The sequence below is a fragment of the Sorex fumeus genome, unplaced genomic scaffold, assembly GCF_029834395.1.
Source record: "Sorex fumeus unplaced genomic scaffold, SorFum_2.1 ptg000072l, whole genome shotgun sequence".
Lineage (NCBI taxonomy): Eukaryota > Metazoa > Chordata > Mammalia > Eulipotyphla > Soricidae > Sorex > Sorex fumeus.
This window is the reverse complement of record NW_026606129.1, coordinates 67180645-68274422: the sequence shown is the minus strand read 5'-3', so window position 1 is coordinate 68274422 and position 1093778 is coordinate 67180645. Positions and strand designations below refer to the sequence as shown.

General features: G+C 43.3%; 1 protein-coding gene, 1 non-coding gene and 3 pseudogenes across 13 annotated transcripts; 3 read left to right on the top strand and 2 right to left on the bottom strand.

Moving 5' to 3' along the window:
• Positions 1–201055: 201055 nt before the first annotated feature.
• On the bottom strand, positions 201056–201359 carry LOC130037873 (elongin-B-like; annotated as a pseudogene).
• Positions 201360–275184: 73825 nt separating this feature from the next.
• MAGI1 (membrane associated guanylate kinase, WW and PDZ domain containing 1) lies at positions 275185–1057618 on the top strand. 12 transcript variants are annotated; one of them, XM_056129872.1, is made up of 24 exons: positions 275185–275485; positions 733577–733693; positions 896073–896192; positions 919399–919602; positions 932433–932634; positions 947775–947857; positions 951851–951886; positions 957262–957319; positions 961864–962048; positions 973657–973839; positions 974358–974978; positions 1008269–1008300; positions 1019434–1019650; positions 1023806–1023889; positions 1027308–1027399; positions 1029403–1029595; positions 1033187–1033480; positions 1036691–1036891; positions 1047380–1047473; positions 1047609–1047669; positions 1048594–1048737; positions 1050952–1051090; positions 1053119–1053207; positions 1055002–1055073. In XM_056129872.1, exons 1-24 carry the CDS (start codon positions 275185–275187, stop codon positions 1055056–1055058), a joined length of 3807 nt encoding a protein of 1268 aa, XP_055985847.1. In that variant the 3' UTR covers positions 1055059–1055073. The 12 variants fall into 12 exon arrangements, with proteins under 12 accessions (XP_055985847.1, XP_055985848.1, XP_055985842.1 ...); XM_056129873.1 differs by having other exon boundaries at positions 1036688–1036891; XM_056129867.1 differs by having other exon boundaries at positions 951848–951886.
• On the top strand, positions 417703–417856 carry LOC130037997 (uncharacterized; annotated as a pseudogene).
• Positions 494365–494469, top strand: LOC130037932 (U6 spliceosomal RNA). Its single transcript, XR_008794517.1, has one exon. It is a non-coding gene; the product is annotated as a U6 spliceosomal RNA (small nuclear RNA).
• Positions 1057619–1084489: 26871 nt separating the features above from the next.
• LOC130037735 (transcription initiation factor TFIID subunit 9-like) lies at positions 1084490–1085285 on the bottom strand (annotated as a pseudogene).
• Between the last annotated feature and the right edge of the window lie 8493 nt (positions 1085286–1093778).

The window sequence follows — 1093778 nt, the reverse complement described above, 5'->3', positions numbered from 1 at the left end:
AGATTTCCTCTCCTTTTCTAATTTCTTCAGTCAGGAGTTGAGTTGGCTTAAAAAATAGCATATAATAATCATAATCTACTATGAAGCATTAAAAATATGAATTAGAAATAATAAGAAACAAATGCAGGCGATTTTTCGTATTATTCTCATATGAAATAGTACCTGGTTTGAGGCAATCCAAAACTGGTTCCAATACCTACCATCTAACTTTATATAGTGTGTGTGTGTGTGTGTGTGTGTGTGCACGCGCGCGTGTGTACGGATGATTGACAGACATTCCTCCTTTAATACAACCAACTTGTAAAGTAAGCACAATTACCACCTTCCTGAGGATCCAGACGGTCCAAGATGTTCATTTCAACTTCAGAATTTCAGATAACGTAGCAGAACCAGGCCTGATACAAAATTCTGTATGCTTTTTTCAATCTATCTTACATACCACTGCTAGAATCTTTATTCTTTTCTAGATAAAGTGATATAAAAATGGCAGAATACCTTTAAGGTTTCGGATGCTAAGCAATCACTACTAGATTTGGACAAAACTGTGAGATTGATTTTCCTTCCTTGTGAGGATAATAATAGTAACTCATTCATTTGGCACTACTACAGACAAGTATGAAAGTGGCAAGTTCTTAGTTTCTAGCTTATAGAAACTATACTATTTTTTGTTTACTGTTTTTGTTTTTCTCTCATTAATATTCTGACTTTATCTTTTATTTTCCAGATTTCTTTGATTTAGATTTCCTCTCCTTTTCTAATTTCTTCAGTCAGGAGTTGAGTTGGCTTAAAAAATAACATATAATAATCATAATCTACTATGAAGCATTAAAAATATGAATTAGAAATAGTAAGAAACATAAATGCAGGCGTTTTTCATATTATTCTCATATGAAATAGTACCTGGTTTGAGGCAATCCAAAACTGGTTCTGATACCTACAAAAATCAAAGCAACAAAAATACTTTCTCTTCCAAAGTTCATAAGCATAATGAATGTCTAGTTAAGACTTAATAGAAGGAACCAGAGTGATAGTATAGTGCATTGGGCACTTGCCTTGCAATCATCTGATTCTGGTTCAATCCCCATCATCCCATTTGATGCCCTGAGCACCACCAGGAGTCGTCCCTGAGCTCAAGAGCCTGGAGTAAGCCCTGAGCACCCCCAAGGATGGCCCAAAACATAAAAAACAAACAGACATAAGAATAGATGCCAGAGACATGGGACGGGGTAAAAGTGCTTGTCTTGCATGAGGACACCCCTCTTAGATGCTGGCACCATATACAGTCCCTCAAGCAATAGGACTGATCCCCGGGCAAAGAACCAGGAATAAACTCTGAACACAGGCAGATTTGGCCTAAGTCTGCCTCCACCACCCACCCACCCGCCTGCCTGCCGCAAACAAACAGAGCAAGACTTAAGAATGTGTGTAGGGGTCAGGAGATAAATCACAAAATTGGAGCTCGCGTCTCACATGCATGGTTCCCAGGTTCAGACTCTGGTAATCTCCAACACTGCTAGGGAGTTGTTTCCCCACCACCACCACCCCTCACCCCCGCTGAAAAAAAAAATAACGAAATATCACAAATAGCCAATATCAGGAATGAAGATGAGGCTGCTGTTGTAGATTCTGAAAATATTAAAAATGAAATACTATGAACAACTTTATCCTAATTGGTTAGCCAGTTTAGATAAAAGTCTATTAAAGACACACAGACTATCAAATCTCCCTAATGAAGAAATTATTAACCTTAATAGCTCTATAGGGGAAATGAATTTGTATTTGAAGTTTTTGAACTCACCTATTGCTTCACTGGCAAAGTGTCAAAGGCTCACTGCAAAAAAACACCATTTCTATGCAGACTCTTGTGGAAAATATAAAAGAATGATAAATTTTCAGTGTCAGCTTATAATGCCAGCATTTTCTGAATTCCAAATGTAGAAAGGCATTCCCACAAAAGGAAAATGTAGACTATCTTAGTGGGAAAGGAAGAAATAAAACTGTCTCTATTTGTAGAATACACAATCATTTATGTGGAAATTCATAATCAACAGTCCCTCCAAAAAATTCAAATGTATTAGAATTAATTAGTGTTGCTATTTTGTGGCATAGTCACTACATATAAATACTAATTTTATTTCTCTATACTAACAAGGAACAGTTGAAAATTGAAATTAAAATTACCATTAAAGATTGGGAGTATAGTCAATGGCAAAACTAAATTTTGCGATCCCTGGCATTCCGTATGGTCCCCCCAGCACCGCCAGGAATAATTCCTGAGTGCAGAAACAGGAGTAACCCCTGAGCATCACTAGGTGTGACCCAAAAAGAGAAAAAAAGAGTGAATCTTGCATGCTTTATTCCTGGGTTCCATCCTCGGCACTGCCAATAGAGATATAATAAATGTACTTTATAAATAGTATTAAAATAAATTTCTATACAGGAGTAGGGTGTTTGCCTTGCATGCGGCTGATGCGACTGACCTGGGTTCAATTCCTCCGCCCCTCTTGGAGGGCCCGGCAAGCTACTGGGTGTATCTCTCCCACACAGCAAAGCCTGGCAAGCTACCCATGACATATTCGATATGCCAAACACAGTGACAACAAGTCTCACAATGGAGGTGCTACTGGGCCCGCTCGAGCAAATTGATGAACAATGGGAGGACAGTGACAGTGACAGGAACTATACTCTGAAGATGATAATGTCACTTCTGTGCTTTATGATTCCATGCTACTGTCCACATGAACCAGATCTGTTTTGCTTTTAGGTCATACCGGTGGTACTCAGAGATTACCCCTAGCACTGTGCTCAGGGATCACTCCTGGCATGCTCAGGGGACCATATGGGGTACCAGGAATAGAACCTGGAAGGGTCACATGCAGGCAACATACATTCCTCATTTACTACAACCAACCTGTCAATTATGTATCAAACATTGTGTTTGCCTCTTCTAAGAACTTAATTGCATCTTTGTTGTGAGTGGAAGGATGTGAAAGAAGAAGAAAATAAACAAGCACTCAGAGTATGGTGGGACAAATCCAATGGTGCTCAGGATTCACTTCTGAAAGTGGCTCAGTGGGCCTTATGTAGTGCAAAGGACTGAATCAGATATTGCTGCATGCAAGGCAAGCACCTTAACCCCTCTAATGTCTCTCTCGGCCCCAGGAGTATTTCTTCTTTGTTCCCTTCCTGACTCAACCCATTTCTGTAGAAGAGCCTGTCCTCTGCCTCTCTTCCCTCATCCGGACCTTTGGTAACGCACCTTCCACCCCTCCTACCACCATTTTAAGTCCTGGATGCCCCTTTTTGCTTTATTGATTTTCTAAACATTGATCACAGTTCTTTTCCAAATCACTTGCATGTCCTCTATATGCTCCATAATTATGACAAATGAGAAGACAGTGTAATTTTAGTAAACATGTACATCTTAGTTATCTATTGCTGCATAACACACTAACAACTCATGGCAGCTTACAACAACAAACATCTTGGAGTTTTTGTGGGTCTGAAATGTGGACATAGTTTATCTAGGTAGTGCTGCCTAGGTGTCTCTTGGAGACTAGTTCTGCTGTCAGCAGGGGATGGGTATCCTCAGAAGTCTTGGGGTGGATCCAATTCTGAGTTTATTTCTAGTGAGTCAGGGTTCCATTCCTCATAAAATATGAGACTGCAGCTCTAATTTCCTATGTGTTGACTAAGGCATCTCTTATTTCAATGTCTCACGTGGACCTTTCTATGTGGGAGCTTGCAAAATGGCCTCCAGCTTCCATGAGGGTGAGCAAGAATAAAGTAAGAGTGTTTTGTAGCTTAATATTTAAGGAGACTTGCCATCACTTTTGTCATCAGACAGGGCAAGCAGATCATAATAGTAGAGCAGGACTATGAGGTAACAGGAATCACTGGGGACAACCTTAGGAGAATATGAACTTAGAAATACCCCAGGGATAGACCAGAGAAAGGCATTTGCCTTGCATTCGGTCAACTCTACTCACTTATGATCCCTGAGCATAGAATCTGAGTAAGTCCTGAGCAACACCAGGTGTGGCCCCTAAACCAAAAGCAACAACTACAAAAACAAAAAGCCATGGAGAAATTTAATATGATGACTATTTATCCTTGGTAACATTAAAAAATGATTTTTCCTGGGACTGGAGAGATAGTACAGCAGGTAGGGCTCTTGCCTTGCATGCAGCCAACCAGGGCTCAATCTTCAGCACCACATATGACCAGAGACCCACAAGATGTGATCCCTGAGCACAGACACAGGAGTAAGCCCTGACCACTGCCAGATGTGGCCTGAAGAAAATAGTCTTTTCCTGTTTTCCTTTTGCTCTGCTGAGTATTTCTAATTTATTACTACCACAATGATTTTATGATCATTAAATCATTTGTTGTTGACCTAGCTTTATCTGACAAGCTTTCAACTAAAGCTAGGTCAACAGCAAATGATTTGTATTGCTTAATTTTTTAACCCTCTCTATGAGCAAATTTATATAAACCTGCCTAGACTTTACAAAGAATGAATCAGTTACTTACCATAATTGAGTTTTGTTCAATATTTGACCCAAGACAAAGTATTTCCTAGGCATCTATGATTATATATATATCTCACATTCTCTCTCTATGTATATATAAATATATATATACACACACACAAATTTTTCAGATAAGTAATGATGCTTAACTAAAATTTACATTTTCTAACAAAGATCAACACTATGTTGGGTGGAGAAATTATTCTAAAATCTTATGTTTTATGCACTGAGTCCCCATCAGTGTGGTATGCCTGTCACATTGAAATATAGCACTGAAGTGCCCTTGCTATGATTGCTTCCCCTGTTGAAGTGACAACTAATAATTACAGGTCACTCCGTGACATCTAACCCAGATGATGATGACAGAAAATGATTTTTCTCAGCCATTAACCATTGTTATCTTCAAGGACAAACCAAGCTATATATTTGGAATATATATTATAATGGTAAAATCTAAATGGGGCTTGTGATCTTCCTATCCATTAAATCACTCTTTTGACTAAGTCCCAGTAAGAATTTTATTTTCTTCAAGTTAATTTCATTAATTTGTGGTTATCACATGTAAGTATTCCTGGGATTAGCAAGTCCAAGAACACACCTATTGTGATATACACAAATTTTTGGTACATGGTGCTCAAGAGACCATTCTATACTGGGGATTGAACCCAGGACTCCCACATGCAAAGCCTGTACTCCAGTTCTTTATGCCATTTTCCCAACACTTAACAACAATCTTTATTTATAAACATCTCATCGTGGTTCCACAAAACATAGATCCTATATATGAAGTCAGCCTCTTGTCCAGTGTATTTATCCTTGATGCCCAACCCTTTACCTAATCCTTCAGAGACACCCTTTTTCTCTCCTTTATCCGCAGAACACCATGGTAAGACCTTCAAAATAATAACTGAATGACTGAACCAATTGTAAGTACCTTTCTTGAGCCAGAAAGAAAACCAAAAGGACTGGTGCTCATGCTTTCCTTAAGAGAGACCCAAACTCAGTCCCCAGCATCACCTGGTAAACTGGGTACTGTGCTATACTATCCGCTAAGCACTGGTAAATTCAAGACAAATAAATAAAAATCTTCTCATAGTACCATAGCCCAATCTGGACTTCTCTGTATGAGTAAAAGAAATTGCAACCATCTTGTGTTAATATACCCTATGTACAGCTCAATTTCCCTGTCTGCATTCTAACTTAATCCAAACTGTCACCTCATGATTTAGCTATTGTTACCAAACCTGGACTCCTGACTTCCAAAAGGAAACAATAAAAGCAAAAAGGAAGCCATTTCCATTTTGGAAGACAGTTTTGAAGCTTCTCATAAAGTTACACATATGATCTAGTGATCATGCCCTTTGGTATTTTATCAAATAAATAGATAATTGCTGTCCACACAAAAACCTGCACTTGGGACCATAGATATAGTACAGCAGTGAATGCACTTTCTTTGCACCCACTGATACCAATTCAATTCTTGAAACACTGCATATGGTCCCCTGAGCACCACAAGGAGTGATTCCTGAGAAAAAAGCCACGACTAAACTCTGAGTACTGCTGGGTGTAGTCTCATAACTAAAAAGCACAAAAACAAACAAACAAAAAACCCTCTGTGATTTATTTATCATTACCCAAACTTGGACACAACCAAGGTATTTTTCAAAAGATGAATGGTCAATAAACTAGGGCACATTCAAGACAATGAAATAATATTTTCTCCTGAAAAGAAATGGAGAAGTCTAAGTATGAAGTTCAGCTATAGAGTGCTTGCCTTGCATGTGTGAGGTGTGAGTTTGATCCCTGGCATTGCTAAAATAAAGAGGGACAAGAGGGAAAATGAAATTTATATAACTAAGTTAAAAGTCAATCTGAGAAAGGCTTCAAACAGTTTCAACTATATGACATTCTAAATAAGGTAGAGCTATAAGGATGGCAAAAAGATCAGTGGCTGCCACAAGGGAAAAAATAAGCAGGCAGGGCATAGACGATTTTAAGGAAATTTAACTATTTTGCATAATGCTATAATGATGGACACATGTTCTATATATCTGTCCAGACAAATAAAATTACCCCAGGAGCTATTTCCCTGGGATAAACCATGGATTTTGAATGATACTGATGTTTCATCATAGGTTTTTATCAATTGTATCAAATGTTCCACTCTAGTGGGGGGGTGGGGAGTGCAATGGAGATGAGGGTAAAAGTGGGGGATGTGGATAGTCAAGGAGTCTCTTGGGGACAGGGATGGGGGTCTTGGCAGTATATTATAGAAACTCTACTTTCTGTTGAGTTTTTCCATGAACCTAAAACTGCTCTACAAAATCTTAAAATAAAAAAATAAATATTTGGGGGGTATGGTGCCGCCAGCAGGTCAATCTGTACCTGTGAGGCGAGTGCATCAGCAGCCTGATGGCGCCTTCAGACTTCTAGATACGCCAAAATTCCTGCTGTGCCTTTGGCCATACCCCAAACACTTGGGGCCAAGTTTACCAAGAAAGTAAACGGCCAAAAGTTAGGTATGTGGGAGACACACCCACAAACCACCTCTGGATCAGCTATATAATTGAAGGCAAGGTCTCTCTGGATCCTGATCAAACTGCTTAATGGCCATGATCCCAGACACTCAGAAACAAATCTCGGAACCCAGCAGCTTTTGGCAGAAATGCGTCTGGTTCTCGCAATATGTTACAGGTACCGGACTACCCCAGGTGGGAGCAACTTTCGTGCCTTGGTCTGTTTTCCTTGGCTGCTCAGCGGCCACCATCCTCCAGAGAAAACTAGACAGTTAGGTTTGGGCCAGCAGTGATGAGACACATAGGCCCTCACAGGATGGGGGTGGAGCCGGCCCCTTCCTCCCCACCCCAATGAGATCCTGAATCACCACCCATGAATGGGCTCTCTGGTTCCTGATCAAACTGCTTAATGGCCATGATCCCAGAGACTCAGAAATAAATCTCTGAATCCAATGGCTTTTGGCAAAGATGCATCTGATCCCCACAGTAGGTTACCGGTGCAGGGTCACCCCAGGGGAGGAATAGGTTTCATTCCTTGACCTGTTCCCCATGGCAGCTCAGTGACCACCATTCTCCAGAGGCCATTGGACAATCAGGTTTGGCCCCCAGTGACGAGACACTTGGGGCCTCACAGTATGGGGGTGGAGCTGGCCCTTTCCTCCCCACCCCAACGAGACAATGAGTCGCCGCCCACGAATGGCCTCTCTGGCTCCTGATCAAGCTGCTTAACAGCCATGATCCCAGAGACTCAGGAACAAATCTCAGAACCCAGCAGGTTTTGGCAGAAACCCCTCTAGATTTAATTGTTAAAATTTCGGAATTCCAAAATTGCAAGGCCACTTCAGTGACGGTGTGACATCATATGTTATTCATAACCAGCAATAGAAAGCATGTCTATGGTTGCCTTTTCGGCAGATCTGAGTGTTGGGATAAAATCCCAACTAATAATTGTGGGCCTGGGATCAAAATATTGAATGAAATCAAAGTAGAGAGAGTAATGTGGAAATCATCTGGCACACAGGTAGGGGGAGGGTGTGGGATGGGAGGAATACTGGGGGTTTTGGTGGTGGAAAATGGGCACTGGTGAAGGGAGAGGTGTTTCATCATTGTATGACTTGAGACAAACCCAAAAGCTTTGTAACTGCTCTCACGGTAATTCAATAAATAAATTTATAAAAAAAGGGGGAAAAAAAGTAAAGTGGAATTTATGCCCAATTCAATCAGCCTGATTAATGGCTGAATAAATAGCAATACTCCTACGTTAAAAACAGAAAAAAATGTATTTGCACTACTCCTTGAGAGTTTCAATGATAAAATTCTTTAGTCAAAATCTGCCCTATTAGGAGGTAGGGAGTGAAGGAGAGGGAATGGAGGGAGGGAGAGGGGGAGAAGGAAAAGAGGGAAAGCAAGATAATTAAGAAAAGAAAGATAACTGTCTTTGAAATTTTTTCTGCAATCAAAATGTTCACCAGCAAATAAATGGATTTTTAAAACCAGGTATATTGAAAGCATAATAGAATAGCATAGATCGACGATCAACGGGAGGGCCTTTTTTTTTTTTAATAGAATAGTAGCACTGTAGCACTGTCCTCCCCTTGTTCATCGATTTGCTCGAGCAGGCACCAGTAACATCTCCATTGTAAGACTTGTTACTGTTTTTGGCATATTGAATACGACATGAGGAGCTTACCAAGCTCTGCTGTGCAGGCGGGATACTCTCAGTAGCTTGCTGGGTCTCGGAGAGGGATGGAGAATTCAAACCCGGGTCGGCCATGAGCAAGGCAAAAGCCCTACCTGCTGTGCTATGGCTCCAGACCAATAGAATAGTATTGTGTTTAAAAGCAATGAAAGGAGAGTCATAGCAGTAGAACATCAAGTAGGGAGCTTGCATTGCACACAGCTGACCAGGGATTGTTCCCCAGCACCCCATATGGTCCTCCAGCACCAACAGGGTGATCCCTGAGTGCCAAGCCAGGAGTAAACCCTGAATACAGCTGAGTGTGGCCTCGAAATCAAAAACTAGAAAATAATTTTTAAAGCAACAATGGGCCCCCCAAAATAAAAAAGGAGCAAAATGCTTACTTCTTGCAGTATGACTAAACCCTGAAGATACTAGGCAAAAATTAAATAAGCCTGTCACAAAAGGACAAATCCCACATGATAATGTTTATAATATGTTCACCTTGTCATAGAAGTAGGATGGTGTTACCAAAGGCTGGAGGAGGGAAAAGTGTTGGTTGAGTACAGAGTACAAGCAAAAGCTGAGATCATTCTGAGGATGGAGCTTAATGACAGTTGTACAACAATGTGAATCCTAGATGGTGAAGGTGCTTGTTTTAATGTTATGGCAATTTTACCACAATTAGCCAGACACTTTTTCTTGACAGGACGAAGAACACGTCCTATATATTTTACATTTAAAATAAGAAGAATTCTCAGATTGGGGCGATAGTACAAGTAGAACACTTGCTTTGTATGTGGTTGACCTGGACTCGATCCCTGACACCCACAGGGTCCCACAAGCAGCGCCAGGAATGATCTCTGAGCACAGAGCCAAGAATAAGCCCTGAGAACAACGTGGTGTTACATCAGAGTTGCAAGAGGGCATAAGGAAGGGAGACAGTAATAAGAGCTCTGACTGTCACTCAAGATTCCACAATAGTTCATTGATCTGGGAAACTTTATAGGAATAATGGGTTTTACTTTAGATTTCCATTTACCATACCCCCTCATCTATAGATACCTTCCTGCCATTTTATACCATCTTCATTGCAAAATTTCTCAAGAGTTCTGTGGCACTCTGGTCTTTTTACTTATGATCTACCTTCTATCAGGCAAACAGCAGACCTCCATTCAAAAGGGCATGCCCTCTATTCTTCTGGCTACCAGCATGTGTCCTAAATGAAGGGTAGGTTTTGATGCCAGAGGCAAAACAGTAACTGTCTTGATCTGTCCCCAGCTGATTCCACCTTGAGTTCAAAGACTCTTGAAAAAGGTGAGCAACCAGGTTCAAGAGAACCAGGAATGGGTGACCTCCCTCCATGTTCCCCTGTTTCTGGCAACTTGGCAGTCATGCCCACAAGCCACTTCTGGCTGGCACCAGATAATCTCACTAACCGCCATCATCCAGAGACTCATTGTCTTTCTCTCTTGGAATAGAGCATAAAACACCTTGCCATAACCATGCCACTAGACCCTGTGCCAGGCTGCTTCATTAGGGGCACTCCAGAGAGGGACAGGTGAGGCCCCTCCCCGCCCCAAGGAATCCAGCCCCCAGTTCCTCCAGAACTCAACTGCCACCAGAACTCAACTGCCACCATGCTCACCGCCGCTCTCCACACCTCCAGTCCAGCCTCACCCACAAGTAAACCTATTCCTGGACCACGCAGCTGCATCTCATACCTCACGCCACTCATACTCCAAGAGTAGCACACCACATTTGATGGGGTTTAAAGTAAAAGGCAACCAATCTTAGAGGAAAACATATCTGTACAGATATAAATACATACATATATATACTCACACACACAGTTAAATTTTAACAACATATTACTAATCTCTTATAGAAGGGCTTAATGGCCCCTGGGTGAAATACAACAATCTTTATACAGTCTCCTCTAAGGAAAGTTTTTTTGGATCATTTTCAGCAGTTTATTCATAACAAACAATAAAAATAAATTATTTTGGCTCTGCTTTGGGGCAGGCATTGAGCTTTGGGATGGAAACATCCAAAACATGGTGGTGGGAAGGTATAATGGAGGTGGAATTGGTGTTCAAATATTAAATGTAATCAAATATTGTGAGATCACTGTCACTGTCCTCCCATTGTTCATCGATTTGCTCGAGCGGGCCCAGTAACGTCTCCATTGGAGACTTTGTTGTTACTGTGTTTGGCACATCGAATACATAATGGGTAGCTTGCCCGGCTCTGCTGTGCGGGCGAGATACTCTCGGTAGCTTGCCGGGCTCTCTGAGAGGGGTGGAGGAATCGAACTCGGGTCAGCCATTTGGCTGCGTGCAAGGCAAACGCCCTGCCGCTGTGCTATCGCTCCAGCCCATTGTGAGATACTTTCTAAAAATAAAATTAAATTTAAAGAAAAGAAGAAAATGGTCAGCTGGTCCCTCTGTTTCATCACTCTTCTGATTCAGTGCTGATATTGTGAAATGGTCACATCCTCCAAATTATTTCAGAGACTGTGTACCACCAATAGGGTCATGTGTTCTACAAGTGCAGGTCAGCATCTTTATTCTTTTCCATTTGGAGGCCTTTTTAAAAAATGAATAGCTATTTTCTATTTTTACCTTGAGCCTGAGTGATCTGGTCCCTGGCTGCTGCTTCTACCCCATCACCCACCAGGTGATCTTTCTTTGTTATTGAAATTTGAGCAATGCTCCTCTTTTAGGTCCCTCACACAATCCCATCTTATCCACCCTGTGTGTTTCACAGCCTGGCACAAGCCCACTACCACACTCCTTCTTACATGAAGTTCTTCCTCAGAGTACTCACCTCTTCACATCAACCGAGTCCCCATTTTCCTTCTGTAGCAACTTTTCCCCCAATTATTATCGCCATTTGTATGCTCCTCTCTTTTACATCTGTCTCAACCACAGGCTATAAAATGAAGTCAGGAACAGTATCTAGCAAGCTAATCACTGGGTTTCAGTGTAAGACACACAGGATGGCACAATTGTTGAAATGAAGGAAAGAAGGAATGTGAAAAGGAAGGAGGGAGAGACTAGAAAAACCAAGGTGTCACCATTGCTTCTTTAATTCTTTAGTTCTGCAACAGATTTGTTTTGCATTTAAGAATGATCAATCTGGGGCTGGAGTGATAGCACAGCAGGTAGGGCGTTTGCCTTGCGTGCAGCCAACATGGCCAACCCAGGTTCGATTCTTCGATTCCCGGTATCCCATATGGTCCCCTGAGCACCTCCAGGAGTAATTCCTGAGTGCATGAGCCAGGAGTAACCCCTGAGCATCGCTGGGTGTGACCCAAAAAGCAAAAAAAAAAAAACAATGATCAATCAGTTTCTGAGAGTCCTGGAGACCAAGCCCAGAAGTCTGTAATGCTATTAAAATTTTCAGGGCATTCTTTTCCCCAGGAAACCATACCTCTCTTATTTTTGACAATTGGAAACAAAGGATTTCAACTTGTGTTATCTGTTCCTGGCCTGGGAATTTGCGGAATCCACAGAGCCATCACTACTTGAATACCCCTGATCCTTGCCTCTTTAAAATTCACCACTATTGACTGACGATGATTTACTTTCAAGAAATGAGCTTTTGGGGTCAGGGAGAGGGTTCAAAGGGCTAGAGTGCATGCTTTGCAGCTTTACATGTGAAAATGCTTGATTTGATTTCCTGGCATCATATGCTCTCCCAAACAGTACTAGGAGTGGCCCCCTTCCCTGAAAAAAGAAGGAAAAAAAAGAAAGAAAGAAAATGAGCTCCGACAGAACAGCAGGATTCTATCAGGGCAATGAGAAATCAATTGTATTGCCACTTGACTGGTAATAGACTATTTCACAAAAGCAGGTAATCACCTCTCCTTTTAAAAGTAATTTTGATGATCAGTGAGGCTATATGTTGCTTGTAGGAACATAATGTGAAGAAAAACCGAGAACTGAGATTTTCATCTTAGTAAATCTTGGGAAAGAACAATTAAAAGTAATGTTCAAAAACTTGACACTATTATTGACTAATATCACATAAATTAAAGTACTTGTTTAATTTGTTGTTCTATAGTGTTTTAATTATATTTTCCCAGCAATACAATTATGGGTCACTTTATGACATTTTAGTTAATAACAGACCACATTCACAATGGTGATCCCAATGAACTATACTATTAGGCAGTATTTCTTAACCAGCAGCCATCTGGCCCCCTTGTATTACCAGGGGGTGGGTTGCACAGGTGAAAAATCAGGTTAATAGGAGACAGAAGGACTATAGGGTTAAGGCACTTACCTAGCATGTGGTTGACCTGGGTTTGACCCCTGGCACCCTATGTGCTGTCTCCAAATCCCATCAAGAATGATCCCTGAGTGCAGAGTCAAGAGGAAGACTTTATGGACAGTAGATACAAGGGCCAGGAGGATTTCCCCATAACTGGAAACCTGCCTCATGAGCGGAGGGAAGAAGGCAGATGGAATAGAGAAGGGATCACTAAGAAAATGATGACTGGAGGAATCAGTCGAGATGAGAGATGTGTGCCAAAAGTAGATAATGGACCAAACATGATGACCTCTCAGTGTCTGTATTGCAAACCAAACCGTAATGCCTAAAAGTAGACAGAGAGTATGGGGAATATTGTCTGCCATGGAGGCAGGGGGAGGGTTGGGGAGGGGGGTATACTGGGGAGATTGGGGGTGGGGAATGTGCACTGGTGGAGGGATGGGTGTTTGATCATTGTGTGATTGTAACCCAAACATGAAAGCTTGTAACTACTCACGGTGATTCAATAAAATGTAAAATAAAAAAAATAGTAATCCTTGAGTAAAAGTAACTTTGCCGGGTTTGGCCTCAGAACCATAACACACACACACACACACACACACACACACACACACACACACACACACAGCGTGACCAGGGGCCATGGCATGAGACTAGAGGGCCAACCAGACATAAAAGGGCAATCACAATCGCCCTCTCCTCTCTGGAAGGAAAGATGGCAGCCGCATGGGAGCCTTGTGGACAGCAAGTATGAGCCGAGGGTGTGGGGGCGACTAAAACCCCATGGGAAGGGGGGCGTTCCGGTCCGTCCTTCACGCCCTACCGAGGTCACCAGTTGCCCCCCGCGAGCAGCTCTCCAGCACAGCCACGGCCTCAGAAGCACAAGGACTTAATGCAGAACCCGGCAGCTTGGAGCAGAAAAGTGAACGGACTATGCGTTAATTCAGGCCATCATGTCTGTCCGGAGGGGAAAGGGTGTTGCCCCATTCGCCCTCTCCTCTCTGGAAAGAAAGATGGCGGCCGCATGGGAGCCTTGTGGACAGCAGATATGAGCCGGGGGTGTGGGGGCGACTAGAACCTCATGGGAAGGGGGGCGTTTCGCTCCGCCCTTCGCGCCCTACTGAGGCCAACAGTTGTCCCCCACGAGTGGCTCTCAAGCACGGCCACAACTCCAGAACACAGAAACCAATTTCTTAACTATCTGACTTTCACTAGAAATACTTCCAGGGTCAATAGGTAAAATAGCAGAAATCCAAAACCAACATTTAATTCTTGAACCCAGCTGTAGAAAGAAATCACTTCACAGTGCTTTTTCAGCATGTCTGATTTGGGGGCGGGGGGTAAACTCTAAAGAATAGTGGTGAATCTTTTATTGAAACAATGAATCTGATCAAAGCAGATAGAGTGTTGACTAGAATTCATCTGCCTCACAGGGACTGGGAGGGGTGGGGGGTGGGGTTTTATTGGGGTTCTTCATGGTAAAGAATAAGTGTTGGTAAAGGGAAATGTGTTTGATATTTGCATGACTGAGACCTAAATCTGAAAGCTTTGTAACCTTTCCCACAGTGATTCAATAAATAAATAAATTTAAAAAAAAAAAGGGCAATCACAGGAAGGAAGTAAGGTTGGAAAGGCATGGTCAAAAGTGACTGAGAAACATTGCTCTAAGCCTGGACGTGTAATTGCCGATCTGGGTTTGTGTAATTACACTCTAACACTTGCACAGCAAAACGGCCTAACAACACATTTCCCAGGATGCTTCATTAAATAAGTAGTTACTTTCAGGATTTTATTGTTCAGGTAGAAATGCAGTGTGGTTACTTTTTGTTTCTATATAATGGGTTTTTTATTCATGGCAGAACTATATTTGCCATTTGATAACCTGTTTCAACAACTGGTAGCTAGTAATAGAGGATCTAGTATACCACCTTTCTTTTCTTACCTCTATTTCACCTACCTTATAAAATAGTCCTTTAAAAGTTTAGCTGAACAAGAAAATTGGGACATGAACTATGATCAGGAATTAGGGGGTCAGGCCCTGAGGGGTAATACAGAGGGTAGGGCACTTGTCTTGCGCGTGACCAACCCAAGCTGGATCCCTGGCACTTCATATGGTCCCTGAGCTCTGCCAGAAGTGATCCCTGAATGAAGAGCCAGGATTAGTCCTAGGACAGCTCTGTATGTGCTCCCTAAATAGACAAAAAAGATTCAGGGGTTCTTATAGGGATAGCAGGTAAGCAGTTTGCCTTGCACATGGCTGACCCAGGATCCAGCTCCAGCACCACAAATGGTCACACAAGCCCTACCAGAAGGGACCCCTAGCCACAGCAGGATGTAATCTCAAACAAAGAAGATTGAAAAGAGTAAAACAGAAGAGATAGTACAGTGTGTAAGACTTTTGCCTTGCACTTGGCTATACCAGGTTCAATCTCCAGCACTCCATATGGTCCCCCCGTTGCCAAAAAATAAAAACCAAGCAAAAATCTAAAAGCCTTCCCAAGTCTTTGCTTAGACTGTATTTTATAAAAACCCAAATTAAGATAGATGCTATCAAAGATAATGAGCCTAGTTGATTCTGTAACTTTAGTGCTGGCCCAGGGCTAAATATTTGCTAAAAGAACGAATGAATAGTTCTCCCACAGGTGCAATGGACTGTGCGTTCTCATACCTCAAACTGCCATGTGCCAGTGTGACAGAAAATTTAACTACCCCTGGTGAATGCAACAAAATAACAAAGTATGCTGTTTCCCAGATATTAGTGAGTGCTGCTTTATACAACACTGGCATGATTCTTACTGGATAAGGAGAAATATCAAAACTTCTGTATTTATGCCATATGGTATCTTCTTCTGCCCTCAAATTATTTTTAATTTTGGGACTCAAGAGATAGTACAGTTGGTACTATCTCTTGCATGTGCTTCCCTTGCATGTGGCAAATCTGGGCTCCATCCTCAGCATCCCATATGGTTACCTAAGTCCACCAAGAGTAAATACCACCAAGAGTATAGAGCCAGGAGTAACCCTCTGAGAACCACCAAGAGTGACCCCAAAACAATCAAACAAAAAATACTTTCAGTTTCTCAAAATCGTGCTTGCAAATACCCCCATTCTGTTCTTGGACACAAAGTCTAAAGATAATCTAGCTTTGGAAAGGTGATGCAAGCACCAGCTTTTTTAACAAGAGAAAGACAACAGATTTTGGGCACAGGAAAGTTTAAATCCATTCCTCTGTGCTTAAAAAAATCATTTCTGGGACCAGAGAGATAATGTAAGAGTAAGATGCTTGCAGACAACTGCAGCTGGATTCCCAGGATGAAGGCTGCCAGGAATGATCTCCGAGCAGAGTCAGAAGTAAAACCTGTACATACTTGGGCCAACTGGTTATGGCCCCAAAACTAAAGTAAAAAGAAGAAACTTCTCAATAGAATGTGATGCTCCAAGTTTGCTAACACCTGCAAAAGTAATTCTGTGGGGCCAGAGAAGTAGTACAGTGGGCATGGCTCTTGCCTTGCATGCAACCTGCCTGGGTTCAATTCCCAGCACCCCTTATCATCCTCTGAGCCCTGTCAGGAATGACCTCTGAGCATAGTCACTGTCACTGTCCTCCCGTTTTTCACTGATTTGCTTGAGTGGGCCAGTAACGTCTCCATTTTAAAACTTGTTGTTACTGTGTTTGGCATATTGAATATGTCACGGGTAGCTTGCCAGGCTTTGCCATGAGGACGAGATATTCTTGGTAGCTTGCCGGGCTCTCTGAGAGGGGTGGAGGAATCGAACCCAGCTCGGCCGGGCTGGCCGCGCATGAGATAAATGCCCTACCACTGTGCTATCACTCTAGTCTGAGCACAGAACCAGGAATAAACCCTGAGCATCTCAGAGTGTAGCCACAAAACCAAAATAAATGAAAGTAATTTCTAGTGCTGATTTTGTCGAGTAAACTATTGTTAGGTTTATGGTGAGAGAAAAGATGTGAGGATGAGGGTATGAGGTTAAAGGTTAGAACCAGATCCTTCCTGTTCTGACATTGAGTCCACCTTGACCTTAGACTTTGACTTTGACTTTCATCCTCAATTTTATTTTCATCGTCATACTGAAGTTGACCCTGATTCTGAATATGAACCTGAATTCAAACATCATTGTGACTGAAGGCCACACAGAGCTTTAAATGAAGGATGACTCTGGATTTAGTGTTTGCATGTGAATAAAGGTAAAATTACAGGTGGAGGACACAGTTGAGGAGAAGATGAAGATCAGTTGATGCTCATGGACAGGGTTAAATTCAAGGCAAATGATGGTCAGTAGTAGTGTAAGGGTGAGAGTACACTTCAAAAATAAGGTCAGTGCCAGACTGAATGTCTAGGTAAGAATCAGGGTCTGGATGTTCAGCAGGTAGGGCTTTTGCCTTGCACGCGGCTGACCTGGGTTCAATTCTAGCATCACATATGCTCTCCTGAGCACCGCCAGGAGTAATTACTGAGTGCAGAGCCGGGAGTAATCCCTGAGCACTGTCGGGTGTGACTCAAGAAGAAAAAAAAAAGAGAATCAGGGTCATGCTGAAGGACAGGGTGAAAGTTAGGGTTTGGGAAGTTTCAGGGAACAGGTGAGGATCAGGATGGTGTAAGAGTAGTGTGCAGGGCAAATCAGTGTCAGAGGAAGGTGATTGTTGGGTATAGGCCAGATTCAGGGTGAGGATCAAATTGGGAATAGGTAAAGATCTGGCTGAGGGCAAAATTCAGGGTGAACACAGGGTTTGTGGTAACAGTTACTCTCACACTCATATGAGGCTCAGGTGACTATTGGATTCACGGTAAATTTCAGGTTGACAGTCAGAGAAGGTAAAGAAGAGGGTGAGAGTGGATCCCCCTAAATTTAAGGTCTCTGGATAAAGATTAGGTACAGACTCAAGCTCAGGGTGAATGAAGCTCAGTATAACAGTTTTCAGGGACAGTTCTAATTGAGAAAAATACAAAGGTTCAAGGGAACTTCTGAGTCAAGTTCAGGGAAGGTCAGAAATCATATGAGAATAACTGGTGTCAAGAAGAATTTTGAGGGTAGTGTCTCTTAAGGAGTTTGTATGAGGATTGGGGACAAGGTAGCCGGTGTGAGACTGATTCCACATTTGGATCAGATCAACACTCAGGATTAGGGACAGTTTCATGTTACTATCAGAACAGGGAGAGGATTTGGGCAGGATCAGAGTCAGTGTCATGTGCTTAAGTGTCTGAATGAATGCCATGGCTTGTGGGACATTGCCAGGAACAATTGGAACGCAACTGGGTCGAGGATGGAGCCGGGAAACACTCCCAGGCCCACAGTGGTAGGTGGCCCCTCCCCATACCTCCCCTTTTCATTTCCCTGCAGCGGCCCCTCTCCTCTCCCTTCCCTTCTAGCCCCCAGCAGCCAGCCAGCCCCTCTCCTCTCCCTTCTCTTCTAGCCCCCAGCAGCCAGCCTTAGCATCCAGTCACCTCGATGGTGCCAGGGGATGATTGGGCAAACAGAACCCCCAACCTAGAAGGGATGACAAACTGCAACCTCCTAAAGTCTTTTTGCATGTGCTGAGTACTCCCACGAAAAGTTTTGTTTTCTGTTTCCCATGAAAAGTTTGTTCTCTGTTTCTCAGGGTATATAAACCTGATCCTGCTTGCAATAAATCAAGTCTTTTTCCTGCAGAGGCTCCTGGGGTGTGTGACTTTTCTTGAGGCTCCGTGTGGTCACTCTCTCTCAATGGCTGTCCTCTTTCCCCACTCTGATGCACAACGGGCGGAGAGCAGTGGACTCTCCCGGCTGGCTCCCTGGCCATTCCCAAAGAGACGATGGGCATGGTGAAGGTCATGTCAGGATCACAGAGAGGATGGAAAGAAGGTCAGGGCCAGATCAGGGTAGGTACATTCTGAGGTTCAGGATCAATTTTATAACTAGGGTCAAGGCTGATGTGAGGGAAGGACTAGGGTTGTGGGAAGGATCAAGTTGACTGTCGAGGTCAGTGTCAAGGTGAAGACAGGATCAAGGTGATAGTCCAGGTCTATTCCAAAAACCTCCTTCAGGTTTCAGTGTGAGGATGAGAATCAGAATCAAGGTCAGGGGCAGGGGACAGTTAGAGAATATTCAGATTCTGTTCTGTGGGAAGACTAGATCTGATTTGAAGTCAATATATTTGTACACCGCATTTAGAATCAGCATTAGAGTCATGTTGAGAATCACCGTGAAGGTCAATGTGTAGTAAAGGTGCCGATTAGAGAGAGGGCGAGGTGCAGAGTAATAGTTCAGAAAAAGTGTGGAAAAGAGGGTTGGTCACAATCAAGTCAGTAACGCTGTCATGTCAAGACTAGATGAGATTAAGTGTCTGGCAAAGCTATATTCAAATGTTAAGCTACATTTAATGTCACTTGGACTCTAGTGCCACAGAATTCCTCAAAATTCATTATGATGTTCTATTGAGGGTCTAAAATGATAGTACAGCGTCCCCAGTTTCATGCCCATTACTGCATATGGTTCCCCAAGCACCACCAGAGTGATGCCTGAGCACAGAGCCAGGAGGAAGCATTGAGCACCACCAGGTGTGGTCCCAAATCCCAAAACAAAACAATTTACAACCATCATTTTACATTGGCTCCATATTCCTTAAGTATCAGTGAGTTAAAAAATATTTAACTGACTTTGGGTGATGATATGTGTATATTTGTATTTGCGTCCTCAAAAAATTTAAGGAAAAGGGGCTGTAGCAATAGCACAGCAGGTAGGGCGTTTGCCTTGCACGCGGCCGACCGGGTTCTATTCCCAGAAACTCATATGGTCCCCTGAGCACCTCCAGGAGTAATTCCTAAGTGCAGAGCCAGGAACAACCCCTGTGCCTTGCTGGGTGTGACCCAAAAAACAAACAAACAAATAAATAAATAAATAAAATAAATTTAAGTAAAAAGTGCCTGAAAATTGACCTGGATGATTTTTCACTTTCTGTCCACTAGGTGTCACTTATGTCTACAAAAAAAAAAAAAGATGAGACCCATTACTGCAATTAAGCATAACAAATATGGAGATATTTTATTGTAATCATACTGGATACAAAAATGATATGAATTTTCTATTTGTTTTATTCTTTAATTTTTGCAGTCCACCTACACAAGACATTTTCCTGGGCATATGTTGGTTTCTTTAATACAGTGAGAAATTATATTTTAAAACTATAGTTAAATTTTTCAAAATTATGCCTAGTTATACATCTGTTATGTGCTCAATAATTGAACTAAACCTACTTTCTAAAAATACTCAGTCTAAGGAAAACTGTCATTACTTTATCTACCCCAAAATACTGTCTCCCCAAAAAAAGACCAAGTTCTATGATATGCTTTCAAGTACCCTGCTACTAAGTTCTGATGTGATTCCTTCTGATGGGAATTCTCCCTCAAAGCAATGAATATGAAAGAATGCAGGTGTTCAATAACAAGTATGTTGTTGGAGGGGGATGGGGCGGTGTCTTTAACTATGGGACTGATAAGTCAAAAGCACCCATGGGCACTGAAGAATTATTATAGTTCTTCATTTTCACCATTTTAAATCTTTTAAATATTAGGACATTAGAGGCTGGAGGCAATACAAGGGGTAGGGCACTTGCTTTGCACACAGCTGACTAAGTTCAATACCCAGCACCAGATATGGTCCGGGTCCTCTGAGCCCCTCCATTAGTGATTCCCAAGCACAGCCAGGAGTAAGCCCTGAACAGTACCAGGTATAGCCACAAAATCAAAAATAATTTTTTAAATAATAAAATAATTTAAAATATTTTAATTTAAAAAATAAATAGCTGTTTTAAATTAAAAAGCTAGATGGTTTTTAATAATCTGCCTTCTGTGTATCTTTCATATATTGAGGAAAGGAAAGAGTTGATTACTAGAATTAAACCAATATAAATATGAATTATACCAGGTATAAGTATTAACAGGCTATTCAGATCTACATCTAGTATAATTGAATTTTAATGCTACAGTCAGAAACGTTAAATTATTACTTTGTTTATGCGACTGTAAATCTACTTATGTCTACATTGACACAATTAAATACCTATGAATAACTTTTCTACTGCAAGTTGTTACATAATAACGTGCCAAAGGAATAAATTAGGATTTATATCCTTAATCGATAGCATAGCGAGCAGGGCATTTGCCTTGCATGCGGGTGACCAGGGTTCGGTTCCTCCACCCCTCTCGAGAGCCCAGCAAGCTACCGAGAGCATCCCACCCACACGGCAAAGCCTGGCAAATTCTTCCTGACATATTCCATATGCCAAACACAGTAACAACAAGTCTCACAATGGAGCTGTTACTGGTGCCCGCTTGAGCAAATCCATGAACAACCCGAGGACAGTGATGCAGTGACAGGGTGAAACGTAGAATTACCAAGTTATTTTGTGTGCCTATTCATAGAGGTTCCTTTAGTCATCGAATTCTTATTATTTTCTGTGGCTTTTGCTTGTCCTTCACCATTCTGTGAGACCCTCTTATTTGTGTCTGTATTTGGGGGTGGGGGTGGGGACAATCCCAACGCCTCCAGCTGCAAACCCTGTACAACCCTCGAGCTCCCTCCCTGCCAGTACCTGCTTATAGTAGTACTAATTTAGGGGTGGGGGGCTTGTTTGGGGCCACACCTGGCCAGGCTCAGGACTGACTGACTCCAGGCTCTGCGCCCAGGGATCACAACTGCCGGGGCGCATGGCACCCGCACTGCCAGCAGGTGGCGCTGCCGAGTGCGCGCCGGGGGAAACTGCCGGGACCTGCCCGCTGCCCGCTTTCCCCAGCACCCTGCAGTTTCTTGGAGCCACCGGGGAGGGGTGGCTAGGGGGATGCGAGTCGAAATCCGATCGCTAGCAGCGTCGCTAGTGTTCCTTTGGAGGAAAGGCGGGTGCAACTGTTGTCCAATAAACCGCGTCTTCGCCGGGCCGCCGCGCCAGGTGCTCAGAGGCTGCAGAAAGCACCGGGGTCCTCCCCGCGGCCTCTCGCGACCGCCCGCCAGCGCCGAGCCCCTCATACTAGGGCGAGGGCAGGGGGCTTTCCGCCGAGGGTCAGCTGCATCGTGCAGGGGCCGGGGCTTCCGTCTGCACTTTGCCAAGAGTGGCCGTGGCGCCAGCGCCAGCCCCCAGCACGCTCTCGGGGGCACGGGGGTCGCCTGGGAACGGAAGGAAGGGAGTCACCTGCAAAGGCTGCGGGATGTAGCCAACTTGCTCCAGGAAGGGAAGTGGGGCTGGGTGGGCAGAGGTCGGTGCAGTTCTCCCCCTCCGCCTGTGGGGGGATGGTAGAGAGGGTCGCGACCCCTGGTGGTCCATGTGGGCCCTTGCTGCTGGCCCCGGTTGAGTAAGGGGAGGCCAGTGCCCACCCGGCTGGATCTGATGTGGAGCTGAAGAGCTGCCGGCTTCCCAGAGCTTCCTTAGTTGTTTAGAACGCCACGCGTTTTGCTTTGAGGCTGAGGACAGAGAAATGTGCCTGCAAGGTTAGTGAAATCCGTGTCTGGTTAGTGAGTGTCAGGAGGGATTCTCCAGGCCCACCGGTATCTTCTCCCCCCAAGGATGGAAGCATTGATTTCCCTAGCAGGGGGAAACTGCAATAGCACAGGCTGAATGCACAAATGGAGGGAACATAGTTCTAGATCAGGACAAACAGTATCTCTGGGAAGTCCGTGGGGGCATTGGAACGACCCTCAGAAACCATGCTTCCTGGCTTTGGTCAACTCTGGTCAGGTTGGTTGTTTAGGGCCACACCGGACAGTGCTCAGGATTTACTCCTCGCTCCGTGCACCAAGATTATTCCTGAAGGGGCTCGGGTGACCCTGTGCAATGCCGGTATCAAACCCCGGTCAGCTGCTTGCAGGCAAGCACCCTGCCTGCTGTACTATCTCTCCAGGCCAGTCTCCTCAGCTTTTCCCTCTGGCAAGGAAGACTTCCTGGGAAACATCATTTGCATCTATAACTAAAATTAAGCCAACCATGCCGGTTTGATAGTACTAACAATTTGTCTTTTTGTTTGTTTTGGGGACATGCCCAGAGATGCGCAGGGCTTACTCCTGGCAAGTTTGGGAAGAAGGGGGCCTATGGGTGCTGGGGATTGAACCTGGATTGGCAGCATGCAAGGCAAACAACGCCCTACCCACTGTGCTATCTCTCCAGCCCCAGCAATTTATCTTTGCCTTATGGGTAATCTGAATTTTTTTTGTTAACTCCATTTTCAGGTGTTTTCAGTTAGCAATTTTAAGAAGTAATGAGATTCCTAGATTGGAAAAGAACTTGTTTCTGACAGTTAATTATAACCTTGTTGAATTTTCCCAAGACTTGGAGGTCTGTGTAATTCTGAGAGTATTTAGCTAGGTTAACATTGTTTGACAATGCACACCTGAAACATTCTAGGTCTTCGTCCTTTTATTTTTGTAATGAGCAATGGTTGAGGCCAAGGAGCTAACTCAAAGAGCTAAGCTCATGGTTTACATGCAGGAACGCTGCCCAGAGCCACCCCTGAATGCTGGATGCAGCCTAAACGCCTGGAGAGAAAGGAAAAGAAAGTTGGTCACAAAAGGAACTTCTGGTAGCCAGGGAGATCATACAGCGGGTGGGGCACTTGTCTTTCATGCCGCTGACCCAGGTTCAACCACTGGCACCACATATGGTCCCCAGAGCACTGCGGGAGTGATCTCTAAATGCACAGTCAGGAGTAAGCCCTGAGCCCCACTGCATGTGATTCCCCAAACAAAGCAAAATAAAAAACTGATCTAATAATCTGGGTATAAAACAGCAATTCTTTTTACATGGAAACCCAAATCCTAATTCTTTTTTTGTACTTTACCTAAGTAACAAATTGTAATAAAGAATATATTCCCTTTCTCTGTGCATCAAGAATACATAAAAGTAAATAATGTAAGATTTTGGCAAGGAGGGGATGTTGGGACTTGGGGGCCACACCTTTGGGTGCTCAGGTGCTGGGAGGGCTACTCCCAGTTCTGAGCCTGTCACTCCAAGTCGGGACCATGTGGGACCAGGGACATAATAGGGTCATTTCCATGCAAGGCAAGTGACTGAATCTCTGTACAATCTCTCTGGTCATAAGTTAATTATTTTAATTTTAGTTTTAAAATACAATTGTCAGTAATTATGTGAGATGGACAGCCCAATTTTAAAAAATAGATGATCACTTCTTATTTATATACTGTATCTCACGCTCACTCAAATGAGAGATAGAATCCGGAGTTCTGACCTCCGTCAACACTCAAGAATCAGGGACGCTGTCTCATTTGCCAAGGCATTGAAAATCAGATGGACTGGACACATAATGAGATTTAGAGACGATCGCTGGACTAGAGCCATTACAGACTGTATTCCACGGGACGTCAAAAGATCGCATGGACGCCCTACTACGAGATGGTCAGACTTCTTCATCAAGACCCTGAATGATCGGTTTGAGGCTCTTCATGTTCCTAGAATGAGCAGATGCCATTGGGCTACGCTAGCACACAACAGGGATGAATGGAGACATTACTGGCACCCACTCGAGCAAATCAATGAGTAATGGTGTATCAAGTGATCAAGTGATCTCTCTGCAATGCATGCACCCTATGTACTCAGCTATCTACCCTAAATAATATCTTTAATTTATCATTCTTTTTTTTCTCCTCTAGTTTTGATACCTCTAGAGAACAGAACATTAAAAATCACCATGGTAATTTTGTCACGAACATTTCTCATATTAATTAAAACATTTGAGAAGGTAGCAATGTAGCACTGTCCTCCTGTTTTTCAACAATTTGTTTGAGCGGGCACCAGTAATGTCTCTTGTGAGACTTGTTATTACTATTTTTGGCATATTGAATATTCCACGGGGAGCTTGCCAGGCTCTGCCATGTGGGTAGGATACTCTTGTTAGCTTGCCAGCCTCTCCGAGAAGGACAGAGGAATAGAACCCAGGTCAGACAGATGCATGCAAGGCAAACACCCTACCCACTATGCTATCGCTCCAGCCAATTTAAAAAATTTTGTTTTAAAAAAATTGAGAAGGTAAATACAAAAATATATCACTTACCATTCAAAAGATTTGTATGTTTTGTTAACCTGTGACGTTTAAGGATGGTCAATTAACTGATGTACAAAGAGCAGAGCCTGGCCAGTTGCCGTGGCATATTTGATGTGCCAAAAACAGTAACAAGTCTCACAGTGGAGATGTTACCGGTGCCCATTCAAGCAATTTGATGAACAACAGGATGACAGTGATAGTGACAGTGACCGAGAGTAGCACAAAACATTTGATGGGGTTTAACTAACATGTTAGTAATCTCTTGTACAAGGGCTTAATGGCCTAATGGCTCCAGGATGAAATACAACAATCTTCATATACTATCTTCTAAGGAAAGCTTATTGGACCATTTTAGGGGATTATTCACAATAAGCAATATAAAATTAATTCTTTCAGTTCTGCTTTGGGGATGACAGTTTGCAATTTGGGGTGGAAACATTCAAAATATGGTGATAGGAAGGTGCAGTGGTGGGGAGGTAAGTGAATATTACATGTAATGAATTATTGTGTACAACTTTAAAAATAAAATAAAAACTTAAAAGAATGGTCAATTAAAATTATGTTTTGTTGGGCCACCCCAAAGAGGGGTGGGTGAGAGCCTTATCTACCCCAAAGGACCCAGTCCTGGCAGTCAAAAACCTCCAGAAATCAACCACCGCCATGCTCACAGCAGCTTTCCACATGCTCGGGCTGAGCCTCACCCACGAGTGAACCTATTCCTAGACCATGCGGCCGAATTCGCAGCTGCTCGACGCTTCATAGGACACCCTACCCATACTCCAAGAGTACCGTACCACTTTTGATGGGATTCAAAGTAAGAGGCAACCAACCTTAGAAGGAAATATTATATTATTTCAGTTCTGTTTTGTCACAGGATTGGGGTACAAGATGGAAACATCCAAAATATGGTGATGGAAGGTGTATGGTGTGGGATTGGTGTTTGAATATTAAATGTAATCAAATATTGTGAACTACTTTATAAAATAAAAAATTGAAAAATTGTGTTTAGTAAGCAGTACATTTTTGCAATATTTTTTTCATTTTTTGTAAGAATATACCTTAGAAAATGTGTTTTTTGAGGGATAGGAGGAGGGGTTCAGGGTGGGAAACTTGTCGCAAGTGAGTCAGGTAGGCCAGTTAGGACAGAGAAGAGACCACTATGGCAAGGACACTTGGAAATGATCGGTATAGACAAGAACTGAGTGCTGAAAGGAGGTAAACATGATAACCTTTCAGTATACCTTTAATGTAAACCATAATGCCCAAGGGTTGGAGCGATAGCACAGCGGGTAGCTGTGTTGGTTGCACGCAGCCAACATGGCCGACCTGAGTTCGATTCCTCCGCCCCTCTCGGAGAGCCCGGCATGCTACCGAGAGTATCTCACCTGCACGGCAGAGCCTGGCAAACTACCTGTGACGTATTCAATATGCCAAACACAGTAACAACAAGTCTCACGAAGGAGACGTTACTGGGCCCGCTCAAGCAAATCGATGAACAAAGGGAGGACCGTGACTGTAATGCCCAAAAGGAAAGAGAGAGAAGAAGAGAAAGAGAAGAAAAGGATCTGCCATAAAGGCAGGCAAATGGTGGGGGATGGCAGGAGGGAAACTGGGGACACTGGTGGAGGGACTGGTGTAGGGACATTGTATGACTGAAACCCAATCATGAACTTTTTAACTGCTTATCTCATGGTAATTTATTTAAAAAATTTTTAACTTAAAAAAGAGAAAATGTGGTTTTTCTCTCCTTGTATTTGTCATGATACAAGCTGTACATTATAATGAAAATATTCAGATCTCCCTTTGAGTTAAATGACATGCATCCATGGTTGTGTTCATCTCAATCTGCTTTAAGAAGCGCTCAGGAGTGTCTTTGAGCTTGAGCTTCTTTGCACATTTTTTGTTGCTTTTTAAGTTCTGGTTCTATGTACTTACACTGAAACAAGATTTATTTGACTACACTGCCTCAGAAAGTTAGAATCAGGCTGGTGTGATACCTTAAAGGACTAGTGTGTGAACTGTACATGCTGGAGGCACAGATTTAATCCTCAACTCCACATGTTCTCCAAAGCACTATAAGGAGTGAGGTCACCCATCCCGCCCACCTCCCCTCTGCACTGCTGCCCACTCTTCAGCTTTAGGATGTGCCCCCCACAATCACGATCACGATCACGACCATCCTGTTGTTCGTCGATTGCCTCGAGCAGGCCCCAGTAACGTCTCCTTCATCCTAGCCCTGAGATTTTTTTTAAAAAGTGCCATATTCAAGGCTCTTTCTGGGTTAGGAGAATGAGACCCATCATTGTTACTGGTATTTGGAATATTGGGTACGCCACGGGGAGTTCGCCAGACTCTGCCGTGTGGGCAGGTTACATTCAGTAGCCTGCCAATTTGTCCAAAGAATGAGATAATAAGATGTCGCTTGGCCGTGCCTGGCTGTCCTCGACGGGGTCCCTTGGAGGGGAGCGGGTTGAGTTTCCCTTCCCTCCCCGACCAGGGCTCCGGCAGCCGAAGACCTCCAGAACCAGCCACCACCATGCTGAGACCACTCTCCACACGCATCAAGGTACCAGCAGAGGAACAAAGGCACACGGATCCTGGGGCTGAGATCTCCAAGCCTGATCGAATCAGGGCTGAGCATCCTCCACCCAGATCCTCCATATTCCAGTAGGCAGGGGTCACACCCACCAACTGGCCTCCTGGCACCGTGTAATCCCAGCAACGGCCAAGATCCAGAGGATGTGCCCCCCACCACCAAAAAAGGAAGGATCAAAGGAAAAAGGGGAGGGGAGGAAGGAAATCTCACATTTATTTCTACTGCATTTTCTTCCTGTTGGAATAAGAGAGATTCAAATCATATACCTGAAAAATGAGATCAGATTTACACAGTTGTTCTCCATAGTAATTTCTTCATGTTTTAAAACATAGATCATTAAAAATAATAATTGTGTGGATAGACTGGTAGTAAAGAAGAAATATGATGTTAGTCACTGAAGAAAATTCTTCTTTACTGTGAAAATTAGCTCATGCTTTATCTGAGGCAAATAAATAAAAATACATATATTCTTCTTAATTCTTTCTCAATTTGAGATAGGTGGTACAGACAAATCAAAGCAGCACATTGGAAATCTTCACTATTGACTCTTAAAAAGTTCAGAATGATATATATTTCTCAAAAGCACGTTATTATTAATGATATTCTAGACGAAGCTAGACTAAAGTATACAAGATTCAATGTTCAAATTCAATTTATAATGGTTTGATCCTCATCAGAGTAATTATGACTGCCAAAGTCACAGTGAAAAGGTTTGAGAAAGGGTCACAGACAGAAATAAAGTTGAAGGTTAAGATCTTGATGACAATGAACTTTGGGATCATGGTGAGAGTCAAAATAAGCATTAGGGTCTAGACCTTGAGTTTGAGTGTGAGTTAGCCATCAAGCTTCAGGTCAGGATCAGTGAAGGGTTTGTGTCAGGGTACAGGAGACAGAAAGTGTGTTTCAGGATTAGAGCACAGTAGGCATCCATTTCAGGATCATATTCACAGTGAGCTCACGGTGAGCTCACTTCAGTATGAGAGTCAGGGAAAGAGAGAATGCAATTGTGTTTGGCATATCAAATACATCACTGGTAGCTTGCCAGGATTTTCCGTGCTGGCAAGATACTCTTGGTAGCTTGCTGGGCTCTCTGAGAGGGACGGAGGAATCGAACCCGGGTCTGCTGGGAATTGAACCTGCATTGCCATGTGCGAGGCAAACGCCCTACCTGCTGTGCTATCACTCCAGCCCATTGCATTCAATATTCCAACACAAATCCTCCCTCCGTTGTACCTTCCCACCACTTTATTTCCAATTTTCTCAACCACCCCTCAAGCCTGCCCCTATAGCAGGCCCTCAGTTATTTATTTTATATTGCTTGTTATAAATAATTTGCCAAAAATGACCAAAAAATTTTCCTTAGAAGAAAGTTAGTGAAGATTGTTTTATCTTACCATGGAGCCATTAAGCCCTTGTAGAAGCGATTACTTACATGTTGTTACAGGTTAAGCCTGTGTGTTTATACTTTGTCAACTGAGATTCCTTGTCTTCTATTTTTACAACCCATCCAATGTGGTGTGTTACTCCTGGTTTATCGGTGATGTAGAGTTTGAGATGTCATAGTGCGTGCTTCAAGAGGTCCAAAAAATTGAATGGGGTGATATAGCTGGACTTGTATTTTTAATTAGATGGTGACTTTGGACGACTCAGCCTCGCATGAGGTCCAAAGCCTCACTACAACTTGGTCTCTTTTGAGATTTATTTATTAGTCTCTAGATCATGACCTTAAGTAAGTTAATGAGCTTACTTCCACCAGATGTAGTTCATGGGTGTCACTCCCGAAGGCTTCCAGAAGTACAGGGAGATGAGTGGAGGTAGCCCATCCCTGACTCCATGAAAGCCTAGAGATTTTAGTCACAAAATCTGCATACCTGAGTTTTTCAACAGATTAATTTCTGGATGAGGCTTGTTCGAACAGTGCAGCTGGGAAGAGTGCATGGCGGTGATGGTGGAGCATGGATGTTTTTGGCTGCCAGGGCTCTGGGGCTCTGTTTGGGCAAGTGCTGAGATCACCTAACCCCCTTCCCCCCACACACACATAATGTGCCGTGGACAAATCAGCCTGTTGCAGGTTCCATGATAACTTTTAAGTGGTGAGGAAGTCATTGTCAAGGAGATAACCAGGATCAGAGATAATTTTAGAATCATGATGAAGACAGGAGACAGAGGGAGGGGGAGCACAGAGCCAAGAAAAAGCCCTGAGCACCACTGGGTGTGCCTGTCCCCCCCTCCCCAAATATACGAGAAAACATGTAAACAAAATCATAAACACCAACACTATTGTAAACGTGTTACCCACACTACAATGTAAAATATTGGTAAATAAAAAAGGATCAAAGCACATTTGCTGTGGGAGGTCCAGGTTTGATCTTGGATACCATCATCTCCTGACTACAGCCAGGAGCAACCCTTGAGGAAATAGCTAGAAGTAGACCCTAAACACAACCAGGTGTGCCCTCACCCCCCAAAAAGGAAGATGAGATTCAGGTAAGGGGGATGGGTCAACTTCACCTTTAGTGTAAGAGTAAGACGTAGTCAATGTCAATGTGAGGGTCAGTGTGAGAGTATGAGTCTGCATGAGGCTGAGGGTCAGGAAAGGGTTAAAGACTCAGTCATGTTCCATGTTGAGTGAAAATGAGAGTCAACAGGGCCAAGACTTTGCTTTAACAGGAGACTCAAATTCAGGGCCAAAAATGTCAGGCTCAAGGATAGGGTGAAGATTTGAATCAAGTTCAGGGTAAAGGTAAGAGAAATGCTGAGGTCCTCCTTCAGACTCAGATCAATGTCAGACTGTACCACAGGGAAAGTGTGGGTATCCCTTTGGAGTGGTTAATGGCGCAGCAATAGGATAAAAATCCTATTCTCGAGAGAGTATTATTTATTTATACAGAAATCTGATGCCTGCCTCATGACCCCCCCCCCCCCCCACTTTCCCACCCTGAACCATCCCTCTGCTTCCGATCTGTGAAGCGGGCTGCCTGAGAACCCTGACTCTGAGAACTCTCTAAAACAGCAGGAGTAATATGCTGGTGTATGACTGCCACCTCACAGTCTCTTCCTGCCAGCCCTTTGGACTGATGTTCTGGAATCATGCCCCAAATCCTAAAGATAAAGCTTTAACTCTGCATTGGGATCAGGGAACGTCTGCTAGGGATTTTCTTGGTCTTGCGCCGATGTCTGTCCCCAGTCCTCTCCTTTGTGATGAAGCAAGTGTTGGCCAGGGAACATCCAGTCCCAACCATTAGCCCTTATGCCTGTAACCCCTTTCAATAACTTTGTTGCTTATTCTGTAAAATCAGAGGTATATGGTGAATTAAAATAAATAAATAAATAAAATAATAATAATAGGGCGCCCTCTAGTGGTGGTCCGGAACTCCAGGACCACTCCTAGTGGTTCATGAGTGCTGGGAGGGCAAGTGTTGGGCATGCATGTGGTGGCGAGTATTGAACATAAAACCTCGCACCTGCTAAGCATCTACTCTACCACTTGAGCTACCTCCCCAGCCCATATTATATATACACACACACACATATATATATATATTTTTTAACTCTATGGGAACCTTTTGGGCACTAACACCTTTCAACGTATCCATACTGTGACTCTCCTAAAGATGCCACAGAATGGTTCTCAGCTTTTAAAGTTCACATCCCCAATAACAAGATGGCAGGGTAATGATCTCACCTCACAATTCAGAACCTGTCTTCTGTTCCTCATCACTACACCTTCACAGCTTCAGGGGTCAAGGAGATACTGTAGAGGTTTAATTTCTGCCACTTGTACTAGGAGAATAAGAGACCTTTTTGGCCTTTTTCCAAAAATAAAAATTATGACCCGAAATTTGCCGTTTCCAGCAACACCCTATGCTTCACTCCCTCCAGCTGGGTTCCTCAGGCTGTCACACTCACGTTGCTCCTCCCGCCCTTAGAGGAATCTTGGTTCTTCATATCATTGAAACATATTGATTAACTGCCCCACCACTGATCCTGTTCCCTTCCGTTTTGTCCTGGTTGCCTGGCGTCAGTTTTCAGATAAGAAAAGAGAAAGCTGCTCAGACCTTATAAAATGTCCTTAGAGTGCTGGCTTCTTTGAGCTGGAACAACTGGCAGGTAGAGTCATGCCCCGAGAGCAGGATGGGGAGGGGGGGAGTGAAAGCGTGGGCACGCAGTACCTGAGTAAGTACACATGAACTCACACCTGATCCACTTGGAGCATCCACGGTTAATCTCAGCGAACAGGAAAAAAATAAGGAGGCGCCAAGAAAGAGGATGTGTCGGGACCATGCTAGACCATGCAATGTGTTCAGTGAAAAGAAAAGAAAGGGAGGGATGAGAGGTGGCGGCGAGGGAGGTGGGAGAAGAATTCTGAAAGAGCAAATTCCACTAGAAAGCACTGAACTGGAGTCAGGGGACCTTCATCTGGACCCTGACTTTTTGCTTGCTGGATTCATTCGATTTATTAGAAATCTGAGCTCGGGCAAGCTTCTTGGCCTCTCTGAATTGGGGTTTCCTCTCTCCTCAAGTGGGTGTCAGATTTCCTTTCCAACCAAGTTCATCTTACTGCTATTAAAACCAAGGGAAATAATGGTCATAGAAGAGCTCTGTAAACCGGAAGGACATAAACAAAAGAGGCTCTCAGCATCACCAGATCCAGCATTCAGCACAATGCTATTCACCAGCACCATGACATGCTCTGTGCACAGGAAAGCATTTCTCGACCCGCCAGTCTTACAGGTAGAAGAAACTCTTATTCCTCCTGTACAGATGAAGAAACATACGGAGAAACTGCAATTCACAGGAGGTCGCACACATATTAAATAGTATTCAGGGATTTGAACAAGGAATCTAATTTAACTGGACTGGAGTCCTTGTAATAAGCGTAAGAGACATCAGAAATCTGTTTCTGATGTCTCTACACAGGTACTCATGGACACACACCTGATGCACTCGGAGCACCCATGGGAAATGGTAGCGAAGAGGGAAAAAAGACAAGAGACATCAAGAAAGAGGATATGCCGATTCTTATTCCATGGGAACCAGGAATAACTTCTCTTATTCCTGTTCTGTTCACCCCTCTGCCACTTCTCAGAACTTGCTACACATCCAGAGTCATTTAGCACACTTGATGAAAATCTGCTTCCTGATAAAGAAAAAAAATTGTTTTCGTCACTTCAAGTAACCATAATCACTTAATCACTTAACTTCCTGTTAGTCGTCGATTTGCTCGAGCGGGTGCCAGTAACGTCTCCATTTGTCCCTGTCGCGTGCTAGTGTAGCCCAATGGCATCTGTTCGCTCTGCGAACATAAAGAGCCTCAAACCGATCGTTCATGATCTTCACGAAAAAGTCTGACCATCTGGTAGGTGGGTGGCCATGCGGTCTTTTGACATCCTGTGGAATCCAGTCAGTAACAACTCTAGTCCAGCGGTCGTCTTTAAATCTCATTACGTGACCAGCCCATCTGATTTTTGACACCTTGGCAAATGAGACAGCGTCCCTGAATCTTGATCATCGACGGATGTCGGAACTCTGGATTCTTTCTCTCATTTGAGTGAAACGTGATATTCCAAGCATAGCTCTTTCTATTCTTCTTTGGGAGACCTGAATAGCGTTCTCATCCTGTTTGCGTAGGGCCCAGGTCTCTGAGGCATATGTTAATGCAGGAAGAACAGTGGAATCAAAGAGATGTGCCCAGAGCCGGAGGTTCTTCGTCCTCTTAGCTATTTCTTCGACGTTCTTGAAGGCGTTCCAAGCCGCTCTCTTCCTCCTGCACAGTTCGGGTGCCAGGTCATTTGTCATGTTGACTTCTCGACCTAGGTACACATAGCTCTTGCATTCGGAGATGGTCGTTCCGTTGAGAGCGAATGGGGCATCAGGAACGAGGCTGTTTCTCATGAACATTGTCTTCGTAAGATTCAGTTGTAGTCCTACCTTTCCACACTCACGGTCAAAGTCGGCCAGCATTTGTGCCGCTTGGCTGATGTTTGGTGTTATTAAAATAATGTCGTCAGCAAAGCAGAGGTGGTGTAATTGCCGACCATCTATCTTCACTCCCATTCCTTCCCATTCCAGTCGTCACATGATGTTCTCGAGGGTGGCACTGAAGAGTTTCGGTGAAATGGTATCACCCTGCCGAACCCATCTCTTGACATCAATGATTACTTCTTTGTAGAATGGTGAGATCCTGGTAGTGAATCCGCAATATAGCTCACGGAGGATCCTGATGTATTGGGCTTGAATGCTCTGATTGGCTAGGGCTTCAATGACCGCTTCCATCTCAACAGAATCAAAGGCCTTCTTTAAATCAATGAACGTTAAACAGAGCGGCATCTTGAACTCCCGAGAAACCTCAATGAGTTTGGTTATCGTGTGGATATGGTCAATGGTGCTGAATCCTTTGCGGAACCCGGCTTGCTCGCATGGTTGTCCTTCATCTAGTGTTCTGCCAATCCTATTTAGGATGACTCGAGTGAACAACTTGTAGATGACAGACAATAGGCAGATAGGGCGATAGTTGCCAATGTCATGGATGTCTCCCTTCTTGAACAGTAGTACGGTCCTGCTGGTTTTCCACTGGGATGGCACCTTGCATTCAGACAGGTAGCGAGTGAAGAGTCGAGCCAGTGTATTGATGAGTACTGACGGCAGGTTCTTCAGGTGTTCAGGTCTGACCTTGTCTGGGCCGGGTGCTGTTTGTTTCTTTACCGACGAAATGGCTTGTCGGATTTCGGAAGGGAGAACGTTGGGAATGACATATCCATCCTGTGCAATTTGGTATGTTGGCAAGTGGACATGGCTATCGAAGAGATTTGAGTAAAAGTCATGAATAATCTTCTCCATTGCCGTTCTGGAGGATGTGGTGGATCCATCAGGACGTCGGAGGGCAGTCATCTTGGTCTTGTAGTTGGCGAAGGACAGGAGGGCGTAACGAATACTTTTCCCAGCTTCTGCCGCATCTACCAGTACTTCTGCTCTTCTCTCTTTGAGGTCTTCCTTGATCGCATCTCTGCACTGCTTTGTGAGCTCGGACATTAGCTTGCGGTTGCCTGAGGCACGTGCCAAACCACGCTGGCAAATTAGCTCAAGAGTTTTCGAATACAGGCATTCTTTTGTGGCTATCTCTCTCTTGGCGTTCCTCACACATTCATGGAGATGCTGAACCAGTCGATCATATTCCTCGTCGATGTTGTCAACAATGGCATCTTCCCATGTTGCCGCAATAGTGCCAAAGTGTTCCCAGTTGGTGGTCGTTCTGGGAGTTCTCTTTTTGAACTTTGCAGCCCTTTCTCCCCGCTCTGTGAAGTAGAATTTTGCATGAAGGAGACGGTGGTCCGATCCCGTTCGAAATTTTGGGACAACAGCGACATCAGTCAGGCAAAACCATCGATTGAATATGATGTGGTCTATTTCGTTGTGGAATCATCCACCGGGAGACTCCCATGTCCAACGTTTAGATTCTGCCTTCTGGAACTGTGAGTTACCATGAATGGTCTTGGTCGACATGATGAACTCAGACAGTCTCTCACCCTGTTCGTTCCATTCTAGGCCATGGGTCCCGATGTGAAGTTCTTCAGCTGACCTTCTCGGTCCTATCTTGGCATTAAAATCACCCACGATGATCTTGTAGAAGGTGTGGTCTTCTTTATAGAACTTCTTCAGCTCCATGTAGAACTTCTCGATTTCTCTTTCATCATAATGAGATGTTGGTGCGTAGACAATGAAGATAGAAACTGCAGGCAGTGAGGCACATCTATTCAAATGTAAACGTCCGATTCGGGTTGTTAGGCATTCGAATGAATCAATGCTCTTGGCCAAGTTTGTGTTGACAAGGACACCAACGCCTCCAACATCTCTTTTATCGCATGTTCCGAGGAACAATTCTTCTCCAGTGTCGAAAACGGCATGGTGAGATCCGTGTCTTCTTGTCTCGGTCAGACCAATGATGTCGTACTTGATCATTCGCGCTTGTACCATCAGGTCCTCGATGGATGTATCTGATGCTAGCGTACGTGCATTGAAAGTACAGATGATCATTTTTGTCTTCCTTCGTTGTGGCAGCCTAGTTCAGCCTTGAGATTTTGTCGGCCTCTCCTTTCTCATCCTTCTCAGTGCTGCCATGTCGGTGAAGCCTTTAGGGTCAGGTGAATGAGACCAGTTGTAGTTACTGGTTTTGGCATATCGAATACACAGTGGATAGCTTGCCAGGCTCTTCCGTGTGGGCAGAATACTCTCGGTAGCTTGCCAGTCTTTCCGAGAGGGATAGAGGCTTTTGGGGCGACCTCTAATCACCCTTGTAGGTGTTACCATATTTGAACCCTATCAAATATGGTACGACAATTCTGGAAGATGTGTATTTAGTGTCTTATGATGTGTCTTGTTTCTTGTGATGTGGCAAAGCGGCCGTGCGGGTCCGGAAAGCATCCTGGAGTGTGGCCACGGCTGGGTAGTGGAAGTAGTGTCGATAGTGGAAGTCTGCCAGTGGGGTATTTATCTGGGTAGGGTGGGTCTTCTGTGCGCAATCCGATCCCTGGGTAGTTGATGGAAGTAACCATAATAGAGTCACTTTATTTTTTGGGTGCTTTATTTTTTGTTTGCTTTCTCTAGGAGCCTTTTGGACCACACTTGGCTATTCTGGGGGGTCTATTCTCGGCTCATATGCTCAAGGATCAATCCTGGCAGTGCTTGGGGACCATATGCAGTACTGAGGCTAGAAACCTGGACAGCTGCATGCAAGCCAAGCCCTTACCTGCTGTACCAGGGCTGTGGCCCTGATTGGGTGCTTTAAACAGTATTGAGGGCTGAGAGTTAAAGATCGAGGTAGCTGCAGGGTTGGTTTCTGGTGAATGCTGGCTTACAGACGGCTACTTTCTTGCTGGGCCTCCATGTGACCCTTTCTTGTACACACACACACACACACACACACACACACACACACACACACACACAAAGAGAGAGAGAGAGAGGGAGAGAGAAAGAAATTTCTGATGTCTCTTCCTCTTATTACAAAGACTCCAATCCTGTTAAATTAGAGCCCCAACTTTATGACCTCATTTAATGTTAATTACCTCCCTTCAGGCCCCAACTCCAAATATAGTCTCTACGGGGGCTAGAGTTTCAACATATAGGTTGGGGCTGGGGAGGATGTTATACAGTATAATGGACAAATATATAATGGACATATGCCCCAACAAATAAAAACTGTGTCTATCCCCACCCCTCAGGGACTGAAAAAAAATCCCCTCTAGCTAAAAGCAGACACTGCAGCAAAATTTTTTGAGCTCTGAGACCTACCCAGATAACTGCTCTCCCATAATGCCAAGCGGCTCTGCTGGAAAGGAATGAAGAGGGTTTTGTGCAAAATATTTAAAACATTCCTGCTCCCTCCTCCTGCTCAAGCATTCTGAAGAAGGGAAAGAGCTGCCCCTTCTCCCCCTCTCGCAGGCATTCCTATTTATAGTTTCTGGTGCGAGCAGGTCTGGAGTTTTAAGATCACTTTGCAGCATGCTTCTTGTTTCTGGTTCCCATGGGGCGGTGGTGGGGAGGGGGGAAAACAAAGAGAAAGGCCTCTTTGCAGAGCCTCAAAAGAAAATAAGTTGTGATTTCATCCTGCAAGTTTTCTGCTTTGGTCTCCTGGAACCCTCCTGGTCTGTTCCTAAAATCTCAGGGAAAGCATTTCCTGTGGACTTCGTTCTCTGGTCCTACATCACCGAGCTGATGATGAGTCTCATCTCAAAGAGAGAAAGGCCAGCAAGGTTTGCTGCCTGGATGCCAGAAGCCACGAAAGAGTTTCTGCAATTCATCTCTCTGCTCTGAGCTGCACATGATAAATTACTGGCATCAATCTATCCAACAGTATCAGGCTTCAGGACTTGTGAGCCATATGCTCCTGTCATTGCTTCGTGCAAATAGATACTCTAAATATGCATCGATCTGGCACATTTCATGGATATTTATCAAAATTCTCTTGTCTCCTAACACATATATTAATAAAAATAATGCCAAGTAATGCCAGGTTGCAGCCATGCACAAACTCTAAACTGTAGGTTTAGTTTGTAAAGTTAACGAAGCCTATTTGTAATCATAAAAAGAAAAAAGTCCAGTCACCAGACATTCTTGTGGAAGACAGAATAAAGCTTGCATGGAAATGTGGTAGAACTTGATTTATCCCCAATAAAAACTCTGGGTGTTCAGCATCTGAGGAGAGGACAAACATTCTTTACACTGGAAACCTTGCATGTGTGACCATGAACTAAGTCACATATACTAATAGTGCTCATCTTACAGTTCCCAGGAAAAAATAATATAATTAAAATTTTTTTCTGTTGTAATACTTCTTTCCTGATAACTAGAGTCAGAAATAGAAGTTCTACGTTTTTAAATATCACAAAATGAATGGCCATATCTCAAGTTAACAAGTATTAGATTAGTAACAAAAAAAATATATCAGGGATCAAGAAGATAGTTAAAAGGGCTGGGATTTCCAGGAGCCCTACCCCTAGAACTGCATGGTACCCAGGCACCACTGGGAGAGACTTCTGAAGACTGAGTCAGGAGTAGCCCTTATGTTCTGCCAGTTGTGGCACCAAAAACAAAACCAAACAATAAAAGAAACCTGGAGGGATGTGGGACTTGACACACATATCTGTTGGATAGCATTAACTCATCCTTGCTCCTCCCTCCGGGAGTTTAGGCTTATTGAGTTACTCCCACAACAGTGCTCTGAAGGCACACCCAATTCCGTCAGGCAAAAATAATCCTATATCACTTTTCTCTTTCCTTTATGTCATTTTCATGATTTATTTAGCAATGTCCTTTTTGTATAGACAAAGGAAGACAGTTGATGCTATGTTTTTGTAACATGGGAGTTAATTGACTCTAAATAACATTTATTCCTGGGCATCCATCATATTTACTTAAGCCTCAGTTGCCCTTCCTAACACCCCCAAAAGGAGAGTCCCAGCGAGGGACAAGGATGAACCCAGGGCAAGCTGTAAGCTACCCTGGCATCGGAAAGGGACACGCTAAGTGCCATAAGAAGTATAGTAAGTTAAGAGTATGGTCATGGAACAAACTCTGTCATGACCGGAAAAGAAGTAACTGAATAAGGACCCTGCTGGGGTTAGGAAATTCTAACCTGGCCTGAGGACTGAGTTCTGGGATATATAGTGAGATATCACCAGGAAGAGTCCATTTTTTTTTCTTTGGGTCACACCCAGTGATGCTCATGGATTACTCCTGGTGGTGCCTGGGGGACCATATATGATGCTGGGAATTGAACGTGTATTGCCATGTGCAAGGCAAATGCCCTACCCACTGTGCTATCGCTCCAGCCCCAAAGAGTCCATTTTTAAGCTTACTATATCTCTTACTGTGTTCATACAAAATTACTAGAAATATTAGTAAGAGGTAAATTTACTATGATTGTTTAAATAGATATGGGCTGGAGCGATAGCACAGCGGTAGGGCATTTGCCTTGCAAGCGGCCAACATGACCGACCCAAGTTCGATTCCTCTGCCCCTCTCGGAGAGCCTGGCAAGCTACGGAGAGTATCTTGCCCACACGGCAGAGCCTGCAAGCTACCCATGATGTATTCGATATACCAAACACAGTAACAAGTCTCACGATGGAGACGTTACTGGGCCCGCTCGAGAAAATCGATGAACAACGGGAGGACCGTGACCATGACCGTTTAAATAGATTACTAGCTGAAGAAAAGAGAAAGCCATATGCCCTTAGATGGAATCCCGCCCCTTGAGTGGAAGTCCTAATAATCTAGAGTGCTGAACCCTCAGATGAGGTTTTGTCCTTGAACTTCCCCTGAAGGAGTGGCTTTACATCTCTTTGCTGTTATGACTATGTTCAACCCCACCTATGTGAACCCCCACCTTCATGATTCCTATAGATCTATGCTGTAAGGGGAGAGAGGGGACGATGATTGGGAAAAGAAGAGAAATTATTATATTGCAAGGGAAGGTCGAACTATGCTGGGGAAAAAGCAGGAGAAATTACTATGCTGTAAGTAGAGAGATCAAACTATGTTGGGGAGGAGAGAGAAATAAACTGACTACGAACCAGTCCGGGGCCCAGTTCCTTGCTTCTCTGTTCCCCCTCCCCACCGCCCCACCCCTGTTCCTTCATCCATTCTATTGCCTTGGGCTGGCTAGGGGAGTGTCTAGGCCACCGAACGCTCTTGTCTCACGCACCCACACTTTTTTGAAACTCACACATATCAATATATTGATTGGGATTAAGTTCATATAAATTTTCGAAGCTTTGAGTTCGCTGAATTTTATCAGGATTCAAGGGGCTGGAGATAGTACAGCCAGTAGGGTGCTTGCCTTGCACATGGCCAATGCACATGGGCAGGGAACGGGGGCTAGGCTCCACCAGAACCCCGTCTGTTGATGGTGAGGGTTTCACCATACCCGGCGGTGCTCACAGGAGCATCTGTGATGCTGGGGTTGGCTGCATGCAAGGCAAGTGACCTTCCTCCTATAGTACCTCTCCAACCACCAGCAGAACCTCTTTTGAAGTGCTCAAAATGAATAAAGTCGAGAGTTGAGAGTCTATAGCAGTGTTTTCCAGGTAGGCATTATTGACCCCTGTGGGTGTGCTGGAGCTGGTAGCTGACCCAGGGGCAAATGAGAGTGCTTTCTGCTTCTTTACTTCCAGAAGGTATGCGGGGGTGGAGGAGGATGAGTCTTTTTTTTTTTCCTTCTGTAGAAGGGTGGCAAGGCTAGATAAGTATCGGAACCTCAGTCAAGAAAAGGAGACTGGGCTGGAGCAATAGCACAGCGGGAGGGCGTTTGCCTTGCACGCAGCCGACCCGGCCGAGCCGAGTTCGATTCCTCCTCCCCTCTTGGAGAGCATGAAAAGCTTCAGAGAGTATCTTCCCCACACGGCAAAGACTGACAAGCTACCCGTGATGTATTCAGTATGCCAAACACAGTAATAACAAGTCTTATGATGGAGACGTTACTGGGCGCACTCGAGTAAGTCGATGAACAACAGGAGGACAGTGCTACAGTGCTACAGTGCAGTAAAAGGGTGGCAGGCCAAATAAGTATCGGAATCTCAGTCAAGAAAAGGAGACTGGGCTGGAGAGATAGTACAGCGGGTAAGGCGTTTGCCTTGCACACAGCCGGCGGGGGTTCAATCCCCAGCATTCCATATGGTCCCTGAGCACCGGCCAGGAGTGATTCCTGAGTGCAGAGCGAGCCAGGAGTAACCCCTGCGCACATCACCAGGTGTGACCCAAAAGGAAAAAAAAACGAAAAGAAAGAAAGAAGAAAAAAAGAAAAAGAAAAGGAAAGGAGAACTGGAATATTCACCTGCAAGCTTCTTTGTTGGTTGAAAATGGCCCCTGGTTTGGGTTGTGCCTCCAGTGCACCCAGGCAGCATTGGGAAAGGCTCAAACAGGGCTGTACAGGGCCAGAGAGGGGGGGGGGGGGGATTTGCCTTGTAAGCAGCTGAACTGGGTGCTATCCCCAAACCACATTCTTGATCTCGTCAGGAGGGATCCCTGAGTAAGCACTGAGCAGAGCTGGGTGTGGCCCCAAAACTAAAATAGAAACAAGTAATAAATAAGCAAATAAACAGCAGTGAAAGCAAATGAGTCAGAACTGTTTAGAAAATTCCAGGTGGATGATGACCCCACCTTATGTTTGCTTAAGATGCCCACAGTGCTTAGGGTAGCTGTGGCCTGAGTCGTTTCCATGCTCCACTCCTGGGTCACAAGATTCTTAGGGGTCAGAGGGCAGGAACCTGGTGGACCCATACTGACGCCTTCAGTGTTGTGTAGGACAGAAGGCAACAGCTGGGAGGTGGAGGGAGAAGAGGAGGTGTCAATAGTAGTTGGAAATGATTGCTCTGGACAAGAACTGAGTATTGAAAGCAGGTAAAGGGATATAGATGATAACCTTTCAGCATCTGTATCGCAAATCCTAATGCCTAAAATGAGAGAGAGAAAGAGAAAGAAAGAGAGAGGGAGAAGAAGGTGATGTATTAGAGGCAGGCCGGGTTAGGGGGTGGCTTGACGGGGTGGGAGGGAAACTGGGGACACTGTTGCTGGGAAATTACCCGGTGGAGGGATGGGTGTTGGAACACTGTATGGCTGAAACCCGATCATGAACAATTTTGTAATGCTCTAACTCATGGTGGTTCAATTAAAAAAAAAAGATTAAAAAACTGGAATAAGAAAAAAGAAGAGGAAGAGTCAGAGCACAAGAGGGTGAAACTAAGAAGTAGTGTGAGTTGTTGCTGAACAAATTTGTCCCTTCACAATTTTGCTGGGCCTTTGTAGATTGTGCAAAGGAATTCATAATTCTTGGATTAATTGTTTTGTTTCGTTTTGTTTTGGGGCGACACCCAGCAGTGCTCAGGGGTCACTCCTGGTGATGCTGGAATGACCATATGGGGTGCTAGAGATTGAGCCTGAGTTCCCTCCTGTGTGCAAAGCAAGCACCCTCCCTGCTGTGCTATTGCTCCCTCCCTGGACTGATTTAAATTTTTTGTGCAGAGGCTTCTTGTTATTTGTCATTATAACTAAGATTACTCAACCCCCACAGGCAATCTATTTTGTTCTGCCCAGCTCTCTCAGCTCTGCCCAAATGCTGCAGACTGGCATTCACCAGAGTCCCTGGGGTACCTGGCCTTCTCACTGTGCCTGCTAATTCTCCTTCCACTCAATCAAGGGGGCCTTTCTTTTGACTCCACCCGCCAGGCTTCCAGTGTCAAAGAGGATTACAGTAATTATCTGCAGGGCTCTGGCCTCAACCACGTTTTCCACCCCTAACTGCATTCTTACCTTAATTGCCTTGATAGCAAGAAAGAGACTTTATTCTTGGAATTACAAAATTATAGGGTTAGAAAGAGATCTAAAGAAGGTCATTTGTCATCGAGATAACAGGCTCAATTATCTGATACAAAAAGAGATAAGACACTTCTTCCTTTTCATGCTCTGAGGGTAGGGGGTAGGACTATCAGCATCTTCCCCTTATCCATTTGGGGTAGTAGGAAAAAGGGCTTGGTCACACCTGGCAGTGCTTGTACAACATACGAGATGCCAGGTATCGATCTTGGATTGGCTGAGTTCACGGAAAGGGATTTAATCCCTTTATTTTCTCTCCACCATTGTATCTTTTCTTCTTTTACTGCATGAAGGCAACTCGAGAAAATGTATTCATCAGATCTTGCAAAAAATAAAAGGGGGGTATTTCCTTATAAAAGGATAGATAGTACAGCAAGTAAGATGCGTGCTTTGCACATCTGACCCAGTTTGAAACCCTGGTACCCCATGTGTCCCCCTGAGTATGCCAGTAATCCTTGAGTTCAGAACCTGGAGTAAACTCTGAGAACAGCCAGGTGTTCCCCCCGCTCTGCCAAAAAAGGAAAAGAATGATATGGCTCTCTATCTATAATAATACCATTTATTTTATTGATTAAACAAAATCCAATTTAGACTTTGAAATGCTGAGTCAGATACACATCACACTCTAAATTCCAACTTTCTGGTTTGGGCTGGCACGTTTTTCTTCAATAGTCTGAAATTTCAGGTAATCTCTAACTGCAAAGAGGTTTCAAAAGAAGACTGATTTGATATTTTAAATTTAATCAATAAGGTTTGAATGTATTTTTGATTTACTAGGCTCCAAGGCATCCTCTGCATTTATATTAGAGCCACATATTACGGGAAACAAGGACTGTCGCTTGTAAAGAATGCCACCCACCTCAGACTCCCTGTGTCCCATTCCCCCAGCTGCAAAGGTGTTCATCATTCCTGCTTCTTGTGCTCCTATAACAGCTCAACACTTTTCTCCGCTTCAATGGAAGCTGCCAGAATATTTGCTCCTACTTTTTTCTTAAAGAACTCTGTACTATATAAAAGCAATTACTTGAAGAGAGGACTTACTTTTGTACTACAAAGTAAGCACATGAGAAAACAATCCCTTCACAACTCAAGAAGGTACCTCTTTTGAGGTTAAAAAAAATTATCCAAGGATGGTTTTACAAAGATTCTATTTATCTAAACCTCCCATTAAAGCAAAAAGGATCAAGGGTGCTATGATTTTCTAATTGTTAAAAAGAAAAATTGTAGATTATTATATATATTACTGTAATAATTGCCGTTTTGTTGAGTGTTTTCTATAGATGAGCTATGCCATGAGATTTCATGAACTCATCTCTTTAATCCTCAAAATAGCCAATAGCCTTCTGAGCCCATATTTACAACCTTGTTATAGACAGGAAAACTGTTTGGAACAGTTCAGTTACTTGTTCCAAGAGTAAAAGGGCTGGAGATAGGATTTGAACAAGGACTGTCACTGTCACTGTCCTCCTGTTGTTCATCGATTTGCTCGAGTGGGCCCAGTAACGTCTACGTTGTGACACTTGTTACTGTGTTTGGCATATTGAACACGTCACGGGAAGCCTGCCAGGCTTTGCCATGAGGGTGAGACACTCTCGGTAGCTTGCTGGGCTCTCCAAGAGAAGCGGAGGAATCAAACCTGGATTGGCCGGGTTGGCCACATGCAAGGCAAACGTCCTACCCACTGTGCTATGGGCTGGAGCGATAGCACAGAGGGTAGGGCGTTTGCCTTGAACCAGGACTATATGATTCAAATGCTAGACTGGAACACGGCTTTAATGCTTAGTCCTTCCACCACCACTTTTTTTAAAAATTTTTTATTAGTGAAACTCCATGTGATACAGTTGTTGACCTTACAAATTTTTGCGCTTGGGTTTCAGTTATACAATGATTGAGTACCCGTCCCTCCACCAGTGCCCATTCCTCACCTCTTATGCTCCCAGCATCCCTCCCACCCTTCCCACCCCCCCATCCCACCCCACCCCTGTGGCAGGGCATTCCCTTTTGTTCTCTCTCTCCTTTTGGGTGCTATGGTTCACATTTTGTTTTTAAGATAAACCGTCATGAAGTACTAGTCCCTTCTTGGATTAGCTCAAGTCTGAGGCTAAGTAGATCAGAATGCACTGTCTCTTTAAAAATTTAAGTGACATTCTCTGCTGAGCAATATTTGGTGACTTTTCACAATGCATTTTCATTAGCCTGACAACATCATCTCATTTTGGCCTTCATTTAGAAATAATGATGAATATTAATAAGTGCTCAGGGCATAGTGTCTTTTCTCATGAGAGCCTTGTCACATGAGTGAGTGGGCCTCTAGAAAGTTTGATTCAAAATGGAAATGTGGATTTAAGTGTTAAAGTGAGGAGTTGTGGCGGCTGTGGGATCGCCCAGCTTAAAAGCAATGTCCCAGCATGGTACTGGAACAAAGGCAGAACAGCAGACCAATGGAACAGAGTTGAATATACTGACATCTCCCCCCAAACATATGATCACCTAATCTTTGACAAAGGAGCAAGAAATGTGAAGTGGAGTAAGGAAAGCCTTTTAAACAAATGGTGCTGGCAAAACTGGACAGGTACATGCAAAAAAATGGGCTCAGATCTCTGCCCAACACCATGTACAAAAGTAAGATCAAAATGGATTAAGACCTCAACATCAGACCAGAATCCATAAGGTTCATTGACGACAAAGTCGGCAAAACCCTCCATGATATTGAAACTAATGGTGTCTTCAAAGATGTCACGCCACTGGCTAAGCAAGTGAAAACAGAGATAGACAAATGGGACTATATTAAACTAAGAAGCTTCTGCACCTCAAAAGAAACAGTGACCAAAATACAAAGACAGCCCACAGAATGGGAAAGGATATTCGCCAAATACACATCCGACAAGGGGCTGATATCAAGGATATACAAAGTACTGGTTGAACTCCACAAGAAGAAAACATCCAACCCTATCAGAAAATGGGGCGACAAAATTAACAGAAACTTCATCAAAGATGAAATTCAAATGGCTAAAAGGCACATGAGAAAATGCTCTACATCATTAATCGTCAGGGAGATGCAGATCAAAACAACAATGAAATATCATTTCACACCACAGAGACTGGCCCACATCCAAAAGAACAAAAGCAACCCGTGCTGGCGCGGATGTGGCGAGAAAGGGACCCTTCTTCACTGCTGATGGGAATGCTGACTGGTCCAGCGCTTTTGGAAAACAGTATAGACGATTCTCAAAAAACCAGAAATTGAGCTCCCATTTGACCCAGCAATTCCACTCCTGGGAATATACCCCGGAGAGGCAAAAAAGTATAATCGAAGCAACATCTGCAGTTGTCTGTTCATTGCAGCACTGTTTACAATAGCTAGAATCTGGAAAAAACCTGAGTGCCCAAGAACAGATAACTGGTTAAAGAAGCTTTGGTACATCTACACAGTGGAATACTATGTAGCTGTCAGAAAGGATGAAGTCATGAAATTTACATACAAGTGGTACTACATGGAAAGTATCATGCTAAGTGAAATGAGTCAGAAAGAGAGGGATAGACACAGAAAGATTGCATTCATCTGGGTAACATAAAGTAACAAAATAGGAGACTAACACCCAAGAATAGCTGAGATAAGTACCAGGTGGATTACTCCATGGCTTTGAGGACAGCCGCACACGCTAGGAGAAAAGGCAGTTCAGATAGAGAAGGGAGCACCAAATAAAGGGTGTTGGGAGGTTCCTCTCAGGATGGGAAATGCACGATGAGAGTAGACTATAGTCTGAACAAGATTGCCACTCAATATCTCTTTTGCAAACCACAGCACTCAAAAGGAGAGAGATAACAAAAGGGAATGCCCTGCCACAGAGGCAGGGTGAGATGAGGAGGATGGGGTGTGGGAGGGATACTGGAACCCGCGGCCCGCGGTGGTGGAAAATGGGCACTGGTGGAGGGATGGGTACTCGATCATTATATAACTGAAACCCAAGCACAAAAATTTATAAGTCTACAACTGTACCTCATGGTGTTTCACTAATAAAAATTTAAGGAAAAAAATAAAAGCAATGTCCCCAATTCCTGCTGATCTCTTTGGAGTTTGGGGAGAGCCTGAACTTTCTGAACATATATAAAATTTGTAAGCAGGAATCACTCCTGGTTGTACTCAAGCATCATTCCAGGAAGTGCTTGAGTGACCACAAACAGAGCCAGAAACAAACCAGGACAAAAGAGCACAGAGTAAGTGCCTTCACTCCTCTACTATCTCTCCAGTTCCTATTACTTAATATTTTAAGTGGGCACTTTGCAAGGAATGCCATTGATTGCTGGCAAACTCCAGAAGCAAAGAAAGAGATCTGAGCACACTCTCCGTTGCAAGATCAGTGGGAGCAGAGACTGGAGAGATAGGGTTAAGATACTTGCCTTGCATGCTGTTGACCCCAGTTCAATCCCTGACAAAGCCCAGAATGAGCACTGAGTCAGGAGTAAGTTCTGAGCACTGGTGAATGTGCCCCCAAACTCCATCCCTTCCCCCATAAAAACTAGAGCAAGCTCACACCCTTACCTCAAACATCTAGTCTCCAAAAGTAAGTTTGTGGTTTCAGACACAGGCCATGAACAACAGGTGAGGGAAGCAGCAGGAGGACACAGAGGGTGGTGGGGGTAGGGTGGGGTGGCTAACCAGTCTTCCTGGAGCTCATCCACCTAGAACTTTCCATTCCTGAGCCAATTCCTTTACATAATGCAATTTCCGTTTCTTAGTGAAACTGGATTGCATTTCCAGCACTGGTTGGGCAGGGTCTTCGCATTCACCTACAGAGCCTAGAGAGGAGGCGAGGGGAGTCCAGCTGCTGCTCTTAGGACAGACTGAAGGAGCTAGGAACAGGCAGGAATGACAGCTCCCCTGAAGAAGGAAAAGAGGCAGCGGCCTATTTATACATTTGCCCCGGGAGAACAGAGTTGCTTTCCCTGTATTTCTCTACTGTGTCCCCAGGGCCTGGCACTCAGTAACTGCTCTCTAAATATTTGATGAAAAATGAAACGAAGATCTCTGAGTCCTTCAATGCAATCAATAGAACATATTTCAGAAAAAAAAGAGCATTAAGTAAACCGAGCCGTGGCTGGGAGTAACTAGAGAGCCTGGTGAGAGTCTGCACCTGTCATCGGCGCCAGTGACAATGTCACAGCCCAAATCCAGACACGAGGCTCCCCCAGGCCACACATCACAGTCTGGGCCACATTGAAGAGAGAAATTTCAAAAAAATTTTTTTTCACTTTGTGTCACACCCAGCAGTGCTCAGGCATCACTCCTGGATTTCAACTCAGAGAACCTTTATGTAATGCTCAGGATCAACGGGGGATTGGTCAGCCATACATAGGGCAAGTGAAGTGCCTGAAGCCCTGCTACCAAGAGAGAAACATCTACAAGGACTGTGCAGTGCCAGCTTGGTTTACCCCTATTGTACTCTTGTAAGTTTACAAAGCAAAATATAATGCCTTCATGCCTGGAATGATGGTACAGCAATGGGGTGCGTGCCTTGCACAGGGTCCCCTGACACCCCGGACAGTCTCATGACCACCACTCAGGAGTTCCCTGAGTGACCCCAGAGCAGTTCTGGGTGTGACCCAAAATAACAACAACAACGTCTGCAGAGACTGAGCTATATTTGGGCTGGCTCTGCACCCACCATTCCAACATGAAGAACTTAATGAAACTTAATAGAATTTAATGAAATAAAAGTATCTATGAAATGCGTGTTCTGTGTGAGGTTCTTCCTTATTTTGGACTGGTGAATCACAATTTACCATAGTACGAATATTAATGTTTTAGGCACACAATGTTATAAACCATACACACCATGTTGGGGCCAATACCCGCCACTGTGCCCAAGTCCCTTCTCTCCTGCCCCTTCCCCCATCCCTACTTCCACCACCACTGCTGCCACTGTGCAGACTCAGTTCCAAAGACAGGCTCTCAGGGCTTGTTTTCATTGGCCACGATCTACTCCCTTATATTTATGAGTTCATCCAACATTTGTCTTTCTCCTTCTGACTTAGTTTGCTTAGCACAACACCCTCCAATCCCATCCAAGCTATAGTGAAATGCAGTGTTCTGTTTGTTTGGGGGACAAACTATGGAAAAACTATGGTCAGGGATCATCATCATCATCATCATCTTCTTCTTCTTCTTCTTCGGAATCATCATCATCATCATCATCTTCTTCTTCTTCTTCTTCTTCTTCTTCTTCTTCTTCTCCTCCTCCTCCTCCTCTTCCTCCTCCTTCTCTTCCTCCTCCTTCTCCTCCTCCTCCTCCTCTTCTTCTTCTTCTTCTTCTTCTTCTTCTCCTCCTCCTCCTCCTCCTCCTCCTCCTTCTCTAACTCCTCCTTCTCCTCCTCCTCCTCCTCCTCCTCTTCTTCTTCTTCTTCTTCTTCTTCTTCTTCTTCTTCTTCTTCTTCTTCTTCTTCTTCTTCTTCTTCTTCTTCTTCCTTTAAAATTTTTTAATTGACTATACCATTACAAAGCTCTTCATAATTGGGTCTCAGTCATACAATGATTCAGCACCCATCCTCCACCAATGTATGTTTTCCACCACCAATGTCCCCTGTTTCTCTAACACCATCCCCCAACACCCCACCCTTCACCCCCAGTCTCCCTCTATGGGAGGCACTTTCCTTCTTGCTCTATCTTCTTTTCTTTTTGTGCATTATGGTTTGTAACACAGGTGCTCAGAGGTCATGGTATTTGCACAGGGCATTTGGTATTTTTATCAGGATGGCAAATCTAGAGAAGCTTTTAAACTGGGTGACTGCTTTAGGGTGTGGATGTGACTGATGAGGCTTCCAGAAGCCCAAGGAGTGGGGGGAGGTAGCCTATCCAGACCCTGAGAAAGCCTGGAGATTTCAGTCACAAAACCCACTACCTGAATTTTCAGCAGATTATATCTTGGTGAGGTCCATTCTGAGATGGTGGAGTCAGGCTGGGGGTATGGTGGAGATTTTGGATTGTGGAAGCAAGTGGCTACCAGGGGCTCTGCTTGGGTGGGCACCAAGCCGACCAGACCACTTTGATTTACCCTATGGTACAAGATTAACTGCCACTTTTGATCTCTTTCAAGATTTATTTATGGGTCTATTAAATTAGGCCAATAAATGAGTTTGGTATAGCTGAGCCAGAGGTGGTTTGTGGGCATGACTCCCAAATACCTAACTTTCGGTTGTTTAAATTCTTGGTAAACTTGGCCCCAAGTTGGGGTTGAGCCATAGGCACAGAGGCAATTTTGGGGTATCAGGAAGCCTGAAGGCACCATCAGGCTGCTGATGCACTCGCCCCACCCCCCCAGCTACAGATTAACCTGCCAGTGGCACTATACCCCCAGGGCTTACTTTCTGGCTCTGCACCAGGGGTCACTCCTGGCAGATTGGAGGGACCATAAATGGTGCCATGGATGAAACCCTTGTCAGCTGCGTGCAAGGCAAGCACCTTACTCACTGTATTATCTCTGTCCCCTCATCTTTTCTTGTGGATAGAATTTCATTGTATCCACTCAACTATTGTTAGGCACTTGGATTGTTTCCAAGTCTTGGCTACTGTAAATGCAATGAACATTGGTATATCCTTTTGAATGAATGTTTTTGTGTTCTTGAGGCAGATGCCAAGGGCCATATGCAGTGCCAGGGATAGAATTCCAGCCAACCACTTGTAAGGCCTCCTGTATTATCTCTCTGACTCTTTTTTTGTCATTTTCGAGAAGTTCTCCTACTGTTTCTCAAAAAGGTTGAATCCGATGGCCTTCCTCCCAACAGTGAATGAAGGCTCATTTTTCCTGGCATCCCCACCAGCATTGTTAATTTCTGAACTTTCCCCCCCCCCCCTTTCACACACAGCAGAGCTCAGGGGTTGTGCTCTGTGCTCAGGGGCTACTTCTGGTGGTACTTAGGAGACCTTGTGTGATGCTGAGGATTCGAGCCAGAGTAACAGCCACATACAAGGCAAGTCCCTCTCTTTGGGAGGGGAGAGGGAAGGAAAAATCCATTTTCTGAATCATTCCCAGCTGTAAACATGTCACCCAGAGAGGTCCTCCCCACACCAGACCACACAGACCCCAATGAAATGATTGGGTATGAGAAGGGCTCATCCAGATGGGGAGTGAAACAGGCCAGTGGGCAGGCCAGGCAGCAGGCTGGGGTCTTGGTTGAAGCCCTGCAGGATGGGTCAGGGTACAGAGGGGTGCAAGGCGTGGGTTTTAAAGAAGCTACTTCCTGGGGCGTCTACCCCTCTGACTCCAGGCTCTGAGGAGGGTATCTCTATGGGATCCTCTTGGACCATTCCAGTTTCCAGTTCCTGGAGCCTCTTGTTCTGGTCAGGGCTTCAGGGGCAGGAGCATGTGAAACTGCCCCTGCTCCCCAGAATGGAGCTCAGGGTTCAAATGGTTCCCCAGGGTGCAGCCCAAGGTTCCTTCCCCAGAGCAGGTTTCGCGCCCCCCCCCCAGCCCCCCAGACTGTCCTGCTGTTCCTCAGGGCCCTGTTTCTAGACTTTTTGGATACAGACCATCTTTACCTGCGTGAAGTAACATCTCATCATTTTTCCTTGATTGGATTTTTCAGGTTTTTTTTTCTTTTCGGGTCACTCCCGGTGATGCTCAGAGATTACTCCTGGCTCATACACTCAGGAATCACTCCTGATGGTGCTTGGAGGACTATATTGATGCTGGGAATCGAACATGGGTCGGCCACGTGCAAGGCAAACGCCCTACCCGCTGTATTATTGCTCCAGCCCTGGGTTGTTCAGCTTTTAGGGCCACACTTGGAGGTGCAGAGGGGCAACCCTGGTTCTGTGTTTGGGAGTCACTCCCACTGATGCTCAAGGACCATGCAGTACTGGGAAGTAAGCTGAATCTCCCAAGTGCAAAGCATGTGTTCCACCCGTGGAACTATCTCTACAGCCCAGCGCATTGTCAATTTTATTTGCACGTTCCTGATAATTAGTGATGATGAACACTTTCTCACATGCCTGTTGGCCATCTGGATGTCTTCTTTGAAGAAGTATGTTAACTTCCCTTCCCATTTTTTGGATGAGGTTTTTGTTTGTTTTGCTGTTTTGCAAAGGCTTTCTCAAACACTCACTAAGATGTGTCTGTCTGTTTGTTTGTAGGCCATGCCCTCAGCCTCAGGGGCTTCTTCTGTCTCTGTGTGAAGGAGTCACTCCTTGTGGTGCTCACCCCTGAGTGCCATAGGCAGTGCTGGGGAACCGGGTGGAGATCACCACCAGCAATGCAACAGTCTTACCGCCTGTACTGTCTCTCCAACTCCTGCTATGGTGTCTTTTCATTTTAACGCTAATTCTTTTGCAGTACAGAACTTTTTAAAAATGTTTTTATTATTTTTTTAAAAATTTTGTTTATTTAATTTTATTTTTATAAAAGTAGTTCACAATAGTTCATTACAGATAATATTCAAACATGAATCCCACCACTGAGCAACTTCCCACCACAATAAGAGGTGTGTAAGGGTTGTTGTATTTCATTCTGGAGTCATTTAAGCCCGAATATAAGAGAACACCAGCAAGTATGTTAGAAACCAAACAAATGTGTGATACTTTTGATAAGTGAGGTAGAGTATAAGGGTCGTGTGGCTGCATTTGCAGCGGCGAGCTCCATGAAATTCTGCAGTGTTCTCTTCCGGGAGCTTTAGTTTATAGTCTCTGGGTCTTGGTCATTGATGAGATTACATGGCACAGAGTGGTGTGGGTGGGGGGAAGTTTGTGGGTGTGACTGCCAAGCTACTGGAAAACTGGGGAGCTGGGCGGAAGAGGTCCAGTCCCAATCCGAGTGGGCTTGGAGATCTCAGTCACAGAAAAACCTATGTACCGGGTTTTTCTGCCAGTCAGCTCTCGAGTGAGGTTCAACCCATCTTGGTTGAGGCTTGTCCCCTCTTGGGTGAGGTCTTCCGAGCATGTGGAGAGTGGCCAGTACAGAACTTTTCAATTTGATATATTTGTTTACTAAAATACATGAAAACTGAATGTTTTTACATATTCGTTCATATGTGATCAATAAAACTGTAGGAGTATACAGAAGCATTTGATTTGCAACTCTAGTTTATGATCTAGAAAGACAAAATGAGGTTGCCCACATATGTGCTTTGGTGCAGCAGAATTGGGTGGAGCTTCTGAAAAATCATCAGCATTACTGAAAAATCAGCTTCAACCTTTGAAGCTCATCCAAGTAGGAAGATGCAGAATACTATTACATTCTTCTCTGAAGAAAATGAATACCATTCCAGGGGGCTCATGAGTCTTTAGAACCTATCTATAAATTCCAAGTAAAGAACTCTTCTTGAGTTGTGACACTAAACATTTAAAAAAAAAGACCTTTGTATCTTTGATATCAACCCCTTGTCGGATATGTATTGGGCGAATATCCTTTCCCATTCTGTAGACTGTCTTTGTATTTTGGTCACTGTTTCTTTTGAGGTGCAGAACTGGTTGAACTCCACAAGAAGAAAATATCCAATCCCCAAAAATGGGGCGGCAAAATGAACAGAAACTTTCTCAAAGAAGAAATCCGAATGGCAAAAATGCACATGAGAAAATGCTCTACATCATTAATCATCAGGGAGATGCAGATCAAAACAACAATGAGATATCATCTCACATCACAGAGATTGGACCATATCCAAAAGAACAAAAGCAACCGGTGTTGGCGCAGATGTGGCTAGAAAGGGACCCTCCTCCACTGCTGGTGGGAATGCCGACAGATCCAGCCCTTTTGGAAAACAGTATGGACGATTCTCAAAAAATTAGAAATTGAGCTCCCATTTGACCCAGCAATACCACTCCTGGGAATATATCCCAGAGAGGCAAAAAAGTATAGATGAAGTGACATCTGCACTTGTTTGTTCATTGCAACACTGTTTACAATAGCCAGAATCTGGAAAAAAATTTGAGTGCCTGGGAACAGATGATTGGTTAAAGAAACTTTGGTACATCTACACAATGAAGTACTATGTAGCTTTCAGAAAAGATGAAGTCATGAAATTTACATACAAGTGGTACTACATGGAAAGTATCATTCTAAGAGAAATGAGTCAGAAAGAGAGGGACAGACATAGAAAAATTGCATTCATCTGAGGAACATAAAGTAACAAACTAGGAGACTAACACCCAAGAATAGCTTAGATAAGTAAGTACCAGGAGGTTCACTTCATGGCTTGGAGACCAGCCGCACACGCTAGGGGAAAGGGCAGGTCAGATAGAGAAGGGAGCACCAAATAAAGGGTGTTGGGAGGATCTTCCCAGGATGGGAGATGCATGCTGAAAGTAGACTATAGACCAAACATGATTTCCATTCAATACCTCTTTTGCGAACCACAGCACCCAAAAGGAGAGAGAGAACAAAGGGGAATGCCCTGCCACAGAGGCAGGGTGGGATGAGGGGGAAGGGATTGGGAGGGATACTGGGATCAGTCACAAACAAATCACAAATCATCCTGTTATTCGTCGATTGCCTCGAGCAGACCCCAGTAACGTCTCTTTCATCCTAGCCCTGAGATTATATTCAAGGCTCTTTAGGAGAATGAGACCCATCATTGTTACTGGTATTGGGCATATTGGGTACGCCACGGGGCGTTTGCCAGTCTCTGCAGTGTGGGCAGGCTACATTCGGTAGCCTGCCAGTTTGTCCAAAGTAGGAATGAGATAATAAGATGTCATAATAAGATGTCACGTGGCCGCGAATGCGGCCAGGGTTCCAGGAGCTGGTTTTTATAGTCTCTGGGTCTTGGCCGTTGATGGGATTACATGGCGCCAGGGGGCCAGTTTGTGGGTGTGACCCCCGCCTATTGGAGTTTGGAGGATCTGGGTGGAGGATGCCCGGCCCCAATCTGAGTTGGCTTGGAGATCTCGGCCCCGGAGCCCGCGTGACTTTGTCCCTCTGCCAGTACCTTCCTGTGTGCGGAGAGTGGTCTCAGCATGGTGGTGGCTGGTCCTGGAGGTCTTTGACTGCCGGAGTCCTGGTCGGGGCGGGGAGGAAAGCTCAACCCGCTCCCCTCCAAGGGGCTCTGGCGAGGGCAGCCAGGCACGGGGGCAGGAGACTGCACTGTTCTCTTCCAGGAGCTGGTTTTTATAGCTGTTTTTTTTTTACTGGGATCAGTGGTGGTGGAAAATGAGCACTGGTGGAGGGGTGGGTACTCGAACTTTGTATAATTGAAACTCAAGCACAAAAATTTGTAAGTCTGCAACTGTACCTCATGGTGTTTCACTAATAAAAGTTTTTTTTTAAAAAAAGACCTTTAAAAATTATTTGGTGCAGGAAGGCCACACCTGGTGTTTAGGGCTTACTCCTGACTCTCAGCACCAGTGGTGGAAATGAGGTGAGCTGAGTGCAAGGCAAGCACCTTACTTGTTCTCTCTCTCGGGCCCTTCATTTTCTTTTTTTCATTCTGCCCTTTTATTCCCTCTGTTTTGATGACCAAGGATCACATACATGCTGGGCTGTGATGCTCGCACATCCAGTGTTAGTGCTCACTGAGAGTCACACACCAGGTCATGTTGCTTTCACACCTGCCCATGGGATTACATTCTCATTGTGGTTGCACAGGGCTTCATCCCTTAGTTGTGGTGGTCACAGAAGGTGCTCATCAGAGAGTTCTCATCAGAGATAAGGTGCTCATCAGAGAGTTCGATTGTGTCACACACCCAACAGTAGTGAGACTGGAAATCGCTGGGGACACTGGAACCCCAAGGAGCAGAACTGCCAGGAATATGCAGCAACAACAACAGCCTCCCACTTGCAAGCAGGTTCTTTATCCTCCAAGCCCACTTGAATGGCTCTATGGTCGAGGTCCCCATCATGATATTTCAGGTCAATAGAAAGCATCATTGTCCATCTCTGCTATCTGTCCTCTGTGTTCAGTAGGCGTCCAATATCTTCATGTGAGTATGTCAAGTTGCAAAGAAGCCAGATCTCTTTCTTGAGCAAATGCTTGCATGCCCACCATGATTTTGGCATTGTTTCTAGAAATTTTTGGTACAGTTGTGAATGAGATAAAAAAAAATAAGAAAGACCATTGCTCTTATGGAAATGGAATCATAGGGACTTGTATGACAGGCACTTAAAATAGCATGTAAAATGTTTGCCACTCAATGCCTCTTTTGCAAACCACAACACCCAAAAGGAGAGGGAGAACAAAAGTGATTGCCCTGCCACAGAGGCAGGGTGGGATGGGGGGGATGGGGGGTGGGAGGGATAATGGGATCCGTGGTGGTGGGAAATGGGTCCTGGTGGAGGGCTGGGTATTTGATCATTGTATAATTGAAATCCAAGCACAAAATTTGTAAGTCTACAACTGTATCTCATGGTGTCTCACTAATAAAAATTTTTAAAAAATGAAACAGGAACGGTGACTGACAGTGAGTTGGGGGGGGTGACTATTTTAATGGGCGGGGGAAGCATCACTGAGGAGTCACTTGCACTGGTACTAAGGTGACAAATGAAGCCAAATGTGTGAAGAGCACAGAAAGCACGTTTCTCAGCAAAAATTAGTGAAGACCATATGAATGTGGTCTTTATTGGAGGCGAGGGGAGGTGCTGTACACTTGGCTTTGCTGGGGGATCACTTTAGATAGAACTCAAGGGGCCATATGCGGATCTGGGGATCAAATTCTAATCAGACACGTGCAAAGCAAACACCTCACCCTTACCCACTTCACTGTCTCTCCAGACCACAACAGTATTGTTTCTTGCTGAGGAAAAGACAGGGACAGCTCTGCTGGCACCTTGTAAATTAATATAATCTTATTCACTTAACTTCCCGTTAGTCGTCAATTTGCTCGAGCGGGCGCCAGTAACGTCTCCATTTGTCCCTGTCGCGTGCTAGTGTAGCCCAATAGCATCTGTTCGCTCTGGGAACATGAAGAGCCTCAAACCTATCGTTCATGATCTTCACGAAGAAATCTGACCATCTGGTAGGTGGGCGGCCACGCGGTCTTTTGACATCCCGTGGAATCCAGTCGGTAACAGCTCTAGTCCAGTGGTCGTCTTTAAATCTCATTACGTGACCAGCCCATCTGATTTTTGATACCTTGGCAAATGAGACAGCGTCCCTGATTCTCGATCGTCGACAGATGTCGGAACTCTGGATTCTTTCTCTCATTTGAGTGAAACGTGATATTCCAAGCATAGCTCTTTCTATTCTTCTTTGGGAGACCTGAATAGCATTCTCATCCTGTTTGCGTAGGGCCCAGGTCTCTGAGGCATATATTAATGCAGGAAGAACAGTGGAATCAAAGAGATGTGCCCGGAGCTGGAAGTTCTTCGTCCTCTTAGCTATTTCTTTGACGTTCTTGAAGGCATTCCAAGCCGCTCTCTTCCTCCTGCGCAGCTCGGGTGCCAGGTCATTTGTCATGTTGACTTCTTGACCTAGGTACACATAGCTGTTGCGTTCGGAGATGGTTGTTCCATTGAGAGCGAATGGGGCATCAGGAACGAGGCTGTTTCTCATAAACATTGTCTTCGTAAGATTCAGCTGTAGTCCTACCTTTCCACACTCACGGTCAAAGTCGGCCAGCATTTGTGCTGCTTGGCTGATGTTGGCAGTCTTCTGCCCCGGCGCCTGGCTGTTCCTCGCCGGAGCCCGTTGGAGGGGAGCGGGTTGAGCTTTCCTCCCCGCCCCGACCAGGGCTCCGGCAGCCGAAGACCTCCAGGACCAGCCACCACCATGCTGAGACCACTCTCCGCACACATGAAGGTACTGGCAGAGGGACACATCCACGCGGGTTCCGGGGCCGAGATCTCCCAGCCTACTCGGATTGGAGTCTAGCATCCTCCACCCAGATGCTCCAAATTCCAGTAGGCGGGGGTCACACCCACCACCTGGCCCCCTGGCGCCGCGTAATCCCATCAACGGCCAAGACTCAGAGACTATAAAATCCAGCTCCCGGACATCTTATCAGGACATCTTTTTATGACATCTTATTATCTCATTCCTACTTTGGACAAACTTACAGGCTATCGAATGTAGCCTGCCCACAGGGCAGAGTCTGGCAAACTCCCCGTGGCATACCAAATATGCCAAATACCAGTAACAATGATGGGTCTCATTCTCCTAAAGAGCCTTGAATATAATCTCAGGGTTAGGATGAAAGAGACGTTACTGGGGCCTGCTCGAGGCAATCAACAAATAACAGGATGATGAAATGAAATGAATAATGTTTGGTGTTATTAAAACAATGTCGTCAGCAAAGCAGAGGTGGTGTAATTGCCAACCATCTATCTTCACTCCCATTCCTTCCCATTCCAGTCGTCACATGATGTTCTCGAGGGTGGCACTGAAGAGTTTCGGGGAAATGGTATCACCCTGCCGAACCCCTCTCTTGACATCAACGATCACTTCTTTGTAGAATAGTGAGATCCTGGTAGTGAATCCTCAATACAGCTCACGGAGGATCTTGATCGACACTACCTCCACTACCCAGCCATCGCCACACTCCCGGACACTTTCTGGACCCGCGTGGCAGCTCCGGCCGAGACTCACACACGACTGAAGACCCACAGAACAAGATAAGCGGAACTCTCTGAGACCTTGGACTCCAGCTGGGCGGACCCAGAGACAGAGTTTCTCTGCTCGCTCCCACCAACCACAGGTGACAAAGAGATTCTAACCAGGAGCCCCACCCTACCCTGCCCTGTCTGCTTCCATCAACCACCCAGGGATTGGATTGCGCACAGAAGACCCACCCTACCCAGATAAATACCCCACTGGTAGACTTCCACTATCGACACTACCTCCACTACCCAGCCGTTGCCATACTCCAGGATGCTTTCCGGACCCGCGCGGTCGCTTTGCGGCTGCACAACACATCATAAGACACTAAATACCCATCTTCCGGAATTGTCGTACCATATTTGATAGGGTTCAAATATGGTAACACCTACAAGGGTGATTAGAGGTCGCCCCAAAAGCCTCTATCCCTCTCGGAAAGACTGGCAATACCGAGAGTATTCCGCCTGCACGGAAGAGCCTGGCAAGCTATCCGTTGTGTATTCGATTTGCCAAAAACAGTAACTAAAACTGGTCTCATTCACCTGACCCTGAAGGCTTCACCAACATGGCAGCACTGAGAAGGATGAGAAAGGAGAGGCCGACAAAATCTCAAGGCCGAACTAGGCTGCCACAATGAAGGAAGACAAAAATGATCATCTGTACTTTCAATGCACGTACGCTAGCATCAGATACATCCATCGAGGACCTGATGGTACAAGCGCGAATGATCAAGTACGACATCATTGGTCTGACCGAGACAAGAAGGCACGGATCTCACCATGCCGTTTTCGACACTGGAGAAGAATTGTTCCTCGGAACGTGCGATAAAAGAGGTGTCGGAGGCGTCGGTGTCCTTGTCAACACAAACTTGGCCAAGAGCATTGATTCATTCGAATGCCTAACAACCCAAATTGGACGTTTACATTTGAATAGATGTGGCTCACTGCCTGCAGTTTCTATCTTCGTTGTCTACGCACCAACATCTCATTATGGTAAAGGTAAAGGTAAAGGCCCTCCCGTTGATCGTCAATTTGCTCGAGCGGGCCCAGTAACGTCTCCATTGGAGACTTTGTTGTTATTCTGTCTGGCATATCGAATACTCTCGGTAGCTTACCAGGCTCTCCGAGAGGGGCGGAGGAATCGAACTCAGGTCGGCCATGTTGGCTGCGTGTAAAGCGAACGCCCTACCCGCTGTGCTATTGCTCCCACACGGCAGAGCCTGGCAAGCTCCCCGTGACATATTCGATATGCCAGACACAGTAACAACGAAGTCTCCAATGGAGACGTTACTAGGCCCGCTCGAGCAAATCTCATTATGATGAAAGAGAAATCGAGAAGTTCTACATGGAGCTGGAGAAGTTCTATAAAGAAGACCACACCTTCTACAAGATCATCGTGGGTGATTTTAATGCCAAGATAGGACCGAGAAGATCAGCTGAAGAACTTCACATCGGGACCCATGGCCTAGAATGGAACGAACAGGGTGAGAGACTGTCTGAGTTCATCATGTCGACCAAGACCATCCATGGTAACTCACAGTTCCAGAAGGCAGAATCTAAACGATGGACATGGGAGTCTCCCGGTGGACGATTCCACAACGAAATAGACCACATCATATTCAATCGACGGTTTTGCCTGACCCATGTCGCTGTTGTCCCAAAATTTCAAACGGGATCGGACCACCGTCTCCTTCGTGCAAAATTCTACTTCACAGAGCAGGGAGAAAGGGCTGCAAAGTTTAAAAAGAGAACTCCCAGAACGACCACCAACTGGGAGCTCTTTGGCACTATTGTGGCAACATGGGAAGATGCCATTGTTGACAACATTGATGAGGAATACAATCGACTGGTTCAGCACCTCCATGAATGTGCGAGGAATGCCAAGAGAGAGATAGCCACAAAGAAACGCCTGTCTTCGAAAACTCTTGAGTTTATTCGCCAGTGTGGTTTGGCGCATGCCTCAGGCAACCGCAAGCTATCGTCCAAGCTCGCAAAGCAGTGCAGAGATGCGATCAAGGAAGACCTCAAAGAGAGAAGAGCAGAAGTACTGGTAGATGCGGCAGAAGCTGGGAAAAGTATTCATTACGCCCACCTGTCCTTCGCCAACTACAAGACCAAGATGACTGCCCTCCGACGTCCTGATGGATCCATCACATCCTCCAGAACGGCAGTGGAGAAGATTATCCATGACTTCTACTCAAATCTCTTCGATAGCCATGTCCACTTGCCAACATACCAAATTGCACAGGATGGATATGTCGTTTCCAACGTTCTCCCTTCGGAAATCCGACATGCCATTTCGTCGGTAAAGAAACAAACAGCACCCGGCCCAGACAAGGTCAGATCTGAACACCTGAAGAACCTGCCGTCAGTACTCATCAATACACTGGCTCGGCTCTTCACTCGCTACCTGTCTGAATGCAAGGTTCCGTCCCAATGGAAAACCAGCAGGACCGTACTACTGTTCAAGAAGGGAGACATCCATGACATTGACAACTATCGCCTTATCTGCCTATTGTCTGTCATCTACAAGTTGTTCACTCGAGTCATCCTAAATAGGATTGGCAGAACACTAGATGAAGGACAACCATGCGAGCAAGCCGGGTTCCGCAAAGGATTCAGCAACACCGAACATATCCACACAATAACCAAACTCATTGAGGTTTCTTGGGAGTTCCAGATGCCGCTCTGTTTAACATTCATTGATTTAAAGAAGGTCTTTGATTCTGTTGAGACGGAAGCGGTCATTGAAGCCCTAGCCAATCAGGGCATTCAAGCCCAATACATCAATATAATCTAAGGCTAACAATATACCATGTTGTTTTTGAATATCAAATCTGAATAGACATGAATAAATACATAGTAAGTTCTTCATAGGTTTTTTTTTGGAATACACTCTGCATCACACTAAAACATTAGGATGTCAAAGTCCTTATTAAAATTGAAGGAGCGTCATTTTTTCAGTCATTAGATGCTCTATCAGAGAGACCTGTGGGTTGCACATCTATGCTTAGGGAATTGCTGAGCTAGATGACTTCTAATGTGCTCAAAATCAACTCCATAGTTGGAAGCTCAGACTCACCAAACTTCTCTTTGATTTTGGACCACACCTGACTGTTCCTGGCAGTGCTCAGAAGACCATTTGCAGTGATGGGGATCAAACCCAGGTTGACTGCATGCAAGGCAAGTGCCCTACTTGCTGTAGTATCTCTATGGCCCTCAACTCTACCAAACTTTTAGATCACACTTCAATTCCCTCTTTCTTGAATTATGAAATCTTCAAACTCTTTGAATTATGTTCAAAACTTGTCCCTCTTTTTGGAAAAAAAGCAAAGTTTCATGATTTAGCAGGAAAATATCAAGTTTGGGAGAAAATTTAGATCAATTACAGCTTTGACTGTAAGTTAAGTTTCAAAAAATGACTTCTGAAAAAGTGCTTTTATTTATTTGAAATACATACATATATGTGTGTACATATAAATATAAGAATATATAAAAGGTAAAGGTAAAGGCCCTCCCGTTGATCGTCGATTTGCTCGAGCGGGCCCAGTAACGTCTCCATTGGAGACTTTGTTGTTACTGTGTCTGGCATATCCAATACTCTTGGTAGCTTGCCGGGCTCTCCGAGAGGGGCGGAGGAATCGAACTCGGGTCGGCCATGTTGGCCGCTTGTAAGGCGAACGCCCTACCCGCTGTGCTATCGCTCCAGCCCTACGGCCATACCACCCTGAACGCGCCCGATAAGAATATATATATACATATATATATATATATGATGCTTGGGATCACTCCTGTCAATGCTCAGAGTCTATTCCTGGTTCTGCACTCATGGGTAACTACTAGCAGTGCTCAGGAGACCATATGAGATGCCAGGGACAGAACCAAGACCGACTATACACAAGGAAACCACCTTGACTCCTGTACTATATATCTTGACTCCTATACTCCTATACTATATAGGACTCCTTGACTCCTATACTCCTATACTCCTATATTATTCCAGTCCTATTTTTGTTTTATTATTAAAATGAAAATTTTTCATTTGTTGCCTCTCAAATGCATTACTTTTTAAGGGAACAGAGAGATAATCAGGGGCAAGATGTTTGCCTTGCAATGTGGCTAACCCTCATTCTATTCCTGATTCCAGATATGATCCCCTGAGCCCTGCTAGGATTCGGGCGTCTATCCTGAACTCAGAGACACTAATAACCCATAAGAGCCCAGGTGTGGATCTGCCTCAGGCGCCATCTCAGAGCACCAACAGCCTTGATCCAGAGACTCCCAAAAGAATCTCAAAATGGATTATCTCCTTACAGAGATGCCTCTGGACCCCAACCGTTTACAATTTTAAAATTCCAGAACATGCAACCACAAAAGTGGCTATGCAACCTCTCATGATATTCATATTAAGCAATAGAAAATAAAATCTCCAATCTCCCCCTGGCAGGCAGACTTGAATGATGGTGTGAAAATTTGAAATAATGGTGGTGGGAACGTGTAATGGTGGTGGGATTGGTGTTGAAATATTGGATATAATCAATGTGAACAACCTTATGAAAATAAAATTTAAAAAGAAGAGCCCAGGTGTAACGCCCCCTTCCCCCCCAACTCCTCATATAATGCCTTCTAAAGAGCACAGGGGCAGTAGTGGGGGGCAGAGATTAATTTGGGAAAGCTGATTAAATGTTTGTGAAAGATTTTGTCCTGCACCAGAATTCCAAAAATGTCACTACAATGGATTCATCCTATAAAACCTATAAAACCATGAGCAGTGGACAATGAAACCTTCCATCATCCCAGTGGCAGCTGTTTCACAGCAATTCAAGAAAATTATCAAGGGAGCAGTATTCTTGTTAGATAGTAGTGCAAAAAACTTGAGGTACACTTAACTTGAATGCATCTATAATCCACATTGAAGGAACACAGAAAATTCTCCTATTATTATTGAGTTCATTGAGAAGTTTAATAAATAAAGTGCATTGGCATATTAACAGAGAAAGGAGAATTGAAGGTTTTCTCTATCACCAGTGGTTTGAGACGCTTGGAATAGTATTTATTATGCACTTAGAGACATGTGGAGATACTGAAGGATTAGCTCCCAGAGAATATTAATGCAGTTTTTATATTTTGTGCCTGACAATGTCTTTCAAATATTCTACTTAGTTCTTATAATAATTCTTACAGTTGGTCGTATAGTTAGCTTGCTAGCATTCTTTTATAATGTGGATAAAATAAACACATCTTAAATGTGCTTAAGTATAAAAGGGAATTTATTACCTTATAAGAAATGGGCTACATTCACACTTGGTTCAATTCAGAAGACAAACTTCACTCTCTCTGCCTCTCTACACTTCTTTCATTACAGTCTTTCATTCCATTTTTCTTTCCTCTCTGTATCTTGGCATCTTTTCCCTTTTTAAAAAATATGTTAGTGTCATCTTTTATTGTAGATGGCTTTCTACAAGAAGCTAAAAGTTTGAATATATCCTTTTGGGTTAATGTTTTTGTGTTTGGGGGAATGTGCAAAATATAATTCCGGAGAGAGAGGGGGAGAGAGAGAGAGAGAGAGAGAGAGAGAGAGAGAGAGAGAGAGAGAGAGAGAGAGAGAGAGAGAGGAAATCAGTTTCCATCAGCCCTGGAAATTGCCATTCTAGATGATGCAGGAATAATCCAACCTTTTGGACATGCACCACACTTCTGACCTTTTTTCTGTGAACAATGGAACTATTTATTGTTACTTTCCAAGCTTGGGTCTGTGACATTCCAGTGGTCAGACAGCAGGTCAGCAAGTTGTGACTGATAGGTCAACCAAAGTCATGGGAAGTTAGGCTGTTTTTAGTTTTTCAGTTTCGGGGCATAGTTGGCAGTGTTAGGGGGTGATTCCTAACTCTATAGTTAGGATTGACCCCAGGTGGTGCTTAGGGGATCATATATTGTCCCAGGGATTCAAATCAGGGTAGTGGTTGATGCAACATCCATCAAAGCAAGTTCCTTACCTCCCAAACTATCACTCTGGTTCAAGCTTGAAGGTATCATTTCAGTAATGAAAAAGAGAATGCTAACAAAAGGCATATATTGGCAGTGCCAATATTGCCAATCCCATTTTGCATACAAATAAATTTGAATGGTGAAGCTATTTCAACTTTACTATTAGGGCTGAAGAGATAGTATAAGGGAGGGGCTGCTTGCCTTGCATGTAGATAAATTTGGTTTGATCACCAGAACCATCTATAGTCCCCTAAGCTTGGCCTGGGATCACTCCTGAATACAGAACCAGCACCTCCAGGTGTGGTTCAACTTCCCCTCTAAAGTAAAGAAAGAAACAAATAAACTCCATACACAAAATGACCTCATACTTGTTTCACAAAAGATGAAGCACCCCCTTTTATATGTTAGATAAGGTTTATTTTAATTTAATTAATTTTTGTAGCTCAATGCTAGAGCAATTGGCTCATGTACATGAGGCCCTAGGTTTTATCCTTGTCATACAGAGAGAAAGGACAGAAATATAGGAAAGTAAGAAGGAAGGAAGGAAGGAAGGAAGGAAGGAAGGAAGGAAGGGAGGGAGAGAGGGAAGGAAAGAAAGGAAAGGTGGATTAAAACCATAAAGATGACCACATGAAAACAATACTCATCATCACTTATTATCAGGAAATGAAAATCAAAATTACAATACAGTATTATCTCACACTTGTGAACATAAGCTAACCTATCTATATCAATACAGTCAAAGCCAACAAGAGCTGATGGTGGTATTAAGAGAAAGGGACTCTTCCCCATTGGTGGGAATGTCATGTATGTGTATGCATGTTTCATCATGTATGCATATAGAGATAAAATATAGTACTACTATATGATCCAGTAATCCCACTTGTAGATGTCTGTCTGAAGAGCACAGAAAATAGTAATTAAAAGTATATAAAGTACTTCTATGTTCACTAAAGATTTATTTATAAGTAAATATAAATATACCCAGGATCTGGAAACAGCACAAGTGCCCCCCAGCAGAGAGTGAGGAGAAGAAAGATGTGGAGCATACACATGTATTTACACCATGGAATCTATCCACTCATTAGAAAAGGTGAAATCTGACCTTTTGTTGCAATAGGATGGAGAAGATCATGTTAATAAGGTAATTAAAATAAGTCAGAAGAACCGTGAAAAATCCCAGAAGATCTATCTCATGCCCTATATAAAGAAATGAACAAGGGAAGAGAAAATGTCCAAGCATAACAATCCCTTAGACTCTGGCCACAGACGTTGTGAAGAGGGGAGGCAGAAGGGAACTGGAGGGTCCTACGGAGGGATGGTGATAGGGATGGGGGCGAGGGCAATTGGCTGCAAGAGCTTTGATGCTGAGTGCGATGTGGTAACCTCATACCTCTAACAAATATAAACACGCATACACTCTTGTCAGCCAATGACACCTCAGTAGCATTGTAGCACTGTCCTCCCATTGTTCATAGATTTGCTCAAGCGGACACCAGTAACGCTTTTATTGTGAGACTTGTTGTTACTGTTTTTGGCATATTGGATATGCCACAGGGAGCTTACTAGGTTCTGCCATGAGGGTGGGATACTCTTGATAGCTTGCTGGGCTCTCTGAGAGGAATCGAACCTGGGTCGGCTGCATGCAAGGCAAACGCCCTACCCATTGTGCTATCCCTCCAGCCCTCAGTAAAAAAGAAATTTAAAATGTCTGTTAGATTATCTCAGAGAGTCTGTCTAATTCAGGGCGACAAGTACTGTGCATATATAAAAAGAGGAAGGAGACTTGGAATAAAGAGAGTTGCTTGAGATCTTGTCATCCTCACTCCACAGGCTGCAAAATTCTTGAAGAAAGACTATGTGACTTCTCCTCTTTATCCCCTGCAGGGCTTGGCAAATGATAGCAAGCAGCCGTAAATGTGTGCTGAATAAGGAGGAATAAATTAGCACCTTTGCTTGTCCTATTTTTCCTGGTAAATTGTTGTGAGTTCAGTATATTGCCTTCAACACTTGCCCATCTGATAGACAAGACTGACCTTCTGCATCGACAGAAACTGAAGGTGTTTGACAGAGGGGTTGAAAGCAGCACAAATAACACAGAATCCTAATTTTACAGATTAGAGCTGAATTTTACATAACATATAACTGAAAGTTTATATTATACATATATACACATATACATATATACATATATATGAAAATATTTATCAACATCAACGTTTATCTCATCAATGGCCAAGACTCAGAAACTATAAAACCCTGCTCCCAGAAGCACGTGGCCACATTTGCGGCCGTGTGATGTCTTACCATCCAATTCTCACTCTGAAGAACCTGGCAGGCTACCAAAAGTATCCTGCCCACATGGCAGAGTCTGGCAAACTCCCCGTGGCATAGTCAGTATGCCAAAAAACAGTAACAATGATGGGTCTCATTCTCCTGACCCTGAAAGAGCCTCAAATGTGGCACTTCTTAAAATCTCAGCGCTAGGACAAAGGAGACGTTACTGGGGCCTGCTTGAGGCAATTGATGAACAACAGGATGACAGTGATACAGTGATATCAACATCAAAACTTTCTGTAGGGGCCAGCGCTGAGGGGACTGAGGGGATGCAGGGTGCTGTCCTTGGTCCTGATAATCACGCCTCTTCACCTCGACCTTTGTGTTCCTTGTACAACCTCTCCAAGTGCTTTTGGGTCCTCAGTTTGATGTCTTTCAGGATGGAAGCGGGCAGGTAGATCATTTACCACCATAGAGAAAACCGATCTGGGACATACATCAGTCATTCTATCTATTTCAGATAGTTACCTGATTTTTCTGAAAACAATTTAGCCTTTCCTTCATGGAATTTACTTACGTCATCCGAAAAAGTGAATCTGTTTGCTCCAAGTGAGCAAATGAGCAAGATTCTCCACATTCTTGAGTCCCAGTCTCTTGGATTTCCCTCTACCTTGCCACACTGTCTTACTAATATCAGAGTATTCTCTTCCATGTGTCTTTTTTGTTTGTATGCTTTGTTTGGTTGGTTTTGTGGCAGTTGGCAGTGCACAGGGTTTATTCCTAGCTCTGTACTCAGGTTTCTCTTCTGTAAGTGCTCAGGGGACCATGAATGGTGCTGAAGATCAAAACAAGGTGTTTGTCATTGCTGTTGTCCTTTAAGGCTTTGGACCTTACCTAGTGGTGCTCAGAGCTTATCTCTGGCTCTGTGCTCAGAGATCACTACTGGCAGAGATCGAGGGACTATATGAGTGCAGGAAGTTGAACTTACAGTGGTGGCATGCAGATCAAGTTCCTACCCTCTATACTATATCTCTGGTTCCCAAGCTAGGACTGTTTTTTGGGGGGAGGGACTCAGTGCTCAGTGCTTTCTGCTGACCTTGTGTCAGTAATCAGTCCTGCCGGGAATTGGGGAACCATATCGTATGCCAGGGATCAAACCGGGTTGGCATACAAGGAAAGTGTCCTACCTGCTGTACTATTTCCCCAGGCCCAAACCATGACGCCATCCAAGGTGAGCACCTTCACCTCTGTATACACTCCATCCCACCTTTCCATGTGCCTTAAGACTTAAAGCATGGCCACTTTTCTTAGATACCTCTAGATTTATTATCTATGAATAATAAATTCCCCAAAATCAAATGAATTGAAAACAATAAATATGTATTATCTTACAGTCCCTGCAGGTCAGCAATTCAGAAACTGCTCAGTAGAGAAATTCTGACACAGGGTCTCTGGAGGTTTCAGTCCAGCTAGTGGGCAGAACTTTCGTTCACTGGAGACTGGTCTCTGGCTGATGGGGCTGCTTCCCCTGTGGCTTATTCTCCAGTTGACAAGTACTGGCTGGGGCCAGAGAGTCTCATTCTCTCTTGCGGGTCTCTCAACAGTGGGCCTGTGTATTCTTACATGTAACAGCTGCAGTAATTGTGGCAATAACTTCTTCCTTCAAATAATCATTTTTTGTGGGAAAAATACAGAAACCACATAAACTTTTACAGTGCAAATGAATTAAATCCATTGCTTTACAACAAATACACCAGAATACAATCAAGTAGACCTTTATGCAAGGCTGTGTGTTTTCTGGTCTGACCTCAGAAATATATTGTCATTCGCAATTATTCAAACCAACCAACGATCAGCTTAACTAAAGATATCAATGACCTATACAAAACTAGAAAACACTACTTCAAGAAACAAAAGACGACACGGAGAAATGGAAACATATACCATACTCATGGATCAAGAGGATTAACATTGTCAATGCTACAAAATATTATACAGATTCAATGCAGTCCCTATAAGAATACCCATGACATTTTTTGAAGAAATAGATCAAACACTCCTGAAATTTATATGGAACAATAAACCTCCATTAATAGCTAAAGCAATCCTTGAAGATGGGAGGCATCACTTTCCCCAATTTCAGATTGCACTACAAAGCTGTAGTAATTAAAACAGCATGGTACTGGAATAAAGACAGACTCACAAATCAGTGGAACAGAGTTTACTATCCTGACACCAACCTTCAAATCACCTACTCTTTGATAAAGGACCAAGAAACAGAAAGTGGAGCAAGGAAAGGCTCTTCAATAAGTGGTGTAGGATAACAATTGATTTGTCCTTTTTTTGTTGTTGTTATATTTATTTATTGAATCACTGTGGGAAAAGTTACAAAGCTTTAAGGTTTAAGTCTTGGTCATACAATGATCAAACACCCTTCCCTTCACCAGTACTTATTTTTCACCACCAAGAACCCCAACGTACCCCTCCTCCCACTCCTCCTGATGCCTGTGAGGCAGATGATTTCTACTTAACTCTCTCTCTACTTTTATTGCATTCATTATTTCGACAAAAGATGCACCATTATTGTTTAGAATTTCCCCCCAACAATCAGAACTGCTGAAAAGGCATTGTGAAATAGTTTGTTTTCTATAGATGGTTATGAGAACCATATGATGTTGCGCAGCCGCAATAGCGGTTGTGCGATTTTGGATTTCTGATATTTTACTAATTAAGTCTGGATGCATTTCTGCCAAGAGCCAGATAATTACTAGATTGGTTTCTGTGCATCTGGTGCTATGGCCGTGCTGGAGAGCCGCTCGTGGGGGGCAACTCGTGACCTCGGTAGAGTGTGAAGGACTGATGTCGGTGGACCCCACGGGTGGCTCACGCAAGTCGGGAGGAGAGAAAGATGGTCACTCACTCTCACTCCTCCTCTGACACCCAAAAGCCCCTGGGTAGGCTAGGACCGGTAAAGTCTGTGGTGAGCACCTGCTTGGCACGGGCCTAAGCCCCGCCAGCCCCACAAAGTGGCCATCAAGCCACACCTGAAATCCGCTTGATCTTCTCAGCACGGGAGTTAATCCCCGCCACCCGATTGCTTGGGGAGCCACGGACTCAAGTTGGGGCGAGAATTCGCTCTTTGCAGGAAAGGAGAGACCAGTCCCAAGCCTTACCTGGGGTTTCTAGGGTTCTTGTCTCGCTCGCAGAAAAGAATTTCAGGAGTAGACGAGCAGTAAAATAACAGGTTTTATTAGGAGGCTTTTGGAGAGGGAGAGAAAGGGATAAGCAGATAAGCGGGGGAATGGAGAGTAAGAGAGAGTAACGTGTCCAGAGGGAATGCGGGCTTCTCCGAGGGTGGAGAGAGCCCCAAGTGGGCTCTCGAGCTGGCTCTTATAGATCCTTCTGACTCAGAATGTTCTGGAATCTCCTTGGGGCTGGGTCGCTGGAGTTAACCGGATTGAAAGGGGGTTTTCGAAAAGGAGGAATTTCATGGGGAGGAGGCCCATATCTTCAGGGTCTGGGGATGGTCTTATCAAGTCTTTGTTCTCTGTGCCCACAGGGTGGGTTGGTCCTAGAATGCTTCTTCCATGAAATTTCGTTTCATTGCAAAGAGCCTTTCCCTATCTACCTGCCTACACCAGGACTAGAAAATTGATTTGTCCTTTCTCCCTTGCCATAGGAGTTTAGGTTTATCAGGTTGCATCCATCCAGTGCTCCCAAGTCACTCCTATTCCTTTGTTTATATGTAACCATTTCTTTGTGCTCCCTTCCCCAACCAGTTAATCAGCTTTTCCCCTAATCAGAATCTGTTAATTTGCAAGGTCAGATCCTTCTAAGACATTGAACTTATATTGTAAGTTTGCCTTTCTCCTCTCCTTATGTCTTGAGTAGTTTACTTTAATGCAATGTCCTTTCTGTATAGATACAGGAAGACAGTTAATATTATGCTTTGTAGCTTAGGATTTAATTGACTTTGAATATTATTCATTCCAGGGCATCTGCTTTCTCAACTGAGCCTCAGTTGCCCTCACTTCCTAGCACCCCAAAGGCAGGGTCCCAACAAGGGACTGGATGGAACCAGGGCAAGCAGGTAAGCCATATGCTACCCTGCATCCAGATGGGCCAGGCAAAAGTGCCACGATTCTTAACTATAAGTTAGTACAAGTTAGGAGTTTGATCATAGACAAATGCTGTCACGATTCAAAAGTAACAATAAGACTAGGACCCTGCTAGGGAGAGGAAAGACTACCTGGCCTGAGCACTGTAGTCTGAGATCGAGATGGCTGTAGGAGAGCAATTCTATAAGCTTAAAGTATTTCTTACTGTGTCCATACAAAATGATTAATATTATGTATGCTTATATGTTTGTTGGACAAGGAGAGGAGAAACACACCCAGGGGATTCCATTCTAGGGTGGGTTGATCTGCTAAATGAGAATCTGTCCTAGAAGTGGCTTTCCTTTCCCTTGTGTCCTGACTAGTTTTGATGAGGCTGAACATTTTTCAGTTTTCCTTTTCTCACAGAAACCTGGCTGGTCTTTGACATGTAGATCTTTGGTGCTAGCCAGGCCAGATCTTTGGGATATAGATTCCAAGCTCTAGCAGACTAGTCTTTGGGATGCAAATGCGAGTGCTTGTAGCTTGTGAAGGTGCTTGTGAAAGGTTTCAGATTTGGTTTTGTATCTTCTTTCCGGAGGCCAAAATTACTGGCCTGCAGATGTAAATAAACAATGTATGTTTTGCTGCCTCAAATTTCTTTCTGTAACTCCTTTTGATGACATCACTGCATTGCACCCTTTAGAGGTACCATGATCTATATAAGAAGATTTAGGGGCTCTCTACGGGGGCGGGGGGGGGGGGGAGGGAAGGAGGAGGGATGATGGTCTGAGAGAATGAGGAGGGACAGGTCTGAGAGAACCTGGGCCCTCCATGACATAAATTTCTGGGATAAAATGAGACTGTAAGAGTGGGCTGGGGGAGGCTGAGGAGAGACAGGAGTGAATGGAGAGAGGACTGCAATAAACTACAACCAAGACCAACCAGCCTGACCCTTGTTTCCTTCCTTTGCCTGCCCATCACCATTGACCTCCCTGAAGTGGGGGAAAGGGCCTGAACACGGGAGGCAGGAAAGATAGACTGCTGCCGTCCTTTTGTGATTACACAAAGTGGTACTGGGGAAACTGGGCAGCTACCTGCAAAAAAATGAATTCAGACCTATTTCTAACACCAGGCACAACAGTCAGATCAAAGTGGATTAAAGACCTCAACATGAAATCTGAATCCATAAGGTACATGGAGAAAAATGTGGGTAGAACCCTCGACACTGACGTCAAACCAACCAACTTGCTAGGACAAGAATACTAAAAGGCACGGAAAACTGGACCAATCTTGGAGGCCACCACCGCCTCTTCTATGTGTTTTTGTTTGTTTTGGAGTCACACTCCACAGCACTCAGGGGCTACTCCAGATTCAGTGCTCAGAGTAAAGCTGGCAGTGCTTAGGGACCCAGGAAGTGCTGATCATCAGATCTGAATCTCCTGCAAGGAAAACATGTGCGCCAGCCTGCTGAGCATCTCTCTAGTCTCTCTTTTGTGCATTTTATGGCACTTGTTCCCCATATTATAATGGTTTTTGATTTGCATATTCATCAGTGTTGCACAGTTGCATACCTCACCTCCAGAGTTGTCAGAGCCAGCATAACCTACTCTCTCTGTTAACTGACCTTGATGTTTTTCAGCTACTAGAAATATTTTTGGGGGGAATCAATAGACTACTGCTTATAACCTATTTTTGTATCCACACGTGGCTAAGAATAGTTCTTACACTTTTTAAATTTGCAAAAATCAAAAGAATATGCAACAAACAGAACTCACAGAGCAAAAGATTCCTAAGATATTTTCTGTACAGTCCTTTGCAGGAAAAGTTAGCAACTCCAGTCTAAGTCATTGACAAATAATAGTGCCATTCCCACCTTTTCCTGAAACAGAAGTAGAAAATAGGCAGGTGTCTCACTTCTAGCACAAAGAATATAAGAAAAAACCTATGAAACTTTAGGGGGACTTAATTTTACTAAATTAGAGATTTACTAACTTAAACTAGTTAGTAAAGAAAGGTTTTTTCCTCCTAAGAGAGAAAACTATCACATCAGAGGAGATTCCGTACGTCTCTTATTTATCCTGTCCTGCAGGTGAGAATAGTGCTATGGCAGCTGTTTTGCAACCAAGAGGGGAAAGCCAAAATTTTTTCTGGGGAAACAGACCCAAATATTTGACATTGTTGAGTTGCTCAATTCATCAGTTCTAAAATAATCTACTTTCTGATTCTTGTTTCAAGAGGAAATTCTTAGTTCTTTTCGGAGAATGTTACTTGCACTGAAAAATGTTCTAAGCCAAGAGGAATGGTGCAGAGACCTGCCTAGCTCATGGTCATGAATTCACATCCCTGGTGTCCCACATGCCCTGAATGCGATGTTGGCTGTTCTACTACTTCTTCCTGGCAGCCTTGCCATCTGTGACCCTTGCTGCCACAAAACCAAGGCAAACAAGCCCACAAAACATTCTAAGTGAAATATAGCCCCCCTTTATATGGTGACTATTCAGAGGTCAGAATTATGCTCTTTAGGGGTCAGAGTGATAGTATGACAGATAGGCATTGGCCTTGCACAGCCTATCTGAGTGCGATTCCTAGGTCATTATGTTCCCCCAAGCATTGCCAGGATTGATTCCTGAGTACAGAGTCAGGAGTAAGTCCTAAGTACCGCCAGTGTGGCCCAAAAACAAAACCAAAGCTCTTCATGGGGGTTTATTGTTCCATATGAGTTTCCGGAGTACTTGATCAATTTCTTTGAAGAATGTCATGGATATCCTGATAGGGATTGCATTGAATCTGTATAATGCTTTGGAGAGTATTGCCATTTTGACAATGTTAATTCTCCCAAACCATGAGCAGGGAATGTGTTTCCATTTCCTCCTGTCCTCTTTTATTTCTTGAAGTAACATTTTGTAGTTTTTTTTTTCTTCTTTTTGGGGTCACACCTGGAAATGCACAGGAGTTACTCCTGGCGGTTCTCAGGGGACCATATGGGACGTTGGGAATCGAACCCCAGGTCAGCTGCATGCAAGGTAAACGCCCTACCTGCTGTGCTATCTCTCTAGCCTTTGTAGTTTTCTTTATACAGGTCCTTTACCGCCTTAGTTAAGCTGATTCTGAGGCACATGATTTTCTGAGGCATGACTGTAAATAGGATTTTTTTATATCACCTTATTCTCTCTCATTATTTGCAGATAGGAAAGCAATGGATTTTTGGGTATTGATTTTATAGCCTGCAACTTTTCTATACAAGACTATTGTTTCTAGGAGCTTCTTGATAGAGACTTTACTAAGTATAGTATCACGTCATCTGAAAATAATGAGAGCTTGATTTTTTCCTTTCCTATCTGGATGCCCTTAATATCTTTTTTTTCTCAACATCTATGGCAAGTATTTCCAGTATTACCTTGAAGAGAAGTGGTGAGAGTGGGCATCCTTGTCTTGTCCCTGAGCTTAGAAGGAAAGTTTTTAGTTTTTCCCCATTGAGAATAATACTTGCCAAGGGCTTGTGATAGATGGCTTTGACTATACTGAGGAAAGTTCCTTCAATTCCCATTTTGCTGAGATTTTTTCATCATAAAAGGGTGGTTGATCTTATCAAATGCTTTCTCTGCATCTATTGATACTATGATATGGTTTTTTAACCTTTATTTTAATAATATTATGGATTATATTGATTAATTTGCTAATGTTAAACCATCCTTGCATCCCCGGGATGAATCCCACTTGGTCATGGTGTATGATCTTTGTGAGGGACAGGCCCAAAATGGACCACCACCAGAATTAATTTAGCTTAGCTTAATAGGAACCTACATTGCAAAATAACTTGTTTTTCAAGGAACAGGTCTAGATAAGCTTTTTCAGATCCGCTTTACAGGAGCCTGCACTGCAAAATAACTGGTTTTTCTGCCCCTGAGCAAGGAATTCAGATACAGGTACTCGAAGGGTGGGGGTCAGACCAGATAACTGGATGTCTCTCACAAGACCCATGTTGCAAGACCCAGGACTGCCCTAAAAACGTTCCTAAGCACTGATGAAAATGATGATCTTTAAACTATAGGCTAAGCAGTGATGTACCCTTAATTGGATTGGTTAGGAAAGTATCTGTTATTACAAATCTATTGGCTATGAAATGCGCAGGCTCTGCTGTAATGGTCAGTGAAGGCCTAATTAAGATCTCCTTTGAAGAAGTTCGGGGTCTTTACCCAACCTGCCAGACGTGCATGTCGGTGTAGGCGGTTGGACCCTGGCTAGCCAGTCTTACAATAAACCCTGCTTGCTGTTTGCAGTCTCTTGAGTCTCTTTGTTGTTAAAGGGAGATTTCGATCCGTGCCCTAACAATCTTTTTGATGAGTCGTTGGATTCTATTTACTAATATTTTGTTGAGTATATTTGCATCCGTGTTTCTCAGGGATATCGGCCTATAATTTTCTTTTTTTTTTTTTGTGGTATCTCTGCGTAAAATTTGCCTGTAAATGGATGAACATGGAGAGTATCATACTGAGTGAAATGAGTCAGAAGTAAAGGGACAGATGTAGAATGACTACATACATTTGTGGTATATAAATGTACATATATATATATATATATATATAGTAGCAGAATAATATCCATGGCCAGGGAAAACAGGGGTTAGGAGGACTGGTCAATGATTGGAACTAACCACAAGTGTGTCGGGGGCTGAGGGTAGGTAGGATAAAGAAGAGACCAGTATGACAATAATAGCTGGGAATGATCACATTGGACAAGATCTGAGAGTTAAAAGTAGGTAAGGGATATTCTTGATAATCTTTCGGTATCAATATTGCAAACTGCAATGCCCAAAGAAGAGAAAGAGATAGATAAGAGATATAGATAGGGAGAGAGAAAGAGAGAGAGAGAGAGAGAGAGAGAGAGAGAGAGAGAGAGAGAGAGAGAGAGAGAGAGAAAGCGCCTGCCATAAAGGCAGGCAGGGCTTGGGGTGTGGGAGTGATCAGAGGGAACCTGGGACACTGGTGCTGGGAAATGCACACTGGTGGAGGGATGGGTGCTGGAATACCGTATGACTGAAATCCAATCATGAACAGTTTTGTAATGATCTATTTCACAGTGATTCCATTAAAAAGTTAAAAAAACAAAAAAGTGCTCTTTCCCAATGGAAATCTGGATTTCTACAGTAAAGCCTGACACAGAACAGAGTCTTAAATAATCACTTTCTAAATGACCATCTCTCCCCTCAGCACAATTCCCATTTGAGACCCACTTCTCCAGGGGAACGTGGTTTGTGCAGGTGGGGACCAAGCAGCACACTCAGCCTCCCCAGCTCCATCTGACTAATCCTCTCCCTCCAAGTTGCGCCCAAACAAAAGTGTCCTCAGATATTTTCAAACGTCTCATCTCGTGGGGAACACTTACAACTCCTGGTTGGGAACGTTGGTCTGAATGAATGGCTTGTTGACAATGAACTTCTAGCATCTATTATTGAAATGCGAAATTTTAACCAGGGACTTGGTCAGACTGGTGGTGGTAGCAAGATGTTGCAGGCAGTGACCACTTTAAGAGAGAAAGAGCTGCGGGGCGCCCCAGATGGCAGCTAAAAACCTCCACAACCCAATCAATGCCATGCTCAAGGCGGTTCCCCACATACTCGGGTGGAACTTCCCACATGAGCGAACATATTTTTGGACCGAGAGGCGAAACACATCATAAGACACTCTCTACCCATTTTACATAATTACCACAGCACATTTGATGGGGTTCAGACAGTAGGCAACAAATCATAGAGGGAAATATATATATGTATATGCATATAAACATATTTTCAGATATCTATACCAAAGCTCACATCACCCAAATTTTAACAACATGTTAGTGATATCCTCCGGAATGACTAAATGGTTCCTGCCAAAATAGAACAATCTCACACTGTTTCCTATATGAGCACTTTTTTGTAAGCATGTTCAACAGTTCTTCATAACAGACAATACAAAATATATTCTTTGGTTTGTCTTTTGGGACAGGGATGGGGACTTGGGATGGAAACATCCCGAATTTCGTGGTGGGAAGGTGCAAAGGCGGTGGGATTGGTGTTTGAACATGAAATGTAATCAAATATTGTGAACTAATTTATAAAATAAAAAAAATTTAAAAAGAGAGAGAGAAAGCTGGGGCCCTGAAGATAGGAGGAGAGGTGGGAGGTGGTTCTGGAGGGACTTCAGCTCTGTCCCAGGCTCGCGTGGCTGATTGATAACCAGTGTCCCTCTCTCTTTGGGTCCTTTTGGGCATGCGCAATGAGAAAGGTTTCTTGCTCCGTATCTTATACAAAACAGTCCTGGGGATCCCAAAGAACCAGACAAGGAAGGTGAAAGGAAAGAATCGTGATCTGGCTGAGTGGTACCCAGAGGGTTCACCGCGGCTTTTTAAGAGAAAAGGACAGAGGCAGGAGGGTGGGGAAAAAGGTGAAGACATTAGCACCACATAAAAGTGGCCCAGGAATCACAGCCCAATAATGAGGAAACTGCATCCAAATCTCAGAGTGGTTGCCTGCAATGTGCCTCTCTCTTTTGGAAATACAACAGAAAAGTTTCCATCAAACTGTTTTCTTTCAGTGACTGGCCCCTGACAGATTGTGCCATATGGCATGTGGTTTGTCTCTCAAGTCACTGGGGTTTTCTCACTCAGCTTCTCCAAATGGTGGCTGTAATGATGGCAGTAAATGCCTCTCAAATGGCAGCTTTCCCCCCCTTTTAAGAACCCACATTTTAACAAGGATGTTGAGGAGACCTCAAATATGGGCTGCAGGGCTTCTTGGAAGACAGGCTCGAGAAAACAGATTGACACTCAGAAAAGAGGCAGATTTGCTCTAAAGAGCCTGGAGAAAGAGGAGGGTAGGGGAAGACCAGGGCTACATCCAGGCTCTTCATTTGCTTCCTTCTAGGGGACTCTTCCATCCCTGTCTCACTGCGTCTTGAGGTGGCTTGCCAGGAGTGAATAGCTATAGGAGAATTGGAGAGCGCTTTTAACTGCTCCTAGGTATCCTGGGAAGATTGCTCTCCTTGGGGCCCCTCACTGGCTGGGGAGCAGCTTTCTTACTGCTCACGCACAGGTCCTGCTATGTTTTCATCAGTGCCTTTAGTTACTGGATTAATGTAAATCTGATCCAGAGTCTGTTTCCTAAAATTCTTCCATATTTCCTAAAATTCTTCCACTTAACTTGGATGACAAAACCCTCTGCGATGCAGCTCTGCTCCTGCTCTAGCCTCAGAACTTCTCCCTCTCTTTTGTTGTTTTTCTTTTTCATTTTGTCTTTGAGAGCAGTGCTGGCACTGCTCAAGACTTACTCCTGCCGGGGCTGGAGTGATAGCACAGCGGGTAGGGCGTTTGCCTTGCACGCTGCTGACCCAGGTTCGATTCCCAGCATTCCATATGGTCCCCTGAGCACCGCCAGGAGGAATTCCTGAGTTCAGAGCCAGGAGTAACCCTTGTGCACCGCCAGGTATGACCCAAAAGCAAAAAAAAAAAAAAAGATTTAATCCTTCCTTTACTCTTTCCTCTTCTCTCAGGGATCACTTCTGGAGGTTCTCTGGGGACAATATTGGGTGATGGCCAGTGAACCTAGGTCTGTCATTTTCAAGGCACGTGTCCTACCCACTGTAGTATCTCTCTTCCATCAACCCCCTTTACACACACACACACACACACACACACACTCATTTTTGTCACATCTAGGCTCTAAGTACTTGCATTTTACAGCATGTGCTACTCTCTGTTGCTTCCAGGCCTGCTCACAGGGTAACTTGGTACAGAATGTTCTTCCAGTTAATTGGATTCAATTCCACTTTTTCTTCAAGCAATGCAAAAGTTAATTCCCAGTCTGGGCACATGGCTTAATGGTATAGCATATGCCTTGCATGCCTGAAGCCTAAGTTCTATCCCTAGCACTACTCACGCATTCTCTCTCTCTCTCTCTCTCTCTCTCTCTCTCTCTCTCTCTCTCTCTCTCTCTCTCTCTCCCCCTCCCTACATGTGGGTAAAAAATGTCCTTTCTTCAATTCATCTGATGAAGTTCTCATTTCCAAAATCTCAGAATATGATATTTGGAGATAAAATATTTGACATAATAATTTAGATAAAATGAGTGGATGGATCCTCAACACCCAAAAGGAGAGAGAGAACAAAAGGGAAAGCCCTGCCACAGAGGCAGGGTGGGATGGGGGGGATGGGGAGTGGGGGGATACTGGGATCCATGATGGTGGGAAATGGGCACTGGTGGAGGGATGGGTATTTGATCATTATATAATTGAAACCCAAGCACAAAAATTTTTAAGTCTACAATGGTACCTCATGGTGTCTCACTAATAAAAATTTAAAAATTAAAAAAAAAACGAGTGGATGGATCCTAATTCAGTATCCTGTTATCCTTAGAAAAAAATAGTAGCAGCCAGAGAGATTTACAGAGGGTAGGGAGCTTATTTTGCACGTGACCAACCTGGTTTCAATCCCCATAGCCCCATGTGGTACCCTGAGCCCTGCCAGAAGTGATCCCTGAGTGCAGAGCAAGGAGTCAGCCCTGAGCACCACCAGGTTTGGCCCCAAAACAGACAATGAAAAGGAATGAAAGATAAAGAGAGACATAAACTGGGCAAGAGCCATGTCTCTAAGGCACGGATCCATACCTCAGATGCAATCAGCCCTCACTCTTGAACTTCCAGCCTCTAGCACTGTGACAAAGCGAGTTTCTGTCATTTGCAGCACCCAGCCTGTGGCAGTGTGTTACAGCAGCTCTACAGGTGTCTACATCACAGGGAGCCTCACATCAGCCCCCCGCCCCCCAAAGCAGCCACATCAGCCATCCCACACGATCCTTTTCAAAATACTACCCTAGGGAAATGGCTCCCTTTGTCTTTTTATCATTAGCATGTGTGGTGGTGATGGAAAAGGGTGGAGAAGTTTATGGGATGTCTAGAGGGCTGGAGGACTGAAGTGTTTTGTTTGAGGATAATGAATGCTGTGAGGACAGGAGGAATGGATACAGATGGATATGGACCCTCCCGCAAAGGGTCACTTATTCAGGTAATTTGGGGAAATGAAAAACTCACTGAAGAAACACTTGAGTTTGCAGCAACGTTTTCCTAGTTCACCTGAATTCACCAACTTCCTATAAAAGTAGTCACACATTGCTAAACCTATGAGGTCATCAATTTTGTTCCCCAAATTTGGTATTAAAATCATTAGTAACTAGAGAAAAATTCCCAGTGGTTTTTCTGTTCTTTATTTTGGTTTTGAGTCTCAAGATTTCACCTTTCTCATAGGAGTGATCTGTTATGGTGAAGTGAAAAGAGAAAACAAATGTTCATTGTGTTTAGGAAGCAACAGCCAGGAGATTGTCAAGTAAGTATCCTTTGCTGTGGCTCAAATGCTTTCCTAAAGATTCCATAGGAAAGCAGTTGGTCTTTATTTTACAGGTAACCATCAGTCATGGTGCAAACTGGCAGTTTAATGGAATAAATCCAAGATTGGAGAAGTTATTTTAAAAAAATAGAAGTCTAAGGCTGAACCAACAGTATAGTGGGTAAGGTAATGCCTTGATGCGGTCAACATGTTCAATCCCAGTCAGCTCATAAGGCCCTGTGAACCCTACAAGAGTGATCCCTGAGTACAGAGTCAGGAGTAAGCCCTGAGCACAGCTAGATGCCCCTTCCTCCAAAATGTATAAAAATTGGAATTATAGGGCCAGAGAGATAATTCAGTTGGGCTGAGTTCATGCTTTGCATACAGGAGATTCAATCCCTGGCATAACATGGAATCCCAAGCACCTTGAGGAGCAACCACTGAGGACAGAGACAGACATGGCCCCTGAGCACCACCGCATGTGGTCCCCAAACAAAAGACCAACCAAAAAAAAGGAATTTTAATTTATGCTTTTAGTAATTAAAAACATCCAGGAATGCCCAGACTAGGTCCTTTCCACCCACTGCCACCCCACATTCCACGCCCCAAACCACACTGTTTATTTTGCTGCTTGAAACCTTAGTGGTATTCTTAGTAGTATACCCTATAATTATGGGGTTTCATGTAAACCTTTACTACGCTGATTTTGACCACCTGCTATTAAGAAAGAAAAGATCAGCTTTCTGTGATATTTGGATAGCAAACAATGAAAAGTTCTTCCAGCTAGAGGGAGTCATGGGTGGGGGGGAGAAAATTATGAGCTCACAAATATATTCAACTTGGTTGGCTAAGTGTTTCCTTTAATTACTATTAATTTTCATAAAAGTTTTATTAACCTCACATGTCAGTTCAAGATTGTCACAGGATCACTGGGCCTGTAGGATAGTTCATCTTGCAGTATCAGAGAAGACAGTGCAAGTATATTGGGAAAAAATGCTTACAAATTAGTGTTATTCCACAATTAGGTCTGATTTGTAAACTTGTTTGGCTTGAGGAGGACTTAATTTTATTTTAACTGAACTGATCAGTCGTTCTGACAGTGATTTGTCTCCAAGCTACCTCCTGATGCAGTATTTTCACCCACTGACCTTTGGGGAGTAAAGACATGAGAGACAAAATTGATGTTTTGGTGCTGAGTATAGAAACCAGATTCTCACATATGCAAGGCAAGTGATTTACCACTGAGCCATATATCCAGTCAAGAGACAGAAATGATTTGACTAATTAAGACCAAAAATAAATATATCACCTTATAAGTTTCACTGTTATTTTCACAATTACAGTGCAAAATTTGTGTAGGATGGAAAGAATTATGTCAAGACACATTGTTCACATGGGGGAAAAAGCTATCAGGGCTGGAGCGCATGCTGTATGCGGGAACCCAGGGCTCAATCCCTAGCACCTGATGGGGCTTGATTCCTGGCGGTGCATTGCCTTCCAGCTGTGGCCCCAAACAAAAAACAAACCAAAAAATCTTCCAAGGTTTACTACCCTTCCCTCAAAAAAAGACTCACTGTTTGCCATTAATTAGACCAGCAAGTCTATTTCCTCACCAATTAAAATGGGGCTTTGTGTCATCCTCCTCATCTTACCTTTCAGAAGTTCCTCAACCGTCTTATTGGAGCCTCTTACAGTTGGGGCCCAAGTGAGAACATTTTAAAAGTGGGTTTTGTTTTTGTTTTGTTTGTGAGGACCAGAATCCAGCCCAGAGACTCACAAATGCAAGGCAAATGCTTTACTAAGCCCCTCCCCACCCCCATTCCCCCAGTCTAGAAGAACTTCTGGTTTTGGTTTGGGGGCCATACTCAGCAGGGCTCAGTAGCTGTTCCTGATTTGGTGACCCCTGGCTTTGCTCTGGAGTGCCAGGAGTTCAAACAGGGTTTGGCAGGGTGTAAGGTAAGCACCTTAACACCTGTACTATCTCTCTGGCCCAAGAAAGACTTCTTTACTTTATGTTTTGGTTTTGGGGTCACATCCAGCAGAGTCTCCTGCCCCCATACCAGGCTGTCTTCACTGGGGTCCCCTTGGAGAGGGGCAGGTTGAGTTTCCTTCCCTGCTCCAAGCAGAAAACCTCCAGAAGCCAGTCACAGCTATGCTTAAGGCCACTCTCCACACACTCGGACGAGCCTCACCCATGAAGGAACTGGCAGAGGAACCCAGGTATGCGGGGCCCATGGCTGAGATCTCCAAGCCTGCTTGAATCGGGACTGGGCCTTCACCCAAATCCCCAGTTTTCCGGTAGCTTGGCAGGCATATCCACACATTGCCCCAGGTGCTACATAATCTCATCAACGGCCAAGATCCAGAAACTATAAAACAAGCTCCCAGAAGAGAGAAGCACCTGTAAAAGTGATTAAAGGCCACCCCCAAAGCCACTGTCCCTCTGAGAGAGCCTGACAAGCTACCGAGAGTACCCAGCCCTCACAGCAGAGCCTGGCAAACTACCAATGACATATTCGATATGTCAAAAACAGTAATAATAACGAGCCTCGTTCCCCTGACCCTGAAAGAGCCCCCAGTAAGCCATTGGATTCCGCTAGCACACGACAGTAATGGAGTCATTACTGGCACCCACTTGAGCAAATCAGTGATAAAAGGGATGACAAATGACAAGTGACAAGTGATCCAGCAGTGCTCAGTGCTTATTCCTGGTAGTACTCAAGGAACCACACAGGGTGCCAGGGATTGAACACAGTTTGGCAACATGCAAGGTAAGTGCTTTATCCACTGTGCTCTCTCTCCCGTCCCCCAATAAAAGCTCTTAAAATTTAAAGCACAGTGCAAGTTGAGATGCTACAGGTTTCCTTGGTTACCACAGGGTGTCACTGACTTACAAACAATGATATATAATGAAGCCTCTTTGATAAATGCTTAGAATTAGAATCTTCTGGGGTTGGATTGGGAGTACAGTAGTTAGGGTAGTTTGCCTTGCATGCAGCCAACCCAGGTTCAGCCCCAGGCATTGCAGATGGTTTCCCAAGCAACCCCATGGAGTGATCCCTGAGCATAGAACCACGTGTAAACCCTGCCCTTCCAGCCGCGGCCCCAAACAAAAAACAAACCAAAAAATCTTCCAAGGTTTACCAATCCTGGTTAATAAAATTGAAATGAAACACCAATTACCACAGGAGGGAAATGAGATTAATATGGTGGTGCTTTACCTGAATATTAATTATGAATTCAGAGAGAACATTATGAAGCTCTGGCCAGGCATGCTTTATGGATTCATCAATAAAGAGCTCTTGCTAATGAACTGGCGTAAAGCACCCTCCAAAGAATCAGTCCTGGATTTCCTGCCAGAGACCATAAACTCAAAATAATTTACACAGGATACAAATCTATTTTCTTTCTGTCTGTGAAACAGTAATGAGAACCACCAGGCTGAGGAAAAAAGAGGATTTGAAAGGTCATGGATATTTCTTTCTTCTTTTTTTTTCATTAGGGTCAAAGTGGCTTGTACTTGTCAAGCTAGTATTTCTAGAATTCCGTAGGAGACAAAAAATAGATTAAAAAAATAAATTAAAATAGTCTTTGAGGTGGGGCTGATGTGCTCGGCCCCAAGTCTTGCTAAGTCACTCAGCAGTACAGCCAGCTCTGCTCTCCAGTGACCAACTCACCCCCACCCATCCTTACCCCCCCCACGTTATGGAGGTACTTGCGACCAGGTCTCGTGTGTGAAACGTCTGCCTCCCTGCTCGTAGTGGCCTCCCAGACCTGCCTCCTCTCCATCTCCTGCATGAGTTCATGGGCGTCTGAACCTCTACTCTGCTCGTAACCCTCAGCCCTCTCCACATGTTCTCACCAGGAGAAAGTTCCAGCTGTTAAATAGGGCCCCAGAGGTCCCAAACATCAAAGTAGGATGCGGCAGACACAGTTTAACAGACCTGTCAGGAACTTCTTGTTGCCTTAGTCGGGAGCATGGTTCTTAACTGGGCTAGGGAGGCCCAGCCAGCAACCCGGGCCTCTGTAGTGCTGGGAGCCTCCAAGGCTGCACCCAGAAGTGATCAGACCCTATATAGTGGCAGCGATCACAAGACAAGCCTAACTCCTGTACTACCTAGCCCCACTTCCTGACATCTTACTGTCTCTTTTCTCTAAAAGTCAATTCATCAAATGCATTTGGATGACAAAAATCTATTGTACTCTGCTCTCCCTGTCTCTTCATATATAAAATGATAAAGAAATCCTACCTTTTTTCAACCAATGAGATAAGTCACTGTATGGAATTGTAGAGATGGTACAGAGATGGTCGGCATGTGGGAAGTCAAATTCAATCAATCCCAGCACTACCTGCTCCCTGAGCATCCCTGATGTAACCCTGGAAACCTCCCAGCACGGCAGGGTGACTCCAGCACTGCAGATAGTTGCCTCATATGTAATTTTTACTCAAGGCCCCCTTGGAATGGCTAATTCCTAGAACTGCAGCAAATTGCCTGGCTAAGACTAGCAGGAGGTAAGGGAGAACCACAGTAACATGGGTAGGGCACTTTCATGTGCCTGATCCAGATTCAATTTCTGGCTTCCTATATGGTTCCCAAAGCCCCACCTGTTACTCTTACTAAAGGCTTACTCTTTTTTTATTTTAAATTTTATTGAATTACCGTGTGATAGCTACAAGCTTTCATGTTTGGGTTACAATCACACAATGATCAAACACCCATCCCTCCACCAGTGCACGTTCCCCACCACCAATCTCCCCAGTATACCACCCTTCCCCACCCTCCCCCTGCCTCCATGGCAGACAATATTCCCCATACTCTCTCTCTACTTTGGGGCACTATGGTTTGCAATACAGACACTTAGAGGTCATCATGTTTGGTCCATTATTTACTTTCAGCACACATCTCCCATCCCGACTGATTCCTCCAGCCATCATTTTCTTAGTGATCCCTTCTCTATTGCATCTGCCTTCTTCCCTCTGGTCATGAGGCAAGCTTCCAGCTATCGGGCAATCCTCCTGACCCTTGTATCTACTGCCCTTGGGTGTCAGTCTCATGTTGTGTTATTCTATACTCCACAAATGAATGCACTTGTGACTTATTTTTATGGAAAATGGGTGAGTACTATCAAAAATACCTCATGTTCTTGATCTGTTTGATCTTAAATTATTTTTTGTTTTGTTCGTGGGACACACCTGGCGGTATTCAAGACTTACTCTCAGCTCTGTTCTCTGGAATCACCCCTGGGAGAGCTTGAGGCAACCATATAGGATGCTGGGGTTGGAACCCAGGTCTGCCTTATGCAATTCAAGATTTTATCATTATACTATCTCTCTGGCCCCAGGTTTTGAATTAACTTTTGGCTGTTGTGTATTCAGGAAACTTTACTGTTTTGCCAAACTTTTCACACACACGCCCTAGCACCTTCAGTTTCATGATGCCATATGGTACTGAAATCCTCAATTTAAGAAGTGATGTTAATGGTTTTCAATCTCTACACTGTGGACACTTGAGCCAGATAATAAGTGTTCTAGGAGGGGTTGTCCTAGGCATTATAAGATACCAGGCTCCCTCCCACTAGCTATCAGTAGCAATTCCCTCTGGTCATGACACTCCTAATTGGCTTCAAACTTAGACAAATGTCCCTCAGAGGCAAAATCTCTCTGTAGAAAAGCACCTCCTCTTGGTGGGAAATGTAGACTAGTGAAGGGAAGGGTGCTGGGACAATAAATCACTGAAACCCAAATCTAATCATGAACAACTTTGTAACTGTGAAGAAAGAAAGAAAGAAAGAAAGAAAGAAAGAAAGAAAGAAAGAAAGAGAGAAAGGAAGAAAGAAAGAGAGAGAGAAAGAAAGATGGTGATCTTAAAGCAGAAAACAAAAACAAAAGTCATCAGTTATTTTCCATTATGAGGTGTTGCTTTTATTTCACTAAGACTAGCATATTACATTCAGAAAAACCACACATTTACTATTAAAAAAAAGAAAAGAAAACTCCTTCTTTACATAAATGTTTGCCAACAATTTTTCCACAATCTCAAAGCACCCAGACTTCTTTGTAAAATATGATGACTGGACCTTGGCCCCTCATTGTCTGCTTAAGGGTGGAGTGGAAGCACCTGTATTTAAATTTTTTTTCCTCAGATAATTTTAATGCACCCGAGTTGAGAACTGCTATTCTGTGTAGGTGTTGAAGGCAAGGGTCCATGAATATTTATGACTTCACACAAGTGTAAATCCTCATGATTGCTGTACTCCCCTCTTAGTTGATTCCCAGATTGTGACCCACAGTCAGAGAGGGCTGGAAAATACTAGGTAAAATTTCTACTTTGAGAGAAAAAAGACAGAGACCATTTCCATTTAATTTTTGATAGTTGATTGTTATAATTGTTCGTTCTCAATGTGAGTTATTGTTAGTGTCTGATAAACTTATAAATTAAACTTTATCATACGTGTGTCTAGAAAAACCAGTATGTGTAGGGTTTGGTACTATTAGAGGTTCCAGACATCCTTGAAGGTCATGAGTAGTGCATCTGCTGTGAGTGAGGAGACTACAGAATGTGACCTGCAGAGAAGACATTATGAACCACCTCTTCTGAGTTTCCCAATTTTACAATGGACAACTTATGTCAAATGTACTATAATTTCCTCCACATCACCTCATACACAACCTATGTCAAATTAAAACTATTAATAGAATTATTTTTAGTGACAAGGGTGGAACCGTCCACTGGGAGACTCCCATGTCCAACGTATAGATTCGGCTTTTTGGAACTGTGAGTTACCATGGATGGTCTTGGTCGACATAATGAACTCAGATAGCCTCTCACCCTGTTCATTCCATTCTAGGCCATGGGTCCCGATGTAGAGTTCTTCGGCTGTTCTTCTAGGTCCTATCTTGGCAATAAAATCACTGACAATCACTGACAATGATTTGTAGAAGATGTGGTCTTCTTCATAGAACTTCTCCAGTTCCATATAGAACTTCTCAATTTCTTCTTCATCATAATTGGATGTTGGTGTGTAGACAATGAAGATAGAAACTGCTGGCAGTGAGCCACATCTATTCAAATGTAAACGTCCGATTCGGGTTGTTAGGCATTCGAATGAATCAATGCTTATGGCCAAGTTCGTGTTGACAAGGACACCGACACCTCCGACGCCTCTTTTATCGCCTGTTCCGAGGAACAATTCTTCTGCAGTGTTGAAAACGGTGTGATGTGATTGATGTCTTCTTGTCTCGGTCAGACCAATGATGTCATACTTGATCTTTCGCACTTGCACCATCAGGTCCTTGATGGATGCATTCAATGCCATTGTACATGTATTGAAAGTACAGACATTTTTGTCCTTCGTTTTGGCAGCCTAGTTTGGCCTTGAGATTTTCTCAGCCTCTCCTTCCTCATCCTTCTTAACACCGCTGTATTGGTGGCTCTCTCAGGGTCAGGGGACTGATACCCATTGTATTTACTGGTTTTAGCATATTGAAGACCCACAGAACAAGATAAGCAGAACTCTCTGAGACCTTAGACTCCAGGCTCGGCAGACCCAGGGACAGAGTTTCTCTGCTTGCTCCCACCAACCACAGGTGACAAAGTGATTCTAATCAGGAGCCCCACCCTACCCTGCCCTGTCTGCTTCCATCAACCACCCAGGGATCGAATTGCGCACAGGAGACCCACCCTGCCCAGATAAATACCCCACTGGTAGACTTCCACTCTCGACACTATCTCCACTACCCAGCTGTCGCCACACTCCAGGACACTTTCCGGACCCGCGACACATCATAAGCCACTAAATACCCATCTTCCGGAATTGTCGCACCATATTTGATAGGGTTCAAATATGGTAACACCTACAAGGGTGATTAGAGGTCGCCCCAAAAGCCTCTATCCCTCTCGGAAAGACTGGCAAGCTACCGAGAGTATTCCGCCGGCCCGGAAGAGCCTGGCAAGCTATCCATTGTGTATTCGATATGCCAAAACCAGTAACTACAACTGGTCTCATTCACCTGACCCTGAAGGTTTCACTGACATGGCAGCACTGAGAAGGATGAGAAAGGAGAGGCTGACAAAATCTCAAGGCCGACCTAGGCTGCCACAACGAAGGAAGACAAAAACGATCGTCTGTACTTTCAATGCACGTACGCTAGCATCAGATACATTCATCGAGGACCTGATGGTACAAGCGCGAATGATCAAGTACAACATCATTGATCTGACCGAGACAAGAAGGCACGAATCTCACCATGCTGTTTTCGACACTGGAGAAGAATTGTTCCACGGAACATGCAATAAAAGAGGTGTCGGAGGCGTCGGTGTCCTTGTCAACACAAACTTGGCCAAGAGCATTGATTCATTCGAATGCCTAACAACCCAAATCGGACATTTACATTTGAATAGATGTGGCATGGCTCACTGCCTGCAGTTTCTATCTTCGTTGTCTACGCACCAACATCCAATTATGATGAAGGAGAAATTGAGAAGTTCTACATGGAGCTGGATAAGTTCTATAAAGAAGACCACACCTTCTACAAGATCATTGTGGGTGATTTTAATGCCAAGATAGGACCGAGAAGATCAGCTGAAGAACTTCACATCGGGACCCATGGCCTAGAATGGAACGAACAGGGTGAGAGACTGTCTGAGTTCATCATGTAGACCAAGACCATCCATGGTAACTCACAGTTCCAGAAGGCAGAATCTAAACGATGGACATGGGAGTCTCCCGGTGGACGATTACACAACGAAATAGACCACATCATATTCAATCGACGGTTTTGCCTGACCGATGTCGCTGTTGTCCAAAAATTTTGAACGGGATCAGACAACCGTCTCCTTCGTGCAAAATTCTACTTCACAGAGCGGGGAGAAAGGGCTGCAAAGTTCAAAAAGAGAACTCCCAGAACGACCACCAACTGGGAACTCTTTGGCACTATTGCAGCAACATGGGAAGATGCCATTGTTGACAACATTGATGAGGAATACGATCAACTGGTTCAGCACCTCCATGAATGTGCAAGGAACGCCAAGAGAGAGATAGCCACAAAAAATCACCTATCTTCGAAAACTCTTGAGCTAATTCGCCAGCGTGGTTTGGCGCATGCCTCAGGCAACCGCAAGCTAACATCCGAGCTCGCAAAGCAGTGCAGAGATGCGATCAATGAAGACCTCAAAGAGAGAAGAGCAGAAGTACTGGTAGATGCGGCAGAAGCCAGGAAAAGTATTCGTAATGCCCGCCTGTCCTTCGCCAACTACAAGACCAAGATGACTGGCCTCCGACGTCCTGATGGATCCATCACATCCTCCAGAACGGCAATGGAGAAGATTATCCATGACTTCTACTCAAATCTCTTCGATAGCCATGTCCACTTGCCAACATACCAAATTCCACAGGATGGATATGTCGTTCCCAACGTTCTCCCTTCCGATATCCGACACGCCATTTCATCGGTAAAGAAACAAACAGCACCCGGCCCAGACAAGGTCAGACCTGAACACCTGAAGAACCTGCCGTCAGTACTCATCAATACACTGGCTCGGCTCTTCACTCGCTACCTGTCTGAATGCAAGGTTCCGTCCCAATGGAAAACCAGCAGGACCGTACTACTGTTCAAGAAGGGAGACATCCATGACATTGACAACTATCGCCCTATCTGCCTATTGTCTGTCATCTACAAGTTGTTCACTCGAGTCATCCTAAATAGGATTGGCAGAACACTAGATGAAGTACAACCATGCGAGCAAGCCAGGTTCCGCAAAGGATTCAGCACCATCGACCATATCCACATAATAACCAAGCTCATTGAGGTTTCTCAGGAGTTCAAGATGCCGCTCTGTTTAACGTTCATTGATTTAAAGAAGGTCTTTGATTCTGTTGAGACGGAAGCGGTCATTGAAGCCCTAGACAATCAGGGCATTCAAGCCCAATACATCAGGATCCTCCGGAGCTGTATTGCGGATTCACTACCAGGATCTCACCATTCTACAAAGAAGTGATCGTTGATGTCAAGAGAGGGGTGCGGCAGGGTGATACCATTTCACCGAAACTCTTCAGTGCCACCCTCAAGAACATCATGCGACGACTGGAATGGGAAGGAATGGGAGTGAAGATAGATGGTAGGCAACTACACCACCTTCGCTTTGCTGATGACATTGTTTTAATAACACCAAACATCAGCCAAGCGGCACAAATGCTGGCCGACTTTGACCGTGAGTGTGGAAAGGTAGGACTACAGCTGAATCTTACGAAGACAATGTTCATGAGAAACAGCCTCGTTCCTGATGCTCCATTCACTCTCAATGGAACGACCATCTCCGAATGCAACAGCTATGTGTACCTAGGTCGAGAAGTCAACATGACAAATGACCTGGCACCTGAGCTGCGCAGGAGAAAGAGAGCGGCTTGGAACGCCTTCAAGAACGTCGAAGAAATAGCTAAGAGGACCAAGAACCTCCAGCTCCGGGCACATCTCTTTGATTCCACTGTTCTTCCTGCATTAACATATGCCTCAGAGACCTGGGCCCTACGCAAACAAGATGAGAACGCTATTCAGGTCTCCCAAAGAAGAATAGAAAGAGCTATGCTTGGAATATCCCGTTTCACTCAAATGAGAGAAAGAATCCGGAGTTCTGACATCCGTCGTTGATCAAGAATCAGGGACGCTGTCTCGTTTGCCAAGGTGTCAAAAATCAGATGGGCTGGTCACGTAATGAGATTTAAAGATGACCGCTGGACTAGAGCTGTTACTGACTGGATTCCACGGGATGTCAAAAGACCGCGTGGCCGCCCACCTACCAGATGGTCAGACTTCTTCGTCAAGATCATGAATGATCGGTTTGAGGCTCTTCATGTTCCCAGAGCGAACAGATGCCATTGGGCTACACTAGCACGCGACAGGGACAAATGGAGACGTTACTGGCGCCCGCTCGAGCAAATCGACGACTAACGGGAAGTTAAGTGATTAAGTGATTAAGTGGCATATTGATTATGCCACGGATAGCTTGCCAGGCTCTGCCGCGCGGGCAGCATTCTCTCAGTAGCTTGCCAGGCTCTCCAAGAGGGAGAGAAGTTTTTAGGGTGGCCTCTAATCGCCCTTACAGGTGTTCCCATCGTTCAAACCATATTTGAACCCCGTCAAATATGGTGTGGTAATATTGGAAGATGGGTATTAAGTGTTTATGATGTGTTGTGCGGCCAAAAAGCAGCTGCGCAGTCCAGAAAGCACCTGGAGTGTGACGGTGGCTAGGTAGTAGAGGTAGTGGAGGTCTGCTGATGAGGTAGATATCTGGTACCAGTAGGGTGGGGCTTCTGGGTGTAATCCCTGGGTCGCTGGATATTGGTGGAAGCAAGCAGGGCACGGTAGGGTGGTGCTTCTGGGTTTAATCCCTGGGTCGCCAGAGATTGGTGGGAACAGGCAGGGGATCTCTGTTCCCAGGTGCTGTTGTGCCTGGAGTCCAAGGTCTCAGAGTTCCGCTTACCTGGTTCTCTGGGGCTTCACTTGGCAACCAGCACCTCCATGATTGTGCAAGGAACGCCGAGAGAGATACCCACAAAAAGACACCTGTCTTCAAAAACTCTTGAGCTCCTTCACCAACCACAAGAGAACGTTTGAGCTAACAAAGTAGTGCAGAGAAGCGTTAAAGGAAGACCTCAAAGAGAGAAGAGCAGCAATGCTGGAAGATGCGGCAGTAGCTGGGAAAAGCATTCACAGCGCCCACCTGTTCTTCGCCAACTACAAGACCAAGATGACTGCCCTCCGATGTGCTAATGGATCTATCACATCTTCCAGAAGGGCAATGGAGAAGATTATCCATGACTTCTACTCGGATCTCTTCAATAGCCATGTCCACCTGCCCACATACCAAATTCCACAGGATGGATATGTCGTTACCAATGTTCTCTCTTCCGAAATCCGACACGCCATTTCATTGGTAAAGAAGCTAACAGCACCCAGCCCAGACAAGGTCAGACCCAAACACCTGAAGAATCTGCTGTCAGTACTCATCAGTACAGTGGCTTGGCTCTTCACACGCTACCTATCTGAATGCAAGGTTCAGTCCCAATGGAAAACCAGCAGGACTGTTCTACTGTACAAAAAGGGAGACAACCACAATATTTACAACTATCATCCAATCTGCCTGTTGTCTGTCGTCTACAAGCTGTTCACTTGAGTCATCCTGAATAGGATTTGCAGAACACTAGATGAAGGACAATCATGCGAGCAAGCCGGGTTCCTCAAAGAATTCAGCATGATCGACCGTATCCACATGTTAACCAAGCTCATTGAGGTTTCTTGGGAGTTCAAGATACTGCTCTGTCTAATGTTCATTGATTTAAAGAAGGCCTTTGATTTTATTTAGACTGAAGCGGTCATTGAAGCCCTAGCCAAACAGGGTATTCAAACTCAATACATCAGGATCCTCTGTGAGCTGTATTATGGAATCACTACCAGGATCTCATCATTCTACAAGGAAGTGATCATCCATGTCGAGAGGAGTTAGGCAGGGTGATACCATTTCACCAAAACTTTTCAGTGCCACCCTCAAGAATGTCATGAGATGACTGGAATGGGAAGGAATGGGAGTGAAGATAGATGGTTGGCAACTATGCCACCTTTGCTTCGCTGATGACATTGTTCTAATAACACCAAACATTAGCCAAGTGGCACAAATGCTGGCTGACTTTGATCGTGAGTGTGGAAAGGTCAGACTACAGCTGAATCTCATGAAGACAACGTTTATGAGAAACAAACTTGTTCCTGACATTCCATTCACTCTCAGTGCAACGAACATCTCTGAATGCAACATTTATGGTACCTAGGTCGAGAAGTCAACATGATGAATGACTTGGCACCTGAGTTGTGCAGAAGAGAGCAGCTGGGAACACCTTCAAAAGCGTGGAAGAAATAGCTAACAGGACAAAGAACCTCTGGCTCCAGGCACATCTCTTCGATTCCACTGTTCTCCTGCATTAACATACGTCTCAGAGACCTGAGTCCTATGAAAACAGAATGAGAACATTATTCTGGTCTCCCAATGAGGAATCAAAAGAGCTATGCTTGGAGCATCACGCTTCACTCAAGTGAGAGAAAGAATCTGGAGTTCCAACCTCCATTGACAATCAAGAATCAGGGACACTGTCTCATTTGCCAATGCATTAAAAATCAGATGGTCTGGACACGTAATGAGATTTAGAGATGACTGCTGGACTAGAGCCATTACTGACTAGATTCCACAGGACATCAAAAGATCATGTGGCCGCCCACCTAGGAGATGGTCAGACTTCTTCGTCAAGACCCTAAACGATTGGTTTGAGGCTCTTCGTGTTCCTGGAGCGAGCAGGCACCATTGAGCTACACTAGCACGTGACAAGGACAAATGGAGAGGTTACTGGAGCCCGCTTGAGCAAATTGATGAATAACGGATGTCAAGTGATCAAGTGACAAGGGTAAGTGATAACCTTTTATGGGGGGGTCACACCAAAGATAAGAGATATGAAAAGCTGAGGTCATTTTGGCACCTTTTAGGAAGTCAATTGAAGGAAGAGGAGAACACCCAGAGAGAGGCATACCAGAAAATCACAAAGAAGCATCTGCCGCATTGATCCAATTATGCCTGAAATTCACTCTGATGCTTTTTTCATCAGTCACGTAATATATTTATCAAATATTTCTTTATTTTAGAAGTGAGCTGGTTTAAAGGCTGGAGAGAGAGAACAGAGGGGAGGGCACTTGCCTTGCATGCAGCAGACCTAGGGTTGATCTCTGACTCTCCATAAATTCTCCTCGCCCCACCAGAACTGAGCCCTGAGCACAGCTTTGTATAACTGGAGAGATAATACAGAGATTAAGGCACTTGCCTTCGATGCAGATGATCTTAGTTCAAATCTAGCACACAAAACATCCCCTAAGTACTGCCAGGGCTCACTTCTGTGCATTGAGCCAGGAATAGTACCCAAGCAGCAGTGGGTATGACATCCCACCTTCACCTCACCCCCTGTGCAAAAATAAAAATCCAATTTGAGCGAAGTTGACAGGTATTTATAACTAAAGCATCCTAACTCTACCACTATAGGACAACATCCTCTTACAATGAGATTACACTGCCTACAGTCTTGCTTGGCAAGGTGTGGTTCTCGGGTTGCACATTATCTCAGCACTGGGTAGAAGTACAGAAACTCAGGCTCTTCTTCAGATCTACTGAATTGGATGCTGGTTGGCTGCAAATTCTCGGAGTGACTCAGATGAACACTGGAGTATTAGAAGCCTTAAATTACTGCTCTCAGGGACTAGACTAGATTATAGAAAAGATTAGCAAATAGACATGGGTACTTGGATTCTTTAACTTGGTTTGATGCCCTGTTTTATACTAAGGAATGCCTCAACTTCTTCAATGAGTTCACTCTTTTACTCATTCAACTAATAAGTGTCTAAGATTACAATGATACATTTAACTGGAGCAACAAAACATTTAAAAGTGAGAAGAGAACTCTATGTGGAGGTGCACTAGCTGCTCTTCAGTGACACATTGTCAGTTCTGAAGGAAAACCTTGCAAGAGTTTGGTGGGGGATTTATGCCCTGTGCCACCACACACACTGAGCATGGTCGTGGCATCTCTGCTGTCTGTGAAACCAGCAATGCCAGCCATTTCTGGCTGCACCCTACCCAACTGTGTGTGTAAGCGCCACAACAGAGGGGTGTGATCCACAACAAGCCCATCAGGCACAAGTACCGCAGCCAAAAAGTGTTGTGAGGGTGAAACTGATGCCATGACAAGCTGCAGCCAACATTAAGTCTCAACTAGGCCTCAGTTTCTGTTCCCCTGGGGCAGGACTTGCAGTTTCTGGTAAACTTCCAATTGACCAATTTGCCAAGATAAGGAATTGGGCAGTTGGGCCTGGTCTGTAATGAGGGGTCACTGTTCCCTCCTTAGAAACTGTTGCTAACTATTGCCTAATTGCTGATCACCACTGGAATAGTGCTGATGCTAAAAATAGACCAGTATATAAATTGCCTCTTAACCATGAGCCCTATATAAACTGCGTGTGATTTGGAGTCGGGGGTCCTCATCAAGACTCCACTTCATTGGCTGAGACTTGGACCCTAGCTTGAGCTAGCGCTGGCTTGGGCTAGTAATAAAATTCCTTTGCTTTTGCATTATCGTGTGTGGACTCAGTCTCTCTGAAATTGGGGATCTGAAACTTGGACACAACAGTGTGACCCACTAGTCAGCACCCCAGGTACCATAGCCAGGAAATGCTACCCCTGGTAAGCACCGCTGGAACGCCCAGAGAGCACCACAAGTAAGAGTACAGCCCACCCAGTAGGTGTGCAAGGGTCCACAACTAAAAGGAGTGCAGGCTTGGGGAGCAACTCGGCTGAGTCTCTGGACACGGCAACCTGAGGCAACACCCTGGGCGAGGACCAAAGTGAAATGTGTGAGCCAGCCCCAGAGCCAGGAGTGTATGACTCCTGGTCACCCCAAGGGCAATGAAGAAAAGGGTGGTGGTAAAGAAAAGAAGACAAGGAAGGAAAGGAAGAATAGAAACACAGTATTTGAGAAAGCAGATATGAGTTGATCACACAACCAACGTTAAGGTGCCAACTCTGGCAGTGCTTTCCTAGAGATACACACAGGGCTCTCAAGGGTGACAGCGAGGGCGGTGAAGAGGGGAGTTTTCCAGGAAGAAGAAAGGGACTCTGGGTAAGGCCTTCCACACAGAAAGAAGCAGGGAAAATCCAATCAGTGGCCAGAGGATAGGAAGGGCTGCTGCAGAACAGAGCTGGGAATTCTGAGTGAGCCTGGAGAGGGGCTCTAGGGGATCCAGATCAGTCTACCAAGCATCTTCAAAACGCTTGTAGTGAGTTCCCTCCACCCCCTTTACTGTAGCACTGTCCTCCCGTTGTTCCTCAATTTGCTCGAGTGGGCACCAGTAACATCTCCATTATGAGACTTGTTGTTACTATTTTTGGCACATCGAATATGCCACGGGGAGCTTGCCAGGCTCAGCCATGTGGGCGGGATACTCTCCGTAGCTTGCTGGGCTCTCCAAGAGGGGCAGAGGAATCAATCCTGTATCTGCCTCATGTAAGGCGAGTGCCCTACACACCCTACGTGCTGTGCTATTGCCCCAGCCCCACCCCCTTTACATCATGAGAAAACTAAAGTTCAATGCTCCATTTTATTTTACTTTAAATGTTAATGCATTGTGGAAAGAACACTTACCACAAGAAGTACCCTGGTAAGAATTTTGTCAGTTTTGCTTTGACGCCACACCCGCTATGCTCAGGGCTTACTCTTGACTTCATATTCAGGGATCACTCCTGGTGGGGCTCAAGTGACCAGATGTGGTGCTGGAGGTCAAGCCGAGGTCAAGTGCCTTATCCACTATTCTACCGCTCGAGCCCTTCATAGGTTCTTAAGTGTTTAATACATTATTGTTGGCTTTAGGTTTATAATATTGTATGGCACTGTGCAATATTCTAGAGCTTATTATCTCCCTTCTCTGACACTTTCTGACCCTTGATTAATTTTCTCAATCCCCACCCCGCACTCAGATCCTGGCGACGGCCTTTCCAACAAAGCTATGGATCTGGCTCAAGGGAGTGGAATCGTGTAGTAATTAACTTTCTGTGACTGGCTTACTTGGCTTCTCGCAATGTCCTGAAGGTTTATTGAATCGTTCCGTCACATTCTTTCCTATTCCACAAAATTCTTTTTTACTGTTTCCTTTGCCATGCAGCAAGCAAGTCACAGGATTCTCTCTGTCCTTTGTCACTATTGCAATACCCTGGGGTCACACACTTGGTTGCAGTGCTCACACATAAGCTGTGGTATGTCACAGAACATGCCACGATTTTTTTTTAATTGAATCACTGTGAATTAGCTAGGTACAAAGCCATTCATGATTGACTTCAGGTGTGCGATGTTCCCGCACGATCCCTTTATCAGGACGCTTCCCTCCACCCTGTCCCAGGTTTCTCTCCTGCCCTCTAGTCTTCCTCTGTGGCAGACATTTTTTCCCTTTATTTTTTCCTTTCAGGCACTGTGGTTTACAATACTGCTATGTATATCACTTTACCTTTTTTCAGCACCCAGCCCTCTTCCAGAATGATCACTTCCCTCTTTTTTTTTTATTGAATCACTGTGAGAAGTTACAAAGCTTTTAGATTGAAGTCTCAGTTATATAATGATTAAACACCAATCCCTTCACCAGTGCATACGTTCCACCACCAAGAACCCCCGTATACACCCCATTCCACTCCTCCCCCTGCCTGTGTGGCAGATGATTTTCTCTTTACTCTCTCTTTACTTTGATTACATTCAACTTTTTGACAGAAGATCCATCATTATTATTTGGAATTTTCGCCCAACAGTCAGACCTGCCGAAAAGGCATCATTAGATAATTTGTTTTCTATTGCTGGGCTGGAGCCATAGCACAGCGTGTAGGGCGTTTGCCTTGCATGCGGCCGATCTGGGTTCGATTTCTTTGCCTCTCTCGGAGAGCCCGGCAAGCTACCGAGAGTATCTCACCCACACGGCAAAGTCTGGCAAGCTATCCATGATGTATTTGATATGCTAAACACAGTAACAAGAAATCTCACAATGGAGACGTTACTGGGCCCACTCGAGCATATCGATAAACAATGGGAGGACAGTGCCACTGTGCATTGTTGATGATGAAGAACAGTTGATGTTGCATGGCCACAATTTTGGATTTCTGGTATTTTAGTAATTAGGTCCAGAGGGATTTCTGCCAGAAGCCACTGGGTTCCAAGGTTGGTTTGTGTTCCTCTGGGATTATGGCTGTTCAGGAGCGGAGGAGCAATTTGTGGGCGGCAACTTGGGGTCTCATCTGGGCGGGAAGAGGCCACTTCCCTTTATAATTTTACTAATATCATTTTTTTCTCTTTGGGTTTATGTTTTGGGGGGGGGAGAAGAAGTGGGGAGAGATGGGCCATGCCTGGAGTCGCTCAGTCATTATTCTTGGGTCTATGCTGTTTCATCATGATTTTTTTTTAAATTTCTATCCCTCCTCTCCACAACATGGTCAAAGCCAATTAGATTTATCCCTTGCTTAACATTTTGAATAAATTTTCTTTTTTCCTCCCACATAGGGCTAGGGATGTTCAGTGGAGAAAGAGGAAGGGAGGGAAAAAGAAAGGAAATAAATAAAAAAGAAAAAAAGAAAAGAAAAATCTTACAGAAAGAAAGAGAAAAAGGAAGAAAGAAAAAATAAATACAAGCAAAAGAAAAATCTTACTCCTGGATACAACTTAGGGGTCACGGTCCTCCCGTTGTTCATCGATTTGCTCGAGCGGGCCCAGTAACGTCTCCACCATGAGACTTGTTGTTACTGTGTTTGGCATATCAAGTACATCACGGGTAGCTTGCCAGGCTCTGCCGTGCAGGTGAGATCCTCTCGGTAGCTTTCCGGGCTCTCCGAGAGGGGCGGAGGAATCGAACTCGGGTTGGCCAGGTTGGCTGCGTGCAAGGCAAACGCCGTTTTCAGAATATATTTTGGGGGTAGAAACTTTGGAGCCACGATCTGTGGTGCTCAGCTGTTCTTCAGACTCAGTGTTTACGAGTCACTCCTGGGGGTGCTCTGGGGATCACACAGTGCTGGGAACTGAATCTGGGCCTCCTGAGTTCTGTCTTGGGGCAAACACACCCTTTCATATAGCGATAGCACAGCGGGTAGGGCGTTCGCCTTACAAGCGGCCAACATGGCCGACCCGAGTTCGATTCCTCCGCCCCTCTCGGAGAGCCTGGCAAGCTACCGAGAGTATTCGATATGCCAGACACAGTAACAACAAAGTCTCCAATGGAGACGTTACTGGGCCCGCTCGAGCAAATCGACGATCAACGGGAGGGCCTTTACTTTACTTTACTTTATAAATACACATACAAAGATTTTTAAAAACACAAGGGGTCGCTGGAGGGGGGTTGGTGAGACTCCTTCCCGCCCCGGTCCCGGCACCTGAAAACCTCCAGAACCTAGCCGCTGCCATGCCACGGCTGCTCTCCACACGCTGGGGCTGAGCCTCACCTATGAGTGAATCTATTCCTGCACCACACGGCCACGAATGCTTCAAGCCACACACCCTACCCATACTCCAATATTACCGGACCACGTTTGACAGGGTTCAAAGTAGGAGGCAACAAATCTGAGAGGGAAATATACATTTGTATATATGGATATGCACACAAGGCGCAACCTTTATCAACATGTTAGTGATCTTTCATGGAAGGACTTAATGGCCCCTGGGTGAAATACAGCAACCTCCAAACTCTTTCCCCTAAGGATACTTTTATGTAGCATTTTTAGCGTTCTTTCATAACAAGCAACACAAACATATTACTTTGTTCTGCTTTGAGGCAGGAATTGGGGTTCGGGATGGAAACATCCGAAATATGGTAGTAAGAAGGTGTTATGGTGGTAGGCTTGGTGTTTGAATATTCAATGTAATGAAATATTGTGAACTACTTTATAAAATTTTTTAAAAAATTTTAAAAATTAAAAAAACAAAAACACAAGGGGTCAGAGAGGCAGTAAAGCAGGTAATGCACTTGCTTTGCATGCAGCTTACCCAAGTTTGATCTCCAGCATCTCATATGGTCCATTGTGCACTACCAGGAGTGATTCCTGCGTGTAGAGCCAGAATTATCACCATATCCACACAATAACCTAGCTCACTGAGGCTTCACGGGAGTTCAAGATGCCGCTCTGTCTAACATTCATTGATTTAAAGAAGGCCTTTGATTCTGTTGAGACTGAAGCCTTCATCGAAGCCCCAGCCAAACAGGGTGCTCAAACTCAATACATCAGGATCCTCCGTGAGGTGTACTGTGGATTCACTACCAGGATCTCACCACTCTACAGGGAGGTGATCATTGACATCAAGAGAGAGGTCGGGCAGGGTAACACCCTTTCACCAAAACTTTTCAGTGCCACCCTCGAGAATGTCATGTGACAACTGGAATGGGAAGAAATGGGAGTGAAGATAGACAGTTGGCAACTACACTACCTTTGCTTTGCTGATGACATTGTTTTAATAACACCAAACATCAGCCAAGCGGCACAAATGCTGGCCGACTTCAACAGTGAGTGTGGAAAGGTCGGACTATGGCTGAATCTCACGAAGACAAGGTTTATGAGAAACTGTCTCGTTCCTGATGTTCCATTCATTTGCTCTCAACAGGATGAACATCTCCAAATGCAACAGTTATGTGTACCTAGGTCGAGAAGTCAACATGACAAATGACCTGGCACCTGAGTTGCACAAGGAGGAAGAGAGCAGCTTGGACCGCCTTCAAGAGCTTCGAAAAAGTACCTAACAGGACAAAGAATCTCTGGCTCCAGGCACATCTCTTGATTCCATTGTTCTTCCTGCATTAACATAAGCCTCAGAGACCAGTGCCCTGGGAAAACAGGATGAGAACGCTGTTCAGGTCTCTCAAAGAGGAATCGAAAGAGCTATGCTTGGAGTATCACACTTCACTCAAATGAGAGAAAGAATCCAGAGTTCCCTCCGTAGAAGAATCAGGGACACTGTCTCATTTGCCAAGGCATTGAAAATCAGATGGGCTGGATACGTAATTAGATGAGGAGACAATCGCTGGACTAGAGCCATTACCAACTGGATTCCACGGGATGCCAAAAGATCGCATGGGGGGCTGGAGCAATAGCACAGCGGGTAGGGCATTTGATTGCACGCGGCTGACCCGGGTTCGATTCCCAGCATCCCATATGGTTCCCTGAGCACCACCAAGAGTAATTCCTGAGTGCAAAGCCAGGAGTAGTAACCCCTGAGCATCGCCAGGTGTAACCCCAAAAAGCAAAAAAAAAAAAAAAAGATCGCATGGCCACCCACCTATGAAATGGTCAGAATTTTTTGTCAAGACCCTGAATGATCGGTACGAGACTGTTCATGTTCCTAGAATGAGCAAATTCCATTGGCTACACTGGTGTGCGACAGGGATGAATGGAGAGGTTACTGGCGCCCACTTGAGCTAAAATCGATGAGTAACAGGATTAATCCCTAAGCATCACTAGGTATGGCCCCCAAAACCAATGATCATAATAACAACAATGATAATAAAATTACAAGTGGAATAATTGTCATTTTTAAGTTTTAAGTGAAAGTTCTCAATATTAAAAAAAAAGTACAAATAATTCACCTTGACTATTTAAATAAGAAATAGGAAGTGAAAGCTTTCAGACTGATCTTCAAACATACAAAATATACTCTTTGTTTGGGGCTAGAGAGATGACGCAGAGGCTAGGGTGCTGCCTTGAACATGACACCACACACAGTCCCCTGAACACTGCTGAGTATAATCTGAAGCCCCTAAAAATAAATAAAAACCAAAAGAGTAAAATGAACCATTATTTGTAAAATATTTGAGAATGATGAATTAGTTTATTCAGAACCTATTACAAGATAAGTAGTTTCCAAATTTATTGGAGTGGGGGAAGTCCTACACCTGGCTGCACTCAGGAATTACTCCCGGCTCTGTGCTCAGTTATCACTCCTAGAAGGCTCAGGGGACCATTTGTGGTGGTGAGGATTGACCCCGGTTGGGCACGTATGCAAGGCAAATCAATGCCTTACCTACTGTACTTCGTCTCTGGTCCCATAATTCTTTCTTATAAAACCAGTGATTTAGAGTTGTGCATATAAGTAGGTTACATGCATGGCACATATGCCAGACCCAAGCAACATATGTCCCTCTGCCTCCAGCTCCATTAAGGTACTGCACATACTAAAAATGTTTTATTAAAACATCTTTATTATTTTAACGTAAAGGTAAAGGTAAAGGCCCTCCCGTTGATCGTCGATTTGCTCGAGCGGGCCCAGTAACGTCTCCATTGGAGACTTTGTTGTTACTGTGTCTGGCATATCGAATACGACACGGGGAGCTTGCCAGGTTCTGCCGTGGGGGCGAGATACTCTCGGTAGCTTGCCGGGCTCTCCGAGAGGGGCGGAGGAATCGAACTCAGGTCGGCCATGTTGGCCGCTTGTAAGGCGAACGCCCTACCCGCTATGCTATCGCTCCAGCCCATTTTAACGTAATACAATTTATATATTTTATATAATAAAATATTATTTATTCAAGATTTAAATATCTTTGAACATTCATGGAGGTGCTGAACCAGTCGATCGTATTCCTCGTCAATGTTGTCAACAATGGCATCTTCCCATGTTGCCGCAATAGTACCAAAGAGTTCCCAGTTGGTGGTCGTTCTGGGAGTTCTCTTTTTGAACTTTGCAGCCCTTTCTCCCCGCTCTGTGAAGTAGAATTTTGCACGAAGGAGACGGTGGTCCGATCCTGTTCGAAATTTTGGGACAACAGCGACGTCAGTCAGGCAAAACCGTCGATTGAATATGATGTGGTCTATTTCGTTGTGGAATCGTCCACCGGGAGACTCCCATGTCCATCGTTTAGATTCTGCCTTCTGGAACTGTGAGTTACCATGAATGGTCTTGGTCGACATGATGAACTCAGACAGTCTCTCACCCTGTTCGTTCCATTCTAGGCCATGGGTTCCGATGTGAAGTTCTTCAGCTGATCTTCTCGGTCTTATCTTGGCATTAAAATCACCCACAATGATCTTGTAGAAGGTGTGGTCTTCTTTATAGAACTTCTCTAGCTCCATGTAGAACTTCTCGATTTCTCTTTCATCATAATGAGATGTTGGTGCGTAGACAACGAAGATAGAAACTGCAGGCAGTGAGCCACATCTATTCAAATGTAAACGTCCGATTCGGGTTGTTAGGCATTCAAATGAATCAATGCTCTTGGCCAAGTTTGTGTTGACAAGGACACCGACGCCTCCAACACCTCTTTTATCGCATGTTCCGAGGAACAATTCTTCTCCAGTGTCGAAAACGGCATGGTGAGATCCGTGTCTTCTTGTCTCGGTCAGACCAATGATGTCGTACTTGATCATTCGCGCTTGTACCATCAGGTCCTCGATGGATGCATCTGATGCTAGCGTACGTGCATTGAAAGTACAGACGATCATTTTTGTCTTCCTTCGTTGTGGCAGCCTAGGTCGGCCTTGAGATTTTGTCGGCCTCTCCTTTCTCATCCTTCTCAGTGCTGCCATGTCGGTGAAGCCTTCAGGGTCAGGTGAATGAGACCAGTTGTAGTTACTGGTTTTGGCATATCGAATACACAGCGGATAGCTTGCCAGGCTCTTCCGTGCGGGCGGAATACTCTCGGTAGCTTGCCAGTCTTTCCGAGAGGTATAGAGGCTTTTGGGGTGACCTCTAATCACCCTTGTAGGTGTTACCATATTTGAACCCTATCAAATATGGTACGACAATTCCAGAAGACGGGTATTTAGTGTCTTATGATGTGTCGCGCGGGTCCGGAAAGCGTCCTGGAGTGTGGCGACGGCTGGGTAGTGGAAGTAGTGTCAGACCTGAACACCTGAAGAACCTGCCGTCAGTACTCATCAATACACTGGCTCGGCTCTTCACTCGCTACCTGTCTGAATGCAAGGTTCCGTCCCAATGGAAAACCAGCAGGACCGTACTACTGTTCAAGAAGGGAGACATCCATGACATTGGCAACTATCGCCCGATCTGCCTATTGTCTGTCATCTACAAGTTGTTCACTCGAGTCATCCTGAATAGGATTGGCAGAACAGTAGATGAAGGACAACCATGTGAGCAAGCAGGGTTCCGCAAAGGATTCAGCACCATCGACCATATCCACACGATAACCAAACTCATTGAGGTTTCTCGGGAGTTCAAGATGCCGCTCTGCTTAACGTTCATTGATTTAAAGAAGGCCTTTGATTCTGTTGAGACGGAAGCGGTCATTGAAGCCCTAGCCAATCAGGGCATTCAAGCCCAATACATCAGGATCCTCCGTGAGCTGTATTGCGGATTCACTACCAGGATCTCACCATTCTACAAAGAAGTGATCGTTGATGTCAAGAGAGGGGTGCGGCAGGGTGATACCATTTCACCAAAACTCTTCAGTGCCACCCTCGAGAACATCATGCGACGACTGGAATGGGAAGGAATGGGAGTGAAGATAGATGGTCGGCAACTACACCACCTTCGCTTTGCTGATGACATTGTTTTAATAACACCAAACATCAGCCAAGCGGCACAAATGCTGGCCGACTTTGACCGTGAGTGTGGAAAGGTAGGACTACAGCTGAATTTTACGAAGACAATGTTTATGAGAAACAGCCTTGTTCCTGACGCCCCATTCGCTCTCAATGGAACGACCATCTCCGAATGCAACAGCTATGTGTACCTAGGTCGAGAGGTCAACATGACAAATGACCTGGCACCCGAGCTGCGCAGGAGGAAGAGAGCGGCTTGGAACGCCTTCAAGAACGTCGAAGAAATAGCTAAGAGGACGAAGAACCTCCGGCTCCGGGCACATCTCTTTGATTCCACTGTTCTTCCTGCATTAACATATGCCTCAGAGACCTGGGCCCTACGCAAACAAGATGAGAACGCCATTCAGGTCTCCCAAAGAAGAATAGAAAGAGCTATGCTTGGAATATCACGTTTCACTCAAATGAGAGAAAGAATCCGGAGTTCTGACATCCGTCGACGATCAAGGATCAGGGACGCTGTCTCATTTGCCAAGGTGTCGAAAATCAGATGGGCTGGTCACGTAATGAGATTTAAAGACGACCGTTGGACTAGAGCTGTTACTGATTGGATTCCACGGGATGTCAAGAGACCGCGTGGCCGCCCACCTACCAGATGGTCAGACTTCTTCGTCAAGGTCATGAACGATCGGTTTGAGGCCCTCCATGTTCCCGGAGCGAAGAGATGCCATTGGGCTACACTAGCACGCGACAGGGACAAATGGAGACGTTACTGGCGCCCGCTCGAGCAAATCGACGACTAACGGGAAGTTAAGTGATTTTAAGTGATTTTTAAATATCTTTAATTACATAAATTAGCACTTAAAATACTTTCAGTTTTACTCAGACTATTACTGTATCACTGTCGTCCCATTGTTCATCAATTTGCTCGAGCAGGCGCCAGTAAAGTCTCCTTTCATCCCAGCCCTGAGATTTTAGTAGCCTCGCATGACTCTTTCCGGGTCAGGGGAATGAGACCCACTATTGTTACTGTTTTTGGTATATCGAATATGACACGGGTAGCTTGCCAGGCTCTGCCGTGCTTAACTCAGACTAGGCAAAATAAATACGGGAAATATATTTTTTATTCCACTTGTGTTCAGCAAATTTCATCTATCAATGTGGAAAAGAAAGAAACTTGAAATGACAGCATATTTTTGAATTTCTGTTTTCATATTGAGGTGTCATACCTAGTTCTAAATAAGACTGTAACATTTTCCCTAGGTACTTCACTTTGAAAAGAATAAAATGAGTGCTAAATGATGATGAGTATTTTAGAAAATACACAAACACACACGCACACGCACACGTTAGAAACTGCACAATTAGAATGGAACGCTGACTCAGCAATTCTTATTTAAAAACAAGACAAAGGATCTGGGGCTCTGTAGCTCTCTTGCGTTTTAACTGAAGCAAAATCTCCACCCATCAACAATGCGATAAATTCACTGAATCCGAAAGTCATTTCAAAACCTGATGTTAGGGGGTATGGTGCCACCAGCAGGTCACTCTGTACCTGTGAGGCAAGTGCATCAGCTGCTTGATGGCGCCTTCAGACCTCCAGATACCCCAAAATTGCTGCTGTGCCTTTGGCCAGACCCCAACAACTTGGAGCCAAGTTTACCAAGAAAGTAAATGACCAAAAGTTAGGTATGTGGGAGACACACCCACAAACCACCTCCGGCTCAGCTATATACTTGGAGGCATGGCCTCTCTGGTTCCTGATTGAACTGCTTAATGGCCATGATCCCAGAGACTCAGAAACAAATCTTGAAACCCAACAGCTTTTGGCAGAAATGCTTCTGGTCTCTGCAGTAGGTTACTGACTCTGGGCCACCCCAGGTGGGAATTGGTTTTGTGCCTTGGCCTGTTCCCTCTGGCTACCCAGTGGCTGCCATCCTCCACTGGATAGTCAGGTTTGGGCCCACAGTGACGAGACACGCAGAACCTCATGGGATGGGGGTGGAGTGGTCCTTTCCTCTCCGTCCCAATGAGACCCTGAGTCGTTGCCCACAAATGGCCTCTCTGGGCCTGATCAAGCTGCTTAACAGACATGATCCCAGAGACTCAGAAACAAATCTTGAAACCCAGCGGCTTTTGGCAGAAATGCGTCCGGTCCCTGCAGTAGGTTACAGGCTCTGGGCCACCCCAGGTGGGAATAGGTTTTGTGCCTTGGCTTGTTCCCCCTGGCTGCCCAGTGGCTGCCATCCTCCAGAGGTCACTGGACAGTCAGGTTTGGGCCCACAGTGACGAGACACGTGGGGCCTCACAGGATGGGGGTGGAGCCGTTCTTTTCCTCCCTGCCCCAATGAGACCCTGAGTCGCTGCCCACAAATGGCCTCTCTGGGTCCTGATCAAGCTGCTTAACAGCCATGATCCCAGAGACTCAGAAACAAATTTTGAAACCCAGCAGCTTTTGGCAAAAATGCATCCGGACCCCGCAGTAGGTCATTGTCGCCAGGCCACCCCTGGGGGAAAAGGGTGCTGTCCCTCCGTCTGTTCCCCCTAGGTGGCTCAGTTGCCACCATCCTCCAGAGGACATTGGACAGTCAGGTTGGTGCCCTCAGTGATGTGACAGATGGGGCCTCATGGGTTGGGGGTGGATACGGCCCTTTTCTCCCCATCCCAACTAGACTCCAAGTTGCCAACCACGGACAGCCTCTCTGGCTCCTGATCTAGCTGCTTAACGGCCATGATCCCAGAGACTCGGGAACAAAGCTCAGAACCCAGCAGGTTTTGGCAGAAATCCCTCCAGATTTAATTGTTAAAATTTTGGAATTCCAAAATCGCACGGCCACTACTGCAGCCGTGCAACATCGTATGTTATTCATAACCAGCAACAGAAAACAAATTGTCTACTATTGTCTTTTTGGCAGATCTGAGTGTTGGGGTAAAATCCCAAATAATAATGGTGGGTCTGGTGTCAAAATATTGAATATAATCAAAGTAGAGAGAGAGAGAGAGTAATGTGGAAACCATCTGACCCACAGGGAGGGGGAGGGTGTGGGATGGGGGTAGACTGGGGTTTTTGGTGGTGGAGAATGGGCACTGGTGAAGGTGTTTCATTGTATGACCGTGACTTAAACCCGAAAGCTTTGTAACTTCTCTCACGGTGATTCAATAAATAAAATTATAAAAAATGAAAAAAAAAGTAAGCTGAAGTTCATGCCCAATTTAATTAGCCTAATCAGTGGCTGAATAAATAGCAGTACTCCTACATAAAAAAAAAAAAAAGGATGCGGTCTGTAATAGACACTACATACATGTGCACCCCTCCCCCCAACACACACTCCAGATTCATGTGTTAAAATCCCAGGCTTTAACATGACAGTATTAGAAAGTAGGTCATTTAGCAATTAGCTCAAGGGGGTGGGCAGCCTCTTGAACTAATTACTAGTGGAATTAGAAGAGTCCCCACAGATTTTTCGGTGTTTTATTTGCTTGTTTTTGTTGTTATTGTTTGGGTCACACCCAGCAGAGCTAAGTGCTTACTCCATGTTCTGTGCTCAAGGATTATTCTTGACCAGGCTCAGGGAATCATATCAGGTGCTGGGGGTTGAACCCAAGTTCACCTGCAAGGCAAATTCTCTAGCCGCTGTACTATCACTTCAGTCATTCTGCCCTTGAAGATACAATGAGATGCTGGCAGCCTTTAACCTAGATGAGGGAGAGACTGCACCAGAATTCAAGCATCCAGATCTTGCAGAACTGTCAGAAGTAAGTGTTTGTTGTTTAAGTCACCCACTGTCTATGGTGGCTTGTTATTGCAGCCCCCACTGATGAAGACAGAGCCCTATAAAAAGAATATGACCACGTGGACCAGTCCAAGTTATTCCAAGTGATCTGAGATAACAGTCTATCCACCAAAACAAGCTGTGAAACATTTATTTGTGTAAACAGTATGGCACATTCCGACACCCACTCAATCATTCCTGAGATCTGGTATCTTCACTTCCTCCTTTCGTTGGATGCTCATTGCTCCTTCCTCATAGTTTCTAAAACTATGTAGGAAGACATAACAAATATAGATTTCTTATTCCCTTTGCTAACAGACTGTCTCCAACCCTAATAGTTGTTTTCTATGACCCTGAGTTTCTGGAAACTCCTTAGAGATTCTTTCTGGATTACAGCATTTCTCTGACTTAACCACCACTGCCCTCCTGACTTGGCTGTAAATAAAATCCCGCTCCTTGGGTTGGTCCTTCCCCATTTGTGAAGAGAACAGCTAGGTCAGCCAGATTTCTATACCAGCCTGTAAATCTTGTCTGGAGTTGTATTTTCCACTCTTTTTTTCAGCTCTTAGAACTTTATGAACAATCAAGTTTTTGAATGCGAGGATAAGGAGAATGAGATTTATGGATGTGTGCTCTGTTTCTTTATGTAAGTGCAACAACATCTCCTTTTAGTATTACAATCTGCAACCAGTAAGAAATTTCAGGGAAATTGTGACAACAACAGAGTAATCACAAGTAAGTAAATGACCCCGAGAAGAAGTTAAAAGAAAAAAATTCTACTCTGGGGTCTTCTCAAAGTGGAAGAGAGCACCCTCCACACCCCACCCCTACAGTCAGGAGCCCCAGCAACCACACCCACATCCCACAGCTACCACATGTAAACAACAGTCCAACTTCACAGCTTCACAACTAATCTCAGAAGAGATACAAGTCAAGTCAAGCTTGACACTCATCTGCCTGATTCTACAGAACCTGGAGTTTCTGAAGCACATTGCAGTGTATCCTTCGGATACCTCCAAATTCCACAACAGCAATAGCCCAGTAAAAGCATATCAAATTAGATGGGAAAGTAGCTTAGAAGCCAACTAATCTCCATAAACATAAACAATAACACAGAAGTTTCAATGAGAGCAACAACAGCTTAGTAAACACTCCGACAATGACTTTAATCACCCCATTGTGAGATATAACAAATTTCACAAATTTTCTTTTTTGATAATTCCACTAGCACTTTAATGTAACAAGCAATATAAAATAAGCTATTTTTTTTTGCCTGCTAAGGGAGCAACCATGGGGGATGGGTGGGAAACTGGAGTCAACGCTAGAGGAAAGTTCACACTGGTGGTATGTTGGTGCTGGAATGTTGAATGCCCAAAACAATTGTATTATGAACAGTTTTGTAAATGACTATGTTTAAATAAAGTTTTAAAAAAACTTCTAAGTTAGTTACAGGGCTTTCAACGATCTAGGACATGTTAGTTCAACTTTGACATTCACTTCACTTTGGCAGCATGCTATTTTGAAGGAATGCCACTCATTGAATCCAGTGGACTCGAGAGATGAATTACAATAGGAGTATTCTGTCACTTGAAAAACTGGAAAATAAAATGTTGGCAAATGTTGAATGACAGCACAAAAAGGTGCTAGTAAGGGGGTTAAAATTTTTTTTGTTTTTTAGTTTCGAAGAACACTTGTAGCTGAGCAATAGTACAGCTAGTAAAGTGTTTTCCTTGCACATGGCTGACCCTGGTTCAATCTCTGGCACCATATATGGTTCCCCCAAACCTTAGCAGGAGTGATCCCTGAGCACAGAACCAGTAGTAAGCCCTGAAGTGTGGCCCAAGCCCCTTCCACTTCCCCATGATTAAAGTCATTGGCTAGTTCACAGTGTTAATAAATTTAACTTGAGGCAACTGTTTGCATCTCCTCTCTTGAGAAGTGTACTTTCATACTGAGGGCACATCTCCCCATTCTGGGAAAATGGTCTATACCTCATTTCAAGGGATCTGGACTTTGCCTTTTCCACTTTGGAGAAGGCTTTGTTCTCTTCCCACCCACCTCCAGATGTTATTTTATTTAAGCACAGTCATTTACAAAGTTATGAATGACTGGGCTCTGGGCATACAATTTTCTATCACCGATCACCACCTGTGTCAACTTCCCTCCACCAGCCTTCCCAGGTTCCTTGCCCTACTCCTCCCCATAGCCTGCCATCTCCTCAGGAACTTTCTAAAGTTTAATTATTCAAGTTCTGGCCTCATGATTCAGTGTTGCTGACTCTGTGGTTGGGCATTTTAGCTTTATCTTTCCTTAACACCACCAATGTATATTGAGCCCTCTGTTACTTCTCATATGTCTCTCCTCTCACCCCCCACTAGCTTCTTTCTTCTCTGTCCTAAACTTTGGACCAAAGGTGGTCTGGGCAACCTCCCATTTTATACCACTGCCTTTCCTCATCCAGTTGCTCTAAATACCACATATAAGTGATACCATTTTCTGTTTATCCTTCTTCTAGCTTACTTCATTTAACGTTATATTTTCCAGCACTTTAACTTTACCTCTCTCCTTCCCTTCCATTATTTCCCAAATAAACTTGTACTTTAAACATGTTTGCCACTCAATGCCTCTTTTGCAGACCACAACACCCAAAAGGAGAGAGAGAACACAGGGGATTGCCCTGCCACGGAGGCAGGGGGGGATGGGGGGATGGGGGTGGGAGGGATATTATCCATGGTGGTGGAAAATGGGCACTGGTGGAGGGATGGGTATCTGATCATTGTATAATCAAACCCAAGCACAAAAAATTGTAAATCTACAACTGTACCTCATGGTGTTTCACTAATAAAAAAAAAATTTAAAAAAAAAACAACTTGGAACTAGAACCTTGGGGCAAAAAGGAGATTGACGTTCTAGTGAATCCTTTCTAAATTGCATTGGCCTCAGGAGTAGACATCTCATTTACATATTAGATACCATTATACCATTACCACAATCTTCTCTAAATATGTAGACTTTCTCTTTTTGTTGTTGTGTTAATTTTTGTTTTTGTTTGGGGGTCACACCCAGCAATGCTCAGGGGTTACTCCTGGCTCTGCTGCATCCGGAATTACACCTGGTGGTGCTCAGGGAACAATATCGGATGCTGGGGATTGAACCTGGATCAGCTATGTACAAGGCAAGTCCCCTACCCACTGGTCTATCGCTTTGGTTCCTGCAGACTTCCTTTGGTGGGCTACTTCTCTCTTCCAGCCTGGTTGTTTGGGTGGTGCTAACTTCAACCTCCCTCGTTCTCCACTCCCCTAGCCCACACTCTCACGGCTCACAGTCCTACAGCATGCCCAGGCTCTTGAGTTCAAGCAGTCAGATTGGAAGGAGACAAAAACTCAGCAACTGAATTCATAAGTGATTTTATTCAAAAGGATTAAAAGGTGGGGAGGGGGAGTGGGGCAAGGAGGCTCTCACAATATGGAAGTGGTCTGTCTCCTAAGACTCAAAGAAAGCAGGTGCCCGTTTTTAAATATATCTTTTTGACTGAAGGGAGTTAGTGAACAATTTTCTTGGGGGTTAAAGCAGGCAGGACGGTAAAATGGGGGCAGGATGTTTAGATGACTACCTTTTGTTTCTAATGACATTCCCTCTTCACATACCCATAATTTCTTTCTTATCTGACCCTACCTAATTCCCTTTTCCCTGCATCAACAGCACTGTCATGCATTTGAAGAGCCCCCTCCCTGAGACATGCAGAACACACATTCCCAAAGCATCACCAAGGTATGTGGACTATTGTAAAATACCATAAAATACCATCACAACATGAAATATCAAGGTTCTCTGATAAGAAAATTTTATCACTCTCTTGAAAACTACCTAGGGGAGTAAAATATCCAGGCCTGGCCCAGAATTAATACTTTAATAAAAAGTAACATACCCGAGAAACTTATCTATAAGTTAAGACAAGGTGGTCATACTAGAACATCTGGTTCTTTATCCTATCAGTCACTCTCTCCTGTTGATGTAGGGAAGTAGGCAGGGAAGGGCCCCATGACAATGGAATTTCTAGGATGTAATAGAACCAGTAGTGCCAAGGCTGAAAGCACAGGAATTAAGGCCTGCTCAGACCCTCACCTGGCGTCAATAAAAGACCCAGAGAAGGCTGGACCCTCCTCTGAAAGAAGCCAGGAAAAAAAGTCCAGGAAAGGAATTTCAAAGAGGCCATCTATCAGTCCCAACTCAATCCCCTTGGCAACCACCCTAGCAACAGACTCTTAGCTAGAAAGCCCCACATGGGCACCTTGGGAAAAACCCTAGAAGAGACACCTTGAACAAATAAAGGGCAAGCATATGCTGCCCAAGCCCATGTGCTTGCTGGTGCCCTCCAGGCTGAGCATATGTTTCACCCACATCTCCCTTCTTGAAATGTGTACTCTCATGCTTCCATATCTAATGCTGGTGTCTGTGTAGGGGCTCTCTCTGCCTTTGGAGAAACGCACGTTCTCCTTTGAATGCGTTACTCTGTCATATTTTCTCTCCCTCCTTCCTCTTCCTAAAACCCTCCAAATAAAACCTGTTTTTTCTTCACTGCTAGCCCACTCCTGAAATTCTTTTCTGCAAGGCAAGATAAGAATCCAACCGGGTAAGGCCTAGGACTGGCTTCTCCTTTCCTGCAAAGAGCAATTCTTCGCTCCAACTTGAGTCGGGAAATAGGGTGGCAGGGATCAACTGGATATCAGGTGTTGCTTGATGGACACCTGGTAGGGCTGGAGGTGCTTTGGCCTCTGTCACACAGGGGCTCATCGCAGACTTTATCAGTCCTAGTCTTCCCCATCTGTCCTGGGGTGGCAGAAGCAGATCAGAAGAAAGTGACCTTCTCTCTCCTCTGTGCCTCACATAAGCCACCCAGGGAGCCCACCACTTACTGTGAGTGCCCTTCCTCACTCCTGGAAGCCCTCGGGCCCAAACTTCATTTTAGTTCACTGTATCTACCCCCTTTCCATTTTTCCTTATGCTTTTTGGAGTCCACATCTAGACAGATATAGATTTAAATTCTGTAATTTGTCTGGTGTTGATTTGATTGCTTGACCTGTTCATGAAGAACCAAAGGGGAAGGTACACATACCGCAGAGGCAGGGAAGATCAGTGAACACCAGCGCTGACAATTCAATATCATAAAACCAACAGGAAGGGGCCAGAGCAATAGTACAGTGGGTGGGATGTTTGCTTTGCACATGGCTGACCTGGGTTCGATCCTCGGCATCCCATATGGCTGCCCCAGCACCACTAGGAGTAATTCCTGAGTGCAGAGCCAGGAATAACTCCCAAGCATTGTTGGGTGTGACCCCAAAAAGCAAAAACAAAACAAAACAAAAACAATAACATGAAGACTGCAGAGCTGACAACCAACCTAATGTGAGCATCTAGAACAAACTAGATGGTTCTGCATGTCTCAATTAACAACCAACCAAGTTCTTCATGTCTCAATTAACATTAACCAAGAAGATACTAAAACACCTTCCTGTATGTACTTAGATTAAGTACTACTTTTTTTCTTGGTGGGGCTCAGGGATTGAACCCAGGGCCTCAATATGCAAGACAAGGGCTAGACCACTAAGCAATACCCTCAGCCCTATGGATATTTCTTTTTTCTTTTATCATTTGCAACTCAGGATCAGCAGTAAATAAAATTAGTTTAAGCTTGTAACCATAAGTCCTCAAGTTGAATTAGCATTTGTCTTCTCATCATTCAACAATCCCCTGATCTTCCCATTTGTCTGCATTACTGCCTACAGTAATTTCTACAATGATTTTCTTGGCCCACGGCTTTGGCACTTGGTGTAGAAGAAGTAACTCAAGTAGAGTAAATGAATGACAGTGTGAGTACATTAATGCTTCTGACCTAATGATGTCGTCTTTTAAATAAGTTATGCATGTGTAGAGCTGCTGCGGATCATCTTCACTGCGTATTTAAGTTCTGTAATGAAATGGCTGGGCCCTCATTGTTTATTTATGTGATGCATCCAGCCATTCTAAACCCTAATTCAATCTTCGGTCCCCGTTTTATAGGTGAGGAGCTCTAATGACTGGGAAAAAAAGAAAAAGAAAGAAAGAAAGCTTCCTGCCTCAGATGCTGCTATTAAAAGAAAATTGTTCCCAAAGAAATTCTTATCTCTTGATGAGCGAAGCTAAATCACTAGACATTATGGAAAGGGAAATTACAAATGAATCTTGCTTTCTCTTGATTGGAGGCCTTGTTTCATCACAACTGTCAGGTAGAGCATACACCTGTTTTGAAAAGCTTTTTACAGCTTTGAATTAAGCACAAATGGGGAAATAAGAGACTGCAAGATTGGAGGAGCTCGGGGAGCGGGCTTTGCAAGGCGAAGGCGGGTTTTTAATCCTTCCTTTCCATTCGCAACGGGCACCAGCCAGCGGGAGGGGCGGGGCTAAACCAAGAGCAAGCCACACCGAATACCGTTGGAGACCGACCACCAGGGAGATCGCCGGTCACCGGGCAGGGATGATGACCGACCTCCCGAACAGGAAAGCGGAGCCCTTTAGAAGTCCCTTCCCTTGGCGCGCTGGGGAAAGGGAACTGGATCACCGAGCGAGCGCGTGGAGGTGGAGGGGGCGCAGATTCTAGCGTGCTCCGACCGTGCAAGCACACTCGCTCCGTCCCTGCGTTAAGCTCCGGTCTGGCAGAGGCTGCGCAAAGGGGGCTGGATCCCCCCGCCGCGCTTCACGGGTGCCCTCAGTTCCCGGGACTCCTTCGTGCTCTGCGCTCCCCTGCAGCGCGCGGAGTTGTGGCTGCGCCCCGGAAACCAGCAGGGGGAGCCCAAGATTAACGGGTGGGCCCCGAGCCGCGCCAGGACCCCCAGCTGCCAGACGGTGGAGTTCCCAGGCAACTCTGGGAAGCCGAAGCACTTTCTCCTTCCTTCCTTCCTTCCTTCCTTCCTTCCTTCCTTCCTTCCTTCCTTCCTTCCTTCCTTCCTTCCTTCCTTCCTTCCTTCCTTCCTTCCTTCCTTCCTTCCTTCCTTCCTTCCTTCCTTCCTTCCTTCCTTCCTTCCTTCCATCTTTTCACCACCCTCTCCTTCCCCTCTCTGCACGCCCCTACCACGCATTCCTACTCCTGCCCAAAGGGTCTGGCTGCTAACGCTTTACCCAGGAGCTCAAGGGGGCCCATCCTGTTGGCAGATCCCCTGATGGATGAGACATTCAGGTCCTACACACTTGAACTAATGCTGAAGGAAATTTGAAGAATTTGGAATGCCTAGTACAGAAAGATTTAGGAGCTAATAATGTTAAGTGCGATTAAGGATTAAGAGGTAGAGGTTAACAACTTTTTTTTTAATCAGAAAAAAAATTGCCAAATTGAGGGTGAATGTCTCCAATGTGTGAGGTTTGCCGGGTGATAGAATCTGAAGGATGATATTTCCTGCCTCCTTAGGTATGCTATGCTACTAGGGTGTATGTTGTAGGCGGTCGATGTACATTGCACATATTGAACACACAGTTTGGTCCCCATAGGGACACGTAAAAGATTGAAAATGCTTATATATATTGTCTTAGATCATGCTCAGTCCTCTGTAATGTCACAGCACTCAGTGCTGTGTGGGAATGTTCCTGAAACTTACTAATTAGCCCTAAGGAAGGAAAGAAGAGATTCACCTCTGTGCGAGGAACTGAATGAGCTGGGGACCCTAGAGACAGTACAGCATCCTGGGTGCTTGTGAGCAGCCATCACAGTTGAGTCCTTGGTGCCACAGATGGTGTCCTGAGCACCGCTAGGAATGACCACTGAGTGCAGAGGCAGGAGAAAGGTCCGAGCACAGCGGGTGTGAGCCCTCCCCAGTACAACTAGATAAACTCTGTGACCCCCCCTTAGAAACTTACAACCCTTACTGTCATTTCCTTTTCGTGTTACAGTAGCTTTATAAATAGTGGTATCCTCAGTTTGCCTGAACGCTTCGCTTCCTCCAAATAGTGAGTTGAGGTTACTTAACTATCAGAGCTGGGTCAGAGAGACAGTATAGCCAGTAGGGTGCCTGCCCCGCACATAGCCATCCAGGTTCAATCCTAGCACCCCGTAGAGTCCCCTGAGCTTGCCAGGTGTGATGCCTGAGTGCAGAATCAATACTAAGCCTTGAGAACCACCAGGGATGGCCCCTAAACAAAAAATGTAGATGGGAAATAGAAAAAGCCACTTACAGGGTGCTAAGTGAAATAGTCCTGACTTTTCCATTCCCAAGATTTTCCTTTTTCCTAAATTTGAGTCATGATAAGAGCCATCATTTTTGCTATCTTCTAGGTCCTCCCTATTACCCCAAATGATTAACTAATGCCCTTCTTTATCTGAACTGGTAGTGAACTGGAATTTCTTTTCTCTCTTTTCCTTTTTTATTTTTTGGGTCCCAGACATTAAGTGCAGAGCCTCACATATACAAGGCAAGTACTCTACTCCCCTGCCCTAGAATTTATTTTATTTTTTTTGTTTTGCAGAAAAAGAAATTTATTAAAAGAATACTGCCTCAGACACACAAAAGAATCTTGGAACCGAGCAGCCTGCTGCAGAGATGCCTCTGGACTTCACCAGGCCAGTTTCACTGGGGCGCCTCAGATGGGAGCAGGCATCATTCTCCACCTGCTGCCTAGGAGTCCCCCAGAACCCAACAAGAAGCCCAGGTACGCGGGATCAGTGATGGCAAACACCCGGCCTCAAGGGATAGGGATGACCAGTCCTTCTCATCTCCCCATCCCTATGGGACCCTGGAGGTCAAGCCCACGAACTGACTCCACCTGCTATTTAAACTCCTTAACAGCCATGATCCAGAGACACACAAACGAATCTTGGAACTGAGCAACTCACTGCAGAGATTTCTCCAGATCCTAAGTATCTAAAATTTTAGAATTCCTGGACATCTTATGCTATTCATAATAAGCAATACAAAATAAATTATCTAGCACCTGCCTTTTCAGCAGATTTGAGTGGTGGAGGGAAAATTCAAAATAATGGTAGTGGGAAGGTGTGATGTTGGTGGGACTGCTGTTGAAATATTCATGCAATACATTACTGTGAGCAACTTTATGAAAATTTAAAAAAAAAAGGATTAATGCCTCAAAGAATTTCCAATAGACTAGAGAATTCGCCTTGAAAACAGGAACTCAGGGTGAGTGGCACAATTGAGATCCTGCCAGACGTTTAGCTGGCACAGGGTGCTGGCCTGACACCACCACCTTAGGGACCCCTGTCCCATTCCCTGAGTAGAATTTATTCTAAAGGAAACTTTATGCAACTTGTTTAGACTCAGAACAGGAATATTTTTCATCAGTAAAAAAATAATCATTCAAAAGGCATACCAGAGTACATTCTTTGCAGGTTAAGCCAACGTTTCAATTCCAGGCACCACCTCACATTGTCCATGTATAACCCAGCTGCTCTGTCCCACCACCAAGTGTGCACAATTCCTGGTCATCACAGAAACAAGAAAGAGAAGGAGCGAGATGCATTAAAAAATAAATAGGTGCAGTGAAATTTATTATATACTAATGCTGTGAAGGCACTAAAGATCTCATTATATTAAAAAAGAAGAAAGTAGCAAGTATGCGAGAGCTGTTGAAGACACATTCCCACCTCAGCAAGGCTTTCTTATACACATAATCAGAAGTTCTGAATAAATATTGGAAGGGAGTAATCTTGCATGCAACTTAATGCATATCTTAAGTGACACCAAAGGTTTTGAGAAATAAGGTATTATTTGATACAAAGCCAAGAGAAACATCCAAGTCACAGCAGAAAGAAGCAACCTATAGTTAGAAAAACAAGGCTTAGGTCAAAACCTATATAAATCAAAATTCGCTAGCATGAATCTCAAGATTATGGGAGTATCTATTTTTTTGTATAACGTGTAATTACTTTGGGAATATCAGCATTAACTAAACCATGAAACTAGAGCAATTTTTATTGTAGAATGAAAATATCAGAGAATCTGGGGATGGCTCCAGGCCAAAAAGCAGATGCTTTAACATGAGGCCCCTCCAGATACCGTACAGGCACAGAGCATGGGAACCAGCAGCTCTGCTATTTGAACCTCAGCACTGCCAGGACGTGTGGAGTCTCCAGTGTGTGGTACCCGGGGTGGGCAAACACCACTTCTAAAAAGTGTGCATGGATCAAAATTAAAGTGTACAACCCTAGGGACCAAGGAGTTGGCTCAAAGTGCTGATTGCACGTGGGCCAACGGTCAGTAACCGGCACTATATATGGTCCCCAGAGCACTTCCAGGAGAGATTCCTGAGCACACAGCCAGAAGTAAGCCTAAAATACTGCTGAAAGATAGAGAGGGAGTGCCATGACAGGCTCAGTGAGGAACTTGGCCTGACTAGGCCTAAGGTTTCGTTCCCTAAACTTGCGTTGCAGTTTCCCGAAATAAAGTGGTAAGGTCAGCAGGACAATTAATCAAACATGATGCCAAATAGAAGATCTAATCTAATCAGACCATGTAATCTGAAAAATTCCCACCATGCCCACCAGGTAACCTCAGGCTCCACCCATGTAACTTCAGCCCCCACCCAATCAGAAGTTACAAAGTTAGAAGTTAGAAGTTACAAAGTGGGGACTTCCCACTAGACGTTGCCAGTGGAAAGTCCCCGCTATGGGACTGCTAAGTACCAATGGAAGATAAAAACCCTGCACTTTCATAGCTTGGGGCTACTAGCACCAATAACACCAGTGTGTTTGTGAGCCAGACGGGTGTCCTGGCTTAGGCTAGTCCTAGCTTGAGCTAGTCAAAAAGATCGTCTTGTGCCTGCATTGGAGTTAGCTCCTTGGTGGTCTTTTGGAAAACTGAGGCATGAGCTAACACTGCCAAGTGTGGCCCGCAAACAACAACAACAAAATTAAAATCTCCCAAAATGTATTACTCCTATATGTATATATTTTTCCCTTTCCAGTCTCTTTATTTCATTTTTTATAATTTTATTTATTGAATCACTGTTTAAGTCTCGGTCATACAATGAAACAATTCTACCTTCACCATTGCCCATTCTTCACCCCCAAAAACCCCAGTATACACCTCATCCCACACCCTCCCCCTAACTGTGGGGCAGATGATTTCCACATTACTCTCTCTCTACTTTGATTACATTCAATATTTTGACACCAGACCCACCATTATTATTTGGGATTTAATCCAACACTCAGATCTGCTGAAAAGGCAACAGTAGACAACTTGTTTTCTATTGCTGGTTATGAATAACATATGATGCCGCGTGGCTGCAGCAGTGGCCTCACGATTTTGAAATTATGAAATTTTAACAATTAAATCTGGATGGATTTCTGCCAAAACCTGCTGGGTTCCGAGATTTGTTCCTGAGTCTCTTGGATCATGGCCATTAAGCAGCTTGTTTAGGAGCTAGAAAGACCATTCGTGGGTGGTGACTCAGGGTCTCATTGAGATGGGGAGGAAAGGGACGGCTCCACCCCCATCCCTGAGGTCCTGTGTGTCTCATCACTGTTGGCCTAAATCTGATTGTCCAGTGGCCTCTGGTGGATGGTGGCCACCAAGCTGCCAAGGGGGAGTAGGCAGAGGGACAGAACCCTTTCCCTCCTGGAGTGGCCCAGCAACAGTAACCTACTGTGGGGTCTGGGCGCATTTCTGCAAAAAGCCGCTGGGTTTCAAGATTTGCTTCTGAGTCTCTGAGATCATGGCCGTTAAGCAACTTAATCAGGAACCAGAGAGGCTGTTCATGGGCGATGACTCAGGGTCTTGTAGGAACAGGGAGGAAAGGGCCAACTCCACCCCCATCCTGTGAGGCCCCACCTGTCTTGTCACTGGGGGCCCAAACCTGACTGTCCAGTGGCCTCTGGAGGATGGCGGCCACAGGGCCGCCAGGGGGAACAGGCCAAGGCACAAAACCAATTTCCACCTGGGGTGGCCCAGAGCCTGTAACCTACTGCAGAGACTGGATGCATTTCTGCCAAGAGCCATTGGGTTTCAAGATTTGTTTCTGAGTCTATGGGATCATAGCCGTTAAGCAGTTCGATCAGGAACAAGAGAGGCCAGGCCTCCAATTATATAGCTGAACCGAAGGTGGTTTGTGGGTGTGTCTCCCACATATCAAACTTTTTTGGCCGTTTACTTTCTTAGTAAACTTGGCCCCAAGTTTTTTGGGTCTGGCCAAAGGCACAGCAGCAATTTTGGTGTATCTGGATGTCTGAAGGTGCCATCAGGCTGCTGATGCACTCGCCTCACAGTTACAGATTTACCTGCTGGCAGCACCATACCCCCCTATATGGATATTTTTTAAAAAGCTAGAAAACAGTTTATTCATCTTATTATCAAGGACTGGAAGCTCAACTGAGGCACCACACACTCCCTTAAGAGCCAATGGGAGCAATACCCAATCAATGAGCCAGAGCCGGGAGTGCCAGGTGTCACCCAAATCCAAAGAGAGGCAAAGAAAGAGAAAGAGAATCAAAGGAATGTGAGTTGAATCAGAGGCTAGCGCCCTGCAGCTGGTAGGGCGCTAGCCTTGCATACAGCTGACCAAAGGTTAATCTCTGACACCACATATAGTCCCACAAAACCTGCCTGGGTGATCCCCGAGCACAGAGCCTGCACTTTGCACCAATGATTGTACCCCCCCCAAACAATAATGAAATGTCATCAGTCATTTACAGTAAAAGTTAAGGAGTATTGGCATAGAGCCTGGGGAAATGGTTCTATGGTAGGGCACAGGCCTTGCTTTGCATAGTTAAACCTTGAGTTGAATAAGATTGGGACCAGAGCAACAGTACAGCTGGTAGGGGGTTTGCCTTGCACATGGCTGACCTGGGTTTAATTCCCAGCATCCCATGTGGTCTCCCAAGCACCACCAGTAGTAATTTCTGAGTGCAGAGTCAGAAGTATCCCCTGAGCATCTCCTGATGTGAGCCAATTAGAAAAAAAAATAATTAAAAAAAAGAAAAAAGTTAAACAAGAGAAAAAAGTGCAACATAAATCAAGAGCTATGCATAAACATATTTTTTTTAAAAATAAGTCATAGAAAGAGTAGTCTTTCTCTGTTTCTAATATTTATAAACAATTGTACAATTTTAAAAAATTCCTTCTAATGTTATTCACAGTTGTTGGGAACAAACAGTACTTCAGCCTTGTAAATTCAAGGAGCCAAAGGGAGGAGGGAAGAGCTAAGACTTCTCTTGATTGGAATATTGAAGTAAGAGGACAAACGGACGACAGCCAGACTACTTCCACAAGGAAAGGGGAAAATCAATTTGCCAACAATAGAACATTATTTCTTTTATGACATTAGGTAAGAAACTATTAGAAGGGTTGGAGAGACTGTACAGCAGGTATTTGCCTTGCATGTGGCCAACCCAAGTCCAATCCCAAGGACCACATATGGTCCCCTGAGCACCACATATAGTTCCCTGAGCACCACCGGAGTGATCCCTGAGTATAGAGTCAGAAGTAAGCCTTGAGCACTGTTGAGTGTGACCCCAAACAAAACAGAATTGTTGAAATATGATATTTTTCTAATCATATTAACGGTTCTTTTCAATATAGAAAGTTGTAGTAAATCAAACATCAAGTAAACCTTGTTCTCAACAGACTTGTAAAGTAGTTTGATCAAAGATAAACATTTATTTGGAGAGATAGTCCAGAGGATAAGATGCCTGCCTTACATGCAGCTGATCCTGATGTAGTCCTGGTATTGCATTTGGTCTCCTGAACACAGAGCTAGGAATAGCCCCTGAGTACCACCCCCCCCCTCCGCACACACACACGTGGCTCAACACCCCATCCCTAGAGAAAAGGTAAAGATACATATTCCTGTACGATTGCATGAACCTCAAAGATTTCAGAATTCTTATGAGTTCGGGGATGAGAGTGGGCTATACACAGTGGTGCTCAGGGCTCACTCCTGACAGTTGCTTGGGGACTGAACTGGAGTCAGCCATATGCAAAGTGCATACGTTGCCCTCATACTGCCCTCATACCCTCTCTCTGACTCCAAGAGACTTCAGGGTTCCACTGAAAATGAGAGTCCATCATTTGTTTTTTGGAGGGAGAGAGGAGGGGATCAGGGAGGGATATCATTCCTTTTATTTATTCCAGAGTCTTCCATTTTTCTTTACATCTATGTCAAAAGTTGTTCTGCAGAAGTTAACACCATTTTTAAAATGTCACGGTCATGGTCCTCCCATTGTTCATCGATTTGCTCGAGCGGGCCCAGTAATGTCTCCATCGTGAGACTTATTGTTACTGTGTTTGGCACATCGAATATGTCACGGGTAGCTTGCCAGCCTCTGCCGGGCGGGCAAGATAATCTCGGTAGCTTGCCTGGCCCTCCGAGAGGGGCGGAGGAATCGAACTCGGGTCGGCCATGTTGGCCGCTTGTAAGGCAAACGCCCTACCGCTGTGCTATCACTCAAAATGTAGGGGTAAAAAAAATAAATTTTTAAAATGTAGGAACTGAAATAATTAGGGTGTTTACCTTGCACAAGGCTGACCTGGATTCTATTCCTGGCACCCCATATGGTCCCTCAAGTCCCACCAGGAGTGATCCCTGAGTGCAGAGCCAGGAGTAAACCCTGGCTAACTGCCATACTGCCTAGTGTGGTCCGAAAACGAAAACAATAACAAGAACAAACCCAGTGCCATCTTCCTAACAACGCAGCAAAACCATTACTATTTTTTAACAAGGTTTTTTTCTGAGGTACCAAAATTTACAATATCACTAATGGCAGGGTTTCATGTGTAAACCCTTCCAACACCACACCCTCTCCAGAAGAGGATCTGCTTCCCTCCACCATGTCCCAGCGCCCAGCCACTTCCTATTCCCCCAAATATCCCTCCCACCCCTGCAGTGATGTGCTTCCTATTGAAGACCAGTTCTTGGTTTCTGTTGCCTTGGGGTGTCTGTTGCTTCCTTACTATGTTCCTTTATAGGCTACATATGAGGGAGAACATTCTGTGTGTCCCTTTCCTAATGCTACTCAGCATACTTCCCAGATCCATCCATGTAGCAGTGAATTTTCTTATAGCCTAGTAGTATCCCATTGCTCTTGGACATTTGGGCTGTTTCAGAATTTATCCATTTTGAGTAGTGCTGCAATGAACATCGGAGTGCAAGTGTCTCTTCTGATTAGACATTTGCACTAAGTGGGTGCTAGCTTTTGCAAATTCTTAAACACTCTTTTTTTATGTAGTAGTACTGCTATTTGTTCAGACTGATTAGCTGATTGAATTGGGCGTGAACTCCATTTACTTTTTTTTTCAAAATTTTGTTTATATTTTTTTATTTATTTATTGGATCACTGTGGGAAAAGTTACTAAGCTTTCAGGTTTAAGTCTCAGTCATACAATGATCAAACACCTCTCCTTTCACCAGTACTCATTTTTCACCACCAAAAACCCCAATATACCCCCCTCCTAACCCTCCCAATGCCTGTGAGGCAGATAATTTCCACTTAACTCTTCTTTGCATTGATTGCATTCATTATTTCAACAAAAGATGCACCATTATTGTTTAGAATTCCCCCCCCCCCCCACAACAATCAGAATTGCTGAAAAGGCATTGTGAAATACTTTGTTTCTATAGCTGGTTATGAGAATCATATAATCTCTTGTGGCCCACAATAGCGGCCTCGTGATTTTGGATTTCTGTAAAGGGCCAGATAATTACGAGATTGGTTTCTGTGCGTCTGGTGTTATGGTCGTGCCAGAGAGCCGCTCGTGGAGGGCAACTCGTGACCTCGGTAGGGCGTGAAGGATGAGTCGGTACCACCCCCCTTCCCATGAGTCTGCAGTTGCCCCGTCACCGCCAGCTCATACCTGGCTTTCCTATAATCTCTGAGGCAGCAGCCACCTTGCTGCTGGGCAGGAAAAAGACGGAAGGGAGCAACACCCTTTCTCTCCCAGGCAGGCATGGCGCCATAGTTTAACACATGGACCATTCACATTTTTGCTGCAATCTGCGGGGTTCTGGATTAAGTCCTTTTGCCTCTGGAGCCATCGGGTGAGGCCCCGTGTGTCTCGTCACTGCAGGCCCAAATCTGACTGTCCAGTGGTCTCTGGAGGATGATGGTCACCGAGCTGCCAAGGGGAACAGGCAGAGGCATGAAACCTATTCCCATCTGGAGTGGTCCAGCCCTAGTAACCTACTGCAGGAACAGGACGCAATTCTGTGAAAAGCCTTTGGGTTCTGAAATTTGTTTTTGAATCTCTGGGATCATGGCCGTTAAGCAGTTTGATCAGGAACAAGAGAGGCCATGCCTCCAATTATATAGCTGAGCCAGAGGTGGTTTGTGGGTGTGTCTCCCACATACCTAACTTTTGGCCGTTTACTTTCTTGGTAAACTTTGCCCCAAGGTTTTGGGGTCTGGCCAAAGGCACAGCAGCAATTTTGGGGTATCTGCAAGTCTGACAGTGCCATCAGGCTGCTGATGCGCTCACCTCACAGGTACAGATTTACCTGCTGGCAGCACCATACCCCCTAAATACTTTCAATAACAAAGATTGTAATTTTACACAGTACAAAAGTTAAACTCAAGGTGCACTCTTAGTAACTAAAAGTAGTTTGTGACTGGAAGTTAATTTCTTAATTTCACTGAGAATCAAATTCAGCAAATCAAATTAGCACTGAAAGTCTCTTAAGGTCTCAACACTGCCCCCTAAATTGGTTAGTTTTGGGGGCAGTTTTAGCGACAGACCAACAGTTCATTAATTCTCTTAGCTATTTAAGCCACCCACACCCTCAAATAAATTTAGCGAGCAAAGGACTACAAATGACATTTCCTTCTATTCACAAGAACTTCAAACTTTTATGTTCAGCAATTAATGGCAGGATTTAACCTGGAGTGACATTACAATATAGGGCAGTTGTTATTTACAACAGCCATGTAATAAAGTGTCAAAGGTTATCACAACAGGATATCTGTGTTACTGGACAGAGATAACGGGACAAAGTCAAGCTAGTTACTATTGTTTTGTTTTTCCATTTGGAGGGAAGGCTGTTAAAATAGACTTCTCAGTATCTGAAGATGTCTCATTAAAATGATAATTTTAATGCTCCGGGTCTTCTTTCTTCCAATGATGGATAGGACAACCAAACATTAGAAAACAACAATTCTGATTGAATACCAGCAACATATTATATTTTATTTTTCAAGACTGTAGTATCTTTATTCATTCTATTTTATAGAAGGAGGGTAATAGGTTCAACCCCTGGCATTCCATATGGTCCCCCAACTACTGCCCAGAGTGATTCCTGAGTGCAGAGTGAGGAGTAAGCCCCAAGCATCACCCGTTTAGCTCAAAAACAAAATAAAACAAAATAAAAAAAATTTGAGTGGAAAAATATATAGGAAAGCATCTTTAAAGTTCAAGTCCAAAAGAAGACTATTAGCCCTAGTCTTGGGATAGCACAGTGAAAGGGTTTGACTACTTTAATGGTTGTCCATAGTCAGTCCAGAATAAAGTAGAAGGTTCAATTTATTTTCCTAATAGAATTCAGGCACATCAGGGTTTTAGTATGCCTGGTAGAAGGAATTGTTTTACACGATGATGGGAAGAATGACAGAGAGAGAGAGAGAGAGAGAGAGAGAGAGACAGAGAGACAGAGAGACAGAGAGACAGAGAGAGACAGAGAGAGACAGAGACAGAGAAAGAGATAAGAGTACCTGACACAGAAGCAGGCCCAGTGGGGGTGGGGAGGGAAACTGGGGACATTGATGATGGGAAATGTACAGTCACAGGATGGGTATTGGGACATTATCTGACTGAAACCCAATCATGAACAACTTTGTAACTGTGTATCATTCAATTTTTAAAAATTAATATTAAAAAGAACTAAAATAATAAATATGTATTTGAAAAAGCAAAAAAAAACAACTTTTTCAAAGGCAGGTAAGGCAGGAGATTCATGAGATCCAAAAATAAAATAAAATTTAATGCAATATGTAAATAAAAAGAAACAAAAAGCTGCACCCTTATCCAATCTCCCTCCCTTTGTTATCAGTGAGACCCAGACATAGAGAGGAGAGACGGTCAGCTCAGCACCTGCGGGTGATACACCTTCTGACATCATCAATGCTGACGATCCATGGCCAAGAAGAGGGAGCCTGGGCATAAGACATAAACTTAGTCTCTGCCACCCCAGAGGTTCAAGTAAGATGGCAAAATCTCCGGAACAGGGTAAATGAGTCCACATACCTGAAAGTTTGGGTCTCAGCTGAACAGGGTGGAGGCTCCAGCCTAACCCCCATGCTCCTTTCTCCACACTCTGGATGGAGCTGGTCCTGGGGAGCATCTTCCAGAGCAGCCAGCAGCAGACAATACGGAGACAGGGGTGTGGCGGGGGCGGGTAACTGGAGGCAAAAGGATTTGGGGGTCTCCGGGACAGTGGGAGGGGCTGCCTCTGCAGTTGTGGACCAGTGCCTGAGAACAGGGAACCTCCCGCATGAATGGGTGGCGAGGGACCTCTACCTTCATTGTGTGAGCTAGGTCCCAGGAGCGTCAGACTGCAGTCTCTCCAGAGCAACACAGAGTCAGAAACAGGAATCATGCTACTTTCAGGATGCGGCTGGACAGGCACTCCCTCCCCCGCTCCCTCCCACCCCCCCCTCACCGCCCAACTATGAACCAGCAACCCCCACCCCGCTAAGTCTAAGTTTTCAGATGCCAGACTGTCTTGAGAGTTATGGAGAGGAATCCAGAGCATATTGCATTTAGAGGCAGTAGGTTGACCCAGACTGCTAACTACATCATTGAGTTTGATCCCAATCAATCCTTGACCTGGTGGGGAGAAGGAATAAGAAGCCCTATGAAGGCCTTCCAGAGAATCAGGACCAGGAGGATGCAGGCAGGTAGTCTTCCTTTGCCAGGGCCTTCACTCAAGAGGAGTCAAGTAGCAGAGGCCCTTGAACCACAGAGTTGCAAAAGAAGTTAGTGGGCAAAGAGACACACAGTCCGAGACAGAAGACAGGCAAACAGGCTGCCAGGCGGGCCTGTTGGCTTGCAAGAAAACAGCAGAATTTCATTGACTGCTTATGCTACCGGGGAATCAGTGCCAGGCCAGAGGTTGAGGGCAAAGTCTGAGTTGCCAGCTAGCACTGCTGAGTCTTCTAGAGGCCGAGGGTGGCTAGAATCCAGTGGATTCAGAAGGCCAGTGCATCCAGCACTCTGGCCATCAGTGCGAGAGTTCGAGTGGCTGCTCCCCTCAGCATCAAAGGTGATGGTTGGGGGTTGACTCAGAGGAAATCTCCAGCCTCATGTTGGCCACCAAATTTGCTTGCAGGAAAAAGTTCAGTTCTGATTCAGTCACCAGAAACAAAGTAAGTGGCAGCACTAGGGCCCAAGAAAGGCTGGTTCATTTCTACCAGCCAGGGGGAACAGACACAAATGGGAGAAACCAGGACCGTGTAAAGGCAGCAAGGTGGGCTTCTCAAATTGATACTTTTTAAAAAATAATTGTTTATTTCATCAAAGGACTGTGATTTACAAACTTATGCTGGCTGAGATTTAGGCATCTAATATTTCAACACCAACCCCACCACCAGTGTCAACTTCCCTCCATCAGTGTTCCTGTGTTCCATCCCCACCCCCACCCCACCCCTCACCCAAATTTCAGTGGTGGCAGCTTAGATCTCATGTTTTCAGTGTTGTTGAGCCTGTTTTATTTGCATATATGGCTATAGCATTCAACCACATCAACAGTAGAACTGAAGCCCTGGCCTCTGTTTACCCATTACTTCCCTTCCTCTTATTTCTTCATCCTCCACCCACCCCCCCGCCACCACCATCTACTCACTTGATTTCCTTCCTTCTCTGTTCTTCTCCTCTGGAAACTATAGGGTGAAGGGTGATCTCAGCATTCCTCTTTTACTACAAACATTTCCTCATCCTGTTCTTCTATATGTCACAGATGACTGAGACTAGTGTTGGTTTGTCTTTCTTCTTCTGGCTCACATAACATGATCTTTTCCAGTTCCATCCAGGTTGCAGCAAATTGCATGATTATGATTTCATCTTTGCTTGCAGCTGCATAGTATTCCATAGTGTATATATCATATATACCACGTCTTCATAATCCACTCATCTTTCGTTGAAACCTAGCTTGATTCCATGTCTTAACTATTGTAATAAGTACAACAGTGAATAATGGTGTGCATACAACCTTTAGAGTGAATGTTTTGAAATCCTGGGGGTAGATGCCCCAAAGTGAAATTGCTGGGTCAGATGACAGTTCAATTCTAAGTTTTCTGAGATCCCTCCATACTGTTTCCCATAGGAGTTGAACCAGAGAGCATTCCCACCAGCAGTGGATGAAGTTCCTTCAAAGGGGTACTTCTGCAGCAGCTTACAACCTAGTGTTTATGAGGGGATCCTTGTGATGAAGTGCGGTCTCTAAGGGAAGTTTGTTCTCATAGGGTAAACTGGAGATAGCACAAACCATTAGGATTTTATGGGCTGGGAAGATAATGCCAGGATTAAGGTGCTTGCCTTCTATGCGGATGTCCTGATTTAATCCAGAACACCGCATGAGTGACCCTGAGAACAGAATCAGGAGTAGACTCTGCGTACCCCCAGTTGTGCCCACCTACTCAAAAGAAGAAACTGTTACAATTTTTTAAAGTCTTAAGTTAGTTTCCCATCTTGTGGGGGAAGGAAAGAGAGTCAGAGTTTGAAAACCTTGTGCCAGGTCTCCCACCTAGTTAAGGAAGCTCAGAAAGGTGGAGTGGGAGTTTAAGGCGGGGAGCTGAAGTTGCATTGTGCACCAGAAAAGGGCCTTTGGCTCTGGCTCTCAAGGAATGACACCCTTGTCATTCATTTTATATTTTAATATAAAAAATGTATATTAAAATATAAAAAAATTAAAATATAAAAGTTTAATATAAAATTTGTATCTCAATATAAAAATATATTAGCATTTGCAGGCCAAAGAGATAATTCAAAGGGCTGGAGCAGTTTGTAAAGCACCAGTTTCAGCCCCCAACAGATATGGTCTCCAGGGAGTGATTCTCGCCAGGAGTAGCCCCCAGCACTTTAAAGCATGGCTCCAAGGCAAAAAACACTGTGCTTGTTAATAACAAGAATAAAAATGTAGTAAAATAATATCGTTCATTTTGAGAAAATAGAAAACCAATGACACACAGCCAAGAATAATTTAGTCTTATCAATACTAATCAACTTTTATTTTGAGTTAATGTTAGTTTACAATAGTGGATCTTTTAGCAGTATGATTTCACATTTTTTCAAAAGTAAGTTACCACATCATGCCATCACCAAAGTACCATTATTCCTCCACCACAGTCCACTAGGACCCCTCTACCATTTGATCCCCTAATCTATGAAAAGTGTCTTTTCATTAATGAGTTACTCATCTTTTTCTAACAAAACAACTCAATCTTATTTCTCCTTGGACCACGTTTAATGCTCTTTATCTAAATCTGTTATCCTATATTGAAATGCTTTGATTCCCAATTGAATTCCCTTTGCCTTTTGAATTGTTTTCTGACTATTTAGGGTGACAGATATAAAACAGACTTTACATATTTATGATAAAAATAATTAACAAATACAGGAAAATGCAAAATAAAAAATAATATTAAACATTTCCTTCATACAGTGACTAAATTACTGAAATTTCCTCTATACAGTGACTAAAAGTTAGATATATTATTTTCTAGTTTTTTTTATGCAGCTTAGCTTAAAAAATTATGATAGTCACCCAGTAATTACCTCATTCCATATATACCTTATTTTCTTTTAACATGTTAAGCAATATACCTCCCCAAGATGTTCATTATAGGTCTCCCAAAAATGTGTCTTTTTGGATTATTTTGAACTTGAACTCATTTAAGTCCCTGCAGACTCAGTTGAAAATTTTATCACCCCCTAGCTACCCAGAAGAAAAAAATTTGGGATATTTAACATAATTAAGATATTTTTCCAGAAATAATTATTCTCACAGAGAAAACTATATGACAGGACATATATTTCACGAGAGAGCACTTGACTCATGAGTCACCCTCCTCTTGCCACATGAATTTCCTGAAGTCTGTCTCCTCTCTCATTCCCTAATCTAGAATATATATCTTCATTCCCTTCACTGGGATCTAAATCCACCTCTATGTAAATTCATCAGGCTTATGCAATTAAATTTAGTTTTACTCAGAGGCAGGCAGGGGGTGGTGGAGGGATGGGAGTTGGAACACTGTATGACTGAAACCCAATCATGAACAGCTTTGTAAGGATTCTCACAGTAATTCAATTTTAAAAAGTAGAAAATAATAAATAAGTAAATTAGTTTCTCTCTTACTTTGATATCAATATTCAAAATTTAAAATTATCAGCAATTTCTTCAGGGAAGTCACTGTTGTCCTTACCTTGTTCTCTCAGAAGTTTAAGATAAGTACAGAAGAGTCTTACTCAGAAACCTTTGGTTTAGGTTTGCAGATAAGACCCACTATACCTTTGAGAACTGAATCAGAAGAAAGCCAATTGGCCACTATGGTGACCAGCAGTTTCCAACCCTCCCTTCCCAAACATGTGCTTCCTTGTTCTTTTTCCACAAAAACATTTGCTAGTGACTGTGCTGGCAAGACAGTTTCTCTAAGGACATGAGTTCACTATTTTCCAACCTGACAAGGGGTTGCTAGTAAAGTCCTTCCTTCCTCCTTCTCTCCTCCCTTCCTTCCTTCGTCCCTCCCTCCTTCCCTCCCTACTTAGGACTTGCCTCCTGCCACTCCATGAGCCAGGTTCCCTGAGCCCTGCAGGAAATGATCCCTGAGCTCAGAGCCAGGACTGAGCCCTAAGTACTGCTGTGTGTGAGCCAAACCAAAACAAGCAAATAAAAAAATCGATCTGAAAAATTAAAATCGGGGTAAATGTATCCAAAGTGGAAAATAGAGAGAATAGCCACAACAAATTTAGACTAAATGTGAATTCGTCTACATAGAAGTCTAACAAAACCACTATGGGTAGAGAGCTTTGTCAACTAAATGAAATGGAAGCACGCAGATAGATAAGATAGATATTTTTGTCAGTGAAGGAAAAGACATGAACATGATGAGACCCACCTTTTAGGCCTCACACATGCAAGGCAAACGCTCTGCTCCTCAGCCATAACCCCAGTTCTTGGATGTGACCCTTTTGAGAAGGGCTGGATCATCCATGCGATCTTGTGATAGGTAGGGGAAGAGGTTCATCTTTTTGTTGGTGTTTCTGTTTGGGAGCCACATTTCTTGGTGCTCAGGAGCTAGTCACAACTCTTTATTCAGGGACTGCGACCTGCAGTGCTCAGCAGACCATAAGGTGCTGGAAATAGAACCCGGACCTCCTACCTGCAAAGCATGCCCTCAGCCTACTGAACTATCCCTCCGGCCCTCATCTTTAAATAAAAAGAGAAAAATAAAACACCATAACATTACCACCTTCAAAGGAAACGCGAATTTAAATGCTTTAGACCTTTCTGTATGAAGCAGAAAAAGTCACTGGTAAATGTAACATAATGTAGTCCGATAGCCTCAATGCTTAGTGATATTTTCTCACTATCCTCCTTGTTCCCACTCTTAAAAGGCAAAAAGATTTGCCTGCCCCTGCTGACTCAAGCCAAGTCATTTCAGACAATTTGTACAAAAGCGTTTTTGTCTGTAGCACCTAATAGATAAAGATAACTAATTATAGCATGTGGCTACTGGGGGGAAGGGATTGACAGCAAGAGACTGTCTGATTATCATCAAGAAACAGCAGATTATCAGATTTTCAAGAAAGAATATATCCAGAAATATTAGAATTCTCTAATGTGACCAGTGTGTGTGTGTGTGGGGGGGGGATCATATTCTATTTAAAAACTAACTTAACAATACTTCTACACTTGAGAGTCTTTCTATGGTTATGTGTGAATTAAAACAAGGTTCAAGTCTTGCGTATTTCACCGATAATCTCTTGAAAACAAAACACTAACCACTCAAAATGCATCTTTTTTTGTTTGTTTGTTCGAGATTTTTTTGGTTGGTGGTGTTGTTGTTTGTTTTGGTTTTGTTTGGGGGCCACACCAGGCTATGCTCAGGGATTACTGCACTCAGGAATCACTCTTGGCGATGTTTTGGGCACTATATGAAATGCTGGGGATCAAATCTGAGTTGACCACATTCAAGGCAAGCACCTTACTTGCATTGATGTCTCTCGCCCCATCAAAATGCATCTTCTTTAAAATGCCTACATTCTCTGAATCCTACAACTGCATTCGTACAATTGCAATCTTACAGTTGCATTTCTTGAGGTGCAATTGAAAGGTGATCCAAAAAAGACTGCTCTGAGGAGAGATTTGCACAGAAAATCTTATGGGTTGGACAGAAATTCTTCAGAATTATTTTCTCTTTTATAAATTTCCCACACCTGGATTATCATCTTGAATTTTTTTTCTGTCGTTAAATTTTGCCAGGCTTTAAAAAAAACTCAAAAGCTGCCTCCCATCCCTTTATTCCATTGAACAGTTAGTAGCATTGTCAACTTTTGTTGCATGCAAGAGGGGAAAAAAAGAGAGAACAAAAAGGAGGAAAATTAGAAGAATAAAAGCTCACCCAGGGCTTTGAGAGAACGTTTAGGAAAAAGTAGGCGATAGATGATCTATCCCACAACTTGAAAACTAAATTTTTGGATCAGAGAGACAGTGTAGTGGGTATGGCACTTGCCTTGCACATGGCTGACTTGGGTTTGATCTCTGGAACCCCATGTGATCCCCTGAGTCCACCAGGAATGACCCCTGAGCTCAGGGTCAGGATTAACCCCTGAACACAAGTGTGACTCAAAAAAATAAAAGAGAAGTGGAGGGAAGGGAAGGGGAGGGGTGAAAAGGGAGGGAAGTGGAGGGACAGGAAGGGGAGGAAGGGAGGGAAGAGAAGGGGGAAAAAAGGAATTCTGAAGAACTTGGAAAACATGTTTATATTACTTTCTTGTCCCAGATTAAATGATAACCATCAGAGGATCCTAAAATTGCAATTAGTCTCCCAAAGTTGCATCTGTTTGATTGTTCAGTATCCAATGCTGCTACTTTAAATTAAAGAGTGACTTTCAGACTTCTAGATAAGTATATAGAATCAGTTATTTCCACTGGTTTCCCTGTTGTACCACTTTGGTCAGAACTCACAGCTCTAAGGTACTTTTTGACAGTGGGAACGGGTGGATGAATGGGCAGGCACTTGCCTTGGTTTCCTATTTGCCTGCCCTACAGTGACAGCTCCGAGAGGCAGGATTCTCACTATCTCATGGCAGGTATGGCAAGTTGCTTACTCAAGGATGCATTTCGTTATACCCTTCTCAATTTTGTTGACAGAAGCAAAGAACCCACCAAAGAATGAACGGGGTCATGTAGGGTGACATTGCTTTGTCCTTCTTTCACAAGAAGCTTAGGTTTATCTGGTTACACACATCACAGTGCTCCTGAGGCACTTCCATTGTGTTTATCTATAAACAGTCTTCCCTATGCTCTCCTTCCCACCCAGTTAATCAGCTTTCCCCTTAATCAGACTGTTAATTTGTAAGGTCAGTTTCCCAGAAATCTATGATTTTATATGTATGAGTGAAATATTGCCTTTCTCCTCTCCTTATGCCTAAAGAACTGTGTACTTTAAAGCAATATCCTTTTGTATAGATACAGGAAGACTGTTAACATTATGCTTTGTAACTTAGTATTTGATTGGCTTTGAATATTATTCACTCCCCGGCATCTGCTTTCTCGACTTAAGCTTCAGTTACCCTTAGTTCCTAATACCCCCAAAGCAGGGTCCCGACGAGGGACTGAATGGACCCAGGGCAGGCGGTGAGCTACCCTGGCAGCGAAATGGGCCAGGTCAAAGTGCCACGATTCTTAACTATAAGTTAAGAGTTTGATCATAGACAAATGCTGTCATGATCCAAAGGTAACGACGAGACTAGGATCCTGCTAGGGGTGGTGGGAAAGACTATCTGGCCTGAGCACTGTAGTCCGAGATCGAGATGGCCCTAGGAGAGCAATTCTATAAGTTTAAGATATTTCTTACTGTATCCATACAAAATGATTTATATCATATATGCTTATATGCTTGTCAGACAAGGAGAGGAGAGACACACCCATGGGATCCCGCTCTAGGGTGGGTCATCCTGCTGAGAAAGGATCTGTCCTAGGAGCGGCCTTCCCTGAGGCTAAGATTTCTATCCCTATTGATTTCTACTCCTATTGATTGTGACCGCACCTATGTGTAATAGTTCCCCCAACCCCTCATGCTTTGGGATTTAATGAGACTATAGGAGTGGGCTGGAGGTTGAGAAGGGTTCAGAAGGGATTCAGAAGAAAGAAGCAGAGGAAGAGAAGGAGGATGAAGGGGGATGGAGGAGAATGAAGTGGCATGGGAGAGGAAGAAGGAGAGGGGGGAGCAGAGACAGAGATGAAGAGAGGATCAGAATAAACTGCTACCAACCAGCCTGGCCCTCATTCCTTCCTCCACCTGACCATCACCATTGACCTCCCCGGGGTGGGAGAAGGGTGAGATTACCGAACGTGGGTGGCGGGAGAGATAGAGCTGTGTGCCGTGCCCCCTCTTGTGTGAGTTTACACAGGGTCAGGGGGATGGAGCAATAGCACAGCGGGTAGGGCATTTGCCTTGCAACCAGCCGACCCGGGTTCTATTCCCAGCATCCCATTTGGTCCCCTGAGCACCGCCAGGAGTAATTCCTGAATGCAGAACCAGGAGCAACCCCTGTGCATCGCCAGGTGTGACCCAACAAGCAACAACAAAAAAAAAAAGAGTGGGGTTACGTTACAGGAATTGTTGAGTAGCTGGGTCCAGCAAAGCATGATCCCAGAAATTAATTGCCTTGAACATGATTGCTCCTTTTGGGCATTTCCCCCTTTTTGAAGGAATGCAGACATCCTAGAGTTGAAGAAGCAAGCTTGGATCACTAAAAGGTAGAGCAGACAGGGGTCCCTGACGGCCTGTGGAAACCTCCGTAAGAGCAGTGGATTACCTATGTCTAGATTTCTAATTACATGAGAGAAATAAAGTTCTCCCAGGGCCATGTAGTTCGCTGGGAGGAAGGTGAAGGGGCAGACCTTCAAGATGCACCAGTTGCGGAAGACAGTGGGCCTGGGGGTGGCTTCCTGGAGCGCAACTGGGATGAGGCGCGGGTAGATGTGCTCAGGGTGCCCAGGCTGGCCTGGTGCTGGTGCAAGGCGTCAACGTCTTTCTGCAGCGACCGTTGCATGAACTGTCAGTCTGAGCGCCCGAGGAGACCAGGCAGCACCCAGTGAAGCAGGAGAGCTCCAGGGCCCAGTAACTGACCACCTTGTCCGTGCATGACCGCAGTACCAAGGACCCAGCTTTCTGGATGGCAAGTAAGGGAACAGTGACAGCCACCGAGGGGTCCTTGGACCTGGGTGGGGTGGGGGGGCTACTATCCTAGGATAGCCTGGACGAGGCGTGGTGACGCTGGATCTTGGTCCTCTGTACGTTTCTGCCTCGCCTGGAGAAACTGCGGAGCCTCCAGTTTTGGCACAGGTATGAACTCTTGCACAGCTCAGGGCATAAAGATGCTATTTATGGAAGAGGAGATTTTTCTTGGTACATATGCACTCAGGTTACACACACACACACACCCCACTTACATTTTTGATGTAAAATATTTATACTGATCAGAGGTTCCTAGGATAAGTAAAAATCTATGGGGAGGAAGTACCTTATTTGATATATTTTAAAATATTTAATATTAAAAAATGAATGAATCATTATACTTGAACTGCTATGTTTGAGGACAATATTGATGCACATTTGATAAATTATAAAGGAATTTATTTTGGGGGGCTTTTGTGGAAAGTCAATAAAAAAAGAGACCAATATGACTCTATGATAGAAAACACTTCATAAATATATACCTAGTTCATATTTCTAAAATTACTGTCTTCAGCCAAATCTAAAATAATATTCATGTTTTAAAAATCCATTTTGTGTGGCCATTCTGTCTTGGATTGCATTTTGACACAGTTAATGTTTTAAAAAATATGGAACTCTGGTAGAATAATGAATATATATACCTGCATGTTTTTGCTTTTTTTGAGGGGTCATAACTGGCATTGTACAGGGGTTACTCCTGGCTCTGCACTCTGGAATTACCCCTTGCAGTGCTCAGGGGACCATCTGAGATGGTGGGAATCAAACCCGGGTCGTTCTTGTGCAAGGAAAACGTCCTACCCACTGTGCTATTGTTCCAGCCCTATACCTACATTTTAGACATTAAGCTAATTAAAATCTAGTATGGTCACAGCTTTTTAATTACTTTTCCTCATTGTTGCAGTCAATGAAGCTAGGTTTATTATCAAATATAATTTCTCACTTATAATATCCCTTCATGAAACTTGAAAAGAGTTTCCAACACTGAAATCCCAGAGACATATTTTTCTATATAGCTTTGCTTGGAGCAGAATGAATAAGCAAGTACTACTTATTTGTTATCTGAAAAGACCAACACTGCAAATAAGACTAAATAAGACATGTTTTTTTCTAAATACAATTGAATGCTTAAACATTCTTTCCCTATATTTCAGGGTGTTTGTTTTCCTTTGTTGATAACAATGAACTTCTTAGGAGTCAATACCTTGAATGATTTTGAGAACTAGAGGGTCTAAAATTTTGTGTTAGTTTTGTCATATACTGACTATTCTTTTGTTTGTTTCCTTGGAGTCACATTAGATGATAAGGACTTTGTGGTGCTGGGAGTTAAACTGTGGCCTCTTGCATGCGAAAAAAATTTTTTTGGTTCCTGTGTTATCTCTCCAGCATATACAGTTGCTCCTCAACAGTGACAAGTCTCATAACTATGAAGCTTGATTTCTTCAATTGTACTAAAGGATTTAATTAATCTTCTCTGCTTTTTTTTCTTTCACAAAAACATACGAGACAATAAAACAACATTACACACTGAAAATCTGAGGCAGATGAAAGTAAATAAATTGATGAATCAAAAAATGGTACAGTAGAACCCATAATGAAACAAAGGTAGATCGATTGCTTCTTATTTTGTGATTTAATACTCACTTTTATATAGCTTCTGTGGTTTATAATGCTAATAATAATGGTTTCTCATGCACATAATTTCAACAAGATGAGGTGCAGATAATCTCTGACTACAGCAGAAGATGAAAAAAACCTCAACATAAACCAACAGATGACAAGAGAAAAGTCAGGATGATGCGAAGTGGAACAACATAAGAATCATTGGTGTACTAGAGGGGCAGGAAGAAACCCCTGATAAAGAAGCAAACATCAAAACTATAATTGCTTCCAAGTTCCTAGAGCTGAATAGTGCATACACCCAAATCCAGGAGGCCCTGGTCAGGGTATCAGCTAAAAGCAATCCAAATAAAAATACACCAATACATATCCTAATCCATATCAAAGTCTAAGGTTGGAAAACAATTCTCCAAGCAAACAACCCCCTCAAAAAAGCCAGAGTGGCCATATTAGTATCAGACCACATAGACTTCAGGCTGCAGAAGGTTGTAAGAGACACTGTAGGTCGTTTCTAATGATCAAGGGATCTGTACATCAGGAAAAACTCACACTCCTAAATGTACATACATCTAGAAGGATCCAGCAAATACGTAAAACAACTGCTTATAGACTTAAAGAGAAACATTGATAACAATACAATAACAGTTGCAGATCTTAACAACACTTTTTCACCTCTCAATAAATCAACTAGACTCAACTCTGCAAGGAAATACTTTATCTGAGGGAAGAAATGGAAGACAGAGGGTTAGTAGATTTATATAGGACATTTCATGCCCCCAAAGCTTAATACATTTTGTCTCCAGTGTACATGGAACATTCTCCAAGATAGACCACATGCTGTGCCACAAAACACACCTCCATAAAATGATGGAAGGATGGGTTCTCGATCATTGTATAACTGAAACCCAAGCACAAAATTTTGTAAGTCTACAACTGTACCTCATGGTGTTTCACTAATAAAAATTTTTTAAAAAATTAAGAGGATAGAAATTATATCAACCATCTCTTCAGACCATGATGCATTGAAAATAGAAGTGAATCACACACAGAAACGGAAAATCAAGTCAAACACCTGGAAATTAAACAGTTCACTACTGACCAATCAGTGTAAGTGTAGAGAGGAAATCAAGAGATTCCTGAAAATAAATTAGAATGAGGACATGAGCTACCAGAACTTGTGGGACATAGCAAAAGTAGTTTTAAGAGGAAAGTTTATTGCTCTGCAAGCATTCATCAGGAAGGAAAAAAGGGCCCACACAAATAACAACCTTACAGCTTTTGATCTTGGAAAATGACCAGCAAGAGGAGCTCAAACCAGGCAGAAGGAAGGAAATAATAAAACTTAAAACAGAAATCAATGAGTTGAAATCACAAAATACAGTCCAAATGATCAACATAATCAAGAGCTGGTTCTTTTGAGAAAATAAACAAGATTGATAAAACACTAGTCAGACTTACAAAGAAACATAGAGAAAAACCTAATAAACTATCAGAGATGCAAAGTGGGACAGCACAACAGAAACTGCAAAAATCCATAGAATCTTTAGAGATTAGTTTGAAAATCTTTAAGACATGGAACAAGAGAACCTTGAAGAAATGAATAAATTCCTGGATTCGTATAACCTCTCAAAGCTGAACCAAGAAGTTTTGGAATACCTAAACAGACCGATCGTGATCAAGGAAATTGAAATGATAATTAAAAATTTTCCCGAAAACAAAAGTCCAGGCCCAGATGGAGTCACTAGTGAATTCTTTCAAACCTTTAAAGAGGATCTACTGCCAATCCTTTTCAAGCTTTTCCAGAAAATTTAAGAAATAGATACAGTTTCAAACAGTTTCTGTGAGCAGATATCACCCTAATAACAAAAGCCAAGAGCCAGAGAGACCACAAAAAAATAAAATTACAGACTGATATCCCTGATGAACACGGATACAAAGATCCTCAACAAAATGCTATCAAATAGAATCCAATGACTCATCAAAAAGATCATACACCATCACCAAGCAGGGAATCAACTCAGGGATGTCAGGATGCTTTAACATTTGCAGGTGAATCAAGATAATCCATCATATCAATTTTAAAAATCCATATGATCATATCAATAGATTCAGAGAAAGTATTTGACAAGGTTCAGCACCTGTTCATGATAAGAACTGTCAACAAAATGGCAGTTGAAGGAACTTCTATATAGTCAAATATACTATATGTACTCAATAGAGCCAAAGCCATCTACCAAAAGCCCACAGCAAGCATTATATTTTTGTTGTTATTGTTGTTATATTTATTTATTGAATCACTATGAGAGAAGTTACAAAGCTTTCAGTTTAAGTCTTGGTCATACAATGATCAAACACCTTTCCCTTCACCAGTACTTATTTTTCACCACCAAGAACCCCAATATACCCACCTCTCACCCCTCCCAATGCCTGTGAGGTTGATGATTTCCACTTTAATTACATTCATTATTTTGACAAAAGATTCACCATTATTGTTGAGAGTTTCTGCCCAACAATCAGAACTGCTGAACAGGCATTGTGAAATAATTTGTTTTCTATAGCTGGGTATAAGAACCAAATGATTTTGGATTTTTAATATTTTACCAATTAAGTCTGGAGGGATTTCTGCCAAGAGCCAGATAATTACAAGATTGGTTTCTGTGCCTCTGGAGCCATGGCCGTGCCAGAGAGCCGCTCGTGGGGGGCAACTCGTGACCTCAGTAGGGTATGAAGGATGAGTCATACCATCCCTCTTCCCATGTGGCTGCAGTTGCCCTGTCACTGCCGGCTCACACTTGGCTTTCAGCTCTGAGGCGGCGGACACCTTACTGCTGGGGGGTGTGGGGGAGGTGGAAGGGAGACACCGTTTCCCTCCCGGGGAGGCATGGCATAGTCCATTCACTTTTCTGCCACAAGCTGCCGGGCTCTGGATCAAGTCCTCTTGCCTCTGGAGCCATGACCATGCCATAGAGCTGCTCATAAAGGGCAATTCATGACCTTAGTAGGGCGTGAAGGATGAACCGGTACCATTCCCCTTCCCATGCAGCTGCAGTTGCCCCGTCTCCACCGGCTCATACCTGGCTTTCCAATAAGCTCTGAGGCCGCAGCCACCTTGCTGCCGGGGGGTGGGAGGGAGGAGGAAGGGAGAGACACCCTCTCCCTCCTGGGGAGGCATGAGCAAGCACTATTCTTAAGTGAGAGAAACCACAGACTTTCCCTCTAAGACCAGGCACAAGACAAGGCTGCCCACTCTTGTAAATACTATTCAATATAGTACTTACTGGAAGCACTTGCCACAGCATTTAGGCAAGAGAAAATATATTGAGGGCATCCAGGTAGGAAAGGAAGTAGTCAAGCTCTCACTATTTGCAGATGACATGATACTCTACTTAGAAAACCCTAAAGTCTCTACAAAAAGCTCCTAGAAACAATAGGTATGTATAATAGAGTGGCAGGTTACAAAATAAATACCCAAAAGTTCATGTTTTTTCTATATGCAAATAATGAAAGAGAAGAAAGTGTTAATAAAAAAATCCTGTTCACAATTGTACTGTAATAAATCAAGTACCTTAGAATCAGCTTAACTAAGGAGGTAAACGACCTATACAAAGAAAACTACAAAACACTACTTCAAGAAATAGAGAAAATAAGGAAATGGAAACACACCCCATGTTCATGGATTGGGAAAATGAACATTGTCAAAAAGGCAATATTCTCCAAAGCTTTATACAGATTCAATGTGGTTCTTATAGAATACCCATGATATTTTTGAAAGAAATAGACGAAATACTCCTGAAATTCATATGGAAGAGTAAGTCTCCACAAATACCTAAAGCAATCTTTGGGAAAAAGAAGATGGGAGACATCACCTTCTTCAACTTCAAACTGTACTATGCCTTGCACTCGGCCAACCCAAGTTCGATTCCTCCGTCCCTCTCAGAGAGCCTGCCAAGCTACCGAGACTATACTGCCCACACGGCAGAGCCTGGCAAGCTTCCTGTGGCATATTTGATATGCCAAAAACGGTAACAAAAGTCTCACAATGGAGACGTTACTGGTGCTCACTTGAACAAATCGATGAACAATGGGAGGACAGTGCTACAGTGCTATTTTGATAAAGTTGTTCACAATAATTCATTGCATTTAATATTCAAACACCAATCCCACCATCTTCCCAGAAAGCGGTAGTAATTAAAACAGCATGGTATTAGAATAGAGGCAGATTCACAGACCAGTGAAATAGAGTTGAATATCTTAGCACAGACCCTCAAATACATGATCACCTAATCTTTGATAAGGGAGCAAAATAAAATAAAATGGAGCCCAAAAAAAGTCTCTTTAACAAATGGTGCTGGGAAAACTAGACAGCTACATGTGAAAAAAAATGTTACATGGAGTTAGAATGACCTCTATCTAACTATATGTACAAAAAAAAAACAGATCAAAATGAATTAAAGACCTCAACATCAGACCTGAATCCATAAGATACATGGAAGAAAACGTAGGCAATGTACTCATGATATTGAAGCTAATGGTATCTTCAAAGATGAGACACCATTGACCAAGCAAGTGGAAGCAAAGATAAACAAATGGAACTACATTAAGCTAAGAAGCTTCCACACCTCATAAGAAACAATGACCAAGATACAAGAGAGCCTGTGGAATGGGAAAAACTATTCATCTAATACCCATCTGACAAAGGGTTAATATCAAAGATATACAAGGCACTGGCAGGACTTTACGAGAAAAAAATCATCCAACCCTAGAAAAAAATGGGAAGAAAAAAATGAACAAAGTTTCTCAAAGAAGATATTTGAATGGCGGAAAGAAAAAAAATGCTCTTCATCACTAATCATCAGGGAGATGCAAATCAAAACAGCAATGAGATGTCATCTCATGCCACAGAGACTGGCACACGTCCAAAAGAAGAAAAGCAATGGTGTATATCCCTTTAACTACTTTCAACACTCAGTGCTTGTCCAGAGTGATCATTTTCAACTAATGTTGTCATAATGGACTCTCCTCTAACTTAACTTATCTCCACCCCACACATTCTTGTGGTAATTTCAACAATTGACTAGTTCTCCTGGCCCATTTTCCCTAGACTTGGATATTGGTTTCATACTATTTTTTTATATCCCACAAATGAACGCATTTATTCTCTATCTGTCTCTCTCCTTCTAACTCATTTCATTCAGCATGTTACTCTTCATTTCCATCCATTTACAGGAAAATTTCATGACCTCATTTCTCCTAACAGCTATGTAATATTCCCTTGCATAGATGTACCATGGTTTCTTTTCCATTCATCTGTTCTTGGGCACTCAGGTTCTTTCCAAATTCTGGCTATTGAGAACAGTGCTGCAACGAACATAGAAGTGCAGATGGTGTTTCTGCAGTGTGTTTTTGTATCCCCCCCATAGTATTCCCAGAAGTGGTATCTCTGGATCAAATGGGAGTTCAATCTAGTTTTTTGAGGAATATCATATTGTTTTCTAAAATGGTTGAACCAGTCGGCATTCCCACCAGCAATGAATGAAGGTCCCTTTCTTCCCGCATCCATGCCAGCACTGATTGCTCTTTTGTATGTGTGTCAGTCTCTGTGGCACGAGAGAGAGAAAGAGGAAGAGAGGGAAGAGGAGTGCCTACCATAGAGGCAAGGATGGGAGATGGTTTGGGGTGGGAGGAAAACTGGGGACATTGGTGTTGGGAAGTTACAGAGTTGGAGGGTTGGGTGTTGGAACAGTGTATGACTGAAATCCAATCATGATAAGTTTTGTGATACTTTATCTCACTGTGATTCAATAAAATTTTTAAAAAATAGTATTAAAAATTAAAAAATGATTTTTTTAAAAAAGAAACTGATAGAATTTATTGAAGCACTATAACTGGGAAGGGAAAAAGAAGACTCTAAGATATCTGTCTTGGGTAATTAGAAGAATAGCTCTGCTATTAGTACAAATAAGGAAGAGGGAATCATTTTATAAACTATGTAAAACTACACCATAGTGATGTTTAATTTGATATTCAAATGGAGCTAGCTTGAGGAAAGTAGTTGATTAGCAAATTGAGATATGGACAAGAATAGCATTAAAACCCTGAGAATATATATTAGTACTTGTAATACTCCCAGGTACAGATTGGGTACAAAGCCATTTAGCCATACAATAACTGCTATCAAGCTTAGTCGTGACGTGACTGTCACTGGCTCAGAAAGTGGATTTCTTTTCAGACTAAAATCAAGCCTTCTCTTTTACCTACAAAATATTGTTATGCCGTATGTATTTATACACCATTGAACTAAAGGTGAACAAAGTCTTTAGATACATGCAGTGTTGCCATGTTTAGGGAGAAGGCAATTAGGGGGACTGTTTCTGTCCTCCCTCCCTCCCTGTTCTCTCCCTCCCTCCTTCCCTTCCTCTCTCCCTTCCTTGCATCCTCCTTCCTTACTCCCTCACCCCTTTTCCTTCTTTCTCTCTTTTCATACAACATGGACACATTGTTTATTTTTAATTGTAAAACATAATATACACACACATATACCTATCTATCTATCTACCTATCTAAAGCACTTCTCTTAGAAGCAGACTGGTGGGTGGGAGGAAAATGAGAGTAAAGGGCCATTGGTGGAGGTAAGTGGTTGCTGGTGAAGGAATCATTGTTGAAATGTTGGATGCCTGAAACCCAATTATGAATCACTTTCTAACCTCACAGTGACTAAATAAAAGATAAAATGTAAGCTAAAAAAGTGGTAAACTTCAGGGAGATGGTATGGGGATTAGGGTTTATAACTTGTGAGCACCTGACACTTATGACCCCCTCCACCCCCCACCACAGTATCACTGGAGGTAGTCCTGGAGACCTCTGAGTACTTCTGAGATGGCTGTGGTGGCCCCAAGTACAGCAAGGCCCAAGTAACTTTATAGTCTCAGGTCTTATTACTGACTTAACTGCTGTTATGCTTTGCTGAATATCAATGGAAATGGTCCCCCGAGACCCCCTGAAAAACACTTGGGAGCTCTACCTCCCCAAAAGAAGTGTCAAAAATAATAACAACTTTGTTATTGTTTTGTTTGTTGAGCATAGTTGGCTTCTTTCCCATCCAATTTGGTGAACTTCTACTGAAATTTTAGTGTGAAGAAATTAGGAGGTTGCCCTGTCCAGAGACTTCAGGATGTATGGCTTGGGCTAATGATGTGACATAGAGGCGGATAGGAGTTGGGCATGGCTTTTGGGGCTTCTGGAATTTCTAGGGGTAGTGGGTGGCTACTCGCCTCAACTCTGAAAAAGCCCGGGCTAGAACCCTAGGGATCTAGCCAGGAGACTGGGGTACCTGAAATTTTTCTGTTTGAGGATTTTGCAGAGAGTATTCTTTGATTTTCTTTTTTCCTTTTTAAAATTTTTTTTATTTTAATGAATCATCGTGAGATACATATATAGACTTACAGACTTTCATGATTGCGATTCAGTCAAAAAATGTTCAATTACCCACCCCTCCACCAGTGCCCATTTCCCACCCACAATGTTCCCAGTATCCCTCCCCCCACCCCCATCCCTTCCCACCTCCTGATTCTGGTGCAGGCACAATCCCTCTTACTCTCTCTGTCCTTTGGGGTGTTATGGTTTGCACTACAGGTAACCAGCAGCCATCATGTTTGGTCCATAGTCTACTTTCAACTTGCATCTACTACCCTGAGCTACCCCTCCAACCATCATTTATTAAGTGCTCCTGTCTCCGTCCCAGCTCCCTTTTCCGTCAGTGCATGAGATCAGCTATCAAGCCATGGGGCAGTACTCCTGATCCTTATTTAAACTGTCCTTAAGTGTCAGTCTCCTATTATGTTACTTTATATTCCACAAATGAGTGCAATTCTTTTATGTCTGTCCCTCTCTTTCTGACTCATTTCACTAAACATGATACTCTCCATATTGATCCACTTGTTATGAAAAATTCATGACTTCATTTTTTTTAAAAAAATGTATTTTTTCATAGTATTTTCAATACTTCATAGTATTCCATTGTGTATATATACCAAAGTTTCTTTAACTAGTCATCTGTTCTTGGGCACTCGGGGATTTTCCAGATTCAAGCTATTGTAAATAGTGCTGCAATAAACAAACAAGTGCATATGTCATTTCTACTGTACTTATTTGCATCTCTGAGATATATTCCCAGAAGTGGTATTGCTGGGTCAAATGGGAACTCGATTTCTAGTTTTTTGAGAAAAGCTGGAGCGATAGCACAGCGGTAGGGTGTTTGCCTTGCACACAGCCAACATGGTCGACCCGAGTTCGATTCCTCTGCCCCTCTCGGAGAGCCCGGCAAGCTACCGAGAGTATCTCGCCCGCACGGCAGAGCCTGGCAAGCTCCCCGTGACGTATTCGATATGCCAAACACAGTAACAACAAAGTCTCCAATGGAGACGTTACTGGGCCCGCTCGAGCAAATCGATGAACAACGGGAGGACCTTTACTGGGCCCGCTCGAGAAAAGCCCATATTGTTTTCCAAAAAGTCTGGACCAGTTGGCATTCCCACCAACAGTGAAGGAGGGTACCTTTCTCGCCACATCTGCACCAACACCAGTTGCTTTTGTTCTTTTGGATGTGCACCAGTGTCTGTGGTGTGAGATGCTATCTCATAGTTGTTTTGATCTGCATCTTCCTGATGATTAGTAATGAAGAGCATTCTTTCATGTGTCTTTTGGCCATTCGGATTTCTTGAGAAAGTTTCTATTCATCTCACCTGATGAGATTGGATGTGTTCTTCTTGTAGAGTTCAACCAGTGCCTTGTATGTCCTTGATATTAACTCCTTATCAGAGGGGTACTGGGTGAATATCCTTTCCCATTCTGTATACATTCTTTGTGTTCTGGTCACTGTTTCTTTTGAGGTAAACTTCTTAGTTTAAGATAGTCCCATTTGTTCATCTGTTTCCACTTGTTTGGTCAATGGCATTTCCTCCTGAAGATACCCCTGGCTTCAATGTCATAGAGGGTTTTGCCGACCTTTTCTTCAATGTACCTTATAGATTCTGGTCTGATGCTGAGGTCTTTAATCCATTTTGATCTGACTTTTGTGCATGGTGTTAGGTAGAGATCTGAGCCCTTTATTTTGCATGTAGTTGTCCAGTTTTGCTTGCACTTTGAAAGAGACTTTCCTTGCTCCACTTCGCATCTCTTGCTCCCTTAACAAAGATTATATGCTTGTATATTTGAGGGTATGTGTAAGGACGTTCAATCCTATTCCACTGGTCTGCAGGTCTGTATTTGTTCCAATACCATGCTGTCTTAATTCTTACTGTCTTAATTATACCATGCCTTCTTAATTATTACCACATTGTAGTACAGTTTGCTGTACTATGGGGGAAGATGATGCCCCCCCCCCCGTCTTCTTTTTTCCCAAGAATTGCTTTAGCTATTTTGTGGATGCTTGTTGTTCCATATGAATTTCCAGAGTGTTTGATCAATTTATTTGAAGAATGTCATGGGTACCCTTATAGGGATCCATTGAATCTGTATAATGCTTTGGGGAGAATTGTCATTTTGACAATGTTAATTTTCCCAACCCACGAACAGGGGATGTGTTTCCATTTCCTCATGTCCTCTTTTATTTCTTGAAGTAGCGTTTTGTGATTTTCAGAGAGCATTCTTAAAGAGGTGGATTTGAGCCCTCAGTGTGGCTGCAGTGGTGAAGTGTGGGTGCAGTTGTAGGGCTCGGCAGGGCCGATTCTTGGCCCATCTGCCTCCAGAGGGCACCTGAGAGCTTTCAGCTACAGAGTTTGGTATTTCCATTAAGTTTAGCTGCTTGGCTATTGTCTCCTCAGAGACTTAGTCAGGAATCAGTAGAGCAGGGCCAGTGGGTTAGATTTGGGGAACACTGTCGAGTGCACAGAGCGGGACAGAGATGGGTAAAGTGAAGGAAATAGAAGTTTATTGGAGAGCAGTCCTGGGCAGACTCTACGAACCTTTGGTGAGGCTGGAGTAGAGCTGCACCCTGGGAGGGACTAAGGGTGGGGATGGGGGGGGGGGGGGTTAAGTCGGCTTTGGCAGGAAAGGGGGAGAAGGGAACAAGGACCAGTGAAACCAGTGTGCTTGGTCTGGCATATTATCTGTAGGTGATGGATGTGAGGAAGCAGGGAATGCAGCCTGGTGACTTCCTGTCGTCAGGTGGAACCTAAGTCCTGTCTTCCTCACTGGGTACAGGGTAATCTCTGATTCTGGGAATGTTGCTGTCTCATCAGCTAGTTAGTTGCCATTCTGTTCTAAGCAAACCTCACAGTTATCTAATCAATTTAAACTCTAGAATTCTATCAACAGTTATGACTTTTGTCTACATTAAAACAAAAAAAAAATAGCAACTCGTCCAGGTAGAGTCCTACCAAAAACCTTTCATAAAGCTGAATTTTGTGATACATTATGAAAGGTTCTCCATCCATTTCACCTGTTGACTGTAAGAAATAACCATTTGCCTTTATCTGTACAGAGTTCATGAAACCTGGTGGTAGTTTTATATTTCTAATTTTATTTCATGACTGAGTTCAGTAAACTTGATAAAAATTGATATATTTGTTTCCCATATTTACTTCCCCCCTCCCCCCCATTTAGGTAGCATTACTCCTCTCATTTAATAGCAGTGAATTAAATGATCAAGTACTCACCCTGGTAGATCCCTCCCAAAGCCAGATTAGATTTGAATTTAACTCCAGTACTGGCAAGCTCTATGATCTTGAACTCGTTGTATAATCTCTTTATCTCGGTTTTTCCAGTTATGAGTAGTACTAAGTACTTTGTACCAACGATTAGGGTCTCTATAGTTGTAATTATATTATGCATCCTAAAACCCTGACTGGTTAAAGAAACTTTGGTATATCTACACAATAGAGTACTATGTAGCTGTTAGGAAAGATGAAGTCATGAAATTTACATACAAGTGGTACTACATGGAAAGTATCATGCTAAGAGAAATGAGTCAGAAAGAGAGGGACAGACATAGAAAGATTGCATTCATCTGGGGAACATAAAGTAACAAAATAGGAGACTAACACCCAAGAATAACCGAGATAAGTACCAGGAGGATTACTCCATGGCTTGGAGGCCAGCTACACATGCTAGGGGTAAAGGGAGCTCAGATAGAGAAGGGAGAACCAAATAAAGGGTGTTGGGAGGATCCTCCCGGGATGGGAGATGCATGCTGAAACTAGACTATAGACCAAACATGCTTGCCACCCAATGCCTCTTTTGCAAACCACAGCACTCAAAAAGAGAGAGAGAAAAAAAAGGGAATGCCCTGCCACAGAGGCAGGGTGGGATGGGGAATGGGGAGTGGGAGGGATGCTGGGACCCGTGGTGGTGGAGGATGGGCACTGGTGGAGGGATGGGTACTTGATCATTGTATAACTGAAACCCAAGCACAAAAATTTGTAAGTCTACAACTGTATCTCATGGTATTTCACTAATAAAAATTTTAAAAAAAGAAAAAAAGGAAGTACGTGTCTCGAGAGGGGAGATGTAGGTGACGCAGGTGCTCAAGCACCACATGTGCTCGGCTACATGGGCACAATCAGCTCATGGGCTCAGCTAGCATATATGTGAGCCCTTGCTTTGTTCAAGGTGGCTTTTGTAGGGTTTCTCCAATTTCCCCCATGTGGGGCTTCTCCCTAGGTAAAAGTCCCTTGCAAAAGGACTTTGGAGGGGTGGGCTTCAGAGTGGTGATGGCCTTCTTTGAAATTACTTTCCCGTTCTTCTGATTCTGCAGGAGTGTCTCTGGCTCTGTTGCCCTAGATAGGTGAGGGTCTTATCAGGTCTTAGGTCCTGTTTTTTCCTGGTTTCTGCAAGATCTGCTTTTGCCATTGCCTTGGGGAAGGGGCCTACATTACTTGGAGTTCAGTTATTTCAGATTTTGACTATGAGCAACCTGAAGCTCCATGACTTGTAGCGCATCACCACAAGGCTGCTATGTGGGAGAGCCGGTAGTAGGCATCTGTTGTTTTTGCCCGCCTGGCATCTATTCTCTATTCTTCAGAAAAACTCTTTGGGTTTGTTTCGGAGCACTGAACCCCATCCATTAGTTACTGTTTGGGTGTGAATATCAGTCAAGGAACTCAGCTCTCCCTCCAAAGCATCTGGATTTGTGACCCACGTTGAGTCAGTCAGATTCAGCCAGGAATTTCAATCAAATAGGGATGTGACTTGAAAATGAGCGGAGAAATATAACCCTGCCATACTATTGTGGAAATACTGCTCATCATTCCCATGATTTCAAACAAGAATCATCAAACTTTTTCTGCACAAGATAAGCCAGTACATGTTTTAGGATTTGCAAGCCATCATTTGGTTTCTGTCTCTAGGATAAAACCTAGAGGGTTTTTTTTTCTTCAGGTTATCCATAATCTCACTATATTTACTTTTTTTTCTATTTTTCATAGTCAGAGGTAGTTTATATTGCTTATCATTGCAAAGAACTCTATCTACATAATCTTTTGGTTAATGAGTGACTCAGTTGACTGTCCTAACATCCACATACCAATGGACTTTGACTTTCTTTTTATGCCTGTCTCCTACTAGAATTTTCAATAACAATTGTAGCAGTTAACTAGAACAATTCAGCTTGCTCATAAGGACACAAAAAGCACTAGACCCATTGATGCAAGTACAGAGATAGTAAAAAAAAAAGAGAGAGAAGTTAGTGCCTTCTCAGATGCTTAGGATAAAATTGAAAATAGGATGTTTATTTGCTAGTGGCTCCATTTTATGAATTAGCCTCTTAATAGGAAAATAAGACTTAATGACCTTGTTTTAGTCGGTATCCCAGAGGAATTTTTTTAATAATCTGGAAATTTAAAACTTTTTTATTAAATTTTTTTTGAAAACCTTAATGTGGGTTTTACTTGTGCTATAATTTATTCCTAGGTATCCTGTGCTTCCCTTGCTGGAAGATACTGAGACCAAACCTGGCATGCTGTGAGCCTGAAGTGATGTGAGGCTTTCAGTCTATATTCTTCCAGAGTGACCAGACTGCACATGTGCCTGCACTTCCCTTCTTTGTGTTTCCTACTGTTCTAAAGTAAAAGTAAATATATGGTAGGGCATCTCAGTTACACCAAGCAGATTAAATAATCAAGTCGTTTTTAAAGTCTGGCACTAGAAGGACTACATAATGAGCCTGGTCCTTCTTCCTTAAGACTTTGTCTTCCTAAGAGGAGAACATTACCACCTTCTAAGACATTTTGAATAGTGAAAAATAGGAAACACACCATGCTCGCTTTAGTTAAAGTCCGTTGTAAAAATAATTGATCCAGAGAGAGGTTATTGATATTGGTTTTTTGCTAACAATATAGATCTCTTTTATCAAGGTCTATTAAAATTTTATCTCACCTAGTATGTGTGAGATACTTTGCTACGTTTGGCAGATGTTTTATTTGATTGTTGTAGCAATGTTGTAGAAGAGAAAATATTTTCTTCATTTTTGGAGGAGAAACCTAGGATGGATTTATTCATAATTAAAAATGAGTGACAGAATAGAAGTTCAAACTAATCTCCAACTGGTCCTAAAGTCTCTGCCCTTTATGTCCTTTCAAATTAAAGATTCTGTCTTTTATGCGGACGTATTTGATATGCCAAACACGGTAACAACAAAGTCTCCAATGGAGACGTTACTGGGCCCGCTTGAGCAAATCGAGGAACAACGGGAGGGCCTTTACCTTTACCTTTACCTTTATGCTGACTTTAAGAATACTAGACATTTTCCTTTTGGGTAAGGGTTACTCCAAAGCATGAGGGCCCCAGGGCAACAACTAGTAATTCTCAGACAATGGAATTGAACGATTGAAGGATTGAATGATTGAATGCTGGGGGACCATCAGCACCACTGTGGAGATGCTCAGGGGCCTTGAGAGCTGCTCCTGGGACTAGGCTGTCCTGGAAATCTAACCCATTGACCTTCTGGGCAACTAATCTCGCCAGTACAGCAGAGCCTGGCAAGCTCCCCGTGACGTATTCGATATGCCAGACACAGTAACAACAAAGTCTCCAATGGAGACGTTACTGGGCCCGCTCGAGCAAATCGATGATCAACGGAAGGGCCTTTACTTTACTTTACTTTACACTTCTTTAAGAACTGTAAAGTGTTTATAATTTATATAAATATTTCCGTTCCTCTACATCCTTACCATATTCTGTCTTTTTGATGATAGTAATTGGGTGGGTTTAAAAAATCTCTGTGAAATAAATTTGTTTTTTAACTACGGATTAGTGTTGAGCATCTTTTTCATGTGTGTAATGGCAGTTGATATGCCGGCTTTAGCAAAATTTCTATTCAAACCCTTCACATATTTTTGGGCCATACCTGGTGGAACTTGGGAGCTATTCACAGCACTGTACTTAGGGTCACTGTAGATAGTGCTCAGGGGACCATATGATGTTGAGGACCAAACAGGTTTGGACACACGCATGAAAAGTGTCTTAACCTCTCTGATATTCTCCGGCCCCATTTTTAAAAATTTATGTTGTAGTATTAGAAATTCTGGTAGTGTGGTAGTGTGGTGGAACTCAGTATTTATTTCCTTGGGGTGGGGGGAGTCACTTCTCACAGTGCTTGAGTGACCATGGAAGGCCCCTGTATACAATACATCTCCTCCAGCCATTTGAGCTATCTTCATAGTCCACATATTTTTATTTTAAAATGACAATTGGTATAATTATTTTTCTTTAACAAAAGTAAGGTTTCACATTATACTTCACCAATAATTAGAACTATCATTTATATGCACCCCCCAAAATGTTAAGAATTCTGGGGCTGTAGCAATAGTACACGGCCAACCCTTGCACACGGCCAACCCTGGTTCGATTCCCAGCATCCCATATGGTCCCCTGAGCACTGCCAGGAGCAATTCCTGAGCTCAGGAGTAACCCCTGACCATCACCGGGTGTGACCCAAACAGAAAAGAGAAGTGTTAAGAATTCTGTCCTGGGGCTTGAGCAATAGCACAGCGGGTAGGGTGTTTGCCTTGCACGCAGACGACGTGGGTTTGATTCCAAGCATCCCATATGGTTCCCCGAGCACTGCCAGGAGCAATTCCTGAGTACATGAGCCAGGAGTAACCCCAGTGCATCGCTGGATGTGACACAAAAAAGAAAAAAGAAAAAAAAAGAATTCTTTCCATATTTAAACCTCAAGTGTGTCATCACGTGACCCTTTAGGACAGCATGCAGGTTTTGATGTGTTAATTTTTCCCAGAGATTAGAAAATTTTTGGTACTTTTAGAAATATTTTATTATTATTCTAATCATACATAAATTGATAAAAGTGTTATGGGTGGCATCCTCCACCCAGATCCTCCAAATTCCAGTAGGCGGGGGTCACACCTACCAACTGGCCCCCTGGCGCCATGTAATCCCATCAGCAGCCAAGACTCAGAGACTATAAAAACCAGCTCCCGACATCTTATCAGGACATCTTTTTATGACATCTTATTATCTCATTCCTACTTTGGACAAACTTGCAGGCTATTGAATGTAGCCTGCCCACAGGGCAGAGTCTGGCAAACTCCCCGTGGCGTACCAAATATGCCAAATACCAGTAACAATGATGGGTCTCATTCTCCTAAAGAGCCTTGAATATAATCTCAGGGCTAGGATGAAGCAGACGTTACTGGGGCCTGCTCGAGGCAATCGATGACTTTGTTATGGGTGGCGAGGAGGAGGGTGATGGGGAGGTGGAGGATAGAATAGAATTAGACTAGTATAATTTTTGACGTGGTGGGTCCACGTGACCGATTCATAAAGGGGAGAAAGGAAAGATAGGACCTCAGTCCCCAGCCTGAGTTTTTTTCTGTTACCACAGAACCCATTTCTATAACTACATGGCCAGTTGTTTCATGGACTGTGGCCTCCTCCTCCAGTGAGGACTGGGGTGATTTCCCACTCACCTCCATGCTCTTGAAGATGTGTTCAATCTGCTCTTCAGGTACTTCTTGGAGGATACACAAGCTTTGCAGCTGGGGGAAGATCGAATGGGGTGTGTTGGTTGGGTGTCCTTGGGAAGGGCAGTCCCTTCCTGGCCCCTAACAGCATACATGGGCTTTCAAGGAGGTGTTGAGTGGAGGTGGCCCAGAATGTCCCATGGGAAAGTTGGGGGTTGAGAGAAATTGGAAGGAGGGAAACCAAGAGTTAAGGAGGATTTCTCCCAGGAGACCCTGAGGGCAGCAGTCAGGCTCACCGAGGATGTGGTAAACACAGTGAAAGGCTGATTCAGAACATCAGTGCCTTCTTCTGTAATTTGTAGCACTGCCACATTCTCCTTCACCTCCTCCTCCTCCTCCTCCTCCTCCTCCTCCTCCTCCTCCTCCTCCTCCTCCTCCCTTTTTCTCCTTTTTCTCCTCATTGTCCTCCTTCTCCTCCTGCTTTTCTTCCACCTCTTGCTCCTGCTCAGCTTCTTTTACTGTGGGCGGATCCCCAGGGTCACAGACAGCCAAAGACAGTGGAGCCCCCTAGGGCAGATCTGGCTTGCTTCTGCCTCCCTGTGTAGCCTTCCCCTCACCCCGCCCCCACCTCACCCAAAGCTAGCTTTTCCCTCCTGGGGTCCCTGTCACTTACTATTTGCATAAATAGTGACAACTTTGAGCTGAGCCCGCAGATGCAGTTTGTCCTCTTTGGTGTTTTTCAGAATTTTCTAAAGGGGAGGGAAGAAGGTGGTGAGGGAGTGAGAAAGGAAGCCTGCTTCAGGTCTTCCTGCTCAACTGTACAGGGCCCCTCTCACTTGAAGTCCTTTCACTTCACTGTCATGTTTCTTTTAATGTTGTTCTAACTGCTCCAGGAGCCAGTGCTCCTTTTGCATGGCTAACTCTTGGAATGCAGCCAGTTGTTGATGAAGATTAGCTGCGCACTCCTGCAGCTCTTGAATATAGGAGTCTTGCTGAATGAACAGAGTCCAGAGCTCTCGGTTGCTCTTCCTCACCTGCGGTCATGAAGCTGGGATTAAGGACCAGCAGCGGGGGCAGCAAGTACAGGTGACTGTCACGCACAGACTCCCAGGCCCAAGGAAACAGCTTTGGGACAGTCTGTTCCCCGCACAGGTCCTGATGGTCTTACTCTCAGGACCTAAGAGATGCCACCTCCCCTCCCACACACACCACCACCACCACCACCACCACTCAGGCCGGCTTGAAGCTCCTAAATCTTGCTGGTGTGTGGTGAAGTTTAGGCTTCAACCTAGGGCTCAATCCCTGCTTTGTGTTCCTACTCCCTCCCCCTATCCCCCTCCACCCCCCATGGTTTGGACTCCTTCTTGCTACATACTTCAGCCTTGATTGTGATTTCCAGGCCAGGCCCTAATTGACATAGAGACCTTCACATCACACTTCCCTCTTTCCCTCCTGGGAACTGCCTTGGTTCTCTCTTGCCCTGGCCCCCAGCAACACCTCCCCTTTTCAGGCAGGAGCTGAACCCCAGCTGGAGAAGGGCTTACCTTTTCGGTTATTTCTGCAAATGTTTTCTCTAGAAGTTCCACTTTTTCTACTGCCGGGTCTTTGAAGTGTTCTCCACTCTGGAAGACCCAAGTGTGTCGGTCAGTCAGCGCCACCCCAGCCCCTTACCTGAAGGCCTCCTGCCCACCTCTACCCCCATCATCCAAGTAGGGCTCTGTGCCATCTTTCCTGTTCCCTGCTTCCTGATGGACAGGGAAGAAGGAAACAAAAATTCAGAACATCCCAGAATTCAGATCTGGCAGAGGGCATGGCACTTGCCTTGCCACTTTTCCCATGGAACAGTATTCTCCATTGCAGCAGTAAAGGTCACCCTTCACCCCAGTCCTTAATCTAAAGGGAGCAAAGAGAGCAGAGCGGACAAGGGCCAGGGAAAAGAGGGAGTCAAACCGAGACCAGGTGTCCAGGGGTGGCAGGTCCCCTTGCAATGTTGCAGGAGAGAACAAAGGGGCCATTCCAAAGAGGCCCATGATCAGCCCGCCATGTCCTTGCCTGCAGGGTGACCCTGCCCCATTGTGAGTCTAGGAATGTTGCAGGTGAGAACAAAGGGGCCATTCCAAAGATGGCCATTGGCCAATACCACACGTCCCTCCCTGCCTACAGGATTACCCTGTCCCATTGCAAGGCTTTTTTTCACCGTGAATCCCTTTAATCAGACCTAGGAGGATGGGGTAGATTCCAGTAGGGTTCCATCCATCCACCTAACCTCTCCATTGTAAGATCTACAACCAGACTTCTGATGAAGGGGCTCGCTTAAACAAAAGGCGCTACAGCTAAATGAGCATGGCTTGTGGCAGAGAAGAAACACAGGGACCCATGTTTCCAAAGGCTGCCCAGTATGCTGACACCTGAGGGATGCTCCTTCCCCCCGTGTCCTAACTATATCTCAAAGGCCAAACTTGCCCATTCAAGTGAAACAGGGCTGAGGCAGTGTGCCCCATGTCAGGCCTAGCAGAGCCCGAGCATGTGGGGAATCAAAACCAGAGTTTTTGTGGGTGCCCCCCTCCTTCCACTTTCCTAAACATCCCCGCAGAACCCCTTGAGCACCTATCTACTTGGGATGTCCTTCAGGGCAGGACTCACCCCAGTCGGGAGTTGGCAGGGCCTGGAGGTGGCAGTATTCTGGCCACTGTCTCCGCAGTTGTTGTTTTTTTCTTTCTCCTTTTGCCAGGAACCAAACTGTGCTCTGCTTCATACTTGTTGAGCTGCAGAAAAGCAAAGCAACACCTGCTTGAGCCTGCTTGTTCCCATCCCACTGACAAAAGTTCTCTTGTACTCGTCTCCATGGGAGGAACTCATGGGCAGGAGGATGGTGTTTGTCCTGAGGAGGGGAGCCCTAGGGGTTACTGGACCAGAGTCCCCAGGAGATCTAGGAGGGCATCAGCTGCTGGGTGAGACTGGCTGAAGACTTGGGTGGGTCTAGAAAGGGCCCAGTGGTTCAACAGCCAAGTGGCCACACATTGACCACTGATGGGTAACCACAGGGCCTTGGGCTAGACCCGGGAACCAGGTCCCAGCTCTTTTTTCTTACCATTTCTCTAGCTTTAGCCAAGTGTAATTTCACCTCTTTATTCGCATGGGTATCCATTGGGAATAGGGTTTGGGGTCTCATCTCGTTACTTAGGTTGTCCATGAGGATTTCTCTTCAAGGGATGGTGGTGCTGAGACAGGGTGCCACAAGAGGCTGAGGTCCTGCCTTTATAGAGGGGGCTCATGGGTGTGGCCCAGGTTCTGCAACCCCATTGGCCAGTGAGAATTCCATGTCCTACAGCCCCGTACAGAGAACAGGGACATCACAATGGAGGCAGCAGCCACTCCTGCTCATGCAGCAGTTGAGCCTGAGGGAAGCTCCCCACCCCCACCCCAGGAGCCCCAGCACTCCCCTTTCCCCAACATGGCTCTGAATGGCAAGACAAAGAGTGGGAATGGACTGTCCTCAGAGAGAAAGTGCATGATTCTATGCCCTGACCCTTCCCGCCTTGACATAGCTCAGTCCACTACTTTCTTAATCCCAGAAATCATGTCAGAGATTCCTAACTGCCCTCTCAATATGTGTTTCTAACATTTTCATTCTATCCTCTGCTGAAGAGTGAAACCATTATAAAGAACACTTACTGATAGGAACTTTGCAGGCTTCTGAATCTGAAATATCAGCCCCTCCGTGGGCAGCCAAGAGTTGTTCTCATTGCATGATGGTTTTCAAGAGAAGAATCACGTGGGTATTCAAACTGTTAGGGTCTGTGATCTAAGGAACAAGTGTGTCACAAATGTGAAAGTTCAATAGAGCTTTATTTTGTGCTAAGCATAGAGTTGAGATACTGATCGATCAATCAACCAGGATCTTCTCCCCAGAGAGAGAACGAGACCCTACATCTCCAAGCCCCTTTTATATCCCGAACATGAACTGTCCACCAACCTATTCCCTGTTTGCGAGGCCTCAGGGAAATTAGGTAATTTGTGACTTGGAATTGGCTGCCTTTTCTGGGTCTGTTAATTCAGTGATTTCCTTCTCTCTCCTATTGGTCCCCCAATTGCTAAAGTTGGTAGTCATTCCAGCTAGGTGGGCTTAGGTGGGGGTGGGCCCTACCACAAACATGGGGCCAGCATAGCTCCAAGGATGTGAGTACAAGCTTTGCCTACTGAAGGCCTGGATTTGATCCCTAGACCACCTGGTACCCTAAGCATCCCAGAAGCAACCCCTGAGCACCCTGCCTGGAGAAGCAACTGAGCACTGTTGGGTGTGAACATTAATCAAACACATCCCAGAAAAGAGGACTGTTTCAGCCCTATGATCCAGCAAGAAGTAGGAAATCGGTGACCGTATATTGTGTGCTTGTGGGTAGGCTTAAGAACTGTTGTAGCCACTCCGCAGCTATCCAGCTACATGGGATCCTAAGAGAAATCCAACATCCCCTGGGAGCCCTGGCCTCCACCCCCACAGCTAGGGAACAGTAACATCACACGGAGGCTGCACCCACTCTACCTGGGCTGGAGGGAAGCTCCCCCACCTCCACCCCATGCTCCCCAGCACTCCCCTTTCCCAGCATGGGGGCTCTGAATGCCTGTGAAAGAGTGGACAAGGTGTGTCCTGGAGAGAAAGCGCATTCTATGCCCTGACCCTTCCCCCGTGCCCTAGTTCAGTACTGGACTGTAGCTGGTGCTGGAAGTGGTTTCTCTGCTCAGACATGTTGTTGGGGACATGGGGAGGCAGGTGAAGGCTTGATTCTATGTAAACTTTGCCCTGCTTGTTCGCTAGTTTGTAATTAACTGAAGTGAAAGAACCTACAAATGATGGTATTTTTTGCTACTTATGAACCCCACAAGAGGACTTGGTTCATCAAAATTCATGTGAAATTTCTTGATTATTAAATTCTTAAATGTTGTTTTCACCACGTGGCAGGACTGTGCCTACGGATTCTGGATTTTGGCCACGCAGAAGTCTTAGTATATTTTGACTTTTTATTAGTGAAACTATAGAGACTATAAAACCCAGCTCCCGAAAGAGAACAGCGCAGAGTCTCCTGCCTCCAGGCCTGGCTGTCCTCACAGGGGCCCCTTGGAGGAGGGTGGGTTGAGTTTCCCTCCCCACCCAGAGCAGAACCCCGGCAGCTGAAGACTACCGGTTCCAGCCACAGCCATGCTTAAGACCACTCTCCACACGTTCGGATGAGCCTCACACATGAAGGAACCGGTAGAGGAACCCAGGTGTCGGGATTTGGGGCTGAGATCTCCAAGCCTGCTTGGATTGGGACTGGGCCTCCTCCATCCAGATCCCCCATCTTCCAGTATGAAGGCATTACACCCACCAACTGCCCCTGGCGCTGTGCAATCCCATCAACAGCCAAGACCCAGAGACTATAAAATCCAGCTCCTGGAAGTGAATAAGCAAAATCTTATTCTTTATTTCTTACTCTGGAGAACCTGGCAGGCTACCAAAAATATCCTGCCCACAGGGCAGAGTCTGGCAAACTCCCCGTGATGTATTCAATATGCCAAAAACCACTAACAATGATGGGTCTCATTCTCCTGGCCCTGAAAGAGCCTCAAATGTGGCACTTTTAAAATCTCATGGCTAGGACGAAGGAGACGTTAGTGGTGCCTGCTCGAGGAAATTGATGACCAACAGGATGACAGTGATACAGTGATTAGTGAAACGTATTAAAATAATAATAATAACTATGTTGGTGACTGAAACAATATGAGACAAATTATTATTATTAAACAAACAGCAAATTTGGTTTTTTTTGTTCTTTGTTTTATCCAGAGTTAATTTTTTTTATTGGGACATTTAATTTTCCCAATACTGATGTTTTAATTATATGTAAAATATATGTAAATATAATGTAATTCTTGATGGATTTGAGATCTACTGTTGTCAATTTTTAAAAATTTTGTTCTGACTTTCTTTTTTTGTTAAATGAGTTATATCGGATCATGGTGAGATGCAGTTACAAACTTGCATGATTACATTTCAGTCATAAAATGCTTGAGCTCCTGTCCCTCCATCAGTGCACATTTTCCACCACCATTGTTCCCAGTGTCCCTCCATCCGCCTCCACCCCATCCTACTTCCTGCCTCAGGGGCAGGTACGATCCTTCTTACTCTCTCTCTAATTTTGGGCATTATGATTTGCAATACAGTTACTAAGTGGACATCATGTTTGGTCCTTAGTCTACTTTCTGCACACATCTCCACCCTGGTGATCCCTCCAATCATCATTTACTTAGTTTTTCTGCGAGGGAGAAACTGATGCCAAGACAACCTGCAGTTAACATTAAGTCTCAACTAGGCCTCAGTTTCTGTTTCCCTGGAGCAGGAATTGCAGTTGCTGGTAGACTCCCAGTTAAGTAATGCACCGAGATAAGGAATTGGGCAGTTGGGTCTGGCCAGTCATGAGGGGTCACTGTACCCTCCTTAGAAACCATTGTAAAAGGGCCAATGCTAAAAATAACTTAGTATATAGACTGTTCTTAACTCTGAATACTATTTAAACTGCTTGTGATTTGGAGTTGAGATCCTTGTCAAGACACCGGGGCGTTGGATGAGACTTGGATCCTAGCTCGAGCTAGCGCTGGCTCAGGCTAGTAATGAAGTTCCTTTGCTTCTGTTTTATAGTCTGTGGAACAGGGAACCATACCCAATTCTCTCCGAAATTGGGTATCTGAAACTCAGGCATAACAGTTCCTTCTCCATCCCAACTGCCTTTTCCCCAGCACATGGGGCCAGCTTCCAAACCATGGAGTGATCCTCCTGGCCCTTATCTCGACTTTCCTTAGGTGTTAGTCTCATATCATGCTACTTTATGTTCCACAAATGAGTGCAGTCATTTTATGTCTGTCCCTCTCTTTCTAACTCATTTACCTTAGCACGACTCTCCATGTCCATCCACTTATACGCAAGTTTTATGATTTCATCTCTTCTAACAGCTGCATACGATTCCATTCTGTAGATGTACCAGAGTTTCTTCAACCAGTCATCTGTTCTTGGGCACTCTGTTTTTTTTCCAGATTCTGGCTATTGTAATTGTGTGACTTTAGGAAGAAGGATTGTTCTAGGCAGGGTCAACGGCAAGTACGTGGATCTTAGCAGACTCTTTCAGGATTTTGCCCAGATACCTCACTCAAGCTTTACCATTTGAGTGCCAGTTCAGTGTCAAATTATGAGCAGCCACATCCCTTTCACCTGAGGCACCCTCTGGGTTCCATCCTCTGGAACCTGTCCTGCCCACACTTCGCGGGCTTCAGAAGATGAGAGGGAACTGGAGTGCTAACACCCCTGGTTTGTGCCTCTGGGGAGGCCGGTGCAAGCAGCCAGTTCTGCCCTGGTTCCCAACCTTGGCCTTCAGACCTGATACCTGCCGCTGGTCGGGGGCTCATGGTGGAAGCTGTATCAGCAAGCTTCCCTGCTCTATCTCCCTTCCCAGCATCCCCTGAGATTTTTGTCCTGTACCGAAGAAATGAGTCACAGTCAAATCCTCTTCTCAGATGGTTTGAGAAGGGGACCTTGTGGGGCCTGGAGGTAGAACCTGGGCAGGCGCTCCAGTCCTTTGAGCCGTCGTCTCCTAGGCCCCTAATGTAATTTTATGCATAAGGCAACTTATTTGTCCAGGACTAAAAATATTGCCTGCCCATGGAGCTGCTCTCAAGATCAAATTAGATGACATAGTGTTATAAATTGCTAGCACAGTGCTTAGACCAATAAATAACAGATTTAACTTGATCATCCTAAGTTCAGTGTTGTATCAAGTTGTATCAAGAAACTATTATTATCCAACACATTATTATTGACTACCTCCAAAGATAATTGAAAGAGCTGACACTTAGCCCCTGAATGCCAGCTTAGTGTGCGAGGGCAGGTCTCACATATGTGAGGGGCTCTGGGATCAATCCCCCATACTGGGGAAATTGCCACTTAAACTTTTTGGCATGAGTCTCAATTACAGAATTGCATGGTACATGAATTGTCACTTTTTTGAACTTTATTTCCTCAATTTTAAGGAAATGTTTCTACTTTCAGTTGCATGACTTGACGTGTGGTGGGAAATGCTTCTGCACATGATCTGAGAGCCAACATTTGTGTTAAAAACAGAATTTCAGAAGGAAAAGCAAATACCATCCCGATGCACAAAAGCTCATTTACCTAAATATGTTCGTTTTCTCCCTCTTTCTTCTCCTGATCTGGGCTCCCAACTCAGGATGCATTATCTTAAACAATCCCAGCTGCATTTTGAGACTATCTCTGAAAAAGGGTCTGCCAGACTCTGTAGGACTCCCCCACCCACAATCACGAGTACACTGAAAAATGAAGAGAACTCCCCCCTCTCCCCACTTTCCACATCCCCCACCCCTCATCTTTGTCTCAGAAGAGATTTGGCCCAAGGTGATACTTCAATAAAAACAAACTGGTTTTCTGCCTTACCTTCATGTGTTATTCTCTCCCACGGATTTCCAGAAATTCTGCTCCAGAAGGGCTATATGAGATGTTCTGACTCACAACTATGAACAAAACTTCTTACACCTCCACCTTTGGACAAAATACTACCTAGAAGAACTTGGACGCACCTTCACATCACCTGGAACACTTTAGGAAAGCAACAATAAAATTCCCATCCAGACCAATAGACAGAATTGGAGGGTAGGACTCTAAGAGGTTATGATTTTACCTCCAGTGAAAAGTGAAAATAAGGAGCACCATTGGTCAGTTACCTTCATGGACCTGTCTGCCTTGCCATGAATACAGCATTGTTACCAAGAGTCAAATAGTGGATCCAACACGACATGCCTTGCATACAGCTAACCAAGGTTTGATTCCTCACACTGACACAGTCCCTTGAACACGACTGAGAGTGAGCCCTGAACACAGAGGGTTTCTAGTGCAGCTCCTGAAAAGTCTTTTTTGTCGTTGTTGTTCTTTGCCATGCCCTGTGGTACTCCTGGGCTACTCTCTCTGTGATGCTTAAGGTCGCTCTACAGTGCTCAGTGGACCATGACTAAGTCCAGGGCTCCTGCGTGCAAAACAGGGATTCTAGCCTTTTTAGTCCTTTTCCTGGCCCTTCCTGTGTGTATGTATACTTCTGGGGATCAAACCTAGGGCTTCATTATAGGAATTTTGGGCTCTAGCACTGAGCCACATTCCCCATTTTTCTGAAAAATCTTTTTCAAGTCTCCTTTGGTGCTGCTTGTGAACATTCCCTGACCAAGGCCCCATTTAGTAGCACAGATATCAGAGATATCAGACAGGGCTCTTGACACCACTGAATTGTGTGCTTGGATGGAAACTTCTAGAAAAGCAGATGCCATGGGGCCAAGTTAATCTTGCAACTGATTGGTCACATCAGTGCTTAGTGTTCATGCACAGGGACGGGTGTTGATGGGAAGCATGTGGTGATGAGGATGGTGAGAGGAGTCTGCCTCGGAACTCACCCCCAAAAGCTGTCATCCCCTCAGTTATTAAGTAACTATTTGACCTTAGGGGCTAGGAATGGGCCACCTCTGGTTGTGCTCAGGGGTTATTCCTGGCTCTGTGCTCATGAATTACTTTTTTTTTTTTTTTGCTTTTTGGGTCACACCCGGCGATGCACAGGGGTACTCTTGGTTCTGCTCTCAGGAATCACCCCTGGCAGTGCTGCTCAGGGGACCCTATGGGATGCTGGGAATCGAACCTGGGTGGACTGCTGCAAGGCAAACGCCCTACCCACTGTGCTATTGCTCCAGCCTCTCACGAATTACTCTTGACGGTGATCAGGGAACTATATGCAGTGTCAGGAATCAAACCTTGGTTAGTTGCACTCAAGGTAAGCACATTAACCTCTATTCTATGCCCGACCCACAACTTAACTATTGTTAACAATGGTGCATTGCATGGCTTAGAAATCCATGAAGGTAAACTGGAAAAAAACAAACAAACATGTAAACATCTCAAAAAGTTCTCACCTAAAGAAGAATATTTGTAACTATATACTGATGGATGGTAATTGACTAGTGGTGCTCTCATCTTGAAACATTATATGTACATACAGCACTGTAGCACTGTCCTCCCATTGTTCATTGATTTGCTCAAGCGGACACCAGTAAAGTCTCCATTGTGAGACTTGTTATATATGTATATATAAATTGCATAACAATATTTGGTATGTATTAATTATTACCATCAACCAAATAACAGCTCTTTGCACCAGAGTTATTACCAAACAATTAAAAAAGAAATAAGAAAATAAAAGACAGTGTAAGATGTTAAACAAGTCATTTGTTGGATTGGATTGAAGTAGACACATTTAACAGGAAGGCCAGAGCAGTTGAGAGGATAGTTCATTTGGGAGAGAGGTAACCTTTATACCGTATATATAGGCATGTGAGTTTAAGGACTGGGTGAGTTCAGGGAGAAAGGAGGTGTGGAGAGTAGAATTTAGTAAAAAGTCCAAAATATAATTTCCCAAAGTTTTAGCTGCTTTCTCTGTACCATAATATTTCATTCACTGTTGAACTCCTGTATAGAGCCATGGAATCCTTCTCATTTAACTGCCAATAAAAGATATAAACATATTTTCAGGCATAGGTGGCAGAAAATGTACACTGGTGAAGAGATAGGTGTTGGAACATTCTATGATTGAAATCCAATCATGAACAACTTTGTAACTGTGTGTCACTCAGAGATTGAATATAAAAAATTTCAAACATCTTGGAGAAAATAGTATGACTAATTTCCATATTGTAGCATCGCAAATATTTTTACAATTTTAAAAAAGTTTTTTCAGGATTAGGTCCACAGAGATAGTACAAGGGGTTAAGGCACTTGCCTCAGAAATAACCAACCCAGGTTCAATTTCAGGCACCACAAATGGTCCCCAAAGCCCCACCAGGAGTGATCCTTGAGCAAAGAGCCAGAAGTAAGACTAAAGAATTGTTAGATGTCGCCCAAGTACCAAAAATAAACAAAAACATTTTCAGAAACATTATTTCAACGATCTTCATTGATCATAGAATCAGTACTCTCAGAACTAGGTTTTATTATTCCCATTTTACAGTTAACGGCATGAGGTTTGCTCTGGCAGGTAAAGGAGCTAAGGTCACACAAAACTAGAAGTCACCCCAAACACCTGACCTCATGCCAAGTGCTTTTGCACTTACTAAGTCTCACAATCTCTTCCAGAAATGCATTCAGTGGAAAATGAGTCAAAAGTCACGTTCTTGTTCTCACGGGCCTCATGTTCCAAATGAGAAACATACAAAACAGGCTAACTTGTGAGTGTGACTTTGATCTCAAATAGTATAATGGATTTTGATACCACAAACTATGGCAAAAGGTTCACAACTATTGTCAGGATGAAGTGGAGATCTTTTTCTGCAGGGGATTGGAACATCTCTCAGAGGCAGCAATCCTGAGTTGAGAACATGCTGACCAAGAGAACAAGTAAAGGAAAAGTTCCTGGCCATCGTGAAAGAACTCGAATATCTGAGGATCTACCAGGAGCTGGTGTGTTTGGACTAGAGGGAGAGAGAGAGAGAGTGAAAAGGAGGGGCAGAGAGAGAAGCAGAAGCCTTTGTCCCCAACTGTCTTTTATTTAAACCTCACCATGCTCCTTTTCGTACAATTCATTCAATTGCCCCTTAGATCTTCTTTGAGTGTCAAGAAAAAGCAATGTCAAGTCCAGAGATGCTGGTTCTGAACCTCATGTTTCAGCCATTTTTGTGTTTGAGGAGCACTCTTGGTGGTGCTCGGTGGGTCATGTGGTACCAAGGATCAAACTGAGGCTCCTGCACGTGAATATGTGCCCCAGAACTTTGCACCATCTCCTGGACTCTGGAATCTAATATCTTCTAGGAGTAGGCTTGCCGGAGAAACACTAAGAGAGTCTGGAAATGTATCACACTAACACTCTCTCCTTTTGATCTGCAAGCTGACATTGGAGATAAGACATTGTTTGCAGCTGAGAATTGCTGAGTCAAGACAACATGGTGCTCTCTTTGACAGAACACGCGCTCCCTCCACAATAAATCCATCTTAAGGTGGAGAGGACGGGGCTATTGCAATGATATATGCTCCAAAATATGAAGGGAGCAACCTACTATTGTTAGTTCCACAGCGGCAGAATTTATGGACGAGGTCCTTGGTTTGTTAGAAATCAACCAATAGACTTTATAACTGCAAAATCACTTGAGGTCAAGTGTAAGTAAATTGATTAATAGCACCTGCCAACAGGATTGTTGCCCTAACAAATTCTCTTATCAGGAGGCAGGAGTTGTGGCTTGGTTTTTCCAGTAGGGTGAAAGCTGGAATTTGAACGCTCGAAGCAGTAGTCTTCTGGAGCCATGGCAACAAAGCCTTGGTGGACAAGGAGCATCTCCAGGACTCAGGTGAGACACGTTTCACATTCCCGCACACTGTGTATACAGCTTTCTAACAAGATACTAATTTTAATTACATCAGATATTCGATGTGCGAGCCAAGAAAATAAAAAAGATTTTTTTAAAATGTTTTTCGTTTGGAGGTGGCACATAGCAGTGCTCAGGGCTTACTCCTGGCTCTGGGCTCAGGGACCACTTTTGAAGGGACTGGGAGGCCCTCTGGGTTTCCAGGAATCAAATCCCTGTTGGCCTCATGGAGGGCACGCACTCTACCTGCTGGACTCTCTCTCCAGACCTCAAATGGTATCTATTTTTGGCTTGTTTTTTGGTGGGAGAAGAGGGAAACACACTTAGTAGCGCTCAGGGCTTACTCCTGGCTCTGGCTTGGGAGCAAGGCAGCACCCTTCCTGCTGTACTATCACTCTGGCCCTCCCAAATTCAAATTTCTTGTCTAGTTTCAACATTTTTCTTTGTTTTGGGGCCACAATCAGCAATACTCGGGGGTTACTTCTGGCTTTACACTCAGGGATTACTCCTGGCAGGCTAGGAACATCATAGTTTTAACATGTTAATTGAAGATTTACTGGAAATACTGGGAACTGCGATAACACAAAGGGTAGGGCGTTTGCCTTGCATACAGTGGACCCAGGTTCGACTCCCAGCATTCCATATGGTCCCCCGAGCACCTCCAGGAGTAATTCCTGAGTGCATGAGCCAGGAGTAACCCCTCTGCGTCACCGGGTGTGACCCAAAAAGGAAAAAAAAGATTTACTAGAAATCGTAGTTGACTATACAACAAAGTGATGACGGTGAGGAAGAGGAGGAGGAGGACAACAATGACAAATGACAACAATGAGGAACACGATGGTTTCTGCCATTTATTGAGAGCTTTGTGCCAGGATCTTTGTAGGTTTTTAGCTCTTTTGCTGCTCACGTTCTTGTGAGGTAGATCCTACAGTTATGACCAATAGTGTGCCAATACTAACTGCTGCTAAAATCAGTGTTAGATAAAAAAGAAAACTAAGTGTCAGAAACATGCCCTAAGGTCAGAGTACCATAGTCATTGAGATAGAGGAACATGGACAATTTTATTTTGCTGATTCTAGAGGAAAGAAGATAAACCGTGAAGAATCCTTTGAAAGAAGTTTCAAAACACGGAATTTGAAAGATGTTTCAAAACACGGAACCTGTTTCTCATTGAGGGGGAGTAGCAGACTTTTGTTTATTTTGCCTTGGCTGTATTTCTAAATTACAGACTTACAGTGAACAAACGTGTCAGGTTCAGAGACAATTTAAGTGTAAAAGGATTAGGTTGACTAGCAGTCCATGTTCTATGCCCTTTGAGTGGCTGTTTTGCACTTTGCATATTTTCCAAGGAAAATGAAGGAGCTTAAACTTCTGACCAAAACAAAGGGAATCACACCCAAATTACTCTTTTTGGATAGAAGGCAGAAAGGAAAGGGGTTGGTGGGGGGGAGCAGTTAGGAAAGGAGAAGTGGGGAAGGACCCCTATGGCATTATCTTATTTGAGGTCAATGGGGGAACGGGATGAGAGGAAATCCAAGAGCTTTGTGAGATATCTGACTAAAACATCCCAACCTGAAGAGGTCCTTGTTTGAAATTAAGGAGACTGCTTTCTTCCTATCAATATCTGAACAATTGCTTTTGTTTTGTTTTGTTTTGCTTTTGCTTTTTGGATCACACGTGGCGATGCACAGGGTTTACTCCTGGCTCTGCACTCAGGAATTACTCCTAGTGGTGCTCAGGAAATCATATGGGATGTTTTACTGATGACATCATTCTAATAACACCAAACATCAGCCAAGCGCACAAATGCTAACCGACTTCGACAATGAGTGTGGAAAGGTCGGATTACAACTGAATCTCACAAAGACAATGTTCATGAGAAACAGTCTTGTTCCTGATGCTCCATTCACTCTCAATGGAACGACCATCTCCGAATGCAACAGTTATATATACCAAGGTCGAGAAGTCAACATGACGAATGACCTGGCACCTGAGTTGCGCAGGAGGAAGAGAGCGGTTTGGAATGCTTCAAGAGCATTGAAGAAATAATTAAGAGGACAAAGAACCTCCAGCTCCGATCACATCTCTTCGATTCCACTGTTCTTCCTGCATTAACATATGCCTCAGAGACCTGGGCCCTACGAAAACAGGATGAGAACGCTATTCGGGTCTCCCAAAGAGGAATTGAAAGAGCTATGCTTGGAGTATCACGCTTCACTCAAATGAGAGATAGAATCCAGAGTTCCGATCTCCGTCAACGCTCAAGAATCAGGGACGCTGTCTCATTTGCCAAGGCATCAAAAATCAGATGGGCCGGACACATAATGAGGTTTAGAGATGACCGCTGGACTAGAGCAGTCTGGATTACTGACTGGATTCCATGGGACGTCAAAAGATCTCAAAAGATCGCCCACCTGTGAGATGGTCAGACTTCTTTGTCAAAACCTTGAATGATCAGCTTGAGGCTCTTTATGTTCCTAGAACGAGCAGATGCCATTGGGCTATGCTAGCACGCAACAGGGGTGAATGGAGACGTTACTGGCGCCCGCTTGAGCAAATCGGTGAGTAACGGGGTATCAAGTGATCAAGTGATATATATATATATATATATAGAGAGAGAGAGAGAGAGAGAGATACATTTCTTGCTTTTATTACATATCCTTATATAAAGATAGGTGTTGGGAATCAAGCCTTTATATTACATATAAAGGATATGTAATAAAAGCAGGAAATGCATCAATTTCATAAAAAAAGATAATTTATTTTATTTCCTACTCAAATGATAATTTCCTATTCAAATGATAATCCTACTCAATGATAAGGGCTGGAGCGATAGCACAGCGGTAGGGCATTTGCCTTGCACGCAGCCAACATGGCCGACCCGAGTTCGATTCCTTCGCCCCTCTCGGAGAGCCCGGCAAGCTACCGAGAGTATCTCGCCCGCACGGCAGAGCCTGGCAAGCACCCGGTGACGTATTCGATATGCCAAACACAGTAACAACAAAGTCTCCAATGGAGACATTACTGGGCCCGCTCGAGCAAATCGATGATCAACGGGAGGGCCTTTACTTTACTTACTTTACTTACTCAAATGATATTCAGTTAGTCTTGAAACAAAGCACGTACACTTTCTCTGATTCTTGTAAGCTCCCCCTCCACTCCTGAAATGTGCATTATGAGTGACTGGGGGACAGTCAGTGTGCGGGGGGTGGGCTGGGGGGGTCCTGCCTCCTGAGCCGTTGCCAAGGCCAAGGATTACTCAGCAACAGGGAGAGAGGGCAGTTCCCTCCCAAAGAGGATAAGCCTTGACCAGTGGAGAGTTTCATTTCATTTCATCATCCTGTTATTCGTCAATTGCCTCGAGCAGGCCCCAGTAATGTCTCTTTCATCCTACCCCTAAGATTATATTCAAGGATCTTTAGGAGAATGAGACCCATCATTGTTACTGGTATTTGGCATATTTGGTAGGCCACGGGGAGTTTGCCAGACTCTGCCCTGTGGGCAGGCTACATTCAATAGCCTGCAAGTTTGTCCAAAGTAGGAGAGTGGGAGGAACAAATCCTTTGCTCTTCCTCTTCCCCGAATACTTCCGGTTCACCTCATTGACACCCTTGTAGGAGCAGCATAGGCAAAGACACAGCTCAGGCATGGTCCCCGTGTGCTTTTATGGCTGACCTGTCGTGTATGGCACCATGGATTAAGAAGGGAAAAAATCCACACCTCCCTTCCATCCAGTAATGCAACTTCTAGGAATTTACTTTAGGAGATTGCTAAACAGGCAGAATGATTTATAGAAGAATATTTATGGCAGGATCACTAATACTAAGGTAGTGATACAAACTCACAAGTAACACATAGCAGTTTTTAGTAAAATGCTTTTGCAAAAAATGCCATAAGCCATACAGAAGAATACTGAGTAGTCACTCAAAATCATAGTTAATATTTGTGGGGGTTTTTTGGTTTATTTGGTTTTGGTTTTGGTTTTGAACCACACTCAGGGCTTACTCCTGGCTCTGCACTCAGGGATAACTCCAGTGGGGTTCCAGAGACCAGAGGGGTGCTGAGGATCGAATCAGGGTCAACCATGTATAAGGCAAGCACCCTACCCACTGTACTACCACTCTGGTCCCCAAAGAGATCCACTGACATTAAGAAGTTCATAGAAGATGTCAGCTTTTTATTGGCCGGAGAAGTGACTCAGTGGTGGGGCATATACTTTGTGTGAAGCTTTAGGTTTGGTCTCAAGCATAACAAATAAATGGCTACATAAAAAATATACAACTTAAAATTAATTTAAAAGTGTGACACTAAGTATTATAAGATGGGATCTATATTACAGAACAATGGTTCTTAAAATGTTGTCCTTGGGAAAGGACTGTCAGTATCATTTTGAAAAAGGCAAACAAATACCCTACCCCAGATCTGCTCAATCAAACTGCTGCTATGAATTTAAAACCTGGTTTAATAAGCTTTCCAGGTGAATCTCATGCTCTAATGAGCACTTTTGATCATGAAAAAATGAGGAGGCTGCTGTATATATTTATGACATATGTGTGAGAGCACTGTCTCCTGGAGTAGGAGAGACAGTATAGAGGTTAAGGCACTTGCTTTGCACACGGTCAGCTCTGTTTAATTCCTAACATAGCTTCTGATCCCCTGAGCACAGAGCCAGGAGTAAGCCCGGAACACTGCTCTATGGCACCAAGAAGGGCTAAGCAAACAAATAAACAAAGAGTGCTGTTTGCCGTGTGTTATTCCACAGAGGCCAATGCCAGGGTGTTAGTTTCAGTGTCCCATAGTAGAAAACCCAGCAGAAATGAGTAACTACTAAAAAAGATGATGGGGCTCATTTCAAGTTCACAGGAGGCAACTGTAACGTTCTTCCAGTGACCAAAACTGTAAACAAACATTTTGGACATTTTGAGCAATAAAAGAAGAAGAATGAATTATAGCAAAGAACTATCTCCATGAGGACAGGCAGATATTAATAATCAGCTGTTCACAATTAAAATTTAAAAATGTAATGGAGGAACTGGAGAGCTAGTATAGCCAGTAAAGTGTTTGCCTTGCACTCCTTTGACCTGGGTTTGATCTTCAGCATCCCGTATGGTCCTTGGAGTACAGCCAGGGGTGTTTCTTGAGTGCAGAGTCAGGAATAACCCTTGAGAATCACTAAGTGTGGCTCAAAAACAAAACAAAACAATATTTTAATGGAGAAGGGACAGACTTTCCTTTCAGTAGAATTCCAATTCATAAAAGTAGAAGATCCAATGAACTAGAAAGCCACCATTTGGCAAGCAGTAATATAAATGCTAGAGTAAGAGGATACAAGTATGATGTGTAACACGCTACTTGCAGGCTCTCAAAATAGCTCTAAAAACATAAAAACTAATCAGAAGGGGGGGAAATAATAACTTCAGGATTGTAAAATCTGCTAGGTACCACCTTCGTTATGGCACCAAGTATAAAAGGACAAATAAAGAAACATTGACATGTGCCTCTTGCTAGATGGATCCAAGAAAGGCACACCATCAGTTCTGTGACTTTCTTGCCAAAAATGCATAATCAGAATTTAATCGTGAGGACACATAGTACAAATCTAAGCTGAGGAACTTTACACATAAGAATAAACATGCACTAGACTCTTTTACAATGTCATCCAAGACAGGAAGACAGAGAAACTGTTCCAGACTGGAGTACACTAAAGAGACATGACAACAGGATAGAATGTGTGAACCTGGCACTGATCCTGGACCAGAAAAAGGATTTCAGTGGAATAATTGAGATAGAGCTGGAGCGATAGCACAGCGGGTAGGGCGTTTGCCTTGCAAGCAGCCAATATGGCCGACCCAAATTCGATTCCTCCACCCCTCTTGGAGAGCCTGGCAAGCTCCGAAGAGTATCTCACCCGCACGGCAAAGCCTGGCAAGCTAACCATGATGTATTTGATATGCTAAACACAGTAACAACAAAGTCCCATGATGGAGACGTTACTGGGCTCGCTCGAGAAAATCGATGAACAACAGGAGGACAGTGACAGTGACAATTGAGATAAAGTCTGTAGAGCAGTTCATAGTATTGTATTAGTGTTCATTTCCAGGTTTTGATCATTGTCCTAAGATTGGGAAACATTTAAGCTTGGGAAAGGTAGGTAAAAAGGGAGATAGGTATTCTTCGTATTATGTGATTTTTTGGTACAGTTAAAATTATTTTAAGATGAAAACTTCCAAAAGAAATATAATATTGGTTAGTTTGGGGGTGGGACTAACTGGGAAGAATGTGAGGAAATATGCAGCACCAGAATTATTCCTCATCTTAATCTGGGTTGGGACTGTATGAGTTCATGAATCTTTAAATTTCCCTAAGCAGTATGTTTAAGATGGGAACATTTTTTTATGCTCTTCCTCCAACTTTTTAAAAGGTTTTTTCTTTTTTTTTTTGCTTTTTGCTTTTCGGGTCATACCCGGCGATGCACAGGGGTTACTCCTGGCTCAGGCACTCAGGAATTACTCCTGGAGGTGCTCAGGGGGACTATTTGGGCTGCTGTGAATCCAACCGGGTCACATGCAAGGCAAACAATCTGCCCGCTGAGCTATCGCTCCAGGCCCTTTTAAAAGTTTTTTAAAAGTCAACTTTGGGGTTATAAAGGGGTTGAGGCACTTACCCTGGATATGGCAGTTGTTGGTTCAATTTCTGGCACCACATGTGGTCCTCAAAGCACTGTCAAGTGTGATCCTGAGTACAGAGCCAGGTGTAAGTTCTGGGCGTTGAAGGGTATAAACCACCCCCCTCCCTCTAATACATACATACATAACTTTGCCCAAGTAAAACTGATAGCCAGTGTGATTTGTATTGGGCTAGGCTCCAGATAAAAGTCTGGAAATTTACTGCTTACTATCATAATGCTGTCACTTAATAAAAGCTCCCAGGAGCAACATCATCAGATGTGAAATCCATAGCCAAGTTCAGCATATACTAGGATTTTTTTTAAAATTAGAAATTTCATGGCTTTTTTCCATGACAGAATAGTGAAGACAATTTTGTGTGCTTGATTTTGTAGTCACACCAGCAGTGCTCCAGGGCTACTCTTAGTTCAGGGGGAGATCTCTGGCCTACGCTCAGTGGATCATGAATTGCCTGGGGTGGAACCCAGACAGACCTCATGCATGCAAAGCATACAGTGGCCAGTTAAGAGGAGAAAAGCAAGTGAAAAAGAAGTCTGAAGACCTTAGCTACCAGGTAGAAGCTGTGAAAGCAGCCTTTCAATGCCAGATGTGTCTGATTTATACATCCACGATGTTTCCTGCTATTCATCACTGCCACAAACAGGAAGATTCTGACTTGCATTTGATTTTTAAATGAATTCCAAATGGTTTTATATTTATAGTTGCTAAAGTCTGTATTATGGACAGGTTTTTTTAGCTGTACCCTACTTTTTAAAAAATGCCTAATCAAGCGCAAAGAAGAGCATTTAGTCTTTATAAATAAATGTGACTTCTAATGTTCGGGAAAAATTTAATTCCTACTTAATTTTAGAGATTTTGGTGGTGGTAAGGTGAGGTAACTGTACACCAAGATCATAAATGTCACCACTGTTATAAACACATCTTAATTATGATAAATTTCCAAGTATATAATGAAATAAAAATCTTATACTTGGCGGGGAATGGGGGCGACTTTTCATGTGTAGGTTTTTATTAGCTTGATTTATTTTTCTTCTTTCACTAACATCTAAGCTCCACTTCATTAACTTCCCCTTGAATTTAAGTTGAGTGCCTATCACTAATTATAATAAAAGAACAGAACCAGTTGAGACAGACTCACTGCCAGGGACAATGAACGACTATGTAATTCCTTGATAAAGCGCTTCTTTATTCTTTCTTTCTCCCTTCCTTCCTTCCTTCCTTCCTTCCTTCCTTCCTTCCTTCCTTCTTTCTTTCTTTCTTTCTTTCTTTCTTTCTTTCTCTCTTTCTTGTCTTTTTTGGACCACACTTGGAGATACTCAGGGGTTACTCTTGCTCTTGGCTCTGCACTCAGGAATTACTCCTGGCGGTCATCAGGGGACTATCTGGGAAGCCAGTTATTGAACCCTGGTTGGCTGCATGAAAAGCAAATGCCGTTACTACTTATACATCTGCTTTTTCAGCTTCCAAATTTTGTTGCTACTGACTCCTCTCCTGTTCTTCCTGTCCTTGTATTTTATGCTTTTAAAAAAGCGCTTTCATTGTAGCTCTGTTGACTTATAAAGAGAAGGCCGAAAAAAGTTGTATATTTCAACACCCCACCTCTGTCCAAATCTTCTAACATAATTTCTCACTATTTATTTTGAAGTTTCTCCTCAAAAACGTGTATACTGGAAATTATTAACACTGCATCTCCAGAGTCTTTACAAGAAACCCTGGTAGTATCCAGTACATAATTTGAAGTGTAGAATCGAAAATTTATTCCCATTTAAAATAGCTACCATGGGGCTGGAGAAATAGCACAGTTGGTAGGGTGTTTGCCTTGCACGCAGCCGACCTGGGTTCGATTCCCAGAATCCCATATGGTCCCCTGAGCACCGCCAGGAGTAACTCCTGAGTGCAGAGCCAGGAGTAACCCCTGTGCATAGCCAGGTGTGACCCAAAAAGCAAAAAAATAAAATAAAATAGCTAACATTTTAACTTTAGAATACATGTGTAGTGATAGCACAGCAGGTAGGGCGTTTGCCTTCATGCAGTGAATCCGGCAGACCCGGGTTCGATCCTCTGCCCCTCTCGGAGAGCACGGTAAGCTACCAAGAGTATTTTGCTTGCACAGTAAAGCCTGGCAAGCTACCCATGACCTATCCGATATGCCAATCACAGTAACAATAAGTCTCACAATGGAGATGTTACTGGACCTGCTCGAGCAAATCGATGAACAATGGGAGGACAGTGCTACAGTGCTACATTTATTTACTTATTTATTTATTTTTGCTTTTTGGATCACACCCGGCGAAGCACAGGGGTTATTCCTGGCTCTGCACTCAGGAATTACTCCTGGCGGTGCTCAGGAGATTATATGGGATGCTGGGAATGGAACCTGGGTCAGCCGCATGCAAGGCAAACATCTTACCCGCTATACTGTCACTTCAGCCCCTACCCGCTGTACTAATGATCCAGCTCCAGTTTTTCTTTTTCCATCTCCTTGCAAAACATATTAGAGAGTGGTCTACTGAACCTCAAATATCTCTTACTCCAATGAGTCCAGGTTTTCTGAAATCTCTCAATCTACCCACTTAGTTTAGCAGTCTCCTTTGTGGGCAATACAATCTGGTTTTAAAATAATAGTCCTTGGAAATAATACAGAGATACAGCAGAGAAAACAGGCTGCTTGCTTTGCGTGTGGCCAACTGGATTTGATCCTCATCACTCTATATGCCCCCAGCCCTAACAGTAGCGATGCCTGAGGACTGCCAGGCATACACCCAAAACCAAAAATAAAATAAAATAAAATAAAACCTGATTCACCTGGGTCAAGTCTGGGCTTTATTGTTTTCCTTAACATGACCTTGGGGAAAATATTTCACTTTCCTTAAACATTTATTAAACAGTTTTCTTCTGTTTAAGATAGCTGCCACCACCTTATTGTCTTTGGGTTATAGGCAAGATAAACAAGGCAAAGCATGTAGAACACTTATGCCAAAAGCATCTACTGGGGCTGGAGCAACAGTACAGTGGTAAGGCAATTGCTTTGCATATGGCAGACAAGGGTTTGATCTCTGGCAACCCTTATGGTCCCAGAGCATCACCAGGGATTACTCCTGAGTGCAGAGCCAGAGCCAGGAGTAATCCCTGATTATCACCAGATGTGTGTGTCTCCCCCACCCCAAATAAAAGCATATACTTGTAGGACCCAAAAAAGAGATACTGGAGTAAGATGCTTTCTTTGCATGCAGTTAATCCCGGTTCTATTCCTAGCACTGCATAAAGTCACCCACAAGCCCCATGGTGCGCTTGTCAAACCTGCCCCTGAGCCCCAACAAAACAAGCATATGCTTTTGTATGTAGCTGTACTTTGAATAAGCATGCACATAATTATTACTATTGTTTGACACCAATTCACGCATTGAATTGACCTGAGGCATTCTGAGGGATACAAAGATTAATCTTTTCAATATGTCAAAGTGAAATAATTTTAGGCTGAAATTCATTCCAAAGATATCCTGTGATGGAATGGACCTCACCAAAGAGCAGACCGGCAGGAAAACCCAGATATGCGGGAACCCGTGACTGAGATCTCCACGTCTGCTTGGATTGGGACTGGGCCTCCTCCCCCCAGTTCCCTAGTTGTCCAGAAGCTTGGCAGTCACACCCACTGCCCCTGGCGCCATGTAATCTCATCAAAAGCCATGACCCAGGGACTATAAACTAAAGCTCCCAGAAGAGAACAACACAGAATTTCCTGAACATTAAATTCTACCCATAACAAGCAATACCCAAAAAAGTGTCTAGAATTGTCTTTTCAGCAGATTTGAATGGTAGTAGGACTGGTGTCAAAATATTGAATGTAACCAAAGTAGAGACAGAATATGGGGAAATCGTCTGCCACACATGAAGGGGAAGGGTTGGGATGAGGGTGTGTGTAAGGAGATTTTGGTGGTGGAAAATGTGCACTGGTGAAGAGATGAGTGTTTGATGATTGTATGACTGAAGCTCAAACATGAAAGCTTTGTAACTGTATCTCACAGTGAATCAAAAAAGGGGGAGGGTAATGAAATGATAAAATAAAATTAACATTCTGAATTTTAAAAAAAATGTAATGTGGAGTTCATGCCCAATACAATCAGCTTAATCAATGGCTGAATAAATACCAGTACTTCTACATTATTAAAAAAAATAAAAGACATCCAATGTACATCTGTAATTGGATATGAAACAGTCTTTACATCCAGTTTTAGGAAAGCGGCAGCGGTAAGACAAATTCCCAGGGCTGGAGAGATTAACCGTGGTAGGCACCATATGTGGTGCCAGGGATCAAACCCCGGTTAGCCATGTACAGGGCCCCCACCATGCTTTCTCTCCCACCTAGACACAGGTCTGGAGCATAAGCCCCTGGATGCACTAGCTTTCTGGCTATTGTCATTGTGTGCATGTCACTCAGAACCAAGTGTATCAGTAGCTAACACAGTTATTCATTTATTCCCTCCTGAGGACATTTTGCTTAACACTTCATCAAATGTACAAGTCTGCAAGAAATTCAGAATTTAATTTATCATAGTAGAGAACATGACAGACTATAAACTAATAATAATTAATGCCGTGCACATTTATTTAGTATTTTGTGAAGTTTCAGTCTTACTCATTTATGATATCCCAGTAGTTTTATGGATTATTTAACTCAAGCCTCATTTAAAAGACAAACAGGATCCCAGTAGTCCAACAGTTTTTCTTTTTTTATTTGGCAGTTAGTTCCGGGGTTAGGTCATGCCTGATGGTGCCCAGCTCCTGTTCCGCCTATTGAACCAGGGTCACTGTTTGCAAGGCAAGTGTCTTGATTCCTGTCTTATCTCTCTCACCTTCAAGCAGACTCTCTTATTTGGGAATGCTGGGACACACCCAGCTATGCTTAGGGTTTATTCCTGGCTCTGCAGTCAGGGATCACTATTGCTGAGACATGGAGACCCTATGGGTTCTGGGATCAAACCCAGATCAGCAAGAGGCAAGGCAAGTCCCCTCTCTGCTGTACTATTGATCAGGTCTCTCAAGCATATTCTTCAGTGCCTGAGTGCTGAGAAATAGTACAGGGGTTACAGGCTGCCAACCCCAGTTGCATCCCCATAACTACATGCGTCTCCGAACAACAAGTGAAACCTTTAAAGCCCCCTGAGCACCGCAAGATAGCCAGGATTTCAGTTCAGAAATGAATGAGCCGGAGGCCCAAACTCTAGCCTTTTCCTCTGTACTGACACTAGGGTCAGCAGAACAGTAAAGTGTGATAGAGGCATACCCAGGGATTAAGAAAGCATCCCAAAGTTACTTAGAGATAAAAGGAGGCAGGAAGGGACCAGAGAGATAGTATACAGGTAAGGCATTTTTCTTAAATATGGTGGATCGGGTTCAATTCCTAACACTCCATATGGTTCTCCCCTCAATAACCTCACGCACACACACAGAGCTAGGATTAATCCCTGAGCACTGCTATGTGTGGTCCAAGAACCAAATAACAAATAAGTAAACAAACAATAGGAGCTTAGGGCAAGAAGAATGTGTGGCAGGAAATGGTGTAAGACCTATTTCTATAGTCCTCTCTCTCAGTGTTCAATTCTAATTTTCTGACTGGAGACAATCACATTTAAAAACGAAAGCTTATTCTTTTCTTAAGTGTGGGGCAGGGAAGAGGAAGCATACCAGCTGTGTTCAGGGCTTACCCCTAGCTCTACACTTAGGGATCATTGCTGGTGGGCTCGGGGGACCATATGGGATGCTGGGGATCAAACCTAGCTTGGCCACATGCAAGACAAGCCCCCTCCACTGCTGTACTGATACTCCACCCCTTTGAAAATGTTTTCTTATATGCAGTGCTCAGAAATCAAGATCCCTACCTTGGCAAGGAAGCACTATACTTTGCTCTTGTGGGAAATTTAGATCTGAGGTCAAGTTCTCCACACTATCTGTTTTTCTGACCACACCTGGCTCAGGACTCATACCTAGTGATTCAATGCCCGGATTTTAATCATTGTTGCCTTTCAAGTGTAAATGAGCAAGTGCATTAACTCCCCTCCCTCTTTTCCTCCCTCCTCCCTCTCTTCCTCCTCTCTCTCTTTCCCTCCCTCCCTCCCTCCCTCCCTCCTCTGTTCTCTCTCTCTCTCTCTCTCTCTCTCTCTCTCTCTCTCTCTCTCTCTCTCCTCTGTGTCTGGTGTTTGTTTTAATAAAGTTTTATTGGCACAAAGCCATAATCATTCATGCATATGTTGTCCACAGCTGTTTTCCATTAATAGTGGCAGGAGAGATAGTTGTGACAGAGACCCTAAAAGCCAAGATAACTCCCCTCTGCTTGAAGATTGGCTACAATCCAAAAACCTTTCTGGTTCTACAATATCATCAGCTAACACCTCCAACCTAACACCAAAATTTTGTTTCCGGGATTCTTTCACACTCTGACCGTACACATCTAGAGAACATACTGGACCTCTATATCCTAATAAAAACTTTCATTAAATGCTCAGCAAAACCAAACCCCATGCAGACTCCCTTTCTGTGTGAGAACAGTTTCATTCCACAGCCTGTCTGTACACCTCCCGAATCTTGTTAGCACACATCCCGGACACACCTTGTGCCCTGCTTAAAATCATGGCCTTAGTTTAATGAAGTTTAAGTCCCCTACAGCTGGAGATGCACCTCAAAGGACTGCATGCAAGGTTGAGTACTGAAGGAAGGTCTGGGTTCAATCCCAAGCAACTACTGAGCCCTTGAGAACCTCTGGGTACATCCTATTCCAAGAAAAAGCAACTCAGTTGCCCTGGGTTCACATTTTATGAAATTAAAATAAACTAAATTGAGATAAAACTCACTCTCAGGAAGATTGGTTTTTGGTATTTGTAGGTGTGTGGGCCTCAGAGATAGTACAGTGGATAAGGCCTGGGTTTGATCCCTGGCATCCTATATGGTCCCCCAAAGCAGGGTTAGGAGTAAGCCTTGAGCACAGCCAGATGTAGCCCCAAAGTAAAATGTGTGTGTGTGTGTGTGTGTGTGTGTGTGTGTGTGTGTGTGTGTGTGTGTGTAGGGAACTTAGGGCCTCACACATGCAAAGTAAGCACCTTTCCACCGAACTGTACCGCAGCCTGGGAAGCCAGGATTTAACCATTTTGTAAAAGTACTTCTGTCACACCTTAAAGACTTTTCAAGTGCCATACATGAACTGCAGTCTCTTGTTTTCTCAGGACCAGCTCTTTACCATCCACAGTGTAGGTGAATTGAACCTGAGAGGAGAGGTGGGCAGGGAACCCATGCTGCCCCAGAACCAAGCCTCCAAGTATTGACAAAGCTGTTTGAGGATGAATTATATGAGGGCCTTTGCACATCATCGATAACACAGATTTCCCCCTGAAGTTTCCTCAAGAGAGCAGGAGCAGAAAGAGTTGTGATATTTACATTTTTTTTCCTGAGAAGCCTGCCTTGGTGTAATTTGGTTCCTGTGCTAGGTGTTTACTGGTGATATTTTGAGGCCTCTCTTAGTGTGTTCTTTGTCCTGCATAATTTTAGCTGCTTGCCATTCCTGTTTCCTCATGGCTTGAGTCACCTCGTGGCAAGGGTTTCTCGTGGTAAGGGTGCCCAGGCTGGGGACCCCTGCCTGGCAGGATTGTGCTTGCCTTGTTTCTGATCCCAGCGGGCTTTTCACACACCACCCAGCGAGATCTCAGTTAATCCCTCTTGTCAGCTGTGTAATTAGAAAATAAAAACCAGTTTGAATTTTTAAACTCTGAACTCTGCCTAAGAAAAATCCCAATACTGGAGTGTTTCAGAGGAAAGGCCTTAGTAGTATGACGAACTTGAATCTGAACATTATTTTGGTCTTTGAATGTGTAGCCTGCAGGCAGTGACTTAGCTGTTTCCAACCTCAGTTTTTTCATTGTATGAAGTACACGTGTTTTTGCTTTTGTTTTGTGTGTGTGCAAGAGAGAAAGAGAGGTGGGGAAGGGGTGGGCTCCTGGAGCAAGTCCAGACCCTCATACTCAAGGCAAATGCACAGCTGCTCGCTATATCCCAAACAGATTTTTCATTTTAAACATGGGGTTGGTAGGCCAAGGAGAGAGCTTAATGAGCCCCCGATCTCCCTGAGTACTACTAACCTAGTGTTCCCCTGCACTGTCAGTTACGACCCTGGCAATATTCTCCCTGGAGTGAGTCTCTGAGCATTGTGCTCACGAGCACTGTGGTATATGACCCCTATTTTAAAGCAACGGATTGATTGATTGAGGACTGGAGAAACTGACTCCTTCAGAAGGACATGTCAATTCTCAGTACCAACACAGTTGTTAGGACTGAGCTAACACAGTTGTTGACAACTAACACAGTGTGTTGCACTAACACACATTTTAATCCAATCGGCCCCCAGAAGGCCCACCATGGAGAATGCATTTTAAGTGCTTAAGCTTTGGGATGGATTTACCCATAACAGAACTCACAGAAGCCTCACCGGAAAAAAAGGGAAATTGGGCATTGGAGAAATAGTGCAGAGGTTGAAGCACTTGTCCTGCACATAGCCAACCCTGGTTTGATACCCAGCACCACCTGTGTTCCCCAAGCACCACCAGGAATGATCCCTGAGTGCAAAGTGAGGGCTAAGTACTGAGCATCGCTGGGTCTGGCCCAAACCCTTCCCAAAAGGGGAGGCATGAATTACGTAAGGAAATAAAACTTTAGAGAGGACTCTGCCAGCACAGACAGCCAAGAACTCTCACTGCTGGCTGGGGTGGCCACTTTGCTTGACCCTGAAGAGCAAGTTCTTAAATAATATAAAAAGTTTAGATGTGCATAAACTATTCATGATTTTTCTGGCACTAACCAATCCAAAATATTGTGTGATATCACTGTGTAGAGACAGTACTTGCAGACCCAGCGATGGGTGAGGAGATGAGTTTCGTGCAGCTAAATCAAACAAACACCTAATTTTCCATTTTTTCTTTAAGAAGGCAGGAGACCCAACAAGAGATCACTTGAACCTAAAGGGCAGATGAATCATTACTTTGAGAACAGAGAGGGAGAAATGGGATGGGGATTTCGTCTCAGGTCTCTTTATTTTAAATTTGTTCACTTCTGATTAAAAGGTTCAGAGCAATAAAGAAATTAAATAAAGTTGCCTGAAGATACTAACGTAAGTATGTGTGAGTCTGTGTGTGTGTGTCTGTTTGTCTGTCTGTCTGTCTTTGGGTATGTCTGTGTGTGTCTGTGTGCTTGTCTGTGGTCTCAGTTTTTAAGTATATCTTGGTGTCTGTGTGTCTCTCTGTATGTGTGTCTATATGTGTGTGTGTGTGTGTGTATCTGTGTGCAGATGTGTGTGTAGTCTGTCTGTCTTAGTGTGTGTGTGTGTGTGTGTGTGTGTGTGTGTGTGTGTGTGTGTGTAACTCCTCCTGGAAGACACTTTAGCTTCTGTAAAGCAATGAGCGCGTCCTCTCCGGACCCTTTCTCTGGGCTGCCTGGCTAGCAGTAGGGACACCCATTTCTTTTCCTCTTCTGTGGAGAGAGCAAAATGCCATCGGCTGCAGTTACCTGCCCAAAGTGGGAAAGGATTAGACTGCAAATGCAGATCTGTAAAATCGTTTTGAAATGCTTTTCAAATGGTTGCTACAACAACAACAACAACAAAAAAGGTTAATTATAAAAGGTGTACAACTCAACATGCTTTTCTGTTTGGATTGGTTGGGTTGGGTTGCACTGGGTGAAAAAGGCTCTCATAGATGCTCAGGCTCCCTGAGGCCCCCCTTTCAATTCTTGGTCAACAGGGCGAGTCTAGGGTTCAATACAGGACCAAAGGCTGTGTTGCTCAGCCCCTGCGGCATTGCAACATGCCTTCAAAGGCGCTTTGCATTGTGCTTGAAATCCCTTACGTTGTTGGCGAAGGTGCCCAGGGACTAGCCTAACTCCAAGGAGAAGCAGAGATAGCCTGTGGAAAGAGATAGGGTGGGGTCTGAGGGGTGCCAGGGAGAAAGCTGCCTTCTGGTTAATTAAAGGCCAGTTGTCAGTTTAAATTCAGAGAGTCAGGGGAGAAGGAAGAGCACCAGCAGCGAGGAGCTGGGCTGCTCTGCCTGGATCTCTGTTTCTTAAGAATAGAGGAGTTTCTTTGGTACATCTATACAATGGAGTACTATGTAGCTGTTAGAAAAGATGAAGTCATGAAATTTACATACAAGTGGTACAACATGGAAAGTATCATGCTAAGCGAAATGAGTCAGAAATAGAGGGACAGACATAGAAAGATTGCATTCATCTGGGGGATATAAAATAACAAAATATGAGATTAATACCCAAGAATAGCTGAGATCAACACCAGGAGGATTACTCCATAGCTTAGAGGCCAGCCGGGCATTCTAGGGGAAAGGCAACTCAGATAGAGAAGGGAGCACCAAATAAAGGGTGTTTGGAGGATCCTCCCAGGAGGGGAGATGCATGTCGAAAGTAGACTATGGACTGAACATGTTTGCCACTCAATGCCTCTTTTGCAGACCACAATACCCGAAAGGAGAGAGAGAACAAAAGGGAATGCCCTGCCACAGAGGCAGGGTGGGATGGGGGGGATGGGGGTGGGAGGGATATTATCCATGGTGGTGGAAAATGGGCACTGGTGGAGGGATGGGTTTTTGATCATTGTATAATCGAAACCCAAGCACAAAAAATTGTAAATCTACAACTGTACCTCATGGTGTTTCACTAAAAAAAAAAAAAAAAAAAAAAAAAAAAAAAAAAGAATAGAGGAGTTTCTTTGGTTCATTTCTTCTTATTTTCCAAATCATCAGACATCTTGAGGCCAGATAGGACAGGAGATAAGGTACTTGCCTTGCAGTTAGGACATATAAAAACATATATGTGTATGTATACATATATATATATATATATATTTGTGCGTAGCACTGTGGCACTGTCCTCCCATAGTTGCATCTATTTACTTGAGCGGGCTCAGTAACTTCTGCATCATGAGACTTGTTGTTACTGTGTTTGGCATATCGAATACTCTCGGTAGCTTGCCGGGCTCTCCAAGAGGGGTGGAGGAATCGAACTCGGGTCGGCCATGTTGGCTGCGTGCAAGGCAAATGCCCTACTGCTGCATATAGATAGATAGATAGATAGATAGATAGATAGATAGATAGATAGTTTGTGGGTGTGACTGCTTAGCTACTGGAAAATGGGGGATCTGGGTGGAGCAGGCCCAGTCCTGATCCAAGTAGGTTTGGAGATCTCATCCCCAGGTTCCCCCATAATCAGCCGCATAATCCAATCAATGGCCAAGATCCAAAGACTATAAAACAAAGCTCTCGGAAGAGAGCAATGCAGAGTCTTCTGCCCCTGGGCCTGGCTGTCATCACCAGGGCCCCTTAGAGGAGGGCAGGTTGAGTTTCCCTCCCAAGTCCGAGAAGAGCCCCGGCAGCTGAAGATCTCTGGTATCCAGCCACAGCCATGCTCAAGGCCACTCTTCACATGCTTGGATGAGCCTCATGCAAGCCCAGGGCTGAGATCTCCAAGCCTGATCTGATCAGGACTGGACCTCCTGCACCCAGATTCCCCATTTTCCAGTAGCTAGGCAGTCACACCCACAAAGTGACCCTGATGCCATGTAATCCCATCAACAGCCAAGTTCCAGAGACTATAAAACAGCTCATGGAAGTGCACGGCCACATTTGCGGACACTCAACTTCTTATACTCTAGTTCTTCCTCTCGGAAAACCCAGCAAGCTACCGAGAATATCCTGCCCACATGGCAGAGCCTGGCAAGCTCCCCGTGGCGTATTCGATATGCCAAAAACAGTAACAATAATGGGGCTCATTCCCCTGGCCCTGAAAGAGCCTCCAATGAGGTACAATTGGGAAGGACGAGTAAAGAGAGCCTGCTAAAATCTCAGGGCTAGGACGAATGGAGACGTTACTGGCACCTGCTCGAGCAAATTGGTGAACAAGGGGATGCAGTGATACAGTGATATGTACACAATCCCCTGAGCTCAGAAGTAAGTCCTGAGAAGAGCTAGGTGTGGTTCTGAAATCAGAACCAAAATAAGCCAAAGCAACAAAAACAAAACAAAACAAAAACCCCAAATCATCAATTGTCTATTCTAGGTTGATACTCATCTCTTGGCAAACTCAACATGGGTTAAAAAAATATCAAAAGGGGTCTGGAGAGATAGTGTGTGGATATGGCGATTGCCTTGCATGCGGCTGACCACGGTTCAATCCCTGGCACACATATAGTCCCTGAGACCCTCCAGGAGTGACTCCTGAGTGTAAAGTCAGGTGCAAATCCTTTGTACTGCCAGACTGGCCCCCAAAATTTAAAAAAAAACACAAAACAACAACAAAACAACAAACAAAATGGAGCAGTAAAACCCAACTTGCTCCCTAACAGTAAAGATTATAGAGTTATATGTAAGAGGACTGCCTCAGAGCCTTAGAACAAATGTTCATGAATAAGAGTAAAGTGTTCTTCTAGAAATTGTGAAAAGAAAAAATAATAAAGGCAAGTCAAAATAATAGCAAGAGTTATTAGAAGATGAGAGACAGAAAAACAAATTTAAAGGCTATTACAAATATGAAAAGATATTTGACCTCACTTATAATAAGAAACATGCAAGTTAATATTATGCAAGGATATATATGTATTAAAAATTCTCAAGTTGGTAAAAATCCAATTTTTGCAAATTGTTGATGAAAAATAAGAGTTGTGATGTAGCTCAGCAATAGAGCACTTGCCTAGCATGTGGGTGACCTGGGGTTCAATTTCCAGCATAGGAAAGAAGGAAGGAAAGATGGAAGGAAGGAAGGAAGGAAGGAAGGAAGGAAGGAAGGAAGGGAGGAAGGAAGGGAGGAAAATGGGAGAGAGATAGAGAGATAGCACTGGAGAGATATAGGCACTCTCGAATATTGAAGGCAAGACTGGAGAGAGAGAGACAGACAGACAGACAGACAGACAGAGAACAAGAGAGAGAAGAGAGAGACAGAGACAAGAGAGAGAGAGCCAGACAGAGTAAGAGAGGAGAGAGAGAGAGAGAGAGAGAGAGAGAGAGAGAGAGAGAGAGATATCAGTGTGCTGGAGAGTAACCCTGGCACTGCATGATGCCCTGCACATTCTGAGAACCAACCCCTAAGTACTGAGTGAGTGCTGGCCCCTGAGTATTGTTGGGTGGAGCCCCCAAAAAAAATAAAACTACAAAAAATTAATTTTGGCAAGTATATAAAATGGTACAAGCTTTGGGGCAGCTCTTTGGCAATAACTATCCAAAATAGTTGATGTCAAGAGAGGGGTGCGGCAGGGTGATACCATTTCACCAAAACTCTTCAGTGCCACCCTCGAGAACATCATGCGACGACTGGAATGGGAAGGAATGGGAGTGAAGATAGATGGTCGGCAACTACACCACCTCCGCTTTGCTGATGACATTGTTTTAATAACACCAAACATCAGCCAAGCGGCACAAATGCTGGCCGACTTTGACCGTGAGTGTGGAAAGGTAGGACTACAGCTGAATCTTACGAAGACAATGTTTATGAGAAATAGCCTTGTTCCTGACGCCCCATTCGCTCTCAATGGAACGACCATCTCCGAATGCAACAGCTATGTGTACCTAGGTCGAGAGGTCAACATGACAAATGACCTGGCACCCGAGCTGCGCAGGAGGAAGAGAGCGGCTTGGAACGCCTTCAAGAACGTCGAAGCAATAGCTAAGAGGACGAAGAACCTCCGGCTCCGGGCACATCTCTTTGATTCCACTGTTCTTCCTGCATTAACATATGCCTCAGAGACCTGGGCCCTACGCAAACAAGATGAGAACGCCATTCAGGTCTCCCAAAGAAGAATAGAAAGAGCTATGCTTGGAATATCACGTTTCACTCAAATGAGAGAACGAATCCGGAGTTCTGACATCCGTCGACGATCAAGGATCAGGGACGCTGTCTCATTTGCCAAGGTGTCGAAAATCAGATGGGCTGGTCACGTAATGAGATTTAAAGACGACCGTTGGACTAGAGCTGTTACTGATTGGATTCCACGGGATGTCAAGAGACCGCGTGGCCGCCCACCTACCAGATGGTCAGACTTCTTTGTCAAGGTCATGAATGATCGGTTTGAGGCCCTCCATGTTCCCGGAGCGAAGAGATGCCATTGGGCTACACTAGCACGCGACAGGGACAAATGGAGACGTTACTGGCGCCCGCTCGAGCAAATCGACGACTAACGGGAAGTTAAGTGACTTAAGTGATTAAGTGATCCAAAATTATAAATGCATTTCCTTTTTCACTTAGCAATTTCCCTCCTGAGAATTTATTATTTTTTATACAGCTCTATTTAAATGAGCATTAAAGTACAGATAAACCTGTTATTGATTGCAGTTGTGTGGAAGCAGGAGCAAAAAACTGGAATACTGTAATGTCCATTGGTATGGGCGGGAGCGAGTAAGCCCTAGTACTTCTACCCAAGATTACAGCTATGAAAAAGAGAATGGAGTTCCATGTCCTAAGGAATTGTCACAGGAAAACTATTAAGTGAAAAGACAGGATGTAAAACAATCTACAAGACATTTCAACTTCTATGTAGAAGGAAGGAGTAAGAATGCATTTATACCGGGACAGAAAGTTAGTGCAGAGGTTAAGGAATTGCCTTGGCATAGTTTACCCAGTTGGATCCCCAGCACAGCATAGAAGTTCCAGAGGATGACCAGAGTAAGCCCTGACTTTGCTCTCCCACGTTATGACCCAACCCTGCTCCACTCAAAAAGAAAACACATTTGCATTTGCTTTACTATGCACAAAATCGTGCACAAAACCTCACTTCATGGGGTTTGGGTCAACAATGTGTCTCATGTACAATGGTGGTCCCTTTCAATGAGCCTATTTAGCCTAGTGTGGACTAGATTAAACCATCTGGGATTGTATAATTACACTCTGATGTTCATACAAGGATGAAATCCCAGAAGAATGCATGTCTTAGAACTTGTTCCCATCATCAAGTGCTGCATGACCATAAATACCAGAAGACTGGGAGAGGGTAGATAGTTTCAAGGCCCAGAACACACGCTTTGTCTATGTTGAAACTTGGAGGCCCAAGTTTCTTTGCACGACACTTCAAAATACCCTGAGCACTGTAGGGAACAATCCTCCAATGCTGAACTGCAAGTTTTTCTAGAACAAAAACAAAAAACAAGGCAGACTATGCAAGAATTCAGTCAGTAATTGCATATAGGAAGCTGCAGGCTGGGAAAATGAATACATGGGTTTAGGAATCAAATAGGACTTCTCGGGGCCAGAGAAGTAGTGCAGGGGGTAAGATGCTTATTTTGCAGGTGGCCTCCGCACGCCACAGAATACAGCCCTGAAGCCACCAAAATTAAAAAAATATATAAAATAAGACTCTTAAAAAAATTCTGCACATATGTTAGGGATGGGGGTATGTGAGGAGGTGGTCCATCCTCAACCAAATTCAGGAGTTATTTCTAGCTTTCTGCTCAGGATTGATACCTGGTGGTGCGTGGGGGAACCATATGACCCTGGGATTTAAAACAGGTTCAGAGGGGTGCAAGACCTTATGTCCTTTAATATCTCTCCAGTCCTGCCTTTATTTTTATTTCTGAACCAAAGGAAGCATAGGAAAATATTACCAACTCAAATAATAAAATAGTAAACCTCAAACGATAAAAAAAAAACAAACAGAAAACATTAGCATCTTCTAAAGTAAATGTGGACTTCCACAAATCAGAACCATATTTAAATTGTTCTTTGGAATATATTTATGAGCCACTGCTCATAATTATGGGACTCCAGGGATCAAACACGGGTCAGTCCCAGGTCAGCTTCATGACAGGCAAGAATCTTACCTACTGGACTGTCACTCCAGCTCCCTCTCCTGGGTAAATCTTCAAGCTACACCATATCTTCTGCAGCAGTATGTGACTTGGCTGGCAAGGCATGCATCTTACTCTCAGACAGGGAGCTAAATGCGTACCTTCTACATACCAATAAATACAAGAATGAGTTTGCTATTTTGAGTGCCAAAAATAGGAGCAGCAGTGGAGTCTATCAAAAATGATCACAGAACCACAGAGTAACTTCAAAGCAAGAAAATTTTTATGCTTAAAATGGGAAGTCGAGGGGTTGGGACCATAGTACTGTGAATAGGGCTCTTGCCTTACACACATCCAACCTGGGTTTGGTCCCCAACACCACATAAGCTGGTCGCCGAAGCACCATCAGGAGTGATCCCTGAGTGAAGCCAGGAGTAAGCCCTGAGCACTGCTGGGTGTGACCACACACCTCTCTCCCCTAACCGCCCCCCCCAAAAGAAAAAAAGACCACACAAAACAAACAAACAGGAAAAAAATGAAAAGTAGAAAGTAAACCGCCGAGACTCAATGACATTGAAAGGGAAAAAGAAAAACTTTTAACGTATTCCTTCTTCGAACTCTATGAAATAATTTAATCCAGCTTCCTTTTCAGGGATTTCTTTTTGATACAGAAACTCCCATACGATGGCTCAATGAGGCTGTAAGTGAGGCACTTCTCTACCCTGGTCGGGATAAACCTCACTCAGTCTAAGAACATGGCTTCTCGGCAGAATTTCCACTTTTTCCCATCACCAGTTCTGCAAGAAGAATAGGGGAAGATCACCCCAGACAGACCACTGCTAAAATGACTTTTGTACCAAGAAGTCAATAAAAAAATGTGTTCATCTATGCCTTTGCTTTCTGGGTCCACAATAATTTACACAGAAACGCCACCTCCTACTGCAGGAGGTCTGATTTATAGATTGGGCATCTGTTTCAAATAAAGGGGCTAGAGTGAAACAACGATCTATGTGCTAACAAAACAGTGAACTCATTTCATAAGTCACTTTCAACTTATCCAATACCTCACATGGAATTTCTTTTAAATCCAGGTCCATTTCTCTTTTCTTCAGAGCTTGTCCTTAGATGCTGCTCTTAAGAACAGAAAAACACATATATAGATCAAGCTGTTAAAAGACTCCAAAATAGCACGAGTAAACCCAGTCTAGTTTTCTTTTCTTTGATCCTAAATAATTTTGAAAAGCCTTTTATAATAGATTCAGAGGAAAATGTTGGGTGCCTGGCGGTGCAGGGGTCGGGGAGGCAGGGTGTTGGGGTTACACCCTAGTGTTAGGGTTTGCTTCTACTTCTGTGCTCAAGGGTCACTCCAGGCAGAGCTTGGCAAACCGTATTCGTGGCTCAGGGGATTGGACCAGTGCAAGGCAAGTGCCTCACCCTTGTACTCTTTCTCCAGCTCAGAAAGGGATGATTTAAATGGTGGATGTTCTTAGAAAACCTCAGACTCAGACATTTGAAAACAAACGGATTTTGTTCTACTGCTCTCTTTTCCCTTGTCGATAGTAGACATTACTAATTGAAGAGCGGGGGAGGACGTTACTGATCGGCTCTTTTGCGTTGAGCATGCTTGAGATTTCTATTGTACTCTCAGCCCACAGTCCTAAACAACTTCTATTAAGGAGCAGCAATTAACATGCAGGCTAAACTAGTCGAATCCAATCACTCTTTGTTTTTATACCGGGCGCCCCAGCAGTGTTTGGGGACCATTTTCAGCGATGCTCTGCTTGGTGTTGGGGGATTTGGACCCCCAATAGTGGCATACTTTCTACACCACCTTTTTCTGATGTTTTGGGGTCACAGCTAGTTCTGTTCTCAGAGAATGGTGCTGGGGATTGAACCAGGGTCTACTGCATGCAAGGCAAGTGCCTAACTCCTATACTGTTTCTCTTGCCCATCTGATTCTCATTTTAAATATGAAAATTTTCTTGTTGTGAAGTCATTCTGTGGTTCTGAGATCATTTTTGAAAGAATCCACTGGTGATCATTCTTTCAGTACTTGAAATCCGTAAACTCATTCTCAGATTCATTGGATGAGTAGAAATTATGCATTTAATTTCCCAGCTGAGAGTGAGATGCATGCCTGCCGAACCAGGTCACAGTCTAACAGAAGTAATGGCCTGGCTTTGAAATTTACCAAGTGCAGGGGCTGAAGTGATAGTACAAGCAGGTAGGGTATTTGCCTTGCATGCGGCTGACCTGGGTTCAATCCCCAGCATCCGATATGGTCCCCCCGGGCACTGCCAGGAGTGATTCCTGAGTGCAAAGCCAGGAGAAACCTCTGTGCATCGCTGGGTTTGATCCAAAAAGCAAAAAAAAAAAATTTTTTTTAAATTAAATAAAATTTACCAAGTAGAGGCTGGAGTGATAGCCCAGAAGGTACAGTGTTTACCATACAAGGCTGACCTGGGTTTGATCCCGACTGTACATATGGTCCCCAAGCACCTCCAGGAGTAATTCCGGAGTGCAGAGCCTGGAGTAACCCCTGAAGTTCACCAGGTGTGAAGCCCTCAAAAAAATTTACCTAGCAGGGGTTGAATCAATAGTACAGTGGGAGGACGCTTGGCTTGTCTACGGCCAACCTGGGTTCCAAACTCAGAACTCCATATGGTCCCCAAGCATTGCCAGGACTGATCCCTGACTGCAGAGCCAGCAATAAGTCTTGAGTACTGCCACGTATAACCAACCAACAAACAACAAACAAAAAATTAAGCAAAAGAAAATTTACTGAGTAGCGGGCCATAAATATATTACAAACACTGTCCTCCCGTTGTTCATTGATTTGCTCGAGCGGGTCCAGTAATGTCTCCATTTTGAGACTTGTTGTTACTGTGTTTGGCATATTGAATACATCACGGGTAGCTTGTCAGGCTTTACCGTGCGGGCGAGATACTCTCGGTAGCTTGCCAGACTCTCCAAGAGAGGCGGAGGAATCGAACCCGGCTCAGCCAGGCTGGCTTCGTGCAAGGCAAACATCCTACCACTGTTCTATTGCTCCAGTCAGCAAATATATTACAAAGAACAGAATTCAAATATGAATTCTACTTAATTTTTAGAAATCCCTGTTTGCTTGGAAATGCTAATATCTTCTTCATTTTGATTTTGTTATTTGAGTTGGTAATATGTTTGTATGGTTCAAAATAATGATGAAATCAGGACTGGAGAGATAATATAGGAAGTAAGGTATTTGCCTTTCATGTGGTCAACCCTGAAACCAAGCTCCAGGAAGAGAACAAGGCAGAATCTCCTGTCCCTGCTCCTGGCTGTCCTCACCGGGGACCCTTGGAGGAGGGCGGGCGGGTTGAGTTTCCCTCTCTGCCCCAAGCAGAACCCCGACAGTTGAAGACCTCTGGGACCCAGCCAAAGCCATGATGAGACCACTCCCCACACTCTTGAACAAGGAACCAGCAAAGGAACCCAGGTGTGCGGGACCTGGGGCTGAGATCTCCAAGCCTGCTCAGTTCAGGGCGGGGCCTCCTCCACCCAGCTCCCCCACCTTCCAGTAGCTAGACAGTTACACCCACCAACTGCCATGTAACCCCATCAACGTCCAGAATCCAGACTCTAAAACCAAGCTCCCAGAAGCGCATTCACGGCTGCGTGACATCTTATTCTCTAGTTCTCACTCTCAGAGAACCCAGCAGGCTACTGAGAGTATCATACCTGCCTATATGCCTTACTGGGAACACCTGTAAAGGTGATTAGAGGCTTCCCCAAAAGCTTTCAATCCTCTCAGAGAGCCCGGCAAGCTACCAAGAGTATCCTGCCTGCACAGCAGAGCCTGACAAGCTAACCATGGCGTGCTCAATGTCAAAAACAGTAATAATGAATGATCCTCATTCCCCTGACCCTGAAGGAGCCCCCAACATGTCATCAGGCTACACTAGCACGTTACAGGGACAAATGGAGATGTTACTGGACCCGCTCGAGTGAATCGATGAACAACGGGGTGATAGTGATAGTGATAGTAATAGTGATAGTGATAGTGATTGATAGTGATAGTAATAGTGATAGTGATAGTGGTCAACCCTGATTTGAATTTTAGATACTTTCCATGGTCCCATGAGCACTACCAGGGGATCTTTCCTGAGTACAGAAGCAGGAGTAATCTTTGAACAGTTTCAGTGTGGCCCCCAAGCAAAACAAAATGAAAACAAGATGGGAGAGGTCTACAGGAAGAAAGGGTGTAGCCTAGCATCAGATGGACTCCAGTTCAGTCCCTGGCACTGCATATGGTCCCCTGAGCATCAGCATGAGTCACTCCTGAGTATAGAGGCAGGAAGAACTCCCAAGGATCTGAGGTGTGTCCTGACATCCCCCACCCTGCATCAATTAATAAATTAAATAACTGACTACAGGTGGGGAAAGAGACTGCCATGGCCACATAATGAGTTAATGATGCCCCTGGACCATTCCTATGTATTTGGAGCTCCAGAACTTTCCTTTATTTATTCCAACATGTAACTAACATTCAAAAGTTCAAGTATAAGTTTGTTCCATACATATGTGTTGTTGTTGATTTTACAAAGTTATCCTGCTTTTATCCAAAAGAAATCATTACACACTGAAATGATCCCAATTAACGATGTCTTTCAAATAAGGACTTTACTTATCATGGCAGTACAAATGATTCCAAAGCTCCTGGAAGCCTGCTGCTCTAAAAAAGCATTTTTTTTTTAGCAATCATCTTCTTTTCCCATCAAATTTGCTTCCTTCTTAAAGAAGACGGCATAATTGTTATTAAACAGGAAATTACTTTTCATTTGTGCTAACACAAAGGACTGCACAATGAGCTTGGATGCACGGACAATACCCTCTGTCACATCTGCACAATGAAATGGTAAAACTGCTGTTGCTGTTTAATCAATTCATTATAGTGCTTATTAAATTCCAACTGGGTTTTATATTTTTCATTCGCCTCTACTGCAATTTCTTAAAATTATAGAATGTCAGAACCAGATGGGACCTTAGAGTTTATCTGATTAAACAATTAGAGGGAGCGGAGGAGAGTCCTTGTGGGAAGCCAAGAGCCCTCTCATAGACCCTGGCCGCGGTTCCCATGCTAAGAACTGCTTGGGACAGACATTGGTGACAGTCTCCCAGGACTTCCTGATCTCAGTGAATGCCTGATCTATAGCAAGCAACATCAGGCTGACAGTTAGCTTATCTGGCCTTATCTATAGTAACCTCCAGGATACATCTACTCCCTAAGACCCTTTGATATACAAATGTAAAGCTCAGGATACACCTACTGCCATAAGGTCCTTTGATATATAAATGTAAAGCTCAGGATGCACCTTCTGCCACAAGACCCTTTGATGTACGAATGTCTACTTTGAATGTTAGGTAAAGCTCTTGTGGCTGACCTTACCATATATGGTTATACTGCTTCTGCTCCTGACTGAGCTGCCGGACCCTGTATAAACAGCCTGTAGCCCCCAATAAAGTGCTGTCCCTTTTTCTCTCTATTTCTAAACTATACTCTGTCTCTTGTGTTCATTCGGTCGGTCCTTCCCTGCACCTACGGATCCTAGGGCCACCTCCGCGGGTCGGAGAGTGGTTTGCGGGCCCTCCGCAAGTCCTAGAAATGACTTGTCCAGGGTAGCAATTAACAACAATTTGTTGACCAGAGAGGTGGATCTTGGAACATGGGGCTAGGAAGATACTACAGCAGGTAGGGCACTTGCCTTGCATGGAGCCAACCTGGGTTTGATTCCTGGCGCCACTTATGGTCACCAGACCCCATCAGGAATGACCCCTGAGCACAGAGTCAGGAGTAAGCCCTGAGTGAAGCTGGGCGTGGTCCCAAGAGAAATAGATATGTTTATCACTATCTATAAAGTTACCAGGACAGAAGGGCCTGCACAATTCTTGGCTCATAGTTCGCTCTAGGTGGTTCCTGAGCCTTTAAGTCTTTAGGTCTTCCCATGCAACTTGCCTTCTGGGCCCTCCAAATGCCAGAACAATCAAGTCATGCCCTTTTCAGAAGGTTTAATTGTGCTGGAGTAGGCGACACTTTGCTGTTTTTCAAATCCATGACAAACCAACACTACAGAATGTCTGAAGATTTGAAATCCCTCGAGATCTACATTTGTAGCCTGAAGTATGTTTCCAGAATACCGAATGGTTTTGTATTGGTAATAAACTGGGGCTAGACCTACTTGCATAGTAATGAGTATATAGCATGGAGTATTTCTCCTAAGTCTGGTACTTATCTCTAGGTATTTTAGCCTCTATTCGTCTCTTGGTATTTCTTAAAGCATTATTCTGAAATTTCTACAAATTAATGATAAAATTAATATTAGAACTTTAGTACTGTAGCACTGTCCTGTCCTGCTGTTGTTCATTGATTTGCTCAAGCGGGCACCAGTAATGTCTCCATTGTGAGACATCTTGTTACTGTTTCTGGCATATCAATTACACCATGGGGAGCTTGCCAGGCTCAACCGTGCGAGTGGGATACTCTCGGTAGCTTGCCAGGCTCTCCGAAAGGGATGGAGGAATCAAACCTGGATTGGCCACGTGCAAGGCAAACACCCTACCCGCTGTTCTATCACTCCAGCCATTAGAATTTTAGTGTCCTCTAAATTTTTTTCTCATTAAAATATATAACATGTTATAATATTGTATGACTGAAATCTAATCATGAAAGCTTTGTAACTGCATATCTCATGGTGATTCAATTTATATATAATGCTATATATGTTATATGTGATATAAAATATATTATATATCAATATATAATGTAAGTTATTATATATAATATGCTACATAATAACAAAATTTAACATTATATATATTTATGAATTATAGAATGTCAGAACCAGATGGGACCTTCTAGTTTATCTGATTAAACAATTAGAGGGAGCAGGAGGAGAATTAACATAATATAATTCATATAATGTTCATTCTAGGAGCCCAGAGCAATAGTACAGTGGCAAGGGTAGGGTTATCTTGTATGTGGCAGACCTGGGTTTGATCCTGGCATCCCATATGGTGCCCCCAACCCCCACCAAGAGTGGCCCCTGAGCACAGATCCATGAGAAAGCCCTGAGTACTGCTGGTTTGGCCCAAAACAAACAAAAATGTTAACCTTTGGTGTATATTGCATATATATCCATACACACATTATTATGGAAATGATTCCATGATAGATCCAGTTGAAATAAAAGTTGATACAGATTATATACAGCACATATGCATTTTTGTAATTTAGAAGAGTCTAAGTCATAATGTCAACAAAATGATGACTCAAATTTCGAAGAGCTTGTACTTCCAAAATGTCGAGTAGAGGGTGGAGTCACACCTCGTGGTCTTCAGAGTATCTGGTTTAAACAAAGATTCATCTGGCTCTACACTCCAGGGTCACTCCTGTAAGATTCAGGGAACCAGATGGATTGTTGGGATCAAACCTGGGTTAGCTGTGTGAAAGACTTATCCACTGTACTATCTCTCCAGTCTCCAGAACTTTTGCTTTTTTAATATAGTTTAACATGTTTCTGGTTTTTTACACTCTGTTATGATATATTTATAATAAAATCGGATTATTTAAAAAAAACAAATAATAATACACTGGAATTAAATCTCAGTGCTTTTATCCTTGTAGGTGTCTTTTGCAATATGCTAAGTTAGCTTTCTTGGAAATAAATGAGCCACAGATAAAATTTTATATCTTCCAGTAATAACATTAATTTAGCTCAATAAATTGAAAAAGTGATTATTTTAACACGCAATCAACATAATGCCACTAAGATAGCTCTATTCCGTTTTGTTGAAGGTTTTGAATGTCTCCATATCTTTCATGTGACACATATAATCAATTTAGATTAATGAAGATTAAAGTGCTAAGCGACTACATATAACTAGTGACAGCTGCAGAGGGCTTGCTCTTTTAACACAAGCAGACAGAAAGGTCGTTCTTTATTTAGAATATATGTGTATTTATAGAATGTATGTATATTACAAATATATATTGCATGCAGCCAACCCAGGTTCGATTCCCAGCATCCCATATGGTCCCCCAAGCACCACTAGGAATAGTTTCTAAGTGCAAAGCCAGGAGTAACCCGTGAGCATTGTTGGGTGTGACCCAAAAAGAAAAAAAGTTAATTAGGTTATTTTTGGAGATAAGTGGGTTTAATTTACAGGATTTTAAATATTTTTGGTTGTCTGATTCTGTTACAATGTGTCAGATAAAATGAGTGTTATATTGGTAATTTTAAAAAAGACAGTTGTTAGGAGATAAAGTATAAGAGTTAAGGCACTTGCCTTCGATTCTGCTGACTCTGGTTAGATTCTTGGCATCACGTATGGTCCCCTCAGCACTGCTAAGATTGAATCCTGAGCACAGAGCCAGGAATAGTCCCCAAGCACAACCAAATATGCCGTCAATCCCACAAATAAAATGAAATACAAGGAAATTATTGCTGCCACCCTCACAGCCGACCTTCATAGGCTTGTCCAAGAGCCCCACACATGAGAATGAATCCACTGAAAGACCCAGGTTTGCGGGACTAGTGACTGGAAACTCCAGGCTTCAAGGAGCAGGGGATGGGTGATTTCCTACCCCCATCTCCCCTCCCTTTCGGTTCCCTGGCAGTCACGCCCAAGAACTGCCTCTAGGTGCCATTTAAGCACATTAATGGCCATGATTCAGAGATTCACAAATGAATCTCGTACGAATCATGCCACAAAGATGCCTCTGGACTGCAAATATTTAAAAAATTTCAGAATTCAAGGAGCACGTGGCCGCTTTTGTAGCCACACAACATCTCATATTATTCATAACAAGCAATACAAAATAAATTATTTAGCATCTGCCTATGGGGCAAGCTTGGGTGGTGGTGGGAAGATTCAAAATAAAGGTGGTGGAAAGGTGTAATGGTGGTGATATTGGTGTTGAAATGTTGAATGTAAACAATTATTGTGAACAACTTTCACTATATCACTGTCATCCTGTTGTTCGTCGATTTTCTCGAGCAGGCGCCAGTAGCATCTCTATTCCTTCCAGCCCTGAGACTTTAACGAACTCTCCTTACTTGTCTTTCCCAACGATTGGAGGCTCTTTCAGGGTCAGGGGAATGAAACCTGTTATTGTTACTGTTTTTTGCATATGGAATACGCCACGAGGAGCTTGCCAGGCTCTGCCCGTGCGGGCAGGATACTCTTGGTAGCTTGCCAGGCTCTCTGAGAGAGTATATATATATATATATATATCTTTTTTTTCTATGATTTGTTGCCTGCCTTCTGAACCCCATCAAATATGGTGTGATAATTATGGAAAATGGGTAAGAAGTGTCATGATGTGTCACGCAGCTGCAAAGCAGCCACAAGATCTGGAAAGCAGCCTAGAAAGTGGCCTGAAGCATGCTGGCAGTTGGGTAGTGGAGCTCGGCTGCTGGGGCTGGGTCCCTTGGGGCAGAGGTGGGGGCTCTCACCTACCCCATCTAGAGAGCCCCAAGTGAAAACAGCCTGGCACTGAGCCTAGTGGCACGGTTATGGGGGTCTCATTTTATGCTCCCTTCTGGTAGAAGCAGCCATGAGTTCTGGAGGGTGGCCGATGAGCAGATCATCTGGTGCTGACAGGGAGTGTCTTATGGGTGTGACCCCTGGTCCTTGGAGATTGGTGAGGCAGGCAGAGAATCTCTGTTCCCAGGTCCCGTTGAGCCCAGAGTCCAGGCTCACAAGGTTCCACATTACCTGGGTTCCATGGGACTTTATTCATGTGTGAGGCTCAGCTGGAGCATCCTGAAAGTGGCCTGGAGCATGGTGGCGGTTGGATAGTGAAGGTCAACTGCTGGGGCTGGGTCCCTTGGGGCGGGTAAGGTTCTCACCTGGCCCACTCGGGGGCACTTAGAGTTAAAACAGCCTGGCGCTGATATATATATATATATATATAGTGCAGTGAAACTTAATCACATATAGAGATATAAGCTGTAGTGTCAAAAATGTATATACTATTTTCATTTCATTTTCATTTCATCATCCTGTTATTCGTCGATTGCCTCGAGCAGGCCCCAGTAACGTCTCTTTCATCCTAGCCCTGAGATTATATTCAAGGCTATTTAGGAGAATGAGACCCATCATTGTTACTGGTATTTGGCACATTTGGTACGCCACGGGGAGTTTGCCAGACTCTGCCCTGTGGGCAGGCTACATCCGATAGCCTGCAAATTTGTCCAAAATAGGAATGAGACAATAAGATGTCATTAAAAAAATTTGATAAATTTTTGGGCTAAAAATGAGTATTGGTAAAGGGAAATGTGTTTGGTATCTACATGACTGAGAACTAAACCCGAAAGCTCTGTAACTTTTCCCACAGTGATTCAATAAATAAATAAATTATTAAAAAAAAAATTTGATAAGATGTCGCGCGGCCGCTGATGGGATTACACGGCGCCAGGGGGCCAGGTGGTGGGTGTGACCCCTGCCTACTGGAATTTGGAGGATCTGGGTGGAAGATGCTCGACTCCAATTCGAGTAGGCTTGGAGGTCTATTTTAAGTCAATGATAAATAAATAAAATTTATTTATTTATCATTTTATTTTAAAAAGCCATCAAGAGACGTAGAATGTGATTCAAAGGAGAGAATATCTGTCTTGAATATGTGAAGTCCTAAGTTCACACATAGGCTCTCATCCCCGTGATAACTTTATGAAAATAAAATTTAAAAATATTTAAAGTGAAAGGCAATTGGGAATTTTGCATTTTGGAGGTTTGTTTTAGTGTTTTTGTTTTGGTTCCACACCTGACTTAAGGTTTACCCCTGGTTCTAATCTTAGAGATCTCCTGGTGAGCTACAAGAGATCCCTATGCCGGGGGTGGAACCAGGATCAACTGCATGGAGAACAAATACTCTTGTACAATTTCTCTGGCCGCATTTTGTTTACTCAAAAAAAAAAAAAGTCTGCGGGTCAGAGTGATAAAACAGGGGGGAAGGTGCTTGCCTTACATGTGGCCAACCTGGATTCAATCCCTGGCATCACATATGTTCCCCTGAACACTACCAGGAGTTGATCTTTGACAGAGGCAGGAATGAGCCCTGAGCACAGCCAGGTGTGCCCCCCAAATGAGCAAAAATGTTTAAAATGTGGGACCAGAGAGAAGGCACAGAAGGTAGGGGGTTGCCATGCATGTGGCTGACCAGGTTTTGATCTCTGGTACCCACTATGTCCTCTGAGCCCACCAGGATCGATTCCTGAGTACAGTGCCAGGAGTAACCCCTGAGCAATGCTGGATGTGGTCCCAAACAAACCAAAAATGCATAAAATCTACCACAAAAATGGATGTCTCTCCTTAAATAAACATGCCTCTGACGAACCCTTATCATTACTTTCATTTTCAGTGGTTGACAGGGAAGGGTCAAAGTCAAACCTTTCAGTAGCTGCAATTTATGCTGATCCCTGGAAGGCATAATGGGGCAGTAATAAAAGGCCACACATATCAGCTCACTTACTGCCCCTCCAGAGGCTGATTGATATTATCAGGGTTCCCTAAATAATCAAATGACATGTATCAAATATCTGAGTCATCTTAGATTTTTGTTTTGTTTTGTTTGGGAACTGTATCCAGGGGTTCTCGGGGCTTATTTCTGAGGCTCTGCACTCACTCAGGATGGAGTTTGGGGGACCATGGGGGTGTTCGAGTTTGAACCTGGGTCAGCTGTGAGAAAGGCAAAGCACCTTACCCACTGTACTATCTCTCCATCCCCCTAACTTTTTAAACTTTGCATTCAGCAGCTATTTCTAGAACAAAGAACACTAGTTGTGCTTTGTAGTGGGATCCTCAGACCATGCGAAATCACTTACTTCAAGCCTTGTCTAGAAAAAGACTGCGCTTCTTTTGCATGTGGGGATTAGATGGGAAACTCCGGTTACTGAGCAGCAAAGAAAGGCCCATATTTTTGCTTTTGTTATCTTTTATTTTATGGCTGAGGTATGTTGTTCCACTGTTCCTAATTGTCCTTATTTCTAAATGGACTAATAAATCACCAACTTCAGTAGCTTGATGCCAGACCTAAGAAAGTATAGTCAAAAGGAGTAGTAAGAGGGAGTTTTGCAAATTCATCCTTCTGGTAAATCAAAACTTCTGTCTAGGGCCAGGGAGTTGGCTCAAAGCGCAGAGCACATACTTTTCATATGGGACTCAGGGGTTCAATCTATATTACCATTTGGTCCTCTGATTACCACCAGTACCACCTCTGAGTAGCAATCAGTCAGGAGAAGCTTCTAAATATCTCCTGATGTGGGCCCCCAAATAAACCAAACTTAACTGTTGAAATATAGGTCCAAATATTTTAGGCCTAACATTGGTCTGTCCTTTCCCCCTTGCCACAAGGAGCTTAGGTTTATTAGATTACACCTATCACAGTGCTCCCGAGTCACTCCCATTCCTTTATTTATCTGTAACCATTTCTCTATGCTCTCTTCCCCAACCAGTTAATCAGCTTTTCCTCCTAATCAGACTCTGTTTATTTGTAAGGTCATATCCTTCTAGGACACTAAACTTGTATTGTAAGTTAATATTGCCTTTCTCTTTTGAATAGCCTTATGTCTTTTGAATAGTTTGCTTTAAAGCAATGTCCTTTTTGTATAGATACAGGAAGACAGTTAATATTATGCTTTTATAACTTAAAATTTCATTGGCTTTGAATATTATACATTCCCAGGCATCTGTTTTCTCAACGTAAGCCTCAGCTGCCCTTAGTTCCTAGCACCCCAGAAGCAGGGTCCCGATGAGGGACTGAATGGACCCAGGGCAAGCTGTGAGCTACCCTGGCATTGAAATGGGCCAGGCCAAAGCGCCTTGATTCTTAATATAAGAGCTTGATCATGGACAAATGCTGTCATGATCCAAAAATTATGATGAGATTAGGACCCTGCTAGGGATAAGAAAGGCTAATATGACCTGAGCACTGTAGTCTGAGATCAAGATGACCCCAGGAAAGCAATTCTATAAGCTTAATGTATCTCTTACTGTGCCCATACAAAATGATTAATATTATGAATGCTTATATGTTTGTTGAACAAGGAGAGGAGAAACACACCCATGGGATTTCGCTCTTGGGTGGGTCATCCTGCTTAGAGGGTATCTGTCCTAGAAGTACCCCCTGAGGGAAAGAACTCTACCCCTACTTATTTGTGACCACACCTATGTGTAAGCCCCAATCCCTCATGGCTTTGAGATTTACTAGACTGTAAGAGTGGGCTGGGGAATCCAGATCCAGATTTCAGAGCCAGAAGGAGAATGAAGGGGGATCGAGGAGGAGAATGAAGTAGAATGGGGGAGGAAGAAGCAGACGGGGAAGCAGAGGAGAGACAGGAATGAATGGAGAGAGGATTGGAATAAACTGCAACTAAGACCAACCAGCCTTGCCTTCGTTTCCTTCCTTCTCCTGCCCATCGCCATCGACCTCCCCGGAGTGGGAGAAACAGCCTGAGACTACTGAACGCTGGCGGTGGGAAGAGATAGACCGCTGCTGTCTTTTTGTGTTTACACATCTGGCATCCCTGGGTGGGCTGGAGAATGACTCAATGTTCAGGGCCTCAAAAGCTTCATCTGCCCAGAACGCAAGCCCCACTGTGTCTAGGGCCTGCAACTGCACTGTCTGACTGTTGAAGCCACATTCGCCCAGCGTCTTGCCGTTATCCAGGAGCTGGTCGTCCTTGTACAGCCATTGCTCGTCGGGCAGCCACTTGAGGATGACCTCAACGATGCGCTTCACCTCGAAAATGGTGCTCGACTCCTTGGCGTCCATGAAAATGGTGGTTTTGTGGCTCCGGATCATGAGGAACATGTCCTGGGGGCAGCGAGCCCGCGTGAGCGTGTGTCATCTCTAAACCCTAAACCCAAAACTCTTCAGATGTTGGACTACATCTCATCACTGGCCACTTAGCTTCTCTAAACTTCCTGTTCCTTCCCTATAAAATACAGCAAATAATATTATCTATGTTAGCCATCATTTGTGGATTCAACAGAAATTTAATTCCCATTATAGGCCAGAGTCTGTGCTAGAGAATTAGCAAGTATTTATTAAGCACAGCGGGTAGGGCGTTCGCCTTACACGCGGCCAACATGGCCGACCCGAGTTTGATTCCTCCGCCCCTCTCGGAGAGCCTGGCAAGCTACCGAGAGTATTCGATATGCCAGACACAGTAACAACAAAGTCTCCAATGGAGACGTTACTGGGCCCGCTCGAGCAAATCGATAAACAACGGGAGGGCCTTTATTAAGCATCAATTGTGTATCATCTGTGAATATTGTCAACACTTAGTTATTTGCATATCAACTGTACACCTTATGAAAAATATCTGAAAATGTGAACTCTGAGTGGAGTTTTGTACTTCCCCAGTGAAGTTCATACACACCCATGTGCTAAATCTTGGGCCCATTGTCTGTCAGGGTGTCAATCAAACTCTTCAAGCCTAGACTCTCAATGACTGCAGTCGGAGAACACAAACTAACTTCATCATCAGTCTAAGTGCTTCATAACTAAAAAGGCAAATAAGTCTTGTTTCAAAGTCACAGAAGTTTTGATTCATTCTTACTTTGATGGTCTGCCTGAGATTTATTGCCCTTTCTATTAGCTCACAAACATCAGGAGCCAGAGGAATAGCACAGTGGGGTAGGATGTTACCTTTGCCCATGATCAACTCATGTTTGATCCCTGGCATGACGTATAGTCCCCCTAGCTTGCCAGGAGTGATCCCTAAAAGCAGAGTCAGGAGTAAGCCCCGAGAGCTCCTTATAGTTAAGAATTGTGACTCTATGACTCTAAAACAAAAATAAATAAAACAACAAAAAAGAAATACACATTAGGGAATTAAATCGCTAGACATCACTGAGAGTAGGCACGGAGAGTCTCACTCTCTGCTATTGACACCGCATCCCCCATTTCCTGCCTTCATATAACCTCCTACTTCCAGGACTCTGAAACTATCGAAGAAAAAACATTTCCACAACGCTTTTTTATTCCCTTGTCTTTGAAAGTGAGGTCTTCATGTGTCTTCAAGCTTTATCGTGTGGTTTAGGAACACAAACGCCCCACACCCATGAGGCTGGTGCACATTATGAAGAACAAAAACAACCCATGTTGGCATGAGTGAGGGGAATAGGAATCTTTGTCCACTGCTGGTGGGACTGTCAACTGGGTTCAACCTTTTTGGAAAACAATATAGACACTCCTCAAAAAACCTGAGAGTTGAGCTTCATATATCCCAACATTTCCCTTTAAAGCCATCTACCCCAAGGGCCCCAACTGCATTCTGAAAAGACAGTTGCACCCCTGTGTTCATTGCAGTGTTGTTCACAGTAGCCAATATCTGGAAACAACAGAAGTGTTCAGGAGTAGATGACTAAATAAGGAAACTATAGTACATATACACAATGGAATACTATTTGGCAATAAGAGCCAAAATCATGCTAACTGAAGTTAGTCAGAAGGAGACAGACAGATACAAAACGATCTATCTCGTGTGAAATATGGAGAATCATAGTAAGGACAAAATAGATGGGAAAACGCAACAGGACTACAAAACTGAGTTTACGCAGGGAGACCTGAGAGTGAGGGGGATCTTGGGGGACCCTGAGACAAAAATGGGGGAAGCATTTACTTCAGTGGAGGATCTGGGACAAGAACTCTGTAAAATCCCACCACTATTGTAAATAATAGTGACTTTTTTTTTTAATTTTAAAGGAACACTTACTGAATTTAAAGCAAGAACACATACTGAAAGAAAAGTAAGAGTGTCACAGATTCCTGAAAGTGGTACTTAATAGAGACTTTATCTCTAGCGTCAGAACACGTGTGTATTCAAATCAGGCTGCTCCATTTGGGGTTGCTAAATAAAAACCAGAATATAGTAGATCTGCGTAAGTATTTGTTAGGTTAAGGAAAAGTTACCTTTTATTTTTGGTACTTAGTAGAGATTAGGAGAGACCTTGCTTTCTGACCAAGTTTCAGTCATAAACATTTATTGTTCCATTTTCTTTCCCAAAGCCTAAAAAATATCAAATCTTCCTTTTATTTCCACTGTTTGGCTATAAACTCTGTAAAGCCAGCAGCATTTAGCTCAAGGAGTTGCTTTAATCACTCAGCAGAAATTTTATGTCTGAAACACTTCTGATATGAGTCTACTCAAGTTGCAGCCTGGGTTATAAGCAAGCAATGGACTTGATTGCAGATGACCCGCTCTGAGTAATCAGCGGAAGCCAGCCATGAGCACAGTAATTCGGAAAGGGCAGAGAAAGCGGATCCAGGGCAGGAAATCACGGGCAGTTAATGAGAATCAGATGCAATGGAACCCAGACCACAGTGCTCGTCCTGATCTCTGGGCACAGGGAATTCCATCCACGAACAGAGCAGATTTGATTTTATACAGCACTTTCATCCCCCTAAAGAATCCCAGAAGGATTTCAAAAGATTTTCTGCATCCTGGTAGTTAAGTGATGTTGAAGACAAACAGGGGCAGTGTGTTGTTACTCAGTCTCAGAATATGCCAAAGGGAAGGTGTGAGCCAAGCAGGCATGCCAGGAGAAACTGACCAGGTAGAAAATACAGATTATTTTTCTGTTTCAGATGAAGATTTGCTCACAAAAGAAATCCAAGCATCATGATATCACAGTGGCAGGGTTAGGGGTTTGGCTCAGCAGATTGCCTTGCTTGTGTGAGGCCCTGGGCTCAATCCCAGAAAACACACACACACACACACACACACACACACACACACACACACACACCACAAGATGTGCTGCAGTACCTTGGAATCCCTATCTTGTAAATATATGGTCAAAAGTTCAAATGCCCAGTGTTGCCACATGTGCTGACTACAGTCCTGTTAGCTGTGCTGTTTGAGTTTTGGAACTCTGTTACCTGAACTCCCTAGTACTATAAGCAATATCCAACCACATCATCCACTAGATATGAGTGAGTCCCGCAAAGGGGGTTCAACCCTTGGCAAGCACAAATTGAAAAGGTGTGTGAACACCATGACCCAGAAGCGTGACTCTTGGTGAGCATGTGTGTGAGCACCGCAATTAAAGGAGTATAAATCTTGGAGGGCCCTATGATCTGTGAGTACCACAATCTGATGTATGACTGCTGGTGAGCACCACAGCTAACAAATGTTCAAGCATCATGGTTACACCCCAGTCATTGTGATCACATCAATATAATGAAGGTCAGGGGGAAAAGAGAGAGAATTTGAAAAAATATTGCGGGGTGGTAGTGTTGTTTTCTTTTGTTTTGGGTTGCTAGCTGTGCTCAGCACTTTCTCTGGGGTTTGCACTCAAGGATCACTCCTGGAGGTGACAAACAAAAACTGTCCTCCTGTTGTTCATCGATTTGCTCGAGCAGGCCCAGTAACGTCTCCATTTTTTGAGACTTGTTGTTACTGTGTTTGGCATATTGAATACATCACGGGTAGCTTGCCAGGCTTTGTCGGGAGGGCAAGATATTCTCGGTAGCTTGCCAGGCTCTCTGAGAGGGGCGAAGGAATCGAACCCAGCTCGGCCGGACTGGCTGCGCACAAGGCAAACGCCCGAATGCAAGGAAAATGCCTTACCATCGGTGCTATCCTCTAACTCAAAAGAGGGAGTGTGGGGCGGAGAGATAGTACAGCAGATAGGGAGCTTGCCTTGCACATCGCCAACCTGGGTTTGATCCCCAGCATCCCATATGGTCCCCCCTAGTATAGCCAGTAGTGGTTCCTGAGCACAGAGCCAGGAATAATCCCTGAGCAACGCCGGTTGTGGCTACAAAACAAAACAAAGACTTTCCAACAGATACCTGAGGTTAGTGTAACATGGATAACTATATATAAACAGATATATTTTTATATGCAAGTAAAACAAAACTTCACAAAATTTTACTTACCCTTAATTGGGACTGAGGAAATAGTACAGGGGATAGGTGCTTGCCTTGAATACAGCACACCTAGGTTCAAACCCTGTCCCTCAGATGGTCCCCCATGCCGCACCTGGAGTGATCCCTGAGCAGAGAGCCAGAGAGCTAGGGGTAACCCCTGAGTACCACTGGGTGTGGCCCCAAAGCAAACAAAAAATACCCTATATGTAATATATTCTGATTTTATCTATTCTACTTCACTACTTTAAAACACTGATCAAGTACCCAATAGGTCATTTTTTTTCCCTTTATTTTATTTTATTTTTTTTAAAGTTGTAGATTTACAATTTTTGTGCTTTGGTTTCAATTATACAATGATCAGATACCCATCCCTCCACCAGTGCCCATTTTCCACCACCATGGATAATATCCCTCCCACCCCCATCCCCCCATTCCCCCTGTCTGTGTGGCAGGGCAATCCCCTGTGTTCTCTCTCTCCTTTTGGGTGTTGTGGTCTGCAAAAGAGGCATTGAGTGGCAAACATGTTCAGTCCATAGTCTACTTTCGACATGCATCTCCCCTCTTGGGAGGATCCTCCAAACATCCTTTATTTGGTGCTCCCTTCTCTATCTGAACTGCCCTTTCCTCTAGGATACCCGGCTGGCCTCTAAGTTATGGAGTAATCCTCCTGGTGCTGATCTCAGCTATTCTTGGGTATTAATCTCATACTTTGTTACTTTATATCCCCCAGATGAATGCAATCTTTCTATGTCTATCCCTCTCTTTCTGACTCATTTCGCTTAGCATGATACTTTCCATATTGTACCACTTGTATGTAAAGTTCATGACTTCATCTTTTCTAACAGCTACATAGTACTCCATTGTGTAGATGTACCAAAGTTTCTTTAACCAGTCGTCTGTTCTTGGGCATTCAGGTTTCTTCCAGTTTCTGGCTATTGTAAAGAGTGCTGCAATGAACAAACAAGTGCAGATGTCACTTCGACTATACATTTTTGTCTCTCTGGGATATATTCCCAGGAGTGGTATTGCTGGGTCAAATGGGATCTCAATTTCTAATTTTTTGAGAATCGTCCATACTGTTTTCCAGAAGGGCTGAACCAGTGGACATTCCCACCAACAGTGAAGGAGTGTCCCTTTCTCGCCACATCCACGCCAGCATCGGTTGCTTTTGTTCTTTTGAATGTGGGCCAGTCTCTGAAGTGTGAGATGGTATCTCATTGTGGTTTTGATCTGCATCTCCCTGATGATTAATGATGTAGAGCATTTTCTCATGTGCTTTTTTGCCATTCGGATTTCTTCTTTGAGAAAGTTTTTGTTCATTTCATTGCCCCATTTTTGGATGGGGTTGGATGTTTTCTTCTTGTGGAGTTTAACCAGTATTTTGTATATCCTGGATATCAACCCCTTGTCAGATGTGTATTCGGTGAATATCCTTTCCCATTCTGTAGACTGTCTTTGTATTTTGGTCACTGTTTCTTTGGAGGTGCAGAAGCTTCTTAGTTTAAGATAGTCCCATTTATCTATCTCTGTTTTCACTTGCTCGGCCAGTGGCGTGGCATCTTTGAAGATACCATTAGCTTCAATGTCATGGAGGGTTTTGCCAACTTTATCTTCAATGTACCTTATGGTTTCTGGTCTGATGTTGAGGTCTTTAATCCATTTTGATCTTACTTTTGTACATGGTGTTAGGCAGAGTTCTGAGCCTATTTTTTTGCATGTAGCCGTCCAGTGATGCCAACACAATTTATTAAAGAGGCTTTCCTTACTCCACTTCACATTACTTGCACCTTTATCAAAGATTAGATGAGCATATGATTGAGGAGAGATGTCAGTGTATTCAACCCTGTTCCATTGGTCTGCAGTTCTGCCTTTGTTCCAGTACCATGCTGTTTTAATTATTACTGCTTTGTAGTACAGTTTGAAGTTCGGGAGGTTGATTCCTCCCATTTTCTTTTTCCCAAGAATTGCTTTAGCTATTCGTGGGGGCTTTTTGTTCCATATAAATTTCAAGAGTGTTTGCTCCACTTCTTTGAAGAATGTCATGGGTATCCTTATAGGGATTGCATTGAATTTATACAATGCTTTCGGTAGTATTGCCATTTTGACAATGTTAAGTCTCCCGACCCATGAGCAGGGGATATCTTTCCATTTCCTCATGTCCTCTTTTATTTCCTGAAGTAGCGTTTTGTAGTTTTCTTTGTACAGGTCCTTTACTTCCTTAGTTAAGCTGATTCCTAGGTACTTGATTTTCTGGGGCACAATTGTGAATGGGATTGTTTTTTTCATGTTGCTTTCTTCTCTCTCACTGTTTGCGTATAGGAAAGCCATGGACTTTTGGGTATTGATTTTATAACCTGCAACTTTACTATACGAGTCTATTGTTTCTAGGAGTTTTTTGGTGGAAGTTATTGGGTTCTCTAAGTAGAGTATCATATCATCTGCGAATAGTGAGAGCTTGATTTCTTCCTTTCCTACCTGAATGCCCTTAATATCTTTTTCCTGCCTAATCGCTATTGCAAGTATTTCCAGTACTATATTGAACAGCAGTGGAGAGAGTGGGCATCCCTGTCTCGTCCCTGATCTTAGAGGGAAGGCTCTCAGTTTTTCCCCATTGAGGATGATGCTTGCTGTAGGCTTGTGGTAGATGGCTTTAATTATGTTGAGGAAGGTCCCCTCTATACCCATTTTGGCTAGGGTTTTCATCATAAAGGGGTGCTGGATCTTGTCAAATGCTTTCTCTGCATCTATTGATATGATCATATGCTTTTTATCTTTTCTTTTGTTGATATGGTGGATTATGTTGATAGATTTTCGAATGTTAAACCATCCTTGCATCCCTGGGATGAATCCTACTTGGTCATGGTGTATGATCTTTTTGATGAGTAGTTGGATTCTATTTGCTAGTAGTTTGTTGAGGATCTTTGCATCTGTGTTCATCAGGGATATCGGCCTGTAATTCTCTTTCTTTGTGGTATCTCTGTCTGCTTTTGGTATCAGTGTGATATTTGCTTCGTAGAAACTGTTCGGAAGTGTTTTTGATATTTCAATTTCGTGGAAAAGCTTAAAGAGCATTGGGAGTAAGTCCTCTTTAAAGATTTGGAAGAATTCACTAGTGAATCCATCCGGGCCAGGGCTTTTGTGCTTGGGGAGACTTTTTATTACCATTTCAATTTCCTTGATGGTGATAGATCTGTTCAGGAATTCCAGGTCTTCTTGGTTCAGCCTTGGGAGTCTGTAGGAGTCTAGGAATTTATCCATTTCCTCGAGGTTTTGATGTTCCGTGGCATAAAGCTTCTCAAAGTACTCCCTGAGGATCCTCTGAATTTCTGTGGTTTCTGTTGTAATGACCCCCTTTTCATTTCTGATTCGGTTTATTAGGGTTTTCTCTCTCCCTTTCTTTGTGAGTTTTGCTAGAGGCTTATCGATCTTGTTAATTTTCTCGAAGAACCAGCTTTTGGTTTCATTGATCTTTCGGATTGTTTTTTGGGTTTCCATCTCGTTAATCTCTGCTCTGAGTTTTATTATTTCCTTTCTCCTGTTCGGGTTGTGCTCCTTTTTTTGGTCCTTCTCCAAGCTCTTAAGCTGTGAGCTTAGGTTACTTATGTGTGTTCGCTCCTCCTTCCTGAGGAATGCTTGTAGAGCTATAAACTTTCCTCTTAACACAGCCTTTGCTGTGTCCCATAAGTTTTGGTAACTCGTGTTCTCATTTTCATTCGTTTCTAGGAATCTTTTGATTTCCTCTTTGATTTCCTGTCTAATCCACTCGTTGTTCAATAGTGCACTGTTTAATTTCCAGGTGTTTTATTTAGTTTTCTGTTTTTGGGTGTGATTTACTTCTAATTTCAGCGCATTATGGTCTGAAAAGATTGTTGATACAATCTCTACCTTCTTAATTTTATGGAGGCATGTTTTGTGGCTCAGCATGTGGTCTATCTTGGAGAATGTTCCATGTACGCTTGAGAAGAATGTGTATTCAGCTTTTTGTGGATGAAGTGTCCTGTATATATCTACTAAGTCCCTTTCTTCCATTGTTTCCCTCAAATGAAGTATGTCCTTGCTAAGCTTGAGTCTGGTTGATCTATCAAGAGGTGACAAAGCAGTGTTGAAGTCTCCCACTAGTATTGTGTTGCTATTGATGTCTTTTTCCAAATCTATGAGTAGTTGTTTTAAGTACTTTGCTGGTCTCTCATTAGGTGCATATACATTTATTATTGTAAGTTCTTCCAGTTGTACAGATCCTCTGATCAATAAGAAATGGCCTTCACTGTCTCTTATGACCTTCCTCACTCTGAAATCGATGTGGTCTGATATAAGGATGGCTACCCCAGCTTTTTTATGGGAGCTGTTTGCCTGTAGGATTGTTTTCCAGCCTTTGACTCTGAGTCTGTGTTTGCTTTGACTATTGAGATGCGTTTCTTGCAGGCAGCAGAATGTTGGGTTCAATTTTCTAATCCATCCTGCCACTCGATGTCTTTTAATTGGTGCGTTTAGCCCATTGACATTGAGAGAGATTATTGTTATGGGATTTTGTCCCATTGTTCTGTTAAAATTTGGTGTATTTGAGGGGCCTTTCTTGCCTTAAAGTAGCCCATTTAGTTGTTCTTGTAACCATGGTTTTGAGTCTATGAAGTTCCTGAGCTGTTGTTTGTCTGTGAAACTGTGTGTTGTTCCTTCTATTATGAATGAGAGTCTTGCTGGGAAAAGTATTTTGGGGGAGGCATTTATTTCATTGAGTTTTTTTACTATGTCCCACCACTGTTTTCGGGCCCTGAGGGTTTCATCAGAAAAATCAGCTGTGAATTTTAAGGATGCTCCTTTGTAAGAGATTTCTTTCTTCGATCTTGCTGCTTTCAGAATTTTGTCTCTGTCTAAGGTTTTGGTCATTTTGATCAGAATGTGTCTTGGGGTATTTTTATTCGGATTTCTTCTAGCTGGTACCCTTCGGGCCTCCTGAATGTGGTCACAAGTTTTCTTCAGCTCTGGAAATGTTGTAGCAATGATTTCTTTGACAGTTTCTTCTTCATCGAGGTTTTCTTCCTGTCCCTCTGGGACTCCAATAATTCTTATGTTACCCCTCTTGGCTTCATCACGATCTTCTCTTGCCATCTGTTCCCGAATTGTGAGTCTCTTTTCCATTTTCTGCTCTTTTCTGGAGAGTCTCTGAACTTCATCTTCGAGCTCACTGATTCTGTTCTCAGCCGCTCTTACTCTGCTGCTGAGGCCTTCCACTGAGCTTTTCAATTCGCCTACAAGATTTTTCAGGTCTGACATTTCTGATTGCATTTTCCTCATTTCTGCCTTCAGATCCTCTTGTCTTCTATTGGCATTGCTTTCCATTGTTTCTTTTAATTCCCTAAGCATCCTAAGTAGCTCCCTTCTGAATTCCTTGTCAGAGAGGTTGTCTAACACTACAGTACTGTTGGTGTCATCTGGGCTAGACTCTTCAATATGAAAGTTTGGTGGGCTTTTGCGTTGCTTTACCATTGTGAGAGGTGTGGTTTAGTCCTTCACGTTCACTGTTACTATTCTGCTTGATATGCAGTGTGAGTTAAAATAGGCTTATGAGTTATTGGCTACTGTGTTTCTAGTGGTTGAGCTAAAATAGAGAAGTATCCATCTAAGAAGTTAGCTTATGATTCCTATGGCATATGTAGTGGGAAAATATTTCGCGGCCGCATTAGCGGCCGCAGCTCCGGAAAGAGTCCCTGGCACTGGGCGAGGAGTTGGGAATGCCTCCTGTTTGGAATTGGAGCCGTTCAGCTTTGTTGCCCAGAGCTGGGCCTCTGTGCCCGTCCCACGCAGATCAGGGGTTGAAAACCGGCTGTCTAGGGGCTGTTTCTAGCTGCGCGTGCCCAGAGAGGGACCCAGGCCCTTGGGGGCGGGCTGTACCTGTTGGAATTCCCAATAGGTCATTTTGATGACTTATTTATATGTAGGATATGAAGTGTTGCAATTCATTCACTGAAAGAGAAAGATTCTGATACCAGGCATTTCAATTCTACTAGAGCGTATGGCCCTGGGATATTACCTTTTAGGGCACAAGTCTTCAGGTATTCTTTCATTTTTAACTTCCAGAGATTTTTATGGATGACACTTGTCACTTGCTAACAGCTAAAGCAAAACTAGGCTGGAACAATCCTCATCATGTGCTGAGACTATTTTCAACTTCCTATTTTGATTCAGAGCTGGGGTTAATGGGAGGGAGAATGTTCATTTTCTTCCAGTACTAAATGTAGCTGTGAATGAATCCTGAACTAGTCAGAGCTTTGGGGATTGCTTGCCCCCCCCCATGCACCCGAACTTACTGGTCCAATGATGGTCTAGTCCTGGGGTCAATGGTGGCAACACTGCTGACTCCAGGTAGACTGGGTAATGCCATCTTAACCCATCTGGTCTCCATCTCTGAATTCTGCTTTCCTGTTTCCTGGCTTCATTCTTAGCGGTTCCAGGGAGAAGCCCTCCTTCCCCCCCAGGCAGTGTAATGGGCCAAATAACCAAACTCCTGGACTTGAGAATGACCCGATGTTGCAGAGAAGAATGAAGGACCATTCTAAAAGGAATAAGTATTTTAATTTTTGTTTGTTTGGAGGTCATGCATGGTCGTTCTCAGGAATCATTCCTGGTGGGGCATGAGGGGACCGTATGAGGAGCCCGGGATGGAACCCAGTTCGGCCAAGCACCCTCCCTACTGTACTATCTCTCCAGGCTCTGGAGCAAGTATTTAAGTACAAAATTTGAAAACTAACCACTATGGATTTCTATCCTGCCCTAAAGCCAAGCTATGTCTCTTAGAAAATATTTTATTGAAGGGCTCTTTGGTGACACACCCACAATGCTGGTGTCACTCCATGTCCAGTGCTGGGAGGGAGGTAGCTCCAGGCAGTGCTCACGTGGTGCCAGGAATCTACCCAGTGTCTGTGGCATGTAAGGAATGTCTTCACCTTTGAGTTATGTATCCATTCCCTTTTCCTCCCATGCCTTCAAGTGCCCAGTGGGCGCTGACTTTCTATCACTATTCCGAGAGACTATTTTTCATAGAGCAAAATCCTGAAATTACTTCTAAAAGTTAGACGCTGTGGCAAGGGATTCTTTCTGCTTTCAGATGGGAAAGTTAATGTGCCATGAACTTCTGGTCATAAGCCTAAGAAGTAAAAACCCTCTTTAGGCCTTTTGGAAATCATCTCTCCAACAATATGCTTATCTGTTGTATCTTAATGTCTAATGGTCTCCCTAATTGTGCTGCTGAGGCTTTTGCAAACAATGTTTCCACCAGCGGGTCACCTTGGATTAACCAATATAATATTGTGTGCAAAACTGATTGGTTGACCTGCTGCAGTTACTAATACATATGCTGAAGAGGACATAGGGCAAAACATGCATGCGCACACACACACACACACACACACACACTAACACAATTTTGATTCAATTCTGACAAAAATGTAGGAAGCATATGAGAAAGATGACTTAAGCAGGATTATTTTTCTGTGTTTTGGTGATCACATTTGTCTTCTGGGAAACAAGGCCAGCAAAGCTGTGGCTTTCAGACTCTGCAAATATTATTGCTATCTGCTTGAGGTGATTAACTTGCTGAAACAGAAAATAAGGAAAAACAGGTAACTGAGGAGTAACGTGACTTTTCCGTTTGGTTTATGTCTTTCTCATACTATTACCAGTGCCAGAATTTGGGGTTTTCTTTGTTTTGCTTAATTTTTGTTTTCAGTTTGTGTGTGCACGTGTGTGAGTGAGTGTGTGTGTATGTGTGTGTGTTTGTGTGTGTGTGCGCTTCGTGATTTCCTACAGAATGGTTTTGTTCAAATTGGGAAAAGGCAACCTTGCTGCAATGCAGATGCATTTATCACCTTTAAGAAATTGACAGTTTTCCTTTGGTAACACTATTTTGCCTTGACAAAATACACTGTTTTTGACTTTATGAGTATCACATATTGAACAATAAAACTAGTGCTTTTCCCACTACCTAGAATATTTCCCCTTCACTTTCCCTGGAATTTTTTCTTTTTTTTAAATTATTAGGCTTTTTTGCTTAAATATCAGACCATGTTCATATAAATTAAACATGAGCTAAGGTAAAGTTATCAGACAACCAATCAATTCAAATTCTGGGTATTTGTACAGAAATGAAGACCAAAGTTCAATGAATGGTCATAACAATATTAATATATAAATATATTTTGTTGTTTAAATATATAATTTTTAATGAAAATATTCAAATATTTGTCAACTGAATACTGGGTAAGAACAATGTGAGATAGTTATAAAGTGGAATACTATTCAGTCACAAAATGGGGGAAAGCAGTGTTTGTTGCTACAATGAGCAACTAGAAAATGTTATGCTAAATAAAAGAATTCAACATAAAATATTATCTACTGTGTGATTTCATTATACATAAAATGTCCAGACCTCTTATATTCTACCCACCAATGTCCCTGCAGTACACACGTGTGTTTGGTTTTAACATACTTGCTTGTATTCTCTTGTATATGTGCTTAAAAGGACCCGTAATGAAATATTTTTATTAACTTTTTTATTTTATAAGTCAGTTCACAATATTTGATTACATTTCATATTCAAACACCAACCCCACCACCATTACGCCTTCCGACCACCAAATTCGAGATGCTTCCATACAAACCCCAATGCCTGTCCCAAAACACAACTGAAAGAATATATTTTGTATTGTCTGTTGTGAAGAACTGCTGAACATGCTTACAAAAAAGGGTTCATATAGGAAACAGTGTGAAGATTGTTCTGTTTTGGCAGGAGCCATTAAGACATTCTATAGGATATCACTGACATGTTGTTAAAGTTTGAGTGATGTGAGCTTTGGTATAGACATCTGAAAATATGTATATATGCATATATATATATATATATATATATATATATATATTTCCCTCTATGCTTTGTTGTGTCCTGTCTGAACCCCATCAAATATGGTGTGGCAATTATGGATAATGGGTAGGGAGTGTCTTATGATGTGTCACATGGCCACTTTTGGGGCCACGCAATCCAGGAACATGTTCACTCATGCATGAGGCTCGGCCCTAACAAGTGGGGTGCGGCCTGGAGTGTGGTGGCAGTTGGGTTGTGGAGATCGGCTGCCGGGGCTGGGCCCCTTGGGCTCCCTCTGGGGTGTCCTGAGTGAAAACAGCCTGGCATGGAGTCTGGAAGCATGGCTATGGGGGCCTCACTTTATGCTCCTTTCCGGGAGAAGCAGCCATGTGATCTGCAGGGTGGCAAGATTATCTGGTTGCCGGCAGGAGCCTATAACTGGAGGTGGAAATAAAATTAATGGTAAAAAAGGTCTGCAGGATCTCACAGGATGATGAGACTGTTCTAAAGTTAGACTTCAGAGGGCTGGAGAGATCGTGGAAAGGTTAAGGTGCTTGCCTAGCATGCAGCTATGACTGCTGCAACCCTGTTTCAAATCTTGGCACTGCATTTGGTTCTTTGAACTCTGCCAAGAGTGATCCCTGAGCTTAGAGCCAAGCGTGGCCCCTGAACATCCTAATCTACTATCATTCTTCCCACAAAATCTGCTTTTTCTGGCCACTGAGCATCCTGGGGGTAGCCGCCAAACCACAAAAAAAGCAAAAGCAAAGCTGGACTTAAGTGACAGTAATACAGCTCAGTAGATTTAAGAAAAAGTGTTGGCTTGCATTCTCCCAAACTTATCCTTCCCTGCCCTTTGATATTGTAGATGTCGTGCTGTCTGGGAATCACATATTTAAGGTGCTGGGAATCACGGCAGCAATTTCATTTGAACTGGGAACTTCATTTGAACAGGTGGGGCACTGCCACCAATTAAGCCCTAAAAACAGGTGCTATGCCACTGAACCACCCCGCAACCAAAGCAGCCCACACAAAACAATTTTTTCCTGCTTTTATTTGGGACCACACCCTGCAGTGCCCGGGGGGCTGCCCCCAGCTCAGTGAACTTGGATTGAGGTCATGAGGCTTGAAGCCTACAGGTCATACATTCCAAGCTTTGAACTATCCTCCCAATCCTCCATACACGCTGCCCCAAACACATTAAAGAGTTGTAAGCTCAAGCCTTTCTCAGGCCTAAGATTTACTGACTTGTTATATTTCCTCATCAGACTTCAAAGTACATGAATTTGGCCTGAGATGTACGTTATGAAATCTAATCTCAGCTGTGTCACTTACTAGCCCAATCTTCAGTAAATTACTTTCCTTCTTTAAATGCGTTTTAAGAAAGGGGAAGCACCATGATGTATAATTGTGTTGCTGTCAATGCTTTGGGCATTTAATTTTCTTGTACCCCAGCTATTAGCAGTAGTGGTCATTTCTCAACACGCACCCACCCCCAAATTTGCATACTCAGCTCTATCGCCAGACTCTCAAGTTTTATTTTCATTGGTCATTGTCTATTCCCTTGCCATGTGTCTTGACATTCCATTGAGTGAGGTAATTTAGTATTTGTCTCTCACTTCACTCAGCCTAACTCCAGTTCCATTCAAGGAAAGGAAAGATTTCTTCTTTTCTGATAGCTGAATAATATTCCATTGTGTATATATACAACATTTTCTTTATCTACTCATCTTTTGTGGGGTATTGGGTTGTTTTCCATAGAGGCTGAACCAAATATCAGTCCCAACAGCAGTGAATAAGGGTTCCTTTTTCACTGTATCCCAGCAAGCATTGATTGTTTTCAGTCTTTTTGAGACAGGTTGGAATGAGGTGACATTACTTTGTCAGTTTTTAATTTACATTTTCCTGATAATCGGTGATGATAAACACTTTTCCATACACCTGCTGGCCTTCTGAATGTCTTCACTGGGCATCCTCTCCCAGTATTTTTGGTGGCATTGTTTTTCTATTGTGGATTTTTTGTTTTGTTTTATTTTTTGACTACACCTGATGGTGCTTAGTACTTACTCCTGGTGTTGTGCTCAAGAATCAACCCTGGCAGTGTTTAGGGTCCCATGAATGAAATACAGGTGCAAGGCAAGTGCCCACCCTATTGTACTATTTCTTCAACCCTTGTGTTGATTTCCTTAGAGCTTTACATATCTTAGTAAAAGGATATTAGTCCTTTGTCAGATGGATGATGTGAATATTTCTACTGTTCTTTAGTGTTTTTTTTTAAATTAGCTGTCATTTCTTTCACAAAGCAGAAATTCTTTCATCTGGTGAAGTCCCATTTGTTTACTTTTGCTTCTGTTTCTCTAGTGGTATGGAGTCATCAAATTGAAGATGTCTGTCATTCAATATTATAGAGAGTTCTACCAACGTTTTCTTCAATGAATTTTATAGATTCAGGTATAATATTGAGGTCTTTAATCTATTTTAAATTAGTTTTTGGGCTGGGAATGATCACTGTGGACAAGATCTAAGGGTTAGAAGTAGATAAAGGATATTCTTGATAACCTTTCAGCCAAAGAGGCAGGCAAGAGATAGGGGATGGAGGGTGATGGGAGGGAATCTGAGGATACTGGTGCTGGGAAATGCACACTGGTGGAGGGATGGGTGTTGGAAAACTGTAAGACTGAAATTAAATTATGAATGGCTTTGTAATGCTCTAAAAAACCATTAAAAACAAAAATAATAAATTAGTCTTTGAGTATGGTGTGAAACAGAGCTTCAAGTTCATTTTTGGGGTGTTTTTTTTTTTGCACATGGTTATCCATTTTTCTGAGTTCCATTTTTTGAAGAGACTTTTATTCCTCCTCTCCAAACATCTAGCAACTTTGAAATAGATTAACTATATATACATTTAAGGGTTTATCTCTGAGTGCTCAATTTTATTCCATTAGTTTGAAGTTTGCTTTTATTCTAATACCACTCTGTTTTAATTACTATAATTTTAAATATACTTTGAAGTCAGAGAAAGAAATGACAACCATTTTCTTTTTTCTTTTTTCTCATGATAACTTTAGATATTTTGTAACTTTTATTACTCCATACAAATTTTAGCTGTATGTATATGTATCAGACATATCTCCAAAGAGTAATGAAAACATTGAATGCAATTGTATTGAATCTGTATAGTGCTTTGGGTAGACTGGTATAACTAATTTGACAAGTTCCTCTAATCCTTGAACAACAATATTTTTTCATTTCTTTTTTGTTTTGTTTTTGGACGACATATGGTGATTTCTCAACTTTAAGTATATGACCTTTATTATGTGGCCTTTGCTATACTTACTGCATTCATTCTATGCACATTCTGATCATAGTTAGTTAAGATTCATATTCATTTTAGATTCATAAATAAATATTGAATCTTGTCAAATGCTTTATATACACCTATTGATATGATCATACAGTTTTTATCTTTTATGTATATGTTATATCACATTGATTTATTTGCATATGTTGAATCAAACCTGTATCCCTGCAGTAAATTCCACTTGATCATGGTATATAATCCTCCCTCCATCCTTCCTTCCTTCTCTCCTCTCTTTCTTTCTTGCACCTGGCTCTGCACTCACAGATAACTCCTAGCAGTGCTCAGGGGACCATATGTGGTACTGGAGGTCGAACCTGGGTTTGGCTACATGCAAACAAGTGCCTTACCCCCGTACTATCTCTTGGATCCAGCAATTTTCCTTTTTAGTGTTAACTGTTCTTTTGGTATCAGAGTACTGTTAACATTATGGAAACTTTTAGATAGATAACTTCTTTAACTTTCTTAGAGAGTCTGAGAGAAATAGTAAGTCCTCCTCAAAGATCTGGAAGAACTCATTAGTGAACTGGTCTGTATCTGGGCTTTTGCTGGGGTCGGAGGGCGGGGAGACTTTTGATTACTGTTTTGATTTCTGTGCTAGTAAGTAATTAGTCCATTCAGATGTTCTACATTCTTTTAATTTGTCTTTAAATGCTTAAAACTGAATATCTTAGAGGGGAAGGAGTTGTATGAACGGATAAGGTTCTTGGGACATTGGTGGAGGGAAGTGGGCATTATGGTGGTAGGCGTGGTATTGGAATGATGTATACACAACATTATCATTAACAGTACTGTATATAATGGTACCTAAATACAAATGGTGAAAAAAGATTGAATACCTTTAAGATTTCAGGGGATAAGTGTATTTATACTAAATTATTTGTCATATAGGACGGGGAGATGGATGAAGACCTGGGCACATTCTTTGCATATGGGACACCTGTATTCCATCCCCTGCACTGCATGGTCCTCCGAGCACTCCTGGGAGTGTACACTGATCTGGTGAAGCACAAAAACAAAACAAAAAAAGGAAAAGACCAATAAAGCTAAATAAATACTTTTGGTATAGTCTCTAAATGTGGTCTTTGAGTTCTTTATACTGAAGTAGATGATGCATCCTGGTCTACTTTTCTATCTGTACCACAGCAAAAATATTACACAGATCTCTAGGCGATCATGTGGAGTAAGAATTCTAGAACAGGCTGTTCACATTCAAGTCTACTCTTAACTGCGTGGCCAGAATAAATTTGTTTACCCATATTGGTCCATAATTAGAAAACAGGATTTATGGTGAGTGATCAAAGTTCTTGTCAAGATGAAACGTGATGGCACAATACATATTGATGTGCAGATGGTGCTTAGAATAGTCTTAAGAAGTCAGTTGGTACTGTGTTAGTGATGATCTGTAATACGCCATCCATAGATAGATACAAAATAGCATATCTCACTTTGAACTTGTCAGGCTTGCTTGAGTCCAGTGGAGACCAGCATCACAACCAACTGGGATTGGTGGTACGCTCCGCCACTATTACTGGTGTGACAGTTGAACAGCCTGGGTATCTGCTTCTGTCACCAGAAGCTTCAATGGCTCCCCAGAGTAGGCTTTTTAAAGAAAATTGAGATAGATTGTCTTCTAATAACTCTATAAACTCTTATACTATCATTGATTCTGCAAGTGTATTTATTAATTTTTCCTCTTATTTATGTGATATAAAAGTTGAATACCAGTAGCCTAGATCTTGTGGGTTAAACACAGAACTAAATTCAACTCCTGTGCTCAAGAGGTGTTTGATCAGAATGATGTTTCCAAACTTCACTGGGCAGCAGAGTGATCTGGAGAAATACACAGGATGTGGCTCAGAGAAGGAAGATTTTAGCAAAATCTTGGAACCCTGTTACTTTCCATCAATTCCTTTAAGTTACTTGTTGTTGTGTGAATGTTCGTTCAGTCGGAGATGCTGAGACAAGGAATGCGAAAGAAATTTATGTCATGGAGGGCCCAGGTTCTCTCAGACCTGTGACAAAGGTAAAGAGCCCAGAAATCTCCTTTTACTGATCATGGTACCTCTAAAGGGCACAATACATTGACATCATCAAAAGGAGTTACGGGAAGAACACTGAGGCAACAAAACACATTGTTTCCTTGAGTCAGTAGGCCAGTATTTATTTATTTTTTTGCTTTTTGGGTTACACCCGGCGATGCACAGGGGTTACTCCTGGCTCTGCACTCAGGAGTTACTCCTGGCAGTGCTCAGGGGACCATATAGGATGCTGGGAATCGAACCCGGGTTGGCCACGAGCAAGGCAAACGCCCTACCCGCTGTGCTATCTCTCCAGCCCCGCCAGTATTTCTTTTTACAGTTTTATTTATTTAATTTATTTCGAATACCCACCCCTCCACCAGTGCCCACTTCCCACCACCACGGATCCCAGTATCCCTCCCACCCACCATCCCCTCCATCCCACCCTGCCTCTGTGGCAGGGCATTCCCCTCTGTTCTCTCTCTCCTTTTGGGTGTTGTGGTTTACAAAAGAGTTAAGTCTGATTTTCAGGGAGAAACGTTGGATGATTTACTTTACATTGATCATTTTTCATATAAGGAGATGTCCAGTCACGCAGTTTGGAAAAAATGTCCTGGTACCCGCTTGCAGGCTCATGGTCACCGGGGTTTCATCTGGAGAAGGCGGGATGCAGCACCTACCCCATCTGGGACCTCCCGGTGATATCGGCTCTGTTTGGGACCTGGAGCATTCTCCGGGAATCCTGGTGACCATGAGCCTGCAAGCGGGTACCAGGACATTTTTTCCAAACTGCAATGGGGCCGCCCCAGCTTCCAGGCAACCTCTGATTCCAGAAGTCACGCCCACAATTTGCCCCCCAGTGCCATCTTACAGCACATAGCAACAAAGAAGAAAACCGGCTGGAGGGCCTCACAGTAGGCCAGTAATTTTGGCCTCTGGAAAGAAAATACAAGACCAAAACTGAAACTGAAACCTTTCTTGGGCTATTTGGATTTGCATCTCAAAGACTAGTCTGGCTAGAGCCTGGAATCTACATCCCAAAGATCAGGCTTGGTGAGCACCTGAGATCTGCATGTCAAAGACCAGCCAGGCTTCAGTGAGAAAAGGAAAACTGCCCTTAGGATATAGCACTGTAGCACTGTCCTCCCTTTGTTCATCAATTTGCTCAAGGTGGGGGGTGGGGGGGGTTCCAGACTTGGAGCCTAGACTTATTGTTACTGTGTTTGGTATATTGAATTCGGCATGGGTAGCTTGCTAGGCTTTGCCATGCAGGAGAGATACTCTCAGTAGCTCTCTGAGAGGGGTGGAGGAATTGAACTCCGGTAGGCCGGGTTGGCCGTGTGCAAGCCAAATGCCCTACCCACTGTGCTTTCTCTCCAGCCTGGGTCCAAGAATCAGATGGAAAATTTAAATCACTAAGACAGTACGATATACTGAAATTATTTACTGAAGGCAGTTTGAAGGGGAAAAATGATAAGCCTCATCTAAACTACTCAGGACACACAAGAAATCTTGCCCATTTTCATGGGTCCCTACCTTCCTGCCCGTTGTGCGGTGCAGACTACATGGGCTCACCCTGACAGCTCAGTCCAGCCCCAACAACTTGTAAGGTAGCTTTTAAAATGTTTTAAATTATTTTAAAAATGCATAAACACTTCTTTAGAAAATATTGCTATGTTCAAGCATCTGGAATATGCCATCCACTTTTCTCCACAAAATCTCAATATAAGTGTTTTAGAGAGTAAATCTCCCAAACTCCTATTAGGAGGTTTTTGTTTTTAGTAACGTTGGTGCTATATTCAACGTATAATGTTTCATTTGTTCACTTATTTCAAACAGTACGGTGGTACATTTATAACACAGAGATACACTAGAGTTTCTGAATGAGAATCTCTAGGCCTTACAGCCGAGGCTTCTGTATTTTTCACAATCTTCCTACTGTGAGGAACGAGGCCCTGAACCAGATGAACACTGACCAACTTGTCTTTCCTAGATTAAGAATGTGAGGAACAGGTATAAATAGCCTTTTCAGATCCTCTTTACAGGAACCCACATTGCAATATAACTTGTTTTTCTGCCCCTGAGCAAAGAACTTGGATGCAGGTGCCCCGAGTTGCTAGTCACGAGAAGTGTGGGGGTCAGACCAGATAACCAGATGTCTCGCACAAGACCCATGTCACAAGACCCAGGACTTCCCTAAAAACCAGGACATTCCTAAGCACTGACGCAAATGCTGATCTTTAAACTATAGGCTAAGGAGTGATGTGCTTTTAAATAGATTGATTAGAAAAGTGTGTGTTGCTACAAATCTATTGGCTATGAAATGTGCGGGCTCTGCTATAACCGCCGTGAAGGCCTACATAAGATCTCCTTTGGAGAAGCTTGGGGTCTTGCCCAACCTGCTGGACCTGCGAGTCCACATAGGCAGCTCAATCCTGGCTAGCCAGTCTTACAATAAACCCTGCTTACTGTTTGCAGTTTCATGAGTCTTATTGTTATTCGTTAAAGGGAGATTTTGATCCGTGTCCTAACACCTACAGGGTGACTTATTGCCTTATTTTCAGGAGCCACTGCTCTAGGTTGATACACCAGAGAGAGAAAAAAAACAAGGCGGTACCTGCCTGAGTGAGCCAGGAAGGAGGAAAAACAGTCAACAAAGATGATCTGGTTTTAATCCCTTTGAACCAATGACTGTTCCTTACCATCAAAAAGGACTGCAGGCCAAAAGGATTCTGCTACTCTGGTTAAGGGTTTTAGGAGGGGAGATTATTCTAGATTATTTGGGTGAAGGAAATGTCATCTCAAGTACTCTCAGAAGAGGCATGGAGAAGATTTAACTGCACATTTAACTGCAGAAGAGGAAGATGATCACATGACCAAAGGATGGGGGAAAGAATATGTGAAGCAATGCAAGGGAGAAACCATAAACCAAGCAACACAGTAGCTTCCAGATACCAGGCGTGACAAGAAGTGAATTCCACATAAGAGCCTCCAGAAAAATTCAGCCCACTGTCTGCTTGATCATAATTGTTAACGTTTTTTTAATTTTTGTTTGTTTATTTGTTTGTATCAGTTTCTGTGGTTTGGAGTGTGACCATACCTTGTGTTGCTTGGGATCTACTGCCAAGTCTGTGCTCAAGGAATCAAGTGGTGCTGGGAAATTGAACCTGGGCCTCCTTCACAGCTAGGCACAAAGAGAAAAATTATAGACAAACCCAATCGTTGATCTCCTGATCATGTTGAATTATCTCTCCAGCTCTTGATGTGTGTGTGTGTGTGTGTGTGTGTGTGTGTGTGTGTGTGTGTGTCAGAAGAGTTGGGCCACACCTGGCAGTGTTAAGGGGTTAATCCTGGCTTTGTGCTCAGGCGTCACTCCTAGTGGCACTCATCTGAGGTATCCAGGGTCCGCTGCATGCAAGGAAAGTACCTTAACCCCTTTTCTATTTCTCCAGCCCTGACTCTTGATTTTAGACCTTTAAGACTCATTTCAGATTTCTCTGGAACCCTAAGACAAGAAATCTCTATTGTTATAATATTCAGAAAAAAACAAAAAGATTTTGGAACAGAATGAATAGAGAAATATGTAGGAGTGAAGCCATTAAGTTGATCATATAGGGGCTGGAGACACAGAACAGTGCTTAAGGGAATCTGCCTTGCATGTAGATAACCTCAATTTAATCATCTGTTACCATCCATTCCTCAAGTGTCATCTGGTGCAGCTGGACCCATTACCAGAATGGCCTGGGTAAACCCTGCCACCAGCAGGACCAAGCAGCACTACATCTTCAGACCCTTGGCACGTTGAACAAGAACCACTCGGAGGGGTCCCCAGGCCTTATAAGCACACTAAGGAAGCCCCCACACAAAAAAATTAACAGGATTAATACAAGCTTGAGAAAGCAGAAAGAGTGAAAGGGGTAGCTCAAAGGGTGAATGCATGCTTCATTGCAGAAGATTTAATTTGATGCCTGACACTACATGAACCCTTGACATCATTGGGACTGGCTCCCCAAAACAAGCCAGGAATCATCCCTGAAAACCACCAGGTGTGGGCTTTACCCACAAAAAAAAATTTTCAGGGGAGATAAAAAAAGAATATGTCTACATTTCTACTCATGGACAGGCACTATTAACACCAATGAAAGGAGAAGGTAAGGAACTGCATGAGTGATGAGGCCTGGTGCTCGTGGATGCTCAGGTGAAGACTGCCAGCAGGAGTTGGATAGGCAGGCTTCAAGTCTCATTTTCAACATTTGCAAAAAAAGCCAGAATGCTCTATTCCTTGTCTGGTGGTGGTGAGACCAAAGGAGGCCATCTGTGCTGAAGCTCTTCAGATGGAAAAGGAGATGTTTCTATGATCTGGCTTGGTTTCCCAGGAAAGGCACACTGGCAGAATGCAAAATCCTAACTGGAGCAGTCGTGAAATTGATAGCTAACACCAGCTAAAGTTTAAGTGGCTGCGGATGCAGAGCCTGGTGAAAATTGTCTCTGTTGACTGCAGAGGAGGGCACCAGCCAGGCAGTGGTCAGTACTTTCCAGTGGAGTAAATGGTCATTAGCTGGCACAGAGGCTCACCGAGTCTTTCTGCTGCCCTCTTTCTATAGAGTTTGGGAAACAAATAAAGAGCTTCACAAGATTCCATAGGGAATCTTTATTTGTTTACTTATTTCTTCATTAGCACTTTATTTCTCCTCCCTTTTTCTCTTTTTATTTTTTATCCCTTAACCAGTGTACATTTCCCACCACCAATGTCACCAGTTTCCCTCTCACCCCTTCTCCTCGCTGGCCTCTGTAGCAGGTACTTTTCTTCTCTCTCTCTCTCTCTCTCTCTCTCTCTCTCTCTCTCTCTCTCTCTCTCTCTCTCTCTGTCTCATTCTTCTTGTCTTTTTTTAATAATGTAGAAGTGCTGCTATTTGTTCAGCCATTGACTGAGTTGATTGAATTGGGTATGAACCCCACTGTCTCCTTCCTTCTGTTCAGATATTACAAATCTTGGTTCAGCCTTGGGAGGTTATAGAAATCCAGGAATTTATTCATTTCTTTGAGGTTCTCTTGTTTTGTGGCATAAAGATTCTCAAGGTAATCTCTGATAGTCCTTTGAATTCCTGTGCTTTCTGCTGTGATGTACCCTCTTTCATTTTTGATTCAATTTATTATGGTTCTCTCTCTCTCTCTCTCTCTCTCTCTCTCTCTGAGCCTTGCTAGTGGTTTATCAATCTTCTTTATTTTTTCAAAGAACCAACTCTTGGTTTCATTGATCATTTGGGATTCCAGCTCATTAATGTCTACTCTAAGTTTTATTATTTCCTTCCTTCTGCCTGGCTTGGCCTCCTTTTGTTGGTCATTTTCTAAGATTGTAAGCTGTGAAGTCAAGTTATTTATGTGGCCCTTTCTTCTATCCTGATGTATGCTTGCAAAGCTATAAACTTTCCTTTTAATACTGCTTTTGCTGTATCCCACAAGTTCTGGTAACTTGCATCCTTACTCTCAATTGTTTCCAAGAATCTTTTGATTTCCTCACTAACCCACTGGTTGTTCAGCAATTAGCTGTTCAATTTCCAGGTATTTGATTTGATTCTCTGTTTCAGTGACAAGGCAATGTTGCAGTCCCAAACTACCATTTTATTGCTACCAATGTCCTCCTTGAAGTCTATTAGCAGTTGTTTTAAATATTTTGCTGGCTCCTCATTGGGTGTATATACATTTAGGAGTATAATTTCTTTCTGATATACAAATATATATATATTCCTTGATTAAAAAATAAGTAATTACCTTCACTGTCTCTTGTAACATTTTTCTGCCTAAAATCTATGTTATCGAATACTATTATGACCAACCCAGCTATTTTTGAGAGAGCTGTGTGCTTAGAGAATTTTTTTCCAGCCTTTTGCTTTTTGAGTCTGTGTTTGCTCTGACTATTCAAGTGTGTTTCCCATGACCGCCAGTTAATTTCCCCCACCATATTCTAGTCAGGAAAAGAAGAGAACACCACCCACCAAGCTATCCTAGATCCCTTCCAGGCAGTGGGGGCGGGGGGGGGGGAATGCTGATAGTGTGTTAGAAAGAACTATCTGCCAGGTGCCATAGGAACCATGGGGAAACAGCACAAAAATCCACCATGAAGAGTGGATGATGATAGAAACCCTGAAGACTCAACAAGGAATACCCACATACGTAATATCTCTGATAAAGAATTTAGAGATTAGGGGCTGGAGCAATAGAACAATGGGTAGGCATTCGCCTTGCATGCGGCTGACCTGGGTTCCATTCCCGGCATCCCAAATGGTACCCCGAGCACCACCAGGAGTAATTCCTGAGTTCAAGAACAGGAGTAACCCCTGAGCATCGCCGGGTGTGACCATAAAGGGAAAAAAAAGAATTCAGAGATTAAATAGTGAGGACATTTCATGAGCGCAAACAAACAGTGGAATGGACATCCAATAAAATGCGGGAGGATATGAAACAGTGGAACAGACAGCTAATGAGAACAGACAGTCAATAAAATGCATTAGGAAATGAGAACAGAAATAAGAAAATTACAAACAGAAATGGCATTAATTAAAAATTCAGTAGATGAAATGTAAAACTCAGTAGGTGCCCATAACAGTAGAGTTACAAAATCTTAAGACAGAATCAGTAAACTTGAGGATGAGATGCAGAAAACCTCCAAAGGTTTACCCTCAAAATAACTCAAGGCCAGAACAGAGAACTGGGGGATGAATTAAAGAGAAACAACTTAAGAATCATCAGAGTCCCAGAGGGACAGGGAGGCAACCCAATGAGATAGTAACAGCTAAAGACGTCATTGCTAAAAAAAATACCAGAACTGGCAAACACAGGCATCCTTATACAAAAAGCCTGAAGGGTACCAGCTAAAAGAGATACTAATAAAAAGAGTCCAAGACACATTCTGATCATAATGATGAATACCATAGATACAATACTGAAAGCAGCAAGATCAAAGAAAGAAATTACATACAAAGATTTACAGCAGACCTATCATGAAACCCTCGAGGTCTGAAGACAATGGTAGGGTAAAGTTAAAAAATGCTTAACAAAATGGAGGCTTCACAGTACCCAAAAGAAGAGAGAGAGAACAGGGAGGAATGCCCTGCCACAGCAGCAGGGTGGGACGGGGGGGGGGGGGAGGATGGGGGGTGGGAGGGATGCTAGGACCCATGGTGGGGGAGGATGGGCACTGGTGGAGGGATGGGTACTTGATCATTGTATAACTGAAACCCAAGCACAAAAATTTATAAGTCTATAAGTGTACTTCATGGTGTTTCACTAATAAAAGAAATGATAAAAAAAAAACCAAAAAAAAAAAAATGGAGGCTTCACCAGATTTGAAAGAATGATACACAAGTTCATGGATAAACAACAGCTCAAACTCAAAAACAAATCTTGAAAGAAATACTTCAGGGGACTGCTGTAAGGTAAGACAAACCCTACAAACACAATAGTCCTCTAAAGACAGATGGCACAACCCCATAACAATAATCTCTCTCAATGTCAATGGTCTATACACATCAATTAAAAGACACAGGCCGGAAAATTGATTTAAAAATTGAATCCAACATTCTGCTCTAGAGGGAATATTTAAACTACTTGGAAAAACACTCCTTCCAATCACCTTCAAACTCTTAAAAAGCACTATTCATGGTCCAATCCATCCGTGACTTGCAAACGAGTTCTAATTCTTTATTAAACAAGTGCTCAGGGTAGACCAGGGAATACCTTTATTTTCTGGCTTTATTTCCTGGGTATAGTGAACTGTTTACTTAGGCTGGGTCATCATTCTGACAGTCTACTAATTCTGGCTGTCTTGGAACAGTCCAAATGATGATCACCTATTCTTGACATCATAAGGGAACCACAGGACTGCAAACCACCTGCCTCATCATCATTTTCTATCTCAAATCCACCATCTCCATTCACAGTTCTCTTTTTTTCCACTCATAATTCTAGTCCTAGGGGTGAGGGATAAAGCTCAAGTGGTAGAGTACTGCGTAGCATGTATAAAACCCTGAGTTCACTTCTTGGTATCTCATGGCCTCCAAGTGTGGACCCTATTAAGAAAAAAATTTAGGGGAGAAGGGTAATGAGAAGGTTACTGGAAATGACAAAGGGCCTGAGATGGATGATCCTAGATACTTCATTGGTGATGAATTTGTGATAGCTGTGCATCGAAACTATAAATAGAAACACTATTACAAACATGTGATCTAAACTATGATAGCTTAATTTAAAAAGATCAAATTTTAAGAAAGGAAAATGGAAAATTATCTAGTTCTAACTTCCATCATTGTTCTTTTCTTCTCTTGGCTTTTTTTAATTAAAAAAAAAATAGAATCAAAGTGACTGCCAGTTTAAGAGTTTGCAAGGTTTTGTTTGTTTGTTTTTTTATTTTTTTTATTGAACAACAAGACAGAGCATTACAAAGTTGTTCAATATGAGTTTCAGTCATACAATGTTTCAACACCCATCCCTCCATCAGTATAATTTCCCTCCCACCCCCTCAAACAATTCCCTAACCCCCCCGACCTGCCTCTATGACAGGCACCTCTCTTCTCTCCTTCTTTCATTTTTCTTTCTCTCTCTCTCACTTTAGGCATCAAGATTTGCAATGCAAATGCTAAAAAGTTAACATGTATATCCCTTTACCTACTTTCAACACTCAGTGCATGTCCAGAGTCATTTCCAGCTAATGTCATAATAGAGCCTCCTCTATCTTAACTACCCTCCACCCACCACACCCTTGTGGCAATTTTCAACCATTTACCAGTCTCCCTGGCCTGTTTTTCCTGGCCTTGGATGCTAGTTTTATATTATATATCCCACAAATGAGTGTAGTCATTCTATAGCACCTACAGAAGTGATTACTGAGCAGTGTTAATAGCCCCTGAGGGTCAGAGCAATGGTACAGTGGACAAGGCACTGGCCTTGCACACAGTGGACCTGGGTTCAATCCCCAACACCTCAAATGGTCTTCTAGCACCATCAAAAGTAATTCCTAAGTGCAGAGCCTGTAGTCAGCCCTGAGCATTGCTGGATCTAGCACAAAGGCAGAAAAGAAAAAAGAAAAAAAGAGAGTAACCCAGAATATTGCCAATGTCACAACACTCCCCCTGCCCCTCCCTACATTTCCCCAGGAAGAAAATTTCATATATGAATCAATAACATTATTGATATATCATTGACCTAATATTGATATGACATTCATCCTTCCAAGAAGTTAATACTACTTTTATTACTCCCAATATACTTCCCCACAACTTATTCTGGGATGGTCCCCAGTAAAAACAAAAAGACTGCAAACAATAATACTCAACTGTAAGTGGCTTCTTAAGTATTCAGAAGGGTACTGGATCAGAACATGAAGGGACAAATGATGCTAATAGGAATAAAAGCGATGAAACGTCAGTATACAATGATCCCCTCATATCTCCATTGTAATGGACTCTAAACACACTTGGGTGCTTTCTGTCAGGGAGCTTTTGTTTCTCTGGAGCAGTTTTAATTGCAACAAAGATACGCTGAGTTGGGTACTTTAAAAACACCAACTCTCCAAGCTGGAGAGAATGCAGTGGGCAGGGTGCTTGCCTGGCATGCAGTCAATCCAGGTTCAGTCCTCTGCATCCCATACGCCCGGCCCTGCTAAGAGTGATTCTCTGGACACAGAACTGGGAGTAAGCCTGACTTCAGCCTCAGAACTGAAAGCATAGACTCTCAGAGCAGTAATGTAGCTGGCGAAGTCAAGCTTCTCATGCATGAAGAGGCCCTGGGTTCAATCTCCCACCAGATGGAAACAAAGATAGAAAAATCTCTCCCAAGTGTATTTTGCAGGCAAAGCTCATTCAGCCAATGCAAGGGAAGCTTTCTCTAAAGAAAAGAACATTTTCATTTTAAATGAAATGCTGTTTTATTACTTTTCAAGAATTCTGGGCTGGAGCTGAAACTTTTAACAGGCTCTCAGGACTGAAGAGATTAGGATGACTACAGCCCACACCCAGCTTGCACTGAAAAGAAAATTCTCCTCAAAATAAGTGAATAGAAAGCTAAGTTCTGGTTTTCCCACAAATACTCATTATTTTATTGAAACAACATATAGTTAATTCTTTTTTGTAAAAAATGTTGATGAGGGGCTGGAGCGATAGTACAGCGGGTAGGGCATTTGCCTTGCACACTACGGACCTGGGTTTGATTTTCAGCATCCCATATGGTCCTCTGGGCACCACCAGGAGTAATTCCTAAGTGTATGAGGCAGGAAGAACCCCTGTGCATCGCTGGGTTTGACCCAAAAAGGAAAAAAATGTTGATGAGACTTGGGAAGAGTAGGGGAAATGCTCCCTAGTCAGAGTGCATGCTTAGACTTTGCAGAAACTGTGAAGTTTGGAGCCCAGTGTCCCCCACCCCCCAGCACTGCATTGCAGCCTGGCAGTGCTCCTGGGACCCTGGTGGTACCAGTGTGAGCAGATACAGGGCTTGCGCAGCTACCCTGGGGCCCAGCACTGAACCTCTGACCAGAAACATGAAATATCCCAGGCCTGAGTGACCCCAGGTCCGAACCCAGCTTGGATGGGAGTCTCCCGCAGCCCCCAGTTGAAAAATGGTTTTTGTTGGTGCTTGAACACATGTAATCTGTCTACTCAGGCTTCAGGACCATGGTATAGATCCAACTCCACCTGGTCAGATGCAGGGATTGAGCTGAGTTTAATTTAAAAACCTGGATTCAAATCCCAACTAACCTACTTTACTGTGTGGCATTAGGCTAGTTCTTTCCCCTGAGGAGTAATGTCTCTGTCTGTGTTTGGAATGTGGTCATGTCCGGGTTAGAACAAGTAAACAGAAACACAGTCACCAGAATTGGTAACTAATGATAGCTATCCGCAATGAACCCATATCGTGTGTGGAAATACTGCAGAAGGCAACCACGACTGATTTCCTTAAGTAGACTGAGTGGATGCCCTTACAACTGTTGGGTTTGGTTTTGTGTTGCATGTTCAACTGAGAGCGTTCCCAGAGCTCGGCACATTTCACTTTGGCAGACGTGAAATGAAGGAGTTTTCAGTATCCTAAAAGGAGAGGGACTGAGCAGAGAGAAGGAAATTATGTATGAAATTATGTGTGACTTCTGTTCCATGGAGTGGGTCCTAAACACTTGGGGAGTGAATGAAAGGAGAGCGTCAAGACTTCAGGGGAAATCCACCTTTCCACGAAGATCATCAATGCCTGCTCAGTTACCTCCCATCTTGTCATTACATTCTACTGAGGTGATGGAATGATGGGATGAGTTGATGCTGGGGCCATAGAGACAGCATGGCAGGAAAGGTGCTTGCCTCGCATGTGGCTAACTCAGGGTCAACCCCGGGCATTATACATTGTCCCCCTGATTATCACCAGGAGTGATCCCTGAGCACAGAGCCAGGAGAAAGGCTGAGAACTGTTGTCCCCAAACAAAAACCAAATGAAAAAAAAAGTGCAAATGAGAGGCAAAGGTTGAGTACAGCTGAGGACCTGGTCTCCAACAGGGTGGTAGCAATGGGATGCTGATCACGTAGTAGGTAATGAGAATGAGGGAATAACAAGTCTTTTGTGTCACCTTCATTCACATAGAACTTAAGTACTTGGAATGGGGAGAATAAGGTAATTTTGGTGATGTTTCTTGGGCACTATATCTGAACTTGAGCACATTTATATGAGATGAATTCTCCCTCCACTCCCACTTTTTTTCATTTTGGTTTTTGGCCACACCTAACAGTGCTCAGGGCTTAATGCTGGTTCTGAACTCAGGGATCACTTTTGATAGGGGTTGGGGGACCATATATGATGCTGTGGATTGAACCCATGTTGGCTGTATGCAATGCAAGTGTTTTTCCCCCATGGTACTATGCTCCAGCCCCATGAAAAAAATTTTTTGCTTGTTTATTTGTTTTTTTTTTTTCCCTTTATTTTATTTTATTTTTTTTAAAGTTGTAGATTTACAATTTTTTGTGCTTTGGTTTCAATTATACAATGATCAGATACCCATCCCTCCACCAGTGCCCATTTTCCACCACCATGGATAATATCCCTCCCACCCCCATCCCCCCATCCCCCCGTCTCTGTGGCAGGGCAATCCCCTGTGTTCTCTCTCTCCTTTTGGGTGTTGTGGTCTGCAAAAGAGGCATTGAGTGGCAAACATGTTCAGTCCATAGTCTACTTTCGACATGCATCTCCCCTCCTGGGAGGATCCTCCAAACATCCTTTATTTGGTGCTCCCTTCTCTATCTGAATAGCCCTTTCCTCTAGGATACCCGGCTGGCCTCTAAGTTATGGAGTAATCCTCCTGCTGCTGATCTCAGCTATTCTTGGGTATTAATCTCATAATTTGTTACTTTATATCCCCCAGATGAATGCAATCTTTCTATGTCTATCCCTCTCTTTCTGACTCATTTCGCTTAGCATGATACTTTCCATATTGTACCACTTGTATGTAAATTTCATGACTTCATCTTTTCTAAGAGCTACATAGTACTCCATTGTGTAGATGTACCAAAGTTTCTTTAACCAGTCATCTGTTCTTGGGCATTCAGGTTTCTTCCAGTTTCTGGCTATTGTAAAGAGTGCTGCAATGAACAAACAAGTGCAGATGTCACTTCGACTATACATTTTTGCCTCTCTGGGATATATTCCCAGGAGTGGTATTGCTGGGTCAAATGGGAGCTCAATTTCTAATGTTTATTTGTTTTTTTTGAATTGAGAGTTTGTACTTTATAATGCTTTTAATGATGATTTCATGAGACTAATTCTTATAAGCTTCACTGATAATACTAAATTGATGTTATATAATATAATTCTCATCTCATCTTTCTTGCAGTAACCTTTGAAAGTTATTAATTTCAACATCATAAGAGCAATAAAATTTGTGTTCCTCAAATGTTTCTCTTTCTTCTTTTTTTTTTTATTTTGGGTTCAACTGATGCTCAGGGATTACTATTGGCTCTGTGCTCAAGGATTACTTCTACAGGTCTCAAGAGACCCTATGGGATACAGGGGAGAGAACTCAGGTCTGTCTTCTGCAAGGCCAGCACCCTACACAATGTACTATCTCTCTGGCTCCTCGAACATTTTTCTCTATATTATTTTATTTTTGGTTTGGGGGCATACCCGGCAGTGCTCAGGCTTGACTCCTGGCCTGCACTAAGGGATCACTCCTTGGCAGGACTCATAGAATCATATGGCATACTGGGATCAAACCGTGTGAAAGACAAGTGAACTACCTGCTGTACTATCATCTGACTCTGTAATTTTTAAAAGTGCCTCTGTTGTGGCCGAGGATGAAATTCAGCAACAGAATACTTGTTTTGCAGATCTAGGTTTATCCCCAGAACCATACACACACACACACACACACACACACACACACACACACACACTGGACTCATGTTCTTCAAAACCATGATTGTTGGGCAGGAGAGACAGTAAAGAAAGTAGGGCACTTGGCTTGCATGCTGTGCTTCACTGCCATCTTCACTGCTAACTTGGTTCGATCCCCAGCACTGCCTATGGCTCCCTGAGTACTGGCGGGGATTACTCCTGAGCTCAGAGCCAGGAATAGCCCCTGAGCTCCTCTGAGCATGACCCAGATACAAAACAAACAAAGAAAATAGCTAGTATCAGGAAGACAAAGGAAGGCTAAAGAATTGATCATTAAAGGAGACATAAAGTGGGGGGCCAAGAAGTGACAAAAGGACAATAGTTTTGGGTGGTGGTAGGGATGTGTAATTTTCTATACCCAGAACATAAACAAAACCCTATTGTTTTAATTTTGCTTTTTGATCACACATGGCAGTGCTCAGAGGTTCCGCCTGGGTCTGTCCTCAGAGGGGCCAGGATATGTAGTGCCAGGGATCAAGGCAAAACACCTTGTACCCACTGTACTAGCTCTCCTACTGCTAGCACTATTTTTTAAAATATATAATGTGTAGCTTTGGTCTGAATCCTGTAATAGAGAAGGGGGCAATGCAATACAGATCCTTATTGGATCAATTGACAAATTGAAATGTGGGTAAAAGATTAAATACAAGTATTGATCATTGTTTAATTACCTGAAACATGCAATTGCAGTGCAGTTATGTAGATGTCTTTGTTCTGAGAAAATACAAACTAAATAGCTTAAGAATAAGATGGCATGATGAATGCAACTTAATTGCAAATGGTTGGGGAAGTAAGAATGTATGACAAAGTTAATAGTGCAAAGGAAGTAATTAGTGAATCCAGAAGAACAGTATGTGAAGCTCTTTGTTTTATCCTTCTGCTCTTTTCCCTTTGACGCCTGGTAATTCTTTCTTTTGTTATTGTTGTTGGACTTGCTTGGGAGCCACACCTGGCAATGCTCAGGGGATACTCCTGGTTCTGCACTGAAGAATCAGTCTTGGCAGTGCTCAGTGGTCCATTTGGGATGGCGGGATTAAACCCCGGGGTTACGCAAAGCAAGCCCCTTACCCACTGGACTATCTCTCTGCCCCTGACACTTTGTAATTCTTTGCAAGTAAACCTTAAGACTAGGGGTGGAGAGATAGTGCAAAGGTCAAGGCGTTGCAAGTGGCCCTCCCTCGCTTTTATTCCCAGAACTGCATAGGGTACCCGAACATGGAGCCAGGAGAGATCCCTGAGCATCTCTGGATGTGACCCAAAACATTCCCCCCTGCAGAAAAAAAATTAAAAATAAAAGATTTTGTAAATCTCCAAGTAAGATTGCTGGGACCGGAAAGATAATACAAGAGGGAAGGCACTTGCCTTGTTGCTCTTTCTGCCTCCACTCTGTTTTGAGTCCTAATCATTGCCTAAGGTTCCCTGAGCACCGCCGGGGTCGCTCCTGAACACAGAGCTAGGAATAAATAGCCCCTGAGTACCTCCAGGCTCGGCCTCCCGAAACCAAAAACAAATTCATAAATAAATCAGTAAAAGTATGACTGCTAATATCACAAATTCGGGAATGAAAATTCTATTCACGTATTCTTGCAGCTGGCTATCATTAAGAATGATGTCCTGTTTTGACCAGATACTGAAAGTGTGATCTGCCATGGTGAATTCCTATGGACTGGAGCAGTAAAATGAAACAGTCTCTTCGACTTGGATTTTATTATCATTCCCCTGAGAATGTCTGCTTGGTGAAATATTCTTTACTTTGGCTCCAGGTTACCTGCAGTTACAGAGTGTGTTTTGAAGTCAATTCGTTGTTTGGGCCATCTAAATATTGAAAGTATCATTAAAATATGAAGCAGAACTGAACATATTTTTGTCTTGAAAAATTTTCAGCTCATTCCCATTTCTATTTATCACTGGGGAATTTTTCCTCGAAGTATGAAATCCCTAATGAGTTTTGTCTCTTGGTAGCTCAAACATAACTTTGCTCTGATTTCAGGTTTTTCTTGAACACCGTGATTTATGTGCTAACTTACACACATCTCAGGAGGTGAGGGATTCACAGAGCAGCCATGCCTTGGTACTCTGGGAGAAATTCATTTTTTGTGGTCTTGGTTGTAAATGGGAGAAATAATTCTGACCTCAGTGGGGATGATGTAAGAGCTATGATCATTTGCACAATGCTGCAAGGTCTTGAGATGAGAAGAGTGGTTTCAGCGTACCAGTGTATCATTTGTATTATGGGCACTCCTACATTAATTTTTTTAAAATTTTATTTTATTAAAGTACCATGAATTACAAAGTTATTCGCAGCTGGGTTTTGACATACAGTGTTCCATCATCAATCCCACCACCAGTGTCAACTTCCTTCCACCAGTGTTTGTAGATTCCCTCTCCTGCCCCCAGCTCCAGCCTGTCATCTTGACAGGGCACATTTTATATTCAGTTACTAAAATCTGGGTCTCATGATTTCAGTGTAGTTGACTCTGCAGTTAGGACACTTAGGTCTACCATTCCTTAACACCAAAAATGTACCTAAATCCCTTCGACCTCCGCCCCCAGTGTTTCTTGTTTGTCTCTTCTCCTCCCCTTCCTTTTCATTTCCTTCTCCTCCCAATACTCTGGGACCAAGCGTGATCTAGGCATTCCCCCTTTAAAGTATTGCATTTCCTCGTCCAATTACATTTCTTTTAAGATATGTAGAGCACAATAATTTTAAACTAATTGCTTCTTTAGAAGTGTTTGAAAATGGTTGCCTCACTTCACCAATTTAACATTCTAAGTTACTTGCTTTTGGTCACAGGTTCTCATGAATTGAATGAGGACTGAAGAAAGTATTCGGTTGCTTCTTCCTTTTCACTGACTTGCGAAACAGACTATCATTCATTATCTTAATTCTTCCACATTGCGAGTTTAAATTATGTATTTCACATATTTAATTTTGTTGTTTTAATGTCTCTTGCCTTAATATATTTTATGCAATGTACACATAGTCAGATAAATTCAATTTCACCAGACTGCTTGGGCTGCTGTAACAAAGTGCTATAGACTGAGTGGCTTATAAGTCACAGATTTCTTTTACTGTTCTGGAGGTAAAAGAAATATAATCTGGGACTAGGTGCCGGCACGGTCAGGTTCTGGTGATGATCCACTTCTAGGACTTTGAATCTTTTCTTTTGCTTTTTGGGCCACACTCAGGAGTATTCAGGGTTTGCTTTAAGCTCTGTGCCCTGGGCTCACTCCTGGAAGTGCTTAGGGGGCCATCTGAGGTGCCAGGGATTGAACTGAGATCGGTTGTATGAATTCAAGCTTCTTAGCACAGTGCTGTCTGTCCAGCTCCACCCAGTCTTTTTTTTTTTTAAAAAAAAGAAATTTAATTTGTTTCTAGTGACATTTTTATTTATTTATTTATTTATTTATTGAATCACTGTGGGAAAAGTTACAAAGCTTTCAGGTTTAGGTCTCGGTCATGCAAATGTCAAACACATTTTCCTTTACCAATACTTATTTTTCACCACGAAGAACCCCAATAAACCCCCACCCCCCCAACCCTCCCAATGTCTGTGAGGCAGATGAATTCTAGTTAACACTCTATCTACTTTGACTAGATTCATTGTTTCGACAAAAGATGCACCATTATTATTTAGAGTTTACACCCCCAAACCAGACATGCTGAAAAGGCATTGTGAAGTGATTTGCTTTCTACAGCTGGGTTCAAGAATTAAATGATGTTGCGTGGCCTTAGATTTCTGCTACTTTACTTATTAACCCTGGAAGTATTTCTGCTGAGAGTCAGATAATTAAGAGATTGGTTTCTGTGCTCTGGAGCCATGGCCGTTTTAGTCACCCCACGACGGCCAGCTCAGACCTGGCTTTCCACAAAGCTCCCAAGCGGCTGCCATCTTTCTTTCCAGAGGGAAGAAGGCAGAAGGGACCAACACCCTTTCCCCTCCGGGCAGACATGGTGGCATGGATTAACGCATAGTCCGTTCACTTTTCTGCTGCAAGCTGCTGGGCTCTGCATCAAGTCCTTGTGCTTCTGGAGCCATGGCCGTGCCGGAGCAGTCTTTTTTTTTTTTTTTAAGTTTCCTCACATGCAATAGCACAGCGGTAGGGCGTTTGCCTTGCACGCAGCCAACATGGCCAACCCGAGTTCGATTCCTCCACCCCTCTCGGAGAGCCCAGCAAGCTACCGAGAGTATCTCGCCCGCACGGCAGAGCCTGGCAAGCTCCCCGTGACGTATTCGATATGCCAGACACAGTAACAACAAAGTCTCCAATGGAGACGTTACTGGGCCCGCTTGAGCAAATCGATGATCAATGGGAGGGCCTTTACTTTATTTACTTTACATGGTGGAAGTAGGCACAGTTGCTCTCTGGCCTCTTTCTACTAAGGGCATAAGTCCAGTTCATAAAGGATCCATCCTCTTGACTAATGGCCTCTGAGTTCCATCCACTAATTCTCAGGATTTTATTGTAGGGGCAAGGGGGAGAACAAAAATATTCAATCCATAATATCCACCCCTGATCTTTATTAAACATCTGCCATGGTTAAGCACAAAGAGAAAATTGGTGGACAGATAGACCCACCTGGTGATCTCCAGAAGTTCAGAGTTCATAGGGCCAGAGTAACAGGATATACCTTGCATGCAGCTGACCCAGGTTCCATCCCCAGCACCATGGTGGTCCCCCAAGCCCATCAGAGTTATTCCTGAGCTCAAAGCTAGGAGTAAACCACTGAACATATTTCATTGTGGGCCGGTGGGGTTATGCCCAAGAGTCTTAAGGGGGCTATCCTGGTTTTTGAGCCTCCACTGGGTGTGGTCAAAAAGACAAAAGGAAAAAAAATTCAGAATCCAAGGAGAAAAACACAGACACAAAGACACACACACACACACACACACTTATATAAAATATATTCCCATTTTATTTTATTTGTGATTCTGTGGATTAAACCCAGGGCCGTTTACAACCAAGGCAAGACAAATGATCTACCTTTGAGCTACATCCCCAGCTGAACATATTTCATTGTGGGCCGGTGGGGTTATGCCCAAGAGTCTTGAGGGGGCTATCCTGGTTTTTGTGCTTAGGAATGACCCCTAGTGGTCCTTAGGGCCCATACATGCTGCCAGAAATTAGAACCAGAGCCAGCTGCATGTAAGATAGGTAAGTACCTTACCATCTATACTATCTCTCAATGGCCATATACCATTTTAAAGTTTAAGAAAATAAATCAGTAGAAAATAAAAAATAGAATTGAGGTGATAAGGATGGAGTCTGAAATAAATTCACTTCCAATAAATTTTTCAGGTTTTGTTTGTAGCAAGTGTAGTCCCAGATTCCTTCAACTAAGATATTTCAACTAAATTCTAATTTTTAAGAAAGAGTGCATGTAGGCCACAGAAAGAGTTCAGTCTTGTTTTGTTAGTGGTGCTTCTTATTTTTTCAGTGTTAATATTTTTGAGGATTCTACAGAATGCAACATTGCAGCTGTAGAAAAAAAAACCTACAAATAATGAAACAAAATTGGTTATTATATACGTGACAATATGAATTAAGAGGAAATTAAACATTCTTAAATGAAAATATGAAAAACAAGCAACATTAGAGTAATGAACTCTGGAACAAAATATTTATAAGACTGATTGCAATTCCTGAGAGAACAGCTGATTATCAAGTATTGAATGTTTTCTATCTCTGTAGTGTAAAGTCTCAGTAAATGACACTATTACTCTGGTTTGCTTTTTTCAGCTGATATTGTGGTAAGTACTCACTCAGATTAGCTCAAGTAATGTGGAGATATTATTAAAAGGACAGGCAGGAAATTAAGACCTTAAGGAACTTGAGTTCTATGATAGAATAGTATCATAGGGACCCAGAAAATGAACACCCAGGCCCATTATGGTAACCCATAATGCTTCACAGACACTTGAATGGATATAAGATCTCTTTGAGCAATAGTTCCCAGAGTGTGATCTATGATCACCTACATCACATCAACTAGGGATTTGGAAGAAATGCAGAACCTTGGCCCACTCCCCACTGTCTCAATCCACTAAATCAGAAACTCTGGCAGTGCAAACAGCACCCATGTCTGTTTGTCCGTCTGTTTGTTTGTTTTTTTTATTAGGGCCACACCTGGTGGTGCTCAGAGATCACTCCTAGTGGGTTTTGGGGTGCCATATGTGGCATTTGGGATCAAACCCAAGTCAACAGCAGGCAGCAAGCACCCTACATGCTGTACTATCTTTCTGATCCCAGCATACATATTTTAATGGTCTCTCTGGATGGCCAAGGATTACAATGCAGGTTCATTATAAGATTTGAGCATCATTAGACATTTACACTTGAATAGATGTGGCTCACTGCTGGCAGTTTTTAACTTCATTGTCTACACACCAACATCCAATTATGATGAAGGAGAAATTGAGAAGTTCTACATGGAGCTGGAGAAGTTCTGTAAAGAAGACCACACCTTCTACAAGATCATTGTCGGTGATTTTAATGCCAAGACAGGACCGAGAAGATCAGCTGAAGAACTCCACATCGGGACCCATGGCCTAGAATGGAACAAACAGAGTGAGAGACTGTCTGAGTTCATCATGTTGACCAAGACCATCCATGGTAACTCACAGTTCCAGAAGGCTGAATCTAAACGTTGGACATGGGAGTCTCCTGGGAGAAGGTTCCACAATGAAATAGACCACATCATAGTCAATCGATAGTTTTGCCTGACCAATGTCACTGTTGTCCCAAAATTCCAAATGGGATCGGACCACCGTCTCCTTCATGCAAAATTCTACTTCACAGAGCGGGGAGAAAGAGCTGCAAAGTTTCAGAAGAGTACTCCCAGAACGACCACCAACTGGGAGCTCTTTGGCACTATTGCTGCAACATGGGAAGATGCCATTGTTGACAACATTGACGAGGAATATGATCGATAGGTTCAGCACCTCCATGATTGTGAGAGGAACGCCGAGAGAGATAGCCACAAAAAAATGCCTGTCTTTGAAAACTCTAGAGCTTATTCACCAACGTGGTTTGGTGCATGCCTCAGGCAACCACAAGCAAACGTCTGAGCTGGCAAAGCAGTGCAGAGATGTGATCAAGGAAGACCTCAAAGAGAGAAGAGCAGAAGTACTGGTAGATGCAGCAGAAGCCAGAAAAAGCATTCGTAACGCTCGCCTGTCCTTTGCCAACTACAAGACCAAGTGACTGTCCTCTGATGTCCTGATGGATCTATCACATCTTCCAGAAGGGCAGTGGAGAAGATTATTCATGACTTCTACTCAGATCCCTTCGATAGCCAGGTCCACCTGTCCACATACCAAATTCCACAGGATGGATATGTCGTTCCCAATGTTCTCCCTTCCGAAATTCAACACGCCATTTCGTCAGTAAAGAAATGAACAGCACCCAGCCCAGACAAGGTCAGACCTGAACACCTGAAGAACCTGCCGTCAGTACTCATCAATACACTGGCTCGGCTCTTCACATGCTACCTGTCTGAATGCAAGGTTCTGTCCCAATGGAAAACCAGTAGGACTGTACTACTGTATGAGAAAGGAGACATCCACGACATTGGCAACTATCGCCCAATCTGCCTATTATCTTGTCATCTACAAGCTGTTCACTCGAGTCATCCTGAATAGGATTGGCAGAACACTAGATGAAGGACAACCATGCGAGCAAGCTGGGTTCCACAAAGGATTCAGCACCATAGACCATATCCACACGAAAACCAAGCTCATTGAGGTTTCTTGGGAGTTCAAGATGCCGCTCTGTCTAACGTTCATGAAGCCCTAGTCAATCAGGGCATTCAAACTCAATACATCAGGATCCTCCGTGAGCTGTATTGCGGATTCACTACCAGGATCTCACCATTCTACAAAGAAGTGATCATCTATATCAAGAGAGGGGTTCAGCAGGGTGATACCATTTCACCGAAACTCTTCAGTGCCACCCTCGAGAACATCATGTGACGACTGGAATGGGAAGGAATGGGAGTGAAGATAGATGGTTGGCAACTACACCACTTCCGCTTTGCTGATGACATTGTTCTAATAACACCAAACATAAGCCAAGTGGCACAAATGCTGCCGACTTCAACCATGAGCGTGCAAAGGTTGGACTACAGCTGAATCTTATGGAGACAATGTTTATGAGAAACAGCCTCATTCCTGATGCTCCATTCACTCTCAACAGAACGACCATCTCTGAATGCAACAGTTATGTGTACCTAGCTCGAGAAGTCTACATGATGAATGACCTGGCACCTGAGTTGTGCAGGAGGAAGAGAGCTGCTTGGAATGCATTCAAGAGCGTCAAAGAAATAGCTAAGAGGACGAAGAATCTCCGGCTCCAGGCACATCTCTTTGATTCCACTGTTTTTCCTGCATTAACATATGCCTCAGAGACCTGGGCCCTATGCAAACAGAATGAGAACGCTATTCCGGTCTCCCAAAGAGGATTCGAAAGAGCTATGCTTGCTGTATCACGCTTCACTCAAATGAGAGAAAGAATTCGAAGTTCTGACCTCTGTCGACGATCAAGAATTGGAGATGCTGTCTCATTTGCCAAGGCATCGAAAATCAGATGGGCTGGACATGTAATGAGATTTGGAGGCGACTGCTGGACTAGAGCCATTACTGACTGGATTCCACGGGATGTCAAAAGACCGCATGGCCACCCACCTACCAGATGGTCAGACTTCTTCATCAAGATCCTGAACGATCGGTTTGAGGCTCTTCGTGTTCCTAGAACGAACAGACGCCAAACGGCTACACTAGCACGCAACAGGGACAAATGGAGTCGTTACTGGCACCCGCTCGAGCAAATAGATGATTAACGGGAATTCAAGTGATCAAGTGATAATATCTTAGCATCATTAGACTTAACAATGCTCCCTAACAAACTCATACTTGGGTAAGCAGGTATTGGAACATCTTGATGACAAGATGGTTTATGTGACCCAGCCACTACTCACCTTTGGCTTTAGTTCCTTTAGTCATCATTGATCCTCTATTTGAACTACTCTACAGAGAATTAGAGTGGTACAATATAGTTACTGTGATCCCAGTGGATTCCGGCTTGCTTTCTGGATACATCCTTGGGAAAAACCATGTGTTAAATTAACATACAGAACCCCATATGTGTTTGGTATTTTATTTAACAGCCTCAAGGGGTGTGTTTCTGCCGCAGGTTTTAGCCATTAGTAATTCAGGTGTTCCTTTTCATCATGAAAGTAGCCCACGTCTGTGGCCTGCTGCCTGGGCCACGTGGGTACTAAGCCTGCCTCTCTCAGGCTGGTGTCCTCTGCTCCTTACCCCTTTAGCTTCAACTTTGTTCCCCAGTAATGCACATGTGAGGACTGTTGTATCCTGCTCTCCTGTGTGCAGGTGAAGACCAAAGAGGAAGCTCCCTATTTCATGCCCTCTTTCATGCCTTACTTGTTTCCACCCTGAGCTATTCCTGTTGTCTGATTGGTTCCCTCCAGGTGACATTTTAAATGACAGCTGGCTTACCATCCAGATAAAAATACCAAATTCCCTGAACAAACACCATGACCTCTTAGCACCTGTATTGCAAACCACAAAACTAAAAAGAGAAAGAGAGCACAAGAAAGAAAGTGCCTCCCATAGAGGGAGGCTGGGGGTGGGGGGTTGGGGGTTGAGAGATGGTGATGGGGAAACAGGGCACATTGATGATGGGAAATGTACACTTGTGGAGGGATGGGTGTTGGATCATTGTATGACTGAAACCCAATTATAAACAGCTTTGTAATGAATTGGATATCTCACAGATGTTCAATTAAAAAAATTTTTTAAGTAATGTCCAGGGGCTGGAGCTATAGCACAGTGGTAGGGCATTTGCCTTGCACATGGCTCACCCAGATTCTGTTCCCAGCATCCCATATGGTCCCCTGAGCACCGCCATGAGTAATTCCTGAGTGCATGAGCCAGGAGTAACCCCTGGGCAACACTGGTTGTGACTCAAAAAGCAAAAAAAAAAAAAAAAAGTAATGTGCAGTTCATGCCCAATTCAATCAGCTTAATCAATGGCTAAATAAATTGCAGTACTCCTACATTAAAAAAAATAAATGACAGCTGAGGGTCTAAGAGATAGTATAGTGGCACTTGCTTATGTGTCACTGACCCTGGTTCAATCCCCAGGACGGAATATGTTGCCTGGATTATGGCCAGGAATGATCTGAATCAGGAGTAAACCACTCTGTGGCTAAAAACAAAACAGAACAGAACAGCAAAATAATGAAAGATAATTAGAATAACTAGATTGCCTGATGGCCCTTCTCTCTCTCCTTCACTTCCTCGTTAATGTTATTATTTTCGTTGGGGCAACATCTGCAGTTAGGCCAGATCAGAAACTACTAGGCAACACTTAAAGTATATATATTTTAGGTCCCTTGTCTACTCCTGCTTCAATTAGACGTGGCTAGTGAGTTAGGGCAATAGGGAGCTTGCTGGGCTATGATGTCTAGTGAACTACTTGGAACTATTCCTGGAAGTAAAGGATTTTGTAAAGGCTCTCACTAGCAAGGGTTGTTGGTCTGTTGCTTTTTTCATCTGGAAATATCAATGCTTTCCACTCCAGAGGATAGTGCAGTGATTTAGAGCATCCTGCGTGGTCATGAATTCAAATCCCGTGTCCCGGGTGTATCTGGGCAGCTCTGTTGTTTGAATCTGATAACCCTACTCTGGGAAATCCTGGAACACGCATACACACACACACAGAGACACATTCGAATAATCTCACATAGAAATGATTACTGCTGGGGTCAGAGAGATGGCGCAGGACAGAGCACTTGTTTAGCATGCAATCAACCCTGGTTCAATCCCTGTCACTGTACATAGTCCCCAAGCCTAGCCATGAATGATCCCTATGCAGAGAGGCAGGCATAAGCCCTAAGAAAGTGTGCCCACCTGGGATGCCAGGGATCGAACCCAGGTAGGCCGCATGCAAAGCAAATGCTCTACTTGCTTTACTTTCTCTCCAGCCCAATTCTGTCTTGGTTTAAACTACAGAGGGAAACTGCCATATGAATTCATGTTCCTGAAAGTGGGGATTGTGAAAAATCTTAAAAATTTCTTTAAAAATAAATTTATTTATGTTTTATTATCAGTAGATCTTTAGTCTATATACCTGTTTTATGCACCCAGGATCATAGGGTCATGTAATTATTTCTCTGACAAAAAGAGGTCACAAGCATAAAAAAGTTTAAGCCCTGATTTTAAAGCTTGGACTTTATTTTTGTTTGGGGGCCATACCTGGCAGTGCTTAGGTGCTATTCCTAGTTCTCTGCTCACGGCTAGCTCCTGGTGGTTCTCTGGAGATCATGCAGTGCCAAGGATCAAACCCGGGCTTCCCACATGAAAATACATGCAACCCATAAAGCTATGTCTCTAGATAGAGCATGGACTTCTTTAACTAGAGCTTTAGAACCCAAACCCTGTATGGTCACATAGAGAATAGAAATCTTTAAGGAAAAGTCTGTGTGTGTGTGTGTGTGTGTGTGTGTGTGTGTGTGTGTGTGTGTGTCAGGAGGGAGGGAGCAGGTGTTTTCAGGTTTGTTTTTGCAGTGCCAAGAGACCAAACCCAGGGCCTCTCACATGCAATGCAAATGTGCTTCCAGTGAACAACATTTCCTATCCTTGTTAGTCAACTTTTATAATCTAAGATTTATTACCCTCACTCAAAAGCTGTGGATGACTTTTGTTAGCAATTATAAACTACTTTGTATATGTTTTCACTCAGTCTAATGATGATGATAATATATATATATTCCTTTTCTCTTTGTACATGAATTAAATATTGCTAATCTTCCTAGTGATCATTGCATAAAAGCAAAGTGAAAGGGGGAAATTATAATCATATTTTAAGTTGGGAGAGGAAGTTGGTCAGACCTGGGACTCTCGGGTGCTACTCCTGACTCAGTGCTCAGGGAACACTTTACAGTGCTAGATCTCAAACCTGTGTCTGCTGCATGCAAGGCAAGTGCCTTACCTGCTGTAGTTTACTCGGGCCCCAATAAAAAAATTATAACTGGGGACACTGCTGTGGGAAATGGACACTGGAGGAGGGATGGGTGTTGGAATATTGTATGACTGAAATCCAATTATGAACGGCTTTGTAATGCTCTAAAAGTAATAAATAAAAGTAAAATAAATTGTAAAAACTTGAGGGCTAAAGCTATAGTACAGTAGTCAAAGCATTTGCCTTGCACAAGGATCACCAGGATTAGATCCCAAGGGTCTTTTATGGTCTTCTGAGGATCACTCGGAGTGATTCCTGAGTGCAGAGCCTGAGAACAGCCAGGTGTGGCCCCCAAACAAAACAAATTTATAGCTTAAAGTATTTGTTTAAGTGGGACAATGGAGCAGGGAAGCGGACACTCTGGGGAGGGTATATTGCTGGAACCTATTATGCACAAAACCCTGCCATTAACAGTTTTGTAAACTATGGTGCCCCAAGTAAAATGAATATTCAAGTGTCAGGAGACAGTACAGCAATTAGAGCACATGCCTAGCCTGTATTTGATCCCAGTTCGATTCTCAGCACCACATGGTCCCCACTCCGTGGCGTGGCCCCGTGGTAACCTGTCGTTGGCATTGCAGGACCCAAGTTGCATGCCTGCTCACATCCTTGCTTTGAATCCATGGATACATTGACTGAAATCAGCAGTGGGGCCCCTGGAATTCCTAAACGTCAATTGGGAGTCAATCCCCAAGTAATTTCTGTATTCTCTCTCCCTATCCCCTTTGTTATCAATTCTGTTGCAATGATGAGGGATTAGACACATGCCCAAGTTGGGACTCTTACATCAGACTATAGTGGCCGTGGAGATCAGTGAGACCTGCACTTCTTTAGCTGCGGTGCTGCATACTGACCCACCAAGAATTTTTTTTATTTTATAAAGTAGTTCACAATTTTTGATTACATTTAATATTCAAACACCAACCCCACAACCATTACACATTCCCACCACCATAGTTCAGGTGTTTCCATCCCAAACCCCAATCCCTGCCCCAAAGCAGAACCGAAGTAATATAATATTTCCCTCTAAGGTTGGTTGCCTCCTACTTCGAATCCCATCAAGTGTGGTGCAGTGCTCTTGGAGTTTGGGTAGAGTGTGTCCTATGAAGTGCCACGCAGCTGCAAATGCATTCAAGAAAAGGTTCAAGAAAAGGTTCACTCAAGGCTCAGCCAGAGCATGTGGGGGAGTGGCCGTGAGCATGGTGGTGGTTGGGTTCTGGAATTTTTCTTTTGCTGGGGCTGGGTCTCTTGGGGCAGGGAGGGCCCTCACCCGCCCTCCTCTGGGTTGCCAAAAGTGAAATAGCCTGGAACGGGGTCCAGTGACATGGTTATGGTGAGCGTCATGTTATGCTTCCTTCTAGGAGAGAAGGACATGCGATCTGGATGGTGGCTGATGACGAGATTATCTGGTGACAGCCAGGGCTGGCTAATGTGGCCCTCCAAGACTTGCAATCTTAGCTGAGCCACACCAATTTGCTATAGCTGTTTGCTGGGGCTCCAGTGCTTTACCTGGAGAAAGGATGACCCAGGGGCAGGAAGATACAAAGGCATTCCATTAGGTAAAATGAAGTCGTGAAATTTGCTTATAAGTGGATGGACATGGAGAGTATCATGCCGAGTCAGAAGGAGAGACTGCCCCCATTTGTGAGATATAAAAACAGAGAATAGTATGAGACCAATATTCAGGGTCAGGAAAAACGGGGGCCAGGAGGACTGCTCTGTGGTTGGAAGCTTGACACAAGTGTGTGTGTGTGTGTGTGTGTGTGTGTGTGTGTGGTGGGGGGTGGGGGCGCAAAGGGCAGTTAGGATAGAGACTGGACCATTATGGCAATAGTAGTTGGACATGATCACTCTGGACAAGAACTGAGCGTTGAAAGTAGGTAAAGGGTTATACATGATAACATTTCAGTATGTGTATTACAAATCATAATGCCCAAAAGGAAAGAGAAAGAGGAGAGAGAGAGAGAGAGAGAGAGAGAGAGACAGAGACAGAGACAGAAACAGAGAGACAGGGAGACAGAGAGACAGAGAGGGAGTCTGACATAGGCGGGCAGGGGGAAAAGTTAGGGAAGATGTAAACTGGGGACATTGGTGGTGGGAAATGTACACTGGTGAAGGGATAGGTGTTGAAAATTGTATGATTGACACCCAATTATGAACAGACTTGTAACTGTGCGTCTCACTGTGATTCAATTAAAAAAATTGAAATAAAGATAAAAGCAAATAAATTCTACTCCTAAACAGTAAAAACAAACAAAGACATTTGAGCAGCAAGCAAGTCCAACAGACCTTGGGGGACAAAGGCCAGCCAGCTCCTACCCACACCAGCCACACTTAACTGATGACGGCAGAGTCACCAGCCTGTGCTTTGCCTTGTGAGGCCTGTGAGGGGAGGGGTGGGAGGCATGATGTAACCCTTGAGGGTGGGACCAGTGGACCCAGGGTGTGGGGGCTGCTGACTTCTGGGACTCCTGGGGGGGATGCTTATGTATGGCGGCAAATAATGGCGACAAGCTAGCGGGGCTGTGATCAGCAGTCCCGAATCTCCACACAGGAGGAAAGGCTCCTTGTTTCTTGCTCTCTGCACCAGCCAGCCAGAGGTGCATCTGTGTACCTGAGGTAAGAAGGAAATTCCAGATGTTAAGTGTTAGGGCCACTGGCTTTCCTTTTAAAGGTTCAGGGGCACCTGGGCAATACCCCTATGATAGGTTTTATAGCCTAAGCTACTGGTTTCCAAGAACTCTCTCTCTCTCTCTGTCTCTCTCTTTATCTCTGTCGCTCTCTCTGCCTCTTTCTTTATCTCTGTCTCTTTTTCTCTCTCTCTGTCTGTCTCTGTCTCTCTCTGTCTCTCTGTCTCTGTCTCTGTCTCTGTCTCTCTCTCTCTGTCTCTCTCTCTCTCTCTCTGTCTCTGTTTCTCTCTGTCTCTGTCTGTCTCTATCTCTGTCTCTCTCTTGGAGCGGGAGCCAGGAGCCTCTGCAGAAGCCGGTGAACAGGGCTGCGCCGGTTTGGGGGCAGGCGGGGTGGGGTGGGTGCTGAACGCTGGCCCCGTGGGCTGCAGGCTGGTTTCCCTCGAGGTCGCCCTGCAGGAAGAGACCACTTCAGTTGGAGCACCAGGAGCCCCCTGCTGCAGGCCAGCTTCCGCAGCACTGGGCCCTGGTCCCAGCTTCTGTCCCGTCTGCCCCAAATGCAGACAGAGGACACCAAGACGCAGGAAGACCTGCCCTGGGCCCTGGGCTCTCGACGGCGAACGTGCATCTGCTGGTCCCGCAGCGCCCCAGGGGGACGCAGGCCTGCGCAGGGGGCACGCTGAGCCGGGTCTCCAGCAGCTGCCCCCAGGACTCTTCCCACTCGGATGTTCCTTTTGGGAACTGAGACCCAGACACGGAGCTACACACCCACAGGGGTTTAGCGGACCTGGGTGTGACTCATCCCCGCCAGTCTCGGGCTGCAGAGACGGGGCTCGGCCTCACAGCTCCTCCTACTCCCGCAGCCTGTCCCGGGAGCACTGTGGCCGGGAGGCAGAGCCGCGAGGTGTCGAGCACTGCCTTCCCGAGCCCTCCTCCCATTCCCACCCTCCACCCCTCCCGCAGCCCTGGGCTGAGCTTGCAGAGGAAGCGCCCGCAGAGATTTTCTCCTTCCCCAGGACTTTCCAAACAGACCCTTGGTCTGCGCTGCGCAGAGTGTGAAGGCCCAAGAAGGGTGACTCCAGGGCTGCGCTTGTGGAGGAGTTTTCTACCCCGTTTGAGTGGGGGGAGGGCAGACAGGGGGAGCACCAGCTGATGCCCAGAGGCCCTTCCTAGCTCTGCGGCTCAGGAGTGACCCGCTGCAGTGCTTGGGGGACCGTATGTGGGGCCGGCCATCCGACTCGGGTCAGCAGCCTGCAAGACAAGCGCCTTATTTCTGGTGCTGTCGCCCTGGCCTTCTCTCCCACCCCCTACCCTTTCCAGAGTTTTTCTGGAAGACTTCTGACTGCCCACCCATCGGAGAGGTTGTACAGAGGCAAGCCACGAGCCTGTGGGGTTGCTCGCCTGTGAGCTGGCGAGCTCACAGAGTGCTCCCTGGAGGTCGCCCTTTCTAGCTGGTGCACCTCATTTTAGTGGCTACTTGGAGGGAGTCGCCTCCCCGTTTGTTTGTGGGGGCCCACATAGGCCGGGCTGTGGGGTTTCTGTTGGAAATCACTTTCCTGTGTCAGGCATCACAAACTCTGAGCTGCCAGGCTCAAAAGAGAAGGTGCCAGAAATGTTTGGAGCATGTGGGACACTGGGAATTTGAACTCGTAACTCTGTGCTTGAAAGGAAGTTGCTCCAAGCCCCTGAGCTACTTTAGCTCAGGCTTTAAAAACATTTTTTTTAATTGGGAATGGAAAGATAACATAGAGGGTAAGGCACTTCTCTTGCACACGACCTACCTAGGTTCAATTCCTAGCACCAAATATTGTCCCCTGAGCCCTGTTAGGAGTGATCCCTGAGTACAGAACCAGGATTAAGCCCTGAACACCCCAAGGTGTGGCCTCCTAAAAGCAAACAAATATTTTTTTAAAATTTTTATATGCAGCTTGGGGACTGGAGAGATAATATAGCAGATAAGTTGCTTTGCACATGGCCAACCTGGGTTTGATTCCTGGCACCCCTTCTGGTCCTCTAAGCCCCACCAATAATGATCTCTGAGAGCAGAGTCAGGAGTAAGCCATTAGAACTATCAGGTGTGACTCAAAAACTAAAAATAATTTTAAAAATAAATTAGATAAATTAAATATGTGTGACTCTAAGTTTCTGGAGAAACTCAGACCTGTGACCAGGTCATTGACGTTGTTTTTAAAGAAGAAACAGAGGCTAAAGCAATAGCACAGTGGATAGGGCATTTGCCTTGCATGCAGCCGACCCGGGTTCAATTCTGAGCATCACACATGGTCTCCTAGCATCACCAGGGGTAATTCCTGAGTGCAGATCCAGGAGTAACCCCTGTGCATCACCAGGTGTGACCCAAAAGGTGAAAGAAAGAAAGAAAGAAAGAAAGAAAGAAAGAAAGAAAGAAAGAGAAGTTCACTATAAAGAAAGAGAGTATTGTGGTGAAATTCAGTCTAAATTGCTGTTACTAAAACTAGGCTGGTTCCAACCTGTTATCAGTAAGAATAGACATACCATCCAAAAATTTCCAGGAAACATTTTATTAGGAAAAAGTCTCTTATGACATGCCTCAGTGATAGAGTATGTAAGCATGTATGTGAGCGCCTGAGTTCTATTTCTGGAAATAAAGAAGAGAAAGGAGGAAAGGAGGAAAGGAAAAAAGAAAGGAGGAAGGAAGGAAGGAAGGAAGGAAGGAAGGGGGGAGGAAGGGAGGAAGGAAGGATGAAGGGAGGGATGGAGTGAGGAAAGGAAAGAAGGAAGGAAGAGAAAGACCTACCTTTTCCAGATGGAATAAAGTAGGGACTACTATGACATTGATAGTTGGAAATGATCACTCTGGATAAGAACTGCATGCTGAAAGTAGGTAAAGGAATAAGTATGATAACCTCTCAGTATCTCTACTGCAAACCACCATGCCCAAAAGGCGAGAGAGAGAGAGAGAAGAAGAAGAAGAAGAAGAAGGAGAAGTAAAAGGAGAGGCAACAGGAGAAGGAGAAGCAGTAGCAGCAGGAGGAAGAGAAGGAGGAGAGAAGAAGAAGAAGAAGAAGAAGAAGAAGAAGAAGAAGAAGAAGAAGAAGAAGAAGAAGAAGAAGAAGAAGAAGAAGAAGAAGAAGAAGAAGGAAGAGTGAGGAGAAGAAATCTCTGCTATAGAGGGGGATGCAGGAGGGGAAATGGGAACATTAATGGTTAGAAATGCACTGGTGGAGGGATGGGTGTTGGGACATTGCATGACAAATCCAATCATAAACACCTTTGTAACTGTGTATCTCACAGTGATTATATATATGTACATATAGGTATATATAAAAGACCTACCTCTCCATCCTTCTCTCTCAACAGCTAAACAATAACCACAAATATCAAGACATCAGCCTCTTCCTGTATTTGCATATGGCATCCATCCAAGTGATTTGTAGGACAGATCCTATCATCATTTCAGAAAAAAAAACCCAAAAATCAAAAACGTTATATATATATATATATATATGTGTGTGTGTATACATATATATTTCCTCTTTAATCATTAGCAGCCAAAATGCTAAGATATTTACAGAAGCAGAAGAACCTCATATTGAGGAAGGTCCAGATCCTGGACCACATTATCTACTGCAGTGTCTATTTCATCTGCAGGTGAAGAAAGGTTGAGAACACCGCCCTCCATGTACAATTAATTCCTCTGTCCCACGACTCAGTCTGCTAAGCAAGAAAAGGGCAATTCTAGAACTGTCCTCTAAGTCCTACTCCTGTTCCTCTGGTTCTCCTGGGAGAGGGGGAGTGCTGTAAAATCACTGCTGGAGTTGGCTTCCAGCTGGTTATTCTTTATGTCAATCTCTGTGGGGCATTTTCAGTCTCCTGTCTTTGGTAAGAAACTGAAGGACTGAACAAGCCGCGGCTAAGTCGGCATATGAAGAGGAGCAGAGAGGGTCAGACAGGTGTCCAGGAGTAATGGGTCTCACAAAGTTCCCATATTTGTTCATAGTATTTATCTAATCTTACCAACAACTGGAAGGAAGTTTGACTGACATTTGACCTATGGTATTTATGACATAAAAATGACTAAGGGTCACAGAGAGTACAGATACAGGAATAAGGTGCTTGCCTTGCCTGTGACTGAGCTGCTGACTCTGGTTTGATCTCGACAACACCTATGGTCCTCTGAGCCCTGCCAGAAGTGACCCCTGAGCACAGAGCCAGGAGGAAGCCCTGAGGACCCCTGGGGGTGACACAAAACCAAAGCCAACAAAACATAGCCAAAAAGAGGAAAAAAGACCACAATAGCAGAAGCCTTTTTCCTTCATTCTCTTTATTCGCTATTTCAAAATCTCTTCAGTACATTTTTTACTTTATTTTTTTATTTTATTTTTAAAGTAAAGGCCCTCCCGTTGATCATCGATTTGCTCGAGCGGGCCCAGTAACGTCTCCATTGGAGACTTTGTTGTTACTGTGTCTGGCATATCGAATACGTCACGGGGAGCTTGCCAGGCTCTGCCGTGCGGGCGAGATACTCTCGGCAGCTTGCCAGGTCCTCCGAGAGGGGCGGAGGAATCGAACTCGGGTCGGCCATGTTGGCTGCGTGCAAGGCAAACGCCCTACCCGCTGTGCTATCGCTCCAGCCCAAGCTACCGAGAGTGATGTATTCGATATGCCAAAAATTATTATAATCTTCATAATCATAGGACGGGAGCGATAGCACAGCAGTAGGGCGTTTGCCTTGCACGCAGCCAGCATGGCTGACCCGAGTTCGATTCCTCCGCCCCTCTCGGAGAGCCTGGCAAGCTACCTAGAGTATTCGATATGCCAGACACAGTAACAACAAAGTCTCCAATGGAGACGTTACTGGGCCCGCTCGAGCAAATCGACGATCAACGGGAGGGCCTTTACCTTTACCTTTATTTTTAAAAAGTTGTTCACAATAATTTAAATCATTCAATATTTCAACACCAATCCTACCACCATTAAAAACAAGTAACCGAAAAAAAAAAGGCACCATGTTTCATATTTTTCCACCCTGACCCCCAAAGTCTGCCCCCAAAGCAGGACCAAAGTAATTTATTTTGTATTGCTTGTTATGGATCACTGTCATTGTCACTGTCCTCCCGTTGTTCATCGATTTGCTCGAGCAGGCCCAGTGACATTGTGAGACCTGTTACTGTGTTTGGCGTATCAAATACATCACAGGTAGCTTGCCAGGCTTTGTCATGCAGGCGAGATACTCTCGGTAGCTTCCCGGGCTCTACGAGAGGGGTGTAGGTATCGAACTTGGGTCGGCCATATTGGCCGCCTTCAAGGAAAACGCCTTACCTGCTGTACTATCCCTCTAGCCCTTTGTTATGCATAATCTGCTAAAAATAATCCCAAAAAATTTTCCCCAGAGGAAAGTGTGTGAAGATTGTTGTATCTCACCCTGAAGCCATCAAGCCCTTGTATAAAAGATTACTAACATGTTATTAAAGATTGAACCCTGGATGCTAATATACATATATATATATATATATATTATATGTCAAGATTCATTGCCTTCTAATTTATACAGCTGGAGTTAATTATATAACTGAATAATGACTTCTGGGTCCGAGGCATCTCTGTGGCATGTTGCTCTTTTTCTCTTCCAAGATTTGTTTGCGAGTCTCTGGATCATGCCCATTAATGAGCTTATATGGCCCCAGAGCCAGAGTCAGCTGAAGAACACGCTCCCGAAGAACAGGGAGATGGGGGAAAGTTGCTCATTCCCAATTTCGTGCGAGTTTGGAGATTTCTCTTATCTGTCTCTTCTAACTAGTATTTTTTTTTCTAGTAGCAACTATACTAAGTGCCAACTATGTGTCAAAGTTTGCTTAACATTAGGAAGTAGTGATAAAACCTTTCATTTAAAAAAATATTGAGTACCTAGTACTAGCACACATCAGCTTCTATGGGAAAAGTAGTCAAATAAATGGATGTAGGTGCCATTCACACACACACACACACACACACACACACACACATATATACATATATATATGTTTTGGGGCTACACCTGGTTGTGCTCAAGGATTACTCTTGGCTGAGCTTGGGTAGTATATATGTTACAAGAGACTAAACTAGGATTGGTTGCAAGCAAGGCACGTGCCTTACCCCTTGTACTATCTGTTTTCACCCCCCTCAAGTTATATTATATACCCCAGTACATCCTATGTTATTTTAGTATATCACACAATGATTTCTTTTAAATTTATGTTAATATTCACAAGGCACTAATTTGTAAAGTATGTAATTCAGAGACATTCAGCACATTTTAATGTCTAACCATAACTACTACTTGAACTATTCCTTCCTTCCTTCCTTCCTTCTTTCCTTCCTTCCTTCCTTCCTTCCTCCCTTCCTCCCTTGCTTCCTCCCTTCCTTTTTCCTTCTTTCCTCCTTTCCTCCTTTCCTCCTTTCTTTCTCTCCCTCCCTCCCTCCCTTCCTTCCTTCCTTCCTTCCTTCCTTCCTTCCTTCCTTCCTTCCTTCCTTCGTCTCTTTCTTTTTTTCTTTCATCACATTTAGTAGTGCTCAGGGCTAACTCCTGATTCTGGCTCAAGATCACCCTGGGTAGGGGTCAGGGGATCATATGTGGTGCTGGGGATCAAACCCAGGTCTGGCACATGCAAAGCAAATGCTCTACCTCCTGTATTATCTCTCTGGCCTTCAAGTTGAACATTTTCTTCATCCCAAAGGATATCCAACACTGTTTTCATTTTGCTTGCTTTTTTTAATTCTTTTTGTTTGTTTTTTGGGGGGCCACAGTGAGTGATACTCGGTTGCTAGTCCTGGCTCTGTGCTCAGAGATCACTCCTGACAATGCTTTTTGGGAAATGAACCCTGGTCAGCTACAAGAAACACATTTGCCTTAACCACTGTAATAACTTTGGGGTCCCCAATACTGTTAAGTAGCACTTCCCTCTCCTCCTTCCTGCTCTGGTTTCCTAAGAACCATTAATTTACTTCCAGTGTTTGTGGATTGGCCTATTCTGGACATCTGACATAAATGGAACTCTGCAATATGCATTCTTCTGTATGTGGCTTCTTCCACTAAACACCTTGTTTTCAGAGTTCTTCCACATGTAACATATGTTACATGTTCCACATGCAACACATGTAATATAATGTTATATTCCACATGTAACATTGTTCTGATTCTTCTCCCTTCCCTATTGATGCTGTTGTTGTGTTGTCATGTTGTCACATGCGCACCTGATTGTGGGCTCAAACATGCAGTTGCGGGGCTCACAGTGGGCCGCACATCCTGTGGTACTTGCATAGTCCTTTGGGGTGCATGCCAAGGGCTGTACTCCTTTAGTTGTGGTGCTCACACACGTGTCTCTGGAAATCACATTGCTGCCTCTACACAGCTTTGCGTTGCAGTGCTCCCCAGGGATCAAATCCTTGATTGTGGTCCTTACACACACTTGGCTGCAGTGTGGCCAGAAATAACTTGCAGCCCGGGGGGCCACAGACAGCAGAGCTGCCAAGCTCAAACGGCAAAGTGGGTAGGACTGTGCTCTGCACACATGGGAACATGGGGTACTGCGGACTGGCCTTAGGCTCCCACATGGATGTTCTGAGTTAATTCTCCTGGCTTTTCCCCATTTTCAGCTGTTTACTTCTATGGAATAGCACACTACTGATTCACACTAAGGATGTTTCCACTCCGGACTATCATGAATATCACTGCTATAAACATTCACGTACAGGTATCCACATGTATGCTTGGTTTCAATGCTGTGGGGGTATATATCTTTAGAAGTAGAATTGGAGGGTCATATAAACAATACTGTGTCTAACTTGTTGAGGAGCTATCAAACTAGCTATCACACATCTGCATCATTTTATGTTTTAACCAGCAAGGAATAAGGATACCAATGTTTTCACATCTGCACCAATATTTTTACTTAAAAAAAAAATCATACCAGGGCGCCCAGGCCCCATGCGTCCCCTCCGACCCTGGGCCGGCCAACCTCCCCGAGCACCTTCCTGTTCGTCCCCAACGCCATGGCTTGTTTTCTCCCTCTCCCAGGTACCCATATGGGGCGTGGCCTCGCAGAAGTGGGCGTGGCCTGTTTGGGGGTCTGCGGCCACTCAAGAGGCTGAAGTTATTTTACCCATACCCAGCTATCTGGTGTCACATATCAGTCTCCATAACACCACCACAGCATGAAGAAACAGCGCCAATCCCCACCACGAGGAGAGAGGACGATGAAGAGTCCAGACGCTTCAACAGGCATTACTTACAACTGTGAGCTCTCCAATAAAGAATTCAGAGATAAACTATTGAAGATGTTTGATGAACTCAAAGAAACGGTGGGACAGATATCTAGTAAATTAAAAGAGGACATGGAAGAAACAATCGATCAGAGAATCAAGAAATTGGAGGAAGAAATGAGAGCAAAAATGGAAAAGCTACACACAGAAGTGTCACAAACACAGGATTCAGTCGTGGAAATAAAAGACTCAGTGTGTGCTCCCAACAGTAGAATGGCTACACCCCAAGACAGAATCAGTGAGCTGAAAGATGAGCTGCAGGAAGCCTACAGGCAGCAACAAATAATGGGAAGAGACCTCAAAATAGCTCTAGAGTGAATCAGAGTCCTAGGGGATGATTTCAAGAGGAACAACGTTAGAATCATGGGAGTACCAGAAAGTCAGGGAAGCAATCCCAGTGTTAAAAAAGCCACAGTTAAAGAAATCATTGCTGAAAAGTTCCCAGAGCTGGAGAACGGGGGCATCCAGATTCAAGGAACCCAAAGGGTGCCAGCTAAAAGACACCCTAATAAAAAACACTCCAAAACATATCATAGTTAGAATGATGGATGCCATGGACAGAGACACAATACTGCAAGCAGCAAGGTCAAAGAAGGAAATCACATACAAAGGAGCAACCCTTAGATTTACAGCAGACCTATGAGAGGAAACCCTCCAAGCCTAAAGGCAATGGTGGGATATAGTGAAAAAATTCAATGAAATGAACACTTCACCAAGAATACTTTATCCGGTTAAACTCTCACTCAAACCCAAAGGAATGGTACACTGTTGTTTTGTGGATAAACAACAGCTCAGGAACTTCATAGACTCAAAACCAAATCTAAAAGAAGGGCTAGAGGGGCTACTGAAGACAAGACAAACCCCTAAAAGCACAACAAACCCTTACAAAAAGATGACACAAAACCCCATGACAATAATCTCTCTCAACGTCAATGGTCTAAATTCACCAATTAAGAGACACAGAGTGGCAAAATGGATTCAGGGACAGAACCCAACATTCTGCTACCTACAAGAAACACATCTGAACAGTCAGAACAAACACAGACTCAAAATCAAAGGATGGAAAACAATCCTGCAAGCAAACAATCCCCTCAAAAATGCTGGGGTGGCCTTACTAGTATTGGACATCATAGATTTCAGGTTGAAAAGATTAGAAGGGACAGTGAAGGCCATTCTTTATTAATCAAGGGATATATACAGCAGGAAGAAATCATACTCCTAAGTGTATACACAGCCAATGAGGGACCAGCCAAATACCTACAACATCTGCTAACAGACCTTAAGAAGGACATTGCAAGCAACACAATAGTACTTGGAAACTTGAACACCGCCTTATCACCTCTGGATAAATCAAGAAGATTAAAACTCAACAAGTAAATAATGGCTCTGAAGGAAGAAATGAAAGAGAGAGGGCTAATAGATCTATACATGACTCCATATCCCTCCAAAAAAAAGACTAAGTGAAATGAGCCAGAAAGAGAGGGACAGACATAAAAAGACTGCATTCATCTGGGGAATATAAAGTAACAGAATGGGAGATGAACATCCAAGAATAGTTGAAATAAGTACTAGGAGGTCTGCTCCACGGCTTGGAAGCCGGCAGCACATGCTGGGGGGAAAGGCAGCTCAGATAGAGAAGGGAACACCAAGTAAAGGATGTTTGGAGGATTCGCTTGGGATGCGAGATGTGTGCTGAAAGTAGATGATAGACCGAACACGATGGACACTCAATACCTCTATTTCTAACTACAACACCCTAAAGGAAAGAGCGAACAAAAGGGAATGCCCTGCCATGAAGGCAGGGCTGGTTGGGGGTGGGGGGCGGGAATGTGATGGGGGTGGGGGAGGGCTACTGGGATCATTGGTGGTGGAGAATGGGCACTGGTGGAAGGATGGATACTCGATCATTTTATAACTGAAACCCAAGCACAAAAGTTTGTAAGTCTACAACTGCACCTCATGGTGTTTCACTAATAAAAAAGAAAAAGAAAAAAATATTATACCAGGTTGGAGGGATACTATAGGGGTTAAGGTGCTTGTCTGGGGTGTGACGCACCCTTGTTTGATCCCTAGCAGTATCTGAACTCCCTGAAAATATTCCAAACACCACTAGAAGGTATTTAAGATTATTTGCCATTTGGAAAATGCAGTCAAAATCTTAGTGAGAAGCTAAAGAGATAGTACAATAGGTAGGGCTCTTGCCTTGCAAGCACTTGAACCAGGTTCAATCTCTGACACTACATGTGGTACCCCTAGCCCCACAAGGAGTGATTCCTGAGCACAGAACCAGGAGTAATCTCTGACCTCCGTGAATTGTGTCCACCCCCTCTTGGCACCTCACACAAATCCACAGTGAGCTGCCTTTGCGCTGTCTACTGACTTTTGGAGACTAATAAATACAGTGCTTAAAAAAGGTCTAAATTAAATTTTTGTTTGTTTGGGGGCCACAGAGTAATGCTCAGGGGTCACTTCTAGCTCTGCTCTCAGGAATTATTCCTGGCAGTGTTCGGGGGACCATATGGGATACCAGGGATCAAATCCGGGCCGGTCACATGCAGGGAAGCACCGTACACACTGTATTATCTCTCCAGTCCCATGAAAAAGAAAATGCATGAATCAAAAACATTTTAAGGGTTTTCCTGTCTTTGACTCTGCTGTCTTGGGCATAGAAACTGCACAAAATAATAATTTGGGGGGTGGGGGTGGCCAGGGAGCCCAAAGTAACATGCTACTCTACCTACCCATTAGAATGGGCATAATTTTGAGGGATGGAGTTTGGATCACACTAGTGGTTCTTGGAGGCTACTCCCAGTTCTGGCCCAGGAGTCACTCTTGGTGCAGTTCAAGGGACCATATGTGGTGCCGTTTCTATTATAATCAAACCCAGGTCAGGAACATGAAGGCAAGTGCCTTAATCCCTGTGGTATATATCTGGCCCACTTCTTTCTTATTTTTTTAAGCACAGAGCACAATCACGATCACAACCATCCTGTTGTTCGTCGATTGCCTCGAGCAGGCCCCAGTAACGTCTCCTTCGTCCTAGCCCTGATATTGGGTGTCAGGATGGCCGAGTGGTCTAAGGCGCCAGACTCAAGCACAGAGCAATCACCTATTAAATCTTTGTTCTGTGATTGGTCAGGATTGATGGAAACCATCATTCTAATTTTTCTTTTCATTGATTAATGAATTCATTCTTCAAATATCCATTGGGCATATGCTGCATGTCAAGATGTGGGGAAGAATCTACAAAGCTGAATGAATAGTAACCAGAATCATAGACCTGAAAGTCAAGAAACTTAGGGTCAAACCCTAATCATGATTTCCTCATGCAAATGACATAGGCTTATCAAGACTCTGTCTCCTCGTTGGATGAATACTCTGAGCTTCACAGATAAAACAAATGCATCATCTGAAGGAGTGGATTGAAGTACAGGAGATGCTTGCAGGCAGCCTTTTGGTTGAAATCCCCAGCACCACATATAGTCTCCCAAGCACCACCAGGAGTCTCTACTGAACACTGCCAGGTATGCCTCCTTTACCACCCCCTTCCCCCAAAGAGAAAGGATTTCTCAAAGTATCCAGCACATGAGCATGCACTCAAAGAATCTTAGCTACCATTTCTATTATGATCATGACATTTAGTAAGATCAAGACAAAATACTTTAACAATTTAATGAAATAATACAAGCAAATATTTAAAGCAGGATATGTCATATTATGAAGATATCTTATTATAATGTCCTCTCTGTTTTTTAAGAAAAATGATTGATGTATTATGGTTTATAATACTGTTGAAGTTTTTTCATGGCTGCAGAGCTAATACAACAATCTTTCTACCAATATTTCAAGATTCATCCATGTGTTGATTTGTCTCTCAACCATTTAAAAATGCAAACAGGGGGCCAGAGAGATAAATCAAAGGCTGAGAGCTATCCTTGAGCACCAAGCTAGGAGAGGAGAGTTCCCCCTCCCCCCGCTCCGATGGGTATGATCCAAAATAAATAAATTAAAATAAAATTTTAATAGGTGTAATTTTTTTATTTTTTATCTTCATGGCAGAATACTTCACCTGCATATTTCTACCTGCTTCTACCTGCTAAACATACTTCTACCTGCTAGGCCTTATCCCCAGACCAAAAACATACCCTTTCAGCTTCGTTTAAGCTTAACCAGTGAAAGGTTAAGGAAGGAATTTGGCTGTGGGCGATACCTCTGTCACATTGCATAATATGCAGCCAGGATAAGAATAATTTCACACACTTTTATTTTAATTATATGTATATGTATGATGAATAGTAAGAGAAATTGCATTTTTCTTCTGAGCAGCAATATACGCAGTTTGAAAGCACTGACTTAGAAAAGCATCTTGGATTGATGATAAAGATCAGTGGGCCTGATGCAGTAACAAGACACGCAGGGCCTCATGGGATGGGGGTGGAGCCAGCCCTTTTCTCCCCATTCAAACGAGACCCCAAGTCGCCACCCACAAATGGCCTCTCTGGCCCCTGATCAAGCTGCTTATGGTCATGATCCCAGAGACTCAGAAACAAATCTCAAAACCCAGCAGCTTTTGGCAAAAATGCGTCCAGACCCCACAGTGGGTTACTGTCTTTGGGCCACCCCAGGGGGGAATGAGTGCTGTCCCTCCACTTGCTCCCCCTAGGCAGCTCGGTGGCTACCATCTTCCAGAGGACATTGGACAGTCTGGTTTGGGCCCTCAGTGACAAGACACATGGGGCCTCATGGGATGGGGGTGGATACAACCCTTTCCTCCCCACTCCAAGGAGACACTGAGTCGCAGCCCACGAACGGCCTCTCTGGCTCCTTATCAAGCTGACATTATCCAGGTTTAACAGTCCCAGAGAGGCCGTTCGTGGGCTGCGACAGCAGGTTTTGGCAGAAATCCCTTCAGATTTAAGTGTTAAAATTTCAGAATTTCAAAATTGTGCGGCCATTACTGAGGCTGTGCAACATCATATATTATTCATGACCAGCAATAGAAAAGAAATTGTCTACTGTTGCCTTTCCGGCAGATCTGAGTATTGGGGTAAAATCCCAAATAATAATGGTGGGTCTGGTATCAAAATATTGAATGTAATCAAAGTAGAGAGAGAACAATGTGGAAATAATCTGCCCCACAGGGAGGGGGAGGGTGTGGAATGGGGGTATACGGGGGTTTTGGTGGTGGAGAATGGGCACTGGTGAAGGTATAGGTGTTTCATTATATGACCGAGACTTAAATCCGAAAACTGTGTAACTGCTCTCATGGTGATTCAATAAATAAAATTATAAAAATGAAAAAAAAAGTAAGGTGGAGTTCATGCCCAATTCAATCAGCCTAATCAGTGTTTGAATAAGTAGCAGTACTCCTACGTTAAAAAAAAAAAAAAGATTAGTGGGCCTAAGTGTGTGCTTTGCAAGTGGGAGGCCTCAGTTTGACCTCTGGAACCACATGCTTCCTCAGGCACCCTTGGGAGCAAATCCAAGCACTAAGCCCAGAATAGTTCCCGAGCACTAGCTGTGGTTCAAATCTCCACCGCCCTCTCCTCCACCCCACGCCCTCCCCGCAACCAAGCCTTCCCAAAGCATCACAGCTCCCTGGAAAACAGTGTCAGGAAATATCAGGGTGCTTTAGAAAGTGAATACCACAGTTGTAATAGTTTGGGGCTTTAGTGATGTCAAAAATAAAAATCAAACCAGAGAGACAGTTCGGGGGTGAAGGATTGGTCTTGCATCCTGCAGATCCTGGTTTGATCCCCAGCATCAGACAATGTTCCCCAAACACTGGCAGAGGTCACTCTTGAGCACAAAGCCAGAAATAGCTCCTGAGAACCACTGGGCGTGGGTGAGTTTGTGTGTGTGTGTCCCCCAAAAATAAAAAGCAAAACCAGAAAGTCATCCCAAGATATGCTGAATACAATTAACAACTAAAGGCAAAGTTGGTTCTTGTCTTAGCAGGACGACTCAAGATTTAAGTGAATAAAGAAAATAAATAAGAATTGCTGTCTAGTTTTTGCTTCCATCACTCAGCAGTGAGTAGCACTTAAGATTCTAGAGGAAAGGTCACAAGAGCAAGGTCAAACATCTCAAAAATGCAGATGCTGTGAGTTTGGAAACAGAAACATTCTCAAGGTCATGCCAGTTTGAGAGTTCTCTAAAGCAGGGGGCTAACTTAATAATTAAAACAGTGACACCCTCCAACACTTACCAGCTCTCTCTCTTGCAAGTAAAATTTCTGGGGTACTCAAACTCAGGCATGCTGAAGTGTGTTCAGGAAACAAGGACTTCAATCTGGGCACTGAGTCCCTGGGGAATATTGCTTGTAACTACTCTGGGTTTGGCTAAGTCTCCCCTATCTGGGCACTGGTCCATAAAAATGAGTTTAAAATTCTAGGAATGTGCCAGATCTGGAAAGTGAATAATACATTTTTAAAGGGTCCTCATTCATCTGTCTACAAGATTTTATGGATAGCAATTTCCCAAAGAAGACACGCTTCAGGAAGGGAGGTTGTTCAGATCCAGGATTGCTTTATTACTCTCCATTTCCCCCAACCTAGTGTTTTCTGGATCAGCTCTGTAGCCAAACAGAGCTTTGTTTCATGGAATTGGAGACTTACATTGTGGGCAAGGTTTACCACCTGAAAACTCTATGAATGACTCCATAAAGCACAACTTTGAGTAATGTAATGTAATGTAATGTAATGTGACTGTAAAACTGTAAAACTGGACTTTGTCTTTCACTTTTCAAAATAAAGTCTTGCAGGGCCAGAGCAACAGTATAGTGGGTTGGGCTTTTGCTTTGCGTGCAGCCCACCCAGGTTTGATCCCTGGCATCCTACATGACCTCCCCAAGGGTCACTAAGAGTGAATCCTGAGTGTAGAGCTAGGAGTAACCCCTGAGCATTGTCAGGTGTGACCCCCCCCCCAAAAACCCTGGAAAAAATAATTAATTCTCCTGACGAAGGTACATTTAATATTTTTGTTTATCTGTTTTGGGGCTCACTCCCAGCTCTGTGTTCAGGGATTATTACTGGTGGACTCAGGGGACCATATACAGTGCTGGGACTCAAACCACAGTTGGTTGTGTGCAAGGCAAGTGCTCTTCCTGCTGTACTATCACTCTGGCTTCTGATACCTTTAATTTTAAAAACTATGTCTTTTATTTCTGTGCCATAATTATTATAAAAATTAACAAAATAAATATTTAATCAACATTTGTTTAACAAATGAATGAAAACAATCTATTATAATCTTCTGTCACGTGCTATATTGAAATATTTCATTTTTTTTCTCTTTACCTGCCTGAAACTTAAAACACATTTCAGAACCTATGAAATCAATGTATGTCATTTAATAAACCATCTGTATTACAAAGTACTAAACAAGTGTAACACTGGAGTTTTATTTTTCTTTTTGGGTCACACCCGGAGATGCACAGGGGTTACTCCTGGCTCTTCACTCAGGAATTACTCCTGGCGGTGCTTGGGGGACCATATGGGATACTGGGAATCGAACCCGGGTCACCTGCATGCAAAGCAAACGCCCTACCCGCTGTGCTATCACTCCAGGCCCCAACACTGGAGTTTTTAACTTGTTTAGGGGGAATGTTGTATGAAGTTCCAAATGATTGTACTCAGAGCTTATTCCTGGCTCTTCTCAGGGATCACTCCTGACAGTGCCTGGGATGGAAGTAGGGTTGGCCACTTACACCCCATAGACAATTTCTCTGGCCCCAAGACTTGATTATCTTCTTTGCTAAGAGGCCATATTGTATTATGGCCAGCTTTAGAGTATCTCTAAAATATTCAATGAAATGTGGATTGACCACTGCAGCTTTGGTTGACGTATAACCTACATATATTTGGGTTCTTAGGAGTGTAGTTAAGGCCATAAAAAAAGGCATCTGTAGAGAAATCCACCTTAATGATGTTTCCTGGAGTTTCCCAAGACTATACATACTCTGCCAGGCTTCATCAGGCAGCTATGATTTTCTAAAATTTTCCTTTTGGCCACACCTGGCAATGCTCAGGGCTCATTCCTGGCTCTGCACTCAGAAATCACTCCTGGCCGTGCTTGGAGGAACAGATGCCAGGGATAGAACCTACGTCAATTGCATGCAAGGCAAGTGCCCTGCCCACTGTACTATCTCTTTGGCTCCTGATTCGTGTTTATTGTTTGTATTTATTATTAAGGTCGCCAAAAAAATAGGCAAACTTATTCCCTCCCCTGCTCTCCCAGTCTCCACCCCAATAAAATCTGAAAGTTTTCATGCAGACTGTAATTTCTCTGATTTCCCCTACCCCCATCTATTCATGAAAATCTATTTTCTTCTGGGACTATTAAACCTGGATAATATCAACTTTTTTTTTTGTTATATCTCCAGGCTGTCTGGAGAGGTGAACCTGTAGATGAGGGCAACAGAAGAAAGCAAAACCAGGAGATAGTAAAAGAGAAAACTGAGGCCATCACTTGAACCTCTTCTTCCAGCCATGCTGAAAATTCGTTTCACCTCTGATCCTGCCAGGTATATGCAGTAATACACTTTTCTTTTTTTGCTTAAGCTCAGGTGGTGTTTTGTTTCTAGCAACAGAAATGTTCCAGTACAAATATTTTTTTTAGTCTTATCCAAAGTCTTAAATGATCATTGCTTAATGATCAAATAGTAAATCTTATTAAACTATTGTAAAGCGAAAATTAGGTTTGTGTTACTGGTGGTGTACTGGTGATATATTGGTGGTATACTGGTGAGTGAAAAAAAAAAAGAATAATAAAAGGGATCTCCTTCCTACCCCATTAATTCACTTTACTCCCAAATGGAAAGTGGGAGAATTCAAGCATGTAGAACCTGTGTGTCTGTGTGTGTATATGTGTTCTTATTGGCTGAAGTCCAGGGGTTGATACATCAAATTATACTACTTGGTTATATGTTTTTAATAGGATCTTGAATTACTATGTTTAGGGTTTCCTTTTTATCTATCCTTAGATTGTTCTGCACAAATTCTATTACTAGGGTAATTTTGAAAACACGGGCAAAATTGATATTAATGTGTATTTTCCTCCTTTCTCATTTAGTTCCATTTTGATGTAGCCAATTATTAACAATATATCACTTGATCACTTCATATCCTGTGACTCATCAATTTGCTTGAGCAGGCACCGGTAATGTCTCCATTTGTTCCTGTTGAGTGCAAGTGTAGCCCAATGGCATCTGCTCTCTACAGGAACACAAAGAGCCTCAAACCAATTGTTCAGGTCTTGACGAAGAAGTCTGACCATCTTGTAGGTGGGCGGTCACGCGATCTTTTGACGTCCCATGGAATCCAGTTGGTAATGGCTCTAGTTCAGCGGTCATCTTCAAATCACATTACGTCTCCAGCCCATCTGATTTTAGATGCCTTGGCAAACGAGACAGCGTCCCTGATTCTCGATCGTTGACAGAGATAGGAACTCCGGATTCCTTCTTTCACTTGAGTAAAACGTGATACTCCAAAGATAGCTCTCTTGATTCCTCTTTGAATGATCTGAATAACATTCTCATCTGTTTTTATAGGGCCCAGGTCTCTGAGGCATGTTAGTGCAGGGAGGATGGTGGAGTCAAAGAGATGTGCCCGGAGCTGTAGGTTCTTCATCCTCTTAGCTATTTCTTTGACGCTTTTGAAGGTGTTCCACATTGCTCTCTTCCCCCTCGCAGCACAGGTGCCAAGTTGTTCGTCATGTTGAGTTCTTGACCTAGGTACACATAAGTGCTGCATTCAGAGACGTTCGTTCCGTTGAGAGCAAATGGTACATCAGGAACGAGACCGATTCTCATAAACATTGTCTTCGTGAGATTCAGCTGCAGTCCGATCTTTCCACACTCATGGTCGAAGTTGGTCAGCATTTGTGCTGCTTGGCTAATTTTGGGTGTTATTAGAATGATGTGATCAGTGAAGTGGAAGTGGTGTAGTTGCCGACCATCTACCTTCACTCCCATTCCTTCCCATTCTAGTCATCGCATGACGTTCTCAAGAGTGGCACTGAAGAATTTCGATGAAATGGTATTGCCCTGCCAAACCCCTCTCGATATCAATGATCATTTCCTTGTAGAATGGTGAATTGGTGGTGAATCCATAATGCAGCTCATGGAGGATCTTGATGTACTGATTTTGAATGCCCTGTTTGGCTAGGGCTTCAATGACCACTTCAGCCTCAATAGAATCAAAGGCCTTCTTTAGATCGATGAATGTTAGACAGAGCTCCCGAGAAACCTCAGTGAGCTTGGTCACCATGTGGATATGGTCGATCATGTTGAATCCTTTTTGGAACCTGGCTTGCCCAAATGATTTTCCTTCATCTAGTGTTCTGCCAATACTATTCAGGATGACTCGCGTGAACGGCTTGTAGACGACGGACAACAGGCAGATCGGGTGATAGTTGCCAATGTCATGAATGTCTCCTTTCTTGTACAGTAGAATGGTCCTGCTGGTTTTCCAATGGGATGGAATCTTGCATTCAGAAGGTAGCGTGTGAAGAGCCAAGCCAGTGTATTGATGAGTACTGACGGCAGATTCTTCAGATGTTCGGGTCTGACCTTGTCTGGGCCGGGTGCTGTTTGCTTCTTTACCAACGAAAAGCGTGTCAGAATTTGGAAGGTAGAACGTTTAGGAACCACATATCCATCCTGTGGAATTTGGTATGTGGGCAGTTGGACATGGCTATGGACGAGATCCAAGTAGAAGTCTGTACTTTCTGTACTTTCAACGCATGTACACTGGCATCATAAGCATCCATCGAGGAACTGATGGTGCAAGCGCAGAAGATCAAGTACGACATCATTGTTTCACCAAGATGAGAAGGAATCAAACACATAGTGCCACTTTTGACACTGGAGAAGAACTGTTCCTCAGAACATGTGACAAAAGAAGCATTGGTGGTGTTGGTGACAACTTGGTATCCTCATCCACACACACTTGGCCATGAGCATTGATTCATTCGAATGCCTAAAATCTTGAATCAGACACTTACACTTGAATAGATGTGGCTCACTGCTGGCAATTTCTATCTTCATCGTCTACATACCAACATCTAACTACGATGAAGAAGAAATTAAGAAATTCTACATGGAGCTGGAGAAGTTCTATAAAGAAGACCACACCTTCTACAAGATCAATGTCAGTGATTTTAATGCCAAGATACAACTGAGAAGATAGCTCAAAGAACTCCACTTTGGGACCCATGGCCTAGAATGGAACGAACAGGGTGAGAGTCTGTCTGAGTTCATCATGTGGACAAAACCATCCTTGGTAACTCACAGTGCCAGAAGGCTGAATCTAAACGTTGGACATGGGAGTCTTCTGGTGGACAGTTTTACAACGAAATAGACCACATCATATTCAATTGACGGTTTTGCCTGACCGATGTCGCTGTTGTTCCAAAATTCCAAACAGGATCAGACTACCGTCTCCTTCGTGCAAGATTCTATTTCATGGAGCGGGGAGAAAAGGCTGCAAAGTTTAAGAAGACAACTCCCAGGACGACCACCAATTGGGAGCTCTTTTGCACAATTGCGGCAACATGGGAAGATGCTGTTGTTGACCACATCAACGAAGAATACAATTGAGTAGTTCAGCACCTCCATGATTGTGCGAGGAATGCCGAGAGAAAACCACAAAAATATGCCTGTCTTTGGAAACTCTCAAGCTCATTTGCCAACGTGGCTTGGCACGAGCCTTGCCTCAGGTAACCACAAGCTAATGTCCAAGCTTGCAAAACAGTTCAGAGAAGCAATAAAGGAAGACCTCAAAGAGAGAAGAGCAGCAGTGCTGGCCGTTGTGGCAGAAGCCATGAAAAATATTCGCAAAGCCCACCTGTCCTTTGCCAACTACAAGACCAAGATGACTGCACTCCAACATCCTGATGGATCTATCGCATCTTCCAGAAGGGCAATGGAGATTATCCATTGATTAACAATATATATAATTTAGAAAAAAGATATCAGAGAGCAAACAAGTTTAATATTACATTTCTATCTTATTTACACACTTGACTTGTTCAAATAACTTTATTTTTGTAGTTGGTGGAAAATGTAATAAAAGAGATACAAATGTCTGTTATCAAGAAAATTCAGATTTCCTATTCTCAAGGAAATTAGCAATATTATCAGGTTTGCTCTCCAGTGCAATTATGCAGGATAATATGCTAATACGGGTTACTTAGTGCTTTAGACAACTGAATCATTTGAGAACTTTTAGAGTAGTTTCTCATAACAAATTCTAATGTAGCTCTTGATTCTTCAAACCCAACAGCAAATTTCAAATCTTCCAGTTACCAATTATTCATTTCCATCACGAAAGCAAACCAGAACCTGGGTAAGAATTAAGCCCTCTTTCCATAGTTCCTTCTATGGGGTATTAATAATTCAGATGTGACAACTTGAAAGTTTAGAGGAATGAACATTTTATTTGTTCTTGCCTTGCTGAAAGTCCTAAAGAAGGAATATTAGGGGCAGAGAGAAGCATATATCTGCTTCTCTGTAAGAAAAAGTACAAGTTATCTGGTGAATCATGTAAGTGCCGCCAGTAGCTGATGAGGTTGAGGTAATGGCTTTGACCTCTCTTGGTGGTTTTCAGTCTCAAACCACTGCTTGGAGTAGGCACCTGGCTAAATTCAAAGCGTTTATATTGACATCTCCACTGTATTGTGCCTCTTGACTGAATACTTCAGAAACTGAAGCTAATCAGTTTAGTCCTGAGATGTAGCTCAGTGGTAGAATGCTTGTTTGGATGGGGGTTTGCTCCCCAGCTTTTGAAAAATAGATAAATTAAAAGAAGGAAAGAAAGAAAGAAAGGAGGAAGGAAGGACGGAAGGAAGGAGAACCAAAAAATATAGCCTATTTTTTTGAGTAAGCAATTTATTCTTAGAAGAATGTGGTAAAACGCCATCTTATATTGAACTGTAAATTTCTTCAATCACACTGTTTTGTTTCGTTTTTAGTGGGTTACACCCAGCGATTCACAGGGGTTAGTCCTATAGGGGACCATATAAGATGCTGGGAATCGAACCCAGGTGGGCTGCATGCAAGGCAAACGCCCTACCCGCTGTGCTATCTCTCCAGCCCCGGTGAATTTAAGTATTTTGACAAATAGAAAAGACATATATTATATTGCTGTGTTTCCTCCCTTTCCTTTGTGGAACTGTCTATATAAAAACAAGATTTAGTTTGTGCAAAGCAGTGTTAGAGTTTGCTTTTCAATAACTCTACTGTGTTTATTAAAAGTTCATTGTTAAATGCTTATGCAACTACTGTATAAGGACATTTGGCATGTCACCTCTACCACAGTTGAGAGCTCCAAACAGTTCAGGAATGTTCGCAAATTAGTCCTCTTTACTTTTCAGTTAATTATTTGATTTTCAGAGTTCACAGATAGGAAGCAGGAGATTGGATGTTTGAGTGGAACATTGTATTGCTTCAGATTAAAGAGAAGATACAGAGAGGAGCGGTGTTTTAAAAAAAAAGATTATGCATGTACCGTGTGACAATCAAGCACATACATGAAACAGAAAAAAAAAGAGAGGGAATGGGAGAAAGAGAGGAAGGAGGAAAGAAAGGAAGGAAGGAAGGAAGGAAGGAAGGAAGGAAGGAAGGAAGGAAGGAAGAGAGGGAGGGAGGGAGGGAGGGAGGGAGGGAGGGAGGGAAGGAGGGAGGGAGGGAGGGAGGGAGGAAGGAAGGAAGGAAATGAAGAAAATACTGTTCCCCAAAGATGCTAAATGGTAGATGGCCACATCCTACACTTTAGAGCACTGATTCTAAACTGGGATTTATTGGTTGTCTCATGTCTCTGGGTTCATATCCTAACCTCATCATTTCAAAGCTCATGGACAAATCTCTTTACTTTTCTAGCTTCATTTCCCTCAGTCATAAAAGCTAGGTCATTTATTTCACTTCAAGGTAATACCTACCTCCTAAGAGTGTTGTGATGATTAAATAAAACAAGGCATATAAATATTCTGGCACACATACCATGGCACCTTCAAGTTAGATATTTCAGGGCCAGAGTGATAGTACAGCAGGTGGGTGATTGCCTTGCTCATGGCTGACCTGGGTTTGATCCCTAGCATCCCACATTCCTAACCCTGGAGTCCCACTAATAGTGATTCCTGAATACAGAGCCTGGAATAAGCTCCAAGCACCACTGGGTGTGGTCCAAAAACCAACCCAGCACCCTCACCCCCCCAAAAAAACCCCAAAGCAATACAAAGTTAAGTATTTCAGGGCTTAGATGATGGCTCACAGGTCAGAAGCACATGTTTTGCATGTAGGGTCCCAAGGTTTAATCTTTGGCACTACATGGTCTCCTGATCACTCAAAACCCAAAACAAAGCAAACCAAAGTTAGGCACCTCGTTGCATTATTTTCACCATCAGAATATATTACCAAACTGATAGCATAAGCAATACAAGTTTAGAACACTAGAATCCCATCCTGCTCGACACCAATACAGCCTGATTCCAAGCGAAATAATCACAAACTCTTTGAAGTAACCAGTCTCCAAATCCCTTGGTTCTAGCCACCAAGTTAATGAATTTTGTCAGTGCATATTTGTAATCATTGCACAAATGTGTTCACTGCACACCACATATAAAGGATGAGTTGAGGTCCTGGGGATTCAAAGTTTGAATGAGATAGATGTTTCAGTTTCACCCTAAAGTTGCTTCTCATCTGGGATTCAGGAACTGGACCAGGTGGTTCAACAGAATAGTCAGAAAGTGCTGGTGTGGTGGTGAGGAAGAGAGTTTGGAAACATCCCTTACAGTTCCTGGAAATTTTTTTTAAGTATTAATTTTTTAAAAAAAAATTTTTATTAGTGAGACATCATGAGGTACAGTTGTAGACTTACAAATTTTTGTGCTTGGGTTTCAATTATACAATGATCAAATACCCATCCCTCCACCAGTGCCCATTTCCCACCACCAGGGATCCCAGTATTCCTCCCACCTCCATCTTCCCCATCCCACCCTACCTCTGTGGCAGGGCATTCCCTTTTGTTCTTTCTCTCTTATTGGGTGTTGTGGTTTGCAAAAGAGGCAATGGGTGACAATCATGTTTGGTCTATAGTCTACTTTCAGCATGCTTCTCCCATCCTGGGAGGATCCTCCCAACACCCTTTATTTGAAATTCCCTTCTCTATCTGAGCTGCCTTTTCCCCTGGCGTGTGTAGCTGGCCTCCAAGCCATGGAGTAAACCTCCTGGTACTTATCTTGGCTATTCTTGGGTGTTAGTCTCCTATTTTGTTACTTTATGTTCCCCAGATGAATGCAATCTTTCTATGTCTATCCCTTTCTTTCTGAGTCATTTCGCTTAACATGATCCTTACCATGTAGTACCACTTGTATGTAAATTTCATGACTTCGTCTAGTTTCTGGAAATTGGAGGTTTCAATTGCTTTGGACCCTGAAGTTTTTTTTTTTTTTTTATGTGCCTGGATAATGTGTTTCTTTATACCTATGTACCTTCAGGGACCTCCTTCCTTTCTTTCCTTTTTTGATTTTTGGACCACATCTGGCAATACTAAGGCTTACTACTGGCGAGCTCAGGGGTTTATCTGGGGTGCCAGGGATTGAACCTGGCTTGGCTGCATGCAGGGCAAGCACTTTACTGACTGTACTATCTCTCCAGCAGAGGGACCCCTTCTTTTCAAAATGTGAAGTGTGCTGAATTTCAAACCCTTTCCCTTTCTTAGCTCCAGGGATAGCTGGCATCCTGGAGAAGGAACAAGCAGGAATTGTGAAATGGTTCTCTCACCCATCCATGAACTCACTCAAGCAGTTGGGAGTGAGAGTGGAATAGAAGGAAAGGAACCATAGATTCTAGGTAGGTGGGCCCCAAATCAGAATGGTACAGTATGGAGCAGGAAGTGAGTCAACACAAAAAATCAAGTTTATTAGTTATTAGTAGGGGGCGAGTTGTACCTCTATTCTTCTGTGAAAACATGCATTTTGGGCAGGAGGATTCATTCAATAAAAACTTGAGTGTTACAGGCTACTATCTTTCTGGGAACTGGAAATATACTCCTAAATAAATCATCCTTCCAGAGTCCTTCGCTGGCCTGCAATGTAGCTTAGTGGTAGGGTACTGAGGATTGATGCCCCCCACCCCCCAAACACACACAAAGGAACAAAGTTCCATACCTTCCTGAATCTTATATTTAACGGGGCCATAGATTTATTCTTCAAAGGGACTGTGGTGCAAAACAGTTGCTCAAGAAACATGTTAGTTAAGCTGCCAAATAATAAAAACATAAAAGCAAAACAGAAAGAAAAGATACTGATCAAACCTGTGGTCCTGTAAGTTGTGTACAAGAACTTTAGGGCACCTTAAAAATCCAGATGAGAGGATAGGGAAATGGCACGGATGGCTTGGGTGCATGTGGGAACCCCAGGTTTGATCCCTGTAACTCTTACCCCGGAACACCACAGGAAGTGACTCCCTTTACCTCCATCACACACCCCAGCACCACAGGGTGTGGCCCCCAAACAAAGTGCAGATGAGTGTGGAGGTGCCTCTGTGGCAGTGTGCAAGGGAGTCCAGGTTCCAGCACCCCAAGAGTCCATCCCTGGAATTGTGTCTGCGTGCATTCATGTTAAAGCTGGAAATGTATATTATGAAGATCCCATCTCTCTCTCTCTCTCAACGGTGAGAAACAGTTAAAAGCTTTCATGTCTGAGTTTCAGTCATACAATGATCAACACCCACCCCTCCACCAGTGCACATTCTCCACCACCAATGTCCCCAGTGTTAACCCCCCACTTTCCAACCCTCCCCTTGCCCCTCACTTTCCAACCTTCCACCACGGACAATTTCTCCCATACTCTCTCTCTACTTTTGGATACCACTCTTGAAGCAAACTAACTGCTTCTGAGAAAAGTCCCAGGCCATGGAAGTTTCCTTCATCAGAAGAGCCATGAAAAATTGGTCATTTCCTTCTGACAAATAGCACAGGGATTCTCAGTTCTGCATCTCCCAGGAGAGAAGCATCCACATTCTCCCCTTCTTTTAACAACTCAGAAATACGTCAATGAAAGCCAAACATATTTGAAGCTCTTAGGAAGGAGGGGTGAATAAAAAAACATCATCTAAATGATGGTGGGGCAGGGGGGATTTGAACCAAGGGTCTCCAGGCATGCAAGGCACCTGCTCTATCCTTAACCATCCCCCCCCCCCCACTTCCCACCACATTTTTTTTTTAATCACAGTCGCTTCTCTAGTCGCTTCTCTTTTCAACAACAACCCCGGGCACTTTACACATGTTTCCCCATTAACAACCGGAGAAACTTCGGAAGTGTCATCAAACCCTTTGAACAGTGGGAGAAACGTCACGGGGTTTGCTCGGAGCCACGTGGAGGAAACTCGCCCCCAAAGCCCGGCTCCCAACTCCGACCACCCTATGACTAGGGGCTGCTCTCCAGCACCTTCCACCGATCTTCGTGAGCACTTGGGCTCTCAACCAGAAACGAGCCGTCAAGCTACAGATCACCGAGGAAAGAACTTCTTGGGCGACTCCGGGCCAGCGTGACGCGGGGAGGCTGCGGAGCGGGCAGATTCGGGGCTGCCTCGTTAGGTCCGCAGCCGCCTCGCGCGTCCCGCAACTTCCCGGGCCGAGGCGGCGGCGACCCCCGGGCGGCGGATTCCGAGCCCTGCGGCTGCGCTCACGCCCCTCGGGCGACCCTGCGCGGGTGCGGGTCCCGGTCTCGGGCGACCCTCACCTGCTGGCCCGAGGGCGGTCCGAGGCTTCCCGGCTCCGCCCTGGGCTCGGGCGCGGGGCACCCGGCTGCCCCCCAACTCGGCTGCAAGGGCGTTTAAAAAGAAGCCGATTCCTCCGGGTCCCAGCCCTGGAGCCCTCGGGAGCCGCCCGGAGCCTCCCCCGCGCCCCCAAAGTCGGCTCCCAAGTTGAAGGGGCGGGTGCGCGCGTGTGTGCCAGCGAGCGTGTGCGCGTGCGGGCGCGCGCGATGCCCGTTCGGGGGCGGGGTGGGCGCGCGGCAGGGAGCGTCCAGCGACCTTCCTTCCCCCCAGGGTCCCTGCCCCGGCTGACCCCGCCGCAGGCCGAGCCCCCGCGGGGAGCCGGCGCGCGTCTGCGGGCCGCCGAGGGGGACGCAGCGGGAGGCGGGGGACCAGACGGCCGCGCTGACCGACAGGCTGGCCAGCCACTGGCCGAGGCGGCTCGAGGCTTGCGCGTGGGCGCGTGCGTGAGTGCGTGCGCCGGGCAGAGTGAGCCCCCAGCCCCACCTGTTTGAAGTGTCTGTTTTTAAAATAACCGAAGCCGTTCCTATTTCAAAACTTGCCAGCCACTTCAGTGTGTTACAGCGCGTGCGCGTCCCCCTCCCGGCAAAGGGATTTATTCCCCGGGCGGACAATGAAAGACAGGGAGGGGTCAGGGGGCTCCGAGGGGGCGAAGCGGCCCCTCGCCGGTCGGTTCTAGGACCCAGCGGGAAGCGCGCTGGAATCTCGCCCTCCGGGAGGGGGTGGGGCGGGCCGGCCGGCGGGGCCGCGGGGCGCATGCGCGCGCGTCCGCTCGGCCGGCCGCTGGCCTCCGCGGCGCGGAGTCGGATGAACTGTAACAAAACAAGCGGATTCTTTGTATCGGCTTAAAGGGGCCGCGGGCTCTCCCCTCGCTCCTGCCCCCGCCGCCGAGCGCGCCCGGCGGCCGCGTCTCCCGGGCTCCCAGCCACCGGCTGGAGGGGTCTCCTCGCCCTCTGAGGCCGGGGACCGACGGCAGGCGGAGGAGGGGGCGCCGCGTCCCTGCGAGGCCGGAGAGGAGGGGGAAATCAGCGGCGCCGGCGGCGCAGAGTGGACTCTGGTCCCGGAGGGCACGGTCGGGCGCCGCGACGTGGACGAGAGCGCCGGGATGCAAGCGAGGCTCGCCGGCGCCCGTGCGGGGCTCGCGGGGACGCCCGGAAAGTTTCTTCTGTGATGGCTTGAGCGCGCGAGGGCGTGCGGGGGAGCGAGGCTGCCAAGTTCCTTCCTCCGCGGCATTGCTGGGGTGGCGGCGGCGCGGGGGGCGGGAGCTGTCTCCCCCCTGAACCCGTGGATGCTTGGGGTTCTTTTTTGCCTGGGGGGCACCTGCCTGACCTCCGGCCGTTCTTTCTTCTGCGGGGAGGGGGAGGAGGGGTGCGGCTCGTCATGTCGAAAGTGATCCAGAGGAAGAACCACTGGACTAGCAAGGTTCGCGAGTGCACGGTGCAGAGGGGACCCCTGGGCGAGCTGGGGGTGACCGTGCTGGGGGGCGCGGAGAACGGGGAGTTTCCGTACGTCGGAGCGGTGGCGGCGGGGCTTCCCGGAGGCAGCGGGGGCCCGAAGCTGGGCGAAGGAGAGCTGCTGCTGGAGGTGCAGGGCGTTCGGGTGTCGGGCTTGCCTCGCTACGACGTGCTGGGGGTCATCGACAGCTGCAAGGAGGCCGTCACCTTCAAGGCCGTCAGACAAGGTAAGACGGGACGCGGCCCGGGAGGCGCCCCAGGAAGGGGCAGCGGCGGCAGGGCCCCCCTCCCCTCCGTTTCCCGCCCGTTTTCCCGCTTTCCTTGGCTCTGCGCCGCTCGGAGGGGAAGTTGAGGCCGAGCGCCCGCGGTGGTGCAGTACGCAAAGTTGTTGTGCGGCGGGGAGGCGTTTGCCCACCTGCCTGGGGCCGAGGGGGCGGCGTGTGCCAGCCGGGAGACGTTTTCCAGGCCCGATGTGCCAACCTGTTATCTCAGCCGCCAGGAGCCGCGCACGCAGCTTTGCCCAGATCTGGGGGAGAGTTGGGGAACTGAGGCAGGGGGCCAGGTGAACGCTCGCTCTCTCCTGGCGCCCTGGGGGGACGCCGGCAGCTGCTGCCTTCTTTAGCCAACTTGCTTTGTTTCTGGATCTGGAGAGTGGGCTTGGGCGAGGAGCGTCGTTGGCCTTCCTCCAGGCGAACACCGGCGTCAGCCCGCACCCCTCCAGGTGGGCCGGGGGATGAGCGCGTGGCCGTGCCCTAGCCTGTCTCCTGGGGCTCCTGGGTTCTCTGCACAGCTGGATGACGCACGGCTCCCCGGACGCCGGGGCAGGGAGATGGGTCATTTCTAGCGCGAAGGTATCCCAAGTTTACCCAAACCCCCCAAACCCCGCCCCCCGCCCCGCCCCGCAGTCACTGGTAATGAGACTGTTGTATTTGCACTGTCTCCTTCCAAGTCATAATTTGACTTGTAATAAACCCCAGCGAACAGATAAGGAAATTGAAACAGACAGTAAGTTACTTGCCCAAGGTCACGCAGATAATCAGAAGTGAGAGTTTGAGTCTTGCCTCCAGAGACTGGGAGGAGAGAGAGGTGTTGGGAAATGACCCTAGGGACCAGGCCCGCTGGGGAGAAGAAAGTGGAAGCAGATTCTTCCCGCTCATGCCTATAGGGGGAGGGGGGGGGGAGGCGAGGACCTCTTCCTAAAAGAGCTGTATCTCAGCGGGTGAGGGAGGTGGGGGTTCCTTTACATCTCAGTTTGGTGCTGCAAGAGACTGGCCCGTGATGGTCCAAAGAGGCGGGATTTTCTGAAAGGGGTCCCTTGCAGGAGTAAAGCCACGAGGCCAATTGCAGCGCCACCCCCACCCCCAAGCATTAAAGGAGGTGGCAAAGTTGAGCGTGGTGAAAAGTTACCATATGTGCGGGCTGGCCAGGAAGGGTGAGCAGCAGCTGGAGGAATGTGTCGAAGGAAAGGAGGACTGCGCAAGTTGAGTTGGTCCTCTCTTAGAACATGCCTATTCCAGATGAGGAGGAGGAAGGAGGGGTGGGCGGGTGGGGTGGTTGTTGGAAGTCCCTTTTGGATGCTTTAGGAGCAGAGGGGTTGACAGTTAGGAATGTTGCTTCCACTCATGACCCTGTCCTCCACTTAGACTCCTCTTCCAAGAAGCCCTCCAGCATCTTTCTTCCCTGGAAGAGCAAATCCTTCCTCCTTCGGGCTCCACTAAATGTGTACTTTGTTCCCTTCCCCCCACCCTTGCTCCGAACAGTGAATTATCACCCCTCTACTCTGATAAGACAGTAAACTCTTTAAGGCAGGCAGCCCCTCCTCTCACTTCTTCATTGCACATGTGCCCAGGCATTGCTTCAGGTCCAGCAGTTTGCGTCACCTGAGAATGTGACCACGGCTGTAAACTTGCTTTTTCTATTCGTTTTGGGGCCACACCCAATGGTTCTTGGGTGTTACTCCTGGCATAGTGCTCAGGGTTTGGTCCCCAGCAGTGCCTGAGGGGCGGGTGGGGTGGGGGGGCATCAGTTCTGGAATCAGTCCAGCCCTTCCACAAGCAAAACGTGCCCTCCCCCCCTTGAACCCTCTCTCTTGCTCCTAAACTGGCTTTCTTGCGGATATTACATATGCCGATAGGTGGAAAATAGACAGAACAGGACCTGGCACACAGTAGGTGTTCAGCAAAGATGGGCTGTTAATATTGAATTAACTAGAATTGGAGCAGTGATTTAATTCTAAGCTTGCTGAGCTTTTAGTGTTAACAGCGTGGTTTATAAATTTAATTCCAGAGCCGTAGTAGAGCAGGTAGGAAGGGACCTTGGCTTGCATGTGGCCGGCCCAGGTTCAGTGGCCCCATGTGCTCTCTCCAGCACTGCCAGGACTGACTCCTGAGCACAGAGTCAGGATTTGTAAGCCCTGATCACAGGGGCACCCCCCTCTCCCACACCTCCAAAAGAGAAAAATAGTAAAACTTTGAATGCAATTTCATCTGTTATTAGATCAGATAGAGATGTAGGGAGACGTTAAGACATTTGATTGGGGTTGGGGTGGGGGGTGGAAAGATAGTATAGCAGTTTGGGCACTTGCCTTTCATACAGCTGACCCAAGCCTGATCCCTTGCACCCCATATGGTCCCCCAAATCCCACCATAAGTGATTTCTGAGTAAGCCCTGAGAACTACTGGGGGTGGCCCTAGAAAAGAAGACAGAAAGTGAAAAAGCCAGTTGATGGGAGCAGTCTCAGTCCTGGCCTGGCAACTCTGGAGAAAAAACTGGCGGAAAGACGGGTTGAAACGCTTGCTCACCTCTGGCTCTGTAGGCATCTAATGAGTCCTCTATGTTTGGGGCCTGTCTTCGCTGTGCAGGACACTGCAAGTGGCAGAAGCACCTCCTCCAGCAGCTCTCAGAGGATGGAGTCGTTTTCCAGGATGTAGTTTCCGACTCTTAGAACTTAGGGTGGACTGGTCAAGTGAAATGGGTCTGCAGTGAGACCCTCTGGGATGGAAGGAAACTGGTATTTCTCCACCCAGAAATGCTCTGGATGCTGCACAGGTGACTGTGCAGGTGGACGTAAGCAAATCTGCCTGTTTTATGAGATCCAGTAAAGACATGAATGGGGACACTCAAATGTGCTGGAACTCCCCCTCCAGTCCCCCGGAAGCTAGCTGCTCTTCTGTGAACCCACTTAGCTTTTCTAGTCTCTTGATTCCAGTGAAGATGCCCCTCGAAAGCATTCCCCCAGTCTTCTGTAGATATTGTGTGGGGAATGTAATTTCAGTTGTCTGACAGATGTGTTCTGACAGTGTATTCATTATCTGTATTTCAGTCATGTCAGGTAGACTTATACTTGGAGAAGGAAAATGTGACTTTTGTCTTGTCTGCTCCCTGGCTGGCCACTCCCAGGGACTCAGGTCACTCTGTGTGCCATCTGTATGGAAATGTCACGGTCTTCTTGTGGGAGAAAATCCTGCTGTTTCTATTTCATGGCAGTTCTCTGGAAAGATGCATAGACCAAAATAGTCTGTAGCAAATGGTATTATACGGAGCAGGAATGAATTATGAAGAAATCAAGTCACACGGATTTACCAGGTTGGAGTTAGTTCATTTGAGACGAAGGCTATCACAAACTGCCCAATAAAATTATTGTATGCACTACATAAAATGTTATTTAATACATAACAAAGCATGTTGATATAACTTACCAGTATACATTTACCTATAGTAAAATAATCTTGTGAATTTTGACAAATATATACACTCATGTGCATTTTAATCCAGATCAGATCAGAGATCTGGGTACAGTGGATAAGGGGCTTGCCTTGCACACAGCCCACCCAGGTTCAACCCCTGGCCCCACATGGGGTCCTCCAGAGCCCTGTCAGGGAATCTCTGAGTACAGAATTAAGAGTAAGTGCGAAAAAAATCTCTTTTATTCATTCCTGAATCTGTTCTTTTTTTTAAAAAAACATTTTTTAAAGATTATTTTTATAAAGTTGTTCACAATAATTTATTATATTCATTATTCTAACACCAGTCCCACGTCCATTACACCTTCTCACCACCATTATTTCAAAATTTTCCACTGCCACCCAAGCCTGCCTCAAAGACAGATCCTAAATAATTTACTTTGTATTGCTTGCTATAATAATCTGCTAAAAAACGATCCAAAAAGTTTGCTTAGAGGAAAGTGTGTGAAGATTATATCCACCTTGGAATTTGATTGAGATTGGTTGCCTTCTCTGTTACACTCCACCCAATGTGGTATGCTGCTCCTGGTACATTAGTGGCGTAGAGTATGAGATGTTGCTCCAGGAATTCTAAAATTTTAAATAGGGTGATAAAGCTGGAGTTAAATTTTTAACTGGGTGATGACTTTGGGGTCTGGAGACAACTCTGTAGTTTGTTGCTCTCTTCTGAGATTTATTTATGATTCTCTGAATCCTGGCCATTAATGAGCTTGTATGATGCCAGAGGCAGTTCGTGGGCATAACTGCCAGGCTCCCAGGAGAACAGGGAGGTGAGGGAAAGTCACCCATTCCTGAATCCGTGCAAGCCCGGAGATTTCGGTCACAAAACCTGCATACCTGAGTTTTTCAGCAGATTCATTCTCATGCATGAGGGGCCCATCCTGAGTCTTGTGGAGATCGGCCATGAGCAGGTGGTGATTGAGTTCTGGAGGTTTTCAGCTGCTGGGGCTCTGTTGGGGTGGGTGCAAAATTTAAAAAAAGTCTTAACCCAGATCAAAATATAGAACATTTCTGTCACCCTGGAGATTTCCTATCATGATACTTTACAGTCAATTCCCCTCCCTTCCCTAGAGGTTGATTTGTTTCTTACAATGGATTAGTTTTATATCTATTCTTAAACTTCATGTAAATAAAGTAATGCAGGATGTGCTCTTTTTTTTTTCACTCCACAATATGTTTTGGAGATTTCATGTCATTATGTATATGATTGTCTTTTTTATTGTTGAGTAGTATTCCATTGTATGTATCTATCAGTTTTGTCTTTTTGGTCTTGTTTGACTCATTTTTAGCACAGCAGGTAGGGTGTTTGTCTTGCTTGCAGCCAACATAGCTGGAGCTTCATTCCTCCACCCCTCTCAGAGAGCCCGGCAAGCTATCAAGAGTATCTCGCCCGCACTGCAAAGCCTGGCAAGCTACCCGTGACGTATTCGATATGCCAAACACAGTAACAAGTGTTACAATGGAGATGTTACTGGGTCTGCTCAAGCAAATCCATGAGCAATGAGAGGACAGTGACAGTGACAGCTGTGAAAAATGTTCCAGTAGTTCCATATTCTTGCCAGTCTTTAATCTTTTTTTTGTGTGTGTGGGTATAGGGGGAAGGTGAGAGGATCACACCTGGCAATGCTCAGAGATTACTCCTGGTTCTGCACTCAGGAGTTATTCTGACAGTTCATGGGAGACCGTATGGGTTACTGGCATTGAACTGGGTCAGTTGTGTGCAAAGCATGCACCCTACTCCCTGTACGATCTCTCCAGCCCCATCAATCTTTAATCTCGTGTATATTTTATAATCTAGCTCTTTTCACATTTGTGGGAAAAGGAAAAAGGGAATGAAGGAAACAGTGGTTTGGGGCATCATCCTATTTTTTATTGAGCATCTGCCGTAGAATGATCCATTTGCTAAGCTGGTGCTTTATGGTCATTTTGTGCTACAGTGCACAGGACTGGTCTCTTAGAAACTTTGGTGGCTTTTTTAAAGGCCATATGAGTGGGTCAAGTAGAGTTCAGTACAGCTATGTTGGAGTCCGAAACTCATGCTCCTAACTCTTGAATCATTGAGTCATAAAGTGGGGGTCCTCGGCCCAGTGGCAGCTTCATATGGGAACTGGTTAGATATGCAAATTCCAGGGGCTTATCCTGTGGCCTGCTCATGCCCAAAGTAGGTGGGGATGGGCATGTACTGGGGAGAGAGTGGAGCTGTGGGGGTGTTTCAATAATCCCTCAGGTGATCGCTGTGCTTGTTCAAGTTTTGAACCACTGCCCTAGGCTATACAGTGACATGGAGACTGTGACATCCAGTGACAGATTGCATTTGGTTACAAAACAAGCTCCTGGGACTAGTGTGATCATCTCCTGCAGTCTCCAGCAAGTCACTCCTTTGGGTCTAAGTTTCTTTATGCCTGAAATAAGTAAATGAGGGTATACATTCGGGTATTGTACTGTGGTAAGAAGATGTTTTTTTTTTTTTTCTGGAGTTCTATGAATAACCCAGACTCCAAAGGGTTTTAAATGGAGCGATTGTAGTTTCCCAAATGGGTATATTATAGGTCATGCTGGCACATTTTTGTAGGTGAGTTCTGTGGTTTTGCAAATTACCTAGGAACCTAACCGGTTCCTCCACTTTTTTTTTTTTTAAGACAGAATGAAACAATAAATAAGAATTTAAAAGCCACAGCATCCTCACCAGATCTTTCCTTTTACTCTTATGAGCGAATTAGTTCCACAACCAGTGCCATATAGTTATCTGACCTTTTTTTTTGGGGGGGGGGGGGTGTTAGGTAGGTTTTTATTTCCACCAATCAGAATAGATTACTGCTATTTTGTTACAAAATGATACTGTTGTTATTCTAAAACAGAGGACCTTATCTTTGTTCCCTTTCTGTGAATTCCTGCTTTAGGATTCCCCTGGCTGGCTACAACTGGGGCCTCTCTGGATTGCCTGCAGAGGACCCATCCTTCATGCAATGGTGGCTGCTAAAATATTTAACAACCAGCTCTGGTAGAAGGGAAATCCCAGTTTGTAGCGTGACTGCAGTTGGGAAGAGATGCCTATCATTGGTTCGCCCCACCAAGTATGAGCTTGTCCCAGCAACCTGGAATCATATGCTCTCTCTTCATTTGTGTTGCCCGTCATCATGATCACCTCCTCCCAAATCCACGAAATCTTCTGCTTTACTGTTTCTGTCCCCTGACATGTGAAAACCAGGATAATTTTCTTTGCTCTTTTTTTTTGCTTTTGCTTTTTGGGTCACACCTGGCGATGTACAGGGTTACTTCTGGCTCTGCACTCAGGAATTACTCCTGGCAGTGCTTGGAGGAGCATTTGGGATGCTGGGGATCAAACCTGGGTCATCGGCGTGCAAGACAAATGCCAAATGTGCTGTGCTCAGTACATGTTCCGGAGGTTGAAAGAGTTTTCTGTTGTCGTGCAGTTGTGTTCACCTTGTCACCCTCTCTTTCCCCTTTCATCTTCTCTCTTTTCGGACCTTGTTATGTTCATTTTTCTCATTACAGATCTTCCAGGTAGTTGATTGTAAGAATTTATGCCCAGATAGAAAGAAATGATTGGCAAGGATTAATGAATCCTACTTAAGTTTTCCTACCTGTTGACTCTCAAGGAGTTTAAGAGGTGACATTTCACTTGTTCAAAGACTAATGAATTATACTCGGGTTTCCTACCTGGAGTTTCACTGTCACTGTCACCCCATTGTTCATCAATTTGCTCGAGTGGACCCAGTAACATCTCCATCATGAGACTTCCTGTTACTGTGTTTGGCATATGGAAGACATCACGGGTAGCTTGCCAGGCTTTGCCGGGTGGGCAAGATACTCTCGGTACCTTGCCGGGCTCTCTGATAAGGGTGGACGAATCGAACTCGGGTCGGCCATGTTGGTTGTGTGCAAGGCAAACGCCCTACCGCTGTGCTATTGCTCCAGCCCAACCTGGAGTTTAAGAGTTGAAATTTCATTTGTCCAAAGGCAGGGTTGACGAGGGGCTTTCTGTTTGCTATTGATGTGGGACCTGCTCTGTGTCAGCATCTGCAAGAATGGCACTTTACCTCTGTTTTCTTGTAGCAATGAACCTGTGTACAATTTTTCCAGCTAACAGCGAATCAGATCTTGGTGACAAGAAACAGTCTGACTTATGTCTTCTCTTGCCCTTAAATTGTGATTTGTGTTTATGTCTTTTTTTTTTTAACTTAAACTTTGTCAACATTCAATCTGCTTTTGTTCTTAGTGCCTGAAGACCACTTGCTAAAAGATATTTTTAGGTTGCACTACGGAACATTCCACAACTTTTACAAAAAGTAATGCAAGGACAGGCACCCCAAGTTGTCCATTGTTTGCAGTGGCCACACTTTGCCACTGGCTGTTTAATTTAAAAATAGATGACTTGACCTTATGATGCACTGGCATACAGTCAGCTCACTGCATTCGTTGGTATTCATTACCCAACTAGTTTCAGATGGCAGAATTGATGATATCCACCGAGGGGAATTAGTGGTTTATAAGAGAAAACATTCTGACATCTTCTTACCACAGGGGTTTACATGAAGGATGTTGCTTTATAAACGATGGTTATTTAATACAAAACACCAGTTTCTGATGGTAGTGGCCCCTTTCTTGAGTTTGTATATATGGGTAACAGAATATACTGATTTTGTATACACTGAGAATAAAGGCTGTCAAATTCGTTAAGGACTGACATTCAACTCCTAAAGAAAGTAGGTTATTGCCTTCCTGCCTGTCTTTAGGCAGGTCCTCTGTGAGATCTGTAACCTTGAGGAATCCCCACAAACACTGGAGCTTTGCTGTACTGTTCCCCTATGGCTGTCTGCATTGATGGAGTGTTTCTTTGTGGCTTTGTTGTGTTGTTGCTATAGCTGAATCCCCAGATGTCAGGGACATAACTATCATATTAGCTTTTGTTTTATATTGTGGCATCCTGTGGCGGGTCCATGGTGTTTGGGATGACAACTTTCTTGAAGAAGTGCAGCCAAATTAGAAAATGTAATTGGAACATTGTCTTTATGATTGAATAATAACCTTTTAGAGCCAAGTAATTAAATAATGGAGTGGTCCATTCTCTGTGATCATTTCTATAGTCCCTACTTTGTAGTGAAGGTCAAAGTCTCTCAGTAACACTCCCCCTCCCCCGCACCGATCTGGCCCATGACCATCCTCCTCTCTCTCTGACTGGTGCCTGCTTATTCTCTGGGTAGATATCTACAGGTCTTGAGCCCTCAAGAGCTTCATGTCTTTCTCAGTCACATTTTCTCTGAACACATTACTAAATACTTTGCACTGCTACTTGTCATTCCCTCTTTCCTTTTTCTTTAAGAAAAAAGTTAATTTTTCTTTATAGTCATGGCAGCGCCTGGCAAGTTCCCCGTGGCGTATTTGATATGCCAAAAACAGTAACAAGTCTCACAATGGAGACGTTACTGGTGCACGCTTGAGCAAATTGATGAGCAATGGGAAGACAGTGCTACAGTGCAGTGACAGCACATAGATAATATCCTGGGTAAGTTAGAGCCCAGGAGTCTGAAACCCAGGGGGAGAGAGCTGTTGTTCGTCGTGTTCTGTCTCCCTAGTACCAGTACCAGTGCCTTGTGCATAATTGCTCACGTATTTGCTGAACTTCAACTGTTAGATCTGGAATGAGAACAAATATGCCCCGAGCTCTGTTCTCTCTGAATGTTACCATCCTGGAAAGTCTCTGTGAAAATTTAGACAATTTGTGATGGATCACATACTTGAGAGGGGTTTAACATTGTTAGTCAATGGTTGGCTGTCTATGAGTTGATTGCTTTAGGAATATTCTTGAAGACAGTGAATTTTGCTGGACTGTGGTCAGTGGGTGTGAATATAGTAGTTTAGGGCAACTCTGTGCTGATTGAGCGTTGGAATTTTGCAGTCTCTCTCTTACCTTCAAGAAGACTGTGAGATGTTCTAATGGGCATTCTCATTGGTGTGTCCAGACTTTCTGTTGCCATATCCATTGTCATGAGAGTGAGTAATATCAGAATTACTTTCCCTCCGCTAAGGTGACAACGCCTCCATTATTGGCATTATTGGCGATGGAGGCACCATGTGTACCTTTAATGAGATGTGGTTATGTTTACCACAATAAGCCTAATCTTTTAGCCCATTATGAGACAAGACTTAAGCTCTCTTTATGGGCAGGGGTATGATAGTGCAATTAAAAGGCAATTATGTCCTGATTATAAACCATGTTTCAAAATTATTGCTGTATGTAGTGTTAACAGGACTGCAGTGTTGCTTCTAAAATAATCCACAAATAACAATTTGTTGATGTGCTGTAGCTTCTCAGGTTGGGACTCAGGCCAGTGTGGATCAGAGTCTAGGCTTTCCAGCTGAGTAGTGGGAGCCTCAGGATGAGATCTTTAGCTTTTTGTCCTGGTACTTCTGAAAATGTGGATAATAATGATACCTCTGAAGACGGGCTTATAAAAATGACAGTGACTTCCTGGGGTTGAAGGAGGAATGGAATGAGGTTTAAGTAAGCCCTCCTGACAGTGCCTGCCATATTGAGGGTGCTCAATAAATGCTAGTTTCTGTTATTGTCTGACTGTTTCCCATGTGAAAGCACTTGGAAAGAAGAAAGAATTGTCTTGAGAGATGAAGACTGTGGTATAGAGTTCCCTGAAGAGCTTTTCAAGTCTAGAAAAATCCATCATTTTTTCTACATGAGTCAGATGCCAATTTTATGAAAGGTTGAGACTGGTTTAGTTCAGACAAGTAAGAAATCTCTCTCCAGACTTTGCTATGTGTTGGTGGAGATGTGAGGCATCTGACTACCTCCCACATTGTCACTGGTGACAAATTGGTTCTAATGATTGTCATCAGGTGCCAGGTTGTGATAAAGTATAGGAGAATGAATCTCTCCTCATTTCCTAGGGTCTGTGGGAAGGCCAATTCCAGCAAGAATGATCCTTGAGAACTTGGCACTGAGTTCCTCTGATCTTTCTGACACCATTTCTGAGTTCTCAGAAATACTGGAGAGACAGTGACACTTAATGCATAAGGATTTGGAATCAGGTCTGTTGGCATCAAGTCCAAGTTCTGCCACTGATCTCAGCTGAGTGCCCGGGGCACGTTAATCTCCTAGAACCCCAGTTTTCCAAGTTAAGTGTGATGGCAATATCTTCTGCATAGGGTGGTTGCGAAGATTAAATAAGAAAATGTATGTAAATTATTTCATATTCTCTTGACTTATAAATAGAAGTTACCAAAATGCCTCTATCATAGCAACTATGGTACCTTTCACTTGCGCCAAGGAAACCTACGCGTGAAGTTCGCTAAGCCACTGGGTCTGAAGCTAGGCTGATGTCATCCTTTGGCCATTTGGTAATCTCAGATGATGTTCAGTTGTCACGAGCAGGAGGAAAGAGTACTTCTTGGCATTTAGGGAGGAGAAGCCAAGGATGATGCTAAACATACTAAAATGCATGGACAGCCACCTAGCAGAGAATTAAGAGACCCGGATATCTGGAAGGATGAAATTGAGAAAACCCTGCTCTAAGTGATAGCGTCACGGTGGCCACTGAGAATCTGAATTCAGGGTGGTTCACTAATAATTATAATTTATTTGTTTATCTTCTGATATGTCATGGTGAACTAGATTCAACTTTTGCCTAGGAATGGGATCTCATTCTCACTGTAGTCAAGAGGAATTTGGCTGGAGAGGTTAAGTAATTTATCCTGACCCCTAGGCAATGAACATAGATCAGGTTCAAGTTCAGATCTACCTGGTTCCAAAATTCTTAGGTTCCTCCACTGAGAATGTGCTGCTGTCATAGCTGGGAGTCTCCAGTATCCTTTTATTGTGGCATCAATTCGGGTATCATTGCTTCCCAATACAGCCCAATATGGAGGATGACCCCATTGAAGATAGTCCTAGAAATGAAAGATGGGTCCAGTAACTACCACAGAACTTGCTGCTGCATAATTTCAAGTAGTTTTGCTTATTGGCTGCTTTCTGCTTTCCCCGATCTCGCCCAACAACGTAGGTAATTCTTTCCTCCTCTGTTCTCATCTTTTAATTTTAGTTAATTTTTTTTTGTTTTACTTGTCTTGTCTTACTCCTGGCTCTGTGCTCAGGGTTGACTCCTGGCAGGCTCAGGGGACCAAATGGGGTGCTGGGGGTCAAACCTGGGCTGGCCTCATGCCAGGCACACTCCTTTCCCCCTGCACTGTAGCTCCAGCTCCCTCATCTTTTTTAGACACATGCAAATCAATTTTAAGATCACAATACTGTTTTTTATAATTGTCGATTTGCATGTCTGCCTCCCAGACTCGATTATGTGTTTCATCAGGCAGTATTCCTGTTTTCTGTCTCTTTGCAATTCCTGCCCTCAGTGGATACTAAAGAATATCTATTGAATTGAATTGTTTCGAGGGTAGGGAATAGGCATGACTCCTAAGGAAAAAAAATATTTTTGCCTAAGCTCTTGTTGACTAGAATATCTGTGGATTATTTTAAAGGCATATTAAATATACTTAGCCATATGTCTGACTTTTCCGTGGTGATTTAAGATGGTTGTCTGCCAGTTGTTGTAGCATTTTGAACTGTAGAGAAAATATTGAATTAATTGTGTTGAAGGTCTTAGAGGGCCTTTATTCTGACCAGATGTGTGCAGTGATTGAACCTATTACATATGTAATATGGCCATGGAAGGTGTCACTTTGGCTTGATTTAAGTAGTCAGTATTGTGCCACCTTGATTCTTGGCCAAGTGTTAGAATTTCCATCTGATAGGGAGAGCGTGTTCATTTCCTCCTGTAACCATCAGCCTGTTGAAGTCTGTGGGACTTGGGTTAGGATTCAAAACTCAAGATCAAGTTGTCAGAAAAGAACTTTCCTTGGTGTTGGAGTGAGTGTGCGCGCGCGCGCGTGTGTGTGTGTGTGTGTGTGTGTGTGCGTGCAAGCAGTACAAATCTTAGACATCTAGATTTTGGTTTCTAATCTTAAAAACTGCAGTCGTGTTTTGACCTTGCATGACTGTGACACTCAGAGTGTATCTGTGCTCCCACGGCTTGTTTTTATTTTTTTCAGAGAAATTTAAATTTGCTTCGCTGATTTAAATGTTGTGCAGTATAGAGAGATATCTATATGAAAGAAAAATGTGTCCAGAGGGTGTGCATGTGAGAGCCAGAGAGAGGAGAGAGAGGAGAGAGAGAGAGAGAGACAGACAGACAGATAGACAGACAGAGCGCATTTTGGCATGGTGCTTGCCTTGTATGTGGCAAATGTAGGTGTGATTTATGACACCCAGATAGTCCCCTGAACCCAGCAACGAGTGATACCTGAGCTAAGAGCCAGGAGTAAGGCCTGAGCACCGCCAGGTGTGCCCCCCAAACCAAACCAAAACAAAAAGACATCACCATTGCCCATAATTCCATCCCAGAGGTACATATATATTAATACTCCAAGTTGGAGGGAGTCAGTTACACAGCCACTGGTGCTCAGGGCATGGTGCAGTGCAGGGATACAACCTGGGACTCTGGCATGGGCAAGCATACATTCTCGCCTTGTGAGTCTTCTCCGAGACCCTAACACACCATGGCTTAATGAGACTTTTAAATCTACATGAAGAGATATAAATACACACACTATTATTTTCTCCCTTCCCTTTCCTTCCTGTTGGCCTGATTACTGGAGGTGGATTGCACACTCCGGGGCCCATGTGTGCTGGGGCTCCCCTCCATGCCTGTGAAGCTCACACATCAAACACGGGCCTCACCAGGATCCCTGTCATGTTCCTGTGCATTCTAGTTGTCATCCTTGCTGAGTGTGACTGAAGGGCTCACACACACCCTTGCTGGGGACCACACTCCTGGCCCTGGTCCTGGCCCACCTTTTAATCGTGGTTCTCCTAGGGTAGTACCCTTCAGCCTCTGTTGTAGTGCCTGGTGTCCCGGGGCAGGGGTTCAGTGCATGTGGATAGCCTCGGGGATCAAACGTGAGTCCTCCTGTCTGTGAGGAGGCGCTTTATGCTGCTGAGACACCCTTTTTGTTTGTTTCCAGTTCCTTGGCTCTGGAGCCTCCTCTGGGCTCTGCTCTGGGGCTGCTCAGGGCACCACGCAGTGCTGGGGTTGATCCCAGGCCTCCCAAACCAAAGCATGTGCTCAATCCTTTGAGCTATTTCTCCACCCTTTCTCCAATAAAAGAAGCATTTCTTGAATTGAGTTGGGCCCACTGTTCCATGCCAGGGGTCCTGAAGGTGGTACTGTTTGGGTTCTCTGGTACTGGGCCACCTCAGTGGTGCTCAAGGAACTTCAGGACATACCTTGCGGGTTCCTGGACTTTCTGGTGCCTGGGGTTGTCCGCAGCATGCAAAGCATACACCCGAACCCCAAAACTCTCCCCAGAGGGGCCCCTCTCCTCCCCCACCTCTCTCTTTCCTTCTTTCCTTCTTTCTTTCTTTCTTTCTTTCTTTCCTTCCTTCCTTCCTTCCTTCCTTCCTTCCTTCCTTCCTTCCTTCCTTCTCCTTCCTTCCTTCTCCTTCCTTCCTTCTTTCCTTCCTTCCTTCTCCTTCCTTCCTTCCTTCCTTCCTTCCTTCCTTCCTTCCTTCCTTCCTTCCTTTTTTTTAAGATTTCTTTGGGAGATTTTCTGGTGAAAATTGGATCATACAGTCCATGTCATGGGCTTTTTTCTACCCTGCTTGTAGCTCTACTGTAGCATTCAGTGGCTTGCGTTTCTTTTATGGCTGTCCTATATTAAGCCATGCTTTGAGGAGAAAACATTTAGGTTGTTTTCAGTTGTTTCTTATTTTACACAGTATTGATATATATCCTTGTATGTATATTACAGCAAACTTCTTCAGGTATTTTCTTTGAATAAGTGTCTCGAAATAGAACTCCTCACTCTCATGCATTTTACCTTTTCAAAGCTTTTAATACGGGCCTGGGGAATAGCTCAGTGTGTGGAGTGCAGGGTTTGCAGAGGCCTTAGTTTGGTTCCCAGCACCACTGAGCACAGAGCCATGAGTAGCCTGGGACCACCATCAGGTGTGGCTCCTATATGAAACACATCAGCAAAGAATCCTTTCTACCTCACATGTTGTTCAGAGAGGAGAACGTGTGGTGCCAGCGATCAAATCCTGGCCTCCTGTCTGCAGAGCATGCACACTAACCCATTGAGCTATTAACCTGCCCCGGTAGATATTTTCAAGGACATTAGGGAGTGCTGGGAGTTGGGTAAACTGGAATAACATGTATTGTTCAAAGGAAGCAGTTGCTGTTGAACTCTAACGTGTTGCTGTCATGTGGGAGTATGGGCCTGGCATGGCAGATTTCTCCAGTTTTCAAGAGAATTTAGAAGCTTAGACTCCCAAAACAAATGAGGTTTGCAGATTGAAAAAACAGTGGTTCAAAGTTCTTTGAAAGGCAGGGAGAAACCAAATCGCACATCTGGGAGCCATCCTTGGCCGTGAAGCAACAGGCTTGCAACCTCCGCCTTTGGTGTTTGTCTCTTTCTTTTGATGCCCCTTACAGGCCACCTCCTCCATAGAAGAAATCTCATTTCTTAACTTTGGCTGGGAATCTCAAGCCCCACCTGGTGTCCGTTTCTCAATGAGGATCCACATGTATGTCTCGAAGTGAGCTTCTCCAGTGGCCCAGTTAGTCTTTCTAGTCCCCATGAGGCCCCGTTGGAGACAGTTTCCCCCATTCTAATTGTGAGGGCCCAGGATGAAGGTATATTTTGACGACCTGATCAGCTGATCAGCTGAGCATAGTTCTTAGAATTTTGTCTCAGAGCCCTGGGTTTGTGGGGTCTTGGGACTGTGACCAGAATGTCATTTGTTTATTTGTTTTGGGACCACACTCGATGGTGCTCCAGGCTTACTCCTGGCTCTGTGCTCAGGGATCAGTTCTGCTGGGCACGGGGAACTATATATGGTGCTGGTGCTGTGTATTGAATTGCGTTGGCTGCATGCAAGGCAGGCATCTTCACCCCTGTATTATCTCTCCAGCACCAGGAAGGCATTTCATATTGAGTACTGGAAACAACATGGTCTCTGCTCTGACGTTATTTCACTGTGAAATGTGTGGCCTTATGAATAAAAGAATGAAGGATTTTTAAAAAGTGTATATATATCTTTTTTTTAAAATTCTTATTAGTGAAACACCATGAGGTACAGTTGTAGACTTACAAATTTTTGTGCTTGGGTTTCAATTATACAATGATTAAATACCCATCCCTCCACCAGTGCCCATTTTCCACCACCACGGGTCCCAGTATCTCTTCCACCCCCCATATCTTAAGGATGTCTTAACTGTAGCAGGAAGTCTTCAATAGCACAACTTATTTGGGTCTTTGGCACTCAGGGATCATTCCTGGTGTACTCAGGGGACTGTACCGGGGATCAAATCAGGGCCAGTTTTGCACAAGGCGAGCACCCTATGCCCTGTACTATCAGGAACCTTGCTTCTTCACCAAGGTGGATGCTGTTGGAATCTCTACAACAGGTAGACTTCTGTTCTTTGTATCAGAGGTATTGGGTTGAATTTTGTTTCTTTGAAAACCAGTGCAGCCTTTCTTGCTTTTTTGCCTGTTGTGAATTGGTCTGTGTATTCCAATTCATGCTGGGCTCCATGTTCACTATAAGAGGATTGTGAAGAGACTCAAGAAATTCAGCTTAGATACCAAGTCAAATGCTACTTTTCTATCAAAGAGCTCAGCATGGAATGAAAGGCCTCTAAAATGACAAGTATAGAGTTGGCAGCAAAAGCCCAATGTGACGTTTAAATTTATCTAGGCTTGGCATTGGGCTGTGTTTCTATTCTCTTCTTCCCTGATTCGCGCACCACACCCCTCCCACCCCATCCCACTCCCTTATCAGAATAAGAACATTCTGATGGGCTGTCTAGGAATTCGAATTTTGGGTAGAATATTTCATATGTAATTCCACTCCAGGGATATGAGACAAAAGTCAGGAGAGTTTTCAAAAGTCAGGAGAGTATTCAAGTTCAGACTACTGCATTCTCTGTGCTCTGAATCTACCACCATCGTTATGAGAAACATGATGAGAATTTCCATCATTTGGGGGGCACTCAGAATTCCATCTACACCCTTTATTCCAACTTGTAATTGACCTGAAACTTGGCCCCTGTCCACTCCTTTGAAATGCTTGAGGATGGGTTAGAGAGCTAGAGAAAGGGTGAAGTTGCATGTAGCTGAGCCTGGTTCAAATTCTGAGCATGACTTATAGTTCACTGATCACTGACTAGGATCATGCCTGAGCACAGAGCCAGGAATAGCCCCTGAACTCTGCTGGGTGTCACCTCAGAAAACGAACAAACAAAGTGTTTAAGGATAGGTGTGGCAGGAAAAAGTGAATATTCCCCGGTGCTTTAACTAATTAATTAATTAATTAATTAATTCTGCTTTTTGGCTCACACCTGGTGATGCACAGGGGTCTCTCCTGGCTCTGTACTCAGGACTTACCCCTGGCGGTGCTCTGAGGGTCATATGGAATGCTGGGAATCGCACCTGGGTCGGCTGTGTGCAAGGCAAACACCCTACCCGCTGTGCTATTGCTCCAGCCCTCCCTGGTGCTTTTTAGATCAGAAGATTCGGGATAACATTGTTGAGTTTTGGTCTTTGTGAGAGAGTCAGGCTATAGTGACTCTCAGGTAAGCCCCTCCATGGTATATTTAAAAACACTTTAGAAAGCAGACCATATTTATTGATGTGGTATGCATAAATCATTATTTATGGGAGAAAAGTCTGAGTTAGGAAGCCCAGCAGAGGATACCGTTTTCATGGCTTTTGCCTCTATTTGGTTTCTCTGTAAGTCTGGGGGGGAAATGGTGCCGTAAGGAAGAAGGACCCCGGCTTTCTTAAAGCAATGTGACGCTGTGTCTGAGCCATTTTAGCTAAAAATACAGCTCTAGCTGGTCTTTGTGAAATAATTATTTCAAAGAAAGACGATTGTGAGAAGAAGGCATTAATAGAAACGTGATAGTTGGTTGGAATCATTTGCGGTTGAAGAGCTTCCCATGGGGTTTAGTAACACAGGGCGAGTCACCTTGATGCCAGCATTCCTGGGGGTGTGGGGGGGGGGGAAGCAGTATTTTGAAAAGACTGGTGGGAAATCTTCAGCCCGTGCACCTGTTACCCAGAGCTTATATTCACCTGATCGCTGCGAACAGCTTGCAGGCAGATCTGCTTGGAGAAAATGATCAGCTTTGGAAGCAGTGGCCTCCAAATTGGATTTGGTGAGAGGAAAGTGTGGCTGAATTACCTGGGACTGTTCTTAAGCTCTGGGTATGGGGGTGCGGCAGTGACTTTATTAGTGGTATTAGTGATTCTGATTCATGTTTTTCTGCCCAGCAGAGTCCTGAGAATGATCATAAGAATGATCCACAGTATGAGCACAGATTTGGAATCATCCAGAGCATTTATTAACCACAGGGATCTCTAAGCCTGGACCTGTCAAATCAGGCTTCTGGGATATAGGCCCCCTATGTCCATAGTGCTTAAAAAAATTTTTTTTTCCCTGGGAGCTAGAGAGATAGTACAGTGGGCAAGGTGCTTGCTTTGCATGTGGCTGACCCTGGTTCGATCCCAAGCTCCCCATCTGATCCGCTGAGTGCAGAGGCTGAAGTAATTGCTAAACACAGTTGGGTGTGGAATAAGCAAGCAAATAAAAACTCCTTGTTTTGTGAGGATTTGAGAGTTAGGTGTGCCAAGCTCCAAGACATTGGTCTCTCTGATTCGCATTACTTAATACATGATGGTAATAGACACCCCCCCCACACACACACACATACATACACCCCTCTGCACTGGAGTGAACAGGATTAGGAGAGGAGGTAAGCACAGGAAAGGCAGTTGTGACCTGGTAGTTCTAGGTGGCAGATATAAAACACGTTCATGTGTGTAGGTGGGAGGTGTTTGCTTTCCTTGGGATCTTAGGGATTTTAGGGGCACTGTTTTTTTTTTTTTTAATTTTTTTTTTATTAGTGAAACACCATGAGGTACAGTTGTAGATTTACAATTTTTTGTGCTTGGGTTTGATTATACAATGATCAGATACCCATCCCTCCACCAGAGGGGCACTGTTTTCTTAAGAATACACTTGCCTCTTTAAAATAGGAAAGAGTGGCCGGAGTCATAGTATGGCCGGAGTCATAGTACAGCAGGTAGGGTGTTTGTCTTCCATGCAGCTGACCTGGGTTCGATCCCCAGCACCCCATATGGTCTCCTGAACACCACCAGGAGTAATTCCTCAGTGCAGAGCCAGGAGTAACCCCGAATTATTACAGGGTGTGACCCAAAAATAAAATAAAATAAAATAAAATAGGAGAGAAATGTACATGCACGAGGACATGAGAAAGAGAACCTTACACATCATGCCATAGGTCGTTTTTGTCTACAATCTCTAAATCTGTCTTTGAGGTTCAAGTGAATCAGTGCCCATTTACAGAGGAGGTGAGGCTGGTCTTCATTTGGGCCATGTGACTGTTCCATGTGGGAAAACAAAGTTTCCTAAGGGATGTATGAATGGGGAAAAGCCATAGATGGGATAATCAGCCAACGCTCGCCTTTTGTATCTACACCCAGAATGAAGGTACATGTAGAATGTCACTTCAGAGTGGGGAACTTCTGGCCCATGGATTCTAGGAGGCCTGCTAAATCAAGTGATCTACTCATGACAGACACATGCTTCTCATCATTGCCATTCATCAGCCTGTATTGTAAGGCCTAAGAATGATGTTATAAACATCCAAATGGCCTTTGGCAGGAAAAAAGGCTTCCCCACTCCTCATCTAACTGGACAGATGCTATGGAGAATTCAACTGTGACTGAGTATAGTTGAGGAAGGCAGGACCCTTTGGATATGAGTCCAGGCACTGATGAGTTAAGGAATAGTGACAGCTCTATTGACCCGTATGGATTTTGGGGAGACAGAAACATTCAGTTTATAAAACAGACATTGCCTTCTTGTCTCACGGTCACTGGAACTGGATATTATTTTATCCATTTTACAGATAAAACAGTCTTAGTAGCTCTTGAGTTGAAAGAGTTTATCCAGCGATTCTACTCGGGTTCTATCCAGAGCCTGAGCTTTTTAACCAGTGTTCATGCCAAGTGGTTTTCAACCTTACGGCATTTGCTTCTGCTTGTACTTGACCAGGGACATTTGGCAATGTCTGAAGGCAGTTTTGGTTTTTTGAATTTTGGGAGGGGTTACTGTCATACTATGGGTAGGGATGCTGCTAAATAATTCAATAATGCATAAGACAGTCCCTCACAACAAAGAGTTGTTGCCTCAAATCTCCAAATATCAGTAGTTCCAAGAGTTCGAAAACCTGTTGTAGATTCCAGTGTTACCGTCTCATAAAACTGTCCCCACTGCATCACTCCCTGCTTCACTGTGTTCTCAGTACTCACCATCACCTGTAGCTAACCTGCCTGTATAGCCTCTGGAATGTGATTTCCCTGAGAACAAGATCCTGCTTCATATTTTCTGCAGGGCCTGTGGTTAATGGTCCTGGTGGGGAACAGCATCCATTTGTGAAGTGAGTGAATGAATGAACCACCATAATGGCTGCCTCCTTATGGTGGGCAGACGCTTTCAGAGACTGGAAATGCTCCACCAGATTATGGGAACAGACCAGAATTTTGAACGGGACTGGGAGCTGCGGAGATACGTGATAGATTCCCAAAGGGCAGAATGGGTGACAAGTTTTCAGTCTGTTGGTAATGCTTGACAAGCAATGATTTGAAAGAGGAGGATGGATGGGAGATAAATAATCAAGGCCAGCCCGTGTGGGAGGTGAGAGGCTGAGCGTGGATACTGAGGAAGACCTGGAGCAATGAAAACTCGGGAGGAGTAAATGTTTCTAGTCCCCGCAGTGACCAGCAAAGGCTACAGCAAGGCACAGTGATCCACGGGAAAGAAGATAGCTTAATTTTGACCGTCGGCCACCTGCTTTCACTTCCATCTCCACAGTCTTATTAACAGTGGCGTCAAAGTGGCCACTTAGCTACTCAGCACCTCCACTTCTTCTTCTTCTGTATTAAGCAACGATAGTAATAGTGAATAGCTGGAGGCAGCACAGACCAGCGCTTCACACTTTATTTTTTTATTTTTTTGCTTTTGGGGCCACACCCGGCTATGCACAGGGGTTACTTCTGGTTCGTGCATTCAGGAATTACTCCTGGCGTGCTCGGAGGACCACATGGGATGCTGGAGATCAAACCCGGGGCAGCCACGTGCATTGCAAACACCCTACCCTCTATGCTATCGCTCCAGCCCTGGCACTTCACACTTTAAATTGCATAGCAACCTTATCTGTCTCTTCTAGAATCTCACCTGGCAGTGCTTCGTGGGGGGTTGGGTGGCGGGGGCGGGGGAGGCTGTACTGTGCTGGGAGTTGAACCTGAAGCTCCTTCAGTGCTACTGCCCTTTTAGCCGTCACTGACTGTTCGGTGCCTTTAAATCCTGGCTCTGAATGCAGTGCTTGGACGATATCCTTCTATAGGGACCAGTTGCCCATAACCAGGCTTTCCGTCACTGGAGGAAAAGAATCAGCTTTTACTGATTATTTCACTGAACTTTCCTGAAGCTAAGAGTTGCAAATGTGAAAATGCAGTGTGTGTGTGTGTGTGTGTGTGTGTGTGTGTGTGTGTGTGTATTTGGGGTTGGGTAAAGTAGTTTGATTCTAGGCTTGTAAAGTGAAACAATATGAAATGTGTACACGCATATGCCACAACAAAGCATCTGAACCTTTTTATCTTTGTCTCCCTCTCCTGTGTGCACATTCAACAGCAAAACAGGAGAGGAGGAAAACACTGGAACCTAGACGGTAAAGTAGCTGTGATGCTCCCTGTTTTGTTGCTGTAAAGACTTTCTCCTTATGGGGCCGGAGCGATAGCACAGTGGATAGGGCTTTTGCCTTGCACACGGCTGACCTGGGTTCAATCCCCAGCATCCTATACAGTCCCTAGAGGATTGCCAGGAGTAATTCCTGAGTGCAGAGCCAGCAGTAACCTCTAGACATCACTGACTGTGACCCAAAAAGCCAAAAACAACTAAAAAAAAAGATTTTTTTTCCCTTCCTCACTCGTTAAAGACGGGAAGCCTTCGAAGTCTTCCCACTGCACCTTGTCATACCATCATCCTGTGGAGTCTCAAGGGTTGGAGTGGAAACTGAGGAAGAAAAACTCACCTGCAGCAGAGGTGGAGTATGTGCTTCTCAGGTCAGGCTTTGCTCTGAGGACCCCGCATGGCACGATGAACATGAATCCCCAGGAGAGCTACGAGGCATATGGAGCATCGTGCCAGGTGGGAAGTCAGAACGTGGAGGTTGGAAAACTTGCTACTTTCTTAAGTTTTCCTACTGATCGTGTGACTCTGCTTGGAAACTCCAGGCTCTCACCTGGATGCTCGTGGTATTTGGTGGCATCCCTTTGGATGGCACCGAATCATTCGTCTACTCAGGCTCTGAAACCTGATGGAGTGTACTCTGAGGGAGGCTGGCTGCTGAGTCATTCCTTCCTTGCTCATGGGATCCCAGAGTCCTTGTGGCCCCCAGGAGGAAGAAGCCGCCTGGCTCAGTGCAGCCCAGAGCTGCTTTTGGTTCCTCTGCAGCGGTGGCCTGTGGAGGTCCAGACCCACTGTCTGTGTCTTCCAACACAGGCAAGCACAGCTTCCTCCCCAGACATGGGTCTGGGTGAGGTAACTGGCCCCAAAGTGCTTCCTACTCAACCTGTCAGTTTTTAATGAAAAAAAATAGGCATCACATATGCTTATTATTCCTAGAGTTATTAAGAATGTGCAGCCCAGTAACATTAAGTATATCATATTGTGTTTCAACCATCTGCAGATGATTCTGTGGTCATATTCTGTATGACTCTGTATTCATTGAACATTAATTCCCCATTCCCCTCTCCCTCTGTATTTGGACACTACCATTATTCTACTTTCTCTCTGTTTACATCAAACTGTTCAGGATCCTCAAGTGAATTCATGTAGTTGATGTCATTTTGTGGTTAGCTTATTTCACGTAGTGTGATGTCCTTATTGTTGGCTGCGTTCAAATGGCCTTCTTTGAAGGGCTGAATAATATTCCATTTTGTGGCTAGGACCATTTGTTAATCCATGCATCAGTTCAGGAACATTTGGACTTCCACCTTTTTCAGTTTGCATTTGGTCGTCCTACATCCTTCAGAGACGGTTGCAGTTAGATTTGTTTGCTATCTTGACCTCTTTCTTTTCTTTTTCCCTTTTTTCCCTTTGATGTTCCCATATCAGTCCTGAGCATCTCTTACGTAGTTACTGTATGTAGCTTCAGGATGAGAAATATGTCTGGGTAGAGCTTTGCCAGAATGTGTCGTTGTCATCTCTTGGCACTTGCAGCAGCTTGCAAAGCTCATCTTGTCTTAGGGGTTTCCATCTCTCATCAGCTTCTATCTAACATTGCTCCTTTTTGGCTTGGAGTCGGTATAGATATCCAGAACAGTCATGTATCAGCTAATGACCCTTTTGGTCAATGGTTGACCATCTGTGTAATGGTGTTCCAGTAAGCTATACCAAAGAACTTAGGTGCGTTATAGATGCTCCCAGTAGGTTTCATTGCCAGTCTGCACACTAGTGATGATCTACTGTGTTAAAGATTAGAAACCACTGGACTGTACCTTCTTGGCTTGTGTAATGACCCTCCGTGACATTTACACAATGATGACATCACCTAACAACACATTTCTCAGAGTGTACCCCTGTTGCTAAGCCACCCAAGACTATAGTGGCACATTTGCGTTTCACCTCATTTGGGCTCAACTCTGGTCCTTCCACTTCCTTGTTTTATGACCTTGAGAGACACATTTTACTCTTCATAATGTAAGCTCACACACCTTTATAGTGTTGCTGCAGTGATGGCAGAAAATGCTGCCGTGAGTGCACAGCAGCGAAGACAGAACAGAGGCAACATTGAATAGATGATAGTTATTATTATATTAAATTTGTCTGTATGCTTCCTCTGAGTGTGATTTCTTCTGTTTCTTTGGTTGGTGGCGGTGCTGAATTGACTGTGTAATTGACTCAAAACAGTTCTGTTTAACACTCTGAGTTTTTATCTTCTCTCCTGGCACCGCCACCTCCTCTTAGACTTTATGGAGCTCCATTTGTTGGATGGAATTGCATGGAGCATATTTGATAGAAACACATTCTAAGTATACTGTCTTTATGTCTTCATGTTATTTCTCTCGGATGTCTTCCTTGAAGTCTGAATTTAGTCACCACTGTGGAGGAAGCTACACATGATTATAGAGTAATTAAATGATTCCAGACCCTTGAGAATTGTACAAAGATAGAAAGCATTTTTCCAAAAAGAACTTTCTACTGTCCTCATTGCCTGGTTTGGCCAGTTTCCCTTTCTGCTGCTTGTCCCAGCTATCAATAGGATCAAAATGGGGCCACCATGGGACTCTGTTGTCGGGCCAGAGAGTCCTGACAGGGTGTTTATGGGCAAGCCTCATCTTTCAGTTGCTCCCCAAACTGTCATAGTGCCAATGACATGTACCATCATGGGGACGCTCCCTGCAGGAGGATGGTAGGACGAAGTGCTTGGGCCTGAAGGCCACCGTGGGTCAGGTTCAGCATCTCTTGCCCTGGGCACTGCAACCTGGTTCTTCCCTGGAGCATGGTTTCGTTTGTTCCGGCCCTCTGTGCTCATGTTGTTTGCCACCTTCATAGAGTTAGTTTTACTGGAGGAGAGATCTGGTGGTAAGGGAGAGCAGGGATTACTCTAGAGCGGGTTGTTTTTCCTTTTGACAGTAGTCATAGGTTTTTATCCAGTGAAGGAATTTGCATGCTGCAGCCTGGGCCATGTTGAAGAACACTCATCCTGCAGTGAGCAAGGGGCACAGACTTGAGTCTTGTGGCTTTCCATCCAATTCCCCTCCCCTCTGCTGTCACGTGAGACTTAGAACTTCAGCAAGTCCCTGTTCTCTCATCTCCGAAGGACCTCTCTCAGAATCATTTTTGAGGATTTGAAGAGCTGGTGCTTGAGACCGGCCACCAGGTTACCTACCTAGTATATGGTCAGCAATCAGGACATAGTAATCGCCATGATTATTGCTACTATTGTCAAGTGAGCTGCAGGAATTCCAAACGCCATTCAGCAAATGTATGAGAACAAACACGCTGCATGAGTCCTATGTGCAAATTAATCCCCAAATTCCACAGGGCTTGCAATGCAATGAAACCTGCCCTCAAGGGTCATTTCTAGTATTAAACAGTAATAGATTAAATTCTTGGTATGTCTTTACTTCCTTTTGTATGTTATTTGTGGGGGAGAGTAAAATCCCCTGCTCTGTCCTCAGGGGTCACTCCTTGGTACTCGGGGGGCTGTGTGGTGCCAGGGGTCAGACCTGGGCCTTTCTCCTGCAGAGTGCACTCAGCCTCTTGCATCCTCTCCTGATGTACTTCCCATTCTATGTTAAGTGCTTTCTGTACATTTCTTCATATACTTTTAAAAATAAATCTGTTGCATTCATTTGTGAAATGTAAAGTAACAGAATGGGAGACTAACACCCAAGAATAGTAGAGATAAGTACAAGGAGGTTTGCTCCACAGCTTGGAAGCCGGCCTCAAATGCTGGGGGAAAAGGCAGCTCAGACAGAGAAGGGACCACCGAGTAAAGGGCGCTAGGAGGGCCTGCTTGGGATGAGAGATGTGTGCTGAAAGTAGATTATGGACTGAACGTGATGGCCATTCATACTTGCATTGCAAACCACAACACCCTAAAGGAGAGAGAGAGTAAAAGGGAATGTGCCTGACACAGAAGTGGGGTGGGGGGATTGGGGAGGCATGGGAGGGATACTGGGTACATTGGTGGTAGAAAACAGGCACTGGTGGAGGGATGGGTACTTGATAATTGTATGACTGAAACGAAGCGTGAAAGTTTGTAAGTCTGTAACTATACCTCACGGTGATTCATTAAAAAATAAAAAATTTAAAATAAAATCTTGGATGATGTACTATTTTAAATCCTCATTTTATAGACAAAAAAAAATCAGACTTGCAGCTTGCGGCAGGTTGGGTCTGTGGGACTTCCGTGCCGGGCATGCCCATGGTCCCTGAGCCTCCATGATGAGGGACTTCCACTCAGGTTGGGGGGCCAGGGTACAATGAAGAGGGTGGGGGCTTAAACAGTTGTGAGCATTTGCTGGGGAAAGATGACATGAAGATCTTGTCCTTCAGGCTCAGGACAGGATTTTGGAGGAGGTTGTATTTTCCATGAGTAGGATGTGTGAGGATGGGGTGGAGTGTTGTTTAGAGTAGAGAGAAAAACCAGGAACAAAGGTTTAGAGGCCAGCAGGAAAGTGCCAAGCCCACTTGCTTTCCAGCCTGTCTGAATTTGAGGAAACATTTGAGGAAATAATGGAATGAGAGTGTATGCTCCTGTTATCAGTTTGGCAGAAATTCAAGTGCACATTAACTATTGCTCTTGATCTGACTCGATAATGCCTTTTGGGAGCACATTTGGGATGAATTCATCAAAAGTGGTAAGACTTTGAAAGAATCCTTCACTTTGAAATACTCCAACCCATGAAAGATGTAGGTATAGTATGTTGTTCATAACATTATTCGTAGTAATAAAAACTTAAAGTTGACTTTCATGGTTTGAGTGATTGAAAAATGATGGTACTATTTCACCCATTCTCTAGTCAGTTAAAAATAAAAGATCTCTGTGCCCTAGCACATGCATATGTCATGGCATATTAAATTGAAAAAGCACGAAGCAGAACAAGTCACATAAACTATTTATAACTGACCTGTGTGGGATGTTCATATGTCTGTTAAAAAATAAGTTCAGCCAAAAAAAAAAGTTCAGCCTAGGGTGGGAGAGATAATGCAGTGAGTAGCAGCTTACCCAGATTCGATTTCTAGCCCCCCAGATGATCCCCTGACCACCATCAGCAATGATCCCTGAGCACAGAGCCAGGAGTAAGTCCTGAGCATGACAAGGTATATCCCAAAGCCAATAAAATAAGTTTGTCCAAAAAAAGTGGGAATGATAATTGTTGCCCTGACTGCCTCAAGTAGAGTGGCTGTATGTCCTCATTTTCTGTGTTAAATACTGGTATACACCTGTGATGCTGGTGTGATTCTGAAGTGCCCCTTTCACTCCAGTGTCCAGGGTTTGGATGGTGAGTTCTAAGCTTACTCTACCTTCCTCTGAAAGTTGGAATCTGGGTAAGAGTAATGGGGAACTGGCTTCTATATGACTTGTGTAGTTGATCATGGGTGTCATTTTTTTTCTTTTGCTTTTCTTTTTTTCTTTTTTGGGTCACACCCAGCAGTGCTCAGGAATTACTCCAGCTCCTGTACTCAGGAATTCCTTCTGGCGGTGCTCGGGGGACCGTCTGGGATGCTGGGAATTGAACCTGGGTCAGACACATGCAAGGCAAATGCCCTACCCACTGTACTATTGCTTCTGCCCCGTGGGTATCATTTTTTAATAGAGTGAGCTGAGGATTATGGTCCTAATAAATTATGTAGTGGTTCATTACTGAGCAGATATGTACTGCCATTATGAAGGAAGAAGTTACCTGTTTTCTTTTGGGGGAGATATTTGAGCATCTACTTTGTTCTATTTAAATAAGTCCTCTTTATATTCTTATTTTTTTAATTTTTTATTTATTGAATCACCATGAGAACAGTCAGAAAGCCTTTCTGTTTAAGTCTCAGTCGGTCATACAATGATCAAACACCCATCCCTTCACCAGTGCACATTTCCCACCACCAAGAGTTCTAGTATACCCCTCTCCTACCCCTCCCCCTGCCCGTGTGGCAGATTTCCACTTTACTCTCTCTCTCTCTGCATTGATCACGTTCAATATTACGACAAAAGACCCACCATTATTATTTGGAATTTTCCCCAACAATCAGACCTGCCAAAAAGACATCATTAGATAATTTGTTTTCTATTGCTGATTATGAAGAGCATATGATGTCGCGTGGCCGCTACTGTGGCCACACGATTTTGGATTTCTGGTATTCTAGTAATAAATCTGGAGGGATTACTGCCAAAAGCTGCTGGGTTCTGAGATTGGTTTGTGTGCCTCTGGGATCATGGTCGTTCAGGAGCCGGAGGAGGCATTCATGAGTGGCAATTAGGGGCCTTGTCAGTCGGGGAAGCAGGGCCATTTCCAACCCCCATCCCATGAGGCCCTGCGTGCCTCGTCACTGCAGTCTCATACCTGGCTGTCTATTAGGCTCTGGAAGATGGTGACCACTATGCCACCGCCGCCAGGGGGAAAAGGTGGAAGGAAGAACACCCTTCCCCTCCCAGGATGGCATGGCACCGTAGTTTAATGCACAGTTCAGATGCATTTCTGCCAAAAGCTGGTGGGATCCGAGATTGGTTTGTGTGCCTCTGGGATCATGGCTGTTCAGGAGCCGGGGGAGGTGTTTGTGGGTGGCAACTCAGGGCTTCGTCAGGCTAGGAGAAGGGCTGGTTCAACCCCCCATCCCATAAGGTCCTGTGTGCCTTGTCACTGCAGTCTCACACCTGACTGTTCATTAGGCTCTGAAAGATGGCGGCCACCGTGCCACTTGGGGGAAAAGGTGGAGGGAAGAACACCCTTCCCTTCCTCGGGTGGCATGGCAATGTAGTTTAATGCACAGTCCAGATGCTTTTCTATTGGGCATTATATTTTGCTCGAATTTTCCCACCACCATTCAAGCCTGCCTTCCAGGGACAGATGCTAGATCATTTACTTTCCATTGCTCACTTTGCATATTAGGAAAGGCTTATGCGGCCATGCGGTTCGGAAGAATGGTCCTGGTGCCCACGTACTGGAGCCATGCTTGTAGAAGCTCATGGTCGCCGCACTTGCATCTGGGGAAGGCGGGGAAACAGCACCTGCCCCATCTGGGACCTCCTGCCGATATAGGCTTGGTACAGGGCCCAGAGAATTCTCCAGGTGTTGTGGTGCCCACTGGCCAGTTTTCTTCACTCTCTTTATATTCTTTAAAAGGAAAAATTACATGGCATTTGTCATTACCATGCTTTTTCAAAGACTGATGGGGAGGTTTCTTTTCTTTTTTTTTTTTCATTTTCTTTTTTCATTTGACTCCTAGGTCATTTAATTGAAATTCTTCTTTGGAAAAACAACACACACCTTTTAAAAAAATGTGAAAAACATGGCCTTCTCCACCCCCAGGTTCCTCAAACATAAATTTAGACACAATAGAAGTCAAAATTATTAAATGAGCTCCACGTAAACTACTGACCTAGAGTGGGCTTCATGTTGGCTGGGTTCCTCTTTTCTTTGCTTCCCAGTCAAATCTAGAGGAAATGGGGATGGGTGGGAAATAGCCGTGGTGAGAAAAATAGCAGTGATTCAGATTTCCCAGATATCATAGGGCACCTTGATGTAGCATGCACGTGACTCGGGGATTTTGTCATCTTATTTCTTCTTCACCTAAACTCTTGAAATATTATTAGTCCCATTGCATACTGATGCATGACTGAAAAGTATACTTATACCCCAGAAACTTTGGGTTCATTTTGGACTCCTTTCATTGGGAGTTTCAGTGCCCGTTTTACTCCAAGGAGTCTCATGGCCTCATGATCATGGAGGGTTGACGATGCTTGGCTGCTGCAGACTATGGTGGGTGTTGTAAGATGTTTCTTCACATCCCCAGTCTCTACCCATTAGATGCCAGTTACACTTCCTGATCATCCTCAGTTTTAAGTCAGAAAATGACTATAGCGTCCGGAGTAATAGCCAGGCTGGCAGGGCACTTACTTTGCAGTTGGCTAACCTGGACCAGTGCCCAGCATCTCATACAGTGCCCCTAGCCCGCCAGAGTGATCCAGAAGCTCAGAGCCAGGAGTCAGCTCTGAGCACTGCCAGCTGTGGTCCAAAAACAAGCAACACACAGAACAAAAGGAAAGGAAAAATGTCTACAGACATTCCTGAAATTTCTCTGGGGTGAGGGAAAAATGGTCCTTGTCGAGAATGACTCATCTCTACTACTCAAGTACATTCTACAGTCCTGACAATGAAAGTGTTAATGACAGATAAGGAGAGAGAGACTGGTACACATTAGAGTTTGTAGGTTTTTTCCAGATCTGGTTTTCTTTTTTTGCATACCTTCACTTAGGAAGAACTCATAGTTATACTAGTTAAAATTGGTCAAAACATTTGAAAAGATTGAAAACATTGAACTAAGAGAACATTTTTTTGTTTCTTAACTTTATTTATACTGTTTCCTCTGTCCTGGGTTTTCAGCCCATCCTGGGATGTACTATAGCTATGAAAGCCCATATTTGCCATTTCTATGAGGTCATTCAGAAATAGTCCAACTTTTATTTATTTATTTATTTTTATATGTAGGAGTACTGCTATTTATTCAGCCACTGATTAGCTGATTGAATTGGGCATGAACTCCACCTTACTTTTTTTTCATTTTTTATAATCTTATTTATTGAATCACCATGAGAGCAGTTACAAAGCTTTTGGGTCTAAGTCTCAGTCATACAATGAAACACCCGTACCTTCACCAGTGACCATTTTCCACCACCAAAAATCCCAGTATACCCCCATCCCACACCCTCCCCCTACCTGTGGGGCAGGTAGAAATAGACCAACTTTTAAAAATGCTATTCAGAGCATTTGTTGAAATTCAGCAGTGATATTTTAGCCTTTGTGCCATGCATTGCTCCTTGAAGATTGTACATGTCTGTTGCTTAGCCAGTTAATGGTTCATTTCTGAGAAATTCCCTCTAAGGGAATTAAGTCTCACCATCTGCTTTTATCTCACATTCATAACCACCTCCGCTTCTTGTAATTAGCTAGTTATTCTTGAGCCTCAATATCATTATTTTGTGTTTCAAGGCAAAGCTGATGGTAGGGAACTTTCAATACTATATTTCTCGCATGCTAATATTTATTTTTTCATAAATAAGACTTTGAATGCTTACTAAATATAGTTTATTTTATTCAAGTTGAGTGGATTATGGTATAACTTCCTTTCTCTGATCAAAAGTAATTTCTCAGAGGGTTTGGAGAATTTTTTATGGCACATACCTTGCACATGACTATCCCCAGTTCCATCCGCAGTACCGCATATGGTCTCCCAGCACTGTCAGGAGTGACCCAAGCACAAAGCTAGGAGTAAGACCTGAGCATCCGTAGGTGTGGCTCCAGGAAAAAAAAACAAAAACAAAAACAAAAACAAAGTAATTTCTTTTTCTTTTGCTTTTTGTTTTTTGAGCCCCACCCAGTAGTGCTCAGGGATCATTTCCGGCAGGTCTCATGGGATCATATGGGGTGCCAGGAATTAAACCCAGGCCAGCTACATGCAAGATAAGTGCCCTAGCAACTATATTATCACTCTGGCTTCTTCTATATTGTTATTTGTCTAAGAAGTTTTACTTAGGTGTTTGTGGGGGGAAAAGGCTATATGCATTTTAAAGCTGGGTGTTTCAGGGTAGCTGACTATACAGATTATTCCAGTAACTGTATTATTTGAGTTTAAAGGGTATGGGGGTGAGATGGGGTTTGGCTGTAAGTAGTGGGGCGCAGGGGCTACCTCCACCTCTGCCTGAGGCAACCAGCTCAGAGTGACCACATGCCAGGCAAGCATCTCAACTCCTGTCCTTTATCTCTGGCCCTAAAGGGTATGCTATTAAGTGGCTTCTTTGCTGTTCTTTCTAATTAAGACAAAATCATATTTGGTGGAGGAAATTTTGTGCATGGACGGAGAGTTAGATGTGAGGAAAAATGGATGGTGAGCATCTGCCAGTTACCTTATTAGCCCTTTGCAAAAGGTAACACAGACTTTAATTTTACTCAATTTTGCAAAAGTGACAAAATAGAGGGCTGGAGCGATAGCACAACAGGTAGGGCGTTTGCCTTGCATGCGGCTGACACGGGCCGACTCTGGTTTGATTCCTCTGCCCCTCTTCAAGAGCTGGGCAAGCTACTGAGAGTACCGCGCCCGCACGCCAGAGCCTGGCAAACTACCCGTGATGTATTCGATATGCCAAAAGCAGTAACAAGAAGTCTCACAACAGAGACATTACTGGTGCCCACTTGAGCAAATCGATGAACAGTGGGAGGACAGTTCTACAGTGGCAGACAAAATAGAACGGCACAGTGAACTGGTCATAGTTTACTCTCTTTAAAGCTTTCTTGTGAAGTATATGATTGGGCTCACTGGAAAGCCAGCGCAGAGATTCCCATAAAGGATTGTTTAAGGAATGCTCCAGGGATCAGAACTAGTGGTTTTCAACCTTTTTTGTTGTTGTTGTTCTCCTGCATGCCTGTACCCATCCTTAGTCATGCGGTTGAAAACTCCCGCCATAGGTGGCAAGGCCGAAAGCAAAGGTAGGCTGAAAGTCAGTGGCATTGAGGTCCCCAGCTGACAAAGGAAATCCTGAAGTTGAAATGAGTCTGCAGCACAGTCAGGAATGGAGGTAAGAAATTGGTCAAATGCCCAGGGAATTCAAGCTGCTCTGAAAACAGGATGTGACCCTGGAGAAGGTGGAGGTCTGTAGTGTGATCCCCAAGTAGGGGACATTCTTTAGGGAGGCCCGGCACAGTGTGTGTGTGTGTGTGTGTGTGTGTGTGTGTGTGGTAACTGCCACTTTCTTTGGTGACTTGCCCAAGAACACATATCTGGAAAGTGGATATCTTTGGATTTGAACTCACCTTTGGTTCATTCTCAAACCTCAGCTTTTGCTGCAGTTTTAGTTGTCCCAGAAAAGACCCCCCGACCCCCAAGTCCTTCCCCTCTTCCTTTCAGCTTTAGGTGTCTGTGGGGACACCCTGGAGGTTTGCTGAATTGGCTTTCTCCAGCATACTTTTGGTCAGGAAAGGTAAAATCATTGGTCTAAGTGAGTCATCTGGAATGAAAGCCTGAACTTTTAGCTCTCCATTATGTTCCCCAGTCAGGGGTGACTTTGAGCAAATAGGTCTCTCTAATCCCTCAGGGAAGTGCTTGAGTTGACTGGCCCTTTGCTATTTAAATATCACAGGTAACACTTGACTTTGTCCTTCCAGTCCTATCTTTTAGCTTCCTGCTGGCAGGCTTTCTACCCACCCAGTGCTATGGCTGCAAAGTATTTCCTCCTTGATTGTATCACTGCCTGGAAATCCTGAGGACAAAGTTCCTTTGTAAATACCAAGTTGGTGGTGGCAGTGGTTTGGTTTGCAAGAAACTTTGAAGAAAATTGGGGACTGGAGCTGTAGTACACAGCTGGTGGGCACTTGCCTTGCACAGAGCTGACCTGGGTTTGATCCCTGGCATTCCGTATGTCCCTTGAGCACTGCCAAAAGTAAGTTGAGTGCAGAACCAGGAGTAACCCTTGAGCAACATGGGGGATGCCCCCGCCCCAAAGTCCTTGGAAGAATAGAAGCAGGTTTCTTTATGATTGAGATAAGCAGGGATGATGAAATGAATTGATTCAGATACCTCCAAGGGGCTGGAGCGATAGCACAGCGGTAGGGCGTTTGCCTTGCACGCAGCCAACATGGCCGACCCGAGTTCGATTCCTCCGCCCCTCTCGGAGAGCCCAGCAAGCTACCGAGAATATTCGATATGCCAGACACAGTAACAACAAAGTCTCCAATGGAGACGTTACTGGGCCCGCTCGAGCAAATTGACGATCAACGGGAGGGCCTTTTCTTACTTTACTTACCTCCAAGGGGAAGTTCTGAAGAGAAAGTTACCTTTTACCAAAGCTCAGACCTTTGGCAATTTTAGGTAGCTGGTCTACTAAAGACCCTGGAGCTAGATAAGTCTGTCCCTCCTCCCCTCCCTCCTTTCCTTCCTTTCCCCCCTTCTTTGGTTTTCTGGATGGTGTCTTGGCTGAACCCAGGGCCTCATACATATAACCCCTACTTTACTGCTGAGCTGTACCCACAGCAGCCCACAGAGTCTCTCATATTTCTTTTCTTTTCTTTTTGGATTTGGGGATTACTCCTGGCTTTGTATTCAGGGCTCACTCATGGTAGTGCTTGGGGGGCCATCTGGGGTGCTGGGGATTGAACCTGAGTCAGCTGTGTGCAAGGCAGATGCCTCACCGGCTGTACTATCTCCCCATCCTGAGGCCTCTCGTCTTTAAAATTGCGTAAATGGGGACTCCCTTGGTAGGATTCCTGTTTACAGCTATAACATTTAAGGGGCAACTGCCTTGATTCAGATTTTTTCCTCAGTGAGCCTTGGAGTCCCTTAGGCCTTATTGGTGTATCAGTGAGTAACTTCCTACCTGAGTTCATGGGTCATAGAACTCATCGGGTAAGTGGACAGAGCTCTTTGCAAATCATTTCCTGCCCTGTGCCTTGAGGAAGCATGAAGCTTACTTGAGGGTCTGGACTCAGTACTCACTTATTCTCTTTGGGCTTTGTTGTCAGTTGGCATTACTAGTAGAATCCAATTTATACCAATACCCTGTATCTATTTTTGGTTTGTTAGTTTTTGGGCTATAACCATTGATGCCCAGGAGTTTGGATCCGGGATCCTGGGAACCAGAAGGGATGCTGGGGATTGAACCTGGGTTGGCCACGTGCAAAGCAAATGCCCTATCCACTGTACTGTCTCTTTGGCCCTGTTATTGTGTATTTTAATATAGTAACAAATATGGGATGAGGGATTAACATTATGCCTAAATAATTGTATCTTACTAATGATTTTTTTTTTTAATAAAGATGTGCAGGGCTACGGCTCAGGGATAGAGCACCTGCCTATGTGTGTGTGTGAGGACTTGGATTTGGTTTTCTGGTTTTCTTCTATTAAATCCTCCTTCAGAGCTAATGTGCTCAGGAGGGCAGGCTGAGAACCTCAGTATAAAGATAACATACCATTCCTTGGACGCCTGCTGTATGTTTCGTGTCATACCTGGGGCTTTGTGTGCTCTTGTCACGTTGACATTGTTATACCCCTGGATTTGATGAAGGACTGGAGAAGTGACCTTGTCCAGGTAGTCAGTTGGCAGGAAACCTGAGCTGAGTTCAGATGCCCCTTATCACTAAGAGTCTGAGTCCCGTACAACGTTCTGTCCATCTTGAGGTGTATCCCTTTCCCCCGTCCACTCTGGCTGTACTTTTTTTTTTTAAGGTAGAAAAAGGGCGTGTTTTGAAAGGACACGGTTGAAAATGGGAGCGAGACAACACAGAATGATCCCTCTCACGTGTGAATATAAAGAAACACAATGGTGGAATGATGAATGTCCAAAGGCAGTGGAAATAAAGAACATGAGAACTTTATTTCTTATGGAAGAGTGCCACTTGGAAGTAGGGTGGGGGACTAGGACAGGAGAGGGATACTACAACAGTGGAGGAGGGGCGCGTTCAACCGGGAGGAGGAGAGGAAGCTGAAAGGGAGTAGTAAGGTGTGTTGCAGGAAACCCTATGAGTACCAGAAGTTTTCTTAAAAAACTCTTGTAGAGGCAAAGGGGGGTAGGGGTCGAGGTGAGGGGGGTTGGTGGAGGGAATTGGACACTGGTGAACAAATTCGGGTTGAAACATCATATATCTAAACACCCAATCATGAATAACTTTGTAATTCCTGGTGACTAAATAAAATTTTTAAAAGTTGAAAAAAAAAAAAGAGTCGATTTGTCTTGTGTGTTTGGTGTAAACAAGAATGTGGCCCAGACTCACGAGGAAGGGAGGGTAACATTGTAAAATTAAGACTGTCTTTGGTTTAGTTCTGGCTTTGTTAGTAAAATCCGTGGGATCTATCCACTTCTCTTCACCTGGTATAACCTCGTTAAGACCCATCAGGGACTGTCTTCTGTTCTTTCAATCAAATCCTTCATGGATCTGTGAGAATCTGGTAGGCTGGGGCCTCCCTTTTGTCAATTTTATTTTGCACATGCTGCTACCATGTAGTTCCATTAAATTACACTATTCCTCATACCATGGGGGCCTTTGCACATGCCTTTCCTGTCTGCGCACACTTCCCTTCCCTCCACACCTACTTCCAGCCTAATCATCCTGGATGTCAGTTCTCTCAACAGTTTCTTCCCTGACAGCATCTGATCTTGATTTTGGCTGTCATGATACTAGGTGTCCCTTTGCAGCGTTTGTCACGCAGTTGCACTCGCACGTGGCTTTGTGCTTATAGGAGTCACATTGGTCTTAACTCTTGCTAAGTCTTAGCTGGGTGTGTGTGTCCCAGCAATGTGACTCCTCTTCCCCCTCACTGTGAATGCAGTGCCTGTTAGAACTGTGCCCTGCCTGCAGCCGATGTGCATGATTTGGAGACTAACCAAAGGAAGAGAGAAAGAAGCAACCCCCCAGACTCTCCAGATGACGTTCTCAAGGGGCCTAGCTTGAAGCGCATGTGACTGACCTGAGGAGGGGACTCAGACACACTAGGTTGAGGTCAGGCTTACAAGTCCAATGTGGAACTGATGCTACTCCTGGGACCACATTGTCACTAGTTAAGTGCTCATGGAGCTAGGTAAAACCCAAACGAGAGATAAGGCTGCTGAGCTTATTGCTAATCTGTGATTAGCTCTCTATCCTTTCTTGTCTGCAGTCTATTTTCTCTTTTGCAACAAGCTCCATCACATTATGTCCCAGCACCCTTGATACGTTTATCTGAAACAGCCGGGCTGCTGCACACTTGACTGAAGACACTGCTGACGGTGCAGGGCAGAATCTTTTGTCTGTGTGGAGAGATGCCACGTGCGTTCAGTGGGGGCTCTGCGTCCGCTCTTCTTCGTCCAGGTGAAGTGTGTGAGTGACAGGTGGTATGTAGTAGCTCAGAGCTACCTTAGGCACGAGCTGAGTTTTGAATGCGTGGCCCAACTTCTCTGCTTCTCCTTTTGCTCTTTCTCTTGTTTAAAAATTGGATTCTTGCCTGTTAATTGGTAATGTAGCAAAGAGACAGTGAAACATTGGCAAGATGGGAATTTCACTGTGACCCAAGGCTTCAAAGAGATCTCTGGATGGAACCGACAAAGTGTAACCAGATGAGTTTGGATCCAGCCCTGCCAGCTGCAGGGACCAGGCCTTTGCATTGTGCCCCTTAGTAGAACTTGGAATAGTTTACATGAATTATATTCTTGTTTTTTGAGAAAAAAACAAAACAAAACAAAAACAAAAAACAGTGGAAAATTAATGTTCCCATTCCTATTTGTGTGTCTAGAGTTTTTTTATTTTTTTGGGTGAAAAGCTAAGTGCCTTAACTTTTGTACTGTCTCTCCAGCCCCAGGTGTGTGTGTGTGTGTGTGTGTGTGTGTGTGTGTGTGTGTGTGTTTGGGGAGGTGGCAGGCACACCTGGTGATGTTCAAAGATTATTGAACTTGTGGCTCTCTGCTCAGGAATTACTCCTGGTGGGAGTAATTACTCCAGGGGACTATATTGGATTCCAAGGACCAAACGCAGGTCAGTCACATGCAAATCCTACCCACTGTACTACTTTCTGGCCCTGGTTTTTTAAAATTAATTAATTTTTTTTATGTTGACACTTTTTTGATGTTGTGGGGAGGGGATACACCCTGTGGTGCCTAGGGCTTACTCCTGGCAGTGTTAGGATGTGGAGGGGAACACATGTGTGGTGCCAGGAATTGAACCAGGGTTGACCTCGTGCAAGGTAAAGCCTTATCTTCTCCACTGTGTCTGATCCCTGATTTTTGTTTCTTAATATATATAAAAAAAAGATGAGGCTTTAGTATGCCGTTCAGGTTTGAGAAAGGGAAAAATATGCTGAAAATCAAGGATCAACATGCAGAGCCTCTCTGCTGGAATGCCCCCTTTTTTTCTGCAGCTGTCCTGGAGAGCAGGCCTACTATGAGCTTTATTATTGAATGCTGTGGTTTCCCTTGCAACACATTCAAAGATCTGTAGATCACATCAGTTCTGAATTAAACCTAACCCATGCCTTTGCATATGTGGCTGCTTTATGACTAGTGATGTCTGTATTCCGTTAAAAGTTTTTTTTAAAGATCCATTTAACATGGAGAATTCATAGTTTCATAGATTTCATCTCAGTATCCTCTAAACTTTGGAATTATAACTCAGCAGATGTTTAAATGCTCTCACGGTTAAATCAAACATCCATGTGACCCAGAGGAACCAAGAAGTAAGAAAAGAGTGAAAAAGGTAAGAAAAGAGTGAAAAGTAACAGAATGGGAGACTTACACCCAAGAATAGTAGAGATGAGTACCAGGAGGTTTGCTCCATGACCTAGCCTCACATGCTGGAGGAAAAGGCAGCTCAGATAGAGAAGGGAACACCAAATAAAGGATCCAAATAAAGGATGCTTGGAGGGCCTGCTTATGATGGGAGAAGCGTGCTGAAAGTAGACTATAGGCTGAATGATGGCCACTCAGTACCTTTATTGCAAACCACAACACCCAAAAGGAGAGAGAGAGAGAGAGAGAGAGAGAGAGAGAGAGAGAGAGAGAGAGAGAGAGAGAGAGAAAAAGAAAATACCCTCCTACAGAGGCGGGATGGGTTGGGGAGAATGGGATGGGGGTGGTGAGAGGGAAACTAGGATCATTGGCGGTGGAGAATGGGCACTGGTGGAGGGATGGGAACCTGGAACATTGTATGACTGTAACCTAAGCATGAAAGTTTGCCAATCTGTAACTGTACCTCATGGTGATTTATTAAAAAGTAAAATTAAATTGAAAAAAGAAAAGAGTGAAAGGTACATGATATGTATCCAGGACCTGTCTCCTGGTCACCAGAATCATGTTGATAATTATGGATCCCAGGCAATGTGGTGAGTTTCTGTGACCCAAATCCCATTCTTTGAGCTGTGAGCTGTTGCCTTAAAGTGTTCGCTTTCACTTTGCAGTTATTCAGGCTGTCTGGGGCCCAGAGTTTTGGTACTTCTGCTAGATCATCCAGTATAGTGGGTGCCATCTTCCAAAGGTGGTGGCAAAAATTGTGCATTATGCCACAGTCTCATGGTGTGAAATTGACTCTCCCTCCATAGAATGGAAAGGGGGCATCGTTTCCTGACCCAGGCACACCCTTTTGACTGGCTTGATGAGCAGAACATGACAGAAGTGACACTGTATGACTTTCTGAGGTGAGATCCTACCAGTGTCATCTCTTGCTCTTCCAAGTTTCTTACTCTTGGAAGCCAGTCACCATGCTGTGCAGAAGTCCAGCCCAGCCCATGCAGAGACCACATAAAGATGCCGTGTGTAGGTGCTCCTCTTGTCACTGTCAGCTTCAGTTATTCCAGCCCCCGGCTGTCAAGTTATCACCTCTAGCCACAATCCCAGACACTAGTTGAACCCTCTCCACTGTGCTGCGTTGGAATTCCTGATCCTGGGACCTAGGAGTAGAGTAATTTGGGCCAGAGAGATAGTGAGGGGTCAGGGTTAAGGCATTTTCCTTTCACGGGGCCCATCATGGTTTACTTCCCAGCACTGCTTACCATGTCCTAATTCCACCAGGAGTACAAGTAGGTACTAAGCAAAGAATACCGGAGGTAGGCCCCGAGTTCTGCCAGGTGTGCCACTTCTTTCCTCAAAAAGAGGAAGTTTTAGGAATTGGAGTGATAACTCAATGGATTGAGTGCATGTTTTGCATGTAGAAGGCGGTTCCATTCCTGGCACTCCATGGTTCCCTAAGCACCTCTGAGCACAAAGCTCCAAATGACCTGGCACAGGGGGACCTCCACTGAGTGTGGTCCAAATGCCAAAAGTAAATGGTTGCACCAAGCCACAAAGTTTTGGGAAGTTTTTTCTTTTCTTTCTTTTTTTTATAAAAAAAAAACAAAATTTTAAAAAATTGAGTCACTGTGAGATAGAATGAGACCAGTTGTAGTTACTGGTTGTAGTTAGAGCTGTTACCGACTGGATTCCACGGGATGTCAAAAGACCGCGTGGCCGCCCACCTTCCAGATGGTCAGACTTCTTCGTCAAGATCATGAACGATCGGTTTGAGGCCCTTCATGTTCCCGGAGCGAACAGATGCCACTGGGCTACACTAGCATGTGACAGGGACAAATGGAGACGTTACTGGCGCCCGCTCGAGCAAATCGACGACTAACGGGAAGTTAAGTGATTAAGTGAGATAGAACATTACAAAACTGTTCATAATTGGGTTTCAGTCGTACAATGTTACCTCTACCAGTGTAATTTCTTAGCACTAATGTCCCCAGGCTCCCTTTCTCTTCAACTGCCCGCCCCCAGACTGCCTCTATGGCAGGCATCTCTCTCTCTTCTCTCTCTTTTTCTCTGTCTCTTTCTTCCTCTCTCTCCCATTTTGGGCATTATGTTTTGCAATACAGATACTGAAGAGTTGTCATGTGTATCCCTTTACTTACTTTCAACTCTCAGTTCTTGTCCATAGTGTTCATTTCTAACTATTGTTGTCATACTGGACTATCCTCTATCTTAAGTACCCTCCAGCCCACACACACTTGTGGTAATTTCCAACCATGGACCAGTCCTAGTGGCCCCTTTATTTAGTAATATAAAGGGAAGGAGAGAAAGTGAAAAAGAGAGAAACTCAGACTATGTACATAAAGTATCAGTCTATGAATTGTTTTTTTGGGCTGGAGCGATAGCACAGCGGGTAGGGCGTTTGCCTTACAAGCGGCCATGCCAGCATGGCCAACCCAAGTTTGATTCCTCCGCCCCTCTCGGAGAGCCCGGCAAGCTACCGAGAGTATTTGGTATGCCAGACCCAGTAACAACAAAGTCTCCAATGGAGACGTTACTGGGCCCGCTCGAGCAAATCGACGATCAACGGGAGGGCCTTTACCTTTACCTTTATCTCTTAGGTGTAAAGTAATTTAATATTATCAGCTAAAAAAGAAGACAAAGGGTGGAAGAACTGTACAGCAGTTAGGGTATTTGCCTTGCAATGGCCAATTTTTGTTCAATCCCTGGTACCACATATGGTTCCTCAAGCCTGTCAGGAATGCCCCTGAGTGCAGAGCCAGCAGTAAGCCATGAGCACTGTACAAGCAAGCAAACAAACAAACAAATAAAAAACAAAGAAAATGAGGATGGAAGTAGAATATTATCACACATTCTCCTTGTGATATGCTCTGTGAGAATTACAAAGTGAGAATTTGCCTTGTAATATATGACAATCCATGAGCAGGTTAATCTTAACAGCTGAAGCATAGTGAATGCCTTGCATACTTGAGACCAGGGTGTGATCCCCAGCATCCTAAAAGATGAAGAGAAAAACCTGTCAATGGGTACTTGTTCTCAATCAAACTTTTAAAGTATTGGTGTCCTGACATCCCCTCGGGGCCTGCTTTTAATATTCCTCATTTGAAATTACTGTTTTCCTTTATACCTTTCTACCCATAGCAACTTTTTAGAACCAGATTCAACAAATATTTAGGCAAAGAATATTTATTTTCAGATGAAGACTCTCAGGAGTTCAAGAAAGCTCAGTTATCATCTCATCTGTTAACTTTATCTTCATCAGGGACTGCCTGATGTCACATAGCCAGAATTTGGTAGAGCCAACACTGTGCTCTCAGGCCAGTACTTGTTTCTAGAACATTCTCATGTCCTTCAAGTAGGAATGACTTCACGCTGGGCAGTGTGTCAATACAGGCTCTTTGCATTCACAGGAACTAGTGACTTCCTTTCTTTTCTGGTACATAATTAAGTATATATGTTAAACAAACAAACTAAACCTCTCTGTGTGCAGGAGCAATGAAGGCTATCATGGTAGCCACCCCCGCCCCCCAGTCCCTGTTTTTGGCTAGGATCAAACGTAGGTCTCAGGTTTGCAAGTCATGCGCTTTACTGTTGAGACACATTCCTGCCCCGATGTCCCCCTTTCTGCTGTGGAATAGTTCTCTTTCATGAGCCTTCTCTCCCCTGCTTCTTAGCTCTAGGAATCAAGAAGACAAACCTACACATTTTAGTATTGTGTGTCTGGATTGCCCCACCCGTCTTGTGTCTTGTTTTCACCGTCCTTGAGATGAGGGTCGGTGAGGAGGGACAAGGGATGCAGGGAAGCCTGAGTTTAGATTGGACTTTCTGGTCCTTTTCTGAGATGTCACTGTTCCAGGGAAACAATTTGCTTTACAGTTTGGAACTGCCCTGTCCATGTTCTCTGTAGTAACATTGTTGTACTGTCGCACTGTTGTCCCGTTCTTCATCGATTTGCTCGAGTGGCACTAGTAATGTCTCTATTGTGAGACTTGTTGTTACTGTTTTTGGCGTCTCGAATATGCCACAGGGAGCTTGCCAGGCTCTGCCATGCGGGCAAGATACTCTCAGTAGCTTGCCGAGCTCTCTGAGAGGGGCGGAGGAATCGAACCCAGGTCGGCCATGTGCAAGGCAAACGCCCTGCCCGCTGGTTCTCTGTAGTACACTTGTCAGACTTACCATTTCTTTTCAATGTTTATGGCAGATTTGCCAGTGTAGTTCATATAAAGGTTTTGATTTAGCTATTCACATGTTATACTTGACATAATATTGGTTATGCTGTGTACTATTTATGGATATATATTAGCTGCGTATTAGCTGGCACTAATTTTCTGGTTAATGTCAATCATCATGTGTAATTTAGCTAATAGCAAGTGCTTTCTCCCAGCTGTTGTATTAAAGCCCTAGTTTAAAGTGTAGTGAATCTGGTGCACGAGAACTAGTCCAAGTGTTGAGATGGAGCACATGCTTGGCCTGCAGGAGGTTTCTATTTCATCTCCTGCCCTGCATGGTTCACCCCAATTCCTCAAGGACCACTGGGGGTCACCCAAAAGAAGGAAGGAAGGAAGGGAGGGAGGAAGGAAGGGAGGGAGGGAGGGAGGGAGAGAGGGAGGAAGGAAGAAAGGGAGGGTGGGAGGAAGGAAGAGAGGGAGGGAGGAAGGAAGGGAGGGAGGGAGGGAGGGAGGAAGGGAGGGAGGGAAGAAGGAGGATAGGAAGAAAGGAAAGAAGGGAGGGAGGAAGAAAGGAAGGAAGGAAGAAAGAACGGAAAGAAGGAAGGAAGGATAGGAGGAACAAGTAAAACATAGGAGACTGAGTTCTTGGCTTGGGGGGCTACGTCTGGCAGTGCGTAGGAGCCACTCCAAGCTCGGTCCTCGGGGGTCATTCCTGGCATTGCTGGGATGGAACCTGGACCAAGTAATTGCTTGTAAGTGCAGAACCCGTGCTGCCCCAGCCTTCTGTGCCTCTTCCTGTCAGTGTTAAGTAGACTATTTTGCCAGAGACAGATCTCTCTCTCCCCAGTAAGTGTCTTCAAATGCAAGTGCAAATTCTTGCCCTCGGCCGTATCCTAGCAAAAGGAATGGGAGCATTGTCTTCAGTAATATGTACTCTAATTGGAAACAAATTGCCACTGATGAAGATTGGTAGCACAGGAAATTACAATGGAGAGATCTGACACAGTGAGTTCTTACTGCCTCACTCAAACCTTTTTACAAGTTAGCCCCGTGTTTCTAAAAATTGCTGCTACACATGCTTTATTTCATCTTCAAAAAATTTTAGAGGAGTTGGGGGGGGGGGTTGTCACCCCAGCAGAGTTAGGGATTCTGATTAGAGGCTAGGGTGCTTGATGGCTACTCCCACGGATGTTCAGCGTGGTGGGGCCAGGCCTGACAGATGCTGGGCATCCCTAGGAGTGTTAGGAATGAACCCACATCTTGCCTAGGTCAAGCCTATACCTCCAGCCTTTAGAGTTACTTCCCTGGTCCCTCAAATGCTTTTTTCTAAATAAGTTACTGGAGTTTGTGTCTTGTCTGAGAACTATGCAGGTTTCTCTACTGGTGAAGAGCTTTCTGTGCTTGGCAATCCTTCATGATGTTTACTGTGTGAAAGAAAAGCCACGATGTCAAATGGCTGCAGAGGATCTGAGTACATGGGGCGTGAGGCGGGAAGGAGGTGGCCCTGCTATGTTGGGGGTTAGTACTGAGGCAGGGCACGGCTTGGTCCTTTGCTGGCATCAAGGGCAACCTTTTGTGGGTATAAGAGCTCAGAGTGTCCATCTCTTTCTCTAGGCTTTTGCAGCCAGCCCATGGGCAAGCAATTACTTAATTAAAGTCAACACAGATGTCCAGATTTCCCCATCTTTTTCAGATTATATACTTTACATTTTTTTTTTATTAGCTAGATACAGCATTATGATTTGGAGAGGAGACAAAATCTGCAGGGCAGGTAAGGAACAGTTTTCTTTTGTGTGTTGTTTTGTTTTGGGGCCACACCCAGCAGTGCTCAGGGGTTAACCCTGGCTGGACATGGGGGACCATAAAGGATGCCAGGGATTGAACCCGGGTTGTCTGCGTGCAAGGCAGATGCTCTATTATCATTTTGGTCCCAGGAGCAGTTTCTAAGGTCCTGATTCTATCAATGTCTGCATTATCAAGAAAGGGAGTCTAGTGTCTTTATTATTATTGTTATGGTTGTTCTTCTGGGTTTTGGGCCATACCCGATGGTACTCAGGACTCACTCCTGTCAGTGCTTTGGGATCATGTTGGGGTGCCAGGGATCGAACCCAGATCGGGCATGTATAAGGCCCCCATAGTATCACTCTGGCCCCTCGCGTAAATTTTTTGCTATGTGATTTCAGTTTTGGATCTGCACTCCTCTGAGCCTCAGTTTTCCATGCTGTGAAACAGAATAACTACAGAACCTACTTCTTTTAGTTGTGACGATTAAGAGAGATCCCACCTGGAGCCGGGGAGATAAAATGCTTGCCCACGTGTGCATCCAGCTGAGGTTCTTTGATCGCTAGCACCCCGTATGGTTCCCAGAGCCTCATCAGGTTCGATTCCTGAGCACAGAATCAGGAGTAAGTCCTGAGCACGACCAGATATGCCAAACCAGCAGCTCTCACCCCTACCTGCCAAAAGGCAGATCCTACCTGTCAAGGATGATTAATAATGCCTGGCACATAATAATCACAGTGACTTTCGAGGGGAATTTTGAGCCCCAATTGGCTTTGCTCAGGTCTTACTCCTGGCTCTGTGCTCAGGGATCATTCCTCGTGAGACTCAGAGGGACCACGTAAGTGACTGGTCTCTTACCCAGGTCAGTCATGTGCAAGGCAAGTGCCCTGCAAGCTATACTATATCTCTAGCTTATAATACACTTTAGGTGTTTCACCTCTTTTAAAAAAGACTATGGTTAGTGGCTTGAAGATAGTACAGCAGTCTGAATTGTTCAGTCCCTGCCCAAATCCCTGCTGTTTTCTGCTGCAGCACGAGAGACCCTCCCCCAAACCCCCACCACCATTGGATATAGTCCTGGAGGGCCGAGTGTCCCTGGCTCTGTAGGGCCTGAGTACTACATCCACATCCTCAGGTTTTGCTCTAAACCACCAACCTGGTTGACAGAGAATTACCAGCGGGGTCCCCAAACCACCTTCAACCCCTTGGGAGAAACTCTCCCCCCATTTCAGTTTATTGCAAGATTTCCTTTCTTTCTTTTTTTTTCTTTTACGAGGGGGGAGGGATCACACCTGGTGATGCTCAGGGGTTACTCCTGGCTCTGCACTCAGGAGTTACTCAGGGGACCATATGGGATGCTGGGAGTTGAACCCTGGGCCGGCCACATGCAAGGCAAATGCCCTACCTGCTGTGCTTTTGCTCCATCCTTCAAGATTTTCTTTTTGAAAGCTCTCCCCCATTATCTCCTCCATTCCATCGGATTAGCCACTCGTTGTCCTCCAGACCTGACTTCTAAACCTTGTCCTGGGGACCTCTGTTGAACTCGTTTTATTCTTGCTGCATTCTATGATTGTCTGAGACTCTTTCTGTCTCCTCCATTTGTAGACACAAATTCCTTCTTCATTTTGCCATTCCCGCCCGCCCCCGACATGCGGTCTTTGTAATATCTGACAGTGAGCTGGCTATAGTTCGTGGAGTGTGTTTTATTCTCTCTCACTGGACATAGGAATAATGGAATAAAATAATGGGGATGAGGCACTTTAGAAGGGCCCAACATTCTGAAGATTCTCATTAAGGTTGGTGGACTCAGAAAGAAACCATTGCCCTTTCTAAAAAGCCGGATATGGAAAGGTTAGCCCATAAGACAGGGTATTGCTGTAATCCTGACAAGGTATTAATTTTCAAATTTTATTTTCATAAGATCATTCACATTAATTGATTGCATTCAATATTTCAACAACAATCCCACCACCATTACGCCTTCCCATCACCATTATTTTGAATTTTCCCACCACCATTCTAGCCTGTCTGCCACAGGCAGATGCTCGATAATTTATTTTCTGTTGCTTATTATGAATATCATGAGAGGTTGCACGGCTGCAAAAGCAGCCATGCGCTCCTGGAATTCTAAAATTGTAAATAATTGGGGTTTGGAGACATCTCTGTGGGGAGCTAATCCATTCTGAGGTTCATTTGTGAATCTCTGGATCAAGGCCAGTGTCAGGCCTAAATATCAGCTGGAGACAGTTAGTGAGGTGACAGCCAGGACCCGAAGGGGTGGGGGGGGGGGGATGGAAAGGGACAGTTTATCCCCGCCACTGCCTTGTGGCCTGGAGTCTTTAGTCCCTGGTCCCGCATACCTGAGCTTTTCTTCTGGAAGTTTGTGACCACCAGGAGTTTATCAGGACTGGGCAGAGAGGAGACACCCACTCCATATGAGGTGCCCTGGTGCAATTGGCTTGGCACAGGGTCTGGAGAAATCTCCGGCAAGCTGCTATCTTTCAGGATTCACTGCTGAGTCTCTGGATCAAGGCCAGTGACTCGCTTAAAAATCGCTCACCCACTTTTTAACTGAAATACTCCACTTCAGAGCACCTTTCACGTTGTCTGATAGTTTTTGGTGTTTCATTACCCAGTAGGCTCAGCCAAAGAAAAGAAGCCTCCTTTTATCCCAGTGAATGTACAGAAAGAATGCTTGCCTTAGTCATATTGTTGTCATTGATTTTTTAAAAATCAACTTTCATTTTCATAAGAAAATTTAGGGTCAGGCATGTGACTCAGTCATTTGAGTCTTGCATGTGTGAGGCCCTGGGTTCCATTCCCAGGACTGCACATACACCAATAGTTCAAGAGAAAATTTAACTGAAGTTGGAAGAAAGAAGAAAGAAAATGGAGATTCAATTTGAACATTGGCCCTCAATCTAGTTTCCTGAGCCTCTTTGGAGTTTTCAGAAAGACATTGAATGGGGCCCAGGATCTGAAGCTATTTTTTATTGAGAGAGCAAAGTTCTCTAACTGAGACCACATTTTCTACAGATTTGGTTATGTAGGTTAACTAAAATGTCAAGTTTCTTTACTTTGAGATGGGATTATCTCAACTTTGTGTGGTTACACTGGGTGGTTTGGGTACAGATAAGTTACTCATTAGTTCATAAGTTGGGGAGCACAGAATTCTCATGGCTGAGTTCTGTGAAACATGACGCAAGGCATTCTTGATGACAGAAAGATCACGGGCCAATGCTGTCTCCTATTGTAGCTTAAATGGGAACTCCGAAACTTAAGCAGTCAGTTGAATAAGGCACAAATCTAGATCATTGTCATTTGCTGAAGAGTGAATTGAGCTTCTGTTACTAAAAAAAAAAAAAAAAAAAGGAACTACCACTTTCAGGGTGGTTCTAAAAAGTATTTTTAATTACTCTGCATTTTAATAGGATATATAGTAAAAATCCTATTTCATTCAGCTATTTCAGCGTTTTAATAGAATGTATATTAAAAAGCCTTATTTCATTCAGCTATTTCATCATTTACTCACCATTTGGGTGGGTATACTGTTAGGTGGGCTGGAACCATAGCAGAGTGGTAGGGTGTTTGCCTTGTGTGCAGCCAGCCCGGCTGATCTGGGCTCGATTCCTCCACCCCTCTTGGAGAGCCTGGCAAGCTACCAAGAGTATCTCGCCCTCATGGCAAAGCCTGGCAAGCTACCCATGACATATTCAATATGCCAAACACAGTAATAACAAGTCTCAAAATGGAGATGTTACTGGGCCCGCTCAAGCAAATCGATGAACAATGGGAGGACAGTGCTGTAGTGCTACTGTTAGGTACTCCTTCTATATTTTTTTCACATGTAATGGTGAGGAAATGCATTGATAAACTATAAGTCTAAAACTATAAACATTTAAGCACAGGAAAAACAAACCATATAAATTTTGGGTTTTCATATGTTTGGCACATTCAAGCATGAAGAATATTCGTGAAGCATATATCAATAGCATAGGTGGGAATCATATTAGGTTTTATTGGTTCGTTCCTGTTTCTCTCTGTCTAGTCTCCACTTCTCCCAGCTTGTAATTTTATCAACAGGGGATTCCATTATATCCATTGCCTTGTGTGACAATGGGTCAAAATAAAAAGGTCATAAAAATGTGATGGGGTTTTTATCCCCACTTAGATATGCTTCTTTTCTTTGCGAAGAAATGAAGTAATGGTAATACAGTATGTAAGTGAACTGTAAAACTACTTCCACTAAATGATTCAAGCAATGGGAATGTATCAATATAACCCTATGATGCTAGATGCCTTAAAAGTTTACAGCCTCTCTTTTATGAGCTTCAGTGCTTTCTGCACTAAATGAAAGGAATACTCTCCTATAAAAATTGGTGTCTTATGACCTTGAAACTTTCACCATCGTTTTAGGAAAGAAGAGTGTAAAGCCAAAAGCAGACAGACTGAAAAAGACAAAAACCAAAAACAACATCAGAAACCATCCCTCAGCAGCAGAGCAATTACCTTGCATATGTGAGGTTCTGGGTTCAGCCTCCCACATGGCAAACAAGACAAAATAAAGCAAAACAACCCACAAACGGGTTCAGAATCTAATCTACAATATGCCAAACTGGAGGAGTGGTCATTATTTTTTGGCTCCAGTTAAATAAGCAAGGAAAGGTTTATCAGATCAGCTTGGTTTCTGAAGTCTCAACTTTCTGAATATGTACTTTTACTGTGAAAGTGAGTATGTTCTGAACCCCAAACCAGGCTTAAAATCTGATGCATTACAGAACTGTCAAAATTAATAAAAATTTGGAAGTAAAAAGTGAAGTAAAATCTTTTCACTTGTTAATTCATTTGTTGCCTTGTTAGTAGCAAATGCATTTGTTATATGTCTTAAGCAAACACTTATTACAAGCCTATGACTATCAGTTATCTGTTGGCCCCCAAAGTTTGTGTGACAAATTATCAACTCTCTGGCATTTGGGCATTAAGTATTCCTCATTCTCCCAGGTGTGAATTGCAGCGATCTCTGTTGGCTGTGGGTGCTCTGTTCTGTGTGTGTCCTTCTGAGGTCTAGGCTGAAGAGGAGCTTGTTATTTGAGGCAGATTCTTAAAACTAAACCTGGGCCAGAGCACTAGCACAATAAGTAGGGTGCTTGCTGACCTGGGTTCGATTCCTGGTACCCCATAGAGTCTCCCAGGCCAGGAGTGATCCCTGAGCACAGAGCCAGGAGTAAGCCCTGAGCACAGCAAGGATTGGCCCCAAAGCAGAACAAACAAAAATTTAATATTTTTAAAAAACCAAAATAATGAAGCCAAACCTTCTGGAGGGACAAGCAAGAACAGACATGGACAGCAAAGTTTGGTTGAGAACTGACACAACGTGGCCAATTTAACACAAATTCCAACCAATCAGTGAAGTATATTTTTCCCATAGGGGTTGGAGAACTCTAATCCACCACAAATACCGTTTGCTATGTCTTGTGAGACTAGAGTTGGAATGGTGGTGAGTATTGTGAGTTTTAATCCTTGTGGATCTTACATTTTTATTTTGGGGGAATAGGCTAAAGAAAACAGATGGTAAATACAGTAGTAAACAGTTGAACAGGTGTATAGGGTGGAGTGATGTGGTAGGATATGATTGCATGACATTTGGTCATATAGTTTGTCATTTTCTGTTGCGTCCTTAGGGATGACATAAATATGGTTTTGCAAATATTGGCGAATCTGAACTTTGGTAAACTGGTGGTGGTTACAGTGGTTTTGGCTCTTGATAGAAATTTTCCGCATGCTGCTCTGCGGAAGAATTCTGCTATCAGACTGACTGCCAGACTGACGTTTCATCCAGGCAGAGGTGTGTAGAGTACACATTGGAAGTATTCCTCTGGTCAAAAACTCTTCTCTGGCGAGCTCGAGAGATGGAGGCAGAATTCTCTGCCAAAGGATGGTAAAATATCCCTATACATCCCCATGAAATTTCTTCCTCCCTGAAGCAAGTTGAAGAGCTTAACAGGCTATTTCCTTTCTAGCTGGTAGAAAATGGGGCGCAGCACCCCATACCACATGTGTGCTGGAGGTGAGGTCACTTGATGCGGTGCATGGCAAAACAGGAGCTGTTTGTCAGGGTGTTGGGCTTGTTGGTTATTGAATGATTAAACCCTTGACCCAAGATGGAGCAGGGCTTTCTCAGTTCACAGTGCTCATAGAATTAGACATGACCCAGAAAGACTGGTAGAAAGCGTCCTGCATTCCCAGTTGTCCCACACAAGGGGAGTGTCCCTGCTCTACCTGGCAGAGAGTGTAGGGCCCTACAGGGAACCTGTGCCGGCTCCACCCAGCCTTCACTGAAGGGGAGGGCAAAGGAGCAAAGCGCATGCGCTAGCGGAAGTCTTCAGTTCAGTTCTGGTGTTCAGACTGTCAGACTGGAGGGGGACTTGAAGTTGCAGGGTTTGGGGTTTTTTTTATTCCTTCTTAGTTTTTCATTTATAGTTAGCACTAAATATATTATGATGATGGAAAATTACGGCTTTTTACTTGCCATTTGGCAGCTGTGCCTGTATTTCTTTTTTCGTTTTTGGTGTGTATTTTAAATTCAGTTTGACTCGAAGGGGATGGAATTATGAGACTAAAAAGAAAAAAAGTGACTGTTATTTAGGGTTAGGGTTGCACACAGTTCTAATGGTAGCTAGCAGTTTTGGTATCGTGTAGGGAGAAGTACTTGAGAAAGATGATTTTTAGCAAAAGTCTTCCTTTGGGGACTGGGTGCTCTAATGAGTCCCATATTCTAGCTGAGGAAACTGAGGCTCAGAGAGTTTTGGTAGTTACCCAAGATTTTACCCGACCTAGAATCTAGTTCAAATCCAGTTCACAATGCAGTTCTTACAGTACGCATGGGGATTATGTGCAACTCATACCCAAACTCTGATTCTTGGATAAAGCCACATAGAAAGATCCCTTTTAATTGCTACACAAAATTTTGTCTAGCAGACTCTATTCCCAGCATTCCTGGCTGTGGATTTAGGGAGACATTGAGCGCTATGGAAACGAGGGCACCTGACTAATTCCAGGCAGGGAGGCCCAGCGGGGCAGTGCTCTCTCTCAGCTGGAAGAGATAATGGGAGCTTGTTAAATTGACTGTCTCTGGAATGTGCTCACGGGGTCTTCTGTTCCCCATTTCCCCTGACTGTAGCTTGGGTAGGATTTGAGTCCATTGTTTGGGACCTAGTGGCGCATTTTTGATTTGATCCCTTTTACAGAAAGACCTTTAAGAGAGGTGTAAATGTGCATGGGAAGAATGGGTGAGAGAGAGAGAGAGAGAGACAAAGTTCTTCTGTCTACTAGTGATAATCGTGTTTGAAAGATATCAAAATTTTCTAATTAACTTGAGCTTTCAAAGGGACTGAGTCTGTCTCTCTCATTATTTCTCCTTTCCTCTGTGTCAGGCCACTTAGGTACTAATGACTCATTGTAATTATTGGCTATTGCTGAAGCCCTCCGGGCCGGCACTTCTGGGTACCCAGACCATCCCAAGGCTGTGCTGCGCACCGTTTATTTTTGTGGCTGCTGCTTATCTCAGCGCCTTTATGGAAATGTGTTTCTTGTTGTCTGTCTGCACCAGGGAGTAGCCAAAAGCACAGTGACTCATCAAAGGGTCATGGTTCCTTCTGTGTTTGTCTAGGGCCTGTGGGACCTCAGAGTTGGATCAGAGGGGGGGAAAGACAATGTTCTTGCCCTGCAAGAAGCGGGTATGTTGGTGGAGGAACTTCCTGGCCAAGACTCGCTGCCCCTCACAGCTGGGCCAGGTAGTGAGCATTTCCCCACGGCCCTGGGCTGAGATGCCCGCTAGGAGTGTAGAGCGGCCATCCTTGGCTGCTCCACTCCCCCCCCCCCCCCCCCCCCCCGCCGCAGAGATCCCAGGGAGCCAGGGAGTGAGCCCCAGCATCCTGCTTGCGCCCCTGCTGAATTCGGAATCGCTTGTGAGAAATAACGAAGAGCTTGCTGTTCGTTCCACCAAGTTTTGGGTAGTTTGTACGAACCAGATAATAAGAGAAACACGCCGGGAGAAATGTCATCAGCACCACTCAGCCCCGGATGGTCTCTTCACTGCCGGAAGTCTGTGTTTCCGTGTCCAAGAGCTTTGGAAAAGGGCAGCGAGTTTCTCCTGGATTCTGAATTCGAGGACATTTTGCACCTTCATCGTGTTTGGCACCTTTACCTTGGCTTAGTTGTTTACCATTCTAGGAGTTCACATTGCTGCCTGCCAGCTGCGAGCTGTCCCCTGTGTTTTCACCAACCAAGGGCAGGCTAGTGATGATGGTCTTCCTCTTTTCTGAGGTGGTCACACTGCCTCAATGTTGATTCTAAGCAGAAATGTTACAGTGAAGGAAACTGCAGGATTCAGTCCCCTTCCCAAGGAGCAGCACTTACTAGCTGTGTGACTTGGAAGATGACTTGATCCCCCACCCCCTTTTATCCACCCCATCTCCTGCCACACACACACACACACACACACACACACACACACACACGTTGTGTGTGTGTGTGTGTGTATGTGCACAGGCAAGGCAAGAGTGTGCTTTCTCTCTCCTTTTTTTCTTTTTGGGTCACACCCCACGATGCACAGGGGTTATTCCTGGCTAATGCACTCAAGAATTACTCCTGGTAGTGCTTAGGGGACCAGATGGAATGCTGGGAATTAAACATGGGTCAGCTGAGTGCAAGGCAAATGCCCTACCCGCTGTGCTATCGCTCCAGCCCCAGGTGTGTGCGCTCTTAACTACAGATGATGCCCACCACATGGATACTGAAAATTATGCAAGAAGATAGGACATGGGATTTGATGAAATTATAGTTGAGCTGCCTAAGTCTCAGGCTGGCTGTGATCGAATTTCATTCGGTTTGATTTTTCAAAAGAAGTATCTGCCGAGGGAGTACAATGTTACAATAGAGAACAAGTATTTGGGCTCAGTCCATGAAAACTAGAACAGTGTGTGGCAGACGTTTAGTGCCCGGCAAGCATCTGTTGAATGAATGACTAATGCATAATGTCTACTTGGACGTAAGTTCTTGGTCAATGGGTGTTCCAGAAGGGCTGGCTGGGCCCTCTAACTGCTGATTAATTATGACAGCAACTCACCAGCCCCGAGCTACCATGGGTTCTTGTTCTGCCAACGAAAGGCTACACCCTTTGGGGTAACAGGCAGAGCCATCTGAAGCATCATTGGGGAAACTGGCTTCGGATGGGTTACCAGTAAAATCATGTGATGGAAGCAAGTGGGTAATGTGTTGTTATTATCAACTTTGTACACACTGACTGGATTGCTTTATTAGACATTTAATTCCCTGTCTAGAACAATTGGAAGCAAAGCGTCAGTTATGGCAAGACTCTTGGAGAGAAAGGGAATTTGTGACAACTTGATAAGGTCTATATCCTTCCTTCCCTTGACCTTGCTAGATATGTAGAAGGTATTGAGGGTGTTTAGGGTTTGATCATTTAAAATGTGGTCCATGGGCCAGCCTGCAGCTTTGCCATCTCCTGAGAGATTAGTAAACACAGAATTCCAGTCCCCTTCCCAGACCTGTTGGTGAATCTGAATCTGCTAGTTTTTTCCCCACGATGTCACCAGGGGAATCCTTGGCATGGTAAGCCTGTGCGCAGGATGATTGTGGAACAGTTTTGGTGAGGTGGGCCTGGGACTGAGGAGAGGACTATGGCTTGATTGTTAAAGGACAGAAGTTTCTCTTAAGCAGACAAGACTTCACAACTGCAGAGCTGTTCACCATTATCTGCTCGGGTTTCCTTCAATATAAATTGTACTCAATTCATGTTATTTTATTCCAGGGACTGAAGGATAGTACTCAGGGCCAGGAGAACAAATATTGGTGCTAAATTATTTATGGGATGAATGTCGTTGTAAGGGCTCTGATGAGGTATTGTTTCCTTTAATGTGTTATTTAAAGAACGGGAAAGAGTTGAAGTATATGAAGTATATGAGCTACCGCCTGTGCCTTGCTTCATTTAATTCCTTTATTACTTTGCAAAGACCTGGAGGTTTTGTGAGGTTAATTCACTTGTCTGTGATCAGACTCTTCATTGCTGGCACTGGAGACTCCTATGCCAACATCCTGCATAGTTCTTTCTTTCAGCATGGGGGTTTATTTTTAAAACTGGTATAACATGCATTTAGGAAAGAATTGAGTAAGGAAAGCATCTACACCAAGATCTGTTTGGGGGGACTTGAGAGATACCACAGCAAGTAGGGCGCTTGCTTTACACAATCCAAATCTAACGGTCTGAGATCCAGTATCAGAACAAACTGTGGGATTAGTGAGCCTGGTTCGATTCTCAGCACCCCATATGGTTTCTTGAGTACTGCTTCCTGTGTTTAGGCATCACAGTGAGTCCTGATCCAGAGCCAGGAATGTGAGCCAGAAACAAACCCCCAAAATGTATTTGGTTGGTCAGAACAAAGTCTTAAATGTAGTATAGGTTGGTAAATATTTGAATTTCATTCCATCAGAAGTATAGCAGGAGATACTCTCATAGGATCTACTCATCCAAGTTATTTCTTAAATTTCTTGAGAGCACAAAGTGATGTCTTGGTTTTGCACTTCCAACATCTACATTTTATAGAGGCACTAAAACAGGTACCATTTAAAATCCCACTGGAGAACGGGAAAACAGAAGCAGAAGCAGAAGTCTTCAGATGAGTCACTTGGAATCCACCATCAGTTTTCCTGTTTTTCTATAGCCGATTCACTTTTAAAAATTAGATGTGTTTTGCCCAGGTTTGATCTCTGGTACCTCATGGTCAGCCAGGCTGCTGGGAGTGACTAAGCACTGACCTCCCTAGTACTGTTGGGTGTGGTCCAAAAACAAACAAAAAAATGGGCTGGAGAGATGGTAGAGTGGGTGGGCGCTTGCCTTGCGTTAGACTGAATGATGCAAGATTGAGTCTCCAACACAGCATATGGTCCCCCAGCCCTTGCCAGGAGTGATCCCTGGGCACAGAGCTAGGAATTACCTCTGAGCACTGAGCATTACCGAGCGCGGCCCAGAAACCAAATAGAGCTAACAAATACCAACAGAACCCAAAATAGGGAAAAATATTCCACGGGCAGAATTAATGGTTTAATTGGCCGTGGAAACATCTTTGCTCTCCAGGAGTATAGCTTACATAGAAGTCAACCCTTGTGGTCCTGAGCACTGTTTGTTGTCTCTCATTCAAGACTGCAGTTAACCAGTATGAGGTGAACAGAGCCCCGTAAGTCCAAATCCTGCCCCTCTGAGATCCAGTATCAGAACAACCCGTGGAATTAGTGAGTCAGTCTTTGAGAAAAATTTTTCTTTCCGTTTGTTATTTATTTCTCTGTCTATGTACCATCTCTCTCTAAGTTTTTTGGCCACATATTGGCAAGTATGATTAAATGAATTTTAAGCGTAAGTAAAATTTTTGTGTGTATGTGTGTTGAGGCCACATGGGCTGGAGCGATAGCACAGTGGGTAGGGCCTTTGTCTTTCACGTGACTGACCCAGGTTTGATTCCTTCGTGCCTCTCGGAGAGCTCGGCAAGCTACCGATAGTATCCCGCCTACATGGCAGAGCCTGGCAAGCTACCCGTGGCATATTCGATATGCCAAACACAGTAACAGGTCTCACAATGGAGACGTTACTGGTGCCCGCTTGAGCAAATCAATGAACAATGGGAGGATAGTGCTACAGTGTTGGAGCCACACCCAGCGAGGCCCAGGACTTACTAAGTGATCACTCTTGGCTTTGCAAGGGGACCATATGGGGTGCCACGGATTGAACCTGGGTATGCCACATGCAAGGCAAGAGCCCTACCTGATATATATCACTCCAGCTCAAATAAATAATTTTTTTACTTGAAATTTTCTTTCCAGAACTCACTATAAGCAGTGGTTCAATTTACCACACTTGGGTTTCAGGAGCATTCTTTTACACCCAGTTCATGTGAGTCAATTACCCAGTGTTGTGGGACAAACTGACTTGGGAAGAACAGAGAATGCCATGGCAGTCACTGAAATGTAAAGAATGAAACCTGGAGTGTGCCTGAGAAGGGCCTGACAGCTCTGCTCAACCTGTGACAGCAGCTTTGGCTAAATAAGGAGAAGCTTCCTTATCACAGGGCCACTCTGGCCAGTGGCCAGGGTAGGTGGCATCGTCCTCCAAGGACATGGAAATCTTTGTGAGGGAACAAGCCTGAGCATTTGACTTAGACGTTGGTCTCTCATCATATATATATATATATATATATATATATATATATATATATATTTGATTTTTTTGGGTCACACCTGGCGATGCTCGGGGGTTACTCCTGGCTCTGCACTCAGGAATTACTCCTGGCGGTGCTCAGGGGACCATATGGGATGCTGGGAATCGAACCCAGGTCAGCCGCGTGCAAGGCAAATGCCCTACCCGCTGAGCTATTTCTCCAGCCCCTGGTCTCTCATCATTAATCTTCCTTCTTCACATTTCCTTTTCTCCCTGTCTGTGCTCAGAGCTTGCTCCTGACTTTGAGCTCAGAGATCACTCCTGGCAGGGCTGGGGGGACCATGTTCTGTTTCGGAGATTCAACCCTGCATCATTCAGTCTAATGCAAGGCAAGAGCTCTACCCACTGTGCTATCTATCTGCCCCCCTGTCCCATGTTATTTCTGTATGGGGTTTATTTTTGAGACTTATTGGTTACATAGAAATATTTACACTGCCATGATTCATGTAGGGAACATCTGAAATGTTTGACTTTATGATAGAGTATTGGGTGAGTGATCGCATGTGGGTCTAGGTTTTGTCCTCTCTCTTCCTGGGGCTTGCAGGTAGTGTTTCAACGCTTAGTTAAGTCAACTCTCAAGCAGGAGAGACTCATCCCTACCATACATATCTTTGGGATTTGAGTAAGAGTCAAATGGGGAAAATGTATTTTTATAATGGTCTATCAATTCTCAGAGCACAGTGGAATATAAATATTGTTAAGAACTTTGGGGGATTATGAAAAATTGAGATAGGAGGAATTTGAGGAAAATCTAATTCACATTAGAGGTGATGATTTTTTAAAAGTGACTTTTTGGGCTGAATTTAGTATTAGAACCTACATCATATTTTTGCTCTTGGCCTGAGGGTAGTCCTCAGAATGGGACAGCTGGTCTCTTCTTAATGCTTGAACCAAATAACAGCTGTTAATTACAACTAAAACAGAAAACACAGGCTGGTCTGATTATGGCATCTAGAGGTTAGACTCTTTTTCATTGTATCTCCCCGTGAATTTTTCCCCGCTGCTGTGATCTGTTAGTGCTGAATTCACCCTCATTTATGGAAAGATGTCTCGCTTTACAGCAAATGATGCTCGGATGGAGTGATGTGGTAAAGAGAGACATCTGCCCTCCCCATCTTCCTCCTGGATTTGGGGTGGGGGGGATGGTCGGGATCCCCGGCTTTTACAACGGGCAGTAATCAAGAACGTGAGTCTGCCTGAGTTAACCTTCAGTTTGGAAATGACTGAGTCCTCGGACGTCTGGGATCTGAGACTTGGAGACAAGTGGATCTCTTCTACATAAACAAATACCTTGAACAAGAGAAACAGAGTAGATTAGAGCAGCAGCATTTCCCAAACAGGACCCAGCAGATATTCCAAGGTGGGGCAGAGGTGGGGGGGGCGATGCAGTGGTCACAGATGGAAATCAAGGTGAGCAGGGTCACAGAGGAAAGAGAGAAGTGAAGAAAACGAAGAAGTGACCGAGGAAAGAAAACTGTAGGCAAAAGCTTGGCAGACCCTGGGTTAGAGTGACTTGGAGAGTCACTTTTTAATTATTTAATTGATTTTTTAATCAATTTAATTGATTTTAATTGATTCCACTATTTAATTGATTATTTACTGAGGTTCCTTATTTGATCAGAACGTCATTGGGGTTGGGGGGGCAGAGGATAGCTCCCAGGGTGGAAACTCATGCCTGGTGTGAACTGGGCCCGGGGTTCAGTCCCTGGCTTTCATGGCCACCCTAGTACCACCTCTGGGTATAGCCTGGGTGGCTTCCAGAACCATAGGCTCCTCCCCTGCTAAAAAAAGGTCATAAATTTCCCAGTAATAAATTCTGAAAAGTTTTCATTTTGTGCTTCAAATTTTATTAACTTATTTTCAATATATTCATGCCTGGTGGTGCTCTGGGCCTAATCCTGACTCCATGCTCAGGGATCACCTCTGGCAGGCCCCAGCAACTCTGTGGGGGTGATCAAACCTGGGTTGTCTGCATCCTAGGCAAGCAAGCGCCTTCCTCTCTGTACAACCTCTCCAGCCCTTGTGTTCTAAATTTTTTTTTTTTTTTTTTGCTTTTTGGGTCACACCCGGTGTTGGACAGGGGTTACTCCTGGCTCAGGCACTCAGGAGTTACTCCTGGCGGTGCTCGGGGGACCATCTTGGATGCTGGGAATTGAACCCGGGTCTGCCGCGTGCAAGGCAAATGCCCTACAAATGCCCTACCCGCTGTGCTATTGCTCCAGTCCCTTGTGTTCTAAATTTTAAACAAAGTATCCACAGCGCTATTACTGTAGATAGCATGGGCAGGAGTGCATGTGGAAGATCTGGGTTTGATTCTGGAGCTCTGTAGGGAACTTCCCCCAACCCCAGGGTCGCCAAAAGCTGGCCCTCCTGAAAGCAAAACTTCAAGCAAACGTGCCCAGAGAAATAGCTTACACCTGTCACGGATTATCAGAGTATGTTCAAATCATTGATTGCTTTTTATCCGTATCACACTAGGAGGCAACTGGGAAAGGAATTTTCTTCATTTTTCACAAGTGAATGGTCACAGCCACACCCAGTTGCTTTGGAGCTACTCCATGTGCCTTGGCGTGGGGTGGTGGGTGGGGGCTGCTTCCTGTAATATTTGGAGGAACATGAGGTGCTGAGGATCAAACCCAGGACTCCTGCATAGAAAGCGTGTGCTCCAGCCCTTTGAGCCGTCTCCTGGCCTGGAGGCCCAGCTTTAAAGGAGGGAGTCTAAGTCCTTTGAGTCCTGTCTCCTGTCACTTATTAACTGGGCAAACCCCTTCACCTCCCTGAGTCATATTCTCATGGACTGAATTCATATAGTGTATGAGGAGAGGAAGAAAAAAGAATGTGGAAATTCTTGTGACTTAGCGGAGTTGCTGATTAATAACTGATGTACTGATGAAATGATGGGTTTAGGGTGGAGAACAGATTTGCACAAGTAGGCGGGGAAGTACCTTTGATGCAAGGGAGTGTGGGAAGAATTGTCACTGTCACTGTCACTATCCTCCATTGTTCATGGATTTGCTCGAGCGGGCACCAGTAACGTCTCCATTGTGAGACTTGTTGTTACTGTGTTTGGCTTATCAAATACATCACAGGGAGCTTGCCAGACTCTGCTGTGCAGGAGGGATACTCTTGGTAGCTTGCCAGGCTCTCCGAGAGGGACGGAGGTATCTAACCCGGGTTGGCCATGTGCAAGGCAAACGTGTTACCCACTGTGCTAGCGCTCTGCCCATGTTCATATAATGCAAAGGTAAACAAAGCGAGTGAAGATGAAATAAAGTAATGCATGTCCATATTTGCGCTAGACATCTTTCAAGAACCCAGTGGTGGTTGGTGGCTTCTGTATTGCCGCCACTGAAATGTGCTTGGATGGTGTTGCTCTAGCCAGTACATGAGTCTTCAGAGGTCCAGTCTGTCTCTTTGGAGATTCAGGAGTCGAGGGTCATTAGAGGATGACCCAGGAGTTAGGCTAGCTTCCAGTTCTAATCCGGGCTTCTGCATTAGTTATCTGATGCCACTGGGCAAGCCACTTGGTCTCCTTGCACTTAAGTTTGATTATCTGTAAAAAATCAGGGTAACTGTAGCCCCTTCCATTATTGCAAGAGATTTGCAAGAGATACTGCACATAATAAGTACTCAAATGATGGCAGATATGGATTTTTGTGTTGTTTTATTTTTTTGGCAGGGGGCACACCTGGTGGTGCTTGAGGCTTACTCCTGGCTCTGTGCTCAGGGGTCACTCCTGATGGTCTCAGGGGACTACATATATATATATATATATATATATATATATATATTGTGTGTGTGTGTGTGTGTGTGTGTGTGTGTGTGTGCCAGACATGCAACCCAGGTCAGCCACATGCAAGGCAAGTGCCCTATCCACTATATCTGGATTTTCCAAAGAGCTTGGCAGTTGCTCCAGATTTTGTGAGGCCTCTGCCCAGCTCTGTCCAAACTACTGTTGTGCAGCACCTTGAACATTGCAAGCATGGAGACTTTACTTACATAATTTAATAAGTTGAGGGACTCTATTTCCTCCAGTACAGTTTGGCTCAAGCCAGATTTTATCTGGAGACAAGTACTTGCATCTCTTGGCCCAGTCTCCTGGGCTTCTGGCCCTTGCCAAGAGACGGTGTCAGGAAGTTTTACCTTAGCGAGAGGGTTTTTTTCCATGACTGTGTTTCATCTTCAGACCAGTGTGAACCCCCACAATTAGTTCCCATCCTCTCCTTACCTCAGGCCCTAAACCTGGCCAAGCCCTCAGCCCCTTGTTTTGTGCTGGATTGTCCTACAAGCATGCAAGGTGAAACGTCAAGAAAAAAATAAAAGGATGCTTCTCCCATCCTGGGAGGATACTCCCAACACCCTTTATTTGGTGCTCCTTTCTATATCTGAGCTTCCTTTTCCCCTAGAGTGTGTGGCTGGCCTCCAAGCCGTGGAGCAAAACTCCTGGTACTAATCTCGGCCAATCTTGGGTGTTAGTCTCCTATTTTGTTAGTTTTTGTTCCCCACTCAGTGCCTCTTTTGCAAACCACAACACCCAAAAGGAGGGAGAGAACAAAAGGGAATCTCCTGCCACAGAGGCAGTGTGGGACGGGGGGATGGGGGGTAGGTGGGATACTGGGACCTGTGGTGGTAGATAATGGGCTCTGGTGGAGGGATGGGTGTTTGATCATTGTACAATTGAAACCCAAGCACAAAAATCTGTAAATCTACAACTGTACCTCATGGTGTTTCACTAACAAAAATTTTAAAAAAAAATGTAAATGATGGAGAATGGGCACTGGTGGAGGGATGGGTACTGGATCATTGTATAACTGAAACCCAAGCACAAAAATTTGCAAGTCTACAACTGTACCTCATGGTGTTTCACTAATAAAAGTTTAAAAAAAATGAAAGGAGGGGCTGGAGACACAGTGCAGTGGGAAGGATGCTCTCTTGCCTTGCGCATGACTGACCGTGTTTGGTTCCTGGCAATGCATCTAGTTTCCCAAGCACTGCCGAGAGGGATTCCTGAGCACCGAGCTGGAAGGAGTCCCCTGAGCACCACTGGGGATGGCCCCAAAACCCCAAAGGAAAATCAAAAAGTAGAAAGTTAAAAACCTTTTGTTGGTATGTGTGTGTGTATTTTGGGTGGGGAGGGGCGCGAGGAACACATGGGGATGCTTGTTCAGGGCTGACTCCTGACTGTGCTCAGGGGTCAAACCTGAGTCTGACACATGCAAGGTATAACGTCTTTTTTGACTGTCCTATCTCTCCAGCCCTCTGTCCTGTTGCCTTCTTCTTCCTCCCTCTTCTCCCCCACTCTTCCTCCTTCCTCCAGCAAACACTTTCTTCTTGTCACGGACGGAGAAGGGAGACCTTGGGGCAACTTCCATGCTCAGTCATAAGGGACAAAAATGCTAATACACAGTCATCAAAATGAGGATGATATTTTAAACATTTATGCCCAATAAGTGCTTTAAGGCAGACATAATGTGTTGGGCGGAATGACTACCATCACTAGATAATTATGGTTGCATAAAAATGATTGATAATTAGTGTCTTAGGGAATGTGTGGTGTGGTAAAGGATCCTGTGAATACAGTGGTAATGACCGCCAGTGACTTCACTCCCATCCGTAGTTTGGAATCGTGGAGTTCATATATGACAGCACCAGAATTCTGTTACAGCTGCTGTTTTTGGAGAGGTCCTAGGACCGGCAGCTGTCCAACGCTTTCTAACACTCCCTGTGACTGCCAGGATTATCATTAAAAAAAAAAAAAAATTTTTTTTTTAAGCAGTAAGGAACAAGGGTATTTTTTGTTTTATTTTGAGGTCGGGGGCTCCTCTGGTGCAGGGCATGCATAGTGCTCTTGGAGGTGCTCGGCGGACCATCCTGTGATTCCCACATGCAGAGCATGTGCACTGACCCTCTGACTTCTCTCCCCAGCCTGAACCTGGGTATTTTATTTATTTATGTATTTATTTATTTATGTATTTATTTGCCACACCCGACAGTTGTTCAGGGCTGACTCCTGGCTTGGCGCTCAGGGATCACTCCTGGAGGTACCCAGGGGACCATTTGCAGAGTTGGGATGGAGCCAGGTCGGCCAAGGGCAAGACGAACGCCTCCCTTGCATTGCCTCTCTGGCCCCCCACATGGGTACTTTCGTGCATGGGATTTCTTAGAAGAGAATGAAATCCAGGGTAAAAGGGGTTTGTTTTGCGCTATAAATGTTTGTTTCTTTTTTCTTTATAGTGTGGATATGTTTATTTCTTTTATCTTGCTTTCAGCTTTAGTAGTTACTGATTTGCGAACCACTGTTTACTTGTGCTCCCCTTTGAAGCTGTAGCAGTACAAGAAATCCTTTTATCCAAGTAATGTAGATTGTGATTCTCTGAGGTCTCCGTGATAGTACTTAAAAAACCATCATAGAGCTCGCAGCTCTGGAATCATCTGCTTTTTTTCCCACTTTACTCGTGTAATTCTGATTAAGAGAATCTTACAGTGAGATTTAGGAAGCGTGATTCCCTCCCTCCTTCCCTCCCTCCCTCCTTTCAGTCATTCTGCCTGCCCCGCTGCGGTTCTAACTCAGGACCTCACACATGCAAGACTCTTCTACTTGACTCTCGCAGGATTTCCAACTTGAATGCCTTTCTCTAAATGTATTATCTTTTTAGATTAAATAATTATTTCTTGGACAGGGGACTGACTCTTGCAGTGTTGAGGGGATAGTCTCAGCTCAACGCTTGAGGGTCAAGTTATGCAGTGGGGGCCATGTGGTGCTGGGGATTGAACCTGGGCTTCCCACGTGCATAGCATGTGCTGCCCCTTGAGATCTCTGCCCAGCCATCAGTGGGTAATCTTTGAAAGTTTTGCTCTTTCTCTCTTCCACCTAGTTATTCTCTTACTCAGTCGTTACCCAGCAGTCTCTAAGCTCCCTAGGGTGGGGAGAAATATTCTTTGAAAGCAGTACTTTCTTGGGCTGGAGTGAGAGCACAGCAGGTAGGGCATTTGCCTTGCTTGCAGCCGACCCAGGTTCGATTTCCAGCATCCCATATGGTCCCCCAAGCACCACCCAGAGTAATTCCTGAGTGCAGAGCCAGGAGTAACCCCAGAGCATCACCGGATATGACTCAAAGAGAAAAAAAATAAATAAAAGTAATACTTTCTTAGCCTTACTGGGTTATATTAGATACCTCAGTATCAGTTTTCTGGTTTTGGAAAATGGGAATAGTGGTGGGCCTGGCCCCAGAAGATAATTATCAAAGGTACAAGTTTCTATAGCAGAAGGTTTAGGTCAGTTAAAGTGGGTAAGGTAGTTTGACAGTTGTCTGGTTCTCAGGAAGTCCTTGGTGTGTAGTCATTACTGGTTACTGTTGCCTCCTTCCTTCATTAGCCCGCTCCCTCATTCATCAAATATTAATAGAATGCCTTCTGAAGAAGTAGCGTGCTGCGTCCTTTGAGTCCACTGTTTTCTTTTGTTGGCTTTTTGTTTTTGTTTTGGGGCCACACCGGACAGTGCTCCGGGCATATTCTTGGTTCTGTGCTCAGGGATTGCTCCTGACATTGCTCAGGGTACCAGATGGGGTGCTGGGGATCAAATCGTGGGTGGTTGTGTGCAAGGCAAGTGACTTATCTATTTTTCTGTCTCTGGCTCTGGGAGAATCTTGTGTTGATAAAAAATTATGGTTTTGCATATGGGCATGCATTTGATATAACATTTATTAAAATTTTTTTATATTGGTAAAAGTGCTTAACAGAACTGTGATGGCCAATTCTAAATGTTTATCCCCCCATCCTTAAACAATATTTTAAATCGTGTTTTTAAAACACTATAATGGAGAGGAAGCTGGAGTTTTGTCTTAATTGTACAGATGGGGAGACTTATGAAGGATAGATATTTGAAGTTCTTGCTTGGGTTGCAATTCTGTTATGTTTAGATTAAGTATTTTTCTCCTTCTCCTTTTCTTCCTCTTCCCTGTCTTCCTCCCACTCTTCCTCCCCCATCTTCCCCCCTCCTCACATACTCAGTGGTGCTCGGGTCTTACTTCTGGCTCTGCACTCAGGAATCAATCCTGGAGTGGCTTGTGGGACTGTATGTGGTACCAGAGACTGAATTTGACTATAGCAGAAGGTTTAGGTCAGTTAAAGTGGATAAGGCAGGGTACCAGATGGGGTGCTGGGGATCAAATCATGGGTGGTTGTGGTAACCACATCTAAGGCAAGCACCCTGTTTGTTCTCTTATCTCTCTGCCCTTAGATCAAGGTCAGACTGGGACGAGGCCGCAGGCCTTCTGAATCTAGTGGCCTGCATTTTTGTACTGATGGTGACTCCATCTCCTCCTTTATTGAGCACATGTGACTTTGAAAGCATCTTGAGTTTCATGATGAACACTAGCCAGTTCAGAGTGTTTTAGGCACAAATGACTGATTCTGTCTTGACGGATGGTTGGGTTGGTGATATTGGTGGTGGAATCCAAGCCAGATGCAAAGCATTTGCTCTACTGTTGAGCTACAACTTGGTACCTGAAGGTTGTTCTTTTTTTCAACAGGGGCTACATCTGGGGCTTGTGGGTGGACTGTGGGGCCTTTCCTGGTAGCTCTCAGGGGTCCACCAGGGCAAAACATGCTTATGGGATCATGCAGTGTTAGAGATGGAGCTTTGGGCCTAGAACATGCTGGGCATGTGTTCTTCCACCTGCTCTCTCCAAGGTTCTGCTATGGTATTTGGACGTGGTGCGGGCGGGGGTGGGGGTGCGGTGTTGGGGTTTGGGCTATGCCTGGCTTGCTCAGGGCGTACTCCAGGCTCTGCCCTCGGATTATTCCCAGTGGGGCTCAGAACAATATGAGATTCTGGGGATAGAATCTGGGCTGACCAAGTGCAAGATCAGCACCCTACCTCCTATATTGTCATTCTGGCCCCGGCTTTGTTATTAATATTATCTAAAATGATAGTGGCAGGTCTGGGCTGGGAGAGATAGTACAGGAGGTCGGGCACTTGTCCTTGCATGTGCCTGAGGCAGCTATGACCCTGTTTTGAATCCCCAGCACCAGACATAGTCCCTTGAGCAATTCCAAGGGTCACTCTTGAGCACAGAGCCAGAAATAGCCCCTGAGCACTAATGGGTGTGGCCCTTAAGCCTAAAACAAGTAAAATAAAGTAAATGCAATACAATAAAATAAAATGAGAATGGCCGATCAAAAAGGATTTTCTGCAGGTGACAGTGTTTAAGCTTCATTTCATGGCTTGAATCTTTTCAGACTAAGAATAGCCAGAGTATCCCTGGTGTCTAACAGGTAACCTGAGCATTTCTGTCATATGCAAGGATATTCTCAGTGATTAGTTGGAATTCACAGGTCAGTTGGTACATTTAATTGTTAGAAAAATACATAATAGGGGTCAGGGAGATAGTACAGTGATCAGGGCACTTGACTTAGGTGTAGTTGACCCAGGTTCCATCTCCAGCACCACCCTGAGCTCAACCAGGAGTAAACCCTGAGTATGGTCAGGTGTGCCACAAAAACAAAATAGTTTAAATAAAGGACAGTATATACATAAAAGACCTTGGGGAAAGTTGCAAAATCATAGCTAAGTTTCACTGTAACTCCCTGTAGATGGCTCACTCAATGGAATTGAAGAATTTTGGAGTACATAGAAGACTAGCAGACCATCTCAGGTAGAAATTCTTTGTTTTTCTTCCCCTTGGTATTTTGGGAAACTAAAATGAAATTTATCTGCAGTCTTCAGTTATTTCCTACCTGCCTATTTGGAGGAAATGTCATACTGACTCAGAACAGTGGGAACTGTGGTCACGGGAGAATGGCCAATTTGCATAGTGAGTTGGGATAAACCCAATTTGGTTTATTTTATTTTCTTCTTTTCTGAACTCAGGTGACATTGCAGAAAATGTAAGAGAACTGAAAATGGAAAGTCAAAACATTAAAATAAAAAAAATAGGTAGCTCATTTTGAATATTCTTTGTTACTTGCTTCAGAACTTTTAGTCAAGGGGCTGAGATATAATTCAGGAGTAGAGCACTTGTTTTGCATGTGTGAGGCCCTGGTTTCAATCTCCAGAGTTGCTTTAAAAAAAAAAAAAGAATTTTTAGTTAAGAATATATTAAACACTGTATATAGACAATGATAGTTGGGAATAATCACTCTGAACAAAAACTGAGTGTTGAAAGTAGGTAAAGGGATATACAGGATAATCTTTTAGTACCTTTATTGCAAACCATTGTGCCCAGAATGAAAGAAAGAATGAGAGAGAGAAGAGAGAATGCCTGCCATAGAGGTTGGGGTGGGGGTTGGGGGCCTGTTCTTGAGAGAGAAACTAGGGACAGTTGTGGTGGTAAATGTACGCTGGTGGGGGATGGGTGTTGGAACATTGTATGATTGAAACCCAATTATGAAGAACTTTGTAACTGTGTCTCACAGTATTCAATAAAAGTAAAGTAAATGCTACGGCGATTTGTAAAGATTACTACCGGAGTTTAGATTCCTGTGCCCTTCAAAATCTTTTGCCTAATTAATTCAAGGGTGAGAATTTAAGATAAGGGCAGGAAATTGGTCAAACATTTCATTTGTGGTCATTTCCTTCCTTTCTGTGCAGGGCAGATGTAGTGGATAAATCAGGGCATCCTTTCTTAGACTTCATCAGAGATTGGTTTGCAAAGTTATTCTCAGTTTGTTGGAATTAGCACAAGAAATTAAGCCTGTGTGCTGTGTGTGGCATGCAGAACTATTTTTTCCTATTGCTGTGCTACAGATTTCACCCATCTTATACTAACTTGAAAATGATTACCTTGTGCTAGTGGAAGAGCTAATATTGACAGAAGATCCGTAGGCTCAGCCTAAGACATACGTTCTCCAAAGGCATTTATAACCTATACCAGTTTTATCCATAGATAAATGGGGGTGTGCACCTGAGTTTTTGTCTCTGACATCTGACTTGGGGGTCCATCTGTAATCTCCATAAGCAGAAGTATGTAATTAAGGTAAAGAGTTCATTCAAGTAGGCCAGCCAATCCTAAAATAGCTTTTGCTTTGATGTTCCCCAGGTGCAAATGCACACATCCCTGGGCCTTTTACCTTGATACACTTGATTTCCGTTTGTAAGACCTTTCCTCGCCTTTCCAGGATTTCACGGGATTTGGTTCTGACTCAGAATGGGGAATGGAGATTGTTTTCTCTTGTGGTTCATTAATCATATTTGAAATGTCAATTGGAACCTTAGAAGCTTGTTTGTTTATAATATTCTCTTAAGAATAAGTGTTACATTACTTATGTTTAATTTGTGATGGTCCAACAAGCTGTTTTTGTTCAAGCTGTTTTTGGGCTGATTCTTGGAGAATTTTGTATTTTCTAGTTAAAAATCAGATATTCACCAGCTAGTCTTCATTTTAAGTGAAGATGTGATGAAATGAAGGAAGAGGTTCTACGCTTACCTGTCAAGGAATTCCTGTGTAGCTGCAGCTTTCACTCTGACTGTTGTAGCGGTTAGGTGCTTGGACTCCCTGCTATTATTATTGTTTTTGTAAATGTTTTTATTGAATTTTTGTTTTTAGGCCACACTTGGCAGTACTCAGGGACTACCCCTGGCTCTGTAGTCAGGAATACTCCTGGTGGTGTTTAGGGGAAGTCAGGAATTGAACCCAGGTCAGCTGCACACAAGGCAAGCACCCTACCCGCCACTATAATATCACTTCAGCCCTCCCACTATTATTAGTGTTCAGCCTAGGGCAGGTTATGCAACCTGTCTTAGGTTTCAGTATCCAGAATAATATGGAGATAATAATGATGATGTTATAGGGTCGTAGGGGATTAAGTCAAGTGACAGCGGAGTTGAGCAAAGTAACTGGTACATGAAGCTTAAGATGTAAGTAATTACTCTGCATTGGGATGCCAGGGCAGGGGCCAGGCAGGGGAGGTACTCACCTTTAGTGCTATGTTTTTTGGGTTTTTTTTTTTTTTTTTTTTGCTTTTTGGGTCACACCCGGCGATGCACAGGGGTTACTCCTGGCTCTGCACTCAGGAGTTGCTCCTGGCGGTGCTCAGGGGACCATATGGGATGCTGGGAATCAAACCCGGGTCAGCCGTGTGCAAGGCAAATGCCCTACCTGTTGTGCTATCTCTCCAGCCCGTAGTGCTATGTTTAAGAGTTATAAAAACCTCAGTAATCAATAATAGTTAGATGATTACTCTGGAGAGGAACTGATTGCTGATTGTTGAAAGTAGATAAAGGGATATACCTGATAGCCTTTCAGTATCTGTATTGCAAACTGTAATGCCAAAAAGAAAAGAGAGAGAGAGAGAGAGAGAGAGAGAAAGAGAGAGAGAGAGAGAGAAGTACCTCAGAAGAGGCTTGGGGGTAGGGGTGGAAAGGAAGCTAAGGACATTGGTTATTGGGAAATATACACTGGTGGAGGGATGGGTGTTGAAACAGTATTTGACTGAAACCCAATCATGAACAACCTTGTAACTGTATATCTCACTGTAATTAAATCAAAAATATTTAAAAAAGAAAACCTCAGTAATCAAGGCAAGTGATAGTTGATGCAGTACTTCTGAAAATCAAAATTAGTGGGGAAAAAAAAATCCTGATGGCACTGGCGAGAGGAGTCAATGGGCTGAGTGCATGCTTAGCTTGTGGGAGGCCCAGGTTTAGTCCCTGACATCACATGGTCTTCTGAGCACCACTGGGATGACACCCACGCACAAAGTCAGAGTAGTCTCTGAGCACCACCAGGTAAGGGCCCCCCCATCCTGAAAAAAAATTCACAATGGACAAAATAGAAAGCTTAAAACTGGGGGCTGGAGTGATAGCACAGTAGGTAGGGTGTTTGCCTTGCACGTGGCTGACCCGGGTTCGGTTCCCAGCATCCCATATGGTCCCCTGAGCACTGCCAGGAGTAATTCCTGAGTGCATGAGCCAAGAGTAACCCCTGAGCATCACTGGGTATGATCTCAAAAGCAAATAAACTACAAAAACAACAACAAACTAAACTCAGGATTCTGATACAGCTCCAGCCTTTTGGACCACACACCTCCAGCCTGCCGAGTATGCCCACTTGCCTGGCTCCTAGTCTTTTAACCTGAGCCTAGCCCTGGTGATTGGGCAGGGATTCTCTCTCTCTTCCAGGGCTTAGGGCTCAGTGATTGTTTCAGGAACAGGGATCAGTTTGCACTGACCCGTTTTGTCAGCTAGTTGCTCTCGACTTGCCAGCACATACTTTCAAGATGACTCTCTGGGGCCAGTGGCAGCTGAATCCTGAAATACTGCTGAGCTCACAGATTCTAAGGATGCTGATTCTAAATCCTTAGTTTCATGGCCTGGTTCTGGAACCATCTGAGTGCTGCAGTTCGAGAATAATAGGGAATAGTTGGCACATTCTGTGATGCCTAGGGTATTCAGTTATTGAGACCTCCTTTGGCCCTTATATCATCAGTTTATCAATGCAAACATTCTTTTATTCGGTTCTTTCCCCACCAGCACTGAAGATCATCTAGGCGACCCAAGTAACTCTCTGTAGACCTTGCAGTGCCCAGAATCAATCTCAGGCTCTCTGCATGCCAGGCATGCATCTGACCCTTTAAATTATATTCACAGCCCCAATATAGCTGTTCTTTAGAAAAGTAAAGCATAATTCCCTGTTCCCCCTTTCCGTATTCTGAAAACAAAATGAGAATAGGGGAAAAATGGAGAAAAATATTCTGGAAAAGGCATCAATTGTTGCTCTTGTTTCTCTGGGTATTTATGGCTGTAGTGAAACTGAGGTTGCCATGATAATTCCCTGAAGTAAAGAGAGCCATGAGTTTTACAAGCACATCCCCAAAGAAGCCAGTCAGGTTTTCTTGGGGTTGCTGGGCTACGTTCCTTTGCGGAAAAATAGCACTACCCTGAAGAGTAAGAATAGCTGCAAGCACACGTCCCAGGGAGCTTTCAGCCAACTGCTGCTGGAGGAAACCAAACCTAACTGCCAGAGAGGTTTTTGTTGGATGCTATTTTGACTAAGCAACAGGCTACTTCCTCTGCCTGGGAATGTGATATCTTGGAGCTAGAAATATGATGGACCCAATAGAGGCTGGAGGAGCAGGAAGTGCTTGTTGGCCGAGTTGGTATTTGATAATTGAGTGTAAAAAAATTGGGGCCTAATATTTGGGTCTTATTTATTGTTCCAGAGATCTTAAAATCTGTGTGATGCCTTGGCAAAAAATTGCTGTTCTGTCTTACTTGACTCTCCTTTCTCTGGAATTAAAATAAATAAAGAGTGAGTGAGTGAAGTGGATATGTGAGTTCTCTCTCGGAAGGAAGGAAGAGATGCTTTCTGTTTATTTCATTTTTATTTGAGGTGTTGGGGATCAAATCCAGGACCTCACATATATAAAATATTTGCTATGCCCCCAGCTGAGAGGTATTTGCTGAACCTTGAATGAAGAAATGTAGACTAGACCACCCATACTGAAGTATTTCAGACACACTTGTAGTGAGGAACCTGAGAACGTTAATGGTGATTAAGCCTAGGACCCCTGCATTAGAAGTATTTGGGGGTGATAGGGAAGGAAAGTGACCTAAGGTAGGATATGAACTATAGTTTTTTGTTCTTCTAGCCAACTCTGGCAAACATTCTAGGTTCTGGGGGGGGGGTAAGGGAGCAAAGCAGAGATTTACTAGTTTGCTGGGAAGGATGCATTGCTCAGAGCATGGCCCTGAGAGTCACATACCCATGAACAGGAAACTCAGCTTTACCTAAATCATGGTGATGCCATTTGTGTTAATGAAACCACATCTGATTGTGAGCCACCAGTGGTACACACCAGTGTCAACTTGTAGCAATGGTGTTGGGTAAGTTGCTTAACCTCGTTTTGTACTAGTGTTCTCATTTTGAAGTTGTGGCTGATTCCATTATCTGCCTTATCAGGTTGTTATAAAAAGTAAGGTTCTTAATACTATGCCTGGCACCGAGAAAGTCTTACATCTATAGATGCTTTACCTGCTTATGTGAATCCATACAATGGAGAAACAGTTCAGAACAGAAGATATATTAATATATTGCAATAACAAATACGATTTATTAAGTATGTAGTACGTAAAAAATGCACTGCACTGCACTATAGCACTGTCCTCCCTTTGTTCATCAATTTGCTCAAGCGGGCCCCAGTAACATCTCCATTGTGAGACTTGTTACTGTTTTTGGCACATCAAATATGCCGCAGGGAGCTTGCCAGGCTCTGTCATGTGGGTGGGATACTCTCGGTAGTTTTCGAGTGTACTAAAAAGCTCTCCGAGAGGGGCAGAGGAATCGAACCCGGGTCCGCCGCATGCAAGGTCGGCCCTACCCGCTGTGCTGTCACTCCGGCCCATGTAAAAAATGAAAATAAATATTTTTAAAAATCCTCAATGGTGTAGTTTGAAATAACAATGCATGATAAGGGATGATGAGGTATGCAGCACTAGCTGAATAGGCAGAGAGGGCTGCTCAAATCGAGACTTCAGATCAGACCTCGATTTGGACACAGAAGGCTCATTATCATGATGATCTTGGAGCAGAAAGGGGACAGAGGAAGCAGCACCAACAACCATGCAGAAACACAGAAGAACTGAATATTTGAGGAAGAGCTCAGTGATGGCTGTCACTCCCATGGTCCTAGTGGAAGGTTGTTGATGAGGCTGTGTCTAGATGATGTGCGTCTTTGTAGACCCTGCAGTCTGGTGTGTTCTTCAGCTGAGCAGATGTGGTTCCAGAAAAGCCAAGTCTGAATCCCGTTCCTGTGCTGTTGGGATGAAGCCGAGTGGAGCAAGTTCCAGAGAGGGTTGGTGTTGTTTAAAAGACTTGCAGAAACTCAGTGGTCAGGGGAGGTGGGGAGTGGTGGGAGGGCACACAGGGAGAAACTCTTTAATGAGATTCTCTGCTGCTTGCCAATTCTGAGCTGCCTGAAATGCAAATTAAGTGGAAGGAAACCCAATAATGCCACCCTTATTTATAAATAGGTATTGGGCATCATTAAAAAGGCCCAAGGTTAAGTGCTCTAATTGACATTTTGGTTTCCTGGAGCTAGAATTTGAAAGATTGCCTGCTAGGAGTGATTTCCACTTCAGGGTTAATATTCTAATGATTGCTTCCTGAAAATGCCTGTAAGAAATTTTTGAGCTGCTGAGAAGGAATGTTTCACCTGAGGATGTATTTTGCCTATTGCTTTTGAACAAAGCACGTGTGGTGAAAGTGTGTAGTTTGAATTAGGGCAGGTAATAAAGCTTCTACTAATTTAGCATGTTACTGGACAGTTTCTAATGCCTTTTCATGATTTACCTGTCCTTTAAGCTAAGTGCATTTTGATTGATCATATATATAATTGAATTTCATTCAAAAGAGTACCAAAGTCAAGTGGAAGAGTTGTTAACTTTAGAAGATGGTACTAAAAAATTTTTTTTTCCCAACAGTATACTCATTGATGAGGAAGGTTTTTAAAGTAAGTTTTGCATTGCATACATTTTAACACCTAATCCCCTCTGTTTAGAAAGTAATCATGTGCAGTATCTTTCATTGTTGGGGATATTGGTGATAATTTGCTTTAATTGTGATTATGTTTTGACTCAGCACTTTCAGTGCCACATATGGGATGCTGGAGGGGGGTGGGAAGCAGCATGGAGTGACAACCCACACGGAGACGAAACGTGGCTGAGTCATTAAGTGCTTCGGGCTTCTTAGCACTCAGTGTAGAACTATGATGAAACACTCACAGAGAGTGATTTCAGCGAGGTAGAAGACAGGAAGGTAGAAAAGCTGTCATAAATAAACATTGCCCTTTGGGCTGAAGCTGCTCTCCATCCATCAACACAAACAAATTCAGTCTGGCATTTGGTTCTCTTAATTCCAGTTCAGAAATGTAGTTTGCAGGCCTTGGTATTAATACTTGCTGTCCACTGGCATATTCTCTGGAAGCACTAAACAGAAGGAGCATAAGCCCTGCAAAGGACACTAAAGTGTTTGGTCCAGTCAGGAAAGAACTCAAAACCAACACAATTCACATCCATCAGTTATGACTGCTTCCGTTTTAGTCTGAGCGGCATTTGATTGTAGATGAAGCAGAGAGAAATCAGTGACAGACTTTGGTGTAAAAATCATCTTCCTATTCAGACTTGGGTAGCAAGGCATTCTAGAAAAATGTTTCTTTCTATTTTATTCCCAATCTAAAATGTAATGAGCCTATTGAAGAACGAAGGCTGATGGGCCACTTTATGGGCTAAACCAGTGGTACCACCAGTCTGTGTACTGGTGTGGTCAAGGGGGGGAGAATAGTTGAACAACACTGACACACCTCAATGGTTATAAATGCTGCTCTGTGGACCAGTACCAGTCAGGTGGTGGCCTGCAGATACACAGAAGTAGAAGAATATTTGTCTGAACTCCTATGGAACTATTCAACCTGTGGAACTTTCTCGGCTGTCTGCTAAAACTTTCCCCTGACCCTTGTAGCAGCAGATGAAGAATTATTGTAATTATATAAATTCAGATTGAATAGAACATGATATACATGGGTTTTTGTTTCTAGCCTAGCCATCAGCCTCTCTATGAAATATTTCTTCAGCTTCCCTCAGTTCATGGGTGCGAGAATATTGAAGAATGCCAGTCTAAACCTTCTTTTTATGTAGGTAGAATACAAGAGCGCAAGAAGAGGAAAGAGGAGAGAGGAGAGGAGAGAAAAGAGGGGAGAGAAGACAGGAAGGTGACCCCAGAAATTTCCCTCTGGGCACTGATGTATTTGCTGAGTCAAGCTCTGAATTTGTAGAGTGAAAATCACTGTTGCCTTGAGTTGAAACTTGGGCAGCAGGAATATCTCCATTATTTTTTGGATCAGGAAGAGTCAAAGTGGACATTTGTTGTGGATAGTTACTTTTTCTTCTTTATTTCCCTTGTTATCTTTTCCATGCAATGTAGATGAGTTGAGTAAGTTTTTGCAGCTGTGTAAAAATAACTGCCCATGCTGCTTTGTTAATTTGTCACTGTCTGAACTTGGCTCCAGGATTTAGAAAACTTGATGATTTTAAACTGTACAGTCTCCAAGCCAGCCCCTGATGAATCCTTGTATTCGCATCTTTGCACAGGGTTCTCACACACCATCAGCGGTGGTTTGACATTCTAGAAGAATGATGCTGAGAAGTGTTTGTATCTCACTTCTGAGATTATGTTCTAAAAGTTGGCCTTCCATCTTGGGTATAGTTTGTCTTTCTGACTCTCTTGCATTTGGGCAGGTTGTGTTGCGGCCATCTGAAGTCTCTTGTCCATTACAATGAGTGAACTCGGAAGAGTAGACCTAGTCAAGCTGCATGTAAATGCAGTTTACTAACACTGTGAAAGAGCTTACTCAGAACTATGCAGTATGTCTTCTTGACTTTCTGATTACCTTCTCCCAGATTTTGAGATGAAAATTACTTGAAAGAAGCTGGAGAGCTAGTATAGCAGGTATGGCACTTGCCTTGGGCGTAGCTGACATGGTTTTGATCCTAAGCCCCGCATATGGTTACCAAGCCCCATATCAGTCTTAAATCTTATTTTCAGGGCAGGGCCAGGAGTAAATCCTGAGCACTACTGGGTGTGACCCCCCCAAACTAGACCAAAGCAAAAAACTGAAAATTGTTTGAATCCAACAAGTTAGGGGGCAATTTGTTATACATTGAGGATAATGAATGCAAGAGATAGTTTGTTATGTTATCATAAGGTTAGAAATAACATAAGGTTAGTTAATTCAACCATCAAGTCATTTGTCTGTCTATCCATCTATATAACTACTCACTAACCAACTTTATTCATTTACCTACCGACCAAGGTACTATAATCATTTATCTTTCCGTCCGTCCGTCCATCCATCCATCCATCCATCCATCCATCCATCCATCCAATCATCCGTATTACTCTTCGTTCTTTCAGGAAATATTTTAATATCTGCTATGTCCTTGGAACTATGCTTAGTCATTAGATTGTTAATATCAATACCGCAAATCTTTTTATCTGTCAGTAAAATAGCTAGTTTTCTCTAGTAGTTGTATTTGAATTCTGTCACATTACTTTACAAGATTGAATTTGCCTTTTAAAAGTAAATATTTTTAAGTTTTTGTTTTTCTTTATTTTTCCCTCCAATGTTCTTTATGTTAATTTGGAACAGAGGACAATAGCATTATTTTAAATTGTATTGGTTCATATTATAAAAATAAACTTTAGATGAAATCATTGCCAAATATATTTTCTGGCATTGGTATTTATAAGTTATAATGCTTTAAGTGAATTCCTTACATTCATTATTTATGATTTTTTATGAATTGTTCCAAAAATAAAAAGATATTAAAGAATTTGAGAAGGAAAATCAGATTTGAGGCTGGGGATATAACTTAATGGTTGAGTGCATCCTTCACAACATATTACCTCAAAAACAGAAAGAAAATCTGATTTGAGGAAAATCAGTACCTAATAGCAAATACTAATATTGATGGAATGTTTTCCATCTATAGTTTTCCTGCTAAGCTATTGATGTACATTTGCTCTCTTAATCCTCGCAAAGAGTTATACGTATTGCCTTAGTTTATTTATAACATAACTCAGATTTTAGATCAGCTAATCAGCACCAAACCCAAAAGGCAATAAGAACTGGTGGTGAATTTCAAACTCAGATCTCAAGGTCATACCACTTTTCTGCATGTAAATTTGTGTACTTGTGTACTGATATACAATAGCATGTTACATATTTGCCAAGTCTAGATTTTTGCCAGGAGACAGTTGTAATGTTTGTTATGTGTAAACAGAGCCTGTGAAGTGTGGGTTGGCCTGATTTGTACACAAATATCATGGGACTGCAGTAAGGTAAGGTAAGGTAAAGGCCCTCCCGTTGATCGTCGATTTGCTCGAGCGGGCCCAGTAACGTCTCCATTGGAGACTTTGTTGTTACTGTGTCTGGCATATCGAATACTCTCGGTAGCTTGCCGGGCTCTCCGAGAGGGGCGGAGGAATCGAACTCGGGTCGGCCATGTTAGCCGCTTGTAAGGCGAACGCCCTACCTGCTGTGCTATCGCTAGTTGAATTTTATTCATTAATTTCTGCCATCCCTGCAGTAGTTGAATTTTAAATGGAGTATTTTATCAGTATTTTATAAAGGTTTGGAAAATGGAAAAAAGGTTGAGATAGGCAGAATTTCTGCCTTTCTCTCCCCATCTACCTATAGAATTTCCCCATCTAATTTGTAGAATTTAGACAGTCTAGAATTTCTCATCTGTCGAAATTCTTCAGGTTCAATGTTGCATGTCCATTTATATGATCTCACTGCCTTTTCATCACTTGTTCTAGGCCATGAGGAGTGGTCTTGTGTCTATTGGGAGGAGATTAAGTCCTCTTACCTTTATCTCCATAAAGATATACTTGGCAGTCCTGGAGGCATTGTACTTTGAAGTCCTTTAGAGGACTTGAATTAATTGGCCCTGGCTTTATTCCAGGCCAGGCACCACTATTTATCAGTGATGTGGTGCCAGTCAGAGTGCCAGGGACTCGAGCATATTTTCCCATTTATAAAAGAAGAATCATATTCACATGCTTTATATCCCAAGGATTGAGGTTCTGCAGACTGGTACTTACTAAATATTGACAGTAGTTAATTGTTGATTTCCCCTTTTCTTCATCAGCATCCTCCTCATTCAAAGTCTGTCTCACTCAATCCTCACCCCTTAGACAGATCATAATGACTTTGGGAGGAAAACATGAGATTCCAGGTTGAATAGAAACATTAGATAACAGCACCGGGCTCAAAATAGTTCCAGCCAAGTGCAGGTCAGATGCTGGCGACAACCTAGGAGGTTACATAAGAGAATTGAAGTAAAAAAAGATCTATCTTCTTAATTAATACCCAGCTTAAATAAAAGAAGAAAATTAATGTGTATGATTTGAGAGCAATGGAATGTTACTGCATCAGAAAACGCTTAAAGCTGCCAAGGTGTACTCAGCAAAATTTCACCTTTTGGCGAGCATCTTTCTAAAGCACTTCTATTCTGTTCCTTTTGTACAACAGTCAACTATTTGAATTTAAAGCTCTGTGTGTGTTGGCGGGGGGCGGGGGGGGGGGGGTAGTACTAAGTCCACACCTGGCTATACTGGGAGTCATGTAGTGCCAGGGCTCAAACTCTGAGCTTTGCACAATGCTCTGTTGTTTCAGTCATATTTCTGGCCTCTCCATCTTTCTGCATCTTCCTGCTAGCATCGACCTCCCATCTGCTCTCTTTTGCTGCTGTCACTTTTCCAACTGAGGGGTGGTGTGAATTGCTTTGCCATGTGTAGTGATGGAATTAGGGAGGAGAGAATTGTAGGGCTAAGGGCTGGGCCCAAGAAAGCAAGCCTTGATTCACACTTTTCCTCCTGCTCCTAGGGTCAGTCTTACCCAATGCTCTGCCTCCCATTCCTGCTTTCCATCTTTCCCCATCTGTGCCTGGCTTTTCCTTCTGTTCTTCCTCGCCGGGTGCAGCACGATTACTGAATCTACCTGGGAGGGAGCCACCTAGATTGAGCTGGAGGCACAGCAGGGAGCAAGGTTTGCCCTTGGGGAAGAGAGAGTTCCAGTGTCTCCTTTGGTCACTAGGTGCAGAGGTGAAACAGGAGTCCTGGAGTCGAAGATAAGGGAATCGGGTTGTGAGAGGGATGGTGTGCTGCTTCCGAATGTCTGTAGGAGGTTCGGTCCCCTAGGAGCTGTCTGATTGTTCATAGGTTTGAATTGCATAAACCCTGCTCTTGACTTAGATTCAGATTTTACTTTCTCCCCCCCAAGGTGAAGGGTGTCAGATACTTACAAGGCTGCCAGCTCATGTTGCTGGGGGCTGCTTAAGAAACATTTTAAAGGCAAATACCCAGTGAGAGCTGCTAGGCTGCAAGGAGCATTTCCACTTGGAGCCTTTTACAATCAGATGTTCTCCTGGGGTGATAATGAGTTATGAGTGGTGTCAGGATTTGTTTCCTCAGGTTCAATACCACTTAAGACCATTTGCTATAGCCCTTAAGGAATGAAACAGAATTCTACATGGGACTCACCTTTCTCCAGGTTCAAGGGCTCAGTGGAACTCTAAATGAATAATTTATAAAAGCTCATAGTCTAGGGTGTTATATTTCAAAGAACTGAGTGACAATTCATCCTAGAATGCGGTTGATCTTTACCTGTGCCTGTGAAAAGTACTCACTATTCTTTCACAATACTAGTGATTGCAAAGCTAAGAGCTTTGAGACCTATTGAATCTGTTAGGTCTTGTGATATATGTGTGTTTAACAAAACATTTCCCCTAAACCCTTAGGCTCTAGAAGGATTCTTGTCATGTTTGTTGTTGTTGTGAATTGACTGTCTTTCTCCAGATTATGGGATCTGTTTAGTTTTGCGTGTTCTCTCTCTTTCTCTCTCTCTCTCTCTCTCTCTCTCTCTCTCTCTCTCTCTCTCTCAAATCCCCCTTTTGTTTTTCTTTTCCAACAGTAGTAAAACAGATACAACATAAAAACTGCCATTTTAACTGTATTTAACTCTGTATTAACTCTACATTTAACTCTGTAGTTCTTAATTTAAATAGAAATCACTATCACTGTATCACTGTCATCCCATTTGTTCATTGATTTACTTGAGTGGGAGCCAGTAACATCTCCATTCATCCGAGCCCTGAGATTTTAGCAGCCTCTCCTTACTTGTCTTTCCCAATGACCGTTTTGGAGGATCTTTCAGGGTGAGGGAAATGAGACCTGTTATTGTTACTGTTTTTGGCATATTGAGTACGCTACGGGGAGCTTGCCAGGCTCTGTCATGCAGGTGGGATACTCTTGGGAGCTTGCCGGGCTTTCCGATATATATATATTTATATTTATATACATAAATATATATATATATAAATATATATTTCCCTCTATTTCCCTCTATGATTTATTTGTCTGAACCCCATCAAATATGGTATGGTAATTATGGAAAATGGGTAGGGAGTGTCTTATGATGTGTCTGGTCCAGGTGTTCACTCACATGTGAGGCTCAGCCCGAACATGTGGAAAGTGGCCTGGAGTGTGGCGGTGGTTGGGTAGTGGAGGTCCGCTGCCAGGGTTGGGTCCCTTGGGGCAGGGAGGGCTCTCACCCGCCACCCTCTGGGGCGCCCTGAGTGAAAGCAGCCTGGCGTGGAGTCCCAGAAATAGAAATAAAATACAATAGAATAAAATAAAATAGAAATAAAATATTAAAATATTTCTTCTCAGTTTCAGCATCTGCATTTGGAGTTAAATTTGGTTACGTCTGGCTAGGAGCCACTCTATTGGATAGATCGGATATAGAACTTTTCCCACCATTGCAGAAAGTTATTTTAGACAGTACTGACTTCTAAAGTATAGAGACAGTCCTGTCATAGTGGTAGAGTGGAAATTTTCTCATTCTGGAAATTCTCTGTTCAAACCACAAACCTTTCAAAAAGTCATCTTACTCAGTTAAGTTTTGCTCCAGATTATTCATCCAAGTTTGGTTCAATAATTCAGCTGCTCAGACTCTAGCACATAGTAAGGGAGCAACCAATTCAGTGAAAAGTCAATGGCAGTTTTACTGCCAAGCAACATTTATCAGTGTCTGGAGACAGTACGGTTGGGCACATTTAGGGGGACAGGAGGTGCTGTTGGCTCCTCATCTAGTGATTGGAGTCCAGGGATGTAGCTGAAATCCTACAATGCAGAGGACAAAGTCCCACCTCTCAACACAGAATCATTTGATCCCAGATGCTAATAGTTCTCTTCTTGGGCTGTGTTTCTGCTCTTGGCAGAATGGTTATAAATAAGAACAAGTTTCTTAGAGGTGTTTAGAAGATGCTGGGGTTCAAAAGCGAGAATGAGCCACAGAGAAGCAGAGGTGATGTGGTAACTGGACACCCAGTTCCCTGCTTTCTAAGATTTCTCTTTCCTTTGTTCTTTGAAGGACCTCAGAGTATTATGGAACTCGCACCTTAAACATTTTAAATTGGGGTTTCACCTTTAGCTAACCCATCCTAAGATAGCAAATTATTTTGGAATACCCACATTAGTCAATTTGTGATGATGAATTGCTGCATGTTTTTAACCTTTCTTAATCTGGTAGAGGATAACCGTCTGCACCATTTGTGGCTGCCGTTTTCAGTGTCGCAGGAGAGGAAGTTTATCCTGCCCTTTTAGAGCTTCTTGCAAAAGTTCCTCAAGGTTATGAATTCCCTAAGCTGTTGCTTATCCATGTCTCTGTGCATAGTTACTTCAAATCTGATGGCTAGTCTAGGTGGGTAGAATATTTTTGTTCATTTCATTGGGGTCCGTTCACTTTAAGCCATTGTTTTGTACATGACTCATTTACTCTCTTCTCTGCAGATGAGTGTTACAGTTCTGTCAACTTTTTGTTTTTACAAATAAATGTGGTAATAGTTACTATCTATTTCAGTCATAATATTTATGCACATTTAATTGTTTTGTAAAATAAAATCATAGTACTAATTTTTCTGCTTCAAAAGGCAAGTACCCTTTCTACTTTTATTACAGCACAGCCGCTTTTTCAAAAAAAGATGCACTATTTTCTGATTTATTGTGAGGGAGGGAACTCTCACAAGCAACATCCAGTGGGTTTGGGGCTTCCAGCAATGCTAGGTCAGCTGAATGGACCTGCTGCTGCCCAACAGCAGTGCTAGGCAGGTCCTGCTGTGGCTGGAATTAAACCTGGGGTCTCATCCATACCCCAGTGACCCCTGAGTCATCTTCTTGGCGCACTGTTTTCTCCCATGCCTTCAGGAGATATGCCTGGAATTTCATCCCCTTGTTTTCCTGCCCTTTTCTCTCTTTGGTCTTCACTGCAGACCCAATATAGAAACTGGGAAGCTGTCAGTGAAAGCGTTTATGTCATGGAGGCTAAGTAGAATACAGATCACACGTGCATTCCCAGATGACATGAAGCTGTCCCTTTTGCAAGCGCTGCCCAGCTTTCTTCCCTGGTAGGGGCAGGCAGTGCCTTTGGATGCAAACCTCTTTTCCTTCCCCTTTAATTGTAGGTGGATCACTGGAGTGAAATCCCCTTCCTCACCATTTCCCCCCTTATATTCCCTGGGAGGCTTTTAAGAGCTGATGCCCACTGATCTGTAGCTCCAAAGACCAAATCTGTCCCCGTGACTTGGGTATCTGCCCGTTTTCAGGCACTGTACTGTTTTAGAAGATGCAGTGCCTACTCGCATGGTCATAGTCAGAAGCACTTTCCCGACTGTTCAGGGCTGGCATGTCCATGATCACTTTCGCTGGGAAGATTATTTCTCTCACTAAGGCAGAGTGCTGAGCTTCCCAGCTCACTGTGCCTCTTTCTTTTCCAGTTTTTGACCTATAACTTTTTGGGGTAAACTGCAGCTTGATTCTGAATTGTTTTATTTTTTATTTTTTGCTTTTGGGTCACACCCAGCGATGCTCAGTGATGCTTTGTACCCAGTAATTACTCCTGGCAGTACTTGGGGGAATCATGTGGGATGCTGGGGCTTGAACTCATGTTGGCCGTGTGTAAGGCCAGTGCCCTACCCGCCATACTATTGCTCTGACCCAATTCTGAATTTTTAAACTGGGACACTAAAAAAAAAATCCATTCACCGTGACATTATTACAGATTCTCTCTTTATTACTCTCCAATTTTCAAACATGTTTGGCATCCTGAGCCCTCTTGCTTTTCTAAATTTCTATTACAAAAAAGTATTTAAATCAGCAGAATTGGAAGATTTTTATTGTGAACACCAGATGCTTTCTAGTAGATTCTGTCATAAACATGTTGTTAAACTTAAAACAAAAATTTTTATTGGCGTAGCTATCCTTTTTCATCATCTTGTGCTCTTGAGTTAGGGGGCTGGCATTCGGGTGGCCCCCACACATGGTAGTTGGGAGGATGATCTATGGAGCCAGATTGCCTAGCTCTCCTGCCTACGAACCCAGCTATCTTCAGCAAGAAACTAAATTTTTTTGTGCCTCAGTGTTCTCATCTGTAAAATAGAAATTATAGTCTTGCCAACTTCGTGGAATCTTAAGGGATTAGCTGCATCAGTTCATGCAGAGCTCTGAAAACAGAGACTATAGCATAGAAGGCATTTATAGCACAGCGGATAGGGCGTTTGCCTTTCATGCAGCCAATATGGCCAACCCGAGTTCGATTCCTCCGCCCTTCTCAAAGAGCCCAGCAAGCTACCAAGAGTATCTCTCCCGCACGGCAAAGTCTGGCAAGCTACCCATGTCGTATTTGATATGCCAAACACAGTAACAACCAAGTCTCACAATGGAGACGTTACTGGGCCCGCTCGAGCAAATCAATGAACAATGGAATGACAGTGACAGAACAGTGACAGTACATGAAATAAAGTGCTTAATTGCTGTCTCATGATTTGTTTTGTTTGTTCTTTTTGGGCCACACCTGCTGCTCTGTGCTCAGTGATCACTTTTGACTGGGCTTGGGGGATCATATGGGGTACCAGGGATTGAACCTGGGTTGACTTTGTGCAAGGTTAATGCCTTACCCGCATGATATTTCTAAGTTAATAGGCGTCATGGGTTTTAGAAGGGAAGCAATGCTGTGCCCGAGGGACTGGCTATCAAGCATGCACATACCTTGCATTCTTTGATTTTCAAACCTAAAAAGCTCTTTATCTTATTTGCAGATGCTCAAACCAAGGGTGAGTCAGTATCAACAATGGCATTAACAAAGCCCAGCTCCTGTCTCTGGGGTTTGTCTTGTTTTTTTAAAAAGATCACGATGGAGAAATGTCAGGATTTTATTGGTTGCAAAGATTTCTGTAGTTGAAGGTAGGTTGTGGTGGCGGGTGGGTGGGTGGGGGGACTTTTATCTAAACCCTAGAAAACAGACACACCCCAAATTTAATCACTTTGTTGTGACTGAAGTGTTGAAAGTCCCTATTGCCTTGCTATATTTTAGTGTTGTGTTAAAATATTTCCCTCCTCATTAGCGTTTTTAATTCCACATTTTCTTTCTCTTTCTGGAGCTTCAGCCAAGCCAGGTAGGAATTACCTTGGGGTGTTTTGGCAGTGCCTTAATTTGTCAACTTTTAATATTGTTTGTTTTGTTTTTTTTAAGGGGCCACACCCAGCAGTTCTCAGGGCTCACTCCTGGCTCTGTGCTCTGGGATCTCTCATGGTGGTGCCCAGCGGGACCATATGGGATACTGGGAATTGAACCCCGGTTGGCCACGTGCAAGGCACGTGCCCTGCCAGCTGTACTGTCGCCGCCTCGTTTGTCAACTTTTTAAGGTCTCAGATGCTGGAAAAACATGCTTCATTCTTCCTGTCCCAAATCTCTAATGGGAAAAAGGTTAGAAAAAGGAAAGAAGTATGATTTCTGATAGTGTCACTGACATCAGAACTTTTGAGAGAAACTTTGCCCATTTAGTTCCTCTTTAACCAGATTTGGTTAGATTAGCATCCTCTGGGAGAAAGGTCCTAAGCAAACCTTGTTATCTTTGCCCTTTAGGCAGAAACAGGGAAGCTGAAATGAAGTATTTTTAACTTGTTTTCTCACCTAAATTCTACCCTTCTACAAATTAAGTCCTTTCCCCAATCCCTTTAATTCTAGGTGCTAATCTGCTTTTTACACCCCTTAATTTGTGCTAATCTCTTCTTCTAATCCAGAGACCTTTTTTAAGAAAAAAAAATGACATCATTTTGCTATCATTATAGTAGTGGGTTTAGAGTTAGCTCATTCTTAGACAATTGACTCTTATATGTCTGCTTAGAGACATGATATAAACTTGCCATTTAAAACATTTAATTACATGTTACAAACCTAAAAAAAAAGCTCAGGTAGTATAGTAGAATGGCATCAGTTGTGGTAAAAGTCAAGAAGATAGAATATGAATTTGAAGGTTTCTCAAACACTAGCATATCACAAAGTCGCCTCTGTGGTCTCCAGTGATGGTGGATACTGTAGGCAAAGGGAACATTTATCAGGCAGTTGCATCTGCTTCAAAGATGCTCAGTGGAAAATCATTTATACCCTACATCTGTTTCTTGGCTAAGGAAAATATATACAGTAGGTTCTGGCCTCTTTGGAGGGTTTTAGAGCAAGGCTAATTATTCCTGGGGGCTTTGGCCTTGCACACTTGTTTTCCTGAAACAGTCCGTGGTATCATCAGCACCCAGAATAGATGAGTTGGATGCAGATGTTTCCTACATCTCATTGAAATTCTTTGCATTTTTTATGTGACCAGACATTCAAGAAATGGGGACTGTATATCGATTGAAAATGGGGTGGCTTTAGAAAGCAGAAGAACATCAAAAAGGGCCATCCTTGGGGAGTCTCCTGAAAGTGAATCCAGGATAAGTCTGGAGATTTGCATGGCGTTAAGGATTCTGTTTAGGGAGATGAAGGTGTGCAGCTGCTCAAAAAGTCTGTCTGAGCTGACTTAGTGCTAAATAACCTGAAGTTTGCAAGACAGGAAAGTGAAGGCAAGAAACATAACTTTAGAAGCAACAGTGGATACTCACCCGTAAGAACCTGAGGGACATTCCAGGAAACTGGAGAGTGGGAGAAAGTGTGGAGAGAGAAACAGATAAGAGAGGGAGAAGCAGAGGATTTATCCACATTTCTGTGCTCGACGGAGCTCTCTCTTAGATTGTCTCCTTGACCCAGGGGATTAAGACTCCATGGAGCACCTGCCATAGAGACAGGCAGTGGGCAGGGAGTGGGAGGTGGTGGGAGGGAACCTGGGGACCCTGGTGCTGGGAGACGTACACTGGTGGAGGGATGGGTGTTGGGATACTGTAGGACTAAAATCCAATCATGAACAGCTTTGAAAACTTTTTTTTTCCTTTTTGGGTCACACCTGGCAGTACACAGGGGTTACTCCTGGCTCAGGCACTCAGGAATTATTCCTGGTGGTGCTCCAGGGACCATATGGGATGCTGGGAATTGAACTCGAGTCTGCCGCATGCAAGGCAAATGCCCTACCCGCTGTGCTATGACTCCAGCCCCAAGCTTTGAAAAAATATTTAAAAATTAAAAAAGACTTCGTGGAATGACCAGGAGACTTCAAATGAATGCTTTTCTCCCTGCCACCTCTTCTGCTCTGCGTCTGGGGTTTTACTTTGGAGGGTGATTTTGATTCTTGTCCTTATGCTCAAGAGTGTCCATATACATTGGGTGTGCCATGTGTGGTGTGTGGGATTTGAATTGGGGTCAACCTATGCCAGGCGAGTACCCCTGTACTATCTCTTGGGTCCAGTCTGATTTTTCGTTTTAGTGTTCAGTGTGGTGGAAGTTAATTTCTCCAGCTGTTCGGGGCTGATGATCAAAGGTTACCAGGTTGTCTTCTCTCAACTGCCAGTGGTCTTTTGTGTGTCCTGGATCGGTGGTGCTAAGGGAGTTACTGGGGTCAGAGACACAGTGAAAGAAGCAATGAGAAGATAGTCGATGTGGTCGGTTAACATGTTTATTTCAGTTTGCAGAATGGTGCTCCAGCTCTGCCTTGCAGAGATGTGATATGATAAGGATTAATGTTCCCACTCTTAACAGAGATATTGAGGGCCAGATATAGAGCTCAAAGGAATGAGTGCCTGTGTTGCGTGCAGAACACTGGGTTTAATACCCTCATAACACCTCAGGCAACATGTGGAAAGTACTGGTCCCCAAACAAACCAAAAGGTGATATTAACAGGACCAGATTCAGAGAGTGATCAGACGATGGGATCCCGGAATCCTGCTCCATTCCCTTGGAAGCCTAACATAGCTGCTTGTTCTGACCTTGTGGTTTTGGACAAATTGCATAAACTTTCTGGGCTGTGTTTTTCTTTGGTGGGCGGGAGGGCTGGGGGGGCAGCTCTCTAGTCAACAAATTTTAGTAAGTACCTACTGTGTCTTCATTATTATTTTTTTCCTACCATGCCAAATCTTGTGCTAAATGGGTGAAAAAAAATAGTTAAAGCTCACTGGTCTTAGGAAGCTTTTTCACTCCTCTCTCATTTAGGATTGTTATGAGACAGATCAAATAGTGCAAATACACAGGCTTAGCATGGTCTCTTAAGATTATGAAACTGTTATGAGACATCCATTCTGTATTAGGTTGTGACTATTTTTAACAGCATTACTGGAATAGGGCTGAGACTAGCTCAAAGGGCTGGAGTATGTGTCGTGTGTGTGTGTGTGTGTGTGTGTGTGTGTGTGTGAGGCCCCAAGTTTGAGCTCTAGCACCATGTCCTGCAATCCTGGTGGCCCCCTAAGCAGCACTGCATTTCTGGATCTAAACACTGAACTTTCTGACCCACACAGTCTGGTCAAGTATTGCTAGAAGTGGCTGCTTGGACAGTTGCCACCCCCCACCCCACTCCACCCAGCCCCCATTATTACTGGAATATGGAATTTCTTTTGTTTGTAAAACTAGAAGAAAATCCCTTATATTTTTCATGTTCTCTTTTGCCTGCTGATAAGATGAAAGCTACTTTCTCTGTTCACTCTGTTATGACCATTTATTTATTTTGCCATACCCAGCAGTGGGGCTGGAGCGATAGCACAGCGGGTAAGGTGTTTGCCTTGCATGATGCTGACATGGCCAACCTGGGTTCGATTCCTCCACCCTTCTTGGAGAGCCCGGCAAGCTACCGAGACTATCTCGCCTGCACGACAAAGCCTGGCAAGCTCCTCGTGATGTATTTGATATGCCAAAAACAGTAATATCAAGTCTCACAATTTGTTGTGAGATGTTACTGGTGCCCGCTCAAGCAAATCGATGAACAGCGGAAGGACAGTGCTACAGTGCTACTCAGCAGTGCTCAGGGTTTCTCTGCACTCAGGGATCATTCCTGGCAGGTCTTGGGAACCACATGGGGTTCTGAGATCAAATCCATGTGCAAAACAAGCACTTTTCCCACTGTTCTATCACTTCTATCTGTGTTAGGACTTTTTTTTTTTTTAAGTTTTTATTAGTGAAACACCATGAGGTACAGTTGTAGACTTACAAATTTTTATGCTTGGGTTTCAGTTATACAATGATCAAGTACCCATACCTCCACCAGTGCCCATTCTCCACCACCACTGATCCCAGTATCCCTCCCATCCCCTGTACCCCCCAGCCTACCCTGCCTCTGTGGCAGGAGATTCCCTTTTGTTCTCTCTCCTTTTGGGTGCTGTGGTTTGCAAAAGAGGCATTGAGTGGCAATCACGTTTGGTCTATAGTCTACTTTCAGCATGCTTCTCCCATCCTGGGAGGATCCTCCCAACACCCTTTATTTGAAATTCCCTTCTCTATCTGAGCTGCCTTTTCCCCTGGCGTGTGCGGCTGGCCTCCAAGCCATGGAGTAAACCTTCTGGTACTTATCTTGGCTATTGTTGGGTGTTAGTCTCCTATTTTGTTATTTTATGTTCCCCAGATGAATGCAATCTTTCTATGTCTGTCCCTCTCTTTCTGACTCATTTCGCTTAGCATGATACTTTCCATGTAGTACCACTTGTATGTAAATTTCATGATTTCATCTTTTCCGTGTTAGGACTTTTTAATAGACGTTGTGATGTAATGACTCGTCTTCCCAGTTGACTGAGTTAGAAAGTACATGCATGCATGCATGTGCGTGTGTGTGTGTGTGTGTGTGTCTGCGCGCATGCGCGCACATGCATAAATGTTCATGTGCAAGCTTGGGTAAGATATTGGGAAAAACATGGATACAATGAGTAATATAGTTCAGGGTAATGTCTATGTGAACAAACTAGCTGAATATGCTTGCTTTCTTCTTTTCCTGAAACAACTACTGATGCAAGAGAGATAGAAGAAAAAAAACCTCTTGATCAACTATATGCCAAGCTAAACCACGGGAACGGTCCCAGTTGGAGAAATAACCTTTTCCAAATAACTTAGCAGGTTACTCAGGTGGTTCCCAAACTCCTAGCTCTAGCCAAGTATTTTGATGGGTCTCTCTTGTCTACACAATGGAATATTTGTGATGTTTATCAGGCAGAAACTTTATTTAGGGAAACTGTATTTAGGGAAGTATGTCTAAGGGAAGAGAAATGGGCTCTTGTCTTTATTGGAAAGCTCATGATTTAAAATAAATGGTGTGAATGGATGCACTTCTATGATGTTAACTTAGCGCTTGACCACTTCAGAAATAGGGATATGTATTCAACATAAGGTCCTTTTTTGAGGGAAGGGAGCATACCCAATGGTAGACAGGGGCTCCACCCCCGTGGAGCTTGGGGTCAATCCTGACAGCGTTCAGGGGATCAGATGGTGCCAGAGATCAAACTTTGGCCTCTGCATGCAAAGCATGTGCCCGAGTACATTGAGCTATTTTGCTGGCCCCTCCATAGTGTGCTTTTAGAGGCACTCTGTAGTGACAAGGCCTTTAATATATTCTGTCAAGATACTTGTCCTAGAACATATAAAAGTTATTTGTGATTGCATAGCTAGCCATATAGAATGCACCAGTCCTTTTTCTTTATTTTATATTTTTCTTTGTTTATGGAATCTTCAAAATTCTGTTCACCAAATCAGTGTTGACAGCATTCAGTTAGCCTACATCTGTTCGGTTTTTATTTAAAGAACTTGAGTTGAAAGTAAAGGTGGCAGTTACCACCCTGGAAGAGATAGGCCAAATGAATGAATGAATTCAAAGTGGAAATGCATGTTGTGTAAGTGGTACCAAGTCCAGGTTCACTTATTTCTATAGATTGAGTAATTTTTTAAGTGGATAGAAGCCAATGTTCTACTTCTGATACATCCAACAGGTGAAAATGGGCTACTTGATGAATATAGCAAATGGAACCTAGAGTGTTTATCCTCCATCTTGTCCATGGACAGGATAGCATGGATATTCAAAAGGCTTTTCTGGGAGGATAGAGATGTGACAAGTAGTAGAGCATTTGCCTCATAAATGTGCGGCCCTGGGTTTGGTCCCAGGTGCAATGTGTACCTCTCCCTATCCCCACCCCACTGCCCCTCTCTCCCTCGTCCTACCACTGCAAGTGTGTTTTTATCACCCCCTGGGCTGTTATGGGGGTTATTTCAAAGCATAAAAGGAACTGAATTTACTTATTTATTCATTTGGCTCTCAGTGAAGGTGACGTGCCTTCACTGTCACCCTGCTCATTCCTTATGCTGCCTATAGGATGGAAAAAACATAAATCCCTGGCCATCAGGAGCTTATAGTTTAGAGACAAAATGCAGGAAGTCAGTGAGAATGGGAGGTGAGAATAGATAGGGCGTGCTTGGAAGTGGAAAATTTAAGTTCAGTGCTCAGAATTTTTTCCTTTGTAGCCACAGAGGAAGAAGTATGGGGGAAATTACATGGAAACAAAGGAGGAGGAATTTATAGGGGGACGTGATGAAAGGTACTGAGACCCACCCACCTGCCCAGTTCTGCTCAAGGGTAGCTGGTGTATATTTGTATGGACAGCAAGAGCCACAATTTTGGCTCCAAACCTGGATGATTTGCTTCTCTGTGATTTTCTACTCTCTGATTTTAGGAGAAAAAATTGTAATTAAATTGTGCTTGGGTACTTTGTCACCCCCTTGGAGTCATTTCATAGGACAGACGTCCTTTATGTTTGCAACCACAGGGACCAGTGACATGCTAGCCTTCTTAGAATGGTTTATATTTATCGGTTTGTTAGAAACCACTCAAGGACAGATGTCTGCCCACCCTTCCCCCAGCTCTCCTCGCCAAAGATGTTAAAACTCTCGTGTGGAATCTGTGAAATGTGAACTATGACTTGGTTAAATGAGGTTCAGCAAAATAGCTGGAGGTTTTCCCAGCAGAAGGCTAAAGTAGAATTGTCTAGACATCACTTTCTCCTTATCTAGGCAAGCCTTTCTGGGCGTGTTTCCACATGGGGAATCCAGGCTCACAGGAAAATTGCCTGACTGTCTAAAAACCCATCTGGGGTGTGTTTAGATCACTCTCGAAACATACCGGGCTGTGGTCTGGTGGTTTGAGAAGAACACAGAGATGTTTGTTTCTGTTGTCTTCGTTGGTATTACCAGAGAGTGCATTCGTTGCCTCATTAAGACTCTATCAAGAACCTACAATTCACATCGGGCCTCTGCCTTGAAAAAATCACAGATGGGCAAAAGAGTGAGGTTCCTGGTGGGGAATCAAATAATTGTGCAGATGAGGGTATGAAGGCAATTTTAGTAAGGGGACCACATTCCGAGGGAACAAAAACATAAAAGGGCCCAAATACCACGGAAAGCACAGAAGTGGTGACGCGAAATTACTTTTGAGAGCCAGCCAAGTGAACTAACTAGAGAAAAAAGCTAATCAGAGCCCCAGAGTTCTACCTTTTGGGGCTGCCATACCCCTCAACACTTTCAGAGCATTTTAAATCTTACTTGTGCTTTGACAGGTGTGAGAAGCACTCTGAAATTCTTTCTACCATGGGCAAAGTCTTTTCATTTTGCTTGAGTTTGGTGGTCTGTCTCGGGAGCGATGCGGTTGTGGGCCCTGTACCACATCAAGATACATGCTTTACCTCCTTTACTCTTTCCCAGGTCCCTGGGCATTGTTCTTTCCTTAGTCATGAGACTTCAGGACACAGATCCTTGCTATCTGTTGCATCATTGTTGGAGGCTAGGTGACCTTTTCTATTAAGTGGACCTTGCTGAGTCCACATTCTAGTGTTTTGTGTGTTTTTTGTTTGGGGGCCACATCCAGCAATGCTCAGGGCTTGCTCCTGACTCTGGGCTCAGGGATCACTCCTGGCAGGCTTGGGGAACATATCGGGTGCCGGGGATAGAACCCAGGTCAGCTGCATGCAAGGCAAGCATCCTACCCACTGTACGATCTCTTCAGCCCCTGATTTCACATTCTATACCTTGGCTCAGGCTCTTGTGTGCCAAATAAATCTATGAGTTCATCATTGCAACATAACAGTTTCATGCCAGGGCCCTGCGTGGGTGCTTCTTCTTGAGATGGTTTGTGTTTGCATCTCTCAAATTCACAATAACTACTTCTTTCTTGAATACAAGCATTGTTTAAAGTACAGGAGGGATCAGTTTCTCTTTAGAGTTGTTCTTTCGTCTTCTACCCCCCCCCCCCCCCCAGCAAGCTTAGGTATAACATGTCTTCTGTGTACCTGTGTGAGTCTAAAAGAACTTGGTTTAATGTCAGTGTTGGATAAAATTTCCTTCCTTCTTGTTTGGGAGGGAGATGGAGCTTCTATTTGAAAGGAAAGCTCATAAAGGCTAAGTGTACTATGGCTAAGTTAGCAAAACTCCAAAAGGGCAAGCCCTCCTGGCAAACACCAGCTGAATCTGGAACTATCCCTGGACGCAGCAGCAAGGACACGGGCTCCCTGCCCACCCCAAAATTGCCACGTTCTTGACTTCTCTCTCCACTGAGGAATTTTGCTTGTTTTGGAACTTTGTGTGAACACATGAATTCAGCAGGTACTTCCTTGTACCTGGCTGCATTCCCTCAACATGATGCCCGAGGCTGGTCCATGTTGTATAAACCACAGTTGATTTCTTCTCTTGGGGGAGTGGTGTGTGTTTGGGTACAACAGGCAGTGTTCAGGGGGTACTCCTGGTTTTGTGCTCGAGGATCACTCTTGGAGGTGCTCAAAGAACTAACTAGATTTGGTGTCCAAGATTAAACCAGGGTTGGCAGCATGGAGCATAAGCACTTTCAAACCCATCCTGTCTTTCCAGCACCTAATTTTAATTTTTTATTTGTGCATTAACTCCTGGATTCTCCCTTTGAAGACATTGCTGTTGCTTGTAATTTGGACTTTTATGACTAAAGTTATTATCATTAGGGCCATTTCTGTCTTTTTTCACTTATGAAATTCTGTTGCATTCCTGGGGCCGTCCCCTAGGGGAGCACTGTTAAGATTGTCTTAGAATCTGTACTCATTTATCTAATTCTGGTGGAAAATCCAAACAAGGCGTGGCTCTAGTTTGTATTTCCATTGGCAGTAGTATTTGAATTTCCACTGCTTTACTTTCTGCTCAGCACTTGGCATTGCCATTCTTTTGGTCGTAGCTATTTGAAAGTATGCCTCTTTTACATTTTAAAATTGGGTCATTTCTGGGGCCAGATCTATAGTACAGCAAGCAGGACATTTGCCTTGTATGAAATGAAGCAGGGTTCGATCTCCAGCATCCCATATGGTCCCCCCGAGCCCCATCAGGAGTGATTCCTCAGCAGATAGCTAGGCATAAGCTCTGAGCACTGCCAGGTGTGACCCAAAACAAAACAAAACAAAAATAAATGGGTTATAATACCGTCTGGGTGTTTTGTTGAGATATTAGGTGGAGGTTTCTAAGTCAGTAGTCATGAATGGGTTCTGCTTCTATCTTCCAGTGCTGAAGGACCATTATGTGATGGCTTTGCCTCAGCTGATTTGGGGCAATCTTCTTAGGGGGTCACCAGAACTGACCAACCAGGGTCCAGAAGCCAGCAGCAAACCTATGAACCTACAGTTCTTTAATCTCCAGGGACCTCACTGTCCTCATCTGTACAGTGGGAATCACTGTCATTTCTTTTACAGGATTGGTCTAAGGAGCAGCAAGTACTTCCATGCAAAAGCTTTTTCATTTTTTCTTTTCCTTTGCCACACTTGGCAGTGCTCAGGGCAAGCTCTTGACCCTGTGCTCAGAGATCTCTCCTGGTGGTGCTTGGGGACCATATGGAGTACAGGGGATGGAACCCTGGTGGGTCCCATGCTAGGCAAGCATCCTGTCTGCTGTGACTATCACTCCACCCCCAAAGAAGCTTCTTGCTTTGGCCCTTTGTCAAGATGAAAACAGAAGTGGCAAGGTCACTGAGTCACAGGAAGAAACCATTGCCACTTTGCTTTGGAAAACTCCTAAATTTATTTCAGTTTATCTATTTTTAGGGGAAACAAAGCTAATTCACGGGGAGCCCTCCCTCCTATATCCGTTGTGTGCATGGTGCAGGATGAGGTGTGTTTACAGCTCAGCAGCCACAGAAACACCCCTGGCCCCCCAACCCCCCCAGGATCTGAGTGCCTTTGACACCAGGGCCGCGAGGAGGAAGCCATCCTCGCCTTGTGTTTTGACACAGAGGAGTTTTGTATTTCCTTTGTGGACCCTGCGCATCCTTCTCTGAAAACAAATAGCAGCCCTTGGGTCGGGCCCCACTCTGCCCAGCGGCCGTTTCCGGAACGGAGGTGGCCTTTGCAGCCATCCGTGCTTGTCATTCTGATACTTGAAAGCCAGTCCTCACTGTTCCCGAGATGAAGAAAACGATGGACAGGAAAACAAGACCTCACAAAGATAAATGTTTCTTCGGGGAGCTATTGAGAGACATTTGAAGGAGGAAGATAAACGGGAAATCATCCTGTCCATTGCCTGCCTGTCAGCCCCCGCCAGATTTGTTTGCTACTCTCCTGAGACTTCTTTGTTTGTTTGTTTTGGGGCCACACCTGGGGTGTTCATGGGGTTACTCCTGGTGCTGTGCTTAGAGATCACTTCTGGCAGGTTGGGTGGACCATGTTGGTGGGCCATGTTTGATGCCGGGATCGAACACCAGTTGGCCGCTTGCAAAGCAAGCAGCCTACCCACTGTACTGTCTCTCCGACCCTCTCCTGAGCCATGGGAGACACGAAAAATGGTGATGTTTTCCTTGAGCTGCTTTGTTCTTTCTTTCTTTCTTTCTTTCTTTCTTTCTTTCTTTCTTTCTTTCTTTCTCTCTCTCTCTCTCTCTCTCTTTCTCCCTTCCCTTCCCTTCCCTTCCCTTCCCTTCCCTTCCCTTTCCTTCTCTTCTTCCTCCCTCCCTCCCTCCTTCCCTCCCTCCCTCCCTCCCTCCCTCCCTCCCTCCCTTCCTTCCTTCCTTCCTTCCATTTTGGAGGTGGGAGGGGGGTTTACACCCTGGGATGCTCAGTGGTCACTCCCGGCTCTGTGCTCAGGGATTATTCCTGGCCTTGTTTGGGGGGCCATCTAGGATGCCGCAGATTGAATCTGGGCCGGTCCCACACAAGGCAAGCATCCTACCCACTGAACTATCTCTCTGGCCCCCTGAGCTGGCTTATTTTCTGGCTGGGGCTTTGCTTTGCTTCATTGGTTTATCCATTACCATGAGTCCCAAATCTCCGGAATTTAGAGTGTCTGACCTGGTGGAGCTTCATTAGTTAAGATTATTTTATTAATTGTGATATTTACGAGGGAGGGGACACTCCCAAGCAGTGTTCATGGGTTGTCTGAATATAACCAGGAGTGTTATTCCTCTCCTCAACCTCGATACCCCCCTACACACACACACACACACACACACACAAACACACAAACACACAACAGCTCAAAGGTTCAGTGATAGGGCCCGCAGTACGGGAGGCCAGTAGGGTGACACCTGGTGGTGCTGGGTTTCACACCTGGTCCTGCTGCATGCAAAGCCTGTGCCTAAGTGGTACTTACTGGCTAGCTCTCTAGCCCCTGCTTTGTTCCTTTTGAGAAGTGTGTGCTCACTGTGTTTCCTTTAACTTGCCCACTCCACCCCCTCATACGCTCAGTCATCTCTGTAAGGGACAGGAAGGAAGGAAGGCTGCAAGGCAAGACAGCAAGACCAGCCAAAAAGATGGTCCTGCTGGACTCTAAGTGGACATAAGTTGCACTCCCTCCACATCACCTCTCAGAAGCAGCATGTTTTGGGGAAAGTTAGGGCATTTTTCTCAGCCTCAATTCTTTTATGTCTCCATGGAGAAAAGAATGTTATCTCTTTGGCTAGGAGGGTTATGGCACCAATGGCACATAGGTGGGGCCAGAGAGTTTGCTCGAAGTGCTGAGCACATGGTTTACACGTGGGAGACCTGGGCTCCATTCCCAGCACCGCATGGTTCCCAGAGCACCATCCATAGTGAATCCTAAGCCTGGAGTAACCCCCAGGCACTGCCTGGTTTTCCAGATGCCACTACCCTGCACACACAACAATGACAAATGTGGGTCAGGAAAGTAGCTCCAAGAACTAGAGTGGAGGCCTGAGAGCTAGTGTCTTGCAAGCAATCAAAACAGGTTCATACCCAGCACCCAATATAATCCCCAGAGCCCCTCCAATAGTAAGTCCTGAGCACAGCCAGGTGTTACCCCCCCACACACACCCTCCCCCCTCCCCAATAATCGATAACCCGGAGTGGGGAGCGGGGAGCTGGAGCCCTTGCTCTGCATGCCAGGAGAACTAGGGTTTGAACTTTGCCTCTTCATGTGCTTCTGAGCATTGCAGGAAGTGGCCCAAAGCCCCCCCCCCCCCATTTCCCACCAGAGGAAAAGGAAACCAACCCAAGAAGTCCCCAAATGCCAAACGCTTCAAAGTAAAATATCAGAATTGCAAAAATACCAACAGTTGCACTTACTGTGGTCTCTATTGGCTCACGGCTGGAGCCATAGCACGCAGCCGACATGGCCGACCCGAGTTCGATTCCTCTGCCCCTCTCGGAGAGCCCGGCAAGCTCCCGAGAGTATCTCGCCCGCACGGCAGAGCCTGGCAAGCTCCCCGTGACGTATTCGATATGCCAGACACAGTAACAACAAAGTCTCCAATGGAGACGTTACTGGGCCCGCTCGAGCAAATCGATGAACAACGGGAGGGCCTTTACCTTACCTCACCTTACTCTTTCGAAGAGCCCTGAAAGCAGCTTGGATGGAGAAGGGATCACTACGTCAGTGATAGTTGGGAGGGATCACTTGGGATGGGAGATGTGTGCTGAAAGTAGATAAAGGACCATAGCCTCTCAGTATCTCTATTGCAAACCATAATACCCATAAGCAGAGAGAGAGAGAGAGAGAGTAAGAGGGAGATTGTTTGCCATAGAGGCAGGGGGAGGAGAGGGATGAAGGGGGGGATACGGGGGACATTGGTGTGGAGAATGTGCACTGGTAGAGGGATGGGTGTTCGATCATTGTGTGACTGAAACTCAAACTTGAAAGCTTTGTAACTATATCTCATGGTGACTGAATAAAATAAATAAATAAATAAATAAATAAATAAATAAATAAATAAGAGCTTTTGGCCACCAAAAAAAAAAAAAAGGGAAGAGCCCTGTGGATTTGTGTGCTAATGGACAGGTGAGTAACCCCGGGCCCAGAGCCATGGGTGACTTGACTAAGGTCACTCAGCTTCTAACTACAGGACTGGGCCTCGGCTGTGAGGCTGTTGGGGTCCAGGATCTGGCTCTTTGTCACGTCCTGGCTGTTTTCCCACTCTCCCTCAAGCCACACACGCTCTCAGTGCACCCCCAGCCCCTTACTTCTCTGTGCGAAAACCGTTCCACGGTTTGGCAAGACTTTACACCCCTCCCCCCGAACTTGAAGCACAATCCAGGGAACTGGCAGATCGCTTAGCCCAGTATTTCTTGCTTGTGTCATGATGGGCTACGGCACAAACATCCTCCCCTGTCAGTAAAAATTTTACTCAGGTGAAAATGAACCACCTTGGCAAGAGTTGGCCCCCTTCGCCTGGCGTTGGTGGGGGACCGGCTGCTTTTAGAATAACCCAGTTCAAACTGGCCTGCTGCCTGGGAATGGGCTGTCTTTCCCACAAAGTAGCTTCTGAGAAAAACTGTGGGAAACAAATGACTTCAGAGGTTTTTAGAAACAAAAGTGCTAACTCCAACAAATTTCCTCTGGCCCCACGAAGTTATTACCCCAAATCTTGACAATATTTTCTTATTCGATTATTCCCACTAGGTTGTTAATCTGAGACCGATCCAGGGCCTATTAGACCTGATTTTTTTTTGCTTCCTAATCCTGGAGTCCTGAGTGTTTGAGTGCCAGTGCGTGGGGGTTGAGGTAAAAATATTTTTCTCTACAGGAAATGAGGTAATTTTATTTAATATTATAGCGACCATGGGAATTCTATCATTTCAGAAAGGATGCCAGGTTGCACAGCCAAATGAAAATGATAAAGCTTTTAAATGAGTGTCTGGGACCTTTTAAAAAGTACCCGTCTATTTGTAGAGCCACAAATATTTCTGGATGGTCTCGGCCCCCTGAAATTGTGGGTGCAGTTCTGCCTCATGAGCAAAGTTCTTACAGACAAATGGTCTTGTACCATAATCTGCTTTCTTCCAGGCTTGGCATGCAAAGCCACTTGAGTTTCTGTGTTCTAGGATGGCAGCTAGCTAAATGTTTGTGCTGAGATTATTATGGAGTGAGCACCGCTTATCTGGCCCTGCGAGTTGGGTGCAGCATGAGACAGACCTTCCCTTGTTCACAGGAGGGAGGAATGTGGCGCATTGGACACCTGCCTCCCTGGGTACACCTGTAGGGCTGGTTTCCCAGGCCGAAACCTCCCTGTTGAGCTGATGCAGGCGGGGCTGGCTCGCCCTGGCAACCGAGTGTCAACAGGAGGACCCTGAGGACCGGAGCTTTCTGTGACTTTCTCGGGCTGGCTTAGTCTGCCTGTAATCTCTTCTAAGCCGGTGCGCTGAAGTCGAAACTTGGCTTATCTCTGTGCCGAGATTCTCCTGGAACATATTTTAGATAAGAGGAGAAAAATGCCAGGCCCCAGGATTGGCTGCCTGAAGTACAGAGGTGCTTTGTCGCTCTTCACTGAGAAAAATCAAAAGGAATTCTGTTTAATTTTGAAAGCTGTGGTGAATGGACCCAGAGGTGTAAAGGTGGCATTCTTTATCCAGGTTTTGTCCCCTCTTTTTTTTTCTTTCTTCCTCTCTTTCTTTCTTTCTCTCTCACCTTTCTTTCTTTCTTTCTTTCTTTCTTTCTTTCTTTCTTTCTTTCTTTCTTTCTTTCTAGCAAGTGATTTAGAAACATGGAATGAAGGAAGGTGCTGATGACCTTTGCTCACTTGCAGAGAGAGTCCTAAGGTTCCACTGGCTGGGCGTGTCCTTCCCTTTAAACACGCCAAAGGTGATCTCTGCCAGCAGCTCAGCTGGGTGTCCTTGGCATGTCCCTGAACCTCCCCATCTGAGCCTGTGGGAAGTCCCCATTGGACTCTACTCAGAGGGTTGTATTAAAGATGAAGTTGCTAATATTTGCAGTCCTTAGGACAGCGCCTAAACATGCTATATAGGTGTTGGTATGAAAATAATGTAAAATAGGGGCTGGAGCGATAGCACAGTGGGTAGGGCATTTGCCTTGCACGCAGCCGACCCGGGTTCGATTCCCAGCATCCCATCTGGTCCCCTGAGCACTGTCAGGAATAATTTCTGAGTGCAGAGCCAGGAGTGACTCCTGTGTATCGCCAGGTGTGACTCAAAAAGGAAAAGAAAGAGAGAAAGAAAGAGAAAAAGAAGAAAGAAAGAAAGTTTTCCTAAACAGTTTCTTAAACAGTGCCTAAACATGTACAGTTATTTGAAGTGCCACTGAAAATAAGTGAAACAGTGAAAATCACTGAAAGTTGTTGAATCTTGTGATGCACAAGTCACTATGTCAGAAGGGGTTTTTTTTTGGTTTGGTTTTGTTTTTGTGTGGGAGGGCAGAGGGCACTAGTACTTTTTCCCTTTTAAACAGACATTCCTTACTGTTCTTTCCGTGCCTTTTGGAGTTCAAAAGTGTTAGGGGAAAAAGCCAGGGCAAGCACTTCCTTTGAATATTGGTTTGGTTGTAGCAAAAAAACAGGAATTGTGAGTCACAAGAGTGAGGGTACAATGAAATCCTGGGGATGGGGGGGGGTCCCTCTTCACAAATGGGCTTGGCAGTTCTCCAGGCACTGGAATGTCTTCACCTGCAGCCTGTGAATTCCCCAGGAGGCCTGTGGATAGAAATCAAGAGATCCATCCATTTGGGTGGATTAGAAATGACATTCTCCCTCAGCCCTAACTAAACTTGAGCATTTCCTTCCATTATGAATGTAGACCACAAAGCACACAATAGCTAATAATACAGTGGCCTTGTCATCGATAGGAGTCACATATGGCCAGTGTTGGCATTAGCTTTGTTTATGCTTGTCACTACTTAGAAATTATACTAGATTTATTAGGTGCACTATGATTCATTGTTATTCTGAGCTTGCAATTATACATGTATTTGCAGACTATCTTGTGATTGGGCCAGAGACATAATACAAAGGATAAGGCTCTTACCTTGCATGTGGATGACCCTGGTTTGATCCTGGCACAGCATATGGTCCCTCAGCACTGCCAGGAGGATCCTGAGCACTGCCAGATGTGGCCCCCAAGCTCCCCACCACCAGATCATTTTTGAACTGTATTTCACAGAAATCACTTTCCTCTGAAGTCTTACACATTTTATTTTATTCACTTATAAACATTTTGTAAAGCTTCTGTAGATTTTATCTTTTTGTAAAAAATGTTTTATTATTATTGTTATTATTATTATTATTATGGGCTGGAGCGATAGCACAGTGGATAGGGCATTTGCCAACCCAGGTTTGATTCCTCTGCCCCTGTCGGGAAGCTACCAAGAGTATCCCGCCCACACGGCAAAGCCTGGCAAGCTCCCTGGTGATGTATTCGATATGCCAAAAACAGTAAAAACAAATCTCACAATGGATATATTACTGGTGCCTGCTCGAGCAAAAATAGATGAACAATGGGAGGACATTGCTACAGTGTTATTATTATTTTTATTTTTATTTTGGGCTCACACTTGATGATTCTCAGGGGTTACTTCTGGCTCTTTGCACTCAGGAATTAGCCCTGGCATTACTCAGGGGATCATATGGGATACCAGGAATCGAATCCAGGTCAGCTGTGTGCAAGGCAACACTCTACCTGTTGTACTATCACTCCAGGCCTGTAGATTTCATCTTACCTTTGAAGAAAGCCAGATACAAAAATATGAAGGAGGAGTTTTATTTATGTATTTATTTTTGGTTTTGGGGGCACGCCCAATGGTGCTCAGGGTTTACTCTTGGCTCTCTGCTCAGGGCTCTCTCCTGGCAGTGCTTGGGGAACAATATAAGGTGCCAGAGATTCAATGCTGGTTGGCTGTATGCGGGGGAGCCTGCTATACTCTCTCTCTCTCTCTCTCTCTCTCTCTCTCTCTCTGTCTACTATATTCACTATGCTATCTCTCAAGCCCTGAAGTCATTTTAAAGATGGGAAGCTTAAGTTGGTTTGATTCTCTAGAGTGGTACTGTAAATATAAATAGAATTTAAGTGACAGGTAATTTACAGTTTTTGGTAGCTCCTTTAAAAATAATAAAATGAGGCAGATTTCATTATTGTTGATAGACTTTAGGATTTTAATAAATGATAAATTAATTTAATCTGTAAGTGACTCATAGTTATAATGAATTTCGTTGACTTCAGTAATATATTCTGCCCAACGGAATACTCAAAATGTAATCTTTTGGCAGGGAGTCAATAGTAAGTTACTCATGAACTATTTTACATTGTTTCCATACTAAACTTTTGAAACTGGGTGTGTATCCACATCTCATGTTTTGATGTTACAGTTACATCGGAATACTTCATCTAGTTTCTCTTTAACAGAACTCACATGAACTGGGGGTTTCAAAAAAGGACAGGTGTGGTGGGTGAGTTCTAACCTCCATCTTTGATCATGAAGGCAGGTAAATCTTGAAGCTATGTTCAAAAAATAAATAAAAATAAAAGTAGAACCAGCTGGTTCCCAATACAGTCCAAACCTTCCCCACTCACTACTTGGATTCACTTCAATTTGAATCAATGAAGAGGAAATAAAATTAAGAATTCAGCACTTCAGGTCTGGGTGTGACTTGTGTGGTGTGACTTGTGTGATGGGTGTGACCTGTGTGTGTGTGTGACTTGTGGAGTGTGACTTGAGGTGTGACCTTTATTAAGAGAAATAGCCTTTGGAGCCTGCCGAGCCCACCTGAAGGAGAAGAGGTGTGTTCCTCTGGGGAGATTTCATGAAAACCACTGGGGTGCTGCATAGGTGACTCCTGGAGGCAGGCCCTGTGGCCAACCCCGTTCTCCATGAACAGCACTTGGTTGGGGCTTTGACTGACTTGGGGTGGGAGCTGGGGTGGGGGTGGGAAGGGCATTTCCATTAACTAGTGACTTTGCACTTTATTATGAAATGCAATTTTGTTTTTCTGTTGCAGCTGTTTGACAGGGATTTTCAAATTCTAGGAAAGGACCGATTATATATGTATTTTTTCCCCCTCTAGAGCAGGCCTTTGACATAATAATTGAGTTTAATTTACATATGAATGTCTAGTACTTCCTTTGTATTTTTCCTTCCTCTGGTATTCGGCAGGGCTGTAATCTTTTAAATGAGTCCTTACTTTCTATATTCACATGTTGGACTCTCATTCACCAGCTAAAGCAGGTTTGCAGCTTGGTATTTTAATGTTTTGGTGGCTTGGGGATTTGCAATCACATGTGAAGGATCGACTGCCAGGGTTTAGCCAGGCCTTGGGATTTGCAGTGTAGGCTGAAGCTGATGGGAATGGTTTTTCCTCTCCAGGATCAAGTGTCTAAAATTAAGCTAGAGAATTTCAGCTAAGACTAAGCTAACCTTGGGGTTGGGGGAGGGGTAGGGGGGGATATAGGGGGTAGCTCTACTTCCATATTTTTTTCTCTCTTTTTTGGTCACACCCGGCAATGCAGAGGGGTTACTCCTGGCTCTGCACTCAGGAATTACTCCTGGCAGTGCTCAGGGGACCATATGGGATGCTCTGGATCAAACCCGGTTTGGCCCTGTGTAAGGCAAATGCCCCTACTGGCTGTACTATCGTTCCAGCCACTCTACTTCCATACCTTAAAGTTTGTGTTTTGAGTTGGAACTGGGGTATGACTTTCCATTAAAATGGCCAAACTTTGAAAATACTTATGAACCAGTAAAGTTCATCCCTGTCCAGTTGACAGTTCCATAGATATGAACATTTAAAGACTTGGGCAATTAACTATGGAGGGCATTCTGAAACCAGCAGTATGTGAATTCTGCCTGTGAGTGGCCCGTGGTGTTTTTGACACTTTGGAGAGAATGTTGAACCCCTTGACCCATAGAAACCTGGAAGTTTATCTCCTTTGAATGCTGGGTCTGTGTGTTGAACACTAGGCTGAGCCGGGGCTTCTGAAAGAGAAAAAGCTGCATTTCTTACTCCGGAGGAGTTGCCGTGTGAGTTAAATCAGACAATAAACTCGGGCAAGTGTGATCAATAAACTTAGATTAGTGTAAATGAGACTGTAGGTTTGTTTGTCAGTGAAATCTGGTGTTTGTTTGTTGTTTATTAATTCTGCGTTTAACCGAAACAGTAATTTCCAGCCAACCAGTAGTAAAAGAAGCAGAGAGAGCAGTAGGCATTTATTGATCCATTCACCAGATATTTAAAAGGTGCTTAATACATTTCAGCATCTATTCTAGAATATAGTGATTAATCCAAATGAATGCAGGGCTGGCTTAGGTCTATGATGCAAGTATTGGGAATATAGGTGGTAGGGGACACACACACACACACACACACACACACACACACACGCTTGGTGTTTTAATCAGTTGAATGAATAAAAATTTATTGCAGACTGTCACCATTGCAGCCATGAAAAGTAGGATCAGGAAGTGATAAATGCTTAGAAGAAGACAGAGTGATGGGTCTGGAGACAACAAACTCTAAGGAGTGGCATTTGCCTTCTTTGCGTATCTTTTTCACTATGCTTCATTTCACTCTGCTCTTGTCATCTCGTAGGATGGTTACAGGGAAGTTGGAGGAGACAGTGGTTGACTCGGTTCATTTTGCTCTTGAGCATAAAATTGAACTGCATGATTCATGGATGGTGTCTCTGTAGCATCATCTTCATGCCCTGCAGAACTTGTTTTTTAAACAGCTGGTAACAGATTTCATGATGTTTCATTCCAAACAGATTTTAAATTAAAACGATTTAGAGCAATTTAAATTTTAAGTAATTTTAGTGGTTGCCTAAATACTATTTCCAGGCATATTGGCTCTTTAAATCTGTCAACTGAAGATGGATGACGTTGCCTTGACATAATATTTTACAAATACATTGAATAAGACAGATCAGTTTGAATTATGGCCTTATGTTTATTTTATTTATTTTGGGGGTTTGGCGTCACAGCGGTAGCGTTCTGGGACTCTTCCTGGTTTTTAGCCCAAATGTAGTGCCCGGGATTCAAACTAGGCTCGGTGTGATTCAAGGAAGGAAGGCATAGAACCCCTGTACTCTCTCATCCCTGTCCCTTTTCCCTTTTTTTTTTTTTGAAGAGGAACAAATGCATATATGTGTGTGTGTGTGTGTGTGTGTGTGTGTGTATTTTATATATGTTTTAATAAAGAGTTTACTCTTTTCTCTTTTTAAAAATTTATGTATTTTTAGAGCTGGAGTGATAGCACAGCGGGTAGAGTGTTTGCCTTGCATGAGGCTGACCCGGGTTGGATTCCTCTGTCCCTCTCTGAGAGCCCGGCAAGCTACCGAGAGTATCCCACCCACACAGCAGAGCCTGGCAAGCTCCCCATGGTATATTCAATATGCCAAAAACTGTAACAAGAAGTCTCACAATGTCTCACCGTGGAGATGTTACTGATGCCTGCTCGAGCAAAATTGATGAACAACGGGAGGACAGTACTACAGTGCTATGTTTATGACTGTGTGTGTGTGTGTGTGTGTGTGTGTGTGTGTGTGTGAAAAAGAAATCTTGGGGAAAGGTTGAGGGCTAGGTTTTATTGCAGAAGATTCCATGCAGAGTTGATCCTTTGCTGTTAGTCCTTTTCCTGAACATGAGTCAGGAAGGAAAGGAAGACACTTAACTGCGCTGCTTTCCTTGGACACGGGTGTCGGACAAAGCCTGCCACATGCTTGCAAAGCACTTCCTGAAAGGTGTTGCTGGATAAACCTTAACTTAAAGGCTTCACCAGTTAACCAGAAATATGCAATTTATAATTAGAGTTATTTGAATATAATAATTTCATTATAGCTTTGTCAATGCCCTTTGAAGGTTTTAAGATACAAATGCAGGATTTTTAATCCTTATCATTTTAATAATGCCACAATTTAGGGAAATGATTTTTTAGTTTATTCTCCCATTTCCATTACCTTTGGTTGATCACATGAGTTTCTGGGTTGTCACATGAGTTTCTGGGTTGTTGATTATATTTTGGGGATCATATGCCTTGCATGTTCTAGTCAGGGTTTCACAAAATCTCATCTTAGAGTTGGTATAGATAACAAAATACAGATGGTTGCATGGGGACCTGTTATCTTACCATTTTGATGGTCTGCTTTCAAGAACTATTTGTTATGGTTTATCTAATTCTCCTAGAACATTCTCATTATGTTTTCTTTACTGACTGCTGGAAGTATAAGTTGGGGGATTATTTTACATAACAATGAAACTAACATATTTTTTATTTAGAAGTTACTCTTGGTCTAAGATCCATAGGGTACCAAACAACACAGTTAAGATGACAGACCAGTTTTCTTTGAGATTTGGTTATAAAATGAAATTAATGTGTGAGATGAAATACTTTAGTGATACAATCTTGATACAATTTTGGATACTGCTTAGCTTTCTTTTTTTTTTTTGTCATTTTAGATTTAACTTCAAAATTCTGTTGAGGTGGCCTGGAGAGATAGTACAGTGGGTAGGGCCCTTGCCTTACACATGGCCAACCTTGCACATGAGTTTACTCCCTGGTATTCTATATGGTCTCTGAGCAACACCAGGAATAATTCCTGAGTGCAGAGCCAGGAGTAGCCCCAGAATATCTCTGGCTGTGACCCAAAACCCATAAAAAAAGAGAAAGGAAGAAAAGATAAAGTGTGTTGAGGGCCTGAGAGACAGTACAGTGGGTAAGGCACTTGCCTTGCACAACTCTGACCCAGGTTGAATCCACAGCACCCTGTGTGGTCCCCTGAGAACCAACAGGAGTGATCCCTGAGCACAGAGCCAGGAATAAGCCTTGGGCACCACCCATGTGTTCTAAAAACCAAACCAAAACATTCAGTAACACCCTCCCCAGCCAAAAACAAAACAAAAGTTCCTTGAATAAACTTATTAGATAAAACTTTGCTACCTTATCTTGCACTTACTCTAGATGAAAAACAAAACAAAACAACCAGTATTTAAAATTCTTACCTGCTTTATTTTAGATGGATTTTATGATTACTGTTTGTCATTCCCATGGTCTGACTCTGGTGGTTGTGTGTGTGTGTGTGTGTGTGTGTGTGTGTGTGTGTGTGTGTGTGTACACATCATACATCATCTTGGCAAACAGCTGGAAGAACAGAGAGACCTGTCTGACTGTGGGCGAATGACTTAAACGGCAGCTTAGAGAAAGCCCCCTCAAGACCTGTAGAGTGATGCATTTTCCTTGGTGGCTGCTTCTGTTTGTGTTTTCAGCCTGGCCTGGGCTCTGCCTTCCTCTAACATGGAGAAACTTACTAAAATTTGTACCTCAAGTGGGAATGGGTAGGTGGGGGTTGAGGATAAAAGGGACCAAGGCAGATTGGAGTAAAGTTTTCAAAATCCAGAGAAAAAAAAGAAATGATAAAATGCAGGTGGCCTGAGAGATAGTATAGGAGTTAAGATGCTTATCTTGCATGCAACAGATAAAGCTTTACATGTGCCTTACTTTTGGGAACCATCACAGACAACAACTTGTCATCCTCAGTAGGGTATCTTTGTCTTTTTTTAATGGGGAACTTTGGGGTCCTGCCCGGCAATACTCAGGGTTTACTCCTGACTCTGCTCAGTGGTCACTCTCCGTAGGGCTCAAGGGACCATAGGAGTGCCGGGGATCTAACCTGGGTCTGCCATGTGCCAGGCAAGTACTTTACCCACTGTCCTATCTCTTCCACCCTGAGGGATATTCTGTAACTATTCCTGGTCAGGGCCACTCCTTTTTCTGGTGTCATACCCATCTCCTCTTCAGAGAACATAAGCCATTGGTTAAGGAAACACATCGCGTGAAATGTGCATAATGTCAGGATTCAGTAATGTCTGGCTCCTGGTGCCAGGTGATGGTGATGGGCTTCTAAACACACTATCTTAGCATGTGGCATATTGGTAATGAATTATTTTAAAACAGCAGTTTGAGTTTTTAGGAAAGACTTCCTGATTTTCCCCTAAGAGGATTATATGATCCCCAGTTGAGAAGCGCCCTCCCTACATGAAGAGAGAAAGAGCATCTTACTGGTAAGACAAGGGGCACTGCAAAGAATCAAAATAACAGGCCTTGTTGGTATTTCCTTGCTCTAGCAAGACCTCAGCTCCTTTTGTCCTGCCATCCTTCTCATGACTTTCCACTCCCCTCAAACCCTGCATAAAGGATGGGGTTCAGCCTCCCTCCCTCCCTCCCTCCCTCCCTTCCTCCCTTCCTTCCTTCCTTCCTTCTCCATATCCACTGGTGCTCAGAGCTTACTCTTGGCTCTGTGCTCAGGGATCACTCCTAGCAGCCTTGTAGGACTATAGTGCTGCTGAGAATCAAATCTAAATCAGCTGCATGCAAGGCAAACACCCTACCTCTTGTGCTATCTCTCTGGCCTACAGTTTCTTTTTCTAACTATTATTTTCATTTCTTTATGAGGCTTCCATGCCATGTAAAACTTACATAATTTTGTCTGCTTTTCTCTGGTTCACCTTTTGTTATTTGTTTGTTACAGAGCCTTCACTAGAGATCTGAGGGGGTAGAAGGAAAGATTTTTCCCGACCTTTCCCTGTTAAGGAAAGTGCCCTTCTCTGAGAAAGTTAATCTTCTGTCTTCAGTACCCCATGGCCTCTGTGAAATACTTTATTTCTGAGAAGGTTGTCTTAGTCCTGTCTGAGAGAACCAGCCCAAAGAGCTTCAGGCTTTAGAGCTGTGGTTGTCACTAGGTTATCCCCAGGAGATATCTGCTACTATCTGCACATGCTTTTGACCATCACCAGTTTAGTTGGCACTTGGAGGGTGGAGGAGAACAAAGAAGCCGCTTAAATATTCTGTGTTACACAGCACATTGTCCCACAACAAAGCTCTGTAGCCACAAAGGTGAGGTGGCGAAAGCCTGCTTCAGAGTGATTCCCTGCTCTTTTGTTAGCGAACCACCTTGCCTTTAAGCATGTGCAATAGGCTCCCAACTCTTTGTGCCTTGATTTCATTAAAATTATTTTTCTTGGCTACAACTTTTGTCTAATTACAAAAATTTGGCAGGGGCAGGGGCATCAGTGGCACAGAACAGAGGTAAAAGATGGGCCGGTTGCCAGGATATTGTGGTGAGTTTGAGAATTTCCCAAATCATCGAATGCTTCAAGAAATGAGAGGACCATTTTGTTAGAGAAATAAGAGACTTTCAGTTTTGATCTTTGGAAGGGATTTACTGAAATGTGCTATAAACAAGACAAAGCATGATTTAGTACTTTTCATGTTGTCTGTCAATTGGTGGTAAGAGCTTTGTATATATTATTTACTCATAATATGTCACAAAATTTTTTAAAAAAGGTATCCAGTTTAATGATGAAGAATGCATCTGAGTAGTAAATTGACAGGAGTTCCTAATTCATTGTAGACTGTGGAATTCATAGTCTGTTGTGGGGCTGCAGAGATATTACAGCAAGTAAGACGCCTATCTTTCATATGGCCCACCTGAGTTAGATCCCTGGCACTCCACATGGTCCCCCAAGTACCTCAATGAGTGATCCCTCCCTGCTGAGCCAGGAGTAAGGCACAGTCAGGTGTAGCCCCCAAAACAAACTGAAGCTGGGAACTGGGCATAATACAGTGTGTAGGGTACTTGCCTTGCATGGAGCCAACCCAGGTGTGAACCCAGGCATTTCATATGGTCCTCTGCACACTGCCAGGAGTGATTCCTGAGTAATCACTGAGTAATCCTGAGTAATTAGGAGTAATCCTGAGCATCTCTGGGTATGGCCTAAAAATCAACCCCCGCCCCAAATACACACACACACACACACACACACAACCTAAAACCAAACCCCCAAACTGAAACAACAACAACAAAATAACCATTAAAACATAGTATGAACTTATCCTGTTGAAATATCTCTCTGAGGCCACGAACACCCCAGAGTCTCTTCTGTCTGAGCTCTGCTTTGCTTGGGATAAAGAGAAGTGAGGTTTGGAGAACATCTAGGATATTATTCTGTTGCTTTCAACTCTTCCCTCCCCAGACTTCTAACCCAGCACCTAACTCTGTAACCAAAGCTATGAAAGTTCTCTCAATGAGGGCCAAGAGGTGTGATGGACAGGAGATAGACAATGGGCAGCCTTTACCATGTGGCTATTTCAGGCTTCTTTGATATATTTTTTAAAAAAGATTCTTCTGTCTCATTTTCTTTTAATCTTCAGAGACTATGAAAAAATCCAGAAACCTAGTAATAACATGAATGACCATTTATCATGTGGCCTCAATATGCAGTCCAAGGTTCAAAGAATATAAGGAATGTTAAGTTTGCTTCCAAATCCTCATTAGATCCAGCCTACTTGATATCATGACTGCTTAAATCTTTTGACTCTCACAATCACACATTCTTTTCTTGCAGCCTCTTAAAATGTAGAGCATGCATCCCAGGGAATATCAAGGGTAGAGTGGAGAAGTAGGAATTAGGGTTTTGTAACTCATATCACTCTTAATATTTTAGGGGTCTTGCAATTTAATATTCACCATAGAAATATTTCCTCTGAAGTAAGACATGGAATCATTTGAGTTTTTTGATTATGTTTCCTTGGGATATTCTTACATTATTTGGTCTGTTGATGAGTAATTCAAGATCAAGTAGAATTGAGTTTTTTCTTTTTTTTTAAAATCTATTTGTAATTTTTCCTAATTTGACTTTGCAGTGTCCCTTTGTTTATTGATTCTCTACTACCACCACTGTAAATATGAAAGAGAATGAAATAATGATCATGGCGGTAAAATGTAGTTCATGTGTTATTTTGGTAATAATAAAGGTCATGCATTTTAGATTATTCTTTCTCCCCATAGTGATAACAGTATTAAAACTGGGAACCGGAAAGATAGTATGACCAGGAGACCACGTGTCTTGAACACAGCTGATCCAGGGTCAATCCCCATTATCCCATATGGTTCTTTCAAGTCCATCCAGGAATGATCCCTGAGGGCAGAGCTGGAGTTGACCCTGAGCACTGTCAGATGTGGCTGAAACCACAACCATCATCACGCACCCCCCACCGCCCCCCCCACACACATGAAAAAGAAAGAAAAATGTTCAAATTGGCAAAACTTAAAAAAATAATTGTCTTTTAGAAAGGGAAATTAAAAACCAAAACCCCTCTTCCTGTCTAATTCTGGGACCTCAGTAAGTTCAAAAGAATATATTTTAAGCATAATTTCATTAGAACATTGGGTACCTGATGTGCATTTCTTTTCTGTTTGTTTTTGTTTGTTTGGGGGCTATACCTGGTAGGTAGTGCTTGGGGTTTACTCCTAGCTCTGCATTCAGGGATCACTCCTGGCAGGGCTCAGGGGACCCTATGGGATGCAGGGATTGAACCCAGGTTGGCTGTTTGCAAGGCAAGTGCCCTCCACACTTGGGCCCTGATCTGGATTTCTGAAAAGTATAAATAGACAAATTTGTGTTTTCTCTTTAGCTACATCATTATAAATAAAATCATTTGAGGGATGGTCACAGCATAATCACAGATGCAGCTTTTTTGTTCTGGCCGTTTAGGATTTTACGAATTATTGAGCCAAACAGGGCAGGATCCACAGCATGAAGGAGTTGTTGCCTTTCTCTTAGAAGGGTTGCATCCTTTGCACAGAACAGGCCCCGCCTTCTCTCCTAAGGCCCCAGCCAGAACCTTGCTCTTGCCACTGCAGACAGGTTTCTCCTTGTCCTCTGACAGCCTGCCGCACTGAAATGATTCAGCATTGCAGTCTCCTCTTAAGCAGGGTTGAACTCAGGCATCTCCAGAAAACTACTAATAAATCGTATGTCACCATTAAACCACCTAATAGGAACTTCAGCGGACCCAGTGTAATTAGGACGTCCCACCTAGTTCATTACTAAAGGTCTGTACCCAACAGAGCAGGTGTTTGACACTTTATTTCAGTTCATTTCCACCTCGGCTTCAGATGATCCTGTCAAGACACAGAAAAGGAGAAAGTATTAGATCGCGCTGAATGTGACCAGTGAGGAGGAGCTAATTTTTAATAATGTCATCATGAACCCAAAGGGACGTTTGGAGGTTGGCCATCGCGTCCGCTCCCAGCCTCCAGGTAGCCCCCGAATCTCCTTGAGCTGCTAAGTGAGAACAGAGCGTTTTCGAAAGCTCTTTAAAGAAGCACATTTCTGAATTTCCCCCCTGAGTAACACTTTAGTTAACAAAGCCAAATTGAAAGCAATTGTTCCTTTCCACTGATCAAGTTCTGTATTTCTCCTGGCAGCTCAATATTTATTTGTAGATTGGATAATTAGAAATAACATCAGTAAAAATATCACTAGCTTGAGATTTGTCTTCCTTGCTTGCATTTGAATTTGAGAGGATGGATGATCATATTGACATTTAATATGGAATGTGTTTATGAAGGCCAAGGTATGTGGTTAGTCATCCTTAGAAGAGTATTATTTTGCCCATATCCTTCTTTTCTATAATGGCATTGCTCCCAGGGCGTAAGCTTAGGGAATAAACATGATATCGGCCAGGGATTGAACACATGGTCTCCCACACTTGCTCTTGCACCAGATTTGAAACACAGTGCTCTTGAGACCTGTCCAGATTCCATAGATTCTGACAGCCAATCATTTTTTCTTTAAAAATTGCTTAATTTCTATATAATCCATCCTCTGTGCCTTTCTTTTTTGAATGAAACTGAAGAAGTATATTCTGGGACAGAGCTCAGGGGTGAGTTCATGTTTTGCAGTGATGTTCAAGGCTCAGTACTCCTGGATCAGTGCTCGAAGTCACTCAAAGCAGTGCAGAGGGGACCATTCCCTGCCAGAGAGCAGACCTGATCCCTGCTTGCAAATTATGCATTCCAGCCTGCTGAGCTCTTGCCCCTGACTGTTTTGTTTGTTTGTTTAGGGGCTATATCCAGCAGAACTCAGGGCTTACTCATGGCTCTGCACTCAGGGATCATTCCTGCATGAGTCCATGGGACCATATGAGATGCGAGGGATTAAACCCAAGTCAACTGCAACTGCATGCAAAGCCAGCACCTTACTCACTGTTCTGTCTCTCCGTCTCATCCTAGCACTGTAGCACTGTCCTCCCGTTGTTCATCAGTTTGCTCTAGTGAGCCCAGTAATGTCTCCATTGTGAGACTTGTTGTTACTGTGTTTGGCATATCGAATACACCACGGGTAGCTTGCCAGGCTTTGCCGTGAGGGCAAGATACTCTCAGTAGCTTGCTGGGCTCTCCTTGAGGGGCGGAGGAATTGAACCCGGGTCGGCTGGGCCGACTGCATGCAAGGCAAACGCTCTTCCGCTGTAAGCTACTGAGATTTTTTTCCAGTTATCCAATCTGAGTAAATATTGAGCTTCCATAAGAAATAAAGACAGCCAGCTTTCCTGTTTGTCAGAAGTTGATTAAGTTGGAAAGGGGGAAAAAAACACATAAAAATAAGATGTGGCTTTAAAAATCCTCTATTGAAGGTGAGGTGGGTAAGCTGTGGATTGTCCTAGCTCACTCTGTGTCATGTGCTCACCTCACCCTTTGGATGGAGGTCACCACAGCAACCGTGGATTGGTGACCAGGGGAGAGTGTTCAATTCACAGGACCATCTCCCTCTCCCCGTGGGCATGCCATCTCCAGGAAATAGTCAGTTGATTTCCAAACAATTTCCCGGCAAGCCAGATGGGCCTCGAAGGAGATATTTCTTTAGTTGAACACTGAACTGCCTAGGCTGGGGCGCCGCAGAAAACCAGAAAATCGAGGGGGAAAGGACAAGGGAGAGGCAGGCAGGGGTCTGTAAATTGCTTGAAAGCATTTTCGTGCTCTGTGTTCGACTGCCATTCCATTGACAGCTCCCAGATGGGGAGCTCCTTGCTTTCTTGTCTTACCTTTCTTGGAGGAATTCTTCCTCTAGTTCAGTCACACTGGCGCGGGCTATGCTTTTAGTGGCCTGTGCGAACAAGGCTTAGCGTCAGGATGAAAGAGACAGTCCATACAGAAAATTGGAGATTTAACTTTTTGCCAGTTTGATTCAGATCTTGCTGAATTTTCTTTCCCTTGACTAGCAGGTCAAGAGAAAGGACCTTTTCTTCTTTGCTGAATTGCTGGGGTCATCACCTCGTGCAGTCTTGGTCTCTTTGCTCGGTATCTTCACTTGTTTGATCCTCTATTTCTGTATTAGTTATTTCAAGATCATCAGGGACAGGGAGGTAGTTCAAGGGTTAAGGAGCTTGCCATGCTTATGGCCAATCCCAGTTTGAACCTGGCTACCACATATGGTCCTCTGAACACTGCCAGCGGTCACTTCTGATCACGAACCAAAGAATACTGGTCCATACTGGGCCCACTCGAGCAAATTGAGCACTGCCGGTATGCACCCCCCCAAAAAAAACCCCTAAAAATAAATAGAAAATAAAGATGCTAATGTAATCTAAATCTTTCTTTGTAAAGAGAAGAGAAATATTTCCCTTCCTCACCCACTCAGGTTTTTTTTTTTCCGAACCTCTATTTAACTTAGAATAAATTTGTAACCCTAATTGCTGTCTAATTATTTCATGTGCTAGTCTCAGCTTCTTACCTAGATACAGCACTCAGTAAATTCAACCCATTTATCATCTTCACAGTATATTTTGTCCTGAATAATTAATAAACAGTGACTTCTGTAAGAAAGTATTCTTCCTTATTTTTTTTTCTTTACTCCGCATGCTATTTTAAGTGCTGGTTGTTTATAATAGTACAATCCTATGACAGTGCTCTCTGAAACCTGACAGGTAATAATTTCCCCTGGAGGAGGAATCTAAATGCATTTTAGTAGGTTTTTACCAACTAAAGTGCTAAGTCATTCTTGTTGCCTTCAACACCGTTAATCTATTTACTGAAAGAATGAGTAGTTCTGTGCATTTCCTTCTCAAAGATTTGTTTTGAATTTTGATTGTTCACTACTTCTCACCATTTTGTCCAAGATAGAAGACTGAATAAAGATGATTCTGTGCTACATATGCACAGTAGAAAACTGTCTATAAGAGAAGATGAAACCGTACAGTTTGCTGCTACCAGCAAATCACTTAATAAATTCTTAGAAGTGAACTCACCAGTGCTGCAATCAGATGCAACAATGTTCACATAAATGTATTTTTGGGATCTATTGATACTTATATTGCAACTTTATTATCTAAACAATTTTAATTCTAGAATTATATCAATAATTGCCACTCTTTTCTACATTAAATAAAAAATAAATTTTAAATGTCTTCTGATGAATCTGGAGAGTATTGTGCTGAGTGAAGTTACTCAGAAAGGAAAGAGCAGAGACAGAATCATCTCCCTCTTATGTTGGACATAAAGAAACATAGCAGGGAATATCAAGTGCCCTAAGGCAACAGGACTGAGAACTATTCTTCAGTAGGATGCTTGGGGACAATAGGGAAGGAATGAGACACTCTGGTGGAGGGTGTGGTGCTTGAAATGTGTCATGAATGAAACCCTACATTAAAAGTATTATAGGGTCTGGAGCAATAGCACCACGGGTAGGGTTTTTGCCTTGTACGCGGCTGACCTGGGTTCAATTCCCAGCATCCCATATGGTCCCCTAAGCACTGCCACGGGTAATTTCTGAGTGCGTGAGCCAGGAGTAACCCCTGTGCATCACCAGGCGTGACCCAAAAAGAAAGAAAGAAAGAAAGAAAAAAAGTACTGTAAACTATGGTGCCTAAAATTAAAAATCTATCATCTATCTATCTATCTATTATCTATCTCTATATGTGAACGACAACACACAGAATGGTAGTATTTCTAAAGGTATAATTTAAGTATAACTGGGTATAAGAAGAGGAAAAAAAAAGCCATAATGGATTATCCAGCTAAAAAAAAGTTTAAAGAACTTAATGTTTATTTTATTTTTATTTTGGAGACACACCTGCCAGTGCTCAGGGGCTCCAACCATCTCAGAGCTCAGAATCTGCTCCCAGGGATTGTCAGGGGGCTGAGCCCAGGCCTTTGGCTATAGCCTTGGCTCCCAGGGAGTTTGTTTTACCCACCCGCGTTCCATCATTTCTCACCACCTTCCACAGTGAAGAGGAACATTTGGCGAAAATGTCACTTATGTGACTCCCTCCTCCCGGTCATTACGTACACTGACTATGCTGACCAATATTTGGCTCTTTGCATCCCCTGCTCCAGGCTAAGCCCCCTGGACCATATTGGCCCAGTCAAGATTCTTGACAGAAAGCCTTATGAGGGGACTGGAGCGATAGTACAGTGGGTAGGGTGTTTGCCTTGCGTGTGGCTGACCTGGGTTCAATCCCCGGCACCCTGTGAGACCCAAAAAGCAAAAAACAAAAACAAAGATCCAAAGGAACTGCCATTTTCTTTTTATATATTACATTTTATTTATTTTTTGGGTGGGGGGCTGCACTCAGCAGTGCTTTTGCTCAGGGTGCTTACAAGCCATTTCTGGCTCTAGTTCTCTCTGCCAGACACTTCTTTGTTACAGCTTGAGTCTCTATTCCTTATTCAGCCATTGCCAGGGGCGCTGGGATTGTAGGCTTCCTCCAGGGCAAGATCCTGTTGATGGCCTGTGTCTGTTGAGGGAGGATGTTAAGGAACAAGAAAAAGTTCCAAAGAACCTGGGAACCTGAGAGAAAGTACAGAGGTCAAGACACTTGTTTTTGCATGCTCTTTGGCTGACAATGGAAGCCAGCATTACATATGATCCAGCACAGTCGGGTGTGGCCCCTGCATCCGACTGGGTTTGGCCCAAAGCAAAACAAAGAAAAGGAACCTGGGACTCACAGTACCTCAGTATATCAGCAAACAGGAGCCACTTGTATTATCCGCATTTCACCCGGGAGCATATTCTCAGAAAGTTCTCCATTATTTCATAGGGCAGTGATGATAGAACCATACATGCAGTTTGGGTCACACTTGGTGATGCACAGGGGTTTCTCCTGGCTCTTTCTCGTTCTTTATCTGTGTTATATCTGCTGCTGTCAAGAGCTTTAGTAATTTCGGGTAAAGAAAAATGTTGTATATACTGATAGCCAAAATCAAAGAATACTAATGTAATAATAAAATCAAAGAATGATAATGTACTTGTGACAGTTGTAAGAAAAGCAGGTTTTCCTGCCCATTCCAATTTATCATCTCTGAACATGAATTTGAAAGGTAGAGTTTGAAAGAACTAACTTCTTCTCGGCATTGTGAACTCAAGCATTGTCTTGTCATTCATGCTGAATATATGAGCCAATTCTGATAGTCTTTTTTGCCACATATAACTTAGGACCAAGATGTCATTAAATTCTTCCTCCTTGAACAATATAAGAAAGTAATTTAAATAGAGAATAAGTCACAAATCTTTTGCAAGATCTTCTTTGCACTACTTTAAGCAGAATGAAAGAAAATGAGTGAGAAAATAATGTAAGAGTTCAAGTTTGTGTCAATCTTAACCTGCAAAGTTTAGCTAGATCCTTTGAAATATTTGTAAGCTTTTATATTCACAACAAAGATAAATAATTGAATGGGGATTCTTTTATATTCCAAAAGTGCTTAGAGTTCCAGTCTCCCGATTGATCTCTTATTTCTCTTCCCGAATGGTAACTGCAAGTTTCCATAAAGTCATTTTATCTGCCATAATATTTGAAGGTGGAGGAGGATTTGAGATAGTTTGTGTAGTTAAATTAGAATCATATTTTTCTAGGAGAGTGCACATACATACTAACTTTAGTGCAATTAAAAAGTCAATTGCAACAAAATATGTTGAGACTTTTGTTGTGTTCTCACTGGAAATCCAAATCCAGACATAATGGCGGTATTTATGTGCTCTGGGGAATAATGCCTAATTTGAAAAGAAATTGGAGAGAACATAAGAATGCAGGTGGTCTTTTTTGGGTCACACCCAGCGATGCTCAGGGGTCACTCCTGGCTCATGCACTCAGGAATTGCTCCTGGCGGTGCTCAGGGGACCATATGGGATGCTGGGAATCGAACCTGTGTCGGCCATGTTGGCTGCATGCAAGGCAAACGCCCTACCCGCTGTGCTATAGCTCCAGCCCCAAGAATGCAGGTGGTCTTTTTGATAAATATTTGCCTAAGACTTGGAGAAGCTAGTAGTAAAGATTAAAACACAATTAGAGAATCTGTCTATTTTTTTGAGGTTTTTTGTTTGTTTGTTTGTTTGTTTGTTCTTGGGGGGGTTGGAGGGAGGGGAGGTTTTGGCCACTCTGGGCCGTGCTCAGGGCTTGCGCCTGACTTTGCTCAGACGTCACTCTTGGTGGTGCTGGGGATTAGAACTGGATCGGCCACAGTTGAGGCAAGTACTTTACCTCCTGTTCTGCCTCTCCGACCCAAGAATTTGTTTTTAAAGAATCTGCTTGGACATTTCTATTGTGGTTTATCCTCCCAAGGAAGTTATATGGTACACACAGCAAGTCTTTTCCCTTTTTATTCACGAAAGAAATTACAGTATGGTCTAGTCTAGTAATCACAGATTATCAAATAATGGACTAGAATTCAGGGTTTCTGACCCAACCCTCTTTTCTACTTAATAACTCTTGGGTACCTGTCAGCTTCCCATCCTGGCTTACTACTCAGAGTTGGTTTGTCTCCCTCACATGTGGTTTGTGCTATATTTATTTTGTGGGGATTTATTTTGGTTTTCCGCTTTTATAGTTGTTACAGTAGGTAAGAGGCTAAGTTACATGGGGCAGAATTGTGAGTATCTTATGTGGATTACATTAAATTCATTCATTCATTCATTCATTCATTCATCATCCTGTTATTCGTCGATTGCCTCGAGCAGGCCCCAGTAACGTCTCTTTCATCCTAGCCCTGAGATTATATTCAAGGCTCTTTAGGAGAAGAGACCCATCATTGTTACTGGTATTTGGCATATTTGGTGCGCCACGGGGAGTTTGCCAGACTCTGCCCTGTGGGCAGGCTATATTCGATAGCCTGCAAGTTTGTCCAAAGTAGGAATGAGATAATAAGAAGTCGCGCAGTTCCGGGATCTGGATTTTATAGTCTCTGAGTCTTGGCCGTTGATGGGATTACACGGTGCCAGGGGGCCAGGTGGTGGGTGTGACCCCCGCCTACTGGAATTTGGAGGATCTGGGTGGAAGATGCTCGACTCCAATTCATGGTAAAGTAAAAAGTAAAGGCCCTCCCATTGATCATCGATTTGCTCGAGCGGGCCCAGTAACGTCTCCATTGGAGACTTTGTTGTTACTGTGTCTGGCATATCGAATACTCTCGGTAGCTTGCCGGGCTCTCCGAGAGGGGCGGAGGAATCGAACTCGGGTCGGCCATGTTGGCTGCGTGCAAGGCAAATGCCCTACCGCTGTGCTATCGCTCCAGCCCAGGATGGCTGAATGGTCTAAGGCGCCAGACTCAAATTCATGGTATCAGATTAAAAAAAAATTTTTTTTTTTTGAATTCTGTCCTGGTTCTCTGTGAGATGGCTGGGGCTTTATTACTGAGGGATTGGGCTCTGTAAGGAATGGGTTTGGAATTGTATTGAGGGGGAGTATGAATGCAGGAGATTGGAAGCCAGTGCTCTAGAAACAGGTTTCTCCTCCTGGGCTGCTTATACTGGTCTTGGAAATCGTCAGAGGTTCCTCCCACCCATTGTTTTTGTCTCCTTAATAACCCAGGTAATCCAATCATAAGTTCAAACTATTTTCAGTCATTTTCAGGGTACATTGAAAAACTGGAATGGTTTCATTGTTTAGCCTGGAGGGTGGAATGATAACAAAGTCTCTGCTAGGTGTGGCTTTCTTTATGTAACAGCTCCCATTGTTGTGGTGTTTGCATTTGAAAGGTAGATTTTTAAAAGGAGAAGCTGCACCTTTTATATATAAGTAAGGCATTGACTCTTTTTCTCTAGAGTTTAGAATCATGGAAATTAGATCCAAATGTGGCCAGACAGCTTTTATAGGATTTTATAGAATTTTATAGACTAGATTCACTTAGTGAAAGGAAGCAGAGTGGGTAGGGCATTTGTCTTGCACGTGGTAGACCCGGGTTCGATCCTCCGCCCCTCTCAGAGAGCCTGGCAAGCTAGCAAGAATATCCCACCACCCTCATGGCAGAGCCTGGAAAGCTCCCTGCGGTGTATTCGTTATGCCTAAAACAGAAACAGGTCTCAGAGTGGAGGCATTTCTGGTGCCTGCTGGAGCAAATCAATGATGAGCAACGGGATGACAGTGACAGTGACAGTGACAGTGCAGGTTCTCTTAGTGAAAGGAAGTGATTGGATACTGACTACCGCGTGCCATGTGCTTGCTCCTCTGGCAGTGTGGGATATGTCTCTTGGAGTGGAGAGCACCTGCCCTGCCGAATATTCCATCTAGGAGGTGGAAAATGGTGCAAGGATTACATCTAACATGGTGTCTGGTGTCGGTCTGAGCAGTGCTGCTGGCGTTCGACCCGAAGAACTTTTTCACTTAAAAGTGGGTCCTCATATTGCTCTTACCCCGAATTCTGTTGTCAAGTTTGTAATCAGGGATGTTCTTATTAGAAGTTAACATCCTGCAGGGATTGATTATAGAATTTGCCAATTTTCATTGTGTAAATACTCCCATTGTGGCCAACATTCCAGTGCCTAATCTAAAACCTCTGAAAGCAGGAATTGTATGCTCTTGTTTTGTGTGTGCAAATACAGACATATCTTGACACCTCTGGGTTCCACATTTATTAAATTATCTTGATTGTTAATGTACTGATTTTAAATGGGAATGGATAATGGTTCTTTGGAATCAGGAGTTTTAAGAGTTCTTTTATGCATATTATCTTATGTAACAACCACAGTAACACTGGGAAATTAAGTGCCATTATGTTCCCCATTTTAGTGTGCCCTCCCTTCCTCCCTCCTTCCTTCCTTCTTTCCTTCTTTCCTTTTCTCCCCCACCCTCTTCCCTCCTTCCCTCTTTTCCTCCCTCTCTCCTCTCTCCTTCCCTGCTTTCCTCCCTCCCTTCTTTCCTTCATTCATGCCCTTGTAACACCCAGGGACAATTGTTTGGGGATCACCCTTAGGGGTGCTTTTTTGAGCCACAACCCCATTGTATTCTTTCTATTCCCAAGTCCTTGGATTATCAGTCATTTAAAAATATATTTTTGGAGTTTTTCTTGGGATGGATTCGGAATCTCTATAGTTATGAAAACTGCAGTTACTCATAGACCAAGTAAAGTTACTTATAAGTAGCAGATCTGATAATCTTATCATCTTAATGCTTTTATACTCCCTGCTTAATATAACAATTCAGATGTTTAAAGAGTTGATTGTATTTTATCTAAGCTTGCTCTTTTCCACTTGTAAGGTTTCCAGACTCTTAAGCAATAATTCCTTAATTCACCCAGTTTACTGAGCGTCAGTTATGTGAGGCATCGTGCTTGCTGGGGTGCGTCCGTAAACAAAACAGTAAACACGGTAATCCTCACGGAAGGAGGAGATGCACAATCCACGGATCCAAGAGCCGAGACGGCTGTGTGTGCTAAAGTGAAAATGTTGTGGAAAAACACCCTTGGGATTTTGAATGCAGAGGGACTTGGGCTGCCCTTTGAAGATGGGTGATAATATTACTCAAATCGCCTCATTTTCAGACCTGTCACCACTGTTGATCGCTTGTCTTAAGGGACGTGCTGTGCTGAGTGGCTATGTTTCCTGGGCGCCCAGTGTGGTCAGCCTGGCCTCAGAGCACACAGGGCCCCTTCCTTGCCTTGATTTGGCACCTAAACAATTAGGAGTGCAGCCTGGGCCTGGGCCCTTGGCACCTGCGTGCCTCTTGTTGATCTTGTTGTCTGCCTACGCCTTCCCATGGCTGCCCTGTCTCCCTCCTGAAACCTGGATGGATTGAACCTCCCAGCCACACACTCCACTCGCCTCTATGGTTTCTCACTGTGTGAAACTCCTGCAGCGGCAGCCTGACTTATTGGCAAATAAATCTGCTTCGGTGACATCGCCAGGCCTTAGTGCTCCTTGAAGCAGAGTGTGAGCCCGCCACGTGCCTTGAGAGGAACTGGCGGCTGTCCACACGTGTGGCATGAGCAGGCATTGATTCTCACCCTGCAGGCCACCCTCTCCCCCACACTTCCCTTTCAGCCAGCGTGATCTGCTCGTTTTGCTGGCAATGGGTGTCTTTGATATATTTTAGCCCTTGCAGGTCTGCAGCTTTAGAAAAGAAGATGGGAAGACCGGGAAGGGGGCGGGGGGGGGCGGAGGCAGGGGGACGTGGGGGGGGTGTTGGTTGGATGAAGAACTGTTAGACCCCTCTGCAGATGGCAGTTTTTAGCTAGAAGCTAGTCATTCTTTTGAAAACTTTTTTCCTTTTTTTAAAACCTTGTTTCTCTCTTTAGGGTTCTCTCTATATATCTATATTTTTTTGGGGGGGGGGTTACATCTGGTAGGACTTATCCTGGCTCTGCACTCGGGGATCACACCTAGTAGGGTTCAGGAGACCATATGGGGCACTGGGGTTGGAACCTGGATGGGCTACATGAAAGGCAAGCACCCTGCCCAAGTATCTCTCTGGCCTCTGGGGTCCTCTTTGATTTAGAGTAGATGATTCTGTGGCAGGTGACTTACTTGATGTGAGGAGAAGGGAGAGACGGCAGTCTGCCACTTCCCTCTCTACTGACCTTGGTCGTACAGGAAGTGCTTGGTAAAACCTAGGGCGGATGAAAGTTGGCTCTGAGCCCCTGCATGGTACAGCCTCACAAAGCAGCTGTTAATCTGTACCTGAAGTCCACTTGTTCTGCACAGCATGGGAAATGATCCTTGCCACCTGCTTTCTAGGGGAACCAGGGACTCAGACTGGAGTGAGGAATTGCTCTTTACAGAACAAAAAGCCAGTCTTAGACCTTACTTGGGCTTTTTTGGGTCCACTGTCTCATCATCACCGAATAGAATTTCAGGATGAGATGAATAGCGAAGTGAAACAACTTTATTTAGAGTTCATGATGAAGGGGAGGGAGGAGGGAGAGTCCCAGAGGTGGAGAGAGCTGAGAGCACACATTGCGGGCCGGGGGGGGGGGGGGGGGTCCACTGCCCAGCACAGGGATGTGCACGCTTGCCTTTGCAGAGTTGGTTTTACAGGTTTCCTCCCAAGCTGCCCCCACATGAGGCTTTTTATGTAGATAAAAGTGCATAGCTCTGGCATTGTCAAGGGGAAGAACTGGAGACTTTGTGTGGTCCACATTCATATCATTATCACAACCCTTTGTTCCTACTGGAGCTTCTCCCAGGAGTGGGGTCCAGCCTTCTCTTAAGTCAGCTCTGGCGCCAATTAGAGTCTTATCAAGTCTCTGTTCTTGTGTCCATGAAGTGGGTCCTTCAATAATGCTTTTAGGCTGCTGTAAGGTTAGTGACAGAGTAACTTCTTCAAATCCTGTCTTGGTTTTATGATATGCCCCAAACTCAATGCCAGGAAGCCCTCTGTTCACCTCTCCCTGCCCCCCCAAAACAAACAAACAAACAAACAAATGACCAAACATCTACCTTCTTAACACTTATTTTCATCTTACGATAATGCAATAAAATTTCCTTTTTAAATCAGATGTGTTCCAGTTGAAAACCTTGTTCATTTCTAAACAAAGGAATCAACACATTTAATACGAAATGATGATGTTGGCTCGGGAATGACTAAAGCTTAGTTAATATTTGTCTCAATAATGCTGCAGGGTCTCAGGTAGATGTAAATCCTTTGAAGAGCCTGGGTTTCGGACTGGGGATGTGGCACAGGTAGAGCCTCTGCCTTATCTGTGCGAGTCCCTGAGGTTGAGCTTTGACATCATCCCACAGTTCAGTTCTCAGCTCTGTTGGTATGGGCATCAGTGCCACAGACAAGTTTGGTACAAGCATTTAAGAAGTCACAGTATTTAACACTTTAAAAAATATTTTGGAGTCACCACGGACAGTGGTGGAGAAAAGTGTTTCTTAACCTTTTTCTAACCATGACCCTCTGCTGACCATCTTTCCTTCCTGTGGGCCTGACTCCCCAATATAGCTGGTCTCTATCCATGCTCTTTCATTCACATGATTTTCTCTTCTGACCTCTGTGGAATATTCTGGAGGCCCATAGGGAGGCCATACCATCCCCAGTGAAAAAATACTAGTTTGGAACATGAACTCTGGGGCCGTAGTATTTTGATTTGAATCTTGGTTAAGATCCTTTTTTTGTTTATATGTTCTTGGGCTACACCTGGTGATGCTCAGGGGTTACTCTTGGGTCTACACTCAGAAATTACTCCTGGCAGGACTCAGGGGACCATATGGGATACTGGGGATTGAACACAAGTCAATCACTTACAAAGTAAGCATCCTACCTGCTGCACTCTCTCTCTCTGACCACCTGACTTGGGTAGCACTGTGGCACTGTCCTCCCGTTGTTCATCAATTTTCCTGAGTGGGCACCAGTAACATCTCCACTGTGAGACTTGTTGTTACTGTTTTTGGCATATCGAATGCGCCACAGGAAGCTTGCCAGGTTTGGTTGATTTGCTCGAGCGGGCCCAGTAACGTCTCCATTGGAGACTTTGTTGTTACTGTGTTTGAGATACTTAATTGTTGATGCTCCATTTTGCTTATTTGAAAAACAGAGAGAGAAGTATGTACCTCAGAGTATAAAGAGCAAGTCTGTTCATTCATTAAGGGTAGAAATGGCTCTAGAAGTGCATATGTTTTAAGAGAACGGAGTTCTTTGCTTTTCTCAATAGCATCAACATAATCTAGTTGTTAAAGGAGGGTTAATGTTTTTGGTTATCTATATAGAAAAAGAAATAAACGGTTTGCCTTACTATTATGTACAACATTCCTCTTGTGTGTCGCCAGCTCTTCATTGGGGTATTATGTTCACTCTGGCTCTGGGTTGTTTATGATTGCCTTTGTTGGGTGATGGTATGCTTACTTTAATGCCAAATCTAGATGTGGTGCCCTTTCAACCAATTTTCAATAGGACACTGCCTGAATTGAGACGTTTTATTACACTGTAGTTGAATTCCAAAGGAAATAGCAAGGACAATTCAAGAGATGAGTAACTCAGAAATAGAAAGGGCTTCAACATGCAGCTGTGTTTTTCTTCTTCTGCCTTCTTGTGGCTGAAATTATAAAGAAAATCTCTCTTCAGGTGACTGAATAAGTGCTGATAATAAACAGGTGAATCTCCAAGCTCAGAGCAGTCTACTCCGGCCGAGCCCTATAGGACCTGGGTCCCCTAGGGAGTCAGTGTTATATGGGGAGAATCAAGGAGTCATTGGACACACAGTTTGGAAAAAGCCTGGAAAACATACAACCCAACAGATTTATGTCTTCTCTGGGAGTTTTGCATATGGAAATTTATTATGATGATATATAAATAAAAATAATACTAGTTGACTTTAATTTATTATTATTAATTTGGGGGTGTAGAGGCCATTCTCAGTGATGTCCAGGATACTCATGACTTTGTGATCAGAGGTCACTTTTGATGGTACTTGTGGGATCATGTGGCATGCTGGGAATTAAATTGGGTTTGACTGCAAGCAACTTAATTCCTTGCTCTCTCTAATGTCCAGCTAGCTTTAATTTAACATTAACTATATGCCAGGCATGATCTGAGCATTTTATATATATCATTTTGTAAGTCCCCTCTGTGGTCCTTTGAAAGAGAGGCACATCTATATATTTTCTTTGCTTGGTTTTGGGTCTCTCCTGGCTGTGCTTAGGACTTACTTCCAGCAGACCTGTGGGGACTATGCATGGTGCCAGGGATTGAACCGAGGTCAGAGATAGTATATACTATGGGAGAAAACCAAAGTTTGGATTAGGGATGAGGGACTTAAGACACAGCATTTCCAAAACGTTCTGCAGAGAAAGTACCACAGATTTTGTGATACTCTGTGTGTGATGAGAGATGCAGAAAACTTGCTCTTAACAGACTCACTCCCATAGAGATAATCTTGTCTATGAGATGGCCTCATGATAGCTGCAGATACTGAGAATTCCCGGTGTCTAGGGTTTTTTTTTTTTTTTTGGTTACACCCAGCAGTTGCTCAGGTATTACTCTTGGATCTGTGTATAGGGATCACTCCTGGTGGGCTCGGGTGACCACATGGCATGTTGGAGCTTGAACACAGTTCAGCCTCATACAAGGCAAGTGCCTTACCCACCGTACTATCTTTCTGATCCAAGACCTGGTTTCTGCTTAGAAATCTTGTGTTGTATAGATTTGTCTCCCATTGATTTTCTTGCTTGATTTGACATTAGAAATTTGTGAGGTGGGACTCATCTATCTTAGAGTGACAGGTTTAATTTTCCAAGTTTACAGTCTCTTGGATGGGGAGATTGCAGACCTTCTTCAAAGGAGCATTTTAGTAGTTTCCCTTGAAGGAAAGAACTTGATTTGTGGAAAGACAGATTTGTAAAGTGCCTGTGATCTTCAGTCAAGTGAAAGAGCATCTGATTAATAGCCCATTTAAATCCTTCTAAAGTTAAAAGAATTAAAAAAAAAATCTTACATTTTTCATCAAGCTTTTAAATGCATGTCAATTGGTAAAGAGCCAAAATGGCATTTTTACAGATGGTCTTAGCTTCAATTATTTATACATTTCCTTGAATTATTTTAACATTACATAAGTGATTGAAATCACATTGGGTAAATTACTGTCTCTGCTCCCCCAGAGAGCTGAGTCTAATCCCTTAAAACCTCTTCAATTATTTCCCATTACTCTTAATGTAAAGTCCAAACTCATTGATGCTGCGTGTAAGATCTGGCCCCTGTTCTCTACAGCTTCAGGGCCGCCGCTGCTTTCAATTTCTTTTTTTTTTTGTAGTGAGAAGAAAATAACACTTTTCTGGTGAGATTGTGCACATAGAGAGGGCTGCACATGACCCTCTTATGTGTTTTGTGCCCGGGTGAGTGCCGTGTGCCATACATACGTAGCCTGCTAGCTTTATGGACATGACCCATCTCATTTCATAGCCCCCTTGGTAGTTCTCATGTCCCATCTTATATAGCTCATGGCACATACAAAATGACTCGAGGGGAAATTTTCAGGGGAGGGAGGCCAATACTTCTCATTGTATCGCTTAAGAACAAGAAAAACAGCCTAGTACATTCTTTATGATGTCTCTTGCTTACCATTATTGAATTCAGGGTTGATAGCCATACATGTGGGTAGAAGGATGGATGCATATGTAACATGTAGTCAACAAGCATAGGCGCCCTATAGAAGCACTGGGAATGTTCTGCTCATGAATCTGAGATCTTGGGATCAAACTTGCAAGCTAGTACGGAGTAGTCAAATTTGATCTAAGCACTTCTCAAGACTGTAGAGGCTGTAATTTGTAAACCTCTTTTGCCTAGCATCACCAGATGTTTCTGCTATCCAAAAAAAAAAAAAAATGTCACAGTCTCCTCTCTGTGTAGTGATTTCAGAACTTATCACAGAGTTGCCAGTTGGGATATAGGGAGCTGGTTGGTACTTGACACAGAGCTGGTGCTTCTGGGTGATTTTCAGAATGATTTCTTCTACTGTCTCTCTGTATCTGTTGCAGTGGTACTTATATTCCTCTGCACTCTCTTCCTAGGTGTATCGGTTTCCTTGGGCTACTCTGAAAAAGACCCACAGACTGGCTTAAAAGCAGAGCTTCTGCTGTCTGAGTTCTGGAAACTCGAAGTGTGGACTCTGGGTGACAGCAGCGGCAGTCTTCCTCTGGTGAATCTAGGGAAGAACTTCTCTCGTCTCTCTCTGGCAGCGGCTGCTGTCTTTGGTGCTCCTTGTTCTGTGCCCATATCACTTGTGTTTCCGCCCCTCTTTGCACAGAGCTGTCTTTGCTCTTCATGTCTTGTCTCTGACTATCTTCTCCTCTGGGGACGCAGTCATCTGGAATTTAGGGCCCACCCTTATCCTGCATGACTGCATCTTAACTGATATCTGCAAATACCCGGTTTCCACAAAAACGTCACCTAAGTTCCAGATGGACCTAAGTTGTGAACATTTTCAACACAGTGTATCAGGGTTCTGTTACTTGCTTGGCAGCTGGTCCAAGAGCGGAGGTCTTGACTATTCTCATCTTTGTGTGACCTTGTATATAGAATTTCATCTTTCAGAGTCTCTGTTTTTGTAAAAGGAGAGTAGTAGTTGAGTATCTCAGTGTCTTTTCAGATTTCCCCCACACATACATTTGGCTTTGCTCAGGGCTTACTCCTGACTCTGTGCTCAGGGATCACTCCTGGCAGGCTCAGGGGACCAGATAGGGTGCCAGGGATAGTACCTATGTTTACCTGCCATATCTGCCCAACTATCATCTCTTCAGCTTTGTTTTCAGATTTAAGTGAGATGTTGTTGTTAAAGACTGTGATCCATAACCAGCTCACAGTTACAAGAGTAGTAATGATATACTTTTCCTTGTTATCTAACCAAGCCTAAAGGTATTTTTCAAATCAATTCTGATTTTCTTCTGTGTTCCTATAACATATACACTTAGGTTGCAGCCATTTATCAATCATTTTGATGGACTTTTGATGGACTTTTTGGTCATTGGTCAGAATGAACCCTCTGAGGAAAAATGGATTGGCAGAGGTGAGAACCTTTCAGGCAATTGGAGATTAATCATATATGGTGGTAACGTTTTTAGGAAGATTGCGAGTCAGTGCTAGAGCAGAATGAGCTAAGAAAATTGTCTTTTCAAATTAGAGTTTTCCGATTGCACATTGATTTGAACAAAATATGTAGCAGCGTTCCAGCTTGGCAACAAGCATTTTAAGTAATTTTGCAGTTGGTTGAAATGGTAATACAAGTCAGAATCTGTATATCTATATTTTATGTGTCGTTTAATCTGAGCTGAATTTAGTTTGGCAGTGGGGTAGAGTATAAGTGCAAAATTGCAGCTCAATTCCATTTTGTACTTAACAAATGTAAATGTTGTCATATAAATTAAAATCCATGTATAAATAATCATGAGGGATAATTCAATTTAATATTAATTTTCATTTTCTTCTAAAACGTGAAATTGAATAAATGTTTTTAAGCATCTCTTTGAGAAGGTGCCAAACAGACTATATTTAATTATACTTTATTGTTTAAAAATGTTCTTGGAACCCCAGGAGAGAATGAGTTTGCAAGTGCAGTGCCTGGAGATGATAGAATCTAAGAGGAGATTAGGTTTTCACCTGACCCGTATCTTATAATCTTAAAAAGAGATGATTCAGGATCAGAAAATTATATGGTATTTGTATGTGACTGACAGAATTTGATTGAAGATTCAATATATTTTATTCCACACTGCTTAGAACTGAAAGGAAGGTAAATTTAGAACCGCTTGCTCATGAATGTAACTATCTCTTTAAAGACTAACACAGAGAAATTGAGGGCACAGTCCAAGGTGTTTATTTGGAATAAAATATTAGGGCAGAAAGATGGTATGAATGTAGGGCTACCATGTGTAAATTAAAAATTAAGTTCAGTTTGTTCTCTCTGACCCTCAGAGATGTGAACAGGATTAGTTGGTGACATGCCAGGCTTCCTGAAGTGAGATGGAGTGGCCTGGAAAGGTGGTTTGTTCACTGACATCCGAAGTTTCCAAGCCCAGTATGGGTCATTCTGAGCACAAGTTGTAAATGAACCCAACCATTTCCTGAGAAGTTGGGTCACGCAGGTTTTTTTTTTTTCAGGACTCTTGAGAACCCAAGTGATTTGTCAGAAAGGTTCATGAAAGCAAGGTAATTTGGGACAGAGCACCAGCTACAGTCCAGCGGGTACAGTGCTGGCCTGGCACACTCCTGACCTGAGTTTTACCCCCTGCACCCGAGTCCCATTCACCAGTGGCTCCTGAGTGTAGAGTCAGGAGTAAGACCTGAGCGCTGCCATGTGGGACTGGAAATCCAAAACTAAACGAACAAGAAGATCTGGGATATTTGGCTCCAGGATAATTCGCAGGGATGGGAGAGATAGCTCAGTAGGCTGAGCTAGTTCGTGCTCTGCATGTGGAAGGCCCTAGTTGCATTCTAAACAAGCTATGGTTCCTGAAGCACAGCTAGGAGTGACCCTTGAGCATGGAAGGAGGGAGCCAAGAGCAGCACCTGAGCACTGTCAGGCGTTACCTCCAAACAAATACCCTCCCCTCCATCCAAACAATAACAACAAACAGGGCAGGTTTAATTTTTAAGTACTGTGCTTTTACTGTTAATGTTAACATCGCATGCACATAGTGTTTCACTGGAGTGTCCCCTCCTCAGCCTCACTCCCCAGCCCCAGCCCCAGCCCTTCATTGTAAGGTCAGTTCTGTAGATGCATTCTCACACTATTCAAGCACCAAGCACTACCAGGATATTTGGGAGGAGATTAAGAGGATATGGGAGGAAAATTACTCCAACTGTATTTCACAGACATGGTTAATGAATTACCTTTTTTTTTTTTTTAACTTGGCATATCTGGGCAAGAAGAGAGAATGAGGGTAAGAAGGTATCCAGGTTACTTCTTTCTCTCTCAAAGTACATATAGAGGCTCACCATCCACATCTGCCTCCTCATCCGCTCACTTACCAGCCCTGCTCCAACAGATCCCAGCTGAACCTCCCAGGAGCTGCATGCCAAGCAGCTAAGCCATATGGAATTGCCAGCCCTCGCTGTTGAAAACCCCTGAGGGCCCATGGAAAGCAGGTGGGTCTAATACCTGCCAAACCAAGGCTCTGGCAGCCTCAACCCTCCCCACCATTACTGCTACGCCAAGGGCTCAAGTCCTCCGCCTCACGAATATTCTCTGCAGCAATCTGAATAATTTCAGGTACCAGTGCTCAGGCGAGAATTCTGGTGTTTGTCGCTGAGTCGGGGTGAATAGCCTTTCCTCTAATGCCTAGACTTCCAGAAGCCCCAGCAGCCCCACCCACCACTCACATCTGCAGCCTTCTCAACTCTTTGGCCCAGCCCACAGGTCTGGAAATGTCCGGACACCTTCTGAAGCAACAAAACGCTTAATAAATTCTTAGACAAAGAGTTCCCAACCCTGCGAACCAGATGGAACATTGTTTACATAAATTTATTTTCTAGATCTATTGATGTTAATATTGCAGCTTTGTTATCTAATCAATTTCAATCCTAGAATTATATTAGCAGTTGCCGTTTTGTCTACATTAAATAAAAAAAGTAGATAAATGAAAGTATATTGTGGAATAAGAGATAGAAGTTTTAGAGCTGGAGAGAGAGTACAGGGGTTAAGGCTCTGCCTGCCATGAGCCCAGTTGATCTCCAGCACTGAGTACAGAGCCAGGACAAGCTTCTAAGTGCTGCCAGGTGTGGCCTCAAATACCCTCCTCACTCCCCCAAAATATAGAAATAGAAAACCAAAATGAGAAGCTTGTATTCATCTCTTTGGATGTTTGGGGGAAACATCCTCAAATTCAATGAAATGAATTCACATTTATCAAAATTGGGAAAACTGATGAAATTCTGTTGAACAAAAGGTGAGAAAACGGAGTCTTTTCAAAAGAGAGTCTATTCCTGCTGTCCTGTATGGTGAGTGCTCGGGTTGACCGTTGTCTCCCAGAATTATCTAGGACTGGTGTTTCACATAATTTCAAGCTGTTTTCATGTAAACAACAACAACAACAACACACAGAATTATTGGAGCCAGGGAGATAACTCGAAGGACTGAACATGTGTCACCCCTGAGCTGAGAGTAGCCCCCAAGCAATGCCCATTGGGGTAGGGGGTATAGGAGGAGAAGAAAGAGGCAGGAGGGAGAATATATTTTTTCCGTTAGTTTCCTTAATTAGGAAAACAACCTACCTTTGGGTTACCATTTAACTCTTTAACACTTTTGATAAGCATTCTCCTTATACATGTTCTTTGGTGAGGACAGATGGAAGAGAACTTAACTTCAAATAGACTAGAATAAAGTTGGTATATAGCGCCAGGCAATAGGATGTAAAGGAATCATTCATTGCCCAGTGAGATCAGGTAAGAATGTTGTGATGCTTTAGAAGCCTAGGACTTGCAGGTGAACCATTTCATCATTTCATGTTTTTTTTTTTTAATTTATCAGATTAAGAAAAAGTAAAGCCTGTAGAAAAGCACTCAAATGTAGTTATTTAAGTTCTGCTTAAATTACTAGTGTCCTTCTGGGCATTAAATGAAAATACTTAAGGATCAGAAATAATTTATAATGATTCTGACCCAACCTCAGCCTGTGTCATTGTCTTTGTAATCATAAAATTAATTCTGTCTCAATCTGTTAGTTTTCGGTGTAAGCAGTTTTAGATTTATAGCCAAACTGAGAGCATGGCAAGGATGTGGTTCAAGTTGCAGAGCAAATACCTTGCATATATGCAAGGTACAGCATATATGCAGTCCAGCCTTGCCACTGAGTGGCTCCTAGCTCCATATGTATGGCCCTACCACTTTGTAAGTATAAAATAGTACATGAAAAAAATGAAAGTTTAGGTATTTTTCCATATAACCTCCTCCCTTGTCAGCATCCCCACTTATTACCACGAATGAATCAATATGGAAAATCGTCATAGTTGTGGTTGTGGTCATCGTCATCATCATCATCATCATCAGCAGCAGCAGCAGCAGCAGCAGCATCATATCATGACACAGTGGCCATGGTGTTGGGACTTATTCTTGGGGTACACATTTTATGGGTTCAGACAAATATCTGATGGCCTGCAAGTACTGTTATGGTATCATACAAAGTAGTTTTCACTGTCCAGAATATTCTTAGTGTTCTGTCTTTTCATCTCACCCTCCCTCCTTACTTCTCATAACCACTGATCTTTTGACTGTCTCCATGGTTTTTCCTTTTCCAGAATATTTTATGTAGGAATTAATTATATAATATGTAACCTTTCAGATGGGCCGCTTTCATGTAGTACCATGCGTTAAGTTTCCTCTATCTATTTTCATAGCTTCATAGATAATTTTCTTCAAGTATTTAATAATATGCCATTGTGTGGTTGCATGGGCTGGAGGGATTTCACAGCAGGTAGGGCATTTGCCTTGCATGCGGCTGACCCGGGGTTTGATTCCTCTGCCCCTCTCGGAGAGCCCGGCAAACTACCGATAGTATCTTGCCCACAGGGCAAAGCCTGGCAAGCTACCCGTGACATATTCAATATGCCAAAAACAGTAGCAACAAGTCTCACAATTTGTTGTGAGATGTTACTGGTACCCACTCGAAAAAATCGTTGAACAACGGGAGGACAGTGCTATAGTGCTACAGTGTGTGGTTGTGTAACAGCTTATTAAGTCATTCACCTACTAAAAAGCATCTTGGTTGCTTCCAAGTTTTAGCAAGTCTACTGCTATGTAAGTGTCTGTGTGCAGGATTTTGTGTGGATATAAATTTTTAACTTTGTTGTAAAGACTAAGAAGTGCCATTGCTGGATTGTATGGAGGGACTCATGTTTCGTTTTGTAAGCAACTGCCAAGATGTTTTTCAAGATGGTTTCACCATTTTTAATTCTTTTGGAAGAATGTTCATCTCCCTCCCTTCCCTCTGCTGATGTTTGTTTTTTGTTTGAGGGGCTAGGGGCATACTTGGCTGTATTGGGTGGTGGGGGACCATATAGTTTGGGAGATCTAATCTGGACCTCCCACTTGCAAAATGTGCCCTCCAGTCATCTGAGCCAGTGCCCTGACTCTTGATATTTGTTGTTGCAGTGATGACCAGATGATGCAAACATGCTGCGTGGGGTGCTGCCACATTGAGTTGTGCTGCTGGCTGAGTGTCTCACATGATCCGTAGTATGCTCTGCCGCAGTGTTGCGCGGCTGTGCTCCTTTAGTTGTGCTGCTTGTGCTGTACTCACCCAGGGTCCCTGTCTTTAGTTAGGGTGCTCACATAGAGGCACTCCTGGTAGGAGTTCCCAGACTTTGTTTTTAATTTTAATTTTTACCCGAGTTCGATTCCTCCGCCCCTCTTGGAGAGCCCGGCAAGCTACCGAGAGTATTCGATATGCCAGACACAGTAACAACAAAGTCTCCAATGGAGACGTTACTGGGCCCGCTCGAGCAAATTATAGTTTAGTTAATAGGGTTATAGGAGTGCACAATGCACAAACTTACTGCACACCAAAGTGCCCATGACCCTCCACTCCATAGAAATCTTTTTAGTGGTGCAGCCAGAAATCACTTGCAGGAGGGGATCCCGGCAATAGAGTTGCCTGGTGCAAACAGTGTAGTTGCTGGGATTGTGCTCAGTACATGTGGGGATACTGAGGATTGAACTCATGGCTTTGAGCTTGCTTTAGTCACTGAACCATCCTATTGGTGCCTGAATGAGATTTCTTGTAGCTCTACATCCTTGCCATCATTTACTGTCATTGGTGTTTTGGCTTTTGGATATTCTCATCAAAGTGTAGTAGTGATGCTGTTTTTCTGTATAGTTTTTAAATTAAATTAAAACTTATTTTGAATTTAAAATAAGCAGTGATGGAGTCGACTGCATATGGTGCTGAGGATTGAACTCAGGACTTTACCCATGAGAAACATATGATTTACCGCTCGAGCTATGTTTGTAGCAACTTTTTTATTGTTCAATCTCTGGAGTGGTGCTAATGTTGCAGGAGAGAGGAAGAAGCCAGATCTTGAACCACAGGTAACATACCTCGTCCGTAGTTAAAGGTCTAATGCATTTCTTTTTTAGATATTTTATTATTAATATACAAAAAAGACATACTCATGGGGGCCAGGATGATGGTACAGTAGGCAGGGCACTTGGCTTGCCATATGGCTGACCTAGGATCCGTCTCTAGAATCCCGTAAGACCCCAGAGCCCACCAGGAGTGATCCCTGAGCACAGAGCCAGAGGTAAGCCCTGAGCACCACCAGATGTATCCCCCAAACAAACAAACAACAAACAGAAAAGAACAACAAAAGGAAATACTCATGAATAAATTGAAGAAATGAATTATTTTAAACACCTTTGACATTAGAAAAATTAAGATTCGAGAGAACAACTGGCAAACCAGATGAATTTAAAGAAATTAAAATGTGCATTTTTAGTTTTTTTTAACTTTTTAAATTTTATTTATTTATTTAGTTATTTGAATGAGAGACCAGTTGTAGTTACTGGTTTTGGCATATCGAATACACAGCGGATAGCTTGCCAGGCTCTTCCGTGCGGGCGGAATACTCTTGGTAGCTTGCCAGTCTTTCCGAGAGGGATAGAGGCTTTTGGGGCGACCTCTAATCACCCTTGTAGGTGTTGCCATATTTGAACCCTATCAAATATGGTACGACAATTCCGGAAGATGGGTATTTAGTGTCTTATGATGTGTCCGGAAAGCGTCCTGGAGTGTGGCGATGGCTGGGTAGTGGAAGTAGTGTGGACCACCGTCTCCTTCGTGCAAAATTCTACTTCACAGAGCAGGGAGAAAGGGCTGCAAAGTTCAAAAAGAGAACTCCCAGAATGACCACCAACTGGGAACTCTTTGGTACTATTGCGGCAACATGGGAAGATGCCATTGTTGACAACATTGACAGGAATACGATCAACTGGTTCAGCACCTCCATGAATGTGCGAGGAACGCCAAGAGAGAGATAGCCACAAAAAATCGCCTATCTTCGAAAACTCTTGAGATAATTCGCCAGCGTGGTTTGGCGCATGCCTCAGGCAACCGCAAGCTAACGTCCGAGCTCGCAAAGCAGTGCAGAGATGCGATCAAGGAAGACCTCAAAGAGAGAAGAGCAGAAGTACTGGTAGATGCGGCAGAAGCCAGGAAAAGTATTTGTAACGCCCGCCTGTCCTTCGCCAACTACAAGACCAAGATGACTGCCCTCCGACGTCCTGATGGATCCATCACACCCTCCAGAACGGCAATGGAGAAGATTATCCATGACTTCTACTCAAATCTCTTCGATAGCCATGTCCACTTGCCGACATACCAAATTCCACAGGATGGATATGTCGTTCCCAAGTTCTCCCTTACGAAATCCGACACGCCATTTCGTCGGTAAAGAAACAAACAGCACCCGGCCCAGACAAGGTCAGACCTGAACACCTGAAGAACCTGCCGTCAGTACTCATCAATACACTGGCTCGGCTCTTCACTCGCTACCTGTCTGAATGCAAGGTTCCATCCCAATGGAAAACCAGCAGGATCGTACTACTGTTCAAGAAGGGAGACATCCATGACATTGGCAACTATCGCCCGATCTGCCTATTGTCTGTCATCTACAAGTTGTTCACTCGAGTCATCCTAAATAGGATTGGCAGAACACTAGATGAAGGACAACCATGCGAGCAAGCCGGGTTCCGCAAAGGATTCAGCACCATCGACCATATCCACACGATAACCAAGCTCATTGAAGTTTCTCGGGAGTTCAAGATGCTGCTCTGTTTAACGTTCATTGATTTAAAGAAGGCCTTTGATTCTGTTGAGACGGAAGCGGTCATTGAAGCCCTAGCCAATCAGGACATTCAAGCCCAGTACATCACGATCCTCCATGAGCTGTATTGCGGATTCACTACCAGGATCTCACCATTCTACAAAGAAGTGATCGTTGATGTCAAGAGAGGGGTGTGGCAGGGTGATACCATTTCACCGAAACTCTTCAGTGCCACCCTCGAGAACATCATGCGACGACTGGAATGGGAAGGAATGGGAGTGATAGCACAGCGGGTAGGGCCTTCGCCTTACAAGCGGTCAACATGGCCGACCCGAGTTCGATTCCTCCGCCCCTCTCGGAGAGCCCGGCAAGCTACCGAGAGTATCTCGCCCGGAAGGCAGAGCATGGCAAGCTACCCGTGACGTATTCGATATGTCAGACACAGTAACAACAAAGTCTCCAGTGGAGACGTTACTTGGCTCGCTCGAGCAAATCGACGATCAACGGGAGGGCCTTTACCTTACCTTACCTACGTTTTAACACATGATACCCATAAAGAGAGGGTCCTCCTCATCTCTGCCATCTCACTAGCTTTCCTGGAGACAGTAACAAACATGTCTGTGAAAATGCAATAAAGATATACACATTCATTTCTGTATATCTTCAATCCGTGGTTGTGTAATCTATGTGTATGATGTATAGATACACATATGCGAAGTATGCAAATAGTACAACTTTGCATATAAATCTTATGTGCAGTGGTAACTTTACCCCTCGTTTGGCACCTACCTTTTCTCCACTGACAATACACTGCTTGGTTTCCTAAGCTCTGAGCCTCTTGCTTCAAGGTTACTTAATTATTTTTAGAGTTAAGGAAACACAAATGAACTGGGACGTCCATAGGGAGGAAGGCCAGGAAGCAGAAAATACCATTAGTTACCTGATCGTCATCATTTTACCAAGCTCGGAGAAGGCAGTTTTCAGGAAAGCATATGGAATATGGCTCTTGCTGGAGCTACGTGCCATTTGAAGGATGCACGTGGAGGGACCCACGGGGATGATTCACTACCTGTGCAGCTGTAAACTTCTCTTTTAATTAGGTAGGAAGCACCTGTGTGTTATTACTTCATCATTTTTCCTTTTCCCAGTCCAGTTTCTATAGGGATTAAAAAAAAATCCCCAACGTTGGAAGTTAAATTTTCTCTTGGAAAGAGCTTTTAGTGTCTAACGAAGGGCAGCTGGGTAGATCACTGGCTGGAGGGCAGATGAGAACTGTCACATTTAAGGTTATAAATTGTGGAGGGCAGATGATGGAGAATAATTTGAGATGTTTGGCGGGGAGCTACGTATTAGCTTCCTGTGTGTGTGTGTGTGTGTGTGTGTGTGTGTGTGTGTGTTTGGATTTGCACTTTTGAATTTGGTGTTTAAAAATATTTACCGGAATTAATCCTAAATGTCTACAAGCCTTGTTCAAATTAAATAGAGCCAGTAAGATAGTTTTTTGGGGGGGGGGGTGAGGGGGATTGTTATTATTGTTGTTGTTGTTCCTCTTCAGAGCTTTGAGCATTTCCATGATTCATTAGTATCTTTTTATGACTTCTGGAACTTTGCTAAATGGTCACACAACTTAACTGGTCACACAGTTAGTAGCTTTTTCCAAGGGAGTGATCAGTGCCATTTACCTACCAATTTGCCTGTGACATTTACTCTGTCCTCATGTGAATTGTGACAAACCTCATGTGTCACAGTAATCAAAATAGATTTCATAATAAAAAATTTTTAAGTGCTAGGCCCGTTGGCCTGGTGATAGCCGTAAGGGCTGGAGCACATAGTTCTCTTGTGGGTGTCGAGGTTTGATCCACTGTCCCCCAGCATTGTGGCAGCTCAACACTGCCAGTGAAGGCCCCGCCCTCCCCCTCTCCCCTTCAGAACTATTAACTCCTGTTTGAGAGATTACTATATTCTGAGTTTTACAAATACATTCCTGGTAATGTTTGCTACTACCTTTTTATTACCACCTTTTTCTTAGGTGGAGAAACTGAGGCTCGGGGAAGTGGTGCAGCTTATTCACCACAGTCCTTTGGAGGTTACCGAAGGCTTTGGCTAGTTGTTTGGTGTTGAAAGTCTATTGCATTTGTACATTTTCCTTGCAAAAACTTGTGCACCTTGAACAATTTCTTTGATGCATGTAGATTACTACTGTACTCACAACTTGATGATCTGAAGATTTTATGTGCCCGTCAGGCATTTGTAGAACAGGAGATTTGAATCCTCTTAAGAACTGGGCACTGTCTCGGAGGTTTCAAGCTTCTAGCCTGTGGGCTGAGTTAGATGCTGAGTTAGTGGAGAGAGGGACTTGAGGGGAGTCAGCACAGGGTACTTAATGGAATCCAACATGAATTTTGAGTCTGCCTTGTACTCTCAAGTTTCTCGTGCATCCCTGTACCCTGCAGTTCTTAGGTCTGCTCATTAAGGTTATCTGTGTGGCCTTGGGTGGCATCTAAATTTGTGATTACAGAAACCACTACCCCAGGAGCCAGGCCCCTCAGGATGTATTCGTTTGTGGTCATTTCCATTACTCATTATGAAACAATGAGTTGACTTTATTACCAATTCACTTCCAACATTTTCCACAGAAGGCCCTTGGCTGGGAGAATTCCCCACCGTGCTTAGGTTAACTGTAAACAGCAGTGTGGTATACCTCCCGAAGATTAATTTGGGCTTGCTTAGAATAATATGCCCTGAGGTGATGGTTTTGTTTTCTTGAAGCAACTTCTACTGGAGAAAAAAGTGAAAATGAGTTAGTTGTCCATAAGCTTTAGGAGAAAAGATGGGTCTGTGATTCTACATGTCTTTTCCCATCCTTCCTTCCTTCTGAATTTTTTTTTCTGACACTTTTTTCTTCTTTCCAATTCTCCAGCTTTAGACAAATACATTCTGGCCCCCTGTGTGTATGTTCTTTATTTTTTAGGTTTTTGTGCCATGCCTGCTCTGTATTTGGGAATCATATATGGTTCTGGGGATCAACCCAGGATTGGCAGCATGCAAAGCAAGTGCCCTATTGGGACCCTCCTGTGTGTAATTCTAAAATGATTTAACTTTATTATTCTTTTTTTTTCTTTTTGGGTCACACCTAGCGATGCACAGGGGTTACTCCTGGCTCTGCACTCAGGAATTACTCTTGGCGGTGCTCAGGGGGACCATATAGGATGCTGGGAATTGAACCCGGGTCGGCCGCGTGCAAGGCAGATTCCCTACCTGCGTACTATCACTGCAGCCCCTATCTAAATGATTACAGGATGTAGCGATTGCTATGCATGAGTGAAGGTCTGGTTTTATCCCCAAAATAAATCGATAAATGATCACAATATTCAAAATATTTACGATATCTTCAACAGGAGACAGACAACATGAGATATAGGGTGACTGGTCAAATTCCCTCAATTATCTGTTTGTTTGGTCTTCTTGAAAATTTCTTCCTTGTTACTCCTCTTCGAATGGCTTTGGCCACATTTTCAGAGCATTTCCTGTGGGATACACTTGTCTGTAGGATGCATTGTGCTAGTAAGGATGGGAAATGCTTTCAAATCAACCTTGAGGTAAGATTTGAAATACATAGCCTGTTAAAGTTTCTGAGCTGTGCTGTAGTGAAAAAAACATTGAGCTTTGTATAAAGCAGCATTTCCCAAACTCAGTTAACCTCAGAACCCCTTCTTGAATTTGTCTTTTCTGTACACCACCTCTCATATTTCCTCAAATTATACTTGTCAGCTTTCTACTGAACAGTCTTTGAGATTGCGTTCCTGGAAGTTTTGCCAATAAAGCATGGGATTGTGTCTTTGATTACTTTTTGGGGAGCGTTGGGGATGGGGAGTTGGGACCAGCCTAATCCCAATTCTATTTCATTTCATTTCATCATCCTGTTATTCGTCGATTGCCTCGAGCAGGCCCCAGTAACGTCTCTTTCATCCTAGCCCTGAGATTATATTCAAGGCTCTTTAGGAGAATGAGACCCATCATTGTTACTGGTATTTGGCATATTTGGTATGCCACGGGGAGTTTGCCAGACTCTGCCCTGTGGGCAGGCTACATTCGATAGCCTGCAAGTTTGTCCAAAGTAGGAATGAGACAATAAGATGTCATAAAAAAAAGTCCTGATAAGATGTCGCGCTGCCGCGAATGCGGCCACGCGGTTCCGGGAGCTGGATTGTATAGTCTCTGAGTCTTGGCCGCTGATGGGATTACACGGCGCCAGGGGGCCAGGTGGTGGGTGTGACCCCCGCCTACTGGAATTTGGAGGATCTGGGTGGAAGATGCTCGACTCCAATCCGAGTAGGCTTGGAGGTCTCGGCCCCGGAACCCGCGTGGCTTTGTCCCTCTGCCAGTACCTTCATGTGTGCGGAGAGTGGTCTCAGCATGGTGGTGGCTGGTCCTGGAGGTCTTCGGCTGCGGGAGCCCTGGTCAGGGCGGGGAGGAAAGCTCAACCCACTCCCTGCCAAGGGGCCCTGGCGAGGAACACCCAGGCGCGGGGGCAGAATTTAAATGGATTAATTTTTGCAAAGTGCATGGTTGTCAAATAGGAAATAACTATTAATGAAAATTTGACATTACTGTCTTGGTAGTATTCAAAGTGATCACTGAACAAAAGCTTACATTATTCTTTGACTGCCCGATGGATTGCCTTATATGTTTTGGGTCTCTTTTTATTTTGGTCTTTCTATTTTGATGACTTGCAACTGATGCTGCAGTTTAGAGTATGCTGGACAAACTTGTCAAATTCAGACTTGATGAACCTGCTCTACCTCCACTGGGTTCATTTGTTGATGATGTCCCGGTACTGTCTTCCCTACAGAAATCAATTTTTTTTTGAGTCTCTGCTAAGTTAACTACAAAAAGCATCTACCCCCATTTTTTTCCCAAAGGAAACTGGTCTCAAGAACACGTCACCGTCTCAGGACTTTGCTTGAATTAATTCATGGAATTAGATTTCCCGTTACAGGTCTTCATTCTCAGAACAAACCTATTTTGTGTGGGATTTGAAAAAATAGCCTGATGTAATCTAATTTTTTTAAGTTGTCAGGATTTTTAACTTCTTGGCACTTGTTTATTATACAAAATTGGGAGCCCAAGTAAAACCGTATGTGAACTGTTTTTAAACATGGCCCGATCTTAAGTGCCCACATTGAATTATCCACTTGGAGCCAATTTTTAAGTCTAGACTGAACTCTTCCTAGGTTTTTGGCCCGCTTTTATTTTCCATACTCCCCATGGCCTCGGCACCTCAACATTGTCAAACAGAACAGAAATCACTGCCAAGGTTTAACGACATTATAAATGATTCGGGGAGAAGAACGCTCTCTTTTGTTCTTTCAAAAGAATAGCTTTTAATTTTATTGTCATTGGGGGTTATTTTGGGGCCATGCTCAAGGTGATCAGGAATGGTTCCCAGCTCAGTGCCTGGAGGTTGCTCCTAGCAGAGCACAGAGGACAATGCAGTGCTGGTGATCGAATCTGAATCACTAGCTTCTTTAGTGTTACTTGATTCAAACACAGGCTTAAGGTTATGAGCTAGCATTATGTTTATCTTTCTTGGAATGCCCAAATCTCTGATTTTTGTTTGTTTGTTTTGTTTTGGGGTCACACTCAGCGGTGTTCAGGGCTTCCTCCTGACTCTGTGCTCAGGGATCACTACAGCAGGGCTCAGGGAACCATATGGGGGGGCTGGGGATCGAACTCCAGTAAGTCCTGTTCAAAGCAAGTGCCCTCTGCACTATATTATCACTCCAGCGCCCCCAAATCTCTGCCTGAGAGCTGATAGCAGCCCTTTGGAAAAGCAACAGGCATCAGAATATAATTTTGACACCATTACTTTATTGATATTATAAATTCCAGGAAAAAAATCTATATATGAATATAGTTTGGGAGTAGTCTCATGAGGAGGGCGAGCACTGTAAGACAAACCATCCCCCAAAGAATTCACATAATCTCCTTGGAAATAACAGTAGTTGAACTCAGTTCTCAACTGTGCACCAAGCTGGCATTGTAAAAGGCCGTTCCTAGAAAGTGGGTTATTTGATCATAGCTGGAAGTCATCCTCTGTGTTTTAAAACCGTGAACTTACACTTTTATTAAAAATTTGATCTACATCAGCATGAACATGCTGAGAGGAAGCAGAGTTCTGAGTTCCAGCCCCTTGTTGCAGACAAAAATGCTGGTGAATGGTCTTGTTATGACTAATGATCTAGTGAATCCTCTAATGATCGGGCACACTGGAAAGTCGCCCCGAGGAGGCCGCCGGAAACATTGATCCAAAATTTCTGGAGGGGGAAGTTGGCCAGGCAGCCCTAATCCTACTTTATGTCGAATTGCTTAATTACTAGTCTTTTCCTCAGCTGATTTTTCATAACCTCTATTTTATAGAGGGAGAAATACAGGAGGTAATTTGTAGACACAATTGAAATGTTTTTCATTTTAGAAACATGAAGAATCGATGTGGATAATGTTGGCAGAGGGAAGAATATTAAGCAGCAGGGGAAAAAAAAGTGAGTGGGTGCTTTTTCTGTTGTTTGGTAGAGATTTTCTATGTATCTAAACTTTAAGTGTTCTTTCTCAGGTGCTCTATGGAAAAAGCTACCAAAATATTCAGTATTTTCTTTCTTCTGTAACTTTGAATTTATTTACTAGAACTTTGCCATCAGGGTATGTTCATGTTATGTGTAGCATGTGGCTTATTCATTGTGTTAACTTCGATTCTCTCTCTCTCTCTCTCTCTCTCTCTCTCTCTCTCTCTCTCTCACACACACACACACACACACACACACACCCTTTTTTTCTTTTTGGGACACACCTGGCTCTGTGCTTAGGGGTCACTCCCAGTGGTGCTTGGGGACAGTGTGGGACAGGGACTCGAACCCAGGCATCACATATGCAATGTCTGCACTCCAGCCCAATTCTTTCTCCCCCCCACCTCTCTCTCTCTTTCTCATACATGCATAGACACATGCTCATGTGCTCACGTGGCATTTGCACATTCTGAATAAAAGTCTAAAATAGTGCAAAACAGTACAAAGTAAAAACCATGACTACCATTAAAGCGTACTAGGGTGGGACTGACACATGACAGGCTATTCCTAGCAGGCTTCTTAGAAGAGGTGATGATCAGGTTGAGACAGGAAAATGGGGCCAAGCTAGATGTATGGATAAGGGTGACATTGTACATTCCCTGTGGAGGTGATCTCAAGTGTCAAGCTCCTGTGGCAAGAAGACTGAATAAACTTCAGTCTTGAAGTTTGTTTCTTTAAGTCTTGAAATAAACAGATTCAGCGAACATTACGGTCGGGGGGTAGGGAAAGTGCTGGTGACTCTGGATGAGGAGTCGGGGCTGGGTGAGGTGAAACACCAACCCAATTGAAGACTTCGCCATGGAATGTCAAGCCTTTTGCTTCTTTTGCTTGGCCATTGTCAGCGAGCGACAAGTCTTCATGTTTCTTCTCTCTGTTTAAATATGCTTCTGTTTCCCTATGCACACTCCACTGGCTGAGTGGCCGTCATAGGTAAGAGGGCCCTGGGAATCCCGGTCCTTTCCAGGGGATGGTGTGGAGGTCTCACTTCCAGGGTAGTGGCCCTGACTTTGAATACTGGTTCCGCTGCTGCAAACTATAGGCTTTGGGATAAACGATGGTATCTCATGAGGTCTCAGTCGATTTTTTTGTTTTGGTGGTTTGGAAGCCATACTAAGGGCAGTATTCAGGATTTATTTTTGGCTCAGTGCTCAGGGATCACTCCAGGCAGTGCTCAGGGGGGCATATGGGGAGCTGGGGATCAAACCAGGGTCAGCTGAATGCCAAACAAGTGTCTTAACCCCTGTATTATCTCTTAGCCCTTCAGGCCTCTGTCTATTCAGAGATAGTCATGATATCTTACCCACTAGGGGTATCTGAAGTATCAGTAAGAATAGCATATATTAAAGTGCTTATTTGACTTGCCCAATATGTTGTGGGTTTTTTTTTTCAATCAATGGGAGCCATGCAGTAATTTTTTTAAAATTAAAAATATTTTACATAATACTTACCTGGCAGGGGAGATACCCACGATCATAAAGGTAGTTTTCCCAGGCTGAGGCTTATCCATTGCACACTGGATGTGGCGGCATCTGCGATTTCCCCAAATGTGGGAAACTTGACTGAATAATTTGTGGTAGTGAGAACCATGTTCACGCTAAACACAAAAACAAACGAAAAACAAATTACAGTGAGATAACATCTCATACTTTCAGAAATGAATTATATAAAAAGACAAGAAACAACAAGTGTTGGCAAAGGCGTGGAGCAGAAGGAATGCTTCTGCACTGCTGGTGAGAATGTAAGTTGTTGCCACTTTATGGAAAATGAGATGGAGATGCCTGGGCAGTTAGAGAACCTAAGTTCAGTGTTTGGCCTACACGGTCCCTTGAGCATCACTGGGTTCAGCCATGGAGGCCCCCAAGCCCTACTGGAGTAGCCTGGGTCATCCCCAGTGGCTGCAGAACCTGAGAGGCATCGCATCCTTGGTTCCTTCTTGCCTTGAACTATTGCCCTGGTTGACTGCCTGAATCTCCTGAGCACCATTTGGGAGGAAGAATAAAAAGATGGTGGGTGGAGACCTGGGGGGGGAAAGGGCACAGGAGTCTTCTAGAGTGGTAATTCAGTGGTTATGGGACTTGCCTTGCATGTTGCCAACCCTGGTTTGATTCTCAGCACTGCTTTTAATCCCCCCCAAGCACTACCAGATGTGGCCCTTTATCACAGAACCAAGAGTGAGCCCCTAGCACCCAATGTGTTGCCCAAAAAACTAAAAAATAAAAATAAATAAAAGTAGAATTGCCATCTGATCCGGCAATTTGACTCCTGAGCATTTATCTGAAGACTCTGAAAGCACTAGGTTTATTTTACATGGGTTCCTTTTCATTTGTTTATTTTTCTGCCACTCCTGACAGTGCTCAGGTCTTACTCCTGCCACTGTGCTCAGGGATTGAACCTGGATTGGCTGTGGTCAAGGCAAGTACCCGACACACTGTACAATCTCTGCAGTCTATTTTGCCTATCTTTTAGTTGAGTTTTTTGCTGAGGGCCACACACGTTAGTTTCAGTGCTCACACACATCACCAGACTGTAGGCAAGAGATTGTGCACACTTGTGGCACTGGGGATCTTAAACAGGCAGAGCCCCTGGGACCACAGCCATCCATGCAGGCCATACTAGAGAGTGAATTCAAGGCCTCATGCTTGCAGGGTAGGTGCTTACACCCTCTGAGCTATCCCCCGGGGTTGAGAAATAACCTTCCTAGCAGAGAAATGCATCTCTAAGGCAGGACAAGCATCCCGGCTAGAGTCAGCTTTCCCAGCCCTCCATCCTGTTCTTAGGATAAACAGGCAAACATGCTCTCATTACCCTATTCACCTGGGAATGTAGGTTTTTCGCAGGTATGGAATTAATTTTTTCATTTTCTCCTATGCATTAGTTGGATCTAATTTTTGTTTATTTTTTTGTTTGTTTTGCTCTTTTGTGTCACACCCAACGATGCTCAGGGATCACTCCTGGCTCTGCACTCAGGAATTACTCCTGGCAGTGCTTGTGGGACCATATGGGATTCCGGGGATTGAACCCGGGTCGGCCACATGCAAGGCAAACCCCCTACCCACTCTACTATTGCTCCGGCCCCAGGTTGGATATAATTTTTATTGCTCAACTCGCTGAAGAAGAGCACAGTCAATCAAGGAAAACCTGTATCTCCAGCCCCACCGTGTTCACTTTTGTCAAGCCCCAGGTGCTTCCGCCCTGGAGGGCTGGGAGGGCTGGGGAAGGTACCAGCACCACTATCGCGGAAGGTCTAAGACCTGGAGATCTAGAAAGAGCTCAAGATGCAAGTAACTGAGCAAAGGACTGTGGGTGGCAGGAAAGCAGGCTGCAGGCAGGCAGGGTGGAGCCATAGAGAATGCTTAAGAAGGGAGATTGTGGGAACTGCATTGGGAGTGACAGCTGTGTCTGGGCCCCCAGGGCCTGGAAGGACATGGGAAGGAGTGTGGATTGGTGTCTGAGGATTTGGGCAGTCCTTGATGAGTCTTCTGCAGGAGTTTGTCATGTCAGAGGGGACAGCCTTCTGGAGAGGTGGACGCTAGTGTTCCTGGGGACAGGGAGTGAGTGCAGGGTGCTAGGGCCCCTCTTGGATGGCTTGGCATGCTGTTACCTCCCTGTCCCAGGCTCCACATGGAGAGTTGGCAAGTAGGTGTGACCGAGTTGGCTTTTTCAGACTAAGTGTTCTGTACACCTTTCTGATTTACTAGATATTACTGGGCTTCAAGGGAACTTAAAATCATTTTCTTTGCTTGATTTTAGGTGAACTGAAAACTAACTTTAATAAGTGATTTATACAATTACTTAGAGGGTGGTGGAGCGATAGCACAGCCGGTAGGACATTTGCTTTTCACATGGCCGACCTGGGTTCAATTCCCAGCATCCCATATGGTCCCCCAAGCACTGCCAGGAGTGATTCCTGAGTGCAGAGCCAGGAGTAAGCCCTGAGCATCGCCGGGTGTCACCCAAAAAGAAAAAAAAATCGCTTAGAAACTTTAGATGTGTGCATGTTTCTATGTGTGCATGCGTGTGTGTGTGTGTGCATGTGTTCATATGTGTGTGTGTTTGTGTATTTTCTTTGATAATCCTTTTGTCCTCACCCTGTCCTCTGATGTAGGCACAGCTCTTGTCTCTTTTTGTGCATGGAGGCACTGCTCCCTGAGCGAATGACTTGCCCAGTGTCACACCCTACTGGCAAATGGCATTGTTACTTGTCAGGACAGAAACCCAGTTCACAGATGTTTTTATCCACTACTTCTGCTCCCAGTGGCTCCTTGGTGGCCTTGCTCCACTCAGTTAGTGATGCCCAGGACCTGATTTTTTTGCCTTCGAGCTTTAACTTGGGATTCTGACCATATTCTAAGGGAAACTGTAATTTCTCCCTTCGCTTCCAGAGATTAACAACAAGGTGCAAGGTCTTTGTGAGTCTGGTCTTCCGCTTCCGTTTGGGAGGAGGCTCCCCTATCCTACTGGGCTGTGTCTTGCCTCGCCCTGGCCAGACTCACCTGCAGCTCCCTTGGCCCCGCCCCCTTCTCAGAGCTGCCTCAGCGGAGTCAGGGGGAGGGAGCCGCAGACTGGCACAGGTAAGAGAGGAACTGGCGATTTCTTCCCTCTAAAATTCAGACCTTCTCTTTGCGACTCCAGCAGGGCTACTGAGTGACTCCCCCCACGCGGGGTGGGGGTGTGTGATTTGACCTTTTTAAGAGGCTAGGACAGTCCTCTTATGCCCACATGTGTGGGGCTGCTTGTTTTGTGCTGTTTTCACTTTTGTCATTTTTACTGGACTTCCTTGTGGCTGAGTGACCTCTAGAGCCTCTGTCTCCTGGAGGTTGGAGACCAGTGTTCTTGGGAGAGTAGGCTGAGGCTGAGAGATGTTGAGGGGGTGGGGGTTCTCCTTCAACACCTCCTGTTCATCTCCCTCTGTATCACGCTAATCTACCAATCTCTATGATTGCTCAGTAAGTAGAAGCCAACCTGGGTATTTGTTATTCCCTGCTGCTTCGGTGTTGGCAACTGTCATTAATTCATATGTGAGAACTCACCACGTGGTTTATTGCTGTGTGCTTTAGTCTCTGGTGTCATGGCAAAAATTAAGAAGTACATTAAGTCCTTTTTTGGCACAGCGCCTTACTTGTTCTTTTGAGAGAACGGGAGTGATACTTTGTAGTAATAATGAATTTTGTTGGCTTGTTTGGACCACACCTGTGGTGCTCAAGGTTTACTCCTGTCTCTGTGCTTAGGGGACACTCCTGGCTGTACTACGTACTCAGGGGCTGCCCAATGGGTTGCTCGGGATCAAACCTGAGAAGACTGTGTACAAGGCAAGCACCCTATCCACTGTACTATCTCTTCAGCCCGATAATAAATTTTTAAGCCTGGGCATCTGCTGAGGCAGAATGACTATGTACTGGTGAATGTTATCATTATTAGAGCTCTGTGGGATTGCAGGCATTTAATGGGACTTTTCGGCATTTGTGGGTATATAAGTGCCAGTTCACGGAGGTCACTTAGGAAATGTGAACACTAGGGTTTGTCTATCTGAAACTGGCTATTTTCTCAGCAACTGGGATTGGGCCAGAGTCCTTGTATAGCTTGAACAGAAGTTGTTTGTATTTGCAGATAAATGATGTTCATCATTCTGAAACTTAGCAGAAATATTTTTCAGTAGGCAGGAAGCTTTGCCATTGCATTTCTTTATTTTCCACAGTGGTACCCAGCGGCAAGTGAGAAAATGTTTTTAATTGAAATCTCAGAACTTCATCTCAGCCAACTTTCAGTCGCTTCCCTGTGCAGCCTTTTGCCAGAGTTTGAAACAAGACCGTGCAGGAAAGGAAAAGAATGTGGCATTCACAGATACGAAAGCATTGTAAAAACCAGGCTGACTCTTCTAGCCAATTTAGTTAAGTCTGCTGCTCCTCATCTTGATTGCACAGAAGAGGAAGAGAACTGTAATTCAGAGGCTTACCCGCCCAGCACCTTGCTCTTGCTGGATCATCATTTTTTCAGGAGCTACCCTGGGTTATTTGCGATTTCCTTGCTGTGGCCTCAGCTTTGTCTTTCTTGTTCGTTCTTTATTTTGGTTATAGAAGAAAACTCTTCTGTGGAAGACTCCTGTAGCACTGTCATTCCATTGCTCATCGATTTGCTCTAGCGGGCACCAGTGAGACTTGTGAGACTTGTTGTTACTGGTTTTGGCATATTGTATATGCCATGGGGAGCTTGCCAGGCTCTGCCGTGAGGGTGGGATACTCTTGGTAGCTTGTCCGCCTCTCCGAGAGGGACAGAGGAATTGAACCTGAATCGACCACAGGCAAGGCAAATGCCCTACCTGCTGTCCTGCTGTGCTTGCTCCTATTTGAAAGTAATAATAATAATAATAATTACTTAAAAATTCAGGAGAGTTTATGTTACAAATGTATGGTTGTATAGTTATACATGTATCAGAAGTAGAACTGGGGAGGGAATGTAGTTAAGTCTAGATATATCCTAGGACTCAGGACTTTGAACCTAGCCAACAGGTTTTTGGTTTTGGTTTTGTTTCCTGTTGGGATTCTTACCTATTCTAGTCTTTCAAAATGATTGATTTATACCAGAACCTGGCTGCTTACAGTCCCCAACAGACATTAATTTCTCATGGGCTCTGTCAGAGACTTAGATCTCTTATTCCTCGTTATAAATTCCAGGAAGAGGTTTTTCTGATTGGTCTCCAGGAATGCAGCAGAAAGGTCTGGTCAATGAAATGAAGTTCCGTGCAAATATGGTAATCAGACGTATGTTTGTTATAAACAAGTGTGACTCAACAATTGGGGAGGGGGGAAGCAGGATATTTGCTAGCCTTCTCAATAGTGTTCACTACTATTGTCCTTTATGATTTTTTTTGTTGACTCTCTTATTAACTGCTTTCTCATACCAACTTTTAACTTCATTAAAACAGCCAAGTTGCGGGGGGTAGGGTCGGGGTGAGGGGAAGGGTGGTACCAAGGAGATAGTATAGGGGTGAAGCATTTGCCTTGCATATGAATGACCTGAGTTTTATCCTTTGTACCATGGATGGTTTCCTGAGTCCCACCAGGAGTGATGCTTGAGCGCAGATCCAGGAGTAAGCCCTGAGTGCAATAGGATGTGGCCCACCCCTTCACCTGTGCCTGCCTCCCACCCCCCAAAAAAACATCAACAGCCAAATGGTAGTGTGTATCTCTATGCATTGTGTTATATTATCAGTCATGCCTGAGTGCCTGCTGTATGCAAAGCCTGATATGAGATAAGTAATGCGTGACTCATTTAATTTTCATTCATACCTGCATTGCCTCTTAGCAACAGACTTGGCCTTTCTTTTCATACCCTGCCCACCATGTTCATTGTTGTGAGTGAGAAGTTCTTTTCAGGTTATTTAGTGATGCTTCATTTACAACTTCGAAAATGGGTGGGTTTTTGTTGTTGTTGTTTGTTTTTTTTGTTTAGTTTCTGTCTGAGCAATGTTCATGAGCAGCAGTGCTCAGGGTGCTAATCTCTAGCTGGTGCTTGGACATCCCTCTCCGTGGTGTTTGGGAGACCAGGTGATATTGGGAATGAATCATTGACCACTAAGCTCAGTTCTTGTTTGATCCAAGCAGCATAATTTTGGGACATGTGATAAGATGTTAAAACTAATCTGAAATTCTTTTGGAGATTTATTTTCTTTGGTCTAAGCCAAGTGGTTAACTGTAAGATATATGAAAAACATTCGCTTCTCTTTTTTTGAGAGGGATAAAATGTGGATTTATGGTTATTTAATTTAATTTCTATTCTATGGTGCTGGGAATTGAACCCAGGGCCTCACATATGCAAAGCATGCATTGTACACTGGGTAACATCCCATCTCAAGGCCACTTTACAGCTTTTCCTATGTACTTGTCCAAGATTTCTTTGGTATCTGAAAAATTAATGCGTCATGCAAAGTCTGTTTGAATTTGCATCCATTAATCCTGTTTTATCTGTAATTCCTCTTTGCAATTCTAATTCAAAATGTAAGCAAGTTAGTTGAAGTGTATTAGAAATTGTATTAAAACCTCTGTGGGCATTTTGCGCTCTTTTCTCTCTCTCTCTCTCTCTCTCTCTCTCTCTCTCTCTCTCTCTCTCTCTCTCTCTCTGTGTGTGTGTTGAATTAACATTGATGTCAAGGTCCTCACTGTAAATTAATTTTCCAATATAAGGAATCAGGACAGCTCATAATTATTCCTCTGTTTCCAGCTCTCTTGCTTTTATTCCTCTGGTGTCATTGCTTGTATGGGAATTTAACCCCGTCATGTCAAAGGGATGATTCCTTTCAGCATAGGTGACATTTTTACTCTCTGTCCACGCCCCTCTGAAGAGGTCTCTTGATGTGTGGAAGTTGACATTTTTCTCCTGCTGTCTTGGATCTGATTTCAGTTCATGCTAAGCCTGATTTTTTTTTCCAGATGAGAGATCATAAAGATACATAGTCTTTGTAGAAATTATAGCTGAGTAATTATAAATGTTGTACCTTTGACAGCTGTTTTCGTGGAGCTGAATTTTCTTGGTATGGATTTCACTGTGTTTGTACAAATGCGTTTTGTTCGTACGTATCACCCACTTGAAATAATATGCTTTGTCATCGACTCTTGTCTTTATTTGTTGTTATAGGTCAGCATATTTTGAAGAACTTTGTGTAATAAACAGTTCTGAATTGGGTTTTGGTGGGAGCAATGGGAGGTGGTTGGTTAACATCTGGCAGTACTTAGGGGCTATTCCTGGCCCTGTTTTCAGGGGGTCATAAAGAGGGCTAGGGATCAAATCAGGGTCCACTGTGTGCCTTGTATATTATCTTTCTAGCCTGGTGATAGGAATTTTTGCTGAAATTAATGACACTAATGAGCAAATCATTGGCTTTTTCCTGGTGGGCCCAGAGAACCATTCAGGGTTCCCGGGCATCAAACTTGAGTTGCACGCAAATATCCTACCCACCTTACCATTGCTCCAGTCCCTCTTTTTTTTTTTGCTTTTGGGGTCACACCCAGCGATGCACAAGGGTTACTCCTGGCTCATGCATTCAGGAATTACTCCTGGTGGTGCTCGGGGGACCATATGGGATGCTGGGAATCGAACCCAGGTCAGCTACATGCAAGGCATACACCCTACCTGCTGTGCTATCACTCCAGCCTCAGTCCCTCTCTTTTTTTGAAAAAACGTTTTCAATAGTTTGTTATTAGGAAAGAATAAGTACTTGATGCCTTCATTTATCAGTTTAAAGTTGCTGATTTGTGGCCACCAGGCCTGTGATTCATTGTGAATGCCTAAGGGTTAGTGCTGTTCATCGTCGCCCTGAGTGCTGGGGATTTCGCATGCCATGTTGGCGGGTGTTTGAGGTCTCCAGAGAGGCACCTGGTAGTGCTCCAGGACTCATGTGACATGAGGGCTCAAACTGGGGTCAACTACATAGAAAGCTTGTGCCTTAACCCCTGTACTATCTCTCTGACCCTCCACAGTGCTTTTTATCCCTGACCAGATAGCTGGCTAATAACTTTCTAACCAGTAGTTAATTGGTTTCTGGAAGCTGCTAATTGTGATTATCATATCCTCTTGTGGTCTTAGTGCCAATTGCACTTTAATAATTGGAGAATCCTTTCAAATGATGAAAGGATTTAAATAGGGGTTCGAGAGATAGTACAGTGGGTAAGGCACTTGTCTTGCATGTGGCCAACCTGGGTTCGATTCCCAGCACGCCATGTGGTCCCCAGAGCCCAGCCAGGAGTGAGTCCAGAGTGCAGAGTCAGGACTAAGTACTGAGCACAACTGGGTGTGATCCCCAAACAAACCCTTTCTCCCAAAAGGAAAGTATTTAAATACATATATATGTATTATATATAATATTTATATATTATATCTATTGTATATATTTATTATATGTGATATATATTTATCATGTTTTATATGATGTATAATATAAATTATATATAAATTTTTATGGCAAAGATAGACATTTTGTTAGCTTTGGGACCACACATAGTGATGTTTGGGACTGCATTCCATCGTGTGCTTGGGGAATATGCTGTGCAAGGGATCAAACCTGGGGTTCCCACATTCAAAGCATGTGCTCCAGCATTTTGAGCTACTTCCTCACCTGATTACCATTGATTTTTTTTTTAAAAAAACATTAATATGGTGGAAATTTTTATATAATTCAGGATGAGGCATTTTTTTTAATCATCTAGGTCACTGATTTTAGCTGTTATACTGAAATGATGTATTCAAACTGGAACTTAGGTTAAGGCATTCCTTTTGATAAAGAAAACTGTAGGTTTGTTATTCAGTTAAAGAGGCTTTGTAAGCCTTTAGAAAATAATTTTTGATTACAATTTAAAGACAGCTTCCTTGCCTTCTGGAATGCAGCTAGCAATTTATTAGAATTAAAGTCTCATTTTAAAGTGATTTTTGAAGCCCCCAGGATATTATTTGTAGAATCGCAGACCATGTAAGGCTGTATCTTTCATGTGAATTCCTCAGTATTTTGGTCAAGGCGTTGAACAGACAACAATTAAAAGAGAGTCGCTGAGTTGTTTTTCTTGAATTGGGATATTAGAAATGACATACAGCATTTTACTAGTTTCAGTTGTATAGCACAATGATTCCGTACTTGATGTATTATGAAATGATCACAATAAATCCAGCAAACATCCATCACCAGACAGACTGAGAAAAAACTTTACTGATGAAATGAAATTTTTAAATAAAGTATTGGCCTAGTATACTTCCTGTGAACCCACCTAGGGAGCAAGTATTGACACCATCCTTGTGTAAGAAACATTTATTAAAAAGACACAGTGTCTTCATTTTACTCAACCCAATGTTGAAATAAAGCTCTGATGGATTTATTGTCAAGTTATGCAGGGCTATGTATATATTGCAAAGTCGCCCATGAATATCACGGGTCTCTAAAAGAAAAGGAAGTCACACTAGGGAATGTGACTTAGTGTTCAAGTGCCTGCTTTGCGTGTGTGAGGCCTGGGTCTGATCTCCAGCACTTCAAAATAAAGTCTTCATTTGTTATAAAATGTGACATTATAAACTATCCCCATTTCCTTTCCTTATTGTCGTTTGGCCCCGTTTGGAAATGTCACAGTGATGGGTGTGTGCTTCTTTGACCTCATGTGAAGGTTCCATGACTACAGTAAACATTCACACTGTAGGTTCTTATAAGGCAATAAATCTGGATGATGCAAGTGGCCTCTGCCTGCAATAAAGATGTGTTGTGAAACTCTCCATGCCAGAAGACACACTCATCACCGGGATTGGCACTTTCAAGGCCACTCATGGTGATGACTGAGAACTCCCCATTTGGACTTGACATCAGATGGAGTTTGTGGCTCATTGGGTTCATTGTGTTGCCGGGTACACTGTGTCCTACTTAGGTTTCACTGGCTGGTTTGCTGTCCTAGGTGGTTCCTGGTCTTCATCAGGACCCGTTTGTAAAATATTTGATAATTCGTTCCCTCCCTCCCTCCCTCCCTCCCTCCCTCCCTCCCTTCCCCATCCATTTTCTTCTTCCACTTTGGAACCATACTAGGTAGTACTCAGACGTGGTTCCAGGGCAGGTGAGGTGTTGGGGTTTACTACTGCTCAGCGGGCCATGTGGCGCTGGGGATTGAATCCAGGGTTCTTGCATGCGGAGCGTATACTCCAGCCCTTTGAACCATTTCCCCAGTGCACTTCTTATTTCTGTAGAAAATCTGCAGACGTCCTAGCTCTCATCAGAGAGCAGCCTAGTCTTGATGGCTATTTTACCTGCCATAATCATGGAAATTACAAGGTAAGGTAAGGTAAAGGTAAAGGCCCTCCCGTTGATCATCGATTTGCTCGAGCGGGCCCAGTAACGTCTCCATTGGAGACTTTGTTGTTACTGTGTCTGGCATATCGAATACTCTCGGTAGCTTGCCGGGCTCTCCGAGAGGGGCGGAGGAATCGAACTCGGGTCGGCCATGTTGGCCGCGTGTAAGGCGAACGCCCTACCCGCTGTGCTATCGCTCCAGCCCTTCACATAGGTCTGTTTTAACTTCTTAACATCTATATCTATATAATATGTGACCTGGGGAAATCTCTTCACCTTTCTAAAATGAATTTTCTGACCCAGGATTTGCAATACTCAGAGATTGTGGCAGAGATTGATCACAGTGATATTCCACATAATATTCCATTCCACATTTTCCTCTCCATTATCATTTCTTCCTTTTTTTTTTTTTTAAATTTAACCCAATACTGGGCAGAGAGACAGTATAAGGAATAAGGTACTTTCTCTGCACATGTCCTTCTGTTCATTCCCTGGAACTGTGCATTGCATCTTAAGTGCTGCCATATATGATCCTGAGCACAGCATCAGAAGGTCAGGAGCACTCCTGAACAATGCTAGGTGTGACCCTCAAACAAAAACAAATGAGAAAATACACTGTGCTAGAGGCTGACTCTAGTTCACTCCCCAGCACTCTGTAGTCCCAAGAACACCATTGGATCTTGCATCTCCACAACCCTCCTTCTCCCCGCCAAATAAAATGTAGGGACTGGGTAGGAGACTCTGAGCCATAGTTTCATTATCAAAATATGATATACATATATATATAGTTTTAAATCTGAATGTGTGCATATATGCATGTAAGACTTTCGAATTAAGGAAAGTGTGAATTATTTTTCCCAGTTTCTATAGGTTCTAAAATTGCTTTCATTGATGTTAGACAATGCCTCCTATGGGTAGCCTCTCCCCTAGCCCCACACTTTCTGGAGCCCCAGCAGCACTGCCCACCACCCACATCTGCCTCCTGTTGACTCTTTGGTGGAGACCATCCATCTGAAAATGTCTGGACACCTCCTGAAGCTACAGATGCTTGGTAGTTTCTTAGACAAGGACTGACAACCCTGCAATCAGATTTAACAATGTTCACATAATTTATTTTCTAGATGTATTGATATTAACATTGTAACTTTATTATCTAATGAATTTAGATCCTAGAATTGTATCCATTTCTGCTTTATTGACATCAAATAACAAATTTAAGAAAAATTTAAAAAATAAAAATCCCTCCTGTTTACTGCTTGAATTATCATATATATAATTTACCTTTTGCCAGCAGTAACTGGTAATGCATGGCACTTCTCTTTTCAACTTACTCACTTGAGTGTGTGATCATTTGGAGCTTTAGGATACAAAGCATCTGCTGAACGTCTTGATTTTCAGCATTAGATGTGGACAAAGTTCCTACTACCTGTTTAATATTCTCCTTGGTCCTGGTTCTGGTTCTGGTTCTGGAGATGGAAGATCACTTTCTTCCCCCACCTCCCTTTCAGTACCTGGGACTGTAATCGAGTTGCTGAGGTGGGCTCTAGATGCTTGGGCTCAAGACCTGGGAGAGAGCTGAGAGGACTGGAACACACCTTGTGGGACTGAGGGACTGGTCCTGACTCAGTGCTCAGAGATTGCTCCTGACAATGCTCATGGCACCATGTGGTGAGAGAGACCGAACCCAGAATATTTCACATATTCGAATTTCACTCTGAAGTAGAATGTCGCTTTATTCTTGCCCTTCCCTTTGATTTTTCATGAGTTTTCTTTTGTCCTATTTATTGTCTCCAAGAGAAATTATAGCATCCATTAAAGCGAGGAGGTTAAAGAAATAGATTTGTTTTATGTTGTGCTATAGTTTTTTATGACAGTAGAAGTTACAAGTTTGTGAATTTACTTAATTGAATTTAGAAGGCTGTGGTTTTACTTATAGGTGTGAATTTCATTACCTTCCCCAGCCCTCATCTTTTTTTTGGAGGTTGGTGATTCTAAGTCATGCTTTATTTGCATAGTTTTGTATATTATTAAAGTAATACATGCTTATTGTCAAATTTCTAATAAAACAAATACATAAAGAAGAAAACTATACTTTTCAGTTACCTTTCTCTGTCTCGAAGTTAAAAATTCTAATCTTCCAGAGTAATGAGATTGAGACAGAATTTTCTGACTTTTTCTTCTGTACACACAAGATTTGCATGTGATATTTGAGGATTTTTTTAAAAATCAAGATGGAAGATGTGCTTATTTAACATTTGACTAGACATTTTGCTTTCAGTATAAACTATCTTTAATCAATATTTTATTGTAACTAGATCTAGTATTTTATGTTACTATGGAAATCTCTGATATTAACTAGGAACTTCGATTTCTTACAAGTTTAAGAAGTGACAAGTGGGATACTTTTGTTCTAAAAATATTTTTGAGGGCCTATGTAAGATCATGCTGGAGAAATTAACAGACTAGTTCTTTTTCATTCTAGTTTTCTGAGTTTCATTTTTTCAGTTTGATTCCTAGAATAGGTACCTGGCCACATTGATTTTGGGTTCATTTCTGAGTTATAGAAATAGAACCGTTCATTACTGTAAAAATTTGAGGTTACTATGACGGTCAACAGATCTGGGAGCTTGGATTTCAACTCATTTATTGCTCTGTTCTTATTAGAGCATTTTCTTTCCTGGTTTTCACACTGGTGGTAAAGGGCCAAGAGACCCTCCCTGACATGTCTTGGAAGTGACCTACATCCCCCCTGCTCACGTTTCATTAGCCAGACCACGTTCATCTGGCCATTACCTGTTGTCTGTGAAGACTTTCATCATGCTCTGCTGAGGATTAGGAGTTAAAGGAGAAAGTCTTTTAGGAGGCAATTCAGTTATGATTATCAATTTGTTTAGAAGGAAGCAGAAGACCTAAGGAAATTAAGTGACATACCCCATTGAGTTGCCAAATGTAAAGTGAAAACTAATTTTGGTTTGCATTTTTTCTTATTTACGTCAATTAATAAGTTTGGCTTCAAAATATTACATGTAATTCTCCACATAATAGATGAATATATATATAAATATGCTCTGTAGAATAGAAGATGCACAATTTTATTAGGTGATAGCACTGTAGCACTGTTCTCCTGTTGTTCATTGATTTGCTTGAGAGGGCACCAGTAACGTCTTCATTGTGAGACTTGTTACTATTTTTGGCATATCCAATACGCCACGGGGAGCTTGCCAGGCTCTGCCATGCGGCAGAATATTCTCAGTAGCTTGCCGGGCTCTCCGAGAGGGACAGAGGAATTGAATCCAGGTCACCGGCATGCAAGGCAAACACTCTACCCGCTGTGCTATCACTCCAGCCCATTAGGTGATAAGACTGTAAAATTTGGAGACTTAGAATTTAGGAGTTCATTTCTCCATCTAGTGCAAGGATGTCTCATTACAGTTCTAACCTTCATGTTGGCACAGTGCTTTTTTCTTGTAAAGCTATTTTTGCTTTATCACAATTGTTTTCTGAAATAATAGACAAAACTATAACCAAAACACTGTTGAGTATTAGCTAGCATTATTTATATCTATGACATATATAAATATAAATATTATTACATGTATATATATTCTACCTGTAAGTATAGGAACATTTTCCATAGATTTAACTGTTGTATAACCTGAATATTTCCTACATGTTCATTTGGTAGTGAATCATGATAGAGATTGTAAACAATACATATAAATATCTGATTTTATTCATTTTTCATCACTATGGATGCTGTATAATTTATTTAAAGTGTTCTGTTGCTGAATATTTGAACTGTTTGTGAGTGTCTGCTCTTGTAAACCATGCTGTGATGACTACACATTTGTATGTACAGTGCCGTCAATTTGTCTGAAGATTTCCTCGATTCATACTACCCATAGAATTGGGTTGGAGTAATAAAATTTATGCTTTAAAAAATGTATGATATGCAATATGGTAATACACATTTTCTTATATCCTACCTATCTCCTGGGTTTTCCTTTTCTTTAAACATTTCTTTCCAGTAACAAAATTTGTTGTTTGACAGTTCCGAATTTTAAACTCAGGAAACAGATTGAAGTTACCCTGTTTTTATTTTCCTTAATTTTGTATCACATTTTGATTATGTTTTATTTTTATTTGGTGGCCCCACCTGTGTGTACTCAGGGTTTTATTCCTGATTTTGCACTTGGGGATCACTCCTGGTAGTTTCAGAGATCAAACCTGACCACATGTATGGCAAGAACCTTAGCCCTATCACAGTTTGAAAGTTTGTCTTTTTTTTGTATTTGGGGAAGTACTTTCGTTGATCACTCCTTTTGTTTGTTTCTGCATAATAGCATAGCTAAAATTCCCCTTTATTCTTCTTCTCCATGTGGTGCAATTCATCCTTTTCCGTGTTACTGAGTCTGTGCTTAGATGCCTCATGTCCTGTATTTTCTGTCCTTAGTCCTGCTGTATCCAAGGACAGGCAGCAAGGGGCTGGCAGTGGGAAGAGGACATTGGCCAGCTTTCTTCTTAGATGTAATTTTTCAACTGTGTTGTAAATTTGGACATTGACTTTGTTGATCTTTATTGTAAATTTGGGCATTGAATTTGTTCATCTTTATTTTTGCATTCTGATAATAAAATATTTTTTTTCCTTGGACCCTGCCATTCCCTAATAAAAATCTTTTATTTGGTGTTTATTCTCAGTTAACTTTCTTTTCATTTTCCGGGGGAAGGCCATACTGGGCAGTGCTCAGGGCTTACTTCTGGTCTTATTTCTGGCTCTGCACTCAGGGGCCACTCCTTGCAGTACTCAGGAGACATCTGGGGTCCTGGGAATCTAACCAGGGTCTGCTACACGCAAGGCAAGTGCCCAGCTCTCTGTTCTTTCTTTCTGAGTCCTCTTTTCATTCTTTTGCTTTCCCCTTTCTTGATTTTGAATTATAATCTTGTTTTCTCTTTTCCTTTTTTTTTTTTGTGGGAAGGGGGCAGGGTTCAGGAGCTACTCCCTTCTTTGTGGTCATGGGTCACTCTGGCAGTGCTCAAGGGACCCTATGCAGTACCTGGGATCAAACCAGTATGCAAGGCATTCGCCTCCTCCCCCCCCTCCCCCCCCACACACACACTATCTCTCCATCTCCAAGTCTTATTTTCTTTTTTCTTTTTGTTTTGTTTTGTTTTGTTGAGGGAATTGAAATTCACTAGCTTCCTTAAATAGTTTTTATATCATCAGGACGGGAGTATATGATTGTCCTTATGTGGAAGGCAGAGAACTCTGGGTGAGCTTTCTACGCTGTAGGAAGGTATTTGCATGCAGTTTGATGCCCAGCATAATATGGTCTCTCAAACACTGCCAGAGATTACTTCTGAGCACAGAGTCAGGAATGACCCCTTGAGCACTGCCAGATGTGGTCTCCTCCCCCCAAGAGCCCCCCCCCCCCGGTAAAATATAACTGTCACGCTCCCCAGAAGAAAGAAGATGTTCACCAAAGGAAATGAAGAAAAGAAAAGAGGAGAGAACACAAGATAAATTTTAAAAAAGAGAGAGAGAAGAAATGAGAAGAGAAAATGCATATGGAATTCCTCCATGCAAAAAAATGTGTAAGCTCATCTCAGACTTGGTAGCCAGCAACTGTTTGTCTTCTTAATTTCTTTAGTATTTCAGCAAAAGCTAATTAAGAACTCTGGAGAAGAAGGTGTTTTTTTTTAAATTTTATATATATATATATATTATTGAGGTAACACTGGTTTGACTATACACACTTTCAGGGTACAAGATCTCCCTTCTAAATATGTGACCACGCAATACACCACCCAAGTAGCAACTACCAACGTCTCCAATCTGGGGGAAAATATTTGCCCTCCCTTCCTTCCTTCCTTCCTTCCTTCCTTCCTTCCTTCCTTCCTTCCTTCCTTCCTTCCTTCCTTCCTTCTTCCCTTCCTCCCTCCCTTCCTCCCTTCCTCCCTTCCTTCCTTCCTCCCTCCTTCCTTCCTTCCTAGACTAGAAAATTAAGACTGAAAAGCATGTTTCTTGATGAACCGGAACTTTACTGTCCTGGGTAGTTTCCTTGAAGGAGTCAGATTTTACCAAATACTATAGGCAGTTCCTGTAAACCTCAAGATAAACCACTGGTTTTATGCAGTACTTGTATGAAAATGAGAATGGTGAGACATGAGACAGACAAGGCTGGAATTGACATCATTTGTCTCAGAACTGATTCTTCTGATGCCAATGTTAAAGAAATGATGCATCTCTTTCAAAGAGCATCTTTTGAAATGTGTGACTATTTGTAATTCAGTAATTGGCACGTTCCACTTAAACTGGGTGGTCTTCCCACAGAACCTTAAAGCAAGCTACTAGTTTCAGTGGAATTCCAGAAGTAAGTCTTTGTTATAGTTGTTGCAAAGAATTATTTGTCTAACAAGTATTAAATTCATTCTTCATCTGACCCACCCTAATTCTAAAAGAGACATTTCTGTTTATTCTTGAGGGTCACATTTCAGAATTATTTGATTTTCTACTTGTAGACAAGAAGTTGTTAGTTCAGCTTTTTCATGGGTATTTTTTTAAAAAGCATTTTTCTCAACTTGTTTGGATAACACAAAATCCATTTTCAATGAAGATTGCATAAATGAAATTTTGAATCCATTTTCTAAATGACATTTGCTGACCCTGGTGCAAAAAAGTCATGAAAGCTTACTTTATTTCCAGTCCTGGACTTCCAAATTCTCAGTTTGATCCCCAAACTGGGATGTGAAAGAAATGGGACGGCAAACAGCATATGCTACCGGATAGCTTGTGTGTTTGCTGCCTAAAGAGGGATTTGAATGCACATTTTCCCTTATCATTTCTTTTCATTCTTTCCTTTTCCTTCTTCTCTTCCTTTTTCTTCCCTCACCACTATGCCCCTCCCTTCTCACCCCATCACCCCCCATTTAGGGAAAATCTCCTTTAGTTTTATGGGCTGGAGCGATAGCACAGCTGTAAGGCATTTGCCTTGCACGAGGCCGGCCAGGCCTACCTGAGTTCGATTCCTCCACCCCTCTTGGAGAGCTCGGCAAGCTACTGAGAGTATCTCACCCGCCGGCAAAGCCTGGCAAGCTACCGTTGATGTATTCGATATGCCAAACACAGTAACAACAAGTCTCACCATGGAGATGTTACTGGGCCTGCTTGAGCAAATCGATGAACAACGGGAGGACAGGGCTAAATGCTGCTTTATTCTTGGTGATATTGTCAAGACAATTGGCTTGGTATGTCTTTAAACTCAGCCTCCTCCTCCACCTCCTCTTCCTTCTCCTCCTCCTCTCCCCCTTCTTCCTCTTCCTCTCCTTCCTCTCTTCAGTTGTTGTGTCATACCCAGTAGTGCTCAGGGTCAACTTTTGGTGTAGTGTTCAAGGTCACTCATAGTGGTGTTTAAGGAATTATGGTGCCAGGATTACTCCCTGTCCTCCTGCACGCACAGCATGTGCTCCATCGTCTCGAGCACTCTCCCCTGCTCTTCTTACTATTCTGCTCTAGGTAGAATTAGCGTCTGTTGCTCACAAGAACTTGTATTTGAAATGTACATTTCAGGATGATTCAAGAGAAGCTTTGCAGTTGTCCAGGAAACCTCTGAAGGGAAATTTAACCAGCTGCCAGGAGCAAACTCATATTGTTCCATCTCACAGAAAATGATTAACAAATTAGACTCATCACCTATGAATTCATAAAGAGAGAATTAACCGTTAGGATAGAATGTTTCTTGTAGCATTTTAATGCATCTGCTCCCAATTGGCAAGCCATGTGGGAAATCAGGAGTTGATCAAATAGACTGTGAATAGGATATGTTCATGGTCTGATCCAAAATACATATACTGGCTTCTCTTGACAGTGCTGGAATGGCCATTACCAAACCTTTCTTCTTCTTTTATTTTTTTTTTAAGTTAGAGTCACAGACTATTGTGCCTTTTGTTAACTACACAGGCAAAGACAAAAATAGATTTGCACTTCCTCTTCTACTTAACCCACTTTCTGGAAAAAGTACCTGGATGAGAGCTGGAGAAAGAGCACAGCGTTAACCTTTGCCTTGCATGTAGTGATCGGCCCCAGTTCTGTCCCTTTTACCATGTGCGGGCTCCTGGACACCACCTATGTATTATTGTAATGTCCCAGCCAGACCACTTGAATTGCACTTTGGGTGCCCCAGAACTCTTCAGTAGCCATTAGAACAGTATAATGAATGATTAACCAGGCAATCCTATATACAGTAGTAGGGCTACAGGAGTAGCTTTAATTCCGTGCTTCGTATCCCTAGTTCTATTTTTCTTCCCAGGATTTGGGATGAAACCTGGTAATATAATACTCAAGATGATTAGAGGTGGGTTACAGGACGGAACTTTCTCAGAGAGCCTCATTTGATTTCCCCAGACGTCATGTATTGTGATTCTGAAACTGATGAGTGTTGGGCAAGGTGGTACCAGCGATTGTCCCTTTCTTGGCTATAAACTTCCTTTCTTTTGAATTACTCAGAAACATTTACCTGGTTTCTAGCCTTCATGCCATAGATTTTGTTAATATCATCAGAATAATTTTCCAGAGGAATTACTTTGCAGAGCCGGGGAGATAGATCATGTGGTAGCCCACTTATTTAGCGTATGCCAGATCCTGAAATGGATCCCTGGCACCATCTGCCTCTCACCTCCAGCACTGCCGGGTGTGGGCCCAATAAATAAATAAAATTAAAACAAAAAGCTTTTTAAAAATGACTGGTCATATCCTTCTGTTTGATAATACACAGCAGAATAGAAACTCTGGAGAGCAGCTGCTTGATCATTTATTTTTCTGTTATAACTTAGCTTCACATGTAAAACGGGAAATAATAATCATGGCTATGGGGAGGATTTGATTAGCTCATATATGATGAAAAGGGTTACATTTGGGGGGGCTAGGCAGGGGGTGAGTTTGGGGCACACTAGTGGTACTCAAGGCTTACTTCTAGCTCTGCACTCGGGGATCACTCCTAGCAGGGTGTAGGGGACCATATGTTGTGCTGGAAGCTGATCCTGAGTTAACTGTGTACAAGTCAAGCAAATTATATGCTGCACAATCACTTTGGTTCCATGAGGATTTTAAACATTTATTCTTTCCTTTGACCCTTGTGCCAGGCACAGTGAGAATTGTGCTTGTGTTGGGTGTTTAATCAGTAGATTGGCCAGTGTATCCTTTCTTCTTGTATTTTCTAAGGCTAGGTTCGATGATAATTTATACAATATTTTAGATAAAGTATTTAATAAGCAGTTTATGAAGTTTTGTTAATATACTATAAAATTGACTCTGCAACAACTGTCAGTTAAGGCAATTATAATCTCCATTTCCCAGATGAGGAAAATGAGTCTTAGAAAGTTCAAGACCAAAGTTATACTTCTTAGTGATAAGCAAGTGTTGGAACTAAAAATAAACTTCTTCACAAGGTTGTTCTCTTTTCTTCCTAGTTCCACTGTACAGTCGATATTCTAACACTTGGGATCACGGTCCTTTAGCCAGAAGTGTTCCAACTTGAGTTTTCAGAGCTATGGGTTAAGGGTTGGGTCATGTGTGATTTTTTTAATTAGCATAAATGTTTCAGCAGAAATTTTTAGCTACTTAGAGAAAAATAGATACAATTAGGATAAAATTCCTCTGCATCAAAATATTAGGCAATTTTTATAAATATTTAAACAATTAAAACATGGTACTGAATATTTAAAATCAGATTCAGTGATATGTCATGGCAGTTCCTCTAAAGTTTTTGTGTATTTTACTTTTTAATTCTTTTTTGTTTTGGGGCGGGGGCACCCCTGGCAGTGCTCAGGGCTTACTCTGTGCTCAGAGATTTTTCCTGGCAGGCTTGGGGGACCATATGTGGTGCCAAGGATCGAACCTGGGCCAGACATGTGCACGGCAAAGTGCCTTTCCTGCTGTACAATCTCCCTGGCCTCAAGTTTCTCTGGTTTTTAAAAAACAGGGTCACTCTGGATAATCATCCTATAGACAGAGCTGAAGACAGAAGGTTGTTTATCTACTTGCCAAAAGCCACCTGGTAAAGTAACAACGAAACTGGCATTAAAACTCAAATTCTCCAAGTCCTTCTGTTCAGTTTCTACCCAAAGACTGGCTTGTCCTTTAAGACAAGAGAGTGAATTTAAATTTATGTGTGAAGCTTCCTGGGAAACTAAATCTGTTTGAAACGGGGCTGGGAGGAACTGACACGTCTGTGGGGCGGCATTGGCTGCCGTGTGTGGCTTGTAATGGTGGAAGAAGAGAAGAGGGAACCTAAAATTATTTCTCTCACAACTACTGGACGCCTACAGTGTGCTGGTTATTCATACTCTTGACTTTAGGCTCGATAGGAACCTGCTGTCCCTTCCATCTGGAATAACACCTTTTCTGGCTCTCGTCTTCTTCAACCCACCTACCTTAGTGTTAGTCATAGTTTAGGTCACAGCTTAAAACTCTTCTTTGGGGGAATCCTACCCTTAGTTACTACTCTGCTCCTTCCTTGTTTTACCTCAGTCATGGTTTTCTTTGTGGAAGAGATTTTCCTCCAAGTTCCCATTCCCAAATATCTCCCCTCTTCTGTTTGCTGACGTTGAAACTTGACTCATAAGAAGTCCTATTGGGTCCAGTGCTCAGAAATTAATTTTCTTTTGGGGGAGTCATGCTCTCAAAATCTTCTGATGGAAAATATTATACTACTTATTGGCTACACATATCCGTAAAACGTTCCCAAATATGTTTTGTTCACTGGGAAAACCTTTTAGAATGATCATTTGCCTTACCTGTTATTTACCCAAGCCAATTCTATTGAAATTTTCCTCTGACTGGTTGGTACCACCCATTTGTATTATTCAAATAATTCCTTAACTTGATTCTTTCTTCATTCCTCGTGTTTGTTTGTTTGTTTGTTTTTGTTTTGTTTTGTTTTGTTTTGTGTGGGAGCCACATCTGGTGATGCTCAGGTATTACTCCTTGCTCTGCACTCAGAAGTCACTCCTGGCAGTGCTCAGGAACCACATGGGGTCTTGGAGATGAAACCTGGTCTGCTGCATGCAAGATTAGTCCCCTACCCAATGTACTATCTCTCTGGTCTTGACTCTTCCTCTATTTTGGGGCACTGTGTTCAAGGCTTACTCTTGGCTCTGTGCTCAGGAGATCATAGACAGTGCCAGGGGCCAAACCTGGGTTGTCCACATGCAAGGCACAAGGACCTTACTCATCGTACTCACTGTACTTGCTCCCTAATCCTGGCTTTTTTTTTTAAGAGTAAAGTCTTCCTGGAGAGTCTGTTCAGTTTTTTTTTTTTAAGGTCTTTTAGCATACCTTGTTTTGTGCAATGCATGGTATTAAGTATGCGCTCAGTGACTGCTTTTTGAGTACAACAGCATGTAATAAGTTCTTGTAAATATGCAGGTATGAGAGTCTCAGGGTAAATGGAAGTGTAGGAAGGTGAACCTAGCCATCTAAGAACTTGTACTCAGAGGAAGAAACAATTGGTCAAAGAGAAAAATTTATTATAGATTCCGCTTAACTGAGGTTACTTGGCCATCAGGGAAAGAGCTGAGTTGGTGACAGAGAATTAGGAATGATCTCACTGAGGAGAGGACGTTTAATTTAATGTTGAACGACAGACTGATTTAGCTTGGTGGAAAGGGTGGCAGGGCAGTGGAAATGACGGTTGTATTTATGTAATCCTTATCTACTCAGGGGCTTTCACTCTTTTAAAATAATAGAAAGATCGTAGGGTTAGGAATCAGGAGACTTGAGTTTGCTATAGAAGGAGGTGCAGTTGACCTTGAAAAATTTCTTGTCCAAATTCTATGAATGCACTTTATCCTTGGCCACCAGTTGATTGACATAATTGACATTCTCTTCTGTCATTACCTTCCTTACTGGGGAGCAGAGGATGTGTCAGTGAGTTATTACAGCTATAGCACTTGTTACTGTTTCCGGATCTGTTGACTGAGGATGTTGTTGAGTTTTTCTGATTGAGTCTGATGGATAAGAAGAGAAGGCTGCACCAGGCTGAGTTGGGCCTGTTTGATATGGGGAAACATTGATGGGGAACAATCCTATCTTACCCACTGGTCTAGACTCTAGGCTCTATTCTTTGTGACCACTTCCCACTTTTGGATTGTTGACCTGTTGACCTGTAGCTGCTAAAAGATATTGTACCTGAGGGTCTGGACCTATAGCACAGTGGGGAGGGTGTTTGCCTTGCAAGCGGCTGACCGCGATTTGATTCCCAGCATCCTATGTGGTCCCTGAGCACTGCCAGGAGTAATTCCTGAGTGCAACGCCAGGAGTAACCCCTGTGCGTCGCCGGGTTGACCCAAAAAGAAAGAAATAAAAATAAAAACATAATAAAAGATATTTTACCTGAATGATGTTGAACTACTAAAAAAAGTAGAAGTTTGGGGTATATCCCTGACCATGAACACTATATTTGTTCTTTTATTTTTTTCACTATAGTGGAAATGAAAATATTTCTTTGACTTTTGCATTCATTATTGTGATTTTCTCTAATGGATACATATTATAGGAATTTCTTCACTGCCTCTGCACTGTCATAAGATACCTAAGGTCCCTCTCTAAAATCTGTGTTGGTCAGTTATTACTTAACCCCTCGCATGGGAGGTATGTGACGCCCACTTTCATGACACGGCATTTGGTATGAGAATCCACTACCCCTTTTCCCCCTCACTGATGAGGACAGTTGTTTTGGGACCATTCCGCAGTATTCTTCCTTTGTAATCAATTGTCAATGCATAGTTGTTCTTTTGTGCGGCCACTTCTAAAGTCCTGATGTTTTAGTTGACGTGACACAGGTGGAATTTCTCCTAAGAGCAAAGATGAGTGGTTGTATTTAGACACTTGGACCCACAATGACACACACTGGGTCACTGCCTACTACTGTGATCTCAACTGCCACCACTCCAACTCTGATAACAATTGGCTATTTAAAAAAAATAAAAATGTAAAAAATGGAATTTTAGTATTTTATTTGTTTTTTCAGGGGAGGCACACCCAATGGTGTTCTGGGCTTATTCCTGGCTCTGTGCTCTGAGATTATTCCTGATAGTGCTTGAACGACATATGGGAAGCTGCAGATTGAGCTTTCAGCTACATGCAAGGCATGTGCTATTCTATTATACTGCATGCAAGACATACCCATTATACTATCTTTCTGGCCCGGGAATTTTAATGTTTTAAGATGTTATCATGTATACAAGTCAATCCTGGATCTCATGTACCCTAAGTGATGAGAGGGAAAGATAAGGATGAGGTTGACAGTGATAAGTCATAAGAGTGGGAGCTCTACAGGTTGTTCAGTGCTGCCACTTACCAACTATGTAACTTTAGTTGATTTTGTGGCCCCCTTCTAAAGCTTTTTTCACTCCTCCTCTTGACTGGGAATGAAACAATTATAAACATGATTTTGACTCCTTGGCATCAGTTTACCCAGTCTACTTCACATCTTTTAATTCCCCTTTAAGTTGTAGGAATCGCTATTCCCACCCCACAGGTAACTCAGCCCGGTGAGATTAAGAACTTTTGTCACAATTTAGGGACACGGCAATCGTGAAGGGGATTTTGAATTTGGACATGGGGGTCTGCTTGACCGCATGTTAAAATTTGTGGAGTTTGGAGCATGATATTATTTAGTATCACTGTATCACTGTTGTCCCATTGTTCATTGATTTGCTCAAGTGGTCACCAGTTGTATTCTCTTATTTACATCTCCATTCATCAGTGGGACCATCTCCATTCGTCCCAGCCCCGAGATTTTAACAGCCTCTCCTTACTCGTCTTTCCCAACGCTGCCGTATTGGAGGCTCTTTCAGGGTCAAGGGAATGAGGATCAGCTGTGTACAAGAAAACCACCGTATGCCTGTACTATCTCTCCCCCTCTTCTTTCTTTTGGGGGAGGGCACAGCCAGTATGGCTTAGGTGCCACTCCTGACTCAGTGCTCAGGGACTGTGAGGTGCCAGGAATTGGCTTTGGGCCTCCTGCGTACAAAGCATGCACTCCAATCCTTTGAGCTATATTTCAAACCCATAGTAACTGCTTGTGAGGGGTTAACTGTTCATCTTGGGACTCCCACTGACCTTAATTTTTTTTTCTCCACTATCTGTTTTCACCTTAGTTTCTGGCTATGCATCAATAAGTTGAGAAATGTTCAAGGAATGTTTCAGCCAAAGTCTCTGGTGCATTGATGAGCTGACTCAACCCCAATTAGACTAGGAGTCTGCCTGCTGGGGATACTCATGTTTACCAAGGAGCTTTTTTTAAATAGCTAGAAAGGCATGGAAGCCATTCTGTGTGAGCTTTTTATTGACTTTGGAGCTCAGGCATCAGCGGCAACTGAAGCACCTTGGATAGGGTGAATGATAAGGCTGTGGAGGAGGAAACTGCCCAGTGCAAAAACCTGTTCGCACCTCTGGTTCCTCTGTCCACTTTCCCACCTGCTGCATAGGTAAATTGGAGGCAGCTTCTGGTCAGAGCTGGTCATTAAATCAATCCAGGCAGCCTTCCTTGGGGCTGTGATTAGGAGCAGGGCTCCAGCTATTTGTAATCAGATTGACAGCATTGAAGTAACGTGCAATACGTAAACTGTCAAAAATGCAATCTGCAACTCTACTGGCATATCCAATTTGTCTCTGCGATTGGCCCTTTTCTTTCTTCTAATCTTGAAATACAACAAACACTTGAGGACTGCAAAGGATGATTGTTTATTTTTTGTTTTTCTGGGAAGGGATTTCCATTCTTACATAAGAACTTGGGAGAAAGAATTTTATCCCAAGCTGGAGTCTTTTTGTGATACACGATGGTCCTGTTTCATTATAAATTGTCGGATATTTAAAAGTGATCAGATTCTTTTCTGATGACCAGGAGACTTCTGAACAATAACTGAAAATCTAGGTGATGATTTTGATGTGGAAATATTTCTCCACCTTTTCACCTTACTGATTATATGCCTTGAGCTAAGACATTTTTACCAGTGATGAGACAGCTTTCTACAGCTGGCTGCAAGGTGAGGTCATCCCTTGGGAACCTGTTCCTGTGGAGAGAAATGAGAAAAAACACATTTAAATATCTGCAGACTTCTGAGAGCTGCTCATACTTATAAGAAGACAGACTACTAGTGTTTTTGGCCCAGCCATAATTACTAGTGTTACTCATCCCATTCGTGTTGGTAGAGAATTGAACCACAAAGGGTTTCATCTCTTCTATGGAATGAATGATCTCATATTTGCTACTTTAAAGAAATAAATAAATATGTTCTATGACATTTCCTGCAACTTTTTTATATGCCCTTCATGGAGGCAGATATAGTTCAGGTCATAGAATATGTTGGTCATGGCAAGGATTTTGGATTCAGTTCTACATTTGAATTCCAATTTGGTGTTGGATAAAGATTTTGGATTTAACTTAATTTTTATTTAGAAATTAAAATCTTATCCATAGATAATTTTCAGAAGCTCAAAAAGGATTTTTTAAGACTTCCAAGAAAGGTACTGGAGAGCTAGAATAGGAAGTAAGGTGCTTGCTTTGCATGTAAGGTGCTTGCTTTGTATGTGGTTGCATTTATACAGTTTAAAAATGTAACGCCACCGATGACTCTCCTGACCCAAGCACCCCAGAGATATCTCCTGAGCAGAGAACCAGTAATGGCCTCTGGATACCAGCAGTATGGCCCCCAAAACAAAAACAAGCAAACAGGTTCTGGAGAGATAGATAGTACCTGGGTTAAGGTGCTTGTCTTGGCAAGTGGCCAACCCAGGTTTTCTTTGTTTTGTTAGATTTGGAGCCAGAGCTGGCTATTTCCCGGCCTTATTCCTGGCTCTGTGCACAGAAATTACTTTTGGCCAGGATATTCGGGGACTATATGGGGTGCCAGGGATCAAACCCTGGTTGGCTATGTGCTACAGCAAGAACCCTACCCACTATACTATCATTCAGACTCCCAGTCCAGGTTTGATCCCCTGAGCACAGTTAGATATGGCTCAAAAGAAAACAAAACAGACCCCTCCGATATCCCTGTACCCCCGCCCCCATCCAACCAAACAAGTTAAAAAGGAGGAAAAAGCAGTGGAATTCCCAATTTCACCCCATCTATCCTTTAGTGGAACCTCTTTAGAGATATTGCTGTACTTCATTTCTTCTGCTGTTCCTCTCTTTATTAATAAACCATGTATTGTGTACCTTAACCCCTGTGTCAGGTCTCTGGCCTCATGAATATTGCCTTTAATAATATAAGTGCTATTTTTTTTGTCTCATAGCACATTTTCTTTGTGCCTATATGTAGTTCTTTCCTACCTGCTTTAGCAAAACTGGTGAAACTCTGTCTAGCCAAGTCAGTCACCTTTTTTTTCTCCCCTCCTGTAATCTGGACTAGTATGTTATGTGTATATTTCATAGTTGTCATCTGGGAATTTTCCTTCATAATATCCTTGAAATGGGTAGGGTATTTGCCTTGCATACAGCCGACTTGGATGACCCAGGTTCGATTCCTCCGCCCCTCTCAGAGAGCCCGGCAAGCTACCGAGAGTATCTCGCCTGAATGCAAAGCCTGGCAAGCTAACCATGACGTATTCGATATGCCAAACACATTAACAGCTAGTCTCACAATGGAGACGTTACTGGGCCCACTCAAGCAAATCGATGAACAACGGGAGGACAGTGCTACAGTGCTACAATATCATTGAAATGTAAAGTGTCTTAACCCTTCTCAGCCACTGTGGAATGGGAATAATAATATCTCTCTTGGGGGAGTATTTTGAGCATTTATAAGTTAATGTATGTAAGATAGTGGCATGAAATTAGAACTTGGTTATCCTTTTCCTTGGTTTTTCTCTTCCTCATTCTTAAAGATCATTAATTTTTAAGAATCAGAAAATATTAGGAGCTGGAGCAATAGCACAGCGGGTAGGGCGTTTGCCTTGCACGTGGCTGACCTGGGTTCGATTCCCAGCATCCTGTAAGGTTCCTCGAGCACCGCCAGGCGTAGTTCCTGAGTGTAGAACCAGGAACAACTCCTGAGCATCACCAGGTGTGACCCAAAAAACAAAACAAAACAAAACAAAATCAGAAAATATTAGAACTGGAAAAATCTGGACATCACCCTTCATGTGACAGTGAGTCCCAAAATATTTATGTGGAATTTTATTTTCTTTTTGTTGTTTTGTTTTGTTTTGTTTTGTTTTCTCTTGAGGTTACCCCCTGGTCCCGAGGGACTAATCCTGGCTCTGTGCTTATGAGTGAACCTTGCAGTGCTCAGAACATGGCTTGTCGGCATGAAAGCAACAACAGCCTCACTGCCTGTCTTCTCTGTCTGGCTCAGTATCGTTATTGTTGTTTTTAAAAGAGGGTGTGGCCTAGTGCTTACAGGAAACTAGATCCAGAATCTTATCTCTGATATTCTGACACGTTCTCTGTGACTTTGCCTTTTCTGGACACTTAATATATGAGGTCTTTTGTGGCTGCCTCTTTGACTCAATATAAGTTTGCAGGATTCTTCTAATTTGTAGAACTAAATGGGATTTTATTCCTTTATGCGACTATATAATATTTCATTATAGAAACATTTTGTCTATAATTGTCAGTTTTGGCTATTTTTACTTTTTGTCCATTATGAATACTGGTACCATAAATAACCCTGTGTGAATTTGTGGACATATGTTTTCATTTTTCTTTGGGTGATACTTAGGCATGGGATTGCTGGTTCACCTGGAAACTCTATGTTCAATTTTTGAGAAATTGCCAGACTGTTTTCCCAAGTAACTGCATTATTTTACATTCTCTCCAGAAGATTATGAAGGGTCCAGTTTCTTCGCATCGTCACCAACATGTGTTATTATCTCAAGTATATCAAGGACATAATCTCAAGTTTATGAAATAGGATTGTAGTGTTGGTCTGTGTTTCCCTGGTGGCTAATGATATTGAACATCTCTGTCTGCTTTTATTGGCTATTTGTATCTCTTTATTGGCAAAATATCTGTTTAAGTGCTTTCTCCATTTTCAAATTGTGCTTCTTTGATGATTGAGTTGTACCATTTCTTTGATGTTATGAATCCATGTCCCCTATTGGTTGTATGATTTATGAGCAGTTTTTCTCATTCTGTGGGGATTTTGAAATTCTTGAAGGTATTTGCACTGTAACTGCCTTATCTATTTCCTTTGTGTTCTCTTTTCTCATAACTAAAGGGTTTGACTTACTCAAGATCATGAGGATTTGTTGATTCGAGTTATTTTCTGAATTTTGCAGTTTTAGGTTTTCTTACCTTTTTTTTTCTTTTTATAGTTTTTGCTATTGTTGTAGGAACCAGAGCTGGTGATTGGGGGAGGGGGGTGGTTGGGAGCAGGATAAAGTGCAGTGCCAGGGAACAGATCCAGGACCCCACACAAACTGGATAAATGCTGTGCCCAATTTGCGACATCCCTGGCTCCTAGCTCTTGGGTCTTATATTGAGTTCTGAGATCCATTTTGACTTAATTATTGTGTGTAAGCGTTCACTTGCATTCTTTCCCACAGCTCCATTTGTTGCACAGACTATCCTTTGTTCATTGAATTGTCTTGGTACCTTTATTGGAAATCTGATCTGTTTAAGTGGTTGTGGGTGGTAATGCTTAGCATCTTACACGTGTCTGATTCTCGGCACCACTTGATTCTCTGCACTTTGAACTTCCAGCACCACTGTGGCATATGGCCCAGTGATTGGTGGTGGTGGTGGGTGCCAGGGAGTGGGGGTGGCAGGGAGTGTTGTTGGTTTTTGTAGCGGGGTGTTGAGGGAAAAGAGGGAGATCAGAGGGAGCTAAGAAAATGCAGTCTACAAGGGGCCAGAATGATAGTACTGTGGCCCAAAACAACAGGGGCTGGAGCGATAGCACAGCAGGTAGGGCATTCTCCTTACAAGCGGCCAACATGGCCGACCCGAGTTCGATTCCTCCGCCCCTCTCGGAGAGCCCGGCAAGCTACCGAGAGTATTCGATATGCCAGACACAGTAACAACAAAGTCTCCAATGGAGACGTTACTGGGCCCGCTCGAGCAAATCGATGATCAACGGGAGGGCCTTTACCTTTACCTTTTACCTTATTTTCCACTTTGTACAGGTAACTAACATACTCATGTGCCTGATAGTAAATCAGAAGGGGTCCAATAGTGTCCTTTGTCTTGTGGAGGATTTTTCTTTCTTTCTTTTTGTTTTTTGTTGCACTACTCGATGGTGTCCAGGCCTAAATCCTGCCTCTTTGCTTAGGGGCCACTCCTGGTAGGACTTGAGGGGATCTTAGGGGGTGCTAGCGATCAAACCTGAGTCAGTTGTACGTGAATCATGCACCTTGCCTGCTGTGCTATCTCTCCGACCCAAAAACAGACTCCTTTGTCTGGAACTTGTGTGATCAGAGGTAACAAACATCGTGGAGTGATGCATTCCAGGTCAGGCAAGGGAAAGATAGAGAACCATTATGCCATCAGAATGTACCAACGGAAAACCACCAAATGTGCCAGAAAATATCAAATTAGATTTAATGTTCAGGATTATCAAAAAGAACATGATGTAGAAGAAGCACCAGCAGCCCAGCTCTGGGCAAGCTGCGCTTCACCTTCCCCTGCAGACCTCTGCTATCCTGAGAGCGGGGTCAGAAAGACGCTGAGAACAGCAGATGCTCTTGGCCATCACTCCTTTGGATGTGACCCGATCTACACCATTTCCAGGCCTGTGAACAAGGTTGTTCTAGGCCCCAGCCTAGGGACATGCCAGCACTTTGCCAATGGACAGTACAAAGTCTGCCATCTTGGCCATGCCTTTAGAACCCTCATGATTTAATGCTAGTAATCTCCTGAAGGCTGCCCCTGTCTGTTCTCTTCCCAATGAGGCTACTGCTAGTTTGGCTTCTGTTACCATCTGTTTGTTCTGTCTGCTCTTGAATTTCAAACAAGCAAAAATTGTAATATGTATTTTTTATGCTTGGCTTAACTCCTTCAATATAGTGTTTGTGAGCTGCATCTATTTTGTTCTGTGTATCAGTAGTTTATTTGTGTAATCTGCCATTGTATGAATAAACTGTAACTCATTCATTTATTTATTCTTCTACTTGTAGGTAACTTGGTACTTTGTAACTTGAGGCTATTTTCAATAAATTGCTGTATTGGGGAGGTTGGAGAGACAAAAGGGAGTTAAGGTGCTTGTTCTGACACGGCATATGGTCCCCCCAGCACCACCATGAATAACCCCTGAGCATTGAGCTAGGACTAGCTCCTGAGCACTGCCAGGTGGGCCCCATTGGCCCCCACCTCCCATCCCACTGCTGACTGCTGTGTTGAGCCTGGGAATAGCTCCATGTTCAAGCATTTGCCTCATGGGCAAGATGTGCTGAGTTAAAATCCTGGCACCACCCCACATCCTGAGTGAGGTCAAGAGACCCTGCTGGACATTGTGTGCGAGTAGTGGCCAGAGAGACAAGAGGTATATATTTGATGGTTGATCCCTTTCTGATTCTTATCTTTGACTCTCTTCTTTTCATGTTTTCTCCACACTCAAGCATGTATATGTGAGGGGATGGTAATGGGAAGAGAAATGGATAAAGACACTGAGATATTGAAGTCTTAAACGAAAATAAAAGGAAGGTGGAAAGAATGACTTGGAGACAGTATCATCAGTGGTTGGAAAAAAGAGTTTCCAGGCTGAGTTTGAATTGTCACTCTAGCACTTCCTAGCTGCCTAAGTCCAGGAAACTTACTTCGCTTCTGTGGCACATACTTCTTACGCGTAAATGGAACCACTGGGGCCAGAGAAGTGAGAAAGCTCAAAAGCAGGAGCACCTGCCACCTGGAGGAGCCCTGAGTTCCATCTCCACACTGAGTGGTTCCCTGGTTCCCTGGTAGCAGGGTAGCTCCTCGCCCCTCACTCTTCATGGCATGGCCTGCACAAAACAAAATAAAACCATGCACTGAAGTTAATAGGACCCTGGAGTGTAGCTCAGCAGAGCACCAGCATGAGGACCTGGGTTCAATCTCTAACACTGGCAAGGGGAAAATTCCATTAAAATTATAATTAAAAGTTTTTAAATATAATCGCTACATTTGATAATATTAATCACTTGTCATTGGGAGATTGTGAGTAGTTCACAAAGCATTACTTGAAAGTAACTGCTTATGTGTATTGAGAGCTTGTGTGCAAGTCTCTGTGCTAATGTCATCGCTGAACTTAATCTTTACAACAGCACTAGGAATAATGTAAAGTTCCTTTCTCGGCTTTCCCAGGTAGGAAACCAAAGGTCTGATCAGGTCAGTGACCTGCTCTGAGTCAGGCAGTTGGTTGGTAGACCAAGAATTTGGAGAGGATGACTGACACCCATGATTGCTTGCAGATTCTGTAGCAGGGGCAGGGACACGAAAAAAAAAAAAAGTCTCTCCTTGCTAGTAGACAGTGAGAAGTACAAAACAACACTACAGGTGAGATGAAATACCCACTTTTGAAATACTTGTTTTTTCTGGATACCCAAGAAGGAAACATGACAAATACCTAAGCATGAAGGCGGGGTTTTGAGTATCTTTCTGAACATTGGCTAGAAAACTTTGCACTGAGATTGTGCTCTTTAGTGCAGATTAACCAGTACATCACCTTCTCTTTGTGTTCTGGCCTCCTCTTTCTGGATATCGTGGTTCTGGGTCCAAATGTTTTCCTTGTTCCTCTCCTTCGCCTCCTCTCTCTGCAGTGTTTACCCTTTGCAGGCCTCCTTTCTCCTCCTTTCGGCTGATGATTGCTCTGTCCTCTGAGATATGTGTTTGCCTCTTGGGAAATACCCAGAATCCTATGTCTCTTCTTTCCCTTCAGCTCTCTCTGTTTCTCTCAACGCTGTTGTCTCACTGGCTGCTTCTGCAAGGGCCACCGTCCCATCTGGAGGAAGCCAGCCATTGCAGAGGTATGGGAAGGAAAGGTTAATGTCTTCTCTGTGCCTTCTCTGTTCAACCCCCTCACCTCTGTTCCTGGGAACCCCAGACTATCAACTTTGACTCTCCTCGCTTGCTTTAGGGGCAAAGATCACAGGTTGTCTTCATTTTCTCCTTGTTTTTGCTAAAATGCTAATACTTGACTCTGTTCAGTCTTTTTTTTTTTTCTTTTTGGGTCACACCCTGATATGCTCAGGGATTACTCCTGGCTAGGAATTACCCCTGGCAGTGCTCAGGGGATGCTGGAATCGAACACAGGTCGGCCAAGTGCAAGGCAAATGCCCTACCCGCTGTGCTATCTCTCCAGCCCCCAGTCTTTTTTTTTCTCCCTCCTTTCTGCTGTACCTTCCCCCCTTCTTCTCCTTCCCTCCATCTCTTCTTTCTTTCTCTTTTCACTGAATTGTTGCATCGATCTAGCCACTGTACTGGGGCCAGGGAGCATAAAGAGACATCACCCCTCACCCTCTCTCAGGTCTTGCAGTAGCAAATCGACGCAAGGTTTTCCCCTATCCTTCGGAGAGGCTTTGTCATTTACATAGAATGAAGCTAAAGGGCCAGTGAGGCCCAGGCCTGCTCCTTCAGAACTGAGCTGGCCTTGGGTCTGGGAATTTAAAAAAAAAAAGTGTCCCAGCGTTCAGGCAGCGTATTAAATTAAGTCCAGCCCCTTCTCTTCCCCTTCCTTCTTGTGTTTGCTTAGCGATCATTACAGACATTTGTCACCCTTATAGGTTTCTGTCTGCAGTAGAAATATGTGCTCAGTGTCCTTGGTAGAATAAATAATTCTTTCCAGGAGAATGAAGAATGGCTCTTCCTACCTCAGAGCCAACTTGTTAGTCCAGTTAGGAATAGAACGGTCTTCCCAGATCAGTAGTTTCACATAGCTTTAGTTACCTGCTTCCAGCCAAGTCTCAAAGTATTGTACGTGGTAAGATTGTGTGTGTGTGTGTGTGTGAGTGAGATGCTTAGAAGGAAGGGGCCACAGTCCAGTGCTCAGGGGCTACATACCCAGTTCTGCTTGAAGGCTACTTTCGACTCTGCTCAGAAACCATGTGGTGTTGGGTTCAAATCTGGGTTGCTTTCCTGCCTGCAGAGCAAGTACTCAGTTCTGATATTTTGACAGAAAGATCACATTCACCTCCCTTTGTTTCATTTTTATTGTTATTGTCGTTAAACTCTCTGACTCTGTATCTCAATCATCTTCTTGTCTATGAATTCAGTTAAATATCACAGGTTTGTCTGTGTGGGAATGAGTCCACATATGTGCAGGGGTTGGTACTGTCTGGGAAGATTCTAACCTAGAAACTGAAGACCACATATTTATTGAGTGTCTACTACTTTTTTTTAAGTTTTATTTTATTGAGTCACCATGAGATACAGTTACAAGCTTCCATGTTTGAGTTACAATCATACAATGTTCAAACACCCATCCCTCCACTAGTGTACATTCCCACAACCAGTCTCCCTAGTATACCCCACCCTTTCCTACCCTCCCCCTGCCTCCATGGCAGACAATATTTCCCATACTCTCTCTCTCTCCTTTTGGGCATTATGGTTTGCAACAGATACTGAGAGGCCATCACTCTTGGTTCTTTATCTACTTTCAGCAAGTGTGTACTGTGTTTTGAGTAGTGCACGTTATTATTTTTTCTCTTTCGGTTTTTTTTTTTTTTTTTTTTGTCTACACAGAGCAATGCTCAGGAACCACTCTCTACTCTATGCTCAGGGGACAATATGCAGTGCCCGGGGATCTGAGGAGAGTTGGCCTTGTGAAAAGCAAGCACCTTAACCCCATTCTCTCTCCAGCTCCTAGCGTTTAAGTGTCTGTAGCAAATTCTGGTGTCTAGGGGGAGAATGGTTCATCCTCTCACCCATAACCCTTAATGACTCACAGTTTTACAGGGAGTGTCGATAGATTTCCCGGGGAGTTGGAGGAGGAGAGGCTGCGTGTCCCTAAGCACTGCTGGTGGATGCATGCTGAGCACATATTCTCTGAGGAGTCCTGACAGGCCTGCAGAGATGCCAAGAAACTTCCAGCACACTGAGAGTTGCTGGGGGAGGATTGTGAGATGAAGGGCTGAGGAAGACCTTTGTCGGCATTGTCAAAGCACTTTTTTTTCTTTTTTGGGGGGTGGGGAGTCACACCGGCAATGCTCAGGGGTTACTCCTGGCTCTGCGGGGGACCATAAGAGATGCTGGGAGTCTAACCCAGGTCGGCCACATGTAAGGCAAATGCCCTCCCCATTGCACTATCCTCTGGCCCCATGAAGCACTTTTTAAAATTTTGGGGGGTCACACCCAGCTATGCTCAAGGGTTACTCCTGGCTCTGCACTCAGAAATTACTCCTGGTGGTGCTTGGGGAACCATATGGGATTCCGGGGATTAAACTCAGGTCAGCCCTGTGCAACGCAAATGCCCTCCCCACTGTGCTATTGCTCCGGCCCCACTTTTTGAATCTCAGCTCCCACCATTTGTCACTGTCTTCACATCACAGACTTTCTTCCTCTGTCCAGTAACACTCTTAGTACTTAGGGCAAAGGGAAGCGGGCTGTGAGCTTTGTTGACAGTGTGCGTATAGGGTCTGACTGGTCACAGCAGTTGTCTTGATTCTCTCTTCATGCCCTGGATCCTCTGAGATGTGGTCCTCAGACCCAACTTGCTGGCGGAAGGCTAATGTCAAGTGCATGTCCCCAGTGTGGTCTGGGCTGGCTGAGAGGCATGTGGTCGGGAAGCCCTGGCGCTCCTCTGTCCACTCTGTTTCTAGAACAGCATATGGACACAAAGACCTCCTGGGGATTTTTTCTCTGCAGGTGCATGTGTAAACAGAGTGCTGGGAGGGTTGGCTGTGGAGTCTGAGTACATCAGAAGTACAGGGACTCACCCCCAGGACCGCCATCTGTTCCCACCTGCCCCGCACTTGCCGTATTCGGTGACTTGGAATTAATTCCGAGAGCTCAGGACTGTGCTGGGGCCTTGGGGCCGGACTGAGGGGCAGTGGTTTCTGTGCACCACCCCCTCCTCTCCCTAGCCCCCTCCCAACACACACACACACACACACACACACACACACACACACACACACACATTCACAGACACATTCTCTGAGGTTGGAGACACCGGAAGGTTTGCATGGACCTTAATTCTTCGGGAATTTGTTTCATCCTTGGCTTGTGGTTTGTCTGGTGACAATTAACGGCCAGCAGAACAGACAGTCCAAACTTGAGCCGGCTATGTGCCTGGAGTCAGTGAACTAAGGCTGTGGAGTCTCAGGCGCTCCCCTCAGGAGCTTCCAGGCACTGCCAGACTTGGAACAATGAGGCCTAAAGGGGTGATGAAGGCCTGAATAAGCATATTGTTTGAACTCAGTCATTTATTTATTTATTTATTTATTTAAATTTGTCTCAGGGCCATACCCAGTGGTCCTCAGGGCGTACTCTTGGCTCTGTGCTCAGGGATCATTCCAAGCAGACTTGGGAGATCGTATGGGGTGCTGGGGATGAAATTCAGGTTAGCTCTGTGCAAAGCCAGTTAGCTCTGTGCCCACTGTACTATGGCCCTGGCACCGAACACAATCATTTAAAGCAGCATTCTTCAACCTCTGGCCCTGGGAAAGTAGGAGAAGTAATTTTTCAGATTGGCTGACAGGACAGCCTCCCATTGCCCACCTTGTAGCTCCTGAAACATGTCACCTCCTCCTTGATTGGGAAGTAAGTTTTGGCAGCCTGCCAGGTGGTTTTCACGGCCCAACCAGTGTGAGGACCAGGCGTAGAGGGGTGGGGGTGGGGGTGGAATTCCAACCAGTGAGTGCATGTCTCCTTTTTCTGGAGGAGGACGTTAAGCCAGAAAGATAGGTTAAGTCATCCTCCGAGGGTATGTCTGTGTAAGAAGGAACACTCGCTCTCCCATCCCCAAGGGACCCAGCCTTGGTCACTGAAAAACTCCAGAACCCAACCGCCGCCATGCTCAAAGCCGCTTCCCACATGCTCGGGCCGAACCTCACACATGCGTGAACATATTCCTGGACTTCGCGGCCACGAGACACATCATAAGACACTCCCTATCCATTCTCCAGGAGTACCACACCGCACAGCGGGTAGGGCGTTTGGCTTGCATGTGGCCGACCTGGTTGGCCCAGGTTCGGTTCCTCCGCCCCTCTCTGAGAGCCCGGCAAGCTACCGAGAGTATTTTGCCCGCACAGCAAAACCTGGCAAGCTACCCCGTGATATATTTGATATGCCAAACACAGTAACAACAAGTCTCACAATGGAGATGTTACTGGGCCCGCTCGAGCAAATTGATGAACCATGGGGTTCAAATAGTAGGCAACAAATCATACAGGGAAATATATATATATATTCATATATACAGAAAAATATATATATATAGATATAGATATATACACGAAAGCTCACATCACTAAACCTTTAACAACATGTTATTGATATCCTAAAGAATGTCTTAATGGCTTCTGCCAAAATAGAATAATCTTGACACTGTTTCCTCTATGGATACTTTTTTGTGGCATTTTCACCAGTCTTTCATAACAGACAATACAAAATATATTATTTCAGTTGTGCTTTGGGACAGGGACTGGGGCTTGGGATGGAAACATCCCAAATTTGGTGGTGGGAAGGGGTAATGGTGGTGGGTTTGGTGTTTGAATATTAAGTTTAATCAAATATTGTGAACTTTTTTTATAAAACAAGATTTAAAAAAAAAGAAGGAGAAGGGACACTCAAAGGCCAGGAGATTTGCATGTAGTTCTTAGAAAGTCTGGAAGAGCTGAAGATGGAGGCACAGAGCCGAGTCTGTGGCCCACTGCGATGGTGGCGGTAACCTGTTGTGTGGCCGTTGGTCTTGCTCGGTTGGCCAGGCCCACACCCTCCATGCTGGAGTTGTATTACCCGAGTGGTGACGTTTGTCCAGTTTATTGGACCCTGGAAGTTTTCCAGCTCTAGGAAACAGGCAACCTTAGAAAACAGTGACTCTCAGAGCCCCCAGGGAAAGGGTGGGGAAGGGCAGAGCCCACAGAAGGACCATCTTGTCCTGGTCCAGATAAAGGAGGCCCAGTGGCCCGGGGTCCCCCAGTCCAAGGAGCTTTCTCCCTCTTACCCTCAGTTTCCTTTCTTTGTTTCTGCCTTTTCTAAAATGAAAAATTGTTCTCTCTCTCTCTCTCTCTCTCTCTCTCTCTCTCTCTCTCTCACACACACACACACACACACCACCACCACACTCTTCTCTCTCTCCCATCTCTGTCTCTCATTCTCATCTCTTTTTCTCTACCCCCTCTCCCTCCTTCTCTCTTATTTTGTGCTGCTAGTAGAGATCAGGGGTGCTTAAGGGGACCATGTGTCTCTGGGGACTTAACCTGCGTGTGAACATCTGATTCAGCTCTGTGAGCTAGGGCCTCAGGTATCATGTGTGAAGGCGGCGGGGGGGGGGGGGGGGGGGGGGGGAGTAAGGACAGAAACAAGAAAGAAAGAGAGAAAAAAAGAGGAGAGGGTGGTAGGCAGGAGAACAGGTCGCGGCAGCCCCTTCCCAACCACTTTGCTCTCCACAGTGCATTACACCGTCATTTTATGTTGTGTATATTTTTGTATTTGGTCTTTTAAATAAGATCAAGCTTACGCTTACTCTCTGCACGTGAACTATGTTTAAGGGCTAAAACACAGAATGAAGCAGTATCTGGAAGCTATGTTTCATGCTCAGTAATGTATCTTGCCTGAGTGTTACTCCAGGTCAGTAGCCGCGTTGGTGGCTTTGAGTTTGCAGAATGTTCCCTTGCTTGCTGTGCTGTAATTTCATTAATCAGTTACTGTTTAGGGTATTTCCACATTTTCCTGTTGGTACATATCCTAGATTATTCATTAGACAAATTTCCAGGAGAAAATTGTGTCTCCTGGAGACACAATTGTTTTTCTCAAAATTTTTTTTTCTCAAAATAGTGGAGCCTATCCTGATCTATTTCTCCTGATTTCTGATTTTTTTTTTTTTAAGCATTACAGGGCGTTTGCCTTGCATACGGCTGACCCGGGTTTGATTCCTCCGCCCCTCTCGGAGAGCCCGGCAGGCTGCTGAGAGTATCTTGCCCGCCCAGCAAAGCCTAGAAAGCTACCTGTGACGTATTTGATATGCAAAAAACAGTAACAGCAAGTCTCACAATTTGTTGTGAGACATTACTGGTGCCCGCTTGAGCAAATCAATGAACAACAGGAGGACAGTGCTACAGTGCTACAGACATACATGATATTTCCCCTTTTTGTGTATATGTATATATATGTGTGTGTGTATATATATACACACATATATATGTATATATGTATGTATGTATGTATATATATATATATATAGCTGAGTATGTGTTTGCATGTGTAGATGATTGTGTTTTAGGCAGAATTATAGATGTACTTATCTAACGCTTAAAATTAGGAGCTGTGTATATCTACCCCTATTATGATAATGAGTCTTTTTTGTTTCCATTTTTTAGGTCATGCTTGGCTGTGCTTAGGGCTATTCTCAACTCAGTGCTGGTGCTCAGGGGTTGCTCCAGGCGGTGCTTGGGGGACCATATGATGGGGGAAAATCTAACCCAGGCCTCCCTCTGTATGCAGAGTATGCAAGCATGCACTAAGCCCTTTGAGGTAGCTCTCCAGTCTGATCATAGAGTATCTTTGCATAAGTATCACCCCCCCCCCCCCCACTTGTCTGCTTTCCTTGTAAATGTCTTGCTCTCAGTAACATCTCTATTTTTTGGAGGTGGGGGGTGGCATTTAGGAGAGGGAGAGAGGTTGGTGTTCAGGACTTTCTCCTTAGCAATTCCTTAGCACACTGGTGAGATCTTGAAAGCCAGCAGGAGAGAGAGAGAGAGAGAGAGAGAGAGAGAGAGAGAGAGAGAGAGAAGGAGAGGTAATAGAGCCATTTGCCGTGCCTGTCCCAGCCTGTGACCTAGTGCCAGGAGACTTGTGTTCAGTCGCTCTACATTTCAGGTCAGAAATTGTGCTGAGACAGATCACACTCATCCTCTTACTTGCTGCTGATCTAGAACCTTCTTGGCAGTACATACAGATGGCTTTCACTTGGATTCTGAAGTTACTTTAGAAGAGAAAGTGAGAGAAAAGCACTGATACTTGTCTGCTACTTAGAAAGAGCTCAAAGAATATATTCATCATGATCAATCCAGTTTCAAGCAAAGAATCTCCCTTCCAGAAGATTTGATGGGAGTTGAGGAAGCCCTTTGCGGCTGTGACAGAAGAGGGAGCATCAGAGTCTTTGTTTTGTTTTGTTTGTTTGTTTGTTTTATTTTTTGGGCCAGGCCCAGCTCAGGGGTTTACTCCTGGTTTTGCACTCAGGAGTTACTCCTGGCGGTGCTTGGGGACCATATAGGATGCCAGGGATTGAACCCGGGTCGGGCCATTGCAAGGCAAATGCCCAACTTGCTGTTCTATCACCCCGGCCCTAGCATCAGAGTATTACACAATCCCAAAGAGACCTTCCCTGGTCCCAAACTGAGGATCCCAATCCCATGGCAGGTGCCCATGGCTCCTGCTGGACTAGCGGTGGTCTCCCAGGGCTGCTCCCTCTGTGGGTGGCTGTGGGGCTGCAGGTCACTGGCCCTGCCCAGCACTGGCTACTTTCTCACCTCTGGTGAAGCTTGTCTCATCTGGCAGGACTCTTGTCTACTCTTGTCTACAAAAGAAGTTTGTATTTATTTATGGTTTGGAGGCTACACCCAGTGATAATCAGGGATTACTCCGGGCTCTGCACTCAGAAATTACTCCTGGGGGTGCTTGGGGGACCATATAGGGTGCCAGGAATTGAACCTGGGTCATCTGCCTTCAAGACAAGTCCCCTTCCCACTGTGCTATTTCTTCAGCTCTAATCAGGTATTTAAAGAACTGGACTAGCCCTGCTTGCACTTAGCAGCTGTTTGACAGGTACTTGAGCATTCTTCTTGCACTTTCCTGCCCAGGGGAGGAATTTCTTGTACCATCATAACTCTAGTTGTATTTGTAGTGGTTAGGATAGAGAGATAATACAGCAGGCAAGGTGTTTTTGCATATAGCTGGCCCAGGTTCAATCTCCATTACCCTGGTCCCCAAGCATCACCAGGAGTGACTCCTGAGTGCAGAGCCAGGAGCAAGTCCTGAGCACTAATGGGATGACCCAAAATCCAAAAATAAAGTGAAAGCTTAGGGACTGGGTAAGGTGCTAGCTTCGCATGCAGCCAACCTGGGTTCAATATGTAGCACAGCGCATGGTCTTTTAAGCACTGCCAAGAATGAATCTCGAGCATAGAGCCGGGAGTAAGCCCTGAGCTCTGCTCGGTGTGGACCAAGAATCATAAATTAATAACTATGTAAGTAAATAGGAAAGGTTTAGTGCTGCACTGTCAGGTGCCTCTCCTGCTTCTTCTTTTCCAAAAACCAAGTATTTCCAGTTTCTCACACTCTTGCATGGCCGTGGTGAAGGTAAAGGAATCTTCAGTTCCTGCTGGAAAGAAGCAGTAGTTTAGTTCTCTCATATAAGATCTTTGAAAGTCCCAGGTCTCTTTTATTGCAATCATCAGACCAAGCAAGAACCACAGTCCAGCTGGAACACAACTTAGAAAAATGCAGGAAATCCATAATGTATTATTGTCCCCAGGGCAACCAGCCTCTGCTGGATGAGACCACTATCTTTCCTGGGCACCTTGTGTATCTTTTAAAAGACTACTTGACTGGGGATGGAGTTTAGTGATAGAGCACTTGCGTCTCGTGGGTGAGGTCCAGGGCCTGATCCCTGGCACCACAAAAACAAAAAGTAAATACATTATAAAATTATTATATCTTTGGTTTGGGGACCACACATGACAATGCTCAGGGCTTACGTCTGACTCAGTGCTCAGGGATCACTCCTGTGGGCCTCTGGGGACCATATGTGGTGCCAGGGATTAGCTGGATCAGCTGTGTACAAGACCTTAGCCCCTTAACCCCTGCACTTTCGTGCACATGTGCCTTATTGTTTTATTTACTTAGCTATATTTTAATTTCAGTGGTTACTTTTTCTAACTTTTATTTATGTATTTATTTTGCTTTTTGAACATACCTTGCAGTGCTCAGAGCTTATTCCTGGCTCAGGAATCACTCCTGGAGGTGACACACAGGAGGGACACACCAGGAGACAATCTTGGATGCCAGGGATTGAACCTGATACAGCCATAAAAAAGGAAAGCGCTTACTCACTGTCTATCTCTCTGAGCTTGTCCCTTCCCTGCGGCTACCTCCCCCACCCCTTACTTTTTATTTTATTGCTGGAGCGATAGCACAGCGGGTAGGGCGTTCGCCTTACAAGCGGCCAACATGGCCGGCCCGAGTTCGATTCCTCCGCCCCTCTCGGAGAGCCCGGCAAGCTACCGAGAGTATTGGATATGCCAGACACAGTAACAACAACACGACCGTTGACCATTGAGTTGTTTGTGAAAGCTCCTGTTTGTCGTGAATTTTTGTCTGCTAGTATGATTGCATTTGTACTTAGATCATTATTTAAAAAATTGTGTTATCACCATTTTAAAGTGAATGCTGTTCAAAAACGAATAGGTTTTTATGAATCTTGATCAAAGTGTTGTGTGGCTGGGTCAGTTGGCTCCCCACCTCTTCCCTTTCCATCTTCTTTTCCCTGCTTAAAGGCTGTTTCTGTGTGTGTGTGTATGTGTGTATGTGTGTGTGTGTGTGTGTGTGTACACCTGCTAAAAAGAATGGAGCGCAGGCAAAACCAGACCTACTTGGGGAAGGGGGGGGGGTGAGATTCTAAAGCAGTGCCTCTTAAACTTTGTCTGCTCATAAAATCTTTTTGCCGGAGAAATAATTTTATTTTATACTTTTATTGAATCACCATGAGATACAGTTACAAAGCTTTCATGATTGAGTTTCAGTCATACAATGATCAAACACCCATCCTTCCACCAGTGCACATTTTCCACCACCAATGTCCCTAGTAACCCCTCTTGTCACCCTCACCCCACCCCACCCCCTGCCTCTATGGCAGGCACTTTCCTTTTTACTCTCTCCCTCTCTACTTTGCGGCATTATGGTTTGGGTTACAGATACTGAGATTGCCTGAGAAATTTTTACTCGATCTGAGCATGTGGTTATATAAAACAGGTATATAAATCATACATTTACCAAGAAGAAATCATAAAGAAGTTGGTTTTGGGAGCTGGAGGGATAGTACTGGATAAAGGTGATCGCCTCGCGTGCCTTCAGCCTTTGCTCAATCCCTGGCAAAGCTTAGGGTCCACTGAGCATAGTGAGAGTCTCTCCTGAGCACAGAGCCAGCAGTGAAATAACCCCCAACCAGAGCCAGGAATCACCCCTGCTCGTGGCCCCAAGCCCCAACAGTAATGAAGATTGTTTTAAAACTAAAAGTCACATGGCCTCATATGGGGGAGTGGCTCACAATTTATCTTTATGCTTTTTGGGTCACACCCAGCAATGCTCAGGGGTTTCTCCTGACTGCACTCAGGAATGACTCCTGGCACAGTCTTTGCTTTAGAGAAGCACTCAGTGCGAAAGAGTTAAAACCACTGTCTGGCTGAGCATCTTCCTGAAACGGGACACACAGCAAGATGTGCCAGGGAGGAGAGCCCCAGCAGAGGGTCTCAGTGTCTGTGGCCAGACCTCAGCATCTGTTTTCCCCCTGGAAGTGGGGCCGGGAATAAAGATACTGGCCCTAGCCCGAGTAAAGGCTGGCTTCACTGGCACAGATTGGACAAGCTAGGATAGAGTTCTAATTTGCAAACAATTGGAGAGTGCCAATTAGCCACTGGGTTTTTTTTTTTACTTTCTTATTTTTTATTTTTTTATGTTGTTAAAACGTGAGAAACGAGGACAGATCTGAAAACAGAATTACTTGGCAACTTGCTGTGTGGATGACTCGTCATCTGCAACAGCCTTAGAATCTGTGCAGGGCGCACGTGTTTCCTCCCTGCAGGAAACTGCTTGCCAGTCCTCATAAAGACTCGCTCCATTTCCTGCCCCGCTCGCCATGGACCATGACTCCGGCACTGACCTCGAGGCAAGACCAGCCCCGACCCAGTGCTCGAAGCTGCTTCCCGCCAGCAGGGTCATGCTTGCGTGTGTGTGTGTGTGTGTGTGTGTGTGTGCGTGGCCAGGAGCCTGCCAAGCCCCATTATAGCTGTGACCGCACTCATTCCTGTGAAGGAAACTGGGCCGTCGGCTGTACCAATTTTCATGGGATTCCTGTGTTTGGGGTTGAGACTGATGGACAATTCCAAACAATTTGCTCCATTACTGGTACAGGAAGTACAAGCCTACGAGTGATTTGAGTTTTTTTCATCTGGCACCTTCTAAACTAGAGTAGCGACAGAAGACCCTTTTGGGGGGAGAAAGCTCTTTCCTACCTGCCTCTCACCTCCCACAGGAGAGGCATCCCCCAGATCCCTGGGCATCCATATTGTGGAGACAAGCAGGGGCTCTTGAGATTACTGCTGTTGGCGTGAGCTTTAGCCCTGGGCATCCTTACTTGTCATTGTAGACAGTCAGAGTGGAGGGTGCAAACCTTTGCATGTTGGTTTATTAATAGTTATGTTTGGATGGCCTTTTTTTCCTGGAGTATGGCAACCACATGTGAAAGTGACTCTCATTCTGGATGAGAGAAGTCACAGAAGGAGACAGCATCAGGCAACTTGCATGGAGGCAATTGGATTGGGCACCCCAGACTCAGTGCTTTATCCAGAGTGACCTGGAGTGATTGGCACCCTCTCCCATTCCCTTTGAACTTCTGCCACCTGGGAGGGCATGTTATAGAACTGGGCATGTAGGAACAGCAAAGCTGAACCTAAGAATGAGGGGGATGGCGCAGCACTGTTTTGTTTGGGGACCACACACAGCTGTGCTTGGGGCTTGCTCCTGGCTCTGTGTTCAGGGATTACTCCTGAGAGGCTTAGGGGATCAGGAGTAGCACCACCTTTATGTGGTGCTCGGACATGCAAGGCAAGCACCTTATTCACCGCTCTATTGCTCTGCGCCCCCCCCCCCCCGCCCCCAGCACAGTTTTGCATGAGGGAGCCTTATGAGTTTGACCCCTGCGACCCTTCAGAGTAACCCCAGACACTATGCCAGGAGTAGCCCCAGTGCACCTTTGGCTGTGATCCTCAACATTTAAAGTTGATAGAGGGAAAAGCTGAACCCAGGCGCTATTTGGTTGATACGGGAAGTTACCAGCCTATAGGCAGGTGATAGAATGACTAGAATGACTCCCACTCTCTGTTTCTCTGGGCTCTCCCATCCACCTTGCTTTTCCGTTCCTTCATGTCTCCATCCCAGACACTCATCTAGACCTCATGTTGCCCAAATTCAGTGTGTAGCTATTTGAGTCCCAGTAATTGACTCCCAGAGGTGTGTGGGAGCTAGACTAACCGGTTGTGGCTGGGGTGGGTGAGAGGAGCTGTTTTTAGGTGGGTGTCTCATTTGCAAGGCCCAGTGGGCTGACCACCCTCAGGTAGAAATTTTTATGCAAATCTGCCTCCCCACCCCCCTCACAGGACTTCCTGAGGTGGTGTTTATAAGAGTAGCTTGAGTTTTTTTTTCTGTGAATATATTTGAAAGTTACTTATTTTGTAGATGTTTCCTCCTCTGGCTGACCTTGGCGACTGCTTTTACTCATCCCATGGGCTGTGTATGTAAATGGTGATTGTGGAACAGCTAACATTTCTGAGGCTTTTTAAGTGGAGAGAAGGATGCGCATCCTTCCCCTGGTTACTCCTTCAAAGATGAGCTGTTTTGTCTGTACAAAGCACTGAGTTACTGCAGTGGCCCAAACCTGGAGTGACAGAAAGAAATGTGTTGCATTTGTTTCGACTTAAATTTTTAAAACGGCAAGATTAGAATTTTGTATAACCAATCTATTTTTAGTCAGGCAGATTTCTGCAAGGCCTGGAATCAGAAGATCGTTTTCTGGGCGTCTTTATTCTTCAAAAGTGTTTGTTACAGAAAGTGTCAGCTAAGACATTTGAAAACAATTTAATAAAATAGGGTCTTGTGTAGATACACACTGCTGATGTTTCCCTGTCATCTGACTGCTCTTTATGGATATATATAAAGGCTGGTTTATTGGTCCAGAAGTTCATAGTATGTTTGTTTAAGATGAAATTGAGTGGTAGGACAGTGTGGGCCGAGAAATAAAATGAATGGGGGCTTGAGACATCAAAACTTTTGGCAAGGTCTGACATGAATTTTAGATTTTTTGATATGGGTACATTTGAGGGATAGAACCCAGGTTAAAAATTTTATCGGCATAGGGGATACATAGAAGTCTGAGCTAGGTTTGTGATTTTGCCAGAAGCTCTTTTATCAATGTATTAAACATACACTTGGGGAACTATTTATACCATATGAATGAGGTAATGTTTATAGCTCCCTTTGAGCCACTACTCACTGTCTCGCTGTATTTGTGTTGGGTTATACTATCTCGATGTTGTCAGAAAACACTTGTTTTGAATCTTTGGCTACAAATCACAGAGGATGTTGGCTGATAGTTGCGCAGAGTGGCAACCGCAAGTGTTCTCTAATACTTGTTACTTCCTTAGGAACTTGTCTTCTAGCATTTACTTTTCTTGGCATTTATGTTTGTCTGGTTTTTTTTTTTTTGGGGGGGGGGCTACCCCCAGCATCGTCCTGGGCTTACTCCTGGCTCTGTGCCCAGGGATCACTCCTGGTGGGCTGGGGGGTTGAGGCGGGGGGCAGGGGACGGGCATGGGGCAACCAGGGATATAACCCAGGATGCCACATGCGAGGCAGGTGACTTACCCGTTGTACTATCTCTCTGGCCCTGCATTTACTTATATTTCTTTTTTCTTTCCTTTTTAAAAATTTGGTGGCCACATTTGGTGGTGCTCAGGGACTACCTCTGGCTTTGTACTCAGGGGTGACCCCTGGTGGTGCTAAGGGGACCATATGCGGTATCAGGGTAATGGAACCCACTTAGGTAGCTTGAACCTCAACTATTGGTCCAGCGTTTACATGTTTACGGGAAAGGGTTATGTATGTTCATGTCTAGTGTTTATTTTTCACTTTGAAGTGTCAAATTACAGAGCGAAATTAAAGAGACGTTCCATTCAGGGAGGAGCGTCAGTCAGGGCTTGGGGTGGCATAGCTGGGGTAGCATAGCGCCTCACTGCAAGGCTGCTTCTTGGGACTTGGGACTTCAGGCCACAGTGAGAAGTAGCCATGCCAGGTCCTGAGGGGTCCTTGCCAGCCTAGCACATCGTGTTTCTAGGTAAAGGCGAGCAAGCTCAAGCTGAGTTGAAGGAGGACTGTGGTTGTGTGTGTTCCTTTGACACAACATCCCTGGAAGCACCAGCTGATGCTAAAACTTTAGATTTGTGAGTTAGGCCCTGGGTAACTCCATTTGTGGGTCCCTAATGACATGTATTAGCTTTTTTGTTTGTTTGTTTGGTTTTTTTAGGGGGTCACACCCAGAGATTCTCAAGGGGTTATTCCTGGCTCTGCTTAAAAATTATTCCTTGCCGGTGCTGGGGGGTGGGGTCATATGGGATGCTGGAGGTTGAACTCAGGTTGAATGTAAGCAAGGTAAATGCTCTACCCATTGTACTTTCTTTCCGGCCCATGGATCAATTTTTTAATCAGGCTCCATCCTTCAGTGCAGACCTACACAGATCCGCTCTGTGATGCCTAGTCTTAATGTGGGTCTTTTGGTACAGGGGCCATCTGGTCCCTGCTTGGCTATGTTGTTTAATGCTGGAGATTCAGCTTGGAGCTGAATCTCAACTATTCAGCAATTTTCCCAACTGCATGAATTACCAACTTTGGGTCCTAGTTGTGCACAGCACTTACTTCTGGCTCTGGGCTCACTCCTAACATGGCTTGGGGGATCATATGTGGTGCCAGGGATTGAACCCGGGTTGAGTGTATACAAGGCAAGTGCCTTCCCTGATAGGCTTTTTCTCTGGCCCTTAGTTTGTTTTGATGCCATATCCAGCAGTGCTCGGGGGCTGCACCTTACAGGAATTACCACGGAGGAAAAAATATCAACAAAACGGACTCGTGAATGTGTTTAAAAGCCCAAGAGATTCATGCTACATTCCCAGCCCAGATAAAACTTCACTTTTGTTTACACAATTTCTGACTAATTCAGTTACTAGCTAATAATTCAGATGGAAACTCGTCTACAAAATGCGAAGCGCCCAGAACCTGCTGCAGTTGCAACATTACTAGCTTATTTAACTTCATAAAAAGATCCCTACATCATAACCTGAATAAATGAGGGGGTTTCCCCAGGTTGCATAAGTTCAGGAGTGTTTATACTGTGCTGTGTGTCTGGGGATTTTAAATATATATATATATACACACACATATATATATATATATATATATATATATTTGCTTTTTGGGTCACACCCAGCGATGCACAGGGGTTACTCCTGGCTCATGCACTCCGGAATTAACTCTCCTGGCAGTGCTCCAGGGATTCTGATATTCTGGGAATTGAACCCGGGTCAGCCGTGTGCAAGGCAAACGCCCTACCTGCTGTGCTGTCGCTCCAACCCCTGAATCATATATTTTGACATCACCCCTATAGCTAAGAGAATGCACTAGAGACTAGACTATCTCCAGTTGGGTAAGAACTAAACTTTTTCAATACTTTAGTTAGCATTCCATAAATAAAACATAAATGAAAAAATTACCTGCTTTCTTACCTGGGGAACTTCAGCAGTCAGAGTATCATCTGAATCTTGTGATTCATAAAATCGTAGATTTTTAGAAGGAAGAAAGAACCACCAGGTGGTGCCAGCCATTTTCTGATCTAGAGAGAAGAAATCCAAACCCAGCTAAAGAATTTCCATCCAATTTACCCTTAACAATTTGGGATTTCTTTCGGCATTCAGCCATCTGCCTCAGATTTAATGTTATTAAGCACATTGAAATTCTTGAGCTTTAAATCCTCGTGTAGAAGACTGTCTCTGATTTGCGATTTGTCTTGCTACACTCTTTCAGCCGGTGGGATTTTTGTATTTACAAAGGAAAAATTGCCTGTAGTGATCAGCTGTTGCTTTTTGCACAGTCATTCCTTTATGTGGTAGTGCTTAAATCAGTGTGTACCCTCAGGGAGGTAAAGATTTTGCTCAGGAAATAATTTTCTTAAAATCAGTGTAAACAAATGTGCTTGGTTTTCTGTAAGATGATGCTACCCTTTGTAATCTGCGAGAACAAACCAATGTTTCCCTTTTTTGATTTCTTTTTTTTTAAGCCCTGGTAAGGAACATTCCAGGTAATTATACTTGTCAGCCCATTCACCCTTTTACAAATGCTTCCTTTGGGAGATGATTAGGACCTGCAGTTATTTCCTTGGATTTGAACCTTGGCTCCACCATTTCTGAACTGCCTTGGATAAAGTTGTTAATTTCTCAGTTGTTAATTTGTGTTGTATGTAAGTGTATGCAATACAGATACTAACAGAACTTATTTTATGGACAATATTTTATTTTATGAAAGCTACATACACCTAATACATTAATTTTGTAGAATAAATCCTCAAAGCATATTGGTGACCAAGAATGTTAATTTATTCAGCCAGTTGCTACTTACAATTAATATAAGGTCCCGTCTGAAATCTGACGCCTTGTCTCAGACTCTGCCCTACTGTGCCATTGGGGTCAGAGCGCACATCGCTCAGCTAAAAGAGCCTAGAACAGCAAACCATTTTGTAAATAAGAAAATGTTGCGTAGAATAAGTAGCTTCTAAGGTCTTTCCAGACCTTAACTTCTTTTAAGGTGCATTCAGTGTGTGTGTATAGAGAAGGGAGATCACAACCAGTGGTCATCAGGGGCTATCACTGACTCTGTGCTCAGGAATGGCCCCAGGTAGTACTCGTGACTATATGGGATGCTTGGTATCTAACCAGGGTTGAACACATGCAAATCAAGCGTCTTAAGCTCTTGTACTATTTCACTGGCCCTGTATCCAGCTTCTTGATCTTGTCCTGGATTTGTCATCCTTGTGAGTCTGCAATAAAGTTTCCCTTTTCAGCTCATGTTCAGTTGAGACCACATTCCATCAACACTTGCATCCCAGCATGACACTAGTTTTCAGACAGACCATTTAGAGATTTTAGGGTTTTAAAAAATGATTCTTATATATAACCACTTCCTTCTGTTGGTGTTAGGATTGGCGGGCAGATACTGCATTTATAGCTACCCAATCTCCTATTCCTTTGTTCTGTTTATTCATGCTCATGTACCGAATCAGTTTCTATGGGTTCTGAGCTGCCCAAATGCAGTGCTAAATATGACAGTGTTACTACTGATTTGTAGCTCTGATTTCCACATTTTATGAATAAAAGAATTAATCATTTTTAGCCTGGCCATCTCCCCACTTTTCAGTTTTGTGCTGGATTAGGACAAAAGGTTCTGCTGCAGGCTTTGCTGGCGAATCGGTCTGCCAAAGTCTAAGGCCAGTGCTTTATTGTCTGGCATTGTGAATGATTCTGGAAACAAAACAGCAAAGCTTACCCTTTGTAGACAACTATGAAACTTATAAAACTGGTGGCTGTTAGAGCACTGTCTGTAGATGGCTCAGGGTTTGGATTTGTGCAAAGCTAAGATCAGCCATGAGAGTGGGGGCTGGAGTGATAGCAAGCGGACAGGGCATTTGCCTTGCACGAGGCCGACCTGGGTTCAATTCTTAGTATCCCATATGGTCCCCTGAGCACTGCCAGGAGTAATTCCTGAGTGCAGAGCCAGGAGTAACCCCTGTGCATCACCGAGTATGACCCAAAAACCAAAAAAAAAAAGAAAAAAAAGGCACATTCCTCTTGGGATGGAAACATCCTGAATTTGGTGGTGGGAAGGTGTAATGCTGGTGGGATTGGTGTTTGAATATTAAATGTAATCAAATATTGTGAACTAACTCCATGTGTGTCCCTCCCGAAGCTGCGTGCTCGGTCGAAGAGGACAGCCTTCCCCGAATAGAGACGGACTGGTCTTCGGTCGAGGGTATACGAGTAGCTGCGCTCCCCTTCTAGAACCTCCCCTGCTAGAACAACTTATAAAATAAAAAAAATTAAAAAATAAAAGATCAGCCATGAGAGAGTGAAGGAAAATTCCTTAGATTCCTTAGTTTGCTATAGCAAGGACAAGATTCCGGTGTACTTGTGAATGATGAGATTGAGATGTTGGGATTCTGTTTTTGATTTGGGGGTGGGAGGGCAGAAAGGAAGGACCTCCGAAATGGTTTTCAGAAAGTCTGGGTTCCACCTGGCATTTCTGGGCTATTCAGGTCAGAATTTCAGTGTAAGTGCCTGAGAATTTGGGGCTGCTTAGGGTGTTTCTTCAGGCCACCTGACAATTCTTGGGCTTTGTACACCAAACAGGTAGATCCTATTATCCCTATTTTACAGACAAGGATGGTGCCATTCTGCAAGTGTAATTGGCATATAACTGTAAAAAACAAAAACAAAAAACAACCAAAACAATAACAACAAAAGCAGCATCAAAACCAGAAACCAAGTACAGAGTTACTGCAGGACTTTAACAGATACACTTTATTCCCAAGGATTTCAATTGGTAAAAGAAAGGATTGAGCAAATGTATGATTAGCCACATAAAATGTTGATGTTTCCTCAACCTTCAAATTTCAATTAATATTGAACTCATGGTCCCTGGTATATCCTCCAGAGGAAGTCTGATAAATGATAATTAGTATCACTTCATTTAGAAGCCTTTTTTTGTCTCTATTTTGGGGTCACACTTGAAAGTGTTCAAGGATTTTTGCTGGCTTTTTGCTAGGAATGATTCCTTATAGTGGGGACCATATTCGATATGCCAAACACAGTAACAACAGGAGCAATCCAGGGTCAGCATTATGCCAATCAAGTGCCTCTGCTCCCAAGAACCATTGTTATCCTTTTTAGAGTAGGATCTGATTTTCACTCTGTAATATTCTGTAAATTAGTTCTAAAAAATCTATGTGAATTGTGTTTTTCATTTACTTTTCAAGCTGCACTCTGAGAATTTCTGCTCTGAATCTCTATTCTCCAAAGTATGTTATTCATAATGCTATTTCTGGAGTATCTTCGTAGGAAATACTCATGTGAAGAGAGTGTGTTAAAGTGAGGCAGAGTTTCAATGCAGCATTTCTCAGAATTTTCCAATATCGCCAAGAATTCTTAGATTTTTCAAGCAGAGGGTGTGACTTGTGTTGTCTTGAGCCTCTCTTTTTAAGTTAAGTCATGGCAATGATTTCCTTCCCTACACCAGTAACTTAGTGTGAGTGGAATCAAGGGGTTATCAGGAAGTTGAAGCTCTTTGGTAACAAGTGAGTTATGTGACAGATGGATGGCTGAGTCTTAGTTTGACTCTGGAGGTGCCTGGCTAAGGAAGGCGTATCAGTTATCAGTTGCTCTACAATTTGTCAGTTTGTCAGCTTGCCATAATAAGTATTTTATAATTCACAAATTCCAGTATTGTGAGCATGATTTAACTTTTATACCTTGTGCTCTCGATTTCTGATGAGGTTGCATAAAGTCGTCGGGGTTTATGAGGATAGGCTTGATTGAGGTGTTGGGGGCTCTCCTTCCAAGATACTGTTGTGGGTGCCTAAACCTGGACCTTTATCATGGTCAACACTTTATATGACTCTTGAGTTCTCTCTGGGGAAACATATCTAGAGAGAGTGAATAAGGCAATAGATACCATCTCTTTCTAACTTGATCTTGGAACTGACATCTTATCACATCTGCCCAGTCCACATATTTGTTTTACCCGAGTCAGCCTGTCTGTTCCACACACTTGGAAGTGGCTGATTCAAGGACATGGACAAGGGGAGGAAGTTGTGATCATTAAAAGCTCTGAAGAGCTACCATCTTTTCTCCCATGGTTAGTATCCCGTGGTTCGAGAGTAAGCAGAAGAAAGTAATGTACATTTGAAACTCTAATCACAGGTATGAGTTAGTGTGCTTTGACTCCCAGGGACCATTTGCACCCTGAAACTTACTAGAAGGAAAAAAGAAATAAATTATGAATTTGTTAGAGGTCAAATATTTCTTTCAACTGGAAGCAGTATTATTAGGTTAGAACTACACATTTTAAAGTAAATGGAGGACAGAACTATTTTTTTTTTTAATAAGGGGGAAGTGGTCTAGGGAGATGGTTCCGGGGACTGGAGTAAGTGCCTTGTACATGCAATACTCTGGGTTTGATCCCTGGCACCTTATGGCTGGGGAGGGTGGGTCCTGGTCAGCCCTGAGCACTGCTGGCTGGAGCAGCACTGCATCACTAAGTCCCAAACATAGAACCATCCATCCATCTGGCCAAATATCACGGTAGTAGTCCTCACACTCCCACCCCTACCCCAGTACTTCTAGGAAAGTTTTTTTTTTAAGGCGCACACAGGTGTGAATTGTTTACTTGATTAAATGATCCTTTAAACTTCCTCCCTTATGGCAGAGAATGTTGGTACTGCAAAAAGCCAGTATTGCTCGCTCTCTGTTAGATATCCAAGAGGGGGCTAAATGCAGTGTTTCTTCCTCTCTCGGAAATCAGTTCCATAACGCAGGGCTGTCACATCTGTTTTGATGTTTGAGAAATGGCAATAAAAACAGGATTGAGGTGAAACTCTTTACGGGGAGGTCTGGAACTGGCACTGAAGGGCTGATAGAAATGCACTGGTGTTGAAATATTTAGACAGTTAAATATTTCATTAGTGAGATTGGCTTCCATTGTGTCTATATCATCAGAATGGATACAGATCCATTTCACATTTTGAGTTGACTCATTTCAGATCCGTTATAATTTGGACCGTTTGCTCTCAAATGTGAGGAACTCCCCTTCACTCCCTGCATCCAAACCTTGGACATATTTTGTCTTGTCTAGAAACAATTTGATTATCACAGCGAATGGTGGTGGTTGGTGGTTGAGATCACAGGTGCTGCTGAATATCCTTTGTTGTAAAATACCGCCACTACAGTAGCCATGAAGTAGTCGACTTCATGGGGCCAAAATGATAGCACAGCAGGTAAGGTGCTTGCCTTGCATGCAGCTGACCTGGGTTCAATCCCTGACATCCTACGTTGTCCCCCAAACAGGAGTAATTCCTGAGTGCAGAGCCAGGAGTAACCTCTCAGTATTTTCTGATGTGACCCTCCCTCCACAAAACAGAGCAAGAATTACTTAACTTCAGATATCAGTTCTGAGTTTGAGCATCCTAAGGAAGTCTGAGATTTGAGTTCATGCCTCTAAGGTGCATATATCCTACAGGACATGACAGGTGCGCAGTGCAGCCCAGCATAGATTGGCTTGCTACTAAAATAGCTCCTGTGCACCTCAATGTGAGAACAGTAGACCATAAGAGAAAGAGAGGACAAATTTGGACTCTTCGGTGCTTTATGTTCATGAGTGGGCTTTTTATAACCCAGGTAAGTAGCTCCCTGGTACCAAGCAGCAGGAGCTTGGCTGCAGTTGATGGGGCAGCTGGTTGCAGCCACCGTATAGTTCATACAAGCAAAGGACAAAGGCATCACCTGGTCCTAGGTGAGCCCTTGCACTGAGCTGCACGGAGAGCTTTAATGATGGACCGCGCAGGTGTGCAGACATGGCAGCATGTGGCTAGGAGAAATCTAAGAGCTCTGGTGGTTGTATTTTTTCCCTCTTCCTGTTTCAACATGAAACCCTCACTTCCCCAAGCAGGTGCAGCTGCTACAGCTAATGTTGACCTATGGGGTTGTTCAGCCACCTGCTGCAGAGATGGAAGGCAGGGCCAGGGAGGCACACGTCTGCCTTGGAAATTGTTTCGTCGGGAATGATTTCTAGCATTTCTAGCTGGAAGCGACTTCTGTATCCCAGCTGTGTCTCCTTGGAGCTGAGCTATCATAGTGCTTCATGAGGAAACTTAGTGGATTCTGTTCCCTTCCTTCCTTCCTTCCTTCCTTCCTTCCTTCCTTCCTTCCTTCCTTCCTTCCTTCCTTCCTTCTCCTTCCTTGCTTTCTTCCTTCCCCTTCCTTCTCCTTCCTTCCTTCTCCTTCCTTCCTTCCCTCCCTTCCTTACCCTCCCTCCCTCCCTCCCTCCCTTCCTTCCTTCCTTCCTTCCTTCCTTCCTTCCTTCCTTCCTTCCTTCCTTCTGTCCTTCCTTCCTTCTGTCCTTCCTTCCTTCCTTCCTTCCTTCCTTCCTTCCTTCCTTCTCCTTCCTTGCTTTCTTCCTTCCCCTTCCTTCTCCTTCCTTCCTTCCCTCCCTTCCTTCCCCTCCCTCCCTCCCTTCCTTCCCCTCCCTCCCTTCCTTCCTTCCCCTCCCTCCCTCCCTCCCTCCCTCCCATCCCTCCCATCCTTCCTTCCTTCCTTCCTTCCTTCCTTCCTTCCTTCCTTCCTCTTCCTTCCTTCCTTCCTTCTGTCCTTCCTTCCTTCCGTCTGTCCTTCCTTCCTTCTCCTTCCTTGCTTCTTCCTTCCCCTTCCTTCTCCTTCCTCCTTCTCCTTCCTTCCTTCCCCTCCCTTCCTTCCCCTCCTCCTCCCTCCCTCCCTCCCTCCCCCCTCCCCACCCTCCCTTCCTTCCTTCCTTCCTTCCTTCCTTCCTTCCTTCCTTCCTTCCTTCCTTCCTTCTTCCTTCCTTCCTTCCCTTCCTTCCCAACCATCCTCCTCCCCTCCCTCCCTTCCTTCCTTCCCCTTCCTTCCATCCCCTCCCTCCCTTCCTTCCAACCCTCCTTCCTTCCCCTCCCTCCCTTCCTTCCTTCCCCTTCCTCCCTCCCTCCCTCCCACCCCTCCCTTCCTTCCTTCCTTCCTTCCTTCCTTCCTTCTCCTTCCTTGCTTTCTTCCTTCTCCTTCCTTCCTTCCCCTCCCTTCCTTCCCCTCCCTCCCTCCCTCCCTCCCTCCCTCCCTTCCTTCCTTCCTTCCTTCCTTCCTTCCTTCCTTCCTTCCTTCCTTCCCCTTCCTTGCTTTCTTCCTTCCCCTTCCTTCTCCTTCCTTCCTTCCCCTCCCTCCCTTCCTTCCTTCCCCTTCCTTCCTTCCCCTCCCTCCCTTCCTTCCTTCCCCTTCCTTCCTTCCCCTCCCTCCCTTCCTTCCTTCCCCTTCTTCCCTCCCTTCCTCCCTTCCTTCCTTCCTTCCTTCCTTCCTTCCTTCCTTCCTTCCTTCCTTCCCTTCCTTCTCCTTCCTTGCTTTCTTCCTTCTCCTTCCTTCCTTCCCCTCCCTTCCTTCCCCTCCCTCCCTCCCTCCCTCCCTCCCTCCCTTCCTCCCTTCCTTCCTTCCTTCCTTCCTTCCTTCCTTCCTTCCTTCCTTCTCCTTCCTTGCTTTCTTCCTTCCCCTTCCTTCTCCTTCCTTCCTTCCCCTCCCTTCCTTCCCCTCCCTTCCTTCCCCTCCCTCCCTCCCTTCCTTCCTTCCTTCCTTCCTTCCTTCCTTCCTTCCTTCTCCTTCCTTGCTTTCTTCCTTCCCCTTCCTTCTCCTTCCTTCCTTCCCCTCCCTTCCTTCCCCTCCCTCCCTCCCTCCCTCCCTCCCTCCCTCCCTCCCTTCCTTCCTTCCTTCCTTCCTTCTCCTTCCTTGCTTTCTTCCTTCCCCTTCCTTCTCCTTCCTTCCTTCCCCTCCCTTCCTTCCCCTCCCTTCCTTCCCCTCCCTCCCTCCCTCCCTCCCTTCCTTCCTTCCTTCCTTCCTTCCTTCCTTCCTTCCTTCCTTCTCCTTCCTTGCTTTCTTCCTTCCCCTTCCTTCTCCTTCCTTCCTTCCCTCCCTTCCTTCCCCTCCCTCCCTCCCTTCCTTCCCCTCCCTCCCTTCCTTCCTTCCCCTCCCTCCCTCCCTCCCTCCCTCCCTCCCTCCCTTCCTTCCCCTCCCTCCCTTCCTCCCTCCCTCCCTCCCTCCCTCCCTCCCTCCCTTCCTTCCTTCCTTCCTTCCTTCCTTCCTTCTGTCCTTCCTTCCTTCTGTCCTTCCTTCCTTCCTTCCTTCCTTCCTTCCTTCCTTCCTTCCTTCCTTCTCCTTCCTTGCTTTCTTCCTTCCCCTTCCTTCTCCTTCCTTCCTTCCCTCCCTTCCTTCCCCTCCCTCCCTCCCTTCCTTCCCCTCCCTCCCTTCCTTCCTTCCCCTCCCTCCCTCCCTCCCTCCCTCCCTCCCTTCCTTCCTTCCTTCCTTCCTTCCTTCCTTCATTCTGTCCTTCCTTCCTTCCTTCTGTCCTTCCTTCCTTCCGTCTGTCCTTCCTTCCTTCTCCTTCCTTGCTTTCTTCCTTCCCCTTCCTTCTCCTTCCTTCCTTCTCCTTCCTTCCTTCCCCTCCCTTCCTTCCCCTCCCTTCCTCCCTCCCTCCCTCCCTCCCTCCCTTCCTTCCTTCCTTCCTTCCTTCCTTCCTTCCTTCCTTCCTTCCTTCTCCTTCCTTGCTTTCTTCCTTCCCCTTCCTTCTCCTTCCTTCCTTCCCCTCCCTCCCTTCCTTCCTTCCCCTTCCTTCCTTCCCCTCCCTCCCTTCCTTCCTTCCCCTTCCTTCCTTCCCCTCCCTCCCTTCCTTCCTTCCCCTTCCTCCCTCCCTCCCTCCCTCCCTCCCTTCCTTCCTTCCTTCCTTCCTTCCTTCCTTCCTTCCTTCTCCTTCCTTGCTTTCTTCCTTCTCCTTCCTTCCTTCCCCTCCCTTCCTTCCCCTCCCTCCCTCCCTCCCTCCCTCCCTTCCTTCCTTCCTTCCTTCCTTCCTTCCTTCCTTCCTTCCTTCCCCTTCCTTGCTTTCTTCCTTCCCCTTCCTTCTCCTTCCTTCCTTCCCCTCCCTCCCTTCCTTCCTTCCCCTTCCTTCCTTCCCCTCCCTCCCTTCCTTCCTTCCCCTTCCTTCCTTCCCCTCCCTCCCTTCCTTCCTTCCCCTTCTTCCCTCCCTTCCTCCCTTCCTTCCTTCCTTCCTTCCTTCCTTCCTTCCTTCCTTCCTTCCTTCCTTCTCCTTCCTTGCTTTCTTCCTTCTCCTTCCTTCCTTCCCCTCCCTTCCTTCCCCTCCCTCCCTCCCTCCCTCCCTCCCTCCCTTCCTTCCTTCCTTCCTTCCTTCCTTCCTTCCTTCCTTCCTTCTCCTTCCTTGCTTTCTTCCTTCCCCTTCCTTCTCCTTCCTTCCTTCCCCTCCCTTCCTTCCCCTCCCTTCCTTCCCCTCCCTCCCTCCCTTCCTTCCTTCCTTCCTTCCTTCCTTCCTTCCTTCCTTCCTTCCTTCCTTCCTTCTCCTTCCTTGCTTTCTTCCTTCCCCTTCCTTCTCCTTCCTTCCTTCCCCTCCCTTCCTTCCCCTCCCTCCCTCCCTCCCTCCCTCCCTCCCTCCCTCCCTTCCTTCCTTCCTTCCTTCCTTCTCCTTCCTTGCTTTCTTCCTTCCCCTTCCTTCTCCTTCCTTCCTTCCCCTCCCTTCCTTCCCCTCCCTTCCTTCCCCTCCCTCCCTCCCTCCCTCCCTCCCTTCCTTCCTTCCTTCCTTCCTTCCTTCCTTCCTTCCTTCCTTCCTTCCTTCTCCTTCCTTGCTTTCTTCCTTCCCCTTCCTTCTCCTTCCTTCCTTCCCCTCCCTTCCTTCCCCTCCCTCCCTTCCTTCCCCTCCCTCCCTTCCTCCCTCCCTCCCTCCCTCCCTCCCTCCCTCCCTCCCTCCCTCCCTCCCTCCCTCCCTCCCTTCCTTCCTTCCTTCCTTCCTTCCTTCCTTCCTTCCTTCCTTCCCCTTCCTTCTCCTGGTCCACAGCAACATGTGTACTGCTGAGGTCATGCAGCCCACCAGCTGCAAGTGTTCTGATGCAAGGTCCCCTGCTTGAGCAGACTGCACCCCACTTTCTTATGGTGGAGTAGACAGCTCTGCTTTGGGCTCTGCTTCGGTCTGTTCTCCGTGAAACCTGTGAGTACTAAGGCTGGAAAAGCAAGCAGCTTCATGTTCTCGTGAAGGAGAAGTCAGTGGTTGAACAGAAGGGCTTCGTTCTGGTTGCCAGCGCAGGGCACAAGGAGAGTCTGTATAGGATGCTGTGGGTGCTAAGTCGTAAATATAAATCATAAATCTGCCAGATAATGGCCTATAAGTACTTTGTAAAAATAAGAATGTTCTCATTTACATTTAAATAGTTTAGATTTCTTAGATTTCACTATAAAAATGTAATATTCATGCAAATATTATTTGGCAATGAAAGTAAGTACCCCAGACAGAGTTATTAATTTCTTGTACATAGTCATCTATTTCCAAATATTGGCTTACCATGAATGGCCTTTATCATACTTATGAGTTCTGTTTGTTAAAGCAGCAACAATCAGAAACCCAAAAAATGCAGATTCATGGAATTAGAAAATGGATTGACTTTAGGTTGGGAATCAATCTTTACTCCAATTACTGTATATAAATTAACTTGCTGGTATATTTGTCAGTGCTGTTAAGGGCTCAACTGACACTACTTTCCTTTCCTGCCAGATACTTCTGAACCAATGAAGTTTTTAATATCCTTATGATAGACCTGTCATTTCTTGTTGCTTTGATGTAAGCAAAGTAGTTTCATAGTAGTGAACACATAGAAGTCCCTGGATAGAATAAAACATTGCACCAAAGTGATAAATTCAAAGATAATAGACTGGGCAAGAGGGATAGGAGGGTAAGTGCACACGGTGAACATATCCCTGCATGCAGAAGGTCTGGATTTGAGCTCTGGCACTGAATAGTCCCCTCAGTAATGCCAGGAACATCCCCTGAGCACTGTGAGGTGTGGCCCCCAATTTAAAAAAAAATAAAACCAGTAACCAAGTTATTCAGGAAAATAAAGTAAATTTTAAACATGTATTCAAGTAATGGGAACACAGCAAAAAATTATAAATGAAAAATAGTAGTCTTAAGTTCTAACACGTTGATAGTTTCATTAAGTGCCAGTGATCTAAGTGCACCCATTTAAAGACTGGTAGAGTGAATTGAAAACATAACCTAACTATGTAGCACTGTCCTCCCATTGTTCATCGATTTGCTCACGGGCACCAGTAACATCTCCATAGTGAGACTTGTTACTGTTTTTGGCATATCAAATACATCACGGGTAGCTTGCCAGGCTTTGCCGTGCGGGCGGGATACTCTCGGTAGCTTGCAGGGCTCTCAGAGAGGGGCGGAGGAACCGAACCTGGGTCAGCTGCATGCAAGGCAAGCTCCCTACCCTCTGTTCTATCTCTCCAGCCCAGCCCAACTCTCTGCTGTCTTTAAGAGACTCACTTTAAATAAAATGAAACATCAGCAGGTTCAATGGAAAAGAATGGAAGAGGCATACCATGACAACATTGTTAAGATAATAGAGGTAGCTATACTAATATCAGACAAAATAGAAATTAGAACAAATAACCAGGGTTAGAAAGAAGTTTTTTCCTAATGATAAAAGTGACACTCCATGAACTTCGCATAGCAATTCTGGATGTCTATGCACTAAGCACCGTAACACTATAACTGCAAACTCTGTGAATCAAAACTGATGGAGATATGTGCTGGAGCATTTGCCCTGCACACAGCTGACCCAGGTTCTATCCCAGGCATCCCATGGGATCCCCAAGCACTGTCAGGAGTAATTCCTGAGTGCAGACCCAGTACTGAGCATCACCAGGTGTGACCCAAAAAGCAAAAAAGAAAAAAAAAAACCCCAAAACAAAATGGAAAAACTGATAGAGATGAAAGGAGAACCAAATAAATTGACAATTACTCTCAGGGACATCAATCCCACCCCCCCAGCAATTGATCATCACCTAGAAAAGACATTGAACTCAACACTAACATTAGTGTCTATTTGGCATTTATACACTGGTCTAGCCAGTGAAACTTGGATATACCTTCTCTTCAAACCTCATAAATCATATATCAAGATAGATTATATCTCGAGCCAGAAATAAACCTCATTAATTTCAAAGAATTCAAATCATCTAGTGTGTTGTTCAACCAGAGTAGACTCAAAACCAGTAAGGGAAGACAGGTTCAACTAGTTGGTAGTCCAGTATTGTTTCTTGATCATATCAATTTCATCCACCCCCTTTCATTTCTGTATGGAGTGTTCTTTTCTCATGTTTTATTCTGGTTTATTAATATTGAGCTCCAAATTCAACACCACCTCAGGAATGTCTCTTACTATTCTAATTATGGTTAATCTATGTACCATCTTCCTGTTTCTATCCCTTACCCCAACTTTGTATCATCCTGTCATTTTCTTCGTAGTACTCATTGCTGTCTGAATTTGTTTATTTGCTTGTGAAACACAAAATTATTGACTCTAAGGAAAGTACAGGTTGTACATGTGGTGTTGACAAGAATCCCTAGGGCAATAGGCCTTGAGTAAGAATGAAGTGTTGAACAGACTAGAGATGTTTGTCATCTAGCTAGCTGTATCTTTTGTTACTAAAGTTGTCATTGTTATCAAGATTCACTAGACATCTTGTGAAAGTCAGTGAACTCGTATCTGCATGCAAATGAAGAGAACTAGCCCCCCCCTTTGTAAAACTAACCTTTGCTTCTAATATACATGTTTACCTCACTGAAAAAACTCCTATAATAATTTGAAATTATGCTCAAGAGCAACCAGAAGAGTCTTGTCATTCCTTAAAGTTGGTTGTGACTAAGCCAGTGAACTTAAATTCACTAGAATTTAAAAATGAAAATTCTCTGTTTTATATCATATTTCAAAGGCTTGAAAATAGGCTCATGATTAAGAAATGGTGGTTTACTCTGCTAAGTAAACTTGAAATCACTCATGCACATTAAGGGAAAGGTCACTTTTAGGATTTTTGGTCTTTTTGTTTTGAGTTATGCTCTTGGGTACAGCAGAAAGGTCATAAAGCATCAGTGTTAGAAGTCACAAAGATCCAGATCCCAGAAGCTAGAGAGGTAGTAGAAGGGTTAAGGAGCTTGCCTGGCTTGTGACCAACCCTGATTTGATTCCTGATATTACATATGGTCCTCTGAGCACAGAGTCAGGAGTATCTCCTGAGCACTACGGGATGCCCCCAGACTACTGCCAATATCGCCAACCCTCAATCTGAAAATATCCTAATTCCAGATCTTCCTATGTTCATTATTTTTGTTGGGATAGTATGGACAAGTCATTTACTTCTCCAGGCTTTATAATATTAGCCCTGTAGCACTGTTCTCCCGTAGTTCATCAATTTGCTCGAGCGGGCACCAGTAACATCTCCATTATGAGACTTGTTGTTTTTGGCATATTGAATATGCCATGGGGAGCTTGCCAGACTCTGCCGTGCGGGCGAGATACTCTCGGTAGCTTGGTGGGCTCTCTGAGAGGGGTGGAGGAATCAAACTCAGGTCGGCCATGTGCAAGGCAAACACCCTACCCGCTGTGCTATTGCTCCAACCCCTTTATAACATTACTTTATAACATTCCTAATAAGAATCAAATGGACTGCAGGGAGTACAGGAAGTAAGGAGCTGGCCATGTATAGTCCTCCAAGTACCACAAGGAATGATCCCTGAGCACTTCTGGTTGCAACCCCAAACAAACAAATCAGAATGACGCTTTGCGTTGGTATGAGAATTTTTCTTTCCCTTTGATTTTTGGGGCCATCCTTGGCTGTGCTTAGGCTTTCTTTTAGATTCTGTATTCAGGAACCACTCTTGGCGGGCAAAGGGTGCCTGGATCAAACTCGGTCATCTGCATATAAGGCAAGTGACCTCTATCACTCTGACCCCGGCGTGGAAATTTTACTGTAATGCATGTTTAACCTTTTACAAATAATGTTTTTTTGTTTTGTTTTGTTTTGTTTTTTTGGCTCGAGCATAACACAGCAGGTACGTGGCTGGCCTGGGTTCGATTCCTCCGCCTCTCTTGGGGAGCCCGGTGAGCTACTGAGAGTGTCCTGCCTGCATGGCAGAGCCTGGTAAGCTCCCGTAGCATATTTGATATGCCAAAAACAGTAACAACAAGTCTCACAATGGAGACGTTACTGGTGCCCGCTCGAGCAAATTGATGAACAACGGGAGGAAGTGCTACAGTACAGTGTTTTGTTTTTGCTTTTGGGGTCACACCCAGTGATGCACAGGGGTTACTCCTGGTTCTGCACTCAGGAATTACTCCTGCCAGTGCTCAGGGGACCACATGGGATGCTGGGAATTGAACCCGGGTTGGCCGTGTGCAAGGGAAATGCCCTACCCACTGTACTATAGCTCCAGCCCCCCCCCCCCCCAAAATAATGTATTGATTGGAAGTAGAGAGCAGAGTTGAGCCTCTTGCACATTGCCTAATAGTATCTATAACAGTGCCCATTTCCATCAGAGTCAGTGGAGACCTTGAGCTAAGGTGGTGTTGCTTTGGTGGGGACAGTGGAGCACATGTGACATGTACTCAGGTTCCCACTGAAGCCAGATCCCTGGTTCTGAGGCAGATGCTCTGTTTGATAGTCATCCCAAATATGAAGTAGTAATAATAAATTCTGTGTGTCTAGGTTGGAACTAGGTTGTAGATCATAGAAATGGACAAGATTATCTGGTCTCCTAAGAGAAATGGTCAGAAAAACATTCAAAAACACATGGTAAAGGGGCAGGGCAGATAGTAAAGTGGGTAAGGCATTTGCCTCTTGCCTTGCACGTGTCAGACTCTGGTTCAATCCCTAATACCCGTATTGGGCCGTTCCCTGAGCTCAGAGCCAATAATAAGTCCTGAGCACATCCAGGTCTGGCCCCAAACCCCCCAAAACAAAGCAGGCAAACACCACAATAATACCAAGAACAGAATCTCTGGGATGGGACTTCGACAGTGAGAGGGGAATGTCCAGCTTTATCTAAGAATCAGGAAGAATGAGTGACTGTTTCCCAAAGAAAGGCTGGAAACTTAATTTTTTAAAAAAATTCCCATCGCTTGGAGTTTTATTTTCAATGCATTTATTAGTTTTATGATAGTGTTAAAAATACATTGGAAGCCTTTTTTTACTGTGGTTTTGATGAATCTCTCTTAACTCCTCTCTCGCCATCATTTTTTAAAGGTCTTAACCAAATTGTAAGGCAAGAAGGTCGTACAGAAGCAGCTGCATTTGCAGGCACTGACTTGGGAGACATCAATCCTGCCAATTAAATGTGGTAGTGAATCTGCTGTGTGATTTATGCTGATGGCTGTGCAGTTGTTCACGTTCCAGCCACAATTAAACATTTGTCTATGGGCAGACAAGAGAGAGTGCTCTCCAAAAGAGGGATGTCAGGAACATCGGAGACCAGAAGTGACTCTGAAATGATGACAACAAAATGGAAAGGACTTCTGTGTAGGCACTAACACGCAGTCTCTCAGGAGTACTGCCACAGTTGTTAAAAACCAAACCTCCACATCAACTCTTTTTCCTCAACATTCACCTAGCCCAGGGGTGGACTTACTTTGCTGCCGAATTCAGTATGGTCTGGTGTCCCGTGTAAGTGGTGGCATGTTTCAGATTTGCCCTTTTTCATTTAAGATCTACAATAAAGAGTGAGAGAGAGATAGTATAAGGGGTAAGGAATTTGCCTTGCATTGTGCTGACCCCAGTTCAAATTCAGCTTCCACGCACTGTTTCCTGAGCACCACTTGAGGTCGCTCAAGCACAAAGCCAAGAGTAGCGTCTGAGCTCCACTGCAGGTAGCCCAAGAACCACCCTCCACAATCCATGCTGAAAGCTTGAAGTAACTGCTGTCTCTCTCCCTCCTCCTCCTCTTTCCTTCAGTCTCATACTCCTAACTCTCCACTCTCTCCTCCCTGTCTTTCTCAACCCCTTCGCCTTTTTCTGTTTCTGTGTGATTCAAGTGACATTTAATCCAGAATTTCTTTTTAGGCTTCTGCGTTTTCTCCAGTTAGGTGAAAATATTTGTGGAATTTTATTTTCTTTTGTTTTGGGCCTCATGTATTTCCCGTCCAAGTCTTAAGACCAGGAGTCATTTAGTTATTTTCTGAATTTGCTCGACAAACTTGGCATTCACCGTTGTGGCTGCATACCAACACTCCTGAGAGACTGCGTGTTAGTACCTACACAGAAGTCCTTTCCATTTTGTTGTCATCATTTCAGAGTCACTTCTGGTCTCCGATGTTCCTGACATCCCTCTTTTGGAGAGCACTCTCTCTTGTCGGTCCAGGGGTAGGGGCCAGTCTTCTAATTTAGTTTATGCAGTGAAGTGCACTGGTTTATGTGCTTTGGAAGAGGAATAATCCAACAGTGTATGGGTTATGAAATTTTTTTTCCCCCTCTAAACTTCTTCCCTTCAAACACTTATTCTTAACAGTGTAAAGAAAATCAAACTCGATAGTCTTGGGTTTCATCCATGCCAAAAGTGCTCCCTGAGCACTAGATAGTCTTGGGTTCCCGTTTTTGTAAACAGTTGTGTTTCTTGGATTATATATAACTTTCTCCCCAACTTGCCCTGTTCTCCCTCATAATTAGAAAATGCAGCATTTGGCAAAGGGGAAGCTGAGCTTGTTGGGAAGGACACTTCCTTGAGCATCTCACTCCACTTGGGCAGGGCTCAGAGCAAAGAGCTAACTTCTTTTCACTCCCCTAGCCCCCCGCTTTGGTTTTCTTGGGTCACTTCTGGCAGTGCTCAAAGGCCGACTCCTGGCTCTGCACTCAGAGGTCACTCCTGCCAGGGCTTGGGGGGCCGCATTTTGTTGCTGGGGATCAGACACCAGACAGCTGCATGCAAGGCAAATGCCTGAACTTGTACTATTGCTTGGGTTCCCTGGCATGCCAAATATCATCAGTGTCGATTTGTGTTTAACCGGCCTAAAATCCACCAAATGCCCCACGCCCAGCTTTATGTGCTCGCTTGCTTTTATTTAATGTGAAGTTTTTTATTTGTTATTACCAGATGTCAGAAATGGGATTCTTGATGAGCAGTGAAATTATTGTCCTTTAAAAAACTCATCCATACTATTAAATTATTAGTATTGATTGCTTGATAAGCTTTGGCGTTAATCACATCTACCTAATTTTTTTTATTAGCTTTTTGAGCATGAAGAGATAGCACAACGGTAAGGTGCTTGCCTTGCATGAGGCCAACCTAGGTTTGATAGCACTCCATTTGGGCCCCTGAGTAATGCCAAAAGTGCTCCCTGAGCACAGAATCAGGAATAAGCATTGAGCAGAACTGAGTGTGATCAAAACAAAGAACAAAACAGCTCATGTCATATCATTCTGTTAACCATAAACCGTATTAGAAATTGAAATGTTAATCAGCCTGTTAAATTAGTATTGGTGAGCTATCATACAATGTCTGGGTGTGAGAGAGTGTAGGATGCACTTATATATACAGAAAGAAAATGTGTGTGGCAGTATGTTTTCCAAATACTGTTTATCTGTGTTTTAATATCTTGAAAAAATAATTGACTCCATTGCATTTTTAAAAAACTTTTGAGGGGTTGGGGCTGGAGCAATAGCACAGCGGTAGGGCATTGACCTTGTATGTGGCCATACTGGGTTCGGTTCCCAGCATCCCATATGGTCCCCTGAGCACCGCCAGAGGTAATTCCTGAATGCAGAGCCAGGAGTAACCCCTGTGCATCGGCAGGTGTGACCCCCCCCAAAAAAAAAGCTTTTGAGGGGTCCAGAGAGATAGAACAAGAAGTGAGGCACCTGCCTTGCATGCAGCTGACTCAGTTTCTATCTCTGGGATCATATATGTTCCCCCCTGAGCCCCATCAGCTGTAACCCCTGAGCACTGCTAGTATATGGGCACCATCCCCCTCACTCCTCAAAAACAAAACAAAACAAAACAGAACAAAACAAAAAACAACAACCTTTTGGAAGAGGACTCGAGAGTTAGTATAGAAAATAAGGCACTTTCCTTGTATGTGGGTATGATCCTGGTTCTATCTTTATACCACATATGAGTACCACCTGGGGTCACTCCTTGGCATAGAGTCAGAAAGAATCCCTGAACACCACCAGGTGTGGCCTCAACTGGCCCCACCTCAAAACACCCCAAAACTCTTTTTCCTTTTTTCATGAGAGCTTTCTTCAAGCCATGGTTGATCCCATCTTGGTTTGAACTATGCCCTAGCTATGGCTACTCTCAGGTTTTTATTTGGAAGGGAACTTTTTTCTTAAGTGGTGATTCCTTTTCAAATAGTTTTTCCAGGTGTGAATTTAGCAGTATCTAAATAGCTTCGGGTAGATTTGTAATTATTCAGAGCATGATAATTACCCTTAAGATGGAAATGAGAAAACACTGATGCCCCAAAAGAGGATGTGTGCCAGCCCTCCTGTCCAGTCACCAACATTGACTTCCTATTATAAGTTTTGAAACCCAGTAGGATATTTACATCTGTGTGTGTGTGTGCGTGCATGTGTGCGTGTGTGTGTGTGTGTGCGCGCGCACGCGCGTGTGCGTGCCAGGCTTTGCCTGGAATAAACAGTTGCCTTACATGTCTCTGGAATACAATTTTTCATCTTATATATAGATGCTATTATTAGCAGTACAGCACTGTCACTTACAGGCATTAATGATTTTAGAGTAGATTCAGGGATTATCTATTTCATCAATTTGTACTTACTGAAAGCCAATCTTTTGATGTGGTGTCTGCTTTTTCTCCTTTTTTAAACTTTACAAAAAGCGCTTTGCTCTTGAAAAACTTGGAATTACTCATCAAAGTTAATTCCCTTTGCCTTTCAGATTAGTCTGGGGCGATTTAATATCTTTTGTAGTAATATCTCAGAGATTTTGCCCAACTGCAGCAGCTCTCTTTGGCATCGCAAATGTGGTGGTTTTCCCCAGCAACTCCCAGTTCCTAAAGAACCTTTGTAAGTGACGCACTAGCTGACTGGTTTCTTCTGATTTCAAAATCTAAGAAGATATTCACAAATTAGGTTGATTTTCCTTGATCCTTCACATGAGTCTTACTGCATAACAAAGTTCCCAAATGCAGGGCCTTAAAACATTAATTAATTTTATATTTTTTAAAGTTTGAAGGCTGGAGTGATAGCACAGCGGGTAAGATGTTTGCCTTGCACCTGGCCAAACTGGGTTCGATTCATCTGTCCCTCATGGAGAGCCTGGCATGCTACCAAGAGTATCCTGCCTGCATGGCAGAGCCTGGAAGGCTCCCTGTGGCATATTCGATATGCCAAAAACAGTAACAACAAGTCTCACTTGTTGTTCCTGGAGCAAGCAGATGCCATTGGGCTACACTAGCATGCGACAGGGATGAATGGAGACATTACTGGTGCCTGCTCGAGCAAATCGATGAACAACAGGACAACAGTGCTGCAGTGCTACAGAAAGTTAGAAGCCTAACATGTCCCTTTCTGAACTGAAGTCAAGGGGTGGGCAGGGTTATGTTTCTGTCTAAAAGTTCCAGGAGGAAATCTGTTCCCTTGATCAGGTGGGTTATTAACAAAATTCAGTTTGTGGTGATCATGGTATTGAAAATCCTGTTTCCTTGCTGCGTGCTGATAGAGACTGTTCTCGGGCTTAGAGCCGGCCGTAGAGCTTTCTTCCTCCATCTCTAAAACCAGCAATAGCTGATTGATTCCTGTGGCCCTTCTCTTCTCCTTTGGCTACTCTATCCCGCCAACTGAAAATCTTCAGAAGACTTGTGATTGGATCAGACCCATTGAAAAATCCAGGACAATCTCCTTATATCGAGGCTCTTACTTATTATCAGGTCAGAGAGTCTGTCTGTGATGTAAGGGAACATATTTGTTGGGAATTTGTTAGGATGGGGACATGTGGAGGTGGCCACGTTTTTCCTAGACATAAAGTGTGAAATGTTAATTTGCTTAGATCTCAGCCTTAATAATTGGCTAACAGTGGTCCCAACAACGCCTACTTCCATGCCCTGTTCTCAGAACTGACTCCCAACATAGATTTTACAGCACCATAGCTGTGTGGAAGCTCAGATTGGCCATGGTCACTTTTTTTTGGTTGGGTGGTGAACAATCTTACCTGAATCTTAGGGAAGTTCAGCTCTTGGATTAGTATGCAATGATGGTTCTCAACCGGCTCAAGATTCGATTGGGCTAGACTTTCTCCTCTGGACACTTGAAGAAATCTATAAAGATGTGCTAAGAGAACATTGGAAAATAGAACTGGATGAGAGCTTTTTATTTCATGTGAGGATATAAACCTAGACTAAGGTCTCCATCTTGAAACCCGTCTCTGCTTGAGTGCCAAGGAAGCAGATGGGCTCTTGTCACCGCAGAATGAGGCTATGCTAATATCTGTATTATGAAACTAACTCTTGCAGAACACGTGTGTTGTGTGAGAGTGCGTTGTCTGTTTTATGTGGATAGCTCAGGGTAGTTCATGGAGGGATTTAAATCTCAAATTAAGACTGGGAAGATGGCTTACAGGGTTGGAGCATATGCTTTAATACAAGAGACTCCGCACCACATGGTCTTCCGAGAAACCCCAGAAAAAGATCCTCCAAAACAAAAATAAACCAAAAAATTAAGTCTCCCCATGAGGGGCACTGTCTTCAGCATCAATATCAAGGAGCTATGTGTTTTTATACAGAACTCACTTCCTGGTGCTGGAGCGATAGTATAGCAGGTAGGGTGTTTGCCTTGCACGCGGCTGAGCCAGGTTCAATTCCCAGCATCCCATATGGTCCCCTGAGTACCTCCAGGAGTAATTCCTGAGTTCAAAGCCAGGAGTAACCCCTGTGCATTGCTGGGTGTGACCCAAAGAGCAAAAACAAATAATTTAATTTAAAAAAAAAAGAGCAATAGCACAGCGGTAGGGCGTTTGCCTTGCACGCAGCCAACATGGCCGACCCGAGTTCGATTCCTGCGCCCCTCAGAGAGCCCGGCAAGCTACCGAGAGTATCTCGCCCACACGGCAGAGCCTGGCAAGCTCCCCATGACGTATTCGAGATGCCAAACACAGTAACAACAAAGTCTCCAATGGAGATGTTACTGGGCCCGCTTGAGCAAAAAAAAGAACTCACTTCCTTCCCACTCTGTCCCCACACTGGGCTACAGACAGTGGAAAAGATTTAGCAGGAAATATTCTACAATTCTTTAAAAAAAATGAGTAGATTTGTACTTCTGAGTACTGAGATGAGACAGGAGAAAATTTATTTCCTCTGTAATAATCGTCTTAGCAATCTTGTGAAGCTTTCTCTGAGTCTGTAGTGCTTATTTGGGAATTAGAAATTGAGTGTGTGGTGGAAGGGTTGTTAGTGAAAATGCATCTGACCCATCTCTCTTTGACCCCTTGGGTAAGCAGTTCTAATTTTGAGGGGCTGGCATGTAGGACAGTGGTTAAGGCACTTGCCTTGCACATAGCCAATCTAGGTTTGATCCTTGACACCCTGTGTTGTCTCCCAAGCTTGCTAGGAATGATCCCTGAGCAGAGTCAGGAGGAAGCCTGGAGTACAACTGGGTGTGGCCCCAAACCAATCAACAAATAAATAAATGGCATTTTTGATGTTTAGACTCTGGCCTAAAAAAGACTATTGTGCATAAGAATAATATAGTGCTCAAAACAAAAGTTCTTAGAACAGTGCATTTGGCCATATGCTTAATTAGCCAGATAGCTGTGTGACTGACATCACCCCATTTTGTGGCGTATGTCCCAGATGATATTTGCTCCTGAAGGGAGCATTTTAAAAAGTTTTTGTTTGGGGGTCACACCCATCAGTGCTCAAGGTCTAGTCCTGGCTCTGTACTCCAGAGTGTTGCCTAGGGTGTTCGGAAGACCATGTAGGGGTAAAATTGGGATTGACTGCATGCAAAGCAAGCACTTTACCCCTGGAGGAACTCTCCTGCCCCTTAAAAATAGTCTTTGCAGAGCTGGAGCGATAACACAGTGGGTAGGGTATTTGCCTTGCATGCGGCGGACCCGGGTTCGATTCCCAGCATCCCATATGGTCCCCCGATTACCGCCAGTGCGAGCCAGGAGTGACCCCTGTGCATTGCTGAATGTGACCCTCCCCCCAAAAAAAGAAAAATAGTCTTTGCACAGTAAAGTAGTAATAGAAATGGTTTTATTCCTTCTGTTTCTATTTAATATCTTTCCTTCCAGGTCATTATTCACTTTCTAAATTCTGATCAATTCTTTGACCCTTTGTCAAGAACAGTGCATGTGTCAGGTAAAAGGGGCCATAGGAAAGGAAAAGACAGTAGCCAAGAGCTCATGGTGAAGATTTAGGTTCATGACCAGCACTGGGTTTTGGGGGGACTGAATAAGGCAGATATTCACATTAAAAAACCTTTTAACCAAGTGATTACTCTCGATTATAGAAGATAAATCTTTCAACTGAGGTGTTGAACCTCCTTAAAAAGTAGGAATCCTTGCTACAGAATAGATTGGGATTTGGAGAAAGGACAGTGGTACAGTTTCATGTTATATCACATCAGGCATTGTGATCAGAAAGTGAAGAATGTTCCAGGGATCATAGAATTTATTCATTTCAGCATATTCATTTAAAAAAAGCATTTTCCCCTTCTCTTATGTTCCTATTATAATTAGAGAGTTTTAAAAAATCCATGTTTATGAATGTCAGGTTGGTCTGATCCTCTTGATTAAAGCACACACTGTTTGCTTTGAAAGATGTAGACCAGTGTATGTAATGAAAAGAAAGATCACTTAAGTGTTGGATATCAACCCTGTGTTTTAGGCTTCACCAGTGAATTGCCTCTTTCTTCCTCCCAGAGAAGTTTAACATGCCCTTGCTAGCATCCCTAACTTAGTTGAAGTTTATCTTTAACCTTTCCCTTGTATTTTACCTCTCATCGTCACAGTTCCCCAAGTCAGTCTTGGTTACTTGAAGCCAAAATTTTCTGGTAATTCTGAACTTGTATTTGTACTGCTTTGTATTTGAAATACCGCATATTTGTACCTGCTTTTCTCTTTCCCTGATAGCCTTTTTGTATTTTACTATAGAGCAATGTTCTTTGGTTAAACGCAGAAAGACCATTAATGCTATGCTCCTATATTTGGGAGCTGACTGACTCTGAAATATGTCTACTCCTGGGCATGATTACTTGGTCATAATTATTTGACTCAGGCTCCAGTTGCTGTAGTTCCTAACCCCCGAAAGGGAGGTCCCGCTATGGGACTAGGATGGACCTGGGGCGAGTGGCAAAGCTACCTGCCATTGAAGTGGGACATTCTAGAAAGCATAAATTCATGGTCTTTATGCATACTGTTACAACCTAAGAGACAGGACCCCCCAAGGGGAAGGACAAGCTGAACTGGCCTGAAGACTTAGTCTGGGATTTACAGTAAAAACCTTGCGTGCTCTCAGAGCCCAGGGAACTGAGTGTTAAAAAGAATTGCTTGCTCTCAGCCCAGAGAACTAAGTGTTGGAATCTTTGTCTCTCACTGTGTTTATCCAAACAACTGCAAGTATTGATAACTTATACAACTAGGAGGAAAGATAAAAGCAATGTCGATGTCCCTGGGAGACAGAGTGTCTTCTTGAGTTTGATCTCCCCAAGAGAATTTCCTCTGCCAAATGTTTATCTATGTAAATGACCAATCATACCTGTCCTTACCTCAATCCCCCTTCAGATGTTCTGTAATTCTGTTAGCAACTCTGCATTAAACGGGCCATTTTCACCATCAGACTGTGGTCCCCAGCCTCTCTCTCCCTCTGTGACTTTGTTGGGGAGCCCTGGGGAGGTGGGGAGGCGGGGGGCGGGGGGCGTTCAGGGCCACGGAACTCACTTGCACAGCTGCATCACAGCAGCAGCCGCCGTGGATTACTTTGTGAACTTACAACTAAATAAAACATTTCTTTTTTGTTTTGTTTTATTTGGGGGATCCCTTTAGACTAGACTAGAGTAGCCCTCCCCTCCCCATTCCTCCTCTCCCCTCCCCATCCCTCCTCTCCCCTTCCTATCCCTCTTCTCCCCTCCCCTCCCCTCTCTGGGATCCATTTCAGTATATTTAAAAAATAATATTTCTGTTCCTTTCATCAGTCATCTTCATCTGTATAAGTAACTCACAATGGTGACATAGAAATACATAAGTTTAGTTTAGTATTTATTGATTTGATGGGTCATGCCTAATGGTGCTGAGGGCTTGCTCCTGGTTCTGCACTCAAGGATCACTTCTGGTAGGCTTGGGGGACCATTTGAAGTGCTGGGCATCCAGCCAAGATCATCCATGTGCAAGGCAAGCACCTTACCCATTGTACTATCCCTCCAGATGTTAATATTAATTTATTTATACATATTGTGGTCTCTGCCTATTATAAAATATAGCTATTCCAGAAACATTAGAAAAGTATTAAACAGATGAAGATACTAGAACTTATTAATGGTTCTATAATCTATTGGCCAACTTTTTATTGTGCCATATCTGTTTCCAGATTATTTTTGTGTATATAAGTTAAGGTCGGAGCAATAGCACAGCAGGTAGGGCATTTGCCTTGCACACAGCCCATACGGCCGACCCTAGTTCAATTCCTCCACTTCTCTCGGAAAGCCAGGCAAGCTACCGAGAGTATCTCGCCCGCACAGCAAAGCCTGGCAAGGTACCCGTGACGTATTTGATATGCCAAACCCAGTAACGAGCCTCTCAATATTACTGGACCCACTCAAGTAAATAGATGAACAATGGGAGGACAGTGACAGTGATATAAGTTAAGGTCAAATACACAAAAATCAATATATGTGTACATGTATAAATTTTTTTGTTTTTTGGTTTGTTTTGTTTTTTGGGGTCACATCTGCTGATACTCAGGGGTTGCTCCTGGTTCTGCACTCAGTAATTACTCCTGGAAGTGCTTGGGAATCATATGGGAGGCCAGGGATTGAACCCAGGTTGGCCACATGCAAGGCAAATGCCTTACCCACTGTATTTTCACTCTGGCCCCTATGTATAGAATTTTAAAATCATATAACTTTAATCTAAAAATACTGTAGACATGTCTTCTTAGATATTGTTCTACAGTGACTTTCAAAGTGAAGGTGTGTGGTCTGATTATCCATGACTTATTTAACTAATTCTTTTGATAGCTATTAGATCAGTTGTATTCTGGTGATTACTAGTGGGATCCCTGAGTAACAAAGGTAATAAAAAAGGTAATAAAAATGTTTTTATGCTCTTGGGAAAATATGCTCCTGCTTTTCCTTTTTCTCTTCTGGTGCTTGAGATGGAAGCCAGGTTCCCATAAGTCAGAAGCAAGGAGTTTTATCTCTGAGGCACATCTTTGGTCCATATACTTCTTTTAGAATTTTTTTTTGTTTAATTTTAAACAAATTTTAAACCCTGATTTAAAACACTGTTATAATGATAGAGTTCTTCTCTTTCTGGCTGACTTTGCCAGAGATACCGTCCAGATCCATTCATGTAGTGGCAGGTTGCATGATTTTGTCTTTTTAAAAAGATTTTTACTGCACAACATATCATTTATCATTTTTACTGCACAACTCATCACCAGTTATGGTTGAAATGCTGTGCAAGCCAGTGTCATTATACCACAACTAGGGGAAAAGTTTTAAATAGTAGGATTTTAAGGAGACCACTTTAAAATACATAGTTTAAATGCCTAAATCCAAAACATGGTCAGAGTATCTCAGCTAGAGGAAATAAGAGATGTGCCATTGGCCCTATTGTTTAATTGAAAAGCAGTGAACTCTTGTTTTCAGGGATACTCTTAGTTTTCCCAAACTAACCTTAGGCTTAGATGTTTCAAAGATAATCTTTTAAAACATCTTCAATATTATTCTCTTTAAAAGTGGTTGATGCGTTTTCTGCGTCTTCGTGCTCTTTGAGCGTGTTATTTTATGCTCTTTCTAAATATCTTAGGCCATTTGTATGTATATATCTGGTGATTTGGGGTAGAGAACACAAATCATACTCAGAAAGCATCTCTAAATATTTAGTTTCCAGCTAATCTTAAAATATTTTTTAATATTCCCCATGGATGTGTTGGTATCTGGGAGGGAAAGAGATTCAGATGGAAAGAAAAATGGCAGTTTTCTGCAAACAAATATTTCCTACAGCTTATGAAGAGGTTTAAATTATTGATAGGCAGTAGAATGACCAATATTGCTTTTCCTGAGTTCCATGTGCTGCGTCAGATGTAGCAGGCACATAAGAAGACACTTTCAGAAGGAAAAGGCAGGCTGCAGTGTCTGTTTCTTTGTTAATGAGTCCATTGATGATGGGCAGAGGTTGGGTGAGCTTACAGTGGTGGATTTAGTTTGAAGATAATGTACCCTATATAAAAAGCTTCCACACCCTCCTTAGGGTCCCGTCACTGTTCACATACTTCCTAGCCCAAGTTGGGGATTAACCCAGGGTTTCTAGGCTTGATGGGCTGCTTGGTTTCTTACACCTAGGTGTCAGGATATATTCATTCACCAGATGTGATGTGCAAACAAACACACCACTGTTCACACATCTGAGAATGATAGCTCATTACCTCTCTCCTCCAGTGCTTTCTTTCAAAGACTTAGAGAAACACAGGGCAGTTATCAAGCTCCACATTTGTATGGGTAGACTTGAAGGCTTGAAATAATAACTTCTCCAGACCCACTGTTGACAGGAATTAATCTCAGGTCCTTACACATGCCAGCAAGTGCTCTACTGCTGCTGAACTATATGCCCAGCTTTATCTAGACATCTGCGTGTGCGTGTACGTGTGTGTGTGTGTGTTTGGTCTACTGCTGAGTTATATACCCAGCACTGCCAAAATACCTGTGTGAGGAAGGGTGTGTGTGTGTGTGTGTGTGTGTGTGTGTGTGTGTGTGTATGTGTGTTTAGGTTACTGCTGAGTTATATACCCAGCACTGCCAAAATACCTGTGTGAGGAAGGGTATGTGTGTGTGTGTTTAGGTTACTGCTGAGTTATATACCCAGCACTGCCAAAATACCTGTGTGAGGAAGGGTGTGTGTGTGTGTGTGTGTGTGTGTGTTTAGGTTACTGCTGAGTTATATACCCAGCACTGCCAAAATACCTGTGTGAGGAAGGGTGTGTGTGTGTGGGTGTGTGTGTGTGTGTGTTTAGGTTACTGCTGAGTTATATACCCAGCACTGCCAAAATACCTGTGTGAGGGATGGAGGGTGTGTGTGTGGTGGGGGGGGGGCTACTGCTGAATTATATACCCAGCACTGCCAAAATTCCTGTGTGAGGGAGGGTGTGTGCGCGCTCTGGGATTACTTCTGGTAGTGCCTGGGGAACTATTCACAGTGCCAGGGATCAAACCAGGGTTGAGTACATCCAGGGACACTGTCTTACCTTTTTCACTACCTCTCTGGCCCCAGACCAGATAACTTTTAATCTTTCAATTTGAATACAAATTAATTCTAACATTTTCCTAACGAGAAAAATTGACACAATCAATACTTTATTGGTACTTTTGTACTGAGCATTTTCATATAATTCTAACAACTTTAGGAAATAGATTTTAAAATGTTCTCCATTTTATCAATGAGGGTTTTGAAGAGATAACTCAGCTAATATCCCATTAGCTAGTAAGTGGCATAGCCAGAATCCACATCCATTCTGTTCTCTTACACCATGAGCCCAGGGCGAGCTGCTATTTTTCTCAGTGTCATGCATTTGGAGGAGAAGTGCACCAAGCCAGTGTCTATCATTAATCATGGCATCTCAGGGCTGGAGTGATAGCACGGAGGGTGGGGCAGTTGCCTTGCACACGGTTCGATCCTGGCATCCCATATAGTCCCCCAGAGCACTGCCAGGAGCAGTTCTTGAGTGCAAAGCCAGGAGTGAGTCATGAGCATTGCTGGATGTGACCCTCAACAAATAATATAACAAATAAATAAAAGTGGAGGTCTCTGGCTGAAAAGATAGTGCAGGGTTCAAAGTGCTTTCCTTGTATGCTGCTGACTCAGATTTGTCCCCAGAGTCTCATATGGTCCCCTGAGCCTTGTCAGGATTGATTCTGAGCACAGAGCAGGACTAAGTCCTGAGCACTGCAGGGTGTACCCCATTCCCCCCACAACTTCCCTGTGAAAGAAAGAAAGAAAGAAGGAAGGAAGGAAGGAAGGAAGGAAGGAAGGAAGGAAGGCAGGAAGGAAGACAGGAAGGAAGAAGCTTCCTCCATGCCTTGATCAGTTCTGGCACACAACACAGGCTCAGTAAATATCTGTTTGTTTTTTAAAGACTATTTTGGTTATTATTTTTTTTTTTTTACCTCTACTGCTTTCCTAGAAAATGGAGATTAGACTGACTAAGCTGTCAGTCCCAGGGCCAGAGTGATAGTACAGTGGGTAGGGCACTTGCCTTGTACATGATTGACCCAGTTTGATCCCTGGCACCACATATGGTTCCCTGAGTCCACCAGGTAGATTTCCCCATCCCTCCCCCCACCCAGCTGCTCTGAGCACAGAACCAGGAGTAAGCCTTGAGCACCCCTTAAGGGTGGCCTCAAAATAAAACAAAAAATAATAAAAAAATTTTTAAGTGGTACTTGCTTTTTTGAACATGGTGTCCACTCGAGCAAATCGATGAACAATGGGAGGACAGTGCTACAGTGCCACTTGCTTTTTAGCAGTATATAAACTAAAATTGCAACAATACAGAGAATATTGGCCTGTCCTCTGTGCAAGGATGACACACATATTTGTGAAGCATTCTGGTTTTAGGAAGAAACAACAACAACAACAACAAAAAATTAAACCTTCCCCCAATGAAAAAATAAATAAATAAATAAAAGAAGAAAAAACCCTAAAAGATTGTCATCAAATTTCTGGTCAGTATTCAATTGATGAGTTACCAGATGCTCTAGGGTTTTTTTCTTAGTTTGAACAAAGTTTGATTTGTCTTTTATGGGTCTTTATGTGAATTCCCATCTCCCCCTACTCTCTTTCCCACTCTCTGAGCTTTTGTTTTGAGGCCATGCCCAGTGGGGGCTGGAGTAGGGCCTGGGACCACACCCAGCTCTATGCTCAGGGTCTGGGTCAGGACGGGGGTGAGACGAGGGGGTGGAGGGCTTGTGTGCTATCACTTGTGGGCTACCACTTAGCTGCCTCTTCACTTCTTCATTGTGGGGGTGCTTGGCCTCACAAGTGGTGCGCCGGAAGCCCAGAAGCCACCCTGGGGGTTCTCAAGCAATTGGACTGGACAGTTCGATGCTGAGACCGTTGGGCCCCAACAGTTCCAGGGACTACAAGAGCCACCCGTGTAGTGCTGGGGGTCGGGGGTGGGACAAACCACAGTAGCCACACCTGGTGGTTCACTGGGTTGTGTGGTGCTGAAGGTTGAATCTGGCTGCAACACATGCAGGGATGTATTCTAGCCCTTCTGTTTTTGCCAGCCCTACAATTAATTTATTTTTGATTTGGGGCTTTTTGTTTGTTTTTTGGCGGTTGTTTGTTTGTTTGGATGGGCTAGATGCAGTGGTGCTTTGGGACTGCTCCTAGCTTGATGCTTGAGTTCCTTCCCAGAGATGCTCAGAGAACATGTGGTGATGGGAGTTGACCCCGGGGCCTCACACAAACAGGAGGAGTGCTGTTCCACTGAGTCTACTTCCATGGCCCTGCAATTTCATTTTGAGGACACTGGATTGCTTGCCCTGTGTTTTCCCAGAGGTTGAGCCAATCCTATCCCTGTGAGTCACTTTATGTGTCCCTCTACTCTTGTTTTGTGTCTAAGTTGGGAGGTGACTATACAGCCATAATATTTTCCACCTGTAAGTAAGAAGCAGCATTATTTAGTTGGCGAGATGGGCTTTTGAAAGTCCCTGGAAGGAGAGTGAGTGAGTTAAGATCCTTGCCTTTCATGCAGCTGACCCACTTTGATCTATAGCATCACATATGGTCCTTCCTAAGCCCAGAGCCAAGAGTGATCCCTGAGCCCTGTGGACAGCGGTCCAAAAATTTTCGAAACTATTTGTCTCTGAGGTTAACTCTCCCACTCCGTGTCCATGTGCCCCTGGAGCATTCCGCGTTCGGGCTGTTTCCTCCCTGCGTGTATCATCTAACTCATTGTCTGCATTGGGGTTTTATATGCTCGGCAAATTTTGTTCACATCTCAATATGTTGCACTACAGGGTCATTTGAAAAGTCAAGTCCTTTGCATACATTGATGACTATTGTGTTGAGAATTGTAAGAATCTCTGCAAAAGAAGAAAGATATATCAAGATTTTTAAATTGGGGATGTGACTCAGCAGCGGCACACACACTTTGCAAAGACGGGCCCTTGCAAATAAAGATTTCAGGGCATATCTGGCTTTTTTTTTTTTTTTTTTTTGCTTTTGGGTCACACCCAGCGAGGCACAGGTGTTATTCCTGGCTCTGCACTCAGGAATTACCCCTGGCGGTGCCCAGGAGACCATATGGGATGCTGGGAATCATGTGCAAGGCAAACGCCCTACCCGTTGTGCTATTGCTCCAGCCCCATATATGGATATTAAAGCTGTGTAATCATGTATCCAATTTGTCACTGAAGTAACAGTTTATTGGCCAAACAGTGTGCCCCAGGCAGGTGATCACCTAACTTGGGTTAAACAATATATTTGGAGGAGCAGGGGGTAGTCATAGACCCATAAATACTCTGACCAGGCTTCAGGGGTCCTCGGGCATGAAGTATTCAGGGGGAGGACACAGTCCTGGCAAATCCACAAAAAGTCACAGGATCCTCTCGAACCCTTGGCCACACTTTGAGAACCCCTGATGCAAGACCATGCTATTAGTTTAAGATGTGACTTCAAAGGTTCAGTTAACTTCAGTATGCAGATCAGTTTCTAACCAGTACCGCCTTCCCGATCACCCTGCTAAACCCTCTAATTCTTTGTTTTCCTTTGAGCTACCACCAAGAGCATCACCTGTTGCAATGACCTTGAGGCTTTTGAGTGGGATGGGAGGAGGGGAAGGGAATGATAGGGCACATGATGGAACAAACAGAAACAAACAGAACATCACATTCTCTTGTCAATAAGGATTAATTAAGAGATGGATGTGTGACTTGATTAGAATGACTGGAACTGGTCAGCTTTGTTGAGGCAATTATGAAAAAGGGTGCCATTGACTTTTCTTCAGACTTGAACCTGGGAGAGCGTAGGCGGGGGGGGGGGGGGGGGGGGAGTCATGCTGTGAGCTCTCCTTGCCCACGATAATAGAAACCGTCCCTCCTGGATTATGTTGTGCCAGGCTCTTGAGAAATATGTCAGATTAGGGCACAGGGGTAGAGCGCATGCCTTGCACGCAGCCGACCCAAGTTTGATTTCTTTCTTCTTTTTTTAAAAATTTTTATTAGTGAGACATCATGAGGTACAGTTGTAGACTTACAAATTTTTGTGCTTGGGTTTCAGTTATACAATGATCAAATACCCATCCCTCGCAGAGAGCCTGGCAAACTACTGAGAGTATCCCGCCCGCACGGCAGAGCCTGCAGGCTCCCTGTGGTGTATTCAATATGCCAAAAGCAGTAACAGGTCTCACAATGGAGACATTACTGGTGCCCACTCAAGCACATCAGTGAACAACAGGACAGTGCTACAGGGCTACAGTGCAGGTTGTTTATATAAGACCGAGTCCCTGGGTGTGAGGTGACTTAAGTTAAATTCGTGTTTCTTGGTTACCTAAAGGAGCTCAATTGATCTCAGTGCATTTGGGTGTTCATGGATGACTTTAGAAATTAATTCAAGAGTTTGTGATTCTTGGGAAGCATGGCCCCAACAGGGACTCTTGATGCAGATGTTTTTACATTCGACTGGGAACAATACTCTGTGGCACAGACACATGTGCTCATTATCCATTCTCAGCCCCTTTTAGACATTAACCCTCAAGATGGAGAATGATTGCCTCAATGTGATCATAGATTACCAGCTAAAAGAAAATCCTGAAGAAATCGTAAATGATAATGAGTAAGCTTCTAGAATGGTTTCTCCCAGACCCTTTGTTTGTTTGTTTGTTTGTTTGTTTTTGGACCACATGTGATTTTGCTCAAGACTTCGTCCTACTGAGTTCAGGGGACAATATGTGTCAGGGATCCAACCTGGTTGGCTGCATACAAGACAAATCCTCCACAGCTGTGTTATCTTCTAGCCCGTAAAATTGTTCCCCTTTATGGCAGAAGCACCAGGGACTCATGTCTGAGGATTTCCTAGAAAATGGTAATTTTATGCAGTGTAAGCTGGAAGACAGAAATTTTTTTAAGTGTTGCAGACAGCACTGGCTTTAAGTTTGGTGTTTACCCCCTCCCCTCCTTGCTTTGGAACATTTGAACAGCACCAAGATTTATTTGCTGGCTGTTAGATATTCTTGTACTTCTGTTTAAAGGTTGTCAGCTGATTAATAAATAGCTGGGACACTGATGGGAGTGGTTTAGTGGGATGTTTCTTGACAGATACACTAGTATGAATACCATGTATTTTTGTCTAGTGCATATGCATAAATCAGATCAACAATTTCCAAATGGATACTCAGGCTGCCTTTATTCCTCAGTTTTACTGTCTTAATGCTCGTATGACTGATGAGTTTACTGTATTCCAAGGGAGATACTGCTAAGCCATTGCGCCTCTTGGTCATTAGGACACTAGTGTGAGAATGGTGGGAAGAGGAAGAATCTGTAAGATTCAGTGCAACATAATTCAGCGACTAGAAGACAGCTCAAAGATCGTATTCCAATGGGGGAAATATATGCATCGCTGACAAAGAATGATAGAAACACATATTCTTTTCCTTCCTGCATGAACAGATAAGATAAACAAGCCAGATTTTCCAGCATGAGTTAAAGTGAGTCAGCATAGTTCTTTCCTGGAGCCTGGTAATCCTTTTTTCTGGGAAGAAACTACATTCTGGCCCTGATCATCTGCCTGCAAGGCTGAGGAACAGCCATCCTATAAAAGTCAAGTCTGGCTCCATAATACTGTCAGGATATCTGCCGAAACACTTTAACAAGATGCGCAAGTCACTCGGTGGTTACCTCCTGCTCCTTCTCTGGCCTGACTTTGAACCCTGGTTCTCCCGTCCTGCCTCCTCCTTTCTTCCCCCGCTTCCCTTCCCTGCAGACATTTTCTTTTTTTTTTTTTTTTTTTCCCCTTTATTTTATTTTACTTTTTTTAAAGTTGTAGATTTACAATTTTTTGTGCTTTGGTTTCAATTATACAATGATCAGATACCCATCCCTCCACCAGTGCCCATTTTCCACCACCATGGATAATATCCCTCCCACCCCCATCCCCCCATCCCCCCGTCTCTGTGGCAGGGCAATCCCCTGTGTTCTCTCTCTCCTTTTGGGTGTTGTGGTCTGCAAAAGAGGCATTGAGTGGCAAACATGTTCAGTCCATAGTCTACTTTCGACATGCATCTCCCCTCCTGGGAGGATCCTCCAAACATCCTTTATTTGGTGCTCCCTTCTCTATCTGAATAGCCCTTTCCTCTAGGATACCCGGCTGGCCTCTAAGTTATGGAGTAATCCTCCTGGTGCTGATCTCAGCTATTCTTGGGTATTAATCTCATACTTTGTTACTTTATATCCCCCAGATGAATGCAATCTTTCTATGTCTATCCCTCTCTTTCTGACTCATTTCGCTTAGCATGATACTTTCCATATTGTACCACTTGTATGTAAAGTTCATGACTTCATCTTTTCTAAGAGCTACATAGTACTCCATTGTGTAGATGTACCAAAGTTTCTTTAACCAGTGCAGACATTTTCTTAGGGCAACAGCAGTTCTCCACCATGCTGCCATTTCAGAAAGCCTTTACTATTTTTTTTTTTTTTTTTGCTTTTTGGGTCGCACCCCGTGATGCACAGGAGTTACTCCTGGTTCACACACTCAGGAATCACTCCTGGCGGTGCTCGGGGGACCATATGGGATGCTGGGAATCGAACCTAGGTCGGCTGCGTGCAAGGCAAACGCCCTACCTGCTGTGCTATTGCTCCAGCCCCGAAAGCCTTTACTACTTGTTTGTTTTGTGGTGCTGGGGATCAAATCAAGAGCCTTATACATACAGACTCTACTCACTTAGCTTAGACCTACAGGGACTGTGATCACTTAGCCTCAGTCCCAGCCCAAGCCGTTCCTCAATCTTAAATCTAGACTGGACCAACAACCCCCCTCGGCCCCGCCTCGCCCCTGCACTCCACTTCTATATTTTCTGAGGGCAGCCTGTACTTCCTTACTCCCTTTCCAGCATTATCAGTTCTTATTCAGCTGTAGAGCTCTGTATTATTCCACCAGACTTTAAAGCTTGCAAGGTTTGTTACCTTGTCTCCAGTACTATTCTGGCAGTTTTTTAGGGGGAGGGAACTGGGGCCACACCCAGCACTGTTCGGGCTTACTCCTTGTTCTGTGCTCAGGGATCACTCTGGTGGGGTTTAGGGGACTATATGGAGCGTCAGGGATTAAACCTGGGTCAGCTGCATGCAAGGCAAGCGTTTCCTTACTCTCGGTATTAAAGCTCTGTCTCCTGGTAGGATGCTTTTAAGTGGGTCAATAAACATTTGTTTAATAAACTATTCAATAGATAAGTCTCAGTATTTGCTTAATTAAATGCTACAGATGAGATGTCCAGATAAGGTACTACAGCATGTAATGAATATATTTTTAGCCTATTTAAAAAAGATGTTGGCCATGTTGGCTGCATGCAAGGCAAACGCCCTACCGCTGTGCTATCGCTCCAGCCCGGAGAGCCCGGCAAGCTACCAAGAGTATCTCGCCCGCACGGCAGAGCCTGGCAAGCTCCCCGTGACATATTTGATATGCCAAATACAGTAACAACAAAGTCTCCAATGGAGACGTTACTGGGCCCGCTCGAGCAAATCGACGAACAACGGGAGGGCCTTTACCTTTACCTTTACCTTTAAAAAAGATGTTGGGGCCAGAGCAATAGCACGGTGGGTAGGGCATTTGCCTTGCACACAGCTGACCCCCGGGTTTGATCCCTGGCATCTCATATAGTCCCCCAAGCACCATCAGGAGTAATTTCTGAGTGCAAAGCCAGGAGTAACCCCTGAACATCGCTGGGTGTGACCCAAGACCCAAATAAAGCAAAAAGAAAAAAAAAAAAGATAAGTTGGCCAGAGAGATGGTTCAAAGGGTTTACTGCATGCTTTTGGGAGGCCTGGTTTTGATCACTGCCCTCACTTGGTCCCCAGGTACTATTAGGAACCCCTGAAGCCTCTCTGAGCACAGAGATGGAGTTCTCCTATAGACCCCTCTTGTAAAATTTAAAAAAGGGAAGCCAAAGACAGTATCACTTAGTTGTTCTTTGAGTGAAGTTAAAGTGTTATGTCTTTTGGCTTCCACCATGTAACTTGAAAAGAATAATTTGAAAATATCACGGTCTCTTGCATTGAAAATGACTGCTTTAGGCCATTATCATAGTCCAAATTTCTTTTAGGGTTTGCTTTTTGTTTTTATTAGACCATTGTGTCTTGTTCTATTACATTTGCTTTGTCATTAGCTTAAAAACACAGGCAAATGCTTCCATTTCATTACTGTCATAAAAATGATATTTACCGTGGCCAGAGCATAGTTATTACTTAGATGAAATAGCAGAGAATAGGTTGTGTCCTCCAAGCAACTGATGAACTGGACACATCGGTATCGCTCTCCCACTCTTTCCTGATAGCTGCTCATTTGTGAACCTGGCTTCATTTTGGAAAATATGAAGAAGTTCATGTATGTTGTTGAGTTATGAGAACTATGCCAACACAGTTTTTGGCTTTCATTTCTTGATCATTTAACTTGCCAAACAAAAATCCTGTTTTCTTTGAAATGGTTAGGTACCATTCAGCATTGCGGCAGCAATAGAGTTAAATGCAGACTCATAGACATTGTGTACTTTTTGCAAGAGCCATTCAGGTACTACTAAATCATTTTTAATTGTGGAGGCATTCACATATACAATTAGCAGAGTATAATTTGCAGCAAATCATTTCTAAATTAAGTTCAAGTATAAAAATATCAACATCCGATGCAAAGTTCAAATATTCTGAGGCTTCCTTAAAAATATATCATTATGTGGCAAAACAGGAATATATGCATTTCTGGATTTGTTCTACTGACTTATAATACTGCAGTTCAAATTAAGGAATCTCGAATAGCTTGGCACCCACAGAATATACCTGAGAGGTAGAAGTGAAAGGTATTTCTGATTTTTGTAGACTGACTTGTGTAAGCCCATATTCCTCAACTGCAATTAGCTACAGTACTCAAGATATTAAATAAATGTATTCATAATTGCTCTATTACTCATTTATTAATTAATCCATTGAATAGATATGCATACTTAATGTACTGGGTTAGTTCCCACAGAGATAACAATGCACAATTTCTCACATCCTAAAATCTTCATTTCTTTGCATTACTGGAGCGATAGCACAGTGGGTAGGGCGTTCGCCTTACAAGCGGCCAACATGGCCGACCCGAGTTCGATTCCTCCGCCCCTCTCGGAGAGCCCGGCAAGCTACCGAGAGTATTGGATATGCCAGACACAGTAACAACAAAGTCTCCAATGGAGACGTTACTGGGCCCGCTCGAGCAAATCGACGATCAACGGGAGGGCCTTTACCTTTATTATTATTATGACATGGTCTTTCGGGTACTCAAGACTAACAATTGGTACTTGTGTATTCAGAATTAGTTAAGAATTATTTTGAAGAGTTGTAGCCTCAAAGATTTTTCTTTTTTTGGGGGGGCTTTTTGGGTCACACCTGGCAATGCACAGGGGTTGTTCCTGGCTCTTCACTCAGGAATTACTCCTGGCGGTGCTTGGGGGACCATATGGGATGCTGGGAATCGAACCCGGGTCAGCCGCGTGCAAGGCAAACATCCTACCCGCTGTGCTATCACTCCAGCCCTCCTCAAAGTATTTTTGACTGAATAGATTTTATATCTTTTCAGTGACATTGCTCGAGCGGGCCCAGTAACATCTCCATTGGAGACTGTTGTTACTGTGTTTGGCATGTTGACATTGAGGACCCCTCCCTCACCCCACCCCCAATTGCCTGCTCAGAATATCTGAATTGTTAGCAAAACCTATTCTTTCCATTTTGGAAAATAATCCATCAAGTAGCGGCTAAAGATACTAAGTAGACTTTCTGCTTATGGTTGAGATCCTTCTTCACCCATTTCAGACCAACCCAGTGGGACACAATGCTAGACCTCAAGGGCTGCATTTTGGCTGCTGTCCAGTTTACTAACCACTTTTTCTCCGGTCACTCACACATATGTTACTTTAATTTAGATAGTCCAGAATTACCTTCTTCGTGCACATTAGCCATGTAGCTGGTGATTGCCACATTGGATCGCTCAGATCATAGATCGTTTCCAGCACTGAGGAATGTTATTGGCCAGTGCTGCACTGCGATTTCCAAAGTCTCGCTTGGTCACTTAGCTTCTTCTGCTAACATTTTTTTTTACCCCAAATCCTTCCATATGGTGGTTTTTAACCTTGACTGTCCATGAAAATCAGCCAGGAAACATTTAAAAAACGCCAGTGCTCAAGCCAGTTGGAATCAGAATGGGGGGTAGTGTGGGGACAGATTGACATAAACATTAAAAAAAAAAAAAGCCCTTGGTGATTCCAGGCCACTGTTAACATTCAGCACAACCATTCTAGACAGTAACATTTTGTTTTGTTTTGTTTTGGGGCAAACCCAGCAGTACTCAGGACTTACTCTTAGCAGGCTTGAGGGACACATGGGGTGCTGGGGAGCAAGCCTGGGTGGGCCACATGCAAGGCAAACACCCTACCCGTCATGCTGTTGTTTTGACCCACATTTTGTGTTTTAATATACCCATCAGTGTCCCTTGAACATAATATTCTTGTTTATCTTTGACCAAACTTCTTTGGAACCTGCATGCACAGAGGTAGTAGATGATGACGTTGGAGCTCAGCCTCTGGAATTAAGTGAACTTGCATTGTCCCCTTACTACCTGAAGGACTTTGGGTCAGTTAGATATACCCGGTATAAGCTTTTGTTGCTTTCTGTGTAAAAGTAGATTATGGCACTTGCCTTCAAACAAATGTGAGTTAAAATAAAGTATATAAAATACTTTTGACAGTTCTTTGCATATACACCCTTAATAAATATTCATATGTTTTGTAATACAATAGATAATGCGTTTTAAACTGTATTAGTAATTTAAATGTATAGTCTGTTATAAACTCACAACAAAATTATTGCTAAGATACTAATTATCCATTTTCTTTTTGCGGATTTTCCCCCTTCCTTTCAGAGAACTTTTATTTATTTTTCATTTCGTTTTGTTTGGAGGCAACACCTGGCTGTGCTCAGGGCATACTCATGGCTCTGTATCAGGGATCACTCCTGGTAGGCTTGAGGTACCATATGGGGTACCAGAGACTGAGTACAGGTCAGTCACAGGTAGGGCAAGTGCCCTATACATTGTACTATTGCATTAGCCCTCTGGGAACTTAAAAGAAATGTTCCCCTTAATATATCTATTGGTAAACCGAAATGAGAATTTAGACACGTATGTCAAATGTGTGGAGACATTTTGGGAGGGCAGGAAGATTTTCATGGAGTCTGCATATGTACTAGAAGTTTATTGTTGTGCTTTCTTGGTAAAGTGGCCAAGTAGAATTTAATTTGAATGTCCTTAGCAGATATTCTCTCTTGAGAAATTACATGGGCTAGTGGACCTCTGTTCTTTAAGGCAATCAACAAAATTCTGGTAGATCAAGCCTATATTAAGTCAGGCGATCTCATTTCCAGACTATCTGGCCTAGACTTGTCAGACTTTGAGGAAATAAATTCTTGTTGAATCACTGACTTTTTCAGAAGTTGACAGAAGTATATACTGTTCACACTAGCTTTGCTGTTTACTGCTGGCTCTCGGAATTCTATAGACCACCATGGGCCAGTGCTGGTTTTCATGTGTGGCAAGGTTGAAAACCATCATCTTCTTAGTGCTTGATTGTAACTTCTGGTCCATGCACTGATATACCTGATAGGTGCTGGCCACCATTATAAAAAGGTTGAAGAAAGCTGGGCCAAAGTAATAATAGTACAGCAGGTAGAACTCGTGCCTTGCATGTGACTGACCCAGGTTCAATCACTGGTGTCCCATATGGTGCCCTGAGCCCTCCAGGAATTATCCCTGAGCACTGAGACAGGAGTAAGCCCTGAGCACTTTCAGGTGTGCCTTCTCTCCCCACCCCCAGAAAAGGTTGAAGGAAACTGCTTTACACAAGACTTCTTGTGGCAGCCACTGTCTGGGAACTGTAGCAGGTAGGATTTAGCAATATATCAGTGGATCTATGGTTGAGTTTCTCAAGTGGATGATCATGTGACTTTTCCCAAATCAAAACTAAAATGCAGTTAAATTTTATGAGCTTCATCCATCCTTTTCCTCTTGCTGAACACTACTGTTTCCTTTCAGAGGGTATGTTTTCATAAGCCACCTATTAAGATGCCAAAACTCTTAGCACTGGTTTTATAAATGAGCCATGTTATGTCTGTTTTAAAGTGATCAAATAAAATTATTATAGAATCTAAACCTGAATTACCACCATTTCTTAAATCCATAAATATATGTTCTTTAAAAAAAAAACCTTTTTTTAAATTCACTGTGGTTGATGAAACTGTGAATAACAGAGTTTTTTGCATTCAATGTTCCAACTCCAAACCTACCACCAGGCCATAAAAGCATTTTCCCCCTACTTTTGGACATAAAAATATTCTTAACATTTGTGATCCTCTGAGGGTGTTATTCCACGGTTGTGGAGCAAGGTGCCCTTTTGGGGTGCAAGCATGGACATACAGTTGCTTAGGGACTGAAGTGGTGGATTCCTTAAGAGCCATAAAACCAGAAGTCGAAAGACTGGAATTTTTTGGGTGAGAGAAGATTTTTGTTGTTGTTGTTTTTGGATCCCACCAGCATTGCTCGGACTCTGAACCTCTGAACTCAGGGATTGTTTCTGCTGATGCTATGGGATGTCAGGAATTGAACCCAGGTCAGTAGCAGGCACGGTAATTTCCCACTGTACTAGTCGCCTGAGAGAACTCTTTTTTTTTTTTTTTTTGCTTTTTGGGTCCCTCCCGTTGATCGTCGATTTGCTCGAGCGGGCCCATTGGAGACTTTGTTGTTACTGTGTCTGGCATCTCGAATACTCTCGGTAGCTTGCCGGGCTCTCCGAGAGGGGCGGAGGAATCGAACTCGGGTCGGCCATGTTGGCCGCTTGTAAGGCGAACGCCCTACCGCTGTGCTATTGATGCTTTTTGGGTCACACCCAGCAATGCTCAGGGGTTACTCCTGGCTCTTCACTCAGGAATTACTCCTGGCGTGCTTGGGGGACCATATGGGATGCTGTGGATTGAACTCAGGTCGGCCGCATGCAAGGCAAACTCCCTACACGCTGTGCTATCGCTCTGGCCCCGAGAACTCATTTTTGACTGGAAAAAAACACTTAGTTTTATGGATGGTCTCCAGGGGGCTTGAATTGGTAATGGCTTCAGATATTGCCTGAAAGGAAGGTGAGGGCTAGATATTTGCTAAATATGGTTTTCTAAGGTTTAGCCTGACGTACAGCCAAAACCCTTCCATTGGGATTATTGTGTGCAAGAACTGAAGTAGAAACATTTTAGGGACATTATCTCAATGAAGCTTTGTTTTTGTTTCTGTTTTTGTTTTTGTTTTGCTCTGCACTCAGGAATTACTCCTGGCAGTTCTTGGGGGACCATATGGGACGCTGAGGATTGAACCCAGGTCTGCCGCATGCAAGGCAAATGCCCTCTGATCCCTCAATGTAGTTTTTAGCATCATCTTAATAGCAAGTTTATCTCATTATTGCCTTATGCAGGTGAAACTAGAAAGGGCTACATTACTTTCACGTTTATTAAAGGAGGAATATCTGTGCCATTGGCTAAAAACTGAAGATCCAGAGAGTAACGTGCTGAGTGAAGTCAGTGAGGAGAGAGAGAGTTGACGAATGATTTCTCTCACGTGTGGGATGTAAAGAAACACTGCTGGGGAATAGCAAATGTCCGAAGGCCACTTAAACTGAGAATTGGTCTTAAGTAGGACGTTTTTGGGGGTGGGGTGGGATGCACTGGGGTAATGGTGGCAGGAAGCCGGTGGAGGGTGTGGTGCTGGGAGTTTCATGTGTGAAACCATGCGGATAACTGTGCTCTGAAATAAAATTTGAAGAAACAACAAAAGCTATCACTAACCTCTTTTTTTTTTTTTTACTAACCTTTAATGGAACCTACTAGGTGTTTGGGCACAGACCAACCTTTTGGTCTATTTTGCTTTGTTCAGCTTTTGGTTTTGTTTTGGGATAATACCTGGGGACTTCCAGGGACTGCTCAGGTTCTGTGCTAGGAGGGGGGTTACTCCTAGGGATACTCAGGGACCATGTGGTACCGAGAATCACTCCCTTTTAGTCTGAATATGTCAATTAGTAGCCATGTGTAGAAGACTTTGGTATTCAACCCTTTTTATTTTGTCAAGCAGTAGAGTCACTTCATTACACGATGCCTAGTATATAACAAGGTACAGTCTGGGCTGTAGAGGGACGAGACCTACCCACTGGAATTCCCTGGTCACTGCCACAAAGGACTTAAGCACTCTGCAGCTTTTTGATTTTTCATTTAGGGGGTGCAGGGGATTGAGGCCACACTGGAAGTGCTCAGGGCATACTTCTGGCTCTTTGCTTGGGGACTGAACCCCGGTCGGCTGGAGTGTTTTGGTCCTCACATTACCACCTCTACCCTCAGAGTCTTTCTAAGAGTTCTCAGAAAATGAGCTAGTTTCGTGTGTTTACGTGTGTATGCAAATGTATGCTAATTTTCATATTCATAGGAAATTAGAGCATAAATATTAGGTTGCAGTCAGCAAACTTACCAGCAGTGAAGACGTAGCTTAAAGAGAAATAAGGGGGTCTTTATTTTACTGGGGTACCTTGTGCCACCAAGGGCCCCGCACGAGCTGGCACTGGGGGACGAGTAGGAACCTGAACCTAGAGAATCCTCAGGATTTTCTCTCTCTGTCTTGTCCCTGCCTTTCTGTTTGTGCTGCTCTCTTCCCCCCGCACGCCCTCTCGCTTTCCTCTCTCTCTCTCTCTCTGTTCTTTCTCTTTCTGCAGAGCTGCTTTCATGTGGTAGAAGACACTTTTCTCCCTCGTGGCTTCCTGCACTTCTTGCCACCCACAGAGACTCCCAGGCAGGCTCTCAGGCACAACCCCACATTTCCTGGAAAGTGATTCTGTTACCAAGCTCGGGTCAGAGGATGGCCTTCCACGGCGGGTGGGACTTGGACCCCACGTCCCAACACAACTACCTCAGGCTCCCCTTGGGTCTGGCAGGAAGCTTCCCAAGCAGAGAAGAGGGTTGGCTTCTGGGCTTGGCAGTCACACCGAAACATGTTCAATGAAAGTTAAAAAACAAAAGCCTGCCAACCCAGGTTTAGACACTGAGCTTCTAGACTCTGACAAGGAAATGTTAGCAGACGTTCTCTTCGTTCTTCCAAGCAGTAGGAAATGAACCAATAAAACTAAAAGGAGGAGAACTAGAACAGTTAATGCTCAAGAAATGTCATGATCAAGGATGCAAAGATTGTTTGGGGGATATTGCATGGAAATAAATCATAAAGTATAATGATATATTTTTCTTTTCCATATAGATGCTTTGTTATTTGATAGTTTGGTACTTAGGGCATTTCAGAAGCTGCAGGAAAAAAATGGTTTGTTGTTGAGCTTGCTTTCTGTCCTTTGTCCACAAGTATATGGGTGGAATGACTGTGATCCCTCGATCCCTCCTAATTACTAATTTATGTGTTAAAGCTTTCCCTATCAGAGTGGTGGTAGTAATTGTTGTTTTTTTTTTTTTGCTTGTGTGTGTGTGTGTGTGTTTGTGTGTGTGTGTGTGTGTGTGTTGGGGGGAGGGTCGAACCCAGCTATGCTCAGGTGTTGCTCTTGGCTCTGCACTCAAGAATCACTCCTGGCGGTGCTCAGGGAACCAAATGAGATGCTTATGGGATGCCAGGGATCAAACATGGGTTGACCATGTGCAAGGCAAATGCCTTACCCTCTGTACAATCGCTCTGGCCCCCAGAGTGGTGGTGGTAATTGGATGTAGGGCCCATAGGAGTAAAATTAGATAGGAACATAACTTTGGGGACCCCTTGATGAGATTATTCCTTATAAGAGGAGGAACTGCTATTGTGTATTCTTCGTTGTGTGTGCTTCCTGTCTCTGTCTGTTTGTCTCTCGCCCCACCATTTCCACTTCTTAGAGGTTCAGTGAGCAGAAAGAGAGTGCTTCCCATGACAGAATCAGTAGGGCTCTTGATTTTAGAACTGTGAGGGGAAAAAGAAAAATTTAGTCTCCAGAACTGTGAGAAATAAATTCCTATTTTTTTAAGCCACCCAGACTATGGTATTTTGTTATGACAGCTCTAGCCTCCAGCTGACTAGGAAAATATGTAGCTATTCATTAAATTATTCATCAGTCCTTTGTGAAAAGCCAATGGATTAATTGCCCAACAAATTGTGTGTTAAATGCCCGCTCTGTGGCAGGTACTTGCATCGCAATGAGGATGATGCATGGAGCACTCCTGTGCTTGGCTGTTTCTGGGGGTGATGAAGGCACAATCAGAGTCTGTGTGAGAGAATAAATGTAGTTACAAGCTAAGTGCCAGGAGGGTCATAAGAAAGTTGCTGGCATGGAGTCAGTGGACCAGGGGAAGGAGGACGATTATTTTTCATACTATTGTTGGTTGGTTTTTTTTTTTTGCGATTTTTATACATTTTCTTCTCATAAAATAGTTCACAATAGTTCGCTACAGATAATATTCAAACACCTACCCTACAAGTGAGCATCTTCCCACCACAATAAGAGGGAATTGTGTGAAGGTCATTGTATTTCATTCTGGGGCCATTTTAGCCCGGACGTAAGAGAATACAGGCAAATATGTTAAAACCAAACAAATATGTGCTACTTTAGGTACAAGAGTGGGTTAGAGTATAAGAGGTCCAGGAAATACTGCATCAATCTATGGGAACTTTATTTTATAGTCTCTGGATCTTCGCCGTTAATGAGATTACATGGCACTGGGGGCAGTTTGTGGGTGTGACTGCCAAGCTACTGGAAAACTGGGGAATGCTATTGTTTTTAGGGCTAGGAAGAGACTTTTTTTTTTTTTTGAACAGGTGACACTTAGGATCTCATCTAAAGAAGTGGAAAGAATTGTATAGAGACCTTTCTGTACAAGAAAGACAGTTGCATGGCAGATTCTTAATGAGCAGAGCAGATAATGGTGAAAATGAACCACAGTTTCATTTGGGGAAGGGAATTTCTACTTACTTATTTTTTAGATGAGGTCACAGAGTCTCCTGCCCCTGCACCAGGCTGTCCTCACTGGGGCCCCTTGGAGGGGAGCGGGTTGAGTTTCCCTCCCTGCCCCGACCAGGGCTCCAGCAGCCAAAGACCTCCAGAACCAGCCACCACCATGCTGAGACCACTCTCCACACGCATGAAGGTACCAGCAGAAGAACAAAGGCATGCGGGTCCCGGGGCTGAGATCTCCAAGCCTGCTCGGATCGGGGCTGAGCATCCTCCACCCAGATCCTCCATATTCCAGTAGGCAGGGGTCACATCCACCAACTGGCCCCCTGGCGCTGTGTAATCCCATCAACGGCCAAGACCCAGAGACTATAAATCTTAACTCCTGGAAGCGCACGGCCACAAATGCGGCCGTGCGTCATCTTATTATCTCATTCTTACTTTGGACAAACTGGCAGGCTACCGAATGTAACCTGCCCACATGGCAGAGTCTGGGAAACTCCCCATGGTGTACCCAATATGCCAAATACCAGTAACAATGATGGGTCTCATTCTCCTAACCCTGAAAGAGTCTTGAATATGGCACTTTTTAAAAAAAATCTCAGGGCTAGGACGAAGGAGATGTTACTGGGGCCTGCTCAAGGCAATCGACGAACAACAGGATGGTCGTGATCGTGATCTTGATGAGGTCACATGGTTTATAGTAGTGTTAGTATCTGTGCTTTCAATATACAACATTACTGCTGGGACTTTTAACAACCCACGTGGTTCAGAGCCCATGTGGTTCAGATTGGAACTCGAGACCGATGTGGCAATCAGCCAATGCAAGCACCAGCGGTTTCTGTGGACCCCAGTAAGGTTCCATCTGACTCTCTGTAGGGGACACAAAGTGGGTTTTACTGGCCCCTCTCCGTTGAGCTACCTGTCAGTCTGTGGCAGGTAGAGATGCTCAAGGTGTCAGCTTTGGCTGACACATTGTGAGGATGTCTATTACCCCATTCAGATATGTGGGTGGAGAAAGTCACCTCTCATGGGAGACATCGAAACTGGGAGGCAGACCTTCAGCTTGACATTGAAAGGAACTTGTGTTCACTAAGAGAATAACTTGTGTAGGTATTTAGTGAAATTGCCTAGAAGGTAATTATGTCCTGATGTGATTGTATGGCTTGGGAGTACTTTCTCTAACTCAGCTCCATGACTGTTGTTTGCCTGTACCTGTGTGTGCATGAAACAAGTGCATGAAACATGTACTTATTTTGCCTGTATTTCATGGATGTGAAGTATCTACTTCATGCCATGAGATCTTGAGCTCTCTCTGATTCCTCTGACTGAGAGAAGTCGTGCTTGAACAGAGGGCTGGTCTCCATGTCCTGGAAATGGATTCCCTCAAACTCCCTACAGGGATGGAACCATAGCTGCATCTTTGGAAATGAGAGAAGGTTCATTTAATTCTCTCTGGGGAGCCAAGTGGGAGTTCATTTTCCATTTATTTATTGTGGTTACTGGTTTCTTGTCTGGAGCAGTTTCTGACCTGTGTTCCTAATCAACACTCTAATAGGATTACTCATGTTTCATTTAACAGCCCACCTTGAAATAACCCTTGGACAGTATTACTTTCTGGTAGAGACAGTACTGACACACCAGCCTTGTTGGGTTTGTGAGAGAGAGATAGGAGAGCAGAGAGAGAAGTCCTGGTCATCAAGCCACTGAGGGCAACATAGAGGTAGCCTGTCACCTTTATGATTGGAGGCCATAAGGATGGACTGTTCTCTTGGTATCTCAAAAGTGCCGCAGTATCTTAGCTACCACTATTAGTGCTCATATTTCCAAATTAACTTACTCAGGTTGTTTTTCCGGCAAGGAAGGTGTGGGCAGCACTTTGTTTATTTGTTTGTTTTTAGTTTGGAAGTCTCAAACTAAAGCCCAGTGATGCTCAGGGCTTACCCTGGCTCCGTGCTCAGGGATCACTCTTGGCAGTACTTGGGGGATCACTTTGTGTGTAAAGTGAGTGTTTAAAGCAAACCATTAATGAATTAATTTGTGTTTCTATCCTAGCTGAAATCACTTAAGCATGTTGATGGTAGCCTGTATCACCAGGCTCACATTTGAATATGACACAGATTACATAGTTTGCGTTAACACAGATTGTAGTGCCTCTGTAATTTTGCTAAAGTGAAAAGAGGAAAATTGAATGTGTGTGTATGAGAGAGAGGACAGAGAGAGAGAGAGAGAGAGAGAGAGAGAGAGAGAGAGAGAAAGGGGTGGGAGGGAGAGGAAGGGAGAGAGGTGTGGAGGGGGGAGTTGAAAATAGACGTGTAACCAGGAGAAGTATGGGGAGTTTGGGGATTTGGGGGATGTATACAGTAGAGCAGAGGAGAAAGTATCCAAGTGATTTTTTTTGGATTTTTGTTCTGTTTGGGGGCCACAGCCATTGGCGTTCAAGGCTTACTCTTGGCTCTGCACTTAGGAATTACTGTGGTGGTGCTAGGGGCAAGATAGCAGCTGGGGACAGAACCCTGGTCAGCTGTGTTCAAAGCAGTCATCTTTCTTGCTGTACTATCACTCCGGCCCTCCAGGTGAAGGCTCTTCTAGAAGTGGAAGTATGCAGTGGTCACTGTTTTGTGCATGTAGCAAGGCTCACCTGGATGTCCAGGATACCTGCCTGCTGAGTATATGTTCTTCTGGTGCATGCTTTGCATGCTGAAGTGTTGGGTTTGATTCTCCATCCAAAACAACCCCCGAGCTCTGCACTGGAAGCAACTCTTCCCACTTTCCAACCCCCAGTATCACTGACTGTGACCCCCTCAAATAAAAACTTGTAAAAAAAAAAAACAACAGAGTGTCCATTCCCCTTACTTCGGTAACTGGATTTCCTCCAGGCTGCTGCCCATAAGCTCTTTTGTGCTGGCCTCTGCCCCAGGGATTCCAAGCTTCAGGATTAGGCTACACATGAGAGTGTGCTATCTTGCATTTGAGTTTATCACAAGCAAAAAGAATGTTCACGTGTTTCAGGGTTTCTCCAGGCTAGTGGGGCAGAGAAGAACAAAGTAGTAGCCCTGCCAAAGCATTTCAGAAACACCCTCAATTAATGTTGTGCACCAACCCATAAAGTCATTGTGTTCTTTGTCTCTTTTCTACCACTTTTATTAATCGTGCACGCGCGCGCACGCGCGCGCGCGTGTGTGTGTGTGTGTGTGTGTGTGTGTGTGATGTGCAGAGGCTCTATCATTTCCACATTGCAAGGGAGCGTAAAAAACGAATGTTATCTGTGAGCTGAATTTCTGTGATCCTGCTAGAGGTTTACTTAAAATTCTCTCACCTACTTATTTAACCTCCCTTTGGAAATGATGACAATTATTACGGTGTCTTTCTGGCCTGAAATCTAAATTTATTGTCTACCTTGGAGCTGGTGAAGTGTCCGGAAACAAGCAGAGGGTCCCAGTGCGGTCAATTATGTCCACTATTAGAGTTTGTCCTCACGGTCTGTGACAGCAATGCTGCATGAAACCTTAGACAGCATTTTTACACCGCTCTGGGGGGGTGTAGCATAGCATTTCAATGTAAATGCATTTCTTAATAACCCACTCATGGACCCAGATGGACCATAACCATGAGCTCAGTTCTCCTCTGGAATTCCCTGTGTCCAAATATTTATCTCAGATTAAATATCTGTACTTTAGATTATTCCCACCCTGAGCATTGCTCTCGTTTTCCCACCATAAATCCCCCATTGTTTTATTCCTTCCCCCCTGGATTATCCAGGAGACGTATTGTTCATGTACCTCTCACATCCCAGTCGAATGGCAGCTGTGAAGTCAGCATTCTTGGAAATGGAGAATTCACTTACCAAAGAAATCTGGTTCTACTTAAAATAAGAAATAAAAAGCCAAGGCCCATAGAAAATTTCAGGATGTCCAGAGTGACAAAGAACAGAAGTGTCCTCAATTAGAGAGGTAGTTGGAGCTGAAGGCTGGAGTTCTGTAGGTTTTATGAAGGTCCCACCACAAAGCATAACCTAACTATATAACAGTAACCTTGTCAGCTATTAGCAGTTGTTAGGTTGACTTTTACATGAATGTTGTGCACCAACCCATAAAGTCATTGTGTTCTACATAAGTGAGGGTCAGTTACCAGACCCAGAGAGATTGAACAGGGCAAGCTGTTTGCTTTGCATATGGTCAACCCTTGATTCAACCTCATCACTGCATATGATTCCTCCAAAGTGGCTTGAGGTCACTTCTGTGCACAAAGCCAGGAATAATATCCGTACTGCTGGATGTGATCCAACTCCCGAAATCTTGGCTTTACCCAGAAAACCAACTATGCGGGCTTGGATAATGATTCACTCTTTTTGAACTCTGTTTTCTTTCCTGCAAAATGGGAATACTGGCATCTGTCTTGAGAGTTGGTCCCAGGATTCTTGTGATTTTTCAATGAGGCGTATGCTATTAATAGAAGCTCCTTGGGAGTTCCTTGTCCAGTGACAGTCTGTTTTAGTTGTCACTAGACATTGTCAGATATATCTCATTAGTAACATGTTCTACATTTGCTTCTCTTTGAAGCAGGCTGGTGCTGCATTCAAAGAATAGCCAGATAGTGTTCTGTGTTTTGGAGAGGGTGGTGTATGGTATGCTTAATTAGGGACTTATGTGTTAAACTTGCAGGTGAGCCCCTGGCTAGGCCTCATAGAAATTGAATGGTTATAGATGTGTAACATTTAACTTCTCTGACTCTCAGCTTCACTATCTACAAAATTTACAAAAGTGTAGAACTTACAAAAGTGAATTTCACTTTGCAGAACAAAGTGAAATTTACTACAGTAATTTCACTGAATCCTCAATACAACCTACACGGAGAATACCAAATGGTTGAAATTGCTTTGTCTCATTATAGTTGTTGATATCGTTACACTCTTTGTCCTTATCACTGCTATTCATCACCATCTTCATCATCACTGTGGCCATTTTTGTTTGATTGATATTTTGGTGGCCACACATGGTGGTGCTCTTGGCTCTGCACTCAGTCAGTGCGTCCAGTGGTACTTGTAGGAACATGGATGCCATGGATCGAATCTGGGTCTCCCACATGCAAACCGTGTACTCCGGTCCTTTGAGCTATTTTGTTAGCCCCTGAGGTCAATATTAATCAATGGGTTATGAACCAGGGATTATTTTTCACCAGCAGGAAACCCTGGGGATATTTGGAGATGTGCTTTGGTTGTTATTACCTGGGATTGTGCTGTTATTTAGTGGGAAGAGACTCTGGGTGCTGACAAAACAAAACCTCCAATTTACTGGGTGACCTATGGAGGGAAAAAATAAGATTGGGCTTCAAATGGCAGTCATGTTTAGTTTGCAAAGTCCTGATTTAAATAAATTGTCCGTACCAATGAATGCTGTTCTATCTTCTCATAACTTCACTTCCTGTTTGGTGTCCTGGAATTGCTCTGTCCTTTTTACTAAGCCACCTGGAGAGGTAATACAGCTTGTAAGATGCTTACCTTGCATGTGGTAGATCTGAATTCGATCCCCAGTACTCCATATGACCCCAGAGTCTATCAGGAGTCATCTCTGAGCATAGAGGCAGGAGTAAATCTTGATCGTAGCTGGGTATAGCCCCCTCAAAACCAAACCAACCAACCAAACAAAAAGCTACTAAACCATCTAAAAAGCTGTTTTGCAGAATTTCTTTAGAACTTTTTTCTTATTTGTGTCCTGTGCCAGGTTGGTTTGAGGAATTAATGATGTGATGCTTCTCTGGGCTTCCACATCAAAAAAGACAAATGTTTCTCTTTCAAACTTCTTAAATGTTATAAATGGGATATGAATGTTTTTGGAGTTGTCCCAGGGAGAGATGCAGAGTGGACGTTAGGGAGGCTTCAGTAATTTGTGCTAGACTCTTTCTAATTTATCATTATCATTTTCCTTAATTTCTGTTGCCAGTGCAGTGAGTGTTGTTTGTAGGCCCTCAAGTGTTTCGATGGGCCCGGGGACTTGTCTGGGTTTCTGTCCCTATCTGCAACTGCAGCTGAATTCCCTAGTTTCCTCATTGTTCTTCAGATGTTGTGAGTGTGAATGGTGGAGGTTCAGATTCCTAGTTACTTGAGATCTGATCTGTTGGATTGTTTATTTCAGACTACTAATACTGGAGCGATAGCACAGCGGGTAGGGCGTTCGCCTTACAAGTGGCCAACATGGCCGACCCGAGTTCGATTCCTCCGCCCCTCTCGGAGAGCCCGGCAAGCTACCGAGAGTATTCGATATGCCAGACACAGTAACAACAAGGTCTCCAATGGAGACGTTACTGGGCCCGCTCGAGCAAATCGATGATCAACGGGAGGGCCTTTACCTTTACCTTACTAATACTACATCTGCTATTCAGATTATTTTCCTTACTATATGCCCTCGAAAAATTGTCAGCTAGTTACTCAGTTGAGTTAACTGGGATTTAGGGATGTATACTGTCTATAAAATAGGAATGCCACATCCCACCGGCCCCAACATAAGAGATGTAGGTAGTAATGTCTTTGCATGGATGAACAAGTATTTGGGTGGTTTGGAGGTTTAGAGAATAGACTGACATGAGTTAGGGCCAATACATGACCTAGGGGCAAGGTTTGACTGCATAGAATGCAAGGATGGGGACCCCAGGCTTGCTAGTGTTTGACTGCTTCAAGAGATTTTTGAAAAGAGACTCTTTTGGTCTGTTAAATTTGTTATATGTCTGCCAAGGGGGCAAACTGGGGGATGGCAGAGACACTGGTGGTGGGATTAGTATTGCAGCATCGTATGCTTGAAACAATTCTATTATGAAGAGCTTTGTAAAATCATGGCGTTTTATTTAAAATAAAAATAAATAGGGTCTGAGCAATAGTACAGCAGGGAGGGCATTTGCCTTGCACGCGGCCAACCGAGGTTCAATCTCTGGCATCCGGTATGATCTCCTGAGCATCACCAGGAGTAATTACTGACTGCAGAGCCAGGAGTAACCCCTTGGCATTGTCAAGTGTTACCCAAAACGCAGGAAAAAAAAAATAACATGAAATAAATAAATACTAAAAGTAAAATAAATATATTTAAGAATACAGCAAAAAGAGTTTTCCAGTAACTCTCTGGGAAGCTTATTTCTATGTTATTGCCTTAACTAAAATACTAAAATCTAATTGTGACTATGATAGGTTTTCATATATGGAATTTAAATCAGTGTATTAGTGTATATTCCTAATGATACACTAAATTAGCTATATATTTGGAAAAGTTGGAAGCCACTGGAATTTGGATTGTAGAGCATGTGTTGGCTGGAGAGTGATTGGAAATAAATGGCTACCAGGGATAGAGGGAGGGATGGACAACTGGATGAATGAGTAGTTACTAGGGATGATCCATCCCTAGTAACTGGGTATTACCCAGATGCATGGGTTGCTACTATAAGATTTCCTTGGGACGGTGGCCAGCAGATGAAATAGTGACATTCCCAGAATCAAAGATCACCCTGCCCCCAGCGAGAAAGACAGGACTTAAGGCCCACCTGGACAGGAAGCCACCAGATAGCATTCCATGCTTCCTCACATCCATCCTCTACAGATAACAGACGAAGCACACCAGTTCCACTGGTCTTGGTTCCTTTCTCCCCCTTTCCTGCCCAAAGCAACTTAAACACCCCCTTACTGTCTCCTAGGTTGCAGCTCTACACCAGCCTCACCCGAGGTTCGTGGAGTTCCATCCGGGAGCATGCCCCAATAAACTTTTCCTATTTCCTTCACTTTATTTATCTCTGTCCCTCTGTCTGCACCAGACATGGTTCTCAAGTCTGTCAGATACCAGAGATGCATACCCAGTTTGCAGAGTTCTTCATCTGACCTTGTTACTTTAGAACTTTTTTCAATCTTTCATTTTCATAAACCTCAAAAATAGAAACAAGTGTAGTTTGGCATTTTACGAATAAATGTAAGATGACTAAGAAGAGGGATTGTTTCCAGAGATCTGTCTGTGGTTCCTTGATTTATCCCACTCTCTGTATGTATATGCATACCCAAAACACACATACAAAATGCATATCTATAGCAAATAAGTTCACTGTAAGACAAAGGAAGTTAATGCCTGAGGAAAGTGCCATGCAATTCCTGGAAGAATTGGACACTGACATTCCTGGGAACCACTGTAATAGAGACTTTCCTCCTTTATTCTTGTTTTTTTTAGTTTTTATGTTTGACTCCTCAGAGACGACAGTTGCCAGTTTATCATAGAGTGATTGTTTCTCTCCCTAATAAAGCCTTATTTCCCACATGAAAGTACGTATTACAGTGATGCATTTCAGATATTTTGAGGAAGTTTGTGTTTTGCTCCAGTAAGCTGTGCACTGGGTGGCTATTTGTCGGGACAGCTACAGGAGACTGGGACAGTGGGTGATTCATCTAGCTGCTCCCAAGTCTGCTTTCTCTGAAGTTTCCTTCCATCTCGACTGAGCAGAAGAAAGAATCAAATGTTTTACAGGTTGGGGCAGGGGAGATAGTATAGTAAAGATGCTTGCCTTGCATCCTGCTGACCCAACTTTGAATCCCTGGCACCTTGTATGGTCCTGTGAGCACCACCAGGAGTCTCTCCTGAGCACAGACCCAGGAATAGCCCCTGAGCATAGCTGGGCGGTGACTCCCAAACTTAAAATAAGTAACTAAAATTTCCACAGGATGCACTTCAGTTTAAATAAGATACTCTGAAATAATGAAGCATTGATCATATTTAATCTCTAGTGCTTTAGCCTCAGAAATTCACCTTCTCTCAGACATAGAATGACTACATTCATTTGTGGAATATAGAGCAGTATAATATGAGACTAACACCTAAGGACAGTAGAGAGAAGGGCCAGGAAGATCACACCATGGTTTGGGAGCCAGCCTCACGTGCTGGGGGAAAAGGCAGTTGGGATGGAGAGGGGACCACTAAGTAAATGATGGTTGGAGGAGTTGCCCAGGATGGGAGATGTGTGCTGAAAGTAGACCGAGGACCCAACACGGTGACCTCTTAGTATCTGTTCGTAAATCACAATGCCCAAAGTTAGAAAGAGAGTAGGAAAGACTGAACCTGCCATAGAGGCAGGGAGTGGGGTAGGGTGGGGATGGTGGATGGGACACTGGGAACAACGGTGGTGGAAAATGTGTGTTGATGGAAGGATTGGTGCCCGAGTATTGTTTTTAATGAAATGCAGTCATGCACGTTTGTAACTGTATCTCACGGTTAATCAATAAAGCTTGTTTAATTAAATAAACAAAAGAGTGATTTAATTAAATTAAAAAATTTTTAATTAAATAAAAAAGAGTGAAAAAAGTTTTAAAAAACAAAATAGAAAAAAAATTCACATCATATATGGCACCCTTTAAGTATAATGAGTAAAAGTGATTTATGGTGATTGATGAAATGATAGTGATTTGCACAAGTGTTTGCTACATGCCAGGCATTATTCTAAATGCTTTATTTGCTATTGTTTTGTTTTGTTTCTTTGTATCACATCTGCTGGTATTTTGGGCACAATAGCACAGCGGTAGGGCGTTTGCCTTACAAGCGGCCAACATGGCCGACCAGAGTTCGATTCCTCTGCCCCTCTCGGAGAGCCTGGCAAGCTACCAAGAATTTCTCGTCCACACGGCAGAGCCTGGCAAGCTCCCCGTGACATATTCGATATGCCAAACACAGTAACAACAAGTCTCACGATGGAGACGTTACTGGGCCTGCTCGAGCAAATCAATGAACAACGGGAGGCCCGTGACCATAACCCGTGACTCTTGGTGATGATATGGGAACCATATGTGGTCCCAGGATGGAACCCAGGTTGGCTGTGTGCAAGACACCCTACCTGCTGTACCATCTCTCTGGCCCTTTACTTGCTTTTGGTCATCTCCTCTCTCCTAGAATCTGATATTCAATATTACTTACTAATGTCTTCAGTTTTAACTGAGAGGTCTGGTTTCACTGCAGGGTGGTTAAAAAAAAGAAAGCCTTTTGTTGGGGGTGGGGGAGAAGAGCACCTTTTTAGAAAGAGTGGAAGGTGGGCACAGGAATGATGAAATAATCAATTTTCATTCTAGGTTAGTCCCCTAAGGCACACTGTCTTATTTGCATACCTAACAAAGGTTTTTGAGTTGGAGTTCCACCTGCCCTTATCCCAGGCTTTTGGGGAAAGGACAAGAAAAGTACCTTGCTCTAGCACTGAAGAGCTGCTGGTTTTGAATTTTGAATTCAACTCTTTGGGAGCAGACTTTACCCTTACAAAGGAAGAAATAATAGAAAGGAAATTGGGAGATAACTATTAAAATCTTCAGGTCATGTGACTAAATAAGTTGAATTAAGTCACTTGACTATTCAGGGTATGAGAAAAATTGCAAATCAAGTCCAACCTTAATTTCGAACAATATGCCAGATGTATGTTCAAATAATATACACACTTCTTTTTGTTTGTTTTTAAGTTGCAGCACGTTTTCAAGTGAATATTTTATGGAAAGAGTTGGCCATGTTAAAAATAACCATAACTGCACGTAGGAAAGAATTATCTTTCAGAGTCAAAGGTAGTGGGGCTGCCTGAGGCAGAACTAACTGAGTTCTAATTAGCTGTACCCGCCACCCCCACGCCGTGGGCCAGTTGGAACACAGGAGGGCTGTTCTCATTAGTGAAAAATTTGTCTTTAATGTAAGAAAGCCTTTGCCTGTGAGGATGTACGTTTAACACAGAATTCCTCTTCCTGGCAGAAGAGGAAACGCATACCTGAACACGGGACAGTTACCTCCAGAGCAGATTTGCTGGCTAGGTGTGAGGAAACGCACTGGAGGAGATAAAGAGCCCATCCTGCATCCGTGTCTGCACTTTCTCATCCTTTGTTCCGTGGCCACAGCAGGGGCTGGAATGTAGATGGGCTGGAAACCACAGGCCACTGCACCGCCTACAAGGGAAGGATATTTTATTTGCTGCATTTCCAGGGCTGGCTCAGAGCCCATCAGAATTCATCCTCTCTGTGCTCAATTTTGTGACTTTTCTTTCACATCACACTGTTATTAATCTGGGAGTGACTCGACATAGAACATTCTCCAATTCTTAAAACGCTCCTCAGAGGACTATACTTTAAAAATCTCGATGTGGAATTTTAATGGCCATTTGAAACTACAGTTAAATAACTTGTGATCTACTCTTAGTATTGTGGTTGCATTTTTAGAAATTCTGTTTTTGTTGTTGGGTTGGGTTTGGGGGGAAAGTCATACCTCTGTGGTTCTGGGGCTCTCTCTACTTTAGGGGTTTCATGCTTGGGACTTTAGGTAAAACAGCGCTCTAGAATTTTGAACTCTCCCTGCCCCCTAGAAATTATTTTACTAAAAGGCAATTCCTGTTTACAGTGTAGGTAACCTTAGAATCTGGGAGTATTTATGTTGAGCATGTTCAGCATCAGTAGAGTTTAAAGATACCCAAGTTTGGGCCCTGAAGACGTTTTGCATACACAAAACCCAAATTCAATCCCTGGTACCACGTGGTCTCTCTAGCGCCTTGGGAGGTATCTCTGAGCACCTTGGGAGGTATCTCTGAGCTCTACTGGGTGTGGCCCTCAAACATAAACCCTAAAAAAAAAAAACCCTAGGCAACCTTCTAATGTCATGGTACAGAGGCAAGAATTCCAACAACACTTTCCATGCCCACCCCAGCCCCAACACACACCTCCCAAACTCTCTTATATTTATTGTTTTGAGTCTCCTTCTGAAGTTTCTGCAGTTGTGTGTATAGTTTTAAAGAAGAACTACTTTACAAAGCACACTTGTTAAAAACTTCCATGAGGTAACCTTGGTAACCTTGACACTACTCCCACTACCCAGCCGTCGCCACACTCCAGGACGCTTTCCGGACACATCATAAGACACTAAATACCCATCTTCCGGAATTGTCGTACCGTATTTGATAGGGTTCAAATATGGTAACACCTACAAGGGTGATTAGAGGTCGCCCCAAAAGCCTCCATCCCTCTCGGAAAGACTGGCAAACTACCGAGAGTATTCCGCCCGCACGGAAGAGCCTGGCAAGCTATCCGTTGTGTATTCGATATGCCAAAACCAGTAACTACAACTGGTCTCATTCACCTGACCCTGAAGGCTTCACCGACATGGCAGCACTGAGAAGGATGAGAAAGGAGAGGCCGACAAAATCTCAAGGCCGACCTAGGCTGCCACAAGAAGGAAGACAAAAATGATCGTCTAGGAAGGTCATTATAGGCTATTAACTGTTGTTACAATCAGAGTATTATGTATCTTTTGCCTTTTTGACTACATGTTAACAAAGATGGACAAGGCTAGCTTGCTAAATGCACTAGTAAGGTCAGTGTGAACTGTAGCTAATAAGAGCATCTACTATGATTAAAGCATGGCTGTAGTACAACTTGCCATGAGTCTTATCGCTCAAGTAGTCTGACTCAGAACTTCAGAACAGTGTCCTTGATGTATATTTCCGAACTGTGTCTGCGGGTGGGCCTCAGGAGATGCCTCAAAGGGCTGGATCACATACTTCCTGTGCAGCCGCCCTGGGTTTGAGCCCTGACGCCACAGATTCCTGTGCACTGTGCTGGGTTGGCTTCCAGACAGAGGAACCCGCAGGCTTGTGTCTGCTGATGGGTTCTAAAGGCTGTCATTGCCCCCGAGAAAGGAAGCCATGGAGGTTGCAGGGGTCATTGTGTCTAGCTGCTGTTGCTGTGTATTTTGTTCTGTGTTTTCACTTGTTGGGAGCAGTGTCAGCAATCAAACCCAGGACCTGAGCCACCCTGAGCCACAGCCAAGCCACACCCTAGCAGCTCAGTGATTTTGCTCTGACAGGAAGAACTGAAGGTATATTCTAGAAATTCAGGCATATTATATCTCTCCCAAGAGCTGTAGATTCAGCGCTGTCCTGCCCATAAACTATTATTAGTTTCAGATAGTCCAGTGCATGGACGCATTTAAACAGAGCCTGTCATCATCCCCAGATTTTTCAACACTCTGAATGATTTCCAGTAGAAAACAAACAAAGCAAAAAACCCTGTGTTTTTCCCCCCCTTGTGTTAGTTCTGGACTCATTAGATTTACTGAATGCTAGGATTGGTAAAAATTGTAATTTGTATAAAAATGGGGTTTCTGTTTTCTTTGTTTTTTATTTGGAATCTATTCGATTGGAGGCAGGATATATATACATATATACATATATATACATATATATATATATCTTAGAGTACTTAAAAGGTAGTTCTAGACTCTCTTAAACCCCCTTCCTCCTCAGAGCTTCCTTAGTATCTGCTCTTCTAAGAAGGTCATCTCTTTTTTTTGAAAATGTGTAAATGAGGATGTTCTAATTGCTTCTATTGCCCATACTAATTAGGCTTGGCCTGTATCTTGGGGTTATCTGAAGCTTTATTCTTTTCCCTCCCATAAAGTGATAGCACAGCGGGTAGGACGTTTGCCTTGCACGCAGCCAACATGGCCGGCCCGAGTTCGATTCCTCCGCCCCTCTCAGAGAGCCCGGCAAGCTACCGAGAGTATCTCGCCCACACGGCAGAGCCTGGCAAGCTCCCCATGGTGTATTCGATATGCCAAACACAGTAACAACAAAGTCTCACGATGGAGACGTTACTGGGCCCGCTCGAGCCAAATCGATGAACAACGGGAGGACAGTGACAGTGAAAAGTTAAAAAAATTACCACCTAATAATCATGTAAGCCTTAGTGTGTAATCAATAATCATATAACCCATAAGGCATTGCCAAAGTTTTCCAGATGAATGACAGGTGCTCTTTCTTTAGAAAAAAAAAAAAGAAAGATGATCACTGGGGAATAAAATGGAAATAATAAGAAATTCCGAAAATTTGGTTGTCCATGGTTAGAACAAGACCCCATTGAACTACAGGCCAAATCTGACCCTGAGCCTGTTTTCTTGATAAAGTTGAGGTGGAACACAAATATTTTCCTGTAAATACAATCTAAGCCTGTTTTCACAAAGGTGAACATTAAGGGGGTTAGAATAGAGAATATATAGCCAGAAATGCCAAGATACCTACTAGGTGCTTGATTATAGATAAGATACGCTAACTTCAAAAACACCAGAGTTACTGCTTAAAGTGTTAGGCCTAATGAAAGACCAAAGAAAATTAAATATAAATAACTTTAATTCTATGTCTCGGTAATACTGAAGCTACGCACTTCACATAAATCTCTCAAAGGCCAGAAGTAGGTTCCTGGGGGCTTCCCTGTGCCCTTCCCTTCCCATCTTCTGTTTCAAGACCAAACCGCTGACAGAAAAGTGCAGGAGGAGACAACACAGATGACTTGAAGCTATTGGCCGTGGTGAGACCGTGGAGTGAGGTGGCTTTGGTTTCATGGAAGAACAGCTTGGAGGATGCAGCAGATGCAGCAGTGAGAAAGCAGCTGTGGAGGTGTGGGAGTTCCATATGCCTTCACGGTCTGGGTCACCTCTTAGATAGCTGAGAGCCAAGTGTTCTCTTCCTATCAGTGGCTTGTGTTTTTAATTTCTCTGCTGAGCAAACACCTTCCACTTGGGTTAGCTTCAGGTTTCCAAGCTCACTTGTTGAGGATGGTGGCTCTGGCCTTTGTGGATCTGAGAATGGATTCCGGCCCATCCTTGGCTGTTGTTGGAATCTTGTCACTTTAGGATGTAAGCCAGGAAGGGAAGGAGTTGCTTCCAAGGTCCTGTTTTGTGTAGTGGCAGAGTAATAGTTTCCAACACTGCCTATTCTGCTCTAAGAAGAAAGGAAGGGGAAGGGTTGGAATGGAATGATCAGGTTCCTGGCATGGTGAGGATGGAGGGGGGAAAATGGGGCACCAGGCTGAGAAGATCTGATGACTTCTCAATCAACAGAAACTTGCAATACCATCTGTGTTTACAAAGTGCCAAATGTAGAAAATAGTGTTCTGGGTTTTTTTAATCAACAGTACTGGGGTAAAAATATGTCCTCAGCGAAGTGTTCTATTAGAGGTAATAGAATAGGTAATAGAGGAGGTGGACTCTGTTTTTTGTTTCTGTTTTGGGGGCCACATCAGGTGATGCTCAGGAGTTACTACTCCTGGCTCTGCCCTCAAATCCCTCCTGTTGGTGCTGTGGGGACCACATGGGATGCTGGGGATCAAACCTGGATAGGCTGCATGAAAACACGTGCCTTACCCACTGTGCTATCTCTCTGGTACAAGATACAGGATCTGGAAGATGGCGCACAGGGCTACAGCACATGTTTTTCATGTGGGAGCCTCAGGCTTACTCCCTAGTGCCACATAGTCCCCTGAGCACTTCTGGGTTTGGCCCCCATATAAAACAAACAAAAAATAATAAATAATTGAAAAATAGACTTAAGACAAAAGGAAAGGAGGAAGCCGGGAGCTGAAGGCCATGGAAATGTACATCCAGCTAGAGGACTCCAGTTCCTCCACCCAGGAAGCCATGTGGTTAGGATTTGTTCAGTTATTTTCATCATTATTTCTCCTGGACCACAACTCAGATTGTTAGGTTAAACCTGTTCAGGTGACTCAGAGGCATTTTAATTTCTCCTTCTTTTCCTTTCCCCATAGGTAAAGTTTTATGGCATTCATAGTTTATGCCTTGCTATTAGTTATTAGTTATTTTTCTTGAAAGGCAAAGGTAGGGGGTTTTATCACTTTCTTTTTTCTTTTGGTGTTGGGCCACACACCAGGCAATACTCAGGTGTTACTCTTGGCTCTGCATTCAGGAATTATTTCTGGCATGCTGGGGGATGCTGGTGATCGAACCCAGGGAGGGTGCAATAAGGCATGCACCCTACCTGTTGTACTCTCTCTCCCGCTTTTGGATCATTTGTTGAATTTCAAATCACCTCTAACATTCTAAAACTGTCATTCCTTAAGGAAGACAATTAACTTCTCTCCTGCTCTGTGTTAGTAAGCATTTTACAGATCAGTCATTTCATCCCTTGCTAGAGCCTTTCACATTTTATTAAAGATGGACACAGAGGGGTCTGTCTGATGGGCAGGCAAACATGAGTCCTTGAAGTATAAGACTTTGAGTTCAGTTCCCTCGTGCCTCCCACAACTGCAGAGTAAGATCCCAGCAGCTCCATTGTGTGGGACTCCTGATGGTACCAGAATATTCCGTCTCTGGCACAGTGCAGCCAGGAGAGTGGTCAAAGTGCTGGACCCCCCGTGAGCATATGTGAGAACTCCACAACTGAGAATGTTCTAACCCTTGACAAGCACCACCGCTGAGGGTGTGAGCACCACAATCAACTCATGTGTGATTCTGGTCACAACAACAGTACGACAAGGGAGAAAGAGAAGGGAGGAAAAGCAAGATGAAATAAACAATGGTCACAGCTCATTCACCTTGTATTCCACCTGCCTTAGTTAAGTGAACTTCTTCCCTCAGCTCCTAAGTGGTTGATAATCAAATCGGGTCAAATTCCTGAGCCTGCCTTTCAAAATCTATGTCTTCCTAATCTAAGCTTCCCTGGAGACAGTTTGCAGAGTTTCTTGCATGAAAAGGCAACGTAGCTGGTTGACTTAATAAGTCATGAGGGTCAGGCTGCAGTCTTATACTAACTCTTCAAGCTCCATTGTGGTCGTTCTCCTAATTTTAAAGCAGAAGCGGTAGTACAGTGGGTAGGGCATTTGCCTTGCATGCGGCCGACCCAGGTTAGATTCCTCCACCCCTCTCCGAGAGCCCGGCAAGCTGCCAAGAGTATCTCTCCCGCATGGCAAAAACCTGGCAAGCTCTCTGTGACATATTTGATATGCCAAAAACTGTAACATGTGTCACTATGGAGATGTTATTGGGCCTGCTAGAGCAAATCGATGAACAATAGGAGGACAGTGACAGTGACCAAATAAATTAAAAGATTGTTTAATTCCATATTAAAAACTACAACACTTATCTGGACTGGAGTAATTGAAAATGTTGAGAATGTCCACTTTATCTTGTCCCAAAAAGTGGAGGAAACCAGAAGCAGCCATCTTTATCTGTAGATGGGTTGAAGTGTTGCCTCAGGGGACTGGCTTGAGTTTATCCTTCACTCAGGTGCCTCCTAGTCTGCAAACCTCCTTCCTTCCTGGTTGCTTCTCCTTTAAAACTTCCCAACACTCAAGCTGGGGTTCAGTAAAAGAGAGGTGTGCTTAAAGAGAGACTTAAAATTCGAATTCTAGGACTTGCCCTCAGAGGTTCTGTTTTGAAAGGAGTGAAGTGGAGCTAAGGATGCTGTTAGAAAAAGGCCTGCAGGCAGTTGTGTTCTGTGTGGTCCCTCCTCAAATGAAGGGTCTGTAAGACAAGCTTTCAATAGACCAGCAAGAAGGAGAAAAGAAAAGGCCCGTATTGAAATTCTTTCCAGCTCTGAAAGTCGTGTATCTCCTGTGTAGAACCCTTAACAAATGGAAAACATGAAATGAGTAAATACTACAGGCTAACTACTAACTAGAAAGTTTACTTAGTTGTTGGTAGGATTTGAGTGGAGGGGGGTAATGTGCACGTCTTCTCTCCTTCTCTAGTTCCTTCTTCCTGCATCCTTGTCTTCTCACGCCTTCCTGAGGCCTTCTCATGTCTTCCTTTCCTTTTTCAGTTTAAGTAGCTATATATCCACCAACGATTTTTAAAAATTCTCTGTTATAAGCTTTTGAATATCCTTAATTTTTTTCTAATCAATTTTTTTTTCAATACTGCTTTATAAATGCTGGCTCCATGAAGGCAGAGACTTATTTTGTTCACATTTGAACATAATTCCTACAACAGTGGTTCTGAGGAACTAGGAAATAAATATCTGTTGAATAGTATTACATATATTTGCCCAATTCTACACAGTATGTGGTATTTAAATTTCTGCTGGATTTTTGTTATTGTAACACCTAATAAACATACAAGTATGTATGTATTGTTTTACTCATTCACAAAGTTTTACTTGAAGGTAGCATTCTCTGTCAAAATAGAATTGTCAGTCCAGGGTTCCAGAGAGAAGCAATTGTCCTGCATATGGCCAACTCTGGTTCTCTCCCGAGCACGATATATAGTCCCCTGAGCACAGAGCCAGGAGACTATAAGCCCCAAGTACTGCTAGGGCTTACTCCTGGCTTTGTGCTCAGGGCCCCCAAAACAAACATAAAGAAAGGTATCAGGCTAGAGAAATACTTCAAAGGATATATCACATGCTTTGCATGTGGGAGGCCCAGTTTGATCCCTAATACTGTGGATCCTCCGAGCATGGTATTGGGATATTGAGAGTGACCCCCCCCTCCCCTGCCCCAAAGCATGGTTCTGGGTAGAACCCTACCAAAGGGTGTGTTAATAAGAATAACTCCACCCCAGAAGAAATTTGCACAGGGCACAAAGACAATGCGTAGAACCCAAGAGTACCAAGGAGAACTGGGCCTTGTTGGAGATACAATCTGGATGGTAGAAATTAAGTCACCAGAGTCCCACACATGTCTTTGCTTTGCTTATTGTGTTCATTCCACTTTCCTGCCTGTGCAGACCATCTCTCTGTTTTCACATATACATGCTAGACAAAGTCTGCCCGGGGTTTATGCACTACGTTAGCTTTAGGGCTGCAATTACTTCGAATTTGTGTCTTCCTTCTGAGTTTCCGGTGGGCTCAGTTTGGGTGAATCACCTTTTATGGGTGAACTCCTTGCTCCTTAGGTGGAAGCTAGGTCTCCACCAGTCATAGGGAGATGTAGTTGAGGGTAGACAGTAGTGCAGGCATGGAAGGCGTAGTTGGACATGTACCATACCTGCCATCCTCTATAAAGAGTGCTCAGTGCAAAAGTGGTGCTATAGAAAACACAATGATTTGTGCACTCTTTCATCATACAAATCTGTTACCACTGAAAAACTGAAGGGTTGTCTAGCTCGTTCCCCAGGAGGCTGAGATTGCTAGCTGAAATTAGTGTTTTAAGTTCAGGTTACCATATCTGTACTTCATATGCCTAAGCTTAACAATTTCTGTTCTTTCATCAGTTTTAATAGGGCTAGTGAAACATTATTCTGTTAAGATCTATGTCTGTGTTGAGGGCGGGAGTGGGGGGGGACTGGAAAATAGGCTTTTATCTTTAACAGTCATGTCTTCTGTTTAACTAATGAAATGACCACCTAATTTGACTTTTAGTTAAAAAAAAGAAGGATCATTACCAGACTTCAAAGGGATTAGATTAAAAACTCCCTGAGTCTGGGTTAATAAAAGACTAATTTAGACAGAGCAGTGTTGGGCAAATATTTAGCAAGGAGACCTCCATGGGTTTTTTGCCCCCTTCCTTCTTTCCTCCCCAGGAACAAGAACTGCTGTAATTAAGAAGGCAAAAGAGCAGAAGATAAAAGTAGCTTATCTCTTTTTGTTTGTTTGTTTTTATCTTTTTCCCTCTTACTATGGTCCACTGTTCTTGTTCCTAATTCTGAATTTTGCATTGTTTTGAAAAAGGATTTGATTCATTTGGTGAAACTTGTGCAATGTAAACTTGCTTTGTTCTTGAGGAAGCTTGAATTGGTCTTCTTCCCAAATATTTGCTTTTTAAGAAGAATAACTTTTCTGTTGATTGTCTTTAGACTTGCAAGTTTTGAAATAAAAGGCATTCAATGTGTTTGTTATATTAACAAAGATTAAATATGATTACGCTTTATAATAATATTTCCTATTCTGGGTATCCTGGACAAGATAATCTCAAGGACGTCCTGATTTTTGTGTGTACGCAAGATGCTTCCCTTATAGGAAAGTAGAAAAGAGACAGGAAAATTTGTCCAGATTATTGAGGCATTGTATAGTGTCCAAGGTCTTTTGAAAAGCAAACTTCATGACAATTTTGTTTTTCAAATTATCAAGCACTCCATATACTCCACTTTGTTCTTATCCATTTAGGGTCTCTAATTGTACCAGTGGTGGGAGCCTTATTATCAAAAGCAAATCCAACCTCTTGTGTTTCTCTGTTAAAAAAACAGCCTGTTTGTTTTTAACAGGCTCAAAGTCTTTCAGAACTGACCTGTGAGACAGGGATCAGGAAGATAGGAGCTTTTTATTCCAAAGTGGCTTGATAAATTTCAGAGATTTGGGTTTGATTTCTCAGTTTTCTTTATCAGTTGGCTTTAAGTTATCCAGCATTTTATCGTGTCAGCAGTGGAGAGATAAGGCAAGGTTTGGAGCACCTGGCTTGCATATAGGAGATCTGAGTTATATACCAAATAAATAAATTAGCAAACAAACCAAGTAGGGTGTTTGCCTTGCATGTGGCCGACCCAGGTTTGATTTCTCCGTCCCTTTCAGAGAGCTGGCAAGCTACCAAGAGTATCCTACCCACATGGCAGAGCCGGCAAGCTCCCCGTGGCGTATTCGAGATACCAGAAACAGTAACAAGTCTCACAATGGAGACGTTACTGGTGCCCACTCGAGCAAATCGATGAACAACGGGAAGACAGTGCTACCGTGCTGCAGTTGCAAGATTGGTTGAAGGATTAGATGATATACTCATCATCTACATATTCAGGGAATATAGCACTAAACAGAATATTCTGTGACTTGTGACCAGAGAGTACTGTGGGGGAATTTTGACTTTGGGGCCTTGGCCTCATGTGCCTTTTTATTTTGTTCTGGGCCACATTCAGTGGTGCTCAGGCTGTTCCTGACTCTGTGCTCGCAGTTGCTCCTGGCGGTACTGAGAAAGTAAACCTGGGCTTCCTGTGTGCGAAGTCTGTGATCTGTCTATCCGTATTAACTATCTCTGGCTTGATGTGCCTTTCAAGGGCTTTTGTTACTGAGACTGAGAAGAACCCCTGGGAGCAGCAAGAAGGAAAAAAAATCTAAAGTCTTGTGCAGCTCATTTGTCCCCCTACTTCTAGGACAGGAAAGACTGTTTGTTTGTTGTTTGTTCGTTTGTTTGTTTTGCCACATCCCTATGTGCTCACGGCTTACTCCTGGCTCCCACTTACTCAGGGATCATTTGTGGCTGGGTTTGGGGGACTATATGTGGTGCTGGCGATTGAACCAGGTCAGGCTGTGTGCAAGTAAAGCCCTCTTCCCACCCTCGCCCCCGCATCCTTTGTTAGTACAAGGCATTAGTACAAGGTGCTCCATCCCCTGCTTTTTTGCTTTTTGTGTCTATTTTTTATTTGTGAGTTAGGTGCCTTGGGAATAAATAAACTTTTCTAGATTTTTCTTTCTTTCTTTCTTTCTTTTTTTTTTTACACCTTCATTAAGCAGTCTCGACACTTAATTGTAGAAACCATGGTGAGTTTATGGCATTTTCCTTTGAGGATGCTGAGTTGCTGTGAATACTGATTGAGATACTTCAGTCTGGCGTGGGCTGCAGTGTTATTTAAAAAAAAATGCAAGCGAGGAAGTATGGAGAGAGCTATTGCAGAGTTGATTTTTGTCAAAGCAGAGGGTCTTGAGTGCAAGCCAAGCCTGGAGAAGTCTGTCTTACTAGCCCCTAGACCTCTGCAATGCAGCTGGCAATAGGACCATCAGGAGTGAATTTAGGCAGAGCAAACTTGAAATAATTCCCTGTAATAACTTGAAATGAGTCATATAAATGCCTCGGGGAAAGTGGTCATAACTTACGTATACGCGAGTGACCTGATTTCAAAGGAAAGCAACTATTAGGGTTGCAAACATGATGAGGAATAAGGCACACCTGGTAGAGGCCACGTCCTTTCACTGACTTCAGAGCCTTGGTTAGACAACCTCTATTCTGAACTTCTGTGGCTCTGTAGGGCTGGGCTAAGACCACCTACCTGGTGTGGGATGGTTGTGTGACTGCCTCCACAAACCTCACTTGACAATTTGTTTTTCACTTACACATGACTTCTGAGTCCTGCTCAAAAACACTTGTTTCCTGTCAACTTACTTGGGCACCGCTGAGTGACAGCATGTGTTAATTGCTTTTTAAGTCTGCTGGTTTGATCTCCAGGCCATTTAGAAGGTTTCAGAAAATGGAATGGGGGAGAGAGGAGGAAAATGCGTCTCTGTACTTGCAGGCCTTTGCCTGGGATGGCTCCCTAGGGATCAAGGATAAATAAACATTTTTTATGATTGGCCTGTGCTTAACTCTTCAATTCCTGTTATCTCTCGGTTCTTGCTTAGTTTTAACCATTCTTATTTTTGCCAGTCTGCCCTGCGTCCAGGCCTCGCTCAGGTTTTCCCTCCAGCCAGGGAGCCCGTTCTGTTTCTGTGAATGGCTTCCTCTTGCTTGTACCTTTCAGCTGCTTTTCCCCCCAGCAGTGCTCCGGGCTTTCTCCTGCCTCTGCACTCTGGGATCACTTCTGGTGAAGCCAGGGAACTGCATGTGGTGCCTGGGATAAAACTGGGGGTATTTTGTTTGTTTGTTTTAATTTTATTGAATCACTGCGAGATAGTTACAAGCTTTCATGTTTGGGTTACAACCACACAATGATCAAACACGCATCACTCCACGCTCCGCCAATGCACATTCCCCACCACCAGTCTCCCCAGTATACCCCCCTCTACCCTCCCCTCCCCGCCCCCTGCCTACGTGGCAGACAATATTCCCCATACTCTCTCTCTACTATTGAGCATTATGGTTTGTAATACAGATACTAAGAGGTTGTCATGTTGGGTCCATTATCTACTTTCAGCACACATCTCCCATCCCAACCGATTCCTCTCACCATCATTTTCTTAGTGATCTCTTCTTTATTCCAGCTGCCTTCATGAGGCAAGCTTCTGGTTATGGAGCAACCTTCCTGGTGAATCAAACCTGTTTGGCTGTGTAGCATACAAGGCAGATGCACTACCCTTCCATAACTGCTGTACTATCTTTTCAATCCTCTCCTTCCTCCCTCCCTCCCTCCCTCCCTCCCTTCCTTCCTTCCTTCCTTCCTTCCTTTGCACCCAGAGCCTGGCTGTGCTCAGAGAACTTTATGCTATGCTTGGAGAATTTTATGGGGTACCAGCGATTGAACCCAGGTAAGCTACATGCAAAGCAAGTGTCTTACATGCTGTACTATCTCTCCAGTCCCTCAGTTACCACCCACACCCAAAGTTAAATTAGGTCTTCAAATACCTGCCTTTTCCTAACTAGTGTGCACTCCCAACATTCCGCTCTCCTTGGTCCCCGGTTTTATTTGTCAATCTGATCTATTGGACTTCAAGCTCCCAGAGGGCAGGAAATGCCATGTTTGCTCTTATCTCTCACAGATACCAGCTCTGTGGCAGAAATTTCAGGGTATATAAATGAATGATGTGTGAGAGTTAATTCCCTTGTCACTCAAGTACATTGTGTTTTGGCATTCTATTTAAAGTTTCTGGGCTGCCTAGAACTGGCGAAACAGAACATCTTTGTTTTGACAGTAGGCTCACTAAAAAATGGCAGAGGAAGACTTTTCAAGTGGAGTTTATCTTTTGATGATCCGGTTTCCTATTGCGTGTATTCTGCTCTGAAATGCTCCAGCACTTGAGAAACTCAAGGTGTCTGCAGGATGACTGCAGCCTGTCTCGACAATAAGCAACTCATCCGTCACCATTTGTTAATACCAAGTGAAACATATGGCTGCGAGTCGCGCCTAATTCTTACTGTAACAGAGCAGAGAGTGAATTAAAATTTTTACGACTTAATATGGCTGCTGCGAAGGAAATAGTTCCCATATTCATATCGACTTGGATACAATTCTGTTGTCAGATGGTTTAAAATATGAGATGGATGGAGGAGAATTGGTTTCCTCTGATGAAATGTTCTATGCTTTGCGGTTTATTGAGAGATGTACTAATTGAAGAACTCCAAATAGAAAGACCTAAGATATAGCGATGAAAGGAATGTGTCCGTCAACATTAAAGGATTCTTTGGCCTCGACAAGCTATACTTAACCCCATTGAATGTCACTAGGAACTTGTATGAAAGATGTTGATTCAGTGAAATGACTGTGATGTTCAGTCATTTGTGGCATGGGTTAAGGAAATGTTTTGATCTGGTCTCTAAGACATATCAGATAAAACTTTTCTGTGAAATTTTAGAAATGTGTATTTCACTCATTTAATAAATATTTATCGAGTGTCAATTATACCAGGCATTGTTCCAGGGCCTGGAAATAGAAAACTGAGAAACAGTGAAATCTACCATGTATGACATGCTTTCATCTTGGAATTATTTATTTCAATGAATGTTTTTGCTAAATAACTTTGTGTAATCTGTTGTATGACTAGAATGGAAAATAATGAGCACAATGCAATGTTAGTCATAGTTTTTTATTGAAATCTAAACATTTACTTTTAAATGTCAACCATTATTTTTTGCCCCGTCACCAAATTTGGTTACACTGCTAGTTTAAGTGGATTGGATGAAAGATGCTAATCCTTCCCACCCTCTATAAGAGGGTGCACAAAAAAATGGGGAACATGAGATCAAACTGGCATGTCTTACCCAGATCATTTGGAATCTCCTTGCTGTGTTGTATGAAGAATGCACCCTCTAGTGGTTCACCAAGGCGGTTTTACAATTATTCCTCCAATGTTAGCTCCCTTAACCTAAGTATATAGCATGTATGTCATGAATTCATATGAATTACAGGAGTTAAAGTACATTTTTTTAACCTTTTTTTTTGCTTTTACTTTTTGGGTCACACCCAGCTATGCACAGGGGTTACTTCTGGCTCATGCACTCAGGAATTACTCTTGGCAGTGCTCGGGGAACCATACGGGATGCTGGGAATCGAACCCGGGTCGACCGTGTGCAAGGCAAACGCCCTCCCCGCTGTGCTATCGCTCCAGCCCCTAAAGTACATTTAAAACAGGTTTAAATACTTATTTGTAAACAGATTCATTGGCATATAATTAATGTACAACTCATTCTTGTAAAGTGTGATTCAGTGTTACAGGATTGTCAACCATAACCACAATCTAATTTTAGAGTGCTTCAAAAGAAATACCTATTACCTTGCTCAAACTTCTTACCACTATGCCCTAGTGTGCCACAAATTTGCTTTCTCTGTGTAGAGATTTGCTTGCTCTGAACATTTCTTATAAATTGAGTCGTATATTGGTAGATAGGTTGTTGTTTGTGAACTTGTTAGCCACGTTGTAACATTGTCAGCACCCACAGCACCCAGTTCCTTTTTTTTTTTTTTTTTTTTTTTTTTTTTTTTGCTTTTTGGGTCACACCCAGCAATGCTCAGAGGTTCCTCCTGGCTCATGCACTCAGGAATTACTCCTGGCAGTGCTCAGGGGACCATATGGGATGCTGGAGACTGAACCCGGGTCAGCCTCTTGCAAGGCAAACACCCTACCCTCTGTACTATTGTTCCAGCCCCTGGCACCCAGTTCCTTAGGAGTGCCAGTGAGAGTCTATTGCGTGGCTGCCCCCCTTTTGGTGGTTGTTGTTGTTAGAAGTTTAACAGAGAGTGGACATTTGCTTTGTATCTGCATTTTTGTTATTGTGCTCAAGGCTAATAGAAATACTCATTCATGTCTATGTTTTTGCATGGGCACCTTCTCTTTTTTTCCTGTGTATTTTTACCTGCCAGTGGAGTTGCTGGGTCTTATGATAACTATGTTCTGCCCTAGAGCAGTACCCTGTGATGCTTGGGGCGGGGGGGGGGACTCAGTTCATTGCTTGGGGGTTACTCTTAGTGGTGCAGGGGGAATTGTCCGCCAAGCTTTCTGTGTGCACCCTTGGAGTCATCTCCTTGGTTCCTGTTTAAATTATTGAAAAATTTTCAGACTATTTCCCACAGTGGCTTACTTATGGATTCTAATTCATCAGTACCCTCGACAACACTTGTTTTGTTCCCTTTTTGATTTTAGCCCTGGTGAGTGTGACAAGGTATCTCATTGTGTTTTTCAATCGGAAATTACATAATGAGTTATGATGCTGGACATCCTGTGTGCTTGGTGAAAATGGCCTTTAAATACTTGTGTATTTAAAAGACAATCTTAACTCATTCAAAATAGAATTTTTATTGTTGAATTATAAGAATATTTTTATACCCTTGTCAGATCCATGTCATACAACTTTCTCCCCTTAATTTGTAAAGTTTTTTGTTTGTTTGTTTGTTTCTTAATTGTATCCTCATAACACAAGAAATTTGAATTTTCATTTGGTTCAGCGTATCTGTTCTTTTTCTTCCAGTTACTTATGCTTTTGGTCATGCTAAGAAACTATTGTTTGACTCAGACTGAAAATTATCTCTATATTTCCTTGAAGGGCTAGCTCTTACATTTAAATCATGGAGTCATTAAATAACTTTTTACTAGGGGTTCATAATAATAGTGCCTGCCTCATAGGTTGCAGAGAGGACTTTATGAGAGAGCACTTTCACCTGAGACATTGTAAATACTCAGTAAAGGTTAATTATTGTGGTTGTTAAACTTGAAAATGGCCTTTAAAACTCTCAGGATTATAGCAAACAGCAACAGTAAATATGAATTACTTTGGAAGGCAGACACTTAGCAGAAGCCAACATAGTAATATTCATCTTCTATCTAATTCGTAATTTGGGGTGGGGGGGTAAAAAAATCCATATAATTATTTTGAAAATGGTATAGTCCTCCTTGTTCCGTGAGGTTTGGGGGTGGGGGTGAGGTGGATGCAATTCTTACTCTCTTGGCTAATTTCCTTCAAACAGATGTAAACAAAAATTAACACACATTGGGGCCGGAGTGATAGCACAGCGGGTAGGGTGTTTGTTTGCCTTGCACGTGGTCAACCCAGATTCGATTCCCAGCATCCCATATGGTCCCCCGAGCACCACCAGGAGTGATTCCTGAGTGCAGAGCCAGGAGTAAGCCCAAGCATCTCCAGGTGTGACCCAAAAAAACAAAAAAAGAACACATTTTAGTGACCTAGAACATTTAGATTTATCATTTTATGGTTTTCTTTCTGTTTGGAGGCTATACCCACTGTGTTCAGGGCTTATTTTTGGCCCTGTGTCAGGGATTACTCCAGGCCTGCTTTGAACTGTGACAGGAATCCCTTGAACTCAGGTCAGCTGCATCTCTCGGACCTATTGTTCTTTTCCGTTTGTTTGTTTGTTTGTTTTTAATTTGCATGCTATATCCTTGGTGTTGGGAGTCCCTGTGGAGAATGCTAGCCTTCTGCATGCAAGGCATGCATACTAGCCCTTTAAGCCATCTGACTGGCCCTTTAATCTTATGGATTTGTAGGTGAGAAATCTCAGAAGGATCCTATTGGTTGTCAGAGCTCCTTCCTGGAGGCTCTGTGGGAGAATCCACTTCCTTGACTCTTATCAATTATAGAGACTCCTGTTCTGTCTTCAAAGTAAGCAACCTCCTTCAGTGACTTCTTCCTCTGTTCCTTCTGATTCTTTTCCTTTGCTTCTCTCTCCAGCTCTGGGGTCCTTAAAGGCAGCAGCTTGATCTTCCTTGCCAGGTAACACATTCACAGACTCTGTAGGGGTTGTGCATGCTTATCTTTGGGGGTCTTTATTCTGCTTACTACACCACCTGGTTGAGAGATTGTGGGCTGTTTACTTTTAGGATTTAAGTTGAACTGGCTTGAATTCCTCCCCTACCAACCTGAGACACGAAATCTCTCAGCCCACCCAGGATTTTGCTGCCTTCATATAGCTCTTATTTTACCAGTCATGTGACGGTGAAGGCTTCACTGGTCAGATAGTCTGACTTCCCACCAACCCAGGAATTCAGAATAGGTGCTTAAATGGCTTTTGGGTTTATGACTATTACTGGTCTATACAACTGAGTGGCATAGCCATATATCAAAACACAGACTCAACAAAACTGAAAACATGAGATCTAAGCTGCAACTGCTGAAACTTGGTAATGTGCCGGTCAAGTTGACAGGCAGGGAGGGTTGGGGCGGGGAGGGAATGTGTGGACACTGGTGGAGGGATTGGTGTTGAAATATTACATGTCTAAAATTCAATTGTCAATAGCACTGTAGCACTGTCCTCCTGTTGTTCATCAATTTGCTCGAGCGGGCACCAGTAACGTCTCCATTGTGAGACTTGTTGTTACTGTTTTTGGCATATCGAATACGCCAGGAGGACCTTGCAAGGCTCTGCCGTGCAGGTGGGATACTCTTGGTAGCTTGTCAGGCTCTCCGAGAGGGATGAAGGAATTGAACCTGAGGCGGCCACGTACAAGACAAACACCCTACCCGCTGTGCTATTGCTCCAGTGTGTAGGGTGTTTGCCTTGCACACGGCCGACCCGAGTTTGATTCCCAGCATCCCATATAGTCACCTGAGCACCGCCAGGAGTAATTCCTGAGTATAGAGCCAGGAGTAACCCCTGTGCATCGCTGGGTGTGACCCAAAAAGCAATTGTCAATAACTTTGTAAATCATAGTTCTTTAGTAAAAATTAAAAATAAAGAAAATAAAGAAGAAAAGCGGCTTAAATTGTGTTTTGGTGGTCTCAGGCAGTGCTGGGTGATGATGGTCAACAGAACCAAGCCCATGCCATCAGCATAGCCCTTGTGTCATAATTGTTATTACAGATACTGCCAGTATCAGCCCCCAAAGCTGTGAGATCTTGTAATATCTTCATGAGCCGAAACTGAATTATCTATAATATGAATTTAATGTCAAGTCGATTTCATTATATCCTTGATGCTTGAAAAGCTGCAATCGCTGTATAATTTGTATAATAATTTTTGTAATGAACCTATCTTAGAGAAGCAAGCTAGTTTAAAAGCAGAAATCTCCTTTCCTGATAAGGTAGATCAGGCAATTGTGAAGATGAAGCAATCAGATGTTCAAATGCTCAAATGAAGCTCTCAGCCTGGCACACAGAAGTGCTTAGTGAATTCCGTGTAGTACTTGTGATGGGATATGCCCCATCAGGATTTGAAGATCCTATTTAAAAGTATGTGAAAATGTTCCCCCACCTTGATGAATTTTTTTTTCTTTTTGGGTCACACCTGGCGATGCTCAGGGGTTACTCCTGGTTCTGCACTCAGGAATTCCTCCTGTCGGTGCTCGGGGGACCATATGGGATGCTGGGAATCGAACCCAGGTCAGCCGTGTGCAAGGCAAACGCCCTACCTGCTGTTCTATCACTTCAGCCCCACCTTGATGAACTTTTAAAAATACAATATGAACATACTGAAACATAAGGTAAAGGTAAAGGTAAAGGTAAAGGCCCTCCCGTTGATCGTCGATTTGCTCAAGCGGGCCCAGTAACGTCTCCATTGGAGACTTTGTTGTTACTGTGTCTGGCATATCGAATACTCTCGGTAGCTTGCCGGGCTCTCCGAGAGGGGCGGAGGAATCGAACTCGGATCGGCCATGTTGGCCACGTGTAAGGCGAACGCCCTACCGCTGTGCTATCGCTCCAGCCCAACTCAGTCAGCGCAACTGAAACATAAAAACTATAAAAATCACCCATAGACACAGCCCTTAAAAAGTATAAAAGAAGAGATGGAAACATTTCTTTCTGTCCTAGGTGGGCTAATTCTCCCATTAGCCCCTTTCTGTATATGGTCCTACTGTTAGTTATTTGGAACTTGGGCTAAAGACAGTACAGGGGTAAGGCTCTTGCCTTGCATGCAGCTGACCCGGTTTGATCTCTGGCTCTGCATATGGTCCCCTGAACCCTGAAGCCAGGATAATCCCTGATCACAGGTGTGCCCTCCCCCCCCAAAAAAAAAATTTTGAACTTATCCTTCCCTAACTTGTTTTGGGACCATACCTGCAGTGCTCAGGGATTACTCCTAGCTACTCCAACCAAGGGGCTTACATTCTGTTGGTTGCTTCCTACCTTACATCCATCCAATCCGGGGTCTCTCCTGATTGTACATGGAGGGTCTTGGGGAACCAGGGATTTAAATTGGGTCTCCTCCATGCAATGCATGCTTGGCCCATCAATCTTTCTTGCCCTCTTCCCTACGTTTTTGTAAACTGATTCACACATGCTCTCAAAACACACTGTAGATTTATTTACTAAGTTGATGAAAGCACCATTTTATTTCGTTTTATTTATTTATTGCTTTTTGGGTCACACCTGGTGATGCACAGAGCTTACTCCTGGCGGTGCACTCAGGAATTACTCCTGGCGGTGCTCAGGGAATCATATGGGATGCTGGGAATCAAACCCAGGTCGGCCGCATGCAAGGCAAATTCCCTACCTGCTGTGCTATCTCTCCAGCCCCAGCACCATTTTATTTTAGAGTAGATTTATTTATCATTGTTTTTGTTTGGGGGCTATACCTGGCAATGATCTGGAGACCATACAGGGTGTCAGGGATCAAACCCTACTTTTATGTTTGATTGTTTTTTGTTCGGGGCCCATTGCACCTTCCTACCATTATTTTCAGTTTTCCCAACCACCTTGTAGGCCTGCCCACAGAGCAGCCCCTTAACAAAAAACAACCAAACAAAAAAGTAGGGTTTAGTTGAGGTGCACTGGTTGCACTTCCCAGAACTTGCTACCATGCTCAAACAGGTGCTTCTCGGGGGTGCACTCCCTGGCTTTGCTGCTTGAACGTCTCTTAGTGAACAGCCTGCTGGGGGGTTGTGCCCCTTTGCTGTGGTGCTTCTGTATGTCTGGCCATGGTGCAGCTGGAAATCTCTTGCAGCACCTGGGATCATAGAGGGCAGAGCTGCATGAGTGGTACTTGGTGCATGTGGCAGCACCAGGGATGCAACTCTTGATCATATGCTTCTGAGACAAATATTCTGCGCCATTGCTCTGGGTCTACCCTCTGTAGGCTTTTGTTGGTGTCTTTGAAACATAGGTAAAGGGATATTCCTGATAACCTTTCAGTATCCATATTGCAAACGACAATGCCCAGAAAGGAGAGAGGAGAGTGGGGGGAGAGGAAGTGCCTGCCTTAGAGTCAGGCTGGGAGGTGGGAGGTGGGAAGTGATGGGAGGGAACCTGGGGACACTGGTGCTAGGAAATGTCCATTGGTGGAGGGATGGATGTTGGAACACTGTATGACTGGAACCCAACCATGAACACCTTTGTAAGGGTCTATCTCACAGTGCTTCAATAACAAAATTAAAATAGATAGATAGATGATAGATAGATAGATAGATAGATAGATAGATAAAAAGAAGAAAAAGCTTCTTAAGTGCACAACTTAGTCCTCCAAGATTCCTTGAAGTAGGTGCAGATCCATTCATCCTTTGACTACTTTTCGTTGTCTTTTTTCCTTAGGTGAATTTGAACTTTAAGTCTTCTTTGGGGTTTTGCAAGTCCTTAAGTAAGTTGGTAATTTTAGAATCAAGTATTGATGCAAATTAATCCATAGATTAGGTCAAGGAGAATCTTTTTTTTTTTTTCAGTTGTTTTGGAGGCCACGTACAGCTATGCTCAGGGTTCCTCCTGGCTCTTCTGGCAGATCCTGGGAACAATATGGTGTTCTGGGGATCAGACCCAGGGTGTGCCGTGTGCTAGGCAAGCACCCTACCCCTTTATTATCTCTCTGGTCCTCGGGGAAATAGTTTTGCGTATTTGTGGCCACTGCTTTGCATGCACATGTTTCTTTCTTCCTGCTTCTTGTCACATATGAAGGTGACAGCCTCCTTGCAACAGTACGACCCTTTTCACATTTGGAGGTTGTGTCAGTTAGCCAGCGACTGAGCTTCTGTCATTTCTCTCTCAAACACTGTGATTTGCACGACAGTCAAATACCCTTTCCCTGCAACCAATGACAGATGCTGATGGTAGGAAGAAATTAGAGTAACTTGGTTAAACAACGTATATGTCACTCTCAAAAGATAGATCTTTTTTTAGAGACCCCCAAGGAATCAAAACCTTGTCTTCTGGGGTGTGAATAGAAACCACGAGATTGGAATATATTATTTTAAAATAAGGTTCGTGTTCCCCCAGGAGAATCATTTCTCCCTCTAGACCCACAAATTTTCAGTTGAATTTTTCTAGGAAAAGAGACAGAGACTATTAAATTAGGGAGTAAATCTACCAAGTGCAATTCTTGCTCTTAGCAGAGTCAACCTCACTCTTCCCAAATTTAATTAATGTATACATTTTATATTTTATGTATTATATATTTTATATATATATATATAAGTTTAATTGCTGATCGTCTCACAGTTGCTTATGCTGGAAAACAAAGACACTGAAGATCTTGTTAGCTTGAAAGGGAATTTGGGAAAACAATGCATGTGACAGTGTACTGCTTCTGAAAGGGCCCCTTCCTTACCTGGGATTGAGCCTTTCCACAAGCGACTGGGGGACCTTGTGTCAAGGGAGTCCAGTATCAGTATGCTCACAAATACATGGAGGAGAGGACTATGACTGATGCTGACTGAGCTAAGAGAGAAAGTCCTCCATCAGACTGGCAGTAATGTGTGCTGGACCACAGACTTAATCAGGGACAGAATGAATGAGCACAGTGCATCATTCCAGAGCAGGGTCAAGCACGGTCCAGCTTTCTGGTCAGTTCCATCTTTGTCATTAAATGTATTGGTTCTAGAAGGGTTTCTTAACCAAGCCCCTACTTTTTGTTTGTTTGTTTTTTTGAATGGTCCATTGTTGTGAGGGGCTGTATTCCTGACCTCTGCTAACTTACGTGCCAGTAGTAATTTCCTAGTTGTGACAACCATCAGTAACCGGACGCTGATGGTGTCGACTGAGGGGCAGAATCTTTCCCTGTTAGAGAACTTTTGAAATACACAGTGGAGTCTTTAGGACAGTTTATTTATTTAGTTTTTTATTTTTAAAATAAATTCATTCTTTTTTTTTGGAGGGGGCACACACTGTGCTGTTCAGGGCTTTCTCCTGGCTTTGTGCTCATGGATCACTCCTGACAATGCTTGAGGGTTCATAGAGAGTGCTGGGGGATTGAACGTAGGTCTGTGTCTGGCCCCCACTATATTATCTTATCACCCCCACCTGTTTTTGTTTTTGTTTTTAGTTTAGTGACTTTTTGTTGTTGTTTTGTTTTGTTTTTGTCTTGTGGCATTTATTTTGTTTCAGTTCTTCTGCTAAATATTTGGCAAATAGTTTTACTAATTTAACCCTCACAGCATCCCCCCAAGGGAGGTACTATTTTAGAAGGCTACTGAAAATCCTCAGTTTACCCAGTTAGTGAGCACTTTCTCTGTAGCAGTGTTCTAAGAGTAGAATGTTTGTTTTGTAACCGAAGTAATTTTAGGATCAGAAGTCTTAGTTTCCCATGCCTTTTCTTTGTTCAAATGCTTATGACTGCTCATACACTCACTCACTCGCCATTAGGTCATCTGCTCTGTTCTAAGCGCTACGCATGGCCCTGGTTGCCACGCGGTAGCTATGAAAAGCAAATGAAAGGCCTACTTCCTTTCCCTTCCATGCAGCTCACCTTGGTTTGATCCTACATATGCATATGAACCTACATATGCTGTCAGGGCCACGCCTGAGCATAGAGATAGTCCTTGAGTGGGTGCGGCCCACTGCCCCGAAAGTAAAGGCCTTCTTAAAACTCATGGTCAAATTTAGAAGCGGGGGCCAGAGGGAAGGACAGTGGCCAGGGTGCTTGCTTTGCAATGCAGCTGACCTGGATTAGATCCCCAGCACCACATGTGGTCTCCCAAGCCCACCGGAACTGGTCCCTGAGCACAGAGTCAGGAGTAAGCTCTGAACACTGACAGCTGCGGCCCCCCCAGCCAAAAAGAAACAAATAAAATTAGCATTGTCCAGGATAGACGTAGCCAGGGTCTGAATGAAACAGCCAAGAACAGACTAAAGAAAAGTAGCTGAAATGCCAAGAAGAAATGAAGTTCTTCTATTCTGAATTTCAGAAGTGACTGAAATCTCTTCTTGGGTGTTTGAATGACTCTTTGTTCATGAATCACACAAATGCCTTTCAGCTGCTCGCGGCTGGAGCCCCTGTGAATTCATGTTTTACATTAAATCCCTGGTTATTTGGGGGGTACCATTTTTCTGTTGCTGTCATGAATTTTTTTTTCATTATGATGCCTGAAAGCTGGCATTAATTATTGTAGTGGTGGGTGTCTGCCCAGAGATTTCCTGCTGCTGCCAAGAAAACCAAATATTTGAGGAGAGTCAGAAAATCATCCCAGATGTGTCCTATTATAATTTAGAAATCGGCCTTTACAAAATTGATATCCAGCTATGATTTAATACGTTTGACAAGAAATCTATTTATAAAAATTGGGACGGAGTGATAGTACAGCAGGTAGGGCACTTGCCTTGCACATGGCCGACCCAGGTTCGATCCCTGGCATCTCATATGGTCTCCCCAAACCCACCAGGAGTCAACCCTAAGCACGGAACCAGTAGTAAGCCCTGAGCACCGCTTGGTGTCCCCCTGCCCCCCCTAAAAAAAAAAGAAGAAGAAATCGTCCATTCTTTTACATAGTTAGGTTTTTTTTCCCCCTTTGGACAATGTTTCTGTGACTGTTTTTGAAAAAAACAAAAACCGAAAACTGAAAGTGGGATTTAATGATGGAATGATGGAAGGAAGAACATCCAGAAGTTCTGTGGGTGCTGTCAGTGTTCAGAGCAGTGGTTTTGCAGGAGTGAGGCTGGTACTCTTCGTGTACCACCTATAGGTGGGGGTGGGGGTGGGAGCGAGTGATCCTGATAATAGGAACGGATACAATTGCAAACTGGAAGATAAGAGTGATCCAAAACTTTAATTCATGTAATTATTTTCACCAGATTTTGGACATAATATAAATTTATAGCTCATGTTTTCTGTCCTTTTTTGGGGGGGGCGGGGTTTGGGTTATTCTCTGTGGTTCTTGGGTGCTGCTACCATCTTTGTACTCTTGTTGCTCTAAGGACCGTGTGATGCCAGGGATTAAACTGCTTCAGCCACATGTAAATAAACCTCAATCCCTGAGCTATCTCCATGGCTTGTGGCTGTATAGTTCCCTCCCCTCCTCTCCCTTCCCCTCCCTTTCCCCTCTCCTGCCCTTCCTTTCCCAGGCTTTCCTCCTTTCCCTTCCCTTCCTCTTCCCTCTCCTTTTTTGTTTATTTCTGGGCCACTCCTGTCAGTGCTCTGGGGCTAGTCCATGTTTGTTGCTTGGCAGGGTAGGGGTGGGGGTGGGTGGTGACATGCTCCAGCCATGCCCAGGGAGTGGATGCTGGACATTGAACTCAAGTCTTCCGCATGCAAATTATGCACACTTCTCCTTTCAGTTATCTCTCTGATCCCCTCCCTCCCCCTTTTTTTTTTATGAAAAATGTTTATCTTCTTGGGCTGGACCGATAGCACAGCGGGTAGGGCGTTTGCCTTGCATGAGGCCAACCTGGAGAGCCCGGCAAGCTACTGAGAGTATCTCGCCCACACGGTAAAGCCTGGCAAGCTACCCGTGGTGTATTCGATATGCCAAACACAGTAACAACAAGTCTCACAATGGAGACATTACTGGGACCGCTCAAGCAAATCGATGAGCAACGGGAGGACAGTGACAGTGACAGTTTATTTTCTTACTTTGTGTGTGTGTGTTTGTGTGTTTGTGTGTGTGAAACAAGACAATTTCAGAAGATTTAGAATAGTAGGTTTTAATAGGGTTTTTTTGTCGAATGAATTTTACTTAAAGGGATGTGAGGGGAGAGGAAGAGAGAGGAATACATGTTCAAGAGAGAACTCAGGCTTCTCCAAAGTAGAGGAGAGATGCACATTCAAGGAAAAACATCAAGCAAGACTCTGTGTGTGTGTCTGTGTGTGTCTGTGTGTCCGTACATATCCAGTGGTGTTCAGGTGGCTACTTATGACTCAGTGCCTGAGGGTTGCTCCCAGCAGTGTTTGAGGGATCATGGGGTGCTCAGAATCAAACCTGGGACTCCTGTATGCAAAGTCTTTTTTGTTTGTTTTTGCTTTTTGGGTCACACCCGACCATGCACGGGGGTTACTTCTGGCTCTGCACTCAGGAATTACTCCTGGCTGTGCTTGGGGAACCATATGGGATGCTGGAAATCGAACCCGGGTCAGCCGCGTGCAAGGCAAATGCCCTACCCACTGTACTATCACTCCAGCCCCTTGTATGCAAAGTTTATACTCTAGTGTATTGTGCTATATCCTAGCCAGCCCTTGTCACTTTTGATGGAGGGTATACCTAGCCATACTCCTGGGCTTACTCCTGGCTCTGCTCTTAGAGATCACTCCTGATGGGGCTCGGGGGACTATACGGGGTGCCAGAGATCAAGCCTTAGTCAGCAGTTTGCAAGGCAAGCGCCCTATCCACTGTACTGTCTCTCCAGACCCTATAACATTGTTGTAAAACATTAGGTCTTGTATGTGCAGCATTACACATCAGGTATTATATATTTTGTTTACCACTGAAAGTCTGATCTCTGTTTCATAAATAATGCCTGTTCATCTAACTACAATTATAAAATGCTATATAAAAGACCTTTAGTCTGGCAGCTTGTAGCTGCAACAAACACTTTGGTGTTTATTTTTGTAGACTTTTTCTCTAACTGTCCTTTTACAAATAGAAAAATATTTCATTATCATCAGATGCTGTTGTAATGGTTGTTCCTCAAAGCAGCAATCTTTTTGCAGGGTAGGGGGGGAATGGGAGAAACTCATTATATTTCAAGTTTTCAAAAGACAGTATAAAAATGCATTTGAGGTGAAAAAAAATCTTTAACTTGTGTCATGAGAGAAAGTACTGTGGGTCAAGCCCTTGCTCTGCATGTGGTGACCTGGGTTCGATCCCCAGCACCGCATATTGTCCCCTGAGCTTCGCCAAGAGTGATGCCTGAGCGCAGAGCCAGGAGTAAGCTTTGAGCCCTCCAGGTGTGGCACAAAAATATACAAAAAAATCAGTTACTGTCATTTTTTAGCATGGCTCATTTAGATGATAATAGAATGAAAATGGATAAAAACAAGAGCTCAATAATCTTAGCTCTAACTAGATGCCAGTATACATATAAAGTTGTGTACAGTGCTCATTACATTCCACTGCTGTCCTGAAATGCTGGTTATATATTTATCCTGACATTTTATAGATTAGAAAGCTGAAACTTAGAAAGGCCAACTAGTAGAACTAATCAATAGAGAGGCAAAAATGAAACCCAGAGTATTGTGTTCCAAAGGCTGGAACATCCTCCTGCTCCAAGGTGCTTAGCATATCTCAGACACCCTTATTAGGAATTCAACAAGTGCTCAGGAGCATAAGCATATTGGGGATATTTATTCTTGAGTCTTTATCACTTTAAGTCATTTATGATCTTCAGATTTGATGTGGCTGTTCTTTATGGAAGGAAAGCACATTTAAGGCAGGAGAATATTACAGTGAAAAAAAAAAAGGTTTCATAGAGACCAGAAAGGTAGTACAGCAGGTATGGTGCTTGCCTTACATGCTCACGATCTGGGAACCATATATGGTCACCCAAGCCCTGGTAGAAGTGATCCCTGAGTACTACCAGGTGTGGCCCAAAACCCAAATCAAACTCAAACAAAATAGCAACAGAGGAAAGGGAGAGAGGATGGTAATACAAATATATTTAAAATCGGGCTTGGAGTGTTAGTACAGTGGGTAGGGCGTCTGCATTGCACACGGATGACTTGGGTTTGATTCTCGGCATCCCATATGGTCCCTTGAGCACCGTCAGGAGTAATTCCTGAGCACAAAGCCAGGAGTAACCCCTGTACATCACTGAGTATGACCCAAAAAGCTCCCCCCCCAAAAAAAAATTAAAATAAGAAGCTGAAAAAAACACAGAGACAAAACCAATGAAAACCGTAATTTCACCGTGCTGGGACTTTTTTGTTTTGGGACCACATCCAGTGTTTGCTTAGGGTTTACTCCTGGCTCTGTGTTCAGAGATCACTCTTGACAGTTCTGGGAGATCATATACTGTGTTGGGAATAGAACCAGAGTTTGATTGCAGGAAAGGCAAATGTGTAAACTCAAAACGACAGCAGCAGTGCATCTCTCCCACCGCCCGCGTTTGGTAGTCTCACACCGTTTCCCCCACTCCGGAGAGGTGGATGGCGATGGGCAGGCGAAGGAAGGAATAAGGGCCAGGCTGGGTGGTGTCGGTTGCAATTTACTCCAATCCTCTCTCCATTCACTCCTGTCTCTCCTCTGCTTCCCCGTCTGCTTCTTCCTCCCCCGTGCTACTTCACTCTCCTCCTCCATCCCCCTTCATTCTCCTTCTGACTCTGGAGTCTGGATCTTGATCCCCCTTCTCCTTCTCCTTCTCCTTCTGGAGTCTGGATCCCCCAGCCCACTCTAGTTAAATCCCAAAGCCATGAGCGGCTGGGGCTTACACATAGGTGTGGTCACAATCAATAGGGGTAAAGTTCTTTCCCTCAGGGGATGTTTCTAGGCTAGATACTCAGCAGAACTACCCACCTAAGAGCAGAATCCCATGGGTGTGTCTTCTCTCCTTGTCCAACAAACATATAGGCATTCATAATATTAATCATTTTGTATGGTCACAGTAAGAAATACATTAAGCTTATAGAATTGCTCTCCTAGGGCCATCTCGATCTCAGACTACAGTGCTCAGGCCAGATAGTCTTTACTATTTCTAGCAGGGTGGGTCCTAGTCTTGTCGTTACTTTTGGATCAAGATAGCATTTGTCTATGATCAAGCTCTTATAGTTAAGAATCGGGCATTTTTGGCCTGGCCCATTTTGAGGCCAGGGTAGCTCACAGCTTGCCCTGGGTCCATTCAGTTCCTCGTTCGGGACACTGCTTTAGGGGTGCTAGGAACTAAGGGCAACTGAGACTTAGGTTGAGAAAGCAGATGCCCGGGAGTGAATAATATTCGAAGTCAATTAAATACTGAGTTACTAAAGCATAATATTACTGTCTTCCTGGATCTATACAAAAAGGACATTCATTGTTTTAAAGTAATCTATTCATAATACATAAGGAGAGGAGAAAGGCAATATTAACTTACAATACAAGTTCAGTGTCCTAGAAGGATCTGACCTTACAAATTAACAGAGTCTGATTAGGGGGAAAAGCTGACTAACTGGGGAAGAGAGCATAGAGAAGTGGTTACAGATAAACAAAGAAATAGGAGTGACTAGGGAGCACTGTGATGGGTGTAACCTGACAAACCTAAGCTCCTTGTGGCAAGGCAGAAAGGACAAATCAATTGTTATCCTATTGGCAAGTACTTTAACCCCTGAACTATTTATCTGACTCTAGCATCTTCTCTTGTAATAAAATTGTGTTCAATCAGAATTATATTTTGGAAATATGTATTCTCAACCATTAAAAATTTCATCTCAATAAGTCTTGATTTTACACCTATTTTTGACTTTGAGTTATTTATGAAAGAATTGCGGGCTATAGAAGAAAATGTCCATGTGCCACTTAGATTGGTTATATGGGACTCTGTGATGTTTAATTTCTGGAACATAGCTATTTATCCTTTGGAACTCTTCCTTTGAATTCTTTTTTATTCTTAGAAAGAAATCATTCTAATTTGTAACTTGTTCAGCAGCCATAAGTAATTTGTATTAAAAGGAATGAACAATGGGGTATAAAATTCTAATCTTTGTATCTAATTGCAAAAATATCATTAAAATTAATGACTTTACTATAATTAAGGCATAACAAACTGAGTCAAGGCAATCTGAAACCTGAGGAAGGCAAATTAGAAGTTAGTTATTGTCTCCTTTTAAAGTCATCATATTCTCCAGACGGCTGTCTTGTAGACTTCTAGATCATAATCCAAATTTAGAGGCAATTGTATCTTAGAACTCCAAGTCCTCTTTACTGTCACCAATTCCACGAAACTTTCCAAGCCAACGGCTAACATTAAATAATCAGAATAATAGTCTAGACCTCATGTCAGAATATTTGTAATTTATCTGAATGACACCTTTAATCCATACAGTTTTGGGAGTTATTTATTATTGTTTTATTATAGTATTCTTTGCTCATAACAATTCAGTTAGATGAAAACTTGAGAATTCTTTTTGTTTGTAGGGTTTGGGTGGGGAGTGGGTTGAGACCCACCTGGCTGTGCTCAGGGTCTATTCTATGCTCAGAGCTCACTTTTCAAAGTGGTCAGGGGACTATATGTGGTGCTTGGATTGAACCAGGGTGGGCCACATGCAAGGCACATGTTCTTATCTCGAGTGCTTTCTCTGGCCAAGTTATTTTGTTTTAACTTTATACTTTATGGGTTATAAGAAAGTAGCACTGTCCTCCCATTGTTCATCAATTTGCTCGCGTGGGCCCAGTAACGTCTCCATTTTGAGACTTGTTGTTACTGTGCTTGGCATATTGAATATCATGGGTGGCGTGCCAGGCTTTGCTGTGTGGGCGAGATACTCTTAGTAACTTACCGAGCTCTCTGAGAGGGACGGAGGAGTTGAACCCAGCTTGGCCGGGCTGGCTGCGCGCAAGGCAAACACCCTACCGCTGTGCTATCACTCCAGCCCATAGGAAAGTAAGAATTGATAATATTTATGAACTATTGTTCTGGGCTAGGTACTTTTCTGAAAACTTTTAATATGTGAGTTCATTTCACTCTTATCACAGCTCTGCCAAGCAAGTACATTTTCCCACTTAACAGATGAGAAACTAGGCCAGAAAGGCCCCAAATATTTTTCAGAATAAGAAGGGAGTGCTGGGATGGGCAGGCTCTTTGGATTCTAACTGAGTTCTGCAGACTTCAGGCCTTTGCCATTTAAAAAAAATTTTTTTTAATTAAAAAAATTCTGTTCACTTTGTTTCCCCTCCCCAAATTATTATGTTGTTATCTGCTGATTCTGCTTCCTGACATCCTTGAAGCCAAGAAATTCTCACCTTTCTGTTAGGAATGAAAAACTGGTCACAGCATTGGGTCTCTGAAAAACATGTGATCCCCACTAGATACACTGAAATTTGAAAAATCCCTATTTCCTGGCTTATGAGGTTTTGTCCTGGACACACACATGTGTGCTTTCAGGTATTCATGCTTCTTGAATTCGTCTCCATTACCTTGTTCTCACATTTCATGAGCTCTAGGAAGGTCCCCATCTCTTCTAAAATCACTACCACTTCCTGAATGAACTTTATAGAGTCCACGACTCCAGCTGGGTTGACAGATCCTGAGCCATAAGCAGGAATAACAGGATCAGAGGGCAGACAGCTGGTTTGTCTAGTCCCATGGAGTTGGAGCAGAAGAACCAAGGAACAAGATTTTCTGTATGGCTTTTTTCAGGTTTTTGTGAAGGAAGAGTTCTTAGTGTGCTGACCACGTCTTCGGTGTTGCAGCTCTTTATTTTCAGCTCATGTAGGTAACTACCAGGTCTAAGACAGCAAAAACCCAACAACTCAGCTCACTCGTCTGAGACCATCTTGTTTATATTTTATCTCTCCCTTAACTGTTTCTGTGATCTGATTGGCTATGCCCTATGTAAATGAGAGTTTCTTATGCCTTTATGCAAATAAGTGTTTTAAAATCAGCCAATCAGAGGTCTTGAGACTGGACCACTAATATAGTGGGTAAGGCATTTGCCTTGCATGCAGCCAGCTAGGGTTTTATACCTAGCACTGAATATATTCTCCTGAGTCCTGCCAGGTGTTATCCCCAAGTACAGAGCCCTGATCACAGCTGGGTCTGGCCCCAAAACAAATAAAAATAAATTAGAGATCTTGATAATCTAGTCCCTTCCCTTCATTTCCTCCATAATTGGATCACCTTTGAGTAGAATCACAAAGTTTCTATATTTGTAAGAGGAAATTGACTCCTCCCAGGAAAAAATCGGTTCTAGTCAGTTATAGCATTTTAACTGTCCACTACTATAAATTAATATCCTAGATGGTGTGGAGCTATAAAGTGGATATCAGATGTTCTGTGACCCCTGGTTTTCATAGCAAGCTCTGGGCAGTAGTGGGGATTCTCGTCTGGCCAGAAGTTGAGTTATATACACTATCTGTATAAAGGTAAAGGTAAAGGCCCTCCCGTTGATCATCGATTTGCTCGAGCGGGCCCAGTAACGTCTCCATTGGAGACTTTGTTGTTACTGTGTCTGGCATAAAAAGATAAAATTCATTAGCCTTTTTGTTTGTTTTGTTTTTAGTTTTGGGGGGATATTCCGGGGGTTAAGCCTGTCTCTGCACTCAGGAATTAATCCTGGTGGTGTTTGGGGCGTCATATGAGATGCTGGGGATTGAACCAGGGTCAGTGGCATGCAAGGCAAATGCACTACCCTTGGCACTATCACTTTGGCCCCGAAGCTTTTTTCTTTTGTGAAGTTGCTTTAATTTTTCATGTTAAACTGTGTTTACTTACTTTTTAATGGGATAGAAATAGTATGACATAAGCTAACAGCAAATTAGTGTTAACCAGCTTATTTGGAGAAGGCTGGTTTTACCTTTATTTCATAGTCATTTTTATTGTACTGCAGGCATATAATTGCTAGATGTGATACTTATTACATATAGATTTGTTCTTCTAGTTATAATGAAATATTCTATTTCACTATACCACCATGCTTTGTGAAGAAATGAAATACTCAATTCCAATTGCTACCTGAAAAGATTGAGAACCACTTTTCTGTCACCTTCTCGTGCCATCTGAGCTGGTTCTTTCAATTGATTTCCTTAAGAGGTAAATAGTTTGGGGGCCGGAGACATAGGACAGTAGGTAGGGTGCTTGCCCTGCCTGCTGACAACCCAGGTTTTATTCCTAGCATCCTATATTGTCCTCCAAACCCTGCTAGGAGTGGCTCCTGAACACAGAGCAAGGAGTAAGCCCTGAGCAACACTGGGTCTGACCTAATACAAAACAAAAAAGCAAATGGTTTACTAAAAGAAGAAAACAGATTTCTATGTACAAACCATCCCTATTATTGGAATGTAATATTACATTCCAATCCAATATTACATTCCAATCCTCTACAAATCACAGAGGGAAATATGCCTCTCAGAGAGCCCAGCAAGCTACGGAGAGTATCCCGCCTGCACGGTAGAGCCTGGCAAGCTACCTGTGGTGTATTCGATATGCCAAAAACAGTAACAATAACGGTTCTCATTCTATATGCCAAAAACAGTAACAGTAACTGGTCTGATCCTGAAAGAGCCTCCAATAATGGCAGCGTTGGGAAAGACAAGTTAGGGGCGGCTGCTAAAATCTCAGGGCTGGGACGAATGGAGACATTACTGGCGCCCACTCAAGAAAATCGATGAACAACGGGATGACAGTGATACAGTGATACAGTGAATATTATATCCCAATGTTCTAATAGGTAATGTTAATAACCTATTTAAAATATCTTTGCTTTCAGAGATAGAAGACAGGAATTAGGGCTCTTGCTTTGCCTGCAACTGAGCCTGATTCCACATATGGTTCCTGGTTCCACATATGGTCGCCCAAGCACTACTAAGGGTGTCACGCCTGAGCACAGAGCCAAGAGTGAACCCTGAGGGAAGCCAGGTGTGCCAGAGTGCCCTCCCCCACCCCTGCCACGCCATTTAATTTACTAAGTGAGATCCATGGTGGCTAAAGGATGTATGTTAGCAGAATACACCTAATGATTCTTGCCCAATTTTTATAAAACAATTAGGAATCCAATAAGTTTCCAGGACGTATTTTCTTTGGAAATGGAAGAAGGTTGGGATCTCAGGGAAAAGTTGGATGACCTCAGAGGTCTTGTCTTGTGGTTGATGTTTTCAGACAGGGGATTAAAACATGCCATGGCAAGCGAGGAGCCACTCTGCCCTGCAGTTTCTTTCTTTCTGTCTGTCTCCATCACTTCCTTGCATCTTCAATAACAAGGTGCCTGGGAGCAACCATAACGTCAGGAGCTCAAGATTGCAATCTCCCAGGTGGTGCTTCAATTGGAAAGTTGAAATGAGACTTTTCAGGTGAATTTTGAGCTTGAACATGCTTGCTGAGGAAGCCTGTTGCACACAGTGGCTGTCATTAGCATTGGCGATGAGAAATCGTGTCATTGGTGACATTCAAGCTTCTTGCTTGGAGAAAAGCTATAATCTGGAAAGACTTTCCCAAATGCCCTTCACTTTCAAAACCTGAACTTGAAGAACCTTTTAACTTCGCAGTACTTCAGTTTCCTTGTGTGAAAGATAGAAAATGTATGCACCAATATTAAATGATATGGATACCAAAATGAACAGATGTTTGGTCCCTAGTTTTAATTTTAAAAAAATTCACCCTAATTTTTTTTTCCCAGTGTATCATTTTTTTTATTAAAAAAAAATTTTGATAGTGAGACATCATGAGGTACAGTTGCAGACTTACACATTATTGTGCTTGGGTTTCAATTATACAATGATCAAATACCATCCCTCCACCAATGCCCACTTCCCATCACCACAGATCCCAGTATCCCTCCCACCCCCCATCCTCCCCATCCCACCCTGTCTCTATGGCAGGGCATTTCCTTCTGTTCTCTCTCTCCTTTTGGGTGCTGTGGTTTGCAAAATAAACATTGAGTGGCAATCATGTTTGGTCTATAGTCTACTTTCAGCATGTATCTCCCATCCTGGGAGGATCCTCCCAACACCTTTATTTGGTGTTCCCCTCTTTATCTGAGCTCCCTTTTCCCCTAGTATGTGTGGTTGGCCTCCAAGTCATGTAGTAAAATTCCTGGTACTAATCTCGGCCATTCTTGAAAATTCACCCTAATTTAAAGGTAAATCAGAGATGCCATCATTTATGGGTGTGCTCTCAATAAAAAAAGTGAGGAAAACTCTTTGTTTTTTAATGGCACTGTTGGCTTGCTTTTCAAGCCCTTCAACAAATATCTCACTTGCTTATCTCTGTATCTTGCTTGCTTTTTCCACTCTGGAAAAATGTTCTTTCTTAAACACATACACCTTTTTTCTCGAGGTAAATTGTATTCAGTAAAAACAATAGCACAATGGGTAGTTCATTTGCCTTGCGGAAATCTACTTGGTTCAATCCCAGCATCACATATGGTCCCTGGAACAAGCCAGGAGTAATTCATGAGTGAAGAGCAATTTCACTTAATCACTTGATCACTTGACATCCCGTCACTCATCAATTTGCTTGAGTGGGTGCCAGTAACGTATCCATTCATCTATGTCATGTACTAGTGTAGCCCAGTGGTGTCTGCTCGCTCCAGGAACACAAAGAGCCTCAAACCGATCGTTCAGGGTCTTGATGAAGAAGTCTGACCATCTTATGGGTGGGTGGCCACATGATCTTTTGATGTCCCGTGGAATCCAGTTGGTAATGGCTCTAGTCTAGTGATCGTCTCCAAATCGCATTATGTGTCGAGCCCATCTGATTTTCGACGCCTTGGCAAATGAGACAGCGTCCCAGATTCTTGATCATCAACGGAGTTGGAACTCTGGATTCCTTTTCTCGCTTGAGTGAAGCGTGATACTCCAAGCATAGAGACTGGTGCTTTATAACCATTTTGCCATCCAGGACTCCTTGAAATTCCATTCGCAAAATTCATATAAATGTGTATGAATCTTCTTGGAATGCAGCTGTCCTTGGGGTGGGGTTTGAAATTATACATTTTAAATTAGTAATCTATGATGCCAATGTACATTGAGCAGTAGAAACAATGATGTATAAAGCAAGAACTCATATTAGTGAAAACGTCATTAGGAAAAATTTTTACACACACACACAAGTATATTATACACATAAGTAATCTTTGGTCTCCTTATATTAGGTTTGTCATCAGAAAGATGCACAACTGTTAAAGAGTACCTTCCATTTTCTTTATCGGTAAAGTACATATTAAGTTTTGCAAATTAATTTTTCAGTGACACAGCTTTTTGTTGAGCCATTGTTGTCTTTAACCGAAATGCATCGATTTAAATTGCCAAGAGACTGCTTGCTTGTTTTAAGTTTCAGGAAGTTTTCAGCACTGAGTAGCTCTGCTCTCAAAATCCCAGCGGGTTACAGTCAGATGGCACAGGAAAGTTGGCCTTATCCCTGGAGTTTAAAGGGGGAAAATATCATCCTTTATGTGGAGCAGTTTTTAATCTTTTAAAACATGTCTCACACATTTCCAAAAGATAATGATTGCTTTAAAATAATGCCAGCACTGTTAGCTGAAACACAGATATTAAAATTTAAACTCTAGAAAGGTTCAGACCCAGCCGGGCATGTGCCACCTAAATTGGAAAAACTGAGCCCTGTTGTAGCATTTTATCTTTGTCATTTATTTAATAGAGGTGAACAAAGTCAGTCTGCCCCACAGCTGGCCTTATTATGTGAACCCTGCAGGAGTGATTAGTTTTTCAGAAAGCATTCTAATCTCAGCGTGTGTGTGTGTCTGTGTGTGTCTGTGTGTGTGTCTGTGTGTGATTTAGTCGAGCAAAAAATGATTCATAAACTTGATTGAGGGAAGTTATTTTAAAAGTTCTTGAATTTGATACAGTGGAACCGATGTCCTTACATTTTTCCCCCCTGCAATTTGTGTAAAGGGTTTCCAGCAAGATAAGGAAGCTTGCCTAATTATGTTGTCAAAGCATCAGTGGAGGGGGGTGGCAGGGAGTAGAATATTTCCTTTGGAAAAAAGTGGATAATTCTGTGCTTCCTAAATGCTGTAAACATGTCCTGGAATTTTGGATGATGAGAATCTCAAAGAGGCTTTGAACAAAGTCTTTAATGAAAAAAAAAACAATCAAAACCAGAAATGATTGAGAAACAGAAATTGTTTTTTGCTCCAGAAGAAATACACAATTTAGTGATCACACACTTGCCGGAGTGGGACAAAAGAGTTAAAGGTGTGAGTAGCTGACAAATGGAAAGGGCGGGTCGAATCGGTATGAGGAGCGTTCATGCAGGACATGTGCAACTAGAGATTTTTCATGACCTGGTTCTCCCAACCCTGCCAGGTGACTTGACCAGACACCGATGTAAGAGAAAGGGGACAAGGGGAGAAAAGTGCACGTAGTAACGTTAGGGTTGAGTCTAGAGCCCAATCATTTTACCCCCTTGTGTTGTTCCTGCCTCTGTGCTCAGGCATCACTCCTGGTAGAGCTCAGGGAACCAGATGTCGTGCTGGTGATCAAATCCAGTTCAACAGGCAAAGTAAGTGCCCTGCACACTATGTTACGGCTCCACCTTATTCACTTTAGAAAGCCAGATAGTCCATCCTTTTCAGTGTTATCAAGGAATTTATTATTCTCTGGGGTCTTGAAGCTCTTGTCGGTGGCTGGTAGTTGCCCTCTATGTTGTTACTAAGATTAGATCACTGATATATAGCTGTTATTTAAAAATAATAAACCTGTAACATGTAATGCCCTTAATACATAATTATATGTGTATTAGCACCTAGTTTTAAAATAATATATTAGCACATATAATAGCATGTAGTTTTAAAAAACTTAGGTACCATGATTCATGGTATTGTTCATAATAGAGTTTCATGCATACGGAATTCCAAACCACACCCTCACCAGAGAGATTGTCTCCCTTCACCAGTATCCCAACTTCCTTTTCTGTCCACGCACTTCCCCTGCCCTTGATAAGTTCAGTTCTGAGCACTTCCAGTTCTGTTGCCTTTGGCCATGGGTATTACTTGTCTCTTTATATTCCACATATGAAAGATATTCTGTAACTGCCTCTTTCCCTCTGGTTAAGTTCACTCACCATGATACAACTTTTTTTCTATTCACATAGTGACAAATTGCATGGTTTTATCTTTTCTTTTAGCCTAGTAGTATTCCATTGTGCATATGTACCAGAGTTTTTCTTTTTCTTTTCTTTTTTAGCTTTTTTGGGTCATACCCAGTGATGCTCAGGGGTTACTCCTGGCTCTGTACTCAAGAATTACTCCTGGCAGTGCTTGGGGGACCATATGGGGTATGCCAGGATCAAACCTGGGTTGGCTGTGTGCAAGGTAAACACCCAAACCACTGTACTATTGCTCCGGTCGCAATTTCTTTATCCAGTCATCTGTTCTTGGACACTTGGGTGGTTGTTTGCAGATTTTAGCTATCATGAAAAGTGCTTCAATGAACATGGAATCCAAATGTATTTATCATAATCACTTAATCACTTAATCACTTAACTTCCCGTTAGTCGTCGATTTGCTCGAGCGGGCGCCAGTAACGTCTCCATTTGTCCCTGTCGCGTGCTAGTGTAGCCCAATGGCATCTCTTCGCTCCGGGAACATGGAGGGCCTCAAACCGATCGTTCATGACCTTGACAAAGAAGTCTGATCATATAAGTAATTAAAAAAATTAGAATGGCTTTATTTGTTTGATTTTGGGCCACAGCCAGGTATGCTCCTGGTTCTGTGCTTGGGATCACTCCTGGGGAACCATATGGGATTCAACCCAGGTCAGCTGCTTTTGAAACAAATGCCTCACTTGGGTCCCCTGTGTAACTAGTTTTAAGACATCTGTAACTCTTCTAGTTGTTTGATTATAGGACTCTCCCCCTTCATTTATTTAATTCAATTTCAGGTATATCCCATTAAATTCATGTTTGGGTCCAATTCATGGAACATTTTTACAGACCTAATATACACTGTTGCTGACCTATATATACTAATGTATACCTGTATTATGGGCTGGAGCCATAGCACAGTGGGTAGGGCGGTTGCCTTGCATGCAGCCAACCCGGCCGATCCAGGTTCGATTCCTCTGCCCCCCTCGGAGAGCCCAGCAAGCTACCGAGAGTATCTCACCTGCATGGCAAAGCCTGGCAAGCTCCCCGTGACGTATTTGATATGCCAAACACAGTAACAAGAAGTCTCACAATGGAGATGTTACTGGGCCCGCTCGAGCTAATCGGTGAACAACGGAAAGACAGAGCTACAGTGCAGTGCTACCTGTATTATATATACCTATAGAGCTGTAGCACAGCGGTAGGGCATTTTCCTTGCACGCAGCCAACATGGCCGACCCGAGTTCGATTCCTCCGCCCCTCTCGGAGAGCCCGGCAAGCTACTGAGAGTATCTCACCGCACGGCAAAGCCTGGCAAGCTACCCGTGATGTATTCGATATGCCAAACACAGTAACAAGCCTCACAATGTTACTGCGCCCGCTGAAGCAAAATTGATGAACAACGGGAGGACAGTGACAGTGACCTTCTATGCACTTGATAGCTTAGAATCCCTTTCAACCTGGTTTCTCTTTTACCCACATCTTCTTTGTGTCCCTCTTAAAATAATGACCACAAGAATGCATCCAAGCAGTTTGAGTGTATTCAATACCGCAGATAGAGAAGGATTTTTTCTTTCTTCTACTAGATAATATGCTATAATAGATCCAGCCAAAATTTATTAAAATCCTTATTTCTGATTTGAAGCAGGTAAACTCACCCAAATGAAGTTTTCTGAAGATTAACTTGTTAACTTGTGCCCTGTAGACAGAGCTGTGCTAAATCTGTGAGGTTTAATTAGTACTAAGTTTGTTAGAAAGCAAATGCAAATACGCATAGCTGTTAATTAAACAGCAGGAAAATGTTAGGCATAGTTCAGCCCGGCCTATTCATTTCAGATTAATAAGTAGAAAGAATAAAGCCACAGATGGCACAGAGGGTTAGTATGGTCAAATCAAATTATTTACCTAAGGGCAGCAAATGTTTTGGTTACATTAGCAAGGCTTAGACTTATATTAACAATTAAGGGAGCATTTGTATAGATGTGAATGTCCTCTGGGAGGAAGAACTGCCTTGCTTGGTATTATTAGACACAAGGTTAAGAGGGACAGATCCATCAGAGAATGTCAGCCCATCTTGAAATTGTTCATTGACTTGCATAATGAAACAATGAATTCATTTCATAAGAGGAAATCACCAACATTCTCCAGCTAGTGATTACATTTTCTATAAAATTAATTCCAAAAGCCTGTAATTGGGTCGGTCCTTCCTTCCTTCCTTCCTTCCTTCCTTCCTTCCTTCCTTCCTTCCTTCCTTCCCTCCTTCCTTCCCCTCCCTCCCTCCCTCCCTCCCTCCTTCCTTCCTTTTCTCCTTCCCTCCTTCCCTCCTTCCCTCCTTCCATTTTCTTTCATGTTGGGGACTGAATCCAATGCTTCTCATATGCAAGGCAATTGAGCATCATTTGCTAAGCTATAACCCCAGCCCTGTAATCAAATATTTCTAAAGACTTAAGTACAAGAATTCAAAATATCTCTAGGAAGCTTTCCCAGGCAACTTAAAGATGGAGGGAAGTCACTATTGTATGGATTTGGTGTTAATTTGTCCTGGACTTGAATCCTGACTCTTCCACCTCTCTGAATGAATGATTGTATAGATTACTTAAATACTTCAAAATTTCATTTTCTTTATCTTAGAATGTAAAATCAAATTAGCCACCACACTTCCTGAGGCTGTAAAGAGCACTTATGCTCTCTTGTGCCCAAAGAACACTGAAGTATTGGTTCATTTATACTTGTAACCATCACCACTAATTGATGAGTTAGAGCCTCAGATGTAGCACTATCTCAAAAAAATAAAATGAAGAACCGGGGGGTTGGTTGGAGTAATAGTACAGTGGATAGGGTGTTTACCTTGCATGCGGTCGACCTGGGTTCGATTTCCAGCATCCCATATGGTCCCCTGAGCACCCCCAGGAATAATTCCTGAGTGCAAAGCCAGGAATAACCCCTGTGCTTTGCCGGATATGACCCAGAAAGCAAAAAAAGCGAAAAAAGAACCGTGGGGCCAGAGACATAATCCAGGGATAAGGTGCTTGGCCTTGCATAGTCCTGACTTGATCCTGGCACTAGGTATACTGCCCGCCCCCCAAGCACCACCAGGTGCCCCTCCTGGACACAGAGCCAGGAACCACCTCTGAGTATGAGATGTGGTCCCCAAACCCAAACCAAAGATTAATTAATTAATTAATTAAAAATCAGCATCTTGCTGGCCACCCTCTCATGGGGGTCATAGATTTTTCTTTTGATATCAGTCAGTTCCTCAACACCAGCTCAACGTAAGTTCAAGTCTTTATTTTTGCCCTACGGCTTTCATTCTACTGTCAATTGATCATGACATAATTTAAATTTGTTTTTAATATTAATTAATTTTAATTGAAATGAAACCAGGGTTTTAGACATGCAAAGGCCAGGGCTCTTCTGCTGAGCTTCATCCCTGGTCCATATTTCTCAAAGGAACAGATTTTGTTTGTTTTTTGAGTCACACTAGCAGTGTTTGGGGCTTTTTCTCGGCTCTGGGCTCAGGGATCACTCCTGGCATTGCTTGGGGTGATACTGGGGATAAAACCTAGGTCAGCTGCATGCAAGGCAAGCACTATACTATCTTCCCAACCAGAGAATAGATAATGTTAAGGTGTTTCAGCGTTAGATTCTGAATTCTACAGAGCTGAGACCATCACATTTTAAGAGTTGTCTGTCAACGTCCATGATGGAAAGTATACAATATGTGCTTAGGGACGCAGCCCCTTTATAAGATCAAACCACAGCGCCTAACTTATTTTCCCTTTTATAATTTCCTTCGTGATTAAATACTCATTTTTCTGCTGTACTCATGGTTCAGTGGGGAAACACAAAGGATAGTGCAAAGTGTGTTGTCATTTACTTTGTTAACCATGTGGAAAACAAATGAGATAGGGCAAAACAAGAGGTGCTGTTTTTGGTTATGTGCAGTGCTAGGGATTGAACCCAGGGCCTCACACATGCAAGGAAATATTCTGCCACTGAGCCACATCCCCCGACAAGGATGTGGTTTTAAAGCAGCAGAAGCACCCATATATGTACATAGATATGTATCTATATGTATTCAGATTGATTAATATATATGTGTATGTACTAAATATTTGTATATATTAACTATATGTATATATTAACTATATGAAATACATTAATGCAGTATATATACTAAATAATATATGCTAAATAGATGTATACACATATTCAGTATATATGTACATATACTAAATATATATATATTAAATATATATGCTGTAGCACTGTAGCACTGTTCTCCCATTGTTCATCGATTTGCTCCAGTGGACACCAGTATGTCTCCATGGTGAGACTTGTTGTTACTGTTTTTGACATATCGAATCTGCCACAGGGAGTTTGCCAGGCTCTGCCCTATGGGCAGGATACTCTTGGTAGCTTGCTGGGCTGGAGTAATACCACAGCGGGTTGGGTGTTTGCCTTGCACGCGGCCAACCTGGGTTCGATTCCCAGCATCCCATATGGCCCCCTGGGCACTGGCCAGAAGTAATTCCTGAGTGCATGAGCCAGGAGTAACCCCTGTACATCGCCAGGTGTGACCCAAAAAGCAAAAAACAAAACAAAACAAAACTCACATATCTTAAAAACTCACCATCTTCTTATCGTGTTAAAATAAGAACAAAAAATTATATATACATACTAAATACATTAAATACATATATACTAAATTTATAAATGTGGCTCACTACCGGCAGTTTCTATCTTTGTTGTCTATGCACCAACATCCAGTTATGGTGAAAAAGAAACTGAGAAATTCTACATGGAGCTGGAGAAATTCTATAAAGAAGATCACACCTTCTACAAGATCATTGTCGGTGATTTTAATGCCAAGATAGGACCAAGAAGATCAGTCGATGAGCTCCACATCGGAACCCATGGCCTGGAATGGAATGAACAGGGTGACAGACTATCTGAGTTCATCATGTCAACCAAAACCTTCCATGGTAACTCACAATTCCAAAAGGCTGAATCTAAACGTTGGACATGGGAGTCTCCCGATGGACGGTTCCACAATGAAATAGACCACATCATATTCAATCGGCGGTTTTGCCTAACCGATGTTGCTGTTGTCCCAAAATTCCAAACGGGATCAGACCACCATCTTCTTCGTGCAAAATTCTACCTCACAGAACGAGGAGAAAAGAATGCAAGGTTTAAGAAGAAGACTCCCAGAACAACCACCAACTGGGAACTCTTTGGCTCTGTTGCAGCAACATGGGAAGATGCCGTCATTGACAACATTGATGAGGAATACGATCGAATGATTCAGCACCTCCATGATTGTGCAAGGAATGCCAAGAGAGAGATAACCACAAAAAACCGTCTTTCTTCGAACACTCTTGAACTTATTCGCCAACGTGGCGTGGCACGTGCCTCAGGCAACCACAAGCAAACGTCCGAACTGGCAAAACAGTGCAGAAAAGCCATCAAGGATGACCTCAAAAACAGGAGAGCAGCAGTACTGGTAGATGCAGCAGAAGCTGGGAAAAACATTCGTAATGCCCGCCTGTCCTTCACCAACTACAAAACCAAGATGACTGCCCTCCGACATCATGATGGATCTATCACATCTTCCAGAAGGGCAATGGAGAAGATTATTCATGACTTCTACTCAGATCTCTTTAATAGCCACATCCACTTGCCCACATACCACATACCACATGATGGATATGTCGTTCCCAATGTTCTCCCTTCCAAAATCCAACATGCCATCTCGTCGGTAAAGAAACAAAAAGCACCTGGCCCAGACAAGATCAGACCTGAACACCTGAAGAACTTACCATCAGTACTCATCAATACATTAGCTCGACTCTTCACACGCTACCTGTCTGAATGCAAGGTTCCATCCCAATGGAAAACCAGAAAGACTGTACTACTATACAAGAAAGGAGACATCCACGACATTGGCAACTATCGCCCAATCTGCCTATTGTCTGTCATCTACAAACTATTCACTCGAGTCATCCTGAATAGGATTAGCAGAACACTAGATGAAGGACAACCATGTGAACAGGCTGGATTCCGAAAAGGATTCAGTACCATTGACCATATCCACACAATAACCAAGCTCATTGAGGTATCTCGGGAGTTCAAGATGCCACTCTGTCTAACGTTCATTGATTTAAAGAAGGCCTTTGATTCTGTTGAGACGGAAGCGGTCATGGAAGCCCTAGCCAATCAGGGCGTACAAACTCAATACATCAGGATCCTTCGTGAGCTCTATTGCGGATTCACTACCAAGATCTCACCATTCTACAAAGAAGTAATCATCCATATCAAGAGAGGGGTTCGGCAGGGTGATACCATTTCACCAAAACTCTTCAGTGCCACCCTCGAGAACATCATGCGACGACTAGAATGGGAAAACATGGGAGTGAAGATAGATGGTCGGCAACTACACCACCTCCGCTTTGCTGATGACATTGTTCTAATAACACCAAACATCAGCCAAGCGGCACAAATGCTTGCGGACTTTGACCGTGAGTGTGGAAAGGTCGGACTACAGCTGAATCTTACGAAGACAATGTTTATGAGAAACAGCCTTGTTCCTGACGCTCCATTCGCTCTCAATGGAACCACCATCTCCGAATGCAACAGTTATGTATACTTAGGTCGAGAAATCAACATGATGAATGACCTGGCACCTGAGTTACGCAGGAGGAAGAGAGCGGCTTGGAATGCCTTCAAGAGCATTGAAGAAATAACTAAAAGGACAAAGAACCTCCAGCTACGAGCACATCTCTTTGATTCCACTATTCTTCCTGCATTAACATATGCCTCAGAGACCTGGACCCTACGAAAACAGGATGAGAACACTATTCGGGTCTCTCAAAGAGGAATCGAAAGAACTATGCTTGGAATATCACGATTCACTCAAATGAGAGATAGAATCCGGAGTTCTGATCTTCGTCAACGCTCAAGAATCAGGGACGCTGTCTCATTTGCCAAGACATCAAAAATCAGATGGGCTGGACATGTAATGAGGTTTACAGACAACCGCTGAACTAGAGCCATTACTGATTGGATTCCACGAGACATCAAAAGATCACGTGGACGCCCACCTATAAGATGGTCAGACTTCTTCGTCAAGACCCTAAATGATCGGTTTGAGGCTCTACATGTTCCTAAAACGAACAGATACCATTGGGCTACGCTAGCACGCAACCGGGATGAATGGAGACGTTACTGGCACCCGCTCGAATAAATCGATGAATAACGGGGATTAAGTGATTAAGTGAAGTGTGATACTAAATTTATGTGTATATATACTATATATGAAATAATCTGAAAATATATAGATTTGTAATCTGAAAATATATAATATGAAATCTGAAAACTGTATGTAGATTATATATATGCATATACACATTTACACTGAATCTGTTTGTTTACACTATCTGAAATTTGGGGTTTGAACCACACCCAGATGTTCTTAGGTCTTATTCTTGTCACTTGTTTGGGGTTCACTCCTGGCATTGCTCAGGAAAACCATCTGTGGTGCCAGGTATCAGATTGGGGCTGTTTGTGTGCCAGCAAGAGCCTTATCACTTGAAATTCCTTTTAAAAAGTCATGTTAAGTGATCCTTTTTTTTTTTCCCCCTCAGCAGATTTTAGAAAGGATACTTTGAAAAAGAATAGAAAGAAAAGAAAAGTTGATTTAGGGTAGACCTCTGCCATCTACAAAGTGTAAGACGTTTATGAATTTATCCTTTAAGCCTTGGGTGATCTTTACAAAAGGCCTCGGTCATCAGACCTTCTTTAAACCTTTCTGGTAGATTGAACTTGGATTTAAATTTAATAAACTTTCAATCCATTTCTTTTACTATGTTGCTTGTTTGGAACATATAGCCCATAGAGTAAGATGAAGTAGCAGCAGTGAGCCCTGTGATGTTCCAGTCCTGCTAATGTCCCCTCCTAATGGAGAGGGCAGTAATGGGCGGGAGTGGGGGGGTGGGTGGGGGCGGAGGAGGACGGGACAGCCCTAGCAAGGGCTGGAAAGGAGGGCCAAGGAGAAAAGGCAGAGTTTTGTTTTTGTTGTGTATTTTCTTTTAAAGGGGAACCCTCAGTGGTGCTGGGACTGGGTGAGTGTGGAGGCTGGCAGGCTGTGTGTTTAATGTTCAGGGAACCACCAGAGTCACACCAGGCTACACCCAGCATTGCTGGAAGGTAAGGTGCACACTCACGGCTAGGAAGAGCCTTGTCCAGGTGGTTGGCCACTCTGAGCTATCCATCACCTTGTCCTCCAAGATTTAAATCCCACCTTGGCTTCCTCAAAGCTGTGTGACTTTGGGTGAGGTACTTAACCTTTCAGAATGTCAATTTTTTCTCTTAAAATGGGAGGACATAAGGGCTAATAAACACAGTTAATGATGTAGCCAAAGAGATACAAACAAAGGCTTGGTTGTACTGATACTGTTCTTGCATCCTACATTCCCGTGACTGAATGTATGAGCAATGTATGGTTCACTCTTCTGAGGATTATTGTAAAGTAGAATAATATTGGTATCCTGACTGCCTCCCAGCTCACATGTGTGTGCGTGCGCACTCTCTCTCACCTCTCTCCTTTCTTCTCTCTCCTCTCTCTCTCTCTCTCTCTCTCTCTCTCTCTCTCTCTCTCTCTCTCTCTCTCTCCTCTCTCACATCCAGCAATAAAATGCAACAGAGCCCAGTTAGGGGACAATGTACAGGTCTCCTGGGAGTCACATCTATGACTGTGGTCACATCTGTACCTACCACATGGATTGTCATGTTCCGATTGGGAGAAAACCCCATTCAGGAGCTGTAGATGGAAACAGGGTGCAATCGTGGTTCTCACGAGAGAGGTAAAGAATGGAACCGTTTGAACTTTGATTGCTCGTGGATGGCCCACCTAGCAGGATCCAGACAACTGAAGTGGTTGAGATGCAGCGTTGCTGGGTTTGGTTTGTGCTGGGTCATATGAAGTGACGTGAAGAAAGAGGGAGGCTGTGCCCACTGCTGCCCTCTTCACCTCTCAGAACTTTCTGGAATCCCCCATCCACTCTGCTGGTTGGTCCTGCAGATCCTGCAGCGTTAAGAAGCTTCTCACTTTGGGTCTATCCCCACGAGATCCATTTAAGAGCAAAATGGAAAATGCAGCCCTCAGCCGGGTCAAAGCTATTTTTCATTTCTTACGGCACCACCTCCCAAAACTGACTTGCTTTTACAAACCCCCGGAAGCCCAGCAATCCTGTGGGAAGGAGTGGAGACGAGAAAGTGCACGTTCTCTGACAAGTGGCCAGGGGAGGGAAAACAATCGGTGGTACCTGCAGCATCCACGGCATCTGTTGTCCGTGATTACACCCAATTGTGCATTCCAGGCTCATTCCTGCCGGTTAATGAGGAGGAGGAGGAGGCTGGCAGGCAGAATAAAGACTTGTGCTGGGGCATTGTGCATGCAGCTGGTGACTTGTTTGCAACAAAATGACCCTCTCTCCTTAACCCAGCCGCCTTTGCCATGGGAAAGAGAAGGACATAAAAGCCCTTTGAGAGGTTAGAAATGAAGACTCATGTCATTACCATGGGGGTGGCTTTGGAAAGGTCGGAATTTGATATTTTGTTATAGCTTTATAGGGTCTTTACTGGAAAAGACCACTTCTATATCTATTGCAAACGCTAGTTATTCATCATTTTTTAAAAAAAAAATGGTTAATCTCTTGCCTCTTTAGCTGCATAGGACTCGATGGCTGCAGTCTTGCATTTCCCAATTAGAAGTCTGTAATTTAGTTTATGATCAGACGGCAAAGCTGTGTCTGAAAGATCTGTCCTCCCAGATATGCCACTCTTGGTTTTTTGCTTCTTGGAGACATCCTAGGACTGGGTTTTCTTGGGGAGAGTCAAAATGACCAGGAGGTTTCAAATCACTTCAGTTATTCTCTTCATCCATCCTTCAATTTTTGCCCATTTCTGAGATCATGACCTCTGATTCTGTTATTAGTACAGATGTTGGAAATGGCTAATAGTCGTTACACTCAACAACTATTTCCTACCACCTTCTGCTCCTTCTTTCGAAGAAACGTGTCTAAAGCTTTCCCATACATAGATCAGCTCAAGTATGTGGCTTCATCTGTAGATTATTTATTTTATGGTGCATTTATTCAGAGCTGACTCCTGGCCCTGTGCTCAAGGATCACTCCTGGTGGGGCCCTGGGAACTTATGGGGTGTTGGGGATTGAATCTGGTTTAGCTGTACCCCACCCACTGTAGGATTGCTCCAGCCTCTTTCATCTGTGGTTTGAAGGGTAGATCTCACAATGTGAGAATTTATGATTTAAAGAAATTTTTCTCCCCCCTTTCTCACTTTTTTTCAGTTATAAGGCAACTTATGACATAGTTGAAGCTATAGGCGCTCCTGCCAATTAGCTGAACCTCAAATTCTAGCTCTGCTACTTATTTTATTAGGGCCACCACTAGTGGTACTCAGGACTTATTCCTGGGAGTGCAGTGTGCAGTACCAGGGATTGAACTGGGATGAGCAGATGCAAGGCAAGGGTTAGTATCCCTTTACTATCTCTCCAGCACTGCTGTAACACTAGGTCTTTTTGTTTGTTTATTTGTTGTTGTTTTTTTCCGGGTAGTGTACACCTGATAGTGCTCAGGGATAACTTCTGACCCTGTGCTCAGAGATCTCTCCTGGCAGGGCTTGGGGAACCATATGGGGTGTCAAGGATCAAACCTGGGTTGGCCACATGCAAGCCAATACTTTACCTGCTGTACTCTCCAGTTCAGTTTAGGCTAATTTTTAAAAAATTCTGGTGTCTCTCACTCTTCCTTCCTTCCTTCCTTCCTTCCTTCCTTCCTTCCTTCCTTCCTTCCTTCCTTCCTTCCTTCCTCCCTCCCTGCCCCCTCCCTCCCTCCCTCCCTCCTCCCTCCTTGCCACCCTCCCTTCCTCTCTCCCTTCATCCCTCCCTTTTCCCCCTGCTTCCTGGGGGGGGGGGAGGGGCACTCCTGGTGATGCTCAGGGAAAACATGAAATACCAAGATTCAAACCTAGGTCTACTGCGTGAAACTATGTGCTGCAGCCCCTTGAGCTATCTTTCTAGTCCCCAATGTCTTCCTTTTACAGGGAGATAATAATAGTAACTAATTCACAGACATAGTCTAGAAAGCCTAATAAACAGGCTTTTGTGGGGTTGGGCAGATGTTTGTGTTGTGGTGGTGCTCCCTGGGGGTAGTGCTTACTCTGGGCTGTGCCGCTTGCTGAGGTCTGTACTCCCTGAACTGCAGAGCTTGCACACATGCTTGCAGGAGGCTGCGCTCTTAGCTGAATTATGATTGTGGTGCTTACCAGGGAGTACTGTGGTGTTCACACATGAGCTCGCTGAGGTCGTGACAACTGGCCATGACACTTGCTCATCTTTTTACTTTTAGCACTTGCTGAGGGGAAGGGGCTCATTCATTTTTGTGGTAGTGCTTACACACAGCTGCTGCGTGGTTGGAAAATGTTTGCAGTGTCAGGGATCGTAGACAGTAAAGCTGCCTGCAAATGGGGTCACACTTGGCATATGCGATCACCAGGGATTTGAACATGTGACCATGTACTTGCAAGGTAGCTGCTTGTTCTAGGGCCCTGTGGTAATCCTCCAGGCCTGTATAATATATATATACATATATCTACACATAGATATGGGAAATAAGTAAATATGTGTCTGTTTTTCAGATATTAGGAGATATTAGAATCAATAAAGTTTTTGAGTCCAAGGAACTTATACTTTGGAGAAACATTGCTGACAATGAGTGAATGCATCAAAATTAATTTATTTCTTTAGGACACTTTCTCAATATTGACACTATGGACATTTTATGCCAGATTTTTTTTTATGTAAGAGTACTGCTATTTATTCAGCCACTGATTAGGCTGATTGAATTTTGCATGAACTCCACCTTACTTCTTTTCCCATTTTTTTCATAATTTTATTTATTGAATCACCGTGAGAGCAGTTACAAAACTTTTGGGTTTAAGTCTCAGTCATATAATGAAACACTGTGCCTTCGCCAGTGCCCATTCTCCACCTCCAAAAACCCCAGTATACCCCCATCCCACACCCTCCCCCTCCCTGTGGGGCAGATGATTTCCAAATCACTCTCTCTATACTTTGATCACATTCAACATTTCGACATCACACCCACCATTATTATTTGGGATTTTACCCCAACACTCAGATCTGCTGAAAAGACAACAGTAGACAATTTGTTTTCTATTGCTGGTCATGAATAACATATGATATCGCGTGGCTGCAGTAGTGGCCACGCGATTTCGAAATTCCGAAATTTTAGCAATTAAATCTGGAGAGATTTCCTGCCAAAACCTGCTAGGTTCCGAGATTTGTTCCTGAGTCTCTTGGATCATGGCCGTTAAGTGTGATAGTGGATTCATGTTTGCAGATCCTGGTCTTTTGTGGACAGAGGACCATGGGTATTTCAAGAGAATCTTGGGAATGAATTCTGAAACATTAAAGCGGGGGTGGGGGTGGGGACTCTAAAACCAACTGGTAGCATTGTATTTGGTAAATTCTGAATATAATCAAATCAGCAGTAGGACCATCTGGGATAGGAACCTTCTTTGAAAAGGGAAAATCAGCTTTGTTTGTCTCCTTCCCTTACTTTTACATAGAAGCATTATCCTGTCCCCTCCCCTCATGCTCTGCCCTGTTTTCCTGCCCCAGTTTACTAATTCTATCCCAGATGGTCCTTTCTGCTCACCTCTTAGCCACTCAGCTCTAATGGGGAACTTTATCCCCTTAAGAGTCCATACTCTCTTGAAGGCAGCAAGTATCCTTTGGGGGCATTTGACCCCACTTAATTAGGCTCTGGGATATCAAGTTGTTTTTGAGCTGTACATGTGTGTGAAGTGACAGGACATCACAAAAAAGTGCTTCTTCAGTCAGCTGTGTCTGAGAGATTTCTGGCCGATGAAGAAATGTTCTGACATATCTCCCTGAGCAGAATATTCCACTTTATTTCTCAAAAGAAATTAGGTGATTCATGTAGTAAAAATTCATGTGTGTCCTGCTCCTTTATATTAAAATATAAAATATCAACTTGGAAAGAGTCCGCAGAAACCAGCGTTTTCTGTTTTCCCGCTGTTTTTAATTTCTAAAAGAATCCATTTTAGACTTCCTCTTTATGGATCAGGTGGCCGGGAAACCTCAGACTGAGTTAGTTGCCCTGCATAATGTGAAACACTTCTGAGAAGATGGTTTAAATCACTAAGAAGGTATGGTTTTATTTATAGAAATTTAATTTTACTACATTAAAAAAATCATCTAGCTACAGTGGAGTCTGTTTTCACATTTCTGAAAAATCTGTTTTGTAGAAACATTTACACACACACACACACACACACACACACACACACACACACACACACACACACACCTGCCTGCTTTGGTGCTCTAAAATGGTGATAACTCAGTGCTGTTTCATGAACTCAAACACGGTGAGTCAACATAGACAAATCCATTTTCTCTCCAAGTTACTGTTAAAAAATAACTAATGAGAAGTTATATAATTTGTGAACCAGTTTGAAATGATTTTTATAAACTTTGCATTCTAAAAGTTAACAACCCGAAGATACGAGACATTATGCGATTCTGAAGAATTTCTGCTTAAGCATCTGAAACAGAATTATTTCTCTGAGGTTTGAGAGTCATTTTCTTGAGCTGAAATGCTTTCACATTTGACGTTCCAGGCATGGGTTCAGATGTAACTTGCTCACCACAGAAAGAATTCTGTTTTACTTCAAGGGTAGATAATGGAGTTAAGTAACCTATTGTGTTTAGGGTATTATTTGATTCTAGTGAAGTCTGCACAGTGGATGCTGTATCTAGGTTATTTTTTTTTTTAGCTCTTTTCTCAGCATTTGTGGGGTTTTTGAAGACAAGTCTTTCTACAAGGACCTCAGAATTGTGTCACTTGGGGGCTGAAGAGACAGAACATGAGTATTGGAGAGATAGGGCACCTTAAGTTTGCTTTACATGTGGTCAATTCCGATCCCCAGCACATGTGCTTCCCTGGCTGCTGCCAGGAGGGACCCTTGTGTGTTGCTGAGTATAACCTTCACCTCACCGCCTCTTCTCCCCAGAGAAAGAATGTGTCCTTTGAGAATAGAACCATCCTCTTTTAAAAGTTGGGTTCCCCTGAAAGACCACTGCATCACAGTTCTCTTTGGAGTCGAGACAGTGGGCATAGGACTGAGGTGCTCAGACACCTTGTGCAGAGGTGTCTGTTGATTCCTGGTGCTTTGGGCAGAGCTCAGCTTGTGGTGCGTATAAAACCCCACATCTGATATCCACTCCTAAAGTCAAGTTGCCTTGGAAACTTGGTCCCGACGAGACTTTTAGCCTTTCTCATGGTTTTGTGAGATACTTAGGGTGGTCCAATATTATGGACCATGAAGCCACTTTTACTAAAAACTTCCTTCTGTTTTATGTAACTCCTCTCAATACCTGAAACCTTTCCTCTCGTTCCTGCCATACCATCCTTAACAAGAGCACATTCAGAACAAAAATGTGCTCACTTGGGGCTGGAGTGATAGCATAGCGGGTAGGGCGTTTGCCAACCCGGGTTGGATTCCCAGCATCCCATATGGTCCCCTGAGCACCGACAGGAGTAATTCCCGAGTGCACAGCCAGGAGTAACCCCTGAGTATCGCCAGGTGTTACCCCCCCCCCCAAAAAGTGCTCAGTTTCTTCCTCTAAAATGCAACCTCTGTTTTACTTGCATTTTTTCATCAAGAGCCCAGTAGTGGAAAGGAATGTAGCTTGTCCATATCTCTTTCAGCCAGTCAGGGTCAGGGTGGATACTCAGGGAGGGAGACATCCTAACACTTCCTGGCCACACATTCTAACATTTTTACTTACTGAGCATTGTGATGTTGCCCCGAGACTGAGAATGACTGTGGAATCTTTCATTATACAACTTGAGTTTGTTCTCAAGATCCCGAAGGAAGGTGGATCACAGGAGAAGTCCGTCTGGTTAGACTACAAAGGAACCCCAGTAGCAATCCAAAGTGACAGCTATTCAGGGAGTTACTCCTGGCTCTGTCCATAGGAATCACTCCTGGCAGTGCTCTGGGAATTGTAAGGGATGCTGAGGATCGAACCCGGGTCAGCTGCATGCAAGGCAAAGCTCCATATCCACTGTAATATTGCTCCGGGCCCTCTACAAGATTTCTTGAAAGATAAAACCTTTTAAAAATTCTTCTAAAGGTAAAAGGTAAAGGTAAAGGCCCTCCCGTTGATCATCGATTTGCTCGAGCGGGCCCAGTAACGTCTCCATTGGAGACTTTGTTGTTACTGTGTCTGGCATATCGAATACTCTCGGTAGCTTGCCGGGCTCTCCGAGAGGGGCGGAGGAATCGAACTCGGGTCGGCCATGTTGGCCGCTTGTAAGGCGAACGCCCTACCCGCTGTGCTATTGCCATAAAGTTGCCATAAAATTCTTCTAAAGCCATAAAATTAGCTCAACAGAATATACAACATCTTTGCACACACAGAGACCTGACTTTTTTTTTCTCCTTTTTTTCTCCCTTCTTTTTTTTAAAAAAAATGGACACAGTGATATACACATTTACAAAGTAGTTCATTATTGGATTTCAACCATGTGATGTTCCAACACCCCTCCCTTCACTAGTGTACTTTTCCCACCATCAATGGTCCCAGTTTCCCTCCTGCCTCCAGTTCTACTGCCTGCCACTATACTGTGGCAGGCACTTTTCTTCTCTCTGTCTGTCTCTGTCTCTCTATCTCTTTTCCCTTTTAGGCCTTATGATTTGCAATACAGATAATGAAAGGTTATCAGCTATATGCCTTTACCTGAGCCCCCCCCCCCCCACATACACACACACACACACACACACACACACAAACATACACAAACTCTTGTGGCAGGCTACCAACCATTGAGCTGTCTTCACCCCTGTTTACCCTCACCTTGGGTAGTAGTCTCATTCTCTCTCTCTCTCTCTCTCTCTCTCTCTCTCTCTCTCTCTCTCTCGTACATACATATGCACACACACCATATATTATACATCGCAGAAAGAAAATGTTATATGTTCATGCTCTCTCTCTCTCTCTCTCACACACACACACACACACACACACACACACACACACTGCATACATTTCATTTCATACCACTTGCAAAGACCATTTTCAGTGACATTTGGAAGCTGCCCGTGTCCTCTGCCTCTTTCCTGAGGCCACTATTAAATGCCTGGATCATCTTTGTCTTGTCCTTGTGGTTAAAAAAAAAATAAAGCTTCAAGAATCTAGGAAGTGTTTTTTGGAAGGCCGCGTATGAGAATCTTTGTCGAACAGTGCCCTTCTCTGCAAAGGTCAGCGCAACATCATAATCTCAGATTGAAAAGGAAACATCAGAGTCGACAAAGGGAGCCTCTGTTTGCTCTTGGATGCTGACCCCTCTGCACAGAGGAAACGCTGAACCGTTCAGCTCTGATGCAGCAAACATGTTAATTTTCTTTCTTTCTTAAAGGCTGCTGCCCGGCAGGGGGCAGAACCGGTTCTCTCTCGAAATAGCCCATGCTAGAAGGAGCCTGCCTTTTATTTCAGCCTCTGAGCTAGTTATATTGGGCCCAGTTTGTGTGCAGGTGGTTATAGTTTATACCCAGCTGGCCCTTTCTTAGTTCCAGGCACTGAGCAAAGAGTTGAGTAGGTTGATCCTCAGCGTAGAATTACGTCATTATGGGGTCTGGGGTCTGAGCCTTAGTAGAGCGGCAAGCTGTTTGCCTTGCATGCTGCCTATCACTGGATCCTGGCATCCTGGATGGTCTCCGAGCGCAAAGCCAGAGTAAGCCCTGAGCATTGCTGGCTGTGGCCCCCAAACAAAAAAATCATAAAAGAATTATGGTGTTAATTTTTAAATTATTTATTATTTATTTATTTATTTATTTGGGCTGGGCTGGAGCGATAGCACAGTGGTAAGGCATTTGCCTTGCACGCAGCCAACATGGCCGGCCCGAGTTCGATTCCTCCGCCCCTCTCGGAGAGCCCGGCTAGCTACCGGGAGTATCTCGCCCGCACGGCAGAGCCTGGCAAGCTCCCCGTGACGTATTCAATATGCCAAACACAGTAACAAGTCTCATGATGGAGACGTTACTGGGCCCGCTCGAGCAAATCGATGAACAATGGGAGGACAGTGACCTCAGTCCTTTGTTACATGTGTGGTTCCCTTTAGAACTGCTTGTAGCTTCTCCAGTTTTCTGTCACTATCTTTTAGGAGACACTGAGCAAATTATAGGAGGTTCCTTTATAATCCCCAATCATCATTTTGCCAACACCCTCCTCCACCCCCCAGACCTTGATATGGTGTCTAGTGCGGTATTTTGGAAAATAAACTTTTTTTATTGAATCGCCATGAGATACAGTTAAAAAGTTGTTCATGATTGGATTTCAGTTATACAATGTTCCAATACTCATCCTTTCACCAGTCTACATTTTCCATCACCAGTGTCCCCTACTTTCTTCATCAACCCCTTCCCCACCCCCACCCACTCTGCCTCAATGACAGACACTTTTTTCCCTGCCACCTCCCTTTTCTTTTTTCCTTTAAGGCTCTGTGATTTGCAGTACTGTTATTGAAAGGGTTTGACCTGGTGTTTGAGTGCAGGCTTCACCTTTCTGATTTCAGCGTCCAGGGGGTAGATTTGTATATTTATGTCCTTAAATATGTATTTGTTTCCGGAAGAGAGTGATGAAGTTTCTTCCTCTCAGAGCCCGGCAAGCTACCAAGAGTATCCTGCCCGCACGGCAGAGCTTGACAAGCTACCCATGATGTATTCGATATGCCAAAAACAGTAACAATAATGGGTCTCATTCTACCGACCCTGAAAGAGCCCCCAAAATGCCATTGGGCTACACTAGCAGGAGACAGGGACGAATAGAGACGTTGCTGGTGCCCGCTCGAGCAAATTGATGAACAATGAGATGACAAGTGATACAAGTGAAATATGCATTTATGTCTGTATGTATTTATAATGGGGGTAAAGGACTTTGGGCATACCAAGCAATGCTCAGGGGACCATCTTCAGTGCCAGAGATGGAACCAGGATTGTGGCCAAAGTGACCATACTCAAGGCCAGGGTCTTATCTCTTGTACTCTCTCTGGTCTATCTATCATCCTTATCATTTTCAAATGTTCTGCCCAAGGGTATGTAGCAGCTGGCAAATTGTATGCTCTGTTTGTGTTAACTGGTCCTTGCCTGAGGAAGCTAAAGCAGAATTTGTCTGCTCCCACCCTTGAATTGAGTTTTTATAATAAGGAGTCTAAAACAAAACTTCAAACCAGCATGGTTCCATAACATCACTCTTCCTGAAACTAACCTTCAGCCTCAGTCACATTATCTGTGATTCACTGACTGCACAGTTTTATCGCTGATCTTGATCTTGTTTTATCAAGTTTGAACTCAAGTCCATTTGTTTGATGTGATGCTCAAATTGTTGCACTCAGACAATTTTGAATTTTATTTACTGGGCACGTACAGGTACTCTTTCCTGGAAGTCCCCTGCGGGTGCTCAGGGACCATCTGCAGTCCCAGAGATGAAACCAGGATTGTGGTCTAAGTGGCATAATGCTCAATGTCATCTTTCCTAGGGTCTACTGGTTGACCTGGGTGCTCCCACTGGATGGGACCAAGTCTAAAAAACAGGGATCGGACACTTCAGACACTATCATTCTGATCTTTTTCTTTTCTTCTTTTCTGAATCACTTGCTCAAACTGGTTGGCGGGTCAGATATTTGTATCAGGTTCGGCTCATGGCATTTAATAGGCGTCCATTGAAGGAAGGAATGGACCGCTGAACCTGGCCTCTCAGTGGCAATACAAAGTAGCTGCTGCAAATTTATATCATCAGATTATTATGTCATTTCATTTTCTTTGTGCCTCACACTCCTTGGGGTTTGCAGCTCACTTTAAAAACCCTAAGCTCATGAAAGAAGCAGAAAAGTCAAAGGCTTCTGCATTAATCATTTCCAAAAGATCTGAACTCGAGAATAGGAATGGCCCTTTACTCTTTGCTGCACGAGGAAGGAATTTCAGTGAACATGAGCTGACCCTAGTGTCACTCCTGACTATCTCTTTGAAGATAAGTTTGGGTTGCCTGGCATAGATGAAGACAACAGGAGGGCACGTGGTTAAGGCACTTGCCTTACGTTCAGCTGATCCCGGTTCAGTCATTGTATATGGCCCCCAATCAGGAGAGACCCCCTAATCACAGAGCCAGGAAATCAGACAAACAGAGAGACAACAGGAAAATCTTAATTCTCTGAATCTCGATAAGAACAAATCTGAAAAGTCTTGATCTCTGAGTCATGCTACAGAGAAGCAGGCAGCCTTTACTTGAGCTGGAAGCTGTGACCCTAATTTTCATTGTCCCTGTATGCTGTCATTATTTAGGAGTGAGGAGGGTGCTGTGAATCACGGTCTTGTTGAAAGGCTTCTAGAAAGTCACACGTAGTTCAATGCCATCACAGACCCCCTTGGTCACCCCTTATTCTGCTCACTGACTTCTCTTTCCTCTCATAACTTGTTTCTGCTTTTCTAGAGGCTGGGGTGATTCTCAGGCTTTTGGATTTCAGAGTTCTTTCATGCTTGCTTTTATAATAAATTTTAGTTTTTCGAGCAATTTTAGGTTTACAGAAAAATTACACAGAAAATAGGATTTCCATTTTTCTTTTTCCCATTATTTCAGTTCCTCTTAAATTGACCTCTCACATTGCCATTAAACGAATATCAGTTACTTAATCATTTATAATATATAATACACTCACACTCTTAAACACATTTGAGAATACCAAGGGGCTTTCACCTCACCTATTTGACTCCTTAGAAATTACAATTGAGACGTTTTTAAAAAATTAATACGTTTTCCAGGGGCTGAGTGATGGTACAGTGGGTAAAGCACTTGCCTTGCACATGGGTGACCAGGGTTTAATCCCTGACATCCTGTGTGTTGTGTCAAGGCCACCCGAATTTATCCCTAAACACAGAGCCAGAAATACGCCCTGAACATAGGGAGGGGTGGCTAAAAACAGACAAAAAGATGAATACATTTGAAAGTAACAGTAACAGTATATCTATTATTTGCAAACATAACTTTAAAAAAAACAGATTCAGAGAAGATTTTATTTTAGAGAAGGGAAAAGGAAAGGAAGCTTCCCACAGTGGGAGAGGATCATAAACCGGACTCCCCAAATAACATTACAGAGCACATTCTCCCAAACGGAATACTGGGTGAGAAGAGTTGCATTTCTTGCTGTTACCAATCTCCTGACAGGCTGGTCTAATAGAAAACCATTCATTCATTTATTCCTTTTATTGTTGATATTGATATTGGGCCATACCTAGCGATGCTTAGGGATCACCCCTGGTAGTGATTTGAGGACCATATATGAAGCCAGGGATTGAATTGGGGTCAGTCACGTGCCAGGCAAGCACCTTAATCTTTGTGCTATCTCTCTGGCCCAAGACGATTCTTTTTTGTTTGTTTAGTTTGGGGCCGTGGCTTGTGGTGCTCAGGGTTCTGTCCTAGCTCTATACTCAGGGATCAGTTCTGACTCAGAGGACCATATGGTGGGCCAGGGATCAAACTTAGGTTGGCTGTGTGCAAGGCTAGCACCCTACCTGCGTATTATCTCCCTGGCCCTGCCAAACCATCTATTCTTATAACTGCTTCTGCCTTTGGAAAACAACTCTGTATTCTTGTGAACTGAGGGTATAGGCGCATGCCAGTATTGTTATACATGCTAGTATCATTAGGATACAGTGTTTGGGAGGGAGGAGGGTTTGGACTACACCTAGCTGTGCTCAGGACTTACTCTTGCTCTGTGCTGATGGATCACTCCCAGTGATTCGGGGTGGGGGGGGGATATGTGTGTGTGTGTGTGTGTGTGTGTGTGTGTGTGTGTGTGTATTAGGTGGCAAGCACCTTACCTCTATACTATCTTTCCAGCCCCCTATTTCAGAACTTTGAATCCCCTTTAAAGGGCCATAGCAGCTAGGATAGAGAAGGGATCACTAAGTCAATGACAGTTGGAGGAATTGGTCGGGATGGGAGATGACAGTTGGAGGAATTGGTCGGGATGGGAGATGTGTATTGAAAGTAGATAAAGGACCAAACATGATCGCCTCTCATTATCTGTATTGCAAACTATAATGCCCAAAAGTAGAGAGAGAGTAAGAGGGAAAATGCCTGCCATAGAGGCAAGGGAAGGGGTGAGATATGTGGGGAGGGATATTTGGGACATTGGTGGTGGAAATGTGCACTGGTGGAGGGATGGGTATTCTATCATTGTATGACTGAACCTCAGACATAAAAGTTTTGTAAATGTAGCTCACGGTGATTCAATAAATAAATAAAGGGCCATAGAATTCTTTAGGTGTTCTTTCACACTTTGAGAACCATATGCTTTCATGAAGTTTTCTGTAACTCCTATTCGATCTTCAGGTCTCTCACTGTGAAGGCTTTCTCTTACCCCAGACCACCTCTTCTTGTTCTTCCCTCTGTCCAGGTCTATATTAGAACATCTCTATTGGTGGCAGCATCTGCAGTTCCTGAGGGAGGGGCTAGTGTGCTGTTAACGACCATCACGTCTCCTGGCACAAGTGTTGGGAGCATACTTGGTAAATCAGGGATTGTCAAGGCAGGGTGGGAACTTCTAGGATTGTTTGTGTGGAATTCATTGGTAAAAAAGGAAGAGTCTTGAGCGAAATTATTTCTACATTAAATTGTGATACCCATGATATTTAGAATCAGGTTTTTGCTCTATGTATCATCAACATAGTTTACTCTTAATTGACGTTGTGCTGGGGGGATGGATGTGGATGGATTCAACGCTTAGATAGGATTTCAAGTGGGAGCTGAGGGTCCATTTGATTATGTGATTATTGCGTCTTGGAAATGACTAATTATACTGTTTGCTAATAATTGCTGTCAACTCTTATGTGTGATACAGTGATTTCATAACTTGCATTAGGAACACTTTATCAAATACATACCCTAGATGGTGAACATTCACATCAAAACAATGTTGCATCAGGGGAAATATGCATTGGATTAAGAATTCAATATCAACGTGTCATTGCCAGCCTGCCATGAGAAGAAATAATTGATTAAACATGTGGCTTAAGCTACTAAGAAAGACATAAAATTATGCCAATTGAATTTTAATATGCATTATGTGTTTGTGTTTTTCAGGTAAGGAATTACATTTGGTTCTGCCTGATTTCCTGAAGAACTTGACAGATGCTATCTTCCTGTGTGGGTTTGTAACCTGCCAAATCATGCAAAATAAGCTCGGCTGTGAAATTAGGGCTTTGATTGTAAGTAATCTGCTCTGTGCTTTTGTCAGCGGCTTGGATCTGGAGGTGAGGGCTCTGGGAGCTGTTCTGGCTTCTCAACAGTCTCTGTTAGGCTGATTGCAGACTTGCAGCCTGACTTACAGGCTTGTCCTCTTCCTTACTGCGACTTCCCGAGCCGTTGTAGAGGTTCCAGGACATGGTGTCCATCCTCAATACCTTTGCCTGCACTACTAGTGTCCTTGCCCGGGGTGACACTTCCTTTTCTCCTCCACTCCTTTCTGTCTCATTCATTATTTCAAACCCAAGTCCTTATCATTTTCTATATATAGCATTGCCTGAAGAAGAATAAAATGTACAATAATGTTTTTTAAAAATACCAGTTATAGGGGCTGGAGTGATAGCACAGTAGGTAGGGCGTTTGCCTTGCTTGTGGCTGACCCAGGTTCGATTCCCAGCATCCCATATTCCTGAGCACCACCAGGAGTAATTCCTGAGTGCAAAGCCAGGAATAACCCCTGAGCATCGCCGGGTGTGACCCAAGAAGCAAAAAGAAAAAAAAAAGTTATAGAAGAACCTTGAAAATAACATTCTAAATGAAATAAAACCAGACAAAGGAAACCATATTGTATGATTCCATATATATCAAATAATGAGAACTGATATTCATAGATGCAGAAAGTTGACTATAGTTTACTAGGGGTTAGAGAGAGAGCGTGAATGTGAACTATTGCTAAATTTTCTTTTGTTTTCTTTTCCTTCTTTCTTTTATCTGACCGCCCCCTCCCACTTGTTTTTTTTTTGTTGTTGTTGTTATGAGCAGAAAGGGTTTGGCCCACACAGTGTGGTTATTCCTGGTTTTTAAACTCAGGACTTAACCCTGGTGGTGCTTGGAGGACCATATGTGGGGACAGGACTAGGGCAAGCTGGATGCAAGGCAAGTATCTTACCTCCTACTGTCTCTCTGGCCCTTAAAAAATTAATTAAAGCCATTTTATTGAGAGAGGATTCTAATTCTAAGGAGAATGATATTCTCCAGAGAGAAAGGCCATAGTAAAGATAAGAATGTATATCTGGAGTTAAGATGCAGCCCATTCCAGAATGGAGTCCCAGAAGTTCTAGAATTTCTGTTTGACGTGAATGAAGAATAGGTTTCTTACCCTTTCTTTTCTGAGGAATAACTGAAACACTTTGGAAAGAGGGCAGTGATGGTCACACACATACTGTGAGTGTGATTATATGCTTAAAATGGCTAAAATGGCAACTTTTATATTGTTTTATTACAATTAAAATACAGTAATCAGCGTGGTCCTCACAGACCTCACTTTTAATAATTTGGCATATTTTCCTTAGAAAAAGCAATAGTGAACATTCCTGGCCACTTGTCTGTTATTTAAAAAATATAGAGTTCAATCAATTCTGTATCTTTCAAATCTGTCTTTAGACATGAGGTCGTGTGGGATTGAAGTTGTGGTGTCAGATTGGGAAGGTGGGCACTTGGTTGACTTGCAGAGATTCCAGTTCTTGATTATTCTGTGCCAGTCCCCCTGTACAGGGCTCCTGATCAAGGGCAAGGCCGGAAGGAGGTTTGAGTCGTGTCAGCTCATCTGAACGATGTAGACTGTTTCTGTGGGATGCGTTTGTGGACATGAGGGGCTGAATGACCATTTCTCTGGGCCTAAAATTCTCTGAACAGAAAGGGCATTTAATTCTGAAAGTTGTTGAAAACTGTCTGAAATAAGCTGGTCAGTGACAAATTAGATCCCCTTTTCACTGTCAGTGAATACTATAAGATGCTCTTAACTGCTCCTGAAAGCAGATTTGAATATGAGGAACAATTTTTTTAAAATTTTTTTTTATTAGTGAAACACCATGAGGTACAGTTGTAGATTTACAATTTTTTTGTGCTTGGGTTTGATTATACAATGATCAGATACCCATCCCTCCACCAGTGCCCATTTTCCACCACCATGGATAATATCCCCCCCACCCCCATCCCCCCATCCCCCCCTGCCTCTGTGGCAGGGCAATCCCCTGTGTGAGGAACAATTTTTTGAGGGCCAGAGTGATAGTACAGCAGCTAATCTGTTTGCCCACCCAGGTTCAATCTTTGGCACTGCATCACTCCAGTTTTGAGAAACAATTTGTGTGTGTGTGGGGGGGGGGGGCGCTCACACCTGGCAACGCTCAATTCTCAAGTACTCCTTGTCTCTGTACTCTGGAACTACTCCTGATGGTCCTCAGGAGACCATATGGGATGCTGGAGGTTGAACTCAGGTTGGCCAGGTGCAAGGTAAGTGCCCTGTCTGCTGTATTATCACTCCAGCTCCCTTGAAAAACAAATTGAAAAGGAAGTCCGTATTATTCAATGTGCCTTAGTGATATTTAACCTATTTGTCTTGATTTTGTTGGGAGGTCATACCTGGAAGTGCTCAGGGCTTACTCTTGACCCTGTGCTCAGGATCACTCCTGATATTGCTTGGGGAACCATATGGGGTGCCAGGGATCAAACATAGGTTCTATATTATCCGTCTGGCCTGATTTTCAATCATTTTATACTTGTGGAGTGACAATTGAAAACCACTATGGACACAGAAAAGAGTGTACAGGAAAAATCCTTTCGTCAAAAGTAAAACAAATGGAAATTGTTTCATTGGTTTGGGGGCACAGCTGGCAGTGCTCAGGAGTCACTCCTGGTGTTGTTTAGGATTCTGTGCAGTGCTGGGGATTGAACCTGGACACTTGCACATACAAAATGTGCAGTCTAGTTGACAGAACTGTCTCCCTGGTCCCTTATTTTTGGTTTTTTTATCTAGCCACACCTGGCAGTACTCAGGGTTTTTCTTCTAGATCTGTGCTCAGGGATCACTCCTAGTAGAGCTTGGAGGACATGTGGTGGTATTGGAGACAAGTAGATTCATCTGCATGCAAGGAAAGCACCTTATTTCCTGTCTCTACCGCCAACTTTCTTCTTAGACTGTCAAAATTAATGGCATAATTTAAAATAACATCAGAATTATTTTTCTTGGTTGACTTGGAAGCTGTGTGCCAGACACAGAAGAAAGTTGGTATGTGGCTGCATGTAGTTGGAATGGAGTCTTTCGTGGTGAGAACTAAAGGTCCCATGGTCTTTAGGCGATACGGGCAGCACTAATAGGATGGAGTGAATCATGGCACATGCATTTCTATGCATATGGATATACTTATTTGGCATACAGGCACATGTACAGAGACTTTTGTGTATAGAAAGACTCATATTTTTAGTCTTTGATAAAATAGAGCTTATTTTATCCACCTTTCATTTTCCCTCTTTCCTCAAAAGCTAATTTTCATATGTTTCCAGACTTTTATGCGGACAGATGTTTCAGAGTTTGTTTATAAACATTTCCCAGACATATTGTCGGTTAGCAGGTTTCTTATTTAACAGCAGCTTGTTAAGCCTGTTTTGTACAGCCCTATTGTATGACAAATTCTAAAGGTTTTACAGACGGGGGAGGGCACTATGTAGAATTTTGCCAACTCAGCAGAATCTACTGAAAATCAAATAATGAGACTGATATAGTTCATGCCAAACAAAATTTTTCAGAAGGGAGGGTACACAAAACAGTGGCTTTGTGGGTTTGGTCCAGGGAAGTGTCAGCTGTTGTGCATTTACTCTGTCAGGTACTGAGAAAGCACATGCACTGCTATTCACCCAGACTTGGTGTGTAACGTAATTTTCTAAAGAGTTTTGGGAGAATTTCACCTGAATTTGGATGGGGATTGCATTGAATCTATTTAATAACTTAGTAGCATAGACATTTGAATGATATTGATTCTTCCCATCCATGAGCATGGGATATTTTTTCATTTCCTGAGCTCTTCCTCTATCTTTTGTAAGTGATTTAAATTTATCATGGTATAGATCCCCCATGTCTTTTGTTAAGCTGAATCCTAGATAGTTAATCTCTTTGAAACCTATTTTAAATGGGATAGACTCCTCGATTGTTTTCTCCCCTACTTCATGCTTTGTATATAAGAATGTGACTTATTTTTGTGTATTGACTTTGAAATGGGGGTTGGTATAAGGAGGGAGTCTGGGAACACTGGTGGAGGGAAGTTGACACTGGTGGAGGGATTGGTGTGAATTATTGTATGCCTACAATGCAACTATCAGTAACTTTGTAAATCATGGCTCTTTGCTAAAAATTTATTTTAAAAAGAGGTTTAAAAAAAAGGCTTTTTATTGCATGGATGAGGATGGAGAGACTCGGGGACCATAGAACTTGCACAAGTCCACCAGACACACTTAGTGTGCAGCCATACTGAAGTGAGATTACTGTTATGATGTATGCTGGAGTTATGTAAATAGGGGAAAATTCATACACTCTCTAAACTATGTGCCTAGAAATAACTTCTGAGAATCATCTCTAAAATTAAATGAGAGAATTAAGATATTTGACATGGTACCTAATGATGCATTTTAAGTGTTCTGTCTGTAATAACCACTGTTATTATTGCTTGTGTTACTCTTGTACTTAATATAGTGGGTATTGCCCATAGAAACACTAGGATTAGAGTTGGGTGCTGTACTCAGATTGTAGCATCTTTAGTGACTGGCTATGTAACAGTTAGCAAGTCATTAATCTCTAAGCTTTGTTCTCTATACCGGTATAGAGGGAAGATTTACTAACCTCCTGTGGTTCATAGGCAAATTAAACAAAATATTAGGAGAATATATGTAACATACTTGGCACAATATCTGATACTTGAGAAATATTATAGCATCTTTATCAGTCCGTAACATCATTTTCGAGTGATGGTCATCAAAACCGAAGTGTAATTCCCCATGAAAGCTGACTCATGGTGCTTCCTAGCAGAAGTTTGAATATTGATTGCTGGCTTTCTGTGTGTGTTCGGTTATGCATACTTGCTGGTGAGAATACCTGTATGTACCTAATGGCTTTAGATAGACTAAAGCCTCTGATTGATGTCATTCTATCTGATGGGATGTAATGACTTGTAATTGATGGAGTAGAGAATAGTTTCAATGCAAATCCCTGATTTTTCACACTTTTAATACTATATAGAGAGGTAGCTTAAAACACAAAGAGGAGCAAAAACTGGGGAGCCTTTTTGGCTTGCTTTGTTTGGGGATCACACCCATCCATGCTCAGGGCTTTACTCCTGGCTCTGTTCTCAAAGATTACTCCAAGCATGGCTCAGGAGACCATGTGGGATGCCAGGGATGGAACCTGGGTCAGCCTCATGCAAGGTAAACACTTTGTCAGTTATACTATTGATCTTGCCCCACTGGGGAGCTTTTGAATGCACCTTGCTTACAGCCAGTTTTTTTTTTAAATTTTTTTTTATTAGTGAAACACCATGAGGTACAGTTGTAGATTTACAATTTTTTGTGCTTGGGTTTGATTATACAATGATCAGATACTCATCCCTCCACCAGTGCCCATTTTCCACCACCATGGATAATATCCCCCCCCACCCCCATCCCCCCATCCCCCCCTGCCTCTGTGGCAGGGCAATCCCCTGTGTTCTCTCTCTCCTTTTGGGTGTTGTGGTCTGCAAAAGAGGCATTGAGTGGCAAACATGTTCAGTCCATAGTCCACTTTCGACATGCATCTCCCCTCCTGGGAGGGTCCTCCAAACACCCTTTATTTGGTGTTCCCTTCTCTGTCTGAACTGCCCTTTCCTCCAGAATGCCCGACTGGCCACTAAGCTATGGAGTAATCCTCCTGGTGCTGATCTCAGTTTTTTTTTTTTAAGTTTGAAAAGTAGATGGGAATACAGAACTGTTTAGGAGATCTAATAGTCTCTGTTTCATGGGCTAATGGTATGTGTTGTTAGTAACTGGTTACGTGAAACTCAGACATCTACTACCTTTACTGTCTCACAGCCCATTTGTCACATGTGGCTAGAGTGATTTGATAAAGTGGAATCTCATGACCTCACTTCTTATTTGAAACCCCTTTCATTGCATTTTTTTTTTTTGGGTCACACCTCGTGATGCACAGGGGTTACTCCTGGCTCTGCACTCAGGAATTACTCTGGCAGTACTCAGGGGACCATATGGGATGTTGGGAATCAAACACAGGTCGACCGCTTGCAAGGCAAATGCCCTACCTGCTGTGCTATCGCTCCAGCCCCCCTTTCATTGTTTTTATCTTAACAGACATTGCCAATTTACCAGGTCTTTATAAGTTCTTCTTTTTCCCCTCATCTTTCTTCTTCTCTCCCCCCTCCTCCCCCTCCTCTTCCTGTCTTACAGCACAATTGACTTCCTTCCTTCTCCTTCAGTGGATTGGGCCAGGACACCATATCTCCTTACCTGGAGGGACCGCTACTGTTGGACTACAACTTAATATTGTCTCAGCCTTAGGGCTTCGGTTTATAGCTCTATTTCCCCCCTAGATAGATTCACAACTATTTTTAAGATAATGAAATAAAAAATCTGCTGGCAAAACTGTGTCTGTGATAATTAGTGAATGATGTTGTCTTGGGAATTCTTTTTTGTACTTTATTGGATGGGAGCTCCATTCTTGTCACCTAGATTCTGTTGATCTGAAAATCACCACCGGCAAATCCTTCATGGTTAGACTCCTCTTAATGCTGGTGACTGAGTTTTCTTATGAGTTTGAGATAGAATGATGGAAATGGAAGTCCTCTGGTAGGACAGCGAAGAGATAGTGCAACAGGGAGGATGCTTATCTTGCACACAGCAGACCTGGGGAGCCCTGGCACCAGCAAACAAGCCAACGGACAACAAATGAAGAGTGTAATGCTGAGGTACAAGAAGCAAGCAAGAGGACACCATTTCTGACATACTTTTAAAAATTAATTATTTATACCTTTTGGGGCAAACCTGTCAATGCTCAGGGGTTACTCCTTGCTATGCACTCAATGGTGGTGCTCGGGGGACCACATGGGATGCTGGAAATTGAACCCCAGATGGCCGCGCACAAGGCAAATGCCTGACCTGCTGTGCTATCGCTCCAGCCCCACTGACATACTTTTAAAAACATTGCTATTATTATTCTTGAAAAGTCTCTGGGAGTTATATTTATTGTAGTGTGTAGGTGAGCATCAGCTCACGGGTGTAGAGGAGAGTTCAGGTGGCAGCCTGGATCTCAGGAGCTTCACAGAATCATTGAATCTCCACCAGCCACTGTGAAATCTGACTTGGTTTATGGCCAGCAGCCTCACAGGACATCTTGACACAAGTGGAGGTGTAGCTCAGAGGCAAGGCCCTGGGTTTGATCCTCAGCACCACAACAAATTAAAAAAAAAAAAATCAGTTTGGGGAATTCCTGCCATGGGCTCTGTATTCCCAGGAATTGTGAACATGAATGGATCAGGGTGGGGTTATCTTTGTGAACCTCCTTGTACTGGAAAGACTCATTCTTTTATTTATTTATTTATTTTGCTTTTTGGGTCACACCCAGCGATGTGCAGGGGTTACTCCTGGCTCTGCGCTTAGGAATTACCCCTGGCGGTGCTCAGGGGACCATATGGGGCGCTGGGAATCGAACCCGGGTTGGCCACGTGCAAGGCAAATGCCCTACCCGCTGTGCTATTTCTCCAGCCCAAGACTCATTTTAGCTGAGAATTAGTACATGAGGAATCTGTAATCCCTGAGCTTCTGTAGGCAGCCTTAATTGCCTTTTTCCCCCCTGTATCTTTAGCAAGAATCACTATCGAATAGCTGCTCTGGCACCTGGGGGCTGTGTTTTCACACAAGTGGGAAGTTTTCACTAGGTGGGGATGATCCCCTAGCAAGAGTTTTGAACATCAAATTTCCTGTCTCACTGTCTGATTTTGAGCAGTCTTCCCCACCTTTACTTAAACACCCTGGTTTACAAAGTTGTCGTGATGATTTATTACAGGCATTCAGTATTCCAACACCAGTTCCACCACCACTGCCACCTTCCCTCCACCATTATCTCCATTTTCCCAACCACCCCTCAGACCGATCCCTGTAATAGTTTATGTAATATTTCTTGTTACCATTAAATAGTGAATGGAATGATCAAAAAATGATTTCTGTAGAAAAAAAAAACTTGTGTAAATTGTTGTATCTCACCATGGGGACATTAAGTCCTTGTCTGAGGTTTTATTAAGCTGTTGTTGCAGGTTAAACCTTCTGTGTTAATGTTTTTGATCGTCGACATTGTTTGGCTTTTGCATTACATCACATATGGTCTGGTGTGCCCCTACTGGGAGGTCGGTGTTGTCGAGTTTGGACATGTCACGCTGAGCAGTCAACTTGCCCTTGACTCTGACACTGCTGATTATTCTGGTCTATAAATTATTCTGATTTATAAATATTCCAAATTATCATTATATTCTTATTTACATTCTGATATAGCACGTCCACGGAATTCTACTTTTTCCATACTTCTTATTGGTCTCTCTGTCGCTCTGTCTGTCTTATCTGAGAGAGCAGTCTCAATATTCTTGCCTTCTGCTGCCCTCCTGTCCTTTGGGGTGGGGTGGAGTGTTCTTTTAAAAAAGGACTTTCTCCACAATTGAAACAAAGGACCAAAACAGTACACAAATACTTTCCATCTGCCTATTATTAGATCCCTTGCAGACAGCAATCAATAGAAAATTTAAACAAAACAATCTTCATGGTTCTCATTAATTCATTTTCATGGAAAAAATGGAGTGCTAGAACAGGGTTCTAATAGGGACCTGAGGAAGTTTTTGGAGGTCAAATGATATCCCCTCTTCTTTAAATTTAACTTAACTTTGTATATCCTTCAGGAAAAATCCATTATTAAATGATCTATAAGCACTTGGCCAGATTTTCAAGAAGTTTAATTATATGCACTGGTACATGCATTTTTTAATATATAGAGAACACTCAGGTGAATTGCAATGAGTAACGTAACTTTTTTGTCCTCTTAGATGTAAACCTTGATATGATCTTAAATTTACATGCATTTATCTGGTTTGGGGGCTGCACCTGTTGCTGCTTAGGGGTTACTCCTGGCTCTGCACTCAGAAATCACTCCTAATGGTGCTTGGAACACCATGTGGGATGCTGGGAGTTGAAACCAGGTTGGCTGCATGCAGGAGCTCTACCTGCTGTACTATTGCCTATTGATCTGGTCCAAAAATGTACAAGTTTTTAATGCATAAATGTATTCAAATGATTAGGCCAATTTTTAATGTTTTAGGGACTTTTTTTTTCTTTCAGTAATCTGTATTTATTTATTTGCCTGCTTATTTAGTTTTTGGGTTGTCTCTGGTGGTGCTCAGAGCCTACTTCTGGCTTAGTGCTCAGGGATTACTCTTGGTGGAGCTTGGGGGACCATATACAGTGCTGGAGGATCTAACCTTAGTTTGCTACACGCAAGACGAGCCCCTTAACCATGGTCCTATCTCTCCAGCTCTCCTTCTCAAATCTTTAAAGGTCATGTATTTGAATTGGGAACGGTCAGTGGGGGTTTCTAATGATGCTGAAATGGAGATTTGGCTAGGACCAGCACCAGTCATATAGATAAGTGGGTGTGTTTAAACTGTCAATGAAAATGACTGATCATCTCACGACCTTATGTCAGCTATGGATAGCTTGTGCGTGTGCATGTGTGCGTGTGTGTGTGTGTGTGTGTGTGTGTGTGTGTGTGTGCATGTTTGAACCCAGGGATGTAAATACGGAGGCACGTTTTCTACCACTGAGCTACATTCCTGGCCCTGCATATATTTTTGAGAAAGATAAGATGTGTAGGTAAACGTGTCGGAAAAGGTCAGAATCTAAAGCAGCTCCGAGTTGGGGAAAAGGCACAGTAGGGAGCAGGACTTGAGCTTTTGTCACGAAACCTGAGCTGCCATCCCTGGAGAGGAGCATCAGCAACAAGATGTGCTAAGATTCCCTTGCCCATCTGGGTGGGCCCCACCAACTCCTTGTCAGCTGAGCTTCTGGACCCAGCCAGCAGGGGAAGAACTAGCCAGACTGTTGAAGTGATTTATTTATGTTTTAATATGCTGTATAAAACCACGTTGTTTCAAAATTAAGATGAACCACCCTTTGAAGGGACCAGCTAAAGATTTAAGCAGTCTCCAAATTGCCACATCTGCTCTTTTTGTCCCTATTAACCAGATGGGTTTTTTGATAGGATGCATCTCATTGCGGCGAGATGGATGTATGCATTTTTCTTCTGTTTTTTTCTCAAGGTTCGCAGTTGCCATCCGCAATGTCTGCTCCGGTGGGCTAAATCCAATTTATTATTATTTCTTATTCTTAGTAGTGGTTTGAAGTCAGTTAAACATCTACTATATGAATATTTTATGCTTAAATAACTGGACTTTTCTTTTTAAAAATTTCAGATTTTTTTAAACCTTGGGGCTACATAATAAGCAAGAACTCAGTTCACCCTTACTCCTTTGTTGTTGTTGTTGTTGTTTGGGGTGGGTCATGCTCAGTATTGCTCAGGGACTAACCCAGGCTCTGTGCTCAGGAGTAACCCCGGTGGTGCTCGGGGGACCATATGTGGTGCTGAGGTTCAAATGCATATAAGGTTAGCACCTTGCCCCTGTGCAATCTCTCTGCCTCTATTTTTTGTGGTGGGGGTTGAAGAGGTGGTTGAGTTTGGGGGTACTCATCTTTTGTAATGGCTCCTGCCCTCTCCAGGTCTCTGTGGCTTTCTTTATTCCCTTACATGTTTATTCTATCAGATGAGTTTCCTCTCTGTGAATTCCGGATTCACTGAGTCATTGCGCATCTAGTGAGTGGATGTGTGAACTTCAGGAAGTGGACCAGACTGGGCATCAATAGACTTGTAATCTATTGATCAGACTTACAACAGACTAGTCAATAGACTTATAATCGGTATCAAGATTGTTACATGACTTCCTTGTAATACTTGAAATATGAATAGATAAGTCTCAAAAGGGTTGTGAATGTCATTTTCAGCTATAAATGTATATATATATGCACACACACATGTGTGTGTATTTGTGTATATGTATAGCATATACTGTAGATAACTATCTTCTCTCAGTGTTCCTTTTTTGCTTCTATGTTTTTGATATCCCCTAGAGGGCAATAGAGAGTAGCTTGACATTGGGATCTGGGGCAGGGATACTGATGAGAATTCTTTTCCTGTCTTCTCCTATGGAAAATCCTATCAGTGGAAAGGATTCTTGTATGGTGTGGATAGAGGGAGGGAAGTTGTACTGTCTGCTAGACACTGTTTATTAGGATCCTAGGCAATCAAACAAAGTGTGTGCAAAGTATCTGTAGTGTGGAGTTCTTCTCAGAGTAGCCTGTTTGCATATGCTTTCTGTTTAGCTTTGTATTTCCAGGAACTGCACTGCTTGTTATCTTTGGGTCCCTGAAAAGGGAGGAAGCAAGGCACTTTCCACTCTCTGAGGTCTATCTTTAGGGCTGTGCCCTCTTCTTCAAGCCAAGATCGAATTTGTTTTACTCCTGAGCAGGTTAGTTCGAGCTGATTGACTTCGTTGATGTACATGGTTTTTTGGGTAGCATTAAGTGATGCAATTTGCTGGAGGAAATTTTTCAGAAGACCTATAGCGGAATTGTTTAATTTTGACATTAAAACCAAGCCCCAAATAGTAACTGCCAACAATATTATTCTATTTGGTAGTTTCTACAATTAAGACTCATTCTGCAGTGTGCTTATAGCGTATGTTCCAATTTTGGTTACTTTCAACATTAAATGTTCATCTTAATATCGGTCCTTTATTCCTGAGGATAAATATATATGATGTACTTCTTGGCTAAATTTAATTTTTAAAGCACTAAAAATTGCTAATATATGTATGACAATGTGAATTTCCTTATTGGTTGCTAGAATCTAATTTTATCCAGACTGCTGGCAATGTTAAAGTTGGCTGTGTGATGTGTTTTTAGCCATACCATGGAAGTGGCTGGTATTTGTGTCTGATTTGGCAAGCAAATATCTTTGTATTTCTTTTTCTTTTTTTTTCTTTTTAAGCTCTAGTTGAAGTAACATGCCTGCAATAATGTTTACGTTATGCTTATGGTGTACAACATTACTGTCCACCCACCTATCAGGGTGCTGAAGATTTTCCATCACAAATCTGGTGTCACCTCTAGTTTGCCTCTTCCTCCTCGCCCTGTCATTCTTCAAGAATGGTAACACTCTGAAGACCTATCACCTCCATGAGAGTATTTTTAAACTCTTCCTTTTAGGGATGAGAGGGGATTATATCTTGCAATAAACCATTTGACTATGAGGGACTGAAGAGATAGAACAGCAGGTAGGCTGCTTTCCTTGCATGCAGCTGACCTGGGTTCAAATCCCTGCAATCCTCTATGGTCCCTTGTGCACTGCCAGGAGTAATTTCTGAGCGTAGAGCCAGGGGTAAGTCCTAAGTATATGTTTTGTGGCCCCAAAACAAAGAGAGTCATTTGGAGATGAGTTGTACATTTTTTTAAATTTTTTTTTTAATTTTTATTAGTGAGACACCATGAGGTACAGTTGTAGACTTATAAGTTTTTGTGCTTGGGTTTCAATTATACAATGATCAAATACCCATCCCTCCACCAGTGCCCAATTCCCACCACCACGGATCCCAGTATACCTCCCACCCGCATCCCCCCATCCAACCCTGCCTCTGTGGCAGGACATTCCCTTTTGTTCTCTCTCTCCTATTGGGTGTTGTGGTTTGCAAAAGAGGCAGTGAGTGGCAATCACGTTTGGTCTGTAGTCTACTTTCAGCATGCTTCTCCCATCCTGGGAGGATCCTCCCAACACCCTGTATTTGGTGCTCCCTTCTCTATCTGAGCTCCCTTTTCCCCTAGCATGTGTGGCTGGCCTCCAAGCCATGCAACAAAATTCCTGGTACTAATCACGGCCATTCCTGAGTGTTAGTCTCCTATTTTGTTACTTTGTGTTCCCTAGATGAATGCAATTCCTCCGGGGCGGAGGAATCGAACTCGGGTTGGCCATGTTGGCTGCGTGCAAGGCAAATGCCCTACCCGCTGTGCTGTCGCTCCAGCCCATATATATATATGTATATACGATATATATACATATGTATGTATTATATATACATATGTATGTATAATATATATACATATGTATGTATAATTGCTCGAGTGGGCCCAGTAACGTCTCTAATTGGAGACTTTGTTGTTACTGTGTCTGGCATATCGAATACTCTCGGTAGCTTGCCGGGCTCTCCGAGAGGGGCGGAGGAATCGAACTCGGGTCGGCCATGTGGCCGCTTGTAAGGCGAACGCCCTACCCGCTGTGCTATCGGGCTGGAGCGATAGCATAGCGGTAGGGCATTTGCCTTACAAGCGGCCAACATGGCCGACCCGAGTTCGATTCCTCCGCCCCTCTCGGAGAGCCCGGCAAGCTACCGAGAGTATTGGATATGCCAGACACAGTAACAACAAAGTCTCCAATGGAGACGTTACTGGGCCCGCTCGAGCAAATCGACGATCAACGGGAGGGCCTTTACCTTTACCTTTATGTATGTATAATATATATACATATGTATGTATAATATATATATTAATGTAGCACTGTAGCACTGTCCTCCCATTGTTCATCAATTTGCTCGAGCGGACACCAGTAATGTCTCCATTGTGAGACTCGTTACTGTGGTTGGCATATTGAATACGTCACGGGGAGCTTGCCAGGCTCTGCTGTGCGGGCGAGATACTGTCGGTATCTTACCGCGCTCTCTGAGAGGGGTGGAAGAATCAAACCCGGGTCGGCTGGGTCGGCCACGTGCAAGGCAAACGCCCTACCCGCTGTGCCTCTGATTAAGCTGACTGAAGCAGGCATGACCTCCACATTACTTTTTTTTAAACTTTTTTAATTGAATATTCATGAGATAGACCATTAGAAAGCTGTTGATAATTGGGTGTCAGTCATACAATGATCCAGCATCCATCCCCCCACAGTGTACATTTTATACCACCAATGTCCCCTGTTTCCCTCCCATCATCCCCCAACACCCCACCCCCCACCCCCACCTCCCTCTATGGGAGGTATTTTCCTTCTTTTTCTCTCTTCTTAGTTTTTTGAGCTATGTCCATATTGTTTTCCAAAAAAGCTGGACCACTCAACATTCCCACCAGCAGTGAATGAGGCTCCCTTTTCCCCTACCAGCAATCCTTGCCAGCAATCGTTGTTGTTCTTTGTAATGAGTGCCATTCTCTTTGGTGTGAGTTGATATACATCGCTCTTACTTTGATTTGCATTTCCCTGAAGATAAGTGACAGAAAGTAATTCTTTACGTGTTGTAAAGTCCTTGCTCCCCTTCATTTCTGTCTTCCCCAGGCTTTGTGTTACCTTTTGCTTTGAATTCAAGTAAATCAGAGGTGGGGGTTGGTGGAGTGCTGTTCAAGGTTTGTCTTTTCCAGGACCCTGATCAGTAGTTTTCGCTAGTAATAACTTCAAATGTCTTCTCAGGATAAGTAGTTTGGGTTTCTCTTTGCAGACTGTTCTTTTGATTTTATTTGGAGTGGTGACTGCATAAAAATAAAAGGTAAATTATCAAGTTGTATATAACAAAATGCTAATTCCTGATTTTAATAAAATGTATTTTGTTGTTACTGTGTTTGGCATATCGAATACGTCATGGGGAGCTTGTCGGGCTCTGCCGTGTGGGCGAGATACTCTCGGCAACTTGCCGGGCTCTCCGAGAGGGGCGGAGGAATCAAACTCGGGTCGGCCATGTTGGCTGCGTGCAAGGCAAACGCCCTACTGCTGTGCTATCACTCCAGCTCGAGCAAATCAATGATCAACGGGAGGGCCTTTACTTTACTTTACTTAATAAAATGTATACCAGACAAATTATGTGGGTTTTATATTACAGTGTGAATTTTAAAATAGGTTTTAAAATGTTTTTATTTTTCCAGAAAGGAGTGGGGGAAGTTTTCCAGAATCCACTGAGGATTCCGTCAAAGAGACCATAGTTCACTGGCTGAGACAGTGACCCTATTGTTGAGTAAAAGAGAGTTTAGTTTTACAACTGGAAAAAACTGGAAATTTTTAAGTTCTGTTGAGTTGAATCCCTGGTCATAGGTATAGTAGATAATAGATTGAAAGAAATGCAAAATCCAGGGCTGGAATGATAGTACAGTGGGTAGGGTGTTTGCCTTGCACACGGCTGACCCGGGTTCGAGTCTCATCATCCCATATGGTTCTCTGAGCACCAACAGGAGTTATTCCTGAATGTAAAGCCAGGCGTAACCCCTGTGCATTGCTGGGTGTGATCCAAAAAGCCAATACATAAATAAATAAAAAAAGAAATGCCAAATCCATGCTCATTCCTGAGTGGAGATAAATTTGGTGATGTCAGCCAAAACTGGGTATTCCTGCTTTGTTGTTCATGGGGCATGCTCTTTAGATGAAGTTGTGTGCTTTGAGTGAACAGACACTTGCATGCCAGAATGAGGACTGAAATTTGTTGATTCTACCCAAACTCTATGTTAGATGGATGGCAAAGATAGCCAGAATTGTTACCATAATATCATCTATTTGCTGGAGCGATAGCACAGCGGGTAGGACGTTTGCCTTGCACGTGGCCAACCCGGGTTCGATTCCTCTGTCCCTCTCGGAGAGCCTGACAAGCTACCAAGAGTATCTCACCCACACGGCAGAGCCTGGCAAGCTCCCCGTGGTGTATTCTATATGCCAGAAACAGTAACAACAAGTCTCACAATGGAGACGTTACTGGTGTCCGCTTAAGCAAATCGATGAACAATGTGAGGACAGTGCTACAGTGCTGCTCTCTCTCCTTTTCCTTTTGTACGTTAGGGTTTGCAGTACAGGTACTAAGAGGTAATGGTGTTTGTTCAGAACATTCAGTGTTTTTACTGGGATGGCAAGACTGGAGTAGCTTTTTAACGGGGTGGCAGCTTTGGGGTGTGGATGTGACTACTGAGGCTTCTGGAAGTACAGAGAGGTGTGGGAGAGGTAGCCCACCCGGTCCCAAGAAAGCCTGGAGATTTCAGTCACAAAACCCACATAACCAGAATATTCAGCAGATTATATCTCGGTGAGGTTCGTCCTAAGATATAGTGGATTCAGAGGGGAATTATGGCGGCAAGTTTGAATTGTGGAATCTAGTGGCTGCCAGGGGTTCTGCTTGAGTGGGCACCAGGCTAACCCAACCCAGTTTACCACAGTCTGTTTAGCCTTGCATGGGTCCAAGATTAACTGTGGTTTTTGATCTCTTTGGGCTGGAGCGATAGCATAGCGGTAGGTCATTTGCCTTGCGCGCAGCCAGCCCGGCCGATCTGGATTCGATTCCTCCTTCCCTCTCAGAGAGCCCAGAAAGGTACCGAGAATATCTCGCCCACACGGCGAAGCCTGGCAAGCTACCTGTGACGTATTCAATATGCCAAACACAGTAACAACAAGTCTCACGATGGAGACATTACTGGGCCTGCTCAAGCAAATTGATGAACAACAAGAGGACCATGACTGTGACCGTTTGATCTCTTTAGAAATTTATTTGTGGGTCTCTGAAGCAAGGCCGATGGAAGAGCTTACATGGTGGCTTTGGTTCATGGGTGACTGCCAGTGCTTCCCGAGTATAGGGAAGTGGCGGGAGATGGCACATACCAACTCAGAGATGGGCAAGTAATATCTTGCTGGCCTTTTTATTTTTATTTTGTTGTATTTTTGTTTTTTTAATCACTGTTCTGGTTTTGGGGTTGCATCTGGTGGTGCTTAGCAGCTATTCCGGTCTCTGTGTTCAGGAACAACCTTTTCCACTGCTCAGGTGACCATATGCAGGTTCCAGGGGACAAACAGGGGTCAACTGAAGTGGCCACATTCAAGGCAAGGGCCTTAACTGCTATACTATTTCTTCAGCCCTCCCTTTACTTTTTAATTGTTGAGAGGTAATTGGCAAGCAACACTATTATTTTTATGTGTGCTGCCATTTGGGCTGAGGCCCAAATTTTACTCAGTGGAAGAATCCATGCCTCTTATGTTTAAGACCCTAGGCATTCAATTTTTTTACAAAATCTAAGGAAGAAAGTTAAGACAGGTGTGTCTGTTCTACATCCCCAGTGTACACTAGCTTCCCATAGTATATAGAGTTTTGTTTGTTTTGTTTTGAGGTGACACCAGTAGTAATCAGAGATCACTCCTGGCAGTGCTCAGGGGACCGTAGGGGGGCTGAGGAATCAAATCCGCGTCAGCTCTATGCAAGGCAGGTGCCTTCCATGTGTACTAACGCTCTGACCCTGTGTTTACAGATTTAATGAATGAAAAGATATGTATTATTTTTCTTCTTTATTGGCTAGCTGTTTCTTCATAGACACTTTTCTATGATAAACTTTGGAATATACTACTACTGTCTACTTATTCAGCAGCTGTCTTCACTTAATCTTACTAATAGAATCATGATTTTGTTTGTAGTCAACACTGCGTTTTTCTTAACTTCGGTACAAAGCAGTCCTGTTCCTGTTTGTGATGAATCATGATTGGTCTAAGCCAGTCTGGGTTTCCTAATTCGCCTCACCAGTGATTGGTCCAATGTTGTTCATGTGGTGCAACTCTGACCAATGAGGCAGAAGGATCAGTGGGTGTGGATTCTTTCCTGAATAAAAATAACAAATGTTGCCCTTTGGAGAGATAGTACAGTGGGCTGTCTTAAATGTAACTGACCAGGGTTTGATCCCTACATCCAGTAAGGTCCTCAGAACCATGCTAAGAATAATCCCTGAGCACTGAGCCAGGGGTAAGTCACTCAGTGTGGCCCAAAACCAAAACACAAAAATGACAAATGTAGGTAAATTCTTTTGCTTTTCTTCCCTGCTTCCTCTTTTTGGACATGTTGCTTGGAAACAAAGCAGGCATGTGCCAGTTGAAAGAGAAAATGAACATACTGAGAGGAGTAGAGAGGAAGAACCACCAAGCCCAGGGGACCCCTCCGTCCAGATTTCTCGGAGAAAATAAACCACTAACTCTTTCAGTGACTGTTATTCAGGAGTTGTCTTATTTGCAGCCAAGAGCATTCCGAATTGATATATCACCTAAGAGGCACTTTGTTGTTGTTGTTTTAAAGGCACATTCTTTAATAGAGACATTCACCAATTCTACTAGATGAAGAGATAGCAATGTATTTTGTCTCAATCTGCTGTTCTGTAAATATTATTTTCTTTTGGCTTGAAATGAAAGACAGATGTTGAGAAATGTAATTAGACTCTTGGTCTGCGTGGCCAAGTTTTAATTTTTAATTGAACATGAGGCCCCCAAAGTGTTTGGCAACAGAAGGAAAAGAATCCGACATTTTTTATTTAATTAAATCATCCTGGACTACTGTATAAGCGAAGATCAGAGCTAGCAGAATTGCAATGCATGGCGATTTTCATGTTGCTCTTTAATTCTAATGCCTTCTTTTAACAATCTGGTCCAGTGTGCTCCCTAAACTGCAGGTATTGTATTTATAGTAGACTGATTCAGAGGTTCTCAGCAGACTGTACTTATGACTGGATTCCTGGAGCAGCTAAAAGGGTGAAGACATAGGGTACCCTTTATTAGTCATGGGGAACCTGCAAGTTGGGTTCCAGACCGGGCAAGTACAGTTTTACGCAAAGAATTTCACCTTCCTGGCAGTTCTAGATCTAAACAAGATTAACCGCTATTTAACTTAGATTCAGCATCATTTCCAAACCTGAACGGCTGGTGATTAATCCATTTATAAATTCAGATAACAACCAAATCTACAAGCGACTGAGTAAAATGTGTCTGTCGTATAATACCTCCTGGGTAGTACATGTACTCAAAACGTTAACACACACCTGTGTGTGATTTCCTGAGATTTGAGCTGATCTCAAAATGACTATTTTGTACTGATGATATCATCAGATTAGCTAAAATTATTGAAAACTTTCAACTGGGAAGGTTTTATTGGGTGGAGGTGGTCCACCTCAGTAGTGCTGGGAGGAGGTGGTCTTCAAGGCTGTGCCTGGTGTTGCTTGGTGGGTGCAGTGCTATGCAGGGGATAGAATTTAGGGACTCATGAATGCCAGACATGTGTTTTATTGTTTTTTGAGGTGTCTCCCTAGCACTGAGAAGTATTTTTATTTTCTATTTATTTATTTTCTTTAAATATATAAGTTAAAGCAACCTCAATGTAAGCTAAAAACATGAGCACTTTAGGTGCTTTGCCATAAAGAATAATCACTTTGTACTTACATTTCTTTGTATTTCTGTATGGTATGTTTTCTTTAGATTGCAGACTGTTCTCTCACTTGATAGTTACTTGCTGATATATAGAGCAGAACCCTTTGATTGGATAACACAGAAGACAGATTCACATTATCTGGTCCAAAATTTTATAAAATCTCATTTAATAAGGTCAGAATCAATCAGCTTTTACTGTATCCTATTTCTCTGTAGTCACAAGAGTTATTAAACATGGTAAGTTATCATTTTGTGAAAGAGATGTCATAGGGGTATTGATTAAGAATCAAGGTAAAGCCTTACTATTTTAAAAAATAATTGGCTCCAATACATTCTTGAGTTCTACTAGAAGAATAATGCTTAGGTAGTTTAAAAAGTTTTATTCTTAAGTTCTTTTTTCTTTTAAGATTTAAAAAAAGTTTGTCAAGAATAAAGGCAAAATGATATTAAAGCAAATGCCTATTTTCCTTGCTTCCTGTTGTAGGGATATTTGTATCTCTTCTGAAAATATTATTTTGAGTAGTAGAAGTTCAACTGTGGAGCAGAACATCTGTTTGTTCCTCAACTGGGTGAATATCAAGTTTGACTCATTCTTCTAGGGTTTGGAATTGTAGGCCCAGAGGTTTGAGGAGGAACCACCAGGATTAGATGTGAATCACTCTTCATTTTTTTCAGCCTTTCTTCCCCCTGGTTTTCACACCACAGACCTTTTTTTTATTTATTTTTTTTAAATTTTTTTTTTATTTATTTATTGAATCACTGTGGGAAACGTTACAAAGCTTTCAGGTTTATGTCTCAGTCATGCAAATATCAAACACATTTCCCTTTACCAATACTTATTTTTTACCATGAAGAACCCCAATAAAACCCCACCCCCCACCCCTCCCCGTCCCTGTGAGGCAGATGAATTCTAGTTAACACTCTATCTGCTTTGATTAGATTCATTGTTTCAATAAAAGATTCACCACTATTATTTAGAGTTTACCCCCCCCCCCCCCCAAATCAGACATGCTGAAAAAGCATTGTGAAGTGATTTGCTTTCTACGGCTGGGTTCAAGAATTAAATGTCGGTTTTGGGTTTCTGCTCTTTTACCTATTGACCCTGGAAGTATTTCTACTGAAAGTCAGATAGTTAAGAAATTGGTTTCTGTGGCCAGCACGGCCACGACTCCAGACCTTTTTTTAACCATAGAAATCACATCATGGCAGGTCCTTAATATATATTGTTAGTATTTCTTCCATATCAGATTCAGCCCTTTTTAACATCAAATATCTCCCTCAAATAATAACTGTTCCCCCCTTTTAAAACATTTTATTTAATTTAAAAATATTTTGGTGGCCATACCTGCTGCTGCTTAAGGCTTTCTCCTAGCTCTGTGCTCAGGGATTACCCCTGGTGGTGCTTGGGGGACCATATGTGGTGCTGACGATCAAACCATGTTGGCCACATGCAAGGCAGTGTCCTGCACACTGTACTCTCTCTCCAGCCTCTTCAGAATGTATTTTGAAAAACATTACTCAGGGTCCAAAAAAGCAGTACGGGGGGATAAAACACTTGTAACGCATTTGGCCTACCCTGATTTAATCCCCAGCATCACATATGACCTGAGCAACACTGGGTGTGACCCGGTGTTTAAATTAAAAAAAAATGTGATTCAAGTGTAATTTAAATGTTTAATGAAGACTCTTCACTAACATAATTGTATTATTTGGGGGGAGGCTGATCTCCCAAGCAGTGCTCAGTGGGCCCAGGGGCCACTCCCATTGGCTGAGAGTTCAGTGCTAGGATCTGAGAATGTATAGTTTTTCAGGCCCTGTGATATGCAGGGGATGACAAGGGCCACCCCATCAGTGCTTGGGAGCTTTTAAGCCTCACCCAGTGATGCTTGGGAATCTATGAGATGCCAGAGATAGAACCTGGATCCTATACGTGTTAAACATATATTGTGACCATTTTGCTATCTCCAGGACTGGCACACATTAAATTCTTAAAGCAGGAAGCAGGAGTTAGAGTGGTAGAACAGGAAGGTAGGGACTTACTCTGCACTTGGCCAATCCTGATTTGAGTCCCTGGCACTGCATATGATCCCCTAAGCAACCTCAGGAGTGATCTCTGAGTACAGAGACATGAGTTAGCCCTGAGCATGGCCAAGAACAAAAACTGAGTAAACAATTGAATAAAAGCAAGAGACACAGACTGTACTATGCATTCGTTTTTTTTTTTTTCTTTTCGGGTCACACCTGGCGATGCACAGGGGTTACTTCTGGCTCTGCACTCAGGAATTACCCCTGGCAGTGCTCAGGGGACCATATGGGATGCTGGGAATCGAACCCGGGTCGGCTGCATGCAAGGCAAACGCCCTACCCTCTGTGCTATCACTCCAGTCCCTCTATGCATTCTTAATCCCAGTGAACTTCCACTGAATTGAGCATATTTCCAAATTGATGACATGCAATGATATTATGTTTCTTTAGCATATTGCATTAGTGTAAGTAAGGAATTTTCCGAAATTCTGAAGTAAAGCGATGTCTGTTACTGGACTTATCTGGCCACAGGATCTCCTCCATCCCATCTTTTCTTCCAAATTCCTGTTAACACCAGGTGAAACTGTATCTCTCCTTCTGCCAGCTGCCTTTTATAGGTCATGACTATAATAGACAATGGAGATATATGCATGATTTTTCAGAGGGAATTTAGAGCGCTAATAACGTGAACATCTATGAGACCATCCATCTGAATTACTAGGACCCTTGGCTGAGAATTTGTTCTTTATATTTGTGAGTGGTGGCTTAGAGAATGTTTCTCAACCCTTTCCCTGCTGGGTTTTTTTTTTTTCCCTTCACTTCTCAGGTTTTTTTTCACATCTTATTTCCCTCGGTGGCTCCTTGGAATATACTGGAGGTCCCTCAAGGGGCCACATGGTTGAATAACACCGATCTAGAGAACATATTGCCTTTCAGATTGGTGTGCATAGAATGTCATAATTCTCTCTCTATATATGATATATCATTGGTGAACTCAATGATACCACCCAGAGAAGTTTTGGCTTGTTGAGCATAACTGAAACTAAGTGCCTAAGAGAAAACAGAGTAGTATATGGTGTAGGGCCCTACAGCATGTTCGTCAAAGATTTGTTAGACTTTCTAATTAGCCAATTGTAGGAAAATGTTCTTTATAATAGTTGTCCAATGTCAGGGACTCAGTATCTTTACCAGACTAAGTGGTTAGCATACTTGAGTATTCTATTCTCCCACATTCCCATTTTGGCATAATTCAATTCAAAAGCAAGGTTTTTTATTATGAAATATTAAGCAAGGTATTTTATATAGAAAGCATTGAATTACTCTTTTTTCCAGGTGGCATAGTTTAAATAAGTTGGATGTGTAAATCTAATCAACTGCAAGACTATGTCTATTTTATACTCGATAGCTTCTTTTAAAAAGACTGATTTGTATGCAACAATAATTCATTTAATCTCAACAAGTCTTTGCATAATTTTATATTTATTTCTGTGCTATATTTTTTGCCAAGAATATGTTCATATAAATCACTTTCCCTTTTCTAGACCAGCTTTAGGAAACACTTGAGAAATATCTAAGTGATTAACCCTTTATAGAATAATTTCTTTTATCCTTTGCTTTCTTTTATGATCACAAACCAAAGATCTGGAATTCTGAGAGTTTGAGTTTCCATATTTTTTCTCATCTTGATGAGACATTGTTTTGTTTTGTTTAGGTTTGGGGCCATCCGGGAATGCTCAGGGCTTACTCCTGACTGCACTCAGGAATTACAATACTTGGGAGACCATATGGGATGCCAGGGATTGAACCTAGGTTGGCTGAGTGCAAGGCAAATGCCCTACCCAATTTTCTTTTATTTGTATAATACATATTCCTAATATATGCCAGGTATAAATGTAGGTAATGGAATTCAGTAAAGGGCAAATTCGGGGAAAATCCCTCTTCTTAGATAGCGTATATTCTGTAAGATGGCACTGACTGGTCTTTTGAGTCAAGTGTATAGCAATATTTCCTACCCGAAGAGTTTGTGGTCATGGTCATACTCAGTTGAGTCTGAACAACTGGAGACCCATGTCTTAAGGACTTTTTCTCCAGACCTCTGAAGGATAACATGAGCAAGTCTTTCTGGCAAGAACCTGAGAGATGAGGCAGAATCATTGAGACGTGATGGCGATTTTTGGTTGCCATGGTAACTGTATGTCTTAGCCTCCCTCTCCACCTCTACATCATAATTCTGACAGGGCAGTATGAGTGAGTTTATGTGCAAACACGTGTTCCTTTTTAGAGCCTGATTGGGGGCAGAAAAATGTGCATTTTCTTTTTTAAAAGATATACAGCGTCCAGGCTAATTAAATCTGATGGTGTAGACTTCTAATTGCCATTGTTTTGCACAAAGTATCAGATCGCTTTGTTTGAAATGATGGTAGCATCTGCAAGTGAGGTGTTTTTTTTTTAAGATATATATGTTCACAGATACACCTAGCAAATTTTCACTTTTTCTAATCCAAAAACATGCCAATTTTCACACAAAGTTCTCTGGCACTTACGCTGCCTCTCATTGAAGATGAAATACTTGACGCTCTAATGAGGCCCTCCTGTGTGATTAAGATTTCATTACTCTCACTTTAGCATAAGTTCTCCACCAAAACTGTGATGATGATGTGCATTTTACATGTCAAAATGAGTAATTTTGTCATTTGTTGTTGTTGTTGTTGTTAACTTCCTACCATAAATGAGAAAGCGTGGCTTCAAGAGGAGGGTGTGTGTGAGGGAAGTGTGGATCCCAGTTCATGAGGTATGACGGCTAAAGTTGCGAGGTGTGTTACGAATGTACTAACATCTCCGGAATTCCTCCCCTTCCCGAGAAAAGGAGTGCGAGTAGAGAAGGGGGCCTAGAGAATCATTCTCCAAGAGCAGAAAGGAAGCCTGAGATGGGGGAACTTTAGGAGCTGCCCTCGCCTGGCCCTCAGCTAAACTATCTTCTATTCTTGCTGCCATCCAGAGATTGACAGCGTACTCTTGGTGCCCCCTTGGGGTGCAGGGGCACCCGATGCTGGATGCTTTGCATGAAAGGTCTGGTGTGGAAGCTTTTGCAGCCATGGATCTATGTTGAACACAAACAGACACCCACGTCCTTACATGTCCACACGCGTGTAGTGGACCCAAAACACCATAGGGCATGACGTTACTAGTCAGACTCTGTCCTGAGCTGGTATTTTGAGCTTGAAGTCCAGGCTGTAAGATAGTTTTTCTCCTTGAGGCTCTTTTTCCAGACTGTGGCCCAACCCAAATGATCTCCATCCATTAGGGATGTTCCTACTATCATGGTTCTGCTTTGGGGATCTTTGAGCATCAAATTCTCCCTTGCAGGGGCTGGAAATAGGACTCAGCCTGAGCACACATTCCTTTCATGTGTAATATCCTGGCTTGAATCAGCAACACCTGCAACTTATGTGTAGTTCTGAAATTCACATTTGCACTTTTTTGTTCTTGTTTTTGGGGGGCCACACTCAGCTGTGCTCAGTGCTTATTCCTGGCTCTGCACTCCGGGATCACTCCTGGCAGACTCGGGGAACCATATTGGGTGCTGGAGATTGAAGCAAGCAAACCCGGTTTCAACTATTTTATTGCCCTGTCATTTTGGACTTCTTTATTTTTTTAATACAACAGTGAGTAACTGCTTCTTGTATTTGTAAAAGCCAATGCTATCATTCAAGTGTTCCACTCTCTTCCACCCCACAAATGTCCTGTGTTTTAATTATTTTAAAATTTTATTGTTTAGGGGTTGGAGCGATAGCACAGTGAGTAGGGCGTTTGCCTTGCATGAGACTGACCGGTTTCGATTCCAAGCATCCCATATGGTCCTCCCAGCACCGCCATGAGTAATTCCTGAGTGCAGAGCCTGGAATAACCCCTGTGCTTCACTGGGTGTGATCCAAAAAGCAAAATAAATGAATAAATAAATAAAAGTTTGTAGTTTAGTTGGAAATTATCACATTTAGTTGGAAATGATCACTCTCGACAACTGAGTGCTGAAGGAGGTAAAGGGAAATACACCATAACGCTTCAGCCTTTCAGTTATCTCTATTGCAAATGAGAGAGAGAGAGAGAGAGAGAGAGAGAGAGAGAGAGACAGAGAGACAGAGACAGAGACAGAGAGACAGAGAGAGAAAGGGCGAAAGTGCCTGCCATACAGTACAGGCAGGCAGAGGAGAGGGGTTTGGTGGGAGGGAAACTGGGGACATTGGTGGTGGGAAATGTCCAATGGTGAAGGGATGGGTGTTGGAACATTGTATGACTGAAACCCAATCATGAATAACTTTGTAACTTGAGAAAAAATAGATAATGGAACTTAAATTTTTTTTCTTAAATTACTTTGCCATTTCCCAGACAGTTTTAGGAGCCCTCTAACCACCCCATTTGATTTTTTTGTCTAACCAGACCTCAGTTTAGTGCAAGGGCCCAGTGCAACTCAGGCCCTGAAGTGCTTACCTGGGTGACATCAGTACTACACAGAGGCCTCCTGGACTGCATCTGGGTATGCCTGGGGGACATTGTGGTACTGACCAGAGCCGGCTGAATGCCAGGCTGTATTCACTGTATTAACCTCTGTATTGGCATTCTGGTCTCTCAAGTGTCCAATTTTTGAACCAGAAGTGATTTGAAACCAATAAGCCTTCCAGAATGTGACCATATGGAAGTCTGGATTATAGTTGTTCATGTAAAATGTTTGATAACATTTATTTAGATTTTCTGGGTTGGAGAGATAGTATAGTAGGTAAGGCCTTGTAGGCAGATGATCTGGGTTCCATCCCCTTCACCCCATGTGGTACCCTGAGCACCTCTAGAAGTGATTCCTGAGCACAGTGACAGGTATGTTCCCTGAGGACTACTGGGAGCGGTTCTCATTAAAATTTCTTGGGGTTTTTTATGTGATGCTAATATTTTGATATTTTTAATATATTAATATTTAATAATATTTAATATTATTATTAAAGAGTTTAATTTCCAGGCATTTAAAAAAAAGGGTCAGGTATTAAGTATACTGACCCAGCACCTCAGCTGTTTCTTTCCAAAGTCAGATTTGCATCAAATGTGTGATTGGATGCTGGTGAATATGTTAACTAAAAGCAGTGGGGATTTTTGCCCTTTCTGTTTATTTGGTTTTGGTTTTGGTTTGAGCAGACTTTTTTTTTTTAATTGACTCACTGTGAGATAGTTACAAAGCTTTCATGTTTGAGTTTCAGTCATACAATGATTGAACACCCATCCCCCCACCAGTGCACATTCTCCACCACCAATGTCTCCAGTATAACCCCACCCTTTCCAACCCTCCCCCTGCCTCTATGGCAGACAATTTCCCCCATACCCTCTCTCTACTTTTGGACATTGTGGTTTGCAGTACAGATACTGAGAGGCCATCATGTTTGGTCCTTTATCTACTTTCAGCACACATCTCCCATCCTGAATTATCCCTCCTGACTTGGTGATCCCTTCTCTATCCCAGCTGCCTTTTCCCCCAGCTCATAAAGCAGGCTTCCAATGGTGGAACAATCTTCCCGGCCCTTGTCTCTATTGTCCTTGGGTCTTAGTTTCATATTATGTTATTTTATATTCCACAAATGAGTGCAGTCATTCTATGTCTGTCCCTCTTTTTTCTGACTCATTTCACTTAGCATGATACTCTCCATGTCCATCCACTTATAAGCAAATTTCATGATTTCATCTTTCCTCTATAACTGCATAGTATTCCATTGTGTAGATGTAATAACGTCTCTTTAACCAGTCATCTATTCTTGAGCACTCGGGTTGTTTCCAGATTCTGGCTATTGTGAGCAGTGCTGCAATGAACATACAGGTGCAGATACCATTTCTGCTGTGCTTTTTTTGCAAATTTGGGGTGACAGTGACTGCTCAGGGCTTATTCCTGGCTCTATGCTCAGGGATCACTCTTGGTGGCACTCGGGTACTGGATTCACTGCTGGGGACTGAATTGGTTGCATACACAAATACTTTGCCCATTGTACTAGCTCTTCAGCCCCGAATTTTTGCCTTTCTATCCTTGGGATCATAGGAAAGCCACAGTGCAGGGTTGCCCTGTGCTGTGACAGTTTGCATAGGAACTGCCTAGGCTTTCAGTGAAAATAAGTGTAGGAGGTCAAAGAGATTTTTTTAAAAAAAAACAGAGTAAAGACAGACATTGTGGTAGTTAAATTGGGGCATTGAGGTTATTTCTCTTTCTCCTGTCAGTTGATATGACTGATCAAAGATTGGTGCATTTCCATCTTCTAGAAACACATATTGTGATGAGAATTACATCAAGTTCTCAGAGGAATTCTTTGTCATCTGAGGAAACTGTCCTTGGAAGCAGTCACAATGCTTCTGGCAATTTTGTGGGGCTGGCTTTTGTTCTTAAAGTGTCTGCTCGTGATAATATTAAAAAGAAAGGCAGTATTTACTGGATGTATCATGTTAACCTCAGACAACACAGCTTGTTTTTTTTTTTAAAATTGAATCACCATGAGATACAGTTATAAAACTTTCTTGTTTGAGTTTCAGTCATACAATGATCGAACACCCATCCCTTCCAGTACACATTTACCACCACCAATGTCGCCAGTGTAACTCCACCCTTTCCAGCCCTCCCCCTACCTGTATGGCAGAAAGCTTCCCCGTACTGTTTACTTTTGGACATTATGACAACACAGTCTTTTAGTTGCATGTCACTGTGACCTCTTTAAAAAATACCTAATGGAGTCAGAGAAACAGGACCTGGCAAGGGTAGTGCTGGATAGATAGTACAGCAGGTAGGATGCTTGCCTTGCATGCAATTGACCTGGGTTCCATCCCTAGCACCATAGATGGTCCCCCAAGCCCAACCAGAAGTGATCTCTGAGTGCAGAGCCAAGATTAAGCTCTGAGCACCATGGCTCAAAAACAAACAAGCAAAAGATTTTAAATACCACTAGGAATAATCACTGGGATGAGGCCCTGAAACCTAATAACTAAAATAAAGGCAAGGAAGGAAAATACTTGATTGATACCAGAGACTATAAAAACCAGATCCCGGAACCACACGGCCGCAAATGCGGCCACGCGACATTTTATTATGACATCTCATTCCTACTTTGACAAACTGGCAGGCTTCCGAATGTAGCCTGCCCACACGTCAGAGTCTGGCAAACTCCCTGTGTCGTACCCAATATGCCAAATACCAGTAACAATGATGGGTCTCATTCTCCTAAAGAGCCTTGAATATAATCTCAGGGCTAGGATGAAGGAGATGTTACTGGGGCCTGCTCAAGGCAATCGACGAATAACAGGATGATCTGTGATCTGTGATCTGTGATACCAATCAATAGACCAACCAATACATTGTCATAAGGGGCAGTGTGGAGTTAAAAATCACCTATTCATGGAAAACATTATTCTAAAACCAACCCAATAGAATAACTCCTCGCCCCCTTGGCTGAGAGGAATCCACTGTAGCAGGTACTTAGAAAAATCTCTTACATGTTTTGTTTTGTTGACTGTGCTACTGCATTTCATTCTGGCTTATAGGGAGCTGATAACTTCCTCGGAGAGGAGGGCCTATGACCATGTTGGCTAATCAGACTTGAGCTCCACTCTAGCCTTTGTGATTAGTTCAGGAGTCAGGATGTGATCAGAGCTGGGCCACTCATAATCAATGCAGGGACTCTGCCCAGACTTTTCAAACGAGGGGTTTCTGAATTCTGAAGCTATGGTTCTGAAGCTGTTTGCTGCCACATTGCTTCTACGTGGGGAGTTCTTACCTGTGAATAAAGTCAAGACAGACAAAAGGTGTTAAAATTACACTGTTTAAGACTTTGAAGGCTGGATAATTCTTGGTTGCAGGGTACCATTTTATGTATTGTAGGACATTTAGCAATATACCTGGTTGCTACTAACTAAATGCCTGAATAGGACAACCCCTGAACCCCTAGTTAAGATAACCAGAAGTATTTTCAGGCATTGTCATATTTTGTCTGAGGAACAAAATTGTGTTCAGCTGAAAAATACTGGTTGAAGCAATTGAATCTAGCTGGGTTTGAAGACAACTCTTTGTCCTTTCTCTCTCTCTCTCTCTCTCTCTCTCTCTCTCTCTCTCTCTCTCTCTCTCTCTCTCTCTTTCTGTGTGTGTGTGTTGTTATTTTAGTAGGCCATGCTCAGTAGTTCTCAGGAGACCATGTGATCTGGGATCAAACTTGGGGCTCCTGCATGCAAAGCAGTCTTTTTTTTTTTTTGAGCAATCTCCGTAATCCATGTATTAGTTTTCTGTTGCAGCCATCTGTATGTGAACCTGCTTCTCTTCTCATATATTTTCCACTAAAGCCAGGAATCGTTCTCATTTTATTTGGCTCATCTGGGTAATCAGAAGAGCCTTTCTAGGACAGGAACAATAGTATAGCAGGTAAGGGGCTTGCTTTGCACATGGCTAACATGGGTTCGATCCCCAGCACCCCATATGGTTTCCCCGAGCCTAGCAGGAGGGACCCCTGAGTGCAAAGCCAGGAGTAATTCCCTGAGCACCGCCAGATGCAGCACCCCCCTCACCAAAAATATATCCTCTCCCTCTCAAGGTTGTTTTCTTCTTTAATCACATTTACAAAGCCCTCTTGCCATCCCAGATCACAGATTCTTTCACAAATTTAGGGATTAGGCCCTTTGAGGGATCTTTATTTGGCCTACACCTGCACTGATCCATTTCTCTTTGCTTGAATTAGTTTTACATGACGTTCAGTTACTGCAATCAAGAGTTAACAATAAAATGTTTGCGAATCATTTTTTTTTCTTTTTAGCCCTGAGCTCTTAACCAAAAGCCTTGTACACAAGAGACCCTCCATGTAGACTCAATGAATGGGGTTTATTCTTCGCTTAGTCCTGGGTCCTCTGAAGAGGAATTATTAGAAAGTCTACTGCTTCAATTGTTAGACAGAGCCCTGGGAGAGAGAATGTAGAGAAGGGAAGTAAACATTCCCTGCAAAGATAAGCAATTAAGTGATTTTAAAGAGCTGGGGATTTCAGAGTCAGGTAGCAAGGAAAGCAAAGCTGTTCCCCACTGTTCCCACCCCTCTGTGAAATAAGATCAGCTGTCTTTGTGTGGGCCCAGTTGTTTCTCTTCTCTTTCAGGTTTGGTGTGTGTGTGTGTGTGTGTGTGTGTGTGTGTGTGTGTGTGTTGGGATTGTTTTGTTTTTGTTTTATTGCATTGTGCATTGCATTGTGACTGACAAATCAATCCTGGGCATCAAGAAATCTTAATTTTCCTCCTCAGAGCAGTTTCTTCAGGAGAAACATCTTCCTGTTCTCAGCCTCGTATGTTCTGGAGTCTGTGGGTTTTCTAGCAGGGAGATTACACAAATCCCTTTTAGGATTACAATTCATTGGACCGAAGCATCTCCAGCGGGCCCGGCTATGCCTTTGGTGTCCTCAGAGACCCTGCCAGATTGCCTTGCCCGTCCTATATTTCGTGAAGTACGCCACTCCTTAGGGTGGTTGGATTTCAGACATTAGCCCCAAAGATAGGGCTCAGAGGATGCCTTAAATGTAAAACAATTCAATGCAAATGATCTCTTGTAATTTTTTTTTTGGCTTTGTTTTCAGATCTTCTCGAATAGAAAGACAAGTCTCATGGTCTCATGTACCTTTAATTGTAACCTGGAACTTTCTGAACACTATTCTTAATAACCGGCTTCCAACTCCCCTTCTTGCCCAAAGGACATTTCGGCTGATAATGGTACTCCCCTGGCTTTTGTTGACTACATTCATTTACAAACCCAAACCAGATTGAATTCTGTAACCTAAACTTTTCCTGCATTTTTCCTTAAGCAGCACAAACTCTTGGTTACAAAATGGAGTGTTTTTCCTATAATGAGTGCACATAAATATTTCATTGATGCAATTATCTTTGACGTTAAATAATTCCACAGCATGGCTAGTGCCCGGGAGAAGTGATAAATCTGCTTCCTTTCCCCCACGTGATTTCTGTTTTAAACAAACAAAGCATGGGTCTGAAACTGTGGTTTGTGCATGTACATTTCTCTATGTACCTGCCGTTTCATTCCCCAGACTATGCCACGACTCTGAGGAATCAGTGGTAATGAGAATGGAAGGCAGAGTTGCTTTTCACAGCTGAGTGAAATAGACAGACCCAGGTCCAATGGAAATATCCCAGATCCCAGAGGTATACTTAATTAAAAATGCATTTCAGAGTCTGAGATTTTGCCATATATAACAAGAGCTATCGAATTCAACCCACACCTTTGCTCTCTTTAGGAAAAAAAAATAAAAACAAAGAAAGCAGGGGGAGGCCTGGAGAGAAGAAAAAAAATGCTCTAAGGGAATCAGGAGAACTTTATGACCCTGCAAAAATTCTAACTGCTGTCTTTGCACTTTTTGCTTTTGTTTGGGATGCACAAGATTGTTCTAGACCATTTTTACCATCTGATAAAAGTCAGAAGTCCTTAGGGCAAAACCATAGTAAGACAGGTGGGGAGTTTGCCTTGCACATGGCTGACCAGAGCCCACCATGAGCTCAGAGCCAGGAGAAAGTCTTGAGCACACTGGGTGGGGCCCCCAAAACAAATAAACAAAAAGGCATAGGCCCTTGACAAAAAGCCTTTTTTGGCCAACCATCCTTGATTAAAATGGACTTGTCTGAGATCTGTTACTGTCCAATGGAGACATTACTGGGCCCGCTCGAGCAAATCGATGAACAACGGGAGGACAGTGACAGTGACAGTGTCTGAGATCATATTTCTTCCTAAATAGGTCTTCATTTCAAGAGTAAATCTGGGGGGCTGGAGCTATATTACAGTATCTTGAATGTGTGCCTGTATACAGCCAACCTGGAATGATCCTTGGCATCCCAGATGGTTCCGCACTACCACCAGGAGTGATACCTGAGCACAGAGCTAGAATTAAGTCTTGAACACTGCTGCGTGTGACTCCAAAACAAAAAATAAAGCAAAAACGAGTAAATCTATACACTTGCAATTTGGAGGGTGCACACCCAGAGGTGCTCAGGGCTCACTCCTGGTAGGGTACAGGGACCGTATGGGGGTGTCAGGGCTCAAAACTGGTTGGCTGCGTGCGCAAGTCTAGTGCCTTGCTCTCCTATTGCTCTGCTATTCCATTTGCAAATTTCCTACCTTCTTTGTTTTGTTATTCTTTCCTCCCTCCCTCCCTCCCCTCCCTTCCCCCTCTCTCTTCTCACTCTTTCTCCCCTTATACCTTTGTCACCATTTTGTGTGCTGGTTCCATAGATGTTTCTGTGTGGTCTGCTACTTGACTCTCTGGGAAAACTAATACCATCATTAATACCTATGATAATTCTCCAGTGCTGAGGAACAGAAGGAGCAAAGGAGCTGGCAGTATTGATGGTAAAGAGATTTGAAGTGATTCAGATTGGTGGTGATGATGGTGATGGTGGTGATGGTGATGGTGATGGTGTGTGTGTGTGATGTGGTGATAACACCTAAGAGCTTTCACTAAGAAACTGCTGTGTCAGGAATGAAGAGGACTTGAATTCTCCGTAGAAAATTAAATTCAGAGAAATAGCTCCATGGGCTAGAGCACATACATGTTTTCCATGTAGGGCACCTGGGTTTGATCCCTGACACTCCATATCATAGGTCCTTCGAGGAGTGACCCCTGAGGAACAAAAGGAGCCCCTGAGCTCCAGTGGGACTGGCCTCAAAACCAAAATATAGACAGAAAAGAACACTGTTCCAGGTCATTGATAATGGACACTCTCCGGAGCTGAAATTTTTTTTTTTTTTTTTATATAATTTATTTATTTATTGAATCACTGTGGGAAAAGTTACAGAGCTTTCGGGTTTAGGTCTCAGTCATGTAGATACCAAACACATTTCCCTTTACCAATACTCATTTTTAACCCCGAACCCCAATAGACCCCCACCTCCCACCCCTCCCAATTCTTTGTGAGGCAGATGAGTTCTAGTTAATACTCTATCTACTTTGACTAGATAGATTATTTCGATAGAAGATGCACAATTATTGTTTAGAGTTTACGACCCACCCCCAATCAGACATGCTGAAACAGCGTTGTGAGATGATTTGCTTTCTACAACTTGGTTTAAGAATAAAATGATGTCGCGCGGCCGCAATAGCGGCCGCGCGGTTTTGAATTTCTGCTATTTTACTTATTGACCCTGGAAGAATTTCTATTAAAAGTTAGCTAGTTAAGAGATTGGTTTCTGTGCCCTGGAGTCGTGGCCGTGCCGGAGAGCCGCTCGTGGGGGGCAGCTGGCGACCTCGGTGGGGCGTGGGGGACGGCCCACAAAGCCCCCCTTCCCATGAGGTCTCCGCCGCTCCCCCGAGCCCGGCTCAAACCCGCTTTCCACAAGACTCCCGTGCGGCCGCCATCTTTCTTTCCAGAGAGGAGCAGGCGGGCTGGTCAACACCCTTCCCCCTCCGGGCAGGCTTGGTGGCGCGGATCAACACAAGTCCATTTGCTTTTCTGCTCCAAGCGGCTGGTTCTCTGTGCTAAGTCCTTGTGCCTCCGGGGCCGTGGCCGTGCCGGAGAGCCGCTCGTGGGGGGCAGCTGGCGACCTCGGTGGGGCGTGGGGGACGGCCCACAAAGCCCCCCTTCCCATGAGGTCCCCGCCGCGGAGCTGAAATTTTTACCCCACTCGGGTTTGCTGCTACGGTTTTGTGCATGTTAGGACCAGATATCACGTGAGCCTGTTGGGCTGGATGGAAAGACTTGTTCAGTCACAGCAGAGCAAGCAAAGGAGCAACGAGCTTGTTTCAGCGACCACACCTCAATTCCCAAAGGTGCACCAACACGCTGTGCACTGCGAGTTTGCTTTGCAGCTGAGAGCCCTGAGCTCGGAATATGTCAGACATTCTCTTCGCCCTGGAGCAGGGGAAAATCTTACTGCTCATGACAAACACAGCCCGGAGTGATGGTTTGAGTTGAGCAATTAGGACACTCCTGACAGGGACACACAAGGCACAGGACTCTTGGTTGATTGTTGCTCTCAGGAGTTACACAAAGTACTTCGTTTTTGTTATATTGATAATAAGCCTAGATACCATTAACTTAACACAACTGCATACTAAGTGTACTTCTCGTAGTTAACTAAAATCCTTGCAACACTTTTTGGTATTTGGAAGGCTCAGCAGTGCTGGGTCTTGAACTCAGGCCCTAATGCATTGCTTGACATGTGCCCTATTCTTCCACTTGTTGACAACCCCCAAATTAAGTCTTTGGCAGGGGGCATTAGGGGACATACCCAGCAGTGCTCATGGTGCCAGTCCTGACTAGGAGAGACCCCTGACAGTACTTGAAGGACCATACATGGTGCCAGGGCTTGAACTGAGGTGAGCTGGATGCAAGGCAGTACCTCACCCCCTGAACCATCTCTCTGTCCTCCTAAATGACTTCTTAGAGCAGTGGCTGTCAGACTCTGTTGTAGAGATCAGTGCCTGTCTGCAGGTAAAAAAGGGGAAAATCACTGTGCTAGTATTTCAATATTGCCTCTTCTCTTCAGTATCCTATCACCATCCTGATATGAGATTCATTCTACTATTTTTTTTTCTTTTGGGGTCACACCTGGAGATGCACAGGGCTTACTTCTGGCTCTGCACTCAGGAATTACTCCTGGCGGTGCTCGGGGGACCATATGGGAAACTGGGAATCGAACCTGGGTTGGCTGCATGCCTACTGTGCTATTGGTCCAGCCCCTACTATTTTCTTTTGACTCTTGTATGTTTCTTTCATGGCTGCTATCATAATATCATTTTATGTAATATTTCCCCTGTCTTTGCCACTAAAATGAAATTTGTTTAAATTCAAAGACTTTATCTAGCATCCTTTTATTTTCCAAGCGGCTAAATTTAATGCCTGGTGGTATGTGTTGGATGGGGGGGGTGAATATTTTGGGACTGTATCTATTTTATATTCAGAGGTCTTTTTCATGTTTAGCAAGGAGGTCATGACCTAAGAGGTATGCAAAAAATATTTGTTGAATGACTAAATGTACATGACTAAATTTGCCCAATTATTGGATAATGGAGATGGGGCTTGAGCTGAGCTCTGTATAGTTCTTAACTTTCATACTTTGTTATTAATCTAAGCCCTTCACAATTAGTGGTGGAATCAACTCAATATATAAAATGCCTTGAGGCTTAGGATTCTATCTGGCTTCTTTTATAAGGTAAGCAAGTTAATATTATTTTGAAAGTGAGTTAAAAATTCATTTGTTTCATTTATTTACTTTAGAGGGTAGGGTTGGGAGTTTTTTAGGTGTTTGTGTGTGTGTGTGTGTGTGTGTGTGTGTGTGTGTGTACACTACACTTAATAATGGTGCTTAGGGGCTTCTCCTGGCTCTGTGCTTACCAGTGACCCCTGGTGGTGCTTAGGGGACCATATGCAGTGCCGAGGATCAAACTGAAAGGTTTGGGGGCCTGCAAGGCCAGTGCCTTACTTGCTGTCTCTTTGGCCCGTTTGTTTTTCTTTTGAATCTGTTGCAACTTGATAGGGAGGAAACAAGGAGAGAAAACAATAGTGCCTCTCAGGCGCAGAAATAACCAGTTTTACTTAAAGGCAAGTCTCTCCAGAGCTCTCTGACAGCATAGAGGGTTTGACCAAGAACATTGAGTTTCTTCCGGGGTTAGTTTCCATGGTGATAGTTGCAGATCTCAGAGGGCTGCGCGAGGAAGCAGAAGACAGGCTGATGTTGCATGGCGAAGTAGTGGAAGTCCTTTATGGCTGTGAACAGTCAGTTTTGAAGCTAATGACAGTGGACGCCGCTGGCGCTATGAATGGAAGAAATGGGGTTCCAAAAGCCTGGGGGAGGGGGAGGAGCGTGTTTTTGTTTTGGGGCCACGCCTCTCATTGCTTGGCAGCTACTCTCTCCTCAGTGCTCTAGGGACCATAATCAGCAGTGTTTGGGAACCAAGTGGTACTAGAGAATGAATTTGAGTCTGTTCCTTGTAATGCTTGTGTTTAGCCCATTGAGCCCTAAAAGGTCATTTTATTGTGAGCTGGGTGATGGCTCACTGTGGTGGAGGAGACCGTGCATCGCATATGTGAGGTCCTGGGTTCAAAGGCACTGTGACCTCCAGCACAGCTGGTGTGGCCCCATGCTCCCCTACTTCCTGAATTCATGGGCCTGAGTCACACTGCACTCAGGGTCAAGCACTAGCCTGTTAGGGCTGCATACCAGAGCAAAGGCAGGGGACAGCCTTGTTTTTTCAGAAAGCACTTTTTTTCTGGTTGTGGTGGTGGTGGGGTGGTCTTTGAAAATTTCTCCCATTGCTGCAGCTGTTTGGGGGGACTGATTTGGGGGGCTACACCCTATAACTCTTCAGAGCTACTCCTGGCTCTGTGTTTAGAGGTGATTCTGGCAGTCCTCAGGGGATCTTGCAGTTCCTCCCACATACAAAGCTGCACTCAGCCCTTTGAACTATCTCTGCCATCTTCTCATTGCATTTTTGAGAGATTTGCCTGTATTTGGAGGGTCAAATTTGACAATAGGATTGTTTCCCTTCCTACAGCTTTCCTGAACACATTCAGTTTGAGAACCTCCCTGTGGGCGAATAAAGCCGGAATAAACTCCTTTGCTAAGGTTTCCAGAGGCATCCCAAAGCCCACATGAACACAGTTTGCAGAAATGTCATAGCACGTCACAGATGGGGTTCACACTTCATGTAATCTGTTGTCACATGACAAACTTGTGCCCCCTGCCTCACACCCCCCCCACCCCCCTGCTAACCAGCAATGTTTAAAACAGCCAGGTTGGAACCAGAGCATTGTACTAGTATAGCGGGTGGGGCGTTTGACTTGGCATGTGGTCAACCGGGTTCGGGTTCGATCCCTGGCATCCTTTATAATCCCCCGAGCACCTCCAGGACTAATTTCTGAGTGCAGAAGTGCAGAGCCAGGAGTAATCCCTGAGCATCATTGCCGGGTGTCACCCAAGATGCCTAAATAAATAAATAAATAAATAAAACAGCCAGGGTTTGGGTTTTTGGTTGGTTGGTCTTAATGACTTTTAACGTTCTGACTCCATGGTTCTTACTTGAGTTTTCTTGTGATGGTGGCAGGGACTGAGGCATTGTGAGGTCCCCTGAACTCTCCTGTCCACTTCACACATGTTGTTGGCATTACCTGAGCCGGCCTTGTCAGCCAGCGCACATGTTTGCGGTGCTCTGTGTGGCCTGCTCTCTTTCTTCACGGCTGGATGACATGCTCCCGAGACAGATTCAGGCACGTCCCTTACATCCCTGGATCTGGACACTGGCACCTCCTGTCTGCTGCACCCAGCAGGGCCTAATGCCCGGTAGCCAGGTGGGATGGTTCGGACTCCACCTTTCATGGGCAGGGGTGTCAGGGAGCGGACTTCGATAATGGCCATTCCCAGTGCCTCCCAGGAGTCCCCAGGATGTGGAGAGAACTTGGGTCTCCTGCGTGGAACATATGTGCTCCAGTTGTGCTTTCTTCCCCAGCCTTCAAATTTTCAATTTGTTCATTGGTATTTATCAGGGGTCACCTCTTAATTTATTTTTTATTATTATTTTTTAATTTAAATTATTTTTTGGCTTTTGGGGTCACACCTGGCGATACTCAGGGGCTACTCCTGGCTCTGCACTGAAGAATCACTCCTGGAGGTGCTCAGGGTATCGAACTCGGGTCAGCCACATGCAAGGCAAACACCCTAACCACTGCACTATTGCTCCTGCCCCCTTAATTTATTTTTATGTTTCAACGATAGCATCTTTTTCTTTTGGACCAGCAGGCTATCACAGGGGTAATGGTGTGTGCTTTGCTTCGGCCAAATTCTGCTCAACCACCAGCAGTCCGTGATTCCTTGGGCATCGTTAGGTGCAATCCTGGAGACCCTGCGTACCATCAGAATGTCCTGAGTAATCCCTGGCACCGTATCCTTGGGCCCTCACTTACATGGTAGGCCTCAAGTCACCAGGAGAGACCCCTAGGCTCCCAGAGCACCATTTGGGAGAGCCCCCCCAAACAAATATATTGGTATTGTTGGGCATCAAACCCAGGACCCCATAAGACATGCAAGGCGAGTACTTTACTGCTCTACTCTCTGCTACATCCCTGGCCCTAAATACGATGTTTGCATGGTTTCAAAATAAAATTTACACAGTATATTGAAAGAAACCTAATTTCCAACTTGAACCTCCTTTTCCCTAGATATCATTAGCTGATTGATTCCAGCTACCTGCATGTCAAGAGCCTATTCTGTCCAGTGATCATGGCATTGCGGAGGCTCTGGATTTGCTTCTCTTTGTTATACTGCAAGCAAAATGCTGGTTCTCTTGGAGCTGCTACCCAAGACCTTGAACTGTACAGCACAGAGTTTTTAGGGAATATTTGTCGAATGAGTGTGTGGATGTAGATTAGAATCAATGGGCTTGAAAATTGGTGATTATAAAAGTAGACCCAAATGTCAATTGGTAGTGATATTTTTTTAAAAAAAAAAAAGTGATTCACAAAAATAAAAAAGACAGGGGCCAGAAATATATAGGCGCATGCTTTGTGGCTCATTCTCCCGCACCACGTGGGCTCCTGAATATCCTGCAGCACTGACAGTAGTCCTGTGCGCTCTTTGTGCACTGTCAGAGTGACCTTGGAAGTCCTTGGTACCCTAGGCCCAGAGCAGCACCACTAGGCCTTTTGGCTGAGATTCTCTGCTTTCCTCTGTCCCCATAACGGCAAAGGCAAATGGTTTCGCTATATTAGAGTTCTCCAGAGAAACAGCACCAATAGGATATGGAGATCTATATCTATATATGGATCCTCATATATCTTCAAAGACAAATCTCATCTCTCTGTGAAGAGGTTTATTATAGGAATAGGCTCACGCTATGATTGGGGCTGAGAACCCCCCAAGAGCCCATCTGCTGTTGGAGAACCAGGAAGGCCGGTGGTGTGGTAGGTTCTGAATCTGTTGTTCAGTAGTTGATTGACTCCAGTCATCTGCATATAAAGACCTTTGTTTCCTGGGGACGGAGGTGGAATGGGGTTGCAAGGAGGAATGTCCTCCCTCCTGCCTCATAGATCCGTGAACCGAGAGCCTGAAGTGTGGACACCTAAGGGGAGAAGAAGATGCACATTCCTGATGGGAAAGAGTCTTGGTTTCCCTGTGCAGCCTTTTAATTTTGTTTTATTTGGGCCGCAAAGGAGGCTATGATCCTCACTACACTGGGGAGGGCACACTTTCTCTCCTCAGAATTCTGGGTTTTTTGTGTTTTTTTTTTTTCTTTCTGGGTCACACCCAGCCATGCACAGGGGTTACTCCTGGCTCTGCACTCAGGAATTACTCCTGGTGGTGCATGGGAGACTATATGGGATGCTGAGAATCGAACTCGGGTAGGCCACTTGCAAGACAAACGCCCCGGGTTCTAGTTTAAATGCTAACCTCTTTCTGATCACTCTCTCTGAAATCCTACTTCTTTTTATTTGTTTGTTTTGTTTGGGGACCACCCCTGGCAATGCTCAGGGATTCCTCCTGGCTCTGGTTTCAGGAATCACTCCTGGTGGTACTCTGGGGAACTTATGGGATGCCGACAATCGAACCTGGATTGGCTACGTGTAAGGCAAGCGCGTTACCCACTGTACTATCTCTTTGGCCCTAGAAATCCTGCTTTTTAAACTGTTTAGCCCAGTCACATTCACACAGAATATTCCCCATCGCTCCATTATTTATATACAGCAAGGTGAGTGAGCAAAGATGCCAAAGGGTGGGGGGGAGGCAAAAAGTCAGCTGGACATTTGAGGGCGATCATATTCAAGATAGAGTATTTGATGTTCAAGTTCAAGGTTGGACCTGAGAAGACATTGTCTGAGTTTTACTGATTTGGGGACCACAGCCAGCCCTTAGTCATGATTCTTTGCTCAGGGATCTTTCCTGGTGTTACTCAGGTCCATATATGCAGTCCTGGTGATCAAGCCCGGGTCGGCTGTGTGCAAGGGAAACATCTGACCTCCAGCCCTTGCTCTTACTGTTGAGGAGTGATATGAAGGTGTTTCAGGTAGCACTCTAAAAATCAGTTCCTTTATATATGAGACAGGACTGGACTCAGCATTCCCTGCTATAGTGATTGAGACAAATCTAGTCAGACTTTTTCTTCTAGCAGTCAAAATTGGATGCAGAAAACAATACTCACTGGCTCAATTTGGAAGAGAGTTTATTTGAAAGGATAGATTGGGGGGGGGGCGGGGGGGCTGGAGCAATAGTACCATGGGGAAGCCATTTGCCTTGCACGCAGCTGACCCAGGGTTGATCCCTGGCATCTCATTTGGTTCCCCTGAGTAATTGCTGGGTGCAGAGCAAGGAGTAAGGTGCACCCAGAAGCACCACTGGGAGGGGTCCCAAAAGTCAAACAAAACAAATAAAAGGATAAAATGCAGGGAAAGGGGCAGGAAGATTCCCATGTAATGGAAGGGGTCCCCTAGCTTGAATTATAAAGAAAGGCAGATACATTTCTCTGTTTATATCTTTTTAAAATATTTTTAGTGGGTGGTCACTTCTGGTGATGCTCACGGGACCAAAGGTGATGCTGGGGATTGAACTGCTCAAGTGGAAAGCAAGAGCCTTGACCCCCGTACTATCTCTCTGCCGCCCCCTCCCCCTTATGTCTCTTTAATTTGGAGGATGAGTGATCACCTTTCATTAAGTTTAAAGCAGGCAGCCAGTAAGACAGGGAACAGGATATCAAGATGATTATCTTCCAGTCATCCAGGTTATTGGCACAGCCTGTGTTTTCCCTTCTTCACTTACGGTTAATTCCTTTCCTTAGGGCCTTCTTTCTCTAATCTGACTCTGCCTAATCCCCTTTGTCTCTGTGTCACTAGGAACCATTACTTGTCTAGAAATGATGGGGGAAACGATGACAGTCAGAATCAGACTCTTCTAAAAGTACTGCAAGTTTAGGTTTTATCCATTAGGTCTTAACCATCTCTCTTGTATTCTGTCATATTATGGTATTTTGCTTTTCTGAACCAGTACTCACAAAGGCTTCTGAAATTTGAGGGGAAAATGTTTTAAGATTCTTTAATAGAAGGGAAGTCTACAAAAGCTTTGAAAGCTCTACAAAAATCTTTCACAAGTCAGAACTTTTGTCTTTCATGTGCTGCAGTTCATTGTTTGCTTAGCTCGCAGGCTCTTTGGAGGAGCTTTGATCATGGGCTCATTGGTTTGGGTCACAGTTAAGGCACATCAGAATGTGCTAGAAAAGAGTGAACCAAGGCTGGCCTGGTTTTCACTATAGTGTGTATTTCCTCTGATGCATAGGCTAGTGTGCTGTTCAAATTCTTTTCAGATGGTTTGAGTAAAGTCTGGAATTTTTTTTCCTTCCCCTTCCTCTGCTTTTGTCACTGTAACAACCAGGGGTCGCATACCTACCCGGCTGTGGTTCTCGGAGGGGATCACACACACACCTGGCAACAGCATCCTGAGGATCACACAGTTTGTTGCAGGGTCGGGATCCCGAACAGCCAGGCACCAGCTCTGCGCCCCATCATGTGGGGCAATGCTTGGGATTGAACTTGTGGCTTCACTCTTGCAGTGCAGGTAGAATTTAGCCATGGAGTCATCCCAGGGTGTTTTGTGTGATGTCTGTTGTAAACACTCACCTGAGCTGTGTGGCCCAGTGTGTGTCACCATGCTTGAGCTTATCTCTGATGGACAAGAGATGGGAGATTAGATTCACTGGTCTTGGTAAAATGTCATGGTTGGGCTGTAGAGAGAATACAGGAGTTAAGGCACTTGCCTGGCTCTGTCCCAGCACTGCTCACAGTCCTTCAGGCACTGCTAAGGCATCATTCCTGAGCAGGGGGCCAGGAATAGCCCCTGGGATGGGGCTGCCAACACCACCACCACCCCAAAAAAGAAGGAAAAAAATCCTCATGTTTGTAAAGTGATGCTCGAGACTGCTGAGGGTTCCCTGTGTATTCTTTTTACATTTCAGTTCCTCAGATCTCTGATCTGTCTTAAAAGTGAGGATGGCTCACCCTCCAATCTGACTATTTCTGTGGTTTTTTAAGACAGAAGCCTGAGAAGTTACCCAGAGAGGTGGGTGAGTCATCTCATTTTTAAAGACAGAGACCCGGGACTGGAGGGATAGGATGGTGAGTAGGGTGCTTGCCTTGCATATGGTCAATCCAGGTTCAATCCTCATTACTCTACACCGTCCCCTGAACACTGCCAGGAGTAAGTCTTGAGCACAGAGTCATTGAGTGCTGCTCATAAGCCAAGTGAATGAATAAAGACAGAAATTTGGGACCAGCAAGCTTGTATAGCAAGAAGGCACTTGCTTGCTGTGGCTGACACTTGTTTCATCCTCTGCATCATGAATGGTTCTCTGACCGTGCCAGGAATGATCCCTGAGCACAGAGCCAGGAGCACAACCAGGTGTAGCCCCCGAACAAAACAAAAGCACAGAAACTTAGCATAAAACATAGCTTCTCAAGTTTTCTTGAGACCATTGAGGCTCTACAATGCAGTGTGCTCAGCACTAGTCTGGAAACAATAAGATAAAAGGTTTTCATTTCTGGTCTGTCACTTACCGCCTCTTCTCTGCAGATTGGGTTAAGAAATGTGTCAGGCTGCACATTTTCTTCTTCATCCTTTGTTCGACTAAAAAAAAAAAAAACCCAGGACAGCGATGGGAACGCCGAGTGCTCTGCTGCTGTCAAAGAGAAGGAACGGGGTCCATTAGATCTATATTATATATCTTTATCTTTGAAAATGATGAACCAGCTTCAGCTTAAATTTATACCAAGACTGGGGTGTGGCTTCCTTCTCCCTTTTGCAGATTTGGGTTAAATTGGAACAATTTGTTGATTCTTCAGAAGCCTGAGATTTCTCAGGCAAAGGCCTCAGAACCTCCAGTGCCTGAGAAATGGGGTCAAGGAAATGGTTCTTCCCTGAACGATTGGGTCTCCCTTCCCGTCTTATTCCCTGTGGTTTTCCAAAGCTTTGGAATTTGGTGGGAAGATGAGAACATTAGGTATCGCTAATTGAGAGGAAGGCCAAAGTTTCCTGGAAACGGCTGGGTAAATGGAATATTCTCTCCAGTTTATTCTTCCTCTTCCATGACTGTTTTCATTTTATTCTTTTGCTCTTTTTTTTTCTTTTTAAAGTTGTTTTTGGATCACATCCAGCAGTGCCCATGGTTTACTCTTGGTTCTGTGCTCACGTATCTCTGTTAGGAGGTGTTGAGGGGACCATAGGTGGTGCCAAGGATTGAACCCAGGTTGTACAAGACAAATGCCTTACCTGCTATGCATCTCTCCAATGCCGTTTCTTTTGTATTCCTTTCTCTTTAATCAGCTTTTTTTGTTTTTTTTTGTTTGTTTGTTTTTTACATTTCTGGACCACTCCCAGGTGGTACTTGGGGCTTACTCCTGGCTCTGTACTACTGGTCGAGCTTGGAGAACGACACGTGGAGACTGAACCTGGGTTGATTGGGTGCATGACAAGCACCCTGTCCACTGTACTATTGCTTTGCCCTCTACTTAATTTTTTGTTAGAAAAGGAAGGGCTGGAGGGAGAGTAGAAGAAGTAAGGCAATGGATTCGATTTGCATGCAGCAACTAGGCAGATCCTGGCTCGATTCCCTGGCACCCCCTCTGTCTCCACCGGGCATCAGTCAGAGCACAGAGCTAGAAATAGCCCCTGAGCATTGTGGGGCATGGCTCTTCCCACCCCCGCCACCCCCCAATTAGAAAATAGTAATTAAATGCTTCTACCTGAATTTTACTTAGCAGTTTTGGAGTCACACTGGCAGTGCTTGGACATCTAGTGGGACTCTTGACTCAACGTGGCTCCTCCTATTAGCACATAACCTCTCCCTCCACAGGCAGAGAACTCTCCCTAGGTCCTTCTCCCTCCCTCAGTCCCTCCCTCAGTCCCTCCCTCCCTTCCTCCCTTTCTCTCTCCCTCCCTCCCTTCTTCCTTCCTTTATTCCTTCCTCCCATGTGTGGTGGTATTTGGGCCACACCCAACAATGCTCAATCAATGCTCAAGGTTTACTCCTGGCTCTGAGCTCAGAGATCACTCCTGGCAGACTCCAGGAACATATATTACACCAGGGATCAAACCCAGGCTGGCTGGCCTTGTGCAAGGCAAACCATATAGGTCCACACTCAGACACTGTTTGGTTTTGGTTTTGTAGACATATCCAGCTGTGCTCAGGGCTTACTCCTGACTCTGTGCTCAGCAATCACTCCTGGTGATGCTGTGGGGACCGTATGCAGTGCTGGAATAGAACCAGGGTCAGCTATGTGGGAGGCAAGTTCTTAGCCCATGGCATATTCTTTGAGTAGTTACAGAGAAGTGAAACTGCTGAATGGCATGACAATTTTATTTTCCTTTATTTCTGTTTTTGGGGCTTGGGGGGAGCAGGGTTGTTCCTAAGAGTGCTTGACCTGACGGTGCAGGCTGGTTGGTTCAGTGCTTGGGTCCTGCGAAGAGGCGCTGCTTGGGCTTAGTGGTGCTGAGTGCCACTGGAGCCACACCCAGCTGTGTCTGTCTCAGGAGACCATCTGGTGTCTGAGATAGAATTCAGGGCCTCTGCAAGCCAGTCATATGCTCTGGTCCTTTGAGCTCTCTCATCAAGCCCATGTTCATTTTTAATGAATATCCACACTCTGCCACACCAGTTCGCATCCCCATCAACACTGCACGAAGGTCCATGGTCTTCACTATTAATTATAAGTACCCAAAAGAGTCAATCCCAACAGACACTTGTCTTCTCTCTTGCCCCTTACTCTCTTCTGTTCATTGGCTTTGTTATTTTGGGGTGATGGTGTCAGGGACAAAGTAGGCTTTAAACGAGAGGGCCTGTTCTGGGGAGATGCTGTGCAGTACTGGAGATTAAACCCAGGGCTCCTACGTGTAAAGCAGGCACTCCAGCACCCCAGACTTATTCTGCAGCCCACAGCCACTCACTTTGTTTTTCAGATTCTTTCATTTTCTGAAAAAAAGTAGATTTTGGGGCTAGAGCAATAGCACAGTGGGTAGGACATTTGCCTTGCATGCAGTCAACCCGAGTTCGATTCCCAGCATCCCATATGGTCCCCTGAGCACCACCAGGAGTGATTCCTGAGTGCAGAGCCAGGAGTAACCCCTGAGCATCGCTGGGTGTGACCCCCCTCAAAGCAAAAAAAAAATAGCACTGTAGCACTGTCCTCCCATTCTTCATCTATTTGCTCGAGCAGGCACCAGTAATGTCTCCATTATGAGGCTTGTTGTTATTGTGTTTGGCATATCGAATACACCACAGGGAGCTTGCCAGGCTTTGCCATGCAGGCAGAATACTCTTGGTAGCTTGCCAGGCTGAGAGGGGTGGAGGAATTGAACCCGGGTCAGCCGCTTGCAAGGTAAATGCTCTACCCACTATGCTATTGCTTGACCCAAAGCAAAAAAATAAACAAAATTAAAAACAATTTAAAAAGTAGATGCAAGCAGGTTTAGTCTCATGAGTAAATGCAGGAATCTTCTCTCCCTTCCCAACCCCTATTGCATTTAAAAGTGTTATTTTAAACACAGTGGTTTACAATCCTGATAATAGCAGGGGTTCACACCTAACACTTTCCAGCACCACACCCTCCAGCAGAAGTTCACTTCCCGAATGCAGCAATCTTCAACCTCAGGTTAGAGAAGCTTATTTGTGGGAGGGACACTGGTTTTGCAGGCTGGCTCTAAAGATTTTATTTCAACTTATAAAAAATGGGTTACATTTGTCTTGATTCTCTGGTAAATAGGACATTTGTAGAAATATGTTCCGTTCTGTACACTTTGATGATTTTCATCTGTATACCAAATATTTTACTTTTTTCTACCTGTTCTGATTTATATTCTTCACACTATCACAGCTCCTGGGAGAATTGGAATGGCTGTGACTTCTGGCTTTTACAGGCCTTCTAATTGTCAATAGCTTATTGATTTGCTTTCCTGTGGTTTAGCCATCAATGTAGTTTAAAGACTTTACCAAGACCGAAGCTGGAGAGGCAAGTTTGAAATCCTTGGCTCTAAAGCCTCCTTTATCTTTGTGGCTTAATAAACTCCTTCTCCAGAGATTCTTTTGCCATCTTGTTGAATATTTTGATTATTTACAAAGTGCTTCCATGTGGCATTGCATCCACCCTGAAGCATATGAATCACAAAAAATTTAATTTGGAAGTATGAAATGGCAGACTTCGTTTGAAAGTTACACCGTAGGAGCCCTGCCAGTCGGTACTGGAAAAAAGTTTTCCACCTTTAAGGTTTGGTCAGTCTTTGGGGAGCAAAGTTTCTACACCATCTAGAATAACTACAGCAAACTCATTCATGTTTGATCAATGAGCTGTCAACTCCCACAATCCTTTGCCAAGTCGTTATCCTTTATGCCATGCAGAGACAGGGGTTCCTGGGAAATGATGAATGAAACCCACAGGTGGATTTGTTATGGACTTTTTTTTTGTTTATGCCTCATCAAGATGGAATTATTCAATAGACTTAAAACAAATTAAACATCCTAAAGTCTTTTCTGTGGAATTTAAAATCAAATGCAGAGGCTGCTTCTCCCATTGTCCTTCGTTACCCTGTGTATATCCGATTGGTAATTTCTTGCTTTTTCACTTCTGTCTCTTACTATTTCTCGTCACCATCCCCATCCTCTACACATCAACTCTTTTTTTCCCCCTCCCTTTTGGGTCACACCCGGCAATGCACAGGGGTTATTCCTGGCTCATGCACTCAGGAATTACTCCAGGAGGTGGTTGGGGGACCATATGGGATGCTGGGAATCGAACCCAGGTTGGCTCCGTGCAAGGCAAATGCCCTACCTGCTGTACGATTGCTCCAGCCCCTCTCCTACTACTTAAAACTCCAGTTCCCTCCTAACAGCCCAGCTTCCTTCTGCCCTTATCACTTGGTACCTGGGAGGTACTCATTGTATATTTGTTGAATTTGTGATTGAAGTTTGGGGAATTTCAGAAAAAACAGAGGTTTTAGCATGGTTCCTAATTTTTCTTCCGGAATCATTATTTTTTTACAGTTCCTGTTTAGATATTACTTATTCAGATAAACAGCAACTTTGCGTTACTATTCCAAAGGATTTTTGAAATTTAGGTTTAGGACTTGAAAAGTAGTGCAGCAGGTAAGATGCTTGTTCTTGCATGCAGGCTACCCTGGTTTGGTCCCCTGTACCAGACATGATTCCCTGAGGCCTGCCAAAAGTGATTCCTGAGTTTAAAGCCAAGAGGATGCCTTGTGCACCACTGGGTGTGACCCCCAAACCAAATAAATTAAATTAAAATAAAATGCAGGGACTGTAGAAATAGTGCAGTGCTTAGGGTCCACAGCCAGCCCTGGTTTGATCCCCAGCATCCCATATAGTTCGTTCCCTGAGCACTTTTAGTAGTAATTCATGAGTACAAAACCAGGAGTAGTCCCTGAGCATTGCTGGGTATGACCACAAAATAAGTAGCACAGCAAAGTAGGACGTTTGCCTTGCACGCGGCCGACCAGGTCGACCCAAGTTTGATTCCTCCACCCCTCTCGGAGAGCCCGGCAAGCTACCAAGAGTATCTGGCCCACACGGAAAAGCCTGGCAAGCTACCCGTGATGTATTCGATATGCCAGACACAGTAACAAGTCTCACAATGTTACTAGGCCCACTCGAGCAAATCGATGAACAGTGGGAAGACAGTGGCAGTGACAGTGACAGTGAACTGAACCTAATTTTCTTTTGGCTTTGAGATCCTACCCATAGGAGCTAGGGGCTTCTCTTCACACAGGCTAGAATGCCATCTGGTTCTACATACCGAACCCTGTCCACCCACATACAAAGCATGCATGCCATGAGCTATCTCCTCAGCCCAAGAGCAATTTTTGTTTGTTTGCAAGCACCTTACCCACTGAACTACCTCTCTGGCCCAAGTGCTTTTTAATTTGTGTTTGTTTTTTGGGGGGAGGTCATATCTAGTGGTACTCAGGGATTACTACTGGTTCTGTGCTCAGAAATCAGTCCTGGTGGGCTCAGGGGACCATGAGGATTGAACCTGGGCTGGTCTGTGTCATAAGTGCAACACAAGTTCTTCTGTATAGTTTAAGGCTAGGGATGTAGATCCTGGGTAAAGGTCTTCTGTCCATCTGTGAAGCCCTGGGTTTCATTTAACACATGGAAAATACGAAAACTTCAGAACTTAATTTGGTAGCATAGAATTTCAGAGTATGAAGTATTGATAGGCATGTCCATATAAATACTGAATTTGTATCTTTGTATTTTTGAACAATTTGTTAGTTTGCATGCGCAGGATGAAAGATTGTGCTCAAATTGCACTTCATTCACTGAACTAGACCACATGTAAGTAGATAATGTATGTGTCATACAAATTTACATTTGTTGGGGCTGGAGCGATAGTATAGAGGTCCTTGCTTCACTTGTAGTAAGGCTGGGAGTGACCCCAGATATCATCATTATCATCACCATTGTCATTATTATCATTATCATTGCTATTTTGCTTTTTGGGTCACACCCAACGATGCTCAGGGGTTGTCCTGGCTCTGCACTCAGGGCTCACTTCTGGTGGTGCTCAGGGAACTGGATGGGATGCTGGGGACAGAACTTGGCTAGCCATGTGCAATGCGAATGCCATACCCAGTGCACTATCACTCTGGCCCCTGCAGTTACTTTGAGTCAATCTAAAAATCCCCCATAACTTAAAGTTTACCATTTAAAAGTATACTCCAACTCAGTTGTGTACATAATTACTTATTAAAATAAATGTTGGTGATTTATCATCAGTTTATGCTATTTAAATTTCAGGAGTGCAACTTCAGACTTCCACGCTCAGCAATTTTTCTTTATTAAATTGAACCCTCTGCCTCTCCTACCCTCAATTCCATTTCACTCTGGTTACAATCTAAGTGATATGGTGTGTGGTTTTTATTGATTCTCTTGGGACACTCTCCCCAGTCACTTTTCCTTTGGGGTGTGCGTGTGTGTGTGTGTGTGTGTGTGTGTGTGTGTGTGGTGGTTGACTGGGGTCAGAATGTAGGCATTATATCCAGCAGTGCTCTTTGAGCTGTTCTGTCTCTGTGCGTGCTCTGGCGTGACCTGGACCATGCTCAGGAGACCATAGGCCAACCAAGTTTGTGGCCAAAGCACCATATGTAACTTAATCTCCTGTACTACCTCTCCAGTCCCAAGTCACTTTTTAAAATTAGAATTTTGGTAAATTCTAAAGGCATTCCATAGCTGGCATTGGGGTTCTGCCTCTTTGTGAGGAAGAAGGAATTGGGCAGAAAAAAAAATCAGTTAAGCTAGCATCCTACTAGCATTAAATTATTTAAAATAACACTATTATCCAAATTTAAGCTTTGAAGTAATTTTCTCCGACTTCAAAAGATCTTGGTAAGGCAGGGCACAGCTTGACTTAACTCCACGAGAATGAGAGTTGGTTTTTTAAAATATCAAATCTCCTTAAATTCCATGCTTCGGTGTACTACCCAGAATTTATATGAAAGTAATATGAGATAAATTGTGACTGATCCTTAACCTCAGAATAGGTCTCCAAAAATTCAGCCAGGCAGAGTCAATTTTAATTGATCAGGGATTTGGGAAAGCCAGCTAGGGGTTTGTGCAGCCGTGGGAAGCTGAATCTAGAAGGAAAATAGGGATTATTGGGAAGGGAATGTAAATAGGAAAAACTGCCTGCAGTGCACGTCTGCTGCAGAAACAAGATGGGGGCCTCAAGCCTTCAGGAGAGGGAGTTAACTCACTCCACAGGTTCATACCTAATCGTGTTAACACTGTCATGCTACTTGTGCTATAAAAAAATCTTACGTGGCCATGCATTCAGATGCACAGATATCTGCTCAGGAACAGTTCTGAAATGCTGAAAAATAAAACTGACCTAACATAGCCTAAACTGAAAAGTCACATAAGCCTCAATGACTTTTGTCAATGACTTGCTGGTGCTGATCTGAAGATCTGACTTGCTGGTCAGATCTAAAGAAGAAATGCAGTACAAAATGACCTGTTTGGAGAGTGATGATGGGAAACAGGTAAGACCAAAGACAAGAGAAACCCGGCAAGTGGTCAGTCTCAAAACCCCCCAGAAAACACATAGAAAAGGCAATGCAGGAGAACTAATCTGACTTGAGCTTCCTACTGCAAAGGATGGATGGTTGTCCCTGGGCCAGTTGGCTGAATTGATGCCTAGGGCTGCTGCTCCTTTGGTGATAACCATGCTCAGAAAATGAAAAAGCGTCAGAGCTTGGAAACACGCTGCAAATGAAGCATGCCTTCCGAGGCCCACAGAGCTGGGTTCAGGAGTGGGACTGACTGAGACTGTTTATGCTGGAGAACCGGATCCTGAAAGACATGAGGCAGGATGCAGAACCAGCATGACTTATACAATGTTGCTCCAGAAAAATTTCTTTTGAGAATTACTGAAAAGAGATTGATTGAAAGAGAAAATAGGCAGTTGGCAGTTCCTTTCCTCTCCCCCTTCCTCATCCCTGTACAGAAATGCACAATGACAAAAAAAAACAAAGCACTTGCTAAAAGGCATTTTGGATGAACCAGCTTCCAGAAAGTCCCAATGAATTTTTGGCGGGTGAAATTCTGGAAACATCTTTAAGCCCATTCACACACACACACACACACACACACACACACACACACACACACACACACACAGATACCCAACAAACGGTGAAATGAGCAATCCCTCGTCAATGAGAGGTTGGGTAGCATTTTATTGATATCCTTCACTGCCATTAATGATCCGGATCTCACTTCCTTGAGGTTCATTTACCCAAGCAAATCAGACTCCTTGCCCCTTTACTCTAGGCATCCCTGTCAGGGAGGGGATGTTGATGTTTATTCTTGGGTGTCATCTAAACCGGAAATTAACCTGTCACTTTCTATAGGTGTGAACATAGGCAAAATGTGCACCTCTGAAGTCTGTGTACGGAAATCTTGCCTATTCGATATCCAACTAGCAGTGTCCAGCAGCTATTGACTAAATGGAAGGAGGTCAGGGAACAAGTCCAGCCTGTCCACTGAGCAGCAGAGAGAGTAATTGAAGCTGTGGGCTTAGATAGAATTGCCTAAGGGCAGTGCAACTAATGAACTGAGCAAAAGCATTAGGGGTGTATTGAAATTTCCTTCAGAAAGTTTTCATTGGCTCTTTATCCTAATGAGTGAGAAAGTTGTCCAGGGCAGGTTTGCTAGCATTGGCATAGATAATTAACTCCCCAGTCATGGGTCCTCACTTACACCCCAGTCTTGGGTTCAGTGAATACCCTCATGGTGTTCATTGCCGCAGTTAAACTCACTCAACACTGGAGCAGCTGTCAGATGTGTTCATCTTCTGGTTCGGTAGTCATGCAGCACATCCGCAGCAAAGACGGAATGACAGCCACCCTCGGCCCAAATAGTAGGGAGAAACACACGATGCCTTGAAGCAGGAATGAGGCAGAATGCCGAGTGCAGCATGGGGCTCCCGAACTTGGATCAGTGGGCTGCTCCCCACGCCCCACCTCTCCTCTGTGTCTCTGCTCCAGATTCAGTCAGAAAGTATTGTGTGTAGACGAGTATCTTCCATTGTTCTGAGCAGAATCAGTCCTGCATCTCAGAGGAATAAGGAGGAGAATTTCTCACCTCCCTATGTTGAACCTAAACTTTCAAAAGTGGACATTGAAGGCTGGAGAGATTGTATGGGGGTTTGTTAAGGTTTATCATTCACACTACTGTCCATGTTTCAATCCCTGGCACCACATGGACTCCTGAGCACTGCCGGGAACTGCATTAGAGTACAGACAGGAGCAGCACTACTAGGTATGATGCAACTCATTGTTCCCCACCCAAAAATTACAGAAGAGAAAAAAATCTTTTGCTTCTTTACTGTCTGATTATGTATTCTCAGATTCTTCTCAAACTTAAATAGCATGCGACACCAACGCTTTAGCAATATCCTGAGTGCTAAGACAAAGTCCCTCCTGTTGAGTTGTGATTCTAGAAGAGAAATGTAGGTAAAATAACTATTAAGGTTTGGGGCTGGAGAGATCATACAGAGGTTAAGGTTCTTGCCTTGTTTGCGCTTGAGCCTGGTTCAATCACTGGCACCACATATGGTCCCCAAGCACTGCCAGGTCTGAACCCAGGCCACAGAACCAGGAGTAAAACATGCTCGCTATGACCCCGAAATTAACAAGTAATAATAATTACAGAGAGTTGAAGTCTACTTCGGTAGAGGATTATTGAATAATCTTTGGAAGGGATATTTCACCTGAGCTCAGAACAATGCTAAGGGGATAGATGTTAGAGAAGCAGGAGCATTAGAGAACGAATGGGCGGGCTGAACAGGAAAGCAGAGAGGGCTGGGTAATTTCAGACCCCAGAGGTTTGGGCCACATGCATGATGCCTGTTTGGGCAGCCTCTGACTCACCTCTGATAGCTGACACCACTGACCATGAAAGGGTAAAATATTTTCTGCCTAAGAAGTAGAGTATGTCTAAGAAGATGTTTTGGTGTGTGTGTGTGTGTGTGTGTGTGTGTGTGTGTGTGTGCGTGTGCGCGTGCGCGTGGGAACTGATTTTTTAACCAGCAGGGTGGCTGAAGTCTGCCTGTAATGGGGCTGGAGCCTTTTAAACTGACATGGAAAAATATTTGTGTACAGATGCTTCTTGACATTTGAATTTAATGCTGCCATTGCTGGGGACCATGGGGCACGCTGGTGAACATATGTACCACAGAGCTAGCAGAAAAGCTCCCTCGGATTTGTCTTCTCCACTTCAGCAGGCATTCCATCCAGAGCACTGGGGGAGGGGTGGGGGTGGGGAGATAAGGAGCTCCACTGCGTTTTTGTTTGCTTGTTTGGGCTTTTTAATTTTGTTTTGTTTTGTTTTGGTTTTTGGATCACACCCAACATTGCTCAAGTCTTCCTCCTGTCAGGCTCAGGGGACCAAATGAGGTGCTGGGAATTGAACCCCGGTTGGTTACATGCACGTCACGCCCGTGCCGTACTAGCGCTCTAGCCCTCCACTGTTTTTTTGTTTTCAAAGGGGTTTCACTCCCAGCAATGCTCAAAGGTCATTCCTGGTGATGCTTCTAGATCTCTGTGGTGCGGAGAAGGTGGGGGGCGGGGGGGCGGACGAATTGAACCCAGGACTCCAGCTTGCTTAGCATCTGCTGGTCCAGAACTCCAGGTATCCTCAGGTTCCTAAAACTGCCACTTACTGAAAGAGGGCAGGAAGCATGGAGAATGCCTTCAGACCTTGTGTGGAATTTGCATATGGACCACAAAACTCAGCTATTTGGGGATTATATTAGGGCCCTGAGCAGAGAAGGCGTGTGCTTCCAGCCCTTGCAAACTGAAAATCTGTACTCTGAGAAGCTTCAAGTTAATTTTGTGGGGGAGGGCGTTGTGCCACACATAGCATTGTTTGGTGTATGGGGGACTATGGGATGCTGGGAACCCAAGGAATGAGGGGTGTTTCCCTCCTGCATAGTATGCCCTCAGTCCTTCAGTATTTGTGGGGAGCAAACCTGGGGGACTGGTTTGAGTAGACCTGGCTGTACTTAGTTTACTCCTAGCTTCTGTGCTCAGGGTCTAGGCCTAGCATGGCTCAGGGATCAAGACAGGATCTGTCTCATGTAGGAGAAGCACGCATACACCTGTATATCTCTCTGGGCCAACCCTTTCAACATCTCTGACTCTCAAATTAATGCAGTCATTTCTTTTTTTCCTTTCTCTTTCTCCTTTTTCTTTCTTTCTTTTTTTTTTTTTTTTTTGTTATTGTTTGGACCACACCAGTATACTCAGGGATCACTTCTGGCTCTGTGCTCAGAATTTACCCCTGGCAGTGCTGGGGAGCCATATGAGGTGCAGGGAATTGAAACCAGGTTGGCCATGTGCAAGGCAAGTGCCTACCCACTGTGCTATAGCTTCGGACCTCTCTTGATCAAAAGATTGGGCTGTCTTCTCAATATTTTATTTTTAAAAATGTGGTAGTGGTGGTGGTGGTGATGATGGGGTTCTGGAGATATTGTGCAGAGGTAAAGATGATTGCCATGAATGCAGTTAAACCTGGTTCTATCTTCTACACTGCATATGGTGCCTTGAGCATCAGCAGGAGTGATCCTGAGCACAGCTGGATGTGACCCTACCTCCTCTCCTGCCGTTTAAAAATATAGACTAAACCCAGCTATCCTAGGAATTGTATATACCGCCCCCCCCTACACACAGTACAGTTATTTCTTAATATCTTAATATCTCCCCATCTATGTTATTATTTTCAAAAGGTTCATCTGTCTTTTTTTTTTTTCTTTTTGGGTCACACCCAGCGATGCTCAGGGGTTACTCCTGGCTCTGCACTCAGAAATTACTCCTAGTGGTGCTTGGTGGACCATATGGGATGCTGGAAATCGAACCTGGGGCAGCCTCATGCCAGACAAACACCCTACCCTCTGTGCTATCGCTCCAGCCTCCATCTATCCTTTTATTAGGAATTTATATCTTCTTACGAATAGTGTTTTAGGGAGATTAGGGTTAAGGTGTTTGGTTATTAGAGTTTAGGGGATTAGGGGTTTTTAACAGTAAGTAAAAAAGAAAGAAAAGGGAAAAGAAGAAAAGAAAAATAAAGCAGAAATCTTAGAATGGTGTGAACAGACACTTCTCTGAGGAAGGCCAAGGGATGGCCAACAGGCGCTTGGGGAAAAAAATGCTCATCATCACTTATTATTAGGGAAGTCCAAATCTGGAAAAACAATGAGATACTTTCTCACACCAGTGAGAATGGCACAAATCAAAAATGATGGGAACAATATGCTTTGGCAGTGATGTGGCAAAAAAGCAACTCTCATCCACTGCTGGTGGGAATGTTGTCTGGTTCAATCCCTGTGAAAACAGCATAGAGGGTTCTTAGCAAACTTAAAATTGAGCTACCATATAACCCAGTGATTCCACTTTGGGGTGTTTATGCCCCCAGGACAGAAAAACATTCATTCCTAAGAACATATACACATCGTTGCATTGCGTTCATTGCAACTTTCAATACAATAGCAAAGAGTGGGAATCAGCCTAGATATTCCACCGCAGTAGGTCATGAAAATGTAGTCTCCATACACAATGAGAGACCACACAGTGGCAAAGAATGATGACATCATGCAATTTCCTACAAAATGGATGGAACTGGAAGATATCATGTGAAACGAAGTGAGCGAGAAGAAGAAGGATAAACTCAGGATGTTGTCACTTACATGTAGTAGTTAACATAACCAGATGAGAAAAGGCAGTGGTTTATATGGCGGATACCTAGATCAACCTTGATCCGAAAGCATAGGGAGCAGAAGGAAAGACAGTAAGTGAAGTGGTGGGGGAAGAAGAGACAGATGAGAAGTAGCAGAGGGCAAGGGTCATTATACATCGGTGGTGTTAAGGAATGCTGGGGTAAATATCCAGAACATAGTGTCAGTAATGGAAATAATGAGACCCAAACTTTAATAAACGAGCTTAAAAGGTGCCTGTGGAAGAGACAGGCTGAGGTGGTGTTGGGCGGGGGGTGGGGAGTAGATGGAGCTTGTGAAGATTAGTGGAGGGAAGATGGACCCAGTGGCAGGATAGGTGATAGAACATTTTATGTCTAAAACCCAACTATGAGTAACTTTGTAAATCACAGTACTTTCATAAAATAACATTTGGAATAAAAAAAGAAATTCAACAGCTGTGAAGAAGAAAGGGAAGCATCAGGAGTTCTTCAGAGACTATTTCTTGGCCAATGATATTTGCTTTCAAGTCCTCAATAGTTGCATCTCTGAGTTCTATGATAAAAATGGAATCATTTGGGATCTGTCTTAGAAGTTCACGGGAGCCATACCGTAAATAGGAAACAAGAAAAGGGAGTCTTGCATTGGGAATACATATTCTTGTGAATGTAGAATTTTAGACAACTTGTCTTTTGGGATCACAGCTCCTCCATTTGCAACTGGGGATTAATAGGAACTTCATGGAGTGATTGTAAAAATGAAACAAAAAGCGTTTAGCATAAATACAACAATTGAAGTTACCAAGCTGCTAATATATGCTGTCCTCAAGCCATATTGTGGATATTGCCTCTGAAATTAGGTAATGGATACATTGGGAACAGCCTGAGTGCTCTTTGACCCAGTGAGTTGAAGATCTGAGCCCTCCGCTGTCTCTGGGTTGGAGGAACTAGAGCACTTGGTGATGAGAATCACTGTCTACAGCTCTAAGTACTCGCATTTGCACTTAATATTTAATTAACACATGCATTGACTTCATTAGAAGCAATTAAAGAAACAGCTTCAGGTAAAGACATTTCGTGAAATTTCTGGATGTGGGACTGTTAAATATGCAATTTTTTTTAATCCTTCAAGGGTTCCTGACTTGGCATTTTATAGTAATTTTAAAATTTGTGATTCTGCTAATGATCAGAACTGCTACCTGCAACAATCACAACATGGGGATGTAATTAGATGTGGTTGTTCAGTTTTGTTTATGAGTAGATCTAAGGCAGGTCTAGGATACGAAGCTTTTGCTTTAAATATATCATTCAAATACCAAACTCCTTTGTGTACACTTGCTAGCCAAAATGACATTTCCATTAAAATAAGAGGATAAAATTTGTTGTTCATTGCTTAAAGGATAACCTATCTATCTTGTAAAGAATCAGGTTTTTAAATTACAAGTAAAAAAAAGATTATTCTTAGTTCAAATAAATTTATAATATCTCACACCTTCCTTCCACTTTGAGTATGTATCAAATTATCTTTCGGTAGGTTTGTGAAAACACGGCCCTTCAGAATTTTTGAGTCAGGTGGTCTGGGCTGCAGCTCACAAATGTATGTTAGTAGTAAGTGTCAGCCTGTGTGGGGAAGGGTGTTGCATTTTTGCTGCAAATCCAAATTTTTTTTTCAACTTGGCTTTTCACTGAAGTTCTTCCCAATTGAGATTTGTTTTTTGGGGGAGCCACGGCTAGCTGTGCTCAGGGCTTACTCCTGACTCTGTACTCAGGGGTCACTTTTTGGGGGAAGTAGGGCGGGTCACATACACATGGATATGAAGCACCTTAACCTTGTACTATCTCCCTGGCCCCAGTTATTTCAAGTTGAGATGCTGGACTTATGGGAGGAGGCTAGCGATACAGGAGACTCTTAGAATGCTTTATTGGGTCGCTCAGCTAAAGGAGGGAGGATGCAAGCGCAGAATATTTTTACAAAAGCAAAGATTTTCTGCGAAAGGAGAGTACTGCGGGCTGCAGTTGTCACATGATGATTAATGAAGGCTGTGTACAGAGGACAAGCAAGGAAGGCTCCCAGATCATATGGTTGTTGAACATGCAGGGAGTAAGGGATCCATGCTTATGGGCATTTGGGGGAACAAAGCCATTTCTAAAGGCTTTTAGGATTTGAAGTCTGGGGTCAGATGGTAGTGTATTAGGCATGATACTCACCTTGCTTGTTGGTATCCTGGGTTCAATCCCTGGTATCCCTAAGTAGTCCTCCAAGCCCTGCCAGTGATGATCCTTCAGAGCCAAAAGTAAGCCCTGAGTAAAGCTGGGTGTGGCTTCAAAACCAAATAATAATTGCAAATAAGATGGGGGGGTGCTGGAGTGATAGCACAGCGGGTAGGGCATTTGCCTTGCACATGGCCAACCCGGGTTCGATTCCCAGTTTCCCATATGGTCCCCTGAGCACCGCCAGGAGTAATACCTGAGTGCATTAATCAGGAGTAACCCCTGTGCATCGCCAGGTATGACCCAAAAAAGAAAAAAAGGGGGGGTTACTTCTGATTCATGCGATCAGGAATTACTCCTAGCAGTGTTCGGGGGACCATATAGGATGCTGGGAATCAAATCTGGGTCGGCCATGTGCAAGGCAAATGCCCTACCCACTGTGCTATCACTCCAGCCCTGACAGGATCATCTTGACTGTACTTGAATGACCTTTACTGCATAGGAGGGAACATGGAAGATGAATAGTCCTTGGATAGTTTTCTGCTCTGAGGAGACTTGCCACTGGCAAGTTCTGTGAAGGGCAGTGAAGGATCAGCTTTGCCCTGAAAGGAGAGTGGCAGCAGCTGGGGACAGGGGAAACGAGGAAAGCCTCCTTGGTGGTATGGAATGAGTAAAACACTGGCACCCTGCCAACGTTTGGCACGGGCATCCAGAGCCCTTTCCCGGTAGCCTGCCTGTGAAGGGCATGACCCTCTACTGTGGTTGCACCACACTCTGCATGTGAAATGATATCCCAACAGTTCAAATGCCAAACAACTTTCCAGAACCTTCTCTCTCCTTATAAAACAGGTAGGTCTCTGCTCACTTATCAGTACAAGGGGTATTGAATTGGGCGGTGTAAGCTGGACAGTACAGAAAGTCCAGAGTAAATGATCTTGATGATCCTATTAAGGTCTTATCAGGATCGACTTTCTCTCCCCCTTGCAACCCTTCTCCCTAGCTGTGGACTTGGTTCTTCTAGATCATAAGTGCTCTGAAGAAAGGACATGATTGAGACTGAAGCAACGGGGAGTCAGCCACTTGAGGACTGGGGTTGGGAATGAGTAGAGGCACCAGAACAAAGGTGGACGAAGTCTAAGACACACTTGCCATTTTCTCTGCTCACACGAATCTGGACTGCATGCAGAACTGGCTGCAGAGTTCTCTGTGACATGATTCACTGATTCATTAATGTTTCCTTTCCCCGTGGGGGCTCCACATCCAGCAAAGCTCAGGGGTCTCTACACTCAGGAATTACTTCTGATGTTGCTCGGGGTACCATCCAGGGTACTGGGGATTGAACCCGGGTCAGCTGTATACAGCTGCTACAGAGCCCTACCTGCTGTACTATCTCCCTGGCCCTTGATTCTATGTCAACAAGCAATTGTCTAGGGAAATATATGAGAATGGATTTCACATGCATTTATGTATTAATCTGCTTATTCATTTAGGCATCTTCTTTTGACCCCCTCTCTTTCCCTAATTATTATATTTTTTTTGTAATAAATTCCCCACTACTTTCCCAAATCTTCCCTTGAGCACATGTAACCTTTTACAAAAAAATGAACTTCTCATTCCCTGTTGTTGTAATTGCTAAAATACATATACAGGGACAAACCATAGTAGAAAAGAAAATGAAAGCAAGCTAATTATTTTATCTCCTTACCCTGCCAGAGAAGTGATTCATAATTGCTGTATCTTGTCATGGAAGTCTTTACTTGTAAGCAGTAGGTTTTTGCTTTTTAAAACATTTGTTTTGTTGCCCTGTCAAGGGCCATATTCTGAGTGCGCCTGAGGGATTAGACATGGGAGCAAAAGTTGGTGGGGAGTGTCAGGGTACCTGCCATTACAGCCTGAGAGTTTCCAGATACAGCTGGACACAATATAAGGCTCAGTCAGAATTCAGAATCAGTGGTCAGAGTTGGCAGAATCTGTCTGTTTAAGGGACCTTCGAATGAGTCCTTTTTATTCTACAGGACTCGAGAATGGCTCATCATGCTGGTATTTGCCAGCAAAATAGTCAGGGGAATCTGCCGTATTGGGTTGCTATGAGGTTAAACTTGAGTGATGGCAACAAGAGCATTTTATACTCTTCCTACCTGCCAGGCATTTGCCAAAGTTCTTTATATGCAGCATTGGCATGCATGTAAATCCTTATCATGACCTGATGAGGTAGATGCTGGCTTCCCATCGTCCTATCAGGGAAATCATGACATGGAAAGAATGCACTGAAGAATTCTTACAAGTATGTTGCTTGGCTTACCAGTCCCTTAACTGTAAGACAATGATAGTTGGAAATGGTCGCTCTGGACAAGAACTGTGTGCTGAAAGTAGGTAAAGGGATATACATGAAAACTTCTCAGTACATATGTCATAATGCCTGAAGGGGAGAGGGGAAGAGAGAGAGAGAGAGAGAGAGAGAGAGAGAGAGAGAGAGAGAGAGAGAGAGAGAGAGAGGTTCCTGCCATAAAGGCAGGCTCAGGCAGGGAGAGGGGAGGGATGGCAGGAGGGAAAACGGGCACATCCGTCATGGGAAATGGGAAATGTACACTGGGATGGGTATTGGAACATTGTATGACTAAAACCCAATCATGATTAACTGTGTATCTCACAGTGATTCAATTAAAAAAACCTGCCAACAAAAGAATATGTTTCTAGGTCTGACGCACTCGAAGTGTTTATATAGAGGATGTAACTGCAGTTCCAACTTTTAGATTTAACTTTAGAAGAAATAAAAAGACATGGTTTGGCTATTTTACAGAGTGTAGGTGATTGCGTTCTTTTTTTTTTTTCTTTTTGGGTCATGCCCGGTGATACACAGGGGTTACTCCTGGCTCATGAACTCAGGAATTACTCCTGGCAATGCTCGGGGGACCATATGAGATGCTGGGAATCAAACCTGGGTCGGCTACGTGTTAGGCAAATGCCCTACCTGCTGTGCTATCGCTCCAGCCCTGGTGATCCTGTTCTTAATTGTCCTTAAAAAGATCATTAGGTGTAAGAAACAGAAAGCACTGGTATAGAATGTCATTAATGTTAGGCTGTGATGCATGCTGTCACAATTTATGATGTTGGAGCTATATTGAGTAATCTGCATTTTGATCATATATGTGTGTAAGTTTCCAATAAAAAAAAAGGGTGGTGCGGTGGGCATGCACGGGGGAGCTCCATCGTTTGGTGGCCGAGAGCCGCCTCTTCAGGCCCGACAACCGTGGCAGCAGATGACAGGCAAAGGAACAGGGAACGGAGATACAGGAACTGGGCCCCAGGCTGGTCAGTTGTCAGATTATTTCTCTCTCCTCACTGCATAGTCAGATCGCTCCCCTTATGGCGCAGTCATCGTTGTAGTTTTGGTCGTAGTACCAGTCATCAGAGTTCCATCATCCTAGTCTCCTGGTAGACCTCAAAGTCCTCTCCTTCATTATCTCTTCTTCCTCCTCTCGAAGTAGTCTCATAGTCCTCTACTTACAATTATCGTCATCATCTGGTTCTCCTTTTAGTCCTTGCAGACCTCAAAGTCCCAGAGTCTAAGTTCTCCTCATCTTCAATGACTCATTGATGACCATCTTGTCCTCAGCATCCAGTCCTCAGCATCTAATCTTCAGTATCTAGTCCTGACTTTCTCATTCTCAATGTCTAGTCTTCAGTGTCTTCAACATCTCCTTCCACCATCTGGCCCCCTCTTATCCCTTACAGCATAGTTATGTAAAAACCACAAAGGGTGGGATACAAAGGTGGGGTTGAACATTATCATAACAAAAAAGATAGGCAAAGCCACTCCTTCAGGAGATTAACTCGAGGACAAAGTCTCATTTGAGGAGATTACTCCAGATTACTAGGAGATCTGCTCAAGGGCAAGATTCCATCCACTGTATGTTGCATTTTCCTTTCCTCAGCTAGTAATCCATTTAAACCACCATAGTAAATTTACTTCTTATAATATTTCTAGCAATGTCATTTTGTATGAACACAGTAAGGGATACATTAGGCTAAAAGTTTGGCTCTTCCTGAGGATATCTTGCTATATATTCCAGACCATAGTCCTCAGGCCAGGTTAGTCTTTCCTAACCCCAGCAAATTACTTCTTTTTGGGTCATGACAGAGTTTGTCCGTGATCGTGCTCTTAATTTATAGTTAAGTATTATGGCACTTGGCCTGGCCCATTTCGATGCCAGGGTAGCTCACAGCTTGCCCTGGGTCCATCCAGTCCCTTTGATGAGACCCTCTCTTGGAGTGCTAGGAACTAAGAGCAACTGAGGCTTAGTCAAATAAAATATGGATGCCCAGGTGTAAATACTATTTTGGAGTCAATTAATTCCCATGTTGCACAGCATAGATCAGCTGTCTTCCTGTATCTATACAAAAAGGACATTGCTAAATAAACCATGCAAATAACATAAAGGAAAGAGAAAAAGCAATGTGGGATTATTAGTGCTTGATGGAATTGGGTATGCCTCCAAGGCACTATTGTGGAGCTCAATAAACCTTAAGCTCCCTGCGGGAAGAGCAAGGAAAACCCAATGTTATCCAACATTGTGTGTGTGTGTGTGTGTGTGTGTGTGTGTGTTTTCTATTTCCCTCTTCCCCTAGAATTTTCACTTAATTTTCAGTTCAGCTCTACCCTTGTATCCATGACAGTGCCTGGCGCTGAGTGAGCTCTTCACAACCACTTTTGAGTGAATGAATGAATCCATCCTGGCTTAAGATGCACACAAATTCGGAGTAGATGATCCTTAGTATATATCAACCTGGTTTTATTGAACTGCTCTGCAATTTCACAGTTGTCTTATCAGAAAATAACTGCAAACAGTGTTCAAACCATGGATCTTGTAGATTTGGGAGTTTCTTATGAATGTGCTGGAATTGACTTCCTGGGAGCAGAGAGGAAATGCTGGGCTGATACACGCTGGGCTCCTACCCCCAGCTTCACTGGGGCTGGCTCTGCTTTTATCTGATTTATCTATCTGCCTTCTACTGATTATCTGATTTGAAGAATGATTTCCTCTACAAAAAAGTTTAGTATTAGATTAGAAAATTCTTCAAATGCAGCATTCTGGTAGCAGTCTCCTCTGTGACTTTTTTCAGACACTCTTGGTTGGAGCCAGAATGATTTTTCAGACCTGCCCATCAGGACCCCGTATTTAAAATGCACAATGAATTCTTGTCAACCGTGAAAACTCCACATACTGTCTATGAAGTGTTACTAAGTCCTGGCACGATTTAAGCATTTTATGGGTATTCATCACCTAATCCTCTAGATTTGAAGGAGTATTATAAATTCCCATTTTATGTACAAGGAAACCAATGCCCAGAGATTTATAGAAACTTACCCAAATGATACAGTGGAATAATAAAAAAGCAAAACAGTTTATTGAATTTGTGAAAACCACCTCAGAATACTATTTTTGGCTTCATAAAGTAACAGTATTACAAATAAGATAATTGTGTGTGTGTGTGTGTGTGGCGTTTGAGGTCACACTTGAGGTGCTCAGGGCTTACTCATAGCTCTGTGCTTAAAAGTCACTCCTGGCCAATGCTCAGGTGGCCAGATGCAGTGGCAGGAAGTGAACTAGGGTCAGAAGCATGCAAGGAAAACGCTTTAACTTCTGCATTTTCATTCTGGCCCCACTTCAATAAATGTGTGGCGTGCCAGTCATAGGAGTAATACATAAACTTCCTTAAATGTGTTCACTAGCAAGATCTAGAGATAAGAAAAGCTCTCAGAATTTTAGGGAAGATTGCTCGAGGCCTAGATTGCATGCGTGGCATGTGCAGTCTGGAACCTTGGCACCATATGACTTTCCCAGGACGGCTAGATCTAGCCCTGTTGGGGAAGCCCCCACCCCCAAATCATCATGAACACAAATAAATTTCCATCTGTCTGCAGGAATCTTAACATGATATGAATATGTTTCTAGTAGTGAACAAATTTCAGTCATCGCTGTAGCACTATTAGATCTTAGTGTTGACTTTAATAAAAGAAGAACCTGTTGAGTTTTCAGGATCTTTAAAAATAAGAATGTCATTTTTTTCCATTCAAATTCTCAGGCTCTTGGAATGTGATCTTTATAGAAATCTTTCCTTGTCCTAAACACTGTGACTTGGCCTCTGGTTATCTCTCCAGACACAAAATCTGTTGCCTCTCACCTTTGAATTCAGCCCCCCAGAAACCCCTCTCTCCTTTGACCATTCATCTTCTCCACAGGTTCTTAACATGTCTTCTCTCCTATAATCAACAGAGATGTGTTCTGAGAAATTCGTTGTCAGGTGATGCTATTGCTATCTAGACATTGAAGCATGTGGTTATGCCAACCCAGATGGCATAGTCTATTCTCACCCAGGTTATGGGGATAATTTATTGGTTATGCACTGCATATATGCTCAGTTCTTCTGTGACTGACAGCTCCTTAAGCAATGCCTGACTGTAAGGTTGTTCTGGGTAGAAGGTATAGTCCATCCTTTCTCATTGTCTTAATTCCTTTCAAGTGTCACTTTTCCAGGGCAAATTGGTCTTGCCTAGCAGGTCTCTGTCCTCTGATGCCTGTGGATTCCAGTGTTAGTGTTTTGGCTGGAGCTCAGTGTGTCATATCAGACCTGAGTGTATTTGTTCTATTACTAGATCAGTCAGGGTCTATCTCCAGGTCTTAAAGTGAGAGAGAGCTCAAACTTTATGAGTATCTTAGATGGTAGAGGCTATCAGAATGATGTGTTACGAACAGGATGACTTAACCAGCATAACCTTTTTGTTCACAGTTTAGAAGCTTGAAGTCCAAGATCATTATATCTACAGGGTGGGCTGCTTCTGAAGCTCAATTCCTTGGTTGGTGATGGTCATGTTTTTTCCAGGTCTCCACATGGTCTTACATCTGTATGTCCTAATTTCTATTTTTAGTAACAATAACTCTTTTGAGTTATCCTTAATGTCTGCTTTAAGGACCTTCTCTCTAAATATAGTCACAGTCTGTGATACTTGGGTTAAGATTTCACCATGAATTCGTCAGGGCTGGGAAGGGGGGGAACAGTTTAGCCATTTAGTAGAAGGTCAGGATAGAAATCTGGTTTTGGTTACCATGTTGCCTCTCTCATCTGGCCTGGCAGTTAGTCCTGAGTACATACTAGTATGTAGTAGTAATAGTATGTACTTTTTACAAATGGTCAAAGGTAGCAGAACTGGAGAATTGGTCTTCAGAATTGAGCTTACTTAGAGATTGGGTGAGGGTGGGTGGGAAGGGTCTTTGGACATTGGTGGAGGGAAACAGGCACTCTGGTGATAGGCGTGGTGTTGGAATTATCTATCTGCATGAAACTATCATTAATAGTATTGTAAATTTTGGTACCTCACTGAAAAAAGGAGAAAAAACATACACATTTATGACTGAATAAACACATGTAGACATGCATGAGTGATATGTACTTAAGTTTAAAATGTGTATTCGTATCAAACACCAAAACTTTGAACTTATTCTTTGAGTTTTATATTTTATTCTTACTAAATTTTATTTAGGAATCTGATTTTGTAATGTTCAGGTAAAGGTAAAGGTAAAGGCCCTCCCGTTGATCGTCGATTTGCTCGAGCGGGCCCAGTAACGTCTCCATTGGAGACTTTGTTGTTACTGTATCTGGCATATCCAATACTCTCGGTAGCTTGCCGGGCTCTCCGAGAGGGGCGGAGGAATCGAACTCGGGTCGGCCATGTTGGCCACTTGTAAGGCGAACGCCCTACCCGCTGTGCTATGAAAATTAGTCTTTTGAAGCTGGATGTTTAGTACAGGGTTTAAAGAGTTTGTTTGCTTTGCATCCTGCCAACCCTGATGCAAATCTCCAACACCACATAAGATCCCCTGAGCACAGCCAGGTCACTCCTGAGCACAGAAATGGGAACTAGCCCCTGAGCGCTACTGGGTGTGACCCAAAACTCAAACCCAACCCAAACCGAAACAATTCAAATCAGAATAAAACAACTAAAACAATAAAGTCTCCTGCTTGATTCATTCAGGTGATGTTAGCGTTTTATAATTAAATCATGAGTACAGAATACTTAGACTTTTTCTCTGGCATGATCAGCTGCAGTCTGACTTTATTTCAATCTGAAGTGCACCATGTTGGCTTTTGTAATAACTATTTGGTTGCATAAAGTGGGTTTCACTTCTTTGCGATGAGAAACTGATTAGGTTGGAATTGGTGGAAGCGCTGACATTGTGGGTGGCTTTCAACTCCTTTAAACACACCTTTTCTTCTTGCTTGCATGAAAGCACAAGCAGTCACAGCACTGTCAAATGCAAAATTGAGAAATGTCACGCTCCTGAAAGTATTACTTCTGTAAGTATATTATCTTGGGATATACTGTGATAGTGAGATTTGAATTCTGTTAGATTTCTAAAAGCAGGATACGTATGTGTTTTCTCAATAAAGTAGCAAAATGGAGAAAGTAAGAAAAGAAGTATTTCAGATGGAGCTGGTAGGCACATGGGTGTACTGTATTCCCAAGTGAAATGCTGGGAGTTGCTAAAATTAAATCAGTAAAGATTTTAATAATAAAAGAAAGCCTTGGGGTCAGAGAGCACTGGGAAGCAGGTTTCTCAGATACAGCATGGTATGGATCTTTCATATGCTAGCATACAAATTGGGAATGCCTGGGATGATACTTTTGCCCGCAAAACCCTTTATTTCCTCAAGGGACTGTTGTTCTGAGAAGCAGTCTGAGCATGTTTTTTTTTTTTAAATAAATTAGGTAATATGTCTTCTAGTATACTTAACTTTTGTTGGTGGGTTGGAGGAAGGAGGAGTAGAAGGTAATATCTATTGATCCCCTGGGGAGTCACTTCAAGCACTGTCCCATGGGGCAGCCCAAGTTCATGTGTGTTTTTGCTCAGTTCCCTGAGGTAATGTGCTTAATACATCCTGGTATTGCCCCTATGCTGATAACTACCTTTCTCTTTCAAGTTAGAAAACACCCCTTATATTTGCATGAAGTCCCATCCCTACCCCTAGACAGAAAAATGGGAATCTAGTACAGGGCAGTTCCCAGGTAGATTACTTGGTATTATGTAAGCGCCTGCCTGTGGTTTATTTAGACTAAATTGTCTTATGCCATGTCCCAGAGAAAACAGTGACTATCACTGCATGGGTTCAATGCCAAGTGGCACATTATACTTGGAGGTGTTTTCTCTAATGTTCACTTAGTTACCCTGGTAATTGGGGGGCAAGTTTCTATGACCAGATTTGTAGCTGACAGATTTAGTTTGCACTCTACTACCAGATGGTGTGAATTGGAGGCCTATGATGAATCTGAACCAAATGGAGATCACGTTGGGGTGAGGAGGTGAGCACAGCCAGGACAACTTTCTAGTAACCCGAGACATTTTTCCAAATGGTTTACACTTGCCCAGGAGCCCTTACTTACAGTGTAGTATTGTAGCTATACCACGAACTTTGATAATTTGACAAAGTATTTCCAGTAGGGTCCTAGTCTCATCGTTACTTTTGAATCATTCCAGCATTTGTCCATGATCATGTTCTCAACTTATAGTTGAGTTTTGTGGCTCTTTGGCCTGGCCCATTTTGATGCCAGGGTAGCTCACAACTTGCCCTGCATCCATTCAGTCCCTTGTCGGGACCCTGCTTTTGGGGTGCTAGGAACTAAGGGCAACTGAGTCAAGAAAGCAGATGCCCAGAAGTAAATATTTAGAGTCAATCAACTCCCAAGTTACAAATATTAACTGTCTTCCTGTGCCCATACAGAAAGGACATTGCTTTAAGGTAAACTATTCAAAAGACATAAGGAGAGGAGAAAGGCAATATTAATTTATAAAACAAGTTCAGTGCCCTGGGATGGGTGTGACCCAATAAACATAAGCTACCTGAGGAAGGACAAAACAGTGTTATCCTACACTTTGCTGCTGCTCAGAATCAAAGGAATACCTTGTTTGGAGCAGATGTTTCTAGATTGTGGTCAATGAACAAGGTGTTTGTTGGCCTTTGGAAGAGAGCAAATACATTTAGAGGGAAAATGATATGGTATAACCTATTATGATTATTATTATTGTGTATGTGTGTGTGTCATCAGGATTGAACCTAGGGTCCCACACATGCAAGGCAGGTGCTCTGTTGCTGAACGACTTAATGTGTCTTTGATGGCATTTTGGCTGGTAGACCAAGACAAGGTTCCTTCTCAAGATTTCAGAGACTCTTTGTGGACAGATGATGAATCAAAGTGTAAGAACAGAGATGCTTTGCCACAAGCCTCACAGCATATCTTGATTAAGCATGTGAGACCTATGAATTAAAGGTCTTGAGCCTTGATAATAAACCAGAATGGGTTAAACATAGGGGAGCCTGAGACACAGTACAGGGATAAGGTCTTGCAAATAGCCAACCCTGGTTCAATAAGGGGCACTGCCTATGGTGTCACCTTCCCAGAACTGCCAGGAGAAATCTGAGCACTGCTGGTATGTCCCAAAATCAAGAAAGAAAGAAAAGTGTGAGATATAAAGATTTTCCCATCTGATGCTGGTTCAGACATTTTACTCTTTTTTTCTTAATTTTTTTATTATATAAAGTGGTTCACAATATTTGTTTACAGTTAATATTCAAACAGCAATCCCACCACCATTATACCTTCCCACCACCTTGTGGAGGTCAGCTGCCAGGGTGGGTCCCATGGGGTGTGGAGGGCTCTCGTCTGCCCCCCTCTAGGGTGCCCCGAGTGAAACAGCCTGGTGCAGAATCCGGCAGAATGACTACGGTGGGCATCATGTTGCTCCCTTCTGGGAGAAAATGCCCTGTGATCTGGATAGTGGCTGATGAGAAGATTATCTGGTGTCAGCAGGAGGTAACTTAATGGGCGTGACCCCTGGATCACTGGAGACTGGGGGAAACAGGCACAGGATCTCCGCTCCCAGTCCCGAGACATTTTACTCTTATTTGGAGGAGAGAACCCGTTGGGCTCAAGCCAAGGGCAAGAACTTCTGTTTACCTTCATCATGAGAAGAAAGGCCTGAAGATGCGAGTCCTCTGGGCATGCCATGGCACCCTAGCTCTGTTCCAACCAGCAGCAACTAGTTTATAGGAAAATTAGAAAACAATGTGGTTAATACCGATGGACATAAACTCAATTAACTGTAAAGCAAAACTCGTTTGCTTTACACGCGTCAGCCTGGCCGAGCCGGGTTCAATTCCTCCACCCCTCTTGGAGAGCCCAGCAATCTACTGATAGTATCTCGCCCGCACGGCAAAGCCTGGCAAGCTACCTGTGAAGTATTCAATATGTCAAACACAGTAACAACAAGTCTCACAACGGAGGCGTTACTGGGCCCACTTAAGCAAATTGATGAACAATGGGAGGACAGTGCTACAGTGCTACTTTAAGATAAAATACTACAGTCATACAAAAGAAAAACTGGGTCAAGATGAGCACTTGATTATGAACTTTCCTGTGACAATCTTCCTAGCAGACAGGGAATGAGAACTGACCAAGAGTGGAGACAGAGCCCAGTGATGAGCCCAAGGTTACCTGTGAAGGTGCAGGCAGAACCTTTGGCAGGAAGTTCATGTTCCTTTGTGCATGTGTTTGTGCTTTGACTTTGTTCTTTTCTGAATGATCCAGGAGAGGCCTGTATTCAGAACTGGAAATTAGGTTAAGGAGATAGCAAGATTCATCTAAGAGTGCCCAGGGAAACATCAGCTACCATTCTTATCTACGTGGGTGCCTTATAGTGACAGACCTGTGATATTAACACCAGTCATTCTAGTTTACAATCTGGTTCATTTTGTGTAGTTCATATATCACCCAGCGCAGCTGCAGAATCATCAACCCAGCTGAGGGTAGAAAGTGCTTCTACTAATATGCGACCAATATCCAAGGACAGTGGAAACAAGGACCAGGAAGATTGGAAGCCTGCCTCCAGGGCTGGGGAAGGAGGTCAGTTGGGATAGAGAGGGGCCCACCATGACAATGATAGTTGGAAATCATCACTCTGGATAAGAACTGCCTGCTGAGAACAGGTAAAGGAACAAACATGAAAACCTCTCAGTACCTGTATGGCAAACCGTAATGCCCCAAAGGGGGCTGGGCTGGGGGAGAGACAGAGACAGACAGAGATAGACAGAGACAGAAAGAAGGATTGTGCCTGCCATAGTTACAGGTTGGGGGTAAGGTGGCAGGGGGGAAACTGGGGACACTGGTAGTGGGAAATGTACACTGGTGGAGGGACAGGTGTTAAAACACTGTATGACTGAAAACCGAACGTGATCAGCTTTGTAAGTCTGTGTCACCCGGTGATTCAATTTTTCAAAAAAGATGGTGGTGTGGGGGAAAGAATGTTCTTCTGTATGAGCTAAGGGAAGCCGGCAGGTAGAAGGAAAACCTTCCCTGCAGAGATGACACACTCTAGGGGAAATGGGCTTTGTTAGTCTAAAGATACGCTAGGCTGACGTGAAATCGAGCAACGTGGTGGTGGAAGGGGAAAACTGAGTTGGTAGAACACGGAAATAAGAGTTTTGTCGCCATCAAGACCATTATTCAAGTCGGAAGATTGGACCGTTCTTAATTACTCATTCAGGTGCCAAAGAGCCTAGGAAAAAGCCATCTTCAGTCTTAAAAGGGAGAGACGGAAATGAGTAAGAGATCCCAGAGAAGAAATCCAGTTGGAAACATGCATTTTTTTTTTTCAGAATTTCCTATTGTGTTTCAGGTGAAGCGAGAGATGTGACACCAGTTGACAATTTTTTGTTCAAAAAGTGTTAGCACATCGGCTGACAGAATTGGAAAAGAACAGCACTGATGAGTGAGAGGAAGAGAAGCAAGATGTGTCTGTGCTTTCTTTCTGCAGGGCGAGTGGGTTTTCGTGCCACAGCGCCACCCCCCCTCCCCCCCTTTGCATGGAAGTTTGACCTTTTGGCTTGGATGTGGGAGAACGAGAAAGAGCACAGCCACAGAAAGCCTTCAGGTGTGGGGAATGAAGAGGTGACTCAGTGTTCCTCTTTACGATGAGAAATCTGGGTCTACATTTTACTATTTTCAAGACAGGAGATGCTCCCTGCGGGTGATTCTTGGCCAACCCAGTGAGGGCCCAAAACATGGGCAGTGCTTCCACCTGGTAGTGCTGGAGTTACCCAGGCTACCTTGCAGAGCTTAGGGGACCATGTGGTGCTGGCATGGAACCAGGTGTGTGAGCCACATGCCAAGTCATGCTCCGTAACTCCAGTACTATCTCTCCTGTCCCTTGATATAATTTTTTTAGAAAACACCTAATTTGAGGGCCACCTCAATATTGCTTAGGGTCACACCTGGCATGGGTCTGTGGGCACTGTGTGCCTTTCTGTGATTTTGTAGGTATGTGTGCTCTCTGGCTCTGCTTGTGCTGGCTCTGTGGCTGTGTGGACTGGACAGTTTAGTGGCTGGCTGGGGTAGAAGTGCTGCTTGGGTCCAGGGATATGGGGGCTAGACCAGGATATGCCAGGGGCCATGCCTTGTGGTGAACTCTCTGGGCCGTAGACATTCCAGGACAGGCTCCAGCCTTTCGAGCCATCTCCCTAGCCCTGATTTTGATATTTTAAACGGCCTCCATGTGTACATGTACTGATGAGGGTTCTTCTACGTGATGTTTGGCACCCATGTCAGTCCAACTTTTTTCTTTTTGGTGGGGGGAGGGCAAAGTCCCCAAGTTTGTCCTAATTTCCAGAGATTCTCGGGCAGTCAGGCAGGGCAGCTCTGTGCTATGGCCCAAGGACACATTGTTGCTGGGTGCTGGCCCTTTGGGGGTTACCCAGCCTACCAGACTGATGCTGGGGAACCTCCAGCGCCACACTTGGCAATGCTTAGAGGACCGTCTGAATTGAATCTTGGCTGGGTGCATGCAGGCCGTGTTACCCACCCTCTGTATCTCCATCACTGTAGGCTCCTCTCCTTTTTGTTCCCTCAGACCTCTGGGTCACTCCCTCTCCCCACTGCCCTTGCTGGCTGACTTTGAGACTGTCAAAGCATATTCCTTGGTCTTCATGTTCGTATAGCCCACCTCATTCTGAGCCCCGGCCTGACCTTTCTCAAGCTCCTCTGACCTACATGTAGTAAATATTTCACTCTATCACTGTGTCACTGTCATCCTTTTATTCATTGATTTGCTCGAGCGGACACCAGTAATGTCTGCATTTGTCCTAGCCCTAAGATTTTAGTAGCCTCTCCTTCCCAACGGTGCCACATCGGAGGCTTTTTCAGGGTCAGGGGAATGAGATACATCATTGTTACTGTTTTTGACATATTGAATACACCATGGGAGCTTGCCAGGCTCTGCCGTGCGGTCAGGACACTCTTGGTAGCTTGCCGGGTTCTCCGAGAAGGAGAACTAGACTATAACAGATCACACTACTGCATACACCACTCAGACGAGCCTCACACACGAAGGAACCAGCAGAGGAACCCAGGTGCGTGAGTTCCGGGGCTGAGATCTCCAAGCCTGCTCTGATCAGGACTGGGCCTGCTCCACCCAGATCCCCCATTTTCCAGTAGCTAGGCAGTAACACCCACAAACTGCCCCCAGCGCCATGAAATCTTGTCAACGGCCAAGATCCAGAGACTATAGTAAATATTTAAAAATTATAAATTTAAGGGGCAGATACTGGAGAGATAGCTTCATGAGCTAGCATATACGCATTGCATGCAGAGGTCTGAGTTCAATCCTGGCAATCACATATGCTCCCCTGGTTACGTCCAAGAGCCATGCCCGTCACTGAGCCAGGAGCTCCAACATGTGTGGACTAGAAAGAAGCAAATAACAAAAGAACTGGGCCTGGGGCTGGTCAGCTAGTACAGTGGGCAGAGCATTCACCTTCCATGCAACTGACTCCGGTTTCATCCCTGGCATCCCATATGTCTCCTGAGCACCATCTGGAGTGGGCCCTGAGCACAGAGCCAGGGGTAAGCCTTGAGCACCACTGGGTGTGGTCCCCAGACAGAAAGAAAACAAAAAGAATTGGACCTGAGACAGTGCTCCAAAGACTGAGTACATGCTTTGCCATCGAGGCCCAAGTTCAATTTCTGTTCCCCTGAGTACAAAGAATTGGAATTATTCCCTGAACACCACAAGCTACCCCAGTCCCCAACTGTAAAGTAATAAAAATAAATAATTCAAAGAAGTAAAATAAAATCGTTAAATTTTTTAAGCCCCTAAGAGAGCTCTCTTTTTTAATCTGTTGACATTATCCTGAGCACGAAAGCCCTTGTTTACGCTGCTCTAGAATTAGGCATGCGCCTCTGCCTCTAGTTTACCTTCAGGCACCCTGAATTTTGTGTCTCCTTCTTCAGAAGGTCTTCTTTCTCACCAAGAAATTTTGTGGGTTTGAAGGCTTCACCTTTAACACAGACTAAAATCCCAAATCCATGGGAGACATCAAATTAATACTTGTTCAATGAAATTTGACGGACCTGGTAAGATCCCTTTGATTAGCCCATTCATCATAACGGCCGGATGAGTTTCTGTGCAAGGAGCAAGCTTGGCTGTGTCTTGCTGTATCTTTGAACACGCAGTTATCCCTCCAGGAAAAAAAAAAAAACAGTTGGTTTTATGTGATTCATTGACAAATTCAAAGGATGGTGGGACCATCTGTTTTCCGTAGCTCCTGAGAAAAGAACAAAAGGATGAGCCTGTGAGCTGAGACATGGAGCTAAGCACAACAGGAGAATTTTCCTCCCAGTTCAGATTGGGAAACAGCTGACTGGGTGTGTAGGAACTCTCCAGCCTGGCTCTTCAGAAAGGGGCGTATGTTTTGGAAGGAGGCAGAGGACATAGCCTTTCCTACGTAACCTCTTGGGATTTCAGTTCTGTGGTTGGCTGCCCCCCACCCCGCCCCTTAAGATTTGTTGTTTTCCTTGCAAAATAAATGTGTGTGTATTTAAAAAACAAACCAGGGGCTGGAGCGATAGTACAGCAGGTAGGGCGTTTGCCTTGCACACAGCCTACCCGGGTTCGATTCCCAGCATCCCATATGGTCCCTGAGCACCGCCAGGAGTAATTCCTGAGTGCAAAGCCAGGAGTAACTCCTAGGCATTGCCGGGTGTGACCCCCAAAGCAAAAAATAAATAAATAAATAAATAAATAAAAAATAAAAACCCAAAATCTGGGATTTGAAAATTTGTCCAAAGGGGAAAAAAATGCTGCTTGTTTCAGCACACACACACACCCCGACCCCCCACTCCCTACCCCCAGAGATCAGCACTGGCTCGATTGGGTGTGAGACTTCTCTGTTTCTGCCTTAAATCTGGGAAGGGATCCACACACAGGTTGTGGTTTTTACAACCTTTTGCAGCCTGCCTTTTAGCTGGCATTCTTTCCCTCATTATTGTGTGTGAGTAGTTCTCATTCTTTATAAAATAGTTTCATAGAATCTTGCTGTTTAATCACCATCATTTTCTAATGGTTTTCATAGAGCTGTATATTTGGGTTGTCTACCAAATTAACTATTAAATATAATGGTACAACTATCCTTGGGCTTTAATGAAACCGCATTAAGAATATGTGCTTAATTTCATCAGCTGCTTTCTTTCTGCTGTCTGCCGAGGTACCCATATGGTTTTCCTCTAAATTATTGACATGTAGATGGTATTAAAGTTTAAAGTCATCAAACATGGTGAAATTGAATCCTGCCATAATTACCTTTGAAAAATCCCGTCGCCTGGGAAAGGTCCCGCGTGTAAGGTAGCATGCATTCCTCGTGTGTGTGACTGCCTGGATTGATTCCTGGCCCTCTGCGCCCACTCCCTATCTCACCACCATCCTGTGACCCCTTCTCCCCTCATCCCCAATCCATGAAACGATCCTGATTTCAGCATTTCTTAGTGACCACAGCTCGGCCCAATTTTCTCCAGCATTGGAAGAGATCAGTTTTCCTTTGATTGAATCCATACGAAGTGGCTGCCTTGTGTTAAAGAAGCATCGTCTTATGAAGCAACCCCTGCCCTCTCCTTCTTCCCTGCACTATTATTGCTGCTGCCATTGCTGTTACATTGACTGCAGGGTCACATGCATGCCTGGCTGTGGTGTTTACTGGGCTTGCTTGCTAGGCCATGTGCTCGGCAGGCTGCACGTTCCTCTCGCTGTGGCACTCATCGGGGGCTCGCTCAATTCAGACACTAATCTATAGTGGTGGTGCCCATCACAGTCACACACACACACACACACACACACAGACACACACGCGCGCGCGCGCATCCCGCCTGATAGGACTGCTCACAGGACACCTCCGGGAGTGGGTCCTCACCTTCTTGTCCAAGGTGCTCACAGCGGGGAGGGGGTGCTCATACTTCTCTGTTGTTTTCGTTTTAAGTTTTAAAATATGTGTGTGTGTGTGTGTGTGTGTGTGTATGTTGGGGTCACACCCAGTGATGCTTAGGGGTTACTCCTGGCTCTGCACTCAGGAATTACTCCTGGCAGTGCTCAGGGATCATCTGGGGTGCCGGGGATCAAGATTGGGTTGGCTATGTGCAAGGCAAGTGTCCTGCCCATTGTATTATCACTCTGGCCCCTGTTCTTGGTTTTTGAGCCTCACTCGGCTGTGCCCTGGTCTTACTTCTGGCTCTGAGCTGATGGCTCGCTCCTCATGGGGCTTGGAGGACCATCTGCGGTGCCTGGCTCTAATCTGACTGGACTGCGTGCAAGGACAGCACTGTATCCGCTGTTCTGTGACTCCAGCCGCCCACTTCTTTAGCTGGCTTCTCTTGTAATGCCTCACCAGGGCACACAGTCCTTGGTTGTGGCTCATGAATACATTCTGGCTGTGGAGCGCGCACATCTTTTACTTACTCTGCCTGCTGAGCATCATGTCACACGCCTTTGCAGTTGTTCTTGCGTGGACCTGGCAGCGAGGCAGCTAGAAATCACGCGTGACACCAGGGAATCAGACAGCAGAGCTGCCAAGATCATGCTTGGCGTATGCAACAGCGCCAGTGCTAGAACTGATGACCGCATGCTTGCCAAGAGGGCTGTCATGGAGCCATCTAACAACCCTTGAAATACACCATTTTCATTATATATATATGCACTGTCCTCCTGTTGTTCATCGATTTGCTCGAGCAGGCCCAGTAACGTCTCCATTTTGGGACTTTTGTTACTGTGTTTGGCATATGGAATACGTCACGGGTACTTTGCCAGGCTTTGCCATGCAGGTGAGATACTCTCATTAGCTTGCCGGGCTCTCTCCAAGAGGGGCAGAGGAACCGAACCCAGCTCGACCGGGCTGACTGGTGCACGCAAGGCAAATGCCCTACTGCTGTGCTGTCGCTCCAGCCCACTGTTTCCTATATGAAGACTTTTTTATACGCATTTTTAGTGGTTCTTCATAACAGATAATACAAAATAAATTATTTTGATTGTGCTTTGGGACAGGGATTGGGGCTGGAGATGGGAACACGCAAAATTTGTTGGTGGGAAGGTGTAATGGTGGTGGGATTGGTGTTTGAATATTAAATGCAATCAAATATTGTGAACTACCTTATAAAATAAAAAAGTTAAAAAAAATTAAAAATAAAAAAAATAAAGCCACGGCCCAGGGGATGCCTTCCTGTCCGTTCCAGCTCCAGGCGGCTCTGAGTTCCTTGGCTTGTGATATATATATATATATATATATATATATATATATATATTTTTTTTTTTTTTAAGTAAGCCATACTCCACATTGCCAACATCTACTCCCAGCTCATGCTTGAGGGTCACTCCCAGTGGGACTCAGGGAACCATGCAGTGCAAGAGCTTAAATTCAAGACTGGGCATGCAAGCAGACATCTGCTTCAGCTCTCTGATCACTCACCCCTGCCCCTGCAACCATCTTACTGAGAAAACATTCCAGGGTATTTTTTCCGGGCACTTGATGCACCATCCCCTACTCCCCGTTCTCAGTTTTGAAATCGAGGGACTTGGGTTTGGGGGGAGATTTTGTTTGAGGTTGATGACTGCAGCTTTCCAAATTGATTTATTCTAAGCAAACGTTTTCTGCTGTCTTGAAGTGTAGAGGCCGTGGGGGTTCTGTTTTTAAGGCTGATATGTTGCTGTTTTAAATTACATCGAAGACTCTGGACATATGGAGCTTTTCATATCCTCTCCCGTCACACCCACAGTGAATATGGTGCTTTGGCTTGTATTTGGCCTCGCGAATCTCAGTGCACACCTGAGGTGGTTGAGGCTGATGGCATGGTGAAGGGGGTGAGAGAGATCAGAGAGTATCAGGCGAAATGTTCCTTCTCTTCTAATTTTTTTCTTTTATCTTGCAAAACACAGCAAAACTCACTGCTCGAATGCTTGTGATGTACAGTCTCAGAGTACCAATGGCGCTCTCCCTTTGCTCTTGCTTTACATACCAGGAACCAAAGGAAATCGAAAGGGGATTTTTCCATTGTCTGAGGAAGAGACAATTTATTAACACTGAACACATCTGTTGAGCCGCAGTGATAAGATTTGTTCTCGTTTTTAATATTTGGTTTACAACTGATGAATCACTTGAAGCTTTTTGCTGAGTTACAAAGTTAGATTGCTAATGTGGATGGGAAGTAAATTATACAGCATGCTGGCATGCTGGCTAGATTTTCGTATTTGGGGGAGGGCAGGGGGCACAGTGGTGGTGATTCTAGGGGATTGGTAGTGTTGGAGTTGGTCTGAGAACACACTGCTTTGGAACATAGCTGCTGACAAATTAGGGAAAGTTGGACTGTGTGCATCAAAGGTTTCTACAAGCCAGAGAGAAAGCATAGGAGGTAAGGCTCTTGCCTTGCATGCAGCCAACCCTAGTTGATCCCGGGGACTGCCTACGGTCCTTGGCACAGCCAGGGGTCCCTCCTGAGCACAGAGTCAGAAATCGCCCTTGGACACATGGGCTTTCTTCTTGCCATCCAGTGCCTTTGATTCTGAAGCTGTGCTGCCCATCTGTGGGTGTTCACACCCACCTCGGGAGATTGGGAAACCTGTGATCACAGGGAAGAAATCAAATGACTGGTTTTGTTCATGAAAATACATTGAGGCTGGTGTTCTTCGGTGATTGCACAAGTCTTGGTGGAAGGCTCAGCTGATCAGGCTGTGATTGACTTCTCTAAGCTGCTACATCATCTCCTTGGGCTTGTCAGAATGTGAAAAATCTACCGGCTGCTCAGCGGGGAAATCTGGGCAACTTCAGAGCCCTTTAAAAAAGATGTTCTTCTGTGTATATGCATATGTTTATTTTCCAAAACCTGTTTTAAGTTCACAGCAATATTGAGAGGGTGCGGAGCTTCTCTGCCAGTGTCCCCTCCCCTGCATGTCCTCTCCATGGTCAGCCCCCCCCCACACCCAGAAGGTACAGTTGAAGGTACACCAGAAGGTTACTGTTGATGAATTTACATTTGATTTGTAATTTGATACAGTGCTATGAGTCTGAGTCTATTAATTTATATTAAGGTTTTCTTAAGGGGCTGGAGTCATAGAGCAGCAAGTAAGGCACTTGCCTTGCACGCAGATTACCTGGGGTTTGATCCCCAGCATCTCATATATCCACAAGCACCACCAGGAGTAATTCCTGAGTGCAGAGCCATGAATAATTCCTGAGTATTGCTGAATGTGACCCAAAATTTAAAAAAAAAAATCCTTCTTGATTCTTCCTGTGTATTTGGACAAAGGCATAATGACATATGTAAGGGCATTGGATGCTAATCCATATAGATTCACACAGATGGTTTCACTGCTCCAGAATCCCGTGTTTTCCTGTTGCCGCTTCTTCCCCAAATACTGGCAACTTGCGATATTTTCACACTCTGTAGTTTTTGCCTTTTCCATAATGTCATTGATTTGGAAAAATATAATACGTGGCCGCTAGATGTGTGACATATTTTGTTAGTAATTTACACTTAAGGTTTGTTCGTGTCTTTCCAGGGCTTGATGTGTCTCTTATTTTAGCGCTGAATAATACTCTGTTCTCTAGGCAGCATGTTATAATGAGGACCCTTGGTTGGTTCCACGTTTTGTCAATCATGAGTAAAGCTGTTACGAATATCTCTGTGAAAGTTTTTGTGTAGTCACAAGTTTTCAACTCCTTTGGATAAATACCAAGGAGCACAGTTGCTGAGTTGTGTGGTGAAAGTATGTTAGCTTTTATATGTTAGCCACACTGTTGTTGGTGGCTATATTACTTTCCATTTCTGTTTTTCCAACTTTGTTACAGTATTTACTGTCATCAGAGTTTTAGATTTTGACCAATCTAATCTGTGTGTAGAGGTACCTTGTTTAAATCAGCCACTTGGCTTTGGAATTAGACCTGTATTCATGACACACATGGAGGAAAACAGGCAGAACTCTGCAGGATGTAGACCTCAGAAAGGTGTGCAGTGATCTGACTCCACTGATAGAACAAAAACAAAAATAAACAAAGGGGGCTACCTTCAATTAAAAGGTCTCTGCGTGACAAAAGAAACTCTAGCTAAAATAAAAAGATATCATGCCGAATGGTTAAAAAAAACAAAAATATTTGCAAATAATTAAAAACAAAAATTATTTAGGGGCTAATAGCCAAATTATATAAAGCTCTCACAAAGCTCAAAGACAGTTAAGAGCAGGAACAGCAACAAAAATGGAAAAAGGAGATGAACAGACACTTCCTGGAAGAAGACATTTACATAGCTAGTAGGTAAATGAAAAGGCACTCATCATCACTTATTACTAGGACAATGCAAATCAAAATGTCAGTGAGATAACACCTCTTATCACTGAGATGGCATACATCAAAAAAGTAGGGAGACAGCAAGTGTTGGTGAGGATGCAATAAAAAACGAACCCTCATTCACTGTTTGTGGAAGTGTTGACTAGTTCAGCCTTTGGGAAGCAGTATGGAAGTCTCTTTTAAAAGTAAGAATATAAATCCCATATGATTTATCCAGTGATTCCACCTCTTGGCATTTATTCTGCCAGACACTGTAGCACTGTCCTCTCATTGTTCATCGATTTGCTCGAGCGGGCCCAGTAACATTGTGGGACTTGTTACTGTGTTTGGCATATCGAGTACGTCACGGGTAGCTTGCCCTGCAGGCAAGATACTCTCGGTAGCTTGCCAGGCTCTCTGAGGGGGTGGAGGAATCGGATCTGGATCAGCCATGTGAAAGGCAAATGCCCTACCCTTTGTGCTATTGCTCCAGCGCATGGCATGAGTAAACAATGGAAAATGGTTCATCGAACAGAAAATATGAAATCATGCAGCTCACAGCAACATGGAATGAATTGGAGGGTATCATGTTCAGTGAAGTAAGACAGAGGAAGGACAAATTCCAGAAGATCTCACTCATTTGTAGAATATAGAGAAACAAAAGAAGTGGGTAGACAGTATCAAACAATGATATAACATTGGCCTTGGATTACTGAGCAGTGAGGAGTGGCAGGGAAGGCAGGAAGGAAGAGCAGGACCAGAAGCTATGTAAGGGCAATGGTGGCGGGTTTGGGGGCACTTTGGTGGTGGTGAGATGCAGTAGTTGCATATCAAAACCGTATGTGTTAATACTGTTGTTACCTAAGTAGAATGAGTTAAATATAATATTAAAGCATATTTGCATTTTCTTTCTTTCTTTATTTCTTGCTTGCTTTTTGGGTCACACCCAGCGATGCTCAGGGGCTTTGCACTCAGAAATTACTCCTGGCAGTGCTCAGGGGACCATATGGGATGCTGGGAATCGAATCCGGGTTGGTTGCATGCAAGGTAAATGCCCTACCCGCTGTACTATTTGACACATTACAGGGCATCTTTTCATATGCATATTTGTTAAGCATTCCTCATCATTGGTGAGGATCTTGTTTTGTTTTTTGGCGAAACTGAGTGTTATTTAGGGTTTAGTCCTGGCACAGTGCTTAAAATTGCTCTTGAAAGACTTGGGAGACCTTGTGGTGCCTAGGATCAGACTCTGGTCTCTGGCATGCAAAGCTTGTGCTTCAGCCCTTTATATCTATATATAAAAGATATATAAACTATATCTTCTGGATCTTTAATATTTTTTACCCCTTTTTGGTTTTGAGGCCACACCTGGCTATGCTCAGGGCTTATTCCTGTGCTCAGAAACCAGTCCTGGGAGGGCTTGGGGGATGGATTTATGAATCATTTTGAATTGGGTTGTTTTATTATTAGTTGACTTTCAAAAATTCTTTGTGTCTTTTGGATCTTAGCGTTATTCGGAGGCTTCTTTCAATGTGGCCTTAGAGTTACCTTTTGTCTGTCTCTTGAATTACAGGTCTAACCTTACTGAGACTAACCTCACTATGTATTTTTATATATGAGATGATTCACACACTGTAAGGTACTCCCCATCTTGCTAATAAAAATATTAAGAGTTTTTATTTTGCCAACTTGGCTACAACAGATTTTAGGAATACAGATGGAATAGGAAACATCTATTTGTGACACTTAATAAATTATATATTTTATAAAATAATATAATTACGGGCTGGAGTGATAGCACAGCGGTAGGGCATTTGCCTTGCACCCAGCCAACATGGTCGACCTGAGTTCGATTCCTCCGCCCCTCTCGGAGAGCCCGGCAAGCTACCGAGAGTATCTCGTCCGCAAGGCAGAGCCTGGCAAGCTGCCCATGATGTATTCAATATGCCAAACACAGTAACAACAAAGTCTCCAGTGGAGACGTTACTGGGCCCGCTGAGCAAATTGATGAACAACGGGAGGACAGTGATACAGTGATACAGTGAATATAATTACATTGTTTATACCTACATTGTATAAGCATGTACTTGGGAGGAGGGGGGGGGGGCACGGTCACCAGCACAGAGAGGAGTGAAGCTGTGTTCAGAGACCAAATGGCTTTTATCTATCTATTTATTTATTTAGTCTTTTTGGGTCACACCCAGCGACGCTCAGGGGCTCCTCCTGGCTCTGCACTCAGGAATTACTCCTGGCGGTGCTCTGGGGACCATATGGGTTCCTGGGGGATCGAACCTGGGTCTGTCGCATGCAAAGCAAATGACCTACTGTACTACTTCTCTGGTGTATATGGCTATTATTTATAAGAATGTCACAAGGGCCAGAGAAATAATACAGGGGGTCACCTTGCTTTCCTTGCAAGTGGCCAACATTGGTTCAATACCCAGCCTCATAGGGTCAGTCCCCTAAGCATTGGCAGGAGTGATCCTTGAGCACAGAGCCAAGAATAACCCCGGAGCACATTTGATGTGCCCCACTTACCCTGATAAAAGAAAAGAGAACGTCAAAGCTGGAAGCACTCTTTGAGGTCTCATTCAGGTCCTTAACTTACAGGTAAGGAAACTTTAGGCTGATCTTGAAATTATGTTTGTTCTTGTTAAATTGGACAGGGGGTACATGAAAACAGTTGCTAAATCATCTAAGTGAGTCATCAATTTACTTTGAATATTTAGTGATAAAATTGAATAAGCCATGCTACAAATAATAGTAAGTGATTTTACATAGGACAGAAGTAGATTTCTCTGGTATACAAATTGAAATTCGTATGAAATTTTAAGATCGAACTTAAGACATCAAAAAATTTAAGGCAATTTAATATCCTGCAGGTTACTCATTAGACTTTGCTTCCAGACTACTACAGGAAATCCATTAAGTTTTTGGCCTCGGAAGGGTACAAGATATTAAATAAACATTTAAGAGCTTTCGTCCTATATCATTAAAAATGGTATCAATATCCCCCTGCACTTGTAAAATTTCACTTTAAGGACCCTGATGCAGGGTGAGCGGAGTGAAAGTGCGATTCCTCTCAGTACCAACAGATGGCGATAGTTATCACTTAAGTGCAGCTCTGTTGGGTGTGGGAGCAACTTTTTTTTTTTTTTAACGTACCTTTCCGGAACTTGTCCATTACATCTGAATAAGAGTAAAGGATTTTTCATACTTAATCGTGGCCTGGAACATATCATTTACGATTGATACATTTCCTTCTTTAGTTCCATACTCACCAAGAATGTTGGGAGTTTCTTAACGCTTTAACATTGGGTAGGAGCTGCCCTTGATAAAGGATAAAATGAACTTGAAATTGCAGCTACATCTGTAAATCTGTACCTTTCTGTTTCCTGTGTTATCGATTTCTGTTAAATTGATTTGGCATTATCAGATCATCTGCTGATTGAGAATGTGTAGAAAACTATATCCAGAAGCTCTCTCCGCTGCCTCTTGTGAATTCCCGTCTGTTCCACATTCCTTCAAGGATTTTTCCCTCCCTGCTTACAGAACGATTACTTTTATTTTTACTTTAACAGTCCTGGACACTTGCATTTATAACTGTCTTGTTCCATTCTTACAAGTGGGCAAATAAAGTAAAAGTGACCTTACATTTCCTGCAGGCTACTCATAAATTTGTTATGATCTATGAAAAACAGCTTCTTAGGACTTAATTGGTCTATTAGATACGGCAATGGTGGGTTGGCCTGTATAGCCTGTCTTCCCTAATCTGTGTAATTGAATGTGGGGATTATTTTCAATACATTTCTGAATGATTTATCATCTGTGAATGTCTTATTTGCAGACTTTTTTAGGTACCTCAAAATATCCAAAGTTACAAAAAAACTTCTCAGATAGAAAGGGGTCAGAAGGAGGTAAGAAGCTGAACTATGGTGTACTTTCTTACATGGAATGAATTTTGTTGAGATGGAGAAAGAATCTGGAACTTCTGAACAAAATTCCAGCCCTCTGTACTATTGATAGTTTTCCCTTTTTCTTTTGCATTTTGTTACATAAATGACTTGAATGCATTCCATGAGTCGGAAAACTTGAATACTTTTCAAGTCCAAAGATTTCTTTTGAATGCAGTGTGCAGGAATAGTGGTTTGGAGAATTATTTTTCCTCATTCACATTGCAAAATGTAAGGATGCATTTCTAATTTTAGATTACATTTTTACCTTCCTCGGATATAATGTAGAAACTAGTCTTTTCAAGCCATGATTCTGCAGAGGCTTTTGTGCCTAAGATGAGTAGATTGTACTTCTGTCAAGGAGTCTTTGCGTCAGGACACTTTGCTTTTTCCTTTGGGAATTTCACCCACAGTGTCCCTGATGGAGAAAGCCTGCCCAGCAGGCGATGTTCTGGGTGGTGGGCGATTTCACATAATGGATCTTGAGCTCTGCAGAAGTCTTAGCCATTATCTGATTCTGTCCACTCAATTTGTAGACAACGGATTTTCATCACAGAGAGGTGAAGTAATTCCTTTGAACATTTCTTGTAGTCGTGGTAAACTTTTTTTTCTTTTAATCTTGAAAAGCCTTTCACTCCATTGTATTAAGTAATAATTTTTCAAAGTAGAGTATTCTTGCCTGGAAGTTTTTATCTTTTGAGAATCTCAGTATACTCTCTCCTCGCCTGTAGAACTGAGAGTTCTGATGAAGCCTGAGTAGGAAGCTTTTATGTTATGTTTCTTATTAGCCTTGAATATTTTTTCTTTATTGCTGACTTGGTAGTTTACATGTGGTATGTCTTGGTAGCACAGCAGGTAGGGTGTTTGCTTTGCATGCGGCCTTCCCGGGTTCGATTCCATCGCCCCTCTTGGAGAGCCCAGCAAGCTACTGAGAGTATCCCGACCACACAGCAAAGCCTGGCAAGCTACCCGTGACATATTCGATATTCCAAAAAAAGTAACAAGAAGTCTCACAATGGAGATGTTACTGGTGCCCCCTCGAGCAAATCGATGAACAACAGGACAACAGGCTACAGTGCTACATAATTAACTGGTGGCAGACAACTCCTCTAGTCCTTTCTCCTGAACTATTTTTCCTGGATCCTGAGAAATACTGGTTTGCTGTGATTGGGCCTGGAAATGGCATTTTAAACATGTAATATGCGTGCATACACATATATAATATGCATGCATGCGTATGCAATATACACATGTAACATGTAAGTACACATGCATGTATACATATAGATGTATATGCATAATCTACCCATACATATGTTTACATACATTAAAGATATATATATATTTATGAGGGCCATAACCCAGCGATGTTCAGGGCTTACTCCCGGCTCTGTGCTCAGGGATCACTCCTTGTTTAGTTCGGAGGATTGCTATGGTGCCAGATGAAACTGTGATTGACTATGTGCAAGACCAGCCCTCCATGCTGTATTACTCTCTGGTCCTTATGGCCCTTGCGTTTTTTCTTTCAATTTATTTATTTTTGTTTCTTTGTGTTACACCCAACCATGCTCAGGGCTTATTCATGGCTTTGTGCTCAGCAATTACTCCTGGTGGTGCTCAGGGGACCATAGGGGTTGCCGGGGATCAAATCTGGGTTAGTCAAGTGCAAGGCAAACACCCTACCTGCTGTCCTATCACTCTGGCCCGCTTAAACTTATTTTTAAAGATTCCCTTGGACAGTTCTAATATATAGCCAGGTTTGAGATTCTTTCTCTCTGTTTCTCTTCATTGACAGCAGATTCTTTTTTGTTTGTTTTTGGGCCACAATCGGTGGTTCCCAAGGTTTACTCTTCCTGGCTTTGCACTCAGGGATTACTGCTGGCCGGCTCCAGGCTTTTGTGAAGTTCAGGGATCAAACCTGTGTCAGCCGCATGCAAGGCAAGCACCTTAGCTGCTGTATTATCTCTCCCACCCCAAGCAGTGCCCGGGACCATTTTGCTTCTCACAAACATTTGACAGAATCATTTGGGCCTGGTGGTTCTTACTGGAGACATTTTTATTTTTTATTGATTAACTAATTGAGCCACACTTAATGATGATGCTCAGAGGCTGTTGATTACTGACTTCGTACTTAGGAGTGACCCCTGGCAGTGCTCAGGGGACGGACCCTATGTAGGACTGGGACCAGCCTATGCAAGGCAAGCTCCTTAATTCCTGTACTATACCTGTCTGGCCCAGGATCTTTGTTGGCCTGACATACAGTATCATCAGACACACATTAGAACAGTAAATGTATAGCCCCCAAAGGTAGAAAATTACCGACACTGAACAGGTAGGCCGCTTGCCTTACATGCAGCCAATCCGGGTTTGATCCCCATTACCTTATATGGTACCCCGAACCTCGCCAGGAGTGATCCTTGAGTGCAGAGCCAGGAGGAAGCCTGTGATCCTCCCTCCCCCCCAAAAGAATCATATTACACAAATATACTTCGATATATTCTAGGAACAGGGCTTGTATGCCACAATTAATTTTCTGTCTAAGCTTCTGAGCTGGACATATGCAGAGCTTCAGGTGGTGACTCTGTATCTTGAACCAAGAGCCCAGCTGAAGTTGCAGAGGTGGAGAATAAAGAGCCGAGAGGTCCCACCAGGAGTGCTCACGGTGATCCCAGGGAAAGCAGTGCTCCCTGCCTACTTTGTCCACTTTCCTACTTACTTTTCCTTTCATGCCATGAGGGGGCAGTTTGTGGGTTCTTGGGGAGGAGAAGATGTGGGTCAAGTTGGGCCTTTCTGGTATAGCATTTGCTAAATTCCTTGCAAATCTAGGTAAACATTTTAAGGTCGAGGAGAGTCCTTTGTCCATTTCTTCTGTCGCCCCAAATGTTAAGACTATGTCCAAGTTACTAGCCTTGCCATTGGTTTGTAGATTTGGGGACCAACCTTAAAATTTTCATGCGGTCTGTATAAAAATCAGGAGTCTTGACTACCCAGTGTCATCCTGAGTCCTGTTTTTTGCGGCTTGCCTCTTTGACCCACGTCTCCCTGAGTTGTAGATTTGCCTAATTTAAGGGGTGCATTTTTTCATTCCGGGGAAATGAACTGCAAAGCTCAGTGTAGGATGTAAACTTTGCCTTTTCTACTCTGGAGAAGCCCATGTTCTCTCTTTCTTCTCTTTCTCTCTCTCCCTTTATTTTTCAGATAAACTTGCTTTACTTTGGAAAAAACAAAACAAGAAAAAAGCAAGCAAATACTAGTAATGATAATGCTGATAAACACTTGTATATTTGCATATACAAGCATCACATGTCTACATGCACATGCACACACGTGTATGTGCTTGTATGTGTATGCATAATTGGCTGGCATTAACAATCGATTCTTTGACAGGGATAACTATTATCAATGACATAGAATTGGAACAAGATCTGGCTTCTGTAGAGAAGAAAAGTCCTGTGCCTGTGTGTTTCATAGGAGCTCTCTTTGTACCGGGTACTATGCTCAGTACTTTTAAGTGTATTAGCCTCATGCTGTTTTACTCCATGTCAGTTCTTTCCAGGAAGATTTTATCACCTCCATGATAAAAAAAAAAAAGTATTATCATCATCTTCATTTTGCAAGTGGGAAAACAGAAGCACAGAGAGTTCAAGCAGTTAGCCTAAGTACACACAGCTGTGTGTACACAGTGCTTGCCTCAGGCTTCGTGCTTTGCTCTTCAACATTATACTGTGATTTCTAGAACACTCTTTTACTCATTTAAATCTTTCCTGTTTTCTTTGGCTTTTTGGGCCACACCCTGCAGTCTGAGCGACTAGTTGGTGCTCAGGGATCACCCTGGGTGATGCGCTGGGGACCCCGCGGTGCTGGGGGTTGAAACCGGGTGTCCAGCATGCAGAGACTGTATTGCACTCTTTCTCTAACCCAGTGAAACTTCTTTTAAAGAGTATAGCTTTAGGGCCAGGGATATGGCTTAGTGACAAAGCACATGCCTTGGTGTATGGGGCCTGGGTTCAACTCCTCCCCCATCCACACAAAAATAAAAACAGCATGCAGCATGTGTTTTTAAAAACCTTCCTGGAGGAGAAAGATAGTACAAAATTTAAGGCACTTGCCTTGCATGCGTCCTTGATTCTTGATATCTATCTATCAAGAATCAGGGACGCTGTCTCATTTGCCAAGGTGTCGAAAATCAGATGGGCTGGTCACGTAATGAGATTTAAAGACGACCGCTGGACTAGAGCTGTTACCGACTGGATTCCACGGGATGTCAAAAGACCGCGTGGCCGCCCACCTTCCAGATGGTCAGACTTCTTCGTCAAGATCATGAACGATTGATTTGAGGCCCTTCATGTTCCCGGAGCGAACAGATGCCATTGCGCTACACTGGCACGCGACGGGGACGAATGGAGACGTTACTGGCGCCCGCTCGAGCAAATCGACGACTAACGGGAAGTTAAGTGATTAAGTGATTAAGCCTTGCATGCAAATAGCCACAATGTGACCATAACATGATTTTTTTCGAACACGGTCAGGAGTGTGACCCCTGAGCACAGAGCCAGGTGTGACCTCTGAGCATCACCAGGTATGACTCTCCCTGAAGGCGGGAAAACGCCCTCCTTCTTCCTGGCTTTTTTCTCCCCACACTTGCAATCCTTCCTTCCCCAGCTGGGGCCATGCACACGTCACACTCCTCGCAGCAAAGTCTCCCGTGGCCTCAGAAAGAATAATTAAGTTTTATTTCCTGGCTGCTGTTCTCAGAGGAATCAGCGTCTGTAGAATTCTGAAGAACCAAACTTTCATCTGAGTCACATTTGTTCCTTCTGCTCAGACACACCAAGGCCTTCCTAGCCCGTCCACGCTGGATCCATTGTCTACACCGCTGCACATTCTTCCCACCTGTCACTCTTGAATTGTCCCTCAAGGGTATGCCAGTTGCTTCCTTGTTCAAGCCAATTGCTTGAACACAGAGCCCGTCTTCAAGGCACCCAGAAATTTAGATCAAGCCCTCCTCACCCCCTCCCAGTGGGGACTGTTTTTATTTGGAGACTTTTTACCTCTGTTGCTATTGTGGGCTTTGGAGTAACTGCTCACTTGAACACATAGCATGCTGTCCTCTGTCTAAGAACATGTGACCCTCATGCTCGCCTTGTCCAGTGGGGTTTTCGGAGGCACTTCTCATAGACTCCATTCTCTATGTGGGTCCTGTCATCTGGTTTCGGGTATCTTGTAACGCAGAGAAGGGCCATGAAGCCCTTGTTCCTTTCTTCCCAAGGGTGACCATGCTCTATGGTGATAAAACAGCTAATGCTCCTGTTGTGATTCAGAAGGGGTCCAAGCTGCACCCCCAGTGATCTGTGATAGATCCGCCCAGGGTAGAATGGGGTGAGCGTCATGAGGACACATTAGGGGGCTGAAGATGCTGTGAGTGGGGTGTATTTTTTTTAATCGTCCCTTTTGCCATCAAAGTAGTCAAACAAAATTTCTTAATATCAGTCCCTGGAATCAATAGGTGTTCAAAGTAAATCCATTATCAAACAAGCCTGGGACAGCTGGTTGGGATGTATTTGAGACGTGTCATCCCTATCTTTCCTTCGGACTTCTCAGCACTTATATACGAGCATATTAGTATATTAATATGGGGTTGAGCATCCACTGGGTTTTAACAAGCTTTTACCAGAACCACCTGCCATAGAATTCTCTCTTCCCAAAGTACTTTCTGTGACTTGTATTTAGTAGAACAACCTCTTGGGAATTCTGTTTGGGGGCTAAAAATTATTATTATCATTATTATTGATTGATTTTTGGGTTATACCTGGCAATGCACAGGGGTTACTCATGACTCTGCTCTCAGAAATTACCCCTGGCAGTGCTGAGGGGACCATATGGGATGCTGGGAATCGAACCCAGGTTGGCCGCGTGCAAGCTAAATGCCCTACTCTGTGGGCTAAAAATTATTGGAATGTTGAACCCTACCATGCAGCAATTTTGTTGGGGCTGGAGAGAAAATTCAAGGATCAAGGTGCTTTTCTGGCATCCTTCCAACACTGGTTTAAAGCCTTGTACCTTGTATGATCCTATGAGCACTGCCAGGGGTCACTCCTGAGCATGGAGCCAGGAATAGTCCAGAATACTGCCAGGTGTGGCCCCAATCACTGTATCACTGTCATCCCGTTGTTCGTCGATTTACTCGAGCGGGTGACAGTAACATCTCTATTCCTCCAAGCCCTGAGATTTTAGCAGTCTCTGCTTACTCGTCACTTTCTCCCCACACTTGCAGTCCTTCCTTCCCCAGTTGGGTCCGTGCACACGTCACGCTCTTCGCAGCAAAGTCTCCAAGTGATTGGAGGCTCTTTCAGTGTCGAGGGAATAAGACCTGTTGTCGTTACTGGTTTTGGCGTATTGAATACGCCACAGGGAGCTTGCCAGTCTCTGCCCATGCGGGCGGGATACTCTCAGTAGCTTGCTGAGCACTCCAAGAGGCATATACTTATATATTTCTCTTTATGATTTGTTGCCTACTGTCTGAACCGCGTCAAATATGGTGTGGTAATTATGGAAAATGGATAGTAAGTTTCTTATGATGAGTGGCCTGGAGCGTGGCGGCGGTTGGATAGGGGAGGTCGGCTGCTGGGGCTGGGTTCCTTGGTGCAGGGAGGGCTCTCGCCTGTCCCATTCTGGGGTGCCCTGAATGAAAACAGCCTGAGTTCGGTGGCATGGTTATGGGGGCCTCATTTTATACTACCGTCTGGGAGGAGCAGCCAATGAGTTCTGGTGTGCCCCCAAACCAGAAGGAAATAAAAAGGAAATAACCTATCCATGGGGCTGGAGCGATAGCACAGCGGTAGGGCGTTTGCCTTGCACGCAGCCAACATGGTCGACTCGAGTTCGATTCCTCTGCCCCTCTCGGAGAGCCCGGCAAGCTACAGAGAGGATCTCGCCCACTCGGCAGAGCCTGGCAAGCTACCCGTGACCTACTCAATATGCCAAACACAGTAACAACAAGTCTCATGATGGAGACGTTACTGGACCCGTTCAAGCAAATCGATGAACAACGGGAGGACCGTGACGGTGAGCCTATCCACATCAGTATTTATAGTCAGGGCAAGTGTCCCACTCCTCCCCCCACCCGCGGGGTACACCTGATGGTACTCAGGAGCTACTCCTGACTTGGGGGTCCTTCCCAGTGGTGCTCCTGAGGTCATGACTGTTGGGGATTGGCCCTGGGGCTCTCAGAGGTGAAGCATGTGCTCCAGCACTTTGACCATCTCCCAGGAACAGTATCTTTCTGTCTTTTTGTTTTGTTTTGTTTTGCTCTTTGCACATCGCTATAGTTGTTAATCTAATAGTAAGCACACACAAATGGAAAGTTTTTTTTAAGAGCTAGGAAATTAAGTTCTGTAAAAAGAGTGACAGGAAGTTGATGATGAGCCATTGATCAGCATGAGCTGATGGAACACTTCCATCTCTGCAGGGTAAGTGTCTGGCTAGAATTTTGAATGTGATAGCTTTTGCTTTTTCTTGCTTTTTCTTTTGTGTTTTGACCAGAGCCAGTGGCACTCAGGGGCTACTCCTGGCAATGTGGGGGAACCTGCAGTGCCAGGAAGATTGAACCCAGGTATCCTCTGTGCAGAGCATATGCCCACCCAATTGAAGTATCTTTCCAGCTCATTTATAAGTGACCACATGGACGTGCTTGATTTTTTTTTAATAATTTAAGGAAATTGTTTCTTGGAAGCAAAAATAGAAGCTAAGTAAGTAATTTCACAGTGTGAGTGACTATGTGTCATAGAAATCAAATTCAGGGTGATGCCCAAAGCCAAAATGGGGGCTGAGGTACTGCAGGTAGGTAGGATGTTTGCCAAGGAGTAAGCCCTGAGTACCTCTGGTTGTGGCCCCCAAAAAACCAAAAAAATAAAACCACGATCAATATTTTTTTCAAGAGCATCATGCGTTAGTAAGTCACATACGTAGATGCATGGAGGGTGAGTGTTGAAAACAGCCAGCTCCCTGGGCCGCACTGGTGAACTTTTTAACTCAGGAGCTCCGAGATGAAACCCAGAAATGTGGCATCTCTAGGAGACATCTGAGTATGTCTGATGCTTGTCATTGCCAGTGGTTCCTGTCCGCAAAACTGCTACAGACACAGGGAAAGTAGAGCTTTTGCTCTGAGAGGGAATGCAGGGCGGCTCCTGCAAGCCTCTCGTCACGGCATTTTCATCAGTCCTTGAACTCACATTTTTGTTTCATTTGTGTTTCCTGCCAACACCGAGAAGGGCCATTTTGAGCTGAGAAATCATTAAGTGAAATCACAGAAAAGCAAACACCTGCCTCTGAATGGCTATGAAAACTGGTTGAGCTTCAAGAGCTAAGACAGGAAGGCAGAGCCTGACCTTAATATACTCATTTCCCTGCATATCAGCATCTGCATCTGCCAAGTCAGAGTGTCCCACGAGATCCCTCCCTCCCTCCCACCCTCCTCCCTCACTCCCTTCTTCTTTCCTTCCTCTCTCGCTTCCCCCTCCCTCCCTCCCTCCCTCCCTCCCTCCCTCCCTCCCTCCCTCCCTCCCTCCCTCCCTCCTTCCTTCCTTCCTTCCTTCCTTCCTTCCTTCCTTCCCACACCCAACAATGCACAGGACTTACTCCTGGCTCTGTGCTCAGGGATCACATCTGGTAGGCTCAGGAGACCATATGGGATGCTAGGGATCGAACTGGGTCAGTCGCATGTAAGGCAAGTGCCCTACCCACTGTACGTATGTCTGGTCCTGTCAAGTTTTTATTTTGGGATTGCAAATAATTTTTTTATGGAGAGATAAATTCACCAAGCCTACTCTAGGAATAGTTAGTGTGAACTGTGTTTCTCTGTGTGAAACTGAAATAAGAGAGCATTGGTATGGTGGGTTCAAGCTCCTCTTCTACCCCACCCCCCTTCCATCTTTATTTTGGGGGGTAGGTGGGGGACATCTGGCGGGACTCAGGGGTTACTCCTGACTGCACTCAGGAGTCACTCCTGGAAAGTTTTGAGGACCGTATGGGATGCCAGGGATCAAACCTGGGTCAGCTGCGTGCGAGGCAAATGTCCCCTCCCCACTGTGCTGTTTTTCCAACCCCTCCTCTTTCCCTCTGAAGAGTTGTGTGACGGGGCTGAGATCAAGCTTAAAGGGCTGGAGCATGTGTTTGCTTTGCATGAGGGAGCCCTAGACTTGAGCCCAAGCATGGTGATGGGAGTATCCCACACACAATGCCAGGTGTGGGCACCTTCTTTCAAACCAAAAAAGTCGTAGCCTTGAGTAAGTAATTTGATTTCTCTTAGCTGGACTGATAGCCCAGCGGTTAGGGCATTTGCCTTGCGCGTGGTCGATCTGGGTTCGATTCCTCCATCCCTCTCGGAGAGCCCGGCAAGCGACGGAGAGTATGCCGCCCACATGGCAGAGCCTGTCAAGCTCCCCATGGTGTATTTGATATGCCAAAAACAGTAATAACAAGTCTCACAATGGAGACACTACTGGTGCCCACTCAAGTAAATTGATGAACAAGGGGAGGACAGTGCTACAGTGCTAAAATATGATAATGTCAGTCACTGTTTCATCAGCTTGTTAGGTGCCTTAAATATGGAATTTTTAATATAGTAATCGACACAGGTACACATTCAGGTTTATGTATTTTTTTCCTTTTGTCTTGTGGGAATGGGGTTTGGGCTATACCCAGTGGTACTCAGGAGTACCCCTAGCTCTCTGCGCAGGAATCACAGGAGACAGTGCTAAGAATTTGAGCTGGGATTATCCATGTGCAAGGTCAGTGCCTTAATCCCGGTACTGTCTGGCCCATATTTAATAACTGTTACCTCTCGGAAAGCCCGGCAAGCTACCGAGAGTACCTAGCCCACACAGCAAAGACTGGCAAGCTCCCCGTGACATATTCGATAGGTCAAAAACAGTAACAGCAAGTCTCAAAATTTGTTGTGAGACGTTCCTGGTGCCCACTTGAGCAAATCGATGAACAGCAGGAGGACAGTGCTACAGTGCTACCTTTCATGTTATTGGTGGTGATAATGACGTGAGGCTTGGCAGCAGTTAACCTGGGTGTGGTGTTTAGCAAGGCTCTTTTGTACCAATGGTTTAATTGATCAAGGGCTGTCTGTTTTCTCTTTCATGCAGCGCTCTCTGTAGTGACGATTTAGCGGGACGATTCTGAGTATTCTGTGACACACCATAGACGATAGAAGGTGGTCATCTCTGGATCCCCCTACCCCCACCCCCCACCCCCGCCCTCCCTGCAGCCCATCTCCACCGTTGAATCTCATGGAGCAGTGTGAGGGCAGTCTACCATTTCCCTAATGATAATAACTGTCACTTAGTGGAGATTTACATTCTGTAATGAACCTCGCTCTTCAGCCAGCGAGGATTTCACATCATGGGGTTAGCCCCTTCCGCACCACTTGGCATACTGGAGCCCTTATTAACTGTCATTATCATTTCCTTGCCTTAGGCCAGTGGTTCACAGTGGGCATGGTTTGCATGCTCGGGTCACTTGGCAGGATCTAGAGGAATTTTGATTGTCATCACCTTAGGGGAGGTAGTAGCATCTAGTGGGCAGAGACCAAGGATGCTTTGAAACATTCCACAGTATAAAGGAAAGCATAGGCTGGAGCGGTCGCACAGAGGGTAGGGTGTTTGCCTTGAAGGGGCCGACCCGGGTTCGATTCCCAGCATCCCATATGGTCCCTTGAGCACCGCCAGGAGTAATTCCTGAGTGCAGAGCCAGGAGTAACCCCTTTGCATCTCTGGGTGTGACCCAGTTATTCATTGATTTACTCGAGCAGGCGCCAATAACATCTCTGTTCATCTCAGCCGTGAGATTTTAGCAGTGATCCACAGCAAAGAGCTTTCCGTTCTGCCGCGTCAGTAGTGGGATCAAAGAAATGGGAAAGTGGGTCAAGTGCTTGCCTTCCGCACAGCCGATCCTGCCGATTTAACTCCCCGGCACTGTACCTGCTTCCCAGAGCACCACCCCGGTGAATCCTGAACCCAGAGTCAGAAGTAAGCTATCACCGGTTGTAGCTTAAAGGGCAAAACCCTCCACAAACTCTTTATTTTGGGGGCCACACATAGTGCTCAGGGTCTACTCCTAACTTAGCCGGCAGGAGTGGCCCCCAGCCAGTGTTCAGGGGGCCTTGCAGGGACTGGAATGGAGCCAGGGCCTCCTGCATGCAGAGTATGTGCCCCAGCCCCTCGAGCTCTGTCTCCAATCCCGCAACACTGAACACTCTCAAAGGCCGGGTTCAGCTAGTGCCTCCTGGATCTTGGCATAGTAGCAAGTACACAGCTGGCCCTCCTGGCATGCTTCTTTAATAATAAAAAATAAATCTAGAAATGCACCTTGCCCCGCTGTGGGTTTGGAATGGCCACAGACTGGACTTCAGGATTTTAAGATTCAGTCTTTGACTTTTCTACTCTCTTCAGAGATTATCATTCTTTTAAGCTTTTCTGTTGTGCCGCATTTCCAGCATAATCAGAATGAAAAATAGTGGGAGCGAGTTTTGAAGTATGGTCTGTGGATCAGTGCCAGTGTGCAAGCTGTTACCAGTTTAAAAGAGGCCAGTAGAGAAAGTGGGAAAAAAGCTAGTTTCGGCTTTTTTGTTTGCTTGCTTGTTTGGGGGCCACACTCGGCAGTACCCTGGGCTTACTCCTGGCTTTGCGCTCAGGGATCACTCCTGGAGGATTTGAGGGACCATACGGGGTGCCAGGGATGGAACTGGGTTGGTCACGGAACAGGCAAACGCCCTACCTGCTGTTCTGTCTCTCTAGACCCATCAACATTTTTATAGCAATTGACCAATGTGGTAAAGGTAAAGGTAAAGGCCCTCCCGTTGATCGTCGATTTGCTCGAGCGGGCCCAGTAACGTCTCCATTGGAGACTTTGTTGTTACTGTGTCTGGCATCTCGAATACTCTCGGTAGCTTGCCGGGCTCTCCGAATGTGGTAATACTTATATATTATGTTAAAAATTGCTCTGCAGAAGGAAGGGAATTTAAAACCTCTGGTAATGTAAAAAGCACAGACAACCCATATTTCTCATCTGTCTCCACTATTGATGATGTTCGGCTACCATACATCTATTTGATGGGAGGGGGGTTGCGGTGCTGGGGCTCTACCTGACAGTGCTCAGAATCTACTTGGTTTTATAATAAGGGATCCCTCCTCCCCATGTGATACCGGGAATTGGAACCAGGCTTCTCCCATGCATAGCTCTGCCCTTTAGCTCACACCCAGCCCTCACAATTTTTTTTTAGAAGTAGATGTAGGAGGTATAGACGAGGAATTTCCTTTATTTGTTTGTTTATTTATGTAATTTTGGGGGTCACACCTGGCGATGCTCAGGAATTACTTTTGGCTCCGCACTCAGAAATTGCTCCTGGCAGTGCTCACGGGACCATATGGGATGCTGGGGCTCGAACTCAGGTTGGCCACGTGCCAGGCAGACGCCCTGCCCATTGTACTATAGCTCCGGCCCCCATGAGTTCATTTTTGCTTCTATTTCAGCCCCACTCTTAGCTCTCTGTTTTGAAGAACTGAAAGGTGAGGTGTAAAATTTTATCACGCCGAAGGTTGTGTGTTCACGGGCTCACTGGACGGCACTGTCTCACCGCCTGCGTTCGGTGCTCTTGAGCCGCTGTGTGTGGCCTGGATCAGAACGGCTGTTGGCCAAGGGCAGACGGATGAAGAAATGAGGGCCAGACCAGTCTATATCAATAGTAGTTTATTCCAATCCTCTTCACTCCTGTCTTTCTCTGCCTCCTTCTCTCCTGGGCCCCAGTCTTGGACGCTCTCTCCTTCTGGCTCTGACTCTGGATCTCTGGAGCCCGAGCTCTCTCGCTTCTCACTCCCCTCTCCGAGCTTGGGTCTTAGTTTATATAGCAGTCACATAAGGCGGTGACATAAAGGTGGGTTGAATACTGAGGAATCAACAAAGAGAGGTAAGACCACTCCTCCAGGAGATTAACTCAAGGATAAAATCTCATCTACAGAGATTACTTCAGATTACTAGGAGATCCACCCAAGGGTGGGATCCCAACAAGGGTATGTTCTTCCCTCAGTTAGTAATCTACTTAAATAGTTGTAATAAATCTACTTCTAATATTTCTAGCAATGTCATTCTGTATGAGCACAGTAAGAGATATAAATTTAGTTTGGTTCTTCCTGAGAACATCTCACTATACATTCCGCAGTCCTCAGGCCAGGTTAATCTTCCTAGCTCCAGCAGGGTCCTAGTCTCGTCGTTACTTACTTTTGGATCATGACAGCATTTGTCCATGATCATGCCCTCAACTTAGAGTTGAGTATCGTGGCTCTTTGGCCTGGCCCATTTCGATGCCAGGGTAGCTCACTGCTTGACCTGGGTCCATTCAGTCCCTCGTCGGGACCCTGCTTTTGGGGTGCTAGGAACTAAGGGCAACTGAGTCAAGAAATCAGATGCCCAGGAGTAAATATTATTCGGAGTCAATCAGCTCCCAAGTTACAAAGCATAATATTAACTGTCTTCCTGTGTCCACACAGAAAGGACATTGCTTACAATACAAGTTCAGTGTCCTTAGATGGGTGTGACCTGACAAACCTAAGCTACCTGAGGAAGGACAAAAGAGTGTTATCCTACAGTGAGGGACGTATTAATTGAACTCCCCGTGCTGGAGGGAAGGTGACAGTGGCGGTGGGATTGGGGTTGGAATATTGAATGCCTGTAACAAATCATCACGAACAATTATAGACCATGGTGTTTAAATAGAGTGGGGGGGGATATGTGTGGTCCAGGGTGTTGCTCTGCTTGGGAACAGATTCTCTACTGCTCTTCCCAGCAGCCCACATCTCTGCCCAACTCTCCAGTCGCTGCCTCTTAGCTGATGGGAATTGGACAGAGAGCCACAAGGGAGACAACAGCACACGATCACGTCCTGCTCATACCCCTCAAACTTCATTTCAGTCAGGGGATGGTGAAATGTTTGTGTTTCAGCATAATGTATTTTGGGTAGGGGCTAGCCCTAGCAGCGCCTAAGGGCAGTTGGGGCTGGGGACTATCAGGGCTGCTTCCCGTGGCTCTCGGCATCTGAGGTCTCACCTCAAGGCCTTCCCTATTGTGCACATGCCTGTTGGACACTGAGTCCAGCCCTCACCCCTGCCTTATTCAAGTTTTCTCAGAACATGCCATGCCCACGCGTCTACATGTTGTCTGAGACTGCTTTCAAGACCAACGGATAAATCTGGGAGTTGCTATAGAGTCCGTATGGTCTGACACGCCAAAAATAATTACTGCCTGGACTTTTACATAAGACATTTGTTGATCCTTAATTTAAATGTGTACTTTCTTATGTCAAACTGGGCTAGACTGTTCATTTGCATGGCAGATGTAAACAATTTGCCTTCTTTGCAGACTGAATGAGGATGGAGGAGGGAGAATAGGCTCAACTTAGTGATGAATTTGATTTTTTTTCTCCTTTCATTCTTCTTCAGTGTGTTTGGATTGAATATATATCTTGAAATGGCGTATAGAGATCTTGATCATTTCTGTTGCTTTATTTCCATTTTTTGGTGGTGGCTCTGTAGTTTTGGTAGTAAGGAAGAAAATACAAATAATAAAAATTGGAAGTAGATTAGAAATAGAAATGCCAGATCCAGATCCTAAAATGTGTGTGTATGTTATGTGATAGCAGATTTATTGATACCTGTTTTCTACTGATGAAACTGAGCCTCAGACATGAAAGATGGCTTCTCTGGCGTCCAGCTGGGAAGGAGGAAAGGAAGGGTTCAGACTCATTTGCCTTGATCTGCCTCCAGTTTTAATTCTTATGCATTTGTGGATTATTGATTTGCCGCACTCTTTTGTGTTGGATCATATATGTTTGAATGTTAATTTCCAGGATTTTTCTAAAAATTTTTTTTCAATGCTCTTTTTCCTCCCGAATCTGTCCTTGTTTAATTATAAAAATGACTGTGTTTTCTAAGATGTCACCTTCAAAACAACATACTGAATTCACTTGTTGACAGGAAATCATTGTGCAGTTTACATATGGTAATGAGGTCTCCTTTGGCACTTGTTTTTCTCCCCACTCATCAAGATTCAGGGGGCATAGAAAGAGAGTACAGGAGGTAAGGTGCTTGCCCCGCGCACAGTAGACCTCCTATTTAATCCCTGGCACCACACGTGGTCCCCTGAGCAGATAGCCAGGAGTAAGCTCCAAGCACTAAAACAGTAATAACAAAATCCACTAGACTGTGTATCAAAAAGGCTAATTCTCCCTCACCAGGAAGAACAGCCACAGCTTAACTCCTTGAAAACCATGATGAACAGTTGTGCAAACGGGGGTTTTCGCCTTTATTTTCTAAAGCTCTGAACTAATTTTCAGAAAGAGAATTGTGTCCTGAAGGGGGCCTAATTAACTTCAGCAAATGAGTGTTTGTGCTAAAATCCTGGAGTGTCGTTTAGTGTATTTTATTTGCTATGTCGATGAGGTGCCAATTTGATGAGTGCATTTTTTGTCTGAATTATCTCCATACCCATCTTATTCCAAGAATTAAATTCTAGCAATAATTGGTCCTTTGTTATCATAGAGTTGAATCCAACATGCTGTAACAGTTTATCATGGAAGACTAGACACTGTGGACTCCCATGGAGATGATGTTCCCTGTTCATCTTGTTTCATAATTGCAAAATTTGTTTAATCTGAAAGTGAAAAGAATTATTAGAAGGCTTGTCAGAAGATTTTTTTGACACTTCAACATTCTGTTATTTTAAAGCACGCTTTGAAGTAAATGTATATGAGCAGAAATAGGGTCCATTTTTTTCTAATGAGATCTGTAAACTTGTAAAAGAGACATCAGTGTTGCAGTGAATCTGTTGATTTCAGAGTTGTTGTCAGGGGATACTATCCTTGTGTGACTACATAAGGGAGGGAGGAAGAGAGGGAGGGAGGGAGGAAGGGAAGGAGGGAGGAGGAAGGAAGGAGAGAAAAGACAAAGGCAGTTAAGGAAAAGAAAGTGTGTTTTAATACTTATTTCAAAGTTGTCCAAGTTTTCTATGATGTAGATAAAAAATGTAAGGCCCATTCTACCTGATTATCTTGTCCCTGACCTTTGTATCACTTATTTTAATTATGATTATTAGTATAATTGTGTTCTTAATATCTGTTTTCCTTCCTTCCTTTCTTTCTTTCTTTCTTTCTTTCTTTCTTTCTTTCATTCTTTCTTTCTTTCTTTCCTTTCTTTGTGTGTGTATTTTGGGCCACATCTGGTGGTGTTTGGGGCTTTCTTGTGGCGATCAGGGATCACTCCTAGCAGGGGTTGTAAGACAGGATAGGTGCTGTGGATGGAACTCAGATTACATGCAAGGCTCGAGGTGCCTCAAATCTGTTTTCTGACTATGAACTTACAGAAGTTGCAGAGTTTGCCTGAGGTCTCTACTTCATGATCCAAGCATCCTACTTAGAAGGTAACTAACTGGACACAGTGATTATGGGTGATTGTGAGTCAAAAGAACTAAGCCAATGAAACGTAATCTCACCTTAAGCCTTGGTTTCCAGAGGCCAGAGAGATAGTAAAGCAGGTAAGGTGCTTGCCTTACATGAGACTGACTCCAGTGTTGCCCCAAACAAAACCCCCAAAATCTTGGGTGCCTGCCTGCCTGCCTGCCTCCTCCCCTCCTCCTCTCCTCCTCTCCTTCCCTCCTCCCCTCCTTTCCTCCTTCCCTCCCTCCCTCCCTCCCTCCCTTCCTTCCTTCCTTCCTTCCTTCCTTCTTTCCCTCCCCACCAATAGTGCTAGGGGGACACTCGACTCTGTGCTTAGGGGTTGCTGCTACCAGTGCTCGGGGGACCATATGCAGCTCAGCAGCTTAATGCTCGGCCCTCTACATTATCTCTCCAAACCTTCCCCACCCCCATTTTTTCTTGTATTTATCTCACAAACTATAACAATTGGCTTAGAGAAATGGAATGGTTAAGTGATATCACCATGACTGATTTATATTAGGTGTTATTTTCAGTATTGTCCAAGCAGTTTGTATACCATGGGCTTGATTCAGCACAAGAAAAGCGGGCAGCCAAACTCTGCAAACTGGTTGTCCTCAGCATCAGTTTATTGAGAATCTGGAGCGTGAGAAATGTGGATCCTGAGCCAGCACCGCCGTGAAAAAAATCACCATTTTTCAGGGATTGTTAGCATAGTGGAGTGAGGCTGACTGCTTCTTATGGTGTGGCTATTGCGTAAGTCATTTTTTCTGCTGAGCCTCACTTTACTCTTCTACAAAATAGGAGGATGAGAGGACCTACCTGGGAAATGTACGATAATCACCGGCACAAAACATGTAAGACTAGAGCAGCTACCATTAACCATGGGGAAGGAAACATGGAGATAGCTTCTCGTTGGGTTCTCGTATTTATTGTGTTTTCATCCTGAAGTGATTATGCTGAAGTACTGGGCAAGAAAATCTTGGAATATAAACTCAGCACAGTTTTGTGCTTTATGGGTATTTTATTTGGTTTTGACATTGAACAGAAACTTCCTCTCAGGTGGAAGGGCAAGAAAGTGACTTGAGAGCTGGTTGAAACTAATTTAAAACTGGATTAAAGAGGGAAATGACTTGCTCCTCACAGCCTTGTAGTCCAGTGTGGTTTATAGAGCAGTTTTGATGTCCTGTGGGAGCTTGTGAGAAGCACTGAAAGAATTTCAGGGTCAGAGCGATAGAGCCAAGGTTAAAGCACTTGCCTTGCATGCAGTGGACTCCAGTTCAATGCTCGACACTGCGTGTACGAGTGAACCCTCTGCTCTGCCAATTATGGCCCAAACGTTTCTCCTCTCAAAATAGAGAATTTATATTCTCTTACTGGTCCTATAGAGTCAGCATCATTTTAAACCAAATCCTGGACAATTGAGAGACATATTCATATTTGAAAAGAGCTGTCCTACAGAATGTATTTAATGCCTTCAGTTGGCAACCTTCCAGCTGGAATTTTGAGGCTTATAGGTGGTTTTGGAGGATAGAGAAGTAAAAACTTTGTAATGAGCCATTTGACAGTTTTGCCAGACAACTGGTCTTTAACTCAATAGCAAACTAGAGTTTTCATTCCTGCACTGACGTGCTATTTGAGCTATCATTTCCTCACTCATAGCCAACTACGATACTTAAAGAACTGTCCAACTCTCTAGAGCTGGGGCAAAAGGGTTTGTAAATGATTCTGAGCCCCCAAAGAATCCACTTATTTTAATGAACCATGCCCTCATTCTACCTTATTAATACTTTTTTCTTTTCATCATTTAACCTCTTTCCTTAGGGATGTGGCAACATCAGTGTTTATCTTTGGAGTGGAGTCCCTATCATTTTTCAGTCCTGGCTGATTGAAATAATGTTACACCCCAAAGTAGATTTTCTACACACTTAATGATTTACCAATGAATAGATCAGAATATTTTTTGTCTGTTATTTCAGTTAGTAACAACCTGAGGGTGATCGTGTTGTTTTAGTGTAAGAGAGAAGGAAATCATAGTTAGGAACTTGAAGTTTCCCTCCCAGGAGCAAGGGAGAGGGCCAGCTTAAAATTTATTTATTCATTTATTTATTTTATTAGTGAAACACCATGAGGTTCAGTTGTAGACTTACAAATTTTTGTGCTTGGGTTTCAGTTATACAATAATGGAGTACCCATCCCTCCACCAGAGCCCATTCTCCAACACCACTAATCCCAGTATCCCTCTGACCGCCCATCCCCCCATCCCACCCTGCCTCTGTGGCAGGGCATTCCCTTTTGTTCTCTTCTTTTGGGTGCTCTGGTTTGCAAAAGAGGAATTGAGTGGCAATCATGTTCGACTCTATAAAATCGTGTGGTTCTTATTGGTCTTTGCTTTAAATTTGGGAGCACTTTTTTTTTTTTTTTTTTTGCCACCTGATCATGACTGCACAAAGCTCAGGCTAATTAAGATGCAGCCACGAAGAGATTTTAATAGAAATCTGAGTTCAGCCAGGCTGCTGAAACAGGGCAGGTCTCATTGAACTGTCATTCCCCAACTTGCTCCAGAATCTAGCGTCCTGTTAATTTTAACAGAGGTGCTCATTTGGGAAATTAGTACAGTTTGCTCCCTAAATAACTAGCTGTAGATGGTTTCCCACATCTCTTGTATATACAAATTAGAGGGTACTTCCCCCACACTCTAAATTCCAAGGGATATTTTCCTTTTATTCTACCTGGGAGGTAGTTGTCAGCAGCGGCTCTGAAGTTGAATCCCAGCTCTATACTTACCACGGGCACTTTGGGCAAGGTTTCAAGCCTCCTTCTACCTTCGTTTCCTTCTCTTCAAATTGGGTGTAATAACCCTATTTACTTCCTAGAGATGCTGTGGGCTTTTTAGATAGAGATGCACATAAAGATCTTGTCCAGTACTTGGCAGGTAGCAGGATTCCATAAATGTTAGCTATTGAGATAATTATCTTTCATCCTTACTATTATCATCTTGGCTATTGTGTCTTTCTCTTTTTGCATTCCTCTTGATACAGCCTATTTTGTGAGGAACACAGTACATTTTCTTTCCTTTATTCCCACCTTTAAAAAAATTGGTCTCCTTTACTTTTCTCCCCTGGAAATAGAAATTTGTAGCAGGAGATTATGATATCCTTTCACCTTAGACAGTTATCTTTATTCCTTTTGTTTCTATTAAGGACCATAATATCTTATATGCATAAGACTTGCAATTGAATATTGCGTTCAAAAGTGTATTGTTCTATATTTAATGATGGCTAGGTGTATAGAATGTGGTACCACGTGAATCTGAGATTCACCTGGAAACTCACACCAGACTCTCTTGTTTCCAATATGGAACCAACTGGAAACCATGAGCTCATGGGGCCTCACTGTGGTACTCTGTGCTGTCACAGCAGTTCAAGAGAAAGTAAGATGCATCAGAGACAGAGAGGGCTTGTGATGGAAGCAGGTTTTCTTATGCTTGATTAAGACAAATGAATTTTCTCAATACATGTGCAATACGTAGGGGGTGAGGTCAGCCATGGTGGTACTCAGGGCTTATTCCTGGCTCTGCTCAGGGAATCACTCACTGACAAGGCTTGAAGGATTAGAATTCTATGATGCCAGGCACTGAACCCTGCTGGGCCTGTCCATGTGCAAGACAAGTGCCCTACCCGCTAGACTATCTCTCCCCCTCCCCCCCATACACCTTTCTTTTTTTCTTACTCTTTTTTTTAAGCCTGGACTTTCTTGATGAGGTTGAGAGAAACTTTTATTTTATTTTATTTTTTATTTTTATAAAAGTAGTTCAAATAGTTCATTACAGATAATATTCAAACACCAGTCCCACCACAATAAGAGGTGTGTGAGGGTTGTTGTATTTCATTCTGGAGCCATTTAAGCCCGCATATAGGAGAATGCAAGTGATATGGAGTTATAAGAGGTTGGGCACTTGGCTGCATGCCCCATGAAATTCTGCGGAACTCTCTTCCAGGAGCTTTAATTTATAGTCTCTGGGTCTTGGCCGTTGATAAGATTACATGACGCCAGGGGCACTTTGTGGGTGTGACTGCCAAGCTACTGGAAAACTGGGAAGTTGGGGGGAGAAGGCCCAGTCCCGATCCGAGCAGGCTTGGAGGTCTCAGTCACGGTTCCTCCATACGTGAGTTTTCCTGCCTGTCCGCTCTCAGGTGAGGTTCATCCCCTCTTGGGCGAGGCTCGTCCAAGTGTTTGGAGAGTGCCCCTGGGCATGGCGGCAGTTGGGTTCTGGAGGTTTTTGCTGTTGGGGTTCTGCTTGGGGTGGGGAGGGAAACTCAACTCACCCCACTCCGAGGTGCCCTGGTGAAGACAGCTTGGCGCCGGGGTCAGGACATCCTGCAGCGCTGTTGAGGGAAACTTTTAAAGTTAGTAGTCCCCAACTTTGTTTCTCTCTGCATGTTGCAATCTTAATGACCTTCAAGGATCCTATTTTTATTACAAAACTGGAATCTAGTGGTGAGGAAGGAGAACCAGACTGTTCTACTATTTGGGATCCCGGGTAGCTGGGGGATGGTTAGTGGCTGACGTGCTTGACTTGCAAACAGGATGCCCTGAGTTTGATCTCCAGAGCTACACCATGCTCAGTATCTGAGATTCTCAGTACCACGGACACCTCCCAGCCATACCACCACCAGGTGTGTGGAAGCACCATAGCTAAAATTCTGTGTGAGCTTGGCCAGGTGGGAGTTCCCCAGTGAGCACTGCACCCAGAGCACACTTTAGCAATTACAGCTCAAAAGTGTGAGCTCAAGGGCTGGAACAATAGCACAGCAGGTTGGGCATTTGCCTTGCACACAGCCGACCTAGGTTCGATTCCCAGCATCCCATATGGTCCCCCGAGCACCGCCAAGGGTTGAAATAGCCTTGAGATAGCCCAAGGGTTAGGGTTGCATGTTTGGCATGCATCAGGAGTAATTCCTGAGTACACGAACCAGGAGTAACTCCTGTGCATCACTGGGTGCAAAAAGCAAAAAAAAAAAAAAGTGTGAGCTCAAGATGGGAAAGATAGTACAGTAGTGGACAGGGCTGTGCCTGTGACTGACGCAGAGTCTTCTCTCGGCACCCTCTATGTTAGTCCCCACAGCCTTGCCAGGAGTGATGCCTGAGAACAGGGTAGGAATAAGTCCTGGGCACCGCCAGGTGTGGTCCAAACTCATGCCCTTCCAGAAAAAACAAAGTGTGAGCACCACAGTTGATTGTGTGAGCCCTGTTGCCAGGTAGGTGCAATCCCTGGACATCGCATGTGAACCCTGGACATTGCATCCACAGCACCGATAAAGGGAAGGAAGGGCAAAAAAGAAAATATCTCTCGCATTCAAGAGCTTCGACCAGTAGGGTTTTTGGTCAACTTGGGCATAGAGAAACTAGGAAAGGGATTTTTGAAAAGTCAAGGAATGGAATAGGGAGATAGCCCAAGGGTTAGGGTTGCATGTTTGGCATGCATCAGGAATTCAGTTTGATCCCTGGAACCACATGCCTCCCTCTTCCAGCACTGCCAGATGTCTGTGCCCTCAAATGCCTCTGGGGTTGCTCTGATGGCCCCTAACACAGCTGAGTCCAAGCCACATCACTTGCTGGGCATGAGCCGGGGTACTCTGTCTGAACTGATCAGCCCTTGGGCCACCTGAGCACTTCTTAAGTAGCCTGTGTTCCCCCAATCACCCCCCCCCCCAATTTTAGGAAGATCATCTCCTACTGCCCCCTTCTCTTACTCCCCCAGTTTTGGGGTCACATCGTGGTGCTCAGGGGTTCTTCCTGTCTCTGCATTCAGGGGTGACTACTGGCAGAACTCAGGGCCATGTGGAGTGCTGGGGATTAACCCAAGATGACTACATACTGAACAAGGAAAGTACCCAGGACCTACCTGCTGTACTATCTCTCCAGGCCCAGATCATCTTTGTTTAATGAATGGTGTGGCTTACCACACAGAGTGCCAGAGATCCAGGAAACAGTAATTGAAAGGTCTAAATTTAATCATCCTCCTCCTCCTCATCCTCCTCCTCCTCCTCCTCCTCTGCCTCCTCCTCCTCTTCCTCTTCCCCTCCTCTGCCTCTTCCTCCTCCTCTTCCTCTCCCCCTCCTCCTCCCCTCCACCTCTTTCCTCCTTCATTATTTTCCTCTTCTCCCTTCCCCTCCCCCTCTCCCTCCCTTCTCCCTCCTCCTCTTCTTTTTCGAGAGCCACAACTTCTGGTGCAGCTTAGAGGACCACAGAGTGCTAAGGATTGAATCTGGGGCTCAGGACCGCAGAGCCCCTCCTCTTTGAGCCATATCCCTGGCTCTCAGATCCGTTTTCTGCCTCTTATTAAGTTGTGTGGACTTGGCAACTTTCTCCACTTGTCTGTGTTTCCGTTTCTCATTTCTAAGACAGCGTCAGTTCCCATTCAAAGGGTGGCAAAGATTGAATTGAATAATGTCTGGGAGCACTTGACACAGTCCTGTAATAAATTGTAGTCGTCGGGGTGATGGATGATGACATCTTCAAATTCTCCTCTATGTGTCAAAGAGAGCAAAATGGATAACCTCTTTGATTTAATAAATCTGTATGAATTCTGTTGTACTATTAGAGGAAGGAAGAACAGAAGAGCTTTTTAGTTTTTGCCCTGTGTTTTGCTGGAGTTTGAGTTGGTTCCATCTCAGAAGCCCCAGTTGACTATGTATGATCATCTGCACCATAACTCTGGGGTGGCTGGACGTAGAGTTTTCCTTTTAATTAGCACAGTGCTTTGTATGTTTTAAGCCTTTGTAGGTTTTCAGTGAAGTGTCTTCCCCTGTCGTCTGGGACTACAGGTGGTAGAGTTGCTATCTCCCCTACCTCCCTCCTCCCCTGTCTGCCCTCCCGGTCATCATTTTGCTAGAATGCCAGGGAGCTGAATGAGGGCCACCCCACCCCCACTCCCTTGCCGCCATGGACCTTCTCCCTGGCTGGAGCACACGTTGTGTGCAATAAAGGGAGCTTATAAGGCTCCTGTAACGATTACAGCTAGGCTTGCTGTTCCAAGGCAGGAAGCAATTTTCTCCATCTGAAATTGATCTGAAAGAAATGGGGGAATGACAAGAGGCATTTTCATCTTTAAATTTGAGTTTTGACCGTTTTTTATATATAAAATCGCCCCACATGCAATCTATGTTTAAGATCGTACATTTCTAAAACAACAGCAATAAAGTCAATGGAGCTTGTATTCTTATCCCTGAGGCCCAGCACTGGGGAATTTGAGAAAAAGAACAGGAGCAGGAGGAGACAGTTGTTGGTGGTCGGTCTCCGTATGAATGTTCATTGTGTATCTTGTGCCTTAACCCAGAAGCATAATGTGGCTTTTGGGTAAGCAGACTAGGTAAAAACAATCAAATCGGTTTGTAACTGAACTCATAATGAACAGTTGTTTAGTGCCAACAATAGGCCATCACTACTGTCTGTCAGTAGCATACAGAAGGAGAGTTGGCAGTGTGTCTTGAATCAGGTTGTAAATTTGAACCTTTTAGTAATCACAGAATCTTTGTTTTCAAAGTGAGAGGAAAACGTGTTCACTGATTATTATGAGGCTGCCATACTTAGAAACTCAGCTTGTCTTTGTTTGCATTCAAGATGGGTCAGCATTTCCCAACCGTGAACAGTTTTACTGAAAATTGTCATACCCTCAGCTTCCCCCCCCCCCTCCCTCTGTCCCACTTGATGTGTGTGTTAAAAAATCCAGAGATGATTTTGGGGCTTGGGATGGAAACGTTCCAAATTCCATGGTGGGAAGGTGTAATGGTGGTGGGATTGATGTTTGAATATTAAATGTAATCAAATAGCACTCCACTGTAGCCCTGTCCTCCCACTGTTCATCGATTTGCTCGAGTGGGTCCAGTAATGTCTCCATTGTGAGACTTGTTGTTACTGTGTTTGGCATATTGAATACGTCACGAGTAGCTTGCCAGGCTTTGCCGTGCTGGCGAGATACTCTCGGTAGCTTGCCGGTCTCTCCGAGAGGGGTGGAGGAATCGAACCCAGGTCGGCTGGGCCAGCTGCGTGCAAAGCAAATGCCCTACCTCTGTGCTATCGCTCCAGCCCTAGTAAAAAAAAATTTTTTTAAAAGAATGTGTGATGAAAATATTAAACAATGCTCAAGCAGCAGGCCCAGTAATGTCTCCATTGGAGACTTTGTTGTTACTGTGTTTGGCATAGCAAATCCATCACGGGTAGCTTGCCAGGCTTTGCCGTGCTGGCAAGATACTCTCGGTAGCTTGCCGGTCTCTCTGAGAGGGGCAGCGGAATTGAACCCGGCTTGGCCGGGCCGGCTGCTGTGTGCAAGGCAAATGCCCTACTGCTGTGCTATTGTTCCATCCCAAATGTAATCAAATATTGTGAACTAACTTATAAAAAATTTTTAAAAATTAAAAAATAAAAGACAGCCATTAGGAAAGTAAATTAAGAAGCAAACAAACAAAAAACAGGTGAAAGCCTCCCCAAATGAAAAGTTCCTAATCTGTGCCTGCTGATCTAGACAGAACGATCTGAAGCTTGGAATAAGGGCAGGTAATCAGTCTTTCCTTTCTTAAGTAAGTTGACACTGATTTTGTCATCTGTTCAATATCTCGATTTATAAAAGTTAACCTTTTAGACTTTTGATTGGAGATGTTACTGGGCCCACTCGAGAAAATCGATAACAACGGGAGGACAGTGACAGTGACAGGGACAGTTGATAGTAGAAACTACATAACATATTGAGAATCAAATTAATCATCTCTAATCAGACTTCATCGTCCAGAGATATTCCTGTTGAAACATGACTGCATTTCTTTCTAGTCCATTTGCCTTGCATAGTTCTCTGTGTAAATGTCCCCTTTTCCTTCTCCCACCCCATGAAGTGTAACATTTCCACGTGTGTATATATTAGGCATGGTTGGAATTGTGTTTTTAGATACTGGAGTCACATAGATAACTACGTTTACCATGAATTTAAGTTTTGAAATTCCACTCCTATTGAATTTCAACTAACATTTTAAAATAATCAATTAATTAATTAATTAATTGAATCACCGCGAGAACAGTCACAGTCTTTCAGTTCAAGTCTCAGTCGGTCATGCAATGATCAAACACCCCTCCCTTCAGTGCACATTTTCCACCACCAGGAACCCCAGTATACCCCTTCTCCCACCCAGCCCCTGCTTGTATGGCAGATTTTCACTTTACTCTCTCTCTCTCTCTACGGAATTTCAACTAACATTGATCCAGCAACCTCTTGCTGTCTCCAGTAAAGGAGAGATAGAGTAGACGTTCAAGGAGAAACAAGCGAAACTTAGTCTTAGCCTGTGAGCTTCCAAAAGCCCAGGTCATGGTGCCTGGGGCGATTTTTAAATTTAATATGGATCATCAATAGTTCTGGCTTCTTAAACTCTTAGTCCTGCACATGATGCATTTCCGTAGCACGGAGCATGGTATTCTACCCTACCTTATGCTATCTATGGCCCAGAAAAACACAGAAGCTTGGAGGTTGTATGAGCTTCGCTTAAGCACAGTGGGAAGTCCATGAAGGGATACAAAAGTGGAAAAGGCAGTCACGGTTGTGCTTTTGAAAGATTGCCTTGTTTTCCATGGAAGAGGAAAACTGGGAGCTGGGTGACTGGTCAGGGGACTTCTTTAAATAGTCGAGCAACTACATCTGTGGTGGGAAGAAGTGGCCCCTTCAGGGGATACCCTGGACGTGGGATTGGGAGAACAGGACAGTGGACATGGCATGGACGTGGAGAGGATTGAGAGAGTAAAAGTGACCTTCAGGTGCAGGAAGTATTGTTTTCTCACCTCAGAGAAGATAGTCAACAGAAAAGAAATTAAAGTATCATAGAAGCTTCACCTAAGCTGCCCTGTGCCTTAAGTTCAAGTAGTGATTCTCAATGGAGAGTAACGTGCTTCCCAAGAGACGGTTGGCAATGTTGGAAATGTTTTGACTTTCACAACTGGTGGACAGTGAACTCTGGCATCCAACGTTCTAGTGTGAGGAAGCTAGAATTGATGCTGAACATCCTATGACAATCAGCATGGCCCCTATGGACCCTCCTTCGTGACCCAGCCAAGAATCACTCTCGTGCCAATAGTGCTGTGGTTGGGACCTGAATATTTATATATGTATTTTGTGTGTGTGTGTGTTGGGAGGGGGGTGCTGGAGGGATAGCACAGCAGGTAGGGCATTTGCCTTGCACGAGGCCGACCTGGGTTTGATTTCTCTGCCCCTCTCAGAGAGCCTGGCAAGCTACCAAGAGTATCTTGCCCCCTCGGCAAAGCCTGGCAAGCTCTCTGTGACGTATTTGATATGCCAGACACAGTGACAACAAGTCTCACGATGGAGATGTTACTGATGCCCGCTCAAGCAAATCAATGAACAACAGGAGGACAGTGCTACAGAGCATTTTGTGCAGGACAATAGACCCTGGTCAGTGCATGCCAGACAAGTACTTGGCAACTGAGCCGCATTCCCCACCTTTTGTCCTGGTCTTTTGGTGCTTTTTATTTTTTCCTGCCCTCTGTTAAATCATGTTGAATGACTTTGAATCCTGCTTTCTGCTCGAAGTCGTTAAATAGTTGCCAGTATTTACATAGTTAGAAATAAAAACAATTTTCTTTTCTTTTCTTTGGTCTGTTTTGATTTTTTGTTTTTGTTTTTGGACCACACCTGGTGGTGCTTAGGGCTTACCTGTGACTCTGTGCTCAGGTTTCACACCTGTCAGGGCTTGGTGGACCATATCGGATACTGGAGATCAAACCTGGATGTATCACAGGCAACACGAACACCCTGCTTGCTGTTCTGTCTCTCCAACCGCAAAACCCAATTTTTTTAGAAGAATGTTTGTTTGCCCTTTGATCAGTCTCAGAGTATTTAAATAGTAGCTTAATAGCATGAGTGTGACTCCTAATAGGAACCAAGGAGCCACACCAATACTCACTGGAAATGTGTTTCCTTTCGTTTTCATTCAGATAGCACGTATATAAATGTTGAAGTTTGAAGGATACTGTTTTGTTCATCCAACTTAACATTATCCCTTTAATTAAAGTGTCCTCCCCCCGTAATAAAGAAGACAGGTTTGGGGATGTTTATGTATAAATATTCCTGGAACTTGTTCGAACTGGAGTCCTGCATTCTCTAAAGATGAGCTGTAAAGTCCATCTATAATGTAGTGATTTTAAGATGCGGGGAAGGGGGGGAGGGGAAGTAGGCTTTTAATATAAATCATTTGAAAAATCCATGCTGAAGTTGAATGAAACAAATTATTGCCTTCAAATATGTGAAAAAGCTTATCTTTTGGCTTCTCTGAAAATCTGTGATATTGTCTTGGTGCCATTTGTAACAGTGGTGTGCCTGACATCCCCCTATAGTGAGATGAAGAAGGAAGCGAAGCATTTAACAGTTCACTGACTCAGTGATGCAAAGTTGATTGATTTCTTTGCTTGGTGGTTGCTGATTCGTGTGATTGGTGAAGTGCGTTTAATATAAAAGCATACACATCACAAAATATAGAAGAATAAGTCTCACCATCATCAGTGTTAGGGGACTGGCTCCTTCCAGGTCTCCAGCTGCCAGATTAGCTTCGTGGAGGAAACACAGAACCCAAAGACTTTGAACAATCAAGGTATCTGACTCTACCAGTTATTTCAAACTTTAAGAGCATATTTGAAGTGCTTAGGGGATCCCAATAGCATAGAATCCTGTGGAATGCTCTTATGGGTGGACGAACTGAGCTCTTTGCAGCTTCTTTGTAGACCTGGTTGTGAACGCACCTGGGGAAGGACATTGTGTGCCATTTCCAACGTCAGGAAGGCACAGGGAGGGCGAGTGATGAAACAGATCAGCACCTGGGGCCAGGGAAACAGCTTAATCACTAAAGCACAGGCCAGCCTGTATTAGCCCCTCATTTCTGTCCCTACCACCCCAAGCCATATCTCCTGATCCCATCTCCAGCACCACTGGGCATAGCTCTGGTTGCCCCCCAGGCACGGAACCTTCTGGCACACACTTGGAACTGGCTGTTTTGTTTTTTTTTAAAAAAAACAAACAACAAAGCAAGTTAACACATGAATAAGGAGTGTTGAGATAAAAGTGGGGGAGTGGGGAAAACAAGTCACAGTTCCCCTACTCCCAGACAACTATTTCTATGTCTTGCTTTTTTTTAAAAAATTAGATCACCATAAGATAGAGCATGGCAAAGCTGCTCATGATTGTGTTTCAGCCATACCATGTTCTACCACTCATCCCTGCACTAGTATAATTTCCCAGAACCAGTGTCCTCAGTTTCCTTCCCACCCCCTCCAGCCACTCCCCACCTCTGCCTGCCTCTAATGGCAGGCGCCTCTCTTCTCTCTCACTCTTTCTCTTTCTCTCTCTGATTTTAGGCATCGTGGTTTGCAATACCGATGCTAAAAGGTCATCACGTATATCCCTTTATCTATTTTCAACATTCAGTTCTTGTCCAGAGTGACCATGTCCAACTAGTTGTTTTGCTAATTTTTATCCAGGCTTTGGTCATATGTACACACAGATCACACTACCCATATGTATTTTCAAACACATGAGCTGTTTTGCCATAATACCTACCATCTAGCTTTTCCATGTTGGTACAAAGTCATTGCTATGATATGTTGAATTACTTATGCCAGTGCCTTTTAAACTTTAATTGTGGGACTGGAGAGAAAATAAAGTGTTATGGCATTTGCCTGGCATGTGGCCAACTTGGGTTTGATTCCTGGCACCCTCGTATGGTCTCTGAAGCCCAACGGTAGGGATCCTAAGTCCAGAGCCAGGAGGAAGCCCTGCACATTAGGTGTGATGCAAAAACATAAAACTGAAAATAAACTCCAATTGCATTTCCCTCACCTGGAAGCATTGTTTGCACACTGATTCTGATTCATCAGGGCTGGGTCAGGACCTGAGAATCTGAATTGCCATCAACTTCAACTTCCCAGGGACTGCTGATAGGACAGACTTATATTAGTATACTGGGGCTGCTACGTGAGGTGTTTTTTTTTCTTTTTTTTTCTTTTTTTTTTTTTTACAAACTTGGTAGTTTAAAACTCTTGCCATTTATTTTCACAATTCTAGAAGCTAGAAGTGTATTTGTTTGTACTTTGGGGTTTGGGTGCCACAAATCTGGTGGTTCTCAGATCCCAGTCAGTGCTTGGAAGAAGGACAATATGAGGGATTCGAACCTGACTCAGAGGGTTGCTAGGCAAATGACTCACCACTGTACTGTCTCTCCCGCCCCTCAAGGCTAGGCGCTGTCATCATTTCCTCTGTTCTGATATGTATATGGTGATGTCTCATGGTTTGAAATTATGATGTTGGCAGGGATATGCTGCCTCAGAAGGACTGTATGAAAGAAGGAAGACTCTTCTTCTGGCCTTCTCCTGTTTCCTGTATGCTCAGGGATATTACGTAAATATTTTATCTAGAAAATAACCATTTGGGATTGGCAATATACACCTATCATAGTTTTCTGTCTCATCTAGCTTTTGTAAGCATCACTAGCACCTTCCTTTTTATTATTGAAAAGTATTCTCCTGTCTGCTTTTACCACAGTTGAACTTGTTACCTACTGAAGGACTCCTGGCTTGTTTCCATTTTATGTTTATTACCAGTCAGATTGCTTTAAACATATGTGTTATGTGTATAGGCTTTTGGGTGAACGTGCTTTTTCATTTTTCTGGACGAAAAGTTCAGAAGTACAGTTGCTCAGGACTTCAGGAGTATAGCTGAGTCAAATGACAGTTGCATACTTAAATATGTAAGGAAGTAGCTGCCCCAAAGAAAGGGTTGTACTTCCAGAGTAACAGTATTATTTTGTGTTTCTGCTAGCATGAATGATCTAGTTTCTCTATGCACAAGGCAGTACAAGGTGTCGTCATCATTTCCTCTGTTCTGATATGTATATGGTGATGTCTCATGGTCTTATTGTGCATTTCCCTAATTGCTAGTGTTATCTTTTCATCTGTTTATTTGACATCTCTTTGTTCTTTGGTAAAATGGCCATGTAAGTAGCCTCGTTAATACCTGTGGCTAGTTCCTGGTACTCTCTTATTCTTTTAATCTTTTCCAGGTCTTTAGTGATAACCTCTGTTTAATTCTTATTATTGCCAATTTGCGGCATGCCTTTTTTTCCCCTACTCTTTGTCAATCTTGCTAGAAGTTTATCGATTGATAATTTCAAAGAAATGTCTGTTTCATTGATTTTTTATGTTGTTTTTCTGTTTTTAACATCATTGATTTCTGCTCTTTCTTATTTCCTTCTCCCCTTGTTTGGGTTTATTTCCTCTTGATGTAGGTTCTGAGATAATAACTGAGATCGTTATTAGTATAAGGTTTTTTTTTCTTTTCATAATATGATCCTGCATGATAAAAATCCCCTCTCAGGGCTGAAAAGAGAGCTCAGTGGACTACTCCCAGCTCTGTGCTTGGGAGTGACTACTGGCTGTACTCAGGACACCATGTAGTATCGGGATCAAACCCAGTCACCCTTCATGAAAGCACGTGGCACAATCTGTTGAACTAGCTCTCCAACGCTGGAGTGAAATTCTTGTCGAGAGAGTATCTTTGGACTTGTTTATTTGTTGTTTTGGTTTGGTTTAGTTTTGGTCATTAAGAGGTTTGAGGACCAAACCTGGTCGTGGTCAGGGGTTATTCCTTAGCTCTGTGCTTACGAGTGACTCCTGCTGGTGCTCGGAGAACTATATGTGGTAGCCAGAGGGAAGCAGACAGATGCTTTAACCCCTATACTATGTCTTCAGCACTGTTTTTGGTTTGCTTGTTTGCTTCTTACTTTACTTTCCTAATGGCTGTCTTTCAATGCTTGTATTTGAGCCATTAACATTTAACGTAACTTCTGACCTTTCGGCCTTCATTCTGTGAGGCATTATTATTATTATGTTTTGTTCTTGTAGGCATTTACAGTAGTCCAACCCCCTGCCCTGAATTCCCATGGACATTCTTGGCTTTCATGATATTTTGTCTTGTATCCATGCGAGAGGCCTTTAATATCTCTGCCACCCTGGTTTTGATGGCTACTGGTTACCTTTTGGTTCTTTGAGATTTCCCCCCCTGGGTTTTGTTATGGTGGGTGATTTTTTCACTTAAACTCTGGCATTTGGGAAATTATGTTTTGAGACTCAGAATCTTATTTTTTTTTTTTTTTTTTTTTGCTTTTTGGGTCACACCCGGCGATGCTCAGGGGTTACTCCTGGCTCATGCACTCAGGCATTGCTCCTGGCGGTGCTCAGGGGACCATATGAGGTGCGTGCTGGGAATCGAACCTGTGTCGGCCATGTTGGCTGCGTGCAAGGCAAATGCCCTACCCGCTGTGCTATCACTCCAGCCCCTCAGAATCTTATTTAAACCTTCTGTTCTAGAAGATTTGTTTGCTCTTACCTTGGCAAGGGAAGAGGATGATTCCTTGTTACTGCCAAGACTCGATGGAAGTCCAGGTTCCTCATTCTTTCAGTGACACCCCATTGGTGTGTGGCTTCTCGTCACTGCTGGGGAGACAGATGTTTTGACTCCTCAGGGGGTCTCCACATACGGGAGATGGAGGCGATAGGGAGGAGAAGGGTTTAATTTTAGCCCAAAAGTGTTGAAAATTCTGTCTCTATATTCATTCTTCTCTGACATCATCCAGCACTTGGAGAGGGGTTTGGTATATGGGCACTTTATCGACCAGAAAAAGAGTCTGTCTAGTCCCTACTCTTGCTAGCTCTGGATTGGGTAGTAGTGGGAATTTTTTATTTTTTTGGTTGTTGCTTTTGGTTTTCTCTTTTCTTTCTTTCTTTCTTTCTTTCTTTCTTTCTTTCTTTCTTTCTATCTTTCTTTTTTTAAGTCTCTTGTAACTTGTTTGGAGAACAGCTATTGTATAAAAGTTATCTATCTTAGGGGCCGGGCTGGAGCGATAGCACAGCGGGTAGTGCGTTTGCCTTACACGTGGCCAACATGGCCGACCCGAGTTCGATTCCTCTGCCCCTCTCGGAGAGCCCGGCAAGCTACCGAGAGTATTCGATATGCCAGACACAGTAACAACAAAGTCTCCAATGGAGACGTTACTGGGCCCGCTCGAGCAAATCGACGATCAACGGGAGGGCCTTTACCTTTACCTTATCTTAGGGGCTGGAGCAATAGCACAGCAGGTAGGGCGTTTGCCTTGCACGCAGCCGACCTAGGTTCGATTCCCAGAATCTCATATGGTCCCCTGAGCACCACTAGGAGTGATTCCTGAGTGCAGAGCCAGGAGTAACCCCTGAGCATCACTGGGTGTGACCCAAAAGCAAAAAACAAACAAACAAACAAACAAAAACAATGTATTACCTAGTATGTAGCCAACCCTGGTTTGATCCCCAGCCTCCCTAGTACCAAGAGGAGTAACCTCTGAGATAGAGCTAGAAGGAGCTCCTGAGCACCTCTGGGTGTGATCTAGAAATAAACAAAAATGTTTCCACTTTAATTTATCTATCTCTCTCATATTTCTTTAGTTAGAGACAACAGGCTTTTGTTGGGTCTTTTTTTTTTTTTTTCTGTTACCTACTCCCACTGGCGTTTCTCAGTTACCACTTCTTCACCTGCAGTTCTGGAACTTGAGGCATAAAGGAAACCCATGAATTTCACCTCTGTGATGTAGTCGTTCCAAAGTTCAAGCTTTCCTACTTCAGTTTGCATCTCGGAGACTTCTTGTTTGTTTTCTGGATGACACCAAGTTCTGTGTTTGTACTGAAGGGGAAGAAGGGAGCTGCATCATTTGCCCAGAAAGGGAACTGCTGCCTCTCTACCTTGTGTAGTTGGTGAGATAACAGGCAAGGCTTTAACTTGCCTTTATTATCCAGAATATTTAGGCTATTGAGTTGGCATGAGATAGATGCTTGCTATCTTCATGGTTTTGATATGGTTTTAATAATTACTTAGAAACTAGGCTACGCACGACTACGCAGTACTTTTCTTTCATAGCCTTCTAAAGGACCCTGAGCTAGGAAGTCCCTCACGGAAGGGTAAAGAGGGTAAGAAGCGGTCAAGGCAGTAACCTGCCCCACCATCTGGCCTGCTGCCATTCAGAAAGTCACGTGATGCCACCAACTTAGTTCTCCTCTGTGTTTACTTGAAGTGCCAAATGCTATATTTAAGCCAAGAACTGATTTTGAAAATATTTTTCTACTTCTGTTTTGTCAAGTGTGTTTCTTGGCATATTCTGTTAGGACTTGTTCTGCTAAAGCTTAGCAGAGCCTTCTGTTTCTTCAAGCTGATTTGGCTTGCACAGTTCAAACATTAGACCCTCATTTTGGAACAGAAGTCTTCTCTGGAGATGGCACAAAGTGCTTTATTCCAGGCAGGTAATACCTATCAAATGAGAGATGGAGTTTTTGGTTCTTTAATTGTTATGCTCTTATATACAGGACTTTTTTTTTTTAAGTAGTTTCTAGCTGTTTCTAGTCAAGCCTGTTTGGCTACTTTTCTTTTCCAAGAATCCTTCTGATCATGGGGAGAAAAGCAAAGGTTAAACTAGTGTTTTTCATCTTTGTTTTTGGTATAGAGTAGGGTCACCCAGGCTATACTCAGGATGTCTGGTGGTGATAATCAGCCACAACCGATGGAACATGTCCTCAATCAGGCCTAGCAGCGTGGCTCTACTCAGGTCCAACTATGGGGGGGGGGGGGGCCTTGGGCTACCAGGGCCACACCCCAGGGGGAGAGGTTATGTGGGGGGTGGGGGGGCGCACAAACTCAGGACCATGCCCATGCAATTCATGGATAGCTGGCTTCTGAACTTTCTTCCCATCCTTAGTCTATTCTTCACCAAGAAAAGATATTTTTTGCTTCATAATTTGATTATCTGAACTTTTAAGATAACCTATGTGTGTGCACCATATATAAATAAAGACTGCATTCAAGGATATCTATGGGGTCAATGACTGGATATGCCAGTGTAGGAACACTCTATGTGAAGTTTCCATTTCTGGATGAAGAAAGGGTTTTCTGCTCAGTTGATGTATTTGTTGATGGAGGGAAAAATTAAGTCTTTCACTTACCGTGTTGGAATCTTGTTGTTGTTATTGTTTGTATAATCTCTCTGGGGGTGACCAGGGGAGGACCCGGGGGCTCTCCCCTCACTGCCTGTGTTCAGGGGGGCCCCGGGCTGCTCACCCAGTCGGGAGGCCCGGGTCATGGGGCAGACAGTGGATGAAATGAGGGCCAAGCCGGTCGGTTGATCAGATGTCGTTTATTCCATTCTCACCCCGCGTCTGTTCCAATGGCTCCGAGCCCTCCATTCCAGTCCCGCACTGCCCCACATTCCTGTCTCCTTCTGTCTCTCCCGCTCATCTCTCCATGCCCCATCCTGCAGCCTGGGCTCTCTCTCTCCATGTGCCTGCTCCTGTACTCTTCTTCTATATCCTTCTCTCTCTGTCCCCCTGCTAGTCTCTTTGTGGTCCATCTTGCCACCCTGTTCTCTCTCATCTCTCTCCAGCTCTCTCTTCTCTCCAACTCCCACTCTCTGGGTACTGCACCCAGTCAGGTAGCAAAATCAACATAAGAAAGCCCTTCTTGAGGGCCCACCAAGTTCAAAGGGAACACTACCTAGGAGGTATTCCAAAGCCTTTCCTGACTGCCTCAGGCAAAATTCCTCTTAAGGGGTTTTTCTCCTTTCCTCAGTCCAATAACTCAATCAACATCTTAATACTAGTTATTTTTGTATGGACACAGTAAGAGATACATTGAGGCTTGTAGGGCAGCTGTCCTGGGAACATCTTGCCACAGACTCAGACTGCAGTGCTCAGGCTAGATTCATTCATTCATTCATCATCCTGTTATTCGTCGATTGCCTCGAGCAGGCCCCAGTAATGTCTCTTTCATCCTAGCCCTGAGATTATATTCAAGGCTCTTTAGGAGAATGAGACCCATCATTGTTACTGGTATTTGGCATATTGGGTACGCCACGGGGAGTTTGCCAGACTCTGCCCTGTGGGCAGGCTACATTCGGATAGCCTGCAAGTTTGTCCAAAGTAGGAATGAGATAATAAGATGTCATAAAAAGATGTCCTGATAAGATGTCGCACGCGGCCGCATTCGCATCCGCGTGGATTTTTCCCTCTGCCAGTACCTTCATGTGTGCGCCAGGTGGTGGGCGTGACCCCCGCCTACTGGAATTTGGAGGATCTGGGTGGAGGATGCTCGACTCCAATCCGAGTAGGCTTGGAGATCTCGGCCCCGGAACCCGCGTGGCTTTGTCCCTCTGCCAGTACCTTCATGTGTGCGGAGAGTGGTCTCAGCATGGTGGTGGCTGGTCCTGGAGGTCTTCGGCTGCTGGAGCCCTGGTCGGGGCCGGGAGGAAAGCTCAACCCGCTCCCCTCCAAGGGACCCCAGCGAGGAACAGCCAGGCGCAGGGGCAGGAGACTGACTGCCAGGCTAGATTAATCATTCCTAACCCTAGCAGGATTCGAATCTGGTTATTACTTTTTGGATCATGACAGCATTTGTCCATGACCAAGCTCTTAACTTATAGTTAAGCATTATGGCACTTTCGCCAGGTCCATCTCAATGTCAGTGTAATACATAGTTTACTGCTTGCCCTGGTTCCATCCAGTCCCTTGTGGAGGGGGGGGGGGGTGTGCTAGGAAGTAAGGGTAGCAGAGGATTATGTCCAGAGAACAGATGCCAGGGGGAAAATAACACTGAGAGTCACATTACAAAAGCATAGCATATACTGTCTTTTTGTGTCCATAAAAAAAGACATTGCTGTGAGTAAACTATGCAAAGGACTTAGGGAGAAGACAAAAACAAGTCAACAGAGCACAAAGTTTACAAATAAACACACAGGAATGGGAGTACTGTGATGGGAGCAACCCAATAAACCTAAGCTACTTGAGGCTATGCAGCAAGGACAAAACAATGTTATTCTACAGTTGTTGTTGTTGATCTCCTAAGTGATGCTCAGGTGTCCCATGGCTATTCTCAGCTAACTGAGCACAAGGGCCCTTGGATGCTGTGCTGCTCGGATATTACCTGGGCCACCCCAGTGCTGCACCTCGGCCACTAGGTGCTCCCAGCGACGCTTCAGGGATGATGTGGTGCCAGGGAGAGCACATGCTAGGCAAGTACCTTAACACTGTCCTTTCTCCTGGCCCCTGCATTGGAGAGAGGGCATGATTGCCACAACCCTTTTGTCTCTGGACAGTGTTGGAATCTCTAATGAAAGGAAATCGACTGTTCCCTCTCGACTCTTGAAGGACCTGACCAGGCAATGTAAGTGACTGGAAGCGTCAGGCATTGATGCTCAGTGAGCCTTCTTTGAGTAGCACAAAGTTCAGCGCTAGCTGGCATGTGGAATTCACCAGGAGCTTAATGCTCCAGTCACAGCAGAAACGTTGGAGCTGTGTTTAGACCGGGATACCTTCTAGTCGTTCCTTCATCTTCTCTTTTTTGGTGGAGGGAGCATACCTACCGTTGCTTAGGGTCCAGGCTTGAGTGCTTCGGGACCACATGTGGCAGTGCTGAGGTGTCAACCGTAATTGCGACCACAGCCACATGCAAGGCAAGTATCTTAACCTCTGTATTGCCTTGGGCCCTGTTCCTGGGTCTGCTCTGGCTCTTTCTGATTGTGTCCCAGCTCCCTTCAGCTGCGCTGCTCAGGAGAGCCATTTTTCAGACACTGGCATTGTTTTAGGGAATGCCCCATGTTTCTTTTCCAGGCACATACTTCCCCCCTGTTCTTTGTCACCCACTATATGGGGCAGAAATCCTGCTGCCCTCTCCTTACCTTTCAGACGCGCCTGTCCAAATGAGTATGAGCCCCTGTGGACTGTGCCTGTGAGGAAATGAGCCGGTGGCTGAGCTGCAGAGAGACATCAAAGATTGGTTACTAGGAGTCACTGGATCCAGAGAGCTGAATTTTCTACCCAGCCCATTTGGATTTTTGTTCCTAGTCACGGCAGCAGACCCCCAAGCCGTGGCTCTGAAAGATGTTCAGGGTTTTGACTTTCCTCTTCTCTTGATACTCCCCCTTCATCTCCCACCTTGCTTCTGCTTCAGAGCCCAATATTTGCTTTGAAGCTGGGCTCCTGCCTCTTCACACTTTATGTAGAATCCTCTATAAACAAATAGAAGGGGCTGCCTAGACTTTCTGACAATTAGGGAATCCCCTGAGAATTCAGGATCTGAAAGGTAGGTTAGGTTTAGGACCTTAATTGCCACCAGAATCACCAGAGGAGTCACTAAAATTAAAACAACAACAACAACAAAAACTATAGGATCAGAGTGATAGTAGGGTGGGTAGGACACTTGCTTTGCACATGGATGACCCAGGTTTGGTCCCTGGTACCCCTCTGAGCCTTGCCAGAAGTGATCACTAAGTGCAGAGCCAGGTGTAAGCCCTGAGCACAGCTGGGTATAACCCCAAAACAAGCCCAAAAGACTTGTCTCATGGTTCCCTTTCTTTCTTTTTTTAATTCCTTCCCCCTTTATTTCCTTCCTTTGGTTATTGTTCTTTTTTTTTGCTATCTTTATACATTTTAATTTCATAAAGTAGTTCACAGTAGTTCATTACAGATAATATTCAAACACCCACCCCACCCGCAAGCATCTTCCCATCACAATAAGAGGAAAATGTGTGAAGGTTGTTGCATTTCATTGTGGAGCCATTTAGCACGTATGAAAGAGAATACAAGCGTGTTAACACCAAACAAATGTGTGGTCCTTTAGGTACATGAGTGGGCTATTTGCGGCCGTGTGCTCCAGGAAATAGTCATCTCTCTCTTCCGGGAGCTTTATTTTATAGTCTTTGGATCTTGGCCGTTGATGAGATTGCCTGGCGACGGGGGAGAGAGGGGCGCGGCTTGTGGGTGTGACTGCCAAGCTACTGGAAAACTGGGGACCTGGGTGCAGGAGGCCCAGTCCCAATCTGAGCAGGCTTGGAGATTTCAGCCCTGGGTCCTGCGTACCTGGGTTCCTCTGCCAGTTCCCTCATGGGTCACGCTCTTCCAAGTGTGTGGAGAGTGTCCTTGAGCATGACTGCGGCTGGGTTCTGGAGGTTTTTGGCTGCCAGGGTTCTGCTTGGGGTGGGGAGAAAACTCAGCCCGCCCCCCTCTGAGGTGCCCTGGTGAAGACAGCCTGGCGTGAGGTGACGAGATTCTGCTTATTTATTGTTCTTAATGTTGTTGTTTTCTTTTGGGAGGGGGCACACCCACTAATGATTGGATCTTATTCCTGGTGATGCTCAGAACCCAGGTGCGGTGCTAGCGATGAAGGCTAAGTTGGTCTCAAGCAAGGTATCTTGGCTCCAGTTGTTGATGTTGCAGTGACTGCAGTGATGGCGTTAACATCCACACCTGGCTCTGGCGCTCACATCATTTTTGTTTTGATGCTCACTAGAGATGCTCACATCAGGTTGCAGGTTGCGGTGCTGCAACAGTTGGCCATGATACTCGCTGAGGCTCGCACTTCTCAAGTTGTGGTGCTTGCCCACGCAATTTCCACAGCTTTCACTCTTAGTGGAGGCACACAGTTGTGGACACAGCTGTCTTCACCAGGGCACCTCAGAGGGGGGCGGGCTGAGTTTTCTCCCCACCCCAAGCAGAACCCTGGCAGCCAAAAACCTCCAGAACCCAGCCGCAGCCATGCTCAAGGCCACTCTCCACACACTTGGAAGAGCGTGACCCATGAGGGAACTGGCAGAGGAACCCAGGCATGCAGGACCCAGCGCTGAAATCTCCAAGCCTGCTCAGATTGGGACTGGGCCTCCTCCACCCAGGTCCCCAGGATAGTGGATGACCTGGAAATGAGCCCTTAGTGGGGCTCACACATACACTCTCAAGTACACACACATACACTGCCTATATGTGACATTCACACGTCTCTTTTTAAATTGTAATAGTTGCTGGGGTCCCACCCGTTTGGTGTGACGTGCACCAGGCTACAGTGTAGCCAGAAAGCACTTGTGGTGGGGGGGGAATCACAGACAGTCTGACTGCCAGAGTTGGTCGTGGCATGTGTGGGGCACTGAGATTGAAGTTTGTAACTGGTCACAGCAAGGCAGGTACTCAAAGTCCTGGTTTTTCAAACTAGTAAAGTAAAGTAAAGGCCCTCCCGTTGATCATCGATTTGCTCGAGCGGGCCCAGTAACGTCTCCATTGGAGACTTTGTTGTTACTGTGTCTGGCATATCGAATACATCACGGGGAGCTTGCCAGGTTCTGCCGTGCGGGCGAGATACTCTCGGTAGCTTGCCGGGCTCTCCGAGAGGGGCGGAGGAATCGAACTCGGGTCGGCCATGTTGGCTGCGTGCAAGGCAGACGCCCTACCCGCTGTGCTATCGCTCCAGCCCAGAAATTTGGCAGCGGTGGGTTTTTCAAACTATGGGATGGAAATCCATATTAGGTCTTACAACTGAAAATAAAGTTTCACAATAAGTTTCTTTTTGCATTATTAGTGAATGTTCAACTTGTAAACTTCTTTTATATACCAGTATACCTGGGGTTGTGTGCAAACTGGTGAAAAGAGGTTGTGATTGGACGAAGTTTAAGCCCTTAGTTGGGAGAGATAGTTCAGGGGTTATTATGTAGGCCTTGCATGAGGTTGATTGCGTTTGGATCTCTGGCGCCTCATGGGTTCTGAGCATAAAGTGGGAAATATTCCCCAGTGTGACCCTAATCGCCGACCCTTCCCTTCTCCATCCCACCTCACAATCAAGAAAACCTGTTCCAAGCAACTGCACTATTCCCCAAGAGCCTTCCCATCAACTTTTTCTTTTTTTAAAATGACTGTTGTCAGTCCCTTTTTGGGTGAGTCATACCTGGCAGTGCTTAGGCCTTGCTTCTGACAGGCTGGGCATGGGGAACCCCCAGGATATTGGGGCTCAAATCCTCATCAGACATATGCAAGTAAGTGCCTTACCTGCTTTATTCTCTCTCTGACTCCTCCCCTTCATCTCTTAATTGGTCAGCAGGAGATGCAGCTTACTGGTATTGCTTTAGATGTTTTCCAGGTGATTCTAACAGTCTGCAAGCTTTAGATCCCAGCCTTCAAGACAACATCCAGGGGCTGGAGCAATAGCACAGCGGGTTGGGTGTTTGCCTTGCATGCAGCTGACCCGGGTTCGATTCCGAGCATCCCATATGGTCCCCTGAGCACCGCCAGGAGTAATTCCTGAGTGCAGAGCCAGGGGTGACCACTGTGCATCACCAGGTGTGACTCCAAAAAGTGTAAACAAAAAAGGACAACATCCAACTCTCACTTAAATTTTTTTTTGGGGGGGGAGGGTCACAGCCCGCATTGCACAGAGGTTACTCCTGGCTCATGCACTCAGGAAGTATTCCTGGAGGTGCTTGGGGGAACCATATGGGATGCTGAGAATCGAACCTGGGTGGGCTGCGTGCAAGGCAAATGCCCTACCCACTGTGCTATTGCTCCAGTCCCTCTCACTTAAATTTTGAGTGAGCTTGACTGATTTCCTATTATTAGAATATTTTAGAATCTATGGAGTAGGCAGTTCTTTGCTTTGTACTCAGAGCTGTGTGGGGAAGCCAAAACCTTCGGGTTCTACTGTACCTCTCAATCTCCATCACACACCTTTCTTTTTCAATCTAGACTTACTGCTTTAAGATTTCTCTATTGCGGCTTGGCATCTCCCTAAGTCTAGACTGTTCTCAAAAGGCAATGCGAAATTTATTGAAAGTCATTTTAATTTCTGAAGATACATTTTCTCTTATAAGCTCTGGTTCCGAACTCAATAAAAAAGCGGCTGTCACAGGTTTCCAGAGGCAGGCATGTTGACGTGCTGTAGTTTTCTTTCTTGAACAAACTAAATTGTTTCTGGCATGCAGGTAGGGGAGGGCCTGGTAGTGTGGATTTAAAAAAGTCACTGTGACCCCAGAAACCAATTGAGATGCAGGGGTGTCAGACCCGGCAGAGACTGGACCACCTGAAGGAGCGAATCCAGCCAGAAACAGAAGGCTGTGATGAGGATATGAGAAAAGAACATCCAAAGTTCCCATCTCTTTCCCTTGACAACGCCTTAGCAACAGACTTTTTCCTACATAGAAACGGCTAAGTGGGGGAGTTTGGGGAAATTCTATAAAACTAACTTTGCAGGTGCAGGCAGCACATATCTCATCTCCAATGCAGAAGGGGGTGGTCACCTGCATTTCAGCTTGTTAGGTATGTTCTCCATCGTGTGGATGCGCCAGCATCTCTGCTTGTCAGCTTGGGGTGTGTATCTTGACTCTCTGCCCTCCGGAGAGACTGCGTTTGTGCTAAACATGCCTCTTGCTCTTTCTCTCACTTCATAATTCCCAAATCAGCGTGTCTCACTTTGCTGTTGGTCTCCTTCCTGAACTTCTTTTCTTTAAGGATAGTGGATGACCTGGAAATGTGGTTGGAGATTAGGAGTCACTTTTCTTTTTCTGCAATGCACAGTTCCTCTCTCTAGCCTAAGAACAAGGCACTATAAGAAACCAAGAAACCGGGTGGTGGGCACTGAGATCAAGTCAAACTCAGGTGCAGCTTGACACCTGCCCAGTGGGGCTGCGGGGATGTGAGTGTCCTGACCATCCAGGTGTTCATGGAAGACTTTACCTGTCCTCACCCCCCTATGCCCTTTCCCAGATAATCAAGGCGGGTCAAGCAGGAGGACAGAAACTCTCTCCAGCTTCTCACCTCACTCAATATGCTTGAGTTACCTGAAGCATATTAAGCGACATCACAAGGAGCCAGCTGCCTCGCTGACTTTGATACCAACTTATTTTGGGGGTCCACTTTTCCCATCTGCACTATAACGTCAGATCCCCTTCTATCATTTGGCAACTCGGGATTGCTAGGGATTGTTTTTTAACCTGATACTGGCAACTGATAATTGTGCTTATGGATATATATATATATATATAAAAGTAAATAGCACAGCGGTAGGGCGTTCGCCTTACAAGTGGCCAACAAGGCCGACCCAGGTTCGATTCCTCCGCCCCTCTCGGAGAGCCCGGCAAGCTACCGAGAGTATTCGATATGCCAGACACAGTAACAACAAAGTCTCCAATGGAGACGTTACTGGGCCCGCTCGAGCATATATATATATATATATATATATATATATATATATATATTGCTTTTTTGGATCACACCCAGCCGATGCTCAGGGTATACTCCTGGTTCTGCACTTAGGAATCACTCCTGGCGGTACTTGGCGGACCATATGGGATGCTGGGAATTGAACCCGGGTCAGCCACGTGCAAGGCTCTACCCGCTGTGCTATTGCTCCAGTCCCTGGACTCATTTAGAATCTTACTAGATTCTGTGAGGATTTTTTTGGTCTGTTTCTTTTTTTCTTTCTTTCTTTCTTTCTTTCTTTCTTTCTTTCTTTCTTTCTTTCTTTCTTTCTTTCTTTCTTTGTATTGGAGCCTCACTGGGGATGCCCAGGGCCTATTCCTGGCTCTGTGATCAGCGGCCACTCCAGGGGATGCTCAAGGGGTACCGGGGATCAAACCAGGTTCTGCCACGTGGAAGACAGCTGCCTTGCCTGCTGTATTATCTCCCCAGCCCCAATGTTGCTGTTTTTAAAGTGTTATTTTAGAAATTGGTAAACATGTCTGTGCATTTAAGGAAGCTGGACTACTGAAGCCCCTGTTACGAGGAACTCTTCAAACAACTTTGAGTTGTTTGAACCCTTCAGCATCACTTCCACTAAGTGGGGCCAGCAAGCCCCAACAGCTGGCTGTGTTGCATGGGCCTGTTAGCATTCCCACGGAGCTGGTCCAGCAGGAGGGTGTTTTAACACCTCTGAAAGACCCAGCTAAAATAATTTTGGAAGTGGGCCCCACAAGGGAGGTATTCCTTGAAAGAAAAGATGAGACCGAGTAACAGAATTTCAGAATGGGAGAGACCTCTGTTTTTATGGAACCCACTTTATTCATTTACTGTAAACTAAGGCCAACATTAGTTACATCAGCAACATCATTAAGCACCTATTAGAATGCTACATCTTATGTTTAGAAAGAGATAGTAAAGATAGAGGGGAAAATGAATGAAAAATCAGTTGAGCATTTTCCAGAGGGATGGGGCCAGAGCAATATTACAGTTGGTAGGGCATTTTCTTTGCACATTGTCGGGTTTGATGCCTGGCATCCCATATGGCCCCCCAAAACACTGCCAAGAGTGATTCCTGAGTGCAGAACCAGGAGAAACCCCGAGTACCACTGGGTGTGGCCCAAAAAAACAAAATAGAGTTCTGCAGAGAGAGTAAAAATATATCAATATTTTGGGGCCAGGGTGATAGTACTGTGGGTATGGTGTTTGCCTTGCACATGATCAACCTGAGTTCAATTCCTGACATCTCTTATGGTCCCCTGAGCATCGCCAGGAGTAATTCCTGTGTACAGAGCTAGGAGCAACCTCCAAGCATCACTGGGTGTGGCCCCAAAAGCTCAGGTCATAGCTCAAAGGCTCATGTAGGAAGAATTTCCTCTAGCTCATGGAAGATCAGTCTTCAGTCTATTCAGATCTTCAGCTGATTGGCTGAGGCCCACACTCTGGGGAGACCATCTGTTTGTAGTGTATCTATTTAAATGTAAATCATCTAAAATCTTCCTTACAGGAACATGCAAAATGATAGTTTTACCAAATATCTGTGCATTATGTGGCCCCTGTCACTTCACCAATAAAATTAACCCTCACCAATGATGTCACCAAACACTTACATGACATAGATTCAGTTTTCAAATTCAGTTCTTCTGACTCTTGACCAGAGTTTTTCTATCTACATCAGTATTCTGTTTTCTGATTCAGCCGTTAAGAGAAAAAAAAAGAATATAGAAAAACTACATATAAAATTGATACATCAAACTATGAGCAATTAAAATAGCCACTTATAAATAATTATCAAGAATATTAATTAGGGGAGGTAGAGAGACAACTCATGTGTTAAGCCTTGCATGATCCCCAGCACTACACCCTGATCCTCAGCAGTACAGGTGGTCCCCTAAGCACAGAGCCTGTAATGGTACCTGGCCACTGTCTGCTGTGATCAATGCCTCCTCCTACAAAAAAAGAAAAGAAGCACTTACAGGTTAGGAGAAGCTGTATGTAATATATAGACGTGTGTCTGCGTATTTGTTTTAGTTTGCTTTCGGCCACATCCAGTGGTGCTTGAGTCTTACTCCTGATTTTGCACTCAGGAATTACTCACGACAGGCTCAGGGGATCATATGGGATACTGGGAATTGAACCAGAGTCAGCCACCTGTAAAGCAAATGCCCTACCCATTGTATTATGGGTAATGCCCTCCGGCGCTATAAAATATATTTTTGAGAAAGTTCTGGTGTTTGGGTTAAAATAAATCACTTAATCACTTAACTTCCCGTTAGTTGTCGATTTGCTCGAGCGGGCGCCAGTAACGTCTCCATTTGTCCCTGTCGCGTGCTAGTGTAGCCCAATGGCATCTGTTCGCTCCGGGAACATGAAGGGCCTCAAACTGATCGTTCATGATCTTCAGGAAGAAGTCTGACCATCTGGTAGGTGGGCGGCCACGCGGTCTCTTGACATCCCGTGGAATCCAATCAGTAACAGCTCTAGTCCAACGGTCGTCTTTAAATCTCATTACGTGACCAGCCCATCTGATTTTTGACACCTTGGCAAATGAGACAGCGTCCCTGATCCTTGATCGTCGACGGATGTCAGAACTCCGGATTCTTTCTCTCAATTGAGTGAAACGTGATATTCCAAGCATAGCTCTTTCTATTCTTCTTTGGGAGACCTGAATGGCGTTCTCATCTTGTTTGCGTAGGGCCCAGGTCTCTGAGGCATATGTTAATGCAGGAAGAACAGTGGAATCAAAGAGATGTGCCCGGAGCCGGAGGTTCTTCGTCCTCTTAGCTATTTCTTCGACGTTCTTGAAGGCGTTCCAAGCCGCTCTCTTCCTCCTGCACAGCTCGGGTGCCAGGTCATTTGTCATGTTGACCTCTCGACCTAGGTAGACATAGCTGTTGCATTCGGAGATGGTCGTTCCGTTGAGAGCGAATGGGGCATCAGGAACAAGGCTGTTTCTCATAAACATTGTCTTCGTAAGATTCAGCTGTAGTCCTACCTTTCCACACTCACGGTCAAAGTCGGCCAGCATTTGTGCCGCTTGGCTGATGTTTGGTGTTATTAAAACAATATCATCAGCAAAGCAGAGGTGGTGTAATTGCCGACCATCTATCTTCACTCCCATTCCTTCCCATTCCAGTCGTCGCATGATGTTCTCGAGGGTGGCACTGAAGAGTTTCAGTGAAATGGTATCACCCTGCCGCACCCCTCTCTTGACATCAACGATCACTTCTTTGTAGAATGGTGAGATCCTGGTAGTGAATCCGCAATACAGCTCACGGAGGATCCTGATGTATTGGGCTTGAATGCCCTGATTGGCTAGGGCTTCAATGACCGCTTCCGTCTCAACAGAATCAAAGGCCTTCTTTAAATCAATGAACGTTAAGCAGAGCGGCATCTTGAACTCCCGAGAAACCTCAATGAGCTTGGTTATCGTGTGGATATGGTCGATGGTGCTGAATCCTTTGCGGAACCCTGCTTGCTCGCATGGTTGTCCTTCATCTAGTGTTCTGCCAATCCTATTTAGGATGACTCGAGTGAACAACTTGTAGATGACAGACAATAGGCAGATCGGGCGATAGTTGCCAATGTCATGGATGTCTCCCTTCTTGAACAGTAGTACGGTCCTGCTGGTTTTCCATTGGGACGGAACCTTGCATTCAGACAGGTAGCCAGTGTATTGATGAGTACTGACGGCAGGTTCTTCAGGTGTTCGGGTCTGACCTTGTCTGGGCCGGGTGCTGTTTGTTTCTTTACCGATGAAATGGCGTGTCGGATTTCGGAGGGGAGAACGTTGGGAACAACATACCCATCCTGTGGAATTTGGTATGTTGGCAAGTGGACATGGCTTCCACAATTCAACACATTAGTAAGACAACCGATTAAAGTGATGGGAAACAGCTGAGAGGGTGGAAGCGAATGCCATGCATGAACAAAATTCAAGTTGGATTTCCCGCCACACCTCATGGCCCCTCTTGCTGAGCTCCACCAGGTGTGGTCCTAGTGCCCCCTCCCAGAGTGGCACCTGAAGCACCAAATCATCAGACCTGCACCCCAGGCTGAGTTAGTACTAGGCGTGATTCCTGGGTCCCCAAGAACTGTTAGAGAGGCCTCTTTATAAAAATAAAATTACCAGTCTAATAAGATTTTTTTTTTGTTCAGAATTTCCGAACTGAATAGACTCTTCGTAAGTGCAACAAAATGTTATCAGTTACCAGGGTAATCCAAATTCAAATAATGATTGCATAGTGTAATGTATTACATAGGTGAAGAATGTCTAGACTGCTGACAGAATAAGAGTGACAGTCATGAAAGAAGGAAAGAATTAATGGAATAATGTCACATTCCCGAAGTGTAGCGCTAAGGTCAAAAGGTTTACAGGGCAATTATTGGATTCTCTCTACTGTCATCCTCGTTCATACAGACCTGGGTGGGAATGCAGTGTCTTTGCTGCAGCCCCTTTGGCCTTCCAGCATTCTACTAACTGAAATGAGCCTGTGAAAGCGGTCTGCTGATAGCATCACTTTTAATTAGTTTGCAATCTGGTGCAACTGAAAGGTTAGCTTATTTTACTTAAAAAAAAAAAAAGACACATTTCATTGTAATCATGAATCTTAAAATAATTTTCTCAGTGGAGAGCCAACAGAATTCCATGAAGCGTGTATTTCCATCAGATGGTGATGGGAGACTTACTTATTGAGCTTAATGTTCCATATTTTTCATTCAGTTGCCTGGCCCTCCCGTAGAGTTGGTGCTATTGTTTCTCCCCATTTTACTGATGGGCACTCAGAATCATTTAGAAAGCTGCCTCAGGACACAGAGGTAGCAAATGGGATGGGAACTGATGGTACCAGTTTCTTGTGTTCTTTTTATTCATATCACCATGTTTCCTTTAGGGCGTCACTATATTCAGGCCCGTGCCAACTATAGATTGAGAGGGTCTCTGGTCTCTTAGGAAACTCTCCTGGTAAGGAAAACAGAAGGTAGAAAGAAGGAAAGAGAAAAGGTAATGTTGAAGAATGTTAATGGCTCTAAGCACTGTACCCCAGAACAGCACTGATGGGGCTACTGAGAGCCTCCCTGCCAGTGTGAAGACCATCTCATGATTCTGGCACTGAGTTCTGCCACTCTCCATCAGTGATCCCAGATGACGTGCTTGTCCATGTAAACCATGTGCCTATCAAGTTAGGGTCTTAGCAATGCGGAGTCATCCCCAATAAGGTCCTTTTGTCCTTTTGTAACACTTTTTTCTTTCTTTTATTTTCCTTTCTTTTTTTTTTTAATTGATTCACCATGAGGTACAGAGTAACAAAACTTTCATGTTGAGCTTCGATCATATAGTCATCAAATACCCATTCCTTCACCAATGCATGCTTTCCGACACCAAAAACCCCAGTATCCACTCCCCCTGCCCCCATTCCACACATGGCCACGAACTCTAGGAATTCTAAAATTTTAATAATTAGGGTCTGAAGTAACGTCTCCATCGGAGACTTTGTCATTACTGTGTCTGGCATATCGAATACATCACGGGGAGCTTGCCAGGCTCTGCCGTGCGGGCGAGATACTCTTGGTAGCTTGCCGGGCTCTCTGAGAGGGGCGGAGGAAGGGTCTGAAGAGATTGCTGCAGCAAGTTGCTTGGTTCCAAGATTTGTTTGTGTGTCTCTGGATCATGGCTGTGTGGGAGCTTAAGTAGATGGTGGCTGGATGTGGCATCATCTCATGCTCCCATCCGGGCAGGGGGAAGGAGAATGGCCCACTCCTCCCCTGTCCCGTGAGGCCTGGTGTCTGCTGCCACCGCCACTCATACCTGGAGCTTGTCGCTGACTTTTAGAAAATGGTGACTGCCAAGAGTCCTAAAGGGCAGGCGGAGGGATGGCACCTGCCCTGTCTGGAGCAGCCCAGCGGAAACAGCCTATTGCAAAGTCCAGGGCCATCTCTGCAGCAAGTTGCTCGGGTCCAAGATTCGTTTGTGTGTGTGACACTTTCTTTTTCTAATATGATGTTGGATTGTGTTCTTGTTGGTGTTGTTTGACCACACCCAGCTTACACTCAGCGTTTCCTCCTGCCTCTGCTCAGGGATCACTCATGGTGATACTCAGAGGACCATATGGGGTATCAGAGATCCAACCCGGGTTAGCTATGTGCAAGGCAAGCACCCTTGCCCACTAATAGCTCTCTGGCCCCTGCTCTTGACTCTTAATAGGGGAAAAAATGAAAAAAATAAAATTCAAATGTGTGTGTAGAGACAGGCCCGCAGCAATGATTCCTGATTTTGAGTTTTGCCATCTCCTAGGGTGGGGCTGACCCACTCTGATGTCACAGGGACTGGCGAACATCTCAGGCACTTATTTGGGAGCTGCCTAGAACAGGGGCTGCTGATGTCTAGAGGGGAAGCCAACACAGCAGCAAAATGTTCCGCTCAAAATGCTGCCAAGCAAAGCACTCCTGTAGAGACACTTGGTGAATCAGGCAGAGCGGCAGCATGGATGGCTGGAGGTCTCCGTGCTGCTGGGATGAGATTTGGTCTAGATCTTTTGACCTCGGATTGCATTTGTGTCTTTTCCATTGTATGAGAGAGACCTGGCCTTTGACTTCACGCAGTTTCTGATGAACTGTGCCTTCCCTCCCGCACTCCGAGTATGTAAATTGGTCGGACAGAAAATAGCTTATTACGTTTGTTTTTCTTCCCTTAAATATAAAATCTAAAAGCCCACAGCACTTTGACTCGCTGGTCTGTTGTCTGGATCGGTTAAAGAAAAGGAGGCCATTAGCACAAAGTGGATCTGCAGTGGGACAGCTCCTCCCAGGCGGGAGACCAGGCTGGCAGATGCTAAGGGGTTGCCTCACATAAATTACCTCCCATTGTGGGGGCTGGCAGATGGCCAGTGAGTGTCCTAATTATTGAATGGCTTTTATAGCCCCATTATCTATAATCACTTTCGAATACCTTCTGAATGAAGACCATGAGATGAAATGAAAACAGTATGGAAATGATAATTGCTTATGGAATTATGGAGATTAAAAATGTCTAATGAACAGCTGATGAAATAAGAATTTCCTCCCTTTTTTTTTATTTGTTTGTTTGCGGGGCCGTACCTAGTGGTGCTCAGGGGTTATTCCTGGTCTGTACTCAGGAATGACTTCTGGAGGTCCTCCGGGTGATGGGGATCAAACCTGAGTTTGCCACATGCAAGGCATGTGCTCTAGCCCCTCCCAATTTTTTTTTTTTCTTTTTCAGTCACACACGGTGATACTCGGGCCACTTCTGGCTCTGCACTCAGGAATTGCTCCTGGAAGTGCTTGGGGGACCATATGGGATGTCGGGGATTGAATCAAGGTCGGCCATGTGGAAGGCAAATGACCTCCCCACTGCCCTATTGCTCTGGCCCCCTCTCCCAATTTTTTTGACTGCATACATTATAGTCATAATACTCCTTTTATTTATTTTTTCTATTTTTGGATCACACTCAGTGATGCACAGGGGTTACTCCTGGTTCCTGCACTCAGGAATTACTCCTGGCGGTGCTCGGGGGACCATATGGGATGCTGGGAGTCAAACCTGGGTCTGCTGCGTGCAAGGCAAACGCCCGACCCACCGTGCTATTGCCCCAGCCCCATATACTGTTAATACTCTTAAAAATGAAAAAGTTGTACTCAATCTAGAGAGATGATTATAAAAATTCTTGCGTTGGTGGGTGTGCAACAGGAAACCAGGAAGCCTGAATTCAGTTGCATTCACATACTAGGTGCATATTTACATTTTTGCTTTGTTTTGGGGGAGTCACCCAGTGTTCACAGAGCTTATTATTGGTACTGCACCAAGGAACTACTTCTGGTGCTGCTTGGGGGGCGTATGGAGTGCTGGGGATTGAACTTCAGTTGGCCTCATGCAAGGCAAGTGCCTGACCACTGTGTTTTTTCTTCAGCATCCAAGACCAAGGCCCTGAGTTTGAGTTTTGGTAAGCCCGCGCACATGCATGTACGTGTGTGTGTGTGTGTGTGTGTGTATAAGACACACACACACACACACACACACACCCCAAATTTAAAAATCGAGTCTTCAGAGATAGTTCGAGGGGTAAGGCCCTTGCCTTGCATGCAGTCAACCCTGGTTCAATCCCCTACATTGCATATGGTCTCCCAAACACCACCAGGGGTCACTCCTGATTATAAAGTAAAGTAAAGTAAAGTAAAGGCCCTCCAGTTGATCATCGATTTGCTCGAGCGGGCCCAGTAACGTCTCCATTGGAGACTTTGTTGTTACTGTGTCTATAGAGCCAGGAAGAGGCCCGTCAGCACTGTAGAATGTGGCCCAAGGAGATGGCTCAAAGGCTGGAGAGCATTCTTTGCATGCAGGAGCCCCAAGTTTGATTTCTGGTATTGTGGGACCATCCAGGCACCTATAGGTGTGACTCCAGCAACAACACACACACACACAAACACAAATCATGGAAGAATAGTAAACAGAATTCTCCAGTTTCCTTTACCTGGTTTCCTTTACCTAGTTTTCTTTTATACTAGCATCTTGTTACCTATGATATATTTTTTAAAAATGAAAGTTAAAAAGCCCCTCAGCACCTCTAGCTGTGATCCCAAAACCCAAACCCAAAACAAACTGGAAAAGGAAGTTAAAAGATGCTATTAATTCCTATATATTGGGTCAAATTAAACTGACTTTATTTCCCACCCTCAACCACAGTTCCTCTTTAAAATTTTTAACTAATTTTTTTTTGGGGGGCAGACTAGGACTGAAAGATAATACAATAGGGCACTTGCCTTGCACGTGGTCAACTTGAGTTCCATCCCAGGCCCCCTATATGGTCCCCTGAGCCATGCCAGGAATAAGCACTTAGGACTGCTGTGTGGAGCCTCAAAACAAAATAAACACAAAAACAATTTTTTTCTTTTATTTTTGGGTCATGCCCAGTGATGCTCAGGGATTACTCCTGGCTCTGTGCTCAGGATTCACTCTTAGCAGTGTTTGTTGACCATATGCTGTTCTGGGGATCAAACTATGTTGGCCAGGGGCATGGCAAGTGCCTTAATCAGGTCCCTATTTTTAAAAGATAAAGCTGGAGCCATAGCACAGTGGCTAGGGCATTTGCCTTACACGCAGCTGAACCAGGTTTGATTCCTTTGTCCCTCTGTCCCTACAAGCTACCGAGAGTATCCCGCCCGCACGGCAGAGCCTGGCAAACTCCCCGTGGCGTATTTGATATGACAGAACAGTAGCAACAAGTCTCACGATGGAGACGTTATTGGTGCCTGCTCAAGCAAATCTATGAACAACTGGAGGACCGTACTACAGTGCTCAAGACCAAGCAACACACAAATAAAATAACCCAGAGGCCTCTCCAGTGGTGCCTGGGCTCCCAGTGGACTTGGGGGGCATGAAGTGTTAGAGATTGAACTTGGGGTCATACGCATGCAAGGCAGGGTCCCTATCCCTTGCAATCACCTCCCCAGCTCCCACTGGGGTTTCCTTCCTGCCCCTGTATCTGTTGTGGACAATGAAGTACACTCAGTCATATCTTCATCAATTCCTGATGTGTAGCAGGTTCTTAATCTTTCCTTATTTTTCATGACACTGATGGTGGCAGTAAATACCAGAATAATGGTTTAACCCAAGGTTCACTCTCTGCTGCTGGATTAATCATCTCATATTCCAGCTACTGAAGAGTCAAGGGAAATGCATAGAACTTCAGAGTTAAGATTTCAGGGATCTGAGTGTGCATCTAGTGAATTCGGTACTGGGAGTCTCACTTTTCCATCTAGTTTGTTTTCTTTTTTGTTTGGGGGTCACACTTGGCAGTGCTCAGAACTTACTCCTGGCTCTGCACTTAAGGACTACTCCTGGCAGGGCTTGGAGGTCCCCATGGGGCGCTTGGGATTGAGCCCGGGTAAACCTGGTGCACGACAAGCACCTTACCCATTGTACCTCGTCTCTAGCCCTTTCATCTGTTTTGAAATGGGAATAGTAGAATTCACCTTTCTCACTGGGTTTTGTAAGGATTGAATAAGACCGTGTTTATAAAAGCAATTTAAGATGAAGCACTGAGCTTATAATCATAAAAAGGAAGTTTATAAGCATGAGTTTTTTTTTTTTCAGTCTGCGTATTTGTGTAAACTGGAGATTGATCCCTGTAACAGATGTTATTCCAGGAGTTTTCAGGTAGCTTTCTCTGAAGTCTCTCCAGGGTTTTAAATATATGCAATTAGGACTGGGGCTAGAGCTCAATGGTAGACTGTATGTCTTGTATGTGTGTGGCCCTGGACTCAATCCTGGCACCACACAAACATGCAAACGGTGAAACTGGTCTGCTTTTGAGAGGACTTGGAGATGGGGTGAGTTTACCTGTGTTTTTGTGAGTGTTTTTGTGAGTCTCTCATCAGTATCGATCTGTGACCCACCTCCCTCCTCTTTTCCTATCAGAATGGTTTCCACATCAAAGCTACCTGTGCTCACAGAGATGCTTAGGCATGCATACTCCTGACAATCAGAAGATAGCATGTGTTGTAAAGACAGGTATTATTGAAGACAGGGGAACAAATGACATCTGTGGGCAAAACTCCAGCCTGTCACCTGTTTTTGTAAAAAAAAAATTATTAAACACACTCATGTACCATCATTTATATGGTGTCCAGGGCTGATTCCCTAGTAAATTTATTTGGGAGGGGTCTTGGGGCACACCTGGCTTTACTCATTCCCAGCACTATTCAGAGGACCATGCAGTGCCAAGGACTGAACCAGAGATAGCTACATGCAAGGCCTTAATTCCTATACTATCTCTTTGACCCCAGTACTAAAAAAAAAAAGTAGTTAGAACATAGACTTGCTATCTGTCCTCACAGAAAACTGTGCCTGCCTCGACTCATGAATCCTTCTCATGAATCCTCAGTCCTGGACTGGTCACATACGTGTAAGTGTCGATTGTTTTTCACCTTGAAATTATTGATTTATTTTTTTAGGGCTTGGGGCCACACCCAGTGATGCTCAGGGGCTACTCCTGACTCTGCACTTCGGAATCACTCCTGGCCAGGCTAGGGGGAGACTAAAGGCAGTGCTGGGGTCTAGTCTGAGTCATCTGCATGCAAGGCAAGTGCCTTACCTGCTGTACTCTCTCTCTAGCTGCTTGTTATTGGCTTTGAAAGTGGGTCACTATGTGAAGAACTGACAGTTGAGGAAGCCCTGCTGATGGGACTGTTCTCAGGCCCCTCAGCTGTGTGGCCATCACTGTCATGGTCTGTGTTCATGTAATGTGGCTGCTTGTGGAGGACAACACTGTCATAACTGTCAGATTTTTGGCATAGGTCAGAGCTTCAGGAACTCTGGCCCCAGCCTGCTGTTGCACAAATAACATTAGACCAGAATACACGGGAATGCAGCTCACCTCCCAGATTATTCATTCCTTTTTGAGAATAAATTGGGGTAATGCTGGGAGAGTAAGAAACATTGTGTTCACTACTGTTGGTGTTCAAAGCTCTAGAATTCCCGTGGGACCTAAGTTTGCATTTGTTTAAAAGAAAATTGAGGGACCAGAGAGATAGTACAGCAGGTAGGATGCACATAGCCAAACCCAGGTTTGATTCCTGACATCCCAGTAGTTCCCTGAGTTCTCCAGGAGTGATTCCTCAGTGCAGAGCCTGAAGTAACTCCCAAGCATTGCTAAATGTAGCCTAAAAACAAAAATGCCAAAACGAAAAAACAAACTGAGCTTTTCAAGGAGAGCGTTCCCAAGCATGATTCAGGGACCTGGGGACCACTACTAGCAATATTGAGCCAGATAGTTCCTACCCAGCAGTGCCTGGTGGCCTTCAGTGCTACTCTGAACTGTGCTTGGGGATTCATGTAGTGCCAGGGATCAAACGCAGAAAGTGATCGCTGTTCTGTGTCCCTGGCCCAGCGTAAAACTATTGAAAAGATCATTACTTTCAGCAGTGTCCTAAGGTTCAAGAATCCAGGCCTTAAATCCTGAGTGCTGGTTCTTGGGAAGGCACCTGCCATAGAGTCTCTGGCTGAATAGTCCCTCGACCACAACACCATCTGAATGTCACATTTGGTTCTCTGTGTGCTAGATGGCAAGAGGGATATTGGCACTACTTTGCAATAAAGCTCTTCAGATGGGAAGTTTTGCTGTTGAAATTGAGGTTCCCTTAGATGTTTTCGAGTAGCATGGTAAATGTAACTATTTTTTAATGCTGTGGATTTTTGGAGGGGGGTGGTGATAATTGGATCTATACCTGACAGAGCTCAGCGGCTACTTCTGGTCCATGTTCAGGAGTGATTCCCCAACAGTGCTTGGAAGAACATGCTACATGAGACCAGTCCAAACTTGACCCTATAGCATGATGTAGGGTTCCCTGAGCCCTACCAGAAGTGGTCCTTGAGCAAAGGTCTAGGAGTAACTCCTGAGCACTAGTAGGTATGACAACAAGATATATATATATATGTATATATATATATATATATATATATATATATATATGGACTGGAGCGATAGCACAGTGGTAGGGCGTTTGCCTTGCACACAGCCAACATGGTCGACCCAAGTTTGATTCCTCCGCCCCTCTTGGAGAGCCCAGCAAGCTACCGAGAGTATCTCGCCCGCACAGCAGAGCCTGGCAAGCTCCCCGTGATGTATTCGATATGCCAAGCACAGTAACAACAAAGTCTCCAATGGAGACGTTACTGGGCCCGCTCGAGCAAGTCGATGAACAACGGGAGGACAGTGACAGTTGAGATATATATATATATCTGGCGCCTTAGACCACTCGGCCATCCTGATATATATATATATATATATATATATATATATATATATATATATGTATGTATATATATAATGCAAAAAGTAGGTGTCGGGCTGGGAAATAATTCAGCAATTGGGGCACCCACCTAGCATGCATCAATGAAGTTCAGCTCCCAGCCTAACATGGCCCCCCAGGTAACACCACTTGTATCCCCAGAGGCCTTTGTGCTCTCCGGAGGTCCTCAGCACTGCTGGCATGGCCCCAGTAATCCCAACCCTGCAGGGTCCACACAGCCACATGGCTGAGAACCACCTGTGGGATCCCTGGGTCTCCTGAGCGCCCCCAACCCTATTCCCCCACACACACACTTCAAAAAAATGTAGTATCTGCTTGAAGGTCTCCTGTCCACACTTTTCGAGTGTCCCCCTCCGTATTTATTTAGAGACCTGACTTGGGCTGATTGAGGCCACGCATCCGGTGGTGGCGACTACACAGAAGCACACAGCAGCCTCGTTACTTTTCAGCATGGGCGCTTCGTCTTTCTGCCTCTGCCCTGACATCTTTTATTTGGTGCTGAACAGATGTTATTCCATCATCCTAGCTTAACTGGAATAAATATAAGATGCACAGACGGCTGGAAATAATGAAAAAAAAAAAGAGAGAGAGGGCGGGATTTAAACCTTGCTTATCTTTCCATGCTTAATTTATTTTCTTCTCACGGTGGGATCAAATGTATTATATAAAAAAGATTCGCCAGGAGAAAACACAGGAGGAAGGCAAGCGGGAACTGAGAACAAGGGGGCTGTTCTGTAGGGCTGGGAGCATTTCTCTTGTCCGTGGAGGGAGGAGTCGGGTGCAGGCAGTGGTGTGTGGATTTCTGAGATCAGGCCTGCAGCCTTAGCTTCAGATCCGGGGCTCAGCATACCCCTTGCTTTTTCCTCTTTTTTCTGTCCAGCAGATACATCTGAAGGAACAGCTGCCTTGGTACCACTAGAGGGATGGGGTCCACATCAGCCTGGCTGAGGCGGCTGGGCTGTGCCTCTTTTAAGGGATGATCCAGTAGTGGCGTGGCCATGCCACAGAACCTTTGGGCATGGAAGGAGGGGAGATATGCTCTGTTGGAGTCCAGCTGCTAACTTTTATTTATTTTTTTATTTTTGCTTTTGGGTCATACCTGGTGATGCGATGCACAGGGGTAACTCTGCTCATGCACTCAGGAATTACTCCTGGCAGTGCTCAGTGGACGATATGGATGCTGGGACTCGAACCTAGTTTGGCCACATGCAAAGTAAACCCCTACCCGCTGTGCTATTGCTCCAGCCCCACTAACTTTTAATTTTTTTTAAGTGCCCTTGTTTTGTTCACAATATTTACCATGTGTTAGAATCACCTGGAAGGCTTAAGAATAAAGAACTTACTTAACCAGATAGTTCAATGAGGTAGAGTCTGTGCTTGAGGTCTCGAGTTTGGTTTTGTCTGTTTCTTTGTTTGGGTTTTCTTTTGGGGGGGGCTGGCAATTCTCAGGGGTTCCTCCTGCCTCTGCACTCAGCAGTTACTGCTGGTGGGCTTGTGAGACCGTATGGGAAGGCAGAGATAGAACCAAGGTTGTCTGTGTGCAAGGCAAATGGCCCTATTCACTGTACTATCAACCCAGGACACTGCATGCTTCCTGGAGCACCAAGTATAGCCCAGGCCGCCCCCCTCCAGCACTGCTAAAATCAAACAAATAGCATAGATGGCTGAACCTGGCCTTTGCTGTTTCTAATAGGTACCCAAGATTTTAGTTAAGTGTTGATTGGAACCCAGTTGAATGCATTTCAACAAGTTTCAGGATACTTCATCCAAGAGACAATGAATAGTCTCCTTGTTTTGAGGCAATAATTGATTGATTCAGTGCTCAGATGGTGCCCAGAAGGCCAGACAGTGCAGGGTACCCAGCCCTGGACTCCTGCATACAAAACACAGGCTCATTCCTTTGAGCTTTCACTTTGGCCCTAATTGCCTCCAGTTCTTCCCCCACTTTTTCATATGTATTCTGGTTTGGGGCTCATCCCCAATGGTTCTCAGGAGGTCCTTCCAGCTCTATGTTTAGGGATGGCACCTGGCAGTGCTCGGGGACCTTATGGAAGAGGGCTCCCACCAGGACCTCCTACATACATAAAAAGCAGGTGGTTCGTCCATTGAGACATCCTACCAGCCCTCCACTTGCCCATATCTACTGCATATTTTTATAAGTAAATTGTACTAGAAAACAACCTTGTTTACATATAATCTATGGCTACCTTCCCCATCATAGCCGGAAAGCATGGCGTGGAGTTAGACAGCCTAGATGTATTCCTGTCTGGCCTTTGGCCCTCTACAGAAAATCTTTGCTCCAGGGGTTGGAGAGATAATATGAGGGTTAAGGCATTTGTCTTGTATGCAGTAGACCCCAGTTGGCTCCCTAACCCACGTTGTGGGCCTCTAAGTCCCCAGCCCACCAGGACTAATGCCTGAGTTCAGTCGGAGTAAACCCTGAATACTGTTTGGTATGGCCTGGAAACTCAAAGTTAAAAAGAGAATGTTCTTTCTAGACACTTGCATCTTAACCTGTGGGTTGTGACCTCTTTTGGGATCATGTAACCGAACGTGAGAGTCACAGAACATTTCTGGGATGAAGATGAGTCTTGAGTGGGAGAAGATTAGGTACCCTGCTCTAGATCTAAGCTTACAAATATTTGTGAGAGGCAAATTACTTGCCTGGGAATTAATTTTCCAAGGAATTGGCATGCTGCAAGTGTGTGTGTCTTCTAGATGGAGGATTCTTTTCATTGCTTTTTGTTTTGTTTTCACTTACATGAATTTCTTTGTTCTCAATCGGCCAATTTCCAAGTTAATTTTTGCATTAGAATCTTAGAAACCTAGAAAACTTAGATTTTTCATCTCTTGTCTCTCAATACTTTTGGCATTTCTTTGAATTATTGGTGGAAAAAATTTAAATTATGTGGTTTTGTACAGATACTACACTTGATCTTAGCACAGCGGGTAGGGCATTTGCCTGTCACTTGGTGGACCTGCCGACCCGAGTTCTATTCCTCCACCCCTCTCAGAGAGCCCGGCAAGCTACCGAGAATATCTCGCCAACACAGCAAAGCCTTGCAAGCTACCCCTGACGTATTCGATATGCCAAACAGAGTAACAACAAGTCTCACAATGGAGACATTCCTGGACCCACTCGAGCAAATCGATGAACAGTGGGAGGACAGTGCTGTAGTGGCTTTGTACATTGGAATTGTCAGATTCGTGATGTACTTCTAGACATTGGCAGAAACAGGTATATTCTTTCTAGAAACTGATTTTTCAAGCATCAAATTAGGCACTGTGTCAGGAATCTGGAATACTGTGCTAATTTTTCTAGTTATTCTACTTAAAGGGCTAGAGCGATAGCACAGCAGGTAAGGCCTTTGCCTTGCACACAGCAGAGCCTGGCAAGCTCCCTGTGGCGTATTCGATATGCCAAAAACAGTAACAACAAGTCTCACGATGGAGACGTTACTGGTGCCCACTCGAGCAACTTGATGAACAACGGGAGGACAGTGCCACAGTGCCACTTTTTGGGTCACACCTGGCAATACTCAGGGGTTACTCCTGGCTCTGCACTCAGGAATTACTCCTGGCAGTGCTCGGGGGACTATGTGGGATGCTGGGAATCAAACCCGGGTTGGCCGTGTGCAAGGCAAATGCCCTACACGCTGCGCTATCGCTTCAACCCCTAGAATGATTTTCTTTTATGTGGAAAAGACATATAAATGTCTATTAACCCCAAGTTAGTAATAGGGTGAATTCTCACAGTTTTCAGGGGAGCCATTTAAATTTCAACTGAATAAGAGGAAGCTGATTGTGGAGAGAATTTGTGTCAAGAACCTTAAATATTTTAATGCTTTTGGTTCCATAATATCCACTTCAGGAATAAGGGAAAATAATTAACAGAGGTTAATGTTGTACAAAGAATATAATAACAGGGAAAGCAATTTATCTGCTTCATAACTGATAAACCTTAAATGGGTTATGATGGTTGATGAGATGAAACGTCGCACTGCTATTAAAATTATATAGTGGGTACTGAGATATTGGGAATGCTTGCAGATTGTTAGAATATGAATATTTGTATTAGAATTCATTTTTATTCAAATAGCCATGACGGGCGGCGGGCGGGGGGGACGGTGCTGCGCAGGCATGGTGCTAGTGCTCACGTCATTCTGCTGTGGTGCTTTTTCGGTTTTTGACTGTCTTGATCACAAAGTGCTCACCAGAGGTAGCCCACTGCAGCCCAGGTCCTGTCACACAGTTGTGTTGTGATGGAGATCACACACCTCATGACAGTGCCGGGTTTCCTAGACAGCTTCCAGGATCTCCTTTGGCACGTGTGGGTAGCACCAGGGATCAAGCTCATGGTCTCATTGTTTCAAGGCAGGTGGCTTTGCTTGTTTGGTTTTGGGGACACGCCTGGCGGTGTTCAGGAGTTACTCTTGGCTCTGTGCTTAGGGATTAATCTGTGGCTCAGTGGAACGTAGGTGGTGCCAGGGATCAAACCCGAGTCAGCCGTTTGCAAGATAATAAGCACTTTACCTGTTGTCCTCTCTCCAGCCCACAAGCAAGTTTTTTTTTTTTGAATCACCATGAGATACGCTCGAATACCCATCCCTCCACCAGTGCACGTTTTCCACCACCAATGTTCCCAGTATCCTTCCCGTCACCCTCACCCCGTCCCATCCCCTGTCTCTGTGGCAGGTACATTCCTTCTTACTCTCTCTACTTTGGAGTGTAATGGTTTTCAATAGATACTGAGAGGCCATCATGTTTGGTCCTTTCAGCCCATATCGCCCATCCCGAGTGATCCCTCCAACCATCGTTTACTAAAGCAAGTGTTTTAGCCATTGATCCATGACCCAAGCCCAGTGACATAATTTTTGACTTTTTTCTTTGCATTTAACCCTTTATTTTTGTCTGCTGGTATCATCACGAAAGGAAAACCCTATCAGTTCCCATGTTAATTCCGTCTCTTCTCTATCCCTTCTGCCACTCTTCCTGCCTTCTTCTGTGACCAGGTCATGGCAGGTCTGTGTGTTTGGCTCCAGCTCCGGGGGGTCGTGCTATCACCTGCTGCTGCTCAATTCCCCGCACAACTGCAAAAATCAGTCTTGATTCACACTTTCTGCCTCTGTGACTGATTAGAGAACAAAATGTGAACTTTCATTTGTCATGGTTTTTTGAGGAGCAGAATTACAGAGCCTTGTTCCTTTTCACTTTTTTAATTAAACTAATTATTTAATTAACTAATTATTTTTAATTGTATGTTATTCGGAAGCCTCTCAAGCAATGCTCAGGGGTTCCGAGTGCCTTTCCCAACCAAGCTAGACGATTCACTGCTCAGGTTCGAGGATGCAGTGATGCTAGGCACACAGGGTTGCATCTGCAATGCCAGGAGCAGGGCATGTGATGCTGGTGCCTGGCCCCTAACTCCTGTGTTATTCCCCTGACCCCCCACTTTCTTTTTATTTTTTATCTTTTGCTTTTTGGGTCACACCAGCAATGCACAGGCGTTACTGCTGGCTCAGGAATTACTCCTGGCGGTGCTCGGGGAACCATATGGGATGTCAGGAATCGAACCCAGAATCGAACCTGGGTCGGCCGCATGCAAGGCAAACGCCCTCCCCATTCTGCTATCACTCTGACCCCACCCCACTTTCTTTTTAAACCCCAGTCTATCCCCACTCCTGCTTCTTACCATTTCCATACTAGGAAGTAAATTTTTTTTCTCATCCCACACCTTTTGTGTTCACTGTCCCCTCTAACGGTCACGCTTGTTGTTTACCCACTTTAGAAGCAGACCTAACCAGCTTCTTGTATCTCATCAGTTTTTGTGTGAACAGTTGCTTCTGCTCAGAGGCCCGCCCTGCCTCTCTGTCCACAAACAGGCGTGGCATCCCCACGGGAGGTCTCTGCGTTGTCTTATTGAACATTGAGTGTTCGCAGGGTATCTGGATGTTAGTAAATATTTGTTAATAAGTACATAAATATTTGTTAATAAGTACATAAATCTCTTCCTATGTCTGAGCGTATGGTAAGAATAGATACAAATCTATGCATAGATGCCTTCATAGGACACAAGACTGATGGCTATGTAAAGTGAAGTTATAAGTAATTTTCAGTTTTTTATTCATTTGTACATTTTTCAAATTTTTGTTTTGTTTTTGGGTCACACCTGCCAATGCACTCTGGAATTACTCCTGGCTGTGTGTTGGGGGGACCATGTGGGATGCCAGAGATTGAACCCAGGTTCGCCTCTTGCAAGGCAAATGACCTACCCGCTGTACTATCACTCCAGCCCCTATTTTTTAAATCTTATAATTGCTCTACATGACTTTTTGGAGAAGGAATGTTTGGTCCACACCCAGTGGTGCTCTAAGGTTGTTCCTGACTCTGTGCTCAGGAGTGACCCCTGGCGATGCTTGGGAGACCAGATGTGGTACCAGTGATAAAACCAGGGTTTCTGACATAGCAGTGGCCTACAGGACAAGTGCTTAACCTCCCGCACTACTTTACTGACTCCTTTAGGACAATTTATTGTGGTAGAATATATAAAGCATCAAAGTTATCATTTGAACCACACTCTTTTTTAAGTTACATGATTTAAGTATAGCTTTCTGAGGCATCAAAGTACACTGGTGTCTTAGGCAACCTTCCTCACTAGCTATTTGTAGAACATGCTTATCTTTGCCAACACTCTGCCCATTCAACACTCATTCCTCAATAATTTATAATATTTTACAGCAACTTTGTAAATGAATGAGTGACATCGTTTTTTGAGTTCATTTATCATTTAAATGGAATTCAAGCTGTACATTTGAATGATGATAATAGTATTTAATAGGTATTTTTATTTTCAAGTTTATATTTTAAATAATAAACCATTTATAAGTGCAAACTCCTAAACCATTACAGATTTCTTTACTATAATATTTCCATTACTATGGGACTGAAGAGCAGATAGTAGATCAGGTAAGGCACATGCCTTGTGTACACTGACCTGGGTCCAATCCTCAGCACCCCATATAGGTCCTCTGAACCTTGTCAGGAAAGACCCTTGAGCACATAGTCAGGAGTAAACTCTGAGCACAACCAGGTGTAACTCAAATACCCTTTCCCCCAAAATAAAATGTAATACTATGGCAGATCAAGAAATTTGCATTATATTAATAGATAGGTCTTTCCTACAACTAAGTCACTCCTTGAAACTGCAAAAGCAAAATCTACTGAAAATATGATTAGTTTAAGTCTTCCACAAGTTTTCCTCAATACTGAACTTTGAAATGTATTAAAGTTTAAGTCTTGAACTGGGGACATAACTAAAAGGTCTGAGCACATACTTTGCATAGAGGGGCCCCAGGTTTGATCTCCAGTCTCGCATGGTTCCCTGAGCACTATACGAGGAGTACCCTTTCAACACCTCTGGGGTGTGGTCTCAAAGCAAACAAACAAAAAACACAGTCAAAAGTTTGATTATACATACATACATACATACATATATATGGGGTAAGGGACGCGGTTTGAAATGGGCCACATCTAATACACAGGAGATACTCCTGGCAGTGCTCAGGGAATCATATGAGGTGTCAGGAATCAAACAGTGGTCAACTGCTTGCAAAGCAAGTTTCTTAACTCCTGTACTGTCTCACTAGCCCCTCTGTCAATATTCAAATATGAAATGATTCTCTAACATAATGGAATTGTGTGATTGTCACCCAGCCTCCATCACACCTGTTAAAAAGGTTTCTGTCAACACAATCAAGGTATCACTTTAAAGGTGAGGAAGTAACACAGAACTCACCTTGTTTAGATCTCTGTCTCCTACAATATAGATTCTAAGGGAGGATGTGTGTCAGGAGGAATACATTCCTCGTCAAAAGAAAACAGGTTCTCAGGGAGTAGTTTTAATTCCTCTTCATTTGGGTCAGAGAAACAGTACAGGGAACTTCCTTTGCATGTCCCCAAGCATGGTTTAATTCTCAGTAGCCCACAGTTCCCTAAGTACCACAATATGTGACCCAAATTGCACCCCCAAAAATAAAATGATCCCTTTAATTTATCTACTTCTGAAGAAAAAAATCAATATTTTGAAGAAAGATTTTATATACACACACTATATATATACACACTATATATATATACACACTATATATATATATACACACAATATATATATATGTATACACACACACATATTGGGCTGGAGCGATGATAGCACAGTGGGTATGGTGTTTGCCTTGCACGCGGCCAACGTGGCCGACCCAGGTTTGATTCCTCCACCCATTCTTGCAGAGCCAGGCAAGCTACTGAGAGTATTTCACCTGCATGGCAAAGCCAGGAAAGCTGCCCATGACATATTCAATATTCCAAAAACAGTAACAACAAGTCTCACAATTTGTTGTGAGACGTTACTGGTGCCCACTGGAGCAAATCGATGAACAATGGGAGGACAGTGACAGTGGTGTATATATATTAATATCTCGCCCGTACGGCAAAGCCTGGCAAGCTACCCGTGATGTATTCGATATGCCAAACACAGTAACAATTGTCACAATATATATACATATATACATATATATATAGTGAAACTTGTCACAAAAAGCTAATGAAGAATTATATACAAAATATATGAAAAACAATACTATGGTTTCCCATTAGAAAAATGCACACAGAAGAGGAGCAACAGTTGATAGAAACATGAAACAAACCATAGATCTAGTAGGTGCTTATAATCAGAGAAGGAAAATAACGTATCATCAAATGGATTTTATTCAATTAGAGGGGTGATTTTTGTTTATCTTTGTTTGCTTTTGGACCACAACCAGCAGTTCTTAGGGTTTTCTGCTGTCTCTGAACTCGGGGATCACTCCTGGTGGGGCTGGGGACCATACCGGGTGCCTGGGTTGGCTGAGCACAAGGCCAGCATACTATGCACTGTACTGTCTCTTCAGCCCATAGAAAGGCAAGCATCCTACTGGCTGTGCAAGGCTAGTGTCCTATTGGCTGTGCTATCTCTCCAGCCCATACAAAGATTTTAAGATGGACTGTGAGTAGAGGAGTCAAAGGGTTTCCTTTGAAGGCCTGCTGGCCATGTTGGCTCCTTGATGATATCAGGGAATGTGGGAATTTGGAGATTACTCCAGATCCATAAGAGTATCTCACTTTTTTTTTCTTCTTTTAAAAATATGTAATTTAAGATTTCTTTCTGAATGTCTAGAATTTTGTGTCAAATAGAAATTGCCGAAATGACACCAACACCTAATAATAACCCCGAGTATCTAATACATTTTCCTTTGTTTTTGTTTTGGGGGTCACACCCTGCATTGCTCAGGGATTACACCTGGCTCTTCACTGAGGGGTCACTCCTGGAAGTTTCAGGACACCACAAGGGTCCTAGAGATGGAACTTGTGTCACCCTGTGCAAGGAAAGAGCTCTACCTGCTGTACTATCACTCTGGTCCCTGAAGGGGCAACATTTTATACTTATTGTCACCCTCATTGCCTGGGGAGTTTGGTGTGTAGCTTGACCCAGAGAGGATCCTTAGAAGCTTACATGTAATTAATTTCCTTTGGACTTTGTGTTCCACTTAGTCTTTCTTTTGCTGAGTTTGCTTTGTTGCCTTTTGCTGTAATGAACCATAGCTATGAGTATGGCTGCTTGGGGAAGTAGGACATTCAAATCTGTGAAAAGCTTCATTGGCACAACCACCAGTTTGGAGAAGAATTAGCAATATCATGTAACATAAAATCAGAACCATTTCCTGATTTTAAATAGTCATGGGGAAAAATCATATATATGTACATATTATAAAATACAATGATATTTACTGCAACTATTGTTATATTGTCAAAAGCAGTGCATATCATTCAATATCACTTGAAAGAGAAATATATTTTGCCATATTTTTGATGGGCTATTACACAACATTGGAAAGAATTATCAAAATTTACATAATTAATTACTATAAAGTAATATAATTGAAGAAAAGTAGCGAGGCATCATTTTAAATTTATTATTAAGAGGGTTTTTTGGGGGGAGGGTTCCATACCCGGCGATGCTCAGGGCTTACTCACTCAGGAATTACTCCTGGCGGTGCTCAGGGGACCATATGGGATGCTGGGAATCGAACCCGGGTCCGCCTTGTGGAAGGCAAATGCCCTATCCACTGTGCTATCGCTCCGGTCCCGATCATTTTAAATTTAAAAGATATGAAATTCCAGTTAGAAAAAGAAAATTTAAAACCATGGCAAATCCAACACAATGTCAAAGCCCCATTCTTTTCAGATAAACTATAAAATTGCTTGAAAGAAAGCTCTGAATCTTTCCTGGAAGAAAATTCTGCATATTTTCTATGTATGTTCCCTTTTCCGTTTGCAAAACGAATTTTGCGTTTCAAAGAGAGGATGCTATGACAAATTCTCCCTCTTGCAATTTCTTATTAGCTTACTGCCCTTGACAATTAGAAGAGTTATAGATATACCCCCTAAATAATTAGCAATTAATTTGAGATTCTATGCCCCAAAGTACAGTATTCTTAATGTAACGAGAAGGTTGAGGCTTTTGACTTACAAATGTCACGGAACACAGAGTAAATGTTAACCGGCAGCGTAGTTAGCCCTGCCCTTTCACACATCCGCAGTAGAGAAGAGTTTTAGTTTGATGATCATACACGTTAGCTAGATTGGCTAGTTTTAATGTAAAGCTCAAGTGTAAACTAAGAGTGTCTAAATCTTAAGAGTGTCTTCCGATTTTTTTTTTTTTTTGTCTCTGGTCTATTGGGTAGAATATTGTGTGTGATCATGATGGTGTGTGAACCCCTGTTATATATGGGAGAATGAGATAATATATCTTAACATTTTATGGAATCATTTATTTGGGTTTTTGCCTTGGGACACACCTGACAGTGCTCAGGGCTTATTCCTCACCCTGTGACCAGGGACCACTACCAGTAGGGCTCTAGAGACATTTTTTTTTTCTTTTTGTGTTACACCCGGCAATGTATAGGGATTCTTCTGGCTCGCATGCACTCAGGAATTACTCCTGACTGTGCTCGGGGGACCATATGGAATGCTGGGAATCGAACCCAGGTCAGCCACATGTAAGGCAAATGCCATATGCTGTGCTATCGCCCCAGCCCTCTGGGGATTTTTGACTTGAGCAAAGACTCAGTAGATGTCTTTCCTACTCATGCTCAAATGAAAATGAGGTGCCTTGTCAGTAACTGTGGATTTTTAAGGGAAAAAAATAAAGCTATAGATTCTTGGCAATGGAAATTTGCTACGTATCTTTTTGGTCAAATTTCAGAAAGCCTTATACCTAGAAAGTGGCGGGTATAACTATCGAATGTCAGTGTTTGCTAGTTGGTTTCATTTTTCAGAACTTCAACTTCAGAATCCTGCCAGTAATATAATGTGTGCACTAAGTCTGTTAACCAGATTACATCTATCCAGACTATTCTTATAGACATTGATTTTTATTTTTCTCTTAGAAATTCTAGGGAAAAACCCTTTACACAAAATTTCCCTAGAGTGTTAATTTTTTTTTGTTTTGCTATTATTGGTTTTTGCTACATTTTGCTAAATATTGCTATACTTTGCTGCTATTGTTTTTCTTGCTTTTTACTATGGGGCAGCTTTGTGTGTTTGTGTTTTTGTGCATTTCTAAAAAAGCGATAGTCCATTTTTTGATCTGAGCTCCTTTCTTTCACCTTTTGCCTTCATCTCTGTCAGCTCTACCTTCTAATAGTGATAGTTTTCTTCTGTCATTGAGTGCTTTCTTTTTGCCGAGTACTGTCCAAATCTCATTCAGTCTTTGCAACAATCTTGTCATGGAGCCCCTGTTATATTAATGTTCTTTTTTTCCAGGTAAGGAACAGGAAGTTCTAAGATTAAGCGGTGCAAGGGCTCACAGCTTATAAATAGCAGAACCAGGGTTTAAGCCCTAGCCATTTTGTCTTCACTGCCATGGTTTAACACTCTTTGTACTTATGTTGTTGTTTTGTTTTAGTCTCTAATGGGAAATTGAGCACCAAGCATTTAGAGTAGTGCTTACAGCATAGTCATTAATATTTAAGTATAATTTAAATTATTGGAATCAATTTTTACAATATTGTTCGCACACTAATGAATGCATTTACTTATATGTATATTTCCATGACTTTTGACACAGTATGAATCTTTGCTATCAGCCCACATCACAGACTTCTCCATCCAAAAGTTCCCTTGTACTTCCCCCCTTTTAAAAAAAAAAAAGGCTTTATTTCAAAATTTATAGAATCTCAGGAAGTTTTGAGAAAAAAATAATAGCACAGAAGTTCCCTGTGCCCTTCCCCCAGTCTCCTCTATTAGTAACATCTTACACAACACAATAGCAAAGTCAGGAAATTGATTGTGGTACACACCCTAGAACTTATTCTCTTTGCCCCAGTTGTCTCTGCCTCCCCTCAGCCCCAAGTAAACAGTGAACTACTTTCTGTTGCTGTATATTAGTTTAGCCTGCTTTAAAAGTTTATGTATCGGTGGAATCCTATGCCACGTGTTCAGTGTGTGGCTTCCTTTGCTAAGCTTTCTGTGCTAGAGATTCATCAGTATTTCTGTGCGTCTGGAGTTCATGCCTTGTGATTGCTAGGTAGCGTGCTGTTGTTCGGTGTAACTCCGCTTACTTATTGTTGAGCATTTGGATTGTTCCCCTTTTGAGTTTACAACATAGTGAACAAAGTCATTCTTAAGATTCATCTCTGTGTGTACATGTGTATATGCCTGTGCCTGTATGTGGATTTCTCATTTTCATTTCCCTGAGTAAGTAAGAGTGGAACTGCTGGATTATTTGGTTGTGTGTGTGTGTTGTGTGTGTGTGTGTGAGAGAGAGAGAGAGAGAGAAAGAGAGAGAGAGAGAGAAGGAGAGAGAGAGAGAGAGAGAGAGAGAGAGAGAGAGAGAGAGAGAGAGAGAGAGAGGTGGGGTTGTGGGTGGGGTGGGGATGTTGGTTTGGACCACACCAGGCTGTGCTCAGGGCTTACTTCTGGAAGGACAAGAGGAACCAAATTCAGTGCCAGGAATCGAACAAATGTTGACTGCACCTTACCCATTGTGCTACCTCTCCGGCCCTAAGTCATATATATTCTTTTATAAACTGTTCAAACCTTACCGCCAATTTGGATGGAGATACCTGGGTAGAGTGCCTTGTAGATCTTTGATGGATTGTTGATATTTATTGAGTGACATAAAGATGACTTGAATGCGTGCTTTTTACCTTTTCCCCCCCAGGAACCTTAGCCAAGTGCAACGCAAATCAAATAGCTCATTCTGGGTTATGTTCATCTCTTCAGAAAGGGTCAACTATAGCAGGAAATTTTGTTTTGAACATGATACTAGTTTTGTAGACATGGATTTTGTGGCTCACGTGGTTGCTAGACGACCGCATGGTTTCTCTCAAGCCAGAAGGTTTCTTACCTAATTTTTATCTCATCTAAAAATGAACGGACAATCTAGCCTTGTTATTTTTAGCCTGTCACTGAAGCATCTTTCTCCATTAAGAATGAATGTTAGCTAGCTAACATTGTTGATCTTGTAGATTGTGATTCCCATTTGCAGGGTTTTTTTTTTAAGTTTAGACATGTTCTTTCCTGACATATTTTTTAGCCATGATTTTCTTAGCTTTTGTTTTGTTCTGTTAAGCATAGAGAAATGCAAAGATGAAAAAACACTGACCTATTCAGATAACTAAAAAACAGTAAAAGCACGGGCTAGAGAGTTAGTATAGCAGGTAAGCAGCTTGTCTTGCAGACGGTTCACCTGGGGTTCAATCCCTGACACCCCATGTGGTTCCTCAGACACCACCAGCAGTGAACCCTGAGCTGAGCACAGAAACAGGAGCAAGCCCTGAGCACTGCCAGGTGTGCCTCCCTCCCCCCAAGAAAAACAATAGCACTGTAGCACTGTCCTCCTATTGTTCATCAATTTGCTCTAGCAGGCACCAGTAACATCTCCATTATGAGACTTGTTACTGTTTTTGGCATATCGAATACACCACCGGGAGCTTGCCAGGCTTTCCATGTGGGTGAGATACTCTCGGTAGTTTGCCGGGCTCACCGGGAGGGGCAGAGGAATCAAACCAGGGTCAGCCACGTGAAAGGCAAATGCCCTACCCACTGTGCTATCACTCCAGCCCAAGAAAAACAATAAAAAGCAATATATATATATATGTTATAAATATGATAGTGAAACTAACATCGGTCTGTTTCTTACTGTCTATGTAAGAATGTCTTCTTTGTTTTCCAAGTTCAACTTCTTTTCCCTGAAAGTAATTACTGTTAAAAGTTGGCAATTCCATCCATTTGTATATGATCTCACCTTTTTTCCATGCTTTTACGCAGGAAGATCACACAGCATGCAGTATGCACACACTTCCTGCAACATCAACACAGAAAGAGCTAGCTTTCAGAATAGTTATTGTATGTATATAAAACTCTACTTCATCAATCAATCCCCACGGGTAGTTTCTGGGATTTTTTTTTCTGCTGGTTTGTTTTTACTCATAAAAATGTTGCAGTAAACATTATTCAAGATTTGGGCAGCCATTTGGGAGTATATCCACTGCGCTACATGAATTTGTACCGGTTGAGTCCCTGGCCGAAGAACATTTTATAATTTGTCTGATATTGCTTGATTTTCCTCTTCGCAGCTTTAGCTCTCCCACAGACAATGCCACAAATGCCTGCCTCACATTGCCAATGCAATAGCCCAGTTTACTTTCTTGATTTTAGCTACCTAGTGTTATGGGAACTGGGATCCCCGAATCAGTGCGATTTCCATATTTGATTATGTTCTCCCTTGCTGTTTTCCCTGTTGAGGAAAACCAAAAATAATGAGTGATGGTAGTTGAATAGACTTGCTTTCTTGACTCTCCTATATACAGCCTCAGACCCTCGGGTGCTAGGAAGTCCTATTGTTGATGTATTCTGTCTGTTTTATGTATTTCCTGCAGGAGGAAAGCTGAACAAGGACCTGCGACATTTCCTTAATCAACGGTTCCAGAAAGGGTCTCCTGATCATGAGCTCCAGCAGACCATAAGGGATAACCTTTACCGCCATGCTGTGCCTTGTAAGTAGTTTGGGGGCTTCTTTCCTTTCTCTCTTTCCCTCTTTCTTTCTCTTCCTCTTTCTTTCTTTCTTTCTTTCTTTCTTTCTTTCTTTCTTTCTTTCTTCCTTTCTATGGATATTGTCTGTGCTTTTCTTTTTTTATTTGTAATTTTTACCAAGACATTGTGGTTTACAAAGTTGCTCATAAGATAGTTGTTTCGGATATGCATTGTACCAACACAGTCCTACTGCCAATGTAGTTTGGGATTTCTTACTGCTGAGTATGTGTGTGAAAATTCAGGAAAGAAGGAACACCATGGTTAGTTCTGGAACACTTCTCTGTTTTCTCTCTTAGTAATTCCCTAAGTCCAGGGCATCAAAATTGACAGTGGGATGTTTAAGACCTAGCCCTCCATTTACTAGCTTGTAATGCCAGGGTAGGCATTTATCATTTGCAAGGTTTATTTTTCACATGAGGACTAAGGACACCTCAATTACACTAACTTCAATGTACTTTTATGAAGAGTAAAAAGGGAAGAGGCATGTAGATGCCTTTTATAAAGTTTTGGCATCGTGTAAGCATCCGTGATAATCAGTACTGAGGTTTGATGGAATGGGCCAAGCCTTCAGACTGACCTCTGCAGAGCAGAGAGTTCTTGTGACTCCTCAGAGGAGGGAATGCCTCAGCGCATTCTTTCCCTCCATATTTTCTCTTCAGGTCACCCAAATTTCTTAGTACACAAACCATTATGTGTAGTTGATCAAATGCATTATTTTAATGGCTTAAAAATTCCAGACCCCAGACCATTAAAGGAAGGTATTTTTTGTCTTAAGGAAAAGAGGGAGGGAGGGAGGGAGAAAGCAAGTTAGTCAGTCTATGGGGTAGTTGAATGAGCAGCTTAATTATAGTGAAATATTACTAGACTCTATCAAACTGTGTCTAGGCAGCTAACTGTACGGTAGGTATTCTAGAAAGACACGAATTCTTCCATTTTTTTCAGAATATAAAAGAGTCTTTCTGGTTTTATCACTTGAACTTTTCTTTGCATAATTAGTCAGGCCTTCAAAGGTCCACACTGTCCACACTGTCATTGATTTGCTCAAGCGGGCACCAGTAACGTCTCCATTGTGAGACTTGTTGTTGCTGTTTTGGCATTTCGAATGCGCCACGGGGAGCTTGCCAGAATCTGCTCTGCTGGCGGGATACTCTTGGTAGCTTGCCAGGTTCTCCGAGAGGGACGGAGGAATCGAACCCAGGTCAGCCATGTGCAAGGCAAATGCCCTACCCTCTGTGCTTTCATAGAAATATAATTTTTAGTCAACTCAGGAGAGTGAGGAATACATCAAAATGGAAGCTACTCTGTTTATTGCTAATTTATTTGCTTTTAATGGTTTTATTTTTTAAATATTATTTTGCAAGTGATGTGCTAGAGTCTAATGTTTTCTGATACTACTGCTCTCCTCCCTTCCAAATTAATATATTTAATAAGATATTCCATAGATATTTAAGAACTTAGACTCTAAGTCTAGACTGAGGCATTTATTTATTTGGGTTTTAGGCAACACCCGGCTGTGCTCAGGGTATACTCCTGGGTCTGTGCTCAGGAATCACTCCTGGAACGATCATATGGGTGCCTGGGGTCAAACCTCTTAGTTGAATGCAAGGCAAGTGCCCTACCTGCTGCCCTATCTTTACAGTCCTAGACGAGACCTTTAGAGAACAAATTTGTCCTTCATCTTTTTTTAAAAAAAAAACTCAGGTTCCAAGAGGAATAGAGGTTGATTGCAAGCCTTAAGATTGCCCCTTTCAGACTAGAGAGATTTTTCAGCAGGTAGGAAGCTTACCTTATACATGGCTGACCTATATTAAAACCCCAGCATCCCACGTGGTCCTCTGACCCCTGCCAGGAATATATCTGAGTGTAGAGCCAGGAATAAGACCTGAGCACTCCTGGGTTTGGCCCCAAAACAAGACAAAATTACCCTTCTCTGCTGAGCACCAGAGCACACTTGCTTGGAAGATGTAGTGATATATTAATGTGCAACTCTGACCTTGTTTCTTTTAGATTTTTTAGTGTTGAAATGGAAAATTACAACCCTAATGATATCCTAATTATGTTAGTTCAATGGGTGAAGGATTCTTTTTTGTTTTGTTTTGGGGCCATACCCAATAGTGCTCAGGGATTGCTACTGGCTTTGCACTCAGGGATCACTCCTGGTTGAGCTCAGTGGGCCGCATAGGATACCGATTTTAATAGGTCAAGAAATCAAGGCATCAGGGAAATCCAATAAAAACAAAAGTGGCCAAGACTTCAGGATTCCTAAGCCCATCATTGCCCCATCTTGCTATATTCTTAGAATTATTCTTTGAAGTTGAGATTTTTAACACCCATTTTACAGATAAAGAAACAGAGTCACAGGTGAACTTACCTGTGTGACAGATCTAGATCCTTGGGGCCCTTAAGCCGTCCAGGGCTATTTCTGTAGCTGGACTTCAGTTGCCTTTGAAGATCTAGTGTAGCAGGCTAGACACAGTATCGCAGAATCCAGTCATTGCAGAATTGTGATTGTTCTCTGTGCAATTTTTCCCTAGTTAGGCTCCAATTTAAGAAATGGGGAGCGGAGCAGTGAACACACCATTCTTGATGCATCTGTGGTGTTACTATGGTTACATTTTGGCATGCTTTCCCGTTTATTTTTTCCACTGATTTATTGGACCTGACTGATCTAAGTGGCTTTTTTTTAAGCGTACCACTATGTAAGAACTGGGGGAAAGATGACTTCAGCCTTTTAAAAGCAGTGGAAAACCATGTTTTGTATTTACTTGTCTAAGCTCTTGGTACAGAGGTTTCATTTCTATAAAGCCAGTAAATCAGGAATTTGAAAAGCAGAAATAATCTGCCCACCACGAGAGAAAACAGGTAACATTTTCAGTTTACATTTCCTTCATAAAATGGGAAGGAAATCCAGAAAGTGTTCTGTTTCCGAGACTGGCAGGAATGTTGCTTTGAACATGAGCAGACGTGTGTGTGTGTGTGTGTGTGTGTGTGTGTGTGTTTGTGTGTTTTTAGGGGATGGGGATGGAACTTGGTATTATGTTCTGGGCTTGAAATATTGTGGCCATGTGTGTGTGTGTGTGTGTGTGTGTGTGTGTGTGTGTGTGTGTGTGTGCGTTTGTCTATTTTGGTCTTTTGACTTACATGAATGGTCAAAATTCCTACCAACCAATGTTAATGGATTAGGAAACCATCGATTTGGAGACTGAATTTTCCGGATTGTGTTGCAGCTGTGCCACGGGGAAGCCTGCTCGCATAATCTATGTTTTCCAGAACTTCCTGCCGCTGCTACTTTAATGTTTCAGAAAGGATAAGCTCCTGAGCACACGCTTGCAGGTTGGGGTAGGTGGCTTATTTCTAATGACACAGGAAGAAACTTAGTTGTTGTTGGAGATGAAGAAGTAAATTTGCTTCCTTATTTAAATTAGCTTATTTATCTGAAAAGCAAATTAAAATTTGCTTATTTATTTGCTTATTACTAAAAAACTACTTTTTGTTTATTATGGTGCATTTTTTTCCACTTGGGTTTGTTCTCAGGCGTATTCCTTGGCTAACACACGGCAGGTCATAGCATCCCAGTTTCACAGGTAAGGAAGTGAAGGAAATGTAACTTCCTTAACGTCCTTCTCCTTTTAAATGCCACATTACTCACATTTCCTCCAGCACTATTTTAATTTTTTTCATTTCTAGCAGCCTTATTGAGAGATAACTCCCGTACCATCCAATTCTCCCATCTAAGTGTTCCTCTAGGGCTATTTTTATTACACTTGTTATTATTCTTCACTCCCCTTTTCGTTTGCTTTTATTCAAAAACTTTCATGATTTTCACAGTATGAAAAAGGTCACTGCAGTTGAAATTTAATTGCATTTACCATTGAAAATCTCTACCAAATAAAAAGTTGTGGCATGAAAGAGAACTAGAAGTGGAATGAGCTGGAAGTCCTGGTGAGAAGTGGGAGGCCTTTTCTGGAGCTAGACGGCTACATGCCAGTCCACAACCTCTCTCTGGTTTTGTTTACTTATTTGTGCTACACCTGGAAGTGCTCAAAGCTTATTTCTGGCTCTGTGCTCAGATATCACTCCTGACAGGAATCAGGGATCCATGTGGGGTACTGGGGATTGAACCCAGATGGACCGTGTGTCAGGCAAACACCTTACCAGTTTTTCTCGTTCTTTGGCCTTTCAACCTTCTTTTCAAGTTTTCATTTGATGCCACGTTCCCCATGAAGGCCTCGAAAGTTTTGACCCGTTTTCTTCCTCATTGCCACCGTTCCAAAGCCCTTTTAACATATGCCTGCATGCAGTGTTTGTAGTTTTTCAGAATACAACTCATCAGAGGTGAGGTCAAGACTAAATCTGCTTCATTGACCAAGCCATCTTTTGTTCAGTGCCTGGACTAGAGGATACTTATATGTCAAATCAATTAAAAAAAGATCATGCCGCTGTTCATTTTCATGTTTATCTTGGTTGCTTAGCATTTGTGAGAAATATCAGAGCTTCTTTTGATGCAAAACTTTCAGAATTAAAAGCAGTTTTGAGACCTTGAGTTGAGCGATGGCTGATAGAGGATGCCACTGATTACTTGACTGGTAATCCAGCCCAGAGGGGAAAAATCCTGACTTCCAAGGGCCAGGAGCTGTAGGACCCACTCATAGCTCCTCCTAATTATAGTCTAGCTACCATTGTGCCTCCTGCATCGATAGCCTTCTTGCTTTATGACTTCTTGTGCTTGCTGACACGCCAGCATCAGAGATTCTTGCTTTGGTATGGCCGCCTTTCCCCTAAAGATAAATGCACTTACCTGACGGGGCTTGTCGTTTGCTCTAAGCTTGTTGTCAAAAGGAGATACAACTCTTCCAATGGTGCTTGCTTTCTGGAAGTCTACATACCTGCCATTCTTTTTCCTTTCTCTGGGCTTAACTCTTACCTTTCTTTGCAAGCAAAGGAGAAAGGAGCATTCAGTTTTGTTCTGTAGCTTAGCATTTTGTTGATCAAGGCTCTTCCTGATACCAAGATAGCCTATGTAATTGATCATTGGTTTATGAAAATTTGCAAAGATATAAAACCAGACATGTGATGCTGTAAATTAGTGTGATTCTGGTAGAAGTATCCTTTAAGGTCAGGCTTTTTAGTATCTGCTAACATTTGGAATTTACATGTGATGCTGGAAATTTGTATGATTCTGGTAGAAGTATCCTTTAAGGCCGGGCTTTTTCGTATCTGCTAACATTTGGAATTGTTTGTTATTTTGAGTCTGATTGCCTTCCTGGGATGTAAATTGCTTGTATTTTCATTTGAACCGTCTTAGCTTCTCTTACACAGAGCTGTTTCCAGTACAGATTGTCCAGAGTCAGCCCATTCTGAAATAAGAGCTGGTGGTACGAAGCAGACCAATTTATTAGCAACAGGCTGGGATAAAAAACTTTGTGTTGAAAAAGTGCTTTTACCTCACCCTGAATGTCCTTGTGTCCCAGATGTGTTTGACGTGAGTGGGATGTTTCAGATGCTTCAGATCATGATTCATGAACTAGATAATTCAAACATTTCTAAGACTAAACAGGTAAAAGTCAGCATAGTTGTTCCTTTGTCCACTAACTCAATTAAATGCTACCCAAAATTAAAGAATTCCTTTAGTCTTTTATTTCCTTCTATTTTAACTACAAGTTCCCATGTTATTGTTTTATATTGGCAAGACTGCTACACCACCCTCACCGCCAATGTCATTAACCCTCCACCACTGTCCCGGTATCTCTTGCTGTCCATATCCTGTATATGTAACCTCACGTTATTGTTCTTTATTTTTCTCATTTATATGAGCAAGATCAGTTGGTATTTGTATTTTTTTCCTTCTGACTTGCTTCACTTGGCACCCTCCAAATCCACCAAGTTTCAGCAAACAGCAAGATGTCATCTTTTCTCAGTGCTGAGTAGTATTCCATTCTGATGTGTGTATGTTCATAGGTAGATAGATATGTAGCTAGCTAGCTAGATAGGTGATAGATAGATAGACAGATAGATAGATAGGTCATAGTTTTTGTTTTTTTGTTCTTTAACACAATCATCCATTATTGGGCACTTGGGTTGTTTCTAGGTCTTGGCAATTATAAATAATGCTGTGATGAATTACGTGCGTGTGTGTCCTTTGAGACTAATACTTTAGTGTTCTTGAGATAGCTACCCGGGAGAGATTCTTTTGGTCTTTGGACACCGAGTTAGTTGCTTGGGCTGGAGAAATGACAGTATAGCAGGGAAGGTGCTTGTCTTGCGTGCACCTGACTCAGGTTCGTTTCGTGGCACCACGTCTGGTGACCCAAGCTTCCCCAGGTATCATCCCTGATCCAGAAGCCAGGAGCAACTTTGAGTACCAGTGGGACATAAGTGGGATGCCCTCCCAGGATGCCCTCCCTGCCACAACCCCGCGCCACCCCCCCCCCCCCCGCCCCCGGCAAAAAAAAAAAAATCCTAGCCTGTTGTAAGACTGTGACTAGTAACAATAATAATAATAATAATAATAATAATAATAATAATAGATTTCCCATTTTGGGCTACTGTAGTTTGATAATACCCTGTCATGATCCATATATATATATATATTTCTTTTTTTTAATTTTGGGGCCACACTAAACACTTCTCAAAGACTATTCCTGGCTTTGTCACTCCTGGGAGTGCTCAATGGACCACATGATTGCCAAAACTAAACTGGAATCTGCTGCATGCGAGACAGCCACTTTTCCTCCTGTGCTATCTCTTTGGACCTACTGCCTTTCATTTTTGACTCTGGCCTCATCCAGGCCACATGGCTATCAAATCTAATCTCACATTTTTGGGTTTCTGAAACCCTGCCTCATTTTTATTCACTCTCAATTATTATTTTTTTTTTTTTGGTCACACCTAGCAATGCTCAGGGGTTACTCCTGGCTCTGCATTCAGGAATTACTCCTGGCGGTGCTTGGGGGACCATATGGGATTCCGGGGATCGAACCCAGGTTGGCCGCATGCAAGGCAAATGCCCTGCCTGTTGAACTCCAGTCCCTCACTCTCAAATTTTCTTGCCTATAATGCAATCAGTAACACACTCCAACTATAGTGAAAGTGTCTGCATTGCTTCTCAATTCTTCCTCTACCTTTTCTGTTATTGTCAGTTTAGTAGTTTTTGTTGTGCCTCTGACTGCTCAGATGTCTCTGGGCTTCTCCTTTCCACAAATCCACCCTCACACTTCTTATACAGAGTTTTTTTTTCTCCTTTCCAACAAAATGTATTTGTTCTACATTTGTTACCTGTTGTCTTGTTCTCAAAGAAACAAAAATGATAAATTAAATAGCTCACACAGTGTGGTGTAGGGTTTTCCATTCCTCATGAAACAGGTGTTTTACCTGATGCTATATACCCTATGCGAAGAGATATTCTAAAACAAAGTTAATTAACCAGCAAAGTAACCTGTGCATTTCCAAAAGTAACATAGCAGGAACTGGAGAGAAAGTACAGGGCATAAGGGTTTTTTTGCCTGCTTTCTGCCCACCCCAGTTCAATGCCCCACTCTGGATTTGATCCCTGATCACTGTCAGGAGTCTCTCTTAAGCAATGAGCCAGGAATTTCCCTTGAGTACTGCAGATGGTCCATACTCAGCTCCCTACCCCCAAGTAACATAATAGTACCAGGGTGTCTTGGGCAAAATTAAGGATTCTGTTTTTCTTTAAAAGATAATACAGGGAGCATTATACAGGGGTTAAGGAGCTTTCCTTGCATGCAACTCACTCTAGGTTACTCCTGTGAAGAGCATATGGTGCCCTGAGCACAGAACAAGGAGCAGTTTTTGAGCACCATTGAGTGTGGCCCAGTTACACCTGAAAAAAAAAAAAGAAGAAAAAAGAAGAAAGTACATTTTGCTCAGATACAGCTGGTGTTAGATCATAAAATTACAAAACTATAAATTTTCAGCCACATTATTATATGATGGACTTTTTTAAAGGTTGAGAGGGAAGTGGGAAGTTCACTACTGATGCCAGGAACATACCCCACGTTTGTTACAACTCAAAACAAAACACTGGTTCTGACTTCTATATTTCCTCGTAGGGACCCTTACAGCCTCTAGCATAGGATCAATACACACCTTCCCCATGAGAAGTATAGATGTCAACCTTGGTGGATGCAAGGCTCACTACTTTCCATGTAATAGAGTTGGGCCACACAGGGCTTTCCTCAACCACATTGTCTCATCTCATTAATGATGTTTATGAGAGTGAAATGCAGGAGAGGCGAGAAGACACATCGTATGTCAAGTATTGAAAAGTCTTCTTTATAAACTATTTTTCTTCCATATATTTTCCCTATTAAAAACATCTTAAAGCCTAGCATTTCCTCTTTTATTTTTTTGAGTTCTCATTAGTTCAGGGCTTTTTTTGCATATATAAATGTACCTCTCCATGTGCTCATTCATATATATGTGAATCTTGTTATGATAAATATAATTTATTTTCATGGGGAGGGCAAGTTAAGTTGAAAACATTTTTTTCTCCAGTGTTTGTTGAGTAACAACCCAATGCTGGATGCAAGAAAAGAATATAGTGAAGATTAATAATTGGATTATTCAGCCAATAATAGACATGCTTAAAACGGTACATTTCCTGCATATTTCCAGCCTCAGCTAATGACCTAATGTTCTTTTTTCTTGTATTCTTATATATTGTTAACCCTAATAGCTATCATATATTTACTGAGTAGATGGCGTCAAATTGGGGGAAAGAGAGAAAAAGCAATGAGTAAACATAAAAGTTCATATCATTGGACTTGATTTATATGTGTCTGTTAATAGATTCCTATAAAAACTTCATTTACTGTTATTCTTTACTCTAAAGTTCTCAAGGGTATAGATAAAGGGAAGAAAGCCAGAGAAGTTTAGATTTAAGTTTAATTAGAGTTGATGTAATTTCTAATTTTCTTATGAAAACATCGTTAGACCAAATCTTATTGCTTACTAATAACATTTGTCATTAATCAGGTGTTTGCTATGTACCAGACCCTTGCCTTAAGTGATTTATAAGTTTTGTCTCTTTTAACTCTCTCCAACCCCTAAAATATAAGGAGGTCTCATTTCTCTAGAGTAAGAGTGAGCTATGGATAGCGGAGGTATGTCTTGTCTAAGGATGTGAAATTTAATAAAGATGGAATCCATATTCAAATACAACCCTAACTACCCCCAATACTCTAGGCTCTTTGTTTATTTTTCTGAGTTTAGAGACACAGTAAAGACCACTGAAAAGGTTAACAATGAACTTTAAAGTGAATTGGATTAGTCCTTGGATTAGTCCTTGGCTTGATGTAGGATACTAATATATCTATCTGGCAGCCATGTTAATTTATTTAATTGCTTTATAATTTTAGCCGACGTTTTTCCATCAAGATTTGTTGCAATTATACAGCAATTTCCGCAGCAATTTATGTAGGGACATGGAAGTTTTCACAGTACCCTTATTATTTATTATTTATGTTGCTAGAAAGTTTACCACATTTTACCTCTCAGTACTCATTTAACTTGAGCATGATATACACTATATTTCTTCAGATATCTTGATATCATTTTTTCAATAAAAGTGTGAAAATAAATTTTCCAACTTGTGTTTGCATTTACAGTGAGATGCAAGTACAGATATTTTGCCAGATCTGCTGATTGTCTAAAGCCTAGTGTTTGATGATCTAAAGTCTTTGTGGAATCTTTAAGTTCCATCCGAAAACATCCCATATTGTCATTGTCCCCCGAGCACCACCAGTAGTTTCTAAGTACAGATCCAGGAGCAAGGCCTGAGCATCACTGGGTTTGGCCTTAAGAATTTATGGAATTACCCAAAATGGTTGCCTTAAATTTAAGCAAGAAAATATCTTTGTATTATTTCCACTTTAATATGAATAAAGTAGACTTATTGACAACTAAATGATATCATTTTCCTATTGTGTTTAAAGCTCATCAGGGCCAGGGGAAGGAGAGATAGTACAGTATGTAATGTGCTTATCTTGGTGGCTGACCCAGTTTGATCTCAAATGCCCCCTATGTTTCCTGAGATGGCCAGGGTGATCCTTGGGCATAGAACCAGGAGTAAGCCTTAAGTTCAGCCTGGTGTGCACTTCCAACTCCCACCTTCCCCACTCCCCAAGTTTACCAGGGCCAGAAAAAGAACTCGACAGGCTGAGTGCATGCTTTGTGTGCAAGAGTCCTGGGTTCCATCCCTGGTATCACATAGTCCCTGAGCACCATTTGGGAGTGACTCCTGATTAGAGTCTAGAGTTGCCCCCAAACACCACCTGGTGTGACCCAGAAAAAAATCAGAATAAAATTAAGCAAAATAAAATTACATCCCTCGTGTTTTTTTTTAAATACATGCTAATAGGGATCAAGAGACACTGTGAATACAGTTATTCTCAAATGATTACAAAGAATCACATTGGTTAAAAATGTAATATTTGTGGGGAGAAAGAGCAGGTGAAAGTATATTAAGGTGTTGATGGTGGGACTGGAATGATAGTATAGCAGGTAGTACATTTATCTTGCATGCAGTTCACCCTGGTTCAAACCTCAGCACTCTTATAGTCCTTAAAGCCCCATCAGGAGTGGTCCCTGAGTGTGGATCTAGCAGTGAGCCCTGAGCACCACTGGGTGTGGCCCTATTCCCCGTTCCCCTAAAAAAAGTTACTTATGAGAAATTTGGGTGAATTGTATATAGTGTCTTTTTCTCTTGTATTTATGTAACTTCCTGTAATTTTTTTTCTTTTTGGGTCACACCCGGAGATGCACAGGGGTTACTCTTGGCTGTACACTCAGGAATCACTCCTGGCGGTCCTCGGGGACCATATAGGATGCTGGGATTCAAACTCGGGTCAGCCGCATGCAAGGCAAACGCCCTACCTGCTGTGCTATTGCTCCAGCAATAAATTTGAGATTCTTCCTGTAAATTTGAGATTCTTTCTTAGTGAAGTATTTAATCATAGGGGAAAGGCCCCTTCCTGCTACAAAGGATCCAGTGTAGTTTTCGGGAAAGAAGACTATATGGGAATACTATATATTTGCTTTCCCCCTTATTAATGTTGGTATTTTATTTATTTTGCTTTGTTTTGTTAGTTTGTGGAACTCCAGCAGTGTTCAGGGTTTACTCCTGTCTCTGCACTCAGGAGTTACTCCTGGAGGTGCTTCGGGACTCTGTAGGATGTTGGGAATGGAAAACAGGTCTGACGTGTGCATGGCAAGCTCCTTACCTGCCATGTTATCTCTCTGGCCCAATGTCAGTGTTTTTAAAAGCCTAGAATTGAGGTATTATACTAATAATACTTTGATAGATCATGCCAATTAAGTTATAGAGGCTAGATTGAAATTTGTTGTACATACATTGGGCATATATTATTAATATTTTGTGGAGGGACATGGATGCAATATGCAAGTGTGTTCAAAGCGTATTCCTGACTGCACTCAGGGATCACTCCAGGTGGGGTTCAGGGGTGGTCTGGTCAACTGCAAGGCTATATACTCTCTCTCTCTCTCTCTCTCTCTCTCTCTCTCTCTCTCTCTCCAAAACCTTGCATGTGAAATGTCAAAAGTGCTAAGTAGTTTCTTCTATGGAGGGCTGGAGGGTGGGGCACTTGTGATAGTGTCAGCTACTATTTCCCACATAATTCTTGGTAGTCACTCTTACTGCTGCTTCTGGCATTATAAGGTGCCAGGTGTCAAACCCCAGGTTTCTGTGTGCAGAGCATGTGGTCATGCCCTGGAAGCCATCTTCAGCCCTCTGCTTACTGTTTAAATGATAGTTTCTCACTTAATCCTTGTGAAAATCCCACAGGTTCAGTACATGCATTATTCTCGTCGATCCATGAGGAAGCTGGGTACCTTAGTAAGATTAGGTACTAAGACTATGGGATAATACTAGAACCTAGGCGGCCAGGAAGGGTGATAACTACATTCTTTACTATGTCAGTGTTAGTATATAGACATACTGGATATGTTTAGAAAATAAATTATGAAAAACTGTATTAAATGGATCTTAAATAGCTGCTAATATGACTTAGATGAATATACGTGTTCAATAATAATATAATTAATATTTATCATTTAACTTTTTTGATCATTTAGATATATGAGGTTTTATTCTGCAATACCATAACTTACTTACTATTCTCAGTGGTCCAGTGAAGCAGATGTTATTAATGATCAGGATCCAAAGAAACTGAGTAACAAAACTTTAAGTGGCTTGTTCAATATTTAATAGCTAATAAGCAGTGGAGCTATGCTGTATTATTCTAGAAGTTTCACTCTTAAACAGTGACCCACATGACCTATTATGCAGAACTCTAGAACTCAGTTTCTTAAATTTTGTAACTGAATGTGGAGGGTTGGGAACATTTTGTTTAAAAAAAGATTTATAATTTGTTATCAGTAAATTGTTTGCTTGATATGCCAGAGTCATGTAAAATTTATTTAGATAAAAGGTTGTGAAGAGTAGAAAAAGTTTAAGAATCCCTAGAAAACATTCATTTTATTTATTATCATTATTATTATTTTGATTTGAGAGGGCACATTCAGATGTGCTCAGGGTTTATTCCTGGGTTTGTGCTCAGGGGTCACACCTGGCAGGGCTCGGGGAACCATATGGGATACCAAGGATCAAAAACCAGGTCTGCTGACGATAAAGCAAGCATCTTACCCATTGTACTATCTTTCTAGCTACAGAAACATTTTTCTAAAGAAAAAAGAGAGATCGTACAGAGTTATAATATGTGTTTTGCACATGGCCAGCCCTGGTCCTATACCTGGCACTGCATGGTTCCCACTGAGCACTGTATGGTTCAGTCTCCCGCCCCCAAAAGGGAAAAAAGACTGAATAACCAAACATACACATTCTTTGGGTGAAAGAATTGTATTTATTCTATTACAAGTACTCCCTTCCTCTGAGATCTCATCCCAGCCAGCACATTATCCCATTCCATTGGCTCTTTTCAGTTTGTAATCTCGGTGAATCAAATGGTGGCCTTGACCTTGGGGGCATGAGCCATCCTGACTGCATGACTTTAGGCATTGACAGTAGCAGAAGCTCAAATGGCCATAAAAAGGTAGAAACAAATCACCATTACTATTGGAATAGAGAGTCTCACCTATGTTTTCTATACAAGGTGAATTGATGTGTTTCCTTTGTCCGATGAGGACATTATCTGCTTGATTCTAGATCACAGAAGCCTGATGCTTCTGGTTACAGGCCCTTGCCATTTTTAGCTAACTTAACGGTGAAGATAGTATTAAATCAGATTTTATTAGACAGTAACTATTCTTTATTTCTCTCCCATCAATTAATTGATGCATTTAGTTTCCTGGCCTTTCTGCATTTAATCCTGTTATCTGTTCTCCCGACAAACACTACTGTGTATCAGTGTGGGCAGGTCACAGTGTTTCGTGTTCAGCATTTTGGGGTAAACTGGTTACATTTCCTGCTTGTGGAAAAATACAATACAGTGGCAAAGACAAGCAGGAAACAGCTGCAAGGGAGTAAATCCCATTACAGGCTAAGTCTAGTACAACTTATCCTGTGTGACTTCCATGAATGTGCGGGCACTACACTCCATCCTGAGACAAGTGAATCCACGTTGCACAGGAAGTAAGGTAAATATCAAAGGAAAGGCAAAAGGAAAAGTATCTTTCCCAGGGAGTATCAGAAATATCAAGTCATCATCTCATAGCATGTGACTGTACTCAACATTTCTAGCATTCATTTCTCTTTATTTTTATTTTATTTATTTAATTTGTACCTTGGGGCCACACCTGACTGCTTAGATATAAGCCTGACTCTATGCTTAGGCGTCACTCTTGGCTGGGTTCAGGGACCGTAGAAGTGCCAGGGATCAAACCTGGGTCAGCGACGTATACAGGGCAAGTCCCTTTTACCTGCTGTACTATCTCTCCCTCAGCCCCCTAATTTCTCTTCACAGAGGAATCTGTTTAATAGGTTATATTAAAGTCCTATAGATGGAGTTTGCCATGTTGGACCTCAGCAAAATCTAATGTTATGACTCAAGTTACCAGTTGGTTTTAATGTTTGCATTTAATTTATGCTTTCTACATACGTTCAGCAAATCAGTATAATTGTATCACTCGCTTCAATGTTTAAAACATAAACTAATGTTTTATGTTTAAAACATTAGTTTTAAACTAATGAACACGAAACACTGTGACCTGCCCACACTGATACACAGTAGTGTTAGTCTATTAGTTTTGTACTAATGGCAGTATAGTCTGCAGTAGACTTCACACTTAATTACCTTTCATTCATCTTAATGAAGGTTGGTAACTATAGATCTAATCTTATTTGAAGAGAACATCCCACAAAAGTCGAGATTGGAGTCTCTATAAACTGGCAACCTGAATCAAATGACTTTTTGCTCCTTCCTCTGGAGCAACCTTTTTCTTTGTGGGATGACCCCTTTGTACCAAAGCTTTGATTGTTTCTGATCTAGTACCAGGTAGACATTCACGAACCTGACCTGAGCCTGGTGAGTGATAGCAAAGCAAGCAAGCTCAGCTCTGACAGAACCCACTCATTCCAGAATACAACCTTCTGGCTGTTATGCTGGTGATATTCAGAAGTTCCTCCTGGCATTATTCGTGAGGATTGAATCCGGCTTCCATAGCAAAGCATGCACACCAGCCCTTGCTCTAGTTCCCCAAATTAAATATGTTTTTCTTTTCTCAGTTGCCATCAAAAGGAAGACTCTTTTTATTCCTTGGACCGTTTCTTTTGAAGTTTCCATATTTGTAGTTGTGTGGTCAACTGTCACTACTTATCCACTCTACCTGCCTGTTTGAGTGGAGGGGGCCGTTTGAAATGCTCTGCTCTGAAGGGGAGCCAGAGCGTGGTCGGTAGAACATGAGTAAGGAACATGCTTTGCATGAGGCCGATCCCAGCTCGATCCCCACCACTGCTCTCATTCTATGATGACTGCCAGAAATGACCCCGATCACAGAGCCAGGGGCCAGACCTGAGAATGGCCAGGTGGACCCCTCTTTCCTCCAAAAAAGAAAAAAAAAAAGGGAGATGCATTTTTTGTGACATTAGACATGAAGTCATTTTTAAGACCAGCCAGCTACTGACCTGTAAAAGATTTATTACTTCGGCTCTAATTGTGGTTGCTGTACGTAATTGAATCTGACATTTTTTTCGTCTTTCCTATTTTCTAAGATAAGATCAACACAAACCTTACAGGATTGTTGAAAGGTACCATTTCTGTTTGCTGCATTAGTTGATTTGAGGGTTATTCATTCCTTTTTTCTATCTATAAAAGGTTTTGCACAATCTTAATTTTACTTAATGAGAGAGATTTTTTAAAACTTTCAGTGGAATTCTGAAAAGTAAACATGGCCTCAGTCACAGATGGGCTATTTTCCATGAGATAGGCTGTGAAAGGGCCAGAGATATTACAGAGGTTAAGGCTCTTGTGTTGCATGCAGCCCGCCCGGCTTTGAACCCCACCACCATGAGAAGAGAACCCAAGCAGAGGCAGGAGTAAGCCCTGATGTTAGCTCATTTTGGAAGTCTACATAGCTAGAAGTTGGAGTCCAGTCCAGATGTGACCGAATTTCAGGTTTTTTTCCTGCCCAAGATGGCAGGCATCAGACTCAGGCATTGCCGTAGAATTAAACATCCCATACAGATTCACCATGGTCAGCTCAATATTGTGGTGGCACATTTACAGATTGCCAGGTATAACCAAACAAACAAACACTGTCCTCCCGTTGTTCATTGATTTGCTTGAGCGGGCCCAGTAATGTCTCCATTTTTTTGAGACTTGCTGTTACTGTGCTTGGCATATTGTATACGTCACAGGTAGCTTGCCAGGCTTTGCCATGAGGACAAGATACTCTCGGTAGCTTGCCGGGCTCTCCGAGAGGGGCGGAGGAATCGAACCCAGCTTGGCTGGGCTGGCTGCGCACAAGGCAAACGCCCTACTGCTGTGCTATCTCTCTACCAAAGTATACGTTTCTAAAGAACATAAACTAGTTGAAAAGTAAATAGTTTTAATTTGGGGACGTGCTTACGACTACTCCTGGCCTGTGCTTAGACGTTTTCTCTTGGTATTAGGGAAACCATGTCACTGTAGCACTGTCCTCCCGTTGTTCATCAGTTTGTTCAGGCAGGCACCAGTAACGTCTCCATTGTGAGACTTGTTACTGTTTTTGGCATATCGAATACGTGGAGGAGTTTGCCAGGCTCTGCCGTGCAGGTTATTCTTGGTAGCTAGTGGGGCTCTCTAAGAGGGGCGGAGGAATTGATCCTGGGTTGGCCACGTGTAAAGCAAACACCCTACCCGCTGTGCTATCGCTCTAGCCCAAGGTAGTGCTAAAGATCGAACCAGGACCTGCTACACGCAAGGCAAGCGGTTCGTCCCTCCTTTTTGGTGCCTTTCAGTTTGGGGTCACATATGGTGGTACTCAGGGCATACTCCTGGCCCTGCAATCAGGGATCATTCCGGACTCTCTCTCGGATCATTCCGGACTCTCCGGACTCTCGTGTCTGGGTCAGCTATGTGTAAAGCAAGTGCCCAACCCTTTGATCCATCACTCCAGCCCTGCGTTGTGTTTGTTTAGTTTTTGAGTCTCACCTAACAATGCTCTGGTGCTACTCCTGACTCCATGCTTGGGTTTGGTCCGTAGTGCTCAGTCCGTGTTGGCTGAGGGTTAAACCTATGCAGGGACAGCGTATGCAGCCTTCTAAGCTAGGTCCCTAGCCTCCTGCTTATCATTTTCAAGGTTTGTTTGAATTGTCAAGTTTTTCATGGCTACTGGAATTGATTTCTTACCGACCAGTAGGGCTGGAGCGATAGCACAGCGGTAGGGCGTTTGCCTTGCACGCAGCCAACATGGCCGACCCGAGTTCGATTCCTCCGCTTCTCTCGGAGAGCCCAGCAAGCTATGAGAGTATCTCGCCCACACGGCAGAGCCTGGCAAGCTCCCCGTGACGTATTCGATATGCCAGACACAGTAACAAGTCTCACAGTGTTACTGAGCCTGCTCAAGAAAATTGATGAACAACGGGAGGACAGTGACAGAGACCTACCAGTAGGACTGCTGTATCACTCAGTGTCCCTCATTGGCTTTAATAGGTATTCCTAATTCCCAGAGTGATTGTACCAATTTTAAGTGGCACCTGCTTTGTGCAAGATTGATCCTTGTTATTGCCAACAGTTGCTGTGGTCATTCTTTGGGAGAAGAGCTGTTACATCCAAGCAGTGTTTGAGGTACAGCACTCCTGGTAGTTATTGGGGGTGATGTTGAGCCAGGGATCAAACCTGGCCCCCCCCCCCCCCCCAATGCAAGGCACACACTTAGGCTCTTTGGACCATCTCCCCAGCCTTTGTCAGTTTTTGTTTTCTGGATTTTGTTTCTGTTTTTCATCTTTTATCATCTGATGGACATGTAATGGTGTCTCATTGTTATTGTAGTTTGCTTTTCTGATGTAGAGGGATATTGAGCATCTTCCAAATGCTTATTGTCTTATTTGGACATCCTCTTTTGTGAAGCTTTTTGTTCAAGGTGTTTTTCCCCCATTTTTCTTCTTAATGAGGTTGTTTGTCTTTTTGTTCCTGCTGATTTGTAGGAAGAGTTGGATTTAAGTTCTAACTCAGCACTTATTAGTTGTGCTTGGATGGCTTGCCTGATCTTTTTGAACTTCCTCTATAGAATGGAGCTTTACAGATATGGTGAGAATGACATGATAAATGTATATTAACCACTGGGCATCACCCAAGCACAAAGAAGACATAATATATAAATTAAAATAGTCTGAATAAGGGATTAAGGTGCTTTCCGTGCATGCGATATACCCAGATTGGATCCCCAACACCACATGCTTCTCCTAGCACTGCTGGGAGCAACTCTTGAGTGCAGAGTCATGAGTATTCCATGAATACTGTTGGGTTGGCCCGATGCCACCCCCCCCCCCCAAATAGTGTTAATGGTATCTAAATGAAAAGAAGTCCTTCTTAGATGAATAGCCTACTAAAATATTCTATGATTTTTTTGTTCCTTCCCTTTCTTTGTGTCCTCTTCTTGTTTTTTTTTCCCCACAAAGAAAACAACTATATATATTTCTGGAAGGGATTCTAGAAGTCTGATCAATTTTCCTCTGAGAATTGTCCTTGCAACTGGCACAGCTAAGAAGCAGAGTTTGTGCAAAACAAGATCAATTGTGGCTTGAGGGCCCAGTGAAAAAAATCTTTCTCTGGGTGTTCATAAGGAGCCTGTCTTTGATTTGCTCTCCCTTATCTTTAAACTTGCCCAGACTTATTTTCTTCATTTGAAATTTGAGAATACAATTCCTCCCTGGGTGTTTCTAGTCCCGGATAGGTGGTACAGTGGCGAAGAAGCTTCTCTTGCAGGAGAACAATCCCAGCTTGATCTCTAACACTGTGTGGTACCTGTGTGTCGTTATACCCCTGGGCACACTTTTTCCCATCTCTGCCCACAAAGCCTAACACTACCTGCTGTGGCCCATACCCTCACCCCAAAAAATCAAGCCAATGTCTCCCCCATAGAGACGTTGTCCTGAAGCCTAGCGCAGTCTTGGTGTCCTGTAAGCGTTCACTTATGGGGATGCTGCGATGATCCTGGGCCTGGTGCGAGCAGAGAGGGAATGGGAGTAATGGGGTGGTGTTGAAGAATCTCATGATCCCTAGGAGACATGTGGCCAGCCCCACTGAAAACTCGTTTTACAGGTAGGGCGTTTGCATGCTGACCTGAACTTGGTCTCTAGAACCCCTTATGATCTTGAGCACTGCCAGGAGTGATTCCTGAGCTCAGTGGACTCTCAGTACCACTGGGAGTGGCCCCCCCAACAAACAAATATGTTGCCTTGGAAGCAGAAGTCATAGCAGTTTTTTGCAGAACAGGGTTTTCTGCGAGAGAAAAGGCAGATAGAAGTAAAGAATCCTATGGTCTGTGAGACTTCAGGAGTTACCAGCTGATCTGGCCACGAGGCACTGCTCCCAGATGCTTACTCTTTTTTTTTCTTTTTGGGTCACACCCAGTGAGGCACAGAGGTTGCTCCTGGCTCTGCACTCAGGAATTACCCCTGGCAGTGCTCAGGGGAGCATATGGGATGCTGGGAATCGAACCCGGGTTGGCCACGTGCAAGGCAAACGCCCTACCCACTGTGCTATCGCTCCAGCCCCCACCAGATGCTTACTCTTTCTTTGGACTTCTGCATGTCAGAGATGACCTAGGTATCCCTACCTGTTATGGCAGTCATATTACTATAATTAAGGCAGTCTCTAAAATAGAAATCAGGGGCTGAGTAGTAGTACAGCATGTAGGGTGTTTGCCTTACACATGGCCAATTGGGTTCATCTTCCATACCTTGAAGAGAAGGATGCTGGAGTAGTGACATTTTAAGGTAAACGTCCCAGGTCTGCTCTAGTTAGGTTTATTTTTGAAATTCACAACTCATTTGCCAAGGGAATTTTATTTCCCTTTTGCTCTTTGATTTTCTAGTTGTTGAACATAAGCAAGATGCAGGGCTTCCTACAATCTAAACTCTTTACACTCATGACCCCTTTTGTTGAAAAAATGCTACATAGGATGGTGCTCACAGGAACACCTTGGATTCATTAGTCATTTGATTTTGAATTTTTAGTTGATGCTTGTCAGATACCTTTCACTATTGCCAAATATTCCATGACTCCTACATTCAGTTAGTCAACCCATATAGAGTTGCAACCCACAGTTTAAGAAGCTCGAGCTAGGTAACTGACAATGGTGCCTTCCTCACATGTGGATAATTCAAGTTAAAAAGCCCAGCTGCAGGGTCCTGAGACAGTACAGGAGGTAAGGAGTTTGTCTTGGTCATGGCTGATCTGGGTTCAGTCCCCAGCATCCCATGTGGTCCTCCAAGCACCACCAGAAGTGATCATAGTACACAGAGCCAGGAGTAAATCCTGAGCATCACTGGGCATGCCCCCCCAAAACAAAACAAAACAAAATTTTGTTTAAAAGAGCATTCCAAACTGCATTTTTAAAAATGTTCAGTTTGTTTTTGTGTCTAATGGTGAAAGCAAAGGTTATTAAAAGAAAAATATTCATTAATTTGGGCAAATACATAACTGTGAAATGATATATCATTTGTGAAGAGGTTTGCTATTTGTCTCTGACTTATGGAAGTTAGCATATTACATAAGTCACAGAAAAACATCAACAGTAGTCATGTTAATATTACACATGCTACTGGTTGATTTTTTAATTCAGGGCCCCTGTTTATTATAACAAGAAATTGAGACTCTATGGTCTTCCTAACCAAGAATATTTTGTGTTTATTAAATAATTACCATAAATTAATGTTAATATCTAACTAAACCTCATGTGCCAGGTACAACTTTGCTGCAGAATCTAATTATGGCAGATTAGAATGTTCTTATTGTTTTGCTTTGCGGGTGGGGATCCGAGGGCTGAGGGGAGGCTTGAACAACACTGCAGTGCTCGGGGACCACTTCTAGTTCTAGCTCTGTGCTTGGAGGTCGCTCCCAGCTGCGAACTATGAGGTATGGGGGGTAGCAGAAAGCTCTGCTAGAAAGGGGCCTTAAACACTTTGACTGCATCTCGGAAATTACTCTCTCTCCAGGCCTGATGTACTTATTTTTGAGTTGTAGCTGTCAGTGCTCAGGGGCTACTCTGTACCAGAGGACTTGTGTGGTCCCAGGAATTAAACCGGGCGCCCTTGCAGCCATCTCCCCTGCCCCAGAATCCCAGAATGTTTTAATTTGAAGAGTATTTTTCTTTTTCACAGTGTCTCTCTTGACCATACAGCATTCTTTCTTTCTTTTTCTTGGGGGGGGGGGTCACACCCAGCAATCCTCAGGGGTTACTCCTGGCTCATGCACTCAGGAATTGCTCCTGGCGGTGCTCAGGGGACCATATGGGATGCTGGGAATCAAACCTGTGTTGGCCATGTTGGCTGTGTGCGAGGCAAATGCCCTACTCGCTGTGCTATCGCTCCAGCCCCTACAGCATTATTTCTTGATTCTCAATTACTTGTCTTTTTCTGCATTTGGATGTTGTTAAACAGAGATGTGTGTGTGTGTATACTATATATATATATATATATATATATATATATATAGTATACATGTATATGTATATGTATACATTGGTCTTTTGTGCCTGAAAATTTGTTAATTTAAAGGTGTATGTCATAATTAGGGTCAGATTGCCATTGACTGTCACTGAGAATGAGTCCTTGGTCCCCTGAGCACCACTTGGAGACCCCCTCCCCAAGAAAAAATAGAAAGCTCTATAATGAAACTCAGCATCCCTTTTGATCAATCACCACACTAATATTCTAATATTTCCTTTTATCTACTCCAGTGTAACTTGTTATTTCAAAAAAATCTTTTGGGAGGTGGGAGGCTGTGCATAGAGATAATACCTTGAGTACAGCACTTACTTTGCAGACAGCAGACCTGTTTGATTCCCGTCATTGCATATGGTTCCCCAAGCCCTGCCAGAAGTGATCCTTGAGTGTAGATTCAAAAGTAAGCCCTGAGTGAGCTCAGTATGGTCCAACATGAAAAAATAATCTGGTTTGGAGAGATAGCTCAATGAACTGAGTGCTTTCTTTGCATATAGTACTCTGGGATCAGGTACTACCTGGAGCATCACTGAGCACAAAGCCAGTAATAGTCCCAGAGTACTTCCACATATGACCATAACATTAAAAAATAAATTAAAGAAAAAATGAAAACCATCCTAGGTCAGTGAAAGTACAGGCATTAAGGCGCTTCCCTTGTATGTGGCAGACCCAGGTTTGATCCCCAGCACTGCATGTGGTCCCCAGAACATTGCCAGGAGGACAGAGGTAGGAGTGAGCCTTGAGTGCTGCCAGGTAAAGTAAAGTAAAGACCCTCCCGTTGATCATCAATTTGCTCGAGCGGGCCCAGTAACGTCTCCATTGGAGACTTTGTTGTTACTGTGTCTGACATCTCGAATACGTCACGGGGAGCTTGCCAGGCTCTGCCATGCGGGCGAGATACTCTCAGTAGCTTGCTGGGCTCTCCAAGAGGGGCGGAGGAATCGAACTCGGGTCGGCCGTGTTGGCTGCGTGCAGGGCAAACGCCCTACCGCTGTGCTATTTTTCTAAATTTTAAAACAATTTTTTTAATTTAAAAAATTGAAAAAGAGTCCTAACCTTATACATAGGTTTGGTTTGGTTTTGTCTGTTTGTTTTACTCTTTCTTATAGAAGCTAGGAAAATTGAGAGAGGAGACTATTTTAATTTAATTTTATTGCATCTTGACTCTGCTCAGGATTTTTACTGCTTCTTCAGACAGTTTTGTTAATTTCTTATCCTAGAAAATTGCCCACTCTTGAATTTGAGATTAATTGGCATAACATTGTGCACGGTGTTCTCTTCTACAGGAAAGGAAAGCTGTCACTTATCTGTAATGCTGCCTTTTTAGTTCCTAAATTTGATTTATATGTGAATTTTCTTCCTTTTTTCCATGGTCATATTTGCCAGAGATTTTTTTCCTTCTAATTTTTATAGTTCTTTTATAGAAACAGCTTTTTTCTTGGCTTAAATCCTTTTTGTCTCCAATTATCAAGCTTTCTGATTTTCTTATGATTTTTTCTATACTTAAAAAATGCATGTAAATATAAGTCACATATTCTTAAATAATTCACCCGTTAATAACACTTCAGTGTAGGGTCTGGAGAAATAGTACAGCGAGTAAGGCATTTCCCTTGCACCTGGCCAATCCAGGTTTGATCCCCAGCATCCCAGGGTCCCCAGTAGTACCACCAGAGTAAACCCCTGAGCACCATCAGGTATAGCCCCCAAACCAAAAAACAAAACAAATCAAAACAAAAACCATTTCAGGGGCTGGAGCAATAGCACAATGGGTAGGGAGTTTGCCTTGCACAGGCCGACTCGGGTTTGATTTCCAGCATTCCATATGGTCCCCCGAAAACGCCAAGAGTAATTCCTGAGTTGCAAAGCCAGGACTAACCCCTGAGCATCGCCAGGTGTGACCCAAGAAGCAAAACAAAACAAAACAATAAAAAACAATTCAATGTCTTTAAAATATTTTCAACATTGTACAACTTTCATCACAATCTAATTTTAGGACTTTTTCATCACATCCAAAAGAGATTCTATATTCATTAGCTATGCCTCATTTCTCCACACTATCCGTAGCGATAGATAGCCACTTATCTATTTTCTAACTCTGTAAATTTGCCCATTTACTAGATTTCCAATAACTAGAAGTATGCAGTTTGTGGCATTTTGTGACTTGCCTTTTCATAATGTTTCCAAGGTATGTTGATGTTATGGTGCATATCATATTTCATTCATTATTATTGTCAACTATTATTCCACTGTGTAGATGTGTCAAGTTCTATTTTATTTATTCATCACTGATCAATATTTGGGTTGCTTCCACTTTGGGATGATTATGAGAAATGTTACTGTGAACATTTGTATAGAGGTTTTTCTGTGGCTATATGTTTTCATTTCTCTTGGGTATTGATCTAAAGGTAGAATTATCTGTTTCTGCCATAACTGTTGCCCTTGTTGAAGAATGTCCCCAACTCTTTTCCAAAATAGCTACATCATTTTACTTTCTCATTTATGTATATCTATTTCCTATACCTCCAATACTTGACTTTTTAATGATAGTTACCCTAGGTAGCTATTCAGCGATAATTCATTGTTGTCTTAATCTTCATTTCTCTTGTGATATAACATTTCACCTCATATATTTTTGGTAACCTGTGTGTCTGTTATTTAAAAAAAACTTCTTCAAGTGTTTTGTCCAGTTTTTAATAGGCATTTGATTTTTTCATTGTTTAATTTAGGCATTTTTCATATATTCTTGACAAAATCCCATATCTAATATATATATGATAAACAAATACACTTTCCCAATTTCTGGATTATAATTTCATTCAGTTCACTTTTTAATTTCAAGGTTATTTGTTTCTATGCCTTATCTATTTTCCAGACCTCCTTCCTTCCTTCCTTCCTTTCTTTCTTTCTTTCTTTCTTTCTTTCTTTCTTTCTTTCTTTCTCTTTCTTTCTCTCTTTCTTTCTTTCTTTCTTTCTTTCTTTCTTTCTTTCTTTCTCTCTCTCTCTTCTTTCTTTCTTTCCTTTCTTTCTCTTTTTCTCTTCCTTCCTTTCTTTTTTCCTTCCTCCTTTCCTCCCTCCCTCCCTCCTTCCCTTCCTCCCTCTCTCCCTTCCTCCCTCCCTCCCTTCCTTCCTTCCTTCCTTCCTTCCTTCCTTCCTTCCTTCCTTCCTTCCTTCCTTCCTTCCTTCCTCCCTTTCTCCCTCCCTCCCTCTCTCTCTCTCTCTCTCTTTCTTTCTTTCTTTCTTTCTTTCTTCCTTTCTTTTTTTTCTTGCTTTTTAGGTCACACTGGAGGATGCTCAAAGGTTACTCCTCTGCACTCAGGAATTACTCCTGGCAGAGTCCAGGGGACCACATGGCATACCGTAATTGAACCCAGGTCATGAACCCCATAATTGGCCTGGCCCTTATTTTCTAATCTTCTTTTGTTGCATGTGCTTTGGATGTTGTTGAATTCAAGATTATTACTTCAGTATTTATTACTGAGTGTTTATAGTTGTATGAGCCATTTGGGGGAGTGGTTAGGGCACTCCATGGTGCTCAGGAGTTACTCTTAGCTCTGTGCTCAGGGGTGACCCCTGGTGTGCGGACAATGTGAACCGGGGTTAGTAGCACAAGACCCTAGACTATCTCTCTGGTCCTATATTTTGAGTTAGTTTTTGCATAGAAATTGTGTCCAACTTAATTCATTTTTATGTAAATATTCATTTCCCCAGCATTAGTTGTTGATTTTTTAAACTTTTTTTACATTTACTTCATTTTTATTTTTTTAAGGTTTCATGAATAGAAAACACTGTTTTTCTCTGTCTTTTTTTTTAAACATAGAAGTACTGCTATTTATTAATCCACTGATCAAGCTGATTGAAATGGGCATGAACTCCACATTACTTTTTTGAAAAAATATTTTAAATAGAATATTTCTTGAGATAGACTATTACAAAGCTGTTCATATTTGGGTTTCAGTCATACAATGATCCAGCAGCTGTCCCTCCATCAGTGTCCATTTCACACCACCAGTGTCCCCAGTTTCCCTACCACCGTCCCCCAACATCCCGCCCCCCACCCCCAACCTCCCTCTGTGGGAGGCAGTTTCCTTCTTGCTCTCCACCTCCTGTTCCTTTTGTGCGTTTTGGTTTGAAATACAGGGACTAAGGTGATGTTGTTTGTTTGGGGCATTAAGTGGTTTTATTGGGACAGTAAGGTTGGAGTAGCTTTTTAACTAGGTGCCAGCTTTGGGTGTGGATGTGACTGCAGAGGTTTCCGGAAGTACAGAGAAGTCTGGGGAGGTAGACCATCCAAAGAAAGCCTGAGTCACAAAACTCACACACTGGAAGTTTCAACAGTTTATGTCTCGGTGATATCCGTCCTGAGGTAGTGGAGTCAGGCCAAGGGTGTGGCAGCGATTTTGGATTGTGAGAGCAAGCAGCTGCCAGGGGCTCTACTTGGGCAGGCACTAGGCTGATCTGCTTCCTCTGATTTACCCTAGTCTATTCAGCCTTTCTCAAGTCCAAGATTAACTGCAGCTTTTGATTTCTTTCAAGATTTATTTGTGGGTCTCTGAAGCAAGGGTGGTAGTAGAGCTTACATGATGGCATGGAGTTGGTTCATGGGGGTGACTGCCAGTGCTTCCAGGAGTACTGGGAAGTGAGGGGAGGTAGCCCATCCCAACACTAAGAAAGCCTGGAGATTTCAGCCGCAAAACCCACATAGCTGAATTATCAGCAGATTATATCTTGGTGAAGTCCGTTCCTGTGACAGTGGAGTCAGGCCAGGTGTATGGCGGCAATTTTGGATTGTGGAAGCAAGTGGCTGCCAGGGGCTCTGCTTAGGCAAGCCCATGACTAACCCAACCCCTTTTTGATTTACCCCAGTCTGTTCAGCCATGTGCAGGTCTGAGATTAATTGCGGCTTTTGCTCTTTTGAAATTTATTAATGGATCTCTGAAGCAAGGCTGATAAATGAGCTTGTCTAGCTGAGCTGGAGGTTGTTTGTGGGAGTGGCTCCTACATAGATAATTTTTGGCTGTTTAATTTCCTGATAAACTTAATCCCAAGCGGTTGGGGTCTGGCCAAAGGCACGGTGGCAATTTTGGGGTATCAGGAAGCCTGAAGACATCATCAGGCTGCTGATGTACTCACCCTTCAGGTACAGGTTTTCCTGCTGGCAGCACCAGGCCCCCTTTTTTGTCTTCTTATTTTATAATAAATGCTCTCAGGGATGTAATTTCCTTCTCTGTAAGAATTTGGAGACATTCCACAGATTTCGTTTTATTATTATTATTTTTCCATTTTTTCTGTTCTATTTTTATTTCATTTTACACTGTGAATGTGGCCTGCATTGTGTCACTTCACTATAATTTTATCCAAAGGTTATTTCTATTTAAAAAATAGCTATAAAGCTTTTGTTTTTTTACAGTGCTATATATTTGATATGCTCTCGGTATTTGTGGAAGGACAAATACAGAACAAGCTCTCAGAGGAATCAACTCTTAATCATTGGAAGTGAGGGGCCAGAGTGCTAGTACAGAAGGTAGGGTACTTCCCTTGCATGCTGCCAGCCTGGGTTCGATTTTCAGTACTCCATATGGTTTTCCGAACCCCACCAGGAGTACAGGGCTAGGAGTAAGCTCTGAGTACCACCAGGTGTGGTGCTCCCAGAAACCCACCCCCCAACTAGGAAGTGAATGACACTGCAGTAATTAACTACTACTCAATCATCATTTTTCTCTGTGTCTGGCACTGGATGAGTATTTTACTCATTCCCTGAGTACATTTATTCCTCATTATCCAATGAGGCAAAAGCTCATTGTTCCCACTTTACTGTTGATAAAGTTGGATATAAGATTTCTTCTTTAATAATTCACTTCAAAAAAGGGCCTTTGGTTGGTTGACTTTTGAACACAGCTAGTCTGATCTCGGGTCTGCTTTCACAACCAATACGCCCTGTTGCCTTCCAGGTTGTCAGTTTGCAGCAGCAGCAGCAGCAGCCTGGAAGTCTGAGGATTCCTAACGGTTTCCCATATTGTTTGCATGCAGATGGTGAGAGATATTCTTGTCCATTTTCTCACTGATTTGTTAGGAATTGCCAGTGAAGGCCCTCCCGTTGTTCATTGATTTGCTCGAGTGGGCCCAGTAACGTCTCCATTGGAGATTTTGTTGTTACTGTGTTTGGCATATCGAATACGTCACGGGTGGCTTGCCAGGCTCTGCCGTGTGGGCAAGATACTCTCGGTAGCTGGCCGGGCTCTCCGAGAGGGGCGGAGGAATCGAACTCGGGTCGGCCATGTTGGCTGCGTGCAAGGCAAACGCCCTACCGCTGTGCTATTGCTCCAGTGGCATGGTAGAGTACCTATCTTGCGAAGGGATGCTTATGAGTTAAAATCCCCCTTGGCAGAGCTGGAGAAATAGCATAGTGGGTAGAACACTTGCCTTGCACACTGCTGACCAGAGTTTGATCCCCCGCTCTACATATGATCTCCTAAACCCTGCCAGGAGTAATCCCGAGCTCAGAGCCAGAGTTTAAGTCCTGAGCATGGCCAGGCATGTCCCCTAAACAAAACAAGCAAAAAGACAAATTTCCAGTGGCCACATACACTGAGTACAATTCTGGTCGCTCTGCTGTATTCGAAACCTGGCACCACCAACCACTCACAATCACATTACAGCTAGGTGTATATAAGCACAACCTAAAAAGGTAAGGCCCTTGGCAAGAGCTGCAACTGAAAAACTGTGCAAATACCAGGAAGTGTGGTCCCTGGTGAGCATGTTTGTGAGCACAGTGTAGCTTGTAACTTACGTCCATTATTCCATAACCCTGGTGAGCCTGTGTGTCTGTAGTCTGTACAACCATAGCTTATATCCCCTATGTGTGCAAGCAGCAAGCGCCATGCTGAAGGGGGTGGGGTGCTCTCCTTTGTGAGCATCAGGGATGAGTGTGTGAGCACTGCAACCTGGTGTGTGATCCAAGATGAGCACAAAGCCTGGCATGTGTGTACCGCGCTCATCCTAACAGCAACAGCAGCAAGGAATCAGGGCAGGAAGTCGTTCTAACAGTAAATAGTATGGATGTAGTTATGGACATACGTAGTTGGTAGGGCTTCCCAAGCGGCGTTCAGGGGTTTCGTCCCAGTGATACTTGGCCAACCCTCCTGGAGAGTGTAATGCTTGGGTCTGGTGAGGTGATGCAGCTGCGGGCCACCAGGGTTCCACCTGGTGGAGCTTGGGTAGCTGAGTGGTATTGAGGATCAAACTCGGGTCCTTGTGCATGCAAGGAGTGTGTTTGGGATCGCTGAGCTATTTTTTTCAACTCCATAATTAATTTTAATTGGCATAAAATTCTAATTGCTACAGAAGTCTGTACTTCCCCTGCACCCCCCCTCCCCTTTTAATTATGCATTCGAGCAACCCCATTGTTCTACCTTCAGTTCAGGAAGCCTTGTCACTCCAGCATCTTCAGGTTTTCATGCTGTGAAACTTATGTGACCGATAAGAAGTGCTATTGAATATCTCTCCCAGCTCAGGCTGCAGACCACACAGGACTCAGCCTCTGTGTTTGATATCAAGTAGGTCGCACTGTAGCACTGTTCTTCCATTGTTCATCAACTTGCTCCACCGGGCCCAGTAACATCTCCATTGTGAGACGTCTTGTACTATGTTTGGCATAGGGCTGGAGTGATAACACAGCGGTAAGGCGTTTGCCTTGCGTGTGGCCAGCCTGGCAGAGCCGGGTTTGATTTCTCCACCCCTCTCGGAGAGCACCAGACTACCGAGAGTATCTCGCCCACATAGCAGAACACAGCAAAGTCTGGCAAGCTACTCGTGATGTATTCGTATTTGATATAAATCATATTCGACATGCTATCAAGTAGGTATTCAGATAAAAACTGAGTAGATTTTTCAAGAAATCTTTTCCTTGTGTCTGACTTGTATATAGAGAAACCTGGTCCTTGTCGCTCTGATAGGAAATAATTTCTTATTGTTAGTGATATTTCAAAATCAAATGAGGGCATCTTTCTCCCTCTATTGAAGATTGGAAAGCCATGTCTTGAATACTCACTGAATGAAAGATCCCTTCTTTCTTTCATAAAGAGAAAGGTTTTAGTTATTTTGTTCCCTTTGGTGAAGTCTCTACGCCGCTTCCTTGCAAAAAAGCAATTTAATTTGTACTGCACAACATTTTCTTGTGGAAAACTAATAATACTCAAATTCCATTTTTCAGCTTTGGTTGTGGCAAAAAGCTTTTGAGGTTTTATGTAGAATCTGCGTTTCTTTTTCTTTTTTCGGTTTTGAGAATGATTGAAAGGGGAAAGAACGTAAATGTCCACATGTATTATTGTATGGTTGATCAAGAAACTGTTCCATTAGGTGTGCTGTTTCTTATAAACCAGAAGTTAAGTGAATGACATGAGAGGTTTCAGCTCTCGGGGCCATTTTTACCACTCTAAAAGTAGATGTGAAACAAGAAAGAGACAAATGAATGTTTTTATTCCAAGGCATCTCATTTGTTGGCTTTTAACAGAGGGTAGTGTACAGAGTGCTGGTGTGTATGTTTTGCTAATTGAAGCTGTGGGAGCTTTTCCAGTGTTGTAAGGCCTGGCAAAGGTAGAGGATGGGTGCTTTCATTTTGAGACTTTTATACAAAAATAAAGTCTGAGGGACTAGAGTGCTAGTACAGAGGGTAAGGTGTTTGTCTTATATGTGGCTGACCTTGGCACCTTATACGCTCCAAAGCCCTGCAGGAGTGACACCTGAGCATAGAGCCAGGAGTAAAGCACTGAGCATTTTGGGGTGTAGACACCAAACAATAAATAAATAAATAAATAAATATAGTCAGAGGGGGTGGGGAGTAGTATAGGGATTAACACATTTACTTCATAAGTATCTGACCCTGCACTTGGTCCCCCAAATACTACCAGGACCAACCCCTGAGCACAGAGCCAGAAATAGCCACGGAACACTTGTCAGATGTGGCTCCAAAACCAAATAAGCAAATTAAAGTAAAGGGGACATGATACTGCTCGGGGGAAAAGGACTTTGTGATGAACCTTTACCGTCACAATAATGAGAGTAAAGACTGGAGAAATAGCTCAAAGGGCTAGAGTGTGCGCCTGGCAATTTGAGGCCCCAAGATTACTCCTCAGCACCACCTGATCTGAGCATCACCAAGTGCGGCCTTGATCGGCCAACCTGGTCTGAATAACGCTGCATCATGGGGCCCAGCTACTGTTTGGCCCACGCAGTCAGACCAGGAGTGACCTTCAGCTTCTCATGCTCCAGGGCAGGCCCCACCCCCAAATAATGATGCTATGAACCGGAGCGACATGCAATAAGTAAGCATGGTGAACTGTGTCAGGACTTTCTACCTCACCAGCATTAGATTACATCTTCCGTATCTGGAGAAGAGGGTATGGTTACTGGGAAGAACCCCACTATCTCACAGCAGAAGAGAGCTATGGGTCTGGAACCCAGTGAGTCTGACTCCAGAATGCTCCTGGTCCATCGCAAAGGACCTCAAGGACAAGAGCTTTCGGAACACAGTCCCTCCATTCTGGAGAGGCTCAGGGATAGAGGGTCACTCACATCCACCTCTGTTTCCGTTGTCAGGGAATTGTGTGATGAGTTCAGGGGCAGAGGGTCACTCACATCCACCACTGTTACCGTTGTCAGGGAATTGTGTCAAGTGTGCTATTGTATCTTCTCATTCGCTGTGAGATCCACCTGAAGATCCACGTAAAGCTTTGAAGAAAAGCTTTAGATCATTGAAAAGGCCCCACAGCCTGTTTACCTTTTCCTTCCATATTCTCTGTGGGCAGGAAGGAGGGGTTTGGACCATACCAGAGATGCTCAGGACTTACTCCTGGTAGTGCTCAGGAGTCAGATGTAGTGCTGGGGATAGACCAGGGTCTGTCATCTGTAAGGCAAGAATTTGGCCCCGATACTATCTCTCTATCTTTCCTTCTTTAAGATGTCTTCCCTTTTAACTTTAATAACAGTAAGGTATTAATTCAGAAAAGAAAGAAAAGTCAAAATGAGTGCACAAAAAATAGAAAACATTGATATTAAATATCAACTATTTAGTATCTAACGGGCTGGAGCGATAGCACAGCGGGTAGGGCGCTTGCCTTGCACGCAGCCCACCTGGATGACCCGGTTCAATTCCTCCGCCCCTCTTTGAGAGCTGGCAAGCTACTGAGAGTATCTCACCCGCAGGGCAAAGCCTGGCAAGCTACCCTTGACGTCTTTGATATGCCAAACACAGTAACAACAAAGTCTCACAATGGAGACTTTTTACTGGACCCACTTGAGAGAATTGATGATGAATAACGGGAGGACAGTGCTACAGTGCTAATATCTAACATTTCATTGTACATGGTGGAACGCTGCTCAGTTGTAAGAAAAGATGAAGTCTTGCTTTTCTAGTACGTCAGGAGTAAGACACGGACCTATGATCTCACTCTTCTGTGGTATCTAAAGAAACAAAACCTGAGAGGAGATAATGTCCAATGGAAACTCAAACTATTGAGTCTGTTTACAGCACTGATGTCACCAAGAGGGAAGTGTGTAGAAAGGGTCCTGTGGACAATGATGCTGGGTTATTGGCTCTTCAGTGGTGGCAGGACATGCTGAGATAGTTTTGTGCTTTTTTAGAAATTTCTTTTTTGGGGGGAGGGGGCTCCACCCAGCAGTGCTCAAGGCTTACTCCTGGCTCTGCACTCAGGGATCACTCCTGCTGGTGCTTGGAGGACCGTGTTGGATGCCAGAGATCAAACCTGATGGGCGGCATGCAGGGCAAACTCCTTTCTATCTCGCCAGCTCTCAGCTCTCACCCCATTTTTGATTTTGTTATTTTATGCTCTGGCCACACCCAGCTCTGTTTAGGGCTAACTCCCGGCTCTGCACGCAGGGATCACTCTTGGCAGACACAAGAGAACATATATAATGCCAGGGATTGAACCAGGATCAGCTATGTGCAAGGCATATCCTATTCGCTCTGACCCAGACTTTGTACTTTTTTATGATATCGGCATGTACACTCATGAAAATCAATGTTACCTTTAAAAAATTTTAGATATATAATGGCAGGAGTGAGAGGTGGGGTGGAGGGCTTTCCGATCATAGGAAATTCACCCGTTTCAAATCTAAATTCCCCATCACCCTTCTTCTCCCTCTCTGAGAACTCCTGTTTCTTCTCCTTTCTCTTGTTTTATTTTCCTCCTCGTTCTTCAACTGCAGAGCATAATTCCGGCCCCTGTATCTCTCCTGATCTGGGTCCTGCTGGTGAAACTTGGATGCGGGTTGTGTGAGACTTTTTAACACCAAGTCAGGCAGAAAGGCAGGCAGTGGACAGAGGCCCTCTGTGGACACCCCTGAGTTCTTTGTGCCTGAAGGCAAGGAGGGGCCTCCTCCAGCGCTGTCACCAGCCATTCCCTACTAGAAGTTTACCTGTGCCACTTGCAGGTCATGAAATGCCCCCCTTCAGGGGAGGGAAGACTGCGTCCCAGGGCGGGACCGAGGCTGCCTCAGAAACAGAAAGCAGCTCATTCCCCCAGACGCCCACAGATGCTTTCAGAGTCAAGTTGAATGGCACAGACAGCTCCGTTCTGAGCACTTTCTACCCTCAGTTGACGATGCCTCTGTTTCTTGGAAGCGGATCCTTCAAATTAATATTCTGGGTCTCACCTCTAGCACGGCTCCTCCAAGAACAAAAACTGCCAATAATTCAAGCTGGCCTCTTGGAATTCCTTCCAGAGGTGGGGATGAGGGAGAGGGGGCAGGAGGGATTTATTTGGAAGCCTCCTGCGGCCCCCTGCTCTCGGGAAGTCAGGGTCGCACCCCTCCTGGGGAAGGACCACGGCACTCCTGCCTGCACCCAGCCTCCCTCCGCCAGTGCCACCCGGTGCCCCCGACTTGCAAATGGAGCAGCTCCACTTCCCGCCTTTCCTGGGCCAGAGGCTCCCTCCAGGCCCCCAGGGGAGCTGGGGCCCAGCCCTGCCCGGCGGCGGAGGGGGTGGGGAGCAGAGCCGCCCCGCAGGTGCGGCCCTAATCCCCTGGCCTAGATATCCGGCAGCCCCTCGGAGCCGGGGCTCTGTGATGTAATGCTCTTTTTTCACACTCCCGGCTTAAATACAGATGGAAATTGTTGTCATGTGTTGGAAATGTCGCCAGTGATATAAAAGGCGCAAGCCTGGGCATCTTCTCTCCCTCCTCGCGCAGTCAGCTGTTCCCGCCGCCGGCGGCTCCCGGGCCTGGCAGAAGCGGCTCGGGGCGGTCAGGTGGCCGCGGCGCCCCCAGCTCGCCCGGGAAGGGGTTCGGATCCCACCCTCGCACCCCCGCCCCTGCTCCCAGCCGCCGCGCGGCCGAGGACCCGCGCGCGCCGGGAGGCTCTGGCGGGCGCACGGAGGGAAGGAGCGATCTTGGCGGCCGGCCGGGCCGGGGTGTGCAGGCAAGTGCCGGGGGTCCCCGATCGCGCCCCGCGCCCCCCGCCGCGCGCCCCCGGACTCGAACGCTGCGCCGCGGGAGGAAGCCTGGAGCCGGCGGGCGGCGGCACAGGTTGGCGCCGGGGGCGTGGGAGCATCCTCGGAGGTGAAGATGCGGAGCGCGGGATGCGTGTGTGCGCGTTGTGTGTGCGTTGTGTGTGTGCGTGTGTGTGTGTTGTGTGTGTGTGTGTGCGTGTGCGTGGACCCGAGAGGAGGCGCGGGGAGCAGCCCGGCCAGCTCGGGAGGGCCAGATGGCTGCGGCCGCGTTTTCAGTGCCCCCGGCGGGCAGGCCCGGCCGGCCGGGCTGGCCGGCGGGAGGGGGTGGGGAAGGGGGAAAGTCCGGGGTCAGCGGGGAGGCCGAGGCCGGGGCCCCCGAGCAGATGCCGGGCGAACAATGGGGCTTTGGAAGGGGTCGCTGGAGGAAGCGCGGCGCGCGCTTTGTGCCGCCTCCTCCGCATTGCAGGTTGGAGTCGGGCCGCTACATTTTAATGAACTGCATTCCAAAGTGTGCTCGTCAGCCGGGGCTCTGGGCGGCGCGAGGGGGCTCGGCTGAATGGGGGCTGGGGGAGGGAGAGGGGAGGAGGTGCGGGGTCGGGGGGGGGGGGGCGAAATGAGTTCCTGACGGCTGGTGAAGGAGGAGATGAAAGCCTGCTCAGTGCCGAGGGCAGGGGAAGGGGTGGGGGCCGGGGGCCAGTGCGTCCCCGGGCATGTTAATAGGCTCCAGCAGGTGTTGGTGAATGGACGTTGCTGCATTGTCCGGGCGCCCAGGCTGGGGAAGGGTGGGGGGTGGGGGGTGGGGAGGGAGGGCTGCTCGTCCAGGGCGCGGTGGGCAAAGGCCTTTGCACTTTGGAGGGGTTTGCGAGATCCCGGGGCAGTCGAGGAGGAGAGAGCGACGCCCCCCTCCAAACCTGCTCCCAATTTTGAAATGAATGTGCGGTGCAGAAGGCTTTTTTGGGGGGGGGGGGTTCGGTTTTGTTTTGCTTTAAGTTTGCTTCCTGGAAATTTGAGAGTGTCTCAGAGCACTGTCTTATGTAGGTAAGCTATGCATATGTCCGGGGGCATCCAGAGAATAGGGGATTAAAAAAAAATAATGATTAAGTCAGGCTTTCATGGAGCCTGGGAACTGAAAGGCTCTTCCCTCTGTCTTGGTTCTTGGAAGAGAATGGGCTAAGTCTGGAGGACTGGGAATCCTTAGAGAGGCGGGAATACCAGCTCTCCTGCCCTCTGCCCACCTCTCAGTCTCACTGACCTGGGATTTGGGTGAAAGGAAACTGCCATCTCTGTGGTGTTGGCACATGAACCCTGCCTGACACACAAAGGGAGTGGATTTGTTTGGAGGGTGTGTGGTGGTTCTCTCTGAAGATTTGGTATGTGGGGTCCTTTTCTCTTCCCTAGACTTTGCCAGGTTCCGGGCTCTGTCCATGGAGGATCATTTCAGAGACTACTTAGGAGACTGTGCTGGCCAAAACACCTTGGCTGGGTTTTCTGATTTGTTTGTTTTACTATTCTTTTTGAGCATGTATCTAGTGCTTTCAAAAGCTGCGGACATATTTGTTGGGGTTCAAATAAAATTGGAAGCTTTTGCATGAGGGTACGGGGCCTTTTCCATAAAAAATAGTTGTCTTGGTGTATAAAAATTGTACATCAACCCACGTATATGCACTTGGTAACCCACCTAATAACATATTGTCTTTCTGGTGCTGGGGAAATAAATGCATTTCTGAGTTGAGGAAAGCTTGTCTTTTATCACCTGTAAGGCAAATACCTCTGAAAATGGATGTTTTATGATAACTTTGAAAGCTCCTAAGTATTGACTGGATATCCTTGCAGATTCTTTTCGTGATTTAACTTGCACTGTAACTCGTCAACAAGACACAGCTCATCACTTGCCAATGAATTTTAGTGCCGTTGAAAGCCTTAGTGGATTAATGGTATCAACAGAGACTTGATTCCTCCATTTCTCAGCCGAGCACTCAGAAGCTTTCTGCTTCCTCACCGCCCACCTTCAGATTTGGGGAAAGGGTTGGGCAGAGGGTCACTGCTGAGCACATGCCGCTCTAACCTCCAGTTTCCAAACCACCAACTCCCCTGAGTTAACTGAAGAGTAGTTCTTTGCACCCCTAGGTAGCTTCTTTTTCCGGCGGCATATAAATGTTTGGGTTGTTTAGATTTGTTGAGCTTATGATAAAGAGCTGTGGATTCAGTTAGTAATTCTTTCCTGTAATTGTGGCTCTTAAATTGCTCTGTTGTTACCTTTAGACATGAAGCTTTACCTGCTGGTTCTTGCTGAGCACAAAAATGGGCACTGGGACACACTGTAAGAAGAAACCTGTAAGGTCTCTCTGTGATCGGAAGAACAGTGATGTGACCCATGGTCGCATTGCCGGGGTTACCAACCTTTCAAACCCAGGTGCTCTAAGACCCTGCAAATACAGATTCTGGTGGGCTTCATTAATTGATTTTTACTTAGAACTGTTTTTGTGATGCTCAATTACAGATCTTTGACATCCTTATATATAAGAACAGGGAAAAATATTCATGGAAGGTACCATAAACGCAACGACTTCATCACTGCCGTTATTAAGATATCTGTCCAGCAGAGACTGCTGATGTGGGGACTCCACCTCCGCCTCCCCCTCCAGTTTTGCATTCCCTTTAAGCACATGCATGGTGAGAGAAAAAGATCAACGTGTTCACAAAAGGAGCTGACCACCGTGATTAATTGACATCAGTTATTGAAAAACTGAATTGTAATTTCTGTTTGACCCTGTTTTGAGGTCACATGAGACAAGTGATGCAAAACCAAGGGAACTTGCCTGTTCACTAATCCCAGTGAGTCTGAAACTAACTCCATGTTCTTTCTTGATGTTGTTTTTAGAGTTGCTCTTGGGGAAAGAATTTAGGAGGTACCTATAACTAAAGGTAAAAATCATCTCTGAAGTGGAAACTAAAGCTAGAAATGATGGTACCAGACAAAAACAGCATGAATCAAAACATATTCTTCTCATTGAAACACTCCAGATATTTTTTGCTTTATGACTGTCTTTTCATGATAAAATCCAATTAGTTTGGTAACGGCCATTTTCTCAGTCTGTTTGTTATTTCTTTGGGGGAAAATTGTTTCTTGTGTTGATAATCAAACCCCAAATATTTGAATGTAAGCACATCCTTTACCGTCATAGTGACATCCTCTGGCACCATAGAAACTGTCACAGCATTTTTTGAGAAGTCTGATGGGAAGGAAAGGCAGTAGTGCCAATCATTAATTCAGTAACACTGCTGATAGCTGTGTTTCACAGTAGGTCAGCTTCAGATGTCATGTAGGCGTTTGAAGGGTTACAAACATGATGCACAAAGAGCTAGCTTGCTGTCCTTGCTCACAGGCCTTTATGACAAATTTTCTGCCACTGTCAACCTTTAGCACTTCTGCCTAATTAATTTAGGATGCTCATAACCAGGACAATTATGTCCAAAGAGGTCTGGTGTGATATGCCATTTTCCACTGATAAACCTCTTTGGCATGTGGTTCCATAGTTAGAAAAATGCCACAGAATCCTTTCCTTCCCCAATAGTCTAATGAATTGATGACTGAATGCCTTCCAACTGTGTTTGGTTTTCTCTTTTTCTGGGAGTCCGATACTGTAATTTGCTGTTTTTATTCCTTCTTCTAATGTAGAAGGAACATTACTCCTTAATGTTCCAGTAGTGAGCCAGATTCAAGTATGAAACCAGTTTGGGAAAATACTGATTAATTTTTACTAGAATGTTTGAGAAGATCTTAAGCATGAGTATATAGGGGAAGTTTGGGGCTGGAAAATGAATCGCTGAGTTGACATTTCTTGAATGGAAAGTTTCTTCAAGGTTTAGCATTTGTGGCTGTCGGATCCTAAAGTGCGTTTCGAAAACCAGTATACACCTCACTCTAATTGTCCTTTCATTATAGAAGATTTTGCTATTTGTCTGCCTCTGTTCCAGTGCTCAATGCAGTGCTTAGCACATAACAGTCAGTACATACTTGAATGAGTATAAGCTTTGGAAACTTTGAGGTCAGCTGCTTCCTAGAGTAGAATTGCTATTACCAAAATAGAGTTAAAAAATGCAGCCTTGTGAAAAATAGTTTTATTTTATTAAAAACAAAATTATTGTTTACATTCCTCTTCCCTTCCCTTTTAGCTAGTGTCCAATGATCTTACTCAAACTTGGTTGTTCATAGATAGTTGCGTTCCCATGCTTTGCTGCCATGCTTGCTGGGGCCACACACACCTACCTGTGAAATGCTCAAACTCTCACACATTGTTGCAACATCAGAAATCCCAAACAACAGTCAGCTGAAGAAGATTCAGCACCTATAGGCAGACCAGGGATCAAGTTCATGACCTCATGCTTACAAGGAATGTGCTTTTGCCTCTGAGCCATCACCATGCCCAAAATTTAATTTTAAAAATAGGAAGTAAAAACAGGTGTCCTTGTTTTTATTAATACTGTGCCCCGCCCCCCCCCCAAAAAAAAAACAGATAGTTGAACCTGTGGTTCTCTTGGAAGTTTTAAAAAAAGGAATTCCACTTACTGTTTAATTGATCTTAAAAGTTGATGTCATTTTCCTGATTAAAGAATCCCCTTTTGGGGCTGGAGCGATAGCACAGCGGGTAGAGCATTTGCCTTGCAAGCAGCCGACCCAGGTTTGATTCCAAGCATCCCACATGGTCCCCTAAGCACTGCCAGGAATAATTCCTGAGAGCAGAGCCAGGAGTAACCCCTGAACATCACCAGGTGTGACCAAAAAAGCAAAAAAGAGAATCCCCTTTACCTCACTACCTTTCCACTCTCGTAGACCTTGAGTCTGGAGTGTAGTATTTTCTGTGTGGCAATAAAGATTAGATCAGTGGGAATCTATAAATGTGAAAACCTTAAGAAATAATTTGCCTATAAGATAGTAAGTATCATAATTTTCTAATTAATTGTGCAGCAAATGCCAAGGAGAGTTGCTTTAAAAATACATAGTGATTATAGATAGAGACCTGAAAGGGAAGAGAAAAAAGCATTTAACTAATCTAAAGAATTTAACTCCCTCTTATGAGGCTTAATATTCCCGTTTATCGAGGACTGTGCTATTTCTTTTTCTAGCATGTTGGACATTTGAATTCCACCGTGTCTATTTTTACCTGGAGGTGACCTCATGTTAGAACTAATTACTCCTTTTGAGTGCCTACTGTGTGCCAGGCTCTTAAATTTGGGAGATAGTGCAGTGAACAAAGGAGACAAAGCCCCCCTACTCTTCTGGAGCTTGTATTAGAACTCATGTTAATTTAGTCCTAATAAGATTGGGGAATAGGGAATAGGATTGAAATGATTAGTTAAAATGAAATCTTTCAGCTGTGAGAAGTTTGTTCCTAAAAATTACTTTGGTTGGCAAAACCAAAGTTGCTTGATTAGTTGCAAAATAGTGACACGCAATGAAACAAAACAGTAGAAAATAGCACACTATTCCTTATTCTCCCCTCACTCACCTTCTCAAAAGTGACTTTATAAACATAATTTTATTTCCCACCAGATCTGTCTTTATGTACACAGGTTTATTTTTTTTTTCTCTAAAAGAAAGCGATATTTCTCTACCTTGTTCAGGCAGTAAGCCATTCCTTTTTTCCACCTGAAATCGACATCTTAATAGGAAAATACCCAATACATAATAACAACGACATGCTAGCTAACGCATGGGGGTGAAGGTTAGTATAATCTGGATGGTGAAGTTTTAGATTGTGTCCGTTATTGTTGTGGTTATTTTTTCTTTCAGCATTACAGTCAGTATGTTAATAAAAGAAGTCCAGCTTGGTTTTCCTGACTGCCATTATATATGGGCAACTTGCCAAATCAGTACACGAATGCCTACTTCATTCTTTCTAATACTCACTGGAACATATATTTATTAGGTGGCTATTTGCTGGGGCTGTTCCTTTTGTTCTCATTCTTTTCTGTCTCTCTCTCCTTCTCTTTCTGTCTCTTTCTCTATTTCTCTGTTTCTGTCTCTGTTTCTCTCTCTCTCTCTCTCTCTCTCACACACACACACACAAACACAACCCAACACGCTAAAGTTTATTTATTCATTCATCAAATATTTATTTAGCAGTAATTGTACTAGGGAATGTTCCAGATGCTTAGGATATTATTAACCAAAACAGAAAACAGATGAACCCTCATGGCGTTTATGCTCTAGCCAGAGAGACACATAAGAAAGAGTAGATGTAATAGTGAACTTTAGTAGTGGGCTATGGATAATAGCTCTAAGAGGAAAATGCTCATATGTGGGAGGCCCTTAGTTCCATCCCAGGCTCATGGCCCCATGAGCCCACACCAGACTGAACACCCATTGGCAGGTCAGAACTGCTGGACCAAGTGTGAGAGTGGCCTTCTGATTACCACTGCCCACCCTGACACCATTTGTTGTGGCCCCTATAACATTTTTTAGAGTATCAGAAGATGGCAGTGCTAGCGTGAAGGTTAAGCAGAGCAGAATGCCATGGTCCAGATTGTGGAGATGGGGATTGTCAAGGCACGTCTCAATGTAAAAGTGAATGAATGATAGAAGGAGCCATGTGTGTATCAGGGGAAATGGTCTGTTTCAGAGCCAGGACCCTGCACATGAGTGGTCCCCGCTCCCTGAAAGTTCTGGCAGACTGAAAGAGAAAGAACCGTGGCTAGCAGTGTGTGGAAAGAGACATCAGAGTGACCCATCATGCAGGCATTTTACATCAGTTTAAGCACTTTCATTGGAGTGAAATAGGAGTCATTCTGAGTGTTGATTGGAATAATGACATGCCTCCTTTAATGTTCGAAAAATACGTAGGGGATATGTCTTGGGGAAAGGAAGACGTAGCGAGATAGAAAGCTGAAACACAGTTGGGATGTTTTTATCCAAATCTTGGTGCAAAACTGTAGTAGTAGTAGTAGTACTAGCAGTAGAAGTAGTAGTACTAGTACTATTAGTACTAGTACTACTACTAGTAAGAGAAGTGTATGAAGTAGTTGGAAGTTTTGAAAAAACCCTAAATGAACTGCCAGCTGGATTAAGTGAGGGCTAGGAAAAAGAACCAGGAATTTAATCCTAAAGGTTGTTAAACTGAAACAACCATAAAGGCTGGTGCTCCATTTGTTGGATGGGAATACTGAGATGAATTCTCATTCTCTCTCTCTCTTTTTGCTTTTTTTGGTCACACCCAGTGATGCACAGGGGATCCTCCTGGCTCTGCACTCAGGAATTACCCCTGGCGATGCTCAGGGAACTATATGGGATGCTGGGAATCAAACCCGGGATGGCTGCGTGCAGGGCAAACGCCCTACCCGCTGTGCTGTCACTTCAACCCCGAGATGAATTTTCTTTTGGTTAAGATCTGCAATTCTCTTTTCTTATGAGTCTTACATGTCTAGGAGACATGGAAGTAAGCTGCAGAAAGAAGTGGGTACAGAGTTTGGAATCCAATAATGTGATTTAGAAGCATTTTTTTTCGGTCACACCCAGCAATGCTCAGGGGTTACTCCTGGCTCTGCACTCAGGAATTACTCCTGGTGGTGCTTGGGGGACCAAATGGGATTCTGGGAATCGAACCCAGGTCAGCCGCATGCAAGGCAAACACCCTCCCCGCTGTGCCATTGCTCCAGACCCTAGACAGCATTTCTTAATGGGGCATATGGCCCCTTGTTGGCCCCAAGAATATCCTGGGGACACAGAGGAAATGGCATAAAAGGGGACCACATCATGAGATTAGGAGGCCCACTAGCAGGAATGGGGATAGGGGAAGGCAGGTGGGAATCCACAGGAAGGAAACAAAGTGTGAAGGGGCCACAGTAAGGAAAAGGTTGAAAAACACTGATTCAGGTCAGCACTTCCAAGTTTTGAAACACAGAAGCAGTGTTGAAAGGTACCCAGTTCTTTTTTATTTTTAATTAATTAATTTTATTTGGGGAGCCTCGCAAGTGTTGCTCAGGATGCCAAGGGGCCCATCGCAGCATTTCTCTTCCTTCCTTCCTTCCTTCCTTCCTTCCTTCCTTCCTTCCTTCCTTCCTTTCTTCCTTTTTTTAATTTTTTCATTATTTTTTTTTACCAGTCATGCAGTGTACCAACACCCATCCCTCTACCAGTGTACATTTCCCAGCACCACTGTTCCTAGTTCCCTTCCCATTACCCCCACCCTTCCCCCAGCCTGCCTCTGTTGCAGACACCCGTTGGTTGTTGTGGATGGACTATCTTTCTCCAGAGTATGGAGTCTGTTAACTTTTAGTTTTGGTCGCTCTCTCTCTCTCTCTCTCCCTCTCTCTCTCTCCCCTGCCAAGGGCTTTGTGGGAGAGATGATTTACAATACAGATACTGACAATAATAACTGGAAATGATCACATTGGACAAGAACTGAGTATTAAAAGTATTAAAAGTAGATAAAGGGATATACACGACAACCATCCCAATAGTTCTTGGCCACCTAGGCAAGTGGTTCAATGCATGACCCTAGAATTCAATGTTGTTTGGGCCCTGCAGTCTCTCAGATTTGACATGCAACCCTTTGTGGACTCATGCGCCTCAGGGCCACATTCAGTGGTGCTTAGGGAACCTTATGTACCAAGATGGAAGTAGGATTACCTACGTGCAGGACGTGCACCTTAATCATTGTACTGTCTCGCAGGCACCGGGTGTCCAGATCAAATCAAATTCTCTCTCTCTCTCTCTCTCTCTCTCTCTCTCTCTCTCTCTCTGTTTCTTAAAAGTAGCATCAATGCATTTAAGAGTGTATATATATATACATATATAATATACATATATATTAGGATTATAAAATGCTTCCAAGTAACTCTTTGAAGATTTGTATAATTCACATTACCATCAGCATATATTCATTTTTGAATATGAATATACAAAAATGTACTCACTTTTCTTTATCTTTCCCTAACTGAACATAATCTTTAAAAGTTTAGGCGGTTTGATAGGTAAAACCTTTTATAACCTTTAGTAAGAGCTTATGTGTTCTCTATCTGAAGAAATTTTGCCTACTTTATGGAAATAATAGGAATTTTACTACTCTGGGAGGGTTTGCCTATCATGGGTACACTGGTGATATAGGTCATATTTGCTAGGACAAACTAACAGCTCAGGATTTAGGTCTCTGCAAGAGGATATATCATATTCAGCATTGTTCGAGAGGCTAATTAAAGACTAATGCGGAGACAACTAAGTAGCTCTTTTCAAAGTACATCTTCTTTAAAAGGGGAAATTTTGAATTATATCATCCTGAGGAAGAACGTTTTATTCTGACATTTGCATGACTTTTAATAGAACTCGTTGAGTTAAAATCATTGGAAATATCAAGGTAGAGCGTTGAGTGAATTCAGATTTATGTAGTTTTGACCCAGCTATGTGCCGGTACTATACTATTCTAGGTCCAGAGCATACAAAGAGGTATAAAAAGTATAAAACTCTGGCTCACAAAGAGGCCACTGGGATTTTTTTTGGTGGGACTCACAGAGAGACCAGCTATGGTGTAATGTCACAAAGCTATCTAAGAGAAAGATGGGTTCTGACTTCATCTGGCATTCAGGACAGGGAAGGTTTCCTGGAGAGACGCACTGGTTGTGGGCTTGGATGGAGAGATGGGAGATGATCAGATGGAACTGGAGGCATTCCAAGATGTGGTCCCAAGTATTTGCAAATAACAGCATGGGGGGGGGGTGTTTATGGAAAGCATCAAGTCATTGATTATTAAATGTTCACTTTAGACTTGGGCGGGACAGACGGGGTGATTCATAGGTGCCTTTATGTTCTGTCAAAAATATGGAAACTTATCTGAGGACATGCAAAACCAGAGATGAGAGTAGGTCCTGTTTGTGTGACTTTTTGTTCACTTTTTGGCATTAGTGTTGGTTTTTTGTTTTTGTTGTTGTTATTGTTCGTTTGCTTGTTTTTTATTTGAGACCACACCCTGTGGTACCTGGGCATTTCTCCCAGTTCTGTGCTCAGGGATTGTTGTGCTTGGAGGACGGTCATATGATTCTGGGGATCAAACCCAGTTCTTCTGCTTGCCAGGCATATGCTCTAGCCCCTAATTGTGTGTTTTGAAAATAGAAGCATCCAAGGCAGGAGTCATCTTACTATGGTTGTCAAGCCACAGCTTGTCCCATTGGGAAATGTTTATTGGAGTACAGTTATTTGTTTACGTATTGTTTTTGACTGCTCCTTTCATGTGAAAATCACAGTGTTGAATAGTTGAGACACTGACTACACAGCTTCTGAAGCTTCATGCCCTTTATGTAAAAAGCTTGTCAGCCTTGGTGTAGTGGATGAAATTAATATATGAGTACCAATAAGCAACTCTGGTCAAAGGGGATGCCTACGACAGGGCCAGGGAGGCAGGGAGAGGTCTTAGAGGTATGATGAGGTCCTAGAGGAGGGGAAATGATGATGTAGTTAAGTAACAGAGAGTGACGGAGCAGGAGGAGTCTAAGGTGGCATGTAGGGTAAAGGGAAGAGGGACCAGGAGGACTGGAAGGTCACACGGGACAGCTAAATGGAGCTGCTCAGCTGTGTGTGGGATATGAGTCTGGGAGTGGCGTAAGTGGGTGTTCCAAATGGCATGACTTTCTAATTCATGAAACTTATATAGAGCACAAGATTGCCAGGGACCTTTGAGATTTTATTTTTGCTCACCCTTTTATTTTACAGATGTTTATACTGCATAGAGATAGAAGTTGACCTGGTGAGGCTTTCATCTCTGACATCCAACTTGAACAGTGTGATTTGGTTCCCATTCAAAGCATAGTAATCATGGTATTAATGTGCCTTTATTTATAGGGGGCTGCTTGTCATTTTTATTGTGCTGAGTGCCAATTATTAGGTTTCTATTTGTGTTGTGAATCCCCCATCACATTGTCTTCTACTACAAAAGTTGAGCCTTAATGGAGTCAAAGTTTGGGGGGGATGCTTTCCTTCATTCCTGTTCTTAGATCACGCAGCATGCTGGTGATCACTGTTCTTGAAAACTGACATGGAAAATGAGGGAACACAGATTTTCTGGAAGCTTTCTGTTTCCATCGTTCCAGGAGTTGAAAGCATTAATTTTCATTTCATGGTCTGAATTGCTTGTAATATGGGTTTTTAGTGAAGCTTTGGTGGGCAGATGAGCCAGAGCTTTGGGCTCTTCAAGAAAGAAGTCTCTAAGGAATGCAAAGAGAATAAATACCCTGGAGTACCTGAGTTCCATTAAGTGCTGATGAATTGAGATCCAAAAGCCTAACTCCCCCAACAGTGGCTAGGTAAGTTTCTCCTGGCCTTCCTAGAAACCATAAAACTATTCTCAGACTATGTGCTTCTGTTTGATTTTTTCTGTTGAATAATAAGCAAGATGTGGAAGTGGAAATAAGGACATAATTAATACACCAGCAGCAGTCAAAAAGCAGCAAGGGAAGGAAAGACTTTGGGGACCAGTGATATCTTACTGAGGAATGACAAAAGATGTCAAAAAAAAAAAAACTTTAACCACAACTTTGACAACAGCAAAGCACTTACCCAGCAGTTGATAGGATGGAAACTCCCAGAGCAATTGACCAGGTTATTCTGGTGATGCCTCTTCTTCAATGGGAAACCAGCAAACCTTTGGAAAATTACAGCTTCTTGTCACTTTCTCCTCTGTAAAGACACACATTTAGCTCCAGCAGATTTCGTGACTATTACAGGCTGAGGAGAAGCCTGTATCCCCCATCCCAGATCCCCTCCACCATCTATGCGTTTTCCAGCATGCAGAGTAAAGGTGTTGGAGTGAACCGTTCTGCTTGCCAACCAGGGAGGAGGTGTGAACAAAAGTCTGTTGCTTGCCAGTTTGAGAATATATATACTCCAGCATTTTGAAATCCAGAAAACTTCTTGTAGTTTGAGATCTCTGTTTATTTACTTATTCATTTTTTTGTTTAATTTTTGGTGGTCACCCAGGAGTGATTCCTGAGCACAGAGTCCTACCCTCTTTACTCTTTGACCCCAAGTGTGAGGTTGTTTTAATCTAAGTGAGTTTGAAGCATTCTAATGTATCATTGAGAGGTGTTGTTCTGTTTCTCATGATTATTTTTGGTCTCGCCCAGCTGTATTCACGGCTTACTCATGGCTCTGAAGACGATATTTGGTGCCGGGGATCGAACCTGGGTCAGCTACCAGCAGCTTACCTGCTATGCTACCTCTCTGTCCCTAAATATCATACAGTTTTGAAGGGAATTTTATTCACCTTTTGAATTAAATGAAAATTCACTCTATTGGGGCCTGAGAGGTAGTACAGCAGGTAAGGCACTTGCCTTGCACACGGCTGACGCTGACTTGATCTCTAGAACCCCATAAGCTCCTCTGAGCAGGGCCAAGAGTAAACCCTGAGTATACCAGGGTATGGCAAAAACAAAAACAAGACAAACAAATGCACTTTTTTGCTGTACAGTTTTCTAAGTTTTCATCAGTCCATGCTCATCACTCCATATAAGAAATGAAATCATTTGTCACTCTTCCCTGCCTTTCAACCAGGCAACCAACCACGTCTGTTTCCCCCACCTTTTTTTTTTTTTTTTGCTTTTTTCTGAATATTAGGCACATGGAATCATCTCACATGAAACTTCGGATTTAACTTCTTTCGCTTATTTATTAGTAAATCTAGGAAGCAAATTTTAGATTCATCCATGTTGCTGCTTGTATCCTTGGTTGTTTTCCTCTGTATACTGCAGAGTCCTCCATTGTATGAACCTGTCACAGTTTAACCATTCATGCTGGAACGATAGCACAGCGGGTAGGGCACTTGCCTTGCACGCAGTCCACCGGCCAACCCTGGTTCGATTCCTCCGCCCCTCTCTGAGAGCTGGGCAAGCTACCGAGAGTATCACACCTGCATGGCAAAGCCTGGCAAGCTAACCATGGTGTATTCGATATGCCAAATGCAGTAACAACAATTGTCACAATGGAGATGTTACTGGGCCCACTCGAGCAAATCCATGAACAATGGGAGGACAGTGCTACAGTGCCTACTTTCAAGCCAGTTCAATTGTTTTTGGTTATCTGGGATTTAAAATAAGGCTACTGAAGACCTCCTCCCCCTCCCCCTCCCTCCCCCCCCCTCCCCCCCCCCCCCCCCGTGCGCTTGTGCACTCATAGACACACACACACACACATACACACATACACACACAGAGTTAATAGACTTAGCACCCTCAGGAAAAGGATAGAATGTGCACCAGAAAGGTGTTTGTGTAAACAAAGGTTTTCATTTCTCTTTGCTCGAGCTCGAGCGGGCCCAGTAACGTCTCCATTGGAGACTTGGTTGTTACTGTGTCTGGCATATCGACTACTCTCGGTAGCTTGCCGGGCTCTCCGAGAGGGGTGGAGGAATCGAACTCGGGTCGGCCATGTTGGCCGCGTGTAAGGCGAACGCCCTACCCGCTGTGCTATCGCTCCCGGGTAGGGCGTTCGCCTTGCACGCAGCCAACATGGCCAACCCGAGTTCGATTCCTCCGTCCCTCTCGGAGAGCCCGGCAAGCTACCGAGAGTATTCGATATGCCAGACACAGTAACAACCAAGTCTCCAATGGAGACGTTACTGGGCCCGCTCGAGCAAATCGACGATCAACGGGAGGGCCTTTTACTTTACTTCATTTCTCTTGAGTACATTTGTACATATGAGATTACCTAGAAATTTTGATTTGTTTCTGTTTGGGGGGGCCACACCTGGCTCTGCACTCAGGAATTAATCCTGGTGGTGTTCAGGAAATAATATGGGATGCCTGAAATGAAACCCAGATCAGCCACATGCAAGGCAAGAACCGTCCCCTCTGTACTATCTCTCCAGTCCCAGAGATTGTCAGATATCTTTAAGTTTATAAGAAATGATCAAACTTTTTTCTAAAATAGCTTTGGAATTTTTCCTGTAAAGCTTCCTGTCATTCTCCATCTTCATTGGGCATGTTGTGTTGTCAAATTAACATAAAAAATCTTTAATTTTTTTTGTTTTGATTTTAGACATCATAGTTTACAGTCACTGTCCTCCCGTTGTTCATCGATTTGCTTGAGCGGGCCCAGTAACGTCTCCATTGTGACAATTGTTGCTGTGTTTGGCATATCGAATGCATCATGGTTAGCTTGCCAGGCTTTGCCTTGCGGGCAAGATACTCTCGGTAGTTTGCCGGGCTCTCCGAGAGCTGGTAAGCTACCTGTGGTGTATTCAATATGCTAAAACAGTAACAAGAAGTCTCACAATGGAGATGTTACTGGTGCCTGCTTGGGCAAATTGATGAACAACAGGAAGACAGTGCTATAGTGCTACATGCTTTCCTTCTTTCTGCCTTTACATACTTTCTAAAAGGTTAAAAAAAAAAGGGCGACTAAAACCTCATGGGAAGGGGGGCATTCCGGTCCGTCCTTCACTCCCTACTGAGGTCACCATTTGCCCCCCGCGAGCGGCTCTCCAGCACAGCCACAGCCCCAGAAGCACAAGGGCTTAATGCAGAACCCAGCAGCTTGGAGCAGAAAAGTGAACGGACTATGCGTTAATCCAGGCAATCATTTCTGCCCAGAGGGGAAAGGGTGTTGCTCCCTTCCGCCCTCTCCTCTCTGGAAAGAAAGGTGGCGGCCACATGGGAGCCTTGTGGATAGCAGGTATGAGCCGGGGATGTGGGGGCGACTAAAACCTCATGGGAAGGGGGGCGTTCCGGTCCTCCCTTCACGCCCTACCGAGGCCACCAGTTGCCCCCCACGAGCGGCTCTCCAGCACGGCCACGACTCCAGAGCACAGAAACCAATTTCTTAACTATCTGACTCTCAGTAGAAATACTTCCAGGGTCAATAAGTAAAATAGCAGAAATCCAAAACCAACATTTAATTCTTGAACCCAGCTGTAGAAAGCAAATCACTTCACAATGCTTTGTCAGCATGTCTGATTTGGGGGGGGGGGGGGTAAACTCTAAATAATAGTGGTGAATTTTTTATTGAAACAATGAATCTAATCAAAGCAGATAGAGTGTTAACTAGAATTCATCTGCCTCGCGGGGACTGGGAGGGGTGGGGGGTGGGGTCTTATTGGGGTTCTTCATGGTAAAAAATAAGTTTTGGTAAAGGGAAATGTGTTTGATATTTGCATGACTGAGACCTAAACCTGAAAGCTTTGTAACCTTTCCCACAGTGATTCAATAAGTAAATAAATTAAAAAAAAAAATAAAGGCACCACGACCCCTGATTTCTTTATATGTTTCTGCACCACTTGAATGTGATATCTCCAAGTAATAGCAGTGTAAATCAGTGTGTTCCAGCTCTATATGCTTACCACCCAGTTCTACTAGAGGTTGGATTTTTGTCTATATTAGGATAGAGGGTGTTTTAGAGGCTGGTCTTTCTTCTCTCCACAGAAGTGGGCCTGTAGTTTTAACATCTGGGTTCCAACAGTCTGACCCCATTTTGAAGAAATCGCTGACTTAGTTTGACAGGGCACTTTCAGAGTTTCCAATTCTAGCATCACGCTCCTGGAAACTGTTGGTCCAGCTGGTCTTTGTGCTGATTCAGCTACTAAAACTGGGACAGAATATCTAATTCTGTAAACTGGTGGTACCTGAACTTGACCTTTCTTCCAAAAGGAAAAAGCCAAGTTAAAATCCATCATTTTATTTCGCAAAAGTAGCTTTTTGGCACCCTGAATTATAGAAATGGCGGTAGAGAGTCTAAGATTCTGCCTGGATTATCTATGATGGGTCACCGTCACGGTCCTCCCATTATTCATCGATTTGCTCGAGCGGGCCCAGTAACGCCTCCATTGTAAGACTTGTTGTTACTGTGTTTGGCATATTGAATACGTCACGGGTAGCCTGCCAGGCTTTGCTGTGCAGGCGAGATACTCTCGGTAGCTTGCCGGGCTCTCCGAGAGGGGCAGAGGAATCAAACTCAGGTCGGCCATGTGGGCCACTTGCAAGGTAAATGCCCTACCTGCTGTGCTATTGCTCCAGCCCATCTATGATGGGAAGATGGCTATTATTTTAATCTAGTTTGGTTTGGGGACCACACTTAGGTGTGCTTAGGGCTTCTTAGCTCTGTGCTCCGAGGTAACTCCAGGCAGTTTTCAGGGATGTCAATATGCAGTGTGAAGGATTGAACTGGAATCATTATCATGCAAGACAAGTACCTGAAACACTACACTCAGTCTCCAGCCCAAAGTTCCCAGCCCTAAGTTTAAGTTGATGTTTTATGTTCCATCTGACTACAGACTTCACACCACTGTCTTTGCCAACTTCTCCATATTGAAACGTCTTTCATGTTCTGGTAATCTGTTTTATCTTTGCTCTGCTAGTGGAAGTAATGATCTTATCTTTCTAGAAAAAAAATGATAGAACTCTTCCTGGTATGAATCTGCAAAGCAACTCCTTCACCTGGTGAATTGAACCTGAATGTGCTTTGAGTTTCTCCTCAGTAAAAATAGCACACTTAAATGTTCCTAGGATTCCTTAATGTTCCTTGTTCTTGATTTTTCAAAAAATTTCATTTTATAAGTTAATTCGCAATATTTGATTACATTTAATATTCAAACACCAATCCCACGACCATTGTACCTTCCCACCACCAAATTCAGGATGTTAGCACAGCGGGTAGGGCATTCGCCTTACAAGCGGCCAACATGGCCGACCCGAGTTTGATTCCTCCGCCCCTCTCGGAGAGCCTGGCAAGCTACCGAGAGTATTGGATATGCCAGACACAGTAACAACAAAGTCTCCAATGGAGACGTTACTGGGCCCGCTCGAGCAAATCGACGATCAACGGGAGGGCCTTTACCTTTACCTTTATCCATCCCAAGCCCCAAGCCCTGTCCCAAAACACAACAGAAATAATATATTTTGTATTGTCTGTTATGAAGAACTGCTGAACATGCTTACAAAAAAGTATGCATATAGGAAACAGTGTGAAGATTGTTCTTTTTGGCAGGAGTCATTCAGACATTGTATAGGATATCACTAACATGTTAAAGTTCGGGTGACGTGAGCTTTGCTATATATATCTGAAAATATGTATATATGCATATATATTTTTTCCTCTATGATTTGTTGCCTACTGTCTGAACCCCATCAAATATGGTGTGGTAATTATGGAGATTGGCTAGGAAGTGTCTTGTGATGATGGTCCAGGAATATGTTCACTCATGTGTGAGGCTCTGCCTGAGTGTTTGGGGAGCGGCCTTGAGTGTGATGGTGATTGGGTTGTGGAGATTTTTGGCTGCTAGGGCTGGGTCCCTTGGGGCAGGGAGGGCTCTCACCTGCCCCCCTCTCGGGCGCCCCGAGTGAAACAGCCTTGCACGGAGTCTGGTGGCATGGCTATGGGGGCCTCATGTTATGCACCCTTCCAGGAGAAGTAGCCATGTGATCTTCCTTGTTTTTCTTAAGCGGCATCTTGGTCATAGCTCTTAGAGTACTAAGAGCTGCGGTCTAGTGGGGCAAAATTATAAGAGAAGGCAAACGCTTCTGAAGTTCCTCTTGCTGCCAGTTGGCATAGCAGTCAGTACACTTTTGCCCTGTTATTGGTAAGAGAACACTATACAAAACTTGGTAAAGTCAGTGGGATTCAGTGAAATGGGTTGTACTTAGAGGTCAGAAAAACACATGTTATCGTCAAATAACAGACAGGGTGACTGTGTCAGATATTGAAGCCTGTTTACACTGTGACTCTGCTTCATGTATTTGCCTTGTAAAGAAGATTGCTTTGGAACTGAAAATAATAAAAGAGATAACATTGTAGGTTAGAAGATGCATTAAAATCAGCTCTAAGGTATTTAAATTGGTATTTGCCTGAGACCAAAAGTAGTGTTTTCAAAGACAAGGTGCTTATATACCAACTTACATCCTCCCTTCTGGGAGCCCCTAGCCAAGGGGTCATGAGAAATCAAGATGGAGAATCCTTCCTGTGGTCAGTCTGAACTGACATTCTGTCAATGGAAAATAGCCATGGGACTCTGATGACTTAGAAAAGATGATAAAGTATCCTACTAATTTGAAAATTGGATTTCAAGCAGGGGGAAGAGATAATGCAGCAGGTAGGGTTCTTGCTCTGTACATGGGCATGACTGTACTCAGAAGGAAAAGAAATGCTAAAATCTGAGTTAGATGTAGAGTCAGCAAATGAAGACATGAGTCTTTTTTTCTCATATCCCCAGCAACCCCTATAGTCCCCCCAGATCTGCCAGGAGTAATCCCTGAGAAATGACAGGACTAGGCACTGAAAATTGAAATTTCTGTTGTTTTTTGTTCCAACATTGTGAACTAGGCTAAGCTTCTCGTGGACTGACCTTCTGTGTTAGGGTTTTTAAAAACCAGCAAGAGCTGTTATTTCTAGTTTTTAGCTATTTTTGTTTGTTTGAGACGGGTGGGGGGGGGGTCATCATACCTGGCAATTCTCAAGAGTTATTCCTAGCTTTGTGCTCAGGAATTACTCCTGGTGGGCTCTGGGAACCATAGGGGATGGCTGGGATTGAGCTCAGGTCTGCTGCGTGCGAGGGAAACGCCCTACTCACTGTACTCTCTTCAGCCCCTTATTCTCAGCTGTTAAATACCTTTTAAAAATTAAGTTTGGGGGATATCTTGATGAACAGAAGAGAGATTTTTGTTCTCAAGTATTATAGATTCTAGTTAAGAATCTATGTGATGAGGTGTCAGACAGTGATCAAAAAATAGATGTAAGTGGTGTCAGCAATGTGGCTTAAGTGGTAGAGCACATTTCCAGCATACGCGAGCTACTGAGTTTGATCCAGTACCAACCACATGGCCTCCACAGGGGGTGGCCCTATGACACCTGAGGCCCATGAGTGATAACCTATAAAAAAGAAAATGAATTTAATTTAAAAAAAAAGATAAGTAACTCTTTATAGTATTGTGAAAATAAAGGCTATGAAGGAAAAGGAAAATTGGAGCAGAACCCAAGGAGTAATGGGAGGGGTGCCCGTTGATTATTCCTGACTCAGTGCTCAGGCTTTGCTCTTGGAAGTTCTCGGGGGGGAGGAGGGGAGGTGGAGGGAGGGGTCCATGAGGTCACAGGAATCAAGGCTGGGTCTCCTGCATACAAGACATGCACTCCAACCCACGGAGCCCTATCTCTGGATTGACATAATATTTTATTTTATGTATTTTGGCACGAGGACCACACGTGGAAGTGCTCAGGGTTTCTTCCTGACTCTGCACTCGTAGATCATTCCTGACTGCTCTCAGGAGACCATTGTGGGGATGGGTGTGATGGGGATCAAACACTGGTCATCTGTGTGTAAGGCAAGTGCCTTACCTGCTGTACTATCTCTTGGCCCCAGAAACCTGTTTTAAAGGGGTCATCTTCAGTGCTCCATCAGTCTTAGGAAATAACACTGTGAAAGGACCAGTTGGTGGGACCAGGCAGCTATCAAGGTGAGCAGTGTGAAGGCCTGCCCAGAGCAAGCAGGCAGCTGTCAGATCCTGAACCTGCTCTGATGGCTGGGTTTCTAGGCAGTGTCAGAGAAAGAGGGGGAAAGGATGGCATCACTGTTTTAACCCTGAGCCACGAGAAAGTCCAAGGCACCATTGACTGAAGTGGGGCAGGATTCAGGTTTGAAGCAGGGACAGTTGATCAACTCTGGACCTGGTGCATTTTACTCTCTGATGTCTAAGCAGAGGCGTTGATGAAGAGATAGAATTCAGATGTGAGGTTGTTTCAAAAATACTGTATCCATAGGGAAATGGAGACAAATCTGTGTATTTTGGGGGGCAGGTGGGAGGAGGTATGTGGGGCCACACCCAGATGTGTTCAGAGGTTACTGGCTCTGTGCTTAGAGGTCCTGGTCATGTACAGGTCCTTGGGTAACCCCATGCAGTGCTTTGATTAAATCAGGACCAGTAACATGCACGGTAAGCACCTTAACCTTTATACTGTTTTCTCTGGCCCCCAAGTCGATGGTTTTTATAGGAGCCTTTTGTCAATTTTTAGGATTCAGATGTGCTTATGTAAGAGTTTTGTTTGCCACAACTTTTTAAAATGCTTCTTCAATTGTTTTTTTTAAACTTGTTTTTAGCAGATAGATATGTATTCTTTTTGTACAGAAACTACCACAGAGTTAAATATTATACCACAATGGTCCTAGTTTTTGAATGGCTTATTTTTCAGTTTTTTTTTGTGGCAGCACTCAGGCAGTGCTCAGGGGGTCAGGGAAAATTGGCCAACTTGGCCAGACAATTCAGTGCTCAGCTGGCACTGTGACTCTGCTGGGGGCCACCAGGGCTACATGAACAGTGGTCAGAAGGTCATGTGGTGGAAATTGAACTCAGAATCTTGCACTTACAAGACACACATTACTGACTGCTGAGCTGTCTATCCAAACCCTTTCTTGACTCAATTGGTGGTGGTGGTGGGGGCGGGGGGGAGGGGAGAGGCCTGCATTAAGAACAAGAATGAACTGATTCAGAAAGAGCTTTTATTTCACCAAAATTGGTTTACTCCAGGAAAACTTCTGGTGTCTGACTTTAGGTCACTGCAAATATAAAAATTTACTCATTTCTGCTTCCTTTAGCTGCCAATACGCTTGAATTAAGAGTGAGACTAAAGGGGGGGCTGAAAGTAAAATCGATATATGAGGAGGGGCCGGAGATGGTACATTATGTAGGGCACTGGCTTTGTATGCGGCCAAGCTGGGGTTGATCTGTGACACCCCGTACCATGCCCTGAATCCACCAGGGAGGATCCCTGAGAACCAAACTGGGAGTAAGCCCTGAGCACAGCTGGGTGTGTCCCCCAAACAAACAAAAAGTTATGTTTAACGGGCTAGGAAGTGGCTTAAATGGCTGTAGTCTTGAGGCCCAAGAGACAGTGGTTAAGGTCCATGTCTTGCTTGTGGCTGTGATACCCCATGTGGTCCCCAGCACCCACCCATGGTGATCTATGAGCACAGAGCCAAGAGTAAGTCCTGAGCACTACTGGTTGTGACCCCCTAAAGAAGGAGGTGGTGGGCTGCATGCTTTGCATGTGGGAGGCTCAGTTCAATCCCCTTGCAGCCTTATAGTCCCCCAAATGCCAAGCCATGAGTAGCCCTTGAACACTACTGGGTATAGCCCAAAAAGTAAACAATAAAAGACTTTGAATTAGTTAAACAAATAAACGGTACATCAACCCCATCAAAAGCGGGGGGCAAGAGATAGTTCCTTAAAGAAGACATACAGATGGCCAACACATATATGGGGGAGGGGCTGGGGAGAGGAAGCTCTTCATCACTTGTCAACAGGGAAATGTAAATCAAAACAACAATGAGGTCTTACCTCACTCCAGTCAGATGGGCACACAACACAAAGAACAGAAACAATTAGTGGCAATGTGGCTGTGAGCAGATAAAGGGACCCTCAGCCACTGTTGATAGGAGTGTTGACTGCTTTAACCTCTTTGGAAAACAATAGCAGCACTTCCCAAAATACTGCAAATCCAAAGACCACACGACCTGGCATTCCATCTCCACATCTGCCCCCACCTTGTGGCACTGTGTTCATTGGAGCACTTTTCATAATAGTCAAGATCTAGAAACAATCTCACTGCATGAAAAATGGATGAGTAGATAAAGAAATTGTGGGGTATAAAGAACTAAAGTAAGGAAACAGTGAACAGCCAAAGGCAACAGAACTGGATGTTGATCTATAGAAGTGAGCGAACTGGGCCAGAGAGAGGCTGTGCAGAGGTGAAGGTTCTTGCTTTGCATGCAGTGTAGCCAACACTGGTTTGAGTTTGTGCCACCACATATGAACCCCTGAGCACAAAGTCAAGAGTGACCTCTGAGCACTACTGAGTATTGCCCCAAAAGCCCAAAATGAAAGGATAGAAAAGGAGAAAGAAGGAACTGAGCTAAACTATCTGGATTTTTTTTTGGGGGGGGGGGGGAGACGGTGGGTGGGTGTGGTCCCTGGGTCATTGGTGGAGGGAAGTGAGCATCTGGTAGCAGGTGTGTGTTGGAATGATGTATGCATGGAACTATGGCTAGAAGAGTGGCCAAGATTAGTACCAGGAATTTTGCTCCATGACTTGGAGGCCAGCCACATGTTCTGGGGGAAAGGGAAGCTCAGATAGAGAAGGGAGCACCAAATAATGGCTGTTGGGAGGATCCTCCCAGGTAGGGAGAAGCATGCTGAAAGTAGACTATAGACCAAAATGATTGCCACTCAGTGCCTCTCTTGTAGACCACAGAACCCAAAAGGAGAGAGAGAGAGAGAGAACAAAAGGGAATGCCCTGCCACAGAGGCAGGGTAGGTTGGGGGGATGGGGGTGGGAGGGATACTGGGATCTGTAGTGGTGGAAAATGGGCACTGGTGGAGGGATGGGTACTTGATCATTGTATAACTGAAACCCAAGCACAAAAATGTGTAAGTCTATAACTGTACCTCATGGTGTTTCACAAAAAATAAAAAAAGATTGTAAATTACTGTAGATCAATGAAAACGTGGAGGAAATAGATTATAAAATTCTATATATGGCCTAGCCTCCAATTGGTTGAAAACTTGTATGTATATAATGTATCTTCAGCTGATTATCCTGTCACAATCATTAGCTCTGTGTTGTGTAAGGATTTTGCTTCATTTAAAATATTTTTTCTGGGATTTTCTTAATGAACAGTTGCATACTCCTCCCCCCCCCCCCCCCCCCAACGCCCCTGCCCGCACACAATCTTTTTCATTGTTACAGTCAGACTTGATCAGATAATAGACTAGTGAACAAGATAGAAAAAAGATGCAACTTTGGGGGAACTAATAGTCATTCAATCATTCTAATTTTATAGTCAGAAAAACTTACAAATTAATAAAGAAAGAATGCAAATGAACTTGTTCAATTTCACTGGCTTGTTTATGAACTCTTCTCCATCTCATGCAATGGACGTTTGTACTGCTGGACTCATGGTTGCATTTCTGGAGTTACTCATGCAATGTGGCATATGTTGTGGCAAAAGAGAGAGGAGCTTTATTGCCACACCATGCCGATGGAGTACAAAGGCACAGACATGGCCCAGCCCTGGCTTCCAATGGCCCAATCACAGGGCAACAGAAACTTCATGGTTTTCTTTGTTTCTGAGCTTATGTGAAGGTTCCTACCCATTGTCCAATGACATAAGACTAATCTCCAAGCCTTGCAAAGTCTGCTAGCTCCTCCTGGAAAGTGACTGTGCAAACGGATGGCATCTGAGGCTCTGTGACTCAAGGATGTACACAGCAGTGATGCTGTGCAATGGCTAATTTGGACTTCAAGAACATTCACCTCATGCATATTCACTTGCACATAATTATCCGACTTCTCTTCTGCTGTGGGGGACTCAGCGTCACATCCAGATTTTGTGTTGGTGACTCCCTCGCCCCGCACTCTTCAGAAATGGATCTGACTCCAGAGTGCTTCAAGAGAATATCTGTTCTCGCTAACAGATTTAGATCTGGGACATTGCCTCTCCCCCACCCCCCGCCACTCACGACTATCCACATAGATATAAATGTGTTTCATGGTGTTGGCATTCAGCGCCATATTAGTCAGTGCCTGGCAAGATGCCACAAGTGGGAACAAAGAGGAATAGGATATTTCATGTCTCACGATTCGGAGCCTGCAAGACACGTTTCTCTCGTGTCTTCTCTACCAGATCTCCTAGCCGGTTGAGTTTTACTCTTCCTTATTTCTCTTTCTTCTGGTGTGAAAATGTTGATATGGTGACTTCTTCTAATTTTATCAAATACAGTATGTCCAGAAACAAAACAGAGCCATGTTTCCGCGTGTGAATCCTGGCAGAAATGGTGCGATTGCATCTCAAGACGAAGCTGTGAATTTGTGGGAAGCAACATGGCATGGGTACTTAGGGAAAGCAAACGGAATACAGAGTTTGGCTGCCAGCGTTGCCTTTGTCTTGGCTGCGGGAGGAAATCACTAGTGATCTGTGGGAGCTGAGGCGCCTGAGGACACGTCGGTGGGTCAATAAGCCGCACTTTTGAGGAGCCAACGGCCAGGCTGTGCGGCATGTTTAATCATCATATTTTTTGTGCATTCGCATTGCATGCGTCTAAAGTGTCTGTGCAAGGAAGAAAAAGACCAGGGAGAGAGGAAGAGGGAAGACAGATAAAAAGGAGCCTAAGCACATGAAGTTGTATGTTAGGGAGCCCCGGCCTCGGAGGCAGGAAGAGTGAAATAGGAGACATCTCCCGCTCTTCTCCTTTCCTACCTGCAAGTGTCTCACTGAGCTGGTCAAAAACACAACCTTGGGGGCTGGATCGATAGCACAGTGGGGAGGGTATTTGCCTTGCACGAGGCTGACCCTGGTTTTATTTCCAGCATTCGATATGGTCCCCTGAGCACCGCCAGGAGTGATCCCTGAGTGCAGAGTCAGGAGTAACCCCTGTGCATTGCTGGGTGTGACCCCAAAAGCCAACAAACCATACCAAAACAAAGCAAACAAACAAAAACCGAAAGCACAACCTCTGTTTATAGCTAGCCTGGCTCATTAAGAGCAAGAGAACGTCCAGGTCTCGCCTGTTGAAATGGTGACCAACTGGGTTAATTTTTTTTTTTTGAGAATAAATGAATATATTTTGTAATGCTTTGTAGACAGTTTCTTTTTTATTTTTCTTCTTTTATTTTTATTTCATATTTGGGGGAACATCTAGGTGTGCTCAGGGGCTTACTCTTGATTCTACTCAGGGATTGCTCCTGGCAGTGCTCGGGGGGCCTAACTCGGTACCAGGGATCAAACCTGTGTGCTAGGCACGTTTCTTACACATCGTGCTATCTCTCTGGCCCAATCTAAGGAGTTTTTCATGGGCAATTTTGACTATTATATGCAGTGCTGGGATTAGGTTAAATCTAGTAAGGCACATTCCTAGAGTAAAGAATTTAAGAGGATGCTAAAAATTTGGTGTAGCAAATTTTGTGTGTGTGCACGTGTACACATAGTATTTTTTCCCTTTTGTGTATATGTGCAATTATAGAGCCATTCCTGGGCTTCTTCTGGCTTTGTGCTCAGGGATCTCTCCCGGTGGTACTCAAGGGGCCCTTATGCAGTGCCAGAAATAGGGACCAGGTGCAGCAAGGTAAGTGTCTTAACCCCCGTAGTATCTCTCTAGCTTTGAGTGCTATATTGTGTTTCTTTTGCTTTGGGTCCATACCTGGCAGTGCTCTAGGCCTGGCCACATCATGGGGCTCAAAGGTCATTCCTGGGAGTGCTCAGGGAACCATGCAGCATCAGAGGTTGAATCTGGGTTTCCAGCGTGCATTACGAGCACTCCAGGCCTTTGGATCATCTCGGCAACACTTTGGTGCTAGTTATTTATTTATTTATTTAATTTTTGTTATTGAATCACTATGGGCTGGAGTGATAGCACAGCGGGTAGGCGTTTGCCTTGTACACAGCCGACCTGACCAACCCAGGGTCGATTCCTCTGCCCCTCTTGGAGAGCCCGGCAAGCTACTGAGAGTATCTCTCCCCCACGGCAAAACCTGGCAAGCTCCCCGTGACGTATTCGATATGCCAAACACAGTAACAACAAAGTCTCACAATGGAGACGTTACTGGGCCTGCTCGAGCAAATCAATGAACAACAGGAGGACAGTGACAGTGATAGTGAATCACTATGAGATAGACCCTTACAAAGCTGTTCATGATTAGATTTCAGTCATGCAGTGTTCCAACACCCATCCCTCCCAGCACCAGTGCCCCCTGTTTCCCTCCCTTCAGCCCCCACCCAGCCTGCCTCTATGGCAGGCATTTTTTCTCTCTTTTCTTTCTTTCTCTCTCTGTCCTCTGTCTATTCTTTTGGACATAGTGGTTTGCTATACAGATAATGAAAGGCTATCAGGTTTATCCTTTTATCTACTTTTAACACTCAGTTCTTGTCCAGCGGGCTGGAGCAATAGCACAGCGGGTTGGGTGTTTGCCTTGCAAGCAGCCAAGATGGCCGACCCAAGTTCGATTCCTCTGCCCCTCTCGGAGAGCCTGGCAAGCTACCAAGAGTATCTCGCCTGCACAGCAAAGCCTGGAAAGCTACCTGTGGCATATTTGATATGCCAAAAACAGTAACATTTGCCATAGTGGAGATGTTACTGGGCCCGCTTGAGCAAATCAGTGAACAACGGGAGGACAGTGACAGTGACAGTTTTGAAGTTTTTAATCATCATGCTGGACAAGAGTCCAGCATGATGATTTTAAACTTCAAAACTTTAATGTTTGTTTATAACATTTTGTGGGTTTCAGTTACACTACTTTAAAAGTCCAATTCAATATACTGCATCACCCAAAGCCTAGTTTTCATCTACCAATCTTGCAATTGACTCTTTTTTGCCCTCTTTTAGAAATATTTTTTAATTAAATCACCATGAGATATACACTTACAAAGTTGTTTATGATTGAGTTTCAGTCATACAATGTTCCAGCACCCATCCTTTCACCAATGCACATATTCCTCCACAATTGTCCCCTTTTTTGCCTATTTTGTGACCCCACCCCCATTCTCTTTTGGTTACCACTATTAGCAGAATGAATGTTTTCGTACAATTATTGAAATATAAAAAATATTTCAAATAAAGATGTGGTCAGTGTTACTAATCACTATTACTATTAAGTGATTAGTAATCACAGCGCTATGACACTGTTAAATAATTTTTTCTTTATTTATCTGAACTTTATTTGGTAAATTGGCTACACTGGTGGTGCTCAGAAGCTCCTCCCAGCTCTGTACTTGGGGTTGGCTGTGGTAGGGTAGTGCCAGACATCCATGCAATGCATGTCCTTTGGCTCTTTGAGCTCTCTCTCCAGTCCATGTTTTTTATTTAAAACAGATCAATTGGGGACTGGGAGATAGTTCGAAGGGCCAAGTCTACACATAATATGTGGCAGCCTCAGGTTCAATCCATGACACTACATGGCACTCAAGCACCATCTGGAGAAATCCCTGAGCACTGCTGGGTGCAGTTGTCAGGAAGAGAAAAGATTAGAGGCAGAACCTGAATGGTCCTCCTAGGCATTAGGCAAAGATGAGTAGATCATAAATCACAAAGATACAAACAGAACAGAACAAGTGAACAAGTCTGATCAAGTTATGTGAACCAGAACTGGACTACAGAAACAATAAGTGAATGTATGGGACAGAAAACAAATTGTATCAATTGTGCATTATATGGATTAGCAACTTTCACATATGGTAAATGAAAAATGTTGCCCCTATAACTAGGGTAGCCTATAAGCAGGTAATCTATAACTGGTCTAAAAAGTCTCTTTATGAACTGCTTTCAAGGTTCAACTCTTTTTGGTGACAGCCAGGTCCATCCTACGTGCACAGATAAGACTGCTGGCCCTCCATCTTATCTCGCCAAATGCCGATTTGCTTTTGGTCTTTTTTTTTTTTGGTCTTATTTTTTGTAATAGTCAAACTAGTCTCCTGTCCCTGCAAAAAACAAAAGGTAAAGGTAAAGGTAAAGGCCCTCCCGTTGATCGTCGATTTGCTCGAGCGGGCCCAGTAACGTCTCCACTGGAGACTTTGTTGTTACTGTGTCTGGCATATCGAATACTCTCGGTAGCTTGCCGGGCTCTCCGAGAGGGGCGGAGGAATCGAACTCGGGTTGGCCATGTTGGCCGCTTGTAAGGCGAACGCCCTACCCGCTGTGCTATCGCTCCAAAACAAAACAAAAAACAAAACAAAACAAAAAACAAAAAAAAAACAAAAGCTTTTCTTGAAGTTCATAATTGTGCCTCAGTCATGTCAGCTGGTCTACCTGTGTTTATGATAATTACCTCAATTTCTAACTTTAGATGTCCTGAGTTAAATATTCTAGGGAATAGATGGGTCACCCAGGGTAACTTTTCCCAAAGCTAAATATTCAGTATGTATATGAACTGAAGTTCTTTTGATGTGCCAAGATATGTGAAAGGCTATTTACATACTGACTCATTCAGTAGCTATTTATTGAATGCTTGCTATGTGCCTGGCATTATTTTAGGTCCCGGGGTTACAGTGATGCACACATGAGCTCAAATCCCAGTATTTGTGGAGCTTGCATGCCGGCAATAACCATATGTCATCTCTAGTCCTCTGTAGCATCCTCCGTAACATCTTTACTAAGCAGATACCAGGTTTACCCTCCGTAGATGAGGAAAGGAAGATGCAGAGAACCATGCCTGATATCCTCTAGCACAGAATCTAGTGTTGAAGTTATTCAGAGAAAGACAAACTTGCTATGACAGAGCTTGGTCCATAGGAAGTTTCTTGGCATAGGAGTCCGATCTTGGTTCTTCCAGGGAACACTGTAAATAGGTTTGAATGCGAGCGTAAATATAGACAGAATACAAAACCCACTTTCCTTGATTTTGGCAAGGAAATAAAGTGGCACTAAGCCAGGCAAAAAAGGTGATGATAGAAAAGTATTGACCTACCTCAATACCTCAATCAGCAGCGTTTACTTTTTTTGTGTTGCCTTATTTTTGTTTTCAGGTCATACCCAGTGGTGCTCAGGGCTTACTCCTAGTATTGCAGTGCGGTTGGGATGGGGTCTGGGTAGGGCCTAGGTGGGGTCTGAGTAGAGGTCTGAGTGGGGTATGGGTAGAGGGTGCGTGTGGGTCTGCATGGGGTTTGGGTAGGGACTGGGTGGGGTCTAGGTAGAGTTTGAGTGGGGTTTGGGTGGGAGTTAGGATGGAGTGGGGGTAGAGTGGGGGTAGGGTCTGATATGGTCTGGGGGGCCTGGATGGGGTCTGCGTCTTATCTGGGGGGTCTGGGTGGGGTCTCAGTGGGATCTGGTGGGGCCTGGATGGGGTCTAAGGGGGTCTTGGGGGTTGGTCATGCATCCCCCACTTACGCAGTGATCCTGACAACCATTCTTCCTGCTGGCCTCCCCCATGGCCTCCAATTCCACGTGTGTCCAGCCCCTTTAGAGTTCCTCTTGACTGGCCATCTGTGCCACCTGTGCTGGCGCCATCTCCCCCTCTGTCACATTCTAAAATATTTTTTTTTAAAAAAAACTCCTAACATTGCACTCAGGGATCACACTGATGGGCCACAGAGGACCATATGGGATGCTGGGATTGGAACTTGAGTCATCTGTACTCAAGGTATGCGCCTTCCCCACTGTATATCCAGCCTCTGCAGCGTTCCTCTTTCTTTGGAGAGTAAAAGAGAATTCTCTGCTAGGACTCGCTCCAGGAACCTAGAACTGCAGTTCTTCATCCTGGCTCAGAGAAGAGTAAAGGGCATGATTAGCACACTCTGTGTGGGGAAACTGTGGATCATCACAAGATTTATGTTAGCATGTCACATCCGTCATGATACTGCTGGCACTTTGTTGATTATCTTAGTGTCCTGCACTGAATTTCCAGAAGGCCAGTGTTAAGATGTGAAAGATTATTGTTGAATAGGTTGAACAGCAGTTAAGTTGATTTATGGGAAAGTTAATTTGTTTCCACCAAAAGTTTACCTCAAAGAGTGATTTTAATTTTCAATCTTTGCTGGTGTGGTTTGAGCCCTGAACACTTTTGGTTGTGGACTCAAAACCAAACCCCTGCCCTCTTATCCCATAAAGAAAAGTAGATTTCCAAGGGAGCACTGGACACTTTTTGTTTTCGTAAAAGGAGTCAGTAGGCAAAATAAGTTTGGCAGCCTATGGTCTAAATAGCACAATGAGGGCTGTGTAAATGGTGCAAGAGTTAGGTGAATTTCAGGCCTGTGGCCAACCTGGGTTCAGTCCCCACCGCCACTGACATCTGGGCGTCACCATGTGTAGCTCTGGGAGCCCCTGAGCATAGTTTCTCAGAACCTTAAGGCTCATGCCTGTCTCCTCATGCCAGAGGCTGACAAGCCTCCCAGGCTCCTGGGGACCCTGAGTACCATGCCAGAAGTTACCTCCCCAAAGTAAAAAAGTTGGACCGGAGCAATAGTTCAATGAGTGAGGGCACTAGGGCACTTGCATTGCAGATGGCTGACCAGGGATTGATCCCCAGCATCTTATGTGGTCCCCCAATCCTTGCCAAGAGTGATCCCTGAGCACAGAATCAGAAGAAAGCCTTGAACACAGCCTGGTGTGCCCCACTACTCCACACCACAAAATAAAAATTGTTGGGTGGTTACATTCTTTTGTTTATTTTTTACTTAGTCATCTTGAAATTACAAGCTTATTCATGATTGGGTTTTTGGGAGTGGTTACAGCTTTCTCTTGATAATCACATGGTATGTCCTATTAATGGCTTTTTTTTTGAAAATAACATTTTATAGACTTAAGTAGAAAGGTCTGTTTACTATTCTTCTGAAATGTTAGCTAGGGATTCAATTATTATCTGACTGTACCTATAAATAACACCATACAGTTGTCTCTGAGTGATAAAACTTTGTTATATGTATTCTTGATATTTAAAAAAGTATGTAAAGATCTCTCTGAATAAAGAAATTGTGGCTCGTATATACAATGAAATACTGCTCAGCTGTAGGAAAAGATGAAATCTTGCCTTTTGCTACAACTTGAATGGAACTAGAGGGTGTTGTGTTAAGTGAAATAACCCAGAGGACAAATGTCGGAAATCTCTTCTATAAGTGATATATACATTTATGTTGGTATTGTTTGGGGGCTACACCCAGGGGTGCTCAGAGGCTACTCCTGGTTCTGTGCTCAGGGGTCATTCACAGCGATGCCCTGGGACTATGCGGTGCCAGGATGGAACCCGGGCCTCCTGCATGCATGCAGACACTCCAGTTATAAGTAGTTTGTAAATAAAAAAGGGGAATGGTCAATGAAAATTAATCTTTAGACTCTGACAACAAAATTGAAGTTACCAAAATAGAGGTGGGAGTGGTGGATGGCGAGGTCAGAGAGGGAATAGGAATAGGACAGTGGTGGGGTGTTTTGGCACTTTGGTAGTTGTTTTGGTGCCGTAACTCTTTGTACGTCTAAAGCATAAATGTTAACACTATTGTAAACCACATTATGTCAATAATAAATAAAATGGGAACATTTTGCCCCTTAAACATTTTCCAAAATATAAAATTTGAAGGTACATTCCTATTATGTAGTTGTATTGCCTTGCTAGAAGGTTATACAAAACACTGATTTGCATATAGTTAAGTAAAGGGTGGGGGAAGTGTTCCTTGGTTTCAACCACTGAGATTTTTAAAATGGAATTTTCCAAGCAATTAATCCCTAATGTGGGCAGGTGCATTTGGGGTTTTCATTTGCCGGAACATATTTCATGTTTAAAATTTTAATGCAAAACAATAAAAAGAAAACTGGTTTATAGGTTTCTGGAAAGAGATGGCCTTTCTGTCCACTCTTTTCAAGGTAACAAAATTAGGAAATGCATTTGGTATTTTAAAAATACATTTAAGGCCAATTTTCTAATGATAAGGCTGGTGAAACTGAATTTGTCTTCAGTGGTTGACAGGTTGGCTGGCTTTGAGTTTCTTCCTTTCTTTCTCTCTCTCTCTCTCTCTCTTTCTTTCTCTCTCTCTTTCTTTCTTTATTTCTTACTCCCCTCCCTCCCTCCCTCCCTCCCTCCCTCCCTTCCTTCCTTCCTTCCTTCCTTCCTTCCTTCCTTCCTTCCTTCCTTTCTTTCTTTCTTTCTTTCTTGTATAGTTCAGTTTAAAAGAGATCCCAGACAGAGATGTGTGCTCAAAGTAGATAATGGACCAAACATGATGACCTCTCAGTGTCTGTATTGCAAACCATGATGCCCAAAAGTAGAGAGAGAGTATGGGGAATACTGTGTGCCATGGAGGCAGGGGTAGGGCGGGGAAGAGGGAGTCCACTGGGGAGATTGGTGTTTGATCACTGAGCACTAGTGGAGATGGGTGTTTGATCACTGTGTGATTGTAACCCAAACATGAAAACGTGTAACTATCTCGTGGTGATTCAATAAAATTTAAAAAAATTTAAAACATTGAACTATTCTTTTTGCTTTAACTTGTTTTGGAATCACATATGCCACAAAAAAATAGAGTTCTTCCAATAAAAACTATCCTTAAAATAAAAATAAAATAAAATAAAAGAGACCTCAGACAACAAGACAGCCCTCCCGTTGTAACAGTGTAATGGACTAGTGGAAAAAATAGTTCTGTGTTCATTGCTTATTCTCTTTTTCTTATTTTTGTTTTGTTTTCCTCACAGTTCCACCTCCCATCCCCAAGTCGAAGGGCTGGTGGGATAAGTCTGCATAAATACAGCACTTAATTTCTCCAGCCATCAACTCTTAGTAGATGTTGTTTTGTCTGTATGTTCCTTCTAGTTTTCTCCCCCTTCCGCTGGATTTCTAGGGCACTAAGGGGATCATTGGGCCCTACTTGCAGTGCTGCAGCACTGCTCCCGCCTCGGTGCTCGGGCTTTGTTTCTGACAGTGTTCGGACGACCATGTGTTGCTGAGAGTAGGACCTTCTGTGCAGAAAACATGAGCTCAGCCCTCGGGTCAAGCTAGCCACTGGGATCTTGGGCATCATACAATTTATTTGGGAACATTTCCATATTTGTCCAGTATTTCTTTCAGCCTTTTTTTTTTTTTTGAGAGTGGTGTTTGGGTCACATCCTGTGGTTCTCAGCGACTTTCCCTGCCTCTGTGCTCAGGAATGAACCCTGGCAGTGCTTTGAGGACCCTGAACAGTACAGGGGATTCGGAGTGGGTTAGTCACTTGCAGCATAAGTATCTTGCTTCTTTTACTGTGTCCCTGGCCAGAACTTCTTGTGTTTTGCTTCTACATTTGATATTATGAAACTTGTGTTTCTTTCAGAGTATGTGATGACTTTAACTCGCTTGGGTGCCAGGAGAAAATATTGCCTCCTACCTTCGTCTCCTTGTCTCATCCCAGCTGAGTAGCACTGTAGCACTGTCCTCTCGTTGTCCATCGAGATGTTCGAGCGGGCCCAGTAACGTCTCCATTGTGAGACTTGATGTTACTGTGTCCGGCGTATCGAATACGTCACGGGGAGCTTGTCCAGCTTTGCCGTGCAGCCCAGCTGAGTACTTCAGTAGCAATAATGTAGTATGGACAGGAGAGACTGTGTGGCGACTAAGGCACTTGCCTTGCTTGCAGCCAGCCCTGGTTTGAATCTGGCACTGCATGTGGTCTCCTGAGCACAGCCATAGTGACTCATGAGCACAGAGCTAGGAGTCTGCTTTGAGAACAGCCAGGTTCTCAGTGTTGGCCACCCCCAACACTGGAAAAAAAAAAGAAAACAGTATAGGGTCAACATTCCGTAGGTAATGTTTTTGTGACGATTTTTCATCTTTATAAATCCTTGAAAGAAAAAAAATGCCTGAATATTATAAGCTAAAATTATGGGTATGGTGGTTAATGAGTTATTGAAGAATTTATTTTTTTCTCGTGTAGTTTCTGACATCCACACGAAACTATTGTATTCACATTTAGAGTCCTTTTTTGTTCATTGTGATCAAACTACACCTGGTGGGGCACGGAGCGATAGCACAGCACGTAGGGCGTTTGCCTTGCGCGCGGCCGACCTGGGTTCGATCCCCGGCATCCCATATGGTCCCCTGAGCACTGCCAGGAGTAATTCCTGAGTGCAAAGCCAGGAGTAACCCCTGAGCATTGCTGGGTGTGACCCAAAGAGGAAAAAAATATATGAAAAACAAACTACACCTGGTGATTCTCAGGGAGACCAGGGTTACATCTGGGGGTGCTTGGGAGACCATGTGGTGCTGGGGATCAAACTCGGGGCCCCAGCTCAGCCTGTGCTCTCTCTGCTTGAGCCACATACCCAGCCCCTCATTCCAAGTCTTCTTCGTGCATAGGGTAGATTAACCTTTCTGCTTGGGGGACCACCCCTGGCTGTGGCTAGAAGTTACTCCTGTCTCTGTGCTCACGGAACACGCCTGGTGGGGTTCAGGGGATCTTATGTGGTGCTGGGAATAGAACAAGGGTAGACTGTGAGTAAGGAGAATGCCTTGACCCCTTTAATGATCTCTTTAGCCCCAGGTTAACTTTTTATATAGTGATGAAATTGGCTATTTTGACAAGTTTTGCTGTGTTTGAGTTTTGGGTTTTTGTTTTGTTTTTGCTTTTTTGGGTCACCCCTGGTGATGCACAGGGGCTACTTCTGGCTCATCATGCACTCAGAAATTACTCCTGACAGTGCTCGGGAGACTATATGGGATGCTGGGAATGGAACCCGGGTTGGTCATGTACAAGGCAAGCTCCCTCTCTGCTATACTATCACTCCAGCTCCGATTTTTGGTTCTTAAGGGTCTTTTTTCCTCTTTGTTTTTGGTGCTCAGGGCTTACTCTTGGCTCTGCACTCAAGGATCATTCCTGGCAGTGCTCAGGGACCATATTGGATGCTGGGATTGAACCCTGGTTCACTTTGTGCAAGGCAAGCACCATAGCAACTGTAATATCTCTCTGGCCCAAGGTATTTTGATTTCAAGGGAATATACTGGTAGTGTTCAGAGACTCCACATGTACTCAAAGGTCACTGCTAGCAGTCTGTGCGTCATGTCAGGTATTGTATCCGGGGGTTCTGCATGCAAAACATGCACTGTAACCCTTTGATCTATCTCTCAAGTTCCATTTCCACCAGGACTAAGTACACTCTCATTTGCCCTTAGTGTATTCAAACTGTGCAATCATTATGGCCATTTAACTCCAGGCCTTTTTTTTTTTTTTGTATTCCAAAGCAAAACTACATACACATTGAAAATTAATTTCTTATTCCTTTCTCCTTCCTTCTATTGTTAACTACATTTCTCCTTTTTGTCTTTATGATGTTGATGATTATAAATGTCTCATATCAGTAGAAAGCTATTGCCTTATTTGTTTGTTTAATCATACCCAGCTGTGATCAGGGCTTACTCCTAACTCTGTACTTGGGATCTCTCCTGGTGTTGCTCAGGAGACCACATGTAGTACCAGGGATTGAGCACAGGTCGACTGCAAGCAAAGCAACTGCCTTGCCCTCTGTACTATCTCTCTGACCCCTTAAGACCCTCTTTTATATTTCCCTTAGAATAATGGATCATATTTGGTGTTCATCTTAATAGTCTATGTGAAATGTGTTTTCAAAGTTTAGTAAGATTCTGTATGCACGTGTGCGCACATACACACACGCCATATTTTGATTTTTTGTTTTGTTTTGTTTTTGGCTTTTTGGGTTACACTTAGAGATGCTCAGTTACTCCTGGCTCTGCACTCAGGAACTACTGAGTGGTCAGGGGACGATATGGGATGCCAGGGATCGAACTGGCATTGTGTTGGCTGCATGCAAGGCAAGTGTCCTATCATGTCCTATCATGTCCTATCACTGTACTATCGCTCCGGCCCTGACACAATATTTTGTTGAGACTTTTATCTGTTGATTAACATTTCGGTTATTTGATTTTTGGTTACTGTTGTTAATTATTTGCTTAGGTGCCTCCCCCAATGGTGCTTAGGGATTCAACTCTGAGTTTGGGGGTTAATCCTGGTATTTCATGGGGAACCAGGTGGTTCTGAAGATTGAACCCAGTCGTTTCACATGCAAAGCATGTGCTCAACCCACTGAGCTATCTCTCCAGTCCTATACAAGGTATTGGGTTATTTTTTTGTAACCCTTTAAGTGTCTTTTGCTTTATGGTTAAATAAAAAAAAAAGCACCTCCTTGCTCCTATACATTAAATGCTAACGACACTCATTTAGCATCTTGAAACAACCACCACATTATATTCATGTTTTGGGAGTGAGGTAATGACAAAATAGATTTTATTTTTATATCAAACTTATAGAATCTAAAGCCTATAAATCACTTTACATTCACTTGCCGAGATTAGACACAAATAGTACAAAATCCACCCAGAAGTATTTTTTCCAGTCATTTCAGTTATCATAGAATTATTCAATACAGTGTTGGTCCAACATGAGAGAATTCTATTTAAAGTAAATCTTCCAAAAGTACATAGCACATACTCATTTCCTAGCATCAGGCAGGATGCTACAAGATATTTATTTCTAGGTAGGTATAAACCAGGGTTTTCCTGTTTGTGGTGTCCACGGAGGCCATCGCTTTCCATTGACACTGATGTGATGACTCTTGACAAGGAGAGGGTTAGAACTTTTTCCTAGAGACTAGCCCATTAGTGTTAGGAGAACCGAGGGCTGCAGCAAGATTATATGTCATTGAGCTGCAGACGTCCAGGGTTTCCAACGCCAGTGAGTCAGAGTGTATTGGTCAGAGTTTATGCTTTTTCACATCCTGGGTTTATTATTTCCATCCCTCTAGTTTTAGATGTCACGTGGCTCACACATCAGGCATCTAAATAGAGTGGTCCTGATAAAATGTGATGTCTGCTGGGCACACCCAGCTCTCTGGGGTTGGGTAAGGTACTCTGAGTAGAACTGGGAATGAGAGTCACAATTCATACACAGCACTCTACACACTCCCTGTTGGGAACTCCTGACATGAATAAATGAAATTTTCTCTGCAGCTTGACAGTAGGGCTGGCAGGGACTGGAGAGAGCAGGAGTACATAAAGGGACCAGCTTGTGATTCCAACTCACCCAGCTGTGTCTGGTAGTCTTTCAGGCCCCGGGGGACCAAATCCTCTCCACTTCTTTTTGTTTTTTTCAGGATTCGTTTGGTTTTTGGGCCACATCTGGTGGTGCTCAGGGCTCCAGGTTCCATACACCATGATCACTTCTTGTAATGCTTGAGGCCAGAGAAGGGCAGGCTGAGAGTGGGACCTTATGTGATGTAAGGGACTGATTTGGGATCAACTGCATGTAAGTGAGTGTCTTCACCCCTTGCTATACCTTGTTTCCTAATCTCCACATTTAAAAAAAATTTAAGTAATATTGTAAGAGTGTAGATATTTATAAGTTGTAGGGATTTATTAGTTCTGAAACACGAAAGTGGCAATATTGTTCCACCATAGTCCTTTGACCTGAATTTTGTGGTCATGGTTTAAGGATTTCTCTTTTTTTTAAATTTACTTTTAATTTTAGCTTTTAAGCCACACTCAGTGGTGCTCAGGGCTTACTCCTGGCTCTGTGCTCAGGGATTACTCCTGAAGGGACTTGTGGAACCATATAGGGTGCCAGGATTGAACTCGGTTGTCTGCATGCAAGGCAAGCTCCCTACCTACTGTACTATCACTCTAGCCCTAAGGATTTATTTTATTTGGGCATTGTTTCTTGATTTTGTTTATTTAAAATTTTTGATCACTCATGGTGGTGTTCAGGGCTGCGTGTATTGCCAAGAATGGAACTACGGTCAGCAGCATATTAATCAAGTAATTGCCCCTGCACTAGCTCTCTGGTCCCTGACTATTTTTTTTTCCTTCTGCCACATCTGAGTGAGATCATTTGCCATTTGACTTTATTTTTCTGAATTCCTCCAGCTCCATTCATGTTGTAGCAATAGACAAGTGTTCCTCTTTTCTTGTAGCTGAGAAGTATTGTATGGCATATATGCACCATAATTTCTTTATCTACTGATCTGTCATTGGGCATTTGTGTTGTATCCATGTCTTGGCTATTATAAATAGCACCGCAGTGAACACAAAGGTATGTATATCTTTTTGCATTTGTGTTTTTATATTCTTGGAATAATTACCAAGAAGTGGAATTGCAGGATCATTTGGTACATCTATTTTGATTTTTTTTTTGAAACTTACTTACTGCTTACCATTGAGGGTGAAATAATCTGTGTTCTTACCAGCAGTGAGTAGGGTTACTTCTTCTCTACATTGCAGTCAGCACTTGCTAACTCCTCCTTTTTGATATAGGTCACTTATTCTCATCTTAATTTTTGTTTCCTTGATAATCAATGGCGTTGTTAGGTCTGATTCTCTTTTATTTTTTATTTTTGTATTTGATTTGTAGACCACACCTGGTTGAGTTCAGGGGCTACTTGTTGTTCACTGCTCATGCGTCACTCTCAGCACCCATTGGTGCTTAGGGGTACCAGGCAGTACTAGGGATCGAACCCAGGCTTCCTAAATGCAAATCTTTCAGTCAGCCTGTCGATCTATCTCTCTTGGTCCCCCATGTGTCTTCTTGAACTCCTGTCCATTCAGAACACCTCTTGAGGTTTTTGTGAGGTTATTTATATTTTATTGTTTAGTTTGAGTATTAGCCTTTATGAGATATTAGCCTTTATGAGATATGATGTGTGACGATATAGACTTTTCCTCTCATTCGGTAGAATGTGTTTAGGGCCTTTGCCTCTTTGTCCATCAGGGTTGGATAGATCTATTGATTTGGGAGGTTTATTTTTGTTTTAAATTGATGACACCTTCCCAGTTACTCTTTTAGGTCATTCGTGGGACAATCCTGCTTTATTTGACCCAGTGGTGCAGAACTAAAGTTTGAAGGTTGGATTCAGCGATGTGGTGCACTGGTGGTACTAGAGCCACCAGGGATATACCCAGTTGTGCTGCTGGGGATGGGGGGTGGGGTGGAGGGGTTGCTGTGTAATGCAAGGTATTGTACTCAGGGTGTTATCCTTGCCAGGACAGTACTTTATCCCATTTAGATATTTCCCTAGCCCTGTTTACTTTTTTTTTCTTTTTGTCATGACTCTGTCTGCTTTTGATATTAGGATAGTGCTGGCCTCATAGAAACTGCAAAAATTCCTGGCTTCCTCCCTTCTCCCCCCATTTTTTGGAGGAGCTTGAGAAGGATAGGTGAAAGGTCATCTTTGAACACTTGGAACATTTGGTAGAAACCATCTGGACCTGGAATTTTGTTTGCAGGCGACTTTTGATTATTTTGGGGTTTCCTTGCTTGTAATATTTTCCTATTTCTTCGCATTGTTTTGTTCCTTAGATAATTTCAACTTATTTAGATAAGTTGAGAATCGAGATTTCTTTTTTTCTTGTGACTACATTTGTATATGGGGAACTCGTTTAAATTAAATTGTGTTAAAGCACATATAACACAGCATATTGTTTATCCTCTTAGTCATTCTGTAGGGATTTGGTGTGCCAGGAATTTGGGATGCCAGGATCACTCTTTGTGATGCTTGACCTAACTAGATGGGCCTGATGGTTTGGTGCTTAGACTATCAAGGCACTCAGGGGCCACCAGGGTCTCATCTGGCAGGATTCAATGCCCTTCTGGTGCCAGGGATCAAACTCAGGGCCTCATGTATGCCTAGCATGTACCCTGTTCTTTATTTTATTCTTTTTTTTTCTTTTTTGGGATCACACCTCGTGATGCACTGGTTACTCCTGGCTCATGCAGTCAGGAATTACTCCTGGCAGTGGTCAGGGGACCACATGAAATGCTGGGAATCCAACCCGGATTGACCGCGTGCAAGGCGAATGCCCTACCCGCTGTCTATTGCTCCAGCCCCTCTTTATTCTAGTCTTCTTCTTCTTTTTTTTTTTGGAGGGGGACACATTCAGTGGCACTCAGAGCTTAATCCTGGTTGTGCTCAGAGGACCATCACATACAGTGCCAAGGATAGAAACCAGGGTCAGCTGTGGGCAAGGAATATGCCTTACCCCTTATATAATCGAGTCACATTGCATTCACACCGTTGTAGACCTCTGCAGATCTCTTCAAATTCTACTGAACGAGCAGTTTCTTAGCCACACTTTCCAAAGTCCTGAGAAGCCACCATGCTATTTTCTATTTCTGTGAATTGAAGCAATACATACACTACATAAATGAAGTCATACAAAAGTTTCTTTTTGTAAACAGACTGTTTCCCTCAGCATATCTTCAATGTTCATTTGCTTAAAGCATGTAACAGAATGCCCTTCATTTTTAAGACTCAATGATGTTCATTTGTGTTATTCCACTTTTCAGTTGCCAAGTGATCTATTAATGGATGTTTGGGTTGCTTAACAGCTCATGTTTTTGTTTGTTTGTTGTTTGTTTTTTGTTTGGGGGCCACATCTGGCTCTGTTCTCAGGGATTACTTCTAGTGGTATTCGGGGACCCTATGGGATGCCAGGGTCTGAACCTGGGTTGGCTGAATGCAAGGCAAATTCCCTGCCCACTGTACTATGACTTGGGCCCCAGTAGCTCAAGTTTTTCAAGAATTAAAAGCTTTATGTGGTCCAGACAAAAAGAGGACTGGAGAGATAGTTCAAAGGTTGAGACACTTGCTTCATACATGCCTGACTCCAGTTCCATCCACAGCATGACATATGCTCCCCTGAGCATCAGCAGGGGTGATTCCTAAGCACAGAGCCCGAAGTAAGCCCCGAGCACCGCTGGATATGGCCCAACCCCCTCCCCAGTTTCTCAGCTGCCTGGATTTAGCCAATGGTCTGCCATTTTCTTGTCTGCTGCCCTATACGATAATGAAGCCACACAGAGGCCTGAGTGGGAACTCATGGCTAGAGGTCATAGAAATCTTGGAAGCATAGAGAATCACTTCACCCTAGAAATCACACTAATGGAGCAAGCCTCCTTCTACTTAAGGGCTTGACTAATTCAATAAGCAGAATTGATGTCACGTTATCAAAGACTTTCCCAGACACCTTTTCCTTATACTTAATATTCCATGTGGTTAAAATTCAAAAGCTTACTTGGCAACCCTCCTTCTCCCTTGGGTGCCCACCAACTGCGCTTCCCGCAAAGCTCTGCCGGGAGCTGGCGCTGAGCAGGTGCAATGTGAGAGAATGCCTTCCAGCCCCCTCAGCGTTGTGCCAGGCTGCAGGCATGAAATCTATTGGCAAGTCACCCAACCTGAGCCAAGCAATGGCCTCATCGAGAGAAAAGCCCCCACTCCTGCACAGTTTCCACTCCCCCCTGCTTTGCTGTTCTACTGAGATGACTCCATCCTCTGCCCCCCAGATGGCCATGAAGGGTTTACCTGACCACCCAAAGCATGGCATCCTCTCAGATTTCATGAATGGATCAAACAGGGGCTGTCTGGATGCCTCTGAATGACACATCCTGACGGATGGCGGGATTAGGGGAGTGTTTTCTCAGTGACAAAATTTTTTTTCTCCACCGGTGCCCATGCTTGAATTTGAACTGGGGATGAAATGCGGAAACAGTTTTTGCTTCCCTACTAAGTACCAGCCTGCTAACTACCTGAGGGTGAAAAATCTACACAAAATTGGTCCAGAGCTGGCAGTTACTCCTCTGCTTGTGTTCTCTCCCTGGGAAATTGGGTTCCCTTTGAAACATGCTTTTCAAGCTTTCTGTGTTGGTATTGACATGGGTGCTGCTCTTAAGATTTATATTTTGGGGCTGGAGCGATAGCACAGTGGGTAGGGTGTTTACCTTACACCCTAACCCGGATTAGATTCCCGGCATCCCATGTGGTCTCCTGAGCACAGCTAGGAGTAATTCCTGAGTGCAAAGCCAGGAGTAACCCTGTGCATTGCTGGGTGTGACCCCACCCCCCAAAAAAAGCAAAAAACAAAAAAGTTTTATATTCTGACATCCCTTTGAAGGAAACATTCAGTTGTTCAGAGATTGGCTCGTGTCATGTTCAGCCCAAATGAGATGTAAATATCACACATCAATGGAAAGTGTAACAAAAGTGGCTGAGAAGCACCTTCAGCCTCCTCTTCTTCAGTTAGTCAATTAGATTTGATGAAATAGTCAAGCTCACAATTCTACAGCCTCCCGCTGATGCTTTCGGTAGTCAGACATTTCCATTTTTCCTTTTTATAATGTTGGTGGTTGTTTTTTCTAGAAATAAGTGGGGAAAAGCATCCCTTCTCTTCCTTATTTTTGTCGGTGCCACACTGGGCAGTGTGTGATCAAACTCAGGACCTTGCACGTGCAAGGCCTGTCTCCTCCCTGGGGCTGTCTGTCCAACCTTTCTTTTATACACTTAGTTTTTTTTTTTTTTAATTTTTATTAGTGAGCGATAGCACAGGGGCTGGATCGATAGCACAGCGGGTAGGGCGTTTGCTTTGCACGCAGCCAACATGGCCGACCCGAGTTCGATTCCTTCGCCCCTCTCGGAGAGCCCGGCAAGCTACTGAGAGTATTCGATATGCCAGACACAGTAACAACAAAGTCTCCAATGGAGACGTTACTGGGCCCGCTCGAGCAACTCGATGATCAACGGGAGGGCCTTTACTTTACTTTTACTTACTATTAGTGAAACACCATGAGGTACAGTTGTAGACTTACAAATTTGGCTGTACTTAGTTTTTAAGGGTCAAGGGTGAATGCAGAAGGAAAAGTACAAATACTCCCCAGCTGAGACTTTTGACATGATCCACAAATAAAAATTCCCAGAGCCATGAGAATATATGCATGAGGTTGCAGTCATGGAAGAATATACCACAATTTAAAAATCACTTTAAAATTTTTTTTTAGACATTTGGTCTTTTGTTTTTGGACTAAAGATTTTAAAAGGGTTCTTGGCCACTTCTTAACCTCTCAGGATTCTAATCAATCAATTTTGACTGATCTGTAGAGAAGCACTATAAATTAAAGCTACCGATGTCATAATTTGGGCCTGCATTTTGCTAACTTCCTGGACAGTTGAGCATAAGCATAGAATCCAGACCCCAAACAAGCAAAAAACAAACAAACAAACAAACAAGACAAAACAAAAAGAACCCGGTAACATTGACTTGGGAAAATTAGCTTCTGTGTTAACATTTCACTTTTGCAAGAGTCTTAGGTTAGTTTGAAAAAAAGCTTTCCCTCACTCTTATGGGTACCTATATATGTAATTTATACAAATGGATCTATGGGTGAAGGTTTTCTTGGGCCAGTCACCCAGCTATGTTGGTGATGATTGGGGTGGGGGTGGGGGTTGGCACATAATGCTGAGATCAAACACAAAGTCTCCAGTAGCTGTTCATGTGTGCTAGTTCTTTGAGAAACCTCCCTAGCCCTGCAGTAATAAATTTATAAAGATGTAAATTCACATAATGCCTTTGCTGTCATTTGCTCTTGACATACCTGTCACAGAGATCATTTTTATTATTGTGAAAAGAAAATGCAAGCAAAATGGGTAAGTGATGGGGCCAGGCAGATGGCCCAAAGGGCTGGAGTGCATGCTCAGTGTGTGCAGGTCGGGGTTCTATCTCTGGCCTGATGCAGTTCTTGAGCACCACTTGGAGTGGCACCCAAACACTGTGGTGTGTGACCCAATTTTTTTTTATATTGGGGATGTTGGGGGGAATGATAATCACTTGATGTTTATTATAATGTTCTGATGTTGTAAATCTTTCTATCTTTCATTTTCTGTGACTGTATAGATAATATATGTATATTAGTAACATAGTAACATGGATAACCCAGGGGGTAGGGTGTTTGCCTGGCACGTGGCCGACACGGGTTCGATTCCTTCCTCCCTCTCGGAGAGCCCGGCAAGCTACCGAGAATATCCTTCCCACACAGCAGAGCCTGGCAAGTTCCCCGTGGCATATTCGATATGCCAAAAACAGTAACAACAAGTCTCACAATGGAGGGAGACATTACTGGTGCCCACTCCAGCAAACTGATGAACAGTGGGAGGACAGTGCTACAGTGCCAGTAACATGGATACTACCTGAGCCATTTTTTCCTCTTTTTTTTTTTCTTACTTAAAATATTGTGATATTCTCATCTAGAACCTATAACTGCCGCATTGGTAAAGGCCCTCCCGTTGATCATCGATTTGCTCGAGCGGGCCCAGTAACGTCTCCATTGGAGACTTTGTTGTTACTGTGTCTGGCATATCGAATACTCTCGGTAGCTTGCCGGGCTCTCCGAGAGGGGCAGAGGAATCGAACTCGGGTCGGCCATGTTGGCCGCTTGTAAGGCAAACGCCCTACCCGCTGTGCTATCGCTCCATTGGTAAGGGCTCCAAAAATATATTTTGTGATAGATTTTCACTATCTCTTACATGGGCCACTTTTAGGCATTTAGATTATTCAAGGAGAGTATTCTTTTTCTTTTCTTACTCATTTCCGCTCATCTTCTCTCCTCCGCTCTCTTCCCTTCCTTCACCCCCCCCTCCTCTCCTCTCCTTTTTTTTCCCTTTATGGATCACACCCAGCAACTCTCACTTATTTTTGGCAAGACTCAGGGAACCATATGTGGTGCAGGGATTGAACCCAGGTTAGCAGCATACACGGCTTACACTTTATCCACTGTACTATTTCTCTGATCCAAGGAGTATATGCTATTATTATTTTCTTATTTTGCTTTATATTTTGGTATCCATATCCAGCAGTGCTGGGGGACTACTCCCAGCGTCGTGCTCTGGGGTTACTAGGGTGGTGCTTAGGGACCATGTAGTATGAGGAATTGAACTTGGGCTTTCTGCATTATTACAACGTGCATTCCGCCCTTTGAGCTATTTGCCAGTACTTCATAAATGTTTTATCAGCATCCTCATTATTTGTTCTGGGGGTCATACATAGTGGTGTTCAGGGCTTACTTCTGATTCTGTGTTCTTGGATCACTCTGGTTGGGCTTTCAAGAATATACGTGATGCTGGGCCCAAGAGAGAGGGACAGACATAGAAAAACTGCACTTATCTGGGGAATATAAAATAACAAATGGTAGTCGAACACCCAAGAATGGTTGAGATAAGTACCAGAAGGTCTGCTACACAGCTTGGAAGCTGGCAGCACATGCTGGGGGAAAAGGCAGCTCAGATAGAGAAGGGAACGCCAAGTAAAGGATGTTTGGAGGACTCGCTCGGGATGCGAGATGCGTGTTGAAAGTAACATAATAGGAGACTAACACCCAAGAAGAGCCGAGATAAGTACCAGGAGGATTACTCCATGGCTTGGAGGCCAGCCGCACATGCTAGGGGAAAAGGCAGCTCAGATAGAGAAGGGAGCACCAAATAAAGGGTGTTGGGAGGTTCCTCTCAGGATGGGAAATGCGTGATGAGAGTAGATTATAGACCGAACAAGATTGCCACTCAATGTCTCTTTTGCAAACCACAGCACTCAAAATGAGAGAGATAACAAAAGGGAATGCCCTGCCACAGAGGTAGGATGGGATGGGGGGATGGGGGGAGAGGGATACTGGAACTGGTGGTGGTGGAGAATGGGCACTGGTGGAGGGATGGGTATTCGATCATTGTATAACTGAAACCCAAGCACAAAAATTTGTAAGTCTACAACTGTACCTCATGGTATTTCACTAATAAAAATTTAAGAAAAAAAAAAAAGAAAGTAGACTATAGACCGAACATGATGGCCACTCAATACCTCTATTGCAAACTACAAGACCCTGAAGGAAAGAGAGAGCAAAAGGGAATGCCCTGCCACAGAGGCGAGGTTGGGTGGGGGGGCTGGGGTGTGGGGGTGGGAGGGCTACTAGGATCATTGGTGGTAGAGAATGGGCACTGGTGGAGGGAAGGGTACTCGATCATTGTATAACTGAAACCCAAGCATGAAAGTTTATACCTTATGATGTTTCACTAATAATAATTGAATTGTCACTGTCCTCCCATTGTTCATCGATTTGCTTGAGCGGGCCCAGTAACGTCTCCATCATGAGACTTTGTTGTTACTGTGTTTGGCATATCGAATATGTCACGGGTAGCTTGCCAGGCTCTGCTGTGCGGGCGAGATCCTCTCGGTAGCTTGCCGGGCTCTCCGAGAGGGGCGGAGGAATCGAACTCTGGTCGGCCATGTTGGCCGCTTGCAAGGCAAACGCCCTACCGCTGTGCTATTGCTCCAGCCCAATAGTAATTATAAAAAAGAATATATGTGATGCTGGAGATTGAACCCAGGTTGGATATACTACCTCTCCAGCTCCTCATAAGTGGTTGTTAGTGAGAATAACAGCGACTTGAGTACAATTGTTGTCACGCCAAAGATCAGATCTTAATAAATCAGCCAAAACACTTTGTGCTAATAACTTTGAATGTTAATAGCACTCCATACCCTCCTTGTGTTTTTTGAAATTGGTCCTGATGTCTTTTGAAGAGTTTATTGTTCTTGAATGTACCTACATATTTTCTAAGTAGTTCTGACATGGTAGATTTGGCTGCATGTTGTAGATTAATAGCAAGGAATACAGAGCATTGATAAAATGATTTGTTTCTGTTAACCTGCATCTGATCTAAGCCATGTGTGACATGAAATGGCAAAAGGTGTCTAAATGAGGCACATTGTTTTGTTTCCTCTTGCTAGTTTGTCCCTGGAGTTGTGTTTGATGCTTTGATGTACCACTTGTGCGCATATGTGTATGTATATATTTTGTGTACATGTGAATATGGACTTGTGTTGGTCCCTATCTATGGCATTGAGGTTTGGAAAGAATCATATGTTCCTCACATTATTTAGCAGATCAGCTGGACTTGATCTCAAAGGTCTATTATTTCTTTGTTCTCTGGGAGATCAGTACTCTGGCTATGTAGTCCACTGGCTCATTCTTATTTTTATGTTCTCCAATTTGGTCTTTTGCCTTTGGGAGTGTAGACTCTGTTTCTGTTGTTGATAAGCTGGTTGGTAGTGAGGTGCCAATATCTTCCACAGGCAGATTGATAAAATAAAAGTAATGCACTTTGTATGCATTTTTAAAATTTATATGGATTTTTAAAATAAACAGTCCCTCTGCTAAATGCATGTTAGAATCTTGTTAGGCCACCAAAATGTTAAGTGAATAAATCTTTAGATTGTTATTGAACATTAGATGAGGATATACCTATTTTTAATTTCCTAAGTGATTTAGGAATGCTCACTATGGGTTTTTTTTTTTGTGGGTTTTTCTGGTTTTTTTTTTTTTTTTTTGGTTTACATGTTGTTGATATTGTGAATTAGATGATAGTTCTCATCCACAATTATTTCAAGATTTCTGCAGGGAGTTATTTATAAAGATTTTAAAAATCTCATTCATTCTTATGCCGTCTAATTGTCTCTTTGCCTTGGCTAGATCTATTCACTGAACAAGAAAAATCAAAATTAGATGTGGAAGGAGGCCAAAAGTAGGGGTAGACGAAGGCAGTGGAAATATAAAAATCAGGGCATTTGTGAAGCACATTGTGATTGTAAAGGAAGGAAAGAATCTTTAAAAAAGATTCGTTCAGCTTCCCCCCCCCCCTTAAAACATATATTATCTATTTTTATAGTCTTGTGTAAGGCAGGGTAGCTGGTCCAGAATCCATGAGGCCACTTGCCAGCCTATGCTTCATTCTATTTGGGTCTCAATGACCCAGGCAGCAGTCACCTTTGATAGTGGGGAAGGCATGTTTTCCATGGCAGGAGCTCAGATAGGACACTGGGCTAATTGGGTAACAATGCCTAGTTCCCCAGGAGCCCCACCTTCAATTGGATGCAAGCTTTCTGATCACATGTGCTGTTGTGGGAAGCTGCAGTTATTGAATATATCCTTAATGCCAGACACAGTACTTATTAAGTAGGTGAGAAGATTGTGAAATCATGAGGGGTTGTGGCCATGACCTGAATATGAGTGCTCAGCACAGGGGTCTATGTAAGTGTCAACTCTTATGGAACTGAAGTAGCTTTTCTAAGGTTACTCAACAGGGAAGTCTGTGTTTGAACACAGGTTGCATTGCTTTCAAAACTAACACAAATAAGCAGCAATATAATGATCGGTACCATTTGTGTAATGGATGCTTGTTGTTTGAAGCTACTTTATATGCATTTTCATTTGTTTTTTTTTTTTATGATAATTCCATGATATTGGTCTTCTGTCTTGTAAGAGTAGGGTTTGAGTTTTTAACCCAAGATTCAACTTTCTGTACTTTCAGTGATTGTAGATCTAGAGGTTGAGGATCTCAAGGGTGAATCATCAGGCTATCGATTTGGAACTGGAGTCCAACCCTTAGCCCTACAACATTCTCTTTCATTCCCTTTCATTCTCCTACTTCATTCTCCTGACAGGTTTTCCTTGTCTCTTCTTCCTGTAAGCAGTGAAGTTGATGGATAGTTGGAGGAAGTGACCACCCTCCCAGAGAGGTGATCAACTCTGTTCTTAGTGGATAGCAGAGAAAAGGGGTATCCTGAAGTCATCAGGACTATGAAATCTTGGGTAAATTCTTATCTCCCTGACCTGTTTCCCCATAAAATTGATAGGATAGTACTGTCTTCCTTTGGCTAATTCTAAGGAAGCAAATTCATTTAGAATATACCAAACAGTGACATCTGCTTCACTTCTTCCATTCAAAATCCCTCCTTACTTTCTGTGACTTTTGAGATTTCAAAGACCTGCTTCATGTAATTCATGTTCACAAAATACATTGGTCTACTCCTATGTTTCAGAAAACTTATTTAGGTAAGCCTTATGCACAGGAGTGTAATAGAATGTCCAAAGTTTCTACAGGTTATTTGTGTGTGTGTGTATACAGGATGGGCTGAATTAGAATTTCGAAATAGAATTGTTTACTGGATTTCTTTTCTTTCTTCTTTTACCTTCAGTTATATTATGAAATAAATTTGTATAGGGGCCTCAGAGACCCATTCTATTAAGCCTGGCCTCTATAGTCTCTTCCCAATGTGGACTTTTGGAGGTGTGAGATACTCCAAGAGAGGAAAGCAAATGAGGTTGAGGTTCTAGGCCGGAAGTGTCTATAAATACCGAGGTAGGGTTCTGCTGTGGGCATTGTTTGCCATCAAAAAGACTGTAGTATGACTGTGGTGGGCTATGAAGTACCCTGTATTTTTCTCACCTTCCTTTTGTACAGGATGCATTTTCTTGCAAACCAGTCATGCTGATTATACCCCCATATCAAACCCCCTTAGTTTGTTGTTGTTGTTGTTTTGTTTGTTTGTTTTGGGTCACATCTGGTTATGCTCAGGCATTACTCCTGGCTCTACCTACACTCAGGAATTACTCCTGGTAATGCTCAGGAGACCATATGGGATGCTTGGGGATTGAACCCAGGTGGGCCACCCAGGTAAACGCCCTGCCTGTTGTACTATTGCTCTGGCCTCACACCCTCATAGTTTTTTGTTTATGGGGTTGTGTCTTTTATTTTAAGTAGTTATCTTACAAAAACTTGCAAATCTACAACTGTCCCTCAGGGTGTTTCACTAATAAAAATTTTAAAAAATAAAATAAAAAAAATAAAAAGTAAGACCACAGTCACGAACAACAGGAGGATCGTGACCGTGATCTTACTTTTTATTTTTTTTATTTTTTAAAATTTTTATTAGTGAAACACCATGAGGTACAGTTGTAGATTTACAAGTTTTTGTGCTTGGGTTTCGATTATACAATGATCAAGTACCCATCCCTCCACCAGTGCCCATTTTCCACCACTATGGATCCCAGTATCCCTCCCACACCCATCCCCCCATCCCACCCTGCCTCTGTGGCAGGACATTCCCTACTGTTCTCTCTCTCCCTTTGGGTGTTGTGGTCTGCAAAAGAGGCATTGAGTGGCAATCATGTTCAGTCCATAGTCTACTTTCAACATGTATCTCCCATCCTGGGTGAATCTTCCCAACACCCTTTATTTGATGCTCCCTTCTCTGTCTGAGCTGCCCTTTCCCCTACAGTGCCCGGCTGGCCTCTAAGCCATGGAGTAATCCTCCTGGTACTGATCTCGGCTATTCTTGGGTATTAATCTCCTATTTTGTTACTTTATGTCCCCCAGATGAATGCAATCTTTCTATGTCTATCCCTCTCTTTCTGACTCATTTCGCTTAGCATGATACTTTCCATATTGTACCACTTGTATGTAAAATTCATGACTTCATCTTTTCTAACAGCTACATAGTACTTCATTGTGTAGATGTACCAAAGTTTCTTTTTTTTTTTAATTTTTTTTTATTAGTTAAACACCATGAGGTACAGTTGTAGATTTACAATTTTTTGTGCTTGGGTTTGATTATACAATGATCAGATACCCATCCCTCCACCAGTGCCCATTTTCCACCACCATGGATAATATCCCCCCCACCCCCATTCCCCCATCCCCCCCTGCCTCTGTGGCAGGGCAATCCCCTGTGTTTTCTCTCTCCTTTTGGGTGTTGTGGTCTGCAAAAGAGGCATTGAGTGGCAAACATGTTCAGTCCACAGTCCACTTTCAACATGCATCTCCCCTCCTGGGAGGGACCTCCAAACACCCTTTATTTGGTGTTCCCCTCTCTATCTGAGCTGCCCTTTCCTCTAGAATGCCTGACTGGCCACTAAGCTATGGAGTAATCCTCCTGGTGCTGATCTCAGCTATTCTTGGGTATTAATCTCATACTTTGTTACTTTATATCCCCCAGATGAATGCAATCTTTCTATGTCTATCCCTCTCTTTCTGACCCATTTTGCTTAGCATGATACTTTCCATGTTGTACCACTTGTATGTAAATTTCATGACTTCATCTTTTCTAAGAGCTACATAGTACTCCATTGTGTAGATGTACCAAAGTTTCTTTAACCAGTCATCTGTTCTTGGGCACTCAGGTTTCTTCCAGTTTCTGGCTATTGTAAAGAGTGCTGCAATGAACAAACAAGTGCAGATGTCACTTCGACTATACATTTTTGCCTCTCTGGGATATATTCCCAGGAGTGGTATTGCTGGGTCAAATTGGAGCTCATTTTCTAATTTTTTGAAAATCGTCCATACTTTTTTCCAGAAGGGCTGAACCAGTCGATATTCCCACCAACAGTGAAGGAGTGTCCCGTTCTCACCACATCCGCGCCAGCATCGGATGCTTTTGTTCTTTTGGATGTGGGCCAGTCTCTGAGGTGTGAGATGGTATCTCATTGTGGTTTTTATCTACATCTCCCTGATGATTAATGATGTAGAGCATTTTCTCATGTGCTTTTTTGCCATTCGGATTTCTTCTTTGAGAAAGTTTCTGTTCATTTCATTGCCCCATTTTTTATGGGGTTACACCCTCATAGTTTTAAACTCATTTTTGATTTAGTAACATACTGGGACATTTTATCTATGTACTTGTTTTTATTATTTTGAGGCGTTTGTGGGCCACACCCAATGGTGCTTGAGGGTTTCTCCCAGCCCTGTATTCAGGGGTTCCTTCTGGTGGTACTTGGGGGACTGTGCAGTGCCATGATAAAACTAGGGTCAGCTGCATGAAAGGCAAATGCCCTAACCCTGTACTTCTTCTCTGGATCCCTATTGAGGAATTTTAAAAAGGAAACGAAGACAAAGCTGAGACTCAGTGGTCATATGCATGCCTGGCTTGTGGGAGAGGTGGGTTTGAACCTGGCACTAGGTGAGGGCAGGGGAATAGAGAGCAGGGAAAACTAGAGAGGGACCAGGGAGAGAGCTCAAAGGGATGGAGTGCTTGCTCTGTCTAATGTGTTCCATACCACTCTCCCGCTCCCCCACCCCAGGAAACTGCACTCCATCATTTCTTCCTTATTAGCTCAGTTTGATGTAGGAAGGGATTACACAAGATCTTGAGACCTGGTGGTGATAGTCAGTGAATGCCAGCTTGAAAGCTGGTGTCTGTTTGAATACTTCTTTGACCTCTAGGAGTTAATACTTTCCAGCAGTTCGTTTTCTTTTCCCAAACTGGCTTATACCTTTTGTTAACTTATTTAAATTTATCAAGGAAGACTTGGTAATGGTTAGATGCTTTTAAAATGCTATAAAATTAGATCAAAGTAAAGGGCTATAAGGTATAAGAGAAGCTAAGAATACAAAGAGGATGTAAATATAAAGAGATGGCATTTAAAAAAATCTAGAGTACTCAAATTGCTTTATAAATGTTTTACATTATTACTTCGTTTCAAATAGACCCAAGTTGGAAATTGTCGACTCTAAATTATAGGTATAATTTATATCCAAAAGGATCCTATGGAATCTTAAACATGGAACTTTGATTCAAAGCAATTCTAAATCTATTTTTAAAAAGAGATGAAAGAATGAACTTTCTATTATAATAAGATACTTTAAGTATGTATGTATCTTCTTTACTTCTGCTTTGTACAAATTCTTTGATTAAGTCAGTGTAGAAAGAGGGATTTGAATTTGGGGATATTCTGTAGGCTCTTTCTTATCCATTGATTATTATAAAAGAATGTATTCCCTTTTCTCTTTTAATTAAAATATTACTTTATTGTAATGTCATTTCATCAGTTCCAAATGCCACTCTATGTTTTTATGTTTCAGAAATTGGCATGCATACTACCATAAATGGCATGTTGTAGTTTAATTGACAACATTTTTCTGCCTTCATAAATTATAACTGTTGCCTTAGATTTGTTAAACAGTGTATGTTTGATGATTTAATTTTCTAGAAAATGTGTTCAGTACTTGGGCTGTAGTGATAGCATAGAGGGTAGGGCGTTTGCTTTGCATGTGGCTGACCCGGGTTTGATTCCTCCACTCCTCTCAGAGAGCCCAGCAAGCTACCGAGAGTATCCCACCCACACAGTAGAGCCTGGCAAGCTCCTTGTGGCATATTCAATATGCCAAAAACAGTATCAACAAGTCTCACAATGGAGACATTACTAGTGCCTGCTCAAGCAAATTGATGAACAATGGGAGGACAGTGGACAGTGGACAGTGTTCAAATCTTGTTATCACCTGTTAAAGCTTAGGTGGATCTTTCTACTCTGTTGCATATGGTTTAGCTGAGTCTTTCTAAATTTATTAATACCATATGGACTTAAAAAGTGAGAAACTCCTATGTTAATTTCTTTTAGTGAAGGTATTAAATATTACATCTGTAAGTTCCTTGGTTTCTTCACTTGAAAAATAAGGGTTTTGATATAGATTGTATCCAGAGTCTGTCCATTGGAACATTATAAGGCTCTGGGTCTTTTCTGCAGGAAACCAAAACACTGTTGGTGAGTATCAGGTGTCTTTTAGTATAGGATGAAATTCAGCCCTCTCCAATAACAGTACCCATGATGGTGTATTCCCAATGCTTGCCTCTAATTTCTGCGGGTTAATGGAAACTCCACCCACACCCCGCCCAAGTGTTTTCTAGAATATCTCAACACATTAAGTTCACCACGTCCTTAATTTTTGCTCTTGAATTTGGATCTTTCTCTGTGAAGAAGAACTTTTTGAATTTTTCTGAGTTTAAGAATCATCCCTGAAGGTGCAAACCTTTGCTAGTATCCTCTATTTTACTTCTACAAGAATACTTTCCATTCATCTCCACTGTTAGATGTTCTAACTGGAAAACTGCTGCTAAGAATAATATTGGAAATACAAGTATGGATGGGGAAGAGGCAAACTCTTAAAATTCTCTTAATAAAATGGTCTTTTCTCTGTACTTTGAAACTCTGCCAAATAGGATGAGTTGTTGATAGGGAAAAATATTGTTATGCTTTCTGAGTTATTTTTAGCCGTGTTTGAAGACTTAGAAAAGTTTGTTGTACCTGGAGCTTAATTAAAAGATAAAGCCTTAGATGTAAAAATAGAGAAGAGCCAGGGATGTGACTCAATGATAGAGCACTTGTGTTGCATATATGTGAGGGCAGGGTTTGGTCGATCCCCAGCATGAAAAGGAAGGGGAAGGGGAAAACAATAACCTGAGATTATCCAGGAGTTAAGATGGGATGCCTAGCATCCCACTGATCCCAGTTCAATTTTCCTGGCACTGTAAATTCATGAGTATCACCAGGGGTCAGTTATGAGCACAGAGGCAGGCAGGAATAGTCCCTAAGCACTGTTGGGTGTGTGGGAAGGGAGGAGGAGAGAGAGAAAGAGAAAGAGAGAGAGAGTTATTTGAGATGTAGGGATGTAGTTCAGTCTTAGAGCATTTCCTTTGCATGTGTGAGACCTGGGTGTTATTTTAAAAACAAAAACAGATAAGACCCTATGTCCACACTGAAATGTCTTACTTATCTCTTCATTTATCTGCTATTTTGTTCATGTTGCACCAGTGGGAATCAAGGATAGAACAGAATGTTTTTTTTTAATTTAAATGTGGGTTTTATTTGTACTGATATCCCCCAAAAGATGATCTTGATGATGCTCAAATTAGATACTTTTAATAGTTCCCACCCTGGTTAATCATCTAGCTAGGACTGTTCTTCCCAGACTTTAGAGTTTGCTGATTCCTCTTTAGTGGGCTCTGTGGCAGGCAGTCCGCCCAGGAGGATTGTCACTGTAGCTTTGTGAGAGAGGAACGTTGGGGGTACCTTTGTCTTCCCCACCCTAGCGCCTTTGCCCCTTGTGTCCCTCTTCCCAAGGCTGGAAGGAAAGGGATAGGAGACCTATTTCCCTTCCTTTAATCCTTCCCCCCCCCCCTTTTTGGGTCACCTGGCGACGCACTGGGGTTACTCATGACTCATGCACTCAGGAATTGCTCCTGGCAGTGCTTGGGGGACCATATGGGATGCTGGGAATCGAACCCTGGGTTCAGCCGAGTGAGTACAAGGCAAAGCTCTCAAACGCTCTACCTGCTGTGTTATCGCTCCAGCCCCTCTAATCCTATTAAAGTAATTGGAGGTGACTAATTCTTTAAGAAGTCTTTGAAATTTGGAATTTGGCCTAGCAGTTTTAGTCTTTCTTTACTAAAGTCTAGAATAAGTTATAGGAGTTATATCTCCTCCTGCCCAATTTATCTTTTTTTTGAAGTATCATGGTTTACATGATATTAAAATCATTATTTTATTGTGCAAGCATTACAGGAGTACATTTTTCATTGTAACATCCTAATGGACACTTAAAAGAGATTGATTTACTGGCATTGGTGTGTCGCTTTCTGGGAAGTAATAGAAAATCAACACTGATGCATGCCAGGGTATCCTCTCTGTATTTGTTTTAAACCATAATTTTTAATATCACATGGGAAGATTTTGTTCTGTTTTTATAAGGAGCTCAATATTTTGCCCTCCACCTCTCCAAAATCTGAGCTTTAAGTAAGATTTTCCCCCTCAGCTTTATGAAGGATAATTAACAAGTTAAAATTGTATACATTGATAGGTACATCGTGATGATTTAAAGTTGCATCGTGAAATGATTACCAGAACCAAGTTCATTTACACATCCATCACCTTTTGTGTCTATCTGGTGACACAACTAAAAAAAAATCCTATCTTAAAGCAAATACAGCATTTAAAAAAAATTGTATGCATCATGCTGTGTGGAGAGTTTAGGCCCACACCTTTCTGGCCTCAAAGTTTATTCTTGGCTCTGTCGTGAGGAATCCCTGCTGGCAGAGCTCAGGAAACTGTATGCTGTGCCAGGCATGAATTGGGTTTGGTTGCATGCAAAATAAGAACCTTATCTGCCTTACTATCTTATATCTCATCCTAAGTTATTAATTTCATAATTAGAATATTATTATTTTGGAGGGGGTTGGATAGGCCCACATCTGACAGCTCTGGGTAACCAGGCACTGCTGGGGATCAAGATGACAACCTGCCAAGCAAATGCTTAAATCTAATACTCTCAGACCCAGAGTTTGTGCTTTAAGAGCATTCTTTTATTGAGGTTCTGTGAATTACAGTACCATTATTGGTGGTTTCCTTGTACCACACCCATCGCTAGTGTATACTTTCCCCACCCTCCAGACCCTGGCAACTACCGTTCTTCTCTCTGGTTCATGGATCCCACTGAGACTTAGGTTTTAGATTCCACATGTGGATGAGATCATGCAGTGTGTGTGTTTTGCTGTCTGGCTTATTTCACTAAGCATAACGGCCTGCAGGTTTATCCATGTTTGTCCCAAATAGCAGGAGCTCCTTTTTTTCCCTACACAGATCATATATCTTTATCCCCTCACCCCTGGGTAGACAGGATGTTTCAATTTCTTGGCTACTGGGAAAGTGCTGCAAGGAATATGGGAGTGCAGAAATCTCTTTGAGAAACTGATTCCATTTTCTCTGGGGAATATATCCGGAAGTGAAATTGTGGGATTATTCAGATTTGGTTTACATTTTGGTTCATTGGACATTTTCCTAAAGAAAACTTATGTCTAACCCATAGGCATAGGAAAAAGTGTTCATCGTCACTTGTGGTAAGGGAAATGCAAATCAGAACAACACTAAGGTAATGTCATGCCAGTGAGAATGGCACATATCAGAAAGTCTGGAAGCAGCCAGTGTTGGCGGCAATGTGATGAGAAAGGTACCCTCATCCACTTTTGATGAGAATGTCATCTGGCTCATCCTATCACTTGATCACTTGATCACTTGACATCCTGTTAGTCATCGATTGCTCAAGTGGGCGCCAGTAACGTCTCCATTTGTCCCTGTCACGTGCTAGTGTAGCCCAGTGGCGTCTGCTCGCTTCCAGGAACATGAAGAGCCTCAAACCGATCATAAAGGGTCTTGACAAAGACGTCTGACCATCTTGTAGATGGGCGGCCATGTGATCTTTTGATGTTCTGTGGAATCCAGTCGGTAACGGCTCTAGTCCAGTGGTCGTCTCCAAATCGCATTACGTGTCCAGCCCATCTGATTTTTGACGCCTTGGCAAATAAGACAGCATCTCTGATTCTTGATAGTCGATGGAGGTCAGAACTCCGGATTCTTTCTCTCACTTGAGTGAAGCATGATACTCCAAGAATAGTTCTTTCATTTCCTCTTTGGGAGACCCAAATGGCGTTCTCATCCTGTTTGCGTAGGGCCCAGGTCTCTGAGGCATATGTTAATGCAGGAAGAACAGTAGAATCAAAGAGATGTGCCCGGAGCCAGAGGTTCTTCATCCTCTTAGCTATTTCTTCAATGCTCTTGAAGGTGTTCCAAGCCGCTTTCTTCCTCCTGCGCAGCTCGGGTGCCAGGTCATTTGTCATGTTGACTTCTCGACCTAGGTACACATAGCTGTTGCATTCGGAGATGGTTGTTCCGTTGAGAGCAAATGGAACATCAGGAGCGAGACCATTTCTCATAAACATTGTCTTCGTGAGATTCAGCTGGAGTCTGACCTTTCCACCCTCATGGTCGAAGTCGGCCAGCATTTGTGCCACTTAGCTAATGTTTGGTGTTATTAGAACGATGTCATCCTATATGGAAAGCAATATAGAGAGCTCTTCACAGAATAGGAATAGAAGTCCCACATGATCCAGCAATATCACTTCTTGCCATCTACTCCCAGATACAAAAACTTTACATCAGAAGGACGTACACACATGTATGTTATTTCTGCATTAATATAGCAGCCGAAATATGGAAACAACCCAACTACAGATGAATAAATCAAGAAACTGTTTCACACACAGTGGAATAGTATACAGCTCTAAGAACGAATAAAATGATGCAGTTTGTCGCAACATAGATGAAACTAGAGGATATCATGTCCCCATGAGGTTAGAAGGAAAGGGATAGTAACAGAGTGATATTTTTATATGTGGAACGTAAAGATGCATAATAAGGTAGCAATAAGGGACCAAAGACAATACAACAGAAGAAATGATCTACACAACAGAGTCTTGGGGTGTGGTGGTGTTGAAATGGAGGGGTAATTGGGATCCTGGGGGGAGGGAGGTGAATATATTGGTGATAGGTGTGATGTTGGAATTATGTGCATGGGGAAACATCATTAGCAGATTAATAGTATTGTAAATCACAGAACCTCAATCAACAACCACAACAAAATGGTAGAAAATAAAAATAAAGCTCTACCAGAGCTAGAGAGATAGTAGAGTGGGTAAGGCTCTTACCTTCTGTGCACCAGCCCTGGGTCAGTCCCTGACACCACATATGGTACCCAGTGCCAGCAGGAGTGATCTCTGAGTGCATGCCAAGAGTAAGCCCTGCACACACCTGGGTGTGGCCCCCAAACCAAAATGAATGAATGAATAAGTAACCTCTGTCAGGATCACAGAAAACAAAGAAATACATTTTGAGCCTTAAGCCGTGTGATATTAGAGAAAGTTTTGTTTTGTTTGAATCTCAGAGTTTTTGTTTTCTCTATAGAAATGGGAAATTCCTCTTTACGGAAGCTGGAAGATGATTAGACAATAGATTAAGTCAGAATGAAATTATATGATGAATTAAATTACATATGCTTGGGGGTTAAAGAGATAGTACCCCGGGTAGTGTGCTTGCCTTGGGGGTTGCCTTGCATGCTGCTGATTCAAGTTCAATTACACCACCAGGAGTAAGCACTGAGTATCATTGAATGTGAACCCCAAACCAAAAGAATAGAATAATACATGCTTGGCATACATAAACAAAACACCATAGGTATATTTGAACATAGAATACGGGAAAGATTAATTAAATTTTTGTTGAATTTGTTTGCAGCCACACCAGTGTTGCTCAAGGGCTCTAGTTCTCTTGCTTCGCAGTTGCTCCCAGCAATGCTTGGAGGACCATGTGGTGCTGAGGATTGAACCCAGGGCAGCAGCGTGCGAAGAATCGTGCCAGCGCTTTGAGCGATTTCCCTGGTTCTCATGAAAAATTAGAAGTAGTGTGTGAACAAATCTCGTACATTAACTGACTTTTAGAAAAGTGAAAACATGACAGAATCACCCAATCAAATGCAAATGTCCCAGAAATTTTAAGTAGGTTTGTATAAACCGTGTTTAAGGTCCAGAGAGATAGTACAAAGGTTAAAGTGCTTGCCCTGCAGACCACTGACCCTGGATTGGTCCCTGACAATGCATGAGCCCCCAGCCGCTACCTGGAACAACCCCCAAGCTCAGAGTCAGTAGTTTCCCAAGCACAGCTGAGTGTGTTCCACTTCCTACCTCCAAAAACAAAGCTAGAGAAAAAAAATATTCTTCTTTTTAGTCCCTGGTAGGACAAAAAAGAGATTATGTGAAACCAGTGAATATTGTTCAGTCTTATCCTTTGGACACAATGTGTGCTTTTTTCCCCTCGTTCATTTTTTCTCTTTTGGGGGAGTGGGGGAATATGGTCACACCCGGTGATGCTCAGGGCACACTCCTGACTCTTCAACTCTTCATTCAGGAATCCCTCCTGGTGGTGCTCAGGGGCCTTATGGAATGCTGGGGATTTACGTCGGTCAGCCACGTGCAAGGCAAACGCCCTGCCCCTTGTACTATTGCTCAGGCCCAACAATGTGTGCTTTATGTTAATGATAACATTTAGATTCCAGGCTGGGAAAAGAATATGTCTTCAAAACAAATGCCTTCAGTGTAGCCAACCTCAGTTTGATCTCTGGCACTACAGGATCCCCTGAGCAACAATAAATGTAGCTCTCGTGAACCCCCAGCACCACCAGGGTGGCCCCCAATTATCCTTTGAGCCTCGCATTGAATTGTCAGCCCTGCTAGCTGAGAACATCTGAGGGATTTCCTGGAGAATATCCCGAGCACCCTTTGGGATGTTCCCCCAAACAAACAAAAACCTTTCTGGCAATTACCCTCAAAGTTGATCTTCAGAAGAAGAAACTCCGAGGGACAATGCAATGTGGCTCTTGAGTGTATGTTCTCTCCAGAACATGAACAGCAAGGAGCGGCTTACAGCTTTCATTGTAATGTAATTTTTTTCCCTCTTAGTCCTACTTCTTATGAAAAGAATTTTAGCTATCTAGTTTGTAGTGTTTATGTAACTTGGACTTTACAGCTCCTATGTAAGAATGTCAATCTAGCTGAGTATAATGCTTGAAACCCAAGTTCAGAATTTTCTGGGTTTTATTTTTTTTCATTGTTCTCAGTAATTAGCATTTCCTTTAGAGCAAATACGTAATTTTTGAGATCAGAGGTCATCATAGTGTTAGAGTAGAAGTATTCTTAGGTCAGGCATGAATTTTATATCAAGTAATACGGACCATTTCTTGAATTCCTCATAAAATGCACATTACTAGATCCTTCCTCTGGAATTGCTCACCAAATTTAAAAGGAGGTATTTCTGAATCTGCCCCCTTTTGGGAGGGGGTTGCAAAATGACTACATCCATTACATATACACATTTAAGCATACTGTGGAAGCATTAACTAACCCATGTGTTTCTTGGAAATGAAACACAGGTTTTTCTCTAGCCATGTGGCCTGAATTTGGGGAAATGGCAGAGGGAGGGAGGGAGGGAGGGAGAGAGAGAGAGAGAGAGAGAGAGCAAGAGTAGTCCAACAAGGAGGAAATGAAATGAAATCTTGTTTCCACCTTTGACTCCACGCAGCTTGCTCATGGTCTCCCAAATCTCTTTGAGATGCCACAATTACATTTTACTTAGAAAGTGATTCCACTTGTGACTGATAGTTTTAATAGAATAGAAGAGAGGCCAGCGGAGCGGTTGCCATTTGTGAGGAATAAATATTACCCCAGTAAAAACAGAGCCTTTAGCTACAAAGTGAGGTCCTTTGTTCTCTGGTTGGGCATCTTCTAGTTTTTATTTGATTTGATTTATTTTTGGGTCACACCCAGCAATGGCCAGGGGTTACTCCTGGCTCTGCACTCAGGAATCACTCCTGGCAGTGCACATGGGACCATATGGGATGCCGGGGATCAAACCTGGGTCAACCGCATGCAAGGCAAATGCCCTACCCACTGTGCTATTGCTCTGGCCCCATCTTCTAGTTTTTAGAAAAACGTTATACTTGATACGGAGAATGAGAATTACCCTTTTTCAAGGCTGATAGTATTTGGGAGTGTGCAGATCTGCTGCCAGTGACCCGGGAGAGATTGTGCTTTGACCAGATCTGGGTGGCATATTATTTTATTGGTACTAACTGATGCTTGAGTTTGGTGCCCAGGGTGACCTAGTTGAAGGCATGCTAAAGAGTGATGTTAATGGATGGAGTTTATGACTGACGCTTCCCTGGCCATGGCAAATCTAGCAAGGCGATTACCAGTTTTCCCCCAACTGGGAAATGCCTCCAGAACAATTTTGGGAAGGGGAAGTAGTAGCCTCAGGTGCAATTGAGGGGGTGCTTTCTGTTTGTTCACTCAAAGAAGGTAGGTTTCTGGACGGTGTTGAGTAGTTGTCTTTTTTTTTCTCCCTGAAAAGGAAATAATAGGTCAGATATGTTTTTAAACCTCTGGAAGCCTACCAGGTGTCAGATTGTATACACTGAATCTCCTAATTTCCCCCCTCCCCTGTCCTTTCCTTCCTCTTGTTATTTTGATAACCAGGTATTATCACACACATGCCTGGTGCTTGTACATTGGCTGGTTGTGGTGTTTATTGTGGTTGTGGATATGCAGTCATGGTGCTTGCACACGTGCTTGCAAAAAGTCACCCTCATTTTAGCAGTTGTGTTCGCACGTATTCTGCTGGCAGTGGTCTCCATGGTCTGCTGCATGCTCACGTACCAGTGTTCTCCTAGGAACTGCACCATTAGCTTAGTGCCCATTAGCTCCTCACCTCATATTTTTGAGGCTTTACTTTCCCTGACTTGGATCTCTGGACTACCATGATGGGATGGAGAAAAACAAAAGACTGATAGGAAGAAAATCATTGAATACATCCACTAAATAATTTACAAGATTATTGTTAAATTTTGGTGAATATCAAATGAAATATCACTTAAATCACTTAATCACTTAATCCCCGTTATTCATCGATTTATTCGAGCGGGTGCCAGTAACGTCTCCATTCATCCCGGTTGCGTGCTAGCGTAGCCCAATGGTATCTGTTCGTTCTAGGAATATGCAGAGCCTCAAACCGATCATTTAGGGTCTTGACGAAGAAGTATATATGAAATATACACACAGGAAAGTGAGGAATAAGGTATTTTTGGAGAGGGTAGAATAGCCATGCTGGAAAGTGAATTCAGCAGGTTGAGTGTGTGCTTCGCGTGTGAAAGGTCTGGGTTAGATCACCAGGACTTCCCGGCCCCCTAATTACCAGTCACTACCAGGACTGACCTCTGAGCATAAACTTCTAGGTGTCACTTCAAATATGTGCCCTTTAAGAAGGTAAGAGAGTGGTATCTGATCATCATTAGCTGCTGCTGTATAAGAAAGTACTTAGAAAATTATACCCAAGTAGCAATTTAGAATTCAAGCATTATCATTTCATACAGTTTTTAAGGGTCAGGAATCCAGGAGTGGGTCTAGCAAGATCAACAGTCTCATGAGTAGACAGTCGAGCTGTGGGCTCCAATCATCTGGAAGCTTGACTCTGGCTAAAGGGTACTCTGTGAAGATTCACTTATTTGACTCTTGGCAGGAAGTTCAAGTACCGGGCTCCCCCAGAGACAATAGTCCAAGAAAGAGATGATGTGCACATCACCTGCATGTGGGTGGAAGTTTCTTATAATCTAATTTTGGAAGTGACATCTCTCCTACAACATTTAACTGAGCACACAGACACAGTACATTGTAACTGAAGAACGCGGCTCTGAATACTGATTGGCAAATGGACTTCATAGGAACATCTTAGAGATGAACAACTCATTGAATCTCAGAAATTATTAATAAAGAGTAGATGCTTCTTGAACAAATAGGATTAGAAGGTGGAATGGGAGTGGTTTGATAGAGCTTTACCTGGGAGATCAGAACTGTATTTCATTTGAAAAAAATTGGGGAGGGGGTTGTTTAGGCCACATCTGGTGGTGCTCAGGGTCACGCCTGGTAAATCCAGGCCTTCTGCATGCTTCTGCTGCAACTTTTCTCTGGCTCCTAGAACATGTTTTAAGATAGTGAATGGAGTCTAGTTCAGATAAGAGCAGAAAGAGCTAAAAAGGTCACCTTACTAAGAGATGATACCAAAGAGGTTAGTAGGAACCATACCATACATACCATTTTAGGTCAAATTAAGGATTTTGGTTGTTGGGGATTTCAACTGTAGAATAAGATAATAGAATTTCTTTCTTTTAAGATCTCTGTAATGAATAACTTGAGAACAGATGGATAGGAAAGCTAGCCTGCTTGGAAACTTTCATAGTTGTTCAGATTCAAGATCTTGGTGGATGACCACATTGACAATAGAGATATGAATACAGGGAAATGAAAAATACGTAGGAGGAATACATGTCAGAATTTAGAGATGTCGCAAAGTTATCCAGGATGATTGAAGGGAGCGGTCACTCTATGAACCTTGGAAGAGAACCAGCGTGTAGAATACTTGAAGGGCACACCTCACATTTTGAGATACTGTCACATGTCAGGAGTCGATGCATCACGTGTTCCAGGTTCATTGATGAGCAGGAAGATGTTTGCCAAGAAAAAAAAAAAGAATGCTCTTCCAATTCAGAAAGCACACAACAATTTTAGAGCCATATGATGAGTTTTTTTTAAATATATGAGTGAATTGCTAATGTCTGGCAAAGAAATTCTTGGTATTTCTCTTTTGATTATCATTTTTATCTTCAGAAGTTAATTTTTGAAATGTTTTACTTTGTTAAGTATTAGAATCTAGGGGCCAGAGACATCTGCAATGAGTAGATTTCCTTTTCTTTCTTTTTTTTAAATAAATTTACTTATTGAATCACAAACTTGATTACTTATTGAATCACAAAATTGAATCACTACTTTGGACAAACTTGCAGGCTATCGAATGTAGCCTGCCCACAGGGCAGAGTCTGGCAAACTCCCCGTGGCATACCAAATATGCCAAATACCAGTAACAATGATGGGTCTCATTCTCCTAAAGAGCCTTGAATATAATCTCAGGGCTAGGATGAAGGAGACGTTACTGGGGCCTGCTCGAGGCAATCAACGAATAACAGGATGATGAAATGAAATGAAATGAAAAATTGAATCACATGAGAACAGTTACGAAGTTTTCGGGTCATACAATGATCAAACGCCCATCCCTTCACCAGTGCACATTTTCCACCACCAAAAACCCCAGTATACCCCCCATCCCCCCCTACCCATACCCCTACCTGTGTGGCAGATAATTTCCACATTACTCTCTGTCTCTACTTTGATTACATTTAATTATTTGACACCAGTCCCACCATTATTATTTGGAATTTTTCCCCAACACCATGAGTAGATTTTTTGCCTTGCATACTCCGGACTTGAGTTTCTTATCCAGGCCCCACATATGGTTGTCTGAGCCCTCCAAAGTGATTGCTGAGTGCCAGGTCAGGAGTTAAGTCCTGAGCACAGCTGTGGCCATACACAGAACAAGAGTATTAGGATCCGTTTTGATGTATTAGTTTAGGTGTCTGTTCCATTTCCCACTACTTCAAAAATGAATTCACCAACTCCCACATAATCCATAACTCTCTCTCCAATTGTTATAAAGTGATTTGAGGGTGCAAGGGAGTCACCAGCTGATCACTTGTGCATTCTAGGCAAGATGTAATGTTTATTGAACAGTTTTGTGCCAGATTCTGTCAAGGGTTTTTATATTTTTAAATGGCACCTACTCTCACCTATCAAGAATGACTTTGAAATCAATATTATCAATATTTATATATCAATATTATTTATTAATATTATCAGTAATATTGATGATATTTAACAATATTATTAATGGGTTTCAAGCACTGTTTTAGACAACTGTTACATATCAGTAGTGAAATTAAAAATTTTCTTCTCCCATTCACTCCCCTGAGTCAGAGGCCTGGAGCCCCTTATACCCTTGACTGACTTTCACTCCTGCCTTCAGGATGTGTCAAAAGCATAAAAATGTACACAGTATGTTTAGACAGTAGAAGGCCCAGACACTTTCTTAGAGCTAGAGTCCCAGGAGAGAAATCCCTATAATAAAGTATTAATCAAGATGTCTAGTTTTGTGTATTGTTGACTCGTAGGGCTATAGAAGGCTAGCATGGGATGACCCTTAGGACATATTTGTTGCAATAATGAATGAGCAAGGGGCCGGAGCGATAGTACAGTGGGTAGGCGTTTGCCTTGCACACGACCTGAGTTCGATCCCCAGCATCCCAAATGGTCCCCAAGCACCGCCAGGAGTAGTTCCTGAGTACAAAGCCAAGAGTAACTCCTAACTTGCTGGATGTGACCCAAAAGCACAGTAGCACTGTCCTCCCATTGTTCATCGATTTGCTCGAGCAGGTACCAATAACGTCTCCATTGTGAGACTTGTTGTTACTGTTTTTGGCATATCGAATATGCCACGGGGAGCTTGCCAGGCTCTGATGTGAGGGCGGGATACTCTTGATAGCTTGCCGGGCTCTACGAGAGGGACGGAGGAATTGAACCTGAGTCGGCTGCATGCAAGGCAAATGCCCTACCCAGTGACCCAAAAAGAGAAAAAAAGAATGAGCAAATCCAAAAAAGTAGTGGGGGAGAGGAGGGGAAATAGGGTGATAGTACAGTATGTAGGGCACTTGCCTTGAACGCGACCAACCTGGGCTCGACCCCCAACATTCCAATTGGTCCCCTGAGCCAAGCCAGGAATGATCTGTGAGTACAGAGCTGGCAGTAAACCCTGAGGACTGCCAGGTGTGAACCCCTAAAAATATCCTCTGTTAAAAAAAAAAACCACCTTTTTTTTTTTTAAGAAAAAAGACATATTTTTAGTCTAAGTTGACGTTATTGGGTTTATACCTGGTGGTGCTCAGGGGTGCTCATTTGTGGTGCTGGGATCAAAGCAGGTTCAAAGCAATTGTACTATCTCTCAAGCACAACTTAATTTTAAAAAACAACTTAAGTTTAAAATAACTTAATTTATTTTTTAAGTTGTTCACAAAAACTTGTTGCATTCATTTTTTTTTCTTTTTTGGTTCACACCCGGTGATGCACAGGGGTCACTTCCGGCTCTGCACTCAGGAAACACCCCTGGTGTTGCTCAGGGGGCCATATGGGATGCCGGGAATCGAATCCGGGTTGGCTACATACAAGGCAAACACCCTACCCGCTGTGCTATCGCTCCAGCCCCCTGTTGCATTCAATATTCAAACAACAATTCCACCACATTACGCCTTCCCACCACCATTATTTCAAATTTTCCCACTACCACCCAAGTCCTGCCCCAAAAGCAGGTCCTAAATAATTTATTTTGTATTGCTTGTTGTAAATAATCCACTGTGGAAAAAAAAGTTTTCTTAGAGGAAAGTGTGTGAAGATTGTTGTATTTCACCCTGGGGCCATTAAGCCCTTGTGTAAGAGATTGTATATATATTTTTGATTGCGATAAGATCGGTTGCCTTCTGCTTTACACTACATCAAATGTGGTGTAGTAGTACAGACTTTCGTGGCTGCATGGTCCAGGAATTTTAACATTTTAAATAGGGTGATACAATTGAAGTTAATTAAAAAAATTTTTTTTTATTGAATCACCATCAGATACAATTAGAAAGATGTCATGATTTGAGTTTCAGTCATACAATGATTGAACACCCATCCCTCTACCAGTGTGCATTTTCCACCACCAATGTTCCCAGTAACCCTCCTGCCACCTCTGCCGCATCCCACCCCCTGCCTCTGTGGCAGGAACCTTCCTTCTCACTCGCTTTCTACTTTTGGGCATTATGGTTTGCAATACAGATACTAAGAGGCCATCATGTTTGCTGCTTAATCTACTTTCAGCACACATCTCCCAGCCCAAGCGATCCCTCCAACCATCATTGACTTAGTGGTCCCTTCTCCATCCCAACTGCCTTTTCCCCCAGCACATGATGCAGGCTTTCAAACCTGGCCCTTGTCTCTACTGTCTTTAGATGTTAGTCTCATACTATGTTATTTTATCCACAAATGAGTGCAGTCATTCAATATCTGTTCCTCTCTTTCTGATTCTTTTCACTTAGCATGATACTCTCCATGTCCATTCACTTAGAAGCAAATTTCATGATTTCATCTTTTCTAACAGCTGCATAATATTCCATTGTGTAGATGTACCAAAGTTTCTTTAACCAGTCATCTGTTCTTGGGCTCTCAGGTTATTTCCAGATTCTGACTATTATGAACAGTGCTACAATAAACATACATAGGTGCAGATGTCATTTCTACTATGCTTTTTTGCACCCTTGGGGTATATTCCCAGAAGTGTTATGCTAGGTCATATAGGAACTCAATTTCTGGTTTTTGGAGAAATGTCCATGTTGTTTTCCAAAAAGGCTGTACCAGTTGGCATTCCCACCAATAATGAATGAGAGTCCCTTTCTTCCCACATCTGTGCCAGCATTGGTTGTTCCTGTTCTTTTTGATGTGTGCCAGTCTTTGAGGTATGAGATGATATCTCATTGTTGTTTTGATTTGCATCTCCCTGGGGATTAGCAATGTAGAACATTTTTTCATGTGTATTTTGTCCATTTGTATTTCTTTTTTGAGGAAGTTTTTGTTTATTCCCCCCATTTTTTGATAGGGTTGGAGTTTTTTTTTGCCTTGTAAAGTTCTACTGCTGTCTTGTATATCCTGGATATTAAACCCCTATCTGATGGATATTAGGTAAATAATTTTTCTCATTTTGTGAACTTTCTCTGTATTTTGGTCACTGTTTCTTTTGAGGTGCAGAAGCTTCTTAGTTTAATGTAGTCCCACTTGTTCATATTTGTTTCCACTTGCTTGGTCAGTGGTGTTTCATCCTTAAAGATGCCTTTAGTTTCAATATCATGGAGGATTACATTTTTCTCCATGTACCTTATGGATTCAGGTCTGATATTGAGGTCTTTAATCCATTTTCATCTGTCTTTTGTGCTTGGCATTAGAGGTCTAAATTCCTTTTTTTTTTTTCACATAGCTGTGCAGTTTTCCCAGCATCACTTGTGAAGAGGCTTTCCTTGCTCCACTTCACATTTCTTGCTCCTTTATCAAAGATTAAGTGATTATATATTTGAGAGTCTCTGACAAAATATTCAACTCTATTCCACTGGTTTGCAGGTCTGTTTCTAGTCCAATACCATGCTGTTTTAATTACTACTGCTTTGTAGTACAGTTTAAAGTTGGAGAAGGTGATGCCACTATCTTTTTCCCCCCCAGGGATTGTTTTAACTATTCATGGGCATTTGGAGTTAAATTTTTAACTGGATGGTGACTTTGGGGTCTGCAGGCATCTCTGCAGCTTGTGACTTTCTTCCGAGATTTATTTGTGAGTCTCTGGATCATGGCCATTAATGAGCTGATATCACACCAGAGGCAGTTCGTGGGCATAATTTAAATTTTTTAAAATAGGGCCCATACCCAGTGTTGCTGGGGTGTGAGAGCCCAGAGTGACTCCCAGCGATGTTGCCCCTAGTGGTGAGAGCCCTGTAGTGCAGTGCTCAGTCAGGAGGTGCCTGGAACCTGCAGGTGGTACCCTGCTGGGAGTGGGAGATTTGGTCCTTAGTGCCAGAAGGGAAACTTAGGGTTCCCTACATTCTGGGTGTGTGGTCTAACACTTGACATTTAATTTTGAAATGATTTAGACCTGGGGAAATCGGAGAAAGTATGTGGAGGGTTCCCTTATTTCCTGCACCCAACTTCCCCTAATGTTTTAATTACCATCTTACAATGATAAATGCCGGGAAATCAACAGTGGCACAATTCTGTTAACTCAATGAAGTAGTATTTTGATGGGCTGTTTTCTGTTTGTCTGTTGGGGGGGGGGGGCTCCCATGCAGTGCTCAGGAGGCCATGGGGACCCTAGGATGAGGGGCAAAAGCAGATTTTCCTGAGCTGGTGACTTCTTGAGAATTGTGTGAAACGTTTGCATACAGAAACTCTGAGGGTTAAGTATTTTTAGTTTATGTAGTTTAAGCTGATGGGTCCTGTCCTTTCCCAGGTCTTTCCTTTCCCCATGTATGTCATGCACCCCGCCCTGTGCTGGCCTGGTCTGTGTACAGCTTCCTTGTCCCTTCCTTGCTCTCTGCGTTCCTCCCGTCTGCAATTGTCCCTGAGTTGCTCTCTATCCAGTGGACACTTCCCTAGTCTGAAACAGTGTCACTGGGCTCTTCTTGGACTGTTCCCCAACAGCTTCCTATCTTCCTGTCCTAACTTTCCTTAAATCTCCAGTCTGCCGATTATCAGAGCATGAGACCCTTGCCTGATTTTGCTGTCTGTCAGGGCCGATGAGCTTACCTCATCCAGATTCCCTTCTGGGTGCTGAGTCCCACCTGATCCTGAAGTCCACTTGGGCATCTGTGGAAAGAATTAAGGGCCAAAGGGGAAAAGGGGGCTGAAAAGAGCAAAAGAAGGGACAGGCCTGGCTGGCAGCCTCCTTTTATTTGATGCTATCCCCCCCCCCCCCCATCATCCCATTATTTATTTTGATTGGTTAACTATTTGAGGGATGAGATTTAACGTGACTGACTAAATTCACCTGGTGCTCTAGCCTTCCACTCCCACTGTAATGCCTGCTGAGTATTGTCAGTCAACCAGATTGGCAGCGAAATGTCTAAAGAGGCTGTTCCAAACCTGCAGTGCCTGGAATGACGTATGTGAGGCTGCGCCTCAAACCTGGGTCAGGTCTGTACTGGGCATAACTGCTGTCCTCTCTTCCTGCCCTGGATTTACCTCAATTGGTATTGTTCATCGTTTTCTGTTTCAGGATCCAGTCTCGGATAATGTGTTGTAATTCGTTGTCATGTATTTTCCAATTTGGAACAGTTCCTCATGAACTTACCATTTCTGAAGAAGAGCTGTGGTTATTTTTAGGAAACTCCTTTCATTTTGGTGTGTTGATGACGGAGGGCTGGGAATGACTTTTTGCAGGAAGTGGAAATTGCAAGTGACCTTTATGGGATGGATGAGACTTCAAGAGACAGAAAGTATAAGTAGCATTTGAAAGTTATTCTAATTTATTTTCTTATTGGTTTCGGGTGGCACACTCAGTCGTGCTTAGGACTTATTCCTGGTGGGCTCGGGGAACTATATGTGGTGCCAGGGATCAAACCCTTGTCCACATACAAGGTAAGTACCTTACCCTCTATACCATGACTATGGCCCTTTCTTTTTATCTTGGAAATCACACCCAGTGATTGATGAGGGCTCCTCCTGGTTTTCATGCTTGGGGATTGCTACAGGCAGGTCTCTGGCTGCATGTAAGGCTAGTGCTTTAATCTCTATACTGGCTCTCTGGCCACTAAACAGCATTTTTTTGGCAAGGAGAACTGTGCCAGAAGTTACCTCTCTCTTCCAGAGCACTGTGGTGGTGTGTTGGTTCATGTTTGCATGGGAAAATGAATGGGGAGCCTTAGCCAGCTGGTGAGGACTTGTAATTGCTCTTGGTCCAGTTTCCCTGCTCCTTTGGGGTTTGCATTTTCCCATCAGTAACATCTTGGCTCTGGTTCAGTTCCAGGTTCAAGATGCTGCCTCTGTTTTACTGGACTCTGGCTTTCCGGTAGTCAAAGCTGGTGTGTCCATTGTTATTTTCTGGTTTTTTTGTTTGTTTGTTTTCTTTCTTTTTCAAATCAGTGTTGACACCATCCTTCTCCACTCTGGGGACACAGCATCTTATATTTATTTTATTTTTCTCATTACAAATTATGTTTGCTAAGATTTAAAGAAACTCTTTGCAAGATTCTGGACCAGTGTTTGCTTCTTTTTTTTTTTTTTTATTAGTGAAACACCATGAGGTACAGTTGTATACTTACAAGTTGTTGTGCTTGGGTTTCAGTTATACAATGATCTAGTACCCATCCCACCACCAGTGCTCATTCTCCACTCCCACCAATCCCAGTATCCCTCCCACCCCCCATCCCACCCTGCCTCTGTGGCAGGGCACTGCCTTTTGTTCTATCTCTCCTTTTGGGTGCTGTGGTCTGCAGAAGAGACATTGGGTGGCAGTCATGTTCGGTCCATAGACTACTTTCAGCAGGCATCTCCCATCCTGGGCAGATCTTCCCAGCACCCTTTATTTGGTGCTCCCTTCTCTATCTGAGCTGCCTTTTCCCCTAGAGTGTGTGGCTGGTCTCTAAGCCATGGAATGAACAACCTGGTATTTATCACAGCTGTTCTTGGATGTTAGTCTCTTATTTTGTTACTTTATGTTACCCAGATGAATGCAATTTTTCTATGTCTGTCCCTCTTTTTCTGACTCATTTCGCTTATTATGATATTTTCCATGTTGTACCACTTGTATGTAAATTTCATGACTTCATCTTTTCTAAGAGCTACATAGTACTCCATTGTGTAGATGTACCAAAGTTTCTTTAACCAGTCATCTGTTCTCAGGCACTCAAGTTTTTTCCATATTCTAGCTATTCTAAACAATGATGCAATGAACAAACAAGTGCAGATGTCACTTCGACTATACTTTTTGGCCTCTCCGGGGTATATTCCCAGGAGTGGTATTGCTGGGTCAAACGGGAGCTCAATTTCTAATTTTTTGAGAGTCGTCCATACTGTTTTCCAAAAGAGTTGAACTAGTCATCATTCCCACCAGCAGTGAAGGAGGGTCCCTTTCTCGCCACATTTGCGCCAACACAGGTTGCTTTTGTTCTTTTGAATGTGGGCCAGTCTTTGTGGTGTGAAATGATATCTCATTGTTGTTTTGATCTGCATCTCCCTGATGATTAATGATGTAGAGCATTTTCTCATGTGCCTTTTAGCCATTTGGATTTCTTCTTTGAGAAAGTCTCTGTTCATTTCGTTGCCCCACTTTTTGATGGGGTTGGATGATTTCTTGTGGACTTCAACTAGTACTTTGTATATCCTTGATATCAACCCCTTGTCGGATGTGTATTTGGAGAATATCCTTTCCCATTCTGTAGATTGTCTTTGTATTTTGGTCACTGTTTCTTTTGAGGTGCAGAAGCTTCTTAGTTTAAGATAGTCCCATTTGTCTATCTCTGTTTTCACTTGCTTGGCCAGTGGCGTGACATCTTTGAAGATACCATTAGCTTCAATGTCATGGAGGGTTTTGCCAACTTTGTCTTCAATGTACCTTATGGATTCCGGTCTGATGTTGAGGTCTTTAATCCATTTTGATCTTACTTTTGTACATGCAGTGTTTGCTTCTTAAGGAGCCAACATCTGGTAGGGGCAGGCAGAGGGGGAAAAAATCTTACTCTTTTTTGTGTATCAAGTATGATACCCCTATGATAAAGAGACGACCGCTGGACTAGAGCCGTTACCAACTGGATTCCATGGGATGTCAAAAGACCGCGTGGCCACCCACCTACCAGATGGTCAGACTTCTTCATCAAGACCATGAACGATCGGTTTGAGGCTGTTCGTGTTCCTAGAATGAACAGACGCCATTGGGCTACACTAGCACACGGCAGGGACAAATGGAGACATTACTGGAGCCTGCTCGAGCAAATTGACGATTAACGGGAAGTCAAGTGATCAAGTGGCCCCTATGATACTCATGCAAGGCATGTGTTGTGTTAATCAAGGGGATCTAAAAATGCTCCTTGATAAAAAGTTGAGAAACCTGCATTGAAGCTAGCTGATTCAGTTATTTAATTTTGTAGTGCTCAAAAGAAAGTGTATTCTCCCAATTGAAAAAAAAAAATAAATGAGTAAAATGAGAGCTAATGGAATTGAGTAAGTTGTTTAAGAACAGGCAGCACATGTGGGCTGGGGGTTCCCCAGGACAAGTAGATGCTAAGGTCCAGGCTGTTTATCCAGTCCTATCAAGTTGTAGTCTCATTCAGATGAAAAATCCATGAGAAAATCAATAGAAACAGACATAGCATACCCTAAAACTGAGGAATAGGTTCCTAGGTTTATTTAGTCACTGGAATTTCCTGTTACATTATTACCCCCTGATTAGGGCCAATCAGGGATATGAGTCAAGTTCTATCCCCACTTATAATCCCAGTATCAGATAGGATTCTGATCAAGTACAGATACATAACCACACAAGGAAAGGAACTTTTGTCTGTTAATTCTTGCATCTCCCATGCCCAAAGCAGTGCAAACAACACTTAGGAAGCTTAAAGTTTCTGTGTGGAATGGCCAGAGACCAGAGAATGTTATATTTTGGGGAAAATATTTTAGAGACAAACTGAATTAATTCTGTTTGATGTTCAGGTCATGATGTTGTTACTTAAAAAAAAATAATAAACAACAACCACAAAAATGTAGGACAAGATTCATACCTACCACAGAGAAAAATGATTTCTGGGTGGCCAGTTGAGTTTGATGTAGAAATTGCTTCTAGCTATTAAACTCCAATCCTATGACTTAATATTATTATGCCATGCATATCTATTAGATTAAATCTAATTTAATAATCCATTCTAAGGGGCTCAAAAATAAGAGTATCATTGTGTGAGATAGAATAGGTAAGAGTGCAGTTGAATGAAATACAATGAATGGGTCTTTTCTCTTTTTTTGGACTGAGTAACAGCAACAGCTATTTAGGCTTGAGGTGGGAACTGTACCTATCTGAGGTGCTATTATTGAACTGCACAGATGAGCAAAATCCTCAGGTTGTGTGACAGTATAGTTTAATCTGTAGATTTCTAGGAAATTTTGCATTTATTCTGAGAACATGAGACATAAATCCTACAGCATATTCTACAAAGCCTAGGAATCCATCTCATAGTCTCTACTAAGTATAACAAATGTGACTGAGATATGTGGAAAGGAGTGACAATAGCGTTAAGTAAGAGCTACCAGAGTAACTTGAATTTTAGTTTTCCCAGGCCCTTACAAAACTGAGTAAATCAGAGCTGGACTCTAAAATAGGCTAGATTGACTCAAAAGAACTTCTTTTTAATATGTGTGAGTGAAAACAGACAAGAGAATATTGACATTACAAAGTTTTCATTTTCTTATTCCCGGTGGCATTTGCCAGTTGCATTTAGAGGGCTTCTAGGAAAATCTACCACTAGTGCAAATGAAATGAGGAGTTATGCTGCTCAGGATCTGGGAATAGTCAGGACTCCCACTGACTGGCTCGAAGCATAAACTGCTGTGCTCACCTCTCTGTTAAATGCCAGCTCTTTTGGATCTGTGCTCAAATATTTCTCTGTATTACAGTTTTATTTTGGTTTGCTTTTGGCCACACCTGGCAGTGCTCAGGGCTTAATCTTGGCTTTCTGCTCAGGTTTCACTTTTGGGGGTGCTCAGAGGACAATATGCAGCGCTTGAGGTTGAAGCTGGGTGGGTCTTGTACATGGCAAGTGCTCTAACTCCGGGCTAATTTCTCGTACTGTTTAAATCGCATTCTCTTTTAGATTTACAAACAGTTACAGTTTGGGATCTGTTTTGTTTGGGGGTCATGTCCAGCCATGCTCAGGGCATATCTCTGCTTCTGCTTGAGAGACCATATTGAGTGTCAAACCCTGGCCAGCCGTGTACAAGGCAAGCACCTTACCTGCTGTCCTACCTCTCTGCCCCCACTTTATTTTTTGTTTCTTTTTTGCTTTTTGTTTTTCCTGTCCTTCAAGCAGTGAGGCTGGGACAGTGAGATATGGAAAAATGAAGACACAGATGACGGAAAATTGAGAAACAGAGAGAGATGGTGGGAAATAGGAATGTGCAAATACATATGCACACACCTAAATCCTAATTTAGGGACACAGACACAACCTTAACCTGGCCAGCCTCTCCTCCAGCCTTCTTTACGGAGGTCTCAGTGCTTCAGTTTTTAATTACAGGCTTTCTGCACTTAGCTTTTGAGAGTCCTCTCAGCAGGAACACCATGTTCCACAGACACTCCATTCCACTGGTAGAATGACCTGGTGTCATTATTCAGGAGTGAACATCACTTGCACTTTTACAGGAGTTTTGTAGACCTTGCCTTATCAACATCAGAGTCAGACTTTTCTAGTCCTCTGATGAGCTCTATAGAGGAATATTATCTCAGCTTTGCTTTGGGGAACCCATCCTGTCAAATCCTTCCCCTGTGGTTGCTCCAAGCCAGGGATGGGGGGAGGGGGGAGGACCCCCATGGGTAAGGTAAAGGTAAAGGTAAAGGTAAAGGCCCTCCCGTTGATCGTCGATTTGCTCGAGCGGGCCCAGTAACGTCTCCTTTGGAGACTTTGTTGTTACTGTCTTTGGCATATCAAATACTCTCGGTAGCTTGCCGGGCTCTCCGAGAGGGGCAGAGGACTCGAACTCGGGTTGGCCATGTTGGCCGCTTGTAAGGCGAACGCCCTACCGCTGTGCTATCGCTCCAGCCCCACGGGAGTAGATGTGATATCATGAGCTTTCTCAGCTAATGCGTGCCCACACCCTTGAGGGGAGACTGGCTTCAGACTTGCAGTGTAGATTCTCTTGTCCTCTGCTTTCATAAGCCACATGGGGAAATCATTTTAGTACTATGTAAAGCACATGAAATAATTGCTTTGGGGCTTCCTAACCTTGGAAAATGATTTGAGCATGCTGGGGCAGTCCCAGAGTAGTCACATTATTTCCCATCAAAGCCCCACTCGCTGTTGCCCAGGTCTACCTGAACTTGGAATGAAAATTGTACATGAATAGCAAGAAAGAACTGCCCCAAAGTGAGGGTTCCAAAGGGGCAGAGAGACTGTGTGGATTTTCACCTTTTTTTTCCCCCTTGGCTGAGGAAACCCAAATTTTACCCTGGTTTTATCTTTGCCAAAGAAGAGGTGAAATATTCTCCCAAGTTCAAAAAGTGTGAGTGCTTGACATTATTATTTTTTTTTAAGGTACCAACCTGTGAGAACTGAGATACTGGACTTTAAATTTGAACTGACCCAGGACATTGCTTCAGGCACTACATTGCTAAGTGACCAGTGGCAGTTATTTAACCTAAGTCTCATTTCTCCCCAATTTTCAAAGAGGAGACAAATAGTTATCCAGTCTAGGGTCACATGAAGGTGAGATGCATCAATTTGGACAGGAGATTAGGGCCAGCATAGATTTTTTTTTTAGGCGCTAATTTTTTTTGGTTTGTTTTTGGGACCACACCTGGCGACACTCAGGGTTTACTCCTGGCTCTGCACTCAAGAGTTACTCCTGGCGGTACTCAGGGGACCATATGGGATGTCGGGGATTGAACCCAGGTCGGCTGTGTTCACCAAGAGCTTTACCGCTGTACTATATTTTTTAAGTTACTGTGTCTTGTTTCTGCTGTTGTTTGCATGTTGGTGTCACACCCAGCTCTACACTCAGGAATCACTCCTGGAGAGATTTGGGCAACCCAGGTCTGTCCCGGGCAAGGCAAACTGCCTACCCGGTATCAGATCTCTCCTTTCATTTCTATGTATTGGGGGTCAATGTAGGGTTCCCAAAGAGGACAGTGATCGGATTGATGTTCATTCATCTAAGTGGGGGTGCCGGATTGGAATATACCGGTATCAAGCTGAATGGTTTGCACCAGTAGAGAAATGTGGAGGCTCACCATAATCAATAAAATAGCAAGTGCGTTTTCTTTTTTAGCGATTACATACTCTGGGGGAAATAATGATCGTGCTTGGAATCTTCAACCCGACAGCACCGTGAATCCGACTCCAGATCCGTTTGGAGATTCTAGCAAGTCTGCGCGGGACCACGTGACCCATCCCCAGTTGGGTGCCCCCAGAGTCTGGTTTATCGCCACCCCCCAGCCCCCCCCACCCCCGCCCCTTCATCCCTAGCTCACACCCATCGGGACCCAGGGCTCTGGGCGGGCGGGAGGTCGCGCAGCCCCGGGGGCCCCGGCGCGCGGCCGGCGGGTGCGAGTAGCGCACGGTGACGCCCGCCGCCTGCGGACCCCATAAAGGCGCAGCTGCGGCCGGGGCGGCTCCGACGCGCGGGGATGAGGCGGGCGGCGGCCGGGTGCGCGCCCCGGCTCGGGCGGTGACGGCGGCGGCCCCGGGGCCCGCAGGTAAGGGCGCGCGCGCGGGCTTCGCCCTTGGGCGGGCGGGGGTCGCGGGGCGGGGGCGCCCGGCGGGGCCGAGGCGGGGGCGCGGGACCGGGCGGGGCCGGCGGGAGGCGCCGCACTGGCCGGGCGTTCAAGTTCTCCTGCGGCGACCCGGCCTCGGGGCGCCAGGCTCCCGCCACCCGGTTCCCGGGGCGCGCGCGCGGCCGCCCACCCACCCACCCACCCGGCGGCGGCGGCGGCGCGGGGCAGGTGGGCGCACCGGGCGCCGCGGGGCCGGCGGGCCCGGGCCCGGGGGAGGCTCGCCCGGCTCCGGGGGCCCTTGTCCCCTCCCCGCCGCCTGCTTCCCGCCGTGCCCACTTGCCTGGCCCGCTGCCACTTGCCGAACTGTTGGCTCGCCCCTCCCGCGCCCCGCGCGCCTTGGCCAGGGCTGGCTGCGGGCGGGGGGCTCGGCCGAGCCACGGCAGCGGGGGCTGCGGAGGAGGCGGCGGCGGTGGCTCTTTTGTGCCCGGAGCCCCACCCGCGGGCGATCTCGCCCCCACGCCCCAGCCCTGCTTCTGGGGTCCAGGCTGGGAGGGGGAATGAGAGGGGGCGACCCCTCCCCCGTCCTGGGGCTGCTGCCTCTCTGCTGCCTCCTGGCCTCCCCCGGTGGGTGGGTGCGTGTCTCTGGGCAGAAGGCGGTTCGGATGCGGTGGAGGCCCCCCGCCTCCACCTGGGGTGCCCTCCAGTGTCCCCTGGCCCCACAGTTGCCGTGGCTCCCTGACCGGAAAGACAACTTTTGGCAATCCGGCCTGTCTGCCACCTGCAGTTTCCAGGCCCCAGGGAAGCCACAGCGTGGATCTGGGGTTCCAGTCCAGAGTGCAGAGTGCGCCTCGGATGCTCCAGGTACCCCTCACTTTGAGCGTGGTTGATGCATCCGAAGAATGAAGCGGTCTGGCTGCTCCCCGCCACCCCCCACACGCCTGTGTTTGAACCTCAGGCCGTGCCCTGAACTGGCCCTGTGGTGGTTTGCAGGGTGAGGGGTGTCATTGCAGCTCTGTTTTAGAATGAACATGGATATTATACCTTCTCAGGAGGGAGCTGGGGGTTTGCTGAGCACCCGCCAGCGATCTCAGACCTCAGTTTGTCTCTGCAGGTTATGCCCTGATGAATGTGCTACCTGGAAGCCACAGTTGGTTGATGTATGAAAGCACATGTTGGATGCCCAGTGTCCGTCCAGCCACATGGCTGTGCTGGGGCTTTGAATTCAGCCGGTGGCACCCCAGAGCTCACGTGTTTGACCCTGCCTCTTTGCAGGTGGTCAGTAAGACTCCCCATCGCTTCATTCTGGGATTCTTTGAAGTGAGCACTGAAAGTCTGATCGATATGGGTCGACTCTTGAATCAACATTTACAGAATTTGAGAGCCAACTTGTGTTAATCTGACCCACCATATGGTAATGAACACACACTATGTCTAGTACATAACTGACAGATAGATATTAGTTGCGTTTTTGTAGTTGCAAGAGCAGTTGTCATACGAATTCCAGATTTGAAAGCAGAAGCTGTGTATGTTTACCGCCATCCTCATCACTTTGGAGCTATGTGAACTTACTCAAAGCCCTGAATTTCTCCAAGTCTCTGTAGTCACATCTGTTTATTTAAATGGGTAGCTTTGCAACCAAAAAAATAAAATAGCATAGGACTTGGCACACAAGAAATGTTACTGTTGGGAGCTGTTGTTTGCAAAATAGACTCCTGTATTGGATTTGTTTTTATTTTGTAATATCTTATTTAGTGTAATATCTAATTTAGTGAACATATAAACATGTGCACTTGTATACATGTATTTTCATCCCAGAATGTCCACATTTGATTTTATAAACTCAAGTGAATTCTTGTTCTTCTGTAAGTTGCTTCTTTTTGGCAAAGCACTCACTCTGACTTTTAAGGGTTTGAGAAATTTAAAAGTTAATTTTAAAAGTTGTCTGAATACCAGCTGGAAGAATTTACACAACACCTAACAGTTTCAGGGGGAAAAAACATGATTTGACTATGAAATTTTCTTCATAGGCTCTTTAAAACTGTAATGAATTCTGCTAAACTGTTACAAATAATCCACTGAAGTTTTTAAACAACTCTAGAATAAATATCTTCTCTGATGTGGATACGTGCTGGTAAATGGGAAAAAAGCATGGAATAAAATATTTTTATTTATTTGGGGGCATGAACTATTTTATAATAAAATGCTGACATAATTTAATGTTTTTTTTTAAAGGGTTTAGTGTTTCCCAAGAATAGCTGAGATAAGTACCAGGAGGTTTACTGCATGGCTTGGAGGCCAGCTGCACATGCTAGGGAAAAAGGCAGCTCAGATAGAGAAGGGAGCACCAAATAAAGGGTGTTGGGAGGATCCTCCCAGGATGGGAGATCTGTGCTGAGAGTGGACTGTGGACTGAACATGATTGCCACTCAATGCCTCTGTTGCAAACCACAGCACCCAAAAGGAGAGAGAGAACAAAAGGGAATGCCCTGCCACAGAGGCAGGGGGTGGGTGGGGGGGATGGGAGGTGGGAGGGATACTGGGATCAGTGGTGGTGAAGAATGGGCACTGGTGGAGGGATGGGTGTTCGATCATTGTATTACTGAAACCCAAGCACAAAAATTTCTAAGTCTACAACTGTACCTCATGGTGTTTCACTAATAAAAATTAAAAAAAAAATAAAAAGGGTTTAGTGTTTGGCCAAATTACTTGTTTATAAATGGAGAAGATGAGGCCAGGTCAGTGTTTATAAAACAGAGTGTGTTAACTGGAATATTACTTAAGTATTCATCAGTGAGGGACTCATTAAAGAAATTGTGGCATATATTTAAAATGGAGGAGTACGCTGGTCTTGAAAGACGAAGTATTATTTGTTTACTGATGTGCACTGCATATCCACTTCAAGAAGGCAATGTCATCTCTTTTCTTACATTACTACCTTATAGTACAGAGCTTGCTACATAATAACGCCTCATAAATAACTGAATTAATTACTGACTACTGCTTGGTAAAAAAGAGAAGTATTGAAAAGAGAGCAATTAATTGCAAGGTATATTTTTGAGGAAAGAGCATGTCTTTGTGTGTGTGGTTGTGTACGCATGTCTTTAATAAAAAAAAAACAGGTGTCACAGGTGTCTGGTGAGGGAGATAGAAGACTGGAGTGAGAGAGTTTTGATTATTGGTTGCTTGCTATTGTTTTGTACCCACTACAAGCATGATAGCAAAAGATTCCCCTGAGTTTAAGCTTAATTTTATTCTTGTATCTCACCCTTTCTTTTGCACCCTTTACTATTTCTGTCTTGTTAAAATACCTCCAGCACTTAATGAGATGGGTTTTGGAGATAGGGTTAGGGGAGAGAGGCGTGTGTCTGCTTAATGAAATTCCTCCATACTCAGTGGTACATTGTCCTGCTTGTGATAGTTCCTGAGGGAGAACTTTCCACTTTCCTTTGATATAGTTTTCGAAACTCTTCCACCTACTGGAAGCTCATACTTTTTTTTGGGCCTATATCTGGCATGCTCGGGGGTTTCTCTCGACTCGATGCTTGTTCAAGGTATTGTGCAGTACTATGGTTTGAATGAAACCTGCACTCTAGTCTATTGGACTGACTCTCTGGCCCAGCACAGATCATTTTATTTATTTTTTATTGAATCACTGTGAGATACAGTTATGAAGCTTTCATGTTTGAATTTCAGTCATACCATGATTGAACGCCCATCGCTCCACCAGTGTACATTTTTACCACCAATATCCCCAAACCCCTCCCCCATCTCAACCCTCCCCCTGCATCTATGGCAGACAGACAATTTCCCCCATACCCTCTCTCTATTTTGGGGCATTATGGTTTGCAATATAGACACTGAGAGGCTATCACATTTGGTCCTTTATTTACTTTCAGCACACACATCTTCCTCCCAGATGACTCCTCCAATTATCATTGACTTACCGATCCCTTCTCTATCCCAGCTGCCTTCTCCCCCTAGCTCATGAGGCAGGCTTCCAACTGTGGAGCAATATTCCTGGCCCTGTCTCTACTCTCCTTGATGTCAGTCTCATACTTTGTTATTTTATATTCCACAAATGGCATGGATCATTTTAAATGAGTGGATGGGTAGAGTGCACATCAACTCGGAAGTTATGTATTTTTTTTTTTTTAGTGCACAAAGGTCTCTCCTGAAGATGCTTAGGGGACAGTGCACAAAGCTCTTGAGCTAAGGGGACCATATGGTGCTGGGACTTGAGCCGTGGACTCCAGACTTTTGAAAAGCATGTGTTCCAGTCCTTTGAGCTGGCTTCCCAGCTCTCAAATATGCCATTTCATAACAGAGCAAGACAGCAAAATAAACAAGTTTTGGTTCAAGATGTTCTTCAAAATTCTGATCTCTTAAGGACTGAGAAGGTGATCTCCAAAGTGCATGATAACCCCTGAAAATGCAGAAAGAAACTCTTAAGACTTCTCTTTCTGCAGTTGTAAAGAGTTTTGGTTTGAATATTCTGCTATACCCACACATTAATGACAGGCAGCAGCATTTGCTTGCTTGCTTTCTGTCTCTCTTGTTCTGACTGAACCGTTGAAATGAAATTGTTCACATTGTTTCCTCACTTTTGCCTATTGTTGTTGTTGTTGTTGTTTTTTTGGGGCCACACTTGAAGATGCTCAGGGGTTACTTTTGACTCTTCACTCAGAAGTCACTCCTGGCATGCTCAGGGGACCATATGGGGTGCCAGGGATTGAATCCAGGTCAGCCATGTGCAAGACAAATGCTTTACCCACTGTGCTGTTGCCCCGGTCCATGTTTGCCTATTTTAATCTTCAATTCTCAAATATTTTAAAATTGCTGTATTTGGAATTAGCTGTTACTTTTTTTCCCCTTTATTTTTTATATATTGGCCACACCCACTAGTGCTTAGGGGTTACTCCTGGCTCTGCACTCAGGAAATATCCTGATGGACTTTGGTGGGGTCAGACGGGGTGCCGGGGATTCAACCTGGGCAGGCCACATGCAGAGCAAGTGCCCTACTCGTTGTACTGTCACTTCAGCCAGAGGCGTTATTTTCTTTTATTTATATATATTTTGGCATATCGAATACATCACGGGTAACTTGCCAGGCTTTGCCACGCGGGCAAGATACTCTCGGTAGCTTGCCAGGCTCTCCGAGAGGGGCGGAGGAATTGAACCTGGGTAAGCTGGTCGTCCGCGTGCAAGGCAAACACCCTGCCCTCACGGTAATAAGTGTCACGATGGAGACATTACTGAGCCCGCTCAAGCATATCAATGAACAACAGGAGGACAGTGACAGTGATATATATTTTGATTGATTTCTAAAGACTGAACTTATAGAGTTAAATACAAATACATACTTTATAAGGTGCACATGAGTTTTCAGTATTTGCTCATTCCTGAGCTTTGGGTCTTTTCCTTTGGGAGAAGGTCCTTGAGCCATGTCTGGCGATCCTGACTGCTCGTGAGGGGACCATACATGCTGCAGGGACTTGACCCAGGGTCACCTGCCTAAAATCCTGTGCTCCTCTGGTCCTGGAGATTTTTGTCACCCCTGAGCATATGGGTAAACTGAAACTAATATGAAGGTGTCTGCTACCATCTGTTTAAAGGACAAAGATCCTGATGAATTATAGAAACGGAGTGATGGCAATGATGGTGAAGTTGGCAGCATATGCTATCCAGTATATGAATAGAATTTAGAAGTCTTGCTTACATGTTTTACAGAATACACAAAGTTAAGTAGTAAAGTAAGTAAAGGCCCTCCCGTTGATCATCGATTTGCTCGAGCGGGCCCAGTAATGTCTCCATTGGAGACTTTGTTGTTACTGTGTTTGGCATATCGAATACGTCACGGGGAGCTTGCCAGGCTCTGCCATGCGGGCGAGATACTCTCGGTAGCTTGCCGGGCTCTCCGAGAGGGGCGGAGGAATCGAACTCGGGTTGGCCATGTTGGCTGCATGCAAGGCAAACGCCCTACCGCTGTCACTCTAGCCCTATTTTACTGAATACACAAAGTTAACCCCATCATTATGTTTATCAAAGGTAATACCACACTGTCTATTCATCAGTTTTGTTTTCTTTTTTATACACCTTTTTTTTTGTGGGGGTGAGCGGCGGGAGGGGCACACTCAGTGGTACTCAGGGTCCTGGTGGGCTTAGGCGACTGAATGGGTTACTTAGAGAATGAACCCATGTTGGCCGCATACAAGGCAAGTGTTCTACCTGCTGCACTATCACTCTGGCCCCTTCCTCAACATCTCAAAGCATTTATTTGCCTTTCTTTCACATTGTTTTTGCATCACTGGTGATCACACACACACAGTTGCTATCACACTGCTGATATATCGTAACACGTATGCCGTGTGGGGGATTGAATTTACAGCCTCTCTGACCTCAGGCTTGCAAGGCAGGTGTTTTTTCCATTTGATCTATCCATGTAGTGCACTAAATATTTTTTTAATTTGCTTTTAGAGTCTAGCCGGTAATGCCCAGGGCTAACTCCTGGCTCTGTACTTAGTGATCATTCTTGATAGTGCTTTGTGTGACCATAGGTGGTCCCTAGGATTGAACCAAGGTGTGCCACATGTGAAGCAAGCACATTAACCCCTATACACTCTTTTCAACCCTGCCCTCCGTGATATTGTTAGCATTGTATAGAGTCATTGACATTCTGGAGTTAACTCACTATAAGAGTTAGTCTTGGTGATGGCTCAGAAAAAAAAAAGACCATTGATAATCATCTCTCATATGGTCTGTTAGATAATTTAATCAGAGGAAAACATGAACATTATTTCGGTCTATGAAAATGACAAAACGTCTTCCATCCTGACTAAGATAATTACTGCTTCATTTTTGCAGCTACAGGTGTAGCATTATGTGCTCAGCCCTCCTTTATTCCAGACAACTTAGAAGAGTATGGAAGTGGTGGGTTATCTCCACGCTTGGTAGCAGATGGTTCAGAAGGGAGTCATGTTTCCTGAAGGCACATCACCCCAAATCAACTGATGTTCCACCCCACAGGCCCCCATAGTCTATGTTCTCCATCAGCTATGTGTAGTATGCCAAATCCACTCATTCAGTTGTAAAAGTATGTACCTGGTGATTTTGAAGTATTCGCTTTTCTTTTTCTCCCCCAAATCCAGTGAGTGGTGCTCAAGTGTCACTCTAGTGGTGCTCATTGGGATCATGTGGTACCTGGACTTGATGGAGGGACTCCAGCATGTGAAGCACAAACACTCCAATCTATTATATCATCTCCTTGATCTAGTATTTGCTATTTGTTTACAACAGAAGAAGTTTTGAAGTCTTTGAATACTAAAGTGAAAGTCAAGTATTTTGACTGTAAAATAATTTTTGGAGAAAATCTGAAAAGCACAAAATGTTAAATAAATTAAAAAGTAAATCAAATAATCTGGGAATAATTACAGAAAATGTTTAGCTGTATTTTTTTTAGACCTACATCTAGTTCTACATTTCTATCTCCACACATACACATAACACATAACACACACCATGTAAAAATGATTCTCGGGTTTCCTCATGTTTGTAATTTTGTATCCTGATTTTTTTCATTGAACATGATGAATATTTGCTTTTGTAGTCTGACTTTCCTCAAAGACATATTTTATTGTTAATGTTTTGTCATATAAAACTACGAAGATACTCATTAATTAATCAATATAAAATGATTGCTTTCCTTTTAAAATTGTGATGATCCAGGCTGAGGAGGGGAGGGAGGGAGGGAGGAAGGGAGAGAGAGAGAGAGAGAAGATAAGATACTTCATTGCACATGTTCACCCCCGCTTTAATCCTTAGCATTGCATATGGTCCCCTGGGCCTCACCAGGTATAACCAAGCACAGAGGCAGAAGTAGTCCCTGAACACAACCCCACATTCCCAAATTAATTCATCGATTTTCTTGAGCAGGCACCAGTAATGTCTCCATTGTGAGACTTGTCACAAATAAGCCATGGAGAGCTTGCCAGGCTTTGCTGTGCGGGCAGGATACTGTAGCTTGCCAGGCTCTCCGAGAGGGATGAAGGAATCGAATCCGGGTTGGCCGCGTGCAAAGCAAACACCCTACCCGCTGTGCTATCGCTCCAGCCCAATTTAATAAATAATAAAATAACAATGATAAGCATGTTTACAATTGTTGTTGTTGTTGGCCACATATGGCAATGTTCAGGGATTACTCCTGAGTCTGCACTCAGGAATTACTCCTGGTGGTACTTGGGAATCATATGGTATGACAGGAGTTGAACCCAGGTAAGCTGCCTTCAAGCCAAGTGCCTTACCTGCTGTACTATCTGTCCAGTCACCAGACTGTTTTATTTTTTAAAATTTATATGTATATATAAATGGAGCGATAGCACAGCGGGTAGGGCGATCGCCTTACAAGCGGCCAACATGGCCGACCCGAGTTCGATTCCTCCGCCCCTCTCGGAGAGCCTGGCAAGCTACCGAGAGTATTTGATATGCCAGACACAGTAACAACAAAGTCTCCAATGGAGACGTTACTGGGCCCGCTCGAGCAAATCGACGATCAACGGGAGGGCCTTTATATGTATATATTATAAAATATATATTTAATTGAATCAGTGAAATACACAGGTACAAAGTTGTTTGACTGAGTTTGTCATAAAATGTTTTAACACATGTCCCTTCACCAGTGTACATTTCCTACCTCCAAAATCCCTATTTTCCCTCCTTTCTCCACCCTATGACAGGTACTTCTCTCTCTCTCCCTCTCCCTCTCCCTCTCCCTCTCTCTCTCTCTCTCTCTCTGTGTGTGTCTCTGGCTCTCTCTTTCTCTCTCTCTCTCTCTCTCTCTGTCTCTGGCTCTCTCTCTCTCTCTATTCAGATTTCTGCTTAGTTCTTTTTGATGTATTTCCCCCAAATGTTAGTCATTTGTGCTAATTATTTAAAAGAATTGATGCTTATAGCATGCAGAGATATGGTGGGCATTGGGGATCTGGTTTGCTACACCATAGGTAGTACTGAGTCCTTGCTCAGCTCAACTCAGCCTGGCTCTGCTCTGTGCATCTGCTTCCTCCTTTCCTCTCCAAATGCTACTTTCCCCAACATGGCTGGAATTTACTATCATTTGTGGAAGGAGAAAGAGTACGGGGCGGGGGGGGGGGGGGGTGCAATTCTATCATGTGGAAGGAAGGAGGAATTATTCTGTATTGATTTACCTAGGATATGAGCAATATTCTGCTAAAGTCTGTGAAGTTAGAATCTTTATATCTTTCCAATCCCTGTAACTTATTTTCTGGTCCAGTAAGTATGAACTGCTTAAGAAGATGATGAAACAAAATGCAAGATTAAAAATTCTTCAAATAGAACAGAGCCATCTTCCCCAAACAAATAAAAGTTTCATAAGCCCATACACTTCTGTCCCATATACATCATAAGAGCCTCTAAATGTTTATTGAGGGTCTCCTTTTTGCCAGATAACATGAAGGTTACTGAGAGTAGTACAGTGGACTCAAACAAGCTTAAATTACGGGGTTTGGATGCAGAAGGGAAACCCTAATTAAATGTAAAAAGCCAAGGAATAATACATGCTACGATGTAAAATCAATAAAGCCAAATAAGGAGATAGAGTACAAGGGTCTCATTTCATTTTCCATTGGGTGGGCTAGGATGGCAATTAGTAGTGAAGAAGTCCCATTGGTTGGGACCCTTGATCCAGGGTATTCATTGTAGCTTAGATGTTACTGAACCTCTAACTACCAGCTGTCACTGCCTATCGCTTGTGGCTGTCCTGTGAGCCCATCTGAATGACAAGCCCTTTTTCTATGATATTCGATCATTATATTTGATCTAGTATTGCCGGTGATTTTTATGAAGTAGCTGCTGTGCTTTTCCTCTGAAGTGAGGATAGTTAACTTACTGGTCTAACTTCACACAGCTGCTCAGGAGAGGCAGGAACCCTCTAGCCCCTCTCAACCTATCAGTAACCTAGACTAAGAAGTCTGGAACTAGTTCTTCCCTCGGTTCCTGAGGCTAAGAAGAAAACAGGACTTGAGGTCAAAACTACTGGTGAAAGTGGCATTAGAATCCATTGGTATGTAAACGATATTTGCACTGATGCCAGGCTGCTTTTGTTTCCAGAAAGTGGGCACCGGCAGGGCCGCTCTTCATATGGTAACTACTTGTACACAGTCTGCTTCAAGTGCAAAGGAAGCCAGCTCCCTTTGTGTCTAGGAATAGCCCGAAAGGCGCCTTCTGCTTTGGATCCAAACTGTGCTGCAGTGAGCTATTTAACACATGTTTCTTTACACCCCTCTTATTGAGCACATATGCTCTGGCCCAACATCGCAAGTGGGGATGCAGGTTAAAAGGACACAGACATCTTTCTGGTTGTTCTCGTTCCCTCGAGAAGGGGGCTACCCATTTCAGAGGGTCCCGTGGCAGTGTTGTCGAGTGTGTTCTGTTTGATGGGTGGTTGGTTTGTGGATCTTGTTTCATCGGTGTGTCACTGTATCCCTGCCATCCAGTTGTTCATCGATTTCCTCGAGACACAGCCATGCTTAAGACCACTCTCCACATGCTCGGATGAGCCTCACACGTGAAGGAGCCGGCAGAGGAACTCAGGTCTGCGGGACCTGGGGCTGAGGTCTCCAAGGCTGCTCCGATTGGTAGTGGGCCTCCTCCACCCAGATCCCCCATCCCCCAGTAGCTAGGTGTTACACCCACCATCTTGTTTCATAAACAAAAACAAAAACAAAAAATCAAAGAGCGTTTAAATGGAGAGGAAAGTGGATGCCTTGGCTCCACCCACTGCCCTTCACATTCTTCTGTTCTTCCATGAAGAAGGCAGTGCAACTTCTAGGGATCTTTGCAATCAAAGAAAATGACATTGAGACTAATTCTTCAGGTCTATTACATGCTTCTTTTGGTAGTGCTAATCTTGTATTCTCCCTGTTTCCAAGAGCTGTGGTAATATCAGCTATTCCCAGCCTACCTTGGGATGCATCTGCCCCCAGGGGATTTGTGGATGACTTTAAGGAAAATTCCTTCTCTTGGGATGAGACAGAAATGTGGTAGACACCTTTTAGTCTAGCCAAGAAATTTCCCATTGAGTTTCTTTTTTGCCGAGTTGAGACATATTGTTGACTCTACAGAGAATTTTCCCCCGATTTTTCTAATTCTGCCTTCAGTTTTATTCTTCTGGTCTAGTATGTAGCTTAAGGGAAGTGGTAAAGGAATGTAAACATTTGTGATTTCATTGAAAAGTCCAGTAACTTCATTCTCCATGTCTTTAAACCTATCTTCTGGAGGTTTGGGGAGAGAACTCGGAATTGTAACTTAATCCTAATAGTAACTTTGTAACTTAATTGTATTAAGTAACAAAGTAAAAATTGTAACAGAACTGTAACTTAATCCTAATATGTCCTTTATATTTACTTATATAGTCTATTGATTCTTCACTGTGGAGTTAAATACAAAAATGATATTTTGGAATTACTTTAATCCAAAACTGAACTGATTTTTGCTTTGGTTACTAAGTGTGTTCAGGACTTAGAGACTCTTGTTAAGAAAACATACTTCTTAGCAACTGTTTCATCCTTGCCTCTTTCCACAAAAAGTCACTGTTCTTAAGTTGCACTACCAAGCAAGGGGATGAATGAGAGACCAGTATGGGGGAAATTCTACAAATCATGGAGAAGATGCAATAGGAACATGAGAAAAAGAGTGGCTATTTTTATTTTTAAATACTAAGTGGGCTACAAGTGGATAAAAAAGGTTTTGTGATATCATAAAGGGTTTGCCAAAAAGAGAAGAAAGGAAGGACTACCCATTGTCATGAGCAAAAGGCATGTTAATGTGCTAATTAACATGCCATGGTCAGTTTCCAGATAACTTAGTAGAGTGTACTTCATATTGGAATGCAGGGAATGAAGGGTGCATGAAGGCAGATATGCTTTCAGAAATTAGGTTGGGATTGTTTTAAGTGTTGGGAATCTGTGCTAATTTTCAGTAAAAAGTGAGATAGCAACATGTCTCACTAAAACTATTTCCATTCCATAGTCTGTTTTCTCAAACAGAAAAAATGAGTTTATTAAATTATCTCTTGAAAAAGTCCAAAGATATTAGTGGCCTTTATGTACTGCTGGTTCTAGGTGTCCATGTTCTCTAACCTCCTCCCTTCATTCCCTTCCTTCCTTCCATTGTTCCTCTCTCCCTTCCTTCTTTCCTCCCTCCCTCCTTCTACTCCCTTCACATCTGGTGGTGCTCAGGGGCTACTCCTGACTCTGTGCTCAGGGCTCACTGTTCCTGACTATACTTCGTATCAGGAATCTAATCAGGGTCAGTCATGTGCAAGGAAGGCTTCTTAACCCATGCACACTCTCTTTGGCCCAGAGTCTGTTTCTATATTTTAGCTTTGCCTCTGCTGTTCTTTTGTTTGTTTGTTTTAACTCGTAAATTTGTCTCTGCTGGGAATAGGTTTTGTAGAAATTTCTAGGAAGTATAAGCTGTAGTAATATTTTCAGGGGTATAAAATATCCTATTAAAAATTAAAAAACTATCCTATTGATAAGTATATCACTTTTCATCTACCCTATTATGTAATGCAAAGAGCCTTAGCAAATTCTGCCAGAGAGCTAAAAGTTAAGAACTTCCAAGGTACTATACAGTGATGCATCCTCAGAATTTACAAGTTGGTGGTAAGTATAAGATTAGAACATAAATAGTAAGATACAACGAGTGTATCTCAAAGACAATGTCAGCAGTATAGAAAAACATATAAATAATACAAACTATGCCAGTTGCCTTTTGATACAGTGGGTAAAAGTCCTGAAGGAAGCAGAAGTGGAGGCATGAATCTGAATTGACCTTTTTCATTTGTTCTCAATTCTTATGGTGCGAGCATCACACTGAGTGGGTGTGATTCCGGTGCTTATGCATTCTTTTTAAAAAAAAAAATTCAACATCGTCCTGGAATCCAAGCCAGTTCCCTCAACTGCTTTTTAACCAAAGACGGAGCAATCAAGGATGATTTTGACTAAAAGCTGTCACAAAAATGTACTGAAGTATCATATTTAAAAAAAGAGATTAACTAATTAATCTCTATTTTAAGAAATGTTAATCTTACTTTGCCAATTATAGGTCTGTACTGTCTGTTTCTTTCTTTTTTGTTGTTGTTGTCTAGCATCATTCCTTGTAGTCAATCTTTAAAGCAACTTTTCTGCAGAGTGAATGATGGTATTTGAATGTCATTAATTGCTTTATTCCATCGAAAGAGAAATACAGTGAATATTTGATTACTTTCTGTATTTCTTTTTAATTGAGGGATCTTAGTTTATGATAGTATTAGAATCATTGTTTCATAGGTGCAGAGCTATTACACCCATCCCTCCGTCAGTGTTTCAGGATCCCTCATTACACCACGCTCCCATCCTTCTACCCCCTACTTTTCAGATTTAAAGGATTGCTATGTTTGTTGTTTTCCTAGTGTGAAACAGATGTACACTGTTAGAAATAGTGGAGGTCATAAACCACCCATATGGATGTGATCTCAATGTTTCCTGCTCTTTCCTTGTCTATAAGCCATTATGGGGACTGGTCGGTCCCATAGCACGTTCTCCACTCCCCTTTTCTTTCTCAGCTTCCCTGTCTGAATGCAGACTCTGATTTCAGGACAGCAAGAGACAGACATCCCTTCTGCATCATCTGCTTTTAATGGGGAGGAGAGAGAGGTTGTTAAGCATCCTCAAAATTAACAGTGATCTTCTCTTGAAGAGGATCTTCTCTTTGAAGAGTTATTCGTGTAGAAAGGGGAAAATTGTTTTAATGACCCGACCTTGGAAATACCCACTATCATCAGTCTTTCTTTTCATCTCGCAAATCCTCTTCAAATTCCTGTTTAAGGAGTGACAGCAGAATCTCTTGAGGAACCAGAACAACTCTGAGAAGGAGGTGACCTGGATTGACATATCCTACCATCCCTTTTGTATTTCTCTAAGGTTATTTTTGCCCTTGGCTGTCATCTTCCTCCCTAATTGAGGTCCATATGGTGCCATGTCCCCCACGTGGAGAGTTGGCACTTCCCCTTCATTCAATCTCTGTCCTTTCTGCTACAAAAATTACTTGTCATGGTAATGGGATTGATTAAACACCCGCCAGAGGTTTTAAGCTTCTGCACCCTAAAAATCCAAATTGGGTTCTTCTTTCAGGTGCTACATGTTAGAATGAGAAAATCCAAATAGAATGAATAATATGAAGTGCCAAGTTGTATTTTGGAAGTCATGAGGCTTAGATTCAAATTCTGGCTCACTCTTTTCCTCATCCCATCCCCATCATCGTTCTTAGTACATGATAGTGGACGTGTAAACAGAATTTTGATCTCATTCCCTGATATTATTTTTCTCTCCCATAAGCTTTTATGCAACTGAGGCTGGGAATGGTTAGGTTATTAAACTACTTCCTCAAGTCACATTGCATAGGCAGGTTTCAGACTCAGGTCTTTTTCTTTTTAACTCTCATGCTCTTATTAACCAGAGCTCCTTTTAACTCTAAAATAGTATCTAGTACTGGGACAGGGGTTTTGGATCAGGGATCATACCTGGTGCGTACAGGTCCCCAAGTTTGATCCATGGCACTGTGCGGCTCCCCATTTACTGCTGATTGTGGCCTTCCTGACTCCCAGACCCTCTGCATCACTGGAGGCATTGAACTATTCAGCCCAGTTGGCTGAGTGTTGCTGAGCATGTTCACTGGTTCCCCTGAGTGCTGCTTGGGAGGTCCCCTAAAAATACTTTTTAGTATTAGCTTGGGTTTTTAAACTATTCTGTGTCATACCTTCATAAAGAGATAGGATTACTAGTGATCATGTATTTTATGAAACCTCCCAAGTCAAGAGCTTAGACTAGTAATATAAGTTTTCACAAGTGTTGCTAGTAGCGGAGAATGGTGAATTGGGTAGATGTAACTGATGCGGTGGTTTCTTAAAGCTTTAATGTTACATCTTCTGCCTTAAGTAGAATTAGACCAAGAGACTTGCTCAACCACATAGAAAATTCCTTATTCAAATATATAGAAAATGTAGGGTGTTCACCTTACAAGCGGCCAACATGGCCGGCCCGAGTTCGATTCCTCTGCCCCTCTTGGAGAGCCCGGCAAGCTACCAAGAGTATTCGATATGCCAGACACAGTAACAACAAAGTCTCCAATGGAGACGTTACTGGGCCCGCTCGAGCAAAATCGACGATCAACGGGAGGGCCTTTACCTTACCTTTACCTTATTAGAAAGCTATTAGGAATAGACTCTTGAGGGAATATTTGGTCTTATTAAGAAGACTTGGTAGAATCCTATTTGTTACTGTTCTCTGGGGTAGTCAAAGTCTTTGAATTTTGGAAAGTGAGTTTGAAGGGAAGATGGTGCAGTGACAGAATTTTTCAATAATTGGGTATTAGGTGACATTTTGAAACTGTTTTGGAAGGTGGCCATATCTGTGATAGTCAAAACATTAAAGTAATGAATGATTGCAGTGTGTTTAAAAACTGGATACAAAAATGAAAATAATTAAAGTCTACTTTCTTTCTAAGTATGCCCAGAAAAAAATTATCATCAACTTATTAATTACTCCTTAAATCTTTCATGATATATTATGAAATATAGAATTCATTATTGTCATACTTCAGCTCTGAGAACAGTGACTATGCCTCATTTATCTTTGTTTCCCAATACTGACTTGTAGTGTCAAAGCCTCTAAGAAACTCTAGTGTTTAGAGAGTAACAAAAAACAAGGTTATCTGCATGACACATTATTGAATCAAAAATGTACATTTCCTTTCGTGAACCAGTTGCTGTTCTAAATGTTGGCGGTGCAGAGGAAACTAAGAAAGGATATTTTTTGATGGACATATGCAGACAGTGAAGTATTGCTCTCAAGTATTACAAAGAAGTAACCATAGCTCTTCAGCAGACACTGGGAGAGTGGGTTGAGAGCTTTCCTGAATTGGTGCATTTGGAGGGCAGACTTGATCCCTGAGGAGTGATAGTTGTGCAGGAATCTGTGTGGGGAGATGACATTCTGTAGTGAAATAGGGAGAAAGCTTAAAAACGAAATGTGCTATGTTTCTCCCTCACATAAGCCAAGAGATGTAATACTCTAGAGTTGAAAATAACAGCTTCCGGTCATCTAAGCCCAAATTCCTTCCATGATCATACTTTGCCCTGATGTTGACTGATGCTTATTTAGTGTAAAGGCCTCTTTCCCAAAGTGAATGATATTGCTGGGTGGGGTGGCAGGGGGAGTGGGGTTGCTGGATCCAGGGAAGAAGTAGTAGACAATGGTGCAATTAGGGGATGAGGGTGCTGCTTTTGGTTTGTTTGCTTGAAAAAGATAGATATCCAGGGGATCTGATTAATTTTACTTTTGAAAAGAGGGCAGTGGGCCAAATATGCTTGGGAATCTCTGAATGGATAGACAAGAAAGACAGGTCAGATAGAAAAGTAAAGGGTCTGGGGAAATAGTACAAGGGTTAAGGTGCTTGCTTTGCATGCAGTCAACCCTGTTTTGATCCGAGTGTGATCTCCTAACCACAGTCTGGGAATAGCTTCTAAGCCCTGCTGGGTGTGGCCTGAGCCTTCATTCCCTCTGCCCCTCCCCAACCCCCCAAAAGGTAGCATGGAAAGCAAGACAAAGTGAGATCATACAGAATAGGAATATTTTGGCTATTAGAAGTCTCGTAATAACACAGTTTTGCTCTCAGGGCTGAAGGGATACCCAATGGACTGACTGCATGCTTTGCATGCAGCAATCCTGGTTCTATATTATGTGACCACCCCGCCGCGCCCCCCCCCCCCCCCACACACACACACACACACACGCACCCAGCAGGAACAATTCTGAAGCACAGAGCTGGGAATCATCATGACATTGCCAGGTGTCACCCCAGATATGCTTAATATGCTAACTGAGTTGAAAACAGCATATTAAGTGAAGACCACTGGAGATGATGAGATGGTTTGTTTTAGGTTCAGAAACTTGCACTACTATGGAAATGAACCAGAGGAGGTTAAGGTAGAAATAGACGTGTATAGATATGGGCTTCCTGGACCTTCAGAAGTAGCACTGTAGCACTGTCATCCGTTGTTCATCATTGTTGTGAGACTTGTTGTTACTGTTTTTTGGCATATCAAATATACCACAGGGAGCTTGCCAGGCTCTGCTGCGTGGGCAGGATACTCTCGGTAGCTTGCATCTCTGAGAGGGATGGAGGAATCGAACCCGGGTCCGCCGCGTGCAAGGCAAACACCCTACCCGCTGTGCTATCGCTCCAGCCCTCCTCCAGAAGTATGCGGGAAAATGTATGTGGGGAGGCTGCCGGGCCTGCTCCAAGAAGACCCCAGAGTTCTCAGGCTGGGCACCAGTGTACCTAATTTTTTTTGCAGTTTATCTTCTCTGCAGAGAGAATTAGTGAGGTGGTAGCATTGAGCACCTTGGTGTGGCTGCAGTGGTGGGGTCTGGGTATGGCTGCTGGGACTTCACCAAAAGTACAACTTCTGCCCACCCTCCGCCTGAGTGTACCCCAGAATTCTCAGCTGGAGGGGACTGTTGTGTTCATGAATCTTAGACTTCTGGCATGTATCTGCTTGGAGATTTGTCATGAATCGGTAGAGCATGGCTGGTGGGTGAATCGACATGGTGGCCGCTGTGGGAGGTGGTCCAAAAGGTCAGGTTTGAAACACATGTTACTTGGAGGCTTAAGGCCATGGGCAAGTAATGATAGACGTGGCTATTTTACTGAAACTGTAAGACACTGTGTGTGTGTGTGTGTGTGTGTGTGTGTGTGTGTGTGTGTGGTTTTTTTAGGGGGTTGTTTTGTTTGTTTTTGGGTTTTTTTTTTTTTTGCTTTTTGGGTCACACCTGTTGATGCACAGGGGTTACTCCTGGCTTTGCACTCGAAAAATTACTCCTGGCAGTGCACAGGGGACCATTTATGGGATGCTGGGAATCGAACCCGGGTCATCTGCGTGCAAGGCAAACACCCTACCTGCTATACTGTCACTCCAGAACAATACTGTGTTTTTTTTTTTGTTTATTTATTTATTTATTGAATCACCATGGGAAAGGTTACAAAGCTTTCAGATTTAGGTCTCAGTCATGCAAATATCAAGCACATTTCCCTTTACCAAAACTTATTTTTTACCATGAAGAACCCCAATAAAACCCCACCCCCCACCCCTCCCAATACTGTGTTTTTTAAAGCACTTTACTTAACCACTCATTGAGCTCTCTTAACTTGATGCCATAGGTGCTATTTATTCTCATTTTATAGATGAGGAAACTGAAGCAATGGGGTCATGGGCTGGAAAGTGGAGGAGTCAGATTCAAACCCAGCAGCGTAGACCCAAGGGCTCAGGCACTCCCTGGTGCCCTGTTGCGCTGCATATCCTTTACCGAAGGGATTGGGTGCTCTAGGGTTCATACACTGATATGGACAGGAAAATGAGCACTAGAGAGCAAATTCGTAATGTTCACTTTAGACTGTGCTGCTTTTTTTTTTATTAATTTTAATTTTGAAATAATTTAAAAATAATCAAATCACAGACACAGCACGATGGTCCTATGTACCTGCCTCCCATCTTTCTTCAGTGCATGGGGGACCATATGGGATGCTGGGAATCAAGCCCAGGTCAGCCAAGTGCAAGGCAAATGCCCTACCCGCATGGACTACATTAATTAATTAATTAATTAATGAGGTTATTTCACACAGTCAGCTACACAACAAGCAAGTTCTGTAGTTCAAACTACTACTCTGTCTTTGTCACTGTCACTGTCCTCCCTTGTTCACTGATGTGCTCGAGCGGGCACCAGTAACTTTCTCACAGCAAATTGTGAGACTTGTTTTTACTGTGTTTGGCATATTGAATACGTCACAGGTAGCTTGCCAGGCTTTGCTGTACGGGCAAGATACTCTCAGTAGCTTGCCAGGCTCTCTGAGAGGGGCGGAGGAATCGAACCCGGGTCGGCTGCGTACAAGGCAAATGCCCTACTTGCTGTGCTATTGCGCCAACCCAACTGCTACTCTATCTAGCTAAAATTTGAGATTCATTAGTATATAGATGGGTGGAGCGATAGCACAGCGGGTAGGGCGTTCGCCTTGCATGCAGCCAACATGGCCGACCCGAGTTTGATTCCTCCACCCCTCTCGGAGAGCCCGGCAAGCTACGGAGAGTATTCGATATGCCAGACACAGTAACAACAAAGTCTCCAATGGAGACGTTACTGGGCCCGCTCGAGCAAATCGACGATCAACGGGAGGGCCTTTACCTTTACCTTTACCTTAGTATATAGATGACTCCAAATAAGGTTTGGAAAGAATCTTGAAAACAGTGTGCTTAGGCTGGAGTATAGGAAAATAGTTTGCACCTGCCTTACTTTTTTGAGTTCCTGGGTTCAGTTTCTGGAAATTGAGAGGGAGGGAAAAAGAGACAGCAGGATACTGAACTAGAGAGACAGTACAGGGATTTAAGCCCTTGTCTTACATACAACCAACTCTGTTTCAATCCCTGGCACTTGGTGTTTCCCCAGATACCACCAGGAGTGATCTCTGAGTACTGCCATCCATGACCTCAAAACCAAACCCCCTCTCATCCCCTCAAAGGGGACTAAGTAAAAGGACGCATCCCAAAGGCCGCGATTGCATAGTTCTGTCTATAGGAAATACAGGAAATATCCAGAGTAAGTAGATTGGCTATCACTCTCAGGATATAAAGGGAGAGGGCACTAGGGAATGCTGCTTAACAGGCACGAAGTTTCCATCTGGGGCGATGAAAATGTTTTGGAACTAGGTCATGAGTATGGTCACACAGCATTGTAAATGTCCCATGTTTCCCTGGGAAGGTGTGAGGTTGGGGCCATCCCTGGAAGTCCTCAGGTGCTATTGCTGGTTCTGGGTTGAGGGACTGTAGGGTGCTGTGGTGCTGGAGATCCAACCAAGGTCAGATGCAGGCCAAGTAGATACCTCAGGTGTGTGCCATCTCTCCAGGCAGTTTCTCCATGTTACAGATCTTGAAATTGAGGTGCAGGTGGTTCTTCATAGGGAGGGGTGCTTGGATACACCACAGGTCCTGCCCCTGGCCCTGCGGTGCTGTGTGTCCAAGTCCAGCAGGCCAGGGATCCCTGACAATTGCAACCTTTCCCAAGGTATCCCAGTTCTTCTTCCTATGTAAATGATAGGAGTGGGGCAAGGAGGAATTGGATTTATGGGTCTTCTTAAGATCCTCCTTTTCTTTCGTTGAACCAAATAAGGGCAGTCTATAAAAGGAACCTTACCTTATATAGAGATCACTTTTCTTTCCTTTTTGGTAAAATTGCCACTGGATACTTAGATTCTCTCTGAAATGTGATTAAACTTTGAAAACAAGTATTGCAGGTATCTAGACATGAGAGTTCCCAGTGTCTTGATGATAACACCCCCAACTCAGCCATGATTTGATGCCCTTGATAAGGGGCTGGGAGGTAACTCAGAGGGCTGAAGTACCGTGCCTGCTTTTTATGAGCGAGCCCCACTTTGGCCCCTAAGCAGAACCCTGAGCACCTTCACATGTGGCCCAAAGAAAGAGGAAAGGGGGACTGACTTCTGGTGTAGCCAGGAATGGTTACTTTCCTCTCAGTTTCTGCCGGAAAAGCCATGATTTTGAATATCTGCTTGAGAAATCTTTAAAAAAAAATCACCACAGGAAGAAAGAAAAGTGTGAGATGATTAACTTTCCTGAAAGAGAATGACCTTTCTAAGTGATCGTAAGCAGCATTCTTGACTTTCTGCATGTGTTTGAGACCTAGAGGTAAGGACTCAATATTCTTATTTTCCCTTTTCCCCTCTGTCCTACTGGGGGCCTTTGAGAATCCCAGGACTTAATGATTGATGGCAGAGGTAGGAAAGAACAGATGTGAATTTGATGTCTGTTTAATGTTTTAGCTGTTAGAGGATTGTGGGAATATTTAATTGCCCAATTACCCATATTGTCAGTTGAGGGAGCACTCTCATCACAGTATTAAAAAGAGTTGAGTCTACAAAAGGTTGCCTAGAAATCCCCCTTTTGGTTTTTCCTATATTTATTTAAACTGATGAGAAGGTAGGTCAAACGCAGGTCTGGGCATGTAAGAAAGGAATTCAGCTCTTTGGTTGATAAGCAGTTGCAGGTAGATGTAATGTGTTATTAGGGCAATTTAACTGTGTTTCCATAAAGAGAATGGTTTCATTATCAAATTCTTGTTTTAATTCTGTCATAATAGCAGCTGGAGCACATATGAACTAATTTGCATGCATACATGGAATTCTGGACAGCTTGGTAGCATAATTACTGCATAACATACGTTGCTAGTAAGAGCTGGAGCTCTTACTAGATGTGTGCTCCTGGGACACATCTTCCTGACTTTGTGAAGTTGCAAATGATATACAAGCTAGAAGTAGCCGTTTCAGTGATGCCCCATTTGTTTTACAGGCAGTAACTGCCCAAGTTACCTTAATTTGAGCAGCGTTTTTGGCAAATATGGAACAATGATGTCAACACCACCTTCACAGTGAACTGCACATTAAGAATGGCAGGGAAAAAAGTGAAAAGAAATGGAATATCTCAGCCTGTCATTGGAGCAGAAAAACATAATAGATATTACCAACCTGCAGGTTTAACAAGATAATATGATCTGATGATACAAATGGATAGTGTGAATTAAGGGGAAAATGAATAATGTGAAATGGGTTTTTTAGGGGGCAGGTGGGAGGGCTACATCCAGGGTAGCCTTATGGTGCGGGGGGAGGGGGTTAAAAGCTTTCCCAGAAGAGCTTGAGGCAGGGGGGCGTGTGGTGTTGAGAATCACGTGGGGAGCACGAGCTCCCGCCTGTTGATGCACCTCCTGAGCCCAAGATTAGTTTGTCTTTTTAAAATAAATTATAGGGGCTGGAGAGCTAGTACAGGGGTTGAGGTTGCCTTGCAAGTGGCTGATCCTCGTTCATGCCCTCGCACCTCATAGGATCCCCTCAGCATTATGGGGAGTGATCCCTGAGCACTGAGCAGAGAGTAAGCTCTGAACACTGCTGAGTGTGGCCCCCAAATCATAAAATTTTGAAAACACACTATAGGGCTGGAGCGATAGCACAGGGGGTAGGGTGTTTGCCTTGCACGCGGCCGACCCAGGTTCGATTCCTCCGTTCCTTTCCGAGAGCCCGGCAAGCTACCGAGAGTATCCCACCCGCACGGCAGAGCCTGGCAAGCTCCCCGTGTTGTATTCGATATTCCAAAATCAGTAACAAGTCTCACAATGGAGACGTTACTGGTGCCCACTCAAGCACATCAATGAACAATTTCAGGACAGTGCGACAGTGCGACATTGCGACATTGCGACAGTGCTACAGTGCTACTATAAGACTGGGATGCCGCTTAGTGACCTCCAAGAACACTTGCTGTGTATGTGTGAAGCCCTTAATTCCGTCCCTTCCATTCTCACCTTTGCTTACCTTATGGCTCTCATACCACAGCCTCTCAAATATGTATCAGTAGCAAAATATTGTATTTGTTTCTTCTGCAGAGATTATGGCACCCTTGTTATATATGTTTTTTTTTAAATGGCCCCTCTCCCCACTTGCCCCCTCCTCTCTTCCCCTGCCCCAGTATTCCATCTATGATTCTGTAAAGTCACTGAGTTTCTCGGGGAAGTGTATAGATTCAAATATGAGCATGGTGAAGACAGGAGACTGTTTACTTCTGCTCCACCGAGCCTGGTGATTAAACATAATAGGTACTGAATAAATAGCTCCAAAATGAAGACTAGATTGTCATTGAACTGGATGATGTTATGAATTAAGCACATTCTGCTATATTAATGACAAGAAAGTTGTTCTCCTTTTGCTTTTTCAGACATTTTACAACTCAGGTTCTTTTTCTCTGTGACTGGAATATTTTATGGTAGTAATCTCAGAAGACAGTAATCTCAGTACGACCCAGAGGCTTATTCTAGATGATATACATATTGTATGAAATATTGTATGATTGAAATCCAATCATAACAGCTTTGTAATGGTCTATCTCACAGTGACTCAGTAAAAAAGTTAAAAAAATAAAGATGATGCTGCTTTATTTTATTTACTGAAGGCTGCTTGAGAGGACTAAGAAAAATTAAACCTTCCAAACTTTGGGGTTTACATTTCTTACATTGTTAGAGGAAATGCCCTTTGGGTATCATATTTTATCTCAGTTCTGTAGATTCTAAAAGCATTCTAAAGGTTAGGCAATTATTTCTCTGCAGATTACCTCATCATAGTAGCTGAGTGCTTGATTATAAGTACTCAGAGAGAAGTGGAGGGGAGGGAACCTTACTGAGAGTTCACAGGGTTTGTGAAGATACCGGCTGGAACTGCATGTTTGAGGAAGGTATCCTGTTCAGGACACATTCCCTGGAAGGCTTTCTGCACATGCCACGGCTTTGAGTTCAGGACAGAGCAATGATCACTCCGGGGGAACTTGCTGATTGAGAAAGCTTCCACAAATTCACTCTGAGGAGACAAGAATGTTTCGCTCCAAGTAGGCGTTCCAGGTTATGACTGAGGGTTTGGGGAGGGAACGGATTCTAGCAATGAACACAAATGAACCTTTGCTGTAAGGTAATTGTTTCTGGAAGGCTTCCGTGAGACTGCACGTTAAAGGCCTGTGGTCTTGAGTGCTTGATCTGAAGGGCACAGTTTGCAGCTTATTAATGGGCTGGGCTGGGAGCTTTGCCAGTTTTCTGGCTTCTTCTGGCTCAGAACCAAAATCTTGTGGCTGAACTCTGACCTTGGAGACAGCCCAGGAGACAGCCCAGTGGAACTGAGCGTTAGAATGTAAGTGACCATAAGGCGTTCTGCTGGCCTGATCATCAAATATTCACCAGGTGAGAGCTATTGTTCACTTCTTCTGTTTCCACAGTAAGGGTGACAGACGCTGCTCACTTGTTCTCTGTTTTCTTTTTTGGGGGGTGGAGGGGGAGGTCACACCCGGCGTTGTACAGGATTTAACTCCTAGCACATACACTCAGTACTTACTCCTGGTGGTGCTCGGGGGACCATATGGGATGCTGGGAATCGAACCCGGGTTGGCCGCATGCAAGGCAAACGCCCTACCAGCTGTGCTTTCGCTCCAGCCCCACTGCTCACTGGTTCTCACACTCACACACGAGGATGTGTTGACACTGTGGAGTGGCTGACTTTTCTCTGTTTTTCTGTCCCTATTCTGCCTGGTCCCATTGGCCAAGGGTGGAATTGAATGATACTCTGAAATTCCTTGGTGTTTGTTTTGAAAATTCAACAAAAGATAGCTACATGCATATCAGTTTTATTCAAACAAAAGTAGTAGTGAAGAACTCAGGGCTAAGCCGATTAAGCCCTGCCCTGTGTAATGGCAGGGCAATGTGCAAGAGAAACTTCCAGTTTGGTGTCTCCTAGAAGTCTGGGAACAATTTTTGTAACTGCTGACTGTAAATGAGTGCTTCTGCCTGATGTGAGGCACTTTTTCTAAAGCGTAAGATATAAGTCCTTTTATGAATATTTTCTATTTCCATTGTACACCAAGCTTTGTTGTGGTTTGAGAGTATAGACTGCAACTACAGTGACAAAATGTTGCAGAGAATAACAAAATAAACTCAGAAGGCTAATTCAACTGTTCCACCTTCTTCCCCCTTTCCTTCTTTCTTTGTCACTTTCTCTCATTCTCTCCTTTTTCTTCCTTCTCTCCTTGCCCGCCCGCCCTCCCTCCCTCCCTCCCTCCCTTCCTTCCTTCCTTCCTTCCTTCCTTCCTCCCTCCCTCCCTCACTCTCTCCCTGCCTCCCTCCCTCCCTTGCTCCCTTCCTTCCTCTCTCCCTTTCTCCCTCAATCTCTCTGATTTTCACTGACCATTTGCTTTATGAAGGACAGAGCAGTAACTTCAAGCTTGTTTTATATGAACTTTAAATTTGGATTTCTGTTGGTGTTAGAAAAAAAAAGAGAACATACTGATTCATCTGTAGTAATATTTCCTAGTCCTTAAATTTTCAAAATTTTGCCTTTTGGGTTCACCCATTCACCCAAACAATGTTTGGGAGACTTGGGAGCTGCTCCCATTGGTGACCCTAGGTCCAATTTGCTGGCCTGTATTCACTACTTGGGCCCAGCAACTCTGCTGCCTGCACTTCAGGGTTACCCTGATAGTGTTCAGAGGACCACAAGTGCCCAGGATTGAATTTGGGCCTCTACATGCGTGGTCAGAGCTGCTCCTCCTTTAACCTTTCTCCCCACTTTGGCTTTTTGACTTTTTTTTTATTCTCTTGTATGACACAAAACGTGGAAGTGGTATTTTTATCCCTGGTGGCTAATTCATGTAAGTATTTTAGTTCTAGCCACTATTTCCCGTTCTTGCTGTGTGGAAATTTTCCTCACAGGAAAATGCTTAGACATTTGAGTTCTAACTTAGAAGTAAATCCATTTTTTTTTATTTCATTTTTTAAACTTTTTTTGCGTCACACCCACCTGGTGATGCACAGGGGTTACTCCTGGCTCTGCACTCAGAAATTACTTCTGGTGGTGCTCAGGGGACTATATGGGATGCTGGGAATTGAACCCGGGTCAGCTGCGTGTAAGGCAAATGCCTTACCGTCTATGCTGTTGCTCCAGCCCCCTAAGTAAGTCCATTTTCAAGCCCAATGTACACTGTACGAGTTTGAGATTTTCCTTGAAATTCTTTTAATTTGGGCCATGTCTGTGTGTCTGTCCTTCTGTGGGACATATGCTCAGTTTGAGAACAGAGACCATGAGCAGTTGCTTCTCACCTGATCATGCCAGAACCTGAGCTCATATTCATGGAGAAGCTGTAGCACTCAACAATACTTTTCTCACTGTTGACCTTTCTTTTCCTTTCTTGTCTTGTTTTCTGACTTCACTATTTCTTCCACATTACATGGTTATTATAGTGATTGCACTCTAACCCCTCTCTTTTGGACCTTCACACTAGTATACATAGAGCATTGTTTTATTAACGTCTCCGACATCTGGAGTAAAGTTTTCTTTCTTGTGAAAAAAAAAAAGTAGTGTTTATGCATTGTTCATTGGTTAAATAGCAGTCTGTCAATGTTACGGACTGTCATACGTTCTCAGTGTCTCATACAGTTTGTTTGACTGCTGGTAGTGATAGACTTTCAGAAATGTGAGATGTGTCCAGGCCTTGTATTTAGACCTCCAAGAACAGGTATTTTTCTGTGCTGGGTGAATTAAAAAGTCAGCAGTATTTCAGTAGAGAGTGGAGTGTCCTGGGGTATAGAGATGGAGAACTTTGAGAACTTGGGGTAATGATGCCCAGCTGGTCTTTCTGTGTCAGAAAACGGTTCCTGGAAGAAGTGTGCTGAGTTGAGCCCACGTCCAAAGGAACATATGGAGTCCAGTGGGAATTGTTGGCCAAAGTGTTTTTTGCTCGAGGAATGCCAGCTGTTACTCTCAAATAATAGACTCCATTGGTATATGCCACATTCAGCTAAATTGGCCAAGACATCTCTACTCTTGGGGGCATTTACTTGGGAGTGGATTGCCAAAAATTGGCAGTGCTAGAATTGAGGACCCAGATGCTGACAGGTATTATCAGGGAAGAAAATCAGAGAATATTCTTACAGAAATTTCAAGAGTTCTACAGAACTTGGGTTTTATCTTTAAACATTTGGCAGCCATTAGAGGACTTTTGTGTGTGTGTGTTGGGGGGGTGTGCCAAGGATGAGGGGGAACATTCGACAGTGCCCAGGGTTAGCTTATTCCTGGCTGGGCACTCAGGCAGGACCTGGGAGACCACAAGGGGTTCAGGGGATGTCACCCATGTCAGCCATATGCAAGGCAGTTGCCCTTCATGCTGTACTATTTGTCTAGGTCTCCATTGGAGTACTTCTAACAAGTTAATGATATAAGCAGATGACTATTTTCTTGTGTTCTTGAATCTAGAAACCATACTATTTCCCATTATATATTACATGATTTCATTTTCATACCAGGCTCTAATGTCGGCGGGGGGGACTTTTATTGATACCAAGTCTTTCTACAAAAATGCAAGTGATGGGCCAGAGAGAGCTCAAATGGAGAAGCACATGCCTGCTATTCAGGTTCTGTATCCAACATCACATCATCCTCTGACGCTGCTGGGTATATCCCAGTGTGCCCAGACACTGCCAGTGTGGCCGGTTTCCTCCAGCATCACTGCATCTGAGCTTTATTGGGCCTGAAGAATCAGTCATCAGGCCTCACCCCAGGCCAGGTGTCTCCAAACACTGTGGGAAGATCCCCTGCAAAATAAAATGAAAACTTAATTCTTCACGGAGTCCTGGTGACTTAAGTTACTCATTACCATATGGTAAGGAGTGTAACATTTATCATAATGAAACACCACCAAATAGGAAATGAAATAGCTCAAGAAATCAGGTATGCATGTTTACAATAAAAGGGTGAATTTTCATAGTTCATGAATATTCATTGTACTTTGCATTTACTCAGTAAGTAATATAGGCCTCAAGTCAGTATTTCCTAAAATCAATATTTCACAAACTAATGGCATATCAGCTTATATGTTTAAATATTTACTCTAAGCAGTTTGAAACTTCTGTGGTACTTATTCCTAAATCACAGATTATTGATATTTTGCAAGCAGCATTCGTTGCCAGCATCTTTCCAGTGATGCGTCTTGAAGGCCAGTTGCTTAATATAGAGATAGATGGCAGGAGGTTTCTCTGTTTTGCTCTAGCTCTTAGGTCAGAATTTTATTGCTTCTGGATAAATGCCATAGAGACTTTTACTGTTAAAATCAGCTCTCCATTCAATGTAATCTCAGTAATGAAGTGGAAATGGGATGTACGTATCTCAGGCAGTGATCTGTGATCAAACCCACATTAATAAAGTGGTAAAGTGATCTTTCTGTCTGAAGTCTTCCATTCTCTCTGGTAGATGTTACATCTCACATCTCGGCTCTTATAATGGAGTTTGTAGTCCGTTATATCCGCAGCTGGATTTTTGATGGAATAATAAATCCTTGCTCCTTCATTTATGATTAACAGACTCCTAAGTTGGTGTCCTAATAGTTTGGCAAAGACTTTAGTCAACTTGACAATGAAAAAAAAAGCTTATTAGGATATCAGCTCAGGAGACTGTAAATGGGATGAACTTTAAAACAAAATTTATTTATTTATTTCCAATTTATTGAATTACTATGAGGTCTGGAGCAATAGCACAGCAGTAGGGTGTTTGCCTTGCAAGCTGCCAGCCTGGCCGAGCTGGGTTCGATTCCTCCGCCCCTCTCAGCCCGGCAAGCTACTGAGAGTATCTCACCCGCACGGCAAAGCCTGGCAAGCTCCCCGTGACGTATTCGATATGCCAAACACAGTAACAAGTCTCAGAATGGAGAAGTTACTGGGTCTGCTCGAGCAAATTGATGAACAACGGGCGGACAGTGCTACAGTGCTACTATGAGGTCTAAAGTTATGAAGTTGTTCATGGTGATTGAGTTTCAGTTGAACAAAATTTGAGCACCTGCCAGTGTCCACTTCCTTCGGCCAGTGTCCCCAGTTTCTCTCCTGCCCATAGCCTGCCTCTATGACAGACACTTTTCTTTTTCTTTTCTCCTTTTAGGCACTGTAATTTGCAATACTGTTACCGAAAAAGCATCATCCATATCACTTTACTCCTTACTCAGATCTTGTGTAGAGCGATCACTTTCCCACCATCATTGTGCTTGTGGTCCCTTCTCTGACTTAATCAACCTCCCCGCATTGTGGCAAGCTTCCTACAAAGGACCGCCTGGCCTTCTGTCTATTGTCTGTGGGTATTATTTTCCTACCATGTTGCTTTATATCTCACAAATAAGTGCAATCATTCTGTATCTGTTGCTGTCCACAAATGGAATGATCTTAAAAATTAGGTAAAGGTACTATATTTAGAGTCTATTTTAGTTAGCTCCTTCCACTGCCACCATGCTTTTCCAGCCACCAGGGGACTGTGGCAGACAATGTGGCAGATAAACATAGGGCATTTTGATCAACATGGTTCTGGCTTGGAAAGACATGTGCTTCTTGACTCCCCTTGGACTCATTCATCATCTGGGCTCTCGGTATCGTGGGGATCAGGCAATAATGCCATAGAAGGTTCAGTGGTGTAATGTCACTTGTGATAAAGTGAAAAATCAATCCTTTCTGTTCACTTTCTTATTAAAGAGTCTCATATATGTCAGACATAACATATCTCAAGGTAACCTAACACCATCTCAGAGGTCCAGGCCCTGTTATCAGTTGCATTTATAGATGAGGAACTGATGTTCAGAAAGAATCACTTAATTTGCCGGGATTTCCTGTTAAGTTTCATAGCTATATTCAAATTAAAAGTTTTCATGGGATGTTGCTCAGTGGTAAAAGACATACTTTGTACTGGTGAGGAGGCTGGCCTCATACTTCCCCTTCCCCCCAAAAAAAGGGCAACAAAACCAAAATACAAATAAGCCACAGTCAAACAGAAAGTTTTCTGACTCCAAAGCTCAAGTTCTTAACCATATATAATGTTTCCCAAATGAGTATTTAGGAAGTTTTCTTTATCTTTTCCTTTATAAATAGCCCAAGCTCCTATGAATTCTGTTTGGGTTTTCTATTGCTATGTCACAAACCACTGCAAAAATTAATGACTTAAAAATAAATGGTAAGGGCTGGAGCAATAGCACAGTGGGTAGAGCGTTTGCCTTGCAAGCAATCGACACGGGTTTTTTCCCAGCATCCCGTATGGTCCACTGAGCATCACCAAGAGTAATTCCTGAGTACAAAGCCAGGAGTAACCCCTGTGCATTGCTGGGTGTAACACAAAAAGCCAAAAAGAAAAAAAAAGGGCAAGCATTAGTTTTGCTCATGAATCTGTTCTTAGGTTGGGTGGTTTGTGCTTGTTCTTCTTGGGTTTTGGGTTTGTTTGTTTGTTAATGTTTTTGTTTGGGGTCATCACTCACAGTTTGCTCTAGACTCTGCATGCAGGGGCGCTCCATTTGGTGGGAGCTTGGGGGTGCTTGGGATTAAACCTGGATTGACCACTGCCCACATACTATCTGTCTGGCCCAGGCTATGTGGTCTAAGTGGAGCTTGAGGGATCCTCGAGTTTTAAGATCCTTATTCCTGAGACTAGAGTTGTGCTTGTTGTTAATTGGACAGTCAGTTGAGACCATAGAGGAATTTCCAGTTTTCTGCTAATGTTGCACTTTTGTTACAAGAGCAAGTGTTGAAAAAAAAAATCAAAGTCTTAATTTTTTCAACATAGATTTGGAAATAACTTAGTGTCACTTTCTTCAAGTTCTCTTGTTCATGAGAAAGTCAGGTAGATCCAGATTCAAGGGGAAGAGAATCGGGTAGATTTGTGTCTTCTATATAATTCTTCATTTCATTTCCTCCAATAGCTTCACCATTGTTCATTCTAACTTACCTGCACATCACGAAGTTTTTTCTGTAACCTTGTGACAGTCATCTCTTTTAAATCAAAGTCCATAAAGTCTCCTGACACTCCTCTGGTGAAAACCTCTAATGCCATCTTATTCAGAGTCAGAACTGAAGTCCTTATGATGACTTGTGTCTCTCTTTGTTACCTACTCTCCAACATCTCTCTGATCTCAGATTTTCACTCCTACCTACTCACTCCACTTCTTGCTAAAATTCAGGCACCAAGCTTGTTCTGCTTTAGGCATTTGCATTTTGTGTTTCTTACTGAGCGTGAAACACCCTCCTCATTTTCTTAGACCTCTGCACTGCCATCTCAGTGAGGAACACAGTAAATTGTAATAATACTGCCCAGTTCCAGATTCTGCACTCTCCCACTCAGCACTGAATGGCATTGTTACTATCCACCCATTTATTGTGTGTCTTTATCCATTAGAATATAAACTTCATGAGGAGAGGCCTGGTCCATTCACTTATATTTTACCCTATCTTAATATCTTGAACAAATTCTAATACAAAGAAGATCAGTAGGGTTGAGTGAATTTTAATACATGCATTAACATCTGATTTCAACCACAAGCATTGTTTTTTAGGGTACCAGTGTTAATGAAGATTTTAATTTATGACAAAACTAATATCTTACAAGACTATGGAATTTAAGTCAGTTCAGCAACCGCCGTTTGGGATTTCTAGACACATTGAGTTCCAGTTTCTATTGAGAGCACGGATAATTCTCATCTTCTCCAACCTTTACTCTTTTGGAAACATTCAAAGGCTCTTCTTTGTAGAGTTATAAGACCCACTGTACCTCTCTTTCAGTAAATGTACAATTCCTGCATGCGTGATCTGTGCTAGTCATTGAGGAAGTGGTGGGACAGACAGATCCCTTGTTCTTTTTCTGTTATTCTCACAATGGAAGAAACAGGACAGGAAAGATAGTATATTGGGTAGGGCACTTGCCTTGCACGCATCTGACAGGGTTGGATTTCCAGCAATCCATATGGTTGCCCAAAACCAGCAGGAGTTATCCCTGAGCTGAGAGCCAGGAGTTTGCCCTGAAAACAGCTGGTATGCCCCCCCCCCCAAAAAAAAAGAGAAAAAGAAAAAGAAAGATGACAAGTAAAGACACAGCTCCTTGAAGTTATTACAGACTGCTGTAAGTGCTCTGGAAGAAATGTGCAGTGGTCTGTGGAGGAGAAAGAGGGAGAATGTGCTTTAGGTGAGTTCAGAAAAGGCTCACTACAAGATGATCTTCTGGTGGACACCTGAGCAGTGGATTCTGTTTAGTTTTAAGCTACTAACTGTTCATCCAACTAATATTTACTCAGCATTTTCCTTGCACCAAACATGATTTTAGGTGCTCCACTTTTAGACAGACAAAACCCTCTATTTTCATGGACCTGGTTTTCTGTGTGAGAAGTTACTTCCTTAATGTTGTTTGTAATCTAAAAATAGATATATCAGTGTGTGTGTGGCCGGAGTAGGAGGGGTGCTGTTAGGCTGTTTCTTAGCAGAGGAAATTGATAACATTGTAAGGAATTGATGTTGGAGGTCAGGCAAAAGGGGAACTTCAAGTCATACCAAGAAAAATCATATCACCAAGTAGGTTGCACTCTCAGTAAGAGAAGCAAAATGAAGAAGATGGGATTTGTTCAAAACTCTGGGCTCAAGGAGGGTCCGTGTTTTAGAGCTCAGATTCAGGGGAGACATCCCCATTCTACCTGTGCTGGTACCCCGCAGATAGAAGAGGTAGTGTAGGGGTGGAGGTGGTGGAAGAAGAAGGTTATAATATAAAATAAGCCATCAGGGAATTCATTAAGGAGATGACTTTATCAGTTTCCAATACCATAACAAAGTCCTGTTTAACTTACTAATGTACCTTATGTTCCCTTTATCCAACTGCTGGTCCATGGACCAGTGCTGGACCAATTATGTCACGTACTAGCTAAAAGTTGTAACTCTGTAACATTGGATTTAGTAAATAAAATTCTGTCTATATTGTTTTTTTCTTCTATCTTAGCTATTATATGGTTTGTGAAATATTTCTCCTATTTCCCTCATTTGCAGGTGTAAAAATGTTGAAGAAATACAATTTAAGCAACAGACATTTTATTGTCTTATAGACTGAGTGGATAGGCAGGAGTAAGAACCAGCACAGGGCTTGATGTTCTGGTGAGGGTCATTTCCTGGCTTGCATAAGGACACACACAGTCTTTGTCTCTTATGAAGACATTAATCTCGTTCTGTGCACTCCACTCATGATCTCATCTAAGTCTCATTACCTTCTAAAGCTTAAACTTCAAATTGCATCACATTGTGCAGTAGATATTAACATAAGATTATGGGGGGTGGACACAGTTTATCATTTCAGTTATGTGAGCGGATATTTGAAGGCTGTTGTAAAGTTGCTGGTGAGTGACCACCTGGCCAAATGTGTGATGAACAAAATATGAGCCAGTGCAAACTCTTTGAGGCAGGATTCTTCCTGGAATATTCACAAAGGAAGAGCAGATTTACTGACAGCAGGAGTTAGAAGCCAGTGTGCTATGGAACTTGAGAGCTGGGACTTCAGCCAGTAAGTCTTGGGTGTTAATTCTGGTTTAGCTCTCTCTTCAGCTGTGTGAAAGCCTTAGGTCAGTAATATGTTCTCTCAGCCCCAAGATTTCTGAATTGCACATCAGTACTGTTTTCTTCACTAAACTTTGCGACGCTTTCTAACTCCCATTTTATAACCTAAAAGTCGTGAGTGACAGGTGTGCTGAAGTTGTGAAAAATCGCAGTGCTTTCTCCTGGTGAAGCACTCTCCCAAGGCTGTTGACTGTGGGGTGTAAGCCTGTGGTGATAATTCTGATGCCAGTATTCCTGAATCTGGGGGCTTTACATTTAATGTTTGATACTGTTCATTTCTGGATGTTTGTCTTTTTTGTGCTCTTCTGTGGGTTCTAAATTTTCACTTTCTGTGTACATTGAAAACAAAATAACTTAAAATCACTAATTTTAAAGTTGGTGATTTCTAGTCGAAATTTGATTAGACAGTATTTTACAGATTTTACTATTTTCATTGTTATTTTCTTTTGTATTGAGAGTTGGGGGGCTCACCCTGTTGTACTCAGGGCTTACTCATGACTCTACCAAGGGGTCACTCCTGGAAGAGTTTTGGGTCCCAGGAACTGTGCAAGGCAAGAACCTTAACCTTCGTACTGTCTCTCCAGCCAGCTCAGTTATTTTGATGCAAATAACATTTTATTTTGTATGGTTTTGTGGCCACACCCCATGGTGTTTAGGGCTTATTCCTGGCTCTGCACTCAGGAATCACTCCTGGAAGGAAGGGGGGACCAAATGGGGTGCCAGGGATCAAACCCAGGTCAGCCACATGCAGGGCAAGCACCCTATCCCCTATAGTATTGCTCCAACCCCCACAAACTACATTAATCAATTTAAGTTTAGAAAACCATTTTTCTCTGAAATGTCATCTCCTGTCTTCCTATGCAAAACAAAATATTTCTTATACATCTTTTTAAAAAATTGCTAGCTTTTACAGTGTTTAATAGCTCTACTATCTTACTTCTCTTCATATGTAATATGTATTACATGTTAATATTTCATTTAAATATTCTTTTGGCTGGTCTATTTAAATATCCTTTATTGTATCATTACTACTAATTTTGGTTTTGTTTTGAAAAGACATACCCGTAGAAGGCCATGCCTGTAGCTTCTGGGTTTATTAAAGACCTTGACTCTGTTTTCCTCGGTGCTAAATGTGGATCTTTGAGAAGATAAGAATGTAACTGTTGGGTACAAAGGGTAAGAGGCAGGTACCTGGTGAAAATTCCCTATAGGAGCTCGCTCCAGGGTAATCTATCACATCACCAGGTCTTCACCTGCTGACAGGAAGCTAATGGCAGTCATAGTCTGCTGCCAGGTCGAGGAAATAAAGATTGCCTGTACCCTCCCTTTGCCCTTGATCAGCAGGTGTTGTTGACAAGGATGACGAATTAGATGAAACCCAAGCATGAGAACCAGGAAGCACTGTGTGAGCTGACGTTTCATTAGGATAGGTAAAATAAAAACAAATCAAGCCACTGATTTTTTTTCAGTATAGATTGCTCATATGTCCCATGTATGATGATATTACTTTTTAATGAATAAGTGGGGCAAAATACAATTATTTGACCCTCGGTTTAATTTTTTTTGCTCTGGGCTGACATTAGGTCCAGTTTGTATAGATGACAGGGGCATAATTTATATTTTTAGTTTAATGAGAGTCCTGTAGACTTAAAATGATCAGGCCTTCTTAGAAGTCTGTACTTTCACCTAATGTCACCTTGTTTAAAAGGGCTGGTTTCTGTTAGAAAGCATAGGGTTTTGTTTTAATGTAACAGTCATTCCCAGTAACATAATTTTGACTTTGCATCTTAAAAGCTATTTGCTTGTTTTCTAATACTGTATTTGATGCCTCACACATTATTGTAATTTAGGTTTGTTGTTGTTCTGACTTTAGACCATCCCTGATAGTGCTCAGGAGCCACTCCTAAACTTGACAGGATGCCGGGAGCTATTTCCTGCAGTGCTCAGGGAACTGAACAGTACCAGGGCCCACATCCAGGGGCTCCCACATGAAAGCATGTGCTCAAATTCTTTGAGCTATCTCATGAGCCCTTTATATAATATTCTAATAAAATCATAGTTTTGAAAGTGAATGTGGGTACGAAGCATTATCAAAATAATACTTTTTCTATTCATCACTACATTTTCTGAGCAAATGTTTAGAAGCATTAGTGTTTTTAAAATGTCACCTCTAAAAAGCGACCTAATTTGGCTTAACAATGTAAAAGATAATAATTTGTACAGCTCTTCTAACTAGAAAGTGTAGCCTGAAACATAAAGTGAATCAAAATTGTGTTGAGAGAAATACTACATAATGTGAGAATATAATTACTCATTGAGAAATGAGCTAATTGGAATGAGGGCAATAACAGTTAATCAGCTGGGTTCAGGATCATTTTGTAGTTGGTCCAATTCTCTCTCTCTCTCTCTCTCTATATATATATATATATATAGATAGATAGATAGATATTTGGATTATGACTTATAGTAATAGAGATAATTGGCAAGCATTAGATAACATAATGGATGGTCCAAGGGTAGCAGAAAGTCAAGGTGGTAATTCAGTTTTCTGGGAATCAACTGATGCCTTCATTTGTAGGGGAAAGCATAAGTGGTTTATGAACAAAGCCCACTCTCCAGAGTCAATTCAGTTGCCTGGGAACCCAGTGATGTTCAAATGCTCATGCTTTTTTAGTCTTTGCTTATAGATGCTTTTGAATGTTAAGACTTTTTTGGTGCCATTGAAATCTTTTCAAGATGAATCATAGAAAGAAAGGGTATTTTTATGCCCTTCACTCAGTAACCCTCTGACCTAAACCAGCTAGATACCTTACTGCTTCCAGTATGTATTCTTTTATTCTATAAAGTTCATATTCTTTTGTGCTTTGGCAAAGAGACATAAGTGATGTAGTAATGTTTCTTTATTTGGTATATAGTTAATGTGCCATCTCCGCTTTTTTTCTTTTCCTTGTTTTTATTTTTTTGGTCTACATCAGGTGGTGCTTGGGGCTTACTCCTGGCTCTGTGCTCAGGGGAAACTCCTAGGCAGACCTGGGGACCACATGTGGTGCCAGTCATTGAACCCAGTTTAGCTTTTGTGCAAGGCTAATAATGCCTTACCTGCTGTATTATCCATATTGCCCCTGAATGATTTTTTATTGAATACATACCAGTCTAAGCATTTGCTTATATTTTTACATGTAATACATAGGCAACTTTACTTGGCAGATAATATTAAAATTCCAATTACAGAAATGAGGAAACTCTGGCCCAAAAATGTATAATTTGTCTGTTGTAACAAAGTTTGTAAGTATCAGAGCTGGTAATTGAGATAATCAATTCAGATTTTTGATTCTTTAACAGTTTTTTCTGTTCTGCAATTCTGGGAGAACTCCTGAATCATGAAATTTTGAGAGAAATAACAAATAGTAATTTCTGATCCCACACTTGCTCCTTGCTCACTTATTGGGCGGGCTAATGAAAGCAGCTACAAAATTATTAAAGAATGATTTATACTCTGCACATATTATTTATGAAAGTGTATCAACTCTATTGAGGTGTTACATTTCAGAGGAATGAGGCTATTTTTTATTTATCTTTGCATTTCTGTAGTGCAATACTGCTTTTAATAACTTGAATTATTAGGCACATGCCATGGAATTTATTTTCAGGAGTGAAGAGTTGGGCCACATTCAGCCCTGCACAAGGCTAGTCCTGGCTCTGTGCTCAGAGTGACCTGGGTGCCTGAGGTTATGCAAGGGACTTGTTCCAGGTCAGCTGCATGTAAGGCAAGTGCCTTATGTTCTGTATTATCTCTGCAGTCCCCAAAATTTGCCCCTGTAAAATGTCCAATTTGGGGCTGAGTGATAAGACAGCGAGTAGAGCATTTGCCTTGCACATGGCCAACCTGGGTTCAATCCCCAGCATACTATATAATCCCCTAGCACCACCAGGAGTAATTTCTGAGGGCAGGCCCAGGATTAACCCCATGTGCATTGCTGGGTATAACCCGAGAAGCCAAAAAATTTAAAAAAATAAAAAATATACAATTCATCATTTTTATTATTCTTAGAAGTTTGTAATCCTTGCAGTTTTGTCGTTTTAGAATTTTCCTGTTATCCACAAAAGAAATGATATACTCACTAGCAGTCACTCTTAATTTTTTTTTTAAAAGAAACTAACAACAGAAAGCAGCCAGAAATTAGGACTGGATTTGTAAAGTTACCTAATTTTGGAAACTTTATTTTTAATTGTCGTTCACCAAAATAATTCTTTTTATTAGGTTACTTTTGAAGTTATCTGGTTGGTATCTTCAGAATTACTTCATTCCATTTGATACAAGCAGTTACTACAATTAATTCAAGGAAAGAAAAAGTATTTCTTATTAGAATGGAGAAAGTCTATAAGAACTAATCCCCTTTTATCTTATACAGCCTGCAGAACTAGAATATGGGATTATTGGTTTCTGGAATTTCCTTTTGAATATAAGTGCCTCAGGGTAATCCTCAAAAGCTGAATTTTGATAAGCATGAGTTTAGTGTTAGAAATTCTTATCATTATTCTTTGAGTGCTGAATGTTTGAAATGAATCTGTGATAACTTGAGAACTTCACTTTCCTGTTTTCAGTCAGTACAAGTTTTTTCCTGAGTTTGTTTGTGTCAAAGCTCCCTTCCCCACATAAAAGAAGAGTGGTTAATATTTAGGTTCTCATTGTTACTTGACTTTTCTATTCAAGAAACTTGATTTTTCTAATTTACCTTGTTATTCTGACTTGTGCTGGAGCGATAGCACAGCGGTAGGGCGTTTGCCTTGTACGCTGCTGGCCTGGCCAAGCCAGGTTCGATTCCTCTGCCCCTCTCGAGAGCCAGGCAAGCTACCGAGAGTATCTTGCCCTCACGGCAAAGCCTGGCAAGCTAGGCAAGCTACCCATGACGTATTCGATATGCCAAACACAGTAACAACAAGTCTCAAATGGAGATGTTACTGGGCCCGCTCGAGCAACGAAAGGACAGTGCTACAGTGCTACAATTCTGACTTAAAGGCAGTCAGAATAGCTTAGGTTTGGGATCAAGAAAGTCAGGGAGGAGGGACATGCTGCAGTACCTTTATCTTTCTTTTGTGATGGCAGTTATGATTTTTTCAGTCCTAGATGGAGAACTGTGGACACTCGGAAGTTGCCTACTCACATTAGTCTCTGTACAGAGGAGTTGAAACTTCTTTGTGGCTATCAAGTCCCAGGTTTTCTGCTTCAGCCACTTACCAACTGCCTAGTTTTTGGCAAACCACATAATCTCCATGCTGTGTACTGTTTATTGCCTCTGAAGTGGGGATAATAATAATGCATTCTTCATAGGATCGTTGCCTGTATTAAATGAGACAGTTCACATAAAGTACATTTGTGGACCTAAATATTGATTTGTTTTGTATGCACAAAAATGTTAAGTGCCTTAAATTTGCCAAGAACTCTACTCCTCGCACAGTAGTTGATTTGTATCTCATTCTGTGATTTAGTCAGGCATTGGATACCATTCCTGTTTTATAGATTAGGACAATGAAGATATGGAAGAAGGAATTGCCCATGATCAGTGGCATAATTCATTCAGTGACAGAGCTAGAACTAGAATCTAATTCTTGTTCCAGCACCTCCCTTTTGTGTCGCTACCTTTATTATTGGGTGTAATTTGCTTGCCAATGACTCAACAGTAGTAGGATCCACATTTACCCCAGATTTTACGTCGACGTTCTTAAAAAGCAGCTTGTTCAAACTTCTAATGACAAAGATAGTTAGCCTCCATGAAAGACTTCTAGTGAAATTTGAATAGTTTCTGTTGAACACTCCTCAACTTGGGTGATCACTTGACCTGATACTCAAAGCATGTTTTGAGCTGGAGAGATAGCACAGTGGGTAAGGAGCTCGCCCTTACATAATCAACCAGGGCTCTATCCCTGGCACTGCATATTGTCACCTAAGCACTCCCAGGAGTTCTCCTGAGCACAGAGCCAGAAATAAGCCCTGAGCACCCCCAGGTATGATTTAAAAAAAATTCAGACATATCTCTCTTCATTTGAAGTAACCGTTGTAGAAAGCAAATCTAGACATGAAGATCATGAAAGTCAAATAAAAAGTTTTCCATCTCTGATATCCAGATCACATTTCTAACTCATAATTACAATGGAATACATGCCAAGTTCTTATTTATCTCAAGTGACTTAGGTGTGATTTACTTAATATAATTTCTGTGCTATCATTACATGATATTCCCTTATACAAGGTGGAACCAGAAAGGGTTTTCTAAGTGCAAACATCATAGAGTTACAGCTGGAGTAAAGTACTTCTCTTCTCTCACACATACACACACAAGCACACACATACCCACATACACTTGGTGAAATTTCATGCATGGTTAAGAGTATTCTATGTTACAACCCAAGATAGGAAAATAAGAGACTATTTCTAACCTTTATTGTTAAGGATGGGTGATTTGGAGAGCTTCAGATTAAGACAGTTATTCAAAATGTTATTTCTCAAGAGGATCAACTTGCCCTGTCTTTAAGGATTATCTAGGTATTTAATCTCTAGCATTTCTAGACATCTATATATTCCTCTCTCTCTCTCTCTCTCTCTTTCTCTCTTTCTCTCTCCCTCCCTCCCTCCCTCCCTTCCTCTTCTCTTTTTGTGTTTTCATTACACCCAGCAGTGCTGAGGGCTATTTCCTGTTTCTGTACAGGAGACAGGTCACACTTGGTCGGTTTGGAGGGCAATATGTGGTACCAGGGATAAAGCCTGGATCAACCATGTGCAAGGCAAGTGCCTTAACTGTTGTACTATTACTCTAGTCCCATCTCTTTCTTTTACTAATCTCTTCTTCTGGCAGGAATTACAGAATTATTTGAGCCCTTCTTGTGTCTGTATGATCATGTTGTTCAACTCTTTCATGTTATTCTATTGCATATCCCCCCTTTTGGCTTATTTCCCTCTCACTTACCTTCGAGTCACCTGACAGGTCCCTTTGATGTGGCTCTAGACCCTTCTCTAGATTCTCCTTCATATCACTTACTGTCCCCTATTGTGATTACTTTAGTCTACCACCAGCTCTGCTTTCTCAGGGTACGGCCTGCATCTTACCCATTCGCCCCTCAGCTTAATGTAGTAACTGCCATATGTATAGTAAAAAGAAAGGAGTATGTTAAAAAAATACATGAAATGTATATTTAAAAAACATGTAAGAAAAACATGGTTTAGGAAGTGCCAACTGATGGGAATAATTCAGAAGACCATTACTCTTGACCAGGAATAAAAATACCAATTATAAGTATTTTGCCATTTCCTGGCAATGATAATAATAATAATAATAATAAGTGCTCAGTGAATACTAATGTGCCAGTTATTTTGTTTGTCAGGAGATACTGCTCCCAGTGATAATCCATGATCAACCAGCACTGTGCTTTTTTTGTCTCTAGCTCTTCTTCCCCATTCCTGTAATGCTTTTGTTCATTGGTTTTCTCCTTCTAGAAAATCTATTAAATCTCCTTTCCTATGGAATGTAGGTTTGAAGAAATAGAAGCAGAAAGAGCAGGTGGACTTTTTAAATATTCTTTTAGGTACTTTTAAATATGCACATTCTCTTAGGAGAAAAGGTCTGTTGAGCTATCCAGGGTCTTTTATGGATGCCTCATGTTGACAAGCAGTATTGTTCATACAAAATCTTCAGTAAAGTGCTTTAATTTAGGCATCTAGAATGCTAGCATGTGTAACTCCCCATGTCAGTGCCTCTTGATGTGTTTAAGGCACCAGAGAAGTCACTGGTGTTTGAGTCTGAAAATGCATAAGCTGAACCCCTATTTTTGATTTATTGTTTCCTCTCTGTTTTGGAAGTAAGGTGATGTACATCCTCCTTTGTGATTGTTCAGCTTCCCTAAGAAAACAGTGACTACTCATAGCAAACATATAGTAGCATGTACCATTAGGTTTGCACTTCAGGGATGTTGAAAAGAAGACATTTTCCCTGAATCAGAGCCAAGAGAGACAGGACTTTTCCCTCCAGAGTGATTGTTCTACTGGAGTCCATGGGTTCCTTCTATTTTTCTTTTGAAATAGAAGATTGAAATAATAGTCATTTGAGCTCCTAGCCAGAGTGAATAAGATTGAATTTGCTAAAGGCCAGAATCAAAGAATAATACTGGTTTGGTTTGACTTTGTTGGTATTTTGCATGAAGACAGAATAACATGTAACAAATAGATCTCTGTCTTAAACTTCTAGATCCAAGACTTCCAAATTTTTTTTTATTTTTGGCTTACTACCCTCTTTTCAGAAAAGAAGTCTCTCATTATCTTGTCTGGAAATCCACCTCCTTGAAACAAAAGAACAGGAAGTGCTCCCCAACTGCATCCAAGACTAGCCCCCAGTATCATTCCAGTGTTTCAGTGTCACCCATTTGAGGAAAGACTGATAGAGATTTTTCTCTGTTAACTTCCCTCCAAGGATGATATTGAACCCATTGCCCAGTTGTCATCATCTTTCCTTGTTCTCCTTCTCGTTCTCCTTCTCTATCTCATTCTTTCCCTCCTCGTCCTCCTTCATTTAAGGTTTTTGGGTCACACCCAGTGGTGCTCATCAGTTACTCCTGGCTCTGTTCTCAGGAGTCACTTCTGGCAAGCTTGGCAGACCATATGGGATTCCAGGGATTGAACCTGAATCTGTTGAGCTACTCACTGTACTATTGCTCTGGCCCCATATAGCCCAGTTTTCAAACTAACCAAATTAAAATTTGTCAAACGTCAACTTCCTACTTGCTTGACCCTCTCAGGAGGCCTATGTAAACTCGGTCTCATTAGTTGCTGCACAGAGTTCCATTGTGTAGATAAAGTCTTTTCATTTCCATTCAAATTGTTAACTACATTTAACTTTTATTTCATTATGATGTTTTTGTAGCCCTCCTCACCCACAAGTGAGAAAAGTGAGAACTGTAAAGGTTCAGCAACTTTTAGGTGGTTGTGTTTGAAGTTGAAGTTGCCCCAACTCTGTCCCTAATGTGACCCAGGAGTTAGGGACAAGGGTTTTAGTGGTATCCAACACCTGGAGTCAGAATGACGAAGATAAAGTGAGATAATTTTGACAGTGTTTTAGATATTAGTTGCATGTTTAGTCCTATAGAGGACAGTTGGATAGGTAGGTGTGTGTGTGCGTGTGTGTGTGTGTGTGTGTGTGTGTGTGTGTGTGTGTGTGGTGGGGAGGTTAAATGTGTGTGTCCTGTTAAAAAGAAGTTCCAATTTGGTGCTAATACTTCTGTAATGTTTCTTAATTTTCTTTTGTAATAAGAGAATGTGGGGCCAAAGAAGTTTTTTAGCACCTGTCTGACATGCAAGGCCCTGAGTTTGATCCCTAGTTACAGAGTTCCCATCCCTGGGCATCTCCAGGTGTGGCCTTCCCTTTCCCCAGGTCACACTGCTGGTCTAATTATTGTACAGACTTGACCCGGGTCCCCTAGGAAAATGAACATTTTTAAGTATATAGAGTGAAATTAAAAGAATACAGATCTCAGGCTAAGGACTTCAGTCTTTAGCCAAAATACAATGTTTTAGTTTTGTTGCAGTGCTACAGGGTAAAACTTTCTATTTGAGATCATGGTAAATGTTGCCTTTAGAAAATCAGTTTAAGACACTCATAATGAAAATTACTGTTTTTAGCACACAGTACTCTGGGTGGTGAAAAATGCATGTCCTGCACAATGCCAATACATCATGAGTGTGCCTTCCTCCCTCCACTTCCCCCAGTACCTTTTGCAGCTAACTTTAACTCACATCCAGCAAACATTAGTTTATCCTCTATCTTTACTATAGTCTTGCCTTTTGCAGAATATTCTATAAATGAAATCAGACACTGCAGCCTTCAGAGTCTGGCTTTCCTCTGTGTGTTTGAGACTCATCCATGTTGTTGAGCACCACTGCAGTTTTGCTGATATTTCATTGTAGGTATTTCGTTGTTGTCCTTACCAGTTCAAGACAGTTTGGTTGTTTTCCAGTTTTGAGTGATTGTGCATCAGGCATTGGAACAAAGGATTTTGTGTGAACATTTGTTTTGATTTCTCCAGGATAAATGTCCAGCAGAGTGATTTTGGGTCACATCCGAAACTTACGTTTTATCCTGCTCACAAATTGCCACACTCCTGGCGAGCATCACTGGAGCAATGTTCTAGTTGCTGCAGATTTCTGGCAACATTTGGCATTGTGAAATTCTTAAAACTCTAATCACATGTGATGTTTGAGCGTTTCTTTTTTCATGAATGCATTTACATACTTCAAAAAGCAGATGGATTGAAAAGGAATATGTTGGGGGCTGGAGGAGAGGTAGTATAGTGAGCAGGGTCTTTACATGTGGTCAGCTGGGTTTCCATCCCTGGCACCCCATATGATGTCCAGAACCTGCCGGAAGTGAGCCCTGAGTTCAAAGCCAGGAAAATCCTGAGAACAGCTGAGTGTGGCTCTAAGAAAAACAGAAACAAAGATGAAATAATTAAAAGGAGAAAAGTTGAGTCATTAGTACTTGACCTCCCTCCTTCCCCAAATGTGTGCTTGGTGGGTGACTGGGTAATTCGTGGGAACAGCCTTTGCACTGTGCTTCCCCTCCATCACCAAGAAGCTCATGAAATGAGCAGCTGTTCTGGATACCTTACTGGCTTTCAGAGATATAAACAGTATTTTTGTCACAGAAATTAATGATCTTGTGTGCTGGAAGTAAATAAAGGACCAAATGTGATTGCCCCTCACTATCTGTATTGCAAACCATAATGCCCAAAAGTAGAGAGAGAGTATGGGGGAAATCGTCTGCCATAGAGGCAGGGGGAGCATCGGGATGGGGGTCGGGTGGGGATACTGGGGACATTAGTGGTGGAGAATGTGCAGTGGTGGAGGGATGGGTGTTCGATCATTGAATGACTGAAACTCAAACATGAAAGTTTTGTGACTGTATCCAACGGTGATTCAATAAAAAGAAAAGAATGGAGAACAGTTGAAGTTGCTTCAGTTTTTTTTTCCGTCTCGTTAGATTTGATAAGCAAGACCCACATTAATTTAACAGTAGGTGAAATTATGAGGTATTAACAATTTAAGCGTAGTAGTGTGATGACTGTTCCATTAGCAGTGTGGCCTTGAGACCTTTTGGAGAGGTGCTGAATGATGGCTTCCTTTGAAACCTGAAATTCACAGGCATGGCCTATCAGCATCGCATCCTTAGGAAGTTTAAGGATGCCTCTAGTGGATATTTCAGGTGACTACCTCAAATGGGAAGAGCGCAAATGCAATTTGCCTTTACACCGTGGTTTGTGGAGTTTGATAAGGAAGGTCACTTTCTAATTTCCTCAGCAAGGGTCATTGAAGCCAAGTGTATTAGAAGTTTATGAGCCATGAAATGTGCCTAAGAAGCAAGCAGCCACTCAAGCTTCAAACGACAAACTTCTGGGATCATTGCTAATTCATACTGAAACATTCAGTAGGGTTTAGTTCAAATTAATTTGTTACGTTATGATCTGATAGTAGAGTGGGTTGGCCTGAGAGTATTCACTAGTCTCTGCAAATAGATGCTCTCTTAGATATTTTAACACTCACAGAGGACCCTGCTTGAATAACGAATACTTTGAAGTTTACAAAGCAAAGTCAAGCAGAAAAATAGCATTCTTTGCTCACAATTTTATTTGTACTGGATTCTTGTTTATAGCTACAGGCAAGTGTTACCTTATTGTTGGATTTTTTTCTACTGGATGGAACCTGTTGTGTGTTAGATTCACAGGGAGACCATGTATTCATTTCCATATTGTTCTTAACTTTTTTTGTTTGGGGGCCATGCTTAACGGTGCTCAGGGGTGACTCCTGGCTCTCTGCTCAGAGGTCACTCCTAGTGGTACTCGGGGGGGGGGACCATATGCAGTGCGAGGGAATCAGACTGGGGTCAGCTATATTCAAGGCATATGCCTTAACCCCATGCTATGTCTATGGACACTCTTTTCTATGTGTCTGTGAGATCTAAGTTAATATTTGGGTAGGATAACTTAGGTTCAGGTCTTTTAAGACTCTGAATATCTAATTCAGTTTATAAAATATTTAAATAATTATCTACAGTACAATTTGGAGTGTAAGAGATATTTGAAGTAACAATGATTTCATCTCTTCTCCATTTCTGAACCAACCCTCCTGAGGTTTACCCTGGTTAAATTTTTGATATTTCACTCACTTAATTATATAACACATAAGACATGCCAGATTCATGGGGGTTCTTTTCTATTTTTGAATAAAATGCAGTACCATTTTACATGTTGCTCAGAAACTTATCTGTGTCACTCACTGGTTCAGCATACACATTATTTTTTCTGGTAAATTCAGGAAGCATTATTCCATAATCAGCTAAAACATTTCCTGAGAGTAAGTTTATCATATTTGGCTTGTTCATTCCATTTTCATGAGCACTCTGTTGTTTTCTTTGTGTTGTTGTTTTGGAGTGCTTCTTTTATTATGGCCCTTTTGTTTTGTTAAAAAGTCATGCTGCCTCAAATATCTAAGAAGGCTTTTTCCTAAAAAAAATTAAAAAAACAAAAAACAATCATCCCCCCCCCCCACACACACACACTCATAACTGGGGGTCTGAGAGATACCATGATAAGACACTTGCCTTGTAATTCAGCCAACCCTTATTTAATCTCAGCACTGCATAAGGTCCCTGAGCACTGCCAGATGTGGCCCACCCACCTCCTTAATAAAGAACTATAGCCAGTAGGAACCGAAGACATTTTAGTTCAAAGAGTAAATTCATGACATCATTTTCCAAAGTATGGAAGAGTTTGTAAAAACTATTTTTGACTGTAGGATGTCTAGTGTTTAAGAAGAGCATCATAATAATTCTAATGTCTGTGTTTTGGGTGAAGATTTTAAGTATAATCTTACAGACTAAATGCTTCATATCTTATCTGGTACATAAGTTAGCATCTCTTAAACAAAAGCTACTCTCTTCGTAGTATTTGATAAATTGTGTTTTTTTAAATAATTTTTTATTAAAGAACTATGATTTGCAAAGTTATTGATAGTTGAGTATTAGGCATAAAATAGTTAACACCAACCCCACCACCAGTGATCTTTATTTCTTTTTGAAGGCAGAGAAGTTAGGCACGTTTTTGTGTTCAGCTCTAAGAATAGTAAGATGCTGGCTCTGTAACTCTGGACTGAAGCTTTCTTTGTGCACACCCCCACCCCACAACACAGAGCTGGGAGTAGCACTTTCAATGTGCTCTAAAACCCCCTCCCCCAAATATTGCTTTGATTTTTGATTTTTAAGCTAGACAAGTAGAGCATTGTGTGATAACCCAGAACTCACTAGGTTGTCAGGCGGGTGAGTTTTTTTTTGTATTATTATTATTATTATTATTTAAATGATGCTGTCCCTGAGAAACATGGTAAAATTTGTTTTACTTCTCTTCTGCCAGGAAGTAACCCTTCTGGCTTTGTTAGAAGCGTGGTTTGTAATAATTGTGCCCACCCCAGATGGCTCCAGAAAACCCTTTGAAATGCCATCTGCCAGGCGTGTGTCCCGCGGCAGCCTGTCATTCTGCGGGAAGAAAGGAAGAGGCGGGGTCCCCTCCCCAGCCCTTTCTTCCCAGGTCCCTGAATGGAGCTGGGGCTTGTTGGCCCAGACCCAGGGCGGGTCGCTTGCTGGCTTCCAGGGAGTCAGCCTCCTGCTAGACGGGAGTGGAAAGGTTTTGTCTGGTCTATAAACCCTGCAGGTCCTCTGGGCGGAGACCCACCGCCCCTCCCACGCTCTGCTGCTCGAAGGTCTTCCAAGCACGCTCATTTAAGTGGCGAAAATTGTCTCTGCTACTTTCATTTTTTCCCTCCAAAATGTTACTTCTTCGGGGGAATTCTTTGATTATTTTGAACCTGTGGGGGAAAGTTAAGAACCAGGGATGATTGTTGCCTTAAAAAGAAATTCGACAAATTGGTTCAGAAAACGTGGTGCTTTCCAAGAAATGGCCAAGACAAAATGGCCACAGAAGGGGGGAAATGAAAATGAACAATTTCTGGTTTAAAAAAAACGCTCCATCTTTTGTTTGGTTTTATTAATCTCCATCCATCTTCTCCGGGAGGTGGAGAGAAGGGTAGAGATGAAGCTGATGGGACCTTGGTGTGGAAGTGAAGTGTTAAGAGTTGCCATAGAGAACATATTTGCCACAGGTCCTTTCCCAGAAAGTTTCAAAGAGATTCTGTTCTCGCTCTGCTCTGGAATTTCCCAATATGATGTCGACTGTTTGTGTTTCCCAAGTAGCCTTGAACGTCCCTGCAGGCTTCAGACCTCACGCCCTCGCCCCTATCTCCTGCCCTGCTGACCATAGTCTCCTAGTCTCCTTGGAGGATCTGACGGCATCTCCATGTTTCAAAAAGTTAACCAGTCCCCAGCGACCCAGGATTCTTGGCTTCATTTCATACTCTCTCCCAACACGATGACTTCCTACCTCTTGCTGTCAGATGCTAGTGGTTTAATGATCATTCCCCAGTTCGTGTGCAGATCTCCCCTCTGATTTTAAGCCTTACGTCATCCACTGGGCTAGCGCAATGGCACAGCAGGTAGGGCGTTTGCCTTGCATGTGGCCCACTTGGTGGATCCAGGTTCAATTCCTCCGCCCCTCTCAGAGAGCCGGCAAGCTACCGAGAGTATCTTGCCCACCAGGCCAAGCCTGGCAAGCTACCCAGGACATAGTTGATATGCCAAACACAGTAACAACAAGTCTCACAATGGAGACGTTACTGGGCCCGCTGGAGCAAATCAGTGAACAACGGGAGGATAGTGCAACATCATCCACTGTTCAGTTTTCCATCTAGTTATCTGTTTGAACACTTGTCCCTTCACGATGTACATTTCCCACCACCAATGTCCACAATTTCCCTCCTTCCTCCTTCCGGTCCTCCTCCTCCTCCACCCCCATCCTCCTCCTCCTTCTTCTACTCCTCCTCCTCTTCCTCCTCCTCTTCCTCCTCCTCTTTCTCCTCTCTCTCTCTCTCTCTCTCTCTCTCTCTCTCTCTCTCTCTCTCTCTCTCTCTCCCGTCCCACCCTTGGTTTGTGGAGTACAGGAGTACAGGTACTGACTATTCCCTGTAGATGCTTCCTGTCATCTCAAACTTTGTGTGTTTAAAAGTGAACTCAGTGTTTTTCCCTAGAACATTCCCTCCATCTTTTTGTTTGTTTTGCGGCCACACCAAATGATGCTCCGGAATCACTCCAAGCTGTGCCAGAGGGACAGCTAAATGGTATGTCAGGGATCAATCCTGGGTCAGAGTCTGCAAGAACCCTACCCACTGTCCTATCATTCCGGGTCCATCTTCTTGAACTCTGTAAATGCCACGGCCCATTTTGTGCCTCAAGAACAAGGTGTTTGTGTTGGGGAGATGAGTCAAAGGGATGGAACCCATGCTTTGCATGCAGTAGGCCCGTGTTTGACCCCTGACACTGCAAGGTGCTCCTTGAGCACCACAAGGAGCAAACCATGCACTGAGCCAGAAGTAGCCCCTGAGTAAGTATACCTCCAAATCTAAAAAATACAGTACTGATACGGTGCTTGTGCCTTTCTCTCCTTGCCCTCTTCCCCGTGTTCTCTTTTCTTTCACCAGTGACTGTCTATTTCCCACACCTATGTATGGTGCTCAAAGATGTTCTGGTGCAGTGCTCACTGGGGGTGCCTCTGGTGTTTGTACACCTGCTCATTGGGTGCACTATCCTGGTGGAGGTGCTGACACATTTTCAATGTCTTCGAGAGCATCTTTCTATGGTGCACTGGAGAACATAGGGTTTGTTGTGGTGTGTGTGTGTGTGTGTGTGTGTGTGTGTGTGTGTGTGTGTGTAGGAGGAGGAGGCAGAGTGCTGGTGAGCTTGGCAGCCAGGCCTGTGCTTAGCCCCCTGAGGGTGGCCCCAGGGATCAAACTCAGACCTCGTGCTTGCAAGGCAGGTACCAAGCTCTCTCTTGGACTCTCTTTCTATTTTGTTTTGTTTTGTTTTTGTACTCCCTTACCAGTTCAATCTTCAAAATATAGACCAAGTGGGATGAGTTGCCACACTTTTGATGTCTGCTGATGCCGTTCAATCTGTTCAGATAGCTACTATTCATCAAAAATGAGAGCTGCTTTTTACCGCTCTTGTATTGCCATTCTCTATCCTGATTTTCTCTCACCTGACATGGTACCTGCCACCTTCTGATCTTCTTGACATTCTTCTTGTCTCCTCCCCCGGCACCCTGCCTGTTGTTTGTTGTTTATAAATGAACGATCTTTTAAACATAAAGTGTGGGTTGTCTGGTCGTGGTCCATGCTCAGTGTACATGCTCGATCTACCACGTGCTCAGTGGTAGATAGAATGCCTGCTTTGCAGCCCTGAGTCTATGGTCCTGGCTCCATGTCTTTCCCTCTCCCCCAGTGACGACTGCTGTCCCGTAGGCATTGCACTGGTGTCTCAACAGAGTGTACAATCTCTGACACCCAGCAAAGTGTGTGCAAACCCTGTTCTTCACAACTGCTTGAAGGAAAGAAAATGGAAGACTTGAATCTTGGCATCCCCCTGCTCAAGGCTCCTTTCACGATTCCCAGCATCCTTAGGAAAAAATATGGAGCATTTGCTGGGTTTCACCTAACCTGGCCCTCACTTCCTTTCCCATTCTTTTTCCTTGCTCTGTGACAATTGCTCTGCCTTCTTGCTCTGTGCCCCAGCCAGCCTAGTCAGGCAGGTCACACACCTTTGCAGCCCCCTGTCTTGGTGCCACCTATCTAAAATAGCTTCTCCCACCCCCCTGCTTCCTTTCTCCAGGGAACTGTTAAAACCTAGTTTCCCTGAAAGCTATTTTTACCTGAAATTATATGCTTATCCATAGAATTCTCATGTATGTTTTCTGCTCCTCACGGCAACATACAAATATAAACAAAATACCACTGGAAAGGACTGGAGCGATAGCACAGGGGGTAGGGCATTTGCCTTGCATGCAGCAGAGAGCCTGGCAAGCTACCAAAAGTATCCTGCCCGCATCGCAGAACCTGGAAAGCTCCCCGTGGCATATTCGATATGCGCCCCCCCCCCCCCGCCAATAATAATAGGCCTGACAATGAAGACATTACTGGTGCCCACTAGAGCAAATCTATGAACAACAGGACAGCAGTGCTACCGTTGGAAAAGGGACTTTGTCTTGTTTACTAGTGTTTCTCTAGTCTTTGAGATAATAACTGTGTGAATTATGTTGGGGGCCTGAATAAATATTTGTTGGAATGAAATATTTATGGACAAATGTACATCATTATGGTTTGACCCAGAACAATAGCGCAAGCTAATATGGCTAATGATTATTAAAGTAAACCCTCTAAAAAGATCTCATTCAGTTTGTACACAAACCTGTTGTTAGGTAGCATCATCCCTATATTAGCCCTGTAGCACTGAATCGAAGCCGTGTTGGCCGTGTGCAAGGCAAACACCCTACCAACTCTACTAACTAATTAGCATGCCTGAAACTTCCAGTTTGGGAGGCCTTTCAGATATTGTGCCCAAACCAGACCTCAGCTTATTAGTATTGTGATGACCTTTGAATTTCTCAGTTACCTACTGGAGAGCTGTACATTTCAAAGTTATTGGGACTGAAGAGATGGCTCATTGGGCTGGAGCACATGCTTTGCATGTAGGATACCCAGGTTTGGTCCCCAGCACCTCATGGTCTCCCAAGCACCACCAGGAATAGCTTCCTAGCAGTGCCAGGGTGGCCTAAAACCAAAACGGAAGTTTTGAGGGACTTGTCTTCACCTGCCAGAGCAGCCAGAAATGGGAACAAATTAAGAACCAGAGTAAGAGTAGACTCGGAACATGACACTAGCAGGCTTCTTTGCAGGAAAACCATAACATGATACAAGTTGACAACACAGAACATCTGTAGTGCAGCTGCTGTGTGGACACTGCAATATTATTTATAACATTTAGATTGCTGGTATTACGAATGCTGGACTCATCTAAAAACATATTTGTGGTCAATAAAATACACAGCAGGTGTTGGGTTTTGTCTTAATTCTGAGAACCTGATGGCACAAAGGGCTGTAGTTGTATGCTTTGCGTTTGCATGCAGAGCTCTGAATTCAGTCCCTGGCATTGAATTCTGTTTGACTACTACAGAGTGTGCCACTGGCCCCAGGACACCCCTTCCCTCCGCCACTATCCTTGCTCTTTCCCCAGGAAGAAAAAAAAGAATTGTAGATTTTCACTGAATTGTGTATATGTAATGGTTCCCATAGGTAAGGCAGAGTCTGTTTTGTACAGGGTCATTAGGGGTACTAGTTGTTTACTTAATTGCTTGAAAGTTCCTGGGAATGGGGGAATGACTGCTTATTACAAAGGAAACCTTGTCCTTAAGTCACTGTAGATAATGGTGCTGAAAAAATGAATATCAATTCAATATCCCCAATGTCTGGCTGGGCATTATCGATTCAAGTGGTAGAGCGCATGCTTAGTATGTGAGATCTATCCCTGGCATCATGTTCCCCAGGAATACCACTGCCCACTGCTGATAATGTTTGTATCTAATCAAAAGAGCAATTGACTGACCATCAGATCCCTAACATGAATGTAGGAGCAGAAATCAGGTACTTTGCTTTTTTTTTTGATCTTGTATAACATTTAGCCAGTTCCGAACTGGTATGAATCCCATGATTTTTTTCTTCTTTTGTTTTTAAATATATAAATCACATTCCTTCCATATTGCTTCTCTCTTTTGGTTGAAATTGGATGAAAGTGAAATCTGGGAGATACTTTAAAATCTCTTCTAAGAGGATTTTTTTTTTTAGCAAATGCAATGTCCTTTCTCTCTAGTTAGAATTTATGGGTGGCCTCCTTTTACCAAACATATTAATTACATGGAGAGCAGTAGTGTTTTAATCCCTGGGAGATGTCTAACCACAGATCTTGGGCAATCGCCTTTCTCTAGTGATGTGTTTATGTAGTGGGTGTCATTTTCTTCAAAGGGCTTATTACATTGGAGCTTGCCGGATGTACTAAAGAACATAAGAATTTCCAGGCCTGTGATAAAAATATAAGCCCCTTAGGCTGTACGCTTAAGGTGGATACATTTTTAGTATTTACTGGAGCCCTAAAAGCTGCTGATTGTGAATGCTGTCTGTATAAAATCCACTTTTCCAGCACAGTTAAAAAATGTTGAAACAGCTTCCTGGCTTACTGGCTGTGCTCCCTTGCCTCTTTCCTTTTGAAGACTCCCAGGCCGTCCAAGGTGCGTAAGTGAGGAGGCTGTTGGGTTAGAAAGAAGATGCCGTGCCCAGGGCCCTGTCTGGGCAGTTAGTCTTGCAGAACCTTAGGCAGGCCAGCTTACTGAACAGGTTATTTTAATTATGCCTGCATGCGGAGCTTCTTGTTTGAGTTGACTGAAGGTTTCTTATGCCTTTGTCTTGTCTACTGCAGGCACAACCCGATCTCCAAGAGAAGGAGAAGTGCCTGGCGTGGATTATAACTTTCTGACTGTGAAGGAGTTCTTGGACCTTGAACAGAGCGGGACTCTTCTGGAAGTGGGCACCTATGAAGGTGAGCTTATCTGTAACCACGGTGACGAGGCTGCTCTCCCAGGCCCTGCACCAGACTCAGGAGCATTTTGACAGGAAGAAATGTGTGGCCGCTGAGATCAAAAGAGGAATTCAAGAGATTGCAATTCCCCATATGCTGATGAACAGTTAGAAATTTATAAAATATGGAATTGTGGTGCTCTTGAAAAATTGTTTTTGCCTTCTGCTGTACATGGTTAGTTGAAATGTGTGTTTTTAAAATATGTCACGTATGGGATTAGAAAGGAAAGGAAAAATAACCTCAGTCAAATACAAAATGTGGCATTATCCTTAGGTTTTTTTTTCCTTAAAAAATTTTTTTTGTCCTACTTAATAATGCTTGGGGGCTACTCCCAGCTCTCTGTTTGGGGGATGCCCAGGTTGACCACCTCCAAGGAAAGTAAGCACCTTGACCCCTGTACAATTTCCCCAGCCTGTTTCTAACAATATTTTTTCTTAAGTCTATTTCTTAAGTAGCTAATGCACTCCTGAAATGACCTGGTGTAAATACAAGGTGCATGATGCTATGTAGGTATATTCTGTGTGTCTTCTTATCTCTTCTCTGTTTTACACTTAAGGGTAGTATACGAAATGTTGTTTTTACTTAACAGCATATCTTATATGTCCATAGGTCTCTAAAGTTTGGTAATAGAGCCTTGATTGGTTTTTGGTTTTGTTTGGGGCCACACCCAGGTCTGTGCTTGGGAGTCACCTCCAGCTGTGCTCAGGGACTGTGCAGTACTGGAGAACCATCCCAGGCTTCCCACATGCAAAGTGTGGGCTCAGTCTCTGAGCTCTATCTCCAGTTCTGCTTGCACAAAGACTTTTTTAAAAATTTTAGGCTGGGGTAGTGGGATAGGGGTTGGAGAGTGGGGTTGGGGTAGGCGAAACAGGGTTTGGGATACATCCGGTGGTGCTTTATATTTGCTCCTGGCTCTGTGCTGAGGGATCATTCCCTCAGCAGGGCTCGGGGACCATATTCTGTTTGGGAGATAGAAGCAGGTTTGGTTTTTGCAAGCAAGGAATGTGCCTAAACCCCTATCCTATTTCTTTGGTCCCACACAGGAACATTTTATTTTATTTTATTTTATTTTATTGTTTTTGTTTTGGGGCCACTTTTGGCTATGTTCAGGGCTTCCTCCTCAGTGCTCAAGGACCACTTCTGGCGGGGCATGGGGGATCATATGGGTTGATGGGGATCAAACCTGGGCCGGCGGCATGCAAGGCAAATGCCCTACCTGCTGTACTCATCCCCAACACAGAAACATTTTAAGGGTTAGAAAAAAATCCAAAGGTTGAGTTTTCTACCTTATCTGTGTAAAGATAAAATGCCTTGCCTTACCTTATAGTGAAGTGTTATTTTATTAGGGATTTTATAGCTTCAATTTGATTGTAGCCCTGATCCCAGGCAGTGACGAACCGTCAGGTAATGATCTTGAATCTTAGGTATGCTGACTATGTGTTTATGTGCTTTAAAGAAGAGAGGGGAAGAGCCTTATCTTTGTCCTTACTGTTCATTTCCAAATACTGGTTACTTGCATTGAATGATATTTTGATTAATATCAAACTTTGGGCTTTGCACTCAAGAATATTTCTTTGGGGTATTGCTAATTATCGGCTATTGTAGTTTTTCTGAGCTGTTGAGATATATATGAGAGTTGGTGGACTGCATGCAATCTAAGAATATCTGAAGTAAGAGTGATTCATTAAGGCCTTGGAATGAGGTGAGGAAAGGAGGGGGGTGCTTTTTACAGGAACTTCTTCAACATGCTGTCTTGTAAGGTAAAAGGTAAAGGCCCTCCCGTTGATCGTCGATTTGCTCGAGCGGGCCCAGTAACGTCTCCATTGGAGACTTTGTTGTTACTGTGTCTGGCATACCGAATACTCTCGGTAGCTTGCCGGGCTCTCGAAGAGGGACGGAGGAATCGAACTCGGGTCGGCCATGTTGGCCGCTTGTAAGGCAAACGCCCTACCCGCTGTGCTATCGCTCCGGCCTTGTAGAGCTGTCTTGTAGAGCTGTCTAATTAAAAACTCAAGTGGGTGGGGGGCTGAGTACAGCAAATAGGGCATTTATTCGCACACGGCTGATTTGGGTTCGATCCTCAGTACCCCATATGGTTCCCTGAGCGATCCTTGAGCGATCCAGGAGTGATCCTTGAGTGCAGTCAGGAGTGAGCACAGGTGTTACTCAAGAACAGAAAACAAAAACAATTCAAGTGGAGGGGCTGGAGAGATTAGTACAGTAAGGCACTTACCTTGCATGCAGCCAACCTGGGTTTAATCCCTGGGTTTTACCCCACATGGTCCCCGCCAAAGCACTGCCAGGAGGGATCTCTAAGCTCAGAGGCAGGAGTCTGCCTGGGCACCACTGGATGTGACTGTGCTCCAACCCCCACCCCGCCCCCTCACCCCCAAAAATGAAGTGGCGGAAACTAGAATAAGAATGAATTGATTAATAGAAAGTGAATTTTAATCTGAAATCATTATTTACATCTGGGGATCTTAAGTCCCTGAATACCCTGGGGAAAAATAAATCTTTTGGATGATTTTTGGAGTATATAATGTAGACGTGATTATACAAAGTCAAATTATTGGATTGGAAAGGAAAAGTGTAAAGCGTAGACAACAATTTATGTGGGGGAAACAAAAGGAAAATTAATTCATTTTACTGAAATATTTTAGTCATAAGTGCTACGTAAGTGGAGTCTCTTTGCTTTCCCACTTAATTTAGCATTATTATCTTATTATTATATTGGTGCCAGGGAGGAAACCAGGGCCCCACACTTGCAAGGTAAGTGTTATATCATTGAGCCACATCCCTATCCGCATTTAATTTTTACCATTGTAGCAGAGGTAGCTTTTATCACTCAGTTTTTGGCTTGGAATGCTATTGTCATGTAGCTCTTAGAAACTTTTTCAATTTGTATAGCTAGTCCTAGATTGCAAGAGCAAGGAGACGAAGCCAGTCAGTGTTTAATCCCATGCTTCTGTGAGAGCCCCAACAAGAATCGTCTGAATGTCACTAAAAAGTCTGAATGTTAACCTCACAACTCCCTGGTATCTAGCAGCAAGAAAACTTTTTTTTCAGAACCTGCCTGGATCATCTTATCTCAAACTTTTCCCGGGAAAATTGCTTCAGTTCTTTGGCGTTGAAATTTTCGGATGCCCAAGATTAATCTATTCCATTTTTCATTCCAGTTGACTGTACAACCTCCCTCAGCCTTTGACCTTTTAGCTGTGTGATTTTCCTTCCATATGAGACAGCTCGTAATTTGGGGGAACTGACTGGAGTATATTATGTTGACTTTTATAAGCTGAAAGCAAAATGGAATTTTTATTAAATGCCAGCTATTGCCTCAGGAATAAGGCTGGCTAGGTCTGCGGAGAGCTCCGTCTGTCTGTTCCCCGGCGTGGCCTCGTGTTGGCGGCTGCCGTGTCCTGGGTACCAACGAGAGAGCAGGCTGGGCTCCCGGCCTGCCCGAGTCTCAGCCTCAGCCCCTCTGCTGGGGAGCGGTGTGCCCTCCGGCAAGTTGCTTAATGTTCCATGTCTCCATTTTCCCTTCGGGGGGAAAATGAGGATAATAATAGTGTTTCTTCATAGGTAGGATTAAATGAGACAATAATTGGAAGGGGCTGAGCACAGCGTCTGACACATGTAAGCTCTCAATCAGCTTCGCTCCTATGTTTACACACACGGCTGGTCCGAAATCGCCACCCTAGTGGGTTCCCTCCCCTTCTGTTAGTCAGGAAGCCTGTGCACTTGCCAATAAAATGTCTTTACTTACTTCCCAGGTGCCCGTCATCTATATTCCCCTGCTCAGTTCTTTTTCTCTCTGCCGGTTCTGTTTCCATAAAGGAAAAGTATGTCACAAAACACTCCTTAAAGGGAAACACTTTAATGAATATATGTCTTTGGTCTTTGTTGTTTTGTTTTTTATTCTGGTTTTGTTCTAGGGCCACACCTGGCTGTGCTCATTGGTTACTCCTAGGTCTGTACATGGCAGAGTCTGGCAAACTCCCCGTGGCGTACCCAATATGCCAAATACCAGTAACAATGATGGGTCTCATTCTCCTAAAGAGCCTTGAATATAATCTCAGGGCTAGGATGAAGGAGCCGTTACTGGGGCCTGCTCGAGGCAATCGACGATTAACAGGATGATCTGTGATTTGTGATTAACAGGTCTGTACACAGGAATCATGCCTGGTGATAGCCAGGGAACCATATGTGGTGTCAGGATTAAACCCAGTGTGGCTGTGTTAACGCCTTACCCTTGTGCTATCTCTCTGAATCTGTGGATGTATTTTATAATTTAAAAACACTCAAAAATATGTAAGTTCACATTGTGATACTTCTAAGTAAGTAACCACTTTGAAGGAGCTAGTGCTGAGACTGAGAACTTAGATATAAATAGCACGAACATATTAAGTCTTGTTTGTTTTTTTTCTATTTTTGTCCCTTATATCTAACACTTACATGATCTGAAGAGAAGCTGGAGTGATAACACAGCTGGTAGGGCATTTGCCTTGCACGTGGCCGACCCGGGTTTGATTCCTTCATCCCTCTTGGAGAGCCCAGCAAGCTACTGAGAGTATCCTGCCAGCATGGCAGAGCCTGGCAAGCTCCCCGTGGCGTATTCGATATGCCAAAAACTGTAACAAGTCTCACAATGGAGACCTTACTGGTGCCCTCTTGAGCAAATCGATGAACAATGGGAGGACAGTACTATAGTGATACATCTAACATAAAAGAGATCTTTCTGCATTATTCCCTGTATTCTATCACATTCTTTATAAATACTGCATAGTGTACCAGTGTTGAGCTGGAGACAGAGCACAGTGGTAGGGAGTTTGGTTTGCACATGACCGACCCAGGTTCGATTCCTCCTCCCCTCTCGAGAGCCCAGCAAGCTACCAAGAGTATCTTGCCTGCACGGCAAAGCCTGGCAAGCTGCCCGTGATTTAATATGCCAAACACAGTAACAAAAAGTCTCACGATGGAGATGTTACTGGGCCTGCTCGAGTAAATCGATGAACAGCGGGAGAACTGTGACCATGACCGTGACCGTACCAGTGTATGGTTATATATAATTGATTAAGCAACTCCCCTGCAATGGATATTTAGAGTGTAACTTCATCCTAATGTTTCCATCTTTTTCTGATATTTCATAATTAATACTGCAGCGAACATCCTTAGGTAGGTAGCTCACTAATCTGCTTTGAGTACATTTATAAAGTAATGATCTGGCGATGCATATTAAAGTAAGTTGTTCTGTGTATGCGTAGTTTATTTTATCAGCTATTCATCGGATGTTTATAGACCTTGTGCCTATGCATTGGGTATGATGTAGTGGAAAGCAGGGAATGGGAAACCAAAGCAGCCCTGCCTTGGCTTCTACCTTTTAGTTATTTGTTTTGCCAGCACTTGCGCCGTCAAACTATGTGGTGGGTTAGTTGAATTACCCAATAGTCTCACAGGTGTGTACTGTTTCTCCTCATCTCACAGGAGAGGAGTGTACGATACAGAGATGTCAGTTATCTTTTCTGAAATCGCATTACTGGTAAGGACAGAGGAGGGATTCAAACCCAGATGGACTGCCTACCTCTAGGATCTGGACCGCTATAGCTCCTCATGGTAGCGGGAAATTTAATCAGTGCCAAGAGAAGTGATGAGTTCTGAGATTAGAGCTGCAGAATGTAACAAGTAAATGGCAAGGGTATTTATTACATCTAATCTTGTATCAGAGGGGCCCCCTTCACGGATGACAAGTGAATGGAAACTTGTCAAAGGATTTTGTGAGTTCAAGTTGAGTGGCTGGGAAGATGAAAGGTGAGTTCAGTTTGGAAGTTGGCATCAGTTCTGAATGTTGGCCATAGAGAAGGGCAGGGCTCCTTGCCCTCCTGCCTTTAAGACCAGTGCTGTCCAGGGCAGAGAGATAGTACAGCAGGTATACCTTGCTTGTGACTGATCTGGGTTCAATCCTCAGCACCTTGTATGGGCCCCTCAGCATCTCCAGGAGTAATTCCTGTGCCTGGAATCAGGAGAAAACTTTGAGCACTGCCAGGTGTGCTCCGCAAACCAAAAAATTAAGAAAAAAGAAAAAGAAAAGAAAAAAACAGCACTACCTGAGAACTTTCTTCAGTGAAGGAAATGTTGAATATTCAGAAATATCTAATACGATAGCCATTATCAGCACTGAACAAGTGATTTTTTTGAAGCAACTGAATTTTAAGTTTAATGCAATTATTTTCAATTCATATAATCAACTGAATGTATTGATTATGATATTTTGCAGGGCATTTCTAAAATAAAAGCTTCCGAAAGGAGGGGTTAAGGATCAGTTTGATAGGATTCTTTTTTTTTTTTTAACCCATCAGACTTCAGAGAGCTAAGCACGTCCTTAACAGTTAAGCTTCTTTAAAAAAGTCTAATTCTGAATCCTCCTGTGAGGATATTCCTTCTGAGGAGTGGGGATCTCCTTTGTGGGTACGTTACACAATAGGATATGTCAGACAAGTGTAGTGAACCAGTGAAACCTTGCAGACTGACAACCTGCAGACTTTTCTCTCAAGTCCAACATTTGTTGGGGGTTTAGAATTGCAGAATTGTAGGATTTTAGGGCTACACATGCATAGAGTTCACCTCTTTAGACAATAGAACTGAGATCCACAGAGAGACTGAATTAGATTGTTTCTCAACCTTTTTCTGACTGAGGAACCCTCTGACCTCATTTTCTTCCTGTGCTTCCCTCACTCTTATCCTACTAATTGGCCCCCTAGTCTCATGCCATAGAACCCCCACCCCCACCCTATTCCCCATTAATGTGGTTCTTACCTGTAATCTCTTTGGAACAGTCTGGGTCCCACAAGGTAATGTTTGGACTTTGACTGAGAAACACTGATCTGAGAAACTAAAGGAACTTGAGGGCAAAACCTGGCTATAAGCCATCATTCCTGTTGTGTCACAGGCAGGCCTGGGATGCCAGGTGCCAGGAAATGGTCACTACTTTTGTAGACTTAATGCTAGTTTGTTCCTTGATTTGTGTGTTCATTACAAGTGAAATGCTGAGTGAAACCAGACACGATTGCTATTCTTACAGGTCTTCAGAGTCCAGTGCCTGAGACACATTATTTGTATAATCACAGAAGTAAATAAACAGTTTTAAGCATATTCAGATCTATAAGAGGAGATCATAAGGTGTGGAGATTTCATCCCTGTGGATGAAATCCAGGGAAACTGTCTCTGTAGAAGTAGTATTAAGGTAAGCTCTGATTGGTGAAATGGAGTTAACTTGCTGGATTTAGCAAATAAGATACAGAACATTCAGTTCTGTTTTTCATCTGGAAGTCCTCATCAGAGTTAAGTTTTTTGGGGGGAGAGGGTTGTGGGAGTGGGGGTAGGAGCATTCCTGGTAGTGCTCAAAGCTAATTCCTTATTCCTGACTCTACGCTCAGGGATCACTCTTGATGGGATTCAAGGAGCCATATAGGGTGCTAGGGATCAAACCAGAGTTGGCTATGTTGTTAAGACAAGTGCCATACCCACTGTACTATCTAGTTAACCCCTGGAGTTAACATTTTATACAGTGATGATTGGTAGTGGTGAGCTGGCTGAATCTTGAGCCATTCATGTGTCGATAAAGCAGGATTTGTGGGACCAGAGAGTTAGTATAGGCATTAAAATTCTTGCCCTGTTAAATAATCCCTGGTCCTATCCTTAGCACCACATACCATCCCCCGAGCACTGTGTCAGGAGTGATCCATGAACACAGACCTATAGGAAAGCCCTAAACACTGCTGGGACAGGCTCTTAAAGCAAAATCAATCAATCAATTTGGACTTGGAAATAAATTGATCCTTGGCATTGGAGATATAGTACAAGGCTTAATGTACTTGCTTTGTGTGTTGACCCCAATTCGGTTTCCCATCCTACATATCCCAGTTAGCCCCAACCAGGAGTGACTTCTGAGTACAGGACCAGTCATCCTCCCTAAGCACTTTATGACCCAAACCCTTCTTCACTCCCTCCCTCAATATTGATTTTTATAAGAGAGTGCAACATGAAGGTAGTAATAATGCTCCTAGGATGTCTAGTTTCTGTCTTACACAACTTCACAGATGCTGATACCTTTTGCTGAGAAATGATACACTGGAAAGGACTAGGTTTGGTTGAATGGGGAGAATAAGGACACTATGATGACACTCCCAAACCCCACCTGCTCTGCTGCTTCAAGTTAACATATAGTCCAATAGAGTACAGGTCCCTCTGCTTACATATTATTGGTGCTAAAGATATTATTGATGCTTACTAAGTGTAAGTTACTAGAGAGATCATAACTAGTCTCTTCTTTGCAATTTGAGACAACTTTTTATTCTTTCCGTATATAGAATTGACATCAAAGGCAAGAATAAACATGTCTTTCTTTCTTGGCCCCACTTCATAATTGTGATTCTAAGATAATTTGACAGAATGCTTGAAATAATCAGCTGAGCCATCTCATTTTTGCCTTTTTCTTTTTTCCTTCCTTTCTGCCTTTCCCACCCTCCCTCCCTTCCTTTAGCCAATCCTTGAGGACTTGTCTAGAGTACTTTTCATGAGGTGAACTATTCCATGGGGTTGGTTCCAAACATGCCTGTTTTATAAATGCCTGGGATAGAAGAGGCTGATTATACACTCTGAGCACTGCAAAGGGTTCTTTTCCTCAGCACCAAGTTAAGGACGGTGTCAGTGTGATGTTTCAAATTGGAGTTATGGGTTGCGTATTTCAACTTGCAGATTAGGAAAGGGGATGTTAGCATTCAATGATGTTATTGTTTTTGCTTCCTAGAAGGTCTGCACAAAAAATAACTGCCAAGGGTATAGCTTTTAGAGACTCAGTTAAAGCAGGGGTGATGAGAGTACTTCTTTGTCATTGAGGAAAAAGAGACTGTCTGGAGTCCTGTTCTTTGGCAGGCCTGGAAGCCTTCTGCTATGATAAGCCGTGTTGGCAAGCATAATCATGGAATGTTCTGTTTTGATAATGAAAGTAGCCAGAAAGAATCTTCCCTTCATTTTGTTGCTCTTGAGCACGTGAAGATGAGAAGGCTGGGGCCAGGGAAATTTTTGTTTGTTTGGGGGCCACATCCAGCCGTGTTCAGGGATTATTCCTGGATCTGCACTCAAGAATGACTCCTGAAAGTGCTCAGGTGACATCAGGGGGTGACAGCAATCTAACCCAGGTTATCGGCATCCAAGGCATGCGCCTAAATGTTGTATTATCTCACCAAAATCCTGCTCCAAATGTTGTCAGAAATTAACCATTTTATTAAGGTAGTGGGATTTACCATGCAGTTAATTGTACTTTTCATGCGTATAGCATTCCAGTGCCACATCCATCACCAGTGTGCCCACTTTCCTCCATCTGGGCCCCAAAAGTCTCTCCCAGTCCCCCTCCTTTGCCATGTAAGCTCAGTTTCTCCAGACAAAATCTCTAAAGCCAAGGAAATAGAAATTTTGCCTGCTTCTTTGTTGGGTGATCCTCAAGGATTCCTGGGATTGAAAGCAAAGATGTTAGAAATCGTCAAATCTGTATTTCAAAGCCAGTTATCACTTTAAAAAACTATGTGCATCTCAGTTTGTCTGTATGAAAGTGGGGATGTTAATGCCTATTTTACCTGTAGGATTATTAAGAAAGATTATATTAAGTTAATATATGGATAAACATAATAAATGTTTGCTGATGCTCACATAAATTTAATTTTGACAGCAATATTCTCTTCTATATTCTAGAACTTTAATTTGCCTGCAAGTTAAAAATATGATTTAAAAGGGCTGGAGAGATAGCACAGTGGGTTGAGCATTTTCCCTGCATGCAGACAACCTGGGTTTAATCCTTGGCATCCTATATAGTCCCCTGAGCCTCACTAGAAGTATTCCATGAGTGCAGAACCAAGAGTGTGCCCTGAGCACCACTGGGTGTGGCCCAACATTCAAAATATATAATATGATTTAAGATTGCTAAGATTTATTATATGCTGACATCGGGCCAACTACAAAGCTGATTACTTCATGGATGTCATCCTATTTAATCTTCACAAAACCCTGAGTAAATGAGGGTACTGTGTTTATCTTTATTTTACACCATGGGAACTGAAGCTGGAGAGATGCTTTACCTTATTCAGGGTCACAAAACTATTTTTTTGTTGTTGCTGCTGTCTTTGGGCTTCATGGCCAAATGGCACTGGCAAGGATATACATCTAATTACAGGACATTGGCTATTGTCTGCCTGTACTTGCAGTCCATAGTGTGGCAGGGCAGGGTGGGGAGGGTATGAAAAGAAAGAGTAAAGGGAAAGTGATGGGTGAATTTTGAATGATGGCGTCACATATTGAACAAGCACCTGGGAAAGTGCAGTGATGTGAAGCTGAGGTAATTAAGGTAACTGACAAACTGAAAGGAACCCGCCATGAATCATGCCATTAAAAACCGGCTCCACATTATAGCTAGTGAGGAGGGGCCCAGGTTGGAATTCACATTTACTCACTCGACTATCTGCTTACTCATTCTGTCAAGAATTATAGGATGATGCTTGTGTGCCTCTCACTTTGTTAAACCTGATGATGCATAAAAATCAAGTTGGTTCCCTGCCCTCAAGGTACTTACATAGTCTAGAAGCAAAGAGGGATATTGATTAATTAACCCTGTTCAGTGCAGTAAAGGGAACCGGGAAGGAGAAGAACATGGTTCTCTGGGACCTTAGAACCACTCTGAGGGTAGATTTGGTCTAGTGAATGGAGTCAGACAGAGTCGTTGAGGACGAGTGTGGTGATGGAGCAGAAGGCAGAGGAAGGAGTGTAGGCAGAAAGAGGAGCATGGATGACCTGTGAGATGAGGGGCCATGGTTTGCATGTGGGACGCCAAGAAAGCCAGTGGGATTAGAGAAAGGAGAGGAAGTAAGTGACTGTCGAACCACATATGTCGAACCAGCCTGGTCAGTCACACAAGAACTTGAGGCCAGTGCATAGACATCCTCTTGTGTCTACATCCTTTTCTGCTACATGAATATCTGTAATTCACACACAGAAATGAGTATGGTTCACTACCACCCAGAAATCTAGGTGGCCCCTAGGAGGGTGATATTGTCCTATTAAAATGTAAGCTCCAGGGGCTGGAGCGATAGGACAGCAGGTAGGGCATTTGCCTTGCACGCGGCCGACCTGGGTTCGATTCCCAGCATCCCAGATGCATCCCAGATGCATCCCTGAACTCCACCAAGAGTAATTCCTGAGTGCACCAGGACTAACCCCTGTGCATCTCCAGGTGTGACCCCCCAAAAACTAATGTAAGCTCCAGATTTCTACCCATTGGTGATAACTACCATCCTGTTCTGCTTGTTTAGGAAGAAAACTTGTCCTATAGGAAGAAGACAGATAATCTGTCCCCTTCCACCCCATACAAAATCATGAAAGAAATAGTCTAGAACAGAGGACCCAAGTGCTCTTAACTCTTGGTGAATCAAGGGACCCTAGGGAAGGCTTTTCTGCCACAAGGGGCCTCTGCTTTTCTTACCCTTTTCTTACCGTCCCACTTATCTCTGTTACTTAAAGCATGGTCCACAGACCAGCAGCATCTGCATCATTTGAGTAGTTGTTCTGAAAGTCTTCATCCCAGGCCCCAAATGACCTTCTGAATCAGAATCAGCCTTTACTGTTATCTTACGTTTATCCACTGAAGTTTGAGACAGTGGATATATACACTCCAGAATGGTAGTAAGGATCATGCTTTAGTTTTTTGGTTTCATTTTTTACATATTGTTTCTAATGTCTAGCTTAGTGCCCAGTGAGAAATAAAAAGCTTCCTTATGAGGAAATAAATGAATGAATACTAAATTTGTGCAAAGTGAGAGGCCACATATAGATCTGATTCATTCTGACTTAAAATTCAGGGTTACGTTTCTCCTTAAATATTTTATCAAGCTCTAAAAATTGATTTGCCGTCTCCATTAATTTTTAAATGTGTGTCAGAAAATATTTTCTTTGGGTTGGTCGTGCCTCTTAATTAAGGCCAGCAGTGACTTCCTCTCATGCATTCCCTGTCCTCCCCGCCATCCCCATTGAGTTACTGTCAAGCCAGTTCTGAAAATAGCAGCGAAGACACACCCCCCCCCACCTCAGGAAGTGTGTGCTGGCCAACATGGAGACTCAGCTGCTCCTGTCTCCTAGAAACCACGCGGCCCGCCAAGTGATGATAACCCAGGTTACTTTTTCAATCATTTCCAATTCTCCAAACGACTTTTATTGACTGTCATTAAGGGATCCATCTCTTCTTCACAGGGATTCTCACAGAGGTGCTTACCGTCATGTTTTGCAGGGTTGGTGTTTGGGCCAGGGCTGGATTGGGTCCTATCAGAGCACAAAGCAGCCAGGCTTGGTTGTTTGTTTTTTGTTTTTTGTTTTTTTCTTTTTGGGTCATACCTGGAGATGCTCAGGGGTTACTCCTGGCTCATGCACTCAGGAATTACTCCTGGTGGCACTCGGGAGCATATGAGAAGCTGGGAATCGAACCCGGGTTGGCCGCATGCATGGCAAACGCCCTACCCTCTGTGCCTTGCTGGCTCCAGCAACAGCCAGGCTTGTTAAGGTGGGGTGTTTCCTGGAAGCGGGAGGTGACCTGAACTCCACTTCAGGGGACCAGGGAGGTAGGGAGATGGGTAGAGAGAGGCAGCAAAGCAAATTCCTGTCATGGCCACAAGCTGGGAGAGTACACAGTTGATTCTTTGCCTAGTCAAGACAGCCTGGCACTGTAGCCAAAAGTCTTGGGGCCCGAACCACACTCACCACAAAGTGGTTTACATAAAGTCCAACCTGGGAATAATGAGAGTATTTGAAGTCTTAGTTTTTATTTATTTATTTTTTTCATAATTGTGGGTATGCGCAACACGGCCATGCTTTTGCCCACGGCAACCATATATGGCTGTCTCTACACTGGGCCAAGGGGAAGAGCAAACACTTCTCTGCTGGAATCCTCACTGAGGTGAGGGTTTCGCTTTGTTGACTTGCTTATCACTATGGCTTCTGGCAGATAGAATCTAGGAACCCAAACTTAGCTTGTCAATTGTTCGCATGTTTTCAGGAGAAACGTTCTGTTCTTAAAGGGTTATCACTTGGTCAGATTCTTTTCAATTGTTGTTTTGATATTTTGGGGACACACCCAGTGGTGCACAGAAACTACAACCAGCTCAGTGCTTGGGGGTTGTTGTTTCTTTTTTTTTTTTTTTTTTTTTTTTTTTTTATTTATTTATTTATTTATTGAATCACTGTGGGAAAGGTTACAAAGCTTTCAGGTTTATGTCTCAGTCATGCAAATATCAAACACATTTCCCTTTACCAATACTTATTTTTTCCCATGAAGAACCCCAATAAAACCCCACCCCCCACCCCTCCCCGTCCCTGTGAGGCAGATGAATTCTAGTTGACACTCTATCCGCTTTGATTAGATTGTTTCAATAAAAGATTCACCACTATTATTTAGAGTTTACCCCCCCCCCCCCAAATCAGACATGCTGAAAAAGCATTGTGAAGTGATTTGCTTTCTCCAGCTGGGTTCAAGAATTAAATGTTGGTTTTGGATTTCTGCTATTTTACTTATTGACCCTGGAAGTATTTCTACTGAAAGTCAGATAGTTAAGAAATTGGTTTCTGTGTTCTGGAGTCGTGGCCGTGCTGGAGAGCCGCTCGTGGGGGGCAACTGGTGGCCTCGGTAGGGCGTGAAGGGCGGAGCGAAACGCCCCCCTTCCCATGAGGTTTTAGTCGCCCCCACACTCCCGGCTCATACCTGCTGTCCACAAGGCTCCCATGTGGCCGCCATCTTTCTTTCCAGAGAGGAGAGGGCGAATGGGGCAACACCCTTTCCCCTCCGGCAGACTTGATGGGCTGGATCAACGCATAGTCCATTCACTTTTCTGCTCCAAGCTGCTGGGTTCTGCATTAAGTCCTTGTGCTTCTGGGGCCATGGCCGTGCTGGAGAGCCGCTCGTGGGGGGCAACTGGTGACCTCGGTAGGGCATGAAGGACGGACCGGAACGCCCCCCGACCCATGAGGTTTTAGTCGCCCCCACTCCCCCGGCTCATACCTGCTGTCCACAAGGCTCCCATGTGGCCGCCATCTTTCTTTCCAGAGAGGAGAGGGCGAATGGGGCAACACCCTTTCCCCTCCGGCAGACTTGATGGCCTGGATCAATGCATAGTCCGTTCACTTTTCTGCTCCAAGCTGCTGGGTTCTGCATTAAGTCCTTGTGCTTCTGGGGCCGTGGCTGTGCTGGAGAGCCGCTCGTGGGGGGCAACTGGTGACCTCGGTAGGGCGTGAAGGACGGACCGGAACGCCCCCCTTCCCATGAAGTTTTAGTCGCCCCCACACCCCCGGCTCATACCTGCTGTCCACAAGGCTCCCATGTGGCCGCCATCTTTCTTTCCAGAGGGAGGAGGGCGGAAGGGAGCAACACCCTTTCCCCTCTGGGCAGAAATGATTGCCTGGATTAACGCATAGTCCTTTCACTTTTCTGCTCCAAGCTGCTGGGTTCTGCATTAAGCCCTTGTGCTTCTGGGGCTGTGGCCGTGCTGGAGAGCCGCTCGTGGGGGGCAACTGGTGACCTCGGTAGGGCGTGAAGGACGGACCGGAACGCCCCCCGACCCATGAGGTTTTAGTCGCCCCCACACCCCCGGCTCATACCTGCTGTCCACAAGGCTCCCATGTGGCCGCCATCTTTCTTTCCAGAGAGGAGAGGGCGAATGGGGCAACACCCTTTCCCCTCCAGCAGACTTGATGGCCTGGGTCAATGCATAGTCCGTTCACTTTTCTGCTCCAAGCTGCTGGGTTCTGCATTAAGTCCTTGTGCTTCTGGGGCCGTGGCTGTGCTGGAGAGCCGCTCGTGGGGGGTGACTGGTGACCTCGGTAGGGCGTGAAGGACGGACCGGAACGCCCCCCTTCCCATGAAGTTTTAGTCGCCCCCACACCCCCGGCTCATACCTGCTGTCCACAAGGCTCCCATGTGGCCGCCATCTTTCTTTCCAGAGGGAGGAGGGCGGAAGGGAGCAACACCCTTTCCCCTCTGGGCAGAAATGATTGCCTGGATTAACGCATAGTCCTTTCACTTTTCTGCTCCAAGCTGCTGGGTTCTGCATTAAGCCCTTGTGCTTCTGGGGCTGTGGCCGTGCTGGAGAGCCGCTCGTGGGGGGCAACTGGTGACCTCGGTAGGGCGTGAAGGACGGACCGGAACGCCCCCCTTCCCATGAGGTTTTAGTCGCCCCCACACCCCCGGCTCATACCTGCTGTCCACAAGGCTCCCATGTGGCCGCCATCTTTCTTTCCAGAGAGGAGAGGGCGAATGGGGCAACACCCTTTCCCCTCCGGCAGACTTGATGGCCTGGGTCAATGCATAGTCCGTTCACTTTTCTGCTCCAAGCTGCTGGGTTCTGCATTAAGTCCTTGTGCTTCTGGGGCCGTGGCTGTGCTGGAGAGCCGCTCGTGGGGGGTGACTGGTGACCTCGGTAGGGCGTGAAGGACGGACCGGAACGCCCCCCTTCCCATGAAGTTTTAGTCGCCCCCACACCCCCGGCTCATACCTGCTGTCCACAAGGCTCCCATGTGGCCGCCATCTTTCTTTCCAGAGGGAGGAGGGCGGAAGGGAGCAACACCCTTTCCCCTCTGGGCAGAAATGATTGCCTGGATTAACGCATAGTCCTTTCACTTTTCTGCTCCAAGCTGCTGGGTTCTGCATTAAGCCCTTGTGCTTCTGGGGCTGTGGCCGTGCTGGAGAGCCGCTCGTGGGGGGCAACTGGTGGCCTCGGTAGGGCGTGAAGGACGGACCGGAACGCCCCCCTTCCCATGAGGTTTTAGTCGCCCCCACACCCCCGGCTCATACCTGCTGTCCACAAGGCTCCCATGCGGCCGCCATCCTTCTTTCCAGAGAAGAGAGGGCGAATGGGGCAACACCCTTTCCCCTCCGGCAGACTTGATGGCCTGGATTAACGCATAGTCCTTTCACTTTTCTGCTCTAAGCTGCTGGGTTCTGCATTAAGTCCTTGTGTTTCTGGGGCTCTGGCCGTGCTCCAAACTTAACTCTGACTTTCAGGGAGAAAGATTGGGTGGTTTACTTCTCATTGATCACTTTGTATATAGAGAGATGTCGCGCGGCCGCGTAAGCGGCCGCGCGGTTTTGAGAAAAAGTCCTCGTTCCCGCATACTCGAGCTGTGTTTGTAGAGGCTTCTGGTCACCGGGGTTCCATCTGGGGGAGGCGAGATGCGGCGCCTACTCCATCTGGAACTTGCGGGTGAACTTGGCTCTTTTTGGAACCTGTTTTTTCTTTTTTTTTTTTTCCTCCGGGATCCCGCACTCTCCATATGTTCTTTCTCTTATGCTTAAGGCTTCAAAGATGGCGCTGGGGGGCGGGCTGTGGGCATGACTTCCGGAATCAGAGGTTACCTGGGAGGTGTAGTTCGGCAGATTTGAGAAAAAGTCCTCGTTCCCGCATACTCGAGCTGTGTTTGTAGAGGCTTCTGGTCACCGGGGTTCCATCTGGGGGAGGCGAGATGCGGCGCCTACTCCATCTGGAACTTGCGGGTGAACTTGGCTCTTTTTGGAACCTGTTTTTTCTTTTTTTTTTTTCCTCCGGGATCCCGCACTCTCCATGTGTTCTTTCTCTTATGCTTAAGGCTTCAAAGATGGCGCTGGGGGGCGGGCTGTGGGCACGACTTCCGGAATCAGAGGTTACCTGGGAGGTGTAGTTCGGCAGATTTGAGAAAAAGTCCTCGTTCCCGCATACTCGAGCTGTGTTTGTAGAGGCTTCTGGTCACCGGGGTTCCATCTGGGGGAGGCGAGATGCGGCGCCTACTCCATCTGGAACTTGCGGGTGAACTTGGCTCTTTTTGGAACCTGTTTTTTCTTTTTTTTTTTCCTCCGGGATCCCGCACTCTCCATGTGTTCTTTCTCTTATGGGTTGTTGTTTCTTATGGTGCTGGGGGGACCAGGCAGTGTTGGGAATTGACCCCGGGCAGAGGAAAGAGTGGAAGCAGAGACAGGAGAAGGGAAGAGCTGTGGGATGAGGGGTCTGTAGGGGGAGGGCGAGCTCCAAGAGAGCCAGTGGGATTAGAGAAAGGCGAGAGAAAGGTTGCCGACTCCTCCCTGCACGAGCTCAGTCAGTTGTGCTAACTCCCTAGCTGCCAAATGACGTTTTTAAAAAGCTAGAAAGTATGTGTCTGAGAGAAAAACCAGAAAACCACTAGATGGCTTTTATGTAAAGGTTGTCGGCACTTATGAGGGCTAAATGCTGGAGAGCTTTGAATAAAATGCTCTTCATGCTTATAACACCTGATAGTTGAGAGAGTGCCTTCAAGGAAGTCGCATTATTTGATTCTGTGAGATTGCCCTGGCTGCTGCTCCCATTTCCATTTCACAGAGAATGTTTTAGACCAAGGTAAAAACCTCGCCTAAGTTCTTCGGTTATTGACATTGACTTACCGTGTGGCACATTACCTCATTTATCCCCCCAGAAGGTGTAATGAGCTTCATTTTAAAGATTAGAATCATACACTTATCAACAGAAAGTTAATACTTAACCAAATCTCTTACTAATGGCCTTTTTTATCATAGGCTAACGGCTTAAAATGGCCCATCTCAGTTTATTCTCAGCACGCATTCTCTATCGAGAAAGCAGTTGTTCTTAGAATCCCAGTTGGTTTGTTCATTTGAGGCTATACCTGGCAGTGCCAGGGGCTATTCTTGGATTGGTACTTGGGGTCATTCCAGGTGTTGGTACCCAGGATCAAATCTAGGCCTTCTGCATGCAAAGCTTGTGCTCTCAGCCTGGTGAGCTATCACTCTGGCCCCTAGACTCGTTTTCTGAAAGAGAGCAATGTCTTTTAAAGAAGTGACTAGATATTGAATACCTGTAACAAATCATCATGAACATCTTTGTAAACTACAGTGTTTATATAAAGTGTAGGGGAGAAATTTACTTACATATGCCTTACCTATTCCAGGTAAACTCCAAAATAAATGAACACAGAATTACTTTAAAAGTTTTATTAATAACAGATGAGACATGATTACTACCATAATGAGATCCAAGTGTAAAATAAAATTTAATGTAATACTTTAGATTCCAGAATTGAAAACTTATGTAAATAAGAATAGGCATTTTATTATATTATAGTAAGTGACTTAAATTTTCATATTTACATAGGTCAGAATCATATAGTAATCACAAATTGGTTCTTACTGATTTATTCTCTGATCATTCTATTAGACATTTCTAAATTTTTGTGGGAATAAGCAATATAAAGTAAATTTGTTATGTGCCTTGGGGAGCAGGTTAGGATTGGGAGGGAAACTGGGGATGTTGGTGGAGAGAAGGTTACACTAGTGGTGTTGGAACACTAAATGCTTGAAACAATAATATCATGAACAGTTTTGTAAATCATGGTGTTTTTAATTAAAATTAATTAAAAAATTTTAAAAGAAATGATCGGACAGACCAGGAGATAGCACAACAGTCTGGGTGGATTCCTAGTGTGCACCGACCTGAACTGATTCCTGGCACCATGTAGCCCCCCCAGCATTGATTGATGTACTCCTGGACCCTTAGCACTGCTGTCATGGCTCCGGTGAACCTAATAGGACTGGGCCCAAGCAGCATGCATTTTGGGGCCCTTACATTGAACCATCGGACTGGCTCAGTGGTTCAGTGTACAGCCTAGAGGGCCCTCCAATTTTTCCTCCCCTCCAAAGGGAGGGGGAAAAAAAAGGTTGGATGACTTGTCTGGAATGCCACCATCAGTTAGTACTGAAACTAGGATTTGAACCCTGTGCTATCTCTTCTCACTTCTTTATCACTGTGATGTGCTGTAAAGTGCTAATTCTTATACACTAGATTAACTCAAGCCAAATTGTTGGTAATTGACAGTTTGTCATCTAGGACGGAAATTTCATATGGTTCAACCTAATGAGATGTACCTTATTTATCTCCAATCAATTTTAAACTGATTTCCAGAAACAGGAAACAATAATGAATAAGCCTGTTGTTTGGGGGAAACTGTAGTTGCATTAAGAAGTCTGTTTTTTGCTTTTTAAGCGAAAGAGCTCTATGATTTGGGCCAGGGAGGTGACTCAAAGGGTCGGAGTGCGGGCACTGCACATGCTCTAGGTTTGTTCCCTAGCACTGCATGACCCCGGAGTATGGCAGCAAAACATAACAAAACTCGCTAAATGTCAGAAAAAGCTCTATAAACTCGTTAAATTTATGTAAAACTTTTATTTTTCAAACATTTGTTTCTTTCATAAACTGAAAATGTCTAATGATGGGATTGGGGGACGGCCTTAGGCATATATAGTACTTGGGGCTATTCCCTACTTTGTGTTTGGGGTCATTTCTGAGGATGCCCAGGGTAGCAGGCAGTGCTGGGAATGGAATCTGGACTCCCCTGTGCAAGGTGTTTGGCTCTTTAAGCTATCTCTGAGCCCAGGATGTCTAATTTAAAAAAATTTTTTTTAACTTTTTAAAAATTGAGGACACTTTAGTTTACATCATTCTATATGTTTTTAAAATTCTTTATCACAACTTTTCAAAAGTTGTCAACCATACCTAGCACCAAAATATCCAAATTCCTCTACTGAATTAGATCTCCATCATTTATGCCTGCTAAACCTCCCTCCTCAGTTCTGAGGTCCAAATTCCAGGACGTGGTTTGAATTGGTTTTGTCTATTCTCATGCTTTATTTGTATATATTCCACATAATAAGTGAGATCATAACCATTTATCTTTCTCTTTTGACTTACTTCACTTAGCATAATCCCTTTCAACTTTAGCGTATGTCTAACTTCTAATTGATTTTTGAATGATAGTCATATTCTGAACACATTACTTCGGTTTCATGGTACTGAACATCAGTGAGACGACGATAAAGTTATAATTATAAAATTGCAAATAAAGGGATACATTTTTCAGAGGATGGTTCTTTTTTTTATAGAACATTCTATACCTAACTCAAAAAGTATACATGATATTTTGGTGTAACTTTGTTTGGGAGGAATTAAATTGAGTGGCACTTGTCTCTCCTTTATTTATTGTGGAAATCAGTTTTTGAATAGTTAGCTGTTTTACTTTCATAAACCTCACTAATAGTCTTCGGCTAATGAAAAAGCCACCACAACCAGCACTGTGGTCTAGTGTCTTCACCAAAGACACCGGACATTCTTTGATAAGTGCAAGCTGAATCTTGGTTCATTTGTGCACTGGCTCTTCTTGATATGTGTTAGCCCTTAAAACTCCTTTGCTTCCCTTCTTCCAGCTGCTCCATCTTTCTTCTACTGTCTTTGTTCTTTTCCATTGGAAACATGACTGCGGGTCTTCTCCCCGTCCCTTCCTTTTTGGTGCTCGCTCACAGAGTGTGGTCCGTACTCCTTTTAGTTGGTCTGCTCACCAGGGGTTGCTGCACTGCTTGCTAGAGCCGCACTACTTTAGTTGCGGTGCTTTTACACCTTTTCGGTGGTGCTGGTAGTGCTTCGCTCTAGTTGTACTCTCTCTCTCTCTCTCTCTCACACACACACACACACACACACCTGTCTCTAGTAGCACTGTCCTCCCATTGTTCATCGATCTGCTTGAGCAGGCACCAGTAATGTCTCCATTGTGAGACTTGTTACTGTTTTTGGCATATCGAATACACCACGAGGAGCTTGCCAGGCTCTGCCATGCTTGCCGGCTCTCTGAGAAGGATGGAGGAATCGAACCCGGTTAGCCACATGCCCTACCCATTGTGCTATAGCCAAAAACTGCCTGAGGCTCTCAGGATCCCAGCAGTCGAGCTGCCAGGATTCTGTGCAGGGTATGTGGCACTGAGGGTTGAACTTGAGACCTTTAGCTCGTCAGCTGGCATTCTAAGCCAGAGAACCCCACCCCCACTCCGCAAACCAAGTCCGGAAGAAGTTATTTTGAAGAGCCTCGTGTATCACCTTCTGTGAAAGATGTGTAGTGATTACTTGACATAAGACATCAGCCGGCAATTCTTAGTGTTTCATCCAGAATTCTTCATATTAAAACGTGGTGTCATTTGTTACTCAGCTGTACTTTTAAAGCCTGTGTTCAAAGTTTCCTTACTGGCCCAAACTTTTACAGTGCTCTTAAAAATATGAATGACACGTATTCAAAAGTTTTGAATGACTGAATAAATGGTATTTACTTAAAAGGTTTTGATGATAAAATTAAAGCTTTTATTTGCTGTAAGCAAGTTCTTGATCACATGTGTCTTAAGCAAAACAACATATTACTATCTCCTTTTGATTTTGTGCTTGATTAAGAATATATATATATATAGAGAGAGAGAGAGAGAGTAATTATATGATGTTAGACAATGGGATGGCCTCCTTACTAAAAAGGAGTGTACAGTACTCACTATTTCACTGCTTTATTGAACAGAATTGCCAACAATGCTTAGGATTTATTGAAGCTTTCAACATAATTTATCTTTATTGCATTACTCAGAAACTATGATTAAGATGAGTTTTAAGTGGCACTTTAATATTATTTTTTAATCATGTAGTTAAGGAATATATTGACTGAGTTGTGGTTTTCAAACTGGCCATTCATGAATCACCTTCATGATTTTTTTTTAAATCTGAACACAATATATTTAAAAGTTTCTATTAAAGTAACTTTTTCAAAAGAAAAATTTATTACAATTTTTGTTTATTCAACTGGTTAGTTTCTTATAGTTTCTTAAGTTTCTTTAAGCTTTTAAGTTCAAAACATCTTTTTTTAATTAAAAAAAAATTGGGTGGGGGCAGTGACTCCTGACTCTGCATTCAGGTATCACTCCTGGCAGTTTCAAAGGAACATACAAAGAACGGGGACTTGAACCTTGGTCGAAGTATGCGGTCACGGTCATGGTCCTCCCGTTGTTCATCGATTTGCTCGAGCGGGCCCAGTAACATCTCCATTTTGAGACTTGTTGTTACTGTGTTTGGCATATCGAATATGTCGCGGGTAGCTTGCCAGACTTTTAAAACATTACTTTTAAACATTACTTCTTAAAAGTTAAAAAGTTTAAAAGTTTAGGGGCTGGAGAGATAGCACAGCGGGTAGGGCGTTTGCCTTGCATGTGGCCGACCCGGGTTCTATTCCCAGCATCCCATATGGTCCCCTGAGTACCACCAGGAGTAATTCCTGAGTGCAAAGTCAGGAATAGCCCCTGTGTATCGCCAAGTGTGACCCAAAAAAGCAAAATAAATAAATAAATAAATAAAATAAAGTTAACAGTGGTAGGAAATATATAGTATATATGTATGTGTATATTAATGTGTATGTCATACATAATATATATTATATATGTATATTATATATACATATTTAAATATTCCCATCTAAGTAAGTCAGCACTAAGTAAGTAAAAACTATCCACATTAAGAATAAATATATATATATATGTATGTTTGTGTATGAAACTATCCACGTTCCATTCAGAGGCTCTCAGCACACTGTAGCCAGGCATGAGCCAAACCTGGGGTGAAAGTAGCTGCAAGTGAACTGGGCCCATTGCTGCAAGTGACTCCTCAGGAGTGTCACCAATGATACAGAGTTTTCTGTTACAACTTGGCAAAGGTTTGTTCCCGCCCCGTGTGACCTGAGAGCCCAGCCTGCCATTCAGCTCACTGCGGTGCCACGTGGTGCCCACTGCCCTCTTCCTTTAATCCTGCCCCTGTTTCCCCTTGGGGTCCCCTTACTAAGGGAAGGTGACCTCAGCTTTGCAGGCCTGTAAGGGTGTATTCAGTAATGAATTTGTTCCTTTCTGGGAGACTTACTCTAAGCGGGATTCTGCATTGTGCTGGTGCATATGTAAAAAAGGTAACCCATTGAAATTCAAATGTAATGAGGAAGAAGTCTTGCTATTCAGCACTGCTGTTTGTCTCAACCCTCGTAGGCTCTTTGCAGCAAACAATGCGTCTTGCCTTCTTGCTTCTGAAATCACTGCATCTGCCTGGGCAGGATCCACATCTTTTCTCACCCTTTCCAGGACTGAAATACAGTTTGTTCCGGTTTTCCAGTGAAGAAAAAGAAAAAAAAATTTTTTTTTTAATGTGCTGACTGATTTAGATGGGAAGTCTTGGAAAAAACAAAGTATTCTTTTTAAAACATGCTAATGTGTCTCTCTATCACCTAGGAAACTATTATGGGACACCCAAACCTCCCAGCCATCCAGTCAGTGGGAAAGTGATCACTACGGATGCCTTGCACAGCCTCCAGTCTGGCTCCAAGCAGTCGACCCCAAAGCGAACCAAGTCCTACAATGATATGCAAAATGCTGGCATAGTCCACGCTGAGAACGAGGAGGATGACGTTCCTGAAATGAACAGTAGCTTTACAGGTAAAGACCACGGGACTGTCCTGCTGAGTGGACTGGGGGAAGGGCAAAGGGGGGCTGTTGCAGAGAGTTAAAAGCTTCTGTACTTAAGAGGAATTTAGCTCATTCAGAAGAGTCACCAGCATACAAACTAACCACTCATTGCTTGGGGAAGAGGTAGGCTTTTCCCTGCTTCTTTGCAAGAAAGTTTTCATTTCACCCTAGTACCTTAGAAAAAAAATTTTCTTAAAAATTTGGGGCCACCCTTGGAAGTGTTTCAGGGCTATTCCCAGTTTGGTGCTTTCATTGGGAGGGTTGGAGTGCTTGCAACAGCATTGGGGGACTGTGTGGTGAGACCCAGGCGTCAGTATGTGCATAGTAGTCCTAGCGAGCTCTTTCCTCTAACCTCTAATCCAATTTTCTGATTTGGAGGCCACACACAGTTGCTCAGGGCTTACTCCTGACTCAAAACTTAGGGATTACTCCTGGAAGGGCTTTGGTGATCATATGACATTTCGGTATTCAAATCAAGTCAGCTTCATGAAGCAAGGCAAGCACTCTTAAGCTGTGTCTTCTATCTCTGACTCTACCTGATTATCATAAAAAGAGGTGGGATAGAGGAAGATGTCTGCAGAAGGGAATTAAGAATGATCACTGTCACTGTCACTGTCCTTCGGTTGTTCATCATTTTGCTCGAGCGGGCCCAGTAACGTCGCCATTGTGAGACTTGTTACTGTGTTTGGCATATCGAATACGTCATGGGTAGCTTGCCAGGCTTTGCCATGTGGGCAAGATACTTTCGATAGCTTGCCGGGCTCTCCAAGAGGGATGGAGGAATCGTACCCGGGTCGGCTGTGTGCAAGGCAAACGCCCTACCTGCTGTGCTTTCTATAGGTCCAGTCCTGTGAGAAACGTTAGATAAAGAATATCTGGTTTATTATCCTAGCTTGGTTCTTGGTGGTTATCTTAATTATGAAATAATTTCTTCTTATTTGTAGAATGAATAGATATGATTTCTGATTTCCTTATTCCAACTCAAAGAATTTGATCTATGAAACCTTTTTTTTATTAAAATGATTTAGGTGATAGCTAATTATGTGTAGTTTGCAATATCTAGAGAAATTTATACATATGTCCTTATTGAAATTGTATCATTTTACCTATTTGAAACAACTTTATCATTCATAGTAGTTTTACCAATATAAAAGCATTAAAAAGTAATTATTTTCAATGATATATAATACTTTCACTTTTCAATTTTTTAAAAATAAAAATAGGAAGTCATGATTTAACTCAAAACATGTATGTAAGTACAACAATAATAGGGGTTGGAGATAATATGTAAGACATAGTTCTGAATATGTGTTTTGTTTTGTTAACAAATAGTAATTTCTTGCACATTGGAAATTGTAGAAGAATTTATGTATCTGCTTCTACATACAGTGTATAAATAAAAGTTTGGTTCACATAGACACCCACACAAACACACACACACACACACACACACACACACACACACACACAAAAGACATAGTTCTGTGAAGGTCCCCAAGAAGCATCTTTGTCCTCCATTTATTTTTCGGTTTGGTGGCCACACCAAGCATTAATCAGAGCATTTGGCTGTTTGTTCAAGGCTAACTCATTCCTCTGGTGTTTGGGGGACCATGTAGTGCCTGGGACTGAACCAGGATTTCAAAGCCATATTTTAGAAATTCTGACCCCTAGCAATATTCAAAAGCCATGAAGGAAAAGCTTCTGGTTTAAGGTCATCATTGCTAATATCAGTGCAATCAGTAATTCCTACACAAAAATAAAATCCAAGAGGCTCCTGATAGTTCTTTTCCAGTTCTGAGCTTAACACCAGGAAAGTTGGTAGAATACAAAGAGCTATAGCCTGAAATTTGCACATCATGGAGCATCCTCCCTCTCTAAAGAATACGCCAGTTACAACTATGACAGCTGACAACCTGCCACACAGTAGCTCACATACATTCATTTCCGATAATTGATACTCCCCAGTCTGAGATATCAAACTAACCATGTCAAAGCATTTTGCACTCGAACCAGCTATAAGTAGTAGTATAAGTAGCAGTACACTAGCCACTTGGAGCATAGAGTGACAGTAGCAGGATGAGGTCTTGGCTCCTGATTGGGCCAATCCTGTTGAAGACATCAGAATGATATTTAAATGCAGATACATTGTGGAACAACTATTAAAAAGTATATTTTCAGGACTGGGAGAGAACTCAAAAGGCTGTTGTGCATGCTTTGCATCTGAATGTCTAAATGGAATAGCTAGAATGACATGGGCGATGTCTGCAGGCACAGAGCTGGGCATCTAAATGTGAAAAACAGTCTGGGGAGGGGGCCGTCTTCCTTTCTGCTGCTGATGGTCATCATAGCAGCAATGCATGACCATGCCGAACATTCACCTTACAAGTGCATGGCTGTGGGATATTATGCATCCAGAAAGAGTCAGGAGGAGGGGAGGGAGAGAGTACAATTGATGTTCTTAGAAATTCGGAAAATTCCTAACAAACCACTACAATTAAAAGATACCTGCTTCATCCATTAATCACCTCCAAGAGACTTCTTAGCTGTACTTCTAGTCTTTTTTTTCCCCAAGGTGCCTTCCTATCGCTGAACATTAGTGGCTGATACTTCTTTTTCATTCGTAGACGAGGATAAAACATTGTTTTGGAATATCAAAACAATAATGACATAACAATAAGAGGTGATGTCTCTTTCCTGCTGAGTGACATGGACTTTGCTAGGATCCTAATATTAACTAGAGAGGGCATATACCTTGTCCAGTAATCACAAAGCCAGTGAGTTCTGAAGGTAAAGGTAAGGTAAAGGCCCTCCCGTTGATCGTCGATTTGCTCGAGCGGGCCCAGTAACGTCTCCATTGGAGACTTTGTTGTTACTGTGTCTGGCATATCGAATACTCTCAGTAGCTTGCCGGGCTCTCCGAGAGGGGCGGAGGAATCGAACTCGGGTCGGCCATGTTGGCCGCGTGTAAGGCGAACGCCCTACCCGCTGTGCTATCGCTCCAGCCCGGAAGCAGGTTAATAACGCAAATACGAAGCACCAAGTCGTGTTAAGGATCCTCATTCCCAGAATCTAGTACTGCCTCAATACACTTGCACAAAAGGCTGCTTTGGAATTTCTTAATTCCTTAAGATTCACTCACTGATCTTTTCATCTAAATAAAGCTGATTCCTTAAAAGGTAAGGTAAAGGTAAAGGCCCTCCCGTTGTTCATCGATTTGCTCGAGCGGGCCCAGTAACGTCTCCATTGGAGACCTTGTTGTTACTGTGTCTGGCATATCGAATACTCTCGGTAGCTTGCCGGGCTCTCCGAGAGGGGCGGAGGAATCGAACTCGGATCGGCCATGTTGGCCGCGTGTAAGGCGAACGCCCTACCGCTGTGCTATCGCTCCAGCCCATAAGTGAAAGATAAGAGTTCTGAAGCTGTCACTTAATTTAGAAAGTCCGATTCCAATACTGCAGTGCTAGTCCACTGTGCTCTCTGTGTTTTAAATCGTTTATTATGTGTAGCCTTTTAGGATCTATATGGCCTAGTTGAAGAAAGTGGTGATGAGTATGGTATTATAATGATGTATGTATGAAAAATATGATAAAAAGCATTTTAATTCTCAAAAAATTTAAAGAGATCTATATGGCCTCAAAGGTTCTGAACTGAGAGTGCCTACTTTAAATATCTTCTCCAGAAATGCGTTTTGACATGCATTTATATTACTAAAGTGCCTTCTTATAAAGTTGCCTTACATGTAATTTTTAAGAAATAACTTTGTATTGTTGGAATTTTTGAGAGATAAGCAGGCTTACTATAACTTTCCCTTTGCTGTGTCTGGTCACACTGAGAAATAGTACATATCACCCCACTAGAAGGTAAGAGATTCTAACTTCTCTCTCCATCCAGTCTATGTTCCAAAATCTGGCCTATGTGCACACTATAGATTTATTCCCAACCTTTTTAAAAGAGAATGACAACAATGCTTCTCAATGTTTGTTAAATTAAATGGGAGTTTTTATGAAACCAAAACATGTGTCATAGTCAAAACCATTATTAGAACTTGAATTGTTCAGTTTTCTTTGTATACATATTCTCTCACTAAAATTTTTTTATTAGGGTACTGTGATTTACAGATGTATTCAAAGTTGAGTTTCAGGCATACTATATTCTAACACCAGACCTACCAGCAGTTCCTCTGGTTCTCTCCAACTCCTCAGAATGCCTCATTGACCAGCACATTTTTAAGTTTGGTTGTTGTAGTTTGGATCTCATGTTTTCAACGTTGTTGGCTCTGTGACTTAAATACATACAAACACCACACTTCTCCATCTGTGTGCCTGTTCCCTGCTCCAGTTACTTCTTGTTCACCTCTTCATAGGTCTCCCCCCTATTTCTTTCCTTCCCTTTCTATATTCTAGGGTCAAGGGCAATCTAGTAATATCCCTTTACTACCTAGTATTCCCTCATCCTGTTATTCTGTATACCACAGTTATCCATCTTTGCTTGATTTCATGCTTTCTTACAGATACCTAATATTTCATTGCATATTCTGTACCTTCATAATACATCTGTTATTGGACATCTAGATTGATTCCACAGTCTACCTATTGTACTGAGTGCTACAATGAATAATGGTGTGCATATATCCGTTTGAATGAATGTTTTTGTGACTTGGGTGTAGATAATAATCCAGATGTGGCATTGCTGGGTTATTCAGTAGCTCAGTTCTTACTTTGAGAAATCTGCATACTGCTTTTCACAGGGATTGAATCAGACAACATTCCCACCAGCAGTGAATGACAGGCCTTTTACACCACATCCCAACCAACACAGATTGTTCCCAGGTTTTTTTTTTATATATATATATATATATATATATGTCATTCTCACTGGTGTGAGTATATCTCATTGTCATCTTGATTTGAATTTCCCTAAGTGACAATGACACTTCTTCATGTGCCTGTTGACCTTGAAAGAATTCTTCAAAGAATTGTCTGTTCATTTCCTCTCCCCATTTTTTTGAACATTTTTGTTGTTGTTGTTTGTGTGTGTTCAAAACAATGTGTGTGGGTGCTCACCGTGTGTGTGCATTCGGTGGCCATAAGCTTTCCCACCCCGGCCTGCCACTGTTGCCAACAGATGCATGAAGGAGGGAACAGGACCGCCAAGCTGAGTGGTGATCAGTTGCCATTTATTCCAATCTCTGTTTCATTTATTCCATTCTTCCCATGCGCCTATTCCAGTCTCACTGTGTGCCCCATTCTAGAATTCGCTGCCCCTCATTCCCATTTCCTACCCCCAAGCTAGTCTCACTCTGCCCCCAGTCTCACTCACTGTCCATATTCCTGCTCCCCATGCTTACTTTTCATTATGGAGAACAATCACCAAGGGTTGGGGGTAGCAATTACACATAGGTAAGATAGTATAATCAACATATTTTAAAGTAAAGCCCTTCCTTTCGATTAAGCTCTTCTGAGACAAAGATCTCATCCAGCTAGGAGATCCGCTCAAGGACATTATTTCATCTAAGGACGTAATTTTCCTTTCCTTAGTCCATAAACAATCATTCTAAATTTACTTCTTAATAATCTTTCTAGTAATTTTGTATAGACACAGTAAGAAATTATTATGCTTATAGGGTGGCTCTCCTGGGAACATCTCACTATATATCCCAGACAATAGTCCTCAGGCCAGATTAGTCCTTCCTAATCCCTGCAGGGTCCTTGTCCAGTCACTTCTCCTTGGGTTATGATAGAATTTTTCCATGATCACGCTCTTTATTATAAATTTTATGGAGCTTGGCCCGTCCCTTTTTGATGCTGGTGTAGCTCGCAGCTTGCCCTGGGTCCATCCAAGTCCCTTCATGGGGACCCTGCTTTGGGGGTGCTAGGACCTAAGGGCAATTTAGGCTTAAATTGAGTAAATATGACTGATGCCCAGGAGTAAATATTATTTGGAGTCAGTTAACTCCCAAGTTATAAAAGCATAGATTAACTGTCTCCCTGTTTCTATACAAAAAGGACATTGCTCTAAAGTAAACTGCAAACGACATAAAAGAAAGAGAATATTTCACTTACAAAATCCAGAGATCTCTGAAGACTCTGACTTTACAAGTTACAGGTTCTGATTAGGGGAGATGAGCGATTAACAGATTGGGGAAGCAGAGAACAAAGGAGAAGTTAAAGGTGAATGGGAGTGCTTTGCTAGTATTGTGATGGGTGTTACTCAGTAAACCTAAACTCCTTGCTGCATAGGAGAAAGGACTGACCAATGTAATCCAACAGTTATTGTTGTTGCTGCTGAGTTTTGTGAATACTTTATGTATTTTGGATGTCAATCCATTATCTGATGTGTTAGGTAAAAATATTTTCTTTTAGTTGGGCATGTCAAATTTAGCCCATATTTCTTTTGCTATGCAGACACTCTTTAATTTGATGAAATCCCATTCCCCTTCCCCTACACCTGGTTTTTGAACTACGGCTGGCAGTGCTCAGTTCTCTCTCTGGGCACTGCTCAGGAAGGACTCCTAGCAAGGGTCCAGGATCATATAGGGTGCCAAGAATTGAATCTGGTTCAGCCTCATGGAAGACAAGCTCCCTACCTGCTGTATTATTACTTTGACCCCTGTTTATTTTTTATTCTGTTGCCTTTGCCTTTGAAATAATAGCATTAAAAACAAGTTGTGATCCACACCGAGGAAGACTCTTCCTATATTTTCTTCAGTGTATTTTATGAATTCTGGTCTGATCTCAAGGTGTTTGGTCCATTTTGAATTGAATTTGTGTAAACTATGAGGTATGGATCCAGCTATTTTTTTTAACTTGTGTTTACACAGTTTTCCCAAAATGATTTGTTATAGAGGCTATATTTACTTCATTTCATTTCACATACCCAGTTCCTTTGTTGAAGATTAGTTAACAGTAGAGCTGAGGATTTGTCTTTGGTTATTCAATTCTAAGAGTCTATCCTTATTCCAGTACCATGCTGTTTTTATCACTATGGCTTTATAATGTACTTTAAAGTTAGATGAGATGCCTCCAGCTTGTTTTTCTGTATGGTTTTGGTTATTTGGTATTTTATGATTCCATATGACGTACTGACTATTCTTAAGGCCTTAAAGAATATCTTCTGAATTTGGTTGAAGACTGGCTTAACCTATATAGGAATTTACATAGGTGATCATTTTGACAATATTGTTTTTTCCAATCCATGAATATCAAATATTCTTTCATTTTTGAAGGTCTTCTATCCCTTTCTAAAGTAATTCAAAGTCTTTGTGGTATGACCTCTCACCTCTTTTGTTAAATGTATTCCTAGATATTTGAAGTTTTTGGACATTATTTTCAATGGGATAGACCGTTTGATCACTTTTTCTTCTAATTTGTTGTTTATATCTGGGAATGCAACCTATTTTGTATGTTGACTTTGTAGCCCTCACAACTTTGCTGTATTGATTGTTTTCAGGAACTTGTCAATTGAATCTTATAATTCTTATCATGTCATTTGCAAATAGGAATAATTTGACTTCTTTTCTATTTGATACTTACTCTTAATCATTTTAGCTAAGGCTTCAAATATTATATGAATTAAAGTAAAGACTAGACATCCTTGCCTTATATTTTATCTCAGAGGGAATGTTTTTAAATTTTCAACTGTTGGAATAACACTGACTGTGGATTTTTTATAGATGGCTATTACTATCTTAAGAAAGGTTTCTTCCACCTCTATCTTACTGATTTTTTTTTTCATGAATAGATGTTGGATGTTGTTGAAAGTTTTCTCTGCATCAATTGATCTTATGATTTTTAGTTTTCCTTTTATTGGTGCTGTATATAATGTTAATTGATTTATATATGTTGAACCATCTTTGCGTGCCTGAAATGAATCCCACTTGTACATGGTGTATAATTTTTTATGTGCTATTGAATTAGATTTGCCAAGATTCTTTTTTTAAAATTTTTATTAGTGAAACACCATGAGGTACAGTTGTAGACTTACAAATTTTTGTACTTGGGTTTCAGTTATACAACAATTGAGTACCCATCCCTCCACCAGTGCCCATTTTCCACCACCAATGATCCCAGTATCCCTCCCACCCCTCCATCCTCCCCAGCCCACCCCACCTCTGTGAATTTGCCAAGATTCTGTTGAGGAATTTTGCCTGATGTTTGCCAGATAAATTGGTCTCAAATTTTCTTTTCTAATAGTGTATCTAGTTGCTTTGCATATTAGTGTAATGTTAGCTTCATAGGAGCTGTTAGGAAGGAACCCTCTTTCTAAAACATTTGGAAAGAGCTTAAGGAGTAAAAGCAGTGGATCTTTTCTGAATGTTTGATAGAACCACTGGTAAACCCACCTGAATCAGGGTGTTTGTTCTTGGGGAAATTCTTAATTATTTTTTCAATTTCTTTGCTCTGATAGGTCTTTTTGATTTTCTACTTCCTCCTCATGCTCTTTTGGAAGATTTCATGATTCTAAGAATCTGTCCATTTCTTCTAGGTTTTCCATTGTAACAGCATAAAGTTGTTAAATAACTTCATAATATTTTCTTGGAGGTCTTTTGTAATGTGTCCTCTTTTGTCTCTGATACAACTTATGTAGGCATTTTCTCTTTTTTCCTCATGAGCCTAGCTAAAAGTTTGTCTGTCTTTTGTTCAATTGAAGAACCAGATTTCGGTTTGAGTCTTTGTATTGCTTTCTTGACTTCTGTACAGTTGGCTTCTATTCTAATTTTATTATTTCCTTCCTTTTATTATTATTTTGTATTCATGTGTTGTTTTTCCTTCCACTTTCATAGATGCATCTTTAGGTTGTTGATTTGAGGTTTTTCTTTTTTCCTAATGTAGGCTTGTATTGCTATGAATTTCCCCCCAGTGCAGCTTTTACTGTACCAGTAGATTCTCATAACCTATTTCTTCATTCTCATTCATTTCAAAGAAACTTTTTATTTCTTCCTTGTTCTCCTCCTTGATCCAGTATTAACAGTGTTTTGTTGAACTTCTAAGTGTTGGTGGTTTCCCCCATCTTCTTTTGTGGTTAATTTCTATGTTCATGGTATTGTGGTCTGAGAGGGTGCTTGCCATGATTTTTATATTCGTAAATTTAGGTATATTTGAGTTATGCCCTAGTAAGTGATCTATCCTGGAGAATACTTTGTGTGCTCTAGAGAAGAATGTATGTTTGAATTTTGGGGAATAGGGGGCCCTTAATGTTAGAAGAGTATTAATCCATGTTCTTATATCTCCTCACTTAGGGCTTTTGTCTATTTACTGATATTCTGTCTGCTTGATATGTCCATTTGCAAAAGTGGGGATATTGAAGTCTTCCACTGCTGTGTTTCCTTCCATGTGTTTCTTACAGCTTGTGAGCAGAAGCTTTTGCTGCCCTTTTATTTAGTGCATATATTTTGACAAGATTAATGCTTGTTGATCCATTGTTCCCTTAACCAATATGTAGTGTCCATCCTTGTCTCTAATTACTTTCTGAGGATTGAATGCTATTTGTTGTGATGTAAGTATGGCTATCCCAGTTTGGTTTTTGTCTGCCTTCGGCTGAATGGATTGACTGCTTTTCCATCCTTTCACCTTAGCCCTGTGTGTATGCTGTGAATTTAAGAGTGCTTTCTGTAAGCAGCAAATAGATGGATTTTGTTTCCCAACAACTTTATTTCATTTGCTAGGAGAGTTTAATTCATTAAGATTCAGAGAGATTATTGATATAAAGAAAGGGTTGTGCTGCCTTTTGTGGGGAGGAGCATAAGATATTTTTTACATTTGGACATTTGCTTTTTATAAGCAGCTTTTCAGTAATTCACGCAGGGCTGTAGAAATGTCATCAGCTCTTGTTTGAGAATAGTTTTATCTCTCTCAAATCTAAATGACAGCTTCACAGAATAGTGAACTCTAAGTTAAAAATTTTATTTTAATTCAGTGCTTTGAATATGCAATTCCACTCTTTCTTGCTTGCATGATATCGTCTGGGAGATCTGTTTGACTCTTATGTCATTTTCTTTGTAAGGTTTTTACTTCTCTTTTCATGCTTCAGGTAGTCTATTTCTCTCTCTCTCTCTTCCTGGTTTTTGTAATTTTGGTGACTGGGTCTCTTGGTGTTGTTATTTGAGTCTATTTTGTTTGGTACTCTTGAGTCTCTTGAAGCTGTAGTAGCCTTCCTCCGAAGACTCAGGAAGTCTTAAATATTCTACCAGTTATTCTTTTACCAATCATTTTTTCATTTTCTCTTTTCTTCTCTCCTTTGGGTATTCATTATCCCTCTTGCTGTTATCCATTAAGTAGCTTGCATTCCCATCTTTTACTTCTCTTTTGCCACTTGATTATTCCTGCTAGCTTGTATTTTGTCCTCAAGTTAGCTGATAGAGTTTTCTGTCTTCAAAATTTTTTTTGCAGTGGCTTGCTATTGTATTTTTCAGCTCCTTTAATTCCATTTGTATGGATTCTTTCATACTCTGAATCAATTCTTTTTGTGTTGATTTAATTTCTCTTCCAGTGATTGCTTAATTTCCATTGCCGTTGCATGGAATGTTGATTTGAGATCCTTCTTGAAGAGGCTTGAGAATTTTGCTGAGCTTGAGGACTTGTCTGGACTTCTGTTCCAATATGCCAGTGAATTTACTTGTTTCTCTATTGTCTTTAGAATTTTGTAGGTGCTGACATTTGAGCTTTAGATTCCTGATTATCTGAGTGCTGATCTGAATTGTAATTCTACACTAAGGGAATACAGCTTATGATCTGTTATTCTATTTTCTTGACCCTCTTATATTTTAGGAGACAGACGGGTATAGGTGTAGTTCCTCCCATTTAGATACCAGGCTTTGTATGTAGGTACTCTGAAACAGAATAAGAAAACTCATGGTTTTCCTCCAACCATTTAGAGTATGTCCACATTTCAATAGAGTAGTTGTGTGGACCCTAACATGTCTGTGTGGTTTCAGGTGTCACATCATGGACACTAGGATCAGTGCACCCACCTTTTTGAATTTAGAGATGAGTTCAACTCTAGGACTGGCAGGGATACGACAGATGGCATAGCAGAGGTTCCCTAAAGTTTAGAGACTGGTCCAATTGGCTTAAACAAAAAAGGGAATTTAGGGCATCACCAAGCAACTAAAGGAGTGCAGAATACATGGAATCGAAGATTCAATAGTAGGAATTAAACTTTTCTGTTTCTTGTCTGTATTCCTTTATGCAGGCTTAGTTTTCAGACAGATCTTGCCAAGCTTTATTAAGATGGTTATCAAAACCTACAGCATGAAAATCTATTTACACAAATAAATTTTTAGCATCCAGAAGTCATCTCTTATTTGGTAGTTGGAGTTCTAAGTACCAAACAGAATTTCCTGATGTTTGTTGATTTGCCTTGGCTCCTGTGACTGATCCAGGTACAAAAGCCAAAGTGATCAGATTCTCGGGATTGGCAAAGAGCAGAGCTTGAAGTGTCTGTATGAGCTCAGGGTGGGTTTGAATCCGCTCTCTCCTGAAACACAGGCTGAGGAGGGGGAGAGGGTGGTTTCCAAAGGAGGACTGAATGGTGGTATCAGAAGAGGAAGTAAACACAGGGTAGAACAAGAACATCAGCAGCTTTTGCGATAGTGGTGACATCGAAGGAGGTGGGTGTTGAATCAACTTGCTATTTCCTCCATCTGTCTTTTGGATCACCTTCATTCTTGTGTGTGTTTGGGAGCTACTCATCAGAGAAAAATTTGAAAACAGCCGTTTATTATTCCTCAGTCTGCTTTCCGTGAATCAGAAATGTCTACCAGAGAATTACCGTGGGAGAGAAAATAACTGCACCCTCTGATCACTGTGTTTTAAAGCCCCGTGGAGACTGACATTTAATATCATCAACCGCTTAAAAAATTCAGCCAGAATGTCAACAATGCTGCTTGTGGACACTTGTATGACATCACTGTTTGCTGGTTCTAGTTAGTGAGGAGGCAAGGAGACTCACCTCCTCCGAATTGTCTTTTAAAACCCAAGTCAAATAAGTCCTCCCACATGGTGCAGTTCTAGGGTAACTGTCTTGGTTTTCACAGGAACATTATCCTCACTTTTCAAAAAGAGTCTCAGATGTGACTCAATGGTGGAATAGCATTTCTGTTTTCCAAAAAAAAAATATGTAGGATGTGGGGTGTCATAACCAGCAGTGCTCAGCATTTACTCCTGGCAGTTCTCAGGGGATCATATCGGGTGCTGGGGATTGAATCAGGGTCAGCTGCATGCAAGGCAAGTGCCTTAACACCTGTAGTGTCTCTCCAGGAAGATTCTGAATTTTTACATACTTTCTAGCCTGATTTGTTAGGCTTTCATCTTTGCCCGTGCCTACTAGTTTTTTTTTCAATAATTCATACGTAGTGGGCAGTGATAAGTATCTCAAGTTTTCATCATGGGCTTTCCCCCTTCTCTGCTTCTGGCCTCCCAGAGTCATCAGAATCCTGAAAGGAGATGATACCTATGGAGTGGGAGTACTTTTCAGTCTGTATATTAATTATCTTGTTAATAAAGGAGACTTGAGGATTTGAGTCATAATTCTAATTCCTTAACAGTTTCAAGATTGGGAGAAAGTCATTACTTGAGCAAGTTTTTTTTTCCTCTTCTTAGGCAAAATTAATTTTTTCCACAATTTTGATAGTTTTGATAGTTTCCACTTAAAGAACTTTAAACAAAACAGAGTATACAGTCATTGGCTGCCAAAAATGAAACAATGTGGTTTTAAGGAATATAGGCGCATATAGTAGGGACCTTCCTAGAGTTGGCCATGGGTAATTAAGTATTTTCTCTTCTCTCCCTGTTATTAAATAGCCGATTCTGGTGACCAAGAAGAGCACACTCTCCACGACACGACACTGTTGCCTGTGAATAGTAGCATCATTGCTGCTCCCATCACGGACCCTTCTCAGAAGTTCCCTGAATACCTACCTCTTTCTGCAGAGGATAATTTAGGTCCTCTACCTGAAAACTGGGAGATGGCCTATACCGAAAATGGAGAAGTCTATTTTATAGAGTAAGTATATTACTGTTTCTGCCCATATCTCTTCTTTTTCACCCCTTTCCTTTTCCTTTTCTGTTTCTGCAGATGTAAATACTTAAAAGAATTCATTGATGATGCACTGATGGCATTCGCTTACATGGTTTTACAAACTTTGTACAAGGGAATTTTGTATCATCCTAATCACTGAGTGGGAAGAATATGAGGAAACATAAGGTTGATAATTTCCCTAAAGGGTTGCACAATTGAATTATGTATGTATGTTACATAATATAGGAAGACTATATTTTAACTGTTACAAATAGTTAAGTCCTTTGTTCATTTTTCAAAGTTTGATTGCAATTTAATTTTAATTGTATTTTAAGACTTCATATACTTTGAATACTGTTCCTTAATTATATTTGTGATTTGCAAAAATTTTATCACAGTCTTGGTTTTCTTTTTATTATCAAAACTGTGTCTTTTGAAGAGCCAAAATTTTAAGGTTTTGATGAAATCTACCAGATATTTTTCTCTTATGGATCATGGTTTTAATGTAATAAGTTAATAAGTCTTTTACTAATCTATATATTGCAGTCTTTTTTTGGTTCTATTTTAGGAGATTTATAATTATAAATTTGCAGTTGGGTCAGTGATTCATTTTAGGCTACTTTACAGATACTGCATAGGGTTTACAGATCAATTTTGAGAATATAAATATAAAATTTTTTTAGAATTATAGAACTTAAATCCCATATAGTTAAACACTTACTAACCTTTCTGGGGGAAAAATAAAAACATATAAAATTGAAACAGTTAAGATAATAAGATTTTTCTTATTCTTTTTTTCTCTACTTCTTAAAAAGACTATACTTTGACTCTGTTATTAAGAAAGATATCTACAGGGGCTAGAGCAATAGCACAGCGGGTAGGGCATTTGCCTTGCATGCGGCCGACCCAGATTCGATTCCCAGCATCCCATATCCCATATGATCCCCTGAGCACCGCCAGCAGTAATTCCTGAGTGCAGAGCCAGGAGTAAACCCTGTGCATTGCCAGGTGTGACCCAAAAAGGAAAAAAAAGATATCTACAGTTTACCACTGAAAATGAGAAACAAAATAGGCAATGTGAGAAGCAAAATATGGCCAAAGAAATAGCTCAATGAGTTGAAATGCATGATTTGCATGCAGGAGGGTTAGGTGTAGTCCTTGGAACCACAAGGTCCCCATCACAACCACAAGCACCACCAGGAGCATTAGCCAAGCACCCAGTCAGAAGTAGAGTCTAAGCGTGACTGGATGTGGCCCAAAAATAAATGGGTAAATGAAGTAAAGCCTAATTAAAAGCATAGATAAGGTCGTGAAGGCCATGCTTAGAACAACCCCAGTTGCATAGGGTGTTACTCCCAATGTACCCCAAGAGTAAGTATATATCAATCTGGTAGCTGATATAGATTGAAATTCTTCTGTTCAGTGAACCATTCCAAAGAGGTATTGAGGAGAATAAATGTGGAGTCTTACTTTATAAATCGTATGGGTATGTACACATGTACATTTGCTTCTGTGAATATGTTGATACACTTCTACAAATAGAACACATTTCAAAGTGTCTCTCAGCGCATGTTTGAATCAAGTAAGCAAATCAATTTATTTTCCTAACCACATTGGAATTTGAATCTATATTTTCATCAGATGTATATCTGAGCATGTAATTTTGTAATTTAAAAATCAGCAAAGATAAAGTATAATTTTCTTGAAGACTTGGGAGAGAGGGGAAAGCCATGGGTCCTGAAACTCCCTTTTTTATATCTGAGATTAGAAAACTAGAGCTCTCATTCATTTTCCCACCAGAAGGCAAGGACTATCTCTGGTTCTTTCTTGGTGTTAATGAATGCCAAAGGGGGAAGATGCAGGCTTTTCCTGGTATCAAGGATTGTATGATTAAAGGTTTCACATATAAAGTCATAGCTCCTGCTATTAACTAGTTATGTGTCTTAAGAAATTTGAGTTTACACTTGTTAATCTTTATTTTCAATATCTGAAAATGCACATTAATATTATTAGTCATACCTACCTTAACAGAGTATCCCAAGAATTAATAAGATGAATGATATAAAGTACTTGGGCTAATATTAATTAGTAATTTGTATTTCCAGTGTTAGCATTTTTATCATCATCATTTTTGTTTATTCATTTATTTTTTTGCTTTTGAGTCACACCCAGGTATGCCTAGGGGTTCTTCTTGGCACTGCACTCAGGAATTACTCCTGTTGGTGCTTGGGGGACCATATGGGATGCCGGGGATTGAACTGAGGTCAGCTGCGTGCAAGACAAAAAACCCCTACCACCAGTACTATCGTTCCTGCCCTCATCATCATCTTTAACGTTATTGAGTTATTTAAATATAATAAAAGTAAATGTTAACTGTAACCTCAGGATTTTATAATTTCGCAGTTTGTCTTCGAAATGATGTCCATTATGAAAAAAAATTGTGTTGAGAAAGGGAAGTATAACATTGGTCTTCCTGATAGTCAGATGTGAAATTCAAGCTCTTGGAAAGAAAGTACCAATAATTTTTCTTAAGACTGAAGCGATAGCACAGCGGTAGAGCGTCTGCCTTGCACGCAGCCAACATGGCCAACCCGAGTTCGATTCCTCCGCCCCTCTCGGAGAGCCCGGCAAGCTACCGAGAGTATTGGATATGCCAGACACAGTAACAACAAAGTCTCCAATGGAGACGTTACTGGGCCCGCTCGAGCAAATCGATGATCAACGGGAGGGCCTTTACTTTTTACTTTACTTAAGACTGAATCGTTCCAGAGCTGGAGAAATAGTGTAGTGGCTAGGCTGCTTGCATTACATGCAGCCAACTCTGGTTCAGCCTCAGGCATGATCCCCTAAGCGCTACCAAGAGTGACCGTAGAACATCAAATTAGAAGTGTAGCCACTGAGCATAATCATGTGTCTCCCCTCCCCCCCCCCCCCAAATAAAAGGAATAAAAGGCAGGGTATATATTTCAAAGTAATTTGCTTATCTTGATGGTTAGTCAAATACTAGTTCTTAAGACTGATTGGGTCATACCCGGTGATGTTCAGGGGTTACTCCTGGCTCTGCACTCAGGAATTATTCCTCGTGGTGCTCTGGGGACCATATGGAATTCCAGGGTTCGAACCCAAGTTGGCCACATCAAGACAAATGCCCTACCCACTGTGCTATTGCTCCAGTCCCTGACCTGGTTTTATTTGTCTGTTTATTTTAGTTTTACTGATTATGAGAAATCTAAGAACTGCTAGAACTTTAACACACACAAAAAATAAAAAATCAAATATGAACTTAAAAAACAAAACAAAACATAAGATGTCAAAAAATAAAGCATGATCACCAGGGAGCTTGGAGTTTTCTTTTTACCACAGACATTTCAAATTCAGCTGAGAAGCCAGTAATCCAGGAATATTAATAGGTAGAAATGACAGGAGTAGAAAAGCTTTAATATAATAAAAAGCTTATACTCTCGATAAAAGGCCAGGAAAAAAAGTCCTACAAGATTGAAAGCTCATATTGAAAAAACAAACTCTGTAGACCTCAGCCAGTATTCTAAAAACAAACAATCAAACAAACAACAACATTAACAAAACAACAAACTATGGCCCCGTCTCTGTCAGTCCCAGTTAGGTGGGGAGTCTGGACCAGCGCCCTCCCCAAATGATGACTTGGACTCCAAGTTTCCCTGCCAGGAGGTGTCAGACAAGACCGATGGAGAGCTGGGATAGAGGTCCTCCTGGTGCCACATGAATTCAGTGGGGACCTTGTCAGGGAGCCTGGACTTCCTCACTCCCTCCTGCGGCGGTGCCAATGGAGGCTCCCCGAGAGTCAGTTCTTTTGTCACTAGGCTGTGTAAAGGGTCGCCCCTCCCGCAGAATGTTTGAAAATTGAGTTGGGAGCAGCAACTGGCATTCCTCCTCTTCCCAACCACACTGGTATTGTGGATGGGTTAATGGGCAGCTAGAAGTCCCACCCCTGCCCAACAATAACGAGGAGCTGCTCATCATCGTGGGATCAACAGAGGCCAAACGGTGGCTACAGGCTTCTATCCCCCACCTGAAAGTTACAGGTACTATCACCCCTACTTCTGTTGTAGCAGGGTCAGAGAAAATCAGCTAGAACTTCGCTTAAATCAGACCCCAGGTTTAGAAGCTGAGCGATAGCACAGCCAGTAGGGTGTTTGCCTTGCATGTGGACGACCCAATTTTGATTCCCAGCCTCCCACATGGTTCTCCCAAGCACCATCAGTAGTAATTCCTGAGTGCACGAGCCAGGAGTAACCCCTGTGCATCACCGGATGTAACCCCCCAAATAAAAGAAAAAGAAAAAAATTAGATCTCAGGTTTATAAAACACTACCCCCAGTGGCCATGTTTTAATAAAATGTTCACGTTATTTCAGGAGCCAGGAATTTTCAGCTTAAGTGAGAAAAGACAGTATCTGCCAATACCAAGATGATAGGTTAGTCAGCACTGAAAAAGATTCTGTTTCTCCTGTCTTTACAATTTATCTAGGGACCTCCCCTGGCAGTTCTGAGGGGAAGGGTTCTGGGTTCAATGCCAGTGGTTTCTGCCCAATGCTGTGTGACCTGATTGTGCAGAGTGAGGAATCTCACCTGGGGCTCCCAAGTGTGGAGTGTGTGTGGCTGGAGGGATAGCACAGTGGGTAGGGCGTTTGCCTTGCACGCGACCGACCAGGGTTCTATTCCCAGCATCTCATATGGTCCCCTGAGCACTGCCAGGGGTAATTCCTGAGCACAGAGCCAGGAGTGACCCCTGTGCATTGCTGGGTGTGACCCAAAAAGAAAAAACAAAACAAAACAAAACCAAGTGTGGAGTGTGTGACCCAGCCTTTGCAGTCATCCGCTCCAGTTGCCTGCACAAAAATTTTGAAGCAGCCATTCATAAAAGGTTTTCAGTGGGCAATTATAAGCATGCGTGAAACAAATGGAAACATAAAAACCAGAAAGTCTTAGTAGGGTTGGAAAGATAGTACAAGAGAAAAGGTGCTTGCCTAGTATGTGGCTGACCCTCGTTCAATCCCTGGTACCACTTGTGTTCTTTTTAGAACTGTCAGGAATCACTCCTAAGCAAAGAGCCAAGAATAGCTCTCGAGCACCAACTGGATATGCCCAAACACTTTTTAAAAAGGCAGGAAAGGAATCTTAGCACAACAGATAATCTAAAAATGGAAAAGGTAAAGGTAACGGCCCTCCCGTTGATCGTCGATTTGCTCGAGCGGGCCCAGTAACGTCTCCATTGGAGCGCGCCCAAAAATGGAAAAATCAAAGCTAAAAAAATTTAACAACTAAAATCAAAAGCTCAGTAGACAGGTTTGAGAGTAGAATAGAAGGGGGTGGGGAAGAATAAGTAAACCAAAATATAGAAAATAAAAATGACCAGTGTGACCAGTGAAGAAAATTGACATGATAAGGCAATGAACAGAACTTCAGGGATCTTTAGAACAGTAACAAATGAGCTAATATATTTGCTACTAGAATTCCAGAGCAGTAGGAGAAGCTGAGAAAGTACTGAGGAAATGAAATTCTTCCCAAATTTTGCTGAAGAAATAAAGTTTAGAGAACCCAATTGAACCCAAACAGGATAAATTAAAATAAAATAACATCAAGGCACATCAAGGTCAAATATCTAGAAACCAAAGACAAAGAAAAATATTTAAAATTAGGATCATGCCATTTAATGAGTGAAATCATTCAAGTGACAGTATGTTTCTTTCAAGAAGGTGTAGAGCGCAGAAGGGGGCAACTTCAACACTTTCCATTTCTGAAAATAATCAACTCAGAGTTATATAGAGAGTGAAATGAAAAGGAAATAGATATTTTAAAGTAAGGTAAAGTAAGATCATTTGTTACGCACAGCCCATTCTAAATGATTTTCTCATGGGTATTTTCTAACAAGCAACAGTTATATAAGTGAAGTCATTTTAGGAATGAAGAATACTAGGGATGAAGAAAGAATAGTGGGAAAATGTATAGGTAAACGAAGTAGGTTTTGTTCAATCGGTTTTGAGCGCTAAAGCCCCCACCCCCAAAAAAAGGGAAACAGTCGTCTAATAGGTTTTTAATTGTATAGCAGAAAACAAATATCTAAGACCTCAAGAAATATTTCAAAGGTTTCAAAGGTTTGGAGATTGTGGGTTTGATTTCTAGGACTGCATGGTTCTCTGAGTTCTGTAGGTGTGTCTCAGAATCACCACAAAAGGCAATACTCAAGACATTTTGATTAAAGATGACAGAGGGTTTAGGAATAGACATAAATATAATGTGTACATATGTGTGTATATCTCTCTCCCCCTCTGTCTGTCTGTCTATATATAGATACTTTGAGAATATCTCAAAAGCAATTTAAAACATGACTTTGAACTGAATCAAAATGAAGATAAAGCATATCAGAAGAATGAGACACAGCCAAAGCAGTGATGGGAGTTAAGTTTAAGTCTTAAATCAGCAATCTAAGCTTCCTACTTATGATCCTGGTAAAAGAAGGGCAAATAAAACTTGAAATAAGTAGATGAAGGAAATAAAGAGAGGGCAAAAGTCAATGAATTGAAAAAATTACATCGGGGGAAAAATCAATGAAACAAACTGTTGTTTTTTCAGAAAGGTTAATAACATTGAAGAACCTATTGAAACTCAGAAAGAAAGAAAAATGAAAAGGCACAAATTATCTCTTCAGGAATTGAGGGATCAAAGAATCACTGCAGACCTGGTGACATCAAAAACATAATAAGAGAATGCTGCCAACAAGTCTGCGGACTAAATTGATGTATTAGATGAAATGAAGTGATTTCCTCAAAAGCACTAATCTCCACAGTTCCTTAAATATGGGACTAGACCATTTAAATATCTAAATACGACTCAACTATTAAGAACACTTTTTAATTTGAAATTTGAAAACTCCTGAAGAAGAAATCTCCAGCACTCTCACTGGGATAGTGTCAACTAGATTAACAGTATTTCTGCACAATCTCTTTTTGCTATGGAAATAGCACTGCCAGTTGTTTATGAAAACAATGTTATCAGAAACAAGTAAGGATGGGTTGAGAAAAACTTAAAAGAAATATCTTCATGAACAAAATGCTCTACATCATTAATCATCAGGGAGATGCAGGTCAAAACAAAAATGAGGTATCATTTCATAACACAGAGACTGGCCCACATCCAGTAGACCAAAAGCAACCTGTGCTGGTGTGGACGTGGAGAGAAAGGGACACTCCTTCACTGTTGGTGGGAATGCCGACTGGTTCAGCCCTTTGGGAAAACAGTATGGATGATTCTCAAAAAATTATAAGTTGAACTCCTATTTGACCCAGCAATACCACTCCTAGGAATATATCCCAGAGAGGCAAAAAGGTACAGTCGAAGTGACATCTGCACTTGTTTGTTCATTGCAGCACTGTTCACAATAACTAGAATCTGGAAAAAACCTGAGTGCCTGAGAACAGATGACTGGTTAAAGAAACTTTGGTACATCTACACGATGGAGTACTATGCAGCTGTTAGAAAAGATGAAGTCATGAAATTTACATACAAGTGGTACTACATGGAAAGTATCATGCTAAGCGAAATGAGTCAGAAAGAGAGGGACAGACATAGAAAGATTGCATTCATCTGGGGAACATCAAGCAACAAAATAGGAGACTAACACCCAAGAATAGCTGAGATCAGTACCAGGAGGATTACTCCATGGCTTAGAGGCCAGCTGCACATGCTAGAGGAAAAGGCAGCTCAGATAGAGAAGGGAGCACCAAATAAAGGGTGTTGGGAGGTTCCTCCTAGGATGGGAGAAGCATGCTGAAAGTAGACTATAAACCAAACATGATTGCCACTCAGTGCCTCTTGCAAACCCAAAGGGGGGGGGAAGAGAGAGAGAGAGAGAGAGAGAGAGAGAGAGAGAGAGAGAGAGAGAGAGAGAGAGAGAGAGAGCGAGCGCAAAAAGGAGTGCCCTGCCACAGAGGCAGGATGGGATGGGGGGGATGGGGGGTAGGAGGGATACTGGGATTAGTGGTGGTGGAAATGGGCACTAGTGGAGGGATGGGTACTCGATCATTGTATAACTGAAACCCAAGCACAAAAACTTGTAATTCTACAACTGTACCTCATGGTGTTTCACTAATAATTTTTTTTAAATATCCTCATGAATATAGATGCAAACACCAGTAACAATATAATAGTAGCACTGTAGCACTGTCCTCTCATTGTTCATGGATTTGCTCCAGCGGGCACCAGTAACTTCTCCATTGTGAAACTTGTTACTGTGTTTCACATATTGAATACGTCTCAGGTAGCTTTCCAGGCTCTGCCATGCTGTCGGGATACTCTCAGCAGCTTGCCAGGCTCTCCAAGAGGGACGAAGGAATCGAACCCCGTTTGGCCACGTTCAAGGCAAACACCCTACCTGCTGTACTATCACTCCAGCCCAATATAATAGTATTCGCAGTACATAAAAATAATTAAAGAACTTCCTCCCCAGTTTGGGAGTCTTTGTCTCTTCTTCTACTTTCAACATACTTTTCTGTTTCACTAAAATAAAAAGAAAAATAATTATTATCACCAAGTGGGCGATAAAATAATTGTTATTTGGAGGGAGGTACACCCAGCGGTGCTTAGGACTTAATCCTTGCTCTGTGAGCAGGGACAACTCCTGACAGGCTTGAGGAATATATGAGGATATGAGGGCCGGGGATCAAACGCTGCATCAGCCATGTACAAAGCAAGCACCCTGCCCTTTATACTATCTCCCTGGTTCCTGGGTGCAATTTTTTAAAAACGAATGAAATGTACCATTATTAACAGGCAGCATTTGGGGCGGGGCAGGGCGGAGGGGTTATCTCATAATCATGTTTATTAATGTTGCTAAGTAACTTTGGTAAAGTTTAGTACCCTAAAATTTAGAATTAATTATAGAAATTCTAAGAAAATTAAGAATAGAGGATATTTTCTTCTCAGGGGGAAGGTCTTCCAAGTAATGTTCAGAGGGCCCGGGCGAGGTGGGGGGGCGGTGTCATTCTTGGTGATGCTCGGTCAATGAGGTCAGGTGGTTCAGTATTTAGTTCTGACTGTGTGATGCTGCTGAGGCCCAGTGGTGATTCTAGGGGCCTTCGGAGCACATTTGGCAGTGTGAGGGTTGGGTGTGGAGCAGGGGCTATGTGGTAAAGGAGATCAAACCTGGAACCTCACACATGCAAGGTATGTAATCTAAACCTTGAGCTGTCTTCCTGTTTCTGAGAGGGAATTTCCTTGACTTAATAAAGAACATCTACAAAAAAGAAAAAAGAAGGAAAGAAATAAAAAAGCAAGAAAGCAAGATAGCAAGTAAGCAAGTAAGAAAGAAAGAAGAAAGAAAAAGAAAGAAAAGGAAGGAAGGAAGGAAGGAAGGAAGGAAGGAAGGAAGGAAGGAAAGAAGGCAAGAAAGGGGGAAAGTATGCTAATGGAGAAAAATAAAATTTGGGGGTACAAGCCAAATATTTGTCTCACCAATCTCACTCAGTATCCTGCTCGAAGTCCTGGCCAGACAGGGTAGTAAAGCAAGAAAAGAACTGAAAGACATGCAGATTGAAAAAGAAAAGAATAAAATTACTCATTGCAGAGAACATGCTTATATAGAAAATTAGAAGTATACAAAAAAAATCTAAACTAAGTGATCTTACAATAAAGCATATGGATAAAGTTTTCATAAAATTGTGTGCTAGTAATGAAAATTATTAAATGAAAAAAAAGATACAATTCATGTTTACTTCTCCCAAACCCTCTGAAGCTAAAAATCACACAAAATATGTGAAGGATTTTCATATATTATAAATAATAGAATGCTGAATAAGAAAAATCAGAAAAAGTTTAAATAAATGGAAAGATATATATAATATTTGAGGATTTAAAAATTCACAGTTGCTACAGTTAAACTTCCAGTCTTCCCTAAATAAATATATAGACTTCATGCAAATCCTGTCAAAATCTTCTGACAGAATTTTTTTTCAGTATGTACAAGTTTACCCTAAATATATATAAAGACAAAGGAACTAGAACAAAGTAGTTTGGAGAAAAATTAAAATCAGATTCACAGTCTTGATAATTGTTAATCAAGACAATAAATACCTGGTAGTAAAGTGTGTGTTATAGATGAAGAGACACATTGTTCCGTGGAACTCAGAAACAGACTCTCCAGTTTTTCCAAAACATCTTCAACAAAGTTACAAAATCATTTCACTAGAGGGAAGAGAGTCTTTCCGTTAAAATAGTGCTGGAGCAAGTGTTTAGTTGGAGGCGGATAGCAGCCTTAAATTTCACATCTTATACAAAAACAAAATTCAAAATGGATCATTACAGACTGAAGTCTAAAATAGAAAGCAACGGGTGGATACTATATCTTTGAGATTTAGGTAAAACCTGTTGGAGTAGTTAAATTTTGATGTATCCATCCAAGGAGCTATTCAGCAATGAGAGGGATAATTACTGCTACATGCAATAACATTGTTAAGGATTATGGTGTATGCAAAACATATAACTTAAAGGCTCTTATCATGTATGAGTTTATTTTTAGAATATTCTACCACTCCTCACATCTTTCTTTCCACTGTTTTTTTTTTTTTGGTATGAAAATCTCCATTATAGTTTTATTCAAATCCCATTAGTGGCTGAAAGAGTAAATAAGTTGTGACATATTCATATAATAAAAGACTATGCTTCAACAAAAGAAAGCCAGTTACTATTACTTCATCAGCATGATGGATACTTATTTTTCTCTTTAGATCATGCAAATGTCTTCCCACTGTTATTAAAGACACACACTTGGGCCCAGTGCATGCATGTTTTAGTTGCATTGCTCAGCAGACCAGACTCTGTTGTTGTGCTGCTTGCATGCATTCGGTTGATGAGCATAGGAGACCATACACTCTGTTGTGGTGCCAGGGAGCTCAAACCATTGACAACACACTCTTTCTTCATGCCCGAAGTCAGGCACTCTACCATTGGGTTGTCCCTGGGCTCACGCATAACCATTTTGATGGGACAAAATTAAATAGATCTGGGGTAAGAGGTTGTAAGGGAACCAGTGGTGGCTCTCTAAGGGCTGCCTAAGGGATCCTTTCGATATGGAAATGCTTTGTATTTTGTGTTGTCTGGATATCCAGGACCAGAGCCACAGTACAGTGGGTAGGATGCTTGCCTTACACGTGCGTGACCTGGGTTCAATCCCTGATGCCACATATAATCCATGAGCACCACCAGGAGTGATCCCTGAATAGGAGTAAGCTCTAAGCACTGCTGGTATAACCCAAGAACAGACAACAAACAAACAAACAAACAAAAAATCACAAAAAAGGGTACTTATTATGACAGTGAGCTATAGTTTTGCAAGAGGTTACCATGGTGGATTCTTGAATAGGGCATGTGGATCTCTGTTCTCATCACTGCTTTATCTTGAGCATTTTAAAATAGTCATTAAAAATCCTACAGATTCTTCTTGACCAGCAGTGATCATTTTTTTAGGTCTTGCTGTGTAGGAATAGTACAGAGTGTGGGCTTGTGTTTGACTTTTCAATTCTGCCTATCTTTAAAAAAAATTTTTTTATCGAATCACCGTGAGGTAGAGCATTACAAAATTGTTCATGATTGTGTTTCAGTCATGCAGTGTTTCAACACCCATTCCTCCACTAGTGTATTTCCCAGCATCATGTCTTCAGTTTCCCTCTCACCCCTTCAAGCCCCACCCCCCATGCCCCTCCCCCAATTCTGCCTATCTACCAACAGAGTGTTCTTGGAGAAATTTCCTTCTTTCCTTTGCTCTCCTCTCCTTCCTATCCTATTCCTTTTCTTCCCCCCCCCACCCCCCCGCTTTTAAATTTGGGGTTATACCTGGCAGTGCTCAACGGCTATTTCTGCCTCTGTGCTCAGGAGTGACCCCTAGTGGTGTTCAGGATACCATAGTTGGTGCCAGGCTGCATGCTAGGCACACGACTTACCTCCTGTACTATTTGTCTCTAGGGCTTTCTTCTAACCTCTCTGTTCTCTTTTATTTCATCTAACAAATTGTAAGTTAGATTTTTCCACAACTGGTTGGCTCTTGCCCATTGTTTCAGCAAAAATCACTCAACAAGTCTAGAGCCCATTTTTTCTTCAAACCAAGAAGGGAAACCTAGATCATAGCTAGGTAGAGTTGTTGCCTTATCTTGAAAGAGATTTTTGTAATCACATTTATTGTATCTTATACAACCTATTAAAAGGTCTAGGGTTTACTGGCTCTGCTAAATACCAAGGTTATTAATAATAATAGCTGCAACAAAACTATGATAATAGACACTCTTTTTCTTTTTGCCCAAGTCTTTACCTGTACTGTCACTGAAAAAATGAAAGTAATCATTTCATACTAATATTTCTTTCAGGATTATTGTAATAATTAAGTTATAGCATACATATAAATCAGAGCAGATTCTAGAGTTGTCAGTGGACAAATAAGCAGTATTGGTTGTGCTGTGTGTGACTATATTACATTTTTAGTATCACTGTAGCACTGTCCTCCCCTTGTTCATTGATTTGCTCGAGCAGGCACTAGGAAAGTCTCCATTGTGAGACTTGTTGTTACTGTTTTGGCATATCCAATACGCCATGGGGAGCTTTACAGGCTCTGCAGTGCAGGTGGGATACTCTCCGTAGCTTGCCGGGCTCTAAGAGAGGGACGTAGGAATCGAACCCGGGTCGTTCGCGTGCAAGGCAAATGCCCTGCCCGCTGTGCTATCACTCCAACCCCAATGATGCACCAGAAAATATTCTAAGAAGACAGGTGTGACATTTGGTACCCCATCCAGAGGTAACCTGGCTCTCAGTTCCTCCAGGAAGTTCCCCCTGACTCCGCCGACTGGGAAACGGGAGCACTATCTTACATTTTAGTAGTAGGAATTTTTCATTTCATCATCCTGTTATTCGTCGATTGCCTCGAGCAGGCCCCAGTAACGTCTCTTTCATCCTAGCCCTGAGATTATATTCAAGGCTCTTTAGGAGAATGAGACCCATCATTGTTACTGGTATTTGGCATATTTGGTAAGCCACAGGGAGTTTGCCAAACTCTGCCGTGTGGGCAGGCTACATTCGGTAGCCTGCCAGTTTGTCCAAAGTAGGAATGAGATAATAAGGTGTCATAAAAAGATGTCCTGATAAGATGTTGCGGCCTCGATCGCGTCTGCGCGATTCCTGGAGGTGGATTTTATAGTCTCTGAGTCTTGGCTGTTGATGGGATTACACGGCGCCAGGGGGCCAGGTGGTGGGTGTGACCCCCGCCTACTGGAATTTGGAGGATCTGGGTGGAGGATGCTCGACTCCAATCCGAGTAGGCTGGGAGATCTCGGCCCTGGAACCTGCGTGGATTTGTCCCTCTGCCAGTACCTTCATGTGTGCGGAGAGTGGTCTGCTGAATAGTAGGAATAACGTGGGATAATGTGTGTGTACATTTGCACATCCTCTTTTCAATTAGGCTGTCATTTTTTCAACAGTTCATAAGATTTGAATTCAACAATTGACAAATTGTAATCTGAAATTTTAAAATATCTGTTTTTCAACATATTTACAACCTAAACATAAGGCTTGCCCTAAATGAGTGTTGTTTCCTAACTGTCAACACATTTTAAAATTTTCTTATTCTCAATTCTGGTTGGGCTGGAGCGATAGCACAGAGGGTAGGGTATTTGCCTTGCACGCAGTCGACCCGGGTTCAATTCCTCCACCCCTCTCGGAGAGCCCAACAAGTTACCGAGAGTATCTGGCCCACAAGTTCCCCATGGCATATTCAATATGTGAAACACAGTAACGAGTCCCACAATGGAGATGTTACTGGTGCCCACTTGAGCAAATCAATGAACAACAAACAGGAGGACAGTGCCACAGCACTACAATTCTGTTTTGTAGCTAGAACCACTGAACTTTGTCCCTCCTGTTTAGCTTACATAGAGTGGATAAGGAGCTCAAGCAGAACTTCATTGTTGTATATTTATCTGCTTTGGGTCAGTTCCTCCTGTCATCCTAGGGAGATTTCTAACAAGATTGAAGGTCAGTGTTTTGAGAAATATTTCTATACAATAACAGACCCTTAAAATCTACGGAAATATATGTCTTTGGAACCATTTCCTCTAGAATAAAACCGTACTCCCCAGAAGAAAGCTGGATGACATGTTTAACTTCTCCAAGCTTTTTCTTGCACAGGTTCTATTTATGACGGGTAATTTGGGGTTGCCTTCACTGTGTCTGAAGCATAATGTGGGACAGTTGTATTAATGATATATATTTGGAGCTTTGAGGTACTTATATGAATCGGGATAGTTTCGTGCTGTCATGAGAATTTTTTTTTTTTTTTTGCTTTTTGGGTCACACACAGAGATGCACAGGGGTAACTCCTGGTTCATGCACTCAGGAATTACTCCTGGCCATGCTCAGGGGACCATATGGGGTACTGGGAATTGAACCCGGGTTGGGCCGTGTGCAAGGCAAATGCCCTACCCTCTGTGCTGTCATTCTAGCCCCTGTCATGAGAATTCTTATGTAATATAAGGAGTAAAAGAGTAAGCTTTTTGTGAATTACAGCATCCAAGATTTAAGTCAGAGAAAATTTAAAATAAACTGGCATTTTTTTTTGACAAATGTGAAGAATAAAATATGTCTAGACAAGGGGAGAGAGTATAGACAGGATGTGTCATTTGGAACTCATTTTTCAAAACCAAAACTAGTATTACACTTAAAACTTTCCTTAATGTTCCTTAATGGAATGATTATATCTTAGGAAAGTTAAAAGCCTACTAACACCCTCCTCGGGCTATTTTAGAATCCCAAGCTTGAGCTTTCTCCTGGACTGGATTTGCTGCTCTTTGAATATTTTGGAGGTGGTGCGGGTTTTGATGGTTTGGGGGAACTACACCCCACGGTGCTCAGGACTACTCCTGACTCTGTCCTCAGTGGTCACACCTGGTGGTACCGGGGATCAAATCAGGCTTGGCAACATGGAAGGGAAGCAAGCACCTTAAGGTTTGGTTTGTTGTCGAAAAGTATCATTGCTTTGGTTGAAAAGTGTATAATCCTTTGTCATTGGGCATCTTCTTAAACAACATTTTTTGTTTTTATTTCTGGATTTCAGCCATAACACAAAGACGACATCTTGGTTAGACCCTCGGTGCCTGAACAAGCAGCAGAAGCCCCTGGAAGAGTGTGAAGATGATGGTAAGAGGCGGGTTCGTTTGAGTGAACTGGGGTCTTGTTCACACATGGAAATTTTAAAGAGCTGTAGCACGGTCACCCGGGTTTTAGCACTGAGCTGGCTTTGTAGTGAAGAGATTTCTGTCTAGAAGAACGTGAAGAAAACTCAGGAAGTCTATAAGAATATTCAAACCAAAGATGGCTTGTGACATAATATAAAACCAGGACCCTGTCCCTTAGAGTATGGAAATTCTTAGAAGGGAATGTCAGGAGTTTTTCTTCGACTCTAGATATTTCATAAATCTATTATTGTTCCAGTCTTGACCTAGGGACAGACAGCAGATCTGTCTTAGAATTGTTTTCGAATCTCCGTGTAACCTCAAATACACTTTAAATATTCTAAGAGTGTACTTAAAGAGTGGGGTTGCAGTGTTACCCTTGCTTTCATTATCCCTATTAATCTCTCAGAGTAATTAACTGGCTAAAAAAATTGATTTTAAAAATTTATTTCAGGGCTATTTTGATTTCTACTAACACACACACACACACACACACAAACACACAAAACCCCTAATGTATTCCTTTGCAGTACCTTGAAGTTTGTCCCAAGTTCTACCAAAATTACTTTTTGACATGGATGAATTAAATGGGAAATGGTTTGTTTTTCTACTCATAATTCATCTCTGCCACTTGAATCAGTAGTTTGGTTATTGGATCCATTTTTTCTTTAAGATAGTAGAGCTTTATTAATCTCTCCTATGGGACAGAATGGGTGTGTATATAAACATGAGGTCTGTTTGAAAATGTAAGCCAGTGCAGTATAACACTGTCAAAACCTGGCACTCTAATATCCTTCTATTACATAGGGATTTCAGATTATATGAACTGAACATAAAATTGGATGTTTAATATTTATCTGAGTGATTTCATGTGGAAACACAAATACATCTGAATGAGGAAGTCTGGCTGAAACACTCATCTTTCTGGTTCCATTGCTGAAAAAGAAAAATAATACATGTGGTCAGCTGTCTTTGCATGCTTATGAGATAGGAGGCTAATTTGCAGAGACAAGAGCATCAAAAAATGTAATCCACCATTAAACAGAACTAAGTCTTTACGTGATTCCTGTTGATTCTTTTAAAACACACTTTAGACCCTCATTCCAAATAGACTCCCTGATGTCAATGTCAATATTGAAAATATATGAAAATCTCCGCTGTTGTAATTTTCCAGATGATAGAAGATTCTAATAGCTTTTACTGAGGAAAAAACTACTCGTGGACATACTGAATGGTTTCGTTACCAAGATGTAATTTTTAATTCTTAGAATTCTTATCATTGATGGTAATGTTATTTCTTATGGAGCAAATATTTCTTCATACCAGTTGCAGTTAGTTTAGTAATTATCCCTTCAACATTAGAATTTATATATTCTGTCTAGAGGAAATTAATTATATGTATGCCTGTGTTTTTGTGTACACAAACAGTATAAATATGTTACTAGATTATACCATTATAACAAACATCAGCTCCCATACCTATATTTTCTGTTGCCAATTAAAATCTGGCACAGTCTTCCTTGTGGTATCGTTTATAGCATGATGCAGAGACCAGTAGCAATATTGGGCACATTCCAGTCAGTATTTTTCTCTTTCTGACTCTATGTAGGCCACAGGCACATGGAATAAAAGTACTCTAGTTTCTGTAGCACGATACAATTGTAAAAAAATAATTCTGTTTTTTATTTTCTCTCAAAAGTGGGGGACAAATTTGAGAATCTGATCCGAGTGTGTAACTCCTTTTGTCATTTCTATGTATTGAGTTCTATTAAAAGTAGAAGCTTTCATCCTGGCCTTTGAGCTGCAGGCAGTGTTTTAATCTGCCTGGTTAATAATGCCAACTGGTTGCCTCAAAGAGACTTCAAACTCAATCTGATTAAAACCTGACTAGTGATCTCCCCACTAACTACCAATCTGGTCCACGGTAAGTTTTCCCTCTCTCAATTCAGGGTAAATTCATACATTCTCAAGTATGTCCCTTGATTTACTCCATTTCTTCACACCCATTCCAAATCCATCTACCAGCTGAGTTCACTTTGTTTCCCAGCGATGCAGGGAAAGTTTTCACTCTTCACCCTCTTGACCATCCACGTTCAAGTCATGCTCCTCTTCCCCCTGCACTCTTGCCCATTCTCCTTGCATTGTGGTGAAAGCAATCTTTACAATGTAAATATGATTTTCTGATCAGGTGTTATGACCTCTTCCTCAAGCAATATTCAATGGCTCTGGATTGGCTTAGTAAAGCCATGCCCGCATCCTGTCACTCCACGTCTCTATTACTTCCTCACTCACACCCATCCCTGCTCTGTCCCTCATATCCACTAGCCCTCTTGCTTCTGGGTCTGCTCCAGGACAAACATGCAGCCCTCTCTGCTTCAAATATGCTTTCATTCCACAGAGCGACTGAACTCCTTTTGCATATCTAGTGCACTCTAGGACCTATCAATGAAAGCAGCAAACCAGAAGTCCCACTCTTGGACAGCTTAAGTTCTCATCAGTGTTTATCCTCAAGTCTTTTTCATTAAATTTTGCATGTCCTTCAGATGACTGCTCAGGGACTTTTCCTGTGACCTTGCCCCCAGGTACAATTACATTATTATATGTCTTCCTCTAGGGGACTCATGGCAGTTTTAATTTCATTTTTATTAATATGAGCTTTGGGCTTGTCTCTGCCTTTGATGGATTAGAAATGTGTCTGTGCTCATTTTGGCATCTCTGACACCCAGTACAGTGACTGGCGCATGGCAGATCTCATCATCAGCATTAACAGTATTTGCTCCCAGTGGGGCCCAGCAACAAGGTGGAAAAAATAAAGAAATGAATAAAGCCCCCAAAGATGTTATTTAATTATATCCTGATGGGAATTTTAATTAAACATTTGCTGGAAATCTGATGACTTTTGAAAAGAGACAATACTAGTGCCAATTCTTAATGTTGGCTGTGGATAATTTTAAAAACAAGATTTCATAAATTAGGTAAACCTCTATTAGTTACTCAAACCTATCATTGATTCATTTTTCATTCATTCATGCGTGCATTTAAGAAATATTTAATACCTGCCATGTACCCAAAAACTGCACTGGGCAGGAGCGTATTGCAATAGTAAACAGGCTGGATGTCTGCATTTACAGAGCTTATAGCAGAGGGGCAGATAACCCGCTCTGTAGTTGGGAAGATTGTTGCATGTGTTCTGCATTTGCTTCTCAATTCTATAATAAAATAGTTTACTGATAACAGGAGACAGTCTAGAATGGAGATGGTCTTGACTTGTTCCACACAATGACACTATTGACACCATTTTCATTATAATAATTCTAAGCTATATGACTTCAAAATCCTAGACGAACTATATTCTGCCTCCCAATACACTTTTCAGGGCAACCTTTAAAAGCCTTGCTTCCTTGATGTACATCAGACATAGTTCATCTTTCTGACTCCAGTTGAGGGATTGAAGCGTAGCTCATTTTATAAGCTGAGTTCTCTATTTGACCTTACCTTCTATTTTTCAGGCAGCAATATTACTTTTAAGTAATGCTTTAATTGTGAGTCTAATTGCCTCACTGATTACAGGATTTATTGAAGGATTAAAAGGACTAGTATTGAAAGGTCTAGCAGCTTCGTTTGCTCGAAATAAGGTTTGTAATAAGTGACTTCTCACTTAAGAACACAGAAACCGCAGAGGTATTTGTCATCTTTTATAACCAATCAACTCCTCTCTTGACATGCAAGGAAATGAGCCGTGTAATTATGTTGCCAATATCAGCTCTGACCACTTAGTGATTTACACTGTGGTCTCGGGTTTACTAGCCAAGTCAATGAATTAAGCCACAATGCAGGTAAGGACAAAATAAAATGATATGTTCACTGCTATTTTTCTGAGGGGAGTCTCTTTCTTGGTGCTGGTGTCTGAATATTTCTCTCTCTTTTCTGTCTCATTCCTGCTATTCCTTTGGAGAAGAAGGGGTCCACACCGAGGAGCTGGACAGTGAACTAGGTAAAGCCCTCCCAGCCCGCAGCTGCATGACTTGCCCTCAATGGCCTTGTTCCCAGTGAATTGGTCCATCCCTTGATTTTGTTAGTTTGCACTTCTCCAGCCATGTTTTCCGCTCTAGCTTATGGACGAAAGGTCAGTTTTTCAATGCGTGTGTCTGACTGCAAGCAGCACCCAGCATTTGAGTATATTGTGTCCATACAGAAAAGGTTCAAGCAAGTTGAGGCAGGAGTGGAATATCAAATTGGTGAGAGGTAGTTTTAAAAATTTAGGATTAAGAAAATATTAGAGATCAATGTTAGTGGAACTGTCCATAGATTATTAAATCGTCCTAGCCGTTTTGAGATTTGCTTAATAACTGTCCTCCCGTTGTTCATCGATTTGCTCGAGCGGGCCCAGTAACATTATGAGACTTGTTGTTACTGTGTTTGGCATATGAAATACGTCATGGGGAGTTTGCCAAGCTTTGCCGTGCGGGCGAGTTACTCTTGGTAGCTTGCCGGGCTCTCCGAGAGGGGTGGAAGAATCGAACTCGGGTCAGCCTGGTCAGCCATGTGCAAGGCAAACGCCATACCTGCTGTGCTATCGTTCCAGCCCGCTTAAGAACTAACATTTCAAAATATTTAACAGATTATTTTTTTAAATTTTGTTTTTGTTAACATAGATAAAATAATCATGATTTTAACTATTTTTCTTAGTGTTTAGGACATACTCAGTTGTAGAAATGATGGATATATCAGTGGTAACTACCACTGATATATATATAACTATTAATAGAGCTATCTGGTCTAATTTCTGGCTCTGTACTCAGCCCTTAGCATACTTAGGGAACTATATATGATGCTGATTACTTGTACTGGAGGTAACGCAAATATCATAACTGCTGCAATATCTCTCAGACCCCAAAAAATCTATATTTGAAGATGTTTATAAGTTGTTCTTGTCATCATTCTGGTGGAAATAAGTTGAGTTTCAATCTGTGTTATGGAACAATTTTTAACTTTTTAGAAGAGTATCAATCCCATTTTATTATAATAATTAAAGGGGCCAGGAAGAAAGTACAGGGATTAAAGTATTTGCCTTGGACAGCTGACCCTGGTTCAATCCCCATCACCACCGATGGTTCCCCATGCATTACCAGGAGTGATCCCTAAGCAAAGAGCTACAAGTAAATTATGAGCACTACTGGGCGTGACCCCCTAAAACAAAGCAGAACAAGAAAAAGGAGAAAATTTTTAAAAAGAGAGTATTGGGTTTTCCAAACACAAAATTAGTGCCCTAGTTCACCCAAGCATCTAAAATTGTTGTGTGCTAGCTGGGTAGTATGTGTGATTTACTTTTGTTGTCCCATGAGCATGAGGAAGCAACCTTTCTTGCGTCTGTGGAAATTTGAAAACTTTAGGAAAGAATTTTCTGCATTGTTTATTCCCATGTAGCAATGCAGTCATGTGACAGAAACTTCCCTATCTTGGAAAATACTTAACAACAAGTTTAACTGTCTTCCTAGTATCACCTCTCATGGCCACAGCCATAATTCCAGTAATAGTTTGTGAAGTGCTGAATCCAGCTCCATGACCTTGGTTTCCCCTCTCTTATCTATAAAAACGGGGGGCTGAGAGAGGCACTCCCATGTTGCTCATGAGGAAACTTAATGAGAATGTGTTTTGCTCTTCCCACAGTGATAAAAATAATTTTATTATTTTTTTTACATTTGTATAATTGAACTGATTTCCTCTCCATACTTCCTTCTTGTCATGTTTGCTTTTATTATGGAACAGAGGAGGCATGTGTATTCTATAAAAACGACCCTCATGTTTCCTCTGTGTGGGCAGGCCAGAGCTAGGACTCTTGATTTTTATCTGCACGTGTCCACACATAAAGTGTTGTGTGTACACACATATGCACTATTTTCTGTTGCATTCACTCCAGATTGTGTTGACAAGCTCACTGCCCATTTTCTTAATAAGGGGGTCCTACTTTCAAGAATAGCAGCTGTCAGATTTTTCGTGAACAATGAGATTCCAGATGTGACAAGGACACACCCTCTCGGTAATCTGCTTCAGAGAGATGGCGCCCCTTGGCTGGGGCGTTGGACATAGGTCTTTTGATTATACAGTTGTCATTTCTGAGCTCTGTCGTTTGAACTGAACCAGTAGCTCCATTGTGCACTTTTGGTTTGCAGAGTTAATCACATACTTGTTAGATATCAGCCCCTTTGTCTAAAAACACATCAGAACTGCTTTTTGCTGTCCACATACGGCAGTTAACTAGTGGAGGCAGAGACACAGAAATTAATCCCCTTTCAAGCCAAAACTAAGTTACAGTTTGGTAACAGGTGCCATTGGTTGACCATATTGGCCAAGTGCTATGCAAAATGATTTATAAGCATTCTCTTTCAATCCCTGGTCAACGCAGGAGAAAGGTGTTACCTGAGATGTTAACATGTGGTCTGAGATGTTAAGGAAAATGAGACATTTTAGATGTTATAGTTAAGGTTCTACCCCCAAAAAGGTCTCAGTTAAGCTGGACAGATGATGGCTCAGAGGGGTGAAAAATATGTTTTGCATGTTGGAGGCCTGGGATTGATTCCTGGAACTGCCTGGTCTTCTGAGCACTGGCAGAAGTGACCCCTGAGAACTGAGCCTGGAGCAAAGCTGAACGTAGCTCAAAAATGAAGGTAAAAATAAATTTTAAAAAGAGGAAGGTAGCCATCTGAATCTCTGTGACAGGCTGTGTAGTCTGGTCTTTCTTTTTTTTGGTTTTTGGGCCACGCCGAATAGCACTGTAGCACTGTCCTCCCATTGTTCATTGATTTGCTTGAGTGGGCCCAGTAACGTCTCTATTGTGAGACTTGAGTAATTACAAGGGAATAGAAGAGAGAATAAAAAAAAATCTTCTATCATCAGTATTCTGGGCTGAAGTATTTTCTGCCATTTTCAGTTTTTTTAGAACCAAATGGCAAATTCGAGGACAAACATCTTCCCTTTTTAAATCGATGACCCATTTCTATTTTAAGGATTCAGAGACTAATTCCTATTATTAAGTTAATCACCACATTGGAAGTGAGAAATCTATCTTTTCAATTTAAAATGAGTTTTAGCTTGAAAAACTGGACAATTTCTGGAGTTTGCTAATGTGTTCCAAAAGATGTGTTTAAATTTATAAATTTCCAGAACTATCAGTTGACCGGCCTCATTTCCCCACTCTAGATTATAAATTGTTGACCAGGCAACAGGAAAGGGATCAAATGTGATGCCTCCTCTTGTGTCCTCCTCAAACCTCACCCAAGTGCTTATCCAGTAAGGGCTTGAATTGTCTGCACAAACAGTGCTCTTACAGTTAGTTTTGAGATCCTGGTAATTCCCACACTCTCAGGAAGACTGTATGCACCCTATAGAGATTTGATCAATTAATAATTCAATTTGCAAGTATTAAGTTTTGCCATTTCCCTACTTTGTATTTTAAGCTGAAGATAATCATATTAAATACTGAAGGTGGGCAGATGTTTTGGAAGAGGTTTGTTTTTGTTTCTTTGGAAGCCGCGACTGGCTTCCTCCTGGCTCTGAGCTCCTGAAAAGTGGTCTGCTTCAAACATCACGTGGAACACTTTCCTGCCCTTCCCCAAAACAGATGACTGCGCACCTATTTGCATCTTTCTAATTTTCCATTTTCCAACTCTTTGAAAATATTTTCCTGGTTTATTTTCATTTAAATGGTAATTTTCACTGTTGTAAGGGGAAACCATTTCCCAGGCATTTGATTTGCATCCCTCTCCAAGACCCAGCATATGAAAATGCCAAGTTATATCAACATCTGCCTGTTGAACCTGTCTTGCATTTTAGTAGCTTATGTCTCCCAGAATTCAAAGACTCCTTTAAAACCTGCTGTTTTTTTTAAGTAGAAAAAAGGGAGAAACCTGTCTCTTTGTTTGCAAACAAATAGCATGTGGAGCAAAAACCATAAAATTAATGTCTCTTGATGTGCAGCCAAATTAGAACAAAACATAAACTTTGAGTAATTAGCGTGTGTGTGTGTGTGTGTGTGTGTGTGTGTGTGTGTGTGACTTGAGACTCTGTTTCCGAGTGAAATTTTTGTGGCATATGTAAGCCCCATATCCTGATGAAATGGTCACTGTTTGAAAGTAGTAACCACATGATCGCTCAGCTTTTTGAAAAGATAGTTGTATCTCTAAGTAACTGATAATTCAAGTGTTTATAATATTCTATTCAAGTTGATCTTAATAGCTACTTCTAGGAATAATGATTCCATTTGGAATGTGATTTATATAAGCTAGCATCAACTGTGTATAGATTACGGTAGTACTGAAAATAAGTAAAACTTCTCTGCTGAAATAATTGGTTAATAATACAAAGCACAACCTAGTTGCTCTTCAACTGAAGTGAAATCACCGGGGGCAATGTGCTTTCCTCAAAAGATGCAGATTATTCCAGACTTACTATTACCTAATTAATAAAATTTCAATCTTTGATGTGCATCATTAGGAAAAGACCCTTAGGTCACAGAAAGGCTTTCACAATCACCCTTGAAGGTGTAAATTCCTTCACAGCCTGAAAACAGGATCTGTTTCTGCTGTGATTCGCAAAGTACTGATAAAGACTGGCCTGTCCAACTAGAGCAGTTGAACGATAGACACAGGGAACCTGTCCTTGTGGGCGTTTTTACTTAATGCCGTTTTAGTTTGGAACAAGGAGAAAATGAGATGCATTTGTAATTTTTGCCAGGCAAAAACCGGCACTTTTGCATTGAAAATGAAACGGAAACACTTTCCATCCATGTTTTTGTTTGTATGATAAGGTGGTCTAGAAAGAAAATAGGAAAAGTGTAAATATTTAAGATACGGAGTAGTTATTCAAGGCACATTTTAACTATTTCCATTAAAATCTAATTTAGCAGTTGAGTTAGAATGAAGGCACCTGGGATTGCATTTTATTAACTTTAATTTGCTTGCTCAAAATATCGATAAAGAATTTCTTTTTGTGTAGAAAAATATACTGATAATTTTTTTTAAATACTTGCTTTTTTGTTTGCTTTTAGTTAGGTTATACCATTTTGATTAGATTTAAGGCATTTTTATGAATCTCTCTTTTTGCTTAACTTAGTTGTTTAAAAATCCCTAGGTTTTTCAAGAATATGCTCTTCAAGGCTTGAGCCATAGTACAGTGGGTAGGGCGTTTGTTGTGCACGTGGCCAATCCGGGTTCGAATCCCAGCATCCCATATGATCCCCCGGGCACCACCAGGAGTGATTCCTGAGTGCATGAACTAGGAGTAACCCCTGTGCATCGCTGGGTGTGTCCCAAAAAAGGAAAAAAAAAAAGAATATGCTCTTCTTGCTCTAAATGTTTTTTTGTTTTTCAGAACTGCCTGCTGGTTGGGAAAAGATTGAAGACCCTGTCTATGGTATCTACTATGTAGAGTAAGTGCAATTCGTCCACACATTAGTTGTATTTCCTTTTCATGTACATTTGTGCTCAAGAACATCATCAGGTACAGACTAAAAATAACAGCATTCTAGTAATTATACAATGAAAACATGCATGTACCTTAATTCATCTTAATCAATGAGACAATATTTAGTGAATATATAGGTAGTATGTGAAATTATATCATTCGCAAGGGCAGAATTTGTGTTTTATTTACATCTATATCGTCAAAGCCTAGTAGAGCCCCGGCACATGGCAGGTAATTAATAAATATTAGGTAAATGAGCGAATGAGTAAAGTACGCATTCGTTTGACCAGATCAGTAGAGGCTGCTGATCATTAGGAGGAAGCCCTGTTTTGCCTAGCTTTAGTCTTACTCAGATTTGAATTTCTCAGGGACTATTTGTTCATTTGGATGTTCTAAAAGGCTAGGACAAGGGCCAGAGTAATAGTACAGCAAGAAGAGGACTTGCCTTGCACTAGGCCAACCCTAGTATGATTATTGTCCCCGAGCCTGCCAGGAGTGACCCCCAAACTCAGAACCAGGAGTCAGCCCTCAACACAGGGCTGGTTGTGCCTCCCACACCCGAGAAGCATAAGAAGTCTGAAACTTGAAATGAATTAACAATATTCCACATTACAACATGTGGCCAAGAGTAAGAAGAGAGTTGAAAGCTAACCTACATTGTTCAATCTTCTTTTCCTCTTTGCAGCGTCTCCTGTACCGAGAACCAAACATCTGAATGTTCTTCCTTTTTCTGTGTGTTTGGGAGGGCAGTACTCAGGGATGGAGGTGGGGGCACCTGCAGTAACCGGGATCAACACAGGGCCTCACACCTACAGCTGTGTGCTCTACCACTTGATCCACAACCATATTCTCAGCCCTCCTTTCTGTATTTTAAGTCTTAAGCCCTTATCATGACCTCACTACAACGTACCTACCTTATTCTAGAGTAGGGCATACATTTTGTCCTTTCATCAGAACCCTCTATTATAGGATGACACTAAGAACATGAGAAGCCCAAGAGATTAACCTTTGAAAAAGATACACATTACACATTATATCACTTCCTCTGAGAAAGAAAAGAAATAGCTAATAAAAGACCCTTTAAAAAAAATAAAGCAAGTGCCATATAAATGTCCTATCATCACAATACTGCCTGCCACAATGAAGATAATGGCATGCTTTCTATCCTTCACACTACTGGCAGTGAAAAGTCATTTGTATAATACCCTGGTGATAAGAACATATGATGCCAAAATGCCAGGCTATAAAATGCTCAGTATCTTATTGTAAAAATGATGAGTGATGTATAGCAAGTGTCCTTGGCAGCAGTCACATGGTCTCCTCTTTGCCTACAGGATGGAATGGAGATGATATAGGACATCAGAAACACAAGCTCAATCGTTGTTCTGACCCTCATAAAAATCAGGTTCCGGGGCTGGAGCGATAGCACAGAGGGTAGGGCGTTTGCCTTGCACGCATCCAATTCGGGTTCAATTCCCAGCATCCCATATGGTCCTTCAAGCACTGCCCAGAGTAATTCCTGAGTGCTTGCGCCAGGAGTCAGCCCTGTGCATCAGTTGTGACCCAGAAAGGAAAAAAAAAATCAGGTTCCTCCTGTGGCCTGCATAGGAACAGAGGTCTTCTAGCTTGTTGCAGGCTAATTTGAGCTTAGCCCTCATCAGAACCTCATTACAATGTGCCTTCTTTTAGAATAGGGCTTACATTTCATCCTCTCATCAGAACCCTCGATTATAGGATGACACTAAGAGGTGCCCTTAATAGGTACGTTTCAAGAATTGGAACAGATGATGTCAGTTTGGTGGATGGGGTTTGGTTTAGGGCAGACAAGTTTTTATCTTGCCATACTTAAGCCTTCCAACGGCTTTATTTTCTCAGGTCCACATGCCTGTTCATGTTAGACTATTTCATAGGATTAAATCAACTTCAAGATTAGGAAACAAACAAGTAGGACATAATAGAAATTAAGAATGATCAGTCTTGGGCCGGATTGATAGTACAGCAGACTTAGTATATTTGCCTTGCTCTCGGCCTGCCAAGATTCGATCCCCAACATCCCATATGGTCCTCAGAGCACCATCAGGAGTAATTCCTGAGTGCAGAGCCAAAAGTAACCCCTGAGCATCGCCACACGTGACTCAAAATTACAAAAAAAAAAAAAAAGAAAGAAAGAAAAAGGAGAATCAGTCTTATGGGGCCAGAGTAATAGTACAGCAGATACAGCTCTTGTTATGCTTGTCACCAACCTGCGTTTGATCCTAAGCACTGCATATGGTCCCCTGATCTCTTCCAGAAATATTTCCTGAGTGCAGAATCTGGAGTAACCCCTGACCATCACTGGGTATGACCCAAGAACAAAACAAAACAAGATAATCAGTCTATCTTTACTATTTGATAGGCTTGCCTCATAGAAAACGTGGAATAAAAATATTTCAATTTCTAAATCACATAAGTATGTTTGCAAAATTCTACTGAAGTGATTTTGATGGAACAACGTCTGTATTATTAAGATTAAATATGTGTGTATAACATTATGAGTGGTGTATATGGTACATATATATATACTATAATAAATAAGGCCAAGATAAGAATACACACATATTTATATGTGTGTATGTGCTTTTGTATTTGTCTGTGTGTGCATTTTTGTTTTGGTCTGGCCTGATTAGATATGGAACCATCTGAAGTGTCTGGATCTTTGTTCCTTTGAACACATAATATTCGCTTGGGCTAGCTGCATTTGAAGTTTCTATGGCCTGAGGCTTATACTTTTAATTCTGGTTCCATGTCTATTGATCAAAATAGTTGACAGATGTTGGTGCACTTCTTTTTTTTTTTTTAACTTTGAGTGAATGCTTATGCTTCTTTGAACACTACTGTAGGAAGTTATACAGCAGTTCTAACATTGTGTATGTGTTATAGATTAGTGCTTTTGTTATTTTGTTTGTTTGTTTTTTGTTTTTTCTTTCTGGGTCACACCCGGCAATGCACAAGGGTTACTCCTAGCTCTGCACTCAGGATTTACCCCTGGCAGTGCTCAGGGAACCACATGGAATGCTGGGAATCGAACCCAGGTCGATCACATGCAAGGCAAATGCCTTACTCGCTGTGTTATTGCTCCAGCCCCGATCAGTGTTTTTTTTTTTTTATTTTCACCCTTCTTATACCTATGGACTGACACTGGTCTGGTGGCTTTGAAACCACTGTCATTTAAATGGCAATAATATTTTTGTGGACCAGCAGGAAATTTCTGCAGACTCAAAATGACCCAACGATGAGCAATTGCCAACCAATATTACAGGGGCAGAGGAGATAATGTGGATGATAGAGCACGTGACTAGCGTGTCCCAGGCCTTGAACTCAGTTGCCGACACACATGGCTTCAAGAGAGCCAATGGGCATGACCCCTATAAAAAAGTGAATTAGTTAAAAAATAAGAGATCATAGTTGCCGGTAACATTAAATTTCTTCATCTGTTTCTTAATAATTTTCTGATTTTCTTCGGCACTTTCTGTCAAGTAACTATTTGAAAATTTGGGCAGAATCTGCAGTTAAAATCTTGGGAGCAGTTAGAAATGACTGTGTATATGGGTTTTTGTTGGTTGCTTTGGTTTGAGGACCACATCCAGGGGTTCGAGGGACCATGTGTAAGGAAAGCGCCTTCCTGCTGTATTCTCTGTCGCTCTGGCCTTTGGAGTAGACAGATCTGGTCTCTTCAGTATTTACTAGTTTAAATGACTTATACCCTAGCCATTTGAAAATTTACTATTCTTATCCATAAGATACTAATAAAGATAGAACCTACCTTCCGACTTCATTGAGGTTGTATTCTTTTAGGGCTGGTGCGATAGCACAGCAAGCAGGGCATTTGCCTTGCACACGGCCCACCCGGTCGACCTGAGTTCAATTCCTCCACCCCTCTCGGAGAGCCCGGCAAGCTACCCAGAGTATCTTGCCCACACGGCAAAGCCTGGCAAGCTACCCATGACGTATTTGATATGCCAAACACAGTAACAACAAGTCTCATAATGTTACTGGGCCCGCTCGAGCAAATCAATGAACGACGAGAGGACCGTGACAGTATTCTTTTAAGTCCTGTAAAATGGGCTGGGAGGTAGCTCAAAAGCCTGGAACCACAAGTTTCTTATGCAGGAGGCCCAGATTCCGTCTCTGGCACTGCAAGCACTGCCAGGAATTATTTCAGCAGTCACCACTGAGCTCTCTCAGGTGTGTCCCCCAAACCAAACTAAAACAAACAAAATAAACCCAGAAACAACACAAAGCCAAAGGTCATTAGAAGACGCATCACACAGTGCTCGGCATCTAAGCAGTGAGCCTAGGGGACACCATCCACACACACAATTTCCGTTTCCTCACTTTGCACTCTGACACAAGATGAGCAGCACCTGGAGCACCCGTTTGGCTGCGACCTTGACCAAGGGACCTCGTCTGATTGGCAGTTTGCTTGGGAGATGTTCCTTAACTAAGTCACCTCTCTGCTTTCTGCTGCAGCCACATCAACCGGAAGACACAGTATGAGAATCCAGTTCTGGAAGCCAAGCGGAAGAAGCAGCTGGAGCAGCAGCAGCAACAGCCGCAGCAGCAGCAGCAGCAACAGCCGCAGCAGCCGCAGCAACAGCTGCAGCAGCCGCAGCCGCAGCAGCAGCAGCAGCCGCAGCAGCCGCAGCAGCCAGAAGGTAGGCTATCTCATGGTCAGAGGAGCTCCCGGCAAAGCCTGGGCACCGACACCCCCAAGTGGTCAGAGTCGACCTCTGTGATCATTTCACTGCCTGCCCCGCTGAGGATTCATTTCTCCGTCCTGGAGGAAGAAATCAGCTTCTGACAACCCCCCAGCCCAGAACCCAGAGAGCTAGAGGAGAAGGTCCAATGCAGAGGTCCCTAAGAGCGCTGGACTTGAGCAGGCAGCCGGCTGGAGATGGGAGAGCCTTCCCCTGGCGGTCCAAGCGCTTTGCTTCCGCAGCGCGTAAATTGCGACTGGCATGGAAAACCAGGCTGCTTGCAGCACTTCAAGGACTTTCGTAGTGAGCATGAGTCTGACTTTTAATTTTAGGAACGTTCTGTGTAAGAATCGCCAGGAGCTGATACGATTGAGAGCCTGCCCCCCAAATTTAATTCATGTTCTTCGTGAAGTTATGAATAGTTCAGGCATGGATGACATTAAATTCTTCCCAGCTCCCATCTATTCTCCTTGATAAAAACTAAAGCATTTTTTTAGTGAAATGTAAATGTATCTATATAGTTTAAGAAAAATCAGGACATAATTATATTTACATATAGGCATATATATACACATATACAATCCACTCATATGGAGAGATTATAACTGCGTTCATTAACGTTGATTTACCTTATTGTTTTTAATAGCTATATAATGTTTTTTATGACTAATTCCGTTTATTTCTTCATTTAGCTGTCTATTAATAATACTAGATTAATTTATATAAAGTAAAGTAAAGGCCCTCCCGTTGATCATCGATTTGCTCGAGCGGGCCCAGTAACATCTCCATTGGAGACTTTGTTGTCCAAGTTTCTTACTGCAACTTTTGAAACAATAGACTTAATCCTTTCTCAGTTTGTTGATAGCAAATAAGACACTTCCGTTGTGATAATTTTGAATATCATAAATGTTGACAGAGATAAAAATTGGCAAACTTTTCCTGTGAATGAACATATGGTAAATATTATAGATTTTGCTGTTCATTTAGTCTTAATTACAGCTACTCATTTGTGCCATTGTGGTCTGAAACAACTATAGCTAATGTAAAGAATGGATGTGTGACTATGTTCCAGAGAACTTATAAACAATGATCTGAACTTCATATAATTTTCATGTGCTTTGAAGTTTTCATTGAAATTTTTCTTGATTTAACAATGGGAAGTCATGTTTGGCTGCAAGGTAATAAAAGCAGGCACTGGGAAATTGGTTATGATCCTGGATAGCACATGATCTCCCAACCACTGCCCTAGTAGTAGAACTTAAATACCACTAGATGTGGTTCCCAAAAAAACAACAAGGAGCCCAAACAACAGTGCAGCGGGGAGGGCCTTGCACACGGTCAAACTGGGTACAATCCCTGGCATCCCATATGGTCCCTCGAGCACCAGCAGGAGTGATTCCTGAGTGCAGAGCCAGGAGTCAAGCCTGAGCATTGCCAGGTGTGACCCAAAAGGGGAAAACATTAAAAAGTAAAACAACAACAATAAGATAGACATTGGGGCCAATTACCAGGGCCAAACAACCCTGTAAGCCTTAGTGTGCCAACTGCTGCCATAAACCTTATGTTAGAGCATAAATATGTGTGTGTGTTTCCATGTTAAAAAATGTCCTTTGTACTTTACTCTGTGGGCTGGAGAGATAGCACAGCGGTAGGGCGTTTGCCTTGCACACAGCCAACATGGCCTACCTGAGTTTGATTACTCCGCCCCTCTTAGAGAGCCCAGCAAGCTACTGAGAGTATCTTGCCCGCATGGCAAAGCCTGGCAAGCTACCCGTGATGTATTCAATATGCCAAACACAGTAACAACGAAGTCTCCAGTGGAGACGTTACTGGGCCTGCTTGAGAAAATCGATGAACAGCGGGAGGACCTTACTCTATTTTTTATTAAAAATACGTCTTTAAATATTTTTTTCTAAAATGGTGAAACATGGTATATTGGAAGATGTAAGTTGAGGAATGAGAAGACAGAACTAAATATTTCAGCAGTTGGAGAGTGACCCTAGGATTCATGTCCAGAGTTACTCGCGATAATATTTCTAGGCCTCCACTTGTGAATAAGACTTCAGTTATGACTCAGGAGTATTGGAAATGGGGTTCATTTGGGCTTTGAGGTGAAAGGAGATAGAACCCATCAGCTTAAATCCCCCATCTCTGCCCTGAGACCTTCAGACTTCAGAGGAACATGTCTCAATCACTTTTGGAATATTTCTTCTTTACTGGGTAGCTCTAATGAGGTCTGTCTTCCCTCACAGTCTTTGTTTGGTCTTACTTTGAACTCTGACTAAAGATATCTGATTTTTTAAAATTTTTAATTTCAGACCACACCCAATTGTGCTTAGAACTTTTATTCATTTATTTATTTATTTATTTATTTATTTATTTTCTTTTTGGGTAACACCCGGCGATGCACAGGGGTTATTCCTGGCTCTGCACTCAGGAGTTACTCCTGGCAGTGCTCAGGGGACCATATAGCATGCTGGGAATCAAATCCAGGTTGGCTGCGTGCATAGCAAACGCCCTACCCACTGTGTTATCACTCTAGCCCTGTGCTTAGAATTTTTATACCTGGCTCCATGATCAGGAATAGTCCCTGGCAGTGTTCAGAGGACCATATACCGTATAGAGTACTTAACTCTGGGAGGCCGCATGTGAAGCAAGCACCCTGCCCAATGAACTATCTCTTCAGCCTTGAGATCTGAAATTTGTAATAGTTACATGACTCTGTTTTTTCCTCAAATATCTGAGGAGCGAGGGGTGTCAGTGAAAGCCAGCTAGAAATCTTTATAGAGAATAGAACTAGAGGGGAAAATTTCTTTTTTTTTTTCTTAATTAAAAAATTTTGTCAGGAGGGAGAGGAATTGGCCCCACCAGCTATGCTGAGGACTCTTTTTTTTTTAAATTTTTATTAGTGAAACACTATGAGGTACAGTTGTGGACTTACAAATTTTTGTTCTTGGGTTTCAGTTATACAATGATCGAGTACCCATCCATCCCTCTACCAGTGCCCATTCTCCACCACCACTGATCCCAGTATCTCTTGACACAGCTTGGGGGCCAGATGTCATGCCTAGAGTTCAGCCACATGCAAGGCAAGCACCTTTATTACAGCACTATCTCTCCGACCCAGCAACTTATTTTTCAGTCTACGTTCTCTGTCCTGCTTTTACTGGTTTGAGGAGATTTGTAATTGAGAAGTTGAGTTCTCAGTCATGGCCCAGCCATTTGGAGGACAGCCAGCAAACTGTTTCTTCTGTTTCTGGTAGAATGGACAGAAGATCATCCATCGCTCGTGCCTCCTATTATTTCACACCACCCCCCAAGCAATCCGGAGCCAACCAGAGAAGCCCCACGTCAGGGTAAATTGTCTTTATCACTGCATCAGAAAGCCCTCTTATTGTATCAGGAACTTTAAGAAGCAGAACGTACAACTCCCATCTGTGATCCGAAATCTAGATGTGGTGTCACTCAGATTTGCCAGAAAATTTAGAAAACTTTCTCTCTCTTTTTTGTGTTTTTGCTTTTATTTGTTTTTTTTTTGGGGGGGGGGGTTACACCCAGCTGTGCTCAGGATTTATTTCTGACTCTGTGCTCAGGGATCACTCCTGGAAGAGCTTTGGGGACCATATGTGGTGCCAAAAATTGAAACCAGGTTGGCCATTTGCAAAGCCAAGCCTCTCTGCCAGTCATACTATTGCTCCCACCCCTAGAAACCTGTCTGAATGAGTTTCTCCAGCTATTTTTAATGCCCTAAAAATAATGATCTCCTAAGGACTCTGCTTATACTTAAACCAGACACTTGGGGCCAGGCAATTAATTCTTTTTTTTTTTTTTTTTTTTTTTTTTTGCTTTTTGGGTCACACCCGGCAATGCTCAGGGGTTACTCCTGGCTCATGCACTCAGGAATTGCTCCTGGCGGTGCTCAGGGGACCATATGGGGTGCTGGGAATCGAACCTGTGTCGGTCATGTTGGCTGCGTGCAAGGCAAACGCCCTACCCGCTGTGCTATCACTCCAGCCCGGCAATTAATTCTTCACTGAGGTGTTATCCTACACATTGTAGGATGTTTTGCAGTCAACCTGCTTTCTACTGGCTAAGTGTCTGTGGCACTTCCATGCCTCTTTTGTGACAACCGAGAGCCTTCTCAGACATCATCCATGTCCCTGAGGGATTGGGCCAAGCCATTCCAGAAGTTGTGATCTACTGAGAAACCAAGGTTATTTAGTACTGGGCTAAATAAATCATACGCTGGAAACTTTGCATTAGGTACTGTCAAGTTCTAGTTAACTCATTTGATTTTGAATATGATTTTCCTAGAAATCTAAAATACTTGGATACTATGTTTTAAGTTCTTATCTCCTGTTCTTGTTGAAGTTTTGGCATTTATGGCTGTCTTACGTTCCTGACTCACTTATTTGCATTTATGAATAGTACAAGCACTCTTTTTTTATTTTATTTTTATTAGTGCAACACCATGAGGTACAGTTGTAGACTTACAAGTTTTTGTCCTTGGGTTTCAGATATATGATCGAGTACCCATTCTCCACCACCACTGATCCCAGTATCCCTCCCACCCCCCCAGCCCCCCATCCCACCCTACCTCTGTGATAAGGCATTCCCCCTTGTTCTCTCTCTCTTCTTTTGGGTACTGTGTTTTGCAAGAGAGGCATTGAGTGGCAATCATGTTTGGTCAATAGTCTACTTTCAGCATGCATCTCCCATGCTGGGAGGATCCTCCCAACACCCTTTATTTGGTGCTCCCTTCTCTATCTGAGCTCCCTTTTCCCCATGTGTGGCTGGCCTCCAAGCCATAGAGTAAATCTCCTGGTACTAATCTCGGCTATTCTTGGGTGTTAGTCTCCTATTTTGTTACTTAATGTTCCCCAGATGAATGCAATCTTTCTACATCTATCCCTCTCTGACTCATTTCGCTTAGCATGATATTTTCCACGTAGTACCACTTGTATGTAAATTTCATGAATTCCTCTTTTCTAACAGCTACATAGTACTCCATTGTGTAGATATGCCAAAGTTTAGTACAAGCACTCTTGAGGGGTACATTTTTAAAATGGAACCTCCAGAATCATATTATTTTGAGACCTCATTATTCTGAAGTGATATAAAGTGTGGGTGGGGTGGGGTGGGTGGTTATTATTGTTTATTGTTATTAAATAGGAAATTGATGGGCTAAAGAGATAGTACAAAGTCCTTACCTTGCACATGGGACAACCCTGGATCCCAGCACCATATACATGTCACCCCCTCCCAAGTACTACCAGGGGTCATTTCTGAGCACAAAGCCAGAAATAGCCCCTGAGAACCACCAGGTGTACCATAAAAGCAATAAATAAATAGGAGGGGTGATCCAATTTTCATGTTAGGTAGGGAATGTTAATAGTACAAAATCTTGAAAAGACTGTAGAATGATCCTGATTACATTTTAGGGGTGTATAATTGCTTTAGAAATAAATATATAAAATAAAATTATTTTCTTTGACCCCCCCATTACAATTTTTGTAAGAAATAAAGCATATTTCTGCTAGCTGAAATTGTCATGAGATTAGTATTTATCAGTTTATGTAAAATTATTTCTTCTCCCTCAGACATACTTCTCTATGATAATGACAGTTTTAATAAAGATAGACTATATCAAAAATGACAGGATAATTATTATTAGTATGATTGTGGCTCCCTCTATACTTTTAAAATACAAAGTACCAGGCTGGGGAGATAGCTGAAAGGGCTGGAGCACAGACTTCTCATGCAGGAGACCCAGGTTCTATCCCCACTACCACACGGTCCTCTGGGAACCAACAAAAATGAGCCCCAGGCACAGGAAGTAGGCCCCAAATATACTGGAAGTGTCTCCAAAACATACATTTGTGTATGTTGTACTTTTCTTTTCTTTTCTTTTCTTTTTTTGCTTTTTGGATCACACCCGGCAATGCACAGGGGTTAGTCCTGGCTCATGCACTCAGGAATTACTCCTGGCAGTGCTCGGAGGACCATATGGGATGCTGGGAATAGAACCCAGGTTGGCAGCGTGCAAGACAAACGCCCTACCCGCTGTGCTATCACTCCAGCCCCACATTTGTATATAATGAATGTAATATAGATGTGTACAAATGTCTGTGTGTAAAATGCCTTCTGCAGCCTCCTGTCATTTGCTTCCCCTTCTCTCAGTGTAGGTTAACAGTATCAGCCTCCGTATTCCTTCCAACTGATCAAATTGTGAGTCCTGACAAGGCCTTTCTACGAGTCGCTTGCTCTCCTGGCAGCCTTTTCTCATTCCTTCTATCCATTCATTGCTTTGCTGATTATTATTAATCTCAGCTTTTTACTCAGCTCTCCTGTCATATTCATTCTTTCCCATTTTGTTCTTTCTCATTTTAGCTTATAATTGGTGATCACTTTTCTTCAAATACTTGATAATAGTTTCCTCTTTAAATTTTACATGCCAAGCAAGCACAAAAGATTTTTTTCCTCAATGTATATTTCAAGATTATAGACATAATCTCTTGGTACTTGGTAAGTTTCTGCTGAATTTATTGCTGAATTAAATATCTATACTTAACCATAAATAGATATATATACCATATATATGCTGTATGTTTAGTATATATATAGTATACATGTACACTTGGGCTGGTTACTATTTTAAGTAACTATATATACTATACACACATATATACTATATATATACCATATATATATATATATACACATCATATGTATACTATATATACCATGTAATCTCATCAACGGCCAAGATCCAGAGACTATAAAACAAAGCTCCTGGACGAGAGTGATGAAGTACTTCCTCTGTCCTTCTCGGGGAGCCCGGCAAGCTACCTAGAGTATCCCACCCACAAGGCAGAGCCTGGTAAGCAACCCATGGCACATTCGATATGCCAAAAACAGTAACGGTGGACCTCATTCCCCTGACTCCTGAAAGAGCCTCCAGTCTGGCAGTGCCGGGAAAGATGAGTAAGGAGAGGCTGCTAAAATCTCAGGGCTGGAATGAAGGGAGACGTTACTGGTACCCACTCGAGCAAATCGATGAATATCGGGACAGGTGATACAGGTGATACTACACACACACACACACACACACACACACACATAGTAACCAACCAAAGTTCTTGAAGAAGTCTTGGGGAGTAAATAAGTGAGGTCTGTCTTTATAGGTTTAGGTTCAGGTGCACAGATGCTTCGTATTCCCTCTGAGTTAAGAAACCAGATGGGAGGCTTGAGATTAGTAGGTAAGTCACTTCCCTTGCACATGGCTGACCTGTGTTCAATCCCTGGCACCCCATATGATCCCCCAAGTGCTGCCAAGAGTAATTCCTGAGTATAGAACTAGGAGTAACCCCAGAGGATTGTCAGATTTGGCACACACACACACACACACACACACACACACACACACACACACACACTTTTTTTTTTAACTTTTACAAAAAGAAACCAGACGGGAGCCAAAGAGATAGTAGTACAGGGGTAAGGCCCTTGTCTTGCCTGAGACTGATGCAGGTTCAATTCCTGTTATAGTGTGTGGTCCCCAACACACTGCCAGGGGTTACTCCTAAGTACATAGTCAGGAATAGCCTTAATACTGCTTGAAATGGCCCAAATTCTTCCCTCTTCTGCCTCTACACAGAACTTCACCCCAGTTCATTTCTTCTCTTGTTCCATTTCACTCTTTTCTTTTTGTTCATATCCTCCTTGGATCTCAGTGTTTTGAGAAAGTTTTGGGAGAGGCTCACTGAACTTTTTCCAGGATATATTTACTGACTAGACTTGCTTTGGCTGGAGTGATAGCACAGCGGTAGGGCATTTGCCTTGCATGCAGCCAACATGGCCGACCCGAGTTCGATACCTCAACTCCTCTTGGAGAGCCCGGCAAGCTACCGAGAGTATCTCGCCCACACGGCAGAGCCTGGCAAGCTACCCTTGACGTATTCGATATGCCAAACACAGTAACAATGAAGTCTCACAATGGAGACGTTACTGGGCCCGCTCGAGAAAATCGATGAACAATGGGAGGACAGTGAGAGTGACAGACTTGCTTTCTGTTTTGTAGTCTTCATTTTTTAATTGCTCTAAGGGTCTTGGGGGGCCACACTTAGCAGTGCTCAGGGCTTACCATTGGCTCTGTGCTCAGGGATTACTCCAATCAGTGCCTGAAGAATCATGTACAATACCAGAGATTGAACTGGGATTGGCCACGTGCCAGGCAAGTACCTTCATCCCTGTACTGTCTCGCCAGCCATTATATTTGTTGATCCTCATTGTTCAAATGTAATTACCATCTGTGGGACAAAATTTACAGCAAGGAAATCCAGTAAAATCTATACCCTTTGATTGTAAATCACATTAATCAGTCCGTAGGGATGCCATTGATTGCATGTTGCCATTTGATTTGAAGTTAATTACAATTTAAGAAATTAAAACATTGAGATTTTCAGCTCCACCTACAAGTTATATCTAAAGGTTCAATACTGCACGTGACTAGTGGCTGACATCAGAAAATATATATAGTATAGCATGTTTCCTTTGTCTCTGAAAGTGCTGATTTGATTAGCACTAGGGTATTCAAAAACTGATGCCAGCAATAGTGCCAATCTTGGGAGGAAAGCGGACACCTACCTAGATATATATAAGGGAAGATTAGAGGGCTGGTATCAGGAAAATCCTGATGCAGAGAGTTCAGAGTAGGGCCTGGAAACAAGTACTTTTGTAAACACTTACCCAACTGGTTCTCTATAATCCAGATTTTATAACCAGTGAGTAGTCAGTAGACTTGATCTTGAAGAAAATTACCACAGGGCTGCAGCAGAGAGCTTTAAATTTGACTGCTTGCAGGATCAAAGCTTTTCTTTTCAAAGTTATATTAATGGATGACCCAGCATATAGAAAATAAAATAATGCATGTATAAATGTCCCATCCCTGGTTTTCCCCTCCCTCATTAAGCCTCAGAAAAGGAAGTCAGCGAGAGTGATTTCAAAGCTGTGCTCATGTCTGTTAGCACTGGAAGCTTCTTAAACTTAAAATATGCTAAATGGAGTTTTTTTAAAAAATTGATTCAGAAAACCTGCCAGGCACATTTTCACATTCTGTAACTTTGCTATAATGAGAGTAAAAAATTTAAACATCCAGCCATCTCTTTTAGATCTCTCAAAGGCAACATTTGTTGTTCATTCATTCAACACAAAGATTTTGGTACACCAAAATGAAGGGAGCGCCGTGCTCCACGTTGGCGGTATAAGAGGAAGTGCTCCTAGAGCTCACCTGGCAGTACTTGATTTGCATATGCACTGGCCCTTGCAAAGACACAGGGAGAGCAAGACAAACCCCAAACCCATAGATGTAGTTTATACTCTGTTGGGCGGGAATAATGCTCAAAGAAAGCGTCACTGAGACTATGATCCTTTTAATTACTGATTTCTTTCATTGGTATTGTGCCTTCGAACTTCTGACCTTATACCTGCAAGGCATGAACTCTCTGCTGAGCCCTGTCTAACAGGAAGACCCTGTTTAATGCCTCTGATTGTCATGATATATATTTTTTCCCATCAAGCTTCTCTTACAGCCTAGCAGCCTCTGTCTCAAAATCTCAGCTGTGCTGACCCTGGAGAAATAGTACAGTGTGTAGGCACTTGCCTTGCTTATGGCTGACCCAGGTTCGATCCCTGCCTGGCACCTGATATGTTCCTCAGCGTTTCAAGGAATTTCCCTGAGTAGAGGCAGGAATAGCCCTGGAGCACTGCAGGGTTTGCCTCCCCCCCACCAAAAAACAAAACAAAACAAAAACAGAATGTTATCTGTGTCTGTGCCCCCAGTGTAAAATTGAGGGATTTTCTCACTTGTCCTTCGTTTCCTGCCTGGTGGTTCCCATGGCAACTGTATCCAACAAACCTTCCCTGAAGTTGACCTCATCTTCATGGCCTTTTTGGCCGGTGACTGAATGGTGAAGCCCAGGGAGTCCTGTCTTCCCAGCCACAGTGACAGGCCATGGTGTTTGTCATCTTGCAGCCAATATTGGGCCTGAGAGGAGCTCAGTGAGCGGACCTCTGTCTCTCAGCAGTTAAAGGAGCCTGTTTAGGAGCCAGAAACTTTTATAATATGCAATTAAAAATTGTACGGGTGCCCAGAGACCTTTTTGAAAAGGCCTATTAGATACAGCTAACCGAAAATAACTTTCCTCCAGGGAGCAAGGGTTTATGGTGACTTTTCCTCTGCTGCTGCTTTCGAGAACGTTGGCAAGGTGGTGGCTAGGGCAGTGTATTCAGTTGTCCCCAGATGAGGTGACATTGGTTTCCAACGCTGCGTGTGTGCATTTTCACACTTCTTCAGGTGTCTGGGACTACACCTCTCCTACCACCCACCCACACCAGTACCCCTCCCCTTTGGGCCACTGGGTTGCCTTTGAATCTTGCTCAGACCCTCTCCCTTCAGTTAGGCCTCTTTTTCACTGGCTTTGTCTGTTCCTTTGCCTTACTTCCCTGTGTCCTAGTTAGGTGTGAGATGGTCTATTGCTTGTTTCTTTTTCTGACTTTCTCACTTAGCATGGGCCCATCCAATGCCTTCCATGCTGTTGGAAATGACAAGATTTCATCAATCTTTAGAGTTGAGTGGTAGTATTCTTTGGTTTCTGTTTTGAGACCACACCCAGTAGTGCTCAGGGGCTACTCCCTGTGTGGTCTCTGTGGTCATTCCCCAGTGGTTCTCAGGGGATAAAGTAGTGCCAGGAGTCAATCCAGGGCTCCTGAATTCATAGCTTGTGCTCCAGTCCAGTAGTATTGGCAGCATGTTTTATTATTTTTTTTTTAAGAATAGATGAAGAGGTTGTGGAAATGTAGGATATAGAAAGAGAATTCAATTTGGGTGGGTATAACCTTTTGAAAGTACTATATTCATTTGTGGGGGTTGTATATTTTAAGTATGCAAAGTCACATGTTATAGCCTTCTTAAAAAATTTAATTTTAGGGATCGGAGAGATAGTACAGCAAGTAAGGTGCTTGCCTTCTATGTAGTCAACATTGATTTCACCCCTGGCACCCCATATTGTCCCCCAGGCCCACACCAGAAATGACCTCTGAGCACAGAGCAAGGAGTAAGCCCTAAGAACAGCCAGATGTGGCCTACAAACCAAAAAATACCCCCTAAATTTTAGAGTAGACTTGACTGTCTGCTTCATGAATTACTTAAAATTGCAGATTAATCGGAAAAGCCAGTTCACATCCAAATTCAATTTAAAGTTAGAACTTTTAATTTTGAAAATAGTGATCTGTAATTTTATTTAAAAAAATAGCATGGCTATAATATGTTTCCTAGTATTATTTATACATCATCATAATAGTTTTTTGTTTGATTAAAAGCTAAAGTGTTAGCTAAATGGGTTTTACAAATAGAAACCACGCCCAAGGCAGCACACTTGCAAAATGTATTTAAAAACTTTTAAACTATAATAGAATCAAAGAGTCTTGTAGCTGAAAGCATTGTCATTTCCTGTTTAATATCATTTCATCTAGTGACATTACTTGCACCTTTCTTGTTTTTCTCCAGGCAAACCCTTTTTTACACGAAACCCTTCTGAGTTGAAAGGCAAGTTCATTCACACGAAGCTACGGAAAAGCAGTCGTGGTTTTGGCTTCACAGTTGTTGGAGGGGATGAACCTGATGAGTTTCTGCAGATCAAGAGCTTGGTCCTGGATGGTCCTGCTGCACTCGATGGCAAGATGGAAACAGGTAGAGACCCCCACCACACACACACCTTCACCCCCGGCCTTCATAATGTACTATGTGGAGAGATTTCTACTTGGCAGTGGAGAAGGATAAAACAGAAGGATAAAACAGTTGATAAATCTTTAAAAACCTTGTGAATGAGCAAGATTCTCCGACTTCTTTTAAAAAATCACTGTATTCTTATTAGCAAGGAAGATACTGGATCCCAAAAGAATACATTTTTAGCAGTTAAAATAATAGGAGCAGTCTCTGTGTTCTTCTTTATCACCCCCTAATCAGCCTTTTATTGGTAGGATATTATAGTAGTGCATGGCTTTTCTGGGTACTGTCTTTTGTTTTGGGTCATGCCCAGTGATACCCACAAGTTCTTTCTGGCTCTGTACTTCGGGTCATTCCCTGCAGTGCTCAGGGGACCACGCAGTGTCACAAATTGGGTTCTTGCATGCAGATATGTGCTCCAGCACAGTTAGCCCCTGGCCCCAGTACTGTCTTTTTAACTGCCAAATTCTTTTCTTTCACAGGAGATGTAATCGTCAGTGTGAATGACACCTGTGTTTTGGGACACACACATGCGCAAGTTGTGAAAATCTTCCAGTCCATTCCAATCGGTGCCAGTGTAGACCTTGAACTCTGCCGTGGTTATCCCCTGCCTTTTGACCCAGATGACCCCAATACAAGTTTAGTGACCTCCGTGGCCATTTTGGACAAAGAACCAATTATTGTGAACGGTCAAGAGACTTATGATTCACCAGCTAGTCACAGTAGTAAAACAGGCAAAGTCAATGGCATGAAGGATGCCCGGCCAAGCAGTCCTGCTGATGTGGCGTCAAATGGTTCCCATGGTTACCCCAACGACACTGTCTCTTTGGCCTCTTCCATAGCCACTCAGCCTGAACTCATAACTGTTCACATAGTTAAAGGGCCAATGGGCTTTGGCTTCACGATCGCAGACAGTCCTGGTGGTGGTGGCCAGAGAGTGAAACAGATCGTGGACAGTCCGAGGTGCCGAGGCCTGAAGGAAGGGGACCTGATCGTGGAAGTGAATAAGAAGAATGTGCAGGCTCTGACTCACAACCAGGTCGTGGACATGCTGATCGAATGTCCGAAGGGAAGCGAGGTCACATTGTTGGTACAACGAGGAGGTATGTGGTTCTATTTGATTTGTTGCTTTTTTTCTTTTGGCTTTAAACTGAGCTCCATTCTTTAACTGTTTGCTCTTCAGGTGTCTCTTTAGGGCTTTTTACCTATCTACTCTTTTAGGTGTTTTTTTACTTAGATGTTTGAAAGGACACCAGCGATGTGTTTTGATTTTCCTAAATGCTAGCCTCTTCAGAAATAAAAGTTACACTTATTCATTTTGTTACCCAGGGTGATACTTTTAAACATACATCAGGTTATGTCTTGTGAAATGACGATCTAAAGCCTGTATTAAGTTTCCTGAACCAGACCTGCAGATCCTGGGTGCAAACGAGAAACGGGGCTCCTCTGCATGTCCCTCCTGCCTCTCCTCAGATACCCAGAGTCTTCTCTGAAGCGCCTTCAGTGCTCCAAGCTCTTCCCTATCTCAGCAATGGTCTCAGCATGTCTGCATGAAATGCTCTTTTTTCAAATTAATTTGGGGAGAGGGGTGTCACACCCAGTGGTCCTCAGGCTCTGTGCTCTGAGATCATTCCTGGTGGGGATTTGGGGACCGAGTTGGATGCCAGGGCTCAAACCTGGGTTGGCCTCGTGTAAAGGCAAACTCACTACCCATTGTATTATTGCTCCAGCCTCTCTGTTTTCCAGTTAAATGCAAGATTCTTTTTCTACTTTTCATTATCTATTTTGGTGCCAGAAATTGAGCCCACGGCCTCACACATGGCATTGAACCACACCCCTAACCTTCCTCATGCTCTTTTCCCAGCTTTTCAGGTGACGGACTCAAACTCATTCAGAACTCCCAAGAGAAGGCATCTGTGAGTGCCTTATCTAACGCAGGCCTCCAAGTTGTTGATGCAATCACTGCAGGGTCTCCACATGTCATAGCAGCATTTTTCTTATCACAAGTCATTACTTTACACATTTACTTTTCTTTGTCATCTCCTTTTCACTAGAATATAAGAGCCGTAAATCTAGAGCCCAAGACTAGAGGTTGATCACAGAATCCCCAGCATGTAACATAGTTCCTGACAATGTTAGGATGCGTGTATATGCATGTATACGATGCATGATATTGAATGAATATATCATGTGTGGCATTGAATAAATGAATAAGTATGTGGTTACTTATCCTGGGTAGAAACAACAGTTCTTCCAATTCTGTGAAAAATATATCCCAAGACTGGAGAGATAATATAGAGTTCAGGCACATGTCTCGCTTGTGGTTGACCCTAGTTTGATCCCTGGCACCACATATGGTCCCCAGAGCACTGCCATGAATGACTTCTGAGTACCACAAGGTATGGCCCAGAATGTCGCCCTTCCTCAGCCTCCACCCCATTATGTATGTTTATCCCAACATGGGCCCAGGTAGATATATTAATCAGAGACTCAGCAGTTCAGCATTTGCCTTAAAGGTAAGGCCCCGGGTTCTGCATGACCCACTGCCTCCAGCATTACAAAAACTAAAACTAAAGAAAAGGTGTTCCATGCCTACCCTCTAATCAAGTGGCTGAGGATTTATTGAAATGGAATATCCCAATTCCTGAGACATTTGGCTTCCTTCTTCCCCATGCTATTCTCCCCACTCCTACCCTACTAAAACTCTCAGGTCCTTGCTCTGAGAAGTATTTTTCAATGTGTAAAAATGTCTTGCTCCTGGATAGGTATTTGTGACGAGTCTCAACACGGTGGGTCTGCTATCTGTTGTTGCTCCACTCCTTGCGAGTAGATCTGCTAAAAGATCTGTCTTCACTTAATCACTTAATCACTTAACTTCCCGTTAGTCGTCGATTTGCTCGAGCGGGCGCCAGTAACGTCTCCACTTGTCCCTGTCGCGTGCCAGTGTAGCCCAATGGCATCTCTTCGCTCCGGGAACATGGAGGGCCTCAAACCGATCGTTCATGATCTTGACAAAGAAGTCTGACCATCTGGTAGGTGGGCGGCCACGCGGTCTCTTGACATCCCGTGGAATCCAATCAGTAACAGCTCTAGTCCAACGGTCGTCTTTAAATCTCATTACGTGACCAGCCCATCTGATTCTAGACACCTTGGCAAATGAGACAGCGTCCCTGATCCTTGATCGTCGACGGATGTCAGAACTCCGGATTCGTTCTCTCATTTGAGTGAAACGTGATATTCCAAGCATAGCTCTTTCTATTCTTCTTTGGGAGACCTGAATGGCGTTCTCATCTTGTTTGCGTAGGGCCCAGGTCTCTGAGGCATATGTTAATGCAGGAAGAACAGTGGAATCAAAGAGATGTGCCCGGAGCCGGAGGTTCTTCGTCCTCTTAGCTATTTCTTCGACGTTCTTGAAGGCGTTCCAAACCGCTCTCTTCCTCCTGTGCAGCTCGGGTGCCAGGTCATTTGTCATGTTGACCTCTCGACCTAGGTACACATAGCTGTTGCATTCAGAGATGGTCGTTCCATTGAGAGCGAATGGGGCGTCAGGAACAAGGCTGTTTCTCATAAACATTGTCTTCGTAAGATTCAGCTGTAGTCCTACCTTTCCACACTCACAGTCAAAGTCGGCCAGCATTTGTGCCGCTTGGCTGATGTTTGGTGTTATTAAAACAATGTCATCAGCAAAGCGGAGGTGGTGTAGTTGCCGACCATCTATCTTCACTCCCATTCCTTCCCATTCCAGTCGTCGCATGATGTTCTCGAGGGTGGCACTGAAGAGTTTCGGTGAAATGGTATCACCCTGCCGCACCCCTCTCTTGACATCAACGATCACTTCTTTGTAGAATGGTGAGATCCTGGTAGTGAATCCGCAATACAGCTCACGGAGGATCCTGATGTATTGGGCTTGAATGCCCTGATTGGCTAGGGCTTCAATGACCGCTTCCGTCTCAACAGAATCAAAGGCCTTCTTTAAATCAATGAACGTTAAGCAGAGCGGCATCTTGAACTCCCGAGAAACCTCAATGAGCTTGGTTACCGTGTGGATATGGTCGATGGTGCTGAATCCTTTGCGGAACCCTGCTTGCTCGCATGGTTGTCCTTCATCTAGTGTTCTGCCAATCCTATTCAGGATGACTCGAGTGAACAGCTTGTAGATGACAGACAATAGGCAGATCGGGCGATAGTTGCCAATGTCATGGATGTCTCCCTTCTTGAACAGTAGTACGGTCCTGCTGGTTTTCCATTGGGACGGAACCTTGCATTCAGACAGGTAGCGAGTGAAGAGCCGAGCCAGTGTATTGATGAGTACTGACGGCAGGTTCTTCAGGTGTTCAGGTCTGACCTTGTCTGGGCCGGGTGCTGTTTGCTTCTTTACCAACGAAATGGCGTGTTGGATTTCGGAAGGGAGAACGTTAGGAACCACATACCCATCCTGTGGTATTTGGTATGTCGGCAAGTGGACATGGCTATCGAAGAGATTTGAGTAGAAGTCATGGATAATCTTCTCCATTGCCGTTCTGGAGGATGTGATGGATCCATCAGGACATCGGAGGGCAGTCATCTTGGTCTTATAGTTGGCGAAGGACAGGCGGGCGTTACGAATACTTTTCCCGGCTTCTGCCGCATCTATCAGTACTTCTGCTCTTCTCTCTTTGAGGTCTTCCTTGATCGCATCTCTGCACTGCTTTGCAAGCTCGGACGTTAGCTTGCGGTTGCCTGAGGCATGCGCCAAACCACGCTGGCGAATTAGCTCAAGAGTTTTCGAAGATAGGCGACTTTTTGTGGCTATCTCTCTCTTGGCGTTCCTCGCACATTCATGGAGGTGCTGAACCAGTCGATCGTATTCCTCGTCAATGTTGTCAACAATGGCATCTTCCCATGTTGCCGCAATAGTACCAAAGAGTTCCCAGTTGGTGGTCATTCTGGGAGTTCTCTTTTTGAACTTTGCAGCCCTTTCTCCCCGCTCTGTGAAGTAGAATTTTGCACGAAGGAGACGGTGGTCCGATCCCGTTCGAAATTTTGGGACAACAGCGACATCAGTCAGGCAAAACCGTCGATTGAATATGATGTGGTCTATTTCGTTGTGGAATCGTCCACCGGGAGACTCCCATGTCCATCGTTTAGATTCTGCCTTCTGGAACTGTGAGTTACCATGAATGGTCTTGGTCGACATGATGAACTCAGACAGTCTCTCACCCTGTTCGTTCCATTCTAGGCCATGGGTCCCGATGTGAAGTTCTTCAGCTGATCTTCTCGGTCCTATCTTGGCATTAAAATCACCCACAATGATCTTGTAGAAGGTGTGGTCTTCTTTATAGAACTTCTCTAGGTCCATGTAGAACTTCTCGATTTCTCTTTCATCATAATGAGATGTTGGTGCGTAGACAACGAAGATAGAAACTGCAGGCAGTGAGCCACATCTATTCAAATGTAAACATCCGATTCGGGTTGTTAGGCATTCGAATGAATCAATGCTCTTGGCCAAGTTTGTGTTGACAAGGACACCGACGCCTCCAACACCTCTTTTATCGCATGTTCCGAGGAACAATTCTTCTCCGGTGTCGAAAACAGCATGGTGAGATTCGTGCCTTCTTGTCTTATGCACAAAGATCTGTCTTATGCACAACATATTCCAACCCTCTCGAAAGACATCAGGAACCATGCTCATTTCTTCTTGTTCTGTTTCAAAGCTGATTTTTGTCATGGAGGCCATGCTCTCATGCTTTTGGTGAAATCAAGTGTTTTGTGATCAATGAAAATTAGAAATTCCAAACCCAGCCCAGTGCTGCTGTCTGAGGAAGGAAAGCTTAGCCTTCATGAACAGTTACAAAAGTCATTATGTAAATATTATTATTATATTTATTTATTATGATTTTGAGGTAACACCTCGCTGTGCTCAGGGCAAATCCTGGCTCTACCCTCAGGGATAAAACATGGCAGGACTCAGGGGGATTTTTTTTTAATTGAATCATAGTAATATACACAGTTACAAAGTTGTTCATGATTGGGTTTTAGTCATATAATGTTCTGATACCCATCCCTTCACCGGTGCACATTTCCTATCATCAGGGGATCTGTGAAGCCTTGGGGTTTGAGCCTGGATTGGCTGCATGCAAGTCTATCTCCATATCCTCTGTACTGTCACTCTCGCTCCTGAATTTTATTGTTTTAAATGTCATTTCTACGACACATGTAATCTTGAAGACACACATGTAAATCAATTTGGCTTTACTGGTAATTGTTTCTAATCGGACAGCAAGATGTGAATTTAAGAATGATGTTGATGGTGATGACCTGTGGCACTTGAGAGAAAGTTAAGTTTACAATACTGTTACACATCCATGTGCCTCTCATTGTCTCGTTGTCTCTGAATAGCAGGAAAATGCCAGCCTGCAGTTCAGATGAGATTTCACCTCAAGTCTGTGGTCTTCTATCTGGGCTCTGCTGAACTTGAAGCATCGTTTTTGCACAAGAGCTGACTTCTGTGGCCAGCAACTTTCAAATAGTTCTTGCCTCAGCAGGAGCATCCCTGATTCAATCACATCCTGTCTGATGGTCCCACACATCCCAACTCCCCTACCTCCTGTACTGGTCCTTCATTTCTACCGTAGTTTTTTCTTTTCCTTCAGATTTACTATTAAGATGACCAGAAAATAAATGAACAGAATAATAATCTGCTTTGAGGGGGCTGGAGCAATAGTCCGACGGGTAGAAGATTTGCCTTGCACATGGACAATCATGGTTTGATCCTCAGCATCCCGTATGATCCCCTGGGCATCATCAGGAGTAATTCCTAAGTGCAGAGCCAGGAATAACCCCTGAGCATCGCTGGGTGTGACCCGGAAAGAAAAAAATAGTAATAATAAATACATAAATTAAAATAAAATGCTTTGCAATTTTTTGTTTTGTCTTTCTGGCCCCACCTGCTTTACGACTCTTACTAGAACCAACTTCTAATGAATTTGCCCGTACTAGCAATTATAGAAACCCCTACATTTCAAATATATTTTCATTTTCTCTTCTTAATTTCTAAGACCTTTTTGCTAATGCCATTGCACTTTACTACATTACATGAATATGAAAACGTCTAGAATATATTGCCACATTAGTCAACATCTGCATGGTTCGTTCCAGAACCTGATTAATTTAAAATCTCGGTAACATCCAGCATTCTTTAAAATACACCATATGCGTTGTATTTGATTTATGTAAGGACAGAAAGTTTGTACATCTGCACTTGGCAGGCTGGTACCGGTGACGATTAATCTTTCTAGAACGCATATAAATATATTTGTTTCTGCCCTCCATTAGTTATTCGAATCGGGGCTGACATTTTAATCTTCTCTGCTATGTGGTGGTGCGGGTAAATGAAAAGGTTTGATGAAGCAACACCCAGCAGCTAGGTTAAATGAGAAAGTAAATGACCGCTTCCTTCTAATGAATCTCGTTTCTGTCATAACGCCTCGTAAGCAGATTGATAAACTCATTAAGTGTACACTCTTCTTGATTCTCAGAAATTTTCATCTCAAGGATGAGGTTCTCCAACCTCAGGTCTCAGTGGTTTTTATTTCAGTCCACAGGCTGAAAAAAATAAAAACCACTGATCCACCACAGTGGATACCAACTGCCACACACTGGTGCAGGTGAAGCAAGACAAATCTCTTTGAAACAAACGTTTGAAAAAGTTCTTGGAAAGAACTGGTCTTTCTGACTTGGGGGTGTAACTGTTGACGGTTGTATTTTGCTTTATATTTTTAACTTCTTGGCTTCCTTATTTTTTAAATTGTTTGATTTTTGTTTGTTTTGCTATTTATTTTTTCTTTTTTATTTGCTTTTTGGGTCACACCCAGTGTTGCACAAGGCTTACTCCTGGCTCATGCATTCAGGAATCACTCCTGGCAGTGCTTGGGGAACCATATGGGATCCTGGGAATTGAACCCCTGGCTCAGTTGCAAGCAAGGCAAACACCCTACCCGCTGTGCTATCGTTACAGCCCTGTTTTGCTATTATATTATTAGGTAAAGGTAAAGGCCCTCCCGTTGATCGTCGATTTGCTCGAGCGGGCCCAGTAACACCTCCATTGGAGACTTTGTTGTTACTGTGTCTGGCACATCGAATACTCTCTGTAGCTTGCTGTGCTCTCCGAGAGGGGCAGAGGAATCGTATATTTTTATTATATAATAATATATTATATTATTATTGTTTTGTTTTGCTTATTATTGTATTGTTTTGCTTAGCACTGTAGCACTGTCGACCGGTTGTTCATCGATTTGCTCAAGCGGGCACCAGTAACGTCTCCATTGTGAGACTTCTTGTTAATGTTTTTGACATATCGAATACTCCACAGAGACTATAAAAACCAGATCCCGGAACGCGACATCTTATTATGACATCTTATTATCTCATTCCTGCTTTGGACAAGCTGGCAGGCTACCGAATGTAGCCTGCCCACAGGGCAGAGTCTGGCAAACTCCCCGTGGCGTACCAAATATGCCAAATACCAGTAACAATGATGGGTCTCATTCTCCTAAAGAGCCGTGAATATAATCTCAGGGCTAGGATGAAGGAGACGTTACTGGGGCCTGCTCGAGGCAATCGACGAATAACAGGATGATTTGTGATTGATTTGTGAATACGCCACAGGGAGCTTGCCAGGGAGTTTGCCAGGCTCTGTCGTGCGGGCGGGATACTCCCGGTAGCTTACCGGGCTCTCCGAGAGGGGTGGGGGAATTGAACCCTGGTCGACCCTGTGCAAGGCAAACGCCCTACGCGCTGTGCTATCACTCCAGCCCACTATTTATTCTTATTGAGATCGAATACATCCTATGTTTTCACTTTTTCTTTTCCTTTGCCTGCCCCAACCTGGTTATCATTTGTAAAATTCTGGACTCAGCTCACTGTTCCAGGCGTGGCACTGCAGGGCGTCTGTCCTCATGCTGTGGAAGCTAAACCCACTGTCTCCTCCCCACCGCCTCATGTCTGCCCCCTGCTGGGGAAGCAGCACCTTCTCCCTCCCCTGGCTTCCCTTCTCCCGTGTTGAGCCAGGCACCTTCCTCTTCCTCCCCCTGCCGTCCAGTCGGGAGAATACTTGTCTTGTCTTCGTTTCTAAAAGGCAAGTTAGTACACTAACAGCCTCAAGTCTGACACCAATCTGCTTCTAGAGGCGTGTTTGGAAGTATTTCAGAAATAATGCTAAGGGGAATGGCTATTTTTAAAAATTACTATTTTAAAATTTGTTCACTATATATTTTTTTAAAATGTTGGGTTTTTTAATTAATAGAAGATAACATATTTTTTCCATGTAGGTTTTTAGTTTATTTATTTATTTATTTTATTAAACATTTTTTTAATAGTGAGACATCATGAGGTACAGTTGCAGACTTACACATTTTTGTGCTTGGGTTTCAGTTATACAATGATCAAATACCCATCCCCCCACCAAGGAATAAATAACATAACAACATATACCGCTTCCTGTAAAATATTTTACATGTTTGCTGACTCAAACAAATTAGTAGGTAGGGCCTATAGCGCTGTTTAACAAGAAGATCCCGGGGTAGTTCATGAAAGCGAAGAGCAGATGTTTGCTTCTGAGATAATATAAGTATTAAAAAGTATGCCAAACTGAGAGCATCAGGATCCCACTCTTAGTTCATACTGTGCCCTGAGCTGTAACATTTCTGACCAGACAGTATGGCTGACCTACTTTTTCATTAAAATATTGTTTTGTTCATTTTTTTTTTTTGGTTATACTCAGGCAGCGATAGCACAGCGGGTAGGGCGTCTGCCTTGCACGCGGCCAACATGGCCGACCCGAGTTCGATTCCTCCGCCCCTCTCGGAGAGCCGGGCAAGCTACCGAGAGTATTCGATATGCCAGACACAGTAACAACAAAGTCTCCAATGGAGACGTTACTGGGCCCGCTCGAGCAAATCGACGATCAACGGGAGGGCCTTTACCTTTTTACTTTACCAGGCATCACTGCTGGCAGTGCAAGGGGGACCTTATGAGGTTCTAGGAACTGAACCTCAGTTTACAGTGAGCAAGACAAGAACCTTGACCCCTACTCTGTGTCTTCAACTCCCCCTTCCATAACTATTTATTGTTACCTGGATCATTTTGAGGGTCACCCCTCGCTGCTGTAATCCTATGCAAAGAATGACCTCATGGATGCGTAGAAGAAGCACCAGAAATTCGACATCTAGAACCATACAATTTTTAATCGCAACTCCTACTTATACTTGGTTTGTATCCTTTAGAAATCAAATGAAAAATGGAAATAATATCACTCTGCATGTGCTGGATGTGGAAGAAATAAAGTAGTAAGTTAAAAATTATAATGGAACTGGAGAAATAGTAGAAAGCCTAAGTACTTGATTTCCTCATGGGCAACCCTGGGTTCAAATCCGGCACCGCATATGGCCCCCTGAGCTGTGCCAGAAGTGATCCCTGTGCAAAGAGCCAGGAGTGAGCCCTAAATACTGCTGAGTATGGCTTCCAAACTCAGCATGATAATAAAATAAAATAAGGAATCTAAAAATAAGATGCAAAAAATATAATCCTAACTGAATAGGATATAAAAAGGGGTTGAGCCAACAGAGATTGGTGTAGAAACCCGCAGCTGAACATCAGTGATCTCAATGCTATTTTGCACTATACCTCAATAATTTTTTTAAAAAATTTCATTTAAAAATAAATTTCATAGTGTTGTATATTAATGACAAATCACTGAAAATAAGAAATACAAAATTAAAATGCATTTAAAAAGACAAAGTAGCATCTGTGCTCACGCCCGCACGGCAGAGCCTGGCAAGCTCCCCGTGACGTATTCGATATGCCAAACACAGTAACAGCAAAGTCTCCGATGGAGACGTTACTGGGCCCGCTCGAGCAAATCGATGATCTACGGGAGGGCCTTTACCTTTAGTCCTACAAATATAGAGAAATATTGTTTTATTGATATTGCCTAATAAAAGGCAACTGGGTGGACATAGCCTTTACTTTTATTTATTTCGTAGAAAATAATTAAAAATATGATAATGCTTTACTATTTGTATACATGTTATTTGAATTTGGAGATTTCCACTTCAAACCTCGGGGTGTATCTAACCCTCAGCACAGACACCAGCAGTCAGATTGATCTTTGTGCACCATTTTCTCTCTCCACTCCCCTTCCTTTTCCTTGATGGCAAGCATCATATTTTTATAGAATCTAAGAATAATTTTATTGCTATTTTGCTTGTTGACTTGCTTTGTTGTTTATCTCTCCATATGTGAGAGATATGCCATCTGATAACTTCTTTCATTTTCTCACTTATTTCACTTAGCATGAGGACCTCAGGTCCCGTTCATATTGTCGATAAAAGCAAGATTTAATCTCTTTTAAAAGGTGAAAGGATGATCAACATTGCACTGAGTGTGTGTGTGTGTATATGCATATCTGTGTATATATAAATGTATGCATACATATGTACATACACATACATATGTGTGTATATATGTGTGTGTATATATATAATATATATAATTTCTTTAACCAGGCGTCATCAGTAGTTAGCTTGGGTATTTTCATTCCTTAGCCGTTGTGGAATATTAGTTCTGTGAACATAAGGGTGCATATATCTTCTTTTTTTTCTTCACTGAATCACCATGAGATACAGTTACAAAGCTGTTCATGGTCAGGTTTCAGTCATCCAGTGTTCCAAGACCCATCCCTCCACTAGGGCACATTTCCCACTACCAGTGTCCCAGTTTCCCTCCTGCCACCCTCCTCCCCAGCTGACTCAATGACAGGCCCTTTCCTTATCTCTCTCTCCCTCTTCCTCTTCCTCCCTTTCTCTCTCTCTCTCTCTCTCTCTCTCTCTCCTTTTTAATATTCTTTGGGTAAATATCTAGGAGTGGTATTAATTGGTTGATACAGTGTATATTTTTTGCTTTGTTTTATTACTAAGGTTTTTTTAAAAAAAGACCATATCCAGCTATACTCAGAGCTCTGGACCTGCTCCTGACAGTGCTCTAGGCTGGTGTTGCTGAGAGACCACCAAAGCCAGGGCTTAAATTCAGACCCCTGCACAGACTAAGCAATGTGCTCTAGCACTTTCTAGCCCCTATTTCTAATTTCTACAGATGCACAGATGCCCCTTCTGGCCATCAGTGCGCAGAATTCCTCTCCTCTGCACCCTCATAACACATGTTGCTTCCAGTCTTTTTGACATAGGACATTGTCATAGGTGTGAAGTGGTATCTCACTGTACTTTTGAGTTTCTATAATAATAAGTGATGTCAAGCTATTTAATATCCTTTTGATTATATGCCTTCTTTGGAGAAGTGGCTATTTAGAACTCTACCCATTAATTTTTTTGTTTGGATTGTTTTTGTTGAGCAATTTGAGTATTTTATATGTTTTGGAAACAGTGATATAAAAAGGAAATGATGTTTTACTTACATATGCAACTAGGAGGAAATGAGTTTTTATTATAAGGAAAAAAAGTTTGTAGTCCAGAGCTACAAAGTATTAAACTCATATCTGTTAGCCATCTCCATTTTCTTGAAGCCCCATGGGTAGCTTCAATGAAAATCAAAGTAATTGTATATATTTATAAACTAATTTCCCTCAAACTATATGTTATCAAATTTAAGTGGGAGTATATGGTGAGGGCAGGATCCTAACACCGTGTGCAACTCTAGTTAGACCAGTAGAAATTCAAAGTCTCAATTCTTGATATTGACACCAATTTGTAGTATAATAGGGTTATCTTGGGAAAGGCAATGATTCTGCATGTAGAAGGCGGAGGTGGGGGGTGGGGGGAGTGTTGGGAGTGTATGGATTGCTTTTGTTTTCTATGTTGAAAATCCACTTCAAAATTTGCTTATTATATGGCAAAGGGGAGTCTTCTGATACACTTAGGAAAGAATGTATATGATTCCTGCTTGTTTAAACCTCTTGTCATAATAAGCACATTCACTAAGGGCAAGGCAGGGTTGGTTCTAGACATTTAATCTATCATAATTGAAAAGAACACTCTGAGGTAAGAGCTTAGCTCCATTTTAGAGAGAAGGGCGCTGAGACTTAGAGATTTTCATTGATTTGCCCAGAATCACACTGCTGATTAGTGCCACAGTGACTCAGGAATTCTGGTTCCAGAGATTGGGCTCTTAATCACTATGCAATTAGCCTCATGGTTTATAAACCAACGCCATAACTGCTGAGGAGTGTATCTTCTACATAAAAGAATGCATAAGGTCTGAGACCTATTGGCAAATTGACACTACTTAATTTTCATCAGAATTTACTGATGATATTTTAGTTCACTAAGTCATCATTGACCCAAATAGGGAAAGCGATATCTAATCTCATCCTCTGAGCACATCATTAGCAATCGCTGTATTGTCTTTGTGTGCTATTTTTTCCTCTTCTGAAGCGATGCAAAACCATTGTGATTAGAACCACAGTGAACCTTTTGCCAGGGAGTTAAACCTGGCTCATCAGGCACCTCTCAATTTATTTGCCCTCCAGTCTTGCATTGAAGAATGAATTGCAAATTGTACAATTTAAGTGCAAAAAAACCCTTTCAAATTAAGCTTTAGGGCTTCTGAAAGGGGAGTTTGGTTGCTTGCAGAGTCATCTCCAAATAGTGGTAGAGCCCCAAATCTTCTTGTCAGCAAAATTCTGAGAGCTGTCTCAACTACCTTGTAAGGCATTCACTTTCCATCACTTGGTGCCTGTCCTTGTCTTGACCTTGCAACCTGTCTCAGTGTTTCTGCATTCTGTTCTCTGACCAGAGTCATTTAAAGGTAATTTGATCTCATACCAAGATGGCTCCCAGGTCCAGTGAGATGGCTTAGGAATGGCTTGTTCTCTCCATGCATGCAGGGAGACCCAGCACAGTGTGGTTCCCTCAGCGCTGCCAGAGCAACCTCTGAGTACCACTGGGTGCAGCCCAAACCCTCCCCCACTCCAAAATGTCTTCCCATCTTAGATGCCTGCAAAGTATTGTGTTGATCCCCAGCACACGTTCTCTTCTACTTTTCTTCTTCTTAACAGTCATAGAGCTCAGTCATAGACTTGGTCCCCATCACCTAATTAAATGGTACCTGCCACATTGTAGATATTTAGAAAATCATATATATATATTGAGTGAAAAAAATTAATTCATTCTGAGCCTTTCCCTGGAACTTTCTGAGGTGACAGTCGTCATAACTGAGAAATCTACTACTGATTTTAACATGCAAACTTTACATGTTGCAAAAGGTGACACAGCCTGACCCTCAAGACAGGTCTGTGAACACTTACTACAGGCTCCCTCTAAACGACAAGGAAATATTGATTGTCATGTGTGAAGGCCAAGATAATGGAGGAGCTTGTTGTCATGTTGGCCCAATCTCAGGTCATGTTGTTTCTTGTTTTTTAGCATCAAGTAGCCTCTTGTGGCTATTTCATTAATTTAAGTTCAGTGCAACTCAGAGTTATATTCATAAACTTTGGTTCATTTGGCCACTGTTCTAAGTACTGCATATGACTTACAACGACCATATTGGACTGTGCAGTTATAGAACTTCAGTTGGACAGCACTGCTCTAAAGTTTAGAATCATATACCTTCAAGAGTGAGTGCTTTGTTACTTTAATTGTAACCTTTTTATTACTTTCATGCCTTGAATAGGAAAAAATTATGAAATCGAAGTCACATTTATGGTTGATGAATTCCCACATATGCAGATAATAATAATAGTAATAATCCTGTCTTTCCATGTGTGGGCAACACTCACCTCTAAGTATTTTTTATATGTTAACTAGCTGTTTGGAAAGTTCAAAGAATTCAAACTCCTAGAACTTACAAAACAAATTGTGAAGTATTAGTACTTGGAACAATCTTCCCTTTTTTAATCCTCAACAGCCTCGTAGAGTTTTATGGGGGATCACGGTCCCACTGCCTGTCAGAGATGCACTTCCCCTTCGACACCAGACTGACATGGTTTAAAGAGATTGATTTAAGTTATTGTGTTACACCATGTAGTTTTAATTGAGAAAGGGGAAAGAACTTTAAAACACAAGAAAAAATTCACCTTAGGTTCTTCTGTATAAAATTATGTCTAATCTGTCCAAGAGATATCAGCAACCTACGGTTTGCCAGAGCTCTGTGAAAAAGGAAATCGCTGAAATCTCTTTGACTTATTTATCTTATTTGGTATTTCAAGCTAATAAACCACCCTGCATACCAGTGGTGCTTAGTTTTTCTACCAACTCTATAGGTCATAGCCTATTGTAAAACCCAATGTTGCTGTGCTGCCTAAGTCTTCCTAACTGCTTAAAGTTATTCAAAGTTAAAATTGCCAACTTCCTAGTTCTTCCATGATACTCATGGTTGACATTCACGTTCGCTATTAAGGAGCCCTGTGGCCTTTATTTCTAATGCAATTTTCATTTGCGATTCTGGATAAAGCCATGGTTTAAAGTTAGCAGGGGTTTTATTTGAGAATACTTTATTGAATGTTAGCTCACATTTATATTTGAGATGGCTTGCAGCATGAGATGAGTTAAATAGAAAAATGTCTCTATGTTAGTTCTGTTTGTCATTATGTAGTGCATAAAAATTAACTCTCATTTTCAGCACCTTAAGGAACTCTGGGTTTTTCATCTAAACATTCGTAATGGATTTTTGGTCTTTTAAGTCTTAAGCCTATACAGGCTTCATTTATTTGTTCTAACATTTATATGCTTTTTGGCCTTTTTAGTTTGAAACCTAAACAAGCTTCATTTGTTTGCCCTAACATTTAAATGCAGCTTTAGACTTGATTGGATGGTTTGTGTTTTATTCCTATTATAGTTACAGTGCAAAATGATTTGCATGCCCAAATCTAATGCCCCTTTTTTTTTCCTGTAAGGACATATTCATTCCTCCTTGAAAGTAACCTTACTGGACCAATATTTGCTTTTGTTTATTTGCATTATTTATTAGAAGAGTGTGATTTATAAAGCTCATTAAGGAGTAGTGACATCCCCACCCCTTTCTACAATACCGCAGAAATTTCAAGTTAGAATTACTGGCATGGCTCACAGAGTATAAAATGATTGTTCTGTTCCACTTTCAGGACTAAATTTGAATATAAAGTCGTTGCTTTGCTCCTGATTCTTCCTTTTGGTGGAGGAAGGTGGGGGTGGGAGCACCCAAGAACAGTTGGTGCCGAGGGGAGAGCAATTCCTGGCACAATGCTCTGGGAATTCATTTTGGTGCTGGGAGTCAAACCCAGGAATCCTGTGTACTAAGCATGTACTCCTGCACTCTGAGCCGCCTCCCTTGCTCCTAAGCTTCTGATAGCTTAATGCTTTTCTTCAAGGGAAGCAGAATAAAGAATGAAATCAACAGATGAATAAGAACATTCAGAGAAAATAAGAAAATAAGAAACACAATAAGAAAATTAAAAAAATAGAGAAAAGTGCTTCAAGAATAATAAAATCTAGTGAAATGAGAGGAAATGGGGGTAAAAGGGAAGTGGGCACTTTTGAATGAGGTGACTAGGGGCTGGAGAGAGAGCATGGGAGTTAAGTCACATCCCACACGTGCATCCGACTCTAGTTCTATTCCTGTCATCATATCCTTGGGTCACATTGAACTCCTCACCTTGAATTGCTGGCCCAATTGAATGAAAACCACCGTAGGGGCCCCCAAGCTTCCTGAGCACCACTTGGGAGACCCCAAATTAATAAATCGGCAATATTTGAGTGACCATAGGAGTAATAGCACAGTACAAAGGGAACAGCATCCCTAGAAAGATGAGTTTGTGTGAAGACCCCAACAGAGAACTAGAATGGAGCCCAGTGGGACCACAGTTTGAATCTTGTTTGCACCATGAGATCTTATTTCATGCAGGAAACGGGATGAGAATTCAAGAACAGCTTTAGGCAGCTCCTGTGGTGCCTGCGTGAAGGATATATTATAGAGGAGTAGGGCTGGGACAGGGGCAATCTTCTAAGGCCATTGCTGTGGTGTAGAAGAACGTTGGCCATTTGAACTAGAGGGGAAATTGTGAAAGTGGGAGGAGGTGGGAGTTGGCCTGTGATTTGGAGTCGGTACAGCTTGTTAGGCTGAGTACAAAACAGGGTCCCAACTTACTCTGTTAAGGCCTAGGTGGTAAACTTGTGAGCCGCACAGTCTCTATCTGTCACTACTGCTCAACTGTGCTTCATAATGGATCATGTTATGCAATAGTTTTCATCCCTCTGCTGAGGAGGAAGATGAAAAGGAAGGAGCCAGGCATGACCTCTGGTCTTTGAGCCTGGACAGTTGGATAGAGAAGTCTGTGCTAAGATTTAGATATGAAGGCAGAAATGGGAAAGAGATTTTCTAACTCAGGCTTTCAAGGCTTCTCCTCAGACATGTCCATAATTAATTGTGCCCTTGGCATTCAGATTTTAGGCATTTTTTTAGAGTCTGAGCTTTGGTGGTGGCGAGGTTAGGGGAGATGGCATAGATACTTATCTCCAAGGCATTATCAAATCAGTGAGGATGCCACACTATAAGCTGTAACCCATCAGCTGGCCTGGAATCCTAAGTATTGGGCTATAGTTAAGTGTTTTTCTGGAAAGTGAATTAGAAAAAAAAAGAATATCATTCTCCTTTAAAGTATTTTTTTCAGCAAGATTTACTTGTATATGTATATGCGATGGCACAGCTGGTAGGACGTTTGCCTTGCATGCAGCTGACCTGGGTTCAATTCCTCCATCCCTCTCAGAGAACCCGGCAAGCTACCGAGAGTATCCTGTCCACAAGGCAGAGCCAGGCAAGCTCCCCGTGGCGTATTCGATATGCCAAAAACAGTAACAAGTCTCACAATGGAGACGTTACTGGTGCCCCCTCAAGCAAATCAACGAACAACGGGAGGACAGTGTTACAGTGCTACCTTTACTGTGGTTGCATATAAGAATTAACCCATTACCAGCTGCTCTGGGTAGTGTTTCCCATTTTAAAAGTTCCAGGTAGAGGAGGCATTATTACCTTCTCTTGTATCCAGTTGCATTCTTCCTTGGTTGAGTTTCATTTTTCTTTCCACCCTCTATTCTAAGCATTTTTCAGTTCTGGACATTTTCAAAACTATTATCTGAAGCAGAGTTTACTCAGTCTAATCTTTTTCCATCTTCCTTCATTTTTCTCAAATTAAATCAGTCTTTACCACCATCTGGAGTTAAGTATTTGCCATGGTTTTTTTATTGAGTCTGTCTTTGCATTGCCACCTGCGGAATTTTAGAAAATGCTCCCCAACTGAGCCGTTACCTGTTTTTTCCCACTTATACCCCTGCTTATACATTAATCATATCTTCTGTTTGTAAACAAAAACTCTTTTTTGGTTCAGAAACCTTGTTGGTAAAACCTTAATCTCTTTCAAACAATGGGATCCTTAAAAGTCAGTGTGTTTTCGCTAGCAGCATTTAACAGCCTTTTGGGTGTCATATTGTTACCTGGTTTGTCATACTCCTGTTCTTTTTTTCCGATTCTGATGCTCTCAAAGTTTTTTGTTCCTTGCAGTATGCTATGAGTGCTACTTATTTTTTCATTCATATTATGCTAATCTCTTATTAGAGATGAATGACGTGTAAGTAATAATCTAAAATGAAGTGTGGTTAATCACAACCTTCCCATTTTCATAATGTTTAATTCTTTATCTGAAATCAACATTTGGTGCATTACTTCCGCATGGAAAATTCACCATTATTGTCATTTTAATATCGGAGACAGAGTTGTCCAAAAGATCCTTTTGAAACCATATGGAGGAACAGTAGCGACGGGAGTGAGGAAGGTTGAAGAGTCCAGTTCGAAGACTGTGATGAAAGGAATCCCTGTTGTTTTTGATCCCACATCGTTCTACAACCTGAACTTTTATTAGACTATTGTTCTGGCAGTTGGTATGTTCAGGGCCCCTGTCATGATGTAGCCATCTAAAAAGCTGTGTTTTTGTTTTTAAAAGCTCTTTTGTAGTTGCATAATCACTAATCAGTTTTTTTTAAAAAATCAGTTAGAGATAGTTGGAATTAGGTCTGTGCTCCCTGAGATGTTTATGTTGTTTCTATTTTTAAAATGTTCTCCTTAGTTACTTTTGCCATAGATACCACTTTCCAAAGAGACAAATGATTGCATTAAAAAATAACAGCACTGTTCTTGAAATCATGGGATGTTACATGTCGTTTATCTGCCCCTGCAAAGCAACCTTTACTTTGGTGATTAAAGAAGAAAGAAAAAGTTGTTTATCACCTCCGGCTTTCTCAAAGTAGGCACAATATATATGCCAGGCCATAGCACCTCTTTGTTATGAGAGTCAGTTCTTGAATTAGTAGCACACCGGGCTTCTCCCCACTAGATGGCTGAATACCATTCCAGAACATCCTCAACCCCCTGATAGGGAGCATCAGCATGAATTGTGAATCACTGCCCTTGACACCTTCTTGTTGCTTATGGAAAGGTTCATGTGCTTATTTATTTATTTATGGTACAAAAAATATTAGTTTATGGATGATTTTGTTGCTGTTGTTGTTGAACTTCATTGGAACAAATTTAATCTGAGAACGCACCCCTTACCCCCTTGTTCTTTTCAGACATTGCTTTTGTATCTGCTCACTTGTGGAAGCAGCACTTGGTCCCACTGGCCATCTTCTTTTAGTTCTCCTCCCTACTGCTGCTAGCAAGCCAGCAGCCTGGGGCCAGCTCTGGACAGTGTTCCTGAGTATCCCATTGGCATCTGTTCGAGAGTGAGATTGTACCTTCCCTTGCTCCCTGGTGAGGATCAGAAAGGAAAGGCTTACTCTGCTGGTCTGGTTGTTTTTTTCTTTCTTCCTTCACTTCCGACAGACTCTGACTCTTACTTGAATCTTCAGCCAGGTTGGCCAACAGTCACAGGAGACCCTGGGCCTCCTGAGATCTTCACCCTAAGAGAAAGAAATATTTGAAAGACAGCCCAGGGTGGGGAGGGGGGTGAAAACCAATGATCTCAGATTCCTTGATGGACCAGGAAAATAGATTGATCTTGTCCAGGGACTTGATCCTTTCATCCTTGACCAGAAGTACTAGCTTGGTGATGGGATTCCCCAGAAACTGCCACGACTTCCTTCTCTGTCCCTCCAATCCCTTGGCCTCAGTCACCAATTGGTATATTTTTGGAGGAAAATCAGTTCCAGTCCCATTGTTTTCTATACTTTGAGCTTGCTTTTCTGGAATAGAGGAAAAGGAAGGTAACATGGATGGGTCTTCATGGGAGAGGTAGCAAAGATAGTTCTTTCTGGTCTGTGATAGCTGACGTTTCAATAAAAATCAAAATGAACAAATCATGGCAGAACAGTAGGTTTTGCCAAGTGTTTTATTTTCAAAGTGAAGGACTCATTATCAAATATATCCTTCATATTTGTAAATTAGTTTGAAAAATCTCTTACTTTTGGAATGGTGGTTGATATTTGTCTTCTTCCTTTTAACACTTAATATTCCTACTTTTGTAAAAATAAGTAAGTGACAATTTGTGATCAGTTCTTAAATTTGATTTACAAAACTTGACTGAGATCTGAAATACAGGAATCACTGCTATAAGGAGGAGCTTGGGGGACAGAGGAGAGAGCATGGTAAGAGGCAGGGTACTTTGACATGGTTTGTGTGGGAGGGTGTGGGTGCATCTTTGGAAGAGCCGTGGGAATTGATCCCCTAATCCAAGCATCACTTCTGTCTCTTAGTTTGGGGAGAAGCTGAATTTGCCTTCTAGGTAAGGGTAGATGTAGTCTCTTTAATGCTACCCTTATATAATTCAACATTTATTGATCAGAATTTTTCTGGAATTCTTTTCTTCTGTCTAGATCATTGGGTGACCCAGAGAATGTTGAATTCGTACACATTCAGTGTGTGTGGGTGTGTGGGGTGCACCCCAATATATCCACAGTGCTTTTGTTATGCACAAAGAAACTTAGTAACTTTCTGACATTAAAAAGTTGCTTGCATTGAATTCTCCATCTGCTTTTGACTACAAGTCTGATTAGAGTCTTATTTACCAAGAAAAAAGAACAATAGGAAATAGCCAAAATCAGGGAAATTTTGTAAAATATATAGAGAGCAAGTAAAATCTTCTGATATCTGATCTCCACCTGAGAAAGGCATGGAGTATCATCCTCAATGTAAATGTTCACTGGGTGAGCAGCATTCATTTCCAGTCTGAATTTCTGTTACTTACTCTTTCTGCCCCAGAGCTTGATACATCTTATTCCTACTTAACATATTTTATTAAATGCCCTTGCAGTTCTGGTATTATCCTTATATTTAAAATGTCCTCAACCTGTGAAAGTTATTTCAAATTGAGATTCATCCTGAGTTGGGACAGTGTAGTGGGTTGTTGAAACTGATTTCCATATTCTGCCTTTTAGCAGATCCATTTGGCAAAATGAGTATTGACTCACTGAAAGCTGAAATCTAATCGGTGAACAAAGCGTAAACTTCTGCTGCTTCCCATAAATAGGTGGGGCACAAGTCATCAGAATTGACAAAGTCAAGGAAACAGCTTTAAATCTTCTAATTCATGCAGTCAGAGCAGTTCAGATATTATTTCAGCAAGAAGATTTGGAGACACTTTATATCTCCAGGGGAGATGAATGGAGTTGTTCCTCATATGTCCTTTGCTATCCTTTCTTTCTCTCTTTCCCTCTCTCCCTCTTTTTCTTTCTTTCTCTCACCACCTCTCTCTTTCTCTCTCTGTATCTCTCTGTGTCTCTCTGTACCTCTCTCTCTCTCTCTCTCTCTCTCTCTCTCTCACACACACACACACACACACACACACACACGCGCGCGTGCACACCAAAACCTTGACCTGTCAATAAACGGCTCTTGGGTTCAGATTCAGACACCTGGATAAAGCAGTTGTTGCAGAACCCCGAAGCCAGATCCCCTTGTGTTGTTAACCATGACCTGAGCTTTATAAGGCTAATGTGATCTCCAAAATTTAAAGAGATTGGAGTCCAGTTTGATAGGGTGCTAGGGCTGGTGCTAGGTTGCAATTAAGCAGTTTGGTAATAAAATTAAATGAAATGGCTAAAAAATAGATGCCCTTTCAGGGCAAACAGAGACGTTTCCCTCATATTTTACAAAATACACTGCCGCTGAAAGAAAAATGATTGTCACTCCAATGTGGTGTATTTTGCGGAGAGTAGGGTGGCATCCCCTTCAGTGCTTGGACCCTCAGTATAGGGGGCCACGAGGGTTACAACTCAGTAGTGCCTGGGTTTTAACCATGCAAGTGTGTGCTCTGACCTTTGAGCTATCTCCGTGACACCTAATAAGGACTTTCAGATGACCAAGAGATTCATGGAAAGAAAGGACCTAATATACTCTTTTCATCAGCACTAATTGACTTTTGTATGGGGAACAGCAAGCAGTTGGAGGTTTTTTTTTTTTTTTTAGTCTGTGTTCTCATAAAAGTTGCTTTTTGAAGGAAAGAGGTGAAGATGCCCTTCCCTTCACTGAAGAATGATCTAGATTCCTCAGAGTCTGGAGAACATACATACCCATTTGTAGGGCTTGAGCTCTTAGGGTGTGGGGTTTACTCTTTTCGTGAGCCTTCGGCTCGTCTGAAGCTGTCTGCTGTGATGGGAATTTAGAACACAAGGGGGCACAGCAGAACCTTGCTCTCGGCGAGGAGGGAGGTGTCTCGAGTGGAGTGGAGCCTGGCAGCTCCCCAATAAATCCAGGAGCCGCACAAGGATCAAGAGCTGTTAAGTAGTCACTGCAGTGAGGATGTGATCAAAAGCCAGACTGGCTGCTTCTCCCCTTGCCGGCAGCCCTCAGGATCAACTCACTTCCTCAGCTCAGCAGCTTCACACAACCACGGTCCATCCAGCAGATATTTGCTGAACTGAGAACCAAGCGCTATTCCTGGGCAGGGGACTTGCCCTGTTTTGTAAGAGATCAGGACCGCAAAATGGAAGGCCATAAATCATGGACAATGAACATATAAACAGCCAAGAGGCAGTGAAAATTCAAAGTTTTAGAACTTTAGAGTCACAAAAATGGAAGTTTTAGAGTTATAAAAACAAAAGCTCTGTACTGTGTGGTAACATTTGACATTTGACATGTGCCATTTCAGATCCCCGATGCCCTATATCCCTGGCTAGATTCTTACAAGAGGTAGTTTTTGATGAGGGTCCTGGGGGATGAGAGAAAGCTGCCCAGACATTGATCTACAGACACCATGGTCTAGACAGAGGAGACGGTTTGCGGAAATGCTCAGAGGAATGAAATATTAGCTCAGAAATGAAGCATGCCAGACTGGTTAGCATGTGCGGACAAGCCATATGTGGGTAAGGGCAAAAGTATTACAGTTTAAGAGTATAGACCGGGTTCACCTTAAGGGGGCCTTGTGGGACACGGGAAAAGAGTTTCAAAGAAAACGTGTTGGGGCTGGAGAGGGCGTACAGTGGATTAGGTGCTTGCCTTGCATGTGGCTTCCCCTGATTCCATTCCTAGCGTCCCACAAGGAGTGATCCTTCAGCACAGAGCCAGGAGTAGGCCCTGAGCACTACTGAGTGTGCCCCCTTTCCCCCACCCCCCCAAAAAAGTAGTTATATATAAAAAAAGAATAAATGTTATTGAAACTACTGTGAAGCCAGGAATGTATAGCCAAGAGACCAGGTGAGATGATTTATGTTGTAGAGAGATGACTTTGGCCTCCATGTGGATAACTTAGTAGGGCAACATTTCTCAGCTGGGCCCATATGGCCCTTTGTGGACCTCCAGAATGTCCCAAGGAGACCACAGCATGAGAGCAAGGGGCCAACCTGCAGGACAGGGAGTTTCAGGAAGGAAATAAGGTCAGAAGGGGGCCTGGGTTGGGAAGAACTTGAGAAACGCTGGATTTGGGAATGAAGAGTAAAGCAATTGTCCAGGTTTTAGATCTTGACGGTCTTCTGGGTCCTGGCTTCCTAACTGTGTATCACCTCAGTTGGGGTGACATTCCGTTATATTGGGTCACATAACTGAACGTAATAGCTGTGGAAAAGTGCAACAGCAAAAGGCTCTGGATGCACCGTAGCCAGAAATTTATTCAAATTGGCCACATAATGAATCTGAGGTGTTTCCTAAAGTAGTCACCTAAGTTGCGTTTCTGGGGCCAAAGGCGTTGTAAGTAAAGAAGTTTAAGAAGCACTACTGTAGGTAAGAAAAGGCAGGCAGAGATGCACAGATAAGCCTTGATTGGAGATTGTACTTTAGAGTTGTATGTGACGGGATGGGGGTGGGGGGGAGTCTCAAAAGGCACCTTAGGTTTGGTGTCCTGTGAGAATTAAAGTCAGGCTCTTCTTTCTTCTTCCTGTGCCTTGCTTCCATTGCTAAAAATAAGCAGCCAGGGTAAGAATCATCCTGAAAGTCCTACAGGTAAGGATCCTCCATGTATTATTTTAACCTAAATTTCTCAGAACCAGAGACAGTGAAGGGCTTCATTTTGGGACCAGTGACCTTAAAATAAGGACCCACGCAGCATCTTGTTTTTTAAACCCAGAAAAGGAATGAATCCTTATCTTTTTTCCCCCTTTTCTTTCAATGAGCTATTTTGAGCTCTTGTTTTATAACCTCCCCCGCCTCTGCATCATATGCAGTGGAAAGTCAAACTTTCAACTGTGGGAGAACTTTTTTGGAACTTCCAGGGCATAGGCCATCTCTCCTACCCAGGGCAATTCCAAGGAGTATTCATAAGAATGGGTAACAGGGCCAGCCCTTAAATCTTTGCAGAAAAAGCAATTCCAATTTGGTTATAGGTAGTAGGACAATTGGGCTGTTGCTTTTGGCTGAGTAGTTGTCTTTGGGGTTCAGAAATTAAGGCAAGACTGTAAATTCTCTACAGATATAGATAGATAGATAGATAGATAGATAGATAGATAGACAGACAGACAGACAGACCTATAGGTAACCTGTAGAGTTAGACATTTTCTAGAAGCATTTCAGAAATGGCCTAGTTTCACTCCACCCGTGCAAGTTGATCTTGGACACTGGGTATGTGGCTCAGTGGTAGAGTACATGCTTTGCATGTGTAAGTTCCTGAATTCAATTTACAGAGTTGCACCAAAAACAAAAAGATCAAAAAAAGAAAACAAATAAGATGGCAAAATGGTCTTTGTAGGAACATTCCCTGGAGAAAAATATGACATATCATGGCCCCTTTCAGTGGTTACCCCATCTAGGTTCCTCCGTCAAAATCTTGGCCAGATTTTTAACCTTCGGTTCAGTGTCTCAGTGTTCTGACCAAACTGGGTTATTAGATCCCTTAGCCATACAGCAGTTATGAAGAATAAGGACTTGTCTAAAGCATATTCTTAGTTGTCCTTGTTTTTGTGCTTGGCCAAGTTTCTGACCCTTAACGGTGTATTTCACCTATTTCTGAGCGTCAAAAGCAATAGGACTATTATTTCAGTGAAATCTTTCTGATGTGACCATTTATCCCTCAGGAACTGCATGATGGCAATTCATCCATCTTCCTTCCATTTCAGAGCAGCCCTGAGCTGTTGAATGACTTGGGGTCTCTCCTCACCTGTGCCAGTTCAAGGCGCATGACTCTAAGGTGAAAGGCTCTGTAAACCATTAGCCACCACCAGCCTTGCAAGCCATTTATATCTCTGCAGGACATATTTATTAGGCTATATGTACTGTGTAATTGAAACTGACTTCTCTGTAGCTGTAAAGCTGTACAACTATAGTCTTAATCTTCTTAACAAAATGCCAACTGACAGAGCATCGGGAGCTACTTATCCCAACATCTGAAGTCTAACCATCTCTCTAAATTATGAAGGGCACAGTATTTCATAATGACCGTTATTAGGTTCCCAAAGGAAAGATGTCTTCGTCTGTTTGGAGACATTGGGTCGCATGCTCCTATTCTTGGCAGCTGGTATCATGTCCATATTGAAAAATTATACCACAGGGTTGATGATGGTATTTGGCCAAAGGAAGGAGGGGGAAAATTCCAACATGTCCAAAGTAGAACCATTTTTCATCGTGCTTTATGGATTCAATTTTATGATACATATTGTTGTTAAAGTCCTGCAGTGGAAATGTTCTGTAGTTTAAACTTGGCCTTGAGTTTATGCTGGCATACTGATGTGGATTTAAAAGCAACAACAACCACTTTTAGAAAGATTCATCATTATTATTCAATCAAGCATCATTTACTGAATGTTGCTTTCAACCCCTACCCCTGAGATTAAATGCAGGCCTTCCTTCAGTGTTCCTCTCATCCCTCTATTCCCCTGGTCACCTGGGATCTGCTTTCTCTTCGCACAGTCCCCAGGGCCAGAGGAATTTCTTCTGTTCTTACAGTTAGCACTGATTATACACAATTAGACCTTTTCACTTCTTCTCTTTTAAGACAGGCTGTGAACTTGTCCAGGCCAGGGTCATGGCTGAGTTGCCTTACACTCTTCCAAAAGGCTTCACTAGGCATGTGGCAGAGCTCAGTGCATTTCCTATAGGTGAACAGTCTCATGGTTGCTTCCTTTTCTTGATTCACATCTCAGCACAGTTACTAGCTCTTTAAGACAAAAGCGCTTGACCGTTCAGTATAAAGTAACTGAGCCTCCCTGACACAACCTGTTCCCATTATCCTGTTTCATTTTCATCACCAAAGTTGTTACCCTGAAATTATTTGCTAAGTTCCTATTCCATTTCCTCACAGGCTGGGAGCACTATACCAACCTCAGTGGCCTTATTCACTGCCTTCTTTCTTGTCAGCTTCTGTTAACTAGTGGGCCCTCAGCATAGTGTAGGTAAATGAGTGAGTGAACATTCCCTGTATTCCTTCCTGCTCTCAGAGAGGAAAGTTGAGGCTAACTGTACCTTCCTTTTTCAATTTTCTAGACCGTCCCTTAGCATTTGATTGGTAAAAGAAGTCGAGGAAGACTTTATTATTTTTCAATTTTCTAGACAGTGCCTTAGCATTTGATTGGTAAAAGAAGTGGAGGAAGACTAATTTATTTTATGGTTTGTGTGTCTGTATTTGTAAAACAAAAAAGCTAGTGGTAAGGAGTGATGAAGATGATATTATCTAGTAGGGCTACTGGCTGTTAATGTTAGCTGTTTAAGGCCACTGGTTTCCGACTGAGGCATCAGTTCTGCATTGCCATAGAAGTCCAAAAACTCTTTCCTGCACCTTTCAACATTTGCAGTCCTCACCTTTAGCATTTTGAGTCTTCATCGTTTACTACTCCCTCCTCTCCGATAATAACATTCCTCCTCAGTTCATTATTTTTCAGATGGTAACATTTTTCCTGATAAATATTCGTGCTCTGGTATGTGTTCTTTAATGCTGTTTCTTACCACAAAATTATTTAGATGTATTTTTAAATCTTCCTAAGAAAGAAGGAGAAAGAAGCAATGAAATCTGTTTCATTTCTACTTAAACCTTTATATTGTATCCTCAATTTACAGATACAGTGTTTTATACCTATTGTCTCTTTTTCGAGGTACTAAAACTAAGCTCAGGTGAGACTCACTGAAGGAATTATATCTGACTTCATTGTCATGTGCTCGTGCAGTGTGAATTAACCTAAGGATCACGACCTCCAATTGAATGGGCTTCTCAAGATCACTAGCTGAGGTTTCGGAAATTCTTTCAAATCATATACAAAACCTTGTGCTTCTGTGTAGCTTTGCTTGAGAGAGTCTCTGACAGCTTTTCATCCTATTTTCAGTCAAGGCCATGGCCCAATAATTTAGGAGCACAGAGACACCTGAGTCAAATGGCAGTCATTGAGACAAGAGAAGGTTAGGACAGGTTCCCCCTCCTCGCTTTTTAAAAAAATCTGGCAGGACATGAAACCCAGTAAAAGTACCTGTCATTATCTAAACTAAACACACTCAACATATATTCCCTCTTCAGTAATACTTAGTTATTATACCTATAGACCTATAGCTGTGTTATAATCTAGCAATATTGGAAAATAAGGAAAATACTGACAGAGACAGTATTTTAAAACATTTCCTGCTAGTCTTTAGGAGTATGATGTTAGTATGGGATTGTGACATCTTTTTTTCTTACAATAATGAAATTATATTCTATATGGAGCCTTTATTCCACTTTTCATGTCTTATGTCGTTACCATCTTCCCAGATCACAAATATTATTCTTATTTTTAGTGGATTCTAGTTTTTCATCTTGTTGATATAACTTGTTGTTTAGTCTTTTGTAGAAGTTCATATTGCTTTTCTATTTTTATCTTTTTAAAGTAAATCTTGAACATCTTTCTTTGTGGGGACCACACCCAACAGCACTACATGGTGCCCCGGGGCCACTGCTCAGAGCACCAGATGGTGCCAGGGACCAGCCCTAGGACTCTTCACGTGCAGAGTCCATACTCCAGCCTTACTGAGCCAGCTCCCCGGCACAACATCTTTTGATATAAATCTTTGCAAGACTTTGAGTATTCCAAAACTCTCTTTACACATATATGTATAGAAACTCAACAATAATAAGTTTCTCTGTCAAAATCAGCAGTAGTTCCATATTTAGGATTATATCTTTCTTGATAGAATTTAGAATAAGAAAGAAAGCTCATGGGGTCTGAGAGGACGTTTTTAGAAGTAGCCTCATCCCCCTTGGTATCTAAGACCGCTCCCCACCAGGTTCTCAGTCATCTTCCAAAGACTTTTCCTTGCCCACATAAACTCTCTCTAAACGCATGAATCCATTTCCTGCTCCTTATACATTCATTACATTACCCGGTTCAACTCTGGTAGTTTTTTGGCAACACTTTTCTCTGCAAGTCATTTAGGAATCCCAAGAGTTCAGTGGCAGGTGGGTCAGCAGTATAGGATTCGTTCAAATGCCAAGGTAAACCACAATGTTCCTATTTAAACAGTCAAATCCAGAGACCCAAGTTCCAATGGGAATGGAATTCACAATGAAAAGAAATTAAAATCAGTGAGAATTTGTAATATCTATCTATAGATCCAGTTTGAACGTGACCATGGTTTTAGGATGGACCCTTTCAAAGCTTTGCACAATTTCTTTGTGTCCTTTCAGAAAAGAGCATTGGTTACATTCTTACTTCTTTTAAATCCTAGAGGAAATTAGGAGTAGGTAAATCTAGTTGGCCCCCTACCCACCCTTTTCACCCGCCTCTCCCCCCCTTCCCCTTGCAACTAGTCTTGTAAATCTTGGTGCCAAAGTGGTACTGCTTGGCTCTTCTGTTTGCATTTAATCAGTAAGTCAAGAATTGTTCTTAATCTCAATAGAATACTTTAATAAACTCCACATGTATATATCCATTTGGGAAGAAAGTAAGCAACTTTTGTAGGATATAAAGATCAGTGGTGGTTCTAGAGATTTAAAAGTGCAGTGAAATGTTCCAAAATTAATACTAAAGAGGTTATAAAGCCAACCATAATCTTGTGAACCTAAAACCACGATTTGGGATCTAATCTTCAAGTCTGCTTCTAAATACATAGGAACTTTTTTATATTTTTTCTTTCTCCTATAATTGTGTACAGCAGTCATAAAACTTTATTTAAAATAGCATACTGCCAGTTAGTACCATGAAAACATAGTCACAGTTCTGTAGTAGAAGACTTTATGCCCTTGATATTGAAAAGGAAGATTTTCTGCTTCTCACAGTAATAGCTCAGATCCCAGTCTTAGCAAAGAGTACACCATTTGTTTTCTCCAAAGGGACAGCATTTTTTATAGGGAACTTTAGAAATTCAGGTCGCAGGCTCTTTTCACATCTAGAGATTGCACTTAGACCTACACTTCAAAGCACACACCCCTGTAAAAGTGTCCTGGGATTTCTTTGAAGTGGCATCTGCCCCTGATGAGGCTCTAAAGGCAGATGGCGCCATCCAAGACTCTTTCTTTTTCCTCTTCTCAAAACTCCTCTTCCTCACCCTAAGAGGACCAGATGAGCCCATTAAGCAAGTGCCTTTCTGCCCATATGGCTCACAAGGAGTATTTGACACAGTTTATACACCAGGGGTTTATATACCTCCTGCCTCAGCAGGGGAAGAAGGTAGTGTGTGTTTGTTCTCTGAAAGTGCTGTGAAGTGGGGTGAGGGTGGGAGGAATCCTTCTACTCTCTCACCCAGTCAGCATGGGAGAGTTTGATGTTCACTCTAGTCAGATAAGAGTCACAGCTATAATTCCTTCTCTTGGAGAAATCTAGCGAAATTAACCTTCTTCTTCTGCATCCCCTCCCCCAAGTGGTTTCCATTTGGTCTCTGGGATGTATTAAAGGCATGGGAATCATTTAGACTAAGATAAATCCTACGTTGTAATAAGGAGGTTTGTTCCAGCACTCATATCCAAAATTATTGGGGATGAGGTGAGGTTTGAGCTCCACGCAGCAGTACTCATGGGTTACTCCTGGCTCTGAGCTCAGTTTTTCACTTGGTGGTGCTCAAAGCACCATGCATGGGACTGGAGATTAAACCAGGTTGATTGCATGCAAGATAAGTGCCTTAAATCTATACTCTATCCCTTAAACCTATAATTCCACCCCGCTCCTTCCATATTTAAAATTTAGGGACTTTATAGACTCAAAAACCATGTCTAATTTGTTTTGTAAAAAGCAATCAATCATCTGGATTCTCTTGACTGCACTTTTTTTTTTAAACTTTTCAAATACTACTTTGTGTCCCCTACTGGCTTCTGTTATAAGGTATAGCTTCCTATTTTATTTTTATTTTTCTTTGGTTTGGGGGTCCCATCATACAGTGCTCAGGGCTTACTCCTGGATCTGCACTCAGGGATCACTCCCGGCAGGATTTGGGGGACTCTGGACTGCTGGGGACCAAATCCAGGTCGGTTGCATGCAGGACAACCCCTACCCACTCCACTCTCTCTCCAATCCCAGGTGTGGCTTTTAAAAAAGAAGGATATCCATAACTAGCAAAAAGGAACAATTTCCTTTTTTAATAAAAATTAATGTTTTTTTTTCTTGTTTGCTTGATAATGTGATTGGTGTCAGTTGAGCTGGAATCTACTGAAATATTCCACTGATCGCTTCTTCATAAAAAAAAGATGACTTAACTGAAGCCTAGTATGTTTCGAGATGGTTGGTGTTGTGACAGTTAGTGGAAAGGCCATTGATTAATGTTTACTTTTAAGTGGATATTATATCATCTCAGCAAGATGTGAATTTGGTGTTCTTGAAAAAGAATTCTCGAATTAGAGCTGAAACCTCCTTCAGCCAGTCCTTGTGGTTGCCGGCCCCAATTGTAGGACCAGCGACTGCTTTGGTGTGAAAGGCCACCACACCAAGTGCCACACATACATGCATGCGTTAGAGTGTGTCCGCAGCTGGGTAATGTTTTTCCATGGCACTATATTTTGGAGGCCTCCCATGTTATAATCTGTCCATAGCTCATTCCTTTGCATCTCTGCAGGCTCCTCTGTAGGTTGACTGTGCTATTTCTACTTAGACTTTTCCAGGTGGTACCACATTTCTTATACCAGCAATGCCGTTTTATGCTTCTTTGCACATGCATCTTTATACTATTTATTGTTTATTTGTGGTTTGGGGACTATAGATGGTGCACAGGGCTTACTCCTGGCTCTGTGCTCAGGGCTCCTGGTGATGCTCTGGGGACCATATGCAGAGCTGGAATTGAATTGGCTGTGTGCACAGCAAGGACTTTAACCTCTGTTCTATTACTCTGCCCCCCACACCTTTAAATATGTGTGCAAATTTTGATAACGGAGAATGAAAAGTTACCTTTGTTTTATAAATGAGACTCATAAGAGTCAGGGAATTTAAGATGTTCTGAGTCTTAATAAATAATTAGTAGAGTGTGTAGGTTGAACTAAATTTTACTCTTTTTTTTTCGGGTTACACCCAGCGATGCTCAGGGGTTCCCCCTGGCTCTGTGCTCAGGAATTACCCCTGGAGGTGCTCAGGGGACCATATGGGATGCTGGGAATCGAACCCGGGTCAGCAAGGGAAACACCCTACCCACTGTGTTATTGATCCAACCCCTGAACTAACTTTTAATCCATAGCTGGTGATTCTTTTTATGGTGTTGTTGGGATTTTCTCTTTGTTTGTTTGGTTGCATTTTGGTTTGTTTGGGGGGACACACCTGGTGATGCTCAGGGGGCCTATTCCTGCTTCAGGGGGTCAATCCTTGTGGGGCTTAGGGGACCATGTATGGCGCCAGGGAACAAGCCTGGGTTGGCTGCATGAAAGGCAAGGACCTTACCCTCTGTACTATCTCATCAGTTCTAACTGGTGATTCTTTACAACTGTGTGTAGAGGGTTATTGGAATCCTAGAAAAAGTCAGTACAGTAAGCGCTAAATATGATAAAATTTACTTAATCCATCTAAGAAGATGTCAGAATTAGGGGTGAAAATCTAAATTTTAAAAGATGTAACATCATTTTGAAGATTATACAGCAACCCATATTAATTTAATTTGATAAATTCCTTAAGGGATTCATATTATTAAAAAAGTGAAAGCACCAATTATTCTTAAGAATAATGACTTATCTAAGTTTCTACTTATTCTCATTCATGAAGTATTTCCCCTACAATATTTTTTTTTGGTATTTTACTATGCTTAGCAAATGTTTTTCGAATGAGAAGATTTCTGTAACCCTTTCTTTCTTTAGTGGAATAAATTATCAAAGGTAAAAGGTGTGGCCATTTAAGGTTCTACTGTGTGCTAGGAAAGGAGGCTTTTAATGTTTTGTCTATTAAATTGTATAAGAAAAACTTGCAAAGTAAGTCTTAGTACCTCCACCTTATAAGTTGAGAAATGGAGTCCTTGCTGAAGGTTGCCTCGGTAAGTTTGCCAGATCTGAGTTAACACTCTTACCCTGCATTATCGTCACTCCTTAAATGCAGTGCTCCGGCCTCTGTCTGCAAGAACCTTCTGGGACCATTGCTTTAAACCGCAGATTCCTGGGCCAGAAGGAGAAGGGGGCTGGGGCGTTTCATTTCCAGCTTCTTGCAGTGTGAGAGCTACTCTGTTAAACCATGGGAACCACAGATTAGTCCCGAGGAGCCACCTCCCAGCTGCAGAGGGCCCCTGTGCCTTTAAGGAGGACTCAGCCCTTTGAAGTTTCACTCCCAGTGAGCTTATTAGCTGCGCGCCTCTGGGTGGCTTCCTCCTACTCTGCCACTCCCGTTGCCTCTTGCTACTCCTGCTGAACTTAGCAGGGCTGAGGGTTTGACAAGTCACTTCCAGAACAGTTGAAATCATCACACTACACGGGGTTCATTTTCTCAAAAAGGTTGAAGGTTCCAACGTGGCTTCCTAGGTCAGCTTTCTGTGCTGAAAAAGGACAGAGGGAACCTGCATTTTGCATTCACACCCTGGCTCAAAAGAAAAGCTATTCATTTCGAATGCCAGGGTGGCTTGCCGAAGGATAGCTCTTGGAACACCAGTATGGATCTTTATTTTCCTTCCTTGCCCCACCATTGCCTCCGGTGCTAGGTTTCAGAACTGCCTGCCCCGTCCGGCCTAGAATTGAAAGAAGGAGGCTGTGTGCTTCCCTTCCACCCCACCCCCCACAGGGCCAGGGGCAGGTCTTTGGGTGAGTGAGACAGGTTTAGTGCCCACCCTTTTTCTCTTCTGCCTTTCTCCTTTATTTCCTTTCCTCTCTCAGCTCTGTGAGATTTCTTTCTTTTTCTTTTTCTTTCCCCCACCCCCCCCCCTTTTTTTTTACTTCCAAACAACCTGCATTCTCTTTGAAGAGCTACAGTCCCAGCTCCATCCCTTTCCTTCTAGCTAAATTGGAATTTGCCTGAATGACTGACAGGCAGGGAGTGGGGTGCTGATGACCCACAGGGGCTCCTTGACCAAGTTGAATTTGTGTTCTCCGCCGCTGAAAAGCATCTGCCTTTGTTTTGGGTGTTCAGCACAGTCAGATAAATAAAGGCAAGGGTTGGGGGAAACAGAAAGAAAAGATCAAAGAAGAAGAGGGGGAAGAAAGATTTTAACCATGTTCTCCTCTGAAACTAAATATACACCCCTTCCTCCGTCCTGATTGGTCCGCTTCAATTGACAAGTGGATCCTGTGGAAAGGAAATATCCTGGACTTAATTGTAAATTAAGTCTCTCTTAATCCAGAAGAGCATTTGAGATTCTGTCCAAGTGTTCAATTTTCCCAGGCCGCTGAGGTCTGTGAATTTCTTTTCCCAGCCTCCAGGCTGCTGCAGTACAAGTCAGCATAGCTAATGCAGATAGATCTCCTGCCTCTCGCTCTCTTCCTCCCTCTGCTTTGATTCGATATGAACAGCCTGGTAACTCCGATGCTGGGGAGAAATCTGACATAACTCTGCAGATGGCTAGGTTGCCATGAAACACCTGGGGATTGTTCTTTAAGGAAAAGGTAACGTTTTCATGCTAATGATTTCTCTCCTCCCCCCCCCCCCCCCCCTGCATTTTTTTCCAGGGCTGCCAGTTCCCAAGAAGAGCCCAAAGTCGGTAAGGACTTGACTATTACTTGGTGCTTGTTTGGGTGCAGGGGGGCGGCGGGTGGTGGTAGGGAATGCTTTCTGACTTGGCTCCTCTATGTGTGTTTTAAAGTAGATGGGGGAAACTGGAGTCGGAGCTCATTATATTACGTCCTGGCAATCGGTTTGGTGTAGAAGGTATCTGGGCTGGTCTTTAACTGTCTAGTGATTTGTGGGATGGCTGCAGGAAGGAGGATAAAGCATGCACGTGAGGAATCCATCCTTCTCTCCATAAACGCGTCGCAACTCTCATTCAAACGGATGAGTTTCTTAGCTATTTTAACTTGATACAAATGCTATTGTTTCCTTTGGAGGGAGGTGGGGGAGCTCCACCTGCTTTGGGAGTCGCATGGCTCTCTCAACTGGTGTTTCTAGCCATTCACAGAGGTAGATTCTTCCTGAGCTTTCTCATGCACTCGATGTTGAAATATTTGCAAAAAATGTGAGTCTTTGGGCTAAAGAGAGAATGGCTCTGCTCGGAATATGTGCCTGTGCTCCAGTGGAACGATGTTCCGTTGCCCCAGCACTGAGAATAAGACATTTCGTGCCGTGGAAATGTCCTTTGTTGTTTGGCTAGCTTTAGCAGTATTATGCTGCAGGTATGGGATTCTTTAAAAAAAAAAATCAATGTTTTGCTGTCCTTTCTAATCTGGTTTCCCTGAAGATGCATTACCTAGTTGACATGTTAGCTAATAGCTTACAGGCTATAGTGTTTTTGCTCCTGCTCCCCGAGCTTTGACAACAAATTAAAATGCTACTTAAAAACTCAAAATCTGAAAACTCCCATGCCTGTGCAATTGATCCAGGTGGAAGTGGCTTCCCAATTCATTTGCATTAGGAGAAAGAGGGTTTTTCCATGTGACTAAGATCATTTGGGGGAGGTGAAAATGTATAGCTTTCTGCCACCTCTGGGGTGGGGGTGGGGCGTTGGGGGAGGAAGAGGACCCTGGAAAAACTTTGCAGCTCTCAGTGCTGCAGCTGAATTCTTTACACCCGGCTCCAAACCTGGCTGGCAGAGATGGGAACTTTATTAAAGATAGGAGAGAGGGAGCGTTCCGCATTCTGAGCCCCACTCCTAAGTATTCCGGGGAGGATGCAATCATTGATGGGATTCCAGTAGCATGAGTGCCCTGGTCATTGGAACATGTGAGTGATTCCAGGGCTGCTTCCCTTGTCAGTCTGTGTTAATGTCCTGGCAGAGAAGTGCTGGTTGGTGCCCACCTTGGAACCACAGATGTCAGAGCCTGGGTGTGTGTCTGTGTATGTATGTACCCTCCTGTCCCCTCATCCCTGGGTGATCATGAGATACCTTTAAGTAGCCTTTGGAGGAAAAAAACTGCAAAATAAATCTGGAAACTATATGTTAGATGAGACTGAGTGGGAGCCTTGCTCTCCCCTGCAACTGCCCCCCTCCCCCCCCCCCACACACACACTCAACAATGCTATATGATGTATGGATTACTTTAAACACTTCAAGTGGAATAGTCATGACCCAGCGCATAGTGGGGAAAGCATAGATTTATTCAAGCTGCTTGACATCAAATAGTTAGGTGTTCTGCCTTTGTTTTGCATCCTATATAAATTTAACTGTGCGAAGGGTTTTGGTAGATCCGTTCGCATCTCTTCTTTTCCAGAGTGTTTTGGAATTCTAAAACTGCACTCAAAGAGTGCCCTACAGTGATAGAACCTGCTTTTACCAAGTTGGTTAAGGAAAATTCCCTGTGATCATTTAGTTTTGTGGAAGCCTTGTCATAAGCAAGCCACAGACTGGTTACTCAGGCAGCATTCCTGGGGGGTGATGGGGGGAAACCAACTCTCTTAACTGCTCTGCCCAACGTGTGGCTGGCTCTTAATTACCACAAACTGAAACACGGGTGTGTTGCTGGGTTAGGGAAGAGCGAACCCCCAGCTTGGGGCTTGTCCTTACCCAGTTTCTGTGCCAGGACAGGAATGATGGTTTTCACAGCATTGCTGGCTCACTCTGGCAGCTGCTCTACAAAATTTGGGGGGCTACCAGCCAAGATCTGCTATTGCCAGTAAAGCCTGGCTGACATCTGTGATCAGCGGGAGCTCTGTACAGGTGGGTGAAAGCTGTTTCCCTTTCCCAGTTTGAATGTTGATGATGTCCTGCCAGAGAGACAGATGATTATAGGATTTTTCTGCTGGGGTCGGAGGGAACCCAGGGGGAAGCTTGATGTCATCATTCCAGAAAGCCATTCACACAGTGACAGACAGGGTCAGCTATGCAGACTCCACGCATAACGAAGTGCATGCTGATTGGATGGGGTTGTGGTGCCTTTGGATTTATTATTAGCACTGTGAATCTACAGTCTTAACCCAGGACCATCATTTTTCTTTTTACTAGTTCCTTGACATTGTTGTCTCGCACATGTGACTGGCAGCTTCTTTTGCCCTCATACTTTTTTATTTCTAAGGTTTTCCAATAATTAAGTAGTTGTTTTTTTATTAGAACAGAAGGACTTAGTTTCTTTATCTTATTTCCCTTCTGGGTAACCTCTATAGGCTCTTCTTAATAGGCAATTTTACATACTAGACTAGTTTTAAATGTTGAGTTTATGGTTTATGTACTCACTGGGGACAATGATAGTGTCCTAATAAAATTTTATCAGTTTAATACCCAGACTTCCATGCCATCATGGATTTTTTTTTCTGGCAAATGGCAGAGACAAAAATAAGACATATTTGCTGTCAGGTTTTAGTCCTCACCGGGAAGCTGATTCTGTGGTCCAATTTAATCATCCTGACGGGAAACTTATTTAACGGAGACTCTCAGTCTACATCACACACACAAAATCAAAACCTTGGATTTAAATGTGAGAATTAAAAGCTCTAAAGATCACATCAGACCTCGAATTTTTTATCATTATTCACCTGTTGTTGTCTTTCCCCACCAGTTCATTTCCCTACTATGCCTTGCTTTTCTCCTTAGATCTTTCCATGTGGTCCCAATGGTCACTCACACATTCATCTTTTATGCGCTCCACCCATTCATCCATTTATTCAGCACACTAGTTTTGTGGTTGTGCTGAATGTCAAGATTGTGGTGAAACATTGAAATACTATAAGAAGATGGTCATGATACTTTTCTTCTTGGAACTTACAAATGATTTATTGACCGTTTCTTCCCCAAAAATAGATTCATTGCAACGGACCGCCATTTTTTTTATCCATTTGTTCCATTCACAAGTATTTATTGAGCATGATCTATGTGCCAGACCAGTGCCAATATACAACTGGGACTAAACAACCGTTCCAGCCCTCACCAAACTGGGAAAAGGCAAATAGTAACCACATAAACAGACCCCTATACAGAGTGCCCTCATGAGTTTAGTAGTTAATGAGCATGTACTTCCAATAGTTAAAGCATATAGAATAGTGTACACATATAATGAAATCATTCAGCTCTTAATCACAATAACCTAAGTGGTTGTTCAAAGGCAGAAAAAAGAACTAAGATGTAATTCAGTGCTGTGATTGTTACAGAATTCTCCAGCAACCTGGGCAAAGTAGGAAGCTGCATCATTTACTCAACTAATATTGTCAGATTAAATTGTCAGATTAAAAAAAATACCAAATTCATTAAGGAGACAAAATATTCCCAGTTACCAAAAAACTTGTTGCACAAAGCATTCTTCCTGGAAGACTTTGATAAACAAGGCTGTCTTTTCAGCAGCCTTTTTGTAGTCCGTGCAACAAACTGAAAGGTAGAAATTTTGAAAGACGTCGGACCTCTTGTCTTCCATTCTTTTTCAATGGGAGGGATGCTATCAAGAGCATTGCTATCAATTAATCCTTTAGAGATATAAAGGAAGGACCACTTAAATACTGTGCATAGTGACCTCTACTTGAAGGACTCAGTTGATGCACTCTGCCTCTTTCTCAAATTCTCCCTGTTGTTTCTATTCCTGATACCACTTTTCTGATAACCAGCAAAGTAATATGACCAATCAAAGCTCCCCCAGCCACCAGGAGAAGCCACGAGAGAATGGTTGAAGAAGGAGTGTCACTTAAGCAAGCCTCATTGCTCCTCACTTCTTAAAACTACTCGGACTCTCAATTCTTTGGGGCTCTGGAAAAGAGACGGGTTCCTTGTATTAGACTCCCCGTGTTATTCAGTGTGAATTAAATTCATCTTCATAGCCAACTGATACCTTTCTTTTCTTCTCCATTAATTTTTCTTGTCATTTTTGGAAGAAATCATTTGAAGTTATCCCCATAAGTGATAAGATAAAGAGGCAAAAGGACCAGTGTCTGCTTTGCCTTGTCTTCAAGTCTGAATTTTGCACAACCTTTAATGACATTGGCCTAATATCTCATCAGGACTTGGAGTTTTTCCTGTTGTCCATGTAAATTGCTGCAGCGGCCTTCAGTCTTGGCAGATAAGTGAACTGTAAATAATTTTGCTTTAAAATGGATCGATTTGTCATTTTTAAGCCACATGAATTCTTTTCATCATTTAAGCTCCTAAGTGCTGTCTATATTCATTTGCTCCTCTGAGCAAATATTTTCAGCTCCCTTGTAAGTACCTCTTTTGAAATCATTCTGCAGTCCTGATGAGCTGATTTTTTTTTATTTCCATTTATAAAATCCATTGTGTCTTCCCGATTTCCCTGGCCTGTCAGCAGTAAGGAAATTATTCACTCTAGGGATATTGATAGTTTTATTTTAAAAGGTCTCTTGACACAAGTTCAGGGCCAGTGTGTAGCTAAGGACTTCTATGGAGTTTTCAAAATTAAATCTATTTCTTTTTTTTTTCTTAATTGGCAATGATTTGATATTGAGAAAGAAAACTCTTCCAAAATATCCACATGGTGACAATCACTAGCCTGGGAAGTATGCACTCAGTTTGGAACGTGCCTTTTCAACCAGCTACACTGTTGGAGACCAGGCCGATGGTGGACTGTGTTTCTGATGGCCCATCCCCCTTTCACTTCTAGTCATTACATCCATTGAATCTGGCACCAAATTGTCTTTTTTCTATTGTTATTGTTGTTCGGGGGCCACAACCAGCAGTGCTTGACGGTTATTCCCAACTCAGTGCTAGGGTTTTGTTCCTAGCAGTGCTAGGAGATCATGTGGTGCAGAGTCTGAATACAGAGTTCCACATGCACACCACATGCTCTAGCTCTTTGATCTGTTTCTCCAGCACATTAAGAAGTCTTTTGATTTCACTTGTTCCTCTCCTTTGTCCCAACTAGTCCCTGTGCATAAACTGCCTTGGGCTCTGGTGTACACACCCATGGTGCCATGACCTCCCGAGTGACTCTTTGCGTCCATTCCTGTTTTCACACTCACCCATTCCCCAGTTCACCAGACCAAACCAAGAAGTAAATTGACTCTTGACACATCCCTTCTTTAAACTCATTAATAGATTTCCCCCTAAGAAATGAAGCAAAGAACGAAACCTAAACTCTTTAAAGTAGCCCAAAAGGCTCTGGCATTATTTGGTCCTTAGCTCATCCCAGGTCACCCCACTTCCTTGCTCTGCATGCTAGCCTTCTCTCTGGTTTTGAATAGTCCAAGCTCACTTTTGCATTGACGACTTAGCAGTGCTGTTATTTCCATTAAACAGGGTGGTGTTCTTCCAGAGGCCTCTCCTTAACTATATACTCAAAGAACAATATGGTAGGTCAGTAACACTGCTATTGATAACAAGTATATTAGGATTAATAGTCATGCACACATATACAAAGTTAGAAACATTTTCAAGAACAAACTTGAAGTGTTTGAGTTACCTGTTCCTTTCTTAAGCACTGTATCCCTCAGAATCTGACTCACAGTAGGTGATCAGTAAACTTTTTCTTTTAATAAATTTATTGTAGGTAAGATACTTAAGAGGGCCCAGTCTGGGTCTTCATGAATAGCAGGGTCTTCCTTCACTCATATTCTTAGTATGCATAGAATTACCTTAATACACTTGAAAGTATGTCTGTAGCTATGGGTACTTATCTTGGGGCTAATTTCTTACCTAGAAAAATAAGATAAAAGACAATCACTCTAAATGCATATCTGATCCTACGTTCAGAAGTAAAATTGTTCTTGTGCCCAAGTCTTCTGGGAAAGAAGTCAGACTGCCAAAGAGGCATACATGTTGACTTTAATTCAAGGGGTATATAAACATGCTTTTTTCCTCCAAAATAATTTTGAGCTTTAACCAGATAAAAGAGACAACACCATAACTAATTAGAAAGCTCACAGAAAATAAAAAGACATATTTTGAACTTTCTGACACATGCAGAGAGTAGAGCTTCAGAAACCTGGGTGCCAACAAATATTAAATACAGAACCTATCTTGTTAAGTAGCTTCCATAATTAATCTGGAGAAGAGACATAAAGTGAGGTTGAAACTTATGGCAGAATCTAATAGGCTTCCAGATTATTTGTAATTAGTTCTGTAGTATAAGTAGAAATATGCTATTTTAGTGTTAGATTCATGGTGACATAGTTTTTAGAGCATATTATTCAAATGCTGCTTTTTTGTTCCAAATTTAGGAACAAAGTTTAGATGACATTTAAAAGGTCTGCAGAGGTGCAGTTTGATTGAGAGGCAGTTTTGCAAGCTCATTCCAGATTGTATCTGTTATTTTGTGTTAAATTGGACCTAACTGAGTCATTCACTGGGGAGGTGAGAAAGGGCGTTCAAATCTGAAAAATGGCCCATGCCGTTTCCAGTGGTCTTCGTCTCTACACTCTGGTGATAGTGAACCAGGTCTTCAGTGAAATTTGGGGTTTCCATGACCTCTGTGTCAGAGATTTGTTATTCAGACACAGAAAGTCACACACAGCATCTCCATCCATACATTTGAGTCTATTGGAGATAAAAGTCCATGGGCATTTCTGCAGAAGACCCAGCCCTTTAAGCAGACTTTCCCAGTGGGGGAGGGGTTACCAGAAAATTATTTTTTCCCCATTTCCAGAAGAGGGAGCTAATGAGAAGAGGTTAAAGTTAGAATTCCAAGGACTCCAAAATAATTCCAGAAAAGACAGGAGAGAGGCAGGTGCTGTTTGTCTCTGCTTCTCTTGAGAGAGGCTCAGCACAGGGGCCTTGACACACTGGGAAGAGTTGATGAGTGGTTTTTGTTCGGAGAAGGCTGAGAGGCAGAGAGGCAGAAGCTGATATTAACTATGAAATGAATTTAGTGTCACCGGGCTTAGCCCACAATCAGGCATTTGAGGAACCAAGTTAAAGTGAGCATTTGAGGAGAGGATGCAACTCTCAGAGGTCCTTCATCTACATAATTATTAGCTTTCATGTTTAAAATTCCTGCTCATGAGGCTGGAACGATAGCACAGCAGGTATGTGCCTTGCACTTGGCCGACCTGGGTTCGATTCCCAGCATCCCATATGGTGCCCTGAGCACCACCAGGGGTAATTCCTGAGTGGAGAGCCAGGAGTAACCCCTGTGTATCGCCGGGTGTTACCCCGAAAGCAAAAAAATTAAAAAATAATAAAATTCCTGCTCACTTCTTACTCTATCCCAAGGCTGAACAAAAAGAAAACTATTTTAAAATGTAAAAAATAGAAAGTAGTGTCAGAGAAAAAGTGCATTGGTTAAGATGCTTTCCTTAACGGATGCAGGTGTAGTTAGATCCCTGGAACCACATAGGGTCTCTTGAGTAGTCACACCAGGTGTGACTCCAATCCCTGCCCCCTCCAAAAAATAAATAAATAAGCATCCTATAATTCTGTTATCAATTTCAAAATGAAAATAGCTTTAAGTTTTGTCATATATAAACATCTTCTGTGTAATGTAAAATAAAAATAAGTAGTCCGGAAAGGTATAAAGAGAGAGAAAATTCTACCCTGAAAGCCACATTAAAAAAAACTTTATTTAAACGTAGTGGTATACAAAGGTGTTCATAATGCAGTTGTTTCGGGCATTCAGTGTTCCAGCACTAATCTTACTACCCATGTGTCCTCTCCAGTTCTCCCAGTTTCCCACTCACCACCCAAGCCTAACCCCTTAGCAGGCACAATTTATCTTAAATTGCTTGTTGCAACAAAATGGCAATGGAATTATTTAAAAGATACCTCAGTTTAAAAAATTGTGAAAAAGTTATACCTCACAATGCATCTCACAATGCAAGTCATTGTCCAGGGGTTGACTAAGCTGCTTGTTGCTAGTTGAGCCTGCTGTGTTATGGTTTTCTGTGTATTGATCTTATTGGCTTCCATGCTTCTTTCCCATCTAATTGTTGTGCTCTTACTGGGCTATTTGCATTGTGGAATTTGGAGGCATGACAGTGGCTGCATATGCAGTTGCACGCTTCAGGAACTCCAGGATCTGTAGAACTGAGCCCACGAGTTTCAGTGGTTTGGGTTGGCTTGCATCTCTCCTGAGATTAGTCACGAAGCTTGAAGCGGGGACAATTTTTACATGGAGGTGACTGTCGAATGTGGGTCTGGCTCTGAAAACCACACTTTTCTCTACATGTTAGTAATGTGTGTACACACCCCAAACAGCAGCTGTGTAGCTCAGTGGTGCTCTCTAGCTCCATGTACTTATAATTAGAGACCCTTGAAAAGGCCACTGAAAGGAGCAAAACACATTCCTAGGAACTTGCAGAAGAGGATGGGTATTGTAATTATCATTAACATTTTTCTCCTCTGAAATCCTGAGCATGTCTCTAAGGTAAAGCAAGGTGTATGCTATTGACCTTCTGCACAGGATTGCAGACCTCAGCCTGAGATCCAGCTTCACTGTTTGTGAGGGCACTAGTAGAAATGGGCAGAACCAGGTTCCGTTCTAAGTGTTTGCCATGCTGATCCACCCAGGTTTGTTTTTTTTTTCCACCCCCCTAAGAGATTTGTCACTGACCAAATCTCACTTAGTTTTCCTATTATCTTCGCTACACTATGTAGTCCTTTGAGTCTACATGAATTAAGCCTTACACAACACTTCTTTGCTGATCTAGAATGTTGTCTTCAAGTTTCTCTTATAGGAACACCAAATGTGACTTTAATGGTCTATCTTCCATTCACTGCATGCCCATTTTCTTCAACTCAGTCCTTGGAAGAACTGATTTCCAAGATCTATAATCTGTTGTAGTCAAGGATAAATGAAGCTTTGTCCTCCTTGGTCTCTTCTTTGGAGACCTATTTTGAAGCAGGACCGAAAAGACAGGGACTTGAGAGATCTGAGATGTAAATGAAAAGGACCTTGCAAATGTCCTTAGAGATGGTGAAGGAAAGATGAAGAGTCCCTGGGGACAGAGCAAGGAAAAGCCATCTCAGTGGGGTTGATTATGGGATCAAGGAGAAGATTTTCAGTCTATACAGAAATTTAAAGAACTGGAATGATCCCGTCAGTCTGGTAGGTCGAAGTGTTTTTTTATAAGCTATTTAAAATTATTAGCTACAGGGGCTGGAGCAATAGTACAGTGGGAAGGGTGTTTGCCTTGCACATGGCCGACCCGGGTTTGGTTCCTAGCGTCCCATATGGGTCCCCCAAGCAACGCCAGGAGTAATTCCTGAATGCAAAACCAGGACAGGAGTAACTCCTAGACATCACTGGGTGTGACCCAAAAAGCAAAAAAAAAATCATAGCTACAGAGAATTCATAGGAGAGGATGGAGATATCTTTCCTTTCCTCTGCCCCTTTATTGTCAGAATAAGGATAAGGTATTGTTTAAATGACAGAGAAGCCTTCCAGGTCCAGGATTTTTTTTTTAAGGTGAGCAGGAAAGGAGTAAGGAAAACTAAAATTGGGCTCACCACATTTTTTATTGGAGAAAATAGGAACTTAAATTATTTTATTTCCCACCCAGTATTTTTCCTCCCAAACATTTTACTCTCCGTTCAACCTGCATGGTATTCAAACAAAGAGTATTCTTAAAATGGGAAACTCTTTTCCTCAGCAGAACCTAAGGAAAAGGATACGTCTTATTCTATTGAAATTAAAATGAAACTCTTGCCCTTAGTTGAACATTGGACACGTTGCCAATTTTATTTATTTATTTATTTATTTATTTTTATTTTGGGGCTGGAGCGATAGCACAGCGGTAGGGCGTTCGCCTTACACGCGGCCAACATGGCCGACCCAAGTTCAATTCCTCCACCCCTCTCGGAGAGCCTGGCAAGCTCCCGGTGACGTATTCGATATGCCAAACACAGTAACAACAAAGTCTCCAATGGAGATGTTACTGGGCCTGCTCGAGCAAATCGATGATCAACGGGAGGGCCTTTACCTTTACCTTACCTTTTATTTTTGGGTTACACTCAGCAATGCATAGGGGTTACTCCTGGCTCTGCACTCAGGAATTACTCCTGGTGGTGCTGGGGGACCCTATGGGATGCTGGGGATCGAACCTGGGTCGGCAGCGTGCAAGGCTAACACCCTACCCGCTGTGCTATCGCTCCAGCCCCACGTTGCCAATTTTAGAAGGTTGACCCTCAAGATCAGCCTGTAGATAGAATTTGATCATGTCTTTCAATAAATAGTAGTGTCAAAGGTTCAAAGGTGAAGTGTGACCTCCCCAAATTGGTTAAGAATTATGAAAGCTCTTCACGTAATATTTATGTACCTGCCCATAGAAAACCCCCTAGAAGGCTAGGAGTGATTTTTATAAGATCTGGTCTGAAAGAACTAATGGCAAATCTTTAGTTCAAAGTTGGGGATTTTATTGCTGAAAGGCGCGAGGCTTGGAGTCCCAAGGAGCGTTTTTAGTCTTGATTGTATTTCTTTTGTTTATTACAACCCTATATTTTGAATCCCTCTTTGTATTTTGTGTCACATTTTTGTCCAAAAAATGAGGATCTCAAAACGGATACATCTTGTAATAAGCAAGCCCAGTGTTGGAGCCGAGAATCTATTATGGAAATTGGATTTGTCTTCCTCTACAGCTCAGAGAGCAGCCTGGTTGGTGATTATGTCTTTCCATCTGGCCCGCCCCTCTCTCTGTCTGCCAGTCACCTGGGGATTTATCTGCATTCAGTATTAGCAAGGAAAAGGTGGAAGCCGAAACGTTGTTGATATATTTATGTCTGTGTGCGCAGAAGTGCTGAACAAAGACAAGCTGATGGAAAACACCCACTTCGAGAACCAGTAATAATCTCCTCTGGCCCCCTCTCGCTCACTTTCAGCAACCGTTGGAAAGAAAAGACAGCCAGAATAGTTCTCAGCACAGTGTTTCCAGCCACCGAAGCCTGCACACAGCATCTCCAAGTCACAACACGCAAGTGCTCCCCGAGTACCCGACTGCAGACGCCCCCACTCCAGAGCAAGCTGACAGTTCTGGGCAGAAAAAACCAGATCCTTTTAAAATCTGGGCCCAGTCCAGGAGCATGTATGAAAACCGACGTGAGTAGCTCTCCGGTTCCCATCTTTCGCAAAATTCATCCTTGAGGCTTACTGGTATAGACAGTCAGCATGTAGCCTGGAAGGAGGTAAATCCATGTCAAAGGCCAAAGCCGCTCAGAGCAACAACAGGATGTGCTGGGCAGTTACATTTCATTGTGTCCTCTGTTTGGGGAGGGGTAGATACGGTCATCAAATAAAGGGCCGGGATAAAAATGAACTTATTTTTCCTTTAAGTTAAAAGAAGTAGCAGATAAGAGCCGCGGCCTCATTAATTCACCCTGTGTGGGAGTGTAACATGCTCTGAGCGCATGTCTTGTGGAACAGCTCTGATATACAATAGGACATAAATATGATTGGCTCAGATTGAAGGAGTCATGAGGAGAAATTAAATTCTTTCCTCATTTTTTTTAAGAATGGTGGGTTATTTTGATGTTGTTGTTCTTTAAACCATTGCCAGTCTTTCTAAGCAATCTTCCTACTCCCCCATACATTTGACTAGTCTGTGCTTTAGTTATTTATACTCTGGTTAAGAATGCTCCTTTGGTTTTTTCCTTTCTGTTTAGTATGAACCAGTGAAGGCATAGAACCTAAGTTTTTAGCTCTTATTGGCCCAATATTGCCTTCATGTTTCATTTCTTTCTATTAGAAAATCATTTCCAAAGATTATTTCACCATAAATAAGCACTAATACCAGCACTACCAATTACCACTGCCGAGGTCCAAAAAATGCTTTCATCTTAGGAACTGTAAATAGGCAGGTTGGGATGCAGTTGATCTTATTAACATTTCCTCATGGTTATGGTGGGTCAGAATGAAGCAGCTTTAAAGTCCATGCACTTTCTTTTCTCTTTGGGGCATGGGTCTAGAGAGAAAGCTTAATGAAGGAGTCCAGACTTGGTGAATGGTCTGATTTAAACTGGGAGAGAGAAGGGAGACCTTTTGCCCATCCTCTTTCTCCTCTTTACCCTGCCACAGATTTCCTTTCTAGACACAGTTTCTGTGGTTCTCTTGAAGCCAAACCCCTTGCAGAGTCACAGCTTAGGACTTGTTGGACAGTGAGAAGTGGCTTCTTGCTCACCCACGTAGATTTGGCTCTGAACCCTTTCCTTTGCTGGCTCAAGCAACTCCTCTGTGACCCAAACAAAACCAGGGAATAAGGCCAGCATCCCTGTCCATGAAGGAAATTTGGCCACACTACTGGGTGAAATTCAGCAATTAGGGGATATGAGGCAAATCTGGAGTCTTGGCTAATTATCAGATTTTAGAAGCCACTCAGAGTTCCCTCTGTCCTGTTCTTTCCCAAAGGAGAAATACTCATTGTCTTCTTACTATGTGGATTCTAAAAGTCCATTTTGGCTAACAGGTCGCTATGCTGACAAAAGCCAGTTCATAGGAGAAGGGATTTATGTAGTGTCTGGACTAGAAAGACCCCCGGAGTATGCCTGATTCCAAACTAAAGGAAATGAGTTTCCAATTGGAACATCTCTCACAAGCAATAGTTGCTAAATCTGGACCTGGAGTCTGTTCCCACTGTGTTCTCACTAATATTAGTGATTTTATTGGAGAAATGTTTTCTGAAAATAACTATTTCTACATTTCTCTTTAACAATGTGGCTCTCCAATCAGTGGGCCAACTTGACCTAATGCTGAGGTTGCTTTATTGACCCCGTTTGTGCTTCTCAGGACACCATACATTTAGGATTGAGTTTCCCATGTATGAATCTTTTTGTGGTGACATGAATTGTGTACTCAAGCACTGGTGGAGGCATGACAGATTGATAGGTAATTCTAACACTTCTGTCTAATAAGAGGCTCCAATTCAAATGCCATTTTCTCCTTGGTGGGAAGCAAAATTTCCCTCAAATTTGGCATTTAGAGCTGAGGCGATGATGCAAAGGCTGGAGCATGTGCTTTGCATTCAGGAACACCAGATTCCATTTCTAGCATCACACAATCCCCCAAGCATCACTGGGCACAGTCGAAAAGAAATAATAATACTAATAGCAACAATAATGATATGTAATTGTGCATTTGTTACGATCTTTTAAAAGTTTGCATCGGGGGAAAGAAAGATACAGGACTGATAGTATAGTGGGCATTGTACTTACCTTGCATGTGGTCAATACAGGTTTTGTCCTTGAACACCATATATCCACCAGGAGTGATGCCTGAGTGCAGAGCGAGGAGCAGGCAGTGAGAACTGCTGAGTGTGGCCCCAAAACATTAACAAAAATGGAGGGTTTGGAAAGATAGTACAGAGGGCAAGACACTTGTCTTGCGTGCAGTCGACTCATATTCAATTCCCACCACCCAGTACGGCTCCCTGAGCCCACCAGGAGCAGGAATGACCTGTCCACCCCTGCCCCAAGCACAGATCCAGGAGTAAGCCCTGAGTACTGTCGGGTGTGGTCTCCAAACAAACAAAAAAGCACCATAATGCTACAATCTTGCCATAGCCAGCTTCTTCAAACATCAGATTGTACAGATGTCAATCAGATTGCAATATTTGTATGTATAGCTGGTTTTATGCCTTCACTCTTGAAGGAACACTGAAGAAGTAGTATCTAGCAGCACAGATAGAATCAATTCTTTTTTTTTTTTGTGATGGAGACTATAATTAAGTGATCATTGCAAACTAATTGATGTTAAGATTCACATGGATTTCCTTCTCACTACTAAATGAGGATAATGATAAGACTTTTCAGCCCTGGTAATTATTCAGTATCTGTCACAGCTTTTCTTCTTTTCACAGTACTTAGGAGCCAACCTACATCAATCTCTTTTTTTTTAATCAGCATTTTGCCGTATCTCAGATCAGTTTCTTTACATAGGTTGTATTTTATCTTGTCTTCGTGAGATTTAATACAGCACGTGTAGCCCTGTTAGATGTGATCCCTCTGCTCCTTTAAATTCTCTTAAGATACATTGTGATGAGCCAAGAACTCCAGGAAATAACCAGGAATATTAAAGTCAGTAGCACCTTACGTTGTGCTATGTTATTCACCTTTAAAAAAAATAAGCCAAACATATATTCCTTATGTTTCATTTCACTATGAAAGGCAAGATGAATTTAACATAGTCTCTGATCATATTTCTTCACATGGTGTAAATGCTTTTTAAAATACTGTATTCTTGATATGGCCATCTGTTAAAACAGCAGTGTCAAAAAGGAATCAATCTGAATTGCAGATATTTTAATTCATTGCTTTGAAGGGCCTAAATATTTAATTGAAAACAAAGGCAGTCATGGAACTCCTGTAAAAACTCCTGTTACGGGCTTTATGTTTTCTCTAGGCAACAGACCAATTGTGTACTTCTTTAAAAATGGCACCCGTTAGTAAACCTTATTAGCAATGAATATTCAGGGAGAGAAAATCGTATCTTCCAGTATTTACAAGTAATTATTTAGAAGTCTGAAGCTTGCTCTTGAAACTTTGCCTGTTCACAAAATGCTCTGGAAAGAAGAAATGTCAAAGCTGTCACACTGACAAACGTTGCGGGCCTTTCCTGCTCAGGAGACACGTGCATACGAATCTGGAATTGCTTAATGGATTCCTTTATCATACTGCATTTAATGAGCATGGGCGCACTTCTAGATTTTAAGAACTGTTATGATAGTTTTTATTTATGTGTTTGTTCAGCTCTTGGCCGGATCTGATGATTTGTGTGTCTAAATAAGAAGCTATTCTGGTTGAACTGCCTTAAACTCATTTGAACAGATTTTAGCTCGAGAATGAATTCCACCAGGAATGTGATGTTGTTTTAAACTGTTGCTCGAGTAGCAGTGAGAAAAGCATACGGATTTTTACCAAAGGGAAATAAGGGTTAGACACACCTAAAGTTCGCGGCATGATTAAAACAAGGTCATATGAAAATGTGTGCTTTAGGGTATAATTAAACACAAGGAGTCTAAGATAGTTATAGAAGTTCTATAAATTCTCAATGATTCAACTGTAAATTTCAGCTTTTTGACAAGAAAAGCACCAAGGGGGAAAAAAAAAGAACAGAAACTATAGTCTTTTAAAACCCATAACAGCCATGACCTTTACTGTGAAAGCTTAACTACACGTTCCTTATCAATAAGAACTAAATTAAAATGAACTAAGAGAAAGCACATACATTAAGCCTTGCAAAATTGTGAAATTAATATTCCAGCTATGTCACCTTCGCCTGCATCGGGATTGAGCAAGGGTGAAAGAGAGAGAGAAATCAATTCCACGAATTTTGGAGAATGTCAGAGTAAGGATCTGCTGAAACTTTTATTTCTCCATTATTATTCATCGTGTTTGATGTTCTCATTGGTCTGGGGGGTTGGGGAGAGACTTAGAAAAAAAGAGAAGGTAAGGAAGAAATGTCATGAAGGAGAATTTTGGCACTTTCCTTGACCAAACACAGATAGAAATGAAATAAAAAGTGAGGGCATGTTTTAGCTCCGCCTGGAAATATATTGTATGTCTGTAGTAATGAAGACACCAGGAGGTTTTTCTGTAAACTGGTGATTCCATCTTCCTAATTATCAAAGGAAAGGAAATCTCTTGACTACTTTATTGAATTGTCCCTCGTGTTAATGAAAGGCAATTAATTAGCTACTAAGATTGCCCCTCTTTGCAAGGGCTTAAAAATTAAAAAGTGGGACAAGATTTTCTTCCTTTTTTTTTTTTTTAACTTAGCCTTGCTTAAAGGGAGAATAAGGGGGCCAGACTGATAGTTCAGCCAGCAGGTGAGGCACTTGCCTTGCCCGTGCCTGACCCAAGTTGAATCTCCAGCATCTCATATGGTCCCTTGAGCACACCAGGAGTGATTCATGAGTACAGAGCCAGGAGTAGTCCCTGAGCATTGCTGTGTGTGCTGCCCCATCAGAAAGAAGATGTTGATGTCAGAAAGGTGGATATTCTATCCTGCTGCCACCAAAAATTTAATTTCAATAAAATAATTGTAAACTTAAAAAGAGAACAGTTCTGGGGACTCTTTTACAAAATCTCAGTGCCCCTGCTAAGATATAGCAGCAGATACCAAAATTCTGTGTTTTTGGTACTGACTTGTCACAAAAGTTGCATATTTCTGTACATGGCATTTGATTGGTAGGAGAGTATCATTGTTAAAATAATAAACTTAAAGTGCCAAAAGACTTTCTTTGTGATATGTCTATGTCTATTGTGCTTGTGTCTGTGTATTTTTTGTTCATTATTGACATATTTAATGTCATTGGTGTCATTGGGCATTTTTCCTTTTAACAAGAACTCTCTAAAAAGTTGCCAATTTTCCACTGATTCCCTGAGAGAAATAAATGTGTTCCCCCACCAATGGACTAAACTGTATGATAAGCCTAAATCTCTTGACAACAACTATTCAGACCAGGCTACCTCACATATTAAATGAACAATAACAATGTATAAACTTGCTGTATTTGATGTCAGTGTCAGATGGGCAAGTGTTCTGTGTTAAATGATGCTGAGAGAAATGAGTCTGGCTGGAAGACTCTACAGAGGCCCTTTCCTTGTTCACAGAAAGGCTCAACAGACTTATGGCACATTCTGCCAGGAACCCAGGGCTCTCTGGAAAGCACCCATGGTCTATTTTGGAATAATTCTGCTTGAGTGAACCCAAAACAGAGACCCAACTTGATTTAATTTGCCATTTCAGTAAGACTATTATAGCAAATACCCTGTAGCCAGCTACTTGAACGGGAAATGTTGTTACCTTAGCATACTCAAGAAAATATTATCCCTCAAATTGTGTTTGTGGAAGTCCTAAGATGTTGCTTAACTTTGTTGTCCATGGTGTCTTGCAGCTTAGCCTCAGCAATTACAATAAAAAAGCATGGGATAAAAAGCACCATTTAAGTCATGGTATTAAGATTGCTCAAGCAAAAGTAATGGATCCAAACTCCTCTGGCATATAGTAGTTACCTGTTCATTTAGCTTCTCCTGTTTCAGTATAATCATTCACTGTACGGTTTAAGCTTACAAATGAGTCACTAAAGAGGGACATTTTTTTTTTTTTGCCAATTTGAAATCTACATTACCACCTCTTCTTTCCTATTCTGTTGTACAAAATTGGAGAAGATGAGAATTAAATTTTCAGGCCCACACAGTTCCTCAGTGCAAAATTCAATTTAATTAAATAAATCAGAAAGTATGCAGAACACTTAAAAAACCTTCTTTAGAAGTAACTGCTACTGAACTTTATTTTTCTTCTTTAAATAAAATATTTCATTTTATAGTTTGCAAATACAATATGTACATGGTAAACATAAATAAGAATTTAGTAGAAAACCTTTTGTGTTACTTGAACAAGTACCTTGGGTATATAGAAAATTTTCACGTATAGACAGTCACAAATCACAAATCATCCTGTTATTCGTCGATTGCCTCGAGCAGGCCCCAGTAACGTCTCCTTCATCCTAGCCCTGAGATTATATTCAAGGCTCTTTAGGAGAATGAGACCCATCATTGTTACTGGTATTTGGCATATTGGGTACGCCATGGGGAGTTTGCCAGACTCTGACGTGTGGGCAGGTTACATTCGGAAGCCTGCCAGTTTGTCAAAGTAGGAATGAGATGTCATAATAAGATGTCGTGCGGCCGCAAATGCGGCTGCGCAGTTCCAGGAGCTGATTTTTATAGTCTCTGAGTCTTGGCCACTGATGGGATTACACAGCATAGACAGTATTCTTTAACAAATTATTTTTCAGTTTAGAAAATGAGATTTTCATTTTAAGGCCTTGGACAATTATTGATTTTTAAAAGTAAAATGACCGTTGGCCATGGATATATCATAGCAGTAGAGTTCTTGCCTTGCATTTGTGATGCCCTGGGTTTGATGCCAGCATCACCAAACAAAACAACCAAAAAGCAAATAAAAAGCAAAACATCAACCTATTGGATAATAAATTAATACTTATTAAAATACCATATGTAGAATCTAAAATGAAAGCATCGTTTTGGTGATAATATAGGATTCATTGTTAGATAACTTTTCATTGTCACTGTTGATTTTTAGAATATGGAAGATACTGCTCTTTGGTGCTAAAATCTTACCAAAACTTTAAATATAAAAGTACTGGGGTATTTAAGAATAACTTTTTGTTTTTTTGCAAAAATAATAATCTAATCAAGTTACTCACATTGCTTGTCTTGATTACTTGAAGGGAAAAAGTAGTTTGGTTTTTTTTTAATTGAAAAGACTTTGCCTGAGCTGTTTTCTTTCATCCTCTACTTGAAACATATCAGGTAATTTACTATGACTTCTAAATCATCCATGCCATCCTCTACTTAAGAGGTCACACAGACTTAGTGAGAGCTCTCTTCCATGTGGGCTCTTGGCTTGGTGATGTGGCCCATGATAATTCTAATTTACTTCATTTCCCTTACATTGAGAACAGTCAATGCAGACTTCTGGTTTATCAGACAAAATAGTTTGGGCTTGATTGGGAATTATCAAACAGTGATTAGTCCTTTGAAAACCACAGGGTTCATTGACGTATTCTGCTTTTTTACTTTTACCCAATGTCCTCTGCAATTTCCCCACCCAGATTCTTTTGTTTCTGTGTCTGTGTTAGAAAGCACTGTTAGTATAGAGCCTAGAAATGTGTTCAGCTAGAGGATATTTGTCCTTCGATCAGACAAATAATCTCTTCTTTTTTCCTTCTCCACAGTTCCAGATTACCAAGAACAGGACATCTTCCTCTGGAGAAAAGAGACTGGATTTGGATTTAGGATTCTGGGCGGAAATGAACCCGGGGAACCTGTGAGTCTCTTGTCTACTGCCCTGACCCCACCCCACCCCCGGTGCTCTTTTCTAGAACTATAAAGCAAATCGGCAACAAGTTGAGCTCAGATAGGTGCAAACACTTAAACATCAGAACAGAGGGTTTCTCACTGCATTTTATGGAATTTTTCATGCCTTACAGAATAAAGCATGAAGAACTCCATAGATCCTTTCCTGGAAGTTAGATCCCTTCCTAGAAGTTTGTATTTACAGAGCTGGAGAGAGAGGGCATATTTAAGGCTTTTGTTTTGCATTGCATGCAGCCAAACTCCAATTTAATCTCTGCTACCACATGGTCTGTACTCCATCCCCCAACTACCTCCATTCCCTCAGCAGCCTCTGGGAGCAACCCCAGCTTTGCTGGATATGACCCAAACCTTCATCCTTGCCCCCTCAACTCTCCCCCACCCAAACCCCGACACAAAAAGTTTATGTTTGAAAAGTGGCTGCAGCATCTAGATTTCCCCGTTTCTTAAAAGAATCCATATAAAGCATCAGCTAATTAAACAGGTAACCAAGATAACTGATCCTCTGGCTCGGCCTGTTCTGTTGCAGGTTGGTGGCAGGTGATGTGTGTTAGTGGCTATAGAGTACTTAGAGAGCACTCCAGAGGCAACAGCAGAGGCTCAGAGAGTGGGACTGCTTTCTTTACAAAAAAATACGCAAAGAACCCTGAAAAAAAAAAGGCAGGAGACATTTAACCTCTCTGACCACAGTTTTCTTATTTTTATTATACTATAGAAAAAAAATTGTTTTGAAAGGAGAAAAAAGGAGTAAAGCTTTGCCATTTCCCTAGCCAGAGGATAGTTAGGGGCAGAGAGATAGTACTAGCAGGTAAGGTGCTTGCTTGTGTGCCTTGTGTGAGGATTGACTGGGGTTCAATCCTCAGCACCACCCAGGAGTGATCGAAGAGTCAGGTGTTGCCCAAAAACAAATGAAGCAAAGAATGATAACTCTCATTTACTGAGCACCTACAGTGCCTTAGATGCTAAGTTAGCGACTTGTAATATACATTTTCTTGTTTGTCCATCAAATCTATAAATGGATCCTCATTTTTCCAGTCATAAAATGAAAACACAAGTTAATTTATCTTGCTAGGGAGCACAGTGTTACTAAGTAGAGGCTTTGGAAAAGGTTTGAGGCCAGATTCCATGTTCTCAACCTCTGTTTATGAAAGTTCGTTGTAATCTATAAATGCCACATAAAGTTAGATGTGACATTATTTACTGGAAAGTACATATGTTTTAATTAAAATTTACTGAAAGCTGAATATAATAGCAAGTTATTAAATATAAACATTATTCTGTACACAGGTGCTAAAATAGTTCAGAAGTGGGAACATCATACCAGATTTTGCTTGTTCACTCTCATTTAACCATATTTGTTGTGCATTCCCTATTGCTTGACACAGTTGGATCTTTAAAGACTAGTAGCATTACTATTATTAATTAGCAGAGTTTTTACAAAGAATCTTCTTAGGTAGGTAGAAAAGGAAGAAAAAACCTTTTTTGCAAATGGAGCAAATAAAGTGCCTTATTTATGAAGAGGAAGGAAGTGAATAATCAGACCACAGATAAACATTAAAGAATCAAAGAAGAAAATGTTTTTTTTTCCTCACCATCTAAGAATTATAGTAAAATCTATATTATGCCTGCCTGATACCCATGAATGGTACCATTATTATTAAATAATAAGTACTAATACTCCATGAATGTTTGTGCCATGAATAAATAAATTGTTCTCAGGAATGTAAAAGGCCATCAAGGCAATAGTAAGCCAAAGGTTATATCTCTTTTTCTTAATGCAACTTAATGTTTAAATTTTTATTGAGGTTCTGTGATTTACAATGCTGTTATTAATGATTTCCCACGCACATAATTCCAACATCACACCCATCATCAGTGTATGCATCTCCCTTCCCCATAGACCCCAGCACCTCTCCAAAAGGTCAATATTTCACCCCTCATCCAATTACTCAACAGATTTATATTGGTCACATCGTACCACTGGGTGCTGCTGATACAGACGGCCGCCTGAGGTCCGGGGATGAATTAATTTGTGTGGATGGGACACCAGTCATTGGAAAGTCACACCAGCTTGTCGTCCAGCTCATGCAACAAGCTGCCAAGCAAGGCCATGTGAATCTCACAGTGCGGCGTAAAGTGGTGTTTACCGGTATGTTTTTCATTCATTGCTTCAGACGTGCATTTTACTTTATGTGAAGAAAAGGCCCCCTTCCTGCGTCTGCCTCTCCAGGCATCTTTTTCAGCAAGTGTTTGCAAATGTGATTAAGCTCAGAATTTCCAGATGGTTTGCCTCTCTCAAACCCTGCAAAATGGCTGTCAATCAAAGCTACTTCCTTGTGCTATTTGTGCCTGTTCAGCAAAGGCTTCAAGAGGAGGCGTCTTGGATCGATGTCACCACTCCCCACCCCTTGCCAGCCAAAACTAAGTTGTTCTCTTCATGTGTTGTTACTGCTCAACAAAAGTGGTTTTTGTGATGATCAGAAGAGTTGGAATGTGGGTTTACAAGATTAAGAATTAGATTCGGCTACGAAATGAGCTCACTTAGAAAGCTGCACTGTTGTTGATGATCATGTGTGAAAAATTGATTTGTTGTTGATGCCATTTGCCATCCCAAAGCTTACATTGCATGTGTAATCTTGATGTATTTCATTTTAGCCATCATTATTGACAATTTTACAGTCCTAGGGTTTGTTGCATCCAGTATTCAACACCACACCTGCCAGGAATGCCCATTTCCCTTCACCCTTGTCTGAGAGTCCCTCCCTCACTCCCCACCTCTCTCTCCCCAGCCAGCTTCCCACACTTCACTGCCCTCATAAGTTCCATTCTGCAAACCAATTTTATTTCTCTACAGGAAAAGCAATAGAGTTGGCCAATTCTAGGTCATGTTTCATTCCTTCCTCCTGCCTGCAAGTTTCTAAGTACCCAAGTTTCTCAAAATACCATAGCTTTTTAGGCTTAAATATAACTAACTCCATGAAACCTTCAGAAATTCTTTCCTTCCTCCAGCTCCTTTAAGACTTTAGCATTCCCTGCTTGCCATTTTGCGAGTTATCTTTTACTTCTAAGACAGAATTTACAGTTTGGGGACAGCATATTGCATAAGTGTCTGTCCTTTCTGTTTACCTCAGCTTCCTAAAAGCACACATACTGATAGTTCATCTTTTTAGTCTCCATCTTGAATCAAAGTCAGAACCCGGAAATCAGAAGAGGACCTTTAAATGGCTCAACCCTTGGATTACCAAAGTATGACAAAATATTACGAGTTCACCCTAATTTTAATACGAGGGAGGCATCTTATCAGATGAACTTAGCTGCTACCTTGTGCCAGCAGCAACAATAACAACAAACTCAGCCAGTATATCCTATAATGGTGAAAATTTAAGGATAGGATTAAGATTTCAAATCCCAGTTTGAAATCCTACCTTCTGCAATCATAGGAGACCATACTAATCAGTCATGGATTTTGTCTCTAGAACTCCCAGTACCTGTCTGATAGAAATGGCTTTTGATATAAGCGCAAATATCTTATTCCACTGATCAAAATAGAGTGAGGCCAGAAAGACAGCACAGAGGTTTAGGTGCTTACCTTGCATGCAGCCGACTCTACATGGTCGCCTGAGCACCACCAGGAGTGAGCGCAGAGCCAGTAGTTGGCCCTGAGTGCGACACAAAAATAAAACAAAGCAAAAAATTAACAGAACAATGCCACATTTGTTTATTTCAGATTGGTCTTTGCAATCTTAACTATTTGGATTTCATCGATACAGGTCAGAGACATCTGGAAGACACTTTTAGCAAAGTGAACTCAGCCAGTCAGAAAACAAGTATTGAATCATTCTTCTTATGTTAGGATTGTATAGTTCTCAGGATTGTATAGTTCTCAAATGCATGGACAAAAAGTGTAATGTTGGTAGCCAGGGGCTAGGAGGAAGAGATGGTTCATGTATATAATGGGCACAGAATGTTAGTGTAGAAGAAGTTCTAGAGATGGATGGCAGTGATGGTTTCAAAATAGTATGGTTGAGCTCAATGTCACTGAACTGTTTACTTAAGAATGATTTTAAGGGGCTGGAGCAATAGCACAGCAGGTAGGACGTTTGCCTTGCACGAGGCCGACCCAGGTTTGATTCCCAGCATCCCATATGGTCCCCTGAGCACCGCCAGGAGTAATTCCTGAGTTCAGAGCCAGGAGTAACCCCTGTGCATTGCCGGGTGTGACCCAAAAAGGAAAAAAAAAAAAAGAATGGTTTTAAAGTGATGTAGGCTTTACTACCAAACACACACACACACACACACACACATCCAAAGGAGAAGCCCTCGGGAGTAAATGTAGATGTATCCCAAACCTGAGTATCAGTTGGTTTGATGTAAACTTAAGTTAGTTCTTCCTACAGTTTTCAAAATTTAGGAGTGCTTTTACCTTGTTACCTGATGAAATACAGAAATCAGAATTCAGTAAAACTGAAGTGTTCTGGGTACTGGGAGTGGCTCAAGAGATTGAGGGCTTGCCTTGCATTCAGAATGAGGCCCAGACTTAAATCAGAATTCAGTAAAACTGAAGTGTTCTGGGTACTAGGAGTGGCTCAAGAGTTTGAGGGCATGCCTTGCATTCGAAATGAGGCCCAAACCTCAGTCCCCTGCATTACATGCCCTGCCACATCCTCGTCAGAGAACTGATGGGCCCCCTGCGAGTGGTCCCTGGGCCCACTAGAGCTGCTTGATAACCACCTTCTCCCCCAAGAAATAAAAACTATCCTGACGTTCCGAAGGAGGCTAATTTGTTCAGTGTTATCATCACTGGGACACTTGATAGCCTAAGGCTAGGAAGAGAAACTTAGTTTACTTTTGTCCTTGAGACTAGTCCCCTATCCTTTACGGTACAGTCACGTTAGTACCTCTTGCCGGATGGGAAAATCCAAAGCCAGATTGTTTGGAAAAGTGAGTTGATTTGGGAGAAGTGGCCATCTGAATACACCTGCGACCTCCCCTTCACAAACTGAAGTCTAAGTCGTGGAGGATACCCGACTTGAGGGGTGGGGGTATCACTTGGTGGGTGTTTTTCTGTAGAGCCAGTGCCAGGAGATACTGATGCGTAAATGCCTCTCCAAGAAGGCCTTTGGACCAACCCCGTGTTTCTAAGTTCCGCCTTGCACCCTGGGCCGTCGCAGGGCGGGCGGGCGGCTGGCAGGGCGGGATGCTGGCGGGGCGGGATGCTGGCGGGGCGGGATGCTGGCGGGCGGGATGCTGGCGGGGCGGGATGCTGGCGGGGCGGGATGCTGGCGGGCGGGATGCTGGCGGGGCGGGATGCTGGCGGGGCGGGATGCTGGCGGGGCGGGATGCTGGCGGGCGGGATGCTGGCGGGGCGGGATGCTGGCGGGGCGAGATGCTGGCGGGGCGGGATGCTGGCGGGGCGGGATGCTGGCGGGGCGGGATGCTGGCGGGGCGGGCGGCTGGCGGGGCGGGATGCTGGCGGGGCGGGATGCTGGCGGGGCGGGATGCTGGCGGGGCGGGCGGCTGGCGGGGCGGGCGGCTGGCGGGGCGGGATGCTGGCGGGGCGGGATGCTGGCGGGGCGGGATGCTGGCGGGGCGGGATGCTGGCGGGGCGGGCGGCTGGCGGGGCGGGATGCTGGCGGGGCGGGATGCTGGCGGGGCGGGATGCTGGCGGGGCGGGATGCTGGCGGGGCGGGATGCTGGTCCCGAAGGCCGCGTGCCTGAGCCGCGCGTCTCTCCGCCGCAGTCCCCAAAGCGGAGAACGAGGTGCCCTCGCCGGCCTCCTCGCACCACAGCAGCACCCAGCCGGCCTCGCTGACCGAGGAGAAGCGCACGCCGCAGGGCAGCCAGAACTCGCTCAACACCGTGAGCTCGGGCAGCGGCAGCACCAGCGGCATCGGCAGCGGCGGCGGCGGCGGCAGCGGCGTGGTCAGCACCGTGGTGCAGCCCTACGACGTCGAGATCCGGCGCGGGGAGAACGAGGGCTTCGGCTTCGTCATCGTGTCGTCGGTGAGCCGGCCCGAGGCGGGCACGACCTTCGGTGAGCACGCGCCCCCCGCCTCCCCGGTCCCTTGCCAGGCAGCGTCTCAGCTGGCAGAAGTGCCCTTTCCGCGCTCTTGGGGGTGGGTAGGGGAGGGACCACGCCCTCCCTGGGGATGGAGTTTATTTGGAAGCTCCTGACAGTTGGGCTCCCACCACCACCCTTTAACTCTTCACTCTTCACATCCCAGTTTCCTTTTTTTTTTTTTTTTTTTTTTTTTTTTGCTTTTTGGGTCACACCTTGGCTATGCACAGGGGTTACTCCTGGCTCTGCACTCAGGAATTACTCCTGGTGGTGCTCAGGGGACCATATGGGATGCTGGGAATCGAACCCGGGTCAGCTGCATGCAAGGCAAACACCCAACCCGCTGTGCTATCACTCCAGCCCCCAACATCCCATTTTCAGTGTATGTTCCCACCCACCTGCAACTTTCGGCAGATGTTAAGCCTGGCTAAAGTTGGCAACATAGCCCCCGGACCCAAGAGAGTGTGGGGAGTTCTTAGCCAAAAAAGCCCTTTGCAAGGGTCTGAGCAGGGCATGGTTGATAGCAGTCCCATCAGAAGGGCTAAGAGCTTCTGAAAAGAAGCAGATGGCTACTAAAAAATGCCCAGGGGAAAATATATAAAGGTGTGAGGAGTAAAAGTTATCACACGAAATGACCTTCCTGCCTTACGTGTGCCTTTATCCCTACCTGAACTTTTTTCTATTCTTCAGTTTTGGGTGGTATTTATATAGTTGCCTGGCTAAGAATCTAGTTAAAATTTAAGAACCATTTGTCTTCACTGCCCTTGAAATCTTAGCAGGGGTGATTTTTTCCTGTCCTCATTCAGATGGTGGGACTTTGAGCAGAGTATTATGGAGAAATGCATTTCTTGCCTTTTCAGAAGGTTAACTCTCCTGGGTGCCCTGAAAAAGACAGATAGGGACCCAGATGACTCCAGGAACTAGTGATCTCTGAATCTGTTTCCCATTAGAATGGATTAAATACGTATTCCCAAAGCAATACATCTTCCTCATTGACAAAAAGTCATTTGCTATTACCCAAGCACATTTGTTTTCAGGGACTATCTATGATGGGAAATAAGGAAGGGCCAACATGAGCTTTGAAAATTACCTTTGCTCTCTCCCCAAATGGCTTGTCCTCGAGGAGGGATGACCTGTGGCCCCAGTTCCTTCCTAGCCGAGACCCATTCCTTTAGTTTTCTGATGTGGCTGAATGTGCCTCCATTTCATCTTGGGGGTGATTTCCTGCTAAGACATTTCCCACAAGGTTTATTCTAGGAGAAAAGGTGTGTGCCTGTCTGTGTATGTGTGGCTGTAATAACCAGTCCCCACTGCTAACTGCTTCTGTGAGCTACAGTACTAAAGTTACCATAGCATATCAAGCATGGATGCCATGACATCTTGCAGGGTACTGGGGTTTTGTTTGCTTGCTTGTTTTTTACTTGAAATTAGTTTTGGAGCCTTTTCTGTTTGATTTACGTTCAAGAGGAAGGCAGATGGTAAGGGGCACAAGTCCCAAGTTATTTCTTCCAATCCACAAGTTGTCCTCATGTAACCTGTGATGTTCTCAGGATTTCAGAATTCTCAGTTCCACTTTCTGGAATGAAACAGCAGATATGTCAGTGGGAGACGATGTGTTACTGAACAATATTGAATGTCATCACAGTTTGGTCTTTGATTGTTTTCCTCTGGCTCTTACAGTGAACAATTAAACTTTCCCTAATCCCTTGCATGAGACTTCTGTTCCGAGCTATGCAGAGCTTTTCTCGTATTTGCTTTGTGTACCTTCCTCATGAGATTTGTTTTTGGAGATGGGCTAAACTTAATCAAGACTTGAATTTGAATGTGGAAGCTTTCCGGCACACTTGCTATGGTTCCAAAAGATGATTCAACTTTTTTTTAAAATTTCTGACCTTGACATTACATCTAGTTTTACAAACTAAGGCCAGTATGCCGAAAATCAGAGGATTTATAGATTATTTCCCACATATTTTCTCTTCATATCAAATTACAGAAAAAACTGCTCAATTAATTTTGAAGTGTTTCATGTTATTTTTCGTCCCTCTTTTCCATAGGTGATTCAACTGCATAACTGTTAGTAGTTCCAGATACACACATTCCCAAAATAGGTGAATATGTATCAGGAGCTTTAAAATTCAACATACGATAAGCTAAAACCCCTCTGTCAGGTTTCAAAGCCAGTTTCTCGCCTCTACAAGTTAGCAGTGAGTTGTGATTTGTTCACAATAAACCTTTGTCTTCAGAAAATGAACTTTTCTGGTTTTTCATATTGTTGATGTATGGTAACTGATAATGAGAAAGAACATGATCAAAGGGAAAGGCGTTCAGGAATGATTTAAACCCAGGTTTGGATAACTGTCCTCAGGCTGAGTAGGTCCTGGATTTTCATATTCCTTTGAAATGAGAGGAATATGAAAAAGATTTTATACAAAGACAGAGGATCATATTAGAGCTAATGAGCCATTCGGAACCTACCCTAAAAGCCCACGAGATGGACTGATTGAGTAGAGGTTTCTAAAAAAGAAAAAATAAGTGTCAAGGTTGGGTGCTTTTTGGACTCCTCTTTTGTAATTATGCCTTTTTTTCCCCCAAAGCTTTCATCATCCTGGATAGAAGGCGGAAAATCTAAGTGTTTGTGCATTAGGTGTTTTCAAATTGAATTTTTGATGCTAGCAGACTCTTAGGCTTCAACAGACGCCCAGTGATTATTTTTCTAAATGGAGAAAGAACAAAACATTGGCAGAAGCTTAAACAACAGCTGGCAAAAATGAAGTGACATGAACACAGAATGCATAAAAGCATCCACCCCAGTTCTTGGTTTCACATTTGCAGTCCTAAAATAAGCAAATGGCAAGTTATTTTGGGGCTCCTGAGAATCTTTGAAGTTACTAAACATCCCAAATTTTGTAATTGATTTAAGGAGGGAACCTGGGGTTTTCCCCTCCTTTGAGTCAGGACAGGACTGCAACAATGAATTATTATGTCAGGGCTGTGACTTTGTATACTGACACCCTGAATATTGCCAATGTTTTGACCAGCAACGCAGAGCTCTCCTTTAATAACAATTGCTTGATGCTTTAATTAATTAACACTTAACCTTCTCTTTCCCTTTTCGACCCTTTTTCTCCTCTCTTTACTACATTCCCACGTAATTAAAAAAAAAATTGAAACTCACTATCAAAGCAGGCAATGCATGTGTGGCTATGCCTCACAAAATAGGTCGGATTATTGAGGGGAGCCCTGCTGACCGATGTGGCAAGCTGAAAGTAGGAGACCGGATCTTGGCAGTGAATGGATGTTCCATCACCAACAAGTCCCATTCAGACATTGTCAACCTAATCAAGGAAGCAGGAAACACAGTTACCCTCCGCATCATCCCCGGGGATGGTAAAGTATATAAATTGTGTCTATCTCTGTCTGTATCTTGGTCTCTCTCTGTTATTAGTGTTTAAGTAATGAATAGTGTTTAGAAGCAGCCTTCTCCATCTCTAACGGAACACACACGAAACCATTGTCACAAAACCTTACCTCACTCTCTATACCCAATTATCTAGCCCCGAGGCCTTGTTTCACCACAAATAGGAATGTCTCAAGAAAGTCTTTACCTTTCCCCAATTTATTTTAGTTCGGGCGCCCTTTATTTGAAAATGGTACATATGCTAAAATTTCTCCGGTAGTCATTCTGATAGTTATTTCATGGCTTTGTGATGATCACTAAAATGTAATTATGTAATTTAGCAATAAAGCCTGCATAACAGTGCAGAAAACAATAGTGTTGCTGTTTTTCTAGGATAAGTGAATCTATCAATATCAAAGATAATTTTTAAAATTTTTTTAGTGAAACACCATGAGGTACAGTTGTAGACTTACAAATTTTTGTGCTTGGGTTTCAGTTATACAATGATCAAACACGCAGCCCTCCACCAGTGCCCATTCTACACCACCAGGGGTCCCAATATCCCTTCTCCCCCAACCCCCTCACCCACCCTGCTTCTGTGGGAGAGAATTCCCTTTTGTTCTCTCTCTCCATTTGGGTGCGGTGGTTTGCAAAAGAGGCATTGAGTGGCAATCATGTTTCGGTCTATAGTCTACTTTCAGGATGCATCTCTCATCCCGAGAGGATCCTCCCAACACCCTTTACTCTGTGCTTCCCTCTCTATCTGATTTTCCCCCAGCATGTGTGGCTGGTCTCCAAGCCATGGAGTGAACCTCCTGGTACTTATCTCAGCTATTCTTGGGTGTTAGTCTCCTATTCTGTTACTTTATGTTCCCCAGATAAATGCAGTCTTTCTATGCCTGTCCCTCTCTTTCTGACTCATTTTGCTTAGCATGATACTGTTAAAGATATTTTATTCAGGAGTTACTCCTGGCTCTGTGCTCAGAGTTCACCCCCAGTAATGTTCAGTGGACTATATTTGGTGCCAGAAATTTAACCCTGGTTGGCTGTGTGCAAGGCAAACATCTTATCCTTTCTTAGCACCCATAGGGTCTTTTTTGGGGAGACGGGCGGTGTTTGTGGGTAGTTTTTTTTTAATAGATGAGAATTTGATCCTACTTAATTTATTGTTAAATTGTTTACTTATAGGTAAAAGTAAGGTAAAAGGTAAAGGCCCTCCCGTTGATCATCGATTTGCTCGAGCGGGCCCAGTAACGTCTCCATTGGAGACTTTGTTGTTACTGTGTCTGGCATATCGAATACTCTCGGTAGCTTGCCGGGCTCTCCGAGAGGGGCGGAGGAATCGAACTCGGGTCGGCCATGTTGGCTGCGTGCAAGGCAAACGCCCTACCACTGTGCTATCACTCCAGCCCTTATAGATTAAAAAATTACTTATTTGCTCGAGGTAAAGGCCCTCCCGTTGATCGTCGATTTGCTCGAGCGGGCCCAGTAACGTCTCCATTGGAGACTTTGTTGTTACTGTGTCTGGCATATCGAATACTCTCGGTAGCTTGCCGGGCTCTCCGAGAGGGGCGGAGGAATCGAACCTGGGTCGGCCTTGTTGGCCGCTTGTAAGGCGAATGCCCTACCGCTGTGCTATCTCTCCAGCAAAAAATTACTTATAGATTAAAAAATTATTTTATTTAGTGCTTAGGACCAAACCTAGGGCATCGCATGTGCAAGGTATGCTTTACTGTTGAGCCAACATCCCCAGTCAAAAATCTCCATTGTTTTAGGTCTTCCAAGTCCTCTTGGAATGATTCCTAAATGCAGAGCCAGGAGTAAACCCTGAGCATTGCCAGATGTGAGCCCCGCCCCCAACAAAAATAAAGTCCCCCACAATAAAAAGTTACCCAGCAAAAAAGCATCAGTACTTGTTTTACTACTCATATATAATTAAAATATTAATGTACTAATAAATTCTTCAGAGAGCTATATTTTTTTTTTGACAGCCACATTTGGCAATGCTCAGGGCTTTGCCACATGCAAAGCCTTAGCACCATTGTACTATCTCTTTGACCCTCAGAGAATTCTAAATACTGTCTTCATTCTTAGTGGATTTTACCCTTGGAAGGAAAGTGATACATGTGCCAAATAGTTTCAATGCCTTTGTTTCCTTACAAAAGAAATGCTGTACAATAAAATATATATTTTTCAAAAGGAAAATGTAGTTTATGGAACTAGTGTCATAAAAATTCTGTGTCATTATGATGCCTCAATAAAAAATTTCATCACAAATTCTATGCTATTGAGCTTTAAGATAAGATAATGAAATATTTTTCTGAATATTAGTTATTAATTGGATTATTTATATACTAATATATTAATATTATTTTATTTTTATTATTCTTTATATACTAATAAAGTAAGTCTTAATTAGTTTAAAATATCAGTGGTATAGACAGTGCCTTTCAGAGAAGTTATCCCAAAAGCAAACAAAAAATATTTGAAAGTTTTTGGTTCCAAGAATTGAGAACTCTCTCTGTAGCAAAGATATTCCATATCAAAAGTGGAAGAGAAAAATAGGTATTTGAATAATGATCTACTTCAGCCTGTCTTAAGTACATGGTTGGTAATTTACCATCTGGTCTGGTGAACATTCCACAAGTTCACAATTCTGGAAGGCTATTAATGCCTATGAAAGAGCTCACAAGATCATAGAACATAGATTTCTAATGAAAAGGAAGAAGGAAGATAGAAGAACTGAGAAATGGGTAAGAGAACAAATGTAATATGTGTATATTTCTCTATCGATAGATGTATCCATGGCATGAAGAAATTTCAGAAACTAATTTAAAAGAACTAGACACAATAATTGACTTGCTCGGTACTAATCGTCCTTAATATGGTAGTGAGAATGTCCAGAAAAGGAAGTAAGCAATCCTTGCTCACCACAGGAACAACTTTTACTTTATCATACATATGCTAGGTATTCACATTTTAATAAAGTGCAGGAGAAAATATTTTTTGAAAACTTGGAAACTAAAAACTGTGCTGTGAGATGGATTATCTATAGTTGTCAGTAAATATACATTTTAAATGTCAATACTTAAATATGAAATTCAGATAGACATCACACTATCCTGATTACCAACAAATATAAACATTGAAGGTGCTATAATCTAGATAAGGATTGATATGCTGCTGAGAATGATATTTCATCCCAGGATATTTTAGGAATTTGTTGCAATGATAATAAAATTCTTCATCACCTATTTTGTAATCTTTCAAGGTCAGGCACATGAAATCAGATCTGGTAGAGTGGATTTGTGATGATGTCTTTTAAATGAGGCACAAAAGTGCCATCTTGAACGTTAGCATTAAGTTAGGGGAACGTGACTGCTGGAGGGACATTGGGAGAGTCCAGACGAATTTTGCAAATGCCTCAAGTCAGAAAGTGACTTACTAAATTTGATGAGAAGAAAATCATACTCAGTCTAATCTCCTGAAGAGTATGGGGGAGTTGTTTTTTGTTTTTGAGCCACCTCCCAGCTGCGGTCAGGGCTTACTCCCAATTCCACTCAGTGGGGCCCATGGGACCATATGGGTTGCCAGGGATTGAACCTGTGGCAACCATGTGCGAGGCAAGCTCCTTGCACCTTGCTGTCTGTATTATCTCTCTGGCCAAACTTTTTCAAACGTTAAGGTTGACATGGGGAATGTTAATTTCTCTGTGTTCAGGTCCTCTGGTTCCTTTACATCTTTCCTTGACAGTTCATCAAGTAACCCTAAGGCAGCTTTTGCAGTCGTCACAAGGAGAGTGAGGTTTCTTGGGGTAGGACGTGGGCGGGGATGGAACTTAGGCTTCATGAGGCTTATGCTCAACCACTGAGTACCACCTCCAGTTGGGAATGAGGTTTTCTGAAGTGATTTCTAAGCTCTTAGAAATCCATCTTATTCAGAGAACTATTCTCAGAAACCCTCAAAGACACTTCAAGAAGATGCACTGGTTTTTTTGCCCACTGCTTGGAACCCACTCCAGATTCACTTCTTTATATGGCTCATACAACTCATATGGTTCTTGTCATTGGTTACTTCATCCTCAGGCTTCACTTTTCTCCATCTATAGTTTCCCTCACTCTGCTTCTTCCGGCTCCTTCCTCCCTCTCTCTGTCATACTCCTCCTCCTCCTCTTCCACCTCCTCCTCTTCCGCCTCCCCCTCACTTTCTCTGTCTCTTGGTTCTTGCTTTCCTTTCTCTCTTCTCTCTTCCCCACTCCTATTTCCTCCTCCCTCCTTTTCTCTCATCTCCCTCCTCCAACAGAAGCACCCACACACACACACCTCTTGATTCGGCCTCCTGTGTTTTGAGAAAACCTGTCTGCACAGGTCTTGCACAGCTACATCCAGTGACTCAGAGTGGAGTTTTCTGTCCTGTGAGAAAATTTATGAGAAAATATGATAAGGGATAATAAAAATGCAATAGAACAGAACAGCTCAGAGAATAGCTCAACTTACTGAATCTGGAAATCTAGCAAGTCCAGGCACACATGCTTCTTCCCTTTTGTGTTATGTGAAAATGCCAGGTGAGGGACTGGAGGGCATCCTTCTATGTACAGGACCCCAATTCTGGATACATCCTGGTCCCCCAACCATGTACCTATAGGAGCCCCAAGCACCACTTGGTATGGTCCTAAAACAAAGAAATAAAAATCTGTGAAATCTGAGGATGAGTGAGACTTTAGTAGAAGCTGGGCTTGTACTGATTGAGCTAGGCTAACATGGAACCATCAGTTTGAATCAAGTTCAAGCACTGTAGTACTGTCTTCCTGTTGTTCATCAATTTGCTCAAGCGGGCACCAGTAACGTCTCACAACAAATTTTGAGGCTTGTTGTTTCTGTTTTTGGCATATTGAATACGTCACAGGTAGCTTGCCAGGCTTTGCCATGCAGGTGAGATACTCTTGGTAGCTTGCCAGGCTCTCCAAGAGGGGCGGAGGAATCGAACCCCAGTCGGCCATGTCAGCCGCATGCAAGGCAAACGCCTTACCTGCTGTGCTATCGCTCCAGCCTCATTAAAAAGTTCAAGATGATGAAAATAAATATTCATGAGATTATAAATAAATTATAATGACCTAGGAGATAGCTCAGTGGTTACAGGAAAGTGTTTTGCTTGAACCAGGACCTGACTTTGAACCCATGTGCCATATACCTCTCTGTTCCGTTATCCCCAACACAGCCAGGTGTGATGCTGGTGGCTTTTCGGGTGCTTCCAGTAGACCCCCCTGGTTCCTGACACCACAGAGTCCAAATAGATCATCATCCTTGGGCCTGGGTATTCAACCGTCCATCCAGACTGACCTCTGAACATTAGATGAGAGCTATCCCTGTTTTCTCCCAGTGCCCCACAAAGTGTATCTAAAATTAAAATGATTTGTTTAAACTATGTTCTTAAGTTTAATCTTCAGATCACTGATTCAAAGTATTTCTTTCAATCACTTATTGGAATCAGTGCCTGATATCGTATTTGTTGGTATTTCCTTGGTAAAGTCTTAGAATCATGTGAGTTTACACCTGGAGGCAGGTGGCAGTTGAAACCCAGTCCGCTCTTGGACACGGAGCTGTCACCGTCAGATTCTTAGCACTAAGCTCAGCAGCCCTGCAGAAGCATTGCCAACAAGGCAGTGCTGCCCCTGGAAACCCTGGCATCCTGCTTCACACAAGTTCAGGCCTCCAGAAGAAGTCAGGCCAGCAGAGTGCTCAGCAGCCCCTCCTGGCTCACAACTTTGGTTGGGGAATGTGTGTGGCCCGTTGAAGTGTGTCCCACTTAAACCCAATCACAATGGAATTTTCTGAGATTTGTAAAGAGGTATTTTATTCCCCCTAAGATTCAACGAAGCATAAGTTCTCATATTAATTTGATCAACTCCCCCCAAATGAGAATAGTATAAGTTTAATAATAGAACCTTCTATGTATATGATAGTCAGCATATACTGAAGGGAAAGGAAAAGGAAAGGTATAAGCATACACATATAAAAGCCTCCAAACTTTTGAAAGTGAAACTTTTTTCAAACAGTTCTTAGATTTTTATGTATATGTATTTATGCATTAAAATATTTATGAGAGAACCTCATGGTGTTTCACTAATAAAAATTAAAAAATGAGAGAAATGCATGTACCCTTTGTCGATTTGCTTGCTTTGTCATGGGGTGTCTGTAAGGGAAGCTAAAGATTTCAGAGGAGAGCAAGGTTAGAATTGTAATCACTTGTGACTGAGATGTGATGAAACCTAACAGAAGCTGCTGTCAGAGGTTAATTCTTTATTTAGAACAGCACTGTGATAGTGTCTTCAGAACTAGAATATGCTTTTATTGCTACAAAATTGCTATAGGAGGCATATAATATCCATTTTCATTCCCCTGGGAGAGCTAAAGCAGATATAAACACTTTAATAAAAGATGTGTACTTTCAGGATTTATCATTAAAATGATCAATTCATTCAATTACCTTCGGTTTTAAGTCAAATACATTGACACTCCTTCATAATACATCTACCAGAGTATACTATGACTGAAGGCTTTATATGCGTATGTGTGTGTGCTAAAATATGATTAAAATTTTGCTTTGGGATAGAGTTATCAATTAGTGAGAATGAGATTTGTCTCTGTATTTCAAAAATCTAGAAAAGAATTTCATCATATATGATCTTGGTTTAATTCCAAATGAAGAGTTAAAAGTTAAGAGTTCAAGGAAGAGAACTGCGGGTGTAGTTTAGTGGTAGAACATATGCTTTCGTGTGTGAGACCCTGAATTTGAGTTTTGGCACTCTGCAAAATTTTTTTTCATTAAAATAACTGTTACCTTTTTAACATAAAAAATGGATTGTGCAACTGTAGAGCATGCTAAAAGTTATTTAATGTTCTGAAGATAGCCCATGGAATCTAAAAGTCAAAGTAGGGTCTTTTTTAAATTTTAATATATGACATTGCCTGGTGACTGTGACATATTTGCAGTAACATAAAGCTTTGCTTCTTTGAGTGGAATGCATCAATTAGGTAGTATCTCTTGGATGCTGAGGCATAATTCCTTATAAACACATAAGACTCAAAGTCAGGCCCTAAGTTTAATTTCCTGTGCCACCATTTGCTGATTGTCTGATGCTGGACATGCTACCTACAGGTGGCCTCAATAGCACCATATGTAAAATGTAGGTAATTATTGCAGTGATTTCACTGAGTGTAGGAATTAAAGGAAACTGCCCATATGGTAATGATTATAGCACAGTTTGTGGAACTTTGTCCATGATCAGTAAACGGTGGTTGCTCATAGATTAAGAAAAAACAGCCGAAGAAGGACAATTCATTTAGTTCAAATAGACATTTGCATATTAAAATTAATTTTAAAGATGCTTAGAGTTAAGCTTCAACCCAAGAAAGATTTGCATATAAATTTAAATGGGAAAAATAGCAAATAAAGGATAGGGAAATTAATAAAAGAAGTCTATTTATATGTATAGTGAATGATTATCTCTTATCATCAAAGCAGTGGAAATATAAAACTTGTTTGAGAATAGGATGTGATCTGCCAGGAAAACTCTGGCTAACACAAACACACAAGAACTCTAAAGGGGAACCTCTGTTCAATTCAGTAATTATAATCACTTTAATTACAAGGAAACGTTCTTTTTGGTATCCTGATTATGATTTCCCTGTGGTCTGAACAATCTTGTGAGTTCCCAGAGAGTTCTTCATAAAATTAATTACAATGAGCAATCTGAAGTTTTTGAAGGACCAATATAGGTGTTATGAAAGTTCTACCAAATCATGTGGACAGGCAGTGCTGTCTTTTAGTCCCACTTTCTTCAGATAGTTTCTGGGGTAATGGGGCACTGGTTTCCTAGATCCTTCTGTGAGCCCCCATGTCTACATATGAAAAGCATTAAGAGATTGAGTAAATCTGCTTAAGTGCAAACCAGTACAGTGTGGGACTTGGCCACAGAGTCAGATAGCTTGAATTTTTTATTTCTTTTTTTGGTAATTGGATCACTGTGAGATACACAGTCACAAAATTATTCACAATTGGGTTTTAGTCATCAGTTCCTTCACCAGTGTACCCCCTCTCTCTCTCTCTCTCTCTCTCTCTCTCTCTCTCTCTCTCTCTCTCTCTCTCTTTCTGTCTTCCCCCCCTTTATTTTTCTCTCTCTTATTATGGTGTACAATACAACTAGTCTCACTTTATTTTTTATTTATTTTTTTTTAATTAATTTTTGGCTTTTTGGGTCACTCTTGGCAATGCTACAGGGTTATTCCTGGCTTTGCACTCAGGAATTACTCCTGGCGGTGCTTGGGGGACCATATGGGATGCTGGGAATTGAACCCCAGGTTGGCCGCATGCAAGGCAACTGCCCTACCCGCTGTGCTATCGCCCAAGCGCCAGATAGCCTCACTTTAGAATCTGATCTCCTCACCCTTCTGCTCCACTTCTTCCAGAAAAGCTGGAGAAGCTGCCCGCCTGAAGGGCCAAGGCCTTTCCAGAGCCATTCTACAGACTCTGCAGATTTCACTGGGGAAACAGAAACACATGCACAAATACTTTTCTCTGACTCCCACCATGATATCCCACCTGAATGACTACAGAAGTTCCTTTTCTTTCCCCTCAGAATCTGTGGCAACATGTGGCAGTTTGTAGAAAATTTCTACGTCCGAAAGCATGAGTAGGATTCACATTGCAGTTCACTTGAGCTTGTTAGAGTTTCTGACTAATCGACTGACTTAGCTCTATGAATCATGGATTTTAAAGTTGGAATATTCACTGCTAAACTCATATTTTAGCTTGATCATTTTGTAGAGAATTCTAAAATCTTTACACAAGTTCTCACAGTTTCAAATAATAGGTAGTGGCAGTATGGGCTATACTGCAGTAAAGTGTCTTGAGTGCTTACTGGATATGTCAGTTGCCTTACACAGCACTTGATATATTTTTTTGTAATCCATGAGAAAGGCACTATTGTCATCATCCCCTTTTATTAGATGAGGAAAATGAGACACAACTAATGAATGGGGAATGAAGAAGGGGATTTGAATTCATGCCTGTACCTCAAAATCTATACCTTCATCCACTGCTGTGTCTCAGTCTGTAGCCTCATTATTCTAGTTTAGAAAACTTAACATTTTTTTCCCATTGGAACTTAGACAACCAAGTACTTGATGGGTGAGATACATGTGGTAAATAAACAAAACTATGTGCCTTCTATTAAAGGATTCCTGGAAATCTCTAGGCATCTTGGCACGCTGTGAATTAAATGGGGATTTGCAGAATGATCATAGATCCTTGCACCACATTTAGCATCTTATTAATTAGAAAACATATGCCAAGTTCTAAAGACAATTTAAAAACTTAAAAGCTCAACTTTCTCTTAGTTGTTTGTTTTCTGCCTTTTATAGTGATAAAAAAGTGGTAAAAAGATTCTATAGCCACTACTATGTGGATACTTACATTTTAATGCACATATATTGATGTGCAGTCTATAGACATACTCATGAGTATTTTCAAATTCTGGATCTCTAAATTTCTAGAGATTAATGAAGTTGCTCATGAATGTAGTTAGTGGAGAAGAAAGTCAATTTACATAAGAATATAATCATATTCATTACATTAGGATGGCTTCATGATTTATACCACTTATGTTTACAAACCCTGGCTCTCATGCAAGTTTTAAAATTCGTTTTAAATGAGTGATACTAAATGAGATCTGTCAAGAATCCCACATTTTCAGATGTGCTTCATTAAAAGCAATGGAAAGGAAAGTAAATGTTGTATATGCGAGTATTTAACAAGATGCTATCACACTTCTGAGTTTAATATTCACATGAAAAAAATCAAGCAGACTCACTAAACATACCTGATAAATCATAGGAAATGTTAGCATAAACATTTATTATCAGCCTGTAAAATTCTGGAAAATTATTCTGGTGTGGTGCAGTATTATCATGGAACTGCCACCCTTAAGTGATGAAAGAAATATGAGACATATGCCTGGCTGATAATTTTTCTTTTCTTTTCTTTTTCTGGTTTTTTTTTTTTTTTGGTAGGGGAGGTGGGGACACCGCACGCTAGGGCCACACATGAGGGTTCTCAAGGGACCATAATTCAAGTGCTAGAATTCAAACCAGTATTTTGGCCATAGTCACATGCTACACAAGTGCCTTAACCTCTGTAGTATCTCTCCCACCCTTAAAGTAGTATTTTCTTGAGTAGACTATCTGTGGATCTGATTGATGGAGGGAGAGAGGTATGATGGGGATATTACGGATCACACAATAGAACATCTTTGAATGGTCTTCATTGAATTTATTCTTTATAGAAATATAGACCATAATGTTAGCAATGGTGGCCGAGAAGCCAGGTTTGCCATTTAGATATTGGGCTTCTAAATGCCTCCTTTCGAGTGATGCCTTCTCTGGTGCCCTCACTCCATTATGCCCTGTCTTGCCTTGCAGAGTCTTCGAATGCCACTCTGCTGACCAATGCGGAGAAGATCGCCACCATCACCACTACACACACCCCCTCTCAGCCTGGGGCCCAGGAGACCAGGTCCGAAGTGGCTTTGTTTTCTTTCATTTGTTTTAAGGGGGGTGAAAATAACTCCTGGCGTGATAATATTCACCCTGAACTCTTTCTCAGTCCCCCATCGGTTGCTCTTAACATTTGTTTCACTCACTTTGGCAGGAATACCGCCAAACCAAAGCCGGAATCTCAGTTTGAGTTCAAAGCACCCCAGGCAACGCAGGTGAGAGCCATTTCTCTTTCTCTGTTTGCTCTTTACATTTTCTTCCAACTTGAAGCTGTTTTTGTGAGATATCTTTTTATCAAGGAACCCTCAGTTAAAAATAAATAACCTTTGCGAAGGCCAAACTAATTCTGAACTCAAGTTGAGTTGTCTAGGAATTTTATTTTAATACCCTTGTAAAAATGATCCCAGCTATCTTTTCCAGGGGGAAATAAGTAAGCAAAGCATAATTGTCTCAAAGATTGTTGAGCAGAAAAAAGTGAAGTATCTCATGTCTACTCATAGCTGTATTTGTGCTGAGAGAAAGTGTTAAGCTGTTCCTCAGACCTGTGAATTTAGGTGAGGTCATGGAGTAAAGTACCTGCCCCACAGAGGAGTAGTGAAAAGATTTATAAATAATAGCAGGTGAAACACTTTTGGAAATACAGGATGGGGCAAAATTAGTTTATTTTTATCCCCTTCTCATTTTCACCTCTCTCCACGTCTCTTCTGAACCAGATGGTAACAACTGCCCAGACGTGCAGAGGTTATTGCTGGTATCCCCAGTGGGGTCACTGTTGATAGTTTTTAGACAGGAGCCAGGGAGGCTCAACATCCAGCCATATGAAATGAAGAATGAAATGAAGAATTTCCCTACACAAATGCGAACTGCAGCCTTGCTGGTTAAATTTTAATATATGCATGTTGGTTTAATGTATGCATGCTGGTGTGCAGTCCACAGGCACACTTGTGAATGTTTTCAAATTCTGGATCTCCAGACTTCTAAGGTTAATGAATATTAATAAATAATTGAAAATCACTGAGCAGGGGAAAGAGACCGTGCCTTTTCCTTTGGTCAAATAGGTATAAGAGAGAATGGGAAGAGATAGAAATGTGTATGCATAAAAATTCTCTCAGAATGAACGCATTTAATTTATGAAACAGGAGCAGGACTTTTACACTGTGGAACTGGAAAGAGGAGCCAAGGGATTTGGCTTTAGTCTTCGAGGAGGCCGAGAGTATAACATGGACCTTTATGTGCTGCGCTTAGCAGAGGATGGTCCTGCAGAACGGTGTGGAAAAATGAGGGTAAGTAGGAAGAGGAGTCTGGAATAGCTATAAGTAAGTCCTCTTAGTGCTAAAACCATCTTCATGCAAATCGCATTTTCTACAGCTCTCATGATACTCAAAATGCAAAACTCCCACCCTAATTTTAATTTCTTCTTAACGTATAGTTATATCTTCTAAAGTTTGGTAAGCCCTTCCAATTCTTGGGATTGAATGCAGGATTAAAGTAATTTACAAACGTATTGAAGTAGGTATTTTCTGAATCCCATTTCCATAGTTCTTAACACTTTCTCTCATGTGGCAGGCACATCACTTTGGAGGAATTCCTGCAACACTGGAATGCTTAGAGAGCTGTTACGTAGATGCTGTTGGTGGAGGCCCTTTAGGCTAGGCTATTTACTACCCATGGCTCAGGAATGAGTCAACTCTGCCCCAGTACAGGAATGACAACCACACGGCATGAATATTTCAAGGTGGTCTTATAGCTAAAGATTTACATTCTATATGGGCAAATGCCAAATGTCCACTCTGCTGCATACACATCTAATATCTGTTGCTGTATATAAATATATTGTTCTCCTGGGCAGAGTAAATGACTTAAAAAAATTATCTGCTCACTCTTGACAGGTCACATGGATTTAGACATAGACATAGGGAACAATTTGCAAGTAATTGAATCAAGCCCAGGAAATCAAAGCCAGGAAAGGAAAACAATGAATGAAATTGAGCCTAAACAGAAAGTGGAAATAGTAACTGTTGTTTGAACATTTAAGGCCCAATCTTGATTTTTAAGTTTCTTCAGGTTAAAAATTTTAATATTTTACCATTGAAAAAAGTAGAAAGTTAAATAGTTTTAATTAATTAATTTATTTATTGCTTTTTGGGTAACACCCGGCAATGCACAGGGGTCACTCCTGGCTCTGCACTCAGGAATTACTCCTGGCTGTGCTGAGGGGACCATATGGGATGCTGGGGATCAAACCCGAGTTGGCCGCATTTAAGGCAAACACCCAACCCGCTGTGCTATCACTCCAGCCCCAGTTAATAGTTTTTAAATGATGAAAACATTGTACAGTAAAAATATAGTTTTGAGGGTCAAATTATGTGCCACTTTCCTGGTATATGTCTTATATATGTGCAATTAGTGCCTATATATGTGCCTTTGTTTAAACGTATAAACATTTAATATATACACTTAATATATGTACAGTTTATGTATATGTAACATTTAATATATGTACAGTTCATGCCTTTTGTTTAAATTTTAAACACATTACACATTTCCTTGTCCTTTTAAAGTTTCTAATTGTACTATTATTTTCATATTTTGTATAATGTCATGTGGTTCACAGGATGTGTTTGACATGAATTATCCAATTTTAAAACTTTAAAACTTGGTGACTTGTGGGTATTTGGATACAAAAGTAAACTCCAGAGAGGCAAAGGATGCAGGCCCTTAGCTAACAAGTGACAGATCTCAAATCCAAGATCTTCACCTCCAAATCCAGGGCTTTTCCTTTTCTTCCTTCTAGACTATATCCGCTACTAGAGCAAGGGTTTGGCATGTCTTTTTAGTTTGTTATCTCTAGTGTCTAGAATAGAAACTAATACATAGTAAATACTGTCATCAGTGTGTAAACTGGGGTTGCAGTCTGATTTGAAGGCTTAACTGGGGAATGATTTTCTTCATAATTCACAGGACTAGAGGCAGAATTCATTTCACCTGGGTTGTCAGACAGAGTCTACCTTTATTTCCATATCCTAGGCTCCACTGGGCCATTCACAACATGTACGTAACATCTGACCTCTCATCACTTTTGTTATAGTCAACATTTGTTAGAAGCCAGTCATTTTAACCTATATTCAAAGCAAAGGAGATGTGAACATAGAAGATGGAGTAATTGTGGGTCATCTTAGGAGCCCTACCTACTCTATTCTTCTCCTTTCAAAAATAAATATTCCCCTTGCCGCATTTTTTTTAATTGGCACTTATTCTATCTAATGTATACGAACTTGTCTGATGTCTTCATTGGGTTTCCCCACTGAAATATTATTTCTACAACGGCAGGGGTCTTGGGGTTTTCTTTTGGTTTTATTTTTGTTTTTAGTAGATTTTCTGGAACATAAACAACAGATAGTTGATAAATGAATAAATGAAACGATTTTCAGTCGTGAAGCACCTCAATTATTGGCAAAACCCTTTTGTAATGTCTTATTTTGTTTGTCGTTTGGCAGATTGGTGATGAAATTTTAGAGATCAATGGCGAGACCACCAAAAACATGAAGCATTCTCGGGCTATAGAACTGATTAAGAATGGTGGCCGCAGAGTGCGTCTGTTTCTGAAGCGGGGAGACGGCTCAGTACCAGAATATGGTGGGTCAAACTATGAAAATCTTCCTTCCTTCCCTGGCATGACTCCATGAATGTGTTTCCAGAACTGCAGCAGGAAAGTCTTTTGTTCCCCCGTTCACCAGGGTCTTACCAGCCTTTCGCACCATGTGATTATTTGCCTCGCTTGTTCTGAAATCTACACATTTCATCCTTTTGCTTGCTTATGTGGACTGGGGCAATGGCCTAAGACAAGATCTTTATAGCCCCCTTTCTGATAATCAGAGAGAACTTTTTGTCTAGTCGGGCCAAGAGCGAAGGAATGTTTGTTTGAACTGTGCCAAACTGTTTCTCAGATCCAATTGTTAGCACAAAATGACTATACTTTTAAGAAGCAGGAAAGCAGGTTTCCTGAGTGATATGTTGAGGCACAATTCCTTTTTGGTTTTTTTTTTAAGTTTTTGATTATCTGATATCTTTACTTAAGAGGCGTGAAATTTTAAGATGATTTGGGGGCCTTGCTTACTGCCTTTCTGCTCTGAATACTACTGCATTCCCCACTGGTCCCTGCCCCAAATCAGAACACCTGAGCCCACTACTACAAAACAAACACAGCTGTTGTAATATTAGCCATATGTTTTTCGATGATAAAGGATGAAATTGCTTCCCAGTGCTCCTCATGAGGGGAAACATGTTACTATACCTTTCCTATGGGGAAAGCAGGTTATACATAAGAGTTCCTTTGTCATACCTATAGACATGATTTGAGTACACAGCAACGATCTCTACATAGCTTAGAATGCTAATGGAAAAATACTGTATATTATAAGAATTATGTCCTATTTATTTGAGATTCCTGTTTAAAAGAAAGTAAAAGTTATGCCCTAGATGTAGGGCTTTTTTTCCCAACCAAAGGTCTACAGAAAGTTTCTATAGAAACTGTGATTGAATGATCCCCACATACGTTGGTCCCCTTTATTAGGGATTTATCTGTAATTTTCTGGAACAAAAAAAGTCATCCTGCACAATTCCCAGTTGCATTTTGGACTTGCTGAGATACTTAACGCTGACACAGCGCAAGGAGCAAGCTAACTCTGTTGCAGGTCAGCTTTCCCAGGTGTTGGACATTCATACAGGTGCAAAATACGAGGTGCAAAATCAGGAAGGGGGTGGGGGGGTGGAGAGGAGGCCCCTTTAGATACGGCCATGCCCCGGGGAGGTGTTTTGACAACTTGAAGATGCCAGAACTGTGCACTGTACTAGATCTCTGACCCCTAGGTATATTGATGCCACTGAAACTGTGTAATGCTGTCTCCCTTTTCTGTCTCCCTATGCTTCTGTTGGATGTGATATTTCATTTGAGAGTCATCATCAGTAACCTGTGTACCTTCTCAACCTATGTCTGTTGCACTGAGGATGAAAATCCAACACTAACCAATGTTCTTTGGGCTAAAAATAAAGATCATATAAATACTCGGTTTTCCAAAAAGGGTTGAACATGCCAGGGTTGTGCTGCTGTAATGTCTCCATACGTCATTTGGACTAAATCTCTCTAATTCTGTTGATTAGAGTCACAAATGGGTTCTAATATGTTAAGTTCCAATATTTTTCTGACTTGATTGGAACCTGCTTCTCTGTGAGGCTATTTTTGTAATAAGTTTTTTGTACTTAATTTAACTGCCGCGGTCTTGGTGGGGAGGGAGGGAACTTTGTTCTTTTGTTGTTTATTGTTAATGCTCTCCTATGCCAGCCTGTCATTGTTCCAGTTGTTTGAAAAAAAAAAAAGAAAGAAAGAAAAGAAAAGAAAACAGGATGCATCCATTGTCTGGGTTCTTGAGTCACCTTACATGGCTGTCTGAAACGTCACTGTTCTGATTGCGGTCTCTGCAGCCTTATTGAGTGTTGCCTTAGACTGTCTGACTGGACAAATAAACTCTCTTTACCCTATGTTAACAAATGCAGATGATTTTTGTTTCTTTACTCTTTGTTATAGGGAATCTAAACGTTCAACTTTTTTCTCTTTCTCTCTTTCTCTTTCTGACTGTTCTTGGTGCTGGGCCCTCCCTTCTACAGCGATGATACCTCCCAATATCGCTGCATGTATGAGAAATGAAAAGCTCGGGGAGGCTTGCTTCTACCTTATGGGCCATAATCAAACTACGGTTTGTAGCTCAATCAATACTAGGTGTTTCTGTGCTGTGGCCTAATTTCCTCATTGCTTCCGCTTAGCTCTATTTGATATGTTTGGCAATTCATTCTGAGCACCCTACGTTCCTTGAATTGTAAGTACACCACTGACCTTGTTAAAGTCTTGCTCCCCCTTGTCTTAAAGTAGGTGTAAGAAATCCTAAGGTTAGGTATAGGAGAGTGATGCTAGTAAGTACCTTCCCATACCTACATCTTAAAGTGACTGTAAGCACATGTATGTTAATTCAGGAAGAACAAACCCACATTCCTCAACACACCTCACATACATAGATAGGTAGATAGAAATATGAAATCTCCTGTTCACACATTCATTTCTATGTTCACAATGGTTTTTGTAAGTTTTACTGAGCACAGCCACTCATGCCCCTTTATGCATTCTCTCCTTGTACATTGTGATGTCAAAGTAGAGTATCAGATAGTTACTCTATCTGTTGACCCCCCCAAGACCCAAAATATTTTCTCTTAGGGTACTACCAAATACGTTTGACAACCCCTCTAAGGCTTTAGTCTTGCATGTATTAAAACTTAGATTATTTTGGGGGGATGTTATTCATGAAACAGATTAATTCATTAACATTGACTTCATTCCCTCTTGAAAGAGGACCCATGAGCCCCTTGTGTCTGTCACCCAGGCCTGTTTCATTATTTCAGGCCCCTTGTCTAGAATGGTCTGATGTGTACAACTTGGGTCTAGTTTTGAATGAGCTCTCCCCATTTTGAACAAGCTCTCCTAGATTCTGATACTACCTAGGACATTTGTAGTATCATTTCAACTTGTTGAATAATAAATAGGAAACTCCCTAAGCTGCCTGCGTATAAATTTGCAAACGTCTCGATGTAGTAAGAAGCAAACCAGTGACTCCACGGTACATAATCATGGCTGCTTTCATTAGTGCAAGGAAAATGCCTCTAAATGTAACGACTATCTGAGCCCCATCTAATATCAATCTCTTTCATACGCTTTTCTCTGTCAGGAGCCTCCATATTTTGAAAACTGAAAATGATCACACAAAAAGTAGAGAAAAATAGTTGCATAATACTCACTAAAGAAGAGTGAATGTTTAATGGGCACTCACCTACATGTCACGTTTGCCAATCGTTCACAGTATGGCAGTGTGTGGCCTCCGTAATTCTCTGCCCACCACTGTGGCTTATTTTTTCTGAGTAGAAGTAGACCCTGCACACATATGTCTCAACTCTCAGGACTCAACGCAATGCAGTGATTTTTTTTTAGAGTTCTTTTACCTAATCTGCTCAAATCAAACCAGATTCTTTACAGTGCCCCCTCCCCCAAAGTTCCCTCAAATCTCCTTAAGTCAGTAGCCCAGAGTGTCATCATTTGAGCAAATCAAAACAAAATGCTTGGAGGAGTGGTAGGAAGGGGAGAAGGGTTGATGGGGGGGTGGGGGAGGCGGAGCAGGGATGAAGTGGGGGACGTCTGGATGCTTCTAGACCGGTTCTTTGGGCCCTGCCGTTAGAGGCCAGTTCCATGGGTAGGATCCCATAGCTTTGGAAATGCCCTCTGCCCGGAGTCGGAGGGGCAGCGGGCTAGATGCCCATCGCCCTCGACGCTAGCTTCTAGCCCCCGAGTAGCTGCTGCTAATGGGCTCGGGTTCAGTCGGCTTCGGTTCCGACCGCTTTAACAGTTGTCTGTCTGTCGTGACTAATGAGGTCTCGCTTGTGGGCACGCGGGGGGGCCGGAGCCGCAGGCCCCCTACCCAACTCGCTCTCCTTTCTCGCCCCCGCAGACCCCAGCAGCGACCGGCCCGGCCCCGCCGCCGGCGCACCCGGTGCTTCGGAAGTGAGGGCGGCCCAGCCTCCGCCCGCCGAGCCCAGCCGCCCGCGGGACCTGCGCCCACCCTCGCCCCCGGGGCCGACGCGGGCGCGCGGGAGAGACGCCCGGGGCAGCAGGGAGCGCGGCGGGCCCCCCGGCGAGCATCGCACCTGGAACGGGACCTGCAGGAAGCCGGCGGGCGGCGGGGCCAGCCGACCCCCGGAGCGGGCGCCCGCCGGGCCCCGCAGGCGGTCCCCGGAGCCGCGGCGGGAGGGCACCCGCAGCGCCGACACCACCCTGGAGCGCAGGGAGCCGCGCGCGCGGCGCGGGGAGGCCGCCGGCCCCGAGAGCCGGCGCGAGCGCTCGCCCGGCCGGCGGCGCCGCTCGCTCGAGCGGCCCCCGGAGCCCCGGCGCTCCCCGGAGCGGCGCGCCAAGTCCTCGGACCGCAGGCGCGCGCGCTCCCCGGAGCGGAGGAGCCGGGAGGACCGCGGCGGCCAGCGCGCCCGGGAGGAGCCGGGCCCCAAGGCCGAGGCCGGCCGGAGCGCCAGGCAGCCCCCCGAGCAGAGGCGGCGCCCCTACAAGGAGTGCAGCACCGACCTCAGCATCTGAGACCCCCGCCGGCCGGCCGGCCGTGGCCGTGGCCCAGGTTCCCGGGTGGGAGGTGGCAGGCCCGCCGGGAATCTCCTTCCCGACTTCCACGAAGAAGCGTCGAGCGGTCCCAGGGAGTGGCAACACCGAGGCGTTTGAGATCCAAGGAAAAGATCGACCTGGAAAGTATTGTGCCTGATGTATCATATTAAAGAGAGTATTTTTCGATGCGCACCTTTTTTTTTTTTTGGGAAATCATTTGCCAAATGTTGCCCCCACCCCCCAAGAGATATCGATTTAATTTCTATGTAAGCTGTAGAATTGGCAAGAATCGTTCCCTTTGGGGGGGAGGCATCTTTTTCTCTCCTGGTTAAATGGGGCTGTTGATCGTTTTCTCTAAGTAAGGAAAATTATTGATTCAGTTGAATTAATTTGATGCAGACTTTATGTAGTCATGTAGTGCTAGACTATAGTTAGGCATTTTTCTTATAAAAATAAAAAAAGAGCAAAAGGCAAAAGTTATGTTTGTAAAAGCGGAGGACTCCGGGTGGATTAGGATTGCCCATGATCCTAAAATGATGCAGACTGTATAAAGAGACTACTATTGGGAATGAAGGATATTTATATCGAAATTACATAGCACGATGAAATGGTATGTGTTTGAGTTAGAATCGTTTCAGAGAACAATCAGTACTCTCCTTGGCCAGAGAAAGGGACAGAGAGGAGAAGGTTAGCTGCTGTTACCTGAAGCAGCACAAGCAGGAAGATGGGTGGGTTCATTGGCATCACCAAGATCTAAAAAGCTCTCGTTAAAGGCAGTACCTTCACCACTTTGCTCAACCAGTAGAAGGAAGGGACAAAAGACACTTGCTGTGCCGTCTTGTCTGAGTTGAGGCTGAAGAGTTGGAATGGGAACCTTCCATTGGTTCCATTGGAAGAGATGGAATGTGCCCACTGTATGAGAGCCATAAAGATCCCGAGGCATAAAGTATGTTTCCCGCTTTTAGCATAAGCCCATAGTTGCCCTTGCCATGCTGGGGAGTAGGGGATAAATGTTGGTGGAAGGAACCTCTCCATTTTCAAAAGTGAGCATCATTTGGATGCCCTTCTTTAGAAATGCCCTTTTCCCTTTGAAACCATCCAAAATGTCTCCAGAATGACCGAAGCAGGGACAAGGATGAGCTCTCAGACATTCTAGATCTAGCTGGCAAACCTCTACCCTCATGACACTGTCCTTTGAGTCTTTGGATGCAAAACAAAACGTGGAGTTTTTTATTGTTGTTTTCTTTAAAAGACCCACTTGCAGGCCCGCTGGGTCAGCTGTAGCCCCAGGATGGTTGAAATAGATTACTGCCTAGCTGAGCCAAAATGTTTGCTTGTACCTGTTGGATCACTACAGCAAACTGCTGCTTACAATGCATTGTGTATTTCCGTAGTACTGTTTTGCATTTTCCATACAGACACAAAACTTTGCAAGTCAATCACTGTTGTTCTATGGTACTGTTTTAAAAAAAAATTAAAAACAAAACAAAAAATGGAGAAAACCAGCCGATTATTGTGTGTACAGAGTTTAAAACTGTAATTAATAGAGCCTGTTTTAAGAAAAAAAAACTGTTGCCTTTTTCTTGTATAAAAGAGAATTTATGACAAAAAATTTAGCTGTGAGGAATGTGATATGTGTTTGTTTATATTTCTGAATATGGAACAAATTGATTCATTGGGATATATTTTAATGTAAACTAAATCAGGTATGTAAATCTGTTTTAAAATGGGAGACTTATAAGTAATTCTCTAAGCTTTAGTTGGGTTGAGTATCATCATTTCCACCATGGTGAGACTGCTTGTGAATTATTAAGCAATTGTTTGCATTCTCTGTTCTTCACTCATTTCTTGCTGTGTGCTATGGACATAATGCTCTTTCTGTATTGATGAGAAGCAGTATGTGGGCCAATCTTTTTATAAAACACTATGCATATATAAATATTACATTGTTTATAGCTTTATTTGATTTGTGGATTTATATGTAGTGTTAGAATGAATAACGGTAGTTGTGTGAACATTCACAAAACAAGTCGCTTACCCGAACAGACACAATATACACTCTAGAACTAAAAGGAAGGAAAAAGTCTGTACTGCTATTTTTATCAAACTTTTCCATACATAGAACACACTGAGTTGTAAGACTGAGGGAGAATACACCTGAATAATAATATCATTTTTCATCAATTTCCTAGAAGCCGATTTGGAAGATTTATTCCTAAAACTTCACGGTTAGGAATTTTCTCACTTAAAAAAAATATCTGTGATATTAAATGATCAATGTGTTCAGTTGTGATCTAGAGAGTTAAATAAATGAAATCAAGGTGGATTTTGAACTATATCCCGAGGTTTACATCTTAATGTCTTTTTCACTCTCAGAGATGATATTTGACATTTGTGCTACTCACCTGGGCTTGATCTATGTGCTACTCACCTGGGCTTGCCTCAGTTTATGAAGACTTGGGGTAGTAGTTTCATCTGAGTTCCACCCATCTGACTTGCTTTGTACAGGAAATATGTATGCATTAGGTAGAAAGAAAATCTCTAAACTACTGTAACATTAAGTCAGAGACTGATCTTTGTGAGCCTACTATCCCTGATCTCCCTCATCTGGTAAATGTCTGGACAAGAGATGATAGACAAGTATTTTGTATGATCAACTCAAACCATTTAGGAATTCTTTTCCTACCCAGTACACAATTGATAACTGAAAGAATGTTGAGGGGAGAATTTCATTCTCTACTTATATTTTTCGAGTTCTTTTGTGAAAGATTTTTAATGCATTTTTTTACTGTAAAAATACATGGAAGTGTGTGCATTCCATATCCACTATTGCTTCTGGATTTTTTTTTTTTTGGTCTCAGTGTTGTCTCAAATGTATCAAGGTCAAGATATCAAGTGAGAAGGTCTGACTTCTAGTGTCTGATAGATCATAGTATGTTCTTTTCTATGAGCTATCAATAAACTATCAAATATTCTTTTCTATGAACTATCAAAATTCTTTTGAAACACAAGGAATTCTGGCTTTGCAGCTGTAGACTACCATGCTACTCAAAAGTGTTTATGAGCCAGCTGCCTCATTATCACTAAGAGGTGTATTGCAAAATATCACTCTAGACCTACTGACTCAAATTGTACATCTTAAAAGGTCATCATCTAATTCATATGCATATAAATGTTTGAGCAGGGGGACATTGCATGGAACCCTGATAATAAAGCCTTCCAAGTCAAGAGCTTCATCACTTACTGTTATCTTGACCAAGATCTTTGATCTCTTTTTAAGCCTCACTTTCCTCATTGTAAAGGCGTGTATCCCATAGAATTATTAAGAATAAATAAATGTGTTTGTAGAACTCCAGCAATCATGAAGAAACCTCCCAAGTTAAGGTCATAATTTTTTTTAGAAACGATAGTACAGTAGTTAGGGCACTTGCCTTAAATGTGGCCAATCCAGGTTGGATCATTGGCACCCCATAGGTCCCTTAGCCCTCCAGGTGTAACCTCTGAGTGCAGAGACAGAAGTAACCCCTGTGCATCACCAGGTGTGGCCCAAAACCAAATGTTACATACACACACGATAGCACAGCGCTCGCGGCCGACCAGGGTTTGATTCCTCCGCCCGGCAAGCCACCGAGAATATCTCACCTGCACGGCAAAGCCTGGCAAGCTACCCAGGACGTATTTGATATGCCAAAAACAGTAACAAGTCTCACAATTTGTTGTGAGATGTTGCTGGTGCCTGCTCGAGCAAATCGATGAACAACGGGAGGATAGTGCTATAGTGCTACTACGTACACACACTCATAAAGAGACAGAAGACAGGGACAGAAGTATCACGAGGTGTGGCCCCAAAACAAATTTTACACAAACACACACACAGAAGACAGAGACAGAAGTTAAGTCCAGAGCATCACCAGGTGTGGCCCCAAATCAAATTTTACACACACACACACACACACACACAAAGCTTTTCTGCACAGCAGTTCTTTATTTTCCAATAAAAATGAAGAAACTATTTTCTCATCCCAAATGGAGAAGGCCGTCTGTTTTAATTATGAAATAAATGAACTGTGTGGCTCAGGCTATTTCACAAATATAATTACACTTAACTAGTGTTTTGAAATATGAAATCAGAATGCAGTGCTATGAGAGTTAAGACAAAAATAATCTTAAAGCCTTAATTTTGGAGAAAGAGGTATGTGGAACTACACATAATCAATCACACTGGATGAGAAGATTAACCAAGATTTAATGTGTGTCCTTATTGCTCTTGTAGCTTCTAGTGACTTTCCAGTTTCCTTCAAGCAGTTTCTTGAAAATGATTTAGTAGATAGGGTTTTCCTAGAGGGTCTAAACTCCTGGGCTTTCAAAAGGACACTGTGTTTAATAGTTGGCCTTGCAACAATCCATCTCTTTTTCTGTCCTTTGCTTTATTTTGTCACCACATGCTAAGTGAGGATTCTGTTCACAACTCTAGTATCTCTTTTGTTAAGGAAGGCATCTAGAAATGGTGTCTGGCTTAACTGACAATTGAAGCTATTTGTAAAGCCCTTATGTCGCACAAATTCTTTGCCTGCCATAAATAGACACACTAAAAAGAATGTGCTGAGACTCAATTATAACTGTGGGGATTGTTCATGCTGGTGGGCAGTCTGAGACCACCTTTGATGGTCTGTATTCTTCACAAAAGGAAGAGTCCTTTCAAGTTCCTCCAGGTGATTTATCTTATAATCAGGCAACACCATCAGTATTGAGGGTGTCTCAGCACAAGAAGATCGCAGTGCTTTTGAAATGCACATCATTACAAGTTTCTAAGAAGGAAAATAGCCGAGGTGGATGCTTTGCAGCACAATTATTTGGGATGGTTTTTGCAGGAGAAGGTCTTTAGTAAAAATATTTCACTGGCTCTTCCCTTTATATCTTGATGCATTGTGGTCATCAGAAGGAGTCCGGAGAAGCATATTACTTCTCAAGTGCAAGCATTCAGTAATGAGGATGCAAAGCACAAGATCTTTGGGGAAGTAAGTTAAGCAAGGTGCTGCCAATAAAATATTCAAATATTTCATGTGGCCACTACTTTTTAAATACACTTCTTTCCTGCTTAGCTGAAAACTTCAGTGTCGTGGTCCTTGAGAAAATAATGGTTAGTTTGCACAGCCTGGCACTTTCTACACCACACCATAAACATGTCCTTCTAAGTTTATTTATGTGTTAAAGAGTCAAGTCCCCAATCTCAAAGATCACAGGGTTGGAAGGAAATAGCCCAGAATGGCTGCTAATCTCTCCATGGCAATATGGCAAACCTTACGACTCTATATCATTTTTCACCACACATTGAGCACTATTTGGTGGAACTAGAAGCACGAGCTTCCTAGCCTAACGCTAGTTGGGGGGGGCGATTGCAAGGATCTCCTGCTTTCAAAAGTTTGAATTATGTCCCTTCATTTTTACTTGAAAATTACAAAAGTATAGCACTGTGGCACTGTATTCGCGTTGGTCATTGCTCGAGCGGGCACCAGTAATGTCTCCATTGTGAGACTTGTTACTGTTTTCGGCATGTCGAATATGCCACGGGGAGCTTGCCAGGCTCTGCTTTGCAGATGGGATACTCTCGGTAGCTTTCCGGGCTCTTCGAGAGGGACAGACGAATCAAACCAGGGTCGGCCACATGCAAGACGCCCTACTCGCTGTTTCCCACAAATGTGACATTGCAAGAGGATTTCTACTTTTACAACTGAAGTGAAAAAGTGAGCGTTGATTTGGCAGTTCCCCCAAGCTACCAGAGTGACCCCAAAGAGTGCCTTCCCCAGAGAGCCACTTCATACACACCATCCATTATATCATGCCTGCTCTGATGATTTTAAATATAAGTGTTATTTGAAATTTACTTGGTATGTTTTGGCATGTTACTGCGGGGTCCAGGCATTCTCAAATCGATCTGTATAAATTATTGGTAATTGGGCCAACTTCTGAAGCCTCTGTGGGGTCTCTGCCAGGCAGCGTATGTTGGGAAGGAAGTGAGTCCTTGGTTTAGGCAAAACAGTGGGACGTTGGGAGTGCGACCAGGAGAAAATAAGGAGGCTTTGAATATTTGGGTCCATGCCTAGGCCTTGACACAGAGCTGCCTTTGTCCTGTTTCCCTACAAGGGTGAGCTGAGAGAACAGGCATTGTGGAGGCGTTAGGAGCTGCCTCTGGCCACATAGATAAGTCTAGAGAGTCGGGCAGGAGGAGGTTAAGACTGCCCCTGGTCACTGCCCTTGAACTCGGAGCTGTGGGGTACCTGAAAGCCACGGACTGCCACGCCCCCACCCGCCACCACTGAGCGAAGAGCAGTCCAGTTGCAACCAAGAACTAGAGAGGTCAGCACTAGGGAGAAGCAACTGGGAGGAGATCCCGAGAGCATGCGCCGACTGAGAGCGTGTGCACGGCTCCAGGGAAGGTTCGATTGCTTCCTATTCTTCACCAGCTTCCACTCTGGACCCCAGAAACTCCCCCAGAAAGACCAGCTGCTCCACAAGCTGTAAAGAGAATGAAGAAACCACCATCCCACAACCCAGCCCTCACGAGAGGGAGACTGAAGGCCGCCAGCTCTGCACTTTGAAGGCACCTGTGGCAGGTTTGTTTCTCTGCCCTCACCATATTGATGGGTTAGTCATTTTGGAGTAAAGAGAACCGCGTTTACCTTTGCTCTGGGTCCTCCAAATCATGTGGCTGGTTTTACCTAAAATGTTAAATGCGACAAGGGCAGGGAGATTTCTTCTGAATTCTGATGAAGCCCTTGTGCCTGTGACAGGAACTTAGAGCAGGGTGCATGCAGTAGGCGCCCAATAGATAGAAGTACTTTGATCTGTTTCTTTTTTTTAATTAATTAATTAATTAATTTTGAATACCCATCTCTCCACCAGTGTCCATTTCCCACCAACATGTTTCCCAGTATCCCTCCCACCCTTCATCCCCCCATCCCCATCCCACCCTGCCTCTGTGGCAGGGCATTCCTTTTTGTTCTCTCTCTCTCCTATTGGATGTTGTGGGAAGTCCTGGTTCCCGCATGCCCGAGTTATGCTTGTAGAGTCTCATGGTCACCGGGGTTCCATCTGGAGAAGGCGGGATGCGGCACCTACCCCATCTGGGACTTCCCGGTGATCTTGGCTCTGTTTGGGACCTGGAGCATTCTCCAGCAACTGTGAAGCCTCCCAGCGACCTTTCTTCTCTGATCTCAGTTTCTTATTCTGAAGTTTACCACCATATCTTTAACTGGAATATAATATAATACAATGGACAGTCTTATGCATAAAACTTGGTCCTCTTGCAGTGCGGGGTTGGCTTAAATACTTCTAGAAGGCAGAATGACTTTATGACTCCTAGTTGTTTTTTTTTTTTTTTTTTGGCAACACTGATACTATGAGACTTTGCATGGTTTTTCATTGGGAACAGCTGTTGTTATCAAAAGTGCTTGCAGACCACAGTCCTGTACCTCTTCAGACACTAGTTCCCAAGACCCATGTAGCCTCTGAACTAGATGCTACTGCTGTTGCTGCATTTTGGGATCTTGTGGGAACTTAAACGATGCTGATGCCTCCCCTAGAGATGGCCCCAGAGACGCTGATGAAATTAGTTGGGGAAGTGGTCCGGGTTTTTTAAAAGGCCCCAGGTGATTCTGAGACAGCTATTAACGTCTTCATCTTCTGTGACCTCAAGGGGCATGGGATTGAAATGCATTGAAAGTTATGCTGACTTTCTTGCTTCAAAATATCTCCTGCTAACTTGTTCTGTTTTTGTTTGCAAGGCAAACAAAACTATGATAAGAGGTTGTTTTCCCAAAGTAAAATAAACAGTACTTCCACTCCAAGAAGCTATTGCCCAATATAAACATAATGGGCATCTATGTGTCAGTTGTGGGCTCTGTTTTATAGTCCTGTCACATTAATTGTGTTCATTTTAAGGATAATTGAGCGACTTCCATCATCTCAACAAGAAAAGACTAGAACATCAGTGTTACCAATTTCTAGCCTAAGTACTTGCACTTAAATTCATTTGGGAGCTATTTTAAATGCGATAGCACAGCGGGTAGGGCGTTTGCCTTACAAGCGGCCAACATGGCCAACCCGAGTTCGATTCCTCCGCCCCTCTCGGAGAGCCCGGCAAGCTACCGAGAGTATTCGATATGCCAGACACAGTAACAACAAAGTCTCCAATGGAGACGTTACTGGGCCCGCTCGAGCAAATCGACGATCAACGGGAGGGCCTTTACCTTTACCTTACCTTAAATGCTTTTATTAAATGGGACGTGTGGTATATTAAAGTCTAATGAGAGAGAATATTGAATAATTAGCATTTAGCCCTCATGAGGATGAAACTCCTGTTCTCTAACAAGTTCTACCAGAGGATTTATAATGTGTCTTTACACACACACACACACACACACACACACACACACACACACACATCTACTTTTAGCCCTCGGGCTAAAAATTTGAGACTGAAAAGTCATAGTGTTGGGTCTGCAAGTAGCTCAAAAGACTGGAGGTATGCCTTCATGCCTAGGCTCCACATTTCATCCCCAGTAGCATGGGCATCTGGAGCAGTTCCAGATGTGGCCCAAGGAAGGGACTCCCAGTCAAGCCTGAGTAGCATCATATCACCAAGTCAGACCTGGAGGCTTCATAACTGCACAACCAAGCCATATACTGCTAGGGGTGGTCCCTGAGCCCCCTGAACATTATGGGACTTCCCCACCCCTGTAAGTGTGTCATAGCTAAAGAAGTGGCAGTACTATGAGCAAAACACATGTGAAAATTTGAAAAGAGCAAAGTTCTTGAGAAAACAAGCTGGGAATAGATGCGACTCACCTGGTATTGATATAAGAGTTATTAGCATTGATCAAGACCAGTGATAAATGTGGAGTTTGTTGGCTGGTTTATTTTTTTTTTCTTTTTTGGGTTTTGGGTCACACCCAGAAGTGCTCAGAGATTACTCCTGGCTCTGCGCTCAGAGTTCATTTCTGGCAAAGCTTGGGGCACCATATGCGATGCAAGGAATCAAATTTGGGTGAACCACATGCAAAACAAGCATCCTACCAGCTGTACTTTAGCTGTGGCCCTGGTTGTGGTTCTGTAGTAAGGGCCACACCCAGTGCTGCCAGGGCTAAGGGGCTTGTGGTACTACAGACCTAACTTAGGGCTTTGCACACGCTAAGGTACTACCACTTGGGTCACATCCTTGACCCCAATGTGAGTCCTTTAACTCAGGCCCAAAGATGAACTCAGTAAATTTGAAATAATAATGAAATCTAGACAGGTAGTATCTGTTCCTCTCATTCTTTCATTTATTACTGATTGTAGTAAATCTAATGAAAATTTAATTTGTTTCTCCAACCCACCAATTTGACAACCTTTATTACTAGAGGGAATTTGTTGGGTCACATTCTCACTTCACTTATGCTGCTTTTTTTCTCTTTTGTTTTGGGGCTACGCCTGGGGTAACTCCTGGCTCTGTGCTCAGGAATCACTCTTGGCCATGCTTGGGGAACTATATGGGAAGTTGGAGATTGAACCCACGTTGACCAAGCATAAGGCAAGTAAGTGCCCTACCCACTGTACTATCTAGAGAGATAGAGAGTCCCTGCACTCATGCATCTTAATTGTTAAAGTATGATTCTATCAACTCCAAATACATAGCATTCTATGTGAATGAAACAGCCAATATAGGACTAAAATCTTTGCCAGGTATGGTACTGGGAACCTCTCAGTATTAAACAAATGCAAAAAGAAAGGAATACAAAACAACCTTCCTGAAATTTCCAGCATAGAAGGGCAATAGACACTATAAATAACTGAGTTTAATTGTGCTAAGAGCTAGGTTGGTTGACCTGGGGTCATGAGTGTTACTAAGAGGAGATTCTGGAACTAAGGAGGAGGAGGGCTTTCGAAGGAGGGATGCAACAGAGCAAAGGCTTTATGCTTAGAGTGGATTATTCCAGAGGCCTGGGAGTAAGGAGCTAAGGAAACTTTGGAGAGAGATATCTGTAGGTACAGAGAACAAAGAAATGATTTCCAGAAGCTAAGGGAATTTCCTCCAGCCCCCTTCCATCCCAACTTTAGCAAAAAGCAGCGAGAGTGGCCTATATTCAGGAGCTCTAGACTTCCTAAAACCCACCAGAATAACCACAGAGATGGAACAGCAAAATCACATGTGGCGTTTCTCTTTACAAAGGAGCAGATTTTTATCCTTCATGCTAGAGTCACTATTTGGTTTCTGGGAAGCAGCTTTCGCTAAAAGTACTTCTGCTGCCGGTCACTTTTAACTGGCCGGTCTTTTTGGAAATGTAGAACACAAGGAAACCTTTTTCTGTAGTGAGATGGGAGAAATTAGTGAGTCACTCCTAGTAGTGCTGGGGGACCATGCAGTGCCTCAGTAGAACCCAGATCTTCTGCATGCAAAGCACTGGCTTCTGTGGTCAAACCAGGGCTTTCCTTTTATTTACTTATTTATTTGGACTGGAGCAATAGCACAGCGGGTAGTGTGTTTGCCTTGCCCACGACCAACCCAGGTTCAATTCCTCCATCCCTCTCAGAGAGCCTGTCAAGCTACCGAGAGTATCCCACCTGCATGGCAGAGCCTGGCAAGCTCCCCATGGTGTATTCGATATGCCAAAAACAGTAACAACAAGTCTCACAATGGAGCCATTACGGCGCCCGCTTGAGCAAATCGATGAACAACAGGAGGACAGTGCTACAGTGCTACAGTGTTATTTATTTATTTATTTATTTATTTGGCTTTTGGGGTCAAACCTGGCAATGCACAGGAGTTACTCCTGGCTTTGCACTAGAAATTACTCCTGGCTCTGTGCTCATAGATGACTCCTGGTGGGGCTTGGGGAACCATATGGGCTGCCGGGGATGGAAATGGGTCGACTGCATAAAAGGCAGTACCTTACCTTTAGTCCTACCTTTCCAGCCTCTACCTGTTTTTTTTTTGGGGGGGGGCGGGTAGGGGGCAGTTGGTGTGAGAAATAGGGTTTGAGTGATAGTCGTTCCTGATTCTGTTACTCCCAGTAGTGCTCAGGAAATCATGTGGTACTGGGGAATCAAACCTGGGTCAGCTGCAGGCAAGCAAGCCTCTAACCCTCAGCAGCCCTGTTTTTCAAGAAATCTCTGCAGGACAACTTTATTCTCCCAGACGAAGAGAGACCAAGATCACCTTCTCCTCTGGGGAGCGTGGGGAGGCACAGAAGAAGAAACGAAGTTGGAGAAGGAGAGGGAAGAGAGAGATTTGAAAAAGCCGATATCTGATTACTCATTCTCTCAAGCCCCTGGGCTTTTCAGTTTCTCCCCGCTAAGCGAGAAGGTAGGAGAATCTGGCATTTGAGGAGGCAAAGTTGGAGGAGGCAAGCAAGGCCAGAAAAGTGCTGTGTGGGCTGTCAGCCTCCTCAGAAATGAGCGTTGTCAGTGGGAAACCTGGGACGACGGAAAAAGCATACACCCCCAGCTCAGCTTCCAGCCACCACCGGGACAGATTAGTCCAGGGGGCTTGCAGCCAGCTACCCAAATGCAGCCCTGACTGTGCATCTCTCAGGAACTCTGTGTGCAGGCGTATCCAGTCCCCTTACTCCCCATGGAAGAGTTTGGAATGCTTTGTTAATTTAGATCAGAAAAATCACCCAAGAAAGATCAAGCCTTTGGGTGTTTGAGTGGAGGAGGGGGTGGGGGGGGGGGAGGGAGGGGCTGGTAAATCTGCAAGGACCCTAGATGTGTTTTTATACTGGAGAGAAGTACTTTGATCTCTCATTGATCTCTGTGATACTCCAAGGGCGTTTTGCCCTTCAAAAGTCAGTAATATCCGGGGAAATTTTGATTGTCACAACGGTAGGCATGGAAGGGGAGCACCTAGTGAAACTTCTAGAAGGGAGAGATTAGAGATGTTGTTCTATGCTTGAAGGATTGCGCAGAATTATCTTGCCCAAAAATGCACCATTGCAGAGGTTGAAAAATGCTTCCCTGGGGCTGGAGCAATAGCACAGCGGGTAGGGCGTGTGCTTTGCATGCAGCCAACCCGGGTTCAATTCCCAGCATCCCATATGGTCCCCTGAGCACCGCCAGGGGTAATTCCTGAGCGCAGAGCCAGGAGTAGCCCCTGTGCATCACCGGGTGTGACCCAAAAAAGCAAAACAAAAAAAAGAAGAAAAAAAGAAAAACGCTTCCCTAAACCAAATGAAAAAAATCTGCTGGAGTCTTATAATTGGAAAAATTATAAACAATATTGACATTGTGTGTGTGCACGCGCGTGTGTGTGTGTGTGTGTGTGTATGTTTTGGTGTCACACCTGGTTGTTCTCAGGGCTTGTTTCTGGCTCAGTGACCTCATGTGGTATAGGGGGATTGATCTGGGGTCGGCAGCATGCAAGGCAAACAATTTATCCCTGGACTACTTCTCCAGCCTTCAAAGAATATTGGTATTATCATTTTAAAAATGCAATTTTTGGATAAGCCTGTGTCTTGCCCCCCCCCCCCCCACCCAATTACAAATTTGAACGTTTCCTTGAAATGGGGAATCGTGCATTCAACATTTCTAATTTTCTCAAACTAATAGTCTGTTTTATTTCGTACTTGGAACACACCAGATTCTTAGGTTTTGCCTTCCATAGTTTTCCTAGTTTTCATTTACTTTTCACTATGAGAGAAAAACTCATATATGCTTCAGAAGGGGTGATGGGACCAAAGGAGTTAACTTTTATAAGGCGCTTTAAAGATAAAAAATCCTCTTTAAGTTCTAAGTATTATAATTAGGCAAATTAGGCACTTTTTGGGCTTTATGAGTGGCTTTGAACCTCCTGTCCTCACTCTGCAGGGCAGAAGTTGGCTGGAAGGAAGGATGTAGGGATCAGCGGTCGTGGCCTGCAGGGGGAAAAATGCAGTCCTCCTTTGCCAATGCTATTTTCAGATTCTCTTTTAGCAGTCAGATGAGAAGAAACATGCCCAAGGGAAATTAAAGTGCCTCCAGTAGTGATGGATGATTTTAAGGTATTACCTCGGAAACACCAATAAGTAAATTAGAGAATCTGTGTTCTTTCTTTTCTATGAATTCCTTCATTCACTCTCCACTACCCACTAGACCGCCCTGCCCCACAAAGAGAAGTGCTGTTAGGAGACTTGCTTAGAGTTACCCAGGAAACCTCACCTCTATCAGGGGAATCTTTCTTTTCTGTTTTTTGTTTGTTTGCTTTGGTGCTCCTATCCACTGATGCTCAGGAGCTGCTCCTGACTCTGTGCTCAAAGGACTGTATGAGGTGTCAGTGATCAAACTGGGATTGATCGCATGCAAGGTAAGCCTCTTGATCCCTAAACTATCTCTCGTCCCCCCAAAATCTTTTTTCTGGTCTTTTTGAACCCCACTTGCTTCTTCCTTTTTTTAAATTGAATAATCATAAAATGCACTTACAAAGCTTTCATGTTTGAGTTTCAGTCATACAATTATCAAACATCCATCCTTCCACCAGTGCACATTTTCCACCACCAATGTCCCCAGTATCCTTCCAATCTCCTTCAGTCCATCTTTCCTCTCTTCCTTTTTAACCATTACCATTGTTCTTGTCATTGTAACCATCTTACAGGCATAACCTTTTGTAGTTTGGAGAAATCGGAAGGCAAAATGTGTGGACAGTGACTTGGGGCAGGGGCTAGATGGTGGCTGATACCCCATCAGAGACTCACAAGACTTTCTGAGATAGGTGTGATGCTCCCCAGCATGCACTTTGGCAAGGGAGTGAGCCCCTAGAAGCTGCTGGGTTTTTTTTTTTAATCTTTTTTATTGAATCACTGTGAGCTACAGTTACGAAGCTTTCATGTTCGAGTTTCAGTCATACAATGGTTGAACACCCATCCCTCAACCAGTGCACATTTCCCACCACCAATGTCCCTAGTTTTCTCCCACCCCCCATCCCACCTTTGCCCTGCCTCTATGGCAGAACAATGTCCCTCTTACTCTCTCTCTCCTGTATACGGGCATTAGAAGCTGCTGTTTGGACCTGGCCATAGTACTAGTAGCAAAGATGCCTGTGTTGGTTGTATTAGTCAATGTGTTCTTTTCAAAGACTATCACCGGGCTTTTTTGTTTCACCAGATGAAACAAGTTTCCTTCCCCTATGAGTCTGATGGGCTGGAGCGATAGCACAGCGGGTAGGGCGTCTACCTTGCACGCAGCCAACATGGCCGACCCGAGTTCGAATCCTCCGCCCCTCTCGGAGAGCCCGGCAAGCTACCGAGAGTATTTGATATGCCAGACACAGTAACAACAAAGTCTCCAATGGAGACGTTACTGGGCCCGCTCGAGCAAATGAGTCTGATAGCAAAGGAGATAAAGCTGTTTGTCTGACAAAGAGATTAACTCCATATAACCTTGGTTTGTTGGTGAGTTCACTTGGGTCACTCACCTACCGTCCTTTGTTCCTGAAAACTGGCCTCCACCCTAACACCTTGGACCCTGAGCCCACAAAGGCCACCGTCCTCCTAGACAAGTTCGATGCCATCTTCCTGTCTCCTGTCTCTCTGTGCAGCACTGAACACTGCTGATTGCTCCTACTTGATTCTTGATCCTTGCTTTTTTGCATTTCCTTCCTGCTCTCCTGGCCTGAACTCTCTATGCCCCCACCAGTTTGGTGTTCTTCCTCAGCTCCTCAGGGTCCCATTCAGAGCATTTGGTTCTGCTTTAGTGATTTTATCTATTTCCATATCGATTTAGATTAGTGGTTCCTAAACTTTGATGCTTATTAGAATCACCTGGAAGAGTTCTTAAACATCCCAACTGCCCAGATTGTGCCATAGACTTAAATTATATTGGAATATCTGATCATCAGTGAGTTTTTATTTTGTTTTGTTTTTAAAGCTTTCTAGATGGTTCTCAAATGCAGCAAACTAGAAACTCGAGGTGCGAACCATCTTCTGTATATAATACTCAGATAGGCACCTCTAGCTGTGACCTAAGTTTCCACTTGCTCCTCATGTTTCAGACACCACGAATTCAGGACATCCAGAGTAGGGTTGCTAGATTTAGCAAGTCAAGATATATAAGACTCAGTTGCATGTGTCTTACAAATAAACAATGAATAATGTAAGTATACTCCAGGTATTGCATGGTACATAGTTACCCTAAAAAGAGCTGCTGTTTATCTGAAATTTAATGCAAATAGACCTGTACTTTATCTGACTGTTCCACAGAAAATAAGCCTTTGTCCCTTAGATCAGTGAAGAGAGATTCACCATCCTCCCATCAATCATTCTCATCAACCCTTTCCTCCCATCAACCTAGCGGTAAATCTCAGAGCCTTTCTGGAGCCATTTTTCCCCTCTTCCATCCCCACATCCAATTGTTGGCTCTTGTGATATTTCCTCTGAAATCCTGAAATGCTTCTCAAAGCATTCCTTCTCGTGTCTTTCCAGCACTTCTGCTCTACATCTCTCTCTCTCTCTCTCTCTCTCTCTCTCTCTCTCTCTCTCCCTCTTTATTGAGGATGCTAACTTTTTTTTATTGAATCACTGTGTGATACAGTTACAGAGCTTTTATGATTGAGTTTCAGTCACACAATAATCAAACACCCATCCCTCCACCAGTACGTATTTTCTACCACCCGTGTCCCCAGTATTCCTCTTGCCATCCCCCCTTACTTCCTCCTGCCCTGCCTCTGGCAGGCACCTTCCTTCTTCCTCTGTCTACTCTGGACATCATAATTTGCAATACAGATACTGAGAGGCCATCATATTTGGTTCTTAGTCTACTTTCAGCACGAGGATGTTAACTTTGTGTCTGTTCATGCTACTCCTCCCCATGGAAGCGGTCATTTACTGCTAAGTCAAGACAGTTGTGTCTCTCAGAACCAGACCCTGGCCACTTGGAAGACATCATGTCCTGGTGCTCACCTGTGCACCTGAGCTACTGCTCAGCTTGAAATGCTTCCCTAACTTACAACTTCCTCCCATTCAAGTCCAAACCAAACAAAAGCCAAGCAAAACAAGCCCACCTTGGAGTTGTTTTCATAGTTCTGGTAGCCTCTTTCTCTCAGCTCCTTCTTCTCAGTCTCACTGTAGTATGACCTACATCTTTCTCTGTGTTGCCCAGCAGGATTAAGCATCAGTTATCCATAGTGCTAATTTGCTTGTTTAATGGTTCCTTCTCGGAGAGCCGGCAAGCTACCGAGAGTATTCGATATGCCAGACACAGTAACAACAAAGTCTCCAATGGAGACGTTACTGGGCCCGCTCGAGCAAATCGACTACTTGCCCTCACTAAAACTCCTTCAGGAAACCAGTATCTTGAGCATAAATAATGTTATACTTTTTGACTGGTCTCATCGCTCCAATGTGTGTCTCCTTTCAAGACTCGGCCTTGTAGAAGTAGGTCAGACCTTGCATCTCCCTTGAAGCAACCTTTGCAGTGCACACCAGTTATACTTCCCAAGGCTAAAATTGAATTTGATGCCTCTGTACTTTCTCTGATCAGTGGAACAGGCTTTTACTGTATAAGCAGCAGATTGGCAATGCCAAAGGATTAAGCATTTTAACCCGAGTAGCCCTCAACCAATGCTTGACAAGTTTTGGGAGTATGACCTACATCTTTCTCTGTGTTGCCCAACAGGATTAAGCATCAGTTATCCATAGTGCTAACTTGCTTGTTTAATGGTTCCTTCTGGTCTTCTGGTATTCTCAGTATTGTAGTAACATTTTCTAGGGTCATCTCCCAAATAAACTACTTGCCCTCAAATCTTTGACTCTTCTGAAGGAGGGCCTCCAAACTGAGATCTGGTAAATGATTAGCAGTATTTTCTATGTATGAGATCCTTAACAGTCATTTGTGTCGGTGGGTAAGAGAGATAGCGTATTTAAATATTGCACCAAACCAAGAACATTGCATTAGACTTGCTCTTCAACCCTGTGTTCTCTTCAACAGGGATCTCACTTGTTTGTCTATTTCTTGGTTTGCTTATTTACACTCTTGAGAAGGCTGTGTTCTCTCTTGAACACGTTTTCCCTTTCTCTCCTCTCAAATCTTTCTAAACAGGTTTTATTCAATAAAAACTACCTTGTTTCATACACATAGAGACACACACACACACACACACAGAGGCTTCCAATAAATATATTTATATGTTGCTATACTGTCCTGTCCTGTCCTCCCGTTGTTCATCGATTTGCTCGAGCGGGTCCAGTAACGTCTCCATAACATTTGTTACTGTGTTTGGCATATCGAATACATCACGGGTAGCTTGCCAGGCTCTGCCGTGCGGGTGAGATACTCTCGGTAGCTTGCCGGACTCTCTGAGAGGGGCGGAGGAATCGAACTCGGGTCGGCCATGTTGGCTTTGTGCAAGGCAAACGCCCTACCGCTGTGCTATCGCTCCATACAGTTGACTGTTTTCATTCCCCCTTGTTCCTTTATTTTTTGGACCATACCCAGTGCCTCTTAGGGCTTTATTCCTGACTCTATGCTCAGAGATCATTCTAGTTGATGCTTAGAGAACCATATGCATTGCCAGGAACTGAACTGGAGTTGGTCATGTGCAAGGCAAGAGTACTGTCTTTTTAGCTCTCTGCTTTCCCTCTCTCTTATTGAAATATTCCTAAAGCTAGGGTGAGAATAGCTATCATAAGTTCCTTGGAACTTTGCCTATAAAACTTTTGGCAGCCCTTTCTGTGTTCTCTTTATCCATAAGTCAGGAGACCCTGGGACCTGTGTTTTTGTATTCTAACCCTGATCATAGATAACTGGATTAGTACAGCCTCTGATCCCAGCTGGACATACAAGATCAACTCTTTTAGGAATCTGTAATTAAGACGCATATTCTAGTTGTGTCCGAACTGAAAAAAGAAATCATGGAATAACGAGACAGTCATTTTCTACCCATATTTCCCACCTAATGCATGACTACATGACTGACAAAGCTTGCCTACATAGGACAAATCAAGGAGGCAGAGATGAGAGGGAAAAAGGACTTTGTATTTACTGAGACCTTCCAATTCTTCCTGAAATGCATCTCTGTCCATGGGTTCTAAGAGACATAACTTTATAATATTAGCTTATTTTTCTTTTTGAAAAGCCTTAGCTAGCTCAAGTCAGTTTCTGTTACTTGCCACCAAAGGGATTGCATGAATAGTTTCCGTGGAACTTGCTACAAAAGAGGTGAGACTTCTTTGATGTGCTTTCCTGGTGAAAGTTTTTGTCCAAACTACTGAGGTGGCCAAACAAAAGGCATCCTGGGCCCACAGGAGGACTGTCTGGATGGGTGTGGGGAGGGGAGGAGGCACGATGCTTTGTGTTTCTATTTCCTGACAGGCAAAGGAGAAAATTTCGTTTCCTCTCCCTTTTTAGTGTGCTTATCCATTTGGGGTATCTTGGTGCTATTTTATTTAAGACTTCTTGTTTCTGTTATACTAAATTTTAGGGGAAAGTATACCCTAAAGTACCACACTTATTTATAAAGCTCATCTCTTAGGCATTAAGGTTAGATACTGGAAATAAGAATGCCATTCTTTATCCCTTCTAAAATTTGGGTATATTGAAACAGTCATTTTCAAAGAATCTAAATCAACTGATTTCTCTTATCCCATCTTGCAGTGTTTTACTAAGGGAAATTATTTCAGTAATGAGCTCATAATGGAGAGGCCACAGTGAGAGACCAGTGGCGTTGGTGATGTCAGTTCATGGTCTCCTTGTATTACACCTTTGCCCTGAACTTCAGATTCCCATTTAATGTGAATCTAGATGGGATTTAGGACTGCATTAGACAAAAGAACCTAGTGGAAATGATAACATGACAGTTTAGAACCTAGTCTCAAGAAGTCTCCTGGACTTCTCTGGTATAGTTGGTCTTGCTCATACTAGGACTCCCAGCTTACCATGAGAATCAGCGCAAATTGAGATCAGGTGTGTAGAAACAAATCATTCTGGTCATTTATCTGACCAGCCAACCCATCAGCAGTTTATAGACACATGATCAAATACAGAAAAGATCAGTAAATCATGTTCTATTAACAGAACCATCCAACAGATGCATGGATTTTGGAGATATGATAGTTGTTGTTCTAACTTACTGATTTTGGGATTGATTTATTATGTAGACTTGTCATAAATATATATGTTATGTTTCCAATTTTTTTCTGTTGGAATTACAAATATATATGTTCCCAACATAACAATTGAAAGAAAAAATCATAGTTCTAACTATATACTATAAATTTTCAATAGATTTGGAGACTATCTTATAGACAGATGTCCTAATATGAACTATTAACATCCTGACAGGTATATACTGAGGATTTGAGTGTCATCTGAAAGAGATTAATTTAGAAAGCATAGGCTGGCAAGTTGTAACCAATGAGCTAAGTACCCCTATTGCAATTATTGGAACACACAGATTGTCTATGGTGGCTTTTGTGTCATAGTCATAGAATTATGTAATTTTATTTATTTGATAGGTTCTTTTAAAAGCCACATATTATGCTTAGGGCTGTTCCTTGTTCTTTGCTAAGGAGTGACCCTTGGCAATACTCTTGTGGAGCTAAGATTGAACTAGGGTCACAGCCACCGAATTGCATGCAAGGAAATGATTTACCTCCTGTATTATCTCTCTGACCCCTAGAATTGTTTCATTTAGACAGAGACTGTATAGTCTACAAAGTTTAAAATATAGTCTGGCTTTCTATTTAAAAAAGAAAAAAGTTTTTCTATCCCTACTCCGGAGAATCTAAAACTAAGGTTCTACATGTTAATAATTGGAAAAGATGTAACATATGGATCAAGATCGAAAGAGTAGAGAAATCATCTCAAATAAGAATCAAAAAATAAAAGCTGCAGAGGTAGATGCTTTAAATGGCAGCCACCCACTTGGAACGTAGGTATTTCTCACATGGACACATGCATGCAGCATGCTCCATGGAGAGAAACAGCAGGGGGTTGTCTAATTAATGGCCAATAGAGATTTCACTGTTCTACCACAGGGAGCCTTGTTCTAAATATAAACACTACCCTTAAACTCCATGAAAACTACTTTTTCCTATAGTTAACATCTCAGAAATTATAACGTACTTTATGGTGCAACTTCCTTTTTAAAATATAAGAAATGATGGAGAAAAATATTTAGAGATTGGTTCTAATATTCTGCCACCAATTACTTCCTGATAAAAAGAGGAAGATGCTGATAATTAAATGGATAGTGGGACCCATGTATTGAAACATTTTAGCATTGAAATATTGGTAACAGCATGATATAGAAAGAGCAGGGATTAAGGTGCTTGCCTTGCATGCAGCTATCCCTGGATCAATACCTGGCACTGCATTTAGTCTCCTGAGCACTGCTAGGAGGTGTTTCCTGAGCCAAGTATAGAGCCAGGGATCAGTCTTGAAAACCACTGGGTTTTGTCCAACCCTCAATTTTAAAAAATTATGTGAGTGAAATTTTCTTCTCACATCTGTTTTTGTTGTATGAGGGAAGTAGAGAGTTTAAATCAACAGATCCATAAATCTTTGTAAAGTAAATCATTATTTGCGGTGACTATCCAGTTGGGTCTGCTTCCCCATTCCCCTTTCTTGCTTCGTTGATTGAACAGGTGCCAGTGGCAAGCGCTGACAAACCTGAATGCGGGGAAAGCTGTCAAAAGCTGACATGCACACGTTGTTGGTTTGGCTTCTCCACTCAAACCTGCATCTTTGCAGTCGTCCCAGCCCCGTTCAGTGAGAGCAACCTCATCTAGTTTATGAAGTGTCAACCTTGAGATTTTTGGGGCTCCATTTCTTTTCTCTCCTATCCACTGTGACATCAGATTCTGTCAGTTCTTCCATGAAAACATATCTTAGTTCTGACTTCTCCATATCCCTATTGCATTCCTACCATGTCTGGAACCAGCATCTCTCCTCAGGTCCCTCAGCAAGCTTTCGGAATTGGTCCTACGGCTTTCTTTTCCTTTCCTTCTGCTCGCAAAACTCCATGTTTGATCAATCACGTTGCTTCCTCCCTTACCCTTCTCTAGTGGGTCTCAGCTGGGGGCAATATTTCCCCGCACAGAAACATGGCACTGGTCTGGAAATATGTGATTGCTATAACTAGTCTCTAGGGAGTAGAATGCAGGGGTGCTGCTAAGCAACCTACATCAGACAGTACAAAGAATGATCTGGCCCCGAATTTTGGTTTATGCTGAGGATGAGAAATCCTGTCCTATTTATTTCTTCTCAGTTGTTTTTCTCAGAGAAAAAACTTCTTTGACACATTCTTAAACAGCTTTACTCTGTCTTCATCCCCCACTACTTATTTTCCTGCCCACTTTAATGTTATCTGGAATTATGTAGGGTATGTAGCACTGTAACACATCCCCCCGCCCCTCCCCCCATTGTTCATCAATTTGCTGAGCGGACACCAGTAATGTCTCCATTGTGAGAATTCTTATTACTGTGTTTGGTATATCGAATATGTCACGGGTAGCTTGCCAGGCTTTGCTGTGCGGGTGAGATACTCTCAGTAGCTTGCCAGGCTCTCAGGGGCAGAGGAATCGAACCTGGCTTGGCCAGGCCGGCCGTGTGCAAGGCAAATGCCCTACCACTGTCCTATTGCTCAGGTTTTCCTCTCTTCCCAGTAGAATGGAGTTCTGAGGGCACAAAAAAACCTTTGTCAGGTTTACTACTAGTTCTTCAACTTTCCTACAACTACTGACCACCCGAGCCATGGACTAGTGGTTGAAAACCATTTCTTTTGGCAGTGTCTGGCACGCAATAGGTCTGTAGCACATGTTGATAGATGGCCAAGACTTGACATTGTCCACATGTCACAGAAGCAAAGTCCTCCAGGTCTATCAGCCCTTGGAGCTATTGAGCATGTGCATACAACCCAACAACACAGCATGCTGGTTGTGCAAACATAAATGTAGGGGTAACACACTTTTTCAAGCTTTCTCCATTCTAATGTTCCACTCTTCCATTCCCTATTGCAAGTCCCGTCTATGAGGAAATTCTAAATCCAAACCTTCTGATCTCTTGACACTTTGATACTTATTTGACTTAACTTCAGAATCCACAAACGGCTAATACAAGTGAGGCAAAAATGCTAGGCAACCAAGAGTCAGATCACATAAGTACTGCTGGTCCATCAGTATGCCCCGCTATCAATATTGGATTCATTGCTTGCTTAACCTCAAGTTCTCTCTGTAGCTTTTCCTTCCCATACAAGAATTGCCATTATCCTTTGGTACCAACTTGGCAATAATAAAGTGAGAAATGCTTTTCCCAACTTAAAGATACCATGAATTCCTGACTCATTGTTATAAAAATTAGATAGGGAATGCATTTTGATCTTGAAGAAGTGGTGATGTTTTATAAAAAGTCATTTATTTTTGCTTCTTGAATTTTCTGTACCTTAAAATTTCTTAAAATAGTATTTCTCAAAGACTTGGTATTTATTTATTTATTTATTTATTTATTGCTTTTTGGGTCACACCTGGAAATACATAGGGATTACTCCTGGCTCATGCACTCAGGAATTATTCCTGGCGGTGCTCAGGGGACCATATGGGATGCTGAGAATTGAACCCAGGTCGACCGCGAGCAAGGCAAATACTATACTTACTATTGCTATACTATCACTCCAGCCTCAACTTGGTATTTATTTTTAAACTCTGGATATTTCATTTGGTTTTTGCTCATTACTTCATATTTTTCTCAAGGCTTCTTATGTTCTTATGCTTCTCCAGTATACATACAAACAGCACACACACACACACATGCACGCACGCACGCACGCATGCACACATGCACACACGCACGCACGCACAAACACACGCAGTCAATGCACGCTCATATACATACTCATACTCACACTGACTGCTCTTTTCTGGTACTAATAATCATTGTTAACTATGAAAATGATCTTGACCAGGTTAGCTGGTTGTCAAAGGTCGCCCCCAGCTGGACACCACCAAGGTTGCAAAGTGTGTAACATAGAAGAAGCCCAGATTTTCTGGTCTTGGACTTGCCTTTCTGCTCTCATCAAAAAGATGTGCTTTTATGCCAGTAAAACCTATTCCTAAATGAATTAATTTCTTGGCAACATTCTTCTGGGCAGCTGAGCACTTCATTTGGGATTTCCTGTCAACCTTGATCTTCCATATCTCTGACAGGAAAAGTATCCTGCAGATGAGCTTGATTCCTGCTCTGCTTAGTCTGAATTACCTCTTTGTTAAGAGACAAGCTGCACTGGCTCCCCCACCATCATCTTTCTGAAGCCTTCAACTTGAGAGAAGGCCTAAAGCTCTTTGGATCACATTGGAGCAGCTGTTGTGTTGGCTGCAAAATTTAAATTAACCAAGCCCAAGTAAAAGTGACTAAGGCAATTAATGGTTCAAGGAAGTGGTATGTATCACACATGAGGTAGATTGTCACAGACCGGAAAGAATGTAGGCTTTGGAGTAATGCATTGGTTCCAACTTAATCCTGTAGTGTACATGCTGTGTGGTCCAGTGGAAACACTACTCTCCTCTGAGCTATCATTTCACTCACTAAGTGAATTGTACATCGTAAATGTAAATGAATACCTATCACTTTGAAGTTGGGAGAAGGAGAAGGATTAAGAATAGAGTGTGTACAGTGCCTGATAAAATGACATATAGTAAGGGCTAATTGTATTTGTAATAAAAATATGAATTATGGAGTATTTGTATTCTGTGAAAATTCATAAGCTTGTGTTTTCATAGAGAAACAATCCATAGCTGGGTTCCATTAGTTTCTTCTACTACCTACCCTCTGACTTCAGTTTCCATTCCAGAGCTCAGAAACAGCACTTTTTAAAGAATTTAAGGTGTCTTTTTAGTGACACACACACACACACACACACACAGAGTAACACTAATCCATGTATACTAACATGGATTTCATAAGCCTTTGTTGTCTAAATTCTTTTTTTTTTTTTTTTTTGCTTTTTGGGTCACACCCGGCGATGCACAGGAGTTACTCCTGGCTCTGCACTCAGGAATCACTCCTGGCGGTGCTCAGGGGACCATATGGGATGCTGGGAATTGAACCTGGGTCGGCCGCATGCAAGGCAAACACCCGACCCGCTGTGCTATCTCTCCAGCCCCTGTTGTCTAAATTCTTAACTCTAGAGTGTAGTGAATTGTTTGTGTGAGACTTCAGGTTTTCGTGCTTCATGAGCATACTATGCATGTATCTGATTGGGTTGCTTCAGCTCAATCCCCTCTGCTAGATACCTGATGATGTGCAACTATGACTAACTGGAAAACAGCCCCCTTCATATTGGTACTGAGTTTTAAAGTGTAACAAAGAGATGTGACAGTTAAACAGCCCATTTATGACTCCCCATGCCCCAAGAGTTGTATTTAATAATCTTGTGCCCGTTTTGTAGATGTGAAGACAGGAACCCTTGGGAATACTTGCCAAGGTCAGCTCAATAGTAGATGAAAGTTAGATTTCTCACCCTCACAGTCCTCCTTTAAATGGTAATTGGAGGGATGTTCAGTTGTTCTGAGCCTTAGAAGAATCTATCATGATCCTGACATTTTCAGTCTTCACTCAAGCATGACTTGCATAGCTTTGTTGGATAATGTCGTCAGGCCATATCCCTTAAAATTTAGGTCATTTTAATGGTTCTCTTCCAACTTATGATCAGAAATGGTTTGCCATCAGAGGATCTGAATACTTTTTTTTGACAGTATGAATCACTAATATGATGAATAATAAATAATAGCAGCTAATACTTTTATTTAGGTCTTACAAAGGCATTGGAGTAAGTGCTTAATAGATGGGATTTTACTCTCAACTGAGCTCGATAACAATCCAGTGGAATAAAGTATGGTGATAGGTGAGGAAACTGGCATAGGTAGGCAGACTTCTTTAGTCTACTATGAGAGTTAACATGGGAAAGTCAAGACTGTAACTGAGCTCTTTGATTCCAGAACAGGTACACTAACAGTCTTATGTTGGCCTTAAAATATCAGCCTGGACTTTCAATTGACAAAGCTTTCAATGAACACAATTTTGTGTCTTCAGGGGCCCTTCACTCTATTGGGAAGATATTACTATTGACTAGAGAAACTAGGAGGACAGAGAGGTTAGCAGGTCAGTGCAACTCTACTAGGAGTATTATAGTAGTTGGAGCATAAAGTGTTTTGAGAACAGAGGCAGGAACAAATGACACTTTTTGAGAGTGTTGAGGATGGTGTCCTGGGGATGAGAGGAGTTCATTAGGAGAAGTAGCAAGTATGTTCCAAGAAAGAATAATAGTAAGAATAGAGGTATGACAAAAGCATGATACATTCTTTGAAATTAGAATTTTGAACCATGTGTGGCTAAAACATAGGGAATAGGAAAGGAAAAAAAAGAATATAGAGAAAATAATTTGAGACAAGGCAGGGTATGACATTATGTACCTATTTAGCAAGTTGGACTGGTGGCTTAAAGTACCAAGAGACTATCATATTAGAGCAAGGCTATGCTAGGACTAGATTCAGTTTTGGAAAGATCATTTCACTGAATAAAAAATAGGCAGCTAAGGGGTGTAATGGCAGAGATCCCAGGCTGCTGGCTATTGTAAAGTCTAGTAAAACATGATGTAGGCCATATCTGAGTCCTTGGGAATTAAGATGCAAAGAAAAGGGGAATTATAAACTAAGCTGGAAGAATGTGTTGCCATGGAAGCCAGAAATAGTATATGGAAAAAAGCAGGAATGATGTTCATGTGCTAACTTGGGGAAAATGGGAGTTTTTTCCCCTATTTGTCAAGTAATAGAAACAGGAGGAGTAAGTTCAAGAAGAAATAGTGTGCTTATTTTTCAGTTCTAAAATATGTAGATGAGCATGCCCAAAAGATATCTGGGGAGTAAGAATTTAAAATTCATGGGACAGGTCATTAGAGGCACAACCTAGAAGGCTACCCAGTTCACCTCAAATATCCCAGTGGCTTTGTTGATATTACCTGCCCCAAGTCAAAGATAATCTTTCTAAGACAATGATCCTTAGCCAGGGATGATATGCCTTACAGGGATCTTTGAGCAATGTGTGAAGCATGGTTACTGACATGTAATGTGTCGAGGCTGGGATGTTATAATCTATAACTCACAGGACAGTGTTCCCCTCATTTTTCAGCAAATAATTGCCCTGATCAAATTATTAGTGATGCCAAAGTTGGACAATGATTGTTTCAGAGTAGACACTGTGATCCCAAGCAGGGCCAAACACGTATTTTCCTCCGAAGTATTTGAAAAGTTAAATGTAAGGAAGCTGAAACCATATCATATTTTGGCACTATGCAAGATAAAGGATGAGTGAGTATTATGTGTGTTGGCCCCCAACCTTCTCCAGTTGTTTTGTTCTTCCTTTACACCTGAGTATTGTTCTAAGACCCTTCCAATGAGTGTATATTCAAGTTAGGTCTTTTTCTAGTTCTTGTTTACTTAAAATAAGAGAAAATCTATTAGTACTGTTAGTTGTTAATGACAGAAATCCAATTCCAGATGGTACAACTTAAAGGAGAAAAGCAGATTGGTCCATGATTCTGAGAAGTATAAACAGTTGATGTCTTTAGGCACATTCTAATCCAGCATCTCAAAATTGTCATCGGGGATCTATTGCTGTCCTTCTTATCTAGCTTCTGCTTGCATTCAGTTTCAGCTGTAGATTTCAGAGTTCTTGGGCCAGAAGATAAGGAGAGAACATGCTGGATAAATTCTGACTACAAAGTGAACTCTCCATGGAAAATCAGAAAGAAGAACTTTATAATGAAAAGCTGTGGCTTTCTTTTTCTGTGCAAGAATATGAATTGTTGAACACTAGAGTTGGACACAACCTTAGGGGTCAATTTTGTCAGATTACTTCCACCTTAACGACCTATAAAACCTCATTTTTCCACCGGTACAAGAAACCCAAATCCACTAATTCTCAGCCAGTGACATATCCCTGTGCAGTCATACTGGTAACTTGCTTAGTTGATGGGTCTAGAGAAGCAATTCTGGAATTTTGTCATGTATCTTCAGAAATTTACCTAGGAAACTTACACCAACTTCCCTTTCATTCATAAAAATAGTTAAAATCTCTCATTTAGACTCACAAGTGTTGATTTATTTTTAAAACATTTAAAAAATTAGTCATTTAATTTTTTACAATAGCACAGAAGGTAGAGTGTTTGCCTTGCAAGTGGCCAATCCAAGTTCAGTTACTCCACTCCTCTCGGGAGTATCTAGCTACCGAGAGTATCTAGCCCTCACTACAAAACCTGGCAAGCTCCCTGTGACGTACTCGATATGCCAAAAACAGTAACAACAAGTCTCACAATTTGTTGTGAGATGTTACTGGATGCCCGCTCAAGCAAATCAATGAACAGCGGGAGGACAGTTCTACAGTGGACAGTGCTACGATACAATATTATTGCTTTGTACTTATAATGCATCTCCATCATGCCCACCAGAAGAATGCCGGGATACCTCCATCTTTATTCCTCTGTTCCTTCTTGGAATCTTCAGATTGTACCTCATGTTGTTTCTATTGTGGATTTTCTAACACTTGCTTTTTTTAAAATTAATTTTTTATTGAATCATCGTAAGATGCCATTACAAATTTGTTCATGATTGGGTTTCAGTCATACCATGTTCCGACACCTGTCCCTTCACCAGCGTACATTTCCCACCACCAATGTCCCTAGTTTCCCTCCCAACAACTCTTCCCTCCCACAGTCTGCTGCACTTCTGTTCTCTCTCTCTCTCTCTCTCTCTCTCTCTCTCTCTCTCTCTCTCTCTCTCTCTCTCTCTCTCTCCTCTCCTAGGAATTACTAACCACATTTTTTGTTTCTTTATGCTCTGAAAGATTATCTGGATTTGTCTTTTACTTTCTGATTCACATTCTTCCAGTTCCATCTAAGTTGCAGCAAGCGATAAGATTTCATCTTTTCTCATGGCTGAGTAACAGTGCATTGTGTGTGTGTGTGTGTGTGTGTGTGTGTGTGTGTGTGTGTAATGCAAGTGAGCACACACACAATTTCTTTATCTAGGCATCTGTTATTGGCACGTGGGTTATTTCTAGATCTTGAGTATTGTAAATAGTGCTGTGATGAACATAGGAATGTGTATGTTATTTTGGATAAATGTTTTGTTTTCTTGGGTAGAGACTTAGTTGAAGAATATAGGATCAAATGGAAAGTCTATTCTTAATTTTTTGAGGAATTTCCAAACAAAGTTTCCAAGAGGCTGCAGTCTCAAGTCTCAAGGCCCAACTGCAGCGAATGGGAGCTCCTTTCTAACCACATCCTCACTGACACTTTTTGTTTCCAATTTTTTTCAAATTAATAAATTAAAATTTTATTATAAATATAATTTTATTGTTTTGGGGGTCACACCCATCTGTGCTCAAGATTTACTCCTAGAAGGGCTCATATGTGGTGCCAGGGATGGAACCTGGGTTGGCCATGTGCAAGGCAAGTCCCCTTACTCACTGTACTATAGCTCTGATCCCAAAATTTTATTTTTTAAAGGCCAATGAGAAAATCATTAAAAACTTATTTTTTTTTTTAGTGAAACACCATGAGGTACAGTTGTAGACTTACAAATTTTTGTGCTTGGGTTTCAGTTATACAATGACCAAGTACCCATCCCTCCACCAGTGCCCATTCTCCACCCCCACCAATCCCAGTATCCCTCCCACCCCCATCCACCCACATTTAAAACTTATTAATGAAAATCCAGCATGCAAATGAAAAATATGGTAACTCTTATCTATTCAGAACTCAAAAACATCCAGCATTCAATTTTAATCTCCATGTAAAGAATTTAGGTATACACATTATATGCATTAAGGCTAGATTACAAATGATCATAGTCACTATCATCTTCACATTTTCTTTCCAAAGCATTTGATGATTCATTGGCAGTAATTTTTTGATGACACTATGTTTGTGGTAATAAAAATGTTTTGGATCCAATTAGTGATGTAAGAACATTTTGAACTACTGATGGGATGGGAATTAATGTTCAGTAAGAACATTTTGAACTACTGATGGGATGGGAATTAATAGTTGTATAGCAGGTACCTATGAAGTGGGAACCTGCACTGTAAACCTTTGCCCGAAAAAAGACATTGGAGTCCCAACATTTTTGGAAAGAGACGTTGTTTATACGGTTGGAATGCCAATAGTAGGAGCACTGAACCAGTATTTAACTGTGGAACTGCTGTTCTTTCTGCAGAAATAGATATCTTTTTGCTAAAGACTTAAGTCTAGAGTTGGAAGCAGTCAAGCAATTTCTATTAGATCATAATCTAGAGCCAGAACATTGCTTAATCAATGCAAAGACATATAGTTTCTTTGCCTGGCAATACCCAATAAACAAAATCTCTTGGGTGGGCAGAAGCAAATGACTGGTCAGCCTAACACTGGGTTGCCAGTTACATACCATCTACACCAACAGTAGCTTTATTAGAATGACTTGAATACACTTTCGCATCATCTGAGATTGTAGTCACATATGGAAAGGCAAATCCCAACATCTGATCTATAACTTTTGGCTTATATTCTATAATCCCCATATCATTCAGTATTTGTGACAAATCTGTGAGTCTTTTCAGTATGTACTTTGCAGAAGCCAATTTCCCAGACTCCATGTTAATCTGGTGACCAGACAAAATCATCCACATTAAAGTATTTCAGTCATCTTGCTACAAGTTCTTTGCTTAGCCTGACTTTCTCCTTTTATACAAGTGAGCAGGATGTTTGGAAGTAACTTTGCCCCGCTGCAACTGTTCCAGAAACTGGATTGTTTCTAGACTTTTGAATATGGATCATTCTTGCTGGTGTAAGGTGATATCTCATTGTCATTCTAATTTTCATTTTCCTTATAATTGGTGATGTTAAACTTTTTACATTTGTCTGTTTGCCATTTTTATGCCATTTTTGAGGACGTGTCAGTTCATCTCTTTTCCCATTTTTGGATGGGGTGGTTAGTTTCTCTTCAGATCTCATAAATATCTTATACCTTTCTATTATTCCTTTTCAAAGCAATTTACTTCTAGCCATGAAAGTTCTTTGAGATTTCTCTTGGCTCATCATCAAAATCTGGGACTCTGTGGAAGAAACTGTTAACTGCACATTACCACTCACATTTTCTTTGTTAATAACTGACAGAAGATCAAGTTCTTGTTAACGGACTGTGGGAAAAAATCAGTAGCATCACTTTGGAAATGGCTCAAAAGTCTCCCACACATGTTCCCCTGGTTCTAAATTTTCCTGCCAGCCAGGTCAATAGAAAGCAACTCCCGGGTGCTCATGGAAGTTGGTAGGAATGGCAGAACTTCCAACAGTCCAAATCCCCGAAAAACTGCATGGGAAAGAGCTCTGTTACTTGGTTTGAGCTGCTGTATGTATGTTTTTGAGTTAGCTTTTTACAGCAGTTGGTCTACCCTCAGACGAAGGTTGTTAGTTTGATATAGTATGCTTGTTCTACTAAAGGACCTCTGTATGATTAGAAATATTATTTCTCTCTGTGGTAAAAACAGGACTTCTCACTCTGTAATTATAATTTTCTGAAGTAGACATGATACAGTTCATCTCTCTATTAAATTTCTTGTGTGAGTTTGACTTGTTATAATGAATTTTAAAAAATCAATAAAAGGGAAATCATATCATTTCTCGAATACTTCCAACACACTGTAGTAAAACTCCAATTAGAAGCAGAGACTCATGCATCAACTGGCAGGGAGCTTTCGACTTTATCACATAGCTTTTTTCTTGGGCTTTCTTTAGCTCTTGGTTTTGTGCTGGCAGCCCTTACCTTAAGGCTTGCTAGTGTGCTCTCTCTATTTTCAGAGGATTCTCTAATTTCCTTTTCCCTCAGTGCCTTACAGAAAGACTCCAAATGAGTCTTTCATGATGAAAGGGGAGGAAGTCATGCTCTGCAGTCTTACTCTGAAGAGCACCTGCCGCCGAGACAGTAATATCTAGAGGACATCCTAGTGGGAAAACATGAGGCCATTACATAATAACAAGGACAATCACCGTCATTGTCGCATCTGCTTCTGAAACATTCTCTATTCGTCAGTATGTTACAGACATTGTACTATTTAATCATTACAACATTATTTGAAGTCATGATTATTACTCCATTTTTCAGGTTAAAAAACCAGAGAAGCTCATAAAGGTGAAATTGTTTATCCTCGTTAGTTGTGACACAAGAGACTGGAATTGTGAAGCTTAAATTCTGAATAAGCTTTCAAGATTTCCCTCTTCACTCATGTGTTGGGGATAGAAAATAGAGAACTGAGTTTCCCCAAGGTTAGGAATTTACATTTGAAGAATACACAAATGGAGGGAACTTTTAGGAGAGAGTTAAAATAGGTAGAATATTATTGATTGGGAAATGTGCTATGCTTTGTGATAGAATTGTACATACAAGGGGTCTAGTAACCGCCATCAGCTCAAAGTCTAATCTGGATACAAAGGAGAGTACCCGTCTTTGAAGTTTATTTTGATTGTGTAGTTCCCAATGATATGGTAATTTCTGATTCATTCTTTGTCATGTCCAGATTATATTTATACTCTTCAAGCAAAGAGTTCAATTCTACACTGTTTTTTTCCCTGATATTTTGTTCCTCTATTTTCATCCTTTCAAAACAATCATTCTGTTTGTTAGTATTCAGGTTGTGTTCCTCCACAAACTGACAATGAAGCAAGTCACTGAGTGCAAATAGTTTATTGGGAAGGTAAGCCTAGGAAGTGCTGAGAAAGTGACTAGGAAGTGAGATGAGGATGAGAAATAAGCCCAGTAAGAATCAGCAGTGGGCAGGCTACCTTGCTCTGTGGGTAGTAAGTAGGGCATAAGTTTCATGGGGGCATTCCTGAAAATCAGACAGGCTTTTCTTTTTCTTCTTCCTGTTTTTAAAAAATTTTTATTAGTGAAACACTAATATAAAATAATAATATTGTATAAAATTATACAATGTTCGAGTACCCATCACCCCACCAGTGCCCATTTTCCACCACGACTGATCCCAGTATCCCTCCCACCCCCATCCTGCCATCGCACCCTGCCTCTGTGGCAGGGCATCCCCTTTTCTTCTTTCTCTCCTTTTGGGTGCTATAGTTTGCAAAAGAGGCATTGAGTGGAAATCATGTTCGGTCTATAGTCTACTTTCAGCATGCTTCTCCCATCCCAACACCCTTTATTTGGTGCTCCCTTCTCTATCTGAGCTGCCTTTTTTCCTAGCATGTGCAGCTGGCCTCCAAGCCATGGAGTGAACGTCCTGGTACTTATCTCGGCTATTCTTGGGTGTTAGTCTCCTATTTTGTTACTTTATGTTCCCCAGATGAATGCAATAATTCTATGACTGTCCCTTTCTTTCTGACTCATTTCACTTAGCATAATACTTTCCATGTAGTACCACTTGTACGTGAATTTCATGACTTCATCTTTTCTAACAGCTACATAGTACTCCATTGTGTAGATGTACCAAAGTTTCTTTAACCAGTCATCTGTTCTCGGGTACTCAGGTTTTTTTTCCAGATTTGGCTATTGTAAAGAGTGCTGCAATGAACAAACAAGTGCAGATGTCACTTCGACTACACATTTTTGCCTCTCTGGGATATATTCCCAGGAGTGGTATTGCTGAGTCAAATGGGAGCTCAATTTCTAATTTTTTGAGAATTGTCCATACTGTTTTTCAAAAGGGCTGAACCAGTCGGCATTCCTACCAGCAGTGGAGAAGGGTCCCTTTCTCGCCACATCCGCGCCAGCACCAGTTGCTTTTGTTCTTTTGGATGTGGGCCAGTCTCTGTGGTGTGAGATTGTATCTCATTGTTGTTTTGATCTGCATCTCCCTGATGATTAATGATGTAGAGTATTTCCTCATGTGCCTTTTTACCATCGGATTTCTTCTTTAGAAAGTTTCTGTTCATTTCATCACCCCATTCTTTGATGGGGTTGGATGTTTTCTTCTTGTATAGTTCAACAAGTACTTTGTATATCCTTGATCTCAACCCCTTGTCGGACAAGCTTTTCAAGATGTGAAATCCATACTCTGAGCAACAAGTGCTTAGGGACAGTAGTTAAGCATTAATGGTACTTGCTACGATGGAGTAAACAAGAAAAATATGAGAATGATTAGTACTGTGTTTGCACAAAGGATTTGGTCATAGTTGCTAAAGGGTGGGTCAGAGCACAACCAGGGAGAGATATTTATATATTTAATTTTGGTGGGGTATGGGGAGACAGTTGGGTTATACCCAGTACTGTTCAAGGGCTATTTATAGTTCTGTGCTCAGGAGTAACCCCTGGTGGTGCTCTGACGACAATATGCAATGCTAGGGGTGGGGGTACATAGTATCCGGGTTGGCCATATGCAAGGCAAGTGCCTTACCCACTGTGCTATCGTTTAGTGCCAGTTTTGCTTCCATCTACCTGGAAAAGTTTTGGCAAGTGATTTATCTTCTTGGGGACTCAATTTTCTCTGCTGTAAAGAGAGGATCATGGGTTAACTGATCCTGGAGTTCCCTTCCAACTCAGAGAATCTGTGGTTCTTTGTTTCAGAATCTTGTGATTTACTCAAAGAACAAGATTGATGTTTCCCATTGGCATTTTAACCAATAGGATGCTTTATGAGAGTTACCTTCTTTTGGACATTTCCTCTGCACTAAACACTACACACAGCATTTTATTTCATCTTCTTGTCAGTATTAGGAAAACAAGCACAGCTTTTATCTCTCTTTTGTACAAGAAACAGAGTGAGGTTGACGAATTTGTCCATGCTGCATAGATAACAAGTGATATAGCTGAGGTTTGAGCTCATGCCATTCTGACTCACAAGCTCTATATTCTACTACCTCCCACTTTTGTGGTGGTGGCCCAGAACATCTGTGCTATAGAATCATCTCACATGTGGGTGTGTATGTGGAAGTACAATGGAATTTCTTAATTTGTGATGAATCCCTTGTCTGTGATAGGATATGTGGATTATGAACACAATCCAGATCTGTCTGTATTATAAGCTGTATAAGCTGTGTCTTAAAATAAGAATGTAAGTAAAGTATAATTTCCCCAACATCATCGTCATTGCCATTATCATCATAGCATCAATTACTTGTTGATAGCTTACTATATTCTTGACAGTATTTCAGGTATTTTGTCAATTTATTCCATATGAACAATCAATCACAAATGTAAGTACACTTATTACTCCCATTTTCCCTGTGAATAAACTGAATAACAGAGATGTTGAGTACTTTGGCTGAATCAGGGTCAAGTGTGACCTACTCAGAGGCTGAGCAGGGTCTGACTTCAGAGAACAAACTCATTTCTCTCTTCCTAGTTTACTTTCTACAGAGTCTCCAATATTTAACCACTTTGGCATCTACATTTACATGGCCGACCGAAAGCTCATTGTGCCAAACAATCAGGAGGCATAACAGAGTCATTAAAAGGGGGGACTAGAAAAAGGGAAACGAATCATAATACACTTTTTTCTTTTTATTAGTGTTTAGCTCAAGAATCGCCCTTGAACCTGATAATATATATATTAAAATTTTTAATATTTTTTCTTTTGAATCACCATGAAACACAATTAAAAAGTTGTTAATGATTAGGTTTCATTACTACAATGTTCCAACACCCATACCTTTACCAGTGTACCTTTTCTACTACCAATGTGCCCAGTTTCCCTTCCACCAGTCCATGCCCCTCAGCCTGCCTCTATGGAAGATAGTTTTCTTCTCTCTCTCTCTCTCTCTCTCTCTCTCTCTCTCTCTCACTCACTCTCTCATTCTCTAATTTTGGGCATTATGATTTGCAATACAGATACTGAAGAGTTATCAACATAACACACTTTAAAGACAAATAATTGAACATATGAAGACAATTTTTAGTACTTTTTTTTATAAGTTTGCACAGTTTTCATTGAATTATTTAGCAGGGTTAAAATTAGTTCAGATTATACTGGTGGTTCATTTGAACTGACTGATTTTAGCCTTAAGGGTTCTCAAGGCTTGTTGTCAATCAGAAATAATACAGTTCCTTAGATGGTTCTGAAAGCAAGTTGTAATTAAGCAAGAGGAGAGACTGAGGTGGTCCCTGGAGGTTACAGTTACAAGTGTGGAAGTGTAGATTTCCATCATCAGAAGTCATCAGGAACAGTTTCATTTGTTCTCTGGCAGGGAAGATATTTTTCCCCAGGAACTTTTGTGTATTCTGATCTCTACACGTGATTTGGCTGGACTAAAGTGCATTAAAAGATTTAAAATATGGAGAATGTCAAATAATGAAGGAGTATGTGGATTTAATGACCTGAAATAAATGCCAATGACAAACATTCAAAATCATGTGCACTATATATCAAGAAGTCTGGAAACAGACAGTGTTAGTAGGGTTGTCGTGAGAAAAGTACCTCGTTTATTGCTGGTGGGAATGTTACTTGGTTCAGTGTCTATGGAAAGCAATATGGACATCTCATAAAAAATAGGAATAGAATGCCCACATGACTAATATCACTTCTTAGCACCTACCCTTAATACACAGAAACATTCATTTGAAAGGCTATATGTACAGTTATGTTCATCTCAGTGCTTAGTACAGTAGCCAAGATAAGGAAATATCCCAAATGCCAAACTATGAATAAATGGATCAAGATGTTGTGGTATATATACAGAATGGAACACTATGCAGCCTCTAAGAAAGGACAAAATCATTTGCCACAACATGGATGGAACTAAAGGATAGCATGCTGAATTAAATAAATCAGAAGGAAAGGGATAGATATAGAATGATCTGTCTCATATGTGGGACTTAAAGATACCAGTAAGTAGCAACAAGGGGTCACTGTAGCACTGTCCTCCCATTCTTCGAGCAAACAAGGGGTCAAAGGCAACAAAATGGGAGAATTAATCCATGGAAGTGAGTTTCTGTGTGCATGTGTGTGGAGGGGGTTGCAGGGTAGTTGAAAGGGAAGGGCGTTAGGCAATGGAAGAGAGGTGGGTGTCCTACTGGGATTATACACACATGAAACCAGCACTGGGACCTAAGAGACAGTACAGAAGGAAGGTGCTGGCCTTGCATGTGGCCTACCTGGGTTTGATCCCTCGCACCACATGTGATCCCCCTGAGCACCCCAGGGAGTAATTCCTGAGTCCAGATCCGGGATGAACCCCTAAGCATCACTAAGTGTGGCCCGCAAACAAACAAAAACAAGACTAACTTATTGTACTTTAATCAGTACAGTTAAAAAATATCTTAAAAATTCATGTGCCCTTTATTCTTGGGCTACCAAGAATCTGAGTATAGTAAGTATGCACCATGGTCCTCTTACTTGATTATGCCACATAATTACCAGCTACATTAAAGTTACCATATTCAAAATAAAATTATTTCCTTCCTGCCCTCTTACTGAGCACCACCAAGTGTGATCCCTGAGTTCAGAGCTAGGAGTAACCCCTGCGCACTCCCAGAATAGCCCCCCCACCAAAAAAAAAAAAAGAAAAGAAACAAACCTCCCAAAACAGGGATAGTTCAAAAATCTCAGACACTAAGTCTCTTGGGGCAATTCTCCAGGCCTTGATGATACTCAGTTTAGTCTTCTTCATTGTTTCAACAAGCTTGCTTTTGTTAGTCTGTCAGATTATAGTAATTAGTTTGGGTAGTTGTAATGAATGTACCAGACTGAGCAGTAGAACCTGCTGCAATTATGAGAAGGTTTGCTATCTGTCCAATAGGTTAGCAGACAGGCATGAGTGGAAGTTGAACACTAATGGTCGAGGAAATGAAATTTTCATCAGTATAAATTTGAATGCAAATAGCCACAAATAGCTGGTGGTTACTATATTAGAATTATCCAATATTAGTTTTTAGTGTTCTATTAGATCACTTATATTAAATTGACCAAAGCATTACATTACGGGAGTCTCTTAGTGTAGGGAAAAATAGACTTCTGATGTATCAACAACCTGGGGTCCAAGAGATAGTGCAGTGGGTAAAGCCCTTTCCTTGAACATGGCCAATTTGGGTTCAGTCCCTGGCATCTCATATGGGAACATTCTGTGTGGTTTCCTGAGCATTGTCAGGGAATGATTTCTGAGTGCAGAGCCAGGATTAACCCCTGAGCACTGTTAGGTGTGACCCTAAAGATAAAAGTGCCAACAATCCTGATCATTATAGCCCTGTTAATTTGTTTATTTGCTCTTCTTTTAATTTATATTATTAACTCGCTACTCTGTGCTCATTTTGTTCTAGTTTCAGGTATATAATAACCAACAGAGTGGAAACAAATCTTGGTCTACATGGAGAATATATTTAGTAGAGAAGGATGTTTCTCCTAAAAATTATATATATATACATACATATATAAATATATATAGATAGATAGTAAACCTGCTGATGATCAGTGATATGTACAAATCATGGAAAAGGGTCAGAGAGAAGAGGATATGAGAGTTGCTGTTGTACATAGGAGGAACAGGAAAGGTAGAAGGAAAAGGAGGAGAAAGTTCAAGTTGTGAAGTTACCTGTGAAGGAGCATGCAGCTAGAGCAACTAGAACTAAGTTAGAAGTCCTGTGTTGGGAGGGTTTCTGGCAGGTTCATAGTCACCACAGCTGACTATTAGATCTAAATAGGGTGACTATTAGGGTGGAAAGAAACACAGTCAGAGACTGCACATACAGTGGAGAAGCAGTGGAGGAAGATACATGTTTATGTTATTTATGTTAATTATTTGGGCTCCAGCGATAGCACAGTGGGTAGGGCGTTTGCCTTGCACGTGACCGACATGGCCGGCCTGAGTTTGATTCCTCCACCCCTCTTGGAGAGCCCAGCAAACTACGAAGAGTATCTCGCCTGCACGGCAAAGCCTGGCAAGCTTCCCATGACTTATTCTATATGCCAAAAACAGTAACAAGTCTCACAGCGTTACTGGTGCCCGCTTGAGCAAATCGATGAACAATGAATGGGAGGACAGTGACGGTGATGTTATTTATTTATGTTATTGACATTTGCTGAACATTTGGTTATGGCCAAGATGAGAATAAGGATCTTAAGCTATGCAAATCAATGGAGTTGCCACTGACTACTATGGTAGCCCTAATGTAATCGTGACTCATGAGAAAGTCTAAAGTAGAGATGATC

Bases quoted from the DNA above. Each gene is read 5' to 3' on its own strand.
- MAGI1 (XM_056129860.1), top strand. From the start codon at position 275,185: ATGTCGAAAGTGATCCAGAGGAAGAACCACTGGACTAGCAAGGTTCGC. The intron at 896,193-919,398 runs GTGAGCTTATCT...TCTATCACCTAG, and splicing joins GGAAGTGGGCACCTATGAAG to GAAACTATTATGGGACACCC. The intron at 1,047,474-1,047,608 runs GTCCGAAGTGGC...TCACTTTGGCAG, and splicing joins CCTGGGGCCCAGGAGACCAG to GAATACCGCCAAACCAAAGC.